The 1,109,276-nt window shown below is 43.9% G+C and overlaps 4 protein-coding genes across 12 annotated transcripts; 1 reads left to right on the top strand and 3 right to left on the bottom strand.

Moving 5' to 3' along the window:
• Window positions 1–20,096: 20,096 nt before the first annotated feature.
• On the bottom strand, window positions 20,097–24,695 carry C10H3orf80 (chromosome 10 C3orf80 homolog). Its single transcript, XM_030216366.1, has one exon. The coding sequence runs from the start codon at window positions 23,366–23,368 to the stop codon at window positions 22,805–22,807; it is 564 nt and encodes a 187-aa protein (XP_030072226.1). The 5' UTR covers window positions 23,369–24,695; the 3' UTR covers window positions 20,097–22,804.
• Window positions 24,696–69,898: 45,203 nt separating this feature from the next.
• On the top strand, window positions 69,899–182,652 carry LOC115478369. The gene is made up of 17 exons (XM_030215670.1): window positions 69,899–69,967; window positions 87,222–87,253; window positions 89,177–89,224; window positions 94,663–94,701; window positions 99,541–99,576; window positions 111,303–111,350; window positions 122,896–122,946; window positions 126,001–126,044; window positions 126,142–126,191; window positions 128,689–128,906; window positions 129,001–129,251; window positions 131,494–131,628; window positions 148,644–148,782; window positions 157,419–157,472; window positions 163,116–163,187; window positions 174,207–174,482; window positions 182,465–182,652. Exons 1-17 carry the CDS (start codon window positions 69,924–69,926, stop codon window positions 182,536–182,538), a joined length of 1,611 nt encoding a protein of 536 aa, XP_030071530.1. The 5' UTR covers window positions 69,899–69,923; the 3' UTR covers window positions 182,539–182,652.
• An 8,016-nt stretch (window positions 182,653–190,668) lies between these two features.
• Window positions 190,669–222,477, bottom strand: IL12A (interleukin 12A). Its single transcript, XM_030215669.1, has 6 exons — window positions 222,426–222,477; window positions 220,622–220,782; window positions 195,957–196,067; window positions 195,803–195,844; window positions 195,605–195,706; window positions 190,669–190,830 (listed from the first exon to the last, which is right to left on the bottom strand). The coding sequence occupies exons 1-6, from the start codon at window positions 222,475–222,477 to the stop codon at window positions 190,669–190,671; spliced, it is 630 nt and encodes a 209-aa protein (XP_030071529.1).
• Window positions 222,478–289,761: 67,284 nt separating this feature from the next.
• Window positions 289,762–984,110, bottom strand: LOC115478872 (schwannomin-interacting protein 1). Of its 9 annotated transcripts, none has more exons than XM_030216506.1 (11): window positions 984,069–984,110; window positions 828,308–828,372; window positions 822,776–822,853; window positions 786,863–787,013; window positions 418,449–419,027; window positions 326,577–326,695; window positions 317,697–317,814; window positions 310,668–310,865; window positions 301,214–301,337; window positions 294,307–294,400; window positions 289,762–290,457 (listed from the first exon to the last, which is right to left on the bottom strand). In XM_030216506.1, exons 1-11 carry the CDS (start codon window positions 984,075–984,077, stop codon window positions 290,406–290,408), a joined length of 1,587 nt encoding a protein of 528 aa, XP_030072366.1. In that variant the 5' UTR covers window positions 984,078–984,110; the 3' UTR covers window positions 289,762–290,405. The 9 variants fall into 9 exon arrangements, with proteins under 9 accessions (XP_030072366.1, XP_030072372.1, XP_030072367.1 ...); XM_030216512.1 differs by lacking the exon at window positions 984,069–984,110 and adding an exon at window positions 846,020–846,038; XM_030216507.1 differs by lacking the exons at window positions 786,863–787,013; window positions 822,776–822,853; window positions 828,308–828,372; window positions 984,069–984,110 and adding an exon at window positions 497,206–497,425.
• Window positions 984,111–1,109,276: the final 125,166 nt, after the last annotated feature.

The raw sequence follows: 1,109,276 nt of genomic DNA, 5'->3' as shown, positions 1-1,109,276 counted from the left end.
TAAAGATCAATGCCCATTATTTGTATTTGGTATTCACATTCGGCCGAATCATTCGTATTCAGCTGAATAGTAAAGTATGCTGTTGGGTACAGCTCTAGTTTAAAACGTTCTCCAGAATCTTTGAAATCTCTTCCTAAAGTCAGGATGTGCTAGAACAATGCCTCAAATTTTCTAATCTTGCTCTTTGAAGAACTTTGCATAAGTAACCTGGTTAAATGAAACAAGTCCTGCATCAGTTTATTCTAGCAAATGTAAACATAATAATATCTGTCATTTTTGTACAGGGTTGTGTACCATGTTAAGTCATCCAGAATGAGAAGGAACCTCTCTGAACATGATGCAAATGTCCATTAGTTTATGTAAACTTAAATGGAACAGAATAGACTACGCTCATGTTTAATGCAAAATGTTTTCCAGTGGTAATGCTGTTAAGTTGTGTGTAGCGTTATTTATTCAGACTGGAAACTTCAACCATCTGTCATTATGCAAGTGATTCCTGTCGTTACTTTGTGAAGTGGTGTAATGCATAGTTAAGAGCACTAGGTAGTACTACCCAGTAATAATAGCACAGAAATCCAAAATGAGACAGATAAATTAACAGTACAAGCTATTATGTGCAGGTGATATATATGAGCTTACTAGTCGATACTATATAATGTACTACTGAGAAACAAGCAGGGTAAACAATCCCACATGTGGGTGATGTGATGAGCCTGCCATGTGTGGGAAAGCGCGGGGTACAAATGTAATAAATAAATAAATATCATTGTACAGCACCATATACAGAATGTGTCAGCTCATTGGTTAGATTAGTCTAGAAGGCTTTGAACAGGTGCAGGAAGCATCTCACCAACCAGCCCCCATCAAAGCCCCCTGTCTTTTTTTTTCCTTCATCTACTGAATGGGTCATTTATATATACATTTTGGAGTACCCACTGTACACTACCTTTCTTGTTTTTATGGATATTGGACTTTGTTCTCTGAAGATGATTTGCTAATAAACTGAGCCTATGTATGACATCCTGGTTGTGGTGTTTGGCACCTTCCATTCCTTTTCTTTGCTTGACATTTTTACGGGAGTATTTTTCCTTTTTGCTTGTTGGATATAAGTGTTCAGCAGCAGCTCTGTTTCACAGAGGTCCCATTGTTTTGTTTGTTTGTTTGTGTTTTTACTGTTTTCCTTTGCTTTCTTGTTGTATCCTTATAATTCCTTTGCTCCTTTCTAATGTACAGAGAAGGAGTTTCCTTCCACTCTCTCTTGGGCGCTACCCTATTTGATGTCTTACCTCACTTTCAAAATTGGGTATATGGAAAAATTTGGTACATAGTTACATCATAGTAGTACATACCTATTCTCCGAGGACAAGCAGGCTGCTTGTTCTCACTGATGGGTTGACGTCCTCGGCAGCCCCCTCCATCGGAAAGTTTACTAGCAAAGGCCTTTGCTAGTCCTCGCGCGCCCATGCGCACCGCGCATGCGCGGCCGTCTTCCCGCCTGAAACCGGCTCGAGCCGGCCAGTCTTCTTTCGTCCGCGCTCGGTACGGTCGTGTTACGCCGTTCGTGCCCCAGAGAGTCGACCTCGCGCGTCCTTTTCGACGTGTTTTTCTTTAAAAAAGTTCGGGAAGCGCTCCGGAAGTGTTCCAGAAGACCCTTTCGGGTTTTCTGCCCTTCCCGTAATTTTCTCAACTTTTGCCCCGTAAGTTTTCTTTCGTTGTCGGGGTAGGCCTAGTTTGGCCTCGGTCGAGATTTTTCCCCTCTCCTGAAAGGCAGCTTTCTCCTCCTGAGAGTCTGTTTTTCGCTTCCTTTGTCCGGGAGATGTCTACGGCCATCCCCTTCCCGGTGGTTGTGGAGGACGAGCCCAGGGCTGAAATGTTTGAGCTCCTGGACTATCCTTCTCCACCTAAGGAAGCGTCCACTGTTCCCTTGCACCATGTCCTGAAAAAGACATTGCTTGCGAACTGGACCAAGCCATTAAGTAATCCCCACATTCCCAAGAAGATCGAGTCCCAGTACCGGATCCATGGGGACCCAGAGCTGATGCGCACTCAGTTGCCTCATGACTCTGGAGTTGTGGATTTGGCCCTAAAGAAAGCTAAGAGTTCTAGGGAGCATGCTTCGGCGCCCCCGGGCAAAGACCCTAGAACCTTAGACTCCTTTGGGAGGAAGGCCTACCATTCTTCTATGCTCGTGGCCAAGATCCAGTCTTACCAGCTCTACACGAGCATACACATGCGGAACAATGTGCGGCAGTTGGCGGGCTTGGTTGATGCTCTTCCCCCTGAGCAAGCCAAGCCTTTTCAGGAGGTGGTCAGGCAGCTGAAGGCGTGCAGAAAATTCCTGGCCAGAGGAGTTTATGACACTTTTGATGTTGCGTCCAGGGCCGCTGCTCAAGGTGTGGTGATGCGCAGGCTCTCATGGCTGCGTGCCGCTGACCTGGAGAATAGACTCCAGCAGCGGATTGCGGACTCGCCTTGCCGTGCGGACAACATTTTTGGGGAAAAAGTCGAGCAGGTGGTAGAGTCTCTCCACCAGCGGGACACCGCATTCGACAAGTTCTCCCGCCGGCAGCCTTCAGCCTCTACCTCTACAGGTAGAAGATTTTTCGGGGGAAGGAAGACTGGTCCCTATGCTTCTGGTAAGCGTAGGTACAATCCTCCTTCCCGACAGCCTGCGGCCCAGGCTAAGCCCCAGCGCGCTCGCTCTCGTCAGCAGCGTGCGCCTCAGCAAGGCCCCGCGGCTCCCCAGCAAAAGCAAGGGGCGAGCTTTTGACTGGCTCCAGCAGAGCATAGCCGACATCCCAGTGTCAGTGCCGGGCGACCTGCCGGTCGGAGGGAGGTTGATAGCTTTTCACCAAAGGTGGCCTCTCATAACCTCCGATCAGTGGGTTCTGTAAATAGTCCGGCAGGGATACACCCTCAATTTGGCCTCAAAACCTCCAAATTGTCCACCGGGGGCTCAGTCTTACAGCTTCCAGCACAAGCAGGTACTTGCAGAGGAACTCTCCGCCCTTCTCAGCGCCAATGCGGTCGAGCCCGTGCCATCCGGGCAGGAAGGGCTGGGATTCTATTCCAGGTACTTCCTTGTGGAAAAGAAAACAGGGGGGATGCGTCCCATCCTAGACCTAAGGGCCCTGAACAAATATCTCGTAAAAGAAAAGTTCAGGGTGCTTTCCCTGGGCACCCTCCTCCCCATGATTCAGCAAAACGATTGGCTATGCTCTCTGGACTTGAAGGATGCCTACACTCACATCCCGATACTGCCAGCTCACAGACAGTATCTGTGATTTCAGCTGGGCACACGCCACTTCCAGTACTGTGTGCTACCCTTTGGGCTCGCCTCTGCGCCCAGGGTGTTCACAAAGTGCCTAGCTGTGGTAGCAGCGGCACTTCGCAGGCTGGGGGTGCATGTGTTCCCATATCTCGACGATTGGCTGGTGAAGAACACATCCGAGGCAGGAGCCCTGCAGTCCATGCAGATGACTATTCGCCTACTGGAGCTACTGGGGTTTGTGATAAATTATCCAAAGTCCCATCTTCTCCCAATGCAGAGACTCGAATTCATAGGAGCTCTGCTGGATTCTCGGACGGCTCGCGCCTATCTCCCAGAAACGAGGGCCAACAACTTGTTGTCCCTCGTCTCGCGGGTGCGAGCGTCCCAGCAGATCACAGCTCGGCAGATGTTGAGATTGCTGGGCCACATGGCCTCCACAGTTCATGTGACTCCCATGGCCCGCCTTCACATGAGATCTGCTCAATGGACCCTAGCCTCCCAGTGGTATCAGGCCGCTGGGGGTCTAGAGGACGTGATCCACCTGTCCACGAGTTTTCTCAAATCCCTATATTGGTGGACGATTTGCTCCAATATGACTCTGGGACGTCCCTTCCAAATTCTTCAGCCACAAAAGGTGCTGACCACGGATGCGTCCCTCCTGGGATGGGGAGCTCATGTCGATGGGCTTCACACCCAAGGAAGCTGGTCCCTCCAGGAACGCGATCTGCAGATCAATCTTCTGGAGTTACGAGCGATCTGGAACGCTCTGAAGGCTTTCAGAGATCGGCTGTCCCACCAAATTATCCAAATTCAGACAGACAACCAGGTTGCCATGTACTATGTCAACAAGCAGGGGGGCACTGGATCTCGCCCCCTGTGTCAGGAAGCCGTCAGCATGTGGCTCTGGGCTCGCCGTCACGACATGGTGCTCCAAGCCACATATCTGGCAGGCATAAACAACAGTCTGGCCGACAGGTTGAGCAGGATTATGCAACCTCACGAGTGGTCGCTCAATTCCCGTGTGGTACGACAGATCTTCCAGGTGTGGGGCACCCCCTTGGTAGATCTCTTCGCATCTCGAGTGAACCACAAAGTCCCTCAGTTCTGTTCCAGGCTTCAGGCCCACGGCAGACTGGCATCGGATGCCTTCCTCCTGGACTGGGGGGAGGGTCTGCTGTATGCTTATCCTCCCATACCTCTGGTGGGGAAGACTTTGTTGAAACTCAAGCAAGACCGAGGCACCATGATTCTGATTGCTCCTTTTTGGCCGCGTCAGATCTGGTTCCCTCTTCTTCTGGAGTTGTCCTCCGAAGAACCGTGGAGATTGGAGTGTTTTCCGACCCTCATCACACAGGACGAAGGGGCACTTCTGCATCCCAGCCTCCAGTCGCTGGCTCTTACGGCCTGGATGTTGAAGGCGTAGACTTTGCCTCTTTGGGTCTGTCAGAGGGTGTCTCCCGCATCTTGCTTGCTTCCAGGAAAGATTCCACTAAGAGAAGTTACTTCTTCCATTGGAGGAGGTTTGCCGTCTGGTGTGACAGCAAGGCCCTAGATCCTCGCTCTTGTCCTACACAGACCCTGCTTGAATACCTTCTGCACTTGTCTGAGTCTGGTCTCAAGACCAACTCTGTAAGGGTTCACCTTAGTGCAATCAGTGCTTACCATTATCATGTGGAAGGTAAGCCGATCTCAGGACAGCCTTTAGTTGTTCGCTTCATGAGAGGCTTGCTTTTGTCAAAGCCCCCTGTCAAGCCTCCTACAGTGTCATGGGATCTCAATGTCGTTCTCACCCAGCTGATGAAACCTCCTTTCGAGCCACTGAATTCCTGCCATCTGAAGTACTTGACTTGGAAGGTCATTTTCTTGGTGGCAGTTACTTCAGCTCGTAGAGTCAGTGAGCTTCAGGCCCTGGTAGCCCAGGCTCCTTACACCAAATTTCATCATAACAGAGTAGTCCTCCGCACTCACCCTAAGTTCCTGCCAAAGGTCGTGTCGGAGTTCCATCTGAACCAGTCAATTGTCTTGCCAACATTCTTTCCCCGTCCTCATTCCTGCCCTGCTGAACGTCAGCTGCACACATTGGACTGCAAGAGAGCATTGGCCTTCTACCTGGAGCGGACACAGCCCCACAGACAGTCCGCCCAATTGTTTGTTTCTTTTGATCCCAATAGGAGGGGAGTGGCTGTAGGGAAACGCACCATATCCAATTGGCTAGCAGATTGCATTTCCTTCACTTACGCCCGGGCGGGGCTGGCTCTTGAGGGTCATGTCACGGCTCATAATGTTAGAGCCATGGCTGCGTCGGTAGCCCACTTGAAGTCAGCCTCCATTGAAGAAATTTGCAAAGCTGCGACGTGGTCATCTGTCCACACATTCACATCTCATTACTGCCTGCAGCAGGATACCCGACGCGACAGTCGGTTCGGGCAGTCAGTTCTTCAGAACCTGTTTGGGCTTTAGGATCCAACTCCACCCCCCGAGGGCCCTGTTTGTTCTGTTCCAGGCTGCACTCTCAGTTAGTTGGTAAATTTTTTAGGTCAATCTCAGTTTGTCCTCGCCGTTGCGAGGCCCAATTGACCATGGTTGTTGTTTTGAGTGAGCCTGGGGGCTAGGGATACCCCATCAGTGAGAACAAGCAGCCTGCTTGTCCTCGGAGAAAGCGAATGCTACATACCTGTAGAAGGTATTCTCCGAGGACAGCAGGCTGATTGTTCTCACAAACCCGCCCGCCTCCCCTTTGGAGTTGAGTCTTCCCTTGAAGTGTATTGTCTTGCTACATACTAGACTGGCCGGCTCGAGCCGGTTTCGGGCGGGAAGACGGCCGCGCATGCGCGCGCGAGGACTAGCAAAGGCCTTTGCTAGTAAACTTTCTGATGGAGGGGGCTGCCGAGGACGTCAACCCATCAGTGAGAACAATCAGCCTGCTGTCCTCGGAGAATACCTTCTACAGGTATGTAGCATTCGCTTTATGACCACAAGACAAGAGAGCCAGTTTCTAACTATTCCCTTGTCTCCAGTTTCAGGAAGGACTTGTTATATTTTAATGCTGCCTCATCAGCCACTAACACATTCTACTGAAGAGGTTTTGCAGTCCATCTGCATATCCCTCACATTGTCTTCCTTGGTGACTCCCAGCTCCATCATGACCCACTCAGACCTCCACTCCTGCTACCTACTTTACTTCTGGCTACCTGACAGGTTCTGGGGATGTTTTGTATCCAGTTTCACCTTAACCTACTCAATCTTCTGCTCCTGCTACTCCATGCTTCTTCTGGCCAGGTGCTTGGGAAGTTTTGCAGCCCATCTGTGTATTCTTCCCAGTGTCCTCCAGGGTGGCTGCCAACTTCCACTCAGCCTTCTTTTCCTATTAGCCCGTGTTCATTCCAGCTCCCTGCCAGGTACTGGGGAGGTTTGCAGCCTGTCTGTGTATTCCAGCATCCTTCAGGGTGACTCCCAAGTCCACTCAGCCTTTCACTCCAAGTCCACATTCGGTCCAACTGCCTACCAAGTGCTAGAGAGGTTTTGAAGCTCATTTGCTTATTCCTCCCATCATCCTCCAGGGTGACTCCCAAATCCACCTCATCTAACTTGATGCTCTGCTTCCACTACTCTGTGTTCTTTCCCACCACCTCCAAGTGCATATGCCTCCCAGCATCCTCTGGGGTGATTACCAGGTCCACCCCAACTTACTCTGTCTTCTGATCCTGCTACCCCACCCTCCTTCCAGCCTTCTGCCAGGTGCTGGGGAGGTTTTGCAGCCTGTTTGAATATTCCTCTCAGCATCCTCATGTGTGACTCCCAGGTCTACCCCAAGATGCTTGCTCTTCCGCTCCTATTACCCCATGTTCCTTACAGCTGCCTGCTAGGTTCTGAGGAGATTTGGAAGCCAGTCTGCATATTCTTCCCAGCCTCTCCTCCAAGGTGAGTCCCAGGTCCTTGCCCCAACCAGCTTGGTCTTCCTTTCCCGCTACCTGTGTTCCTTCTGGTTACCTGCCAGGAGCCTACTTGTCCCAGCATCCTCCAGGGTGGCTCTTAGGTCCACCCCAACCTACTTAGTCTTCTGCTGCTGCTATCTCGCACTCCTTTTGTCCACCTGCCAGGTGCTGAGGCGGTTTTGCAGCCCATCTTTGTATTCCCAGCATCATCCAGGTTGACTCTGAGGTCCACCCCAACCCACTTTGTTTTCCACTTCTGCTACCCCATGCTCTTTCTAGCTGCCTTCCAGGTCCTGAGGAGGTTTTCTTGGTGGCAGTCTTTCAGTGAGAAGAATTTCAGAATTGCACGCCTTACCTTGCACGGAGCCATTCTTTACATTTTCAGAGACAGGAGTTTATCCTTCTAGATGGTTCCTTCTTTTTTCCCCAAGGTGATTACAGCCTTCCATATCAGATGATATCAGTGCTGTCCTTTTGGAAGGATTGTGCACTGCAAGTTTTGGATGTCTGGAGGGCCTTAAAAGTGTATTTGGAAGTCACAGACTATCATAAACAAGTTTCATAAGTCAGATAGATTGTTTTTTCTTTTCAGAGGGTTGAAGGAGAGACGGAGTCCAAGTCAACTATAGTGAGGTGGGTGAAGGAGGCAGTGGTCTCAGCTTATATTTTGTAAGGTCATCCAATCCTGGAGAGTCTTAAGGCCTACTCCAGTAGAAATATGGCTTCTTGTGTAGATACACACTCAGTGTCAACCACAGAAATCTGTAGAGCCACTACTTAGCCCTTCTTGCATTCTGTCTTGATGCATTACTGATTGGATGTCCAGACTAGAGAAGATGCCGCCCTTGGTCAGGGTGTGCTTTGGGTTTTGATTCTGGAGTCCTGCCAAGTTTAAGAAGTATTTATTTATTGGGACTTATTAATCACCTTTGTGCACATCTGGTCTGGTATATGATAAGGAAGAAGAAATTTCTTTCCTTGAGTCCTACTAGATCTGTCCAGAATCCTGCCCATTCTATTGCAAAGTGTCTTTTTGAAGTTTAGCTCAATGACTCTCACTTTGGACTGTTTGATTCATGTTGTTAAGTTCCTAGTTCAGTGTTCCAGGAGAGGATCTCCATTCCCTTACTGTCTTTTGTAATTGGTTGGTCGTGGGGGGAGGAAGCTGAATGGTGCCCTTTAAAGGAGAGAAAGCTAAGTCTTGATCTCTGTTTTCATCTGCTGGTAGAGGGGCACAATCCACATTCTGGACTGATCTGGTAGGAGTCAAGGAAAGAAAATGAGCAGGTAAGGCCTCCATTGTGTATTAATCTATGTCATGCATATTCATTGCCTATATATCAAGAACATACTACTGGAACTGCTATAGTGGAAGGATTGATTCAATTCGGTTCTGGGTGATCCTTTTACACTGATTACTCCAATGTTTTATATAGCGATGACCTCAGACATAATAAAACTCACCCAAACAAGGCACTTAATAAGCACCCTAAAGGGTAAACGAATGTCTCAATCCTAGGACTTCTCTCATATATTTTTTTGTTAAGTAATGTATCAAAAAGATTTTTAACGATGAACACCCAAGTGGTACCTTAACACCTCTCTATTACTCAATGTTCACAAATCTCAGAACCGAAAAAATCAATTTTAACACTAACTCCTATAAAAAACCTCATACTCATCTCTATCTATACAATGTAGTCTAATGTTCAAAAACTTGAAAATTTTCAAAATCAATCAAAAAAAGTAGGCACTTAAAGTGTATATAGTAGTCAAGGCTATCCTCAGTGAATACAATCCACATGACGTCCTTCTGATAACTATGATAAGTCCTTGTAACTTTTCTTTATATCCACTGTTACATCTTTTAGGCTAGTTCTCACCAAACTTTGAGCACAAACATTCCAAAAGGTCCCAATGGACCAGGCTCTACTCGATGGACTTCTCCTCTTGTCCAATCCACTTGACTACTAGCTCACATGTCCTTTGAAAAAAATCTTTTGAAAAAAATCATAATGGGTCCAACTCTGCAGGGTTTCGAAAATCTTCTTCAGGAACTCCAATATGGACACCACAATCTCTTGAACTAACTCTGTGTGTATCAACAGTCTTTACAATGTACCTGATACTAATGTGTTTGTAGCTTGCACGTGATCTTGTTATGCTGTTAAAAGAATGTAAGGATTTTTTTCACTTTTTGAATACCATTTTGGGTGAATCTTTTCAAAAATGTAGTTAATAAATCCTATTAAATACATATACATGAATGCAAGTCGCAGGTTGCAGTCAGCAGTAACTTTTCAGTTATGTGAACCTGTTTATTTTGAATACCATTGGCTTGAACAGTGATTGGTAAACCAATGCAGCAGCTGATAACTCCACCCACAAGGGGTTAACAGAGAAGCTGAAGCAGGAACACTTAAGAGAATGACATGAGGACCTGTGGTAACTGGGGGGATGGGGACAGAGCCCATGGGGATGGGGTGGGGAGAGATCCTGCAGGGATGGGGATAGAGCCCTTGACCTGGGGACAAACTTTGTCCCCTTGTCATTTTCTACTTTGAAGCCTGTTAATGAAGTGGACTGTTGTTTATGTTTGAGTGATGCAGATGACAATATTTTTATTTTTTTGGAAAAACAAGACATGCTGGCCACAACTAACAAATTTTACATGTGAGATCCTGTACACCTGCTACCAGCACGTCTTCTGAGAAGACATCTTCTATTGCAGGAAGGACTGGAAGTCAGGAGAGCTAGACTAAATCCTGAGATTGTTGATGACTCATTCATCCACAAATTTAAAAAAATCATAACTGTGCTTCAAAGGGCATATTTCTCCCCCGCTAGGGCATACAGAACGGGTTGTATTTTGTACTCCTGGACATTTTAACAGGGTGGATTAGGATTCCTTGGGGTAGTAGAAATCAGCTATTGTTGGGGTTGGAAGGGTAGAGAGTGGTGGTGTGGGGAGGGTTATAGTTGCTCATTATTATTGTTTTCTATTTGTGATTTATAAACAGTTGCACAGCATATTGTGCGTTTTATACTTTAGCAAAAAGATTTAAATATAAAATCATATGTTTGAGGCTTCTGCAGATGAGGACAGAGCCAGTGGCGATGGGCTGGGGATGGAGACAGAGCCTGCAGGGATGGGGACAAACTTTGTCCCCGTGTCAATAGCTAGGAACACTCCATTTTCTCATCCCCCACCACATGCACACATTCCCCAGTGTTCCGAGAGATCTGATTATCAAAATGTTTCAAGAAAAGGAAAAGACAGAAAAAGGAGCCTGAGAGCTAACTAGGAAGATTTTCAAGAAACCTTAAGCCTATTTCCAACCCCTTTTTGTTTTCTACTTAAGATTTTTTTTTTTTTTTAATTATTGTACTGATGACATTTTCCAGAGGAGAAATGACAAGTCAGATTCAGCCACCCTTCCTAAGGAGTAAAATTTGCAGAGAATCTGAACTTCGATAGATTCAAATAAATCTGTCTGGTAATAAGGTATTTTGGGTCTCCTGAGGTACATATTCACCAAGGTTTTTATTCAATAGCAACTCGCTTAAAAAGGACCTATCAAAGGTGGAAGGGGGAGGGCTGCAAAACCACTGTTTGGCACAGTGCAAAAAAATAATAAACAGTATTGGAGAAGCAGGGGAGATGGAGCTGTCATACACAATCCATTAACACCACTTACTGTGCTACATAACCAGCCCTCAAAACCACACATCTTTAGCTCATCCTGGAGCCATGCAACTTCCATTCCATTTTGTGGGTAAAAAGTGTCTACATTTTGTTTACTTCTCATAAAAATCATGGGTGTTGGGCCACTTTTACTGTCCTTGTGTTCTTTCATATAACTTTGCTCTCATATTGCATGTGAATCTATGAATATACATTTCCAAAAGGATCTAATTTTGGAAGTCTTTCTCAGTGCTTTGAAACAGTATGGATTTTGTTGTATATTCAAATATTGGTGCAAGCTTAATGATTAACATAAGTAGGGCTGCATTTCAGATTAAAATTTTTAATCTTGATTATTCACCTGATTAAAGGTAGGATATTTCCTCCCCCCCCTCCCCCACTTACACAGCTCCTTGTGACTCTAGGCAAGTCACTTAGGGGCCCTTTTACTAAAGGGTGGTAGGGCTACTGGCATGTTGGCACATGGCAAATTGGGCCTACCACATGAACCCGGTGGTAGTCCCAGCCTCTGCAGTATGCCAACTCCAGAGCTAGAAAATGCATTTTTATTTTCTAGTGCCAGGGGCTTACCCAGTGGTAATCAGGCAGCTCCGCGTGATTGCCTTGTTACCACCAGGGTAGCATGGGAGCCCTTACCACCACCTCAATGGGTGCCAGTAAGGGCTCCCCTGGGAAATAGCTGTGTAGCAAGTGGTTCACTTACCACAGGACCATTTCCCTTTTAAAAAAAACTTTCATCTGCTGCGCTAATAGGGGGCCTTTGTGCACAGCAAATCCACGCACTGATGCTACTACTACTACTACTTAACATTTCTAAAGCGCTACTAGGGTTACGCAGCGCTGTACAATTTAGCAGAACCCCTTTTACCGCAGCTTAGTAAAAGGGGCCCTTAACCCTCCATTGTGCAGCGTCACAAGGAGCTACAGTGAGAAAAATAAATTACTCCTTTGTGCGTGAGTGGAGGAGTGGCCTAGTGGTTAGGGTGGTGGACTTTGGTCCTGGGGAACTGAGGAACTGAGTTTGATTCCCACTTCAGGCACAAGCAGCTCCTTGTGACTCTGGGCAAGTCACTTAACTCTCCATTGCCCCATGTAAGCCGCATTGAGCCTGCCATGAGTGGGAAAGCACGGGGTACAAATGTAACAAAAATAAAATAGATACTATTGGAGATTCTACATGGAATGTTGCTATTCCACTAGCAACATTCCATGTAGAAGGCTGCGCAGGCTTCTGTTTCTGTGAGTCTGACGTCCTGCACGTATGTGCAGGACGTCAGACTCACAGAAGCAGAAGCCTGCGCGGCCACATTGAAGATCTGCAAGGGCCAGGCACAGGCAGCTCCTTGTGACTCTGGGCAAGTCACTTAACTCTCCATTGCCCCATGTAAGCCGCATTGAGCCTGCCATGAGTGGGAAAGCGCGGGGTACAAATGTAACAAAACAATCATGATTAGAAATTTTAATCTAAATGCAGCCCTATAAATAAGAATAAAAAGTAATGAAAAGACAAGAGATACAAACTACAAATTGAAAAATTACGAATTAAAGAATCTAAAACAGTATGCAGAATAGCTATAACCAGCCTTACCGTTTTCACAGCCTACTTCAGAAAAGCAAGCCTATTGCTAAGCTTGTTAAAGCATGGTATGTAACAATGTGCTATATGCGGCACTTTAACATTTAGGGGCAGTTCTGTAACTGGGTGCCTCCATGTAGGCGTGCCAAGGCTGCATGATAAGTATGTATTCTATAATGGAATCTACCTGTCTAGGTTCTGTTATAGAATATAAGCATAACCCGGTATTGGCACACTTAACATTTAGGTGCCTGCGTTTTGCCTAAGTCCCACTCATGCTGCATTCCTGTGTACCTCCCTTGAAAATATGTGCTACGTAAGTAGAGTGGGTTGAGTGAATAGCGCTTAGGTGCCCTGCTGTTACTTATTGGGTGTGTTTGTGCTCATATATGTAAAAGTGCTAGTATTCTAAAATTTTGGCATGTGTTAACACACATGTAAATATGGGTGCCTGGATTATAGAATTATTCTTTTAATACCTGGGCATATTAACTGAACAGCAATTTTTCCCCCCTAAGGGACCTTTCAACATAGCACATTAACTTGTACACTTTAAAAGAAGATATATTTTAGTAGTCCTTGCATGCACTCACAAGGAATATGAATTAAAGTCTTTTAATTCATCTTAACCCATATCATAACCCATTTAGGTTTTCTGTCTTTCACTCTTTGTCCATCACTTAATCTTTCTAACACTTCCATTTTTATACAACACCCATCAAACCTATGAGTGCAATTGGAAGCCTTTTAATTCCAAATTGGAGTGGAAGTTAAGTTCTTCTCCACTTTACTTCCCTTGACTTATCAGGTGCAATTAATGACTTTTAGAAGGATTTTTCACAGCTGATAATTTCAGCCTTTAATTGCACACACATTTTCTAGCATAAACATTGCAGCCAAATTGCCCAGTTCCAAAAGAGTGATTTTAGTGCTGAATTATCTGACCGCCTCATCCTGCTGCATTATGGGACCTGCTGCACTGATATCAGTGGGTAAAATTAGGGACAACAATATTATGTCGCTTTAGGGTGTTAAATTTAAAACCTGGATTGGCCAAAAAGTCTCCCTCTTGGAACTGGGTAACTAGATAGCTCTATTGCCTGATGAATTAATTATCTATCAATCTACTCTTGCTATATTGCACATTGCACAAGCTATGGTGGTTTACAAGTTACAGAAGGACAAGTGGGAACCCCCCCCCCCAAACAAACAAAATAGATGGTAGGTGTGGAAGAGTGAGAGTTAAGTGAATACCTGTTCACACATGAGCTACTTTCACTCTGCTCCAATTTATCCATTAGGTAGGTTAGCCATCATCAAGTGTGGCAGCTTCTTGTGGGTGGCAAAGAGCAGCTACCCTCTAGACAAAACAATAGGTCCTGACAGCCACAAACAAAGAACATACATACATAGGTAACAGAGTAGATGGTGGCAGATAAAGACCTGTACAGTCCATCCAGTCTGCCCAACGAGATAAACATTATACATATGGTATGATGTGATATATCATATGTATACCTGATCTTGGTTTATTCTTGCCATATTTCGGGCATAGACCAAACCATCAGAACCTACCATTACCAGCAGACTTTTGGATATTGCCTTCATTATGTGTATGAGCATTGTTCTACCAGCAGTGGTGTTGGAGTGATCATGATTGTGGAATATAATTATCCAAACAAAAAAAAGCAACACTGGGCCTTCAAGACTGAGACAACAGGAGTCTTTAATTCACAGATGACCCGACACGGGCCGCGTTTCAGCATTAAACAATGCCTGCCTCAGGGGTCAGGGTTTGATTGTGAAATGTGCAAGATATGTAGGTCCAATGCCTCAATAAATGAAGAAAATCCTTAAAACCAAGCGATTCTGTCGAGACAGACAGCCGCAATGTAGGAAATAAACTCCTGTAATAACTTTGTCCTTAGAAAAAAAAACAATTGATTTTACCGAAACACGGCCCGTGTCGGGTCATCTGTGAATTAAAGACTCCTGTTGTCTCAGTCTTGAAGGCCCAGTGTTGTTTTTTTTTGTTTGTACACTTTTTATGTATGCTGCATACCCTCTCTGGTTAGTTTGGAATATAATTATCAAAATCTGGGGGACGAGGGAATGGATTAATAGAGGAATCGCATGCCTGAAGGTTTCACTGGCCCTGTTTCTCTTTTACTTTAGATGTACCACTAGATTCCCACTTTCTTCCTTTCTTATGCCTCTTTTATCAAGCCATGGAGCAACGCTGACAAAGCTCATTCAAAGTGAATGGGCTTTGTTAGCATTACTGCACTGGGATCCACTAGTGCAGCTTGATAAAAGAGGCCCCAAATGAACTGTTTCACTTTTTTTTTCTGCATTCTAAGTCTTCCACCAGAGCTGCCAAGTTACCCAGTTCCAGGAAGAAGATGTTAAGCCACTTCTGGATTTAAGGTAACCCTATCCTGATGCATTATGGCAGTGCTTCAAGTTCAAGTTTATTAGGATCTGCTAATTTGCCAGTCGGAGAACCATCTAGGCGGCTTACAATTTCTTAGTTAATAAAAGAGTATGTGTGAGACATACAATAGAAAGAAAGTGAGGGATAGGGGGAGGAACACCATTATGAGAAAAGATAAGGGGGTATGCACAATAGAGGTGCTCTTAAGTAAATCAGTACAGGTAGGGAATATCCATAGGTAGCATATCTCAATGCATCCTGGAATAAGAATATTTTAAGTTCCATCTTGAAAGCTGCCAGAGAATCTAAAAGTCGCAAAGGAGTGGGTAAAAAAATTCCAAAGATGTCCCTGAACAGAGAAAATTGAAGCACGGGTATGTTTGTGAAATACCTGTTGCTATGTTGGTACAATAAGTAAATACTGATCTTATGAGCAAAGGGTATGGGTCTGGATATATGGTTACAGGAGACGATCAAGGAAGAGAGGTTCTTTAGAAGTTAGTTTTGAAAGCAAGTGGAAGTAACTTATATGTAATTACAGGGAGCCAATGAGATGCCTTCAGAAGTGGTGTTATGTGATCAAATGTTTTTGTTTTATGGAATATCTGAATGGCAGAATTCTGGGCACAACCAGCCAGTCAGGTTTTCAGGGTATCCACAATGCATATGCATGAGATACAATACAAATCTATCTCATGCATATTCATTGTGGATACCCTGAAAACCTGACTGGCTGGGTGTGTCCCAAGGACTGGGTCGAGAAGCACTGCATTATGAGACTTTCAGGATTAATTTTAATGGGTAGAATTGTAATGGTATAAGCTGATACACCTAAGTCCCAGGAATGAATTGCGCACTATTTCTACCTCGCTAAAAATTTCTGATGTGGAAATAGCAAGCAATTCCCAAAGGAAATCAAATGCAAACGAGCTGCTTACAAAAACGGCGAAAGCTCGGTAGGGGAAAACACCAGCAAATGCATACAGCAGCCACTTGTATGCTCATAACAGCCGAATAGCCTCCACTGCTACACTGCTTACATACATGCCAGCTTTACACGCCAGTAGCAAAACAGATCAGTAGTGTGTTTCTGACATGTAAAGCTGGTGTGTATGAAAGCCGTGTATGGTGGATCTAAACTGCATACCCTATGTCAGCTGGGGAGTAGGGGACTGCTGCCATCTACCACTGCTGTGTGCTGAGCTCGGCGGCTGCAGCGAGGGGGCAATGCTGTTGCCACGGTGGAGGGCAGGAGGTGGGGAGTGGCTAGGGCAAGAAGGGGAGGAACCAGAGCAGCATGCAGGATGGATAGCAGTGTGGAGGAGCTGGGGAAAGGCTCCTGGTCTCCCTGGCTTTCTCATTCCAAGCTGCTGCAAAGTCTGCCAGCAGCCCTGTCCAGGACAGCCAAAAGGATCCCAGCTCCCAAGACGTGTTATCTCTCTCCCTGCAACAATTGAACTCTGCTGTCACATGAAGAACTCTCTGCTATGACAGCTCCTGACCCCCTGTAAAATTTCTATCACTAAAGGTAGGCAGTCCTAAGAACATAAGAGCATAAGCATAGCCATACTGGGTCAGACCAATGATCCATGTAGCCCAGTATCCTGCTTCCAACAGTGGCCAATCCAGGTCACAAGTACCTGGTAGAAACGCAATCGGTAGCAACATTCCATGCTACCAGTTCTGGGGCAAGCAGTGGCTTCCCCCATGTCCATCTCAAAAACAGATTATGGACTTTTCCTCCAGGAACTTGTCCAAGCCTTTTTTTAATCCCAGATACGTTAACCACTGTTACCACATCCTCCGGCAGCGAATTCCAGACCTTAACTATTCTTTGAGTGAAAAAATATTTCCTCCTATTTGTTTTAAAAGTATTTCCATGTAATTTCATTGAGTGTCCCCAGCTATTTGTACTTTTTGAAAGAGTGAAAAATTGATACACTTCTGCCCATTCTCCACCACTCAAGATTTTATAGCCCATAATCATATCCCCCCTCTCTTTTCCAAGCTGAAGAGCCCTAACCTCTTTAGCCTTTCCTCATATGGGAGAAGTTCCATCCCCTGTCATTTTGGTTGCTCTTATTTTTACCTTTTCTAATTCAGTTATATTTTTTTTTTTTTGAGATACAGCAACCACCTACCTCTGTGCATTTCTTGGAAACGGCTGTGCAACCCTCAGAATGCCCATTTGAATACTGACCAGCTCATTTAAATACATCAGCTTACGATTCCTGATGTCTGCTGCAGGAAACAGTAGAAAGCCTACAGCGCCCCTTTGTGCGTTCATCGCTGGATTCCCTGCTCACTAAACCGTCTTGAAGCGGTCAAAATCTCACGTTGCTGGCCCGGTAAGTTTTATGTATCTCCCCCTTAGTGTTTACAATTACCACAATGCTTTGGCACCTAAGTTCAAAACCAGGACTGCCTAAAAGTCTCCCTCCTGGAACAGGGTAATGTGGCAGCTCTGCTTTTTCTTCCCTTCGGATTACTCGCTGATGTTTAAAAAACTACACTAAAATCTAGTACAGTTGTTTTCACACTTTTGATAGTGCTGAATCAGATGCAGCCAGGAGCAAAAGGGTGAACTATGACACTTCACTTCAGCTGCCACAGATCAATGGTGGTCTAGTAGGCCCTATTCCAGGGGCGTAGCCAGACAGCAGATTTTGGGTGGGCCTAGGCAAGAAGTGGGTGGGCACCAAATGTTCTCCCCCACCCCACCCCACCAAACAAATATCTCAGCTGGCGGGAAAATGCTTCTCTCCACCTTGGCAGTCTGCAACAGGCATGCACAGGTGCCAGTATCATGGAGAGCAGCGTTTCTGTTACCATCAGGGGGAAGTCTTCAGCTGATGGAGCTTGGGATCGCCAACAGCTACTGCTAAACGTGTGCTACTGTTGGGTGGGCCTGAGCCCACCCAGGCCCACCTGTGGCTACGCCACTGCCCTATTCCCCTCCCGAGGAGGACCCCCCTCCCCCTGACATACAAAAATAAGCCCCAGTGGTTCACAACCCAATCCTCAGGATACACCCATCCAGTTGGGTTTTCAGAATACCCACAATGAATACGCATTGATAGAGTAACAAACCAAGAAGGCAGTGCATGCAAATCTATCTCATGCATATTCATTGTGGATATCCTGAAAATTCAGCTGGCTGAGTGTGCCTCAAGGACTGAGTTGAGAACCACTGGTCTAGTGAACCCCCGGACCCTCCCCACCTACCTCCAAATGTTGTAAGGCAGGAGTGATGCTCAGTTGCTCACTCATTCCTTTCAGTGCCATCATCCAAAATGGTGGCACCTGACCCCTATCGATACATCCCAATGCACTGCTAGGTGTCACTCTACCAAATAAGTGAAGCATTGCACAATCACTGCAATACTTGGTAAAAATTACTTCTACAAGTCGGGTGCTGCAATTTTGGATGGTGGTGGTGCCAGAGGCATGAGCAACTTGCTCCTTACTGGAAACATGGAGAGTAGGTGGGTGGATTGGGAGAAGGAAGGGTCCACTAGACCACCAGGGCTTGTTTTTTTTTTGTGTTGAGAGAGATGGTCAGATAGTAGGGGAGGTGAGACCAGTCTACTAGATCACCAGGAATAATTTTTGGGGTGTTGAGGGAGGAACTGTGATGTGGAGCCTAGCAAACTGGATTTTTTCCTTATGTTTCCTTTCCTCTCAGTATATGAACCAATCCCCACTCACACACTGACAGGAAGGGAGACATTTTAGACTGGATGCAACGAATGGCTGCATATAACTATGGCAGTGTGTGCTGTTTTATTTTCCCCCCTGACAGCACACACTTAAACTGAGTGCTAGTTTGCATGCTCATTTTTTATAGTATTGGGGAGCTAAAATTTTGCATTAAGGCTGTGTTGATCCTTCAGGGTGTAATTAGTTTGAACTTTGCACTATGCTTTTAATGCACACAATCCTAGCTCTCGCTATGGGGGTCTGTATCAGTGGTTCTCAACCAAGTCCTTGGGGCACTCCCATCCAGTCAGATTTTCAGGATATCCACAATGAATGTGTATGAGATAGCTTTGCATGCATTGCCTCCTTGGTAGAGGGCAACTGAATTTCAGTTTTGGTGCTAAACCAGGCCCAAAATTAATATTTGCCATTGTTTTGATTTAGGCCAAAAATGCCAGTGCATTTTAAGCTGAAACCAAAACTTAGTGTCCCATAGCTCCCTCCCTCGAATAGAAGCAGCACTTGCTCCCCCCAAAGAGAAGTAGCCCCCCCCCCCCTCAGACCCAGAAGCATAGGCAGGTTGTGATGCCAGGGGGAGCGGCCAGTGGACTACATAAGTGTGTGCGTGCACTGTGTAAATGTGATGGACCGCATGAAAAATAGGCACTGTTGGAAGTCCATTTGAGCACCCCACCTAACTACGCCTCTGTCCAGACCCCAGCCCACTCCACCCATAAGCAGTTTTTATCACCCTCTACTCCTTGAAATGTAAATCTTCCTCATACATATTTATTGAGGTTATCATGAACCCCAACTGGTTTAGCTGTGCCTCAAGGACTGGGAAGAGAACCCCTGGTCTGTATTATCCCAGTCTTCATCTATGATGACTACTTAGTTAACCAAACATTATAAATGCAAATACCCAGCTATAAAAAGTGTCTTACAGGCGAGCGGAATACCTCAAATTTGCAAGCTGTGATTACTAAATCACTGCCGGAGCCTGGCATAACGTAAATTACCTGGAACTCTGGTTCTGAGCTCCACCACAGCTGCTAGTTTTGGGAAGCAACTTCAAGGTAATAATCAATTATTTGGATGCTTGCAGTGGGCTGCCTTTTCATAGTTTGGGAAGACGAGGATTGCTCCTTTCACGTGCTCTCTTCCCTTTTCCTAAGCCTAATCTAGCGAACTTGGCTAGAATATTTGATCCACTTAACTGTATAAACAAAGATTGAAGTCCAGTCTTTTGATTGCAGTCTGTTTATACTGAATACACCCTAGTTCGTGGGCTGCCAGTGCAGGTGAATGCTCACCGTATATCATTTTGAGTACTAATTAACAAGTGAAACCCATGGTACTTAGAAGCTCTCAAATGCAAGCAATAAATACAATCATCAATTTACATTCAATAAAAGTAGCAGTGGTTTATTGTTAGTGTGACAACCAAAACCACCATTGCATGGCTTGATCTGTTGTCTTTGTTCAATTTTCAGCCTGTATAATTAACCCAGTGACATGAGTAGATCCTTTTACTGTAATTTTTCTTCACATTAGCAAATTAATGCTTGTGGCCCATTTCATAAAAACATATATCCTGATCAAAGAGACAATTCAACTACTGTCTTGTAGATCACCTAACACACATCCAGACTTCTGTTTGTCACTTCTCTTAAGTATAACAACTTTTTGCTGTACCACCCAGACATTAAATACATACTACATACATTCAAAAGCTTTGATGTATACAAACTCACAAAATCCAATAAGTATCCCTCCAGAAATGATTACACAAGTTCTTTATTCTGATTTAGGAATCCTTCCTTGGTCATGTTTTCTTGTCCCGTGACAGAACATAGATCATTCTGTTCTCTCCAGACAGACATTATTAACACATAATTACCCTCTGAATGAGCACTTTGCTACTTCTTTATTAAGGGAGCCATCAAACTTCCTGTTTCTGTACTTTCAGAAATATTTCCTTAGCCATAGACTTTGAATCTAATATAACAGAATAATATTGACTTCTTAGCAGGAAATCAGGATCCCTAGAGGCTATCCTGCCCCAGTTTTCATCCTCAGAGTAATTATTGATCACCATTCCCCTGCTACTATTTGACTACAAAATATTTTCCCTTAAGCATATTTATTATTGAAAATTTCAGGCACTGTGATTGGGGGAAAATATTTCAACCCACTTGGCCAGCAGAGAAAAACAATGTTCAGGATGTGTTCACATCACAAAACCAAAATCTGTCCTACCTCTTAAACCCAGATGTATATGAATTGCATTCACAAAGTTTGAGAACATAATCTTTAACATTTACCCGCTAACCTAAAAATAAATAAATAGATTCTGCATGGAAAATATATTGTAACGTATGCAAGAGTTAAAACATTATCAATGACCCAATGTAAGGTGGAACTTTTGGAAGAGTGGGGGCACATTGTTTACGAAATCCAACACCAAAATTTTTTGTACAGCTGTTTTTGAAATTAAGGCATTCTGAAAGTAACAGGTTGCCAAAAAAATAAGCCTGGACCAAAATCATGGTTTTTTGATTTTTTAAATAAAAGCACTGGCTGTTGATGATCATTATCAGGTATTTACCTCAAACATATCTAAATAGTTGAAGTTTGGATCTGGATTTTATATTTTCTATTGCCCTCTTCCACATGGGAGATCCATGCCAGCTGTAACCGTCTGAATGTTCCTCCTTATACCTAGCAAAAGGTATTAATTTCTTCTGGTAGTTTTGAAATTTGGGCTAGAGAGGTAGGTTATTGGGTACTTGAATCACCCTATGGGGCCTCCTTAATCTTGTTTTCTTTGGTTTACTGGTGATTTCTATTGGATTCAGCATTTTCTATAGCTTGCCTTTTGAGTGCCTAAGTTTTGGTTGCAGGTGCTGTATGTAATTAACATAAAAAGATAACTATCCTTTTCATCTTTTATGAAAATTGACTCTTTGGAAATTAACAACCATGATTTTATTATAAAATATAGTCCAGTATTGCAAACACTGAAGAACATTTAGCCCTCCTCCGTTTTTTTTTTTGTTTCTCTCTATTTGCCTTTGGAAGCATTACTGGGAACCATATATAAAATGGTAACATTTGATCAGCCGCTGATTAAATCTTGCTACAGTAAAATTACTTCTCTCTTTATGTCTGAATGTTAACCTTTTAAAAATTTCTCATAAGACAGTGCGTGTCTAAAACGGACAGAACAGATAATGACTTACTTCCAAAGGTCCCAATTTCCAAAAATATATAAATAAAAATGAGTATAAATATTCTCTCATATGTCAGTGGGGTCTTTCTCCCGACACTATTTTATCGTGATCAAAGGTGTTTCTTTTCTGTGTCCTCCAACAAGAATTAAGTGATCTGGAAGAACAGTCTATGTAGTAGTGTATTTGTCAGATGCTTCAAAAGAAAGTTGATCATCGATATTGCATAAAGTGCGTTTTGTTCGTATTCGACTTCTATGAGAGTTTTGCACAGCATTCCAGGACCTAAAAGGGCGTTTGCTATGTATTGCAGACATTCCTTTGCAAGTTTTTCTTTATATATATTTATCCTATGTTTTAGAAAGACACTTTATATTTGATAGAAATGTTTCAAGCGATTCCTCTGTGCATACAAATTAGAGTGTATTTGTAAAACCATATTAAATATAGTGTAATCCAACTTGGCATGACCTGCGGTATTCAGAGGACTTCAGCAGAAAGCCACCTCACCTCCATCTGCAAAAAGTGCTACAGCTCTGTGCCAAAGAACTCCGCATTCGCAATATTAAATGTTAGCCTTTAAAGATCAAATTGGCCCAGCCAGTCTACAGATTCTTCAGTGTTGCCTTGATGAGGAACAGGAGAAATGCCCTTCTAAAGCTAAAATTTAGCTTCATTCTCATAGAGCACACAACAGTTTATTCAAGCAGGCACTTGTGATCAAGATCTCCAGTAAGGTTACCGCAATTCAGGCTTCTCCGGATGACGATGGCAGCAGACTTGCAAAAAAGGTTCTTTGTAAGTTCAAGCGCAACTCCAGGCGTCCGTGCGCTGAGCAGCCTAGAGGGGGCGCCAGCGAGCGAAGGAAGGGGGCGGGGCAGTGGCCGGGGATGCTCTAGGGTCAGCGTAGGTTGCTGGGAAGATGTCCGTCCTCCTCTGTCCCCTCCCCCACCTCAGCTGGACGCCGGCGTGGCTGCTGCGCCCTCTGTCCCCGGGCCCCAGGAGGCCGTCGAAGCGGCGGTGGCCAGGGTAGCCCGCCGCAGCCCCATGGACTCCTCGTAGGTGGGCAGGTACTTGACCTCGTCGTAGCTGGGCAGCTGCAGGAGGGGGGCCGGGGCGAACACCTGCAGCTCCTGCTCGGAGAAGCGGCCGCCCTCCAGCAGCGAGTCCTGCGAGCTGGCCGTGGTCTGGTTCAGCAGGGCCGGGCCGTCCGGCCGGGGGCGACGGCGGGGGCCGTAGCCGCGGGGACTGGGGCAGATAATGCGCTGCAGGAAGTAGCCGATGGCGAAGAGGACGAGCAGGATGAGGAGCCCCGAGAGCTTGCGCACGAACCAGCCCACGTTGTCCAGGAAGGTGTGGAAGGGCAGCTTGCAGCACTTGATCTCCGTGTAGGTGGCGTTGCCCGAGACGCAGCAGCCCTCCTTCTCGGCGCACAGGAGCTCCCCGCAGGTCCAGCCGGCCGCCCGAGCCCCCCGCAGCAAGAGGAGGGCCCCCAGCACCGCGGGCACCGCTGGCATCCTCCGTCCTGCCGAGCCCCTGCAGAAAAGGCTGCAGCCCTGCCCTGCTGCACTGTGGCAGCCTCACATCCTGCGGCAGCGCTGCATCGGACTGGGGCTCCCTCGGATGTCCATCCCTAGCACGTGCAGGCTGCAAGGGTTAACGGAGCTTTAATCTTTATTAATCTGTCTGGCCGCCTTTACTTTATCATCTAGACAGAGCCGCTTGTAGGTTTCTATATTGAAGTGATTGGATTTCCCAATGACCTTTATTTAAATATACTTACTGTTAGGATTCTCTTACCATATTGCTTGAGTTTTTCCCTCATTAAAAATTCATCATAATCATTTAGCTGATGCGATAGGGTTTATTTAATGCGTCTGCTCTTCCATTAGGCACTGGATTTACTACATTCCCAGGGCTTGGCTCCTTCATGCATGTTTCACTCTGCCCAGAAGAAACTTTGTCAATTATGATTTCCAAGTACTATCACAGACTTAAATAAAAAGAACTACATGTTAGACAAATGTCGATAAAACAGTTCATTAATGCTAACAAATCTTGATCAACTCCTTCATGCTCATACATCACCTGTAGTGCTGTAAATGCATTCCAAATTTTACATTTTTTACATTCATTTTAATAGGATTTGAGTTGTTCTTCTGGTGTTCTTAATAAAAAAAAAATCGTTTAGGGAAATGTATTATGTTAAATTACACCACTGTTGAAGGCAGAAAAAGTTTTACCAAATGGAATATTTATTCAACTGTAAACGTGATATAGAGGGCTAATACAATGTATGAAAGAAAATGTTAAATGGGCCCAGTGTGGTTTTTGTAAGTTGAGATGACTTTTATTTGGAGAGATCTTTTGCACCCTTGAGACTCTTTAGAAAGAGTGCTTTATATTTGCTAAACTTTTCTCCCATGACTTATTTCCAAAATTCAGTCCTTATTCCCAGAGAGAGGAAGTAATTACATCAGGGTTGAAAATTCTCAGTGGCCCAAGACCACCATTTTCCTGGTTAATCAAAACAATTCAGGTAAGTGTTCAGTCAGACAGCCTGACACGGTATTGTATATTGCTACTGATGTGATCCCACATATCCTTAAAAGCAGTGCTTCCCAAACTTTTATCCAAATGACCCCATTTTTACAAGACCCCTGATAATGATGAAAACAGAATAACAGACTCCTCCCCTCCCTCTCTCCCTCCCCCTTCACTTATCCAAAGCATGAAATTCAACAGTCAGCACTCCCTTTCTCTACTTGCCCTGGGGCATACGCTTTACCAGCATTCATTCAACAGTCTTGTTAGTTCCTGCCAGGGGCATAGCCAGACAGCAGATTTTGGGTGGGCCTAGGCAAGAAGTGGGTGGGCACTAAATGTTCTCTTCCTCTCCCCAACATCAAAAAATATCTCAGCTGATGGGAAAATGCTTCTCTCCAGTCTCCACCTTGGTAGTCTGCAGCAGGCATGCGCTGAAAACTGAGCATGCAAAGGTGCCAGTATTGTGGAGAGCAGTTTTTTCATTACCATGTGCTACTGTTGAATGGGCCTGAGCCCTAAGTGGGTGGGCCCTGGCCCACCCAGGCCCACCTGTGGTTCCTACACCATGTTCTTTCTGCCATGCTTCAGTAGTCCTCTGCAATTTGGTCTAAAACCTGAATAATGCTTCTATGAAAAACACCTTAGTGTCTATTTGAAATGCTCTACTGTGTCTTCTTTACTGAGTAGATCTTCCTGTCTTTGATGGATGCATTGGTGCAGGAAGCCCACAATATCTTTTGTGTTCCCACTGGGACCCTTAGGTCCTCTTCACAGGGTTTATTGGTGGCCCCTTCTCCCTGGGAGATAGCTTTACAATCTCTTAGGGGAAGACTGTTTATGGATGCCTGTCCTACACTCTGGAACACTCTGCCTCAGGATGTCCGGCAAGAGGCAACTATTACATCTTGAAGAGACAGTTGAAATTTTTTTTTATTTGCAGCGGCTTTAGGCACCTAAAATTAGTTTTTTACTTTCCCTCAAGTTGCTATGCCTGGGATCCTGTTCTCCGGAGTCTTTAGGATTTCCATGTATCTATATTTCAAGAAGCAGGTGAAAGGCCTTTAACGGAGGAAGTAAATGGCATTGACTGAGGATATGTTTACTCACTCCTACCCTAGCCAAGAATGTTCAAGCACCTTTCTGACCTCATTTGCAAATGTCCTTAATCCCCTTATTTTCTTACTTCTGTTACTCTGTCATATCTATCTATATGTTCTATCTTTGTTTATACCCTACGCTGTCTGTTAAAATGTTTTATTATGTATTGTGTTGACATTGTATGCTATACTTTGTATTGTTGTTTGAATATTTTTACTGCTGTGTCTATTGCTTATGCTTGACTTATTTTTGCTGTACACTGCCTTGAGTGAATTCCTTCAAAAAGGCGGTAAATAAATCCTAATAAATAAATGAATGTATATTAGAATGCTTGCTGTGCTATTTCTCCGTTCTCAGGAATAGGTTGCTGGTAAGGGGAAGCAGGGGTCATAGGAGCTAGTGCTTGAGCCCCCTAATATTGAACAAACTCCTTGACATTGTCCAGAGATGGGTAATTTCCATCGGGTTTACGGTTTAGCACCCCCAATGATTTTGAAAAGTTGGCTTCTATGGCAGGGGTGATGGTACTCCAAAAATGAGCCATAGGTGCTGTGTCAAAACAGTGTTTTTCCAAGCCTGTGAACTGTATTATTTCATGAAGTGCATTTCCCTTGTTTGGCCGCCAAAAGGTAACTGCCTTTTTTTTTTTGTAAAGCTGTTACAGAAGTGACATTTTTTTTCCCACCTAAGCTGTGAGGTAATCTTTAGACTTAGATAGGGAGAAGAGAGAAAGATCTTTTCAGTGAGGCCCTGTGGGCAGCTATATTTCCTGAACTCCTCAGGTACTTTTCAGGTAGTAAATAAATGTTTAGTTAGTTTTAATGTTGATACCTGTTTGATTTACCTGTTATTGTTGCTATATTTTCATCATTTTTTCCTCTTACCATTCACTGTTCAATTTCCTGACAATAAACCATATTGACTCTGGCTGTCCTGGACTAAGAATCCTGGTGGTTTATATTTTGGTCTGTGGGTGCTTTCTGGGAACTGTGGGACCCCTGGGATTGTGGCCCCAGTGGCCTTAGAAACCACCAGGGAAATAACTTGCGGGTGGGAGACTCGCCCAGAGACAAGTGAGACCCAGCAGGCGGGTGGAAGGGTATGCTAGTGTAGAGCACATGCAAAGGTGGTAGTGGACCTAAGCAGTGCTGGGACAGACCCTTTAGGTGGCTGAATGGTTAACCCCCCTCCCCGCCCCCAGGTGGGCTCTAGCGTTTCGTGACAGGTGCCAGCACTCAGGAAGGGCTGGGGAGGGGGTAAGAAGTACATGAAGTAGGACGTTCAGAAAGGGCCATGAAGTAGAGGAGACAGGAGTGACAGCACCATGAAAGGGGGGCATATGGAGGGATATGGCAGTTAAAAATGGGTAGAAGCATGGAAAAAAAAATTAGCATGTGCCTATTACCAGTGGTGTTCCTAGGGGGGCTGACACCCGGGGCGGATCGCCAATGCACCCCGCCCCCCGGGTGCAGCGCAACCCCCCCTGGTGAAAGGACCCCCCCCCCCCCGCGAAAGAACCCCCTCCCAGGTGCACGCGCTGGGGGGGGGGTGCCTGTCCTTCGTTCGTTCCATGCTCCCTCTGCCCCGGAACAGGAAGTAACCTGTTCCAGGGCAGAGGGAGCATGGAACGAACGAAGACAGGCACACGCAGCACCCCCCCAGCGCCGTGCACCCGGGGCAGACCGCACCCATCGCTCCCCCCGAGGAACGCCACTGCCTATTACTGCTGGAAATGGAAAAATTGGCCATTTTACCCATGTGGTAAAAATGATCTTAGCACATGTAAGCATATGCTAGAGCCACGTTTTACCAAAGTTTAGTAAAAGGGCCCCTAAGTTTGAATCTGAGGCAATGGAGGATTAAAAAGGCTATTCTATAAATTTGGGTGCCAATAGTATGCCTACTTTATAGAATGCTTGATTGGCACCAATAAATGGCAGTTATGTGCTAAAGTGTTAGGCACTATTCTGTGAACAGTAGACCTACATCACTTAGAGGGGCATTTTTGAACGGGGATGCCCATCTCTAAGGGCGTCCCCGCAAAGGGGTGGGGCATCCCGTATTATGGAAACAAGATGGGCGTCCATCTTTTGTTTTGATAATGCGGTCGGGGACGCCCAAATCTCAACATTTAGGTTGACCTAAGAGATGGTCGACCTAAATGTTGACATGGACGACCTCGGTTTTCGCCAATAATGGAAACCGAGGACGCCCATCTCAAAAACAACCAAATGCAAGCCCTTTGGTCATGGGAGGAGCCAGCATTCGTAGTGCACTGGTCCCCCTCACATGCCAGGACACCAACCGGGCACCCTAGGGGGCACTGCAGTGGACTTCACAAATTGCTCCCAGGTGCATAGCTCCCTTACCTTTGGTGCTGAGCCCCCCAACCCCCCCCAAACCCACTCCCCACAACTGTACACCACTACCATAGCCCTAAGGGGTGAAGGGGGGCACCTACATGTGGTTTTGGGTGGGTTTTGGAGGGCTCACATTTACCACTACAAGTGTAACAGGTAGGGGGGGGATGGGCCTGGGTCTGCCTGCCTGAAGTGCACTGCACCCACTAAAAACTGCTCCAGGGACCTCATACTGCTGTGATGGAGCTGGGTATGACATTTGAGGCTGGCATAGAGGCTGGAAAAAAATGTTTAAATTTTTTTTAGGGTGGGAGGGGGTTGGTGACCACTGGGGAAGGGGAGGTCATCCCCCATTCCCTCCGGTGGTCATCTGGTCAGTTCAGGCACCTTTTTGAGGCTTGGTCGTGAAAAAAATTGGACCAAGTAAAGTCGGCCAAATGCTCGTCAGGGACGCCCTTCTTTTTTCCATTATTGGTCGAGGACGCCCATCTCTTAACCACGCCCCCGACCCACCTTCGGTGTTGGGACCAGAAAAAGTTATGGGACCAGAAGATATTTAGTATAAGTGTATGGAATAGATGCCAAGCATCCCACAGTTTCTCTTTTTGGACTAATGAGTTCTTCTCAGAAACCAATAAGGATTTGAAAACAAGCTGACAGAAATATTGTGCTCATTTATTTATTTATTTATTTGTTACATTTGCACCCCACATTTTCCCACCTATTTGCAGGCTCAATGTGGCTTACATAGTACCATGAGGCGATAGCCACCTCTGGTGAAGAAACAAATACAGAGTGATGTTATTGTCCTGCATGGTTACTACGCTGCTGTCCTATAACGAACCGAAAGAGTGGCGTACTCTCCCTTCCGCAAACCACACCACCCAAAACAAGACGCCGCTGCTTGCCACAAGGACCAAAAATACCATTAAAACCGACGGCCCCAGACAGTGCTGCTCTCCCGCCAACCAACAAAAAACATCCCTGGCATAAGGCAACCCCTAACCCACCTTAAGGATTCCCCGACCTCAATCACCCCGGGAAAAGACAGCGCCGCTTCATACAGTGCTTTTCTCTTCAAAGGAAAAACTACAGGAGAAAAAAAAAACTACATGCTAGCGCCCGTTTCATTTGTTTTGGAAACGGGCATTTTTTTACTAGTGTTTAAAAGAAAAGAAGCAATGTATTAGTCAAGTAGTAGTGGTGTTTAACATTTGTGACTAATTATTGTGAATTTACCCTGTGGTTGGTAATAAGTGCCTAAAGCTATGTGCGTCCATTTACACCAATCAAAACATGGTGTAAATCCTGGTGTGTAGATTTAGGTGCACTGGGCCACATTACATAACTACATCTACTATAATAAAACTCACCCTCAACGTTCTGAAGACAACGTTCTGAAGTCACTCAGTCACTCCTTGAAGGGTTCATGGATTCATGGTGGTGAAGCCAGAACACTGATCATGTCTCTCTGCCCCACCCTCGCATGACGGACCAATCAGAAAAAACACCCTCAACATTCTGAAACACAAAGGACCATCACAACACCATTCCCAGGCAACACTAGGCAACGTAAGACGGACCAATCAGAGGAAACTACGTGACAATAAGGGAGGAGCATTCCCCAGCAGAATGGCTCATTATCTGTGCAGCACGGAGAGCACAGAACCACCGCTGGAACGAGAGAAGAATATTCCTGCTGTGGGTATGTGCAAAAATAGACCTGGGGGGGGGGGGGGGGAAGAAATTTTTAATGCCTAATGCCAGTACTGAAGAGTGCCAGAGGGCCTATAGCACAGACTATGTTTGGGATCGCTTGACATGGAGTCAGAGGAGCTGGAAAACAACGTGCCCGTCACCATCTGGGATGTGGGCGAACAGGACAAGCTGCGGCCCAGCTGGAAGGATTACCCACGACCCAGCCAGCAGCAAACAGCAACCAAGGACAGCACAGCACATCCCCCAACCCCCAAGCAAAAAACAAAACAAAATAAAGACACACATCAACAACCTGCACACACACCGCACCCTCACAAACTCACACACACACACACACACACACACAAAATAACTCTGTGACACATACACACACACACACACAAAAAAAGCCACATGCTAGCGCCCGTTTCATTGGTTTCAGAAACGGGCCTTTTTTTTACTAGTATGTAAATATCAGAATGCCCACGAAATGCCCATTTCCCCACCTATAACCATGCCCCTTTTTGCGTGCGTTTGAAGTTAGGCGCAGTGCATTACAGAACATGCTCAGCGAGTTGTGCATGTGAATTCTAGTTATTGCCAATTAGTGCTCATTATTGCTTGTTAAGTGCTGTCATCAATACTAATTAACTTAAGCCTATTAAGCTGTGCATATTGTTATAGGATCTGTCCAGATATCAGCGCCAATCGAGGGTAAGTGTGCCGTTATGTGGCACCTAAAATGAGGAAGTTGAGTGGCTATAACTAAGTGTGACGACATTCAAGGGGAGTGTTCAGGGATATTCAAACTGTATTTAGTTTAACACGGCATAACGTTTTGAAAGAGCCCAGGCCCTGTACATGTCGAACATGTGGATAAAGATGGTCCCCATGTAGTCCAGCCTCAGCATGAGCTACAGAGGTCAAGCTGTCCAGACAATAAAGGCAGAAAATAAATAATTAAATGTTAGTTTAATGACTTAAATATGCTAGCTTTGGGAATTTTAATGTGCAGTTTTTAATATTTTTGCAGTTTGAACAGCACAGGAGGAAATGCATTTCTGTTTCTTTAGTATTGCACTGCAGGCAGAGTCTAGATTCTTGTAGTTTCTTGTTCATTTTTGTGGGCATTTTTCTATTTCTAAATTACTACTACTACTTAACATTTCTAGAGCGCTACTAGGGTTACGCAGCGCTGTACAAATTGACAAAGAAGGACGGTCCCTGCTCAAAGGAGCTTACAATCTAAAGGATGAAATGTCAAGTTGGGGCAGTCTAGATTTCCTGAGTAGAGGTGTAGTGGTTAGGTGCCGAAGGCGACATTGAAGAGGTGGGCTTTGAGCAATGATTTGAAGATGGGCAGGGAGGGGGCTTGGCGTATGGGCTCAGGGAGTTTGTTCTAAATTGTGGTAATATATTCTGTATTTGGTGAGGCTTATCCATGTTCTGCATATTTTACCCAAGAGATGTATTTTGCAAACGTGGTACCGTGTAGGGATTTGTAGCAGTCCAGCTTCTGTTTTTCTTGGGCAGGGGTGGGCATCCTGTGGCCCATGGGCTGAATGCAACTTGCCAGTGAATTTTATGTGACCTGTGAGACCATGGGAAGTATACACAGAAATCAACATTAACCAGAGTTTTGGTGGTTTTAAATACTGTGTTTTGCAAATCCTATATAATAAAACTCACCCTCAACGTTCTGAGGACACTGATGTCACTGTCAGGTCCTCCGGGCACTTCCTTCCGGTTCGAAGCCTTCATGGTGGTGAAGCCACCGAAAACACTGTGTTGAGGCCCCGCCCTCGCGTCAAATGTGATGACGTCGAGGGCGGAGCAATGACAGCAGATTGAAAGTGGCGTGCAAGGTCAGCAACAATGGCAGACGAACACCGACGGAGTGAGTACGGGGGGGGGGGGGAGGTCCAGAAGGAAACCGTGCTAGCGCCCGTTTCATTGCTGCAAGAAACGGGCATGTTTTACTAGTTACATAATAGTCACTCTGGCAGTTTATTTCCTTTGCTGGTAGTTAAAATTTTACTTATTTATCACAAGTCTATGGAGCTCTGAGCATTTCAGATTTCTGCATTACAAAATGTTGCAGCCCACTATGGATAGTGCTCATATTCTTGCAGCCCTCTGTGTATAAAGGTGTCTCACCCCTGTTCTAGGGACTAGTGTAATACTGCCTTTTCATAGACTCTTAATTGCAGAAGATACAGCTAATATATGGGAGGGTCTCTAGACAGTCACCCCACCCTTTAAGGATGGATGACTCAGCACTGTGAGTACTAGCATTTCGTTTTCTAGAAAAAAAAAAAGCTGCGTGTTCTCTATAGATGATGACATGAATTCTGAAACAGCAAGGAGGATACATAGAACATGTTCGGAATAAGTTGCCAACATAATGAAAAGGCGTGATGCGAAGAATGGATGTCTGTACCACACAAAAACATATCACTTTACAAATTGTATAAACCTTTTTCAGTCAAATAATGGCATTGCAATTAGTAGACAAGTGGTACTTTGCAGTTATGTTTGTGGTTAAATATGTATTATATCATCATCCCAAGGAATGAGGAGAGACTAGGAAATGAGAACAGAAATGTATTCAGGAACTCAAGGCCTGTGCACAGACACACCAGATACTGAGCCTCTGCAGCAGATGCAGACACAGGGGGGAAAGTTATCAAGCTGCATTAGGAACTTAAGTCACGTTATTTGCCCCTTAAAATGGCTCTAACACAGCTTGTCTTGCCCTACTGCACTGATATTTAGGTCAATGCGGCACACACAGTAATGAGATTTAAAAAAAAACATGCAAATGTATGTAAAGCAGCTCATTACTATTTATTTATTTATTTATTTAGATTTTGCTCATACCTTTTTCAGTAGTAGCTCAAGGTGAGTTGCATTCAGGTACACTGGGTATTTCTCTGTCCCAGGAGGGCTCACAATCTAAGTTTGTACCTGAGGCAATGGAGGGTTAAGTGACTTGCCCAAGATCACAAAGGGGATTTGAACCAGCCACCTCCAGATGTTAAGACCAGTGCTGTAACCACTAGGCTACTCCTCTATGCCATAAGTAATTTGTAAGGGCTTGATGGTCCTTCTGTCTGTCCCAGTATGGCAATACTTATGTACCCTGGGGGAAAGAGCTATGAAAAACAAAAACATAATATGAATTGTAGTGTGCACTGGATATAAAATGACAGTAAAGATGTGGGGGGCAAGATAGTGTCAGACACATAGGAGCAAACTCCTGAATTGCTCCACTTGGTGCTTTTTTTCTGCAAACACGGGGGAAAGGAGGGAGAAAAACCAAGATTTACCCCCTCGGAGTCTGGACTAACTCCAGTGCTGAAACAGGCTACATTGAAAGCTTAAAGAATATCCTGTGCTCAGGTCTCTAGTTTGGCTCCTCTGACAGTTTCCAAGGCAGAATGCAGCATAGATGGGGTTTCTTTGAGCCTTTATTCAAGAGTACCCTCTCCCCCAACCTGGAAGTGACTCTATTGGAATAATGGAGCACAGGTCAGTACCGGAGGAGAAGGCTATAGCTATGCAAAATGACGGATCTCCGATGGCAGCAGTGGCTTAGCTACAGGTGGGCTGGGGTGGGCCAGGGCCCACCCACAAGGGGCTCAGGCCCACCCAAGAGTAATACACATTTAGTAGTAGCTGGTGGGGATCCCAGTCTCTGCTAGCTGAAGACTTCCCCCTGATAGTAATGAAAATGCTACTCCCACGATACCGACACCTGCACATTCTCAGTTTTCAGCGCCTGCCTGCTGCAGACTGCCATGGTGGAGAGAAGCATTTTTTTGGGTGGGGTGGAGAACACTTGGTGCCCACCCACTTCTTGCCTAGGCCCACCCAAAATTTGCTGTCTGGCTACGCCCCTGGATGGCAGAATCCTCCCCAGTGGCTGAAGGAAGCCTATGGGCCAACGAGCTGTGAGTGCTGGCACCCTGAGTGAGAGTTTGGTTATACTGCCTCTGGTTTTGTGATGTGTAATTAGACCAGCCCTGGTAACACTGGAGGCAATCTGGGACAGTATCCAAGTTAAGTCTACCACACAGGTAATTGCTGTCCGTTCCCAGGAATTGAGCAAGCAAAATAACAAGGCTTAAAGAAGTTGATACTAAGATGTTAACATATATGTATGTAAAGAGAAGGACAAGGAATTTTTAGAGTGGAGAAGCAACCTAATGGGTAGTGTAGTGGCCTGAAAACCAGGGGAACCGGGTTCAATTCCCACTGTAGCTCCTTTTGACTCTGGGCAAGTCACCTAATCCTCCATTGCCCCAGGTATAAAATAAGTACCTGTATATAATATATAAACTGCTTTGATTGTAACTACAGAAAGGCAGCAAGTATATCAAATCCCATCCCCTTTCCATCTGAAGAAGGAGGCTATGGAAAATCAGCTTCAGAGGAATAATCTTAGATTCTTGAATTTTCCAAGTCACCACTGTTCTCTCCATTGGATTTGGTCTAGGAATATCTAAAAGAAACATTGGGAATAGCTGAACATAGTAACATAGTAGATGACGGCAGAAAACGACCTGCACGGTCCATCCAATCTGCCCAACAAGATAAACTCATATGTGCTACTTTTTGTGTATACCTTACCTTGATTTGTACCTGTCCTTTTCAGGGCACAGACCGTATAAGTCTGCCCAGCACTATCCCCACCTCCCAACCACCAGTCCCACCTCCCACTACCGGCTCTGGCACAGACCGTATAAGTCTGCCCAGCACTATCCCCGCCTCCCAACCACCAGTCCCACCTCCCACTACCGGCTCTGGCACAGACCGTATAAGTCTGCCCAGCACTATCCCCGCCTCCCAACCACCAGTCCCGCCTCCCACCACCGGCTCTGGCACAGACCGTATAAGTCTGCCCAGCACTATCCCCGCCTCCCACTACCGGCTCTGGCACAGACCGTATAAGTCTGCCCAGCACTATCCCCGCCTCCCAACCACCAGTCCCGCCTCCCACCACTGGCTCTGGCACAGACTGTATAAGTCTGCCCAGCACCATCCCTGCCTCCCGCCACCGGCTCTGCCACCCAATCTCGGCTAAGCTCCTTAGGATCTATTTCTTCTGAACAGGATTCCTTTATGTTTATCCCACGCATGTTTGAATTCCGTTACCGTTTTCATTTCCACCACCTCCCGCGGGAGGGCATTCCAAGCACCCACTACTCTCTCCGTGAAAAAATACTTCCTGACATTTTTCTTGAGTCTGCCCCCCTTCAAACTCATTTCATGTCCTCTCGTTCTACCGCCTTCGCATCTCTGGAAAAGGTTTGTTTGCGGATTAATACCTTTCAAATATTTGAACGTCTGTATCATATCACCCCTGTTTCTCCTTTCCTCCAGAGTATACATGTTCAGGTCAGCAAGTCTCTCCTCATACGTCTTGTAATGCAAATCCCATACCATTCTCTTAGCTTTTCTTTGCACCACTTCAATTACCAGCAATAGTGAGAGTCCAGTATGTATTCATGTCTAAAAAGCCAGAAGACAATCAAAGGGCATTGGATTGAACTAATTTTTTTGAAATCATCGTTATTCAGACTGACTTTGGTAGTGACTTTTGAACTGGAGAATTGATTGCAACATAGTGCTACTTTTATACTTCACCTTTTACTTATGCTTTTTATACTTACCTTATACATCACCTTGATAACTCCCCCCCACCCTCACCTCAAATAATCAGATGTAAACTGTGTTTAGCAAGAATACACTTTGCTGCCACCTAGTGACTGGAGCTAACATTTACATGCTAGTTTAGTGCAAAATAAATAGTAGGACTTCATTTGGAATATAGGAGCGGCAAGAGGGTGAGGGGTGGGCAGGGGTGTGCTGGTAAATTTTTAACAATGGGCTCTCTCTCCGGGCACAGCCGGCCGTGAAATTCTTATTTGGGGGGGGGGGGAATACATGCCTCTCTCTCCCCTCCCTTGTGCGGGCACGCTAGGCATACCTTTGTCGAGCCCCACCAGCCAATAAATGGACTGCCACCATTCTCTGCTGCTTGTTTCTGGCTCTGAGCAGCATGATGGAACCTTCTTGCTCTTGCATGAAAAGTCTCAGCCTGATGCTCAGAGTCAGAAACAAGGAGCAGGGAGCAGCAGCAGCAGTCTATTTACTTGGCTGGTGGGGCCAGCATTACTGCCAGCAAACTAAAAATGAATTCAGGAGGGGGCCCAAACCCACATTTTGGGAGTCAGTTGTTAAAGTAGCCATGGGGAGGCCTACTTTAACAACCGGCTCCCAAAATTCTTAAAAACTTAACAAACGGCTCTCGCAAGCCCGTGAGAGCCTGCTCCAGCACACCACTGGGGGTGGGGTAGGGTGGATGGATGGAGTTCACGTAGTGTTTGAGGCTAATTAGGGGGGGAGGAGGTTTGGGGGGGGGATGGAAAGGGGGGAGGGGAGACAATGTTTTAAAGAAGTGTAAGAAGATATGGGGCGAGAGGATGTATATGAAAAGACATCTGTTAATACTGGTTACTAATAGCATTTGTATCTGTGGAAGTTCATAAAAACTGTTGAAATATAAAAGAGGGGGTGGGGTGGGGATAAACGGTTAAAACATTGATGACAGACCTCAGTAATCTGGTTTCCTAGAGTATACTTTCATATTCGAACCTATACATTCTCAGACTGTGGAAAATGTTTCTTTGAATTGTCATCAATAAAAATGTTGATAATGGGGGGAGGGAGGGGGGATAAAACGATAAAAGGTTGATGACTACAAGAAACATCTGGGTTTCAGTTTAACTGTTCAGAACCGAGCCTGTATATTTTAAAAGATGAAATGTTACTTTGTTTTGAAGTGTTATCAATAAAAACATTGAAACATAAATAGTAGAGGACTTCAGCTTACTATACCCACATCACAGAGGGGTTGTGGAAAAGTTCCTTCACTACTATATAGCTCTAGATTACAAAATCTCTTCTTATTTGTAATCGTGGATGTTAAAACCTTTTTCAGGGGGGTGTGGCAAGATGGCAGCCTGAGTCTGGTGTGCTTATACTGAGGTCTGGCATTTCTTGACGTTTTTCTTCTTTTCTATCTTGCTGAATGATGCCCCATACTAAACGTAAGGGGATGGTGAAAATCCATACGCCAATGGCTAGAACCTCTTCCCTGATCCAGCAGATGCTGGACCCGGTATGCAGCGAGACCCCTTCAGGAAAGCAGGGTAGCGAGCCCTGATCAGAGCATCGGGTCCCTCGAGGCCAGAAATATCTTTATTGCCCCTGGAGTCGGATCCACCACTGCGTCCTGCAGTCCTCAGGTATGTGGCAGAAAGACCATCGGAGCTGACATTGGGGCCTGAGTTGGTGGCGCCAGGGCTGAAGCAATGACTGCAAAGAGTAGCTCTCGCATTGGCCATACTGGAATCCATCTGGAACGCAATTCAGTCTTTAACCCTAACTGTAACTAAATCTGCTCAGGACACTTCTCTTCTTGTGAGTAAAGTTGATAATTTACCTCGATCCTTGGAAAATGCTAAACAGGAATTTGCTCTACAGTCAAATCAGGTACAGTCAGAAGTTAATAATTTGAAAGGTACTCTGGATGCTTTGGTGAAAGATAAGATTTTAATTAATCGAAGGATAGAACAAACTGAAAATTTCAATAGACATTTGAATCTTTGTGTTTGGACTTTCCCAGGTTCATGGGCATGACCCCTATTGATTTCTTCAAAAAGTATCTTATTGAGAATTTAAAATGTTCTTTTTCAGCTATTCCTCCTGTAAGATCTATTACCTTCCTACTCTGTCTCAAATCAGGGCAGTGCTCATGGGGGCCAGGTGTTCAAGCTCAAGGTATTGGAAATGGTTTGCAAGATTTATCTGCTATGTTGGAAGACTCTTTGACTGAGGTTTCTGATCAGCAAAAATTGATTGTTTCATTTGCTTCTGAACAAACTCTTAATGCAGTTATGAGACTGTATTCGAGGAACTCTCATGTACCCTTTTGTGGCCATAAAAGTTGGATCTACCTGGATGTTGTAAAGGCCACACAAGATAGGAGAAAATTGTTCTTGAAGAGGCTCTTGGGGGCGTCCTTTTTATTGGTCTACCCATGTAAATGTTTAGTTGGTACTTGGTTATTAAATATGTGTTTGTTTTTTTTACTCCAGAGCAATTAAGAACTTTTCTAGATATGAAGAAACTTTCTGGTGGATCTGGAGTAAGAGACAGTTAAAGGCTATGAAGAAGAATGAGGGTTACCAGGCTATGCCTTTTTCTACAGTAATGTGTTTAATTTCTTTATATTTATGTATTTATTTTTGTTACATTTGTACCCCGCGCTTTCCCACTCATGGCAGGCTCAATGCGGCTTACATGGGGCAGTATAATTGATCGCCTCATGTATTACACTCTCCCTTCTTAAGAACTTTTCTAGATATGAAGAAACTTTCTGGTGGATCTGGAGTAAGAGACAGTTAAAGGCTATGAAGAAGAATGAAGGTTACCAGGCTATGCCTTTTTCTACAGTAATGTGTTTAATTTCTTTATATTTATTTATTTGTTTATTTATTTTTGTTACATTTGTACCCCGCGCTTTCCCACTCAAGGCAGGCTCAATGCGGCTTATATGGGGCAGTATAATTGATTTCCACATGTATTACACTCTCCCTTCTTATTGTGATCTAAGGAAGAGATATAATGTTTCTTTGATTGTTGCTTTTTTTTTTTCTTTCCTTCTCGGTATTTCTTTATGCAAGTGTTGACTTGTAATAATATCTTAAATTCTATAAATAAGTAATAATAATAATAATAATAAAAAGAACCCTTTTTCTAATGGGCAGCTATTATCTATTATTTTTTGTCTGGTGACTGATTATAAGTTAGGAGGGGCATTTCGAAATTCCTTAAAGAAGATCTGAATATATGATTTTCTGTTCATGAAAAGCACCATCTATATATATAAAAGGCAACCCCAACGTTCTGAAGCCTCCACGGAAGTTGAGGCGCCCGAGATATCCGGTGTGCCCTGGAGTGTCTGCACCGCCCTCGCGTCAAAACGTCATGACGTCGAGGGCGGAGCTATAACACTCGAGGCCCGAAACCGAAACGCCACAGGCACGGCCACGGAGGCGCAGCAAACAAAAAAAAACCCAAAACCCTACCCACACACAGCGACGCCAACACCGAACAAGGCAAGTAGCTCGGAGTGAGGGGGCCCCTTGCTAGCGCCCATTTCTTTGCCCTCAGAAACGGGCATTTATTCCTAGTGTCTAAATAGTTAACAATCAGTTGTTACTTGCTTTCTTATGAAAAGAGAGAACAAAAGAGTGAACCCTTGAATAAAAAGCAGATTGCCTGTATGAATTCAACACAAAGAAACATGTTTCAAGAAATCAATTACTGCCTGAGGGATTACTGCTAGAAAGACAGGCTCACTATTAATTGTTGGACTGGATGCGGAGAATGCAGTCTTGAAATAGACTTCCTTGTGCTAGAACAAAACCTTACACATTAGAGAGCTAATTTGCAATGAGTGACAAATTTGAATGTAGACTTAATCCAGGGTTTCTTTTGGAGTATGCCTGAAACTAAATGATTGTTTTGTGAAATATCTATTGGTAGCCAGGCCCACTGAGTTTATAATATATAATTAACTATTTTCTGACTCTTAGATTAAGTTTCAATTTGATTTTCTGAGGGAGAAACGAAACAATAGCAAAAAGATGTGCATGCTTGAATTGTTTGGGTTTTTTTTAAATTATTGAATTCATGTGACTATAAAGAAGGGCAAGGACGTATGACGGTCCTTGGGGGTCGATGATGGCCAGTTGTCCTCATGTTTAGTGTTGTCTGTGGCAGTACATGGGGTGGCATGTGCAATTTTGAGGTGGTAAGCAAGTTAGAAAGAGACACCAAAATTCCTGACTCAAGAAATATCCTGCGCTTAAAAGAAGGGCATCTTCTCTCATATCTGGCAACCTCCATGCAGAGTTTCTCAGGGATCACTGCTGTCTCCAATTCTTTTAAAACGCTTTTATGAGTTTTCTTGATTCTGTTTCATTAGCAGCAGATGAAATTCTTTTCTTTCAAATGCTGACAATATTTTTATTTTAGTTCCAGTATCATCTCATCTAAATAAAAAATAACCGCTTGTATCACTAAACTCAAAAATTGGGCCTTATTCTTAAGTCCATTTGCTCATATTTTCATAAAAAGTCATTTTAGGATCTTAATTCAGAGTTTAACATCATCTCAACTGGATTAGTGTAATGTCCTTTATCTTAATATTTCGTTTAGATTACAAATTCATCTTTGCAAAACACAGCAGCTTGTCTAATTTTCAAATCAAGTAAATATGACCACGCATCACTGTTATTGTTAAACTATATTGGCTTCCGTTAAATGCTTGCATCCCATTTAAATCCTGTTGTTTAATTCCAGATCTTGCATGGTTCTATTCCAGTATATATTATTCAATTGATTAACATTGTATCTGGACCAAGAACCAGTTGAACACTACATCGATTGGAATTAGGTTATCCAACATTTAAAGGGATTTGCTTTAAAAGAATATTAGAAATCGCTTTCTCCTATCAAGTGGTCTTTTTCTGGAAACATTTGCCATTAACTGTTAAACAACACACTTCTTATGTTTCTTTCAGAAAAAGTCTAAAAACTTACCAAGTTAGCAAATACTTGACCAAAAGTTAGCCATGATAAATTTGCATATGATAGATACATGTAAATTTTAATTAAATCCAATTAGCACCAATAATTGCTTGTTGAGAAGCCAAGTTCATTGTTACAGAATTCCTGGGTTGTGTGCCCAGCTTGCAAGCCAGGATTTACACCAGGTTTCAGTTGGGTGTGGGAATAGGTACTGAGTGCCATTCTATAAAGGGAACTTGGGTGTTTTCTTCCCTACCCTTCCAAGTATCCAACATTGCCCCAATATACAGACTTATGTGCCACTTCTGCTTATTGGTATTAAAGCTTGCTGATGCACATCTGTTAACTAATATGCGATCCTCTTAGCACTTAAACCAAGATTCCTTAAACATAAATTAAGATTTAAGTTCAACAGACTTGGCCCCTGGTGTGGGATGGACTGTCATACACAGCTTGCAGTTTATTGTTAAACTTGTGATATGGAGCACTGGTTTGGGGTAGGGTGGGATAGTCAGGGGGAGGGAAGGTTCAGGGGATTGAATTTGAGAGAACCATTATTGTGTGTGTGTGTGTGTGTGTGTGTGTGTGGGTGGGGGGGGGGGGGGGACTCTTCCTTTCCGTAGCAGCTGAGAAGGAACCACACAAGTAGGCATGGATAGGAGAGACATACGGAGAGTTTGATTCAGAGAAATGGGAGGAAAGAAGGATTTATAATGTATGGAAAATACAACACCAAAGATATACATGGATGGAAGCAGACTGTTTATGTTTTGTGAATATTGATGCTCACAGTTGTATTATGTTATGCTGTTTGCATTGTTGTGGCATAATAAAACAATTTAAAAAAATTTAAATTTAAAAATAGCTCAATTCCAGTTGCAGCTTTACATGCATTTTGGAAACAAGACAGGTCGGCATGTGTCAAAAGCAACTACTTCATTCTGCAAAAATGTCTGGTCTGAGGAAGTTTCTCCAGTGCTCTAGAAAATGCTTACACATGCTAGTCCTTCCCAGACTAGGGCTTTCTTCAGGCTGCTTAGGCTTGGATGATGTCCCAAAGTTAAAACAGTTTTATGTAGTAGATTAAAAGTACATTATAGAGCTGATCCGTGTCTGTGGGAAAGACTTTGATGAATCATCTCCTTGATGTGAAATGAAGTTACAGAGACAATCAGACTTCATGAACAATAAACAATTTGACAAACATGTTTTAATTTCAAGTGGCCTACGTACTTAGAAGACTCTTCTCACTCCTCCTCTTTTCCCTGTACTTGTCCATAAGCTTCTCACCTGATCAAGAGGATCTTCTAGCCAGAGAAGTAATTTTAGCTGGACATTGAACTAGAGTGGTTCAGGATTTTACTAAAGTTACCAAGGCAAATAATAAAGTTAACCAGTCACAGAATTCAGAGACAACCACTTTATTTATTCGATATGTGGAGAGCCTTTGGGCGCCCATCATTGTATTTCAGTGCCCTATATGTCTAAAGGGGTAACTTTCCAGACATCGAGGTCTTGTGGTGCAATTGGTAGGTTGCTTGTCTACTGTGCTCACCTCAACCTTCTTTCTCCTCTACTCTTTCGCCATAACCAGAAGAACAAGCCAGAGGGGTTTGAAGCATGCAGATTCCTGCCCTCCCTATAATACCCTCTTCTTTCTGTGGGCAGCTTCTTCTTTTCAACAAGCATCTGAGCAGAGGGAGGAAAAGGACAGCAGGGATGGCAGCATTGAGCATGCTAGAAATCCCGGTGGTTCATGTCAAAACTGAGAGCTGCAGCTCCTGCCTACTCTGTGCTGGGGCCTTGTCGGGTTCTTATCTTTCAGGGTACGCTGTTCCTGGTCCAAGCCATGAAGATGCATTACATGGATTTATGTGGACTAATTCAGTATAAAGGACTCCCTTCCAAACTCGGCCCGTAAGTGGACTTTCTTCAGTTTTCTGGGATTAAAGGAGAAGAAAAACCTCAGTAGGTTAGTGAGAGACTCAAGTCTTCCTTTAAGTGAAGGCTCAGGAAGTCTGAAATTGGCTTGTCTGTGGGCTCTGTGTTTTCTATTTCTGAATTTAATAAATGATGAAGATTGGAAACTGGGAGAATTAGAGATTTTGCTTTGCTATACCATTCTTATTATTTCCCAACTATGCAACTATTTAATGTTGATATTCTCAGCAAATCTGTCTGGTCTGAAATAAGTTTCTAAAGCGTGGACTGCATTTGAGTGGAGCGCAAAGGAATAAGTGATTCCTTAGGCCTAAGGCTTCCCAGCTCTGGCTGCTCCCATCCCAAGACTCTGTCCCAGGCAATCAGTGTTTATTTTTGCTGTAGTCTCTGAAGTTGGACCCCCTTAACATATACATATTTTTTTACTTTAAAAAGGGGTTACAGAAACATAAACACACGAATCTAAACTTATGGGGAGATTTACTAAAGTGAGCTATGTCGTTAGCACAGGCTAACACGGATTAACAAGTAGTATTTACTTCAAGTCCCATTTTAAGCAATGGGATCTATTGATTAATAACACACATTACCATGTACTAATAAATGACTTGGCTAAGGTGAAAAGGAGAAACAGCATGTTTTGATCCCTGGTTTTCCAAGTTATTAAAGTGCTGCTCAAACCATTAGATTATTCCTACACTCTAAATACTTTATGTGGCAAAAAACGTATGACTACATTGCCCTTTTATTAAAGGAGCAGAATTATAATGAGCCCAAGAGGTAGGAGTTTCATTATTAACAATTTGTAAACTACCTGGGGTAAGGTTCATAAGAGGTGAAGGAGGTTAAGTTGCTCACACTCTAGACAATTGTAAGATGGTTTGGGAAGGGAGGGTAGGGAGGGGGCGAGGGAGAGGTTTGGGGGGAGGGGAATTGCTGTTGGGTTGGTTAAGGAGTGGGGGGGAACAGGGGAAGGAAACTAACGTTTTGTGGAAACATTGTATTTTGGTTCACTGCTGGAGTTCCATGTCCTTTCTGGGGTAGATGGAGGGTATGCATCTTGTTCAGTAATAGTGGAAGATACTGGAGTTTTCAGAGGGAGGGGCAGTTATGTGTGTATTAGTACGGACTGATAGACATTATGTTAAAAGTGGGTTTTGGGGATTCTGTTAACAAAAGGTTTAAAACTAAAAGGAGGGGAGGGTGGGGGGAGGGGGGTTGTTTGGGGATAAAAGAAGAAAATGTTTTGACGTATGTGGACGGATTGATAGTTGTCTGTTGTATTAGAAAGGTTATTCACTGAACATTATGTATATATGTTTTATATAATACGTCAATAAACAGATTTAAACATAAAGGAGCAGAATTGGTTACCATTAAATACCAGGATTTATTTTTAAATTGTGATTTCGACACACAAAAATTTTGTACTCTGGGGTTCCTACCTTTTGTTAGTCAGTTCACTAATTCCATATATCCAGTGCAAACACTTCATCAAACAGCAGCATCTGGTGGGTCCTTCATAATCTCAAGTTAATTTAGAATCTACTAGATCAGGGATGGGCAACTTCGATCCTCTAGGGCTGCAACCCAGTTAGGTTTTCAGGATTTCCCCCATGAATATGCATGAGATCTATTTGCATACAACGGAGGCAGTGCATGCAAAAAGATCTTATGCATATTCATGGGGGAAATCCTGAAAAGCCGACTGGGATGTGGCCCTCAAGGACTGAGGTTGCCCACACCTGTACTAGAAACACTATGTTAGTGTTATGGTCCCTCTGCTTTGGAATGAATTGCCCTGGGATTTGAGACTTGAATTGTCTTTTTCTAAATTTAAAGTTGCTCTGAAGACTTAGATGGTCATAAATCAGGTGCCAGAAAAAAAAAAACCACACAGCCCCAGTTCTATGAAGGTGTTTAGGCATGCCTAAGCCGTAATACAAAACAGGTTGAAGGTGGCATCAGTGTACCAAAATTTAGGCATGGCCACTTACGTCAACTCAATGGCAGTCAAACATGGGTGTGTATAAATGCATCATGCCATACCTGCAACTTACATTACTCTATAAGTTGCTTGCGTGACTGGGTAAAACACCCATGATAATGCCCCACATTTTATAGAACAGCACCTAGCTCTTACATGTGTCACCTCCAATTATTGGTGCCAATCACACAAATATTGAAGGGGGGCAGACTGAAGAAAAATATCAGAAGTATTTTTTCACGGAGAGAGTGGTGGATGCTTGGAATGCCCTCCCACGGGAGGTGGTGAAGATGAAAAAGGTAACAGAATTCAAACATGCGTGGGATGAACATAAAGGAATCCTGCTCAGAAGGAAGGGATCCCCAGAAGCTTAGCCGAGATTGGGTGGCAGAGCCGGTGAGGGGAGGTGGGGCTGGTGGTTGGGAGGCGGGGCTAGTGCTGGGCAGACTTCTACGGTCTGTGCCCTGACAATGGCAGATACAAATCAAGGTAAGGTATACACAAAAAGTAGCACACATGAATTTATCTTGTTGGGCAGACTGGATGGACCGTGCAGGTCTTTTTCTGCTGTCATCTACTATGTTACTATGTAAATATGAGTGTGTTATTAGTGCCTAAATTTAGGTGCACCTTACAGAATTGCCGTTTTTATTATTTTAATTTGACGTAGCATGGGTAAGCTATAGTGGTTGGGACATTGAAATTCATGCAAAAGAAGTGGGTGCAGGTAGACACTTGCCCCTGAATTCTATAAAAGTCGCTAAAAATTGCACACATAAATTTGGGTGTGCACCCAATTTACCATGCAATTTAATTGAATAACATGATAATTAGTGATGATAATTGGCTTATTAATAACCAAGTACTGGCACTAATTATTTTATTTATTTATTTATTTTATTTGTATTTTGCCTTTACCCAAAGTGGGTAACAGAAGAATATACATATAATAAAAACACTAAAACATAACAAACAACAATAGTCAACAATTAATACATCAACCCAATGAACTGAAAAACGGATTTAATTGAAATATACAGGCATAAATTTAGGCATGAGTTCAAAAAGGGAGCACAGAAATAGGAGGATCATAGGTGGAACGGGGGAGAGTCCTAACATTTACACACATAGAATGAGGAGGATACGCACCTAATTTAGGCACATACATTTGCACCACATTTCAGTTGGAGCAAATGGCAGTGCACAAAGTTAGCCGCGATTCGCAGGCATAAGTGCAAATCTATAAACCAAGCCTAACCTTAATCGACCACAACATCACCATGTATTTGTTTCTCTACCGGACCTGGCAAATGCCTTTATGGTACTATGTAAGCCACATTGAGCTTGCAAATAGGTGGGAAAATGTGGGATACAAATGTAATAAATAAATAAATAAATAAACTTTAAGCATAGTTTATTGAATTGTGCTTTTTTCAGCGCTGATTTTGTTTGGCACCATATATAGAATTCACCCCCAGGTGTCTGGGGAGAGAGCGGTTTCAGGCTTATCTTTAAAAATGTTTACATTTTAATGTTAAAATGTTTTTTAATAACATTTACAATATAGTGAGATTCATTTTCAAAGCACATAGAGCAACAAGGTTACATAGGTTACTATGGAGCTCATTTTCGAAAGAGAAAAACCTCAAAAAGTGTCATAAAGCACCATTTAGATGGATTTCTTCTCAAAATGTCCAAATCAGTATTTTCTAAACCTATTTTGCAGATGGTCTATCTATCCATTTCATCTATAGTGCGTCCAAATCACAAGGGGGCATGTTGGGGGTGTTTTGAAGACAGGGTGGGCTTTGGACGTGCCTAACATAGTAACATAGTAAATGACGGCAGATAAAGACCTGTACGGTCCATCCAGTCTGCCCAACAAGATAAACTCACATGGTATGTGTTAACACTTGGATGTTTTACAGTACAGCATTTTGATACATTTGGGTGCCGAGGAGCATTCAGCAGAAAGTGTGCCTTCTGGCCATCGTTCCAAAGTTCTCTCCCATTTACCAGTGCCAGAATGAAACCCTCTTTAAAATACAGCACCTGGGACAAAGCCCTGGTTTTCCTGACCTGGAGAAACACTACACTCTATGAAAAAGAACAGGGCTCCGGGAGTACACTACCGGCCTGCCTTCAGAGGATCCCAAACAGACTGTGCTCTGCAGGGGGGTGGGGGAGGGGCAGTAGTGGCCACTCCCTTCTCTACCACACACTCATCCACTTGCTTGTAGATAGATCATCAATGCCTGTGTGTGTAAAAAAAAAAAACCAGATTCTGGTAAGGCTGTCCCCAGGGCAGTGAGGATCTTAGAAAGTAGCAGGCCGGTCAATCAGTCTCTGATGTGGTTTTATTCTCTCTTTAGGTGAGAAAAGCAGATGAAAGTAAAAAAGAAAGAAAGAAAGAAAGAAGGTCTAAAATAACCCAGAGTAAACCGTATTACATCATCTCCCCAGCAGCTCTCTGGGTCAGCTTTCCCAGCTCCTCTTCCCCCGCCCCCAACTCAGTCTTCCCTTGAGTCTCAACTCCATCTGCAGCTACTGAGCAGAGAATGAGAGTCATCTTGGAAAGAAATACTATTTCCCCCCCCAGTTTAACGTTAACAAAGAACATTTTGCTTGTTAGAAGCAATGCTTGTGATTACAGATTTTTATTCTTTAAAATCATTTGTTGTGTTCTCATTATTAGTTTGCTAAGCGGTTAACAAGGGGATCAGCGTCTGCAAACAGCACAGTGATTGAGAAGGTTCACTAATTCCTGTGTTAACTGTCTAACATGGAATCAGGCAGAGAAGGGCGGCTAGTGGCTGGGACTGTGCCTTACAGTTAATGTGCTTTAATTTACTACTACTACTTATCATTTCTAGAGCGCTACTAGACGTACGCAGCGCTGTACACTTGAACATGAAGAGACAGTCCCTGCTCGACAGAGCTTATAATCTAATTAGGACAGACAAACAGGACAAACAAGAGGATGATAAAATAAGGGTTATGAACAAGTGAATAAGGGTTAGGAGTTAAAAGCAGCATCAAAAAGGTGGGCTTTTAGCTTAGATTTGAAGATGGCCAGAGATGGAGCTTGACGTACCGGCTCAGGAAGTCTATTCCAGGCATATGGTGCAGCAAGGTAAAAGGAATGGAGTCTGGAGTTAGCGGTGGAGGAGAAGGGTGCAGATAAGAGGGATTTACCCAGTGAACAGAGTTCCCGGGAAGGAATGTAGGGAGAGATGAGAGGGGAGAGATACTGAGGAGCTGCAGAGTGAATGCACTTATAGGTCAATAAGAGGAGTTTGAACTGTATGCGGAAAAGGGTAGGAAGCCATGAAGTGACTTGAGGAGAGGGCTAATATGAGCATAACGACACTGGTGGAATATTAGTCGTGCAGCAGAATTTACTGTGCATTAAGAGTTCATTTACTGTGCATTAAGAGTTAATGGCAGATAACAAATTAGTTAACATCACCTTAATAGGTGATGCTAACTGCATCACATTGGAGCCCTTTTACTAAGCCAGGCTAAAAAGTGGCTGGCGCTGTTGTCAGTGTGTGGGTTTTCCATGCGCTGCAGCTACTTTTAGTGTGGCGTAAAAAAATGGCTGCATTTCCATATTTTTCTTTAATAGCCACATGCTAATTAGCATGTGGCCATTACCATGAGAGCCCTTATCGACATCTATTTTGTTGGTGCTAAGCTAAGGGCTCCTGTGCTAACTCCAGCACTATTTGATTAGCACAGGGCATGCCCACTATCTGCCCATAGTCACGTCTCCCACGCTGAAAAATAAAAAATATTTTTCAGCAAGGGATTAGCGCACACCAGTAGCGTAGCCAGAGTTCAATTTTTAGATAGGCCTGGAGGTGGACTGAGTGGGCACGGGCCTCGCATTTCCTCTCCACCCGCTGCCCTCCTTCCCCCCCCCACCTCCCCCCACCCACTGAACTGTTTCAAACCCTTTCAAACCCAGGGTGTTTGGCAGTGTTCTTCCAGATGCCGACAGCCCCCTGCACATGGTCAGTTCTGGTCATTTTTACTGCCCTGAAGCGCCGTTCTCCCTCCAGCACCGGCGATTCCCATAGTCAGCCTTCTGCCAGCGTGCGTTGTCGGGGCCTCTCCTCAGGTGCGCGTCCCACCTTTGCGGAAAACAGGAAGTTGCAGAGTAGGCGGGACATGCCTGAGAAGAGGCCCTGATGACGCATTCTGGCAGAAGGCTGGCTATGGGAATCGCTGGTGCTGGAGGGAGAACAGTGCTTCAGGGCAGTAAAAGTGAGCAGACCACGCGGATGGGGAGAGCGGGCAGAAGAGGCAGGAAAAGATTGGAGCCTCGCTTGGGAGAGCTACGCCACTGGTTGGGTTGGGACTAGTTAGGGTGGGTGGGCCTGGAGCAAAAGTGGCTGGGCCTGGCATATACTGATGGGCACACTACTGCAGGATGCCTCCGTGCGACCCACAGTAGTGTTTTATGCACTAGTGCCTGCTGTGGCTTAGTAAAAGGGCTCCACTATCTGCAAAGCAGTTAAAGGGCAATTCTCTAATGGGGCTCTTACATTTACATGCGTGTTAGGTGTGTAAATGTACTGAATACTGACACTGATGAGCGCATGTCTGCACGTACTCCTATAACAATGGAATGGCCTCCCAAAAGCCCTGAAAACAATCCACGACCACCTGAACTTCAGGAAATCACTAAAAACCAACCTCTTCAAAAAGGCCTACCCCAACGACCCCATGTAAACCTCTTCACTGAGCAACACAACATGACTTTGACCGTACTGGACAACACGCAATCTTCATCCCTCCCGACCCTCCACATATACCTCATATGCCTGGAACAATCTTCCTGAACCCCTACGCCAAGCCCCCTCCCTACCCATCTTCAAATCCTTGCTTAAAGCTCACCTCTTCAATGCTGCTTTCGGAACCTAACCTTTCGAACATATAGGCTGCCCCAATCTGTCTGACCTATCAGATTGACTGTACATTTGTCTTTTAGATTGTAAGCTCCTTGAGCAGGGACTGTCCTTCCATGTTAAATTGTACAGTGCTGCGTAACCCTAGTAGCGCTTTAGAAATGTTAAGTAGTAGTAATTTTTCAATCTTGTACTTGTTATCAGCCGACTGGGCAAACGCCTTTGACGGTACTATGTAAGCCACATTGAGCCTGCAAATGGGTGGGAAAATGTGGGGTACAAATGCAACAAATAAATAATTTAATAAGGATTTGGTTGGAATAATTTGCTTCACTTTGCCTCTCTTCTTCCTCCCCTCTTTCCTCCAACTCCTCCTTTTATTACTGTCCTTTAATGAAGCTGGCATTCCTATCTATCTATATTTAATCTGTAAATTGCCTTGATGTAGCAATACAGAAAGGTCTCATTAAACAATAACAAATATCAATTTTTCATCCTAGCACTATTCTATAACAGCATAAAAGGCAATTCTATGACTCTGAACATGTAGTTATGTACATCTTACACACTGCACAGGGAGTGCACATGTGAGCAGACATGGGGGTGGCTCCTATTTACACACATAACATGTGGCATGCCCATTTATGCCTGCTATGACCAGGTATAAGTGAGTGCACCTAACTTTAAGCATGCCAATGAGGGTGTAAGTCAGTGTTCTATACTGGAATCGTGTGCAGTACTGGAGGTATCTAACAGGGGGCGCCCAGTTATCTAATTGCTCCCATGGTGTGCACATCCCTGCCACATTTAGGCACCCATACTTACACCCAGCTCAACGGTTCTCAACTTAGTCCTCATACAGTCAGGTTTTCAGGATATCCATAATGAATATGGATGAGATAAATTTGCATGCAAATCTATCTCATGCATATTCATTGTGGGTATCCTGAAAACCTGACTGGCTAGGTGTGTCCCAAGTATTGGGTTGAGAACCACTACACCAGCTCTAGGGTTGGCAGCTAAATTGAGGTATCCACTTTTAGAACTGGCACAAATGATTGGTAAGTGTATATAGATATGTGGGATACAAATGCAACAAACAAATAAATAAATAAATATAGATTTTTTTTTTTTTACAAGGGACATTTATTCCAACTCACAGTATTTGAGTTTAGTGTATATTTTCTCAGGAAGCAGTATGACTTCATTCTTTGGTCATGCACAGTTTAACCCCAAGCTCAGCCTCATTCTATTATTTAAGGCTAAATATAGAAACATATGTTTTCTCCTTTTTCTCAAGACTTTTTTTTTTTTTACTACCCACTCAAAATGTCTGAGTCAGAAACCCTGAGAAAACGAGGTTCCCATGTGGTCAGGCTACTTACTGGAAACATTACTGTTCCTGCTCATGCTTCTCAAGGTTACTTGCAACATGAGGAGGTGAAATAATGTCTGTGCATGAAAAATGTTTCCCTCCGAGACCTCAGAAGCAAAGATTTGACACATTGCTCGATAACCTCCTGTCTTAAGATGGGTAGAATGGTAAACTAGATGGATTACACAGAAGGGCAAGGACACATTCATAGGTGGGGAATGTGGTGATGTCAGACACTTCCACAGTGCAACATTGATTGTTTATGATGTCACTGGAAGACAGCTAGTGACAAATGTTCTTTCCTCTACAGCAGTTCAGGTCTTTAAAGCCTTAAATGATCTGGGCTCTGTTCATCTATATGATTTGCTAAACCAAGCTATTTTTTTGGGACATCTAGCATTAAAGATAATAATCTTTTTCTGTATCCAGTTATTAGACATATCGCAACAAAACGTAACAATGAACGCTCATACTCAGATCAGGTTACTTACTTTTTCTGCCATTAGATCTAAGACATGAAAGTTCCTGTGGCATATTTCGCAAGAATCTGAAAACATTTTTTATTTCATGAACATTTAGTAGCAAATGCTGTATAAAATGATTTGACTATTCTATATTGTTTTGTGCAGATTGTATAATGGCCTACTTAATTGAATGATTATCCTGCTTATAATCGAAATAGAAAAACACCTAGATTGTGACCCAAATCGGGAGATAGACGTTTATCTCACAAAAACGAATAAAGCGGTATAATCGAAAGCTGAATTTGGACGTTTTCAACTGCACTCCGTCGCGGATGCGGACAAAGTTGATGGGGGCGTGTCGAAGGCGTGGTGAAGGCGGAACTGGGGCGTGGTTATCTGCCGATCAGAGATGGGCGCCTTTCGCCGATAATAGAAAAAAATATGCGTTTTTAGCGAGAATTTAGGGCACTTTTCCTGGACCCTGTTTTTCCACGAATAAGGCCCCAAAAAGTGCCCTAAATGACCAGATGACCACTGGAGGGAATCGGGGATGACCTCCCCTGACTCCTCCAGTGGTCACAAACCCCCTCCCACCACAAAATATGCCGTTTCACAACTGTTTATTTTCACCCTCAAATGTCATACCTATCTCCCTGGCAGCAGTATGCAGGTCACTGGAGCAGTTATTAGGGGGTGCAGTGGACTTCAGGCAGGTGGACCCAGGCCCATCCCCCCCCCACCTGTTACACTTGTGCTGGTAAATGGGAGCCCTCCAAACCGCCCCCAAACCCACTGTACCCACATGTAGGTGCCCCCCTTCACCCCTTAGGGCTATAGTAATGGTGTAGACTTGTGGGCAGTGGGTTTTGAGAGGGATTTGGGGGGCTCAACACCCAAGGGAAGGGTGCTATGCACCTGAGAGCTGTTTTACTTTTTTTTTTTTTTTTGTAAAAGTGCCCCCTAGGGTGCCCGGTTGGTGTCCTGGCATGTGAGGGGGACCAGTGCACTACGAATCCTGGCCCCTCCCACGAATAAATGTCTTGGAGTTATTCGTTTTTGAGCTGAGCACTTTCGGTTTCCATTATCGCTGAAAAACAAAAACGCCCAGCTCAAAAAAAGATAAACGTCCATGTTTTTCGAAAATACGGTTCGGTCCGCCCCTTCACGGACCCGTTCTTGGAGATAAACGCCCATGGAGATAGACATTTCCGTTCGATTATGCCCCTTCACGTGTTAGTGTTGTACATTACTTCGGACCCGTTTGAGGAAATTAGCAGTATGTTACGGGCAAGATTAGACTAGATTATACATTTTATTTTTGTACAATACAAGCATGAAAAATCCCAAGTGGACCAGTATTCCCAGAATCTGTTATTTTAGTTCAGTTTCTCTTGGTTCCAACAGCTGCTATCAGTGATGTTTTTATTAATTTACTAGTAAAACAGGCCCATTTCTGACACAAATGAAACGGGCGCTAGCAAGATTTTCCTCGGAGTGTGTATGTTTGAGAGAGTATGTGTGAGATTGACTGTGTGTGTGAGAGAGAGAGTGAATGTGTGAGTGTGTGTATGTGACAGAGAGAGAGTGAGACTGCTGGGTGCGAGTGTGTCTCCTCTGTCCCCCCTCCAGCCACCCAGTGATTCTCCTCTCTCCCCTGCTCCCCCTCCAGCCACCCAGCGATTCTACTTTTTCCCTTGCCCCCCTCCAGCCACCCACCGATGCTCTTCTCTCCCCTGCCCCCCTCCAGCCACCCAGTGAGTCTCCTCTCTCCCCTGCCCCCTCCAGCCACCCAGCGATTGTCCTATCTCCCGTGCCCCCCTCCACCCACCCAGTGATTCTCCTGTGTCCCCTGCCCCCTCCAGCCACCCAGCGATTCTCCTTTTTCCCTTGCCCCCCCTCCAGCCACCCAGCGATTCTCCTCTCTCCCCTGCCCCCCTCCAGCCACTCAGCGATTGTCCTATCTCCCCTGCTCCCCCTCCATCCACTCCTCCACTTTAATCAGCATATATTAAATTCCCCCCATGTGCTACAGAAAAGCACCGAGCACATCCTATATAATAAAACGCACCTCCAACGTTCTGAAGCCGTAGTTCCGGAATGTTGCAGGAATGCTTCAAGGCTTGAAGGCTTCACTTTCTCAGCTTCAGAACGTTGGAGGTGTGTTTTATTATATAGGATTCGGATTCAATAACTGTCTTTATGAAGAGTTTCACCCAAGACAGTGTACAGCAGATACAGTTTAACAAAAAAGTTACAATTTTGTTAACAGTATAACAGTAGTGAAAAGATCAAATATAAACATAAATACAATAAATGAAACAGTATCAGAAACATACACATTTAACATCACTGTAGAACAATGATATAACAGAAATATGATAAATGTCAGTACAATACAAATGATACCATAATAGACAGCAAAGAAGAAAATTTATAATAACATAGATAAGAACATAAGAATAGCCATACTGGGTTAGACCAATGCAGGGGTGTAGCCAGGCAACAGATTTTGGGTGGGCCTAAGCAAGAAGTGGGTGGGCAACAAGTGTTCTCCCCCCCCCCCCCCAAAAAAAAAAAAAAAATCTCAGCTGGCAGGAAAACGCTTCTTTCTACCTTGGTAGTCTGAAGCTGGCATGAACTGAAAACTGAGCATGCGCAGGTGCCAGTATCGTGGAGAGTATCGTTTTTATTACCATCAGGGGGAAATCTTCAGGTGGCGGAGCTTGGGATTCCCACCAGCTAACACTAAACGTTTGCTACTGTTGGGTGGGCCTGAGCCCTAAGTGGGTGGGCCCTGGCCCACCCAGGCCCACCTTTGGCTACGCCACTGGACCAATGGTCCATCTAGCCCAGTATCCTGTTTCCAACAGTGGCCAATCCAGGTCACAACTACCTGGCAGAAACTGAAATTAGTAGCAACATTCCATTACTAATCCCAGGCCAAGTAGTGGCTTCCTCATGTTTGTCTCAATAGCAGACTATAGACCTTTCCTCCAGGAACTTGTACAAACCTTTTTTTAAACCCAGATACACTAACCACTGTTACTACATCCTCCGGCAAAGAGTTCCAGAGCTTAACTATTTGTTGAGTGAAGAAATATTTCCTCCTATTTTTTTTTAAAGTATTTAAATTTAACTTCATTGAGTGTCCCCTAGTCTTAGCCTTTCCTCATATGAGAGGAGTGCCATCCCCTTTATCATTTTGGTCACTCTTCTTATTCCGCTATATCTTTTCTGAGATACGGTGACCTGAACTGAATGCAATACTCAAGGTGAGGTCACACTATAGAGTGACGCAGAGGCATTATAGTATTCTCAGTCTTAGCTACCATCCCTTTTCTAAAAATTCCTAGCATCCCGCTTGCTTTCTTGGCTGCTGCCACATACCGGGCAGAACATTTCAAATTATTGTCTTCAACGACACCTAAACCTTTTTCTTGGGTGCTGATTCCCAAAGTGGACCCTAGCATCAGGTAACTATGATTTGAAATTTTCTTCCTATTGTGCATCACTTTGTATTTGTCCACATTAAATTTCATCTGCCATTTGGAAGCCCAGTCTTCAAATTTCCTAATGTCTTCCTGCAATTTTTCAAAGTCTGCTTGTGTTTTAACAACCTTGAATAGTTTTGTGTCATCTGCAAATTTAATCACCTCATTTGTTGTTCCGATTTCCAGATCATTTATAAATATGTTATATAGCACTGGTCCCAGTACTGATCCCTGCGACACTCCACTATTCACCTTCCTCCATTGAGAGAAATGGCCATTTAACCCTATCCTCTGCTTTCTGTCTAATAAGCAATTCCTAATACACACCATAACATTGCCTTCGATCCCATGACTATTTAATTTTCTCAGAAGTCTTCATGAGGAACTTTGCACGTTCAGTGCGATTATCCTGTGGAGTCCCTTGGATAGGGTTGGGAAGCCCTGAGTGATGATTACTCACTTTTTGGCCATTTGGATCAGACTGAGAACATGTACAAAATGGGGGATTAACAACCTGCCCCCTGACCCCACTGGGGACACAAAACTATTTTGATGTAGGTCAAATGAGAAGGATTAAAGCTCCCATAGAAAGAGAGGAATAAAAGAAAGAGAGCTTATCTTTGTCTTTCGGCAAAGATGAAATATAAGAGCTCAGTCACACACCAAGGGCAGTTCTTTCTTAGCCTTTCAATAATGATTATTGAACAATATAGCAAATTAACGGTGTTGAGAAAGTTAACTCTCTTTTTGTGGAGAAGACAATTTTGCATTTGACTGAAGGATGGAATGAAACGGTTGTGAAATTGTTTGGGAATATCTTTTCTTTCAGAGCAACATATAAAAACGTCATCAGTGTATAGGTAATATTTGAAGGTTTAGCCTGATATTCCACAATGTCTGTTCCAGTTCTGTCATGAAAAGGTTGGCATACTGTGGTGCCATCCTGATGCCCAAGGCAGTGTCCCTGATCTGTAGATAGATGCATTACTGAAGCAGAAGTAATTCTGGGTCAGGTTGAATTTGATTAAGCTTTCATATTTGCTGCTGGTCCAGGGTGGACGTCTATAGAAATCTGTCACATGCAGTTATGCCGTCTGCATGGGGAATATTGCTACATAGTGATTCTACAACTACTGTGACCAGCAGAATGTCAGGTGTTAGCAGTGGCGTTCCTAGGGGGGCTGACACCCAGGGTGGATCGCTGATGCACCCCACCCCCCCACGGGTGCAGCGGCCCCCCCCCCAGATGCAGCGCGACCCCCCCGGCGAAAGGACACCCCCCATGAAAGAACCCCCCGCCCGGGTGCACGCCGCTGGGGGGGTGCTGCGCGCGCCTGTCCATCGTTCGTTCCATGCTCCCTCTGCCCCGGAACATATATAGAAGGTGCTAATAGAAGGATGGCTTTATATCAGATTGCACTTGCTTTGGAAATGTGTTGATAAGATATTTCAATGTTTAGTGTAGTGGATCCCAAACCTTTCCTGGGGGATTCCTAGCCACTTGGCTTTTCAGGATATCCACAGTGGATATTCCAAAGAGAAATTTGCTTGCAATTCAGGTAAATCTATCTCATGAATATCCATTGTGGATATCCTGAAGACCTAACTTGCTTGGGATCCTCCAGGACAGGGTCGGGACTCATTCTTTCAGTCTTTCCCTGTAGCTGTCTGTGTCTTTTTTTCTATATTTATATTTTTTGTGCCCATAATCACCAGAGAGCTTCCTTTTTCTGCAGTCTTGATGATAATGTTTTAACTATTGTATTTTTTTTCTGGCAGTTTTTTTTTTGTAGTGGAGAGAGGTTGTATAAAACTTTCTTCAGTTTGCTGGAAAACAGTGATTTCATCCTGTGTCTGATTGTGCCCTTTTACTGAGCTCCAGCAATATCTAGGCTTAGTGCCTGTTAATGTGGGACTTTCTCGCGTGCTAAGCCCAGATTTACCACTACATAAAAGTTGGGAATTTCTTTAAATTTTTTTTTTTTTTTGCAGGTTGTCGTCCGGATTCTATATAGTGTACCATAGAGATCCGGGCTAAAATCCAAGCATATTCTACAACAACGTGCAAAACTTAATTGTTTTAACAAGCTAATCAGCATTGATAACAGCACATAACAAGCAATATTGAGTGCTAATTGGCAATAATTAGAATTTACGTACACAATTCACTAAGCGTATTCTGTAATGAACTGCACCTAAATTCTAATCAGGGGCGTAGCTATGGGGGGGCCATGGGGGCCTGGGCCCCCGCAAATTTCATCCGGGCCCCTGGTTTGGCTGGCGGGAGTCCCCAGCTCCCACCAGCCAAAACCTTCTTCAGCGCCCATCTCCGGTGAAGCCGCATTCCTGCCCTGCTCTTCTTCTTGCTCCTCCTGTCCTGTGCACGCTGATGCTCCTTTACGTGAAACTGAGAAGGAGCATCAGCTTGCACAGGACAGGAGGAGCAAGAAAAGCAGGGCAGGAACGCAGCTGCGCCAGACACCGGCGCTGAAGAAGGCTTCGGCTGGTGGGGGTTGGGGATTCCCGCCAGCAAAGGTATTTGTTTGCAAGGCGAGGAGACAAGGGGTGTGCAAGGAGGCATGGGGGGGTGCGAGGAGGGACGAGGCGGTGGCGGGGGGGGGAGGGGGAGGTAGGCAAAGCGAAGCGAGGCGGTGGGGGGGGGGGGGGGGGTAGCGGGGTGGCACTAAAAATGTGCCCACAACCTTGGGCTTTGGCCCCCTCCCACCGTAAGGTCTGGCTACACCCCTGATTCTAATGCATGCAGTGCTATTGAATGATAAAAATAGAATACAAAGTTTGGGATGCATTATGTCTTCAATTCACAAGACTATTTGCTGGTACCAATCATGAGTTATTCTTTCAGAATTTAATAATATTGGCTAGGAATGAGCTATCTTATCTATTTAATTGTGCATTATATGAGTGCATGCAAAAGCCATTTCAGTCAATTGAGCAGATCTAAACAACAAAAGCACAGGGTAGCTATGTAAGGTCTTTTTTTTTTTCTAATCATTAAATTGTATCACTGGGACACGTTACTATTCCCTCACTGCTCAGACTAGTTTTCTATCTTTTAAAGTAGACAGCACCGCAATGCTGAAAACATGGGCCCCAATGCACAAAATCTAGTGCCGGCACTAGGAGTGATTAGCGCTAGAACTGTGTGCATATTAATATGCACAGGATGCACAAAAAGCTCCGGTATGCGTGCTAATATGAGCGCCGAAGATCAGTACAAGTTTGATGTAAATGCATTGAAATGGATTCAAATCAGGTGATTATGTTTCCACTTCGAATGCTCAGAAGATAGCGCAGAAACTAATGCTTGCCTTAATACCAAAAACATACCGCCAGGTCGGGGATGGCATTCTGGTTTCTGCTTGCCTCATCTTCTTTTCACTGTCTTCCTTCCATCCAACATCTGTCTTCATTCTTTCTCTGCCATCCAGTGTCTGCCCTCTCTGCTGTCCCCTCCATCCAATGTCTGCCCTCTCTCCCTGCCCCTTCCATGCACATCTGCCCTCTATCTCTGCCCCTTCCATTCAGCATCTGCCCCTGTCTGCCCTCTCTCTCTCCGCCTTCCATTCACTGTCTGCCCTTTCTATCCCTTCCATCCACTGTCTGCCCTTTCTCTCTGCCCCTTCAATCCAACATTTGCCCTCCCTCTCCCATCCATCCAGGGTCTGCCCTCCCTCTCACTCCCCCTTCCATCCAGGATCTGTCCCCTCTCTCTGCCCCTTTTTTCCAGCCCCCAGTTCCAGCCCCCTTATCCCACCTGCCCCTCGGAGGGCTGGACACAGTGAAGGAAGGCCCGAAGACGAGGCGATTTCCTTCTTTTGCAATGCACGCAGGGCAGACACGAAGCGCTGCCTACGAAACAGCTTCACAGATTTTTTTTAAATGCCCGATTTTCCGAGCGCTGACTGGGTGGGCCTGAATTGTGATTGGGTGGGCCTGGGCCCACCCAGGCCCACCCGTAGCTATGCTCCTGGTTATGAGGAGAGGATTTCTTCTGCATTTTTTCACATTAAATTGCTGGTTTTGGGCTGGTTTTTTTTTTAAAGAAGAAAGAAGCCCATGCAGCCTGTAGTGCTGATGGTGAGAAATAAACATATCTATGAATCCGAGGTAAAGCCAGGGGTGAGGGCGGGCATTGGTGTAAGCCTCTCAGGGGGCCCTTTTACAAAGGCGCGCTGAAAAATGGCCTGTGGTAGTGTAGGCATGTGTTTTGGTCGTGTACAGAATCATTTTTTCAGCACAGCTGTAAAAAAATGCCTTAAAAAAATTTTTGCCAAAAATGGACATGCGGTTAAATGAAAATTGCCTTGCGTCCATTTCGGGTCTGAGACCATACCGCTAGCCCTATGCACGTCAAATGCCACTTGGCGCACATCTAGTACCTGCGTCCGAAAATAAATATTATTTTTCAGATGCGCGTATTGGACTCGGGCCAAAAATGAAATTACCGCATGCAGATGCTTACATGGCTTTAGTAAAAGGGCTCCTCAGGGATTTAAACTGTGAGCTTATATTTCACGGCACAGGAGAAGGGCACACTTCCTTTTTTTGCGCATTCATACAGGAGTTTCGCGATAAGCGCAACTCCTGTGTGCATATGTTAGTCACGTTCCTCCCCCTTGCTTTCGCTTTACTAGAATGCGTAAAATTTGCATCCTATTTGTTTTGGGCATTGGGGAGCTAGTTTTCAGTGCTGTTCTTCCGCTATGGGATGTGCACTTTTGCCTCTAGCGCCAGGGTTTTGAGCATCGGGCCCATGGAATTTTTACAGGCCCTGACGGCATTAGCTGCCTGAATAGAATACTCTGAAGGAATTATCATAACGGTTGGGCAAACAGAGCAACTGCTTTGTATGCCAAGCTGTGGGAGAATGCCGTGCTGACCCTTTGAGTCAGTTTGTATACGTGCTGCAACCCCCAAAGAGAAGGGTTCCATTATGTCTAATGACTACCCTGATACTGCAGTCCTGTAAAAATTATTCAGACTAATGCTTGTTTGAACTTGCTTCTCTGATTCTCAGCCCACTTTTTAAATCATTCTACTACTCGTGTGATGTCATAACTCACAAGCAGCTCAGCAATAAACTGAACATAGATTTGATATCACTTACTAAATAGGGCATTAAATATTTCATACATAAACCATAGCAGGGGAAGTGTTAGTTCAAAACTGAGGTGTTTTAAACAGACTATTGAAATACAATTTTTGACTTTTGGTAATTTTTGATCTATAATGTTTTTTGTCACTCTCTTATCTTAATTGCTTGTGTCTGAAATTGTATTTGATGATAACTGTAGTAAAAGTTATTGCTTCCAGTCTCCTAGAATCAGAAATCACTTGCAGGGAAAAAAAAAGTCAAGACAATGTTAGAATGCAGTGTGCAACTCCTAAAAAGATCACGAATGTCTTTTTTATATCTAAACCATCTACTATAGAATACTCGGCCTTCGAAATGGTTAAAATTAATAAGTTTTATTTTCTGAGGTTAAGGGGAAAGGTGTTGCATGAGTACAAAGCTAGGTGAACTGTGTTGGGCAAAGTGTGGGTGTATGTGCAACCACAAGTATTTTGGCTGGGCTTCCATGCTACTTAAAGCTGCAACAATAAACAAAGGAGCCTATTATGAAAAAAAAATGGGAATATTGATTCCAAAAAGAATGAAATCAGTGATCGGTATAAGATTTTTTTCATAAGGTTAAATGCTGCCCTCTTATAAAAATAAAACAAAGTCCCTTTACATCTCCCCACAAATGAGCTGCACTCATAAATAATGTATTGGCTATTGACAATGAGGCATTTTACTTGGCTGATGTATTTTAAGAAGCACCAACATTGCTATAATGCGAAGAAAAGTCCTCCAGATAATGATTTCTTAGCTAGTTAAATTAGGAGAAGGCAAATGGATAGATACATTCTACAACATTTGGTGATGACTTTGACCTTTTTTTATGCAGCAGATTAATGACAGAAGTGTGTGAAGGTCAGGCCGTGGCTTCAGAGGTATCAGAATAATTTGGGTAAAGTAGAGGAGACATCAACATGATGAAGCTGTCTGTCATCTTTCAAGAAATTACTTGTGAGTTCATTTTGTATATATTAAATGCCAAAAATAATTTTGAAAGCACTGTGCAAGGTTATGTTAATGAAGAGCTGTCTCCACCTGCTGGACACAGTCAGAAATGCAGAAATTTTTACTAACAAAAAAACCCCACCAGGAAATGTAAATTCTTCACAGCAAGTTGGTTGAAAATTCAGTGGGACAGAATATTATTGGATGAACGTAGAGGAAAAAAGCTTCAGAACCCCATCGAGAGCTACACTTATGCTCAGTTGACTTGAAAGGGTAATTCACCTCATTGGCAAAAAACCTCCAACCTCCAACTGGTAGACACAATTTTAAATTTTATATGTTGCTAAATAAGCCTACTATCTCTTAAACAAAGACTTTAACTGAAAAGCAAACAACCTATTTTGGTCCCATCGACAGCGTCCAGCGTTTCGCTCATAGCTGCATCAGGGTAACGAAGGACCAAAGATCTGAAAAAGAAAACATTCAAAATGGAGTGGAGGATTGGACTAATGGTTAGTGCAGCAGGCTGTGGTCCTGGGGAACTGAATTTGATTCCTGTTGCTGCCTGATGGCCAGCAGATCCTGGGGAACCAGGTTCAATTCCTTCTGCAGTTCTATATGACCCCGGGCAAGTCACTAAGGGACCCTTTTACTAAGCCACGTAAGCATCTATGTGCATCAAAATGGAATTACCACCCAGTTGCCATGTGGCTCTTGTAGTAATTTCATTTTTGGCAATGCGTCCGATACGTGTGGCTGAAAAATAATTTTTATTTTCGGACGCACGTATTGGTTGCGTGCCAAGTGGCATTTGATGTGCGTAGGTCATTACAGCCCGGTTATCACGTGAGACTTTACTGCTAGGTCAATGGCTGGTGGTAAGGTCACAGAGCCAAAATGGATGCGTGGCAATTTAAATTTTGCCGCACGTCCATTTTCGGCAAAAATTTTAAAAAGGCCTTTTTTTACAGGCACGCTGAAAAATGGATCGGCGCACGCTCAAAGCCCACACCTACACTACTGCAAGCCATTTTTCTGCACACCTTAGTAAAAGGACCCCTTAACCCTTCATTGCCCCAGATACAACAGTAGTGCAATGTACTACTTAGACTGTGAGCCCACTAGGGACAGACCCACTACCTGTAAAACATGCAAACAAAGATCTAAGCAGTATATAAGTGCTTGAATGAATGTTCAAATAAGCAAGAAAAACTTTACTTCTTCAACTCACCAATGTCACACTCAACAGTGCCATGTTTCAAGGCTTTGCAAAGATGGCCGCTCAAGGATCAGCCTCCTTTTAAACTCAACAGGTGACATCATGAAAACCTATTTCCGGTTTCAAAACAAAACAACGCTTCTGTCAGTAAAAATAATTCAATCATAAAAAGTCAGAAAAAATGATGCCATTCAAATCTGATATTCAAACCCATAGGTTCTTCGGTGTTAACAGAAAAATCTTTTCTTGCTCCCTGCACGAAAAAGTGCTCCTTCTATGGTGACCCGATCTTCCGTCTGTTATTTGATCAATGACACAGCCCACTTCAAAGAAGCAAAAGAATGTCCCAATGAAATACAATGATCTACCAGCGGTTCTTCTAACCTTCCGTGGTTGACACAGCTTCTGTGTTCATTGATTCTGATACGGAACATCCTTGATGTTTGTCCAAGATATAGGACATTTACCCTAAAATATATGTTGGGCAAATGGCAAGGATGGAGATGGAGGAGGCGAAAATAGTAACATAATTCTCAAAAGTATGGGATAAGCATAAAGGAGTCTTAGGATGTGAGTGCAAAACCCAAGAGCTGGTAAGCTATACAGCAGCACATCAGCAATAGAAAATGGGTAGATTGGATTGCTCTTGCAGTCTTTACCTGCCTTTATACTCTTTGTTTCTGTTTTTTTGTTTATTTTTAAATACCTCTCACATCTTTCTGAAACCTCCTTTGTGTGTGCAGGAATGTGTATATTGATTTTGTAGTTAAAAAAAAAAGATTGGCAATTATACTATATTTTGCTCTACTCCTATGCTGTTGGGTCAACAAAAAAATATAGCAGAACTGCAAAGAAACAGAAATAAGAATTTATTTGGAGATGTTTAATTAAAAATGCAGTTAATGAATTTGACAAAAACCATAATGTTCATTTCTCTCTCTGTACCTCCCTCTCCCACTCTCTCTTTGCCACTTCATTTATGTAGGCGTGTGTTCCAGCTTCCAAAATCCAAGTATAATATTTATACAAAATTCATTCCATAGCAAACTAAAAGTAGGAGGGTCCAGCTACCTCATTCAGCATTACAGGTCTAATAGGTGAAATTGGCAGGATAGACCGCCAATAATAAACTGCCATACCTTTCTTTCTTTCAGTGTTTGTGCCCCACTAAAAGTATCTGACAATAACAATAAACACCAGCAAGAGTGCCAAGAAACAGTGCATAGTTAATTAACCAAAGCAAAGATTGCATAATAAGGCTTACAGCTACAAAATAGTAACCAATTATTATCAGCAAAGAGGAGAGAGGTTAAGGTGAACTAAAAAGAAAGTGGCAAACAAAAAATAGAAGGTCCTGGCTTAGCTCACTCTTGCTGTAGCAGCTGTTAAATGATGCATTATCTGTGTTTAATGTTGGAATTTGAATGAAAGAATTTTGAGAGGACTATAGAGACAGATTAATTATAAAATTGTCATTATTTTTCTCCTTCACACAATCTGCAATGTTTTGATTAATTACTGTGTTTTCCTACACTCATTATGTCACTGTCTAAGAACAGGGCAATTGTTTAATTTCCACTTAGAAAGTATTGCCCTTATGGCTTCCACCTTCCACTGTTGTCCCACTCGATGCCACACGGACTTCTGCCTTTAGCTATTTTGGTCCCAAGCTATAGAACAAACTCCCTCCCTCCCTCCCCGTCTCCAATCTGAATTTTCTTTCAAATCTGCCTCGAAAAGACTCATCTTTTTACCTTTGCTTATGCTGCTCCCCATTAGTCTCAGTTTCATTCCCTACCTCTAGCTCTCCTATAATTGTTAATTGCTTTTCTGCTCTCTATAGCATGTATTGCTTTTGTAAGCCGCACTGAAGCCATTTCTTGGCAACCGGAGGTACATCCAGCTTGGTAAAATAAATAAATCACTGAAAGTAGATTAGCTGCTGGAGGTATCTATTTAATCCTCTTTTTCTTTGTGCTCTCTGTTTGCTAACATTTCTTTTTTTTTTTTTTCAAAATGAAAATTAGGTTGTCTGTATTGTTGCTGCCAGTCTTATTGCTCAGGAAACAGATGTTGTGCTGGTTTAGAGTCGAAACCCTGCCCCCTCCCCCTGCAGCTTTGCTGTGTCAGCACACTATTCTTCCTGTTTGTTCAGGTGCGGGATTATTAGGAGAATAGTGATAACTATTAAGGTTGCAGTATCCAGTCGGTTAAAATAACTACAGATGAGGAAACAATCAATTGAAGCTTTTTTTTTAAAATAGTCACTTTATAGGAAATTTTAAGATTTAAAATCGAAATGATAGGAAAATCTCCTGTTTGCTTTTTGGAACTTGTTTAGTAATAAACCACACTAAGGGACACTATTACTAAACTGCATTAAGCACTTGCCCCCGGATTCTATATAGCGCCCCTAGAGATTTGAATCAAAATCCAGGCATATTCTATAATAACACGCGTAACTTAATTGGCTTAACAAGCTAATCAGCGTTTATTTATTATGACATTTCTACTCCGCATTTTCCCAAGAAAACTCAGCTTCAACGTGGCTCACGTAACAAATTAAGAAGAAGCATTACAAGACAATTAATATTAATACAAGAATACAACTATTAACAAAATATTTTCATATTAGCTGAACATAGATCTAAAGAAGTGGGCTATAAGCAAACTTCTAAACGACATATAATTGACTCAGTGTCTGATATACTTGGGTAATGAGTTCCAGAGTTTGGTAATTTGCTAAGAACAATTAGCATTATGGATAGTTTTGTAGGTTAAGTTTTTACAACTTGGGAAATGTAATATGAGATATTCTCTAGATGATGAGGTGGCATTTGGTGGTGGTAACTTAATGAGATCTATCATATAAGATGTTAAGATACCATAAAGAATCTGATGAACAAGAACACAGAGCTTAAATGAAATTGATAACAGCACTTAACAAGCAATAGTAAACACTAATTGGTAATTAGAATTTACGCGCACAACTCGCTAAGAGTATTCTGTAATGAATTGCACTTAAATTCTAATACACGCAGTTCAAAAGGGGCATAGCTATGGGTGGGGAAATGGGTGTTTTATGGGCGTTCCAAAATTTACACGTGTAGTTATAGAATATGGCCCAGTCTGCGTAAATCTACATGCAGGGATTTATGCCACATTTTCATTGGTGCAAATGGAAGTGTGCAGTTTTAGCCACTTGGGATGTCAACCAAGCGTATTCTGTATGCTGCGCCTAAATCTAGGTACCACTTATATAATACGCTTAGGTGGAACTGTTTACCGCACGGATTTTTTAGGCACCTTATATAGAATCTGGCCCTTACTGTGTGGTTAATCGTGCAGTAAGTTTTAGTGCAGAGCTACATTAAGGGGCTTTGCGGTGATTTAGCATGGGCGGAAAGTGGGCATAGAAGGCATTTGGCAGTTAACACGCTGCACTTACCACATGTGGAGCGTCTGTTTACGCTTTCCAAAAATACAAGGACAAGGGGGCATGTGATGAAGCTGCAGTGTAGTAAATTTAGAACGAATCGGAGGAAAATTTTCTTCACTCAATGCGTAGTTAGACTCTGGAATTCGTTGCCGGAAAAAGTGGTTAAGGCGGTTGACTTAGCAGAATTTAAAAAAGGGTTGGGCGGCTTCCTGGAGGAAATTGCCATAGAATGTTATTGAATGGATGTGGGAAAAATCCGCTATTTCTGGGATGGGCGGGACATATTGTTTGTTCTTTTGGCCGTTGTTGGAGACAGGGTGCTGGGCTCAATGGACCCTTGGTCTGTCCCAGCATGGCGATGCTTATGTAACTGCCTAATGAAGAGTTGAGGACCAATTACTGCCTCCTAAACAGGAGTTGCTAAGTGCTTCCATGTTAACCAGGAGCAGGTATCAAATGTTAATGTGAAAATGTACAACCTGTAATGGAAGATACTGGGAATGCCCCCAATAAGTGTCATGTTAAATTTGCAGCTACTGCCCTAACTGCAAAATTTACCATGGTTTTTAGTAAAAATGAGAAATTAGGGCTAACTTACTTTCTCCGAGGACAAGCAGGCTACTTGTTCTCACTGATGAGTGACGTCCGACGGCAGCCCCAGGATTGGAGATCTTCCTAGCAACAAAGTTTGCTAGCCCTCGCGCGCACATGCGCGCACGCGTGACCGTCTTCCCACCTGTAGCGTGAGCATGCTCCTCAGTCTCTTTTTTCCTCGGCTCAGGACGGCTGTTTTTCGGTGGTTCTGCGCCTCAGGAGACCCCTTGCTGCGTTTTTCGCCGCTGTTCGGAGTGTTTTCTGAGCGAGTTCGCTCGTCTTTTTGTTTATAAAAAAAAAAGTTTTACTTTCCTGTATTTTCTTAGTTTTGTTCCAAGTTTCCTTTCATCGTCGCGTACGGCCATTTTGGCCGCCCGTACGAGTTTTTTCCCAGTTTTTGTGCCTTTTTTCAGCATCATCGCAAATTTTGATTTCGCCGGTGCGATTTTTCAACTCATGTACTCAAAGCCTACCAGCGGCTTCAAGAAGTGCACGTGGAGCAGCCGGATGATTTCGCTCACTGATAGGCACGTTTCATGTCTTCAGTGTCTGGGGGCTGGTGGTCATCGCCCCGACGCCTGCACTTTGTGTCTTCAGCTGAAGAAGTGGACCCAGGCGGCGAGATTGGCTCATTGGAACCTTTTGTTCAGAGCCCCGTGTGGTACTTCGACATCGACAGCGCCAGCGGTACCGAGGTCATCGTCGGTATCCATGTCGGCATCGGAGACTGCATTGACGTCAGGAGCGCAGGTGATGGCTGTCCACAGACCCTCCCACGCTGGTAGCAGTGAGCCATCGAGTGGGTCTCCACCTGCCTCTAGGGCTCCTGCGGTACAGGCCCCCCGGGACCGACCTCTTTCGGAACCGGTCCCGAGGAGACGTGTGGATTCCACGTCCTCCTCATCGGTACCGGTGACGTGCTTTGAGCGAAGGCGAAGAAGCACCATCATCGGTCACCTTCCCGTCACGGTACCGAGAGCTCCGGGGACCGAAGGATTCGGCACCCGTGAAGCGTCGATGCCGGGAGGACTGCTCACCCTCCAAACAGGAGGTGTCAATATGCTCTTCTCCGGACAGTCCAGTACCGCCTCCTCGCCCCAGGCAGATTCTGGCTTCGTCGCCTGTACCGGCCCCACTGCCTTGCTTGACAGACACTCTAGATGAGCGCCTTCGAGCCATTCTTCCATGGATTCTGGAAGGGCTGCTGCGACCATCTGTTCCGGTACCACCGGTGCTTGCGCTGTCGGTACTGTCGAGAGATGCGGCGGTTGGCTCCCCGCCCGTGGTGAGGACAGCGACGCCGATACCGCTTGCGGCATCAGCTTCCGCTGCCACCCAAGTTGACTCCCCATCAACGTCGCTGGAGGGAGCTTGGGTGAATAAAGAGAGGGATGACCAGCAGGAAACAAGAGGTGATAATGCCCTTGTATAAGTCTCTGGTGAGGCCCCATTTAGACTACTGCATGCAATTCTGGAGACCACACCTACAGAAAAGATGATGGAGTTGGTGCAAAGGGCGGCTACTAAATTGGTAAGCACTTTTTGTCGTAAAACACATAGGGACAGGCTTAGGAACCTCAACATGTATAAGCTGGAAGAGAGGCGGGAGAGAGGGGATATGATAGAGATGTCTAAATGTCTCAGTGGCGTTAATGTACAGGAGGTGAGTCTTTTTCAAAGGAAGGAAAACTCTGGAATGAGAGGGCATAGGATGAAGTTAAGAGGAAATAGGCTTAGGAGGAATTTAACAGTAGAGAGTAATCTAAGAAAATACTCTTTCACAGAGAGGGTGGTAGATGTGTGGAGAAGAAGACTGTCAGAATTTAAGAATGCATGGGACAGGCACATGGGATCCCTCAGGAAAAGGAGGAGTTAGTGGTTACTGAGGAAGGGCAGAATGGATGGGCCATTTGGCCCTTATCTGCAGAGAAGGGCGACAAAGATGATACAGGGGATGGGACGGCTTCCATATCAGGATAGGCTGAAGAGGCTGGGGCTCTTCAGCTTGGAGAAAAGGCGGCTGAGGGGAGATATGTTAGAGGTCTATAAGATAATGAGTGGAATGAAACGGTTCGATGTGGAGCGTCTGTTTACGCTTTCCAAAAATACTAGGACAAGGGGGCATGCGATGAAGCTGCAGTGTGGTAAATTTAAAATGAATCGGAGGAAAATTTTCTTCACTCAACGCATAGTTAAACTCTGGAATTCACTGCCGGAAAAGGTGGTTAAGGCGGTTAACTTAACGGACTTCAAATAAGGGTTGGACGGCTTCCTGGAGGAAAAAGCCATAGAATGTTATTGAATGGACGAGGGAATAATACAGTATTTCCAGGATGGGCGGGACAAATTGCTTGTTCTTTTGGCCGCTGTCGGTGACAGGGTGCTGGGCTCGATGGACCCTTGGTCTGTCCCAGCATTGCGATGCTTATGTACTTATCATGTTTCTATAAACTATATACCTACCTGGAAGATAGGCCTATGGCCCCCATGCTCCACCCACCTGCACCTCTTTTGCAGTTAGGCACTATGGCACTTAGGTGCCGATGATTATAAGTAAACGCAGGTGCTAGAGGCCATTAGTGCCACGCTAGTGCCAGTGTTTACTGGTGCACAATGCTCAGTGCCGGCGAGGGCATAAAACAATGAGCTCGCTGGCTTGAGCACAAGTGGCATGCAAATGCATGCTAAACAGGGAAATTAATATTCCTCCCCAATGCTCGGCAGGCAGCATGCCAAACAAGGGTGCCTGCTCCTGCAGCAAATCCTAACACCAGCTCAGAGCATTAGGGAGAAATGGCGAGACCCTGTCCAGCAGGTATTTGCATTCTTCCAGGCCCCCCATCCTCAAACACCCTACTCCCTAAAAATATAAGCCCACCACATTTTCAAAACACCTGGGAACCTTTACAGACCCCACCCATGCACCCACCCAAGGGCTAGCCAAGCCCACCCCCCAAGTCCCTCAGGAGGGAGGGGGAGGAACTAGTGCTTCCTGCACTGGGCAGGGGCCCAGTGTTGCCAGGGCTGTGGGTTTCTCGCCCAATTGGGCTCCTTTCCGTGAGCCGTTGCGGCTTTTTCATGCTGCATGCGGCTTCTGGGATTTTGGGCGGCTTTTTAAGCCCCGCTGGCGTTTTTTTTCGCCCACCGTAGTTTTCCCCCTGGTTTTCCCACGGCTGCGGCCAGTAGAAGCCCCACGTAGGTGGGCTTAATGACATCATTTGTATGCAAATCACCTCATTAATATTTATTAATGATGTCATTCGCATGCAAATTGACTTTGTGCAGTTTTGGGCTGGCTTTGGGCATGAGTCGTGACAAATTTTTTTCAATCTGGCAACACTGGGCAGGACTTAACTTGCATATGTCCTCCTTGTAGTTAGGCACTATGGCACTTAGGTACTACAAAATCTTCACAACCCAATGTAATACAACAAAGTTTATCAGACAGCACCAAACCTGTACTTGACCCATTTGGTTGTGAAGATTTTGTGGTCCACCCCTACTACTTTTTGGTTTTCTCTCTGTATTTCAGGTAGTGGTTTTTACCTTTACCTTGAGGTTTTGTTTTATGTACTTTGGTACTACCTTACAAAATAACACCTAAAGCACACTGGCACCTGCCAATTAATGACACCCCTGACGTGCCTAAGTTGCATATAACTCTAGATACTAGCTTATATAGACTTGCCTCTCGCATCTTTTTTGGAAAGCATATAACAAAGTAAATGAAAAATTGGAAAGAATCCATCCCTACGTCTATAATGCACTTATTTTCCTGGTCACACTGTTCCAGCAGTATACAGCACTTTTAGTCTATTAAAAACTGTTGATGTAAACAGATTGTGATATTTTTTACTGGACCAAGCAAAATACAATATATTATACCTACATATCTGACAGTATTACATTGTGAAACTCCATTATGCCTGCTGTCCCTGTTTCTAATTCAGATTGCGCGGCAGTTCCATCTTCTTAGGAAAGGGGGGGGGGTGGGGAAGCGACTCTTTCCGGCCGTCGGCGTCTAGTTTCTTTTATCTGCTTTTATAGGAGTACTAGGCGGGAAGGCGACAGCGCGCCATCACTGCTGAAAAAGCAGAAGTACACTTTCGTTTTCTGCAGCTTTCTTGTTTCTTCTCCCGGCTTGTTGTGTGAGCGAGAACAGAAGCATCACCTGCGGGAAAAGCAGCAGCAGAATGACGACGAGCAGCGACTGCCCTAGGCAAGGAAAGGAACTGAGGTGAGCGGCACGAGCGCAGGGTGGAATAAATGCGCCTCATAGGGTGAAGAGGGGGGCGCGCGATCATGGGTGGCACGGCCGTGAGGGGAGCGCGTGGGCGCTGCAGGGATGCAGACCTGCAAAAGTCGTGTAGGAGGAGACATGATGAGGTGAGCGCGCAGACGGCGATAGAAGAAAACCGCAATACTGGAAGGAGGGGCGCGTGGCCAGGTACAGTTTCTGCATATGTGGGGGGGTCCGTGCGCTGCACGGAGAAGGCAAGAAATGAGCGTGCGGAAGGGGGTGGATTAGAACCACAGTAGTGTTGTGTACTGCTAAGAGGAATGGCGCGCGCGCACGCACGCACGCGACCAGTGGCAGCTCCTCTTTAAGTGGCGATGAGGTGACTGCGCGCGGGCGGGAGGGAGCTTGTTCAGGTGCAGCTCCTATATTTAGAGTCCATGCATTGCACTGCAGTGAGAGGCGAGCCCGCGTGGACAGGGATAAAACTACCTGTCTGTCTCGTGCGTTGTGAAGAGGGGCGCGCGGCCGAGTCGTCACTGGGATTCACAAAAGACTAGAGAGGCGGTGAGGAGAGCGCACGAGTGCTGGAGGGATGCTGTCTGACCCGGCCATAAGAGCCAACTTTTCAAAATTATTGGGGGTGCTAAACCCAACAGAAATTAATGACCTCTACCTGGACACCTCCAAGGAGTCTGTTCAATAACGGGCGTGTACCCACAGAGCTAGGTAGCTCCTATGGACCTGTCAGAGAAGAGCAAGCACTGCACGGAAAGGGAGAGCGCAGCTGGGAAGACGAAGGAACTCGCTGCAATGTCCCGTGTACCGGTGGCCCAAACCCAGACGAAGAATCCCGCTTAATTTGAAGAGCATTTGCAGCGAATGCGAAGTAAATGCCACAGGACAGGAGCTACAATAGAATTGACAGCTGCTGTCCATTGTAACTATTTCGTCCTGGGTTATGGGAAAAGAAACGAGCAGCGTGGATTTGAGGCTAAGAGGACATCTCTAGGGAGTCACTGTGAGTGCTGAACGGACGCTACTTACTCTTAGGATCTTTCTCTCGCTTGCGGGACTGATTTATTAAGGGGTTTTCCCAGCTCAACTTCTGCGTCAGGTGTAAAGTTTAAACGAGTGGTTATTGAAAATTGGAGGAATTTAAAATGGGAATTGACCTGTGCTGTACAGGTGATTAAGAAATTTGCAAATGTTCAAAAAAGTAAGGCTTTGGTTTTATTGTCACATAATACTCTTATTAGAAACGAGAGAGTTTAGAAATGGTTATCAGTTGAGTTAGCTGGACAGCTGCCCTGAGCAATGAGAAAAATATTGCTCAGTAGCACTGGCTGGAAGATGCAGTGTTTCCAAATTGAGAGAACCCGGAGAAGTCCAATAAATACAAAGAGCTGTTCTTATCTTCCGATTTTGATCCAGCTGTGGAATCGGTTGGATTTGCAGGGTAGGCCATCATCTACCAGTCTTTCATCAAGTAATATGGAATGGAGGAATAGCCTAGTGGGCATGAGAACCTGGGATCAATTCCCACTTCAGCTGCTTGTGACTCTGGGCATTTAACCCTCCATTGCCCTAGGTACAAAATAAGTGCCTTGTATGTAATATGTAAACCACTTTGATTGTAACCACAGAAAGGCAGTATATCAAGTCCCATCCCCTTTCTCTACTATAACTTCTCAGTGTGTTTTTGTAAGTTTGTTTAGGAAGTTAAGTCAGCTCTGATTTCTGTTGATCCAGCTTGCAAGATTAAAGTATGTTTATGTGTATTATAAAAATTTAGTATACCGCCTGGCATGTACAGATCATGGTGGTTAACAATACAATAAAACAAATTTTTAAATAGAGAGGCAGCCAGTGGTAGGAAAAGGGAATATGGTACCCTTAAAATAATAATAATAATAATAAATATATTTTTTTTTTAATACCTGGGACCCACTTTTTCTTTAATGAAAAAGGGCACTCTCTTTAAGGAGTCATGCTGGCAAGATTTTCATCTTAGACACATGATGCTAAGAAATAAGAATGTATGATTGTAGGAAAATAGGGATTCTGTGTGCACAGTGACTTTGTGTATTTTGCCCTGGGATTTTCATTTTCCCTTAAGAATTCCCTCCTCCTTGCAAACTCTTACCTAGTGTTCTGCAGTTCCTGGCAGGTAAGACGTTTTCCTTTGTATTAGCCACTACTGAAAGTCAGGAAATCAGTGTCCCTGGTTTGGATTGATTCTGGCAGCACCAGTTCCAGAGAGACCTATTTTACAATTTAAGAGAAAGCCCAGTTCTGATTCAGAAACACAATTGATTAGATTTACATAAAGCTCTTGTGCTGCTTCTGAATAGTATGCAGTGGACAGATTGCTACTAAAACACTCTTTGCTTACAGGAGCAGCAGAACACTGTTTTGGCTAGAAAAAACAAACCAGACATTTTCTGTCCCTGTCCCCTATTTTCTAGTTGTTGATCCCTCCCTTGAGGTAGGGTGAATTCCCACAAGTCTCCAGCATCCACCTGTGTATATTATATGCAAATTTGGGTTATTATAATCAGTTCCTGGGCAGTTGTCTGTCATACTCAGCTATCAGGGAATTATGTTAGCATCTCTCAGAAAGGTTAGTCTTTCCCCCCCATCACCTTACACATTGCATCCCTGACTGCTACTTCCTCCTGCACGGGGGGGGGGGGGGGGGGGGGGTGTTCTAAAGTTCTCACCTTAAATGTAAGGGGATGCTTTGAGACTAACTCAGATCCATGTATGCCTATGTGTGGCTTTGTTTTGATTCTTGGTTTACAGGTGATTTTCATGAGTGGTTGTACATAGTACTATGCTACCAATTTATAAAAGGGTTTCTCAGCATCTGATTAGCAACTTAGAGTAGTTAAAATAAGTCAGTTAAGTTGCATGCATATCTTTGACTACTAAAGTATTAACTGGTTAATACTGAATATTAGTATGGTTGGTTAACATTTTAGGGGCTCTACAATGTTAGCATTCACCCTAGCCATAGGCCATTCACTTAAGGGAAGAGGGATAAGAGGACATTTTTCTAGCAGTTACTGGGGTACTTTTTGACATTTTGCACAGGACCAGCAGTATTCCCTTACCTTCTCATAAACCTTTGGCCAGAAGAATCATTGTCCCATGCACCCCCAAATGACCTGCCAGTGGGTGTGCATGAGCTAGGGTCAGCATGGTTCTCCTAAACACTTCGAGAATTAATAGTTATGCATGTTCCCCCTTTACTTTTTTATTGGCTACCCGATACAGGTTATTCTCCTTAATAAAGTATGGTTTGTTATTGGCCTCCCTCTCCCCTGGATCCCTTACTTTGTCCCAACACTCTCTCAGTGAGGGATCCTTTGCCTGCTCCTCAGGAAAACAGTGAAATCAATTCATAGCGTCCTCTCCCAAAGCTTCTACCTTACCTGGGGGAACTAACCCTTTCCATCTCTTTGCTCTTCTTTTTCCTATTGTTCCCCGGTTCTTTTAGCACAAGTGAAACACCTATAACTAGGGCGTGTCTCCTGGCATAAATGGCTGCTCACACTTTCCCACTTTACCCAACTCCCCAGGTGAAGGCCCTCCCTTCCTTGTTATAATCCCCAGCCTCCTCCCTATGGATTTTAGTTTTTTTTTTCTTTTCCTGCAAGGGATGTTTGGGATTTCTTGAGGGTGAGTACCTCCTGTTCAGCCTCCATATATTTCTCCACTAGCAAGATAGCCTCCTCAACGGATCCTGGTCCTTTCCCAGTAACCCAGGATTTTACAGGGGATGGTAAAATGGTCAGAAATTGTTCCAAGACTATGGTTTTAACCAAGTCGTGTGGGGATTTCTGGGCTGGTTCCAACCATTGAGAGGCTAAATCCATCAACTGCTGTACCACTGCCTGAGGTTGATCCCCTTTCTGAACGGTATGGGCCCTAAACCTTCTGCTTTCTGGTGTGAAGCCCAACCTATCCTGAATAGCTGCCTTCACTTCTCTATAATCCAAGGTCTGGGTGGTGTCTAAAGCCCTGTAGGCAGCTTGGTCCTCCCCTATTAAATAGGGTGCCAAAATGATTTCCTATTGGTCCAAAGGCCACTAGGCAGCCGTGACCACACACTCAAAAGTAGTCAAGAATGCTTTTGTGTCGTCCTCCATCCCATCTTAGTGAGAGGCAGCCCCCTAGGCCAGTCCCCCTAAGAGAACTCAACTGCTCCATCAAACTGCCTCACTTCAGAGTCCCGTTGGTTCTCTCAGTTCTGCAATTCCAAGCTTGTGTCTCTTAACAACTGTAGCAATGGTCATTTATTTTGTGCCTGCTGTTCAAGGGCCTTAAACAACCTTGTGTCTGCTGTTCAAGGGTCTTGAACAACCGGAGGTCCATTTCCTCTTGCTGGGCCTTCATTTGGTCCACAACCCATTTCATGAAGGCTTCTGCTGACGCCATCATCCTGAAAAAAAAATCAAACAAAAGCAATACAAAAAAAAATCAAACAAAAGTGCTGCTCCTCAAGCTCCAGGTGTACCTCCCCTTAAGTGCTAGGCTTCCATCCAAACCCTCTATAGAACCCCTATATTTTATCTTTGACCTGTAACCTCCAGGTATTCTTATCAATGGCACAAGTGAGTTTGGACTATTGGTTAGTGTGTGTGGTCCTGCCAATCCCACCACTTATCAGGCTCTGTCCACCAGAAAATATAAACTAAGTTTCCAAAACCAAAGCACCATCTCTCTTAAAGGTGTGGATTAAATGTTCAAAACCAAGGTAAGGACTCTAATTAAAGGGTCTGAATCTTTGAGTCTTTCTTGTTTTTAAAAAAGCCGCCAACAATATTATATATATATATATATACTTCCTCTCACACAGGGTTCTAAAGTTCTCACAGCGTCCCCTTATATTTGACGCTGTGAGACTAACTCAGATCCATGTAGTGACTCTATGTAATTTTCTTCTAGTCTAATTGTTGGCCTGGAGGTTCTTTTAATGATTGGGTACCTATGGTATGATACTACCACTTTGTACAAAAAAGTTTTGTAGTATTTGACTAGTTATATAGATTAGTCAAAATAGGTTAGTTAAATAACTGGCTTATCTTTGACTACTAAAGTATTAACTGGTTAATATTGAATATTAGTATAACCAGCTAACATTTTAACAGCTAAACTAAACCCGGGTATTCTATACCAGTCACTGGATATAACCCAGCATTGAACATCAGGGTTTAACACCAGGGATGGATAGCAAATACGCTACCCACCTCTGGCTGAATAGCAGGCCTGAAATATCAAATCTGAATGGTAGTGAGTTCCAGACCAAGCAGTCCAGGGACTATCCATCAAATATTTATAAAAGAGAGGCAGCACAACGTATTCTTACAGTGAACCATGATACATTATGCCTAATAAAGTGAAGACAAGAACATAACATATTATTATTAGTCTGTATAAAGGTTTGGTTAAATGAGGCATATACGTCCACCACACATCTGATCTTTTGGTCCAAGGAGAAATAACTTTAATAACTTGCCCTTGTGCATAGAAACATTGCCAGATCTCAGCTTTTTAATAGTATGTTATAGTGTTCAGATCACTTTAGGTATAAATACATAAGGCCAGATGAGAGTGGTCAAACTCAAACATAATTATTTTTCAATTATATCATATTCATGGTGATATGGACATATGTTTAAACCTTATGTAAATAAAGTAGAAGGTATCTGTTCAGTGGTGTAGGCCACAGATGGGCCTGGGTGGGCTAGGGCTCATCCACTTTGGACTGAGGCCCACCCAAAATTGGGACACTTTTGCTGTGGCTGGTGGGGATCTCCAGACCTTGCCAGCTGAAGATTATTATTTTTATTAATTACATTTGTACCCCGCGCTTTCCCACACATAGCAGGTTCAATGCGGCTTACATAGTAAATAGAATTACAAAGTCTTGAAGGAGAATGTTACAAGTTGTAGTAAACATAGTAGTGGTGGGGTTTTAAGGATATGTAAATTGAGCATGGAGAGGTAAACAAAGATAGGATGAGCAAAAGGAGAAGAGATTGGGAGGGGTAAGGAGTAGGAAGGATGGAGAGGAAGAGAACGATTCCAAATGTCAGCCAGCAGCCCTTGCCTTGAGCTGACACTGAGACCGGCCCTTCTGCACATGCTCAGTTTTCATACATGCCAAAGCACTGAGCATGCACGGCCTGCCGGCAACAGCATCAGTTTGAGGCATGTGCTGCCGGCTGCGGTTTGGAAGAGTGCTGGCTGCTCGAGGAGGAGGAAATCTTCAGCTGGCAGGGTTTGGGGATCCCCACCAGCTCAAGTATTTAATATTTGGGGTTTGTGGGCAGAGAGGGGTGGAGAGAGGAGCAAACTGGAGGGGAACTGGGAGGGGGGGGGGGAGTGAAGTCCATTGGTCATCTGGTTACACCCCTGTATCTGTTCATTTTTTGTGGTTGAAAAGCCAAGAGGCTTTTCAAGCGTTATGTAGGTCTGAAGTGTGTCACAGTATATTGGAAGGGGTTCAAAACATTACTGCATTGTCATCACATGTGGAATTTTCCATAAAAAAAAAATAAATGAATGAAAATAAAAAGCAAGCTGAGGCATTTGGGGTCCTTTTACAAGCGTGCAGGGAAAAATGGCCTTAGTGTGTCCTTACATGGGTCTTTCCCACACACTATGGCCATTTCTTCTCGCAGCAGGGAAATGGTCAATTTCTGATTTCCAGCACTAATGGCCACATGCTAATGTTGCCATTACTGCATGGCCATTAAAGAAGATGAGCGTTTCAGCCCTTACCGCCACCCATTTTATAGGCGTTAAGGGCTCATTTGCTAATCACATGCTAATCAAACAGCACGTCGACATTGCTGATGCGCTAACTGATTAGCTTAAAAACGCCCACTCTCCACATCTCAGACACGCTCCCTCCATGAAAAAAAATAAATGTGCACGTGCAGTGTGCAAAATTGCCGTGAAACACCTCAGTGTGTCCTGCAGTAAATCCTTTCAAGCTGTGGTAAGCGCACGCTAGTGGCTTACTGCAGCTTAGTAAAAGGACCCTTTGGTTAGCAATAGTATAAAAATTAGTTTATAGCACATCAAAAGTAAATGTCAGAATCACAGGAATGGAGTGCCTAAGTCGTTTTGAGGGTAGTTTTTGTAACTGAGGGCACACTTAAATAGTATCTAATCTAATCTAATGTAATGTAATTTGCAATTTATAGACCGCATTTGTCCCAGCAAGAGGTTCTAGGTGGTTAACAAAATAAGATAACGCAATACAAAAATGAGGAATTACAAAATGATGTAAAACATTAAAATACAACCTAAAATTTATCAAACAAAATTTTTTAAGTTTTTTGCCAGTGAATTTGCAAAACAAAAGTGTGTGCCTACTTCCATTTTCATTTGTATTATTTTTATTAGTTTCAATAAAACATCCATCCAAATTCATTACAAAATAGAATGTAACTTCCATTCCACAAGATGAACTATATGATAACAAACATATAACTAATAAAAATGAATTAATTCGAATTAAGTATACAGCAGATATATAAAAATGGAAGTTGTGTAAAAAATAGGTAATAACTTGGAGGAGAAAACGAAGGACAGAGGGTAAAATTAAGAAAGGGAAGAAAGGGGAAAAAGGGATCATAATATTGTGCTCAGATGGCTAACTAGTGGGGTGTGAGTCCAAATATTGCTGCAATGTTAACCTACTTCCATTTTAAAAATTACCTCATAGAATGTATGTGCTTAGTTTTACGTTTTGGTATATACAAATTGTTTTTGTGCATATTCTTAAAAGCATTTGCATAAATGCAGACTTCTCCCCAACTTTGCTCCTGAGAATGCATCTTCTCAGGTCAGATAAAGTTAACACATGTACAGGTTTTATGCATGTCATCTTACATGTATATCAGATGCAAACTTTTATAAACACTCATTTCCTGCATAAAACATTACTTTTGTGCAGTAGTGGCTTTTAAAATTGCCTTCTTTGTCCTTAACATGCTTTCATCAGTTGGTATTTGCTGTTCCACCAGCACCTAATGGACAAATAATCCTAAAATATGTAATTTTATACCTAATGGCCTGGTGGTCTTTACAAGCCAATAGTGTGAAATACTGCATCTACATCTTCTTTTTTAGGAGTTTCAGAAAACATCATTATGAGAACCAGTGGCATACCAAGGGGGGGGGGCGGTGGGGGCGGTCTGCCCCAGGTGCAAGCTACTGGGGGTGGGGGTGCCGCGGCGCGCGCCTGTGGGCTCCGACTTCGCTAACTTTGCTCGTTCGCTGCAGCTCCCTCTGCCCCGGGGGGTGTCATTTCACTGGGGGGGGGGGAGGTGTCATTTCACAGGCGGGGGGGGGGGCGCATCGGCGATCCACCCCGGGTGCCATCCAGGCTGGGAACGCCACTGATGAGAACCTTGAACAAAACCATTCAAATTACCAATCAGTGAGCCATGATAAGAAGCAAAATTGAGGACAAAGAAAAACATAACTAATAAGGTTAATGATTAGTCCATAATCTGTAGAAAGACCTCAGTAAAATTAAGAACCTACAATAAGGTATTTAATCATTGACCATAACCCCTGTCTGATAATGCTGTCACAAAATGTTATCATCAGTGCCAGAACTGATGATTGCATCTAGGAAAAATTACTTGCATTTTGAAATTTGTGTATATATTACTGGGGTACCGTAGGCCAAAAGCTTAAGTCTCCTGGCACATCACCAGAAACATTTGTCCTTTTTTCCTGTGCCACTTCAGCACGATCTGGAAAACACCTAGATTGATTGACCCATGAAAAGAACTTGGCCTTTGTAAAACAAAAATGTTTAACCACACTCAGATCTTGTTCAGATAAAAGTGAAACCTACAAAGTGGCCGAGTTGTGTTTTTCCTGTGCTGGTCTTTGCACAAGACTAGTTAAATCAGGACTATCAATGCATAGCTGAGCGCCATCATGTGGCATTCTGGTCATTTACTTTGTCTACCTCCTGGTAGAAAATGAGTTTATTTATATCATCAGCAGCTGTGTTTAATACATCCATCAAGTATTTCTTGAATGGATTTCATAGTGACATAATCTCCAGTTTGGGAGAGTTTAGGAGGCACACATTTGGGTATCTGAATTGATTCTCCTGGTCACTCCCCCAAATCCTATATAGGTCACCCAAAGTTGGATGCCCAAATTTGGGCATGTATCCCAGTTGTCACATAAACTAACCAGTCAGTTAGGTGCTAACAACCAATTATTTGAAAAATCTAATTTATTTTTATTATTTTATTTTAAAATTTTTTTTATTTATACCCATTTAAATTTTTACAAGCGATAAAACAACTTGCTGGAAATACAGAGAAAGTAATATGTAGGAATTATTTCAGTCAGGTAATTCTATTCTGTTCCTTAGACCACTAAATAGGGAGAGTGAAACAAGATAAGGAGATCAATTAAACAGTAAACAGACAAAAGAAAACCGTGGTATTAACCTGATTATCCCCAGATATTACTCGTCTAATTCATTATTCCACATTGATCATCTGGTTGGCTTCTTCAAGGCCAATACGGTGTATAGTCAAATCATTTCATTGAAAAACATACTTATTGTCCAATATTAGTTAGAAATAATACATCTGATTACATTCTTTCTCTTTTAAAAACCAGAAGTTATTTAACAATACATATACTCAAGTCTCTAATTCAAATCCCACTGATTAAAGTAATCTCAGTTTTCACAGGCTTCACTCCTTTTAAAGTAATAATTTGAGGAAATATTTCTGAGGAAAACTTTAGGAGTCATACCCGGAACTCTGGGAAAAACAATAATCTCGATATTAATCATCTATAATAATATTCATTTTATTATTCAAAATCTCTGGTCTATTATCATTTTAAAATCATAACCACTTCTTGCTCATGTAGAATCATTTGTTATATCAATTTTTTACTCTCAAAGAATTCAGTTGAATTGTCCATGTAACTCTAATAAAATTATATCTGAAACAAAATTATTTACTGCCACCGTTAGGTCCCAAAGCACCTTCCAGATGATATTCAATGTAACCTCCACGGGAGCCAAAAACTCCAAGTTGATTTCTCATAGGTGTTTAGGAGTGGTTCCGCCGATTCGGGTTCTGCTGTAAACGTCCTCCGTTTCAGCATATACCTCTAACTCACTCCTCCACTCCTTTGGGCATGGTGGTTGAATAATTCGGGAGCGATGGAGTTTTTTCCAGGTCCAAGAGCATCGACGCTCCTTCGCCGGCGCTAATCAAAGGACTCGCCAACCCTTTCATTTGTGGGCAGTTCGTCGTGCAGCGGTCCTGCACTTGCTGCTCAGGGGATAAAACGCTGGCCATCAGCGGCTGACTGCCGGTTGTCCCCTTCCTCTCAGTTAAGGTAACTGCAATTGCAGAGAGGAAATTTACGTAAAGAAGATAAAACTTCTGAGGGCAGCTGGGCCGTTGGGCATATGAACTTCAGGTCACCATCTTACCACTCTCCCAGTTTGGGACACTCTTTGTCTGCTTTCTCCTCAGAGGCCTGTCTGATATGGGTAAGCCTTCAGCATAGCCCTCTAAGTCATTGAAACACACAAGCCCCTCCACCAAAATCTAATTTAAAAGACCGTAGATTTATTGTACAGCGCTGCGTAACCCTAGTAGCGCTCTAGAAATGTTAAGTAGTAGTAGTAATTGTGTGGGGACTCAATACACAGTAATTCAAGTTTAATATCCCAAACACTCATCAGTAAAATACTCTTTGTTGAAAAATAACTTATCCACAGTCAACGTTTATCACATCCAAAGCTACGTTGCAAAATCAATTCACATTTGTATGAATTTTTCTAAAGGGGATCATCAGAGTATCCTGCGGCACGCACCATGTGGGAACTATGTCCCTTTGTGATAATGGTGTGGTGCAATCAAGGATAATGGATCTATGACAGTTTGCACCACACCATTATCACAAAGGGACGTAGTTCCCACATGGTGTGTGCCGCAGGATACTCTGATGATCCCCTTTAGAAAAATTCATACAAATTTGAATTGATTTTGCAACGTAGCTTTGGATGTGATAAACGTTGACTGTGGATAAGTTATTTTTCAACAAAGAGCATTTTACTAATGAGTGTTTGGGATATTAAACTTGAACCACCAATTATTGGCATTAATTGGAGTTAATTGGCACAATTGGCAGTAATTAGGAGTTACATACACATCTGCCCAATGCCCTATACTATGACATGCTGTGGTAGCCCGATGGTACTTCCTGTTTAGTGAGCGGTAAGCCCGCATTGGGCTTACCGCCATTTTATAAAAGGGGCCCTTTGAGACATGTCAATGGTTTTGTAATATATGAATTTGTAATTGCTTATGTTTCTTCTACTGTGGTTATGGCTATTTTTGTAAGTTTATTATGTGTGCTTAACACAATGTACAATACTAAAGTAACAAATAGCGATTAAAAAAAAACAACAATGCTTATGAAAGCTGACATTTTTTATGTTAGAGACACTGGCAGCAATTCTATAACTGGTGCACTTTTTAGGCATCCTGATGCTGCACAGTGAGAGTCTGTTCTATAACAGCATTTAGGTTCCCAGATTCCATGAAAGACTCCAGAGGAAATTTGAGTCTCGTGAGGATAGGAGGTAGTGTTCTATTGTGGATTAAAAACTGGTTAAAAGATAGAAAACGGAGAGTAGGGTTAAATGGTCATTATTCTCAATGGAGAAGGTTAGATAGTGGGGTTCCCCAAAGGTCTTTGCTGGGACCGCTGGTTTTTTTAACATATTTATAAATGATCTAGAGATGGGAGTAACTAGTGAGGTAATTAAGGGCACCTTTTACTAAGCCGCATAGTCGCCTATGCGCGCCCAGAGCATGTCAAATTGGGGTTACCGCCCGGTTACCGTGTGGCCCTTGCGGTAATTTCAGTTTTGGGGTGCGTCCGCTATGCGTGTCTGAAAAACATTTTTTTATTTTCTGGCGTGCGTAGCGGATGCGCGCTAAGTGGCATCTGATGCACATAGGTCATTACCACCCAAATTCTTTACTGCTAGGTCTATGGCTGGCGGTGAGGTCTCAGACCCAAAATGGACGCGTGGCAATTTTGATTTTGCCACATGTCCATTTTTGGAAAAAAAAGCCTTTTTTACAGGTGTGCTGAAAAATGGATTGGCGCACGCCCAAAACTCTCGCCTACACTACTGCAAACCATTTTTCAGCATTCCTTTGTAAATGGACCCCTAAATTTGCTTATGACACAAAAGTTATTCAAAGTTGTTAAATTGCAAGAGGATTGTGAAAATTACAAGAGGACTTTATGAGACTGGGAGACTGGGCATCCAAATGGCAGATGATGTTTAATTTGAGCAAGATGCATTTGGGAAAGAGGAACACGAACTATAGTTCTGTGATGCAAAGTTCCACATTAGGAGTCACAGACCAGGAAAGGGATGTAGGTGTCATTGTTGATACGTTGAAGCCCTCTGCTCAGTGTGTGTGGTGGCGGCTAAGAAAGCAAATAGAATGTTAGGTATTATTAGGAAAGGAATAGAAAACAAAAATGAGGATGTTATAATGCCTTTGTATTGGGTCCATGGAGCGACCGCACCTCGAATACTGTGTCCAATTCTAGTCACCGCATCTCAAAAAAGATATAGTGGAATTAGAAAAGGTACAGAGAAGGGTGACGAAAATGATAAAGGCTAAAGCGGTTAGGGCTCTTTATCTTGGTGAAAAGACGGCTGAGGAGATACAATAGAGGTCTATAAAATGAGTGGAGTAGAATGGGTAGACGTGAATCGCTTGTTTACGCTTTCCAAAAATACTAGGGGGCATGCAATGAAGCTACAAAGCAGTAAATTTAAAACAAAATCGGAGAAAATATTTCTTCGCTCAATGTGTGATTTAAACTCTGCGGTTCTGTGCCAGAGAATACAGTAAAAGCAGTTAGGTTAGCGGGGTTTAAAAAAAGATTTCGATAGCTTCCTAAAAGTCCATAAGCCATTAAAATGGACTTGGGGAAAATCCACTGCTTATTTCTAGGATGCCTGTCAAATATATGTGGCTCCTCTCTACTTATACTGTTTGTACTTACAATTTCACTAGAAGTAGAGAATATGTTCAGAGTAATGCTCGCCTTTATGGTAATCGTTTTGTTAACTAGTAATGAAGGGGGAGTCTCATATATCCACCACAGCTGATTCCACTTCACCTTTACGGTGAGTCTTAGCTTGTGTGTGTCTTTTTAATCATAGACTCGCACTCCTCCTCCTCTCTATAATTACTGTATTTCTAAATTTTGCTAGTGTCGTTATCTCACTTTACAGTGATAAGCAGCATAAAATGTGTTGTTCTGTTTTTGAGATCTTGTCAGGTTCTTGTAACCTGAATTGACCACTGTTGGAAACATGATGCTGGGCTTGATGGACCTTCGGTCTGTCCCAGTATAGCAACACTTATGTTCTTATTATAGAATACTAGTATAATCCGGCATTGATGCACCTAACATTTATGCACCTGAGGTCACATCAACTGTAGAGCTGGCATAACTGCGATTGTGTAAATGTGCCTAGGGGGTGCATCATGAATAGTATTCTATAACTTGTGTGCGTGAGTGGAAATTCTACCCTTGACACTCCAATGCTGTATCCTGTAAATGGCCCCTTGCATTTATGTGCTATCCCTTTCATTCTATATCAGTTATATGACAGTAATATAACAGTTTGAAATCAGTTTATTTATTTATTTAGATTTTGCTCACACCGTTTTCAGTAGTAGCTCAAGGTGAGTTACATTCAGTTACACTGGATATTTCTCTGTCCCAGGAGGGCTCACAATCAAAGTTTGTACTTGAGGCAACGGAGGGTTAAGTGACTAAGCAGCAGCAGGATTTGAACCGACCACCTCAGGATTGCAAGACTGGTGCTCTAACCACTAGGCCACTTCAAATACAAGGCCAAAGCTGCAGTGGTGGCGAGTAGCAAGTGGGAGCAAACACAATATTTTTCTCTCTCTTCCCTGACCCTCTTCTTGCGCTGTCTAAAATTTATGTGTTTATTTTATTTGAATTTTGCTCATGCCTTTTTCAGTAGTAGTTCAAACTGAGTTATATTCAGGTAGAGTGGGTATTTTCCTGGCCCTGGAGGGCTCACAATCTAAGTTTGTACCTGAGGCAATGGAGGGTTAAGTGACTTGTCCAAGGTCACAAGGAGCAGCAGTGGGATTAGAGCCATCCTGGCATCTCTTTCTCTCTCACTTCCCCTCCCCTTCCCCCACATCCTGGCATCTTTTTCTCTCTTTCTCCTCCTCTGCACCATCCTGACTTCTCTTCCTCTCACCTCTCCCTGACACTTTCTCCAATTGCCCAGCCAGCAGTGAGATTTGAACCACTAGGCCACTCCTCCTGGTGCCTGGGAAAAAGCCCTGGCCATCCCATCCTAGTTCCTGCTTGAAAAGATATCTCTATATAAAACGCACCTCCAACGTTCTAATGAAGCCTCACTTACTCAACATTCTAAAAGTGAAGGGGGTGAGATCGCTTTGTGTCTGCCCCGCCCACGCGTCAAACGTGATGACGTCGAGGGCGGAGCAATGACACTCAACCAATCGCATCGCTCGGCAGCGAAGCGTCAGGGAAGGAGGCGGCGCTCCCGACGTCTAGCCTTCCCTTCGCTGTGTTCCGCCTTCTGACGTCAAGGATGACGTCAAAAGAAGGTGGAACACAGCGAAGGGAAACCTAGACGTCGGGAGCACCGCCTCCTTCCCTGACGCTTCACTGCCGGAACCGCCACGGAGGTAAATTTAAAAAGAATAAAAAAAACAAACACGGATGTTGGGGGGAGAGAAGAGGGTGGCCAGTAAAGTAGAACAATGGGAGCGGGAGGCCAGGGGAGAAACGACAGCATGGATGCGAAGGGGGGGGGAGAAGAGGGCGGGCCAGGCTGGGACATGGGAGAGAGAGGAACATGGATGCGAGGGGGGGTCATGGAAGGGAGAGAGGGGACTTGCTGGAAAAGGATGAATGGAGGCGGCAGGGGATAGAGGAGCATGGATGGCCATGGATTGGGAGGGCAGGACTCAGGGAGAGAGGGGAATTGCTGGATAGGGATGAATCGAAGGGACAGATGGGCATGGATGGATATGGATTGCAGGGCAGGCCTCAGGGAGAGAGGGGAATTGCTGGATAGGGATGAATGGAGGGGCCAGGTGACAGAGGAGCATGGATGGGCATGGATTGGAAGGGCAGGACTCAGGGAGAGGGGAATTGCTGGATAGGGATGAATGGAGGGGACAGATGGGCATGGATGCATATGGATTGCAGGGCAGGCCTCAGGGAGAGAGGGGAATTGCTGGATAGGGATGAATGGAGGGGCCAGGTGACAGAGGAGCATGGATGGGCATGGATTGGAAGGGCAGGACTCAGGGAGAGGGGAATTGCTGGATAGGGATGAATGGAGGGGACATATGGGCATGGATGGATATGGATTGCAGGGCAGGCCTCAAGGAGAGAGGGGAATTGCTGGATAGGGATGAATGGAGGGGGCAGGTGACAGAGGAACATGGATGGGCATGGATTGGGAGGGCAGGCCTCAGGGAGAGAGAGAAATTGCTGGAAACGGATGAATGGAGGGGGCAGGGGACAGAGGAGCATGGATGGGCATGGATTGGGAGGGCAGAGCTCAGGGAGAGAGGGGAATTGCTGGATAGGGATGAATGGAGGGGACACATGGGCATGGATGGATATGGATTGCAGGGCAGGCCTCAGGGAGAGAGGGAAATTCCTGGATAGGGATGAATGGAGAGGACAGGTGACAGAGGAGCATGGATGGGCATGGATTGGGAGGGCAGGGCTCAGGGAGAGAGGGAAATTGCTGGAAAAGGATGAATGGAGTTGGCAGGGGACAGATGGGCATGGATTGGGAGGGCAGGGCTCACACTCTCTCTCTCATATACAATGTCTTTCTGACTCTCACTCTCACACACTCTATCTCACACTGTATCACATTCACTCTCTATGTGCCACACAGTCACTCACACACTCGCTTGGTCTCATACACTCACTCTCACAGAGAATCTGTGTCTCACACACACTCTCTCTCTCGCCCACACACACACACTCTCTCTCACACTGTGTCTCACATACACACTTGCACACACTCTCATTCTCACACACACACTCTCTCACAAACACACTCACACCCAGACTCACTCTCTCTCTCACACACTCACACTTTCACTCTGACTCTCAAACAGTCACTCTCACATACACTCTCCCAAACATACACACTCCGAGGAAAACCTTGCTAGCGCCCGTTTCATTTGTGTCAGAAACGGGCCTTTTTTTACTAGTTTTTAGATAATAGATATGTGATAGATTAACTGCAGTGGCGTAGCAGGGGGGGCTGCCACCCGGGGCGTGGCGGTTCGCCGTTGCACCCCCCCCGGGTGCAGCACGATGACATCCCCCCCCTCGGCGCATCGACACCCCCCCACCCCGACCAGCTCCCGCACCCTACCTTTAAAAACAATATCGGAATACGAGGCGAGGCGCAGCGCCTCGCGCCTGCCCTGCACGTAAAAGAAATGTGGACCGTCGGGCCTTCCCTCGCTCTATCTGTCCCGCCCTCCGCTGACGCAACTTCCTATTTCTGCAAGGGCGGGACAGATAGAGCGAGGGAAGGCCCGACGGTCCACATTTCTTTTATGTGCAGGGCAGGCGCGAGGCGCTGCGCCTCGCCTCGGATTCCGATATTCTTTTTAAAGGTAGGGTGTGGGAGCTGGTCGGGGTGGGGGGGTGTCGATGCACCGAGGGGGGGGAGCTGGCAGGGAGCACCCACCCTGAGCTGACACCCGGGGCAGACCGCCCCTCCCGCCCCCCCCTTGCTACGCCACTGATTAACTGCCTCAGAATTTCAGTCATTCTGCTTGCTGTCTGCTATTATGACATTTCTTTTTTTCCCACTTTGACTAGTGAGTTGCCATGTTTTGATTGTATCTCAGATGTGAGAGTCTGCCTTCATACATTCAGGTGTCTCTTGTCCTGTTTTTAAACATCATGCCATGTTGTTTTTGAATCTCACATCTATTATTAACAGTAATTGGAGCAATTGTTGTTTAAGAGCATTATCTCATCCCGGGGTTCATGTTTAAGATGAATTTCCAGATGAATGCAGTAGGGAAAGAAAGCAGAAAGCTCTGGGCTGTATTCAAAGTTTGGATATATTATCTTTCAGTGGAGAAGATGCCAGCTGCTTGGAACAAAAAGGTAATTCAGTATCTACTATGGGGGGATGTTTTCTCACTAACAGTAATGAAATAGGATGTGTACTGCATGTTTGTGACCCAGTATAGCTCCAACAGTTATCACAGAGTTGTGCTGATAGCATGTGTTAATTTTTGCAGCAACCAAGTGGTAAGACCAGGACTCACTGCAATTTAGTAAACAGGACCCTTAGGGGCCCCTTTACTAAAGCTTAGCATGCATGAACAGAATTAGCGCACTCAGGGGCCCTTTTACTAAGCGGCATAAGTATCTATGCGCGCCAAAATAGAGTAACCGCCCGACTACCACGTGGCTCTTGCGGTAATTTCATTTTTGGCCCGCGTCTGATACGCATCTGAAAAATATTTTTTTCATTTTCAGGTGCGCGTAACGGATGGCCGCCAAGTGGCATTTGGCGCATGTAGGTCATTACCGCCCGGTTACCGCGTGAGTCTTTACCGCTAGGTCAATACCTGGCGGTAAGGTCTCAGACCCAAAATGGAAGCACGGTAATTTTCATTTTGCCGCACGTCCATTTTTGTCAAAAAGTTTTACAAAAAGGCCTTTTTTTTTTTTTTACAGGCGCGCTAAAAAAAAATGGATTGGCAAGTGTCCAAAACCCGCACCTACACTACCGTAAGCCATTTATCAGTGCGCCTTTGTAAAAGGACCCCTAAAGGCCCCTTTTACCAAACGACGGCAAACGGTGGCCCATGGTGGTGTCAGTGCACGGGATTGCCGTACATCGAGGCCACCTTCTACCTCTGCTGGTGAGTTTTTTTGTGTTAAAGGAGCAGTGAATGGCTGTGTGGTAATTTAAAAATTGTTGAGCGGCCATTTACTACTGGAGCCCTTACCGCCTCCTATTTAGGAGAGAGTGAGGGTTGTAGCGCTAACCTGGTGGTAACAGGGTTTAAAAAAAATTCCTAGCGCTGGAAATAGCGCGCGCCACAAGCCAATTTCCTGCATGGAAACCTAGTGGTAGCCCTACCACCGGGTAGTAAAAGGCAGGGACGTAGCCAGACTTCGGTGGGAGGGGGGTCCAGAGCCTGAGGTGAGGGGGCACATTTTAGCCCCCCCCCCGCCGCCATTGCCGACACCCCCCGCCGCCGCCAGCATGACCACCAACTTTGACCCCCCCCCTGCCGACGACCCTCTCGACCCCACCTGCTGTCGCCGTCGCCTACCTTTCCTGGTGGGGGACCCCAACCCCGCCAGCTGAAGTCTTCTTTTCTCGTTTAGTTTCTGAGTCTGACGTCCTGCACGTACAACGTGCAGGACGTCAGACTCACAGAAACAGAACGAAGCCTTGCGATCTGCAGGGCTTCGTTCTGTTTGTGTGAGTCTGACATCAGGACGTCAGACTCAGAAACCAAACGAGGGAAGAAGACTTCGGCTGGCGGGGGTTGGGGTCCCCCGCCAGCAAAGGTAGCAGACGGCGACGGCAGGTTGGTGGCGGGAGGGGGGTTGAGAGGGTCGTCGGCAGGGGGTCCAGGGCTAAATCTACGGGGGCCCAGGCCCCTATGGCCCCATAGTAGCTACGCCTCTGGTAAAAGGGCCCCTAAATCCTAAGAAGCCCATTCTATACCTACAGGCATCTTAGCATTTAGCACATGCAAATTCTGTTAGTGCGCTACGCTTTAGTAAAATGGCCCCTTAATGACTTACTAGCAGTAATATTGTTAGATGCAATTATCTTTTTGATGATAGGACTCTCACTTAAAAAAAAACAAAAAACAAAAATCTGATCTTCATCTTAATTCCTTCATGAGAATGCAGTACAGAATGTGAAACATGCATTTAAAAAGATCTTGTGCCATAAGAGTAAATGTTTACTAAATATATTTTGTATGCAGTCTAAATTAGATATTGGAACCCCAGCAGATTCAAGTGATTTTATACTGTCTTCCTGTTTTATCTGTTTAGAAAATAGTTCTTCAGAATTTGACGATACTAAGGAAGAATGCCAATGTGGTAAGTAATATTGGGGTAATTCTATAAAGAAGGCGTTAAAGTTTGCATGAAAAATATGTGTATAAAGCAGTAGCATAGCCACAGGTGGGCTTGGGTTATGGCTCAGGCCCACCCAACAGTAGCACATGTTTAGTGGTAACTGGTGGGAATCCCAAGCTCCGCAAGCTGAAGATTTCCCCCTGATGGTAACAAAAACGCTACTCTCCACGTCACCGGCACCTGCGCATGCTCAGTTTTCAGTGCATTCCTGCTGCCAAGGTGGAAAGAAGCGTTTTCCCACCAGCTGAGATTTTTTTTTTTTTTTTTGAGGGGGGAAGAACACTTGGTGCCCACCCAATTCTTGCCTAGGCCCACCCAAAATCTGCTGTCTGGCTACACCCCTGGTATAAAGCCAAGTTACTCATCTGTAGCAGGTGTTCTCTGAGGACAGTTTATCATGAACTCTAGCAGCTCTAACACCCAAATAGGAGCATTGACTCCATCGCTTCCTCCAGCGATGTGCTCTTGACCAGCCAATCGTCCAGATAAGAAAACACGTAGGCTTCCGCTAGGTACTTGAGGAACACCTTGGGAGCTGAAGCGAAGCCAAATGGTAGAACTCGGAACTGGTAGTGGTATTTCCCTATTTGAAATCTGAGATACTTCCTGTGACTTGGAAGTATCGAAATGTGGGTATAGGCATCCCTTAAGTCCAGAGAGCATAGCCAGTCTTTTTCATGGATCATGGGAGGAAGGGTGCTCAGGGAAATCATCCTGAACCTTTCTTTGACCAAGAATTTGTTCAGGGCTTTTAGTTTAGGATGGAACGAAATCCTCCTGTTATCTTGGACACAAGGAAGTACCTGGAATAGAATCCCTTCCCTTCTTCCCCGGGTGGCATGGGTTGGATCACCTTGGTCTGTAGAAGGGCGGAGATTTCCTCTACAAGTACCTGTGCCGAGAGCTGATGTAAGATGCTCTCGGTGGGTAATTTGGTGGTGTCTGACGCCAATGTAGTGCATAACCGAGACGGACTATTTGAAGAACCCATGGGTCCGAGGTTATAAGGCGCCACATTTGATATAAAAAACTCAGCCTCCCCCCCTATTGGTAGGCCATCCGGGAAGGTTACTTGTACTGCGGCTATGCTCTCCTGGAGCCAGTCAAAAGTTACTCTCCTAATTTGATTGGGGAGCTTGTTGGGACTTCTGTGTCAGGACTGATGAGGCCAAGAATGGTGGACTGGGGGTTCTGGGCAGAGCAGAAAGGTGGCGGAAACCTATGCCTTTGAGAGTAGTAGGGTCTCCGTCTGAGCACACTTGTAAACCTCCTAGAAGAAGAGGCTGCAGCTGGAGGCTGCTGAGACAGAGACTAGATGGTATCAGCATGTTTCATGATGAGATCAGTGACCTCCTCCACTTTGTCCCTAAAAAGATTGTCTCCTTGGCGAGGTACATCCACCCAATGGCATAAGCAGACCCAGTTTCCCAGTATTTTGGATGGGCCCAGAGCTAACTTTGATGGGCCCTTCCACGGCACAGCACTCCATAGCCCCCCCTCGAGATATAAAAGAAAGTATAGATTTTTTCTCCTACCCCACATCAACAACTCCTCCTCTGCAGTGTGCTGGCATCTGCCCGCCTGTTGCTGAACCCGTCCCTCCCTGGTGTGCCTTACAGGCATCCCCGGCACCTGCAGTGATTCAATTATTGGTGCCTGTGCCGGCCCTGCAGGCTTCCATCGGCAAGGTCCTGCCAGACAGGAAAAGATGAAAGCGAGGGCGAGACCCGGCCAGTGGAAGCCTGCAGGGCCAGCGCAGGCAGCAATAATTAAACCATTGCAGGTGACAGGGATGCCTGTAAGGTACACTAGGAAGGGATGGGGTTCAGCGATGCGTGGGCAGATGCCGTGATGCCACCTACCCTCCTCTCTTCCTTCCCGTTCACATTCATTGATTTGATTTGAATTACTTTATTTATTTTTTGTCTATTAGATTGTAAGCTCTTTGAGCAGGGACTGTCTTTCTTCTATGTTTGTGCAGTGCTGCGTACGCCTTGTAGCGCTATAGAAATGCTAAATAGTAGTAGTAGTAGTAGTAGAGATGTTGATGTGGGGTGCCGCCACTGGGTGGGCCTGAGCCAAGAATGGGTGGGCCTGTGCCCACCCAGACCCATCCGTAGCTATGCCACTGCATCTACCAACCTCTCCTGAATGGCTGGTTCCATGTCAGAGATGCAGCCATAAGAGTATGTACATCCCTATACCCTCGAAGAGCACCGAGCTGCAGTCCTACCCTCAGACTCCGGGGAAGCTTCCTCCTCTGACATCGAGAGTGGTGTTGGCTGGGCCGATGTCAATGTTGATACCCTTCTACTACTACTACTACTACAAATCATTTTTCTTCGAGGCACTGATGTCGAAGTTCTCTTCACAGGCATGGATGGAGCCTAAGGAAGAATGTGGGGCTGATCTGCAGTTGGCGCAAGTGCCCTCGATGCCTGAGCGAATTGCAGCTGCAGTACCTGCACCAGCTCCTCCCTGATTATGGCTTGGTACTACTCATCAAAGGAAGGCATCGGCAAAGGCAGGCATAGCCACAGGTGGGCCAGGGCCCACCCACTTAGGTCTCAGGCCCACCCAACAGAAGCACATGTTTAAAAGTAGCTGGTGGGGATCCCAAGTTCGGCCAGCTGAAGACTTCCCCCTGATGGTAACGAAAACGCTACTCTCCACGATACTGGCTCCTGCGCATGCTCAGTTTTCAGCGCATGCCTACTGCAGACTGCCAAGGTGGAAAGAAGTGTTTTCCCACCAGCTGAGATATTTTTTGGGTGGTGGTTGGGGTGGGGGGGGGGGGGGGGAGAACACTTGGTGCGTACTGGCACCTCTTCCAAAGAGGCAGAGCGCTCCTCCTGATGCTGGTGCTTCTTGGGTACTGGCAAGGCCGATACCCCAGAGCTCTCTGCATGTGTGTGAAAGAGGACCAATGCATGCTTCTTTGGCTTCCCCCAATGCTCAGCATTGTGGTTCTTTAGTGCCGATGAGGACGACGTCGACCCTGTATGCCCTTGGTGCGCATGGCCATTAATTGAAAAAATAGAAGATGACCATTTTACTGCTGCAGTAAAAATGGCCGTAGTGTGCGGGAAAGACCCAAGTAAGGGTGCACAATGGCCTCTTTTAACCACAGCTTAGTGAAAGGATCCCCCCTGAAGACTTCGTTTCTTACTGGTTAAATTTTAGCTATGGTCCCAGGCCACCTTAAACCATACTGTTAACTTTGACTGTTTAGTGACTGAAGTGGACAAAGTTACTATACTATGTTAGTATTTGTTATCCACCTTATTACCATTGTCTTCAAAGCGGATTACAGTTTAGAAATATACAAAAGTTATCATTTAAGTGGCCAAAATTATTTGAAAAAATACAATGGTGTGACTGGTACAGCTGCTCACCTCATAAATGCATCTGAATATATATTTTTCTTGTATGTTGTGTTTTTATTTGTTACATTTGTACCCTGCATTTTTCCCACTCATGGCAGGCTCAATGTGGCTTACATGGGGCAATGGAGGGTTAAGTGACTTGCCAAGAGTCACAAGGAGCTGCCTGTGCCTGAAGTGGGAATCAAACTCAGTTCCCCAGGACCAAAGTCCACCACCCTAACCACTAGGCCACTCCTCCACTCATTTTGTTAATGATCTGTACCTTGAGGTTTCTTTTTTGTGAAAAGGCAGCTAAAAAGAATAAGGGGTCAGTATTCAAAAGCACTTATCTGGGGTAACAGCACCTGCTAACTGGATAAGAGGTGCTGATTGTGATATTCAGAGACACTGTTTGGATAACATCTCTGAAAATCCTTACAGGTCTGAAACTTATCTGGATGATGACGATATTCCTTCTGGCATCCAGATAATTTAGGACAGACAGTAGTCTGTCCTAAGTTATCTGAATGTTTTGCAGATAGTAGAATGAATATTGCCATTATGCGGATAAGCTCTGATGCTGACCACCTTATCTGGATATTCAGTGCCAGCCACTGTTTAGATAGCGGTGCTCAATATCCAGATATTTTTTGACTGCTGCAACCAGCATTTAAAAAAAATGCTGACCCTACGCCCACAGTTCGGGAGACAATTAAGAGAATTATTAGAAGGAGATGCTGCGGGGCAAATTTCAGTGTCCTGGTTTTATGGCAAATTGGGTAGGCTCTCAATGGAGCGGGATTTGACAGAGGTAGCAAATAGTTGGAGTATAGAGTCGGGCAAAGACATTTCTGCACAACTGATATCATCAGCTCTTCAGAGTGGGGTGGCCATGGTACACAGTGCAGAATTACAGGAGTGTCACTTTCGCACTATCCATTGAGCATATTTCTCTCAGAGACAAGCTTTCAGGGCAGGAGGCAAACTTCTTTCATGGGATCTGGCAATGTAGGCCAATATCACTATTCTGGTTGGCAATTGGCAAATACTTGACCAAAGTGCTGGGGTGCACAATAAATTTAACCTTTGAAAGAGTTGTATTTAGCGTGCCTAGGCTCTGGATGGGATCCACAAAGGGGGAGAAATTGTTTCTTGGAAAGGCCTGCATATTGGGAAAAAAATGCATCCTCCTTTACTGGACTAGTGATTGCCCACCCTCCTTTTGGCACTGGAGGAATCGACTTCATGAATTATTGACATGGGAATCTAGAGGGGCATGGGTCTGTCACCGGGAAGGCAGCGGAGGTTCCTAGCAATAAGGGGGGCATACATAAACACTATCTCGCCTAAGGCGAGAAGTCATATTTTGAATAGACTTCCTTGGAACCAGTGAAGGGAATTTGAATCTGAGCAATGCTCGGGGAGGGTAGGGGGGAGGTTCTGGGAGATAGGGAAGAAGAGTTTTGGGTTAGAGAGTTTAAAGACAAGTTCTGGTTCTGTTAATAAGGATTTCATATTGTCTATATTACCCATGTTTCAATATGTTCCATGGTGTTACCTTCTGATATAAGGAAGTTTCTGGATGATGTATGCTAATATCATTAAGTTTCTATAGAAGCATAACAACTTGAGTGGTGGGGGGGGGGGGGGAGAAAAAGTTGTTAAACCACAAATCTGATGGCTGATCTGCACGTTCTTTAACTTTGAAACACGAGAGGTTACTATTGCGTTGTTTAAATGTGTAATTATATGGTTTATTGCCTTTGTATTATGTCATCAATAAAAATATTGAAACATAAAAAAATGCTGACCATGGTGGCTGAATAGTGACCTGTAAATTATTATCAATAATGATTTCAAACATGCTTATAAATGTTTGGTGTACTAGACATACAAATGCAAAACCTACTGTGTTTTTATTGGTGAAAGGTAGTGCAGATACATCTGCACACTTCAATGTGTTTGTTAATTGTATGTGTTCTTGCTTTATTGTCGTAATGGCTTATGGAATGTGTTTTTTTTTTTTTAAATAAGGAGAGGAAAGTTCTGGAAGTTCCTCAGAAAGTGAATCAGGTAGGTCTTAATTACGGTATTTTCTGACTTTTCTTGTTTCTTTGGGGCATTGCTTTCTATCTTTAAATAAATTCTAGAATTAGAATTCCAAGCCTTTTCTGTTACTTTCCTTAGTCTGCAATGTAATATGTTTGATCAAATTTAATGGATGTAAATTTATTTTATTTATATATTTGTTACATTTGTATCCCACATTTTCCCACCTATTTGCAGGCTCAATGTGGCTTACACAGTACCGTAAAGGCGTTTGCCAAATCCGGTAGAGAACAGATACATGGTTGTGTTGTGTTCGAATAGGTAGGTGTATTCTAGGCTCCGTTAGGGTCGAAAGGAGGGAGGTTGGATATTGTCCAGTACGATCATTGGTTTAGTTGTGTGGCTGGATGTGGGGACTTACGTTGTGTCTGTAGGGTAGACCTTTTTGAAGAGGTTGGTTTTTAGTGATTTTCTGAAGTTTAGGTGGTCGTGGATTGTTTTCACAGCTTTTGGGAGTGCGTTCCATATTTGTGCGCTTATGTAGGAGAAACTTGATGCGTAGCTTGTTTCGTATTTGAGTCCTTTGCAAGTTGGGTAGTGGAGGTTTAGGTATGTATGAGATAATCTGGATCTGTTTCTGGTTGGTAGTCAATAAGGTCTATCATGTATCCTGGGACTACACCGTAGATAACTTTGTGGACCAGGGTGCAGATTTTGAAGGTGATCCGTTCTTTGATTGGAAGCCAGTGTAGCTTTTCTCGGAGGGGTTTGGCACTTTCGAAACGTGTTTTACCAAATATCAGTCTGGCCGCTGTGTTTTGGGTGGTCTGGAGTTTTTTTTAGTGAGTTGTTCTTTACATCCCGCATAGATTCCATTTCAATAATCTGCATGGCTTAGAACCATTGATTGTATTAGGTTTCAAAATATTTCCCTCGGGAAGAAAGGTTTTACGCGTTTAAGTTTCCACATTGAGTAGAACATTTTCTTTGTTACGGAGTTTATTTGGCTCTCAAGAGTGAGGTTGCGGTCGAGTGCGACGCCCAGTATTTTGAGGCTGTCTGAGATAGGGAGGGTATGCTCTGGGGTGGTTATGGTTGTGAGTTTGTTCTGGTTGTGTTGAGATGAGAGGATGAGGCAATGTGTTTTTTCAGTGTTCAGTTTCAATTGGAATGAGTTTGCCCATGAGTCCATGGTATCAACCTGCTTTGATTTCATTGGTTATTTCTGACAAGTCATGTCTGAAAGGAATGTAGATTGTAACATCATCTGCATAGATGAATGGGTTGAGGCCTTAATTGGATAAGGACTTTGCCAGTGGGATCATCAATATGTTGAAGAGTATTGGTGACAGTGGTGATCCTTGAGGTACTCCGCTGACTGCTTTCCACGATGATGATATGTTTGTATTTGATATAACTTGGTATGTTCTGGAGGTTAGAAAACCCTTGATCCAATTGAGTATATTACCATCAATCCCGAAGTGGGCAAGGAGTCTTATTAGTATATTCTGGTTTACCATGTCAAATGCGCTTGACATGTCGACTTGGAGAAGAAGTATTCTTTTATCTGTAGCTATTTCCTGCTTGAATTTGGTCAGGAGAGTGACTAGGACAGTTTCAGTACTATGGTGGGAACAGAATCCTGATTGTGAGTCGTGTAGAATTGAGAATTTGTCCATGTAGTCGGTGAGCTGTTTGGTCACCAAGCTCTCCATCAGTTTGACTACTAGTGGGATGGATGCAACTGGGCAGTAGTTGGTGAGATCATTTGTGGTTTTCTTTGTGTCTTTTGGTATTGGGGTGAGTAGTATGTTACCATATTCCTCGGGGAAGAGACCTTGTTGTAGCATAAAGTTTAGGTGGGATGTGAGGTCTGCTGTGAAGCGTTCAGGGGCGGATTTCAGTAGATAGCTGGGGCAGGTATCCAGTTTACAGTGGGTGTTGGCGAACCTGTGAGTTGCTTGTGTAACTGATTCAGTGGTGAGGGGAGTAAATGTTATCCTGGTTCGGTCAGCTGGGCATCCGTCAGGAGTTAGGTCCAAACCATTAATGAAGTTTTCGATGTCAATGTTGTGCTGAGGGAGTGTAATACGTAATTTTGTTATTTTTTCATTAAAGAAATTAACATGTTTGTCAGCGGATGGGATGTCTGAGTTGGTTTTGGTGATTGGAGTGGTGTCTAATAGCTTATTTACAAGTTGGAATAGTTTCTTCAGGTCTTTATAATCCAGTCCTATTTTAGTTTTGTAGTAGTACCTTTTGGTCTGTCTTATTGCATATTTGTATTTTCTATGTATTTGTTTCCATGCGTTGAGTGTATGTTCATCTTTTCTCTTTTTCCATGCTCGTTCAAGTTTCCTGGATTGTGTTTTGAGTTTTTAAAGTCGTCGTTAAACCATGGGATCGAGTTTTGTCTTCTTGATACTCTTGTCTTTAAGGGTGCTCTTTCATTTAATACGCTTCTACATCTATCATCCCAGTGAGTAAGGTAATGTATGGAGTCCGTTCGTGCTGTCCATTTGTTGTCGTATATCTGTTGCCAGAATACTTTTGGGTCTATTTGCCCTCTCGTATTGTATGATGTTTGTTCTGGTATGCAGTTTAATCTCTTCTTCCGCCAATTTAGTGATAAGTTCAGTTTGTAGTGGTCGGTCCAAGGTGTTTCTGACCATTTGATATCTGTGGACAAATTGTGTGATAGGAGGTCTAGTGTGTGTCCTTTGGTGTGGGTAGCTTGCATGTGAGGCCATTTGAGATCCCAGGAGTGTAGGAAGTTCTTACATTCACATGCGTTGGTAGAGTTGGGGTCTTCTAGGTGAAGATTGATGTCGCCTGGGAGTGTGTTGGAGTTGTTTACACGGGTAGTTGAAATGAAGTCTGTAAAGATGGGTTGGCTGTCGTTCCAGTTACCAGGTGGTCTGTAAAACAAGACGCAGTTCAGGTGATCGACCAAGGATTTGTTATGGATTCTAATCGAGGTAATTTCAAGTTTGGGTGTTATGGATTTGGCAATGTTTTCGGTAGTGAATTGGTCTCGATAGATTAGAGCTATGCCTCCTCCTCTCTTTTCCATTCTGGTCCAGTGGTTGATTTTATATCCTGGAGGACAGAGGTCCAGGATTATGAGGTCCTTTTGATCGCAGATCCATGTTTCATTGATGAAAATTAGGTCGAGGTTTTCTGACGAATTCCAGTCTGATATATTGTTGTTTTGTTGACTGCGGACCTAGCATTGATGTAGCCCCCTTGGATATTTTGGTATGGGTCTGCTAAGTTTGATGATGTGTGGATTTTTGTTAGTTGTCATTCCTTGGATAGTGTATGTTTTTTGTGATCTTTCTTTCCATATTGTGTGGAAAATACATTGGGGGAACTTAGAGAGGAAGAGGAAGAGTTAGGAAATGTCCAATTACGGTCTTTGGTTGTTGTGCCCATCAAGAAACTCAGTAGAAGACTGGAGAAACTTAAGGAATTGGGAAATTTGTCATTTATAGTGTAATCCCTAACTTTTATCAAGCCAGTGGCAGAATCATCTGATCTCTTCTACACTGACTTACTTACTGGAACTTGTTAGTGTAGAGTTTTTGTAGGTCTTTCGGTTCTAGAGAAATCCATCTTCATGCAGTTTGTGATTTCTGTCATTGAACCAGTATAAGAATAATCCAAAGAACTCTCCACATAGACAGCATCAGAAAGGAGAGAGCTTGTTGGGGGGGACTGGTTTGTTTGGCCTCTCCAACCGAAAAGGTGTTCTGCTGCCCCTGACTTGCTATATTGTACATCAATTTTCCAGACACCTAAAAGATCTATGTGTTTTCAGAAGCTCATGCACAGCACAATCCTAGGAATACTTTGTATTGGAACAAATAAACAAAGGCTGTGAAAATGATGCTTGGGTATTTTTTTTTTTTTGCGTTTCTTTTTGACATCCTCCAGCTGTTATGGTGTGATAGACATTCTTTGTCTCCTTTTCAAATTTTACTTTTGATTTTACAGAGGTCCGTTTTGTAGCATTTTTAAACATTAGAACTTGCATCCCATTGCTTCTTTTGTCACTCACGCTACTTATTATGAGTTTTAGTACTATGGATATGGTATATATTTATATGTATTTGGATTACTGATGGGGTCTTTCATATATAATAATTTTTTCCATTGCTTTAATAATTTTTTTCCATTATTTTCATTTCTTCTTCTTTTTTTGCATTTAGAGATTCGTCTTTTTTGCTTTTTGATATTTATTTATGATACTGGTTGACATATGATTTGATATGTTCTATTTTTGGATAAGCCTATTGATTGTTATCACCAGTTTAGAAAATTACTTTCGATCCGTGCAGAAAAATGAGCGCCTAACCAGGGCTGTGGAGTTGGTACATCAAACGTTTGATTCCGACTCCTCTATTTTTCTAATACCCGAATCCGACTCCAGCTCCTAAATAGGAGGTGCTAAGAGTTCCCTCAGGAAATGGCCGCGTGGCAAGTGCTTAACTTACCACACGGCCATTTATGTTTAAAAAAAAAAAACCCTTTTACCCACTTGCAATAAAAGGGAGCCTCAGTGCACGGCAAACCCCTGTGCCAATGTCACCGCGTGTGCCAACACCACTGCATGGTTCCTTTTACTGCAGCTTGGTAAAAAGGACCCCTAGGTCTTTAAATTATAGGAGTCGCTATAAGAATGCATAAGATGCTACATATAAAAATTGACAGGAAATGTAGCAAAACAAGAAGAATTGTAAAATAATTTCAGTAAATTGCATAGTTGTGAGGAAAAGGCATATGTCATTTGTGTGTGTTTGTATCACTAACCTCCGATTTATTAGTACAGTACATATAACTGTTACATTTTTCTCTCTCTAGATACTGAGGAGTCACATGTGCATTCAGAAAAATCAAGTAAGGATTCATTTATTTTACAAGAGGATCTTAGGCAGTCTCACTGTTATTTGTAGGAACTGAAAGCACAGCTTAAAGTACCATCAAGACATTTTAGGGAAAATAACTTAGGGGCCATTTTTACTGCTGGGGTAAAATGACCTTATTTTCTATTTTTTGTATTAATGGCAATACGCTAATTGTGCCATTAGCATATGGCCATTAAAACAAATTGGCGCATGAAAGTGCTTACGCGCTAAGCACATGGTAATTGGTTAGCATGCATCAATGTACTTGCTTTAACAGATTAGCGCAGAACACGCCCTCTCATTGTCCCCAGACGCGCCCCTGCACCCCAATATAAATTTTATTTTTTTTTTAGCACGTGGGTAGCATGCACACATGCCAAAATTAGTACGGGAAACTTCAGTGTACCTTGTGAAGTACGCCATTTTTTTGCTGCGGTAAGCATGCGTTAGTGTTTACTGCAGCTTTGTAAAAAGCCTCATATATTTTTGTCCTGCAAAATATGTGCAGTTTGATTCATTTACATTTGTGATACTCGCATGCTTTTTAATAAAAGGGCTATATTAAAACACAACACTGCTTTCAAATCAAATATGTTGTTTGATTCTGACAGTCTACTCAAAGTGATCAAACCCTTGATAGATTGAGGTGCTTATTTTAAAGAAGTGCTATTTACATTTTTGATGTGCATAAATGTCTAGCCCTCTCTTGCTCCTTTCCTCTTGGGTCAGCCTGTCAGACACCTGTTCAAAACGGGCCTTATAGTGTGCCCTGATGACTAAGGAGGAAGAATTTACTTGTTAAAGCCTAGGGTTTTGCAGTTAAGTTTCTGGCTGAATTTTCTCTAGAAATGTGTAGTGAAATATAGAAATGTTGAATATAGGTACTGTGATCCAGCTCATTCAACTAGGATCCTTTCAGACAAGGTAGTTTTATTTAAATTTTATTTACATAAACTTGATGCACCTTCAGAGGTGATGGGCTTCATAGCTAGGAGGCGTATTTAGCAAAAGGGACTGTCTTAGTGCATGCTCTTATTTTTTTTCATCTTTATTATAATTCTTTAAATAGTGGTTTGTATCCTTTATGATGACCATATAGGATTTCTAGTTATCATTCACCCTATTTCTACTACATCAGTTTGGGTGTAGTAGTTAAATGAATAAATATTAAATGAAAAAAAGATCTATATGAAAATGTATATTTGAAATCAATTATTTGAAAATTATGACAGTGGTAATGGATTATATAAATCTTACTTTTCCCTTTGAAAAAGACCATTTATACCATTTTGACCATCTTCAATACATTTGCAGCATTAGTAAATGTATCAGTTCGATAGAATGTATATTGATTCATGCAGCATGATACACTCAGGGTTTAATTTCTGGGATAGTGCCATTCTGCCACTTCTTTTCTTTTCCAGGCCCAAGAGGCAGAACATAAGGAGGCGGAGCCTGTTCCAAACCCTCCCCTCCAGGCAGCCTGCAGAAAAAAAGAATGGCCTGCGGCAGACATAACAGAAAAGCCATTCTGCTTCCTAATCTAGCCTTTCCCTCCTGTTGCATCCCCACTTCTTTCCTGTCCTGCAGGAATAGGAAGGGAGGAGGTGATCCTGAAACAAATGCTGCAGAGCAAAGAACACACTGCATAAGAGGTTGCTTTAGTTAAAGTTTGAAACTCCTAAGAGTGCCAGTTTTCAAGCCTTCAGCTAGTGCTGATTCATCCCTTTATTGTGTCTGTTACCCTGGGCTTAATTTCTGGTGTAGCGACCTAGAATGTTCTGCCTTCTTTTTACTGGAGCTTGAGCAAGTGGAGCAGAGCTAGTGGTGTAAGTGTGTGTTAGTTCCTCCGTGGCAATAAAGCAGAACGAGAGGTCCGAATCAGTTCTGCTTCTTGTGCAGAAGTGGAGCAGAGCTAGAGGTAGAACGGATTCTTTCTTTCTTTCTTTCTTTCTTTCTTTCTTTCTTTCTTTCTTTCTTTCTTTCTTTCTTTCTTTCTTTCTTTCATTTAAAAATCTTTTAGCCCGCACTAACTTGATATTCTACTCTATTTTTGGTACTCTATCCTGTGGAGGCAGCAGAGCATTCGGTAGTTTTGGAGTTGCTTGCATTGAAATGGCAGTAAGTGAGGGGATCCGAGGAAGGGAGAGGAGAGTGAGGGTTGAGGAAGAGCCAAGAGTCATGCAACATTTACAAGGAAATATTAAAAATAAGGTTCCATGGCAGCCAAAAAATTAAACATCTCTTTTCTTGAAATATGATTTCAATGTATCTTGTTGCGTCAAAAAGGAATCTACAAGAGTGACTCTGGGAGGACAATCTCAGGATGTGATTAAAACTAGAGTCACTCTTGTAGATTCCTTTTTGACGCAACAAGATACATTGAAATCATATTTCAAGAAAAGAGATGTTTAATTTTTTGGCTGCCATGGAACCTTATTTTTAATATTTCCTTGTAAATGTTGCATGACTCTTGGCTCTTCCTCAACCCTCACTCTCCTCTCCCTTCCTCGGATCCCCTCACTTACTGCCATTTCAATGCAAGCAACTCCAAAACACTGGTTACCTGTAGGAAGAAGAAACCTAGCAATAGCAAACTGGGAGGACAATCTCAGGATGTGATTAAAACTAGTTTGCTATTGCTAGGTTTCTTCTTCCTACAGGTAACCAGTGTTACCGTCTCCCACACTACTCCTGATTCCTTAGTTTCATGCCCCCGGTTCATTTTATACCATCTCATTGGGGTCATAGACCTTCTTTGGTATATCGTAGTGCCCCTCAACAATTTAGACAACTTGTCAATATTACCTTAACACGCTCTAGCTCCATCTTACATCTCCAACAGTCTATCCCTGATTCTCTCCACACTGGTCTCTTGAATATCTGCTCCATAAGGGGCAAACAATATCTCATCCAGGACCTACTTCAGTTAAACTGGTTTGATCTGCTTTTTAAAACAGAAATATGGCTTTCTGACTCAGAACTTTCCTACCTCAGTCTCTATCCCCAGCGTACTTATTTCTTTATGCACACCTCCCCCACAAGATGGGAGGTATCTTAGCTGTACTCCATCGCTCCTCTTTTTGACTTCAAGTTTGTTCCCTCCTGGCCTCTCCTCCTATTGAATACCTACTCTTCCAGATATCCTTTCACTCCCCACTAGACTTTCTATTACTATATGTGCCTCCTCCCAATTCGATTCAAACTGCTGCTTATTTATACTCTCTCATTGCACAGGTAACTATTATCTCTTCAAACCCCATCATTCTTGGGGATCTGAATATCCATCTGGATACCCCTCAATCCTCTTTTACCTCTGGCTTTCTAGATCCTCTCTCAGATCTATCCTTGACCCAACATATTATTTATTGTACCCATCAACCGGGTCATACTCTTGACATTGTTATTTCCCTTATCTCTCAGTCTTCTGATCTGACCCTATATCCTCCTGTACCCATCCCTTGGACTGACAACACTGAAACGATTGAGGGAAAGTAGTGAGGCAAGAGTGAGCAAGGGAGCTGGAGAGAGGGTAGAGTGAGCTATGGAATATGGAATGGGAGCAGGAACATGATTGAGGAGATCAGAGTAGGTTGTTTGTGAGGGAGGAGAAAAGTGAATGAGGGCATTGGGTAGGACCTTGAGATGTGAATAAGAAGATCAGAGTAGGGAGGTCAGGCTGTGAGTGAAGCATTTGGATAGAATGGGGAAAGTGAGCTGTTCAGAGTGGAGGTGGGAATAGTGTGAATAAGGAGATTAGCAGGGCTGTGGGTTAGGAAGGGATGGGAGAGATTGGGTGGAGGAGAGAAGAATGAAGAGAGAGAGAGAGCACAGCGCAGCCTTGTTGCTCCCTCACTGAGAAGGCAAAAACCAGGTTGCATGTTTTTCCTGGGTCAACTTTATCTGAGGAGGTTGAGATGAGCGGGAAATGTGGCCATTCTCCCCCATTCCTTGAGACAGAGGAGAGCATCTGACTCTGACTCAAAGAGGAGGCCTATGGCTGACTGGCCAAGGAGGGAAAGGATGAGCTTCTGGCCAGGGTTGGGAATTGGAGGCCTGAGGGATGAGGTTCTCAAGGACTATCAGGGATTGAAGGGTGAAATGGGTGGACTCTAGGATTACTGAACGGGGGTAGAGGAACAAGGACCACGGGGGCAGGGGAAGTGGGGAATCATATGGGGGAGGATAATGAGGTAAGAAAGAGGGCAGTGAAATTGTGTGCATGTAAATGTGTGTTGGGAAAGAGAGTGCATTTGTCTCCCCACTCTACAGTTCCAGTTTCTTTATGTCTTGAAATTAAGCTCTGCATAAGCTACATGTTACGTGGTAGCAGATCATAGCTAACTCAGTGTTACATAATTAAGTTGACTGAAACTTGTTTTTGGCTAAGAAGACAATGCAACCTTTCTTCTTGGGAGGAGAGAGAATCCTTGAGAGTTCCTCTCCCCCTAGTATTAAAATAGCATTTTCCTGGCAAGTGAGGTAATGATTCCCAATCAACTTGTTTTTAGAAGAACCTCTAGTATTTCCCCCATTCTGGTAAAGATGTTGTGAACTTTTCTAAATTATATTTTTATTGAAGGACTACAGCTAAGATTATGTTTTGATGCACTTCTTTAATGTGAAATTGACAAGTTATCCTATGCAACCAAAGGCTGGCTAGGATGACCAAAATTTACAAGCTGTATTTTGATATAACAGACTTGACAGTGTAACTGAAGTAGTCCTTCATGGGTGAACAACACTTAAAAATTACGGGTGCATGAAACAAACATTTTTTTTAAAGTATTCCTTTTCATTACTCTCATCTCATTTTTGTATTCCTGCATTTCTGGCTACCTTCTGTTTAGCATGTTGGGTCTTGCCTAGGAATGCCTTTTTTTTTTTATTTGCATGAAGTCTTTATTGACAAGTAATGCAATATCCAACAGAGCAATACAAAATGAACCTCACATTATGTTTCATGGTATCTTGACACCAGTGGCCTACCAAGGGGGGAGGGTGATGGGGGTGGTCCGCACCGGGTGCACGCCGCTGGGGGGTGCTGCGGCGCGCGCCTGCTCCGAGTTCGCTAACTCCTGTTCCGGGGCAGAGGGAGTTGCAGCGAATGAGCGAAGTTAGCGAACTCGGAGCAGGCACGCGCCATGGCACCCTCCCAGCGGCGTGCACCCGGGGGGGTGTCATTTCGCCGGAGGGGGGAGGTGTCATTTAGCGGGGGGGGGGGGGGGGGGTGCGCATCAGCGATCCGCCCCGGGTGCCATCCAGGCCAGGAATGCTACTGCTTGACACAAGTCATTTGTAACAGTTGGTCATCACTAACACATTGGGAATGCCTTTTTGATAGGCTAAGGGGACAGTGGAGCAGGAAAAGCAAAATAAAGGAAGCAGGGTACACTTTAATAAATGATTTCAGCAGCAATGAGCTCATTATACCACTATTATCACTGAAACAAAGGAAAAAATAAGGGGACTGGTATTCAGCCGGTGATGCTTAGCGTTTTGCTGACCACCGACAGCATTATGCTTGGAAATTCCATGCCGAGCTATGTCCAGGCTCCAGCATTGATTTTTTGGGTTTACAGAGTTGGCTAAACCATAGCCGTTTAAGGGGTCCTTTTATTAAGCCGTGGTAAAAAGTGGCCTGCGGTAGTGTCGGCGTGTGTATTGGGCGTGCGCCGAGCCACTTTTAACCGCATCTGCAAAAAAAGTGTTTTTTTTAAAAAATGGGACGGGAAAAGGGCATGCAGTAAAACTGAAATGGCGCATGTTCAAAACTGGCCTGAACCCTTAACATCACCCATTGATCTAGCGATAAGGGCTCACACGCTACACAAGTGGTGACCGGTCGGCGCACGCCAACTGCAGATTACCGTCGGAAACTACATGCGTGGGAGGAAATAAATAAATAAATCATCCAGGCATTATGGGTGCACGTCAAATCTAAAATTGCTGCCGGGGGCATGGTAGCCTGGCGGTAGTTTCCTTTAGGTGTTTTCACTGCATGCACATAGTGCCTAACACACCTTTGTAAAGGGCCCCAAAGTGCGATATTTGGCAATTAACCGGCTATGGTGCACCGCATAAAATAGGACTGACTTTTATGAGGTTCTATTTATGTGGTGACCTTGGCTGGTTAAGTGCTGAATATCGCGCTTAACCGGCCAAGTGCTGTCCCTGGAATGCCCCCAAAATAGCCAGTTTTGTGTTAGGCACTAACCAGACATTTTCAGTGGCACTAGCTCCCAGATTCTATATAGTGCCACTTAAGTTGCACGAAGAAATGCAGTCATATTCTGGAGTTGCACATGCAACTTAATTAGTTAACAAGCCAGTCAGTACTGATAATTGCCAATTAACAAGCAATTATTGACACTAATTGCATTAATTATAATTTATTTATTTATTTAGGTCATTTATACCCCGCCTTTTGCCGCAGTTTAGCAGCCCCAAAGCGGCTTACAATGAACCAATGAAATAATTACAATGAGAATTGAGGGGTAGAAGGAATAGAGAAAGGAAGGAAGGGAAGGGAATATAAATACAGTCTTAAATAAATATGTAGGCAGTGAAATGAAAGCAAAAAAGAGGAGGAAGGAAGGAAAAGTCCAAAATCAGGTCTTGACTCGCTGAGATTCATTAAGGCAGGCGAACAGGACAGCAAAGCTGAGAAGGTAGTGACAGATGCCTGAGACAAGCAGTGCAGGTGACGTCCCCGGCCTGCGGGAGACATTGGAAAGGCTGGTGAAGAATCGGGACACACACACACAACTGTCTTAAGTGTATTCTAAAATGTGATGCGCGTAAATTCTAAGTCGCGTAGTTGAGAAGGGGGCGTGGCCATGGATGTAGAATAGGCGGGTCATGGGCTTTTCAAAAATCTATGTGCATTGTTATAGAATACACCCGGTCTGTGCCTAATTTAGGTGTCGGCATTTACACCAAGTTTTACTTGGTGTAACTGCCTACCACTAAATTTAGTTGGGCAGTTGGGCACTTGGTCTATTCTATAAAGTACGCTTAAATTTATGCATACTTTATTGATTACGCCTAGATGTATTTGGTTTCAGCACTGATTTTTAGGTGTGATATATAGAATCTAGTCCTAATTCTTTAGGTATCACTGAAAATGAGTGGTTAGCTCTGAACAGGCGATTAATGGGCCAGGCGTCGTTTCTGACAGGTTAAATTGCTTTGAATATCGACCCCAATAAATGTAGTGCTATTTCATCATGGTTAATACACATTTTTTTTTATTTGGATTTAGCTCAGACCTGTTTCAGTAGTAATTGTAAACAAATTACATTCAAGGAAAGGAAGTAGGTAAATGTCCTTATCCCCAGAGGGCTTACAATCTTTACAGTGTTTGCTTATGTTGAAATATTTGCATATAGATGTGTAGTGCTACAAATGAGTACAGGCTGCCTTTTTTAAATTGTTTAGAAAAAATGATTGTTCTCTTCCTTTTGTGTAAGCACCATTTTACAGCTGTGGGATTGGTGATCCATAGAGCGTACAAGAGAAGGCATCTCTCAGGGGCATGAATCATACCCTTCAAGAAAACTGTACTGATACAGCTGTGTTTTACGATTTAACTTTAAGATATCAATCTAGAATACAGACGGGTTGAAAATTTGCAATGCGTGCTGTGATCTGGGTGGATATATATGCTCCAGTTTTCTGGGTTCGTAATACATTGTATGCTGACGACGTACAATTTTTTTCCCCCTGTATCAGTGGGTGATGATGTCTCTATAGAGGTCAATTATTCCATGAAGTGCATTGAATCTTGGATGAAGACTAATATGCAGTTAGACCGTGATCTTTCTTTTCAGAATCAAGTGACGAAAGTCATTCAGATGTGTTTTTATTATTTGCACTGAGTCGCAAAGTTGAGACCAGTGCTTGCATCATGTGAATTTAGGATCCTTGTACTGAGTTTAATGTTGTCTAGACTTGATTTTTGTAATAGCCTTTACTTGCATTACAAATAATTCAGAATGCAGCTGCCCGCATGATTGGGCATTTGGGGAAGTATGATCATGTGTCACCAATGTTGCAAGTTTTGCACTGGTTACTTGTAAGATACCGAGTACAGTTTAAGGTGCTAGTTTTCATGTTTTAAGGGTTAAATGGAGCTTTTCCCTTTTTTTTTTCTGATGTAATAACATTTCAGACGTCAACTAGGTCCCTGGGAACATGTAATGGTAACAAGGCAAAAGTACCAGACTTGAGATGTATTCACTATGCAGAAACAATAAAACGTGTATTCTCTGTGGCAGGTCCATTACTATGGAATTCTCTCCCAGATCTGTTAAGATTTTGCACGTCTTTGAGGCAGGTTAAGAAAGATCTCAAAACAAGCCTACCCCAACAACCCAACTTAAATCTCGAACCTAATCCACACCACTAGCACCACCCATACTCCAATCCTCTCCCCCACGTCTCGTCCTATTGTCCTACTTTCTATAACTGGTTTACCTTTGTAACACGTTGTACCATACTTTGTTTTATCTCTGTGATACTCTGTACCATACCTTGTAAGCCGCACTGAACCTGCTATCGAGTGGGAAAGAGCAGGGTATAAATAGTAACATAGTAACATAGTAGATGACGGCAGAAAAAGACCTGCATGGTCCATCCAGTCTGCCCAACAAGACAAACATATGTGTAAACCTTACCTTAATTTGTACCTGCCTTATTCAGGGCAGAGACCTGCTATAAATAAAATAAAAATAAATAAATAAATATCTTTTTCTCCAGGCTTGTAATGTCTGATAATTTTGAGGTCTCAATAGTACAGGTAATGTTGTACTAGGATTTATTTGTTTTTGTATTTTATGTTGTTTTATCTGTATTTTATTGTGAATGTTCTGCTGTGAACCGCTTAGTAGTAAAGCAGGGTATACATTTTTAAAATAAATAAATACTATAATCTGTGATCACAATCCAGTAGATACTGCATCTTGGTGCACACCCAGAAAATAGATCTTGTTTGCCATATTTTGGCGCCTTCCTAACTACGTGCTAAAAGTCCTTTTTTGTTTTTAACTTCTCTGTGCTTTACATCTACTAAATGCATAAGACCCGTTCTATCTTATTATTTTATGATCTATTACCAATATTTTACAGGTAAAACTATAAACCTGATATTTCAAAGAGTTTATACTGAGGTCCCCCCCCCCCCCCAATTTCTTTTCACTTGTAGGATCACATAGGGCATGTCAAATCATGGAGAGGGTTGGAAGGGGGTGGAGTCCTCCTTGGAGAAGAGTGAAGGGGAAAGGGGGGGCATTTCTGGCTCTTTCAGTGATTTCAGATGTGGGGAAGGAAGGCATCAGCACTGGCGTTCCTGGGGGGGCTGGCACCCGGGGCGGATCGCCGGTGCGTCCCACCCCCTGGGTGCAGCGCCCCCCCCGATGCAGCGTGGACCCCCCCGCAAAAGGACCCCCCCGCGAAGGAACACCCCCCCCCCCCGCCGGGTGCATGCCGCTGAGGGGGGGGGGGCCGCGCGCGCCTGTCCTCCGTTGTTCCATGCTTCTTCTCTGCCCCGGAACAGGAAGTAACCTGTTCCGGGGCAGAGAAGAAGCATGGAACAACGGAGGACAGGCGCGCGCGGCACCCCCCCTCCAGCGGCGTGCACCCGGGGCGGACCGCACCCACCGCCCCCCCCCCCCTAGGAACGCCACTGGGCATCAGAGAGCATAGTTACCAAGGATGATGCAGATAACCTTCTCTCAATTATCCCAATATCTGCACCCTGAAGGGTGGCGAAGTGATCTGTATGTGTGGCACACCCTCTTCAGTTCCACTTCCTTCAGATATACTCTTCTCTACCTTTATCAGCCCTTCCTTTCTCTTCTCTCTTACCTTCTAATTTTCTCATTCCGTTTTTGCCCCTCTTCTTACTGTTCCTGCCTTTGTCATCTCTTTTCCACTCCCTTTCTCACCTCCATCCCCTGACCCAGTCATGGAGTCTCAGAGCACAGTGCACCCACCCACCCTCCCACACACTCCTGTTCCTTTATTACTGAGAGCAAAGGGCACCAACACATCCACCCACCTGTCTTATTAATTTGTTGCATTTGTATCCCACATTTTCCCACCTATTTGCAGGCTCAATGTGGCTTACAGTATGCCGTAGTGGCGATCGCCATTTCCGGAATGAGAAATACAAAGTGGTATTGCATTAAGTACATAGATGGTAGAGTAAATTATAGATTAAATTAGATAATCAATTCATTTCGGCGTGAGAAATAAGGTGGTAGTGTGTTAACGTTCGTTAGTGACAGAGTGACTGAAGCAGTCAGGTATAGATAGTTCGGTTTTGTCTAGTTCTGGAAGAGTTTCGTTGTCTGGTATTTAGGATGGATCACTGTGGTATGCCTTTGAAACAGGTTGGTTTTTAGTAATTTTCGGAAGATTGTTAGGTCGTGCGTTGTTTTTATGGCATCTGGTAATGTATTCCATAGTTGCGTGCTAATGTAGGAAAAGCTGGATGCATATGTTGATTTATATTTAAGTCCTTTGCAACTGGGGTAGTGGAGATTCAGGAATGTGCGTGCTGACCTTTTTGTGTTCCTGGTTGGTAAGTCTAAGAGTGAGGCATACTGGACACACAAATATATACCTGGTCCTGAAGCCCAAGGAGTGATAAGCACTCATGCATATACCTAGTGCTGCAGCCCAGGAACAGGGAGATAAGCGCATACCACTCAGCCCTTCGTTACCTAGAGCAGAAAGCATTTCCTCCTTAGTAGTGATGTTGCAAAACGCTCACTGCCGCTGGATGAATATCAGACTCATAATTTTTTAGCTATATTTTCAGTTTGTTGTATACAGATTTTGAGATGCATTCAATTATCACATTATTGGGCTCTTTTACTAAGCCGCATAGGCGCCTACATGCGCCTAACGTGTGCTAATTTGGAGTTACCGCACGGCTATCGCATGGCCCTTGTGGTAATTTCATTTTTGACGCGTGACCGTTACGCGCATCCGAAAAAATAATTTTTATTTTCTGACACGCGTCAGTTAAGCACATCAAGTGGCATCTGACGCACGTAGGTCATTACTGCCTGGCTAAACATGAGACCTTAGCGCTAAGTCAGTGGCTGGCGGTAGGGTATCAGACCCAAAATTGGGCCAATTTTTATTTTGCCGCACATTCATTTTTGGCAAAAATTAATAAAGGCCTTTTTTTACAGGCACGCTGAAATATGGATCTGTGCGAGCCCAAAATCCACACCTACACTACCGCAGGCCATTTTTCAGCACGCCTTAGTAAAAGGACCCCTATTTTCCTTGTTTTGCCTTCTTTATTCCAATCAGTTTTTACTTGCTCATCTTCCATTCCTCCTTTCAATTTATGTCACTTTATAACACACACCATTCCAAACATGTTTGCTTGACACTCGAATCTTGCTAGCCCTCGATGGATGGAAGGAGCATGGCTATTGGACTTACTGGGGTCTCATCAGTAATACCAGCCCTCTTCCCTTCTTCCCACATTTCAAACTTATCATGTCCATGGTGCAGACCTCGTTGGGCAGCAGAATGAAACTTTGCCATAGCACCTTTCTTTATGGACTGAACCAAGTGGCTATCCCTGTCACTTTTCAGCTGAGGTCTAACAGTCATAAGGACAGTTTTTTAAATTCAGATTTAAATAACATGTTAGACACCATTGGTAAATAATATATGAAATATTTGTTTTTATAGATGAAGAGTCTGAAGATGCATCAGCTGGCGAGTCTTCAGTTGCTACAGGTAAGTAATACCAAAAGGATCAAATGCAGTAATTATTTATTTTTGTTACATTTGTACCCCGCGCTTTCCCACTCATGGCAGGCTCAATGCGGCTTACATGGGGCAATGGAGGGTTATGTGACTTGCCCAGAGTCACAAGGAGCTGCCTGTGTCTGCAGTGGGAATCGAACCCAGTTTCCCAGGACCAAAGTCCACCACACTAACCACTAGGCCACTCCTCCACTAGCAACATTCCATGTAGAAGCCTGCCCTTGCAGCACGCAGGCTTCTGTTTCTGTGAGTCAGACTCACAGAAACAGAAGCCTGCGAATGTTGCTAGTGGAATAGCAACATTAACATTCCATGTAGAATCTCAAATAGTAGCAACATTCCATCTAGAATCTCCAATAGTAGCAACATTCCATGTTGTTGTTACATTTGTACCCCGCACTTTCCCACTCATGGCAGGCTCAATGCGGCTTACATATTATATACAGGTACTTATTTGTACCTGGGGCAATGGAGGGTTAAGTGACTTGCCCAGAGTCACAAGGAGCTGCCCTTGCCTGCAGTGGGAATCGAACCCAGTTCCCCAGGACCAAAGTTCACCACCCTAACCACTAGGCCACTCCTCCACTCCAGTTAGATTCTGTTCTTGAGATTCTGTATGTAAAAGGTCCATTTATCATACACTGCACCTGATTTCCTATGATGCTACAGCAAGGACCACAAAATTCTGTCCTTGCAGCACAATTGCCAGATTCCATTGGGATCACAGGAAACCAGGCCCCAGGTGGACGTTCGCAGACCGCTGGCCGGGCAAGTGTGAACTTCTCTTCTTCCCTTCTTCCTCCCTGTCTTTCTTCCTGATGTTCCTCTCTTCTCTTACCACCAATAATTCATTACTACTACTATAGCAGTCAACAGGAGTGGAGGAGTAGCTTAGTGATTAGAGCGGCAAAATTAAAACCAGTGCGAGTCCATTTTCAGACTGAGACCGTACTACCACGCGCTAACTGGGCAGTAAGCGTCCAGCGCGCATAAATTGCCGATTACTGCCGATTAAGGATCACGCAGTAGAAAATAGAAAATATTTTCTACCGCGTGCGCATCAAAAATGGAATTACCGCCTGGGGCATGTGGTAGCTGGGTGGTAGTTCCAATTTGGCATGCGTTGGACACACGTAGGCATCTACGTTCCTTAGTAAAGGGGCCCCTTAACCCTCTGTTACCTCAAGTTACAAACTTACCTCCCTGTTTACAAAGCTGCGCCAGAGGCTGTGCTGGCATTACCGCACCGACAGCTGCTAGCAAGGCTTCGTACACAGGGAGATTAGATTGGAAGCTCTCTAGAGAAAAGGGAGCTACCCATTTACCTGAATGTAATTTGCTTTGAACTACCCCTGGAAAAGCAAGAGTTAAATATTAAGGGCCTCTTTTACAAAGCCACGGTACCGATTTCCAGTGTGGCAAATGAGCGGAAGCCCATTCAGTTCCCATGGGCTTCCTCTTGTTTGCTGCGTGAGAATAGCTAGCGCGGCTTTGTAAAAGAAGCCCAAAAATAAATAAAGAAGGAGAAGGGAAGAGAGTGGGAACATAGTGATGGCAGATAAAGACCTGAAGGATCCATCCAGTCTGCCCAACAGTCACACTCGTTAACAATTCATGATTAAATCAACAATGAACACGATTATTATATACTTGATCACGGTCTTTCTTTGGTGTTTCTGGGACATAGACTGTAGAAGTCCACCCGTCTCTGTCCTTATGTTCCAATTACTGGAGTTGCCATCAAAGCATAAAAGTCTGCCCAGCACCGTCCTCGGTTCCGGCTACCGAAGTTGCCGTTAAAGCCCTTTCCAGTCCATCCTAATCTGGATTGCCATGAAGAAAATCACAGACCTGCAAAGTCTGCCCAGCACCGGCCTTAGATCTTCACATCCAGAGTTGCCATCCAAGCGTCCCTCACACATCCACACACATCCATTTTCTAAATAGAGATCCTCTGTGTTCATCCCACACCTTTTTGAATTCCATCACTGTTTTTGTCCCTATCACCTCCCTCGCGAGGGCTTTCCAGGCATCGACCACTAACTCAAACTGTATTCTGTTTTCTGTTTCCTAAGTCTAGTGAAAACCCTTAGTTCCATGTGGTTGAAAGTGTAATTCTGGTGCCTGTTGATGTCATTTTGTTGGTTGATTGGGTAGAAAGGAAGGATGAATGATGGGCAAACCAGAAGGATTTCAGAAATATTTACAACGTGACTCTTGGTTTCAGTCTGGAAAATCTTCAGATCTGGGGCTTTCCTTCTCCTTTTTGTGTCTATCTCACTCTTTTGAATCAGACCGCTCTCTAGCCTTCATGGAAACATAATACCTGTACATTATGAACAGCTGAAGAGTGCCTGTGAGATATGCACATTAAAAAACTATGCTATTTTGGTTTTGCAATTTCATTTATGTCATTTTAATTTTTGCAATTTTAAGTTATGTAGTTTTACTTCAATTATTTTTATGTATAATTTGATATTGAGTTTTTAATGTGCCTATCTTACAGAATTTCATTGATGCTCATGTTTTTATACAAATACATTTCTCTTTGCATGTTATTTATGTACCAATTTATATGTTATCTATAACTATTTATTTATGTACAGACAATTTTGTTTCTAAATAGACTCCTGAGAAAGACCTTTCAAGCTGAAACGCGGCCTGTTTTGAGTTGTGTTTCCTTGAAAATATTTATTGAAGGACTTTAGTGCACCACTGATTTGTTGTCGTCTCCGCTGTGTTGTGTCTGTAATAAGATCTGAATATGAAACAATAAATAAAAAAATTAAAAAACACCAAAATAAGTTGCTACTTTGAGGTAGGCAAAAACCTTCCAGAATAGTAAATTAACATCATTTATAATCACAATGCTCAAAAAAAAAAGTTTTTTTTAAAAAGGCACTTATCTTATAAATAAATGGAGCACAGAGACGGCATGTGGTGGATGTCTCAAAATGCTGCCTTGCCCCATTTATTTATAAGATAAGTGCCTTTCTAAAAAAATTTTTTTGAGCACTGTGCTTATAAATGATGTTACTTTACTATTCTGGAAGGTTTTTGCCTAGGATAAAGTAAGGATCTTTTCAGATCGACATAGCTCTATAAACCTTGTTGGGTTTGAGGCTTTTCCTTCCTTTTTCATTGGAAATATATTAGAGTTTCATAGTGATACGTGGGGATTAAGCTTGAGTTGTGGCTGTATGCTTTGTAATCCCACACCCATTTGTGTTACTGTAGTTGCTACTTTGTCATATCCATATGGGGCCGAATTCAGTGAATGTCGCTGAAAAATAGGTGCTAGGAAAAATCAGCACTCAGTTCTATAGAGGGCACTACAGGATGAACGCCCTTCAAAGAATAGTGCCTAGCAGGGATTCCCATGCCCAACTTTTTGCACAAGGACTTACACTAACTGAAACCTGGTGTAAATCCTGGTGCGCAAGCTGGGCGCAGATCCCCGGAATGCTGTAACACTGCACACATCTTTTGAGAATGCCCCCTGACCCGCCCATGCCCCTCTCATGGCCACCCACCTTTTTGGGTTACATGTTATGGAATTTGGGCATGCAGCATCACAGAAAGTGCGTAGCCAGATGTGTGCGCAGCCCCTAATTGGCACCAATTATCATTAATAATTGATTGTTACTGCCCAATTATTGATGTTAATTGGCTCGTTAATCAATTAGGTTGGGCGCCCATCCCCAGATCGCACATAAATTTGGGTGCCAAATTTGAGCGACCTTTATAGAATCCAGGGGCTGATGACTGATTGAATAAAAACTGTTGTGCCAAGTCTGATTTATAGCGGCTCTCCAGACAATATCTGTATGATACTGTTGTTTTAAACTTTCTTAATAATTTTATTTCCATTTCCTTGGGCAGCTTTTAAAATGGTCTCTATCTCACCATGCCAAAGTCTAGCTTACATTTGGATTACTCTGTAGGTAAAGTTATAGAGATCTTCTTTTATCATAAAAGCAAGACAGATTTAGTATTGTGAAGTCTGAAGCATATCTGCTAGGTGTATTGTTTTGGATCATATTACCAAACTTTTAAACAGAGAACAAGATATTCCAGTTATAAGATTATACATAATGCCAAAAACAGCAACATACACAGAGATTTGAGTGAAACCTTTTCAAGATACATTCCTCCCGATATTAAGAGCTATTTTAATGATCAGGCGTGGTCGCTGAGGACTTCCAGAGCAGGTGATTAAATTTGCAGTTGACACAAAACTATTCAAGGTTGTTAAAACATACCCCTTATATTGCCTGTAGTTACCATTGTAGAAATATTAACGAAAGTCCACGTTTTGGGTCCTAACTCTACGCATGAGCATTGACGTCATGTCAAGGGCTGGTGTAAACACTGTCAACGTGCTATAACTTAGCACTTAATTGCTTGCCACATCCTGACCCACCCAGGCCCCTCCCACATCCTTGACACCTAGGAACTGTACCAAGTTTATAGAATATGGGTAAGTACAAATTAGTGCCAATAATATCCACCATACTGTTTAATATATATTTGCCTCCATTGATGGGAGGGCGGTAGAACGAGAGGACATGATATGAGAGTGAAGGGGGGCAGACTCAAGAAAAATGTCAGGAAGTATTTTTTCACGGAGAGAGTGGTAGATACTTGGAATGCCCTCCCGCGGGAGGTGGTGGAGAAGAAAACGGTAGCGGAATTCAAGCATGCATGGAATAAACATAAAGGAATCCTGTGCAGAAGGAATGGATCCTCAGAAGCTTGGCCGAGATTGGGAGGCGGGGCTGGTGTTTGGGTGGTGGGGCTAGTTCTGGGCAAGACTTCTACGGTCTGTGTCCTGAAAATGGCAGATACAAATCAAGGTAAGGTATACACAAGAAGTAGCACATATGAATTTATCTTGTTGGGCAGACTAGATGGACCGTGCAGGTCTTTTTCTGCCTTCATCTACTATGTTACTATGGTAATCCTATCACATATATGCTGATGATATCCCAAGTTTATTTTTTCCCAACAACTCAGTCTGTTTCAGATGTAGTATGCAAATTGCAGACTGTATTTGACATTTTGTATGGATGGCTGTTAAAGAATCATTTGAAGCTGAATGTAAATGAAACAGAACTGTTGTATGTCTGTGGAAATTCAACCTCCACTTCACTGAATCTGTGTTACTGTCTGGAGTCTCTAAAGGTAAGCAAACGGGTGTGATGTTTAGGGTTGTTATTTGACTCGCAGCTTGTATTTAAATCTCAACTTCAACAACTGGTTCTCAGCTGTCATTGCAAACTCCATCTGCTTGGTTAATTATGGATCTTGTTCGAGTTCTTGAAACTGTTGTTATGAGTAGCATTGATGATAGCTTACTTGGGCATACCTGCCATCAGCATTAAATCATTGCAAATGGTGCAAAATTCAGCAGTGCGTTTGCTGTTTGGTTTACGTAGAGTATATTTAAAAAGCTTGAAGTGGTTGCCAGTTACTTATCGTATAAAACCAAAACTGCTCTTGATGCTGCGTAATGTTTTGTATTGGAAATCCTCTTCATACTTAACAACTGCAGTGCAAAAATATCCTCCATCCGCTCAAGTTTATTATGTGCCTTCAAAACTACAAGAGCAACCAGAACAACAACAAGAACCTTTGGATGCTACAAATCTTCTGGAAACATCTGATACTGAACAAGCAAACGCGACAACTTTGCTAGCCACAGTTGCCAGACAAACAATGGTTGTTTAAAATGTTTTTTTTTTAACACAAAGACAAAATGTTTCTAGGATTAAAGATATCATTATTTCCAGATGTTTCGAAAGAAACACAAAATAAACGTCAACAATTTTTGATATTGAAAACAGAAGTATTGTGGCTAGAGGCGCTACATTTTACCTTCGATTTTCTTGCAAATGTATAGTATGTTATAATTCACATAAGTATGTTTTCATGGACCCATCACAATTAACATTGTTTGTAACATTTAAGAGAATTGGAGCGAAATAGAATTAAGCTTGTTTAAATGTCTCCTAGATGTTGTTATATTTCCTTAAAAAGAATTTATTTCTTTATTCCCTTAATCCTCCTACACTATGGATGTCTCTCTATTTAAAGTGGACTTGAGTGTTGAATTAGATGAAACTTATATTATTTGTTTTTGTATGTTAATTTGAGAAAATAACACTTTCCAATCAATCTCCTTTTCCGGAGATGCGAAGGCGGTAGAACGAGAGGACGTGAAATGAGATTGAAGGGGGGGGGGGCAGACTCAAGAAAAATGTCAGGAAGTATTTTTTCACGGAGAGAGTAGTGGATGCTTGGAATGCCCTCCCGCGGAAGGTGGTGGAAATGACAACGGTAACGGAATTCAAACATGCGTGGGATAAACATAAAGGAATCCTGTTCAGAAGGAATGGATCCTCAGGAGCTTAGCCGAGATTGGGTGGCAGAGCCGGTGGTGGGAGGCGGGGCTGGTGGTTGGGAGGCGGGGATAGTGCTGGGCAGACTTATACGGTCTGTGCCAGAGCTGGTGGTGGGAGGCGGGACTGGTGGTTGGGAGGCAGGGACAGTGCTGGGCAGACTATACGGTCTGTGCCAGAGCCGGTGGTGGGAGGCGGGGCTGGTGGTTGGGGGGCAGGGATAGTGCTGGGCAGACTTATACATTCTGTGCCAGAGCTGGTGGTTGGGAGTTGGGGATAGTGCTGGGCAGACTTATACGGTCTGTGCCCTGAAGAGGACAGGTACAAATAAAGGTAGGGTATACACAAAAAGTAGCACATATGAGTTTAACTTGTTGGGCAGACTGGATGGACAGTGCAGGTCTTTTTCTGCCGTCATCTACTATGTTACATGCGGACTGTGAAAAATTGCAGGAAGGGAATGGGACTTGATATACTGCCTTTCTGTGGTTTTTGCAACTACATTCAAAGGAGTTTATATGGTATATACAGGTACTTATTTTTACCTGGGGCAGTGGAGGGTTAAGCGACTTGCCCAGAGTCACAGGGATCTGTAGTGGGAGTCAAACCTAGTTCCCCAGGATCAAAGTCTGCTGCATTAAACTCTAGGCTGAGGAAGACCTTAGGAAATTGGAAGGCTGGCCATCCAAATGGCAGATGAAATTTAATGTAGATAAATGCAGAGTGATGCACATTGGGAGGAATAATCCAAAAATCATAGTTACCTGATGCTAGGGTCCACCTTGGGGATCAGCACCCAAGAAAAGGATCTAGGTGTCATTATAGACAATATCATGAAATCCTCTGCCGAATGTGCAGTGCTGGCCACAAAAGCAAACAGGGTGCTAGGAATTACTAGGAAAGGGATGGTAAATAAGACTAAGAATACAATAATGCCTCTGTATTGCTCCATGGCGCGACCTCACCTTGAGTATTGCGTTCAGTTCTACTTTGCCATATCTCAAAAAAGATGTAACGGAATTAGAAAAGGTTTAAAGAAGAGTGACCAAAATGATAAAGGGGATGGAGCTTCTCCTATATGAGGAAAGACTAAAGAGGTTAAGGCTCTTCAGCTTGGAAAAGAGATGGCTGAGGTGAGATATGATTGAGGTCTACAAAATCCTGAGTGATGTAGAACGAGTAGAAGCGAATCAATTATTTACTTATTCAAACAATACTAATACTAGGGGACACTCGATGAAGTTACATGGAAATACTTTTAAAACAAATAGGTGGAAATATTTTTTTCTCTCAACAAATAGTTAAAGCTCTGGAACTTGTTGCCGGAGGATGTGGTAACAGCAGTCAGTGTACCAGAGTTTAAAAAAAAGTTTGGACAAGTTTCTGGAGGAAAAGTCCATAGTCTGCTATTGCCCTGGGATTGGCAGCATGGAATGTTGCTACTGTTTGTGACCTGTGATTGGCCACTGTTGGAAACAGGATACTGGGCTAGATGGACCATTGGTCTGACCCAGTATGGCTGTTCTTATGTTCTTAAGTAGCATATCAGCGCCTAACCGCAGATATTCAACAGGAGATAACCGGTTTTCTCCAGGTAAATATCAGTGGTTAGCGGCTAGCCACTATCTAGTTATATCATGCAACTTGTGGCAGGCCTATCTTTAACTGCTAAAAAGTTAATCGGTTAGCATTGAATATTGGCACGTTTAATCACATAAGTGCCAACTTTGCTCCCGGACCTTTAATGGTTAGTTCTGATATTCAGTGACACTAACCGATTAAGTGCCACTGAATATCAGCAGATACCCCCTCACAAGTGATTTAACCGGCCAGGAGCCCCTATGCTTATAAATTTAGCTTTACTGTTCATTTGCTTTTATTTGTGAGCCTAATGTATGAGCCTAATGTTGAAAATCAGTTCTGACCTCCTAACTTTTTTCCCCCTTTCCTGGGGGGTGAAGAATAGAAGGAGCAGGTTGGGACGCTTATGCATGTATTTTATAAAATACCTGTGGCATTGCTGACTTTGAGAGTATCCCGGGTTGCAAATTTAGTGCCATATGGGAACCGGTATGGGAGACCCTTCCTCCAGCTGGTAGAAGCTATCTATTGAATTTCTAAGGGGGGAGAGGAAAAGTGAGGGGGGAATGGTGAACAAGGTGCACAGTACGCTCCTAACACTCTTCATGATTATCTAGTGTTCAAGGGAATTGGGTTCACTATAGTCTGATATACTCGTTTCTGTAGTCCTAAATCCACTCTACTCACAATGGAACCATAGCATTTAAGGGTGGGGGGGGGGGGGGGGGTTGGGAGGAGGGGAGTAGTTCAAAAGGGTGGAAGACAGGCTTTCTTATGTAATGATATTTCGCATATGTTGATGTCAACCTACTGTTTATCTCAGAAGTGATCTATACTCTCATTTGCTTGTCACCAATAGAATATTGAAATAATCGGGGAACTAGGGAAGGGGGGTGGGGAGAAATATAAAAGTTGAGGATGGTTTATCATGCTGGTGTTTCTCTGGATAGTCCGGGCTTGTTTGTTGTATGTTTACTGATGACAGTGTTAATTCTTTGTATTGTCTTCAATAAAAAACGTCGAAACATAAAATACCTGTATGTGCACCAGTTTCTTTGAGTATTCAGGTAGTATGATTTCCATACAATAAAGCTTGATATAATAATAAAATACCAAAACAAGATAGTGAATAACCTCCCGCCTCCCCAAGAAAAACCCTCACACTAAGTAACACACACACACACCTATATATATCTATATAAATATCTAAAGACTCACTATTTTGCGTTCATTTCTAGTCATCATCCCTGATGCCCTGTGCATGTTGCTGCTTTCTGGATGGCGTTTTTCATATTTAATTTTTTGTTTTTCTTCTGGTTTTGGTTTTGCTTTTAGTATGAGTGATTGTCTTTTGTCTTGTCTATTTATGGTGTTCCTTTCTATTTTCTTTAATTGTTTATATTGTTAGTGCAGATAAAATTGTATACCAAATTTCTCATTAAAACATATGTGAGAGTTTCGGGGAAGCAATTTATAAAGGCTTATAAGCATGTTATGTTGTCTTTATAAAATAGGTACGACATAAGTGCCTTTATGCCTCCCTAGCTAGGCACTCTCTTATAAAATTACCCCCTGTAATAATGAAAACTTCTTTATAGTTCTTAAAATTAAGAACAGGGAAAAACCTAAATATGACATTTTGGTGGTACAGCTGCTTCATAAAACTTATTAATATGCATAGCTGTGTTATGTGGATAAGTACAAAAGTATTGCCACACTGGGACAGACCAAAGGTCCATCAAGCCCAGTATCCTGTTTCCAACAGTGGCCAATCCAGGTCACAAATACCTGGCAAGATCCCAAAAAATTCAATACATTTTATGCTGCTTATCCTAGAAATAAGCAGTAGATTTTCCCCAAGTCAATTTAATACTTATCTATGGACTTTTCCTTTACGAAGTTGTCCAGACCTTTTTTAAACCCCACTAAGCTAACCACCTTTACCACATTCTCTGGCAATGAATAATTTACCAGCTCATCAGCTTTGTCAGCATGGGGTTGGTATGATTTGCCCAGGACTGATTATCTGAACCTAGAGATTCTCACCAGTATTGAAACGCAGGACACCAGGATTGGTAGTAACCAGGGGCATAGCCAGACCTCGGCGGTAGGGGGGTCCAGAGCCCGAGGTGGAGGGGGGCACAGTTTAGCCCGCCTTCCCCAGCCACCAACCCCCCCCGCCACTTTCGACCCCTCCCACCGCTGACCCTCCCATGTTGCCGCCGCCACCAGGTACCTTTGCTGGCGGGGGTCCCCAACCCCCGCCAGCCGAAGTCTTCTTCAGCACCGGTCTCCGGCACCTTCGCTGATCTGTTTCTGTCATGCACATCCTGTATGTAGCCCCGTGCTGAATAAAAGCTCTTTATGTTTTGGAACCTGGTTGCTGTGTGAGTGTCTGAGCTGGAGAAGTGGAAAGCCTGGACTGGAGCAGGAGCTGGATCAGGGAGATTTTTCTTGACCTCTTCCAGGGAAAGTGTAAGAGGGAGCAGATCTGGTGACACTGCCACGACCTGGTGGGATAGTACAGCGTTAAGGCAATCATGTGGTTGGATGAGTTCCCCTCTAAGGAGGTGTCACAACTTAATCTTCCAGTGGCCAGCTGCTCAATCAGAGCACCTTTTGTACCCTAGACGTGATTGAACCAGGTCTAATTAAGCACGTCCTTATTTTTTTTTTTTAAATCATTTATTTATATTTTTTTCATTTTACAAGGATCACTTGCAAAACAGTAAAACAGAGATGATTGTACATTAAAACAATATTAGAAGAAAACAATCTCAACAAGATAAATGGATTTTATACAATCTTTCTCTTTCTTAGACCACAAAATAAATAGGGAGAGTGAAACAAGACAAGGAGATCAATTTAAACAACAGCAAACAAAGAAAACGTGGTATTAACCCGATTATCCCCAGTTATTATTTATCTAAATCATTATTCCACATTGATCATCTGGTTGGTTTCTTCAAGACCATAGCGGTGCATAGTCCGTCAATTTCATTGGAAACATACTTATTGTCCAATATTAGTGAAAGTAATACACCTGATTTCATTTTTTCCCTTTTAAAACCAGAAATTGTTTAACAATACAAACCCTTGAATCTCCAATCCAATTCCCGCTGATTAAAGTAATCCCAGTTTCACAGGCTTCACTCCTTTTGAATTAATATATTAAGAGGAATCATTTGCATGTCCTTATTTTTAGACATAGACTTTTCCTTCCCTTTGGTAATCGCTGTTGGACGTCCTGATTTTGGTAACATTAACTTTGTTCATGAGTATATTGCTTTTAGCTCATGTGCAGCTTTTCTTTCCTAGCTGGAGAAGAGAGGGGTGGTAGCTATGTTAGTCCACTTTGATGGTTCACTTATATATATTGTCCTCTAATAACATTTGCTTATTTCTGATCTGACGAAGAAGGGCAACCTTCGAAAGCTAATCAAGAAATGTATTAAGTTCTGTCCAATAAAAAAAGGTATCATCTTATTTTCTTTTCCATGTTTTATTTTGTTTTATTTCTATTGATTACCTAGCTGGAGAAGAAATTGAGAGTAGAATATTACTGGAACAGGCATCTGAATCTGGTATGGTATGACCTTTTTCAAGCTGTTCAACTTGGGGAAGTCAAAAGTATTGTGTAACTTTGTAATTGTAGTGATTTGTTTTTGAGTCTGGCGCTTTTTAACATATAATTTATAAGTGATTTTGGAAATGGGAACAATGAGTGATGTGATTAAATTTGCAGATCATTCAAAGTTGTTAAAACGGAAGCATATTATGAGGCATTGCAGGAGGATACTGGGAGATGTGGTATCCAAATGGCAACTACAATTTAATGTGGATTAGAGGCTGTCCCAAACCAAAACCAGCCCAAAATGCTTTTTCTGCCCGATTTTGGTTTTGGATGAAAGGCTATTTGGATTTACCATGGGCCCAATATTCAGACTTCGGGAGTTAGCCCGGCTAACTCCTGTGGTCAGTGCTGAGCCAGGATATTCAATCCTGGACAGTTTCCGGTGACTGGCATTGAATATCCGATTTATTTTTGACCGGTTTGAATTTAACCGGCCAAATCAATATTCAGCGCTGGCTGGTTAAGTTGGAACTGGCCAAAGATTTCCACCTATTGACGTGGCCATAGCCGGCCAGATGCTAAATTAGTGGCGTACCAAGGGGGGAGGGCGGTGGGGGCGGTCCGCCCCGGGTGCACGCCGCTGGGGGGGGTGCCGTGCGCCGGTCAGCGTCATTGGTTTCCATGCTCCCTCTGCCCCGGAACAGGAAGTAACCTGTTCCGGGGCAGAGGGAGCATGGAAACCAAAGACGCTGACCGGCGCAAGGCACCCCCCCCAGCGGCGTGCACCCGGGGTTTTTTTCGCCGGGGTGGGGGGGTGTTCCTTCGCTGTGGGGGGGGGGGTCGCGCTGCACGGGGGGGGGGGGGGGTGTTGCACCCAGGGGGGCGGGGCGCATCGGCCCCTCGGAAAGCCACTGTGCTAAATATCGGTGCTGACTGGCCCACTGGGGACAGAAAAAGTACCTGCAATTAGTATATGAAAACAGCTTTGGTTGTACCCACAGAAAGTTTGGTATATCAAATCCATGATCCTTTGACCCCTTTAAATTGCCTGCATAGGGCTATCCGCTGATATTCAGTGACATTTAACTGGTTAGTACAGCTGAATATCACCACAGACTGCTAAACTAAAAGCTGGCAATTATGTGGGTGGTCTGGGGGCGGAATTTGCACTTAACTGCATAAGAGATAACCGGCTGCACAAACCCAGATATTCAGTGCCAGTGCCTGGAAATGACCATGCTTTGAATATCTGGGGATGATGCTGGCAGTGGCTATAAAACTACTTACCACTGCCGGCTGAATACCTACCCCCTCATTTTTATTTTTATTTTTATTTATATACCACCTACAAGCTTGAAAGCTGTTGAAACGGTGTATATTCAGGCATACTAGTTTTTCTATCCTTGGAAGTCTCATAATCTGAATCTGTACCTGAGGCAGTGGGATTTGAAGCAGGGGTGGACTGACATTGGTTGGTTCCCCCTGGGTAGTAAAGGTCATTAGCCCCCCCTCCCCCTACCGTTTCGCTGACACCCCCTCTCCCACACTGCCGCCGCCCTCTCTACTTCTGGGACAGGAAAGAACCCCACTCTTTCCTGTCCGCCAACCTCATTGATTACTACTGTGTCTGTGCCTGGTGGCGGGGCCGCCGCTGTGTTTTCCAAAATGGCTGCTGAGACTTGCTGTGGTAGCCTTGTGGGTCTCAGCGGTCATTTTTAAAATGCGCCGGCGCTGCCATGCAGAGTAGCTGCAGTGGGCAGGAAAGAGTGGGATTCTTTCTTACCCCTGCTGAGGCCACTAGGACCTCAAGGGCCGAGCCTCTGGGCCTTCAGGCACTGCCCGGTTGCCCGAATGGTCAGTCCACCCCTGATTTGAAGCATTCTCCTCTGGTCCTCAGGCTGCTGCTCTAGACTTTAAGACTACAATCAAGGGTGAATACAAAAATAAAAAAAGGGACTTATTAAAAAACTAAAGTAGTTATACACTCAAACAAATAAATGAATTATTATATCTTGTGCATTAATAATAAATCACTCTTGGAAATACAAAAAGGAGACTTCAGAAATGGTCTGTGTACTTTTGTCTGTTTGAGAACATAATAGTCACAATAGACTCTCTTATAATCATTGTCCAAAAACCTCCATTAGAATTTTTATAATTTGTCTTTATACTTCATGACAGCGGCGTAGCCAGACACCCAATTTTGGGTGGGCCTGGGCCAGGATGGGTGGGCAGAAGAACTTTGCCCTGTCCCACAAGTGATTTGGTCTCTCCCTCTCTCGCCTGCATGCTATTTTGGTCTCTCAAACATCCTCCCTCCCTCGTATGCAGCAACTAATACATGCTGCTCATGTTGGCTCCACAGCCTTCCCTCTGATGCAACTTCCTGTTTCCACATAGGCGGGAATACATCAGAGGGAAGGCTGTGGGGCTGGTGCAAATAGTATGTATCAGTCACTGCTCGCTGCAGGTGAAGATCTGCTACTTACAAGGTATGCAGGAGGGACAGTTGTTGGGAGTTTTTGGCTGGTGAGGCTTGGGGGATCCCTGCCAGCCACATCATAGGTGTGCTGCTACTGGGTGGGCCTGAGTCCAAAGTGGGTGGGCCTGGGCCCATCCAGGCCTACCCTTGGCTACGCCACTGCTTCATGAAACATTTATGAAAAAAAAAATAATTCTGTAAAAATAATATATTATGCAGCACTTCACAATTTTTCAAATGGGGTTCCCGTTTCACCATAAGGCTTCTTCAGGGGAATTTGTGTGCTCATATCATTTAGGCAACATTACAACTCACTCTACTTCATGTTGTTCAAAAACCGACGTGCCATTTCTTTCGGTTTTTGAACAGCATGAAGTAGAATGAGTTACTACTTATCGCTGAACATAAGCAGCACTGAATTTTCCTCCTCCTACTACTACTTATCATTTCTATAGCGCTACAAGGCATACGCACTCTTTGGGATCCTGTCAGGTACTTGTAACCTGGACTGGCCACTGGTGGAAACAGTGTGTATTATTATGTTTCTCATAAGTAAACAACTGCTGTTCTCATTGTATTTAGAATTTTATGGACAGAACCTCTGCGAACACTGCATGGCTCAGAATGTAAGTTTTTTGATCCTCAAATAAAGTTAGAATTCTTTAAAAGTGTTGCTGGTGTATCACTGAGTTAATACGACTTTTCATGTTTTTATATCAACAGAATCAGGTGGAAAAGCTGATACCCAGAAAAATTGCTAAAGAACAGTTTCTGTAGGTATAATTCCCAACATTTGAATTCTCTCCCCCTCTTCCCATATATTCTTGATCAAAATTGAATTGTCTAGATTTTTTTTTTTTTTTGGGGGGGGGTATTTTTCTGCATGCTGTTGTGCTCATATCCTTCTCAGCTTTTGATTTTGTAAAAATATGAGGTATGCTGTTCTTTGTTGATGTTCTTTAGTTAATGAAGAGCAAGCCCCATGAAGAATTTCCACATTCCCCCACCCCTTCAGTGCAGGGCAGCCGAGAGACTGGGCCGGGCCCAGGGCAAGGCTGCCCCCCTCCGTCCCTCACTGGGCTGGGCCCCCCTGAATTCAAAGGCTAGCACCTCACCTCGACCTCGTTCCATGTGAAAGAAGCGCAGCAGCGGTAGTCTGCAGATCGTCTCCCTTCGGGCCTTCCCTCCTTGTGTCCCGCCCTCGCGCAAGATACGTCAGATGAGGGCGGGACACAGGGAGGAAAGGCCGGAAGGGAGGCAATCTGCAGACTGCCGCTGCTGCGCGTCTTTCACACGGAGCGAGGTCGAGGTGAGGCGCTATGATTTGAATTCAGGGGGGCCTGGCCCGGTGGTGGACGGAGGGGAGCAGGTGGAGGGGACTGCGGCGCCGGACCCCCCTTGGAGGCCCGGGGAATTTTGTCCCCCCTGCCCCCCCCTCAGTGGCCCTGCTTCAGTGTAGGGAAATCTACATGTGCTGTCCACAATGGGCCCGATATTCAGTGTGAGTTATCTGGCTAGCAATGGCCACCGACTGGTTAACTCACGTCTCGGCAGATAACCAGTCATTTTCAGCGGTTATCACTGCTGAAAATTCCCAGCTAGTGCCAAAAATAAAGCCGGCGATGTGGGGGGCGTGACTGGTTAAGTCCTGATATTCAGAACTTAACCGGCCAGGCTTAGTGAACAGATAAGGCTGCATAAAAAGCAGTTCTATCTTTGCCCGCTAAGCCATGGCCGTTTTAAGTCTGGATATTGACTTAACTAGTCGTGAGCTAGCTGGCGTTGAAAAACCTGGCTGTTTAATGCTGGTTGCTGGAAACGGCGTGGCATAGAATATCTGGGTTGAACAGCAGCAGCAGGCAGTCAAAGGACCACCCACCGCCAGCTTAATATCGGGGTGAATGTGCATACTTTTCCTTGAGGGAAAAAGAGACAGTACCAGGATGGGGCCATAGCAGGGCAAGCAAAGAATATCTGTGAATTCCACTCTGAAATCCCCAAATCTTGTTTCTCTTTGAAAATCAACTTGCAGGCTGACATGTGCTAAGTACCTGCTGGCCTTCAAGCCCCTTAGGCTGCTCAAACTTCCTAACTGTGATTACATCAATACAATCTATTGACCATACAATAGGTTAACAGAAAAGGTGAATAGCAGGATTGCCAAAAACCCAAGGGAACTAAAAGAGAGGAGGACACTTCTCTACCTCAGTCTTTTCCTCCATGGGTACCGTCTGTGGTACTAGTAGTCAAATGATGTGCCTTTATGTTTGAAACTCATGAGGGCAATGGACACATCATAGGGGATGGGTGTAAGCCTCCATACCCATCTTGAGATCCCAATGAGTGAGGAGGAGATGAAGGTCAAACCTTGAGCTAAGTTAACCTTGGAAGCCAAGACATGGCCCGACTGCCTCCATAGTGGACATTTGCCTGTAATGCTGGTATTTTGAGCTTCAAATAAAGACTCTTTCTATCCAGTCCGAACTTAATTCATATATAATGTTCAATAATATTCAATACCCCACATTCTTCACATTCTTCAATCCTTCCATACGATGATATACATTCCCCATGTAGGGGATGTCCTTGAGACAGCTCATTTCGGAGCGAAACGTGCATGTCGGGCAGCCTAACCCCTGGGTCTGATAAAATTAAAAGAAAGAAAGAAAGAAGATAAGTTCAATTTAAATTATGAGCTTTAATAAATAGAGTGAAGAAGTTTAGAATATTTAAATGAACCAATGAAGAGGTTGATGTTTGCTACTATCACCAGATTGAGAAATTGCTGGTGATTGCAATTCACTGAGGTTCATTGGGAATGTATATCATCGTATGGAAGGATTGAAGAATGTGGGGTATTGAATATTATTGAACATTATATATGAATTAAGTTCGGACTGGATAGGAAGAGTCTTTATTTGTGCGAACATATATCTAGTTTTATTAAGTATTATCTTTGCCTGAATAGTGGGTATTTTGAGCTTGGCATAACATGTGCTCATTAAAATTCATAGCCAGTGAATTGTTTGAGGAAGCCTGCATAGGGCCAGCTTGAAGTACATTTGGGTTTAGACATGGTTATTTGTCCTTTGCTGTCATGAGCACTGAAACTTCGCCAATGCTTTTTTAAAAATTATTTAGAGGTCTTTATTGAAATCCCAATACAAAATAGTACACAAAAAGCAATTACAAGAAAAAGAAAGGCTAAAGTTAAGTAAGTGGATACCCATCAGTGATTTTTTTAAATAGCCATATTCTTTTTCTGCACAGGCTAAAGATAGAAGATGAAGGGACTTACCAATGTTCTGTTACTAGTTTGATTTTTGAAGTGACAAAGAAAGCACACATCAAATATTCTGTTTTGTCCTGGAGCAAGTTTGCTGTTCATCTTAAAAGACCGTGGACTGTGGGAGGCCCTATATTTGATGTCCAGTGTGATTCAGCCACTCTTAAATCCATTCAGTTTCCACATTCCCTTTGCTTGCATGGTATGTACTTGCAACGATCTTTGTAATTAGGTACTAGTTTCTTATTGTGAGATGCAAAGGGTTATTGGAACTGTACTTGTGCATTTCTTTACAGATCACAAATCTGACCTTACATTCAAAGTTTTACACATTAAAGGAAAGGATACAGAAATAGAACCATCGGTGGACTACTCACCAACGCACGTGAAATGGCTTGTAACATCACTGTCTCCCGTGGGGCCAATCATGCAGGACTCGGAATCAGTCTGCCATCATGGAGCTGTACTTCTGTACAAAGTTATTGATAACCATCCATCCTTATCATTCCGTGTGTATGTCACTATTAATAATGACTCTTTTATAAAGGTAAGAGATTTTCATATTGCATTTTAGAACAAAAAGTTGTCGATATTTACCAGTTTATATCTATATATATAACACAAGGCCTCGTGGTGCACTTGGGAGGTCACTTACCTACTACGCCAATGACCTTTGTTCAAATCCCACACTGGAATTTCTGTCAGGTAGCTGATCTCTGGCCAACTCAGCCATCTACTTGGCCTTAGCTGGGGGGGAAAGATGACCGGGGAAGGCATTTTTTCCCCACACCACAAATAGTCTACCAAGAAATCTTCACACAAGTGGCAGCTCCCATAAGTATTCGCAACTTGGTACTTGTGTAGAAGGGTCTACCTTTTCCGTTCCCTTTATATCCACTATATATTTCCTTGTTTTTTTTCTCTCTATCTAGGTGTCTGTTGGCATATTACCAAATACAAATTGATGCTCAAACAACAGTGTCTTGAAAGACCGTCAATCACAGGTTGCCTTCTGTGAAACTGTGTTCTGAGCATTGAGAAGGCAACCTGTGATTGCCGGTCTTCCAAGACACTGTTGTTTGAGCATCGATTTGTATTTGGTAATGTATCGACAGACACATGGTTTTTCCATAGAAAAGACTGCAAATCCTGAGGCAGGCCAGTTGGCTGAAACACGGCCGTGTCGAGTTTTATGAGCTACACAATAAATTTGGATTTTTTACATCGTCTCAAGATCATATTCTTGTGTCATCTTCGCTGTGTTCTGTGTGATGCCTATGGCTGCCCCATGGCATACTTCCTTTTGGGATACACACTATGTGGGCCTTTTACAAAGGTGCGCTGGCATTTTTAGCATGTTCTAAATGCTAGAGATGCCCATATATTCCTAATCATTAGCACATGCTAAAACGCTACCGTGCCTTTGTAAAAGACTCCCTATATGAGTTAAGCACCTTGCTTTATAGAATAGTGCACAGCCAGATGTGCGCTCAAATTTTAATAAGTGCCAATTAACATCATTAATTGGTTGTTGGCACACAGTTATTGATGGTTAAGAGCTTGTTAACCAATTAATTTATGTGCACATCTCTGCAGCACGCCCAACTTGGGCACCATATATAGAATCTTGGGGAAAGTGTGTAAATGCAAGGGGGTATGCACAGGGGAAGGGGCATGGGCTTGGTTATCAATAGTGTCATTTACATGCTAAAGTGTTACATTTTAGTACATGCATTTACACCTTCCATTGACATAGTGTAGGTGGGTGCACCTACATGATGGCACATAAATGCCAACTTCCTTAGCGTCCCTCCAGACAGGCCCAGAATGTGACTGATGGGTTGTGCACGCCTTCCAGCAGGTGGAGACTGAGGGAAAAACACTGTTACTCTAGAGAGAGCCAATAAGAGCCCAGTAATCTTAGTCTCCAGCAGGTGGAAGGTGGTGAGCCCTTCAGTCTCATTCTTTATATTATATTTATGTTATATTATATTATATTCTTTATATTTTTTCTATTTCTTGCTGTAATTCTTTTAGTTGGTTTTAATATCTTAGTTTGGGTGAATTTATTTCTTCTGTGCATCCGGATATATATATATATATATAAAGCCTGTTATTTAGAGGCAGAGGCCTGTGGGGGTCTCTTATAGTATTCTTTAATGAAATTTTCGCACAGTTATATACGTAGATCGAAAAGGGATATAAATTAGAAAGGACATACGCAGACACAGACAGATAGACAGATACACGCATACTCCGTTTCTCAGACACACATTGCCTTGTTCTCTTTCTCACACACAGGAACACACATATGTGCAAAGACACCCTCTTTGACACAGAACTCGTATCAGTACCTATGTACACACAAACATCCTCTATTTCATGCACATACCCACACAGCAACTGACTGACACGGACGATGATATCATCCCTGTCACCAACTCAAAACACATACAGTTTCATATCATCTCACAAATACACAAATTCATAGCTTCATACATGCAGCCTTCTTCAAAAAATCCTTCTTCTTGCACAAACACATATAACCCACAGCTCTTGTCACTTAAACACCCCACCCCATGACTTTCTCTCTCTCTCTCTCTCTCTCTCTCTCTCTTTCACAGACACACACACAAAACATGATTTGAAAGTTTGTGCTTGTTGTAAAGCATAGCTTTGGAAATTTTGTTCACTTCTTAGAGAATACCATCTGAATCTCGGTTTTCCTAATGCTTTTGTCACATTTAGGACGCAGTGTATCATTTTAAATCAATTTTGTTAAATTGTAGGATGTCAGAAATGCAGTCAAGTATGCTGACAAGAAATTCATAAAAATTGACAAGCCGCCTGTTTGTCGAAAATTATTACAACATGGGAAGAGGTACAGATTCACCAGTGAACCAGAAGCTGAAATAAACCCCGAGGTACCGTATCATGAGTAATTACAGTGCCCTGTGTGATTAGTATTCCTAAAATTTTACTCCCCAGTAAAGTAACATTCCTAATACCTGGTTATCACTTCCACAACAGTTAAGCCAATATAAACGTGGGGGCTGATATTCAGACTGCGGGAATTAGCCCAGCTAATTCCCGTGATTCCGGCTAATGCCGGATATTCAGTGCCGGGCCATTTCCAGTCAACAGCATTGAATATCTGGTTTATTTTGGGGCGGTTTGAACTTAACTGGCAAAGCCGATATTTGTCACTGGCCGGTTAAGTTGAAACCGGCCAAAGATGGCTGCCAAACCCAAGCTAAAAATCATCAGATAGTTGGTTATATCAGGAGAATAGCTGGCTGTCTCCTGTTGAATATTGCCAGATAGCCAGCTATATACCATTTAACAGACCAGGTGCCATTCCTAGTTGGCTAAATAGTTTTGAATATCGGGGTGGGGGGGGGGGGATAATTATTAGCATTGGCAATGTTTATGTTCAAATCATTTTTATTGATGATATGTATTTATTTATTTATTTATAGTACATTTCTACCCCACATCAGTGGCATAGCCACAGGTGGGCTTGGGTGGGCCAGGGCCCACCCATTTATGGCTCAGGCCCACCCAACAGTAGCACATGTTTAGTGGTAACTGGTGGGAATCCCAAGCTCCGCAAGCTGAAGATTTCCCCCTGATGGTAACAAAAACGCTACTCTCCATGACACCGGCACCTGCGCATGCTCAGTTTTCAGTGCATTCCTGCTGCCAAGGTGGAAAGAAGTGTTTTCCCACCAGCTGAGATTTTTTTTTTTTGGAGGGGGAAAGAACACTTGGTGCCCACCCAATTCTTGCCTAGGCCCACCCAAAATCTGCTGTCTGGCTACGCCCCTGCCCCACATTTTCCCACACATGCAGGCACAATGTGGCTTACATAGGATAATTAAAAATGACAATACAATAAGAGAAAATGGTAAGAGACAAGAATAAGGCAAGGAAGGGGAAGGGGGCATAACAGATGCAGGGGTAAGCAAGTGGGACTATTGATCGGTAAGAGTGTGGGGGGAGTAGACCAGTCCAAATAGGTGGGTTTTCAGCAGCCTCTTGAACAGCTGGTGATCATTTTGCAGCTTTAAGCATTTCGGCAAACCATTCCGATTCTTGGCACAGGAGTATTGGAAGGACGAGGTGAAGATCTTCTTGTATTTAACGCCTGTGCAATTTGGAAAGTGCACACCGTGGCAGCCGGGACACCACGAAAGGTGCTCCAAATGCGGTCGGCCGGGCGCTGGTCAGTAGATGGAACCAAAGAGCTGAGGAAGTCATCCACTGCAGATAGACAACTTGCTGAGGTAGACCGTAGAGTTAAAATTTTTATCATTGAAGTAAGTTGCTAACTGGTCAGCTGGGGGGTGATCTCCACTGGAAGATTCCTGCTTTCTAGTGTCTAGGAAGGAAGCAAGGAGTTGCATCCCAGGTCTTGAGAAAGAGGGGAGAGTCAGAGAAGGAACAAGTACGTTACATGCAATACTAAAACAATTATCAAAAAAGGTTTTACAAAAATAGAACCTGCCCTCCCCTCCCCACCCCGTCACCCACCCTTCCCTATACATACCAACTTGACTAACAGAGTAAATTCCTCCTTGTCATCGCTTACAGTTTAGGAATCAAATATTCTCAGTCTTACCACTATTACTCTGTTACATTGTATCAATCCCTTCTCTACCACCAGACTGTAGTGTTAAAAAGAAAAAAGTAAAAAAGCATTGACAATGTTTAATTTTTCAGTGTGATAAGCAGAGCACCATATGGTCAATTCCTTTGTGTTTTACCCTGTTAGATTCTTTTGAGACCCTTTTAGTTTTATAAGAGATTCTTTTTTTTTTTTAATTAGTTTCCAATAACATAACATATACAAGAAATCTTGTTTCAGAAAATCAGACAGAAAAATTCAGTGGGTTTACATCATCCCTTAGATACATTATATAAGAAAACATTAATGTCTTTTTTTATATCACAAAGAGGAGGGGGGCATTACTAAAGCATATGGGGAATACATCAAGAAAAAATAACCAAAGAACAGGCTTCGCACGCAATATCTATCCTATAATATTCAGTTTGAACCAATTGCTAGAGCGTGGACGTTTATACCTTCCTTGAATCAATGAACACTCTTAACTGTTCCGGCTGGAAAAAAATATATTTTAACCCTTCATATATTCACTACACATTTACTTGGATAGTTCAAAAAGAAAGAGGCTCCAAGTTCCTGGGTCTCTTTTCTCATACTCAAAAACTTTTTTCTAATCTCTTGTGTTTGTTTTGTAACGTCCTGAAATATACGTATTGTTTTACCATAGAATAAATCATTCATTTTCCGAAAGTACAATCTTTTTATAGCTTCAACATCTTGCAGAAATACGAACTGTACCATTAAAGTCATTCTTTCTGAATGTTCTGATAATGTCACTTCCAGCAATTCGGATAGATTTAAAGTTGTTCTTCCCACCTCATTTATAGATTTACCAGTTGTAGACACACCTTCAGGAAAACTTTTCTTATATAATATATTTTATTAACTGGAGGCAAAGATTCTGAAGAATATTTCAATATTTCAATTAGATATTTTTTGAAGGCATCCAGAGCTGATAGCCCTATCTCTCTTGGAAAATTTAATATTCGCAGGTTTAATCTTCGATTGTAGTTTTCGATTTGGTCAATTTTTCTAGATATTATAATTTTGTCTTTTATCATTTCTGAGGAAAGATCTTGTAACTTTTTAACGTCTTGATTAGTCTTTATTATTTGAGTAGTAAACTCTGTTTTTATACCAGTCAGAGATTCAGAGAAAGTGTTCATTGTATTGTTTTTTTTAATTTTTCAGCAATTACAGGAAGGGAGGGAGGCTAGTGCTGTGATGGTGGGTCCCAGTGATATGTCATAAGCTGTTTTATGGCTGTAGTACATACACTGCAATCTGAGCACTATAATAATATATTATTATACATCAATTTGCACTTATAGGACATTAATCTTATATGATGTGGATGTGAAGTCAGGTTTCTAACATATTTTTGACTTGATTAGTATCTGCCATCCTCACGGCACAGACCGTAGAAGTCTGCCCAGCACTAGCCCCGCCTCCCAACCACCAGCCCCCACCAGGGATTTTTAAAAATGTTAAGTGGAGTGGGATCAGGGTACTGATGCAGAAAGCTACATATAGTTGGGAGGGGAGAGGCTCAGATTGGGTCAGGTCAGGGAGCCATTAGACTACCAGGCATTTTGCACTCCTGGGCTGTGTTTTTTTTTTTTTTTTCCAATGTCCCTGTTTCTGTCAGCGCATGAGCCAATTGCCACTTACACACACACTGACAGGAAGGGAGACATTTTACAATGAACTGTATATCACTGCCACAAGTTTATTGCGGCAGCGATTTGCATGCTTATCCAATCCTGCATCATCCTATGGGTAAGTTTTTACAGAAAGCTCATGTTAGAAGTCGTGCAGTCAGCAGCTTTAATGTGGAGCTTTCTGCATTGACCCCTGTAGTTGATGGATGCAACCTCTCCCTTGACTCATAGCTTCAGTCTTTTTGTAAGCTGTATCTGGAGGTTTTGACTTATTGATGGTATAGTTGGTGTTAATAGAATGTCATTGAGCTGATATTGAGTTGCCATTTAGCTGCAAAGTTAATGAATTGCTGATTAGTTGCTAATTGGATACTTTTGGCCTACTAATTGGGGTTATAGAACTGGTTTTGAGATCCTAGCAATGGGTTAACTACACATAAACTGCTCATTGGCTGTTACTGAATTGGCAATCAACTGCTAGTTAATGAATGGCACCTACAATTTTGCTTTGTAAATGCTGATTAGTTTCTAATGATAATAGCTCTTCCAGTGAGTTGTCTTTTGGTAGCTAACAAATTGTTATGTGGCTACTAATGAATTGTTAAAGGGTTGCTAGTCAGTTGTTAATGAGTTACTCATAAATTGCAAACTGGGGAGGGGAGACTGGACTACCAAAGGAAACTGGAGAGTCATGGGATCGGAGGCAGTGTATTATTGTGGATTAAGAGCTGGTTAAGGGATAGGAAGCAGAGAGTAGGGTTGAATGATCAGTATTCTCGATGGAGAAGGGTACTTAGTGGGGTCCCTCAGGGATCTGTGCTGGGACCGCGCTGCTTTTTAGCATATTTATAAATGACCTTGGGATGGGAGTGACTAGTGAGGTAATTAAATTTGCAGATGACACAAAGTTATCCAGGGTTGTCTTGTCACAGGAGGAGTGTGAAAGATTACAAGAAGACCTCGCGAGACTGGGGGATTGGGCGTCCAAATGGCAGATGAAGTTCAACGTTGACAAGTGCAAAGTGATGCATGTGGGAAGGAGCAACCCGAATTACAGCTATGTTATGCAAGGTTCCGCTTTAGGAGTTACGGACCAAGAAAGGGATCTGGGAGTCATTGTGGATAGCTCAGTGTGCTGCGGCAACTAAGAAGGTGAACAGAATGTTGAGTATTATTAGAAAAGGGATGGAAAACAAACATGAAGAATGTTGTAATGCCGTTATATCGCTCCATGGTGCGACCGCACCTGGAATATTGTGTTCAGTTCTGGTCGCCTCATCTCAAAAAAGATATAAAGGAATTGGAGAAGGTGCAGAGAAGGGCAACAAAAATGATAAAAGGGATGGGACGACTAGGTTAAGACGGCTAGGACTCTTTAGCCTAGAGAAAAGGCAGCTGAGGGGTGATATGATAGAGATGTACAAAATAATGAGTGGGGTAGAGTGGACTGATTTGTTTATACTTTCTAACAATAATAGAACCAGGGGACACAAGATGAAATTAGAATGTGGTAGGTTTAAAACAAATCGGAGAAAGTTTTTCTTTACTCAGCACGTAGTTAGACTCTGGAACTCATTGCCGGAGAAGGTAGTGACGGCAACTGGCCTTGCTGAGTTTAAAGGGGGTTTTTGCCAGGTTCTTGGGGCCTGGATTGGCCGCTGTCATAAACAGAGTGCTGGGCTTGATGGACCTTTGGTCTTTTCCCAGCGTGGCGGTGCTTATGTGCTTATGTACCAGAGCATTTTTTTTAAGGTTTGGGGAAGGGTGTCTGCTAGACACCAGAGCAGTGGCGTACCAAGGGGGGGGGGCGGTCCGCCCCGGGTGCACGCCGCTGGGGGGTGCTGCGGCGCGCGCCTGTCGGCTCCGAGTTCGTTAACTTCGCTTGTTCGCTGCAGCTCCCTCTGCCCTGGAACAGGTTACTTCCTGTTCCGGGGCAGAGGGAGCTGCAGCGAACGAGCGAAGTTAGCGAACTCGGAGCTGACAAGTGCGCGCCGCGACACCCCCCCCCCCAGCGGCGTGCACCCGGGGGGGTGTCATTTTGCTGGGGGGGGGTAGGTGTCATTTCGCGGGGGGGCACGCTGCACCCGGGGGGGGGTGGCGCATCGGCGAACCGCCCCGGGTGTCATCCAGGCTGGGAACGCCACTGCACCAGAGATATGTTTGCATAGGATGTAGGAAAAGGTGTCGGGTTGGGTTGGGGGTAAGGGGCTTGCCATAGCATCTTTTTTTTTTTTAAATGTCAACTTTCCTGTCAGTGCCTCAGCCAATCATTGCTCAGATACTGACAGGAAAGTTGACATTTTGCGCCGAGCAGCAGATTACTGCCACTATTTCAATGCGTCATAAATTTGCATGCATATTGCTTTGAGCATGCTGCAGCAATTTATCTGTTCTAGTTTCGCCATAGAGTTTCACTCTACCGCAAACCTTCGAGCATCAGCCCCACAGTATTGCTATAGGGAAATGAGCTGCTGATGAATTGCTTTTCAGTTGTTGATTCAGAACAACACCGTTGCTGTATTGCTGCTAAAGTCTTATTATTTAACAGCCAAAGTGCTGCTTTCAAGTTTCTAATTAGTTATTACTGATTTACAGTTGCATTGCATCTGGCTCTAGAATCCTTATCAGTGACCCACTGTGAAAACTGGAATATGGAAAGATTGACAGAGCGCCCCCTTCCTCCCCAATATATGTAAACATTACAGTCAGTGTGAATTTCAAACCGCTGAGCGTGTCATTTTAAATTTATATGTGGATACTGCCCTGGATGTTTGGGTGTAGGGTGGTCACCAGAAGTTATCTAGGTAGTAGATAGCTCAGGCCACCTCCCTTCCCCTGTCATCTACCATGATAATAACAGATTAGGGCTGCAGCAGCCAGTGAAGATTTTCAGTGGCATTATCCGGATGACTGCTAATAGTCAGTGGCTGGCCACAGTGGGCAGAGTTTATGTGGGTAGGAACTGCTCTTCCCCGGGGAAGGGCCACTGAACATCGATGCCATAGTCTTTAGTCTTTCCCACTGAGTACTGAAATTAAGCATGCATGGTATTTACCCCTCCTGATTAAGAGACTGTAGCAAGAGAGAGAGCCTGGCCACTGATAGGCCGATGCTCAGAACCAAATGTGGTTGCTAGAGGTGATTAGCGCTGGACTAGCCACCCGCATTAGTGAGTTAAGAATTCCCAGATGCTGTAGCACAGGAGATAACATGTGCGCCAAAGATTAGCGCAAGTAGCATGCTAATGTTGTCAAACGGATGTTAGTGAGGTCATTTCCTATTCCCTCCAAATGCTCAGAGAACAGCACACAAAACAAAGCCACCTAACTACTGAAAAAAAAAAAACACCAGCTCAGAGTAGGTGTGGGGTGCCTCCCAGAAGCTTAGTTGAGATTGGGAGGTGGGGCTAGTTCTGGGCAAGACTTCTACGGTCTGTGTCCTGAAAATGGCAGATACAAATCAAGGTAAGGTATACACAAGAAGTAGCACATGTGAGTTTATCTTGTTGGGCAGACTAGATGGACCATGCAGGTCTTTTTCTGCCGTCATCTACTATGTTACTATGTTACTATTGCCAGTGAGTTACTACTTACCAGATAATGATTTGCCAGTGGATGACTGCTAGTAAGTTAATTAATAAAAATAAAAACAACAAAATGGAAAATAAGGTGACACCTGTTTTCTCCGAGGACAAGCAGGCTGCTTGTTCTCACGACTGGGTGACGTCCGCGGCAGCCCCCACCAACCGGAAATAAGCTTCGCGGGACGGTCGACACGCAGGGCACGCCCACCGCGCATGCGCGGCCGTCTTCCCGCCCGTGCGCGACCGCTCCCGCCAGTTACTTTTTTTCCGCGACTGAGAGAGTTGTGTTTTCCCCTCTCTCTCGTTTCAGCCGCCGGATTTTTTCGACCGCGTTTACGCGGATCGTCGCTTTTGGCCTGTTCGGCCTCTTCTTCTTCTTCTTTCTCTTTTATTAAAAAAAAAAAAAAAAAAAAAAGAATTTTGCGCGTGTGGAGCACGCGCTCCTTTTTTTCCCTCGCTTTCTAGCGGGGACGCCTCGTTGCGGCCTAGTGGCCGCTCGGTCGGTTTCAGTGTTCGTGGTGTGATTTTAGCCACCATTGCCGACTTTGACTTCGCCGACGCGATTTTTCCGTCGATGTCCTCGAAGGTCCCGAGTGGATTTAAAAAGTGTGGTCGCTGCGGCCGGCCGATCTCGCAGACCGACACCCACGCTTGGTGCCTCCAGTGCCTCGGGCCGGAGCACAATCTCAAGTCGTGCGTTTTGTGTCTCGGTCTCCGGAAACGGACTCAGGTTGCGAGGCAAGTTCTGCGGGACCGTCTTTTTGGAACTTGCGCCGGCCCCTCGACGTCGACCTCGACGGCATCGGTATCGAAGACCGGTTCTTCGGTACCGGTATCGATGCCCGAGACATCGGCACCGATGGCAGCGACCCCAGGAGAACAGGTCCCGTCGGCCCGCCGGTCCGCCGGCGAGAGTGGGGTAGAGAGACCGCGTGGGCAGTCGGCCCCGGTCACTCCCTCAACTCGTGAGCCACGGGACCGAACCCTGTCGGACCCGGTACCCCGAGACCGAGGGGGATCGACCTCCTCCTCCTCCATGCCCTCCGGCACCGGTGACGTGCACCGGAAAAAAGACAAGAAGCGCCGTCACCGGGAGCCCTCGGTGCACCCTGAAGAGGAGTCGACGCCGAAGCGTCATCGCAGAGAGGAGAGATCTCCGTCGGTGGTGGAGGTACCGACGCGTCGGGGTTCCGGCACCTCGGTGCCGTCTCCTGGCCCCCAGCAGCTTCCGGCACCGACACCCTTACCGGCCCCACCGCCTTTCCCGGCAGCGGGCCTGGACGAGTGCCTCAGAGCCATCCTTCCGGGGATCCTGGAAGGGCTGATGCGCCAGGCTGTGCCGGCGCCGGGGGTGCTTGCGCCCTTGGCGCCGATGACTGTGGCGCCGGCGAGCTCTAGCCCGGCGCCGGGGCAGTCGACACCGCCGCCGCTTGCGGTGCCGGTCTCGACAGCCACGCAGGTGGAGTCCCCGTCGACGTCGATGGAGGGAGCTCCGTCCCCGCCGGCGCGGGAGTCCACCGCTCGACGACACCGAGACCTCGGTGCCTCGACGTCGAGCCGGGCCCGGTACCGGACGCAGCTACATGAGCTAATGTCCGATACCGAGGATGAGGACTCGTGGGGGGAAGAGGAGGACCCGAGATATTTCTCCTCAGAGGAGTCTACGGGCCTTCCCTCGGACCCCACGCCGTCACCGGAGAGGAAGCTCTCACCTCCTGAGAGTCTCTCCTTTGCCTCCTTTGTGCGGGATATGTCTATAAGCATTCCCTTTCCCGTGGTCTCTGTGGAAGAGCCGAGGGCCGAGATGCTCGAGGTCCTCGACTATCCATCACCACCTAGAGAGTCCTCCACGGTACCGCTGCACAATGTCCTGAAGGAGACGCTGCTCCGGAACTGGGTGCGACCACTAACTAATCCCACCATTCCCAAGAAAGCAGAGTCCCAGTACAGGATCCACTCTGACCCAGAGCTCATGCGGCCCCAGTTGCCCCATGACTCAGCGGTCGTGGATTCTGCTCTCAAGAGGGCACGGAGTTCGAGGGATACCGCCTCGGCGCCCCCGGGGCGGGAGTCTCGCACTCTGGACTCATTTGGGAGGAAGGCCTACCAATCCTCCATGCTCGTGACCCGCATCCAATCTTACCTGCTCTATATGAGCATCCACATGCGGACCAATGTGCAACAGCTGGCGGACCTGGTCGATAAGCTCCCGCCGGAGCAGTCCAGGCCTTATCAGGAGGTGGTCAGGCAGCTGAAGGCGTGCAGAAAGTTCCTGTCCAGGGGGATTTTTGACACCTGTGACGTGGCATCTCGTGCTGCGGCCCAAGGTATAGTGATGCGCAGGCTCTCATGGCTGCGTGCCTCTGACCTGGACAACCGCACCCAGCAGAGACTGGCTGACGTCCCTTGCCGGGGGGATAACATTTTCGGTGAGAAGGTCGAGCAGATGGTGGACCAACTGCATCAGCGGGAAACCGCTCTCGACAAGCTCTCCCACCGGGCGCCTTCAGCACCCGCCCCCACGGGTGGGCGTTTTTCCCGGGCACGGCAGGCTGCACCCTATTCTTTTGCAAAGCGTAGGTACAACCAGCCGGCCCGAAGGCCTCGCCAGGCACAGGGACAGCCCCAGCGCGCTCGTTCTCGTCAACAGCGTGCGCCTAAGCAGCCCCCTGCGCCTCCACAGCAAAAGCCGGGGACGGGCTTTTGACTGGATCCACGGGAACATAGCCGCCCTACAAGTGTCCGTACCGGACGATCTGCCGGTCGGAGGGAGGTTAAAATTTTTTCACCAAAGGTGGCCTCTCATAACCTCCGACCAGTGGGTTCTCCAAATAGTGCGGTGCGGATACGCCCTGAATTTGGCCTCCCTGCCTCCAAATTGTCCTTCGGGAGCTCAGTCTTTCAGCTCCCTTCACAAGCAGGTACTTGCAGAGGAACTCTCCGCCCTTCTCAGCGCCAATGCGGTCGAGCCCGTACCACCCGGGCAGGAAGGGCAGGGATTCTATTCCAGGTACTTCCTTGTGGAAAAGAAAACAGGGGGGATGCGTCCCATCCTAGACCTGAGAGGCCTGAACAAATTCCTGGTCAAAGAAAAGTTCAGGATGCTTTCCTTGGGCACCCTTCTGCCAATGATTCAGAAAAACGATTGGCTATGTTCCCTGGATTTAAAGGACGCATACACTCACATCCCGATACTGCCAGCTCACAGACAGTATCTCAGATTCCGCCTGGGCGCACGGCACTTTCAGTATTGTGTGCTGCCCTTTGGGCTCGCCTCTGCCCCACGAGTGTTTACAAAGTGCCTCGTGGTGGTGGCGGCGTATCTACGCAAGCTGGGAGTGCACGTGTTCCCATATCTCGACGATTGGCTGGTCAAGAGCACCTCGGAGGCAGGAGCCCTCCGGTCCATGCAGTGCACTATTCAACTTCTGGAGCTGCTGGGGTTTGTGATCAATTACCCAAAGTCCCATCTCCAGCCTACTCAGTCTCTGGAATTCATAGGAGCGCTGCTGAATACCCAGACGGCTCAGGCCTACCTTCCCGAAGCGAGGGCTACCAATCTCTTGGCCCTGGCTTCGCAGACCAGAGCGTCTCAGCAGATCACAGCTCGGCAGATGTTGAGACTTCTGGGTCATATGGCCTCCACAGTTCATGTGACTCCCATGGCTCGTCTTCACATGAGATCTGCTCAATGGACCCTAGCTTCCCAGTGGTTTCAAGCCACCGGGAATCTAGAAGATGTCATCCGCCTCTCCACCAGTTGCCGCACTTCACTGCTCTGGTGGACCATCCGGACCAATTTGACCCTGGGACGTCCATTCCAAATTCCGCAGCCCACGAAAGTGCTGACGACGGATGCATCTCGCCTGGGGTGGGGAGCCCATGTCGATGGGCTCCACACTCAGGGTCTGTGGTCCCTCCAGGAAAAGGATCTGCAGATCAACCTCCTGGAGCTCCGAGCGATCTGGAACGCACTGAAGGCTTTCAGAGATCGGCTGTCCTGTCAAATTATCCAAATTCGGACAGACAATCAGGTTGCAATGTATTACGTCAACAAGCAGGGGGGCACCGGATCTCGCCCCCTGTGCCAGGAGGCCGTCGGGATGTGGCGTTGGGCGTGTCGGTTCGGCATGCTCCTCCAAGCCACGTACCTGGCAGGCGTAAACAACAGTCTGGCCGACAGACTGAGCAGAGTCATGCAACCGCACGAGTGGTCGCTCCATGCCAGAGTGGTACGCAAGATCTTCCGAGCGTGGGGCACCCCCTCGGTGGACCTTTTCGCCTCTCAGACCAACCACAAGCTGCCTCTGTTCTGTTCCAGACTTCAGGCACACGGCAGGCTAGCGTCGGATGCCTTTCTCCTCCATTGGGGGACCGGCCTCCTGTATGCTTATCCTCCCATACCTTTGGTGGGGAAGACCTTACTGAAGCTCAAGCAAGACCGCGGCACCATGATTCTGATCGCGCCCTTTTGGCCCCGTCAGATCTGGTTCCCTCTTCTTCTGGAGTTGTCCTCCGAAGAACCGTGGAGATTGGAGTGTTTTCCGACTCTCATTTCGCAGAACGACGGAGCGTTGCTGCACCCCAACCTCCAGTCTCTGGCTCTCACGGCCTGGATGTTGAGGGCGTAGACTTCACTGCGTTGGGTCTGTCTGAGGGTGTCTCCCGGGTCTTGCTTGCCTCTAGGAAGGATTCCACTAAAAAGAGTTACTTTTTCAAGTGGAGGAGGTTTGTCGTGTGGTGTGAGAGCATGGCCCTAGAACCTCGTTCTTGCCCTGCACAGAACCTGCTTGAATACCTTCTGCACTTATCAGAGTCTGGCCTCAAGACCAACTCAGTAAGGAATCACCTTAGTGCGATTAGTGCTTACCATTATCGTGTGGAAGGAAAAGCCATCTCTGGAGAACCTTTAGTCGTTCGATTCATGAGAGGCTTGCTTTTGTCAAAGCCCCCTATCAAGCCTCCTGTTGTGTCATGGGATCTCAACGTCGTCCTCACCCAGCTGATGAAACCTCCTTTTGAGCCACTGAATACCTGCCATCTGAAGTACTTGACCTGGAAGGTCATTTTCTTGGTGGCAGTTACTTCAGCTCGTAGGGTCAGTGAGCTTCAAGCCCTAGTAGCTCATGCTCCATATACCAAATTTCATCACAACAGAGTAGTGCTCCGCACCCACCCAAAGTTCCTGCCGAAGGTGGTGTCGGAGTTCCATCTTAACCAGTCAATTGTCTTGCCAACATTCTTCCCCAGGCCGCATACCCGCCCTGCTGAACGTCAGTTGCACACATTGGACTGCAAGAGAGCATTGGCCTTCTACTTGGAGCGGACACAGCCCCACAGACAGTCCGCCCAATTGTTTGTTTCTTTCGACCCTAACAGGCTAGGGGTCGCTGTCGGGAAACGCACCATCTCCAATTGGCTAGCAGATTGCATTTCCTTCACTTACGCCCAGGCTGGGCTGACTCTTGAGGGTCATGTCACGGCTCATAGTGTTAGAGCCATGGCAGCGTCAGTGGCCCACTTGAAGTCAGCCACTATTGAAGAGATTTGCAAGGCTGCGACGTGGTCATCTGTCCACACATTCACATCACATTACTGCCTCCAGCAGGATACCCGACGCGACAGTCGGTTCGGGCAGTCGGTGCTGCAGAATCTGTTTGGGGTGTAAATCCAACTCCACCCTCCAGGACCCGAATTTATTCTGGTCAGGCTGCACTCTCAGTTAGTTGTTCTTCGTAGGTCAATTTCTGTTGTTTCCCTCGCCGTTGCGAGGTTCAATTGACCTGGGTTCTTGTTTTGAGTGAGCCTGAGAGCTAGGGATACCCCAGTCGTGAGAACAAGCAGCCTGCTTGTCCTCGGAGAAAGGGTATGATACATACCTGTAGCAGTTGTTCTCCGAGGACAGCAGGCTGATTGTTCTCACCTTCCCTCCCTCCTCCCCTTTGGAGTTGTGTATTTCATATTTTTTGCTAGTCATTCAACTGGCGGGAGCGGTCGCGCACGGGCGGGAAGACGGCCGCGCATGCGCGGTGGGCGTGCCCTGCGTGTCGACCGTCCCGCGAAGCTTATTTCCGGTTGGTGGGGGCTGCCGCGGACGTCACCCAGTCGTGAGAACAATCAGCCTGCTGTCCTCGGAGAACAACTGCTACAGGTATGTATCATACCCTTACTGGACGAACTTAATATTTATTTACAGAATTTATATCCCACAATTTCCCACCCACGAGCAGGCCCAATGTGGCTTACAACAGTCTATATAAACACACAACAAGTCAGCGAACAAACAATCAATGCCTTAGAAGTATAAGAGAGAGGGTAAAAGCAAGGAAGGGAAAAACAGAAAGAGCAGTGGTGATCAATATGACACCGGGTCAGAGACAGTTCAGAAGTTAGAGATGCTAGGCGGGAGTGGAGCGTAAGCTTTGCCAAATAAAATGGTCTTGAGGCGCTGTTTGAATAATTTTATAAACCTACTAACTAACTAACTAACTAACAAACATTTCTAAAGCGCTACTAGGGTTACGCAGCGCTGTACAATTTAAACATAGAAGGACAGTCCCTGCTCAAAGAGCTTACAATCTAAAAGACAAGAGAACAATCTAAAGACAAGTGAACAATCTAGAGGACGAGTGAACAGTTAATCTGATAGGGTGGATAGATTAGGGCATTTTATATTTCTCGAGCGGTTAGGCGCCGAAGGCAGCATTGAAGAGGTGAGTTTTAAGCAGAGATTTGAAGATGGGTAGGGAGGGGGCATGGCGTAAGGGTAAAGGAAGATTGTTCCAGGCGTAGGGTGAGGCAAAGCAGAATGAGCGGAGCCTGGAGTTGGCAGTGGTGGAGAAGGGTACTGAGAGAAGGGCTTTGTCCTGTGAGCGGAGGTTGCAGGCAGGAACATAGGGGGAGATGAGGGTGGAGAGGTAGTGAGGAGCCGCAGACTGAGTGCATTTGTAGGTAAGGAGGAGGAGCTTGAAATGTATGCGATATCTGATCGGAAGCCAATGAAGTGATTTAAGGAGAGGGGTGATATGAGTATATTGGTTTTGGCGGAATATAAGATGTGCAGCAGCATTCTGAACGGATTGAAGGGGGAATAGATGGCCGAGTGGGAGGCCGGTGAGGAGTAAGTTGCAGTAGTCAAGGCGAGAGGTAATGAGAGCGTGGACGAGAGTTCTGGTGGTATGCTCAGAGAGGAAAGGGTGAATTTTGCTGATGTTGAGGAGGTACATGTTTTAAATACAATTCAATCTTTTAATGGGAGCCAATGTAATTTTTCTCTGAGGGGTTTGGCGCATTCGAATTTCGATTTTCCAAATTTGAGTCTAGCTGCAGTACGTTGTTTGACTAGGTTTCATAAGCCAAAACTTCCTTTCTCAGGTCAGGACTGTGCTAGTTTGTTAGACATGAAATGCTGTTGGAATTACTAATGAGTTTTCTAATGAGCCACTAATGAGCTATTGATGGCTGAGGAATGACTATTTAGTTGCTGCTGGGTTGCTGTTAAGTTGCTATTGATTAACTGGGTTCACAAAAACTGTAGGCTTTTCGTGCTGCATGGTAGAAATCATATAAATGGCAACAGTGGTGTCAGTAGACCTCATGTAGAGTATCAGTCTGTTCAGTATACTTGGATATATTTTGGATTTTTGGATTTCACAGCTTTTTAAAATTGTTTTCAGTGCTAGTCATACCCACACAAGGTGTGACACAAGCTGCACATACTGTAGCAGGTTGTTTATCCAGTTCTACCCATCTGAGATCATATTCATGCACCTTTCTGACTTCTCCTGCAACTTTCTTTTAAGTTAGTTCTCTTTCTTCTAACTCATGTTACTCTATTTTACCTATTATATGTTTCATCTTTGCTTACACCCTATGCTATTAAAATGTTTTATTGTCTTGACATTGTAATATAGCATACTATGCCATACCTTGTATTGTTATTTGAATGTTTTTACTGCTGTAATTGTCTGTTGTCTGTGTTTGACTTACTCTTGCTGTACACCGTCTTCAGAGAATTCCTTCAAAAAGGTGGTAAATAAATCCTAATAGAAAGATTTTACTGTAACTGGTGACACAATGGTTCCAGGAATTTTGTAATGAAATTCCAAAACTTCCAATTTCTATAGAGGAGCCTGCTGTGCTACTGTTGAGTTGCTAATGAGTTTTGGCATCTAATGATCTATAATGAGCATCTCTAGGAGTCATTGTTTAGCTACTACTGATCTGCTCACCTCTGAGTTGTTGGTGAGTATTAATAGTAACATAACATAACATGATTAAGCTCTGGAACTCTTTGCCGGAGGATGTGGTAACAGCTTTTAGTGTATCTGGGTTTAAAAAAGGTTTGGACAAATTCCTGGAGGAAAAGTCCATAGTCTGCTATTGAGACAGACATGGGAAGCAACTGCTTGCCCTGGGTTTTGTAGTATGCAGTGTTGCCACAATTTAGGTTTCTACCAGGTACTTGTGACCTGGCTTGGCCACTGTTTGGAAAACAGAATACTGGGCTAGATGGACCACTGGTCTGACCCAGTATGTCTACTCTTATGTTCTTATGTAACAACATAACATAGTATGTGGTTGCCAAACCTGGTCTTGGAGGCATCTCAGTCAGTCAGGTTTTCAGGATATCCACAATGAATATGCATGAGAGAGATTTGCATGCAGTATAGTAGATGTCAGCAAGCCTTTGTGTTTCACTTACATAAACTGATATTTGTCCAACATTTGCTTATTTCTGATCTGAAGAAGAAGAGTTACTTTCGAAAGCTAATCCAAAAATGTATTTAGTCCAATAAAAAAGGTATCATCTTATTTTCTTTTCTATGTTTTGTTTTATTTCTGTTTATTACCTTTAAAAATGGACGAACACGGATACATGGACTAACACGGACTAACACGTGGACAGGATGCTGGGCTTGATGGACCCTTGGTCTTTTCCCAGTATGGCATTACTTATGTACTTATGTACCACATCACTGTACTTAGAGTTCTCCAATATGACAAGTCTTCATAACATAGTTGTACTGGAGAACCCCCTGCAGGTGTCACCGAAACCCTTTCCTTGTTCGCATACCCCCCCTTAACCCTGCTGGCAGATAACATGTATAATAACTACTCTGATGGAATTAACAAAGGCCACAGCTTTATTTGTGATTATAAAACAACCTGAGCTAGGTCAGGAAGATGGCATCCCAAGGATCCAACCCCTGTCTCCTCACCTTCCACTCCCTTGTCTTTTCTAGAACCTGGGATGTGACTGGCTACTAGCTAAATCCAGCACAATTGCCTCTGCTCCTTAGGATTCATGAATTGCTTGCCTCCTCTCCCCAACCCTTCTTTAGACTCTGCAACCCCCCTCCCCCCCCTCAGGATCCTGGGGGGCCTTTCCTTCTATAGGCCTGGAGACTGCCCTCTGATGCAGGCTTCCACCAGTACCAGCAGTCTCCCAGTGAATTTTTTCCACCCTCTAATCCTGTTTTCCTTTTATGAATAGCTCAGGTCAAAACCTCACCCCCCCCCCACACCCCAATGCAACAAGTACAACTTTTGACAACCAGACAACATTAACCAGTAACTGTCCTTTAATGATGGAACAAAGGTAGAGGGTATCGTTGCTGCTTGCACTGTGCATTACTAGTTTGGAGAAACCCTAGTCCCTCCTAGCCCTGTGGTCTCTGGTCACCTGCCTCCTCTCTGCTTTCACCTTTCCTCCGACTGTCTGCCATTCCTAGCTGCCTTATTTAAACTGAACTTGATTGAGTTGGACCCCCCATCTCTCCTCTCAGTCAATCTTGGCCTTCCCTAATTTGGCCCTGCCATATTCCCTGAGCATGGGAAGAAAGGGGGGCCATGATTGGATTCTCTGATGGCCATGTTATAGTCATTGGCTGTCTAGGTCTACTTGCCAGCCTATCCTGTTAATCTTAAGACGCTTAATAATACGTTCATCTTCAGCTTCTGAGTTTAGCATTTTATCTATATTGAGCATTTTTTGTGTAAATTTTGTAGATAGGTTTCACAGATAAGGGTACACAGATTTAAAAAGTTTTCTGACTTAATTTTTAGGATATTGAATTTATTGATGACTCCGTTGCAAAACTGAAAAATTATACAGAAGTCTTCTTTGAGCAACCAGAAGAATTCAAGCTGTCTTTGACCGAAATGGATTCTGATGAAATTATTTGGACTGCAAAGCTACGAACGTGTAAGTATTTTGTAGATGGGGGTGACCCAAATTTTATGTCAAAGGATTAATTGAGTTCACTGAAACTACATATTTCCTCTATTGCACTCGTCACCGATCATTATAGATGGCACGAAATACCAAGTGTACTACTGTTAACGGACGACGTCTGTAGATTATAGTTTCTTTGATGTACAGTGCACTCCGGTTAAGTGCAAGGGCTCTGGACTGGATTTTTTCTTGGTAAAACTTTGGCACTGTAAGTTTCCTTTGCAGGTAAGCAGAGTATACGCTTATCCAACATGCACTTAAGTGGCGTGAACTGTACTTACTTAGAAATAAGTTCTAGGAGACCAAATTTCGTAAAAAACTTCCATGGTTAGTGCCAACGCTGACTGCATAAGTTAAAAAAAATGATTTCTATGGGTTATGCTGATAACTTTTATTCGTTCACCATGCTATTTCAAGTTAAAGAGATAGAAGTTATCTCTATACTTGGAAATGGGGTTGCGGCAAGCTGACAGCTGTTTACAAGTTACGTAGCGTATGGAAAAAGAGCAGGATAACTCAGAAAAATGGTGGCACTCACTGCTGCATAAATTTGTATTTAGTGGTGCTATATGGGGCACCACTAAATATATTTGTAAACCCCCTAATTCTATAAACTTGCGCGCACAATTTGATGCTTAGGACTCCTTTTACAAAACCGCACTAACGATTAGCAGCGTGCCAAATGCGACAAAGCCAATTCAATTCCTCTGGGCTTTATTGCATTAGGTGCACTGTAATCACTACCGTGGCTTTGTAAAAAGGAGCCCTTAATGTGTAAAGTTGCACTTGCAAGTTCTAGAATACTGCCAGTTACTCGCGTTACTTAACTATTAATTGGTGTCTATTGGTGCTAAAAAAAACATTTCTGAAAACCAAAATCTCAGTTCTATAAATGTATTTGAAGATACAAAGTATTGAATAAGTTTTTTTAGAATCAAAACAGAACGCTTTAGGGTTGCATGTTTGCATCTTTTTTTTAAACTGCGTTTTCCAGCCTTCCACCAAGAAGAAACTTGGTATTGATAAAGAACATATCTAATACAAACAAAAAAAAAATTAGAAAAAACACAAGAAATTAAGGGGCTCTTTAACTAAACCACATTAATTGCTAATGCATGTATAATGCGGGAAAATGCCTACTGCAAAACATGAAGTGTTTTGCAGTAGTATGCCTCTTAGCACACACTAATTGCATGCTATTTAAAAAATATATATTTTTCTGGAGGGGTCATGGCATCGGTGTAGAAGCATTATCCAAATAGCACGTCAGCATTAGCGTGTACTAACTGGATAATGCAGACGTAAGACAGGAGAACTTAACACGTAAGTGCGCCTGCATTATTTATTTTGTCAGTCCCGCATGCTAAAGGAAAAATTAGCGTGGGATCTGCAAAAAAGAAAAAAAAAATCCTTTATATAATGCCTTGGTAAATCTAGGCTTAGCCTGTAGGAAAGTCCCACATCAGCACAAGCTAAAATCCTAGATTTTGCCATGGCGTAGTAAGAGGGCCCCTAAATCATATTCTTCAAAAATAAGTCCACAAGTTAGAGGATCTAAGCAACAAGGAACCGTGAAGGGGCAATATTAAAGAAACACAAATTTTTTGGTATTATTCAGTCAGCAGCAGTCAGCGTTTTTTTAAAATACTGACCGCCTGCATTGAAATTATGCCCAGTTATTCAATGCTGGGCCATATCGTGTACCATCATTAAATTTCCGGTTATATGCGGATGGCCAGCACTTAACCAGTTAAGTTAAAATGGCCTAAGGACTGTTATTTATGTGGTCCTGTTTGTCCAGTTAACTTACCCCTCTGTTTACTAACCCACACTAGCAGCTGCCCTGCACTAATACCGACATCCCATTCACTTTGAATGGGCTGTGTTGGCATTGCAGTGCGGCTTAGTAACAGGGGCGTAGCCAAACTTTGGCGGGAGGGGGGGGGGCAGAGTCTGAGGTGAGGGGACACATTTTAGTCCGCCCCTCCAGCGCCGCCGCCCCCCCCCGCCTGCCCGCCATTGCCGATCCTGCCGCCGCCGCCACCACCAACAACTTTGACCCTTGACCCCCCTCCCGCCGTTGCCTACCTTTGCTGGTGGGGGACCCCAACCCCCGCCAGCCGAAGTCCTCTTCTTCGTTCTGTTTCTGAGTCGTGCAGGACGTCAGACTCAGAAACAGAACGAAGGAAGAAGAGGACCTCGGCTGGCGGGGGCTGGGTTCCCCCGCCAGCAAAGGTAGGTGATGGCGGGTTGGCGGCGGGGGGGCCCAGGCCCCCGTGGCCCCACGTAGCTACGCCCCTGCTTAGTAAATAGGGGGGTTAACCAGTTAAGGGCTGAATATTGGCACTTATCCAGTTAAGTGCTGGCTTTGCCCCCAGACTGCCCACACAATAGCTGGTTTTGGCTTTAGCAGTAAGAGGGGACATTCAGCAGTACAGTAAATGCCACTGGATATTCCCTTGGGGCCCACTCAGTGCCAGTTAACCAGACAGATGCTCTCTTGTTTAACAGGATTTGAATATTGACCCCTTTAACTACAGGTAGAAGCCTTATAACCCAGTAATGGCATTCAGCTTGGTACCCCAGATTCCTCACATACATACCTTTAGAGCCTCACACTTCTCAGGCTGCCTCCTTTTGTTATTATTTTATTAGATTCTTTCTATACCGCCTTTCTGTAGTACAATCAAAGCAGTTTTACATATTGCATAGTGACCATAAGGAAATAGAGCTGGGCAGGTTCGCACAATTTTACATAGAAAATATTACTCAATTTCAGAAGACATTTACAAGGAGCGGAAAATAGCCCTCTGGCTTATTCCCAAAATATTTTTTCTTGAGTTTTCTTACAAAGGTCTGTGGAAATTCAGACTTCTGGTAAATAATGTATTTTATTTGCATACTAGTAAAAAAGGCCCGTTTCTGACACAAATGAAACGGGCGCTAGCAAGGTTTTCCTCGGAGTGTGTGTGTTTGGGAGAGTGTATGTGAGAGTGAGTGTTTGAGAGTCAGAGTGAAAGTGTGAGTCCAATCCATGCTCCTCTGTCACCTGGCCCCTCCATTCATCCCTATCCAGCAATTCCGCTGTCTCCCTGAGGCCTGCCCTGTAATCCATATGCATCCATGGCCATCTGTCCCCTCCATTCATCCCTATCCAGCAATTCCCCTCTCTGCCTGAGGCCTGCCCTGCAATCCATATGCATCCATGCCCATCTGTGCCCTCCATTCATCCCTATCCAGCAATTCCCCTCTCCCTGAGTCCTGCCCTTCCAATCCATGCCCATCCATGCTCATCTGTCACCTGGCCCCTCCATTTTTCCCTATCCAGCATTTCCCCTCTCTGCCTGAGGCCTGCCCTGCAATCCATATCCATCCATGGCCATCTGTCCCCTCCATTCATCCCTATTCAGCAATTCCCGTCTCCCTGAGTCCTGCCCTTCCAATCCATGCCCATCCATGCTCATCTGTCACCTGGCCCCTCCATTTTTCCCTATCCAGCAATTGCCCTGTCTCCCTGAGGCCTGCCCTGCAATCCATATCCATCCATGCCCATCTGTCCCCTCTATTCATCCCTATCCAGCAATTTCCCTCTCTCCCTGAGTCCTGCCCTCCCAATCCATGCCCATCCATGCTCCTCTGTCCCCTGCCCCCTCCATTCATCCCTTTCCAGCAATTGCCCTCTCTCCCTGAGCCCTGCCCTCCCAATCCATGCCCATCCATGCTCCTCTGTCCCCTGCCGCCTCCATTCATCCTTTTCCAGCAAGTCCCCTGTCTCCCTTCCATGACCCCCCCTTGCATCCATGCTCCTCTCTCTCCCATGTCCCAGCCTGCGCCGCCCTCTTCTTCCCCCCCCCCCTTCCCATCCATGGTGTCGTTTCTCCCCTGCCCTCCCGCTCCCATTGTTTTTCTTTTGTGGCCACCCTCTTCGCTCCCCCCAACATGGTTTTTATTTTTTTTCTTGTTTTTAAATGTACCTCCGTGGTTCCGGCAGCGAAGCGTCAGGGAAGGAGGCGGTGCTCCCGACGTCTAGGTTTCCCTTCGCTGTGTTCCGCCTTCTTTTGACGTCATCCTTGACGTCAGAAGAAGGCGGAACACAGCGAAGGGAAGGCTAGACGTTGAGAGCGCCGCCTCCTTCCCTGACACTTCGCTGCCGAGCGTTGCGATTGGATGAGTGTCATTGCTCCGCCCTCGACGTCATCACGTTTGACGCGTGGGCGGGGCAGACGCAATGCGATCTCACCCCCTTCACTTTTGGCTAACAGAGGCTTCATTCGAACGTTGGAGGTGCGTTTTATATAGAGAGATTTTAGTACCAGGTTTGTTGTGATTGATCATACTTTTTAGCTATTCTGAATTGATTGATTGATTAATTGCCTTCAAGTTGAAGTCAGCTCCTGATGCCCATAGAGATTGACTTTCTCCAGAACATCTTGTGTTCTGTTTGTGGGTGGAGGTTTTTTAATGGAGCATTTGTTGTTGTTGTCATTGTGTCAATCCATCTTATTGCTGGTCTGGAATTTTAAATTTATGCATATTTCATTATTGTATACACACATACATGGCATTTCCTCTTATCTGTTGGACCATCCTGTGTTTCATCTCTACGTAATCACATGTTTAGAGGTAAATATTTGTCCAGTCTTCCTTTCCCTTATTAACATTAGATTTACTAACATGCACTAATGCGTTTCTGCGTTCTATCGCCATTAACACATAGGACTTGTTAATTGGATGATAGAAGTTTTAGGTTCATTAATATATGACGGAATTATTTGTTATTAGATTTATGCTGATGGATACAGAATTGTCTACCATGTGATCTCATCAATAATAATTGTTGAAATATTAAAAGTTAAATACAGAGTGCAGTAAAAAGGGGGAGGGGATAAAAGTTATATATAAAAATTTGATGACTGTACGCAATGCTGTATTCTTGAAATGTTACTTCGCTGAGTTCTGTAAAACTGCATTGATGCCGCCATGTTAAGGTGGATTTGTACTTTTTGACTTGTCATCAATAAAAACCGTTGAAACATAACACATAGGACTTGTTGTTAAGTAATGTGTGCTAACAGTGTTAACACACACCAACGCAGTACATAAGAATAGCTATACTGAGGCAGAACAAATGGTCCATTTGGCATAGAGGGGCATAATCGAAAGGGGCGCCCAAGTTTTCCTGAGGACGTTTCAATAATACGGTCGGGGAGGCCCAAATCGCGAAATTTAGGTCGACCTTAGAGATGGTCGTCCCCGATTTTCTGCCATAATGGAAACCGAGGACGCCCATCTCAGAAACGACTAAATCCAAGCCATTTGGTCGAGGGAGGAGCCAGCATTCGTCTTGCACTGGTCCCCCTGACATGCCAGGACACCAACCGGGCACCCTAGGGGGCACTGCAGTGGACTTCAGAAATTGCTCCCAGGTGCATAGCTCCCTTATCTTGTGTTCTGAGCCCCCCAAGCCCCCCAAAACCCACTCCCCACAACTGTACACCACTACCATAGCCCTAAGGGGTGAAGGGGGGCATCTACATGTGAGTACAGTGGGTTTGTGGTGGGTTTTGAAGGGCTCACATTTACCACCACAAGTGTAACAGGTGGGGGGGGGGGGGGGGGGGGCTGGGTCCGCCTGCCTGAAGTGCACTGCACCCACTAAAACTGCTCCAGTGACCTGCATACTGCTGTCATGGAGCTGGGTATGACTTTTGAGGCTGGCATAGAGGCTGGCAAAAAATATTTAGAAAGTTTTTTTTTAAGGGTGGGAGGGGGTTGTTGACCACTGGGGGAGTAAGGGGAGGTCATCCCCGATTCCCTCCAGTGGTCATCTGGTCAGTTCGGGCATCTTTTTGAGGCTTGGTCATAAAAAAAAAATGGACCAAGTAAAGTCGCCCAAGTGCTCGTCAGGGACGCCTTTCTTTTTTCCATTATCCATCGGACGCCCATGTGTTAGGCACGTCCCAGTCCTGCCTTCATTATGCTTCTGACACGCCCCCGTGAACTTTGGTTGTCCTCGCGACGGAAAGCAGTTAAGGACGCCCTCAGCTTTCGATTATGCCGATTTGGGCGACCCTGGGAGAAGGACGCCCATCTCCCAATTTGTGTCAAAAGATGGGTGCCCTTCTCTTTCGAAAATAAGCCTGATAGTGTCCCGCTTGCAGTAGTGGCCAATCCTGAGAGAATCCCAAAGAGTAGCAAGATTCCAAAATCCCAGAGAGTAGCAACATTCCATGCTACCAATCCCAGGGACTGCAGTGGTTTTCCCCATTTCTAACTCAATAGCAGACTATAGACTTTCCTTGAGGAACGTGTCCAAACCTTTTTTTAAACCCAGATATGCTAACTGCTGTTACCACATTCTCTGGTAATCAGTTCCAGAACTTGACTGTTTGTTGAGTAAAAAAAATATTTTCTCCTATTTGTTTTAAAAGTACAGTGCACTCCATTTAAGTGCACATTGGATAAGCGCATGCTCTGTTTAACTGCATGCCGTACTTCGGTCCCGTTTTTGGCGCCATCAATTTCTATGGGGACAAACTTTGGTTTAGTGCACTACTGATAAGTGCAAGATTCGCTTATATGCATGGTTTAAGACTGCTCCTCTGCAAGAAAGACTCCGCATAAGCGCACGAATGGAATATGGAAGCCGATTGGCACTTGACAAATGGGCGATAAATTTGAAATCTCATTGGTTAACTGCCACAGGCAAAATAAGTAAAAGAAAGTTGTTAGAGTGTACACTGGAGTTGTCGTCGTCATTGCGCAGCTGTAAGACTTTAACACTGGCTGAACGAATAGAAGTTCTTAAAAAATTAGAATACAAACAAAGTCAAGCGTCTATTGCTAAAGAATATGGTGTCAATCCCAGTCAAATTTCACGTATCTTGAAGCAGAAAGATCAGCTTCTGGAAGACTGGCAAAACAATACAAATCCACACAGGAAACGTAAACGGGCGGGAAAAGCTGAGGATGTAGAAGATGCTGTTCGGTGGTTTTTTCAAGTTAGGAGCAGACAGTTTCCTGTCAGTGGTCCACTGCTTATGGAGAAAGCTAATCAGCTAGCTGAAAGTCTTGAACTAACTGAATTCAACGCCACTCTTGGATGGTTGGAAAGATGGAAGGAGAGGAACAACATAAAATTCAAGAAACAGCATGGTGAAAAACAAGACACTGATGACTTTGGTGCTGAAAATTGGGTTGTTTCAGTTCTTCCTACCATCTTGAACGAGTTTGCACCTTGTGACATTTTCAATGCTGATGAAAATGGTCTCTACTGGCGAGCGATTCCTGATGGAATACTTGCATTCAAACAAGCCGAAACTACAGGAAGTAAAACGTCGAAGGACCGACTGACGATCCTCCTTTGCTGCAATATGGATGGGAGTGAGAAGTTGGAACCACTCGTCATTGGAAACAGCAAACAGCCCTGTTGCTTCAAGAATGTTAAGCGACTTCCTGTGTCATACGAGGCTAATGCAAATTCATGGATGACTGGGGAAATTTGGAAGCAGTGGCTAAAGAAGTTAGACACTAGAATGCGGGCACAAAAGTGTCAGAGTCTGTTGCTTTGTGATAATTGTGCTTCACACAGGGATGATGTCAGGCTGTCCAATGTCAAGGTGGTCTTCCTGCCACCAAACACTACCTCTCTGATCCAACCTATGGATCAGGGCATAATAGCCAATTTCAAAAAACATTATCGGGCTCTTGTGCTACGTCGTCTGATGAGTGTTATGGATGACCAGACTGGCAAGGATAAACGTGCTGTTGAACTGGCTCGTAATCTATCACTGTTGGGTTCCCTACATATGCAGAAAGAAGCCTGGAATCATGTTACACAGGCAACCATTGTGAACTGCCATAGGCCGGCAAGCTTGTTAAGGATGTGGAGAGGGACGAAACAGATGCAGCTGTTGCAAACGTGTCAGATGAACAGGCTATTGACATCCCAGCCAGTGTTACTGAAGAGGAGTTTCATCACTATGTAGCTGTTGATTACGATCTACAAACAGCTGACGACAGCACTGATGTTGAGATATGCGCCTACACGCAGGCAGCAGTGGCTGATGATGAAATGAGCAGCGAGGCACATGCTGACGAAATTCAACAAACTCCTGTCACTTTTGCAAGAGCGCTGGACAGTCTCAACACCGTGCGGGCCTATCTGGAGGCCACTGGATGTCAGTGCTATGACAGTTTTTACCATCTGGCAGACGTAGTCTATGGAACTCACAGAAACAGTAGTGTACAGAGGGCTATGACTGATTACTTCAAGTAAGCCTAACATCAGTTAACGGAGACTGTATACTGTATGTATAATAAGCAGTACTGTACATATGTTTATCAGATGCCAAGCTTCTTTGGGTCACAACGGTTAAGTGCACGCTTCGGTTAACTGCACGTATTTCTTTGGTCCCAGACCCTTGCACTTAAGCGGATTGCACTGTATTGTCATGTAACTTCATTGAGGGTCCTCTAGTCTCTGTAATTCTAGTCATGAAGCAGCTGGATTGGGAAAATATCTTTGTTAGGCTAATGAACAGAAGACTTTCTGTTGCCTTAGTTGATATAATTGAATGTTTCCTCTCAAATTTTATTTTTTACAGGTGACTGGGTAGTACATAAGCCTACTGTGGATGCACAGAAAAACAACACAAATTGTGAGCATTTTACAAATTTACAAACCATTAGGCTTTCAAACTGTCCGAATTTGAACTGTGCGTATTTTCAATCCATGGGGCTTTGCACCAGCTTTGAAAGTGAATAAGAAGAAGTAATGAGAACATGTGGGTGACTCCCATCTTTTTATCATGCTCTTGTACCATAGCAGGGCATACCCTCATGCTTCTTTTTATTGTCAAAACAAGCCAACAGTTTTACTCTTATTTTATCATGTGAAGAGTATTATATTGTTTAGGACAATGTTTCCCAAGTGTGATACTGGAGTACCACTTGCCAGTCAGGTTTTCAGGATGTGCACAATGAATATGCATGAAATAGATGTGCATACAGTGGGGGAAATAAGTATTTGATCCCTTGCTGATTTTGTAAGTTTGCCCACTGACAAAGACATGAGCAGCCCATAATTGAAGGGTAGGTTATTGGTAACAGTGAGAGATAGCACATCACAAATTAAATCCGGAAAATCACATTGTGGAAAGTATATGAATTTATTTGCATTCTGCAGAGGGAAATAAGTATTTGATCCCCCACCAACCAGTAAGAGATCTGGCCCCTACAGACCAGGTAGATGCTCCAAATCAACTCGTTACCTGCATGACAGACAGCTGTCGGCAATGGTCACCTGTATGAAAGACACCTGTCCACAGACTCAGTGAATCAGTCAGACTCTAACCTCTACAAAATGGCCAAGAGCAAGGAGCTGTCTAAGGATGTCAGGGACAAGATCATACACCTGCACAAGGCTGGAATGGGCTACAAAACCATCAGTAAGACGCTGGGCGAGAAGGAGACAAGTGTTGGTGCCATAGTAAGAAAATGGAAGAAGTACAAAATGACTGTCAATCGACAAAGATCTGGGGCTCCACGCAAAATCTCACCTCGTGGGGTATCCTTGATCATGAGGAAGGTTAGAAATCAGCCTACAACTACAAGGGGGGAACTTGTCAATGATCTCAAGGCAGCTGGGACCACTGTCACCACGAAAACCATTGGTAACACATTACGACATAACGGATTGCAATCCTGCAGTGCCCGCAAGGTCCCCCTGCTCCGGAAGGCACATGTGACGGCCCGTCTGAAGTTTGCCAGTGAACACCTGGATGATGCCGAGAGTGATTGGGAGAAGGTGCTGTGGTCAGATGAGACAAAAATTGAGCTCTTTGGCATGAACTCAACTCGCCGTGTTTGGAGGAAGAGAAATGCTGCCTATGACCCAAAGAACACCGTCCCCACTGTCAAGCATGGAGGTGGAAATGTTATGTTTTGGGGGTGTTTCTCTGCTAAGGGCACAGGACTACTTCACCGCATCAATGGGAGAATGGATGGGGCCATGTACCGTACAATTCTGAGTGACAACCTCCTTCCCTCCGCCAGGGCCTTAAAAATGGGTCGTGGCTGGGTCTTCCAGCACGACAATGACCCAAAACATACAGCCAAGGCAACAAAGGAGTGGCTCAGGAAGAAGCACATTAGGGTCATGGAGTGGCCTAGCCAGTCACCAGACCTTAATCCCATTGAAAACTTATGGAGGGAGCTGAAGCTGCGAGTTGCCAAGCGACAGCCCAGAACTCTTAATGATTTAGAGATGATCTGCAAAGAGGAGTGGACCAAAATTCCTCCTGACATGTGTGCAAACCTCATCATCAACTATAGAAGACGTCTGACCGCTGTGCTTGCCAACAAGGGTTTTGCCACCAAGTATTAGGTCTTGTTTGCCAGAGGGATTAAATACTTATTTCCCTCTGCAGAATGCAAATAAATTCATATACTTTCCACAATGTGATTTTCCGGATTTAATTTGTGATGTGCTATCTCTCACTGTTACCAATAACCTACCCTTCAATTATGGGCTGCTCATGTCTTTGTCAGTGGGCAAACTTACAAAATCAGCAAGGGATCAAATACTTATTTCCCCCACTGTATAATGGAGGCAGTGTACGCAAATCAAGTTCATGCATATCCATTGTGGATATCCTGAAAACCTGACTGGCAATGGATACTCCAGGACTGGACTTGGGAAACACTGGTTTAGGAGAGCTTAAAAATACCAGGGCTTTTTTTTAAAATTTTTTTTAGCTTTATGGATGTGCATTAAATTAATAAATAGGGATTTTCAGAATATGCTATACTGGTAATGTGTATATTTTCTGTTCTTAAAGCAACAAAACACATTTATCACACTAACTCAATTCCTTATTGGTATCTCATGATAAGGTGGTGAATCTCCTAGATACTGGAGCATCAGAGGAAAGGGTTGAAAACCCACTTTATTGGCTGGCTGCAGGGAAAAGGGTCAGTAGTTGATAACACATTGAGGGGCATAATGGAACACGAATGCCCATCTGCATGGGCATCTATCTCCGAGAACGGGTACGTGAAGGGGCGGGACAGACCATATTTTCGAAAAAGATGGGTGTCTATTTTTCGATAATACGGTTTGTGCCGGGCAAATGCACCGGATTTGTGCAGATTTGAGCTGGGCGGTATCGTTTTTCAGCGATAATGGAAACCAAAGGCGCCCAGCTCAAAAACAACCAAATCCAAGGCATTGGGTTGTGGGAGGGGCCAGGATTCGTAGTGCACTGCTCCCCGCTGACATGCCAGGACACCAACCGGGCATCCTAGGGGGCACTTGTAACAATTAAAAAAACAAAGCAAACTACCTCTGACGTCCATAGCTCCCTTCCCTTGGGTGCTGAGCCCCCCAAAACCCACTTCCCACAACTCTACACCATTACCATTGCACTTATGGCTGAAGGGGGCACCTAGATGTGGGTACAGTGGGTTTTGGGGGCAGTTTGGAGGGCTCCCATTTACCACCATAAGTGTAACAGGTGGGAGGGGATGGGCCTGGGTCCACCTGCCTGAAGTCCACTGCACCCACTAACAACTGCTCCAGGGACCTGCATACTGCTGTGATGGAGCTGGGTATGACATTTGAGGCTGGCATATAGGTTGGAAAAAAAACTTTTTTAAAGTTGTTTTTTTTTGGGTGGGAGGAGGTTAGTGACCACTGGGGGAGTCAGGGGTGGTCATCCCCGATTCCCTACGGTGGTTATCTGGTCATTTAGGGCACTTTTTTGGGACTTGTTCGTGAAAAAAAAAGGGTCCAACAAAAGTGACCCAAATTCGCGCTAAAAATGCCTTTCTTTTTTCGATTATCGGCCGAGGACGCCCATCTCTCCTCGGCCGATAAACACGCCCCAGTCCTGCCTTCACCACGCCTCCGACATGCCCCCGTCAACTTTGGCCGTTTCTGCGACAGATTGCAGTTGAAGACTCCCAAAATTGGCTTTCGGTTATACCGATTTGGACGCCCACGGGAGAAAGATGCCCATCTCCCGATTTGGGTCGAAATATGGGCGTTTTTCTCTTTCGAAAATAAGCTGGAAAGTCAGTTAAGAGCCCCACCTCAGAGCAAAGACACAGGATTAGACAGCTACAAATATGCAATGGAGTCTGCTTGCAATGTTTTTGCTGAACTGGGTGGACAGGGGAAGAAAAGCAGGACTGTTCAGATAAGCAGTCATAATTAGCCTGATGCCACTGGCCAGCTGTGCTTGATTGAACAGGCAGAAAAGTGTTGAGTCTTAATGGAGGAGGATTCTTGATCTTATGTTACTTCAACCTGTACCTAATCCTCAGTACTGGGTGTGAGATTTAGTGAAACATTAATTGACTATAAGACAGCAGTCCTGTTTTGATAAATTATTATTTATTTATTTATACATTTCTGAATATACAGTCACAAGCTTGACTATTGCAAACAGAACAATCATTAAGGAAAAAAAATAGATTGAAAATATTAACTGAGAAAAAGATACTTCATAATTGTTCTAAGAGTCCACTTAAGAAAAAGAAATTGAGGGGAACCAAGAATGAAACCCAGAGGCAGGATAATGAGGCAAGGTGATGAATATAAAAAGAAAATAGAGAGTGAATCATAGTGCATTAAATCATTTTACAAATGAGCCCCCAACAACACAGTCTGTTCATGTAACTTAGACTGATCTTAAGTTTAAACGATGTTTATTGGAAAACAAGCACCATAGTACAAAACACTGCAGAGAACAACAGATAAAATAAGAGAAAATCAGACACCTACAGCATCGCAAATGAGTACCAACAGCAAAGGGAGTGCAAGTTCCCATTTGAAAAGGTATAAATCTCCAGACCCCAAAATAAGGCAATCAAAATTCCCAAACACATGACAACTGAGCCAGAAGGCCCTGGTTCTTGTGACCCTCTGGTGAACCAGAACACCCTAAATAAGTCAACCCTAACCCCTTCCCCTCCGTACCGCCCACTGATATTAACAGCTGTTGCATATTGTGAGTTCTGAAAGTGTTTTCTGCATCAGAAGTACCTTTCTTTCGTTGGCCTCCCTTGGTGTAAGTTCATTTTTGCAGCATGCAGTACAGTGGAATGCAGTCTGTGTTTAACTTAATTGCTTCAGAGTTAATTAACATAAAACAAGGTTTGGAATATGCAGAAACCCAAAAGTCTTTGTGCTATAATCTTTTTAATTTTAAAACCTATATGTGAACATTGTTTGAGGGGGGAGGGTTGCTGGTTAAACTAAAGCAACAACTGCTGTCTGCATTATACATCAAACTTTGCATGTATTTGCTTTTGTGCAATTTTGCATTTAATCAACCGAATCAATGGTTTACCCCTGTAATCTAAAACTGCATGCGGAAAATTGGGCACACCCTCAATTTAATTGAATAACGAACCAATTGTTGCTGATAATTGGGTGCTAATAATTATAGACGCTAATTGGCAACAGTTAGAATTTACGCACACACCTTGCTAGCCGTATTCTATAAAGATGTGTGAATAAATTTTTGTGTATGGCTCTGGAAAGGGGCGTGGCCACAGGAGGGGCCTGGGTGGAGAATGGGCGTTTCAGGAATTTGCATGCATTGTTCACAGTATACGCCTGATCCGCGCTTAATTTAGGTGCAGAAATTTACACCAGGTTTCAGCTGGTGTAAAACCTCATGCCTAAAAGTTAGGCGTGGCTCCTGACGCTATTCTATCAACAGCGCCCAATTCAGAATGCTGCTTATAGAAAAGCGCATAGTGTTTATTTTTTTCAGCGCCATACAGGGGCGTAGCCAGACAGCAAATTTTGGGTGGACCTAGGCAAGAAGTGGGTGGGCACCAAATGTTCTCTCCCCCACATCAAAAAATATCTCAGCTGCTTGGAAAATGCTTCTCTCCAGTCTCCACCTTGGTAGTCTGCAGCAGGCATGCGCTGAAAACTGAGTATGCGAAGGTGCCAGTATTGTGGAGAGCAGCATTTTCATTACCATGTGCTACTGTTGGATGGGCCTGAGCCCTAAGTGGATGGGCCCCGGCCCACTCAGGCCCACCTGTGGCTACGCCACTGGCGCCATATACAGACTGTGGTTCTTATTGTATTAAAAACTACACCTGAGCTCTTCTGTTAGCTGGTAAATATGTTCTATTCATTTTCGCCTCGATTTAGACTGTGTGATTTAAGTGCCCTGCTCTCTGTTGAACAGAGGTGCTCACTTCAGCACTGGAGACAGCTGGCCCACAGTCTGGCAGACAATATAACAAAAGTAAAGACAATTCTGTGATGTATTTCTTAGGCTGTAAAAGGAGGAGACCATCCAGCTTTACAGATGAAGAATTCTGCAGTAAAAGAGGAAGACTGAATTCAGGTTGTATATCCTTACTAGCCCTCTAAGGACAGAGAAAGTACCTGCATGTAATATGTACAGAACTGTGTACATCTAGTAGCGCTATAGAAATGATCAGTAGTAGTATTAGTAGTAGTAGTCATACTTGTAGCAAAGGTACTGTTCACACTGTTCAAAGGAATTCACGTAGCGCATGAGGTTTACAGCTTGCGTGGTTCAGGAGAAAAGTGATTTAGTTTATGTTCTAGAAGGTACCTAGGGGAATTTGCCTGTTTTTTTTTTTAATCTTCAATCTGCCCCATTTCCATAAACACACTAGCACGACTGGTGATGATCAATCTGGACTATGAGGTTCAAATATTTGAAAGTTATTAATCCGCAAACGAACCTTTTCCGGAGACGGGAAGGCGGTAGAACTAGAGGACATGAAATGAGATTGAAGGGGGCCAGACTCAAGAAAAATGTCAGGAAGTAATTTTTCACGGAGAGAGTGGTGGGTGCTTGGAATGCCCTCCCGCGGGAGGTGGTGGAGAGGAAAACGGTAATGGAATTCAAACATGCGTGGGATAAACATAAAGGAATCCTGCTCAGAAGGAAGGAATCCCCAGAAGCTTAGCTGGTGGTGGGAGGCAGGGCTGGTGTTTGGGAGGTGGGTATAGTGCTGGGCAGACTTATACAGTCTGTGCCAGAGCCGGTGGTGGGAGGTGGGGCGGGTGGTTGGGAGGCGGGGATAGTGCTGGGCAGACTTATACGGTCTGTGCCCTGAGAAAGACAGGTACAAATCAAGGTAAGGTATACACAAAAAGTGGCATATGTGAGTTTATCTTGTTGGGCAGACTGGAAGGACCATGCAGGTCTTTTTCTGCCGTCATCTACTATGTTAGGTTCTGATCAGCCCAGATGTGAGAAAGTGTATGACAGGGCGCTGGTCATCACGGCAGCTCTACTTTGCCAGGAATGAATTCTAACTGCACAGGAAACTATTTATGCTAAAGGACAGTGCAGCGGACTGCAGTGGGTCCTTGATGTGTAGAATCTGCAAGACTGTTCCAAACATTCAATAAGTGCTGCAAACCCCGTACATGATCCTGCAGCTGTCCTTCAATCCAGCCAGCAGCAGCAAGGTTGCTGAGGCAATGATAGGACATCCTGCCAACTGTTTTGATAACCCTTTCTTGTGGGAATGGAGCATAACTGTGTCCTTAATATGCTTCCCATCCCCTGCCTCTTTCTTGAAATGTTTTGTGGTGGGTGACTAGTGGACAATTAAGTTAAACACACTTACACTTATAGACCTATATACTGTGCTTGTTAAACTGCCAATTCATTCTTGGTATGGAATCAGTGGCGTACCTAGGGTAGTTGACACTTGGGGCCGGTCATTTTTAACCCCCCCCCCCCCCAAATCCAGTACTAGGCATACCGAGAATACAAAACACTCAGGACCTATAGAGCAATTCTACCATACCATAAGCAGTAATTTCTACGAGCGACAGAGCCCTCTTCTCCTGCCACCACCCTGCGTTTTTTTTAATCCACTCAGCGAGGGACGCAGGCAGCGCCTCGTGTCTGCCCTGCTGTGTGCTTTGAAAAAAGAAAATCGCTTCGCTGGCATCGGGCCGGCCTTCTCTCGCTATGTCCCGCCCTCGAGGCAATAGGAAGTTACCTCAAAAGTGGGCGGGACATAGCGAGAGAAGGCCGGCCCGACACCAGCGAAGCGATTTTCTTTTTTCAAAGCACACAGCAGGGCAGACACGAGGCGCTGCCTGCGTCCCTCGCTGAGTGGATTTAAAACAAAAAAAAAAACGCAGGGTGGTTGCAGGAGACGGCGGAGCACCCCCCCACCCGCCGACACCCGGGGCGGACCGCCCCCACCGTCCCCCCCCTTGGTACGCCACTGTATGGAATTCACTGGCATAATGTCTTGAACCACCCTTTTGTTGCACAGCATTGTGCTGGTCTCTGGTTGGAATCTGTGTGCTTATATGACAAGGTGATACAGGTCTCTGTCTTGTGTGGCCTCTTGGATTATATGTTTAAAGAACTATTTAGTTGCTAGAAGACTCAGATCTCAAGTTTTTTTTATCCCCATCCTTATGCTTGCTGGCTGTTCTTGATGCTGCACAGCCTGAAGTCATATTGAGGAGTCAGCACCATACTGGGTCATTGCCAGGCATCTTACCTACTCCAACCTCGATTTCAGGCTACTTTCTTACTCTGTGTTAGCCAGCTGGGGCCCAATAACAGGCAAACTTTGGTCAGACCGACTAATCTGGGAAGGAAGGAAGGAAGGAAGGAAAGAACTTCACCTACTAGTGCCATCATTTATCAAGAGCTTGTTGGACCTGGTATTCAGAAAGTCATATTGATGTCCCATATGTAGCTGCCCTGCAAGGAAGTAGTCACCAAACCTTCCCCCCTGCTGCAGGTGCCATGACCACTGAGTACCATATCAAGACTCCTGACTGCCACCCCCCAGCTCCACGTTGAGCCCCAAACATTAATGACTCTACCTATTAAACCCAAGGAATACGCCAGGGGGAGCCATGTCTATATGGAAAAGTGATGTGGCAACCAAAAAGCATGAACCAGTGGCTGGGAACCATAGAGCTATGCAATTATCTCACCTGGAGAAGTTGTTGTTGATGTCTGATGGGCAGTAAGAGTCTTCCTATGATAGGCTTTCAAGGTGATAGAAGAGACTGCTGTTCTAGTCTCAGGGACTATACAGACATGTCTCTTTCCAGAGAATGGCATGTCCAACTTGGCTTGCTCCGCCCACCAATCACCCATGTGTTGATGGTGCCTGTAGCACTGCTGGGAGGGAATTGGACTATCCTGTGGGGTTAAAAAAATTTTTATAGTGACCATGTGGTCCACCTCTGTTGCCAGGGAACCTATTGCTCAGACCTAGAGAACCAAGCAACCTGACTCCCAAGGCCTTGACCTGGGTGCTCACATGGTAGGAAAGACTCCAACAGGATTGCCAGAACTTTGTTAGCAGATTTATATCAGCATAAACAGACCCTTATCAACCTGGTCCATGTTTCAGGAACCTGGCTCAGGGTTTGGTCCTCAAAGTGTCTCAGCTTATAGTTACTCAGCAACTGATATTCAAGATTCTAGGATAAGCAGCATTAAATCTGTTTTGCTGTTCTGGGATCTTGACAGGTATTTTTGACCTGGATTGGCCACTGTTGGAAACAGGATACTGGGCTTGATGGACCTTCAATCTGTCCCAGTATGGCAGTGCATATCTATATAAATAATTCTCACCTCCAACGTTCTGAAGCTCACTCCGTGGCAGTGAAGCACTGAAGCCCTGTACTGTTGGTAGACTAGGCTGTCAGCATCACTCATCACCCTCACTCATAGACCCGCCCTCAGCCACGCCCCATCCAGACATAATTCGCAACTCCAACGTTCTAATGAAGCCGGAAGCCGCAAGTCTCCAACTTCTGTGGTGGTGTAGATTGCTGTTCCCCCATGAGTGTGTGCCCCGCCCTCGCGTCACAACGTGATGACGTCGAGGGTGGAGCACTGACACTCAGTGAATCGAATCGCTCACCCGTTCTACCTGTAAGAAATAAGGAAGGACTTCCATCATCAATACCTTGCTACACAACGGACCAGACGTAAGACGCACGGAGGACCAGTCAACGACCTGCAAGAATGCTAGGCAACGGAACTAGACAGAACGATATGTAAGACGCACGAAGGACCAATCAACGACCTGCAAGAATACAATCACAATCAACTACATCGGAACAAGGAAGGACAATGAACACAGAACCGGTCACTTACACTGCAGCATGGAAAAGACGAACATCGCTGACAGAAGAAAACAATTTTGATGCCCATGCTCCTGCTCTCCGTATGTGACTCACCCCTCCCCCCCAAAAAAAACAAAAACACGTAGCAGCCTTTGGTACCCTCCCCCCAACAAACCCCCAACACAAAAATGGCAGCAATAATTGCTCATGCAACTCACAAACTCCACCCAAAAAAACCAAACCCCCCACACCAACATACACACACTGCCATGGACACACAGCATCTGTCTTTCTCACTCACAGACACACACTCCCTCCCCCAAACCCCTCTATACAGAAAGTGTAACAGTCAAGTTCAACATCTGTCTCTCTCACACACCCACACACACCTACAGACCCCATGAGACCCCCCCCCCCAAATCCAGTTGCCGCTTTCCTTACAAATTGCCTCATACACAAAACTGTCAAATGCAAAATCTACATCTCTCACACTCTCACACACACACACACACAAGCACACAGTGTGCCATGCACAGACACATCTCTCTCACTCACACACACACCTATGTACCTCAATCATCCACACACACCCTCTCACTCTCATTCTCACACACACACTCTCACACAGACAGCCTCACTGTATGTCACACACACACACACACACACACTCGCACATTCACTCTGTCACTCTCTCTCACACAGTCACTCTCACACACACTCTCTCAAACATACACACTACGATGAAAACCTTGCTAGCGCCCGTTTCATTGCTCTCAGAAACGGGCCTTTTTTACTAGTGTTCTTATATTCACCATTTGGTTTACAAAATCTACCATTTATACATGTAAGTGGTGTCCTATATATGCATAAACACCCTAGTTTTGCTGTTATTTTTAAAATCATTTTCTTATAAAATAGGCTTTTTTGCTGTGCATGACGTTTTTTTGGTGTTGCGATACATATGTTATAAAAGACTCAGTGCTCTCTGAGCCTTTTTATAAAATACTTGCATAGTTCTAGGGTGGACAAACATCCATTTCCTCACCTAGATGACATATACAAAAGTTATTTTCCCTGTTTGGTGTTGAAAATTTACCTCTGTAAATTTTGGGCCCAGTTTATTAAGTTTGGTGGCCGACTTACCCACTAGAGGGAACTATTTCACATTCTATTAAACACTCTGTAGGCAATGCAGATTTTATTGTGCTTGCAGCATATTCTTTGTAGAATGAAAACACTGCACTTCTGTAGTTTAGTTAATTGTTTTTGCTGTTTTCCGTAAAAGCATAATTATGTAAAATATTTTTATCCCAGAAGATCTATTGGCTCACTAGGCATCTTGAGATCATAATATCAGTAAGGTTTTCATCACTGAAACATTGTTCAACATAATTATGACAGAGTGGCGTTCTAAATACATAGTAACATAGTAACATAGTAGATGACGGCAGAAAAAGACCTGCACGGTCCACCTAGTCTGCCCACGATAAACTCGTGTATACCTTACCTTGATTTGTACCTGTCTTTTTCAGGGCACAGACCATATAAGTCTGTGCAGCAGTATTTCCCGCCTCCCAACCACCAGTCCCGCCTCCCATCACCGGCTCCGGCACAGACCCCGTATAAGTCTGCCCTCCCCCATCCTAGCCTCTCAACCACCAACCCCTCTTCCCCCCGCCACCCAATTTCAGCTAAGGTTCTGTGGATCCATTCCTTCTGCACAGGATTCCTTTATGCCTGTCCCACGCATGCTTGAATTCCGTTACCGTTTTCATCTCCACCACCTCCCGCGGGAGGGCATTCCAAGCGTTCACCACCCTCTCCGTGAAGAAATACTTCCTGACATCTTTCCTGAGTCTGCCCCCCTTCAATCTCATTTCATGTCCTCTCGTACTACCGCCTTCCCCTCTCCGGAAAAGATTCGTTTGCGGATTAGTACCTTTCAAATATTTGAACGTCTGTATCATATCACCCCTGTTCCTCCTTTCCTCCAGAGTATACATGTTCAGGTCAGCAAGTCTCTCTTCATACGTCTTGGAATGCAACTCCCATACCATCCTTGTAGCTTTTCTTTGTACCGCTTCCATTTTTTTAACATCCTTCGCAAGGTACGGCCTCCAAAACTGAACACAATACTCCAGGTGGGGCCTCACCAACGTCTTATACAGGGGCATTAAAACCTCCTTTTTTCTGCTGGTCATACCTCTCTCTATACAGCCTAGCAACCTTCTCGCTACGGCCACCGCCTTGTTGCACTGTTTCATAGCCTTTAGGTCCTCAGATACTATCACCCCAAGATCCCTCTCCCCGTCCGTGACTATCAGGCTCTCCCCACCTAACACATACGCCTCCCTTGGATTTCTACTCCCTAAGTGCATCACTTTGCATTTCTTCGCATTGAATTTTAATTGCCAAACGTTAGACCATTGTTCCAGCTTCTTCAGATCTTTTTTCATGTTTTCCACTCCCTCCGGGGTGTCCACTCTGTTGCAAATCTTGGTGTCATCCGCAAAAAGGCAAACTTTACCTTGTAACCCTTCGGCAATGTCACTCACAAATATATTGAACAGAATGGGCCCCAGCACCGATCCCTGAGGCACTCCACTACTCACCTTTCCCTCCTCCGAGCGAACTCCATTCACTACCACCCTCTGGCGTCTGCCCGTCAACCAGTTCCTAATCCAGTTCACCACTTCGGGTCCTATCTTCAGCCCTTCTAGTTTATTCAAGAGCCTCCTGTGGGGAACCGTGTCAAAAGCCTTGCTGAAATCTAAGTAGATGACGTCCATAGCACGTCCTTGATTTAATTCTCCCGTCACCCAGTCAAAGAATTCAATGAGATTCGTTTGGCACGACTTCCCTTTGGTGAAACCATGTTGTCTCGGATCTTGCAACTTATTGGCTTCCAGGAAATTCACTATCCTTTCCTTCAGCATGGCTTCCATTACTTTTCCAATAACCGAAGTGAGGCTTACCGGCCTGTAGTTTCCAGCTTCTTCCCTATCCCCACTTTTGTGAAGAGGGACCACCTCCGCCATTCTCCAATCCCTCGGAACCTCTCCCGTCTCCAAGGATTTATTAAACAAATCTTTAAGAGGACCCGCCAGAACCTCTCTGAGCTCCCTCAGTATTCTGGGGTGGAATAGAGGTGTGTGGTAGCCGTGTTAGTCCACTCTTAAAGGTTATCAATAGAAATCAAACAAAATAAAACATGGAAAGAAAATAAGATGATACCTTTTTTATTGGACATAACTTAATACATTTCTTGATTAGCTTTCGAAGGTTGCCCTTCTTCGTCAGATCGGAAATAAGCAAATGTGGTAGCTGAAAGTATATATAAGTGAAACATCCAAGCATTTCATTGACAGTCTAGCAGGGTGGGGGTGGGTAGACTATCAATGAAATGCTTTGATGTCCCCATGCATAACTCCTACCCACCCCCACCCTGCTAGACTGTCAATGAAATGCTTGGATGTTTCACTTATATTTGCTTATTTCCGATCTGACGAAGAAGGGCAACCTTCGAAAGCTAATCAAGAAATGAATTAAGTTATGTCCAATAAAAAAGTACATATGTACATAAGTACATAAGTAATGCCATACTGGGAAAAGACCAAGGGTCCATCGAGCCCAGCATCCTGTCCACGACAGCGGCCAATCCAGGCCAAGGGCACCTGGCAAGCTTCCCAAATGTACAAACATTCTATACATGTTATTCCTGGAATTTTGGAGTTTTCCAAGTCCGTTTAGTAGCGGTTTATGGACTTGTCCTTTAGGAAACCGTCCAACCCCTTTTTAAACTCTGCTAAGCTAACCGCCTTCACCACTTTCTCCGGCAACAAATTCCAGAGTTTAATTACACGTTGGGTGAAGAAAAATTTTCTCCGATTTGTTTTAAATTTACTACACTGTAGTTTCATCGCATGCCCCCTAGTCCTAGTATTTTTGGAAAGCGTGAACAGACGCTTCACATCCACCTGTTCCACTCCACTTATTATTTTATATACCTCTATCATGTCTCCCCTCAGCCGTCTCTTCTCCAAGCTGTATAGCCCGAGCCTCCTTAGTCTTTCTTCATAGGGAAGTCGTCCCATCCCTGCTATCATTTTAGTCGCCCTTCGCTACACCTTTTCCAATTCTACTATATCTTTCTTGAGATGCGGCGACCAGAATTGAACACAATACTCAAGGTGCGGTCGCACCATGGAGCGATACAACGGCATTATAACATCCTCACACCTGTTTTCCATACCTTTCCTGATAATACCCAACATTCTATTCGCTTTCTTAGCCGCAGCAGCACACTGAGCAGAAGGTTTCAGTGTGTTATCGACGACGACACCCAGATCCCTTTGTTGGTCCGTAACTCCTAACGTGGAACCTTGCATGACGTAGCTATAATTCGGGTTCTTTTTTCCCACATGCATCACCTTGCACTTGCTCACATTAAACATCATCTGCCATTTAGCCGCCCAGTCTCCCAGTCTCGTAAGGTCCTCTTGTAATTTTTCACAATCCTGTCGCGATTTAACGACTTTGAATAACTTTGTGTCATCAGCAAATTTAATTACCTCGCTAGTTACTCCCATCTCTAAATCATTTATAAATATATTAAAAAGCAGCGGTCCTAGCACGGACCCCTGAGGAACCCCTCTAACTACCCTTCTCCATTGTGAATACTGCCCATTTAACCCCACTCTCTGTTTCCTATCCTTCAACCAGTTTTTAATCCACAATAGGACATTTCCTCCTATCCCATGACCCTCCAATTTCCTCTGTAGCCTTTCATGAGGTACCTTGTCAAACGCCTTTTGAAAATCCAGATACACAATATCAACCGACTCCCCTTTGTCCACATGTTTGTTCACTCCTTCAAAGAATTGAAGTAAATTGGTCAGGCAAGATTTCCCCACACAAAAGCCATGCTGACTTGGTCTCAGTAATCCATGTCCTCGGATGTGCTCTGTAATTTTGTTTTTGATAATAGCCTCTACCATTTTCCCCGGCACCGACGTCAGACTCACCGGTCTATAATTTCCAGGATCTCCCCTGGAGCCTTTTTTAAAAATGGGCGTTACATTGGCCACCCTCCAATCTTCCGGTACCACGCTCGATTTTAAGAATAAGTTTCCATGTTTTATTTTGTTTGATTTCTACTGATAAATAAGAATAGTAAGCCCTGTGTCTGACCTGTCCCTTGTATGCGTGGCCCACACTCAGTACTGGGTTAAGTCCTTATTCTTCAGTTACTCTTAACTCTGTTAACCTCACTGGTGGATTCTCTGTTGATGAGGAGGGGAGTTTAAGTTTCAGGGTCTGGATGTAGGTTGTATCTTGTCTTCACTCAAGTAAAGAATGTAGATGATTCCCCATGGTGCTCCAACATAACCATACAGGAAAATGTTTGTAAAAATAATCATATGACACATCATATTTTCAAAACATAGTAACATAGTAGATGACGGCAGAAAAAGACCTGCACGGTCCATCCAGTCTGCCCAACAAGACAAACTCATATGTGTATACCTTACCTTGATTTGTACCTGCCTTATTCAGGGTACAGACTGTACAAGTCTGCCCAGCAGTACTTCCCGCCTCCCAACCACCAGTCCCCGCCTCCCATCACCGGCTATGGACAGACCGTATAAGTCTGCCCTCCGCTATCCTCGCCTCCCAACCACCAACCCCTCTTTCACCCACCTGCTCCACCACCCAATTTCGGCTAAGCTTCTGAGGATCCATTCCTTTGCACACACAGGAGGAGTGGGAACGGAACCAGTCTCTTCGATGAACAGACCGGAGACGTTCAGAATTCGAAGTACTAGCGGCATCTAGTTTCACATTCTTTACTGTAAGCCAAAGGTCTTTTTTAAGACCAGCACGGTCACTTCCAAGTGACTCTGTCCTGTTTGCTTTGTCCGCTAACTCCTTTAGACAAAGTATAAAGACTCCTGAGGAAGGCACTTGCAGTGTCAAAACAGGGTATCTTGTAGAGTCTTCATTTAATAAATTATACTTCAAAAAATTTTTGAATGTCTCCGGTCTGTCCATTGAAGAGCCTGGTTCCATTCCCACTCCTCCCGAGATTAACTGTGGGACACTGTTGTTCTTTATTCACTCTGGTGGATTTGTTATACCATATTTTCATCCATCCATGCAAACGTAAGTCATCCAATATTTGAGCCAGTGATCTCTTCTTTTTTTTTTTTCATTTATAAGTTTCAAAATAAAGCAATCAAGTACATCCACCTGTACAGAAAGCTAATAGGCAACAATAATAATAATAATAAAAAAAGAAACAACCCTTTTATAAAATTAGGTAATCATCACCAAGTCCAGTCCACAAAAATGAAGGATCCAATACCACGGAGGACTAAAAGAAAAGCTTTTTCTACAATGCCAGTGATCCCTTCACCTTTTTCTTCCCTGAGGGCCAGTGTTTTTTTTTTTTGTTTGTTACATTTGTACCCCTCGCTTTCCCACTCATGGCAGGCTCAGTGCGGCTTACAAGGGGCAATGGAGGGTTAAGTGACTTGCCCAGAGTCACAAGGAGCTGCCTGTGCCTGGCCCTTGCAGATTATCAATGTGGCCACGCAGGCTTCTGCTTCTGTGAGTCTGACGTCAGAAACAGAAGCCTGCGCAGCCTTCTACATGGAATGTTGCTAGTGGAATAGCAATATTCCATGTAGAATCTCCAATAGTAGCAACACTCCATGTAGAATCTCCAATAGTATCTATTTTATTTTTGTTACATTTGCACCCTGCGCTTTCCCACTCATGGCAGGCTCAATGCGGCTTACATGGGGCAATGGAGGGTTAAGTGACTTGCCCAGAGTCACAAGGAGCTGCCTGTGCCTGAAGTGGGAATCAAACTCAGTTCCTCAGTTCCCCAGGACCAAAGTCCACCACCATAACCACTAGGCCACTCCTCCACTCTTTATTTCTTGTTTTTTTTACTGGGCTCTGTGAACGAGCAGCTCCTGCTATGTAGAAAACTCTCCTTCCATACTCTGGATCCTCTTGCTTGTTCTTGGAATTCACTCCTCAGTTGTATTGTGTTGACACCTCCTTTGCTTTCCTCCTCTGGGTAAATATTTGAATGAAAGTTCTTCTCTTTTTTTCTCCTCTTATGGTTGTACCAGATGGGTATCCAAATCCTGTAGCACTATACAGATAGTAATAATAATACAACTGTAACAGGAATGTGCAGGGGTAAACATGTCACAGCTAGTTCTGGAACAAACCGATGTTTTCTTTATGTTTTTAGATGATCTGACATATTGCATGATAACTGATCAGCAGCTGATGGACTTTGCCAAAAAGCTTGGCAAGGAGTGGCAAATGCTTGGTGTCTCTTACCTTGGAATAAATATGAATGAGATTGAGCAAATCAAGGAAAAGAATGAAGAACTTACAGTTCAGAAGTTTAAGATGTTGGCCTTGTGGCGTGAAAAAGAACAAAAAAATGGAACTATAAGGAACTTGTATCACTGTCTGAAGGATCGGGAGGATGTTAGATATGAACTCCTTCAAACTTTGGAAGGTACATCTGAGCATTATACTCGATTAATTGTTACTCCCAGTGGCGTTCCTGGCCTGGATGGCACCTGGGGCGGAGCGCCGATGCGCCCCCCCCCCCCGGGTGCAGCGCGCCCCCCCTGCTAGATGACACCTCTCCCCCCCTCCGGCGAAATGACCCCCCCCCCCCGGGTGCATGCCGCTGGGGGGGGGGGGTGCCGCGGCGCGCGCCTGCTCCTCCGAGTTCGCTAAACTTCGTTCGTTCGCTGCAGCTCCCTCTGCCCCGAAACAGGAAGTAACCTGTTCAGGGGCAGAGGGAGCTGCAGCGAACTTTAGCGAACTCGGAGGAGCAGGCGCGCGCCGCGGTACCCCCCTCAGCGGCGTGCACCTGGGGCGGACTGTCCCCACCGCCCCCCCCTCGGTACGCCACTGGTTACTCCAAAATAGTCTGCCAGCAATCAGGTTTAGTAAGTGAAATGAGAGAGAATTGGATGGGCTGGAATGTAAATTTTAAGGGGCTTTGATGTTAGCGTCAGAAATTTTAGTACAAGAACAGTGCTGGGCAGACTTCTAGGGTCTGTGCCTTGAGAAAGGCAAGGACAAATCAAACTCTGGTATACATATAAAGTATCACATAGCATGCAAAATGAGTTTATCTTATTGGTCAGACTGGATGAACCGTTCAGGTCTTTATCTGTCATCATTTACTATGTTACTGTGTTGGAGTATTTTAACAGCAGGCAAAAGTAGAGGCTGACCAAAGACGAATCCACCACTGGAGATATTGTCCAACAGTCTTTTATTGATGCAAATAAAAGAAGGACCCGACACGGTCCGTGTTTCAGCGCATGTAAGCACCTACATCAGGGGTCAAGTAATAAGCTCTATAAGTCAAAAAATAAATAAAACATCTGCAATACTGTTCAAAAATACACATTATGATTTAAAACATCTAAACAAATGAAAACTAACCAATTACCAACATATAAATAAAGAATTTTTAAAAATTAAAATTTTTTTTATACTAACATATACATATGTTATTGAGGAACAATGGCATAAATATCCCAGTGGCGTAGCTACGTGGGGCCTGAGGGGGCCTGGGCCCCTGTAGATTTCGTCCTGGCCTCCCTCCCGCGAACCCTCCCCCGCCGCCTACCTTCGCTTTTGCTGGCGGTGGACCCTAATCCTCGCCAGCCGACGTCCTCTTCGTCCTGCAGTCAAAAAAGTCTTCGTTCTGTTGCATGCTGACGTCCTGCACGTTGTACGTGCAGGACGTCAGACTCAGAAAACAACGAAGATCTGATGTCCTGCACGTACAATGTGCAGGACGTCAGCATGCAACAGAATGAAGAGACTTTTTTGACTGCAGGATGAAGAGTCGGCTGGCGGGGATTGGGATCTCCCCCCAGCAAAACCGAAGGTAGGCGACGGCGGAGGAGGGTTCGTGGCGGGAGGGAGAGGGCGGGAGGTCGTGAAAAGTGGTGGTGGGTCGGCAATGGGGGGGTCGGCAATGGCGGGGAGGGGGGTCAGCAACACCGGAGGGGGGGCTAAAATTTACCCTCTCATCTCGGGCTCTGGACCCCCCCTCCCACTGAAGTCTGGCTACGCCCCTGAAATATCCATTAGTAAAACATAAAAGACATAAAAAGTAATGAGAAACAAGTTGTATAATACAAAACTGATGTTGTAAAAAACTAAACGAGTATATATCATGCATGTTTAAAGTGTACTGCCAAATACATTAAAAGATACACTAAAAGCGAAAGGATGAAGTCACGGAATGATTGTGCAAAAGTTGAATTAGATATGACTAAAAACTAAAAGTCCGTGCCGGGTCCTTCCTTTTATTTGCATCAATAAAAGACTGTTGGACAATATCTCCAGTGGTGGATTCGTCTTTGGTCAGCCTCTACTTTTGCCTGCTGTGATTCTTTGTCGTAGAGGGATTCCCCCGCTTACCGTAGGGTGCACTGAGGCATCCCGTATTAAAATCCTGATGTGTGTGTCCTACCCATGTGCTAAAAAATACTTTTTATTTTTTGGTTGAAAGGGCGTGTCTAGGGGGTGGAGAGTTGGCGCGTCTGTGCTAATCAGTTAGCACACCACATTTCTGCACATTAACTGATTAGTACATGATTAGTATGTGAGCCCTTACTGCCTACATAATGAGTGGTGGTAAGGGCCCTCACACTGATGGACAATCGCTGATGTGGCCCTGAACCCTTGTTGAGGATATAGAATGTGTGCAGCTTGTATGTTGCCTGACACTGGCTGTGTTTCGCCCAGCAGGGCTGCGTCAGGGGCTCTCAAATCTCTTCTAGGCCATAGCTTAAAAATTCTTCTGCAAGGAAACAGAACAGACGCCTTTCCAGTCTGAGTGTTCCGCCACAAGTTAGCGTGCTCCCACCACGTGACCTTGTTTTCGGCAACTCTACTATTAAAGTTTGTGTATATCTACTCCCGATCTGCTTTCTTGTCTTCCACTTTGAAGTCTACGGATCGTTTGCCTTGTTGTTTGTTGGGACTGACATTAGCAAGTGGCCTTTAATGCCGAAAATATTTTAAAAAATTAGCCATTTTTCGGCCACAGCAAAAAGTGACAGCTCGCAGTAAAGATCTGCGTAAGGGTGAAATAAAGCCACTTTTTGCCACAGCTTTGTAAATGGGCACCTTAGTGTGGAGGCACTTACTGCTTCCTATTTAGGAGGCACTAAAGGGACCCACATTAACTGCACAAGTGTCATTAGCATGTGGTATGTGTTGTGTGCTACCTGCTGTTTGGTCCTGAATCCCACTCTCCACCCTGCCTAGCTGGCACCCCTAACACAAATTACTCATAATGCGCAAATTAGTGTGCGCTAACTGTTGAAATAATGCAAACCCACTTATCACACTTATGCGGTAGCAGGGGTTTCATTGCGCGTCTGGCTGCGTGCTGTTCTATAAGCCTCTTACTCCTCTTACTCTTACACTGGCTCCCAATCAAAGAACGCATCGCTTTCAAAATCTGCACTCTGGTTCACAAAGAGGGGCATAATCGAACGGCGCCGGCCAAATCGCTGGCCGGCCATCTTCGGGGCCGGCTCCGCAAGGGGGCGGAGCCAAGCGTATTTTTGAAATACGCTTGGCGCCGGCCAAATCGCTCGCCAGGTTTTAGAGCAGGATCGCTGGGTTTAGATGAGATGGCCGGCTCCGATTTTCAGCCATTATGGAAACCGGCCCCAGCCATCTCAAACCCGGCGAAATGCAAGGCATTTGGGCGTGGGAGGAGCCAGCATTTGTAGTGCACTGGTCCCCCTCACATGCCAGGACACCAACCGGGCACCCTAGGGGGCACTTTAAAAAAAATAGCTTCCAGGTGCATAGCACCCTTACCTTGGGTGCTGAGCCCCCCAAATCCCCCCAAAACCCACTTGCCACAACTCTACACCATTATCATAGCCCTAAGGGGTGAAGGGGGCACCTACATGTGGGTACAGTGGGTTTTGGGGTTTTTGGAGGGCACTACATTAACCACCACAAGTGTAATAGGTAGGGGGGGTGGGCCTGGGTCCACCTGCCTGAACTGCACTGCACCCACTAAAAACTGCTCCAGGGACCTGCATACTGCTGTCAAGGAGCTGGGTATGACATTTCAGGCTGGCATACAGGCTGGCAAAAAAAGTTTTTTTTTTTTTTGGGTGGGAGGGGGTTGGTGACCACTGGGGAGTAAGGGGAGGTGATCCCCGCTTCCCTCCAGTGGTCATCTGGTCAGTTGGGGCACTTTTTCCAGAATTGGTCCTAAAATTAAATGGACCAAGTCCGGCCGGCGAAATGCTAGTTCGAGCTGGCCACTTTTTTTCCATTATAAGGTGAAGCCAGCCATCTCGCACCTGTGCCCCCACCCCGCCTCCCATCCCGCCTTCACTACCCTACCGACATGCCCCCTTGAAGGTTGGCCGGCGCCGTGACGAAACAGCAGTTGTGGCCGGCCAAAATCGGCTTTCGATAATACTGATTTGGCCTGGATCAGGAGATTGCCGGCGATCTCCCGATTTGTGTCGGAAGATCGCCGGCGATCTTTCGAAAATATGCTCAAAAATTATCTATGGTGAAGCTCCGGGATACATGACAGACTTGATTGACCTACCAACTAGAAACACATCCGAATCAACATGAACATACCTAAATCTGCACTACCCAAGCTGCAAAGGACTCCAATAGAAATCAACTTACACATCCAGTTTTTCCTACATAAGCACACAACTGTGGAACGCATTACCAAAAGCCTTGAAAACTACGAATGACCACCTAAACTTCCGGAAAACACTAAAAACTAACCTGTTTAAAAAGGCATACCCTACCGATCCAACATAAATGCCTGATGTCTGCAACACAACAAAACTAAAGAACGCAATGGACATAACACAACTCTTCCGTTGTACGATTCCCAAGTGTGGCTGTGTCACATGAACTTTATCTTACCACAACATCACTTTGTATTTGTTTACACCAGAGTCTGTAATGCCTCTCCGCTACTATGTAAGCCACATTGAGCCTACAAATAGGTGGGAAAATGTGGGATATAAATGTAACAAATAAAATAATAAATAATCCCACACCACCATACATCACAAAAAGTTCAGAAATGGAAAACAATAATATTAACCTCTCTCACAATATGCTAATATATCAACCTAAGCGTTTATTGTACTTCTGTATTATGTACTAGACTTCTACAAATCTGAATTTTGTAACCGCCTTTTTAGCAATATGTAAGCCACATTGAACCTGCCATATGGTGGGAAAATGTGGGATACAAATGCACAGAAATCCCATAGTGCACAGCTCAAAAGGGGGCGTGGCTTTGGGACAAGCATAGGCAGGTCAGGGGCGTTCTCAAAAGATAGAATTCCGGGGATCCATGCCCATCTTGCGTGCCAGTATTTGCACCAGGTTTCGGCTCGTGCCTAAAGTTGGTTGTGGGAATTACTGCTAGGTGCTAATTCTATAAATATTTATTTGTTACATTTGTACCCCACATTTTCCCACCTCTTTGTAGGTTCAATGTGGCTTACATAGTGCCGGAGAGCAGTTGCAGACTCCGATGTATACAAATACAAGGTGAAGTTGTAATAGGGTAAGGTTCATCTGGTAGGACCACATAGAGGAATCATTCGACGGGAGAGTTTGGTGATGGCCATTACGAACTTTTGTGTTGTTGTGTCGCAGAGATCAGGTATTTACGTTGGATTTGTAGGGTATGCCTTTTTAAACAGGTGGGTCTTGAGTGTCTTTCTGAAGTGTAGATGGTTGTATATGGTTTTCAAGTCTTTTGGTAGTGCGTTCCATAGTTGTGTGCTGATGTAGGAAAAACTGGATGCATAAGTTGATTTGTATTTGAGTCCTTTGCAGCTTGGGTAGTGTAGATTTAGGTACGTTTGTGTTGATATGGATGAGTTTCTGGCTGGTAGGTCAATTAGGTCTGTCATGTAATCCGGTGATTCACCGCATATGATTTTGTGAACCATAGTACAGATTTTGAAGGCAATCCCTTCTTTGATTGGGAGCCAGTGTAGTTTTTCGCGAAGGGGTTTAGCGCTTTCAAATCGTGTTTTTCCGAAGATGAGTCTTGCAGCCGTGTTTTGTGCGGTCTGAAGTTTCTTTAGGATTTGTTCTTTGCATCCTGTGTAGATTCCATTGCAGTAGTCAGCATGGCTCAGTACCATCGATTTGTATCAGGTTGCGGAATGTTTCCCTCAGGAAGTATTGTTTCACGCGTTTGAGTCTCCACATTGAGTAGAACATTTTTTTTGTCTTGGATTTTACTTGGCTTTCTAGTGTAATGTTGCAGTCCAGTGTAATGCCGAGGATTTTCAGGCTGTCCGAGACAGGGAGGGTGAGGTCTGGGGTGTTGATAGTTGCGGGATTGTCCGTGGTGTATTGGGATGACAGGATAAGACAGTGAGTTTTTTTCTTTATTGAGTTTTAGTTGAAATGCATTTGCCTAAGAGTCCATGGTATTCAAGCCAGTCTTGATTTCGTTAGCGATTTCTGTCAGTGTGGATCTGTAAGGGATGTATATAGTGACATCGTCTGCATAGATGAAAGGGTTAAGACCTGAAGGATGTTGTTTCCTATTGCTGTTTCCTGAGTGCTCTTTATAGAATAGCACTGAGTGCTGATTTTTCTCGGTTCCTGTTTTCAGCGCCGTTTACTGAAGTTGGCCCTATCTACCTAATGTGCTTTAGTAAAAGGACTCCAAAGTTCAGTACTCCGATTTGCTTCTCTTTCATAAACTATATCAAGATAAGGGCAACAAAAATGGTAAACGGGGTGGGACGACTTCCCTATGAGGAAAGGCTAAAGCAGTTAGGGCTGTTCAGCTTGGAGAAGATATGTTTGAGGGGAGGTATGAGGGGTCCTTTTACAAGGCTGCGGTAAAAAGTGGCCTGCGGTACTATGGGCGTATCTTTTAGGCATGCACTAGGCCTTTTTTTTTTACCACAGCTGGGAAAAAGTCTATTTTTAATGGGCCGGGAAATGGGCCTGCGCTAATATTAAAACTAGCACGTGCCTATTTACAGCCTGAGCCCTTACCACCACTCATTGATCTAGCAGTAAGGGCTCATGTGCAACCCATGTGGTAACCATGCAGCATGTGCCAACATGGGCATGCTGCTGGTTACCGCCGGGAACGCCCCCACGGTAGAAAATAGAAAATTATTTTCTACCGCGGAATTCGGCACATGCCAAAATCAGAATTATTGCTGGGCACATGCTCTACCCTGGTGGTAGTGCCAATTGGGCATGGGCTACCCGCATGTTAGCCCTCCCGCGCCTTTGTAAAAGGGCCCTTGAGTGAAGTGGAATGGGTAGATATGAATTGCTTGTTTACTCTTTCCAAAAATAGTAGGATTAGGGTGCACACAATGAATCTACTATGTAGTAAATTCAAAACAAACTGGAGCAAATAATTCTTCACTCAACTTGTAATTAAACATCTTGTTGCTAGAGAATGCAGTAAAAGCAGTTAGCTTATCAGGGTTTAAAAAAAGGTTTGGATAGTTTCCTAAAAGAAATGTCCATAAGCCATTATTAAGCTTGACTTGGGAAATCCACTTCTTATTTCTAGGATAAGCAGCATAAAGTCTGTTTTAATGTTCTTGGATCTTGCCAGGTACTTGTGAACAAGATACTGGGTTGATGGGCCTTCTGTCTGTTCCAGGATGGCAACGCTTATGTTCTTATGTAAGATTTTATTGTTTAGTTTATAATTGCTATTCTACTTTTCCCCTGAAATTCTAATAAATAATGATAGATAATAAAATGGGCCAGCCACTCATTGCTTTTTTAAAATGATTTGCTGTCATTTAAGACCTATCCATTTGTAGCTGTTTCAGAATTTATTTCTATAGAGAATTATAATGAGCTATAGTTTACTCTTCGGGGGTAATTTTCAATACACTGCACCAATTTGCAAAAGTAAGCAACTGGTAAAAATGCTTTTGAAAATTACTGGCTTAGGGGCCTGTTTACTAATCTGTTCTAAAAGTTTGCAATTAGTGTATGTTAACATCAGGAATGAACTTGTGATAACTGGAAAATGTTTCTGGTAACTATTGGGGGCATTCCTGACACTCAGAGGATGGCAGCCATGCAGCTAATGTGAAGTACATAAGGATTGCCATACTGGGACAGATCAAAGGTCTATCAAGCCCAGCATCCTGTTTCCAACAGTGGCCAATCCAGTGGCAACATCCCCAAAAAAGTACAAATCATTTTAAGCTGCTTATCCCAGAAATATTTTCCCCAAGTCCAATTTAATAATGGTCTATGGACTTTTCCTTTAGGAAGATGTCCAAACCCTTTTTAAACTCTGCTGAGCTAACCACCTTTACCACATTTTCTGGCAATGAATTCCAGAGTGAAGCAATGGTTGTTACTGTATTTTGTTATTGTAATGCATTAGACAGTGCTGTCTTATCAGTTGACTACATTTCTAAAACTTTTTTTTTTTTGTAGGATTTTCAAACCAAGCATGTCTTCCACATAGAGAGATCTTAGAAGAGAATTGTGAAGGACCTTCGTCTGTATAAAAACTGAAGTCTGTAACTATTTCAAAAGGTGCTTGGTTACAAACATATTACACATTTTACAAATACCAGCAAACAAGCAAGAAGAAAGATTCTAAAATTCTAATGTGTGTTCATAAAAACATCATTTATTAAAATTGTATTTTACTACAGCTGAAGGAAGAACCTGAAACTGAAGCAAAAAATATTATGGTTCAAATTTCCACTAAACTATATGAACATTAATTGAATGTTTTGTTGGAGAGGTACAAAATAATTTGTGTGATGTTGCTGGAGGAGTATTTTTTGTCCATCCAAAAAGGCACTACAGTGGCCATTTCTTTTTTTTTTTTCCATGAAATTTTGACTGTAACAAAATCAACCTCTTTTCTCCCAATGCATTGTGGACTAGATTGTGTATATGGCGGCAAAAAAAAAAAAAGAATGCTAAGCACTATTCTATAAATGGTGCTCTGAGTTGGGCATCATATATAGAACAGCGTTTGCCACCGGGATCCGCACCCAATTTTAGGCACGAGGATTTATACCAAGTGAAATCTGGTGTAAATCAGGGGCGTAGCTACAGGGGGCCACAGGGGCCTGGGCCCCCGCAAATTTCATCCAGGCCCCTGGTTTGGCTGGTGGGGGTCCCCAACCCCCGCCAGCCGAAGCCTTCTTTAGCTCCGGTCTCCGGTGCAGCCGCGTTCGCTGCCCTGCTCTTCTTTCTTCTTGCTCCTCCTGTGCGCGCTGACGCTCTTTTACGTAAAACTGGGAAGGAGTGTCAGCGTGCACAGGAGGAGCAAGAAGAAAGAAGAGCAGGGTAGCGGCTGCGCTGGAGACCGGCGCTGAAGGTGGCTTCGGACGGCGGGGTTGGGGACCCCCGCCAGCTAAGGTATTTGTTTTTGCGGGGGAAGCGGCAAGGAGGTGAGGGGAAGCGGCAAGGAGGCGAGGCGGTGGGGGGGAGGGGGAGGCGGGGCGGCACTCAAAATGTGCCCCCAACCTCAGGCTCTGGCCCCCTCCCACTGTGGGGTCTGGCTACGCCCCTGGTGTAAATCCTTGTGCCTTACACCGCACAAATTCCAGGAATGCTCCTGACCTGCAATGCCCCTCCTATGCTCATGCCCCCTTTTTAGTTCCATGCAGAAACATTTTTGCATGGATCCCAGCACCTAAAGATGCTGCCCTTAAAAAATATACTCCAGTTTGTTGGCTCTAAATGCACATGTTATTGCAGAGTTCTAGAAGTGTTTTGGCATTGAATAAACCTGGATTTTATGCAGTTTTTAAAAACTCGACACAAGGGTTGTCCAAAACCGATGCAGTTCATAAGAAGAAGGGACTATATTTTTATAATTTCTTAATTTAGCTTTTTTTTAGCTGAGTTTTTAGATAGATTTTATATTTTGTATATATATATATGTGTGTGTCTTGTATTTAATATATTGCATTGAATTTATGAAATGTATTACTGTTTGTTAAGATGACAGGGTATAAGATTAAATTAGAAATAGATTTAGGAGGTAAAGTTGTCAAGCTGTGTTAGGGCTTTAAGTCACATTGGTGTCCTTTTACAGAGAGGCGGTAAGGCCAATGTGGGCTTACCGCTCGCTTTTTCAGTACTACTGCCGGCCCAACGCAGCTGCTGGTGGTAATCCCGCCCCGAGCGTGTACCATTTCCGGGGGGGGGGGGGGGGGGGGAAGAAAACCCCAAGAAATGGCTTGCGTGGCGATAACCCAACGGTAATCAGGCATCACCGCACGCTGCCTGGTTACCACTGGGTGTGGGTGGTGGTAAGGGCTTCCCGTCGCATGGTCATGCGGTGAGAGTTCTTTTACCACACGACCATGTCTACCTGAGGTCTTTTTACCTACTGTGGTAAAAAGGGCCCTGGCGCATGGGAAAAACAGCTCCCGCTACCAGCGCAGGGCCACTTTTCCCACAGCTTAGTAAAAGAACCCCATTATAAGCCCCTTAACACGACTTACAGGGCTCTGACATAACCTGACTTAATTTTCCACGATGATATTTAAGTCGCCACAGGTTACATAGTAATGAGACTCAAAACATTCACATGCCCAATTCCCCCCCTCCCCACCAAAGATACCAGCACTCACCTCTCCACACGTCAAAGACCCTTAAAGGGATTACCTGTAAAGTCATTGCTGGTCCTAGCATTAGCCTCGTACAACTACCACTAGGAGTCATGAACTACTGGGCATTACGCCTGCTTAAGGACCCTCTGGACCACCAATTACTTTACATGTAACCCCTTTAGTGTTCTTGCACATGAGAAAGGTGTGGGTGCTGGTATATTGGAGGACTGGGGGTGGGTGGGAGCTGGGTGTTGTGTTGGTATCTTTGGAGGCTGGAGAGGTGGGTTGGGTGTTGGTATCTTGGTGCCCCCTCCCCCAACTCCCCCTTCATTATCTCCTCAGACCCTTGCTGAATTCTTTCACAACAAGGTTCAAAAGATAAACCTTGCTTTCTCTACCTCACCACCTCTCCCTCCACTAGTCCGTTCCCCTCTCTCTCCTTCCCCTCATTCCCTTTCCTCCTTTCCTGAAGTTACTATTGAGGAAACTACACTTCTCCTTTCTTCCTCAAAATGTACCACCTGTTCCTCTGATCCCATTCCCACCCACCTTCTTAATGCCATCTCTCCTACTCTTATTCCTTTTATCTGTCACATTCTCAACCTCTCACTTTCCACTGCAACTGTCCCTGCTGCCTTTAAACATGCTCTGGTCACACCTCTCCTTAAGAAGCCTTCACTTGACCCTACTTGTCCCTCTAATTACCGACCCATCTCCCTCCTTCCTTTTCTCTCCAAATTACTTGAGCGTGCTGTTCACCGCCGCTGCCTTGATTTTCTCTCCTCACATGATATTCTTGACCCATTACAATCTGGTTTTCGCCCTCTCCACTCAACTGAAACTGCGCTTACTAAAGTCTCCAATGACCTATTACTGGCTAAATCCATAGGTCAATATTCCATCCTCATTCTTCTTGATCTTTCCGCTGCTTTTGACACTGTCAATCACAGCATACTTCTCGATACCCTGTCCTCACTTGGATTCCAGGGCTCTGTCCTTTCCTGGTTCTCTTCCTACCTCTCCCTCCGCACCTTTAGTGTTCACTCTGGTGGATCCTCTTCTACTTCTATCCCTCTGCCTGTCGGCGTACCTCAGGGTTCTGTTCTTGGTCCCCTCCTCTTTTCTATCTACACTTCTTCCCTTGGTTCATTAATCTCATCCCATGGCTTTTCCTACCATCTCTATGCTGATGACTCCCAAATCTACCTTTCTACCCCTGATATCTCACCTTGCATCCAAACCAAAGTTTCAGCGTGCTTGTCTGACATTGCTGCCTGGATGTCTCAACGCCACCTGAAATTAAATATGACCAAAACCGAGCTTCTCATTTTCCCCCCCAAACCCACCTCCCCGCTCCCCCCGTTTTCTATTTCTGTTGATGGCTCTCTCATTCTCCCTGTCTCCTCAGCTCGAAACCTTGGGGTCATCTTTGACTCTTCTCTCTCCTTCTCTGCTCATATCCAGCAGACCGCCAAGACCTGTCGTTTCTTTCTTTACAACATCCGTAAAATCCGCCCCTTTCTTTCCGAGCACTCTACCAAAACCCTCATCCACACCCTTGTCACCTCTCGTTTAGACTACTGCAATCTGCTTCTTGCTGGCCTCCCACTTAGTCACCTCTCTCCTCTCCAGTCGGTTCAAAACTCTGCTGCCCGTCTCATCTTCCGCCAGGGTCGCTTTACTCATACTACCCCTCTCCTCAAGACCCTTCACTGGCTCCCTATCCGTTTTCGCATCCTGTTCAAACTTCTTCTACTAACCTATAAATGTATTCACTCTGCTGCTCCCCAGTATCTCTCCACACTCGTCCTTCCCTACACCCCTTCCCGTGCACTCCGCTCCATGGATAAATCCTTCTTATCTGTTCCCTTCTCCACTACTGCCAACTCCAGATTTCGCGCCTTCTGTCTCGCTGCACCCTACGCCTGGAATAAACTTCCTGAGCCCCTACGTCTTGCCCCATCCTTGGCCACCTTTAAATCTAGACTGAAGGCCCACCTCTTTAACATTGCTTTTGACTCGTAACCACTTGTAACCACTCGCCTCCACCTACCCTCCTCTCTTCCTTCCCGTTCACATTAATTGATTTGATTTGCTTACTTTATTTATTTTTTGTCTATTAGATTGTAAGCTCTTTGAGCAGGGACTGTCTTTCTTCTATGTTTGTGCAGCGCTGCGTATGCCTTGTAGCGCTATAGAAATGCTAAATAGTAGTAGTAGTAGTAGTAGCTTGCATCTTCGGGGCTGGGAGTGGGTGGGCCTCGGGTGGGAGGGGCTTCAGCTGAGGAGCCTTGCTCTGGCAGCCTGATGCTCCTGAATGACTCGGAAGCAGTGTTATTCTTGTCACATGGGATTCAGCAGCCTACAAAGATTGAGATACCGCAGGTTGCTGAATCCTGTGGAAAATCAAGGCACGGTAATAGATCGTTTTTTTTACCACACTTTGATAACTTTCCCACTAAGTCACATTATTTGCCCCCTTAAAGCAACTGAAAGGGACCTAAGACAGCTGGACTTGTCGTTACCTTGATGATATTTAGGTCACCACAGGCTACATTGTAATGAGATGCAAAACATGCAAATACACGTAAAGCAGCTCATTACTGTGTAAAAACTATAACGTGACTTGCAACCCCTCCCACCATCATAACACCCCCTCCAATCAAGCTCCCTTCTCCCGAATGAAGCCCCCTCATCCCCTGATCAAGCCCCCTGGTTGCAGTTTTACACTACCACCCAAGGCACCCTCCCTCCCATCAGCAAGGGGCTAAGGACCCTGTACCTAGTGATCTAGTGGGTCACCTGCAGGATTGATCTGTATTTGCTCCTCTCCTGCTGGCACTGCCTCCAAAATAGCACCCCTAGCAGAAGTCTTGCAGTACTACATCCCGACCTGCAAAAAAAAGTAGGAAAGCCCTCCAAAAGTGCTGCATAAAATTTGCAGTTATAACAGTAAAATCCCACGTTTAAATGTGCTAACTGCAAATTTTAGCTCACTTTAGTAAAATGGCCCCTATATATGTATCAATATATAAATATGTAATATATGTGTATATATAGTATAATTTTTAGATGTATGACATCTATTTAAGAACATAAGAATAGCCATACTGGGTCAGACCAATGGTCCATCTAGCCCAGTATCCTGTTTCGGAGAGTGGCCAATCCAGGACACAAGTACCTGGCAGAAACCCAAATAGTAGCATCATTCCATGCTATCAATCCCAGGGCAAGCAGTGACTTCCCCATATCTATCTCAATAGCAGACTGTGGACTTTTCCTCCAGGAACTTGTTCAAACCTTTTTTTAATCCAGATATACTAATCGCTTTTACCACATCCGCTGGCAACGAGTTCCAGAGCTTAACTAATCATTGAGTGAAAACATATTTCCCTCTTTATTTTAAAAACTTCATTGAGTGTCCCCTAGTCTTTGTACTTTTTGAAAAAGTAAAAAATAGATTCACTTTTACCCATTCTACACCACTCAGGATTTTGTAGTTCTCAATCATGTCTCTCCCCTTAGCTGTCTCTTTTCCAAGCTGAAGAGCCCTAACCTCTTTAGCCTTTCCTCATATGAGAGGAGTTCTACCCCCTTTATCATTTTGGCTGCTCCTTTTTTAAACCTTTTCTAATTCCACTATATCTTTTTTGAGATACGGCAAACAGAATTGAATGCAATACTCAGGGTGAAGTTGCACCATGAAGTGATACAGAGGCATTTATAGTATTCTTGGTCTTATTTTGCATCCCTTTCTTAATAATTCCTAGCATCCTGTTTGCTTTTTTGGCCATTGCTACACACTGGGCAGAAGATTTCAGTGTATTATCTACAATGACACCTAGATCTTTTTCTTGCATGGTGACTCCTAAGGTGGACGGTAGTTTAAGGTAATTATAATTTGGATTATTCTTCTAATGTGCATCACTTTGCATTTATCCACATTAACTTTCATCTGCCATTTGGATACCCAGTCTTGACTCTTTAATTTTCTCAGGAGTTTCTCAGGAGGAACTTTGCCAAAAGCTTTCTGAAAATCTAAATATACTACATCAACTGTCTCACCTTTATTGACAATGTTTATGCACGCCTTCAAAGAAATGAAGCAGATTGGTGAGGCAAGACATCCCTTGTCTGAATCCATGCTGACTTTGTCCCGTTAAACCATGTTTGTCTATGTGTTCCATAATTTTATTCTTTATAATATTTTCCACTATGTTGCCCAGCACTGAAGTCAGGCTTACCGAGCTGTAATTTCCTGGATCACCCTGGAACCCTTTTTAAAAATCAGCGTTACATTGCCCACCCTCCAGTCTTCAGGTACTACAGATGATTTTAATGACAGGTTACAGATCACTAACAGCAGATCAGTAATTTCATGTTTGAGTTCTTTCAGTATCCTAGGGTGCATGCCATCTGGTCCAGGTGATTTACCCCGCTTTAATTTATCGATTTGGCTCAGTACATCTTCTAGGTTCACTGTGATTTCTTTCAGTTCCTCCACATAGTTTTTAGAGGATCATTCTGAGAAAGTGACATTAGAGTAATCATGGTTTTTGAGTTTAATTATCAAAATCTTAGAGGGGACCTAGGGGCCAGAAAGATAATTGAGGGGAGTGTTGCAAGGCTGAAAGTTTGCTTAGGGAACCTAATACCTATACACTGCATTTGCTGGCCTGTGCTCGCCACTTAAAAGCTTTGTGTAGTTCCTAAGTGTAAATCTCCCAAGGAGAAATTAGCAATCCAGAAGCACTTTTTCTAAGTCATAATCAGCAAACATTGAGATAATCTTGACAGCGTCTTAAGTTTATTAATAAATATTTTTTAAATAACTCAGGTTTTTACCAATAAATAGAATTCACTTCACATTTGTCACAACATTGTAAACATTAAATAGTTTAAATAAATTACATATAAATAAATATATAATATGTAAATGTTTGACATTTTAGAGACTGTTTGTCCAAAACAGTATAAATTACATTTTTTCTTATAAAGTGGAATAACTGTATCCAAAATAGTAGTTTTCTCTAACAAGCTTATAGTTTTTAATTCATTTACTTTCATGGGCAATTTTTAAAATATATTTAGTAAGGCACTATCTTCTACCTCTGCTCTGGGACCAAACAGATATTGTTGCATGTAATTCTACAAAAAATCTTATTTTTACTATAGCACTATCTAATTTAAGACTTGATTTACTAAGGGGCCCTTTTACTTAGCTGTGGTAAAAAGTGACCTGTGCTAGTTTGGAATGCATGAAATTGGCACGAGCTTGGCCATTTTGTACCACAGTGGGTAAAAAGGGATTTTTTATGGGGCAGTAAATGGCCATGAGTTAATATTAAAAGTAGCGCGTGGCTATTTACTTCCTGAGCCTTTACTGCTACCTATTTATTTGGCAGTAAGGGCTCATATGCTACTTGTGCAGCAAATGTGGAACGTTCCCTGCGGTAGAAAATTATTTTCTACCACAGGAAACGGTGTGCGCCAACTTCGGAATTCTGACGGGCGTCCATGCTACCCTGGCAACAGTGCCGATTTGGCTTATGCTACCTGTGCGATAGCCCTACAGCGGCTTGGTAAAAGGGCTCCTAAGAGACTTTTCTCGTGAAGACAGAGTAGGAGAAAAAAATCCGTGAAAGGCAATTCTGCAAGACTCACCTAAAGTTAGGTACCAGTTGCACACCAAAGTGTATTGAATAGTGACACACATTGGGATTGGTGCTATTAATTGGCTTATACACGGGTAAGTGCTTGGCACTATTCTATAAAATAGGCGTGCAGTTTTTTCATAATGCATGACTAAATGTGAGCCATACCTGTTAGTTGTGCACACTGCATGGTTACACTTAGGCTCAGTGCCATTATACAATTGGTGTAGGTGCATCCCATTATGGTGCCTTAATTTAGGTACCACTGTACAGAATTGCCCCCTTAGTGAGTTCAGGCCTTAATTTTTCTGTAATGAATAATGTTTGATCTGGCTAAATTTAAGGAGAGGTAGAAACTGGTGCACATTGGTTTTCCAAGACAGGTATAATGTCTTGCAGGTCCCAATCATTTTGCAGGATGTTTTGTAGAGTTCATGAAGTTAAGCACCCTGGTGATGGTCTCAATGCGAAGACGAAAGGACAACGTAACCTCACAACACTTTTTCATGGCACTGAATGATGAAGAAGGTGTTGGAGGCTTCTTTTCCTCATATGGGAATCTCAATGCCTGGAAATAAATATATGGTCAAATGTTTTTGATTCATATCCAGTGAAACATGTTCATATTACATAATTTTCAAATTGTCAGTAGAAGAAATCTTTTTTTTTGTACAAAGTATGAGTCCCTTTTACTAAAATGCATTAAAAAATGAGCTTACTGCATTTCCCATGCACTAAGCCCACATTTAATGAGTCAGTAAGATAAGGCTTTTTTGTTTTTTTTATTTGAAGTTCATGTGCTAAATGTCATTAGTGCGCCTATGATCCTTCTTAAAAAAATACGACACCAATACTGTATCAGAATTAGTTAACATTGAACTACTCTTTTTTGGTTAGTTATCACTGTGTTATTATTGAACGCTTTTCACTACCCTTGTTCTCAAATATCTGAAATGAATTGTTTATCTATTTTCTTCTAATTTTATTGTGTATTTTCTAAATTCTTTACTGGAATATTACTCTGTATTTCCATTCCGCAAATGGCGATCGCCACTAGGGTATTTGTAAGCCACATTGAGCCTGCAAAGAGGTAGGAAAATGTGGGATATAAATGCAGAAAATAAATAAATAAATAAATGATTGTCTCTTTCCGTACTTTTTCAGGTTGTGCGTAAAGTTTAGGCACGAATCCCATGCATAACACTCAATTTAATCTAATTAGTCCAATAATTGCTTGTTATAAAGCTAGTTATTGGCACTAATTTGCTTGTTATTCAATTAACTTGTGCGCACAAATCGAGACTGTGGCTAAATTTGAATGCATAAATTTTGGTAACCTGTACAGAATCAGGCGGTTAGTAAGTGGAAAATGGCAAATTTGTGCAAAACCTTTTAGCATGTTTTGCAGTAAGGAAAGGGCCTTTATATTATCTCAGTCTCTTGTTTATATTCAGCGGTATCATGTTTTGCCATAAGGATTTCCCTGACATCATATCATGTATAAGGAGACAAATTCTTTATTCTTGGTACATTGTTCTTTCCCTAACAGTTATAATTGATTTCTCCTGTATAGCTACTGCCATTTTAATGATTCCTTTGTCTTTCAATATATTTTGTGTATAGACTCTGTCATTTTAAATTAAACATTTAAATGTGACCATCAATTGATTATTGTGTACTTAAATCCAAAGCCTTGGCAGTATTTGTAAACTGATTACAAGGATTTTGCTTAGTTGTGATTAGTTCTGGATCAATTTGCGTACAGATGACAAAACCAATTAAAATGGACGACAAAGAACTATTTATTTCATGAGACCTCGTTGGCGTCTCTCTGAGAATGACGTAAATGAAAAATATGTCTTGAGCAAATTTGCTGTATGCTGCTAAACTGGTTATCAAGACTCCAGGTCACCATAAAGATCAAACAAGTTGATTTCCAATATTTTTCATTTAGCACAAGATGTCTCTTTTTAGTTTGTGGAAATCCAAGTTTTTTTTTAAAAGCCAATCACACATTTTAGCTCTGCTTTTCAGCAATACATTGGTTTTATACTTCTTGACATGACGATCATATCTGTACTATTCCATTTTTGATAGATAATTGTGGATGAAGACTGATAAATATTTCTGAAGGAGGTGTCATTGCCCATATCTGCAATAATGGAGAGTAACAGAGATAAGCAAACCTGAGGTAAACACAGTTGGGCTAGTCATCAGCGGGAGTTATGCATTCACTGGTGGTGGCAAATACATAGCTTCCCTATCTTTAGATGTTTAAAAATTATTCAGATAATATTGGGATGTTTAAGGCAGGGGTGTAGCTGTTGGGGGGGGCCACGGGGGCCTGGGCCCCCGCAAATTTTGTCCGGGCCCCTGGTTTGGCTGCCGAGGGTCCCCAACCCCCGCCAGCCGAAGCCTTCTTCAGCGCCAGTCTCCGACGCGGCCGCGTTCGCAGCCTGCCCCCTGCTCTTCTTTCTTCTTGCTCCTTTGCACGCTGATGCTCAGCAAGCGTATTTGTTTGTGAGGGGAAGCAGCGAGGAGGCGAGGCGAGTCAGTGGGGGGGGGGCAAGGAGGCGAAGCGTGGAGGTGGGGGGGGGGCGGGGCGGCACTCAAAATGTGCCCCCAACCTTGGGCTCTGGCCCCTTCCCACTGTGAGGTCTGGCTATGCCCCTGGTTTAAGGGCCCTTTTACAAAAGAGCATTAAGCCTTTAATGGGTGGTTAATGGATGGAAATAGAAATGCGTTAAAGTTTACAGTCTAAGGCCCTCATAATCAAAAGCCCCGCGCTGTTCCAAACAGTGCTCTAAAGTAGCGCTGGAACAGCGCGGGGCTTTACCGCACCGATGATCAGAGATAATGCATGCAAATTTAAGCAGCGCAATTATCTCTGATCATTGGGTAGAAGTGCGGGTGAATTGTGCCTGAGCATGCGCTCAGCACAATCCTCCCGCACTTGTTTGACAGGTCTGGGCTGTCAAAAGCCCAAACCTGTCAAACACCCTGCACCGTCAACTAACACCCTGCCCCGAGGCCCGAGCAACGGAGGCTGGAGGTCCGGTGGACCTCCGGTCCCCCTCACAATCCCACCCCCCCAGGTTCAGGGAGGGTTGGAGATTCAGTGGGTCTCCAGCCCCCCCAACCCCCCCGAAATTGGTCCTTGGTGGTCTAGTGGCCGCCGGCAAAACCCCCTCCCACCCAGCGAGTGACGGGGGGGGGGGCTGGAGGTCCGGCGGACCTCCAGCCCACCCCAACTCCCCCCCCCAACGTCCGAGCGATCCCTGGTGGTCCAGCGTAAGGACAACCCCCTCCCGGCCCTCCTACCTTAGTTGGAGGAGGGACGCAGCCTGCCTCCCTCCTCTTGGTTGACAACACAGCAAAATGGCAGTGCCCAGCCCCACCCAGTGCATCCTGGGATGCGCTGGGCAGGGCTACAGACCATGTAAGCTGAACCACCAGGGATCGCTCGGACAACGTTGGGGGGGGGGAGTTGGGGGGGGTTGGAGGGGGTTTTTGCCGGTGGCCACTAGACCACCAGGGACCAATTTCGGGCGGTTTGGGGGGGGGCTGGAGACCCACCGGATCTCCAGCCCTCCCTGAACCTGGGGGGGGGGGTGGGATCATCGGGGGGACCAGAGGTCCACCGGACCTCCAGCCCCCTGTTGGCAGCCTGGCAGGTTTGCTTTGGGGGGGAACGGGGGCCTGCCAGCATGCAACTGCATGCTGGACAGGGCTCACCATTCCTCCCCAATGATCGGCAAACCCTAACGCCAGCTCGGAGCTGGCGTAGGGTTTGCTGCGGCCAGCGACCCAATCTTTGGTGCGCTGGTCACTGATCATTGGGGATGAATGCGCTGAGCCCTATTTAGCATGCATTTGCATGCTACTTGCGCAAAGAGCCCTCGAGCACGTTGTTTCACGTGCTCGAGGGCTCTAATCATGGGGCAGTAGCAAACGCTGGCGCTAGTATGGCTCTAACAGCCTCTAGCGCCGGCGTTTGCTTTTGATCATGAGCTCCTAAGGGCCCTGTTTACTAAGCCATGCGAGAGGCTCGTTATGGGCATCTTCATGATTAGCTGCTGTTCCACTTCAAATTGACTGATGGGGGAGGAGCAATGGTCACACAGTAGAGGCCACTTGTATATGCCCAGAGAATTTTTCCAGACTTTTGTGGACTTTGGTAGAGCCAGTCAACCTTGGCTTCTTCAGGTATGATGCCACTCATGTGCTTGGCTGGCTAATTTATCCTTCTGTCCATGGAGAACCTCTATTACAGGTAAGTAACCTTCCCTACGGGTGTCAATACCAATTTCAGAAAACCACTATTAACACCTGGTGAACCCCACAGCGATTTCGAGGGGGCAAGGTTTGGTCATGATTAAAATCTACATGTGTATTCCCTATCTTTGAAAAAAGAAATAAATGTGTATGAGAAAATATTGCCATGTTGGGTTTTACACCAGCTCAAAGGGATGCATAGGTTTAAAAAAAAAAAAAAAGTGTTCATGTTGGCAGGGCTTTACAGAAGGGATTAAGGGAGTCATTCTCCCTAATCCCATAGAGTTTATTTCCTTCAAAATGAAACCAAGTTGAAATTACAGCCTCAGACTTACTGATGACACTCACACATGTAATAGTTTGTAAGATGGAGCAGCTGTATGTGGAAGTTGTACCAACACCCCCACGTGGAAGCTGTTCCTGTTGCACATACTGGTAAAAACATGTGCATTCCTGTAGGTATTTTATAAAAGGCTCTGTTAGTACAGCTTTATCTAAAATACCCCTGGAACTGAGCATGTCCTCAGGGGTGTAGCCAGACCTTGTGGAGTCACATTTTAGTCTGCTGCCCCCCCCCCCCCCCACTGCCTTGCCGTTCCCTCCACCGCCCTGCCGCACCCCACAGCAGCAAATACCTTTGAAGCCCTCTCCAGCGCCAGTTTCCGGTGCCACCACCGCGTTCCCTGCCCTGCTCTTTGTTTCTCATGTCCTGCACACTCCTTTAAGCAAAACTGAGACTTTCAGTTAAAGGAATGTGCAGGACGTGAAGAGGAAGAGAGAGCAGGGCAGGCAACGTGCTGGCACCGGAGACTGGTGCTGAACAAGGCTTCAGCTGTTGGGGGTTGGAGACCCCCACCAGCAAAACCAGGAGCCCCGGATGAAATTTGGGGGGGGGGTCCAGGCCCCCGTGGCCCCACTTAGCAACGCCACTGGTCCTGATCTGGATGTCTCAATTCCAGTCTCTATGTTCTATGTAAAATGGGGCTTTACATGTTTTTGGTATGTAAGATGGAGCACAATGAATAAGAGGCAATTTATATATTAAAACACGTAGGAAAAAGACTTACCTCTATCAGTTTGCCTATAGTATTGGAAAGTGATTTATTGACATTGTGCAACTCAGCTTTGTAGATGATCAGGTCGTCCTGGATGGCCTTCAGGCATTTGTTCTGTTAGAAACACAAGTGTCAAATATTTGAGGACCTTTGAAGAAATGATTTTTCCAAAGAGAAGTAGGTTTCTTGTTATATCGTTTTATGACGTACCTCATCAAAAGGAGCTTTGATTACTTCCAAGCAACCTTCATTCTGGAATGAAATGTACCAGATGTTACTTCATTGTTGTTATAATCATTTCACAGTATAAAATTTACTGTAATGTGTGCAGAAGTCTTTCACACATGCATATGCAAGTCCTTACCATAGCTGATCCACTTTGTAGACATTCATTCACTGTGTTCATTTTATTTTTAATAACTTCCTTAAGATCAATCTCTTCATAAGTACAGTTGAATTGATGTGACAAATGTTCCTGTTGGAAAAAAAATACATGATAAAAACTGTTACCACATATGTGCAGTGGTATTTTAGAAAGGTTGTAGAAGTAGGAATTGAGATGTAGAGGTCAGTGCAGTTCAATTTTCACCTGTATTTTAGAACAAAATCTGCAGACGTGATAGTAACATATGGAGGGGCATAATCGAACAGAAACGTCTATCTCCATGGGCGTTTATCTCCGAGAACGGGTCCGTGAAGGGGCGGACCGAATCGTATTTTCGAAAAAACATGGACGGTTATCCTTTTTTGAGCTGGGCGTTTTTGTTTTTCAGCGATCATGGAAACCGAAAACGCCCAGCTCAAAAACGAATAACTCCAAGACATTTATTCGTGGGAGGGGCCAGGATTCGTAGTGCACCGGTCCACCTCACATGCCAGGACACCAACCGGGCACCCTAGGGGGCACTTTTACAAAAAAAAAAAAAAAAGGTAAAACAGCTCCCAGGTGCATAGCACCCTTCCCTTGGGTGTTGAGCCCCCCAAATCCCCCTCAAAACCCACTGCCCACAAGTCTACACCATTACTATAGCCCTAAGGGGTGAAGGGGGGCACCTACACGTGGATACAGTGGGTTTGGGGGGCGGTTTGGAGGGCTCCCATTTACCAGCACAAGTGTAACAGGTGGGGTGGGGGATGAGCCTGGGTCCACCTGCCTGAAGTCCACTGCTCCAGTGACCTGCATACTGCTGCCAGGGAGGTGGGTATGACATTTGAGGGTGAAAATAAAAAGTTGTGAAACGGCATATTTTGTGGTGGGAGGGGGTTTGTGACCACTGGGGGAGTCAGGGGAGGTCATCCCCGATTCCCTCCAGTGGTCATCTGGTCATTTAGGGCACTTTTTGGGGCCTTATTTGTGGAACAACAGGGTCCAGGAAAAGTGCCCTAAATTCTCGCTAAAAACGCATATTTTCGGCGAAAGGCGCCCATCTCTGATCGGCAGATAACCACGCCCCAGTTCCGCCTTCACCACGCCTTCGACACGCCCCCATCAACGTTGTCCGCATCCGCGACGGAGTGCAGTTGAAAACGTCCAAATTCGGCTTTTGATTATACCGCTTTTTTCGTTTTTGGGAGATAAACGTCTATCTCCCGATTTGGGTCACAATATAGGCGTTTTTCTCTTTCGATTATAAGCAGGATGGTAGCATAGTAGATGACGGCAGAGAAAGACCTGTACAGTCCATCCAGTCTGCCCAACAAGATAAACTCATATGTGCTACTTTATGTGTATACCTGACCTTGATTTGTATCTGCCATTTTCAGGGCACAGACCATAGAAGTCTGCCCAGCACTAGCCCCGCCTCCCACCATCGGTGCTGCCACCCAATCTCTGCTAAGCTTCTGAGGATCCATTCCTTCTGAACAGCATTTCTTTATGTTTATCCCACGCATTTTTGAATTCCATTACCGTTTTTATCTCCACCACCTCCTGTGGGAGGGCATTCCAAGTATCCACCACTCCGTGAAAAAAAACGTCCTGACATTTTTCTTGAGTCTGCCCCCCCTTCAACCTCATTTCATGTCCTCTAGTTCTACCGCCTTCCCATCTCTGGAAAAGGTTCGTTTGCGGATTAATACCTTTCAAATATTTGAACATCTGTATCAAATCACCCGTTTCTCCTTTCCTCCAGGGTATACATGTTCAGGTCAGCAAGTCTCTCCTCATACGTCTTGTAACGCAAATCCCATACCATTTTTGTAGAGTTTCTTTGCACCGCTTCAATTCTTTTTACATCCTTTTACAAGCCTACTCTAAAATGTTTTTTGTAGATTTGTTATACCACCCTTCATACCAAATATATTAAAGCAGTTGCTTTGTAAACGCAATCTACGCTACTACTGATCACTGGTATTAATTGATTCACACCAACTAACTGACACCAGAAGAAGTCATCTTCAGTGGTGGTCGACTCCGGTGCCTTTGCTGATGATCTGTTTCTGACTCCTGACATCCTGCGTGCACGTCCTGCATGGGGCTACATACAGGATGTGCATGCAGGACGTCAGGAGTTAGAAACATCATCAGCGAAGGCACCGGAGTTGACCTGCGCTGAAGAAGACTTTGGCTGGCGGGGGGGTTTGGGACCCCTGCCAGCAGAGGTACCTGGTGGCGGCGGGTCAGCAGCAGCGGGGGGTCCAAAGTGGCGGGGGGGGGGGGGTCGGCGGCTGGGGGAGGCGAGCTAAACTGTGCCCCCCCACCTCGGGGTCTGGACCCCCCTCCCGCCGAGGTCTAGCTACGTCCATGTTATTGGGGGGGGGGGGGTGAGATGCCATGGTTTGCCAGGAATTTTTTTTTAAACATTTTTGGCCTGGGCCCTCACTGTGTTGCAAGCAGTGGCAGATAGCATGGGTGCCCTGTGCAGTAAATGCAGGGCAGATGCTGGACACGCACCCTGCATTCACCGCAAAGGCATTGCACTAACTTTTGCTGTTAACGTACGGTAAGTGCAAAACTTAAACATACTTTAATAAAAACAAATTTGCACACTAAGGGGCAAATTCTATATATGGTACTGAAAAAAAAATCTGTGCCCAAAAACGCAATTCTATAAGCCTTGCTTAACGTTAGGAACGGTTTGTAGAATAATGCTTTCACCCGGGAATCACACCTAACTTTAGGCGTGGCCATTTGAACCAACTGAAATGTGCTGCAAATGTATGCACCTAAATTAGGTGCATATCCCCCTTTTTCTATAACAACTAGCGTAAATGCTAGGAACTCCCCATTCTGCTCATAACCCTCCCATTTCTGCATCCCCATTTTTTTTTACTCGTACATAAAATTCCAATTAAACCTAATTAGTGCCAATAATTGTTTTTTAAAAGCCACTTATTGGCACTAATTAGCTCATTATTTAGTTAAATGCTACGAGAATTCTATGGGATTTGCGTTACAAGACGTATGAGGAGAGACTTGCGGACCTAAATATGTATACGCTGGAGGAAAGGAGAAACAGGGGTGATATGATACAGACGTTCAAATATTTGAAAGGTATTAATCCGCAAACGAACCTGTTCCAGAGATGCAAAGGTGGTAGAAGAGAGGACATGAAATGAGATTGAAGGGGGGGCAGACTCAAGAAAAATGTCAGGAAGTATTTTTTCACGGAGAGAGTGGTGGATGCCTGGAATGCCCTCCCGCGGGAGGTGGTGGAGATGAAAACGGTAACGGAATTCAAACATGCATGGGATAAACATAAAGGAATCCTGTTCAGAAGGAATGGATCCTCAGGAGCTTAGCCGAGATTGGGTGGCAGAGCCGGTGGTGAGAAGCGGGGCTGGTGGTTGGGAGGCAGGGATAATGCTGGGCAGACTTATACGGTTTGTACCAGAGCTAGTGGTGGGAGGCAGGGCTGGTGGTTGGGAGGCGGGGATAGTGCTGGGCAGACTTATACGGTCTGTGCCCTGAAGAGGACAGGTACAAATCAAAGTAGGATATACACAAAAAGTAGCACATATGAGTTCATCTTGTTGAGCAGACTGGATGGACCGTGCAGGTCTTTTTCTGCCGTCATCTACTATGTTACTCACGTTACTATGATGCATGCAAATTGTGAGCACACTCAAATTTTTTGCATGCAAATTTTGGCGACTTTTATAGAATTATGGGGTAAGCATAAAATTGCACATGCAAGGTTATGGAATGAGATGGATATTGCATTTTTATTAACATCTAAGTTGCAAGCTATCAGAATCCAGTGTAGAATATATTACATTGTCTATCCACGCCTGAGTGTCCATATACTGGAAGAATTTAAAGGAGATTAATAAATGAAGGTTTAAGCCAGTTAATGACAAATGACTGAAAACTGTGATAGTTATTGATGGAGCCAGACTTCTGATCAATGGTCTTTTCCCATGTAATTAAGTAGAAAAGAATCCCAAATAACAGATATATTCAGAGCAATAACCAGAAATAGACTACTTCTAATTGCTTCACCTATCGAAAAAATCTAATCTGACCTCATAATAGGGAGTAGAACATTTAATAGTTACTGTGTGCTGGAGAATCAGCAAATAGCAATTCTAAATGAACATTAAAACAACCAATCATTGCTAGAGATAATAGAAATCATATTACTAGATATGATTAACTATAAAGAAGCTGAAGAATCTGTATTACGGCAAATGTAAGCCACATTGAGCCTGCAAATTGGTGGGAAAATGTGGGATACAAATGCTACAAATAAAAAAATAAAATAATATTATAAATAATAAAGCAGATGAATTGCTAGCTTTAGAGGCTGTCCTGATGAATGTGTGGCATTGCTGTGGACTATCTTGTGTTTTATTCCTGAGCTTGATTTCTGCTCCTAATTGGCAGGAGGAGGGGATAATATGGAGGCAGTGTGTTCCGCAGCAATGAGAGCATTCCAGCCATGCCCCAACATCAACAGTTATGGGATGGGGGGTGGAGGGGGAGGCAATTAGGGTACACTTATGCGAGGTTCCAGAGGGTTAGAATATTGCCCTGGTGATGGCTGGGCTACAAAGGAGAGGCAAAAAAAAAATGGAAGGTAGTTGTACAACAATGGTTTTCAGCTGGAGTTCCATCAAAGGTGGCTTTGGTTTTTTTTTCTGCAGAATAAGCAATTACTCACAGGCCCCCTCCCTGAGGGGGAGGGGCAGCCACTCTGCTGTGCAAATCAATTCTTTTACATCATCAGCTGTGGTACCTTACTTGAACAAGTGGCCAGGTAGGCACTATGGATATTGTTCTTCCTTTTTTGCATGTCATATCATGGGATAAACACAAAGGAATCCTGTTTGGAAGGAATGGATCCACGGAATCTTAGCGGAGATTGGGTGGCAACACCGGTAATTGGGAAGCAAAACCTGTGCTGGGCAGACTTCTATGGTCTACACCCTGATTGTGACCGAATAGATATGGATGGGCTTGAGTGTGAATTTTTAGGGGCTTCGACGTTAGCTTCAGAACTTTTAGTACAAGAAGAGTGCTGGGCAGACTTCTACGGTCTGTGCCCTGATCGTGACTGAATAGATAGGGATGGGCTGGAGTGAAAATTTTAAGGGGCTTCGACATTAGCTTCAGAACTTATTACAAGAACAGTGCTGGGCAGACTTCTATGGTCTGTGCCCTGAGAAAGGCAAGGACAAATCAAACTCGGGTATACATATAAAGTATCACATACCATGTAAAATGAGTTTATCTTGGACCGTATAGGTCTTTATCTTCCGTCATTTACTATGTGAAATGAGTTAGTTAATCTTGTTGGGCAGACTGGATGGACCGTTCAGGTCTTTATCTGCCATCATTTACTATGTTACTCTTTGGGGTTCTACATGGAATGTTGCTACTAACTGGGATTCCAGAATCTTGTAACTCTTTAGGATTCCAGAATCTTCAGAACTTTTAGTGCAAGAGCAGTGCTGGGCACACTTCTACGGTCTGTGCCCTGATCGTGACTGAATAGATAGGGATGGGCTGGAGTGAAAATTTTAAGGGGCTTCGACATTAGCTTCAGAACTTATTACAAGAACAGTGCTGGGCAGACTTCTACAGTCTGTGCCCTGAGAATGGCAAGGAGAAATCATACTCAGGTATACATATAAAGTATCGCATACCATGTAAAATGAGTTTATCTTGTTGGGCAGACTGGATGGACCGTTCACGTCTTTATCTGCCGTCACTTACTATGTTACTATTTTACTCTTTGGGGTTCTACATGGAATGTCACTACTAATTGGGATTCCGGAATCTTGTAACTCTTTAGGATTCCGGAATCTTCAAACCTTTTAGTACAAGAACAGTGCTGGGCAGACTTCTACGGTCTGTGCCCTGAGAATGGCAAGGAGAAATCATACTCAGGTATACATATAAAGTATCGCATACCATGTAAAATGAGTTTATCTTGTTGGGCAGACTGGATGGACCATACAGGTCTTTATCTGACAATCATTTACTATGTTACTATGTATGAAAATTGTGGAGGTAGTGGAGAAAGAAGAGAAACTAAATAATTTTGCATGCATTAGCAGTGTTGACTCAAGGGTGGTAATAAATTCCAACAGCATGCATAAAAATCCATTGCTAGGTTTCAGGAGAAATCCCTAAATGGTTTGGGGCATGCTGCTGACATTACTCCTAGAATAGCTGTTACCTTTCTGCACCCTATGACTCCACTGTTCACAGTTTCATAGAAATTTGGGCACTGAATGGCTTAAACTCACTGAGAGTTGCATGGAGATAGATTTCCAAAGCTTTTTTTTGTTGCTATTCCTCCTTTCTCTTACTGGTTATTTATTCACTTAACATATTTATAGTCCGTCCATCCAAACAAACATCTGGACAGAATACAATAAAATATGCATAAAATAAAACATCACAAACAATAAAACAATCTCCCACAATACCCAACAGGCATTCAAAACAACCCCAAAAGTCCTCAAGAAAAGGCCTTACAAAACAGAAAAGCTTCAACTGCTTTTTAAACTTTTAAGAGTACTTTTATAAAGCATTTTCTGCATGCAAAGTCTGAGGAAAAAGGTTTTTATAAAACTGTGCATTGCATATGCATGTAAAAGCTATTGAGTGCTGAAAGTGTGCACATACAAACAGACCACGGGACTTTCTATAAATGGCGCCGCGATTTCATCACTGGAAAAAATCAGCGTGGAGTGTTATTCTATATATAGTGCTCTGGATTGAGCAAGCAAAAAATGGGTAAAAGTGAGGAGAGTTCCAAATAACCAAGAATTTATTAGCCAAAATTAGCTGACCCAAGGAGACCCTACATGGGCCGTGTTACGGTTAAGCGCCCTCCTTAGTGGTGGTAGCAGTCCAGATTAATCAGTTTTGGAGTGTTTGTAAATGGAAAAAAAAAACATAACGTAAATAAGTACATAAGTATTGCCACACTGGGACAGACCAAAGGTCCGTCAAGCCCAGCATCCTGTTTCCAACAGTGGCCAATCCAGGTCACAAATACCTGGCAAGATCCCAGAAAATCTCAATACATTTTATGCTGCTTATCCCAGACATAAGCAGTGGATTTTCTCCAAGTCAATTTAATAATGGTCTGTGGACTTTTCCTTTAGGAAGCCGTCCAGACTCTTTTTAAACCCCGCTAAGCTAACCACCTTTACCACATTCTCTGCATGGCGTAACACACTGTCAACTCTCCAATGGTTTTTCCATTAGATTGCAGCTCTGGATTGAGCACCGTTTATAGAATAGTATTTAGAGCCCATTTCAGCACCAAATGTTGGGCACCAGTACGCCAGCTAAATGCTGGTGAAAATGCTGGCACCCAATTCTGGGCATTTTGGCACAGAAATTGGGCTATTCTATAATCTCATTTGCAACTGTTAGGAATGCCCCTAGCCACACCCCCTTTTGAGTTGAGTGCTAGGTGATTTAGATGCATGGGGTTATAGAATCGGATACGAGGAGATGTGCATGCAAATTTCAATTATTACCTATTAACTGCAATAATTGATTGTTAATATCAGTTAATTGCTCAAAAGATAATTAATTTGTACACGGATCTTCCATCCCCATGCAAATTTTGGCATCGAAATCTCAGAGCCATATATGAAATCTGGGGGACCATGCTTAGGCATTCCTAGGGGGCATAGTTTGAGTGGACAGAAGCAGATTTGCAATGCAGAGGTGTATTTTATAGACTATTACCCAGATTCTGGATACCACGCCTAGAGATCCATGCCAAAATTGACACGGATTCTATAACAATGCACGTAACTTAACAAGCTAATGAGCGCTGATAACAGCACTTAAGCAATAATGAGCACTAATCGGCACTGATTAGAATTTAGGCACACAACTTGCTAAGAGTTTTCTGCAATCATGTGCACTGAACTTCTAACGTGCTCAGACAAAAAGGGGTGTGGTTATGGGCAGGGAAATGGGCATTTTGTGGGTGTTCCAAAATTTATGTGCTAACTCCCGGCTCCGTTCCTTCTATCTTGCTGCTCCCTATGCCTGGAATAGACTCCCTGAGCCAGTACGTCAGGCTCAGTCTCTGGCTGTGTTGAAGTCTAGGCTTAAAGCCCACCTCTTTGCTACTGCTTTTGACTCCTAACCATGACTCTCTTACTCAACACCCTCACTTATCACCCCTACCACTGCAATTTCCCCACCCCTAGCTGTCTGTTCGTCTGTCCAATTTAGATTGTAAGCTCTGTTGAGCAGGGACTGTCTTTTCATATTAATTTGTACAGCGCTGTGTAAGTCTAGTAGCGCTATAGAAATGTTTAATAATAATAGTAGTAGTAGTAGTTATAGAATATAGCTCAGTGTGCCTACATCTATGTGCCGGGATTTACGCCACATTTTGGTTGGTATAAATGGACGCACGTGGGCTTCTGAAATATCACCTAAGCCTATTCTAGAATCGGCGCCTAAATCTAGGAATTACACACAAATTTACATCATCTTTGGAGTATGTGCAAATGGGTGTGTATGAATTTCTACATCAATAGGACATAGGTGCCTTTTAGAGCTCTCAGGTAGCCATCCCATTCATTATAAAATTACCCCCCTAAAGACATCCTCCACCCAGTGATGCGTTTTGCTTTCTTTTAACTAATTCTTTGTTACACTGGTATTTCACTTTCTAGGTTAGGACAGAGCTGCTAAAATTATATTTCTGTCCACAGTGTATAAAGCTTATCTAAATTAATTTCCCAATCCAGCGTTCCTCCTCCTGGGTTAGATATATTGGAATTCAGGTCATTATAACAGCAGCGATAAATTGTTTAGAGCTAATTACCCAGATCTTGTTGGCAAACTCCAGAGAGACTTACTAATTTGGTCAAAATATAATTATACCTTAGACTAGAAGGATTATTCTGATAAAAATGAATCTATTACCAGGACTTTATTACTGATTTCATTTTCACAATTGAATTCCTTACTAATTTGCTTAAGAAATTTTTGTAAAAAGATATTGCAGTTGGAGTGGAATCACAGACCCAGAGCAGCTAACGGCATCATACAGATTTAATTAGTATTCAATTAAAATAGTTCCTAGTACCAAGCACTGGGTGAAATAATTTTGACTCCTGAAAAGAAAGCAATGACAAATTTATAAAATTCCTTTCTTGACTTCACTTAAATTTTGAGACATCTAGCAGGAAAAATAAATTAATCCTATGGACGGTATTTTCTTTATAATGGGGTACCCACTATGGCACCTAGCTGTTCACTAATTTATAAAGACACATAGCTGCCTATCCTGCTTATTTTCGAAAGAGAAGGGCGCCCATCTTCCGACACAAATCGGGAGATGGACGCCCTTCTCTCAGGTGCAGCCAAATCGGCATAATCGAAAGCTGATTTTGACCACCCTCAACTGCAGTCCGTCGCAGGAATGGCCAAAGTTTAAGGGGACGTGTCGGAGGCGTAGCAAAGGCGGGACTGGGGTGTGGTTAACACATGGGCGCCCTCGGCCGATAATGGAAAAAATAAGGGTGGCCCTGACAAGCATTTGGCCGACTTTACTTGGTCCATTTATTTTCAGGACCAAGCCTCAAAAAGGTGTCCGAACTGACCAGATGACCACCGGAAGGAATCGGGGATGACCTCCCTGTACTCCCCCAGTGGTCACCAACCCCCTACCACCAAAAAAAAAATTAAAAACATTTTTTCCAGCCTCTATGCCAGCCTGAAATGTCGTATGCAGGTCCCTGGAGCAGTGTTAGTGGGTGCAGTGCACTTCAGGTAGGCGGACCCAGGCCCATCCCCTCCCTACCTTACACTTGTGGTAGTAAATGGGAGCCCTCCAAAACCCACCCGAAACCCACTGTACCCACATGTAGGTGCCCCCCTTCACCCATAAGGGCTATGGTAGTGGTGTACAGTTGTGGGGAGTGGGTTTTGGGGGGGATTTGGGGGGCTCAGCACTCAAGGGAAGGGAGCTATGTACCTGGGAGCAATTGATGAAGTCCACTACAGTGCCCCCTAGGGTGCCCGGTTGGTGTCCTGGCATGTGAGGGGGACCAGTGCACTACAAATGCTGACTCCTCCCACGACCAAATGCCTTGGATTTGGCCGGTTTTGAGATGGCCGGCCTCAGTTTCTATTATCGGCGAAAATCGAGGCCGGCCATCTCTACGTCCGGCGATCTCAACATTTAGGTTGACCATCTCTAAGGTTGACCTAAATGTTGAGATTTGGCCGGCCCCAACCGTATTATCGAAACGAAAGATGGCCGCCCATCTTGTTCGATAATATGGTTGGCTCCGCCCCTTTCCGGGGCCATCCCAGGAGATGGCCGCCCTTAGAGATGGGCGCCCCCGTTCGATTATGCCCCTCCACAGGACTCAGTTTCAAAACACTTATGGGTCCTTTTACTAAGCAGCATAAGCGTCTATGTGCGCCCAATGCACGCCAAAATGGAGTTACTGCTCGGCTACCACGTGGCTCTTGAGGTAATTTCATTTTTGACATGCGTCCGATAAGCAGGTCCGAAATGTATTTTCGGACACGTGCCAAGTGGCATCTGATGTGTGTAGGTCATTACCACCCAGTTACCATGTGAATCTTTACCGCTAGGTCAATGGCTGGCGGTAAGGTCTGAGACCCAAAATGGCCACGCAGCAATTTTTATTTTGCCACATGTCTATTTTCTCCAAAAATTTTAAAAGGCCTTTTTTACAGGCGCGCTGAAAAATGGATCATCGTGCACTCAAAACCCTCGCCTACACTACCGCAAGCAATTTTTCAGCGCGCCTTTGTAAAAGGATCCCTGAGACTTACAAAGTTCCATAGGTTACCATATAACTTTGTAAGTCTAAGTGCTTTGAAAGTACGCCATGTACCTTAATAAAATACTAGCACAATCAGCAGAAAGCATGCCTACTTTACAGGTGTGAGCACTTACCTCTGTTCTTGAGCAGGTGTACATGGCTGCACCTAAGTCAGTGTTTCCCAAGTCTGGTCCTGGAGTGCTTCTTGCCAGTCAGGTTTTCAGGATATCCACAATGAATTTGCATGAACTTCATTTGCGTATACTGCCTCTATTACATGCAGATCTCTTCATTGTGGATATTCTCAAAACCTGACTGGCAAGGGGTACTCCAGGACTGGACTTGGGAAACCCTGACCTAGATTATTCAGGTAAGCGCGTAGTTCGATGTGTTTTATCATCTATTTACACACTTGCAAACTTTACCTAGATTCTGCCCCTGTACACACCTGTCAACAAAGTGCATGACATCATGTCCTAAGTACATAAGCATCGCCATATTGAGACAGACTGAAGGTCCATCAAACCTAGTATCCTGTTTCCAACAGTGGCTAATCAAGGTCACAAGTATCTGGCAAAATCTCAAAAGAGTAAAACAGAATTTAGCTGCTTATCCTAGAAGTAAACAGCGGACTTTCCCCAGTCCATCTTAATAATGGTTTATGGACTTATCTTTTAGGAACTTGTCCAATCCTTTTTTTTAAAACCCTGCTATGCCAATCGCTTTTATCGCATTCTGTGGCAAAAATTCCAGAGCTTAATTACACATTGAGTGAAGAAATATTTTCTCCAATTTGTTTTAAATGCATTTACGTTTCTACCAGTTGGTGTTATAAAATTATCTCCAAAGTGCACACCCTATAAGAATCCCTTGATTTCTTTTAATTTGATATTCAAAAATATTCCACTACTGTCAAATATCACCATTGTACATAACGGATTATAGTCAAAGGCCATAAACAATAATAATATTTCACACACTCAAGTTATCTCCATCACTACCCCATATTAAATAATTCTAAAACCACCCTCTCAATTACAGTCACCTAATAGCTCCCATAAGCTAATATATATATTTAGATCAGACCTTGATTATTAAAATACTTCTTTAACTACCATGATTTGGTTGTTTCTAAAATATTACAATAATCGTTCATATTTTTCAACTCCTCTGGCAAATTGCTCTATAATTCTGAGACTGTCCCTGAAAGACAACTTGCCTGCATCTTCAACTGAATTATTTTCACTGGCGGCAATGATAAATTAGTTACTCTACTAGACTGAAGACTTCTTTCCAGCACATAAATTGACAGTTTTTCTCATAGGCACTCTGGACCTTATAGGTCAAACACAGTATCTTGAATCTAATTCTTGGCATTCAGTGCCAAGCGTATAACAATGGGGTTACTCTATCCTATCGCTTACTATAAGTTATCATCTCTTCGGCCATATTTTGTATACATTATAATTTTTAAATGACGTTCTAGAATACCTCAACTCCAAATAAGTTGCATTACAGTAATCCAGGTGACTTAATAATGAATGAAATCATGTACATGTAAAAAAAAAAAAAGATCTCAATTGCTGAATCATCTTCAATTTCACACGAGCCTTTGTTATTACATTTACTATTTGAGATTCCAACGTAAGATGTGAGGACAGCAGAATTCCCAACATTTTGACCTTGGGATGTTACGATTCGCTAATGATACAGTCATCTAGTTCTTTGATTGAGGGTCTCTGCTTACCTACATTATCTCTGGCTTTTTTCATCATTGAGTTTTCCCATAACCAAATATTTATAGCCTTCTTGCAGGGAAATTATCAGTGTGGGCTACCATTAAGTTGTATTTTATTGTTAGTCCAGCTTATTAGTAAGTTTGTCTCATTGCATAAAAAGTGGATTTCTTCCTCTATAGATTCTTCCTCCAATGGACGAAAACATGGAGTCTCTATACTTTTTCATCAAGATATTAACCCTTCAATAAGTACATAAGTAATGCCACACTGGGAAAAGACCAAGGGTCCATCGAGCCCAGCATCCTGTCCACGACTGTGGCCAATCCAGGCCAAGGGCACCTGGCAAGCTTCCCAAACGTACAAACATTCTATACATTTTATTCCTGGGATTGTGGATTTTTCCCAAGTCCATTTAGTAGCGGTTTATGGACTTGTCCTTTAGGAAACCGTCCAACCCCTTTTTAAACTCTGCTAAGCTAACCGCCTTCACCACATTTTCCGGCAATGAATTCCAGAGTTTAATTACACGTTGGGTGAAGAAAAATTTTCTCCGATTTGTTTTAAATTTACTACACTGTAGTTTAATCGCATGCCCCCTAGTCCTAGTATTTTTGGAAAGCGTGAACAGACGCTTCACATCCACCTGTTCCACTCCACTCATTATTGTATATACCTCTATCATGTCTCCCCTCAGCCTTCTCTTCTCCAAGTTGAAAATGCCCTAGCCTCCTTATTATAAAAGCCTGGCTTATTATAAAAGTATCTATACATAATATGTTTTATTAGTGAACATATACATCCCATGCTGTCTATTAAAATACTAGCCGTTGAGCCCGTGAAAACGGGCTACTTTTGGAATGGGGGGGTTTCCGAGCCCCCCCGAGGTTGGCGCCACCCCGCCCCACCTCCCCCGGAGTCGCCGCCGCCGCCCCTCCACCCGGCCCGAGCAGCACTGTAAACTTACATCAGCACGCAGCAGCAGGCACATCAGCAAAGCTGCCGTCAAGGCGGGCTTCCTTCTCTGCCTGTGTCCCGCCCTCGTGTGACGTAACGTCGGCGAGGGCGGGACAAAGGCAGAGAAGGAAGCCCGACGGCAGCTTTGCTGATGTGCCTGCTGCTGCGTGGTGATGTAAGTTCACAGTGCTCGGGCCAGATGGCGGGGCGGCGGCGATTCCGGGGGAGGGGGAGCGGTTCCGACGTCTGCAGCATGCCAGTAGAGACTTCCCTCTCTGTCCCTCCCCCGTCGTCACGTATTGACGCGGGGGCAGGGCAGAGAGGGAAGTCTCTACTGCGCATTTGTGAGTGAGTACGGTCACTCGCCGTTTATATGTTTGATTTTATTGAATATTGTGTTGACATTATAATAGAGCATGCTATGCTATACTTTGTATTGTTTGAATATTTTTACTGCTGTAATTGTCTGTTTCTTATGTTTGACTTAATCTTGCTGTACACCGCCTTGAGTGAATTCTTTCAAAAAGGCGGTAAGTAAAGTCTAATAAATAAATAAAATAGCACAAGTTGGTGGTAAAATAAACCATCTTAGCAGTAAACCCATGTTGATAACTTTCTCCTATAATCTGTTCCATAGAATTATTAAATGGAACAAAAAACCATATGCCATCTACACTTAGGGCGTAGAAATCCAAGAGAGGCATATGTGTCAGGCGGTGAGAGTCTGCTAGGTACGGATGGGGAGAGGGATCTTGGGGTGATAGTATCTGAGGATCTGAAGGCGATGAAACAGTGTGACAAGGCGGTGGCCGTAGCTAGAAGGTTACTAGGCTGTATAGAGAGAGGTGTGACCAGCAGAAGAAAAGAGGTGTTGATGCCCCTGTACAAGTCATTGGTGAGGCCCCACCTGGAGTATTGTGTTCAGTTTTGGAGGCCGTATCTTGCTATGGATGTAAAAAGAATTGAAGCGGTGGAAAGAAAAGCTACGAGGATGGTATGGGATTTGCGTTACAAGACGTACGAGGAGAGACTTGCGGACCTGAACATGTATACCCTGGAGGAAAGGAGGAACAGGGGTGATATGATACAGACGTTCAAATATTTGAAAGGTATTAATCCGCAAACGAACCTTTTCCAGAGATGGGAAGGCGGTAGAACGAGAGAGCATGAAATGAGATTGAAGGGGGGCAGAATCAAGAAGAATGTCAGGAAGTATTTTTTCACGGAGAGGGTGGTGGATGCTTGGAATGCCCTCCCGCGGGAGGTGGTGGAGATGAAAACGGTAACGGAATTCAAACATGCGTGGGATAAAAATAAAGGAATCCTGTACAGAAGAAAGGGATCCTCAGGAGCTTAGCCTAGAATGGGTGGCAGAGCTGGTGGTTGGGAGGCGGAGCTAGTGTGGGCAGACATATACGGTCTGTGCTGGGGCTGGTGGTTGGGAGGGGGGACTAGTGCTGGGCAGACTTATACGGTCTGTGCCAGGGCTGGTGGTTGGGCGGCGGGGATAGTGCTGGGCAGACTTATACGGTCTGTGGCAGAGCCAGTGGTGGGTGGCAGGGATAGTGCTGGGCAGACTTATAAAGTCTGTGCCAGAGCTGGTGGTTGGGAGGCGGGGTTGGTGGTTGGGAGGCGGGGATAGGGCTGGCCAGACTTATACGGTCTGTGCACTGAAGAGGACAAATAAAAAAAAGTAGCACATATGAATTTATCTTCTTGGACAGACTGGATGGACCGTGCAGGTCTTTTTCTGCCGTCATCTACTATGTTACTATGTATATAAAAATGGAATAAAGGTAAAAGAGTATATCAAATGCTTGTTGGATTACTGGTTCCTTTAGTACTCCGTCTATACCCTTGATACTTTTTGGTCATCAGATTACTTCTGATGACTCATGTATTTAGGGGTATAGATTGATTCTAAGCTTTCATTTGACAAGCAAATTTCTAATGTAAAATCTGGTTTCTTTTGATTACGTCGTTTGCATTCAAATCGACATTATTTAGATTTTAATTTATTACATACATTACTTCATGCTTTTGTTATTTTCTGTCTAGATTACTGCAATACAGACTATGCGGGTCTTCCTCAATTTCAATTACACCGACTTCAAACCTTTCAAAATTCTGCAATTCGCATGCTGTTTAGGACAAAACGTTTTGATCCTGTAACTTTATTATTTCTTGAACTTCATTGGTTACCTGTTCTGTATCGTATTTGGTTTAAAATTTTGTTTCTTACTTTTAAGGCGCTATGTTCTGGAAGTCCTGCATTTCTTTTTAATTATTCCCTACTCCCCATCTCATACTTTTCAATCACTTGACACCAATCTTCTTGTATTACCATCCCCTAAACAAGGCCGATATGAGACAACCTGGAATTCTGCATTTTATATTTTTTAGCTCCGTTTTTTTATGGAATAATTTACCTTCAGATATTAGGTCTGAAGTTTCTTTGATAAAATTAAAAAAAACAAATTAAAACTCATTTTTTCACTTAGTTTTTTCAGTCTAGTTCTTGTTAGTTTCACCTAGCTTGTTCCTGTTTGGATTGCACACACTCTAATTTGTAATTTTTGAATGTAGATATTTTTATTTTATCTTTGTATGGATGATTGTCTACTTTTCTATTGATAATGGTGTTCTTTTTCTTTGATTTGATTTTATCTTAATATTTTATATTGTTAACCGCTTTGAACTATTATTATGTGAAGGTGCTATATCAAGTTTTAAATAAACACAAATATAAACTGCAAAATATAAATTAAATAAGATCAGTGAAAGAGGTGATCCTTGAGCAACTCCATATTCCAACAGCATCACTTTAGAATAAGTTGCCCCTCCTACAACGTAAAGGTTCTGTCTGCCTTCCCACCTTTTGAAACTGACTTCCTCATATTCGATACTGGAGAATCTCAAGTCCCATCTATATAGGCTTATAGTTCCCAAACATGTCATGGCAAACCCTTGCCAGTCAGGTTTACAGGCTATCCACAATAATATTTATGAGACAGATTTGCATACACTGCTCCTATTGTACTCAAATCTATCTTGTGGATATTTAGTGTGGATACCCTGATAACCCAACTGTCTGGGGGGGGTGCCCCAAGATGGGTATGTGAACAACTGATATAGGCCAATTCCTTTTCAGAGATGAAAGTGGTTATTGTAGAAGTCCTATTCACAATTTGGACATACATAAACCAGCAATTAGATGTGTATATCCTAATTTTAAAAAGCTGGGATAATGCACATCCAAATTGCAAATATGTGCATTTTGCAAGGGGTGTGGTCTGGCTATGTTTAGGTTGGAGCTAAAATATATACATTCATTCCTCATTTCAGAAGAGAATGCAGATGTATGTTCCAAAATATTAATGTTGAGTTTTACACCTGCTCCCGGTGATGCCCAGGTTATCTAAAGGTATTCATGTTGTACAGTGCTGGAGGGATTAGGGGAGGTCACTTCCTGAATACCCCAGTGTTTTTTTGTCTTCTGGAAAGTGATACTGGCAAATGATATGGGGTCTGTGACGGCTTGTGGAAACATAGACATGTATGTTTTTTAACAATGGTAGACATAAATGTGTATGTGCTGGCACAGGTATGTTATGAAATACCAACATGCACATGTATGTGCTGGCACATACATGTGTATGTTGCCATGTTGACCTCGTTCATATTTTAGATATTGACAATTGCAAAATGGCCACTGCTGCCACATGTAGCCAGCACATACATGTCCAACATTCCTGCATGTTTTTTTTTTTTTGAAAAGGATCTATGTTGGCAGATCCTTTTCTAAAATGCTAGCAGAAATTGACACATCAAAACCTGGATGTTTCAGTTCTGATTTCTAAGTTCTTTCTAGAATCTGTCTTCAAATGGTAGATTTTAGTTACCTACAATCTAAGGGGTCCTTTTACTAAGCCGCATAAGCGTCTACTTGCACCCAACGTGTGTCAAAATGGAGTTACTGCCCGGCTACCGCATAGCTCTTGCGGTAATTTCATTTTTGATGCACATCTGATACCCACGTCTCAAAAATAAATTTTATTCTCGGACGCATGCATCGGATGCGCGCCAAGTGGCATTTGTCCTTTTACAATATAGATGTGGCAGTGAGTGAAGGATCTAGTTAAACATTTATCTGACATTGAATTGTCCCTGGATCCAGTAATGTTCTCCTTAGTTTATCTGTTGGAAAAACTCCTCCACTTTAGAATAAGATGACAATTAATCTTTTGGTCCTAGTTCTGTGTTCTGTAGCAGCTACTTGGAAATGATAGCAACCCTCAGGCATAAATGAGTGACACTAAATTTGGGATGTTTGGGTAATGGAAAAGCTAACGTAAGTGATTAGGCAGAAAATATAAATATTCAGAAGTCAGTGCCCTTTTCTCAGAAGCAATTATATGTTTGCCAGCTGCTGGTGGAACACGTAATTGCTTTATCTGTAGGCATCAACATTTCAAAATGACCCAGGGCAGGGAGAGATTAAGGCATAGGCAAACTAGGCATATGCCAAGGGCCCAGATGTTTAGGAGGGAGTTTCTCAAATGTGCTAATTCAGTGGCTCTGAAGCCAGATTCTTACACTGGCGAGTTAGCTGTTGGCTGAAAGAGGAGCTTGGGAGGAGGAGGAATGGGAGCCAGTTGTGTGTTCAGAGCACTGTCTGTTTCCCCCCCCCCCCCCCCCCCACCCTCCATCGGCAGGAGAGTCACCAAGCAGCCTTCTTACCAACTTACTTGACAAGTTTTCCTCTGCATGGAGGACCCCTTTGTGAGAGTTTTAAAATAAATCTATGATGGGGGCACAGGACCCAGCAAATGGTCAACCCTGTTCTAATAGGGGTTGCTAAACAATAAAACTGGACACAAATTAAGGAGCCTTCTCAATTTTAGGGGTACTCACTGTGTTCCCTTTAAGCTGAGCGAGAATCCTCCACCGACATTCCTGCGAGTGGGGGGGGGGGGGGGTGTGTGTGGTGGTGGTACTGTTTCAATTTCACATTTTCAATGATAAGGGACAAGCGAACTTTGCAGGACTTCAGGGAACCTGCTTGTCTCTAGTGAATGAAAACACAACATAGAACCACACCCCCCCCTACTGGCAGGAATGCGATTGGAGTACTACCTCTCAGCATGAAGGGAACACTTAGCATCCACAAAGCTGGTTTTTATGGCTCTCTGTCTGTATTAAAAAAAAAATATATATATATAGTGCCTGTATTTCAGGCCATGGTAGTCAGCGACAAGGAGGTTTTATGACAGGAGATGGTATTTGACATCAAAAAGTTGAAGCCATCTCCCCCGCGCAGCCACCATATTTTGTGACCCCAAACATTCGCAGACGCTACTGAAAACAATAGCAAACTTGTCAGGTTTATGACTGCCTACACGTGTGTTTTTTTTTATTTGACAGCTTTTTTATTTATTTGAAAAGCTTCCCATATGTAACCCGAAGTTTTTTGTGTTTTTTTTTTAACCTCGGGGCTTGGAGGGGTTTCCCCACAACTCATCCTGAGGCTCAGGCAGAGCCGAGGCCTTTCATAAACATGCCCTCTACAAAAATCGAGCCTCCCATGGCTCCAAAAACAAGACTGCCGCTCCGGAGCTCCCGCACCTGCAGACTGTGGTTCATGCCCCAGGACCCCCCCCAAAGGTAACCCCCCCTTCGGTTACATATGGGAAGCTTTTAATAACCCCCCCCCCCCCTACACACACACACATAGGCAGTCATAAACCTCACAAGTTTGCTATTGTTTTCAATAGCGTCTGCGAATGTTTGGGGGTCACACAATGTAGCCCACAGAATGGGCCAGATAGGCTCATGCTGTCTCCTTTTTTTAAACCTCCTTGGTAAGTGGTTTTTAAGCTGCTGACAGGCATGTGCTAAATTAAGCCAAGATATTTAATGCCACACCATGTCTGGTCTCCAGCATGGAATATCCTTTAAGTTCTGTCACCCAGAAGTTAACCAGGCATCGGCCAATATTCAGACCAGAGCCTAGTTAGTTCGGAAAATAAAGTTAGGACAGTCTTTTTGTGGTTCTAAGTTTATATGTTACTTAACTGGTTAGCAGACTGAATATCAACACTAGCCAGTTACAAGCTGGCTCTGTCCTCAGACAGTGCTGTGACGGTCACAACTAATATTTACTATTATTATCTACTTAAATGTTGCTGAATATTGGTAGATGACCAGCTCATCAGGGTTTAACTGGGCAGTTTAGATCACTAAACAGCTAGATATTATTTATTTATTTTGTAACATTTGTATCCCGCATTTTCCCACTTATTAGCAGGCTCAATGAGGCTTACAAAATACCGTAATTGTTTACATAGAACAGTTTTCCTTCAACAAACGTAGAAGTTTTAATGGCCTGGTTTGCAGAGGAGCGAGGGCAGGCAAGAATTTATCCAGATAGTGGCTACATTCTGCTGTTATCCGCATAAGTTATATATTTAGCTTAGGCCTGCTAAAGAGCAAACCTAAACTGAACGGATAGTGTCAACACGGTGATCATATTATTTGTATATTCAATGCTACGTCTAGATCAGTAGTATGGCTAGAAGTGTATTTCTGGGTGGACCTTTGCCTTTCCTCTCCACCCTGCTCCATTCCAACTCCGCCTCCCCTCCAGTTAAAGATTAATACCTTGGCTGGCAGGAATCTCTACACCCCAAAAGCTGAAGATGTCCTCTACAGAGGCCCTTGGGCATCTGAACTGAGCATGCATGGGGGAGGGGGTTGCTGGCATCAGCAGCTGGAAGTTTACTGCTGACTTTCCTGCTGTGCAGATGGCCCAGGGTGCTCTGCAGAGGGTGTCTTCAGCTGGTAGAGATTGATGATCTCCACCAGCAACACCAACGAGGTATGATGGATGGCCCTGAACCCAAAGTGGTAGGACCCTGTCCATCCTGGCCCACCCATGGCTATGCTGCTGGTCCAGATGGGCAGTGGCCCTGAGTAAGTGGATTATAAGCCTTAGGGCCAACATTTAACTTAAACCAGTCATCATGCTGAATGAATACTGGTCCTTAACAAGATCAAATGGAGTCATGGCAAAAAATGGAAATGAAAAACTTTCTGCCTTCGGACTACTTTGGAAATTCTCACTAACGATTGTCAATTTGTGCATACTGATTTGATAAATAAATTGTCATTTTATCCTTCTGGAAACTTATGCCTTATGTGTCTTTTGTAGACACAGATATTGGAATATTTTTCTAGTGTCCTTTTGATGTGACTGATATCTTGATAGTAGGATTAAACTAACTAAACTAAAAAGTATTTATATACCACAATAACCTTGTGGGTTCTAGATGGTTTATAGATAATAAGAAACCAGCTTAACTTGAGAATTTACAGTTAACATCAACACAACTAACAAATTAGAGTATCATACAGTCTAGGTGATTAGTACAGGAACTTCTCAAACAACCATGTGTTAAGAAACTTTCTAAAGTGCATGAGATCATCAGTAAGTCTAACAGATAAAGGAAGATCATTCCAAAACTTAACATCTATAAAAGATAATGAGGATTGAAACATCCTTTTATATCTAACTGTTTTAAAATAAGGCAAATGCAAGACTAATCTATTTCTCAATTTTATAACAGGTGCATGAGATGGAAAAAATAACAATAATGGTGAAAGACCAAGAAATATCTTGAATATCATAGTACAAGCTTTAAAATAAATCCTGGCTTGAATCAGGAGCCAATGTGCTCTAATTAGCAGTGGAGTGACCCTGTCAAATTTCTTTGCTGCATAGACCTGACGAACTGACACATTCTGTAGAGTTTGCAGTTTCTTCAGGATTAGTTGCGCACAGCCCGCAAAAAGCACATTACAGTAATCTAATTGACTTAAGACTAAAGCCTGAAAAGCCAGTCTAAATTGACGGGATTCAAAACAGTGCCTGATCTTTGTTATTCTTTTTAAAGTAAAGAAAGTCTTCTTAGTGGAGTTGGCCTAAATGATTTTCAAAAGATAGATTAGTATCCAATAACGTTCCCAGTAGCTTTAGTTCTGTTTCAATTGGGAAACAGGTCTGATCTATATTTATGGTCTAGCAGAGAACATTCTGTTGAGGATTGGCTGGGATGGAAAATTTAGTTTTTTCTAAATTCGGTTTCAACTTATAGGTAGTTACCCAGTTTTCAACTAATTTGACACAGAATTTAATTCTGGCGTACATATTAGTTAACACTAGTAAAAAAGGCCCGTTTCTGGAACGAATGAAACGGGCGCTAGCAAGGTTTTTATGGGAGTGTGTATGTTTGAGAGAGAGAGCCAGAGTGAATGTGCGGGTATGTGACAGAGTGAGACTGTCTGTTTAACAGTGTGTGTGAGAGAATGAGAGTGTGTGACAGGGCCCCCTCCCCTGTTCCTAATGCCCCTCACCCCGTTCCCTCCCCTCCTTTTCCTCCTCCTTCCCACACTTTGGGTTCCTTAAGGCTTTCAAAAGTCTATGTACCCCCGTGGCCCTAACGCCCAGTATCCGGATACCCCACCGCTTTCCTCCTCACCCCTCCCCCAAGATGTAATACTTTCACGTCCTTCATTTTAAAAAAAAAGTGTCCTATCTACCCTGTGTACAAATGCCCGGCATTCAGATTGTGTTCCTCTCATAAATTTTCATTTCTTTCATTCATTCAGAACTCCTTCAGTCTTTTAAAACTGTCCTATGTACCTTGTGTGCTAATGGCCAGCATTGAGATTGTTTTCCTGTCCCAAATTTGCATGTCTTTCAGTCATTCACAACTCCCCCCCCCCCCCCCCTTCTCCAGTTTAACACTTTCGTTTCCTTCAGTCTTTTAAAACTGTCCTATCTACCCTGTGTCCTAATGGCCAGCATTCAGATTGTTTTCCTTTCCCAAATGTTCATGTCTTTCAGAACTCCCCCTCTCCCCCCATTTAACACTTTCGGTTCCTTCAGTCTTTTAAAACTCTCCTATCAACCCTGTGTCCTAATGGCCAGCACTCAGATTGTTTTGCTTTGCCAAATTGTCTGTCACTGAGGTCAGTGCTTGCCTGCCTAGCAGACCACTTCCTGCAGGCACGGTCCCAGGCACATCCTGTTGGAGGTGAGAATTATTATATAGGAAGGATATCTTCCCAAGAAATAAGTAAACTAAAATCATCTGCATAAATAAAAGTTTTCACTGCAGCTGCATATTATGTTTTACCCAAAGAGGACATTACGATATTAAATACAATGAGTGACAAGGGAGACCCCTCGGGAATGCCACAGTTGGGGGCCAAAGTGGAGGAGTTCTCATTCCTCATCCTAACCTGATATGTCCTCACTGTCAGGAAACCTCTAAACCAGTTCCAGACCAGACCTACAACACCAATCTCATCCAACATCCACAGCAATATCTCATGGTTGATCACATAAAACGCTGCTGATAGATTGAACTGAATTAGCAGCACCTGAAGTCCCTTACCAAGCCAATATTTCATTTCTGCTAGCAAAGCACACACTACTTTCTCCGTACTGAAGTTCTTCCTAAAGCTAGATTGAGAAAAAGATAGAATATCACATTGATCGTTGTTGTGTAATTATTGCCTCTAAAATCTTTGCAAACAAGGGGAAAGATGCCACTGGTCTATAGTTACTAACCAAAGATTGGTTAGTAACTATAGACCGGATTAATATTAATGTAAGGATAATGAGACACAGATAAACAGGGTAAGCCCCTTGTTCCAGACACAGGGTTAACCAAGACATTTGCCATCCTAAGAAAACAGATGATGGAGATTTAAACAAATAGCCAGGACAGTGATCCAAAGTACAATGAGAAGAGGAATACCTTAACAGCAATCTTCTTGTCTCTTCAAGATTGATTGGTTTAAAAGAGGTCCATGCTCTATCGCCATGAATATCCAATTCCAGTGACAATGGTCTAATGGAGTAATTTTATACTTTTCCTGGCGATGCAGATGGCAGATGCTAAATGTGTCTTATCAATTTTAGATTTAAAAAATTGCGCAAGCTCCTGGACTGAGGGTCTATATTCATTCTCCGACTGCATGACCTCTTCTGATTCTCTAAGCTTGTCTCCCAGATACCAAAAGTTAAAATAAAATAAAATAAAAAACCACCTTAATATGTCAGGTTCTTAGAGGCATATTTTTAGGTACTCCTAAACTGAAAATGAAGTCTAGATAAAAGCTATGATAGATACTGAACCTCAGCTATTGTAAATGATGCTATTTAAATCAAATTAAAAGTTAAAATTCTGTTGTCATGGCCATAGGTGAAAGTAACAGCACTTCTGTGTCAGAGTCTCTTAGATCCAATCCTTCAAGTCAGGTTTTTTAGGGTATCCACATGGAGGTGCATGAGATATGTGCATACAATGAAGACAGGGCATCCAAATTTATAATAGATATCCTGAAAACCCAACTGGCTGTGGGGTGAATAGGACAGATTTAGAAGCTGGTGCCTCGGTTAGAGAGAGAAAAATGGATTGACCCTTGCCTCTATGGGCTAAGGCACATTGGCAGTGGTACACAGGAGGGGTAATACAGCCACTGATCTCCTATGATTGCATTTTCCTGTCTTCTCCGTATATACCCTGGATTTCATTGGCTAGCTCTGCCAGTGAAGACACTTTGAAAAGCATGGAACTTCAGCTGAAGAATTTAAAGCAGCCAGTACTGCTCAGTTCTCGTTATCCATAAGATACAAGATTTTAAGATTTGTAGTCAGTTAATTATAATCCCTTGTAGACATGGAAATAATGGTTAAGAAACTAAAATAAATACTAGAAGGTGATAAAATTTTTATTGGTGTAACTTACTGCATTTGTTGACTAGTTAACACTATTCTGATTTGAGAAAGGGGATGTTGGCAGGGTAGAGCTGGTCAGAATATGTATTAAGTCAGTCCAGTAAAAGAGGAATCACCTTAGCTTATTATTTTTCATTTGCTAACCTTTATTTCCATGAATTCAAGTGGACAAACATGACGTCCACCCTACTTTCTCCAATTATATTTAGCAATTTGTATTACATTGTAATGACTTTTCAGGTTATTAAAATGTCAAAAGATAAATGGCAGCTTCTAGCAAAGAAAAGACCCACTTACCTGTTGTTGATGCCAGGTTTCGTTGGCATCGGTTAGTAGTTCTCTAGAGAGGGTAAAACATTTGGTCAGGTTCACGCCTCTGCTCTCTGGCATTGCCAGCGATCCGCCTTTGGCATGCGTGGTCAAATTAGAGATAATCAGTGCCACAATTAGCCAGGAACCTAAAAAATAGCAAATGAAGGTCATGTAACCACAGGTTTTAACTTAAAGCTCCTCCCTGTAATTTCCTTGAATACAGGTATAAGGGTTCACATCCTTACAGGACACACAGATAACGTTTGCGGGAAATAAATGAGTTCACACCAAGGATCTAACCTATTAAGAGTTTTTCTAACAGGCACAATGGCGAACACCCTTGAAATTTTAGGAAACCGATGCAAGATACAATGATTCCCAATTTCAAAGTCACACATATCTAATCCTCATTTCAAAGTCACACACTCTTTAAATAGCTAATCCCACAACTCAATGATAGGTAGACAAAGATCATCCTAATATCAAAGAATATGAATCCATGGAATGATATAGCAATAAGCATACAAGAGGGTGGTCTGTGATAATCCTAGCAAAACTCACACAGGGAAGTGCTGCAGCTGTACAACTTGGTCATGATTTCCTGAAGAGGTCAGTGTGGTGGTGGGTCTTGGGTCTTTGGAATGCTGTGCAAGGAGACTGCTGGAACAGTGATGTGCTGCTAGGTAGCAGAAGAGAACTTATATATACTCCTCAGGATAAGAAAGAGGAGTTCCCCAAATTGTCTCTCTTTCTGTACAGCAGATACTTGGTCGTATGTGTCAATGTGAAACCCTGATGTTACTGCTTTCAGACTACATTTGTTTTGGCTGCTGAGTGAGGGTAAAAGGAAAGTCATTTGAAGATCCAGGTTTGATCCACGAAACTCCCATGTAAAGTTTGCAGAACACATTTATGAGACTTTTGTGATTTTGAGGGTTTGAACACGTCTTTCATTTTAACTTGTTGATCCAAGTTCAAAATGGTCGTTTTATTTGAAAATAATGTTTTATTTTCACTCCCACAAATGTATAGGAAATGTATCAACACTATTAATTAAAAAAAAAGCTGTATTTTACCTTCGTTTGTGGGGGGGGGGGGGTCTTTTACCATTATATTCCTATGGGTGTCTTAGTGTTTACCGCCAGCTGATTTTTACCACGAGCTAAAAACACTAGCGCAGCTTTGTGAAAGGGACCCCTTCATTTTTTTTGGCCACTCTATTATTTTTTTAAAGAAATGGGCCAATAGTCATTGGGACTTTTTTCAACCCACACCTAGATTTTCAGAAACATTGACTGGGTAATGCTGTTGAAAATCCCTTCTGAGCACCCCAGCACTATCGAGATAGTTCTGAGGTGGTCTGTGGGCAGAGCCTGGGAAGTTCCAGGTTATCCGATTAGTGGTGTTATTCAATCATCTAACGGGGTCAGGTAGAGTTAGGGCCAGGACCAACCCAACCATTAGGCGAGACTAGGTGTCTGCCTAGGGCAGCAGCTTCATGGGGACAGCAAAAATTGTTGCACTCAGAGCAAGATAATAGATCCTGACAACCACACAGACTCAAAGAACCAGAAGCACATTCTTTAACTTGCAATTTTTTTTAGAACTTTGTGTTATGATCACGATAGTTGAATTTCATTATCAAAATCTGGGAGTAAGGGGGCTACAGGCTAGGGGCTGAAAATTAATTGTTGAAGGTATGCCCAGGTTACCCTTACTTTTGCACCATCTCTGGTTAGGACATCAGAACACTTAGTTTTCCATGTACCAGCCTAATAATCACCGATACCCAGATAACTGCTGGGTGGTCTGGTTATATCCAGATAATCAATGATGGCCATTGTGCAGATACAGCACTGAATATCGGGGCATAAAAAAAACCTGTGGCAGCCGACATTAAAATCAAATGCTGACCACCATGACTGAATATTAGGTCATGTATATGTGTGTGTGGGGGGGGGGGGGGGGGAGGCGGGAGGGGAAGTTTTTAAGAAAGGAAATTACACATGTGACCAGTCATCAATAAATTCCAATACAAAATTATCCAGTCATTTTTTAAAATCTTATTTCTGCCCTTCACCTCATTCCCCTACAGCTCCTCCCACTCTCCCCAGAGGAATCCGAAATCCAGTATATTAAATAATTTTCTCTATTCTTTTTGTACACATATATTATTTTGTCCATGATTCAGTCTTCATAACTGTCAAAAATGTTCTTCAAAATGTTTGAAAGTTCTTTAGATACCTTTAATTTTTGCTATCATCTCTTTGAGATTTCGCTATCATCTTTTCTCTGTGGTCAGAGATCTACCTGTTCATTCATATTAATACAATTCGCCTCTTTTTGTTTAACTGGGTGTTCATCTTATGCATAGAATTTTTATGTTTGTACTATAATGCCTCCTATTAATAACACATTTGCCAAAAGAAATTGGCACAAAGCAACAGAAGGATGCTTTTCTTGTAAAAACGTTCAAATCACTATTTTCAAAACGCATTTTAAAGATGTCTTTTTATGCAGTTCATCTGCAGTGCATCCACATCACAAGGGGGCATGTTGGGGGATGGGATCTGGGTATTTTGCTGTCATAATAGAACAAAGCAAAAATGTCCAGGGCTAAAAGTTGGACGCTTTTGTCTGGACTTATTTCAATAATGTCTAAGGTATAAAAAGATGCTCTAAATGACCCCCCCCCCCTCCCAAGGATGTGAAAGAAACAGTATATACCAGCCTCTATGACGGCTTCAGATGTTATGGCCAGGCCTATTAGAGCAGCAAGCAGGTCCCTGGAGTAGCCTAGTGCACTGTGGAGAAGGGGGCCCATAATCCACTCTGTTACACTTGTGGTGGAAAGTGTCAGCACCTCAAACCCCACAATAGCCTACTGTACCTATATATAGGTGACACATGCAGGCATAAGGGCTATTGTAATGGTTTATAGGTGGGTAGTAGGCATTTGGTGGGTTTTGCAGGGCTCCCCATACACTATAAAGGGGTAACGATGAGATGTGTACCTAGGACCTTTTATGTGACGTCCACTGCAGCGCCCCCTAGGGTGCCCTACTGCTCTGCTGGGATGTCTGTGTGGCCAGTCTACTAGGAATGCTGCTCCCCCCCCCCCCCCCCCACGATGTCCCAATGGCTTGTTTTCATTCATTTTTAGTCTTCCCTCTACTGAAAAGCTGTTGAAGAGATTGAAAAGTGCAACAAACAGTGACTCCACTTGCAAGTGGTTTGTCATAAAATCTGTGAGGAAGGATTGGAATCCTGTGCAGAAGGAATGGATCCTCAGAAGCTTAGTCGAGATCGGGTGGCAGAGCCGGTGGTGGGAGGCAGGGCTGGTGGTTGGGAGGCAGGGATAGTGCTGGGCAGACTTATACGGTCTGTGCCAGAGTCAGTGGCGGGAGGAGGGGCTGGGGTTGGGAGGCGGGGATAGTGCTGGGCAGACTTATATAAGGTCTGTGCCAGAGCCGGTGGTTGGGAGGCGGGGCTGGTGGATGGGAGGCGGGGATAGTGCTGGGCAGACTTATACGGTCTGTGCCCTGAAGAGCACAGGTACAAATCAAAATAGGGTATACACAAAAAGTAGCACATATGAGTTATCTTGTTGGGCAGACTGGATGGACCGTGCAGGTCTTTTTCTGCCATCATCTACTATGTTACTATGTTTTGTGCATTTTTCCCTTGGACTTTTTTTTTTTTTTTTAATGGTCACAAAAAAAAATACACTGAGCACAAAACCTCTACAGATGTCTAGGGTCTAGGAAATGGCTATTTTTCAGGTTTGAAAATGGCCGTATTCACCACTTGATTTTCGAACGTTTTTAGCAAAACGTCCAAAAAATGCCTGATTATGTTCAAGTTCTCTCTCTCTCTTTGAATGTGACACAATGGTGATTTTCTGCATGGTTAAGCTCAGTAAGTATAGACAGTCTGCCCCTCCCTTACCATCTGACCTGGAACCTATTTTTTTTTAAACAATCCCTGATGCCAAATCTCTGTATAGCACAGATCCCCTTTAGATGGTATCTGTGTACATCCATTAGTTCTCTCCCAGTTTAGGTTAGTTCATTTGTTAAAGAAGTATAATTAAGTTTCTGACAAGATGACTCCTGTCCTTAAAAATCCATATCTCAATAAATTGGTTAGTCTATAAGTTTTCTGTCATTTTTAAGTTTCTAATGTGCTGTTAATGATTTGCTTAACTGCGGAGTTGTTAATTAGTTGTAAATGGATTTTTCAAAATCTTTCTGTTCAACGCCTTCCAGCCTAAAGGAATGGTGGTACAGCAGTTAAAAAAAATAAATTAAATAAGATGGTGGGGCTGCCCTAAAATTGCTGTTTCTGGGAGCTGATCCGGGAATGCATTAGGTGACATATGGAACACGCATTGCCAAACAGCTGCCCATTAATGATGTTTCATTACCACTCCTAGCTCTGTGCTGCTTGCAGTGACCTCCGCTCTCAGGACAAATCACTCCTTTCTGTACCCTTCTCCACCACCGCTAACTCCAGACTCCGCCCCTTCTGCCTCGCATCACCTTATGCCTGGAACAGACTTCCTGAGCCCATACGCCATGCGCCCTCCCTGCCCATTTTCAAGTCCTTACTCAAGGCCCATCTCTTCTCCCTTGCTTTTGGTGCCTAACCACCTTCCCATTCCTGATACCTACACTGACTACATAGTTTGTTACCTTTAGATTGTAAGCTCTCTTGAGCAGGGACTGTCCTTCCCCATGTTTAAACTTGTACAGCGCTGCGTAACCCTGGCAGCGCTATAGAAATGCTAAGTAGTAGTAGTAGTAGTAGTGAGATTGTCTATTGCTGCACATACTAAGGTGTGCCGAAAAATGGTTTGTGGTAGTGTAGGTGCGGGTTTTGGGTGCGCGCAGTGGCGATCCTTGGTCGGCTGCCACCTGGGTCGGATCGCCGCTGCGCACCCCCCCCCCACTGGGTGCAGTGGCGTCCGTTCCCCCCGGATGCAGCACGACACCCCCCCTGACGCATCAACACCCCCCGGGGCGAATTCTTAGCTACTGGGAGCAGCCGTGCAGCTGTGAGTTCCGCTGGTTCCCTGCAGCAGGGAACCAGCGGAGCCGACAGCCGCGCAGCTGCTTTCTGCACCCCTCCAGCGGCGTGCAGCCGGGGTGGACCGCCCCCACCGCCCCGCCCTCGGTATGCCACTGGGTGTGCGCCAATCCATTTTTCAGCATGTCTGTAGAAAAAGGCCTTTTTAAAATTTTTGCCAAAAATGGACGTGCGGCAAAGTCAAAAATGCCGCGCGCCCATTTTGGGTCTGTGACTTTACCATCAGCTATTGACCTAGTGGTAAAGTCTCACGTGGTAACCGGGCGCTAATGACTGACATGCGGCAGAAAATTTAAAAAAATTTCAGGCCCACGCACCAAAAATGAAATTACCGCAAGGGCCTCGTGGTAACTCTATTTTGGTGTGCGTCAGGTACACATAAACGCTTTCGCAGCTTAGTAAAAGGGACCCTTAGTGTAGTGGTTGAAGACACTTTGGACTATTTTGGAGAGGGAGACGCTTGCAGTGACCCTACAAAAACGAAAGCTTCAATGGAAGTGAACTTGGGCACCCTTTCTTGCTTGCTTTGATTTGGTTTAAGTATACGTGATGGTTCTTCCCCTCTTATAAATTATAAAGTATTGTTGTTTATGCGCTGCCTACAAGCAGTGGTGTAGGGGGGGGTGGGGCGGTCCGCCCCGAGTGCACGTCGCTGGGAGCTGCGTCGGCTCCGCTGGCTCCCAGGAAGTAACCTGTTCCGGGGCAGAGAGAACAGGGAACCAGCGGAGCCGATGCAGCTCCCAGCGACGTGCACTCGGGTGTGGATCGGCTCTGCCGCCCGCCCCTCGCTTCTCAATGCATGTAAGAATGCACTCCGGGGGGGGGGGTCCGCACCGGAGGGTGCGCGCTGAAGGGGGTGCGCCATGCTGTACCCGGGGGGGGGGGGTGCGCAGCGGCAACCCGCCCTGGGTGTCAGCCGCCCTCGCTACGGCACTGCCTACAGGCCTAATGGCGATCAAAGTGGTGTGCATTCATGTACAGTATTTATTTATTTATTTATTTATTTGTAGCATTTGTATCCCACATTTTCCCACCAATTTGCAGCCTCAATGTGGCTTACATTTCTGGGTAACAGGATTACAAATGGTATTGCTTTAAGGTGCAAATTACAAATGGTATTGCATGTAGGTTCCTGAGTGATAGATTGGATTGTAATATTCGTTAGGTCATCAATTATGGAGAAATCATTTTCGGCATAAGGATTAAAGTGTTAGTGCTTGTTCATTAATAGCAATGAGGTTAGTCATTCAAGTGACAAGAGTTCGGTTTTGTCTAGTTCGTGTTCAGTCTTATTATTTAGTATTTAGGATGGATGTTTATGGTATGCCTTCTTGAACAGGTCAGTTTTCAGTAGCCTGTCCATGGAAGACTCAGAATCTGTGGGGCCAACTCTCAAAACCTACATCCAGGCCAGTTAGCACCAGAATAGCACACATATTAATCTGTGGAAAATGTTCAGAGGGCTTTTGTACAGAAAACAACATGCATGCCAGAGATGGCTGCAAATTGTAATTAAATGTAGTCAAATGGATGTTAATGATTTGCTATGCCCTCCCAATGCTCAGAGAACAGCACAAAAACAAACTCTGCTCTTACCACTGGAAACCTACTGCTAGCTCGGAGCTGGCGTTGGGGAGTCTGAAGAGAGTATTTAAAATTTTTTTTTTATTTTCAGTTTAAAAGCTGCCAGTTTTGAAGAAAGCCTGTTAAGTGCCGGTACTGAGAAAGAAATGTGCGTGAGTCTGAGCAAACCTGAAAGTGAAAGCACTCATTGACACCTGTTTTCTGCGCTTAAATATAAGCCTTCCAACCCCCCTCCCCCCAATTGGAAAAGCTTATGTTTAAAGCTGCAGTAGAGCGATGCCAATGTATGCTTCGCTTTTGGGTTTGCCTAGCGCATGTACACAAGAGCTGCGCATACTGCGGGACTCTTCTGCGCATGCACCGAGCATGTTCCCCCTTGCTTTTGCTTTTACAGTGCGCATCTAATTTGAATACCACTTCCTTTGAGCATTGGCGCTGTTCTGGAGGAATAACATGTATAGAATGTTTGTACGTTTGGGAAGCTTGCCAGGTGCCCTTGGCCTGGATTGGCTGCTGTCGTGGACAGGATGCTGGGCTCGATGGACCCTTGGTCTTTTCCCAGTATGGCATGTACTTAGCGTAGCAGCTCTGAGCATCGGCCCCTGAGTTAATAGGGAGTTAAAGGGGTCCTTTTACTAGGGTGTGCTGAAAAATGGCTTGTGGTAGTGTAGGAACAGGTTTTGGGCGTGCGCTGATCTGTTTTTCAGCACGCCTGTAAAAAAAGGCCTTTTAAAAATTTTTGCCGAAAATGGACGTGCGGCAAAATCAAAATGGAAGCGCGTCCATTTTGGGTCTGAGACCTTACCACCAGCCATTGACCTAGTGGTAAAGACTCAGGCGGTAACCGGGCAGTAATGACCTACGTGCGTCAAATGCCACTTAGCGAGCGTCCAAAAATTTTTTTTGTATGCGCGTATCGGACGCATGCCAAAAATGAAATTACCGCAAGAGCCACGCAGTAGCCGGGCGGTAATTCCATTTTGCCACGCGTTGGGCATGTGTAGATGCTTAGTTACGCGTCTTAGTAAAAGGGACCCAAAGTGACTTGCCTAGATCACAAGAAGCTGTGGTAGGATTTGAACTGGGCACCCCTGGTTTGTAGCTATTCCTCCACTCCTCACTGGTATAAAATGCTGGAGTATTACTTTTTCAGTGGAGGAGTAGCCTAGTAGTTAGTGCAGCAGACTTTGATCCTGGGGAACTGGGTTCAATTCCCACTGCAGCTCCTTGTGACTGTGGGCAAGTCACTTAACCCTCCATTGCCCCAGGTACAAAATAAGTACCTGTATATCAATGGCGTAGCCACGGGTGGGCCAGGGCCCACCCATTTATGGCTCAGGCCCACCCAACAGTAGCACATGTTTAGTGGTAACTGGTGGGAATCCCAAGCTTCGCCAGCTGAAGACCTTCCCCCTGATGGTAACAAAAACGCTACTCTCCACGGCACCTGCGCATGCTCAGTTTTCAGTGCATTCCTGCTGCCCAAGGTGGAAAGAAGTGTTTTCCCACCAGCTGAGATTTTTTTTTTTTTGGAGGGGAGGAGAACACTTGGTGCCCACCCAATTCTTACCTAGGCCCACCCAACAAAATCTGTTGTCTGGCTACGCCCCTGCTGTATATATGTAAACCGCTTTGAATGTAGTTGCAAAAACCTCAGAAAGGCAGTATGTCAAGTCCCAGTTCCCTTTCCCTATTTGAGATTCTACATGGAATGTTGCTACTATTGGAGATTCTACATGGAATGTTGCTACTATTTCACATTTTTTTTTTGTTACATTTGTACCCCGTGCTTTCCCACTCATGGCAGGCTCAATGCGGCTTACATGGGCCAATGGAGGGTTAAGTGACTTGCCCAGTGTTACAAGGAGCTGCCTGTGCTGGGAATTGAACTCAGTTCCTCAGGACCAAAGTCCACCACCCTAACCACTAGGCCACTCCTCCATTCTACATGGAATGTTAATGTTGCAATTCCACTAGCAACATTCCATGGAGAAGCCTGCCCTTGCAGATCAGCAATAAGGCTGCGCAGGCTTCTGTTTCTGTGAGTCTGACGTCCTGCACGTAGACTCACAGAAACAGAAGCCTGCACGGCCGCATTGCTGACCTGCAAGGGCAGGCTTCTATATGGAATGTTGCTAGTGGAGGAGTAGCCTAGTGGTTAGTGCAGCAGACTCTGATTCTGGGGAACTGGGTTCAATTCCCACTGCAGCTCCTTGTGACTCTGGGCAAGTCACTTAATTCCCCGTTGCCCCTGGTACAAAATAAGTACCTGAATATATGTAAACTGCTTTGAATGTAGTTGCAAAAACCTCAGAAAGGCAGTAAGTCAAGTCCCAGTTCCCTTCCCTTCACCCATAGCTTCTCTCATGTACTTATTTTGTGGGTCTAGATGCTCTTCTCTTTGAGAACTGTTCCTTCCTCCAGACAGGAGGCGGGGGGGGAAATCGCCATCCTTTTTCTGTCTGAATCACTAGGTTGCATGTTTACTCCTCTTTCCTCTTCCAGGCTTAGAACTTGAATTATTAGTTCAGTTGTTGATTTGGTTTCATTTATAGGACTAATTTGTTAATATTGCTAAAGGAAACAAAAAAAAAAATCTGAAATGTTGCAAAAAAGAATGAAACGTTGTACTCTTTTTTGGTTTCTGTTACACAATTGTCCCTGGGGCCAAGGTGTCCTGTGTTCTTTTTTTTTAATTACTTTATTTATTGAATTTACATTTCACTTCAAGTACAATTCTTGAAATAGAAAAAGATGATTTTAAGTCAATAACAAGTACAGGAACTTGGGTTTACATAAATAGTTTGAAAATATTGATCTATTTACGCATCTTTAGTCCACAATTTGGAGGCATTACACAATACTTAAGCTAAACTGAAAACATAGAATAACATAATGGCTTCTATGACTGAAAAAGGCGACTGAAAGGAGCACCCAGGGGTATTAATACTTATTACGGAGTTGAAGTTATTATTGTCCTTGGTTGCAACATGGGTGACTTGGCCAGCTTAGCTTCAAAAACAGAGTTTAACTGTTTAGGGTCAAAGAATACATATTTAATAGAGTTTAACTTTAAGACACATTTACAGGGAAAGTTCAACCAATATAATGTGTGGGATGGACATGGGGGGGGGGGGAGGTGGTCCTGTTCAAAGGGAGTGGATTCTCGGGAGCTTGGCCGAGATTGGGTGGCGGGGGCCGGTAGTGGGAGGCGGGGATAGTGCTGGGCAGACTTATACGGTCTGTGCCAGAGTCGTTGGTGGGAGGCGGGGCTGGTGGTTGGGAGGCGGGGATAGTGCTGGGCAGACTTATACGGTCTGTGCCAGAGCCGGTGGTGGGAGGCGGGGCTGGTGGTTGGGAGGCGGGGATAGTGCTGGGCAGACTTATACGGTCTGTGCCCTGAAAAAGACAGGTACAAATCAAGGTAAGGTATACACAAAAAGTGGGCACATATGAGTTATCTTGTTGGGCAGACTGGATGGACCGTGCAGGTCTTTTTCTGCTATCATCTACTATGTTACTATGTTACTAATTGCAAAGCTTTCGGGCGCAATTTAAGAAACTCTTGACTTTTCTTTTGTGTAGTCTTAGACACATCTGGATACATTCTTATTTTACAATCCAGGAAATCTTGTTCTTATGAAGAAAATATTGTTTAAGTATCCAGTCTCTGTCAGGTTGCAATATAAATGTTACTTTAAGTGTTGGAGTTGTCAATCCCACATTATCTTCTTCAAGTATTTGTGTTAAATTCATATCTAAAGTTGGTACTGGCTCACCTCCTCTTTTTCCGTGTTCTAATTCCTTCTTTGCAAAGGGCGATATATAGTAAGTTTCAGATATAGGAGGATGTGACTGTTCAGGTATTTTCAAAACATCCGTTAGATATTTTTTAAAGGTTAAAAGAGGTGAGATTGAAATTTGCTTTGGAAAGTTTATTAACCTAAGGGTATTTGAACGTTGATGATTTTCCAAAACTTCTATTTCGTTTTGCAGGAAAAGATTTTCTTTAATAAGATTCACTTGAATTTGTTGACAGTTTTGTATTGTCTTGCTGTTTGTATCAATGTCTTTACCCATGGTTAGTAATTTTTTTTCCAATACTGGTATTTTTTCAGACTCAGAGTGAAATTGTTGATTTATGGGTGTCCTGTGTTTTACAGTTGTGAACCAGTAGTGATAGCTCTGGAATGTTCCGTGGATAAATCTCTCTTGTCTGTCCCCTCCTCCTCTACTGCTAATTCCAGACTCCGTTCCTTTTATCTCACTGCTCCCCACGCCTGGAATAGACTTCCCGAGCCTGTACATCTAGCCCCGTCTTTGGCCGTTTTCAAATCCAAGCTAAAAGCCCACCTCTTTGACGCTGCTTTTGTCTCCTAACCACTACTCACTTGCCCTGTACCCTTTTATCCCCTCTTTAGTTTCCTTGCCTCTTGCTTGTTCTGTCTGTTTCTCTGTCCTATTTAGATTGTGAGCTCTTTGAGCAGGGACTGTCTCTTCATGTATGATGTACAGTGCTGTGTATGCCTTGTAGCGCTATAGAAATAAGTAGTAGTAGTAATGTTTGATATTTATTTTATTTATACTACCACGAGTGTGCTTCTCCTTCTGTTATGTGTATTTCTACTTCTGGAATGTAATAAAATACTGAGAGGGGAAGTTATTAAGTCGTGTTATTTACCACAAGTCATGCTATTTTAGCACAGGGTCTCATTGCAGTGGTGTTCCTAGGGGCGCTGACACCCGGGGCAGATCGCAGATGCGCCCCGCCCCTGGGTGCAGCGCCCCCCCCCCGGAACAGCGAGACCCCCCCCTGGCGAAATAACCCCCCGGGTGCAGCGTGACTCCCCGGCGAAAGAACCCCCCCGGGTGCACGCCGCTGGGGGGGGGGTGCCGCGTGCCTGTCGGCTCTTCGTTTCCATGCTCCCTCAGCCCCGGAACAGGAAGTAACCTGTTCCGGGGCAGAGGGAGCATGAAAACGAAGAGCCGACAGGCGCGCGGCACCCCCCCCAGCGGCGTACACCCGGGGCTGACCGCCCCCACCGCCCCCCCCCCCCGGTACGCCACTGTCTCAATGTATATAATGGGACCCTGTGCTAAATTATCACGACTTGTGGTAAAATAATCTGACTTTATGGTACCCGATGATAGCTTCTCCCCTGCCAAGGAGAAAAAATAAAAATTATAATAAAAATTATTTTCTTTTATATATAATACATTTCTAAAGCATTTTTAATGAGCAGTCAAAGATATACTACTGATTTGAAGATCAATTCCTAATGGACTGTTTGTGAGTTATTGTGAGAGGTCAATATTCAAAGCAATTTAAACGCTCAGAGAGGCTCCTGGCTGTTTAAATCTCCTGTTCAGGCTAACTGGGCATATCCAGTGGCACTAAACTGGATAGTGATGGAGAATATGCCCAGTTTAGTGCCTAAGCTGAAGCCAACCATTTTGTGGGCAGTCTATGGCAGAATAAACTCTTATGTGTAATCACATAAGGTAACCAAGGGATCCTTTTACTAAGGCGTGCCGAAAAATGGCCTGGTGTAGGTGCGTGTATTGGATGCGCGCAGGTCCATTTTTCAGCGTGCCTGCAAACAAGGCCTTTTGTTTTGGCCGAAAATGGACGTGCGTCAAAATAAAAATTGGCGCATTCGTTTTGGTCTTGAGACCTTACCGCCACCCATTGACTTAGCGGTAAGGTCTCATGCGTTAACTGGGTGGTAATCGTCAGTGCGCATACTCTGCCAATTACGTCCGGTTAGTGCCACACGGTAGAAAATGAAAAATATTTTCTGCCATTCATATCGGATGCACGTAAAAATTAAAATTATGTCCAGGGGCCCATGGTAGCCGGGCTGTAGTTCTAACTTGACACACAAGTACGCGTGTAGCCGCCTACGTACCGTTAGTAAAAGGGCCCCCATAAAAATAGGACCACATAAAACACAGTCCTATAACTGCATATGTGTTAGCTGGCCACTTATGCCTAGATATTCTGTGCTTGTACCCGGAAATAGCCTGGAATTAAATATCTGGGTATAAAGCATGCGGCAGCCGAAAGAAAAAAGAAACAAAAAATGCTGACCGCTACCAGCTGAAGTTTCACGTTTATTTTAAAACTTTCAACCCCACCCATCAGAAAAGAATGTCTAGGCGACTTTACAATCTAAGATATAGTAAAGCATAAAAGAGTTAGAAAAAAAATTAAAAAGACATGAGCGACAGGAGGAGGAGGGAGGGTTGAACTAGAATTTGAAAAGAAAAGTGGAGGGAGCGGGGAACACAGAAGTGTAGCTGTATATCCTTGCTATACATTTGAACCTGGATTCTATATAGCGCGCCTAGCATTCTGCGCTGAAATCCAAACATATTCTGTAATAACACGCGTAACTCAATTGACTTAACAATCCTATCAGCATTGTTAATGAGCAATAATTAGAATTTACACACACAAGCGTATTCTGTAACTCACTGCGCCTAAATTCTAATGTATACAGGCAAAAAGGGGAATGGTTATAGGCGGGAAAATGGGCATTTCATGGGCATTCCAAAATGTACACGTGTTGTTATAGAATATGACCCAATGTGCCTAAATCTACATACCGGGATTTAAGCTATATTTTCATTGGCGTAAATGGAGGCACGTAGTTTTAGGCTCTAGGATATCAATTAAGCATATTCTATATACCGCGCCTAAGTATAGGTGCCCTTTATAGAGTACACTTAGGCAGAAATGTTTTCCTTGCAGATATTCTAGGCACCAGCTATAGAATTTCTCCCTTGGTACACACTGGAAGAAGAAAAGTATATGCATCTGTAAAGAGAAAGGATTTTAGATCTGTTTTAAATTGTTGCGTTCTGAGATGGTCCGTCAATTTATTCCAGAGCTCTGGATCCTGAATACCTACCCCTGAGTTGCCAGTGCATTGGTAAACTTCTCATATAGGGTAAACACTACAAGTGGATCCTTTCACACTTTCCGCTTTTCATGCTTTACAAGCAGAAGTGCAGGACTGCAGCACTTAATACAGCAAGAGCAAAATTTTAAGAAAATGTTATGAAAAAAGTGCGGGCAGCTTTTTTAAATCACTCACTTAATTGTCTAAGGTTTTTCTTTGCTTATACTGTTGCTTTGAAAATATAAACACAGTATCACCAAATAATGCCCCAATGCTCAAAACCTAATGCCAGCGCTCAAAGGTAATTAGCGCCGGACTAGCGCTAGCATTAGTGTCCCCTAAATGCTCTATGGCCTAGCATGGGCCCAGCACAGTTTTGTCCATGACCACCCAAGGAATATCACACCTATCACTATGGTGGAATCGTAAAGTCCGAAGCACTCCAGCCCTACCAAATCTCCTTAAGGATACATCAATAATTCTTTTAAATATTTCCTGAACAATCCCAGGAGGGTCAGGGACTACGAAATAGAAAAACGTAACAACCTTCAATTTCTCAATCTCAGTGAATGCTCAACAAGTTCCAAATGAATATGAATCTACAAAGTATTTTTAATATTCAAAACAGCAGTGGATTACAATTACAAATTACAAAACTATTGACGAAATCACCAACTTTCGTAAATCTCTGAAGACTTATCTCTTCAACAAGGCCTACAAAGAAAACCCATAGCCTTACTAAATTACTTCGCTAACCCAACCAGTTAAGAAAGTCTACCTCTATACTTTCCCACCTAACTCCCTTCTTTTTTCTCGGACTTAATCTCTGTACTTCACTAATTGTATCTGCTATCCTGGAATGATAATGTCATAACAGGACTCTGTAAGCCACATTGAGCCTGCAAATAGGTGGGAAAATGTGGGATACAAATACAATAAATAAAAAAATAAATAAACATAAAAATATGGCAGGTTGTGCCTCCACGTTGACATGTTTCTGTGACAGCAATTTTCTTAATTTCGATACAGTTGCCTCATACAATATACATACCTGTGTTTAAATGCCCTTCAAAGAAACCTCAGTCTGAGTAACAAAAATATCAAATATCTTTCAATGTAACTTCAGCTCCCTAAGGCACAGTCCCTGATTATGCCGAGTTACCAAATCTAGATGGTAGTTGAATGATCTTAGGAAGGGACACTCCAAGTACCTGCTGCATCACAAGTACCTGGCAGAAACCCAAACCATGGCAACATTCCATGCTACCAATCCTAGGGCAAGCAGTTGCTTCCCCATGTCTATCTCTGTAACAGACTATGGACTTTTCCTCCAGGAACATGTCCAAACCTTTTTTTTAAACCCAGATACACTAATCACTGACACTACATCCTCCAGTAAAGAGTTCCAGAGCGTAACTATTCGTTGAATGAAAAAATATTTCCTCCCATTTGTTTTAAAAGTATTTCCGTGTAACTTCCTTGAGTGACCCTAGTCTTTGTACTTTTGGAATGAGTAAAAAATTGATTTACTTCTACACCACTCAGGTGTCTCTTCTTCAAGCTGAAGAGCTGAAGAGCTCTAACTTCTTTAGCCTTTCCTCGTATGAGGAGTTTCATTCCCTTTATCACTTTTGTCGCTCTTCTTTGAACCTTTTCTAATTCCACTATATCTTAATTGAGGCACGATTTACGTCGTTTCTTACAAATCGGTCATTTAAAGTAGTACAAAATTGTTCCATGTCGAGAGGCTATCCTTTTTCTTGTGGGGTACCAAAAGGATCAGTTCTATCACCAATTTTATTTAATATATATACACTAGCTCTCTTGCATTACTCATTCAGTCTTTGGACATTAGTTTTTATTCATATGCAGATGATTTCCTTCTGATCCACTATGTAAAACTACTAGATATTGAATTAATACATATTGAAAAATGCCTTGCTGAGGTTGCAATCTGGCTAAAAAGGCACCATTTGATACTAAATCCAGAAAAGACTGTTACATCTCGGATTACAGGTTGTGAAACAACTCCTGCTGTAATACCTACACTATTTGATAAACAGATACCAACGGTGAAATCTTTTAGGTGCCTAGGAGTCATTACTGTTTGTTACATTTGTACCCCACGCTTTCCCACTCATGGCAGGCTCAATGCAGCTTACATGGGGCAATGGAGGGTTAAGTGACTTTGCCCAGAGTCACAAGGAGCTGCCTGTGCCTGAAGTGGGAATTGAACTCAGTTCCTCAGGACCAAAGTCCACCACCCTAACCACTAGGCCACTCCTCCACATTATTGACCCGGCTTTATCATGTAGTGAACAAATATCAGAAACAGTCAAGAAATCATTTTATCATCTGCGAAAATTGCGTTCTATTAGAAACTCTATTGATAAAACTTCACCATGTACCTTAGCACATGCATATATTGCAACACGTCTGGATTATTGCAATATCGTCTATGCAGGTCTTACTTTACACAACAAAATTCTGTGTTACCTATTACTATGTAAGCCGCATTGAGTCTGCTTTTAGTGGGAAAAATGCGAGATACAAATATAATAAATAAATAATACTAAGATTAATGTAAAACGACTACAGACGATACAGAATACTGCAGCTCGTATTATTTGCAGAGCGTCAAAATATGATAGGATTACACCTCTTTTATACCATCTTCACTGGCTCCCAGTTGAAGCCAGAATAAAATTTAAGATTCTTACTCTGGCTTTTAAAGCCCTACATTTACTGACTCCTCAATATTTAGCCAACGTTATTTTACCATATTCACCTACACGAACTCTCCGATCACTTACCGATAACAGACTAATAATTCCATCACCACAAAAGGCTAGATGGGAATCTACTAGAAATTCAGCTGTTTTCTTTCTAGCTCCCTCTCTCCGGAATTGTCTGCCTAAAACTATTAGATTGGAAGAATCATATGTTAAGTTTCGCAAACTTCTAAAAACACATCTATTTCAGAATACATTTGAAAGTCATCTGGGATGAAAAAGGGGAACATGGGCAGAATGAATATGCAGTAACACATCATATGTTTTGCTTATATAAACTTGTTATGAATGGATTGTCCACTGATGTTTTTTTTCTTTTTAGAATGGATGTTTTTAGCTTGCTGTGCTTTCCTGTCAAATAAATGGAGTTCTTATATGTTATTTTAAGTGTTGATATTTTATTGTTTAAGATGTAAACCGTTCTGGTTTGTGTAAGCAAAAAGAAACAGTATAGAAAATAAATAAGCGATAAACGATAAACTATACGACGACCAGAACTGAATGCAATACTGAAGGTATTCCCAGGAGCGATACCAAGGTATTATAGTATTTTTGGTCTTATTCACCATCCCTTTCCTAATAATTCCTAGCATCTTGTTTGATTTTTTGACTGCCATTGCACGTTGAGCAAATGATTTCAGCATATTATCTACAATTAGGGTTACCATACGTCCGGATTTCCCCGGACATGTCCTCTTTTTGAGGGCATGTCCGGGGCGTCCGGCGGATTTTGCCCGCGCCCACGTTTGTCCAGATTTCTGGACAAACACGGGTGCGGGCAGGCGCGTGCGTGCGGTGGGCGTGTGGGCGGGCGATCGGCGCCGTGGGTCTGGTGACCTGGTCTCCCGTCCCCTCCCCTTCCTTACCATGTTCCCTGGTGGTCTAGTGACGTCTTCGGGGCAGGAAAGAGCCCCCTCTTTCCTGCCCGGCGCGCTGCCTCCCCTGTCTATCATCCTCGGTCTGGCTGGGGATTCAAAATGGCCGCCGAGAGTTGAACTCTCGCGAGGCCGCTTCAACTCTCGGTGGCCATTTTGAATCCCCAGCCATACCGAGGAGGATGCAGCAGGCAAGGCCAGGCAGCACTCCAGGCAGGAAAGAGGGGGCTCTTTCCTGCCCCGAAGAGAAGACGCTACTAGACCACCAGGGCTAGATAGTAAGTGAGGGGGGGTATGTGATGGGGGGAGGGGACTATGTGACGGGGGGGGGGATAGGGGCGGAACCCGGACCTGAAGGGGGCATGGCAGGGGCGGGGCATGAGGCGTGGTGGGGGGCGGGGTAGGGGGCGTGACATGTGTCTTCTTTTTCAGAGGACACAAAATGGTAACCCTATCTACAATGACATCTAGATCTTTTTCTTGGGTGCTGACCCCCAAGGTGGACCCTAGCATCAGGTAACAATGATTTGGACTATTCTTTCCAATGTGCATTACCTTGCATTTGTCCACTTTAAATTTAACCTGCCATTTGGACGCCCAGTCTTCCTGAAATATTTCACAGTACACACGCCATTGTTCTGATTTCTAGATCATTTATAAATATGTTAAATAGCACCGGTCCCAGTACTGATCCCTGTGGCACTCCACTGTTCACCTCCTCCATTGAGAGAAATGAGCATGTAACCCTACCCTCTGTTTTCTGTCCAATACCCAATTCCTAATCCCATGACATTTTACTTTTCTCAAGAGTCTCTCATGAGGAACTTTATCAAAAGCTTTCTGAAAATCTAGATACACTACATGAAACAGCTCACCTTTATTTATTCATGCTTTCAAAGAAATGAAGCAAATTGGTGAGGCAAGACTTACCTTGGCTGAATCCATGCTGATTCTATCCTATTAAACCATGTTTGTCTATGTGTTCTGTAATTTTATTCTTTATAATAGTTTCTATTATTTTGCTTGGCACCGATATCAAGCTTACCGGTCTGTGATTTCCCAGATCACCCTGGAACCCTTAAAAAAAATCAGCGTCACATTGGCCGCCCTCCATTCTTCAGGTACTATGGACGATTTTAATGGCAGGTTACATATTGCTAACAGCAGATCAGCAATTTTATGCTTGAGTTCTTTGAGTACCCTTCGATGTATGCCATCTGGTCCAGTTGATTTACTATTCTTTAATTTGTTGATTTGGCTCCGTACATCTTCCAGGTTCACCAAGATTTTTCTTGAAAACCATTTCCAGTACAGGCAGATCTCTTACATCTTCTTCCTTAAAGACCGAAGCAAAGAGTTCATTCAGTTTCTCCGCTACGACCTTGTCCTTCCTGAGTGCTCCTTTTGCTCCTTCATGATCTAACAGTCCTATGGATTCCCTCACAGGCTTTCTGTTTCTGATGTACCTGAAAAAGTTGGTACTGTGAGTTTTAGCCTCTGCGGCAAGTTTCTCTTCATATTCTCTTTTAGCCTTCTTTATTAATGCTTTGCATCTGATTTGCCAGTGTTAATGTTGCTTCTTAGTTTCTTCATTTGGGTCGTTTTTCCATTCTTTGAAGGACACTCTTTTGGCTGTAATAGCCTCTTTCACTTCCCTTAGGGGAATTAATAATAGACATTAATTGACCCTCAATATAAAAAAGTAAGCTTCCAGCTCCTAAAGTAATATATACAGTCTAGGATGGTGGGGTCCTACCACCTGAGGGTAAGGAGATTTTATCAGGAGAGGAACTACCTACAAACTCCAGGGAGTCAGCTCCTCCTATTACAGGTCCCTTCAAAGTAGGCAAAGCAGATCTTCTGGCACTATTGCCTTTTGTTTTCCTCTTCCTCATCTCTCCAGCTCCTTGCTTCTCAGGTGCTCTGAAGGGGCTCCAAAGGGGCATTCCCCTTTAGACATGCCCCTTCAGGCACATGGTTGTGGCCATATTCCATGATTGGCATCTGCATTAAAGATCCTGGTCAACCAGTGGTGATGTCACTCAAAGCACCAAAATAGAACTCGTGACATACCTGGTCTCAAATTTTATAGAAGCATTGGCACGCTCGGAGTCCAGAAGCTCACTCTCCAGGCAAGAATCCTTTCTCCACCACATGATTGTTATAACATACATTGAAGGTGTTGTGACTAGAATGCATTACGATGAATGGCTCAGCCATCTGGGAATGATGTAAAGTTTTCTAAAAAAAAAAAAAATACGCTAATTGACTTGGTCTAGTCACAGAAAGCATACGAGGGGATTGTGATAACTGCAATGGGGTCTGTAGGGGTGCAGTTCTGTATTGTAATCACTGTATTACAGTCTTAACAATCATTATTCATATTAATGCACCAGCATTCCACAGTGCCATAACAAATGAAATTGACAGAGGTTCATTGACCAGAGCTTGGATTACTGCTGTTATTTTTGAGTTGTTAATGAGTTGCTGTAAGCTACTAGTAGTTGCTAGAAAACTATCAGAGTTGGTAACGAACTATTTGGGTGCTAAAGACTTTCTTAAGAAACCAGTAGATCATTAATAATTCATTTGCAAATAATTGTTCATTAGTAATTCTTTAACAGCTTGATAGCAAATCATGAGAAGCTGAATAGCAACTCCAAAGTGACTCAATATCTTTATAATGACCCATTGCAACTCAATAACAACTCATTGGGAGCTTAATATCAACTCATTAGAAGCACATCGTTAACAATTCAACAGCAGTTGAATCACAACTTGCTAGCTGCTTGAAAGCAACTCATTAACATCTAATGTCAATAGAAAGCAACAAAGTAACTCATTGACAGCCAAATAACAACTCATTGGCAGCTTGAAAGCAACATACTAGCAGCTCTATACCAACTCATCACAAACTCATTATCACCTGCATAACAACTCATTAGCAACTCTTTGGACACTAATTATCAACATTAGCAGCTGCCAGCCAATGAAAAAATTTGACTAGCAGTGCAAGAGCAATTTACGAGCAGGTTAATGACAACTATTATTTTTATGGATTATATATGTTCTACTGTAATGAGCCTAGGAACAAACAGCTCAGTAACAACTCAATAAAAACTCAGTCACAGCCACATTGCAATTTATTAGCAACTTGATCGTAGCTCTATACCTTAGCAACTAAATTTCAGCCAAATTGCAACTCATTAGCAGATCATTAGCAACACAATAGCAACTGTACTCATTGGCAACCAAACATCTGCAGCTCATTTGCAGTCCATTGGCAGCTAAATAGCAACTTATTAGCAACCAATTAGAAACCCTAAAGCAACTCAATAGCAACTCATTGGCATCAAATTAGCAACTTATTAGCAAGGAACTGGCAACTAAATTGCAACCCATTGCCAACTAGAATACGGGTTCAGCACGGATCTTTTTGGTTCCTAACTTTTGATGCTACATATAGAATTTTCCCCTTTGGGGCTAGAACACTTTGTCCCAATTGAATGGCTGCCCCAACTAAATGAAGTTGCAATTAAAGAGTTTTTTTTTTTTGCTTCATATTTTTATTAATAATTTTGCATCAAACATAAAACAGACAGTAAACAAACAATAATAACAATCCATGGCATATACAATAAAAAAAATCAGAGCATTAGCAGCGTTCCATCCCTAGAAACCAGCAGGAATACACAAGGTTAGGTAAAGACAGGAGATTCTTGACAAAATAAATCCAAGCGGGCCCAGGTCTTTAATACTGACTTAACTCTATGTTGTTTGCGAGCCAAAATCATTTCATACTTTCTGATCACACATACATAGCTCCACCATTCATTGTAATTTAAATGTACATTATGTTTCCAATTGGAGATAATTAAATGCAAGGCAACAGCTAATAGGATGTTGAACAATTTCTTATCCGATTCCAAAATAGTGACAGAAGGAGAAGAGGCTCTTAAAATCACTATTTCATAAGAGATTGCTGTGGTCATTGGCAGATGAAAAACAAGACACATTTTTGCCCAAATAAGTCGCCAGTATGCTCTAACGTTCTTACAGGAGAAAACCATGTGTGCTAGTGACCCATCAGGGCCTTGACACGACCAACATTTATAGGTAACACTTTAAAAAGCTGAATGTACGTAAAACAAAAGATAAGATTTCAATTTATTAATTAACAAAAATACAGGTCTGATTTTAGATGAGCAGAAACAACTGTTGCAAATCACAGAAAAAAAAATTTGCCCTGAGAGCAGTTAATAACTTTGGAGGAATTGTTCAATTGTTACCTACTGTGTTCTCTTCATTCACTGCATCCGAATAAAATCAGTGCAGGTTTCTAGTCAGCAGGAGTTAAAGCTCTCCTAGGCATTTTTGGAGAGATCAGCAAAAGTGAGGATAATTGTAACTAGCTGTCCATTTATACTAACTGATGCACTCATGATACAGTGATCACAAGCATGCCATGTGGCTGGTACTGGTCCAATCAAACAGCAAGATGTCCCAAAAAAAAGCAAAGGAGATTCTGGTTCTATTCTTGATTTTGCTTTTGTTCTCTGGGTTTTTCACCAAATAAACGGATGCCTCAATTAACCAGAATGTACTGTAGCTCTACACATCATAATTGCTTCTACTAGATTTATTTTTAGGATAACGTGTAGGTTCAGATTAAGATTTTCTTTATGCGTGTTTGTAGGAAAACCAACAAATATGCTTAACTTTTCATCTTACTGTCATAAGATAGGAAACTTTCATACAGTTGAACTGTCACATGTAAGTTGAAAGGTGCATCCACCAGTAAGACTCTTGTTCCAGTGTACCGGATTGTAACTCACCTTCAGCTCAGATTTGATAAAGCTCAGCCATGACTTCTAAAATCCAAATCCTCTGGACATGTCTTCTTGGTTAATGCTTTTAGTTTGTTTTTCTTTCCTCTATTGCAGTATCGCTGATGGTCTTAATTTGAAATCCTAGTTATTATGATCCACACCGGCAGAGCGTAATTGGTTTATTTCTTCAGATATCCCTCCCTTTTAGCAAAACATAATAATAAAGAAAACAGTGGCAGATAAAGACCATTTGGCCTTGCCCCAGATTCTCCCTCTGTCTCCTATTTTAATAACATTTTGATTAATTTATTTATTCATTTAATCAATTTATGTGTCACCTTTACTGATACCTGAAGTGATTTACAGCTTAATAAGCAACATTGTAAAAAAACAGCATAAACAAATATTGTATCAATAATTCTGATAGACAAAAACCTGTAGTCCCCAACACGTGGCCCCTGCAGTCCATTTTTGCGGTCCTCATATGCAGCTCTGTCCTGAACGGCTGCATCCATCAGGTGAGCAGGGGCGTAGCCAGACAACAGATTTTGGGTGGGCCTATGGAAGAAGTGGGTGGGCACCAATTGTTCCCCCCCCCCAACCACCACCCAAAAAATATCTCAGCTGGTGGGAAAACGCTTCTTTCCACCTTGGCAGTCTGCAGCAGGCATACGCTGAAAACTGAACATTCGCAGTCTTCAGCTGGCCGAGCTTGGGATCCCACCAGCTATCACTAAACGTGTGCTACTGTTGGGTGGGCCTGAGCCCTAAACGGATGAGCCCCGGCCCACCCAGGCCCACCTGTGGCTACGCCACTGGAGCAAACATTGTTTTCTATTTTGGTGTGTGAACTATTAAGCATGAAGACATCAATGTGCCCCTGGGAGTACCTCCTATCAACTTGACTACAAGTTTTCATGTTGTTGTGACCAACTTTCAAAGAATGTTTTATCCACATAATTCACTTTGAAAACAGTTGTCTTCTGAAGGACTGATTGACTCTCACCTCAATCTGCTCTACTGTACTAACCTCTTGTTGTCTACCACTGAGCACTCTGAGGAAACCCAGTGTAAATATGAGCTTATATTTGTAAGACCCCAGGTACATTCTTTTTCTTTTATATCCAGAGGACTATTAATGATAAAAATAATTTCTTTCCTCTGGGCTCATGTGGCAGGGGGAGGATTAATAGTAACAGAGAAACAAATAGTAACAAACATAACTGTTAGCAAACCAAAATAAAGAGATTAAAAATATATATATATATCCTTGTAGAATCAAAATTAGTATTTAAAATTACATGTGTAAGTCTAAAATCTTTTGGTGGCCCCCCAAAACTTTCTTGTGTCCACTTTGTGGACCTTTACATGAAAAAGGTTGGAGACCACTGGAATAAACCAACACCAGCGTCCCCTTTCCCACCTCTCAATCTAGATACCACTGTTGCCCCCCTCCCACCCCCAGCTGTTCCAGGTATCTCTTTCTTTCTCGCTCATATTTCTTCTAGCTATTCCCCACACCATCCCATGGAGTGGAGGAGTATCCTAGTGGTCAGTGCAGTGGACTTTGATCCTGGGGACCTGAGTTTGATTCCCGATGCAGCTTCTTGTGACTCTGGGCAAGTCACTTAACCCTCCATTGCCCCTGGTACAAAATAAGTACTTGAATATATGTAAACCGCTTTGAATGTAGTTGCAAAAACCTCAGAAAAGCGGTATATCAAGTCCCATTCCCCTTTCCCTACTCTGCTCTTTGTTCCAGTTGCAAAATTGTGTCATGGATTTGACTGCTGTTACCTCTGCCGATAGGCTAAAATCTTTGGACCAGATGTTTGAAAGCATTTTTCCATATAGTAGCAGACACTATCCACTATTATGTGGCACTATCTGGATAGACTGCCTTGGCATTATCCAAATAGTGGGGAGGCAGAGCAAGAGCAGAGAAGTGAGTACTCCACATATTTATGAGTAGTCAGGCAATATTCATCTTATCTCATCCATAGTCTCTCTGGGAATGAGAACGATCCCCAGTCACTTCCACCTCATTTGTACCAAATGTTAAAACAATGCTGCAGCCATATTGAGTTCAAAATGGCCTCAAGACTAACTAATACCATTTTAATGTATGGCAACAGTTGGGAGGGAATGACTGAAGATCAATCCTGGATGGGATAAGATGGTCAAAGGAGAGAGTCTAAGCCAGTGGTTCTCAAACCTGTCCTGGGGGACCACCAGCCAGTTAGGTTTTCAGGATATCCCTAATGAACAACGTCTGATCTTTCAATGGAAGACGGTTGCCTCCACAGGAGTAAATAAAGCGATAGAGTGGGCGGATCTATAAATAAGAGGTAAATCCAACCACAAGGTTTTGAAATCGAAGTCTGAATAACGCATGCGTGGCGTATGAAAGGATTTCAGCGCCATGTTGGGCAAGCCGGTTTGAGACCTGACATGAAGAAGCTGAAGAAGCAGAGCTAGAATTCATTTGTGATAAGTTATGTTAAAGTTGTAACAAGTTTTACATAATAGATTTGAATAGAGAGGGGTGTAGGAGAAAGTAGAGAATTCCTTACTGTATTTTTCTTGGTTATAGTCATCACCCCTGATGACGCCTAGAGCTAAACACGATTGTGTTGGGCCTGATTGCAACAGAGATGAAAGTCACAATAACACAGTGTAATGGGAAACACGAACGGAGATATTGAGAAACTAGGAGCTGCATGATACGAACATATAATGCATTGAAGACTTAGTAAAAGTGAAACGGCAGTGGGCAGCTCACTGGAAGGAGTTGAAAGAACCAGAAGGAAAATATCCAAGGAAGGAGGCAACTGGAAATATGCAAGAGACACAAAACTACCCAAGATAAGAAACTATTCTGGACGAGGGGAATTGTTTTATAGAACTTTAAAATAGACAAAAAAAAAAGCAATTACAACAAAAATAAGGAGTTTGCATTATTCATGTAAAGGTGGACTGGTTTGTTTTCAACTAGATGAAACCATATAGTAATATTTACACTGTGTAGCGGATATGATTAAAGTATGAGAGTAGTGTGGTGTATGAATTGATGTGAGAGAAGCAGTGAGAGTAACCTGTTCTGGGGCAGAGGGAGCAGGGAACCAGCGGAGCCGACACCTCCCCAGCGGCGTGCACCCAGGACGGACCGCCCCACCGCCCCCCTTCCTACGCCACTGGTGTATAGCAGTTTAACATAAAACTTACAATTTTGTTAACAGCATAACAAAAGTAAAATGACCAAATAAAAAGCATAAAGCACAGTCAATGAGGTAAACTTGGAAACTGGAAATTGAAACATGAAGCAACATCAGAAATATACACATTTAACATCACTGTAGAACAATCATATAACAGGAATATCATGAATGTCAATATAATAAAAATTATACCATAATAGACAGCATGGAAAAGCATTCAAATAACATAGATATAATATGATGTCAACCACTCCTTAACATTAGACTTTTATAAATGTGCCAGATGTTAGTGGTTTAGTTTGAGGGGAGGGGGAAGTAAATGGTGTTGAATAATGGAATATATCAGCTGCTTTTGGTATTTTTCCCCCTTTTTTATTCAGTCTGTATTTTCATGAATTGCAAAATATTTTTTTTTTCACAATGATGCTGATGATGTGTCTCTTGTGAATAATATACTCAATCTGTTCACTGATATTCAATTCATTCTTTTTTTTGTGATTCTCTGCGTTGGATTAATCATCTTTGAATGGACAAATGCCAGTGTTAGTTCATTAGCATTCACTGAAGCTCTTTTCATGAATGAAACTCACGTGATGCAGGTTCATAATGACAACCACAGCAGCTGTTCCCTGTAACCAGCTGCTGACTGACTGGGACTTGCCTGTTAACTGGACATTCATAGAGAAACATGGTTTGAAGATTGGAATCCCAGCAGAAGCACTTCACACATTTTTTAAGCTAGAAAAAGATCTGAAACCACTGTATCTGCAGTGATCATTTAAAAAATAAAATGTTCCCTTGCCCTCCCGCGGGAGATGGTGGAAATGAAAACGGTAACGGAATTCAAACATGCGTGGGATAAACATAAAGGAATCCTGTTCAGAAGGAATGGATCCTAAGGAGCTTAGCCGAGATTGGGTGGCAGAGCCGGAGGCGGGGATGGTGCTGGGCAGACTTATACGGTCTGTGCCAGAACTGGTGGTGGGAGGCAGGACTGGTGGTTGGGAGGCGGGGATAGTGCTGGGCAGACTTATCGGTCTGTGCCAGAACCGGTGGTGGGAGGCGGGGCTGGTGGTTGGGAGGCGGGGATAGTGCTAGGCAGACTTATACGGTCTGTACCCTGAAAAGGACAGGTACAAATCACGGTAAGGTACACACAAAAAGTAGCACATATGAGTTTATCTTGTTGGGCAGACTGGATGGACCGTGCAGGTCTTTTTCTGCCGTCATCTACTATGTTACCATGTTACTATATTAAGCATTCATGCCAAAACATGGTTCATGTCAGTACTGGCTTCCAACTATCAATACTATAACCACAATGAATAACCACTAACTGTGGAACTAATGGAGGAAAAGACCTCAAAGGTCTGTGGTACACTATGGCATTTCAAAGAAAAATTAATACTCAGACAACAACAACATCATTGGCCAAAAACTTCCATGTTTTCTTGTTTGTTTAATGTTGAACTCAAATATCTTGTTTGTAAGGTACCTGAATTCAACATTAACCTCCCTGTTTACTAAGCCATGCTAGTGACTGCCGCATGGCAATACCGACACAGTCCATTGAAAGCGAACGGGCTGCGTCAGCATTAGCGCCAGCAGCCGCTACAGCAGCTTAGTGAAGAGGGGGGAGGGGGGTAAGCAAAAAAGGAAATATGGAGGTTTTTGGCCAATGATGATGTTGTCGTCTGTTGAGTACTAATTTTTATATGCAATACCATAGTCTACCACAGACTTTCGAGGTCTTTCCTCCATTGGTTCAACAGTTAGTGGTTATAGCTATCTGCCAATAAAAGTCCACAATATTGGTTTGAAGTGATCAGCTCTGGAACAGACGCAGATACACAAATTCCTCAAGTTTAGGAGTATAACCTTTACCCCTTTTTTTAATGCTTACAACAGCTACCAGTGGATGTTTTATATGGACATGTCTTCTGCTTTTGTACTAGAGGGTAATTTTAAGAAGCATTTCCATGAGTGACCTTTGCATTCAATTTGTGCCTAGAACCATTATACCAATGATTTAAAGCAGGTTTGAAAACCTACTTTTTCAACAAGTCTTTTTATTCATAGATTGCTTATGTCCGCTGGCACTATGGTAGCTGAAAGACTGCAGCCACAGAATATAAGCTATCCAGTCAATATTCAGTTCATGACGATCATTGTTTTTTAACAATGGGCAGAATTAGTCCTGGATATTCAGTGCCAGGCCATGTCTGGATATCCACAATGAATATGCATGAGCTTGATTTGCATACACTGCCTCCATTATATGCAAATATCTTTCATGCATATTCATTGTGGATATCCTGAAAACCTGACTGGCAAGGGGTACTCCAGGACCGGACTTGGGAAACACTGTCCTAGACCACCAGGGATTTTTGAGGTAGCCTAAGGGAGGCCTAAGGATGTGGGGGGCTCAGCTGGATGATTTATCTTCTGGGGGAGGGAGGGGCTTGGGACTGGGGAAGGGGAAGGGGACCCAGAAACCCTGATGATGCTACCCAGAAGTTAACCGGGCACTGGCTAATATTCAGCCCGGGCCCTGGTTAGCTCTGCAGCTATAGTTAGGAAAGCTTTTTTGCTGTCTAAACTTTAGCCGCTTACCTAATTGGTTAGCAGTGAAAATATGGCTGCAAGCCAACTAAATTCTGGCTCCTCCCAAGCTCCACCCATAGATAGACCCAGTACTAACTGGACAGTGCAGAGGTGGTCTGTGTGCTATTCGACTACATTGTCCGGCTAATTGCCGCTGAGTATCACTGATTATGTGGCCACATGCGCTTTAACTAGTTTAAGTCGCTTTGACTATCAGGCAATATGTATTTATCTTACATGGTATCATAGTAGATGACAGCAGAGAAAGACCTGTATGGTCTATCCAGTCTGCCCAACAAGATAAATTCATATGTGCTACTTTATATGTATACCTGACCTTGAGTTCTATCCGCCATTTTCAGGGCACAGACCGTAGAAGTCTGCCCAGCACTAGCCCCACTTCCCAACCACCGGTGCTGCCACCCAATCTCTGCTAAGCTTCTGAGGATCCATTCCTTCTGAACAGGATTCCTTTATGTTTATCCCACACATTTTTGAATTCTGTTACCGTTTTCATCTGCACATTTCAAGCATCCACCACTCTCTCCATGAAAAAATACTTCCTGACATTTTTCTTCAACCTCATTTCATGTCCTCTAGTTCAACTGCCTTCCCATCTCCGGAAAAGGTTTTTTCGTGGATTAATACCTTTCAAATATTTGAACGTCTTTATCATATCACCCCTGTTTCTCCTTTCCTCCAGGGTATACATGTTCAGGTCAGCAAGTCTCTCCTCATACGTCTTGTAATGCAAATCCCATACCATTTTTGTAGCTTTTCTTTGCACCGCATCAATTCTTTTTACATCCTTAGTAAGATACGGCCTCCAAAACTGAACACAATACTCCAGGTGGGGCCCACCAACGACTTGTACAAGGGCATCAACACCTCCTTTCTTCTGTTGGTCACACCTCTCTCTATACAGCTTAGCAACCTTCTGGCTACGACAACCACCTTGTCACACTGCTTTGTCGCTTTCAGATCCTCAGATACTATTACCCCAAGATCCCTCTCCCTGTCTGTATATATCAGACTCTCATCACCTAACACATACGTCTCCCGTGGATCCCTAAGTGCCTCACTTTGCATTTCTTTGGATTGAATTTTAATTGCCAAACATTAGACCATTCTTCTAGCTTCTGCAGATCCTTTTCATGGTTCTGGGGTGTCCACTCTGTTACTAATCTTGGTATCATCCGCAAAAAGGCAAACTTTACCTTCTAACCCTTTGGCAACGTCACTCACAAATATATTGAACAGAATTGGCCCCAGCACCGGTCCCTGAGGCACTCCACTACTCACCTTTCCCTCATACAAGTGAATTCTGTTAACCACCTCCCTCTGGCACCTGTCTGTCAACCAGTTCCTAATCCAGTTCACCATGTTGGGTCCTATCTTCAGCCTGTCAATTATTCAAGAGCCTCCTGTGGGGAACCATGCCAAAAGCTTTGCTGAAATCTAAGTAGATTACATCTATAGCATGTCCTTGATTCAATTCTCTGGTCACCCAGTCAAACAATTCAATGAGATTCATTTGGCACGATTTACCTTTGGTAAAACCATGTTGTTTCAGATCTTGCAACTTATTGGCTTCCAGGAAATTCACTATCCTTTCCTTCAGCATCGCTTGCATTACTTTTCCAATGACTGAAGTGAGGCTTACTGGCCTGTAGTTTCCAGCTTCACCACTTTTGTGAAGAGGGACTACATCCGCTCTTCTCCAATCCCACAGAACCTATCCCGTCTCCAAGGATTTATTAAACAAATCTTTAAGAGGACCCGCCAGAACCTCTCTGAGCTCCCTCAATATCCTGGGGTGGATCCCGTCCGGTCCCTTGGCTTTGTCCATCTTTAGATTTTCAAGTTGTTCATACACACTCTCTTCTGTGAACGGTGCTTTATCTGCTCCATTCTCATATGTACTTTTTCCAGTCAATCGTGGTCCTTCTCCAGGATTCTCTTCAGTGAAAACAGAACGAAAGTATTTGTTTAGCAAATTTGCTTTTTCTTCATCATTATCCACATAGCGATTCGCAGCATCTTTCAGTCTCACAATTCCATTTTTAGTCTTCCTCCTTTCACTAATATACCTGAAGAAATTTTTGTCGCCCCTCCTTACATTTCTGGTCATTTGTTCTTCTGCTTGCATTTTTGCCAGATGTATCTCTCTCTTGGCTTCTTTCAGTTTCATCCGGTATTCCTCTCCGTGTTCCTCTTCTTGAGTTTTTCTGTATTTCATGAACGCCAACTCTTTAGCCTTTATTTTCTCAGCCACTTGCTTGGAGAACCATATCGGCTTCCTTTTTCTCTTGCTTTTATGTACTCTCCTTACATAAAGGTTTGTGGCCATATTTATAGCTTCTTTCAGACTGGACCACTGCCCTTCCACTTCTCGTATGACCTCCCAGCCCATCATCTCCTTCCTCAGGTATTCCCCCATTTTACTAAAGTCAGCATACTTGAAATCCAGGACTTTGAGTGGCTGCCCTCCACTTCAGCTGTTATATCAAACCAAACTGTTTGATGGTCACTGCTGCTCAGGTGGGCACCAACTCAGACATTTGACACACTATCCCCATTGGTGAGCACCAGATCCAGCATCGTTCCCTCCCTCGTGGGTTCCGTCACCATTTGTCTGAGCAGAACACTTTGAAAAGCATTCACGATCCCTCTACTTCTTTCCGATTCTGCAGATGGAACTTTCCAATCTACATCTGGCAGATTGAAATCTCGCAGCAGCAACAGCACCTCTCTTTTTTTCCCCAACTTTTGGATATCTGCAATCAGATCTTTATCTAGTTCCTCTGATTGTGTTGGAGGTCTGTAGACAACACCCATGTGGACAAAAGTTCTTGCATCTCTTTTTAAGGTGATTCATATCACTTCTTCCTTTCCCCAGGCCCCAGTCATTTCAGTTGCTGCGATATAATTTCTCACATACAACCATCTCTATCTGTCCTAAATAGATGTATAGCCTGGTACTTTTGCATCCCATTCATGGGAATCATTGAGCCACGTCTCCGTGATTGCAACAACATCTAAATCTGCCTCTAACATCAGGGCTTGCGGGTCATGAACTTTATTGCTTAGACTGCGAGCATTTGTGGTCATCGCTTTCCATCTACATTCCAGTGGAATTTTTAATCTTCTGTTTAGTTTTTTGTTTAGTCTCACTTCCTGTTGTGTTGATAAGAAATGATTTGCTAACATTGTTGTTTTCATTTCTTTCTTTTCTACTGTCACATCTTGTCTTTAGCTTTAGCTGGGGGGGGGGGGGGGGGGGGTGACCACTTGAAGTGACCTGCCTCCATATGCCACCCCCTCCCATATAGTCTTTTGTTTTTCCATGTACCTATTTTAACTTTCTTATTTTATTGTAGTTCTTTTTTCTCTTTCATTTAAATTTTGTATTGATTGTAAACTGTCTAGATGGTATTTTCTGATAGGTGGTATATGAAGTATTAAAATAAACTTTAAACTTGCTTCATCCATGGGTATGGATTTTTACAAACTTGTCCACCCAACATGCAGGTAAACTTGGACATTTGCACAGCCTGTATGCAAGTTTACTCTGACTGAGCAGACATATTCCTGGGGGCAGGGCTGGAGAGGGGTTTGTGCTCAGGTGCATACTTATGAACATTCAAGCATATGTACATAGGTTAACCCTGAACAATCAAAAATATGAGCGAACTAAGCCATGAAAAGGGTTGTGATTGCTGGGTATTGGAAATTATGGTTCATATGTGAAATGGAGAGACTTCGGGCTGTGCGAAGTGGGAGGCAATATGGGAGCCCTTTCTGAAACACTGTGAATGTTAGGGGGGAGGGGTATGGGTGAGTGGGCAGGGGTGAGAGGGGAGGGATCTTGGTCTAGTTGAGTGGGATAGGTGGATGTTGGAAGGGGGGGGAGGTTACTCTACTAAAAATTAAACAATTTGGAGTCACTGTTTGTGCAGTTGGCAGACTTGGGACCCATGTAGTTACTGTGTTGTTGCAAGGTAACTTCATGAGGGTTATGTGGGGGCTATTTTGTTTATATTTTAATGTACGATTGTACGCTGTTTCTTCTTCACGTAGTATCCTCTGTACATGGATTTCTCGATACTCAATAAAGACTTCATATCTGCGCATTGGTGCACAAAATCATCTATGGAGAAGCCCCCGCTTATATGGACACTCTCATTAACCTGCCGCTTAGGAACTCCCGCAAGTCAGCTCGTTCATACCTCAATTTCCACTACCCAGCTTTTAGTGGCCTCAAATATAAGACCATCTATGCTTCTTCTTTCCCCTATCTCAGTACTCAATTGTGGAACGGGCTGCCTCAAGAGGTCAAATTCACTCCAGATCATCAGACCTTTAAGAGGCAACTCAAGACCTTCCTATTTGGTAGAGCATACGCCAAAAGCCCGCCTGATGCCACATCCTTCTGAACCACGGCTATCTCAGTGACAAATCATTACCTCTCCTCTCTCCCTTCCTCCCTCAGTTGTTTCTTTCTCCCTCTTATGACTCTAAATACTGTATTTTGTACTATTGTTTTGCTTAATAGACTATTGTACGCCACATTGAGCCTGCCTGCTGGCGGGAATATTGTGGGATACAAATGCTATAAATAAATAAATAAATAAATATAAATTAAAAAAAAAAAAAGTAAGACATATGTAGCAGGGCATTGCCTGCGAATGGATTGTCTTAATGAGGATTTGTGCAGACACCATGAGTTTCCTTAACGTATTATAGCGGAGTCTTAGTATGGTGTGGATGGAAGATATATATATCTCCTCATAAGATAAGCTTTTTTTTCTGTCAAGCTTGCTTTTTGTACTGTAGTGATCACTTGTATGATGGTCCTACTATTTTTTGTATGTTGTGTATAGAGCCCCTTCATTTTTGAGCCTCGGCTCGTTCACTTAGGGTGTTTCATATGTTTCTATAGAGACGGAAGATTTTTTTTGGATCAGTTGGAGTTTTTTTTAACACTGATTCTTTTTTTCTTCTTTGTTTCTGACACCAATGATAATAACGGGACTCCCTGCAAGGTAGAGGTTGCCTAATAGATGATCTATTATCCTCTATTGCGAGCTTTGAGGTGCCATTTATTTAATGGGCTATATTATACAGGACCCCTGAGGGAAATGAGCCTTGGCAGTTTTTGCAAACCTTGCTTTTTGATTGACGTAAGTTAACCCTGAGCAAAACAAAAAGCAGATGTAAATGCAGGTGCTTAGTTTCTGTGGGGTCATTTTCAAAGCAGAACGCAGAGCGAAAACTATTAATGAATTTTTTATGCATGCACACAGTTACAGAATGACCCCCCTTGATGAATATGACAAATCCAGGACAGGGAATTGTTTACAGGAGCACACTGACATTTGGAGTTCAGTGAAATTTTATCTCCACTTGCCAGGCTGATGCTGTGAAGTGGTTACATTTTGAATTGTTTTGCGTCATTTTTTTTCACTTATTTGTTTACTTTTAAAAGATTGTTCAGATCATAGGCTAGCGGGTATTGCAGCAAGTGATGATTGTCCTATTTTGCTTTGCTTCCTCTTCAGTGTTTCGTAACATTGGGATCACATGACTCTGTTTTCAGTGAAAGATATCCATGAGTCAGAGGGCTTACTCAAACCAACCCTTTCCATTATTGGGATCACAGGCAACTGCACTGAGAGGTTTGGTAAATGGTGCACTTTCAAAAATGGTAGAGGGATGCTGAAGGGTGCTCCGTGTTGCTCCTGGAGGAACTCGTCACATTTCTGTTGAATGGGCAACTAAAGCATTAGTTTTTTGGGTGCCCTATATGCAGGGCTTTTTTTGAGGGGGTACTTGGGGGCAATGAGTACCGGCACCTTTTCCATTGTCTGCTAAAATTGACCCACGGAACCCACGTTTTAATGAAAGAGCTCAGGCTCTACACACCAATTCTGCCTTGTCATAGATTCTGTGACTGGTTGCAGGGGACCTGGCTATTGTGGGGTGAGTCCCCTCAGCGATCACCCCACCCCTGGCGTTTGAGTACCAGCACCTTTTTTGCTAGAAACAATGCACTGCCTATATGATCTATATATGGCACCCACAAAAATCGGTGGCATAAAAGCGCTATTCTATAAGCTGTGCTTACTCCCGTTACTCTACCTTATCTATCTATATGTTCCATCGTTGCTTACACCCCATGCTATTAAAATGTTTTACTGTGTATTGTGTTGATCTTGTGAGTAGCTGCTGTGTGCTACTGGTAGAGATGGACCCGGCTGATGATTGCAAGCAATTGTCGTGTAGTCGCTGCAACCACCTGGGTGGAGAAGCTAAGTAGTAAACATTTTATTCTGTGCACTTGCGGCACATTTTTGGACATTGTTTCAGTTGGTTTTGGTGCTTCTGACACTAATCCTAGAAATTTTTTTACAGTTAAATCCTTTTCTTCTCTAGTTTTATGACTTCAGCGGGTTTTTTTCTCCTGTTGGCTGTTTTCCGCTGAGGTTTGTTTTCAGAGAATTGATTGAAACCAATGATAAGTGCCCTCTTTAAGGGTAGACCATCTTTGTAGGCTTCCTGGGCTATTGAGGTTTCTTTTCTTTAACATATTAATGGTCTTTAATCTCTGGGGTTACTGTTAGTTTCTGGAAAAAGATTTTGGTGATAATATAAAGTAGTATACTATCCATACTTTGTATTGTTGTTTGAATATTTTCACTGCTGTAATTGTCTATTGCTTATGTTTGACTTATTCTTGCTGTACACCACCTTGGGTGAATTCCTTCAAAAGGGTAGTAAATAAATCCTAATAAATAACTAAAGTTAGGAGCGGTTTATAGAATAGCACTTATGCCTTGGAATTGTGCCTAACGTTAGGTGTGGCCATTTGCACCAACTGAAATATGCCTAAATTAGGTGCATATCTCCATTATTATAAAACAATGCATGTTCATTTTAAGAATACCCCCATTATTTATTTGTTGCATTTGTATCCCTCATTTGATTTTCCTACCCATTTGCAGGCTCAATGAGGCTTACATTGTTCTGTCATGGCTATCGCAATTCCAGAGTAAAAGATACAGTTGGTAATTACATAAAGAACATGGGAGACATAGTGGAATTAAGCAATCAGATATAAAGAGATCACATTCGAAATAACAGATCAAGCGGTAATGCATTAAAGTTCATATGATGGATCGTTGTGGTATGCTCTGTTGAAGAGGTAGGTCTTCAGTGATTTCCGAAAGTTGATTAGGTTGTGCATTTTTTTCACGTCAAGTAGTAATGCATTCCAAAACTGAAAAGCTGGATGCATGTGTTAATTATTATGCCCATAAGCCTCCCATTTCTGTACCCCCTTTTTCAGATCATGTGTGAATTTTAGGCATTGATCCTGCACCTAAATTTATGAGTGTAAATGGCAATTAAATCTAATTAATGCCAATAATGGCTTGTTAAGAAGCCAATAATTGGCGCTCATTACCTTGCTATTCAATTAAGTTTGCATGCACAATTTGTGCTAATTCTATAAGTGAGCACCTTTTTGTAGGCACCCTGATGCCATGTGGTGACAGACTGTTCTATAATGACATCTGGGCACCAAATTCTGGTACAGAATATTAGTGTAACCTGGTATCAGGCATGTTTTACTTTCAGGTACCCTCAGTTTTACCAGCCATAGACTTTGTGTAACCGAGGAAAGGGAAAGGGAAATGGGACTTGATATACTGCCTTTCTGAGGTTTTTGCAACTACATTCAAAGTGGTTTACACATATTCAGGTACTTATTTGTCCCAGGGGCACTGGAAGGTTAAGTGACTTGCCCAAAGTCACAAGGAGCTGCAGTGGGAATTGAACTCAGTTCCCCAGGATCAAAGTCCACTGTACTAACCACTAGGCTACTCCTCCACTAGCAACATTCCATATAGAATCTCCAATAGTAGCAACAGAATCTCAACATTCCATGTAGAATCTTAAATAGTAGCAACATTCCATGTACAATCTGAAATATTGAAAGGGAAATGGAACTTGATATACCACCTTTCTGAGGTTTTTGCAACTACATTCAAAGCGGTTTGCATAGTATATTCAGGTACTTCTTTGTCCCAGGGGCAATGGAGGGTTAAGTGACTTGCCCAGCGTCACAAGGACACTTAAATGCAGCTGGATGATGCATAATTTACAACATTTTGTAATTTACATGCATAACTAGGAGCACTGCCCATGTTAGGAATTATTAGGAGGGATGCAAAATAAGACCAAAAATATTATAATGCCTCTGTATCGCTCCACGGAGCGACCTCACCTTGAGTACTGTGTTCAGTTCTGGTCGCCATATATCAAAAAAGATATAGTGGAATTAGAAAATGTTCAAAGAAGAGCGACCAAAATGATAGAGGGGATGGAACTGCTCTCATATGAGGAAAGGCTAAAGGAAGGGCTCTTCAGCTTGGAAAAGAGATGGATGGGGGGGGGGGGGGGGGGGGATATGATTGAGATCTATATAATCCTAAGTGGTGCAGAACGGGTAAATGTTAATCGATTTTTCACTCTTTCGAAAAGTACAAAGACAATTAAAGTGCATGGAAATATTTTAAAACAAATAGGAAGAAATATTTTTTTCACTCAAATAATAGTTCAGCTCTGGAAATCACTGCTGGAGGATGTGGTAACAGTGGTTAGCGTATCTGGGTTTTAAAATGGTTTGGATACGTTCCTGGAGGAAAAGTCCATAGTCTGTTAGACATAGGGGAAGTGGCTTGCCTGGGATTGATAGCATAGAATGTTGTCACTTTTTGGGTTTCTGCCAGGTACTTGTGATCTGGATTGGCCACAGTTGGAAGAAGGATACTGGGCTAGATGGACCATTGTTTGTCCCTGTATGGCTATTCTTATGCTCTTATGTTCCTCCCATGTTCCACCTATATATATGCCCCCTTAAACTTACATGCTGTAGCATTTATACATGCCCTTATAGAATAGAGCTTAGGGTGTTTATGTATTTTTGTGCATTTAGACAGGCAAACAGCCACATAACTGTGGTTGCCCTAGTTATTTAATTGCCCTTATAATGCCAACAAATTTTCGCTTGAACCATAAGCTGGGCAGCTGCAACCCAGCCCATCATGGGGGAGGACCCTGTTTCCTAATAAAATATTTACTGTACTACTGAAAAAGGACTGAGCAAAATCCAAAACAATAAACCCAAGAATGGCACCACCCACTAGCTATCAAATGGAATATATATGGTTGAAGGTTTATTTAATCCCTCTAATGACCTATGACTTAGCAAGTATACAGTCCTTTTGGAAGGTAGTACTCTCCAAGCATTACTGGGCAACGACATGCAAGCAAGGCTGCCAGCCTTCCAAGTTCTGTATCAAACTGGGCCATCATTAGCTGCCAAACTGGAACCAGGTCAGCCTAGATGACAGACAAACTCCAGCAGTGCCATAAAATCCTCTCAACTAACCCCCTTCCCTACCTGACAATGCTGTGATGTGTCAAATATAACAATCACGATGGATTTAATTAAATGATGTCACACAGAAAACCTTTAAATTAAGCATGTTTTTCTGAAGTAGGCTCTGAAAATTGTAAGGCTGTTTATAGCTATTCTGCATGCTGTTTTAGAGTCCTTAATTTGTAATTTTTCAATTTCTATTTTGCATTTCTTATCTTTTCATTTCTTTTTATTCTTTAATTTTTTTAGGACTGCATTTTAATAAAGTTTGTAATAGCAATTAATTGTACAATTAAAGGTATGTTATTTATTTATGTATTTTTCCCACTGCAACTCCTTGTGACTCTGGGCAATGGAGGGTTAAGTGGCTTGTCCAGAGTCACAAGGAGATGTATTTGGGGAAAACAATAACATACCTTTAATCACCTGTTAAAGTGTGATTAAAATTTTAATCAAAATGCAGCCCTACTTTAAATGCAGAATGAATATAACATAACCTACTTAGACAATCAGATTCTGTCACTAGTCTACACAGGGCTGGGTGACTTTTTTTTAGATGAACTTCTGATCTATGCATGCTACTTCCTCTTGGAGGTTATCTTCTGTTTGCTGGCTCTGCATATAAACCTAGTCCTTCATACCGTGTTTCCCCGAAAATAAGACACTGTTTCCCCAAAAATGCGCTAGGTCTTATTTTCAGGGGCTGTCTTATTTTTCGGGGAAACATCGGGGTTGGATCGGGGTTGGCCGGCCTGCCGTCGCTCCCGGAACTAACCTTAAACGCCTCCTTTCACCTTCGCAGCAAGCAGCAGCAGCAGGGCAGGCTACTTCTTCCTTCCATGTCCTGCCCTCGCCTGACGTAACGTCCGCGAGGGCGGGGCATGGAAGGAAGGAGAGGTCTGCCCTGCTGCTGCTTGCTGCGAAGGTGAAAGGAGGCGTTTAATGTTAGTTCTGGGAGCGACGGAGGGTGGGTGGAGGGGGGGGCCCGGCGACCTCGGGTGGGGGGGGGGGGGGGCGGCCCGGGGGCGGCCTTGTCCGGCTCTCGGTGGCCCTGCTTTCAAACAAAAATTTGCTAGGTCTTACTTTCGGGGGAGGCCTTATATCTACCAATTCAGGAAAACCTCTACTAGGTCTTATTTTCAGGGGATGTCTTACTTTCGGGGAAACAGGGTAGGACTCTTTGCCAGAGCATGGTCACATTTCTTCAGTGTGGCCTATGTTTAGACTTTTTATTCTTTCTTTTCTGCACTTCAGGTCCTAGTCCTACCTCATGGAAGCCTTTTGCTTCTATATCAAGAATTCTGCTGGAATCTAGCCTCATTTCTTATCTAGTTCTCCTTAGTGAGTGTCATTGGTATTCTCCCTGCTTTCTCCACTGGGGTTTCTTGGCATCCTGGACTTCTTCCCAGGTCCTGGATCTTGTGCAGCTAAGGCCTGTTGGTCACCAACACTAGAGACCTGAGGAGAAGTGCTGCTACAAGCAGAAGACCACTTTGACCATCCTTGGGCCTAGGGCCTTCTCCAGTGGTGAGCTTCTCCTTGGACCTCAGCTACAGCTGCTGCAAGGGTGCCCGGGATGAAATTTAAGGCTTACACTCTCCTGAATTAACTTTCAGGCCCCTATTTTACAGCCATTCCTCCCCCCAAAAAGATTTTGATAATCATAATCCTCACAGAAACATCCTATGAAAATGCAATGTTTATCTAGATGGGAATTGGGTGAAGAGCAAGAGACTTCTCTACAAAAGAGGAAGTTTGGATGAAAACAGTTTTTTTCTAATACCTTTGACAGAAAGCAGAGGTTTGAAACTGGATGGTAATTAGCTGGGTTATGCAGGGTTATGCAGGTCAAAAGATGATTTCTTCAAAAGAGGGCATACCAGGGCTGTTTTCCAGGTGGATGGGACTTGACCAGATGCTAAACTAGAATTTATTATAGGGAGGATGTAGAGCAAAAGACCTGGAAACAGGTAAAGTGAGCAAAAAGGTAGTCCTCATGGAAGTCAAAGTTTTAGTAAGGGAAAGTAAGGTTTGTGGCTGTAAAGCAGACCAAGAAGGGTTTCCAAGATCCTGAGTGGTGAAGAATGAGTAGAAGTGAATCAATTCTTTACTCTTTCAAAAAGTACAAAGACTAGGGGACTCTCAATTAAGTTACATGGAAATATTTTAAAAACAAATAGGAAATATATTTTCACTCAACGAGTTGTTAAGCTCTGGAACTTGTTGTTGGAGAATGTAGTAACAGCGGTTAGTGCATTTGGGCTTAAAAGATGTTTGGACAAGTTCCTGGAGGAAAAGTGCATCTGCTATTGAGTCTGCTAGTGAGATAGACATGGGGAAGCCACTGCTTACCCTAGGAATGGTAGCATGGGATGTTGCTATTATTTGGGTTTCTGCCAGGTACTTGTGACTAGGATTGGCCACTGTTCGAAAAAGGATACTAGGTTAGATGGACCATAGGTCTGACCAGGTATGGTTATTCTTATGTTCTTATGTTTAATTTTTGCTGGTCTGCTCAAATTTCTCTTCATCTTGGCCATAAAATGAATGCACTGACCCTATATTATATAAATCTAAGGAGGCTCGCTTTGGCCTTGAAGCAGCAGTTAACATTAGCTAACATAATTATCTTATGGGAATTATAGAATTAAAAAAAGCATATTACAGGAGTAAGAAGGGAATCACTACATTTTAGCAAACCTGGTAGCTGTGAACTACATTGGGCATTACAGGTAATTAACATAAAGCAAATTCAGGGGGAAGTTATCAATGAGGGCTACCATCAAGACATATTTTACTGTTAACCCAGGTTATTAGTAACTAATGGGTCCTTTTACTAAGGTGCGCTGAACAATGGCCTGCGGTAGTGTAGACGTGTGTTTTGGACGAGCGCAGAATCATTTTTTAGTGCACCTGCAAAAAATGCCTTTTTAACATTTTTGCCGAAAATGGATGCGCGTCAAAATCAAAATTGACACGTGCCCATTTTGGGTCTGAGACCTTACCGCCAGCTATTGAGCTAGCGGTAAAGTCTCACATGGTAACCTGGCGGTAATGACCTATGTGCGTCAAATGCCACTTGACGCGCCTAGCTGACGCGTGCTAGAAAATAACAAATATTTTTTTGGACACGTTGCGGATGCGCGCCAAAAATGAAATTACCGCAAGGGCCACATGGTAGCCGGGTGGTAACTCGGAATTGGCGCACGTTGGGCGGGCTTAGGCGCTTACGCAGCTTAGTAAAAGGGCCCCTAAATCTCATTGCATATAATTTATTTATTTTTTATTTATTGCATTTGTATCCCACATTTTCCCACCTATTTGCAGGCTCAATGTGGCTTACATAGTACCGTGAGGCGTTAGTTGCCTTCAATGGAAAACATAAACAACGTGATGTTGTTATCAAAGAGGTTCATGTGTTACAGATACATTAGGAGAGTCATTGAAAAGAAGAGTTATATAGTGTTCGTTACGGGATTTGGTTTCGTTGTGTTGCTGGATTCAGGCACTTAAGTTGGGTCAGTGGGGTAAGCCTTTTGGAATAAAATGGTCTTTAATGATTTCCGGAAGATAAGGTGGTCATGGATTGTTTTCACGGCTTTTGGGAGGCCATTCCATAGTTGTGCGCTTATGTAGGAGAAGCCGGATGCGTAAGTTGTTTTGTATTTCAAGCCTTTGCAATTTGGGTAGTGTAGGTTTAGGTATGGTCTAGCAGAACTGACTCTGTTTCTTCTTGGTAGATCTATGAGGTCTATCATGTATCCTGGAACTACACCGTATATGATTTTGTGGACCAGAGTGCAAATTTTGAAGATGATCCGTTCTTTAATTGGGAGCCAATGCAGTTTTTCTCGGAGAGGTTTGGCACTGTCGAAGCGTGTTTTGCTGAATAGGAATCTGGCTGCTGTATTTTGGGCGGTCTGGATTTTTTTGGTTAGTTGTTCCATGCAACCCTGTGCTAAAATAGGAAGAGTTAGTGTTAAAATAATTGGTCTTAACGGTAGTCCATGTTGATAACTTCCCCCCTCAGTGTTTCTTGAGAAGTTCCCCCCCCCCCATCTGAGATTCCGAAAAGGGGGTGATTCATGTTTTCTGTTTGAATGTAAAATATATAGAATTCAAAGAATAAATCCTGCTGTCTCTAGTATGTAGTACTGTCTCGTGGTTTAATAGCAGTACGCTTTGAAAATGACAATATCCATCAGTTGATGAATAGATAAAATGCATGGACAGGAAAACAGTCACAAATTTACTAGAACTGTATCAGTAACACGTTAAGCTGTTCTAATGCACCATAAGAACGTGAATGATAATAACTATTTGAGGTTTCAGTGCCTTTTAAAGTTACTTAGGGGAGAATTTACTGTAATTGTAAGGGATGTATTGACATTCGTTTGATACTGAATATTTTTATTTGACATTTGTTTGATTCCAAATTTTATGTATCTAAGGGGCCCTTTTACTATGCCGCGATAGGGCTACCGTGGCAAATCAACCCCATCGCCAAACTACCACAGGAGTCTGGCAGTAGAGCCAGTGTATGTCGCTTGCCATTTCCAGCCCTCAAAAAAATATTTTAATTTTTTTTAGCACTGGGGGCTTACCTGACAGTAATCGGGCAGCCCCGAGTGTTGCCTGGTTACTGCTAGGTAAGCGTGGGAGCCCTTACCACCTCCTAAATAGCAGTAAGGGCTTCCCAGGAAATGGCCACCTAGGATTTGAATGCAGCTCCCCTGGATGTCAAGCCCTGTATGCTCCTCCTCCCTTCTGCAGTGTTGCTACACATATGCAGTGCTGTGGTTAAGAGTAGCACATGGTTAATATACCAATAACTGAATCACATGGTAGAGAAAGATCCTCTTCTAATTGCTGTCTGGGTCTGTACTAGTGTACAGTGAAGGAAGCTCAGAGCACATGGCTAATAGTAGAGGCACTTCTCCTTTCTGTGGTGAGAACTTAATGTCAATGTCTTATTTTAGTAAACAGGAAAAGGAAGAGGGAATTGTAGATATCTTTGAATGTGTTTTAAAAATTAACCATGTACCGCCTGATACTAGGATCCTACTGTAAAAGTTTATATAAACATCTTCAAGATCCACGCCTTCCTTTCATAACAGGCTACCATAAATCTCCTTTCTCATCATCTCCTGCTTAGACTGCTGCACTCTCCAGGTCTCACCTCGCCTGCACTATAATATTAGGGAAGGGCATTCGTTTCAGGGGCGTAGCCAGACAACAGATTTTGGGTGGGCATAGGCAAGATGTGGGTGGGCACCAAGTATTCTCCCCCCCCCGCCCCCCAAAACCACCACTAAAAATATCTCAGCTGGCAGGAAAATGCTTCTTTCCACCTTGGCAGTCTGCAGCAGGCATGCGCTGAAAACTGAGCATGCGCAGGTGCCAGTACCATGGAGAGTAGCATCTCCGTTACCATCAGGAGGAAGTCTTCAGCTGGCAGAGCTTGGGATCTCCACCAGCTACTGCTAAACGTGTGCTACTGTTGGGTGGGCCTGAGCCCTAAGTGGGTGGGCCCTGGCCCACCCAGGCCCACCTGTGGCTACGCCACTGGCAACAATGTCAATGACAAATCCTGTGTCGTTCCGTGTTGTTATCAAATGAAAAGGAGCAGAAAACAAAATGCAAATATTTGTGTTTTATCATTTGCCGATGATTGTGCACACTCTGAGTGCCCATTATTTGCAAAGAGGGTGACCGTAGGGTATGCACGAACTACTCGCATATGTGAATCACCGTGCATGTGCATATAGGGCCAGATTCTATATAAGGAGCCAAACAAATCGGTGCTGAGAAAAGCCACGCTTAATGCTAATCTATAAACCTCACCTAAAGTTAGATGTGATTTATAGAATATGCGTAGCAGCCGTCCTGTGACTAAAATGTAGGTGGAGCCATTTAAGCCAAGTTAAACCTGGTGTAAATGCCCATGTCTTATTCAAGTGTGGATCGGGCATATTCTGTAACAGTGCACGTAATTTCCAAGAATGCCCACAACCCGCCCATGCCCCTCTCATGGCCATGCCTCCCTTTTGTGATCCACAGATTAGAGTTTACATGGGCTGCTTTACAGAATATGCTTAGAAAGTTGTGCACGTAAATTCTGATTATTGCCAATTAGTGCTGATAACTGCTTGTCATTGGCCGATTAGCTTGTTAAACGATTGTTGCAGACGCAAATCAGCTACACATGCTGATTTGTGCACACTACTTTAGTCGCTGTTTATAGAATCTGGGGCTTAATGTGCATTCTTTCAGAAAGAGTGCACTCTTTTTGCACATAGTATGCCCTCTCTTTCAAGAGTGCATACTCAGGGGTCCTTTTACCAAGCTGCAGCAAAAAGGGCCCTGCGCTGGCCGTTTTTCCTGTGTAGCCAGAGCCCTTTTTACCGTAGCAGGTAAAAAAGCCCCCAGCACACATGGCCATGTGGTAAGAGAACTCTTACCTCAAGGCCATGCGGCAAGGAGCCTTTACTGCCAACCATTGAGGTGGCAATAAGGGCTCCCGCTCTAACCAGGCAGTAACAGGCGGTATTTGGAAAGTCAAGATTTGAAAGCGCCTCACCCCTTCGAGAAAGGCTTCACTGGCTCCCCATCAAAGAGAGAATATACTTCAAGGTCCATACAATGATCCATAAGATCATATCAGGAGAATCCCCCAGTTATATGAACAACCTGATTGACCTCCCAATTAGAAATAGAACAATGTCATCACGAACATACCTCAATCTACACCTCCCAAACTGCAAAGGTGTCAAGTACAAAACATACTATGCATCCAGTTTCTCCTTTCTGGGTAGTCAACTTTGGAATGCTCTCCCAAGACCCATCCGAGCTATTAATAACTATTTACCTTTCAGGAAAATGTTAAAGTCCCATTTTTTCAAGCAAGTTTACCCTAATGGACCAGCTTAATTCCACCAGATCACCTACGATACTCCTGCTAAGACGTCGACGCTTACTCTGACCCCAATGTTATACTCAATCCCTCATCTTCTTCCCTCCACCCTATACCATTTCCCTCCCATTCTCCTTCCCTTTCACCTATCATATCCTTGTCTACCTTCCCTATTCTAGTTCATTACGTTCTTTTCACATGTCCTTTGTAATGCCTTTCATAATGTAAGTAGTTATGATCATCACAATTTATAATACTGTTCCTACATTTCCTTGTTTTTACTGTAGTCTTTGCCATGTAAAATGCTTTCTTTTACTATGTAAGCCGCACTGGACCTGCTGTATGTGGGAAAGAGCGGGGTACAAATGTAATAAATAATAATAATAATAATTTGTGACCTGGATTGGCCACTGTTGGAAACAGGATGCTGGGCTTGATGGACCTTTGGTCTTTCCCAGTATGGCAATACTTATGTACAAGTCAAAGGAACTGAAACAAATCTCTGTAAACGTGGAAGATGTAATGGGGCAATTTGCCAACCTATAGAGTAGCAAATGACCTGGACCAGATTGTATACATCCCAGAGTACTGATAGAACTAAAAAATGAACTTGCAGAACTATTATTAGTGCTGTGTAATTTATCTTTAAAATCAATTATGGTACTGGAAGATTGACAAAGTCAACATAGATTTAGTGAAGGGAAAGCCTCACCAATCTGGTGCATTTTTTTGCAGGAGTGAATAAATATCTGGATAAAGGTGAGCTGGTTGATATTACATCTTGATTTTCAGAAGGCATTTGACAAAGTACCTCAAGAATGACTCATGAGGAAATTAGAAAGTCATGGGATAGGAGTCAGTGTCCTATTTTCGATTAAGAAATAGTTAAAAAGTAGAAAACAGAAGGAAAGGTAAATAGTGAGGTTCCCCAGGGGTCTGTGCTGAGACCACTGCTTTTTAATTATTTATAAATGATTTAAAAAATGGGAATGAGTGAAGTGTTTAAATTTGCTGACAACACAAAATTATTCAAAGTTGTTAAATCACAAGAGGATTGTGAAAAATTGCAAGAGGGCCTCACGAGACTGGGAAACTGAGCATCAAAATGACAGATGACATTTACCCCTGGATTCCATATCTGGCGCACAAAATTCTGCGTACAAGTTTGGGCACACGCCCAGTTCGCGTGCACAATTCAATTGAGTAATGAACTGTGTCAATAATTGGGTGCTAATAATCAATTATTGTTGCTGATTAGCAAAATTAGAATTTACGCACGCATCTTGCGAGGCGCTATTGTACAAAAAATGTGCATGCAAATTTTTGTGCGTGTATTGGAAAGGGGGCGTGGCCATGGAAGGGACAGAGGAGCCAACTTTTCAGAATTATTGGGGGTGCTAAACCCAATGGAAATGACCTCTCCCTGGACATAGTCAAGAAGGTTGTTAAATATTGGGGGTGCTCAAACACCCACAGCACCCACAGACTTGGCTCCTATGGGAAGGGACATGGGCAAATCATGGGCATTCCAAGAATTTGCGTGCAGTGTTAAAGAATCCAGCAGATCTGAGCCTAATTTAGGTTTTAGATTCTCCATGCGGCAGGACACAGAAGGTGACATCAGGGCGGAAGTGAGATGCTTCAGTGAAAAATGTTTGTTCTTTCCTCCGCCTGTCATACTTTCATGGCACTGCCTGAAAACTATTCTCCTACACGCAGTTGTGAGAACCCAGTTGAAACCAATAGTTTCAGTTGGTTAACTAATCAGTAATTTCAGTTTTTTCCTTAAAGTCTCCATGTTACAAATACAAATGTTTGCTTATGTTATTATGAGGCCGTACAGCAAATACACTTTTGTGTATGTGGTTTTGTGGTTTTCCCTTCTCTAAAAACAGCACGGTAAAGAGAACAATTACTATTTTTTACTTAACGTCATTCAAGATCTTGATGGCTGACATCAATATGACTGTGACCCAAAGTTTTAATGTCTTGTAAGACTACAGGCTAATGCTGAATTACAAAAAGCTGATTTTAGGGTTGAACTCATTTCACAGAACACAATTTTCAATTTTGTACTAACAAAGGAAAAGGAAAATTTAAGATCTTTTAAGCCAAAGGGCCCTAATATATCTGCTCTGAGTAATCATTTATTTTATCTATACAATAGTAGAGCACCCTGCTATACATCACTCTCTATTACACTATATCTGTCTTTACAACGTAATACGTAATAGGGCAAAGCACTGCTAGTTATTTTTCTTTACAGTGTAAAGTGTATCTCGCTCCATATTACACTGAAAGACAGATAACTGCAGTGCTCTGTCCTATCTCTCTAGACGATGCATAATAAATGCAAATTTATTGATGGGTCCATATAAATAATGTGAATCAACAAGACTCGACACGGCCGTGTTTCGGCCAGCCGGCCTGCCTCCGGAGTCTTTATGCTCTTTTGCAATGGTCTGTAGAAAAAACTGTGTCTGTCGATCTGCTACCAGGAAGAAACCTCGTGTATGGAGCTCAATGCTCAAAAAGCTATGTTGTGCAGGATCGGCAGTAAAATGTCACCTGTTTGCGAAGACTGTGTTCTTCTATGTTTACATCATCATCATCTGCCCCCTCTCTCACCATATTACATCTCTCTTTCTCTCTCCCCTTCCCTCTGTGGTTCTAGTAGTATCTCTCCCCCTCTGTTCCCCAATACCTCATCCGATCTCTCTGTTCTCTCCACTCCACCCTCCCATCCTCTCATTGATCTCTCTCTCCTTTCCCACTTCCACCCCTGTAGTCAGGAATCTATTTCCTTCCTTCCCCCATGGGTGCAGCATCTTTCCCTCCCTCACCTCTCCAGGGTCCAATATCTCTGTCTAGTCTCTCCCCTCCCCCCCCCCCAGTGGTCCTCCAACCATCCAATACATTACCAGCATCACTAGGGGCAGGAGTGAATGGGGTTTGCTTCTGCCTCCATCACCTCACTAGATCACCAGGGAGTAAGATAGGCCTGGGGGTCTCCTCTAACTGGGGGTGGGGGTTATCACAGTTTATGTCACACTTCACTTATGCTGGTCCTGGCTGAATGTTGCTGGACCCACAAACGTGCCGGTGGCTTGACCGCATCTGGTCAGTTGCTGATATTCAATGCTGATGCTCAGACACGGCCCAGCAATGCCTAATTCTGCCCACTGTGGTCAGCGTTTAAAAAACTGCTGACTGCTGCTAGCTGAATGTCAACTGGTTTGGCTGAAAATAGGACACAAATTTAGGAGCCTAAATTTAGGAGATCATCTTTTTTTGAATATTGGGCCCTATGTATTTTATTGCTGCATCTCATCTAGATTGTACACTCTATAAGAGTGGAGGCTGTCTCTGTTTTATTTAGCTGTATATCACTGCATATTCCTGGTACATTATAGAAACATTAAGTACTAGTAATTGAGAAATAAAATCAAGGAAAGCATTGTGAATTTTACAAAGCCTTAGATCATTTCAGAAACATTGATATTCAAAATGGATTTTCAGGTTGTGTTTTTGTGATTTCAGTTCACAGATGTTCAGAAATGACGATCAAACACATCCCCCATGTTCAGCAAACATGACAACTGGTGGAGCAGCACTGGATAAACAATGAACCAATAATTCAAAGGGCCAGTTTGAACCACTGTCACAGGTGGAAACCAGCTGACTTTTCTAATGAAACCGGAGCCAGCCATGTTGGCAAGCAGCAGAGGAACGGGGTGTGTTTCTAGGCAAAGGATGAATCATTCTAAAGGGCATTAGTCAGTCACTATGGAAACAAGCTCCACACTGTCACCCAATGTCGTCCTGGACTTTTGAAAGTTAAATTAGCTTCATTTCACCTGCTAACCCTTGTTGCATTTTCTTCAAAGCCTCAGTTGATCTGTAACTTTTTTTTTTTTGCCTGATTATTTAACCTTATTACATCTGCCTTGTAGTTTGCCTGCTTCCTGCATCCTTCCTTTGCCAGTAATTGTTTGTGATAACTCGTTTCCTTCCGTACTCCCATATGTCTTCTTCATACAGTTTCAGATTAAAAGAGATATATTTTAGTCTCTATAATTTATTTTGTTTTTTCATTTACAGTGAATTAACGGGCATTGATTGGGTCCAGAGAACAAGACTGAAGTAACAATGGAGATTCTGTGGTGATGTACCTGGACATACATTTATTTAATCCACATGCTTAGAATAGATTTTCTGATACAAAATCACAAATATGCCCAATATGGGACTTTTTATTTATTTATTTTGCAATATGTACATTATTTCTATTGGCCTGAAATACTTTAACAGTTCGATTTCATTTTTGCAACTACATAAAATCCTGTACAAATAATCAAAGAGGTAATACAACATACAAACGTGAAAAACAAAATACAAATCAGTTATCAAAAGATATTGTGTACTTCTTTCCAGTGATGATGGCTAAAACAAGCACCAGCAGCTTTATCTAACCCTATCATCATCCTCATCATCACTGTCGAAATCAGTCAGCAAACCATTTAATCTAAAGCCGCAACTAACAAAATGGCAGAATGGCAGGTCTGATTTAAAATGAGCTTCGTTAGGAACAAATGTATGTTCTGAAAAATCAGTGTAGTAGAATAGGTTTTCACTAGCTACATTGCAATTCAGGTCTTCTGCTGATGATTATAACTTTGTAGAAGGCATATAGGGACCCTTTTACTAAGCCACGAAAGCATCTAAGCGCGTTCATGCGCCAAAATGGAGTTACTGCCCGGCTACCATGTGGCCCTTGTGATAATTTCATTTTTGGCATTTGGCACGCGTAGGTCATTACCGCCCGGTTACCGCATGAGACTTTAATGCTAGGTCAATGGCTGGCAGTAAGGTCTCAGACCCAAAATGGACACGCGGCAATTTTCATTTTGGCGCATGTCCATTTTCGGCAAAATATTTTTAAAAGGCCTTTTTTTGCAGGTGCGCTGAAAAATGATTCTGCGCCTGCCCAAAACACGCATCTACACTACCGCAGGCCATTTTTTTCAGCTCACCTTAGTAAAAGGACCCCATAATGACAGGGCAGCTCTTTCAAATAGGTGAGTCCTATCTAATTTAAGGCCCTGCTCACCACTGACAACTTCTTAAAGGTAATACTAGATTTAATTGGCAGCCCAATGTAAGTTTTTTTTACGAACAGGGGTAATGTATTCTTTAAAACCAGATTATGATGTATCACTTGCTGCTGCATTTTGTAGGATTTGTAGAAACAACAAGAATCTACTTGAATAATTTATCTGGACAGAGCTGGGTAGATCAGATAAGTGACTCAGTAGACTTAAATTTGATAATTCTTGTTTCTGGATTATTTATCTCTTGAAGAGTGTTTAACTCTTAAAAAGTAAGGCAATGGAAAAAACTTTCAAAGGGTTAAAAATTAGTGTATATCCTGATGTATCAAAGGACACACAAGTGCGCCGGAAAAGATTTCTTCAGAAAAAGCAGGAAACGATTCAACTGGGAGCGACTTTCTTTTTAAAATTTCCATGCAAGTGTTTGGTCACCTACCACTCTGAAAAGTTTGTCTTTTATGATCCAGCCCAACTCGAGACATTTATTACATCTAGGAAGACTGTTGGAACAGCAGTTCCAACTAGTGATGTTGTTTGAAATTGGAATATAGTGTCCTTTGCACGTCTTTGCCACTCTTTTTGAAATTGTTTATTTCTTAGTAATATACCTTCAATGATGTTTGTATTTTGAACTCCCTATTTGAGGACTTGTATTGGTTTGAGGGAAGTTTCATATATGATATATTTCCTTATATTGTAACCTCATTATATCCAATTTTTTTTTGAACAAGTTTGTATACTTGAAAAAATTGAAATTCAATAAATAAATAAATAAATAAATAAAAAAAGTAAGGCAATGGACATTAAAGTTGAGTTCCATGAGACCTTTATACAAGTGCTATTATTTTGATACACATTGCATACATTTTGAAAAAGTTCACGTGAGCACTTCAGGGAGAAGATTTACGATGTTGAAAGAGCCATTATGATTAGCCATTGTAAATCAAAGATGGCAGATTCATAAAAAACTGGGCTCCAGGAACAGTGGGGCCGATTCTGCATACTGAATATCTTCTCTCCACGGTTTACATTGTATTAAATGTTCTATTTATTTATTTATTTATTGCATTTGTATCCCACATTTTCCCACCTTTTTGCGGGTTCAGTGTGGCTTACAATATGAGTTAAATGTTGGAAATACAATTTGTTACAGATTGGTTATGGATTACATTGTGCAGAGTTATGCGAAACAATTGAGGTGTCGTTAGGGAATGTAACAATGGAACATAAACATTGAAACTTTGGAAGGAAACACTGGGAGCTTGGAGGGCGATAAAAAGGCATGAGGACATATGGTATATATCTTTCTGTGAGTAAAGGTATGAGAGATGTGATATTACGGGAATGAGAATTCAGAGGTGAATGTATGATGCATTAGTGAACATTAAGTGTGGCCTTTATGTGTTTTGTTTCTTTCCGTAAATTTTTTCGAAAAGATGGGTCTTCAATAATCTGCGGAAGGAAGCTTGCTCGTTGATTGTTCTTAAGTTGCACGGCAGTGTATTCCAAAATATGATCATGGTCTCATGAGATTCATTATACAGTATTTGGGAATAGTTCCAATTGTAACACACAGTATTGTATGCTATTTCCCTAAGGGGTTCACATTTTTTTGTCTCCCACCAGTGTGGCATGGTGTACATAATGAGCAGCAGTGTTCAGGGGCCACAGAAACTGTTTTTCCCAAGTGATTCTGCCAAAGGAAGCTTGGTCATTAAGTTGATGACATAACAACCCAAGACACTGGAGAAATGCAGTGACTAAAAACAAGTAGAGCAGACTGCTAAAGTAAACAGATCCTGTCTGGGTCAGAGAAGACCAAATGTTGAAGGTAATGGCAAATAACCCTCCAGAAACCTCCTCTATTTACTTTAGACTTCTTGTAAAGTGCTCTGTTATGAAGCATCTTCAAGGTTGGACAGTGTTCCATGAGTTCTCCAGATTGTGGGTCCATATAGAATATCATGAGCAGAAATTGAGGGAGCCTGATTTCAAATGAGTACATATAGGGGCGCAAGTTGTTAATCTACAGTTGTTAATACTACCTTGATTAATTCAAGACTGTAGTTCATCACAAAATGTACAATAGAATAGAGGTAGCAATTTGCATGTAGATAGTCTGAAAAAAACAGAGCAGATCACTATATTGAAGAAGCAGAAATTTGTTCACCAAAAGTGCCCAACTTGGATATGTTTCACACTCCAAGAGGCTGCGTCAGGGGCTATACTGTACAATCAAAACACATATAATAAATTAAAATCATACAAACTTTATCAAAATCAAATGGATCACTTAAAAACATACAATTAACATTCACATAAATAATTGAATCATTCATATTAAATCATAAATCAAATAACTAAATAGAAGGTGTTAATACATATATAAGTTCTCCAGTGCTAAATAAGAATCATAAACCTTAAAGAGCACAAAAACAGACCAGTCAATATTGAAACTATAAATTAAAATAAAAGGGTTTATACATTTAAAAGATAAATAGAAATCATAAACCTCAAAGAGCTAAAACATAGATAAGTTAAAAAATCATACATAAAGATACATATAAAAGGAACAAATACTTATTAGGGTCCCACAGGGCACTTACACCTAATAGTGAGTATTGTGATCAAAATAAATAGCAGCAGTATCTCAGCGGTGCCTAAAAGCAGCAAAAATAATTTTAAAATTATTTAAAAAAACACAATTGTTTAAAAGAGTTTAAAAAGAGCATAGACCCAATAGATTCTCAAAATGTAAAAAGTGAAAAGACAATTATAGACAGCAGCAGACACTCTAACTTACAGAGTTCCTCCTCTCTGATCAGCATGAAAGCAACCACACATGAACTAGCAGGTTTATATACTGCATGCTGAGGTCAAAGGTGCCACACATTAATATCACTTCCAAAAAATCATAAAAAAGTTACAAAAACTTACTAAAAATGCTTCAAAAGTCTAAAACCAGAAGGCATAGTCCTTCAAAAATTGAAAATTGTGCTGATTTAGAAACATTAAATATCAAAATGGGCTATGAACCAGTCTGCATATATTTAGAACACTCAAAACTGATTGAAAATATATATTTTAATAAAAAGCTGCATATTAAAAGTATTATGATCATAATCACTTGCTTATTAAAACTATCAAAGATGGGGTCTGTTTACTAAGGTGCGCTAATATTTTTAGCGCATGCTAAAATTTAGCGTGCACTAATGCTAAAGACATCCATATATTCCTATGGGTGTCTGTAGCGTTAGTGTACGCTAATGTTTGGTGCTTGCTAAAAACACTAGCACGCCTAGAGTGCAGCTTAGTAAACAAGGCCCATGGTCATGCATAAAAGACAAACATTTATAATTAATGCATCCATCAGATAACGAAATAAATAATGAAACATTTTAAGAACATTTAGGGCCCTGTTTACTAAGGTGCGCTGGTGTTTTTAGCATGCACTAAACACTAGATTTGCCCATATGTTCCTATGGGTGTCTCTAGCATTAGCACATGTTAATTTTTAGTGTGCGCTAAAAATGCTAGTGCGCCTCTAGTGCGGCTTAGTAAACAGTGCCCAAAATGCTATAAATATAGATCATAATAAAATTATAATTAATCATCAAAACATAAAATAGTCATACAGCACAAATTAATTATCACCAAATATACTGTTTAAATATATGCATGTCTTTCCTTGGGCTGAGAGTGTATGTGTTCTTATATTAATATGTTTTATTTAATTGATTTAGAAACAGAAGAAACAGAGAAACATGACAGCAGATAAAGGCCATATGACCCATCCAGTCTGCCCATCCTCTGTAATCCCTAATTCTTCCTGTTCCTAAGCGATTCCCACATGCTTATCCCATGCCTTTTTCAATTCTGGAACAGTGCTAGACTCCACCACCTCCACCGGGAGGCCATTCCACACCTCCACCACCCTTTCTGTGAAATAGTACTTCCTTTGGTTACTCCTAAGCCTATTCCCTCTTAACTTTGTCATATGCTCCCTCATTCCAGAGCTCTCCTTCATTTGAAAAAGGCTCTCTTCCTGTACATAAATGCCCTTGAAATATTTAAACGTTTTTATAATGTCTCCTCTCTCCCTCCTCTCTTCCAGCGTATACATGTTGAGGTTCATAAGCCTGTCCCTATAATTTTTGCGTTCAACGCTTACTATTTTCGTAGCCGCCCTCTGGACCGACTCCATCCTGTTTATATCTTTCCTTAGGTGCGGTCTCCGGAACTGCATGCAGTACTCCAAATGGGGCCTCACTAGAGACTTATACAACAGCACTATCACCTCCTTTTTCCTGCTTGTAATGCCTCTCTTTATGCATCCAAGCATCCTTCTGGCTTTGACCGTCGCTATTTCTACCTGTTTGGAAGCTTTAAGGTCATCAGACACAATCACCCCCAAGTCCCGCTCTTCCTTCGTACTCTGAAGCACTTCACCCCCTATACTGTACCGTTCCCTCAGATTTTTGCGACCCAAGTGCATGACCCTGCATTTTTTGGGGATTAAACCTTAGTTGCCAAATATCGGTCCATTCCTCCAGCTTCGCTAGGTCCTTACTCATGTCATTCACACCCTCCAGGGTGTCCACCCTGTTGCAGAGTTTAGTATCATCCGCAAAGAGACAAACCTTACCAGACAGCCCTTCCGCAATATCGCTCACGAAGACGTTAAAAAGAGTTGGCCCTAGTACCGGCCCCTGCGGTACACCACTGACGACATCCTTTTCTTCAGAGCAAGTTCCATTTACCACTACCCTCTGTCTCCTACCATTCAACCAATTTTTAACCCAATCAGTTACTCTAGGTCCCATACTGAGGACACTCAATTTATTTATCAGTCGCCTGTGCAGAACCGTGTCAAAGGCTTTGCTGAAATCCAAGTATACCACATCAAGCGCCCCTCCCACATCCAACTGTTTGGTCACCCAGTTGAAGAAGTCAGATTGGTCTGACATGACCTGCCACTAGTGAAGCCATGCTGCCTCGGGTCCCGCATTCCATGTAGTTCAAGAAATCTCACAATCCTCCTCTTTAGAAGCGTTTCCATTAGCTTATTCACCACCGAGGTCAGACTGACAGGTCTGTAATTCCCAACCTACTCTTTACTTCCACTCTTGTGCAAAGGAACCACATCCGTCCTTCTCCAGTCCACCGGGACCACTCCAGTTTCTAAGGAAGCATTGAAGAAGTTCATCAGCGGAGCCGACAGAACTTCTCTGAGTTCCTTAAGCACCCTCAGGTGTATCCCATCAGGCCCCATTGCTCTGTCCACTTTTAGTTTGGCAAGCTCCTCACGAACACAGTCCTCCGTAAATAGGTCTTGGTCTACCATACATCCATCCCCTTTAGCCTTTGATTTATGGTTTAATATGAATGATTCAATTATTTATTTGTTATGTTAATTGTTTGTATGTACATGTTTTTATGATCCATTTGATTTTGAGAAGTTTTATATGATTTTAACTTATTACATATGTTTTGATTGTACAGTGTAGCTCCTGATGCAGCTTTTTGGAGTGAGAAACATGACCATGTCAGGCACTTTTGATCAATAAATTTCTGCTTCTTCAATATGGTGGTCTGATCTGTTTTGTTTGGTTCATCACAAACTGGAAATTTTTAGAGATTTATAGCAAAAGATTAAACCAGGAGTTTATAAATATTCTTCTTAGTAAATTTTAATTATATAAAATTAAATTCCAATTATATAACATTAAATTCCAATTATATAAGTTCAGGAAGAAATGCTCATGAAATACTACAGCGAGGTTATTAAGGTTCCAGAATTCTATGAAGGAAATTCAGGGGAAACACTGCAGGACTTTCCAAGGTATCAGCTGGCAGCCTGAATTTGATTAGCTTTTGAGGAATATCTCATAAGGAAATTCCCACTAGGGATAAGTGATCTTTACACTGAAACCTGATAAATTTGGACAATGAAGATATGTTTTAGATATATAAGATGTGAGTTTTTTGGGTAAAAATATTTCTGAATCCTTGACAATTGTAGAGTGTCTTAGAGGAAGCATAGATTGTTTTTGGCCAAAAGGCATCGTTTTAGGGGCATCATTAGATTGTGGATTTTCTTGGGTATGTAGTGTTGGTGAATGAAAGTAATAAGTATTTGTTTCAAGACCCAACAGTGCTCTTTCAAGAGACTTAGCATCTCCAGGGATGATATAATTGGGGTGTAACTGGTAGGATTGAGAACATATTGAGAACTAGTATACCCCTGGGTTGTCTTTTTCTTGATTTTTCTTTTTTTTCTTCATTTTAATAATAACATGATTATTTTTATTTTGTGAATCATTCTGAACAATTGTATTCACAAGAGTGGTATAAATCTGTATAATAAATCAGCTTTCCTTTTTTCTTGGATTTCCTCTTTTGTGGTCTAATAACAATTTATAATGTGATTATTAATTGTCCTTGTTGTGCCTTGGATATATTTAGGTCTACTTTATAGATAATGCAAATGTCTTTTTCACAATGTATAATTCTAAACTATTATATCCTGAATCCTCTTTCCTAAGGGTTGGTAAATATGATTCCTGTAGGTATGTTACCAGCAGAACTTCCATGTTCACCATATCTGCATAGTACATATTCCTCTTGGATTACACGTATCTTCCTATCCCAGTGTGATAGAAAGAAATCTCATTAGTGGATTTGTGACTTTTTTTCCCTAGCCTAGCAATTTCCTTCTGCGCCCTTTGTCCTTCAGCTCATTTGGAACTGAGGGTCAGCTCTTGATTCCTTTGGATGTGTTTTGATGTTTTTTGGGGGTAGAATACATTAGTTAAAAATGTTTATTGCTCTAATTTCAACAGACCAAAATGGGATGAACAACCTAGTTTTATTGCTGCAATACAACTAGTTTGTTCATCCCATTGTCTGTTGTCCAGTTTGCTTCCTTCTCCTGCTTTTTGGTCTGTTGCGATGACCTTGTGGGATTTTCTGTTTTCAGTTACCTTTCGGTTATTGCTCTAATTTCACCAGCATGTTACCTCCTCCTCCTCAGCAGTCATTGTACTCCTTTCCCTTGCCACTGACCCATTTAAACTCTATCTGATATATACTATCTGTAAACCACCTGGTACTCTCTGCACTGCCATAAACCTAAACAGAAAAGAATCCCATCTCCAGCTCCCATTATTGGGGCCATAGAATGCACATGAATCCTGGAGGCATAGGCTGATGACATTTGTATGAACAGCCTGCCGAGGTCGTGACCCCCCCAAATATCAGTTTTCTGACCCCATTTGGGTCTGACCGCACTTTGTGAAGCCCTGCCTTAAGAAAGCCCATGAATTTTTATAAAGAGGAAGCAAAAACTGATAAACGGGAGACAATCATGTTACTGTCCCTTCTTTAACCCTAATTTCAAACAGAATAAGCGTATCTGGGTTTAAAAAAGGTTTGGACAAGTTCCTGGAGGAAAAGTCCATAGTCTGTTATTGATATGGACATGGGGGAAAGCTACTGCTTGCCCTGGGATTGGTAGTATGGAATGTTGCTACTATTTGAGATTTTGAATGGAATGTTGCAACTCTTTAGGGTTCTATGTGGAATGTTCTTACTAACTGGGTTTCTGCCAGGTACTTGTGACCTAGATTGGCCACTGTTGGAAGCAGGATACTGGGCTGGATGGAGCATTGGTCTGACCCAGTATGACTATTCTTATGTTCTTAGGACGTGAAGTGACAGAGATGAACTGTATTTTTAAATTACTGTATCTTTAAAAGAAAAGAACACCCCTAGACATTTCTGACAGCAGATATGAGATAAAATGTTGAAATATTAAAAAAAAATATATGTTCAAGGTCACATCTGAAGAATGGACTTCTGCGAGTCTCAGAAGCACCAACACATCACTACTTGATGCTTTTCATTATGATACTTTAACATTAACTGTCATGCAAATAATCCAGCTTATCCAGCACCAAGGTGGCTACTGGAGCCCTACACTCAGTAGAATCTAGCAGAGCCTGCCTTGATACAGGGCAGCTTAGTGAAATGAATTGTTTGGCAGGATGTCAAATGCTATTTTCAGAGCTATAATAACCTTGAACCATAATACACCTGCATTTCCTGAACAATGAGAATGTTAAAAACCAGGCTTTAAGAGAAATGTTAATGTTGACTGGAAACCCTAGAAACAAGGTGAAAGTTGCAAGTATTCCATAGACATTACAACATTTTCATTTCACTAAGGGATTCCTGAAGTGAAATTAGGAGAAATGCAAATAGCTGAACACTAAGAACGTGCACAATGAAGAGTGTTTTTTTAGACATATCGGCAGATCAACATTTCAAACCACAGCAGGGGATTTTCCCCTGTGAGTACAGAAAACAGTGACACAGTTTACATAACTGTTGAACATTTTTGTCTTCTCAGTATTGCTTGCTCATCTCAGTTCAGATATCACTGGTCCTGTCTGAGGTGTGATGACTTCACCTACAAGGTGCTGATGAAGGCAGGATTAATTGATGGAGGTGGTGGCTGATGTTTGCAACACAGTAAAAAAAAAAAAAAAAAAGAAGAAAGCAAGCAAAGTCATCCCACCATTGAATACTCTTCTAATGTTCTTAATCCTGCTTGGATCATACGCCCATTACCAGCACCCTGTAACAGCTATTAAAATTAAATTCCAATTATATACTTTGGATATGTAGCATATCTACTTTTGTGTCGGAGTGCGTAGGTATATGCATAAATTATAGAATGCTATCATTTATGTATGTATGTGCTAGTATCTAGGTGCGAGTATTTAATGTGTCTGTGTTTTCAGCCATTTACGCTAATATTCTATAAAGGAAAGTATGTGCTTATTTTTCTTTATAGAACAGGCTTAAAATAGATACCATAACCATTGCCTACGTTGTGCACCCTGTTATAGAAAATACCTTTAAAGGGGCTAATTTTATAAAAGCATGTCTATGTGGCAAGTCTAAAAAGATGCCTATTTTATAAAGGCAACAAAGGAGGTATTTTATTTATTTGGATTTTGCTCACACCTTTTTCAGTAGTAGCTCAAGGTGAGTTACATTCAGGTACACTGGGTATTTCTCTGTCCCAGGAGGGCTCACAATCTAAGTTTGTACTTGAGGCAACAGAGGGTTAAGTGACTTGCCAAAGATCACAAAGAGCAGCAGTGGGATTTGAACTGGCTACCTCTGGATGTCAAGACTGGTGCTCTACCCCACTAGACCATTCCTCCATTGGTGAACAGGAGATGGCAGGAGCATGCTTGGCCCATTATCTAGCATGAAGCCAGTAGGTGGAACTTGTCACAGTATCAATTACATTATTTTGGGTATAGCAAGATGGCAGCAGCTGTATTGGGAAGAATGAAAATCTCCTTGGGTTGACCGGCTTCAGCTTTGTGATGTCACGCCATCTTCTGTTCATCAAATCTCCTTGCAGGTGACTGTGAATTTATGAAATAGGCTTGTACAATTACCCTCTGTAGTGCACAAATGATTCTGCATAAGTTTACATCTGTTCCACCCACACTATGTCCCTGGAATGCCCACATGCAGGTCATGTGAAAAAGGTGCTGTCTTTCAGCGTGGTTACTTTTTTCATGTGTGTACCCTCCATGCAGCTTTATAAGAGACTGATTCTATATTTAAAGCATGTTTCACTCATAGAAAAAGCTTTATTAAATTGCCCATAATGCATATGGTATAAACAAATTTGGGGACCCCTTGATGTAGGAGTGTCTTACCGACCGTGCATAGTAAAGGGATTTTGCTTTACATAATTTGATATTCATCACCAGTTTGCAAACAGATCTTTTATTGTATTGTCATTTTTACTTATCCTATGTTAGCCACATTGTGCCTGTATGCGTGGGAAAATGTGGGGTAGAAACGTACTATAAATAAATAAATAATAGGCTGTTTAGTCTACAGTTGCAAATGCAGCAAGAGCCTTGGGTTGGGTTACTTTGCACATTCTTGTTAGTGTGAAAACCACATTTCAGTCCTTGAGGCCTGGAATTCATAGCTTTTGCCCTAATGCAGGCCATCCTAAACCTGTCCTTGGGACCCCACAGCCAGTCGGGTTTCTAGGATATACACAATAAGTGAGATAAATTTGCATGCACTGGAAATCAATGGCGTTCCTAGGGTGGCTGACACCCGGGGCGGATTGCCGATGCGCCCCCCCCGGGTGCAGCGTGACCCCCCCACCCCCGGCGAAAGGCCACCTCCCCCCTGGGTGCATTTTTACCTGCTTGGGGGGGGGGGGGTGCCGCTTGCCTGTCGGCTTCGCTCGTTCCATGCTCCCTCTGCCCCGGAACAGGAAGTAACCTATTCCAGGGCAGAGGGAGCACGGAACGAGCGGAGCAGACAGGCGAGCGGCACCCCCCCCCCCAGCAGCGTGCACCCGGGGCGGACCGCCCCCCCCGCCCCCCCCCCCTTGGTACGCCACTGCTGGAAATTTATTTCCGGCCTATTCATTGTGGACATCTACAAAAACCCCCACTTGCTGTGCCTTGGTCTTCACTCCCAGCTGTCGAGGGCTGCCAACTGGTCAGATTGTTGGGATATTTCTAATGAATATTCATGAGAGATGTGGTAGGCACTCCAAATCTCCATTAGGTATATTTATTAAGGATATCTTGAATATCTGACCAGTTGTGGTCCCCAAGGATTGGCAGTTAAGATAAGTTCCACAGGCTAGTTTGGGCCTCATTTATCCAAGTGCTTCAGTTGGGTGGAAAATATAACTTGAAACTAGAAGAATGTGATCAAGTAATAAGCAGAAGCCATGCCACAATCTCAGTGCTTGATTTTCCTGCAATAGTAAGCTGATGGTTTCATTTTCACTCTTACCATAACATGGAACAGAAACCTGCAATTATTCTGTAACAAAGAGCAGAGACTTATGTGGGAATTCAAACTTCTCGTAAGTCTCTGCTCTTTGATTCTTTTGAGGGGATGTCCTCTACTCAGTGCAGCCAGCTGATATGGACCTTCCTGAAAGAACAGAGTTGACATCATTGGGGACCTCTTGTTTCTGACCTTATGATCTATGTGTACTTTACAGGTTTTTTTTCTTTCTTTGTTTTTTTAGAAGTTTAGGCTCTAATTGGGGTCAGGGCAACGAAGAGACCAGGGCAAAAAACCCCACCTATGTGGAAATAGGAAGTACTTCACACAGGAGGCAAAACGTGGCCAGCAGAGCAGAATTAATGTGATAAAGTGATAACCTGGCACACAGGAGCAGGAAACCAATCCAACCTTCAGCCTGTGTCCGCCACCGGAAGTCAGAAGAAAGAAAGAGGCTTTACTATTGCCAGCCCTGGGCCTCCCTTGGAGGCCGGGACTGTGGGATTCTCCCTCCCCCCTCAGTGGCCCTGCTTAACCTATTAGTGCCCAATGTTCCCATAATAAGCCATATGGGAACAAATTGATTTGTTCCCATATGGGAACACTGGGCACTAATGGGTTATGGTTTGAGGGATCCACCGTCTGTTAAATTTTTGCTGAAACAGAATCTCTTCCAACACTGCAGTTGCTCTGCAGTTTTGGAGGGTGGCCAATGCAACGCCAAATTTAAAAAAAAGGTTCCGGGGATGATCTGGGAAATTACAGACCAGTAAGCCTGACTTCAATGCTTGGCAAAATAGTGGAAACTATTATACAGAATAAAATTTTGGAACACACAGACAAACATGGTTTAATGGGACAGAGTCAGCATGGGTTCAGCCAAGGGAAATCTTGCCTCACCAAACAGGATGCTAGGAATTATTAGCAGTGGTGTAGCCAAGGGTGGGCCCAGGCCCACCCACTTTGAGCTGAGGCCCACCCAGTAGCAGCACACCTATGATGTGGCTGGCAGGGATTCTCAAGCCCCACCAGCCGAAAACTCCCAACAACTGTCCCTCCTGCATACCTTGTAAATAGAAGATCTTGGCCTGCAGCGACTGACACATACTGTTCATATCAGCCCTACAGCCTTCCCTTTGATGTAGTTGCTGTTTGCTGCCGGTGAAAATCTGCTATTTAAAAGGTATGCAGGGAAGGGGGGATGTTTGAGAGACCATATTGCATGTAGGCGAGAGAGGGAGAGACCAAATCACTCACGGGAAAGGATGGAGTTCTGCCCACCTATCTTGGACCCAGGCCCACCCAAAGTTGGGTGTCTGGCTACGCCCCTGATTATTAGTAAAGAGATGGCAAAATAAGACCAAAAATACTATAATGCCTCTGTATCGCTCCATGGTGTGACTCTCACCATAAGTACTGCGATCAATTCTGGTTGCCATATCTCAAAAAAGATATATCGGCATTAGAAAAGGTTGAAAGAAGAATGACCAAAATGATAAAGGGGATGGAACTCCTACCATATGAGTTAAGTCTAAAGAGGTTAAGCACTCTTCAGCTTGGAAAAGAGATGGCTGGGGGGGGGGGGGGGTGGATATGACAGAGGTCTACAAAAAAAAACTGGTAAAAGTGAATCAATTTCAGTCTTTCAAAACGTACAAAGACAAGGGGACACCCAATGATATCACATGGAAATACTTTTAAAACAAATAGGAGGAAACATTTTTTTTCACTCAAAGGGCCCTGTTTACTAAGGTGCACTAGCGTTTTTAGCACGAGCACACAATTAGCGAACGCTGTGTAGGCCCCCATAGGAATATTGTGGGCACCTACACAGCATACACTATTGGTTAGTGCAAGCTAAAAACACTAACGCGCCTCTAGTGTGGCTTAGTAAACAGGGCCCACAGAATAGCTAAGCTCTGGAACTCGCTGCCAGAGGATGTGGTAACAGCGGTTAGTTTATCTGGGTTTTAAAAAGGTTTGGACAAGTTCCTGGACGAAAAGTTCATAGTCTGCTATTACGATGGATATGGGGGTAGCCACTGCTTGTCCTGGGATTGGTAGCATGGAATCTTGCTACTCTTTGGGATTCTGGAATCTTGCTACTCTTTGGGATTTTGGAATCTTGCTACTCTTTGGATTCTGTCAGGTACTTGTGACCTGAATTGGCCACTATTGCAAGAAGGATACTGGGCTAGATTGACCATTGGTTTGACCCAGTATGACTATTCTTATGTCCTTAGAGCTGCACATGCTGTTCAGCACAATTTGGTTCAGAAGACAATTCAATATGCACAACCGTAGCCCTACAAGCAAACCCAGGGCAAGAGAGAACCACAGCCACTCTCTGACTTGTGCTCTAGAAGGTATGGCAATAAGAAAACGAACTAGCCCACTTAATAGACCAAAATGAGACCTACACACGCTTTTCTCTCTTTGCAGAGGTTTCTGACAGGTTGCAAAATTATTAATTTTGAAAATAACCTCCAAATTTCAGTTCCCCAAAAATATGGAATAAAATTGTCCCAATAACTGTTGTTTGTAGGAAGCCATGCAAATTAGTAAGGAAAAAAACCCATCAGATTACATCATCAATACATTACTTAATGCACTGTAATATGAAAGAATTTAGCTTTCAAGCAAAACTGCTATCTCATTGGGAGACACTGCTGATTCGAGTCGAGGGGTGAATTTGTTTTTGTATTATACAATATATATATATATATATATATATATATATATATATCCTATCCAAAATGCTTATGGAGTTTGCATTTTCTTCCTTCTCTTCCCAGTGCAGACTTCATAAAATGGCAAAGGGAAGAGCACTGATACACAACCTACAACAGGGGTGGGCAACCTCTGTCCTCGAAGGCTGCAATCCAGTCAGGTTTTCAGGATTTCCCCAATGAATATGCAGGAGATATATTTGTATGCACTGCCTCCATTGCATCCAAATAGATCTTATGCATATTCATTGGGGAAATCCTGAAAATCTGACTGGGTTGTGGCCGAGGACCGAGCTTCGCACCCCTGCCCAGCTTGCCATTGTCCAAATTCTGCTTTTGTATTTCCTGCAAGATTTGTTCCTTAACAGTAATAAGTTCATTATTCAACAATGATTCACTTTTTCTGGAGCAAGCTTTGATTGATTATACACATTTGTTTGTCATTTATCAGTATTTGATATACTGCCTCATATGCGATGCAAGCTTCATAATAAAACAACAAAATACACAAACAAACAAGACTTACTACTACTACTTATCATTTCTAAAGCGCTACTAGACATACGCAGCATTGTACATTTGAACATGAAGAGACAGTCCCTGCTCAACAGAGCTTACAATCTAATTAGGACAAACAAACAGGACAAACAAGAGATAAGAGAATATTAAAGTGAGGATGATAAAATAAGGGTTCTGAACAAGTGAATAAGGGTTAGGAGTTAAAAGCAGCATCAAAAAGGTGGGTTTTTAGCTTAGATGGCCAGAGATGGAGCTTGACGTATTGGCTCAGGAAGTCTATTCCAGGCATATGGTGCAGCAAGGTAAAAGGAACGGAGTCTGGAATTAGCAGTGGAGGAGAAGGGTGCAGATAAGAGAGATTTACCCAGTGAATGGAGTTCACGGGGAGAAATGTAGGGAGAGATGAGAGTGGAGAGGTACTGAGGAGCTGCAGAGTGAATGCACTTATAGGTCAATAAGAGGAGTTTGAACTGTATGCGGAAACGGATAGGAAGCCAGTGAAGTGACTTGAGGAGAGGGCTAATATGAGCATAACGACACTGGCGGAATATTAGTCGTGCAGTAGAAATTAGACTCAAACATTAAAATACAGCACTCAGAGCAATCACTTTTCAACACAGGGCAGCTGGCAGTAAGAGCAAAACCCAGAGGAGCTTGTTAAGGTTCCATTTAATTCAAATGCCAACCTAAATAGATAGGTCCTGAGTTTTGATCTAAAATTAACATAAGAATTTTCTGCATGTAGTGATAAAGGTAAAGAGTTCCACAATGCAGGGGCCAAAAAGAAAAATGCATTCCCACCAGGCTCCTGAAGAGCCTGGTAGGGCCAGTCTGTAGTCGTTAATGGACCGGAGAAAATGAGTGGGTACATAGGAAATAGTAAGAGATGATAGATAATTGGGAATACCGGTATGTAGAGCCTTAAAAGTACACACACAAACAAGAGGAATAAAAAGTCGGAAGCAAACAGAATGTGCAGGAACAAAGCAGACACAAAACCCAGAAGAATCTTGTCCACAAGGGCCAAAATGATCTTTATTCAAAAGGACCCGACATGGCCATGTTTCGCTAATAAAAGCTGCATCAGTGGTATAACTAACAAATAGATATCAAATAAAACCAAATAAAAAATAAAATCAAGCAGTAAAACCAAACAATAAAATAAATTAAAATATTATATAAGTATCAAAACTTTAAAAAGCAAAACACACACATATATATATACTATAGCTATTAATAAATCAAATTTGCATAATAATATGTAAAAAGATTAACAAACACGAATTAAATAATGGACTGCAGTAAAAGTCATGACTGGCTCTATAATTGTTAAAAGGAACTGCTGTATAAAAAGAGTGCAGACATAACAGTCCTGCTCTAAGACAACAGTACATGACTAAAAATACAAAGCACATATCTAGCCAAGGACACCAGCAGGTAATCCAATAATAGTGAAGAGGAGAGCAGGAGATAGATGAGAATTGCTGGACATGGATGGATGGAGGGGTTGGCAGGGAGAGAGGAGAAATGCTGGACTTGGATGGAGGAGAGGGGAGAGAGAATTATTGCTTTATATGGATACAGGGGAGGGATGAGAGAGGAGAAGTGCTGGACATGGATGGAGGGGAGGAAAGAAAAAAGAAGAAGATACACATGGATGGAGATGAGGGAAAGGGGCTATTCACCAAGGACTCACCATAATGACTGGATTAAAAGGATATAAAGGGGCAGGGGTGTGCTGGTAAATTTTTAACAACAGGCTCTTTCTCCGGATGTAGCCAGCTCTGCAGTTGGAAGGGCTGGGGGGGGGGGGGGGGGGGAGCAACACTTGCCTCTCTCTCCTCCCTCCCTTTTTGAGGGCACACTAGGCATACCTTTGCTGGCAGCCAATAAATGGACTGCCACCACTCCCAACGTCTTGCTCTGAGCAGCATGCTGGAACTTCTCTCACATGCTGGAGAAGTCCCAGCCTGCTGCCCAGAGCTGGAAACAAGGTGCGGGGAGCAGCAGTAGTCTATTTACTTGGCTGGCAGGGCTCAGCATCCCCACCAGCAAAGTAAAAGATAATTCAGCAGGGGGCCCAAGCCCACATTTTGGGAGCCAGTTGTTAAAGTAGCCATGCAGGGCCCTACTTTAACAACCGGCTCCCAAAATTCTTAAAAACTTAACAACCGGCTCTTGCGAGCCTGTGAGAGCCTGCTCCAGCACACCACTGTAAAGGGGGGAAATCCCCTAGGTGATTGCAAATGAAAGCTCATAGTACCAAATCTCAGCAGATTTTCCATCTGAACTAACATCTAACTATTTGTTAGTTATACCACTGATGCAGCTTTTATTGGCGAAACATGGCCATGTCGGGTCCTTTTGAATAAAGATCATTTTAGAACCCTTGTGGACAAGATTCTTCTGGGTTTTGTGTCTGCTTTGTTCCTGCACATTCTGTTTGCTTCCGACTTTTTATTCCTCTTCTTTGTGTGTGTACTTTTAAGGCTCTACATACCGGTATTCCCAATTATCTATCATCTCTTACTATTCCCTATGGCTCTGTCTTTAAATCTGTTTCTGTCTGGCCCCCACTTTAGGCAAGTTTTATTTATTTTTTGAAACTTTGCTACTATTCTTTTTTTTTTTTCCAGGCAGTCTTAGATGTTCTGTGAACAGGGGAAGCAGTGCTGGTGTGTCCCTGGCTAGGTATGTGTTTTGTATTTTTAGCCATGCATTATATAGAATCTAGCCCTTAGTGTGCACTAATCCTGGTACATCGTGGACAGATGAATAGCTAATTAGAATATGGAGCACTTGTGGTGGTGATATTAAATGTGGAGTGGAGGAGTGGCCTAGTGGTTAGGGTGGTGGACTTTGGTCCTGGGGAACTGAGGAACTGAGTTTGATTCCCACTTCAGGCACAGGCAGCTCCTTGTGACTCTGGGCAAGTCACTTAACCCTCCATTGTCCCATGTAAGCCACATTGAGCCTGCCATGAGTGGGAAAGCGCAGGGTACAAATGTAACAAAAATAAAATAGATACTATTGGAGATTCTACATGGAATGTTGCTATTCCTCTAGTAACATTCCATGTAGAAGCCTGCGCGGCCACATTGGTGATCTGCAAGGGCTGACTTCTACATGGAATGTTGCTAGTGGAATAGCAACATTCCATGTAGAATCTCAAATAGTAGCAACAGTGGAGGAGTGGCCTAGTGGTTAGGGTGGTGGACTTTGGTCCTGAGGAACTGAGTTCGATTCCTGGCACAGGCAGCTTCTTATGAACTTTGGGCAAGTCACTTAACCCTCCATTGCCTGCCGCAAATAAATTTAAAAAAATCCGGATGGTGGAATACACCAAATATTTTATAGACAACAAACAAACTCCATGTACAGAATATGGGGTATAGATTTTCATGGGCTTTGCAGAGTGTCATGTCAGTAAGCATTTATTTAATTGAGCAGGGCCCTCACTGAAAGGCTACGTACAGATGAGCTGTAAGCTTGAAGCAATAAACTACACAGGCATCTGCCGAGAGGAAACACTGTGCAATATTTCTGCTTCTTTACACAAACCACAGTTAAAAGAAAATTATGCTGCCAGTAAGCAAAATTTCAGCCAGCTGGTTGTGAAGCAAGCTGTGTCTAAGGTATTAATCTGCTGTGTTCTATTTGGACTACTCAGAATTTAACTGATAGTCAACTTAGAATTATGCACAAACAAAACCCTACAACCTAGTGAATCAGGCATGTCTTGCCTGATTATTTATCTCAACAGGGCCAGGAAACGCCCATAGACACACACCCCTTTTGAACTGCACACATTAGAATTTAGGCGCAGTTCATTACAGAATAAGCTTAGCGAGTTTTGCATGTAAATTCTAATTATTGCCAATTAGTGCTCATTATTGCTTCTTAAGAGCTGTTATCAACGTTTGATTAGCTTAAGCCAATTACGCGCATTGTTATAGAATATGCCTGGATTTTGTCGAAGATCTCTAGGCGTGCTACATAGAATCCGGCATTAATTGCTTTAACATATTTTAGTGAAAGGGCTCCTGAGTTCAGGGCTGGATTCAGTAAATGGTGCTCAAAATTTGGTGCCATCAAAAATCAGCATTCTATAAAAAAGATTTTTCAATAAAGGGTGTTCTGGATGGGTGCTCTTTATGGAATAGTGCGTAGGAATAGGATTCGTGCTTAACTTTGGGCGTGATGATTTACACCAACTGAAACCAGATGTACACAGCGGCTTAACAAGGGTGGGGTGGTCCACTCCAGGTGTATGCTGCAGGAGGGGTGCAGGGAGCAGCCGCGTGGCTGTCGGCTCCGCTGATTCCCTGCTCCCTCTGCTGTTACTTCCTGTTCCGGGGCAGAGGGAGCAGGGAACCAGTGGTGCCGACAGCCGTGCGGCTGCTCCCAGCACCCCAGCAGGTAGGAAGAATACACCCAAGAGGGGGGGGGGGGGGTTGGAAGTGATGCACCAGGGGGAAAGGTGATGCACTGGGGGGGGGGGGGGGGCACACGTCATGCTGCATCTGGGGGAGGGGGGGGGGTGCACAGTGGCGATCCACCCCAGGTGGCAGCCGACCAAGAAACGCCACTGGGTGTAAATCACGGTGTGAAAATTGGGCGTGGATCCACACTATTCTATAACATTGCACACATCTTAAGGGAACATCCCTGACCCACTCATGTCCTTCCCATCGTTACGCCCCCTTGCAGATCCACGTGGAAACAGTCAGGCGCTCTTCTATAAATGGATGTGTAAGTGTGTTTTTGCGTGGATCTTCTGTTTCTGCCGTTTCGGTGTCTTGAATCTATTAGAATGCTTTTCCACCCCAAAAATTCAGCATGGAAGTAGTACCTAACGTTCAGCACCATACACAGAATTCCCCGTAAATGTCCAGTGCAGAAAATCAGTGCTAAGTTCCTAACTTTTGTCCCACCCTGAGGGGGGTCCTTTTACTAAGGTGCGCTGAAAAATGGCCTGCGGTAGTGTAGGCGCGGGTTTTGGGTGCACGCAGAAGCATTTTTCAGCGCATCTGTAAAAAGACTTTTTTTAAAAATAATTTTGATGAAAATGGACGTGTGGCAAAAATCAAAATTGCTGCGTGCCCATTTCAGGTCTGAGACCTTACTGCCAGCCATTGACCTAGCGGTAAAGTCTCACGCGGTAACCGGAATGTGTATCGGACGCGCGCCAAAAATGAAATTACCACAAGAGCCACGTGGTAGCTGTGCAGTAACTCCATTTTGGCGCACGTTGGGCGCGCATAGACGCTTACGCGGCTTAGTAAAAGGGCCCCTAAATTTGTTACTTTTTCTGGACCTAAATTTCAGAACTCAGCCCTAACAAATTTTTGAAAGGGGCCAATTTATAATCCTAATTTCCACAGTTATGTCTCTATACCCTTTGAAAATCAACCAAATGAATTTTAAAGCTTATTTTCATGCTCTCTTAAGACTAAAAGCTGTAAGCGACATGCACATTCTGAACAGCCACCAGCAAAATCAAGACATTTCTAGGACACAAATTACATTCCCAGTCCATCACACTGCTTGGGATGAATCTAAAATGTTCCACAATTATAAATAGAGCAAGAGGATCAATACTTGTAATGCCACACCAAAACACTCTGCAGCACTCTCCAACAAAAAGACGTATCATATGAAACAAATTTTTAATTTTTATTTTACATATTTTTACATAAAACTTTCAAGATAACTTTCTGAATCCACCTGAATGTTAATAGCACATCTAAAAAAAAAATTAATGTCAGATAATCAACATTCACAAAATGTTGAAAACTGATTAAAAATTATAGATATTACTGAAATCTATGATGTCACTACGAGGCAGGCATGTAGTTCTTGACTTGTATAGCACCGTCAATTACAGTTTTTGTGTTTAAAACTACAGTGAAGAATAAAATATAGTCATGGCAAAATACTGTTTCAAATTAAAAGTCTCTAAACAACAAAAAAAAACAAAAACAAAAAACAAAACAAAAGAAAAATAAAAAAAAATTCCCTCCTCCTATATTTCTGCAGTTAAGCACTGTACATTCTTTTCTGTAGTAACATTTTATTAAAATGCCTGATATTTAGTGGCACAAGTAAAAAGTTAAAATAAATTAAGAAGCGGAGGCCAGTCACTGGACATAAAGCTTTGCACATTATTCAAGGACTAACACTGATTTTTCTTGTGTACCATCTTTTAGCATCAGCGTTTGTACAACCACAGAAGCAAAATAAATTCTAGCTTGCTTTCTTAAGTTGATGGCTTTCCTTTTTGTCTTCTTTTTAAAATTGTTTTCTTTACTTTGCTGGCATTTTCTCTGCCATGTGCTTCTGCTGACTTTCAGCATGTCTGCAAAACAAAATAAAAGGATTAATGTCATCAGATTCTTGCTATTTATTTATTTTATTACATTTGTATCCCACATTTTCCCACCTATTTGCAGGCTCAATGTGGCTTACAGAGTTGGTTATGACATAATCATTCCATATCATCAGATACAATTGGTGATGTACAAAGATTGAGTAAGGGAAGAGAGAGGGAAGGTGTTAGGCAGGATAGAAGGTGGACGTTAATGATTGGGTGGATTGGTGAGGTAGTAGTGTAAGGTTATGGGTTCTCTTTGTAGGCCTTGTTGAAGAGATGTGTCTTCAAAGATTTGCGGAAGTTAGTTATTTCACCAATCGCTTTCAGGGCTGTAGGTAATACATTCCACAACTGCGTGCTCATGTAGGAGAAGGTGGTGGCATGTATCAGCTTGTATTTCAGTCCTTTACAGCTAGGGAAGTGCAAATTGAGAAATTTGCGGGATGACCTTTTGGCATTTCTGGGAGGCAAGATTGGGGCGTCTGCATGAATGATTTTGTGCTAGGGATCTGCCAAACTATGGCGCCCTTTTACTAAGCAGCGGTAAAAAGTGGCCTGCGGTAGTGTACCGGGCACACGCCGGGCCAGTTTTTACTGCATCTACAAAAAAGGGCTTTTGTTAATGGGGCGGGAAAAGAGCCTGCAGTAAAAATGAAACCAGTGTGCGCCCAAAACCGGCTTGAGCCCTTAACGCCACCCATTCAATTAGTGGTAAAGGTTCATACGCTACATGTACGGGAACCGGTCAGAACGTGCCAAGTGCCGAATACTGCTGGAACTGGCGTGCCTAGGAGGAAATAAATAAATAATTCACCCACGCGTTATGGGCACATGCCAAATCCGAAATTACCGCCAGGAGGGTGTGCTGGCCTGGCAGGACTCTCATTTGGCCACACTGCCAAATTTGCGCATGCAACTTTAGTTGCCATATATAGAATCTGGGGGTTAATGCATGAATTAGTGTGCAATGTTACTGATGATGATACGCTGAAACCCTCTGCTCAGTGTGCAGCGGAAGTTAAGAAAGCAAATAGAATGTTAGGAATTATTAGGAAAGGAACGGAAAACAACAATGAAAGATATAGTGGAATTAGAAAAGGTACAGAGAAGGGTGACGAAAATTATTAAGGGGATGGGACGACTTCTCTATGAGGAAAGGCTAAAGCAGCTAGGACTCTTCAGCTTGGAGAAAAGACGGCTGAAGGGAGATATGATAGAGGTATATAAAGTACTGAGTGGAGTGGAACAGGTAGATGTGAATTGCTTGTTTACTCGTTCCAAAAATACTAGGACTAGGGGGCACACAAAGAAGCTACTAAGTAGTAAATTTAAAATAAATCACAGAAAATATGACTTCACTCAATAAGTAATTAAACTCTGGAATCCTTTGCCAGAGAATGCGGTAAAAGCAGTTAGCTTAGCAGGGTTTAAAAATGTTTGGCTAATTTCCTAAAAGAAAAGTCCATAAGCCATTATTAAAAGGGACTTGGGGAAAATCCACTGCATATTCTAGGATAAGCAGCATAAAATGTATTTTACTGTTCTGGGATCTTTCCAGGTACTTGTGACCTGGATTGGTCACTATTAGAAACAGGATACCGAGCTTGATGGACCTTCGGTCTGTCCTAGTATGGCAATGCTTATGTTCTGACTTATTATAGTGGCATGACTGCGTGCTGTGTTAGGGGTTGGGAAATGGATTATAAATGGAGATTGGGTGTGGACTGCACACTGTAGTTTGCACGTGGTACATACTTGTGCAGCTGGTACAGGTACACTCACTGCCTCCTTAAGCGGAGGTGGCAAGTGCATCCAAGCTAACTGCAAATAGTCCTATCGTGCAGTAAGAAAATGCCGCTGCGGTAACTGCAAAGGATATGGTAGGCATGCCCCAACACTTAGCCTCAGAAGCTTAGGGGAGATTGGGTGGCAGAGTCAGTGGTGGGAGGCGGGGCTAGTGGTTGGGAGGCGGGGCTAGTGCTGGGCAGACTTCTACGGTCTGTGCCCTGAAAATGGTAGATGCACATCAGGGTCAGGTATACACATAAAGTAGCACATATGAGTTTATCTTGTTGGGCAGATTGGATGGACTGTACAGGTCTTGCTCTGCCGTCATCTACAATGTTACTATGTTTACTGTTGAAGCACGGTGAATACAAAAACTTCATGCTTCATTAAAAGGGCCTTTTTACCTTAATGTGTCTGATTTTAATCACCAAATACCTAATTCAAACAGTTAATTTGGTTTCACATTATCTGTGTGCTGATATGCATGTTGATAGTCCTTCCTTAAATTGTATTAAAAACATTTTTTTTACTATGGTAAAACCCATTTTTTAATGCAGACAATGAATCACTAATGTGTTACCATTTCTTGTCATTTATTATATGTACATAACATTGTATACATCTGGAAAGTAATTTTATAACAGGTCACTGAGGCCACATTGGCATCATAAACAGGGAAGTCAGCAACGTACCATTTTACCAACCTCATATAGGCAGTTATATGATGCAAAGTTGGAACATAATACCACAATAATATTGCTTTCAACCTGAACAATGTCTTCTCCTCTCCCACCGCTAACTAGCATAATTTATTCGCTAATATCAAATTTATGATTCTACCCTTCCCCCTCCATTTGTTATCCACCGACTGGGCAAACGCCTTTGATGGTACTGTGTAAGCCACATTGAGCCTGCAAATAGGTGGGAAAATGTGGGGTACAAATGCAACAAATAAATAAATAAATAAATATATACAGAAACATAGCACCTGCAATCATAGCTTATGCATTGAATGTGTTATGATATATGCCCATTGCTCCCTGCTAATTTTGGAACACAGACCGTATAAATCTGTCTTGCACTGATCCTGCTGTCCGATTACTGGCGCTACAGTCGAAGTCCAACCTTGACCCTAATGTGCAGTTTTAGGGTACAGTACGTGCTGCACAGTTGTCAAGACTTCACTATAACAGAGGATGTTGAGAATATCAGGTGACTATTTGGCAAGGAGCTGCACTTTTATGACTACAACCTACCAGCACATAATGCCCATGGATTACAATTTTAACATCCTTGTCACAATTATACAGCGTCATTATGAATCTTTGAATAAGTTCAAAATCAGCAAACCACAGCGGTTGAACATGCTCTTGCTGAATGCTGCAGAGGAAATTCAGTGCAACTTCTTAATAGATAAGGTCTGCACCTTGGGTCATAAAATCATTTACGGTGACGCCCCTGTTTACATGTCAGACCTCATAGGCTTGCTACCCAGAAATACTAAAAGATCAGCACGCACATTCCTAAATCTTCATTTCCCCAGCTGCAAAGGACTAAAATACAAATTAACGCATGCATCCAGCTTTTCCTACATAGGTATGCAGCTATGGAATGCATTACCACTTGACGTGAAAAAAAACAAAGCGACCTAACTAACTTTCGGAAATTACTGAAAACCTGCCTCTTTAACAAGGCATACTGCAATGATCCTTCATATGAACTTTAACGCATTACCTCTTTACCTATTATCCTGAATGTGTTCTCTTTATACCTGTTTGCTTAATTTTATTTTGTCATTCATGTTCTCTATGTAATACCACTTGTATCTCTCATTTTGGAATGGTGATTGCCATGGCGAAACAATGTAAGCCACATTGAGCCTGCAAATAGGTGGGAAAATGTGGGATACAAATGCAACAAAATAAATAATCGTATGGTGTATGATATTCCACCCCCCCTCCCCCCCAAAAATATAAAGGTCTTGGATAAGAAGGAAAAAGTTAAGATGACTGTGCATATCTACTTGTTATTGCATATAGTACTGACCTGGTCAAATCCTCAATGTCCACCAGCATTGCATCCTGCTCCATGTGCAATTCATCTCGAATAAGGAGAAGCTGAACTAATTCTTCATTCAAGCCTGTCACATAAAGAACAGACAGACATTAGTATGGATCCCAGAGCTGCCCCGATGGCTCAGTGACAATTATGTTGCATTGCTATGTGGAAGACCCAAGTCCGATTCCCAAGCCCAGTTTCTGCACGCCAGGTCGACGATGCTGTGGCGGTAGCTTTACAGTCACTTGAGGAGGGGGTTTCAGTCATCACTCACTGGTGACATCTAGGATCACGCTTAAGAGTCTGTATTAGTTGTGGTTATTGGCCCCTGGCTGCTCTGAATTGGGAGGAGTTTAAAACCCTGCATAGTTTAGATTCATGCACCCCACACAGGCTGGAGTCAAAGGCAACGAAAAAAATGGATTCAGAACTGGACTCTGGTAGACTTGTGCAATTAAGGGAGTTATGGCTACCTTACTCCCTGTTTACAAAGTCATGCTAGCGGCTGCCGGTGTGGTGATACCGACACAGCCCATTCACTTTAAATGGGCTATGTCGGCTTTGCATTCAGGGGTTTATTGTTTCCATATGACTGTAGAAGTGAAGCTTGCAGTTAAATAAGACAAAGAGACCCTTTTGGTAGGCTGCGTTAAGCAGTTAATACGGGATTTACCATGCAGTAAACAGTCTCCTGCGGTAAAAAAGCAGCCAGCACGGTAAAAATCTCACATTAGCTGTCAAAGTAGGAGCGGGCAGAATTTGGGCATGACATGGGTGGGTAGAGGTGTGGCTGCTCTGACAGCTAGCAGGTCAATAACACGAGTGCTGATAGCACAACTAAACTTATTGCCACCTCAACAAGAGGAAGTAAGTATAGCTACAGTCGCCTTAACTCCAGATAAAATTTGGATTCTAAGACTATTTTTTCAAAATAAAGAAAAGACCTTCAAAGGTTTTAAAGTTCGAATTTATCCGGACGTTTCAAGGGACACGCAAAAAAGATGTCAGCAATTTCTTGAAATGAAATCAGAAGTACTTCAACTAGGTGCAACTTTCTTCCTTAAATATCCATGTACATGTTTGATCAGATACCAATCGCAGAAATTTGCCTACTATGAACCTTCTCAACTCGCAGCCTTTATATCATCTAGAGGAGACGCTGGAAGTAGTAATACCTAGCACTTACTCCTATTAATAATTATAATCCTGTACATCCGCTGAGTTTTTCTTTTTTTTTTTTATTTCCTTAAACTCCATTTATTAGGAATCTTGGACCCATATTGTGGACTTATGTGAAGTTAAAAGTAAATATTTTCTTATTTTTATATATTACTTTGGTACAAATATTTATAATTAACCAAACGTTTCTGTACAAGTATTTTTGCTTGTTTAATAATGCAAATTTAAAATAAAAAAGAGGCAGTAAGTATAGCTGTGGCAAGGGAGCTGTGGCAATAGCACTCCACCTTCTGATCCCCCCCCCCCCCCCAAATCAATGCAGACTCTATGGTAGTCCTGCAAAATGACTGCTAGGAGTAATGGCAGCCATTTTGGATCCCGGTACAGTTCCAATCAGCAGCAGAGAGGCTTAGCTGCTGCATGGGTACCCCTATACCACTATGGAGACCCCCCAGTAGTTCCTGGGGGGGGGGGGGTAGGAGGTTCAGGATCTGGGAGCAGAGCTTAATCTTGGGGGGGGGGAAGGGCCACAGATTTTGGATGGGGGGGGAATCAGAAGTATCTGCACTGCTGGGGAGGGGGATTGGAAGGGTCTGTACTGTTGTGAGGGATATACAGGATGGAAATGTTTCTGGGCCTGCGCTGCATTACGTGTGGTACCTGCTAGTGTGGGTGTTCGCGTGCTATCTGGCACTGCATGTAACACGTTGCCTAAGTGGTAACCTACTGCCCCCTGTGTGGTAAACGCAGGGTAAATGATGGCCACACCCCCCCTGCATTTAGCACAAAGGCTTTGTGCTTACCACATGTTAATTGTCAAACTCACTGCACTTCTGGGTAAAAGAGCCCCAAAGTGAAAAAGGATGCTTTACAGGATCCGAAAATGAACAGTAAAATTGAAAAAAAGTTTTATTAAAAAGTAAAATTTCTTTGATCTAAGAAAAGACCAGGTGTCAGGCTACAGTGTCTCCTGGACTCTTCCCGCTCTACTGTTGATTTCTGAGCGGTGAACTGACCAATTGGGATTTTTTTTTTTTTGGAGGTTTTCCCAATTGGGTGTATTTGCCCATACCAGATGAATGAGCAAACGGGACCTCAGAGATGCCATCGGCTGCTCACTATTTTCTTGAGAAAATTGCTTATTACATTCGCTTCTTCTTACAATTTTGCTCCATTTCATAATTTTATAATACATTTACTATAAAATACTGTTTTCTGACTTAAAGTTCTGTAGGATGAGGCATCACAATTTTAAACAAAATGCCATACTGAAAGCCTTGAGGAAATACATACTCGGCCAGACCCAGGGTGCAGCCATAGCGCCACGATACAGAAAAATTCAAGGGAACTAGCTGGCTTAAACACCTGTATGTGACGCCCCGAAGTCTTGAGAGGAAGGGAACCTCTGCAGGTGCTATTTAAAAAAATAAGACCGATCCAAAATGCCAAGCGGTAACTGCAAAGCTTGTGCAATAATTATTGGGGGTATTTCCAGCATCTGCCCAAGCAATTAACATAGAGGAAAACCCTTTTTTGCAAGGTAATTGCAGTGACAACACGGATTTATGACAGCACATGGCAAGTTACCATGCGCTAACTGTAAAGTGCAGTCCATGCCCATTTCCCGCTCCATTCCAGACTACGTATGTAGAACGTGAATTAACATGTGCTGTCATACCAGTGCTGCAACTGTTACCGCAGCCGTGTACTAACAGTTACTGCATGCTAATTCACATGCTGATTACCACACTTTAGTAAATGGTACCCGATAGTCTTAAAGTTGCTCTCTAACTCGGCAGAAACCATCTAACAAGTGACGAAGATAGCAACAAAAAAATATCAAAATTAAGGTACACCACTCGCAATTAAAAACTGCTCTACTCAGAGGTTAAAAATATGAAGTGATGAATTAATAGTCTCTGTAATGTTTGAGAAAGTGGAAGCCATGGTATATTTCTTTTAAAGACAACGTTGAAAAGACATAGCTCTTACAAAACTGTCAATTAATAAAAATCTGAATTTTCTTTATAGCTAGTTCAGCCTTTCCCTCCCCCCCCCCCCTTAGAATACTGTCTTGGCTGTAGCCCTTGCTTCCTGAAATCAGATCTGCAGTACAGCTGCACTGTTACAGCAAAGAATTTAGATTTTATTTATGGCACATGGCTGTAAGTCATACTAAGCGACCTTGTTGGTACTAGAATGCTCCAGTAAAAGATTCAGGATGACATTCTTTATCCTGGTGCAATTAGGGTCAAACCTTTCATACCACAAAATCCTACATGTTGTGGGCTTCCTAGAAACATCTATAAAAAGTTGATTTGTTCCTGTTCAAACCATTCACACGATTTCCTGAAAAGGGAAGGGTTCTGATGTCAGACACAGTGGTTTGTGGCATCCCTAAAGAAGGAGTTCATGTACTACAGACCGCCTCACACAGACACAAAACTTTCAACGGGCAGCAAGCATAGGGCTGATAAAAAACAAAACAAAAAAAAAAAACAAAAAAAAACCTGAAAAAGTACTGGCATGGGACTTTCTCTAAATTTTCCAGAGTGAAGCGAAATCCTTCCAAAGCATAAATAATTGAAAGTCAAGGATGATTTTACGCTGAAAATAAGTAATAGTGAAGTCAATATTAGAAAGCACTAATGTGGTTGGCAGTAGTGGTATCGGTTGCATAAGTGCTTTTAAAAAGAAATTTAAAACATTTTACAGTGTACCACATCATAATAATTGATCAGAAAATTCCCCAATCCCTATCCTCCTTCCCCCTCACCGGAAGCAGCTTGAACTCTTAACTACTACTACTTAACATTTCTAAAGCGCTACCAGGGTTACGCAGCGCTGTACAGTTTAACAGAGAAGGACCGTCCCTGCTCAAGGAGCTTACAATCTAAAGGACAAATGTACAGTCAGTCAAATAGGGCAGTCAAAACGGGACAGTCTAGATTTCCTGAATAGAAGCATAAAGGTTAGGTGCCGAATGCGACGTTGAAGAGGTGGGCTTTGAGCACCTCCCCCATACAGATCCTCAGAATCTTCAAGAATGTGAGAGCAAAATTCCTGAATGGATAATTTGGGGCATATATACTGATAAACAGCCAAAGTTAACTGTCAAAGGGGGGCTGGACGGGTCGTTCCCGTGGCACCACCTTTAGATATGTAATTTATACGTCTTAGTGGCAATATTCAGCTACGTGGAGAACAATTCCATAAAGGGGCAACCACTTGGAGCCTAATTTTAAAAGGAAAACTAGAACACTGGCATAAGTGGGTACATATGTACATACATTTTTACGTATGAGCACTTAGTCGTCAGCCATACAGCTGGTGTAAATATTCATTCTTAAATTGGAGAGATTTGCGCATAAATGCTGGCATTTTAAAATTTTTTTACATGTGTAAGTATGTGCCCTGCGCAGCCCCCACCCATACGAACATCTACCTGCAAAGTACACACCATGAAAACATGGTACATAGTCATATTATTGTCATTTATATGTACACCTGCCACCTAAATCTATGTGGCTCCTTACTCAGGGGTGTAGCCAGACTTCGGCGGGAGGGGGGTCCAGAGCCCGAGGTGAGGGGGCACATTTTAGCCCCCTCCCATTGCCAACCCCACCCGCCATTGCCGACCCCCCCGCCGTCGCCGCCACCAACTTTGACCCCCACCCCCTGCCGATGACCCTTTCGACCCTCCCTCCCGCCGCCGTCACCTACCTTTGCTGGCGGGGGACCCCAACCCCCGCCAGCCGAGGTCCTCTTCGGCCTTCGTTCTGCTTCTGAGTTTGACGTCCTGCACGCTGTATGTGCAGGACGTCAGACTCAGAAACAGAACAAAGGAAGAAGAGGACCTCTGCTGGCGGGGGTTAGGGTCCCCTGCCAACAAAGGTAGGTGACGGTGGGTTGGCGTCGGGGGGGGGGGGTCGAGAGGGTCGTCGGCAGGGGGTCCAGGGCCAAATCTACGGGGGCCCAGGCCCCCATGGCCCCACATAGCTACGCCCCTGCTCCTTATAGAATTACCCCCTAAAAATATAAATTAAGTCCCCGATTCTATATATGGCACCCACAATTCAGCTCCGATAGTTGGGCAGCAATCCAAGATGTGAGCTCAACTAAGGGGGTCTTTTATTAAAGTGCAGTAGTGCTGTTAGCTCATGCTAAAAATCAGCTGCGCCAAACACTGAGATGCCCATTATGGGCTAGATTCTCTACATGGCGGATGAAAAATCCGTGCTGAATAAATTTCCGCCTAGACATATTCTATAAGTGGTGCCTATATTTAGGCGTGGTCTATAGAATATGTTTAGTTGATATCCTACTGACTAGAAATACAGGCATCCATTTACACCAAGGGAAACGTGGCGTAAATAACGGCATTTACATTTAGGCACAGAGGGCCATATTCTATAGCAATGTGCGAAAAAGTTTGGAACATCTATGAAACGCCCAGTTCCCCGCCCATAACCACGCCCCTTTTGGCTCCGTGAATTAGAATTTGGGCACTGTGCATTACAGAATATGCTTAAGTGAGCTGTGTGCATAAATTCTAATTTTTGTCAATTAGTGCTCATTATTGCTTGTTAAGTGCTGATAAAAATGCTGATTGGCTTGTTAAGCTAATTAAATTACGCGTATTGTTATAGATAGAATATGCTTGGATTTTGGTGCGGAACACTAGGCGCAATATAAAGAATCCTGGGGCATATTCCTATGGGCGTTTCAGCATTTAGCGCCAGCCAGTGGTGTACCGGGGGGGGGGGGGGGGGGGCAGTGGGTGCGGTATGCCCTGGGTGCACGCCGCTGGGGAGGTGCCGCGCGCCTTTCGGCTCCATTTCTTCCTTGCTCCCTCTGCCCCGGAACAGGTTACTTCTTGTTCTGGGGCAGAGGGAGCATGGAACGAGCGAAGCCGACAGGCGCGCAGCACCCCCCCCAGCAGGTAAAAATGCACCCAGGGGGGGGGGGCGCATCGGCGATCCGCCCCGGGTGTCAGCCACCCTAGGAACGCCACTGGCACCAGCTGATTTTTAGCGCGATCTAAAAACGCTAGCGCAACATAGTTAAAAGACCCACTTAATTGGGTGCACATCTTGGATTGGCACTCAAATATCGGTGCTGAATTGGTAACAATTTGAATTTGTGCACACATCTTTCTATGCATTATTCTATAACAATGTGTGCCCAAATCCTATAGCACGCAAACAAAAAGGGAGCACGGCCATAGGAGGTGCATTGGTGAATCAAGGGCGTTCCTAAAATTTGTGTGCATAGATTACCATAGATGTGCGCCCAAATTGGGCGCCGGGAATTACACCTGGTTTCAGCAGGCATAAATTGGCCCTCACTGCCATTCTATAATGGGAATGGGACTTATATACTGCCTTTCTGTGGTTTTTCCAACTACATTCAAAGCGGCTTACATATTATATACAGGTAGTTATTTGTACCTGGGACAATGGAGGGTTAAGTGACTTGCCCAGAGTCACAAGGAGCTGCAGTGGGAATCGAACCCAGTTCCCCAGGATCAAGTTATACATATATACTCAGCAGGGCTACCTAAATAGATAGTTAGATGTTTGAAACGATATGTTCTCAGTGTGGCTGAATACTGACTTCACAGTATGCAGATGCCAGTGTATATTACAATTGAATGCCACATTTGTCAGTTTCATTCAAAGGCACTTAAAAGCACAGCACACATTATTTAACTTACTTTCTATTTGTGAGTGGAGATCATTGACTATCACTTGTAGCTGTCCAATAGTCATATCTCTCAGGTCACTAGGTTTCAAACTCCTTTTCATCAAGCATTCACTTATATGAGGCATATGTGGCAACTAAGGACAGTTTGGAAAAAAAATCACACAAAATAATGTTGGTTAATAAAGAATATAAACACTGTCATACTGGGACAGACCGAAGGTCCATCAAGCCCAGTATCTTGTTTCCAAACGTGCCCAATCCAGGTCACAAGTACCTGGCAAGATCCCAAAACAGTAAAACAGATTTTATGCTGCTTATCCTAGAAATAAATAGTGGATTTTCCCAAGTCCATCTTAATAATGGATTATGAACTCTTAGGAACTTATCCAAACCTTTTTTAAACCCTGCTAATCTAACTGCTTTTACCACATTCTTTGGCTATGAATTCCAGAGTTTCATTATATGTTGAGTGAAGAAATATTTTCTCCAATTTATTTTACATTTACTACTTTTGTAATTTATGGCAAGACCTGTTAGGCACAATATCAGTGGCACTGCTTACAAATCTCTTGAGAGGACTGTGACAGTATGCAGTGAAAAAAAAGCAGTTCGATAAGGCAGATGTGAGGAAACTGCACCATTAGGGATAGACATTCAAAAGCACATATCTGGCTAGCAGAACTTACAATCTGGATAAGGATCCTATCTGTGAATTTTCAGCAACACTATCTGGCCAGTGCTGCTGAAAAATCTTATAGACCACCTCAGCACTACCCTGATCGTTCCAGTGCAGAGCAGAAGTGTCCTGCCTAATTCTACTGATAGTCAGCAATATTCAGCCACCATCTGGATAGCTATGTAGTAAATTAGGACAGAAAAAAAAGCTGTTCTAACTTAAACTGCATAGTATTCAGATAGTGGCAGAATATTGATGACTATCCCTATAGGTAGTGCTGGTTGATGCTGAAAGGGAATAAATAACAGCCACAGAGCTGTGTAAGTGATCACACCTAAATGCTGGAGATAAGCATGTAACTTATAGTATTATATAAGTTACATACACGTGAGCTTTGTCCGTGCTCTGCCCACACGCCACCATGTGTATTCCTACCTGTAAAATAGAGGTTCTCAACCCAGGCCTCGGGACACACCTAGTCAGTCGGGTTTTCAGAAAACCCGCAATGAATATGCATGAGATAGATTTCCAAGCACTTCCTCCACTGTATGCAAATCTATCTCATGCATATTCATTGTGGATATCCTGAAAACCTGACTGGCTGGGTGTGACCTGAGGACCATGTTGAGAACCTCTGTTGCAAAATATGCACAATGTAAAGAATGCACATATTTACAGAACTGTGCTTAGGTGGACCTTTGACAATAAAAGGGTCTTTTTACTAAGGTGCGCTGAAAAATGGCCTTCGCTAGTGTAAGTGCGTGTTTTGGACGTGCACAAATCCATTTTTCAGAGCACCTGTAAAAAAATGCCTTTTTTTAACATTTTGGCCGAAAATGGACGTGCGGCAAAATGAAAATTGGCGCGCCGTCCATTTTGGGTCTGAGACCTTAGCAACACCAATTTGACTTAGCAGTAAGGTGTAACGTGTTAACCGGGCGGTAATGATCTACGCGCGTAGAATGCCTTTTACCACCCGCCAGAAAATAAAAATTATTTTCCATCGCGCGTAGTGAACGCACGTAAAAAATGAAATTACCGCCCGGGCCATGCAGTAGCCAGGCGGTAATTCCAAACTGACATGCGTTGGGCACACATAGGCGCCTACGCGGCTTAGTAAAAGGGCCCCTATGTGCCTTAGCACTCACTGTCCCCAGTACGTATATTCAGCGCCACTTCTGTGCATAGCGACACTGAATATACTGCAGCACAACTCTAGATGTATATCAGCTTATTTTTTTATAACCTAAAATTAGAACAAAAATCATGACAGGCCAAAGTTACCCCCATGACCTATAGTAGAAGACAACTGCTCCTATAGTGCTTTCTGGCATAAAAATGGCACTTTCGGGGGTGATCTTGCATGAGTTATATCCTCTTTATATCAAACTGCTTGTGTATAACATATCAGGCGAGGAACACAGAGAATGAGACGTTTTAAAAAGGAGGGGATAAAAACAAAAAACCTGAGTGGTATGAGAAGAGGATGGGCACCAGGCAGGTCGGGCTGGCTGGGAAGGGAACTTCCGGTTCCGACTTCTGGCTGGTGAAAATATTGGGGGTGCTCGAGCACACGCAGCACCCACGGAGTCGGCGCCTATGGTTGGCACCTAATTGTCAACTTAGGCTCCATTCTAATGGAATTTGGGGTGCACAGATTTTGGGCGCATACTTCTTAGCGTCCCTTACAGGATTGTCCTCAATGTGGACTTCACTATTGGGCAGCAGTGACTTTTTTTCCATCTTGCTCCGAAGGCTTGGAGACTCTTCCCCTCACTGAGTATACTAAAATGTTTTATACCCAGCAAAACCTCCATTATACAGGATAATTATGATCTGCATAGGCTGTGCAGTATAACCAATGAAACGTATAATTTACTGGGCTACAGTTAGCTTAAATTAAACTTGGCAGATGAATTTTTACATTTCAACAGAACGCTAAAAATTAAATAGTAATTATATGGTTTTGGGCACCAAATGCTCATATTTGCATTTGTCAGTTCATTTCTGATATTATCACTGTCATAAACTTAAATCATTTTCCTTCTAGAGATAATGGTTCCTTAATGGAATACTGCAGTTACTGGTTGGTCTGAGGATGAATATGCAGATTTAAGGTGAACGAAATGATTTCATGTCACATTTGCAATTCTTTCACTTTGTGTTTGCTCTTTTTCTATGAATATATATATATATATATATTTTGGTTTTCCTTTGGTTTGTGTTCATGTACAGTAAAGAAATCTGCACTATGAAAGTGCAAATAAACACAATTTTTCATTAAAGAAAAAGATGAAGAGTGTAATTTTTAATATTGATAGTCATTTTTAAAAAAAAATCCTTCGACATTGATCTACCAGACAGATACCAGTCTTTTTCGATAAGTCAACCGGTTGCTCTGTAAGGATCTATTGTACCTTGTGACAGGACCACTGAAAGAAAAACACACAGGCTGTGCCCTTGTAAACTTTGAAAAGTTCAGGATCCTAGTAGCCAAAAAAGATCAGCTGGCCCATTCACTGATGCTTAAAGATATAGTCCAGCTGCCAGCCCCAAAGCATGAGTGCGTGTGAGGTCATATCTAATGCTTTTCGAAATACAGTTAGTTACTCTCAATTTCAGCAGAGAACGGAGGTGACTGGAGCTTTGACAACAGTAGCTTAAAAATGAAAAGAATAAAATTGCAGAGCATATACAAAAACATGGACTGATGAGACAAAGTCAGCACGGATTTAGTGAAGGGAAGTCTTGCCTCACCAATCTAATGCATTTTTTTGAGGGGGTAAGCAAACATGTGGACAATGGGGAGCCGGTTGATATTGTATATCTGGATTTTCAGAAGGCGTTTGACAAAGTGCCGCACGAAAGACTCCTGAAGAAATTGCAGAGTCATGGAATCGGAGGTAGGGTACTATTATGGATTAAGAACTGGTTGAAAGATAGGAAGCAGAGAGTAGGATTGCGTGGCCAGTATTCTCAGTGGAGGAGGGTAGTTAGTGGGGTCCCGCAGGGGTCTGTGCTGGGTCCGTTGCTTTTTAATGTATTTATAAATGACCTAGAGATGGGAATAACTAGTGAGGTAATTAAATTCGCCGATGACACAAAATTATTCAGGGTCGTCAAGTCGCAGGAGGAATGTGAACGATTACAGGAGGACCTTGCGAGACTGGGAGAATGGGCGTGCAAGTGGCAGATGAAGTTCAATGTTGACAAGTGCAAAGTGATGCATGTGGGTAAGAGGAACCCGAATTATAGCTACGTCTTGCAAGGTTCCACGTTAGGAGTTACGGATCAAGAAAGGGATCTGGGTGTCGTCGTCGATGATACGCTGAAACCTTCTGCTCAGTGTGCTGCTGCGGCTAGGAAAGCGAATAGAATGTTGGGTGTTATTAGGAAGGGTATGGAGTCCAGGTGTGCGGATGTTATAATGCCGTTGTATCGCTCCATGGTGCGACCGCACCTGGAGTATTGTGTTCAGTACTGGTCTCCGTATCTCAAAAAAGATATAGTAGAATTGGAAAAGGTACAGCGAAGGGCGACGAAAATGATAGTGGGGATGGGACGACTTTCCTATGAAGAGAGGCTGAGAAGGCTAGGGCTTTTCAGCTTGGAGAAGAGACGGCTGAGGGGAGATATGATAGAAGTGTATAAAATAATGAGTGGAATGGATCGGGTGGATGTGAAGCGACTGTTCACGCTATCCAAATATACTAGGACTAGAGGGCATGAGTTGAAGCTACAGTGTGGTAAATTTAAAACGAATCGGAGAAAATTTTTCTTCACCCAACGTGTAATTAGACTCTGGAATTCGTTGCCGGAGAACGTGGTACGGGCGGCTAGCTTGACGGAGTTTAAAAAGGGGTTAGATAGATTCCTAAAGGACAAGTCCATAGACCGCTATTAAATGGACTTGGAAAAATTCCGCATTTTTAGGTATAACTTGTCTGGAATGTTTTTACGTTTAGGGAGCGTGCCAGGTGCCCTTGACCTGGATTGGCCACTGTCGGTGACAGGATGCTGGGCTAGATGGACCTTTGGTCTTTCCCAGTATGGCACTACTTATGTACTTATGTACCAGCTAACTATCCTCCATGGATATACCGTGTTTCCCCGAAAATAAGACACTGTCTTATATTAAATTTTGCTCCCCAAGACCTGCTAGGTCTTATTTTCAGGGGAGGCCTTATTTTTTGGGGAAACATCGGGGTCACCCCCCCCACCCGAGATCGCCGGCTCCCCCCCTCGATCGGCGGCTCCCCCTGCCCTCAGTCGCTCCCGGAACTAACCTCTTAAATGCTTCCTTTCACCATTCATCTTCGCACTCGCCGCAAGCAGCAGGGCAGGCCACTCCTTCCTTCCATGTCCCGCCCTCGCCTGACGTAACGTAACGTCAGGCGAGGGCGGGACACGGAAGGAAGGAGTGGCCAGCCCTGCTGCTTGCGGCGAGTGCGAAGGTGAAAGGAAGCGGTTAAGAGGTTAGTTCCGGGAGCGACTGAGGGCGGGGGGGAGCCGCCGATCGAGGGGGGGAGCCGGCGATCTCGGGTGGGGGGGTTGACCCCGATGTTTCCCCGAAAAATAAGGCCTCCCCTGCTAGGTCTTATTTTCAGGGGAGGCCTTATATTTTCAAATTGCAGCAAGACCTCTACTAGGTCTTACTTTCGGAGGATGTCCTATTTTCGGGGAAACATGGTAGCACAGTAGACACACAACAGTGGAGGAGACTAACAAAAAAAGTCCTCACAACAATGGTGTCCAGAAAAGTACTGTACTGAAGTCTTCACCAAGACCCGACACGACTTGTGTTTCAGTCAGAATGGCCTGAATCAGGTCCAGGTGGAGGTGTTAAATGAAAACCCCTGAGGCAGGCCGTTCTGGCTGAAACACGAGTCCTGTCAGGTCTTGGTGAAGACGTCAATATAGTACTTTTCTGGACACCATTGTGTCCTCCAGTGTTGTATGCCTCCTGTGTATTACCGCACACCACAGGCACACTGGACATGACATACAGAGCAGTGGATGCAGCAGTCTATGAACTGCCCTATACTATCGTTTCTGAAGGCTGAGGGTTTGGAAAGTAAAGGGGACAATTTGCAGAGGCTTCACAGTTTAGCAGCAGTTGACACTTACAACATGAGATCAGATCTGCTCAGAGGAACGGCTTGTTTTCATAGCACGAAGAGGAAAAGTCAGCACTGGCTCTATTAAAGGATGATGTTGTCCTATTGGTTTGCACATTTGTCAGCCTCTACTTTTGCTGTTTTGCCATTGACTGAAATTATCCTTCCTTGGTAGCAAAGTCTCAGAACGGAACATCCCCCCTCCCCTCTTAAACACACATTTACAGATCAGGGGACGAGGACGGCAACATATAGCTTTGACCAAAGGCCACGGGGAGTTATCCCTAAAAAGTAACCGGTATGACCAAAGTTGTACACTTTCCCCCAGATTCTATATGTGGTGCCCAATATTGGACGCCAAAATCTGTGCGCCAATCCAAGATGTGTGCCCAACTAAATTGGTTAACGAACTAATAATTGTGACCTAATTGGCACTAATTGGCACCAATCTGGATTTGCAAGCGCATTTTGCTACACGCTACTCTATATCAATATACACCCAAATCCCTTAGGGCCCCTTTTATCAAGCTGCGGCAAAAGGGGGCCTGTGATTGCTTCAGCGCATGTTTTTCATGTGCGCCGAGGCCCCCTTTTACCACAGCGGGCAAAAGGGAAGTCTTTTATTCCTGAGGGGAAATGACCGTGCGGCAAGTAAAGCACTTGTCGAACGGTCATTTTGGGGAGGAGCCCTTACCGCCACCCATTGGGGTGGCGGTAAGGGCTCCCGTGCTAACCCGGTGGTAACCAGGCAGCTTATAGCTCTGCCCGATTACCGCCGGGTACATGCCGGCGTTACAAAAATAAATATATTTTTGTAGCGCCGGATATGACGGCACACTAGCGGTGTGAAGTACCGCCAAGCTTGCTGCGGTAGCCTGGTGGTACTTCCTGTTTAGTGAGCGGTAAGCCCGTACTGGGCTTACTGCCACTTAGTAAAAGGGGCCCTTAGTGTGCAACCCCAAAAAGGGGTGTGACTGTGGGAGGACCATGGGTGGGTCAGGAGCATTCCTAAAATTTGTGCGCAGTTATAGAATGCTGAGGATGTGTAACCAAACTGGCCGCTGGGAATTACACCTGGTTTAAGCAGGCATAAGTCCTGGGCACCAAAATCGGCACTCAATGCTGTTCTATAAGGGCGCTCATCTTTGAGTGCCCATTATAGGATAACATTCCTGCTTATAATCGAACGAGAAAAACGCCCAAGTTCCGACCTAAATCGGGAGATGGACGTTTATCTCACAAAAATGAATAAAGCGGTATAATCGAAAGCCGATTTTTGGACGTTTTCAACTGCACTCCGTCGCGGATGCGGACAAAGTTGATGGGGGCGTGTCAGAGGTGTGGCGAAGGCGGAACTGGGGCGTGGCTATCTGCCGAACAAAGATGGGCGCATTTCACCGATAATGGGAAAAAAGTATGCGTTTTTAGCTAGAATTTAGGACACTTTTCCTGGACCCTGTTTTTTCACGAATAAGGCCCCAAAAAGTGCCCTAAATGACCAGATGACCACTGGAGGGAATCGGGGATGACCTCCCCTGAATCCCCAAGTGGTCACTAACCCCCTCCCACCACAAAAAAATGATGTTTCACAACTTTTTATTTTCACCCTCAAATGTCATACCCAGCTCCCTGGCAGCAGTATGCAGGTCACTGGAGGAGTTGTTAGGGGGTGCAGTGGACTTCAGGCAGGTGGACCCAGGCCCATCCCCCCTACCTGTTACAATTGTGCTGCTTAATGCTTATTAGTCGTCCAACCCCCCCAAACCCACTGTACCCACATGTAGGTGCCCCCTTCACCCCTTAGGGCTATAGTAATGGTGTAGACTTGTGGGCAGTGGGTTTTGAGGGGGATTTGGGGGGCTCAACACACAAGGGAAGGGTGCTATGCACCTGGGAGCTCTTTTACCTGTTTTTTTGTTTTTGTAAAAGTGCCCCCTAGGGTGCCCCGTTGATGTCCTGGCATGTGAGGGGGACCAGTGCACTACGAATCCTGGCCCCTCCCACGAATAAATGTCTTGGATTTATTCGTTTTTGAGCTGGGCGCTTTCATTTTCCATTATCGCTGAAAAACAAAAACGCCCAGCTCACACATTGTTGAATAAAACATGGGCGTCTATTTTTTCCCAAAATACGGTTCGGTCCACCCCTTCACGGACCCGTTCTCGGAGATAAACGCCCATGGAGATAGGCGTTTTCGTTCAATTATGCCCCTCATTGTGTACCATTTTTTTTGGCGCTGATTTTTGAGTGCCATGTACCGAAACTAGCCCTTCGGGAGCAATTCTATAAGTGGGCACTTCCATTTAGGTACCCTGATGCCAGGGGCGTAGCCAGACCTCGGCGGGAGGGGGGCCAGAGCCCGAGGTGGGGGGGCACTGTTTAGCCGCCGACCCCCCCCTGCCCCCGCATCAGGTACCTTGTTTGGTGGTGGGGGTCCCCAATCCCCGCCAGCCGAAGAATCTTCTTCAGCGCCGGTCGACTCCGGCGCCTTCGTTGTGTGATCATCTGTTTCTGACGCCTGCACAGGGCTACTTGCACGGTGCAGGACGTAAGGCGTCAGAAACAGATGATCACACAACGAAGGCACCGGAGTCAACTGGCACTGAAGAAGACTCTTCAGCTGGCGGGGTTTGGGGACCCCCGCCAGCAAACAAGGTACCTGATGCAGCGGGGCGGGTCAAATGTAGAGGGGGCCAGGGCGTAACCTGTGGGGGCCCATGCCCCCGTGGCCCCATGTAGCTACGCCCCTGCCTGATGCCATGTAGTAAGAGCATAACCTATGACATCATCTAGGTGCCTGGATTCAGTTATAGAATACTAATGTAACCCAGCACCTGCATGCCTAACGGAGACACACCTGTAGTTACACCAGCTGTAGAGCGGACATAACTGCAGCTTTGTAAATGTGGCAAGATTACATGTAAGATATAGTACTAAGTTGTGTGCATAAGCATGTGCACGTCCCCCTTGCATTTACATACTATGCCACTTCCACATATCCCTACAGCAGGGCTGCCAAGAGGGGGGGAGGAGCAGGGGGGGGGGCAAGATTCCCCAGGCTTAGCCTCCAAGGAGGGCCCGGCGCCGGCAATCAAAAGAGACTGCTCTGTCAGCCACAGTTCCTCCTTCCTGCCGCATCCCATCTATGCGGAAAGAGGAAGTTACTTCACAGGAGGCGGGACACGACAGAAAGAAGGATCTATAGCCAGAATAGCACTCTCTCTCATTTGCTGCTGCGGGAGGGGAGTGGTGGGGGGAGCAGCAGCAGTGGTGGTGGTGGGGCAGCGGTGGAGCCCTGAAGATTGTTTGCCCTGGGCCTAGCTTTGTCCCTCGGATGCCCTACCCTACAGAATAGTGCTTAGGCATCCTGCCTGCACTCAACTGTGTATGTGTACACTTAACCACTGCAACAGTGCCAGTATTCTGTACTTTTACGCGTTCATGTGGCGCATAAATGAAAGCGCCATGTTATAGAATTGCCCTTCACATTCAAAAGAAAGTAGTGGCCCAGCAAGTATAATATTCTTTACTTAAAAGAGCAAAAGAAAAATAAACTTGTCTACTTCAATGCCTCCTAGAAAAAAAATCTTAATGACAGAAAATTCTTTCAGTTCATTTCTCTCATGCTTAGTTTTCTACTGTGCAAAAATATGTTATGGTTAAGGACTCACAAGATCAGCTACTGGAGACTTCTTTCTGTTCTGCTTTTCCACTTCGACCTGCATTTTGGCCATGGGTTTTGCCATGGCCAGTGCCATTTTGGCTTCTGCTTGCAGCTTTTTTTGCCTGCTGATAAAATCCATATCTTCTAAGGATTCAGACTCTTCTTCAGTAGTATCTCTATCAGAGTAGGAGGAACTTTGCTTGCTCTGCAGAAACAAAAACCAACCGTACAATGAATTCTCAGGATGCTCCATGATTAATCCTTTAGTGTCCACCAGTGTTCCCATCAATCTGTTCCCATATGGCTTATTACGGGAACATTGGACACTAAAGGGTTATGCTAATCTTTATCTCTCCATTCTCTAGAGTCTTCTTTGATGACATTTTGCACTGAAGTTCTTTTCCTTTACTAGCCCTGACTTCTAGATTTTTATTTTAGATTTAATTACTGGCCTTTCCATTTGTGATCCTGGAATGAGTTATATTCAGGTGCAGTAGGTAGGTATTTTCCCTTTCCCACAGTGCTTTAAATTTTGCACCTGAGGCACTGGAGAGTGAATTGCTTGAAATCAGTGGGAAGTGGTTTCACTGCATCTCAACATGCCAGTGGCATTCCTAGGGGGGCTGACACCCGGGGCGGATCGCCGATGTGCCCCCCCCCCCCGGCGAAACGCGACTATCCCCCCTCCCCTTACTCTGCTATCCCTGGTGGTCTAGAGGTACCTCTTCGTCTTCGGGGCAGGAAAGAGCCCCCTCTTTCCTGCCCGGAGTGCTGCTGCTAGCTGCCCTGCATCCTGTCCTGTGGTGAGTCCGGCTCTCGGCGGTTCAAAATGGCCGCCGAGAGTTGAAGCAGCCTCGCGAGACTTCAACTCTCAGTGGCCATTTTGAAACGCCGAGAGCTGGACTCACCACAGGACAGGATGCAGGGCAGCTAGCAGCTCCGGGCAGGAAAGAGGGGGCTCTTTCCTGCCCCGAAGAAGTACCTCTAGACCTCCAGGGATAGCAGAGTAAGGGGAGGGGAGGGGAGGGGGGACAGGGGACGTGAAAGGGGTAGCTCCCCCCAGCGAAACGACACCCTCCCCCGGTGCATCTTTACCTGCTGGGGGGGGGGGGGGGGGTGGGGTGGCGTGCATCTGTCAGCAATGCTCGTTCCCTGCTCCCTCTGCCCCATTACAGGAAATAACCCGTTCCGGGGCCAGAGGGAGCAGAGAACGAGCGTTGCCGACAGATGCGCGGCACCCCCCAGCAGCATGCACCCGGGGCGGACCGCCCCCCCCCCTTAGTACGCCACTGCAACATGCTGCTCTAACCACCAGGCTCACTCAATCCCCTTATAACTTTTTGTTAAACCTGTTTAAAAACCTGTTAAAAAGTTAAGGGTACAGGAGTTTGCCCCTTTTTCAGCGGTGAAAGAGCAGTTTTATAGCTTTGGTCTTTGTGGGGCTGTTAGAGTGAGACTTTAGCCATGTGGGGAATCTGAGCCAGGGTGGTGGTGTTGTAGCTCCTACCTTGCTGCTGTTGTCAGTTTATACTTCACACTAGATTATAAATACATAGTAACATAGTAGATGACGACAGAGAAAGACCCGTACGGTCCACCCAGTCTGCCCAACAATAGCTGGCTCAAAGACTGGTGGCATAAATGTTGAATATATTTGCTGGTAGCTCTTCAGAGTAGTATTTTATAATAGGAAGGCAGGATATAAATCCAAATATGTGTTGTAGTTTAGCTTAATTTGCAATCCAAGGGAGTTGAAAACAGTATAATTTGCATATAAGTAAATGTTGCATAAAGTTGCCCTCTTGAAATGTGGGTAAAAACCATGCGTGTGGTTCTCACAGACCACATGTGTTTAGCCACATAAAAGGAGGCATTCCTGTGGACATGTTCAGGTTGAGGGAATAAATTAATGCACCCACAAGTGACATTTAACTGTAGGCATGCCATTTTGCCCATGCTTTGTCATTTTGCTCATGCTCGACTACCCACACAATAGGAGCAGACTCTGTGTGTGCTTGAGCACCCCCAATATTGAGAAAATTCCTTGTATGTGTCCAGGGAGGGGTTATCTCCACTGGGCTTAGCACCCCCAATAATTTTGAAAAGTTGGCTCCTATGACCTCACAAACAGGAAGTGGACAGTATGCAGAATCTGTTAGTAATTGTACTTTGTAGCTAGAATTGTTATGCTTCCCTTTGAAGATCAGGGTAAAGCAGGTGGTTCCCAAATCTGGTCCTAGAGGCACCCAGCCAGTCAGGGTTTTAGGATATCCACAATGAATATTCATGAGACAGACTTGAATGCACTGCCTACACTGCATACAGATCTCGTGAGTATTCATTGTGGATATACTGAAAACCTGACTGGCTGGGGTGCCTCAGGACCAGGTTTGGGAACCACTGGGGTAAAGTGTGTGTGTTAAATGCCCATATCCAGTCTGTAACCATACAGGGTATTTATAAATTGCCCCTTAATTCAGACAGTACCTGCAGGACATTGGGTATTTCTTTGCTCAATGCTCTTGGAGGGTGGGGGGGGGGGAGGGGGGTTGTAAAATGACTTTAAAAATCATGGCGCTCCCTTTCAGGTGTGAATTAAGGAGACATTTACCAGCCATCAAGATGGGGAAACATTACACCTAGGCAAACAGAGGGGCCCTTTTACTAAGTCACGCCCAAAAATGGCCTGCGCTTGTGTAGACGCGTGTTTTGCACACACGCTGGTCCATTTCCTGAATGCGCCTGGAAAAAAGGGATTTTCTTTTATTGTGCTGGCAAAATGAAAACCAGGGCACGTCCATTTTCGGCCTGACACCTTAACGCCACCCACTGATTTAGCGGCAAGGTCTCATGCGATAACCGGGCAGTAAGTGTCCAGTGTGCGCCAACTGCTGATTACTGCCGGGTAAGCGCCCCCACGATAGAAAATATTTTCTACCACGTGTTTTAGGCGCGCGCCAAAAGTGGAATTACTGCCCAGGGCATGCGGTAGCCGACTGGTAGGACCAGTTTGACACGTGTTGGACGCAAGTAGACACCTACGCACCTTAGTAAAAGGGCCCCAGAGACTTCACAGCACCATAACAAGGGTTCTGTGAGTGGCACAGTCGCACAAGGCACAAATATAGGGGGGGGGGGGGCAAATATTGTTCCCAGCCTACCATCTACTCTCATTAGTAGTGGCAAACTGTGCAAGGCGGGGGGCACCAGTGAACGAGTCACATGATGCAACTATAATTCGGTATGGTCCTGAGTCTTTATACTTTGGGTTTGATAAATTCTATTTTAAACTACTGGTCCCTGAATTCCTTTCATGTTCTCAGCTGCTTCTCTCTCTCTCTCTCTCATGGCACCTCTGCTGACTGCAGCACAAAAGACAAGATAATTGGAGGGTGGTGTTATTTGGAAACGAGTATTGATGCCGGTTACCTGGAAAGTTGAAGGTGGGTGATGCTGTGGTGTCTCCAAAGGAAACAGTAAAGACAGTGAGATTACTTTTGGACCTCAAATTTCAGCCATGGGTGTGAAACGCATTGTTTTATAAGTTTCACTTGGTTAAAAACAATCAACCTAGACTACTGCGATCTCCTTTACACTGGTCTTCCAAATAAACATTTGTTGCAGTTGCAGATACCCAGAATGTGGTAGCTACAATTTTATTTTATTTTTATTACATTTGTACCCCGCGCTTTCCCACTCATGGCAGGCTCAATGCAGCTTACATGGGGCAATGGAGGGTTAAGTGACTTGCCCAGAGTCACAAGGAGCTGCCTGTGCCTGGCCCTTGCAGATCACCAATGTGGCCGCGCAGGCTTCTGCTTCTGTGAGTCTGACGTCCTGCACGTACGTGCAGGACGTCAGAATCACAGAAACAGAAGCCTGCGCAGCCTTCTACATGGAATGTTGCTAGTGGAATAGCAACATTCCATGTAGAATCTCCAATAGTAGCAACATTCCATGTAGAATCTCCAATAGTATCTATTTTATTTTTGTTACATTTGTACCCTGCGCTTTCCCACTCATGGCAGGCTCAATGCGGCTTACATGGGGCAATGGAGGGTTAAGTGACTTGCCCAGGGTCACAAGGAGCTGCCTGTGCCTGCAGTGGGAATTGAACCAGTTCCCCAGGACCAAAGTCCACCACTCTAACCACTAGGCCACTCCTCCACAATAACTGTGGGACTACAAAAACAAGCCACTGTTCATCAGGTGATGATAGAATTACTCTGGCTATTAACTAGCAGATACAGTTAAAGGTTTTGGTGTTACTTTTTAAGATGAATCATATTGGAAAACTTAGTTGTTTATAGGATAAAATTAATTGGTATGAATGTAGATCTAGCCAAGGGAAAATTTTGGATGTTCCTACTAGGTTGGAGGTTAGGTTATAATATTGGTGATTGCATGCATTTTCTGTTCGTGCATCTCAGTAATGGAATAAGCTTCCATTGACGATATAAACTGAGACTAATCTCACAGCTTTTGCAAACATCTTAAATGTTTCTTGTTTCCAGTTGTCTGACTTGGTAATGTGTAGACAGTTCCAGCTGATTAGAGGGGTTTGGTTGCACAGGTATGATGTAATTGTATTGGGTATATAGTTGCAGTGTTTCTGTCCCTCTTTCAATTTTAATGATTTTTGATATTTTATTTTACGCATTGTATGTTATAATTAGTTTTGTATTATATTTGTTTTCATTGATAAACTGCAATGAATGTGTATATAGGAATGTGGTATGCACATTTTTTTTTAAATTAAAAAACAAATAAAGTACAGGGGTATTCTGAAAAAGGAATCCTACATGCTGTGCCCTATTTCCCATCTGCTTTTTCTAGGTATAAAAGATTTATTTTTATTTGTTGCAATTGTATCCCACATTTTCCCACCTATTTGCAGGCTCAATGTGGCTTACATAGTACCGTCAAAGGCGTTTGCCCAGTCGGTGGATAACAAATACAAAGTTGTATAGTGATCGTATGAGGTATAAGTGGAGGGTTGGAATGGATGAAGATTGCGTGTTGTCCTGTTCGATCATAGTCATGCTGTGTTGGTAGGTGAAGAGGGTTACGTTGGGTCGTTGGTTGTAGGCCTTTTTGAAGAGGTAGGTTTTTAGTGATTTCCTGAAGTTCAAGTGGTCGTGGATTGTTTTCACAGCTTTTGGGAGCCCATTCCATAGTTGTGCGCTTATGTAGGAGAACCCAGCTGCGTAAGTTGTTGTAAAAGATGATGAAATGATTGAGTGAGGTTAGGGACAAAACTCAATAAACAACAGCACACCTAAGAACAACAAACTAGGCATAGGCTGCTTTATGATCTAGGTGGCAGAAGAGGAAAGAATGCACAGGAGACTACTCCAGTGAGCAAATTCAGTCCTCCTGAGGACAAGATGATCACCTGTGCAAGGTATAATGCACCTATTTGTCAAACTTCGCCTTACAATGCTTTCTGTTAATGTACCAAATTCTCGGTGATGACTTAGCGGTCTACTGGGCCCTTTTACTAAGCCGCGGCAAAAAGTGGCCTGCAGCAGTGTGAGCACAGATTTTGCCATGTCCTGGAAAAAGGGCCCTTTTTTAAGGGGCCAGAAAATAGATGTGCGGCAAAATAAAAACCAGTGTGTGTCCATTTTCGGCTTGAGACCTTCCTGCCACCTGTTGACTTAGCGGTAAGGTCTCATGCGCTACCTGGGTGGTAAGCAAGCAGCGCAAGTCCACTGTCGTTATCTCTTATTTGTCCTGTTTGTCTGTCCTTATCTCTTATTTGTCCTGTTTGTCTGGCCTAATTAGATTGTAAGCTCCGTTGAGCTGTCTCTTCATGTTCAGGTGTACAGCGCTGCGTACATCTAGTAGCGCTACAGAAATAATAAGCAGTAGTGGCAAGTAGTTTACCACTGGGTAAATGCCACACGATAGAAAATAAAAAATATTTTCTACTGCGTATTTTTGGCATGCGCCAAATTCAGAATTACCTCCCGGGGCATGCGGAAGCCGGGCAGTAATGCCAATTAGGCCCTTACTCGCCTTTGTAAAAGGGACCCTAAATATTTAATACTTCTTTTGTATCCTGTTTCATACTATTCAATTTGAAACATCTTGCTGAAAATGAATTGCTTGTCTATAGACATCAAACATGTAAGTGGGTTTATTCTTACTATTTTGATGTATTTAAAAGGATCTGTCTCCCTCAGAGGTCTTCTCTATTAGATTCAGGTCCCCTGGAAGATGGAGGAATGAACCTGCCATGCTGCAGGGGCTTTACCTCCTCCTTCCAGTGCTTTTATAAACAAACCTCTGGGGGTCAGCAGCATGGAGTTTCAAAAACACTAAAATAACCCCTAAGAAAACAAACAGACCCCCAAATGATCTTAGTTCAGGTACACTGTGAGCCCTCACCCTCTATCCTTTTAAAAGGGTACACCCATTCAGGGGTAATGCATGCTCCTTAAAAGTCTGCCTACTATTTATTTATTTAGATTTTGCTCACAGCTTTTTCAGTAGTAGCTCAAGGTAAGTTACATTCAGGTACTCTGGATATTTCTTTGTCCCAGGAGGGCTCACAATCTAAGTTTGTACCTGAGGTAATGGAGGGTTAAGTGACTTGCCCAAGATCACAAGGAGCAGCAGTGGGATTTGAACTGGCCATCTCTCAATTGCAAGACTGCTGCTCTAACCACTAGGCCACTCCTCCACTATAGCAACATTCCATGTAGAATCTCAAATAGTAGCAACATTCCATATAGAATCTCAAATAGTAGCAACATTCCGTGTAAAATCTCAGATAGTAGCAACAGAATCTCAAATAATTTATTTTTGCTCTCACCTTTTTCAGTAATAGCTCAAGGTGAGTTACATTCAGGTACACTGGATATTTCTCTGTCCCAGGAGGGCTCACAATCTAAGTTTGACCCTGAGGCAATGGAGGGTTGAGTGACTTGCCCAAGATCACAAGCAGCAGCAGCGGGATTTGAACCGGCCACCTCTGGATTGCAAGACCGGTGCCCTAACCACTAGGCCACTCCTCCACTCCCAAACCTACCATAGGAGATAGCGGTGTATCCAAGCTGGTCTCAGTCTTGCTATCATCAGCATCACTGTCTTTGTCGCTACCACTGTCATTTACAAAACAAATCTGCAAGTTCATCCCGCTCTGTAGTCTAGAAGAAAAAAAAGGGAAGAAGAGCAGCATAATTACCCTCTGTTGCAACGTTTCACATTTATTTCCAGCATTAAGACAGTTTGGGCTATAAGCATGTTTTAGACCCATGGATGTGCTCCCAATACATCGAAAGTGTATGGAAAGGTAAGACTTAACCCTTTAATGCCCAATGTTCCTATCAATCTGTTCCCATATGGCTTATTACGGGAACATTGGACACTAAAGGGTTTAATCAGCATACCAAAGTGATACAATGTAAATTAATTTTATTGAGAGCAGTGATTGTTTTTTTGAAAATATCTTTAGTACATTGTCATTATCTTTTCACATCAGGCTTAAACTATTTTTAATGTTGTACTTAAAAAAAAAAATCAGGTCAATATTATAATCACACATACATTCAATGATCTCATCTGTTTAGGTAGCACCACTGAATATCCACAATAATAAGTGTGTGTGTGTGTGTGGGGGGGGGGGGGGGGGGGGGGGAGTTATCATGGTGCGGTATAAAGTGAGCTTTTACTGCACCTTGATTTACAAGCAGCTTTATTCTAGTGGCCAGGTGCATTTGGGCTGCCCAACTGTGGCCCGATGCCCCGGCTCCGACTTCCAGGCCTCCCTCGAATAAGAGTTGCACAAATCCAGGTCCCCCTGAAGAAGAGCTCCTGAACAAGTCCAACCCCTCTGCACAAGCCCCCTACCCTTGTGCTCATACCTTAATTCCCTGGTGGTATAGCGGTCCCCGAGCAGGAACAATCCCCAGCACCATCCCTCAAAATGGTAGTCTTGCGCTACTACTGCTAGAGGTCATGTTTCCTTGTATGGGGGGGTGGGGTGGGGCGTTATTAAAGGAATGGGAGTCTTGTAAAAAGGAGAGGTTTTGTTCAGGGGTCTTTTTCAGGGGAGATCCTCTTCGGGGGTGGGGGGGGGGTTGCTGAATCATGGGGCAGTTTAGATTGGGGGGCTTTATAGCATGGCGGTGGGGTGTAAATGGGAGGCCCTGGAAGACAAGGTCATGAGCATCAGGCCATGATTTGACTGCCCGATGCTCCGGGGCAGTAAAATAACTCCAGCTTTTGACTGGGGTTATTTTACCGTCATTGTAAGGCTATAACGCGACATTCATTGTGAACTCGGTGTTCACTACAAGTGGCTTTATGGCATTTACATAGGCATCAGCTGCTCTATATGCATTTCGATGTTTGCATCTCATTACTGATTGACGGATATGTTTGGTCTTGAGTGTATGTGTCTTTCCTTTATATTACTGGAGTTCCTTTTCTTTCTTTTTTATTGTAAGCCGTTTTGATTTGTTTAAAGTTTAGCAGTATAGTAAATGTTGAAAAAAAACTATAAACTATAAAACTTTTACTATGCAACCTGCGGTGACTCAAATATTACTGCATTAGGGCAAGACAACCTGCGTTACTGCCCTTGACGTCGCATTTAGGCGCAAACAATGTTGGCTATCGTCCTTATGCAGCGTCATAATTTCCCTCCTAAGTTACTGTACTTCAGCACTACATACAAGTAGGCAGGAATTCAATTTATTTGACCCATCCTGCTAGATAGTTAATCCAATGACCAAATGTTGTGCCACACTGGGTCTCATTCTGAACTCACAGACCCCTAATGACTGCACATTATGACTAATGCAAAATAAACTGCGCCTTGCTCTGTCCTAAATGTACTTTTGGATTTATTCACTTTTCATTTTGTACCTTCCATTTTACTAGAATGTGCTCATTGGGGAGAGAAGAAAATCTCAGCCACTGAACAATGGTAACACTAACTGGCTGAACTTAGGGCGCACATGCATCAGGAAGCCACGGTCTGTGGCCCTTAGCCCAAGGACTGACTGGGCTAGGTGGGGGGCTATAAATCTGGGGAACATTCTCAGGTAGTCATAAATGAAACTCAGAGCACTGCAAGAGGTTGGTTCTATCAGAAGTGTAAAGTAGCAAAAACACAGCGCATAAGAAAGGAAATCACTGTGTTAAAGTACTGTGCTCTCACTGCCATCTGCTGTTGAACTTTAAAATTACTGTTTCCTTGGGTTTTTTTTTTCCGCTCGTTATCTTTTTTTAAACAGGCTCATTTAACAAGCAGAAGCTTTCAAACTAATTTTAAAACTTTGCTGCTGCAAAGCATGTATTATGCTTATCCTAAACAATCTTTCAAGAAACAAAAGCTTTTAATAAATTATTTTTTAAATTCTTTCTTACTCCAAATGCCAAAATTCTGTCTAATCTTCATCTTGCGGCTCTGTGACCATGTTCTGCCCCTGTGTACAGGGCCGCCGAGAGAATGGGCCGGGCCCGGGGCCCCACCCCTGCCGCCCTCGTCACCCCGCCCCCCTAGGTCACCGCCGCCGCTCCCCCTCCACCCCCCCGAGGTCACCACCGCTCCCCCCGAGATCGCAGCAGCCACTGCTCCCCCTCCACCTCCCCGAGGTCGACGCGGCCGCTCCCCCCTCAACTCCCTCCGAGGTTGCCGCCGCTCCCCCCCTCCAGCCGCCACTGGGCCGGGCCTCCTGCATTGAAATTGCAGTCTTACCTTCGTGAAAGCAGCGCTGCAGGCAGCAGAATGCCTCCCTTCGGCCCTCCTTCCCTTCTTGTGTCCCGCCCTCGCAGAAGTTACGTCAGACAAGGGCGGGATACAGGGAGGGAAGGAGGGCTGAAGGGAGGCGTTCTGCTGCCTGCAACGCTGCTTTCACGGAGGTGAGACTACGATTTCAATGCAGGGGGCAGACGATCGACGACGGAGGACGGGTGGGGCTGTGGCGCCGGCCCCCCCTTGGAGGCCCGGGCCCAGGGAATTTTTTCCCCCCTGCCCCCCCTCTCGGCGGCTATGCCTGTGTACCCTCCCCTTGCAAATGCGCACTACACAAGTTGAGTAAATATTTGCAGAATAGAGCCTTAGTAGTACTTACATAGTATGTGCGTACATTAAGTGCTAGTGTTCTAAACGTTAAGGCATGTAATGCATGCATAAAGGTGCATGCCCAGGTTACAGAATTGCCTTTCATGTTCAGGCTCAGAAACTTACAACTGGATGCCAAGGCCACAACATTTTGCACTGATGAGTTTTTACTATTTTCTGTCATGCTCTCTGGCTTGAATTTATAGTTCAGGAAATCAGGAAGTCTTTAATAATAGCTTCAAAACGACCCGACACGGCCGTGTTTCGGCATCAAAGCCTGCATCAGGGGTCAAATAAATTCTCTTGCATTAAAGCTGGTGGATATACTAAGAGGGCTATGTGGCTTCCTTATGTTGAAAAAACAAAAGACTCAGCTGTAGAACGCCGTAGCGGCAATACTCGTCAGTGACTTCATTTATATGAAGTCCATAGCAGAGCCTCCAAGGGTGAACATAAGAATAGCCATACTAGGTCAGACTAATGGTCTATCTAACCCAGTAACCTGATTCCAACAGTGGCCAATCCAGGTCACAAGTACTTGGCAGAAACCCAATTAGTAGCAACATTCCATGCTACCAATCCCAGGGAAGCAGTAACTTGCCCCATGTCCATCTCAATAACAAGACTATGGACTTTTCCTCCAGGAACCTGTCCAAACCTTTTTTTAAATCTAGATACTCTAACCACCGTTACCACATCCTCCGGCAGGAAGTTCCAGAGCCTAACTATCCTTTGATTGAAAAAAATATTTCCTCCTATTTGTTTTAAAAGTTATTTCCATGTAATTTCATTGAGTGTCCCCTGGTCTTTGTACTTTTTTGAAGAGTGAAAAATCAATTCACTTGCTCTGGTTCCACCCACTCAGGATTTTATAGCCTTCAATCGTATCTCCTTTCAGTCATCTCTTTTCCAAGCTGAAGACACACAAGGCTGTGCGGTAAGAGCACTCTTACTGCATGGCTTGCGGCGGGGGAGCCCTTACCACCACCCACTGAGGTGGTGATAACGGCTCCCGCGCTAACCGGGCAGCCACCAGGTTACCGCCACGCAAGCCATTTCTGGGGGTTTTGGCGCAGGTTCGTCCCTGAAGAGCATGAAGTAAGCCCCTGTTGGACTTACCGCCAGTCTGTAAAAGGGCCCCAAATTAGGAGCATAAATCTTTTGAATATCGGATTCACCATCTTTTAGCATTTATCATTTTAAAGACTTGAGAATGAACTGAAGAATAATGCATTCAAGGAGGGATTCAGAGGAAAAGAACTGGTTTGCTAACGCTAGGAGTTGGTGTTCTTACTGAAGAGGAATGCAATCCTCTCTTTAAAATCTCATTTCACCAGCAATAGGTATGGTGTGTATACAACATCAACTAATATTTCAAACACGCATGCAGTAAATATAGATTAGAAACCATGGGATAATAACTTGGATAAAAGCTCTAGTCTAGAAATAGAAAAATAGAAAAACAGAGTATTTGAAAAGCATTAATGTAATTTTTCCACTGCACATTATAGATCCGTTTCTTTACATGAAGCATTGCAGCTGCGTTTTGATATGAATCAATCTTTAATGCATGCATTAAGGAAAGACAAACACTTACCATGGGATTGTGTACTGGAAAATGTTATGAGTCAGTTTTCTATACAGTCAGAGCCTAGGACTGAGATGAAGCTCAGGCAACAGTGCTGCCAAAAACTTGTGAATATTTTACACTGTACCACAGAGAGGAAGATTTCGCTATTAATCGACTTTGAATTTCTCCCTCCATTTCTGTTTTGGAGTGGGTTGTTTTTCCCTCTTCTCAGTCACCTTTAGAAGGGGAGTCAACATTCGGCTCTTTCTACATCTGCTTTATAAATCAAACCCGCCCACAGAACATTCTTTCGGCTAGATTGCTCAGTAAATGGGAGCTGATGGTCTTTAGTGTAGGAGAAGCAGGGTAATAAGCTGAGAAAGATGGAGTGCAGAGGCAGAGCCCCATTTATTGATATAAGATTGAAAACAAAATTATTGCCATCAACCTGAAATGGATACTGCTCATGAGTCAGCTGTATCACATCACTGACCTCTTGTCAGTAAGTATGGAGCCTGAGGAATAAAAGATCAAGGCCAGCTCTGGTCACATCTGGCTAAATGAGGCAATGCAAATTTAACTGAAAGCAGCATGAAAAATAAACATGGCAGCCAGTAAGTAATGTACATGTTGCTTCAAGACAAACCATATTTGCATTTAAATAACATCCTCATGTGAAAAAGAACATTCGTATTTAATGAACCGCATAATTGTGAAAACGTAACATTATCCTTCTGAGCAATAATATTGTATCTGTATGCATGTTTGTCTTGACTGTCAGCTCTTTGGGGAAGGAACTGTCTGTTATGTGTGTCTCTGCAATGTTGTGTATACCTGGTAGCTTTAGAAATAAGTAGTAGTTGTAAGTAGTAATGTTTTTAGCTTTCTTGATACTTATGTTGCTTATGTATATTGGTTTTAGTATTTCTGATGTTTTGTACATTTAAGTTTTTATTATTCCATTATGTTTTGTACTATTTTTGCTGTACTCCAGTTTGAGCAAGTTTCCTTGATAAGACAGACATTACATATGTACATAAGTATTTCCATACTGGGACAAGCCCTTAATAGACTATTTAATGACATTACAAGCTTATTTTGGTCTGCATATACTACTACTACTTAACATTACTAGAGTGCTACTAGGGTTACGCAGCGCTGTACAATTTAACAAAGAGAGACCGTCCCTGCTCAAAGAGCTTACAATCTAGTAGACAAGTGAACGGTCAAATTGGGGCAGTCTGGATTCACTGAACGGTAAGGGTTAGGTGCCGAACGCAGCATTGAAGAGGTGGGCTTTAAGCAAAGACTTGAAGACGGGCAGGAAGGGGGCTTGGCGTAAGGGCTCAGGAAGGTTGTTCCAAGCATAGGGTGAGGCGAGGCAGAATGAGCGGAGCCTGGAGTTGGCGGTGGTGGAGAAGGGTACCGAGAGGAGGGATATAACACCAGATTAATCTACCTTATCCAATGCAGATTTCTGGGGCTGACATTCAGATTGCGGGAAGGAGCCTGGTTAACTCCTGTGCTCGGTGGTCAGCCTGGATACTCAATGCCGGTGACTGGTTTATTTTTGGCTGGTTTAAACTTAATTGGCTATGTTAATATTTGAAGATAGCCGGTTTAGTTTAAAATGGCCAAAGACATTCCAGCTATTTATATGACCCAATATGGTTGATTACAATAGCTGGTTATGCGCTGAATATTGGGGATAGCCAGCTATATCGCGCGACATAGCCAGTTATCTCCTAGCCGCCAACCAAGAATATTCAGCGAGGGATAGCTGGTTATCCGGATAACCGGTGCCATTTAACCGGCCAGGCGCCATGTCCCTGATTTTTTTTCTGCCCCTAGTTCTTTCTCCCCATGCAGCTCTCCACCATCTCTCTCTCTATCCCCCCCGTTTCCATTCTTTTTCCTCCCTATCCATAGCAAGAGCCCCAGGTCTCTCCCTCTCTCTCCTCCCTCTCATTCCCTCCTCTATTCCTCTGTCCCCAGACATACAACACAGCTCTCTTCCTCCCTGGCACACACCTACTACTACTATTTAGCATTTCTATAGCGCTACAAGGCGTACGCAGCGCTGCACAAACATAGAAGAAAGACAGTCCCTGCTCAAAGAGCTTACAATCTAATAGACAAAAAATAAAAATAAAGTAAGCAAATCAAATCAATTAATGTGAACGGGAAGGAAGAGAGGAGGGTAGGTGGAGGCGAGTGGTTACAAGTGGTTATGAGTCAAAAGCAATGTTAAAGAGGTGGGCTTTCAGTCTAGATTTAAAGGTGGCCAAGGATGGGGCAAGACGTAGGGGCTCAGGAAGTTTATTCCAGGCGTAGGGTGCAGCGAGACAGAAGGCGCGAAGTCTGGAGTTGGCAGTAGTGGAGAAGGGAACAGATAAGAAGGATTTATCCATGGAGCGGAGTGCACGGGAAGGGGTGTAGGGAAGGACGAGTGTGGAGAGATACTGGGGAGCAGCAGAGTGAGTACATTTATAGGTTAGTAGAAGAAGTTTGAACAGGATGCGAAAACGGATAGGGAGCCAGTGAAGCGACTTGAAGAGAGGGGTAGTATGAGTAAAGCGACCCTGGCGGAAGACGAGATTGGCAGCAGAGTTTTGAACCAATTGGAGAGGGGAGAGGTGACTAACTGGGAGGCCAGCAAGAAGCAGATTGCAGTAGTCTAAACGAGAGGTGACAAGGGTGTGGATGAGGGTTTTGGTAGAGTGCTCGGAAAGAAAGGGGCGGATTTTACGGATGTTGTAAAGAAAGAAACGACAGGTCTTGGCAATCTGCTGGATATGAGCAGAGAAGAGAGAGAAGAGTCAAAGATGACCCCAAGGTTTCGAGCTGAGGAGACAGGGAGAATGAGAGAGCCATCAACAGAAACAGAAAACGGGGGGAGCATATACTCCCAGTTCTCTTTCTCCCCCCATCCCCACACATGCTCTACCTCTTTTTCTCCCCCCATGTTGATCCTGGCAAGAGGAAGATAGCCGCTGCACACTGAACTGCATCTTTCTTCTCTGCTCTTAAGAGTCCAACTGCTGATATTTGTTTATTTTATATATGTTTTATTGGCTTTATGTGGTTTATTTTTTTTTGTAAACCATATGCTATAAATATGTATGTGCAGTGGTGTACCGAGAGTGGAGCGGTGGGGGGGAACCGCCCCGGGTGCAAACCAATGGGGGGTGTTCTTGTTTGCTCTCCGTCTGTCATTCGGCCTCTGGCCTGCCCAGTGCCTTCCCCTAACGCTGCACCGGCGCAGCGGCGCGCGCTTTACACCTCCGCAGGCTCTTGTCTCCTTCCCAGCGGCTCCTCTCTCTCACGACGTCACGATGCCTTCCTCCCCCTGCGGGACCCTGTGCACCAGTGCGCCTTGCGGCCTTCCTGCTGCAGTAGCGTGTCCTCCGGGCCAGGGTTGTTTCTGGCTCCTCTCTCCGTCCCAGCTCACGGCCCGACTGCCCCCTTCATTGCAGCCGCGATCTAGCGCCTTCTGCTTCCTTCAGCTTCGGAAGCTTCCTGCACTGGCTGCAAGTGCACTCCTCCACCCCTGTCTATCGTCGGGAATCGGCAGAGCAGAAGAATCTTGGATCACATCACATCACTTCAGTTCCACTTCCAGTCAGGTAATTAGGTCCCGCGGCGCAATCTAGTATTTATTTAAATTTGCATTTTCTGCTGCTGCTAGAATTTTGTCTGTTTCTTTTCTGACCATTTATCTCATTTCATGATTATTGCTAAAAATAAATTTTTCATGAAGGGGGGGGGGGGGGTGTTAAAAAAAGGTCGGCCTCAGGTGTCAAGTATGCTAGGTACGCCACTGTGTATGTGCAATGTGTAATTCATTTAAATACAGGTGGAATATGCATTAATAAACCTTAAACCTTATGTGGTCCCATGGTGTTCTGCATGATTCAAATAAACAATGAGGCCCAGGATAGCAGAGAAGGCTGTGGCTTGGAGGGGTAGCTGCTCTTTTCCTCCTCTTGCTGTTATCAGAGAGAAGGGGAACTGGCCGCTACAGCCTCCTGCAGAATTCTAGGCAGCAGGAGAAGTCTATGTAAATTCTTCCAAAAGGAGTAAAAATGAGGTGGGTGTGAAGAACCAGGAAATGTTTAAAACTATTACTTTGTGACTTTTTACATTCTGTATACTAGAGCTCTTACTATATTGCACCCACAGCAAAAACCATTCAGGAAAAAAAAATGATTTTCAAAGTCTATTGAAATAAAAGGGTAAAAGTTCACTGCATGTTATTTTCCACTTACCGAGAAGACAGGCTTGGCTTTCCACTTTTACTACAGCTGGTATAAATTCCTGGACCGTCATCAAAGAAACTTCCAAGAGCCAGCTTCTGCCTAATAGATTCTCTCTCATTTTTCTGGGCCTAGAAAACAGAAAACAAGACTGCAATTTAAATTCTTGCCAGCATGTGAAATATGAGATAAGTAATCTTCCTTATTCTGTATGGTCCAGGTAAACTAGAAGTCCTATTGGGAGTTGCATCTGTACAGTGCTTTAGGGTCTACCTACATCAGCAACAAGTTTGAAAATACATAAAAAATGAATTGTTACAAATGCTTTTTTTTTTTGTGCGTGTTAAAATTACCTGAAATTTCCCATTGGCTGCTCCTGTATCAATGATTCCATAAAGGTGAATACCAATGTACTATAATTTATGTGGGTAAGTCAGCTGGGTTTAATATGGTTAGCCCCCACTTACCTATGAATTTGAGCAATGAATGGATCTACTCTTTGGGATCCTGCCAAGTACCTGTGATCTGATTTGATCACTGTTGAAGACAGGATGCCATGCTTGATAGACCATTGATCTACTTCTGAATGGCACACCTTATGTTCTCATGTTCTAGCGAGAAAGCTCAAGATGATCATATCTGATGGCCACAAGGCAGCAAAATACTAGGTAGTGGCAAGTGTCTTGTCGGTGTGCTGTATTATGCGGGTGATGTGTGTGAGTTTGTTGTGCCTGCGTGGATGACGCGTGAAAGGCATGTGGAAGTGAGTTCCATGGAAACTGAATAAGTTTGTTGATAATATATGTACATATATTGGCAATAATTAAAGTGTTAATGATTAAGTAACATTGGAGTACTTTTTGTAGTAGATCGTATGCAGTGATCGTACTCTAATATAAAGCTGTTTCCCCCTGTGTGAACTGGATTAAATTTTAACTGCTAGACCCTCGACCATTCTTCTAACTTTTGGAGATCCCTTCTCATCGTTTCTACTCCCTCCAGGGTATCTGATTTACTTTCTTACAAAAATAAACTATCAATATTTCTGGTTTAGTTACATGGTCTATATAATATATACTGCACTATAAAGAAATAGTATAAATCATAAAATGTTAGGTAAGAGACTCTTTAAACAATATCCCCCAGATTCTATATAGCGAGTATAGATATCTGCACCAAAATCCAGGCGGATTCTATAACAACGCGTGCAAGTTAACTGGCTTAACAAGCTAATTAGCATTGATAAAGGAACTTAACAAGAAATAATGAGCACTAATTGACAATAATTAGAATTTACGCGCACAACTCGCTAAGCATGTTCTGTAAAGCACTGTGCCTAACTTTTTTTTTTAATATATTTTTATTAATTTTCATAAACATCTTAACATCAAACACATCTTTCTTATAGCTTAAAGAAGAAACTGTTTCATACAAGATTACCTTGTGTATACATAATGCAACTGAAATGTTGCTATGCCTAACTTTCAATGTCTGCAGACAAAAGGGGTGTGGTTATGGGTGGGGAAATGGGTGTTTCGTGGGCGTTCTCAAATTTACACGTGTAGTTATAGAATATGGCCCTCTGCGTCTAAATCTATGCACCAGGATTTACATCATGTTTTCACAGGTGTAAATGTAGGCACGTAGATTTAGGAGCTATGATTACCGCCTAACGGAATTCTATATTACTGCAATTAAATCTGGGCATGGCATAGAGTACACTTAGGCGGAAATGTTTTCCACGCAGATTTTTTTAGGCACCATATACAGAATCCCCCCCCCCCCCCAATGGGGCTCACTTTCAAAGCACCTAGACTTAAAAAATTCCATAGGTTACTATCCATTTTCAAAACCAGCATTTGGATGAATTTCTTTCAAAATACGTCCAAACTGGTATTTTCAAACCTATTTTGCAGACCTTTATCTATGCAATTCATCTGCAGTGTGTCCAAAACACAAGGGAGCATATCAGGGGCGTGCTGGACTGGGATATGGCGTTCCTAACACTTGGACGTTTTACAGCCACAATGGAACAAAACGAAAACACCTGGGGCTACAACGTCAACGTTTTGGTCTTGACCTGTTTTTAGAAGGAATAAGACAGAAAAAGGTGCCCTAAATGATCACCGGTGGGAATCAGGGATGACCTCCCCTTACTCCCCCAGTGGTCACTGACCCCCCCTCCCACCCCCCAAAGATGTGAATAAAAACAGCCAGTCCTGTTAGAGAAGCAAGCAGGACAAGTCACTGATTTTTCATCCCTTCTCTTGATTTTTATCTGCATGGCTTGAAAGGCCTTCATTGATCTCAGGCTTTACTGTAGAGATATGTGATAAAACATCAAATATTTAACCTGATTTCCTAGCATTTAAGATATTTTACACATTCACTGTGCAAGCTGGCAGCTGAACTGATTAATTTCCCAACAGACTGATATTTCAGTGCTTCAATATTGCTCATACTTAAGTGAGAGAACCGGAAAAGAACTGAGACAGATTTTGAAAAGACCTCTTCAATTACTGCACCTCTTTGGTGCCTAATGTAACATAACAATTTACTTCTGACACTTTTTATTACCCAAGAGCTCAAGGTGTGGTATATTTGATAACATTAATTCCCAATTAATGGTGAACTATATAACAAGCTAAAATAAAGGCAGCAATAAAATATAAGGTAGATGTCATAAATAAAGCAGCCTCACTACAGGAAGAACCACCATATCAATCTCAAAATACAAGATAAAAACATCAACAGTGAAATAAAACTGCAATAGAAAACTACCTACAATATCTAACTCCTCATTCTCCCATGCCTTTTTGGTTCTCTCTCCATATAATATGCAAGGTTTCAATAATGATTTCTAAATATCAAAGTATTCTGTGGTGTTATTACAATTCTGGTCACCGCATCTCAAAAAAGATATAGTGGAATTAGAAAAGGTACAGGGAAAGGCAACAAAAATGATAAAGGGGCTGGGACGACTTTCCTATGAGGAAAGACTGAATTGGCTATGGCTCTTCAGCTTGGAGAAAAGACGGCTGAGGGGAGATATGATAGAGGTCCCTAAAATAATGAGTGGAACGGTTAGACGTGAATCGCTTGTTTAATCTTTCCAAAAATACTAGGACTAGGGGGCATGCAACGAAGCTACAAAGTAGTAAATTTAAAACAAATCGGAGAAAATATTTCTTCTCTCAGCATGTAATTAAACTCTGGAATTCATTACCAGAGAATGTGGTAAAAGCAATTAGCTTAGCAGGGTTTAAAAAAGGTTTTGGAAAGCTTCTTAAAACAAAAGTCTACAAACCATTATTAAGATGGGGACAATCCACTTCTTATTTCTAGGAAAAGCAGCATAAAAGTATTGTACTGTTTTGGGATCTTGCCAGGCACTTGTAACCTGGATTGGCCACTGTTGGAAACAGGATGCTGGGATTGATGGACCTTCGGTCTGTCCCAGTACGGCAACACGTACTTACGACCGTCTCCATTTTGCCAGGGGTACCCTTTTGAGAAGGAAAAGGAATAACTACATATTCTTTATCTGAAACATCCTGCAGTGGCAGTGAACTGAAACCTCCTGCATTAATGGAGGAAAACCTTAAATTCATATGTTCCAGTAATAAACTGAAAGTAGCAGGTGATGCACAAAAAACTGGAGATATGAAAGAAAAAAAAGAAAAGAGACATAAAAATAAACTATTTAGAGACAGCCCAAAGCAGTTCTCCACAGGGAATTGGGGGAAAGCATCAGTACAGAGAAAATACCACAAACTAAAGCTCAAACAGAAACATTCTGGAGAAACTCACAGAAGTATCCTGTAAATCAACAACTGCAGAAAGGCTACCACGTGCATAGGAGAATGCGGAAAAGGCAAACATCAAAGTTATAATGTGGCCTGAAGTCACAGCAAACAGTTGGAAAGCACGTTAAAAAGAACCCAAACTGGAAGAGCCCTGGCCCACAAGGTGTGACTGATTTTTGGTTCAAACAGTTAATATCACTCCAAAGGACCTTGCAGACTGCAAAAATCAATTGGCCAGGCATCCAGAGTTAATACCACAACAGCTAATAAAAGGAAAAACCCTTCTTCGGTCAAAGGGAGATCCAAGTGATGTTCCAAAAATTTATAGACTCCTAACTTGTCAACCTATAATCTATATGTTGTTCACGGCAATAGATGTTGACAGAATATATGATCGTATTGATTCCAGGAATATCGTAGCGGTACAGCAGATGGGTATTAACAAGGGAGCATTTGGAACCAAAGGCCAATTAACACTGACTAAAGCCACCATCGTTAACAAAAGCAGAAAATTCAATAAAGTATTGAATGACCAAAAGAAAGCCTTTGATAGCGTTCCACATTCCTTGATAATAAATTGCCTGGGAATGTACAAAATAAACCCTGGATTAACTGAGTACATCAAGATCACCATGAAAATGCGGGAAAATCAACCATACTCCTTGGACAGTTTGTCTTTCCTAACATCAAAATCCAGCAAGGAATGTTTCAGGGAAACTCCCTGTCACCATTTTGTTTTGTATTGCACTAACTCCTTGGGGTTTGGATTTAGTCTCATAAAATGGTACTAAGCAAGAGCCAACATCACATTTACTGTTTGTATATGACTTAAAGTTGAATACTTCCAGTGACCACCAATTCTAATCTAATCCAATACAACACTTGCATTCCGCCGACTCTTCATTCAGGGTCAACGTGGATCACATCTGAGTGTAGAGCAAGGGCATACCCTAGCAATTACAGAAATATAAAAATAAGTAAATATATTAATCAAAGTATTTTTTAAATAAAAAAAGTCTTGAGAGAATGACAAAATAAAGAGTAAAGGCCCGATATTCAGCTGGTAGTGGTGAGCATTTTGCTCACTATCGCCGGAGTTATTCCCAGATATTCAAAGCCAGGACCTGTATGGGTTTTCACTTTGAATATACAGTTATTTTCAAACTGCCTAACACATAGCTGTTAAGTTGATATTCGGCACTTACGTGGCCATGGGCTACTGCATAAAAATAGGACAGACATTTATGTGGTTCCATTTATGTGCTAAACCTGGCTGCTTACCCCCAGATTCTATATAGTGCGCTTAGATTTAGGCGCTGAAATTGGCACAGATTCTATAAGCGTGCGTAACTTAATTGGCTTTACAAGCTAATGAGTGCTGATAATAGCACTTAACAAGCACTTATTATTATTTGTTACATTTGTATCCCACATTTTCCCACCTTTTTGCAGGCTCATTGTGGCTTACATATAACCGTTAACGGCGTTAGCCGATTCCGGTCTGAACAAATACATGGTATGAATGAGGTACATGTATGGTAGGTATAATTGGGGGGACCTTAGAGAGGGAAAGGGGGAAGAAGAGTCAGGTAATGTCCGTTACGGTCTTTGGTTACATTGTGTCGCAAGTGTCCAGGTATTTTTATGTTGGGTCGGTGGAGTATGAACAGGTCTGTCTTTAATGTTTTCCGAAAATTTAGGTGGTCTAGCGTAGTTTTTAATGCTTTTGGTAATGCGTTTCATAGTTGTGCGCTTAGGTAGGAAAAGCTGGATGCATAGGTGGATTTGTATTTGAGTCCTTTGCTGCTTGGGTAGTGGAGGTTTAAGTTTGATCGTGCAGATTTTTGTGGTGTTTCTGGTTGGCAGGTCGATAAGGTCTGTCATGTATGCCGGTGCCACGCCGCAGATAATTTTATGGACAGTTGTGCATATTTTGAAAGTGATACGTACTTTGATTGGTAGCCAATGCAGTTTTTCTCGGAGTGGTTTGGCGATGTCAAAACGTGTTTTTCCAAATACAAGCCTGGCTGCTGTGTTTTGGGCGGTCTGAAGTTTCTTTATGATTTGATCATATTGGCAGCGACTAAAATTTAGGTGCACAGCACGACAGGAAGGTGTACCCGCTCTGAGTCTAACTACAGATCCCAGGGTCCCAAGGGGCGGGAGGCCACCTCTCCAGGGAGGGATAAGTATCATAAAGACCTAAAGGGGAGGGAGGACTATGAGTCCCAGGAACCCATGCAAGTTACAGAGGAGGGGAAAAGGGAGCAGAAAGAGCACTACAAGTCCCAAGGGGCCGAGGGGGAGGGGAGTGATTGGGTAATGGGGGATAATTAGAGTGAGGAGGAACAGCTGGGCAGCATAAAGAGAGAGGAATTAATGGACTGGGGAGGTGGTGAAGGGGAGGCGACTCCAGCAAGGGAAACACAGGCATATGAGCCTATGGATGTGGCTGCAGTGGCACACGTACAAGGAAGGAAACTAAAGGGCTTTCTAGCCAGCCTGAGGGTTCAGGGAAGAAGAATCCAGCAGCTGCTACCGCCCAAGAGAAGGTGAGAGGTAAAAGGAGAGGTGGGCTGTGACTGGGACCTGTACCTTGCTGAGCAGTGCCTGGAATTCTGAACTAGGACTGGGACTGTGTCTTGTTGAGGATTGTTTGGAGGGGGTGGGGGTTGGATTATGACCTGGACCTGTGCATTGCAAGGAAGTGCTTGAGGACTCTGAGTTCGAGCCTGGACTGTGTTCAGCTGGAAGCGTGAGGGAGGGGTGGGAGTTTTCCCGGCCAGCTGAGGGGGAACAGTTGATGATCAGTGCTACCATGTCTTATATGACGGAATAAACAGAATTTGTGCACTACATTTTGGTGTCTGGAGCCTGGAGTAGACTTGTGGGGTAAAGAAAAAGGGGGGGGGGGGGAACAAAAGGAGGGGAGCAGCTGTGGACAAGGGCGTGAGGACATTACCCGGGTGGAGACCACCCCGGAGACACCCGGAGACCTCCAGGGAGGAGACAGGCGGACACTATGTATAAACTAAGTAGTCAATTAAGTGCTATTAATTATTGGTGCTAAACAAGCACTTAATTGGCAGTAATTAGGAGTAAAACGTGGATCTGTCCAATGCCTTATTCTATAACATGTGCGCCTAAATTTTATCATGTACAACTCAAAAGAGGGCATGGCCATGGGAAGGGTATAGGCAGGTCAGAGGCATTCCTAGAAATTAGGTGTGATGAACACTTATCTTTGTGCATCTAACTGGCAGGCTTTAAGTGCTGAAGCTCAAAGTTAGGCGCAAGAATCTCACTAAGCTACCATTCTGTAAAGGGTCCTCTGCGTGGTGCACCCTTTACAGAATACTAGCTTAGTGTAGATCACGGTGGTGTTTAAATTTGGGCACACAAATGAAACCAAAGAAGTGGAGAAAGTCAATCAAAATGTTCAGGATGACCAAAGTTTATTCTTCAAAATGAATACTGATAGTCTTCGTTAAGGGTATCTTAATAAAAACAGCTAAACATAAATGGATAAAATAAATAAATGAATACAAATAGATGCCCCTGTTTACTAAGGAATGTTAGCATTTTTAATGCGCCTACAATTAGCGCGCGCGTTACCTGTGTAGACACCTATAGGGATATTGTAGGTGCATACACATTAACGTGTGTATATGGTTAACGTGCATTAAAGATGCTAACGTGCCTATAACACTGCTTAGTAAACAGGGCCTAGAGTGATAAGCCAACAGACTTAAAATGAAAACAATCAATAAAAATAAAAACTAAAACACACACTAAAATATATAGGATAAGATGCTGAAATATATAATACAGCATATACCTTTCAAATCAGCAAGCAATGTGTTGTCAAATTTGAATTGCCTAACAGCATTCTTCTATAAAACACATAACAAATATATTATAAAAGTGTGATAATCAAGAACAGTTCCAAACTATATTCTCCATGAACAACCTGGTTGGCTTTCTCCACTTTGGTTTGATTTATGTGACTGTGTGGAATTCATCAGTGCATTCTGGTGTTTCGTCTAACTCTGGGCTTCATTTACTGAATCTGGCCCTTTCTATGTTAACTAGTAAAAAAAGCTCCGTTTTTGATGCAAATGAAACGGGGGCTAGCAAGGTTTTCTTCTGTGTGCATGTGGGAGTGTGTGTGTCCCTGCCCTCTGCCCTCTCTCCCCTCCCCCCTCTGAGTCCTTCACTGTTACAGAGAGAGCGATTTGATTTCTTGCTTTGCTGTGTTTTCCTTCACTGTTTGTGTTAGAGAGAGAGTGAAGGCGGGGCAGACACTCATGGGGAAACCGGATATCTCTGACCCTGCCCTCTGCCCTCTCTCCCCTCCCCCCTCTGAGTCCTTCACTGTTACAGAGAGCGATTTGATTTCGTGCTTTGCTGTGTTTTCCTTCACTGTTTGTGTTACAGAGAGAGCGAGGGCGGGGCAGATACTCATGGGGAAACCGGATCTCTCTCCCCCTTTACACTTCCGGCTGGAGGCTTCCTAGAACGTTGGTGGTGCCTTTTATGTAGAGAGATTTGCTGAATTCTGTTTAACACAAAAAGAGAGAGAGAGAGAGAGAGAGAGAGAGAGAGAGAGAGGGAGGGAGAGAGAGGGGCCCTCCGAGACAATAATTTAACAAGAATATTGCATTTGATGTTACTGCATAAAACACAGATTCATGTTGCAAGATTCAAAGTATATGCCTAATAGAATGAAAGACACATAATCCCACGAAGTCTGGCTGAACAGTGGGAACCCCCCCACCAAAAAAACCCCCAAAACAAAACACTACAATTCTTCAAAAAGTTGACAGTATGAAAAATTGTGCCTCACACTGTATGATGGTCTCTTAAGCCTCATTAGATAACATTATGGGCTTGATATAAAGAAATCTATGATCACATACAATTTCTGGCATTCTCACTGTGATGTAGCTTTTGTACTCTCTGGGGACAGAAGTCTTTCATTATCATAAAATTACTATATTTAAAAAATAATAAAATAACCAGTGACATTTATTTTAAGAAAGACAAACAACCACATGCCCCAGCCTAGTCTTTAAAATTTCTGCAGAGACAGCATAATTGTGCCATACAGAAGGTCTTAACTGCACACGTCTCGGCTGTGTTGTCTTAAAGAAGCCTGTAAAATATTCAGGTTGTGCACATATATTTAAATGGATAAATGTAAGTGGTAAATAAGGGTCTGAAAAGTCTACTACACGTGAAGGCTACAGAGAACTGGCAGGACTACAGTTTGAAAAAGAGAGTTTAGACTAAATCTATATCTATAAAAGGCAACCCCAACGTTCTGAAGCCTCCACGGAAGTTGAGGCGCCCGAGATATCCGGTGTGCCCTGGAGTGTCTGCACCGCCCTCGCGTCAAAACGTCATGACGTCGAGGGCGGAGCTATTGACACTCGACGGCCGAAACGGCCCACAGCGAACAAGGCAAGTAGCTTCGAGGGACGGAGGGAGGGGGCCCCTTGCTAGCGCCCGTTTCATTCCGCTCAGAAAAGGGCATTTTTTCCTAGTATTTTAATAAAAGACAAAAATAACTTCCCTTCAGCAAACTTTCATTTGCATTTGTTTGTTTAGTCTTTCCAGACATGCCGTAACATGGGTTGCTATGAGGAGGTGCCAGACCTTGTGGGCTGAGTGATACTTCACTCCCGAGGCCCAGGCTCTCCCTAGCACTGTGGCCATCCAGAACGCCCTAAGGGATCGATAAGAAGCCCATAATGACTGCTTGCCGCGTCTCATGTGGGAGCAGAAAATTGCATGCGTCCTACTGTATTGCCATCTTCCATGCATGAACTGGCTGAGCTGTTAACGAGCACTAATTGGCCACTACTGTTGTTAATTGGCACCCTATACTATAACGGTTGGTGCCCAAATCTCATAGCACACAATTCAAAAGGGGACGTGGCCATGGGAGGGACATGGGCATGTCAGGGATGTTTATGAAAAGTTGTGCATATTGTTACAGAATGATGGGTCAGTGCACCCAACTTGGGTGCCAATATTTACACCAGGTTTCTGCAAGTGTAAGTCTGGAACCAAAAGTTAAGGCACCTAAAGAGTGTCCCGCACTTTACAGAATCATGCTCAGCACTATACTACTACTTATCATTTCTATAGCGCTACTAGACGTACACAGCGCTGTACACTTGAACATGAAGAGACAGTCCCTGCTCGACAGAGCTTACAATCTAATTAGGACAGACAAACAGAACAAATAAGGACAAAGAGTAGCAAGATTCCGGAATCCCATAGTAGCAAGATTCTGTGCAGAATCCCAAAGAGTAGCAAGATTCCGGAATCCCAGAGACTACTACTACTACTTATCATTTCTATAGTGCTACTAGACGTACACAGCGCTGTACACTTGAACATGAAGAGACAGTCCCTGCTCGACAGAGCCCATTTTTGAATGTCATTTATAGAATTTGGGCTTTAGTCCTCATAAAACTACTACACGTGAAGGCTACAGAGAACTGGCAGGACTACAGTTTGAAAAAGAGAGTTTAGACTAAATATTTTAATAAAAGACAAAAATAACTTCCCTTCAGCAAACTTTCATTTGTATTTGTTTGTTTAGTCTTTCCAGACATGTTGTAACATGGGTTGCTATGAACAGCATTTGGCAAATCTTCCTTCCTAGAAAAATACTGCAATTGTTAGCAGTGAAAAATAGTTCTTTTTGTTTCTTACCTGTTTATAATTCGCCACCACATCCAAGGTGGATTCTTGGTTGATGTCATCATCCATTTCATCACTGCCCAAACACATTCTTTAACTCTTTAAATTTCTATTACATAGATTAAAGTACATCAGATATAATGAATATTAATTTCAACAATCCAATTCACCAGCTCAAGCTTCTAGCAGGTTTCTTTTAGTGTTTTTTTTTTTTCACTGTTTAAGTGAAACAAAGTATCAGATGGAAGTTCAAACTCCGCTACTCTGTCCTTGCTCTTCTGCTAGTGCTCAGGAGCACTCAGCACTGTTTGTTACCATCTCTGTCTCGCTCTGGCCTGACAACTGCTACCACTCTGTGCAATTATAAACTGACTCCTTCCTGACACTTGGGCTTGTCAAAATTCTGCCTCTTCCTACCATCAGCTATCACCTTCCTCCGAATAATTCCATCAGAACCCTGGCCAAAGCCCGCTCCTTTTCCCTAATAAAGTAAAATACTGCCTTCACCAGCTGATTACACACTCTTTCACAGGAGGGAAGCAGTTATCTTCCGCTGAACAACTGGTAATGCAGGATAAAAATAGATGGATATTTGCCTTAACAGACTTACAGGATAGCCCAGACTGCAAAATTAAAACATATGCCCTAAAAGAAGCAAAGAATTCATATATTGTCTTTTACGGCATTCAAGACTAGTTCCTCCTGCCCACCTTCTATTTCACAGAAATACTACATGAAAATATAACTACAGTTACTACAATTTACACAGATCTGGATTTTCGATTTAATCACTTGCTTTTCCAAACAGGAAACAAAAATTGGCAATAATTAAGCTTGATTAGACCATATTTATTTATTTATTGCATTTGTATCCCACATTATCCCACCTCTTTGCAGGCTCAATGTGGCTTACAATTCATTATGGATGATGGAAATAGAAGAGAATATACATTAGGTTTTACAGAGGGTTTTGGGTTACATGGTAGTGAAATACATGATAGTGTTAGAGCAAAAGACATTATAGAACATTTCTGGATATATTAAAGATTGTACAGTTACACATGTTGATCTTTGTGATATATCTTGTCGAAGAGATAGGTTTTCAATAGTTTGCGGAAATTAGTTAATTCATGGGCCGATTTCAGGTTGTGTGGCAGCGCGTTCCAGAGCTGCGTGCTCATAAAGGAAAAGGTAGATGCGTGCATTAAGGAGATATTGAAGGAGAAATCCATTCAAATTCCAAGGAAGTGGATTAAACAAGAAAATCTAACATGAAATAGCAGGTTATCAACCTTAAAACTAAATTAAGTAACTTAAGAGGTCAAAGGAGTTGACAAAAGAAATCCCTCTACCTTCCAAAAAAAAAAAAAAAAACCCTGCAATTGAGCAGGTTCATGAAAAACGTAAGTGTGTTGATCAAGAAAAATTATACATTTACAAGGAAATCTCAATTGGAACCTTGCTCCTAAAGAAACGAGATGAGGTTTAACTGCCAGGAACTTCTTCCTACGTACTTGAGTCCATCTAGAAATATCTGGGAAAATAGATACTTTCCCTCCCAGAAAAGTAGAATCCGAGAATAAAAAAAAAAGAGGCCTCTTTATCTTGTTGAAATACAACCACTTCTTCAGTAGAACTCTCAAAAATAAGTTATATTCAAGCTCTCAGAAGAAATATCCACAACTGTGCCAGCATCTGGAGAACTTGAACGTTGTCTAGGTACTGGAAGATAATAAATCTTATGCAAAGGCGAAAAACCAGTATCAGAATAATTAAGTTTTTCCTTCAAAAATCTGTAAAACAGATCTTTTGGTGACATTATCAAAAGTTTAGGAAAATTTAGTAAGTGTAGATTTAAATGTCTAACGTAGTTATCAAAGTTTTCTAGCCTGCGATGAACCAACAATTTGTCCTGAGCTAAACTAGACTGTAAGGCTTGGGACTGCTGAACCCGAGTTTCCAAAGCATTAATCTGCACAGAATGAGCTTTCAAGATTTCTTCACATTTGCCATTTCTTTGTGTGTATTGATTAAGTAGGGAGGATGACCCAGCACATACCATGTTGAGAGACTCCAAGGCAACCCAAATGGTCTCCGAAGTCACTGCTGCCGGCTTTTCTAGGGAGGAACTGATGGCACCAGGGGGAAACCCCCTTCTGAATCACTCTTATATCTCTCCCCAACACCAGATGCTGGATCCAGTGTGCTATCCGATGGGTCCTGCTGCAATGAAATCAGCGACTGCAGCATGCCCTTGGGTCCTCTGCCTGAAGCTGCTACCGTCAGTAACAAGGAGACCAAAGTCAACGAGTCCACAGCAGTTGAGGAGGTGCCAGACCTTGTGGGCTGAGTGATACTTCACTCCCGAGGCCCAGGCTCTCCCTAGCACTGTGGCCATCCAGAACGCCCTGAGGGGTCGATAAGAAGCCTGTAATGACTGCTTGCCGCGCCTCATGTGGGAGCAGAAAATTGCATGCGTCCTACTGTATCGCCATCTTGCATGCATGAATTTAACTGGCTAATGAGCTGTTAACGAGCAATAATTGGCCACTACTTAATTGGCACTCTATACTATAACGGTTGGTGCCCAAATCTCATAGTACACAATTCAAAAGGGGACGTGGCCATGGGAGGGACATGGGAATGTCAGGGATGTTATGAAAAGTTGTGCATGTTACAGAATGATGGGTCAGTGCGCTCAACTTGGGTGCCAATATTTACACCAGGTTTCAGCAAGTGTAAGTCTGGAACCCAAAGTTAAGGCACCTAACTTGAACATGAAGAGACAGTCCCTGCTCGACAGAGCTTACAATCTAATTAGGACAGACAAACAGGACAAACAAGGGATAAGGACAAAGAGCAGCAAGATTCCAGAATCCCAAAGAGTAGCAAGTTTCCGGAATACCAAAGAGCAGCAAGATTCCGGAATCCCAAAGACTACTACTACTTATCATTCCTATAGCGCTACTAGACGTATGCAGCGCTGTATACTTGAACATGAACAGACAGTCCCTGCTCGACAGAGCTTACAATCTAATTAGGACAGACAAACAGGACAAACAAGGGATAAGGACAAAGAGTAGCAAGATTCTGGGATCCCAAAGAGTAGCAGGTTTCCGGAATCCCAAAGAGTAGCAAGTTTCCGGAATACCAAAGAGCAGCAAGATTCCGGAATCCCGAAGACTACTACTACTTATCATTCCTATAGCTCTACTAGACGTACGCAGTGCTGTACACTTGAACATGAAGAGACAGTCCCTGCTTGACAGTGCCCATTTTTGAATGTGATTTATAGAATTTGGGCTTTAGTCCTCAGAAAACAGATTGCATAATGTGAGGAGTGACTAGCATCACTACAATTCTCAAATGACACCTCTGGATCTCTGATGATCAGATTGTCATGCCTACAGAATTCTGCCTCAGTGTTCTGCATTTTAGTGAGATACATCAAAGGCCTAATAAGGACATCCAACTGCTTGGGGTACAAGTCAATAATATACTGTGTAGTGAAAACTATCTGATTTTCTCCAATTTATGCATGCATAAATAGCAAGCTACGCACCATTTGAAAGTATAAGGAATCTCAGATCATCAACTTTCATCACCTGGGTATCTTGATTCTGGGATAAAACAAATTAATTTCTCCACTGAACTTATTCAATATTAGTCTGCTTCACAAGGGAATTGTGCTTTTCTGTTTTAACTGACCTTGTTTCCCAGGCAAGCTGCTGACTAAGGGCTCCTTTTACAAAGCCGTGCAGACCCAAAATGGATGCGCGGTAATTTTGATTTTGCTGCATGTCCATTTTTGGCAAACATTTTTAAAAAGGGCTTTTTTTTACAGGCGCGCTGAAAAATGGATTGGCGCACGCCCAAAATCCAAGTCATTTTTCAGCACACCTTAGTAAAAGGACCCTTCATCTTTAACAGCCTATATTTTTCAACTTTCAAGTTTACTGATGATTTACTTCCTGCCTATCAGCGAAGCCAGCTGGGCGGCTTACAGACTACGTAAAGATAAAGGAGTGAAGTACAGAGAAGATAGACAAGGGCAAGGGGGGAGAATGACAATAATCATGATAGGAAAGTGGAGGGGGGGGGGAGCATACCAGGAGAGGGAACATTCTCAGAGCCCCATACTGCCATACCCTATTGATAGGGCGGCAGAGGACAGTGAAATACCTCCGTAAAGAGGAAAGTTTTAAGTTCTACCTTAAACTGTTCCAGAGATGATTTCTATATTTAATCACAGGCTTAAGTTGGTGCACCAAGTGAGGGGTATAATTTATTGTATATGTGTGTAACATTAATTCCTAAGCTGGGTAAACTGGGGATCAGTCAAGCTCTTACAGACCCATCTCCCTATTAAATGTTGATTAAAAATTTTTGCCTCGAATCTTGGCATACAGACTCTCAATTTATCTGCCCAATTTGATCTGTGAGGCACAGATGGGCTTATTACCAATCTGTACTTAATGTTCAGAAGGTGTTGGTAGCGATGGTACACACTCAATCCACCCAGACCCCTAGAATGCTCACTAATTTGAATGCTGCAAAAGTGTTTGATCAAGTGGATTGGACCCACTTATTTCATACGCTTACTTATGTGGGTATAGAGGGCTGGTATCTGCAGGCTATTCATACTCTTTATAGGTCTCCTACGGCAGCATTATTGATGAATGGAGTCAAGGCTGCCTCCTTTCCTATTGAGCGAGGCACTAGGCAGGGCTACGCCCTTTCTCCTCATCTTCAGACACTTATTAACAGTGCATTTTTTTCTAGCGAAAAAAGGTGCCAGTACTCAAATGCCAGGCCACCCTTCAGGGATGGGGTGATCAATGAGGGACCCACCCCACAATAGCCAGACCCCCTGCAACCAGTCACAGAATCTATGACAAGGCAGAATTGTTGTGTAGAGCCTGAGATCTTTTATTAAAACTTGGGGTCCGTGGGTCAATTTTAGCAGACAATGGAAAAGGTGCCGGCACTCAGTACCCCCCCTCAAAAAAAGCCCTGTTTATTAAAGAAAGATATGTATGGCATCTCAATTGGCACTCATGAAATCCAAATAAGTACCTGTATATAATATGAAAGCCGCATTGAACCTGCTATGAGTGGGAAAGCGCGGGGTACAAATGTAAGAAAAATAAATGTATTAGCTTTTGCTGATGTTATTTTGCTAGTTTTATCTCACCCTCAGGATTCCTTGCGGGGCTTATTAAACGCTGTGGAGGAGTTTTCTTATTACTCGGGCTTCAAGATCAATTTGTACAAACCTACTGTTTTACCTTTGCAAGACTCTGTGCACAACACGTGGGAGGCAGAGTTTCCTCTACTCTGGGCTGACAAGACTATCTATAGCCTGGGCTTATTTGTCCAGAGATGGGGGGGTGGGGGAGGGTTGGGACTGCTATCGGTGTCTCTGTTTTCCTTGGCCTATGGTATGCAGCACATAAATGACTAGTATCGGGGCAGTGTCTCACTACTCTTACACACCAGTCGAGACATCATTAAAACATCCCTTTCATTTCAGTTTTGTGCTACATGCTCACACCAACCGGTTGGGTCCCCTTATGCAGACCTAACCTATTTTTCCGTCCCTTACTATCACTTGGAAATGGGTCTGTAGAACTCTTCATATGCCATCTACAGTGACCCCCTTTCTATCTCTCCAAGGAAATGGGAACTTCCTTCCCGGCATGTCAGTAGATTGTTTCTGTTTCTGGTGCCAACTAAGTCTAACATCTTTTTCATGCAGTAGATGATAATGGCAATTTATGTTCCATCATTTGGAAGCTAGAAATGTATTTTCCTATTTACAGCTGAAACACTATATCCCCTCGTTAGCAGTGACAGCTTTAATGGCAGACACCCGTGAACTTTTTGCAGAAGCGTACAGTTTGGAGGCTCAATTGCAAGTCCCTTTGAGTTGTCATCACCAATATTTATTGGACATTTTACCCTCATATGATCTGACCTTTTTGGTGCAGTGCTGGACAACAGATTCAGCTATAACAGTTATTGCAGCTCATCTTCTCAAAAGTCTACAGCTTTACCGATCCTTAACAAAGAATATACTACATTGGGAACAGCAACATAAACTGGTCATGAGATTATATATTTCGCCCCATCGAGCTTACAGGGCGAAATTTGGTGCTTCGGATACTTGTCTTAAATGCCATTGTCCAGAGGCCAGTCTTGGACACATGTTTTAGACTTGTTCTTTGATCCAGACTTTCTGGAAACGGTTGGGCACTCATCTTTCTGCTCTAAGAAACACCAACTGGACGTCCCAGCCTTTGACTTTCTGTGCAATATTTGATATCGCCTTCCGAAGGGGGTACATGAGATTTGTGAAACGTATAGTTCTTGTGGGGGATTAAATGTATCTTGCAGACCAATGGAGAGATGTGAAATCAAAGATCTAGACTCTGTTGCTGGGAAGCATTTCGGTGCACTTTGCGAGCGTTTTTGGACTGCCTTAAATCCAACTGCTTGCAGTAGAATTCTTAACATCTAAATTCACTGATTGCACATTGTGTCCGTTTTCTGGAGGTGATGAGTGCTTGTGCCCTTTTTTTTTTCTTTCTTTTTTGGGTGGGTGGAGTGAGTTGTCTTAGGGGCTTTGGTAATGTTCATTCTGTTGTTTGGTAGATAATGATTATGAAAATTTTGATACTTGTATGTTGTAATTTGTCTGTTATTAATAAACAATTAAAAACAAACAAACAAAAAACTGTGTGTGCAACTGGGAGACATGGATGTTGCCGTCATGTTCCATCCTCACTGCTCATGTAACATAGAAACATAGTAGATGACGGCAGAGGAAGACCTGTACGGTCCATCTAGTCTGCCTAACAAGATAAACTCATATGTGCTACTTTATGTGTATACCTGACCTTGATTTGTATCTGCCATTTTCAGGACACAGACCTTAGAAGTCTGCCCAGCACTAGCCCCGCCTCCCAACCACCGGCTCTGCCACCCAATCTCGGCTAAGCTTCTGGGGATCCCTTCCTTCTGAACAGGATTCCTTTATGTTTATCCCATGCATGTTTGAATTCCATTACCGTTTTCATCTCCACCACCTCCCGCGGGAGGGCATTCCACGTATCCACCACTCTCTCCGTGAAAAACGACTTCCTGACATTTTTCTTGCGTCTGCTCCCCTTCAACCTCATTTCATGTCTTCTAGTTCTACCGCCTTCCCATCTCTGGAAAAGGTTCTTTTGCGGATTAATACCTTTCAAATAAGAGTTGGTGTTCCTATTTAAACCATGAGTTCCCTGTAGTAATTTCATAAATTCACTTGCACACGCTTCCATGGGCTGGCAGTACACTCCCCTTATAGATAGGCACTATGGCACAGGCTCTACCTTATAGAACAGCACCTAGTGCACATAGGTGCCTATCAATTAATGGCGTCTTTCATGTGCGTAAGTGGCACATACCTCTAGGTGCCAGCTTATAGAATTGACCCCAAAATGCTAGAAAACAGCTATCTGTATGCTGCAGCCTACTATTGATACTATCATCAGTAAGGGACCACTTCTAGAAAAGTATAGCTTCATTACTCCCATCATAGTGACTCCTCAGCCACAGAGTATGTCCTCCTAATTATGATAAAATGTAGGATACATTTTCAGAATATACACTGTAAGCAAAAGCCCATTAGGTTAATGATTCTGTCGACTACCGTAAATTCACAATGTTCCTATAATAAAGGAGTAAAGATGTAGCTTCATATCATCTCTCTATATAAAAGGCAACACCAACGTTCTATGAAGCCTCCAGCCGGAAGTGTGAAGGGGGCGAGATATCCGGTTTCCCTATGAGTGTCTGCCCCGCCCTCTCTGTAACACAGTCAGTGAAGGAAAACAGCGGAGCACGAAATCAAATCGCTGGCTCTGTAACAGTGAAGGACTCAGAGGGGGGGGAGGGGAGAGAGGCCAGAGGGCAGGGACACACACACTCCCACATGCACACAGAAGAAAACATTGCTAGCCCCCGTTTCATTTGCATCAGAAACGGGGCTTTTTAGAGCACGAAATCAAATCGCTGGCTCTGTAACAGTGAAGGACTCAGAGGGGGGAGGGGAGAGAGGCCAGAGGGCAGGGACACACACACTCCCACATGCACACAGAAGAAAACATTGCTAGCCCCCGTTTCATTTGCATCAGAAACGGGGCTTTTTTACTAGTATATAATAAACAGAACAGTTAACTCAAATTGAACTGAAGACAGTATAGTATGTACACAGTACAGCAGATAATGTACATACAGACCTCTTTATTTATTTAGATTTTTGCTCACACCTTTTTCAGTAGTAGCTCAAGGTGAGTTACATTCAGTACACTGTATATTTCTTTGTTCCAGGAGGGCTCACAGTCTAAGTTTGTACCTGAGGTAATGGAGGGTTAAGTGACTTGCCCAAGATCACAAGGAGCAGCAGTGGGATTTGAACCAGCCACCTCTGGATTGCAAGACCGGTACTCTAACCACTAGGCCACTCCTCTCTTTGTTTTAAAACTACATGGCTGTAAACCTACATCTGTATAAAGTGCGGCCGTGTTTGCTATGCTGGCCTGCTACTTTTCATCAGTATGATTTCATGAATAGCCTGAAGGTCTGATGCTTAATCAGCAATTCCCAGCACCCGTCGCCTCGGCTTAACGTAAATCATTTTCAATGGCTTACTGTTAACCCAATGATATACTTTGCCTGACTATTACAATAACTGACATTTATACAATCTACCAACCATTTTCTAAATGGGATTAATACATTTAGGACAGATAATAAAAGCAACGTTGAGATAATTTATCACTGCGGTTTACACAGTGTTACTCATGGTGGGATGTAGAGCTTGCTGTAGTCAGTAGCCATAAAGTACAATCGTGACTGAAAATCAACTAAACCTCATAACAGGAGCTAACATTTGCTTCTAAATGAAAAGTTAAAGGTAAAATGCTTGGCTCAGTTCTTGTAGCAATACTCATGGGCTATGCTTTCAATATTTTACCATAAATTTTTGGCGCTTTCCCCAGGATTCTGTATATCACGGCTTTACATGCACAACTTGCTAAGTGTACTCTGTAACGTGGTGTGCTTAAAGTCATATAGTTGAAAAGAGGGTGTGGCCATAGGTGGGACATGGGTGTTTCTAAAATCTATGCGTTTTGATATAGAATACACTCAACTCTGAACCTAATTTATGTATCGGGATTTACGCCAAGTAAAACATGGCGTAAATGGCCACAACTAAATTTGGTCATGTGGAGAGGCGCTCGGCATATTCTATATATCGAGCAGAAATTTAAGCCTATTCTATAAAACATAGACATGTTTTAGTGAATACGCCTAGGTATATTTTTTTCCCCTGCGGAATTTTCAGGTGCCATATATAGAATCTAGCCCTTTGTCACTGTTCTTGTGCAAAAAACTAGGCACAAAGAAATTCACGTTTTACATGCATTGAACACTAATTTCAGATTACCATGTTACTGTAGCTTAGTAAATAAATAGACTTATTAATTTGAAAAATTCACTGCATGTTTATTATGATCTTGCAATTCTGGAGGAGTGGCCTAGTGGTTAGGGTGGTGGACTTTGGTCCTGGGGAACTGAGGAACTGAGTTTGATTCCCACTTCAGGCACAGGCAGCTCCTTGTGACTCTGGGCAAGTCACTTAACCCTCCATTGCCCCATGTAAGCCGCACTGAGCCTGCCATGAGTGGCAAAGCACGGGGTACAAATGTAACAAATAAAATAATTCTGCAAAGTTCTTACTTTCTTGTTGTTGTATGCCTTTTCTGCCTGGCTTGATTGAACTAAGCTCCCAGAAGCAGGATTGTCCACTATCTGCCTCTTTACAGTGCTCCACACATCTGGTTGTGCTGTACCAGTGGTTTAAAACCTAGTCCTTGGGACACACCTAGCCAGTCAGGTTTTCAGGAAATCCACAATGAATACTGTGGTGTTTCAGGGGCTGCCCCAGTGGCCCGACACCCCTTTTCCACTTCATTAGTATAAAGGGGATTCAGGAGATGGGCTACAGTTCAGGAGAAGAAAAAAACCTGGAGCAGTATCTTTTTGGAAGAGCTTTCAGTAGCCCATTAGACCCCATGATAATAGAATGGAGTATGTGGGTGTTCCTTTAAAGGCTGGGGAGAACTCCTACAGTCAGAGAGGAGGAAGCGGAAGGACAGGACAAGCAGAGTTAGAGGGAGAGAGCCCCAGTCCATGGAGAAAGACATGCAGAGAAATCCATGGACATAAAGCTAAGTCTTTGAACATTTTTCTTTGTCGATTATCCACCTTATAATCGAAAGAGAAAAACGCCTAGATTTCGACCCAAATCGGGAGATAGACGTTTATCTCACAAAAACGAATAAATCGGTATAATCGAAAGCCGATTTTGGACGTTTTCAACTGCACTCCGTCGCGGATGTGGACAAAGTTGATGGGGGTGTGGCAAAGGTGGAACTGGGGCGTGGTTATCGGCCGAGGAGAGATGTACGCGTTAGGGCGATAATCGAAAAAAATAAAGGCGTTTTTAGCGAACATTTAGGCCACTTTTGTTGGACCCTTTTTTCACACGAACAGGTCCCAAAAAAGTGCTCTAAATGACCAGATGACCATCGGAGGGAATCGGGGATGACCTCCCCTGACTCCCCCAGTGGTCAGTAACCCCCTCCCACCACAAAAAATTGATGTTTCACAACTTTTTATTTTCACCATCAAATGTCATACCCACCTCCCTGGCAGCAGTATGCAGGTCCCTGAAGCAGTTGTTAGGGGGTGCAGTGGACTTCAGACAGGTGGACCCAGGCCCATCCCCCCCTACCTGTTACAATTGTGCTAAATGCTTATTAGTCGTCCAACCCCCCCAAACCCACTGTACCCACATGTAGGTGCCCCCCTTCACCCCTTATGGCTATAATAATGGTGTAGACTTGTGGGCAGTGGGTTTTGAGGGGGATTTGGGGGGCTCAACACACAAGGGAAGGGTGCTATACACCTGGGAGCTCTTTTACCTTTTTTTTGTTATTGTAAAAGTGCCCCCTAGGGTGCCCGGTTGGTGTCCTGGCATGTGAGGGGGACCAGTGCACTATGAATCCTGGCCCCTCCCACGAACAAATGCCTTGGTTTTATTCGTTTTTGAGCTGGGCGCTTTCATTTTCCATTATCGCTGAAAAACAAAAACGCCCAGCTCACAAATTGTCGAATAAAACATGGATGTCTATTTTTTGCGAAAATACAGTTCGGTCCGCCCCTTCACGGACCCGTTCTCGGAGATAAACGCCCATGGAGATAGATGTTTTCGTTCAATTATGCCCCTCTTTGTGTACAAGATTTTGCCCCCCCCCCCTTTAGGTTTGTGCTTATGGCAGAAGCGGGCAGGTCAGTGTGAGAAAGTGAAACACTGCAGGGGAGGTGGCTGCCCAGCTCTGGTAGAAGTGGACTGAAGCCTGGACTGTAGTTCCTTTTGTTTTCATACTACATTGTATTTGAAAAGACTATGGACCTAACTTTGTTATGAAAGACTGATTAAATGGGACCCAACACTAAAAGAGAGAGAGAGAGAGAGAGAGAGAGAGAGAGAGCTGGGATGGAAGGCATCTTGGAGGAGGGGCTCCCCATTCCTGTTTACAGGGACATGTAAAAGGGGAAGTACCCTGACCCCACTAATTTGAAGCGGGCTTTGTTCAGAAAAAAAGACGCTGAGCAAGGACCCATCCTGGCAGAACTTAAGGACTTTTGTGTGAGAGTGTTGCAGAAGGAATAAATCTACCTAGGACAAAGCTGTGTTTGCCTCTTGAATTAATATGCCATTTAAGCAGCTGAAATCAATGCCAAAATGTCCATTTGGTGAAGATCCATCCTGAGCATACAAATCCATTTTATAGAAGGAATGTCATGCTGTACAAGGTAAGCACCCGAGTGGTCTAATTTTTATACAGTGACTTTCCTAGAGGGTCCAGTTTAAATTCAACACTGTAAAAAAAAAAAATGTTGCTATAGCAATAAAGGAAAAGTAATGATAACTTTCTTTCCTTTAGTCCTATCAGACCAGTCCAGACCAATGGGTTGCGTCTGTCTACCAGCAGATGGAGACAGAGAATGAAAATAGTTTTTAAGTGATTCGCCCCTTAAGGGCATCATGCTGCTTAGAATATTCAGTATTTCGAATAGCCAGGCAATGGTGCTCAAAATACGCCTGGTGACCAATACTGAAACTTTAAGATCAAATGTCTCAATCTGGTCAGAACCTTACCACCATTGCAGCATATACTCTACTGACATGCAGATATATCACTGAATCAGGAGACATACAATAGGTTAGGAACCTTAAAAGCAGAATCAGTGATACCTGAAAAATACAGCTTGTAACTAAAAGAAAATTAATCAACTAGCGAGGGATTCAGGACTGGTCTGATAGGACTAAAGGAAAGAAAGTTAACAGGTACGACATAGCTTTTCCTTCCATAGTCTCCTATCAGACCAGTCCAGGCCAATGGAATGTAGTAAAGCAACACAGTGTGAGACTAAAAGATTGAAACACTCAAAAAAAGAGATAAACTGGAATAGGCTTAGAGATTCTTCCCAACAAAACCCAGTAGAAAGACCAATCAGAAGGACTCTGGAAAGACAGAGGGTATAGAAGAGGAGAAGGAAGTGACCGCATGATAAGTAGAACAGAAAATAGCATTGACAGACAATGGAAGAGATACATAAAGTAAGAAATAAACCCAACTGGTGATTTTTCTTGAATGAGTCTTTGAAGGCAACAGCCTAAGACCAAAGCATATCTAGAAGGGAATATTGTAACTACAACAGAAGTCCTGGAGGAGTTGAATATCCAGAGAAGGGAATATAAGAAAGCAATCGGGAGCTGAAAAATAACTGTGTTTCCCTGTCTATATCTGTGCCAACCAGGAAAATCCAGAAGCAGATTGAAGAATCACTCTTCGCTGAGAATAAAGAAGGGAGATCAATGGGGTCTAAATAGAATGGTTACTGATTGATGAGATGCCACTCTATTCAGACATGAAAATCCAAATGTCATCATAAGGGCAAGAAGACAGCCTACTAGGCTCATAATACGACTACAATATCAGAGACTTCCTCAAGTTGTGTAACAGCAGTGGCTTATGCCAGTGCTATCGAGCTAGCTGCGCAAAAACAGCTAGAGTGTAGAATCACACAAAGTAGGTGGTTTATATAGCCAAAGCCATATGGGTGACCAGAAAAACTGTGCTACATAGTTATGCAGAGTAGATGAGGCACATACAGGTGAATTTTCGAAAGAGAAGGACGCCCATCTTCCGACACAAATCGGGAGATGGGCGTCCTTCTTTCAGGGTCGCCCAAATCGGCATAATGGAAAGCTAATTTTGGGCATCCTCAACTGCTTTCCATCGCAGGAATGACCAAAATTCAAGGGGGCGTGTCGGCACCATACCGAAGGCGGGACTGGGGTGTGATTTAGAGATGGGCGTCCTCGACCAATAATGGAAAAAGGGCGTCCCTGATGAGTATTTGGTCTTTACTTGACCAAGCCTCAAAAAGGTGCCCAAACTGACCAGATGACCACTGGAGGGAATCGGGGATGACCTCCCCTTACTCCCCCTAGTGGTCACCAACCCCTTCCAACCCCCCCAAAATAAATTTAAAAACATTTTTTGCCAGCTTCTATACCAGCCTCAAATGTCATACCCAGCTGCATCACAGCAGTATGCAGGTCCCTGGAGCAGTTTTTAGTGGGTGCAGTGCACTTCAGGCAGGCGGACCCAGGCCCATCCCCCCCTACCTGTTATACTTGTGGTGGTAAATGTTGAGCCCTCCAAACCCTCCCAAAACCCACTGTACCCACATGTAGGTGCCCCCCTTCACCCCTTAGGGCTATGGTAGTGGTGTACAGTTTTGGGGAGTGGGTTGTGGGGAGTGGGTTTTGGGGGGCTCAGCACCGAAGGTAAGAGAGCTATGCACCTGGGAGCAATTTGTGAAGTTCACTGCAGTGCCCCTAGGGTGCCCAGTTGGTGTTCTGGCATGTGAGGGGGACAAGTGCATTATGAATGCTGGCTCCTCCCACAACCGCTTGGACTTGGTTGTTTTTGAGATGGGCGTCCTCGGTTTCCATTATCGCCGAAAACCGGGAACGACCATCTCTAAGGTCGACCAAAATTTCATGATTTGGATGTTCCCGACCGTATTATCGAAACGAATGATGGATGCCCATCTTGTTTCGATAATACGGGTTGCCCCGTCCCTTTACGGGGCCATCCTGCAGGGACGCCCTCATGACAACTTGGGCGCCTCGTTCCATTATGCCCCTCATAGTCAATCACCAAAACCAGAAAAGACAGTCTACTGATGCAGCCAAGCACCATAAGCAAATGCATCAAGAGATGTTATACATCTAGGCATGGTAGTTGGAGCTATAGTCTAGATGTGGCTATCAAAACTGGAGACACCCATGCCACTGCTGTAGCAAGAGTTATAGAAGCGAGTGGGCAGCTGCATCCATACAGGCAGCCACAGTAGCTGGTGAAATATAGTCAGCTGCTACAGGCAGCCATGGTATATGATGTCATAGGGGTGCTGCGGTGGATAGTGTAATACTGGAAGGTGTAATAGCTGGTATAACACTGTTGGCTGTGGTGACAGGTATCATATAGGTGCTGTGATGGCTGGTTTCATACATGCACCCAAAGTCATGCAGTCAGCTGCTGCCTGGGAAGCCACACAAATATGCATCTAACGTCTCACTGATAGCTAGTATATCTGATGCCTCATAGGCAGCTTTGTGACTTTTTTATGTTGGCGGGAGCAGACATTTGGAGATAGAGACAATCTGATACCCGAATCTCTTCATATTTGATGTCCATATAGTCTTTTTAAAGACTTTGAGCTTAGTATCAATCTTTTATATACAGATGTTTTAGTATTTAAATCACAGACCCCTTAAAGTCAAAATACGGTTCGTGTTGGGTCATTTTCATTGAATAAAGATCTTCTGCCAACCATTGTTTGCTTTGCTGTTTTTTTAGCACCCTGTGTGTTCTGCGGAGTGAGCTCTCCTTGGTTTCATTGCTTGAGCTTTGCAACTGTGTCATACATACAGCTTTCATAACTCAGCCATACAGAAAACTCCTGGAACTGTGCTCTACAGGCAGCCGGTCATATATAGGGTGACAGAGTAGCCGTGCTACACAGCTGGCTACTAGAACAGTGCCATACAGCTGACATGAAATGCTATGACATATAGGCAACTGCTAAAGGTAAAGAAGAAATTCCACTGTTTCAGCCGTGCAACGCAGCTGATTGTGCAACTGTAAAAGACAGATGATTGTCACATCTATGAAATACTGGTACAATGTGACTGAGCTGGTTGTTAAAGGGATAAACTGAATAGTACCATCAGTTGTTGCAACTATGCAAAACAGGTGACTGTTGCAACTACACAACAGAGGTGGTGGTAGCAGGAGCCACCTAGGTAGATGCTGCAGGAGAGCTAGACCAGCAGCCGCATAGGAGAGCAATACATCTGGTTGCTGCTACTGGGAAGAAACCCAAAGTGGTGTTGCAATTGTGCAATATAGGTGGTTGCTGAAACCCAAGATGGTTGCAGCAAATGTGCCACACAGGTGGCCAGAGCCACTGTGCAATCAAGACGGTTGCTGAAAAAGTGCCACTCAGGAGGCCAGTGCTACTGTGCAACCAAGACTGTTGCTGTAAATGAGCCACATAGATGGCCTGTGCCACTGTGCAACCCTGGTGGTTGCTGCAATCGCACAACCTAGGAGGCTGCCGAACTGTGCAATACAAGTAGTGCAGAAAGCTTGCAACTAGGGGTGGGCAATTAATGCATTAATAATGGTATTAATGTGTTAATATTTTAATGCAGGTCATGCATTTTAAGGTGGCCCAATTCTTTTTTAACACTGACATGCTGACCCGCTTTTACTTCTATAGCAGAGTTCCCTTTCTCCTTTCTTGGTGCTCCTTATCTCTCTCTGCACTGCCAGGCTCTACAGATAAAAATTTGAGTCACCGTGGTTCAGGAAGTTTGGGAAGTCCTGCAGGACTTAAAACCGTGAGACTTCCCCAACTTTCTGCACCGTGCAACTCAAGTATCTGCAGAACCCGGTGTCAGGTTCTCAGGTTCAGAGCCCGCGGGGCCGGGCTCTGGAGCAAACGTGAGCCCTTGGGCTGCTGATGAGGAGCGACAGCAGCAGGCAAAACCCACCAACCAACGCTGGGCAAGCACACCGGCACCAGCAGGGACTGCAGGCACCGCCTAGCAAGCCGGAACACACGGACTGGAAGACACAGGACTGGAACACTGGACTGCAACACTGGACTGGAATCCCCCGGACTGGAGGACACAGGACTGGAACACACACCAGACCGGAACACACTGGACTGGAGCGCACCAGACTGGAACACACACCGGACCGGAACACACTGGACTGGAGCACACTGGACTAGTCCGTACAGCTTCACCTGTACTTAGCCACTGCCCCCCAAGGGTTGAGCCCTTGGGTTCGAGTGGCCGGCAGGACTTACCGGATACCGGATGACACAGGGACCAGGATGGGAAACAGAAGACTCCTAAATCCTAAACTGACCTAAATGCTCCCAAGCCCTAAACCAACAGAAGTGTTCCTAACAGTAAACTAACAAAAGGACTTCCTAAGCCCTATACTAACAGGAGTGCCCCTAGGCACTGACCTAACAGGAGTGCTTCTCACAGCACCAAAAGGAAAAGCAGGGGAGCTACCAGGGAAAGGCAGGGAAGCTAAACACATAAGCCAAAAGTGCTTCCAAAGCACCAAACACAAACAGCAAAGACTGCAATGCTCCCAACAGCACAAACACCAGAAGTACTTCTAACAGCCAAATCTGCAGGGTTCCTAACAACACCAAACCCTGAAGTACTTCTATCAGCAACAGAGCTTCCAAAGCCCTACACACAGCAATGCTTCCAAAGCACCAAGAGGGAAAAGCAGGGGAACCACAAGGGAAAAGCAGGAAAGCTAAACACACAGTCACAAGTGCACACTGCACTAACACTAACCTGGACCTAAAGCAAGTAGCAAAAGCAAACGTTGCAAAAGGTCCTGAAGGGAAGAACACCACTTCCTTATCAAGGCCCTCCCTGATGATGTCACACTCCCTAGACCCAGGCAGACAGCACACTGAAACCCAGAGAGGCCCAACCCACACCAATGCACCACCGTGAAGCACTTGAAGCCAGTACACCCAAAGTGAGGTAGCGCTAACTCAGTCCACACACACAGCTGTAGTAAAGTGAAACAATTAGAGTCATGCTGCTGGAAGCTGCCAGCATAGAGAGCGAGAGCTAGCTCAGAAAGGGCAGACAAAAGAAACAGAAGCCAGCTAAGAAGCTGACCCCCAGGAAAAAGGTAAGTTTGAGAGGGGTTCTGACCACGATCATAACACCCGGCCATGCAGGGAGAGATAAGGAGCATGGAGGAAGGCGAAAAGGAGCCCAGCTATAAAGTTAAAAGCAGCAGGAGAGGGAAAGAACATAATCTGAATGAAGGCTGGGGAGGGTACCAAGGGAGAAACTGGAGGAGAGGCTTTGGAGGGGGCATGATAGAAACTGGGGGAAAGACTGGGGAGGGGGGCATGAGACAATCTGGATGTAGGCTGGGGAGGGGGCCATTAGAGAATCTGGATGAAGGCTGGATGCATGCCGTGATTAAGCGCAATTAATGTGCAATTAAAATTTTTAATGCTTGCCCACCCCTACTTGCAACCTAGGTGGACAACAGCATCACCAAGATCCCCAAGGTGGCCAACAGTGCCACATAGGGAAGGTGAAGCATAGGAAGATATAATAAGGGCTGTGCACTTCTCGTGGAAGTCGTGTACCACAGCTGAATGGAAAAATTGTTCAATTGGGCAACTGGGTCAGCTCTGAATCATCATTGGCTACCAAACTTTAGTTCTGACTAGATGGGAAACATAAACAGAATGAAAAAACACAACTGACTTTACCTTAAAAAAAGAGACGACTGGGATAGCTCTATGCATAGTTAAACAATTCAATTCAGAAGACTTTTTTTTTTTTTTTTAATTAAAAAAGGGATCTTTTTTCCCTAGCTGAATCTAAGATTATTTTCTCAGGTAAAACTATAGACAACTTTATAATATCAGAAAAGAGACTGGATTCTTGTGGGAAATACAGCCGAGGTTCTAGGCCAAGATAGTCTAATCTCCAGCACAGATATAGAGATAGGAAATCTTATGCTACAAAGAATAAGACTACATAAGGCACAACACATAGTTACTTCGAGAACTGGCAAACAATATTTTTCCAGCATATTCACAAATACAGTTCTCAAGATTAGCAGTTATCTGACCTCAGGATCCACACCTGAGAAAGAATAAAAGGGAGAGACACTTAAAAGTGAGCTGGCTCTTCCCCCACCCCCCAGCGTAAGGACAGAAGAGCTATTAAATGTCCAGATTTACCTACTAAGAGTCATACCACTAGGACAGTCAGGAAACGTAATTAGAAAAAAAACCCACCAGCTGATGGAAAGAGGAAGAGAATTCTGGTCGGAAAAAAACTGTGACAAAAAATTTAAAGCAGCACCTATAAACAAAAAGCTAGTCGTCCATATAGAAAGTCACAGATAAACATTAACTGCTTAAAGAAATTGGAAGAACAAGGCTTTCTGCCAGTAACTCATGCAGCTGAGCAGGAGTCATTGCTGTGAGGAATGAACAAGCCATAATACACCTGTGTGGGTTTAAAAAGGAACAGAAACACAGACAACATTAGCGCACTGAAATAGCTGAAATAAATCAGGACAGGCTCACCAAATGCAGGCTGAACTCCAAAGGAGAAATTGATGTTTCAGGGTGAGAGGTGGTAGGGAAATCAGAGGCCTCTGAGATATACTTCAGCTCCATGTAACAGCTGCCTTATTTTTAAACAGCAGCTTATGCCAAAGAAGGCACCCCAACTCAACTGAAGCCCAGATATTAAACTGGGTCAGGAGAACAAGCCAAGGACGGCACCTCCAACTTGACTGAAGCACAGCTGAGAAGCTGGTTCAGGAGAACAAGCCAAATGGGCATCCCCAAGACAACTGAGACTCACCATAAAATTGGCTCCGGAGCACAAAGCCCCAAAAGGGTAGTTAAAGCTCAACTGAAACTAGTTAATAACGAGGTCAGGGGCAGGGCTGTTAGCCCATCATCCATCCGCTTGGGAGATAGAAAATTATTGAGCATTCTATACAGCACGATACCCTTAAGGGGCAGGTTACTTGACAACTATTTTCATTCTCTGTCTCTATCCGCTGGTAGACAAACACAGTTCAGTGGTCTGGACTGGTCTGATAGGACGCTATGGAAGGAAACAACTGCATGAGAGCAATGGAAGGCACATGAATTTTACAGAAAGATAGAGCAAGTCTGGTATTTGATATTTTTTTTTTCAGAGTAAAGGCAAACAATTTAATATCCAGCATGAAGACAAAAACCAAAAAGCAGTAAAACCGATGAAAACACATTGCACCCTAAAATTTAGCACATTGCTTTATTTCTTTTCTTGATGACAACTCACCAATGCAGTGTTATTTACACTTAGGCTAGGACGTGCAATCTAAAAGGAGGTGGAAATACTCACAGCTTTGGCTGTGATGCTGGGCAGAAATATAAAAATGTCACCAACTCATGTGTTATATTGCTGCTGTTAAATCTGCCTTAGCTATTGCAATGATCTCAGAAATGCTGTATACCTTACAAGCAATTCTCCATGGGGGTCTTTTACTAAGCGGCGGTAAGCCAACGCGGGTTTACTGCTCACTAAACAGGAAGTACTGCCGGGCTACTGCAGCAGCCCAGTGGCTAGTTCCTACCCCTAGCACTCATCATTTCCAGCGCTACAAAAATATTTTTTTGTTTTGTCGCACCGGTGTTTATCCGGCGGCAATCGGGCAGTGGCGCTGTGTGATGCCTGGTTATTGCTGAGTTAGCGAAGTATGGCCACGTAAATGGGTGGCGATAAGTGCTCCCCCCCCAAAATGGCCACGTTTCACCATGCGTCAAAAACACGCGCTGGCCAACTTTTGCCGCATCTTAGTAAAAGGACCCTCATATGAATAAGTATCCTCAATTCCCACTTCAGGCACAGGCAGCTCCTTGTGACTCTGGGCAAGTCACTTAACCCTCCATTGCCCCAGGTCCAAATAAGTACCTGTATATAATATGTAAGCCGCATTGAGCCTGCCATGAGTGGGAAAGCGCGGGGTACAAATGTAACAACAACAAAACAATGACTACATCATTTGTGATGCAATTTCTCCTCCTCTGTGGGTAACGAAACTCCTACATCCAAACATACTGAAATCTAATCCTTCAGTATTCTAGAAACAGAAATGGATTAAATCTGCCCAAGAAATTCTGTGTACCAACATTTATTTTTAAAATAAAACTCATGATTCATTAAAGGCCAGAACCTAAACCTCTCATATATATATTAATATTATTAGCATTTGTATAGCGCTACCAGACGCACGCAGCGCTGAACACCTGATACAAAGAGACAGTCCCTGCTCAAAAGAGCTTACAATCTAAAATAATACAGACAGACAAGACAGTTACGGGTGAGGGAAGTAATGGGAGCTAAAAAGCAGCAGTGAAAAGGTGGGTTTTCAGCATAGATTTGAAAACAGGTAGAGATGGAGCTAGATGTATAGGTCCAGGAAGTCTATTCCAGGCATAAGGTGCTGCGAGTCCGCAATGTATATATATACTATAAAAACTACATGATTGCTATTCATTTTTGTCTTGAATAGTGACTTTCTTCATAGATGTACATCAAATGTCAATTGTATTATATGCTGGGGACATTAGGGATAAACAATACATTTTGACCTATATTACTATGCCTCTATGACTTGTTATCCTGATATGAAAATCGTCTGCGATATTAAATCCAAGGTACCTCCACCAGTCTCATAAAAGAGCAATGGTTCTTTTATTTTATTGTTACAAATGAAACCTCTTTAACCATTTAGGGCCCTGTTTACAATGGTGTGCGCTAACGGTGTAGATGACCATAATATTCCTATGGGCGTCTACACGGTTAGTGAATGCTAAAAACGCTAGTGCTCCTTTGTAAACAGGGTCCTTAATATTTATAACACTTTATGAAAATTCTCAGCTGTATCAAAAGAGGATTTAAATATTAAGAAAGGGAAGAATAAACAGTTTACCAATTTACTAGAATTGGTAGTCTTAACTGATGTAGTACTGTAGAAAACACATTTTTTTAAAAATGTGACTATACAAAATTAGCAAATCAATAGCAATATAAGGAATTCTGGAATCCACCCTCATAAAGAAGCAAGCCTAATCTCAAACCCTTACCAGATTCTTTAGGAAAACATACAGTGCTATCAAAACTTTTACCTCTCCAGTGCTACACAACTATTACTATATAGCATACTAAAGCATAATGATTATCTAATACTAGTAAGAACGGCCCATTTCTGAGGCCAATGAAACGGACGCTAGCAAAGGCGCTTTGGTTACCATCTCCCCCCTTGTTGGTGGACTTACCCTCCGTGCTTGAGGGTGGTCGTGGTCGCCTCGCCGCGCCCCGTGACGTACAGAGTGGCTGGCTGGCTCCCTCGCTGCGTGTGACCTACAGCCTGCCTGCCTCACACTCCCTCCGTTCGTCGTCACGTAGATCGATGTATGCCCCGCCCTTGCGTCAAACGTGATGACGTCGAGGGCGTAGCAATGCGATTGGTCAAGTGTCATTAATGGGGATAAATTCCGATCTATGCCGCCTCACAAACCGGAAGTTGCAGCTTCATTAGAACGTTGAGGTAGCGAATTATGTGCGGAAGGGGCGTGGCTGAGGGCGGGCCTATCAGTGAGAGTGAGTGGTGCCTGAGTGACAGTGAGTGGTGACAGCCTAAGTGAAGGGCTCCAGTGTTTCCCTGCCACAGAGTGAGCTTCAGAATGTTTGAGGTGAGAATTATTTATATAGATGTAGTTATCATATATAGAAGACAAGTGATCACTAAATTTTTTTAATGTTGCTAATGACATTAGTGTTATAGTGCTGCTTCCATAAATTGTGTATGCTCAGGAAATTTCTCGGCAACAATCTATCTATCTATTTATCTAAAATGTGTGTGTGTGTGTGTGTGTGTGTGTGTGTGCGTGTGCGTACATATATATATATATATATATATATATATATATACAAACACACAAAACAATATGTACCTGCCCTTTTGCTCTTTGGGGTTTAACTAGATGTTGAAAGAAATGCATAGAAGTTTTTGAAAGCCCTTTTAATTACATTTCCCTTATCCTTATAAATGAAAAGACATTTCGATGCTTCTGTTCTGTTTGGCATCAGAAATTGCCAGTGTATCAAAATTTGCAGAGCAGCATAAATAACTCTAATGTATCTCTGGTAAATAAATTTATAACACAAAGTTTTGAAGCTCTTATTGTAATTGCCTACCTAAAAATTTTAAGACAGGGAAAAATTGATAAACATTTTTGCACTGAGGGGAAAAAAAGGTGAAAATATTTGAATATAACCAAAGGAGGAGGATCACTGCACTACAGTTGCAACAACCCACCATCCCACACCTATATTCTGTATTTCTTTAGATCAGGGTTGCTAACTTAGGCCCTCACCCAGTCGGATTTTCAGGATTTCCCCAATGAAAATGCATGAGATCTATTTGCATACAATGGAGACCGTGCATATAAACAGATCTTATGCAAATTCATTGGGGAAATCCTGAAAATCTGAAAAGTGGCAGGGCCGGTCTTAGCAAGTGCGGGGTCCTATGCAGACCAATCTGATGGGGCCCCATCCTAGCCCCGCCCCGCCCCCACCCTAGCTCCAGGGCCGGCCACCCCTCCATCTGAGCTCCAGGGCGGCCACCCCTCCCTCCGAGCTCCCGGGCCATCCCCAGGGCTCCCCAGCTCCCTCCCTCCCTCCCAGCTCCAAGGCCCCCCTCCCTCCCAGCTCCAAGGCCTGTCTCTCTCTCTCTCCCTCCCACCCACCAGCTCCAAGGCCCCCTACCCACCAGTTCCCACCCAGCTCCAAGGCCCGCCTCCCTCTGAATTTTAAAAGTTACCTCGTCGTCGACGTTGGAGCGGCCGGCAGGTACCAGCAGCAGTGAAAAGCGTGCGAGCTGCTGGGTGGCGCTTCGGGAGTCTTCCTTTCCCTTGTTCAGCTCTGGTCCCGCCCTCAAAAAAGGGCGGGACCAGAGCTGAACGAGGGAAAGGAAGACTCCCGAAGCGCAGCCCAGCAGCTCGCATGCTTTTCACTGCTGCTGCTATCTGCCGGCCGCTCCGACGATGTAACTTAAAATTCAGAAGGCGGGGGGACTGGAGCTTGGGCAGTCGGGGCGACTTCAGGCGCGCTGCGCGGGGCCCCCTTGAGCGCGAGGCCCTATGTAGTCGCTTCGCCCTATGACCGGCCCTGGGTAGTGGCCGTCGAGGACCGAGGTTGGACACCCCTACTTTATATAATCATGTCAGCAGTCCCAAGAAAAGGCTGTGACACTTTTTAACATAAGACAGAAGCATCACCAAAGGAGAAGGATCATGACGCACTGCCTCCAGTGGGGGGGGAGAGGGGGGGGGGGTTGGGCAGCAGTACTGTCACCCATCTCACTCCTACCTATGGCCGAGCTTTTAAATCTTAGCCAAAAAAGGAGCCATCATCTGCGCAGGGATCAAATCTTGCATAACCAAACAGAGGTTGAGACAAGTTCATGCGTTATTGGTTTGATACTAACATTTCTGTCATCAGGTATTTTACAAGAACTATGAGGCTCATTCACTATAATGTGATAGGGTTTTTAAGGGCCCTTTTACTAAAGCTTAATGTGCGAGAAATGCTAAGAAGCTCACGGAATTGAGGCGTGGCCTAACGGTTACTACAGCAGACTTTGATCCAGGCATCCTGGATTCAATTCCCACTGCAGCTCCTTGTCACCTGGGGCAAGCCACTTTGGTGGCCTTTTACAAAGGCATGGCAAGACTACTGCGGGTTTGCTGCGCGCAACAATTCGGCGCTAACATAGGAGCCCGGCAGCCATTTCCAGGGCCTCAGAAATTTTATTTTTTATTTGAGCATTGGGGGGCACACCTGGTGGTAATTGGCGCTGCCCGGTTACCACTGGGCTACCGCAGGAGCACTTACCACCTTCGAAACAGGAAGCAGTTAAGGGCTCCCCCAGGAAATGGCTGTGCAGCAAGTGGTTAACTTACCGCAAAGCCCGTTTCCAATTTTCTTTCATTAAAAAAATACTTTTACCCACTGCTGTAAAAAGGGGCATCGGTGAACGGCAAATCCACGTGCCAAAGCCACCGCAGGGCCTCTTTTACCGCAGCTTGGTAAAAGGACCCCTTAACCCTCCATTGCCTCAGGTAGAAAAACTTAGATCGTGAGCCTTCTCTTAACACATAATGTCTGATTGTGCTCCGCTTTGAACTTCATGGGTAAGCAGATTATAAATGCCTAAATTAAATTAAATAGGTGGAAAACGGGCTGATTAGCATTCAGGGGCCTTTCACTAAGTGGTGGTAAAAGGGAAGTATCGCTGAGCTACCACAGTAGCCCAGCGGCAGTTCCCTCCCCCAGCATGCGTCATTTCTGGTGATGAAAACATATCTCAATTTTTGTAGCACCGGTGTGTACCAGGCAGTAATCGAGCAGTGCTGTGCGCTGCTCGGTTACCGCCGGGTTAGCGTGGGAGCCCTTACCGCCATCTCAATGGGCGGCAGTAAGTAATTCCCCCCCAAAAATGGCCGTGCGGCAAGTGCTTCACTTGCCACACGGCCATTTCTTGAAAAAAAAAATAAAGACCTGCCTTTTACTCACTGATGCCAGCGCAGCTCCCCCTTTTACTCCAGCTTTGTAAAAGGACCCCTTAGTACAGGAATTGTTATTAGCAGTAGCTCCCAATGAAAAAAAAATGTAATGTGCGATGAATGATACGTCTTTTCTGTTTTAAAATGTTTTTACATCTAAACCAATCAGCTTCTCTATCCGTCACTGTAGCAATGTAAAGATTCATATCACTGAAATACTGTGCCTGATGCATGAAAAGCATTCAGTGATATTATTTACACCATACATGTCCAGCATTGACTCAACGGCCCCGCAAAAAAATTCCAAGCTTATTTACATTCAACCCAGAATAGGTAAGTTGGTTACTCTCAAAGACCTACCAGATGGATCAATAAGTAAAAGCTAGATTTATTAACGTGTGCTAACACTTATCACGCATTATTAGTAACTAGGTTCCACTATATAAAACAGCATGGTAGAGCATGAAAAGTAACTCCAAATGTACGTACATATATATTTATTTTTTTTAAATAGTGTAGTATTACTATCAAAGAGTGCGTTTAATAGCTGCTCAGCATGGCAGGTTCTATTTACTGCATATTTAATGACTGCATCTTGTGCTTTAAGAAGATAATTTACCTTTATGGAACTACCTAGGTCATGAAAAAAAAAAAACAGCTGTTTGTAGTCGTTCAGATGAAAATAGCCTCAACATCGGATCGCCTTCACAACAGGCATGCACTTGTGAAAATAAAAATAAAGAAAAATACGGTCGATCTTCACTGTTTCATTGAAATGAGGAAAAAAAAAAAAAACTGCAGCGCTGAAATGTGAAGGCCTTTCTTTCAAAAACCAGCAGGGAGGGAAGAGCTTTATTTCTTACCTGATATGCACAGCTTTCCTGGTGTACCATCTCAGAGCATCATACAAAGAGCAGAAAACACAGCTGGGAAAAAATTACATGAGCTGCAGAGCTGATTTTTTTTTTTTTTTTTTTTTTTTTTTTTTCACAGCATTGGAAGGAAAAGCGAACACACTTGCAAGGCAAGAGGCTTCCTGCAGATTAAAATGGATGCTGCCTCTGCTGTTCCAACCTGCGCAATGGCACTGCCTTCGCCAGTGAGGAGCAAAGCGGAGCTGTTCTCCTCTGGGAACCAAGGAAAGCTTAGTAACATCTAGTCAGGACTGTGATGGGGGGAGGGGACTCGGTACCTCACTACACAATCAGCCAATTATATTATAGACACAAAGAAAAGGATCAGACTGAAGCTTGTGTGACCTTCTGGTGCTGTATGAAGGCAGCTAACTGATGTAGAAATACTCTAGCCCTCATTAAAGAGAAAGGCACACACACACAAAAGTCTAGTCAGGGTCAAGTCTTCCAGCTGAGCATTTAGGACTTCTGGTATCCTTTCCCTTCCCACCTCAGCATACATGAGATTGCTTGCAAAGTATATTTAAGCATAACAGTTTGCAGCATACAGCTACTGACATGTCAGAGCTGCTGAAATTTCACTCAAAACAAGAAGCCTCACAAATTCTTAATTGCTTTTGGATGAGCTTGGACATATACAGGCTAATGGATGTGATACAGTAGTATAGGGGAAAAAGCACCCTGTGAAAAATGGCTGATTTCCCTCTTATCCACCCATGCTTTCCTCTTCTGTTATCTCTTTCCTTAATATATCACCTTACTCCTTTGTTCATCCTACCTCTTGTTCTCCATCCTGCTGCCCTATCTCATCATCTTTCTACCTGTCCATTTCATCTCTCAGTCAATTCCCCTTCCCTATGAATTTTTCAAGCTGCCAACTCCCATAGGAAGAAACAAGAACAGCAGAAAGGATTGTGGGAGGAAGATGGCATCATGGGAATTCTTATGAGTTTTGGCACTGGTCTGCCAAGCAAGCAGGTGGTGCTGTACCCCACATGGTATAGACTGACAAACACATAACAGACTTTAACAAATGTTAACAGCTCCTACATGACTGCTGCTATGAGATTGTATTAGCTGCACTGTTACAAACCTTGAGAGAATCCTAATCTGACAAGGTCAATTTCTGTTATTTTGAATTTCTGTCTCAACGCTACCTATCAAACATATAAATGGCAAGAGGCGTACTCACTCGCAAATGCGCAGTAGAGACCCTCTCTGTCCCGCCCCCGCGTCAATATGTGATGACGGGGGCGTGACACAGAGGGAACCTGCGAACCTGTGAGTGAGGAAACCGCCGTCGCCACCGCTCCCCCCCCCCCAGGGTTGCCGCTACCGCTCCCCCCACCCACCCGGAGTCGCCGCCGCCACCCACCCTCCACCCGGCTTGGGTACCCGGCTTCACTATTCAAACCGCCGGAACGCAGCACACAGCTCATCTGAGCTGCCGTTGGCCTTCCTTAACTGCCTGTGTCCCGCCCTCGCCGACGTTACGTCACACGAGGGTGGAACACACGCAGAGAAGAAGGAAGGCCGACGGCAGCTCAGATGAGCTGTGTGCTGCGTTCCGGCGGTTTTGGATAGTGAAGCCAGGTACTCGGCCTGGGTGGAGGGGTGGCGGAGGGGACTCTGGGGGGGGGGGGGGGCGGCGGCGGCGGCGACTCCGGGGGGGAGGGGCCTTTCAACCCCCCCCCCCTTCCTTTACTAGTACGTTTTTACGGGCTCAACGGCTAGTTTTATATAACTGTACTTTTTCAAACAAAAAATGACATACTACCTCTTTTTAAGTAGGCCCTGCCCAATGATAAGCTTCAAGACAATCAACCTTGTCATCATTACAGGCAAATAACATAGTCCAAAAGTTAATAATAAGGTTCCTTTCCTTCATGTCCTAAAATAACAAACAGCGAAAACATGCAGGCATAGTTCACGGGATACGTTCCAAAGTGTATGAATGTGTGTGTGACTTTGACCTGGGGGAGAGGGGAAGGGTGGTTTGAATGGAGCAGTACCTAAATGTTCTGGAAAGAATAATAAAATCAAATCAAGTGTGACAATATATCAACTTTGTTGAAATTCATTTTCATTCATTCATTTATTAGGACTCATATATCAAGGTTTTGAAGAAATTCACCCAAGACAGTGTTCAGCAAGAATAAGTCGAACTTAGGCAATAGACAATTTCAGCACTAATAATATTCAAACAACAGTATATATAGTATGGGATAGTACATTACTCAAAAACTATGCGGGTGAAAGTGAGGGGTGTTCCAAATGACCAAGTCAAACAAGGAGAAAGAGCATCCAAGAGTTTATTTGCCAAAATATGCTGACCAGAAGACCCTACACGGGCCGTGTTTCGGCACAATGCCTTCCTCAGGGGTCGTAGTGATTCAGATAAAGTCAGTTTCGCAGAGTATATAAATGGGAAAAACCATTGAAATGCTGAAGCAATACATGCTGAAAAGCGTAGCAACCAGAGACGACTGGTTGCTACGCTTTGCAGCACATATTGCCCCAGTGCGTCAATGGTTTTTCCCCATTTACATACTCTGTGAAGCTGAGTTTATCTGAATCTCTACGACCCCTGAGGAAGGCATTGTGCCGAAACACGGCCCGTGTAGGGTCTTCGGGTCAGCATATTTTGGCAAATAAACTCTTGGATGCTCTTACTCCTTGTTTGACTTGGTCATTTGGAACGCCCCTCACTTTCACCCGCGTTGTTTTTGGTTGACTTTTTGTGGAAGTTGTGAGGACCCTCTTTTTTTCTTTGTTGTATAGTATGTTACTTACAACATCAACACAATACATAATAAGACATCTTAATAGACAGAATAAGGGGGGAAGGAAAGGTGGAACATATAGATACTATGTTACTCACTATGTTACTATATTACTATGTGACTATATTTGAAAGGTATTAATCTGCAAACGAACCTTTTCCGGAGATGGGAAGGCGGTAGAACTAGAGGACATGAATTGAGGTTGAAGGGGGGCAGACTCAGGAGTAATCTCAGGAAGTATTTTTCACAGAGAGGGTGGTGGATATATGGAATGCACCCCCCCCCCCGCCGTAACCCGTCCCTGATGAGGTAAGTCAAGAGATGACTTTTAAAATTCGGAGGGAGGGAGGGGCCTGGAACTCGAAGGGAGGAAGGGAGGGATGGACGACGACTCTGGAACTGGGAGGGAGGGAGAAGGGATCCTGTGGAACTCAGGTGGGGGGGCTGGAACTGGGAGGGAGGAAGGGAGGGAGGGGGGAGCGGGACGAGGAAGGAGGGACGGGGAGGGGGGAATGGCACTTTGCAATCAATAATTAGATTTTGGGTTGCTGTTTGGGCACTCGGTCTCTGAACGGTTCGCCATCACTAAGATAGAGTAACCGGAGTTACATAGAGAATAAGGGAACTAACTTAGATAAAGTTGCACGTGAAGTCAGAAAGTTGCATGAATATGATGTCAGCTAGGGTTTAAGAGTGGATAAGCAAGTTTTGCTACAGTATGTGCAGCCAGTGTTACTCCTTGTGTGTGTGTGACTAGCAAGTTAGTTACTTCTTCCATCTATGACAATATTTATTTATTTGGATTTTGCTCACACTTTTTTCAGTAGTAGCTCAATATGAGTTACAATTCAGGTAGACTAGGGGCTCTGTTTACAAAGGTGCACTAGTGTTTTTAGCGCTTGCTAACTGTATAGATGCCCACAATATTCCTATGGTTGTCTACATGTTAGCGCGTGCTACAAGCGCTAGTGTGCCTTTGAGGGACATAATTGAAAGGGGTGCCCAAGTTTTCCTGAGGATGTCCTCGCAGGACGTCCCGGCGAAGGGGCGGGGAAACTCGTATTATCGAAACAAGATGGGCGTCCATCTTTCGTTTCGATAATACGGTCAGGGATGCCCAAATCACAAAATTTAGGTCAACCTTAGAGATGGTTGTCCCCTGTTTTCGGCGATAATGGAAACCGAGGACGCTCATCTCAGAAACGACCAAATCCAAGCCATTTGGTCATGGGAGGAGCCAGCATTCGTAGTGCACTGGTCCCCCTGACATGCCAACACACCAACTGGGCACCCAAGGGAGCACTGCAGTGGACTTCAGAAATTGCTCCCAGGTGCATAGCTCCCTTACCTTGTGTGCTGAGCCCCCCAAGCCCCCCTCCCCAAAACTGTACACCACTACAATAGCCCTTAGGGGTGAAGGAGTGCACCTACATGTGGGTACAGTGGGTTTCTGGTGGGTTTTGAAGGGCTCACAGTTACCACAAGTGTAACAGGTAGGGGGGATGGGCCTGTGTCTGCCTGCCTGAAGTGCACTGCACCCACTAAAAACTGCTCCAGGGACCTGGATACTGCTGCGATGGACCTGAGTATGATATTTAAGGCTGGCATAGAGGCTGGAAAAAATATTTTTAAAATTTGTTTTGAGGGTGGGAAGGGGTTAGTGAGCACTGGGGGAGTAAGGGAAGGTCATCCCCGATTCCCTCCAGTGGTCATCTGGTCATTTAGGGCACATTTTTGTGGCTTGGTCGGAAGGAAAAAAGGACCAGGTAAAGTCGTCCGTTCGTCAGGGACGCCCTTCTTTTTTCAATTATCAGTCGAGGACGCCCATGTGTTAGGCACGCCCCAGTCCCACCTTCGTTACGTCTCTGACACACCCCCATGAACTTTGGTCGTTCCCACAACGGAAAGCAGTTGAGGGCGCCCAAAATCAGCTTTCGATTATGCCGATTTGGGCGACCCTGTGTGAAGGACGCCCATCTTGCAATTTGTGTCGAAAGATAGGCGTCCTTCACTTTTGAAAATAAGCCTGTTTGTAAACAGGGAGGTATTAATAAACAAATATTAAAAATACATATTAACTTTATTTAAATCATTACCCATGACTGGCTTAATTTTTTTCTAATCAAAAAATGTGGGGTGAATTTTATATATTGTGCTGAAAAAAACTAGCATGGTAAAAGAGATAGTCTATAAGCTATGCTTAAAGTTAGGCGTGGTTTATAGAATAGCGCTTATGCCCGGGAATGTGTATAAATGTTAGAAATGACCCTGTTCTGCCTATGACCATCCCATTTTCACACCCCCTTTTTGAAGTCATGTGTAAAATTTAGGCCTAGATCCCATGCCTAAATTTACATGCATTTATCTCAATTAAATGTAATTAGTGCAAATAATTGCTTGTTAAAAAGCCAATTTTTGGCACTCCCTATTCAATTAAAACGTGCACGCAAATTGGGAAAACGCCCAAATTTGCATGCACAGCTTTTAGCGACTTTTATAAAATTAGGGGTTTTATCAACAATAATTTAAGATACCATGTATGTGTTGACTGTTCTTTGTTCCACTAATAATCTTAGTTCACCATCAACCCTGATGGAAAAAAAAGTAAAAATTGTGTGTATAAGGGAGAATGACTCAAATAGAATTCCTCAAAATATGAGCCACCTCATGATTTATGGAAGGGATTGTCTTTCATCGGCAGTGATGTATGTTATAGTTTGTCCCTGTCAGAAACTGTACATTGGTAAGTAAGACACAGTGCTATATAAAGCAGCACTTGAACATCATTCAGCTATCTGTAGTGGAAAACCCAATGTTCCTTTAGTTGATCATTGGGCAGAAGTACAACATGATATCAATGATTTAAAATCTACAGTTATTGAACAGCTGACTTTAAATCAGGGTGAAGACTTAGTTCAACATCTGATCTAATGGGAACAAGACTATTTTATTTATTTATACTTGTATCGCATAATTATCTAAAAACGAGTTTTGGTTCAATGTAGCTCACATTTAACAGTTATTAGAGATTACATTGTCTTTCTATATTTATTTATTTATTGAGACAAAAGCCTCAGGGCTTAAAGTCAGAAACATAATATTTGAGCCATTTTCTCTTTTATACACGCAATTTTTAATTTTATTTTCAACACAGTTTAACATTAGTGGTGCAACACAGGACAGTCAGCACATACTGTATATATTATTATTTTTTAAAAATTTTATAAACAGTTTCCTTGATTTAATTTTTTAAAATCTACTCAGGTATAGTAAAATAACCCCGGCTTTTGGCAGGGTTTATTTTACCATCATTTTATGGTCATAACACAACTTGCAGTGTGCATCTGCTGCACACTGAAGGACACGTTATAGTTACTACATAGTAATGAGCTGCTTTATATGCATTTGCATCTCATTACTATATAGTTTGCAGTGACCTAGATATCACTGCTTTAGGGTATGACAAGCTGTGTTAGAGCCCTTAAAGCCCTAACCCAGCTTAATAATGCAATTTACGACCCTAAGGCAGTTTGATAACTTCTTCCCTAAGACTCTTATGCAGGTTCCAGCTGAATACTGGCTGGGAAGCAAGAAAGCCTGGTCACACCAAAGTTGGTCAAAGTCAGAGACAAGTTATTGTTATACCCTTGATGCAGGCAAATGCCAAAATATGGCTGTGTCTGGTCTTGTGTCTAAGAATTATTTCAACAATAAAGTTGCCTTTTACCATATTGGTGTTTTGCTTTTCTTGTCCTCTTCTGTGACTTGTTGTCTCTGAATATCGGCTGGGACCTGCATAAGGGGATATGTCCCTCCCATTTCTGAAACCAACCCCCTCCCAACAAGATGCGACTCCCAAAAGAGTTGTACCCATCATGACCTGAACCCCCAACAGGACTTGACCCCCAATATGGCATGATCCCTCTCCCAACCCCACTTACTCTCACTGCCACAAGAAGGCACCTCAATATGACTTGACACCCCCATTATGAGTGGACCCACTCCAGAAATGCCTCAGAAAAGGCCCCCTCTTCCACACCCCTGGTGGTATAGTGGTCCTCCGGACAGATGCAAAGCCTACTCACTCCTGCCCCTAGAGGCTCTGGATAAAAAATGGCTATGTGACTTCTAGCAGTAGTCTCACAGAACTCTGGACATGGTCTTTTACCTCTTAAACTACACATCGTTACTCAGTCTCACATTACAGACCTTATGCCTCTATCTTGGAAAAAAGTGGTGGTCAGGTCTCTTTTGAAAACGCCTTTTCTTGAGCTCTCTCTTCCACAGAGTTACCGACCGGTCTCAAATTTACCTATGGTGTCAAAGATAACTGAACGAATTGTCTTTGGCCAACTATGTGCCTGTGTTGATCATTCTCGACAAATGAGCTTTAGATCTCACCACAGTACAGAATCTACAATCACTGCTCTTCTTAGTCAGCTTTTTTTGACACCGGTGATATTATTCTTTTAGTTTCCCTGGATTTGTCAGCTGCTTTTGATCTTATTGATCATTCTCTGATTCTGTCTAGTCTTAAGGCTCTAAGGGGTCCTTTTACCGAGATGTCATAAAAAGAGCCCTGCGCTAGCACTGGGGGTCCTTTTTGCTGCCTACTGCGGCTCTTTCTACCGCAGCAGGTAAAAAAGCCAAAAAATGGGCTCCAGTGCTAACCTATTGATTACCGCCGGGTTAGTGGCACGCTGGAAAATAGCTATTTTCCGTAGCGCGGCAAATGGCACGCGCCGGGGCTGGAACTACTGTTGCCACCCACGTTCGGCTGTCAGTAGTTCTAGATTACCGTGCGGTAAACCCACGTTGGGCATACTGACAATCTGTAAAAGGGACCCTAAGTGTTTTTTGGCACAGTTTTTTCTTAATTTGTATCATATTTAACTGATCACACTTACTCAGTTTCCTGTCCTACATCCGTGTCTGAAGCTATTTCTTTGCACTGTGGTGTACCACAGGGTTCGATTTTGTCCCCGCTTCTTTTTAACATTTTTCTTAGCCCTCTGGCTACTTTGACACAAGATTTTAATGTGAAATTCTTTATTTATGCTGATGATATTCTGCTCATCACAAATTTTCCAGTTAGCCCTGATATCAGTCCACTTCAGACATGTCTCTTTGATCTATCAAAATGGTTGACTGACCATAAATTAGTCTTTAATCCCTTTAAGATAGCTGCATGTTGGATTACTGGTCCACTTTCTAGCCCAACCTTTATTTCTACACTTTTTAATTTAACTAGTCCAACAGTTGATTTGTTCCACTACCTTGGGCTGCTAATAGATTCTAAACTCTTTTGAAAGGCAGATTTCTTAAGTTCTAAAATTGTGCTTTCTTTCCCTTTGTAGACTTTGTTCTATCTTTGGGTTTCCAGATTTTTCTCTTCTTCATTCACTAGTTCACGCTTTTTTAATCTCAAGATTGGACCACTGTAATACTATCTATACTGGTGTCATTTCCCAGCAGCGGAGCTGTTTACACACTGTTTTCTGACCAAGGCCATGAGATCTGACTAGGTTTCCCCTATACAAGCCAAGTTGCATTGGCTTCCTGTTTGGTTATCAGGTTTGGTTCAAGATTCTTTGTTTGGCTTATACCCCCAGATTCTATATAGCATGCCTAGAGATCTGCGCTGATTCTATAACAATGCACATAACTTTATAAGCCTAACAAGCTAATGAGCTCTGATAACAGCACACAGCAAGCAATAATGAGCACTAATTGGCACTGATTAGAATTTATGCACACAACCCGATAAGCATATTCTGTAATGAAGTGCGCCAAACTTCTTACATGTGCAAGCAAAAAGGGGTATGGTTATGGGCGGGGAAATGGGCATTTCGTGGGCATTCTGAAATTTACACACATAGTTATAGACCAATGATGGCGAACCTATGGCACGCGTGCCTGAGAGGGCACGCGCGCTGTCGCCTCAGCCAGAGTCGCCTCCCAGTTCCAGGGTCCCCCCTCCCCTCTCCCTCCAAGTTCCAGAGTCGTTGTCCCTTCCTTTCTTCGAGTTCCAGGCCCCCTCCCTCCCTCCAAATTTTAAAAGTCATCTCTTGACTTACCTCGTCGGGGACGGGTTACGGCGGCTGGCAGCAGCGCTAAAATGCGTGCAGGCTCGGCTCTTCTCTCTCTCTCTGAGCTCTGGTCCCGCCCTTGCGGAAACAGGAAATGAGGGCGGGACCAGAGCTCAGAGAGAGAGAGAGAAGGGCCGAGCCTGCCCACATTTTTGCGCTGCTGCCAGCCGCCGTAACCCGTCCCTGACGAGGTAACTCAAGAGATGACTTTTAAAATTCGGAGGGAGGGAGGGGGCCTGGAACTCGAAGGGAGGGTGGGATGACAACTCTGGAACTCAGAGGGAGGGGGGATCCTGTGGAACTGGGAGGGGACCCTGGAACTCAGGGGGTCCTGGAACTGGGAGGGAGGGAAGGAGAGGGCATGGAACTCGGAGGGAGGTGGAGGGGGGGTGAGGGAGGGGGGCTGAGGGAGGGGGAACAGAGGAGGGGGGCCCTGGAACTCGGGGGGAGGGAGGACCCTGGAACTTGGAGGGAGGGAAGGGACCTGGAACTCGGGGGGGGGGGGGGGGGGGGGGGGGAATGGCACTGTCACGTTTACAAAGCTGGAAACAGGTTTGTGAGCCCTTGGGCTACTGCCGAGGCGCGGCAGTGGCAGGCAAAACCACCCCACACCATAAGCAAGGCAGAACAGACATACCGGCAAATCCAGGCTAGGTCTCTAGGCAGACAGCCAGCAAGCAGAAGACAGGTCCAGGCAAAAGTTCAAAAGGCAGGCGGCAAGCAAAGCACAGTCCAGGTCCAGGCAAGGGTCAAAAGGCAGGCGGCAAGCAAAGCACAGTCCAGGTCCAGGCAAGGGTCAAAAGGCAGGAAACCAGCAAAAACAGAATCAGGTCCAGACAAAGTCTCTCAGGCAGAAGTGCACAAGCACCCACATACCAGGGCCTAAGACGCAATGCAAAGGCAAAGCCAAAGAGTTTCAAAATGGCTAATAAGCCCAGCAACCGGTGAGACTCAGCTACAGCAATCACCAGGTAGCTACGGTGGCTGTGTAGGTTCAATCCAAGCAAGCAAGTCTGGCAGCCCGGAAGATCTGGACCGGACCGGCCTGAAATCTGGAACGGGTGATGGTCCATAGCAGCCACCCGTTCTGGCCACCAGAAGGCGAGGAAAGCACAGACGTAACAGGCACTTTGCAATAAATAATTAGATTTTGGGTTGCTGTTTGGGCACTTGGTCTCTGAAAGGTTCGCCATCACTGTATAGACTATGACCCAGCGCGTGTAAACCTACACACTGGGATTTACGCTATGTTTCTGTTGATGTAAATGGATGCACGTACTTTTAGGCACTGAGATACCAACTAAGTTTATTCTATAATCGGTGCCGATCATACGATTAGTTGGCACTGATTTCAGCGCCAATATTTTAGGCGCCAAATCTGGAATCTTCACCTTAAGGTCCTACATCTTGGTTTGCCTCCATATCTCTCCCGCATTATAGTATCGTGTACACCTAATCGTCTTTTCCACTCTTTGGATGCTTATCAATTGATCCTTCTTTCTCCTAAACAGGGCTACTGTGAGTCCACCAGGCCTTTTATTTTCTTGCCCTAAAATTGTGGAATGACCTCCCTCAATCTATTTGGTCGGAGTAGTCATTCCCAAAGTTTAAGAACCACTTGAAAACTTAGGGGCCCTTTTACCAAACTGTGGGAAAAAGGGTCCTGCGCTGGTGGCAGGGGCCGTTTTTCCCACTCACCAGGGACCTTTCATCACAGCGGGTAAAAAGACCCCAGGCACACATGGCCATGAGGTGGGAGCCCTTACCGCCACCCACTGAGGTGACAATAAGGGCTCCTGTGCTAATGTGGCGATGCCCGATTACCACCAGGTTACTGCTGGACAAGCCATTTCTGGGGGTTTTCCTTTCCCCCCAGAAATGGCGTGCGATCGGGGTGGGACTATCACCAGCAGCGGTAGTCTCGAAAGAACGAGTGGTAAGCCCATGTTGGGCTTACCGCCGCTCGGTAAAAGGGCCCCTCGTTTCTTTAATATGTTATTTGGATCAGCCTGATACACGGTGGCTATATTATTTAGGTTTAATTTGATGTGTCCGTCCTAATTTCTTGGATTGTGTGAGTCTATCCTATTTTAATGGTGTTCTTTTTTCTGTTTATTATATTTTATTTTATTGTTGTGAACTGCTGGGACCTGCTGTTCAGAAACAGCAGTATATTAAGCACCAAATAAACATGAGTGGAGGAGCGATTAGAGCACCCGTCTTGACATCCAGAGGTGGCCAGTTCAAATCCTGCTGGTGCTCCTTGTGATCTTGGAGAAGTCACTTAACCCTCCATTGTCTCAGGTACAAAATTAGAATGTGAGCCCAACGGGGGAAATACCTAGTGTGTACTCGGATGTAGCTCAACTGAAGCTACTACTGAAAAAAAAGGTGTGAGCAAAATCCAAATAAATAAACATGAGGAAAAAGCCTTTGCAAAATGATCTCCTATGACTCTTCCCATCGTTTCCATGACTAAGTGTTGCCGTGTCATTTATTTAGTCAGCAAAGCTAAACAAATTCATCCCAATATATAAGAAAGGAAGAGGTGAGAAGCTTGGCCACAAATGGATTACCTCATTCAAAGGAAATGCTGCTCCCCACAATGATACAGGCTACCTGTACGTAAGTTTCTCAGAGCTTGCCAATCAGAATACCCCTCGTTTAAAATATGTTGATTATGACCTTGGATGGATGGCAGAAATCCAAGTGGCTACTACACTCACTTGCTTCAAGCATAGTAAATGAAGGGAACAGGCAGTGAATCATCTCTGAAGAGACACTTACTCAACTCCTTTTCTTAAAAATAAAATGACTTGTTATGTCTGCTAGGTGTACCTGCCCACAGTTAGTCATAGGATTCTCGATTCTTTAGCCTTAAGCTACTGTTTTGTGAAGCAAAGCATTCTTCCCTTATGGAGGATAGCTTGCCTGAACACCACGGCAATTACCTTAAGAATGCTTAAGCTTAAACAAAACAAAATTTAAAAAAAAAAAAAAGATGGATGCTTATTATTTGACATACCCTATGGCTCTGGTGTTTGTGATTCTTAGTTAAAAGGGAAAAAAAAGTCATAAATGTCAGTACGAAACTGATTTTATAATAGGAAGGAGTCTATTTTATAAAGACATCTGAAGGTCATTTACAAAGAGCATTGAGGGGTTCACAGTTACCCTATTTAAAAAAAAAAAGGATCTGTTAAATGCAGAGCCTTTTGTAAAATACTGTAAGGATGTGCAGGAGTGCATGTGTATTTGTCAGCACATCAAGTGGAAGCAGCAATTTAAAAAAAAATTGCATATGGAAAATAATAAGCGTCTCTCAAGAGTGTGTGGGAGCAGCTTCAGAGGAAGACATTTGTAGCTCTGAAGCCTCAAGAAGTAGCTGTAGGTGTTGCATTTTTTCTTAAATTTCCCTGTCACTGTATTCTGACATAATCAGGATTCTGAATATATCTTCTGGAATCCTATGCATTTGGAGTAGAGGAGTGTGGTAGCCGTGTTAGTCCACTCTTAAGGTTATCAATAGAAATCAAACAAAATAAAACATGGAAAAGAAAATAAGATGATACCTTTTTTATTGGACATAACTTAATACATTTCTTGATTAGCTTTCGAAGGTCGCCCTTCTTCGTCAGATCGGAAATAAGCAAATGTGCTAGCTGACAGTGTATATAAGTGAAAACATTCAAGCATTACTCACCTATCCACACCCATCCTGTTAGAATATCAATGATATGCTTTGATGTCCCCATGCATACCTCCGACCCACCCCCATCCTCCCACCCTGTCAGACTGTCATAGTAATGCTTGAATGTTTTCACTTATATACACTGTCAGCTAGCACATTTGCTTATTTCCGATCTGACGAAGAAGGGCAACCTTCGAAAGCTAATCAAGAAATGTATTAAGTTATGTCCAATAAAAAAGGTATCATCTTATTTTCTTTTCCATGTTTTATTTTGTTTGATTTCTATTGATATACATTTGGAGAAATTTCTTCTGGAATGTGGGAAATTATCACATTCTGGGGTCTTTTTACTAAGCTACAGTAAAACATGGTCTTAGTGAGCCCTTATCTCCTGGATTCTATATAGTGCACCTACAGATCCTTGCCAAAATCCAGGCATATTCTACAACAACGCGTGCAACTTAATTGGCTTAACATGCTAATCAGCGTTGATAACAGCTCTTAACAAGCAATACTGAGCACTAATTGGCAATAATTAGAATTTACACACACAACTCGCTAAGCGCATTCTGCTGTGCAGTGTGCCTAACTTCTAACGTGCGCAGGCAAAACCGGGCATGGTTATGGGCGTGGAAATGGGCATTTTGTGGGCATTCCAAAATTTGCATGCGTACTTATAGAATGGCCCAGTGCGCCTATATCTACGTGCCGGGATTTATGCCACATTTTCACTGGTGTAAATGGATGTGAGTAGTTTTAGGTGCTGTGATATCAACGCCAATTTTTTCAGGCGCCATATATAGAATCTCCCCCTGCGTGGTAAGGCCATTTTTACCACAGCCAGAAAATGGCTGATTTTCCTTTTTCCCCCAGTTAATGGCCATGCACTAACGTTAACTTAATATAAACTCTGGAAACTCTTAATAATGTAAGCATGAAAATACGCAGGAGGAAAAAGCCTCAAGAAGCTCCTCTTCTGCTTACAATAGCAATAAGAGGGCTAGGACTTCTTCATCACGGGCAAATAAAACCTCCTGGTTAAATTCGCTTGCCTTATTTTCGCCAAATTTTAACAACAGCTATTTCACAAAGTACTTAGCTTAAAGAAGCAAGCCTCTCTCCTGTCTCTTGCCGTTATCTTGACCGTGGTCAACGTTGGCCCCCGTTTCGCCACTGCTGCTTCAGATCCACTGGTCCACTCCTTGAAAGTCCGTTCAATATGCCATTATTAAGAGTTTCCAGAGTTTATATTAAGTTGATTTCGTAGGGGAGGAGACTTGTTCCCTTATAGAAGTTTAGTTCATGCACTAAATGTTGCCATTAGTACCCGGCCATTAACAAAAATTAGCATGTAAGCCTTTACTGCCACCCACTTTGCAGGCAGTAAGGGCTCGCGCACTAATCCCGCTCCAATCAGTTAGCATGCGGTAATATGGCTGTGCTAACTGATTTACGGTGTCAGACCCACTCTCCGCCCCCTCCATGAAAAATTCAGGATTTTTTAAAGTACGTTGGGATTTTTATTTATCTATTTATTCATTTATTTAAGGTATTTATACCCCACCTTTTCCCACAAGATGCAGGCTCAAATTGGCTTACAAGTGACTGAAAAGGCTACTGCCAATCCAGTGAACATACAAATACAATATTAAACAGATAAGTAATCAGAGTAGAGAGAAAGAAAAAGAGAAGAGATAAAGGAGTCCAAAATGGTCCAAGCAAATGCTGTTAAACATCCGTGCAAGCTCCAAAGGTTGAGGAGGTGTTGACTCGTTGTGATAGATAGCAGCAACCGTCCACTCCGATCCCCAAGACAGGGAGAGCTGCAAATCCATCTCTCTCTCATAATCTTCGTTAGGAAACAGCCGGCTATGCAGGCCAATGGCTGGGATCGGCGGTCTAAAAGGAAGCAATACCATCACATCGTGCAGCTTTGTCCGAAAAGTCTCCCCAACGCGAAGCAGGCTGCGATGCCCAGCAGCCGGTAACAAGCAGCGCAGGAGACGATCGCGGACTGGAGGCCAAGCCGAGACGCCAGCGGCCCGAATGAAAGGCTGGAGGAGAATTGGGCCAAATGGATACCAGGGACGTGCAGAACAATAGCCAAACAAGCTCCCTGCATTGTGGTGAGCAGGTCTTCGCTCTCCGGCACTGACGATGCGATCGGGCTGTCAGCCGGCCCACCGATATGCCGGTGATGAGCAATGACGGCCAGTGCTCCCCTTTGATATTTCGGACCAAAACAGGTGATAAGGAGAAAATCAGATCTCCGCAGCAACGAAGGAAGCCAGCGCAAACAAAATCGGGCCAATATACAGCCAAACAACGGTTTAGCTCCGAGATGGCATCTGGAACTAACGGTTCTTAAGCCCGTTAATCAGCGGCCATTTTGGTTTTTACCACAGAATGCCTCAATGTGTCTTGCGGTAAGTCTTTTTAAACTGCGGTAATTGCACACAAGCGCTTATCACAGCTTAGTAAAAGACTTCTCTTTTAGGAGGGACAGATTGAGTCCACTGTTGTTAATAATATGAATTAAGCTCCAATTTGCTTCCTTTTCTGGTTTCCTCAATAACATCTTCTGCTCCTCTTGATGTGGGCTTTTTCTGTTGGCAATGACCTTGTTATTATTTCTTTTATTGCTCAGTTTTATCCTTATTAAATCTGGAAGAATATTTCAAAAATTTAATAAAATAAAATAGTTGCTCCCAACATCCACAAACCCTCTCACATTCCTGATCCTCTCCTATGCCTGTCTAGATCCTCTGGAACCCTGCCCCTACAGGCACGACTCTAAACCCCTCTGGACATCCCCAACATCAACTCTGAACTCCCCCCTCCCCCCATTGAGAGTATTGGATCCTGCCCCCACACTTCCGAGCCCTCATCCTAGCTCTTACTGGAGGATCAGGGATGATCCCCAGCTGCTCCTGCTCCAACTGGCTCTGGATTCAATGTGGCACCTTTGACCTGGGTCAAGCTGCCAAATAAGAGCATTTAAAAATTGGGGTGGTACTATCAACCTGTGCATCTTCCCCTTCAAATTGGAACTTAACTGTGCCTCAGGGCAGATGTACAAGCTGACAGAGAAAATGTTTGTTTTAGGTATGTGGGGCGTCCACGTCTGTATCTTTGGCACACCCAAACTATACCCTGCCATGTTCCCTTGAAATCTCTATGTCCTGGGATTCTACATGTGCAAACAGTGGCTTTCCAAAATCCTTATTTGCATGTATAAATGCTGCCCTTTACATTTACGATTAGTTGCTTCCAAAATGACCTCCCTAGGCATCTAAGTAAAAAACAAAATGCAGGTGTAAATGGATTTGCATACAATGCAAGCAATCATGTATATTTCATAAAATTTGTTACTGCCCAGTTTCCACTTCGAGTACAACTACTGTAAAAGTACATGCCAGCCTGTAACGTATGTACTTTTAGGTGTGACCCAAAAGGCTGATGATGAGAAACCCTGTGGGAGTTTCTGCCTTGAGCCCTTGACCAGAGGGAGGCTGTCCAGAGGAACCTAGATGTTACTTCCTGGCAGAAGGAGAAGACATCACACAGTGTATGCTACTCTTGGCACAGGGGTAAAATGGGTGCTTTTTCATATTTCTTTTTGTAATGGCCATATACTAATTTCACAATTAGTGCATGGTCATTACCTTGGGAGCCCTTGCTGTCACCTATTGAGTAGGTGGTAAGGAATCCTGCACTAAGCAGGCAGCATGTGGCAATGTACCCGTGCAACCTGACTAGCACAGGGCACACCTACTCTGTCCCCAGACACCTCCCGCACCCAAAAACAAAAATAATTTTTTAATGCAGCAGCGGCGTGCGCTGATGGCCAAACTACTGCAGGAAACCTCAGTGCGTCATGTGGCAGCACTAATGCAGCTTAGTAAAAGGGCCCCTAAATTTGGCAGATTAGAATATCTGTTTGTGTGTGTATGTTTTGACTTCTTTTATATTTTTAGTGATGTTTTTGCTGTTTGTTTATTGTATTTAAGCTGTTAATTATGATTTATGTTGATGCTCAGGTTGGACGTGGAATATTGAGTTAAATAAATCAAATCAAATCCTCCAAGGCTGGTCATTTGCTGAAGAAAATAGCTGCAAAATTGAAAATATTTGCAAGCAAGCAGCAGACTTTTATTCTAATGGACAGACGTATGGTATGGTGACAACCTCTCTTAACATTCCACTGTATGTTTTCTGACAAATTAAATCTCGGCGCTTGCTGTGTTTTATTTTGCCCACCTTTTGTTACAAGTCCTCTAGCTGGAGTGCTTTATTCATTGCAAAATTAAATATTTGCAATTTAGCTCGTTTGCTGCTGCTGGCACTTTGTACTCTAGAAATACAAGTTGAATGAGATTTTAAACCCTGCTGTCTTCTTTTGCTCTTCTTTTCTTGTTAAAGCTAATCCAGCACATAACTGTGCCCTCTTTCTGTCAGGGAAACAAACACTATGGCATTAAATCAAGAAGTCTATTCACTATAATAAATTTTCCATTCAAAATCAGCTCGCCTAGCTGAGTCTTATAGAAATGTTGCTTTATTGGGAAGCGCTTGGCTTAGGGATACTCAGCATGGATCCTGAAAAAAAAGAAAGTGTCTTACGGACCCCCAGATATTCTTATATTAGTTCACTGCACAGTCATGTTAAAACACCACCACCAGTCTCTTACTGGTCCTTTTACTAAGCTGCAGTGAAAAGTGGCCTTAGCATGCATTTATGCAAATCTTTCCCTTGTGCTAAGGCCATTTTTACCACAGCCATAAAAGGGCTGATTTTGTTTTAATTTTTTGTGTTAATAGCTATGTGCCAATGTTGCCATTAGTGCCATTTTTAAAATTTACCGCATGAGCAGTTACTGCCACCACTGTTCTTCCTAAGCTGAGCAGGGGTCCTCCGACTGCATTGCTACCAGTGGGGGGGCGGGGGGGGGGGGGCAGTGCCTCTATACTGTGCTTTCAATTGCAAGGGATAGGCAAGTTCCCTGAAACAGGGGCGTAGCCAGACTTCGGCGGGAGGGGGGTCCAGAGCCCAAAGTGAGGGGGAACATTTTAGCCCCCTGCTGGTGCCGCCGACCCCTCCCCCCCCCGCCGCTGCCACCACCAACTTTAATGACCCCTGCTGCCGACCCTCTTGACCTCCCTCCCACCGCCAACCCTCCCACAGCGACTTGTGCTTAAAAGACTGCAGGAAGTTTAGGGGATAGAAGGCTTGTTGAAGTACATTATTTATAACACTTAATTGTGCGTTTGGAGGACAATTTGCCTGTCGTCTACACTGGTGCAAAACCAGTGGGTGCTTTGCTGTAGTCCTTAAAATAGTTTTCAAATGGAAAATAAAGATTGCCCAAAGAAGCAGAACCAACTAGGGCTGCACTGAATATCCCGGCATGCTGCGCAGAGTCAGAAACAAGCAGTGGGGAGCGGCAGCAGTCCATTTATTTCGCTGGTGGGGCTTGGCACCCCAGCCAGCAAAGGTATGCCTAGCATGCCTGCATTGGGGGGGGGGGGAGGAAGAGAGGTATACCTTCCCCCCCCCCCCCCCCAAATTGAAGGGTTGACGCCACCCAGAGAGAGAGAGCCTGTTGTTAAAAATTTCCCAGCACACCACTGCCTGGAATCCTGCAGAGCTTTCCTGTCCCTCACTATTAAAAATGTGACAGTGAAACAGCACCACCCACTGGCAAGACTGTAGATGGAGGACTCCAGCTGAGCTTAGAGGGAACAGTGACTGCCACCCATTTTGTAGGCAGTAAGGGCTCAAGTGGCATTGCTGCACTAACCACTTATCATGGGCAGGAATGCCCACTCTTTGCCCCCTGACAAACCACTCAGAAAAAATAAAATATTTTCTAATATGTGGTTAGCATGTGCAAATTTCGCAGTTACTGCAGGATGATTTGAGTGTGTACTGTGGTACACCATTTAGCATCATATTAGCTCATGTTAGAACCAAATGCAGTTTAGCTAAAGGGCCTCTTAATTTGTTCCAGCCTTCAAGTATTTCTGCAACGATGCCTGCTGCCCACACACGCTTGCCCTTTTCTTCATGAAGGCAATAGTGTTATACTGTAGTCTGGAACCCCCCCCCCCCCCAAAAAAAAATACCCCCATAAATCTCTCATAGGCAACTTTCAGTCAAGGAAACATCCACCCACGGGAGTTACACGAAAGTAGACCATGAACTCAAGAGACAAGGACAGCGATGTGAAGCTTCTTAACACAAGTTTATTGGTTGGAGACTCGACACAGTACTGGGTTTCGGCCACAGGCCTGCCTGCCTCAGGAGTCTTCAGAAACTTGGTTCAGTGTACAAAAACTGCAATGCACAATGTGCTTGAGTAAGAATGGAGTAAACTGGTCTTGAAAAAGACCTTTGATAAAATGCTAACAGTGTGTTATGCACAGGAGTTAAAAGGAAACTTTCAAAGAGTGCAAGTATTTGTGGGGACATGTATTCTTTGGAAACCATAAGGGAAATGCTGATAACATTTCTCTTTTCCTAAAATGACAGGAAAAAATTTTTCATATTTTAAAGCATGATGTTAAGTATTTCAAAATGTGTACTAACCCCCTAATTCTATAAAAGTCGCCAAAAACTATGCGCACAAATTTGGATGCGCACCCAATTTGCGTGTGCAATTTAGCTGAATGAGCTAATTAGCACCAATAACTGGCTTTTTAGCAAGCAATTATTGGCACTAATTAGATGTAACTGGAATTTACGCATGTAAATTTAGGTACAGGATCTGTGCCTGAATTTTATCTGAGTAAAAAAAAAAAAAAAAAGGGCGCGGAAATGGGAGGGTCATGGGTGGGCGTTCTTAGCCTTTACACACATTGTTATAGAATATGTGCCTAATTTACATGTGTACATTTGCACCACATTTCAGCTGGTGCAAATGGCCACACCTAAAGTTAGGCACGATTCCCGGGTCTAAGTGCAATTCTATACACTGCGCCTAACTTTAAGCATGGCTTACAGAAGAGTGATTTTCTTTTGGGGGGGGGTGTCATATATAGAATTCACCCCATATGTGAAGAGTGCGCACTATTTGCAACCAGTGTGCACTCTTTCCTGACAGTGCAAGCATGCACAAACTAATGTGTCTGTGCAAACTATTGGGAAAGAGTGCATCCTTTTTGCAAAGAAAGGGCAATTATATAAGTGGGTACCTGCGTTTATGCTCCACTTCCATGCATAAATGTACAGAATGCCAGCACTTTCACAGATAAATGTACACTTATGCGTGTACGTGGCAGAAAAGCGACTAAGAGGTCCTTTTGCTAAACCGCGGTAAAAGTGGCCTGCAGCAGTGTAGGCACATGTACTGGGCGTGCGCCGGGCCAGTTTTACTGCATCTGCAAAAAAGGGCTTTTTTTTAAAGGGGAAAAGGGCATGCATTAAAACTAAAACCAGCGCACGTCCAAAACCAGCCTGAGCCCTTAACGCCACCCAATGAACTGCAGTACCTTAGCACCGGATGCCAGATCAGTGAAAGTGACCCGCCACGGACCCTGAAGAAGGTTTGAAACTTTGGCCATAGTCGGCCGTGGCGTGTGGACGGTACTGAGCAGCATGTAAAGATAAGTTTATTATTTTATAAATTCACTTCAGCAGAAGGCATTCACATAAAAAATGTTTGACATTTAAAGGAGATTGGAGGTTTTTTGGCCTGTGATGATAAAGACAAGCTCCTTGAAAGAGAAAGCAGTCTATTTTTTTGAGGCCTCCATATTTTCCTTTCTGGGCTTAATAGCAGATTAAAGTAAAGACCACTGATTGTTGGAGAGGACTATTATCACTGTAGTATTAACGTGTATCCTCTCAAGCTCGTATAATGGTGTAACAGATGGTTCTAAATATAGATCATCCCATGGAGTCCACAAACTTTTTTAAGTACTGAGGGGCCCTTTTACAAAGGTGTGTTGCAGCATACTCTCATCACCACATCACCTCTCGCTTGGACTACTGCAACTTGCTTCTCACAGGTCTTCTGCTCAGCCATCTCGCTCCTCTTCAATCTGTTCAAAATTCTGCTGCATGATTAATATTTCGCCAAAGTCGCTATGCCCATATCAGCCCTCTTTTGAAGTCACTTCACTGGCTCCCTATCCGTTTCCGTATACAGTTCAAGCTCCTCTTATTGACCTATAAGTGCATTCACTCCGCTGCCCCTCACTACCTCTCCACCCTCATCTCTCCCTACACTCCTTCCCAGGAACTCCGTTCACTAGGCAAATCTCTCCTAATTGCACCCTTCTCCTCCATCGCTAACTCCAGACTCCGTTCCTTTTATCTCGCCGAACCTTATGCCTGGAATAGACTTCCTGAGCCATTACGTCAAGCTCCATCCCTGGCTGCCTTCAAATCCGGGCTAAAGGCCTACCTGTTTGATGCTGCTTTTAATTCCTAACTTGTCACCTGCTCGTAACCTTATCTTGTCTTCCTCTCTTCATTAGTCCCTTTCCCTATGTGTCCTATCTGTCTGCCCTATCGTTATCCCTTATTGTCCTGTCTGTCTTGATTTAGATTGTAAACTCTTTTGAGCAGGGACTGTCTTTTCTTCATGTTAAATTGTGAAGCACTGCGTACGACTGGTAGCTCTATAGAAATGATTTGTAGTAGTAGTAGTAGCATACGAGCGTCCAGCGCGTGCCAAATCGGCATTACCGCCCGGCTACAGCGTGAGTCAGGCAGTAATTCTGAATTCAGTGCAAGCCAAATCCCATGGTAGAAGATAATTTTCTATCGCAGGCCGCTTACCCAGCGGTAAACAGCAGTTGGCGGGTGCCGCACTAGTTTCAATTTTAGTGCTAGTACATTTTCCAGCCTCTTAAAAAAAAAGGCCCTTTTTCCTAGATGAGGTAAAAAAAAATGGCTCGTGTGCACCCAAAAAACGTGCTCGCACTACCGCAGGCCACGTTTTACTACAGCTTAGTAAAAGAGCCCCTATATATCCAGTGATATGCCATGAAACATTTACGTAGAATACCAATGAGAAAACGCACATCTTACATTAAGAAATTTGGTTTACTTTTGATTCATTTCTCTGCTATACGCTTCTGTCAAGTTTGCTACTCCAGAGTAACAGAGTTACCCCTCAAAGTTTAAAAAAAAAAAAAAAATGTAAAAAGGTTTTGAAGACTTTTACAAGGCACTATGTTTAGTGAAATACTTCCCATTTTGTGTCTATAATAAAAATCTGTAAGCATCAAAGTCATCGAGCATCTCCAGCAGAGAAATGATTTATATACAAAAAGGCCAAGTTGGGCAATCAGACTGGCTAGTTTGGCACCTGTCAACACATAAATTTATTCTATTTAGGACATGCACACTGACTTTGGAGGTTTGAACAGCGCTTAAATCAAACTAAGACAGGATTAGTGGGACTAAGCAATTTCATGACAAACCAAGTTATAGCCAGGCTTCAATTATCTATAAATATTTTAAACTTAGATACAGCATAAAAAGAATGTCAACTCAACACAAATTCATTTGGGCCTCCCTGAAGTAAAATACATGAAATAAAACATTGATTTTAGTTTTCAAGAATCACTTTCATTTATCCTACTAAACTTTTTAACTTAATCATAAAAATACAGTTCCAATATATTTGCACTAAAATATATACACCATTGGTACAGCTATGGAAGGAAGGGGCCTGGAACCCCCTCTCCCCCCCCAAACAAAAATAATTTGCATTACCATCTACTGCTACGTCTGGTGGGATTCGCAAGCCCCATCACCAGAACAGATCCTTCAATGGTGGCCTGGCATGTTAGTGTGTGTGTGGGTGGGGTGGGGGGGGGGGGTTAGAGCCGGCACAGTGGCAGCCCATAAAACATTCCACCGACTGCCAGGCCACCAGTGGAGGACCTGCTCCATTGGTGGGGCCTGGGGATCCCCACCAGTGGGAGGGGAGGCATGAAGAGCAGCATGGAGGTAGAGAGTGGGAGAAAAGGAGAGCAGGGCAAAATTTAGTAACCCCCCCCCCCCCCCACACACACACACACTTTGGCCTCAAGCCCCCCACGATTGAAGGTCTGGTTATGTGACTTCATCAGACTTACTACACCAGAACGGAGTTAATTCTGTATTTTTATTCCTTCCAACACAAAGAAATGTACATAAGGGTTTAAAACTATCTTTCAGTGTGTCTGAGAGCAAAACAACTCTCCAAAAAATGAATAAAACAGGCCAGTTAACATGGAAGAATGCAGGGAAAAGCAAAAGAATTTTAAAGTGGGCCAGACTGATCTGGGGGTTCCAGTGAATAAAATCCTTAATAAAATAGACCAATGAGAGAGGAAATTCCAGCAGTTTCAGCAGAGAAACCACTGATACATTGAAACACAACGGTTAGGGAATTCTTCCTTTCAAATTGCCCCTTTCTCCTCTCCTTTTGGTCTCCATTACACACACAGTTAACACAGATACAGCAACCCTTCTTCCCCTCCCCCAACAGTTACACCTATACATGAAACACACACACACACACACACACACACAAAGGGGGTGGAAATTCCACGAGACATGCTTGGCATTCTTTCCCTGCTGCCACACCCTTATCTGCAGGGCTGGGCGGGTTCATAATAACTCAGACGTGTATTTTAATTTCTTACTTGTAAATTCTACTATGAAAACCCACCGAATGGACTGTACAGCTTTCCTGCTTGTTGTGTATGGTGACAGCAGGAGACTGAACCATGCAGCTTGCTACTAGATGTTATGTGTATGACCTCCTAGTGGTGAAAAAAACATGACCATACCCATTGCTCTGGTAGATTGACATCATGTGGTTAAAATGTAAGATGCATCCTTTCAAATCTGTTGACAGTGACATCTAATGAACAATTATATTATCACACCTTGTTCCATTTTATTATTCTTTCCAAAGCAATGGAATGTTTGGGAACTACTCTAATCAAAAGCCTCCCACCTTCAGTTTAGAGGCACCACAGATATACATATACACAAAAATACAGGCTAAACAGATACAAACACATGTGCATATGTACAGACACACACACACTCCACATGCCCCACCCAGTGTTTGCAAAGAAGTCTCCAAGTAATGTTTTGCATACTTTACTCAATTATTAAACTTACTTTACACATTCAGGCCAGTGGATCCCCAAACACCACCCGAGGACCACAGTAGTGGTTTCTCTAAAGCATTAGGGAGAGGGGAGTTCAAACTCTGGATTTTGGGTCTGTATTAAGTTCTGATAAAAGGAGAACCATCAAGTCCTAGAATTTCAGATATGGTCTATAATTTTTGCATTGCACAGTGCAAGTCTCAAGATTGTGCTCGAAACCAGCCATAACCAAGGAGACAAAAGTCTTGGATGGAATCTAAGCATCGCCCATGGTTGACAGGTAGCTGGCATTCTGTACAGATTTATTATAAGAATAGCCTTTATGGAACCGAACCATTCCACCGCTAGATAGAGGAGCAGCCCTATGCTGCTTTCTAGCAGGCACATGGATAAAATACAACACAGAAGACCAAATCCTTTGAGATACTTGCTTATCACTTTCAACATTCTGTTTAGCGGAGGCAGGAACGGGACGCTGAAAATTCAAGAGCAATTTCTGCATAAGACTGATAAGTGCTGAGCTCTGTAAAAGTCTGCATTCAAGCTACTATGCAATAGAAATGAATACTTGTTCTTAGGCCTCTAATGACCAGCACCTAAAGCAGATTGCCTGCTCTTTCTGGGGACAGCATATGGTTTAAAAGGCCGTACAGTATAAGAAAAACAGAATCCTCACAAGAATTATCCTTGGAAAACGTATGTTGGTAGTCAACGTTTGGAGATAAATGGAAAGCAAGATCCTCAAAAACTTGTTCCAATACTCAAGCTCAGCTTGGGATTGCTTCTTGTTACTCTTGCTCTTAATGGGGAGCTTCTCCTCCTCCCCCATCCCTTTTAAAATTCATTTTTGTTTTTTTATTAAAGGAAAAGCCTGGGAAAATCAGGGCTACTTTCTGATGCTTCTACCATGTAACACACATTAGACCAAATTCTATAAATAGCGCCAACACCCCTCCCCCCACTCCATGCTAAGCATTATTCTGTAAATGGCGTTGAAAGTTAGGCGCTGTTTAAAGAATATGCTTAGCGCAGAGACTGGCGCTTTACTTTAGACATGAGGATTTACACCAAGTACACTTGCGTCTAATCTAGGTGTGGATACCCCTTATTCTATAACAGCACACATAAGTTGTAGGAAAGCCCATGAACTCCCCTTTTTGGAGCCATGCATTAAATTTACCCAAGTGTAAGGGGTTTCTTTAATGATGAATGCACTGTCCTGTTCATGTTTTATCCATGCTGTCACCATCTGTTTTTCTGAAAGCCCTGATTTTAGTGCAGCAGGTCTTCTGTGATGCCTTGGTCATGATAGGGAGAAGCTGCTGAGTCTCTAAGTAATGGAGCTGAATATGTATTTGATTTTGTAATGGGTGAGCTACGTGACAGGTAGAACTGCAGGATTGTTTTCACCGAATGCTTCATGAGTGTTCAGCAATATATGATTAGGAAATACATTCAATATTTCCAAATGATTGCACTGGCAACAAATATATGAACAAGAGAGGTAAAAATCCTCTCCTTTTAACAAAATGGCTAGAAATCCTGAGAAATGAGCAGGAGAATAATGTGCTTAATGCTGTGTGCATACAAAAGCTTATTTCATTGGTAATGCATTTGGCTCCACAGAGAACAGAAAGCTTTTAGTGAGCTGTTAAAAATTCAATGATTTTTTTTACATTACTTTTCATTTAATTCAACTTAATATTACATTTATAAACATGGAACTTTTGAGGTTTGAAATAAGAATATAAATAGAACTTTTTTTTGGAGTGTGATAAGTCTGGGTTTAAATTTTGGATCGATGAGTTGAAATTCTTCCCTAGCCACTCTGGTTTATAAGGAACAGGAAAACAAAGTACGGACGGACCACGGTTTTCAACGAGTGCACATGCGTGGCATGTGTTGCTACGCAACATTTCATTTTACCCAGTGGCGTACCAAGGGGGGGGTGGTCCGCCCCGGGTGCACGCTGCTGGGGGGTGCTGTGGCGTGCGCCTGTGGGCTCCGACTTCGCTAACTTCACTCGTTCGCTGCAGCTCCCTCTGCCCCGGAACAGGGAGCTGCAGCGAACGAGCGAAGTCGAAGCCCACAGGCGCGCGCCGCGGCACCCCCCCCCAGCGGCGTGCACCCGGGGGGGGGGGTCATTTCACCTGGGGGGGGGGAGGGGAAGGTGTCATTTCGCAGGCGAGGGGGGGGGGGCGCATAGGCGATCCGCCCCGGGTGCCATCCAGGCTAGGAACGCCACTGATTTTACCTGACCACTTTCACCTACTGCTGCTTCTATCAGAGCCCTCTACCAATCATTATTATTGCACAGTACATCTTGTGTACTGTGACCCCTGAGGCAGGCAACTGTTGCCGAAACATGGGATCTCTGTTGGGTCCTGGAGGTTTTGCTGTACCATTCTCTGGTGGACTCCACACAGCAATTGGAGAAATATTGTGGGGTTTTTTTTAATGATTAAAGAACATTTTTAGTGGCATTTGACCTCTAGTGCTGCTTCTTTTTTTGTTTGGAAAGCCATGGTCCATCCCTACTTTGCTTTCCTATTTATATGACCTTGTGTAGGGTTGAGAGCCTCCTTTTTGTGGCTTATAAGGAATTGAAGCAATTGAACGCAGGATCAGGATAATTAAAACAAACAACAAAAAGAATAGCTTCTATTTTCAATGAAAGAGAGAGAGAGGGGACTGGTTGACATTGCCAATAGGATCCTGTGGGCCAGATTCTATATATGGCGCCTAAAAAATCCGCAGGGTAAACATTTCCGCCTAAGTGTATTCTATAAGCGACACCTAGATTTAGGCGCAGTATAAAGAATACACTTAGTTGATATCTCAGCGTTTAAAATTACACGTGTCCATTTACGCCAATGAAAATGTGGCATAAATCCTGGTGCATAGATTTAAACACAGTAGGCCATATTCTGTAACAACACACATGGATTTTGGAATGCCAATAAAATGCCCACCCCCCCCACCTATAGCCACGCCCCTTTTGAACTTAGAATTTAGGCGCAGTTCATTACAGAATCTACTTAGTGAGCTATGGGTATAAATTCTAATTATTGCCAATTAGTGCTCATTATTGCTTGTTAAGTGCTGTTAAATACACTAACTGGCTTCTTAAGCCCATTTAGTTACGCGCATTGTTAAGGAATATGCCTGGATTTCTGTGCAGATCTCTAGGTGTGCTATATAGAATCCGGCAGAGTATGTGTAAGTGGTAAAATTCATCTTTTTCACGTCATGTTCTGCCCTATATGAAATCATAACTGTGAATTAAGGGGCTCTTTTTTTTTAAAGCGCATTAAGATTTGCAGTTACCACAGATTAACACAGGACTTTACCACCTGGTAGCTGCAAATCTAATGCAGCAACTAGAAGGGGTGTTTCTAGAATTTCTGTATTCCGATTGTGCATTAATGATACTACTAATGCGTGGTACCTGTTGACAGTTAATGTAGAAGCACCTGACACCTCTATTTTAGAGGTAAGTGGTCCCACGTTAACGGTGAGTTAATCAGTTGGCACACAGTAAGTGCAGCATGCTACATGGACAACGCTTCCACACCCATTCCCCACCCATGCTACTCCCCCTGATAAAGAAATTCTGAAAAATTAAGCAACACACATTTTACTGCGTGGTAACAGGCAAACTACAAAACCACTTGATGTGGGTGCACAATAGCCTATTTCCATATGTTAAACCGAGCATATTGGGCTAGATTTTATATATGGTGCCTGAAAAATCCACGTGGTAAAAAAAAAAGCCCAGCTGTATTCTCTAAAGTATGCCTAAATTTTATAGAACAGACTTAAATTTCCACGTGGTACACAGAATATGCTGAGTGGCTCTCCACGTGACCAAATTTGGTTGCGTCCATTTAGGCCATCTTTTACTTGGCGTAAATCCCGATGCCGACATTAGGCACACAGCAGGTGTATTCTTTAATAATGTGCATAGATTGTAGAAACACTCACAACCCACCCATTCCACGCCCATAACCACATCCCCTTTTCAACTATGCGACCACGTTACAGAATACACTTAGCAAGTTGTGCGTGTAAATGTTAATTAATTCCAATTAGTGCTGATAATTGCTTGGTAACATCCAAATGACAGCGCTGTTTAGCTAGTTAACCAATTAAGTTATGCGCATTGTTGTAGAACACGCTTCTATTTCTGCACGGAACTTAAGGCACGATATATAGAATTTGGGGGTAAGTGCTTAACACGTTAGTAAAAGGGGCCCTAAAATAATAAACTGAATAGGAGAAACAAGATGAGTGCCCCAAAATTAAATGTTCCATAACATGGGCAGTCTGCCTTGGCATATTTGTAAAAAGAAAAAAAAAGGGGGGGTTTTCTGGATATCGGGCCAAGTCCATCCATCAACTAGGTAGTGCCCCTCCCTCTAAGAAGATAAGAGTCTCTAATAAAGCTTCCTCCAACCTTTCTCCTCTTTGCTTGCAGCAAGAACACGTTTAACCTGAGTGACTTCAGCAAAGCCTGTGTTCTTTTGTGTTTGTTAGCAATGGAAGCCTAAGACAGAAGCTGCAGAGTGAGAATGAAGGCAAGCGGATATAATCAGTTTTGTTATTGCAGAGCCCTAAATAGTCCTGAAATGACACTGCTTGAATCAAAGCTTTACAGTTCAAAGTAACGGAGCAATTGCATTTTCAGAGCAACTGTTATCGATACACGATGTTGCTTTTGTGGAGACAGCACCTGTGCCCTGTATTTCAGAGTTCTAGTGGAAGTACCCTCAAGAGATATTCTGAGATTGCTCTAGGGCACTGGTTCTCAACCTTTCTTCTGTTGTGACACACCTGACAAACCATATTCATGTTTCCAAATGGCTTAGTCTCCTGCCAGTCAAACAAGATTATCTAAGCGGCTTACAAGCCTGCATTAGAGAAAAAAAAGAAGCGATGACAATACAGAAAGGCACAGACCAGGGGGGGCAGGAACTACAGTCTGTCTTCCAGGCCTGACCAGGCAACCCAAGAAGAGAAAGTAAAATAGCTAATACGTTAATGCATCTGCAAAAAGGAATGTCTTGAGGTCTGTTTTGAATTGCTGTTGCAGCATCAAATTCCAATGTTTCGGAACTCTACAATATGAGCTGGCAGAGAGCTCAAAGGGGTGGGAGCATTTTAAGCCATCTCCTCCTTTTCCGAAGCCAGCAGTGGCAGTACTCATGGTCACAGAAGTGGAGAAAGACCCAGTGGTGTGCTGGAGCGGGCTCTCAAGGGCTCGCGAGAGCCGTTTGTTAAGTTTTTAAGAATTTTGGGAGCCGGTTGTTAAAGTAGGCTTCCCCATGGCTACTTTAACAACTGACTCCCAAAATGTGGGCTTGGGCCCCCTCCTGAATTCATTTTTAGTTTGCTGGCAGTAATGCTGGCCCCACCAGCCAAGTAAATAGACTGCTGCTGCTGCTCCCTGCTCCTTGTTTCTGACGCTGAGCATCAGGCTGAGACTTTTCATGCAAGAGCAAGAAGGTTCCATCATGCTGCTCAGAGCCAGAAACAAGCAGCAGAGAATGGTGGCAGTCCATTTATTGGCCGGTGGGGCTCAACAAAGGTATGCCTAGCGAGCCCGCACAAGGGAGGGGAGAGAGAGGCATGTATTCCCCCACAAAAAAAGAATTTCAGGGCCGGCTATGCCCGGAGAGAGAGCCCGTTGTTAAAAATTTACCAGCACACCCCTGGAAAGACCCCATATTTCTGGCTCATGCTTGCAACAGTGAAGGCAGCCATAGGTAGGGAGCAGGGGCCTACATTTCTGAGCCAGGCTGGCAATACTGGAGGAAGAAGGATGGAGCATGTCCAGGCCAAGTTGGTGGAAGCACAAGTAGGCTTAGGATGCAGTGGTGGTGGTTCTTGCTGGAAGGTAGAGAAAAATAATGGATTGTTGCAGAGAGCACGACAGATTAAAATTGGTGATGTCACTGGTGGAATTCAGTTTTCTCTATCTCGATTTGCTGGTGGGAAGGGATATCACCTGCTGGTTCAGAACAGTGTAACCTGATGCTAAGAAATTACTTTTTAGCACGGAGAAGTAGAAATTAGGTCCTACCTGCTAATTTACTTTCCTTTAGTCCCTCCGGACCGGCCCAGGAAGACTGATGGGTTGTGCTCGCCTTCCAGCAGGTGAAGACTGAGAACAATGAAACTTGAGAGCTAATAGGAATCGAGGTCAGCTCCTCCAAGTCTCAGTATATCAGTATCAAAGCAATAAGAAATAAGAGAGAAAAGTGAAGAATCTGTGCACCGCTAGATTGTACAGTCACGGAAAATGATAATGCAAACGCATGCTGGCTAGGACCAACGCTAAGAGAATAGGAATACCCATGCATGAAAAGAGACATCTACAAACAGCGTGTCTCTGTTTTGTTTTGTTTTTTTAAATAACAAATGTTAGTGAGGAAAAAAAACACTGTTTCCATAAAGACAAATGCAAGAAAATAATATAATGCCTCTGTATTGCTCCATGGTGCGATCTCACCTTGAGCATTGCGTTCAGTTCTGGTCACTGTATCTCAAAAAAGATATGGAGAAATCAGACCTTACCTGCTAATTTGCTTTCCTTCAGTCCCTCCGGACCGGCCCAGATTGAGATTGATGGGTTGTGAAAGCCTTCCAGCAGGTGGAGACTGAGAACTGTGACTCTTCAGTGAGAGCCAATGTGAGCTCCTGCCTGACATAGAATGCTCCAGTAAACTGTACCAAAGCAACAATTAAAGACCTTGATCTATGCATCTGGAACCTGAGCAGCCATGTGCATCGAATCTACTCTGGGCTCGAGCAACTTGTCCTCTGCGCCTACTGACTGAGGCACGGCAAAACTGCAAGAACGTGAGAGGACTGACTTGAGAAATAAAACTTTTTAAACCAGAAACTGTAAAATGGAGCAACACAGCTTTCATAACCCCAAACAACAATAGACATTGTAAAATTCACGGAAGGGTTCTGGGCCGGTCCGGAGGGACTGAAGGAAAGCAAATTAGCAGGTAAGGTCTAATTTCTAATTTCAGAGAGCAAGGGGGGAGAGGAGCCGACTACAAAATCCTTCAAAACATCGAAACAACAGCGCTAAACACTGTGTAAACCTCCCTTTGTCACTCTTGCTGTTAATCACAGGGAGAAAGAGGGAGAAATAAATACCAGAAATACAAAGTAAGAGACTAAAGGGCTCACCACCTTCCAATTTGCTGGAGACTGAGATTACTGGAGCATACTATGTCAGGCAGGGGCTCTTAATGGCTCTCACTGAAGAGTCACAGTTCTCAGGGCTAGATGCACTAAACCTTAACGACCCTCTAACAACCCTTTAACGAAGGAAATTCCTAACCGTTGCATGCATTAAAGGCCTTTTTCCTACGAAGCAAGCAGCTAACAAAAACAGAATGCAAAGGAGAAACTACCATTGAAATGTGGACAATTCGGAATGCACTAACCATACCGATGATTGCAACGAATCATTTACCGTCAGAAATTTTACGTGCGCTCAGACCTGTCGTTAAGACCTGAGCTATCATCTCCCCGCTGCCCCCTGCACCATAAAAATCCAAGCCAGCATGTTTAAAAAGAAAAGTGAGATACAAACACAAACACGTGGCTCTCCGCTTTCCCCTGCATCATTACAAAACAAAACATATTGCTTCTCCCTGCAGCTTAAAAATCCTGTCTCTCCCCTTCTCCAACAGCTTTGAAAATTAACACTCTATCCCCTAAAGCCAATTTTCCCAGTACTGTAAACAAACTGCAAAGAGGTCTTTTGTTACAAAAGGGGATTTACGAAGGTCGTTCTTTTTAGAGTTATCTTCAACTGCACTCTTCTGCTAGATCAGACAGCTAAAAGGCTTGCAGGTCGGGATCCCCCCTCGCACGCCCCAGTCTGACGTAAGCAACCTACATAGGTTTAATACGTTTGTGGCTGCTCTGCGCATGCTTAAGGAGCAAATTAACGACGGGGATAACATACGCTTGATACATTGTACTTTTCAATACCGCACCGAACATTTCTGAGCTGTTTTTTTTGTGCATTCTTCGTTGTTTCAAATTCGTTAAGTACTTTTACAATTTAGATTTTTTAACGTTTGGTTGATGCATCTAGCCCTCAGTCTCCACCTGATGGAAGGCGTGCACAACCCATCAGTCTCAATCTGGGCCGGGCCGGAGGGACACTAAGGAAAGTACAGTTAGAAAAAGTTCAAAAAAAGAGCAACCAAAATAATAAAGGGGATGGAACTGCTCTCATATGAGGAAAGGCTAAAGAGATTACGGTGCTTCAGCTTGGAAAAGAGACAGATAAGGGGAGATATGATTGAGGTCTACAAAATCCTGAGTGGTGTAGAACGAGTAGAAGTAAATCAATTTTTTACTCGTTCCAAAAGTACAAAGACTAGGGGACACTCAAGGTAGTTACACGGAAATACTTTTAAAAACAAATAGGAGGTAATATTTTTTTCACTCAACAAATAGTTAAGCTCTGGAACTCTTTGCTGGAGGATGCATTAACAGCAGTTAGCGTATCTGGGTTTAAAAAAGGTTTGTACAAGTTCCTGGAGGAAAAGTGTATAGTCTGCTATTGAGACTGTCATGGGGAAGCAACTGCTTGCCCTGAGAACTGGTAGCATGGAATCTTGCCATGTTTTGGATTTCTGCCACTGTTGGAAACAGGATACTGGGCTAGATGGACCATTGGTCTGACCCAGTAAGGCTACTCTTATGTTCTTATTTAAGTCCAATACTTGATGCATTTCATTCCGCTGGCATTTTTCAGCAGACATTACTGATACTATAACACTGCAACATACTTTCTTTTGGAAGGGTAGATGGGGGAAGTCCAAGGGGAAGTGATTGGAGGTGAAAGATGGGAGGGATGAGAAAAGGGGTGAGAGAAAAGGAGCCAGGAAGGGAGTCTGGGGTAAAGAATTAGAGGAGGAAAACAGAAGAAAAGGCAGAGAAGGATGACAAGACAGGAAGACAGATAGGTAAAAAGAAGACAGGCAGTTTTGGAAGAGGGAGACTATGGGATAGGAGATGTGTGAGAAAGAATAAAGAATAAAAGAAAACGGTACAAAAATGTAATTAAAATGGAGAAAGTTGAATGTATTAAATATTGGAAAGTTAAATATTCAAAGGACGTTCTTTCAAACAAAAAATGGATTTTGTATATTATGCAATGAAATACAAATTTACATATATGAGTTCCATAAATTCCTCCCCAACCCCTCCAAAAAGCCACCATGCAGACTTTCCTAATCCTTGTTGCTGAAAACCCTCAGACCTCACCTACAATCATAAAATCTAGCAAGACCTGCTGTCTTTCACCTGAATGTTAACACAATCATCAAACGCTGCCGGCATCTTTCCTAGCCAACATTCTTCGGTAGTCCCTATCAAGGGATGGAGCTGATGTTTATGCATTAGTGTTTACCTAGAGTGACCTGTTCACAAGTGTGTCATGTATCCATAGTAACTATTACAAGGTATACAGGGACCAATGTCAGAGATAAAAATACTCAGACTAATGACGTACCAAGGGTTGTGTGAGTGGTGTGATTGCAAGGGATGAAGAAATTGCTCCCATCTCCTCTCAAAAGTGGTGGCGAAGCGGGCGGGCGGGCGGGCGGGGGGTACAGTCCTGACTCACACAGTGTGGCTCATTTAAATAAACAGCTATTTTTCAAATATGAGAGAATCAGATTTTTTTCAGATTTATTCATTACTATTTAAGTTAACACTGGCTCTCATTTTACAAGTCTTATTTGTGTTTGATTTGTACATAAATATCCATTAAAAAAAACCAAAATGTACACACACATATATATATATATATATATAAATAAATCAACAGGTTCATAGCCAGCACATAACTGATTATCTTTGCAACTAATTTCCCAATGCTGTCACAGTGACCAGTTTATTTTGCTAGTTTGGCATCTGGCGTGACAAAACCACTGGGGGATTAAGGGAGCAACCCTCCCCCCAGCTATTTACCAAATCCTAAATGTACTTGGTAGCAGGTGTAACTCCTGACATCAAAGTTTTAGGACAGAGATACTTAGCCCCCCCTTTGAAATGGGGAAGAAACATCTGTGAACTTGTCACGCCCTTGCCCCTCTGAAAATACACCCAGGCCACAACGCCTTGCTCTTTGCACACCCTTGGATTTGATACTGGGACGTAGACATTTATGCAAGATAAATGTGTAAGTACCCATTTATGCTGCATGCACCCAGGACATAAATGTCCATTTCTCCTGTATATTAGAACAGGCTGTATGTCAGCAGATTCTGTTCTAAAATAGCAGTGAAACTGGAGACACACCGACTTGCACGTCTCAGTTCCTACTTCTGTGCCGGAGGAGGTGGTAACAGCGGTTAGCGTATCTGGGTTTTAAAAAGGTTTGGACAAATTCCTGGAGGAAAAGTCCACAGTCTGCTATTGAGACAGACATGGGAAGCAACTGCTTGCCCTGGGATTTGTAGTATGGAGTGTTGCCACGATTTAGGTTTCTGCCAGGTACTTGTGACCTGGCTTGGCCACTGTTTGGAAAACAGGATACTGGGCTAGATGGACCACTGGTCTGACCCAGTATAGCTACTCTTATATTATGTTCTTATGATCTGTCTAAAATGGGGCTGCAGGTAGTTTTTGCCACCTGAAATTATTCGAAATAGAAACATTAGAATCAAGATTTTCCTATCATTTAAATCAATGCTAATTAGTTTCCTTTCTGTACAAGCAAAATAATGTATGTTTGCCTAAGGACAAGTGATCCTACAACCACCCAATCCTATCCTCAGGGCCATGCATATCAAACATATAAACGGCAAGTGACCGTACTCACTTGCAAATGCGCAGTACAGACTTCCCTCTCTGTCCCGCCCTCGCGTCAAGACATCATGACGTCAGAGGGCGGAACTGAGAGAGAAATGGAGTCGAATTGTCGGACACTGCGCTGCCGCCTGGAAAGGAACATCACGTGAACCAACCTCCACCCTCCCCCCCATCCCTGCCGCCGCTCCCGCCCCCCTCCGTATCGGGCCCCCTGCACTGACCTGACAGCGCCTCTCACCTTCGTGTGGAAGCGCTGCAGGCAGCAGCAGAGCGATCTGCTGCTGCCTGTAGCGCTTTCACACGGAGGTGAGAGGCGCTGTCAGGTCAGTGCAGGGGGCCCGGCACGGAGGGGGGAGGGAGCGGCGGCGAGGAGGGTAGCTGGACATGGGGGGAGAGGCCATGGTTGCTGGACTTGGGGTGAGAGCAGGGCACAGAGGAGTTGCTGGACATGGGGGGAGGGAGGAGGCCAAGGGAAAGAGGAGGGTCGCTGGATATGGGGGGGGAGGATCGGTGGACGGGGTGAGGCCAGGGGAGAGAGGAGGGCTGCAATACTCGCCCGTTTTTACGGGCTTAACGGCTAGTTCCTTCATAAGAAATGGGGTGAACATTTTTCTATTTCTGAAAATGAAAGTAGTTTCATTCTTACTGAGAAATGATCACTGCCGATTAACGGTGAAGCACTAGCTAGACCTCGCCATATTTTTTTCCATCAAAGACCGGCTTGCACGATGGATCCCACTGACCTTGTTCGTGGTTCCTCTGCTGGCTCTGATTTCCCACTTTTGGGAATTTGGGAATAAGTTGCCCTTTTTCATGATCATGGTCCCCTACCTTAAAATTTCTACTCCAAGCTTACTCCAGCCATATTGACTGTCTGCGCTTTAAATTGTCAGGGTGATATTGCTTCAGGTTATAAGGGGGACTGGCACACCAATATCATCTGACCTAGTGATTGATCTGAAAACCCTTTGAAAAACTTTCAAAAGATGAGCATCTTCTAAAAAAATTAAATAAAACTCAAAAGCGGAGCCAAATGATTTTGTTTGTTTAAGAACATTAAACAGTACTTAAAAGATTCAATAGAAAGTTTTATTGCTGTAAATCAAGAAAAAATAGGTTGTGTTGGATGTTAGTTGCATTGAGGAACCCACCCACCCTTAAGCATTTAGCAAGATTAGGTCACTGACTCTCCTTCCCTTTGTACTCTCTGATCAATATTTAATCACTGCGCAGTTCCACAAGGAAGAGGAAAAGATTTCACAGCGAGAAGAATACAACTGTAAGGATAAGAGGCATTCCACAAAATTTCATGGTAGCAGTTACATGCGAGCACCATTTTCACAGCTGCAAGAGTACAATTACAGAAAGCTCCAGATAAAAACTAGATTTCATCGAACACTGATCTTGTGAATTCCAGAATTGAGGATATATGAACAGCCCTTTTATTAAGATAAGCTGTGATTGAGCTTAGGGTGTCCTAACCCGGGATTTTCCCACGGGTTAAGCCTATTTCTCGCACATCCCTAAAAAAAGGGCTTTTTCTCATTTTTTTTTTATTTTCAGGTGCTGTGTGCTAATGACAACATTAGCATGCAGCAACGGAAAATAATTAACGTGAGAGAACTTAAGCGCCTACTATTTAGGAGATGCTAAGGCAGGGGTGGACAACCTCGGTCCGAGGGCCACAACCCAGTCAGGTTTTCAGGATTTCCCCACAGTATGCAAAAAGATCTCGTGCATATTCATGTTGGAAATCCTGAAAACCCAACTGGATTGCAGTCCTTGAGGACCCCTGCACTAAGGGCTCCCGTGTTAACCCTGTGTTATTCAGTTAGTGCATGCTAATGTGAGCATGCTACCTGAATAGTTTCCATGCCCATTCTCCACCCCTGAAACACCTGCTCCCCAAAAATAAATAAATTAGAGAACATTTAATGCATTACTGATACGATTAACATGTTAATTAATTGTGTTAAAATTCTTTTTAACGTATCGGTATCCGTCAACTTGCCTGCTAGAGATCGCCAGGCAGCAGCAGCAATTCACGTTTGCTGTCCGCCACCAGCCCCAGAGTCTTTTCTATATCACGTCCTGCCACTGAGTAAACCGTAAGTTACATGAGACAGTGCAGGACACAGTAGCGAGGAGATTCTGGGGTCAGCAGCAGATAGCGAATGTGAATCGCTGTTGCCACCTGGTGATCTGTAGCTGGCAAGCCAAGTAGATAGGGGGAAGGGGTTTAAGAGTGAGAGAGAAAGAGGGGAAGATGCTGATGGGGGAGGATGGAAAGAGAAGTTGGAACAAGAAAACGTGTGGGACTCAAGGGCAGAGGAAAAAGAGGAAGAGATGTTGGAAAACAGGAGGCAGAAATGGAAGAGAGAGAGAGAGATCTTGGAACTGGGGAGTGAAGGGGAGGGGGTGATAGATGCTGGACATCGGGAGGAAGAATACTGTGATTACTCATGCAATTAATTTTTTAATCGTAGCCCACCCCTAAAAAAATGATTACTATGCTGTTAGCACATGCTAATGATAGACTAATGCAAAATGCTTTAACATGTTCTGCATTAAGCGCATGCTAGCGCTTAACATAGTTTGGTAAAAGAACCCCACGGCATTTTTTAAAAACTTATAAAAATGTAAAGCCATATATAGTGAGAACTGCAAAAATATTTTGAAAATTAACAAGGGAGGCAAGAAAATGTTAAGCTCAAAAGAAAAGGTCTAGGTCTTTTAACTATGACCCACCAGAAGGGCTTGTTTTTCTGCCCACCATATACTCTTACTTCCTGTGTCTCAACCTGACCTGTGGAAAGACTTTTTTTTTGATCATGTGCAGTGACAGCAGCAGAAAGGTTGGCAGGGTTTCCCAAGGCCCAGCAGCAAAAGTGAAATATGACACGGTGGTGACAGTAAGAATGGCAGGGAGTGCAGAGCCCTCAGCCAGCCTAACCTGCACCGCAGAAAAAAGCCACTGATGGAGGAGCCAGCCCCCACCAGTGCAGATCAAGAAATATCCTGTGTGGCCCTTAAAAGTTTGGGAAGCCTTGGTTTGCCAGAATTCATAATTACAGTGGCGTACCAAGGGGGGCGGTGGGGGTGGTCCGCGGCGTGTGCTTGTGGGCTCCGACTTCGCGAACTTCGCTCGTTCGCTGCAGCTCCCTCTGCCCCAGAACAGGTTACTTCCTGTTCCGGGGCAGAGGGAGGTGCAGCGAACGAGCGAAGTCGGAGCCCACAGGTGCGCGCCGCGGCACCCCCCCCCCCCCACCAGCAGCGTGCACCCGGGGGGGGGGGTGTCATTTCGCCGGGGAGGGGGAAGGTGTCATTTCGCAGGCGGGGGGGCATCAGCGATCCGCCCCGGGTGCCATCCACGCTAGGAATGCCACTGCATAATAATTATTATTTTTTTTAATTAATCATTCAGAAGTAATGATCCACTTGCTGTGATTTCTTTATCATTATTATTTGTAGGGCAATATTAGGCATATACAGAGCTTTACAGACACACACAGTAGATTGTAAACTTCAAGAACCAGAAGACAAACAAACAAGAAGCCCAGACAAAATGTAATAGGGGGGGTGTGGTTAGAAACAGTGGGTCCTATGCATGTTATGTGTGCAGAACAGCCTGGAATGTACAAACACCAATGCTTCGGGTTTCTGTGTAGATTTCTTTCATGCATAGGACCTGTGCTGCAATATCAACCAAAGCAGCTTGTTTAATTTGGTGAAAACTGGTACCCAAACATGTCTCCAGGGATGGATTCTGCTAAAAAGATAACTGGATCTCTGACTCGCCACAAGCTTTCCGCCCAGCTCATTTGCATGGGTAACACTATTGCCCATAAAATGAGGCCATTAACCTCTGGAAAAATCCTGTGGCTTCGCACATCGGTCTTCATGTTTGCTGGCTGCAGAATCATGGAACAGTTTCCCAGCGGAGGTGGAGAGAGCAAAAATCTCAACAGAATTCCAAACAAGCACAAAGCTTTCTTAAGGTTGGGGAGCGAGGGCACAAATGGAAATTGAAAAGGTTGGTAGTATCGCTGTGGGAAAGAAGAATGGGCAGATGAGAGGGTCCTTCTGTGTAGGACTTCCACTGGCAAATTATAGCATCTATTTAAATAGCACTTCCCAATGCTCTCTGTAATCCTGCTCGCATGCCCCTTGATTCTTTCAAGCTGCCCTGCCACTCCTTTGGAGACCGGCCATGTCCCTATCCTGTCAGTCTTCTTCCTGCCAGATGAAACATGCTGAGTGTAACCAATCCTTCCTCACAGATGTTATCTGACAAACCACTTGCAAGCGGAGTCACTGTTTGTTGCACTTTTCAATCTCTTCAACAGCTTTTCAGTAGAGGGAAGACTAGAAATGAATGAAGCATTTATTCAAGATGAGGCTCTAACCTGAGACCTTCACAGTACCTTTGGAGAATGATTTCAGCCATTTGTCACTTACTACTACTACTATTTAGCATTTCTATAGCGCTACAAGGCGTACGCAGCGCTGTACAAACATAGAAGAAAGACAGTCCCTGCTCAAAGAGCTTACAATCTAATAGACAAAAAATAAAGTAAGCAAATCAAATCAATTAATGTGGACGGGAAGGAAGAGAGGAGGGTAGGTGGAGGCGAGTGGTTACAAGTGGTTACGAGTCAAAAGCAATGTTAAGAGGTGGGCTTTCAGTCTAGATTTAAAGGTGGCCAAGGATGGGGCAAGACGTAGGGGCTCAGGAAGTTTATTCCAGGCGTAGGGTGCAGCGACACAGAAGGCGCGAAGTCTGGAGTTGGCAGTAGTGGAGAAGGGAACAGATAAGAAGGATTTATCCATGGAGCGGAGTGCACGGGAAGGGGTGTAGGGAAGGACGAGTGTGGAGAGATACTGGGGAGCAGTAGAGTGAATACATTTATAGGTTAGTAGAAGAAGTTTGAACAGGATTCCTTATTAATGCACCACAACATCCTTAGCCTTCTTGGTCACTGCAATGAACTGCTCTGAATGTTTCAAACTGGACTCTGAACTTCTGTCTTGACATGCAGTAAACTGTTATCTATCTACATACATACACACACAGATATTTAGTTATTCATTCATTTATTAGGATTTATATGCTACCTTTTTGAAAAAGAAAAAAAATTCACCCAAGACAGTCTACAGCAAGAATAAGTCAAACTTAAGCAGTAGACAATTACAACAGTAAAAAACATTCAAATAACAGTATATAGTATAGGATAGTATGCTACTTACAATGTCAACACAATAAACATCTTAATAGACAGCATAGAGTGGAACATATCTATATATATAAAAGGCACCTCCAACGTTCCATTGAAGCCTCAAGCCGGAAACTTGAGGCGCCCGAGATATCCGGTTTGGCCTGCAGGCTGCAGTCACTGTCGCTCCACCCTCGCGTCAAAACGCGATGACGTTAAGGGCATGGCGGGCCTGCAGTCACTGTACCTACGCCCTCGCATCAAAACGCGATGACGCAGAGGGCAGGGCGGTGAACACACAACGCACGGCTTCCACACGTTCTCTGACAGCTGCTGGGAGAGCACTCTGAACTTCACAAACTCGCAACCACGTCAATGAGGGACGAAGGGAGGAAGAGGAGAGGTGTGGAACTCGGAAGGGAGGCACGGAGGGGGTGTCTGGAACTCGGGAGGGAGGGACGGAGGGAGGACGGTGGGGGGGGGGATTACCCTGCTAGTGCCCGTTTCATTTTTTCCCGAAACGGGCATTTCTTACTAGTAGACAGATAAGACAGAGTAACATGAATTAAAGAATAAGGGGTCTTTTTACTAAGGTGCACCGAAAAGTGGCCTCTGCTGGTGTAGATGCATGTATTGGACGTGCGGAGGTTCATTTTTCAGCGCACCTGAAAAAAAGGCCTTTTTGGGGGGGGGGGGGGGCAAAAATGGACGTGCGGCAAAATGTAAATTGGTGTGTGTCCATGTTGGGCCTGAGACCTTGCCGCCACCCATTCACTTAGCGGTAAGGTCTCACGAGTTAATCGGACGGTAATCGTCAGCGCGCGTACATTTCCGATTACTGTCCGGTTAGCAATTTCCGGCGCGTGTAGTGGGCATGAGTAAAAAATGAAATTACCGCCTGGTAGCCGGGCAGTAGTTCTGAATTGGCGCCTGTTGGGTGCGCGTAGGTGCCTACGCGGCTTAGTAAAAGGGCCTCTGAGGGAACTAACTTAGATAAAGTTGCTCGTGAAGTCAGAAAGGCGCATGAATATGATGTCAGCTAGGATTTAAGAGTGGATAAGCAAGTTCTGCTACAGTGTGTGCAGACAGTGTTACTAGCAACTCAGCTACTTCTTTCATCTATGACAATTTGAGCTCTACCCAAGGGCCTAGGAATTACAGCGGTAGCATCTAAATATAAATTCAGTTCCAAATAAGGCTGTTCTATATGGTTAGAAAGGGTAAGTGCTCCGGCATCAAATTATTTTGTGAACACAACCTGAAAACCCTATTTCCTGGGCTAAGCCTATTTCCTCAATTACAAAACCAGGAAGAAGTGTTTTCATTGAGAAAACAAATGTGTTACGTGAACTATATCAAATTCACAACAGTAAATTTAACATGAGGCATCACCAAACTAATCAGCCGGCTATGAGATCTTTTATAGCCTCCAGCTATTTCAGATCTGCTGCACTAATTATGAAACCATCATCTGCCTCTTGAACTGTGGTGATCTTTATGAAAACATTAAATTTTTATTTTTTTATTTTTTGCTTGCTCTCAACTTCATAATAAAAAGAAAACAACAAAGAAAGAAAGAAAGAGGAACAGCAGCCCTTTTACTTAACTGACAAGCGATTTGGCATCGCACCAGCGCGGCACTGACAATAACTGAAGTTCCCGACGCCCACCAGATGGGAAACAGGGCATTTCAGTTCCTTAGAACCTGTATTTGGGGTAGTGACAAGCTAGGGTGCTGAGTGAAAAATAAGTCGCAGTGGATGCCCACTGGATGCGAATCAGGGCGTTTTGGTTCCGTAGAACCTGCATCTGGGGTAGTGACAAGCTAGGGCGCTGAGTGCTGAAATACAAAAAGACAAACCAGAAAACACACTGTGAACCATGTGAGTATCCCAAAAAAGATGTTTCCATAGGAAGCCAACATCAAAACTCAATTGCATTCCACCATTGGTTCTCAAAAATCACTGCAATCTATTGAAAAAAGAAATTTTTTACCTACAAAAATAAGCCGCGGTGCTTCAACCGTCAAAAAGACGCCAAGACTGAAAGCGTGAAAGCTCACACATCCTGGTCTTTAAAGGTGACGTTGTGACGTCGCAGCAACTAAATTGAATATGTAGATTAGCCATGTGGAGGCGAATCAAACAAACACAAACACCGACCAACTACCTCTGGAGAGGAGAAAATGCTTAAAAACCTAATTCTTTGGAAAAGAAATATTTAGAAAATAAAAAATGAGTAATGTAAAATGAAAAATAAAAAATAAAAATAATCCAAATGAAAAGAGAAAGTGAAAAAAATTAAAAAATGATAAAAAATACCAATAAAAAGTCTAATTCCTATCACCCTTTAGTAGACATACCCCTTTGTGAACATCTGTCCTGACTGATTCACTTTCATCTAGACTCTAAATAATCTGCCTAATTAAAAAAAAATGTAACTGATTCAAGCCAATATGCCTGACAATTATAAAAACATATCAAACTAATAGAAAACAAAAATATATATATAGGTCTCAATTCTGAAAAATTCCTGAGAAGCACTAAGTGGTCAATTATCCACTGTTTAGACTGTGGCTATTTTTGTTTCACAGTGAAAAACGAATATTCAGGCCAGTTTGAGGGGAAACTCCTTTGTGAACACATCCAAAGTTTGCACAATCAGGGTCTGCGTTTGAGGCATCACAGAACTCTTCAGCTTGAAACCAGCATTCAGGGCCCTGTTTACTAAGCCGTGCTAGAGGTGTGCTAGAGTTTTTAATTTGCGCTAACCATGTAGATGCACATAATATTCATATAGGCATCTACACGGCTGGCAAATGCTAATTTTTAGCATGTACTACAAATGCTAGCGGCACCTTAGTAAACAGGGCTCTCAGTATTTATACCATTAATGTTCTCTGCTGGTGAACTGCTCAGAAATGTAATCTTATATAATAAAAACTCACCTCAACGTTCTGAAGACACTGATGTCACTGCAGCCACTCAGACACCGGTTCATAAGTTCATGGTGGGAAAGCCACAACACTCACCATGTCTCCATGCCCTGCCCTCGCGTCAGACGTGATGACGTCGAGGGCGGAACAATTACAAAACAACGAATCGCTGCAGACTGCCTAATAAACAAAAGCGGCCGAGGACGTGCCCAACTGAAGCCATCTCTCTCAGCCCATGTCTCCTAGCCCCGCCCTCACGTCAAACGTTATGACGTCGAGGGCAGAGACATGGCCAGAGATAGATGGCTTCAACCGACGAACCCCACAGTGACCACCGACTAAAAACTTGCCAGCTACCCTCCAACCACCCCTCCACAAATGGCCCCGCCACAATCGCGGTCGTTGTTCGACAAAGTGGTGAGTTACAGGGGAGTGGGAGAGGGGAGGGAGGACGGCCTCGAACTCGGAGGGGACGAAAGGAGGGCGTGGGACTCGGAGGACAGAGAGGGAGACAGCAACGGAGGGAGGGGGGAACCCTTGCTAGCGCCCGTTTCATTTCAGGTAGAAACGGGCCTTTTTTACTAGTGTTTTAATATTTGCGTTACAGATTAGCAAATGAAATCTGAATGACTGAGAATAATTTATATCATCAGTAAGGACAAGTATGCAAGCACTAGAATTAGTCTGTCTGCCACATTATCATCAGGTGAAAAGATAGTACACACAAGTGGAACTAAACGGTATTAACTAACATGTCATTGTGGTTTCCAAAATGGAATGGAGAAGGCTTTTCAAACATTGATGTCAGTGCTTCCACTACCATGTGGAAGAACCAGAGTTGCATTGCTGAACCTGGTCTTCCATTCCTTGGGTCAGTTGAGACTGGGAATGGTATGGGGGGAGTCATAGTCATCATGCAATGGGGACACCTAGTGGCCATCCATGCGGGGATCTAGATGAAACCTTGCTATATGGCTCCTATCCAAGGACTGTCCCTGGGCTAATGTAAGTGAGAGGACAGAAAAAAATATAGGTAGAATCCACAGGTAGTTGTGAACGAAGATTCACAGAGCCAAATCAATGCCCTGGTTCTGACTGAGCTGGAAGTGTAATGAAGCGGGAGGAAACTAGTGGTCATAAAAGAATTCCAGTAATATTTGTGCCTCAATTGAAAAGTTGTTCTAAGCATCCTTCCTCAGGACACCCATCCACCCTCATATGCCCCTTTTTCAAGGTACTTCTTGGGCTTTCCCCCAGATTCTATATAGCACGCCTAGAGATCCGCGCTGAAATCCAAGCGGATTCTAAGACAATGCGCGTAACTTAACAAGCTAATTAGCACTGATAACAAAACTTAACGAGCAATAATGAGCACTAATCAGAATTTATGCACACAACGCGCTATGCGTATTCCGTAACAAAGTGCGCCGAACTTCTAACACACGCAGGCAAAAAGGGGTGTGGTTATGGGCATGGAAATGGACGTTTCGTGAGCGTTCCAAAATGTATGAGTGTAGTTACAGAATATGGCCCCGTGCGTGTAAATCTTCGTGCCGGGATTTACGCCACGTTTCGTTGATGTAAACGGATGCACATAATTTTAGGTGCTGAGATATCAACTAAGCTTAGTCAGCACCGATTTCAGTGCCAATATTTTTAGCACCATATATAGAATTTTCCCCTTTACGTCACTGAAGTTTGGAACATCACATATTTATGTTGTAAACCCTAATATCCTTTAGCTTATGCAGCAGACAGAACCATTTTGGCAACTCTCACCTGAACTGCTCCTACTTTCCTCTCTTTGGGGTCCTTTTACAAAGGCACGCTGAAAAATGGCGCATGTTTTGTGTGCGTGCAGAATCATTTTTCAACACACTTGTAAAATACACCTTTTTAAAATTTTTGCCGAAAATGGACGTGCGGCAAAATGAAAATTGCTGCGCGTCCGTTTTGGGTTTGAGACCCTATCGCCAGCCATTGACCTAGCGGTAAGGTCTCACGCGGTAACTGGACGGTAATGACCTATGCGGCCAAATGCCACTTGGTGCTGCATGTCCAATATGTTCATTTCAGACTTGCGTATCGGACGTACACCAAAAATGAAATTACCACAATAGCCATGCGGTAGCTCCATTTTGACGCGCGTTGGGTGCGTGTAGACGCTTACGCGGCTTAGTAAAAGGGCCCCTTAGTCTCCAGAGCTGAACAAAAGTGTCACACACAGCCAAGCCTTGTTGTAGTGAATATCTTTTCAAAATATACAAACAGAAAACCTAAATTACTGCTGTAAGCTAAAAAATGTGTTTTCTTTTCATCTTTCCCCTTGTCCATCATTTGGAAACTACACTGATTTGATAGTTTATAGCTTATGATATTAATTGTTGAAAACAGATTTTAGCAGTCAGTTTTCACACACCACTGGGTTCTACTTAGCAAAAGAAATAAATAACTAAAAAAAAAAAAAAAAAATGGAAAAATAACTAATTTACTAGAAATGCATAGAAATCACAAATTTTATGTACCATGCCTTCATAATTAATGTGTTTGATCATTTAGAACAATATTACTGCTAAACAACATGAAATATTTCATTTGTGGCCACTTACCCAGCGGTGATGAAACCGAGTATTATACCTGTGCATATCCATCTCTGAAACCAAATATCTTAAGACGCCAAATGTAACAAACTGATCGAAGTCAACTGGACTTGTTCCCTTAGAACATGTTTCGAATAGATGGTGTAAAAATCTGTCACAAACTAAACACCTCCATGACTGAAAACCAACAGGAACTTTGGAGAAATTCATATTCAGTTTAATATCATTGTATACAACCTTTGGCCACTTTTTGCTCTGATCAAAGTACATTGCCACACACGATAGACTGTGAATGAATTCAGAGCCATTACTCACCAAGCTACAGCTAGAAACCACAACAAAAACCCAACAAAGCACTTTGTGATCCTTCTTATCTAGGAATTATTACACATGGGAAGTGACGTGCATTCACTATCAATGCATGATTTTGTGCACTGTTTGCTAAGTACATCATATTGTTTACTGTAAAGTTTGATACTGTGGCTTAATTGTTTTATGTTTTTTTTTATATTTTATGTATGTTTTACTTTGTACACTGCCTAGAACTGTGGATACTGTGGGTAATACATATTTTAAATAAATAAATAAATAAGAGCTAGCATTAATTTAAAAATCCCCTTTCTCACATACATAAGTATTGCCACACTGGGACAAATCAAAGGTCCATCAAGCCCAGCATCCTGTTTCCAACAGTGGCCAATCCAGGTCACAAATACCTGGCAAGATCCTAGTTCAGTGCAATGATCCTTGTTCGGTTCATTTAGGACATGCATATCTGATCTCTAAAAGAGGGTTACAGTTCTGATGGGTTTTTCTAAATTTAGGGATCCTTTTACCAAACTGTGGTAAAATGTGGCCCATGTTGGTGTCAGCACGCGGGATTGCCATGCACCGAGGCCGCCTTTTACTGCCATGGGTACATAAGTACATATAAGTACATAAGTATTGCCATACTGGGACAGACCAAAGGTCCATTAAGCCCAGCATCCTGTTTCCAGCAGTGGCCAATCCAGGTCACAAATACCTGGCAAGATCCCCAAAAAGTACAAAACATTTTATACTGCTTATCCCAGAAATAGTGGATTTTCCCCAAGTCCAATTTAATAATGGTCTATGGACTTTTCCTTTAGGAAGCTGTCCAAACCTTTTTAAAACTCTGCTAAGCTAACCGCCTTTACCACATTCTCTGGCAACGAATTCCACAGTTTAATTACACGTTGAGTGAAGAAACATTTTCTCCCATTTGTTTTAAGTTTACTACTTTGTAGCTTCATCGCATGCGCCCTAGTCCCAGCATTTTTGGAAAGCGTGAACAGACGCTTTACGACTACCCGTTCAACTCCACTCATTATTTTATAGACCTCTACCATATCTCCCCTCAGCCGCCTTTTCTCCAAGCTGAAGAGCCCTAGCCGCTTTAGCCTTTCCTTATAGGGAAGTCGTCCCATCCCCTTTATCATTTTCACTGCCCTTCTCTGTACCTTTTCTAATTCCACTATATCTTTTTTGAGATACGGCGACCAGAATTGAACACAATATTCGAGGTGCGGTCGCACCATGGAGCGATACAACGGCATTATAACTTCCTCATTTTTGTTTTCCATTCCTTTCCTAATAATATCTAACATTCTATTTCCTTTCTTAGCCGCAGCAGCACACTGAGCAGAAGGTTTCAATGTATCATCAACGACGACACCTAGATCCCTTTTTTGGTCTGTAACTCCTAACGTGGAACCTTGCATGACGTAGCTATAATTCAGGTTCCTCTTTCCCACATGCATCACTTTGAACTTGCTCACACTAAATGTCATCTACCATTTAGACACCCAGTCTCCCAGTCTGGTAAGGTCCTCTTGTAATTTTTCACAATCCTCCCGCGATTTAACAACTTTAAATAACTTTGTGTCGTAAGCAAATTTAATTACCTCACTAGTTACTCCCATCTCTAGGTCATTTATAAATATGTTAAAAAGCAGCGGTCCCAGCACAGACCCCTGGGGAACCCCACTAACTACCCTTCTTCATTGAGAATACTGACCATTTAACCCTACTCTGTTTTCTATCTTTTAACCAGTTTTTAATCCACAATAGAACACTACCTCCTATCCCATGACTCCCCAATTTCCTCTGGAGTCTTTCTTGAGCTGCTTTGTCAACCGTAGCTGGGAGATTGCTGAGAAGAAGTTTATTACAGCCTCGAAGGTAGGACAGACCTTTCTATACAAGGGGCAAGTGACTGCTAGAACCCCTTTTTGTGTCCATCAGGCCTGTTAGAGACTAGGCTACATTGAAGGATTACTCATGTTAAACTGACTTGCTTAGCTCAGAGAGAAGACAGGCTAATGATCTTTACTGAACCCAACTGCACGAATAAAAGCATCATAAAGACTCTTCCTTCTGGCTTAAACTGTCTGCAGCCTTTATATGTGAGGTACCTGTGCCCGCTGCCACACCCATGCTACCACAATGTACATGAAAGAAAACACTGGAGGACCACAGATGGCCAACCAAAGAACATATGAGAATGGAGAAGGTTCCTCACTGTTCCTAATGAACAACTTGCAAACGGAATGTGGACAAAGCCATAAGGCTGGATGAGATTCATCCCAGGATACAAAGTGGTTTGACTGTATTTATGCAGCGGATGGATTTCATAGCTCCCCTTTAACAAAAACATTTTGGAGACTATATACTATGGAGGAGATGGCAGAAGGCAGGATTTCCAGGGACATGGCAAGGTTGCTGACTTCTGAGAACTAACTGTCTATCTGCCCCTCTCCCAGGAGCCCTGCCCACTGTCTTCTGCCTTCCCCAGGATCCTCAAATCACTATGAGGTCCACACAAAGTCACTCTGACCTCCAGCTCAGTATACTCTAGGGGGAGAGTGCCTGGACTGTCCAATGCAGCCCTTCTTGTCAAACCTTTTGGGGATCACTGCATGACAGGACTGATCTGACCTGTTTCCTCAGTTAGGGGGGAAATTATTGGATTATTTTACTACATGTCATCAGGGGCGTATCTGCATGGGGCCACAGGGGCCTGGGCCCCCGCAGATTTCGCCCTGGACCCCCCTACCATCGACTCTCTCCCCCTCCCTCCCGCCCGCCACCAACCCGTCGCTGATCTTTGCTGGCGGGGGACCCCAAGCCCCCGCCAGCCGAAGTCCTCTCTTCCGTGCAGGATGCAAGTTGCAACGCTTCGCTTCCTGTTCTTCTGAGTCTGACGTACTGCACGTACAGGACGTCAGACTCAGAATTTGGAATTCAGTTTGACGTCCCGTGCATTGTACGTGCAGGACGTCAGACTGAGAAGAACAGGAAGCATTGCAACTTGCAGCCTGCTTGGAAGAGAGGACCTCGGCTGGCGGGGGGTTGGGGTCCCCCGCCAGCAAAGGTAAGTGACAGCAGCGGGGGAGGGTTGGCGGCGGCGGGAGGGGGTGGAGAGTGTCATTGGTGGCGAGGGGGGGGGTCTGGCAGTGGCGGGGGGTCCGGAAATGGCGGGGGGGGGGGGATCGGTGGCGCCGGGGGGGGGGGGGCTAAAATGTGCCCCCTCCCTCTGGCTCTGGCCCCCCCCACCGCCAGAGTCCAGATACGCCCCTGCATGTCATGCTGTTTTAGCACAGGATCCTATTTTCTGCAATGAGACTCTGTGCTAAAATAGTACAACTTGAGGTAAAATAACCTAACTTAACAGTAGCCCACATTGATAAGTTCCCTCATTCTATGTCTATCAGAAACATGTCAGATATATCAGGCCCACGGACAGAAGTGTACTGTATACCAGGGGCGTAGCCAGACCTCGCTGGGAGGGGGGGCCAGAGCCCGAGGTAGGGGGGCACTGTTTAGCCACCCTCCCGCTGTCGCCCCCCCCCAGCTGCCACAGCCGCCAGATTGGACCCCCCTCCCGCCACCCTCCCCGCCGTCGCCCCCCCAGCCGCCGCCACATTGGACCCCCCTCCCGCCACCAACCCTCCCCCACTGCCGCCCACCCCGCCGCCACATCAGATACCTCGTTTGCTGCAGCCAAAGAGAGTCTTCTTTAGTTCAGCGCCGGAGCAGCGCTTTCGTTCAAGGAAGTTCCTGCTGTGATCAGCTGTTTCTGACGCCTTACCTGCAGGATGTAAGGCGTCAGAAACAGCTGATCACAGCAGGAACTTCCTTGAACGAAGGTGCTACTCCGGCGCTGAATTTAAGACTCTCTTCAGCTAAGCAAATGAGGTATCTGATGCGGTGGCGGGGCGGGCGGCAACGGTGGAGGGTTGGTGGCGGGAGGGGGGTTCAAGGGGATCGTCGCCAGGGGGGCCAGGGCCAAATCTATGTGGGCCCAGGCCCCCTCAGGCCCCACGTAGCTACGCCACTGCTGTATACTTATCACCTACTCATCTAAAAAATAACAAAGGACCTCTTCAATAAGGTCCACTTATATATCAACAGTACTGGCAGCCACCACTGTTAAAATACTCAGAACATAAGAAGTTCCAAGCAGGGTTAGATCATCGAACCAGCATCTTGTCTCGAACAACGGGATCCCTTGGAAGTACTTAGAAAATCACCTCCTTTTTGCTCATTCCCAGATCTCCCTATGTCTGTTATCCAATTAGAATTATGTGTCTGTCCTACCCAAACCTTTTCTAAACCCAGCAATGCTATTAACTTTGACCATATCCTTGGCAACAATTTCACAGCTTCATTGTGTGTTGACTGAAAACAAAACTCTCAAATTTGTCTTAAATCTTCAACACGTTAGTTTTATGGACTATCCCCTAATCCTAGTACTATTTGAAAGGGTAAATAATAATTCCTTACTGTACCCTTGGGAGAATTCTACACAAAAAGCTTAAAACTTTTGCATACTTGAGTAAGCGCATTGCAGTTTAAACTATTCCTGAAAGACTGTAATTATACCTATAATTATATTGACGATTAATATATGCCAAAGTTGAAAAGAGTACACAGAATTTGTTTTTGGTGCAGAATTACCCCAGCAGTAATATAACAACTAACAAATGCAGTCTTAAAAGTAACTTTATATAATCTTTGGGTTTTTTTTGTTTGTTTTTTGGTTTTGCTTTTTTTTTTTTTTACTATTTTTTCCCCTTACAACACCTTACTGTATTGAAAAACACCATTATTTCCCAAAGTTACGAGCAGATAGCATGAATTATTAATTTTCTTTTTTGTGATCACCAAGCTGTTTCCCCAATGCTGATCATACAGCTTATAATTTGTAAAATCTGCCAGTGTAAAAATGTTAAGTTGAGGCTCCCTTCATACTCCCAGCACACCTGGATCCTGTGACATTTTAAAATGTTTTGGTATTATCAGCTGCAGTGAAACCATGCGTGTAATTAAAACTGAGGGAGGGAAAATAGGTATAGTAATTTTCTGAAAATGGAGCCCTTCAAAGAAACAGGTGTGTGGGAAGGAGAAGCTGGATCTTTACTTATGTCTCACTTTCCCCTTCCCCACATAGGACTAGATTCTATAAATGGTGCTACTGCGGTAGTCTATAAACCGTGCGTAAAGTTCGGTGCAGTTTATAGAATAATGCATAAGCAGAGAGGTCGTGCATAAATGTAGACAATGACATTTGCACTACCTAGAACTTGGTGCTAATGACTGCACCTAAATTTTTATGCGGAGCATCCTTTGAGGCGTATTTTCAAAGCACTTAGACTTACAAAGCTCCACAGTAACTTTGTAAGTCCAAGCAGGGCCGCAGAGAGGGGGGGACAGAGGGGACAAAATACTCCAGGCCTCCGAGGGGGGCCCGGGGCTGCCGCCGCATTGAACTTAAGCACCTCACCTTTGAAAGCGCAGCAAGCAGCGGCAGACCACGCCTTCCTTCCATGTCCCGCCCTCTCCTGACGTAACTTCCACGAGGGCAGGACACGGAAGGAAGGAGTGGTCTGCCGCTGCTTGCTGCGCTTTCGAAGGTGAGGCGCTTAAGGTCAGTGCAGAGGGCCTGGGGGTGGAGAGAGGGCCAGGTGGAGGGGGGGCCCGGGGGCGGCCTTGTCCCAGGCCTGGCCCAGTCTCTCAGCGGCCCTGAGTCCAAGTGCTTTGAAAATTAGCCCCACAGTCTATAATTATGTGTGTAGCTCAATACCACGCCCCAGATCCACCCCAAAACACCCATGACCTTTCCATTTCCATGCCTCCTTTTTCGGGCCGGGTGCAAGTCCCAATTAAATCGAATTAGTGCCAATAACTGCTTGTTAAAAAGCCAATTATTGGCACTAATTGGTTCATTAGTCTATTAAATTACGCGTACAAATCGGGAGTGCGCTTAAATTTATGCGTGCAATTTTTGGTGACTTTTATAGAATCAGATGATAGGAGGTAATTCTATAAAACAGCCACTAACATTTACATGCTGATTACTGTATATATGTAAATGTTTAGAATAATGGCATATATGTGCGTATGTATGCACATGCAGGTGTAAATGCCCCCTAGTGTATATTTGACAGATAGGTATACACATAGGAAAAGCAGAGCCTTACAGAAGGCGTATTTCTGGCATTTAGAAATGAACACTTACACTTGGCTCTACGGCTGGCATAAATACTCACAATTAATTGTATACATGCATATTTACCCAGTTATACTAGTAAAGGAAAATGGTAGCTATTTTCTTTTATAGGACAGGTGCCTACATATAGGCAATACTTACAGAATTCTCCCCAAGATGTGGAAGAGTGAAAGGGGAAAAGGGCAGTAGTACAGGTTGTACCCCCCAAAAACCGGCCATGATGGAGTAATAAAATGTAAGTAAGAAATATGCATTAAATGTTTTTATTCATGTGTTAAAAAAATCATCACTGATGCTATAAGCAAACAGTATGCAAATATAAGGGCAATTAATGTGAATAGAAATGGGAGTGGCATAGTGAATGGGGTTGGAATTTTGGGACATGGGTGTGGGTTTTGTTTAAAGGACAGGTTAGTAGGTAGGTGAGTGGAGGATCCCTTTATCCTAAGACTTATCATTATCTCCCGAATTCTATAAAAAGTACTAAAAACTGTGCGTGCAAATTTGGGCACATGCTCAATTTGCGCATACAATTTAATTGAATGAGCTAATTAGGTCCAATAATTGGCTTTAACAAGCAATCAACACTAATTAGAATTAATTAAAATGTATGTGCTTAAATTTTATGCACAAGTCTGCGCATGAAAGAGATTTGCATATAATGGAGACAGTGAATGCAAATCAAGTTCATGGCAATGGACAAAAAATAGTGAGGATATCAGGAAGTGTTTAATGTGAATAGCTTAAAAACGACCCGACACAGCCGTGTTTCGACAGCAAAGCCTGCATCAGGGGTCAAATAAATCTCTTGTGTTGTGGCTGGTGGCTTAACCAAGAGAGATATATAGCTATGGCTTCCTTGAATTGAGGGCTCAAAGATTTAGCTACCACACTGGCACAGCATCATAGGCTAACACTGCTCTAGTAATATGAGTTAACTAACTTTGACCCAAGAGTTAATCTCCAGTGATCTACCAAAAAAAAAAAAAAAACTCCAAAAAACTTAAAACAACAACAACAACAAAACTATGAGAACTTCAACTTTAACCCCTCCCTCCCCATTAGGAAGCAACATCTAATCCTTTTTACTATGTTATGTTCACATTTACTTTAAATTGGATTTGCACAAAAGGCCCACTAATTTCAGGACACATTTTTGTGTATTAAATAAATATAATTAAATTATGAGTGAAATTTAAAAACACATTTGTGTGCTAGAACAAAAGTTAAAAAGTGCACTAACCCCTAATCCTATAATGTGTCATTTAAAACTGCATGCCAATTTAGCGTGAAATTAAACACGATGAATACAGTAATGTGCTGCATGGCACCTAAATCGTCAGTTACTTGCGTAAGTGCACTTAGGTGCTATTCTAAGGTAGTGCGTACCTGCAAGAGGGTGTGACTGTGGTCGGGGCATGGGAGGATCCTACATGCATGAAACTTATAGAATGGAATAAGTTGCCAAAGTGCCAACATTTAGGTACACACACGTGCCTGCCACAGACCAACAGGCTTATGCTGGTATTCAATAACAGAATCCGGGCGTGCCATTCTAGAATTCGTGCTTAGTGCACTATATTTTGACCCATAACTTTTAGTGCCCTTTTATAGAACTGCTCGCTAAGTGTACTGGCATCTTAATGAAGAAGACCTTTCACCACCTCAGGCCCATTACATTTGATCTCATATGGGGTCCTTTTACTGAGCCATGGTAAAAAGTGGCCTGCAGTAGTGTGGGCGCGTGTTTTTGGCGTGCGCCAGGCCATTTTTTTTTTTTTACTGCGTCTGGGAAAAGGACATTGTTTTTAACGGGCTGGGAAATGGGCTTCCGCTAAAATTTAAATTAGGCCTATTTACGGCCTGAGCACTTACTGCCACCCATTGATCTAGCAGTAAGGGCTCACATGCTACATGCGTGGTAACTGTTCAGTGTGCACCAACTGCCAATTACCGCTTGAAACGCTGCGTGGGATAGAAAATTTTTAAAAAATTAATTCTACTGCCGGAATGAGCGCACGCAAGATCCAAAATTACTGTCAGGGGGACGAACTAGATTGGTGGTAGTCCCGTTCTGGCGCACGCTGTACATGCGTAGCTCCCCCCTGCGGCTTAGTAAAAGGGCCCCTAAATGTTTTTACATGAAGTTGCTCTGGACCAAAGCACTATCCAAACATTTTATGTGTATAAAAGGAAATAGAATATTTACTTTTTAACTAAAAATGTTCTATACAAAATGTACATGAAAAATACATTTCATGAACCTCTTACACTTATTTCTTCTCATTCCAAACCAAATAACATAGTAGATGACGACAGAGAAAGACCTGTACGGTCCATCCAGTCTGCCCAACAAGATAAACTCATATGTGCTACTTTTTGTGTATACCTGACCTCAGTGCCGTAGCGAGGGTGCCTGACACCCGGGGCGGGTCGCCGCTGCGCACCTCCCCCCCCACGGGTGCAGGGCATGGCGCCCCCCCCCCCCCCCGAAATGCACCCTACCTTTCAGCGGGGGCAGGAAGGAGCGCCGCTGCCCCCAGTGCACGTCACTGGGAACTGCGTCGGCTCTGCTGCTTCCCTGCTTTCTCTGCCCCGGAACAGGAAGTAATCTGTTCCGGGGCAGAAAGAGCAGGGAACCAGCGAGCCAACCCCCCCCCCCCCCCCCAGCGCATGCACCCGGGGCAGACCGCCCCACCGCCCCCCCCCCCCCCTCTTCCTACGCCACTGCCTGACCTTGATTTGTAGCTGCCATTTTCAGGGCACAGACCGTAGAAGTCTGCCCAGCACTAGCCCCACCTCCCAACCACTAGCCCCGCCTCCCCCACCGGCTCTGTCACCCAATCTCCGCTAAGCTTCTGAGGATCCATTCCTTCTGAACAGGATTCCTTTATGTTTATCCCACGCATTTTTGAATTCCGTTACCGTTTTCATCTCCACCACCTCCCGCGGGAGGGCATTCCAAGCATCCACCACTGTCTCCGTGAAAAAATGCTTCCTGACATTTTTCTTGAGTCTATCCCCCTTCAATCTCATTTCATGTCCTCTAGTTCTACTGCCTTCCCATCTCCGGAAAAGGTTCGTTTGCGGATTAATACCTTTCAAATAAGAGTTGGTGTTCCTATTTAAACCATGAGCTCCCTGTAGTAATTTCATAAATTCACTTGCACACGCTTCCATGGGCTGGCAGTATGAACTTCTTGGCTGCCTATAAGAATTTTGCTTTTTGCAATGCCTGGCCACTGAGCAGTTCCTTGCAGCACATTAACACAAACAGAAATGGCACTTTAGGTTCACAGGGCTCTGCCCCTCCTTTGCTCACCCCCCTCCCCCAGGATGCACGAAATTAAACGTAGAGGAATGGTAAATAGAATCAGCTATTCAACACTAGAGGAAGGAAAAGCTGCACCAGACAGAACCTCTTAGGATTCCCAGACTTCAGCCTGCCTCCTCCTTCCCAAAATGCTTCATCTTACACACAGTGGCTGACCACATTATTTGTCATCAAAATTTTATTCAGTCTGAGTGCATCTGTTTTTTTTTTTTACCACTTCCTCCGGCAGGTCAGTTCACAGGCTTATCATCACCAAAATATGTATGTTACCATATTTGGTACACGGGCTAAAGGAGTCATTATTTATAGGGAAGGGAAAAAATTAATCTTCATCACGAATGCACAGTGAAATCCCACATTAAAAAAAAACCAAAAAGCTACTGAAAGCTACTTACTGAGGTGTAGTTTGTTTTTAACTGGCTCTGGTTCCGCAGCTCCTGTTCCTGGAACTGCAATCCGGCCAGATGTTTTTCCAGAGCTTCCCAGTCCATGATGGGAAGTTGGGAATCCTCCTTCAGACCAGTCCCCGAGCTCTCCAGGGGGTTCAAGGCACTCAGCCTCCCCCAGCCATGCTGCGATTTGGGCAGACTCTTCCTGCCTTTGCCGCCCCTTTTCCTGCCCACTACGTTGCCATTGTGCTTGAGCTCCTGGTGCAGGTTGATGTTGGGGGGCGGCGGCACGGTGCCTTTCACGTCCTCGAATTCCTCGGCCAAACTCCTGCCGTGCACGGCTTTGGCACAGCAGTGGTGCACCGAGCCGAAGTCCTCGTATTCGTCCTCCTCCTCCTCGCCCCAGCCGTTCGCCACCTTCTTGTACACCTGAAAGTCCTCCTCCTCATAGTCCTCCAGGGCGGCCAGCTCCAGACTGGGCGAGGATTTGCACTCGGAGCAGGGAGTCACTTTGTTGGAGCTGGATTCGGAGCTGGAGCGGCTGCAGGCATCGCTGCCTAAATCCATCCCATCCTCTCGGTAATCCTGCACGAGAGAAAAAGAAGAGCAGGGGTTACTAGCAGCTGGCACCCACTTCGTTTTTAGGCGGAATACACATTTTTTTTAAATAAATACTATGTAAGCGACATTGAGCCTGCAAATAGGTGGGAAAATGTGGGACACAAATGCAATAAATAAATAATAAATAGCTTCCTTTCTCCCCCCCCCCCCACTTAGTTTTTAGGAGGAATACACATTTTTTAAATAAATAAATAATAAAATAGCTTCCTTTCCCCCCCCCACTTAGTTTTTAGGAGGAATACACATTTTTTTAAATAAATAATAAATAGCTTCCTTTCTTCCCCCCCCCCCCCCGGCAGATGTGGCCACCACCAGCAACAGCTGGTTGACCCGACTGCCCTCCCGGCCAGAGCAACAACCTGCATCGATTTAGCCCAGCAGCAGCAGCTTCTTCGCCTCCCTTTGCTGCCGCCGCCCTCCCCATCCTGTGGCACAGTAACTCGCCCCCAACTTTGCCATCGCCCCACCTGCTCTGGCAGCGGCAATGCTGGGCGGGAACCGCCGCTGGCTCACACCGAAGCTGCTCGCTACATGTTATGCCTCATCTTTTCCCCGGTACCTAAGGCTGGAACCATGCGTGAGGAGGGGGAGGGGGGGGAGAGGAGACTCCCTCGAGCCGTGCCAGGCTTTCCCGCGCCTCAAGGGGGCACCTGGTGGTACTGCTCCGGGGGGGGGGGGGGGAGAAAACTCTGAGGTAAAGTGACTGGGGAGAAGGAGGGGGGGCTCCGGGACGTCATTGCCCCTGCGGGAGCCCAGGGCGAAAGTGCAGCGTCTGTCATTGCATTAGGAGGGGCGTGGGGGGGGGGGGGGAGGGGCGAGACACCACGTAGCTGTGGAACGCGGCGGCCCTGGGAGCGCTTCGGGGCCAACTGTAGGTGTCGGCTGGCTGTTCTGTAACGTGAAACCCCAGGAAAGAAATCAGGCTCTTTCACTGGCGCACGGGGTTTCCCATCCGCTTTTTCAACTAAAAAAGAGCATAGCCTCCCCTCCCCCCACCCCAAATGTTTCAGCAGCAGATATTGTGTTGGTTTTTCCATATTCTGAGCTGCTACCACGTTTCCTGTCCTGAGCCTTCCCTATTGTTTTCGCTTTCCTGAGCCCGTGCAAAGGGTTAAGGCTTCAGCAGACGTACAGCCCTTCCGGGTACGGAATTCTCTGGCTACTTTAACACTCTCTTTTATCCGGAGAGCGACTGAAGAGAATAGCACAATTAAAGGCGCAGTGCTCCGATTGGGAGAAAATCATTTCCATGCGTGACAAATTCCTTTTGTGTCTGTTACTACTATGTTACCACTATAGTTTGCAACTGGAATATACTAAGATTATAAACCATAATCTGAGAAAACCAGGTGAAGAAAACAAGCAACGAAAATATGATGTTTTGTACTCTTTATCTCTGAAAGTTCAAAGAGTACAAAACATCATATTTGCACAGCCAAGATTTTTTTTTTTAGCATTTTTAAAAAATGTATTTGGATGTGTTCTGTGCATGTTTCCAAGTTTATTACATTTGATACATTTGCCTAATACAAGTTCATCAGCGGTTTACAACATACATAGTAACATAGTAGATGACGGCAGAAAAAGACCTGCACGGTCCATCCAGTCTGCCCAACAAGATAACTCATATTTGCTACTTTTTGTGTATACCCTACTTTAATTTGTACCAGTCGTCTTCAGGCCACAGACCGTATAAGTCTGCCCAGCACTATCCCCGCCTCCCAACCACCGGCTCAGACCGTATAACTCTGCTCAGCACTATTCCCACCTCCCAACCACAAGCCCCGCCTCCCACCACCGGCTCTGGCATAGACTGCATAAGTCTGCCCAGCACTATCCCCGCCTCCCAACCACCAGTCCCACCTCCCACCACCAGCTCTGGCATAGACTGCATAAATCTGCCCAGCACTATCCCCGCCTCCCAACCACCAGTCCCACCTCCCACCACCGGCTCTAGCACAGACCGTATAAGTCTGCCCAGCACTATCCCCGCCTCCCAACCAGCAGCCCCGCCTCCCACCACCAGCTCTGCCACCCAATCTCGGCTAAGCTCCTGAGGATCCATTCCTTCTGAACAGGATTCCTTTATGTTTATCCCACACATGTTTGAATTCCGTTACTGTTTTCATTTCCACCACCTCCTGCGGGAGGGCATTCCAAGCATCCACTACTACACTCTCAATAAATCAATAAAACACAACACATAATTTAAATAAGCAAATCATCTAACAAATTACATCATATTCTGCTGTATCCCACTGTGCTCCAGGCCTAGCATCCCGGTCAGTAGCCAGCAATCAAGCTCCGGCCTGATTCAAAAGCCTTCTTGAAAATGTTTTTAAACCAACCTATGAATTACTGTTGCAGTCCCTGGACTATAGAGTGAGGACCATGGAGACTAATGAAAGTACCCCCCACCCCCCCAAAAAAAAAAAAAAATCAGGCAAGTCATTCAAAGTACAGGAGCTTGTACTGAAAAGAATAATCCAATGAATAGAATCCAAATGAAAAACTTGATAAGAGGGAAGCACTAGACTTAACAGGTCGAGCAGAAGCATAAGGAGCAAGATGTAATAAAACAGATGGTTCCTTCCTGTAAAAACACTTTTGGTGTCAGTAACAATTTTTAAAAATGATTTACGGTAAACAACTGGCAGCCAATGCGTATGTCAAACATTATGTAAAAACAACCAAGCCAGATTTAGGGCAATCCCCTGGCGCCACTTAAGCCACATTGGGTTTTCAGTTCTTGTTTCAACGGTATTCCAGGAATTTCTTCATATAAAACCTACAAAACAGGAGTTCAAAAGCAGAAACTGATTGATAAGTTAAAGTGGAGTGGAGGAGTGGCCTAGTGGTTAGGGTGGTGGACTCTGGTCCTGAGGAACTGAGTTCAATTCCCACTTCAGGCACAGGCAGCTCCTTGTGACTCTGGGCAAGTCACTTAACCCTCCATTGCCCCAGGTACAAATAAGTACTTGTATATAATATGTAAGCCGCATTGAGCCTGCCATGAGTGGGAAAATGTGGGGTACTTGGTCTAGATGGGGGCTCTTCCAGGGGGTGGGGGATGGGAGGCTTGCTGGCACACCATGCAGAAATGAGCTACAGTGCAGCCACAACATGGCCAGCAAGAGGGTCCTCTCATTGGCAGCAACACTGGAGGACCCCTCAGCCTCTTTTCAGTCACCATGACTGAGGTCACCATGACTGTGGGAGGAGTCTTTAGCCCTGAGATGGTCCTGTTCTCACCCAGGTCCCTGAAATCACAAGCTAAGCCTAGATTTATAGCACATAAACCTTTCACTGCAAAATAAAATGTAAATTAAAAAGTTTTCCAGCTTAGCATATCTTTGATTTTGTTATGTTCTTGATCTTTACTCCAGCTCTTATTTCATGATTTTTATCTTCTTCTCTTCCTTGTATGCTTCTATTGCAGGATTTATAGTCACTTTGATGAAATTCTGTACATGGTGATGGAAAAAATGAGCAGTAAGCGTTATTCTATAAATGGTGCTCCCAGTTCGGCGCCATTTAATGAATAGTGTTTGGCACTGGGATCCATTGCCTGGTGGATTTACACCAACTGAATCCTGGTGTAAATCCTTGCACCTAAATTAGGCATGGACATACCAAGGGCAGGGCGGTGGGGGCGGTCCACCCCGGGTGCAGGCAGCAAGGGGGTATGCGGAGCAGGCAAGCGGCTGTTGGCTCTGCCAGTCCCCTGCCCCCTCTAACATTACTTCCTGTTCTGAGGCAGGGGGCCGGCAGAGCTGACAGCTGCGCACCTGTTCCGCACACCCTCTTGCTGGGAGGAAAGGTCTGGTGATGTGCTTTGGGAGGGGGGTGATGCACCAGGGGAGTGATGCACTGGGGTTATAGCGGTGCCCCGCCCCAGGTGGCGAACAGGCTAGGAACGCCACTGGGCATGGATCTACCTAATTCTGTAACAATGCTCACAAATTTCAGGAACACCCCAATCCGCCCATGCCCCTCCCTTGACCATGCCCCCCTTTTGGATCCACATGTAAATATTTACGAGCACATCTTTATAGAATGTGAACTAAAATATGCACTTTATAAATTGTAATTATTGCCAATTGATTGTTAGTGCCCAATTATCGGCACTAATTGGCTTGTTATGCAATTAAATTGCATGCACAAATTGGGCGCACACCCAAATTTTCATACGCATTTTTAGCACCATATATAGAATTAGGGGGGGGGGGTATGTCCTATTTCAAACATTATTTTCTTTTTTTTCCCTATTTTGTGAGTCTTCTTCTAGATCTGACTCGGCTTCACAAGAACATGAGAATTGCCATAGTGGGTCAGACCAAAAGTCTGTCAAGCCTAATATCCTGGCCAAATCACAAGAGAATTGAAAGAATGGCCTAGTGGTCTTGACATTCAGAGGTGGTCAGTCCAAATCCCACTGCCGCTCTTTGTGATCTTGGGCAAGTCATGTAACCCTCCATTGCCTCAGGTGCAAACTTAGGGCTCCTTTTACTAAGTGGCAGTAAGCCCAATGCGGGCTTACCGCTCACTATACAGGAGGGCTACTGCAGCAGCTTGGCGGTACTTCCCACCCCTAGCGGTCCATCATTCCTGGTGCTGCAAAAATTTATTTTTGTAGCACCGAAGTATACCTGGCAATAATTGGGCAGTGGTGCACGCTGCCCGTTACTGCTGAGTTAATGCAGGAGCCCTTACCGCCATCTCATTTCAATTACCTTTCTCTAAACCTCTTCTAATTTTGCTATATCTTTTTTGAGATGTGCGTCACCACCATGGTAGTATCCATTCTAATGCCCCACAATATTCTTTAAATGCAAATTCCAATCCCCCCCCCCCCCCCCCCCACAAAAAAAATCTTTTCCAAAGAAAAATCTGAAGAATAGTCACTTATCTCATCAGAAAAGGAAACATACTATGGACGCATTACCGCGCAACTTAAAAACGATTGACAAACTAATGAACTTCCGCAAATTGCTGAAGACCCATCTCTTTAACAAGGCATACCACAAAGATCAACCAATGTGAACATACACAACTCCTCCACATATACTCAGAACTGCCCTACTATATCTGCTTGTTACACTACTATCATGTTTTATCATTATTATGTTGCCCAAGATCCTTCTGTAACATTAAATGTCTATTCTGTAATGTATTTCCACTATTCATGATGTATTGTAAGCCACATTGAGCCTGCAAAGAGGTGGGAAAATGTGGGATACAAATGCAATAAGTAAATAAATAAAAATCCATAAAAGTCCATAATTCCTCTAATGAGGTGAGGTTTCCTTCCCCTCTCAACACCATTCCACTCTTCTGTGTATAATGTTGCACTTACAGAACATGAAAAGTCTATCAGATGAAAATCAAATTGATTCTGAAGCTCTTGAAAAGTGAAGAATTTACCAAATGAAAATGATTTAGCACGTGAAATAACTTTTTAAACACATACTAATGTGTTAATTTGTTAGTTAGTGCCCATTACATCAATTTAGTACATATTAAAAAGTCTTAAGGTGTACTAATGAATCAAATACACACTAATAATTAATTGCATATCCCTAATGTCCAGACTCCAGATATCATATTGGATGATAATTGAGAAACTGCCCATCCTCAATTTATTGCCACCTACCATGAATTTTCTCAGACCTGGCCTTGCTGTCAAAATGCAAAGCCTCTTTGTTTCCATTGTGTGTGTTATCTGGCTTGACTGGAGTAGGGACTCTCCAGTGCAAGATTTCCAGCTATGGATGTGCAGTCTCATAAGTACATCAGTATTGCCATACTGGGAAAGACCAAAGGTCCATCGAGCCCAGCATCCTGTTTCCAACAGTGGCCAATCCAGGTCACAAATACCCAGCAAGATCCCAAAAATGTACAAAACATTTTATACTGCTTATCCCAGAAATAGTGGATTTTCACCAAGTCCATTTAATAATGGTTTATGGACTTTTCCTTTAGGAAGCCGTCCAAACCTTTTTTAAACTCCGCTAAGCTACATGCCTTTACCACATTCTCTGGCAACGAATTCCAGAGTTTAATTGCACGTTGAGTGAAGAAACATTTTCTGCGATTCATTTTAAATTTACTACATTGTAGCTTCATCGCATGCCCCCTAGTCCTAGTATTTTTGGAAAGCGTGAACAGACGCTTCACATCTACCCATTCAACTCCACTCATTATTTTATAGGCCTCTATCATATCTCCCGTCAGCCGCCTTTTCTCCAAGCTGAGGAGCCCTAGCCGCTTTAGCCTTTCCTCATAGGGAAGTCGTCCCATCCCCTTTATCATTTTCATCGCCCTTCTTTGCACCTTTTCTAATTCCAATATATCTTTTTTGAGATGCGGCGACCAGAATTGAACACAATATTCGAGGTGCGGTCGCACCATAGCGATACAAAGGCATTATAACATCCTCATTTTTGTTTTCCATTCCTTACCTAATAATACCTAACATTCTATTTGCTTTCTTAGCCACAGCAGCACACTGAGCAGGAGGTTTCAACATATCATCAACGACGACACCTAGATCCCTTTCTTGGTCCGTGACTCCTAACGTGGAACCTTGCATGACGTAGCTATAATTCGGGTTCCTCTTTCCCACATGCATCACTTTGCACTTACTCACATTAAACGTCATCTAACATTTAGACGCCCAGTCTCGTAAGGTCCTCTTGTAATTTTTCACAATCCTCCCGCGATTTAACGACTTTGAATAACTTTGTGTCATCAGCAAATTTAATTACCTCACTAGTTACTCCCATCTCTAGGTCATTTATAAATATGTTAAAAAGCAGCGGTCCCAGCACAGAGCCCTGGGGAACCCCACTAACTACCCTTCTCCATTGAGAATACTGACCATTTAACCCTACCCTCTGTTTTCTATCTTTTAACCAGCTAGAAAACAGAGAGTAGGGTTTAAATTAAACTGAAAACAATCACCCAAATTCTATAAATAGTGCCTTAAGTTGTTCGTGCTAATGTGACCGCCTGGTCAAATTGCATGTACAACTTAATTGATTAACAAGCCAATCAGCTTAACAATTAGTAGCACTAATTGGCTTTAATTAGAATTCACACACACAACTTTCTAGGCGTATTCTATAATGTGGTGCATGTAAATTTTAATGCATGCAGCCAAGAAGAGGGTGTGGATATGGGCATGGATTGGGTGGGTTGTGGGCATTTCAGGAAACTCTGCGCACTGTTATGGAATACAGCTGATCTGCGCTTAACTTTGGCGCAGGTATTTAGGCTTGGTTTTAGGTGGCCTAAATGGGTGAACCTAAATTTTAGGCACAAGAGCAGTGCGTGAGCATATTCTGTAAACTTCGCCTAACTTTAGTAGTTATAGACTCATGTTAACATAGTAACATAGTAGATGACGGCAGAAAAAGACCTGCACGGTCCATCCGGTCTGCCCAACAAGATAAACTCATATGTGCTACTTTTTGTGTATACCCTACCTTGATTTGTACCTGTCCTCTTCAGGGCACAGACCTGTGGTTTTTTGGCGCCAATTTTTAAGGTGCCATTTATAGAATTTGGCCCAATGCCTGCATTTCTTTGCTTTTGTATCATTTCTAATCTGACATGCTAAGTAAGGGAGGGTTAAGATGATGTAGCCCTCCCTAAAAAAACATATCAGCAAAAAAACATCTTCCTGATTTGCGCACACAATTTAATTAACAAGCCAATTAGTATTTAATGGATATTTAACAAGCAATTATTGACACTAATTAGATTTAATTGGGACTAATGCATGTAAAGTTAGGAGCGGGATCCATGCCTAAAATTTACTCATGTTCAAAAAAAGGGGGGGGCAGAAATGGGAGGGTTGTCGGTGGTTCGGGGTGGAACAGGGGTGTGGCTTCAAGTTACACATGTAATTACAGAATAACGGTGCTCCGTGTGTAAATCTAGGTGCTGGCATTTGCACCATGTTTTCATTAGAGCAAATGGATACACCTAAATTTATTAATTATTCTCCACTTAAGAATGTATTCTGTAAACTGCGCTGAACGTTAGCGTAGCTTATAGAATACCACTTCAGTGGGGTTTATTTGGTACCTGCTTTTTAGGCGCCATTTATAGAATTTACCCTCATGCTTTTAAATATTACACTTCATTGTTGTGTGTGTATGTTTGTGTATCACATATCACGCATCACAACAAATCATGAAGGCAATTTCCCAAAGTCATTTACTCAGTGAAATGGGCTATTTGAAAATTGTCCACACTTCATGCAGGTACACTCTGCTGGTTATTTCACTTTGTTTTGCTGCAGCTGCTTTTTGGTAAACAACCCCCCCCCCCATGAAGTGGCTGCCCTAGGCAACTGCCTAATCATGCCAGCCCTAACACCCATACTGCAGACCTTCAGCACCCGGCACTCATGCCCTCTGAAATAGGCTATCAGTGAACCTAGCACTATACAGAAGTTAAGCTTCTAAATTTCCTTTCTCTTTGTAATTCACCACCTGTAAGGAAGTTCTAGGGTTGTGGAGAAATAACTGTATATTATTTTAGCATCTAGCTGCATGTAGCGATCAATCTTTCAGACTAAAAGAGTCAGCTGATTTGAAGTACTTCTTGAACACATTTATCTAATATTTTCCCAGTCCATTTTGTAAGAATCGCCATACCCTGGAAGGAATCCAGTTCTACATGGCTGAACGCATTCTGCTTTAACTTCTGTTTCACAGCGTCCTTAAGGGACTTGCAGAAATCATGAAATCATCTCAGGGGAGGAGGTGTGGAGGACAGAAGGATGGGGATATTGCTAGGCTACTGGTTCTTGTCAGAGGCAACCTGCAACTTGTCAGAAACATGAACAGAGGGGTATAGAAGGAGGGAAAGCCAGCTAACAGTGCTACAGGAAGACATCTTTCAGGCATCTGGAAAAGTGGCAGAGGAGATGCATACTGCTGATTTTACATAGCCCCTTTATCACGAGAAGGTCACTCCAAACCAGGTCCCAGCTGACAGTACTGAGTGGCCTTCTCTGGCAGGTTGAGTGCTACAAAGATGACCTTCCTGCGGATGCGTCATCTGAGTCAAGAAACCAAATAAGAACTTCAGGTTACAGCACACAGACAGCAACCAGGCTGCCTGGAGCCCAAAAATAACTTTCTGAAAGTGTTTATATTTTGGAAAAGAAACCTATCATGTGTTCTTCTGGAAATGTCTTTCTAACTACTTCCTCCTCCATCCCATATGGTTGCTGTATCCTATTTTAATTTTGAAAATAACACTAAAACCTACGTTACCAAATCCAAGATCCAAAGAGCAGGAATAAATTGTCACAGAACTGATAATGTAATAATGTTAATGTTTTCATTTTATTTATTTATAACCTGCCTTTCTCTTTAATGTATGGAAACTGGAGTAGAGCAGAACAGCAGATTATGATGTCATGTGATCTCTTGTAGTATGATAGCCTGGTTTAAAAATGCAAGTATTTATTTATAGCAACATTTATATCCCACATTTTCCAAAAGTGCTTGGTTCAATGTGGCGTACAATGGAAGATATCTCAGGTAGCAAACTACATTGTATTATGTAGCGGTAATAAAGTTACATTTAAGATGAACATTTTAATATAAGCAGTGATAATAAAGTTACATTTGAGATGAATGTTAGAAAGGGAATTACCTTTAGGACGAGAAGTAGGTGATTCTTGTGATCGCTTCAATGCAAGAGAATGCGTTAAGTATAGGGGCCCTTTTACTAAGCTGTGCTAAAAGGTGGCCTGTGCTATGACTAGCGCATGGGTTTCGCCATGCATTGAGGCCACGTTTAGTCCGGCTGTAAAACGGCCGCATTTCCATTTTCCTATTAATGACCAGGTGCTAATTCCCCAATTAGTGCGTGGCCATTAGCACGTGAGCCCTTACTGCCACCTATTTAGTAGGCGGAAAGGGCTCACAAGCTAACCATGCGCTAATCAGTTGGTGTGCGGCAATTTAGCTGCGCTAACCTATTAGTGCTAGGCAGCAGCCTACCCACCTTATATGGCACCCAGGGTGCAGCACATCTCCCCCAGCAATGCACACCCCCTCCTCCCCGGCAGCTCACACCCCCCCCTTCAAGCAAGGGGGGTGCGCGAAGCAGGTGCACGCTGTCGGCTCTACCGGTCCTCCGCCCCTTCAGACGTCAACTTCCTGTTCTGGGGCAAGGGACTAGCAGAGCCGACAGTATGTATCTGCTCCATGCACCCTCTGGGTGCCGGCACCTGGGGTGGACCACCCCCAACGCCCTGCCCTAGGCATGCTAGAGGCGCTGGGCACACCTAATCTCTGCCCCCCTTTTTTCAGAGACCAGCAGGGCCAGTGGTAGCATGCACAGGACAATGTCCCCATGTCTGCCTGCCTTTGGTTAGCTGTTCCTGCTATTGCCAGTGCAGGACTAGACAATGCAGCAACCTGGCAACCATGTGAGTAAACAAGGGGGAGATGAAAAAGAGACAGATGGGGTAATACAGAATGGTGGTGGTGGGTGGGTGGGAGAGATGCGACATGTTGGATCATTGGGGGGGGGGGGGTTGAGAAGAGAGGTGACGCAGCTGTTAATTGCATTATTAATGCGATAAATATGCAGCCCTATTAAAAATTAAAAGGAGGGGTAAAAACAGTTCTCCAGCACTTTCCATAGACCATTCTCATAAGTTTAAATTCCTCAATTGGTCTTGTAAATAGCAAAATCAATCGAGATCAATGCTGGCCTGGGCTTTGACCGCAACTGTACTAGCTGGGAAGTAGAACCAGTGCTGTGAAAACATCTATGGTCTGTGCAGGGAGAGATAGAGTTGAAGTATGCTTATATCGTATCATATTCAAAGCATATGCCGTGATTACATGGGGTTGCGTATCTCTATGAGGTGGAGGGGAAGAATCATGAAGCTGATACTAGCTAATAAATGATGCTAGTCAATGGGGGGGAAGGGGAAGATATTTTTAGGGTTGAAAGCAACGGTATTGTGATGTTACATTCCAAGATTGCAAAGAGAAACAAAAGAAGGACCAATCTCTGCAGGTCAAGAATCATGACCCAAAGAAACAGCGGAGATGACCCAGGACCAGTGCGGAGCCAAAACAGTCTCTTTAAAAAATCTTTAATCGATAAGGGCTAGCATACATACCCTTAAAGAGGTACACAACCACAACGGGGGACTCGACATGGGCCATGTTTTGGCTAGAGTGCCTGCATCAGGAGTCCACAGTACATAATTCTAAAAATGCACACAACAAACGCACAGGGTTGTGTATGAGCTCAGAAAGTGTAGCAACAAACCTATAGGGAAGCTTTAAAAGCACTTTCCCCTAGGTAATAAAAGGCAGGTACAAACTTATTAGTCACAACCCTCAATGGAGTCAGTCCAACAGCATCTCTCCTCCACAAAGTAGTTGTGTCCCCGTAGTGGTTGTGTACCTCTTCAAGGGTATGTATGCTAACCCTTAAAATAAACATAAAAAAAGAGAATGAACCCCCCCCCCCCCCCTTTATATAAAGCTTACAAATGTTTGCTATATTCTGGTTCCTCAAATCTAGCCATGGCATGCAAACATGCTGATGCTAGAAAATAGTATTACTAACACTTAAAGGAACATGTATAATCACACTAATTCAGCTTGTCAATTTCATGCACTGCAGATTTTTCAAAATTATACTTTGAAATACAGAGTCAGACTAGACCATGCATATCTTTTGCACTCATGTGCCAGGTTGAAATTTCTCTAGTTGAATAAGGTGACCTTCAAGAACTGATGTAACAGAACTGAAAGACTCCTAACCCCCAAGGACACATTCAGTAGATGTAGCTCACTGAATCATAAGACTATGACCAAAAGGCAGGGTAAGAGCATAAATATAAGGTACAAAATTCCCTGGGAAGTTCACCGGTCTAGCTAATGACTATTCGACTATCATAAAGCAACCACCTTTCCTCACACTAGCTGTAACAAGGATATCTCTTGCTTGTAACACATGTTAAATTTGCTATGAATAAGGGATACTAATGTTTTAATGCCTTAGGTAGAATCTTTTATTTTATTTTTATTTTATTTAACACATTTATACCCCACATTTTCCCACTAGTAGTAGGCTCAATGTGGCTTACACAAGATCATAGAGAAAACTACAGTTCATTATAATACAATTAAACAATGTAATAGTAAAATAGTAAACAACTACATATCGTAAAGAACAACACAGATAATAAGAGTGAATAAAAAATGATAAGGTCTATGGATTTTGCTGTAACAGTAGAAAAGGTAACTTAGGTTGAGTCAAGAAAGTAAGCCTTCTTGAACAAGGTGGTCCTCGGTGATTTCCTGAAATTTAGATAGTTCTGAGTTGATTTTAAGAACTTAGGTACTGCATTCCAGAGCTGTGTTCCTATGAAGGAGAAACTGGATACGTAGGTGGACTTGTATTTAAGACCATTGCAGTCTGGATAATGTAAATTTAAATAAGAAAGGGAAGACTGGAACTGTTTCTGGGTGGTAGGTCAATTAGATTTAGCATGTAGCCAGGAACTTCACCATAAATAATCCCGTGCTTCTTTCTAAAAGAATGGGTGCACAAAAACCTTGCTAGTGGATCCAAAGTTGTGTTTATAAGAGGAATCCACTGGAATGTTATTATAGGAGCCATTTTACTGAAGGGTGCTGTGAAGAAACATTGGGCCCCTTTTACTAAGCAGCGGTGAGCCCAACGCGGGCTTTCTGTACTGCCAGGTTACCGCAGCAACCTGGCAGTACTTTCTACCCCTAGCACGCCATCATATCCGGTGGTAATCAGGCAGTGCTTCACGCTGCTGGTTACCTCTGGGTTAGCGCAGGAGCCCTTACCATCACCTCAATGGGTGGCAGTAAGGGCTCCCCCAGTGTGCTGCTGCGGCTAAGAGAGCAAATAGAATGTTAGGTATTATTAGGAAAGGAATGGAAAACAAAAATGAGGATGATATAATGCCTTTGTATCGCTCCATGGTGCGACTGCACATAGTAACATAGTAGATGACGGCAGAAAAAGACCTGCACGGTCCATCCAGTCTGCCCAAGATAAATTCATATGTGCTACTTTTTTATTTGTACTGTCCTCTTCAGTGCACAGACCATATAAGTCTGGCCAGCCCTATCCCTGCCTCCCACCACCGGCTCTGGCACAGACCATATAAGTCTGCCCAGCACTATCCCTGCCACCCACCACCGGCTCTGGCACAGACCGTATAAGTCTGCCCAGCACTATCCCTGCCACCCACCACTGGCTCTGGCACAGACCGTATAAGTCTGCCCAGCACTAGTCCCGCCTACCAACCACCAGCCCCAGCACAGACCGTATATGTCTGCCCACACTAGCCCCGCCTCCCAACCACCAGCTCTGCCACCCATTCTAGGTTGATAACAAATACAAGATTGTGTTGAGGTCAGGTGAGGTAGAAGTGAATCAGACATCCAAACTCCTCTCCACCAGAGGTAAAATCGACGAGGACAGTTTCTGGTCTGAGCTAACAGATTCCCTTCCTACCGCATCTCCTACACATGGTTACATAGTAACATAGTAGATGACGGCAGAAAAAGACCTGCACCTCGAATATTGTGTTCAATTTTGGTTGCCGCACCTCAAAAAAGATATAGAGGAATTAGAAAAGGTGCAGAGAAGGGCGACGAAAATGATAAAGGGGATGGGATGTCATCCCTATGTGGAAAGGCTAAAGCAGCTAGAGCTCTTCAGCTTGGAGAAAAGGCGGCCGAGGGGAGATATGATAGAGGTCTATAAAATAATGAGTGCAGTTGAATGGGTAGATGTGAAGCGTCTGTTCACGCTTTCCAAAAATACTAGGACTAGGGGGCATGTGATGAAGCTACAATGTAGTAAATTTAAAACGAATCGGAGAAAATATTTCTTCACTCAACGTGTAATTAAACTCTGGAATTCGTTGCCAGAGAATGTGGTAAAGGCAGTTAGCTTAGTGGAGTTTAAAAAAGGTTTGGACGGCTTCCTAAAGGAAACGTCCATAGACTATTATTAAATGGACTTGGGGAAAATCCACTATTTCTGGGATAAGCAGTATAAAATGTTTTGTACTTTTTTGGGATCTTGCCAGGTATTTGTGACCTGGATTGGCCAATGGACCTTTGGTCTTTCCCAGTATGGCAATACTTATGTACTTATGCCCTGATCTCCCCAGGTACTTTCTAGGAGTTATGCAAATGTTTAGTTAGTTTTCTAATTAATCTATTTTTCAGTTACTTGTTACTGTTTGCTATTTGCACATTTTTTTTGTCCACTGTTCCAAGTTCTGAGAATAAACACGTTTGTCTGTTCGTTCTGCCTGTCTGGACTGAAAAGAATCCTGGTGGTTTGTGTGTTGGGTCTGTGAGTGCTTTCTGGGAACTGTGGGACCACTGGGAGTGTGGTTCCAGTAATCTAGAAATCACTAGGGATAACTGGAGAGCAGGAGACTTGCCCAGAGGTAGTTGTGACCCAGTCGGTAGAAGGAGGGTGCTAGTGTAGAGCACAAGTGGCAGGTGCAAGCAGACCTGAGATGTGCTGGGGATAGACCCTCTAAGTGGCCACGGGGTAACCCCAGGCAGGTGGCTATGCGTTTCATGACAGGTACTAAGCCTTAATTTATGTTTAGCGTGGGAAAAACAAGCTACCACAAAATACATTAAAGCATTTTGTGGTATTTTGACTGTTAGCATGTGCTAACTCATGCACTAGCTTTTTAAAAAATATATATTTTGGGAGGGGTGTGCCATCATGGGCGGAGAATGGGTGTGGAAGCATTAACCAGCTAGCGCATTCACATTAGTGCATGCTAACTGGCTAATGTGGAGTTAATATGGAAGCATTTACTGCATCTTAAATGGGAGGTGGTAAGGGTTCCCATGTTAACGTTTTACAGGTACCACACTCTAGTACGACCATTAGCACACAACCTGAAAAAAATGTATAAAAGCCTTAAATTGTGCCTTGTTAAAACTGGGCTTAGTGTATAGGAAGTCCTGAAATAGGACACGTTAAGCCCAGATTTCAATCCACCTTAGTAAAAGAGCCCCCATAGTTTACCCAAGACCAGAAAACACATCAAATTCTCCATGCTATCTTGGCACTAGATTATCGATATAGGGGGAATTCTATATATGGCGCAAAAAAATTGGCGCTGAAAAAAACATGCTTAGTGCTATTCCATAAACTTTGCCTAGAGTTAGGCACAGTTTATAGAATATGCATACACCTGTCTCCATGACTAAAATGTAGGCGCCGCCATTTACACCAACTAAAATCTGATGTAAATGTCTATGCCTAACTTAGGCGCGGATCAGGCATATTCCATAACACTGCACAAAATTTTCAGGAACGCCCATGCCCCACCCATGCCTCTCGGCCATTGCCATGCCCTCTTTTGAGATCCACACTTTAGTATTTACGCACACCACTTTACAGCATACATTTAGAAAGTTGCATGCACAAATTCTAATTAGTGCCAATTAATGCCAATAACTGCTTGTTATCACGCAATTATCGGCGCTGATTGGCTTGTTAATCAATTAAGTTGTGCATGCAGTTTGGCCACACTGCCAAATTTTTACATGGAACTTTAGTTGCCATCTACAGAATTCCCCCTCTCCCCCTATATAGCCTTCCTGTGGTACAACCAAAATGGCATGGATGAATGTTGTGAAGACAACTTCAGTGGGGTTTCTGTAGCAGGCACTCTGCCATCAGTTAAAGAGATGCAGTATTATCACCAAGTCAGCTGAAAAAGTCAATGCTACAACGCCTAGTACATGCATATAGATAATAAGTAGGGCTTTACACCCTCAGAAGGAGATGACCACTTTAAAATTAAAGTTATTTGATCCATTTTTAAATCTTTCATTTGGATATTGAATTGTCTTCAGTTTTAACTCCCTGCAGAGTCTGTCTTTGCTAGCTGTTGCAGGTTTTTAAAGGAATAGAATTGTTCTTTGGTGGACCCAGTGGCGTAGCCAAGGGTGGGCCTGGGTGGGCCCAGGCCCACCCACCTTGGGCTCAGGCCCACCCAGTAGCAGCACACCTATGATGTGGCTGGCAGAGATCCCCAAGCCCCATCAGCCGAAAACTCCCAACAACTGTTCCTCCTGCATACGTTGTAAATAGCAGATCTTTGCCTGTAGAGAGCAGCGACTGTTATATACTGCTTGCACCGGCCCCACAGCCTTGCCTCTGATGTATTCCTGCCTATGCGGAAACAGGAAGTTGCATCGGAGGGAAGGCTGTGGGGCCAACATGAGCAGTGTGTATTTGTTGCTGCTCGCTGAAAGTGAAAATCTGCTATTTAAAAGGTATATGGGGGAGGGGGGATGTTTGAGAGACCATATGGCATGCAGGCGAGACAGGGAGAGACCAAATCATTTGTGGGACAAGGTGGAGTTCTTTGGCCCACACATCTTGGGCCCAGGCCCACCCAAAATTGGGTGTCTGGCTACGCCCCTGGGTGGACCAAAGCTTGAATTTCAGAGAACATAACTCTTTTTTTTTCCCCTGAGTAGAAACAGGTGGTGATCATAGGAGCCAACTTTTCAAAATGATTGGGGGTGCTAAACCCAGTGGAAATTACCCTTCCTTGGGCATAGTCAAGGAGTTAGCTCAATATTAGGGGTGCTCAAGCACCCAGAGCACCCTCAGAACTGGCTCCTATGGAAGTGGTGATTATTTTAAACTTCTTTGGCCAGGGGTTTTCAGAAATCAGGCAGTTGCTTAGAAGAGGAAAATTTGATCAACCAATTGGAATTTTGGATCAGGTCAATACCAGTTGTGGTCTGCACTGAAAATCCGCAGGAATGACATCTGATTATTCTGCAAGGACATCAATATCTTTTGTATTGCCGTGCTGTTGACCCTTGCTTCAAACAAAGCATTGGAAACAGAAAAGAAAGGTGTCACTCTTAACTGCATATACAACACAAGCACTCCTTGGTATTTTACTTAGCTTGATCTCTTCACCATGGAACAGTAATCAGTAGGTTAAAGCTGAGGGTTTTTTTTTTTTTTCAAGTTATGAGCCAGGACTTCCCAAATCTATTCTGTTGATCTGACAGCCAGTTAAGTTCTTGGGATATTCACAATGAATAAGCAACTGATATATATGCTTACAGTGTAGACCTAGTATAAGCAAATTCATATACGCATTCGTTTTAGAGATCCTAAAACCCTGATTGGCTTTGGGATCACTAGGGCAAGTTGGGGGCACAATGGGCTAGGAAGAAATGCCTCTTCACAAACAGATTTGGCAGGCCTTTCATTCCATTTGATTTAGACAGATATGTAATAACATAGACTAGGAAAGGTCAAACAGAGTTATGGAATAAAGGTGTATTGAATTTTAAGTGTTTAATAGAAAAGCAGACAATTTATATTATGAGATTAATTTTTATTAAATATTGAGAATTTAATGGTTTTAAAAGCCAAAGTTAGGTCACAGTGTTTTGCAGTTGTGGGGATTTACAAGACCCTGTGCTTGCTGACTTCAAGTTCTGTTCACCACTTAAAAGGTAAATAATTGAAAGAACAGATGTGCTCACTCAGTACAATTACCAATTTTAAATGATCATTAATTTAACATAGCATTTAAAGCTTTGTTTAGTAATTTATTCTGAACAGTGACTAAGAATACCTTCCATGTGTTATGTTAATGCAACATTACCTTTTGGAAGTAAACTACAGGCATGTAGTTATTGCAGATACCTACAAGGACACTTTTAAGCACCAGCTTCTTGGCAGTTACAAGATATTTAATGATGGCAGGCGGGGGAAGTGCTGCCAGAATTATCTGAGCATTCCAGAGATGCTTCAACCTGGCCAACTCAAACATTCCAAGGTACATAAGTACATATAAGTACGTAAGTATTGCCATACTGGGAAAGACCAAAGGTCCATCGAGCCCAGCATCCTGTTTCCAACAGTGGCCAATCCATGTCACAAACACCCGGTAAGATCCCAAAAATGTACAAAACATTTTATACTGCTTATCCCAGAAATAGTGGATTTTCCCCAAGTCCATTTAATAACGGTCTATGGACTTTTTCTTTAGGAAGCCGTCCAAACCTTTTAAAACTCCACTAAGCTAACCGCCTTTACCACATTCTCTATAAACGAATTCCAGAGTATAATTACACGATGAGTGAAGAAAAATTTTCTCCAATTCGTTTTAAATTTACTACATTGTAGCTTCATCGCATGCCCCCTAGTCCTAGTATTTTTGGAAAGCGTGAACAGACGCTTCACATCTACCCGTTCAACTCCACTCATTATTTTATAGGTCTCTATCATATCTCCCCTCAGCCACCTTTTCTCCAAGCTGAAGAGCCCTAGCCACTTTAGCCTTTCCTCCTAGGGAAGTCGTCCCATCCCCTTTATAATTTGTCACCCTTCTCTGCACCTTTTCTAATTCCACTATATCTTTTTTGAGATGCGGCGACCAGAATTGAACAGAATATTTGAGGTGCGGTCGCACCATAGAGTGATACAAAGGTATTATAACATCCTCATTTTTGTTTTCCATTCCTTTCCTAATAATATCTAACATTCTATTTGCTTTCTTAGCCGCAGCAGCACACTGAGCATAAGGTTTCAACGCATCATCAACGACGACACCTAGATCCCTTTCTTGGTCCGTGACTCCTAACGTGGAACCTTGCATGACGTAGCTATAATTCGGGTTCCTCTTTCCCAAATGCATCACTTTGCACTTGCTCACATTAAACGTCATCTGCCATTTAGACACCCATTCTCCCAGTCTCGTAAGGTCCGCTTGTAATTTTTCACAATCCTCCCCGATTTTAGGAATGTAGGTGTCCAATGAAGCATTATATTTTACTGTATTGCTCTACTGCAGCTATGACTGATCAGGCTGGAGGGTTGAGGCTGGTAGGGTCAGGTCTGGTTGGGTGCAGTGAAAGACAGATTAAGGAGTGTGCTGGATTGTGTATGTGTGAGAGAGAGCGAGTGTTGGGAGTGGGAAGAAAGTTCACCCTCCCTTCCTCCATTGCCACCAAACTCTACACCATGCTTCAAACAGAGAAAGCAGGCAAAACATGCTTATGTTCAAGGAGCAGCAATTAAAGAGAATTTGAGCTGAAGCACACTGATCTTAATTGGCAATCACATGACAGTAAACATTATTAAGAGATACCAGCATGTCAAGCTAATGCTAGTAAGAAACTCATATCCTATAATTAAAGCACCAATACTGTAAAAAATAGACATACAATGAAGATTCCCTTGAATATTAGTCTTGATAGCCTTTGAAAATCCTTTTTATTTAGTCATATTGTCATCTGCCATTACAAATCGGAGTAAATCTGTTGAAACCTGGATGTGCAATTGTTAAACTGCCTCATAATGCTCACAGGCCTACTTAGGGAAAATCCAGGGCTTTTCAGATTCCCTTTGAAATTTTGGGCTTGCTTGCTTGCCAGTGGAAAGATTTTTTTATGCCAATGATTTGATCTTATCCTGAGTCAGTAGCAAATTTTTTTGCCGAGATGGGGGACCAGAAGCATTATCCTTCCACATGCTAAGATATATTGTTGAGATAGTGATCTGTATCACTTTATTTTTCAGCAATGGAATTTTGTTGTTGTTTTTTTTTAAATGCTGTGGAGCTATAGTCCCTGTCTCTAATTATGTTTAATGTTGTGGATAAATGTAATATTAGGGCATGCTAGAGAGGTAAAGTTCCTAGATGAAAAAAAGGACTGTTTCACGGAGCAGCTGATTCAGGAACCAAGAGGGGGAGCAATTCTAGATCTAGTCCTTAGTGGACAACATGATCTGTGCAAGAGATAATGGTGTCGGGGCCACTTGACAACAGTGATCTTTTGGGTGAGGCAGGGGTCAGCGGAGGAAGTATCAGTGAACCTCCAGATCCAGTCCCTGACATTTCTAACCTCTCCTAATTCCATCTCCAATATCAGTGAACCACCGATATTTCTCCCAACTTCAGGCCCCACCACTGACATCAATAAATTCCCAATCCCATCCTTGATATCAAGCCCCACCCCCAACATTTATAATTCCCCTAAATCCATCCCAGACATCTAGCCCCCTTCTGATCTCTCCGACATCTATAATCCCCTGTTTCTTTCCCCCAAATCAGGCCCCCCTCCTGATTCCCTCTCCAACAACAGGCCCTGTGCTTGACTTCAAAACACTGCCCCTACAGACCCCTACCATTCCTTCATCCCCTGATTCCCCGGGACTTACTGGTAGTTCAAGGAATCCCAAGCAGCAACAGTGACCTTCCACTGCTGCCAGGGTCAGTGCAGTTATCCAAAATGGCATTCACAATCCCTAGGGGTAGTCTCAAGGTACTACTGTTAGATGGATCCTTCCATATAAAGAGGGTGGGCTTTTGATGTCAGGGGGTGGGGCACAATGTTAGGAAAGGGATTGAGAGGAGCATGATATCTAGGATGGGATAGGTCAAGGATGAGATTGAGAAGAGAGCTTGATGTCTGGAAGAGAAGGAAGGAGTTTATAGATGTTAGGGGTGGGGCTTGATGTCTGAGATGGGATCAGAAAGTTTATGGATGCTGGGAGAGGGGTTTGAAGTCAATGGACAGATCAGGGGAGTTAATAGATGTTGGGGAATTGATTGGTAAGGATGTTGGGGGGGGGGGGCTTGAAGTTGGGAAGGGGATCAGGGAATTCACTGAGGTCTGGGATGGGATTGGATGTTATGGATGTCAGGGTTTGGGACTTAAAATCATGGAATGGATTGGGTGGGGGTTTATTGATTTCAGAAAAGGGATCAGGGAGTTCACTGATATTAGTCTGGATAAACTTATGTATGTACATATCAAAGACCCAATTTATTTCTGCATTACACAGAAATAATTTTTAAAATTGTCCACCCTATGCTAAAAAGGTGAAAAGATCTGTATCCTACTTCCCTAGAAAAGGAAGCTCAGGGGCAAGGCATAACAGCATGAAGCTGAAAGGAGAGAGTTGCTGAGAAAATATTTCTGTACTGCAAGAGAAGCAGCTACCTAGATTCAATAACCAAATGGGAGAGGAACGTGGGATCCCTTAGGAAAAGGAGGAGCTAGTGGTTACTGAGGAAGGGCAGACTGGATGGGCCATTTGGCCCTTATCTGCTGTCATGATTCTATTATTATTATTTATTACATTTGTACCCCGCGCTTTCCCACACAATGCAGGCTCAATGCAGCTTACACAGTAATTTGAAATACAAAGTTAAGAATATAATTTTCAATAAAACAGTAGTAAAACAACGTAAAGTCGGGCTTAGTAGTGTATGATAAGTTGAGCTAGATAATATATGACTAGGATAAAAGAGGGTAGACAGGATAGGATGGTGTAATTTGGGACTGTCCTTCTTTGTTAAACTGTACAGCGCTGCGTAACCCTAGTAGCGCTTTAGAAATGTTAAGTAGTAGTAGTAGTAGTAGAAAAGGGGTAAGGAGGGATAAAATTAAGGAGAGATGGAAAGAGAAGGATGGGAGGTTGGTATTTAAGTCAGAACTATTAGGGAATGGATCAGACGTGCTGGGGGTTGTTCTGCCATAACACTTCACTTTTCAGCAGCTGCGCTATCATCCTATATAATAAAACGCACCTCCAACATTCTGAAGCTGACTGCATGGCTGAGGCATTCCTGCTCTCTGTATCCATCTCCTGAATTGACATCACGTACTTCCGGGTTCGTCACAAGCAGAAGTGACCAACCACACAAGGTTTCTCGGCTTCAGAATGTTGGAGGTGCATTCTATTAAATAGGATTGGTCAGTTCTTTGAAGCACAGCCAGAGTTCAGCGTCCTGCACAGTAATGCTCAGACACCAGAGAGGGGGGGGGGGGCTGACACCAGAGAGGGGGGGGGGGGGGCTGACACCAGAGAGGGGGGGGGAGGTATCTCTGTCACACACACACTCTCTCTCTCTCACACACTCTCAGTCAATGCCTTTCTCTCTCTCACACACTCTATGTCTCACACTGTATCACATTCACTCTCTATGTGTCACACAGTCACTCACACATTCTCTTGGTCTGATACACTCAGTCTCACAGAGAATCTGTGTCTCGCACACACTGTATCTGTGTGAAACACACACTCTCTCTCACACTGTGTCTCACATACGCACTTGCACACACTCTCATTCTCACACACACACTCTCATACAGACACACTCGCACCCAGACTCACTCTCTCTCTCTCTCACACACACACACACACACTCGCACATTCACTCTCTCTCTCACACACAGTAACTCTCACATACACTCTCTCAAACATACACACTCCGAGGAAAACCTTGCTAGCGCCCGTTTCATTTGTGTCAGAAACGGGCCTTTTTTTACTAGTAATGAATAAGATGCACATTCCTACTTTGTACTCAGTTTCAAAGTGAAAAACAAGTATAGGTTCTTTTTGAAAATCACCTGAGCAAAAGTACTTGAACACACTTGCACCTGCTAATTTGTGTGGGTAGTTCCCCCCCCCCCCAAAAAAAGAAAAAAGTGCATAATTTTGGGATTGCTAAACTCCACCTCACCCATCCTGTGGGTAAAAGTGGTCTCCTTTCTTAAATGTTACCTACAGAATCCATTAGAACCAGTACAACCAGTTCACTTGAATTAAATTTTTTTTTAAAAAGCACAAAATAAAACAAATATAATATTCTCCATAGACTTTTCCAGGTCGAGGTTATCGTTACACATTGTTATTCTACTAGCATATGTAATTTATCACTTTTGAAGGCTAAATCACAGAGATTATTTTTCAGAGTGATGCTGAGGAGCGTGGTATACAGAATTTGTTCTGAGGCAGAAAAGCTGTGAGAGACAGTGTGTGAGAGTGAGAGAGAGAAAGAAAGACATTGACTGTGAGAGAGAGTGTGTGTGTGTGTGTGTGACAGAGATACCCCCCCCCTCTCTGGTGTCAGCCCCCCCCCCCTCTCTCTGGTGTCTGAGCGTTACTGTGCAGGACGCTGAGCTCTGGCTGTGCTTCAAGGAACTGACCAATCCTATTTAATAGAATGCACCTCCAACATTCTGAAGCCGAGAAACCTCGTGTGGTTGGTCACTTCTGCTTGTGGCGAACCCGGAAGTACGTGATGTCAATTCAGGAGATGGATACAGAGAGCAGGAATGCCTCAGTCATGCAGACAGCTTCAGAATGTTGGAGGTGCGTTTTATTATATAAGATGATAGTGCAGCTGCTGAAAAGTGAAGTGTTATGGCAGAACAACCCCCAGCACGTCTGATCCATTCCCTAATAGTTCTGACTTAAATACCAACCTCCCATCCTTCTCTTTCCATCTCTCCTTAATTTTATCCCTCCTTACCCCTTTTCTACTACTACTACTACTACTTAACATTTCTAAAGCGCTACTAGGGTTATGCAGTGCTGTACAGTTTAACAAAGAAGGCCAGTCCCAAATTACACTATCCTATCCTGTCTACCCTCTTTTATTCTCTTTCAGATGCAAGAAAAACCTTGTAAGACTTCAGGAAATGCTTTACTAATATTTCAGACAGTTAACCCAAGCTTTATTGTTACACATGTTTTTTTTTTTTTAACTCATTTTTATTGTGCACACAACAGAACACAGTTCACCAGTTATAAAACATGAGAGAACAAAAAATGTGCAAAGCCAACACAACTCATAAATCTCACCATATACAAAAACAAGTAACCCTCCCCCTCCCCCCATTGCTGTGTGAGAGATCAGGAACGAGAATCAGTTCAGGAGAAGGCTGCGGGTGGACCAAAAAAATGCTCCCAGTGACTCTGAAAACGCTTCCCCTTGGCCAAAGAAATGTCCTCTGTGTCCAATCGCTCTAAGGAAAGCAAGGTAATCATTTGAGACTGTCAGCTGACCACAGTAGGCAGAGAAATCTCTTGCCAGTGCAGGATACCTTTCTTTGCCATGAGGACCATGCAGTGAAGAAATCCCAGGAAACCAGGTATTGTGGGATTGGACAAATTATAATCCTCAAACAAAAGTTGGGGAGCCAATCAGATAGGGTAGCTGTAGCTTGGACGACTTGAGTCCAAAATACTTGAATTGTTTGGGCAGCTCCAGAACATGTGCCCCAACGTAGCAGGGCTGTGTTGACTATCCGCAAAGGGCGCTCGCTGAGCACGATGAGAAGAAATGTACAATCCCAACAAATTAATACTGTAACTCCCACAATGAGGCATTACTTGTGAAGCTCTGCACCGACAGCAGACAGCCCTGGAGTTGCTACACAGGTTTTATTTCACTGCATCTTTGTTGCCACAAATATAATAATTATTTAATGGCCCCATTTATTGTTGCTCCAAAGCTTCTATGTCTCTGACCATAGTAAACCACTTTGGTTGTACCACAGAAAGGCGGTATGTCACATGCATTACCCTTCCCTTAAGTAAGGGATATTAGGGAGTAATATTCAGCTCACAGTGTACAGGGGCGTATCTGCAGTCTGGCGGTAGGGGGGGGGGGGGCCAGAGCCAGAGGGAGGGGGCACATTTTAGCCCCCCTCCCGCCGCCGCCACCGACTTTCTCCACCCTCCCCCGCTGCTTACCTTTGCTGGCGGGGGGCCCCAACTCCCGCCAGCCGAGGTCTGCTTCCTCCTGCCTTTAAAAATATTTCTTCCGCTGGCAGGGGACCCCAACCCCCGCCAGCCGACCCGAGGTCTTCATATTTCTTCTTCGTCCGACTCCTCCGTGGCCATGCTGTAAGTAACGCTGTTGATTGAATCCAGTTTGGAGTCTGACGTCGCAGCACATTGTATTTGTAAAGGCAGGAGGAAGCGGACCTCGGCTGGCGGGGGTTGGGGCCCCCCGCCAGCAAAGGTAAGCAGCAGGGGAAGGTTGACGGCGGGGGGGTGGGGGGGTGGGGGGGCAGGGCGAAATCTGCGGGGGCCCAGGACCCTGTGGCCCCACGCAGATACGCTCCTGGTGTACACAGCTTGCAAGTCGCTCCTAGCTGTGGACTGAGCTAAACCCAGATATTCAATGCTAGAACATGCACAGCTCCCAGGTATGTGCACCTCTAGCGTACCAAGGGCGGGGTGGTGACAGCGGTCCACCCCGGGTGCAGGCAGCAAGGGAGTGCATGGAGCAGTCTCGCGGCTGTCATCTCCACTGATTCCCTGCCCCCTCTGACGTTACCGTATGAGGAGAAACTTGTTGACCTGAGCATGTATACCTTGGAGGAAAGGAGAGACAGGGGTGACATGATACAGACGTTCAAATATTTGAAAGGTATTAATCCGCAAATGAACCTTTTCCGGAGACGGGAAGGCGGTAGAACTAGAGGACATGAACTGAGGGCGAAGGGGGGCAGACTCGGAAACAGGAAATGAGGGCGGGACCAGAGCTGAGAGACAGATGAGGGAAGGCTGAAAGCGCGAGCCTGCACGCTTTTCACTGCGTTCAGCTGCCGCCGTAACACCCCGACGAGGTAAGACGATGGCTTTTAAAATTTGGACGGACGGAGGGACGGACAGACGGACGGATGGCCCTGGAACTCGGAGGGAGGGAGGGAGGGACGACCCTGGAACTCGGAGGGAGGGACTTTTAAAATTCTGGGCTGGAAGGGAACTTCCGGTCGGCGAAATATTGTGGGTGCTCGAGCACCCACAGCACCCACGGAGTCGGCGCCTATGCTTTCCACCACAAGTGTACAATATAAGGAGGTACCAGTGAGATGTGTACCTGAGACCTTTTATGTGAAGTCCACTGCAGTGCCCCCTAGGGTGCTCCAGTGCTCTGCTGGGATGTCTGTGTGGCCAGCCTACAAAGAATTCTGGTTCTCCATACATCCCAATGGTTTGTTTTTGTGCATTTTCCCCTTAGACATTAAAAAAAAAATGTCGTAGAAGATAGATGCACTGTGCACAAAAACACCTAGCAAATGGCCATTTTCAAAACAAAAAGTTTGATGTTTTTCTGTTTTGAAAGTGGTCATGTTTTCTACTGGATTTTTGCATGTTATTCGCAAAATGTCCAAAATTGGGATTTACATGTCATATTGAAAATGACCCTCATAATGTGTTTTAGGTATGGTTCTTTTAAAAAGTGATATTGCCTGTTGTCAAGGGCATACCTGTCTCTCTTTCGGGTCATTTGTGCATTATGCATCTTGCTCAATAGCAGGTGAGGTTCCACTTCTTGTCTGAAGAAGGGCCCATGGTGGTATAGTAAGACAGTGAAGAGCCAACGGAGTTGACAGCCCTCACCAGCTGAAGCTCCAAGTGCACAGAGCTTCCAGGTGCTTTTTGGCTAGGATCAGGTGACCCTCAGGGGGAGGAATGCTGGCTTCGGCCTAACCCCTGGTAAGCCTTTCCTCAGCTGAGAGGTGCCCAGCTCTACCACCGGCTGCCTTTCAGGTGCTGTGGAGGACTTGCAGCTCATCTGCATATCCTTACAGCCTTCTCCGGGGTGACATCCAGGTCCACTCCGATCCACTCAGGGCCTCCACTCTAGGTGCCACACGCTGAGGCATTTTTCTCTTTACATCTAATCTTCTTCCCAGTTGCTAAAGTACCTCAGTCGTTTATGGCCCCTATTCACATTCTCTTCCTAGTCCTGTCCCTTCCTAATCTTTTCCCTCACCCCCTAACTCTCTCCGCTACAGGAACTCACTGCCCATCCATCAACTTCATCACCTCACCTTCTCTCCTACCCTCTTCCTCCCTCTTGGCTTTTAATCTCCACCTCTTTCTTCCGTCCATTTTGCCTTCCCCATTCCACCTAAATACCTCTCGCCTTCGACGCCTTCGTGGCCACACCTCTCCTACTCTCCTCCGCTCTCTTTTACTCCTTCTCTTACTCTCAGCCGGTGACATCAATCCCAATCCTGGCCCCCCTCACCAACTATTATCCCAACTCTACAAATCTCACCGCGACCTCTCTAACCTCATCCCTATTTCTCTACTCCCCTCCTCTTCTCTGCCCTTCTCTTGCGCCCTATGGAATGCCTGCTCTATCTGTAACAAACTCGCCTATATCCAGGACCTCTTTATCTCGCGTCACCTCCATCTGCTCGCCATAACAGAAACCTGGCTCTGCCCTGATGACTCTGCTTCAGTCGCAGCCCTGTGCCATGGCGGTTATCTATTTTCACATACTCCTCGCCCTGCTGGCCGTGGGGGCGGTGTTGGACTACTTCTCTCTCCCTCCTCCAGATTTCAACCCCTTCTTCCACCTCAATCTCACTGTTTTTCCTCCTTTGAAGTCCACTCTATCCGCCTTTTCTCTCCTCTGCCTCTTCGAATAGCGGTCATTTATCGTCCCCCTGATAAGTCCCTTTCATCCTTTCTCAGTGACTTTGACGCCTGGCTTGCCTTCTTCCATGATCCTTCCTCCCCCTCTCTCATCCTTGGCGACTTTAATATTCCTGCTAATGATCCTTCCAACTCTTATATTTCCAAGTTACTCGCTTTAACGTCCTCCTTTAATCTCCAACTATGCTCCACCTCCCCCACTCATCAAAATGGTCACTGTCTTGATCTCATCTTCTCCTCCAACTGTTCACCTTCTAGTTTCCTTGCCTCTGATCTTCCCTCCTCTGATCACCATCTTATAACTTTCACAATTAAATCTCCTCCCTCCCAGTCCCGTCCTATCTTATCTAATTTATCTAGGAATCTTCACGATATTGACCCTTCATCTCTATCCTCCCATGTTTCAAACCTCCTCTCTACTGTGGCACCATCCACGTCTGTCAACGAGGCTGTTTCTTCTTACAACAATACTCTATCCTCTGCCTTAGACACTCTTGCACCTTTGATGACCCGCCCTGTAAGGCGTACAAAACCCCAACCTTGGCTGACTTCTAATATCTGCTACCTACGTTCCTGTACCTGCTCCGCCGAACGCCTCTGGCGGAAATCTCGGGCCCTTGCTGATTTCTTACACTTTAAGTTCATGCTGACCTCCTTCCAATCTGCTCTTTTACTTGCCAAACAGGATTATTATATCCAACTGACCAACTCTCTTGGCTCTAATCCTCGACTTCTCTTCACCACATTGAACTCTCTCCTCAAGGTGCCCCCTCCCCCAACTCCCCCTTCATTATCTCCTCAGACTCTTGCTGAATTCTTTCACAACAAGGTTCAAAAGATAAACCTTGCTTTCTCTACCTCACCACCTCTCCCTCCACTAGTCCGTTCCCCTCTCTCTCCTTCCCCTCATTCCCTTTCCTCCTTTCCTGAAGTTACTATTGAGGAAACTACACTTCTCCTTTCTTCCTCAAAATGTACCACCTGTTCCTCTGATCCCATTCCTACTCACCTTCTTAATGCCATCTCTCCTGCTCTTATTCCTTTTATCTGTCACATTCTCAACCTCTCACTTTCCACTGCGACTGTCCCTGCTGCCTTTAAACATGCTGTGGTCACACCTCTCCTTAAGAAGCCTTCACTCAACCCTACTTGTCCCTCTAATTACCGACCCATCTCCCTCCTTTCTTTTCTCTCCAAATTACTTGAGCGTGCTGTTCACCGCCGCTGCCTTGATTTTCTCTCCTCACATGCTATTCTTGACCCACTACAATCTGGTTTTCGCCCTCTCCACTCAACCGAAACTGCGCTTACTAAAGTCTCCAATGACCTATTACTGGCTAAATCCAGAGGTCAATATTCCATCCTCATTCTTCTTGATCTTTCCGCTGCTTTTGACACTGTCGATCACAGCATACTTCTCGATACCCTGTCCTCACTTGGATTTCAGGGCTCTGTCCTTTCCTGGTTCTCTTCCTACCTCTCCCTTCGCACCTTTAGTGTTCACTCTGGTGGATCCTCTTCTACTTCTATCCCTCTGCCTGTCGGTGTACCTCAGGGTTCTATTCTTGGTCCCCTCCTCTTTTCTATCTACACTTCTTCCCTATCTACACTTCTTCCCTTGGTTCATTAATCTCATCCCATGGCTTTTCCTACCATCTCTATGCTGATGACTCCCAAATCTACCTTTCTACCCCTGATATCTCACCTTGCATCCAAACCAAAGTTTCAGCGCGCTTGTCTGACATTGCTGTCTGGATGTCTCAACGCCACCTGAAGTTAAATATAACCAAAACCGAGCTTCTCATTTGCCCCCCAAACCCACCTCCCCGCTCCCCCCGTTTTCTATTTCTGTTGATGGCTCTCTCATTCTCTCTGTCTCCTCAGCTCGAAACCTTGGGGTCATCTTTGACTCTTCTCTCTCCTTCTCTGCTCATATCCAGCAGATTGCCAAGACCTGTCGTTTCTTTCTTTACAACATCCGTAAAATCCGCCCCTTTCTTTCCGAGCACTCTACCAAAACCCTCATCCACACCCTTGTCACCTCTCGTTTAGACTACTGCAATCTGCTTCTTGCTGGCCTCCCACTTAGTCACCTCTCCCCTCTCCAGTCGGTTCAAAACTCTGCTACCCGTCTCATCTTCCGCCAGGGTCGCTTTACTCATACTACCCCTCTCCTCAAGACCCTTCACTGGCTCCCTATCCGTTTTCGCATCCTGTTCAAACTTCTTCTACTAACCTATAAATGTATTCACTCTGCTGCTCCCCATTATCTCTCCACACTCGTCCTTCCCTACACCCCTTCCCATGCACTCTGCTCCTTGGATAAATCCTTCTTATCTGTTCCCTTCTCCACTACTGCCAACTCCAGACTTCGCGCCTTCTGTCTCGCTGCACCCTACGCCTGGAATAAACTTCCTGAGCCCCTACGTCTTGCCCCATCCTTGGCCACCTTTAAATCTAGACTGAAAGCCCACCTCTTTAACATTGCTTTTGACTCGTAACCACTTGTAACCACTCGCCTCCACCTACCCTCCTCTCTTCCTTCCCGTTCACATTAATTGATTTGATTTGCTTACTTTATTTATTTTTTGTCTATTAGATTGTAAGCTCTTTGAGCAGGGACTGTCTTTCTTCTATGTTTGTGCAGCGCTACGTACGCCTTGTAGCGCTATAGAAATGCTAAATAGTAGTAGTAGTAGACCTACAGTAGCAAGGTAGACAACGAAGAAGCTACGGTTCCCATCCTTACTGGCTGAAGATGGAGATGCTTCCATGTGGCTTTGTAAACAATGAAGAAACAGTGAGGTTCCCACCTTGACTGGCTAGATACAAAGCAGATACAGAGCAGAATGACAGCAAGGGCGGGTCACAGGTAGGAAGAAGGAGAAGAGGAAAGGAAGGTGGAGAGAAAGGAAAGGGAAAGAGCAATGGGAAGAGAAAGGAGGATAGGGCAGGGTGAGCGGAAATGTATTTATTTATTTGTTGCATTTGTATCCCACATTTCCCCACCTATTTGCAGGCTCAATGTGGCTTACATTATGCCGTAATGGCGATCGCCATTCCCGGGACGAGAAATACAAAAGTGGTATTGCATTAAAGTTCATAGCTGATAAAGTAATGTATAGAGTCAGTTAGACAATCAAATATAGAAGTTCATTTCTGCGAATAAGAAGCAACATGTTATAATTCATTAGTGACAGAGTTCATGAATCAGTCAATTGTAAAGAGTTCGATTTTGTCTGGGTTTGGAAGAGTATCATTGTTTAATAGTTAGGATGGATCATTGTGGTATGCCTTTTTGAATAGGTTAGTTTTTAGTAATTTTCGGAAGTTTGTTAGGGCGTGCATTGTTTTTATGACCTTTGGTAGTGCGTTCCATAGTTGCGAAGGGGAAGGAAAAGTGAGGGGCTCACTGACTTACACACTTCCGTGCACTCACACACCCCACTCCAATATTCACAACCTCATTCTTCTGCACCTACATCCTCACCCCTCTTAAACCCTGCTACTCACTCAACAGTTACTGCCCACACAATCCCACCCTGGTTTATACACACCACACCCACTCACTGAATGAAACTCCTTCTTTGTACATTGCTTACAGCATGTGCTTTTCAACTTGTTTAGCAAAAGTAAGAAGCCAGAATGAAACTCTTTCAGGCAGAATGTCTTATGGTTTCCACATATAAACAGTTTTCACAGTATAGTTATTTTCATTAGGAAGCTAAATTTAAGCTAAAGCATGACCTTGTACTATTCACATAAGTAAATGAAAGCAATCAGCCAAGTTCATTCTTTCATCCCTTTGATTGTATTTAAGTCTAACATTTTGGCTGACATGTTCCAGGAAAGCAGAATTTCACTGAGAAAGATTTACTAGGGAGTAATAATTCCCAAACTACAGAAAACACCACAACCGTCTCATATAATCAGGAAAATTTGCCTCTAGTCTGCATAATTCCTGAGGTACACAAATGATGGAACATCTGAAGATATTTGACCCATCAAATGAATTGGGGCTGACTAGAAAATTTCCTTCTCTCTTCTGTAGCATTGTGCAAATAGTTTGGATCAGGCTTTCAGATTTCAGCCTGGTTCATATCTGACAAAATCTGCAAATATACCTAAAGCCTGCAGGAAAAATCTATTGGATTACTTTTCCAGAGAGTTCATCAGAAACCTAATAGCAGTTGGATTGGATCAAAAGACACTCACCAAATTGGACTTTAAGTGCAGATGTTAAAAGATTACAGGGCAATTCTATAATTGGGCACAGATTAACCCCCTGATTCTATATATGGCAAACAAAACCGTGCGTGTAAAATTTGGGTATGCGTCCAATTTGCGTGCACATTTTAATTGGGTAATGAACCAAATAGTGCCAATAATTGGGTGCTAATAATCAATTATTGGTGCTAATTGGCAATAATTAGAATTTACACATGCATCTTGTACAGTCGAGGATTTATTTTAAAGTGATTTGCTTAGTTTTTAAAACTCAACGAATAGTTAAGCTCTGGAACTCTTTGCCAGAGGATGTAGTTACAGTGGTTAGTGTATCTAGGTTTAAAAAAGGTTTGGACAAATTCCTGGAGGAAAAGTCCATAGTCTGCTATTGAGACAGACATGGGAAGCAACTGGGATTTGTAGTATGGAGTGTTGCCACGATTTGGGTTTCAGCCAGGTACTTGTGACCTGGCTTGGCCACTGTTTGGAAAACAGGATACTGGGCTAGATGGACCACTGGTCTGACCCAGTATGACTACTCTTACGTTCTTATGCCCAAAATGTTGAGATGACCACTGGAGGGATTAAGACATGACCCCTTATTCCTCTTACTCTAAAAGTTATATACTGTATAACTTTTAGAATTCTAAGTTGTGCACATTGCACTTAGGCACACTCTTTCCTGGTCAGTAGAGAGTTCACTACTAATGATATTGTTCCCAAAATAAAAATGAGCAAAATGAAAATTCTAGTGCACACCTCTAGCTTCAAGTTCCAGTTCCCACCTCAGCTCCAGTCCTAGTTCTAGCTTGAACTGCAGCTCTAGAACGTTGTGCTCTCTCAACCTGTCATGGTCACCCTTGGAGTACTGAATAACTCAGGAGACCACCTCGGTTCAAATACAATAAATAAGAACATAAGAATAGCCATACTGGGTCAGACCAATGGTCCATCTAGCTCAGTATTCTGCTTCCAGCAGTGGCCAATCCAGGTCACAAGTACCTGGCAGAAACCCTATTAGTAGCAACATTCCATGTAGAACCCTAAAGAGTAGTAACATTCCATTCAGAATCTCAAATTGTAGAAACATTCCATTCTATCAGTCCTCGGGCAAGCAGTGGCTTCCTCCATATCCATCTCAATAACAGACTATGGACATTTCCTCCAGGAAGTTGTCCAATCCTTTTTTAAACCCAGATACGCTAATTGCCGTTAGCACATCCTCCGGCAACAAGTTCCAGAACTGAATTATTTTTCTGAGTGAAAAAATATTTCCTTTTATTTGTTTTCAAAGTATTTCTATCATTGAGTCTCCTGGTCTTTGGACTTTTTGAAAGGGTGAAAAATCAATTCACTTATACCCATTCTATACCACTCAGGATTTTATAGATCTCAGTCATATACCTCCCCCCCCCCCCCACACACACACAGCCGTCTCTTTTCCAAGCTGAACGGCCCTAACCTCTTTAGCCTTTCCTCACATGGAAGGAGGTCCATTCTCTTTATCATTTTGGTTGATCTTCTTTGAACCTTTTCTAATTCCACTGTTAGACTTATTTTCGAAAGTGATCGCCGGTCATTTTCTGACATAAATCGGGAAATGGCCGGCGATCTCTCAAAAGCGGCGAAATCGGTATAATCAAAAGGTGCTTTTTTGACACCTTCGCCACTTTCCCGTCGCCGAGCCGGCGAAAGTTCAAGGGGGTGTGTCGGCGGTGTAGCGAATGCTGGACATGTGCTGGCATGGGTGTGGCTACCTTTTTTGCCAGCCTGAATACCAGCCTCAAATGTCATACCCAGCTCCCTGACAGCAGTATGCAGGTCCCTGGAACAGTTATTGGTGGTTGCAGTGGACTTCAGGCAGGCAGACCCAGGCCAATCTCCCCCTACCTGTTACACCTGTGGTAGTAAGTGTTGAGCCCTCCAAACCCCCCCCCCCCACAAACCCTCTGTACCCACATGTAGGTGCCCCCCTTCACCCATAAGGGCTATGGTAATAGTGTAGAGTCGTGGGGAGTGGGTTTTGGGGGGGATTTGGGGGACTCAGCACCCAAGGTAAGGGAGCTATGCACCTGGGAGGTATTTATATATTTTTAAAACATTTTTAAAACTGCCCCCTAGGGTGCCCGGTTGGTGTCCTGGCATGTCAGGGGGACCAGTGCACTACAAATGCTGGCTCCTCCCATGACCAAATACCTTGGATTTCACCGGGTTTGAAATCGCTGGCATTTTTTTTTTTTCATTATCGCAGAAATACAAAACCAGCCATCTCAAATCCGGTGAACTCTGGCATTTGGCCGGGCCAAACCATATTATTGAAAGAAAAGATGGCCGGCCATATTTTTCGATAATATGGTTCAGCCAGCTGTTTGCGGTGCCGCCAAAATAGATCACCAGCAAATCTATTTCGCCGGCGCCGTTCGATTATGCCCCTCTACATCATTTTTAAGATATCGTGACCAGAATTAAATGCAATACTTAAGGTGAGTTTGCACTATGGAGTGATACAGAGGCATTATAATATTCTTGGTCTTATTTTGCATCCCTTTCCTAATAATTCTTAGCATCCTGTTTGCTTTTTTTGCCACCACTGCACACTGGGCGAAAGAGTCCAACATACTGTCTACAATGACACGTAGATCATTTTCTTGAGTGCTGACTCCTAAGGTAGACCCTAGCATCAGGCAACTATGATTTGGATTATTCTTCTCAATGAACATCACTTTGCATTTATCAACATTAAATTTCATCTGCCATTTGGATGCCCAGCCTTCCAGTTTCCTAAGGTCATCCTGCAATTTTTCACAATCTGCATGTATTTTGACAACTTTGAGTAGTTTTGTGTCATCTGCAAATTTAATCACCTCACCCGTCGTTCCAGTTTCCAGATTATTTATATAAATATGTTAAATAGCACCGGTCCTAGTACAGATCCCTGCGGCACTCCACTATTCACCATCCTCCGCTGAGAAAAATGGCTACTTCACCCTACCCTCTGTAGGGTACCCCCCCCCCCCCCAGCAATAACCAATTCCTAATCCACAGAAGGACATTGCCTCCTATCCCATGATCTTTGAGTACCAGTATCATTCAGGAACCTGTCAGAAAATAAAGGAAATGACTGAGAATCCTGGACAGGGTGCTGGAGTGAAAGGCATGCTAGGTGGGGTGGGGGTGGGGGATAAACTAGACGAAAATGAGAGGGTTTTTTTTTTGGGGGGGGGGGGGGAGAAGAGGGTAATAAAATAGAAGGAACTTTCTGTTTTAGAGGGACCTTGTACCCTCTAAAGTTCAGCCATGGCAATTTAAAAATTGCTTCCCAAATACAGTGTAACTTTCTTTATACATTGAAAACAGGGAGCTTTCCAAAGACAAAAGTGAAAAAGAGATTGGGTATGTGAAGAATGTTATACAAGCTTTAGTTCACTCCTCTGCACGACAGCTGCAGAGAGGCAGGCTTCTCCTGAGTGATTTTTCCAACTGAAAAGCAGGGGACAAGAGAAGAAACCCTACAAAATTAAACCTTTCTATTCCAGGCTACTGAATTATTCCTTAGATGGCTTCAGTATGAACATTACAAGACATAAATGCTTAGCTTAGTAAGAAACAAAATTATACATTACATATAGAATTATAGTTCTGGTTTTTCTTAAAATACAGTCTTGCCTGTGATCTTAAGTTGTAATTTACTCCTCTGCTGCCAGCTTGCCCAGTCTTGCCCACATCATAAATTTGCTACATATTTTTAGTTTATTGCTTTTTCATTCCCTGGAAAACTGTTCTCTCATCATTGCAAAGAGGAAAAAACTTGTTAGCATTGAAACTTCACGAGCAGTTTGCAGCAATACATGACGACTGCAAAAACTGCCTCCTGACAAGAGGTAAAGCAATGTATTTGCCAAATTCATTAAAATCCTTCTGCCTTTTAAATGTGATTTTCCTCTGTACATGGGGGTGGGTTGGCATTGCTTTTACTTAGATAAAGTAGCAGGTGCTGCTTGCTCAGCTTCATGCAGGTAGAGGTATGTGTTGGCAGTGCCGAAGCAAGGGCGGCTGACACCCGGGGCGGTTCGCCGCTGTGCACCCCCCCGGGTGCAGCACGGCGCACCCCCCCTCGGCGCACGCACGTAAACCGCCCGGAGCACATTCTTACCAAAGAGGGTGGGCAGGAGGGCCACTCCGCCCCGAGTGCATGTCGCTGGGAGCTGCGCATTCTTACCAAAGAGGGTGGGCAGGAGGGCCACTCCGCCCCGAGTGCACGTCGCTGGGAGCTGCGTCAGCTCCGCTGGTTCCCTGCTCTTTCTGCCCCGGAACAGGAAGTAACCTGTTCCAGGGCAGAGAAAGTAGTGAACCAGTGGAGCCGAAACACCCCCAGCGGCGTGCACCCGGGGCGGACCGCCCCACCCCTTCCTACGCCACTGTGTGTTGGGGAGAGAGAACAGAGCATGATTTTTTTTTTAATTTAGATTTTGATCACACCTTTTTCAGTAGTAGCTCAAGGTGAGTTACATTCAGGTGCTCTGGATATTTCTCTGTCCCAGGAGGGCTCACAATCTAAGTTTGTACCTGAGGCAATGGAGGGTTAAGTGACTTGCCCAAGATCACAAGGAGCAGTAGTGGGATTTGAACTGGCCACCTCTGGATTGCAAAACCAGTGCTCTAACCACTAGGCCACTCATCCACCCCAAAGAATCTCCCCCCTCCACCCCCCCAAAGAATCTTGTTACTCTTTGGGGTTCTACATGGAATGTTGCTACACTTGCATGGAATCTTGTGTTATTCTTTAGAATTCTAGAATCTTTATTTATTTAGATTTTGCTCACACCTTTTTCAGTAGTAGCTCAAGGTGAGTTACATTCAGGTACTCTGGATATTTCTCTGTCCCAGGAGGGCTCACAATCTAAGTTTGTACCTGAGGCAATGGAGGGTTAAGTGACTTGCCCAAGATCAGAAGGCGCAGCAGCGGGATTGGAACTGGCCACCTCTGGATTGCAAGACCAGTGCTCTAATCACTAGGCCACTCCTCCACGGAGCATGATGGCCACTACTGCAGCAGATGTTTGGTTTTGTCAGGAGAATTTATCATTAAATCACACATAATATGAAGATTAGAGTAACAATTCAATAGCAGATGACAAAATGCAGCAATATTACAATGGCTTCTGAGTGGAGGAGCAGCCTAGTGGTTAGTACAGCAGCCTTTGATCCTGGAGAACTGCATTCAATTCCCTCTACAACTCCTTGTGACTCTGGACAAATCACTTAACCCTCCATTGTCCCAGGTAGAAATAAGTACCTGCATGTACTAAGAGGCCCTTTAACTAAGTTGAGTAAGCGGGCCAACATGCGCCAACATGGAGTTAGCACCCGGCTACCACGTGGCTATTGCAGTAATTTCATTTTTGGTGCGTGGCCAATATGCGCGGCTGAAAAATAACGGATGCGCATATCGGATGCACGCCAAGTGGCATTTGACATGTGTAGGTCATTACCACCCAGTTACCATGTGAGACTTTACCGCTAAGTCAATGGCTGGCGGTAAGGTCGCAGACGCAAAATGGACGTGTGGCAATTTTGATTTTGCCGCACGTCCATTTTCGGCAAAAATTTTAAAAAGTCCTTTTTTACAGGTGTGCTGAAAAATTGATCAGCTGCGCCTACACTACTGCAAGCCATTTTTCAGCACACCTTAGTAAAAGGACCCCTATATAAAGTGCTTTGAATGTAGTTGGAAAAAAACACAAAAAGGCAGTATATCAAGTCCCATTCCCTTCTTATACATATATAGGGGGGAATTCTATAAATGTTGCTCAGAATTCAGCATGGAAAAAATTGGCATTAAGCGCAATTCTATAAAGGATGAGCACCCGCTCAGGATTCAAGCCTTAGGTAAGGCCTAGATTTAATATTCCTGCACTGTAACAAAGCTGGATATTTCTACCATAAATTTCCAAACAACAAATGAGATAACCTTAAAATCACATAACAGACTACAAGCCCCTCTCCCAGCAATCTTCCATCTGCATTTCAATTTCTACGGAGGGGGGGGGGGGGGGGGTGGCGGGAGACCAACCTCATCCTGCCTTAATAATCTTCCACATAGGCTTTATAATAAGAAAGCTAAGACGCCATCTAAGTAAAAGAAAAGTCTACCAATGCCCTTTCCCTGCTCAGGCAATTTCCTGTCATCATGGTTTTCCACTTCTTAACTTGTCTTTCCCTAAATCATTTAAGGGCTTTTTTACCAAGTCATGCTAAAAAGTGGCTGGTGTTAGCGTGTGGGTTTTCTACCTGTTGCAGACACTTTTAGCATGGCAGTAAAATGACTTCATTTCCATAGTTTTCTTTAATTGCCGGCCATGTGCTACTTTCCCAATTAGTGTGTGGCAATTACCACGGGAGTCCATCCTAACACCTATTGTTGGCACTAAGGGCTCCCATGCTAACCCCGTGGTAATCGGGCAGCACACGGCAATGTGCCCATGCTACCCAATTAGTGCAGGGCACGCCTACTCTCCGCCCATAGTCATGCCTCCCTCGCTGAAAAATAAAAAATATTTTCCGGCACAGGATTAGCGCACACTGATGGGCACACTAATGCAGGATGCCATGCATTAGTGCCGTGTCCCATGGCAGTGCTCTTTGCCACTCGGTAGTGCCTATCAGAACTTAGTAAAAGCAGGGGCGTAGCCAGACTTCGGCGGGAGGGGGGGGGTCCAGAGCCTGAGGTGAGGGGGCACATTTTAGCCCCCCCCGGCACCGCCGACCCCCCCCCCGTCATTGCCGCCACCCCCGCCATTGCTGACCTCCCCGCCGGCACCACCAACTTTGACCCCCCCCCTGCCGATGACCCTCTGGACCCCCCCTCCCGCCGCCGCCGTCGTCTATTTTTGCTTGCGGGGGACCCCAACCCCCGCCAGCCGAGGTCCTCTTCTTCCTTCGTTCTGTTTCTGAGTCTGACGTCCTGCACGTTGTACGATCTGCAGGGCTTCATTCTGTTTCTGTGAGGACCTCGGCTGGCAGGGGTTGTGGTCCCCTCCCCAGCAAAGGTAGCGGTCGGCAACGGCGAGTTGATGGCAGGAGGGGGGGGGGGTCGAGAGGATCGTCGGGGCCCAGGCCCCCGTGGCCCCACATAGCTACGCCCCTGAGTAAAAGGGCCCCTTAGTGTGCAACTGTCAGGGATATACATGTGCCTGGAGCATGGGCATGTCATGGGCATATTACCTAGCGCCATGCATACCTCAGTTGCACATGTTGCATTGTGTGCTTAGGTGCAGCCGCTTATGCCAGCCATTGACCTGTTGTAAGTGGGTGTGCCTACTATTTGGCGTGCTGATGTGGCTTTGTGCTAGTATTCTGTAACAGCTTAGGTGTGCCCTTAAGCCATTATAGAATTGGTGCTTTGTGCTGCCTAAAATGTTACGCTATGTTATGCTACGTTCTGTTTTGTTATGAAGGATTTATCTATCGCCCAGTGGCTTAGCAAGGGCGGGGCGATGGGGGTGGTCCGCCTCGGGTGCACACTGCTGGAGAGTGCAGAGAGCAGCCGCGCGCCTGTTGGCTCCGCTGCTTCCCTGCTCCCTCTGCTCCGGAACAGGTTACTTCCTGTTCCGGGGCAGAGGGAGCAGGGAGCCAGTGGAGCCAACAGGCGTACGGCTGCTCTCTGCACCCTCCAGCAGCCAAGAATGCACCCGGGGGGGGGGGGGCTTGATGCGCCAGGGAGGGGGTGTCATTGCGCAGGGGGGGGGTGTCATGCTGCACCCTGGGGGGACGGACGCTGCTGCACCCGGGGGGGGGGGGGGGTGCGCAGCGGCAATCTGCCCCGGGTAGCAGCCGACCTAGGATTGCCACTGCTCTCGCCAGTATTAGATTCAAGGCGAGTTACAATCAATAAAAAAAAGAGACACACAAAATGTTAGGAATTTACAAATCAAAAAACATATTGAAATGTAAAAAAATTTTTTTAAAAAGAAATAAATTAAGACTCCCTCAATCTAATAACAAATAAGTTTTTCAAAGCTTTACGAAATAACAAATAATTCTTACTATTTAGGCATGAGAAATTACGCCATCCATTGAGCTCTTATAAGTGTGAATGCCTAAATGCAGCAGATACCCATGTAATTTACAGTATTCTGGGAGCCCTGCCTATGTCCTGCCCATGCTCCGCCCCTTACAAATGTGTGCTATGTAATTTAAGTAGGTATTTGCAGTGTGTAAGAGTGTACCTAGGTGCATATACACACGTAGTTATGCACTAGTATTCTAAACATTTACACATGTAATGCATGAATAAATGTTAGTATCTGGTTTACAGCAATGGCATAGCCACAGGTGGGCCTGGGTGGGCCGGGGCCCACCCATTTAGGGCTCAGGCCCACCCAACAGTAGCACACATTTAGTGGTAGCTGGTGGGGATCCCAAGCTCGGCCAGCTGACGACTTCCCCCTGATGGTAACGAAAACACTACTCTCCACGACACTGGCACCTACGCATGCTCTGTTTTCAGTACATGCCTGCTGCAGACTGCCAAGGTGTAAAGAAGCATTTCCCCGCCAACTGAGGTATTTTTTTTGGTGGTGGTTGGGACGGGGGAGAACACTTGGTGCCCACCCACTTGCTGCCTAGGCCCACCCAAAATCTGTTGTCTGGCTACACCCCTGGTTTACAGAATTGTCCCCTTAACTGCCTAAGAATAAATCCCGCCTCATAGTCTGTGCATTACTTACCCTTACTCCAGGGGAGCACAATAGAAGATAGCAGGCCAAGACCAATTGGCCCATCCAGTCTGTCCAACTGGTGCTGATGTCTTAAGACACACATATTAGAATGCAGAATACCAAACTAGGGGGCCCTTTTACTAAGGTGTGCCGAAAAATGGCCTGCGCTGGTGTAGGCATCTGTATTGGATGCTCGCAGGTCCATTTTTCAGGGCGCCTGCAAAAAAGGTCTTTTTTTTGCTGAAAATGGACGTGCGGCAAAATAAAAATCAGCGCGCGCCCATTATGGGCCTGAGACCTTACTGCCTCTCATTGGCTTAGTGGCAAGGTTTCATGTGTTAACCGAGCAGTAATCGTCAGTGCGCATACTCTGCCAAATATCGCCCGGTTAGTGCCATTGGTAGAAAATAGAAATTATTTACTGCCGCGCGTTTTGGATGTGCATCAAAATTAGAATTACCGCCTGGGGCACGTGGTAATCTGGCAGTAGTTCTAATTTGATGCACGTTATACACGCATAGGCGCCTATGCGTCTTAGTAAAATGGCCCCTAGAATAATAAAGGCAGATAAAATGCAAGGTAAATACATTAACCCCCTGATTCTATAAAAGTCACTAAAAATTGTGTGTGCAAATTAAGGCACATTCCCGATTTGTGCGTACAGTTTAATAGATTAATGAACCAATTAGTGCTAATTGGCTTTTTTTAACACAAAATTATTGGCACCAATTAGATTTAATTGGGCCTAATGCACATAAATTTAGGCATGGGACCCATGCCTAAAATTTGCGTGCGGTCCAAAAAAGGAGGGGGGTGCAGAAATGGGAGGGTCATGGGGGTTTTGGAGCAGAACGGGGATGAGGTTTTGAACTATGCATGTAATTACAGAATGTGCATGCTCTGTGCGTATAATTTAGGTGCATGCATTTGCATGATGTTTTTGTTATTGTAAATGGAGGCGCCTAAATTTACGCACAACCTCTCCGCTTAAGCATTTTATTCTATAAACTGTAGGCGCGGCTACTAGAATACCGCTTAAGCGGGTACTTTTTGCACTGATTTTTTTAAGGCACCATTTACCAAATCTAGCTCTAAGTATTTTTCTACACTGCGGTACTCTGCAGGGAACTGCGGACCGCAGAGAGAGGGAGAGAAGAAAAGGCATGGAATCCTGCCAAATAAATACCGTCATGGCTTCAGACTTGCTTTAGCGTTCTCGCTCTGTGCACGTCCATTCCACAGAAGAAACTCACATGCTGGAAAAATGATGAACTGACTAATCACATTGGCCATTTTGACCTTTTCTGGTGAGTAATTCCTCTTGCTTCAGGTGTTATGTGCTAGGAAAAGAAAACGATTCAGGCTCCAGACGAACAAGTTAATGTATGACAAAATTAATAGCCTTTTTTTTTGTCTGAATGAATCCCTAACTGAATAGGGTCTACGCAGTATTTATTGCTGTGCACTAAACTGACTAATTATTGTGTTTGTCCTTAAATTATAGGCTGTGAATTCAGTTCCATGTACTATTTTATTTATTTAAATTTCTTTTTTTGTTGGAGTGGGGAGAGGAGGGGAGGAATCTTCTATACAAATGAGCATTTCAAATTATAGGCCTTTCACTTAAGAATGTAATTGTGTTAAACAATGAATGGGGTTTCACTTTAGCACTTCATAATCTCATTTAGCCTTATCAGTGCTGAGCTCAATTCTTTTGTAATTGCTTTTCTGGTAATATTTAGTGCAGCAATATTTTCTCGGGACAGTGGCTTTTAGAACACAGTTCTGAAAGAATCCAGTTTTGTTCTATACACTTGAGACCTACCGTAAGTGTTGATCATGGACCGTATTGTCCACAGAGGGGGGTTATGTGACATTAAAGGCCTAATTGGCAGATCTGACTGGCCAATTCATCCTTTTCTGGCTAACAAACCCCGTTTTTTGTGCGGGGTCCACGCCAGCTGGCACAGTGCCAGTGAGGTTCCTTAATGTGTGTAAATCATTTCAAATTGCAATTAAAGAGAACACGCTGCACTGCCAATCAGTATTTGATATTAAGCTCCATTCTATTTTATGCTTGGTTTACTCCCGAGCAACTCTGGGGCTGTGCTGGGTTTGACACAAAACATGAATGTCTGATAGTGTGCCAACTAATTACTTAAATTACTCCAGCGTGACCCTTTCTCAGACTTGCGCTTTCTGAAATATAGTTGTTTTTTAAAAAGATTTTAGACACATAATACTTTGAGCAATGTTAATATTCTGGTGCAGAAACGCTTTAAAAGCAAGCCGTGCAGAAAGATCCTTTTACCAGTTATGATTACAATAAACTTGCAACGTACAGTTCAGTGATAGCGCTATGTACCGCCAAGCATGAGATTGGACTTTGATTCTAGAGTAGGGCTGGTTTTGGGGTGAGAGTAGATAGGGGGGGGGGTGTCAAATAGATCAATTATTGGGGTCCTAGGCAAAGCTGAGTGAGGTCAGTGAGGCAGAACTTCAGTGAGTGACTCTACACCTTCGTTTCCACCAAGACCCTCAAGGTATCTCACACACTGGCTCTGTTCCAGAACTCTCCTTGCTCTCTTTTGGCTTAGTTGTGGCCTGGGGCAGATTTACATTTTTTTTCCCATACTTAAGCACTCTCAATGTTGAAGCCTCCATCACTCCACTTCCTATTGGTAGCGGCCAGCCCGAGGCAGAAACATATGATAGCCTACTCTGCAGCTTGGCCCTTATGTCACAGCCTCCGCTGGACACTGAAAGCTACAGAGGCAGTGGCTGGCAGATATCATCAAGTACCTTCCAGGCAGGACTGTGAAACTCAATGGAATGTACAACTCTACTGTCTAATAGGCAGGCAACGGAGTGCTGTGTCCCCGATATGGTGCAATATTTTGCAGCCATCAGAACTTTGCCACTCCAAAAATGTTGCTACCCTCAGGTCTAGTAAACTTTGTGGGAATGAGTTAGATTCTTGGACTTCCTGGTATAATAATCGAGAGTCAATCGTTGGGTTTTCTTTCAAGTTCAATCAGTGATAACTCTACAGAAAGGTACACTGTTGGGCTGGTAAAAAGGAAAGGGAAAGGGGATGGGATTTGATATACCGCATTTCTGTGTTTATATTCAAAGTGGTTTATATATTATATACAAGTACTTATTTTGTACCTGGGGAATGCACATACAGCGAACGCATAGGTAACATGAACATGAAGAAATGTCTGGAGACTGGGAAACGTTTGTTTAATATGAGCACATACAGAACTTATTTTTGGTTGTGCTCAACCTTAACAACTCTGATCCGAATCGACTCTCCTCTTCACATGAATTTCTTCATTGGTAGAGAAAGCACAAAGTTCAACAGGTTCGGGCGAACTTCTCTGGTCCATGTCCCAGAAATGCCAAAGAAAGACCATGATCAAGTATTTTGCCTCACGTGCATTGTTGATTTAATCATGAATTAATAATGAGTGTGACAGTTGGGCAGACTGGACGGACCATTCAGGGCTTTATCTGCCGCCATTTACTATGCTTACTATGTTTCTAAAACACAGGCCTGGCTGGAGATAAGGTTGCTGTGGAGACTCCATTCACAGAACCTAAAAAGGGAAGAAGGGTCTGAGCAGTCACAGAGGACAACATGCATTCAGCAGACTCAGGGCTACAGTGGCGTAGCCACAGGTGGGCCTGGGTGGGCCAGGGCCCACCCACTTAGGGCTCAGGCCCACCCAACAGTAGCACATGTTTAGCGGTAGCTGGTAGGAATCCCAAGCTCTGCCAGAAGAAGACTCCCCCCTGATGGTAATGAAAACGCTACTCTCCACGATACCAGCACCTGCACGTGCTCAGTTTTCAGTGCAAGCCTGCTGCAGACTGCCAAGGTGGAAAGAAGCGTTTTCCCGCCAGCTGAGATATTTTTCTGGTCGTAGTGGGGGAGGGGGGGAGAACACTTGGTGCCCACCCACTTCTTGCTTAGGCCCACCCAAAATCTGTTGTCTGGCTACGCCCCTGGCATACGCATACCGAATTCCAAAGAAAGCATAATCTGTGACCCCCTCCCCCCCCCCCCCCCCCCCCCCCGCCAGGGTCTGTGGCTGCAATGACTAGGCTAAACACAGAAGGAAATTAAAATGAGGAAAAGCCTAAGCTTTGAAGGACCATGTTCCCGTAAAGGGCAAGTTTGATTAAGCTGGAAGCCCAGAAGAGCAGGAAAATACTGCTGGGCCAAACTCTTCCCCCTTCCCAAATTTCAGGGAAACCTAACCTGGAATTAGCAGGTCTAGTTATTTCGGGCGCTTGAAACTGTGACAGTAACTCTAGCTGGTTTTATAGCAAGTTTAAATTAAAACAACACCTTTTGAGTGTTTGTGAAATTTCTTGCACAATCAGGGTGGTGTTTTCCAGCCCCAGAGGATGTGTTATATATTATACAATTGAAACTGATAATGAAATGGTATTAATATATACCACACCATTCAGTATTTTGAAATTGACAGCGGGTTCAGGTAATACTGTTTTAGTACTCCTAAATCCTTGTGCAGGAAGGGACAAGAATGAACCTTCACGTTAAGGGGGGTAATTCTCTATAGGCTGCCTGGTTGGGCACCGGGATGATGATCACTATATGCAAATTCTATATGGGCAATTAAATATGTAATTGCCATTATGGTATACTACTGTAAGTCTGCAGTTATGCACCTAACATTAGCTCTAGCTCAATGGCTGTTGTAAATGCTCATGTCTGACCGCTGTGAATTAGGCGCGTAGCCAATAGTATTCTACAACCCTTGTGCGTAAGTGCTAGGCATGCTCTGACCCACCCATGTCCCTGCCAGGTTCACACCTCCTTGCAGTTACATACTATGGATTTTGCACATTACTAAGGGGCCCGTTTTTAAAGCCACGTATGCACCGCGCCCAATGCACGTCAATTTTGAGTTACCACATGGCCCTTATGGTAATTTCATTTTTGACGTGCATCCGCTATGTGCACCGGAAAATATTTTTATTTTCTGGCGCCCGGGCGTTAGTTGGGTAGTAATCGGCATTCTATGTGCGTAGACCATTACTGCCCAGTTACTGCGTGAGACCTTACCACTAGGTCAATGGCTGGCGGTAAGATCTCAGACCCAAAATGGATGCACAGCAATTTTCATTTTGCCGCATGTCCATTTTTGGCAACAATTTTAAAAAGGCATTTTTTACAGGTGCGCTGAAAAATGATTCTGCATGCACCCAAAACACGCGTCTACACTACCGCAGGCCATTTTTCAGCGTGCCTCCTAAGGGCTGCAAATGAGTGCCAATTAGTGTCAAGTAACACCAATTATGGCCAATTAGTGGTTGTTAACCCCAATTAGCAGCTAATTTGACAATTACATTAACCCCTGGATTCTATATATAGTGGCTAAAGTTGCATGTGCAAATTTTTCAGTGTGGCTAAATTGTGTGCACAACTTAATTGGCCAATCACGAGCAATTATCAGCACTAATTAGAATTTACACGTGCAGCTTTCTAAGCGTATTCTGTAAAGCGGTGCACATAAATTCTAATGTGTGGATCTCAAAAGAGGGCACGGCCATGAGAGCGGCATGGGCAGGTCGTGGCCATTTTTGCTAAGTAAAACCCTGGTGTAAATGCCCGCGTCTAACTTAGGAGCAGATTGAGCGTATTCTATAACAGTGTGTGTAATTTCTAGAAATGCCCATGACCTGCCCATGCCCCTCCCATGGCCATGCCCCCTTTTGAGATCCACACATAAGAATTTACGTGCACCACTTTACAGAATACGCTTAGAAAGTTGCACGTGTAAATTCTAATTAGTGCCAATTAGTGCTGATAATTGCTCATGATTGGCCAATTATCAGCACCGATTGGCTTGTTAAACAATTAAGGTGTGCACACAATTTAGCCACACTGAAAAATTTGCACATGCAACTTTAGCCACTATATAGAGAATCCAGGGGTTAATGTAATTGTCAAATTAGCTGCTAATTGGGGTTAACAACCAATAACTGGCCATAATTGGGGTTACTTGACACTAATTGGCACTCATCTGCAGCCCTTAGAAGGCCCTTTTACAAAGGCACGCTGAAAAATGGCCTGCGGGTATAGGTGCTACGCCTGCCTATTCATTAAACTGCGACTGATAGGCATGAGTTACAGAATAGTACTAACTGCGCAATTTTTCCATTTCAATTTTTTTCAGCACCATTTATAGAATCTAGTCCTATGTGCATAACTGGCACAGCTTTGTGCACTGCGTCAAATTTTGCGCACAGCTTTATAGAATTACGTGGTAAGAGTGTACATCACTAACCTTGAACAAAACTAAAAATATTTTATCAGCTGTAACTTTTGGGTTCTCATAATATAAATCTTTCAAACAAATCACAAGCCTGAATATCGGTTAGATGCTTTAAAGAACAATGTACAGCATTAACTTTTCATCTACTGTACATCTGGCATTCCTACGGCTTTATGAATATTTGTATACGAAAAGGACTCTAGTGGAGGTGGTGGAGATGAGGACGGTATTTGAATTAAAGAAGGCATGGGACAATGACAGAGGATCAGACAGGAAGGGATTCTAGAACTCTGTATTTTGTGTGGAAAAGTCTTTCTCTGCTGTCATTTTCTATGTTGCGATGACCCTCCACTGCCTCTGCTCCAGTAAAGCAAATAAAGATGTGATTTAAGCCCACTCAGTATCAACAACAGCAAGACAAGAACATTATGGGACCTATTTACCAGGGATGCACATTTGTTAGTTGATGTAACATGCATTAATATGTCAAGGGGTAGTTAATAATGTGCACTAAGGGAACAGTACACAATTTTTGCCTCTTAATGCAAGTTAAATGGCAAAAATATGCATTATTTCACTGTAACCCATATTAGTTTAAGATACCACAGGCTACGTATTAATGAGATGTGAAGCATGCAAAACATCCAAATGCAGGCAGACACCCCATTATTATGTAAATTAAATAATACCTCCCTGGGAGCACTGAGTCATTAAAATGCAGCCTAATACTCCTGGGGAGCCTCTTTTAAAGGAGTTGGTACTGTCAAAAAGACATGTGGTCTGGGGGTTCCCCCCCCCCCCAGCAAAGACCCAGTGAAGATACTCCCTAACCCTCCCTCACCACCCCAATCCTTTCCCCCTTGCCCACGTTAAGTAATCATTGGTAGTTGAGGGATCATGGGGCAGGAGTATTTCCTAGTCGCTCCTGCCCCTGCTGGGTTCAAAATGGTGTCCATGACCCTTAGTGGTAGTCTTCCTGTACTACCATTAGGGGTTAGGATCCCATGCAAAAGGAATGTGTTGAATGGTGCCATTTTGAAGAGACAGATGCTAGGGCAGGAGCAAGAGGGGATTGTTCCTGCTCCCAATCACACCATCAACCCACTGGGGTGAGTTGGGATCCAGAGCTGGAGCTGGGAACTGTCCTCAGACTAACTGCATTAAGTAGCGAGATTCATACTTCTATGCCCTTTATTGGGTAGGGAAGGACAAGAGGGGAGCCATTTTGGCTCACTAGCCACCAAGGATCAGAGGGTCCCTCAGTGAAGAGGGGTCTGGATTGCCTGTCTGTCCACTGGGAGATGTAAGGGTGCACTTTACAACTTGTTTATTATGAGTTTTTTAAAAATATTTATAAAAGCAATAATATACATAATATCTATTCTATTCTATTCCATGTACAGTGATATCTCGGCTTTCGTTGATAATCCGTCCGAAAACAATCGTTGAAATCCGAAACCGATGAAAACCGAGGCAATTATTTCCATATGAATAAAAACACTGGAAAGCAACGGAATTGTTTGGCTAGATGCGCGGGGTGATGCTCACACAATGAGAAAGAACGCCACACTGAGCAGAACGCGTTTTCGCAAAATTAGCAGCGAGGTCATGTGGGCACGCCGACGAAATCTGAGACAAATTTTTCGCGAAAAAAATTGATGAAAACTCAAACCGACGATAACCGAAGTCAATGAAAATCGAGGTATTACTGTATTTATATTCTACCCGGTTCCATGTGGATTCTGGTCATATTACAGATACAAAATCAGCTTTATTTAGTTGAGAATTAGAAAACAGTAAAACAAACAAACATTTAAATAATCTGACCCATGGGAGCCAAGTTTTCAAAATTATTGGGGGTGAAAAACCCAGTGGTAATAACCCCTCCCTGGATATATAAAAGGAATTTTCTCAATATTGGGGGTGCTCAAGCACCCACAGAACCGGCTCCTACAATCTGATCAATCAAACGTTAAAACTTTTGAATATGTTTTTAAAGCTTTATGAAGAAGAACGTAGGATGCCATTAATCTAATTTCTAATGCTATATCATGTTTACATACTGATGAGAGCCTACAGAAACAAACCTAAAATGAGAATCAGTTGGGTGCCATTTTTCATGAAATTGTTTGATTCTTTGAGTTCTTCCAGCTACAATGGTTTCAGTTTTCAATGTACTACCGTGTTTCCCCTAAAATAAGACACTGTCTTATATTAATTTTTGCCCCCAAAAATGCGCTAGGTCTTATTTTCAGGGGCTTATTTTCAGGGGCTGTCTTATTTTTCGGGGAAACATCGGGGTTGGCCCGCCCGCCCTCCGTCGCTCCCGGAACTAACCTTAAACGCCTCCTTTCACCTTCGCAGCAAGCAGCAGCAGGGCAGGCCACTCCTTCCTTCCGTGTCCCGCCCTCGCCTGACGTAACGTCCTCGAGGGCGGGGCACGGAAGGAGAGGTCTGCCCTGCTGCTGCTTGCTGCGAAGGTGAAAGGAGGCGTTTAAGGTTAGTTCCGGGAGCGACGGAGGGTGGGTGGAGGGGGGGGGGCCCGGCCCGGGGGCGGCCTTGTCCGGCTCTCGGCGGCCCTGCTTCAAACAAAAATTTGCTAGGTCTTACTTTCGGGGGAGGCCTTATATCTACCAATTCAGGAAAACCTCTACTAGGTCTTATTTTCAGGGGCTGTCTTATTTTTCGGGGAAACATCGGGGTTGGCCCGCCCGCCCTCCGTCGCTCCCGGAACTAACCTTAAACACCTCCTTTCACCTTCGCAGCAAGCAGCAGCAGGGCAGGCCACTCCTTCCTTCCGTGTCCGCGGGCGTGGCATGGAAGGAGAGGTCTGCCCTGCTGCTGCTTGCTGCGAAGGTGAAAGGAGGCGTTTAAGGTTAGTTCCGGGAGCGACGGAGGGTGAGTGGAGGGGTGGGGGGGGGGCCCGGCCCGGGGGCGGCCTTGTCCGGCTCTCGGCGGCCCTGCTTTCAAACAAAAATTTGCTAGGTCTTACTTTCGGGGGAGGCCTTATATCTACCAATTCAGGAAAACCTCTACTAGGTCTTATTTTCGGGGGATGTCTTACTTTCGGGGAAACAGGGTAGATATGTACTCCACCACCTCTGCTAATCCATTTATTTTCCATTTTCCCAGTTGTTCAAAACCATTTTAATAACTAATGACAGCAAAATGTTGAACAGCTTTTTAATCCACCGGGAACAGCTTCCATTTAATGCTGACAGCTGGAGTGTCACCAGCAGCGAGAAATATCTGTATTTATAGGTAGGACATATCATTCCTGCGTGCACCACTCTTTCTTCCAAAGCTGGAAGACATTCAAACAGATAAATATAATATGTTCACATGAGCCAATATGCCCTATTACTGTGCCAACACAAATTTGTTTCATTAGGATTTATATGGTGCAGTTCACAAGGTGTGCAAATAGCTTTCTACACCAGAAAGGATTAGGATAACATATAACACAGTAACATAGTAGGTGACGGCAGAAAAAGACCTGTACGGTCCATCCAGTCTGCCCTACAAGATAAACTCATATGCGCTACTTTATATGTATACCTGACCTTGATTTGTATCTACCATTTTCAGGGCACAGATCGTAGAAGTCTGCCCAGTACTAGCTCCGCCTCCTAACCACTAGCCCCGCCTCCCAACCACTGGTGCTGCCACCCAATCTCCGCTAAGCTTCTGAGGATCCACTCCTTCTGAACAGGATTCCTTTATGTTTATCCCACACATTTTTGAATTCCGTTACTGTTTTCATCTCCACCACCTTCCGCGGGAGGGCATTCCAAGTATCCACCACTCTCTCCGTGAAACAATACTTCCTGACATTTTTCTTGAGTCTGCCCCCTTCAACCTCATTTCATGTCCTCTAGTTCTACCATCTTCCCGTCTCCGGAACAGGTTCATTTGCGGATTAATACCTTTCAAATATTTGAACATCTGTATCATATCACCCCTGTTTCTCCTTTCCTCCAGGGTATACATGTTCAGGTCAGCAAGTCTCTTCCCAATCTAGAGGAAAATAAAGATTACGGATGCTGAGAGAGTCCCCTTAATCCAAACCAAGGAGTCTTTTACAAAGGCGCGCTGAAAAATGGCTTGTGGTAGTGTAGGCATGGATTTTAGGCATGCGCAGAACCATTTTTCAGTGCATTTGAAAACAGGCCACTTTTTTTTTTTTCCTGAAAATGGATGTGCTTCAAAATCAAAATTGCCATGCGTCCATTTTGGGTCTGAGACCATTACTGCCAGCCATAGACCAAGCGGTAAAGAATTTGGGCGGTAATGACCTATGCGTGTAAGATGCCACTTGGCGCGCATCCATTACACGGGCCAGAAAATATATTTTTCAGACGCGTACCCAAATTGAAATGATCACAAGGGCCACGCAGTAACCAGGCGGTAACTCCAATTTGGCATGCCTGGGTGCGCGTAGGAGCCTACGCAGCATAGTAAAAGGGGCCCCCAAATGTTTTATTTTCAGATGATTGTTGGAAAAATATGCTGTTCCATACCTGGGGGTAATTCTCAAAAGGGTTCCTAAAGTTGGGCATCAGGATGGAATGTACTAAGTGCAAATTCTGCATTGGTAATTGTGCTCACAATTGCCGCTATTATAATACTAGTGTAAGTCCATATTTGCACGCCTCACTTTAGGCGTGAGCACTTACATTGTAAGTAGTATACTATATTCTATAACAACCTATTCCCAAGGATTATCGTATGTAGTGACCCGGACCTGCCAATGCTATAATTTATTTATAAATCAAACTGACCTCAATACCTCCACCCCTGGTCTAACACCGATTGGTGAAACAGAACCTTTATATAAAGGATACCAGGGATTCTGTGGGGTTATTTCTTATCATAGGTCATGGTTTTAATTAATATTCAATTCTTCTACTTATACTTTATCAGTAAAAACTTCTTTATTTGCATTGGCTGACCTGAATCAACACATACTCTCACATCCATGAAAGTATCCTAACCATAATGTATAAACGGAGTCCCCTTATCCCAATACCTTCATTTTCTATTGCTCATATCTATCCACATTTTCCTTCCGTCCCATGAAACAATGCACTTAACTGAATATGTTCAATCTTCTCCAGCCGGCTGGTGCCTACTCATGAGCCCGTGAGGTTTGTGGTAGTGCTTTCTCCGGTATACAGATCCCTTCGTCACTCCGTTCTTATTTGTTTTTCATTGTTTTTCCTTGTATATTTCAACTTGATTTTCCAACTCCGTTAACTTAAGAGCCCAGGGAAGAGGTGTAGATTTTACTCCCAGAAACTTGCATTCTGCTCAGTCACTGTGTGCCTTACGTGTGAGAGTCAGGAGCGTGAGTGTCTGCAGCCTGCCTATGTTAACGGCGACTGAAGTTGCGCGTATGATTCAGAGTGTGCAGCTTAACAAGCCAATCAGCGTCAACAATTGACTGCTATCAACCAATTTATTGGCATCAATTGGCCTTGATTAGGAAGCACACAAGAGCAAAAACCCACCTACGAGATATTAATCTGTTGGACAGAATCATCGAAGATTACAAACACCTCTAGACACCTCTGTAGCAACACAGAAAAATAAAGGAATGCCTCCAGACACTTCTGCCTAGAAAAGCATGTCCCCCCCCCCCCCCCGATAGAATATTTAAAGAAATGCTCAACTAAAGCAGTTTATATGTTTATAGGGGTGGATTGACCATTCAGGCAACTGGGCAGTGCCCGAGGGCCCAGAGGCTCTGCCTGGATGCCTGGCGCGCTGCTGGTGATCTATTGGCATCAGCGGGGGGGGGGGGGGGGGAGGGGAAGGGGGACGACATGCTATTTCCTGCCCGGCCCGCTGGGCTGCTGCTATTCCCCTCCACTCGGCACCACCGTATTTTAAAAAAGGCAGCCGGGACTCCCTGCGGAAGTCTCGCAAGACAGTCGAGACCTGCGAGACTACCGAAGGAAGTCTCGGCTGCCATTTTGAAAACACGGTGGCACCGGCAGGCAGGGGAATAGCGGCAGCACAGTGGGCAGAAAAGAACATGCCCCCCCCCCCTCGCAGAGGGCACCAGACCACCAGGACCCCTCAGGTAGGACCGGGACAGTGGGGGCATCGGCTGCGGCAGCAGGGGGCAACAGGGGGGGTGTCAGGCAGCGGCTGGGTGGGGGGCACAGACCACCCTCAGTCCACCCCTGTGTGTTGATATGTATATATTGTCTGGAAACCTTTATTTCTGTGTCTGATAAGAATGTAGACTTTGTTGTATTAACAAGGATCTGGGGTTCCTAGCCCACTATAAACCATAAAGCTGTATGTCTCTGTTGATCACCCCACCCCTCACCTATCCACACCCATCCTGTTAGAATATCAATGATATGCTTTGATGTCCCCATGCATACCTCCGACCCACCCCCATCCTCCCACCCTGTCAGACTGTCATAGTAATGCTTGAATGTTTTCACTTATATACACTGTCAGCTAGCACATTTGCTTATTTCCGATCTGACGAAGAAGGGCAACCTTCGAAAGCTAATCAAGAAATGTATTAAGTTATGTCCAATAAAAAAGGTATCATCTTATTTTCTTTTCCATGTTTTATTTTGTTTGATTTCTATAGATTCTACATGGAATGTTGCTATTCCACTAGCAACATTCCATGTAGAAGTCGGCCCTTGTAGATCACCAATGTGGCCGCGCAGGCTTCTACATGGAATGTTGCTAGTGGAATAGCAACATTCCATGTAGAATCTCCAATAGTAGCAACATTCCATGTAGAATCTCCAATGGTATCTATTTTACTGTCATAGTAATGCTTGAATGTTTTCACTTATATACACTGTCAGCTAGCACATTTGCTTATTTCCGATCTGACGAAGAAGGGCAACCTTCGAAAGCTAATCAAGAAATGTATTAAGTTATGTCCAATAAAAAAGGTATCATCTTATTTTCTTTTCCATGTTTTTATTTTGTTTGATTTCTATTGTATTACAGCAGATATTCTCTGTTCTCGAGTACCCAATAGACAGCCTTGAGGTTTTCCATCATCCATCTATCTGCTTGTTTCTATATCACTATGGTTTTTGTTTTGTTTTTTTTTCCAAAGAAGCTTTCACTGTGCAGTATGTCACTAGGGACTTTGTTCTTCTTGTGCTAATTAATAATTTTCTCCTCACAAGAGCAGCTGCACCTTGTCTGGAATCAGGAGTGAGAATTTGGCATAGATCCTCTGTTCTTTGTAATTTATTCAGAAATGGATAAATATTTTCTTTTAAGATTAATCTTCTCTTGAAGGCAGAGGACAAGAAAATAAAGCTTTGTAGATCAGCAATTTTCATCAAGCATGGTTGAAGGTGGAAATGTCATTGTAATGTAGCTCAGTGAGAACGAAGGGAACAATGTCACTGCATCAGTAGGTCAATCTGTACCATGCAGATCCTGCAGTTTGGCTGCAAGGAAAGTTACTTTAACAACCAATTCGGCAGTGCCACAGTAATTAACGGGATAACATGTAATTTCATTTTAGCAGTCTCAAAAATAACCCATATAGGGCTAGATTCTATATATCATAGAATATATAAAAGTTAGACCATTTTTTCCAAGAACTGTCTTCCGCAATCTAGTACAATCATTGGTACTCAGTCATCTGGACTATTGTAACTCACTCTACGCTGGGTGTAAAGAGCAAATACTTAAAAAACTCCAGACAGCCCAGAATACGGCAGCCAGACTAATATTCGGCAAACCAAAATACGAAAGAGTGAAACCCCTGCGGGAAAAACTACACTGGCTCCCACTAAAGGAACGCATCACGTTCAAACTTTGCACCCTAGTCCATAAAATCATCCAGGGTAACGCCCCAGCCTACATGTCAGACCTGATAGATCTACCACCCAGGAATGCAAAAAGATCCTCTCGCACATTCCTTAATCTTCATCCTCCCAAGTGCAAGGATCTGAAATACAAATCAATGCATGCATCTACCGTTTCCTATATGAGCACGCAGCTCTGGAACGCGTTGCCATGTAACCTGAAAACGGTCTATGAACTGACCAATTTCCGCAAACTACTGAAGACTTATCTCCTTGACAAGATATATCACAAAGATCAACATGTGTAACTGTATAATCTTTATAACTTCTAGAATTGTCTTATAATGTCTTTCTGCTTTGACACCTTCATGTATTTCTCCACCATGTAACACAAAACCCTCTGTAAACCAAATGTATCTTCACTGCCTTTTCCAGTATCCATGACGAATTGTAAGCCACATTGAGCCTGCAAAGAGGTGGGATAATGTGGGATACAAATGCCATAAATAAATAAAATAAATAAATAAATAAATATATCATGCCTAAAAAATTGGTGCTGAAAAAAATACACCTAGATGTATTCTATAAACCACGCCTAAATTTAGGCAAGGTTTATAGAACATGCCTACCACCCATATTTGGTCGTGGCCATTTACGCCAATGAAAACCTGGTATAACTGCAGAAACCTAAATAACGCACGGAATGGGCATATTTTATAAAAGTGCACATAAATTCTAGGAACACCCATGACCCACCCATACCCCTCCCATGGCCACACCTCTTTTCAGATCCACATCTTTAGAATTTATAGAATATGTTTAGACATTTGTGTACGTAGAGTCTAACTAAGGCTAATAGTTGCTTAAGTTCAATTATCGGTGCTGATTGGCTTGTTAAGCTAATTAAGTTGCGTGCACAAATCCAGACTACAACAGGATTTACTCGCGGAACTCAAGTTGCAATATATAGAATCCGAGGCTAGAGTGAAATGTTATTTGTGAAATATAAGGCTGTTTACTCACAGAAGGTAAAACATACTATTATCTGAAATTCATGATTCCATGCACATTAGAATATTTGTCCCTTCAATACTGGTGAGTCAACTGTTTTTGGAGCCTATCAGTTAGCTGTGTGTGCTAACAGTGACTTCCTGGTGACCTTAAGGCCAAGACTATCATACAGGTAGTATAAGTTACTGTACAGGGTGACATCTCATCTGGGGTAACCTTTTCTGAGGACCTTTTGGTCTCAAGTGGCTCCATCATAGGTCTTCAAACTGCCATCTTCATCCTCTCTACACAACCATTTTTCAAAATGGTGCCTCTGTTACAGGGCGTCAGGAGCTGCTATCAACAGAAGCCCCCAGGGCCACATTAACCACTCATGGGGCCCTGGGAAAACTTTCGAGGATGGGCCCTCCCAAGTCCAGCCCCCCTACCCAAGTCCAGCAGCAAACTCTTTCTTCCCTCTCCCACTCCCATTCCTCAGTTCAGCAGCACAGTTTACCTTGCTTCCTGGGAATAAGAAGGTGCAGAGTTGCGATCTATCCATGCTGCTGTTGGCTCTGCTGGTTCTGCATCTCATAAACAGGAAATGACATCAGAAGAGGTGGGACTGGCAGAGCCATCAGTGATGTGGACTGACAGCAGCTCCGTGCTTTCATGCTGCTTTTTATGCCTGAGACACAGCTTCATTGGGGAAGGGAAGAGAGGGAAGATGCTGGACTGGAGTGGGCCCTGTGCTGAGGGCTGCTTTTACTTATGGGTCCCCTGTTAAGCTGGGGCAGCTGACCCTTTGTCCACTGGCCAGGGCTGCCGAGAGACTGAGCCGGGCCCCCCCCCAAGGATCGTCCCCCCACCCCTCAATCGCTACTTATGTCGCCTCCCTCTCCTGCTCCCAGACCACCGGTGCCGCAGTTCCCAGTCTCCACCTACCTACCCTCTGCTCCCTTCTGCCTGCCATCTGACTCCCTTTATTTAAAAATTTAAAAAGAAAATCTCTAAAGTAGCAGTGCAGCGCCTTCTGTGCGAAAGTGGCAGATCGCCTCGGGCAGTCCTTCCCTCACTGTGTCCCACCCTCGCGGAAATAGGAAGTTACATCAGAGGAGGGCGGGACACAGTGAGGGAGGGCCCGCCCAAGGCGATCTGCCGCTTTTGCACAGAAGGCGCTATGCTGCTGCTTTAGAGATTTTTTTTTAAATGCAGGGGGGTCAGACGACAGACAGAAGGGAGCTGAGGGTAGGCAGGTGGAGATGGGACTGCGGTGCCAGCGGCCTGGGAGCAGGAGAGAGCGAGAGACTCTGGCACTGGGTCCTCCTTGGTGGGCCGGGCCCGGGGAATTTTGCCCCCCCCCCCTCTCGGTGGCCCTGCCACTGGCAAAAGTGGCCCTGGAAACACTCAGTGGCAGTAGCAGCTCATGCTCACAGTCCACTTGATGATGCCTTTCCTTCCTCCACAGACTGTAAATCCACTGCAGAGTTGAGGAAAGGAGAATGAAAGCCTGGATTGGTCAGGGTTAGCAAAATCTAGCACTGGCCTGTGTAGCTGTGCTCCAGCCTCATGAAAGAAGTCCTATAATTCTTATTAAATTGAAATAATTGTTTTCTTGTGAAGGTGGTTAGTGCTGTATTTTAGTACCAAACTCATAAGCAGCATTTCAGTTTAGCAGACACATTGATTGGGCAGGTGGAAAAGTCTGCTGCCAGAAGCATTATTGTAAAATCCATATCTTATATTTAAGAGGGGATATTTTGGAGCACGGAACAGATATACTGCAAGTATAAACTAAAGACGAAACACCCTCTCGTTTGAGATATGTGGCGAATTTAGGGAAAGTATCTTTTCTTAATGCTCAAACTCACATGATCTGATCTTTCTTTCTTATCTCAGAGACACAAAATTTCATAAAGTACAACGCTTTACCAGCCCCATCATGCTCTGATCTGTTTAAACTCCTCTTCCAAAAATATGACGTGATTTAACCAAAGGAGCAAGGAAAATGATGAGCAAAAAGAACTGGAAAGTGCCATTTCTCCATCTTGCAGGACACCTTGATTCCAGACAAATAACATCCATACACTGGACCCAAGAATAGCTCATATACTTGGCGAGTAATTAGAAACTGCAAAATCATAAACCCTGCCTCTAATCCAGGTATTTATCTTTGGGAGGGATTTGCTGCATCCTCCTCCCCCCCCCCCCACCCTTTGCAATAATTTGAACTTGATGAATTAAGGAAAAATTAATCTACGCTTTGGTAATTCACAGACTGCAGTTACAAAGGCCAGGACACTAGTACTACAGGGAATTGCTGTGATTCACAGGCTGTCTTGTACTGAAGGCATTGCCGTTGTGTTTCATATCATGGTGATTTGTTTGGCAGGGGCCGTTAATCTTAGAATATTTGCTTACCTAAGAAAAATCTTTAGTTTAATGCTGTGCAACAGAAGAAAATTCATCATTGCTTAAGATTAATTAAGATTCAAAAGAAATACCAATTTTTTTATTGCTGTAAATTACCATAAGTGTTAGAAGCTTGTGGTGAAACAGAACCTGCTTTTTTAAAGCCTGAATAAATGTGCTATGCTGTTTCACTGACTTCCTAATTGTGAAGTGGCACAGGATAAGGCCTTTATTAATATAGATTTTCCCATAGTCGTATAAATAAGTGAATGGTGTTCATGGAAAGAGCTTTGGATTTATAATATTGCTTTAAGATGTTTCATTAAAACAGAAGGGGCCTGTAAAGAGAATGGTGCTGCTGATCTGGATCTCCACTGGGGATATAACAAGACAAGATTTAAACTAAAACTAAACTGTAAAAATTCTTTTATACCACAGTAATCTTGTGGGTTCTATGTGGTTCACAGATAAAAAGAGACCCAGGCATACCTGGGAAGCTACAGTCAAAAGCAGACCCTTAATACAAGAACTTCTCAAATAACCATGTTTATAAAAACTTTCTGAATTGCAGAAGGCCAGCAAAGGATCTAACAGTTACTGTAAGAGTATTCCAGAGCTTAACTCCTAAGAAAGAAAACGAAACTGAAACATCCTTTTATATTTAACAGCTTTAAAAGAAGGTAAATGCAAAATCTAACTATTCCTCAATTGTATGATGGAACCATAATGCGGAAAATTAACAAAGGCACCATATACCCTAGTGCAGAGCCATGTAATATCTTAAATACAGACCAGTAGTGTAGCCAGACCTCAGTTACTGGGTGGGCCAGAGAGTGAACCGGGAGCGCATGACCCGCATTTCCTCTCTGCCTGCTACTCCCACTTCAGGCAGGCGGACCCAGGCCCCACTTCAGGCAGGCGGGACCCAGGCCCATCCCCCCCTACCTGTTACACTTGTGGTGGTAAAAGTGAGCCCTTCAAAACCCACCCGAAACCCAGTGTACCCACATCTAGGTGCCCCCCCTTCACCCATAAGGGCTATGGTAGTGGTTTACAGTTGTGGGTAGTGGGTTTTGGGGGGCTCAGTACACAAGGTAAGGGAGCTATGCACCTGGGAGCAATTTATGAAGTCCACTGCAGTGCCCCCTAGGGTGCCACGTTTGGTTTCATGGCATGTGAGGGTTTTCAAGATTTCCAGAATGAATATGCATGAGATCTATATGCGTACAATGGAAGCAGTACATGCAAATTAAGCTCAAGCATATTCATTGTGGAAATCTTGAAAACCCAACTACGTTGTGGCCCTCAAAAATTGTGGTTGCCCACCTCTGGGCTAATCATTGTTCTGTGGGTCACATGAAACCCATGACCCACTAGTTGGCCGTCATATGCTGCAATGGGACAAACAGAGCATGGCTCCAGTGCACAGGATAAGCACCAGAGATAAATGGAATTCTTTCTTGTTCCAGACCTGCTGCACCAATTTGGATCTTGGCAGGACAGGACAGGAGTGACTGGGAAAAGCTCCTACCTGCCCCCTAGACCACCATGGATATTTCAAGGTACTGGTGAGAGAGGGTCATGGAGGTTATAGCGGTCTTTCTGAGCTTGGAGGGCACCCTTTGGGGTGGAAGCGCACACCTGGGTGTTTATATTGGGGGCATCATGGGGGGGGGGGGGATAAGCTTGATAGGAGGGCCCATATGGGGGACTATTATTACAGGTGCTGCCCCTTTAAGAGACACCAGAAGCCTTGAGCTGTGGCTTGGTGGCCTGATGCTTCTGGGTGGTAAAATAACCCCAGCTAAATCTGGAGTTATTTTATTGTAATTTAAGAGCCATAACACAATTTGTGGTGGACACCCAGTGTTCACTGCAACTCATGTTATGGAATTAACATAGTAATGAGTTCCTTTACATGTATTTGCATGTTTTTCCTACATAAGCACACAACTGTGGAACGCATTACCAAAAACCGTGAAAACAACGTATGACCACCTAAACTTCCGGAAATCACTAAAAACAAACCTGTTCAAAAAGGCATACCCTACCGACCCAACTTAAATGCCTGAACCCCACAACACAACGAAACCAAAGCACGTAATGTACACAACATAACTCTTCAGCTCTACGATCCCCTAATGTGTCTGCTCCGCATGAACCTTATCCTACCACAACATCACTTTGTATTTATTGATACCGGAGATGGCGAACGCCTTTCCGGTACTATGTAAGCCACATTGAGCCTGCAAATAGGTGGGAAAATGTGGGATACAAATGTAACAAATAAATGAATAAATAAATAACGTGTGCCATGTTAAGGCAGGACCAGCTACTCACTTAAGTCACGTTAAGGGGTAAGTAACGTGATTTAAAGCCCTAACGCAGCTTGATAATTTTCCCCCTTAACCAGTTAAGTGCTAGATATCTGCACATACCTAGATATGCAATGCTGGTGCCCAGACATGACTCAATATTGAGTATCCCTAGATAAAGCGGAGTAGTGGTTAAGCACCAGTCTTGATATCCAGAGGTACTCAGTTCAAATCCCACTGCTGCACCTTGTTATTTTGGACAAGCCACTTAACCCTCCATTGCCTCAGATACAAAATTAGATTGTGAGATCTCCAGAGACGGGGAATTACCCAATGTACCTGAATGTAAGTCACCTTGAGCTAATCCTGAAAAGGTGTGAGCAGAATCCAAACAAATAAAGGCAGCAGCAGCAAAAAAATAATCAGCTGAATATTCGCACCTATATGTATAAATGCTGACGTATTTAAGTGGAAATTGCAAAATAACCACTTCCATATACACCCTGTTTCCCCGAAAATAAGACAGTGTCTTATATTAATTTTTGCTCCCAAAGATGCGCTAGGTCTTATTTTCAGGGGATGTCTTATTTTCGGGGAAACACGGTAACATGATTGGATTATTGCAGTTCTTTACTCCAAGGCTTACCTCAATATCAGCTGCAGAGGCTACAAGCTGTTCAAAATACCCTACTACAGTAAAATTGCAGCTTCTTAGAGAAAATGGCCACTGCAACTTTTAGCAGTAGCTTCCTAGAATTTCAGCAGCCTTTTAAATTTCACAGCAGCAGGACAAGAAGTCAGCATTAAGTAAATTAAGGGGAAGCCTTGATACAGCTTGGTGAAACATGAGTCGGCACAACAATCCCCCTACAACGAAAAAGAAGGAGACTGAGCAATACAGTGCACAGAATCTCCATTTACCCACCGTAAGATAAGTACAGCATTCTAAGTAGGCTTAGTCCTTAGGGTTCCTAATACCCCCTTCTCCCCCTTCCCCCCATGTACCTTCTGTTGGGACACTCACCCAGTTTTAAAGATGTCAGGAGGCTGCCGAACGTCTGTGGGGAAAGGCAGCGGCTGCTTGACTTCAGCCTTTCCCTTCAATGTCCCGCCCTTGCGGAAACAGGAAATACCTCATCAGAGGAAGGCGGGACACTGACGGGAGAGACTGGACTCGAGCTGCCGCAGCGACTTAAAATAACAGCTGAGTTTTAAACGCAGGGCGGCGTGTCCGGAACGGAATGGAAGGTAATATGTCGGGGAGTTGAGGGCGGGCTCAGCGGAAGATACAATTTGGAGCTAGGTCTTACTTTTGGGGGAGGCCTTATATTTAGCAATTCATCAAAACCTCTACTAGGTCTTATTTTCAGGGGATGTCTTCTTTTCGGGGAAACAGGGTAATTGCTGGGACTTTATGTGGACAGGGCTCAGAGATGCCATTTTTTTCCCATATGTGTTTTTATAAAGTCTACGGTCCTGCTGTACATGCCAGTAAACACACATGTATTTGCTGGCATCTTTATACATATTTTACAAAAGGCTCTGCATTCGGAAAAGCCTTTTGTAAAATATTGGGGGAATCATAGATGCCCCAACCTGGACGTCCTGCTTCCTACTTCCATGTGCTATGCTAAATGGGAATTCACATCTATTTATGTATTTATTTATTTGTATTAACCACCTTTATGAAAAGATCCACCCAACGCGGTTAACATTGATATCAACAAGCATATGCAAGTTTTGTACTTTCAAAATATATATGTCTTTAATAATTTAAAAAAATACTCTATGATAGAGAAATATAATAATATGACTTTGTTGATAGCTTTTGGCACACATGTTTACTTATTATAGGGGAGGAGTTGTACCAAGCCATTGCCTGATTGATTTATAAATATAGCTCATTCATTCATTTTTAAAAAGATGGGATGGATGTCAATCTTTCCTTTTTCCTCTCTCTCTCTTCACAAAGTGGCCTGGGATCATTACGATTGCTAAAATGCTACTTAGTTTTCTTCCAGCTCAAGTGTGGTTTATCTTTATTCCACGCTTGATATACCACCTTTCTGTAGATACAGTCAAGGCAGTTTAAATATATTATTTTTGCCGGTACTTTATGTCCCTAATGGGCTCACAATCTAAGGTTATTTGTACCTGGGGCAATGAAGGGTTAAGGGGCCTTTTTACTAAGCTGTGGTAAAAAGGGCCTGTGTTGGTGTCACGTTCTGAGATCCCCTTTTAGCACAGCGGGTAAAAGGCTGTCTTTTTTTTGTTCCAGGAAAAGAAATGGCCATGAGGTAAGTGAAACACTTGTGCGTGGCCATTTCTGAGGGAACCTTTACCGCCATCCATTGCATGGTTACCGCTTTGAGTTCCGGTGCTACAAAAATAGGACATATTTTGTAGCACCAAAATGGCGTGCGCTAGGGGTAGGAACTGCTGCCGGGCTCCTGCATTAGTTCAGGATTGGAGTGCAGTCAGCCTGCAGTGGGCTTACCGCTGCTTAGTAAAAGGGCCCCTAAGCGACTTGCCCAGGGTCACAAGGAGCTGCAGTGAGAATTGAGCCCAGTTCCCCAAGCCACTGCACTAACCATTTGGCTGCAGAGGGATTTGAACCCAGTTCCCCAGGCTCTCAACCCACTGTACTAACCATTCGGCTACTCCTCCACGTTTGTGCTATTTTTATAAGGCCTGCAGAGCACTAAAGGTTGGGTGGGATTTTTAAAAATTATTAATTGATTGATGAGTCAATATTGTGAAAACATTGCGCCTATGCCCACAAACTTTTCCAGGGCAAGGAGTGAAATGGGCAAACTACCCACTTAAATGCCCGAATAATCTGACAGCAATTTTCAAAGCTGTCTACCTGAGTAAAAAAGTATTTACCTTGGAAAACTGACCTGGCTGAAATTACAGTTCTCTATCTGGCTAAAAGTATGAATGACAGGGATGAGCGCTCACAAAATGTTTTCAGTTCGTTTTTGGGTTTTTTTCACATTTTTTCCACTTTTGGGGCATTTTCTTCATTTTATTTTACACATTTGTTTTAGTATATTCTTTTAAAACGTGAATTAGAACTTTTTAAAACTTGCCAATTAATTTTGTTTATTCTATTTCATACATTAATGCACATTAAATCAATCCTGCATGCATTGAATTTTGAAAGTATGCTAAGAAACTGAATGCACGTTAACAAACGCATATCCCTAATATGCTGATTTCCATAAAGTATGCGCTTTTAGCTGGTTTATAGGGGGGAATCTTGGGGTTTTGTTCTGGTCAGGGGACAGGAGGAAAACAGCAAGTCATTGCTAATTTTCAAAGGGAACTTACCCAAGCATTTAGCCTATGAAAATTAAACTGGAAGTTATGTGCAAACTTGCAAACAGACACAGTGTACAAAATTATCCTCATTAATTACATTCAATAACAGAACCAGTTTCAAATGAATAATCCTCTTAAGTGCTTTATCTGCTTACTTTACCTCCAGGAATTTGTCCAAAGTTTTTTTAAACACAGCAGTGGCGTTCCTAGGCTGGCTGACACCCGGGGCAGATCGCCGATGCGCCCCCCCCCCCGGTGAAATCACACACCCCCGGGTGCAGCGTGACCCCCCCTGGATGCATTTTTACCTGCTTGGGGGGGGGGGGGTGCTGCGCGCCTGTCGGCTCCGAGTCCATTCGTTCCCTGCTGCTCCCTCTGCCCCGGAACAGGAAGTAACCTGTTCCGCGCAGAGGGAGCAGCAGGGAGGGAACGAGCGGACTCGGCCAACAGGCGCGCGGCACCCCCCCAGCGGCGTGCACCCGGGGTGGACCGCCCCCACCGCCCCCCCTTGGTACGCCACTGAAACACAGCTACATTATTTGACTGAAAAAATATTTTCCCCTATTTGTTTTAAGTAAACAATCGATTTGTAGTTATCCATTCCACCCCATTCAGAGTTCCATAGACCTCTATCATATACCCCGTTAGCCACCTCTTCTCCAAGAGTCCTAACCTCTTTAACCTTTCTTCACATGAGGCATTCCGTTTCTTTTTATCATTTTGGTGCCCTTCTCTGTACCTTTTCTAATTCTACTATATCTTTTTTGAGAATTGATGTGTTAATGATAACTTAGGATTTCAAGTTACTAAAATAAATGGAAAAGTTATCAAAGAGTGGTGTCTCTGGCACTGAACGCTACTGATGTAACTGATGAACCAGCTTCAAAGCTCCGTTTAAAATGTAGCTCTCCCCAAGGCTCCTGTTTCTTCATAGATTGCAGGTACATCTGTTGTTTATACCACCTTGCAAACACTATTTTGCCACTTCTTGTGATGTTTTGCCATGCGCAGAGGGTACAATAAGTCATAGAACCATAGAAACACGAGGCAAATAAAGGCCAAATGTTGGGTTCACTGAACTTGCAAGCAGGTTTCCTCAGCAGAGTGTCTCTGAACCCAAGGAATGGCAATGTCAGAGACTGCATTTTGCCTCATTTCCACACAGTGGGGCCTTCTGGTTCTGGACCTCATGGCATCCAGACTCAGTGCGCCAGTACACAGATTCTACAGCTGTTTCAGGGAGAGAGACTCCCTAGGAATGGATTCACTGGTACAGCCTTGGCCGTCGGACGACCTCCTTTACATGTTTCCTCAGTGTCCTCTCATGGGAAGGATGTTCTTGTAGCTCCAGACTGGCCCAGACGTCCTTGGTTTGCAGACCTCATCCATCCTCAAATCGCTCCTCGGTTGACTCTTCCTCCACAGACGGGCTTATTGCACCAAAGTCCAGTACTTATAGAGGATTCTTTCCGCTTTGGTCTTACGACCTGGCTGTTGAACACACCACCCGAACTCTCGTCCACGCTCTCATTACCTCTCGCCTGGACTACTGCAACTTACTCCTCACCGGCCTCCCACTTAGCCATCTATCCCCCCTTCAATCTGTTCAGAACTCTGCTGCACGTCTCATATTCCGCCAGAACTGATATACTCATATCACCCCTCTCCTCAGGTCACTTTGTAATGGTATCAGTTTATTACTGAAATATGTAGCATGTTTGCTGGACTATATATACACCAATATATTTGTGTATCTTTTGAAGATATATGTTTGTGCAGCTTTTGGAGAATAGTTTCATTTCAAGCCTCTCTCTCTCCATTCCTTTTTCTGGGAGCTTCTGAGAGCAGGAATAAGTTAACTACAAACACTTAACAAACACAAAAGAGCTTCCTCTGCCCTCCCACCTAACAAAAGATGGACTAAGGTGGACACCTGAATACTCAGAGGAAGCATAAACAGGACATTTGCTTGTCAAAGGTATACCTGCCCCTCCCATCAGCTTCCAGACATGTGCAGAAAGGAAGGACTTGTAATGTATATCTGCCCCAGAGACTGAACAGGACATCAAAAGACATTTGCCAGCAAAGTCCAGACTGTAAGTCTCGTGATGTCATAACACATGAGACCAACTCAGGGGTCGTGTGCAGACATGAGACTACATTAACCATAATGCCTTGCAAAATATCCAAGACATGCACACACCATGCTTCTCTGCTAACATTATAAAAGGCCTGGAAACAGCCCAGCTCTCCCTCTTGGAACCTGCTCTTCTTGGAACCTGCCTCCTCTTGGAACCTGCTCCTCTTGGAACCTGCCTCCTCTTGGAACCTGCCTCTCTTGGAAACTGCTGCTCTCTTTGGGGTCTGCTGATGCCTCCTGTCCTCAACATGTGCTCATCAATCAGCTGGACCACAGCATGCTTGTAACAAGGACTTGTAAGTTGATCTAGCTGCTACTTTGTTCTATTTTATGCACAGATTACCTGTAAAAGATTCCCTTTTAAAACCTACCTCTCGTGTGTAATTGTATATTAAATCAATCTTTTTGAAGCTAAAAATATGGTCTCTTTGTGTTCTGAATATATATATACTTAATATATTTAATTTATTGCAATTATCACCTTTGGTGATTGGTGGAGAAATTAATATCCTAAAACTTATAAATACAGCGCTTGCTCTTAAATTATAAACAGTAGCGAGTTGCTCTCGAGCTATTTTCCCCAAAATAACTCATTTCTTCCAACATATTAATTGCTGGAGAAGTGGGTAGAATTTCTTGTAACAACTTCACTGGCTTCCGATCAGATACCGCATTCAATTCAAGCTTCTCCTTCTTACCTACAAATGCACTCAGTCTGCTGCCCCTCACTATCTTTCTACCCTCATCTCCCCTTACGTTCCCGCCCGTAACCTCCGTTCACAGGATAAATCCCTCCTCTCAGTACCCTTCTCCACCACCGCCAACTCCAGGCTCCGCTCATTCTGCCTCGCCTCACCCTATGCTTGGAACAACCTTCCTGAACCCTTACGCCAAGTCCCCTCCCTGCCCGTCTTCAAGTCTTTGCTTAAAGCCCACCTCTTCAATGCTGCGTTCGGAACCTAACCCTTACTGTTCAGTGAATCCAGACTGCCCCAATTTGACTGCCCCTATCGGACCGACCGTTCACTTGTCTATTAGATTGTAAGCTCTTTGAGCAGGGACTGTCTCTCTTTGTTAAATTGTACAGCGCTGCGTAACCCTAGTAGCGCTCTAGCAATGTTAAGTAGTAGTAGTAGCCAAATGGCCACAGTAACCACTAACTCCTCCTTTTCCTAAGGGATGCCATGTGCCTGTCCCACACTTTCTTAAATTTTGACACAGTCCTCATCTCCACGACCTCTACTGGGAGGCCATTCCACGCATCCACCCAGTGGCGTACCAAGGGGGGGCGGTGGGGGCGGTCTTCCCCGGGTGCACGCCGCTGGGGGGTGCCGCGACGTGCGCCTGTGGGCTCTGACTTTGCGAACTTCGCTCATTCGCTGCAGCTCCCTCTGCCCCGGAACAGGTTACTTCCTGTTCCGGGGCAGAGGGAGCTGCAGCGAACGAGCGAAGTCGAAGCCCACAGGCATGCGCCGCAGCACCCCCCTCAGCAGCGTGCACCCGGGGGAGGGTGTCATTTCGCCGGGGAAGGGGGAAGGTGTCATTTCGCAGGTGGGGGGGGAGGCGCTGCACCTGGGGGGGGGGTGCATCGGCGATCCGCCCCTGGTGCCATCCACGCTAGGGACGCCACTGCATCCACCACCCTTTCCATGAAAGAGTATTTTCTTAGATTCCTCCTAAGCCTATGACACACAACTCACTTGATTTGTGTCATATTTAGCTCCATTAAGGCCTGATTCACCCAGTTTTATTTCCACAGAGACAGAGATCAGCAGAAAAGCCTTAGTGAATCAGTCCCGTTATTAGCCATTTACAGTAAATAGTATCATAGAGTCCATGGTAATTTTGTATAGCCCCCTCCCTCCTCCACCTAATTATATATGGTTGGTAGGGGCCCACTGAGAATGAGGTTGCTATAGAGGCTCCATGAGGGATACCTTATGGATTCTCTGATGGGGGAAGAGATTCTCCTCCACGTCAAGGCCCGAAGTGTACTATTCTCTGTAAAAGGTGACCCTCCAGTCCAGTAATGGTGTTCTAAAATTACATCTTTACTGATTAACTGTACCATGATGGATGACAACTCAATTGACAACATCAGGGGCCCTTGATCAATGTTGCGTGTTTTCACTTGTAACAACCACCTTTCCCTTTGGAAAGTGCCAGGGTTTAAAGAATGAGCCCAAGGTGTTTCTTAGATGACAGATGAGTTTAGTTGACAGTTCTATAAGTGACCTGCCTCCTTGTAGATGCTCTGATGCCATGCAGGGACTACCTATTGTGTAACAACTTCTAGAAGCCCAGATTCCATTCAAGAATAGTAATGCAACCTGGCATCAGTGTGCCTTATATTTAAATGCCCGCAGATATATCAGCCTGAAAGTTGGCATAACTGAGAACTCCTAAATGTGGCAAGGATGTATTTATTTATTTAGATTTTGCTCACACCTTTTCAGTAGTAGCTCAAGGTGAGTTACATTCAGGTACTGTGGATATTTCTCTGTCCCAGGAGGGCTCACAATCTAAGTTTGTACCTGAGGCAATTGCCCAAGATCACAAGAAGCAGCAGTGGGATTTGAACTGGCCACCTCTGGATTGCAAGACTGGTGCTCTAACCACTAGGCCACTCATGTAGCTTGTGAGTATTCTATAAGTTGAGCGTGTAACTGAAAGACACACCCATGACCCAGCTATGCTCTGCCCACATGTACACCCGCTTGAATTTGAACATATAACATGTTCTTATAGAATAGCGTGTAAGTGCTACTTTTGGCACACATAGGTGCACAAACAGGTGCCTAACCTCAGGATCCTAGTTACAGAATCGCCCTTCATGTGTCACTCGCCAGTTGCTAGATAATAGGAGGATGAAGAAGCACTGGAACAAAAGTCACGAATGTAGTCTGACAAATCAGGTTAACACCAATGTATCAAGAACAGGTAAAATTGTAGTTGGGAATCAGGCACTGGTTGGAGCTGGTGGACAGGTTTGGAATTGGGGGGGGGGGGGGGGGGGGGGGGGAGGGTAAGTACGTGTGTAACAAATGAGTTCTTTAATAACTATAAGAAAAGGCTGCAGTTCCAATACTGATGTACAGTCTCTGAATACACAAAGCAGAAGAAGAGGTCAATCTGAAGCACTTTTCATCACTTATATGGTCCCTGGGACTCCATCTGAACTTCTTTAGGGCTTCCTAACTCCCAAGGACTCACTCGATGCCCGAAACATTGATCTGTACTTTGCAATTCCTTTCCTCATCTGGGATCTAATGGCCTTCTTTTTTTCTTCTTCTTGTTCACACAGCCAAACTCTTCCTCAGATCACTGCATCTCTGTACTTCCAGAAGCACCCACACATGACTCCGCTGCAGGCATGCCTAACAGGATACTAAACAGCTTTCTTCTTCAGCTCCAACTCCACACAGAAACTAGAGACCACACCTCCCTTTCCCCTCTCTAGAGATCTTCAGGAATTTCATAGGGACAAGAGACTCCCTTGCTCCCTCCCTGTTTCCTCCTAACCATGAACACATCACTCTCTACTGCATGGAATCCTGGCACACCTCGGACTAAACATCCCAGTGGGCAACTATGCAATCCTTTTGGACTGCTCCACTGTGGTCTCAACAGTGGGGGAGTACCATGGCAAGTGGTCTAGTTCAATGGTTCCAAAACCAGTCCAGTGCAACCCACCCCTCCCAGCCCTTTGGGGTTTCAAGATATCTGCAATGAATATTCATGAGATAGACATGCAATGGAGACTGCACATGCAAATCTATCTCAATAGCAGACTATGGACTTTTCCTCCAGGAATTTGTCTAAACCTTTTTTAAACTTAGATACTCTAACCGCTGTTACCATATCCTCTGGCAACGAGTTCCAGAGCTTAACAATTCTTTGAGTAAAAATATATTTCCTCCTATTTGTTTTACAAGTATTTCCATGTAACTTCCTTGAGTGTCCCTTAGTCTTTGTACCTTTTGAAAGAGTAAAAAATCAATCCACTTCTACTCGTTCTACACCACTCAAACTTATAAAACCATATTTTAATCCTGCGCTCTGATATCCTACCTCTTTTACTAGTATTTTTCTCATGTAGGTAAACATATTAACTAGAAAGCAATTTTTAAACAGGAAAAGAATGTGTGTAAACCCTCCTAACGAGTCTGTTCATTTCTTATATAATCACGAAGGGAACATCTCTTCTTATCGCTGCTGTAAAATATTGAGCTATTTCTGAGGCAAGCTGACGCAGCAGCCACCCAATCTGGCAATCCTAAAATAGCCCAGACAGCTGGATCGCGGAAGATGTCTGCCCCATTAGGATCCTAGACCAGCAAAGAGGAGATCTGCCACTGAGTCAACAGCCAGCAGTCAGTCACCACAGATGAGCAAGTGTTCAAAGTCACTGAAGGTTATAAGGGTTTTTTTTTTTTACTACAGGTACACAGTACAGCAACACCTCAGTGTATTTAATTCACCAATGTGAAACGTATGTAACCATAAAATCATAGGATTCTGAGTGTGATACATATGGTTTCGATATATGTATTCAGGTTCGGAGTGTTCATCCGTGCTGCAAGTTATGGATAGTAGAATCTGATAGATCACCGAAAAGCAACAGAGCCTGGATACTTTTAGCATATGCATTTGAAATCTTTTTTTTCCCCACTTTATTTTCTACAACATAGGTCTATGACTATTTATAAACTGTAAAAAGTTCAATTAAATGCAGAGGTGTGGAATTCCAACCCGCAAATCAATCCCATCTGGTCCACCATCGGACTCCCCCGAATAGCAGAAACTTTGCTCCTGCCTCCTCTCTACGTTGACCCCTCCCCCATCCAAATAAAAGGTGGGAATGGAGCAGGCGCTCCCACTGCATCTGTACCCTCGTCTCTCTCTCCCTCCGACAGAATCAAAAGTTCATGGTGAGAGAAGAGCTCTGCCTTAGCTCACTCCCATCCCTCCTAGGAGCAAATGTTCATCACAGGGGTAGAGCAAGAGCTCCTGCGATATCACTGCCTAGCTGTCAGTCCTTGATCACATGCCCTGCTGCTACTGGTGCAGTCCTAGGAAGTTCATTTTACAGCTGGCTGAGGGGGAGTGGGAAACAGAGAGAGGGAAACTGTGGGACACATCTGGGGCAGGGGAGGAGGAAGAGGATATGGGGAAACTAGTGCAGGCTGAAAGACAGGTAGGTTGGGTGGTGGGAACTGTGTTTTATATTTAAATGCAGTGTTTGTAAGCATACTAATCCACAACTGTTTCCTTTTTCTATATATAGTGTCTATTTTGTTTTCTCATTATTATGTGTGTTTAATATTGTGCACTGCAATAAGGGGCCCTTTTAATAAAGTACGGTAAGCCCACCATATCAACCCGGAACTATCGCTGGCAGGGCCACCAAGAGACAGAGCCGGGCCCCGGGCAGGGCCACTGATGCCGGCCCCTCCCCCCACTCAGGAAGCAGCCTTCGGGCCCCTCCACTTGGGACGCAACCCCCAGGCCCCCCCCCCACACTTGGGATGCAGCCGCCGGGCCCAACCTGGAATGCAGCCGCTGCTCCTCACTCTCGGGCTGCCACCGAATTCCAGGGCTGGGTCCCTCTTGGAGGCTGGGGAGTAGCAGATGCACTGATGTGGGGGGACCCTGCCCCCTATGTCAGTGCATCTGCTCCTCCTCAGCCTCCAACGGGGGCCCGCCACCGCTGTCTGTCTTTCACCTGCTCCAGTGTGCCGGGACCGGTTCCCAATAAGGAGCTGGAGAGAGACAGACCCCGGGGCCCCAGGCCCAGGGCATTGCGCCCCCGTCTTGGCGGCCCTGATCTCCAGCTGTATGCGGCTGCTGGTGGTAGTTCCACCCCCAATACACAGCATTTCCAGTATTGCTGTAATTTTTGTAAAATTAATACCGCAGGGGGTTATCCGGTGGTATTCAGGCAGCACCGCACACTGCCAGGTTAACGCAGGAGTCTTTACTGCCACCTCAGTGGGTGGTGGTAAGTCCTCCCCCTGAGATGGCCGTGCGGCAAGCAGGGGCGTAGCTTCTATGGAGCCACAGGGGCCTGGGCCCCCATAGATTTGGTCCTGAGCCCCCTGCCAACGACCCTCTCAACCCCCCCTCCCGCCGCCAACCCGCCATCAACCCGCCGTCACCGTCTGCTACCTTTGCTGGTGGGGGACCCCAACCCCCGCCAGCCGAAGTCTTCTTCCTTTGTTAGGTTGCTGAGTCTGACGTCCTGCACGTACAACGTGCAGGATGTCAGACTCACAGAAACAGAACGAAGCCTTGCGCCGGAAGAAGAGGACCTCGGCTGGCGGGGGTTGGGGTCCCCCCCAGCAAAGGTAGGCAAGGGTGGCAGCGGGGGAGGGTTGGTGGCGGGAGGGCGGGTCAAGAGGGTCGTCGGCAGGGGAGGGAGGTCAAAATTGTTGGTGGTCGTGGTGGTGGCGGCGGGGGGGGGGGGGGGGGGGTCGGCGGCTGCGGGGAGGGGGGCTAAAATGTGCCCCCTCACCTCGGGCTCTGGACCTTCCCTCCCGGCGAAGTCTGGCTACGCCCCTGATTCACTTTGAATGGGATCCATTGACATTGCTGTGCAGGAACCGCTAGTGCGGCTTGAAGAGTGGAGGAGTGGCCTAGTGGTTAGGGTGGTGGACTTTGGTCCTGGGGAACTGAGTTCAATTCCCACTTCAGGCACAGGCAGCTCCTTGTGACTCTGGGCAAGTCACTTAACCCTCCATTGCCCCATGTAAGCCACATTGAGCCTGCCATGAGTGGGAAAGCGCAGGGTACAAATGTAATAAAAAAGAGGCCTTAATCAAGCAACAATCACACCTATGAAAAATATCAGAGCTGGTGCTAAAATGTAATTTTTAAAAAAAATCTTCTATTTGCAAACAGAATAAGCTTGGCTGCTATAGATCCCAGATAGAAAAAACACATGACAACAACATACATCACACACAGAGAACACTCAAAGGATCTAACTAAATACAGAATAAGAGACTGCAAACTGAAACTTGTGGACAAAACCTGAATTGTAAAACACGAATCCAGACTTTGTAAGCAGTGAAAGGAAAAGAAACTGAAACACATTTTACTGTTGGGAGAATTCTACTTAAGTGTACAATGCAGGCTACGTGCAGAATTTCTCTTTGTGGAAGGGTAATAGTGAAAACGGTACATTATTATCATCCTGCACAGGCTGAAAGCATCCGTGCTATTCTAGCAGTCCTGATGGAAGAGGATAGTGTATCTACAGCAGCCCACGTGACGTGGGTTGGAAGAAGTGGCTTTCTACAGTGGTACATGTGGCCTGAGATGAAGCCCAGAACAGCCTGGGAGAAAGAGGAAAAGGGGAAGCGGTCAGGCCTGGCATCATGTCCTCTTCTCCATCTCCCCCTTTTGGCTCACATGAGAAAAGAAATCGAGAATAGCTGGAGTTCATGATAGCAATGGTCGTTGGCAGCAGCAGAGGGAAGTACTTGCTATTTGCATGGTACCATTCCCCAGTGATATTACACCTGCCAGTGCCAACAGACCAAGTCACCAGGGACACTGAGATGCTTGTTTGTGATCTTCATAGCTATTCCTCTGGATACTTCGACAGGTTCACAGCACTAATATTCACACTATTTCCTATCTGATAGGAATCTGATAGGAATGGTTCCATGGATTCTTAGCGGAGATTGGGTGGCGACGCCAGGACCGATATGCCCATATCACCCCTCTCCTCAAGTCACTTCACTGGCTTCCGATCAGGTACCGCATACAGTTCAAGCTTCTCCTACTTACCTACAAATGCACTCGATCTGCAGCCCCTCATTACCTCTCTACCCTCATCTCCCCTTACGTTCCTACCCGAAACCTCCGCTCACAGGTCAAATCCCTCCTCTCAGTACCCTTCTCCACCGCCGCCAACTCCAGGCTCCCCCCTTTCTGCCTCGTCTCACCCTATGCTTGGAATAAACTCCCTGAGCCCATATGCCAAGCCCCCTCCCTGCCCATCTTCAAATCCTTACTCAAAACCCACCTCTTCGATGTCGCCTTCGGCACCTAACCACTATACCTCTATTCAGGAAATCTAGACTGCCCCAACTTGACATTTCGTCCTTTAGATTGTAAGCTCCTTTGAGCAGGGACTGTCCTTCTTTGTTAAACTGTACAGCGCTGCGTAACCCTAGTAGCGCTTTAGAAATGTTAAGTAGTAGTAGTAGTAATTGGAAACAAAACGGGAGCTGGGCAGACTTCTACGGTCTACGCCCTGATCGTGACTGAATAGATAGGGATGGGCTGGAGTGTAAATTTTAAGGGGCTTCGATGTTAGCTTCAGAGCTTAGTACAAGAACAGTGCTGGGCAGACTTCTACGGTCTGTGCCCTGAGAAAGGCAAGGACAAATCAAACTCGGGTAGACATATAAAGTATCACATACCATGTAAAATCAGTTTATCTTGTTGGGCAGACTGGATGGACCATACAGGTCTTTATCTGCCGTCATTTACTATGTTACTATGATAATTGGCCTTTCTCAGTGCCGTTTCCAAGGCTTATCCCTTGCTATCCCTTCTGTTTAGCAGTGGTTGTCATCCAGTCCTCTGTACTGCCTAGCCAGTCATGTTTTCAGGCTATCCACAATGAAAATGTATGAGAGATATCTGTATGCAGAGGATGCAGTGTAATGGATCTTCATTATAGATATCCTGAAAATTTGGCTGGCCAAGCAGTTCCTGAAAACCAGATCGAGACCCAATGCTGTATGGAACAAGCTTTTTTTTTTTTCTTCTCTCTACTGCAAGGGTGGGCAAGCTCGGTCCTTGAGGGACACAACTCAGTTGGGTTTTCAGGATTTCCACAATGAATATGCATGAGATCTATTTACATGCACTGCCTCCGTTGTAGGCAAATAGATCTCTTGCATATTCACTGGGGAAATCCTGAAAACCTGACTGGGTTGCTGTCCTGAAGAACTGAGGTTGCCCACCCCTGGTCTACTGGGCTCCTCCTCACTACTATTCAGCCTCATCTGAAAGCTTACCTCATCTCACCTCCTCTCCATCTGGTTCGTAGAAGGTGACTTTTGTTATTTTAGGTGTCTTATAAACAATACCATTGATATTCATTTTACCTATCTCAGAAGGCCAAGAGGCTGTGTCAATTTTGTTGGAATTTGAACGTGTATACCTCAAAGTCTATTGCCAGGGCCGCCGAGAGCCGGAGCCGGGCCCGGGACAAGGCTGCCCACGGCCCCCCCACCCGAGGTCGCTGCCCACCCGAGATCGCCGGGCCCCACCCACCCAAGATCGCTGCCCCCCCCCCCGCCGCCCACCCACCTGAGGTCGCCGGGCCCCCCTCCACCCGCCATCGGGCCGGGCCCTCGGAACTAACCTTAAGCCTCCTTTCACTTCGCAGCAAGCAGCGGCAGGGCAGACCTCTCCTCCTTCCTTCCATGCCCCGCCCTCACGGACGTTATGTCAGGCGAGGGCGGGACATGGAGGGAAGGAGTGGCCTGACCTGCTGCTGCTTGCTGCGAAGTGAAAGGAGGCTTAAGGTTAGTTCTGGGAATGACGGAGGGCGGGCCAGTCGGCGGCACCGGGCCCCCCGGGGACTTTTGTCCCCCCCGTCCCCCCCTCTTGGCGGCCCTGTCTATTGCAATCTGGCTTATATAAGTTTGGCTCTATTGCTCAAACTTCTTCTACATATCTCTCATATACTGTAGGCTTATTAAGAAAGACCGCATCATAACAATCGTAATAAAATATCAGTTCCCCATGTCCGTTTTTTTTTCTGGAATGTGAAGCAATTTTCCAAATAGAAAAAAAGTGAGACTGCACCTCCCACAATGCTTTAGGAGGGAATGAAAAATCCAGATGAATCTGAAAGCGAGTTGGGGGTGAATTAGCAGATCTGCGTGGCAAATAGCTACACACGATTACTGCAAAACAGTACAGCCACACAACTTGGTGCTGAGAATGCAATTACTCCCACGGGCTTCTTGCCTTGCTTTAGAAGATAAATGTGCCCTTTATACCTAGTAATAATATTATATTCTGGTCGTTTTGAAGTTTATGGGAATGTGTCCACGAAAAGAAATCACTGTGCCTCTTCACACAAAGTACTGCTAGTCTGTTCCTAAACTACTCAAGCCCAGAACTCGGTGCAGAGTGGGAAGATTGTGACTAGGTGTCTGCTCTGCCTTGTATCAGATTTTTTTTTTTTTTTTTTAGCCTGGGACTGCTTCTGAAAATAATCTATGATAAATGACAAATTGCTGTGATGTGAGCTATTATCCACGTAGCACCAAGCAATAATGGTGAAAACTCATCTCCTTCCTGGCTCACATTTCTATAGAAGCTTCAGCTCTTTTGTCCCAGACATCATGGAACAAGAAAAGAAATGTTTCAAGGAGGAAAGGCTAGAGTGGAGGAGTGGTCTACTGGTTAGGATGGTGGACTTTGGTCCTGAGGAACTGACTTAGATTCCCGGCACAGGCAGCTCCTTGTGACTCTGGGCAAGTCACTTAACCCTCCATTGCCCCATGTAAGCCGCATTGAGCCTGCCATGAGTGGGAAAGCGCAGGGTACAAATGTAACAAAAACATGGAATGTTGCTACTATTGGAGATTCTACATGGAATGTTGCTACTATTGGAGATTCTACATGGAATGTTGCTATTCCACTAGCAACATTCCATGTAGAAACCTGCCCTTGCAGATCAGCTGCGCAGGCTTCTGTTTCTGTGAGTCTGTCGTCCTACATCAGACTCACAGAAACAGAAGCCTGCGTGGCGATTCCCACCTCAGGCACAGGCAGCTCCTTGTGACTCTGGGCAAGTCACTTAACCCTCCATTGCCCCATGTAAGCCGCATTGAGCCTGCCATGAGTGGGAAAGCGCAGGGTACAAATGTAACAAAAATAAAATAGATACTATTGGAGATTCTACATGGAATGTTGCTATTCCACTAGCAACATTCCATGTAGAAACCTGCCCTTGCAGATCAGCTGCGCAGGCTTCTGTTTCTGTGAGTCTGACGTCCTACATCAGACTCACAGAAACAGAAGCCTGCGTGGCGATTCCCACTTCAGGCACAGGCAGCTCCTTGTGACTCTGGGCAAGTCACTTAACCCTCCATTGCCCCATGTAAGCCGCATTGAGCCTGCCATGAGTGGGAAAGCGCAGGGTACAAATGTAACAAAAATAAAATAGATACTATTGGAGATTCTACATGGAATGTTGCTAGTGGAATAGCAACATTCCATGTAGAAACCTGCCCTTGCAGATCAGCTGCGCAGGCTTCTGTTTCTGTGAGTCTGACGTCCTACATCAGACTCACAGAAACAGAAGCCTGCGTGGCGATTCCCACCTCAGGCACAGGCAGCTCCTTGTGACTCTGGGCAAGTCACTTAACCCTCCATTGCCCCATGTAAGCCGCATTGAGCCTGCCATGAGTGGGAAAGCGCAGGGTACAAATGTAACAAAAATAAAATAGATACTATTGGAGATTCTACATGGAATGTTGCCACTATTAGAGATTCTATATGGAATGTTGCTATTCCACTAGCAACATTCCATGTAGAAGGCTGCGCAGGCTTCTGTTTCTGTGAGTCTGACGTCCTGCACGTACGTGCAGGACGTCAGACTCACAGAAGCAGAAGCCTGCGCGGCCACATTGATGATCTGCAAGGGCCAGGCACAGGCAGCTCCTTGTGACTCTGGGCAAGTCACTTAACCCTCCATTGCCCCATGTAAGCCGCATTGAGCCTGCCATGAGTGGGAAAACACGGGGTACAAATGTAACAAAAATAAACTCAAGTTTACAGCTACTGATGCTATATAAGCTTTATCTCAAAAGCTAGTATATGCATGCACCAACCTCCAAAATGACTGGGGTGACAAGCACGATAGAAATGACCCCTCCCTAGGCAGCATCCACTACCATCCACAAAGCTGGCCCCTATGCATGAAATCCCTAAAAGGAGCACCCGGACTTCATTTTTATCCATTACCTGGAAGAACATATATGATAGCACTCAAATGCAGTTTAAGTGCTTCTTTTTCTTCTTTCTTTTTTTCTTAACCTTACATAAATTCTTATCAGCAGAATAGCATTTTTGATCTTCCAAGCACTGCCTTGATGAAGATCATTAGCAGCTGCTCATGAACAGAGCACTGAATCTCTTCATTCTCCCCGGCAGTTGCGATGTCGGAAAAATGTAGAGGAAAAATGACATTTTTCTATCTTTTTGCTGCACAGTAGCACATTAATGGAAGCAAGCACATTTACAAGTGCACTGCATCCCACAGACGATTAAAGAATTGCACCCAGAGAAACCAAATTCGGCACGTCGTCACGCCCAATCACTTCCAAGGCAAAAACTTTCTACATTTCAGCTTTTATCTACTGACAGAGACCAAAACGCTCGGCTTCACAAATCTGTGATCTAGCTCGGTTATTTCTTTGCAATGATCTCACCCCTTACGCATCTTATGAACAGTTGATAACAAAAATGAATACTATAAATATTAAAGGGAAATGAAGTTCCTAGAGACCTTTAAAAAAAAAAAAAATTCTCTTCTTGGAATACTTACATTCATCTTGTCTATTTTTCTCTTTCAAGTCATATTAGCAGAAAAGTGCCAATCAGAAGCATAGTTAAAAGAAAGCAGGGCGCGTCTGCGGATATTGGTCTCTGCTGCTTCTCTTTCCCTTCCGAAACCATGCGGCCAGGACTTGCTCGCCGAGTTCAGAAATAGATCCACTTGGCATCACACGTTCAGCAGAGACTCTTCCTAGCAGCTGTCAAACTTCAGTGGAACTGAATGGGGAGGGGGGGGGGGGGAGGGAGCCCAAATACCCTGCAATTCAATCATCCCTCAAAACCGACTGGCCGGGGGTTTTGCGTGTGCTCGAAAGCGTCTCAGCTCTCCAACTGCAAAGCAGTCTGTGAAGCATCCTGCGAGAATGAGGAGAGAGCTGAGCAGTCCAAAAGCCTCCCCCCTTTTTCATTCATCGACCTTGGGAGAGGGGGAAAAAAAAGTGCATCTCATTTGAATTATTCATAACCCTGTCTTTACTGCTCTACACGCTAAAATGCCTTGACTTCCTTTTCCCACACTGTACTTGCATTGCACTTTGCATCAGTTCTTGCGAAGTCCTGTAATCTTACCTCACCTGCCTTCCATTTTTTATGATATTATATAGTCCGTTTGCATTACTGGTCTTACTGCAAATTATCAGCAAGAACTGTCTGGATTCTCCTTCAGCTAAGGCTGTCAGACTTGCAGAAAGTACGTTAAGAAAGACGTCGGTTCAAACGTAAGATTTAGTCCACGAACGCAGTGATTTCTAAGCAGAGGGCGATTGTTTAGGAAATAGTATGTGGGTATTAATCTAGTTAACCCTATACCCTACTACCCATTTCTTAATGCACATGCTAACGAAGACTAGAAAATATCGTTTTATTCTTTAATGAAACTATAGAGGCATTGATACCTATGAAGAAAACCATGCTGCTTTGAAGGCTGGTGCTGAAAAATCAATAGCTGTTGTAACTGCTTTTGCAAGGTACCTTTAATCTGACTGAGTTCTGCTTAGGTCTTCAGTGCTGACACAAGGCTCGCGCCAGTGACGAGTCACTGAGCCTGAATGGAACGGCCTGAAGCATGACGTCATGGTCCCAGGCTGCCGGAGCCCAGCCTCTGCCTCCCAGTGAATAAAATGATCACCATAGTAACTGCATAATACACATGCATTTGCAACACAAGTCCTTTTCGGTTCTTCTCTTATAGAGATGGCATTTATTTAATTTAGCATCAGATCCAACAATTAGCTTGTGCACAGGAAGCTAATGACTCCTTGAGTCCCTGCTGTTTTTTCTTTATGACTGAAAGATACAAAAAAAATCTCTCTATTGTTTTCTAAAGTGTTAAAGAGAATTTTAGCCAGCAGTAAATTCCTGTGAAATAAAATCAAACGGCTGAACTAACAACGTTTGGCTGTAACTTAGTTGCTACGCGTTAGGTGTGCTCTTCTGGTTTATAAATCTAGATGGGTCAATATAGGTGCCACTGAGAAGCATATTCAGAGGCACTAGCTGGTGTCCTTACAGATTGCATTAGCACTATCCAGATAGTGTCAGGTTGGAGCCAGAACGGTCCTGGAACTTAATCTGGACAGAGATGTTTTTTCATCAGGCTATCCAGATAATTTAGAACAGAAAAAGGCTAGCCTAAGTTATCTGGATAAGTTATCCAAACAGACATAAATAGAGCCACTATCCCCTGGATTTTATACATGGCACTCAAACTTGCACTCCATCCTGAGATTCATGTGCAAATATAAACTAGATAACGAGTCATTAATGATCAACAATTGGCTGTTAACAAGCAGTTATTGATGTTAATTGGAAGTAATTTGGATTTGCAGGCAGACCAGGCTGCATGTGATTCTATAAAGAGCCATGCCCAAATCTGCTGGTGTGCAACCCAAAAGAGGGCGTGGCCACAAGAGGGGCATGGGCATTCAGAAGAGAGGCACACAGTGTTACAGAATTCCAACTTCTGTGCCAGGATTTACACCAGGTTTCAGTTGGTGTAAGTCCTTGCGCCCAAAGCTGGGTGTGCGAATCCCCACTAGGTGCTATTTTATAATGGGCACTAATCCCAGATCGATCTTTATAGAATGGAGCTCAGCACTGATTTTTCCTGCATTAATCCGACCCTACCAGGGTAAGTTCTACTGCACTGGAGAAATTCTATAAAAGGGCTCCTCAATTTAGGTGCCTCAGTAATGTAGGTTGAATGCTTATTCTATATGGACACTTGGGCACCCAAGGGTCCTTCTTGAGTACTATTGTACATTTGGGTGCCCGATATTAGTGTATATTTAGGCACCATGCTCTGCCCACGTGAACACCTCTGTTACAAATGCACACTGTGCCATTTGAGTGCCTATTGTAGAATGCCACTTAGGCTGACTGCTATCTGGATAGTGGTGCTGACAGTGGCATACCTAGCTTGTTGGCCACCCAGGGCGGGTTGCCGCTGTACCCCCCTGATGCAGCAACTCCCCAGTGCACCACATCCTCTGAAGTGCATCCCATCCCCTCCTTTCCTCCTAGCAAGAGGGTGCGTGAAGCTTGCACGCGGCTGCCGGTCCTGCCCCAGAACAGGAAGGAAAGTCAGAGGGGGCAGAGGACCGGCAGAGCAGACAGCTGCACATCTGCTCTGTGCACCCCCTTACTGGCTGCACCTGGGGTAGACCACCCCCACCATCCCACCCTCGGTATGCTACTGGGTGCTGAACACCCAAATATATTTTTGACTGCCGTGGCTGGTGTTTAAATAAACCCCTGCTGCAGCGGCTGAATGTTGACCTGGACTGTTTTCTATAACTTTCCTCAGAAATAAAACTTTACCACAAGTTTGATGGTGGGCAGACTGGAAGGGCCAGTTGGTCCTTGTGTGGTCTCATGTACTCTGGCACAAGTCCACATTTCATCCTCAGAACAAGAAACTCCTGAAGCAGAGAATGTAAAGAAAGAGCAGACGGGAGAAGACTTCAATGCTAGGGGTGTGCAGCCCAAAAGGTTTTGTTTTTTTGTTGTTTCCAATGTAGTTTAAAGGAATTTTCATGGGTGGTGGTGGTAGTGGGGGGGGGGGGGGGGGGGGGGGGGGGAGCTCAATTTTTCATTATGGGAGCAGTATTGTTGGTAGTGCTTATGTTTTCTGAGTATGCCTTCTTTCCAAAAGAGTGCACTGTCCTTTGAAAAAGTGTTCATTCTTTCCAAAAGAGGGCATACCCTTTATCATGTGCATAATTGTATACACATGCACACATGATCAGAAAAGAGTTAGTGATCTGTAACCTGTCATTAAAAACATTTGTAGTACATGAAGACTGGAAGGTGGCCAATATAATGCCTACATTTAAAAAGGGTTCCAGGGGCAGTCTGGGAAATTACAGACCAGTAAGTCTAATATCAGGGCTGGGCAAAATAGTGGAAACTATTATAAAGAATAAAATTACTGAACACATAGACAAACGTGGTTTACTGTGCAGAGTCAACATGAATTCAGCCAAGGAAAGTCTTGCCTTATCAATTTGCTTCATTTCTTTGAAGGCGTGAATAAACATTTGGATAAAGGAGAGTTAGTTGATGCGGTGTATCTAGATTTTCAGAAAGCTTTTGACAAAGTCCCTCATGGAGACTCCTGAGGAAATTAAAGAGCCATGGGATAGGAGGAATGATCTATTGTGGATTAGGAACTGTCTAATGGATAACAAAAAACAGAGGGTAGGACTAAATGGTTATTTCTCTCAGCGGAGGAGGGTGAATAGTGGAGTGCCCCAGGGATCTGAACTGAGACTGGTGATATTTAATATATTTATAAATGATCTAGAAATGGGAACAGTGAATGAAGTGATTACATTTGCAGATGACACAAAACTATTCAAAGCTGTTAAAAATGTATGCGGACTGTGAAAAATTGCAGGAAGACCTCAGGAAATTGGAAGATTGGTCATCCAAATGGCAGATGAGATTTAATGTGGACAAGTGCAAGTGATGCACCTTGGGAAGAATAATCCAAATCATAGTTACTTGATGTTAGGTCTTAGGAGTCAGCAACTAAGAAAAAGATCTAGGTGTTGTGGACAATATGCTGGAATCTCCTGCCAAAAAAGCAAATAGAATGCTAGGAATGATTAAGAAAGGGATAGAAAATAAGGCAAAGAATTCTATAATGCCTCTATATCGCTCCATGGTGCGACCACACCGTGTGCAATTCTGGTTACTGTATGTCAATAAATATAGAAAAGATATGGAAAAGATTCAAAGAAGGGCGACCAACATGAGAAAGGGGATGTGATTCCTCTCATATGAGGAAAGGCTTAAGAGGTTAGGACTCTTCAGCTTGGAAAAGAGACGGCTGAGGGGGGATATGATTGAGGTCTACTAAATCCTGAGTGCTGTAGAAAGGGTAAACGTGAATCAATTGCTTTTTCTGAAGAAGAAGGGTTATTCTATTCTATTCTGTTCTGCGACTTCTATACCACTTTAACAAAATCACAACAAGAATAATATCACAATAATATATATCATGTACACATTATGCATTACAATACCAACAATGAAACAGTTTACCAAGAAAATAAGTAAGATTTTAGCTTTTTAAGAAAAAGACTATGGTCAAGTATTAACCTCAGAGCCACTGGTAGACTATTCCAAACTCTTGGACCTTGAAACACAAAAGAGTATTCCCAGACAGATTTTAATTTCAACTTCTTCATAGATGGAATATCAAGAATCAAATTTTTTTTCAACTCCTTAAGTAATCCCTTGATCCTGGGTATGATATTACATTTCCCACCATAATAGAGTTCAAACCATAAATACACTATACACCGATGAATTTTGCATGCTATGTTAAATTGCATATGTGTTCCCAATCTTAACCAAGGTAAACTACTCAATAATGGACTAGCTTCGCTGAATTTTCCTAAGCCAAAAATCAGATGAGCTGCAGTGTTTTGGAGAAGTTGAAGACGACACATCTTTTGTTTGTTAACACTACAATACAAAGAATTGCAGTAATCAAGTAATGGTAGTACTGAGGTTTGTGTAACTATTTGAAATCCTGTAGGATTTAAAAAGATGTTCAGAGAAATTGGAGTTTCCTGAAATGAAAAAAAAAAAAACCCAGTCCTGACTAAAGCATTAATCTGATCTTCATAAGTAAGCCTAGAATCTAAAACTACTCCAAGTACTCTCGACTTAGAATCAATCCTTACAGAAATACCTGAAGAAAGATTTAGTACTTCTGATGACACTTTTTGATAATCTTCAAACCACACAATTTTGGTCTTTTGAGCCCTTAATGCCGCCCATTGATCTAGTGGTAAGGGCTCATGCGCTACACTCAAGGTGACTGGTCGGCACATGCCAACTGCTGATTACTGCTGGAAACGCCGCGTGTGGGAGGAAAAAAAATAAATAAATCATCCAGGCATTACGGGCGTGTGGCAAATATGAAATTAATGCCAGGGGGAGGGGGGTACAGTAGCCTTGCGGTAGTCTAATTTTCGCATTCCTCACGTACATAGAGCCTAACGCGCCTTTGTAAAAGGGCCCTTAAATTCCAATTTCCAAGTGGTAAAAAGAACAAAAGAAAACCTATAGTTTTCTTACTATCATTATTTAGAAACTGACCGACCATAAAGTCCAAATCCTTCTCTACCATATTCTACAAGTTTGATGTTATAAAAATCCTTCTACAATAACGCTAACCCAATTCCCCTTTTATCTGATCTAATACAATGGATAATTCAGTAGCCAATTGGGCAAATTGATAAAATTAGAGGTTAATTCAAATCTGGAAGCCATGTTTCAGTAATCAAAATTACTCCAGGTTGTCTTTCATAGTTAAGTCTCCAATTAAATCTTTTTTGTTGTACACAGAGCGAGCATTAAAATAGATGTTTTCAACTACCGCATAATTTTCAGCAGGAAAAGTATCCAACTTAACCTTTATCAAGTTATCCAAATTTTGGCTTCTAACTTTCCTCTTTATAATTTTATTTCCATACACTACCTCAGGTATACATTGAGGCAATTGCATGCAATCTATAACCTCATACATAATATTCAAATTTGCCTTATGACTACCCTTAACCCATCTAATTCCTTTACAAATTGTTGGAATAAAAAAGAATTTGAAACGCCAATACTACTCAACTCTTCCCCACCCAATAATCCAAAACCCAAATATAAGAGACCCAATCGCTTATCCAAAGCTTGATAAAAAGCCCAATTACTCAAATATAAACTCCCAATTCTTAGTTAAGTCGCTGCTTCAAAACACTGCACATAAGCACGTGCTAAGGTGCGCACCTTTGGCGACATGCTGAATGGTGGTGCATTGTTAAGCACCTTGACTTAAAGGGCTCTTACTACTACTACTTATCATTTCTATAGGTCTACTAGACGTACATAGCGATGTACACTCGAACATGAAGAGACAGTCCCTGCTTGACAGAGCTTACAATGTATTTAGGACAGACAAACAGGACAAACAAGAGATAAGGGAATATTAAAGCGAGGATGATAAAATAAGGGTTCTGAACAAGTGAATAAGGGTTAGGACTTAAAAGCAGCATCAAAAAGGTGGGCTTTTAGCTTAGATTTGAAGACGGCCAGAGATGAAGCTTGACGTACCGGCTCAGGAAGTCTATTCCAGGCATATGGTGCAGCAAGATAAAAGGAACAGAGTCTGGAGTTAGCAGTGGAGGAGAAGGGTGCAGATAAGAGATTTACCCAGTGAATGGAGTTCCCGTGGAGGAATATAGGGAGAGATGAGAGTAGAGAGGTACTGAGGAGCTGCAGAGTGAATGCTCTTATAGGTCAATAAGAGGAATTTGAACTGTATGCGGAAACGGATAGGAAGCCAGTGAAGTGACTTGAGGAGAGGGCTAATATGAGCATGACAACACTGGTGGAATATTAGTCGTGCAGCAGGATTTTGAACAGATAGCATCTGATGTTTGCAAAAGTAGGTGGAGCTTGCTCCTACACCCAGACAACCTGTACTGATGGTAAAAAGCTACTTTTGGCAGAGCTTGCTCCCACTCCTCAGATGAAATCAGCTGAATGCTTAGCACTGTAGATGGTAATCAGGCACAAGCAGCAGCTTAAAGGAATAGCGATAGGATAACTCAGCTAAACGCCTTGATTTATAGAGCTTTCAGAGTCTGACGTGTGCAAAAGTAGGCGGAGCATGCTCTCATGCCCGGACAACCTGTCCTAATGGTAAAAGTTAGTTTTGGTGGCGTTTGCTCCCACACCTCAAATCCATCAAAAAGGTAGCAAAATTCCATATAACTGCCTACTTTCATCCTCCACAGGCAAAGGAGTCACTCTACAGCTGCTCCATACAAGCCTTTTCCTGGCAGCAAACTAGCTCTGGCAAGTGGTTTCAGAGCCTGATTGCACATGACAGGAGCTGAAAGCGAAACTATCCCTACTACTACTACTTATCATTTCTATGGACGTACGCAGCGCTGTACACTTGAACATGAAGAGACAGCCCAACAGTTATCTTTGAAAGCTAATCAAAAAAATGTATTAAATTAGTCCAATAAAAAAGGTATCAACTTATTTTCTTTTCTATGTTTTGTTTTATTTCTGTCTATTACCTTCTTTCAAAAAGTGGTAAGACTAGGGCACACTCAATGAAGTTACATGGAAGTACTTTTAAAATGAATAGGAAGAAATATCTTTTCACTCAAAGAATAGTTAAGCTCTGGAATCATTACCAGAGGATGTGGTAACACCGGTTAACAGATCTGGGTTTAAAAATGGTTTGGACAAGTTCCTGGAGAAAAAGTCCATAGTCTGTTATTGAGATGATCATATTGGAAGTCACTGCTTGCCCTGGGATCAGTAGCATGGAATGTTGCCTCTATTTGAGATTCTGAATGGAATGTTGCTAGTTTTCGGGGTTCTACATGGAATGTTGCTACTAATTGGGTTTCTGCCAGGTTCTTGTGACTTGGATTGATTAAAACTTAAGAACAGAAGCCCTAGTTATAAAGATCTACATCATTATGTCTTCACCTGATATCAATTACTCAGAATAAGCTGTTATAAGTCATAAATATATTCAGTTTCACTCCTGTATTGAAATACAACCTTATATCTTGGGGATTTGACAGCAGTGATGGACTCAAGTTCTTGTTGACATGATACTTTTTTTTTTACTCATTTCTCAAAAGTTACCTCCAAAATTATTAGTTGATGAATACATCAACTATCATAATTAACTCATCTGGGAGTTCTTCTTGTATAGAAAACCAAATCCAAAATCATGCCTTTCATTTCTGATTAGACTGATGGGATAGTCTTTCTACTGGTATCATGGCATTCTGTAAGGTAGACAAATAATGTATCACAAAGTATGAATCTCCACAGAGAAGCTATCTTTCTTTCCAGGTCTTGAGAATCAATTTTAATGTCACAGAGAATAATATATTTGTTTCCTCTTGCAACGTGTGAGATCCAAATTATAAGAGATTGACGTAAAACCAGTTTATAAGATCACATTGAATATTCAGCAAGCTTCTGACCATTTCCTGTACATCACACCAACTCTTTCAAGAATACTTAAAATAAAATAACATATGTGAAATTGTCTCATTCTCTTTGATGCAAAACCAGCATTTATTCTTTCTGAGCTCTGAGCTTTGGCATCATGCCTGGGATCCATAATGCCCTGAGCAACAAGAAGAATGTGAATATTGCAGGCTCTATGCTACATTTCAAATCATTCTCACTTTCTCCAACAAATGCTACTTGGGTTGTATAGACACTGAGAGAATGTGGTAGAAAGAGACTGATATTCCCTGGGAAAATACAAGGCATCTTTTACAAAGCTGTGCGGCAAATGAGAGGAAGCCCGTAGGAATTGAATGGGCTTCCTCTCATTTGCTGAACCAAGAATTGGTAGCACGGCTTTGTAAAAGAAGCCCACAATGCCTTAACTGGGTTCATTTGAGGTTATGCAATAATTTCATTCTCATTTATTTTTGTATAGCCCACCAATCTAAAAAGCTTGCTCACAGCAGGTTATGATGTAAAAGGACAGAATTAATTCACCAGAGGACCAACAGGTCCCTAGTGTACTATAAATATCAGTTTTTTCTTCATGGTAAATAAAATGGTAAAATGTTGGTGAATCTGAAATTGGAGGGGCTCTAGTATAGTTCGGAATTGAAAGATGGACAGGGTAGGGTGAGTGATTATGGATAAGCAAATTAATAACATCTTTATGGCTTCTTTTTTCAAACACTGTATAGAAGAACCCAAGGGGACCAATTGGACAGCGATACCTACTTGGAAAGTCCAGATCTCCCCAGTATAACCACGCAGGATCAGGCTTTATTAAGTGCATCCATAACAGAGGATGAACTGGGCTTGGCAGTGCAACAAAGTGAATTACATAAGACCCCAGGACCTGATGGGTATAGGGCTGAATTCTCTAAGTTACTATTGGAGGACATAAGCTCTTCTCTGGTGGCCATGTTTCACCAATTCACAGATGGCTTTTGTCGAACTAAACATGGGAAGCCATTCTGATTTCTGTATTTCTTGGGGGGGGGGGGGGGTTGAAATGGAAGAGGGAGCAGCTTGGAGGGAGGGGGTTTATAATGAAAATAATTTATACTATTTTTGTTCATTTTTGCTGTTTGAAGGAAAATATTTATACTTTACTCTTTCAATGTCTTGCCTTGCTATTCTCAAATTCACTAATAAACACGTTCTTCTCCTGTTAGACATATCTGTACTTTGGTGCATGAACTATCTTAAATCTAGCTATTTGCAGGATATAGTACAGATGTAGGAGGGGGTAGTGCCAGGCTAAAAAACAGAGGTTTTAAATCCCACTGACACTCCTTGGGCAAGTCACTTAACCATCCATAGCTTCAATTAGAAACACAGCTTTATGTCAGGGTTATATTTTGAGGCTCGGAGATCTTTGGTTGCAATCTTAGAATGGTAATACTATACCTCATTTGATTGGAGATGGAAAGAGAAGTAACTTTTCCCCTCCCACCACATCTTGTTCCTCGTTTGGCATTTATGGGTTAAAAGGAATCTATTAGTAGCACCCACACAAAGAACATCTCAGCGAATTGAAAAGTCAATGAAGGATAAATGGAAAAATTCAAGTAAAATGTAAATCTGGTAACCTCTATAACTAAAAATTAATAATTCATATATAAATTGGTCTGAATAGCAGAAGAAGAGTATTTCATTAGTGGAACAAATTTTGAAAGGTAGCATATAAAACATTTCAAGATTTATGAGGTCCCTAGAAGTGTTCTATGCATTGATAGAACTAAAAATGAAATTGCAGATCTATTATTAGTAATTAGTAATTTATCTTTAAATTCAAGCATGGAACTGAAAGCCTGGAGGGGGGCCAATGTAATGCTAATTTTTTAAAAAGGTACCAGATGTTACCCAGGAAATTCTAGACCAGTAAACCTGATGTTGGTGCCAGACAAAATAGCAGAGACAATTATAAAGTACAAAATTACTGAATGTATACATAGGCATGGATTAATGAGGCAAAGCCAACATGAATTTAGCCAAGGGAAATCTTGCCTCACCGGTTTGCTACTTTTTGTTTTGAAGAGGTGAATAAATGCTAAAGGTGAGCCAGTTGATATTGTATATTTGGATTTTCAGAATGCATTTGACAAAGCACCTCATGAACATCTCCTGAGGATATCACAGTCATGGGATAGGAGGCAGTGTCCTATTGTGGATTAAGAACTGGTTAAAAGATAGAAAAGGTGTGTGTTTTTTCTTGATTTCCCTTGAATCTCTGCTGCTTTTGATTCGATCAATCATCAAATTCTTATACAGCGGATCAGAGTGATAGGAATCAATGGACAAGTAATGCAAGGGTTTCAATCTTTTTTGTCATTTAGACAATATTGTGTAACAAAAGGGCAGCAAAGGTCATCTTCTGTTGATGCTTCATTTGGGGTTCCTCAAAGATCTACCATGTCCGTAGCTATTTTCAATATTTTTCTACAGCCACTATGCATCTTATTGGAAGGCCTGAGTGAGTGCAGGATTGGATATATGCTGCCAATATCAACTTCTCTTTTAGAATTGAGAAATCAATTGTAGAGAGCATTGATCTGTTATGTTTGGATTTAAGAACTGTCAATCAATAGAAGAAGGCAAACTATCTAAAATTGGACGTGGCTAAAACTCAGGTGATGCTTCTTTCAGGTTATCATGTTACTGATGTCCCTACAGCCTTTTTTTTATTGATGACATTGAAATTCAGATAGTTGTCAAGATGCGAACGTTGGGAGTAATTTTGGATTCTGCATTGCATTGATTATTTACTAACAACACACACTAATGTGGTAGCATGCTTTAGTAAATATAGCTCTAGAGAATTAGTTAATAACATGCATTAAGGGAATAAATCATACTTTTTTGCCAAATATCATGCGTTACATGACAAATTATTTTTTTTTTTTTTACATTTGTACCCCACACTTTCCCATTTGTGGCAGGCTCAATGTGGCTTACATGGGGCAATGGAGGGTTAAGTGACTTGCCCAGAGTCACAAGGAGCTGAAGTGGGAATTGAACTCAGTTCCTCAGGACCAGAGTCTACCACCCTAACCACTAGGCCACTCCTCCACTGTTGCTACTATTTGAGATTCTACATGGAATGTTGCTATTCCACTAGCAACATTCCATGTAGAAGTCAGCCCTTGCAGATCACCAATGTGGCTGCGCAGGCTTCTGCTTCTGTGAGTCTGACGTCCTGCACGTATGTGCAGGACATCAGACTCACAGAAACAGAAGCCTGCTCGTCTGTGTTGCTGATCTGCAAGGGCAGGCTTCTACATGGAATGTTGCTAGTGGAATAGCAACATTAACATTCCATGTAGAATCTCAAATAGTAGCAACAGAATCTCAATAGTAGCAACATTCCATCTAGAATCTCCAATAGTAGCAACATTCCATGTTTTTGTTATAATTGTACCCCATGCTTTCCCACTCATGGCAGGCTCAATGCGGCTTACATGGGGCAATGGAGGGTTAAGTGACTTGCCCAGAGTCACAAGGAGCTGCCTGTGCCTGAAGTGGGAATCGAACTCAGTTCCTCAGTTCCCCAGGACCAAAGTCCACCACCCTAACCACTAGGCCACTCCTCCACTCAAGACCTGTTATTTACCCTTAAAACATGTCTTGGAAACACAACGTGAGCTAAATAATAATGATATGCAAATACATTCAAAGCAGCTCATTATCCTGCAAATTGAATAACACAGCTTGCTTTTAACCTCACAAGCTGTGTTATTCATGGAAAGATAATGGCAGCTTTGAATGCATTTGCATGCTTTCCATATCATTATTATTCAGTTTTAAGCTCTGTGGTAGACATAAGTACATAAGTACATAAGTAGTGCCATACTGGGAAAGACCAAAGGTCCATCTAGCCCAGCATCCTGTCACCGACAGTGGCCAATCCAGGTCAAGGGCACCTGGCACGCTCCCCCAACTCTCCTTTTTCTTTGGAAATCCTCTTGCTTGAAAGAATGGTTAGAGCAGTTGACTGAGAAGCCAGGGTTCAAATTGCACTTCTCTCACTAATATTTTTTTGTGATGTTGCACAAGTCACTTGACCCTCCATTGCAGGGCCAGCTTAAAGAGTGAGCCACACTGGCTTAGGGTGCCCAAGCTTAAGAGTGCTGAAAGACTGCCTCACTAGTTTCACCCCTTACAGCAAAAGCAGCTTGCATTGTTCCGCTGTTTTGTGCTGCTTTGGCCAACTCTTCTACCGGTATCTTGTGCAAGTTTAAAATGTGAGAAGTTGAACAGGAACTTCCTGTTTCTCATGAGAAATAGGAAATGACTGTGTTTGCATTTTAAACTCCCTTTCCGTGCCAGCAGAACTAGAAGGAGCACCAGGAAGTGGTGGGACCAAAAAGCGCAAGTTTTTGCTGCTGCAAGTGGGAGAAGGTGATGCTGGGAGCTGGGGGGGGGGGGGGGCTAAGTTGGGGAGCTAAGGCTGGGGGCTGGAAGAAGAGGGAAACTAAGGGTGGAAGTTGATGCGGGGGAAGGTGGAGAGGGAAGAACTGAGGGACAGATGCTGGGGTAAGGAGGGAGAAAAGCGGGGTAAATGAACATTGGAGAAGGAAATAAGATGGGCAGGCAGTATAGAAAGTGCAAAGATATGTAGAGAGCAGCAGGGGACATGAATGCTGGGGATGAATGAGAGAATGCAAGAGGGCTGATATTAGGGAGGTGAGGATGTGGAAAACAGGAGCTTGGACTTAGGCGGAGACTAGGATTGGGTGGCAGACCAGAAGAAGACAGCCTCTAGGATTTGATGTGTACTAGAAGTCTAAGTGGCGACTTAGGGCCTAGGTAGAATTGTTAGTGAGGACTTCCGAATTGGGTAGAGTGGAAGAGTAGAGAATCAAAAATTGAGCAGGAAATAGGAAGAACATTGGGGACTAGGTGATTGGTGAGAGGTTGTCACTCATTTACCTTGTAGGACCTGGAACCTAAACAGGAGGTAAGCTCAAACCTCTTCCTGCTTATATTATTGCCTGTCTCTGCCCTGTGAGACTGCTCCACCTGCTCTAAGTCCCTTCCTAGATTCTTTGGACTGACTGGTCCTTGTAGAATGTTCCACTGATTTGGTTCCCAGTCTTCTCTGTCCTCAGATAGGTGTCTTGGGGAGCTCTGAATGCATGGTCTTTGACACCTAATGAACCTATGCTGCTTATCTTGAACTCTGCTTCTGCCAGATGTCTTGGATTTTTTCTCTGCTTGGTACCTCTCCTGCCTCCTCCTTTGCCTAATGCCTGATGTCCACACCCCTGTTCTTGGGATCTCTGTGCTTCAAGTCCTAGCAGCTTCTGAGTACTGGAGGGCTCAATGTGAAAGGAAAGTGAGCTTTTATAGGTGAAGGTTCATTTTTCTGGTCCCTGATGTACCTCTTGAGTGGACCCAGCTGTGTCAGGGATATGAGTTGAGTTTTGAGTGCAAAAACATGTAGAGGGGAGAAGGTTTGAAGGACCTGGAGGGGATAAGAGGCAGTGAAAGAGACAGAAGGCTATGGAGGAAGGAAACAGGTCTGAAGGAGGTGAGAGAAGATAGAAATAGGGAAGGTAAAGGGGCAGTGGGAGTTTGGATAGGAAGTACGATATAAAAAATGGATTAGGGGTGGAGAAGAGATGAGTGATGAGAAAGGAGTTGGTTATGGGATGAGAAGCAGAAGTAGGTGAAGTTGGAATGAGGATGAGTACAGAAGGTAGAAATGGGGGGACTATAGGGGGACTAGAAAGTGGTGAAGGATGTGGATGAATAGGAGGCTGGGGAAAGAATGATAAGCAGGTGGGGGATGGGAGAACTAGGGAAATACGAGTAGGAAATGGAAAACTTATAAGCAGCTGAAAGGTGAACAGGAAGTCTGATGACTGGAGAGGGGATAAGGCGGAGGAATTAAATCTAACTATAGGTAGGTAAAATGGTAGATGAGGGAAATGGAGAAAAAAGATTAAACAGAACGACTGAAGGAAAAAATACTTAGGAAAAACCAACAAGAGAAAGTGGTAAAGAGTCCAAGGGGCTCATTTTCAAAACACTTAGGCCCAGATGCGCTAAACTTAACGAGACAGCAATGTTTTTATTACACCAGTTCTAACCAGTTTAGTGAGCAAGGAGCACAAGAAGACATGCATAAAAGGGTTCTCCGAGATATTTTCCTGTCACGGCAGCAGCTAACGAAAATTGTATGATCTAATTACTATACAAATGTGCATGCAAGGTGATGCACAACTATTTTCCTTAGCGATGCAAAGAAACAGCTCCTATCATTACCGTGGACAAGTTAATGGGTGATCAGGAGCTGTCGGTACTACTAGAATATTAACAACAAACAGTACTCCTGTTCTATATAAATTACAAAATCTTTATTAGTGAAAACAAACCAGTGCATTAAAAGAATTACCAAATAGTATCCCTGCAACTCACCCACACTGCCATCCACACCAGACTTATACCCTGATCACATATGTAAATCCCACAAAGAACATTGAACATAAACTCTAAATTGCAGTTTATCTGTGTATCATCAGAGCACAATCTCAATAAAGATCAGTCAGTGAGCCCTAAAAATAACACAAGGGCACACAAAACACAAGGGCACACAAAACCCAGTTCTTAATAATTGTAGCAGATATTGAACATTGCTGATCTTTGTATCCAACAAGTTCTCAAGTGAAGAAAGAAAAAAACTCCATTGCAATATAAAGCCACTGTTCTTATTCCTGTGATAAAAAAGAAACCCACAGAGAAACACTGGGAATTGCAAAGTCACACAAATCGTCTGTGATCCTCCTGCACACAGTCAAACCTTTAAATTAAAGGAAGTCAAAGAATGCTTCAGGTAAGTGGGAGGCTTCCAGGGATAAGTAAATTAAACCAGTGGCATAGCTACCCATTCCTGCCTCAGGCCCGCCCTGTGTGGCCTTCAAAATAGTTCAGCAGCGGCTGCCTCATTCCCCTCTCTGCCTCTCCTTCACCCCCAGATCTGGCATTTGCCTCCCCCCTGCAGCTCCACAACACACCCCTTCCCTGTTCTACCTCAGCACCTTCCTCAGCAGCTTCCCTTTGACACACCCTGTCCTCACTGACATCACTTCCTGTTTCCTCCCTGGCAGGACGTGGCAGAGGGAAGCCTGGGGAGCTGACCAGGCAGCAGATGTACATAGCTGCTGCTGAAAGTACTGAGGTATGGGGGTAGTTTCAGAGAGGGGGAAGATGCAGGACAAAGGAGGAGGGATTTTGGAAGGCCCACCCATCCAAACTTTAGGCCCACCCAAAAAGAAAGGTCTGGCTACGCCCCTGAACTAAACCCACATAGTTGGTATACTCCAAAGGGGACTCCTCCCCAACACTACCCCCTATACCGCCCCGGACCTGCCCACTTTTTCTGAGGCTGGACAGAGACAATATTCAGCAGTACTGCCTGGTTAGGCGACCCCAACTGATTTAAGCGGGCAGAAGCATCTCCGACCCATTTTAACCTCTTTGAATATTGGCCGGCCGGTCTTCAGTGATATCATCCCTCTTCTCATTCAGTTTCTCTTTTCATCCCTCTTACAATCCTTGCACTTGTTGCTAACCAAACAAATGCTGTTTTTATTTTAGGACAGAGATACAAACATAAAATCTTCATTCCTTTTTAATCTGATTGAATAATAAAACAGGCAGACGTATGCCTTTGAAGGCTCACATACAAATGTTATGAATGCCACTCTTGCAAACTGGTTTATCACTTAATATCTCTTATTTGTACGATAGGGTTGCGCTGGCACAAGTCTCTGATTTATTTGTCTCCACCTGCCAAATGCCAACAACAGTGGGAATGTAATTTTCATTTTTATTAGAAATTCTAATTAAAATCGTAGTAGTGAAATTACAGCTGAAGAAATTAGAGAGAATTGCAATTTGTGTGGTGCAGTATAGAAAAGACAGAGTGTGTTGTTGCAATAAAGCACGCTTGGATAAGACTGTGATGTTAATGTAACAAAAATATGCTCTCGCTGAATGTACATCCTGTGTGTCTTCAGAGTACTTCAGGGATTTCAGTCAATCATTTCACTCAGCTAATGTTCTATATGTGAGTGGACTGGACATGACCTTCTTAATAGCTCAGAGACAAGAGCAGTGTCCTTCATTGCAAGGCATGGGGGAGGGGGGAGGCAGTGGCAGCCCCAATCAATCCTAAGTGTGACACCCAGGTATACAGTCTCCTCCTACTTTTGATCAAATACGGCTGGCATACCTCCACAAAAGTTATTCTGTTTAATATCTATACTACGCAGCTCTGGTGGGCCGATGATCAGAAGCAAACGCAGGCGCTAGAGGCTGTTAACGCCATACTAGCGCCTGCGCCCACAAACGCGTTTCTCCCATATATGGTGTGAAGCACCGTCCAGTGCATCCCAGGATACACTGGGTAGGGCTGGGCGCCGCAATTTTGCAGGCAGCGCTGATGGAAGAGGAGGGAGACCAACTCCCTCCTCCAACTTAAGGTAGGGGGTGGGAGGATTGACCACAGCCCACTGGGCCACATCTGAGTGATGTTGGGGGGGGGGGGGGGTTGGGAGCTGGAGACCCACCAGATCTCCAGCCTCCCCTGAACCTGTGTTGGGGGGGGGGGGTCAGGGGGACTGGAGGTCGACCGGACCTCCAGCCCCCATTTCGCTTGGCTCAGGGCGGGGGTAGTTGGGGTTCTGGTGGTCCCATGGACCTCCAGCCCCTGTGTTTGACAGGTCTGGGCTTTTGACAGCCCAGACCTGTCAAACAAGTGCGGGAGGATTGTGCCTGAGCACATGCTCAGGCACAATCCTCCCGCACATCTACCCCATGATCAGAGAGAATTGCGTGCTTAAATTTGCATGCAATTATCTCTGATCATAGGTCCGGTAACAACGAGGGGCTTTTGATCATCTGCTCATGGGTGAATTTGAGCTATCTGCTGCCCAAAACCCCTCTCTATTTTCACAAGACTGAGAGAGTACTATACAGCTGAAACTTACTGTGAGCTGTTTTCTTCCAGCTGTGGTGCTGGAAGACAAAAAGAATATCTGTTGAAGGGTGGCATTACAAACATGCCTCCGGGGGAAAGTATAGGAGGAGATTAAAAACTGGTGTTGCAGCCTGAAGAAGAATTCAGCAGTGAAGAGTATTTGCTTGAATTCTCAGTGCTTCTACCACCAATAGAACAAGATCGTCTGGCTGACCTCATTTGTAGGCAGGCGGGCTGATGTCCTTCAGGTGAACCTTCTGACTTTCCAGAGAAAGCTGAGGAGTGTGGTAGCCGTGTTAGTCCACTCTTAAGGTTATCAATAGAAATCAAACAAAATAAAACATGGAAAAGAAAATAAGATGATACCTTTTTTATTGGACATAACTTAATACATTTCTTGATTAGCTTTCGAAGGTTGCCCTTATTCGTCAGATCGGAAATAAGCAAATGTGCTAGCTGACAGTGTATATAAGTGAAAACATTCAAGCATTACTATGACAGTAAAATAGATACCATTGGAGATTCTACATGGAATGTTGCTACTATTGGAGATTCTACATGGAATGTTGCTATTCCACTAGCAACATTCCATGTAGAAGGCTGCGCAGGCTTCTGTTTCTGTGAGTCTGACGTCCTGCACGTACGTGCAGGACGTCAGACTCACAGAAGCAGAAGCCTGCGCGGCCACATTGGTGATCCGCAAGGGCCGACTTCTACATGGAATGTTGCTAGTGGAATAGCAACATTCCATGTAGAATCTATAGAAATCAAACCAAATAAAACATGGAAAAGAAAATAAGATGATACCTTTTTTATTGGACATAACTTAATACATTTCTTGATTAGCTTTCGAAGGTCTCCCTTCTTCCTCAGATCGGAAATAAGCAAATGTGCTAGCTGACAGTGTATATAAGTGAAAACATTCAAGCATTACTATGACAGTCTGACAGGGTGGGAGGATGGGGGTGGGTCGGAGGTATGCATGGGGACATCAAAGCATATCATTGATATTCTAACAGGATGGGTGTGGATAGGTGAGGGGTGGGGTGATCAACATACAGCTTTATGGTTTATAATGGGCTAGGAACCCCAGATCCTTGTTAAGTCCTTTCTGTTGGGTGTTAAAATATTCAATCATTCTGACTTCAAAGGTCTTACGTTCTTGTATGGTTTTAAAGTTACCTTTCAGGATTCTCACTGTGAAGTCACTGGTACAGTGTCCTGGTCCTGTAAAATGCTGACCAACAGGGGTGGGAGCCCCACTGGCACCAGTATTGTTCATGTGATGTTTTACAGAGAAAGCTGGAAGTTACAGGAAGGGGTAGAGCAAGAGGAGAATCCAGTTTAATAAGCGGAAGACTCCACTGACTATACAATAGATTCCCCATAGAAGCAATGTCTTAGGTTTTCCACCTTCTGGCCTATGGTCTTCCATCTGCTAGAGAGCGCCTTCAAGCTAAGTCTTATCAATGGAGATCTCAGAAATATTGGGCCTTTTACTGTGTCTCCCTGACCAATAATCATTTAGGCATAAGAGTGATACTGCTATACAGGAAACAGAACCTAAAACGTTTCTGACCTGCCTGAATGCATGAGAGTGGGGGCCCCCCTCTGCATTCCTCCTAATCACAAAGAGGAGAAGGGGAACTTGAGCTACTTTGTGAATACCAGCAAGGTGCCCTGGTCACAATCCTTTGTGGTCCAGGAACATCTTAAGGTTGAAGGATTAAAGTACTAGTCACCTCTGCAGGAGTATCTGTGGGTTCCAGCATAGTTGTTAAAGGGATCCTTATCAGAGTCATCATTTGATCTGTCTTCCTGAGTTTCATCAAGGTTGCCAGCTAACTATCATAGTGATAACCAGCTTCCAAGAGAACTGATAAGCCCATCTGCACCCTGTGTAGAGGAAGTGTTGCATAAAAGGAAATGGGATATAACGGAAGTGTTGCCAGAACTGCTGGACTTTTTATTAAGACTTTACCTTGTTACCCTGGAATAAACTATTTTTCTGTTGTGACCTTTGGAGCTGGGAAACAGCCAAGTGATTTTCTTGGCTAAGTGGAACCTCAGGTTTAGCAGCGCTGATCATTGCAGGGCAGCAAACAGGCTGACCAGGCCTGTATCCTCGTACAAGGGGATAATACATAGTATGTGATCCAACTTTATTTTCCTTGTAAGTCACTAAGGGGTCCTTTTACTAAGGTGAGCTGAAAAATGGCCTGTGGTAGTGTAGGCATGGGTTTTGGGCGCGTGCAGAATCATTTTTCAGCGCACCTGTAAAAAAGGCCTTTTTAAAAGTTTTGCCAAAAATGGACGTGCGGCAAAATGAAAATTGCCGCGCGTCCATTTTGGGTCTGAGACCTTACCAGCAGCCATTGACCTAGCGGTAAAGTCTCACGCGGTAACCAAGCGGTAATGACCTGCGCACACCAAATGCCACTTGGCGCACGTCTGATACGCACGGCAGAAAATAAAAATTAGTTTTCGGCTGCGTGTATCGGACACGCACCAAAAATGAAATTACCACAAAAGCCATGTGGTAGCTGTGCGGTAACTCCATTTTGGCGCGCATTGGGCGCGCATAGACGCTTACATGGCTTAGTAAAATGGCCCCTAAGGGGTTCTTTTACTAAGCTGTGGGAAAAAGGGGCCCTGCGCTAGTGGCAGGGGCCGCTTTATCACAGCAGGTAAAAAGCTCCCAGACAAACATGGCCATGCGGTAAGAGAACTTTTACCATGTGGCCATGCAGTGGGGCGCCCTTACCGCCAGCCATTGAGGTGGCGATAAGGGCTCCCGCAGTAACCCAGTTGTAACCGGGCAGTGCACAATGATGCCCGACTACCGCTGGGTTACTGCTGTGTAAGCCATTTCTGGGGGGTTTCTTTTCCCCCCGGAAATGGCGCATGCTCCGGGCAGAACTACCACCAGTGGATGTATTGGGCTGGCTGTAGTCCAGAATTAGCATTTGGTAAGCCCACATTGGGCTTACTGATGCTTTGTAAAAGACCTCCTAAAATTACTCCTTATCATTTTCAAGTTTTCTCAATGTATATGTTTGAATATTTTCAAGTTCATTAAGACCTAGCTCTTTGGGTAGTCCTGTTCTGATGCTGTGTAAAGACGTGACTTGGTGTTGGCTCTGACGGTGCTTAATAACTAATGACCCCTCTATTAACTAGTTTTTTTGGAATAGATTTTGTCTGCTTTGAGAGGTTTAAATCTGTTTAGAAAAGAGCTGAGGTTAAGACTCTGGGTTCTATTGATTATGAATCGCCTCATTTTTTCTCTTTTAAAAGTAGAGATAAGTAGAATTAAAATAAATAAAAGTAAATATAGAAAATCTAAATGGCTCCTAAAGGAGTTGCAATGTGCACTTGTGTTAGTTTTCCAGGCCAGACTGGACAAGGAAAAAGCAACTTTGGGTCTTAGGATTGTGGGGGGTGAATAAAAAGTGTGCATAAAACATTTGGATGAATTTGGTATTTGTGGACATATGTGCACAAGGGGTGGAGGACATTAAAGGATCCTTACTGGCAGTTCCCTTTCCTGCATGCAGTGTCGCTTTTTTTTTTTTCTCAAGCCACGGTTAATTCCTTTTTGTATTAAAGAAGTATCTCAGAAATAGTTTTTATACAGGATTTCGGATGCTCACCCTTCGGAGGACAAACATGATTTTGGTTCTGTCAAGTCCAATGCCATCATATTCCACCGCCTGACCCTTCTGTCCACCACCAGTCTCAGTAGCACTTTTTGAATATTTTTTGTTGTTGTAAAGAATCATTGTTTTTTAAGATGGCAAAACCACCTCTGCGCTTCCATTTATCATTTGCCACACTCGGAAGCATATGATATACTGTATAATCACAAGCAGAACACTAAAGGAATAAATCTTGTCTTGCAGCTCTGATCCTCATTTCCTTTCCATAGACTGGCATGTTCATCTTTTTATTTTTATTTCGGGCTGAAGATGAGGCCTGAGATTCCACATTACAGACAATGCAGATGTGTCTCCTATATTTCTGTTCTTGCCTGACAGAACAGATTCTTGGCAGTGTGAGGTTTTGCTCTCAGTGGAATGCCATTGAGAATAAAGGGTTCTTTGGGTTATTTCTCAAACAAAAATGACTGCAAAGTAGAACATCTATAAGACAACAACTGTGGCAGTGCTTATCAATGTTTTTGTGACTGTGATCCCATTGATATGGTCACAGAAAGCACGAAACACACAATAAGAGCTTAAGAGGACATCCTATATAATAAAAAAAACACCTCCAACATTCTGAAGCTGACTCCGTGGCACTGTGGCAGTGTAGGGTTCGTAAGTCTGTGGTTCAGCATTTCATTGGCTCTCACTGTCCCCGCCCTCACGTCGAGGAAACGGAACGCTGCATAGTTGCCAAGCAAACAAACGCGACATCACAGGAACGAAGAACCAATCAGACAGAACGGAACTTGGAGGAGGGAAGTGGGGTGGATTGAATCTCTAACAAACAATCATATACAGGGAGGTACGAACATCAGTGGAGGCAAGTGAACAGAACGGAAGGGAAGACAAACATTTAATCACTTTGTCACACACACACACACACACACACGCTCAATCACTCTGTGTATCTCTCTCTTACACTGTCTGTAAAACACACTGTCACTCTCAGAGGCGTATTTTCAAAGCATTTAGACATCCAAAGTTGCATAGTAACCTATGGAACTTTGTAAATCTAAGTGCTTTGAAAATGAGCCTCTCAGTCTCTCACATGGGCAACTAACTGTATGTTGCATTCTCACGAGTAAGGAGCTCTTCTGATGTGATTGTTAAACTGATTGAAGGGCCTGAACAAGGAAAACTTTAACCACATTGTAACACAGTTTACACAAAAAATATTGTATATAAAGAAATCTTACACATGTAAACAACAATTATATTCAGAATACAACCTTGGAAACATTAATGGCAGGAACTCATTACATTGCTAGCGCCCATTTCATTGCGTTAAGAAACAGGCCTTTTTTACTAGTAACTGTATAAAGCAAACCAAAAAATTCTCTTATCCATAAGGTAACTGCAATAACCTTTTAAGCTGCACACACAATATCAAATTCAGTTGTCAAAAAATGGAGGGAAAAGCCTCAACAGACTCTGTTCTCCCAGGCACACTGCCTTCAGTTTATAGGAGAACTCGCTGTCATCATTGGCAAAAAAAACCTCCAAACAGTATCAGAACATTTGAACTTCTAAATTGAAAACAAGAACCTATCTTGTTAGAATGCTCAGTAAGAAGACAGTAAGAAGATACTGAGCATTCTAACAAGATAAATTCTTGTTTTCAATTTAGAAGTTCAAATGTTCCGATACTATTTGGAGGTTTTTTTGCCAATGATGACAGCGAGTTCTCCTATAAACTGAAGGCAGTGTGCCTGGGAGAACAGAGTCTGTTGAGGCTTTTTCCTCCATTTTTTGACAATTGAATTTGATATTGTGTATGCTGCTTAATATGTTGTAGCAGTTACATTGTTGATAAGAGGGTTTTTTTTTATGGAGGGCATAGCCAGGTTGTAACTCCAAGCATGGATATCACGACCCCGCTGGGGGTTGTGACACACATTTTGGGAAACCCTGATCTATGGCTATTTAATGAAAAAAGAAACCTGAGTTCTGAGCAGTTCATTTTACTTGGTAGAATAATTTAATAGCCATTCTGCAAAGTGGCACAGTTCACAGAATATCTGAAAAGTATGAGTAACAAAACCATCAAGAAGCTTATTTCATGACGGCTTACAGAAAACTAAAATCCTGTACTCTCTTATTTATTGATCTGCTGTAAATGAGATAAGCTTTTTCCTCTGCTCAGTGGCTAATAGTCCATGCCACAAAACAGTCATAGGTTCCCTCGGGAGAGGATGTTGATTGAGTAAGGACAATAGCAGCAGAGAAATCTATATACTGTAGGGCTAAAAGTTATTCACAGCCATTCTGAAAGGAAGTTTCCACTTTCACGGTATTCATCTTGAGGAAACTCAAACTACCAATCCCCCTCCCCTCTTTTCTTGAGATACAAAATATATCTCGTGGACTAAGATGCAGTTAATATTATCATCTTAAATTTATTTATTTATTAGGATTTATTTACCACCTTTTTGAAGGAATTCACTCAAGGCGGTGTACAGTTTTTTTTAACATTGCTAGTGCTTGCAGGGTAGATGCAATATGTTGTAAAGTGATGTCTTGAGCATGATGCATCATGGTAGGTGTAGTTCAAGAAATTGCCTGTGAAATTAGAAATGTCACCTTACCCTCACATATTTCTCCAATGGAACAGAAAATAAAGTGAAGTCCCTTAAGATTACAATCCTCACTGCAGCAGTCCCAGGAAATTCCTGTCTGTTGTTCAATTCTGTTATGCACAGAGGGGCCAGTGCAGAAAGCTACCACAGACAAAAGCTTGTGGTTAGTGAGAGGTCTACACACAAGGTTTTGGACACTGGATGCAGAAAAAGGGGTACCTGGTCAAAATAGCCCCGACAAAAAAAGCTCCCGACATAATAGTCCCTGACATCAGCCACTGTCAAAACGGCCTGCCCACAATATAACCCTTGACAAGTTAGCTCCCCGACAAAAGGGCCCGATCAGGCTGCCCAGAATATGGGACTGCATTTTTTTCCATAATAATCTTACCTTGCCAAACAGGATAAGGTTGATAAGACTATGAAAATGATGACAATATTGCTTTTTTCTTTAATTAGCATGTTGATGGAAGAATAGTTTCTTTAAATAGCAGAACAGATCATGAATACCAGTTTGTAGCTATATAATTTTATTTATATACTAGTAAGAAATGCCCGTTTCTGGAAAAAATGAAACGGGCGCTAGCAGGTTAATCCCACCCCCCCCCCCCCCGTCCTCCCTCCCGAGTTGCAGACACCCCCTCCGTGCCTCCGTTCCGAGTTGCACACCTCTCCTCTTCCTCCCTTCGTCCCTCAGTGACGTGGTTGGGAGGGCCGCCCCGCCCTCAACGTCATCGCGTTTTGACGCGAGGGCCGGCCCGCCCTCAACATCATCGCGTTTTGACGCGAGGGCGGAGCTACAGTGACTGGAGCCTGCAGGCCAAACTGGATATCTCGGGCGCCTCAAGTTTCCGGCTTGAGGCTTCAAAGTGCCTTTTATATATATAGATGTTTTATGCAATTGAATGCAAGCACTCATCAAATGAAAATGGATGGTAAAGAGACTATTAGCTATTTCAGCCTGATGCAGAGCTGCTGCAGAAAACTGTAAGGTGAGTAGATGAAGGCAATCAAAGGGGATATTTAGAGGCACTACCCAAATGCTGCAGAATATCCCCTTCCAGCCTTTTATTTCCTCTTGTTCCTATATAGGGGTCCACCACATATATCCCATACCTATAGAGTCATTTGAGCGCCCCAGCTCACAAAAAAATAATCTCAGTACCCCCAGATATTCGAGACCATTTAACCGTCTTGCAATGGCACCTGGCCCGTTAAATGGTACACAGCTAGCCATCCGGCAATATTCAGCTGGAGATAGCTGGCTGTCTCTTGCTTAATATCACCGGTTAGCACCTAGCAGATAGCCAGTTCTATTACTTGATATAACTGGCTATCAACTGATTTTTGGCATACTGGCTAAGAGGTCCTTCTACTAAGGTGCGCCGAAAAGTGGCCTGCGCTGGTGTAGACGTGTATATTGGATGTGTGCAGCTTCATTTTTCAGCGCACCTGCAAAAAAGGCCTTTTCTTTGGCCGAAAATGGACATGCGGTAAAATGAAAAATTGGTGCACGTCCATTATGGGCCTGAGACCTTACCGCCAACCGTTGACTTAGCTTTAACCAGGTGGTAATCAGCGCACATACAATGCCAATTATCGCCCAGTTATTTTCCGGCACATGTAGCAGGCACGCGTAAAAAATGAAATTACCACCCGGCTCACGCAGTAGCCGGGCAGTAGTTCCAAATAGGGCGCATGTTGGGCTTGCGTAGGTGCCTACGCGGCTTAGCAAAAGGGCCCCCTAAGTTTTGCAGTCAAATAAGGCGGAATATCTTCGGCCGGTTCTAACTTAACCGGCCAGTGCTAAACATAGGCTTGACCAGTTAAGTTGAAACTGGCCAAAAATAAACCAGATATTCAGTGTCGGTCACCAGAAATCAGGGTTACCATATGGCTCCAGAAAAAGGAGGACGGATTGAGCCAGCCGGGTTTTACTTCCATTGCTTTCAATGGAAAGCAATGGAAGTAAAACCCAGCTTGCTCAATCCGTCCTCCTTTTTCTGGAACCCTACCAGAAATGGCCCCGACCACAGGAGTCAGCCCGGCTAATTCCCATGGTCTGAATATCGGTCCCAGTAAAGTTCTATAAACAAGCAGCAAAAACAGATGAACAAAATAATAGCAACAGTGGCATAAATCAGAACTGTCAGAACAAAAAAAAACATCACAAAACTGAACAGCCAACAAAGAGTAGCACTGAGGGCTTCAAGAACCCCCCTCCCCCCCAAAAAAATAATAATCATAGGACCTCGAACCTTAACAGCTGTCAGAGATATCACAAATCCCAGTGGCCAACACAATCCTCATCTCAGATCCAGTTCATTTTCAGAATTTTTACTTCAGCTTGGCTTCCTGCTGCCCAAGAATGATAATCTCAAGTTGCTTAAGTCATTTCCTGCCTTCCTTTTCCCTTGTTCACCTCAATTCCCTGTGCTCAAGTATGGAACCTTCTTGCATGTGGTTTTAAACTGCATTTCATTCTTTGAGCCTCACTTATTCTCCAGTCTGTAAAACAATCTACAGAACACATGCAAGCAAAACCACGAAACTTATACATTTTAAAAGTGTGGTGTATGTATTGGAGAAGTTTTTTTTTTTTTAATTAACTTTGCCTGTTTCACGCCTCATCTTTGCCTATATAGGAAGCTCTGAGAGATGCCATGGAAAAAAGTGATTCAAGACTTCTGCAGGAAAACGAGGAGGAAGTGGAGCAAGAAAACAGCAGAGCTCAGTTTAAAAATAGCTGTGTGCAATTTTTTTTTTCCTGAAAGACTGACTGCAAATGGTAGTAAGGGCAGAACAGAGGAGGTGATGTCTTCTGCTTGCAAAAGGTCAGCCTGCCTGTTCTACATACAGCCGAAGGAAACGAAGAAGCAATAGTGACAAGCAACTTCAAAACTTTCAAAAGGCATTGAGCAAAGACAGCAGAAGTGAACATAGAATCTTAAGCACTAGAAACATGGAAAATGATGTCAGAAAAAGACCATCTGGTCTATTGCAATTCTGTGATTCCAAGGGGTTGTGAAAGAGGAAGAGAATGAACCTTCACTTTGCAAAATAATCATTTTCCTCACCTTCTGCTACTACTACTAACCTTCAAATGCACTCAATCTGCAGCCCCCCATTACCTCTCTACCCTCCTCTCCCCGTATGTTCCCACCTGTAACCTCCGCTCTCAGGACAAATCACTCCTATCTGTACCCTTCTCCACCACCGCTAACTCCAGACTCCGCCCCTTCTGCCTCGCATCACCATATGCCTGGAACAGCCTTCCCGAGCCCATACGCCATGCGCCCTCCCTGCCCATTTTCAAGTCCTTACTCAAAGCCCATCTCTTCTCCCTTGCTTTTGACCCCTAACCACTTTCCCAATTCATGATACCTACACTGACTATATAGTTTGTAACCTTTAGATTGTAAGCTCTCTTGAGCAGGGACTGTCCTTCCCCATGTTAAACTTGTACAGTGCTGCGTAACCCTGGCAGCGCTATAGAAATGCTAAGTAGTAGTAGTAGTAGTAGTAATGAAGCTACCTCACATGTGTTTGCTATATTCTTGCTTATAGTATTGTAAATTGTCCCTACTTGGGTGTGTTCCACAGAGTTTCACAGTATAAGAGGGTTATAAATGCCATACAAAAATAATCCCCAGTTTGCAGGGCAATCCCAAGAAATCTAAGGGGATTCCATCAGAGGCAGAGGAGTATTGGAAACTTCACTGCACTGTCCGGAACACATGTTCGGAAATGGGGAACAACAATGCTGTTTGGTCCTAAGGGGATCTTTCACTCAGTCTCTCCAAAAATAAAAATGCCCCAAATTCCACATGCTGAGTGTTTTTCCAAATCAGAAAATAAATCCTTATTAAATCTAAAATCATCTAAAGCAGACAAATTACTCTATAGCTTAACGCAGTCCAGTTGTCACAAAATTACAAATTTCGAAGGCAGAAATAGAGAAAATCCACACATTTCTCATTACTCACACCTCTTGAATAAGAATATAGCTACGTTATGCAAGGTTCCACGTTAGGAGTCACAGACCAAGAAAGGGATCTAGGTGTCGTCGTTGATGATATGTTGAAACCTTCTGCTCAGTGTGCTGCTGCGGCTAAGAAAGGAAATAGAATGTTAGATATTATTAGGAAAGGAATGGAAAACAAAAATGAGGACGTTATAATCCCTTTGTATCGCTCCATGCACCTGTAATATTGTGTTCAGTTCTGGTCGCCGAATCTAAAAAAAGATATAGTGGAATTAGAAAAGGTGCAGAGAAGGGTGACATAAATGATAAAGGGGATGGGACGACTTCTCTATGAGTAAAGGCTAAAGCGGCTAGGGCTCTTCAGCTTGGAGAAATGGTGGCTAAGGGGAGATATAATAGAGGTCTATAAAATAATGAGTGGAGTTGAACGGGTAGATGTGAAGCATCTGTTCATGCTTTCCAAAAATATTAGGACTAGGGGGCATGCGATGAAGCTACAATGTAGTAAATTTAAAACGAATCGGAGAAATTGTTTCTTCACTGAACGTGTAATTAAACTCTGGAATTCGTTGCCAGAGAATGTGGTAAAGGCGGCTAGCTTAGCGGAGTTTAAAGGAGGTTTGGATGGCTTCCTAAAGGAAAAGTCCATAGACCATTATTTAATTTACTTGGGGAAAATCCACTATTTCTGGGATAAGCAGTAGAGAATGTTTTGTACTTTTTTGGGATCTTGCCAGGTATTTGTGACCTGGATTGGCCACTGTTGGAAACAGGATGCTGGGCTCGATGGACCTTTGGTCTTTCCCAGTATGGCAATACTTATGTACTTATGTAAGTTACAGTAGTGCTAGCATTCTCTGGGGCTTTCTTTGTAGGTGGCTGTCTTCTGGAGGACTTTTTGAAAACTACCGAGTTCTGTTTTCACATAAAAATGATTAAGGAGGCTCTTCTACACATTGGTGGCTCAGTGTAGACACATCAGTTCTAGAACAGCTTCTTGGTGCCAAGATGCCATTATAGAATACTAGTATAAGGTTGGCATTGGCATGCCCAGGTTTAAGAGCGCCCTCTTATACCACATAAATGGCAGGCTTAAGTCGGTATACCTTGGTGCGACAAGTGACATGAATAGTTTATAGCAATCTACAAACCATCCCCCTGATATTCAAAAGCATTTAACTGGCCAAGATCGGCACCTCGCCTCATAACCGGCTATCTGATGACCTTAAAGTTTCCAAACAGGTAGAAAAAGTGATGGTCATAGCCAGAAGGATGCTTGGGTGCATAAGGAGAGGGATGACCAGCAGGTAAGGCCCCATTTAGAGTACTGTGTGCAATTCTGGAGACCGCACTACGGAAGGATATAAACAGGATGCAGTAGGTCCAGAGGGCAGCTACGAAATTGGTAAGTGGTCTTGGACATAAAACATATAGGGACAGGCTTTTATGAATCTCAACATGTATACGCTGGAAGAGAGGAGGGACAGAGGAGATATGATAGAAATGTTTGAATATCTCAGGGGCATTAATGTACAAGATGTGAGCCTTTTTCAAATGAAAGAAAACTCTGAAACGAGTGGGCATATGATGAAGTTAAGAGGAAATAGGCTTAGGAGGAATCTAAGAAAGTATTCGTTCAAGGAAAGGGTGGTGGAAGCGTGGAATGGCCTCCTGGTGGAGGTCGTGGAGACGAGGACTGTGTCAGAATATAAGAAAGCGTGAGACAGGCATGTGAGATCCCTTAGGAAAAGGAAGAATTAGTGGTTATGGAGGATGGGCAAACTGGATGGGCCATTTGGTCTTTATCTGCCATCATGTTTCTATCTGTGAATTTTCAGTGGGACATAGTAGGACATCACCCGCTGAAAATTCACGGTTAGCGGCTAGCCGGTTATATCGTGTGATATAACTGGCTGTCGATTTTCAGTGGAAGTTTGGCGGCCTTATTTGACTGTGTAAATACCAGGCCTATCTTTGGCTGGGTGCCTCATATTGTGGCACCCAGCTAAAGAATTGCCCTCCTAACATGTGAATAAGTGTGAAACTGGCAAGGCAACAATTAGCATGACTGTGTTCCAATGTTGTGCTCTAATTCACACCCCTTAATTGTCTTAAATCCAATTATAATTGTTATTATCAATGTGTTCATTTGCATAGACTGCATTAAGAACAAAGAAGTACTAATTAAAATTTTGCTAGGATTTTCCTAACTGTGGAAGCTTGCTTCCCTATGCATTCCTTTTGCCATTCACTGTCATAGGTATTGTTGCTGGTCTAGTACACTTTTATTTCTTCAGTAAAAAGCAATCAACTAGCCCCAATCGGAATCCAGCTGTGGCCATTGTACCTAAAGCTGAAGGTGACCAGTAGTAGAGACATCAATTGCAAACAAAATATATTAGTTAATCCTAAACATCCACTTTCACTCTGGGAATAAAATTCAATTGCTTTTACTCAGTTCTTTGTATAGCCATAAAATATGTACATTATTTGAGACAATATTGCATGTTAGCTTTAATATGAATTTGATCTGTCAAATCAATTTATTGTGATTTGATTCAATTACATTAGTGGTTACAGTTCAAAAGAAAATATTACTTTAATTTGGTAGGGCTTCCCTTGTTGTGCTCTAAGGCAACACTTTGTTTTTTTTATATGTAATCCCTTGATGCATTTCTCTCGTGCTTACTTCTGTTCACAATTACTTCTAAAGAGAGGCGGTTGTTTATCGACAAACTACCGACAGACCGGTGCAATCTCTACAGCTCAAGAATGCATCTTAAGTATTGTAAAGCTTATTTATAATTCAAGTGAGAAATTATTTTATATTTGTTCTGTTAATATGAAATGACATGTTGAGTGCTTTGTGCATTATTGAAATTCATGTAAGCGTGTCTGTGTGAGCTGAAGCATCTTGAAAAACCAAGCAGTGCATGCTTTCTGGTTTTTTGCCAGTTCTTCTAATAAGCAGTCTAAGTACCAGCAGAAGGAGGCAAGATGTCATAAACTAACTTCAAAAATGTCATGCATTGTTTTGAAATTTTTCATTTTTTTTTTTAACTTTCATTTGTTTAACTTCATACTGTTTTTTTGTCAGTCAGTATACGGAAAACCTGCCAGAAAATCCATCCTACATAATAACATAGTAGCATAGTGAAAGCAGATAAAGACCATGGTCCATCCAGTCTACCCAACAGTCACATTCATTATCAATTCTAGATTAATTCAACAATGAATGTGATATTATATACTTGATCATGGTCTTTCTTTGTTGTTTCTGGGACATAGACCGTAGACGTCTGCCTGGCTCTGACCTTATGCTCCAACTACTAGAGTTGCCATCAAAGCCTATCCGAATCCGTCTTGTCATTTGCGGGACACACACCGTAAAAGTCTGCCCGGCACTGGCCTCATGATCCAAATAAACAAAGGGGCAGACGATCTGCAAGCTCCAAGATGGAAAATATACAAAGCAGATCGTTGATGGATAAAAATGATTTTAATAATAAATTAGAATATGCATACAATAGCCCGACACAGGCCGTGTTTCGCCCTACTGGGCTGCTTCAGGGGCTCTTCAATGTTTCTTCACTACCAAAGGAGGAGTAAAATAATAAAAGCAACTGTTATATAATATACAGTTGATATCTTGAAAAAACAGCTCTCTCAGAGATGTTGAAACCAATGATCAATAGCATGCAATCAATCAGACAGTCACTTATCTCCCAGAATGTATATAAGTGAAAACATTCAAGCATTACTATGACAGTCTGACAGGGTGGGAGGATGGGGGTGGGTCGGAGGTATGCATGGGGACATCAAAGCATATCATTGATATTCTAACAGGATGGGTGTGGATAGGTGAGGGGTGTGGATATACACTTATATACACTGTCAGCTAGCACATTTGCTTATTTCCGATCTGACGAAGAAGAGCAACCTTCGAAAGCTAATCAAGAAATGTATTAGGTTATGTCCAATAAAAAAGGTATCATCTTATTTTCTTTTCCATGTTTTATTTTGTTTGATTTCTATTGATAACCTTAAGAGTGGACTAACACGGCTACCACACTCCTCTTTTTTAGCCTGGAAACTTCTTCCTATGTTTTGGGCTCCCAGCCTCATCCCAAGCAGCTACAAGAGGACTGTGATGCAAAGAACCTTTGCTAACAGTTACCCAATGTTTTCCTTTAGTTTTACTCCATCTCTACTCTTCCCATCCACCCAACCACTGCAGTGACAGTTGAAGGATGAGAAACATTAATTATTGTATAATTCTGGCCTTAAATCACTGATTTCAAAAGATTTACACATGAAAATTGGCATATACATGTAAGTAGCATGTTTAGAACAGACGCAACCCATGTGTATGACCGCAGCAGGCACAGACTTAAAGAGGGTATGTTCTGGGCATGATTTGGGAGACACAAAAAGAGGAGAAAATCCAAAAACTCACGAACATGTAGACAACAACCAGATAGTGAGGCAAACCCAATGAGGATATTTGAAGTTAAAGGACCTTTAATGTTCTCACAAATTCAACACATTTGAGACTCGACATGGTCGAGTTTTGGTATGTGAGACTGCCTCAGGGGTCTAAAAACCTTATGAAAACAAAAATAAATACATGGAAATCAAACTATACTTAGACCAATTTTTAACTGCTTAATAAAAACATAATACCCAAATAAAACTAAAAATGTATCAAAATATAGCAATAAATAAAAAAACATCAATACTATAGGTTCTATTGATGATTAGTTAAACGTTATAGGGTAAATTAAAAATGACAAATTAAAAACTGAAAAATTAAGAATTAAAGATTACAAATGGTGTGACAGTAATCAAAACGATCTAAACTGAGCATTAAGAAGCAGTGAGACAGAATCAACATTAAAAGGTTTAACAAAATCCTCTAATCATTCCTATTCAAACAAACCCTCACAAAGAACAACCATATCTCAAACAACTAATTATTACCTGAATTGGTTATTACTGTATTTACCATTAACTTTCTCTTTGCTTCATGTACAATTTCTCATTCATAATAGATTTTCTAAATATTAAACTTCCATAGTTATCCCAGTATGTTTATGATATTGTATTGTAAAATTGGATTCTTACAACAAATTACTTTCTTATGCATTTATTTAGATTTTGCTCACACCTTTTTCAGTAGTAGCTCAAGGTGAGTTACATTCAGGTACAGTGGACATGTCTTTGACCCAGGAGGGCTCACAACCTAATTTTGTACCTGAGGCAATGGAGGGTTAAGTGATTTGCCCAAGATCACAAGGAGCAGCAGTGGGATTTGAACTAACCACTAGGCCACTCCTCCACTAGGCCACACACATTATTCTTTGTTATGTATCCTATATTGTTTATTGTAAGCCACATTGAACTCAAACTTGTTTGGGAAAATGTGGGATATAAATGTCACAAATAAATAAATAAACAAACATTCAGTGAAATATGGATGAATATAATGAATATAGTGCAAGATTAAAAATCATACTGGTGTTAAAATTAGTTATGTGATTAAATATCTGTAAGCATATATCAATGTAGATACAGCTATCGTATGTTGAAAAAGTGTGGTCCAATATTAAATGGTTACTGTGCCTTGGGAAAATAAGAATGATTGAACATCATAAAGCTATATCCATTACTCAAACAAATAATAAAGATTAAAGTTTCTGTAATTGGTTATCTGCCAAGATGATGCCAGTATCGTAAATGAGGTTACATCAACAACTAGAGAAAATGAGTAAACCATGTGCCACATATATTAAAAAGGGGGTTGATGAAGATAGAAGCGATATGCATGATTTGGAAAAACGTTTATTATGACAATACATGTATACTTATAAAAATATTCCCCATCGTCTATACCTGCTTCAAGTCATAAAAGCATAGAATAGCCAAACTGGATCAGACCAATGGGCCATCTAGCCCAGTATCCTGCTTCCAACAGTGGCTGATTCAGGTCACAAGTACCTGACAGAATCCCAAATAGTAGCAACATTCCGGAATCCCAATAAGTAGTAACATTCCATGCTTCCAATCCCAGGACTTTTCCTCACGTGAGAGGAGTTCCATCCCCGTAATGATTTTGGCTTAACTTCTTGCTTGCTCCTGGGCTTGGGAGGAGAGCTTGATTGGGGAAGTATGCTTACCCCTCAGGTTTTGAGAACCACCTCAAAATGCCAAAAAGTTGAGTTTACCTTAAAGGACTCATTTTGTATGTACAATTTTAGAAAATCTGATGGTTACATAAGGAAGCACATACATTTGCAGGGAGCAAAATCTGCCACTTAAAACTCTGAGTGATGCTGCTGCTGTTTTTGAACATTTTTTTTTGTAAAACAGGGCTATTTTTTATTTATATTTTTTTTATTTATTAATATTTAGCTAGCTGCTCAAGGAGGACTAGCATAGTGATGACAGCACCAGGCTGACAACCAGGGAACTCCAGTTCAAATCCAGGTTTCCAAGTTTATCTATATTTGAGATACTGTCCTTAAGGGGACTTTCAAAGTGTTTTACATAAGCTAAAATTAAGAATATACAGGGGAGAAAATACAATTATGATAACATAGAGGAGATCTAGAGGAGAAGAGCGAAGAATTTGGGGAAGTAGCAGTAAGGAACTTGCAGAGCTAAACTGAAGCTACATCCGCTGTCTGGCTCAGAGGGAGGTGGTGGGACTGGGGAATAAACAGATCCCTAGCTAAAACCATCTTGGAGTCTCGACTTCCTCAAAGGAGTGTTCTAATCTCAGAAAATGAGGAAGGGAATTCCAGAGTGAGGGGTCCACAATACTGAAAATCCTGATTCTGATAAAATCCAAGCACATGTATTTGAATGACAGGACCATTGGGCAATTATGATTAGAGGATTGCAGGGTATCAGTAGTCATGAGAGGTAAGGAGGAGAATCAGACTTGTGACTCTTGTAGACCAGTAAAATAATTTTAAAGGTGATCTTGTGTTGAACTGGTTGGCAATTCTTAACTAAAGAGAGGGGCCACATGATTCAATTTTCTCAATCTGGTCAAAGGTTTGACAGCCATATTTTGTACTATTTGAAGATCTCGACTATCCTTTGTTCAAGCGCCATGTAGGACAGCTACAGATGATAAGTGAACGGATAAGAATGTAAAGGGTGATCTTAGTAAAAAGATGGTGTACAAAATATCAGAGCTTGAGGAACAAGTGTATAACCACATTTGAAATTTGTGGTTGAAAGTTCATATTTTGATCTAGCCTGACACCTAGAATTCTTATAGTCCATTCAGGGGGAACTTGGGCCTTGGCTATTAAGATAGGTGAAGAAAGAGTAGGGGGATCTGTCCATCCTATCAGGAGATCCCACAATTTTTCTGGATTTAATTTTAATTTATGAATCAAGTCAGTCTATGATCAGAGTCAAGTTATTTAGAATGTGGGTCTCATGAGGCTGGTGCTATCGAGGCTGGAAAGTTTGAGTTCAATGTGGAAAGTATTAACATAGGAAGTTAATTTGAGTGATTGCATAAGACTCAATGGGGAGGGGGGGCATGAAGATATCGAAGAGGAAATGGGCCAATACAGAGCCCTGGTGAACACTACAAGTCAGGTTGTGTTTGTAGCCAATGGACAATCTCACTGTTGCTCCTTGTGACCCTGGGCAAGTCACTTAACACTCCATTGCCTCAGGTACAATTGGGCAATTCAGTAACTTGGTGCCTACACTTACATGTTTCAGAGGCACAAAACTGGCAGTTTCATATGTAAGTAAGCCAGGTGTTATTCTTTAAAGATGTATATGTGGGTGGAGCATGATAGGCTATTGGCGTGTCTCCAACTTACATGCTTAACGTATAGAATACATAGGTGCACCTACTTCATTGACCTGGTGTAAACAGTTGCTCCCAAATTTAGGTGTGTCAATTCAGGAGTGCACTGGTATTTTATAATGGTGTCTTGGCACACAGATGCCATTATAGAATTGGTGCTTAGTGTGCAACATTCGTGCAGAAAATAGAGGCACCAAGTTATAGAATTGCCCCCTTTGATCATAACCCTCTGGGGACAGGGAAATATCTACTGTACCTAAATTTAACTCACTGTAAGCTACTACTGAGCAATTCCTGCTGCCAAATATATGTATTTTCTCCATTCCCTTATATTTTACAAAACATTCTGTGTTCAGTGAGCCTTTTGTAAAATACACCTGATCTGAAGGTGTAAATGCATGTATGTGCTCATATGTTGTAAAATACAAATATACCTTGCAGCTACACCTCTGAAGTATCCAAACGAAACCCCAGGAATATCTATAACACTACCAGGGGAATTTTATAAATGGTGCTCAAAATTCAGTGCTGGAAAAAAATCAGCGCTAAGCACGACTCTATAAAGGGCATGTGCCCTTTATAGAATAGCGCTGAACGCCGATTCCCACACCTAACTTTGGGCGCCAGACTTACACCTGCTGAAAACTGTTAAGATGCGCTGAGTCAGTATTCTGTAACTACATGTGCAACTTTTTGGGCTGCCTGTGACATGCCCATGGCCACACCCACTTTTGAGTTACACACTAGTAACGTTATGCATCATTTCTTATACAATAGCGTGCAGCCAGGTGCGCACACAAATTTTAATGAGTGGCAATTAACTTCAATAATTGGTTGTTAGCACCCAATTATTGACATTAATTGGCTCATTAGCCATTTAATTTGCATGTGCGTAAATGTTGGCATGCAAATCTAGGTGACATATAGAGAATCTGAGGTTATGCACCTATAAGTATGCATGATCTCGCTGGTGCATGTACTTACATGCAAATTCAGCCATGCAACTTTATAAAAGTATTTACAACTTTATAAAAGTATAATAAAAGTACTTGTAGAATTGTGTTCAGTTTTGGAGGCCGTATTTTGCTAAAGATGTAAAAAGACTAGAAGCGGTGCAAAGAAAAGCTACAAAAATGGTATAGGATTTGCATTGCAAACCGTACGAGGAGAGACTTGCCGACCTGAACATGTATACCTTGGAGGAAAGGAAAAACAGGGGTGACATGATACAGACATTCAAATATTTGAAAGGTATTAATCCGTAAACAAACCTTATCTGGAGACGGGAAGGCGGTCGAACTAGAGGACATGAATTGAGGTTGAAGGGGGGCAGACTCAGGAGAAATTTCAAGAAGTATTTTTTCACAGAGAGGGTGGTGGATACGTGGCATGCCCTCCCGCGGGAGGTGGTGGAGATGAAAACGGTAATGGAATTCAAACATGCATAGGCTAAACACAAAGGAATCCTGTTTAGAAGGAATGGATCCACGGAATCTTAGCAGAGATTGGGTGGTGACACCGGTAATTGGGAAGCAAAACCAGTGCCGGGCAGACTTCTACGGTCTACGCCGTGATCGTGACTGGATAGATATGGATGGGCTGGAGTGTAAATTTTAAGGGGCTTCGACATTAGCTTCAGAACGTTTAGTACAAGAATAGTGCTAGGCAGACTTCTATGGTCTGTGCCCTGATCGTGACTGGATAGATATGGATGGGCTGGAGTGTAAATTTTAAGGGGCTTCGACATTAGCTTCAGAACGTTTAGTACAAGAATAGTGCTGGGCAGACTTCTATGGTCTGTGCCCTGAGAATGGCAAGGACAAATCAAACTTGGGTATACATATAAAGTATCGCATACCGTGTATAATGAGTTTATCTTGTTGGGCAGACTGGATGGACCGTACAGGTCTTTATCTGCCGTCATTTACTACGTTTACTATGTTACTATGTTTAAAACCCCTTTTCCACATGTAAAATAGGTTTTGCACATGGAAAAGCATTATTTAAAATGGTCTCCCTAGTTGATATTTTGAACTCCCTAAGGATAAGGAATGGCTTCCTACATGACTATGGCTTTATTTTTACATTTGTATAACTCGCCTCACAGAATACCAAACAGAATCATCTATAGCCATTGCATGCATGTCACACTGATTTTGCCTGAACAGTAAGATTTATAATCATATCAAATCTTTATCAGTAATATTTGTTAGCAGTTGGCCTCTTCCTTGGGAAGATCTATTATCTGGGTAATAAATCTTCGAGAGAAAAAAATTTCCTCAGGATGCCTGTTGATTTAATTTCCTTTAACCGAGACAGGCTCTAGATAAACTCATTTTGACTTTTTCAGAAGGACTCTGATTCTGAAAACAAAATTCTTTTCAGAAAGTCGGCACACTGTACAATCTGTAGTGCAAGTCATAAATTTGGATACTAGTAAATGAGGGGAAGTATGGATCCCATCTCTGCTGCTGGCACTGTCACCCCCCCCCCCTTCCTCTGGAACCTGCGACACGTTGTCCAAAACCTGGAGTCTGACACAGCTATCAATGGAGGTGGGGTCTATAGCATGCGCTGGAGTAGAAGCTTCCAGGATAGAGCATGGGAGTCACACGTGGACAACATGCTAGCTGAATGGGGCAAGTGGGGGGGGGGGGGGAGGGGGAAGGTGAACTCCAGTTTGAATAATAATAGCAGCTTGATCCATTGCCAGGACCTGACTGGACCCATGGTGTTACCACTTCCACCAGTCCTGTCTGAGCCCTCATGTGAGAGGGAAGGGTTGTGCAGCCTATGAGCATGTGTCCCCTGGCAGGAGAAAGACAGGGGTCCCAGATTTATGTTGCTATCACTGGAGGTGGTATGGGGACAGAGCACAGTATGGCTGGCCTGAATGGGCAAAGCATAAAAATAGGACAAACATTTAAGCTGTCCCATTTATGTACTAACCCTGGTCGCTTAAGTGCTAATTATTGCACTTAAGTGGTTACGTGTTGACTTCGCCCCTAGAACATCCCCAAGATAACAGGTTTTGTGTTTGGCGCTAACAGTGATATTCAGCGGCATTTAGCCAGTTAAATATCATTGAGTATTAGCAGCTAGCCCCGACCAAGTGATTTAACTGGTCAGCGACTGGCTAAATCGTTTTGCATATCAGGCTGCAAATTCTTAAAACCCAGACTGCTGATTTCTAGCATATTAATACTATCCAATTTCTTGGAACTCACCAGTAAATCTTTTCATTCCTAATATGTGAATTACTAGTACATATAAATATATAGTTATAAAATATTCAAGAAAAATGACAAAAATAGAGGTTCACATAAAAGTGTTAGGGCAGCTGTTTATGCATGATTTACCATTTTTTTTCTAAAAGATTATTTCCAAGTAAGTGCGGTGAGGCCATGAGTATTCCTCATTGTGGGAGTCTGTGGTTGGAATCTCTCAGGCTTTAACTTGCCATCTGCCTTATTTAAAATCTATTGGGATACAGGTATAGAAAGGAACCAAGCTTGTATATTCGCTTAAGAAAATAGATATATTTGAGACTGGCTATAAGCTATGAGTTGGTTGTTGAAAATATTAAGTGCAATTAATATTTGTATGTATTGGGGAAAAAACCTCAATAAACACATTAAATTACACACAAAAACATCTATTTGTAGCCTCTGGCATTAGTGATTGAGGAGGCTGAATTATTTATTTATTTATTTTAATTAAAAAACATTTGCAGGCTTATTTTCGAAAGAGAAGGGCGCCCATCTTCCAACACAAAATCGGGAGATGGGCGTCCTTCTCTCAGGGTCACCCAAATCGGCATAATCGAAAGCTGATTTTGGGCGTCCTCAACTGCTTCCCGTCGTGGGGATGACCAAAGTTCATAGGGGTGTGTCGGCACCGTAGCGAAGGTGGGACTGGGGCGTGATTAAGAGATGGGCGTCCTCAGCCGATAATGGAAAAAAGAAGGGCGTCCCTGACGAGCACTTGGACGACTTTACTTGGTCCATTTTTTCTTGCAACCAAGCTGTGAAAAGGTGCCCGAACTGACCAGATGAGCACCGGAGGGAATCGGGGATGACCTCCCCTTACTCCCCCAGTGGTCACCAACTCCCTCCCACCGGTAGCAGTTTTAGTGGGTGCAGTGCACTTCAGGCAGGCAGACCCAGGCCTATCCCCGCCTACCTGTTACACTTGTGGTGGTAAATGTCAGCCCTCCAAAACCCACCGAAACCCACTGTACCCACATGTAGGTGCCCTCTTCACCCCTTAGGGCTATGGTAGTGGTGTACAGTTGTGAAGAGTGGGTTTTGGGGTTTTTGGGGGGGCTCAGCACCCAAGGTAAGGGAGCTATGAACCTGGGAGCAATTTGTGAAGTCCACTGCAGTGCCCCCTAGAGTGCCCGGTTGGTGTCCTGGCATGTCAGGGGGATCAGTGCACTACGAATTCTGGCTCCTCCCACACCAAAGGGCTTGTATTTGGTTGTTTTTGAGATGGGCAACCTCAGTTTCCATTATGGCCGAAAACCGGGGACGACCATCTCTAAGGTCAACCATCTCAACATTTAGGTCGACCATCTCTAAGGTCGACCTAAATGTTGAGACTTGGGTGTCCCCGACCGTATTATCGAAACGAAAGATGGATGCCCATCTTGTTTCGATAATACGGGTTTCCCCACCCCTTCGCGGGGCCGTCCTGTGAGGACGTCCTCATGAAAACTTGGGTGCCCTGTTCGATTATGCCCCTCTTGCTATATACCACTATAGCTGAGTACAGACCTAAGCAGTTTACAGACTATCCCCCTCCATTTACAAAGGCCATTTATCAAATGCCGGCACAGCCCATTCACTTTGGGCAGTGCCGGCATTACCACACCGGCAGCTGCTAGCACGGCTTTGTAAACAGAGGGGGTAAGTGGCAAAAAGTCAGAAAGGAACTACACTGTAAAACAGGAAAGCAGAAAGAAACAATTAACAAAGACCAACCCAATTTCAAGGTTTGAGAGGGGAAGAGTCAAAAACAAGAAGAGGGGAGACAGAGAATAGAGGAGGGGGGAGGAGTGGCCTAGTGGTTAGGGTGGTGGACTTTGGTCCTGGGGAACTGAGGAACTGAGTTCAATTCCCACTTCAGGCACAGGCAGCTCCTTGTGACTCTGGGCAAGTCACTTAACCCTCCATTGCCCGCATGTAAGCCGCATTGAGCCTGCCATGAGTGGGAAAGCGCAGGGTACAAATGTAACAAAAATAAAATAGATACTATTGGAGATTCTACATGGAATGTTGCTACTATTGGAGATTCTACATGGAATGTTGCTATTCCACTAGCAACATTCCATGTAGAAGGCTACGCAGGCTTCTATTTCTGTGAGTCTGACGTCCTGCACGTATGTGCAGGAGGTCAGACTCACAGAAGCAGAAGCCTGCGCGGCCACATTGGTGATCTGCAAGGGCTGTCTTCTACATGGAATGTTGCTAGTGGAATAGCAACATTCCATGTAGAATCTCAAATAGTAGCAACAGTGGATAAGTGGCCTAGTGGTTAGGGTGGTGGACTTTGGTACTGAGGAACTGAGTTTGATTCCAACTTCAGGCACAGGCAGCTCCTTATGACTCTGGGCAAGCCACTTAACCCTCTATTGCCCCATGTAAGCCGCATTGAGCCTGCCATGAGTGGGAAAGTGCAGGGTACAAATGTAACAAAAATAAAATAAATAAAAACAAGGAGGGAAGCTCAATAGTCTGGCTAACTAGTACTGAAAGCACGTTGAAAAAGCCAAGTCTTTATGGCTGTTTTAAATCTAGGTAGGGATAACTCAGCACGCATATCACTTAGGAGACTGTTCCATAACATTGGTGCCAAAAATTAAAAGACGGTGTTCCTGGTTCGTTCATGTCATGCAAGGCATGGGCCAGGCAAGACCGTGCGATGTTCATTCAGAGAATGCAAAACCCGAGCGGAGGAGTAGGGAATAGTGAGGGAGGCAAAATAGGGAGGAGAGTCGCTACGAAAGGCTTTGAAGGCCAATATAGTACCTTATATTGTACTCGAAAAGTGACAGCAGCCAGTAGTGTTCCTCGAGAAGGGGAGATACATGATTGTATTTTCTAGCATGGCAGAGAAGTCATATAGCGGTGTTTTGCAAAGGATTGTAGTTTCATGACAACCATTTGTCTAACTCCAGCAAAGACAATATTACAGTAATCAATTTTGGAAGCGATGAGTGAAAGGATGAGTGCACCGAACGAAGTTGCCTCAGAGTGAAGAAACAGGATTTAATTAAAGATGAGGTAAAAAAGATAGCTGTGAAGCGATCAAAACCCTTAGGTACTGTCAATGCACAAGATATGCAGGTTTGGGTTTTGTTTTTTTTTTGTCTCAACCCTCATTTCCTCTTAAGTTCCCGCCCGTAACCTCCGCTCACAGGACAAATCCCTCCTCTAAGTACCTTTCTCCACCACCACCAACTCCAGGCTCCGGTCATTCTGCCTCGCCTCACCCTATGCTTGGAATAAACTTCCTGAGCCCTTACGCCAAGCCCCCTCCCTACCCATCTTCAAATCCTTGCTCAAAGCCCACCTCTTCAATGTTGCTTTCGGCTCCTAACCTTTATGCCTTTCAGGAAATCTAGACTGCCCCTATTTGACTGACTGTACATTTGTCCTTTAGATTGTAAGCTCCTTTAAGCAGGGACTGTCCTTCTATGTTAAATTGTACAGCGCTGTGTAACCCTAGTAGCGCTTTAGAAATGTCAAGTAGTAGTAGTAGTAGTTTGTTTTTTTTAATATGGAGGGTGATCACGATGAGATTATAGATAAATTGAATGCATGTCTGGTTAAAGTCAAGCAATGGCTAAATGAAAATATATTGAGATTAAAACATGATAAAAACTGAGGATCTCTAGTTTTGGAGGCCATCAGCTCATATAGTGAGCCCTAAAATCGCAACTGTAAGTAGGCCAGTATTAGTGAAGGATGCAATTAAACTTTCGGGGGTGATTCTGGATGTTCATTTATCTATAGAGAGTCATATTAAGGCTGTGGTAAAGACATGCTGGTTCTATTTGTGAAACATCTGTTTCAAGTGCCCATATTTGTGGAACAAAGATCTTTTAGGTGTTGTTTGAGCACTTGTCTTGTCTCGGTTGGTTTACTGCAACTCCTTACATGTGGGTATCTCAAAGAGACAGTTGGGGAAATTGTAAGAAGATACAGAAAAGTGCAGCAAGACTGGTGACTGGGATAGGACGGGGGAGGAGTCAAGATGGCGGTTTGGGCTTGAGGCTCTGTGGAAGCCAACGCTGAGCTTTGTTCAGTATTACCTTTTTCCAATATGCCGCATACAAAGCGAAAAGGTTCAGTGAAGGGTGTCTTACGTCGGCCCAATCACTCCCTCCGGGCCAGCGAATGCTCCTACAGTTTGCCACGAGCACCCCTGTGGATACTGGCATGAGGAAACCCGCTGTTGGATCCGCCGAAGGAGCGGCGTTTCCACTTGGGTCGGAGACATCGTTATCCCCGCCAGAGCTTAATCCGCCGCTTTGCCCTGCAGCCCTTCGGATGAGCGATGAGGACTCGATGGGACCGGAAGTTGGTAACCAAAGGGCCTCAGACGGCAGAACTCTTCCCCAGGATGCAGATGGTTCGATCATAGAGCCTGTGGCTCCCCAAGCGGTGACTCTACACTCTATTTGGGCAGCAATTCAACAACTACGGTCACAAAATCTTCTCGAGATACAGCATTGCTGGTAAATAAGCTTGACTCTTTAACATTAACCTTAGAGCTTATTATTTGCCAGATAAAATCTCCAAAGCGAAACCGAGTGATAATAATCAAGGTCCAGAGATAAATTTGCAAGACTTATCAGCATTTCTGGAAGAATCTATTTCAGAAATAACCTGTCGAAGGACTTTACTGATATCATTTGTTTTCGAGCAAGATTTAAATGCGTTATTAAGACTTTATTTGAAGAATGCAACTAAACTTTTCCATGGTCAAAAAATCTGGATTTTTCCAGACGTGATAAAAACTACTCAGGATCGTAGAAGAGCGTTTCTAGCTTACAGAGAAGAGGTTAAAATTATGGGCGCTACCTTTTTGCTGGCTTATCCCTGCAAATGCTGTATCAAGTATTTAGGGAATAAATATATATTTTTTGAACCAGACCAGTTAAAAAAGTTTATAGATGCTAAAAAGCTATCCAAGTAAATGTGTAGAAGACATTAAGAAAATGGAAATTTGACGGGGGAATACGAGCCAGGCTATTTACTTTTTGAGTTTCTTGTTTTATCTCCTTAATTGCTTTACTTCCCCTCTCCCTTTCTGACTGTTGTGGTCTAAGAAAGTAGACTATGTTTCATAGTTAACATTTGCTAGGTATACTGAAATACTTATTAGTTTGAGATCATGTTGATTTTTTCATGGTAATAGTAACCTATGACAGTTTTACTGCTGTATTTCCATTTATAAGTTTATCTTGTAAAATTGAAAAATTCAATAAAGAAAATTTTAAAAAAGACTGGTGACTGGAATGGGAGTTTGTGAGCATATTTAGCCAGTAATTAGGGGTCTGCACTGACTGCCGCTGGTGATTGTGCAGAGGATTGAATTTAAAAATTATGTTAATTTTTCAGATTTTGCAAGGGGATGGCTCTACAATATATATCTGTGTGTGTTCAGCAATATATACCTGGTCACTGTCTTCATTCCGTTCAGAGGAACTCGGTACAGATTCCATCTGGAATCAAGTTGACTGAGACCCTGGATTGCACTTTTTCATATAGGGGAAAGGTGTCAACTGAATCCAGATTTGCAGGACAGGGTTGATTCAATCCTTGGTTTACCCCGTTGCGTGCAGGGACTTGTAGTTCTGATATCCCCAGTGCAGTCCCTAAGAAAAGCAAGACTACAAGTCCAAGCATGCACTGGGGTAAACCCAGGACTGGATCAACCCTGTCCTGCGAATCTAGATCCAGTTGGCAGCCTTGTGTAGGGGGCCTCCTAGGTAGAGCTGTTTGAAGGTCTGAAGGCCATTGAAGATGTATTCTGAAGGTAATATAAGGTCTTGCTCTTTAATACTATTTTTAATTAGTGTAGGTCAGGGGTAGGCAACTCTGGTCCTCGAGAGCCGCAGGCAGGTCAGGTTTTCAGGATATCCACAATGAATATGCAGGAGATAGATTTGCATACCATGGAGGCAGTGTGTGCAAATGAAGTTCATGCATATTCATTGTGGATATCCTGAAACCCTGACCTGCCTGCGGCTCTCGAGGACCGGAGTTGCCTACCCCTGGTGTAGATGAATGAGGGAGTGTGTTTATTGTGTATTGTGTGGTGAAGGCTGACCTAACTTGTAAAGCTCAGCAGTACAGAGAGGGATTCGAAGCATGCATCAAATAATACAAGGCAAAAAAGCACCAGGAGCTTTGAAATCCGGAACAGGACCTTTAATCAGTTGTGTAAATCGATGCTGTACATCACTGATCCTACACGGGCCGTGTTTCGGCACGTAATGCCTGCATCAGGAGTCATGCAACATAAAGGTTCCAAAATGAAGCAGTCCAACATTGGGCTCCTAGAAGATTGACTAGGAGTAGCCTAGTGGTTAGTGCAGTGGACTTTGATCCTGGGGGACTGAGTTCGATTCCCACTGCAGTTCCTTGTGACTCTGGGCAAGTCACTTAACCCTACATTGCCCCTGGGACAAAATAAGAACCCGAATATATATAAACCACTTTGAATGTAGTAGCAAAAACCTCAGAAAGGCAATATATCAAGTCCCATTTCCCTCTCCCTTCCCTTTACAGGTCAATTATCATTGCTAGGATCCCGATGTTGGGCTGGTTCTTTTTGGAACCTTTATGTTGCATGATCTCTGATGCAAGCATTGAGTGCCGAAACACGGCCCATGTCGGGTCAGTGATGTACAGCATCGATTTACATGACTGATTAAAGGACCTGTTCCAGATTTAAAGGGTATTGGTGCTTTTTTGCCTTGTATTGACCTAATTTGTAAACCATTTTTAAGCCCATTTCCTCCTGGATTCTACATATGGCATGCCAAGTAGCGCACATGTGTGTGCATGGCCAATTTATGCTTGCTACTAAGTTATGAGCCAATTAGTCTTGATAATTGGCCAATAACGAACCAATTATCAATATTAATTGGGCAAAACTGGAATGTACCCACTTCTTTTTAGGCATATTCTAAAAAGCAGCACATGTAAATTTCAACGCATGCAGCCAAAAAGGGGGCATGGTCATGAGAGGAATGTGAGCATGTCGGGGCCATCAATCACATATACACACATGGTTATAGAATTCATCTAATTCAGGGGACCTATTTTATCAAGTGTGGAAATTATACATATACCCTCTTTAGAATTAGAATTATCTCAAACACTATATCTTATAATTTTCACAGATAGTCAATACTATCAATCTTCTATCCAAAATATACATTCATAAATCAATATTCTGTAATGAACGGGGATCTTCAGAGTTTAATTGACAACATACACCTTCTAGGAAACTTTTTCCAGCATTTTAGTGTTGTTAACCACATCGTCATCGATCCACCCGTTTATATTTTTCTATTTTTGTATAGCGATCTCAAAAATCTATATTACACTTTTTGACTAGGGAGAAAAATCGCTGCTGAAAGCGATTTTGCTTATTGGAAGAAGTTGATCCCAAAAAAAAGGAAAAAAAGTTTTATGAAAAAGTGTAATATAGACTCTTGAAAAAAATAGATCGCTATACAAAAATAGAAAAATATAAACGGGTGGATCGATGACGATGTGGTTAACAACACTAAAATGCTGGAAAAAGTTTCCTAGAAGGTGTATGTTGTCAATTAAACTCTGAAGATCCCCGTTCATTACAGAATATTGATTTATGAATGTATATTTTGGTAGATTTAGATGCAGGCATTTACACCAGATTCATGTGCTATTCTATAAACCACTTCTGAATGTAGATGTGGCTTATAGAATACTGCTCGGTGCGTGAATTGGACTCGCCTAGATTTTAGTCACCAAATATAGAATCTGGACCTTTATAGGAAGAGATGGTATAAAATTTGTGATAAAGTGCAATCACAATCAAGATGGCCATGTAAGCTAGAGAAGAGAAAACTGATCTTAATTTAAACGGCGTCAAGCCTTTAGAATCTATTACCTCATTGTTTTGTGCGCACCCAGCTGTAGCGATGGTGTATGTTCCATACATGGCCAGAGGTGGTGCTATGGATGAGAAAAGCTAGAGAAAGTCTCCCAGCGAGAACAATATTGCAGGACTAAAAGGTCAGTAGGAGATTCTCAGGATCAAATCTGTGAAGTGTTAGGTGAGTAGAAACTCCTAATACCAAAAAGCATTACAGGTGTGTTGCCTCACAGGTAGAGAGAGACAGAGAGGAGAAAGGAAGCAGCTGAAAAGAATAAGTACATAAGTATTGCCTCACTGGGACAGACCAAAGATCCATCAAGCCCTGCATCCTGTTACCAACAGTGGCCAATCCAGTTCACAGATACCTGGCAAGATCCCGAAAAAGTTCAATACATTTTATGCTGCTTATCCCAGAAATAAGCAGTGGATTTTCCCCAAGTCAATTTAATAATGGTCTATGGACTTTTCCTTTAGGAAGCTGTCCAGACCTTTTTTAAATCCCGCTAAGCCAACCATCTTTACCACATTCCCTGGCAACGAATTCCAGAGTTTAATTACACGTTGAGTGAAGAAACATTTTCTCCAATTCGTATTAAATTTACTACTTTGTAGCTTCATCGCATGCCCCCTAGTCCTAGTATTTTTGGAAAGAGTAAACAAGCGATTCACATCTACCCATTCCACCCCACTCATTATTTTATAGACCTCTATCATATCTCCCCTCAGCCATCTTTTCTCCAAGCTGAAGAGCCCTAGCCGCTTTAGCCTTTCCTCATAGGGAAGTCGTCCCGTCCCCTTTATCATTTTCGTCGCCCTTCTCTGCACCTTTTCTAATTCCACTATATGTTTTTTGAGAAGCGGTGACCAGAATTGAACACAATATTCGAGGTGTGGTCACACCATGGACCGATACAAAGGCATTATAAATAATGTCCTTACTTTTGTTCTCCATTCCTTTCCTAATAATACCTAACATTCTAGTTGCTTTCTTAGGTGCTGCAAAATCAGTTTATACAGTGAAGGTGCCAAACATTTATTTGTGAACTGTGAGGGATTCCCCCCCCCCCCCCCCCCCAAGTGCAAGCAGCAGCGGGAGTCAGAAAGCTGAAAAGAGACATTAGTTTGGGAGCTTGAGGGAAGGGTTATTTTGCCAAACCCTGGCAGGCAGGAACTAGAGGGCCGCAGAGACATCTATCTTTAGGCTGTGGGGGAAGGGTGAGTACAGGTCTGTAAATGATTGTAGTCTGAAGTGAAGACACTGTTTCAGCTTTAGTATTGCTTATAACTGGAAAAGGGGCTGTTCACATAACCAACAGGACTTCAGAAACCCTTGGGCTGTTGTTTTAAAGACTTACAGGCAGAATAAAGGAGACATAAAGGTATTGAATCAGAATCATTCCCTAAGGAGGAGAAAAATCAGAAGGGATCCAGAAGTTGTTAGGGAAACTTATCCTGGATACTAACCCAACAAACATAATGATTACACAGCTTAATCTAGCCCCTACCTGCCCACAGGGATCAATTAAAAAAAAAAATTCAGTGTTACATTTTAGGCATTTAAATTTAGAGAGATTTTCAGCCAAGTGATTGACTTTACAGGCTTAAATTTTTGACTGAAAATTCAGCTAAATCTAAATTTGAACTTGCAATTTGTTACTGAAATGCCAAAGGGACCTTTTTCCAAACCACAATAATGCAGCAATGCATGTCAAATGTGAAACTCAGCACTTAGATGGTTATTCTATGAATGTTAGGTACACTGGTGCATCCAAAATCAACATCTGCCCTCCTCAAAGCTGGGAACATGCTAAGCGGTATTCTAGAAAGGCTAAATAGGAGTGCATATGTGCATGCCACATATATGCAGGGCTTTTTTTGAGGGGGTTCTGAGTACCGGCACCTTTTCCAGTGTCTGCCAAAATTGACCCATGGACCACAAGTTTCAATGAAAGAGATCAGGCTCTACACACCAATTCTGCCTTGTCATAGATTCTGTGACTGGTTGCAGGGAGCCTGGCTATTGTGGAGTGAGTCCCTCAGTGATCACCCCACCCCTGAAGGTTGGCCTGGCATTTGAATACCGGCACCTTTTTTGCTAGAAAAATTGCACTGCATATATGTACGCTCCCTGAAAGGGGACAAGTTGGGGCAAAGAGAGGGTATGCGCTAGATGGGACCACAAGCCAAGCATGCAGGATGTATTCTATAAATGTCAACTACTACTACTACTACTAATAGCATTTATATAGCGCTACCAGACGCACGCAGCGCTGAACACTTGACATAGAGAGACATTCCCTGCTCAAAGAGCTTACAATCTAGGTAAAACAGACAGACAAGACATTACGGGCAAGGCATAGGCGTAGTTTGACTGTTTCATTTGGGGGGGGCAAAGAATGGGCGGAGCGTATTAGCATATCATTTGCATATATACATATGCAAATGAATATGCTAATATGGAGGAAGGAAAAAAGAGCTGTGATAGAAAAAAAATCCAGGGAAGATCAATAAAAAATAACACTATAAGCCTGTACTCTATTATGCTGCACAATGAAAACAAATTCCTTACAGGTTTGCTTGCTTTGTTTTGAGTGAATGGCGACAGCTGCGCGGGGGAGTGGAAAAAATGAGATTTACCAAATGATGTCTTCTTCCTTCTCTGGACTCAGGACGCTCAGGCTCAGTCACTTCACTTCCACTACGGACAAGGGTTGCAGCGGCGAACTAGTCAGTCAGTAAAAGCACCGACAAACAGGTAGGCTCGACTCCGTCCTTCACTTCTCTGCCCTCTCAACGTCCCGCCCGCCCGAAAGGAAATGACGTCAGAGGAAGGCGGGACGGGACGCAGAGAGGGCAGAGAAGTGAAGGACGGAGTCGAGCCTGTCTGTTTGTTGGTGCTTTTACTGCGACTTCGGGTGAAAATTAAATAAAAGTCATAAGTCGTTTCATTTCGTTTGGGGGGGCACTGCCCCCCCTCGCCCCCCCCCCAGTCTACGCCTATGGGGCAAGGGAATTACAGGGTAAAGAGGAATAGGGGAGGAGGAGGGCAAATGAGTAGCTGTTAGGAGCCAAAGGCAGTAGTGAAAAGGTGAGCCTTCAGCATAGATTTAAAAACAGGTAGAGATGGAGCTAGACGTATGGGCTCGGGAAGACGGTTCATGGCATAAGGTGGTCCGGAGTTAGCGGTGGAGGAGAAGGGGGACGACAAGAAAGACTTGCTCAGAGAGCGGAGTTCATGGGGAGGAATGTAGTGAGAAATGAGAGAGGAGAGGTAACGAGGGGTCATAGAGTGGGTGCATTTAAAGGTCAGTAAGAGAAGTTTGAACTGTGTATGGAAGCGGACAGGGAGCCAGTGGAGAGACTTGAGAAGTGGGCTAGTGTGGGCATAGCGATTCTGGTGGAAAATAAGTTGAGCTGCAGAATTCTGGACAGATTGGAGAGGAGAAAGATGATTGAGCGGAAGACCAGTGAGTCAAGGGTGTAAATGGCAGGTTAAAGATGTACCCAAATGTCCACCTCCTTATAAACAAGGACTAAATGGCAGAGAAGATGCCTCTTTGACCTGGACCGTTGTTTGGCATGTTGTGCTTTTGGTTAGGCCTCGATCAGGGGTCCTTTTACTAAGCCGCGGTAAAAAGTGGCCTGCGGTAGTGCGAGCGAATCTTTTGGGCGCACGCTGGGCCATTTTTACCGCATCTAGGAAAAAGGGCCTTTTTTAAGGGATTGGAAAATGGACGTGCGCTACAACTGAAACCAGCGAGTGTCCATTTTCGGCCTGAGACCTTACCACCACCCATTGACCTAGCGGTAAGGGCTCACACGCTACACGCACCAACTGCCAATGTGCGGCAGGAAATAAAAAAAATAATTTGTCCCGGCGTAATGGTTGCACGCCAAATCTGAAGTTACCACCAGGGGGCGCAGTAGCCTGGCAGTAGTCTCATTTTGGCACACATGTAGAGCCAACCGCATCTTTGCAAAAGGGCCCCTCAACTTCTAACTAGCTGTCTCTGTAAAGGATGCACCAATCTGCAAGCCATTTATAGAATACATATGTACATTCTATCACTGCCATTTAGGCAAAAATCTCTGGATTAAGGGACTCTCTTGAGTGCTCTTTAAAAACTGCCCTTTTAATAGGGTTTCAATGCACCTTGTTAATGGTAATGCTCACATTAGTGCTACTGATATCATACCTTCGCTTTTCTATAGACAATAATGTGACAGGGAGGAAGGAACACTGCCCTCCCCTTTCAGGCAAGTGTGTGGTCTCATGTCCTTATTGCTGGCTGGAACTGACATGGGGTAGTGAATTTTTTGTTGTGCAATGTTTCACTGGAGGGATTAGAGGATGTCATTCCCTTAATCCAGAGATTTTCAACCTTTTTTTTTATCTCATGGCACACTTACACGGCACTAAAATTGTCAAGGCACACCCCCACACAAGGTCCAGCATTTTATCTTCTACCCCCACCCCCACACATGGCCCAGTATTTTACCTTCTCTACCCCACCCCCACCGAGTTCAGCATTTACCTTCTCTTTCTCCATTCTCACAAATAGTCTAGCATTTAGTGCATAAGTACATCCTCTTCTCCCCCCCACCCCCACCTCCACAACAATAGTCCTATATCTCTCCCTCCTGTCCCCTCTCCAGCCGGCAACTAGGCATCTCCCCTTGTCTCTCTTGACCCCCACCTCCCGTATATCTTTTAAAAGTTTTCTTGTCTCTTGCGGTCGGCGGCAGCGAGCAGCAATTCGTATAGCCTGCTCATATCAACCCTGGAGCGTTCTATCTGACACTTCCCATCTATGTGAAAGCAAGAAGTCACATCAGAGAGAAGGATCCAGGGTGGATGCGAACAGGCTGTATGAATCACTGCTCCCTGCCACCGACCGCTAGAGACATGAAAAGTTACTCCATTCTGACACAAATTAAACTGGCCCAACTCCCGCAGCACGCCTGGGGATCAGCCACGGCACACCGGTTGAAAAACGCTGCCTTAATCCTTTAATGCTTGATGTCCCCTCCAAATGTTAAACTGGAAAGGGATACTTGTCTCTGTGACCAACTTCAGGAAAAATAGATGTTTATGGGGTGTCTTTTACTAAGGCGCGCGCTAAAATTTTGGGCAAGCTAAACATTCCTATGGGCGTCTCCAACGTTTAGTGCGCCCACAATTTTAGCGTGTGCTAAAAACGTGAGCGCACCTTAGTAAAAGATCCCCTTCGTCTCTAAAATAGCTGCGAGAAACATTTCTGTTCAGGAACGTAAATGTCAACGTTGCCATTCCACAACATAAACTTTAATGGGTCCATTTTGACCTGTTGATATGTTAGATTTTTAGTTTTCTACAATGGGTACGTATGCAGTTCACAGCCACCACATAAACATCCTTTTCTTCATTTGTTTTAGAAAAGGCTGAATGTCTGGAAATCAGGCTCTAAAATACAAGTTCGGATTTGAACGTCCTGCCTAAAATACCCCTCTCAGTCTGTCGCTCGGATGGCAGAATGAGGGGTCCTTTTACTAAGGTGCCCTGAAAAATGGCCTGCACTGGTGTAGATGCATGTACTGGATGCACGCGGATCCAGTTTTCAGTGCACCTGCAAGAAAGGCCTTTTTTTGGGCCGAAAATGGACGTGCGACAAAATAAAAATTGGCACGTGTCCATTTTAGGCCTGAGACCTTACCGACACCCATTGACTTAGAGGTAAGGTCTCACGTGTTAACCAGGCGGTAATTGTCAGTGCGCATACACTGTCACGTGGTACAAAATAAAAAGTATTTTCTGCTGCGCATATCAGACGTGCGTAAAAAAATGGAATTACTGCCTGGGGCTTACGGTAGCAAGGCAGTAGTTCCAAACTGGCGTGCATTGGACACACATAAGTGCCTATGCGCCTTAGTAAAAGGGCCCCTGAATATTGTTGTTATCGGATTTAGCTCTGGGACCATTCTGGCTTCGCTTGTGCTCTATCCCAGTATAACCTGCATATTCAGCAGCACTGTCCGCCTAGTTCCGGTGAAAAACATGATTAGTAGCACTCAACCGAATAGCAGATGCTGCTGTCTGGATGAGCACTTTTGAATACTGTCCCATAAATGATTATGGAAGTAATATACATTGTCAGTGCTTACATTTAAGAAAACCAAAGTCTTGCTCAGAGTGCTCTTTCTGAGCACAATTATGGAGCCGTTAAAAGAACAGTTGCCTTCTTGCAAATGGCACTATGATGTGAAACAGAGCAGACATCCCTGAGGGAGCAGACAGGATGAGATGAGATCTAAGAAAGCTTAAGCAGCATCTGTGTATTTGAAAGTTAAGATTTTATGGAAAAGAATACAGAATTCCAATAGAGCCGCATTTGATGAAGGGAGGAGGAGCAGGGGCGTAGCCAGACAACAGATTTTGGGTGGGCCTAGGCAAGACGTGGATGGGCACAAAGTGTTCTCCCTCCCCCACCACCAAAGAAATATCTGAGCTGGCAGAAAAAAATGCTTCTTTCCAACTTGGCAGTCTGCAGCATGCATGCGCTGAAAACTGAGCATGCGCAGATGCCGGTATCATGGAGAGTAGCGTTTTCATTAGCATCAGGGGGAGGTCTTCAGCTAGTGGAACTTAGGATCCCCACCAGCTACCACTAAACTTGTGCTACTGTTGGGTGGGCCTGTGCCCTAAGTGGGTGGGCCCTGGCCCACCCAGGACCACCTGTAGCTACGCCACTGAGGAGGAGTGGCTCTGAGGGATGAGATGGAATCCTGTTTGGTCAAAGCCCCATCACAAATGACTAATCTTGTTGAATTACCTACTCCTAATGCTGTTTCTTCTTCTAGAGAATATCTTGTCTTACATTTCCCTATCTGTAAGAATGTGATAGATAAAACAATTCATTTTGCCAGCTTCTCCTATCAAGGCACCAAAACTTGGAATTCTCTTCCTAAATCAATCAAGTTTACAGATGATTACCTAACTTTCAGAAGTCTTCTAAAAACACATTTGGTCAGTCCGGCCTTTCTGAATACAAAGAACTCTATTCGAACTTTACCCACATCCTTTTCTTAATCTCGTTTGGTCCGTTCCCCCCCTCCCCCCCCCCCCCCCCCCCCATCTAGCCCTGCCTAATGATGCCCTCACCTCTCCACCCTTAATTATTTGTTTGTCCTTGAGATAGTCTAAATCCTTGGTTACTTACTGCACATGTATTCATTTGCTTCTTGAACTTATTGTAATTTCTGTTATATTCTGTACATTATTACAGTGGTGGAAATAAGTATTTGATCCCTTGCTGATTTTGTAAGTTTGCCCACTGACAAAGACATGAGCAGCCCATAATTGAAGGGTAGGTTATTGGTAACAGTGAGAGATAGCACATCACAAATTAAATCCGGAAAATCACATTGTGGAAAGTATATGAATTTATTTGCATTCTGCAGAGGGAAATAAGTATTTGATCCCCCACCAACCAGTAAGAGATCTGGCCCCTACAGACCAGGTAGATGCTCCAAATCAACTCGTTACCTGCATGACAGACAGCTGTCGGCAATGGTCACCTGTATGAAAGACACCTGTCCACAGACTCAGTGAATCAGTCAGACTCTAACCTCTACAAAATGGCCAAGAGCAAGGAGCTGTCTAAGGATGTCAGGGACAAGATCATACACCTGCACAAGGCTGGAATGGGCTACAAAACCATCAGTAAGACGCTGGGCGAGAAGGAGACAACTGTTGGTGCCATAGTAAGAAAATGGAAGAAGTACAAAATGACTGTCAATCGACAAAGATCTGGGGCTCCACGCAAAATCTCACCTCGTGGGGTATCCTTGATCATGAGGAAGGTTAGAAATCAGCCTACAACTACAAGGGGGGAACTTGTCAATGATCTCAAGGCAGCTGGGACCACTGTCACCACGAAAACCATTGGTAACACATTACGACATAACGGATTGCAATCCTGCAGTGCCCGCAAGGTCCCCCTGCTCCGGAAGGCACATGTGACGGCCCGTCTGAAGTTTGCCAGTGAACACCTGGATGATGCCGAGAGTGATTGGGAGAAGGTGCTGTGGTCAGATGAGACAAAAATTGAGCTCTTTGGCATGAACTCAACTCGCCGTGTTTGGAGGAAGAGAAATGCTGCCTATGACCCAAAGAACACCGTCCCCACTGTCAAGCATGGAGGTGGAGATGTTATGTTTTGGGGGTGTTTCTCTGCTAAGGGCACAGGACTACTTCACCGCATCAATGGGAGAATGGATGGGGCCATGTACCGTACAATTCTGAGTGACAACCTCCTTCCCTCCGCCAGGGCCTTAAAAATGGGTCGTGGCTGGGTCTTCCAGCACGACAATGACCCAAAACATACAGCCAAGGCAACAAAGGAGTGGCTCAGGAAGAAGCACATTAGGGTCATGGAGTGGCCTAGCCAGTCACCAGACCTTAATCCCATTGAAAACTTATGGAGGGAGCTGAAGCTGTGAGTTGCCAAGCGACAGCCCAGAACTCTTAATGATTTAGAGATGATCTGCAAAGAGGAGTGGACCAAAATTCCTCCTGACATGTGTGCAAACCTCATCATCAACTACAGAAGACGTCTGACCGCTGTGCTTGCCAACAAGGGTTTTGCCACCAAGTATTAGGTCTTGTTTGCCAGAGGGATTAAATACTTATTTCCCTCTGCAGAATGCAAATAAATTCATATACTTTCCACAATGTGATTTTCCGGATTTAATTTGTGATGTGCTATCTCTCACTGTTACCAATAACCTACCCTTCAATTATGGGCTGCTCATGTCTTTGTCAGTGGGCAAACTTACAAAATCAGCAAGGGATCAAATACTTATTTCCACCACTGTATGTTTTATTCACGTATTGTTTGTTTGTAAGCCACATTGAACTTGAGTGTATTTCGGGCTAATGTGGGTTATAAATGTCATGAATAAATAAATAAATAAATAAATAAACCGCCCTCACCAAAGGGTCCTTTTACTAAGGTGCACTGAAAAATGGCTTGCGGTAGCAGTGGCGTAGCCAACGGTGGGCTCAGGCCCACCCACTTTGAGCTCAGGGCCACTCAGTAGCAGCACACCTATGATGTGGCTGGCAGGGATCCTAAGCCCCACCAGCCGAAAACTCTCAACAACTGCATACCTTGTAAATAGCAGATCTTCACCTGCAGCGATGAGCAACTGATACATTCTGTGGGGCCAACATGAGCAGTGTGTACTAGTTGTTGCTCACTGCCAATGAAAATCTATTTAAAAGGTATGCGGGGGGGGGGGGGATGTTTGAGACACCATATGGCATGCAGGCGAGAGAGGACGGGACCATATCACTTGTGGGACAAGGCAGAGTTCTGCCCACCCATCTTGGGCCCAGGCCCACCCAAAATTGGGTGTCTGGCTACGCCCCTGTCGGTAGTGAAGGCACGGGTTTTGGATGTGTGCTAATCCATTTTTCAGCGTGCCTGTAAAAAAGCCCTTTTTAAAATTTTTGTCAAAAATGGACGTGCGGCAAAATGAAAATTGACGCACGTCCATTTTGGGTCTGAGACCTTACCGGCAGCCATTGACTACCTAGTGGTAAAGTCTCTCACGGTAACCAGGCGGTAATGACCTACGCATGCCAAACGCCACTTGGTACATGTAGCTGACGAGCGCCAGAAATGAAATGACCACCAGGGCCACGCGGTAGCAGTGCGGTAACTCCTTTTTTGGCGCGCGTTGGGCGCGTGCAGACACTCACGCAGCTTAATAAAAGGGCCCCCAAGGTATTGCAGAGGAAGGGTCCCCTCAAAACTCTGTCCAGGGAGCAGGGTAGGGAGGTACCTTCACTCAGAACACTGGTCAGGCAGTTACCCCAAATAAAAAAAAGAACACAACTTATATTCGCAGGCTATCTGAATAGTATGACTGAATATCCTAGTCAGCTCCTGAATATTGTCTTCTAAGTTCCTATCGAAGATGTCACTTATTACAAATTATTTTCCCTGCAGGTGGAATGCTGTACTTTATCACACTGGGGATACTTCTGACTCAGACAAGTTGAAGTGCCTCTTAAATGTGACTCCACCTGATTATTGATTAGGTAAATAAGCCTTGGGTTATGTATTTAACCAACGTCTCTCACAGAATAGTGTAGAGCACTGAGGGCTTCTTTTATCAAGCTGCGCTAATGGTTCCCGGGTGGCAATGCCAACGGAGCCCATTCAAAGTGAACGGGCTTTGTCGGCATTGCCGCACCAGGAACCACTAGTGCGGCTTGATAAACAAGGCCCTGAATCCGTTCAAATATAGAAAATGATGGCCCTTCCTCTTCTAAATTCTACTATGCATCAGTTTGTGCATATTTCAGAATATACCACCTGATAGGCAGCGCTATTTAACCGGCCAGGAACAGCTCCTGGACGGTTAAATAGCCTTAAGCCAGCTAAGCACTAATATTCAGCTGAGTTAGCTGGCTATCTCGCACTGAATATTAGCGCTTAGCGGCTAGACCGGTCAGCAGCTATGTCATGTGTCATAGCCGGTTAGCGTAATATTCATTGTCTGACCGGCTAAGTTTAGCAGCCAGATAGACCAACATAAATAGCAGGTCAGTTGACAAATATCAGCTTAACCAGCTATGTTAAGCTATCTCCTCAAGTCGCTTCACTGGCTCCCAATCCACTACCGTATACAGTTCAAGCTTCTCCTATTGACCTTCAAGTGCACTCAATCTGCTGCCCCCCATTACCTCTCTACCCTCCTCTCCCCGTATGTTCCCACCCGTAACCTCCGCTCTCAGGACAAATCACTCCTATCTGTACCCTTCTCCACCACCGCTAACTCCAGACTCCGCCCCTTCTGCCTCACAGCACCTTATGCCTGGAACAGCCTTCCCGAGCCCATACGCCATGCGCCCTCCCTGCCCATTTTCAAGTCCTTACTCAAGGCCCATCTCTTCTCCCTTGCTTTTGGCGCCTAACCACCTTCCCCATTCCTGTTACCTACACTGACTACGTAGTCTGTTACCGTTAGATTGTAAGCTCTCTTGAGCAGGGACTGTCCCTCTCCGTGTTTAAACTTGTACAGCGCTGCGTAACCCTGGCAGCGCTATAGAAATGCTAAGTAGTAGTAGTAGTACTATGTTCATAGCTGCCAAAAACCACTGGAAATTCAGTGCCGGTTACCAGATATGGCCTGGCACTGAATTTTCGGGATCGCCACCAACCACGAGAGTTGGTTGGGCTGCCTCCCACAGTCTCAATATTGGCCCCATAGTTTTCTTTCAAACTTTGGGTCCTGTTTACTAAGCCGTGCTAGAGGTGCGTTAGTGTTTTTAGCGAGCTCTAACTGTGTAGGCGCCCCCAATATTCCTTTGGGCGCCTACACAGTTAGCGCGTGCTAATTTTGTGCATGAGCTAAAAACGCTAGTGCATCTTAGTAAACAGGGCCCTTTATTTTTATTTTTTGGGGGCATTTTTAGACACTGTATTTCAGTAGTAAAATTCTAAAAGTGAAACTGCATATGATTAGCACAGATGACAGAAGGAGAATGGGTATATTCAATCACATATAAATGGCAGTGTATCCACGAAAAAAGGAATGAGCAGAATTACGTTCTAAGGTGTTAGGATATCATCTTATGTGGGTTTGGCTGCTTTCATTTTTTGTTGGGTTAATTCAAATTCTATAGCAGCTATTGAAGTTTTAAAAAAGAGGCGCAGTTTTTCCATTGCCCCTGTATTCTAGATCTTCATAAATCACATATTGATATAAGAAAGGGAAATTTGTTTCCAGCAAGCAGCTATAGACAGCTTGGCAGCAAGGCAACAGGTGAGAAGTGTACTATTGGCCAAGAGTTAAAGGTTTCAGCCCCGGCAAAGAGGGAATCAAAGCTAATGGCAAACTCATCAGAAGTTGATTCCTCAAGGCTCCAATCTCACACTTTTTGGATTGCATATGTTAGAAGACACACAAGGCCAGATTTTATAAATGGCACTCAAAATTAGGCAAATTACGAATATATAACTTGTCTGTAGTTTCTATTCTTTAATTAATTTATTCATAATATTATGGTATGGACCATCAAAAGTGTACTTCCTTAGGGACTTTTTTATCAAGCCGCACTAGCGGTTCCCACACGGTGATGCCAATGGAGCCCATTCAAATTGAATGGGTTTTATCGGCATTACCACACTGGGAGCCACTAGTGTGGTTTGATTAAAGAGGCCCTTAGAAATTTATATCTCATGCTTGTTTTTTGAAAACAGGTGATAGTACCATCAATTTTCTTATAATACGTACAAATTTTTTTTTCAATATTACTTTTAGTAGTGAATATTCTCCTTAACTTCTTCATGTATTTTATGCTTAATTGTTACAAAATTTCATATACAGTGATACCTCGGTTTTCGTCGATAACCCGTCCGAAAACAATCGGCGAAATCCAAAACCGATGAAAACCGAGGCAATTTTTTCCATATGAATAAAAACACTGGAAAGCAATGGAATTGTTTGGCTAGACGCGCGGGGTGATGCTCACACAATGAGAAACAACGCCACACTGAGCAGGAGAACACATTTTTGCAAAATTAGCAGTGAGGTCACGTGGGCACGCTGATGAAATCCGAGGCAACCGACGAAATCTGAGACAAATTTTTTGCAAAAAAAAAATCGACGAAAACCGAAACCGACGATAACCGAAGTCAACGAAAAACGAGGTATTACTATATAGTTGTTAAATACAAAAAATTCAAGTACTTATCTTCTCAGAGATAAGGGGGTATTGTGTCGACACGTGTTTCACCTATTCTGCTTCAAGGCAGCCCCTTATCTCTGTAGCGGCAAACTCATCATCCTGCTCTTCTTTGCCAAAAAACAAAGAAACAAAAAAAAAAAAACCCCAACCCTCCATTGCCCCATGTAAGCCGCATTGAGCCTGCCATGAGTGGGAAAGCGCGGGGTACAAATGTAACAAAAAAAAAAATAGATATTATTGGAGATTCTACATGGAATGTTGCTACTATTGGAGATTCTACATGGAACGTTGCTATTCCACTAGCAACATTCCATGTAGAAGGCTGCGCAGGCTTCTGTTTCTGTGAGTCTCACGTCCTGCACGTACGTGCAGGACGTCAGACTCACAGAAGCAGAAGCCTGCGCGGCCACATTGGTGATCTGCAAGGGCCAGGCACAGGCAGCTCCTTGTGACTCTGGGCAAGTCACTTAACCCTCCATTGCCCCATGTAAGCTGCATTGAGCCTGCCATGAGTGGGAAAGCGCGGGGTACAAATATAACAAAAAAAAAAAAGAGGAGCAGGATGACGAGTTTGCCGCTACAAAGTTAAGGGGCTGCCTTGAAACAGAATAGGCGAAACATGTGTTGACAAAATATCCCCTTGAAAAAACTTTGAGAAGATAAGTGCTTGAATTTTTTTTGTATTTTTTGACAACTAATCACATAAATACACGAAGAAGTTAAGGAGAATATTCACTACTAAAAGTATTATTGAAAATTTAAAAAACAAGTATTATAAAAAAATTGATGATTGGACTGATGACGATATAGGTGTATCACCACCTGCTTCCAAAAATGAGCATGAGATGTAAGTTTCTAAGGAAGTTCACCTCTGATGGTCCAATACCATAATATTATGAATAAATCAATTAAAGAATAGAAACTACAGACAAGGTATATATTCGTAATTTACATGGTGTAGTCTGGAGTATTTAGATTTATAGTACATATGCCTTTTTGGATACTCAAAATTAGGCACCAGAAAAATTGGTGTTAAGTTGCTTTTCTGGAAAGGGAATGTGCCCTCTCTACAACAGTGCTTAAGCGCGGATCTCATACATAACTTTGGGTGCCAGACTTATGCTTGCCGAAACCTGGTGTAAATGCTGGTGCCCAAGTTATTTTATATCTATGCGTACAAACATTTGGAATGCACCTGACATGCCCATGCTCCTCCCATGGTTACGTCCTCTTTTGAGATACACGCTATGGGAGTTAGGCACATTGCCTTATAGAATAGTACGCAGCCAGATGTGCATGCCAACATTGAGTTCCAATGAACATCAATAATTAGCTGTTAGCACCCAATTATCGATGTCATTGAGCTCGTTATGTAATTAATTTATTCGCACATCTGGGGCACGTGCACAAATCTGGGCGCCATATATAGAATCCAGCCCACATGGCTCCTTGACTTCCAGGATAGGGCAATGGGGAGGAATAACATTTTACCGTACTGATGATGACACCAAGTCTGACTGTGACCTTTTAGTGATTATATTATGATGCATTGAATGTTTTCCATGTCAGAGACAATTAGGTAGACTGATTCGCCTAAAGGTGATGACACAAGGATCTCTAGAAGAGAAGATTAAAAGCTGCAAGGGCTAATATATCCTCATGAAAGGTAACAATAACTTCAGGAACTACAGACAATGTCACTCTCTCTCACTGACATTTACAAAGTCTGAAACAGTCCTTGTCATCATAAGCATAAGTATCTGAAGAAAAAATGAGAAACGCGAAACACATTTCAAAAGAAGTGGATAACCCAATCATTGCAAAAAAGGGTACGTTAGTAACTCAGATCTATCTGTAACCCCAGTGACAGTTACTCTGGCCTTTGCATATTCTTTCTGGGAGGCAGCAGTAGAAGCTCTGGTGATATGAGAGTATTCAACAACGCAGCAAAGAGAGGGTACAAAGCACAGAACGAAGTCCAAATAGCACAAGAAAGCACCAAGAGCCTTCAAAAATGGGACAAAATTCCTTTATTCACACAACTTAAGAAGCAATCTTCAGAAAATGACCAGACACGGGCTGTGTTTCAGTGCACAGCGCCTGCGTCAGGGGTCACAAAGGTGTAAAAATCATGTGCAATGGCAAAACTTGCTCCTCCGCATGGTTATCAGCGTTCCTATGCAGAGGTGTTAAGTAAGCTATGTCCGGATTTTCAGAAGGTTCTACAAAGTATGATATTAAATGGTTTGGATTATTGCAATATTGTTTATTTGGGTATGCCTACTTTCTGTATACAGTCAATGCAGATTGTACAAAACTCTGCGGCACATCTTTTGTATGGATTGTTTAAAAATGATTATGTTACTCCCTATTTTAAGGTGTTGCCGTGGTTGCCTGTGGCTTATCTTATAAAGTTCAAACTTGTTGATGGTTCATCTAGGCCTGTATCAGGACTCTTCGCACTACCTTGCATTCCAAATTGCTTGTGGTGCCTTCCTTTCGACATTCCCAGCTTGAGCAGATGAGGAGTGTTCTCAATTGCTGAACCAAGTGAATAGAATAAATTGCCTCTGGAACTCGGAACACAGAGAAATATTGTCTACCTTTAAGTGTTAATTGAGCACTATTTGTTCTGTTTAAACATGTGATTTGATTTGATGTTTTTGTCTATGTGGACCTTTTAGTGTAGTCTTGGCAGTTGTTAAGTGTTTTTATTTATTTTATTAGGTATGTAATTTTGTACTCCACCTTGGGTAAAGGCAGATTAGAAATAATAAATCTAAATCTAAGTAATGCTGATGTTATATGTAGCAATTTGTTTCACAGATAGAAAGAGGAAAAAAACCCTGAAGAATCTAAAGCATATGAAATGTAAATGTGGATTCCAAGTTGGCTCCCTTTATGAGCAAAGGTAAAGGCTGCTTTAATTTAGCCCAGTTTTTGCCCTTGGTTCAATATGACGAGAGCCTTGTCAGATCATACCATAGACACATAGAAACATAGAATCATGATGGCAAATGACCCATCCAGTCTGCCCTTCCTCAATAACCACTAGTTCCTCCTTTTCCTAAGGGATCTCACACGCCTGTCCCACGCTTTCTTAAATTCCGATACAGTCTTTATTTCCATGACCTCCACGCATCCACCACCCTTTTCATGAAATAGTATTTTCTTAGATTTTTCCTAAGCCTATTTCCTCTTGACTTCACTCTATGCCCTCTCATTCCAGAGTTTTCCTTCATTTGAAAAAGGCTCACCTGCTGTATATTATTATTTATTACATTTGTATCCCACATTTTCCCACCTCTTTGCAGGCTCAATGTGGCTTACATTGTGCTGGAGTGGTGATTGCCGCTTCCGGGTCCAGAAATACAAGGTGATATTGCATTATAGTTCATAAATGATAAGGTAACTTAGAGAGTAATTTTGCCTTGAAAATCATAGTAATAAAGTAGATTATAGGGTAAGGTAGATGATCGAATATAGGAAGTTCATATCCTGCATGAGAAGTAGAGTGGTAGTGAGTATTAATGCCACTGAGGTATTTAAACATCTCTATCATATCCCCTCTCCCGCCTCTCTTCCAGCGTATACATGTTGAGGTCCATGAACCTGTCCCCTTATGTTTTATGACAGAGACTGTTTACCAGTTTGCTTGTGTTGCAATTTCTGTCTTTATATATGGTTCACCCTCCTCCCCATTAATAACTTTTGAACAGCTGCACCTGAACTAGCTTACCAGGCATATTCCCCCGGATTCTATATAGCGCAACCGAAATTGCCCGTGCTAATCTGGTTGTATTCTGGATTTGCGTGTGCAATTTAATTACTTAAGCCAATCAGCGCTGATAATTGCCATTTAACAAGCAATTATTGACACTAATCGGCATTAATTAGAATTTACGAATACAACTTGCTAATCTTATGCTGTAAAGTGGTGCATGTAAACTCTACTGTGTGCTGTCAAAAGGGGGCGTGGCCATAGCCATGGAATGGGCAGGCTGTGGGTGTTCTGAAAATCTACACACAGGGTTATAGAATACACCTGCTCTGTGCCTAACTTAGGCGCTGGTATTTACACCAAGTTTTACTTGGCGTAAATGGACACGCCTAGAGTTAGGCGTAAGCATGGTCGCTAGACCTATTATATAGACCCGCTAGGAATATTCTATAAATTGTGCCTAAATCTAGGCATGGTTTATAGAATACGCTTAGGCAGAAATATTTGTGATGCCAGTTTTTCAGGTGCCATATATAGAATCTAGTCCATTGTGCCTAACTTTGAGCGTGAGGCTTGCCAAAGTCTGGTATAAATACTTGTAACCAACTAATGGCAGTTAGGTGCGGAAATGCAGGTTATTTCTATAACTGAGAACACACAAAAAAGAAGATCTTCCAAGGAATACAGCAAACAAAAGAATATAGGGGAGGATCAATTCGATTCCAACACAAGGGTCAACAGAAACGTTCTTTCTTTGGCAAAGCTTAAGAAAGACTTGACGCAGATCTGCATTTTCACTTTAAAGCACCTGCCTCAGGAGTCAACAGATATTGGTATAATGGCTCAAGAAAACATTGATCTCTGTTTCATAGTAAAAGATCCAACTACTTCAAAAACTGCAAAAAGGACAATGGGGCTTTGAGAAAGCAATCGAGCCATTATACCGATATTTGTTGGCTCCTGAGGCAGGCGCCTTAGCACTGAAATGTAGATCTGTGTCAAGTCTATTATAAGCTTTGGCCAATAAAGAATTTTTTTGTTGACCCTTGTGTTGGAATCAAATTGGTCCTCCCCTATTTTATTTTGCTTGCAGTGTTCTTTAACACTATGCTTAAATTCTGGGAATGCCCCTGACCTGCCCATGCCTCTCCCATGGCTATGCCCCCTGTAGAGTTGCGCACTATGAAATATAGGTGCACATGTTATAGAATAGGGTGTAGAAAAGAAAGGGGGTGGAGAGATGCTTGGCCAATGGAGAGAGGTAGAGCTAGATACCAGACCATGGGGGGGGGGGGGCAGGGAGGGGATTTAGGGTGTTAGAGGGAGTGATGCTAGCCCCATGGTGGGTGGGTAGGTGGGGGGCAGGTGTAACAGGGGAGAGAGAAAGAAATGCTGGCCACATTTTTTTTTGTTACATTTGTACACCGCGCTTTCCCACTCATGGCAGGCTCAATGCGGCTTACATGGGGCAATGGAGGGTTAAGTGACTTGCCCAGAGTCACAAGGAGCTGCCTGTGCCTGGCCCTTGCAGATCACCAATGTGGCCGCGCAGGCTTCTGCTTCTGTGAGTCTGACGTCCTGCACGTACGTGCAGGACGTCAGACTCACAGAAACAGAAGCCTGCGCAGCCTTCTACATGGAATGTTGCTAGTGGAATAGCAACATTCCATGTAGAATCTCCAATAGTAGCAACATTCCATGTAGAATCTCCAATAGTATCTATTTTATTTTTGTTACATTTGTACCCCACGCTTTCCCACTCATGGCAGGCTCAATGTGGCTTACATGGGGCAATGGAGGGTTAAGTGACTTGCCCAGAGTCACAAGGAGCTGAAGTGGGAATCAAACTCAGTTCTTCAGTTCCCCAGGACCAGAGTCCACCACCCTAACCACTAGGCCACTCCTCCACTGTTGCTACTATTTGAGATTCTAGTGGAATAGCAACATTCCATGTAGAAGTCGGCCCTTGCAGATCACCAATGTGGCCGCGCAGGCTTCTGCTTCTGTGAGTTTGACGTCCTGCACGTACGTGCAGGACGTCAGACTCACAGAAACAGAAGCTTGCGCAGCCTTCTACGTGGAATGTTGCTAGTGGAATAGCAACATTCCATGTAGAATCTCCAATAGTAGCAACATTCCATGTAGAATCTCCAATAGTATCTATTTGATTTTTGTTACATTTGTACCCCACGCTTTCCCACTCATGGCAGGCTCAATGCAGCTTACATATTGTATACAGGTACTTATTTGTACCTGGGGCAATGGAGGGTTAAGTGACTTGCCCAGAGTCACAAGAAGCTGCCTGTGCCGGGAATCGAACTCAGTTCCTCAGGACCAAAGTCCACCACCCTAACCACTAGGCCACTCCTCCACATGGGGGGGGGGGGGGGTAGTAGTAGGACACAGAAAGGAGAAATGCAGATGCCAGGGTAGGTGGTGCAGGAGGAAAGCTGGATATGGGGAAGGACAGAGACACAGAGAAGGGATGCTGGGCATGAAAGAAGCATAGTGATAGGGCAGGGACTTAGAGGGGCAATGCTGGACACAGGAGGAGAATACAGAGAATGACACAGAGGGAAGATGCTCGATGGGTTGGATAAAGGATGCAGAGGAAAGATGGTTGCTAGACACAGAGAGAAAGAAGAACTGTCAAAAGGACAGAGAACTTGGAAAGAGAGTTAAGAAAAAATAGATTAGTAGGAAAGAGACACTTGGACCAAAGCAATGTTGAGACATCAAAGGTAGAAAAATGATTTTTTTTTTCTAAATTTATTAATTGTAACGTGTCAGCTTTGGGAAAATGTGACTAAGATAGATTTTCTATATAGGTCTGGAATGTATTTGATTAGGCAGGGTTTGTGTATTGGAGCTCTGAAAGGGTTTCCCCTAGTACCTAGGAAGACATGGAGTAATAGGGGGCCCATCTTAATTTTTCTCCCTGAGGGTTCACTGTATCCTGGATACACCACTGCGCTAAGCAGCACCCACTTCCATTGGCAGCAGGAGATGGTGTTAATAAGACATCTCCTGCTGCTACAGAACCAGTCTTGCACTAAGCGCTTCAAAATCTTACAACATTTATCGCAAGATTAGTCCCGTGGCAGCAGGAGATGATGTTTTATTCAGACATCTGTTGATTGAGGGGGAGGGGGAGGTGGCTTGTTGGTGCTGTGGCCAAGGTCTGTCGGAGTGGAGCCAGGAGGTAGAGTGGGAGGGTCTTGGGGTGTGACAGGGCGTGATTGTGACATAGCTGGGAAGAGTGGGATGGAGCTGGGGCCGTGGCTTAAATCTTCCTCTCAAAGATCAGGCCCCCTCGGCAGCTCTGCTATATTAAAGATGGCTCTGCTTCAACAAGGGAATGTTCCTAAAAAGCCCCCCAGCCTTATATAATCCACTCCCCCACAGGCTCTTTTTGACAATAGGTAGGGCCACCGAGAGGAGGGGAGGGTGGAAGATTCCCCAGGCCCGGCCTCCAAGGGGGGGCTTGGCACCAGCGTCTGTCTTTCTTTTGCTCCTGCGTTTCAGGACCTGGGTGATTGTGTTAACATGAGAACCCTGGGCCCAGCACACAGGAACAGGAGAATTTCAAACTGAGGGAGGAACTGTATATATATGGCTGCCCTTGCTCTCAGTAAAATACAGGTCAATGGCTCAGGCTAAAGAGCTAGGCCTCTGCAAGCAAATGGCTCATAATAAGAGCTGGGCTTCTCTTAAAAATCCAAAGTCATCTCTGATACAAAATACATTTTTCTGCAGCACAAGCTGAACTGAGTTCTCAGGGAGCTGGCACGGGAGGGGGTCTTTTGCTCTTATAAACATGCCTGGGACTGGCATCAGTGAAGAGTCATGAAAGATGTTTTGGGCTAATGAAAGTAGATAAGGGGGTAGATATACGTAGTTAGAGAGTACTCAGAGGGAGGGGGAGCTGAGAAGAGCAGAATGACCGATGAAGTCATCTCGCCACCTGTGCTTTGCACCCCTTTTGTGTACAGTTGGAACCTGGGACCTAATGAAGTCACCCTTATCGGTTCCTTATCAACTGATAAGGGATAGCAAGTTCTGCTGACAAAGCTGGATCCCATTGGAATCCATTGGGTTGAGACAGTATAAAGGAAGCACCCCGAGAAGTGTAAGACGCAGAAGCAGAAGGAGAGAGAGAGAGAGAGACAGACGCAGATACAGAGGCAGATGCAGATGCTGATGGAGGAGAGCTGATGTGTCATGTGATTCTGTTCCACTGTATGATTGACTGAATTGCTGGTATCCTCATTATTGGGTAATGTATCAATGCTAATTAATACTAATAAACTATATCTCTTTAACTAATTGAAACTGGGTTCCTCTTTAATTACAGACTTAGCTACGGCTGAGCCTGTACTGAACTGCCATGAGTAGATTCAAGGTTGGGAAAGCTAGATATTTGGAGGGCATATGTAACTTTGCCCAGAGAGATGAGACGGGCCACTGGTTCCGCTGCTTGATTAGCAAAGGCAGATTCTGAGAAAATAAACAGACCAGATGCAGGAAGGTAAGGGGATGGGGAGTGGCGGCCTGAGTGGGGGGGGGGGGGGGGGGGAGGAGCAAAAGCGGTGGTGGCCCAAGTGCGGGGGTGGGGCAGGAGGTGGCAGCGGCCCAAGTGGTGGTGGCTGTGGTAGCCCTGCCCCAGGACCAGCTCTGTCTCTCGGTGGCCCTGACGATAGATAAAATGCCGTAGATCAGGAGTGGCCTAGTGGTTAGGGTGGCGGACTTTGGTCCTGGGGAACTCAGGAACTGAGTTTGATTCCCACTTCAGGCACAGGCAGCTCCTTGTGACTCTGGGCAAGTCACTTAACCCTCCATTGCCCAATGTAAGCCGCATTGAGCCTGCCATGAGTGGGAAAGCGCAGGGTACAAATGTAACAAAAATAAAATAGATACTATTGGAGATTCTACATGGAATGTTGCTACTATTGGAGATTCTACATGGAATGTTGCTATTATTGGAGATTCTACATGGAATGTTGCTATTCCACTAGCAACATTCCATGTAGAAGGTTGCACAGGCTTCTGTTTCTGTGAGTCTGACACGGCCACATTGGTGATCTGCAAGGGCCGACTTCTACATGGAATGTTGCTAGTGGGACTCTGGTCAAGTCACTTAACCCTCCATTGCCCCATGTAAGCCGCATTGAGCCTGCCATGAGTGGGAAAGCACGGGGTACAAATGTAACAAAAAATAAAATAAATCAATCAATTTCTAAGATAGCAGAAATGGAAGAATGATATGAGCGCTGGGCTTACTTTTCTTGGTAGATTTCACACATAGGCAGCAGAACAGGATGGATCACAGGAACCAGGGTCCGCTCTGCGTTTTAAGTGCACAGCACTCGCAAATATGAAACTTGGGGGAAAGTGGCAGAGATTGATATGTTTGGCCCCCTCCATAAAGATGTTCTGCTACCACCGATCTCACAGCTAAAGTTGAAATTTATTAATATGGTTTGTTAACAGTACTTTACGTCTTCATATGGAAGGCATGAATGAGTGCTCGCAACTCCACTAAATATTGAAAGAGATCCAAATTGTCATATTGGGAAACTGAAACCCTTGAAATGGCCCAGTTTTGGAACAAAATGTTGTTGGAGACAGGCTCTCTCTCTTTCTCTCTGCCTCTCATTTAGTTGTTACTGCAAGCTTGTGCAATGATGGATTTCCCTTGTTTGTGTGGGGGTGGGGGAGTGAGGTGTTTGCCTGAATCTGTGACTTTGTCAAATGCAAAATGAAGCTTCTCATTTTGAGCTCGAAAGAACAGAAGCTGAAATTTTAGCACCACTGTTATTTTTGGCGTGCTTAGAGACGGATTATTTCTGTTTGAGTGCCTACGGGTGTCACATCTCAGCTGTTCCTGGTAAATTTTAACAAGGCATGCAGCTGATACATGGCCACACAGATAGAGGCATTTGGTCCACTGTGAATAGACACTTGAAATATGTCTATATTTACATTGGGTGATTTAGGATCTAAAGCTAATTGTCAGACTTGGTGTTTCAAAGAAATAGTTTTCATGTTTGCAAGACTGGCTATGGATTTTATCCTTGAAAACCAGCTGGACACAGAGGACCTCTGTAACGTAACAAACCATAAGGCTATCGAAGGAATATACTGGATATCTTATTAAGCTGGGTTCATAGAAGCAGCCCAGAATTGAATATCTAGGTTTAGCGTTGCCAGGGGCATAGCCAGACTTCGGCGGGAGGGGGGTCCAGAGCCTGAGGTGAGGGAACACATTTTAGCCCCCCCTCCCGGTGCTGCCGACCCCCCCCCCCCCGCACCACTGCCAACTTTGATGACCCCTGCCGACAACCCTCTCGACCCCCCTCCCGCCGTCAACCCTCCCTCGCCGTCGCCGTGGGCTACCTTTGCTGGCGGGGGACCCCAATCCCCGCCAGCCAAGGAGGTCCTCTTCTTCCCACAAAGGCTTTGTTCTGTTTCTGACGTCCTGCACGTTGTATGTGCAGGACATCAGACTCACAGAAACAGAACGAAGCCTGGCTGATCTGCAAGGCTTCGTTCTGTTTCTGTGAGTCTGACGTCCTGCACGTACAACATGCAGGATGTCAGAAACAGAACGAAGCCTTCGGAACAAGAAGAGGACCTCCTCGGCTGGTGGGGATTGGGGTCCCCAGCCAGCAAAGGTAGCCCACGGCAACGGCGGGGGAGGGTTGGCAGCGGGAGGGGGGTCGAGAGGGTCATCGACGGGGGGGGGGGGGGGGTCCAGGGTCAAATCTATGGGGGCCCAGGCCCCCCAGGCTCCACATAGCTACGCCACTGGAGTTGACCACGGGAGTTAGCCAGGCTAACTCCTGCAGTCTGAATGTCGGCCCCATAGAATTTTAGAAGTTTTGCATCTATCTTCAGCATTTAGATGAGAACACAGCAGCAGCTCTATGGCTGGTGTTACTGCTCACACCTAAATGTTGAATCCTTTTACCAAGCTGCGGGAAAAAGGGCTCTGTGCTAGCGGTGGGGCGGGGGGGGGGCCGTTTTTCCCGTGCGTCAGGGCAGTTTTTTCTGCAGACAGTAAAAGCCCTCCAAAAAATGGCCACATGGTGAGATAACTCTTACCGTGTGGCCATGCAGCGGGGAGCCTTTACCGCCACCCATTGACGTACCAATAAGGGCTCCTATGCTAACCCAGCGGTAACCGGGCAGTGTGCAGTAATGCCTGAATACTACCGGGTTATCACCACGCAAGCCATTTTCGTGGGGGGGGGGGGGGGGGTATTTTTCTCCCAGAAATGGCACGCACTCAGGGTGGGAATACCGCCGGTGGCCTCACTGGGCCAGCGGTAGTCCCGTAAGAATGAGCGGTAAAACCGTATTGGGCTCATCGCCACTCTGTATAAGGGCCCCTAAGTGTGGATATTCTTGATTAGACTAGTAGTCTATAAGGAAAAGTAGGTGCCTAAGTTTGTGTTATAGAACAGGCTCTTACCAGTCTCCCTATTATAGAATTGCTCTCCTCCATTGCCCCTGGTACAAATAAGTACCTGAATATAGACTGGGCAAATGTGGGCTTTAGTGTGGGGAAATCTTGCCTGACCAATTTACTTCAATTCTTTGAAGGAGTAAACAAACATGTGGACAAAGGGGAGCCGGTAGATATTGTGTATCTGGATTTTCAAAAGGCGTTTGACAAGGTACCTCATGAAAGGGCTACAGAGGAAATTGGAGGGTCATGGGATAGGAGGAAATGTCCTATTGTGGATTAAAAACTGGTTGAAGGATAGGAAACAGAGAGTGGGGTTAAATGGGCAGTATTCACAATGGAGAAGGGTAGTTAGTGGGGTTCCTCAGGGGTCCGTGCTAGGACCGCTGCTTTTTAATATATTTATAAATGATTTAGAGATGGGAGTAACTAGCGAGGTAATTAAATTTGCTGATGACACAAAGTTATTCAAAGTCGTTAAATCGTGACAGGATTGTGAAAAATTACAAGAGGACCTTACGAGACTGGGAGACTGGGCGGCTAAATGGCAGATGATGTTTAATGTGAGCAAGTGCAAGGTGATGCATGTGGGAAAAAAGAACCCGAATTATAGCTACGTCATGCAAGGTTCCACGTTAGGAGTTACGGACCAAGAAAGGGATCTGGGTGTCGTCGTCGATAATACACTGAAACCTTCTGCTCAGTGTGCTGCTGCAGCTAGGAAAGCGAATAGAATGTTGGGTATTATTAGGAAAGGTATGGAAAACAGGTGTGAGGATGTTTCTAATGCCTTTGTATTGTTCCATGGTGCGACCGCATCTTGAGTACTGTGTCCAATTCTGGTCGCCGCATCTCAAGAAAGATATAGTGGAATTGGAAAAGGTGCAGCGAAGGGTGACGAAAATGATAGCGGGGATGAGACGACTTCCCTATGAAGAAAGACTAAGGAGGCTAGGGCTTTTCAGCTTGGAGAAGAGACGGCTGAGGGGAGACATGATAGAGGTATATAAAATAATGAGTGGAGTGGAACAGGTGGACGTGAAGCGTCTGTTCATTCTTTCCAAAAATAGTAGGACTAGGGGGCATGCGATGAAACTACAGTGTAGTACATTTAAAAGAAATAGGAAAACATTTTTCTTCACCCAACGCGTAATTAAACTCTGGAATTTGTTGCCGGAGAACGTGGTGAAGGCGGTTAGCTTGGCAGACCGCTACTAAATGGACTTGGGAAAAATCCACCATTTTGGGAATAACAAGTATAGAATGTTTGTACGTTTGGGAAACTGCCAGGTGCCCTTGACCTGGATTGGCCGCTGTCGGGGACAGGATGCTGGGCTTGATGGGCCTTTGGTCTTTTCCCAGTATGGCATTACTTATGTACTTATGTACTAATATACTATGTAAACCGCTTTGAATGTAGTTGCAAAACCACAGAAAGGCAGTATACCAAGTCCCATTTCCCTTTCCCTGTGCTCAGTTATGGAACTGATTTTGATTTCTCCCTGTATATATTTTCCTATATGCTCACTGCATTCCATACTCTCTGCAATTACTGATCTTATACCCTCTCTTTAAATGTGCTTTGAACATGGCCATATATACATATATGTATAAAAAAATTTTTAATTATTAAATACCCTCAGTATACATATATATATATTTCTTTAATCTTCTATTTCTTTAACTGTCTATTTTTTGATCTTTCAGTTTGATTTAAAGATACATATACATATAATATGTATATATATGTGTGTATGCATGTATATGTGTGTGTATGTATGCATATTTATGTACACATATATTCCTGACTTTATTTGTCTTAATCATAGATTTATATGTGTGCACACTAATGAAATATAATATGAAAGCATGTTCTGCTTTTTATTTGTTATACTATATTATATGTGTATATATATGTACCTTTTACTACATTTTATATCTCTTGATTAGATTATACAGATTCATATTGTTTTATCACTCTGTATTATTTATATTTATATGATATCATGTTTTTTCTTTTTATTACATTATTTTTTGATTATATTTTTTGATTATATTTGTTGTTGTTTATTTTAATTGATGTTTTAAATATCTATTGTTTTTAGACTCCTGAGGCAGGCCTTCTGGCCGAAACACAGTTGTCTGTGTCGAGTCATTTAATAAAGTGGTTCTTTAAATTTATCTCCCATTCTCCTGGAGTCATTGGTCCATTTCCCACTCCTCTTTTGTGCTGTTATATTTACGTGGGAGCTAGTGTTCATCCACTTAGGTGGATCACTCCTCCCTGTAGTATTTACCATTGTAAATAGAGATCATGGGTGCAGTCTAAAAAAGGCATCTATTTTTAGTTGCCTATCTGGATCCTATTCTATAAAATAGGGGTTCTCCACCCAGTCCTCGGGACACACCCAGACAGTCTGGTTTTCAGGATATCCCCAATGAATATGCATGGGCTAGATTTCCATGCACTGCCTTTATTATATGCCAGTATAGTTCATACGTATTCATCGCCTTTGTAAAAGGACTTCTCTATTTGGAGGTGGACATGGGATTAAGGACTCCCTTAATCCCACATGATAAAACCTGGCTGAAATGAGCACTTTTTAAAAACCTATTCATGCCAATCAGCAGATGTAAAAACTGATGTTGAACTCCCCCCCCCCCCATACCAGGGTCGTAGCTAGGTGGGGCCACAAGGGCATAGGCCCCCGAAGATTTAGCCCTGTCCCCCCTGCTTTCACCCTCCCCCGCCACATTCGACCCCCCCCCTCCCGCCGCCCCTAACCCTCCCCCCGCCGTCAGGTACCTTTGTTGGCAGGGGACCCCAACCCCCACCAGCCAAAGTCCTCTTCAGCGCCGGTCTCCGGCGCATTGCTGATCTGGATTCTGTTTCTGTGAGTCCTGACGTCCTGCACTGAACTCGGAGACCGGCGCTGAAGGGGACTTTGGCTGCTGGGGGTTGGGGACCCCTGCCATTAAAGGTACCTGGCAGCGGCGGGAGGGGGGTCAAAAGGGACGGGGGAGGGGTGGTGGTGGAGCTGGGGGGAGGTCAAAAGTGGTGGGGGGGTCAGCAGCGCCGGGGGGGGGGGCTAAAATATGCCCCTCACCAAGGGATCTGGACCCCCCTCCCGCCGAAGTCTGGCTACGCCCCTGCCCCATACACATGTATTCCATTTGTGAAATGGAACATACACATCTAGAATGTAGTCGTGGACAAGCGCTGTCCAAACCGTGCTTCCTTAATCTCTCTGTAGTGTGGATTTCCATGTGTAAACAGTGGCTTTCTGAAATTGTTTGCTTTTTTTAATTTATAGAAGTCTTTATTAAGCATTGTTAATCAAAATAGGCTTTGTGCTTCTCAGTACAGTACAATAGAATACACAATTCCGCTAACATTCTAAATCATGAAAAGAGAGCATAGCAAACAGTCCAGCCAAACTTATAACAATGTCATAACCGAAACGCATTATACTTCAAACTTTTTCAGTTTTATGTATTAGTTCCCTCCCCCTTTCGTTCTCTACACCCCCTCCCTCCCCCCGCCCCCCTCCGTCTTTCCAATCTTTCATCCAATTCGTCGTTTATTCAGAGTACTTGGTCAAAAAGGGTTCCCAAATCCTCTGCCACTTGGTCTGAAATTGTTTTTTAGATGGCTATGCAATGTACAGGTACAAATGCCAGTACTGCCAAGAATAGGGCTTGTAAAATAACCCCCATTATTGTTCAGTAATGGACAGTGAACAATGATTTAAAAACATATTTGTTCACAAAGGCATTGTGTAAGAGCATTTTATATCAGGTTTCTAATTAAAATACAGTGGTGGCCTAAGGCAATATCTATTCCCTGAAGAAATGCAAATTACTAGACAAAAAAATAAATGCAAATTAGTTACCTTCAGCTTTCTTCTTTCCTACATCCAAGCTTTTGGCCAAAAGCTAATTTTATAAGTAACATCACTGCCAGCATGCAGTAAACCAGATGGAGTAATTTGCTATAGTTATAAATTTAGGCCATGACACTGCATTGTATTCATATGCCAATGATATTGCAAAGTAACATCATGCATATTTTCAAAGCACTTTGGGAGGCTAAGTTCCATAGGTTTCTATGGAACTTTGGGAGGCTAAGTGCTTTGAAAATGAGCTTTAGTAACATAGTAGATGACGGCAGAAAAAGACCTGCACGGTCCATCCAGTCTGCCCAAGACAAACTCATATGTGTATACCTTACCTTGAATTTGTACCTGTCCTTTTCAGGGCACAGACCATATAAGTCTGCCCAGCAGTATTTCCCGCCTCCCATCACCAGCTCTGGTACAGACCGTACAAGTCTGCCCTCCCCTATCCTTGCCTCCCAACCACCACCCCCTCTTCCCCCCACCTGCTCCGCCACCCAATTTCAGCTAAGCTTCTGAGGATCCATTCCTTCTGCACAGGATTCCTCTATGCATATCCCACGCATGTTTGAACTCCGTTACCGTTTTCATCTCCACCACCTCCCGCGGGAGGGCATTCCAAGCGTCCACCACCCTCTCCGTGAAAAAATACTTCCTGACATCTTTCCTGAGTCTGCCCCCCTTCAATCTCATTTCATGTCCTCTCGTTCTACCGCCTTCCCATCTCTGGAAAAGATTCGTTTGCGGAATAATACCTTTCAAATATTTGAACGTCTGTATCATATCACCCCTGTTCCTCCTTTCCTCCAGGGTGTACATGTTCAGGTCAGCAAGCCTCTCTTCATACGTCTTGGAACGTAAATCCCATACCATCCTCGTAGCTTTTCTTTGTACCGCTTCCATTTTTTTAACATCCTTCGCAAGATACGGCCTCCAAAACTGAACACAATACTCCAGGTGGGGCCTCACCAACGTCTTATACAGGGGCATTAAAACCTCCTTTCTTCTGCTGGTCACTCCTCTCTCTATACAGCCTAGCAATCTTCTAGCTACGGCCACCGCCTTGTCGCACTGTTTCGTCGCCTTCAGGTCCTCAAATACTATCACCCCAAGATCCCTCTCCCCGTCCGTGCCTATCAGACTCTCCCCGCCTAACACATACGTCTCCCTTGGATTTCTACTCCCTAAGTGCATCACTTTGCATTTCTTCGCATTGAATTTTAATTGCCAAACGTTAGACCATTCTTCTAGCTTCTTCAGATCTTTTTTCATGTTTTCCACTCCCTCCGGGGAGCCACAACTCAAATATTAGACTTTAGTCAAATTTCAAGGAAACTGACTAATCATCTCAACGCCAGTGGCTCCCAAACCTATTCTCAGGGACCCCCCAATGGTCATATTTTCAAGACGTTTATAGGAAATATATATTATACAAATTCTTGAACAACCGTTACAATATTAATTTTCAATCTTTATTAAATACTTTTCTATATCACTACTTGTTTCCTTCACATTATTGTTTGTAACTCCCCATCCAATCCCTATCATCATCCGTACTCACTCATACATTCCACAACCAAACTATATAAAATAGCAGCAGTTTATACAAATACCAGTACTTTCACCTCCAAATAATCAATGGCAATTTTAACACTTCAATAATCTTCATCTGTGGATTTCGATCTTTCGTACCACATTCCCAGATGATACCAAGACTCTTTGTTGTAAACTCAAGTTGTATTCAACATAAATTGTTCATCAATCCCTGGTACACTCCTCCTTTAAAGGACTCCAAATGACATTGTTTTCAAACAACAAGCTGAAGTCTCTGGTTCTTTATAAATTAGTTGTATCCCTTTTAAATAAATAGCCATTAACAGTTTGGAGTAGATAAAGTCTCTAGTCTTGATATGTAGTTATTCATTTCTTAGTAAGGAAACCACAATTGGACCCTTACATGAAATGGCTGTTCACTTCTCATTGAGGTAACCACAGTCGGACCCTACACGATTGTGTTTCGCTATACAAGCGTCTTCAGGGGTCTTGTGTTCTGAAGCAAACAACAATGTGTTTATATAACATTTCAACAACTCAACCCACCCCATAAAATTACACATATTATTCCCAAAAACTCTTACCGGCTACTCAAGGTCATCGGGCACTCGACAACAGACGATGTGCCAGTGGTAACGTCCATAAGGACGCCCACACATGTGCATACCATACTTCAGGAGCTCAGGGTTTAAATACCACCCTAAATGCTCAACCAATCAATTTCTTTATTTAATCCGTATGGCACAGTGAAACTATTATGCAATGCAAAATTAAGTTGTGCACTTAATTTTTCAGTAGGAAGACTATTCATCCTTCCCTACTTTTTCTTGCCTGTTTTGTTCTCTTAGGGTTGGGTTGTCCTCTCTGCTTTGTGCTTCAAATTTTAAAGCCTAAAAAATCCACATGGTAAACATTTCCGTCTAAGCGTATTCGATAAGTGGTGCCTAGATTTAAGCGCAGCATATAGAATATGCTTAGTTGGTATCCCAGTGCCTAAAACTATATGCCTTCATTTACACAAATGAAAATGTGGCGTAAATCCTTGCTTGTAGATTTACACGCATTGGGCCAGCCTATATAATAATTTGCACCTCCGTCTGGATACCTGGGTTCGTAACACAGTTCCCATTGGTCCGCCCTGGGGATGACATCACAGGGCGGACCAATGGGAAGTGAGAGGGAAGGGAACCCAGCACCAGCCACCGGAGGTGAGTACAGAATCGCCCCTCCGAGTTCAAAGACCCCCTACCTCCCTCCCTCCTTCCACTCGTGTCCGAGTTCCATGGCCCCCCTGTCCTCCGAGTTCCACCGCCCACGAGTTTCACGCCCCCTACCTTCCTCTCTCCTTCCACTCCTGTCTGAGCTCCACGCCCCCTCTCCTCCGAGCTCCACCACCCCGCGCGAGTTCCACCACCCCGAGCTTCTCTCCCTCCCTGTCTCTCTGTGGCTTCAGAGTGCTAGCAGGACTTGTGTGTGTTGGGGGCGGGTCCTGGAACTGAAAGGGAAGGGGTGCTTGGAACTCGGAGGACAGGGAGGGAGGCAAGTAGGGGGGCGTGGAACTCAGAGGGAGGGAGGCAGGTAGGGGGCATGGAACTTGGAGGGGAGGGGGGCTGGAACTCGGAGGAGGGAGGGAGGAAGGTAGGGAAGGGGCCCTGGAACCTTGCTAGCGCCCGTTTCCTTTCTGTTGGAAATGGGCCTCTTTTACTAGTATTCTATAAATATGCATGTAAATTGTGGAATGCCCATGATACACCCATCAACCAACCCATAGCCATGCCTCTTTGAACTGCCCACATTAGAATTTAAGCACAGTTCATTACAGAATATGCTTACCCCGGATTCTATATAGTATGCCTAGAGATCCGCACTGAAATCGGCATGGAATCTATAACAATGCGTGTAACTTAACAAGCTTAATAAGCTAATGAGTGCTGATAACAGCACTTAAAAAGCAATAATGAGAACTAATTGGCACTAATTAGAACTTAGGCGCAGAAGTCGCTAAGCATATGCTGTAATGATGTGCGCTGAACTTCTAATGCACACAGGCAAAAAGGGGCGTGGATATGGGTGGGGAAATGGGCGTTTCATGGGTGTTCTGAAATTTACACACTTAGTTATAGAATATGGCCCAGTACACCTAAATCTACGCACAGAGATTTATGCCACATTTTCGATGGTGTAAATGGATGCACATAGATTTAGGTGCTGAAATATGAACTAAGCTTATTCTATAATCTAGGCACCTATTATAGAATATGCTTAGTTGGCACCAGTGGTGTAGCTACGTGGGGCCACGGGGGCTTGGGCCCCCGTAGATTTAGCCCTGGACCCCCCTGCCGACGACCCTCTCGACCCCACTCCCGCCGCCAATGCTCCCCCGCTGCCGCCATCGCAGTGGGCTACCTTTGCTGGCGGGGGACCCCAACCCCTGCCAGCCGAGGTCCTCTTCTTCCGGCGCAGGACGTCAGACTCAGAAACAGAACGAAGCATTGCACCGGAAGAAGAGGACCTTGGCTGGTGGGGATTGGGGTCCCCCGCCATCAAAGGTAGGTGATGACAGTGGCGGGGGGGGGGGGGGGTGGCGGCATGAGGGGGGGTTGAGAGGGTCGTCGGCGGGGGGTGGGGGCAACGTTGTTGTTGGTGGTGGCGGCAGGAGGGGGGGGGTCGGCGGAAGTGGGGGGGGGGGGGTTAAAATGTGCCCCCTCACCTCGGGCTCTGGACCCCCCCTCCCGCCGAAGTCTGGCTACGCCCCTGGTTGGCACTGATTTCAATGTCAATTTTTTAGGCCCCATACAGTGGGGGAAATAAGTATTTGATCCCTTGCTGATTTTGTAAGTTTGCCCACTGACAAAGACATGAGCAGCCCATAATTGAAGGGTAGGTTATTGGTAACAGTGAGAGATAGCACATCACAAATTAAATCCGGAAAATCACATTGTGGAAAGTATATGAATTTATTTGCATTCTGCAGAGGGAAATAAGTATTTGATCCCCCACCAACCAGTAAGAGATCTGGCCCCTACAGACCAGGTAGATGCTCCAAATCAACTCGTTACCTGCATGACAGACAGCTGTCGGCAATGGTCACCTGTATGAAAGACACCTGTCCACAGACTCAGTGAATCAGTCAGACTCTAACCTCTACAAAATGGCCAAGAGCAAGGAGCTGTCTAAGGATGTCAGGGACAAGATCATACACCTGCACAAGGCTGGAATGGGCTACAAAACCATCAGTAAGACGCTGGGCGAGAAGGAGACAACTGTTGGTGCCATAGTAAGAAAATGGAAGAAGTACAAAATGACTGTCAATCGACAAAGATCTGGGGCTCCACGCAAAATCTCACCTCGTGGGGTATCCTTGATCATGAGGAAGGTTAGAAATCAGCCTACAACTACAAGGGGGGAACTTGTCAATGATCTCAAGGCAGCTGGGACCACTGTCACCACGAAAACCATTGGTAACACATTACGACATAACGGATTGCAATCCTGCAGTGCCCGCAAGGTCCCCCTGCTCCGGAAGGCACATGTGACGGCCCGTCTGAAGTTTGCCAGTGAACACCTGGATGATGCCGAGAGTGATTGGGAGAAGGTGCTGTGGTCAGATGAGACAAAAATTGAGCTCTTTGGCATGAACTCAACTCGCCGTGTTTGGAGGAAGAGAAATGCTGCCTATGACCCAAAGAACACCGTCCCCACTGTCAAGCATGGAGGTGGAAATGTTATGTTTTGGGGGTGTTTCTCTGCTAAGGGCACAGGACTACTTCACCGCATCAATGGGAGAATGGATGGGGCCATGTACCGTACAATTCTGAGTGACAACCTCCTTCCCTCCGCCAGGGCCTTAAAAATGGGTCGTGGCTGGGTCTTCCAGCACGACAATGACCCAAAACATACAGCCAAGGCAACAAAGGAGTGGCTCAGGAAGAAGCACATTAGGGTCAGGAGTGGCCTAGCCAGTCACCAGACCTTAATCCCATTGAAAACTTATGGAGGGAGCTGAAGCTGCGAGTTGCCAAGCGACAGCCCAGAACTCTTAATGATTTAGAGATGATCTGCAAAGAGGAGTGGACCAAAATTCCTCCTGACATGTGTGCAAACCTCATCATCAACTACAGAAGACGTCTGACCGCTGTGCTTGCCAACAAGGGTTTTGCCACCAAGTATTAGGTCTTGTTTGCCAGAGGGATTAAATACTTATTTCCCTCTGCAGAATGCAAATAAATTCATATACTTTCCACAATGTGATTTTCCGGATTTAATTTGTGATGTGCTATCTCTCACTGTTACCAATAACCTACCCTTCAATTATGGGCTGCTCATGTCTTTGTCAGTGGGCAAACTTACAAAATCAGCAAGGGATCAAATACTTATTTCCCCCACTGTATATAGAATCTCCTCTTTAGTGAGCTGTGCATGTAAATTCTAATTATTGCCAATTAATGCTCATTACTGCTTGTTAAGTGCTGTTATCAATGCTGATTAGCTTGTTAAGCCAATTAAATTACGCACATTATTATAGAACACGCTTGGATTTTGGAGCAGAACCCTAGGTGCAATATATAAAATCCGGGGGATACTGCCACTCCTCTACCAATATCAAAGTACAATAAGTTATACCCTGGTATCATGGTATTCAATTGGTCACCTTCCTTCCACCAGGTATCAGAGATGGCTATTACGTTTAACTCTTCATTTACTGCATACATTCTAACTCTTCCATCTTATTTTTTAGACTTCTGCCCAGGGCCGTGCCAACACAGTAAGCGAGGTAAGCATGGCAGGAGGGCGCCATCCTCTGGGGGGCGCCCCGCCGCACCATGCTTACCTCGCCCTCTTCTCCCCAGATCCTTTTCCTTTTTTTTTTGTTTAAATTTACCTCTGTCCAGCGGCAGCGTAGCGTTAGTGAGGAGGCTGTGCTCCCCTGCCCCGACATGTCAGTCTTCCCTTCGCTCAGTTCCGCCTTCTTCTGACATCAGAAATTATGTCAGAAGAAGGCGGGACACTGAGCGAAGGGAAGACTGACATGTTGGGGCGGGGGAGCGCCGCCTCCTTCTCACTAATGCTACACTGCCGCCGGACAGAGGTAAATTTAAACAAAAAAAAAGGAAAAGAATCTAGGGAGAAGAGGGTGGGTAGTGTAGCGATCGTTTATGGGGGGGCGGGGCCAACTGCAGGGGGGTGCCGGAGACCCTAGGCATGGCCCTACTTCTGCCATTTGTATAGAGGTAATTTAAAGAATGTTGTTCAAATATGCATTTACAGCCTGTCTAGCATTTGATGGGGGTGGGGGTAGAATTATATTAATGTTGTTTATTTAAATATTCCTGGACTAATTCAGATTTTGCCATAACCTCTCTATCAGAATATTCTAATTTCTGCTTTTGGCTGATATATCATAAGAATAGCCTTACCGGGTCAGACCCATGGTCCATCTAACCCAGTATCCTGCTTCCATCTAACCCAGTATCCTGCTTCCAACAGTGGCCAATCCAGGTCACAAGTACCTGGCAGAATCCCAAAGAGTGGCAACGTTCCATACTACCGAACCCAGGAACAAATAGTGGCTTTCGCCATGCCAATCTTAATGGCAGATTATGGACTTTTCCTCCAGGAACTTATCCAAACATGGTTCTAGGGTAAAAACTACTCTATCTCCTTTTTAAACATTAGCACCAGCTGCCTGGTTCCACCCTGGTTAAGGTGAAGCCCATTCTTTTGGAACAATCTTAGCCTTCCCTGGAATGTTGCACAGATCCCAACAAATCTAAATCTCTACTCCCTGGACTATTGTCTATAACTGTGCTTTCCTCTCTGTCTACTCATTGTTGTACTTAAACTTACTTTCACATTAGATTCCTTTTAAGCAAACTAAACGTTGCTTTAGCTTTCACATGCATTGGTCTGGAAACACATCAGTATATTGAAAATTATGCAGGGAAGAATCATAGAAGTATTTGATGTAAATGAGATTACATAAACTCGCTATTTAAAATTTGTGCTTAAAGATCTATGATGCTAGTCTTATTACAAGGTTGACGTGGAATGTCTTTCCATAATTTAGCAGTAGTACATTGACATCAAACTCCTCTCTTCTTTTTCCACATTTTTCATGCAAGATTATTTATCTGAGTTGAAGAGAATTATTGGTGAAACAGAATGAATTTCCACACAGGTACTTCAGCAACCTGGTAAGAATATTTTTACAAGCTTATCATAAACAATGATAACCCTCTCCACCTTCCAGGTTCCATCCGCTCCCCCTCCCCCACAAACTGCAATGCAGACTTCAAGTTGGAAGACTTCTTTTATGTGTTTTGAAAGTACAGGCTGTATGCAATCAAAAGATGAGTATTTGGTAATAAAAACAGATTTGTTGCTCTCAGCTGAACGAAAAGAGAGTCAGGTTCAGATCTCTGAATATGGAGTGGCAGAGACGAGCATTGGGATGTATCCAGTGCAGTAAGGCAGCCAATCTTGGAGAAACTAGCAGGGGGACCGGGGAGAGTTCTCTTTTTACTTCGGAAAGGGCAGAGGATCCTGGAATGAGTTCACCCCATGAGAAGGAACCAAAGCTTGGAAGGCATCCTTCTTTCAGCAGCATTCAGTGACAGTGGTGTTCCTTGGTAGGCTGCCACCTGGGGCAGATCGCTGCTGCATCCCTCCCCTGGGTGCAGCATCATCCGTCCCCCCAGGTGCAGCATGACACCCCCTCGGCACATCACCTCCAAGCCCCCCCCCCCCCCGGGTGCATTCTTCTTACCTGCTGGGGTACAGCCACATGGCTGTCGGCTCCGCTGGCTCCCTACTCCCTCTGCCCCAGAACAGGAAGTAACAGCAGAAGGAGCAGGGAACCAGCGGAGCTGACAGCTGCGTGGCTGCACCCCTCCTGCAGTGTGCACCCGGGGCAGAACGCCCCCACCGCCCCGCCCTCGGTACGCCACTGTCCAGTGAGCTCTCACTGGTCCCTGAAAATCCAGGGGAGATGGTGTGAATCTCACAACAGGCAAATCCATATCTGCAGCATTTCTCCAACACAACCAACCTGTGGCATGGTTTGCTTACTTGGAAATCTGGTAGAACATCTCGGCTTCTTTTTGCAAACCTTGTTATACAAACATCACCTTTTTCACCAAAAACACTTGCGTGAATAAGACTGGAATCACATATAAAACATCATTATCAAAATGAATAAGTGAGATGTTTTATTACTTCGTTTATTGAAGCATCTGACAAAGGGACCTATTTGGTCCCCAAAGCATGTGTACTAATCATAACATCCTCTTTGCATAGTTTTTATGGCGATTTAGTGAATGGTAGCATATTTGTCTTAGTTGAACTTGGTTCTCTTTTTAATTAATTAATTAATTAATGTATTTATTTGTTGCATTTGTACCCCACATTTTCCCACCTATTTGCAGGCTCAATGTGGCTTACATAGTAGTACCGTGAGGTGTTAGCCACCTCCGGTGATGAAACAAATACAGAGTGATGTTGTTACAGAACATTAGGGAATCAAGAGGAGACGAGCAATATTTTGTTCATTGCAGGTTATGGCTTCGTTGTGTGGCTTACATAGTAGTACCGTGAGGTGTTAGCCACCTCCGGTGATGAAACAAATACAGAGTGATGTTGTTACAGAACATTAGGGAATCAAGAGGAGACGAGCAATATTTTGTTCATTGCAGGTTATGGCTTCGTTGTGTTGCTGAGCTCAGGGGGTGTGAACTCCAGTTAAAGTTTATGTTAAAAAAATGTGTATAAGGTAATTAACCTATTGAGCTGGGTATTGTAGACTGAGATATATAATAAGGGAATGGGAATTGATATACCACCTTTCTATGGTTTTTGCAGCTATGTTCAAAGTGGTTTACATATTATATACAGTTACTTATTTGTAGCTGGGGAGCTGCAGTGGGAATCAAGCCCAGCTCCCCAGGATCAAAGTCCACTGCACTAACCACTAGGCTACTCATTCCACCAATAAGAGCCAACCTCATCAGTGATGTCACAATGGCTTGATTGCCCGATACTTGGCTCACTTCTGATATTGTGATGTCATGGGGGAAAGGGAAATGGGACTTGATATACTGCCTTTCTGAGGTTTTTGCAACTACATTCAAAGCGGTTTACATATATTCAGGTACTTATTTTGTACCAGGGGCAATGGAGGGTTAAGTGACTTGCCCAGCGTCACAAGGAGCTGCAGTGGGAATCAAACGCAGTTCCCCAGGATCAGAGTCTGCTGCACTAACCACTAGGCCTACTCTTCCAGCTGCTATGGAGTAGGTAATTAAACTGCTCTAAATTGTTTATGATGATATATTTTGTGTCCTGGTGCTATGTTGTATATGTTATGAGATGTGTTATTTACATATATGTTTGCATTTCTTCATTTAGGGGTCCTTTACCTAAGCTGCGCTAAAACATGGCCAATACTGTCACTTGTCCAGGGCTTTCCCACGCACTGAGGCCACTATTAGCACAGCTGTAAAATGGCTGGATTTCCCATTTTCTCAGTGGCCACATGCTAAATCTAAATCTCTAAAGGCTTTGTTATTTGGAAAAGCTTACCCCAAGGACTGAACATGTGTCTCCACTACTTGATTCACAACAATATAACGACAATTTTGGACACATCCACCCTTCCCTTCTCTCCTCTGATTTCCCTGTTCCTTTCGTTTCTTCCCCATTCTCTCCTTTATTTCTTATGTAAGTTACATGATGTATTAGCTTAATTTACTGTATTGGCGTCCGCCTTTCCAGTGTGATGTAAGCCATATTGGGCCTGACACAGTTGGGAAAATGTGGGGTATAAATGAGATAAATAAATAAATTCTCCAATAGAACATGAGCATTAGCATGGGAGCACTTACCAACACCCCCATGCTAAGCACGTGTTGCAATATAGCTGCTCTCAGAACACACCTACTCTCCACCCCCAAATGCTAAAAAAAATAAACCCGCTGATATTTAAAACTATTTAACTGGCTAGGAACAGCTCCTGGATGTTAAAATAGCCTAAAACGAGCTATCTTGGCTGAATATTACCATTTCGGGCCAGGTTCTATATAAGGGGCCTAAAACAATCCATGTGGTAAAAGCCCACCTTTTTGATGCTACTTTTAACTCCTAACCCTTATTCACTTGTTCAGAATCCTTATTTTATCATCCTCACTTTAATATTCCCTTATCTCTTGTTTGTCCTGTTTGTCTGTCCTAATTAGATTGTAAGCTCTGTCGAGCAGGGACTGTCTCTTCATGTTCAAGTGTACAGCGCTGCGTACTTCTAGTAGCGCTATAGAAATGATAAGTAGTAGTAGTAGTCTCTGGGATTCCGGAATCTTGGTACACTTTGGGATTCTGGAATCTTGCTACTCTTTGAGATTCCGGAATCTTGCTACTCTTTGAGATTCCGGAATCTTGCTACACTTTGTCCTTATCTCTTGTTTGTTCTGTTTGTCTGTCCTGACTAGATTGTAAGCTCTGTCGAGCAGGGACTGTCTCTTCATGTTCAAGTGTACAGCACTGCGTACGTCTAGTAGCACTATGGGAATGATAAGTAGTAGTAGTAGTGGTAAACATTTCTGCCTAAGCGTATTCTATAAGCGGCACCTAGATTTAGGGGCAGTATATAGAGTATGCTTAGTCGATATCCCAGTGCTTAAGTATGTGCCTCCATATACACCAACAAAAATGTGACATAAATCCTTATGCATAGATTTACATGAACTGGGCCATATTCTATAACTACGCACGTAAATTTTGGAGTGCCCATGAAATGCCTATTTCCCCGCCCAGAGAATTGCCCCTTTAGAACTGCGCATTACAATTTCGGCACAGTTTATTTCACAACACACTTAGCGAGTTGTGCGTGTAAATTAATTATTACTACTACTATTGCATGTTACGTGCTGTTATCAACGCTGATTAGCTTGTTAATCCAATTATGTTACACGCATAGTTATAGAATATGCCTGGATTTCGGCGCAGATTTCTAGGCGCGCTATATAGAATACGGGGGTTAACGGCTGGGTAGGTCACATGACATAGCCAGTTAGCGCCAATATTCATTGGCTGACCGGCTAAGTGTATCAGTCAGCTAGACCATGTAAATAGCAGGTCTATCTTTGGCCGCTATAACTTACCGATCAGCCGATGAATATCAGCTTAACTGGCTATGTTTTTGCAGGCAACCCCCCCCCCCCCCCCAGGAAATTCAATGCCGTTTGCTGGATAGGACCCCAGCAGAATTTCTAGGTTCACCGCTGACCGTGGAAGTTAGCTGGGCTTTCTCCTATGGTCTCAATATAAGCCCCAAAAAGTACTTTTTAACACATGGGAAGCGCAAACCGATGCCAAGGGACTCCTGAGCATGCCCCAAGGTAGCGCTTTTTAATCTGCAATTAACACGCATTAGTGCTTGTCACAACTTAGTAAAAGGGCCCCTTAACATGGAGGAATAGCCTAATGGTTAGAGCAGCAGGCCAAGAAACCAGGGAAGCCTATTTCAAATCCCACTGCATTTCCTTGTGACCTTGGGCAAGTCACTTAACCCTCCATTTTCACAAAATTAAAAATAGACAAGATGACTATAGCACGAATAAGAAATACGGCAGTGGAATATAATTATTAAAAGAAAAAAAAAGGTTCAAGTGAGGTTTATTAACTAGATGAAACTATTTTTGTGGGACTGAATATAAGAAAAATTTTATTTGAAAGCTTAACTTAATCATTATCCATGCCCTTTAAATAATGGCCCTTGACAGGGTGGATCCGTCATGTAATTCTGAAATGGTTGAAAGTTAATTCTAGCATAATTGTGTGAGGATGTCTGGCACAAAACAGGTAATGAAATATGAATTAGACTCACAAGCTGCCAAAACTAAGCATGGTCAAAGACACCTGAACTTCACAATAGCTTGTGATTTTCTTCTAATGGCGCAGAATTTATGTTGGAAGGACTCGGTGAAACACGTATACAGCAGAGCTTCTTTCTGGAAGATCACAATCATTTTACTTTGTCTCCTAGGCAGGCGACAGAAACTCCAATCAGACAGGTACTGAGTATTCTTCCATTCCTTGAACTGATGGGTTATAGAGGAGCATGTTCCCTGCCTCTTCACAGTCTTCTCATTGACATTGTGAGTTAAAATAACCACACCTTTGACGAGATGGTTAAACAAATTATGATACATATGTGAGATGGAGAGACTTTGGGCTGTGCAAGCTCATACAGAGGCGAAATGGGAGGCCATATGGGAGCCCTTTTTGAATCACTGTCAATGTTGGGGGGGGGGGGGGAGGGGGAGAGGTGTGGGTGGGGAGGGAATTTGATATAGTAGGGGACTGGGGGTAGGGTAGGTAGATCGATATACACTTCAAAAATTTTATAAAATGGAAGTCACTGTGTATAGTATTGATAGAATTGGAATTGTCGTTGTTAATGTTTAGTTGCAAAGAATAAGCTAGCTGATTGCGAAGTAATGGCTTCGATAGCTCTTATGTGGCATATTATAAGTTTTTTTACATTGTGCTAGAACTCATTGTACAGGGATTCCTTAAATTTCAATAAGCACATGCTATATTTGTGGTCGATACATTGATATCCTACAGTAGATGCATACTATGGGCAAAATATTTTTGAAAATTAAGAGGTCAGAACGCCATCAAGACTGAAGACAGCACAGTGTATAGCAGTATTTCCCCAAGTCCAGTCCTGAAGAGAGAGGTACCTGGTTACAATATAATGGAGGCAAATCAAGTTCATGCATATTCATTGTGGATATCCTGAAAACCTGACTGGCATTCAGGATATCCACAATGAATATGCATGAACTTGATTTGCCTCCATTATATTGTAACCAGGTACCTCTCTTGTGCAGCCAAGGATAGAACAATCTCCTCCAGCCACAGGCTCCCGGCACAATGAAGAAACAGATGTCCACCAGTAGCTTCAATCTTAAGAACTTTTATTCCATGCAGGTTTCTAGTACACAGTTCCAATAGCAACATAGCACATACCAGGATTCAATACAGGCTTACAGGCTCCAGTCTGGGCTCTTTATCCAGTTCACAATAAACAGTAATTCAGTTCTCAAGACAAACAGTTCTTTCAGTTCAGTCACCAAGCAGCATTTTCTACCTTCTATCCTCTTTACCTTCAGGAGAGTTCAATATTTTAGGGACTCCTTCTACCCAAGGGTTTTCCCCTGCATCAGCTTCACAATGAATTCAATACTTTTGGGACTTCCTCTCACCCAAGGAATCTCAGCCTGCTTCAGTACTTTAGGGACCTCCCTGCCCAAGGATTTTCAGCCTGTAACAACCAGTACTTTAGGGACCTCCTTGCCCAAGGGTTTTCAGCCTGCAACTCCTTCTCTCCTTCTGCTTCTCTCTCCTGAACTGAACTCCACTCCTCCGCTAGGACTCCTTCCCACCTGCCTAATCAATCCCTGGCTTCAGCTACTACAACCAATCATTCTCCTTCCATTAGCTTCCTCACACCCCAAACCAGCTGAGTTAAGCATTAGACTAAAGAGACCAATGATGAGCTCCTGCACACAGGGTTTCCTAACTCTCTTTCCCCTAGTGGCAGCCACTCTACACAACCTGCCAGCTTACACTCATGTCTTCCCTGATTGCAGCTAGGAGTCCAGTCCAGGTTCTTCATCTCCCCCTCTGGCTGCTTGCCTGCAATGCCTTCTGGGACTTGTATTTCAGACTGAAACTGCCTTAACCCAACTATCCTGGAGGTGACTTTATCACAATATGCAGATCTCTTTATATGCAAATATACATGCCGGGATTTACATCACATTTTTGTTGGTGTAAATAGATGAGCATAGTTTTAGGCACTGAGATATCAACTAAGCATATTCTATAATCGGCACCTAAATCTAGGCATCGATTATAGAATATGCTTAGCACTGATTTCAGCACCTAGTGCATTGCATCTTGGCGCCCAAACTATAGCAGGAGAAGGTATGTGCCTTGTGACCACATGAGTAAAGTTACCCACTGAATGCCGACGGAGCACTGGAGACAGGGCTAGGACAGTGCTTGGAGACAGAAGCATCAATCTGGACAGAAAAATTACACTCAAGAAGAATTCTTTGCATGCACTTCTTTCATGGTCTTTAGCTTTATTACTGTAACCCCCCCCCCCCCCCAAAAAAAAAAAAAGTACCCGTGGAGTCTGCACTAGTTTGGCCCAATTTAATTATTGTCCTCAATGCATCTTATTCTGGAAATGATTCGAAAAATATTTTAACGTAGATAAAGAATACCAGCTAAAATATCCTTCCCGCTTCAATCCTAGCTTTCTGTTGAAGGTTTCCTCAACTGAGCACCTCATCTGAACACAGTGATTGCATATTCAGCTTCAAATACCAGTCTGTTGTACTAATGAGTTCCTAGGCAGTACTTTATCAAAGCAATGTGTCAAAGTCTTTCTGTTATTGCTGCTTATTTTGATGCATTTGTGTTCGTTATTAAAGAAGCGGATACATTTTTTTTCCCCTGACAGGGAATGCTGAGTGTTATCAGTAATAGCAGTTAGAACAGAAACAGCTGGTGCTGGTTTAATGATGCAGTGTTGCATTGTTAACTTAAAACTGTTACATGCCTTGGTAAACACATAATAGGCCTCAAGAAATTAAGAGAGAATTAAAATGGAAATGGGTACACATTCCATATTCCCATTCCTTGGTGAAGCTGCTCAGGCTTTCCCCTTCCCCCCCCCCCCCCCCCTTCCCCGCAACTTACGAGGAAAGCGCAAGATCTATACACAGAGAAAATTTCCATCTTGGTGAAATGACACTGTACTCTCTATCGGGATCATAATTAAACACCGAAGAGCCTCATTTCGTCAAAGGCTTTTCCCATAAGCACCAAATAGGAAAAATGTGCTTTCTGCATAAGGCCCATAAACATTCTGTGAAAGTAAACTCTTTACAAAAGAAGATTAATATACAATAGCTAGGAACATAATGTACAAAATCATTGGCTGTGACTTTTCTGTGGGAAGAATGATTGTAATTTTCCTGGTTGTTAAATCCAACTGCTTAACCGAATTCTAGAGGGAAAGATCTAGCAAAAGCAAGAGAGCAGAGCAGGCCCTGGAAATGGGGTCCCTAAGCTCAGTTTTTACATACTTGCTCATTTTTTTTCTACCATTTAGCATATCTAACAAGTGAAGAAATAAATGAGTAGAGTTACAGCCATCCCCTGGCGGGCGCCCAATGGCTTGCATGGGGTTTTTGATAGTACCACAGGTCAAACTCACACCAATCAGTTTCCTTGGCAACTACAAGACTAGATCAGTCTCAAAGCATTTTCCAAAACAAAACACCCCTTTTTCTGACATATAACGTGGAGCTTGCAAAATACAGTGCTACAATATAATTAGCTACTTAGGGCCCCTTTCACAAAGCAGCAGTAAGCCGAATGCGGGCTTACCGCTCGCCTAAAAGCAAGTCCCGCCAGGCTACCGCAGCAGCCCGGTGGTAGTTCTTACCCCCAGCGCGCCATCATATCTGGCGCTACAAAAATATATAACCACCGGGTTAGCATGGGAGCCCTTACCGCTACCTCAATGGGTGGCAGTAATGGCTCCCCCCAAAATGGCCGTCCGGCAAGTGCTTTACTTGCCGCATGGCCAGTGGCATTCCTAGGCTGGCTGACACCCGGGGCGGATCGCTGATGCGCCCCCCCCCTCGGGTGCAGCGCGCCTCCCCTGGTGAAATTACACCTCCCCCAGGTGCAGCGCGCCCCCCTGGGTGCATTTTTACCTGCTGGGGGGGGGGGGGGTGCCACACGCCTGTCGGCTCCGAGTCCGCTCATTCCCTGCTGCTCCGTCTGCCCTGGAACAGGAAGTAACCTGTTTCGCGCAGAGGGAGCAGCAGGGAGGGAACGAGCGGACTCGGCCAACAGGCACACGGCACCCGGGGCGGACCGCCCCCACCACCTCCCCCTTGGTATGCCACTGCGCATGGCCATTTCCTCATAAAAAAGAAAGACTTACCTTTTACCAGCTGCGGTAAAAGGGGGCCTCAGCGCCACGCCAAAAACATGTGCTGACGTCAGTGCAGGCCCCTTTTTGCCACAGCTTGGTAAAAGGAGCCCTTAGTGCTTTCTACTATTTGAACACACCTGCGGTCACCCAAAGCCTTCTGTCATGGACCCCTCTCTTTGGAATGCGGACTGATTTCTGGTCCGCTATTAAAACTCACCTCTTCAGAGGTGCTTTTACAGTATGACTCTCTTGCTGGGAGTCTGCGGCCTCTCGGTTCCAGTCGTGGAGCTGGATTAAGGCTTGATGTACCATTAGTCATGCCGTGTTTTCGGTGGCGTGGTGTGGGATTGCATGCATTGGCGCTTCCTCTTCTGTCCTGTCTTCTCTTGCTTTGCCAGCCTGGCTTATTTACTTGTCCTGTATTTAATAGAGTTCCCACCTCTCCTTGCTGTCTTTCTTTTCTTTTCTCCACTTTCCTCATTGTTTGGTTCTGTGGGCCCTTTACGTGCACCGCCCCGAAGGCCTGTACCCTGGGCGGTATATCAAGGATCTAATAAACTTGAAACTTGAGGAGTAGAGCAGTGAGCTGAGAACCACAGAAGCCAAGATTCCAATTCCCACTACTGCCCCTTGTGGACTTGGGACAAGTCACTTAGGGGACCCACTTACAAAGCGGTGGTAAGCCCAAAGCAGTTTTATTACATTCTAATCTGGGACTACCACCAGCCCAACGCCAGCACCGACGATAGTTCCAGTCCCAGCATGCGCCCTTTGCCGTGCTAGGGAAAACAGCTGGATATTTTCCAGCACGGAGCTAACCTAGCGGTAATTGGGCAGCCGCGCCCTGTAAAAAAGGCCGTTTTAAAATTTTTGCCGAACACGGACGTGCAGCAAAATCAAAATTGCTGCGCGTCCCTTTTGGGTCTGTGACCTTACCGCCAGCCATTGACCTAGAGGTAAAGTCTCACGCGGTAACCAGGTGGTAATGACGTAAGCGCATCAAATGCCACTTGGCGCACATCCAATATGCACAACTGAAAATAAAAATTATTTTTTTGGCCGTGCGTATCGGACACGTGCCAAAAATGAAATTACCACAAGAGCCACTCGGCAGCTGGGCGGTAACTCCATTTTGGCATGCATTGGGCGCGCATAGATGCTTACGTGGCTTAGTAAAAGGGCCCCTAAGGTGGGGGGGGAGGGGTTATAGCTAACAATTTGGTTTCTATAACAAACTAGTGAGCATGTTTTCATATTTCCTTACTGCTGATAGAAGGGACATGCCAACTGTGTTGGTAACTGCTGCTTTTATTAGTTCTAGATAAATTGCAATAAGGTCATATATATGCCAGCTTCACTTTTTCTATTTTTCTAAGGAGATTTTTATATTCTTTGTATTATGTCCACAATGTCATGATCTAGCCCCCTTTTTTTGAATTTGAGTTACATTTTTTATATATACATAAATATATGACAGGTTTTGCTCTCTCCGTTAGAGTTTTTTTGGATGTAGTATGGCTTTTTTAAAAATCTTTTTTTCACTTGCTATGTGGTACCTATGGTTTATAATGCTGATTTTTGTTCACCATGGCAGTCTAGAATTTGCCGGTTTTTAAGTGTTCAGCATACCAGCAGATTTTTCATTTAAGGCTTTTGATGTGATATATTAGTTTATATAGCAAAAAAGTTTTTTTTTTAAATATAATTGCATGGTCAACTTGGTGCTTTTCAGCACATGGGATGCCATGTTTCCACTAAGGTTGTTTCAAACACAGTAGCATTGAATCTTTTCTTGATCAAACAGCATTGCATGTACAGAATGATACGGGGACGGGGAACTGCAGTAACCGCAGGGATGGGGATGGGGACAGAGCTCGCGGGGACGGGGTGGGGAGAGATCCCATGGGGATGGGGTGGGGACGGGGACAGATCCCACGGAGACAAGGCGGGGATAGGGACAGAGCCCACAGGGACGGGGACAGGGGACAAACTTTGTCCCCGTGTCATTTTCTACTTTGAAGCCTGTTAATGAACTGGACTGTTATTTATGTTTAAGTAATGCCTACAAAGATATTTTGATATTTTTGGAAAAACAAGCAAACATACTGGCCACATTTGCATGGGAGATCCTGTACATCCCGCTACCAGCACATCTTCTAAGAAGACAACTTCTATTCCAGGAAGGACTGTGGAAGACAGGAGAGCTAGATTGAATCCTGAGATTGTTGATGATTTCTTATTTATCCATAACAGTGCTTTATGGGGCATATTTTTCCCCTCTAGGGCATATAGAACGGGTTGTATTTTATACCCCTGGACATTTTAACAGTGTGAATTAGGATTCCTTGGTGTAGTAGAAATCACCTATTGTTGGGGTTCGAAGGGTAGAGGGTGGTGGTGAGAAGGAGGGTTATTAAAGCTGCTCATTGTTATTATTGTTCTCTATTTGTAATTTATATACAACAGTTGCACAGCATATTGTTCCTTTTTATATTTTAATAAAAACGATTTAAATATAAAATCATAAGTGTTCAAGGCTTCTGCAGATGAGGACAGAGCCCACAGGGACGGGGACGGGGACAGAACTTGCGGGAACAGGGATAGAACCTGCGGGGATGGAGACAGGGCCTGCGGTGATGGGGTGGGGATGGAGACAGAAGCCACGGGGACGGGGCGGGGACGGAGACAAACTTTGTCCCCGTGTCATTCTCTAATTGCATGACCATTTTGTTTTTGGTTTTTAAAGATAATCAGGATATATATATATATATATCCGTGTGTGTGTTTTACAATGTTTTTTAAATAATGTCTTTATTAACATTATATATATATAGCACACTTTTCAGGCAGTTAACGATAGGGATATACACATCTATTAAAACAAACACTATTAGGAAAGCAGGTGGTAATTTACTGGTTTCAGGCTTCCTTATTCATATATTTTCATATATTCTTATCCAAGGAGAGTTCAACACATTGTAACTTCATTCCTATATTTACGTGCTTGAATGCCTATGTTTTATTTTTGAATTATGTTTTGTGCGTGTTGAATTATACTTTTTACTCTGATTCATTTATTATGTAAGTTTTTATAGTGTACATTTTTATTGACCTTTATTTATTTTTGTATATGTCTTTTGCATGTATAGACTCCTGGCGCAGGCATTTACCGAAAATGGGCCATTTTGGGTCTTTTAATGAGACTTTGAATAAATTACTTCCTCCTCAATTTTGGTTCTGCCTTATTGTTTCATCTGAGGTCCTCTATGCTATTACTGTTACAGGTCTATAGGAGACACAACTAAGAGCTTTGGAAAATTCAAAACTCTTGTATTTTTGATTAATTCTCAAAAGTCTCCAGTTTATGGTGTGTCCTCAGCAAATCTTTAACAAACACAGGGCCCTGTTTACTAAGGTGCGTTAGTGTTTTTAGTGTGCCTACACTTAGCGCATGTGCTAACCATGTATTCACCTATAGGGATATTGTAGACACGTACATGGTTAATGCGCATTCAAAACATTAACACGTTCTGTGGATAAATCTCTCTTGTCTGTCCCCTTCTCCTCTACTGCTAATTCCAGATTCCGTTCCTTTTATCTTGCTGCACCTCACGCCTGGAACAGATTTCCCAAACCTGTACGTCTAGCCCTGCCTTTGGCCATTTTCAAATCCAGGCTAAAAGCCCACCTCTTTAACGCTGCTTTTGACTCCTAACCACTACTCACTTGCCCTTTAATTCCCTTACCTTAGTTGTTCTGTCTGTTTGTCCTATTTAGATTGTGAGCTCTTTGAGCAGGGACTGTCTTTTCATGTATGGTGTACAGCGCTGCGTATGCCTTGTAGTGCTATAGAAGTGATAAGTAGTAGTAGTAGTTATGCTGCTTAGTAAACAGGGCCCACAGACTCGCACCTTTTCAGTTCAGAAGCTGATTTTCCAGAGTCCCCGTTCTATTCTCAATTGCTTTTATAGAATTTGCGCTTAACACGTAGCATCTTAGCGCTTAACTTTAGGCATCCAGTAGAGAATTAACTCCTAAAACAGAACTTAACCACACTTTTGTGAAAGGGTCCTTAAAACGAGCCAGTAATCTACCAATCACATGCTGCATTTTATCTTTTGTTGAATATTGTGCTGATCAGTAATCATTGTAATAAATTGCCAGAATTATTTCTCATGTTGGAAACTGTGAAATTTTTCCTGATTAAATCTGGGTGGCCCAACACGAAGGGGTCCTTTTACAAAGGTATGCTAAAAGACGGCTGGCGGCAGCTGTCGTGCGTGGTTTTCCCCACACGCTCTGGCCACCTCTTAATGCAGCTGCAAAAAAAGCCGATTTTCCAATAAAGGCCAGGTACTAATTTCCAAAATAACGCTTGACCATTTGTCATGTGAGCCCTTACTGCCCCCTATTTAGCAGGCGGTAAAGGCTCACGTGCTAACCCAGTGATAATCGGGCAGTGTGCACCAATATGGCCATGCTGCCGATTAACGCTAGGAATTCCCCCCTGCTAGAAAATAGGAAATTATTTTCTACCACGGAAAATGGCGTGCGCCACTCAGAACTACTGCTGGGCACCTGGGAGCGCCCGGCGGTAGTGCTGTTTTGGCGTGTGTTACCCTTGTGGTAGCCCTTTGTAAAAGGGCCCCTCAATTTTCATGGAGGTACTCAAGGGCCCTTTTACTAAGCTACGTAAGTGCCTACGTGCGCCCAATGTGTGCCAAAATGGAGTTACCGCCCGACTACCACATGGATCTTGCGGTACTTTCATTTTTGGCGTGCGTCCGATATGCGTGTCTGAAAAATAAATTTTATTTTCTGGTGCGCGTCCGCTACGTGCGCCAAGTGGCATTTGACGGGTGTAGGTCATTACCACCCAGTTACCGTGTGAGACTTTACCGCTAGGTCAATGGCTGGCGGTAAGGTCTCAGACCCAAAATGGACACGTGCCAATTTTGATTTTGCCGCACGCCCATTTTCGGCAAAAACTTTTTAAAAAAGGCATTTTGTGTAGGCGTGCTGAAAAATGGATCTGTGCGCGCCCAAAACACGCGCCTACGCTACCACAGGCCATTTTTCAGCGCACCTTAGTAAAAGGACCCCTAAATGCTGAGGCAACGTATTTCTCTTCAACAATCCCAAGTTCTTTGTGTGCTACTACGGCACACACAGTTATATTTAAATTATGTGATATGCTTTCATTAATTTTCTTCTGGGCGAGAACGCTTAACTCCTTTATACAGCAACATGGATAATCTTCCTTGATCCATGACAGCATGTGGATTAGGTCACAAAAGAGATAATGTTTAATAATTTGTGTCAAGAGGTAAATGGGTTTATGCCTGTTGGCTTAATAGGTTCTGCATCGTCTTAAATTAATAAACTGTGAATAACTTTAATACAGGGAATTGATTTGTTTCATTTTTTTTGTGAATGTGCTCAGGTCTTCATGATTAAACTTGATAACAGTTAATTTTTCCTAAATCCCTGTAAGAATTCAATCGTGGTGAGATGGAGTAACAGGGAAAAGGAAATGGGCCCAGGGTAAGAAGTTTGGCTCCCAAGCTGACTTAGCTGATTTAACCGTGGTTTGATAGCTACGAATTTGAACATTGAGATCTTCCATTGAATAATAGATTGTAATGGTATTGAGTACTGCAGTAGATATGGAAACCTTACAATGGTACATTATTTTTTTTTGTTATTGTATATAATAGCACATCTGAGACAGATTCTGCCATGATTTTCAACATCTGCTTAGTCACAAGGTATTGACTTAAGCACTCTGGGAGGAACGATCATATCTGTTTAACAGTCCAACTCACTATTACAAGAATATTTCTTATCATTAGTCACTGCAGAACTGGCCATTAGTACAGTACATTTCATTGATGCCTTATATTTAATCAATAAATGTTTCTCAAATTAACATTTGCATTAGAGAACCTGATACCCCAGTGGAAAGACTGATGAGCGGCTAAGGCTTTATGCCAAGCTCGCCTCAAAGCTCTTCAAATTAGCAAGTATACTGTGCTGACTGAGGAACCTTACTGGCTGTAATTCTTAGCTTTGTGGAGATTACTTCTTTTTGTTTTTTTAATTTCATGTATATATGGAATATCGCAAAACTCCAGGGGCACTTTTACTAAGCCACGTAATAGCCTAGGCATGCCCAAAGCGCACCAGTTTGGAGTTACTGCCCGGCTACTGCGTGGCTCTTGAGGTAATTTCATTTTTGGCGCATATCCGCAAAATAATTTTTATTTCTGGCGCACATCTGCTACGCGTGTCAAGTGACATTTGACACGCGTAGGTCATTACCACCCAGTTAATGCATTAGATCTTACCGCTAAGTCAATGGCTGGCGGTAAGGTCTCAGACCCAAAATGGACACGCACCAATTTTTATTTTGCCACATGTCCATTTTCAGCAAAAATTTAAAAAGGCCTTTTTTATAAGCGCGGTGAAAAATGGATCTGCACATGCCCAAAACCCACGCCTACACTACCGCAGGACATTTTTCAGCGCACCTTAGTAAAAGGATGCCCCCAATTTTTACAATGAAAGAAATAATTTCCCATATAAAAAACAAATTGCTCATCAAAAATCAAACATAAAAATATTAATATCGGAAGCCCTTTTAGAGCACAATCCAGCTTATTTTCGAAAGAGAAAGACGCGCATATTTTAACCCAAATCGGGAGATAGGCACCTTTCTCCCATGGGCGCCCAAATCTGTATAATCGAAAGCCGATTTTGGGCGCCTCCAACTGCAGTCTGTTGCGGGAATGAACAAAGTTGACGGGGGCGTGTCAGAGGCATGGTGAAGGTGGGACTGGGGCGTGTTTATCGGCCGAGGAGAGATGGGCGCGCTCGGCCGATAATAGAAAGAAGAAGGGCGGCAGAAGCGATAATTTGGGCCATTTTTTGGACCCTTTTTTTTCACGAACAAGTCCCCAAAAAGTGCCCCAACTGCCCAGACAACCACCAGAGGGAATCGGGGATGACCTCCCCTGACTCCCCCAGTGGTCACTAACCCCCTCCCACCCAAAAAAAAAAAAGAACTTTAAAAACTTTTTTTTGCCAGCCTTTATGCTAGCCTCAAATGTCATACCCAGCTCCATCACAGCACTATGCAGGTCCCTGGAGCAGTTGTTTGTGGGTGCAGTGGACTTCAGGCAGGTGGACCCAGACCCATCCCCACCTACCTGTTACACTTGTGCTGGTAAATGGGAGCCCTCCAAACCGCCCCCAAAACCCACTGTACCCACATCTAGGTGCCCCCTTCACCCATAAGTGCTATGGTAATGGTGTAGAGTTCTGGGGAGTGGGTTTTGGGGGGGGATTTGGGGGGCTCAACACCCAAGGTAAGGGAGCTATGGACTTGGGAGGTATTTTAATTTTTTTTAAATTGTTACAAGTGCCCCCTGGAGTGCCCGGTAGGTGTCCTGGCATGTGAGGGGAACCAGTGCACTACGAATCCTGGCCCCTCCCACAACCAAATGCCTTGGAGTTGTTCGTTTTTGAGCTGGGTACCTTCGGTTTCCATTATCGCTGAAAACCGATACCGCCCAGCTCAAATCCGCCCAAATCCGATGCATTTGCCCGGCACCAACCGTATTATCGAAACAAAAGATGGACGCCCATCTTTTCCGAAAATACGGTCTGTCCCACCCCTTCGCGTACCCATCCTCGGAGGTAGGCGCCCATGGAGATGGGCGTTCACATTCGATTATGCCCCTCCATATGTTTTTTTTTTTTTTTTTTTGCTTTTTATCCAGTGACAGAATGTACACGCAATCTTTTTTCCAATTTCATACAAACTATTGGGTCTGGTCTACAAGGCCTATCTACAATACTCTTAAAATTTGTAACCAAATATTTTTGCTGTTTGAAACATTTCTCTGGACTATTAGATCTTCTGTCTGAATATTACCATTGCAATCAGAGAACACTCCAACTGGTTTGACCTTTATTTTTTTTTTGCACTGTAAATAGGAAGCCATAAAAACACTAGCAATCATTTGACTGTACGTTTTTTAATGTGACTTCTTTTTCTCTTGCTGTTCTCCCCATTTTTTTTTTTGCTTATATTAGATCTGAATTAATCTCTGCAACATTTCCTTGCTTCTGCCTGTAAATCAAATGGTTTATGGTCTTTCTTTCAAGTCAGAAGAATTGCCTTCTCAGCTGCTTTTTCCCCTTCCTAATCTAGCCTCCAGGGTTTAGATAATTTCTTAAAGCTTCTATAAAAATTATACAGCTGCCTTTCAGGTACAATAGGATGTTCTAAAACCTTACAGTCGTGTTATCTTTCTTGGTATGTGGTGTAGTGGACTGCCGACTGCAGTAAGGAATAGCACAAGTTTTCTTATTAAAAAAAGTTGTGCCTCTGGCCCCCTTGGTCAGGAGAAATGTGTTCTACACTCTTATATACTACTAAACTACAGCTGGCTGTGTAGAAATGTCCCAGTACCATGAGAGCTTTGGTTTTTGTAATACTAGCTCATTTACGCAAAATGAAAATGGATTAACTGGGATTGTTTTTTTTTTTTCAGGGAGGGGGAGGTCTGTGCAAAATCACAGAAAGAACTTGGGGGCTCTTTTATAAGCCGCATAAGCGTCTATGTGTGCCCAACGCGCAGCAAAATGGAGTTACCGCCCGACTACTGCATGGTTCTTGCGGTAATTTCATTTTTGCCGCATGTCCGATACGCGCGTCTGGAAAATATTTTTTATTTTTGGGCGTACGTAATGGTCGCACGCCAAGTGGCATTTGGCACGCATAGGTCATTATTGCACAGTCTACCGTTAGGTCAATGGCTGGCGGTAAGATGTCAGACACAAAATGGACATGTGGCAATTTTCGTTTTGCTGCACGTTCATTTTCGGCAAAAAGTTTTTTAAAAGGCCTTTTTTTTTTTTACAGGCGCACTGAAAGATGGATTGGCGCGCGCCCAAACCCTGTGCCTACACTACGGCAAGCCATTTTTCAGCGCACCTTTGTAAAAGGACCCCTTAATTATGACACATGGGGGTCCTTTTACTAAGCTGGGGTAAAATGTGGCCTCTCACATGGGTCTTTCCTGCATGCTTAAGGGTGGGGAAATGGGCATTTTGTGGGCATTCAAAAATTTATGCACACAGTTATAGAATATGGCCCAGTGCGCCTAAATCTACATGCTGGGATTTACGCCATGTTTTTATCAGTGTAAATGGACGTCTATAGTTTTAGGCGCTGGGATATCAACTAAGCGTACGATATATACCGTGCCTACATCTAGGCACCGCTTATAGAATATGATTAGGCGGAAATGGTTTCTGTGCAGATTTTTTAGGCACCATATATTGAACTCCCCCCCCCACCCCCCCATAGGGGCTTCTTACTAAGCAGTGGTAAGCACTAATGGAGGCTTACCACATGGTCCCGTGGTAGTTCTGGGATTGATGTGTGCTAATCCCGTGCTAAAATATATAGAACTAGTAAAAAAGACCCGTTTCTCAAACAAATAAAACGGGTGCTAGCAAGGTTATCATGTAATGGCGATTATGTTTTTAAGGGAACCGTTAGGAGAAAGAGTGTGTGAGACAGAGAGAGAGAGAGTGTGGGTGAGAGAGAGACTGTGTGCGAGTGTGTGCAGTGGCGTTCCTAGCCTTGACGGCACCCGGGGCGGATCGCCGATGCGCCCCCCCCCGGGTGCAGCGCGCCCCCCCCCCCCCGCAAAATGACACCCCCCCCGGGTGCATGCCGCTGGGGGGGGGGGTGCTGCAGCGCGCGCCTGTCTGCTCCCAGTTCGCTACGCTCGCTAAAGTCTCTCGTTCGCTGCAGCTCCCTCCCTCTGCCCCGGAACAGGAAGTAACCTGTTCCGGGGCAGAAGGAGGGAGCTGCTGCAGCGAACGAGAGAATTTAGTGAGCGTAGCAAACTGGGAGCAGACAGGTGCGCGCTGGGGCATCCCCCCAGCGCGGACCGCCCCCACCCCCTTGGTACGCCACTGAGTGTGTGTGAGAGAGAGAGAGAGAGAGAGAGAGAGAGAGAGAGTTTGCAGCAAAGGTTTGAAGCCTCATACAGTAGCTGAGAGCAGGAACGGACCATGCTGACACCATCAAAGCTTTGCTCTCAGTATCTCTATTCTGAACAGCTCTGTTAAACCTATTATCTTCCTCTCCTCTTTGCTCATTCAGCTTCAGAAACCGAAACATACTTCCCTCCCCTTTCCTTTAACCAGTGGCGTAACTACGTGGGGCCTGGGGGGGCCCGGGCCCCCATAGATTTGGCCCTGGACTCCCCTGCCAACGACCCGCCCGACTCCCCCTCCCGCCGTCACCTGCCTTTGCTGGCGGGGGACCCCAAACCCCGCTAGCCGAGGTCCTCTTCTCGCAAAAGGCTTCCTTCTATTTCTGACGTCCTGCATGTACAACGTGCAGGACGTCAGAAACAGAAGGAAGCCTTTTGCGAGAAGAAGAGGACCTCTGCTGGCCGGGGTTGGGGTCCCCCGCCAGCAAAGGTAGGCGACAGCGGGTTGGCAGCGGGAGAGGGGGTTGAGAGGGTCAGCAGCAGGGGGGCAAAGTCGGCAATGGTGGCGGGGGGGGGGGGGGGGGGGGGCTAAAATGTGCCCCCTCACCTCGGGATCTAGACCTCCCTCCCACCGAAGTCTGGCTACGCCCCTGCCTTTAACCCTGGAGGCACCATCAAAGCTTTGCTCTCAGTATCTGTATTATTGGAACAGCTCTGTTAAACCTGTTATGTTCCCCTCCTCCCCTTTGCTTGTTCAACTTCAGAAACCCAAACCTACTTCCCCTCCCCTTTTTTTTAACCCTGGAGGCTGGCTGACGTCAGCCTCTTAAAGATGTTAGGAACCCAGGCAGCCAGACGGAGGTGCAAATTATCGTATAAGATACTTTTAGCACAGGGCATGTTTGGGGGCAGAGTAGGCATGTCTGCGCTAATAGACAAATCGTCACATGTTGCCAATTAGCATGGATTTAGCGCAGGAGCCCTTACTGCCTAGTAAATAGGTGGCAGTAAGGGATCCCACGCTAATTGGGAAATTAACGCGTGGCCATTAATGGGAGAAAAAAAGAAATTGCAGCCTTTTTACAGCCATGCTAAAAGTGGCTTCAACATATGGGGAAACTCATGCACTAAAGATAGCACAGGCTGCTTTATATCACAGCTTAGTACAAGGGCCCCAAAATCACTAATGAGCTGATAAGCATGATTCCTGTTTGTTAGTGATTTCCCATCATTTTTGCAAGCGGCTCAATGCAAAACTTTGCACAAAAAAGAACAAACAGCATGTGATAGTGAATGCTATTTGCTATTTTTCAAGTCAGTGGAGGAGTGGCCTAGTGGTTAGAGCATCGGTCTTGACAACCAGAGGTGCCTGGCTCAAAGCCCACTGCTGGTCCTTGTGATCTTGGGCAAGCCACTTAATCCTCCATTGCCTCAGGTATAAACTAGGGGTCCTGTCTCCTTGGTGGACGCTAGCATTTTTAGTGCACGCTAACTGTGTAGATGCCCATAATATTCCTATGGGCGTCTACACGGTTAGTGCGAGCTAACTTTTAGCATGCGCTAAAAACGCTAGCGCACCTTAGTAAATAAGTCATATTGCCACTGAGTTTCCTAATTGCAAAGGAGTTAAATACAAAACCTATAATGGATCCAACTTCACCTTCTTAGGCAGCCAACTATGGAATGCCCTCCCTAGACCTATCCGATCAATCAGTGACTACCTACCCTTCCGGAAATCACTGAAAACCCATTTATTCAAGCAAGCCTACCCAAACGATCCAGACTAATGAATACATCTACGCAACACATATCCAGAAGACTATGACTATGACCCAGGCTATATCTCCCACCTTATTTCCCTTTGCTTATCCCATGTCCCACCTCCTTCCCGCCTACACTACCCCTCCTCCCGTGCTCATTTATCCATTGTTCATACCTCTCCTACACCCTTCTCCCTTGCCCATCTCTACTTACCTATCTCTTTTTTATTCTGTTATACTTAACTTATATTTTTCTCTATCAATTCTATGTAATCCATATTACTGTGTAAGCCGCATTGAACCTGCTTTGAGTGAAAAAGCGCGGGATACAAATGTAATAATAATAATAATAATAAACAGGGCCTTTAGATTAAGAGCCCTCCAGGGACAGGGAAATACCCAGTGTACCTGAATGCAACTCACCTTGAGCTACTACTGAAAAGGTGTGAGCAAAATCCAAATAGATATAAGGCATTATTGTATTTGTGATGCCATTTACAGTTGAGTACATTGTGTGTCTTCTCTGACAGGGCCAGCAGGGGTTGCATACACCATGGAAATAATGCACTTATGTAGAAGGAGGGAATGAACATGGCTACAATCATTGCAGTGACCCCCATCCATGCATAGAAAGGCTTTGAGGACAAGATGTGGAAGTGGCATCTTAAGGCTAGCCAGATACTTGAACCTCCTGGACATGCCAGATGGGGTGGAGGTATGTACAGAAGGAAAGTAAAATAGAGAAATAAAAACACATTCTTATTTTGAGATGTGCTAAGTGTATTTGAGCTTTGACATGGCATTCTGAGGGGCCCTTTTACTAAGCCACGTAAGCGTCTACATGCGCCGAATGCGCGCCAAAATGGAGTTACTGCATGGCTCCTGCGTGGCTCTTGTGGTAATTTCATTTTTGGCGAGCATTCCGAAAAATAATGTTTATTTTTGGGCGCGTGTATTGGATGCGTGCTGAGTGGCACTTGATGCGCGTAGGTTATTACCGCCCGGTTACCGCATGAGTCTTTACTGCCAGGCTGGCAGTAAGGTCTCAGACCCAAAATGGACGTGCGGCAATTTTGATTTTGTCGTATGTCCGTATTGGCAAAAATTTTAAAAAGGCCTTTTTACAGGCGCGCTGAAAAATGGATCGGCGCGCACCCAAAATCCGCGCCTACACTACCGCAGGCCATTTCTCGGCGCACCTTAGTAAAAGGACCCCTAAAATAGAGAAAGAAAAAAAAAGTTCTTGTTTTGAGATGTGTTAATTGTCTTTGAGCTTTGACATGGCATTCTGAGTATACGTCAACTAAATTCTACTTTCTAATTTCTGAGAAGAGCAGAGAGGAAGCCCCACTGCATAAAGACGACTATGTATATATCGAGCATCATAAACATTTTAAACACATGTGCAGCTAAAACCGAATGTAGCCGCAACAGATCATCTGTTTAAACAGGTCAGCATCACTCAAATGAGATTTGCATGTGAGGCAAAAACTGTATCTCTGCGGCACTTGGAAATGCCTCTAAATAACTTCATTTTTGAAACTGTTAAAGTGCTGTTCTAGGATTGCAAAGTAATTACCCAATAGACCATCTGTGGTCAAACAGATGCCACTGATACTGCAGAGTTAACTACTTTCATGGAAGTCACCGACATCAGAGAGGCACTCTGCCAAACAAACAAAAAGCAGCCTGCTGCATTAGGCGTTCATTGAGTAACTTTTTAAATAAAATGTCACTTGTGTATGCTATAAACAAAACACATAAGGCCTGTTCATTACATGAAAGCCTCATTCATACTTCTATGAGGGAAGAATTTCCATGATTAATAAATGACTTCAACCACTTGCAAGTTCTGGACCTCTCTCATTCCCTCAAAGGATCAGTGGAAATAAAACCTTCATCAAATTGATGGTCATGAAGTAATCTTTATGTAATAATAGTGAAATTACTGCAGGCTACATTTACTGAAGGACTTTTATATCACCTTTCCAGCCCCAAAGGGGTTGGCCAAAGCAGTAAACAGGCTCTATAGTAAATAAAGGAGCTCGTTTTCAAAACAAAATAAGTCCAAAGAACGTCGTAGGTTGGTAGAAGGACATTTTTCTCTCTCAAAAATATCCAAGCTGTGATTTTCAATACTCTGAGTTTAGATGTTTGGCTCTACAGTTTGTCCAAATTTCAAGGGGGCATGTTTTAGGATGGATATGGGTGGCACCAAAAGATATATGATTTTTTTTGCAATAATGGAACAAAATGAAAATGTCTAGAGCCAAAATTAAGACGTTTCTGGTCAGACCTATTTCAATCATGACTAAGTGACCAACAGATGCCCTAAAGGACCAAATGACCACTGGAGGGATTAAGGCGAAACTGCTTTACTCCCCCAGTGGTCACTGACCCCTCCCAACCCCCTAAGATGTGACATTAATAGTGCATACCAAGCTCTATGATAGGTTTAGACATTACGGCCATTCTGATTAGAGCAGCAAGCAAGTCCCAGGAGTAGCCTAGTGGTCAGTGCAGTGGACTATAGAAAAGGGGACCCAGGCCTATATCTCACTCTAACTGGGACAACTTGTGGTGGAATGTGTGAGCCCTCTAGTTGACACTAACCCTGGGATTCTGTATATCACACCAAGATTTCCTTGTGGAAATCAAAGCATATTCCATAATAATGTGCAGAAGCTAATTGGTTAACAAGCTAATCAGCTCTAACTGGCATTAATTAGAATTTGTGTGCACTACTTGCTAAGCGTATTCTGTAACGTGGTGTGCATAAATTCTAAGTTGCATAGTTGAAAAGGGGCATAGCCATGGGCATGGGCGGGTTGTGGGTATATCTAAAATCTACGCCTAACACATTCGTCTCCCGAGGATTTCTATTCCCTAAGTGCATCACTTTGCATTTCTTCGCATTGAATTTTAATTGCCAAACCTTAGACCATTCTTCTAGGTCTAAGGTTTGGCAATTAAAATTCAATGCGAAGAAATGCAAAGTGATGCACTTAGGGAATAGAAATCCTCGGGAGACGTATGTGTTAGGCGGGGAGAATCTGATAGGTACGGACGGGGAGAGGGATCTTGAGGTGATAGTATCTGAGGATCTGAAGGCAACGAAACAGTGTGACAAGGCGGTGGCCGTAGCTAGAAGGTTGTTAGGCTGTATAGAGAGAGGTGTGACCAGCAGAAGAAAGGAGGTGTTGATGCCCCTGTATAAGTCATTGGTGAGGCCCCACCTAGAGTATTGTGTTCAGTTTTGGAGGCCGTACCTTGCGAAGGATGTAAAAAGAATTGAAGCGGTGCAAAGAAAAGCTACGAGAATGGTAAGAGATTTGCGTTACAAGACGTATGAAGAGAGACTTGATGACCTGAACATGTATACTCTGGAAGAAAGGAGAAACAGGGGTGATATGATACAGACGTTCAAATATTTGAAAAGTATTAATCCGCAAACGAACCTTTTCCGGAGGTGCGAAGGCGGTAGAACGAGAGGACATGAAATGAGATTGAAGGGGGGCAGACTCAAGAAAAAATGTCAGGAAGTATTTTTTCACGGAGAGAGTAGTGGATGCTTGGAATGCCCTCCCGCGGGAGGTGGTGGAAATGAAAACGGTAACAGAATTCAAACACGCGTGGGATAAACATAAAGGAATCCTGTTCAGAAGGAATGGATCCTAAGGAGCTTAGCCGAGATTGGGTGGCAGAGCCGGTGGCGGGAGGCGGGAATAGTGCTGGGCAGACTTACACGGTCTGTGCCCTGAAAAGGACAGGTACAAATCAAGGTAAGGTATACACAGAAAGTAGCACATATGAGTTTATCTTGTTGGGCAGACTGGATGGACCATGCAGGTCTTTTTCTGCCGTCAATTACTATGTTACTATATTATAGAATACACCCGCTCTACACCTAAGTTGGGCATCAGGATTTACACCAGGTTTTACTTGGCATTATTGACCGCTATTAAATTTAGTCATGTGGACCGGCGCTCGGCATATTCTATAAATCGTGTGGAAATATCTACTATAATAAAAAGCACCTCCAACGTTCTGAAGCTAACTCCTTGGCAGTGAAGGGTTTGTAGGGTTTGTGCTGCCTGTAACGCTGTATCCATCTCCTGTCCTGATGTTAGCGTGCTTCCTGGTTCATCACAAGCAGCACTGACCAATCACACGATAGCAGCACGAGGCACATCTACGGATTCAAAGAATGTTCTGGTCACCGCATCTCAAAAAAGATATAGTAGAATTAGAAAAGGTACAGAGAAGGGCGATGAAAATGATAAAGGGGATGGGACGACTACCCTATGAGGAAAGGCTAAAGCGGCTAGGGCTCTTCAGCTTGGAGAAAAGACAGTTGAGGGGAGATATGGTAGAGGTCTATAAAATAATGAGTGGAGTGGCGCAGGTAGATGTGAATTGCTTGTTTACTCTTTCCAAAAATACTAGGACTAAGGGGCACGCAAATAAGCTACTAAATAGTAAATTTAAAACAAATCAGAGAAAGTATTTCTTCACTCATTGTGTAATTAAACTCTGGAATTCATTGCCCGGAATGTGGTAAAACCAGTTAGCTTGGCAGGGTTTGGCGCGACGATCCAAGATGGTGACTTAGGAGGTAGATGCACCTGCAGCTGCTCTCCAGATTGTTTCAGTCTGATCTTCTCAGAGTGCCTCCCAGCCCATGGGTGATGGGCAAGCAGAGAGGGAAGGTCAGGGAGTTTCCCTCGGCTCCCAGTGCAGTTCCGGCGATGAGGCAGATGATGCTGGATTCTTTTGGAGCACCTGCAGGCCCCCAGAAAACTTCATCTCCTTCTGTCCATACTGACGCTTTGGCATCAGTCAGTAGTGTGGATGGGGCATCTTTGAGTCCCGTCAAGCGTGCGCCCCCCTCCCCCCCCCCCCCCCCCCCCCCCCGCAGCCGGGGAGTGAGAATGCTGTCTGCGTTTCTGCACCCTGGGAAGCAGAGGCTGAAGAACCGGGTTTGCAGAGAAGAAAAGCACCGACAGCAAAGGAGACTGTGGAACCTAGGCGAAAGATTCTTATTCAGTCAGCTTTAAAGATATTGCCTCCAGAAACTGTGAGTGCTCTCACTCAGGTGGAAAGTCTACCTCCCTCTGTCATACCTTCTCGGGTGATTATTAAACTGGCCGTAGTGACTTTGGTGTCACTTTGGGATATTGTTTATGACATGCATTCTTCTTTACAATCCGATAATTAGGAACTCTAGATATTAAAGTTATTTCTGAGGCGCTCCTCAAAGGTTGAATGCTTGGAATTAAAAATACAGACTTTGGAAAATTTGGGAGTTGTCTTAATTAAGGATAAGAATTTCCTACATCGACGATTGGAATACCTGGAAAACCAGGTTAGAAGAGTTAACTTGAGATTGCTCAACTTCCCCAGATCACCTTTTATTTCTCCTTTGGATATGGTTAAGAAATATTTAATTGAGGTTCTGGGGATGGCTGGTGATTCATTGCCTCCCATTACATGAGCTCAATATATTTGGAGCTCAGGAAGATCTGTGGGAGATTCCTCTCAAAGACTGGAGGCGGACAATCTGAATCTTACCTCCTTTTTGGAAACCTCTTTGGATGTAATTACACAGAGAACTACTATGCTGGTTACTTTTGCCTTGGAACCTGATCGAAATGCAGTTTTGAAACTTTCCTGTAGACATTTGGACACACTGTTTTTGGGATCAAACGTTTGAATATTTCCAGATCTTTCAAGAGAGACACCAATGAGGCGTAAGGCTTTCTTGGCTCTTCGGCCTAGAATATTAGCTTTAGGAGCCAATTTTGTGTTATGATTTCCTTGTTTATGTTTTCTATTTTATGAGGGCAAACAATTTCAATTTTTTGACCCCAAACAGCTAATTGATTTTCTAGAAATTAAAGAGGAATTGAATGTCATAACTAAATCTTGAATGTATTCTATTAGAGGCAGGTTAGAGATAGTAGTCGGAGGGAGATTCTACCTGTATTAGGAATCATAATTTTTTTCTGGAAATAATATATTTCTTATATCTTGGGTTTTTATTTTCCTGACTTGTGGACGAAAGATCAATGTTTATTTCCTTACAATATTTGAGTGTTTTTTTTTTATTTTTTATGTTTTCTGATTATCTCTAATATTTCTGAGATCTGTATTTGAAAACTGAATAAAAAAAAAAAATGGTTTATTTATTTTTGTTACATTTGTACCTTGCGCTTTCCCACTCATGGCAGGCTCAATGTGGCTTACATGGGGCAATGGAGGGTTAAGTGACTTGCCCAGAGTCACAAGTAGCTGCCTGTGCCTGAAGTGGGAATCAAACTCAGTTCCTCAGTTCCCCAGGACCAAAGTCCACCACCCTAACCACTAGGCCATAAGAAAAGTCTATAAACCATTATTAAGATGGGCTTGGGAAAATCCACTGTATATTCTAGGATAAGCAGCATAAAAATCTGTTTTGCTCTTCTGGGATCTTGCCAGGTACTTGCGACATGGATTGGCCACTGTTGGAACAGGATGCTGGGCTTGATGGACCTTCCGTCTGTCTCAGTATGGCAATGCTTATGTTCTCCCACTGCACAGTCTTAGGCGCCTGTATGGAGGCATCTGGTTATAGAACTGCTTCCTTAGTAAATGTAACCCTACATGTTTTGATTTTAAGATGCAAAGAAATTCTACGCAAGATGAGGTCAGCACCCGCTTTGATGATGTAAAAGCCATCTATAGAGCTGAGGAATCTAGCTTTTCAATACACTGAACTGTAAAAAACCCCTCTTCTTTCTCTTTTTTATAGGTAATGTACAGTGATATACAGGGAGGTGGTGGAGATGAAAACGGTAACGGAATTCAAACATGCATGGGATAAACATAAAGGAATCCTTTTCAGAAGATATGGATCCTCAGGAGCTTAGCCAAGATTGGATAACAGAGCCGGTAGTGGGAGGCGGGGCTGGTGGTTGGGAGGCGGGGATAGTGCCGGGCAGACTTATATGGTCTGTGCCAGAGCCAATGGTGGGAGGCGGGGATAGTGCTGGGCAGACTTGTACGGTCTGTGCCCTGAAAAAGACAAGTACAAATCAAGGTAAGGTATACACAAAAAAGTGGCACATTTCTTGGGCAGACTGGATGGACCGTGCAGGTCTTTTTCTGCCGTCATCTACTATGTTACAGCAGAATAAGTGGAAAGGCAGTCTATACCACAGCTATCACCTTCACTTGGTGGAACTGAGCCTGCTCAGCTCACACGTGGCTCTGCTACTCATGGATTATGTCAAGTCATGCCTCACGTAGGGCCCCTTTTACTAAGCCGTGTAGGCGCCTACGCGTGCCATATTGGAGTTACTGCCCGGTTACCGCGTGGCCCTTGTGGTAATTTCAATTTTGGCGCGTGCCCGCTATGCGCGTCTGAAAAATATTTTTTATTTTCTGCAAGTGGCATCGGATGCGCGTAGGTCATTACCGTTCAAATTCTTTACCGCTAGGTCTATGGCTGGCAGTAAGGTCTCAGACCCAAAACGGACGCACGACAATTTAGATTTTTGCTGCACGTCCATTTTCGGCAAAAAAATTAAAAGAAGAAGGCCTTTTTTTACAGGTGCGCTGAAAAATGATTCTGTGCACACCCAAAACCCATACCTACACTACCGCAGGCCATTTTTCAGCACGCCTTTCTAAAAAGACCCCTTAGATCCTATAACAATGCTGCCTTTCAGTGGGTTCTGTCGAAGGCACAGGACCACCTGCAGCTTAGGTTGTTTTCCTTCTTATTTTTTAAAAACGTATAAATCCATGGAAGAAATGACTTCCTTCCTTACTTTTATCATCCTACAGTTCATATTGCCTTGGGGATGCTGTTGGTTTTCCTGATTGAAAGTGGTCCTTGCAGTGCAGATTTACCACTTTTGATACTTTAATAGACAATGATATCAAGCAGACTTGGGTCTGATATGACAAGCCGCCTCTTTTTATTCTTTCTTTCTGCTATCAGCAGTTAAGGGGTTATAGTAACTAGTGCCCTGTGAAAGTAGAGATTAGCAGAAACAAATAAGAATTTTTTCTTTGTAATTTCCATCATTCGTCTGATAAAAAGCTGTAGTATCATGGCAGCTGTCTTCAGCAGCATCAAACCATTTTGATCTAAACTTTCTGCCGTGTACGGATAAACCACTGAAACTGTTTCAGATGTACAATTAAAAAGGAAAAATTCTCCATACTCAGACAACTGTCGCAATTCACATTTTGTAGATCTTTTTCACTTCTAGAAACTTCCATTGCATTTTTAACCTTGGGAAGGGCAATTTTCAAAGCCATTTTAGGGGTCCTTTTACAAAGGTGCGCTGAAAAATGGCTTGCGGTAGTGTAGGCATGGGTTTTGGGTGCGCACTGATCTACCTTTTAGCGTGCCTCTTTAAAATGTTTTGCCCAAAATGGAAGTGCGGTAAAATAAAAATTGCTGCATGTCCATTTTGGGTCTGAGACCTTACCGCCAACCATTGACCTAGTGGTAAAGACTCATGCGGTAACTGGGCAGTAATGATCTACGTGCGCCAAATGTCGCTTGGCGCACATCCGTTATGCGCCCAAAAATAAAAAATATTTTTCATATACGCATATCAGACGCACACCAAAAATGAAATTACCGCAAGAGCCACACGGTAGTTGGACGGTAACTCCATTTTGGTACGCGTTGGGCATGCATAGACGCTTATGTAGCTTAGTAAAAAGGCCCCGTAATGAGTAAAGCTGAAGAAACTCTACTTACATTTCCCTATAACAATATCTGGCACATGGTCATATCGATTTGAAACTGAGGTTGCTACACAAATGATTGACCAGGTTAATGTAGTTAAGCTGCTATTCTAATGTTGACGGAAACCCCCCTCAAAAATATCCACAGTAATTTATAATAAATTGCATAGATATAGTTTTCATTAACCAATCGAAGTTCAGCTGTACATTGCCGTAAATTTTGACAGATTAAACAATTATGGAAGTGATCAGAGAATCGGGGGGGGGGGGGGGGGGGAGTACAACATGAGTTACTGGAGGTAATGCTGCAAAAGTAGCTCATTACTTTGAACTAATTGCATTCGAGTCTTGTCATTCTTTCCACTGTTTGTGAAAAGCCTGAACACTTTCGCAATTCACTCTGCATGTTTGTCACGTTTATTTCCAACTGAATACTTGCTATATCTGCAAGTTGCAGTTTGGTACTGTTTTGTGAAATTGGTGGAAACATACTTAACTGGATTAAGGGCTTCCTAACTACAAGAACCTACCAAGTAAAATCAAACTCGAGCATATCATCACCATGGAAAGCAGACTGTGGAGTTCCACAAGGATCACCACTATCACCAGTCCTCTTCAACCTAATGATGACTCCACTAGCCAATTCCTTATCCACCCTAGGCCTCAACCCATTCATATATGCAGACGATGTCATAATATTCATCCCATACAAATCCAAACTGTCTGATATCACCAACGAAATCAACCTCAGCTTAAACACTATGGACTCATGGGCAAATACATTTCAGCTAAAACTCAATAAAGAAAAAAACACACTGCCTCATCCTCTTATCCCAACACAGCGCGGACAATCTTGCAACTATCAACACCCCAGACTACACCCTTCCTATCTCAGACAGCTTGAAAATCCTTGGCGTTACAATAGACCGTAACCTAAGGCTAGAAAGCCAAGTGCCATCCACAACTAAGAAAATGTTCCACTCAATGTGGAAACTCAAACGCGTGAAACAATTCTTCCCGAGGGGAAAATTTCGCAACCTGGTACAATCCATGGTACTAAGCCACTTAGATTACTGCAATGGAATCTACGTGGAATGCAAAGAACAGACCCTAAAGAAGCTTCAGACCGCCCAGAACACAGCATCTAGACTTATATTTGGAAAAACACAATATGAAAGTGCAAAACCACTCTGCGAAAATCTACACTGGCTCCCAATCAAAGAACACATTACCTTCAAAATCTGCACCATGGTCCACAATATAATCTACAGTGAAGCCCCTGGATACATGGCAGACTTGATCACCTTACCAACTAGAAACACATCAAAATCAACTCGAACATACCTAAATCTACACTGCCCAAGCTGCAAAGGCCTCAAATACAAATCAAGTTACACATCCAGCTTCTCCTACATAAGCACACAACTCTGGAACACATTACCAAAAGCCTTGAAAACGACATTACCACCTTATCTTCTGGAAATTACTAAAAAACTAAATTATTCAAAAAGGCATACTCCGTTGATCCAACCTAAATACCCGATCTCTGCGACACATCAAAATTAAAGTACGTAATGGTCATAATCCAACTCCTCCCTGCGTATGTCCCAAACCGTGGCTGCGCCACATGAACTTTATCTTACCACAATATCACCTTGTATTTGTTCACCGGTGCCGGCAAATGCCTCCCGGTACTATGTATGCCACATTGAGCCTACAAATATGTGGGGAAATCTGGGATATAAATGTAATAAATAAATAAATAAAATCACAAATCTGGACATGTAGAGGGTAATTTTATATCGGGGTACCTAGGTTAAGTAAGCAGGAAAGTGCCTATTTTGGTACTGTTTTATGAAGACATATAGGTGTCTATATAGGGGCATTTTCGAAATGATGTTAAAACGGCGAAATAAATGCTTTTTGGAAAATGTTTAAAAACTGAAGTTCATAATTGGAGAAAAAACTAAACACTTTCTCATATTCGAAGTTAACTTCGAAGCCCCTTAAAATTTACATTCCAGCCCATCCATATCTATTCAGTCACGGGCTGGAGTGTAAATTTTAAGGGGCTTTGACATTAACTTCAGAAATTGTAGTACAAGAATAGTGCTGGGCAGACTTCTATGGTCTGGGCCCTGAAAATGGCAAGACAAATCAAACTCAGGTATACATATACCAGACCTTTGGTCTGTCCCAGTACGGCAATACTTATGTACTTATATAAAGTATCGCTTACCATGTAAAATGGGTTTATCTTGTTGGGCAGACTGGATGGACCGTACAGGTCTTTATCTGCTGTCATTTACTATGTTACTATGTTAAACTTTTTATGGAAGAAAGCCCTCCTGTGTCATAGAGTTGAAGTAATTCTGCTTGGAAGAATGGAACCAAATTCCTCAAGAGTGATGTAAGAGATTGATCAATAGTTACAGGAAATGTTTAGTTGAAATTATTGCTGCTCAGGAAGGTGCTACCAGTTGCTTAATGAAGGGTTCACATACGTTTTTCACTCCAGGATACTTATTGTTGAATCGTTTTTTAAAATAAATAATAAAAAATATATATATATATATCATTTTTGTCTGAGTTACATGATGCTCTTCCAGCTCAGCTTCAGCTGATAATCTCCTCTCGAATTTTCTCATGTAAAGCAGAATTCATGGTTCTGTCATTAACGGCAAGTCTCCCTCCTCCTGAGGCAGTAAAAGCAGTCTCATACCAGGATATCTCCACCACCAGATTCCTCCCAAATAAGATGCTCTAGGAGAAAATTCCGAGGCTTCTCATTTGCCCATCTTTCCTGCCCCTCACCCAGCCATCCAAGTTTCTGATTTTCTACTATAAAAGTAGTAATTTCTTGCTGATTCACTAATTAAACTCCACCTATTAATCATTTTAACTTTCACAGTGGTTGTTTCTTCTGCTTTACACACTCTTTCCTTAATTTATCTGATCTCTAACCATCTATAGTCGTGCTGTCTTAGCTCAAAGCGTTTTATATGTTTTTGAGGTGTGTAGAATGGAGGCAGTCTTCAACTACTGCAGTCGCTACATGTGTTTGCACTCTCAGGTAACAACCCCCCCCCCCCCCCCCAGTTTTTGAGTAAGAGAGAGGGGCTATACACCTAAAACAATGCAGAGAACTACAGATCAATTTAGCGACAAACCACTTCCCTCATACCCATATTTTATCATTCCCACCTTAGTAATTCCCTTATCTCTTATTTGTCCTGTTTGTCTGTCCTAATTAGATTGTAAGCTCTGTCGAGCAGGGACTGTCTCTTCATGTTCAAGTGTACAGTGCTGCGTATGTCTAGTAGCGCTATAGAAATGATAAGTAGTAGTAGTAGTCTTGGGATTCCAGAATCTTGCTACTGTTTGGGATTCTGCACAGAATCTTGCTACTATAGGATTCCGGAATCTTGCTACTCTTTAGGATTCTGCATGGAATCTTGCTACTCTTTGTCCTTATCCCTTATTTGTTCTGTTTGTCTGTCCTAATTAGACTGTAAGCTCTGTCGAGCAGGGACTGTCTATTCATGTTCAAGTGTACAGCGCTGCGTACGTCTGGTAGCGCTTTAGAAAAGATAAGTAGTAGTAGTAGTAATTAGTATTGAAGATGAATAAGGGATGACCGAACAAGAGTTCAGGGGATATTTTAGAAATATCAGACAATAATTCTTTATACAAATATTTGTAAGAAAATGGACTGGAATTCAAGAAAGCATGAGGAAAAACACAGAGTGCTCCTAGCTGAGAAGAAATGAGAGAAGAGCCAGAGATCAAATAATCTATGGAATTGCATTTTACCAGGAATGACTCAGGCAGACAATGGCTCTCATGGTCCTCATTTATGTTCATATTCGGCCTTTCTGTATATCTAAAACTGAGCAACAGAAATTAAAAGAATTACCAATGAAAAAGGATTCCCTTTTTAATCAAGGCATACGATTCCATTTGAGGTATCTTTTAGAAAAAATTCTAGAGCTGGAATAATGTGAGGCTGATAAAATGGGAAAACACGTATGTTTTATAGCACTGTTGTAATTTGAATGTATGTTTTTAAATTAAGGGTAAATGTGCTGCTTTGCAGGATTTAAAGGTGCCCTTAGGATCTTCACAGCGAGTATATATGTTTTTCTTCAAAAAAGCAGAAGACAGAAAATTAAAGAAATAGAGAATTAATGTCCTATTTGCCTATCAGATATGGTGCTTAGTTTTCCCCTTGCATAATAATTAATAGCAATGAAAAAAATAAAACGTAAGAAAGCAAGACGCTGGTCTAACTTATAGCAGAATTCATGGTTTAGAGGACTCAGATTACCTATGGAAGGGCGTCTAAAGATTTGTTGACGTTTCTTCAGACATTTAAATGAAAAACAAAGACAAGTTCAGTGATTGCATTTCTGCTGGTGAAGGATTTCAATTCTGAGGATCACCGGAGGATGAATGATGTTTGGAAGAGAAATCACAAAAGTTATTCTTGAACTGACAAGTAAATTATGGCAGTTTTTGAAATTAAGTGGCAAAGTCACATTGGTTTCAAACACTTACGAAAAACAAACTGGGAAGGCGCATGCCAAATGTGGTACAGAACTTAACTGCATTTCTTACTCTTCTTCCCCCCCCCCAAGGGTCCCTGGTTCCTTCACTGACCTATGTACCATAAAGCAGGTCCTATTTGGCATGTCACTTTCTCCTCATATCAGTGGCGTTCCTAGGGGGGCTGACACCCGGGGCGGATCGCCGATGCGTCCCCCCCCGGGTGCAGCGCGACCCCCCCCCCCCCCCCCGGCGAAACGACGGACACAAACGGGCTGGCTGGCGGGGGTGGGCGCGGGACTTCCCTCCCCTTACTCTGCTATCCCTGGTGGTCTAGAGGTACCTCTTCGTCTTCAGGGCAGGAAAGAGCCCCCTCTTTCCTGCCTGGAGCGCTGCCTCTAGCTGCCCTGCATACTGTGAGTCTGGCTCTCGGCGTTTCAAAATGGCCGCCAAGAGTTGAAGCAGCCTCGCGAGACTTCAACTCTCGGCGGCCATTTTGAAACGCCGAGAGCTGGACTCACCACAGGATGCAGGGCAGCTGTCAGCAGCGCTCCGGGCAGGAAAGAGGGGGCTCTTTCCTGCCCCAAAGAGGTACCTCTAGACCACCAGGGATAGCAGAGTAAGGGGAGGGGAGGGGAGGGGAGGGGGGGAGTGGAGATGACAGGGGGGAGGCAAGGTGATTGGGGGAGGAGGGGAATATGCGCCAGGGGCGGGGTGAGGGCGTGGAAGGGGTGGGGCAGGGGAAGTGAAAGGGGCAGCTCCCCCGGCGAAATGACATCCCCCCCGGTGCATCTTTACCTGCTGGGGGGGTGGCGCGCGTCTGTCAGCAACGCTCGTTCCCTGCTCCCTCTGCCCCGTTACAGGAAATAACCCGTTCCGGGGCCAGAGGGAGCAGAGAACGAGCGTTGCCGACAGGCGCGCGGCACCCCCCCAGCGGCGTGCACCTGGGGCGGACCGCCCCCACCGCCCCCCCTTAGTATGCCACTGCCTCATATAGATTCTGACCACCCATGTCTGCTTGTTGGCTATCCCGCCTCACTCAATCAGTTTTTGTTATCTTCTTCTTTAGTCTTCCACTCTCTGTTCCCAGAGGATGTGGTAAAAGCAGTTAGCATAGCTGGGTTAAACAAGGTTTGGACAAATTTCTGGCTCCATAAATCATTATTAAGGCAGACCGGAGGAAAGCCACTGCTTACCCCTGGAGGTAAGTGACACAGAATCATGTTACTTTTGGGGATTCTGCCAGGTACTTGTGGCCTGGATTGGCCACTGTTGGAAATAGGATACTAGGCTATACAGACCTTTGGTCTGTCCCAGTATGGCAACACTTATGTTCTTGTGTTGTGTATTTCTACCAGCAGTGTGACTTGGATTTTACTCCATTCGCTGGTGGCCCTAGAATATCTACTGGGCTAAGGAAAGAGTTACCATCTAAGGCTTCGGTGTTCTTGAAATATCTGCATCAGAACCCCTGAGCCTCCGAGGAGCTATCATCTGAACTGTGATTATTAAAAGAAGCTGTATTGATCCCCTGCTATTCTCGGTAGTAGGAATAAGCTCATTTGGAGTTGGACTTTCTCTGAGCCAAGAAGTTAAGGGAATCCAGCATGAGAGATGCTGTAAATAACTGTTGTCACCATTTGTTTCCTTTGCCTTGTATCTGCCACATTTTTATTTCTTTGCTCAAGAGACTTATTTCCACTAAACCTGGAGTTGGCTAAGTTATTGAGAGAGCGGAAATTCTGTTAAAAGAGTTAAGCTGTTTACAGCCTACCAGAGAATTCCAGCTGCATCCTTGGTCTTAACCTATAAATATTGGAGTCAAAAAAAGCTGAGTTTCTAAATTTAAGCTCTTAAGTTATGCTTCTAAATTTGTGCCCTATTTTCAGCCAAACTTGGGAGCCTAAAGGAGTCTTTATCAATTGTTTTAGCACATGGGCCCTAGGGCAAAACACATGCACTTATCATTAGTAAAAGGTTCTCTGTGCTTTCAGCTGAAAATTTATCAGCTTAAATGTTATGAAGGGCATTTTCAAAATAATGTCTAAGTAAAAATAAAAACCCAAAAATGTCTTGCTCATACCCCCTGATATTCAGCTGGTGGCAGGCAATGTTTTGACTGCCTTCTGCCAGTGATCAACCCAAATATTCAATGCTGAGCTGTTTCCTTTGACCGGCATTGAATATCTGGATTTTTCAATGCCAGCTAGCACTTGACAGGTTAAGCCGATATTCAGTTTTAACAGCCATGGTTTAGAAGGCAAAGATAGGCCGGTTCTTTTGCGGTTTTATTTGGCCACTAAGCCTGGCTGGTTAAGCTCTAGATATCGGGACTTAACTGGTCAGGCCCCCAGAATGCCCTCAATATCGCGGGCTTTATTTTCGGTGCTAACCAGGCATTTTCAGTGGTAATCACTGGTTAAATGCCACTAAACATAACAAGTTATCCACTGAGCTGCGAGTTAACCAGTCAGCAGCCATTCCCAGCCAGTTAACTCATGCTAAACATAGGGCCCATAATGTCCAAAACACGCAACCATCTCATAGTCATAATCAAACAGGAAAAACGTCTAGAATTCCTCCAGGATCTGAAAAATATCTTCTGTACCTGAATGTACACCTCTTCAAAAGTCTTCAAGCTTGCAGGTGTCTTATATATTTAGGTACAGTAGGTATTTTTCTGTTTCTGGAAGGCTCAGAATTATTTTAAAAAAGAGCTGAAATGGGACTTGAACCTGAGTCTCTTGCCTTACCATCTACTGCACTAACCATTGGGCTATACTTCCAACCTATTTGTTGCTTTTTCCAGAATGGCCATAAAACCTGCAGCTGACATACAGCCTGGCTTTCCTTTCCAGTTTCACTTTCAGGGGAAAAGGAAGGGGACAGCAACCACTGGGGGCAGAGGAGGGGTCAAGCCTTAATCCCTTCAGTGGTCAGCTGCTCAATTAGAGCAACTATTTGTAACTTGGATGCAACTGAACCAGGTCTAGATAAAAACATCCTTCCTTTTAGACACGGATGTTTCTTCCCATTTGAAAATCCCTGCTGGACATCCTACTTTTGGGTCCAAATCATGCCCATAACACACCCCCTTGCTATTTGGATGAACTGCAGTATGAAACATCCAAATTCGGACTTTTCAAAATCAGGATTTGGATGTTTTTAGCAGATGGATGTTTTTTTAGGCATTTTAAAATGTCCATCTGCTTTGAAAATGATTCACCTAATGCTTATAAATTTAGACCTGCCATTCATTTACCTAGATTTAAGAGCTTAATTTATGAGCCTAGTGCTGAAAATCAGTGCTAAGCTCATAACCTTTTTCCCTGTCCTAATTGTGCCCTGTTGCAACCCACTTTTTATGCTCCCAAATTTAAGAGTTTAGTAAATTGCTTGGACTATTGCAATTTACTTCTCACTGGTCTTCCGCTCAGCCATCTCTCTCCTCTCCAAGCTGTCCAAAATTCTGCGGCACGACTTGTTTTCCGCCAGAATCGTTATACCCATACTAGCCCACTCCTCAAGTCACTTCACTGGCTCCCTGTCTGCTTCCGCATTCAGTTTAAACTTCTCGTACTGACCTTTAAATGCATCCACTCTGCAGCCCCCCATTACCTCTCCGCTTTCATCTCTCCCTACATTCCTCCCCGTGAACGCCGCTCGCTTGACAAATCTCTCTTGTCGTCCTCCTTCTCCTCCACTGCTAACTCCAGGCTTCGCTCCTTTTCTCTCGCGGCACCTTATGCCTGGAACAGACTTCCTGGACCTATACGTCTAGCTCCATCTCTACCTGTTTTCAAATCTATGCTAAAAACCCACCTTTTCACTGCTGCTTTTAGCTCCTAGCCACAATTGCCCTCCCCTTGTCCCATCCTCCCTTCTCACCCATTACTTCCCTCACCTGTAACTGTCTTGTTTGTCTGTATTCTTAGATTGTAAGCTCTTTTGAGCAGGGGCTGTCTCTTTGTATCAGGTGTTCAGCGCTGTGTGCGTCTGGTAGCGCTATACAAATGCTAGTAATAATAATATAAAGTTATGCACCCAGTCCTAGTAAATTTTCAAAAAAGCCAATTTATGAGCATACCTCTGAAAGTTAATTAGCCAATTCTGTAACAGGTGCACATGCATTTTTCATGCATAACTGCAGAAGTATGCACCACTTACACACTTGTCCTAAACGCTGAGCTGTACGCTCATGTGTAAGTGACATAGCACATAATTGAAAGGGGGAGTCCATGGGGAGGAGCTTGGGTAGGATATGGGAGTGTCAAGAATTAATGTTCACATCTTGCAGAATACCACAAGATGTGTACATTGAGTGGCACATTTAGGTGCTCCCACTTAACACCTGTTTTTGACATGGGGGGGGGGGGGGGGTAAGCAGCCATTCCTTCTTTTTGGTGCACCAATGAGGGATTTGCATTAGTATTCTATCATTTCATTTTATGTTGGCATTTATATCCCACATTTTCCAATTTGCATTTTTTCAATGTGGCGTACAAACAAAATAGAATGGTTACATTTGATGAAATGATCTATTTCTGTGTCTGAGATTCAAATATATTATTTGCGTGTTCGTGAGAAATGGTGGTTGTGTATGTCTAGGTTTTGTAGAAGGTGTGTTGTTGGAGTTGATGGCCAGTGACTTGTCTGTGGTGGGAAAGATATGGTTCAAATTAGTGACGAGGATCAAGTTAGCAAACAAGGCGCACTCAGGTTTGACTTGGTGATTCCCTGGTTTTTCATAGAAGCATTTTTTGAAGAAGGTTTTGATCTGTTTATGGAATAGTAAGTAGTTGTTTATATTTCATAAGACCTTCTGGACTGTGTTCCAGTTTTGTGTGCATACATATGTAAAGCTCGACAAGTAAATTGATATGTAGCACAGTCCCTTGCAATTGGGGAAGTGAAGTGTTAGATAGTTTCTTAATGATGCTGCATAATGGTAAGGCTAGTAGGTCTTTCTGAGAGCAAAACAAAGGACAACCACAAAAGTGGAGAAACTAGATCCGGTACGAGAGGAGGAATGCAGGAGCAGGGAAGTAGCGTGACAGCGATATTCCTATTTGGCGTTTACCGACTTTACACCAATCCAGAGTTTTCAGCTCGTGCAATCGCATCCTGTAACGTTCACCATTCACCAGTCTTTCTAAACATAGTAACATACCTAGTAGATGACGGCAGAAAAAGACCTGCACGGTCCATCCAGTCTGCCCAACAAGATAAACTCATATGTGCTACTTTTTGTGTATACCTTACCTTGATTTGTATCTGTCATTTTCAGGGCACAGACCATATAAGTCTGCCCAGCACTATCCCCGCCTCCCAACCACCAGTCCCGCCTCCCACCACCAGCTCTGGCACAGACCGTATAAGTCTTCCCAGCACCATCCCCGCCTCCCACCACCGGGACTTGATTGGGTTTGTTCGTTCTCCACTTTCAACTGCAAGCGTTCATCATATACAGACTCCGGAGGCAGGCATTGTTTGCCGAAACACGGTGCCGTGTCGAGTCTTACCTACCATTAAAGAACATTTTTCTACTCTCCGTCTCCTTGGTTTTTTGGAAGTGTCTTGTGGATCATGCTACTTCTCTGCTCCTGCAAGGTTAGGAGGTCTGCCATGAAGCTGAGAGCGAGGCCGAATATAATTCCATAGGCTAGTGTGCAGAGCTTGAATGTTATTCTCATCTTTACTGGTAAGGCTTGAAGAAGCTGGGTGGCTCTAATGGAATCAGGGTGCTCTGATGCCATTACAGAATTGGCGCTCCCTGCGCTGCATTGGAACCCAAAAAGGAGATGTCAATTTATCAATCTGCCCCATAAGAGCATACATCTTTGGAATATTGGGCCCATTGTTTGCACACAGGGATTGCTCTGATTCCAGATGCATATTTAGGGCTCCTTTTACTAAGTGGTGGTAAGCCCAACGTGGGCTTACCGTTCACTATACAGGAAGTACTGCCGGGCTACCGTAGCAGCCTGGCGGTTCTTCCCACCCCTACTGCGTCGTCATTTCTGGCGCTACAACAATGTATTTATTTTTGTAGCACTGGACAGATTCCTGAAGGAAAAGTCCATTGATCGTTATTAAATTTTGGGGTTTTGCCAGGTTCTTGGGGCCTGGATTGGCCGCTGTCGGAGACGGAGTGCTGGGCTTGATGGACCTTTGGTCTTTCCCCAGCGTGGCAGTGCTTATGTGCTTATGAGTGTACCCGGTGGTAATCGGGAAGCGCACAGCACTGCCCGGTTACCGCCAGGTTAAGGCAGGAGCTGTTACCGCCACCTCAATGGGTGGCAGTAATGGCTTCCCCCCAAAATGGCCGTGCAGTAAGTGCTTTACTTGCTGCATGGCCATTTCCTGTAGGAAAGCAAGATTTTCCTTTCACCAGCCGCAGTAAAAGGGGGCCTCGGCATGTGTTTTACGCCAGCACCGGACCCCATTTGCCACAGCTTGGTAAAAGGGGCCCTAAGTGACTGACTGCAGACTATATAAACTGCCCCGTTACACAGTTAACATGTGTTAAGCCCAAAACCTTAAGGCAGATTAATAAGTCGACGCAGAAAGGGAGAAAAGTTTAGTAAATTAGGCCCTAAATATTGATAGTTTCCCTTGCCTAGCAGCAAAGGATATTATAATAAAGCCCTGTATCTGTCGAGATCTCACTAGAGGATCAGAATTTACTGTCTGCTGCCTTTTCTTGTAAGTAGCAGATTGAGGCAATATGGTAATAGATGTTGCTCTTACGAACATTGACACACTATCATGCCAGAAGACAGTGAATGATTCAATAAGTTCTTGAAAAATGAGTTGCAGGTAAGCTGAGAAAGAAATTTCTCTTTATGCCATGCACAAACCCAGAATGAGCCTGGTGGAAATTATTTGACCTCAGAGTCCTTTTGATAACATGATAATAATTTTAAAAAGGAACTTCACTTTTTGATAAAGTGAACATAAAGTGAAAAAGGATAGTAACTGTAGTACAAAGGAAATTTTTTTTTTTACAGGTCACAAGCATATTTTGCAGAAGTGTACTAGGTTTAATTATAGACTCATCTACTGGCTTATAAAATGAGGGATTTTATTTGTTATTTTAGACCTGATTATTCACAAAAAGCCTTCTGAAAAGTCTGTGTACACGGACAATGTGTGACATGAACGATGGAAGTGCTGGACTCATGGGAGGCAGGGCTGGTGGTTGGGAGGCGGGGCTAGTGCTGGGCGGACTTCTACGGTCTGTGCCCTGAAAATGGCAGATACAAATCAAAGTGAGGTATACACATAAAGCAGCACATATGAGTTTATCTTGTTGAGCAGACTGGAAAACTCTTTTTATTGGAAAAAACTAAAAACAAATAACATACAAATCAAAAACAAGCCCCTAGCTATACACAGTCCTCCTATCTATGTACACACCCTCCCCTCCTCAATACTACAGTGGAAACTGTGTATTAGAAAAACCCAAGAAAAAAAAACCGGACATGCAAATCAACCCCAGGCTCCTAGCTAGACATGGTCTGCCTATCTATGTACACCCCCTCCTCAATAATACAATGGATCACCCCCCCCCCCCCCCGACCCCCCACAACCCCTTCAGACAACTGGCACACAATCCCCTGGGAAGCATGTCCCCTCATGGTGGCTTAAGCCTCACGTGTCTCCACCACCTCAAAGCCACCCCCACCCCTTTTTCCACCCTTTCCCACTTTGCCGCTTCCTGCACCGCCCTTACCACATCCCAGCTGACTACCTCCGCCGGCCGGACCTCCTGGTACAGGGACACCCTGCAGCGCGCCATCCAGAGGCAGTACCGCAATATCACCGAAATCAGAAAGCGTGTTACCGGATCCCCGCGTCCCCCTCCACCCTCTGGGCCGTACACCCCAGTCCGCATAGCTGTAGTTGCGGAAACTGGGGATCTGCAGCAACGAGGAAACCCGGTCAGAGACCTGGACTGTAAATGGGCACCTCACCAGGAAATGCTCCATCGTCTCTTCAGTTCCAGCACATTCCTCCCGTGGGCACCCTCTATCCCGCACATTGCGATATTTCAAATTTCCTCGGACGTACAGTCTACCGTGAAAGGACAGCCACGCCAGGTCTTTATACTTCACCGGGATGCGGTTCGAAGCAATCAACCGTAACCCCTGCTGCATCCGTGGGGCCGGCGCGTCCCTCAGCGCCAGAGGAGCTGAGAACACCTGCGCCCGTACTCTGTCCATCCAGACCCCCCGTTGTCCTGCCTTCACCTCCCCCACCGTCAGCCCCCACACCCTCACCAATTTCACTAGGGTCTTGCAATAACTCACCCCCCCCGGGGCCCCCCTTCGCAGTGCCACTACCCTCCCCCCCTCCCGCCATAGGTCCCAATATCTCGGCCACCACTGCAGGACACTCCTAGCCCACCCCGTGGCTCCCGCCCTACCGCCCTCCCCAGATTGAACTGCAGGAACAAAGCGCTGAAAAACAGGACTGGGTTTATCATGCCCACCCCCCCCTCCCTCCTAGGCAGATAGGTAACATTCCGTTTTACCGGATTCGTCCTGTTGCCCCAGAGCAGCCGGAAGAACACCCCATACAAGGCCGCGTACTGGCTCTCCGGCAGCAAGCAGATGTAACTGACGAACAGAAACAAAGGAACTAAGTGTGCCTTGATGAGCTGTACCCGCTCCCCCATGGTCATTTTCCACCCCTTCCATCTATCCACCCTCCCCTTCACTTCTTGGAGACACCTATCCCAGTTGTAGAGCCTATAATCCCCCTTCTCGAAATATATTCCCAAGACCCGTATACGTTCCACAGCTGTAGGAAACCTACCTCCCAACTCAAATTGCAGCCCCTGATCCCCAACCCACAGGCTATTGGACTTTTGAAAATTGACCTGCGACGCTGTTGCCTGCGAGTATTCCTGGATCAGGTTCTGCAATCTACCTCCCTCCCTCTGGTCCGCTACCCACACTGTAACGTCATCTGCATACGCCACGACCCTTAACTGGTTATTGTCCCCCACCTCCACCCCTTCCAGCCCCTCCGCCCCCCCCTTCTCCAGCCGTCTTATAAAAGGGTCGATGGCGTATGCATACAACAGCGGGCTGAGTGGGCACCCCTGTCGGACCCCTGCCCCTACCTCAAACCCCTGCCCTCTCCACCCGTTAACCAGGGGGAAACACCCCGCATGCCGATAAAGTAGCTGTAATTGCTCTATCCAGCCCTTCGGAAACCCATAGCGCTCCAAAATGCTCCATAGGACACCCCACTGCACTCTATCAAACGCTTTTTTCCTGGTCGAGTGTTACCAACAGCCTACCATGCCCTCCCACTCTACTGCGTTCTAACCCCCTCCCGCACCCACGCTGCCGCTTCCAAGACCCCTCTCCCTTAACCCCCACATGCTTGTGAGGCTGCCAGCAAATCCCCAGACACCTGCCTCATTCTCTGGAATAGCATTCGCGCAAAAATTTTCCGATCTGTATTAAGCAGTGCTATAGGCCCGCAGTTGGCCAGCATCGCCGGGTCCTTCCCCTTACTTAGTAGGATAAGAGCCGCCTCCGTCAGGGACCTAGGCAAGGAACCCTCCAACTGGGCTGCCCCCCATACCCTCACCAGGATCGGCACCAGCTGCTCCTTAAAGGCCTGGTAGAACTCAGTTGTTAGCCCATCCGGCCCCGGCGAAGTCTTCCTGTGGAGCGCCCCGATGGCTTCCTCCACCTCCTGTTCTGTCCACGGGTTCAAGAGGGCCTGAAGCTGGGGTCCCCCGTGACCTATCCCCGGGGTTTCTTCCACATAACACTCCATCTGCTCTATATCAATCTGCTGGGCTGAAAGGAACGCCGCAAAGTGGTCCCTCACTGCCCCCAGAATCCCCTCCCTGGTGTCCTGCAGGACCCCCTGTGCGTCCCGTACCCCCTCCATCACCCTGCGCGCCCTCCGCTCCCGGCAGCATGCGAAGGGGTCCGGGCTACACATTTTCCCGAAGTCCCGCTCGTACACCAAGGAGGTGTAGCGGTTGTACTGTACCTGTTCCAGGAGTGCTTGGAGATCATGTATTTCTTCCTCCCTCCCCCCTTGTGAAATCAGTGTGTCCCTCTTTTTCTTTATCGCCATGCCCAACTTAGTCCTTTCCCTCCCCTCCCTTCTCGCCTGTCTGAGAAAGAATCCCCGCGTTCGTCTTTTCACTGTATCCCACCACTCCCCCAATGACTGAAATGCCCCCTGCACTGACACCTGATCTTCCAAAAACCGGCGGTACTCCTCCCGCACCTGCTCGCTACCTAACCACTTTAAATTTAGTCGCCATAGCCCCCCTCCCTGGCCTCTGCGCTGCCGCCCCCCCCACCTGAAGGAGGACCATGTGGTGGTCTGAAAAGTCCACGTCCACGGTTCGTGGACCCCCCAGACAAACCCCCTTCTTTACCAGGAATCTATCGATTCTACTTTTACACTGCCCTCGAAAGAACGTGAACCCCTCCTGTTCCTCACAGAAGGCCACATGCGCGTCTACCAGCTCCGCCTCCCGCATGATCCCTGCCAGCCTCACCCCGTCATAGCCCACCTGTACCGATCGTCCCCCACTATCCTTTTTCCGCAATATGGTGTTAAAATCTCCCCCCCAGACTACTTGGCGCGAAGTGTATAGGTAGGGCTTGATCTTCCCAAAGAGGAGCACCCTTTCCTTCTTGCTTTGGGGCCCGTACACATTCACCACCCTCAGTGCTCTATCCTCCCAAATCGCATCCACAACAAGACATCTCCCCACCCCCAGCTCCACCACTCGCTGATATTCACCCGGTGGGACTTAAATAAGATCCCCACCCCACCATACCTCTCCCCCGCCAACCCCCACACCGAGGGACCCCACTTCCAGGCCCGCCTTGCCCGCCTGATCACCTCAATGGACCGCAGCCGAGTCTCCTGGAGCAGGAAGCAATCTGCTTGGACCCTCGCGAACCAGTCATACGCTAAACCCTGCTTCTTCGGAGAGGCGATGCTGGCCACATTCAGCGTGGCAAATGTCAACACTAAGCCTGCCATCCTCATTGCGAGTCACGGGTCTGCTCACTCCCAACTTCTTTCCTTATCTCCTGGGATACCCCCTTCTTACCCTGAAGCAGGTCCTCTGCTATGCGGTCTACATCATCCCCTGCCACATCCCCCCCCCCCCCCTGCAGCCGTCCTGTCTGCACCTTACCCCCACCTCCCCCTTTCTTCCTTCCTTTCTTCTTTGCTCTATCCGGACCCACCCCCTGATCCCTCCCTCTCCCCTCTTCACCCCCACCCCCTACCTCCTCCACCGAGTCCTCCACCTCCCCAAGTCCTCCAAGTCCTCCAGATCCTCCTCTAGCTCCACTCTGTCCCCCCAAGCCTGCACTTGGGCCTTCACCACCTGCCCAGCCCCCTCAGCTTTCCTCTTACTCCCCTTTCCCCTCCCTCCCTCCCTTCCCTCTTCCTCCTCCCTCACCCCTCCCCCTTCCCCCAGAGCCTTCCCGCCCTTCTTCCTACCACCAGTACCCTCCTCCAGTGCTTCCTCATATTTCCGTTTGCCCTCTCCAATCCCCCCTGCCGCCCCCTCTTCCTCCATTAACTCCACCTCTTCTCCTTCCCCCTGTTCTTCCTCCTCCCTCCCAACCTCCCTATCCTCCTCCTCCTCCTCCAACACCTGAAATCTGTTCCCCCCCCTCTTCCCCTGCAGCGACCCCTCCCTGCCCACCCCTAGTTTCCCCCCCCTCCGAAACTTCCCTTTCCTCTGTGGCACTTGTACCCACTCCCCCTCTCCCCCCTGCTCCACTCCTGACCCAGCCCCCTGCCGCCCCCCCTCCTGCATCCCCTCCTTCTCCCCCCCTTGCCCCTCCCTGCCTATCACCCCCTGCCCTATCCCCTCCTCCATTACCCCCCCCCCCCCGTCCCTTCCCCCACATATCCCACTCGTTATGGGCCGCCCTAGGGCAGTTCCGATATGCATGGCCTAACCCGCCGCAGAGGTTGCACCTGATCGCGGTGCAGTCCTCTGTGGCATGCTGATCCCCGCATCTTCCACACTTTACCACTGGGCATGACATGCTGAAGTGCCTAAACGAACCACATCTGAAGCACTGCCGCGGCTGCCCCTTGTAAAAGCACAGTATCCTGTCACGACCGATAAAGGCAGCCGAAGGAATGTGCTGGACCACATGGCTCTCCTGTCTCAATTTGACCAGGGCTCCCCAACCTCCTGCCCAAACCCTGCTTGGATCCGGTAACTTTGTAAGTGGGGATCTCAGCTCCGCGTACCTCTGTAGCCAGTAGGCTAAATCTGCCCCAGAGATAGACTCATTTCTCACGAGCAGGGTGATCTGCACCAGGTCCGGCTTGCTGACTGGAATGGCCCTGAGGTCCCGCCACTCCCCCTTTCCCCTCACCCCCTCGTACCTTTCCCAGAATATTTCCATCCCCCTCTGGGTCATGAAGCTCAAGTCATATTCTGGGATGTTGATGGGGTGTATACACGCGTAAAAGTCCTCGGGTATAAACCCCATCCCCATCACCAGCCTCAAGACCCGATCCCTGGAGGGCATTGCCCCCTCCCCTATCCATTTGAGCTGTACCACATTTCGCCGCTTAGGCAGCTGTCCACCCCCTGTCCCCGCTCCCCCCCAACCCCTCCCTGGGCCCTCAAAACCACCCGATCTCCCCCCCTCCCTCCTTCCCCCTCCCTGGACTACTGCCGCAAAGGACTTGGACCCCAGCCCCCACCGCCCCCCCCTCCACACTTGTTCCAGCCCTTCCCTCTGCCTCCCCCCCCCTTCTGTCCCTCTGCCCCTCCCCTCATCCCTCTCCCTTCCTCAATATCCACCGCCCCCTCCCCCTCCCGTTGTCCCCCGTCCCCTTCCCTCTCAGACAAACATCCAGCAACGTCCATAGTCAGTTCTGCAGCTTGGGCTGCCTCCAACTGATTGTCCTGCCCATCTCCACTTCCTGGAACGTCCCTGCTCGTCCCTGCCACTGCAGGCTCCAGCCTCTGGGCTAATCGCCTCCTCTCCTCTGTCTCCTGGCGATACTCTGGCACCTGCCCAGTCAGGTCTGCAGCTGGCGATACCAGACTCCCTGCTCGCTCTGCCCCCGAACTCCCTCCAACCTCCGGCACCAGGGGCGAAGCCTCCGGAACTCCGCCGCTCCCCTTGGCTCCTCGCTCCCAGCCGTCCTGCTGGCAGGTCTGCTCCACCACCCGCTGCACATCTGTTAGACTTGCCATGTCCACTTCTGTAGTCAACGAAAGTCTCTCAACAATCGGGTTACTTCCCCCTTGCTTCTGGTGCAGTCCCTCCTGCGTTCTCCCAATGGCTGGCGCTTCCCGGGGGCATGGCTTGTCTGTTCCTGATTCCGCCACAGGCTGGCTGTTAGCACCCCCCGATTTCACCTCTTGTAATGGACAGCTGGTCAAATGAGCTCCCAGCTGCTGCCCGCTCCTATTCCTCTCTCTCCGACCCCTCTCCTGTAAACCGCCAGCTACTCCATGCTCAGGGAAGACCTCCCCTGCTCCCGGACTTCGTGGGCGGGGCTTCTCCAGATGCCATGCTGCTTCGGTTTCCACTTCAGTCATTGCAGACCCGGCCAAAAATACCGGAGTCTGCCTCTGCTGACCCTTTTCCAACAGGGCCTCCTTCACGGCAACTGTCTCTGCTGTTTGCACAACTGCAGGTAAGCCCTCTGAGACTTCGACCACCACCTCTGTAGAAAACAGGCTGCTACCTGCGTCTCCCTCTGCTGCCTCCATTATCTGGAGTTTTGAAAAGTTACTGAGTTCTGTCCTCCCCTCCACAGGTAGGATCTCTACTCCAGCCCCCACCTCAGAGCCATGTCCTGCCGCTGCCTCCTTATCCTCTGGCTGCTGGGTAAGTGCTCTGGACTGTGTTGCCAACTGTCTCATGTATTTTAAAGTGGGGTCACCTCTGAACCCAGACAACTCTTTGAGTCTAATGCTGCTGAAGACACTGAAGCTTGCTGCAACTGTAGTGTTCCTGAACCCCCAGACTGTGGTATTGAAGCCATCCTTTCTCGGTTAACATAGAGCTCCCTCAAAGGATTCACAGAGCCCTTTTTTAAACAGTTCAACAAGTGTTCTTTTTTCCCCAACAACTTTGATATCCGGGCTTCCTCTTTAACATACATTTGTCTGTGCTCCGCTGGGGCAAATTTACACATAGTTCTTGCCATTTTCAGACGTTTTCCTAGCTCCACTACTTCTTTTTCCACCAGCTTAATTCGTCTTACAATATTTACCACACTACTTGCTGGATCATCAGGGTCATAGCTCACTTCAAGGAACTCCTCATCTGACGATCCACTCTCCTCACTCTCACTCTCAGCTGCCTCCAGCAAAGGCTTCTGGCAAACTTCCATCGCCTCTTCCTTCTCCCTTCCTTGGAAGCGCCCTTCTGGGGCCTGTACTATCTTCCTCCCCCCTCCACTGTCTTCTCGCTTACCTTCCGCAAGCTGGGCCATGGAGGGGGAAATGCTCTGATGGCCTCCACTGGGCTGCTTCTCCCTTCGGTCCACTGGACTCCTTTCCCTTCTCCCGGTAGTCAAACCAGGGAGAGAGCCACTCCTTTCGGCCTTCTGGTCCCGGGCCCCAGGAGGCCCCATAGCCTGGGACTTTCCTGAGGCCTTCTCCCCAGGGACCCTCCTCATCTTTGGGGAGGGAGCTAGGTCTCACTCCCTTTCCACTGGAAGTCAGCAGAGCTCTCTAAAACACCTCCTTCCTCCTCAGCAGACTGGATGGACCGTACAGGTCTTTCTCTGCAGTCATCCACTATGTTACTATGTAAATAGTATTAAATGAATATACTAATCACCAACCATCATCCTACTACTACTACTACTATTTAGCATTTCTATAGCGCTACAAAGCATACGCAGTGCTGCACAAACATAGAAGAAAGACAGTCCCTGTTCAAAGAGCTTACAATCTAATAGACAAAAAAATAAATAAAGTAAGCAAATCAAATCAATTAATGTGAACGGGAAGGAAGAGAGGAGGGTAGGTGGAGGCGAGTGGTTTCAAGTGGTTACGAGTCAAAAGCAATGTTAAACAGGTGGGCTTTCAGTCTAGATTTAAAGGTGGCCAAGGATGGGGCAAGACGTAGGGGCTCAGGAAGTTTATTCCAGGCGTAGGGTGCAGCGAGACAAAAGGTGCGAAGTCTGGAGTTGGCAGTAGTGGAGAAGGGAACAGATAAGAAGGACTTATCCATGGAGCGGAGTGCACGGGAAGGGGTGTAGGGAGCGACGAGTGTGGGGAGCAGCAGAGTGAGTACATTTATAGGTTAGTAGAAGAAGTTTGAACAGGATGCGAAAATGGATAGGGAGCCAGTGAAGGGTCTTGAGGAGAGGGGTAGTATGAGTAAAGCGACCCTGGCAGAAGATGAGACGGGCAGCAGAGTTTTGAACCGACTGGAGAGGGGAGAGGAGACTAAGTGGGAGGCCAGCAAGAAGCAGATTGCAGTAGTCTAAACGAGAGGTGACAAGGGTGTGGATAAGGGTTTTGGTAGAGTGCTCGGAAAGAAAGGGGCGGATTTTACGGATGTTGTAAAGAAAGAAACGACAGGTCTTGGCAATCTGCTGGATATGAGCAGAGAAGGAGAGAGAAGAGTCAAAGATGACCCCAAGGTTTCAAGCTGAGGAGACAGGGAGAATGAGAGAGCCATCTTACTGGGATATAACCACAATATTTATTTATTTATTTATTTATTAGGATTTATTTACCACCATTTTGAAGGAATTCACTCAAGGCAGTGTACAGTAAGAATAGATCAAACATGAGCAATAGGCAATTACAGCAGTAAAAATATTCAAATAACAATACGAAGTATGGCATAGTACACTAACAATGTCAACACAATACGTAATAGAACATTTTAATTGACAGTGAAGGGTAAAGCAAAGATGGAACATATAGATAGTCCTATAGATACCATTGCTCCCGAAACAAGCTTATCGTTTCGCCATAGGAAAAAGAACCTGTGGTTTGACTCCTCCAAACTCCATATTCTTAAGTTCCAATTATGACAATGGAGGAAGTATCGATCACAATATTCTCTTTTTAGGTTTAAAAAGCAGGTGCACTTTTCCAAGAAAGTCATTTTGGAAGTAAAGAAAGCCTATTATTCAGCTTCAGTTTCTAAGGCATGCTCGAGAGTACCGACATCGGCAGCTGAAGCATGCTGCCAACTTTCTCAGGCAGTATGGAGCTCAAGGCTCAGGCAGTGGACCACTTCAACTGATGGGGCTTAGGCATCCCTGCCAGCCGTTACATAGGGGTCTTAAAGTATACCATGGCTCCCTTGTGAGTTTGCTGTGTCATGCAGTTTGGGGAAGCACTGATCTATTCATAACTTTTCGTGTTTCATCTACTGCACGCATAGAGAAGTCGCCACAGTGTATGAAGCTGAACGTATCTCCACACAATCATATTCACTCCACTTTTATTCGCTACTCTGTCTCATTTTTACATCCTATAATTTCTTCTAGTTTAACTAATGGTACAGTCCTTACTCCATGGGAAATGGCACATATTCGCCCATGTTTAAAAATCCTAATGGTGATAAACTGAGTGTATCTAACTATTGGCCTTTGTACTAAAGATATGGCAGATCAGTTATTTTATTTTTATTAATTGCATTTGTATCCCACATTTTCCCACCTTTTTGCGGGTTCAGTGTGGCTTACAATATGAGTTAACTGTTGGAAATACAATTTGTTACAGATTGGTTATGGATTACATTTTGCATAATTATGCGAAACAATTGAAATGTCGTTGGGAGTGTAACAATGGAGCACAAACATTGAAACATTGGGAGGAAACAATGGGAGCTTAGAGGGCGATAAGAGGGCATAAAGACATATGATATATATCTTTCTGTGATTGAAGGTATGAATGATGTGATATTACGGGAATGAGAGTTCCGAGGTGAATGTGTGATGCATTCGTGAATAGTTGACAAATCATGACTATCTATATGCTCAGTAAGTTTGTTCCATACAATATTTTCGTCTACTTTGCCTGGTACTGTTGTCAAGGTCTCTGGTTTGTAGTTTTCTCAACCATCTCTGGAGCCTTTGTTAAAAATTGTCATTACATCTGTCACCCCCACAATCTTTAGTTGCCATAGATTTTTTAAATGATAGGGTACATATTAGTAATAATAGGTCTTTCAACAGTCTGGGATGCATATTGTACAACCCAAGTGACTTGCTATTCATTAGTTTGTCATTTCCCCTATACATTTTTTCCAGGTTCACTGAGATCTCAGTTCTTCTGAGTCATCACTGTCAAATATCATTTCTGGCATGTGTATCTTTCTTACTTCTTCCTCAGTAGCTAGAAGCAAAAAAATTCATTCAGTCTCCCTATTATGGGCTTGCCCTCCCTGAGTGCCTCTTTTACCGTTCGATCACGTGATGGCTCAATTTTTTTTTATTATTTTATTTATCACTTTTCACATTTTAATTCAAGTACAATTCTTGAAGTCAGCAAAGATGACTATTAGTCATTTATAACATAAAGGAATTACTTGGAACAATCTAGATTAAACAAAATCATGATCTATTTCTCATCTTTAGTCCACAATATGGAGGCAATGCTAAACTATGCATCAGGAAAATTATAGTAATAACAACTAAGGAAAAGGTGGCTGAGCAGAAGGTCCGAGTACATAACTTTACGGCGTAGAAGTTATTACAGGTCCTGGTAGCGAAACGGGTGAGCCAGCTAACTTAGAGTCCAAAAAAGAGCTCAATTGTTTAGAATCATAAAATATGTATTTAACAGAGTTTAACTTTATAACACATTTGCATGGAAAGTTTAACCAAAACAATGCTCCCAATTGCAATGCTTTTGGTCGAAGTTTAAGAAATTCCTGTCTTTTCTTCTGCGTTACCTTTGAGACATCTGGATACATTCTTATATTATAACCTAGGAAATTCTGTTCTCTATGCAAAAAATATTGCTTTAGTATCCAGTCTCTATCAGGTTGTAGAATAAATGTAACTTTGAGTGTTGCTGACGTAAGACCCGCCATATCATCTTCTATCATTTGTGTCAGGTTTACATCCCCAGTTTCTACTGGGGGCATTACTCTCTCTACTTGCTCGGAATCTCTCTTCAGATAAGACGTTACATAGAATATCTTTGAGATAGGAGGATATGACTGTTCGGGTACTTTCAATACTTCTGTGAGATATTTTTTAAAGGTAATAAGAGGTGATATAGACAGCTGCTTTGGGAAATTTAGCAGTCTAAGAGTATTTGAGCATTGGTAGTTTTCAAGCATTTCAACCTTATTTTGTAGGTATAAGTTTTCCTTAATCAGGTTAACTTGCAGCTGTTGGCAACTTTGTATAGCTTTGGAATTATTTTCATTATCTTTACACAAAGTTTCCATTTTTTGATCCAAAGAGGGTAGTTTTCCAGACAAGGATTCAATCTGTTGAGTAACAAATGTAAATTTCAAACCAAAAGAAGCTTCTAGACAAACTAGAGCTTCCCAAATTGACTCTAAAGTTATCTCCTTTGGTTTTTGGGGTAATAAGGACTTACTTGGTAAGCCTGCAATTGGACTCTTCGGTAGCTGGGTTCCTCCCGTCGCCAGATTTTCTCCAGAGACACTCTCCCCTTGTTCACCCGCTAATACAGTTGCGGGGTCCATCGGCGTCTGTGATCCCGTAGCAGCGCCCGTGCCAGGAGACCCCGTCGACGTCCGAGCGTCCTGAGTCTCCTGAGTTGCTTCCGGGGTTTCCGCCGGCATCGGGGGAGGATTACGCTCTTCGGGGCTCCATGATGTTTCAGCTTCAAGCCGCGAAAATGGGAGACCTCTCTCCATATTCGGCGGCAGCGAAGACGACGCTCCCAAAACCGTACTCGGCACCAAGAAGCGATCCAAAGTTCCAAGAGGGGGCATAGGTTGCACCGCCGGGCAGGTGCGTTGTCTGCCTCTTCTTTTGGGCATCAGGAAATCAGGTTTCAAGGAAAAGCGAAACGTAAGACAGGAGCTACTTCACTTGCGACTTACTCAGCCGCCATCTTGCCCCCCTATTCTCCACGTGATGGCTCAATTGACTCTATCATGGGCTTTCTTATTGTAAGTTTTTACTTCAACGGCAAACTTTTTTTCAAACTTTGTTTTTGCTTGGTTTATCAGTGCTTTGCATCTAACTTGCCAGTGCTTATGTTCCGTTTTTTGAAAGATATTCTTATTTCTATAATAGCCTCTGTCACCTCACCTTTTAAGCACGCCAGCACTCATTTGGCCTACCTTTCCTCTTTTTTAATGAGTGAAATACACCTGCTCTGGGCTTCCAAGATAGCATTTTTAAAGAATGACAGAAATTTTTAAAAATATTTTAAAATGTATCCATTTCACTCTCACAAGTCATGAGCTGTCAGATATAAACTTATCTGGTAGCAATCCTAATGCCCAGCAAAGCCTCCATTTTGGAGTATAAGCTGCTTTAGGGACTGAGGGCTCCTTTAACTTAGCGGCTTACCGCTCGCTATACAGGAAGTACTGCCGGGCTACCTCAGCAGCCCGGCGGTACTTCCCACCCCTAGTGCGCCATCATTTCTGGCGCTATAAAAATTAGAGTTAACTCCAATAATGAAAGCAAAGCTAAGATTTGCTTTCATTATTACATACCAAGGCATTACGTTTAGAGCTTTATGCCTGGTTCTTTGCGGATGATTTTTGCTTTCGAAATAGCATGCAGAATTTTGATAATGCAGAAAAGCAATCAAACTTTACCCTTGGGAATTTCTCAAAACAACGTGTAAACTTTTTCCAGCATGTAGAGTGGACAATAGGGCTTTGATTACAGCTTACCTCGAGACAAATTCCAATAGTTCAAAGTCACTATGAATACCTTTACATCAAATCCCGCAACCCCATCAGAGCCCAGACTGACAGCATGGTTGCACCAGTGGTGTAGCCAAGGGTGGGCATGGGTGGGCTCAGGCCCACCCAGTAGCAGCACACCTATGAAGTGTCTGGCAGGGATCCCCAAGCCCCACCAGCCGAAAATTCCCAACAATTGTCCTTCCTGCATACCAGCCTTCCCTCTAATGTATTCCCGCCTATGCGGAAACAGGAAGTTGCATCAGAGGGAAGGCTGTGGGGCCAACATAAGGAGTGTCTATTAGTTGCTGCTCACTGCCAGTGAAAATCTGCTATTTAAAAGGTATGGGGGGAGGGGGGATTTTTGAGAGACCATATGACATACAGGCAAGAGAGGGAGAGACCAAATCATTTGTGGGACAGGGCGGAGTTCTTCTGCCCACCCATCTTGGGCCCAGGCCCACCCAAAATTGGGTGTCTGGCTACTCCTCTGGGTTGCACAATGTTCATTTTTATGACATGTGATAAAACGGGTCAGTTCTGCAATATTATAGCAGAACAAAAAGACAAGAGAAAACACTGAAGTATCAACACAAGCAGCAACAAATAGCAGAGGTGGTCCAGGGAAGGGGAAGACAATCATGGGCCATCACATAATAAAATTGAACCACCTCTGCTATTTGTTGCTGCAATATCATGGCGCTATAGAAAATGTGTGGAAAGAGCTTGGCATTATTACGGCTCCTGTACTACCACGATTGAAGCACACTGAGGAAGCATGCCTTCAGATGGGGTCTGTGCTAGGACCGCTGCTCTTTAATATATTTATAAATGATTTAGAGATGGGAGTAACTAGCGAGGTAATTAAATTTGCTGATGACACAAAGTTATTCAAAGTTGTTAAATCGCGACAGGATTGTGAAAAATTACAAGAGGACCTTACGAGACTGGGAGGCTAAATGGCAGATGACGTTTAATGTGAGCAAGTGCAAGGTGATGCATGTGGGAAACAAGAACCTGAATTATAGCTACGTCATGCAAGGTTCCACGTTAGGAGTTAGGGACCAAGAAAGGGATCTGGGTGTCGTCATCGATAATACACTGAAACCTTCTGCTCAGTGTGCTGCTGCCGCTAAGAAAGCGAATAGAATGTTGGGTATTATTAGGAAAGGTATGGAAAACAGGTGTGAGGACGTTATAATGCCGTTGTATCGCTCCATGGTGCGACCGCACCTTGAGTATTGTGTTCAATTCTGGTTGCCGCATCTCAAGAAAGATATAGTAGAATTGGAAAAGGTGCAGCGAAGGGCGACTAAAATGATAGCGGGCATGGGACGACTTCCATATGAAGAAAGATTAAGGAGGCTAGAGCTATTCAGCTTGGAGAAGAGACGGCTGAGGGGAGACATGATAGAGGTATATAAAATAATGAGTGGAGTGGAACAGGTGGATGTGAAGCGTCTGTTCACGCTTTCCAAAAATACTAGGACTAGGGGGCATGAGATGAAACTACAGTGTAGTAAATTTAAAACAAATCAGAGAAAAATTTTCTTCACCCAACGTATAATTAAACTCTGGAATTCGTTGCCAGAGAAATTGGTGAATGCGGTTAGCTTAGCAGAGTTTAAAAAGGGGTTGGACGGTTTCCTAAAGGACAAGTCCATAAATCGCTACTAAATGGACTTGGGAAAAATCCACAATTCCAGGAATAACATGTATAGAATGTTTGTACGTTTGGGAAGCTCGCCAGGTGCCCTTGGCCTGGATTGGCCGCTGTCGTGGACAGGGTGCTGGGCTCGATGGACCCTTGGTCTTTTCCCAGTATGGCATTACTTATGTACTTATGATCACAACTGCAGGCATTAGGATTCACTGTCATCTCACATCTGAAACGGTAGCCAAATTACAGCTTTGAGGTTATGCCAGTACAGCTTCACCGAGAGTTCAGTCACAGGGTTCTAGAAAGATGCCCGGCAGCTATGGTTAGCCTAAAGAGCAAATGACTGAATATGGGTTAACAAAGATGCAGGGAAATAAATCTCTACCACCCGATTCCATACACCAATGAAGTCTCCTTCAAAATCTTTACAGAATCGTGAAAACAAAAATAAAATAAAGCTCTTCCTGCAAAGCAAAGCAAAATCACAAATTCCCTAACCCACTGCCATTTTGCCTCCTGCAATTTTATTACAGCTATTAATTTTAATAACAAATGTACTACAGTGCTATTTATAAAACAAAATCACTCAAGCATCCTAATGGACTTATAGTAATCATTAGTAAAATGGCTCAGCCTGGAGAGAGAGAAGAGAGAGAATCCAAAAGACAGAATTATAATGTTATCTCTCAATCTGAATATTTGCAGCCACTTCTCAGGATAACTCTCTTGAGGCCTCTTTTACCAAGCTGCACCAGCGGTTCCCGCTCGGCAATGCCTTCAAAGCCTGTTCGAGGTGAATGGGCTTTGTCGGCATAGCCGCACCAGGGACCACTAGCGTGGTTTGATAAAAGAGACCCTTGATATAGCTATGGGCTTCTTTTACACTTTGTCTATAAGTAATAAAGGTATTTCTTGGATGATGAAGGAAATTTTTCTGTCATTCTTAGCATAAAACCTGGTAAAGTACTCCAGTAATATTAGCGGGGTTATTATCAAACCATTCTGTCTATTTTCTATAAAGAATTTATATAGATTTCTGGTGCCCAAATTTATTTATTTTATTTATTTATTGGGATTTATTAACTACCTTTATAAGAAGAGATTCACCCAAAGCAGTGTACAGCAGGTACAGTTTAATATAAAACTTACAATTTTGTTAACTACCTAACAATAGTAAAATAACCAAGAATAAATATAAATACAATAAATTAAGTAAACTTGAAGTTATCAATAGAAATCAAACAAAATAAAGCATGGAAAAGAAAATAAGATGATACCTTTTTTATTGGACATAACTTAATACATTTCTTGATTAGCTTTCGAAGGTTGCCCTTCTTCGTCAGATCAGAAATAAGCAAGTGTTGGTAGATGACAGTATATATAAGTGAAACACCCAAGAATTACTTTGACAGTCTGACAGGGTGGGAGTGTGTGAAAAAAGTAGATTGAAACCTACTAATAGAACAATCATGAAACAATATCAAACATATACACATTTAACAGTATAAATAGTATAATACTAATGATAAATAGTGTAATAATAATGATACATTTAATAAGCATACATTAGAATATTCAACTTAGATATGATGCTAAAGAAGTTCTACAATACGGCTTACCATATAACTGAGGGGCCAAGAGCAGATATATGATGGGAACAAGATGTGTGGTACAGTCAGTTGGGATAATTTGATTGCTAGCTAAACTCAAGGCAAGTTTGTTCTGTAGTTAAGCAAGATATAAGGAACTGATCTAAGTTACAGTGTGTATATAACAAGCTAGTCCAGGTGCAGAATGGGGGTATAGTCAGTCACCCTTTGGCTTGGGAGAAGAGCCAGGCTTTCATTTGCTTCCTAAAGTAGAGGTAGTCTCGAGTTATACGTAGCCCCTCTGGGAGTAAATTTCAGAGCGTGAGGGCTATTCCTGAGAAACCTCGCTGGCGGGTATCACATTGTATAATTTCTTTTGACGAACGTACAGATAGTGATGATCCTTGAGAGGACCTTAGAAGTCTTAAAGAATAAGTTAGCCCTTTACATACCTTTAAGTACTCTGGCCCATTTTGTCTGAGCACCTTGAAAATCAAACATAGAGGTTTAAACTTAGCCCTGTAAGGTACTGGTAGCCAGTGTAGTTTTTGCAGGAAGGATGTGATGTGGTCACACCACTTGCAGCTGTCTATCAGTTGTGCTGCAGCATTCTGAATTAGTTGGAGCTGATACAAACTCTTTTTGATTTGGCCAGTTTACAGGGCATTACAGTAATCTAGTCATGATGCTATAATGGCATGGACCACTGTGGTCCATGCCATGATAACATGTGGACATGTGGAGAGAGATTTCGTAGTTGCCATAGGTGATAGAGACAATTTTTGAAGGTGGTTTGAATTTGTGAGTGATGAGTCTAGCAGTATCCCAAGATTCCTGACCTGTGTATTTAGGGGGAGTTCATACTTCCCAAAAGGTATTTTGAAGTCGGGTATTTGTCCACTTGTGTTTGGTACCCAAAGAATCTCTGTTTTATTTGGGTTCAGGCAAAGTTTGTTGTTGTTTGCCCATTTCTGAGTTGCGATTAGGCAGTCAGTCAGTTTACGCAGAGGTGTTGGTAGATCTGGTTCAGTTGGGTACGAGTAGTTGCACATCATCAGCACAGATGTAGAATTTTGTGTCCATTGACTGAAGAAGCTCAGCCAGATGCTTGAGGTAGATATTAAATGCAATGGGAGACAGTACACAGTCCAGTGTCCAAGGTGATGATGTGCTGTTGAAGAACAGAACTGATTGTTGTCTATCTGACAGATAGGATTTGAACCAAGTAAATACTGTGCAACCATTACCTGCTTCTGCTAGTCTTGTAAGCATGATATTATGATCCATGGTGTCAAAGGCTGCTGAGAAATCGAGCAACACTAGTATCGAGGCAGATCCCCTGTCACGGTTTCTGTGCAGATCATCAAGAAGGGACACAAGAACTGTCTCTGTTCCATACCCAGGTCTAAAGCCAGATTGACATGGGTCTAGCCAATTACTTTCAATTAGGCAGTCCTTGAGTTGTCTGCAGATTATCCGTTCTATAAGTTTTGCCGGGAAAGGAATGTTAGAGACTGGTCAGTGGTTTTTATTTTATTTTTTTTATTTTAGTTACATTTGTACCCCGCGCTTTCCCACTCATGGCAGGCTCAATGCGGCTTTCATATACAGGTACTTATTTGTACCTGGGGCAATGGAAGGTTAAGTGACTTGCCCAGAGTCATAAGGAGCTGCCTGTGCCTGAAGTGGGAATCAAACTTAGTTCCTCATTTCCCCAGGACCAGAGTCCACCACCCTAACCACTAGGCCACTCCTCCACTAGCAACGTTCCATGTTCCACTGCACTAACCACTAGGCTACTCCTCCACTAGCAGCATTCAATGTAGAAGCTTGCCCTTGCAGATCAGCAACACAGCCGCGCAGGCTTCTGTTTCTGTGAGTCTGATGTCCTGCACGTACGTGCAGGACATCAGACTCACAGAAGCAGAAGCCTGCGCGGCTGATCTGCAAGGGCAGGCTTCTACATGGAACGTTGCTAGTGGAATAGCAACATTAACATTCCATGTAGAATCTCAATAGTAGCAACATTCCAGAATCTCAAATTTTTTTATTTTTGTTACATTTGTACCCCGCGCTTTCCCACTCATGGCAGGCTCAATGCAGCTTACAGATTGTATACAGGTACTTATTTGTACCTGGGGCAATGGAGGGTTAAGTGACTTGCCCAGAGTCACAAGGAGCTGCCTGTGTCTGAGGTGGGAATTGAACTCAGTTCCTCAGGACCAAAGTCCACCACCCTAACCACTAGGCCACTCCTCCTGGTCTAGTGAGCTCTTTTTCAGTAGGGGGCACACCACAGCTCTTTTTAGTGTTGTTGGCAGCTGCCCTTCCATAAGAGAGGAGTTAACAATTTTAGTGGCCCCTTCAATAAGGCTTGTGCTCGCTCATTTTACAATCTCTGATGGGCAGGGATCAAGAGGGCAGGTTGTAGGCCGTAGCCTTTCAGGATATTTTCAAAAGCTTCCTCTGTGACCTGGTTGAATTAGTCCCAGATGGCTGTGCATGGGAAGAGATTTCCTGAAACTCAGATGGTTGTGGATGATTTTTATAGTTTTTGGTAAAGAATTCCATAAATGTGAACTTATAAAGGAGAAGGATGAAGCATATGTGGATTTATACTTAAGCCCGTTGCAGTTTGGGTAATGAAGATTTAGATATGAACGGGATAGTCTCAATGCATTCCTTGGTGGTAGGTTGATTAGGTTAATCATGTAGTCAGGGACTTCTCCATAGAGAATTTTATGTACAAAGGAATACATTTGAAAGGTGATTCGATCTTTGACAGGAAGCCAATGCAGTTTCTCACGGAGGGGTTTTATTTTCTTTGGGACCGATATTCAGCCCACGGGAGCAGGCCAGAGAAGTCCTGCAGCCAGCGCTGAACCCAGATATTCAATGCTGGGCCATTTCCGGTGACCGACACTGAATATCTGGGGGGTAGGGGGCTGGACATTATAAACTTAACCGGCTAAGTTAATGCACTGGCCGGTTAAGTTTATAGTAGCCAAAGATAGACCTACTATTTTAGTGGCCCAATTTGGCCGCTTAACTTTGTTGGCGAAGCACGAAATATTTGCGGATAGCCGGTTATATTGTGCAATATAACTGGTTAGCTGCTATGCACTGACCACGAATATTGAGCAGTAGATAACCAGCTATCTCCTGCTGAATATTCGTAGAAAGCCGGTTAAGTGAATTTTTAACCAGTCAGGAGCAGTTCCTGACCGGTTAAATAACGCCGAATGTGAGCCAACATTTGTCTTCGGTTTTGTGTAGCTGTTCAGACAACCAAATGATTCCTAACTTTGCCATCAAGCTTTTCAAATTTTTAATCAATATATTGAATTGTTTCCTTTACACAGCATCTGAATATCTAATTATGGAATGATTAATATAAAATATGGGCGAAGTTTTATACGGCGTCATAAAAATGTAATCAGAATTATAGCTGGCTGTTTATTGCTGCCTACAGAGGAGCAAGAGCAATTAAAAGCATTCCATTAGCTCAACAACTGCGAATCTGGATGGTAAGCATGGATGGAAAGGGACCTATGGGATACATCGCTTGGCCTACAATTGCCTTTTTTATTTGAAGATGAGCTCCGCCATCCTGGGAAGTCTAGGCACAGTAGTGCAGATTGCACAGCCAGGCAAATTACTTTCACTGGGGCTGGACTTATTTAAAAATAAATTAGGAAAGCCTCTGAGCAATGCTTCTTTGCTGGTCCTACAATGCAGAATGCTGTTTTTTTTTTTCTCTTCACTAGCATTAGGTACAATTGTCTGTTTTATTTGTAAAGAGATAGAGTGGACGGAGAACGAATATCAACAAGAGCTAATACACGATAGATTCTTATTGGTGCTATCTGTGCATCTCTTATGGCCCCATGCATACGATGCCGTTGATTTTCTGCGCTGAGGTTCTTTAGAAATTGTGGGATACTAAAAACCAGTGCTACCAGGATTCTAGCTACTGGTTTTTGTTTCAGAATGTTGCTTCCACACGTTACTAACACTAATAAAATGTGCCACAACCACCCTATCCTTCCTTTGTAATAGATTATCAGCCTGGTATTCTAAAGCACTTGTCCAAAGAGTACCACCAACCAGGGCCAGCCACTGATTTTCAGCAGCATTACCCAGATTCATCGCAGACTGTCCTAGCACTAACTGGGCAGTGCTGAGGTGGCCTGTGGGTAAGACAAGGGCAGTTGCAGGTGTTATTTGGTTAGTGGCAATATTCAGTCTACTAAGCCCTGGATTCTATATAGTGTGACCGGGTGTTGCATGAGCAAATCAGGTCATATTCTGATTTGTATGTGCAACTTAATTATCATAACAAGCCAATCAGCGCCAATAATTGCCACTTCACAGGCAATTCTTGACACTAATTAGAATTTACGAGCAGAACTTGCTAAGCATATTCTGTAAAGTTCTGCAAGTAAATTCTAAGATGCAGAACTGAAAAGGGGGCATGGCCATGGGCGTGGAATAGGCAAATAAACCCACTCCACGCCTAACTTAGTCAATGGCGTTTACACCAAGTTTTTCTTGACGTAAATACCTACGAGTAAAGTTAGTCACATGGATGGGCGCTAGGCATATTCTATAAACCATGCTTAACTTTAGGTGTAGTTTATAGAATATGCCTAGCTGGGGGGCGGGGGTGTTGGCACCAATTTTTATGGCACCATATTGAGAATCTGATCCTAAACGGATAACTGTCCAGATAAGGCAAAAAAAGGCTGCCTAATTTTATCTGGATAACAGGCTGAGTATATCCACTATCCAGATAGTGCCAGCACTTACTGCTTTGTCGAGATAATCAGCACCAGCCACTATCTTGACACTGGTATACTGGTATTGTAGATCCGGATTTATTTCAGCTGTGGCAGCCAATGCTTAAAAAAAAAAAAAGCACTGACCATCCCAGTGTATATTTAGCTCATGGTGAACTACGTTCAGGATCCTCTAAATGCATTATAGAATGGTAGTGGAAGTAGCCAAATACCAAATCGTAATGAAAATACCTCCCACGGCTATCGGTAAGAAAGTCTATAGTCACAGGTTGTGTATTTTATGTAGTTAATAGTTTTAAGGGGGAAAAAGCCGCCTCAAAGTGCTTGGACTAAAACCAATGCACAAAAGATTGGTCAACAGGATCGTCTATCTCTCGGTCTTTAAGGGATCTGTTCATTATCATCGGCAGAAAACCCCCCCAAGAATTTGCTGCCGGTTAACCAGGCAGGATATGCCACGTTCTAAAGACGCCAATTGTTTTCCTACATGGACCTTGAAGCAGCTAGAGCTTGCTGTAAGCACAGAGAAACGCTGGCCAACGTCGGTCAAAAGGAAGCTGTGGCAATGATATTGACATTGGAATAAGAAGAGCTAAGTGCTTTTACATTCATCTGTTGACTATTGTTTATATATTGATGAGTATCATATACTGTGGCATCAAATTCTTGGGGGGGTTTTCTGCCGATGATAATGAACAGATCCCTTAAAGACCGAGAGATTGGTCAACAGGATCATCTATCTTTTGTGCATTGGTTTTAGTCCAAGCACTTTGAGGCGGCTTTTTCCCCCTTAAAACTATTAACTACAATGGGTTAGATAGGTGGGGTGGGGGTGGGTTGCAGGGAATGGGGGGATGGAGTTGGGGAAAACCATAAAATCTATAAAGGTTGAAGCATTGGACTGGTTAGAGGATTGGCTTAATAAGTGCTCTACCACAATAAGATGTGTTCAACTTGTCTGAATATATAGTCTTACCACGCTTTGTATCAGTTGTTCGCTACTTTACTAAAGATTGGCGTTATGTTTAACTGGACTGTACTATGATATGCATGATGTGCTATGTATCAGATTTTGTGTATTACTTTTCAATAAAGACTTCATAAAAATTAAAAAAACAAGCAAACTATTAACTACATAAAATACACAACCTGTGACTATAGACCTTCTTACCGATAGCCGTGGGAGGTATTTTCATTATGAACTACGCTCAGGTACAGGGAGGTATTTCATTGTCCCCAGAAGGTTTAGATTCTAAGAATTATATTTTCTAAAAGGCTTCATTGAATTCGTGCATGCTAACATGTATTGCTTACAGCAGGTTCTATTTCATGTAGGGACCTATATACACTATGGACTAGATTCAGTAAATGGTGCTGAAAAATCAGTGTTAAAAAAATGGCACTCAACGCTATTCTATAATGCCTCTCTGTCTGGACTGATAAAGAATCCTGGTGGTTTGTGTGTTGAGTCTGTGAGTGCTTTCTGGGAACAGTGGGACCACTGGAAGTGTGGCCCCAGTAACCTAGAAATCACTGGAGATAATTTGAGAGCGGGAGACTTGCCCAGAGGCGGTTGTGACCCAGTCGGTGGGAGGAGGGTGCTAGGGTAGAGCACAAGCAGCAGGTGCAGTCAGACCTGAGCTGTGCTGGGAACAGAACCTCTAACTGGCCACAGGGTAACCATAGGGTGGTGGCTAAACATTTCATGACAAGCCCTATTCAGAATCCTTCTAATTCTCTCCTCTAAAGCTGTGATCTGTTTATTTTTTGGCTCACCCTGAATGCATTGCTGATCAGCAAAGGAGTGATCTATGCTGAATCGGCCCCTGCCTTCTACTGCCAATATGACCTCATTTCCTGTTGCCTCCCTAAAAGTAAAAAGGCAACTATACTGATGCTGTTCTGGCAGACAAGTCTCTTCTTCTCAGTGTTGCCAGGGCTGCGGGTTTCTCGCCCAATTGGGCTCCTTTCCGCGAGCTGCTGCGGCTTTTTCATGCTGCATGTGGCTTGCGGGATTTTGGATGGCTTTTTCGCCCACCGTGGTTTTTCTCCCCACGGCCGTTGGCTGCGGGTTGGCTGGTTTTCCCACGGCCGCGGCCAGTAGAAGCCCCACGGAGGCGGGCTTAATGATGTCATTTGTATGCAAATGACCTCCTTAATATTTATTAATGATGTCATTCACATGCAAATTGAGTTTGTGTGGTTTTGGGCTGGCCTTGGACGTGACAAATTTTTTCCATCTGGCAACACTGCTTCTTCTGGACTTCCAGAGTATATCTTCTTGCCTTAGTGCTCAGTAACATCCAGGATCTGTAAAAGCAATCTTCAAAGAACATTTATTTTAGGGATGCATTAGAAGAAATGGGCTTAGCACGTTTTAAAGTGAAACTTTGCTGTGCGTTAAGCCCATTTCTTAACATATCTTTTAATGTAAGTGAAATTTGAATTTACTTGACCAGAACCATACAAATTTTGAAATTTTACTTACTTATTCTAAAACCTAATCATGATGGTTTTGGTCCAGAACAGATTATAAGTACATCTTCACCTTCCTGGATCCACAATAAACATATACTCTCTAATTCTATAAAAGTTACTGAAAATTGCATGTACAAATTTGGGTGCATGCCCAATTTGCGCTTGCAATTTAATTGAATAACGCAGGGGCGTAGCTACGGGTGGGCCTGGATGGGCCCAGGCCCACCCAATTTCAGCTCAGGCCCGCCCAAGCGCGCACACACTGCAGCAGAAATGGCACCCGCTCTGGCTCAGCTGATCTCTCCAGACTCGCAGCGGCGAACTGGCAGGCGGCGGTAGTAAAAGCATAAAGTAGCCAGGCTCCTCGACTCCGTTCTTCGCTTCCCTGCCCTCTCTGAGTCCCGGCCGCCCGCCCGAAAGGAAATGACATCAGAGGAATCCTCTGATGTCATTTCCTTTCGGGCAGGCGGCCGGGACGCAGAGAGGGCAGGGAAATGAAGAACGGAGTCGAGGAGCCTGGCTGCTTTATGCTTTTACTACCGCCAGTTCGCCGCTACGACTAGAGATGGAGGGAAGGAACGGGAAGCCATTTAGAAAATCTCTGTCTACTCCCCCGCGCAGCCGTCGCCGTTCACTCAAATCACAGCAAGCAAACCTGTGAGCTGCTGCCTGCATCCACGTTGTCGTTCTTTATTGTTGGTAAGCAGAGGGTGGTGAGCAGAGGGAAGGATGGGACTGGGAGGGGTGGTGAGCAGAGGGAAGGAGCAGGAAATGGATGGGACTGGGAGGGGTGGTGAGCAGAGGGAAGGAGCAGGAAATGGATGGGACTGGGAGGGGTGGTGAGCAGAGGGAAGTAGCAGGAGATGGATGGGACTGGGAGGGTGGTGAGTACAGAGTATGGGGAATGGGGGACTAATGAAGTGGGTGAAAGATGGGGGAGGAATTTAGGAGACTGGGTAAGGAAGAGACAGAGGGGGGAATGGGAGTGCTGGAGAGGGAATGAGAGGGAGATGGTCAAAGGGGAGAGAGGAGCATCGATAGACATGGAGGGGAGGACAGGGCCCAGGGAGAGAGGAGAAATTGCTGGACATGGAAAGGAGGGCAGGGGAGAGAGGAGGGTTGCTGGACATGGGTGGACGGAGGGGAGGGCAGGGAGAGAATTGTTGGACATGGATGGAGGGGAAGGAAGGGAAGACAGGAAGGAGATGCACATGGATGGAGGGTAGAAAGAAGAAATTCTGGACATGGATGTAGGGGAGGGAAGACAGAGGAAGGAGATGCACATTGATGGAGGGGAAGGGAGAGAGAAGAAATGCTAACATGGATAGAGGGGAGGGAAGAGAGAGGAAAGAGATGATATGAGGGAAAAGGAAGAGAGGAGAAAAACTGCACATGGATGGAGAAAACATGCAGAAGCTGGATCCACTGGACAGTCAAGTCTGCGGAGGACCCAGCTTTTACTTACAGATGTAGAGCAAGAAATGAAGAAGAAAGGAGGAAAATAAAGAAATAAATGGAAAGGAAGCCCCGGAAACAGAGTTAAGAGGACAGATAGCAGCAGAATCAGATACTGGGCCAGCATGATCAGAAAAATAAAGTCATCAGACAACAAAGGTAGAAAAAAATCATTTTATTTTCATTATAGTGTTGGAATATGTCCACTTTGAGAATCAGGTGCTCAACATTAAACGTTTATATTTATTCACTTATTTATGGCATTTTATCCCACATTAAACATGAATTAGATTGGAACCTGGGATCATTTATTTTTTTTTCCTGGAGAGAGTAATGCATTGCCTCCCTCCCCCCCCAGGCTCTCTCCCCGGCTATAGCCAGCTCTGCAATTTGGAGGGGAGGTGGGGGGGGGGGGGGGCGCAGAGGTGGACCGGGGAGAGAGCCTATTGTTAAACATTTACCAGCAAACCACGGTCTAGTGCACACCCATCCAACCTGTTGGCCCACCCAAAAATTGACTTCTGGCTACGCCACTGGAATAACGAGCTAATTAGTGCCAATAATTGGCTTTTTAACAATCAATTATTGGCACTAATTAGATTTAATTGGAATGTATGCACCTAAAATTTATACGTGATCTTAAAAAAGGGGTGTGGAAATGGGTGGGTCATGGGCATAACTGGGGCGTTCCTAAAATTTACACATGTTATAGAATAATGGGGATCCACGCTTAATTTAGGGGCATTCATTTGCACCACATTTCATTTGGTGCAAATGACTGCGCTTAAAGCTAGGCGTGATTCTTGGGTGTAAGCGTTATTCTACAAACCGCACTGAACTTTCAGCGCAACTTATAGAATAATGCTTTATTGGTGCCAATTGTTTTGGCATCATATATAGAATCTAGCCCATAGTGCATTGTCTCTACGGAGAAGGTTCTTTATTTGATTTTGTGCTTCACAATACATCCCCTTTGTATCTGGAAACTGCTTAATGCAAGCTGTAATATATTACAGTCCATGTAAATTCAGTAATTTAAACATGAATGTGTACATTATGGGCTAAATGTAATAAATGGCACCAAATTTGGGTGCTGAAAAAAACTGAGCGCTAACTGCCAGATTCTATATAGCGCTCCTAGAGATCTGCACCGAAATCCAGGCATATTCTATAACAACGCACCTAACTTAATTGGCTTAACAAGCTAATCAGCATTGATAACAACACTTGACAAGCAATAATGAGCACTAATTCGGAATAATTAGAATTTCTGCACACAACTCACTAAGTGTATTCTGTAATGAACTGTGCCTAAATTCTATTTCACATAGTTCTAAAGCGGCATGGCTATGGATGGGGAAATGGGTGTTCCATGGGCGTTCCCAAATTTACACATGTAGTTATAGAATATGGTCCAGTACATGTAAATCTATGTGTGGGGATTTATGCCACATTTTTGTTTGTGGAAATGGAGGCATAAATGGAGGTGCTGGGATTTCAACTAAGCATATTCTATATACTGCGCATAAATCTAGGTGCCGCTTATAGAATGCGATTAGGTTGAAATGTTTACTGTGCAGATATTTTAGGTGCCTTATGTAGAATCTGGCCCTAAGTGCTATTCTATAAACAGCACTCCCAGTTATAGAATAGTGATTAGTGCCAGAATTGGGTGCGAGGATAAATCCTCATGCTAAATTAGGCGCAGATCTGCCGTATTCTATAACAGTGTGCATAAATTGTACAAACGCCCCTGACCCGTCCATGCCCCTCCTATGGCAACACCCCTTTTCAGATCCACGCTTAAAAATTTACACATGCATCTTTATAGAATACCAATTAGGGAGATGCGCACGCAAATGAAAATTGTTGCCAGTTAACACCAATAATTGATTGTTTGCGGCCAATTATTGGTACTGATTGGCTCATTATTCAATTAAATTGTGCACACAAGTTTGACCGCCATTTATAGAATTTGGGGGTATATGTGATAGCATGCAAACTGTGGAATGCTACCAAGACCACGGGTAGTACTGAGGATAGAAGAAGAAAATCTGAATTATCTTTTTTTTGATGTACAAAATATCTATGTTAATTAAAGAAAAACTGAAACAAAAGGTTGCTTGTAAGTTTCAGTCCCTAAGGAAACTAAAATACACACCTCAGCAAATTAAGTGAATTTTATGGAGACCCTTTTCTGTTCAATTAAAAATGCATACATTAGTTGCTATAGCAACTACACCATTCTCACAGTATGGCTGTAGGCTCTATTCTGTGTATTCTGCCAGGCTATTGAAACGAATTAGGTTACTCTTAAAGGGCTCTGTTCACTATTCCTCACTGATTCTTCCCCTGTCTCTGATGTGAGCAACAGGATGTGAACTATAGGACAACATAAATACGAGGAAGAGGAGGAGGAAGAAGAAAAAGAGAGCTGGTAAAGCAAAGATAAATTCTGTCTACTATTTTAGGCAACATTGTTCATATAACTGTAACCTTCTGTCGCCTTGCTAGCCGCTATCCAGAGACAGTACTGATACTACCCACGGATTGCTAGCCGCCCTTGCTAGCCGTCAATCCATAGACTGTGTTTGCTGACTGCCAGCCAGGCCAGCCGTCAACCCCGCGGTTCCAGCAGTCCTGCTGGCCGCCTGCAGCTGGGGGCTCAACCCTTGGTGAACGGCGGCTGCCGCGGGTGAAGATTCGGGGTTGCACGGCTGTCCTCTGAGGTCTTTCGGGGCCTTAGGGAACCTAAGGGCTCACCAACAAAAGAGACAAGACACCTTCATATGGAATCCTGGGGTAACTAGTTCCCAAAGCTCCAAAGTGCAACCTTCTAAAATTTTGAACATTTAGGACACTGTCACTGTTATCACTATGCAGAATTTCTCAAATATTCAACCAGTAATGCTAATTAGTCAGATGTTTGTAGTCAAAAATCTGCTGGGGTAATAAGCTGATTTTACATTTAAGGCAGTATAAAAAGCGTGAAATATAAATAGATAAAGTTCCCCAGTGCAGATGACTTCAAACCTTGTTACACTTTTTGAACCATAATTCCAAGGTTATTGCTTCTACATTGTCTTTTGCATGCACTGAGCAGCATTATGGAAGGAAAATTCAAATCAGCATTTAGACGTCCAAGTCAGGACATCTGAATTTTTGCTAATATTTTAAAACAGGATCTACCAACACAGAGCTTGTTCTAAAATATATGGTGATGATGTGCAGCATGAACATCCATTTTAGAAAAATGGACACTAAGGGCCCTGTTTACAAAGGTGTGCTAGCATTTTTAGCACACACTAACCGCGTAGATGCCTACAGGAATATTATAGACAACTACACAGTTAGCGCATGCTAAAAACGCTAGTGTGCCTTTGTAAACAGGGCCCTAAAATATCAATGCGGCAACACAGGAACATAAATATCTCCATAGTCCAGTGGCGTAGCCACAGGTGGGCCTGGGTGGGCTGGGGCCCACTCACCTTGGACTCAGGCCCACCCAAAATTGTGACACTCTTGCAGTGGCTGGTGGGGATCCCCAAATCTTGCCAGCTGCAGATTTTCTGTCCTTGGGCAGTCCCCACTCTTCCAAATATCAGCCAGCAGCACTTGCCTTGAACTGAGGCTGAGACTGGCCCTTCTGCACATGCTCAGTTTTCACACATGCAAAAGCACTGAGCATGCACGGCCTGCTGGCAATTTGAAGCAAGTGCTGCTGGCTGCCGTTTGCAAGAGTGCTGGCTGCATGAGGAGGAGGAGGAGGAGGAAATCTTCAGCTGGCAGGGTTTGGGGATCCCCACCAGTTCAAATATTTAATATTTGTGGTTTGTGAGCAGGGAGGGGTGGAGAGAGGAGCAAACGGGGGGAGGGGATGAATTCCATGCCCACCCACCTTAGACTCAGGCCCACCCAAAATTGGCCATCTGGCTACGCCCCTGCCCTATTCAGTCCCCATGTAGTATATTTCATAGGAGCCAACTTTTCAAAATTATTGGGGGTGCTAAGCCCAGTGGAAATAACCCCTCCCTGGACACATACAAGGAATTTTCTCAATATTGGGGGTGCTCAAGCACCCACAGCACCCAAAGAGTCGGCTCCTATGGTATATTTTATGATTAAGGCAACTGACCATTTTAGTACCCATCCTCTAGTCCAACTCCATCCTCTTTAAATCCTTTTGAAGGTCTGATCTCCAAAATTGCACACCATACTCCAAATGGGATCTGAGTAGACACTTATACAAAGATACATCCACCGCCTTTTTCCTACTAACAAATTCCTCTCCCTGAGCAGAAGGCCATGACTTCAGCATAATAGCAATCTTCTAAGATTATCCTACACAGCTTTGTATGCACAACACCTTCTGTGGCCTCATTTACACTTGTCCCTTCACATTCACAGGCCAGGGCTTCCTCCGGCCTTATTATTCTATCAAAGGTGAGACTGCAGCTCTTGCCTATTACAGCAGCCTTGTAGTAAGTTGCACAAAATCCTTCCCATAGGCATGTAGAGTGACGGTCATAATAACAGGAAAAATAAAAACAAAAAAACAAAGGCTAAATAAAAAACAAAATACAAATGGAAAAAGAGCAGAAAAAATAGAGTGGACATAAAAATCTTGTGTAATTTATTATCCCTTGAAAAAAATAATATTATTAAGACTTGTTTTTATCCCTTTATGTCTCTGATACAATCCTTTCATTTGATCCAGTTTGTCGATAGAAAGAAAAAGCAGGAAACAATAAAGAGAGGAACCACAGAGTGGTGACATCATGGGGTCAAATAGCAACCGTAATAAAAGCAGAGCTTCAGGATATAGTCAACAACATTTATCACTGACTGAAAAAGGATATTTAGAATAAGGATGAGGAGGTTCTACCACAGATTCTCTCTTTTTGCTCACACACATGTCCATAAAGACTCATTCCCCCAGGTATTTGATGAGCGGTATTGGGTATTACATAAACTTTAAGTTAAAACTTGCATTGATATTTTATTCAGTTTAATTGTGCAAATGATACACGGTGTATCAAAGAAATCAAAAAGTTTTAGGAAAAATGTCCAAAAATCCAGTAGCAAACATGGTCATTTTCAAACCAGAAAAACGTCCAACTTTTTGTTTCGAAAATAGCAATTTGCTAGATGTTTTTGTGCTCAGTACGTCTATCTTTTAGGACTATTTTTTAAAAAAAGTCCAAGGGAAAAACACACAAAAACAAGCCATTGGGATGTATGGGGGGGGGGGGGGGGGGGGGGGGAGAGGCAGCATTCTTAGTACACTGACCACACAGATATTCCAGCAGAGCAGTGGGGCACTGCAGTGGACTTCACATCAGTGGCGTAGCTATGGGGGGCCATGGGGGCCTGGGCCCCCCAAATTGACTCTGGTACCCGCAGTTTGGCTGGAGGGGGTCACCAACCCCAACCCCTGCTAGCTGAAGCGTTTATCTGTCCCGTGCTGGACTTGCACTTGCCTCCTCTCCTGTTTCCAGTTGCGCCATGCATGCTCTCGTTTCAATGAAACTGAGCATGCTTGCGCATGCTCACTTTCATTAAAATGGGCGCGCTGAAAACAGGAGAGGAAGCAAGTGCGAGTCCAGCACGGGACAGATAAATGCTTCAGCTGGCGGGTGTTGGGGACCCCCACCAGCAGAGGTACCTTGTGGCAGTGGCAGCAGGGGGGGAGGGGTCGGCAGCGGCGGGGTCAGAAGCGGTGGGGAAGGTGGGCTAAAATGTGCCCCCCCCCCCACTTTGGGCTCTGGACCCCCCTCCCGCCGAGGTCTGGCTACGCCCCTGCTTCACATAAAAAAATCCAAGGTACACATCTCACTGTCACACCCTTAAATTGTATCAGGATCCCTCGTTCCCACCACATAGTAGTAGTTAGAGTGGGATATGTGCCTGTATCTCCTTCTCTACAGTGCACTGCACTGACCATTAGGCTACTCCAGGGACCTGCTTACTCCTCTGATAGGCCTGACCATAACATCTGAACCTGCCACAGAGGCTGGTATGTAATGTTTTTTCACATCTTTGATGGGGTGGGAGGGGGTCAGTGACCACTGGGGGAGTAAGGGGGGGAGTCATGCCTTAATCCCTCCAGTGATCATCTGGTCATTTAGGGCACCTTTTTTTTTGACTTAGTCATGATTGAAACAGGTCTAGACCAAACCATCTTAGCCCTGGACATTTTTGCTTTGTTCCATTATGGCAGAAAAAACGTCCAAGTTCTGGGAATGCCTAAATCCCCCCCCCCCCCCCCAACATGCCCCCTTGTGATTTGCCCTCACTATAGATAAAAACATCTCAAATCCCTAAATGTTCCTGGTCAGCAATTGTTTTCAACAAGTCTTAAGAAAGATGAAGAGTGGCCTACCCTAATCGACAACATACCTGTCACCTCTCTTTTCTTAACCTGAGCCTTGTTTTCCCTCAATTTATCCATAACTAACCACAACACATCAACACCCCTTCCTTACTTTGATCGTCTTCTTTCTGTAATTGTTCTAGTAGATCGACTGTTAGCCTTGATCTTATTGATATCTTTGTACCACCAAATGTATCTTTGTACCCTGAAATGGTGATGCCATGACAGGATTTGTAAGCCACATTGAGCCTGCAAACAGGTGGGAAAATGTGGGATACAAGTGCAATAAATAAATAAATTTATACCTGCTTGCTCTCACACATTCACACTTGTACTACACACACACACACAAACAAACAGTTCTTACACACACATTGCATCTCCAATTCAACCAAAAAACGCACATCCATTGGACTCGCACCTCCAGTCCTGCAGGAGAATCAGAGGATGCAAATAGAAGCAGAACGATCCCCTTGAGGAGAAGGATCAATGACAAATGAGGGATGGGCGGAAGATGTACTTTCTCATTTGTCATGGCCCTCCTTTCCTCCAGGGGATAAATCTGCGTCAGTTATTGCCTAGTCTTTCTTTATGCCTATTCTTTTCTGATGCAAATTCAACCGTCGTACTGCATAGTTACATTAGCAAGCTGTACGTTTAGCACATTTTATATAATAATTCTTTACGTTTTCATTTTGTGTCTGTTCATCTGTCTGTGACCAGTGGGCAGGAAAACAAAAGAAAACACAAGAGATGGAGCCATCAGCAGCGAAAACAGCATGGCTGGTGAGAATTCCCAGGTTCTGTCAGCAAAAGCCCCGGAACAGCCACAGAGGTAAACGGAGGGGCTGGCAGGGATCCCCAGAATGCACCAACCAAAAGGCATAGAGGAGTCAGTAGGCATGCAGATGTGGCCTTTCTGCTGCCCTTGCCATCTGCACTGATATCTCCTCTCCACAGAGGCATGAGTGAAGTGTATATAGAAGGGGGAGAAAGGATGAGAGGAGAGGGGGGATAGATGAGGAAGGGAGATATCACTGGTAATTAAAGTGAGAAAGAGCGATGGCTGGAGGAGTAAAAAATGTGTTGTAGCATCCTCACACACGAACACATATAAAATACACTGCATGCATACGCCTCAATCACAGTGGCTTAGCAAGGGGGGGGGGGGGCGGGAGGGGCGGTCCACCCCGGGTGTCAGCTCGGGGGCGGGGTGCTCCCTGCCAGCTCCCCCCTGGGTGCAGCACGATGACACCACCCCCAACCCAGTGCCTACCCTACTCAGCTCCCTCCAACCAGCTGAGCACCCTACCTTTAAAGAAATTTTGGAAGCCGTGGAGAGGCGAGGCGCAGCACCTCGCGCCTGCAAGTAAAAGAAGCGAGGATCGTCATCGGGCCTTCCCTCACGCTGTCTGTCCCGCCCTCCGCTGATGCAACTTCCTATTTCCGCAAGGGCGGGACAGACAGCGTGAGGGAAGGCCCGATGACGATCCTCGCTTCTTTTACTTGCAGGCGCGAAACGCTGCGCCTCTCCACGGCTTCCGAAATTTTTTTAAAGGTAGGGTGCTCAGCTGGTTGGAGGGAGCTGAGGAGGGTAGGCACTGGGTCGGGGGGTGTTGATGCGCCTAGGGGGGGTGTCATCGTGCTGCACCCGGGGAGGTGCAATGGCGAACCGCCCCGGGTGGCAGCCCTCCTTTCTATGTCACTGCTCAATCACACTCTCCACATATATACAAAACCTACTCTATGTGCCCACATGCACAAACTCCTTACACACACCCCTAATATACACACTGCTCAGACACCCACAGAGAAAAATCACTCACATCCTACTGACATAACATAACAATAGTCATACTGAGTCAGACCAATGGTCAATGTGGTCCAGTAGCCTGTTTCCAACAGTGGCCAATACAGGACACAAGTACCTGGCAGAAACCCAGATAGTAGCAACATTCCAATGCTACCAATCCCATGCCTACTCTTCCAGCCTCCCAAGGCCCTCCTGAAATTTCATACTCAAATAGTTTCATGTCATCTGCAAATCTGATCACCTCACTCAGGGGGTCTTTTATTAAAGCTTAGCTCGAGTTATCTGCAGGACGGCCTATAGGCTATGTGCTATATGTGCTATGTGCTATGCTGCAGATAACTCGTTAATTTGTTCCCATTTCTAGATCCTTTCAGGACTCCACTATTCAAGTTTCTCCATTGAAAAAATTATCCATTTAATCCTACTCTCTGTTTTCTATTGTTTAACCAGTTCCCATTCCACAACAGAACACTGCCTCCTATCCCATGGCTTTTTAATTTTCTCAGGAGTCTCTCATGAGTGATTGTGTCAAAAGCTTTCTGAATATCTAGATACACTACATCAACTGGCTCCCCATGCCTTCAAAAAATATAGCAAATTGATGAAGCAAAACTTCCTCGTATGTGTGTTAAAAAATAACAACCCAATATTCAAAGGCCATTATCCAGGGAGAAATACCTACCTACTACTTGAATAAGAGCTGCTTACAGACTATCCTCTGATCTTTACAGCATTATCCATATAATGCAGTGGCGTACCAAGGAGGGGGCGGAGGGGGCGGTCCACCCCAGGTGCACGCCGCTGGGGGGTGCCGCGGTGCGCGCCTGTGGGCTCCGAGTTTGCTATGCTAACTTTGCTGGTTCACTGCAGCTCCCTCCCTCTGCCCCGGAACAGGTTACTTCCTGTTCCGGGGCAGAGGGAGCTGCAGCGAACCAGCGAAGTTAGCGTAGCGAACTCGGAGCCCATAGGCGCGCGCCACGGCACCCCTCCCAGCGGCGTGCACCCGGGGGTGTCATTTTGCCGGGGGGGGGGGGGGAGGTGTCATTTCGCGGGAGGGGGGCACGCTGCACCCAGGGGGGGGGGTGCATTGGCGATCCGCCCCGGGTGTCATTGAGTCTAGGAACGCCACTGATATAATGCTACTGAAAATCATTACAGACCATACCCTGGCATTATCCAGATAACATCAGGTCATTCTGTGGTTGAAGCAAAGGCAATCCCCAGAGTTATCTGGTTAGTGGTGATATTCAGTCCGCTTATCCAGTAAAAATTAGGACAGTTAAATGACTGTGCTAACTTTCTTGGGTTACCAATCTGGATAGTGCTGGCAATCACCACTGAATCTGGCCATTATCCAGATACTGGTTCTGAAGATCCATGGTATGTAGCATTTAAAAAAATACAATAGAAAATTCAATGATAGGTTTTCCAGTAGATGCACCTGGCACAATGGGTAATCGAAGATTTTTGATTCTTTTGTCTCTTAACAAATATATTCTAAAATCGACTCTAAATGTGAGATTGTTTGAAAACCATGCCCATAGTATTCATCATGTACAACTTTCTTTCAATCAGTCACCTTACTTTCTAACTCTTCTTATTCTCGTACCTATCTATATGTTCCATCTTTGCTTTATCCTTCACTATCAATTAAAATGTTCTATTATGTATTGTGTTGACACAGTAAGTAGTAAACTATGCCATACTTTGTATTGTTATTTGAATATTTTTACTGCTGTAATTGCCTATTGCTCATGTTTGATCTATTCTTACTGCAAACCGCCTTGAGTGAATTCCTTCAACAAGGTGGTAAATAAATCCTAATAAATAATAAATAAATCATAGTAGGTCTCACTGGGATTTCTATTGTAGCGTTTAAAAAATCAGTTATAAAGCAAAAGAATCATGGAAAAGAAAAGAGATCAGATACTTACTTTGTGCCTGGCCGTTCCTGTGCCTCTTACTTTTTAAAAACAATTATAGTACAGAAATTCTATGCATTGAACATATATTTTCATGACTTATGAAGTCTATAAGAATTTTTTGAAAGCCTGAAAGGCCTTCAGAGTGTAGTGAGATAAGAGAGATGATCAGTGGGGAGGAGAAGGTAAAAGGCAGAAATTAGGTGAGATCAAGGTAAGGTATACAGAAAAAATGGCACATGTGTTGGGCAGACTGGATGGACCGTGCAGGTTTTTTCTGCCGTCATCTACTATGTTACTATATGTATCTTGCAAGAGGAATGGAAAATGGGCAGAATGGATGGGCCTAGCAGTCTCTGCCCACCGCCATGTTCTGTGCTTCCATTCCACTGGACCATATCAAGAGTCCAATGTTAAAGCTGAGCTACCACATGTGGACTTCACAAAATAAGGGCCCTTTTATTAAGCCATGTAGGCGCCTAAGCGCGCCCAATGTACGCCAAATTGGAGTTACCGCCCATTTACCATGTGGCCCTTGCGGTAATTTCAATTTTGGCACGCATCTGCTACGTGTGTCTGAAAAATATTTTTTATTTTTTGGCGCACGGCAGCTACGCTTATCAAGTGGCATTTGAAGCACATAGAGCATTACTGCTCGGTTACCGTATCAGACCTTACCGTTAGGTCAATGGCATGTGGTAAGATTTCAGACCCAAAATGGATGCACGGCAATTTTCATTTTGCCACACGTCCGTTTTCGGCAAAAAAAGGCATTTTTTGTAGATGCGCTAAAAAATAATTCTGTGCATTCCCAAAACACACGCCTACACTACTGCAGGTCATTTTTCAGCACACCTTAGTAAAAGGACCCCTAAATTCTTACACCTTACTCTTATGCTATATACTGGAATAGAAAAATCTAATTTTAAAAAAAGCTTATTTTACTTCTCAAATGTGTGACAAACCTCGGTGCCCAACCCTGTCCTCTAATAAAACACATCAGATACTTCAAGCCCATCAGAATCAGTCAGGAGGCACAACCACTGCTTCGCTGTCTAGAAAACATGGCTTCATCCATGTAATAGATTTTTTAATGAATCGAGCTATTACACAGTGCCCACATAGAGGGCTTTTATCAGTAAAGCTCAAAGTGCTATTGATCTCTGATGGTCTAGGCACAGAAAGAGGAAATCCTTGCAAACTCTTTCAGATCAAGACCTAGACTAGCACAACTGCGTCTTCAACAGGCTCTGCTTTATCAGTGGACAATCTCTCCAAGCCAAGCTCTAAATTGAGCCACAGTCAGTAAAGATAAGTTTAATTTTCAGGCATGGTGAGTAGATAAAGAAATACAGAATGGACATTTTATTTTCTTTTTTGCTGTTGACAACAGATGAAATATCTTTGCATACACTTGTTTCTTATTCATGCACATGCTAACTTCAGCACCTGCTTGGTACTGTATATCAATATTTTAAAATATATTAATTCTTATTATTTATGACCCAAATCATATATTTGTCCACAGTACTGTAAAGCAGTAACATGCAAACAAAACCTTGGAGAAAAAGTGGATGGAAGTGTCTGTGGTAACTTTTCCTGAAGCAATTTTGAAAGTGAAAGTATGTGCATGATTTCACTTTGAAAACTGGTATAAAGTCCACAGGTTAAAAAGTACCTCTGGGGTTTGCAGGTATGGAGGCTGAACGAAAGTTTCCTCCATAGAGTTTATGGTTATGGCTTATTAAAAATGTAATATACCGTCCTTCCTGAGAGCATCACAAGGCGGTTTCCATTACAATAAAATAACAATTAATAAAAGAAAGGAACACCAATGTCGTATAGGAATGTAATCAATCATACAACATAAAGAAATGAGGTACGGGAAATAACAGTACGTTTAAGAGAGACAATGAAAACATGGGTCAGTAGATCCACAGGGCCCCTTCTACTGTTAGTTACAACATCTCTAAGCGACCTTTTTACTAAGTTGCGTAGGCGCCTACATACACCCAATGTGTGCCAACTTGGAACTACCGCGTGGCCCAGATGGTAATTTCATTTTGCATGCATATCCAATAGGCGCGTCGGAAATGTTCCGGCACACGGCGCTAACTGGGCGGTAATCAGCATTGTACACGTGCCGTCGATTACTGCACAGTTAACGCGTGAGACCTTACTGTTAAGTGAATGGGTGATGGTAAGGTCTCAGGCCCACAATGGATGTGCACCAATTTTCATTTTGCCGCATGTCCATTTTTGGCCAAAAAAACGGCCTTTTTTGCAGGCGTGCCGAAAAATAAACCTGCGCACATCCAATGACCCCAACTGAGAAAAAGGAGAACCAGAGGTAAGAAAGTCCATGGCTGTCATACCTTAAAATATCTTTTCCATAGCATACCACAAATCAATCCAGAGACTTGCAAGTTACGGCCATCCACAGCAGGTGGAGATAGAAAGAACAGCAGAGCTCTGCCATATAGGGTACGGAGCAGCTCCCTCATCTTCAGCATTCTCTCTATCTAGCAGGTGAATGGTCGTATCCTGTGCAGCTCTGGACTGGTTGTGGTTCCTACAGGCCTAGTAGAGCTTCTGGGGTTGAAATGTCCCTTTTTGGGGCTCAAGGGTATATCTGAGGGGGCCAAGCCCCTCCCTTCTTCCCCACCAGCTCTTTGGATTTGTTTCCTACCTGTAGTTTCTATGTGTGTCTTTGTGCCACTGTGTCTTGCATTAGCTGTTAATTCCTGGGGGAAGACTGGAAACTTATGGGGTGCCATATACTCTGCACAGTCACCACACTCCAACTTCTTTAAATTTCAGATCCTTCTTGTTTAGGAAGGCTTACATACCCCTTTTTTAAACAGTTGGAAGTTGGGGTTTTTTCTTAATTACTTCCAAAAAAATTTCACATTGTTCATTAAGCTGTTAGATGCCTTCTATCTGGCTCTGCATCTTTGGAACTAACTTCCATCTTTGAGCTGAAGGAGGTTTGAAAAGGTTCAAATCTGTATAAAATCTTACTTTTTCCAAATTGAATTTGAAGGCCAGATTCAGGGTTAATGAAAGCTCCCTCTTAATGTATATATGTATGTTTTGTTGGTGGTTGTTGTATATGTGTTAGAATGCTTGTTTCTCTCTGTTATTTAGTTTGAGTTCTTTTCCTTTCTTAAAACTGAATTATTTTTAAATTGTATATTACTGAGATCTTATTGGCTAAGCGATATATCAAACCTTGAATAAATCACTGGTGAATTTCATTGTCAGCAACCTCAATTTACTTATGTCAGCATTTTTCCAATGTATATTATTTATATTTATTTGTCTAATGAGCAAAAAAAAAGTTTCTGAGACATACTTAACATTCACTCATTTGTACCTTGACATCTACTTACTGTGTTTTTAGTCTCGTGCGCTAATGAGGAGATAGTCCATTGTTTTTTTTTAAACATATCATTATGGATCCTAAGGAGCTTAGCCGAGATTGGGTGGCAGAGCCGGTGGCGGGAGGCGGGGAATGGTGCTGGGCAGACTTATATGGTCTGTGCCAGAGCCGGTGGTGGGAGGCGGGACTGGTGGTTGGGAGGTGGGGATAGTACTGGGCAGACTTATACGGTCTGTGCCAGAACCGGTGGTGGGAGGCGGGGATAGTGCTGGGCAGACTTCTACGGTCTGTGCCCTGAAAAGGACAGGTACAAATCAAGGTAAGGTATACACAAAAAGTAGCACATATGAGTTTCTTTGTTGGGCAGACTGGATGGACCGTGCAGGTCTTTTTCTGCCGTCATCTACTATGTTACTATGTAATACATGTGTCTACGAGAAGAAGCCAGTGATAGGAAATAAAGAGTGGTGTTAAATGATCAAAGCATTTGGCTCTGACAAGGATTCGAAGAGCGGTGTTTTATACCATTAGGAGATGGCAGAGGGAAGACACTGGTAGCTCTGAGTAAACGCAAACAGAATGCTAGGAATTATTACAAAAGGAATAGGCAATGAAATGGTGCAATTCTGCTTATCACATGTTAAAGATGTAGTGGAAGTAGAAAAGGTACAGAGAAGGGTGACCAAAATGATAAAGAGGAATGATCGGCTTTCCTATGGGGAATAGCTAAAGGTTAGGCCTCTTCACCTTGGAAAAGAGACAGCTGGGAGGAGTTCTGATGAAGTTCTATACAATCATGAGTGGAATGAAACAGGGAAGATAGATTGCTACCCTTTTAAAAGTACACGGACTAGGGACATGTCGTGAAGCTACGCATTGAAAACAAAGTGGAGAAAATATTTTGCACTCACAGTACAAAATCAATTAAGTTCTGGATTTTGTTGCTGGAGGATGTGGTAGAATAGCCAGCATTGCTCCGTAGTACTTGTATTTCCACAAAATAATCAGTCCTGCACATCCCTACTGTTGAGGTGGATTTATTGGGACTGTGAGAGCTGGAGGGTTGGGAAAAATTTGGCCAGAAATAAGAAAAAGCATTAAGAAGACAACAAATACATTGAGCCTGCAAAGAAGTGGGAAAATGTGGGATACAAATGCAATAAATAAATAAATCTTTTTGTAAGTCAAGCTAATAAAGGCAAAATGAGAAAAGGGCTGTTATGATTCTCTAAGGAAGACGCAGAAATGATAAGAACAAAGAGGTTAGCATTCCTAAACTTGCAAACAATACAGATCATGTTGACTGCTCCCCATCACCTACAGTGTTGACAGTTAAGGCTTAGTATTGTCCTGCATCTTAAATATAAGGTATCATCCCTGCCCATTCTCCCACCTCATTCCACTTTTATCAGTATTAGTACACACTGGATCTCATTTTCAAAGCACTTAGGCTTACAAAGTTCCACAGGTTACTATCAGGGGCATAATCGAAAGATAAGGGCGCCCATCTTTCGACACAAATCGGGAGATGGACGTCCTTCTCTCAGGGTCGCCCAAATCGGCATAATCGAAAGCCGATTTTGGGCGTCCTCAACTGCTTTCCTTCGCGGGGACGACAAAAGTTCACGGGGGCGTGTCGGCAGCGTAGCAAAGGCGGGACGGGGGCGTGGTTAAGAGATGGGCGTCTTCGGACGATAATGGAAAAAAGAAGGGCGTCCCTGGTGGGCCTTTGGCTGACTTTACTTGGTCCCTTTTTTCATGACCAAGCCTCAAAAAGGTGCCCAAACTGACCAGATGACCACCAGAGGGAATTGGGGATGTCCTCCCCTTACTCCCCCAGTGGTCAGCAACCCCCTCCCACCCTAAAAAAAAATTTAAAATTTTTTTTTGCCAGCCTCTATGCCAGTCTCAAATGTCATACCCAGCTCCATCACAGCAGTATGCAGGTCCCTGGAGCAGTTTTTAGTGGATGCAGTGCACTTCAGGCAGGCGGACCCAGGCCCCCCCACCCCCCCCCCCCACCTGTTACACTTGTGGTGGTAAATGTGAGCCCTTCAAAACCCACCACAAACCCACTGTACCCACATGTAGGTGCCCTCCTTCACCCCTTAGGGCTATGGTAGTGGTGTATAGTTGTGGGTTTGGGGTTTTGGGGGGCTCAGCACCGAAGGTAAGGGAGCTATGCACCTGGGAGCAATTTGTGAAGTCTACTGCAGTGCCCCCTAGGGTGCCCGACTGGTGTCCTGGCATGTGAGGGGGGCCAGTGCACTACGAATGCTGGCTGATCCCATGACCAAATGCCTTAGATTTGGTCGTTTTTGAGATAGGCGTCCTCGGTTTCCATTATCGGCGAAAACCGAAGTTGCCCATCTCTAAGGTCGACCATCTCAACATTTAGGTCGACCAGCTCTAAATGTTGAGATTTGGGTGTCCCCGACAGTATTATCGAAATGAAAGTTGGACGCCCATCTTGTTTCGATAATACGGGATGCCCCACCCATTCGTGGGGACGTCCTCAGAGATGGGCGTCCTTAGAGATGGTCAGACACGGGGAATTTTGCCCCTTGACCCCCCTCTCGGCAGTCCTGGGTGAACCTTCAGTCATGCGAATGCCACGGCACTCCAGCCCAGGGCAACTCAAGGCCTTACCCCTCTCTCTCATAGTCCAGCACTTCCGCTTTCCTCCTTCCCTTCCTTTCCCTATTTCCCATAATCCAGCATCTCTCTTTCCTCTCCCTATTTCCCCTATATGGTCAATATCTCCCCTATTTGCCCCATGTGGCCAGCATCTACCCTTCCTTAGCCCCTCCCCCCTTGCCCACCCTTCTGCTTCTCTATTTCCCTCTTCCTTCTGGACCTGCTCTACCACCAAAATCCCTTTTTCAAGGCCACAGAGAAAAGGGATTCAGCACCAGTGAAGGGTCTTTCATTGAAGGCTCATCCTTGAGCACTATCGCATGCGTCTCCTCCAACAAAGGACTTCCTGTTGGGGGGGGGGGAGGGGGAGCGTGACACAGCAGCACTCAAGTGCAAGCCTATGGTTATAAACTCGATGCCAACACCGTATCCACTGATGCTTGGGCCTGGAAAAAAGGCGCAGCAAGGGAAAAGGATGGAGAGGAAATGCTGCATTCCTGTTCTGCCACCGGCCCCCAATGACTGCCACCCTAGTTTTTCAAGGCATATACATTTCTTTTTGAAAGAAAAAGCTAGATTTACATTTACATAGTAACATAGTAGATGACGGAAAAAAAGACCTGCATGGTCCATCCAGTCTGCCCAAGAAGATAAATTCATATGTGCTACTTTTTTTTATTTGTACTGTCCTCTTCAGTGCACAGACCGTATAAGTCTGGCCAGCCCTATCCCCGCCTCCCAACCACCAACCCCGCCTCCCAAACACCAGCTCTGGCACAGACCGTATAAGTCTGCCCAGCACTATCCCTGCCACCCACCACCGGCTCTGGCACAGACCGTATAAGTCTGCCCAGCACTATTCCCGCCTCCCAACCACCAGCTCTGGCACAGACCGTATAAGTCTGCCCAGCACTATCCCCGCCGCCCAACCACCAGCCCCGGCACAGACCGTATAAGTCTGCCCAGCACTATCCCCGCCGCCCAACCACCAGCCCCGGCACAGACCGTATAAGTCTGCCCAGCACTAGTCCCCCCTCCCAACCACCAGCCCCAGCACAGACCGTATATGTCTGCCCACACTAGCTCCGCCTCCCAACCACCAGCTCTGCCACCCATTCTAGGCTAAGCTCCTGAGGATCCCTTTCTTCTGTACAGGATTCCTTTATGTTTATCCCACGCATGTTTGAATTCCGTTACTGTTTTCATCTCCACCACCTCCCGCGGGAGGGCATTCCAAGCATCCACCAGGAAAGTTTGGTTTAACTTTTTTTTTCCAACAGGCTCTCATTTTATATTCTGCAAGCTGGTAGCGCTGATGACTTCTGCTAAATTCTCTGCGTATCATGGCTTGAGACAAATAATCCATATCTTGTTTTATATGTATTGGACACTGTGCAAAGTGCTGATTGACAGATCCATTAAAATTATTCATAAGCCTTCAGTCACAATGTATTTGAGATCACTTTCCTCCTTTCTATCCCTTGCTAAAACATTGGCACATCATTGCAGCCATTTGCAAACAAAGCAGCGGCAACCATTACTGAACTGTGTCTAAAAGTCTAATAGTCATTACATGGGTAAGGCCACAGAAAAAAGGTGGGTGATAACAACAGTGAAAAAATTGATAAAGCCTAGTCATGGTATTTATCACTGTTTAACATGGCTATTACTGTACATAGGTTTATCTACTATGGCATTATCCCTATGGACTCTGGTCCTCGAATGCTCATGCCTCAATAAATTGGTTAATCTATAAGGTGCTACCTGCTTCTTTCAATTTTGTTGCAAAGTGGCAAGAGAGAGGGTAACACAGTACACAGGTACAGACAACCAAAGAAAAGAAGCGCAGCTACTACTACTACTTATCATTTCTATAGCGCTACTAGACGTACGCAGCGCTGTACACTTGAACATGAAGAGACAGTCCCTGCTCGACAGAGCTTACAATCTAATTAGCACAGACAAACAGCACACATAAGGGATAAGGACAAAGAGTAGCAAGATTCCGGAATCCCAAAGAATAGCAAGATTCCGTGCAGAATCCCAAAGAGTAGCAAGATTCCGGAATCCCATAGTAGCAATATTCTGTGCAGAATCCCAAACAGTAACAAGATTCTGGAATCCCAAGACTACTACTACTACTTATCATTTCTATAGCGCTACTAGACGTACGCAGCACTGTACACTTGAACATGAAGAGACAGTCCCTGCTCGACAGAGCTTACAATCTAATTAGGTCAGACAAACAAGAGATAAGGACAAAGTGTAACAAGATTCCGGAATTCCTAAGAGTAGCAAGATTCCAGAATCCCAAAAACTACTACTATTTATCATTTCTATAGCGCTACTAGACGTACGCAGCGCTGTACACTTGAACATGAAGAGACAGTCCCTGCTCGACAGAGCTTACAATCTAATTAGGACAGACAAACAGAACAAATAAGGGATAAGGACAAAGAGTGGCAAGATTCCGTGCAGAATCCTAAAGAGTAGCAAGATTCCGGAATCTCATAGTAGCAAGATTCTGTGCAGAATCCCAAACAGTAACAAGATTCCGGAATCCCAAGACTACTACTACTACTTATCATTTCTATAGCGCTACTAGACTTATGCAGCACTGTACACTTGAACATGAAGAGACAGTCCCTGCTCGACAGAGCTTACAATCTAATTAGCACAGACAAACAGCACACATAAGGGATAAGGACAAAGAGTAGCAAGATTCTGGAATCCCAAAGAATAGCAAGATTCTGTGCAGAATCCCAAAGAGTAGCAAGATTCCAGAATCCCAAAGACTACTACTACTTATCATTTCTAAAGTGCTACTAGATATACGTAGCACTGTACACTTGAACATGAAGAGACAGTCCCTGCTCGTCTGAGAAACACCTCTCGAAAAGGCAACAAAAATGGAAGGAAAAAGCCCCAACAGAGCTCCAGGCACCACAAACCTGGGCCTTCAAGACTGAGACAACAGGAGTCCTTTATTTCTGGCAGTTTGTGGCTATTTGTATGTTTTATGATTTATACTTACATTTTTTAAATGTATTTATTCAACAGTTCTTGTTCTGCCCCTGATGCAGCCCATATGAGGGTGAAACATGGCCGTGCCGGGCTTTTAGAGAGTGTTTTAACTTTTTAAAAGTTTTCTTGTGGTGATTAAATTTTGAATACAGACGTTCTATACTGGTCTGCTCTATGGGGCCCTTTTACACGCGTACAGCATGCATCAAATTGGAACTACCACCCTGCTACCGTGTGCCCCGGGTGGTAATTCCATTTTTGACGCTCGCCCAAAACACGTGGTAGAAATTTTCTACCGCGTGGCGCTTACCCGGCGGTAATCAGCAGTGTATGCACGCTGACGATTACCGTCTGGTTAACACATGAGACCTTACTGCTAAGTCAATGGTTGGCAGTAAGGTATCATGCTAAAAATGGCCACGCGCTGGTTTTAATTTTGCTGCATGTCCATTTTCGGCCACAAAAAGGCCTTTTTTGCAGGTGCGCTAAAAACTGGACCTGTGAGCATCCAAAAAACACACACCTACACAGGGCAGGCTATTTTTCAAGACACCTTACTAAAAGGGCCCCCTGTATTTGCTGTTTTGCCTCTTGCCTATTTGTTTTCTCTGACTGGGACCAAACCTGTATTTTCAACCACGGAATATTTCTACAGACTGCCTAAATGTGGATGGCAGTGGGGTGGACCTAGAAGGAGTTATCCAGAGATTGGTAATATTCAGACAAGTAACCGGATAACTTTGGACAGCCAAAAAGTTCTCTTAAGTTAGCTGCATGGTTATTGGGTAATGGCATTGACTAACACCTTTATCTAGATAATCACAGTTCCACCCACATATTCAGCAATATCTGGATAGCAGCCAGGGCTGACTATTCAATATAACTTCAAATGTTGTGGCCGGTATGTAAATGGGACGCTGACCACAAAGTCTGAACATTGACCTGAAAATAAATGGAAAACAAAGCATGATTTTTCCCATGCTCACCTTTAAAAACAAATACACTTTTTAATAATTGTGAAGTCAAATGTGTGAAGAGAGTGATTTCCTAAAACAATCAGTTCTTAATGAAATCAAGAAAAACATTCAAGGACTTTGTGTGGAAAGGATAGTTTAGAATAAAAGGTGCAAAGAGGGTGGACTTAGGAATTATTAGGAATTGTCCTTCAGATTCTATTAAGTATGCAAATTTGGATTCACAAGTTATAGAATGGTGTCAGTTACATACCTAATTTAATTGTTAAATTAGCTGTCAATTGGCCTTAAGAATCATTAATAGTTTTAAGTGGCATTAATTGGTGCTCATTCACACTAATTTGTAGTTACGTGCGAAACTGTACCTAGGTGCTATTCCATAAATTTAGGACTAGATTCTATATGTCATGCCTAAAAATTTGGTGCCAAAATAAAATTCATCTATGTGCATTTTATAAAGTACTAGCCGTTGAGCCCGTTAAAACGGGCTATTGGGTCGCCGCTGCCCCCTCCCCCCGAGATCGCCGCTGGCCCCTCCTCCCCCCCGAGTTCACCGCTGCCGGTACCCCCTCCCACCGAGTCGCCGCCGGCCTGTCTCTTCGCTATTCAACTTACATCTTCGGAGCAGGCAGAACAGCTGAGCTCCCGTTGGCCTTCCTTCTCTGCCTGTGTCCCGCCCTCGTGTGACGTAACGTCGGCGACGGCGGGACACAGGCAGGGAAGGAAGGCCAACGGCAGCTCAGCTGATCTGCCTGCTCCGGAGATGTAAGTTGAATAGTGAAGAGACGGGCCGGGTGGAGGGGTGGCGGCGGCGGCGACTCCGGGGGGGGGGGGGTACCAGTGGCGGCAACCTCAGGGGGAGGTGGAGCGGTGGCGACCTCGGTGGTTCCCTCCCCTTCGTGCAGTTTCCCCCTCTGTCCCGCCCCCCCATCATCACGTATTGACGCGGGGGCGGGACAGAGATGGAAATCTACTGCGCATTTGCGAGTGAGTACAGTCACTCGCCGTTTATATGTTTGATGCTTTAGTTTAGGCGTACTTTATAGAATAAGCCTAAATTTCTGCACAGTTTATAGAATACGCTGAGCACCCATCTGCACGACTAAATTTAGTCATGAGTAGTTAAGCCAAGTAAAACTTGGTGTAAATGCTGACGTCTACATTAGGCGCAGACCGAGTGTATTTTCTAACAACATACATAGATTTTAGAACTGCCCACCACCCTCCCATTCCACGCCCATGGTCACACCCCCTTTTCAACTATGCGACTTAGAATTTACACGCAGCACATTATAGAACACACCTAGACAGTTGTGCACGTAAATTCTAATCAGTGCCAATTGGTGTCCATAATTGTTAATTGGCAATTATCAATGTTAATTGGCTTGTTAGCTAATTAGGTTATGTGCATTGTTAAGGAACATGCTTCGATTTCTGCGCAGAAATCTCGACGTGATATACACAATCCGGCAGTTAGCACCTAATGCCGTAGTGTACAACTACAAAGGTGACAGAACATGGATAGGCCAGGGCGTGTCTTGCAGTTGCACATGTAGGTTATAGAATACTATGACTTACATGCTCAACTGCTAGTTTTAGGTGCAAATATTTTTGGTGCATGCATGTCGACTTATGCGCTCTATTGTATAACAGTAAATCCACATGCAATTGCTGTTATAGAATTGGCACTTGGCATTCTTTCTTGAATCTACCCCTAAATTACCATGCGCACAAGACCAGGCCTAATTCACTAAGGGGCCATTTTACTAAAGGGTTGCTGCATGGTAGTAGGCTTGCCGCGTAGCAAATCAGAACTACCGCAGGCCTAACGCAGCCTCTTACAGTAGTTCCACCCCTAGCATGCATCATTTCCGGCGCTATCAGAAAATCCAGAAAAATATTACTGCCAGATTAGCGTGGGAGCCCTTCCAGCTTATAATCGAAAGTAATCGCCGGCTATTTCCCGACACAAATCGGGATATGGCCAGCAATTTCGCAAAAGCGGCGAAAAGCATATATTCGAAAGCTACATTTGTGATAGCTTCGCCACTTTCCCTTCGCCTCGCTGGCGAAAGTTCAAAGGGGCGTGTTGGCGGCGAAGCGAAGGCGGGACATGGGCAGGCTTGGACGTGGCTACCAGATGGCTGGCTTTCGTGGATAATGGAAAAATAAAACCCGGCGATAAGCAGTATTTCGTCGGGTTTACTTGGTCCTTTTATTTTCACGACCAAGCCTCAAAAAGGTGCCCCAACTGACCAGATGACCACCGGAGGGAATGGGGGATGACCTCCCCTTACTCCCCCAGTGGTCGCTAACCCTCTCCCACACTAAAATTATTAAAATACAAACCTTTTTTGCTAGCCTGTATGCCAGCCTCAAATGTCATACCCAGCACCCTGACAGCAGTATGCAGGTCCCTGGAACAGTTGTTGTTGGTTGCAGTGGACTGCAGAAAGGCAGAGCCAGGCCCATCCCCCCCTACCTGTTCCACTTGTGGTGGGTAATGTTGAGCCCTCCCAAACCCCCCAAACCCCACTGTACCCACATGTAGGTGCCCCCCTTCAGCCCTCAGGGCTAGGGTAATGGTGCACACTTGTGGGCAGTGGGTTTTGGGGGACTCAGCACACAAGGGAAGGGTGCTATGCACCTGGAAGCTAATTTGGTTGTTTATAAAAGATGTTTGAAGTGCCCCCTAGGGTGCCCGGTTGGTGTCCTGGCATGTGAGGGGGACCATTGCACTACAAATGCTGGCTCCTCCCACGGCCAAATGTCTTGGATTTCGCCGGATTTGAGATCGCCGGCAGTTTTTTCCATTATTGCGGAAAAACAAAGTGGCGATCTCAAACCCGGCCATCTTTTTTGAAAATATGGTTCCGGCCAGCTGTTGCGCCGCCGCCAAAATAGATCACCGGTGACCTATTTCGCCGGCGACGTTCGATTATTCCCCTCCTTACTGCCACCTCAATGGGTGGCGGTAAGTGCTCCCCCCAAAATGGCCGCGTGGTAAGTGCAAAGTTACCGCTTAGCCATTTCTTTTTTCAGGCTTTTAACCTGCTGCGGTAAAAGGCCCTCAGAACACGGCAAAAACGGCTGCCGGCGCTAGCACTGACCCCTTTTACCGCAGCTTAGTAAAAGGGCCCCTATGCTTTTGTCTCTCATTCTGTGGGGAAATCAGGACCTGATTGGAACAAAATCCATTTGGCATTTACTTCTTTGTCAGTGAAGCAAAGAAAAGAAAACGTAAAAACAAAACTCAGCCTTTACCAAGTTCTACTCTAATCATGTAACGCAGATCATGAACAAGTGGGCAATGCCACCTGGATACCAGAAACAAAAAGTAGAGAACCAATCTCCACAGATACACAAATGACAACAAAAGCAGTGACAACTCAGTAAATGAAAATGAAGATACGAGAGTTCTAATCTACCCACCTACTGCATGGAATCGAAACAGATGCTTCAGCTATTGCAGTGATTAATAGGCTGTATCCACTCCATTCTGGACTCCTGACACAGGCATATTTTGCTGAGAAGTGGCCGTGTTGGGTCATTAAGTATTATTACTTCTTGAATACCCTAATAAAGCAATCCTAACCATCTTGGCACTCTCATGTCTTCATTTTCATCTCCTGGGTTGTTGACGGACTCTGGATTCATGTATACTGGGTTAGGGAGGGGCCGATGTAATACTTGTGCTAGACAGGGGCATGGGTGGGAATTGGAAGAACACTTGAAAATGGGGGGGGGGGGGGGAGGGACTCTAAGCAGCTGCAAATGGAGGCTCACGTTGCCATAGCTTAGTACGGGACCATTCCAACTGAACTGTTAGCCCAACAGGGCACAATGAAAATACCGGGCCAAAAATTGTATATGAGATGAGACAGCTGAAGTACCTAGTCCTCCAAAACTTCTTAAAATGTGTGCGTATGTATACTTATAATATTTCCAGATACATACATATAACTGTAGATGCCACAGGTAAGCAGGCAGAACCCAGTCGACAGAGAAAAAAAATATTGGTAAATCCAAAAATAAAATCATAGTTAGCATTTTATTTGGAAAGTATACTCTGCTTCTCTTTCCTCCCTGGGCTGAGCCAGCAATCTTCTGTCTCCATGACTACCGCTATTTGATGGGGAGACATATACCCTGCAGTTTTAGCAGCCCTGTTGAGTAGGATCTGTCAGAAAAGCAAGGTTTGGCCTCAGTCCTCAGCCCACAAAGCCTTGTCAGAGTAGGACAGTTCTATGGCGCTCAGATAGAATGCTATAAAGGCATCTGGGTACCCAGATTCTGTTACAAAAATAGAGCCTAATTTGGTATCTGGGTACCCAATTTTAGGAGTCTAACTTTAGGTGCCCATGTTTACGTACCAGCACTTACACAATGTCAAAAGGAGGTGCAAATATTGGTGCAACTTACAATATTCTATAAATTTGTTGCCTAAGGGCCCCTTTTACCGAGCTGTGGCTAAAGGGGGCCGGTGCTGGCATCGGCGCGTGTTTTACATGTATGCCGAAGCCCCCTTTTACCGCAGATGGTAAAAGGGAAGTCTCACTTTCCTACAGGAAATGGCCGTGTGACAAGTAAAGCACTTGCAATGTGGCCATTTTGGGGGGAGCCCTTATTGTCACCCATTGAGGTGGTGGTCAGGGCTCCCAGGTTAACCCGGCGGAAACCGATTACCGCTGGGTACACTCCAGCGCTACAAAAATAAATAAATCTTTATAATGCCGGAAATGACAGCACGCTAGGGGTGGGAAGTACTGCTGGGCTGCTGCGGTAGCCCGGCGGTACTTCGTGTATAGCGAGCAGTAAGCCCGCGTTGGGCTTACCACTGCTTAGTAAAAGAAGCCCTAACTGTGATGTGAAGCGTCTGTTCACGCTTTCCAAAAATACTAGGACTAGGGGGCATGCCTTAAAGCTACAATGTAGTAAATTTAAAACGAATCGGAGAAAATGTTTCTTCACTCAATGTATAATTAAACTCTGGAATTCGTTACCAGAGAATGTGGTAAAGGCGGTTAGCTTAGCAGAGTTTAGAAAAGGTTTGGACGGCTTCCTAAAGGAAAAGTCCATAGACCGTTATTAAATGGACTTGGGGAAAATCCACTATTTCTGGGATAAGCAGTATAAAATGTTTTGTACATTTTTGGGATCTTGCCGGGTATTTGTGACCTGGATTGGCCACTGTTGGAAACAGGATGCTGGGCTCGATGGACCTTTGCTTTTTCCCAGTATGGCAATACTTATGTACTTATGCTACTATTTGAGATTCTGAATGGAATCTTGCTACTCTTTGGGGTTCTACATGGAATGTTGCTACTATTTGAGTATCTGAATGGAATGTTGCTACTCTTTGGGGTTCTGCATGGAATGTTGCTATTGTTTAGGTTTCTGCCAGGTACTTGTGACCTGGATTGGCCACTGTTGGAAACAGGATGCTGGGCTCGATGGACCTTTGGTCTTTCCCAGTATTGCAGTACTTAAGTACTTATGCTACTATTTGAGATTCTGAATGGAATGTTGCTACTCTTTGGGGTTCTGCATGGAATGTTGCTATTGTTTAGGTTTCTGCCAGGTACTTGTGACCTGGATTGGCCACTGTTGGAAACAGGATGTTGGGCTCGATGGACCTTTGGTCTTTCCCAGTATGGCAATACTTAAGTACTTACGTGTGACCCCCCCTCCTCATGCCCCACCTAGATGTACATCCCTTTGCAGTTAGGAATTAAAGCACTTAGGGGCCCTTTTACTAAGCTGCGGTAGAAGGGGCCCTGCACTAGCAGCAGTAGCTGTTCTTGCCACGTGCTCAGGCCCTTTTTACCACAGTGGGTAAAAAGCCTGAAAAAAAGAAATGGCCATGTGGTAAACTTGCACTTACTGTGTGGCCATTTTGAGAGGAGCACTTACCGCCACCCATTGAAGAGATAAGGGCTCCTGCACTAACCCGGCGGTAACCAGGAAATGCACAGTGCTGCCCGATTACTGCCAGGTAACCCCCTGCAGTAACATTTTCCTGGAATTATCCGTACAGCTGGAAATTGCACACGCTGGGGGCAGAACTACCGCCAGAGGCCGCGCTAGGCCTGCTGTAGGTTCGATTTGCCGCACGGCAAGCCTGTTACCATGTGGCAACCCTTTACTAAAAGGGCCCCTCAGACACCAACTTATAAAATAGTACCTAAGTGCAGTTAGGCACCTAACTGCCATCTACCCCCGTTCGGGCGCCTAACTTCCATTTGAGCACCTAAAGTCTGGTGCTTAATTGGGGGAGTGTGACCAGGTAGTTGGATGGGATCAGGATTGAGTCTACAGCAAGAATCACCATCATCTGGAAAGCAATGGTTAGACCAAGTCAAAAAGGCAGAGTTTATGATGAAAGATATATGTTGAGGAGAAAACAAAAGGGGAAGAAATAAACTGAAAAGAAGAGAGGTGGGAAAGTGGAGGAGTGGCCTAGTGGTTAGGGTGGCCGACTTTGGTCCTGGGGAACTGAGGAACTGAGTTCGATTCCCACTTCAGGCACAGGCAGCTCCTTGTGACTCTGGGCAAGTCACTTAACCCTCCATTGCCCCATGTAAGCCGCATTGAGCCTGCCATGAGTGGGAAAGCGCAGGGTATAAATGTAACAAAAATAAAATAGATACTATTGGAGATTCTACATGGAATGTTGCTACTATTGGAGATTCTAAATGGAATGTTGCTACTTGCTACTATTGGAGATTCTACATGGAATGTTGCTATTCCACTAGCAACATTCCATGTAGAAGGCTGCGCAGGCTTCTGTTTCTGTGAGTCTGACGTCCTGCACGTAGGTGCAGGACGTCAGACTCACAGAAGCAGAAGCCTGCGTGGCCACATTGGTGATCTGCAAGGGCCAGGCACAGGCAGCTCTTTGTGACTCTGGGCAAGTCACTTAACCCTCATTGCCCCGTGTACGCCGCATTGAGCCTGCCAAGAGTGGGAAAGTGCGGGGTACAAATGTAACAACAAACAAACAAACAAAAAAAAGTGAAGAAATTATAAAAGAAATAGGGAGAGAAAGAGGAACAGGAGAAAGTAAAAGATGAAGAAGAGAGGATTACTCTGTTACAATTTTGCAAATGTTCTCATTTTCCTTAAGGTAATACATTTGATTTTATGAGGAAGCAGCAAATTAAACAGATGTGCTTCATAAATGAAAACCAGTAAACAAGTAGGGAAGGCATTCAGAGGCATGACATCATGAATTCTTCCCCACAGATTTTTAAAAGGAAATGATGGGATGCTAATATACTGAGTACATGCTATGCTTCGTTAAGGTTTTTCCACTTGTCTTGTTGCAAATGTTTGACTTGAAGCAACCATGGGGTAAGGACAAAGCAAAGAACAGGCTGGAAGGTGCCATTACGTGTTCAGTGTGTGTGTTCAAATCTGTATCTTTGCATATCTACATATGTTCGACCCCACTTTCCCCAATTTTATTTAACATTTTGATGTCTACTTATGCTGATGATATAACGCTACTTTTTCCTTTTCTTCTTTACTGCTTGCTTTCTTATCAACAATTCACTACTATTTCTTGAAAATAGAGTGTTGAGCTAAGCGATATCATCTGATACTGAATGCAGAAAAGACTAAATGGTTTGGCTAAGACCATCCACTGATGTTTTACACTGTGATAAGCTCTTGATTCAAGATAAAGAATTCACTCTGGAATCCATTTGCGACACAACATAACCAAAGATCGTAACGAACGTAGCCTAACTCTTCCTTTCCCTCACTAAGTTCTCCCCAATTGTCTTTACCATACATGTATCTCACTCTACCATAATATCACCATGATATTACTCGCAACTTGTATTCGTTCACACCGGAATCGGTTAATGCCGATTACGGTACTATGTAAGCCACATTGAACCTGCAAAGAGGTGGGAAAATGTGGGATACAAATGCAACAAATAAAAAAAAGAAAGAAAGAAAGAAAGAATTCACTCTGGAATCCGCTTTGAGGGTTCTGGGAGTTGTACCTGGATCCTCACCGGACAATGTCATCACAGATTAAGAGTGCTCTCAGAAAAGTGTTTGCTAAATTGCACCAGCTCCAACGCATCAGAAGGTATCGTTCTCAAGAACATTTTTGTCTGGTTATTCAGATGGTTACATTATCACGCCTCAATTATTGTAATTTACTTTACTTAGGTTGTACAGGTACTTCAAAGAAATCATTGCAATTGCAAAGAAAGTGGCAGCAAAGATGATCTTTGGAGCTCGTAAATTTGATAATGTTACCCCTTTGCTGTCAAAATTACATTGGCTCCCTGTGGAAGCATAATGCCATTTAAAAATCTGTACCAAGCAAATTAAGCTTCCTCAAACAATATCCCCCAGATTCTATATAGTGCGACTGAAATTGCGCAGGCAAATCTGGTCGTATTCTGGATTTGCATGTGCAATTTAATTACTTAACAAAACAATCAGCACTAATTGCTACTTAACAAGCAATTATTGACACTAATTGGCATTAATTAGAATTTACGCATATAACTTGCTAAGTGTATTCTGTAAAGTTTGCACCCTGGTCCACAAAATCGTTCACGGTGAAGCCCCGATCTATATGTCAGACCTCATAGACCTGTCAACTGGGAACACAAAAAGATCAGCACGCACATTCTTGAATCTCCACTACCCCAGCTGCAAAGGACTTAAATATAAATCCATATATGCATCCAGCTTCTCCTACATAAGCACGCAAATATGGAACGCACTACCAAAGGCCATATAAACAATGCACGACCTAACAATCTTCCGAAAACTACTGAAAACCAACTTGTTCAAGAAGGCATACCATAATGATTCATCCTAAATACTAGATAACTAGACTCTACATGAACTAGACAAAGCTGAACTCTTTACGCTTGACTGATAACCTTCGTTGCTACTACTGAAACTTACACAATATGCACTACCACTTTATTTCTCATGCCGAAATGAACTTTCTACAGCTGATTAACTAACTTATTTTATAATTCACTCTATCATTCAGAAACTTCAATGCAATACCACTGTATTATTCTACTCTACCACTTATGCGCCTTAATGCAACATCACTTGTAATTCTCTATCCGGAAATGGTGATCGCCATTGCGGCATAATGTAAGCCACATTGAGCCTACAAATTGGTGGGAAAATTTGGGATACAAATGCAACAAATAAAAAATAAAATAAATTAAATAAAGTGGTGCATGTAAATTCTAATGTGTGCTGCCAAAAAGAGGGCGTGGCCATGGGAATGGCATGGGCAGTCCATGGGCATTCTGAAAGTCTATGCACATGGTTATAGAATACACCTGTTCTGCACCTAACTTAGGAACTGGTATTTACACCAAGTTTTACTTAAGTGGCTATCCGGCGATATTCAGTGCTGGATAGCCACCACTTAGCGGCTTAAAGATAGCCAGTTATACCGTGCAATATAACCGGCTATCCGCCAATTTTTAAAATGAGAGCAGTCAAGTTTGGTGGCCATATTTAGCTGCCACAATAGGTGGAATAACTTTGGCCGGGCTCACTTTAAGCAGCTAGTGCTGAATACAACACGAACATATCTAAATCTCCACTACCCAAGCTGTAAAGGACTCAAATACAAATCAACATATGCATCCAGCCTTTCCTACATAAGCACACAACTGTGGATTGCATTACCAAAAGCCATGAAAACAACTTATGACCACCTAAACTTCCGGAAATCACTAAAAACTAACCTGTTCAAAAAGGCATACCCTACCGACCCAACTTAAATGCCTGACCCTCGCAACACAACGAAACCAAAGCACATAATGGACATAACGTTACTCTTCCACTCTACGATTCCCTAAAGTGTCTGTTCCACATGAATCTTATTCTAACACAACATCACTTTGTATTTGTTCATACCGGAGTTAGCGAACGCCTCTCCGGTACTATGTAAGCCACATTGAGCCTGCAAATAGGTGGGAAAATGTGGGATACAAATGTAACAAAAGAACTCCGCTCAATTTAACAAAGTTCCAACTAAAAATAGCGGATCAATTTGTGCAATTGCAGGAAAATGAATTAATCATGGATGAAGGAGAGGACCTCAGACTGGTGACAACTTGATCTTAATCTTAATTAATAAGATTACATATATAGTCACCATATTTCAATCATAGGTCCACCAACCTCCTCCCTAGGTGTTCACACACACTGTTTTAATGTATAAATATAATACAAAAAATAGCCATAATACAGAGCACAGCTACTTAGCTTGTTGCAGCTTAAACCAAGGACCTCCCCAATGGTCCCGTTTCGCCGAGTAAGGCTTTGTCAGGGGAAGAACGCCCGACTGCAAACCGCTGCTCGATTCAGTAATGGCCAAGTCCTAGTATGCCAACAGTACAGCAGGACATAAGTTCTCTCATTGGTTTTTGTCACATTAGATGGCTTTTTGAGCAGGAGATAAGACTGCATATCTGAACGACCACATGAAAAGCTAAGTGACATTCTTGCCTATCTTTGAGTTTTGGGGTTTGACATCATTTGAGCTTAGCAGCAACCACTGCCATTATTTGGGTACCTTTTTCATTATTTTGATATGGATTAGAAGGGAGTTTTTCTCCTATCAATCAATATTGAATGTATTGGGGAGGTTTTTTTTTGCCTATGATGAGGAATAGATCACTTTGAGACCAAGAGATAGGTCAATAGGATCTTCTTTAGCTCTGTAGATCTGTTGATCAAGAGTTTCTTGAGGGTTTTTCCTCCCTTAAACCTTTAACTACCAGACTTTCATTTTTCCTTACTACTTGGAGTGGATTTGTTTTGGTTGTTGTTGGGATTAGAATGTGGTTGTACACATGAAGGATGGGCTTGTGTGCTTCTTTGTTTTGAGAGGATTGCTGTGTGAAGCAGTGGGTTGGTTTTGATTGTGTGAATGCGGCATGGGTTTCTGTAGAGAGTATATGTGAGAGTATGGCATATAGGTGCGGGATATTTATTGATTTTGATATAAGGGGTTGTACATGGATTTCCGAGTAAAGTATATCAGGGTGTGGAGGGCTATTGGCATGACAGAGAGTGGGTGTTTGCATGCAGTGAAGGTTCCATGATGGTGTATGTGTGTTTTGGGAGTCATGCTGATTGAGTTTTGTGGAGGGAGCGTTGTGAGACGTCTGTGTTATTCTTCAAAAACTTCAGTTATTTTCCCTCTTTGTCTCTCTTTTCCTTTTCTCATGTGGGAAAAGCTGCTGAGGGTAGGGGTGGGATACTTTTGAAAGTATGCCTCTAACTACAATGGGAATTTTCTGGGAGCATCCCCCACCCAAAATATTGACAGAATGGCCCCCTTTTACTAAGGCGCGCTTACGTTTTTAGCGTGCGCTAAAATTGTGGGCGCGCTAAATGCTAGAGATGCCAATGCATTCCTATGGGCGTCTCTAACATGTGGAGGGGCATTTTCGAACGGGGACATCCATCTCTAAGGGTGCCCATCTCCGAGGACAGCACCGTGAAGGGGCGGGGCCAACCCTATTTTCAAAACGAGATGGGCGTCCATCTTTCGTTTCGATAATACGGTTGGGGGCGCCCAAATGCTGACCTAAATGCTGAGATCGCCGGATTTAGAGATGGGTGCCCTCGGTTTTCCCCCATAATGGAAACCGATGGCGCACATCTCAAAAATGAATAAATCCAAGGCATTTGGTCATGGAAGGGGACAGGGTTTGTAGTGCACTGGTCCCCCTCACATGCCAGGATACCAACCAGGCACCCTAGGGGGCACTGCAGTGGACTTTGCAAATTGCTCCCAGGTACATAGCTCCCTTACCTTGAGTGCTGAGCCCCCCCGAACCCCCCCCCCCAAACCCACTACCCACAACTATACACCACTACCATAGCCTTAAGGGGTGAAGGGGGGCACCTACATGTGGGTACAGTGGGTTTCGGGTGGGTTTTGGAGGGCTCCCATTTTCCACCACAAGTGGAACAGGTAGGGGGGGGGGGGGATGGGACTGGGTCCGCCTGCCTGAAGTGCACTGCACCCACTACAAACTGCTCCAGGAACCTCCATACTGCTGCAATGGACCAGAGTATGACATTTGAGGGTGGCATAGAGGCTGGCAAAAAAAGTTTTGAAAGTTGCTTTTTTGAGGGTGGGAGGGGGTTAGTGACCACTGGAGGAGTCAGGGGAGGTGATCCACAATTCCCTCCGGTGGTCATCTGGACAGTTCGGGTACTTTTTTGGGACCTGAAAAAAAGGGACCAAATAAAGTAGACCAAATTCTCGCCACGGACGCCCTTCTTTTTTCCATTATCAGCCAAGGGCGCCCATTTCTTAACCACGCCCCAGCACGCCCCTGTCCCACCTTTGCTACCCTTCCGATATGCCCCTGGGAACTTCGGCCGTCCCGGCGACGGAAAGCAGTTGGGGATGCCCAAAATTGGCTTTCGATTATGCCAATTCTCCCGATTTGTGGTGAAAGATGGGCGCCCTTCTCTTTCGAAAATGAGCTGGTTAGCGTCCCCACAATTTTAGCGCACACTAAAAATGAGAACACACCTTAGGGGGCCAATGTTTCTAGATTTGAAACACTATAGAAATATTCACATTTTCATCCTGCACGCCAATTTTGATGCCTTTCTGTCCATTGTTTGGAGAACTAGTTTGCCTCTAGATGGATAGACAGATGGACAGATCCAGATACTTTTTACATATTATTCCAATTATTTCCAATGTGCCATACGTTGGAAGCATAAAAACGATTTCACTCATTCAATTAATATAAAACCTGTGGGCAGCAGCATCAGTAGAGTGTGAAATACTATTAACAGAACATGAATTCTGTCTTCTGTTCACAAGAAATGCAGCACAGGACCTGGCATAAACAATGTGATTCAGGACAGCCTTACTTGTTAAATCCACTGAAGAAAATCCCACAGTAATATGATGAAGCTAATTTTGCACACAGACGTTTACAAACTGGAAACGAGGCTGCCTCAATCACAGTGGCGTAGCCAGACCTGAGATTTTGGGTGGGCCCAGCGCTAATATGGGTGGGCACTATATATATATATATATATATATATTGTTGGGGAATGTTTGGGTGGGGATGGGCTCCTCATTGCCCTAGGCACCGGCACGTCTACCCCCCCCCCCCCCCCATCCAGATGCCCACTACCAGACCACAGCCATCATTTTGATTACAAAAAAGAATAATCAAAATGCTGGCAGGTCATGGTGGTGGGCTTCGGGGTGGGCTCTTCACTACAGGGCAAAAGATTATAATGAAAAAAAAAGCATTTACAATTTTATTACCTGTCCTGCTGGCTGCTGCTGGGCTGGGCTGGGCAGTAAAGTTATGGATTGGAGAGTGGAGACACTGCTGGAGCCTGGAACTCGATTCTGGAATGATCTCTCCTCGAACTTCCTTCCCAAGCCAATTCCCACGTCCAGGCAGGGCCAGGCTGAGGCTTGCCTCGCACCTGCGTGCGTGCACGTGCGCACATCGTCCAGTCATTATGGAATGGAGGATGGGAAACTACGACGCGCTGCCTGCGCGGCCCTGCAAGCCAAGTGCATTCCCGAAGCCGAAGGTAGGCGCCGGCCCGGCGGGCTGATGTTGTCGGAGGCGGAGCCTGCGCTGGAGACCTGAGCGGGTGCCCGGCTGCCCGCGACGACGTGGTACGCTAGTGCTAGGCTGTCGCTGCTGCAAACTGCAGCAGTGTGCGCTTGGGTGGTGGTGGGCCGGGGGCGGGCCTGAGCGAGTGAAATTGGGCTGGATTCTGGCCCGTCGGAGCCTGATCAGCTGAGCCACAGCGGGTGCGTGCGGGTGCCGTCCCCGTCGTCGTGCCGTGCTGCTGCTGCAATTTGGGTGGGCAGGCCTGGGCTGAAATTGGGCGGGCCTGGGCCCACCCAGGCCCACCCGTAGCTATGCCCCTGCTCAATCATATTTAAAAGTTAGCGCACTCCTTTTCAGTGGCAGTTCAAAGTGAGTTACAGTCAGATACAGAAGGTATTTCCCTGTCTTCCTCCCCCCAAGGGCTCAGAATCTAAGTAAAATATCCAGAAAAAATCCATTTGCCCTTCTGGGATCACACATTTTTATTGCAAATAGGCCATTTCAGCAAATGAAGAGGCATTCCTTGCTCGTTGACGTGCTGCTGTATACTAATGTACATACATAAATATACATACAAACATACCCTAACCCCCAAACTCTAGATATGGTGCCTTAAGTTGTGCTCACTAATTTGGCCATATGATCAAATTGCGCACGCAACTTAATTGATTAACAAGCCAATCAGTGCTGATAATTGGTACTTAACAATCAATTAGTGGCACTAATTGGCTTTAATTAGAATTTACACGCACAACCTTCTTGGCGTATTCCATAGCGTAAATTCTAATGTGCACAGTTGTAAAGGGGGCATGGCCATGGGCATGGAATGGTCGGATTGTGGGCGTTTCAAAAACAACTATGCACACTATTACAGAATACACTCGATCTGCTCCTAACTTAGGCGCAGGTATTTAGGCCTGATTTTAGGTGGGTGCACCTAAATTTTAGTCACAAGAATGGCACATGAACATATTCTATAAACTATGCCTAACTTTATGTGTAATTTATAGAATCACGATATCCATGTTGTTTTATGGTTATGATTTTTAAGGCACCATATATAGAATTTTCCCCTCTAGCCGCTATTTAACTTTGAATAATATTTACCATAGTTTAATTTTCTATAATCATAAGGTTTGATATCACCACTGAGGGAAGGGGGATCCATGGCTAGATTCTATATATAGCACCAAGAAAGTGCTATTCTATAAGTCACAAAATTACATCTACAATTTTTTATTGTCTATTCAAAATCATCCCATAAGAGAGAATTAGAAGTTGAGTAACATGGATGCTCATGCATAATTCATGCTCCAAAATATGCATATAAACACCATGAACTGATGCATTTTCATATCTAAAATATTTTGTTTGTGACCAGGTTTACTGCAAATCACAAAGTCTCACTTTTTCATAGCTATGAAATATTGCTGTATAAATAAAATATATAATCCATAAATGAACTTTAAATTGTCTCAGTAAGTCATGCCTGAGCTATAACCCCAAATGGTGCCAATTAAATCAATGAGGCTTGATCAAGGCATTATAAAATCATTGATGCAGAATAGGGACTGAGTTTCCAGGGCAATAACATTACCATGCAGCTGAGACATTCAAGGTGGTGCTAAGATTGGCAGGGAAAAGTGAACATGATGGAATGTCTCATTTGTAGGAATTGCTCAAAAGTTCTGCTAATGAAAGAAGTAATCTGGTGTTGTCCTTGCAATGTGGGGGAGCCAATGTATTAAAATGTGAAAACTTCTGCAAATTGGACCTTGAACCTTCAAACACTTATACACCATGAAATTCTGGAGACTTCATGCACTTCTGATCATGCAACACCTTTTGCAGAAGTTTTCACACATTTCTCCTCCACAATAGTAAACGTTTGAGTGCAGTCTGCTACACCCAACAATATATAAAAATAATTAGCTGCTCTGATGCAGCTAATTATTTTTATTTGGCTGGACCCAATAGCAAAAATTTCCTTGAAATATTACTATTTATCTCCTTTGCATGGGTAGCAAAAATGTGCGTGAAGGAGGCTAGCAATATGCATGAAATCATTTGGGTTAGTATATTAACCTACAAATCTGGAAGAAAGGCAGCTACATTTTTATATTTATAGACATTTTTATCTTTCAAAATCATAGTTAAATATAGTAAATTCTACTGTGTGACTGAAAATAATCACAAATTCAGTAAAGGTTTTTTTCTGTTACACTGTTCTTTGAAATTGCTCATATTTAAGTCACATCCCAGCAGGTGTTAATACCTTATAAATTACATAGTGAAACTTGATAGCAAATGAAGTACAATTGTAGATTAATAACAGTGGAAGTGTATCTCACCTGCATTTATCAAAATTAAATGATTTTGACAGGTGACATGCCCACTTCTGAGCTGTCAGTCAATCAGAAGCAAGGACACACCCAAGCCATGCCCACTCCCTGCTTGCTCTGATGATGTCACTGCCCAAGCCATGCCCACTTCCCACCACCTTGGATAGTTTCCCTGGATACAACATCTTGACCCCATCTCCTTGCATAGCCATGCCCCTTGCCCTGCATTATTTGCATAGCCCCACCTCAAACCTCACCCCTTCTTTGCATATCCCTGCCCCCCAACCACACCCCTTTCGGTGAAGTGACATCATAGCCATGCCCCTTTTCCAAGATGGCAGCCACTACCATGTGCATTATGTCTCTGTTTCCACTACTAGCCGCCATCTTGGATGGGGTCATGTGATGGGAAGTGACATCAAAACCACCCAATACCACCCCCTACAGCCTCGATGGAATATATTTGCACATGCGCAGCTTAACCTTTTTTCTCACAGGAAAGAAAAAAATAGCCATTTGTATTTCTTTTTTCTTTTTCATACAAAAAAGGACATCTTTTTAAGTTGGATTGTCTGCTTTTAAGAACGACAGGACAGACTATCCTGCTGTACAAAACTTCTCTTCTTTTTCAAGAAAGAGATAGCAATGGCTCTGTTGGTAAAAAAAAATAAAAAATAACTAGTGCGAACGTTATGGGGCTGTTCCAAGCTCTCTCATGGTCCTGCTTTTTTTCAGAAAATCACACTGTCTGCGTGAGATCAATAGGGTTTGCAGCCTGCTGTTTGCTTTTTTCCCCAGCAAGCAGGCTGTTCGCTGTCTGTGTGAGATAACAGAGTCTGTTGCCACTACCCACGACCCCCTCCCCTTTCCCCATAGCTAGAAATGAATTTACAGGGAATCCCAGCTCTGCCCCTTCCAAGAAGCAGTAGCTGAAGGGCAGATGTACTTTTCCTCACTGCTTTTTTTCAGATTAAGTTATAGATAAGTAAACTTTTTTCTTTTAAAAATGTTTTTATTTTCTTTTACACAGTCACAGAAGAGAGGGTAGAAACAGCATACAAGCATAAACAGAAAAAGCAACACTGGGCCTTCAGGATAGAGATAACGGTCGTCCTTTAATCTGAAAATGAACCGACACCGGCCGTGTTTTGGGCGTACAAACGCCTGCCTCAGGGGTCAGAACGGTTCTTATGTGTATAATATGGAATATTGGAAATGAACCACGAAGTTAGGGCATATTGCCCATTACGTTGTGATTGTCTGTTTAATCAAACAGAATACTGTTTTTTTCACAGACAGCGTTCTGTTTGATTAAACGGACAATCACAACATAATGGGCAATATGCCCTAACTTCATGGTTCATTTCCATTATTCCATATTATACACATAAGAACCATTCTGACCCCTGAGGCAGGCGTTTGTACGCCGAAACACGGCCCGTGTCGGGTCATTTTCAGATTAAAAGGACGAACGTTATCTCTATCCTGAAGGCCCAGTGTTGCTTTTTTTCTGTTTTTATTTTCTTTTAGCCATGTTCACCTCAGAAACAGACAAGTTTTAAATGAAAAAAGTGGCAGAATAAATGCTTTCTAGGGAGTGCTTTTTGTCCCTAACAGTATTCATCATTTGTTTTCTTTTTTCTTTTTATTGTTCTTTCAAAAGGATACAAGTCTGAATGCTTTATTTTGCTTTTAGCAGTGATCACCTAAGACACATACAAAGCAAACCTCTCTCTCTCTGCTTTATAAGGGGGTTGTTGTGGCCCTAACAGAACAGACAAGCTTTTTTAAAATGCTTTTTATGCAGGGATTTCCTCAATAGCCGTATGGTAATGTGTTAAAATGTTACAGGCAGAAGCCGGTTAGCTGTGCCTAGGTCTGCATCCTCCATTGTGACCCCACCCTTTTTTACTGGCCATCAGCAAACTTACAGGCAGTGTTGCCAGGTGGGCGGTTTTACCGCCCAATTGGGCGGTTTTCCGCGACCCGCCGCGGGAAATTTTTGCCCGCGGCGGGTTGCGGTTTTTTGGGCGGTTTTTTGGCCGGCTTTTCGGCCGCGGTGGGCGGGGTTAGTGACGTGGGAGGCGGGGTTAGTGACGTTGGGAGGCGGGGTTAGTGACGTGGGAGGCGGGGTTAGTGACGTTGGGAGGCGGGGTTAGTGACATGGGAGGCGGGGTTAGTGACGGGGAGGCGGGGCCGATGACGGGGGAGGCGGGGCCGATGACGGGGGAGGCGGGGCCGATGACGGCGGGGGCGGGGGTGATGACGCGGGGGCGGGGGTGTCAGGGGCGGGGTTTGAGTTTGGGCGGGTTTTGGGCTGGATTTTGGGCTCCTTTAGGCTGGAAAAAAATTTTCCACCTGGCAACCCTGCTTACAGGAAATCCAGGCTCTGCCTCTACCTCTCCTTTAGCAAAACCATCAGCCCAACTGGCTGCAGTCTGGCCATTGTACATAATCCTATGCCCCATCCCCCTTATATTGCTCCCATACTTATATTCTACTCAAATTGTAAAATGTCATTTCAATGGTTGCATTGATTCTTGAACAGCTAAATCTCATTGTGAAATGAATTGTACTGTGCATTTATTTAAATGTTATTCATTTGTATGATGACACTTTAAAGTGATGATTAGTTTGTGGGTATGATGCAGTGTTGCTTTTAAATAAAGGGCATTAATCCCCCAATTCTACAAAAGTCATCAAAAATTGCAAGTGCAAATTTGGGAGTGCAATTTAATTCAATATCAAGCTAATTAGTTCCAATAATTGGCCTGCTAACAAACAAGTATTGGCACTAGTTAGATTTAATTGGAATTTATACGCCTACATTTTACACGTGAGTAAAAAATGGGGGCGTTCCTTGCATTTGCATGTGTTGTTCTAGAATATGGGGGATACACACGTACATTTGCACCACATTTTAATGACATGAGACCCGGGCGTAAACGCAATTCTATAAACCATGCCTGACTTTGACCATGGCTTATAGAATAGCGCTTTTTTGGTGCCAAGTTTTTCAATGCCATATATAGAATTCACCCCCTAAGCCCTTAAAACATGGTTAGTGCATGCTAGGAGGCTACTGATGAAAGCACAAAAGGATTTTCCAGTAATTTACTTGTTTGTGCGCTCTAACCCATGTGCTACCTATTTTTTAGGCCACTCCTCGGAGTAGAAGAGTGGCCTAGTGGTTAGGGTGGTGGACTTTGGTCCTGGGGAACTGAGGAACTGAGTTTGATTCCCACTTCAGGCACAGGCAGCTCCTTGTGACTCTGGGCAAGTCACTTAACCCTCCATTGCCCCATGTAAGCCGCATTGAGCCTGCCATGAGTGGGAAAGCGCAGGGTACAAATGTAACAAAAATAAAATAGATACTATTGGAGATTCTACATGGAATGTTGCTACTATTGGAGATTCTACATGGAATGTTGCTATTCCACTAGCAACATTCCATGTAGAAGGCTGCGCAGGCTTCTGTTTCTGTGAGTCTGACGTCCTGCACGTATGTGCAGGATGTCAGACTCACAGAAGCAGAAGCCTGCGCGGCCACATTGATGATCTGCAAGGGCCAGGCACAGGCAGCTCCTTGTGACTCTGGGCAAGTCACCTAACCCTCCATTGCCCCATGTAAGCTGCATTGAGCCTGCCATGACTGGGAAAGCACGGGGTACAAATGTAACAAAAATAAAATAGATACTATTGGAGATTCTACATGGAATGTTGCTATTCCACTAGCAACATTCCATGTAGAAGCCTGCGCGGCCACATTGGTGATCTGCAAGGGCCGACGTCTACATGGAATGTTGCTAGTGGAATAGCAACATTCCATGTAGAATCTCAAATAGTAGAAACAGTGGAGGAGTGGCCTAGTGGTTAGGGTGGTGGACTTTGGTCCTGGGGAACTGAGTTCAATTCCCACTTCAGGCACAGGCAGCTCCTTGTGACTCTGGGCAAGTCACTTAACCCTCCATTGCCCCATGTAAGCCACATTGAGCCTGCCATGAGTGGGAAAGCGTGGGGTACAAATGTAACAAAAAAAAATTAAATACAAAAATCACGTAGAAGCTCAAGAAACCTGTCCAAATGCTATCAGTTATAATGCCAGTCTTTTCACTAACATCCACAATTCTATATATTCCACAGTTCAAACTCACATATTCATCATATCTTCAAAAGTACGTAGACTATACTTTTTTTTAAAGAAACAGGGATTATCAGAATATTCAACAGCATTTCCCACTTGGGCACAGCGCCCCATACACTTATGGCGCTGTATAAATCTTCATGGATCAACCCGATTTTTCAAACTCTTTATATGTGTGTGTGTGTGTGTGTGTGTGTGTGTGTATTACTACTACTACTACTATTTAGCATTTCTATAGCGCTACAAGGCATACGCAGCGCTGCACAAACATAGAAGAAAGACAGTCCCTGCTCAAAGAGCTTACAATCTAATAATATATATATATATATATATATATATATATATATATATATATATATATATATATATATATATATAATCTTCTGCACTCATATTCCAAAAAGCATTAAACTTATAGCTTTGAAAATACAAATAGTAAAGTACTTAACTTTGGCAGCAATTTTACAAACGGGTCAAACCTCTGGGACATAATTAAATCATATTTAAAGTAAGTCCCCACACCAATAATGTTAGGTCCATTCAAGTCTTTTCACTAAAACATTATAGTACACCATTGTTGTTTTTCATTTTCTACTTTTTTGTTTCATTTTTATTTTATCCAAAAGGAAGGAAAAAAGCCTCAGCAGTCAAAGGCATGTGCTGTGGACATTAGGCAATATCCATTCCACTCAGTTGCAATAACATGAGTACCACAGCTGCCTACTGACTCGGACCAATCATTGGCAAAAACCTCCCAATTAGTTTTTTAATTTCTCAATGTCTTGTCTTATTATCAATTTTCAATTCTGTCTTCTTTCACCATACTACTTGCAGTAAACATCTGAATTTTAGATAGATACTTTACTGAGATAGATACTTTACTTTAACTTTCAATCCCCAGCATGCACGGTGCGACTGAGAAGAGCAGGGTAGGCAATGTGGCGAGAAAAGCATGGGACAAATGCTTCAGCTGGCAGGGGGTAGGGAGGAGCCCCAGACCAATTTTGGAAGGCCAAGGCCCCCATGGCCCCGCATAGCTACACCAGTGATATATAGGCACACTGTTATGAAATTGACCTCTCTAGGATTAGCTTGCCATGATCTTTCATTTATGACCAGATGGAAATTTGGCTATGTGTAATAACTCTTGAGTCCTTCCCTCAGAACTGTAAGTGCTTTGGTTCAATATCCCCAGCTCCAGTCCCGACCTGGGGAGCAGGCCTGGTATTTAACCTCGATGTGAAGTCCTGTCACTGAGCCACTGGGCTGACCCAAGCCAAACACATTTTGAAGCAATTGTCTGATACAATGCCTCATGATATTATTGCACACACTTAGGACTAGATTCTATGTATCACACCTAAAAATTCAGCGCCAAAATGAAATTCACCTAAGCGTATTCTATAAAATATGCTTTAATGTAGGCGTACTTTATAGAATACGCTTAAATTGCCATGCGGTATATAGAATTCGCCGACTGCTGCTTGGTGTAAATCCTGACGCCTAACTTATGCATGAACCGGGTGTATTCTATAACAACACACATAGATTTTACAAACGCCCATGACCCACTCGTTCCATGCCTACGGCCACACCCCATTTTCAACTACGCAACTTAGAATTTACATGCACCATATTACAGAAATATGCTTTGACAGTTCTGAGCATAAATTCTAATTAAGGCCAATTAATGTTGATAATTGGTTGTTAATATCCATTTATCAACGCTGATTAACTTGCTAACGAATTAGCTTATGCGCATTGTTATGGAATATGCTTCAATTTCTGCATGGAAATCTCGGCATGATATAGAATTCAGGCATCATCAGATAAATTATTTGTAGATATTTTGAAACAAGCCAGAAGCAGCTAGAAACATTATGCCGTAAACATATGAACTAAGGGAAAGACTATCATTTGCATTTATGTAGAGTAAGTCATCAGTACGCTGTATCTCTACCTGCTTCACAAATACATTAGAAACATGTATGAAGTTACCCCTGGGATAAAACTCTGCCTTACGGATACAATGTCTTCCAAATAGGAGAGAGAAGAAAAAAATAATTATTATTTAATGAAAGTTGAGTAAATGGAATCACCAGGGTGTAAAATCATTTGCCAAGTTCATACAGAGCCAGCGAGATGAAGAGGATTTGAATTCCCAATTTCTGGAACGCCACTGGCCTGTCGCTGGTTGTTCTAGCCCTTAGGACACATCTCTTCCTCTCAGATACCAACTGTCACTCCTGAAAGACCTGATCTGAATTTAAAGTTGAGGGTGCTGGGCTTCTGGAAAGAGTAGAATAGTTGGGTCTCAGAATACTGATTATTATTTGGGCAATAGAAAATTAAAGATTATACTGAGAAGAGCAGAATATTGAACTAAACATTCTTGATTTGAAAGGAGCAACTTGCATTATTTTAGCACTATAAATCAGTCAGCTATTTACATCTTCATATTCTTAATATTCTTAACTATTATTTCCACTCATCTAATATCTCTTAATAGAGGGGTGATGGTCACATTATGAGATATATATTATTGTATGGCAGTTTTCCTGTGTGCAGTAAAAATATATAGAGGATGCAAAACAAAATAACTCACAAAAACATGGCCACTGTAGGTGTCACTACTACTACTACTACTACTACTACTACTACTATTACTACTATTTAGCATTTCTATAGCGCTACAAGGCGTACGCAGCGCTGCACAAACACAGAAGAAAGATAGTCCTTGCTCAAAGAGCTTACAATCTAATAGACAAAAAATAAAGTAAGCAAATCAAATCAATTAATGTGTACAGGAAGGAGGAGAGGAGGGTAGGTGGAGGCGAGTGGTTACAAGTGGTTACGAGTCAAAAGCAATGTTAAAGAGGTGGGCTTTCAGTCTAGATTTAAAAGTGGCCAAGGATGGGGCAAGACGTAGGGGCTCAGGAAGTTTATTCCAGGTGTAGGGTGTAGCGCGACAGAAGGCGCGAAGTCTGGAGTTGGCAGTAGTGGAGAAGGGAACAGATAAGAAGGATTTATCCATGGAGCGGAGTGCACGGGAAGGGGTGTAGGGAAGGATGAGTGTGGAGAGATACTGGGGAGCAGCAGAGTGAGTACATTTATAGGTTAGTAGAAGAAGTTTGAACAGGATGCGAAAACGGATAGGGAGCCAGTGAAGGGTCTTGAGGCGAGGGGTAGTATGAGTAAAGCGACCCTGGCGGAAGACGAGATTGGCAGCAGAGTTTTGAACCGATTGGAGAGGGGAGAGGTGACTAAGTGGGAGGCCAGCAAGAAGCAGATTGCAGTAGTCTAAACGAGAGGTGACAAGGGTGTGGATGAGCAACATATACAATTAGTTACCTTGGACGGATGAGTAGCCAGAACATTTTTGTTTTGTCTTTTTTTTTCTGCTTTTGTTTGTTTTAAAATGAATGTGGTTGCCTAAAGCAGGTACAATTACAGGCTTATTTTCGAAAGAGAAGGGCTCCCATCTTTCGACACAAATCGCAAGATGGGCGTCCTTCTCACAGGGTCGCCCAAATCGGCATAATCGAAAGCCGATTTTGGGCATCCTCAACTGCTTTCCGTCGTGGGGTCGACCAAAGTTCCCGAGGGTGTGTCGGAAGCATAGCAAAGGTGGGACTGGGGCATGCTTAACACATGGGTGTCCTCGGCCGATAATGGAAAAAAGAAGGGTGTCCCTGATGAACACTTGGACGACTTTACTTGGTCCTTTTTTATGACCAAGCTACAAAAATGTGCCCTAAATGACCAGATGACCACCAGAGGGAATCGGGGATGACCTCCCCTTACTCCCCCAGTGGTCGTTTCTGAGATGGGCGTCCCCGGTTTCCATTATTGCCTGGAACTGTTCCTGATTGGCCCATCTGGGCTGAGTTGACGTCAGTCTGATCTACTTAAGCTTACCCTTCCCTACAACCCTTGCTTTGGTGTTACCCTTTGTTTTTTTGCTGAAGCCTTACCTTGCGCTGTTTGAGCTTTTGCTCTGTGTGTTGTGGAGTTTGTTTTCTCCTTGCTTGCTGTAGCCCTCTGTTGCTCTGTCTCCGTGTGCTTGCTGCTTCCAGCGTGTATCTGATTACCCCTCTTCCCTCACCTGTGATTTCCTCTGTTTGCCTGTGGTGCTTTGAGGTAAGCTCGATTATCATTCTGTTCCAGGTTGTTTGTTTTGTTTCCCTTGGAGTTACCCTTTGTGCTGTGTTTGTATTTTGTCTGTTTCTTGTCTTTGTGGCAGACTCGGGACCTTTGTTTCTTTCTGTTGGGGGTTGTTTGTTTGTTCTTCCCTGTGTTTACGTTAACCCTTGTCTGCAGTGTTCCTGCCTGTGGCAGCTGTGTGTTCAGAGCCTGGTTAACCCTTTGACTGCAGTATTTTGCCTGCCTCTGGCAGCTGAGTGTTTGGAGCAGTCTTTCCCTTGTGACTGTTTTCTTTTTTGCTGTCACTACCCTCGCTATTACTGTGTACTGCTCTTTCTGAGCGAGGTGCATCTCAGGCCCAGCTCTCTATTTTTTGCTGGCTTTTCCCTCTCCTGTCTGCTGGGGGTCTCTGCTCTCTGTTTCCTCATTTCCTTTGTGTGCTGTGGGGTACAGCCTGATGTGTTTCCTATAGTTACCTCTCTTAGTTCATTTTTCCCTTGTGTTCTTAGAGAGCACTTAGTATGTTGGTGCTCTAGACCCTGTGGGGACCCCTCGTTTTTTCTTTCTCCCTTCCCTGGGTTTGAGTCGGTTCCGGTTAGGCCGTGAGGCCCATATGGCTGTATTCTGAGCAAGTGGGTTCCTGCTAGGCCGTGAGGCCCGCCTGAATGCCCTATCTTCCCCTATCTGGTAGTGCAAGTTGGTTGCATGGGTGTGTGCAGGGCTTGATAGCTGGGGTGGCGTATAGTACCTGTTTGGTCCATCCTAGGCCTTGGCCTAAAAGCTATACTAGGCCTCAGCCTAGGCTCAAGGGCTCACGACCAGCCTGACACTAGGTCCACCCAGTTAAGGCAGAAAATTTCTTCAGTTACAATCTAGAGGGCCCTTTTACAAAGGCGCACTGAAAAATGGCCTGCGGTAGTATAGATGCGTGTTTTGGGTGCATGCAGAATCATTTTTCAGCACACATGTAAAAAATGCCTTTTAAAAATATTTTGCTGAAAATGGACCTGCGGCAAAATGAAAATTGCTGCGTGTCAATTTTGGGTCTCAGACCTTACAGCCAGTCATTGACCTAGCAGTAAAGTGTCACTCGGTAACCGGGCGGTAATGACCAAGACGCGTCAAATGCCACTTGGCACAAGCCCAATACGTGCTTCCGAAAATAAAAGTTATTTTTCAGATGTGTGTATCGGACGCACACCAAAAATGAAATTACTTTAAGAGTCACACGGTAGCCAGGCAGTAACTCCATTTTGGCATGTGTTGGGTGCGCGCAGATGCTTACGCAGCTTAGTAAAAGGACCCCTACAACTTTGGTCCTAGGGGCTACTTTTTTCTTGAAAATTGCCCTGTAAGTGTTTGATTACTTCAGCCGATGTCAATAGTTTCTTTGTTGAACCAGATCAGTTAGAGACACTATTATTAAATAGGGAAGCTAGAGAAACATCATGAGTGGCTTAGTTTTGTTATCACCATAGGTAAATCTAAAGATAGGTAGGGTTGCATTTGTTATTGCTCTCTTGTTTTCTTTTAGCTTAATTACTTGATGAAACTGCTCTCCTCTTTCTTCCTTGATATGGGCTATTGGTTGCTTGTAAATAATGCTATGCATTTATTTTGAGAAAATTTCAATAAATAAAAATAAAATGAATGTTGATAATAGTGCACACTATCTACTGGATTCTATATATCGTGCCTTAATTTCCACATGGAAATCAAAGTGTATTTTATAACAATGCGCATAACATAATTGGTGGACTAGTTAATCAGTGCTATCAATTGAATGTTAGCAAGCAATTATCCAAGTCCAACGAAGCAAACACCCACAGAAGGTGAGCTCTCCACAGGAAAACCAATAGGGTAAAACAAACAGTGGATCCAACAAAAAGTCCTCTCACAATGAGTGTCTTCCTGAACAAGATCTTTATTCACAATGGCACAACTGACCCAAAGATCTTGTTCAGGAAGACACTCATTGTGAGAGGACTTTTTGTTGGATCCACTGTTTGTTTTACCCTAGCAAGCAATTATCAGCATAATTGGCATTAGTTAAGATTTACGTGCAGAACCCGCTAATACCACATTACAGAATACATTTAGCGAGTTCTGCACGTAAATCTTAACTAATGCCAATTATGCTGATAATTGCTTGCTAACTTTCAGACTAGCTGCATTTCAGAAGCTCAGTTAAAACTTAATTATTCCAGAAACACTTTGGCTCAACATCAGGAAAACTAGCCCCACATCTACACAAGACGTGGAAGATGAAACATGAAACCACCTGCTAAACCTAGCAGAACACTCACACAGAACTTAAACTTCTCCAATAAAAATGATGAAAGGTCTATGTTATAGACTATGAGTTCCAAAGACTATCAAGTTTCATTTTAAGTATGATCTTGCATAAACAATTACGCTCAACCATGTCTAGCTAGTTAATAAGATGTAATGTAATATTGTTTACAGTATACTGAACAGTTCCACTGTAAGCTATTACTAATCAATGTTAGTTAATCTTTTGATAACATACTGTTAAATGTAAACCACTTAGAACTTGTTGGTCAAGCGGGTTATAAATTCCAAATTAAATTAAATTCTGGACATTACCATGCAGCCATTAAAAATAATTATCGCATGAACACCTACTGCCATCCATTATGTAGTCAGTATGGGCTCACACGGTAATTACTTAGCGCATTATAATGTAGAAATGCTGATTAGTGCAGACACACCCACTCTCTGTCCCAGACACTGTCACTCCGACAAAAATTACAAAATAATTTTTAGCGTGCAAGTAGTGTGCGCAGATCTCAAACTTACTGAACAGCACCTGAGCATGTCCTGCGGTAAGCCATTTTAAGCTGTGGTATTTACCTGCTAGCGCTTACCACAGCTTAGTACAAGGACCCTAGAAATTGCCCTTTGATTTCAGGTGTACATCTTCAACTTGTAGTATATTTGAAGTTTCCAGCTACTCAGTTGAAGTAGATTCCCTACATACACATTAGACCAGTCAAAACAGTTCTGTTTCTAAATAATTTAAAAAGTGGAGTTTACTGGGGAAAAAAACATAATTATATGGGATAATTAGGTAAGCTTTTTCACTAATGAAACTCATTCACGAGAATGCACAAGTCTGATCTTGATTCAACATCCTGGAGCTCTAATAGACACATGCTTTATAGTTCACTGAATTTTAAAGTTTTTCATTAATCTTCATGTGAAAGTGTCATGATATGCAGACTGATTCAAATGGTAAAATTATTGCCTTCATGAAATTTAGCAAAGCATCTTCATGTGTCACAAAGGAATATAATAGCTAATGTACACTGTAACTCATTTTCTAATTATATAGCAAATTAAAACATATTATTGGAGTGGAGGAGTGGCCTAGTGGTTAGGGTGGTGGACTTTGGTTCTGAGAAAATGAGTTCAATTCCCACTTCAGGCACAGGCAGCTCCTTGTGACTCTGGGTAAGTCACTTAACCCTCCATTGCCCCAGGTACAAATAAGTACCTGTATATAATATGTAAGCCGCATTGAGCCTGCCATGAGTGGGAAAGCGCGGGGTACAAATGTAGCAAAAATCAAATAGATACTATTGGAGATTCTACATGGAATGTTGCTACTATTGGAGATTCTACATGGAATGTTGCTATTCCACTAGCAACATTCCATGTAGAAGGCTGCGCAGGCTTCTGTTTCTGTGAGTCTGACGTCCTGCACGTACGTGCAGGACGTCAGACTCACAGAAGCAGAAGCCTGCGCGGCCACATTGGTGATGTGCAAGGGCCAGGCACAGGCAGCTCCTTGTGACTCTGGGCAAGTCACTTAACCCTCCATTGCCCCATGTAAGCCGCATTGAGCCTGCCATGAGTGGGAAAGCGCGGGGTACAAATGTAACAAAAAAAAAAACAGCTGTCAATCAAAATAGATAAAATAATCAAAAGTAACCTGCAAATGTTGCTTGTCAGCCATCTTTGATGACAATGAGTGTCAATATAAAAATAAAACTAGTTAAGTTATGGTATAATAAATAACCAGTTGATAGTTGATACCAAAATGTCCAAAAACAACTTCAGGAAAAGAAGCTTTTGTCCAGAAAATAAATTATTAACCATCCTTCTATGCTGTCCTACGAGTCCTAGAGAAAAATGGGCTCCTTATAGCTTGGACAAGACACAAAAACAGCAAAGGTGGTCTGTGAAGAAGAAACCAATGATGTAGTTAAATACTCTACAAAAAAGCATTCATCAGGGGTCATCAGATTCTTCAAAGATAGATATAATGGTCAATCAACAAAACACAAAGCATGTACAAGTGGGACCAGCGTCAGTGGTGTTACCTTGCTCATAAATGCTTTGTGTTTTGTTGAACGACCATTATATCTATCATTGAAGAATCTGATGATCCCTGATGAAGGCTTTTGTGTTAGAACTTGGCCAAGTCAGGTCCTTCTTCAATAATTTAACTACATCATTGGATGCTTCGCCTTCCCGGACCACCTTTGCTGTTTTTGTGTCTTCTATGGATTTTGCAAGAGTCATATTCCTCTTGTTCCTGATCTTTTCCTTATAGATTGGACCAATGTACAATTCACGCTTCTGACTTGTATTCTACTGTCAATATCTGCATATCTGAAAACCACTGCATTATCACCCATCTCTGGATTATTTTTACACTGATCCAAGAAGGCGCAACCCAACCTACTGGCGAATCCTGCTGAGTTGCTAAATGTGCCGAAACTAACATTCCTCAACCATTTTGCATTGCACAATGCTCAGCTGACAAGAGAAAACGATAAACCAGGCGAACGGAAAATGTTAGAACAGATGTTTCAGCATACTAGTGCTAATCCTTGTTAGTACTACAGCACTGTTGCAAGAATCAGTCATGGCTATTTACTTTGTCATTTTAGATTAAACTAAGCAGACAGGTCAATTAGAAAGTTATGAACTGGACTTTAATTGAGCTTCATTGAAAATTAGATTGCACAGCTTGTAGTATATTAGTCTTGATGAAATTAAATCAATACCTTTTTCTTCTGGTTAGATGATTTCTGAATTGATATTCTCACTCTTCTTTCAAGCAGAAACTGATATATGAAACCTTTAATGTCGGCAGATCAGTGAGATTACTATAATAAATAAAGATGAGGGTTTGCAGGGCAGTAACAATTGATAGTGTTTGTAATAATTTGTTTCCTTTATAAACATCGCTGTTAGTCCACTTGAATGCTCAGAAATAAAGGTCAATAAACAAAGAATACAAAGATATAATCATTCTTTTGGGCCTGATGAAGGCAGCAGATTTCCTGAAAGCCAATCCAAAGTTGCATTGAATTAGTCCAATAGTACTTTTTTGTTGTTTACTGAGGGCTACTTTTATTTAGCTGTGAAAAAAGTGGCCTTAGCGAACCCTTATCCCCCAGAATTTATATAGCATGCCTAGAGATCTGCGCTGAAATCCAGGCGTATTCTATAACAATACGCATAACTTAATTGGCTTAACAAGCTAATCAGCACTGAAAACAGCACTTAACAAGCAATAATGAGCACTAATTGGCAATAATTAGAATTTACAAGCACAATTCGCTAAGCGTATGCTGTAACAAACTGCGCCTATATTCTAATGCGTGCAGTTCAAAAGGGGCGTGGCTATGGGTGAGGAAATGGGCGTTCCCAAATTTACGTGCGTAGTTATAAAATATGGTCCAGTGCGTGTAAATGTACGTGTAAGAATTTACGTCACATTTTTGTTGGTGTAAATGAAGGCGCAAAGTTTTAAGCGCTGAAATATTGACTAAGCATATTTTATATGCCATGCCTAAATCTAGGCATCGCTTATAGAATATGCTTAGTCGGAAATGTTGTTCGCATGGATTTTTTTTGGATGCTATTTATAGAATCCCGCCCATGCGGGTCTTTCCCACGTATTAAGGCCATTTTGAGCACAGCCGGGAAATGGCTGATTTTCCATTTTCCAAATTAATGGCGTGCACTAATGTTGCCATTAGCGCATGGCTATTAACAAAACTTAGTGCGGAAGCACATACTGACACCTATTTTGTAGACCGTAAGGGCTCATATGCTAATCCTGAGCTAATCAGTTACTGTGCAGTAGTACAAACCAGCTGATTAGCGCCGAAAAGCCCACTCTCTGCACCCAGGAATGCCCCCTCTGTTTAAAAATAATTTTTAACACATGGTTTGCATGAAAACATTGCAAAATTACCATGGGATGCTTCAGCGCATCCTGCGATAAGGCCTTTTCAGCTGCGGTAAGCGCACTCTAGTGCTTAGCGCAACTTTGTAAAAGGAGCCCTAAGTGTGCACGTTTTGATAAACACGTGCATTTTTGGACAAAGTGAGCAAGCATTAGGTGATAAAAACTAAGTAGGGCTTCGAAGATGGTATGTTGTCTTATTTTACTACTGCAGTGCAATCACACAATTAAAAGCTCAAATACTAAACTTTTATGTTGCATGCAATATGAATGGTTCCTTGTGTTAATTAAGAAATGATTATCAAGAGCCCATGACTTTCTGAAGATGATTCCTCCCACAGAAAGATAGCACCTTGGGCCATTAACTTCAGGCCAACATTAGTTCCTGAAAAAAAAAATCGTCTGGGCTGTGGTTGTTAATATTGCTCATTAATTCGTTCTGGACAGTAAAATGAAATCATTTATATTTTCTTACAGAATTGTGAAGTTATGTATTAAGATAATGCATTGCTGATGGGCTCTGTTAGTTCTTTAAAGAATGAAAACTTGTGCCCCTATCAGGCTTGTTTTCGAAAGAGAAGGGCGCCCATCTTTCGACACAAATCGGGAGATGGGCGTCCTTCTCCCAGGGTCGCCCAAATCGGCATAATCAAAAGCCGATTTTGGGCATCCTCAACTGCTTTCCATCGCAGAGATGACCAAAGTTCATGGGGGCGTGTCGGAAGCATAGCGAAGGCGGGACTGGGGCGTGCTTAACACATGGGCGTCCTCGGCTGATAATGGAAAAAAAGAAGGGCTTCCCTGACGAACGCTTGGCCGACTTTACTTGGTCCTTTTTTTTTTTTACGACCAAGCTACAAAAATGTGCCCTAAATGACCAGATGACCACCGGAGGGAATCGGGGTTGACCTCCCCTTACTCCCCCAGTGGTCACTAACCCCCTCCCACCCTAAAAAAAATATTAAATATTTTTTCCAGCCTCTATGCCAGCCTCAAATAAGTGTTCCTCCCTGAAATGGCCACACAGCAAGTGGTTCACTTGCAGCACGGCCATTACTTTAAAAAAAAAGATAACCTTTTACCCACTGCGGTAAAGTGGGGCCTCAGTGTGCACCAAAAGCACATGCTGATGTCATTGCAGGCCCCCTTTTACCGCAGCTTGGAAAAAGGACCCCTATGTAATGAAACTGTATGATTTGTACCCAAGCTGGCAGGGGGTGAAGGTATAGATGTTAACAGGGGCGTATCCAGACTTCAGCGGTAGGGGGGGCCAGAGTCGAGGTGAGGGGGCACATTTTAGCACCCCAGGCACTGCTGCCCCCCCCGGCGCCATTGCCGACACCTCCCCCCTGCCCTGCCATTGCCGATACCTCCAACAACTTTGACCCCCTGCCTGCCGTCGCCTACCTTTGCTGGCGGGGGACTCAAGAAACCAAACGAAGAAAGAAGACTTCAGTTGGCGGGGGTTGGGGTCCCCCGCCAGCAAAGGTAGCAGACAGTGATGGCGGGTTGGCGGCAGGCGGGGGGGGGGGGGAGTTGAGAGGGTCGTCGGTAAGGGGGTCCAGGGCCAAATCTGCAGGGGGCCCTGGCCCCCGTGGCCCCATAGCAGCTACGCCCTGGATGTTAAGCAGTGATAAAGCCCTCTGTCCATTGCCTAGCTCTTGCAGAAGGTCACTAAAGAGCATACTGTAGAAGCTATGGAGAAGCTATGACTGCACTTTGGTTCAATGAGAATATTCAACATATTAACAGAAAAATGGAGGCTGAGAAACAGAAGTGGGGAACAAGGCATGCAGAATGAAAGGGAGTACAAAAAAAATTAATAAATGCAGTATTTTATATCTGCACAATAACAACTTTTAAAACAAGGCAGTGTTAATTAAACAGACTGTTAAAACTGCACACAGATCTTTTATTGCAAATGTAAAAGCTGAGACAAAGCCAAGGCAGCAGGAGACCAATATCCTGCCAAGGCTCACAGTGCTCTAGCCACTATTTTGATCATACAAAATTATTCCAAACATAAATGAAGCTATATTTTAGAAAATCAGACAGACAAGCAAAAACCAGATCGCTGAGATATACAGCACCACTGTAGAGGCAAGCCGATTACTCAGTGCGGATGAAATGTATTTATTTTCAGTATTTGCATACCACCTAACCCTAAGTGGTTTACAATTTGCTCAAGGAGGCTTACAGTATGATTAGAATTCAAGTATAATAACTTCATTCCCCAAGGGACTTACAATGTAAGTGGGCTACCGCCTCAAGGAACAGGATATAAAGGGGTCTTTTTACCAAGCTTACCACAGCTTAAAGCAGCTTACCATGGGGCGCACTCAGATGTCCGGTGGTAAGCTCCAGGTTAGTTCGTGTACACCACATACTAAAACATTATTTGTATTTTTAGACAGAGGGGGCGTGTCTGGGGGGCAGGTAGTGGGTGTGCCTGTGGTAATCAGAGCAGCTACACTGCCACCTGCTGACTGATTAGTGCACGATTAGTGTGTGAACCCTTACTGCCTACAGAATAGGTGGCGGTGAGGGCTCACGCGCTAATCTTTTTTAATGATCACATGCTAATGGCAGCATTAGCGCATGGCCATAAATACAAAAATTGGCCATTTTACTGCTGTGGAAAGACCCACGTAAGGGAGCGCTCAGACTTTTTTTTTTTTTTTTTAGTTCCAACAATTTTTTTTATTGATGATATAATAAAGTCTACATACAAAACAATCAACTAAGTCTATGCAGAATCAGTGATCTATGACAAGTATCACTGAAGTCTGAAGCAGTATCATCATCAGCATTTACTCCCCTTCGCCCTCCCCTCCCACCTTCCCCCCCCCCCCCTTCCACCCCATTTAGCTGTTTGAACGGAACAACACCAATCGTATAACCCAGCCTCCCCAGACCTGCAAGGAAGCCCGGATTAATAAGATGTCCCCTCCATTTGGGGACATCCCATGCCTCCAAAGCTACTACTACTACTACTTATCATTTTTATAGCGCTACAAGGCATACGTAGCGCTGTACACCATACACAAAAAAAACAGTCCCTGCTCAAAGCTCCAAGACTGAGTCCTCCCACGCTATACCTCCTCATGTTGTCTAACAGCCATCAGTGCCAGGCCAAAGCCAATAATTCTCCGCAACAAAACACTTCTTCCCATCACCCACTGAACTCTTTCGACCTCCAAAATAATCCCCCCTCCCTACCTTCCCTCTTATCCTGCCTATCCCACCCCTTCAGACTACATTTTAGTGCTGTTTTGTAAAGGGACTCCAAAGTGACTTGCCTAAGGCCTCATGAAATGGGGGGAGGGGGGAGGGGAGTGGGATTTAAACATCATTGTCTTACTAGCTACTATGGAACTGACACCACATTAAAGATACCCAGTAGAAAAGGTCCAATATAAAGTCAATGAATAAGACACACATTCCAGAAAGGAATGACTGGCCGTCAAAGCCCTGACAAGAAGGAGCAGTTGCCTCTGCAGATGACCACCTTCTTGCATACAATGATTGTTGCCCAACCAGTCACTCAGCAGAAAGAAAAGAACAAATTTCTCTTTGCTCTCTCCTAAAAAGCTGTGTTTGAAAGGCTTGTGCTCACAGCTGAATGCCATCTGCTTGTAAATTCTTGTAAACTATGCAAAATATGATCTGTTCAAGTATGTTTGATTTCCATTCCTTTCAGCTACTGTAAATTACTTTGAACGGTATTTAGCACAGTCAAGGTGACCGAGGCATCATCTGAAACAGTTGGTGTCCAAGGCTCATCCTTGAGACCCTCTAACCCATCTGATTTTCCAGACATCTACAAATGTTTATGGTATATTTGCATATGTTTAGCCTAAGAATGAAAGTAATTTGCATGTATTTATTTACTCTGAACACCAGATCAATCATGAGGATTGGAATATGCAATCCTTGTTTTCATCATCAAAGAGCTGATGCAAAGAGAATATTCTAGCATTTTTTTTTTAAAATCCAGCTCACTGGGAACAAATTTAGGGGCCCTTTTTACTAAGCTGCGGTAAGCACTACTGCGTGCTTACTGCAGGTTAAAAACCACCACCATGGGGCGCACTCAGGTGTCCCACTGTAGTTCTGTGTTTGGCTCGCTAACCATGCGCTAAAAAATATAAAATAATTTTTAGGGCTGGGGGCGGGTCTGTGGGCAGAGAGTAGGCATACCTAGCATTAATCAGTTAGCAAACACCATGGTTAGTGCATGAGCCCTTACTGCCTAGAAAATAGGTGCTGGTAAGGGCTCATGCACCAATGGCCATGCGCTAATAGAAAATTTAGGGGCCCTTTAACTAAGACACGTGGAGGGGCATAATCGAACAGGGGCGCCCATCTATAAGGGCGCCCATCTCTAGGGATGGCCCCATAAAGAAGCATACCCAACCGGCGCCCATCTTTAGGGATGGTCCCATAAAGAAGCATACCCAACCGTATTATCCAAACGATAGGCAGCCATCTTTCGTTTCGATAACACGGTCTGGGACACCCAAATCTCTCGCCAATAATGGAAACTAAGGGCGGCCATCTCAAAACCAGCCAAATCCAAGCCATTTGGTCGTGGGAGGAGCCAGTATTCGTAGTGCATTGGTCCCCCTCACATGCCAGGACACCAACCGGACACCCTAGGGGGCACTGCAGTGGACTTCACAAATTGCTCCCAGGTGCATAGCTCCCTTACCTCGTGTGCTGAGCCCCCCAAACCCACTTCTCACAACTGTACAACACTACCATAGCCCTTAAAGGGTAACGGGGGGCACCTAGATGTGGGTACAGTAGGCTTTGGAGGGCTCCCATTTACCACCACAAGTGTAACAGGTGGGGGGGACGGGCCTGGGTCTGCCTGCCTGAAGTGCACTGCAGTACCCACTAAAAACTGCTCCAGGGATCTGCATAGTGCTGTGATGGAGCTGGGTATGACATTTGAGGCTGGCATAGAGGCTGGCAAAAAATGTTTTTTTTTTGGGTGGGAGGGGGTTGGTGACCACTGGGGGAGTAAGGGGAGGTGGTGATTCCTGATTCCCTCCTGTGGTCATCTGTTCAGTTCGGGCACCTTTTCAAGGCTTGGTCATGAACAAAAAGGGACCAAGTAAAGGCGGCCAAATGCTCGTCAGGGACGCCCTTCTTTTTTCCATTATTGGCCGAGGACAGCCATATCTTAACCATGCCCCCGTCCAGCCTTCGGGACACTGCCGACATGCCCCGTTGAACTTTGGCCGGCCCTGCGACGGAAAGCAGTGGAAGCCGCCCAAAATCGGCTTTCGATTATGCCGATTTGGGCGCCCTTAGGAGAAGGCTGCCCATTTCCTGATTTCTGTCGGAAGATGGCCGCCCTTCTCCTTCGAAAATAAGCTGCATAGGTGCCTACGTACATACAACGCATGTCAAATTAGAACTACCTCCTGGCTACTGCATGCCCCCAGCAGTAATTCTAATTTTGACGCACATCCAAAAGAAGCGGCAGAAAATTTCTATTTTCTACCTTGTGGTGCTAATCGGGCGGTAATCACCAGTGTAGGTGCGCTGATGATTACTACCCAGTTAATGCGTGAGACCTTACCACTTAGTCAATGCCTGGCGGTAAGGTCCGAGGCCCAAAATGGACACACAATGATTTTTATTTTGCTGCATGCCCATTTTTGGCAAAAAAGGGCTTTTTTTTACAGGCGTGCTGAAAAATGGACCTGCGCATGTCCCAATACACACGCCTACACCAGCGCAGGCCATTTTTCGACGCGCCTTAGTAAAAGGGCCCCTTAGTGCATGGCTATTAACAGGGAAAATGGAAAATGAGGCCATTTTACCGCCACACTAAAAGTGGCCTTGGAATGTGGGAAAGCCCCACACTGTGAATAAAGCAAAAAAAAAAGTCTTTTATTGCAGTTGTCCTAAATGCAGATATTAGAAAGATAGTCATCATAAAAAGAAAATATTTTTTACAGCTTGGGAGAAGAAACTATAGATACTCTTTTAACACCCTTAGCAGGAGTGGCTGAAGCCTTATTAATCTGTGAAGAGTATATCACTTTCATATAGCCCAGTAGTGGCCTAGTTACAACTGGGGCGTAGCCAGACTCAACAGGAGGAGGGGCCAGAACCCAAGGTGGGGGGCACATTTTGGCCCGACTGCTCGCCACCGTCCTCCCGCCACCACTTCTGCCCCACTGCGGCCGCTACTGCCTCCCTGCCGCTGCTCTCCTTCCACCGCTTCCCCCCCCCCCCCACCACTGCAAAGGTACCTTGGCTGGTGGGGGTCCCCAACCCCCGCCAGCTAAAGCATTTATCCCATTCTGGTCTCACATTGCCTGGCGCCCTGTCCTGTTTTCAGACGCCATGCACGCTTGTTTTAATGAAACCAGCGCCGGACAAACACTTTAGCTGGCGGGGGTTGGGGACCCCCACCAGCCAAACCGGGGGCCCTAAAGCCAATTTAGGGGGGCCCAGGCCCCTGTGGCCCCCCTAGCTACGCCACTGAGTTACAATAATTTGATGAGCAAAATAATTAAATTCAGTGAAATGTTATGTTCTGGTATGTGCAACACAAGCATTTCCTCTGCTTAGTTTATTCATCTGACAAAATTTGCTCTGTGGCAAGCAGACATGCCTTCCATGGCATCTCACGAGGGATCAGAGGGGCAGACTAGAAAACTAATCATTGAAAAAAACAACACTATAAGTACAAAAAACAGCACCCCAACATAATAGACCATACAAAAAAAAAACCCGACAAAAACCCCCAACAAAACAGACTAAAACCAAAACAGACAGTGACTAAAAAAAACCCTCCCAAAACCCCCCCACCACAAAACAACCCAAGACAAAATAGACTCTTAATCAAGCTGGATTATGTTTTCAAGCAGATTTATGATTCTCACTAGTTACCAAGTGTGGATAGCAGGGGCGTAGCCAGACTTGCGTGGGAGGGGGGTCCACAGCTCGAGGGGAGGGGGCACATTTTAGCCCCTCCCCCGCCGCCGCCCCCCTCCCGCCACCATCGTCGCCCCCCCCGTCTCTGCTGACCCCCCTCCCGCCGCAAACCCGCCCCCGCCGACGCCTACCTTCCGTTTTGCTGGCGGGGGACCGCACTCCCCGCCAGCCAACGTCTTCTCCCGTAAAACGCAGCAGCCGGCACTGGCAGAGAAAAGTCTTGCATGCTGACGTCCTGCACGTACAACGTGCAGGACGTCAGCATGCAAGGATGAAGACTTTTCTCTGCCAGTGCCGGCTGCTGCGTTTTACGGGAGAAGACATGGGCTGGTGGGGAGTGGGGTCCCCACGGAAATCTATGGGGGCCCAGGCCCCCTCAGGCCCCACGTAGCTACGCCACTGGTGGATAGTGAAGTCAAGCCGTAGGCAGGTGCCAGGACTTTCAAGTGACAAGCCGTGGATTTTCTCAGTAATTTATGGCTCCTCCACTTCTTTGTACCCTTCAAATTCGTACCATTTAAAAATAAATCTATTTCATCAGGCCCTTTTGTCGGGAGTCTATTTTGTCAGGGACTTTTATGTCGGGAACTTTTTTTGTTTGGAACTTTTTTGTCTGGTTTCTTTTGACCAGGTGCCACAAAAACATGTTTTTACAATTTACAACTGTTTTTGTAGGGCATCACAACAGACTGCAGGGTTAGCAATGCCAGTAAGAGGCCCTTTTACGAAACCGCAGTAAAAGGTGGCCTGTGCTAGTTTTGGTGCGTGAAATTGGTACTCGCAGGGCCATTTTTTACCATGGCGAGGAAAAGGCCTTTTTTAAAAAAATGGGACAGTAAATGGCTGTGCGTTGATATTAAAATTAGCATGAGGCAATTTACTGCGCTGGGGTAGTCTGCGACAGACTGAGGTGCCTTCCAGAACCCCAATGCATGTGCAACCAGGTCCAACTGCTATACATTACTAATGTATTATAGCAGAAATTCCCTTCTGCTCCCCCCACCAGGTACTGTGAAAAGAGATAAGGTATATCTCACGGTTATTAAAAGACTCCAACCTTAGGAAATCTCTTCACGCAAGGAAATATATAATATCTGATCCACTCATTAACATTTACTGTGACATTTAGCATCATAAAAAAAAAAGAAGAATTTACTTTACTTCCTCTTTGTCTTTTCTCTCCTGTCACAAATAATCCCCATCACACGGATAATGTTTTTAAACTTCAGATGATGGGCACACAGGAAGTCCTTAAATGTAGTTTGATGTGGACCAACTTTCTTTCCTGTATTATTTGTGGAAGGTATAATTCTAGAGCTTTTACTAGGGCCAGATTTTCCTACAAATTATTAGTCTACCAAGTTTTCCCACATATAAAAGTGCAAGTCCCTCAGCAACACAATTCATAATTGTTTACACCTGGCAAATTTTTGCACAAAGACTTATAATTCTGCACACAATATTTTAAAATTGTGTAAAATTTAGCATCTTTTGTTTGTAAAAATACAACATAATCTGAGCCTTAGCATAAGATTTTCTGGGCCCTTCTACTATGCCATGGCAAAAAGTGGCCTGCGGCAGTGTGAACACATCTTTTGGGCGCATGCCGGGCCAGTTTTTGCTGTGTCCTGGAAAAAGGGCCCTTTTTAAGGGGCCGTAAAATGGATGTGCTTCAAAACACGGGCTTAGCCAGACCTCGGTGGGAGGGGGGGCCAGAGCCCGAGGTGGGGGCACTGCTTAGCCGCCTCCTTCCGCTGCCGACCCCCCCTCCCTCCTGCCACTTTGGACCCCCCCCCCCTGATGCCACCGCCCGCCTCCTGCCCCGCCGCCGCATCAGGTACCTTGTTTGCTGGCAGGGGTCCCCAATCCCCACCAGCCAAAAAGAGTCTTCTTAAGTGCCGGTCGACTTCGGCACCTTTGTTGTGTGATCATCTGTTTCTGACGCCTTATGTCCTGCATGGGGCTACATGCACGGTGCAGGACGTAAGGCGTCAGAAACAGATCACACAACGAAGGCACCGGAGTCGACTGGCGCTCAAGAAGACTCTTCGGCTGGCGGGGATTGGGGACCCCTGCCAGCAAACAAGGTACCTGATGATGTTGCGGCAAGGCGGGTGGGCGGCGGCAGGGGCAGGGGAGGTCAAATGTAATCTGTGAGGACCCATGCCCTCGTGGCCCCACGTAGCTACGCCCCTGCTTCAAAATAAAAACCAGTGCACGTCCATTTTACGGCCTGAGATCTTACCACCACCCATTGACAGCAGTAAGGTCTCACGTCCTACCTGAGCAGTAGGCATGCAGTGTGCATCCATTGCTGTTTACCGCCAGGTAAGTGCCACGTGTTTTTGGCTTGTGCATTTAGCCGCAATAACAGCTGTTTAAGCTCTGAACTGTTATTGGGACATGAAAATGGGGAACCAGAGGCAAGGAGTAAAGGTGAAGCTTGGCATAGTTAGGTATTTCCAGCAGGGCTCCCAGGACCATCTTTGATCTGCACAGGATCTTGGAAAAGCTCCAGAGGATAAAGAAATATGAACCTCTTACAGCTACAGATTTCCTGGATACCATCGCACATCTGACCAGGACCAAGTCATTTAAATTGTTGTATTGGAGCCTCAGAATCCCTGAGTATCTCAGCATATCTAACATATACCATCCACTTTATCATTAGTGGGGAAAGCAAGGAGTGAATTAGAGTAAAGGGAAAAGGAGAAAGGATTAAGCTGGAAAATTACTGCCTCTGCCATATTTGCTGCCTCTCTTGTTAATGTCCCAGTTAAGTTCCAAAAGTGACTTTAAATTTATTGGTCCAGAACACCAAACTTGGAGTGGCCTAACTTAGGGGTCCTTTTTACAAAGGCATGCTGAAAAATGGCTTGTGGTAGTGTAGGCGTGGGTTTTGGGTGCACGGCGATCCATTTTTTAGTACGCCTGTAAAAAAGGCCTCTTTTTATTTTGCCAAAAATGGACATGCGGCAAAATCAAAATTGCCGCTCGTCCATTTTGGGTCTGAGACCTTACCGCCAGCCATAGATCTAGCGGTAAAGAATTTGGGTGGTAATGACCTACGTGTGTCAGATGCCACTTGGCATGTGTCCGTTACGTGTGCCAGAAAATAAAAAATACTTTTCAGACCCGCGTAGCGGACGCACGCCAAAATTGAAATTACCGCAACGGCTACACGGTAACTCCAATTTGGCACATGTTGGGCGTGCATAGGTGCCTACGCAGCTTAGTAAAAGGGGCCCTTACTGACTTAAAGGAGTGTGCGGCATGTGTAAAGTAACTGCCTGTAGGCTCCCGGTTTCTGCCGGTCCCAACCCTGGTCCCAAACCAATAGATTCTTTATGTGAGCAGTCTGTGATACAGTCTCTGGAATATACTAGAGACCCACCCTACACCAATTTGCCCTGAGATATTTAAAATTTATTTTAAAAACTGCACTCCAGTTGCTTCACTATGAAAAGCATACAGACCATATATCTATATCTATCTCTCTGTCTTATTTAACTATCTCTGAAGTCCAGTCACTAATCTTCGTTAATTTACTGAATTATATTTAAGATGTTGTTTCTTGCCTTTATTTATTTATTTATTCCAGAGACTTGACATACTGCGCGGGATCCAATATGGCTACTGTGTGGTTTAAAATAGAAAATATGTTAATCGGAGGTAACACGCAAGAGAAGGGGAGCAAGCTATGTGCAGGATGATCCAAAGGCTTCAGAAAAGAGATGAGTTTTCAGCAAGGTCTTGAATTTAGGGTATGAAGTTTCTCGGTAGAGACGTGAAGGGAGCAAATTCCAAAGAGAAGGACCCAAGAGACTAAAGGAGGCCTGATGGGAGATAGTCTAGCGGAAAGCAGGGAGGGAGGGAGGGTACAACTAGCACCAGACAACCAGCGTAGTTTTTCAATGTTCTTATTCCTCATTCTCCTCCATGATCATTTCTCTTTCTGCTTCTACGTGCTTTGATTGACCTGTAACTTTGGCTCTTTATATTTTTGTTTCTTTTTTGTGGAACGCACTCCCCAAATATGTTCACAGTGACTCTTCTTTAGCTATATTTAAATCAGGACTTAAGTCACTCTTTTCTCCCAAGCTTTTGATGATTGGCCTCCTTATTGTCCAGCCGGTCAGGGGTGTCCACAGCGGGACTCATTCTGCTCTCTTATCTGTTCTCTCAACTCTACCAAAATACTAGCTATTTCTTTAATTTTTACTGATTTTTTTTTTTTGCAAATGGCTGTGGTGTTTAATGAATGTTGATCTATTAAATTCTGCAATAAACCTAAACATAAACTGTAAACAGTCACTTGACAGCAAATTCCTCCATATGTCTCTCAGTTATAAACAAGAAGTTACTGGCCAATATGTTGGCTTGTTTCATGAAACCTATGAGTGGATCAGCCAGTTGGAATCATTCTTTCATTCAACAATGCTAGTTTGGGGCCAGCCTGATGGTCTAGTGGCAGAACTATGTACGGCTATACGAGAAACCACAATTTAATTCCCAGATCTAGCTCCTGTGCTTTGGGTTGGCAAAAAGACTGAGAACAGCTTCTAGGAGAGTGTTCCATCCGTTGCACAACAGTGCTCAGGGTACATGCTGTCATTTATTTAAAAGTCTATTCTCACTTCCGGTGATGGAGTGAGAGGGGAAGATGTGTTTTCTGTCTCTCTGAGAACCCTCCCCCAACAACGCTAAAATAGCACTAAAAACAAACGAAATAACAGCGATTTGCGATCATAGGAACAGTCCTATATGGACCAATACCTCATTCGTACAGCAACAACAATGCCGGGAAAAACAGTAAAGAAAGAAACCGAACGACACCGTGGACTGAGTGAGCCCAAAATGGCGGAAAGCCCTGCGCAGATGAACTCACCTCCGGTGTTTACCCCGTCGCAACTAGCACAATTGACGGAGGCAGTAAAAACAGCTATGGCGCCCCAATATGCCCAGATATCCGAACAACTAGCAGCGGTAGAAACGTTACTGGCAGATACAACAAGGAGGACCGGGGACCTGGAAGGCCGCATAGTAGTAGCCGAGGAGGCAGAACATGCTTTGCGGGAGCGAGTGCGGGAATTGGAAAAATTAACTACAACCCAGGCTCAACAACTAGACGATCTAGAAAATAGATCACGGAGATCGAACTTGCGGATAGTGGGAATTCCTGAGACAGTACCTGATCAACTACTCCAAACACAATTAGAACGCTGGCTAAAAGAGGAATTTGCGCTGTCGGACAGCGCGGGGCCTCTCTGCCTGGAGCGCGCTCATCGATTAGGCCGAAAAGGAACTGGAAATGGCAGAGCAAGAGTAGTGATTACAAAGATCCACAACTTTGTGCACAAAACTGAAATTCTAAGAGGTGCACGCCAGAAATGGGACGCATTGACATTTGATGGAGCAAAAATAAAAATCTTTCAGGACTACTCGATAGTACTGCAGGAACGCAGGCGAGCCTTTGGACCAATATGCACAAAATTAGCAACATTGAATAGAAGATTCATGCTCGCTTATCCGGCACAATTGAAAGTACTGCAAAATGGAAACTGGAAAATATTTCAGACACCGCAAGAAGCACAGGATGGGCTCCAAGATCAACTGAACTCTGAGGACGCTAACACATGAATCCAGTACAAAACATTTGAGGTATAGATTTGAATACCCTGAAGCAGGGAGTACAACTATAACTTAAGAGGACTTGCTGACTATTACACTATATTGAGTTAGAGGGGGAAGGCAATTAGACCTGCACAAGACTGAACACAAGAAATTGGATAATATAGAGAATAAGCGGGTTGGGGGAGGGGAACCATCACTATAAGTCTTACACCATAAGGTGGATGGGGCGGACCAAGGATTATGGGAAGAAGAAATGGGGGAGGCGGGAGGGGGGGAGGGAGGGAGGGAGGAGGGGAGAAAAACGGAAGAGAGCAGGACACAGGAGATTAAAGAGGGAGGGGGAACTATCACAGGAGCAACTAACACAATTGAAATTACAACCACAAGAAGGGAAGACAGGTAGTAAGAGCAGAAGGGAAGTAACTTCGGGGAGGGAGGGTAGGAATAGAACACCCTTATATGCGCTGAGTAGGACAAAAATCAAGGAACCCACAGATAAGAGCAGACCAATAGAGAGGAAGGCGAGGCTGGGCGCCCAAATCTCAAGTTTACTAAAGAACAACTGGTTTTTAATATGGCTAATGCTGTGCTGGGATGGCTAAGACGATCCGGTTTATATCTTGGAACGTGGGGGGCATAGCAACCCCTGTGAAAAGGTCGAAAATATTACAGGCATTGCAGAGACATAGAGCAGATGTGGCTTGTCTACAGGAGACTAGACTTTCGGAAGATGAACACTGTAAATTGAAAAGAGCTTGGGTGGGGGAAGTATTTTCTGCTTCTGCTGCAGGCAGGTCGAAGGGAGTAGCAATATTAATAAGGAAGGGAATAGCAGCTAAGGCAAAATTGCTCCAGGCAGACCCCCAGGGGCGATACGTCCTAATACGTCTTTGGCTTCAAAATAAAGAGTTCTTGGTTATATCCTTATATGGGCCTAATGATTTCTCGCCAAACTTCCTCCAAACCATAATAAAACAGTGTGCCCCGTATGCATCTCTGAAATTGTTGATATGTGGAGATTTTAACTTAGTAATGGACCCAATGATGGACACCACTAACCCAAGAGAAGCACCACAAGGGGGGAGTAGAAAGCGGGCACTCTCGACATTCATACGCACGTTAAGCCTGGTAGATACTTGGAGGGCATTACACCCAGAGACAAAAGATTATACACATTTATCTAGGGCACATGGTACCAGCTCTAGAATAGACTATATACTTCTGGACAGTTCGGCATTCTCCTGGGTACGAGGTACTGGAATAGGCCCTACAGAAATATCGGATCATGCAATGGTGTGGATGGACATAGAGGCTTCAGAGTATTATAGGCATGGAGGGGGTTGGAGATACCCGATGTACTTACATGGAGACAAAGAATTCACCCGTTACATTAATGCTAAATGGAAGGATTATGCACGGTTTAACAAACAGCACATGAATAATCCAAAACTATACTGGATGGCCTCCAAGGCAGTGGTGCGGGGGGATATAATTGCCTTTGTACAAAGCCGTAAGAAAAAGCAAGCAAGGGCAATTTTACATCTAGAAACCCAACTTAGGAAAGCTAAACAAGTTTATATAAAAAACCCAACAGCAATAAATAAGGAACAATACTTAACGGCCCAAATTACCCTTAATACCCTAATTCACAAGCAGACTATACGATCCTTAACATATTATAAATGTAGATTACAACGATTTGGTAACAAAGCGGGCACTATATTAGCAAGGCTGCTGAAAACAGAGACCCCAGGACGGGTAATCACTGCAATACAAGACCACAAGGGGGTGACAAAAAATAAGAGTGAAGATATAGGGAAGATATTTCATACTTATTTTAGTTCCTTATATGGGGGCTTGCCGAGAAAGGACATAGGGGACTTGGAGGAATATTTAGATCAAATGGGCTTCCCCAAACTCCAGCCACAACAAATAGACATGTTAAACAGTCCTATAACAGGGACAGAATTGCAAAACACGATCAAAGCGTTAGCCATGAGCTCGGCACCTGGGCCTGACGGCTTCATGGGAGAATATTATAAGATACTATCGAAAGAAGGTTTGGAAGCCCTGGGGAAATACTTGGAACAGGTAGTAGAAGACAAAGAATTCCCCCAGTATGCCAATGATGCACTAATCACTTTGATACCTAAACCAGGCAAGGAGAGCACACAACCAGGTTCCTATCGGCCAATCTCTTTGATAAACTTAGATGTAAAGATACTGGCTCGCATTCTTGCCACCAGATTAGGACAACTCCTTCCTGATTTAATAGGGGAAGAACAAGTAGGTTTTGTGAAGAACCGACAAGCAGGGAACAATGTTAGACGACTGCTCTTGGCAATGGCAAAGAGCCAACAAGGCCAGGAACCAGCTTTGGTTCTTAGTCTGGATGCTGAAAAGGCATTCGATAAGGTAGACTGGGGATACTTGTTTGGACTCTTAAACTATATGGGTATTCAAGGATGGTATGGAGATGCATTGGGGGCATTGTATAACAAACCTCGAGCAGCAGTTTTGGTAAATGGAATAAAGGGAACTTCCTTTGAGATCAAACAGGGAACCAGGCAGGGGTGCCCGCTCTCGCCCCTTTTGTTTATCCTGGCAATGGAACCACTGCTACAAGTGCTTAAAGCAGATGGAGGGGTGAGGGGGGTGCCCCTGGCAGGAGGCATAGTCAAAGCCCTCGCCTTTGCTGATGATTTATTAATAATAACCCAACAACCAGAACGGGCAATACCTAGAATATTGGAGATAGTAAGGGAGTATGGGGACCTGTCAGGGTACATATTGAACATTCAAAAATCTAGGGCTTTGGAGGTATTGCAGGGGGATGCTCTCAGACAGACACTAGCATTACCCATGGAGTGGGAGGCAGAGACAATAAAATATCTGGGTGTATTAATACCTCGAGATCTTACACAGCTATACGATCGAAACATGAGGAAACTGATGAATACAACAAAGTTAACTTTACAAATGTGGCAGGGATTCCCATTATCACTTCTGGGTCGGATAGCCCTTTATAATATGGTAACAGTGCCCAGATGGCTCTACATATTCCAGACTTTGCCTTTGTACCTGACTAAGGCTGATGAAAAACAATTAAACAAGTTTTTACAGACCTTTTTGTGGGCGCAGAAAAAACCAAGAATAGCACTGTCCACACTTCATCTATCGAGGGAATTTGGAGGCCTGGGACTATTGAACCTTCGGGAAATGACAATTGCAAGTGGCATGAGGCACTTAAATGATTGGCTAAGACGCACACAATATTTTACTCCCTCTCATCTCGAGCTGCAAGAAATAGGCCAGAGACATATCAGCTCCCTGATACATAAAAAGAATAAAGCAGAAATGAGCTTGTTAAGAGCAGCACAAATTTTGCATACTGCTCAAGCGGTGTGGAGTTGGCTCTGCAGACACCATAAATTTCGAGCTGCCACAACCCCATACCTTCCAATTTGGGGTAACCCAGAATTCCCACCTGGACAACAACATGCGGTCTTTGTACGTTGGAAGGAAAAAGGATTGGAATACATGCACCAGGCCTTAGACAAGGATGGGAAGATTAAATCATGGGAACAACTTAAAAACCAGTTTATGCTTGACTCATCAGATTGGTTTCATTATTTGCAGCTGCAACATTATAGCCGTAGTCTCCCACAGGAAACAATGACGGAAGATGTACAGGAGGAGCTGGGATCGGCCCTCTCATTGGGAGCACAACAAAAAGTGCCATTGAAATTTTACCATAGACATTTAAAGGAAATGGCAAAAGAACCAGATTTCGTGACACTATCTAAACTGTGGAGTGCGGAATTGGGAGTGGATATAACTGCAGCATTGATCCGGGAACATTTGATTGGATATCGTAAGAATACGGACCTAACGTATTATTGGGAGATGCAGTTTAAGTTTACGTTGAGAGCGTATGTCCCTCCGAGACGCGCATTTCACATGGGCATATCACCAGATGGAGCATGCCCCAAGTGTAAGGCGGAGGGAGCAACATTGGGACATATGTTCTGGAGTTGTCCACAGATTGGATCATACTGGCAGGCATTGATACGACGAGTGGCAGACATGTGGGATATACAATGGCAAGTAGAACCAATGTTGCTGTTTGGCCACCCAAAACTATCGGGAAGCCCTCCAAGAGGATGTCGAACATTTGTGTTTAAAACAATTATGGTGGCCAAGAAAACAATCCTGTTGATGTGGTTGTCAGCGGAGAGCCCTTCGGAATCTCACTGGAGAGGGCAGATGATTAACCTGTTGCGCACGGAACGGCTAAGCCTGAGAGGTCGGGGACCCCTTGTTACAAAGAACTTTTGGAATTGCTGGACCCTGTTCTGGTTGACCTTGACTCCCCAAGCCAGAGGTCAAATAATAAATATGTGAGAATTAAAGTGGACTAAGAACTAAGCGTGATGTGAAGTATAACTGTGATAGAGGGTAGGTAAGGGTGGGAGGGTAGGGGAAGGGAGGGAGGGAGAGAAGGGAAAGGGAGGGGGGAAAAGAGGGGGAAAATAAAGAACTGGAGAACAATAGATCAGTTGGGCGATAAAAGGGCAGATATCTAATATGCCATATATTTAGTTTATTTCGCTGTACAATGTATAAAGATGCATAAGTTACTGTTAAGCTGTAAAGGTTCAATAAGATGTTGATGGTGACGCAAATAAGTTACAACAGAAGCCAAAATACTGTTGAATAAGTTTATTTAAAATTTTCTCCAATAAAAATGATTGAAACATAAAAGTCTATTCTCTATATTCCTGTATTTCCTTTATATCCCATCCCTTCAAATAGCTCAGCTCTTCCAGTGCAATTATTTTGGCCAGGAGCCATTGACCACAGATCCTTTAGTTCTAAGCCAGAAGACCATCTCCACAATAGGCTGTGAAGCGGAGAGATTATAAAGTTAGAGAAAATTCCTGAAACCAGATGAACAAAAAAAAAAGAACTAACCAATATAATTTAGAGTAAATGAGACGTGTTTTCTCAGAGAGAAAGAACAAGCCAAGTTCCTCTCCATTCTTTTTTCTTGTACCCGGTCAGTTGCCATTTTTTGGTTGCCCCAGTTGTGGCAGGTTGGTGATGGCGAGATGCCAGCTGGAAAGACCAAGGGGACATAGGAAGATGTTTGTGTGGTTGTATGGATGGTGATGCCTGTTTGAATTGCTGTAGGGTTTTGGCATTAGACCAAGGAGAAGAAGAGCATTGAGTGTGAACTAAACAGGGGATTTCAAACACCCATCTAGACAGAAAGGTGGTGTGCAAAGAAGATGGCAAAAACTCTTTGGGATAAGCAGTGATTTCCTGGAGATTATAATGATTTTTTTTACAATAAAAACCATCCATAATTAAGCAACAATACTCAACATACGCGACCAGTTTCTCATACATCTGCACGCAGCTATGGAATGCACTACTGAAGGATATAAAAACAACGCAAGACCTAACCATCTTCCGAAGATTACTGAAAACAGATTTTTTTTCAAGAAGGCATACCATAAACATCCATCTTAAACACTAAATAATAACATTACACACGATCTATACAAAACCAAACTCTTATCACATAACTGACTATCCTCTTGCTATGAATGATCAAGCACTTTCACTAGATGACCAAATGTATTTTACAATCCAATATTATTACTCAGTAACCTTCATGCAATACCATACTGAACTCTTCCTTACCATGTATGTATGCACATGGTATATATATATACCATAACCTGTTCCATATATGTTATGATTCGTGTATGTTACCATGTATGTATGCACCTGAACGCAATACCATTTGTAATTCTGTTACCCGGAAATGGCAACCGCCATTACGTCAAATGTAAGCCACATTGAGCCTGCAAATTGGTGGGAAAATGTGGGATACAAATGCTACAAATAAATAAATAAATAAAATTTGCAAGCAATCTGATCACTTCCTATATCCCAGAAATTCCATCAATTCTTTCATGATAAGAAAGCTTGCACACACAAAAAGTATATGTTTCCAGTTCTCTCTTAAATGTAGCCAAATCTGCAGCAAAGGAGCAGGCACAAATGTTTGCATGTAAAGTACTGCAGCTCCCCCGTGTTCTGCCTATACTCTGCCCCTGAGAACACCTCCACGTCCATCACGTAAAAGTAGATGCCTTCTTACCACTGTGCATATTATTTACATGCCTAACCCCTGGGGTAATTTTGTAGAAGCCTTTTCGTACATAAGAAGACCTTAGTTTATGCATGAAAAGGTCCTTTAGAAAATTACTCCCCCTTCCCCCATACAAAGAACAAATCTACAGAAGTGGCTGAGGTAGGAATGGGTTTTGTATTCAGAAAGACATGGGTCAAGCAAGGCCACCACAAGTGATGGGCGAGAAGATTGGCCAACCTCAACACCAAGCTGCAAGAGGGTGCCTCACCACCCTATCAAGTCAGTCAGCAAACCAAAAAGGGTAGAGGGTCACTAAAAACAATCCTTGCCCATGGTATAACTTTGTCCACCAACTATCTTGGAGACAACTACAGAAGATGTTTATTTATTGGGATTTATTAGCTGCCTTTATGAAGAGATTCACCGTATTGGGAGGGGGGTTGTTGTTAATGTGTGTTAAGGGAATAGCGCACAGTTGCCCCCTTATCCTCGGAATCTATATAGCTCTCTCAAATTTGGGTGCTGAGGGCAGATGCACTTGCAAATTATGTATGTAGGTATTTAATTTATTTATTAGAATTTATTTACTGCTTTTTTGAAGGAATTCACTCAAGGCGGTGTACAGCAAGAATAAGTCAAAAATAAGCAACAGACAATTACAGCAGTACAAATATTCAAACAACAATACAAAGTATGCCATAGTAGACTACTTACAACGTCAACGCAATACACAGTAAAACATTTTAATAGACAGCATAGGGTGTAAGCAAAGATGGAATATATCCTATATAATAATTTGCGCCTCCAACGTTCTACGTCTGGATGCCTGGGTTCATAACATCCATAACCACTCATTGCCCCACCCTCGCGTCAAAACGTAATGACGTCAGAGGGCAGAACAGTGAGAGGGAAGGGAAGCCAGCACCAGCCAGCCAGAGAACGTTCAGGTACAAATTGAGGGGAGGAGAGAATCATGGGAGAATCGCCCCTCTCCCTCCCCCCTCTCCTCCGAGTTCCAGGCCCCCCTTCCCTCCCTCTCCGAGTGCTTGCCCGACCTGTGCTGCCCGCCCTCTTCTCCCAGTCCTTTGCCTGCTCCTCGCCTTCCTGCGTGCCGCCCAGAATTTGAAAGTTCTTACCTCGGGGTCCGGCGGCTGCAGTGAAAGGCGAGCAGGCACGGCGCTTCAGCCTGCCTTCCCTTCTCTCTCAGCTCTGCCTCTGGTCCCACCCTCATTTCCTGTTCCCGCAAGGGTGGGACCAGAGGCAGAGCTGAGAGAGAAGGGAAGGCAGGCTGAAGCGCCAAGCCTGCTCGCCTTTCAGTGCTGCCACCGGACCCCGAGGTAAGAACTTTCAAATTCTGGGTAGCACGCAGGAAGGCGACGGGCAGGCAGAGGACTGGGAGAAGAGAGCGGCCAGCGCAGGTCGGACTAGCACTCGGAGGAGAGGGAGGGAGGGGGGCCTGGAACTCAGAGGAGAGAGAGGGAGGGAGGCCTGGAACTCAGAGGAGAGGGGAGCCTGGAACTCAGATGAGAGGGGGGCTTGGAATTCGAATGAGGGGGGAGGGAGGGGGTCAAGCTGGAACTTGGAAGATAAACTTGCTAGTGCTCGTTTCATTTGTGTAAGAAACAGGCCTTTTTTACTAGTAGATTGAGTAACAGTACGAAAAAAGGGACTAGTTTAAAGAAAGTTGCAAATGAGGTCAGAAAGGTGCTTGAACATAATTTTAGCTAGGGGAGGAGTGGATAAACATGTCCTGCTATAGTATATGCAGCCAGTGTCATTTACTTCTTCCATTAAAGGCTTGGTTGAAAAGCTAAGCTTTCACCTACTTTCCGAAATAGAAACAGTCATGTGTGAAGTGAAGCCTTTTAGGGAGTGCATTTCAGAGTGTGGGGGCTACTCCAGAGAAGGCTGGCTTGAGGACATCACATCATGTGATGTCCTTTGGAGAGGGTGTGGATAGGGATATTCCTTGGAGGTGTGTAGAGGGAGATCCTGTTCTTCAAGTACTCTGGGCCATTTTTAAGGAGCTTGAAGGTCAATAGAGTTTTAAATTTAGCCCTGTATTGTACTGGTAGCCAGTGATGTGGTCACGTCGCTTACAACCTTCTATTAGTCTCGCTACAGCATTCTGAATCAATTGGAGCTGGTGTAACCCCTTTGTAGTCAGAGCAGTGTAGAGTGCATTGCAGTAATCCAGTCTTGATAATATCACTTAGTTAACATGCTGTTAATAATCCATTATTGGCACTATTCTATAACACTGCACACCCAAAGTGTCTCATGAGAAACTCAAAAGGGGGTGTGGCCATGGGAGATAAATGGGTCAGGGATATTCCAAAACTTCAGGCGCAGTGTGACAGAATTCCCAACTTGCACACCAGGATTTACACTAGGTTTCAACAGGCATAAGTCCGCATAGCCAACGTTGGGCACAGGAATCCGTACTAAATGCTATTCCATAAAAGGCGCTCAGCCTGGAACACCCTTTATAGAATAGCATTTTGCACGGATTTTTCCTGGTGTCTAATTTTGAGTGCTGAATCTGGCTGTTAGTGTGCATTTAAGGGCAATATGGTGTGTTATATTACATGCATGTTAGTGTAATTCACCATGGGAAACAATAATAATGAGATGCAAAGCAAGCAAATGCATGCAAAATGACTCATTGTTATGTGAATTGAATACTGACGCATGCAGTGAACACCAATTGCTGCATTCTTCCAGGAAAAATAATGCTGTTTGTGAGGTTGATTGCAAGTGACTCTCGCTGTATACTAAGATGCGGTAAAATGCCAAGTTTTGCTGCACCTCAGTAACTTCCCCTATAGTATAAAATAGGATCCGAAGCACAGTAGTAGGCAGGGAAAAAGGCAGATTAGATGGGTCTGGTAGTCTTTATCTGCCATTATTTCTCATGGAGGTCCTTTTACTAAGCTGTGGCAAAAGGGGGCCTGTGTTTTTGACATGTACTGAGGCCCCTTTTTACTGCAGTGGGTAAAAAAGGCTGTTTAAAAAAAATGGCTGTGCGCCAAGTGAAGTACTTACCGCACGACCATTTCGGGGGGAGCACTTACCGCCACTTACTGCCTGGTGGTAATCGGGCAGCACACAGCACTGCCCGATTATTGCCGGGTAAACACCGGCAAACACTGGAAATGGGTAATGGGAGTGGGAACTACCGCCGGGCTGTTGCAGTAGCCCAGCGGTACTTCTGGTTTAGCGAGTGGTAAGCCCACATTGGGCTCCGGTAATGGCTATTGGATAGCCAGATTTCAGGCCCTCCCTAGTCCCACCCAAAACATGCCCAGAACACTCCCCTTTGCTATTTGGACATACTGCAGTGTTGAACATTCCTATTCTGCCTTTGCAAAATCGGAATTTGGACGTTTCGAAGCCATGGACATCCATTTTGACCTTTTCAGACATACACATGCTTGGAAAATGAGCACCACAATGTGATCCAGCTTTGGAAGTAGATTTCATACTCATTCTGTAGCATTCTCTCTTATTACAGGTAACTTAGAAGCTAGATTTACTAAAGTGCACTACTGCAAATGCCATTAATGCGCATTATTAGTAAATTGGTCCATAAAGAAAATTGCATACTGTTCCAAAACCGTAACTTCAATGTCATCTTTCTGCAGTTACCCAAAAAAGCAGCTTGTTGCTAATGAACAAGCACCCATCACATGCATATTTATCAGTTCTTGTGGGTAATTATGTTTGACAGCTAACTTTATATTTAAAATGGTAACAAAGGAAGACTGTCTGTTCTATCCGGAGTAATAATCCTTCAAACCTTAAATACTGTGAGACGTTTGGAAAACAGAGGCAGCAGGTCTGGACTCCATTACTTTAGTGGCAAAATAATTGATGGGTTTGACTAATTTGAGTAAAAACAAGGTAATCTCCAAATGAGTAGTCAGCCACAAAAGTTTGAGAATAAGTGTCATAAAGGATTTATATCTCATGATCTGTGACAGCCTAATCACTTCTTGTCTATCATGAATATGTTTTGGCCTGGCTTCAGAAATCAAATCAGATGTGACTCTTAACTCCAAAATGAAAACATTCATATAGAGGCAGATTAAAGAAAAGACATACAGATTGGAATTTAAGACATCCAGGTCAGGACATATCAAGTTTGGTTAGAATATGCACCGATATATACATTGGGATCATCTACTTTATAACCACATGTATCTAAAATGGCATCAACATAGCAAGTTTTTGGTTCAAAAAAAAAAGATTTTTTAAAGTTAAAAGCAGGGCTTTTTTTGAGGGGGTACTTGGGGGGTACTGAGTACCCGCACCTTTTCCATTGTCTGCTAAAATTGACCCATGGTCCCCAAGTTTTAATGAAAGAGCTCAGGCTGTACACGCCAATTCTGCCTTGTCATAGATTCTGTGACTGGTTGCAGGGGTCCTGGCTAGTGTGGGGTGGGTTCCTCAGCGATTACCCCACCCCTGAAGGGTGGTCAGGCATTTGAGTACTGGCACCTTTTCACTAGAACAAAATGCACTGGTTAATATTACATAGATTGAAGGGTTTGCTTTCCAATGAAAATTTTAGCACTCTTTTGCAATCGCTGGTAACTCCATTATTTGACTACTGTAATATATTATTTTGGGGTTTGTCAGCGTATGTGTTGAGACCATTGCAGGTGGTCCAGCATGTGGGGGCCTGACTCATTGCTAGGATCTCACAAAATCTTCACTGGCTTCCTGTGAGGTTTAGAGTTCAATTTAAAAGTGTTGAGCTTGATTTTTAGGGCTGTGAATGGGGACAGTCTTCTTCCTCTTGCTGTTGCACTCAGAGTGGAGACGATCATGGATCAAGGTATAACCAAGATTGTTTCTTAAGAACCCTTAATAAGGAAGTTGAATTAAAATCATGCAATAAAATACATAACCTGTAATGTACTGCGTGATTTTAAATCAACTTGCTTATTAAAGGTTTTTAAGACACATTCTTGGCTACACCTTGGTCCATGGTCATCTCCACTGTTTGGTTGCTTCCTATCCTGTCCTTCTATATATTGCCTAAAGAACATCACCAAGAAACAATACAAAAGCATTCAGAAAACTACACTGCACAAAACCTTAAGAGCATGAACTAAAACACCCTACAATATTCTGTGCCCTGAAAATGGCAGATACAAATCAAGGTAAGGTATACACAAGAAGTAGCACATATGAGTTTTTATCTTGTTGGGCAGACTAGATGGACCGTGCAGGTCTTTTTCTGCTGTCATCTACTATGTTACTATGTAATATAGAGGACCCTCATTATTTTGAAGTCTAATGTGGCCAACTTCTATAACCGGGAAGGAAAAGCCCACTTAGAGAGACACTGATGTGGACATGAGTTCAAACTAAGACAAGACATCAAGAACCGTTACCCACACTCGTCACCACCTCGCCTCCTTTATGTATGTTCAAAAGCACTTACGAGGGTCTTATGCAAAAAAAAAAAAAAAAAAATCAATAGATTCTTTAAGAGAGGAAAAACAGAGGACTTTGTAATGCTCAACTGAGAAAACACTTCTGTATCTATTCGGAAGTTAAAGACGTTCTACAGAAAGTTGAGAAGGAAAAAGGTTTATCAGAGCATGCGTAATCCTTTGAAAAGATTACACCTTTTAAAAAGCTTGATTGTATTGAGGAGTAGAGAGAGGGCACATCCACTATAACAGAACAATTTTGCTGGTTAAATAGCGCTTAACCGGTTATCCGTGAATATTCATTGGGAGATAGCCAGTTATTCCCGGTCAGCACATATATGATATATATGTGATATAACCAGCTATCTGCTAATATTCAGCACATCGCTGGCTACGTTTGGCGGCCAAATCGGGCTGCCAAAATTGCAGGCCTATCATTGCCCATTTTAAACTTAACCAGCCAGCGCTGAATATTTGCTTGGCTGGTTAAGTTTAAATTAGCCAAAAATAAACTGAATATTCAATGCCTGTCACCGGAAATGGCCCAGCATTGAATATCCAGCATACTCAAATGATCAATCAATAAGGCAGGCTTAGTGGAGGCTTGTTATATCTCTGTGATACTCACCCCAACCCACCATACTGGGTAAAAGGGAAAGAAATAGTTACTAGAAACAAAAATATATAGAGAGGCATAATCAAACTGGGCACCCAGGTTTTCATGAGGGCGTCCTCGCAGGACGGCCCCGTAAAGGGGCAGGGCAACCAGTATTATCGAATGGGCGTCCATCTTTCATTTCGATAATACGGCCGGGGATGCCCAAATCATGAAATTTAGGTCGACCTTAGAGATGGTCATCCTTAGGTCGTTTTTGAGATGGTCGTCCCCGGTTTTCGGCGATAATGGAAACCAAGGACGCCCATCACAAAAGCGACCAAATCCAGGCCATTTGGTTGTGGATGGAGTCAGCATTCGTAGTGCACTGGTCCCGCTCACATGCCAGGACACCAACCGGGCACCCTAGGGGGTACTGCAGTGCATAGCTCCCTTACCTTGGGTGCTAAGCCCCCCACCCCCCAAAACCCACAACTGTACACCACTACCTTAGCCCTTACGGGGGCACCTATATATGGGTACAGTGGGTTTGTGGTGAGTTTTGGAGAGCTCGCTGTTTCCTCCACAAATGTAACAGGTAGGAGGGGGGATGGGCCTAGTTCTGCCTGCCTGAAGTACATTGCACCTACTACAACTGCTCCAGGTAGCTGCATACTGCTGTGATGGACCTGAGTATGGCATCTGAGGCTGGCATAGAGGCTGGCAAAAAAGTATTTGTAAACTTTTTTTATGGTGGGAAGGGGTTAGTGACCACTGGGGGAGTAAAGGGAGGTGATCCCCGATTCCCCCTGGTGGTCATCTGATCAGTTTGGGCACCTTTTTGATGCTTGGTCATGAAAAAAAAATGGACCAAGTAAAGTCGCCCAAGTGTTCGTCAGGGACGCCCTTCTTTTTTCCATTATCGGCCGAGGACGCCCATCTCCTAAGCACGCCCCAGTCCCGCCTTTGCTACACTGCCGACACGCGCCCTTGAACTTTGGTCATCCTCGCGACAGAAAGCAGTTGAGGGTGCCCAAAATCGGCTTTCGATTATGCCGATTTGGCCGACCTTGCGAGAAGGACGCCCATCTCCCGATTTGTGTTGGAAGATGGGCGCCCTTCCCTTTTGAAAATTCACCTGACAATGATTGTTTTAGGTGGGTTAAAGAAAGGTGTACAAAAGTGCACAGCAGTGAATAAAGATAGCAAATCAAAGGGTCCTTTTCCCACACTATTAGGCCATTTTTACTGTGGCTGTAAAAAAGAGCTATTTTCCATTTTTTCAATATATGGTCATACACTAATGATAGCATTGGCACACACCATTTACAAACATGACTACAGAAACACTTACTGCCACCTATTTTTGAAGTGGTAATCTAGATGCGTTAACTGGTCAGAGCAGGAACAGCCACTCTCTACTCCTGACACGCCCCCTCAAAAAAATTAAGAAAAAACAATTACCACGCGCTTAGCATATGCAAATGGCAAAACTTATGAAGAACATTTTAGCATGTCCCCCGTTAGGCCATTTTTGCTGCATTATCGCATAAAAAATTATTAGTGAAGTAGACTCTGGAAGGCTACTGCACATCCCTGGGAGGGAGCTGTAAGGAATGGATCTATTCTTTAGGATCTGCTGGATACATCCTAGTGACCCTGCTTGACCACTATTGGAGACAGGATGCTGGGCTTGATGGCTTCTAGGTCTGACCCAACGTGGCACCCTTTAAGAGTAATATTAGAATAAAGTGCCAATAAAACTTGCAAACAAAGGACCTGTTTGATAATTATTTTATAAAGGCAACGATAGGCATCTATATATCTTTATAAAATAAGCACCCAGAATCACTCCCAACAGTGTGCATAACAAGTGCACAAATTTACACCTACTCCAAGGTAAGAGCAATATATGGGGATACACTATCCATGCTTGCACGTATTTTATAAAATAAACATGTACATCACATTTCCTTCCCTACTCCACGCAAATTACACTCATGAACCCCCTAATTCTATAAAAGTCGCTAAAAATTGCATGTGCAAATTTGGGCACGCGCTCAATATGTGCACACAATTTAATTGAATAATGAGCAATCACCAATAATTGGCTTGTTAACCAATTATTGGTGCTAATTAGATTTAATTGGTATTTATGTACGTAAATTTAGGCACGGGATCCGTGACTGAATTTTACACACGTTGAAAAAAGGGGCATGGAAATGTAACATGGAGGGGCATAATCAAACGGGGCCGGCCATCTATTAGGGCGGCCATCTGTAATGACGGCCCCGTAAAGCGGTGTACCCAACCGTATTATCGAAACAAGATGGCCGACCATCTTTCGTTTCGATAATACGGTCAGGGCCGGCCAATTCTCCACATTTGGGCCGGCCTTAGAGATCGCCGCCATTGGTTTTCGCCAATAATGGAAACTAATGGTGGCCATCTCAAACCCGGCCAAATCCAAGCCATTTGGTCATGGGAGGAGCCAGCATTTGTAGTGCACTGGTCCCCCTCACATGCCAAGACACCAACTGGGCACCCTAGGGGGCACTGCACTGGACTTCACAAATTGCTCCCAGTTGCATTGCTCCCTTACCTTGTTTGCTGAGCCCCCCAAAACCCACTACCCACAACTGTACATCACTACCATAGCCCTTAAAGGGTAATGGGGGGCACCTAGATGTGGGTACAGTGGGTTTGTGGTGGGTTTTGGAGAGCTCCCATTTACCACCACAAGTGTAACAGGTAGGGGGATAGACCTGGGTCCGCCTGCCTGAAGTGCATTGCAGTACCCACTAAAAACTGCTCCAGGGACCTGCATAGTGCTGTGATGGAGCTGGGTTTGACATTTGAGGCTGGCAAAAAATGTATTTCAATTTTTTTTTTTTGGGTGGGAGGGGGTTGGTGACCACTGGGGGAGTAAGGGGAGGTGATCCCCGATTCCCTCCGGTGGTCATCTGGTCAGTTCGGGCACCTTTTCAAAGCTTGGTCGTGAACAAAAAAGGACCAAGTAAAGTTGGCCAAATGCTCATCAGAGCCTGCCTTCTTTTTTTCATTATGGGCCGAGGCCGGCCATCTCTTAACCACGCCCCTGTCCTGCCTTCGGTACACTGCCGACACGCCCCCTTGAACTTTGGCCGGCCCTGCAATGGAAAGCAGTGGAAGCTGGCCAAAATCAGCTTTCAATTATACTGATTTGGCCAGCCGTATGAGAAGGCCGGCCATCTTCCGATTTGTGTCGGAAGATGGGCACCCTTCTCCTTCGAAAATAAGCAGGATAGTAACATACTAAATGACGACAGATGTATGGTTCTTCCAGTCTGCCCAACAAGGTAAACTCATTATACATTGTATGCAATACTTTATATGTATACCAGAGTTTGATTTGTCCTTGCCATTTTCAGGGCACAGACCGTAGAAGTCTGCCCAACACTGTTCTTGAACTAAAATTTCTGAAGCTAACGTTGAAGCCCCTTAAAATTTACACTCCTGCCCATCCATATCTATTCAGTCAAGAACAGGGTGTAGACCATAGAAGTCTGCCCAGCACTGGTTTTGCTTCCCAATTACCAGTGTTGCCATGCCATCCAATCTCCGCTAAGATTCCGAGGATCCATTCCTTCTAAACAGGATTCCTTTGTGTTTATCCCAAGCATGTTTGAACTCCATTACCGTTTTCATCTCCACCACCTCCCATGGGAGGTCATTCCATGTATCCACCACCCTTTTCGTGAAAAAATACTTCCTGACATTACTCCTGAGTCTGCCCCCCTCCCCTTCAACCTCAATTCATGTCCTCTAGTTCTACCATCTTCCCATCTCTGGAAAAGGTTTGTTTTTGTGCGGGTCATGGGTAGAATGCATGTGTTCCTAACATTTACGCACATTGTTATAGAATGAGGGGGGATACACTCCCAATGTAGGTGCGTACATTTGCACTACATTTCAGTTGGTGCAAATGGCTGTGCCAAAAGTTAGACACGATTCCCGGCACGGTTCCCGCAATTCTATAAACTGCTGTTAATGTTCAGCGTGGCTTGTCAAATAACATTTTTTGGTGCCATATAATAGAAATCATTCCTATACATAAGTGTATTGTCAGAATGTGTACTTAAATGCATGTATAAAGCCATGCAACTTTAGAAAAGCCTTTTTCTGTATATATAAAAAAGCCTGATTTCCCCTTTGTTCTTATGTATTAAGTTTATAGCCCAAGGAAAAGACCATAAATTTGCCCTAAACTAGAAACATATAAGGTAAAAAGCATATTGAAAATTTTACTGATAGGAAAACTGAGAATATTGTTGAACCTGACTGGTATAAAATAAATTGAAGAAACAACATTAAAGAGATGTCTGCGTTCTCTATGCACAACCTGCATATAAACAATTCCTCCTAGTAAAAGCATCTGGTTTATTATATACATTCTGCGATGCAGAGGCTCCTCTGTCAGAACAATAATACTTGCAGTAATAGCAAAAGTAGGAAGCATTCAGTTAATGTAACTGAAAACCTCTTCGCCAAGGAAACTAGTCTTCTGCTATTGCTTTCAAGGGAACTGCAATAGACCTCCCACAGTTATACTTTCTCACGGCCACTTTGGACTCCTTTATTCAGCTGGCTACTCCGTCATTAACAAGATTCGCTTTCTTTATGTTGAGATGATTCGATTGCAGGATGCCCTCGTGTTTTAAGGACCGTCTCTCCTCCGTCCACTTCTTTTTATCCCCTCTGATGATTATAATTCATGAGCAATGGGTCTCAGCTGCTGGTATGCTGCTGATGCAAGAAAAGCCCCAAAATAGAAAGGAATGTGGTGCAGGTGGCAGATGACTTTAAAAAAAAAGATCTCAGTTGCAGGTAGGTGAGAGATCTGGTCTGCATTCCTAATGATTCTTTTCCCCCTACGCTTTCTTCCATAAAAGGGATTTAATAAATTTGCCCCAGGATTAAAAAGATAATTATAACCTAAGCACCTACATTTATATGTGCGTTGCACACATAGGACTAGAATCTATACATCATGCCTACAAAATCAGCGATGAAACGAAATTCACCTAAGCGTATTCTATAAAGCAGTGGCGTAGCTACGTGGGACCTGGGAGGCCTGGGCCCCCATAGATTTGGCCCTGGATCCCCCTGTCGACGACCCTCTCGACTCACCCTCCTGCCGCCAACCCTCTCCCGCCATCGCCGAGGGCTACCTTTTGCTAGCGGGGGACCCCAATCCCCGCCAGCCGAGGAGGTCCTCTTCTTGCTCCGAAGGCTTCGTTCTGTTTCTGTGAGTCTGACGTCCTGCACGTACAACGTGCAGGACGTCAGAAACAGAACAAAGCCTTCGGAGCAAGAAGAGGACCTCCTCGACTGGCAGGGATTGGGGTCCCCCGCCAGCAAAGGTAGCCCAGGGCGATGGCGGGGGAGGGTTGGCGGCGGGAGGGGGGTCGAGAGGGTCATCGGCAGGGGGGTGCAGGGCCAAATCTACAGGGGCCCAGGCCCCACGTAGCTTCGCCACTGATCAAAACACCCCCAAAATAGCCAGTTTGAACCTGGATGCTAACCAGTCATTATCAACAGCATGATGCAGTTAAGTGCCTCTGAATATAACTGGTTAGCCCCAAACAAGCAATTTAACTATTATTATTATTATTATTAGCATTTGTATAGCACTACCAGACGCACGCAGAGCTCAACACCTGACATAGAGAGACAGTCCCTGCTAGATAGAGCTTACAATCTAAAAACACAGACAGACCAGACAATTAAGGGCGAGGAAAGTACTGGGTGAGAAGGAACAAGGATAGGGAAATTGAGTTGTGGTTAGGAGCCAAAACATTCCATCTAGAATCTCCAATAGTAGCAACATTCCATGTAGAATCTCAATAGTAGCAACAATCCATGTTCTACTGCACTAACCACTAGGCTACTCCTCCACTAGGAACAATCCATGTAAATACTGACAGACAAGAGACAGGACTGAAAGCTGCAGAGCAGCCACTAAGCAAGAGACACAGACAAACAGAACCTAGACAAGGAATACAGACCAGAAACAAGATTAGTGAAGTAAGTAGACCTAAGCTAAACTACACACAAATAACTAGAAACAGACAAGGAACTAAACAGAAACCAGACTAGGCAGAAGTGCAACAAAGCACCAAAAAACCAGGGACCTTAAACGATGCAAAGGCAAACTCAGAAGGTTCCAGGTGGTAATAAATCCATCAGCAGCTGAAACTTAGCTGCAGGAATTATGAGGCAGCTACGGGTGAGGCTAGCTGCCAAACTTCAAACCTAGTCTGGAGGGCTGGAATATCTGGACCGGACCAGAAAGAAAGTCTGGAAAGTCTATGGTAGCCACCGGTTCTGGCCACCAGAGGGAAAGAGGAACACAAACCAAGACACAGGCAGAAAGCATACTGAAGCACAGAGAGGCTTAACAAACACAGGTGCAGTATAGTGGAGTAATCAGAGCCATGCTGGAAGCAGCCAGCACACAGAGACAGAACTAACTGAGGAAGAACAGACAGAAGGCAGCTCAGAAGCTGACCGCCGGAAATAAGGTGAGTCTGAGAGGGGTCACGACCACAATCGTGACACCAGAGAAGCAGCAGAACGGTGGGGATGGCAGTGAGTGGGAAAGCTGCCATTAGCCCAATTAGCTATTGCATGCTGAAGGGGTTAACTATAGCAGAAGGACAAAAAAAGTGATGCTGACATGAATGAACCAATGGTCCATCTAGCCCAATATCCTGTTTTCATTAGTGACCAATCCAGGTCACAGTTACCGGTCAGAAACCTGCTTGTCTCCTCCCTCTTCCAGCCAGCAAGGGCCTGTACAGCCTCTTTCTCCGAGGACAAGCAGGCTTAAGCACAGCTGCCCTTGTACAGCCAGCGAACTGCCTTGCTGGGCCGGACCTGGAGGCACGTGACTGCCAGCACATATGGCCACTGGAGGAAAGAGAATGGAGCCAGGAGAACCGAGCGTTGGAGGAAGATGAGTGGAGCTGTGAGAGCCAAGCGTTGCTGCAGACCCCAAGTCCCCAGCCCAGGTGGCCACCCGTGAGTGGTAGCAGCCCTGGAGCTGAGCAGAAGTATTGGGAGAGTGTTGAGGAGGAGCCGCAGGAGGAGGGCGAGGTCAGCACTCTTCGCAGCCACTGAGCCTGCGCTTTGCACCACTGTTCATCGGTAGTTGAGAGGAAAGTGCGACGAGGCCTCCGTGTGAGAGGAGAGCACAGCGAGGCCTTGTGTGTTCAGTGGGGCCCGCCGGTGGCTTGGATGGAGACTCGCTCCCCCCCCCCATCATTTTGTCCAGGACAGGGTCAGGGCCTAGTGGGGGAGGAGGGGCGGCAGGTGCATGTTTTTTGGGAAGGGCGCACATGAAAAAAATAGTAATGTTTGACGTGCAACAGCTAATTCAACCAATTGGCAAGCAACATGGGCCGTGAAGACCGGAATGTTCTGCGCATGAAGGAAAGGGAAAGGTGAAATCAAGAAATTCAACAAGGTGAAAAAACCTTTTCATGTAATTCTCCTTTCCTTGTGAAACCATTCAAAGTTGATGTGCCCTGTCCTTTACTGAAGCTGAAGCTCTAGAAGTAGTGCTAAAACCTGGAGAAGGTACCCTTAGACGAAGAGGCCTGAATCCTTTTGTTGTAGAAAAGTGGTCAGGCATCCACCTTCCTGGTCTAGGAACTGGGGATAAAGGATAGGAGGCAGTGATTATAATGGGTTAGTTTTGTTTTATTCTGAAAATATATCTGGTTTTAGGGCCAGTTCTACATAACCTCTTGTATTGTTATGTTTTCAATAAACAATGAGGGGTCCACTTTCAATGGAGTTGTGAAGCATGTTGAGATAGATAGATAGATAGATAGATAGATAGATAGATAGATAGATAGATAGATAGATAGATAGATAGATAGATAGATAGATAGAATACACGTACAGCAGTTTGTGTGTAACATAAACTCCCACAAAATGGCCAACCTAAGGACATGTTTATTTTACTTTATTGCAACAATATGGACACCAGTCACATCGCTCAATGAATGGAACAAAATATCTATACGCATCACTAACAAACGACGATAACACCACCAACTGGAAGAGCCAGAATATGACCACCACAACAAAATAGAAACAAAACCAACAACAAATAATAAAAAACAGTCAGAATAACAAACCACAGGACCACAACCATAAAACAGACAGACCACACAAACAAATACAAACAAATGCATCAAACATAACTACAATAAATACACCCCAATACCCATAGGATATATAAATGCAGTTAACAAGACAGCACTGCTGAGAGATTGGCTAGAAACAGAGCAACTATGATTATTGCTAATAACAGAAACATGGCTACATCTCGAAGATGACCCAGCACTACTGGATATAAAACAGTACACGTCAACAGAACCAAAAAGAAGGGAGGTGTAATAGCAATAATGTACAAAACCAATTTCACCGTGTAGCCAGTTGCTAAACACATCCTCAGCAATAGAAATATTGGCATGCAAAATCATGGGCACAACATTAGCAGGTCAACTATGTATTATATTGTTCTATTGACCCCCCAGGCAGCTGGTTAAATGCCCAAGAAGACTTCATGGACTTCGTATCAAATACCTGCACACACCCACAAAATGTCCTATTAATAAGCGATATCAACCTGCACCTAGATAAATAGAATGACACCAACACCAGAGCACTAATGAATTTCCAAGCCCAATGGAATTTCACAACAGCACAAGGGACCTCATCCCACACAAAAGGCCACCTCCTGGACATACTAGCTTACAGGTTCTTAACAATCAACGATCACACACTAGAAAACCACGTGGGAGGAGGTGATCTGGTCAGACCAGAACAAGCTAAATTTCACATTAAAATGGAAAGAGAGGGAGGTATGGGAAGCGGGTGGGATAAGGGAATAGGTTAAGTTCAATTAAAATTCAAGAATATTATAATAATTTGGAGTTTGGAGGTTATATGTTTGAACAGGTATGGTGATACACATGTGAAATATACCTATCCCAAACTGTTAGCAATGGGAAAAGCGAAATGTAAGGGACATGACTTGTGTCAAGATGCCCTGAAATGTAATGTAAGGTTTATTTCGTATTGTTCTGTTGGATATTGTATTACCTGTCAATAAAGACCTCATGCAAATTTAAAAAAAAAATGGAAAGAGAACAGAAATAACAGAACACCAAAACCAGCACACACATACAGAGGGAAGATGGAAAATCACACCTTCTGGGAAACATCAGGAATGAAAACAGCAACCTAACACGATATGACATCCACTTCATGAGAAAATGGGATGAAACAAGCAAAAATATCCTGAACAATATAACACCACTTAAAACAAAAAACAACCAAGACCCTGGGTTCAATGACAAACTACTAACCATAAAATAACTATGCAGGAACTTGAAAGAACATGGGCCAAAAATAAAACAGATCTAAACAAAGGCATAAGGAAGAAAGCCATAAGGACTTACAAACACAATATAAAAAAAAAGCAAAAACTACAACACATACACGAACCCAGAACAGGTAAACACACAAAAAAATATTCAAAATCATTAACAATCTACTGAAAACCCAGGATGTACTGGCATCAACCGAAGCACCACCTAATGCAAACGAGCTTGCACAGTATTTAAAAAAAAAACAAAAAACAAAACCCAAGATCCAACCTCACGATACCTTAGGCATCCATCACAGACTTCTTACAAGAATGTGAAACCAACAACATCCAAACCGTGGTAGAGAGATTCTGGTTCGCTTTTGAACCACCCAAAAGAAGCAAGGTGAAGGCAACACTGACAGAATACACACATGCGAAATGCCTGCTAGACAAATGCCCCACCTATATAATGGAAAACCCACCAGAATGGTTCATCGAATACATCACCAAACACCTTGCATACATGCTCCCGAAAGGACAATTCCCAAAAGATAAAGGTGAAATTGTACTCACTCCAGTCCCTAAGAATGCAACTAACAACCAAAACAATGGAGGGCCTGGTAGCACAACAACTAATGGAATACATGACAAAATTCTCAATCCTTATAAATCCCAATCAGGGTTCAGACCACAACACAGTAAAACGGACATAACAACCCTGATAACGAAGTTCAGGAGCTTAATGAGCCAAGATTAGAATATACTATTACTACAATTCAATATGTCAAGTGCGTTTGACCTAGTAGATCACGCAACACTAATTACTCTGCTTGATTACATGGGAATCAGCAGGATAGTGACTTCATGGTTCAATTTCTTCTTAAGGACCAGATCTTACATAGTAAAGATGGCCAACCAGTTATCAGCCTTCTGGACCTCTGAGTGTGGGGTACCACAGGGCTCCCCAATATCTCCTATACTGTTCAATGTAATGATGGCTCCACTCGGGGGGGAAAAAAACTGGAACTAATGGGTTTCAGCCCATACATATACGCAGGTGATGTCACTATTTGCATGCCATTCAAAAGCAGTGGCACAGAAATACTGGACAAAGCCAAAACAGGTCTCGACCTCATGGAAAACTGGGCAGCAACATTCAAACAAAATTCCTGGTTCTATCAAGTCCACACAACCCCGCATCACACCAAACCATCACAATCAACAGTCAAACGTACAAAATCGAAATACAGCTAAAAATACTGGGAATTATCCTTGACCTACATCTGCCACTGGACAATCAAATATCAGCAGTAACAGCAAAATGGTTCAGAACACTATGGAAATTGAGAATGATCAGAGACTATTTTCCAAGACAGTCATTCCGGATAATAGTACAATCGTTGATACTATCACAATTAGACTATTATAATACAGTATACTTGGAGGCTCATTTTCAAAGCACTTAGCCTCCCAAAGTTCCATAAAAACCTATGGAACAGCCTCCCAAAGTGCTTTGAAAATATGCCTCATAGGGTGTAAGGAAAACACACTTAAATCACTACAAACCGTCCAAAACATGGCAACAAAACTAATCTTTAAGAAGTCGAAATTTGAAAGAGCCACTCCGTTGTTCGAAATACTACACTTGTTGTCAATCAGGGCAAGATTAATCTTCAAAGCATGCACCATCATCTACAAAGTATTATTCAGTATGTAATAATATTCGGTATGCGTGGTATAAACATAAAGGAATCCTGTTCAGAAGAAATGGATCCTCAGGAGCTTAGCCGAGATTGGGTGACAGAGCTGGTGGTTGGGAGGTGGGGATAGTGCTGGCCAGACTTATACGGTCTGTGCCAGAGCCGGTGGTGGGAGGCGGGGCTGGTGGTTGGGAGGCAGGGATAGTGCTGGGCAGACTTGTACGGTCTGTGCCCTGAAAATGACAGTTAACAAATCAAGGTAAGATATACACAAAAACTAGCACATATGAGTTTGTCTTGTTGGGCAGACTGGATGGACCGTGCAGGTCTTTTTCTGCCATCATCTACTATGTTACTATGTAATCTCAATAGTAGCAACATTCCATGTTCCACTGCACTAACCACTAGGCTATTCATCCACTAGCAGCATTCCATGTAGAAGCCTGCCCTTGCAGATGAGCAACGCGGCCGCGCAGGCTTCTGTTTCTGTGAGTCTGACGTCCTGCACGTACGTCAGACTCACAGAAACAGAAGCCTGCGCGGCCGCGTTGCTCATCTGCAAGGGCAGGCTTCTACATGGAATGTTATTATTATTAACATTTGTATAGCGCTACCAGACGCATGCAGAGCTGAACACCTGACATAGAGAGACAGTCCCTGCTCGATAAAGCTTACAATCTACAAATACAGACAGACAATTAAAGGTGAGGGAAGTACTGGGTGAGAAGGAACAAGGATAGGGGAATTGAGAAGTGGTTAGGAGCCAAAAGCAGTGGTGAAAAGGTGGGTTTTCAGCATAGATTTAAAAACAGGTAGAGATGGAGCTAGGCGTACAGGCTCAGGAAGACCATTAAAGGCATAAGGTGCCGCGAGGGAAAAGGAACGAAGCCTGGAATTAGCAGTGGAGGAGAAGGGGGACGACAAGAGAGATTTGTCCAGCGAGCGGAGATTACGGGGAGGAATGTAGGGAGAGATGAGAGAGGAGAGGTAATGGGGGGCTGCAGAATGGATGCATTTAAAGGCCAGTAAGAGAAGTTTGAACTGTACGCGGAAGCCAACAAGAGCCATTTATGGCTGTTGAAATCACTTTGTCTAATCGACTCCATTAATGTTTAGAGTATCAGCATTTACATGCTTATTTATGTAATTATTTCTTTATTTATTAGGATTTATTTACCGCCGTTTTGAAAGAATTCACTCAAGGTGGTGTACAGTAAGAATAAATCAAACATCAGCAATAGACAATTAAAGCAGTACATAAGTACATAAGTAATGCCACACTGGGAAAAGACCAAGGGTCCATCGAGCCCAGCATCTTGTCCACGACAGCGGCCAATCCAGGCCAAGAGCACCTGGCAGCTTCCCTAACGTACAAACATTCTATACATGTTATTCCTGGAATTGTGGATTTTTCCCAAGTCCATTTAGTAGCGGTTTATGGACTTGTCCTTTAGGAAACCGTCCAACCCCTTTTTAAACTCTGCTAAGCTAACCGCCTTCACCACATTTTCCGGCAATGAGTTCCAGAGTTTAATTACACGTTGGGTGAAGAAACATTTTCTCCGATTTGTTTTAAATTTACTACACTGTAGTTTAATCGCATGCCCCCTAGTCCTAGTAAAAATATTCAAATAACAATTCCCAAGAATGGCGTAGTATACTACTTACAATGTCAATAGAACATTTTAATTGACAGTGTAGGGTATAAGCATAGATGGATCATATAGATAGGTAAGAGAGTAAGAGGAGTTAGAAAATAAGATGATTTATCTAACAAAAGGTACACATGAGGTCAGAGAGATGGTTAAATATTATCTCAGCTAAGGTAGGAGTGGATAAAGACACCCCCCCCCCCCCCAATTACTTGCTGTTCCGGGGCAGAGGTAGCCAGCGGAGCCGAGAGCCACGCAGCTGCTCCCAGCAGCCAAGAATGCACCTGGGGGGGGGGGGGTTGATGCGCTGGGGGGGGGGGTCATTGCGCCAGGGGGGTGCGCATCGGCGATCCGCCTCGGGTGGCAGGCAACCTAGGATCGTCACTGTGTATGGCAGGTATGCAAAGTAATTCTCCAAACACTGTAGCTCCAGAAAGGGTTCAAACTCTCCCCAGGAGTTCATGTCAGCAGTTAGGCAAAACAATTCCCCAAACACAGCAGTTCAGAAAGGGTTCAAACTCCCAGCAGTTCATGTATAGCAGTTATGCCCAAAACCACCACTCCTCCTCTCTCCCTTTCAAAAGAAATCAACCTAGGGAGAGTGGCAAGGGTCCCTCCCCAACCAGGCCAGCATTATACCCTGACCACCACCTGTATGACCCTTCCATGGTAAACCTGTTCTCTCAGCTCCCCTCGTGGGATAGCCACCTTTTCCCTTCTTCTACCAGGCTCTCCTTCTGAGCAGCCCTCTCCTGTTTCACCTCCTTTCCTTCCAGTTGCGTCAGAGCAGCAATCTCCATCGGCTCCTCTTCCTCTAGTTCCTCCCCCTTTTCTTCCCCTTGCCAGCCCATAGCTTCCTCCCCACACCCATTGCTCAGCTGCTCTCCATTTGCTTGATGGGGCAGGTTCAGAACTCCTTCCCTCATCCTGGCTCTCTGGGACAGGTTTTTCCAACTCCCTTCTCTTGCCCTTCTCCTGACCTCCTCTGGGGGCTGTTGGGGATTGAAAGCCCTGTTTCTACCATGGGACCTACTCAGGGGTTGCTGGGAATTGTAGTCTTTTCCTTTTCTCCAATCCCCCAGGGGAAAAGACTCCTTCCTTTCTCTACCCAGTCTCCCTTCCTCTCGAGCCTCCTCGTTCCTCCATGTGCTTTCATTCTCCCTCTCACCCTCATATTCCTCACAACATGTAACTTATAGAATACTGTGTAATAGGTACCTGCCACATTTAGGTACTTGTATTATGCCTGCTCTGTGGCTGGTGTAGATGCAGGTGCCTCAATGTTAGGTTACACTTAGAGCCCAAACAAAACCAGGATCTTCAGTTTCTACTGAAACTGAATCTGCAACCAAGGTTGACTGTTCAGTTTTAGCAGAAACAAAACCGAAAACAAACCTGCCCCCCCCCCCCCAACGGTCTCCATCTGACCAAAAAAGCCCTCCTCTGCCCCCTCCCCCCAGCCTCAGCTCCCTCTTGGGCTTACTCATCGTTGGTGGGTAGTGGATGTAGGAGCTTCCCCACTCGCTCCTGTGCAGGGCCAGTTCCACTAGAAATGGCTGCTGAGACTTCCCCACAGCAGCCTTGTGAGTCTGTCATGGGAGGTCCTGGCAGCCATTTTGAGGTTGGAGCTAGCATGGGCAGGCACAAGGGATTTAAATGGCCAGCATCTTTTCCTGGTCATTTAAATGGTCTTGAATATCTACCCCTTAGTGAACTGAGCCCTAAATGTTAATCTAGCTTAATCTAGCTTTAAGCAGACTTTGGACATTTCTGAAATAATAAAAAGTTGAATCGTGTTAAATTAATGCTAGCTATTACAAGTAACTGAGGATTTCCTTGACAGCCATTTCTTTTGTCATAAGCATATGTTGACAGTTCAAAGACAGAAGGGCCTATAAAAATCATAGGATAATGAAAAGAACGTCTTAATGGCATCTACTTATTGTTTCTGCTATCATTGAAGACCACAACCAGCATTATAAATGTATAAACAGTATCAGTGAAGGCTTTATGTGTTTTATTACTAATCTCCATTGTCTGTTGTCAACTAAGGAGCATTGTTGTATTCATTGTACTGTGTAATTAAAATCCTTTTGCTGGAAAGTAATTTATGGAAGGGATGAAAAGCATGTAGTGTGGCAATTATACAAACTACTACTCACAATTTAGACACGATAGATGCATCATCGTAATATCTGAAACTATGGTGAGCAACCCCGGAGTTCAAACATTTATTAAGTATGTGCCAAATTGCTAAACAGCTGGAAAAAAAATCAATTTTTATGAAAAAAAAAAAGAGTTTGAATATTAGTTATAAAAAATAAAAAGTTCTTGCAGAGCTAATATGTAATCATGCAAGTCTGTAGCACTGCTTTAAAGGCAATTCACATAAAAAGCCACTGAAATTTATCCCTTTTTCTGCTGCTACAAGAACACCTGCTTTCGTATTCAGGCAAATATCAGCCAAGGCTCACGCCTGGCTTCAACCATTTGAAAATCATTTTATAGTGCTTTGTTTGAATGTAAAATGTGTTTTGCATGCAGAAAAATAACCTTACAAAATTGCACAGTTAATTACTTGCACAGAAGTACACAACATCCTCATACTGCACTGAACGTAGGCATTCCCAAGGGCATATTTTAGATGGAGAGGAGGTGATATATGAGCATCCATGCATATACACACAAATTTAAACCTTCTTTGGAGCAGATGTAAACTTGTGTGAGAGGATTTGTATACTATTGGAGTTGGTTCTACATAAGTACATAAGTAATGCCATACTGGGAAAAGACCAAAGGTCCATCGAGCCCAGCATCCTGTCCCCCGACAGCGGCCAATCCAGGTCAAGGGCACCTGGCAAGCTACCCAAACGTACAAACATTTTATACATGTTATTTCCCAAATTGTGGATTTTTTCCAAGTCCATTTAGTAGCGGTCTATGGACTTATCCTTTAGGAAACTGTCCAACCCCTTTTTAAACTCTGCCAAGCTAACAGCCTTCACTACGTTCTCCGGCAACGAATTCCAGAGTTTAATTATGCGTTGAGTGAAGAAATATTTTTTCCTATTTGTTTTAAATTTACTACACTCTAGTTTCATCGCATGCCCCCTATTACTAGTATTTTTGGAAAGCGTGAACAGACGCTTCACATCCACCTGTTCTCCACTCATTATTTTATATACCTCTAGGTGCCTATTTTATAAAAATAAGGTGAACGTGTGCAAAATCAACAAAATGTACAACCATACCAGAACATAAAATTTCAAACTGTTTGTTTTTGCAGGAAAATCAGGGGCATCAACTTCCAGCCTAACAGTTACCACTGGTTCTTAAGCCTGAATGAATATCACCGTCTGCCTCTTGCATATTTTGGGGCTCATTTTCAAAGCACTTAGGGGGTCTTTTCCTAAGCCGCGGTAGCGTTTTTAAAAGCTCGCCATAGAAATCAGCTGGCGGTAAACGTCAAGATGCCCATTATATTCCTATGAGTGTCTCAGCACTTACCACCAGCTGATTTCTACCGCGAGCTAAAAACGCTACCGCGGCATAGTTAAAGGGCCCCTTAGACTTACAAAGTTTCATACGTTACTCATATTAGTTACAGTTATAGCAGTGTGAAAACATGTTCCCAGAAAGTAAATCAAAGTTAACTTGCATTATATTATATTATATTATATTATATTATTTATTTTATTTATTTATTCATTATCTCATTTGTACCCCACAGTTTCCCCGACAGTGTCAGGCTCAATGTGGCTTACAGTGCACCACAGAGGCAGACGCCAATGCAGTAAAATGAAGCTAATACAGCAGAAAAACCTACACTAGAGATAATGGGGAGGAAGAGGAAGGGATGGAAGGAGTAGGGAAACCAGGAGGGAAGGGGAATGTTTCCAAAATTGTCTCTAGGTTGATGCGCATCCAATAGTGGAGACACATGCAGAGACTAAGCGTTTCCAAATAACATGGTCTTTAGTGATTTCCTGAAAGCTAGGAGTTGGTGATGGTTTTTATGGTTTTCAGCAAAGAGTTCCAAAGCTGAGTGCTGATGAACATCCCATGAGGTTCGACCTACATCTAGTGTTCCCCTGGTAATTTTTATTTAGGTTTTTTAAAGTTGCTCATGAACAGATTTATTTCGGTCAGCAAGAGAAAATAGAGTTGTTGTCATGGTTTTTCAGCTATTATGATGAGTTTATATTACTTTTTAAATTACTGTTTTCATAATATTTTTTTATATATTTTTTATATTACTGTTTATATTTGTTATTTTATGTGTTTTGTTATTCTAGCCCCTGACGCAGCCCTGCTGGGCGAAACACGGCCTGTGTCGGGCAATTTCTCTGTATGCCATACCACTAATAAAGTTTGTATATATCTATTACTGATCTGCTTTTCTGTTTTCAACGTTGGAATTTGCGGATCGCTTGCCTTGCTGTTTTTTTTAAAAATTATATTATGTTCATAGAAACTGTCGCTATCAACCTGATGACAATGTTTCGGCTCAATGCCTGCTTCAGGGGTCAGTTAGCCATCCACAGTCTATTGGTACAAATGCCTTCTTATTTCCTGCAATGACACTAACATTTGTGCTTCAACTGGTCTCTTTGCAGAAAGTATATAACAAGAAAATTGTATTGATAGAGAAGGTATAAATGTGCCCTTACCGCCAACCACTGAGGTGGTGGTAAGGGCTCCCGTGCTAACCCGATGGTAACCGGGCAGCGCACAGCGATGCCTGATTACCGCTGGGTTACCACCGCTCAAGCCATTTCTGGGGGTTTTCTTTTCCCCCCAGAAATGGCGCATGCTTGGGGTGGGACTACCGCCGTTGGCCTCATTGGGCCGGCAGTAGTCCCGTAAAAGCAAGCAGTAAGCCCGTATTGGGCTTACTGTCGCTCTGTAAAAGGACCCCTAAGTGACCTGCCCATGATCATAAGGAGCACCAGCAGGATTTGACCCTGACTTTAGTTGGTTGTCAGCCCAGTACTATCCATACTCCTACCCTCTCCCCCCACGTCTCTACCTATTGTCCTACTCTATATACCAGGGTTACCTCTGTGATACTTTGTACCATACTTTATGTTACCTTTGTGATACTTTGTACCATACTTTGGGTCATCTCTGTGATACTTTGTACCATACTTTATGTTACCTTTATGATACTTTGTACCATACTTTGGGTCATCTCTGTGATACCTTGTACCATACTTTGTAAACCGCACTGAACCTGCTATCGAGCAGCAAAGAGCGGGGTATAAATGCTATAAATAAATAAATAAAAATAAATAAATAAACCACTAGACTACTCCTGCATTCTGCATTTTGGGTGAATCACTCACTGGGTGAGTTATATCCATGTCTATTTCTGACCTGAGGAATAGGGGGGGGGGGGATTTAACTTAGTCCAATAAAATGCTATCCATTTATATTTCTTAGGGGGGGGGGGGGTTATTTATTAACTTTTATTTCTGTGCATTCAAATGGACTAACACAGCAACATTACATTCTCATAGACTGAAATCCTTGTTAATATATGCTGGAGACGACACAGAAATAAAAGTTTGTGTTCCAATACACGATTTCTGTTAATGGGAAAACACTTAGATGCTACAAAGATACATTTAGCTAAGTAAATTCTGCCTTATCTAAGTTTGAACCAGTGATATTCGAAACCTTTATAATGATGTCTGTGCTGAAAAGTAAGAAAAGGTACTTAAAAGACAAGATGCATGTCTTAATTAGCTGTCAGCAAAATATATACACGTCAGTAATATCATTAAAGCAGGGCCTTATCTGCAAGACACTGTTTTCTCCAAATGCGTTTTTTGTCACCAAAGTAGTAAGCTGGAAAAAGATTTGTGCCTAGAGGGTTCTGATTCCTCCTGGTTATCCTAAAATAACCTACGCTGTGCTGGAATATTCTAGTTCCGCAGGAAATTCTGCATTCTTTTTTTTTTGTCAATTGTGTCTTAGAAATGGTAAAGTAGGTTATTTTTAAGGAACGCTTTACTATTTATAGAGGAAAACCTCCTCTACAGATTACACGTTCCAGCTTTATCCTCGGTGGATATTACAGTAAAGTAGAAGTGGATACTGAGTTTCACCGAGCTGGCTTTAAACATACTCTAGGAAATCTCTCTTTCGTATAGGATCAGAAAGCCATTGTACTTCTGGATTTTATTTTTATTACATTTGTACCCCACGCTTTCCCACTCATGGTGGGCTCAATGCGGCTTACATATTGTATACAGGTACTTATTTGGACCTGGGGCAATGGAGGGTTAAGTGACTTGCCCAGAGTCACAAGGAGCTGCCTGTGCCTGAAGTGGGAGTCGAACTCAGTTCCTCAGGACCAGAGTCCACCACCCTAACCACTAGGCTACTCCTCCACTAGCAGCATGCAATGTAGAAGCCTGCCCTTGCAGATCAGCAACAGAGCCATGCAGGCTTCTGTTTCTGTGAGTCTGACATCCTGCACGTACGTGCAGGACGTCAGACTCACAGAAGCAGAAGCCTGCGCGGCTGATCTGCAAGGGCAGGCTTCTACATGGAATGTTGCTAGTGGAATAGCAACATTAACATTCCATGTAGAATCTCAAATAGTAGCAACAGAATCTCAATAGTAGCAACATTCCAGAATCTCAATTTTTTTTTTATTTTTGTTACATTTGTATCCCGTGCTTTCCCACTCATAGCAGGTTCAATGCGGCTTACATATTATATACAAGTACTTATTTGGACCTGGGGCAATGCAGGGTTAAGTGACTTGTCCAGAGTCACAAGGAGCTGCCTGTGCCTGAAGTGGGAATCAAACTCAGTTCCTCAGTTCCCCAGGAACAAAGTCCACCACCCCAACCACTAGGCCACTCCCCAACTCCTCATCCTGATTATCATGTTGGAACTTATTGATCCTTATGATTCACGCAGCAGACTTGCTCATGCTTTGTGCTGATACATGTAACTCAAAAATATTCAAATATAAATACTCCAGACAATTGTGAACAACATCAAAATATTTATTCATGCACTCCCATTTATTAATGACTTCCGCCTGGAGCGGAGGACGCTGTCAGCATGATTTGGATGTTGTCCCTCCGTGTTTTAATTTGCTTCTCCTGAAGAAGATACACGAAATGCGGTCTCGCATTGGGGAGCAGAGGAGCAATTGCGTTTTTGCGTTTAACAGCTGGCCTAATGGCAGTCTAAGGTTTGCTACCTTGTTGGTGTATCACTCGCCCGCTTTGATGGTTGTGAAGAATTTGAGCCCGACTGGAGGACGTCTTGCACATCAACAGGGTTGATGGTTGATAATACTAGCATTTACATTGTGGAACGTTAACCTATTGAATGACTGACGGTGTAAATGTGTTCCCTACTCTTGTGTTGTGCTCCCATAGTTTGGCGGACAGAGTGGGGTTTGAGCAACACAACAGGTTTTTTTCTCGGATAACGGTTCTATCTGGTTGCATTTTCATCTGCAGGAAAATTGTACTTAGTACTTCCATTGGATTAAGCTGTTGATAGTATGATTGTGTGGTATGAATGGGATTAGAGTGATTGGGAGTGCATTAATAAATATTTTGATATTGTTCAAAATTGTCTGAATATTTTTGAAGTATACATACTCCATTTTTTTGTCTTTGGTTGTCCCCAAATTTGTGTTTTGATATGTATAACACCAAGTTGTGCAAGGTCAGCTTCTGCTGCAGTCAACATGCCATAACAGTGTGATTCAAACATAGACAAAGGATTTGCAGGAGAAGGCAGAAGAATAGAGGAGGAGCAGAACTTTGAGGATACAATAAGAACGCTGCTCCACATCCACAGATATTATGCAAGCTGCTAACATTTCAGTGACAAGGAATAGCCTCCCAGAGAGGGTGGTGGATACATGGAATACCCTCCCCCGGGAGGTGGTGGAGATAAAAACAGTAATGGAATTCAAGCATGCATGGGATAAACACAAAGGAATCCTGTTTAGAAGGAATGGATCCATGGAATCTTAGCAGAGATTGGGTGACAACGCCAGTAAACAAATGCACTCAATCCGCAGCCCCTCATTACCTCCCTACCCTCATCTCCCCTTACGCTCCTACCCGAAACCTCCGTTCACTGGACAAATCCCTCCTCTCAGTACCCTTCTCCACCACCGCTAACTCCAGGCTCCGCCCTTTCTGCCTCGCCTCACCCCATGCTTGGAATAGACTTCCTGAACCCATACGTCAAGCCCCCTCCCTGCCCATCTTCAAATCCTTGCTCAAAGCCCACCTCTTCAATGTCGCTTTTGGTACCTAACCATTATACCTCTATTCAGGAAATCTAGACTGCCCCAATTTGATTATCTGTACATTTTGTCCATTAGATTGTAAGCTCGAGCAGGGACTGTGTTAAACTGTACAGCGCTGCGTAACCCTAGTAGCGCTTTAGAAATGTTAAGTAGTAGTAGTAGTAATTGGGAAGCAAAGCCAGTGCTGGACAGACTTCTATGGTCTGTGCCCTGATCGTGACTGAATAGATAGGGATGGGCTGGAGTGTAAATTTTAAGGGGTTTCGATGTTAGCTTCAGAACTTAGTACAAGAACAGTGTTGGGCAGACTTCTACGGTCTGTGCCCTGAGAATGGCAAGGACAATTTATCTTGTTGGGCAGACTGGATGGACCATACAAGTCTTTATCTGCTGTCATTTACTTTGTTACTATATTGCTTCCATTTATCAAGACCTTAGTCATGTAGCAATTTCAGTCAGATGTAGTGAAGGGCTTTTCTCATTTGTCATTAACAAGGAACATGATTAGCATATCTGGCCCATATATATGTAAGTACATAGGCATTGCCTTACTGCAGTGGTCTCCAACATTTTTCATGCAAAGGGCTGGAAAGTGGGTACGAAAAAGCTCTGGGGGCTACCAAAAGATTGTAGGCTTCCGCATGTAATTTTAAATACTAATTTTAATTCTACAAGGATATATTTTTTTATAACTCACTTTATTTTAGCTTATTAACAGTTGCAAAAACCCATAAATTAGACTCCTGAGTAACACACAAGAGATATCATTAATGAGATACCTCTGTCTGCATATTGTTCACCAGCATAGAAAATCGTGGTTCATAATTTGTCTTGCACATTCGTGCAATCTCACTAGTACATCCAACAAGCACAATATTAACTCCTTTTTGCTGCTGGTGAAGACGAGGATGGTTAATAACTATCTGTGGCAGAAAAATTGAATTGGCTCACCTGAGGGATGCAGCGCCATCAGGGGGCAGGTAGCGAAAAGACCCTGTGAAGCTCCTCTGGGTAGCATGTGCCTCTTATTGACGTGTATGTGCCCACATGCATTCAAGAAAATACGTGCATGTGTGCACATGGGTGCATACATGGGTGTTGTGATGGTCAGACCATGGTTCCAGGGCTTAGAGCCCTCTGTCTTCCATTTGGAATGGTATATACGAGAGCTTCAAGAGGGAATATGGGCTCAGAAGGGAAGAAGGAAAACATGGGCTGGAATCTTGGGAATGGAGAGAATTGTAATGTCTCTTAGCAACAGGAGAAAGGTTCCAGTTACTCCAAACCCTCTAGCTTGCCTATCATACGTGGGAGGGGCCTGGGGGAAGAACACCCACCCAGAGAGACAGAGAGAGAGGGAAGGGGGCTCCCTCCCAGCTTTGATAAAAGACCCCAGAGCAAGTCTTTGTCAAGGATATGGATTATTAGCCCGGGGTAAAGGAGGACCCTGAAGTAGATGCCCAACCAGGAAGCGGTGGACACAAATGAGCTTGTAGGGAGGTAAGCGGGTTACCTAGCAAGAGGTGAGTAGGACCCCAAAATAGATGCTTAATCAAGGAACCAGATGGTGGAAGCCCCTGGAGGGAAGGGCAGCCTGAGACCAGAGGTGGGCAAGGAATAGCCCTTAAGCTGAAGGAGGAAACTCAAGGAAGAAGAGAAGTTTTATTTGAGCCTTTGGAGACTTCAGTTGGCTGAAGGACTGTTTTATTAATTAAAAGGTGTGAAAGGACTTGGCAAGGGAAGAAGTTGCTCCAGCTCTTATAGCTGAGAAGTAAAAAGCCAGAGCTGTGTGTTGAGGTGTTTGTTTTGGAGAACTGTTTGTTAATTGGAAGAAGACTGAAGGAAGTGAACTTGCTTCAGAATTGCCAAAAGGGAAAGTGAAAATAAGAAGGTGGGGGAGAGTGAAGACCCCCAAACCCCAGAAGGGGTCAGGCCTGGTAGTCTGTGGCTTGCCTGAAGGAGAGGAAGCCCAGGGGAGAGACTGTACAGACCAACTGGTACCAACTTTGGTATGGATACTGTAGGGTTAACCAGGCACCTGAAGCTAAACCTGTGTTGTAATGTTTGAAACCTTAATAAAACCCTGGTGACTAATAATATGGAATGACTCTTGAGAGCTGTGTTTAAGGAAGTCAAAACAGACGTGGCCGGAAAGAGAATGTCGAGAAGCAGCCCATCAGTTTTGGAAGCCTCCTGCCCGTGATAGTGTCAATGTGACCATGCATGTCAAGCAGGCACAGCAACCCAGTGGAGCTTTGGGAGGCCTTTTCTCTACCTACCTCCTGACGGTACCGCATCCTTCAGGTGGGCCAATTCAATTTTTCTGTCTCAGTCTTGGGGCAGCAAAAATGGACTGCCAGAGCTGCATGCGGCCTACCTGTTGGTGGCCACTGCCTTACTGGGATAGACGGAAGGACCATTGCAAGAAGGAGCTGGATTTCTGAACAAAATTCAAAACAGTATGGTAACAGTCATTTTTATTCAAGAAAACCCGATGTGGCCACATCTCGATTTATGCCTACTTCAGAGACATAAACAAATATCTGAATCGACGATGCAGGCATAATCCAAAATATGGCTTTGGAGTTTGTTTTCATATCTATTTATTTTGTTGCATTTGTATCCCACCTCTTTGCAGGCTCAAAGTGGCTTACAATACATCATGAGTAGTGGAAGACTGTTGGTAGATAAATATTTGGTATTGCAGGATCTTGGTCAGCATGATGATAATAAAACAAAGTAATAGTATACAAGCAGATATTAAGAAACGGCTCTGAATATAGCTGGGCGAGTTGTGCGTATTCACAATTGTTGATCTTTGTGATACGCTTTATTAAAGAGATGTGTCTTCAGTAATATGCGGAAGTTCGTTCTTTCGTATATCGATTTCAAGCTGCGTGGCAGTGCGTTCCATAACTGTGTGCTCAGGTAGGTAAAGTTTGACGCATGCATTAGTTTGTATTTCATTCCTTTGCAGCTGGGGAAGTGCAGATCAAGAAATGTGCGGGATGATCTTTTGGCATTCCTAGGTGGTAGGTCTATCAGGTCTGACATGTAAGCTGGTGCGTCTCCACGGATAATTTTATGAACTAGAAGGCATATTTTGAACGTGATGTGTTCCTTGAGTGGGAGCCAGTGTAATTTTTCTTGTAGGGGCTTGGCACTTTCAAACTTTGGGTTGCCAAATATGAGTCTAGCTGCAGTGTTCTGGGCTGTCTGGAGTTTCTTGATTATTATCTTCCGCCAGGGTCGCTTTACTCATACTAGCCTTCTCCTCAAGTCGCTTCACTGGCTCCCTATCCGTTTTCGTATCCTGTTCAAACTTCTTCTACTAACCTATAAATGTACTCACTCTGCTGCTCCCCAGTATCTCTCCACACTCGTCCTTCTCGTGCACTCCGCTCCATGGATAAATCCTTCTTATCTGTTCCCTTCTCCACTACTGCCAACTCCAGACTTCGCGCCTTCTGTCTCGCTGCACCCTACGCCTGGAATAAACTTCCTGAGCCCCTACGTCTTGCCCCATCCTTGGCCACCTTTAAATCTAGACTGAAAGCCCACCTCTTTAACATTGCTTTTGACTCGTAACCACTTGTAACCACTCGCCTCCGCCTACCCTCCTCTCTTCCTTCCCGTTCACATTAATTGATTTGATTTGCTTACTTTATTTTTTGTCTATTAGATTGTAAGCTCTTTGAGCAGGGACTGTCTTTCTTCTATGTTTGTGCAGCGCTGCGTATGCCTTGTAGCGCTATAGAAGTGATAAGTAGTAGTAGTAGTAGTCTCTTGTAACCAGAGCTAATATTGTGATGTCATAATGCCTCAGTCCACCAATAAGAGCCAACCTCATCAGTGATGTCACAATGGCTTGATTGTCCTATACTTGGCTCACTTTTATTACATAGCTCTTTGAGCAGGGACTGTCTTTCTTCTATGTTTGTGCACCACTGCGTACGCCTTGTAGCGCTATAGAAATGCTAAATAGTAGTAGTAGTAGTCTTTGCAGCCGGTATATAGTGTGTTGCAATAGTCTAGATGACTGAGCACCATTGATTGTACCAGGTGGCGGAAAACACTCCTTTCTCAATTTCTGTTTCCAACAGGAGCCAGTCCAGGTCACCCTTTAGTATGACTTATCCAGGGCTGGCCCTACCATTAAACAAGGGTGTTCCCCGCCCCCCCCCCCCCCCCCCCCCCCCCGTACATGGCCCTGCATTGCTGCCCTTTCAGCTCCTACTGTAATGCAACTGAGGCCTGAAGTGAATTTCTCCACATAACCCCACATCCTACCTCTTACCACATGGGCCGCCTCATCCATGTGAAAGCTCAATTTAATCTGTTGCTACATAGGTCACAAGTCACCTGAATAGTAAGCGCAGATGGACAGAGCATTTACCGGCAGTTAAATACCTGAATTTTAGTATCAATTAAACAAGACAAACCCAGAGGGGTTTTTAACCTATATAGAACATTAACATCCAGTAAATGTCTTGTCTAGAAGGATTATTGCTATTAACTAAAATGTATTCCCTTTATCATTCTGGGACTTTGTTTTAAATTTTAGAATAGGCACTGAGATATAAAACCTTCTGAATAGTAATATTTGTAAAACAAGGCGTTTCTAGTGAATAAACACCCTCCTGGCTGATACTGAAAGCGAGTTACCAGGTGGGAATGGTTGTGCCGACCGGTTAACTTGCTTCTCGGCAGATAACCGGTCATTTTCAGCAGTATTTAGCTGGTTATCGCTGCTGAAAATGCCTGATTAGCCCCCCTCCCCACAAAAAAAGCCAGTAATGTTGGGGGCATTTCAGGGCAATTTATGCACTCTGTTATAGAATAAGGGGCATCCACGCCTAATTTTCACGTGAGGTTTTACACCAGGCTTCAGCTGGTGTAAACGCTTTTGTCTAAAGGTAGTCATGGTATCCAGCACTTACATTCTATTAACGGCACCTAACTTTGAGCGCCATTTATAGAATAGTGCTAAGCACTATTTTTTCAGCACTGATCTTTCAGAGCCGTTTATAGAGTTTTGTCCATATAAAGGGGCGTAATCGAACGGGGCCGGCCATCTATAAGGGCGGCCATCTCTAATGACGGCCCCGTAAAGCGGCGTACCCGACTATATTATTGAAACAAGATGGCCGGCCATCTTTCATTTCGATAACACGGTCGGGGACGCCCAAATCTCAACATTTGGGCCGCCCATAGAGATCGCCGGCGATAGAGAGGGCTGCCATTGGTTTTCGCCGATAATGGAAACTAATGGCGGCCATCTCAAACCCGGCCAAATCCAAGCCATTTGGTCGTGGGAGGAGCCAGCATTTGTAGTGCACTCGTCCCCCTCACATGCCAGGACAAAAAACGGGCACCCTAGGGGGCACTGCAGTGGCCTTCACAAATTGCTCCCAGGTGCATAGCTCCCTTACCTTGGGTGCTGAGCCCCCCAACCCCCCCCCCCAAAACCCACTACCCTCAATTGTACACCAGTACCATAGCCCTAAGGGGTGAAGGGGGGCACCTACATGTGGGTACAGCAGGCTTTGGGGGTTTGGAGGGCTCAACATTTACCACCACAAGTGTAACAGGTAGGGGGGGGATGGGCCTATGTCTGCCTGCCTGAAGTGCACTGCAGTACCCACTAAAAACTGCTCCAGGGACCTGCATAGTGCTGTGATGGAGCTGGGTATGACATTTGAGGCTGGCATAGAGGCTGGCAAAAATGTGTTTAAAAAAACTTTTTTTGGGTGGGAGGGGATTGGTGACCACTGGGGGAGTAAGGGGAGATGATCCCCAATTCCCTCCGGTTGTCATCTGGTCAGTTCGGGCACCTTTTCGAGGCTTGGTCATGAACAAAAAGGGACCAAGTAAAGTCTGCCAAATGCTCGTCAGGGCCGGCCTTCTTTTTTCCATTATCGGCCGAGGCCAGCCATCTCTTAACCACGCCCCCATCCCACCTTCAGTACACTGCCGACACGCCCCCTTGAACTTTGGCCGGCCCTGCAACGGAAAGCAGTTGAAGCCGGCCAAAATCGGCTTTCGATTATACCAATTTGGCCAGCATTAGGAGAAGGCCGGCCATCTCCCGATTTGTGTCGGAAGATGGCCGCCCTTCTCCTTCGAAAATAAGCAGGATAGTATGTAAATAACCTTTGTACAAATCCTGAGTTTAGTATTTAAAATACGAGACATTTTAAGAAGCTAGGTGATTCAGCATTGACATAAATACTGACAAAATGCGTGCAAGCAAATATTACCTAGGTGTTACCTTCCCCTCCCCCCCCCCCCCCCCCCCCCCGGTTTATTAAGCCTCAATAGCAGCTGCCATGCTCTAATGCTGACATAGCCTGTTCGCTTTGAATGGGCTGTGCTGGTAGGTATTGCTGCACGGCAGCTGCTAGGGCTCCTTAGTAAACCGGGGGGGGGGGGGGGGGTAGATTTTAAGTCCTGGTGCTCTAATTCTCACCCCAATCTAGCTTTGGAGCCAAATGAGCAAAAATATTGCCATTTCTGGGGAAAGTGTTTAGTGGAGGATTAGCCTAATGGTTAGTGCACTGGGCTTTGCTGCTGGCAACCTGGGTTTCATTCCCACTGTACTCCTTATGACCTTGGGCAAGTCACTTAACTTAACCCTTCATTGCCCCAGATACAAAAAAAAAAAACAAAAATTTAGATTGTGAATCCCCTAGGGATAGAGAAAGTACCTGTATATAATGTGTACAGTGCTGTGTATGTCTAGCAGCGCTATAAAAATGATTAGTAGTAGTAAACGTGGCCCTTATTGTACTGTAAAATGCAATGGATATTAGTCACAAATCTAGGAGAGAGATAGCTTTTTGTGATAAAAATTAGCACAGGTTTGTGGTATTCTGAGTTCTTTTGTCCAGTGCTGGCCCAGATCCATAGAACCAGGGAGAACTTTGCAAGGACATGAGCCATTTGAAGGCAGTAATGTGTGTATGATTATATATTCCCTTTTTATTTGTTGACTGCAGTCATTGTCTGTTTGGAATCCAACCCAAAGAGCTTATGCTTCATAATTTTACTCTCTACTACTGAAATATTTATGCAAATATTCAGTGTAGGAAGATGCTTCCAAGTAGAAATGCAATAATTGTGCAATCCTCTCTGGCATTTTTGACAGAATGTATGACATTAAATGAGCATATGCAACTGCTTTGCACAGAAATACATACTTTCAAGATAGTTTGCAAGGCAAATTTGAAAGGCTTTAATGCCTCAGAAACCTTATCAAAAGGCATTACTTAATACAGGATGTGAAGGCCAGATATGGAAATGATAGAAACAGAGTATCATAGCTGCCACATTTCAGTTAAAATAATGATTCTCACTTTTCCAGCCTTTGTGTAGCTATCTTTAATGTGTTTAAATGCCTATTTCTCTAGCAAGATTGATGCTATGCATTGACTGTGTTACAGTCTTTCTGCTAATATTTGCCTGTCAAAATTGTAACATAAAACAATAATTTTCAGCGAGAAACTTCAATGCATAATAAAGAGATAAAAAGCCAGGTATTCCAGTGTGAAATACAATAAAATTATTTCCACCTTGCCTATCAGGTTGAGGACTTTACTGTTCTATGCCACACTTTGAGGTATCTTTGTAAACAAGGATTTCCTCAGATATAATTAGAAGAAACGCAGGACTGGATTATACACTACAGGTTACTCAGGCATCAGTTTCCATCGCTCATTTTTAGAGGCCAAACATTAACAATTCTATAAGGTCTGTGTACACAATAAGGGGGCAATTCTATGAAGCACTCTTTCCTCCAAGCTGAGCCGGAGTCCTCCGCCTACAATCCTACCAGTGGGAGGTGCTGTTTCACTATCCCATTATCAATAGCAAGGGACAGGACAGCTCTGCAGGACTCCAGAAAAGCAGCCTGTACCTAGTGATAGAAAACAGAATAGTAATGCACCTCCCCCCCCCCCCCCCCCCACTGGCAGCAATGCAGGTGGAAGACTCCTGCTCCGCTTAGAGGGAAAAGCGATGAGAGGGTGCCTCAGTTAAGGCATCCCAAGGCTGCTCAAGGAGCACCTATTCTATAACAGCACCTGGGCATGGGAGCCAACTTTTCAAAATTATTGGGGTGGGGGGGGGTGCTAAGCCCAGTGGAAATAACCCCTCCCTGGACATTATACAAGGACTTTTCTCAATACTGGGGGTGCTCAAGCACCTACAGAGCTGGCCCCTATGCAGTGACGTACCAAGGGTGGGGGCGGTCCGCCCCGGGTGCACGCCACTGGGGGGGGGGGGTGCTGCGTGCCGGTCAGCGTCATTGGTTTCCATGCTCCCTCTGCCCCGGAACAGGAAGTAACCTGTTCCGGGGCAGAGGGAGCATGGAAACCAACGACGTTGACCGGCGCGCGGCATGCACCCAGGGGGGTTCTTTCACTGGGGTGGGGGGTGTCCCTTCGCTGGAGGGGGGTCGCAATGCACGGGGGGGGGGGGCGCTGTACCCGGGGGGGCGGGGCGCATCGGCGATCCACCCCGGGTGTCAGCGCCCCTCGGAACGCCACTGCCCCTATGCATCTGGGTATCCCAATTTTGTTCTAGAATACTAGCGTAACCTACATCAGTGAGCCTAAAGTTAAGCATGACTATTTGTCGGGTCTGTAAATGGGCACAGCTAAGGGTGCTATGCAATATGTGTAACTGATAATATTGTATAAGCTGTGTAAGGGAGACACGCCAATGCCCCCATGCTACGCCCATAAGCATGCCCCCTTGCAATTAGGCATCATACCAATTATGCACTCCCTAGTGTACTTATGTGCATAATTATAGAACTAAGAAGATAAGAATAGCCATACTGGGGCAGACTAATGGTCCATCTGGCCCAGTATCCTTTTTAAATTGTACAACGCTGCGTAACCCTAGTAGCGCTTTAGAAATGTTAAGTAGTAGTAGTATCCTGCTTCCAGCAGTGGCCAATCCAGGTCACTAATACCTGGCAGAAACCCAATTAGTAGCAGCATTCCATGCTACCAATCCCAGGACAATCAGTGGCTTCTTCCATGTCCATCTCAGTAACAGACTAAGGACTTTTCCTCCAGGAACTTGTCCAAACTTTTTTTAAGCCCAGATATGCTAACCGCTGTTACCACATCTTCTGGCTATGAGTTTCAGAACTTAACTATTCTTTGAGTGAAAAAATATTTCCTCCTATTTGTTTTAAAAGTATTTCCATGCAATTACATTGAGTGGCCCCTGGTCTTTGTACTTTTTTTTTGCAAGAATGAAAAATCGATTCACCTCCACCTGCTCCACATCAGGATTTTGTAGACCTCAATTGTATTCCACCTCAGCCGTCTCTTTTCCAAGCTGAAGAGCCCTAACCTCTTCAGCCTTTTCTCATTTGGGAGCAGTTCTATCCTCTCTATCATTTTGGTCTCTCTTCTTTGAACCTTTCCCAATTCCGCTATATCGTTTTTGAGATACGGTGACCAGAATTTAACACAAAACTCAAGGCGAGGTCGCACCATGGAATGATTCAGAGGCATTATAATATTTTTGGTCTTATTTTGCATCCCTCTCCTAATAATTCCTAACATCCTGTTTGCTTTTTTGGCCGCCGCTGCAAACTGGGCAGAAGATTTCAGCGTATTGTCTACAATGACACCTAGATCTTTTTCTTGAGTGCTGACTCCTAAATTGGACTCTAGCATCCGATAACTATGATTTGTCTTATTCTTCCCAACGTGTATCACTTTGCATTTGTCTACATTAAATTTCATCTGCCATTTGGATGTCCAGCCTTCCACTTTCCTAAGGTATTCCTGAAATGTTTCACAATTCACATGCGTTTTGACAACTTTGAATAGTTTTGTGTCATTTATTTATAGCAGCATTTATATTCTATATTTTCAAAACAGGTTTGGTTCAGTGTGGCTTACAATTAGCTGAAGTGGAGAAATACATTTTGAGAAGCGAGTTATGGGGTAGAGATTCAAGAGAGTACAGCAAGGCCTCAAAATGCAATCACCTCACTCTTATGTTTCGTTTTCCAGATCATTTATAAATATGTTAAATAGCACTGGTCCCAGTGCAGATCCCTGTGGCACTCCACTATTCACCTTCCTCCATTTTGAAAAATGGCCATTTAACCCTACCCTCTGTTTTCTGTCCAATAACCAGTTCTTAATCCACAGAAGGACATTGCCTCCTATCCCAAGACTCCTTAATTTTTTCAGGAGCCTCTCATGAGGTACTTCATCAAAAGCTTTCTGAAAATCTAGATACACTACATCAACAGGCTCACCTTTATCCACATGTTTATTCACACATTCAAAGAATTGAAGAAAATTGGCAAATTGGTGAAGAAAGACTTCCCTTGGCTGAATCCATGCTGACTCTGTGCCATTAAACCATGTTTGTCTACGTGTTCTGTAATTTTATTCTTTATAATAATTTCCACTATTTTGCGTGGCACTAAAGTCAGGCTTACCCATTTGTAATTCTACAGATCACCCCTGGAATCCTTTTTAAAAATCAGCATCACATCGTGAATAACTGGGTGGATTGTATATGAGTGACTGAGGGAGTTTGCATGGGTTAGTGGTGTGTGTGCGTGTGAATTAGTGACTGATTGTATGTGTCTTGGGTTGGTTCTGTATGAGTGACTGAGGGAGTGATGCCCCGATGATCAGAAGCAAACATAGACCCTAGAGGCCAATAGCTCCCTACTAGCGCCCAGTGGCGTACTGAGGGCGGGGCAGTCCACCCCGGGTGCACGCTGCTGGAGGGGTGAAGAGCAGCTGTGCGCCTGTTGGCTCCGCTGGTTCCCTGCTCCCCATATCTCTCTGATAGATGAGGGAGTAGCACACTCCCTCCTCATTCAGCGCCATCTTCAAAATGGAGGCACACTGGGCGGGGCTTCCCTATCTGACAGTCTAACTTAGTCAGCAGCAGTCAGCATTAAAAAAACACACTGACCGCTGCAGGCAGAATATTGACCAGTCAGATTTCTTTACTGCTGCAGCTGTCATTAAAAAAAAAAAACACCCACTTCAGCTGCCTGACAATTTTCATAGGAAAATAAAATGGTAGGAAAAAAAGAGGAATAAGCTTTTACTAATTTTGTTGAAAACAATACAATATGAATTATTAGAACGTCAGTTCCTGTGACAGATGAAAATGAAATAAAAATCAATTCTCTACTGCCTGAGAAAATATCGTAAGCACGCCTGAGAATGCCTGCACCTAATTCTTATCTGCAACGTGGGGTCTACTACACTGAGCTGCTGTCCAAAACAGTAGATTTAAGAAGCTGATTGAGTATGGCAGATAACCCCCTCCCCCCCCCTCATACCATGCACTGTAATTTTATACAGTCTTTCCATAAAACCCCAGGAGGAAGGTGGATTACCCATGAAAAATGACTCACCATTTGTGGCTTCTATATGCAATAAAAGAATTTTAAACACTTTGGGTCTGATTTACTGAGGCTTTTCCCCTCTGTTTTGTGTCTATGGGAATAGGAGCTCAGTAAATCAAGACCTTTGTATCATGGTGAGGCAGGGCAGCAGTATTTTAGCATTCAATGAGAAAATGTAATGTTAATTAAAAATATACACAATAAGGAATTGTAAATTGAACTGCAAGGTTTTATTGGCTTACCAAAGCACCTAAAATTTAAAATAATAAAGTAGCTTGAATACAGCACAAGATGTAAAGAAAGTGCAGAGCAGTAAATGTCAGATATAACGTACGACAGCAATAATCTTTACTTTGACAAAGCCTCTGTTTTTTCTAATCCTCTAGTACCTCCTGCCGTTAACTCTTCATCTCCTATCACCATTACTCTCCTCAGCCATTGCCACAGTCGGAGGGAAAAGTTGCATCCTTTTACTTACGGTGTTTCCACCAAGGAGGCATGGAGAGGCTGGTCTAGGCCTGCAGCCTATCTGGAACCACAGAATATTTCTGCCATAATGGCTGTGCTAGTCTTCCCATTATACCAGGGTTATTTTTTTTGCTTGCGATCTGTATTATTACTACTACTACTACTACTACTACTTAACATTTCTAGAGCGCTACTAGGGTTACACAGCGCTGTACAAATTAACAATTAAGGACGGTCCCTGCTCGGAAGAGCTTACAATCTAAAGGACGAAATGTCAAGTTGGGGTAGATAAGTTTTCCTGAGAAGAGGTGTAGTGATTAGGTGCCGAAGGCGACATTGAAGAGGTGGGCTTTGAGCATTGATTTGAAGATGGGTAGGGAGGGGGCACGGCGTATGGGCTCAGGGAGTTTGTTCCAGGCATGGGGTGAGGCGAGACAGAAGGGGCAGAGCCTGGAGTTGGAGGTGGTGGAGAAGGGTACTGAAAGGAAGGATTTGTCTTGAGAGCGGAGGTTACGGGTAGGGACGTAAGGGGAGATGAGGGTAGAGAGGTACGGAGGGGCCGCAGATCGAGTGCATTTGTAGGTGAGTAAGAGAAGCTTGAACTGTATGCGGTATCTGATTGGGAGCCAGTGAAGTGACTTGAGGAGAGGGGTGATATGAGTATATCGGTTAAGGCGGAAGATAAGACGTGCGGCAGAGTTCTGGATGGACTGAAGGGGGGAAAGATGGCTACATGGGAGGCTACTGGTTTTCTTATCCCCTCCACCAGTATAGTTTATATTTTGTATGATAAGAGGCAAAATTTGATAAATGTACGTCGTTCACACATTTTTTCACCTGCAATAAAAAGAACGGGGCTAATTTTCAACAGAGTTGATAGGGCTAATGGTGACAAATAAATGTTTAACATCTCTATCCATGGGGCTGAAAGCAATAGTATCATGGCATTATGTAGTTATTATTATTATTACATTTGTACCCCGCGCTTTCCCACATAATGCAGGCTCAATGCGGCTTACATAGTAATTTGAAATACAAAGTTAATAGAATTTTAATAAAACAGTAGTAAAACAATGTAAAGTTGGGCTTAGTAGTGTATGATAAGTTGAGCTAGATAATATATGACTAGGATAAAAGAGGGTAGACAGGATATGATAGTGTAATTTGGGAGAAAGGGTAAGGAGGGATAAAATTAAGGGGAGATGGAAAGAGAAAGATGGGAGGTTGGTATTTAAGTCATAACAGAATTGGGAGTGGAAGTTGGCGAGATTAGGTTGGGGCATTTGGGTAGGCTTGCTTAAAGAGGTGAGCTTTCAGCATTTTTCTAAAGGGCAAGAAGTCGTTAATTAATCGGATTGGTCTGGGTAGAGCGTTCCAAAGCTGCCTGCCCAAAAAGGAGAAACTGGATGCGTAGTAGGTCTTGGACTTAATTCCTCTACAATTGGGAAGGTGTAGGTTAAGATAAGTTCGTGAAGAATTAGATCTGTGTCTAGCAGGGAGGTCGATCAATTCATTCATGTAGCCAGGGGATTCGTCGTGGATGATCTTGTGGGTCATTGTGTTGATCTTAAAATTTATTCTTTCTTTGATGGGGAGCCAGTGAAGCTTTGCTCGAAGAGGTGATGCACTTTCGAATTTTGATTTGCCAAAAATAAGTCTGGCAGCCGTATTTTGGGCAGTTTGGAGTCTCTTCAGTATTTGGGTTTTGCATCCTAAAAAGACACTGTTGCAGTAGTCGGTGTGGGTAATAACAGTAGACTGTATCAGGTTCCGGAAAGTGTTGAGTGGGAGATAAGGCTTCACTCATTTCAATATCCACATCATATTAAACATTAAACATGTTCCAAGATTGCATCATATAGCTACACATGTGAGGTCGGCAGGACCAGTAGCCACCTGCCCTGTACAACTGTCTCGACTGTTGATTACTTTTGCTATCTCGGGGTGATTCCAAAACCACATTTGTTATGTTCTTAAGGTAGGTTTCTTAGCATTGTATAAAATTTGTTCTCTCCTGAATCTTCTGAGCTTTTCCACATTGCACACCTTAGTTTGTGCTTTTTTTAATGTCACAAATTGATGACTACAACTTTATTTATGCAGACATCAGTAAACGTCAATGTGAAAAGATTCAAACGTTGCAAAACTCGGCAGCTCGCCTGTTATATAGAGCTCATAAATTTGACTCCGTTACCTCTCTTTTGATTAGACTAAATTGACTGCCTATTCAGTATCGGGCTTGGTTCAAAATTCTATGTCTCGCTCATACAGCTTATCACTCTGGCCAACCTTGTTATATTGCTAGCCTGATTATTCCTTATATCCTGTCACGCACTCTTAGATCACTTGACTTGCATCAGTTGGTTTTACTGGCCCCTAGAAAGGCACAAAATGAATTCAGCCTTCTTTTTCCATGCACCAAAGTTAAGGAATACCCTTCCATTCTTGATTCAATCAGAAGCAGTGTTGAAGAAATTTAAATCTCTCCTCAAGACATATTACTTTAGCCTTGCTTTTGGTGAGCAGCATATGGGTACAGACTGCCTCTGAGTTAGTTAACAGAACGATGGATACATTTTGGATGATATGATCCCCTGTGCATTTGCGGTATGTTTTTATCTACGATGTGTGATTATCTATCCTGTCTAACACTGGCGTTCTTTTCTTTCCTTTTTGATTTTTACGATTGTACACCTCTTTGTTCAGTGCATCAGTTTAAGCCAATGGTTCCCAATCCTGGTCCTGGAGGCACCCCAGCCAATCAGGTTTTCAGGTTATCCACAGTGAATATAGAGAGATTTGCATGCACTGCCTCCAGTGCATGCAAATTTCTCTCATGAATATTCATTGTGGATATCCTGAAAACCTGACTGGTTGGGGTGCCTCCAGGAACAGATTTGGGAACCACTGGTTTAAACGGAGGATTGGCCTAGTGGTTAGGGTGGTGGACTTTGGTCCTGGGGAACTGAGGAACTGAGTTCGATTCCCACTTCAGGCACAGGCAGCTCCTTGTGACTCTGGGCAAGTCACAACCCTCCATTGCCTGCATGTAAGCTGCATTGAGCCTGCCATGAGTGGGAAAGCGCAGGGTACAAATGTAACAAAAATAAAATAGATACTATTGGAGATTCTACATGGAATGTTGCTACTGTTGGAGATTCTACATGGAATGTTACTATTCCACTAGCAACATTCCATGTAGAAGGCTGCGCAGGCTTCTGTTTCTGTGAGTCTGACGTCCTGCACGTATGTCAGACTCACAGAAGCAGAAGCCTGCGCGGCCACATTGATGATCTGCAAGGACCAGGCACAGGCAGCTCCTTGTGACTCTGGGCAAGTCACTTAACCCTCCATTGCCCCATGTAAGCCGCATTGAGCCTGCCATGAGTGGGAAAGCGCAGGGTACAAATGTAACAAAAATAAAATAGATACTATTGGAGATTCTACATGGAATGTTGCTACTATTGGAGATTCTACATGGAATGTTGCTATTCCACTAGCAACATTCCATGTAGAAGGCTGCGCAGGCTTCTGTTTCTGTGAGTCTGACGTCCTGCACGTACGTGCAGGACGTCAGACTCACAGAAGCAGTAGCCTGCGTGGCCACATTGGTGATCTGCAAGGGCCAGGCACAGGCAGCCCCTTGTGACTCTGGGCAAGTCACTTAAACCTCCATTGCCCCATGTAAGCCGCATTGAGCCTGCCATGAGTGGGAAAGCGCGGAGTACAAATGTAACAAAAAAAAAATTCAATAAACATAAAAATTATTCCAGTGTTTAATCATGAAGAAGTGGAACTTGTGCAAAGTGGTCACCTTGTTGGGCAGACTGGATGGACCGTGTATGTCTTCACCTGCTGACATTTACTATGTTACTTTACAGGTGAAAGGCAATTCTATAACTGGGCATCCATATTTACCCACCCCCTGCACAGATAAATTTATAGAATTCTGACACTTATGCACTAGCAGGGGGCCTATGCACTGTTTTTCTAAGGGTGTGCACAAGTGACAGAGCACTAGAATCAGTCAATGGTGCTCAAAAAATTCCATGTGGAGTGCTATTCTATAAATGGTGCTCTGAGTTGAGTATCATTTATAGAATAGCAATTAGAACTGATTTCCACACCAAACTTTTGGGTGTAAGGATTTACACCAACTGAAACCTGGTGTAAATCCTGGTGGGTAATTTAGTTGCAGATCCCCACTATGCGCAGCTTTAGTGAACGTCTCTAACCTACCCATGCCCCTCCTATGGCCATGCCCCCTTTTGAGTTGCACTGTAAGATCTGCGCACTGATCTTTATAGAATAGTGTTCAGCAAGATGCGCGTGCAAATGGGTGTTGCCCATTGGTGCCAATAATTGATTGTTAACACCCAATTATTGGCGCTAATTGGCTTCTTAGCCAATTTAGCTGCTCGCACATCTCAGGATAGTGCAGAAATTTGCATGCCATTTCTAGAATCTGGGGGATAGTAGTGCATAAACACAAGGGAGGTCCAAAAAAACAACAGGGCAGTCTATCTGCAAGATCCAAGATGGCAACACAAAAAAACAGAATAGACAAAAAGAATATATGGAGACAAATTTATTCAACCAACAATGCCTGACACAGGCCGTGTTTCACCCATACACGGGCTGCCTCAGGGGCTCTAAATAAATAAAATCACATCAAAAATACATGTATCAATACAATAACAGATTATTTATTTATTATTTTTAATCCTGTTATTGAATGCTTGTGCTATATTTATTTTATTAGATCCTTTCCTCATTTTGACTAACTCAAAATCCAGAAACTGACTTTGATGATTGTTCACATTGATTATTGCAGTGTTCTCTCTCAAACAATGCCAACTAATCCAATCTACTGCAGTTGAAAGTTTTTCTCGGAGTTGCTGAAACCAAATTTAAATTCCCAATATTGGTTCATTGAGTTCTGCACTCCAAATCACCTCCTTTCTTGCTTGCATGTTGACTCCATACACTCTCTCCCATGCTCTCTGCTGTTCACAGTGCTCTTGGCTGTCCTTCCCCCTCTTCCCCCCCCCCCCATGCCACCTAAATGTTTCTCACACTTCAGTCTTCTCCTACTTAGGTCCTTCTTTCTGGAATTCTCTCCCTATTTATATACATCAAAAAAGCCATTAAAAACCATGGTTGTCTGAACTTTCTTTCACCCAAGTTGCTGGCACTGTGGGATAATGCAGACTGCTTTATTTTTTTACCACCTGTGCTCTGCACTCCTTTTTTTCCTTCCCCCCCCCCCCCCCCCCCCACTTTACCCTGCTTTGCTTTCTTTGACACCTTCTCTCATTTAATCTCCTTTTCATTTTATGAACTGCCCTTCTGCATCCAATGCCCAAAGAGCTATATAATAAATAGATAAAAATAATCAGGTCGATATTCAGCCCACATTGGTGAGTGGCTAACAAGCTACTTCTAGTCGTGGGTTGATTTAACCCTGGGTATTCAACGCCAAGGTACGCACTAACCAGCTAAGTTTCCATCTGCTTAACTTTGCCACCAGACTGCCTAAAAGGCAGCCGGTGGGGAATTGGGTTCGATCCCCACTGCAGCTCCTTGTGATTCTGGGCAATTCACTTAACCCTCCATTACCTCAGGTATAAATAAGTACCTGTATATACTATGTAAACTGCTTTGAATGTAGTTGCAAAACCCCCCGAAAGGCAGTATATCAAGTCTCATTTCCCTTTCCCTATTTGAGATTCTAGATGGAATGTTGTTACTATGGGAGATTCTAGATGGAATGTTGCTACTATTGAGATTCTGTTGCTACTATTTGAGATTCTATATGGAATGTTGCTATTCTAGTAGCCTAGTGGTTAGTGTAGTAGACCTTGCTGCTGGGGAGCTGGGTTTGATTCTCACTCTGGGCAAGTCACTTAACCTTCTATTGCCCCAGGTACAAATAAGTACTTGTATATACTATGTAAGCCACCTTGAATGCTGTTGCAAAAAACCACAGAAAGATGGTATATCAAGTCCAATTCCCTTTCAGCATGAGCAGTTAGAGGGGATATTCAGTGACACCACCTGGTTAAGTAGCTCTGCACAAGCAATTTCATCTTTTGGAATACTGACCTCAGTATTTTTTTTGTGATCATATAACAGCCGTAGAATAAAATTACATTTCCAAAAAGCATTGTACTTGGTACCAATCTTTCTTATAGCCTATGCCAGCACCGTATAAATTTACACAATCTCCAAAACCTACAGTTCTCTCTGGAACTCTTAAGTCACCAGAACTATGCTTCAGTATTATAATTCTGTCTTTGAAGGGTCCTGGAGAACATGGTAGGCAAAGGGGGAAAGCAAAATCTGTGTTACTTGTGATGCTTCACTTGTTTGAATACAGAACCGAAATGTGAGCAATGAAGGAAAGTCTTAGACAGATGGAAAATATTAGACAAACTGGAAACCCTAGGGGCCCGATTCAAATGTTTCATGCAGCTCTGTGCAGGGACTTTATTCACCAAGAAAAGCCTCCATCAGTATATCTAATCAGACGAATCAAGCTTTTCCATGGATTAAACTTCTGACATATGTTCCCATATTGGCCTGTGTAAAAGAGTTAAAATCTGGACTCGGATATATAATTTACTAAAAAGGATGTGTGGGAAAACAAGTTAGTAATAACATCACATAGCATTAATCTGGAAATGTTAAAACCAATCCAAGTTAGCAATGGAACCATTCCCTTTAGAATATATGAGAACACAAATTGAAATGTTAAACTAGACTGCTTTGATATATGTTGTAATTAGTTCCTCATTTCAGAATAGTAATGAGGAAGAACAGGCAGAAGGCCTCCATGGGCAGGATCATGAAGAAAGTACATTAAACAGAATAATGCTGTACCATATAAGAAAATAAATTTAGTGCACCGCATAAAGTATTTATGAGTATTGTACCGTGTGGGAAAATCTGAAGTTTTACAACTGAAAATCACAACAATAATTAACATTCTAAGATGTAATCTTAGCAGTTCCCCAGGGCCGTGCCAACACAGTAAGCGCGGTAAGCGCCGCGGGGGGGTGGGGGGCGCCTGCCTTCAAGGGCGCCACGCCGTCAAGTTGTATTAAAAAAAAAAAACCTTACTCCTTCTCTCCATCCCCGATTCCCCGGCGCTTTAAATTTACCTCGGTCCGCCTCCGACATCTGCGCAGCATCAGTGAAAGTGCTGCCTGTCTGACGTCTCTCCACCAGCCTTCCCTTCGCTCGTTCGTTCCTTCTGTGTCCCGCCCTCAAGGAAATGACATCAGAAGAAGGCGGGACACAGAGGGAACGAACGAGCGAAGGGAAGGCTGGTGGAGAGACGTCAGACAGGCAGCGCTTTCACTGACGCTGCGCAGATGTCGGAGCCGGAGGCGGAGAGAGGTAAATTTAAAGCACGGGGGGTGGCACGCGCGCCAACTGATGGTCTGCAGGGGGGCGCTAACTGATGGTCTGCAGGAGGGCGCCAGAGACCCTAGGCACGGCCCTGCAGTTCCCTACCCTGAATCCTAAATAAATTGCTGCATGTTTTGAACATTAGAGTAGAAACTGCTAAATGGTAATTAGCATCCATGGCAAGGTCACAGAGTCCCCATCTGAGGACATGCGGAGGGGCATAATCGAAGGGGATGCCCAAGTTTTGCTGAGGACATCCTCGCAAAACGCCGCTGTGGAGGGGCGGGGAAACCCGTATTTTCAAAACAAGATGGACGTCCATCTTTCGTTTCGATAATACGGTCGGGGACGCTCAAATCTTGACATTTAGGTCATCCTTAGACGGTCGTCCCTAGACTGATTTTCGGCGATAATGGAAACTAAGGACGCCCATCTCAGAAATGACCAAATGCAAGCCCTTTGGTCATGGGAGGAGCCAGCATTCGTAGTGCACTGGTCCCCCTCATATGCCAGGACACCAACCGGGCACCCTAGGGGGCACTGCAGTGGACTTCAGGAATTGTTCCCAGGTGCATAGCTCCCTTACCTTGTGTGCTGAGCCCCCCCAAATCCACTACCCACAACTTTACACCACTAGCATAGCCCTTATGGGTGAAGGGGGCAACTAGATGTGGGTACAGTGGGTTTGTGGTGGGTTTTGGAGGGCTCACATTTACCACCACAAGTTAACAGGTAGGGGGGGATAGGCCTGGGTCTGCCTGCCTGAAGTGCACTGCACCCACTAAAACTGCTCCAGGGACCTGCATACTGCTGTGATGGACCTGAGTATGACATTTTAGGCTGGCATAGAGGCTGGCACAAAAGATTTTTAAAGAGTTTTTTTGAGGGTGGGAGGGGGTTATTAACCAATGGGGGAGTAAGGGGAGGTCATTCCCAAATCTCTCCGGTGGTCATCTGGCCAGTTCAGGCACCTTTTTGTGCCTTGGTTGTAAAAAAAAAAAAAAAACAGGACCAGGTAAAGTCGTCCAAGTGCTCATTAGGGACGCCCTTATTTTCCATTATGGGTCGAGAATGCCCATGTGTTAGGCATGCCCAAGTCTCGCCTTTGCTACGCCTCCGACACATCCCCGTGAACTTTGGTTGTCCCTGCGACAGAAAGCAGCTGGGGACGCCCAAAATCGGCTTTCGATTATGCCGATTTGGGCGACCCTGTGAGAAGGAGTGAAGTTTACATAACTACTACTACTACTACTTAACATTTCTAGAGCGCTACTAGGGTTACACAGCGCTGTACAATTTAACAAAGAGAGACAGTCCCTGCTCAAAGAGCTCACAATCTAATAGACAAGTGAACGGTCGGTCCGATAGGGGCAGTCAAATTGGGGCAGTCTGGATTCACTGAACGGTAAGGGTTAGGTGCCGAATGCAGCATTGAAGAGGTGGGCTTTAAGCAAAGACTTGAAGATGGGCAGGGAGGGGGCTTGGCGTAAGGGCTCAGGAAGGTTGTTCCAAGCATAGGGTGAGGTGAGGCAGAATGAGCGGAGCCTGGAGTTGGCGGAGGTGGAGAAGGGTACTGAGAGGAGGGATTTATCCTGTGAACTGAGGTTACGGGCGGGAACGTAAGGGGAGATGAGGGTAGAAAGATAGTGAGGGGCAGCAGACTGAGTGCATTTGTAAGCAAGAAGGAGAAGCTTGAATTGAATGCGGTATCTGATCGGAAGCCAGTGAAGTGACCTGAGGAGAGGGGTGATATGAGTATATCGGTTCTGGCGGAATATGAGACGTGCAGCAGAGTTCTGAACAGATTGAAAGGGAGATAGATGGCTAAGTGGGAGGCCGGTGAGGAGTAAGTTGCAGTAGTCCAGGCGAGAGGTAATGAGAGCGTGGACGAGAGTTCGGGTGGTGTGTTCAGAGAGGAAAGGGCGAATTTTGCTGATGTTAAAGAGGAAGAAGCGACAGGTCTTGGCTATCTGCTGGATATGCGCAGAGAAGGAGAGAGAGGAGTCAAAGATAACAGAAAGAGAGACTGGGTGAGGACTGAGGGGGTACATGAGAGAGAGAGAGAGAATGAGAAATTGAGTGAACACTGGAGGTACATGAGAGCAATAGAGGCTGGGTGAAGGCTAGGAGGTACATGAGAGAGGGTGAAGGCTGGGAAAGGGTACTAGAGAATGAGCGAGACTGGGTGAAGACTGTGGAGGGGACAATGTACCATCGTATTTTGCCACTACATGACGAAACATATAGCAAAATACGACAGTGCATGTTTCAGCTCTCTAAATGTTACAAAATATAAAATGTGGCCCCTGATAGAAAAAGGTTGGCCAAGCCTGCTGTAGAGCTACACTACAGCATGGGGGAGGGGACAGGGGAAAGGAAGAACAGAGAGTCAGATGTTGCTCATAGTCACACAGTAATTCAGAATTCATGTTCTAGCACCCTGATGGCGAACCTATGACACGCGTGTCAGCACTGACACGCGTAGCCATTTTCGATGACATGCGGCGCCGCCGCAGTGTGGTCCGCCCTCCCTCCTCGCTCCCGGAAACTAACCTTAAAGCCTCCTTTCACGTCGCAGCAAGCAGCAGCAGGGCAGGCCACTCCTTCCTTCCGTGTCCTGACCTCGCCTGACGTAACGTCCGCAAGGGCGGAGCACAGAAGGAAGGAGGAGAGGTCTGCCTTGCTGCTGCTTGCTGCAACGTGAAAGGAGGCTTTAAGAATAGTTCCGGGCCCGGAAGCGGGTGGAGGGGGGGCCCAGCGACCTCGGGTGGGCAGCGATCTCGGGTGGGGGGGGGCCCGGGGGCGGTCCTAGTAGCAGTGATTTTTCTTGAAGTGACACACCACCCGAGTTATGCTCGGTTTTTTGGTGAATTTTGACACACCAAGCTCAAAAGGTTGCCCATCACTGTTCTAGCAGATGGCAAATATCCTTCTTGGATGGACTGCTCACTGTATCAGCAGAGAAAAGGGTGAAGTGTGCTATCCTCTAACACAGTCCCTCCCACAGACTGCCATTATACAGATTTCAGGGTGGCTACATAGTAATAAGAAACAACAAAATTGTAAATGACAGCATGTGAAAAACAAAATGACCCATCCATTTTAGACTGATGTGTGTATAAACACGATTCCAAAAGCAATTCCCCTTCCCCTAAGGAAGGGATTTGCACAGCTGTGCAGTGAAGTCGGAATAAAAAGGCACCTTCCAGCTTTTTCACCATTGCAGCTGCAAATCCCATTTTAGTGACTTCCACAAGATCCACCACACTTCTTAAGAAAGGAATGTATCCGTTTGCTCACTAATACACTGTGAACTGTTGTTCATCGTTGAAGATGTCTTCCATTTGTTTTTCTGCTAGATAAATAACCACCCACTATAACACAAATCATACCCAGCCAACCTACTAAACTCACCAGGCATCAATGAGTCTAGAAATCTTGATGTATGACAGGTGATGGGTAGATTTTGCTGCACTTTAGACATTAAATTGAAAATGGGCTTTTAAGACGCTGATCAGAAACTGACTGAGCACAGATATTTCACATAACATCTATTTCATCTGACAAGTCAGGCATCAAAAATAGTGTCACAAGCCTCTATGGTTGAAGATTGAGACCCTGCCCTGGAAATTTGTCACTCTAGCACAATGATGGGGAAAGCAACAGCATTATTATAAGCAGCAGAAATTCAAGAAAGGATATGAGGAGCTGAGGAAGAAATGTGCACGGGACAGGAGCCTAATCAACTGCAAATGAACCGCATAACAGAGGGAAAGGGAAAACCCCAGCTCACTAGTGCAGGGTATAATGGTTTCTGAGAATGGATTGTGAGATCATTTCAGATCCTAAGTCTGCTCACATTTTCAGTGTAGTGATACATATTTTCCTGGTGGATAAGATTAAAGAGCAATTAAAGATCTGTCCTTTCAGCTGTAACCCTAAACAAAGTTTTCATATGCTTTTTTTTTTTGTATCGATAAATTTTATTAAGAGTATTTGAATAACGTAACAGCAATAGAACCACAAACAAAACTCTCAAGTTTCTGGAACAATTCAAAAGGACCCCCCCCCCCCCCCCCCGCCCTGGCTAGTCCCCCCACCTCTGTAAACTCCTCGTTTAACCCTCCCCACTTTTCAAAAGTTAAACACACCAAGCAGTATACTGTTGGTTCTTCTAGAACCCGACCCCCCCCCCCCCCCCCCAGTATTCCCGAACTTTCTGAACTGTGGGAGGGCTGTGAATCACATCTGTGACCAACGCTTCTGTGGATTTTACATTATTTATTGTGATTTATAAAGCGATTCACCCAATGAAGTATACAACAGGTATAGCTTCATATAAAGAATTTATAGTGTATCAACAGCATAACGATAGAAAAATGATCAAATATCAGTGCAAAACATAGAGTAATGAGGTAAACAGCACAGTAGACCATTCATGTAATAGAACTATGATAAATGTGAGCAGAATATAAATGCAATAGCCCAAAACAGACAGCAAGGTAGAACACTCATATAACATGCATGTGATACATGCAATGGGTAAGACAAAGGAATTGGGATAAATAAGTGAGTGACTAGATCGAAGACCAATTATGTGTACGGTTCTGTAAGGTATGTGGAACAGGCCTCAGTTACAGGGTGTGTAAAAAGTTAGTCCAGATGCAGCGTGAGTGAATAGTCAGTCACTGCTTGTATTAAAGGCTTGGGAGAAGAGTTGGGCTTTCACCTGCTTTCTGAAGTAGAGGAGGTCTTGAATTAGGTTTAACCCTCTCCGAGTGTGGGGGGCTACTCCTAAGAAGGCTCACTGGTGGCTGTCACATTGCATAATTTCCTTGGATGACGGTACAATTAGGGATGTTCTTCGAGAGGACATTTGAGGCCTCAGAGGTGCATTGTATCTGAGCACCTTGAAAATCAGACTGGGAGGCCAATATGTAACCCACAGGAGGCAGCCCACCTAAGTGTCGCAGTTGGCGCTGATCCGGGATATTCAATGTCGGACCATTTCCAGTGACCAGCATTGAATATCCGGGGCTTTTGTTTTTTTTTTGGCTGGCTCAAACTTAACCGGCTATGCCAATATTCAGTGATAGCCATTAAAGTTTATAGCAGCCAAAGAGAGGACTGCTATTTAGGCGGTCCGATTTGGCCACTAAGCTTGGCCGGTCAGCGCTTAATATTACTGGTTATCTTTTTGGCATTAGCCGGCAATATTCAGTAGAGATAACTGGTTACCTTGTGCTGAATATTAGCAGTTTAAGTGTCAAAACGCTATTTAACCAGCCAGCGGCCATTTCTGGCTAGTTAAATAGCTTTGAATATAAGGAGAGACAGAGTTTTAAATTTGGCCCTGTAAGGTACTGGTAGCCAGTGTAGTTTTTGCGGGAAGGGTCTGATGCCCCTCTGTCATGCTGCAGCATTCCGAATTAGTTGGAGCTCATGCAAACTCTTTGTGGTCTGACCAGTATGTACGGCAGTACAGAAGTCTAGCTGTGATGTTATCATTGCATGAACCACAGCAATCATACTCATCTTTTCACTATATGAAGAGAGATTTCATAGTTGCCGCAGGTGATAGAAAAATTTCATAAAGGTTGTTTGAATTTATAAGTTCAAAGTAAGTGATGAGTCTAGCAGCAACCCAAGATATCTGCCCTATGATTTTAGGGTGGGGGGGGAGTTCATATTTCCCCCCAAATATTTTGAAGTCAGGTACTTGTCCACTTGTGTTAGGAACCCACGCAGGGGCGTAGCCAGACACCCAATTTTGGGTGGGCCTGGGCCTAAGATGGGTGGGCAGAAGAACCTCGCCCCGTCCCACAGGTGATTTGGTCTCTCCTTCTCTTGCCTGCATGCCATATGGTCTCTCAAACATCCCCCCTCTCCCGTATACCTTTTAAATAGCAGATTTTCCCAGCAGCGAGCAGCAACTAATACTCACGGCTCATGTTGGCCCCACACCCTTCCCTCTGATGCAACTTCCTGTTTCCGCCTAGGCAGAAATACATCAGAGGGAAGGCTGTGGGGCCGGTGCGAGCAGTATGTATGCCACTGCTCACTGCTACTTACAAGGTATGCAGGAGGGACACTTGTTGGGAGTTTTTGACTGGTGGGGCTTGGGGATCCCTGCCAGCCACATCATATGTATGCTGCTACTGGGTGGGCCTGAACCCAAAGTGGGTGGGCCTGGGCCCACCCAAGCCCACCCTTGGCTACGCCACTGAACCCACGTAATCTCTGTTTTGCTTGGGTTCCTTAGTTGCTGTTAGACAGATAGTAATTTACTCAAAGGAATGGGTAGATCTGGTTCAATGGGTCTAAGCAGCTGTACATCACTAACACAGAGATAGGGTTTTGTGTCCATCAACTGAAGCAGCTCAGCTGGCGGCTTGAGGTAGATATTAAATAAAATAGGTGACCCTACAGTTCAATGCCCAAAGTGATGATGTGGTATTGCTGAACAGAACTGATTGCTGTCCATCGGACAGAATTTGAACCAAGCAAATACTAAGCCACCAATACCTGTTTCCACCAGCAATGACGTGGAGGGGCATAATCGAACGGCGCCGGCCAAATAGATGGCCGGCCATCTATTTGGCCGGCGCCGTAAAGCGGCGCCCCGACCGTATTATCGAAAAAAGATAGCCGGCTATCTTTCGTTTTGATAGTACGGTTAGAGCCGGCCAAATCTCAGCATTTGAGCCAGCTTTAGAGATGGCCGGCATTGGTTTCCGGCGATAATGGAAACTAATGCCGGCGATCTCTAACCCGGCCAAATCCAAGGTATATGGTCGTGGGAGGAGCCAGCATTTGTAGTGCACTGGTCCCCCTCACATGCCAGGACACCAACCGGGCACCCTAGGGGGCACTGCAGCGGATTTCAAAAATTGGTCCCAGGTGCATAGCTCCCTTACCTTGGGTGATGAGCCCCCCCAAACCCACTCTCCACAACTCTCCACAACTCTACACCACTACCATAGCCCTTAGGGATGAAGTGGGTTTTGGGGAGGTTTGGAGGGCTCAACATTTACCACCACAAGTGTAACAGGTAGGGGGGAATGGGCCTGCGTCCACCTGCCTGAAGCGCACTGCACCCACTAAAAACTGCTCCAGGAACCTGCATACTGCTGTCATGGAGCTGGGTATGATATTTGAGGCTGGCATAAAGGCTGGCAAAAAATGTCTTTTTTTTTTGGTGGGAGGGGGTTGGTGACCACTGGGGGAGTAAGGGGAGGTCATCCCTGATTCCCTCCGGTGGTCATCTGGTCAATTGGGGCACTTTTGTGAGGCTTGGTCCTAAAAATAAATGGGCCAAGTGAAGCTGGCCAAATGTTCGTCAGAGCTGGCCATCTTTTTTCCATTATTGGCCAAAGCCGGCCATCTCATAACCACGCCCCCGGCCCGCCTTCCATACCCTTCTGAAATGCCCCCTTTAACTTTGGCCAGCTCTGCGACAGAAAGCAGTTGGAGCTGGCCAAAATTTGCTTTCCATTATACCAATTTCGCTGGGTTCGGGAGATGGCCAGCCATCTCCTGATTTGTGTCAGAAGATGGCTGGCGATCTCTTTCGAAAATAAGCAGGATAGTGTCAAAGGCTACTTTGAAATCCAGCACTACTAGAATTGAGTAATTACTGATAGCAACAGTTATTACTGGATACAGTTTTATAAAGATTATCAAACTTCAACATAAAGGCTCTTCTTATGTACAAACCCACAAAAATGTTCTCAGGTTAATACAGTTTTTGCAAAAATCAGCTACGGGATGCAAATGAATCCTGGCCTCAGCTGTCAAAATGATTTTTGGGTGTAGTAGATATGATAGTTACCCCATTGTGATGGATTTACACCAGCTACCAGGATTATTTTTTAAGTTGTCCTGTCTGTTTTTTCACATGGTCTGGCTTCAGGTTTTTGTTTTTTTAAAATATGATTTACTTTATCATTCTTCTCAACTAACTTTAACATTGAAGAATAACAAGATCATTCTTTTTCCTACTGTTTATCGTGTTATATCTACAAGAAATCATGAACGATCATAGTCCGATCAGGCTGCTATGTGTTGGAGATCTCTTCCAACTGATTTAAGACTTGAAAATTCTTATATGATTTCCCATAAAAATTTTAAGACTTTTTTATTTGATGAATGCTAATTTAGAAAAAAGATTGCTTATTGGTTATATACATTTTTTAATGTAGATTTGTTTTATTTTACCGCATTTTGATTTATTCTATGTTATTGTATATCATATTTTATTATAAACTGCCTCAGACCCTTGTGGTAAATTATTGGTCTAAAAATGCCAGATTAGGTTAAATTAATTAAAATTCTGAAAGTGAGCACTTCCCTTACACCTCTGTCCCCTCTAAACTGATCAGGAGTCCTTCAACTGCACTGCTGACAGTATGGGGGGAGGGGCTTCAATATTGTGCTTTCAATCCCTAGAGACAGGCAGGTTCCATGGATTCCTGTAGAGCTTGCCTGTCCCTCACTATTGAAAATGTGGTAGTGAAATAGCACCTCCCACTGGCAAGACGGTAGGTGTAGGACTCCTGCTTGGCTTACAGGGGACAGTGCCCCACACCCCAGAATGATAATATATCCAGGGGATCCAGTGAGCAATGGAGGCAGGAGTGATCCCCATTTGCTCCTGTCCCAGTGGCTGCTGCTTCTAAAACAGAACCACCTGCCTTACTGGGCAACTTCTAGAGGTGAAGTAGCAGCATTTTAGAAGCAACAGCCACCAAGATAGGAGTGAGGGAGTGAGTGAGTGAGGATCTTTCCTACATCCATCATTGCCAAATCTCTTGGATGAGTTGCGGTAAAGCTGGCCCTCATATTTTTTTCATTTAAAAAGTAGGGCTTCGGTGAGAAGGGGAATTTCTCTAGCTATTTGTACCCTGCATTAGGGCTGGGGATCGCAACACACTAGACTACCAGGCCTTTGAGTTCCTCCTGGAGGGGGGGGGGGAATAAGGAAGACCCTATTATATATGCCCTGAGTATGGACTGGGGAAGGAGGTTAAAGGGCTCGCTGGCCCACCAGAGAACAGAGGCCCCTGGACAAAAGAGTCCAGGAAGTCTCCAAAACAGGCCATCAGAGCCCTTTAAATGGTACCACTGCTGTGGGAAGAAAATATATGTGACTTTGGGGAAATTAATTATAGTCCTTGAGTTGGAGCTTTTTATTTATTTATTTGTTACATTTGTATCCCACATTTTCCCACCTATTTGCAGGCTCAATGTGGCTTACATAGTATCATAGAGGCGATCGCCAGTACGATGTGAACAAATACAGAGTGATTTTGCAGTACAGTACAGATCATGTGTGACAGACACATTTGGGAATCGTGAGGGGGCAGAGTTAGGTTGAAGTCCACTACGTGTTTTGGTTCTGTTGTGTTGTATGGTTAAGTAATTTCCGGAAGCTTAGCTGGTTGGTTGTTGTTTTCATGGTATTTGGCAGTGGATTCCATATTTGTGTGCCTACATAGGAAAAGCTGAATGCATAGGTTGATTTGTATTTGAGTCCTTTGCAGCTTGGGCAGTGGAGATTTTTGTGACGATGGGCCTGCAAATTCTTTTTCATGTGCTCATTTCTGCAGAACCTCTCATTAATAAGCTGCTTCGAATGAATTTGCATCACAGCAGCTCATTAATAAGAGATTTTACATACATTGTTTTGCAAAATGGACTTTGCATGAAAGTTTCTAGTGTGGTCTACTCTTGCGAAATGCATGTTTCCAATTGTTTTACACTATTTTTTCATGTGAAGTGCATTTTTGTGAAGTCAGTTCACACTTTACTGTCCCTTTAATTATGGTAGCTGCCCACCATAACTCATATTTTCTTACAGATAAGGGTCGGTGTACTAACGTATGTATTAATGAGCATTAAAGGCACATTAACACATAGGATCTAATGCAGTGTACCCACAATGCTTTTAATGTTCATCAGTTAGCTTGAAAGAGTTTTGAAGGCAAAACTATGCTAATTAAGGTAATGAAGTGCAAAACTATGCAAACCTTCTCATTATCTATTAGCCCATCAAAAAGTGCATGTGCTAATTGGTTCACAGATGCATTAATGCAAAAAAAAAAAATTGCTCCTTAAGGAGGTAACATATGTAGGTAACATCCTAAATACATTACCATTTTTCTTCATTTAATTCTGTATGTCATTAACATCAGCCATTAGAATGCATGGTAACTAGTAAGGTAGTGCTTTCCAGGCCTGCCCGAAAAGAGCAAATGGCCTTAATGCTAAAAAGAAGAGTCTGCTGTAAACAATCATATCCTCTTTTTTTTATTTTTTTTTTATTTAACTTTTCATATATTTTTACACGATTAACATGTTTCTGTAACACATTGCATATCTTTGAATACATACTACTGAGGAAATCTTCACATACAAAATTTTTTCATATATCAAATTATACAACTCTTTAGACCACAACCAAAATTATACAAAAAGGGGGGAGTGATCAGGACAATAGGAGATCCAAAAAAGAAAAGAAATGAAAGGCTATATATGGCCTGACCTAAACATTCCCATTAATTCTGTAATAATCAGTATGATAACATTCATATTACTCTTTAGGTTTAGTGGTTAGCTTTTTCATTTCTAAAAAAGCTTTAAGATGTTCTGGGTCATAAAATATATATTTTGTACCCATATATTTAATCAGACATTTACATGGATATGCAAGCAAAAATGTTGCCCCCAAAGCTCGGGTTTCCTCTCGAAAAGTCAAGAATTTTTTCCTCCGATCTTGAGTTGTTTTACAGACGTCGGGATATACCCAGATTCTTTGACCACAAAAGATTTTCAAAGAATTCCTGAAATATAGCTTCAATACTGAGTTTACTCATATCCTCTTAATTGTTTTTAAAAAATGCATGTTCTGTCAAACCCTGTAGTTTGGAAGGAAGGAGTGATATAGATAAAGATTGGTTAATTGTGGTTTATTTAGGTATTTGGCCAAACCACTTTAGGGGAGAAGTAGCCTAGTTTTGTGTGCATGATTGTAATTTCCCTTCCTTAGAGTAAATTTTTTACCCCTATTGTTTTTTGATAATTTTAGATCATGTCAGGGAGTCGAAAGGAGGAGTTAATTAAGCTGTTCTAGCAAGGTGAAAACAGTGCTAGATCTTTGAACTACAGTCGCTACAACGTAAGGGACTAACCCTCCTGTTTACTAAGCCCCGCTAGTGGTTGCCGCATGGCAATACCGACGTAGCCTATTCAAAGTGAATGGGCTGTGTCGGCAGTAGTGCACGGCCAGTCGCTATCACAGCTTAGTAAACAGGGGGTAACTGATGAGACTGAGTAGTTCGGTGTCCTCTAGTCCATCCTTTAGTCCTCAATCCAAAATGCTAATCATTACTGAGCACGTTAGAATTAGGATCTCCAATGTACTGCTAAAATGAGTTGGGGGTTTCTTTCAAGAATATAGCAATCTGGACTTGCAGTTATCTGGATTCTCTGTAAAAGTTTCTTTTTTTTTATTCTTTCTTAAGCTTTTGGGTCCCAGGATCAATTTATCTCTCTTGGATTTAACAAGTCAACAGAAATGTATACTGCAGAAGGTTTTTCATTTATTTGATTTATGACATTGCAAGAGTGCGATTTTTATCAGGCAGCATTTGAGCTTTCATTGAACTCTTCCTTTTGTTGTTTGAATAATAAACTTTTTTGATTGCACAATGTCATCACGTTCCCTTATGGAAGTGTGTTTCATTTTGAACAGTTTCACATACATTTGGAGCAGATGATGTGGGGCCTTCAGGAGGACTGTAGGTTAATTGTGTGCAGTGGCGTACCAAGGTGGGGGCGGTCCGCCCCGGGTGCACGCCGCTGGGGGGTGCCGCAGCACGCGCCTGCTCTGAGTTCGCGCGTTCGCTGCAGCTCCCTCTGCCCTGGAACAGGTTACTTCCTGTTCTGGGTCAGAGGGAGCTCCAGCGAACGCGCGAAGTCAGGGAACTCTGAGCAGGCGCGCGCTGCGGCACCCCCCCCCCCCAGCGGTGTGCACCTGGGGAGGGTTCCGTGCTGCATCGGGGGGGGGGGGGTGCTGCACCCGGGGGGGCAGGGCACTGCCCCGGGTGTCAGCCCCCCTAGGAACGCCACTGATTGTGTGGCCTCTTCAGATGAATGTGAGAAATAACTCCTGAAACAGTCATGTAGTTTACAAAACTCTTAAGTACATAAGTATTGTCATACTGGGACAGACCTTAGGTCCATCAAGCCCAGCATCCTGTTTCCAACAGTGGCCAATTCAGGTCACAAGTACCTGGCAAGATCCCAAAACAGTACAATATATTTTATGCTGCTTATCGTAGAAATAAGCAGTGGATTTTCCCCAAGTCCATTTTAATAATGGCTTCTGGACTTTTCTTTTAGGAAATTATCTAAACCTTTTTTAAACCCCGCTAAGCTAACTGCTTTTACCACATTTTCTAGCAACGAATTCCAGAGTTTAATTATACATTGAATGAAGAAATATTTTCTTCAATTCGTTTTAAATTTACTACTTTGTAGCTTCACTGCGTGCCCCCTAGTCCTAGTATTTTTGGAAAGAGTAAACAAGTGATTCCCGTCTACCCAGTCCACTCCACTCATTATTCTATAGACCTCTGTCATATCTCCCCTCAGCCGTCTTGTCTCCAAGCTGAAGAGCCCTAGCCGCTTTAGCCTTTCCTCATAGGGAAGTCGTCCCATCCCCTTTATCATTTTCATCACCCTTCTCTGTACCTTTTCTAATTCCAATATACCTTTTTTGAGATGCGGTGACCAGAACTGAACACAATATTCGAGGTGCGGTTGCACCATAGAGCGATACAAAGGCATCAGTAGTGGAGATAAATGTTTTATGATATTGCTATGATTTGGACTTTAATATAAGAAAAACAAATTTTATTTGCATTTAAAAATGTATTACAAAACTTCAAAAATGTTTTGCTCATTAACACAGAAGGAAAGAACATGAGGGTGATCCTTAAGATTTTACTGTTTGAAATAAAGAAATCCTCAACTGCCTGGGGAGAGTCTTTAAACTTTTCATACAACCCCTTAGTGGGCTGCTGGCCGGGCTGTCTCCTTCGGTCTGAATATCGGGCCCTTTCTTTTTTCTCCACTCATATTGACATATACTTAGTCTGTAGCAAGTCTGTTTTTCATCCATAGCAGTAAGGGAATCTTCCATACCACCTATCCTGCATTCTACCATTTCAATGTTTTTCTCATGTTCCCAAACTGAAGATACAACTGGGCCACCTCATCTATATATTTTTTTTGTTACATTTGTACCCCGCGCTTTCCCACTCATGGCAGGCTCAATGCGGCAGGCAATGGAGGGTTAAGTGACTTGCCCAGAGTCACAAGGAGCTGCCTGTGCCGGGAATCGAACTCAGTTCCTCAGTTCCCCAGGACCAAAGTCCACCACCCTAACCACTAGGCCACTCCTCCTTAAATTGGGCAAGCACTTGACATATTCTTTTAGTAGCTTCTGCTCATGCTTCAGCCTTGCTCTATTCCTCTCTACCTCAGGACAAACCATTTGCAGAGTCTACCTCATATTCTTTTGGTTGTGTCTGTGTTAACAGGAATTTCGACTTTGGCTGCATTTTCAGCTCAGTTTTTTTGTTAGGCCTAATTTTGCATCAATAGCCAACTGTATATTAATTTAAAATTATAGCTATTATCAAAGAATCCTATTTGCTTCGTAAGGGAACTAGATACTTGCAAGAATCCAAATATTCTTCTAATGGAAGGAGAGAAACACCAATGGCATCTCCTGCTGTGTAGGTAGCCCTAACACCTCTTGATTCCCAGCAACCACAGTAGAATCTCCCATCATGCTTCCTTTTCTAGGGACATTTGGATCTACAAGTGACCTTCATCATGACCTTTGCTTTCTTTCACTAAAGCAACTAAACTAGGATTGTATAGAGAGTCAAAAATCAAGTGGGTAAGGTGTCAAAGTCAGAAGGAATGACTGATTGCTTTTGGTTTAGCTGTTTTTATATAAATAAAGTCTATGAGATTGCCACTAAACTTAAAAATCCCCAACCCAAACTTTTCAGTAGCACTATACAGATACAGTGGGGGAAATAAGTATTTGATCCCTTGCTGATTTTGTAAGTTTGCCCACTGACAAAGACATGAGCAGCCCATAATTGAAGGGTAGGTTATTGGTAACAGTGAGAGATAGCACATCACAAATTAAATCCGGAAAATCACATTGTGGAAAGTATATGAATTTATTTGCATTCTGCAGAGGGAAATAAGTATTTAATCCCTCTGGCAAACAAGACCTAATACTTGGTGGCAAAACCCTTGTTGGCAAGCACAGCGGTCAGACGTCTTCTGTAGTTGATGATGAGGTTTGCACACATGTCAGGAGGAATTTTGGTCCACTCCTCTTTGCAGATCATCTCTAAATCATTAAGAGTTCTGGGCTGTCGCTTGGCAACTCGCAGCTTCAGCTCCCTCCATAAGTTTTCAATGGGATTAAGGTCTGGTGACTGGCTAGGCCACTCCATGACCCTAATGTGCTTCTTCCTGAGCCACTCCTTTGTTGCCTTGGCTGTATGTTTTGGGTCATTGTCGTGCTGGAAGACCCAGCCACGACCCATTTTTAAGGCCCTGGCGGAGGGAAGGAGGTTGTCACTCAGAATTGTACGGTACATGGCCCCATCCATTCTCCCATTGATGCGGTGAAGTAGTCCTGTGCCCTTAGCAGAGAAACACCCCCAAAACATAACATTTCCACCTCCATGCTTGACAGTGGGGACGGTGTTCTTTGGGTCATAGGCAGCATTTCTCTTCCTCCAAACACGGCGAGTTGAGTTCATGCCAAAGAGCTCAATTTTTGTCTTATCTGACCACAGCACCTTCTCCCAATCACTCTCGGCATCATCCAGGTGTTCACTGGCAAACTTCAGACGGGCCGTCACATGTGCCTTCCGGAGCAGGGGGACCTTGCGGGCACTGCAGGATTGCAATCCGTTATGTCGTAATGTGTTACCAATGGTTTTCGTGGTGACAGTGGTCCCAGCTGCCTTGAGATCATTGACAAGTTCCCCCCTTGTAGTTGTAGGCTGATTTCTAACCTTCCTCATGATCAAGGATACCCCACGAGGTGAGATTTTGCGTGGAGCCCCAGATCTTTGTCGATTGACAGTCATTTTGTACTTCTTCCATTTTCTTACTATGGCACCAACAGTTGTCTCCTTCTCGCCCAGCGTCTTACTGATGGTTTTGTAGCCCATTCCAGCCTTGTGCAGGTGTATGATCTTGTCCCTGACATCCTTAGACAGCTCCTTGCTCTTGGCCATTTTGTAGAGGTTAGAGTCTGACTGATTCACTGAGTCTGTGGACAGGTGTCTTTCATACAGGTGACCATTGCCGACAGCTGTCTGTCATGCAGGTAACGAGTTGATTTGGAGCATCTACCTGGTCTGTAGGGGCCAGATCTCTTACTGGTTGGTGGGGGATCAAATACTTATTTCCCTCTGCAGAATGCAAATAAATTCATATACTTTCCACAATGTGATTTTCCGGATTTAATTTGTGATGTGCTATCTCTCACTGTTACCAATAACCTACCCTTCAATTATGGGCTGCTCATGTCTTTGTCAGTGGGCAAACTTACAAAATCAGCAAGGGATCAAATACTTATTTCCCCCACTGTAGGAGGGAATTCAATAAACAGCGCTACAACTTAGGCCCTGAGAAAATTCAGCACTAAGTGCTATTCTGTAAAGGGTGTGCACCTTATATAGAATAGTGTTTAACGTGGATCCTGCACCTAACTTTTGGGCGCCAGACTTACGCTTGTTGAAACCTGGCGTAAATGCCAGCACCCAAGTTAGACGCAGTTAAGCAGTATAATGTACCTTCCCATGCACAACTTTTCAGAATGCCTCTGACACGCCCATGGCCCCTTTTGCGAAATGCGCCGTGGGAGTTAGGCACCATGCCTTATAGAATAGCGTGCCTCCAGATGCATGCCCAAATTTTAATGAGTGCCAATTAAAATCAATAATTGGCTTAGAACCCATTATTGCTGGTTTAGAGCTCATTATCCAATTTATATGTGCTCGCATCTTGGAAGCACCCAACTAATTTTGGGTGCCATATATAAAAACTGGGGGATTGTGCCACCAAAAATTCCTTCTAAATGCTCCATTGCTATATGGATAGTACAGGAGCAGAACAAGGCGATTCCGCCTAGCTTTACATGTGGACGGCAATTCTATAAAGGAGTGCCTAGACTTAGGCGCCTAGAGGGTGAAGCCTATGTGGAGCCTATTCTATAAAGGAAAGTGGGTGTCTAGGAAACGTAGTATATACACATGTATGTGGCTTGGCACAAGCACTTACGCTAAACATAGACTTAGTGTAAATGCTCACACCTAAATTCAGAAGACACTTACCCCTGGATTCTATAAAGGATGACCAAATTTGGGCATAGATCCCAGATCTGCAAGCAAACTAGTTAATGAGCCATTAATTATTGATGCTGACAGGCATTAATTAGGACTTATGCGCAGATCTGCCTATGCACTATCCTATAACATTGAATGCCTAAATTGTCTCGCTCACAACTCAGAAGGGGGTGTGGTCAGGGGACAGGCCATGGATGAGTCGGGGGCATTCCCAAAATTTAGGTGCAATGTTATAGAATAGAGTCATTTATGCACTCAACTGCCATTGATTGCATGTCAGCATTTACTTTAGGTTTCAGAAGGCGTAAGTCCTTGGACCCAAAGTTGGGCGCAAGAAGTTGCACTAAGTACTGTTCTATACAGGTTGCTTACTCGCTTATAAATTTAGGCATGGATCCTGCACCTAAATTTATGCATGTAAGTTCCAATTAAATGTAATTAGTGATTATTTAAAAGCCAATTATTGGTGCTAATTAACTCATTAAATTAAATTGCACATGCAAATTGGGCATGCACCCAAATTTGTGTGCACAATTTTTGGCGACTTTTATAGAACTTGGGGGATGAAGGGCAATTCTATAAATTGTCGCCTTGAGCTACGCACCACTTATTTATTGCATTTGTATCCCACATTTTCCCACCTATTAGGCATGCCCAAGGCTTCATTAATTGGCAGTTAGGCACCTATGTACACTAGGTAGGATATACACGTGGGCAGGCCATGGGTTTGTTTATCAGCTACACATGTAGTTTATAGAATACTAGAAATTATGTACATCACTTACGCCTGCCATTGACATGGTATAAGAGGGCGTACCAATGCTGAATCATGCTGGTGTTCTATAATGGAATCTTGGCGCCATTGGTGCTATGCGCACAGCATTGAGGTACCTAAACCAAGGTACCAATTTATAGAATTGCCCCTGTAGATTATAAAATACTATAGTCTAGGCACACTTTTTAACAATTTAGGTGCAAGTATTTACACCAGATCTATGGTGGGTGCAAGCGTTCATGCCTGAAATACAGACATGATTTTGACCTGTTATTCTACTGTTTCTTTTATAGGATAGGTTCAAAATAGGTACATTCCTGGCACCTAGAAATAGCCACAGAATGGCCCTCCAATGGTAAGCTCTTTCCATATATATTCATTGCTGTTATCTATCTGAATAGTGATATTGAAGAAGTATAATTTTTTTTAATGCCGCAGCTGGCATTTAAAACAACACACTGGCCATCAGGTTTAAATATTGACCCATATGACTTTATGAAGACTACAAATGCTGTTAACAAAATTCTGCTATCAGAGATGAGGCAACTGTAAGTGAGGGTACAACACAGAGAACTGGAGAGCAAAAAAAGGAGAAAGGTCCCTTATGGAAGGAATGCCACAGGACAAGGAAGTAAGGGTAGAGCAACCATGGAAGGGCCAGCATTAGGGGTGGGAAAACAGGGCAGTTGCCTTAGGCCCCCATATCACTGGGGACCCCAAACCTGCCCGGTTGAAAGAGGGACAATCTGCAAGCAAGCTTTGGGGTCCCATCCCTAGCATCTGCCCTGGCCCACATTAAGTCAAGTCCTACGTGGAACCTTGAAGTAAGAACTAATGAAACATAAAGGGCCCTGTTTACTAAGGTGTGCTAGTGTTTTTAAACACACTAGAGTCGCCCATATGTTCCTATGGGCTACTTTAGCATTTAGCGTATGCTAAAAACGCTAGCGTGTCCTTAGCACTCCTTAGTAAACAGGGCCCAAAGTTTATTATGATTAAAAACAAATGTAGGTCTACATAAATCAAATCCCTATAAAACGGTGGAAATTCAGAAGGTAGACTCAGACTTGACAAGGCTCCGTGTTTCAGCTGCATCAGGAGTCAACAATGATCTGAATTTATTTATTACATTTGTATCCCACTCTTTCCCACATACAGCAAGTCCAGTGCGGCTTACATAGTAAAAGAAAGCATCTTACATGGTAAAGAATACAGTAAAAACAAGGAAACGTAGGAACAATATTATAAATTGTGATGATCATAACTACAATTTAAATACAAGTGATTGTGATTGGAGATTAGGTAATCTTCAAAGAAAAATAATCAGTATAAATAATTTCTCTGCTTCATGTTCTGAGAAAATATTTTTCTTCGAAGATTACCTAACCTCCAATCACAGTCACTTGTGTTTTAAATCATTCAGATCATTGTTGACTCCTGATGCAGGCATTTGGCACCGAAACACGGAACTGTGACAAGTCTATCTTCTGAATTTCCACCATCATTTTGTTTTATCTTCTATGTTCTGGCTCTGCAGATTGCATGGGTTGCCTCTTTTTTGTCCTAACAGCAGCTCTTACAATATTGATCGACTTTTTATAAAACAGAAGATATATAACAAAACCTCTTACAGAAAAATGCATGATATTGGTTTTATTTTATATTGCTTACAGAGCGCAACTTGTGAATTATTCTTATCTTCATCCTTAAATTGCACATCATCCCCCCCCCCTTTCCTGCATTTCTTTTGTCTCTGATCTCTCATTGAGGAATATTCATATGTTGGGATGTTGCATTGTGATTAACTGATTTCTTCTTATTCTATATAATAAAACGCACCTCCAACATTCTGAAGCTGACTGCATGGCTGAGGCATTCCTGCTCTCTGTATCCATCTCCTGAATTGACATCACGTACTTCCGGGTTCGTCACAAGCAGAAGTGACCAACCACACGAGGTTTCTCGGCTTCAGAATGTTGGAGGTGCATTCTATTAAACAGGATTGGCCAGTTCCTTGAAGCACAGCCAGAGCTCAGCGTCCTGCACAGTAACACTCAGACACCAGAGAGAGAGAGGGGGGGCCTGACACCAAAGAGAGGGAGGGAGGGAGGGAGGGAGGGGGGGCCTGACACCAGAGAGAGGGGGGAAGTATCTCTTTCACACACACACTCTCTCTCTCTCACAGTCAATGTCTTTCTCTCTCTCACTCTCACACACTGTCTCTCACACACTCTATGTCTCACACTGTATCACATTTATTTATTTATTTGTTACTTATATCCCACATTTTCCCACACATGCAGGCGCAATGTGGCTTACAGAGAATTACATAAGAGTACAATCTTAACAGCTTAGGCAAGCATAAAGAGGTAAATAGGAGGGAAGAAACTAACAAAGTGAACTAAATAGGGTTGGGTACAAGGGATACTTTAATCAACATGGTAAGATGAGGGGTAAGTCTTAGCAAAGAGGAATGTCTTTAATAACTTCTTTAAAAGGGCATGGTCCTCTTGAATTTTAAGGTGACGAGGTAACGTATTCCAGTATTTGGGACTCCAATAACAGAAAGACGAGGCGAAGATTTTCTTATACTTGACTCCCTTACAATTAGGAAAATGGAGGTGGAGATAGGACCTTGCAGCAGGGTTGGCATTTCTGGGCGGAAGGTCAATCAAGGGAACCATGTATTCCGGGGCTGCCCCATAGATGATTTTATGTGTTAGGGAGCAGATCTTAAAAGCAATGCGCTCCTGTACAGGCAGCCAATGAAGTTTAAAGCGCAAGGGGTCTGCGTGTGCAAAACGCCGTTCGTTTAAGATGAGCCTCGCCGCTGTGTTCTGAGCCGTTTGGAAAGTTTTCAATAAGGAGACCTGGCAACCCACATAAATACCGCTACAATAATCCAGGTGGGATAAGACAAGCCAATGGACAAGGGTACGAAACAAGTCTCTGGAAAGGAGGAATCTGATACGTCGAAGCCTCCACATGGCCTGGAACATTCACTCTCTATGTGTCACACAGTCACTCCCACACTCTCTTGGTCTCATACACTCAGTCTCACAGAGAGTCTGTGTCTCACACACACTCTCTCTCTCTCGCACACACTGTATCTGTGTGAAACACACGCTCTCTCACACTGTGTCTCACATACGCACTTGCAAACACTCTCATTCTCACACACACACTCTCTCTCTCACAGACACACTCGCACCCAGACTCACTCACTCTCTCTCACACACACACACTCGCACATTCACTCTCTCTCTCACACACACTCTCTCTCTCAAACATACACACTCCGAGGAAAACCTTGCTAGCGCCCATTTCATTTGTGTCACAAACGGGCCTTTTTTATTAGTGATGTTTATAATATTAAGTAGGTTCAGCACTTTACAAATCTTGCAGTGCTTTTATATTTAATTTCTCATTGAATAGATGCCACTTTTTAACAAGCCATAAAAAGCCTTCTCATAAGTGACGTACAATAAGTATCTGAACTGTTTAGCTGAAGCTCTTTTCTCATGTGTTCTGTGAACAAATTTTAATAAATCAAGCTTCACAAACTTTACAATCTACTTTAGTTTTGGCGCAGCCCCATTTAATAACCCTGATATGTACAAGCAAATAGTTTTCTGAGTAAATGACTCCAGCTGCAGATCGAAGACGAGCTGAACATTATTAATTGAATCTGTAAATATCATACTAATGCAGTATTTACTGTTGTCATAAACCCATTTCACTCCTTCATATTATCTGCTCACCATTACACCAGCATAAACCGTTTAATATAGTACTTCATAAAGATAGTAATAATTTCCCCATAAAAGTCAACCAATTTAGATAAAGACACGTTAGAAGTACTACATCTTTTGTGATAATCATGGTCTGATAATCAAGGCTCCACTATCCCAAAACTCTGAGGAAATATTTAGCTGGAAGCAAGATTGTAGTAAAAAGCATCTTACAGTATGACAGAGATAAGTGTTTCTTCAAAAGCATATTGGACCAGATTCTATATAAAGCACCTAAAAAATTAATTCGGTAAACATTTCCGCCTAAGCCAGAGGCGTAGCCAGACTTCGGTGGGTCCTGAGCCCGAGGAGAGGGGGCACATTTTATCCCCTCCCCTGGCGCCACCGACCCTCCCCGCCGCTGCCAACACCATCACCAATGCCGCCACCACCAACAACTTTGACCCCCCCCCCCTGCCGCCGACCCTCTCAACCCCCCCTCCCGCCGTTAACCCTCCACCGCTGCCGCCGTCGCCTACCTTTGCTGGCGGGGGACCCCAACCCCTGCCAGCTGAGGTCCTCTTCTTCCGGCGCAAGGCTTCGTTTTGTTTCTGAGTCCAATGTCCTGCACGTCAGACTCAGAAACAGAACAAAGCCTTGCGCCAGAAGAAGAGGACCTCGGCTGGTGGGGGTTGGGGTCCCCCGCCAGCAAAGGTAGGCGACGGTGGGTAAGCGGCGGGAGGGGGGTCGAGAGGGTCGTCGGCAGGGGGGTCCAGGGCCAAATCTACGGGGGCCCAGGCCCCCATGGCCACACGTAACTACGCCACTGGCCAAAGTGTATTCTATAAACAGCGGCCAGATTTAGGCGCAGTATATAGAATACGTTTGTTGATATCCCAGTGCCTAAAACTATACAATACACCTCCATTTATACCAAAGAAAATGTGGCATAAATCCCAGCATATAGATTTACACGCACCGGGCCATATTCTATAACTACGCATGTAAATTTGGGAATGCCCACAGAATGTCCATTTCCCTTCCCATAGCCACGCCCCTTTTGAACTGCACGCATTAGAATTTAGACACCGTTCATTACAGAATACACTTAGTCAGTTGTGCATGCAAATTCTAATCATGCCAATTAGTACTCATTATTGCTTGTTAAGGGCTCTTAATGCTGATTTGTTTGTTAAGCCAATTAAGTTACACGCCTTGTTATAGAATACGCCTGGATTTCAGCGTGGATCTCTAGGCACGTTATATAGAATCTGGCCCATTATCCATTTCTCTGGACTTTTTCCAGGGGTGACTGCTAAGGATAAGCTGTGTGGACATCAGGATACTTTTGAGGCAACTCTATAAGGTGCTCATAGTGTAAGGCATCAATTTGCGCACCAACCCCCAAATTCTACAAATGGTGCACAATTGGGTGTGCAGTTAAAGAATAGGGCCAGTTATATGTGTCAACAACCAATCATACTATGGATCTTAGTACCACACATATAAGCAGTAGAATACCTCTATAAACACTGAATGGTAACCTTGATTAAAATTAAAATTTTTTGAAATAAAGCCTCTTGTTTTTCTCAACGTTTTGATGCTTAAAATGAAAAATTAGGAGGAAAAGACCTCATTTAGACCTTGACGCTGTCAATTCCTAGGTAGAGGTCCCTCTACCATGTAAAACTGGGACCTCTACCTAGGAATTGACAGCGTCTCACAGAAAAAATTATTTGACGATCATTTGAAACTGTTTAAGAGCAAGACTACTCAAGCTAAGTAACAAGTTATTGGGAATTAAAACATATACATTTTTTTGTCTAGTCAACAACAGTTAATAGGAGGTTTTTTAGACCTTTGATGACTTGTTTGACCAACTACACATATAGAAAACAAGTTCCAAGAGTGTGGTTCAAAGTCTAAATGAGGTCTTTTCCTCCTAATTTTTAATTTTAAGTATCAAAACGTTGAGAAAAACAAGAGGTTTTATTTCAAAAAATTTTAATTTTAATCCAGTTATATGTGTAACATCAACTAATTAGCACTAAATTGGCAAATAATTAATCATAAATACCTGTAATAGATGTTAACAAGCACTAATTGGAAGTAGTTTGCACTTGCATGTATGACAGACTTACACCCCTATTCTATAAACAGTGTGCCTAAGGTCTCTCACATGCAGATGCAAAAGGGGCATTGCATGAGAGGGGAATAGGCATGTCAGGGGTGTTCTGACTATTTTTCCATGCACTTTATAGAATAGTTGCATTTACATGCCCAACTGCTGGATGTAGGTGCCACCATTTCTGTGAGCTAAGGATACTTAACCTATCAAAAGGCTCTCAAAACAGTCTATTCACCTTAAAGTAACAAATCAACAAATAATGGACCAGTAGTTCATTACCAGGGCCACCGAGAAACTGGGCTGGGCTCTGGGCAAGGCCGCTCCCAGGGCCCTGCCCCACCGCCCCCGAGGTCGCCGCCGCCACACCCCCCCCCCCCCGAAGCCGACGCCCCCTCCGTCTGCCACCGGGCCGGGCCCCCTGCATTGAAATCACAGCGCCTCTCACCTCCGTGTGAAAGCGCTGCAGGCAGCAGCAGATCACCTCCCTTCAGGCTTCTTTTCCTCCCTGTGTCCTGCCCTCGCAGAAGTTACATCAGACGAGGGCGGGACACAGGGAGGGAAGGAGGCCCAAAGGGAGGCAATCTGCTGCTGCCTGCAGCGCTTTCACACGGAGTTGAGAGGCGCTGTGATTTCAATGCAGGTGGCCTGGCCCGGTGGCAGACGGTCGACGATGGAGCCGGGCCCTCCTTGGAGGCCGAGGCCCAGGGAATTTTGTCCCCCTTGCCCCCCCCCCCCTCTTGGCGGCCCTGTTCACCACTGAGAAATAATACAGAAGGATGGGGGAAATAAGTCTCATCTATCACCGGGTTAACACCCCACTCATCTCTCCAGGGTGATCTATTTGAAAAAGCCTTTTGGTGATTACAATCATTGACAATACCCCCTTCCGTACATATAATTTATAACAGCTAATATGTCTGTTATTTAAGTGATAACTTATCAGTCTAATCAAATAACATTATAGGAAGTGACTGGCAATAAGCTTAAAAACGTAATGCAGGACAACACTTAATCTTCTGGTTCACTGAGTTACGAGGGACACCCGTTTCGATGTCGCTTTATCAAGGGATCGGAGCCTCAAAAAAACGGTAACATGAAGCTTTGTGGCAATAGCAGCAGTCAGCAGGTTTCATGTCACTGTTTTTTGAGGCTCCAATCCATTGAGAAAGCGACAGCGAAACGTAAGGGGCCTATGTACGTCCAGCGTGTGCCAAATCAGCATTAGCGCCCAGCTACTGCACGCAGTAGAAAATGTCTTCTATTTTTTTACCATATGGCGCTTACCCAGCGGTAAATGGCAGTGGGCACGCACCGCATGCCTACCGCCTGGATAGTGCATGAGACCTTACCACTAAGTCAATGGGTGGCGGTAAAGTCTCAAGCCGAAAATGGATGCGCGCTGGGTTTTTATTTTGCCACACGTCCATTTTCTGGCCACTTAAAAAAGGCCCTTTTCTAGGACGCAGCAAAAACTGGCCCGGTGCACACCCAAAAGACACGCTCACACTGCCGCAAGTCACTTTTAGCCGTGGCTTAGTAAAAGGGTCCCACAATCGGTAAAGTGTACATGATGGCTACTGGGTGGGCAAAAAAAGATAATGAGGAACATGTACCACTTGCAACACCCACGGGAACTATAAATGCAACTTCCAAATTCATGCCCAAAGGGACTTTGCATAGGAACGAAGATCAAACAAGGTATTCACACTGTCCTAGCTTTGACATTTACCCTACTTCCCGCACTGAAAATTGCTTTGTCGAAAAGCAAACACCAAACACATACCCATTTTTTGGAAACTAACTGAAACAGATCTAGCATTAATGAAATGTATGAAAACACCATTCCACATTAAAGGATCTTAGTACAAAATACATCAAGTGTAAACTTTAATTACAAGACAAGAAATAATCTTGTTCATACTCTGTGGTAAAAAAGAGACCTCTAGTGGTGATCAAACAAAAGATCACGATTAAAGAAGCTAGCATGAAATAACATATCAATAATCAAAACGCAATTCATTTCGCTACAACCAAATTATTTGGATTGTTGAGAAGAAACAACCACAGCGCAAATGCAAAAGCTATCACAAACTTTGTTGTAAAAGAAGTCAAGGAAAGAATCTCACATTACTTGTATAGAAACAAAACAGAGACACACACAATTAATATTATTTGGATTCTCATTAAAGCATCAATACTTTGCCATTTTGATATATATAATTCATTGAGCTGTGTTACTCCATTCTGGCCACCAACAAGAAAAGGTCATTTTAAGAAGCTGTTCTATTTTTGTCATGTTTTCATAAAGACAGATGAGCAGAAATATATTTCTTAGGTACAAGTGACCCAGAAGTTCATTAGTGAATGAATTATCAAAGGGGTCTTTTACTTAGGCACACTGGCGCTTTTAGCGTGCATTAAAAATAGGCACGCGTTAAACGCTAAAGACGCCCAAAGGAATACATTGGCATCTTTAGCATTTAGCGCACGCCTATTTTTAGCAGGCACTAACAACGCCAGCGCGCCTTAGCAAAAGACCCCCCAATGTCTTTCAAATTTTCTTTAATTTGTGGTAGAATTTTTGGGGGTCATTTAATCGAGTCTTGAAAGTTTCAACTTATTCTTTTATGAGTTCAAAATTCCTAAATGAACACGGTTGACCTGTACAGTCAGAAATAATTGCAAAGGGCCGCTGTACTTACAGGAGTGCTGCCATCAGAGAATGTGTTCATGCTGATCGAACTGCTCATCTTTTCTGAGGACAGGGATGGAGGGGATGGGCTACGCTTCTCCAGGCAATGTTGCTGCAGAGAATCCTGCCGCTGAAGGTACTCACGCCATGCTCTCTGAATGCTAAAGACAAGACAAAGTATCGGTGATTTCTACAGGTTTTTCAATCCGGTAACCTCTCTGAAAAGATCCATGACATTTCAGAATCAGACAAAGAAACTCCAAAAAAAAATGCAATGAAACAGTTAGATATTTTCTTCTTCTTTGTATTATTATTTATTATCCCCCCACCCACCTTCAAGGCACCAGTGATTAGTGTCACCTGAACTGTACAAAATTATATTCCACCAAGCACTAGGTCCTCCAAATTAAAAGCACCATCGCAGGGCTAATTTGTGCCTGAATGAGATATTGGATTATACCACACAATCAAAAGAAGTTATACTTAGAGGTCCTTTTTCCTAAGGTGCGCTGAAAAATGGCCTGCGGTAGTGTAGATGCGTGTTTTGGGCGTGCACAGAATCATTTTTCAGTGTACCTGCAAAAAATGCTTTTTAAAAATTTTTGCCAAAAATGGACGTGCGGCAAAATGAAAATCGCCACGTGTCCATTTTGGGTCTGAGACCTTACTGCCAGCCATTGACCTAGCGGTAAAGTCTCACATGGTAACCAGGTAGTAATGACCTAGGCACACCAAATGCCACTTGGCGCATGTAGTTAACGCATGCCAGAAAATAAAAAAAATATTTTTCAGGTGTGCGTAGCGGATGCGCGCCAAAAATGAAATTACAGCAAGGGCCGTGCAGGAGCCGTGCGGTAACTCCATTTTGGCGCACATTGGGCACGCGGCTTAGTAAAAGGGCCCCTTAAACAATAACACCCACTTGGGAAGATATTTCTGGAGCAATAATAAAAGCTTGCTGGGAAGCGCTGAGGACCTACAGTGCAGCTAAGGACTCTCAACCTTATCAGGCCACCGTGAGAAAGAAATACTTATTCAGCAACAACCCCTCATTAACAGAGTAAAACATACTGAAGACACAAGAGCTGTAACAAGTGTTGCTTTAATTGATGATGATAAGTTGCCATAGTGGAGTGGAGGAGTGGCCTAGTGGTTAGGGTGGTGGACTTTGGTCCTGGGGAACTGAGGAACTGAGTTCGATTCCCGACACAGGCAGCTCCTTGTGACTCTGGGCAAGTCACTTAACCCTCTATTGCCCCATGTAAGCCGCATTGAGCCTGCCATGAGTGGGAAAGCGCAGGGTACCAATGTAACAAAAATAAAATAGATACTATTGGAGATTCTACATGGAATGTTGCTACTATTGGAGATTCTACATGGAATGTTGCTATTCCACTAGCAACATTCCATGTAGAAGGCTGCGCAGGCTTCTGTTTCTGTGAGTCTGACGTCCTGCACGTATGTGCAGGACGTCAGACTCGCAGAAGCCTGCGCAGCCACAATGGTGACCTGCAAGGGCTGACTTCTACATGGAATGTTGCTATTCCACTAGAATCTCAAATAGTGGAGTGGCCTAGTGGTTAGGGTGGTGGACTTTGGTCCTGAGGAACTGAGTTCGATTCCCGGCACAGGCAGCTCCTTGTGACTTTGGGCAAGTCACTTAACCCTCCATTGCCTGCTGCATTGAGCCTGCCATAAATGGGAAAGTGCGGGGTACAAATGTAACAAAAATAAAAACAAAATAGTGATAAATAATGTTCCACTCTGCCATCAGCACCTGAACCAGTTGGAACACTGGACAACCTGAGCGGCCCTTGTACTAAAAGGTTGCTGTACGGAAACCCAGAATTACCGCCGGCCCAACGTGGGTGCCGGAAGTTCCACCATTTCTGGGGCTAGCAGAAATATTTAAAATAGGGGGTTACTTGGCAGTAATTGGGCAACGTTGCATGCTGCCTGCTCGATGAGTGGTGGTAAGCGCTCCCCCCCCCCCCCCCCTGAAATGGCCATCTGCTGGAGAGGTTCTTTTCAGTGTCATCCTCGATTACTTGGACGGGCAGAAAGGGGGTTGAGATTTATTTATCAGTTATTTCAGGGGGAGGGGGTGTTATGAAGACCTTTGGTATTTTAAAAGAACAGTATGGGATCCCTCAGACAGATTTTTTATTTATTTTTGCAGACTGCACCAAAAAGGGATCTTATGAAGAAGATTTGTGAACCCAGCCTCTTATTTTCAGGGCCTTTATAAAACCATTCTTGGCAGGGCTTTTAAGAAACTTAAGTTCATGGACTCTTGGGTACGGGAGATAGGGATGGTTTTTACAGAGTCTCAGTGGGAACGAAGTATGGGTAATATACTTTTTCAGTGTCTGCAAGAATCAAAGAGAGCAATGCGAAGCTGCTCCTATGGTGGTATATTACATCTCAGCTGTTCAAGCTTCTCCTCCTTACCTACAAATGCACTCAATCTGCAGCCCCTCATTACCTCTCTACCTTCATCTCCCCTTACGTTCCAGCCCGAAACCTCCGTTCACAGGACAAATCCCTCCTCTCGGTACCCTTCTCCACCACTGCCAACTCCAGGCTCCGCTCATTCTGCCTCGCCTCACCCTATGCCTGGAACAACCTTCCCGAGCCCTTACGCCAAGCCCCCTCCCTGCCCATCTTCAAGTCTTTGCTCAAAGCCCACCTCTTCAATGCTGCCTTCGGCACCTAACTCTCACCTCTCAGGAAATCCAGACTGCCCCAATTTGACTACCCCTATCGGACTGACTGTCTTTAGATTGTAAGCTCTTTGAATTGAGCAGGAACTGTCCTTTATGTTAAATTGTACAGCGCTGCATAACCCTAGTAGCGCTTTAGAAATGTTAAATAGTAGTAGTAGTAGTTGTTATGTAAACAGGGGTTACAAGCTGATTCATTATGCTGGAAACAATGTGGGGAAGAGGGGTCTTCGTTTCATATATGGTGGTCTTGTTCTTTTTCGCAGGAGTTTTGGAACTTCACGCAATCTGCTTTCCAGAAAATGATGGGTTTTCCCTTGTTATTTACTTCTGAGCTTTGTTGCTTAATTTATACCTTGAAGATAGCTGTTGACTGGAAATCTCATATTCCATTTCCAGGCACTAGATGGCACCAGAGATTGCACTATGTTGCTTTAATGGACTAGCTTTTACTTTGGGACTAGCTGTCTGGTTTGTAAGGTAGGGGTGTGTGTGCATGTGTGTGTGTGTTGGGGAAGGGGTTTGTTTACTAGTGTGTGTATGTGTGTGTGTTGGGGAAGGGGGTTGTTTACTGTTGTGTGTGTGTGTGTGTGTGTGTGTGTGTGTGTGTGTGTGTGTGTGTGTGTTGGGGAAAGGGGTTGTTTACTGTCTTTGATTTGTTCTGTGAATGTTATGCTTGTTTTGTAAGTTATGTTTTGAATAAAAATTTAAAGATAAAAAATGAACACTAGCATAAAGCAGCCTTGGCACACAGATATCTTGGCCTGACTGCTTATGCCATGTGTCTACCTGTACCTTGCAGTGCACACATCTCATAGTATTTTATAAGGGGCACATGTTGTAAGGCAACATGCCCATGACAGTCTCCTGCTGTACCCACAGGAACGGCCTCCTTAGAGTTAGGAGCTGACACGTGCACCACGTTTACAGAATAGCATCTAGAATTAGTATTGGCCAATTAAGGGTGCCAATCCTGAGCGTAAGTGCTAGCATTCTGTACACACTAGTGCACAATTTGGGTTCGATTCAATAAATGGCACCGAGATGATCCACACCAACAGGGCCAGTCTTAGGCAGGCGCGACAGGGGCGGTCGCGCAGGGCCCCGCGCTCCTGGGGGCCCTGCATCTCTGGCACGTTTGTCCTCCTGTCTCAGAACACCTCCCTGCTCTGTACCTTAATGTGCATCCACATTTCAGTAGAGAGCATCAGACAGTGGCAGCGACGTTCATATCCTGTCAGCTGCCGAGCCCAGAGCCTCCTCACCCCTGCGTCCTTCCCCCTTTTGATGCCACTTCCTGGTTCACGAAGGCGGGATGCAGCAGCAAGGAGGCTCTGGGCTCGTCAGCTGATGGGATATGAACATCGCTGCCGCTGTCTGACGCTGTCTACTGAAATGTGGTGGAAGCACATCAAGGTACGGGGTGAGGTGGGGTTCCGAAAGCTCCTTTTAAACTCTGATAAATTATGGCTTATGGTGACAGACGCAAGCGGGGGGTGCAGGCTGGAGGCAGGGGCATGGGTGAGGGTGGGAAGGGCGGGCGCAGGTAGGGGGCCCCATTGGACTGGTCTGCACAGGGCCCTGCAATTGCTAAGACCGGCCCTGCACACCAAGCTAGGATTCTGTACTCTGTGTGCACAGTGTTTTTTTTTTAAATAGAATATAGCTTAGTGTGCAATTTAGGCATGAGCAGTTATGTCTGCCAAGGGCTGATGTAAATCCTGTCACCCAACTAGTGGTAGTTAGGCGTGTAAATGACAACACATTCTAAAACATTGTGAATAAGTCCTGGAAAAGCCCCTGACCTGCCCATGCCCCTCCCATGGCCACATCCCCTTTGGAGCTGTGTGCTATGAAACTTAAGTGCACATTTTATTCACTAAAAGGAGCGTGCAGGATGTGAGGGGAAGAGAGAGCAGAGCAGACAACGCGGTGGCGCCAGAGACCGGCGCTGGACAAGGCTTCAGCTGGAAGGGTTGGGGACCCCCACCAGCCAAGGTATTTGCTGCAGCAGTGGGTGGGGGGGTGGCAGGGCGTGAGGCATTGGGGGGTGGCGGAGGTGAGATGGCGGGGGGGGGGGGCAGACTAAAATGTGCCTCCCCAACTCAGGCTCTGGCCCCCTCCCACTGTGAGGTCTGGCTACGCCCCTGGACACAAGAATTTAACCAAGTAAACTCTGGCTATAAATCCTTGCATCAAAATTAGGCAATGGATCCCCCTTATTCTATAACAGCATGCAATAGGAGGCACCCCGTTATAATAGACCGTACCAAAAACACCCGACAAAATAGACTACAAACAAAACAGACCATGACAAAAAAAAACCCACAACAAAAGGAACCCAAGACAAAATAGACTCTTAATCAAGCTGGATTATGTTTTCAAGCAGATTTATGATTCTCACTAGATACCAACTGTGGATAGTGAAGTCAAGCCGTAGGCAGGTGCCAGGACTTTCAAGTGACAAGCCGTGTACTTTCTCAGTAATTTACCCTTGAAATTCATAACATTGAAAAATAAATCTATTTCAACAAGCCCTTTTGTCAGGAGTCTATTTTGTCTGGGACTTTTATGTCAGGAACTTTTTTGGTTTGGAACTTTTTTGTCTGGTTTCTTTTGGCCAGTTCCTTTTGACCGGGTACCGCAATAGGAACACCCTTGATCTGGCCATGACTTTCCCATGGCCATGGCCCCTTTTTGAAGCCATGTGTAATATTTACACACATATCCCTGTGACTAAAAATGCGCACGTAAATTTCAATTAACGTCAATGAGTGCCAATGATTATTAGCACCCAAATATCTGCGCTAATTGGCTCGTTATTCAATTAAATTGCACACGCAAATTGGGTATTGACTAAATTTGCACATGCAATCTTAAGTGCCATTTATAGAATTTCAGGCTATACCTCTTGCTCTATGGACTTACTATCTAATTGCAATAAATATAGATATTTGGTCATTTACAAAGAAGAGTTTTTCTCAATAACCATATAAAATGAGTTTTTAATTCTTTAACTCATGAACTGTATCATTATGTTCCGTCTTAGCCAATGATTATTCTATTTTCTAAAGTATTAGGATGGGAGGGATTGTTAAAGAAGAGACAGTTAATTACACAGAAGTCTGAATGTACATAATGGTGTTATTTAGCATATTGAAAGCTATAATTAAGGCAAAGATCACAAAACAACCCTAATAGCAAATGAATGCTCTTTATAGTGGGAAAAATAGGAGGAAGTCTTCAAACATTAGCAACCCGTAATTTAAATATTACTAGAAACCAAAAATAATATAATTGTTAGTTGAAATTAGTAAACCCAGTTAAATCAACTGTCAACCTACAAGGGAAATGAAAGTTGCAAGACATAAGAAAAATAAAGACAATTTAGTCTCTTTCTACTAAAACTGCAGTAAAAAAAAAACAACGCGAAGGGCAATTCTATAAGGTGTCATTTACATGCACCAGTTTATGGAATAGGTGCACTTATATGCGTAAATGATTTCATTAATTGACATTTATGCATTGCGATGGGACACTAAGAGGGGCATAATCGAACGCGAACACCCATCTCCATGGGCGTCTGTGTCCAAGAACAGGTACGTGAAGGGGCAGGACAGACCGTATTTTTGAAAAAAATGGCCGCCCATCTTTTTTTTCGATAATACGGTTTGTGCCGGTCAAATGCATTGGATATGTGTGGATTTGAGCTGGACGGTTTCGTTTTTCAGCGATAATGGAAACCGAAGGCGCCCAGCTCAAAAATGAACAAATCCAAGGCATTGGGTCGTGGGAGGGGCCAGGATTCGTAGTGTACTGGTCCCCCTCACATGCCAGGACACCAACCGGGCACCCTAGAGGGCACTTGTAACAAGTAAAAAAAAAGTTAAATACCTCCCAAGTCCATAGCTCCCTTCCCTTGTGTGCTGAGCCCCCCAAAACCCACTGCCCATAACTCTACAGCATTACCATAGCACTTATGGCTGAAGGGGGGCACCTAGATGTGGGTACAGTGGGTTTTGGGGTTTTTTGGAGGGCTCAACATTAATCACCACAAGTGTAACAGGTAGGGGGGGATGGGCCTGGGTCCACCTGCCTGAAGTCCACTGCACCCACTAACAACTGCTCCAGGGACCTGCATACTGTTGTGATGGAGCTGGGTATGGCATTTGAGGCTGGCATAGAGGCTGGAAAAAAAGTTGTTAAAAGTTGTGGGGTTTTTTGGTGGGAGGGGGTTAGTGACCACTGGGGGAGTCAGGGGTGGTTACCCCCGATTCCCTCCGGTGTCATCTGGTCATTTAGGGCACTTTTTTGGGACTTGTTTGTGAAAAAAAGGGTCCAAAAAAAGTGACCTACATTCTCGCTAAAAAAGGCCATTTTTTTCGATTATCAGCCGAAGACGCCCATCTCTGCTCAGCCAACAAACAAGCCCCAGTCCCACCTTCACCACGCCTCCAACATGCCCCTGTCAACTTTGTTCATTCCCGCGACAGATTGCAGTTGCAGGCGATTTGGGCGCCTTTGCGAGATGGCCGCCCATCTCCCGATTTGGGTCGAAATATGGGCGCCCATCACTTTCTAGAATAAGGCTGTAAGGGTCCTTTTTACTAAGGCCCATAGGCGCCTATGCGTGTCAAACACGTGCCAAATAACTACCGCCCAACTACCGCATGCCCTGGGCGGTAGTTCCATTTTTGACTCATGTCCAAAACATGCGGTAGAAAATATTTTCTATTTTCTACCACGTGGCGGTTACCTGGTGGTAATCAGCAGTTTATGCACGCTTACCGCCCAGTTAGTGTGTGAGATCTTACCGCTAAGTCAATGGGTGGCGGTAAGGTCTCAGGTTGAAAATGGACGCGTGCTGGTTTTAATTGTACCGCGTGTCCATTTTTGGCCACAAAAAATGCCTTTTTTCCAAGCGTGCTGAAAACATTACCTGCGTGCATCCAAAACACATGCCTACCCCAACACAGGCCACTTTTAGGCACCTTAGTAAAAAAAAGCCCCTAAGTTCTAGCTCAGAGGCAAGTAAAAGGGAAGCCCTACTTCACCAAAAATCCCAGGGCTCATAGGGGAGCCGGGGTGGAATAGCTGGACCAGGAGAAATGAAACCCCAAGGCAAGGGACAAAGCTATATGATCCATGGGCGGATTTGCACCTTGGGGGAGGGGCAGGAAGAAAAGCACCTACCAGGGCATACCGGTTGTAGGAAGCTGGGAGTTCACAAGGAATTCTAGGAAGTGAAGTTTTACTTTCTGAAAAGAGATATCTATGACTGGAAGGAATCTTTTTTTTTACTTTGTTCCTGTTTTTGTTTGTTTTGGACTAGTCCTATTGGGTGGAGTATTAACCTCATTTACATAAGCAAGGACTGCTGCTTAGATGGGTTTATGACAAATCTGTGGATAAACTTCTCCCTTGTGAGTTAAAAGTTGAAAGAAAAACACCATAAGACTTTGCGGGAACAAAGAAAAACCCAGGAGAATGGATTGGTTTAATAAACCTTGATTCTAAGAGGAACATAAACTGATTTCTTGATGTTGGCTCACCCTGAGCATACCAGAACATGAGAGAAGGGACCTGAACCCCTGGTTTGACTTGCTGATGTGGATTTCCACATAGTTACTGTGTGTGTTGAAGGTTTCTTCTAATTCTTTATTGTGGAGAGACCAAACCTGGGCCAGTGGAGTTATTATACAGAATTACACCTCCACTATAACAGCATGTAAGTACTAGATGCTTTTCTAAAATTATGCACCACAATCATTTAGGGCAGTGGTTCCCAAATGTGGTCTTGCAGGCACCCCAGCCAGTGAAGTTTTCTGGATACCCACAATGAATATTCATGAAGGAGATTTGCTTGCAGTGGAGGTGGTGCATTCAAATCTCTCATGAATATTCATTGCAGGGGCATAGGCAGATGGCCAATTTTGGGTGGGCCTGAGCCTAAAGTGGGTGGACATGGAATTCATCCCCCCCCCCCCCCCCCCCCGTTTGCTCTTCTCTCCACCCCTCCATGCCCACAAACCCCAAATATTAAATACGTGAACTGGTGGGGATCCCCAAACCCTGCCAGCTGAAGATTTCCTCCTCCTCCTCCTCATGCAGCCAGCACTCTTGCAAACGGCAGCCAGCAGCACTTGCTTCAAATTGATGCTGCTGCCGGCAGGCCGTGCATGCTCAGTGCTTTTGCATGTGCGAAAACTAAGCATGTGCAGAAGGGCCAGTCTCAGCCTCAGTTCAAGGCAAGTGCTGCTGCCTGACATTTGGAAGAGTGAGGAGTACCCAAGGACAGAAAATCTTCAGCTGGCAAGATTTGGGGATCCCTATCAGCCACTGCAAGAATGTCACAATTTTGGGTGGCACTAGTAGTCGCCTACTAGTGTTGTTCAAGAGCCTACTCCTCCTACTCCCCCTTTCCTCAGATTCTACTTTTCGTAGGAATTTGTGTACCTCCACCCTTGTGGTGGTTGGCTTGCTTGACAATTTTGGGTGGGCCTGAGTCTAAGGTGAGTGAGCTCCAGCCCACCCAGGCCCACCTGTGGCTACGCCACTGATTCATTGTGGTTATCCTGAAAACCTGACTGGCTGGTGGGCCTCCAGGCCTAGGTTTGGGAACCACTGACTTAGGGAGTCTTTACTAAAGATTAGTGCATATTATCTGCAACAGAGCCCATAGAAAATGCTATAAGCTGCACCTAAATTCCATCGCAGTTTATAGAATATACGCTTAAACGGAGAGTCACGTTTAAATTTAGGCATGGCCATTTGCACCAATGAAAATGTGGTGCAAATGCCCATGCCTAAATTTACATGCGGTGCACCATTCTTCTGTAATTACGTGCGTAACTTGATGCCACGTCCCGTTCCACCCTGAATTGCCCATAACCTTCCCATTTCGACACCCCCTTTTTTGAACGAACAAAGATTTTAGACATGGATCCCACGCCTATCTTTATGCATGTTGGTCCCAATTAAATCTAATTAGTGCCAATAATTGCTTGTTAAAAAGCCAATTGTCACTAATTGGCTTGTTATTCAATTAAGTTGCACGCACAAATTGGGAACACACCTAAATTTGCACACGCAATTTTTGGCAACCTTTACAGAATCATGGGATAGGTGTGTTTTCTGACCTGAATTCACCAATTTGGATTTCATAGACACATTACCAGACCAATGTAATGAGATATAGTAGGTGTGAAGCTCCTTTTTGTATGAGGGTATTGGACCTCCAGGTTTGTATATTCAAATCCTGCCCCCCCCCCCCCCCCCCCCCCCCAGTATCTTACAAAAGACTCTGCCTAATGTCTTTTGTAAGTTATATACAAGGACACCATCAAACACCTGTGTATTTGCCATTATGTATAGCGGAAACATTGATTCAAGGACCTGCACATGCAGAAAGAGTAGCATCGTTCAGCAGCTTCTATGAATAAATGCTCATTTTACACTGCAGGTATAAAGGTCATATCCCAGGCACTTATTCATATATGTACCAGTAATTAAGGAGTGAAGCCCCAAAGGTCATTTTTTCCAGTTTAAAGCTTCTACAAAATACCATAGTGCTGAGCACAATTGCCCTTCAATCGCTCATTTCAAGCCCTGGCCAAAATGAGCAATTTGCAGAAGCTCATATGCCTTGGAGGAGATGCATAAAGCTTACTGAGTCTGTCCATCATAAAATGGTAAATACTTGAATCTGGGCATCCCAGGCCCTCTACACACGTAAGTAGCAACATGCTGAGGTCACCATTGACAAATGTATGTAATCTACATGTGAAAATGCCACTCAAGGCTGCTAAAATAATTTTAGCTAATTGCATCCCTCATAGTGCTGTCTTTTTGTGAGTTGAAATGTTAGTGTGGGCATAATTATCATTTATTGTTTATTAAAATTTATTATACCACTTGGCTTTACTAGATCAAGGCGGTTTATAATAACCTAAAATAAGGAAAGGTACTCCATTAAGAGACAGGAAAGACCAGTAAATACTTTTAAAATTTTGTGAAAAACTCATAAAATTAAAAAAAATTTAAAAAAGGAGACCGGAAAGGCCTACTACATATACACCAAGAGAAAAATACAAATATTATACCTTAAAAATATCCCTCAGCAGAGCTGTCAAGGGGGCCTGATCTTTGAGAAGTACATTTAAGCTCTGCCCCACTTCACCGATCCACATTCCAATGTCCCAGACCCGCCCCCTCCACCTCCTGGTTCCACCCCTGACAGATCTCGGATGAGGCACCAACAAGTCACTTCCCCCTCCATTGGCAGCAGGAGATGCCTTAATAAAGTATCATCTCCTGCTGCCGTGGGACCAGTCTCTCAACAAGAGCTGTGAGATTTTGCAAGACTGGTCCCGCAGCAGACTTCTGCTGGGGGTCACATGATGCAGTGAGCAGCAGCGGACGCGTTATAGCTCGCTGCGAGTAGCCGAACCCCTCTCATCAACTTTTAACACCAATGGACAGTGGAGTGGAGGAGTGGCCTAGTGGTTAGGGTGGTGGACTTTGGTCCTGGGGAACTGAGGAACTGAGTTTGATTCCCAGCACAGGCAGCTCCTTGTGACTCTGGGCAAGTTACTTAACCCTCCATTGCCCCAGGCACAAATAAGTACCTATATATAATATGTAAGCCGCATTGAGCCTGCTATGAGTGGGAAAGCGCAGGGTACAAATGTAATTAAAAAAATATATTTTTTTGATCAACAAACGTACCCCACGGGTCTAGGAGTCTATGGACAAATTCATGAGTGCCTCAGTGTCACAAATGTTGACCAAACCGCCGCGCCGAGGACAAGATCGGGTGAATCAGGGTGAAGACAAGATGGCACCCTCCTCCCCAACTAAGCCGACCTCCGCGGAATTTATACCGGAACTTACAGAGGCGATGGTAAAGGCTCTGGACCCTAGGTTCGCACAACTCTTGGAACAGATAGCGGGTATTGCACAAAATACCTCAGAGCTGACTCGCCGAACTGGAGAATTGGAATGCAGGGTCTCAAGATGTGGAAGATTTGCTGCAAAGTACACTTCCCCGCAGCGGGGACCTAGGGGACAGTTTACTTGGACAGAGTTCATCGAGTGGGCCCTTTGACACCCAATGCTGACAATCCTAGGATGGTGATTGCAAAATTTCATCGATACTCGCAGAAAGCCCAAAAGCAAAATGGAAGACGCACAATTCAAGGGGGCAGGCAATCAAAAATTTCCAAGACTACTCGCCGGCGCTCTCCATTAAACGGAGGGCCTTCTCTATAGTATGTACCCAACTGGTGGCAAAAAAGCTCCGCTTTTCCTTACAATATCCTGCAAATCTGAAGATACAACATAACAACTGGTGGCTATCTTTTTCCAAATCTGAGGAGGCAGTAACTTGGTTACAATCTTTGGAAACGACATGAAACAGTTACTTAATAGAGGTGGGAGTTCTCTGAGGTTGCTCACTCAGGTTGGAAAATAATGTCAATGTTATATGCAATCGGTTTATATGTAAATTAATGTTGATTGATTTACTAAGAGAGGGGAGGGTTTCTATGCTGTCTGGCATCTTTATGTCCCTTAGACCTATCCTTCATTGACAAAGATAGGCTCTTTATGTTAACCCAAGGGGTACTAGGGGTTCAAGAGGAGGGAGGGGGAGCAGGGGGGTGCGGGGATTGAGTGGGGAAACTAGGGGGGAGGGGCTTCAGGAATCCAGGTATAAAGCACAAAGTGGAGATCAACGGACAGGAGAGCAACCCGGTAAACCACAATTTTCTATGACAAAATTATGGGGAGAGAAAAAATATCATGACCCATCAAAGGTATGAATGTCTTCCTGGGGGAGGGGCTGGGCCCTTAGGGGGAACCATTTGATAGATCAGGGATTTGTAGGTTTTTTTCCCAGGTCAGTGGATGGGATAAGTAACTCTACTATATGCCTTGTTTCTTGGAACGTCTCTGGAATATCATCCCCAGTAAAGCGCTCCAAGATTTTAGCACAGCTTAAACTCCACAAAGCGTCCATCGCTTGCATCCAAGAAACTAAATTATCAGATTCAGAACATGAGAAACTAAGGCAGCAGTGGGTGGCCTCCCATGTCACACTAGGCTTATTTATAAAGATACAGAAGGAAGAGTGGTCCTGCTCCGCATCACCATATTCGGGAAACGCTTCTACCTATGTGCAGTATTTGGCCCAAATGTTTACTCACCCCAGTTCTTTTAGTCTTTAATCTCCTTGGGACTCCAACACTCAGATGCACCTTTGGTATGGGTGGGAGACTTTAATCAAGTCATAGATCCTGAGTTAGATCGCTCAAGAGATGGGCCTAAGCCAGGGATGGGGAGAGATAGAGGCTTGCCTTTTATGTGCAAATCCTTGCAACTAGTAGACCCTTGGCGTCTATTACACCCAACCACGAGAGACTACACTCATCAATCCAAAGTCCATCAATCCTGGTCCCGAATAGACTATATCCTAGTGGCGAAGGATTGGTTTTTTTAAAGTGTCGCAAGCAGACATAGGGCCATTAGAAGTCTCAGACCACTCACTAATCTGGATAGACTTAAAATTTGCATCCCTGGGTGAGTTGGGTTATTGTTGTCGATTCCCCTCTTTTCTGTATAGGGACACGGCCTTCTCCATCTATATCAAAGAACAGTGGGAGCAGTATGTAGCCACTAATGCAGAATCTTGTGACTCGCCAATAGTATTTTGGGAGGCCTCCAAGGCTGCCCTGAGAGGGGGGATAATAGCCTTCATGAGCGCCAGGTCTAAGCGACTCTCAATGGGTATAATTTGACTAGAACAGGAACTCCGGTTAGCAAAGAAAGCATACCTATCAAAGCCAAATCAACACAATAGAGATGCTATGTCAGCGGCCTCCACAGCATTAAACTCATTGCGGAAACAGGAAATGAGGGCGGGACCAGAGCTGAGAGAGAAGGGAAAACGGAACTAAGCGCCGAGCCTGCATGCTTTTTACCGCTGCTGCCACCCTAACCCCAATGAGGTAAGATAGATGACTTTTAAAATTTGGAGGGAGGGGGCCTGGAACTCGAAGGGAGGAAGGGAGGGACGACAACCCTGGAACTGGGAGGGAGGGGGACCCTGGAACTCGGAGAGGGGGAGGGAGGACCCTGGAACTCGGAGGGGGAGGGGGAATGCACCACCTGTAAAAAAAAAATTCAGCACCCCCCAATCATTTTGAAAAGTTGGCTCCTATGTACAAGATCATACTGTGACAAAAAGGAGTTAAAAAGAACGTGCATATTTTATAGAATACAGATATATGCAATGTAATCAGCAGGAAAAAGGAGATAATGGTGCATCTGTTTAAGTCTCTGGTGAGACCTTATTTAGAATATTGTGTATAGTTCTGGAGTCCACACCTTCAAAAAGATATAAAGAGGATGGAGTTGGTCCCCATTGACTCAGGTACAAAATTAAATTGTGAGCCCTCCAGGGACAGAGAAATATCCAGTGTGCCTGAATGTAATTCACCTTGAGCACTCACCGCAACAGCCTAATACTTCCCACCCCTAGTGCGCCCGGCAGTAAACAGGAAGTGCCACGTGCTGCCCAGTTACTGTTGGGTTATTGCGGGACCCCTTACTACCACCTCAATGGGTGGCGGTAAGGGTTTCCCCCTGAAATGGCCGCACGGCAAGTGCTTTACTTGCCGCATGGCCATTTCCTATAAGAAAGCGAGACTTCCCTTTTACCAGCTGCAGTAAAAGGGGACCCTCGGCGCATGTTGCGCAGGCCCCTTTACGCTGCAGTTTCGTAAAAGGGGCCCTAAGTGTTGGTGCTCACTTTCATTTTGCCGCATGTCCATTTTCAGCCAAAAAAAAAGAGGCCTTTTTTGCAGGTGTGCTGAAAAATGAACCTGCGCTCTTCCAAAACATGCGTCTACGCCAGCGCAGGCCACTTTTCGGCGCACCTTAGTAAAAGAACCCCATTTGCAAGTTGGTTCTGCTTCATATGTAAACTGTAACTAGGTATAGACGTCTTGTTCTAGAAACTCTGTTCAGTTTCCAAAGGACTTAGGGATCAAATTGAATTTTATGCTTGTAAACCGATACAGCAGTGAACACTTTTGATACTTAAGGAAGATACTTTAAGAAGTTGTTCCTATGTTTAATCTATTCTGTTTAACACTATTTGTTTTTTTAAAGATGCTTGCTTTCTGAATAAGTATTTTATGTGCCTCACTACTATTTTATATATAATCGCTGATAGACTCGGAAGTAACCTGAGAAAATACTTCTTCATGGAAAGGGTGGTGAATTTGCGGAACAGCCTCCCGGTGGGAAGTGGTGGAGATGAAAACAGTATCTGAATTCAACAGAGCTTGGGACAAGTACGTAGGATCTCTAAGAGAGTGATAGAGAGATTAGATGGCATGGAAAGGCAGACTGAATGGGCCACATAGGGCTCCTTTTACTAAGTGTCGGTAAACCCAATGCAGGCTTACCGCTCGCTGTAACGGAAGTACCATCAGGCAACCGCAGCAGTCTGGCGGTACTTCCCACCCCTACTGCGCTGTCATTTCCGGTGCTACAAAAATTTATTTTTTTATGGTGCCGGACTGTACCCGGCGGTAATCGGGCAGTGCTGCGCGCTGCCCGGTTACTGCCGGGTTAGCGCGGGAACCCTTACTGCCACCTCAATGGGTGGCGGTAAGGGCTCCCCCCTGAAATGGCCGTGTGGCAAGTGCTTTACTTGCAGCCCGACCATTTCCTGCAGGAAAGCAAGACCTTCCCTTTTACCAGCGGTGGTAAAAGGTGCCTCAGCGTGCGTGCAAAACATGCACAGATGCCAGCGCTGGTCCCCTTTTGCCACAGCTTGGTAAAAGGGGCCCATAGTATCTACCTATAGTTTTCTCTGTTTCTAGTCTAGTCTAGGGGCTCTGTTTACTAAGGTGCGCTGGCGTTTTTAGCACGTGCACAAAATTAGTGTGCGCTAATTGTGTAAGCGCCCATAGGAATAGTGTGGGGGCCTACACAGTTAGCACACGCTAAAGCGCGGCTTAGTAAACAGGGCCCTAGGAGTTTTATAATATAAGAAATGCAAATGCTATAAAATGGTCACTAGGTGGCAGTATGATATCTGCTATTGGGTTGGTGAAAAAAAAAACCAACACAAGAATAACAGTTTTTTGAGATCAGTAGTTATGATACAAGGCTAAATAAAACAGAATTTACTGGTAGTTATTTGGACTTATGCAAATTGCTAATGTTTTATAGAAGTATAGTAAATATTTGCTCTGTCACATGGCCTGACATAGCATACAAACCTTTAAGAGGAATCAGAATAACCATGAATACAGCAGAAAAACTGTTCTTTCCTTAGTAATTTAACAGTTTTATGGTACTTTAAGATATATTTTGTATAAATAACTTAAAAATTTATTAACTAAACCTTTCTAATTCTTTTTGTTTCTTGGGTTAGGCAAGGCAGAAAAGGTTCTAGTGTTCAGAATAACTAAAATATGTAAATTAGCCCAGTTCTTACCCTAAATATATGCAAATATTTTTCAGGAACGTTTAATTCAAGCATCCTGAAAACCAGACTAATTTACATCCCTTAAGGGCTGGCATTAGTTATGTGCTGTACCCAAAAAAAGAAAACTGGCCTTCTCCGGTTTCTTCACTTTCTCTTCCTCTGTTGCAAGTTAGCCATTCCATTTCTTAGGCATATTTTACACATTGTGGGAGTTAGTCTATTACAGGCCACCTAGAATTAGGCATCTGGAAGGTATGGGATGGGATCCTATTTTATAAAGAAACGTGGATGGGGTATTTTCAATATGTCGTCAAATCCGACTTTAGACGTTTTGCAAAAAAAAAGTCTAACATCTGAATAAGAAAGAAGTTCATTTTCAAAAAAAAGAAAAACATCTATCTTGTTTTTGAAAATACAGTTTCTAACAAGGTTTTATGCTTTGGATGTTTTTTGTTTTTTGGTCCATTAAAAAAAAAAACAAGTGAAAAACATAGAAAATCAAGCCACTGGGATGTAGGAGTGGCCAGCATTTTTAGTAGGCTGGTCTGCCAGACATACCAGGAGATAAATGGGGCACCCTAGGGGGGCACTGCAGTGGACTTTAAAAACATGCTCCCAGGTACACATCTCACCCTGGCTCCCTTATCTTGTCTGCTGAGCCCCTCAAAACCCACCCAAAACCCACTGCCCACAACTGTACACCACTACAATAGCCCTTATGGGTGAAGGGGGCACCGGTATGTGGGTACAGTGGGTTTCTGGTGAGTTTTGAAGGACTCACAGTTTCCCCTACAAATGTGACAGGTAGAGGGAGAGAGGGACCAAAGTCCCCCACACCACGGTGCACTGCACTGACCACTACACTACTCCAGGGACCTGCATGCTGCTCTAACAGACCTGGCTCTAACATCTGAGGCTGTCATAGAGGCTGCTAAATCATACTTGTATTCACGTTTGTGGGGGTGGGGGGGTGGGAGGGGCCATTTAGGGCACCCTTTTGTGCCTTATTCATTTTAAAAACAGGTCTCGCTCAAAATGTCTTAGTTTTAGTCCTGGACACTTTTGTTTTATTCTATTATGGCTGAAAAACATCCAAGTATTAGGAACACCCAGATCCCGCCCCACGTCTCTGACACGCCCCCTTGTGATTTGAATGCACTTCTGATGGACTTCATAGAAAAACAAAGCAAATGCCAATTTGGATGTTTTTTTTGTGAGAAAAACATCCAAATGCAGATTTATGACACTTTTTGGACATTTTTCTCTTTTGAAAACGAGCTCCACAGGCACCTTCTTTCCTTTATGATAATAGAATTAGTGTAACTGGGTATTAACCCACCTAACTTCTAGGTGCAAGCCCTTACCCAGCCAGAGAACTGGTGTAAATGATCTTGATTAACCGTGCAAAGAACTTGCTGAGAAATGCCGGCGCCGCTTAAGGGTGTACAGCAGGTACAGTTTAGCATAAAACGTACAATTTTGTTAACAGCTATAACAATAGTAAAATAACCAAGAATAAACATAAATACAATAAATGAGTTAAACTTGAAAACGGTAAATTGAAACCTAATACTAGAACTACTGTGAAACAGTATCAAAAATATACACATTTGGCATCACTGGAATTCAAATATCAGAGATATAATACAACTAGGAAAAAATGCCCGTTTCTGAGCGGAACGAAACGGGCGCTTGCAAGGGGTCCCCTCCCTCTGTCCCTCGAAGCTACTTGCCTTGTTCGCTGTGGGCCGTTTCGGCCCTCGAGTGTCAATAGCTCCGTCCTCGACGTCATGACGCTTTGACGCGTCATGACGTTTTGACGTGAGGGCGGTGCAGACACTCCAGGGCACACCGGATATCTCGGGCGCCTCAACTTCCGTGGAGGCTTCAGAACGTTGGGGTTGCCTTTTATATATATAGATGTTAGCATAATAATAATGATACACCTAATAAGCATGCATTAGAACATTCAATTAACATAGATATGATGCTAAAGATTTTCTACATTATGGCTTAACAAATAGCTGAGGGACCAAGTGCAGATATATGATGGGAACAAGATGTGTGGTACATAGAGGGGCATAATCGAACGGCGCTGGCCAAATAGCTGGCTGGCCATCTTCGGGGGCCGGCACCGTAAGTGGGTGAAGCCGGCCATCTTTTTCTTCACTAATACGGTTGGGCCCGGCCAAATGTCAGAGCTTGCTGGGTTTGAGATGGCCGGCATCGGTTTTCGGCCATAATGGAAAATAATGCCGGCCATCTCAAACCCGGCCAAATCCAAGGCATTTGGTCGTGGGAGGAGCCAGCATTTGTAGTGCACTGGCCCCCCTGACATGCCAGGACACCAACCGGGCACCCTAGGGGGCACTTCTAAAAAAATAAAAATAGCTCCCAGGTGTATAGCTCCCTTCCCTTGGTTGTTTAGCCCCCCAAAACCCACTCCCCACTACTCTACATCATTACCATAGCCCTAAGGGGTGAAGGAGGGCACCTACATGTGGGTACAGTGGGTTTTGGGTGGATTTTGGAGGGCTCCCATTTACCACCACAAGTGTAACAGGTGGGGGGGATGGGCCTGGTTCCACCTGTCTGAAGTGCACTGCACCCACTAAAAACTGCTCCAGGGACTTGCATACTGCTATCAGGGAGCTGGGTATGACATTTGAGGCTGGCATAGAGGCTGGCAAAAAAGTTTTTTTTTTTGGTGGGAGGGGGTTGGTGACCATTGGGGGAGTAAGGGGAGGTCATCCCCGATTCCCTCCGGTGGTCATTTGGTCAGTTGGGGCTTCTTTTTGAAGCTTGGTCGTGCAAACAAAGGGACCAAGTAAAGCTGGCAAAATGCTCGTCAAGCCTGGCTTTTTTTTTTCCATTATCGGGCGAAGCCGGCCGTCTCGTGAGCACACCTCCATCCCGCTCCCGTCCTGCTTTCACTACCCTACCGACGCCCTCTTGATGTTTCGCCGGCTCCACGACGGAAAGCAGTTGAACCCGGCCAAAATCGGCTTTCGATTATACCGATTTGGCCGGGTTCAGGAGATCGCCAGCCATCTCCCGATTTGTGTCAGAAGATGGCCGGCGATCACTTTCGAAAATGAGCTGGATAGTCAGTTGGCATAATTTGATGGTTAGCTAAAATCAAGGCAAGTTCTTTATATAGTTAAGCAAGAGATAAGGAACTTATCTAAGATACAGTATGTGTAGCAAGCTAGTTCAGGTGCAGAATGTGTGTCTAGTCAGTCACCCTATGTATTAAAGACTTGGAAGAAGAGCCAGGCTTTCACCTGCTTCTGAAGTAGAGGTAGTCTCCAGTTACATGTAGCCCCTCTGGGAGTAAATTCCAGAGCATGGGGGCTACTCCTGAGAAGGCTCGCTGGCGGGTATCACATTGTATAATTTCTTTTGACGAGGGTACAGATAATGATGATCTTTGAGAGGACCTTAGAGGTCTCAAAGGTGTCTAAAGAGCTAACTTATTCTTTAAGTACTCTGGTCCATTTTGTCTGAGGACCTTGAAAATCAAACATAGAGTTTTAAAAATTTAGCCCTGTAAGTACTGGTAGCCAGTGTAGCTTTCAGAGGAAGGGTGTGATGTGGTCACGCTACTTGCAACCTTCTATCAGTCGTGCTGAACATTCTGAATCAGTTGGAGCTGATACAAACTCCTTTTGATTTGGCCAGTGTACAGGATATTACAGTAGTCTAGTCGTCTTTTCAATATTTGGAGAGAGATTTCATAGCTGCCGTAGGTGATACAGTCACAGTGGCGTACCAAGGGGGCGGTGGGGGCGGTCCGCCCCGGGTGTGCCGCGCGTCTGTCGGCAACGCTCGTTCCCTGCTCCCTCTGCCCCGGAATGGGTTACTTCCTGTTCCGGGGCAGAGGGAGCAGGGAACGAGTGAAGCAGATAGGCACGTGGCACCCCCCCCCCCCCCCAGCAGGTAAAGATGCACCCGGGGGTGTCATTTCGCCGGGGGGAGAGGGGGAAGTGTCCGTCATTTCGCCGCTGGGGGGGGTGCCGCGCGTCTGTCGGCAACGCTCGTTCCCTGCTCCCTCTGCCCCGGAAGAGGAAGTAACCTGTTCCGTTGCAGAGGGAGCAGGGAACGAGCGTTGCCGACAGACGCGCGGCACCCCCCCCCCCCCCCCAGCAGGTAAGGATGCACCCGGGGGGTGTCCGTCGTTTCGCCGGGGGGGGGGGGGCGCATCGACGATCCGCCCCGGGTGTCAGCCACCCTAGGAACGCCACTGTACAGACAATTTTTGAAGGTTGTTTGCATATGTGTTTCCATATGAAGTGGTGCTTAGATGGCAACTCTGGCTGTATCAATTAAGTTGGTGCTGGGTTGGCTTGTGCAATCTGAGTCCCGCATATAGCAATCTGATTTAGGATGGGCTGGAGAGAGCTTCGACAGAAACTCCAGTAGTGTGGAACGTGAGGACAGTGCGAGGCAGACCTTTACAGTCTGTGTCCTGCAAATGTCAAGATGGATTCTGATAGGCTGGAGAGGGCTTTGACGGCAACTCCTGTAGTTGAAACATAAGGATAGAGCCAGGCGGACTTCTATGGTCTATGTCCCAGAAACACCAAAGAAAGACGAAGATAAAGTATATAATATCACTTTCATTGTTGATTTAATCTTGAATTGATAATGAATTTGACTGTTGGGCAGACTGGATGGACCATTCAGGTCTTTACCTGTTGTCACTTACTATGTTTTCTTGCTTATATTTGGTCATTTTACAATTATTATGCTGTTAACAAAATTGTAAGTTTATGCCAAGCTATGGTTGCTGTGCAGCGCCTGGTTGAATCTCTTCATAATGGCAGTTAATAGATAATATTTTTGCCCTGACAGCTATGTTTTGCAACATAGTGGAGGAGTGGCCTGGAGTGGAGGAGTGGCCTAGTGGTTAGGGTGGTGGACTTTGGTCCTGGCAAACTGAGGAACTGAGTTCGATTCCCAGCCCAGGCAGCTCCTTGTGACTTTGGGCAAGTCACTTAACCCTCCATTGCCTGCCGCATTGAGCCTGCCATGAGTGGGAAAAAGTGCGGGGTACAAATTGAAAAAAAAAAAAACAGTCCTGCCCCTTTCAGTGACTTCTATGTGTTTTTAGCAGCTCAGAAATACTGTCTGTGGCTTCTGTTAAATATTCTGTAAAGGAACATTCCCAGATCCACAAGGAATACATACAGCAGTAAAATCTTGCCAACCCAGTCTTAGCATGAGTTGTTTTTTTAATTTTTCTTCAGAATTTATGGTTAATATAAACAGTGATATAACAAAAGAGAGGGAACGAAGTACAAACTAAAGTCCAAACAAAAAAAAACAGCACCACGGGCCTTTAAAAATGGAACACAGTTCTTTAATGAATGAGCCTTGACAAAAAGACCAGACACGGGCCGTGTTTCGGTGACTAGCACCTGCGTCAGGGGTCACAGTGATGACGTGGAAAACTTGGGGAATAACTCGAATATATTCTTCTACAATATATTATTCCTTAATCACAACAAGGAGTAGCAAGGTCGAACGTGTTTAAAACAACTGGTCTCCCACGCCTTGAGACACCTATTTTCAGAGAAACTCTGGCCAAAGTCGGTGTGACGAACCGACTTTGGCCAGAGTTTCTCTGAAAATAGGTGTCTCAAGGCGTGGGAGACCAGTTGTTTTAAACACGTTCGACCTTGCTACTCCTTGTTGTGATTAAGGAATAATATATTGTAGAGGAATATATTCGAGTTATTCCCCAAGTTTTCCACGTCATCAAGGTGACCCCTGACGCAGGTGCTAGTCACCGAAACACGGCCCGTGTCGGGTCTTTTTGTCAAGGCTCATTCATTAAAGAACTGTGTTCCATTTTTTAAGGCCCGTGGTGCTGTTTTTTTTTTGTTTGTAATATAAACAGTGAGCCATGACTTTGAGGCAGTTTGGGATGTAATCGTAGTACCAAGGATTTCTGATCAAATCAATCGTGTATTCTAATATCATACTGGTGTGCATATGATTTGGTAATTTATTGTCAATGTAAGATTTTAAAACTGTTCTTTACAAGCAATCAGGAATGAATACTATAAAATTATAGAATACTAGTGTAAGATTCAAATTTTCCCAGATGTCTCACGATGGACACAGGAAGGCTGTGTGGAATTTCTAACAGTGTATCAAGAGGTTGTGATGTTGGGTGCTCATTTCCAGCTTAAGTTTCCATGCAAATGCATTGCGCATTTGAGAGACAGAAATTATTTCTTTGATCCAATACAATTACACAGTGTCCTTAATTCTCAGAGCTCCTTTGCTGCCCAGATTTGAGTTTATCCTTCTGTTTATGGGGTCCTTTTACTAAGGTGCGCTGAAACATGGCCTGCAGTAGTGTAGAAGTGTGTTTTGGGCGCGCGCAGAATTATTTTTCAGCAAACCTACAAAAAAATGCCTTTTTAAAAAATTTTTGCTGAAAATGGACGTGCGGCAAAATGAAAATTGCCGCGTGTTCATTTTGGGTCTGAGACCTTACCGCCAGCCATTGAACTAGTGGTAAAGTCTCACGCGGTAATCGGGCGGTAATGACCTACACGTGTCAAATTATTTTTCGGACATGCGTATCGGACACGTGCCAAAAATGAAATTACCGCAAGAGCCACGTGCTAGCTGGGTGGTAACTCCATTTTGGCACGCATTGGGCACGTGTAGATACTTACACGGCTTAGTAAAAGGGCCCTACGAAGGACATAGTTATAATTATTATTATTTTATTGAAGGATTTATAGACCTATTCTCTTAGGGGGTCTTTTTCTAAGGCGCACTCATGTTTTCAGCACGTGTTAAAAATAGGCGCACGCTAAATGTTAGAGACGCCCATAGGAATGCATTGGCATCTTTATTGTTTAGTGCGTGCCTGTTTTTAGCATGCACTAAAAACGTGAGCGCGCCTTAGTAAAAGACCCCCTTATTTCTTTATTCTTAGGGGTCCTTTTACTAAGATGCACTGAAAAATGGATCTGTGCACGTCCAAAATGCGCCTACACTAGCGCAGGCCATTTTTCAGCGCACCTGTAAAAAATGCCTCTCTTTTGGCCGAAAATGGATGTGCGGCAAAATAAAAATTGGCGCACGTCCATTTTGGGTCTGAGACCTTACCGCCACCCTTTGACTTAGCGGTAAGATCTCACGCGTTTACCGGGCAGTAATTGTCTACGCACATACAGTGCTGATTACCGCCCAGTTAGCGCCATGTGCCAGAAAATAAAATACATTTCCCGCGCGCATAGCAGACGCGCGTAAAAAATGAAATTACCGCCCAAGCCATGTGGTAGCCGGGCGGTAATTACAAATTGACACGCGTTGGGTGGATTTTAGGGGTCTCAGCAAACGACATAAGGGAGCAACAATGAGATGTGTACCTGGGAGCATTTATTTATTTATATCGCCAAAATTCGCGCTTTCCTTTCTGAACACGCTATCAGAACCCTCATCCACACTCTCATCACCTCTCGCTTAGATTACTGCATCTTGCTTCTCACAGGTCTTCCACTCAGCCACCTCTCCTCTTCAATCTGTTCAAAATTCTGCTGCATGACTAATATTTCGCCAAAGTCGTTATGCCCATATCAGCCCTCTCCTGAAGTCACTTCACTGGCTTCTTATCCATTTCCGTATAAAATTCAAGCTCCTCTTAAGTGCATTCACTCTGCAGCCCCTCACTACCTCTCCACCCTCATCTCTCCCTACACTCCCTCCCAGGAACTCCGTTCACTAGGCAAATCTCTCCTAATTGCACCTTTCTCCTCCATCGCTAACTCCAGACTCCGTTCCTTTTGTCTCGCCGCACCTTATGCCTGGAATGGGCTTCCTGAGCCGTTACGACTAGCTCCATCCCTGGTCGCCTTCAAATCCCGGCTAAAGGCCTACCTGTTTGATGCTGCTTTTGACTCCTAACTTGTCACTTGCTCATAACCTTTATCTTGTCTTCCTCTCTTCAAGAATCCCTTTCCCTATCCTGCTTATAATCGAACGAGAAAAACGCCCAAGTTCCGACCTAAATCGGGAGATGGACGTTTATCTCACAAAAACAAATTATGTGGTATAATCGAAAGCCAAACTTGGACGTTTTCAACTGCACTCCATCGCAGAAGCGTACAAAGTTGATGGGGGTGTGTCGGAGGTGTGGTGAAGGCGGGACTGGGGCATGGTTATCACCCGAACAGAGATGGGCGCCTTTCGCCAATAATGGAAAAAAAGTATGCGTTTGTAGCTAGAATTTAGGGCACTTTTCATGGACCCTGTTTTTTCACAAATAAAGCCCCAAAAAGTGCCCTAAATGACCAGATTACCCCCAGAGGGAATTGGGGATGACCTCCCCTGACTCCCCCAGTGGTCACTAACCCCCTCCCACCACAAAAAATGATGTTTCACAACTTTTTATTTTCACCCTCAAATGTCATACCCACCTCCCTGGCAGCAGTATGCAGGTCCCTGGAGCAGTTGTTAGGGGGTGCAGTGGACTTCAGGCAGGTGGACCCAGGCCCATCCCCCCCTACCTGTTACAATTGTGCTGCTTAATGCTTAGTTGTCCAACCCCCCCAAACCCACTATACCCACATGTAGGTGCCCCCCTTCACCCCTTAGGGCTATAGTAATGGTGTAGACTTGTGGGCAGTGGGTTTTGAGGGGGATTTGGGGGGCTCAACACACAAGGGAAGGGTGCTATGCACCTGGGAGCTCTTTAACCTTTTTTTTTGTTTTTGTAAAAGTGCTCCCTAGGGTGCCCGGTTGGTGTCCTGGCATGTGAGGGGGACCAGTGCACTACGAATCCTGGCCCCTCCCATGAACAAATGCCTTGGATTTATTCGTTTTTGAGCTGGGCGCTTTCATTTTCCATTATCACTGAAAAACAAAAACGCCCAGCTCACAAATTGTCGAATAAAACATGGATGTCTATTTTTTTTTTTAAATACGGTTTGGTCCGCCCCTTCACGGACCCGTTCTCGGAGATAAACGCCCATGGAGATAGACGTTTTCATTCGATTATGCCCCTCTGTGTGTCCTTCTGTCTGTCTTACCCTTATACTTATTGGTCCTGTCTGTCTGTCCTGATTTAGACTGTAAGCTCTTTTGAGCAGGGACTGTCTTTTCTTCATGTTCATTTGTGAAGCGCTGCGTACGACTGGTAGCGATATAGAAATGATTTATAGTAGTAGTAGTTATATGAAGTTCACTGCAGTGCCCCCTAGGGTGCCCCATTGCTCTCCTGGGATGTCTGTGTGGCCAGTCTACTAAGAATGCTGGCTCCTCCTACATCCCAATAGCTTGATTTTGTATGTTTTTCAATTGGACTTTTTTTTTTAATGGACCAAAAAGATAAACGCACAGAGCGCAAAAACATCTAGCAAATAGCCATTTTTGAAAAAAAAAAAAAAAGATAGGCGTTTTTCTGTTTTGAAAATGGCTATATTCCCCCACTTGAATTGTGGGCGTTTTTAAACAAAACGTCATAGGGAAAATGCCCTTCCGTGGCTATGAATAGGAAACAGAGAAAGTTGGCCATTTTCTGGCTGTAGTAAAAACGGCCTTATTGCGCAGAAAACCCACATAAGGGTGCGCTAAGGCAAAAGTGGGCGATTCCAGGGGAGAGCAGTCTGTTACCTTTGCTCTTTGATAGCCCTGAGCGTCGAGACAGCGAGGACGCGGGCTCAAAAAGATAAGTTCAGCTTTAGTCATTGATTTTGCAACGTTAGAGAAGTGGCAGCTGGCCATAGTTGGTGAAGTCCGTACAATAACTAAGGAAAGAGCAAAGAGGCAACAAAAGAACTGTGACTTTGTCTATATAAAAAATACCAGCGTATAATAAAACATTCACTAAACAAAATGATTAGAGAATGTAGCTGGGTCTGCCCAGAGAATTTATAATGCGACAAGAGTTTCCAGCATCTGCATTTACAGGTTCTAACCACTAATTAAGAACTCATTTTTACTGCAGATCAACAATCCTTTGGTTCCTAAAGATTTTCCTTCAGTGCAATTCCAGAATTAAAACCCTTGTCTGATTTGTAAAGACTACCCAGAGGAGTCTTAAAACAGCAGGTCATCTCCTCACTGAAATGCTTTAGCTTTGCAGATTCATCAAGCTGCGGGCATACCGGCCTCCCATCGCTTTAAGCGCCAATGTAGCTGCAGCAATGCACTTTCATGCCCGTAGCACAACCAACAACATTCTGACATCGCTAAGCTGGTCATTTACCCACTAAAGAGTGCCACGCATCATTTGAGGGCAAAACAATTTCAGAAGCATTAAGGGTTCTCTTTTTCAAAGTAAGCTATGGGAAGGTTGGAGCACTTAGGTTATTGGAAAGCAGGAAATTTCCGGACTGTGAAATGTGCTAACAAACTTAGGGGAAATTAGAATACCACTCATCTCAGTGCATGAGCACTCATACCCCCAGAATCTATAAAGGTTGCCCAATATGGATTCACGAAATCTTAGCGGAGATTGGGTGGCAACGCCGGTAATTGGGAAGCAAAACCAGTGCTGGGCAGACTTCTACGGTCTACGCCCTGAGAATGGCGAGGACAAAACAAACTCGGGTATACATATAAAGTATCACATACCATGTAAAATGAGTTTATTTTGTTGGGCAGACTGGATGGACCATACAGGCCTTTATCTGCCGTCATTTACTATGTTACTATGTAAATTAGGGTGCAGATCTCAGATCCTCACACGCTCACAGATCTGCCTATGTGCTATTCTATAACACTGCACACTTAAATTGTCTTGAGTGTAACTCAAAAGAGAGCATAGTCAGGGGAGGGGCATGGGCAGGTCAGGGGTGTTCCCAAAATTTAGGCGCAGTGTTACAGAATAGGGTCATTTGCGCATCCAGCTGCCATTGGTTGCATGCCAACCTTTACAACCAGGTTTCAGCGGGTGTAAATCCTCATGCTCAAAGTTGGGTGCAGGAATCCACTCTAGAAGGCCCTTTTACCAAGCTGCACTTGTAGGGCTACCACAGGCTTGGTGTGCGGTGATTTAGCCCTACCGCCAACCTACCACGGGAACCCGACGATAGAGCCAACTCCCACCATGTGGCATTTCTGGTAACAAAAAAATCATTTTTAATTTTTTAGCACCACAGGCTCACCCGGTGGTAATCAAGCAGCGCCACACGCTGCCTGGTTAACCATAGGGCTCCTCCTGGAAATGGCCGCTTGGCAAGTGTTACACTTACCACACCGCTATTTCCATTTTTTTAAGTCGTTTTACTGGCAGTGGTTAAAGAAAAGGGAATTGGACTTGATATACTGCCTTTCTGTGGTTTTTGCAACTACATTCAAAGCAGTTACAAGTACTTATTTGCAGCTGGGCCAATGGAGGGTTAAGTGACTTGCCCAGAGTCACAGGGAACTGCAGTGGGAATCAAACCCAGCTCCCCAGCATCAAGATCTACTGCACTAACCACTAGGCTACTCCTCCATTAGCAACATTCCGTGTAGAATCTCAAATAGGGAAAGGGAAATGAGACTAGATATACTGCCTTTCGGGGGGGAGGGGGTTTGCAACTACATTCAAAGCAGTTTACATAGTATATACAAGTACTTATTTGTACCTGGGGTAATGGAGGGTTAAGTGACTTGCCCAGAGTCACAAGGAGCTGCAGTGGGAATTGAACTCAGTTCCCCAGGATCAAAGTCCACTGTATTAACCACTAGGCTACTCCTCCACTAGCAACATTCCATGTAGAAGCCTGCCCTTGCAGATCAGCAATGTGGCCTGCAGGCTTCTGTTTCTATGAGTCTGACGTCCTGCACATATGAGCAGGACGTCAGACTCACAGAAACAGAAGCCTGCGCGGCCACGTTGCTGATCTGCAAGGGCAGGCTTCTACATGGAATGTTGCTAGTGGAATAGCAACATTCCATGTAGAATCTCAAATAGTAACAACAGAATCTCAATAATAGCAACATTCCATCTAGAACCTCCAATAGTAGCAACGTTCCATGTAGAATCTTCAAATAGTAGCAACAGCAACATTCCATGTAGAATCTCAAATAGGGAAAGGGAACTGGGACTTGATATACCACCTTTCTGAGGTTTTTGTAACTACATTCAAAGCGGTTTACGTATATTCAGGTACTTATTTTGTATCAGGGGCAATGGAGGGTTAAGTGACTTGCCAAGAGTCACAGGGAGCTGCAGTGGGAATTGAACGCAGTTCCTCAAGATCTAGGTCCACTGCAGTAACCACTAGGCTACTCCTCCACTTTCCAGCACCTAAAAGAGGCCTTGATGCGTGGCAAACCCACGTGCTGATGCCACCGCAGGTGTTTTTTTACTGCTGCTTGGCAAAATGACCCCCAAGTGCTATTCTATAAAGGGTGCTTAGCACTAATTGGTGTTGAAAAAAAGCACTATTCTGCAAAATACACTTAAAGTTAGGTGCAGTTTATAGAACACTGCTTATGCCTAACTTTCTGCGCAGCCATTTGTACTAACTAAAAACATGGTACAAATACCTGCATGTAAATTTATGCACAGATGCCCTTATTCTCCAATTACGCACGAAACTTAAAGAAATGCCCCTGATCCGCCCATAACCTGCCTGTTATTCTCCCATTTCCACACCCCCTTTTTTGACTCGTCCACACCCCCTTTTTTGACTCGTGCCTAAATTTATGCACGTACGTGTCAATTAAATCTAATTCATGCCAATAATTATTTGTTAAAAAGCCAATTATCGGTTCTAATTGGTATGTTCAAACAATCCACGACCACTTGAACTTCAGGAAATCACTAAAAACCAACCTCTTCAAAAAGGCCTACCCGAACGACCCCACGTAACCCTCTTCACCTACCAACACAGCATGACTATGATCGAACAGGACATCACGCAATCTTCATCCATTCCAACCCTCCACTTATACCTCATACGATCACTATACAACTTTGTATTTGTTATCCACCGACTGGGCAAACGCCTTTGACGGTACTGTGTAAGCCACACTGAGCCTGCAAATAGGTGGGAAAATGTGGGGCACAAATGCAACAAATAAATAAATAAAAATAAATCGCATGTACAATTTTTAGCGACTTTTATGGAATTAGGGGGTAAGCGGCCTTTATTGAATTGACACTTGATTCGGATCTTCCCAGCCCCTAACGTTGGGCGCCATTGTGTCCTCGTTTTCAAAATAGAAAAATAAGCTTTGATTATTTTTAGATTGCTCTTCTTTCGACCTGAGTGCTCTCATCGCTTGACACAGCAGAGAAATGCAGGATTACAGTTCTGGTATATATCAGAAACAATTTGGGCTAGTTTTAGTTGCGCGTAAATGATTCATGTCTTCACGTGTCGTGTAGCGTTCTGGGACTGCACTTGGGCACCTGCTATATCAGGGAAGAAACCTGTGAAGCACTGCTTCAACATAACTACTCTTGAAAGCAGATAAATGTGATACATATAATATTGCATCTAGGAATATCTTTTTTTTTTTTTTTTTACTGTGTTTTGAAATCTAAAGTACAGCTGAAAAGGCTTAGCCCAGGTTTGCAAATTTTTCATTTTCCGTTCTGTTTTCCCCCCTATGAGCATGCACCAAGCAGCTACCACGCACATAAGTCTGTTTTATAGTTCCCTAACTTTGCTCTGGAGGGACACTATGGTACATTTACTTTAGAGCTCTGCTCAGAAGCACTTTACCCCTGTTCTATGGCCTCGTGTCTAATATTTTCTATGGGGAAATATTGGAAGAAAAGGCCCATAACAGCCCTGCTGAATGAGAGCACATTACTGCCTTTTTACAGTGTCGTTTTCTAATCCACTTCTCTAAAGGATTTCTTTTGGCTTGCCTGTCACAGTTTTATGGCTGAATTTGTGGTTTGCTACAGTAGACTTCCCATTTCATGGTCTGTCCCTTATCTGAAAAGCATTCTATGTGACCTTCAAGTACATTCAAATGAATGTGTTTGAAGCACAATAGAATGCACTTGAAACCGATTTGAGAACAGACTAATGGTGCACTGTACTGCAGTGATGATCCTAGGTCGGCTGCCACCCAGTGGGGGGGATCACTGATGCGCACCCCCCCGGGTGCAGCACGACCCCCCCCCCCCCCCGACACAATGGCACCCCCCTTGGTGCATCAACCCCCCCCCCCCCCCCCCCCGGTGCATTCTTAGCTACTGGGATGAACCAGCGGAGCTGACAGGCATGTGGCTGCTCTCTGCACCCCTCCAGCAGCGTGCACCCAGGGCGAACCACCCCTACCGCCCCGCCCTTGGTACGCTGCAGCTGTACTCTATTGTCCTGGTCAATTTTGCTACAGTTTGAGACTTGATCTTCTTTCTGACAGGCAGATGCTCAGAAGCAAACGCAAGCACTAGAGGCCATTAGCGCCTGTATTTGCTTCCGTGGGATGTTCAGAGACAGTGAGTGCATAGAACAATGAGCTTGCTGGCTCTGAACGCTAATTGTTCAGTGGGCAGTATGCCAAAAAAGGGCGCTGCTCCTGCAGCAAACCCTATGCCAGCTCAGAGCTGGCATTAAGGTTTGCCAGGGCACTGGGGAGGAATGGGGAGACCCTGTTCAACATGCATTTATATTATTCCAGGCCCCCCATGCCCCCCAAGCACATGACCCCCCCCCCCTACAAAAACATTGTATCCTGGTGGTCCAGTGAGACCCTTGCCAGGCCTCCCCCCTCAGAAAGATAATCTTGGTGGTCTAGCATTGTTCCCCCGCCCCCAAGCCCCCTAATACCTTCAAACAGGTTCCTAGGTGGAAACAGTGGTTAAATCACAGGAGGATTGTGAAAAATTACAAGAGGACCTTACGAGACTGGGCGTCTAAATGGCAGATGACATTTAATGTGAGCAAGTGCAAAGTGATGCTTGTGGGAAAGAGGAACCCGAATTATAGCTACGTTATGCAAGGTTCCATGTTAGGAGTCACGGACCAAGAAGGGGATCTAGGTGACCTTGTTGATGATACGTTGAAACCTTCTGCTCAGTGTGCTGCTGTGGCTAAGAAAGCAAATAGAATGTTAGGTATTATTAGGAAAGGAATGGAAAACAAAAATGATGATGTTATAATGCCTTTGTATCGCTCCATGGTGCGACCGAACCTTGAATACTGTGTTCAATTCTGGTCGCCGCATCTCAAAAAAGATATAGTGGAATTAGAAAAGTTGTAGAGAAGGGCGACGAAAATGATAAAGGGGATAGGACAACTTCCCTATGAGGAAAGGCTAAAGTGGCTAGGGCTCTTCAGCTTGGAGAAAAGGTGGCTGAGGGGAGATATGATAGAGGTCTATAAAATAATGAGTGGAGTTGAACCGGTAGATGTGAAGCGTCTGTTTACGATTTCCAAAAATACTAGGACTAGGGGGTATGCGATGAAGCTACAAAGTACTAAATTTAAAATGAATTGGAGAAAATGTTTCTTCACTCAACGTGTAATTAAACTCTGGAATTCATTGGCAGAGAATGTGGTAAAGGCATTTAGCTTAGCGGAGTTTAAAAAAGGTTTGGATGGCTTCCTAAAGGAAAAGTCCATAGACCATTATTAAATGGACTTGGACTTGGGGAAAATCCACTATTTCTGGGATAAGCAGTATAAAATGTTTTGTACTTTTTTGGGATCTTGCCAGGTATTTGTGACCTGGATTGGCCACTGTTGGAAACAGGATGCTGGGCTTGATGGACCTTTGGTCTTTCCCAGTATGGCAATACTTACGTACTTCTGTATGTGTGGCTGGTATACATTACAGTGGTTGATAGGTTGTGGGGTTTCTTGGTCTTTCATGAGGGTGGGTATTGCATGTGTGCTTGGATGCCAAGGGGAGCTTTTAGATTGTGCAGGAGGAGCCTGAGTGAGTTGTACTTCTTTAGGACCACCATTGTAAGGCTTTCCTGGAGCAGTTGCATTGGGAAGGTACTTATTTGTGAGGGCTGGTGGATGAATGGTAAGAAAGATGAACAATAGCAGACAGCATGGTTGATAGGGAAATGGGATAGTTGAGGGGGGGATCCTAGTATGGGACAAGTGAATGAGTTTGGGGCAGTCATTGGGGAGGGGATACAGTTGGATGAGCTGATCTAGGACTATGATATGCTATACCTTCCCAGTAGTTATTGCATGGTACGGCATGGCAGAATACTGGGCTGGATAAAACCACTGTCTTTATTTGCAGACAAATCCTTGCTCAAAGCCCACCTCTTCAATGTCACCTTTGGCACCTAACCACTATACCACTATTCAGGAAATCTAGACTGCCACAACTTGACATTTCGTCCTTTAGATTGTAAGCTCCTTTGAGCAGGGACTGTCCTTCTTTGTTAAACTGTACAGCGCTGTGTAACCCTAGTAGCGCTCTAGAAATGTTAAGTAGTAGGTTACCTGCCTACTGTCCCCATGAATTGAGTCCAAATCCCACACTAGGATTTCTGTCAGTTAGTTGACCTCTGGCCAACTCAACCATCCATCTACTTTCATTGGCTAAATAAGTACATGATCTCAGCTGATGGGTAAAGATGACTGAGGAAGGCAATGGCAAACCACCCTACTAATCGTTTGCCCAGAATCCATCATGCAAGTGTCGCCCCCCATAAGTCATTCACAACTTCCATACAGGGGACTACCTTTACCTACATCCAGAATCTTTACAAGGAGAGTGTTGTTGCTGCGTCACTATAATGGCAATATCTCTGATGCTATGCAATGGTCAATCCACTTTCATAGCTGATAATTCTGGGAAGAGATTTGCATCTCTATTTTACAAAAATAGGGTCTGCACTTGTGTCTGAAACACCTTCTGTGCTCATTAATAAATAGGATCTGAAGCTTGACCTAGAGCAGAAGGACTGGGGGAGGGGGGCTTTGGAAGACAGTGTTTAAGATATCTATATGTGCATGGCAGAAAGAGTAGATGCTGCGAATACTGCTTCACACATATCGATATCCAGTCTGGGGTGTGGCATTTGGAGGTTCAAGCCCTGAGTGTTTTATGTATTTATTAGTAGCATTTATACCCCGCTCTTTCCCGCTCGATAGCAGGTTCAGTGCAGCTTACAAGTGTGGTACAGAGTATCACAGGGATAGTACAAAGTATCACAGAGATAATACAAGTATGGTACAATGTATCACAGAGATAGCACAGTTATATAGGATGGGACAATAGTAAGAGATGTGAGGAAAGGATAGGAGTATGGGTACTGGTGGTGTGGGTTAGGTTTGAGAGTTAAGTTGGGTTGATTGGGTAGGCTTGTTTGAAGAGGTAATTCTTCAACAGCTTTTGGAAGGGTAGGTGTTCATTTGTTTGTCTGATATGTGTAGGTAAGGCGTTCCAGAGTTGGCTGCCTATAACTGAGAAGTTTGATGCGTAGTAGGTTTTGTATTTAAGGCCTTTGCAGTTGGGAAGATGAAGATTGAGATATGTTCGAGAAGATTTGGACCTGTTCCTGGCTGGAAGATCGATCAAGTTGGACATGTAGCTTGGAGATTCGCCATTGAGGATCTTGTGGATCATTGTGTGGGCTTTGAAGTTTATTCGTTCCTTGATAGGGAGCCAGTGAAGTTTTTCACGAAGTGGTGTTGCACTTTCGAATCGTGATTTGCCAAAAATGAGTGTGGCTGCTGCAGGGCCGTGCCAACGCGGTAAGCGAGGTAAGCGTGGCAGGGGGGCGCCCCGCCACACCATGCTTGCCTCGCCCTCCCGCTCCCATGTCCCAACTGCCCGCTCTCTTCTCCCCCCAACAAAATCTCTTTTAAATTTACCTCCGTCCGGCTGGCAGGGCAGCGAAGGCGCAGCGTCAGTGAAGGAGGTGGCGCTCCCAACGTCTCTACTAGTCTTCCCTTCGCTCAATGTCCCACCTTCTTCTGATGTCATTTCCTTGACATCAGAAGAAGGCGGGACATTGAGCGAAGGGAAGACTAGTAGAGACGTCGGGAGCGCTACCTCCTTCGCTGACGCTGCGCCTTCGCTGCCCTGCCAGCCAGATGGAGGTAAATTTAAGAGAGATTTTGTTGGGGGGAGAAGAGGGTGGGTAGTTGGGACATGGGAGTGGGAGGGCAGGGGAGAGAGGACAGCGATCATCTTCACAGGGGGGGGGGCACGTGCTCCAACCGCTTGTCTGTGGGGGGGCGCAGCACCCGATCCCCTGCGGGGAGGGGCGCCAACCGATCCTTTGCAGGGGGGCGCCACAGACCCTTGGTACGGCCCTGGGCTGCTGTGTTTTGGGCAGTTTGGAGTTTTTTCATGATTTGGGCTTTGCAACCAATGAAGATGCTGTTGCAGTAGTCGGCTTGGGTGAGTACTGTGGATTGGACTAGGTTGCGGAAAGTTTTCTGTGGGAGGAATGGTTTTACTTGGCATGGAAGTGGGCTGGAAGGGATATGTGCTGGCAATGTTGATTTGTACAAGACTTTTGGTGATTGATTGATTGATTGATTGAATGTAAGAAAGTTGCAATTATAGTTGTGGGGGTTTTTTTATTTATAGGGATTTATTTTACCACCTTTTTGAAGGAATTCACTCAAGGTGGTGTACAGCAATAGACAATTACAGCAGTAAAAATATTCAAATAACAATGCAAAATATGGCATAGTATGTCACATTATCACTATATATAGCTAGCAAGTAACAGTAAAGTTGCTGAAAATTTTTAAAATATAAGGAGGAAAAGGACTTCAGTGGCCAAGGTCACGTCTAGAGTCAAGCTCAGACTAATGACCTGCCATACTTCTTCACGAGTCCTTCACGAAGTATGCCAGGTCATTAGTCCGAGCTTGACTCTAGATATGACCTTAGCCACTGAAGTCCTTTTCCTCCATATATTTTTAAAATTTTCAACAACTTTACTGTTACTTGCTAGCTATATATAGTGATATTGTTGGAAGAGCAAGTACAGCCAATAAGGATAGTATACTACATTACAATGTCAACACAATGCGCAATAAAACATTTTAGTAGACAGCATAGGGTGTATGCAAAGATGGAACATATAGATTTATAAGATAATTAACAAAGTCCTACCAATCATATGAGAGACATGACTCTCCAAATTCAGCTGTTCATGGATTCTTACTCCAAAATTCAGAGGTCAATTTAAATTCATTAAACCAGGGGTGGGCAACCTCGTTCCCCAACTGATTGACCTGACTCCATCAATGTGTTTGTTGCAGAGGCGGAAGTGATTTGATTTGTCAGCCCCCACCAAGAAAAGTTTAGTGTATTTAGTGCACGCAGTTGGACTTACCATAGCATATACTTATGGAAGGCTAAGGTCCGCTCTGGCTACTGGTGGCAGAGGTGGCCATCTTGGAACAGATCACCTCCAATCTGAGAGGACAAGCAGACAAGTACCAGGAAGTTTGGGACTGGTATTGGACATGAGAAGCCAGCAGGGTTAGGGGATTGAGGGGGAGGGGCGCTTGACTTACAAGGAAATCCAGGATCTTGCCTATGACTGAGACAGTTACCCTGCTTTATATGACGGATGATTGGTTAATGTGTGCCAGAAACTTGTTAAATAAAGAGTTATAAAAAAATTCTCAGACCACAGAAATAACTGAAAGCAAAATCTGGTGTTAAATGTGCATCATGAGTACTGCTTGCACTGTAAATCTGCATTTCTGGCTTTCCCCCTTCCCCCACCCACCAATCCAATATGACATCCCCCTATTAATCTAACACAACTTTCTTGATTACTTACATTTTCACTTTGGATTCAAGGGGTGGTAAATTCATCTGTTTTTCAATGTTATTTTCTTCATCCATGGTGAGTTGGTGGCTATAAAAAAAGATTTGTCTGTATTTATTTTAGCCTCACTTCACAATTACAATTTACCTAGCTTGATTAAAAACCAGCAACTTATAAAAAAGCAGTATAGTCAGCTCTAATTTAGAAATTTATTTTTCTTCAGAGACCTAACATTTGGTTTTAATTTAAACTGTTCACAGAACCTTTTTATTTAATACCATTGTGTATTCTTTCTAAATCTAATGTAGGCAGTGCTAGTTAAGAACATAAGAAATAAGCATTGCCATACTGGGACAGACCGAAGGTCCATCAAGCCCAGTATCCTGTTTCCAACAGTGACCAATCCAGGTCACAAATACCTGGCAAGATCCCAAAACAGTACAAATACTTTTTATGCTGCTCATCCTAGAAATAAGTAGTGGATTTTCCCCAAGTCCATCTTAATAATGGCTTCTGGACTTTTCTTTTAGGAAATGATCCAAACCTTTTTTTAAACCCCGCTAAGCTAACTGCTTTTACCATATTCTCTGGCAATGAATTCCGGAGTTTAATTACACGCTGAGTGAAGAAATATTTTCTCTGGTTTATTTTAAATTTACTGTTTAATAGCTTCGTTGTGTGTCCCCTAGTCCTAGTATTTTTGGAAAGAGTAAACAAGCGATTCACATCTACTCATTCCACTCCACTCATTATTTTATAAACCTCTATCATATCTCCCCTCAGCCTTCTCTTCTCCTCGCCGAAGAACCCTAGCTGCTTTAGCCTTTCCTCATAGGGAAGTCATCCCATCCCCTTTATCATTTTCATTGCCCTTCTCTGTACCTTTTCTAGTTCTGCTATAACTTTGCGGAGATGCGATAACCAGAATGCCACACAATATTCGAGGTGTGTCACACCATGGAACACTACAAAGGCATTATAACATTCTCATTTTTGTTTTCCATTCCTTCCCTAATTATTCCTAACACTCTATTTGCTTTCCTAGCCACCGCAGCACACTAAGCAGAAGGTTTCAACGAATGGCAATAAACAGTATAGATTTTTGGTCTGCCCAAATCATGGAGGAAATTGTTCAAACCAATAAGAAACGATGAGGAGATTATGACAATGAACAGTATAAATTTTTGGTCTGCTCCGCCACGTCCCCTTGAAATCTCTGCATGGTGTGAATCTCAACATCTAAACTACTGACTTTCTGAAATCTCTGTTTACATTTGTTTGCAATCTACTTGTGTAAAGGTCACTATTCACACGTGGAGATGCTTCCAAAATAATCTCCTATGTGCTGTGATTCAGAAGTTGTTCTAACCAATAAGAAACGATGAAGCGGTTATGGTAATTAATGAACAGTCTGATTGGGAGAAATATAGGCTACGGACACACTGATAACGGCCATCGATAACTTCAGCCTTTCCCTGCTGCAGGCCTTCATAACATTGCAGGTAACAAGTAGAGAATGACACGGGGACAAAGTTTGTCCCCATTCCTGCCCCATCCCCGTGGGCTCTGGTTCTGTCCCCATCTCCAAGGGCTCTGTCCTCATCTGCAGAAGCCTCAAACAATTATGATTTTATATTTAAATCTTTTTATTAAAGTATAAAAAGGAACAATATGCTGTGCAACTATCGTGTATAAATTACAAACAGAAAACAATAATAACAGCAAGCAGCTATAATAACCCTCCTCACCACCACCACCCTCTACCCTTCCGACCCCAACAACAGCTGACTTCTACTACCCCAAGGAATCCTAACCCACCCTGTTAAAATGTCCAGGGGTACAAAATACAATCCGTTCTGTATGCCCTAGAGGGGAGAAATATGTCCTATGAACCACTGTTATGACTTTTTAATCTGTGGATGAATAAGAAGTCATCAACAATTTCAAGATTCAGTCTAGATCTCCTGTCTTCCGTAGTCCTTCTTGCAATAGAAGATGTCTTCTTAGAAGATGTGCTGGTAGCAGGATGTACAGGATCCTCCATGCAAATTTTGCTAGTAGCTGCCGTCATGTTTGCTTGTTTTTCCAAAAAATCAAAATATCATTGTCTGCATCACTCAAACATAAATAACAGTCCAGTTCATTAACAGGCTTCAAAGTAGAAAATGACACCAGGACAAAGTATGTCCCTGTCACCATTAGCTCTGTTCCCATCCCCATGTCATTCTCTAGTAACAAGTCCTTGTCCAGCACTTCTTGAGTCCACACTATCCACACCGCACTGGAACCCAAGTATCACAGGGCCAGGAACTAGAAATGGAAGGTCAACAGGTGACCGGAGGCCTCATAAAGTACCTTGTAGCTTCAGAAGAACCCAGGAAACATGAGAGTGCACCAGATGCTTCACTGCTGAAGGACCATGACTTTTAAACCTTTTCACTGCTGGCAACTGGCAGGATCTACAAATGGTGCTTCCTTTTCGGACCATTTTTGTGTGTATAGTATTCATGTTATATTGCCTTGCATATACTGTGCCTCACCTGCTTTATGGTAGCATCTTGTGCTGTGTGTAACATTTGCTACATTGTTTCTATAGAGACAGTCAATACAAATGTTTCTGTATGGAAGGCATTTCAGTGCTAGGAGAAAGGTCATTTCTTACACATTGCCCTTTCCCTTGGGGTAATCGAGAAATAAGGAGAGAACAGAAGGATGTGAAAGAGCAGTAGTTATTTTTCAGAATACCTCCCAAAAATACTAGGACTAGGGGGACATGCAATGAAGCTACAACGTAGTACATTTAAAATGAATCGGAGAAAATATTTTGTCACTCAACGTGTAATTAAACTCTGGAATTCGTTGCCAGAGAATGTAGTAGAAGCAGTTAGCTTAGCAGGGTTTAAAAAAGGGTTGGATGGCTTCTTAAAGGAAAGGTCCATAGTCCATTATTAAAATGGACTTGGGGAAAATCCACCTCTTATTTCTAGGATAAGCAGCATAAAATGTATTGTACTTCTTTGGGATATTTGAAAGGTATTTGTGACCTGGATTGGCCACTGTTGGAAACAGGATGCTGGGCTTGAAGAACCTTCAGTCTGTCCCAGTATGGTAATACTTATGCACGTATGTGGCAGGGAAGAAAAGTTTCCTTGGGGAGGGAGTATGTTAAAGATTTTTAGCTTTCAGGCTTCTTCCCTGGAAGCACTGGGTTAGTGAGCCCTTGGACCACTACCATGGAGCGGCAGTGGCAGGCAAGGTCACCTTCAAAGCAGAGACGAGGCAAGGCTGGACTGGAACCCCGGACTGGAGTTCTGCACTGGAACGCACCAGACCGGTGCACACTGGACTGGAACACACAGGACCGGAACCCGCTGGACAGGAACACACTGACCTAGGCTTCACCTACGCTTAGCCACCGTTCCCTGAGGGTTGAGCCCTCAGGTTCGGGCAGCCGGCAGGGCTTACAGGAAAACCGGAACTGGAACTAGCAAGCAGGAACAACAGGAATCAGGATACAGAAGTGCCCCCAGGCACCTAGGCGAAAGCAAGGCAGACAGGCAGGGAATGTCCGGGTTCCGGCAATAGTCAGGTCTGGCAGCAGGCAGCAAGTATCGGGGTTCAGGCAGAGAGTAGTCAGATTCAGGCAATGGACAAGTCAAGTAGCAAGACTATGGCTGGAGCTCCAGTAGCAAGGAGTACTGGCAGCGGACAGGACTAGGGCTGAAGCTCCAGAAGCAAAGGAAAACACACACGGGAAAACCAGAAAGCTAAACACAAGAAAACTAGTAAAGCTGTACACAAGCTAACAAGAAAGGTATGCCCAAGCTAACTAGTCACAAGCTAGAAACTCACACTAAGCAAAACACAGGAGAACCAGTAAAGCTGTACACAAGCTAACAAGCAAAGCTATGCCCAAGCTAACTAGTCACACGCTAGGAACTCACACAACACAACACACAGGGGAACTAGTAAAGCTGTACACAAGCCAACAAGAAAAGCTATGCCCAAGCAACTAGTAACAAGCTAGAAACTCACACTGAACTGGACAAGGTAGCAGTGCACAGAGCACTCTAACATACCAGGGACCTTAGACGAATGCAAAGGCCAAGGCTGCAGTCTCTAAGTGATTAATAAAGCCCTTCAACACCTGAGGCACAGCTGCAGCCATCAGTAAGCAACTACGGAGGCTGTCCAGGCCCAAACAAGAGAGACAAGTCCGGCAGCCTGGAAGAACCAGACTAGGCTAAAGTCTGGAACAGGTAGGAACAGCAAGACAAACTATGGCAGCCACTGGCTCTGGCCACCAGCAGGTGAGAGGAGCACAAACCAAGGAGCAGGCAGAGCGCACACAGAACATAGAGAGACTTAGAATACCTAGGTGCAGCACAGAGGAGCAAACAGAGCCAGGCTGGAGATAGAGGTAGAGCTAACTCAGGCAGCACCCCCAGGTGCAGTAGAGTGGAGTAATTAGAGCCATGCTGGAAGCAGCCAGCACACAGAAGGAAAACTACTCCAGAAAGGATAGGCAGAAGCCAGCTTAGAAGCTGACCCCCAGAAATAAGGTAAGTCTGAGGGTGGTCATGGCCACAGACGTGACATTAGCCATGGGTCAGGGTTGGAAGTAGGAGAGTTAGAGAGTCACTGGCTATCATGGGCATTGAGAACCCGCTGGAAACTGTCTAGCAGATCTCTTTTATGCATTTTGCCCCATGTAGAGACTGGCAAGGAAGGTTGGAGGCAACAGACATCAGAGTTTAGAGGCCCCCTTGGGGAGAAGGTCTGGGGGCCTATGATTGGAGCCAGTGGGGGCCTCTTTCATTGAAAGCCAGCACCACATGAAGAGGAAAGCTTTAAAAATAAAATTCTCATGAGTTGCCACAGCTGGGAAAGAAAGTTTTCAGCTTTGGCAAAGAGGGGAACATTTCTCACAGAGTTTAGCTACAGGATATAAATGAGCCAATGGTCTATTTGTACCTCAGAGCTACATTTAACAAAAACAGGTATTAACCCATCAACATTTTCACAGATTAGCACATTGGCCCTGAAATTAGATTTGATTTAGGCATGTCAGAAAGCAAGATCTCTGAGGACATAGGAGCCGACTCTGTGGGTGCTTCAGCACCCCCAATATTGAGAAAATTCCTTGCATGTATCCAGGGAGGGGTTATTTCTACTGGGCTTAGCACCCCCAATAATTTTGAAACGTTGGCTCCTATGTCTGAGGACCCTCGTATGTCACAAGCTATGAGCCAGGTCTATGGTAGCCTGCTGGTTTTCAAAAAATTCCATGTTTGAAGACAACCTTGAACTCTCTAAATTATGTCACGTTGAAATAAGTTTGTGTTTGGAACCTGCTAAAATCCCCTCACAGCAGCAATGTTAGTTTTAGGTTAGTTTGATCCTAACTGTTAAATAATTTGAATACCTTAGTAGTTCAACACATAATGAAATCTATGAGCAGGTTTCCAGAGATACAATCCTTGCAAAATAACAAAGGCGGCTTCTTATCTGTTGATTTAATAGCAAAACGCTTTAGGCACTCACTTTTGAAGCAGACACTTCCCATCGCTAACTTCTTCCAGAGTATGCTGCAGCCTTTTCACTTCCTCCTGCAAAAAAAAAAAACCAAAACACTTATTTTAGTTAAGGTATAGCTACCAAACAAATTTCTATATGTGGGTTTTTCTCTGAAATCTGCCGTATTGGTGAGGGAGAGAGAGGGCCTCTGGGAGGGTCCAGTGGCTTTCAGTGACCTAGGAGCCACCAAAATTTAAAACACAAGCTGATCAGAAGTAAACTCCCAACACAGACGGAAAAAGAAAAGGGCACGTTTCCGTGTAACACAGCCAGCTGCAAACTATGCCAAAACATTTCACAAGACCCCACAGTCATTCACAAAGGAAAAATATTCAACATAAAGGACTATTTTACATGCTCATCTTCCAATGTGGTATATATCATTCAGTGTAAAAAATGTAACGAAGGATGCTATATTGGAGAAACAGGCCAGATGCTTAAGACAAGATTCAATCTGCACAGACATCACATGAAAATAGCCGGTGCCAGTCAAGCCCCCACCCCTGTGGGCCAACACTTCACAAGACCAGAACACTGCACCAGTGATTTCACAGTAAGAATACTGAAAGGTAATTTTAAAACAATACAGGAACGCAAGACCTTTGAAATAAGAATGATTGAATATTTTGACACACAACAAACAGGACTTAATAAGGATCTGGGTTTTCTAACCCATTATAAACCATAAGCTGTATTTCTCTGTTTATTTCTCTGTTTATTACCCTCTTCTCACCTACCAACACCCATCCTGTTAGAATATCAATGAAATGCTTTGATGTCCCCATGCATACCCCCACCCTCCCACTCTGTCAGACTGTCAAAGTAATGTTTTGATGTTTCTCTTATATATACTATCTGCTAACACATTTGCTTATTTCCGATCTGAGTAAGAAGGGCAACCTTCGGAAGCTAATCAAGAAATGTATTAAGTTATGTCCAATAAAAAAGGTATCATCTTATTTTCTTTTCCATGTTTTATTTTGTTTGATTTCTATTAGTGACCTAGGAGAAGCCCAAATCAGTAAATTATGATAATGAGTTTTGCAGTCAAAAAATAAGCCATTCATGAATGGTGGAATCATCTCTGTACCGTTAGAAATTATGAAGAATCTGCAGCTTTTAAATTTCATCATTTATCCACCTTTAAAAAGCACTAGGCTCCTTTTGACCGTTACATCAAAACAGCAGCATCTCCTTGAGTTTAGATCTCTTATGTTTATGTTTTCATATTTGCTTTTGTATAATGCATTTGGCTTTTTTCTCTTTTTAAATGTTATACGTTGTATGTTGCACTTGTTTTAATTTCTATGTAAACTCAATAAAAATGATTTCAAACAATAAATACATCAATAAGCCAATTTGTTACCCTCCACCACACATAGAAAAGCATCTCTCTCTTTTCCAACTTCACTGTTTGTCTTTTTGAGGATAATGGCTTCAATTTGATAACTAGAGCAGTGTTCTCCATTCCACTTCTGGAGGCAATCTGGTCTGTTTTTCAGGATAACCATTATGAATATTGTGAGGGGTTACTGAGAGGACGGTCGCAGGGAAAGCGAGAGTGGCCCAAGAAAGAGCAAAAGAGGCAAGCGCATGTCCCGTATGAGCAAGAAGCTCACCTCCTGCTCGTCCCCATAATGCATCTGACCCGAGGTAGTACTGGCAAGCAGTGAGGGAGGAGGAACAGGATTGGGAGATGATCTCCAATCAGGGTGATGATGAGCAGCTAGGGGAGCCTGAGGAGGAGGAGGAGGAGGTGATGGAATGGGATAAATTGGAAGAGTCAGGGGAGAGGGAGGAGGAAGGAATGGAGGTGTCTGCATGGGCTCAGACTAGAGCAGCCAAGGTGAGGGGTTTATTGGCTGCTGTCTTTCCTAAACTAAGGGGAATTGGAAGAGGTGAATTGAGGCAGCTGGGGAAGAAGCTGTGGCAGAAAGTAATCCAGAGCCTGAGGTGGAGGAAAGAGTGAAACTACCTGCTGGGTGAACGTTGTCATCAGGTTGGCATGAATACTGCAGGGGGAGAAGGGAAGACAGCCTTGAATTGCTGTGAGTTATATGCAATAAGATGGAGGGTAAACCTAGCCGGATCACTGTGAACATTAACAAAAGTCAATGATTGAAATGTGAACTCTATGTTGCAAATAGAGGAGGAACCCTTATGGAACCCTGTGAATGTTAACAAGGGTTAATGATAAAGGGTGGAATAGTGCCAAGTATTGCAAGAAAGATGAACTCTGCAGTGGCATTCCTAGGGGCGCTGACACCCGGGGCGGATCGCCGATGCGCCCCGCCCCCCGGGTGCAGCGCCCCCCCCCCCCCGGAACAGCGCAACTCCCCCCCCCGGCAAAATAACCCCCCCCCCCGGGTGCAGCGTGACCCCACGGCGAAAGAACCACCCCCCCGGGTGCACGCCGCTGGGGGGGGGTGCCGCGCGCCTGTCGGCTCTTCGTTTCCATGCTCCCTCGGCCCCAGAACAGGAAGTAACCTGTTCCGGGGCAGAGGGAGCATAAAAATGAAGAGCCAACAGGCTCGCGGCACCCCCCCCCCCCCCAGCGGCGTGCACCCAGGGCGGACAGCCCCCACCGCCCCCCCCCCCCGGTACGCCACTGGAACTCTGATATGTGAGAAATAAAGAGGAATTCTTTTAATGATATGACTGGAGTCTTTGGTCATCCTTTGGGATAAACCCATGGGGGATCCCCTAGCTGAAGGAGGCTACGGAGGTGGAGGTCAGAACGGAGAGTTACACGGTGGCAGATGGAGCAGGAGCCGGTGTTGGAATAGCCTGGCTAAGCAGGGTTAGCCGTGGCCAAGGAGGGGAAGGGAGACCTGCTGACACACAGTGGCAGACAGAGCAGGAGCCAGTGTTGGAATAGCCTGGCTAAGCAGGGTTGGCCATGGCCAAGGAGTGGAAGGGAGACCTGCTGACAATATGTATAAAATAGATCTGATGCACTGGACAGAGATATATGCAAATCTATCTCACATCTAACTTGCTGGCAGAGGGTTGAGAAACTCTGCTCTAGATTAAGGGGTTCTTTTACTAAGCTGCAGTAAAGCACTAGTGCATGCTTACTGCGGGGCATGCTCAGGTGTCCCATGATAGTTTTGAAATTGCCGTGCACGTCCCATGCACTAAAAAATAGATTTTACTTTTTAGTACAGGGCCATGTTTGGAAGCAGAGAATATATGTGCCCTGCGCTAATCGGATAACGTGGGGGCATTGGCATGTGCTGACTGATTAGCACAAGGTTAGTGTGGAAGTCCCTACCACCCACAAAATAGGTGACAGTAAGGGCTCCCGTGCTAAAGACCACACACTAATTTGCATGCACTTCCTCCATGATATGCAGTTGTGCATTATCACTATGGATATATAGGAAGATTGACTGTATAGCATAGGACTCTTATGTAAGTTAAGCTGGTATTTGCAGAAAGCACTTTGGTGACATACAGGCATTTATGCACAAGAGCACACATGTAAGCACGTGAGTGCCAGCATTCTAAACATTTATGCAGCTAACCACCTAGGTCAGTGATGGCGAACCTATGGCACGCGTGCCAGAGAGGGCATGCATGCCGTCACCAGGGGCGTAGCTAAGGGCGGGCCTGAATAGGCCCAGGCCCAGCCACTTTCCCTCTAGGCCTGCCCACCCAACATCCCCTCGCATGTCCTCCCCGCCGGTGTTGATTACCTCTGTCGAAGCGGCCGCGTCTTTGAAAGCCCTGCCCGTCTCTAGCCTTCCCTTCATGAGTTCGTTCCCTCAGAGTCAGTCCCGCCTTCTGACATCATTTCCGCGAGGGCGGGACTGGCTCTGAGGGAACGAACTCACAAAGGGAAGGCTAGAGATAGGCAGGACTTTCAAAGACGCGGCTGCTTCGACGGAGGTAATAAAAAAGATTTACATGCAGGGCATGGATGGGAGCGGGAGGGGAGGGCAGGGGAGAGAAGAGAATCGCTGGGTATGGATGGATGGAGGGGAGGGCAGGGGAGAGGAGGGTTACTGGACATGGGTGGATGGAGGGGAGGGCAGGAGAGAGGAGGGTTGCTGGACATGGATGGATGAAGGGGAGGGCAATTGTTTGACGGATGGAGGGGAGGGGAGGGAAGGGAAGACAGGAAGGAGATGCACATGGATGGAGGGGAAGGGAGTTATCAGCATGCATGCAACAGCAAAAATCACATTAATTATTCAAAAGCATGTCAAATGCTTTTAAAGTTCTTTTATTCAGGTTAAATTGCTCTGTTGGCACTTTGCAATAAATAATTAGATTTTGGGTTGCTGTTTGGGCACTCGGTCTCTGAAAGGTTTGCCATTACTGACCTAGGTTATAGATAGACCTTCACATGTCGAATATATAATAAGAGGGAATTCTGTAATGTAAGGGCCCACATCGACACTCTCATTAAGAGCCCCCTTTACTCGATAAACAGGAAGTACAACAGCAGCCCGACGGTACCTCCCATCCCTAGCGCACCATCATATCTAGCACTACAAAAAATATTTTTTTAGTTTTGCATTAATGGCCATGCACTAATGATTTGCCGCTTTCAGCGTTTGCGCTCGGCGTCTTTGGACAACTCTGTTCTCCCAGAGTATGTGCTTTGTTGCCGACTGTACTCATAATTACTAACCGGTATCGTTAGTCTTTTTAAAGACTCATTTCCTGTTCACCTTTCATTTAAATACCATCACAGTTTCCCCATACAATATACAGACTCCTGATGCAGGCACTTTGCCGAAACACGGTGTCGTGTCGAGTTTATTTTCAGTATTGCAAGGGAGACATGGACAAGACATCGGAGGAGCTCCCAGTTTGACATGTCCCTACTGCACTTAAGCTCACACACTTACACCAGCTCTATGGCAGTTGTGTGAGCACCTAAATTGTAGGCCAACTGGTAGCCAATTACACTAGTCCTATATAATAATTTGCACCTCCAATGTTCCATGTCTGGCTGCCTGGGTTCGTAACATCTCCTGACGTCAGCCAGCCTCCAGCGTTCCATTCCACCTCACTGTCCCGCCCTTGTGTCAATACGTAATGATGTCAGAAGGCGGAACAGTGAGAGGGAAGAGAACGCTGGAGGCGAACTGACGTCAGGAGGGATGTTACAAACGGAACAGAAGCCAGCGCCAGCCAGTCAGAGAACGTTCAGGTACAAATCGAGGGGAGGAAAGAATCGCAGGACGTCGAGGTGAGGGAGGGAGGAAGGGGAGGGCAGGGCAGAGGAGAATTGATGGACATGGATGGGAGGGGAGGGAAGAATTGACGGACATGGAGGGGAGGGCAGGGGAGAGAGAAAAAAAAGCTTACATGACAGCCTTCCTAGGGCCCATTTCATTGTTGAGGAAATGGGCATGGTTCCACTAGTATTTTATAATGGAACCTAGGCACCTGGGTTCCTTTATAGAATAAGTTTCTACCGTGTGCCCTCCAGTTGCCTAATTGAAAGCACCTGGTTCTAGAATTGCCCCCAATGTGATTTACACAAAATAAAAAAAAAAAAACAGTAGGTAAAATAATTCCATCAACATCCCATCAAACCCTCTGCTTCTTTAAGAACCAGTAAGTTCCAACCTGACTCTGAAATTCCAGGCCTCACTTGGGCTGTGTCTTCCGAACTTGCTCCTCTCACTTTTGTTGAGCTTTTGTGTTGAGTTCCTCTCTCCACTGTACACCAGTTGTTCCCTGAGGCTCTTCCAGTTTCCCTTTCACTTCCCCTACTTCCTGCCCATGTACCTGATCTTTCTAACCTCGATATGACTCTCTCTTTCACTTGTGCCTTTCCTTTCTGTTCCTGTTCCCGCTCTGACTGTCTAACCCTTGGCTTTGGTCATTGACCATTTTGTTCACATTTTGAACCAACAGCCTGTCCTAACCTCATATAACAATTTGCCTTTTTCAGTTAGCAAACAGCAATATTGCTGGTACGGTTACATACAAGGCACCGTGCGTCTGAGTTTGCAGTACTTAATTAGTGCATTTCTTCTCATATTTCAGTTCACGTAGAACAGTAGTACATTTGCTTCAAATGAATTATTTTGCTGCCTACATAATTGGAAATTATATTGTGCATTATAAATGAGCAGTGGTTAGCAAGTGGGCTTTAAAATGTTAAAAACCTTAAAGCCATGAATCCAGACAGATTTAATAGACCAAAACAATGCTTGAAAAACAGAATCACTGGACGTTTTTTGAGCATTTGCAACAACACTTTGTGATCATTTTTCCTACCGTCGTAGTTTGCACAAGGAACTGTGGGGGTCTTTTACTAAAGATTAGCTTGAGGGCCCGTTTTATTCCTATGGGCCCTGCTGCAGATAATTCGAGCTAACCTTTCGTAAAAGACCTCCTATGTCTGAAACATATGGCAGATATAGAAAATATCCCCTGATCCGTTTTTTGGCCACAGAATCCTTTTCGCCCTATGATTGAGAGTAAATGGGAGTTTTTTGATGTCTGTGGTTTGTTTCGGAGGAGGGAGGAGCCAATGATGATAGCAATTAGAGGGGAGTCCTAAACATAGGTTCCCTGTGCTCTTGAGGCTAATTTTTATAATTGATTTAGATTTGATAATTGGTCAGCCCCATTGCTTAATCTAACTCTCAGGTAGAGTGTATTTGTATTGATTTTCTGAGATATAGAAATAGAAAAATAAAGACAGATATAGACCATAAGACCTATCCAGTCTGCCCATCCATACCATCTACTATGCCTTCCTCTCCCTTAAAGATTCTATGTTCTTGTCCCCAGAGCCGTAGCGAGGGGAGCTGACACCCGGGGCGGGTCGCCGCTGCGCACCCCCCCGGAGCGCATACCTGTGGCGAGGGACAGGCGGGAGGGCCGATCTGCCCCGACTGCACGTTGCTGGGGTGTGTCGGCTCCGTGCTGGTTCACTGCTCTCTCTGTCCCAGAACAGGAAGTAACCTGTTCCGGGGCAGAGAGGGTAGTGCACCAGCGTGGAGCCGACACACCCCAGCAACGTGCACCCGGGGCGGACCGCCCCCCCCCCCCTTCCTACGCCACTGCTTGTCCCAAGCTTTCTTGAAATCAGATACCGTCTTCATCTCCATCACCTCCCAGGGGAGGCTATTCCACGTATTCACCACCCCTCTGTGAAGAAGTATTTTCTCAGGTTTCTCCTACGTCTGTCCTCTTTCACCTTCATCCTATACAACCCCCCCCCCCCCCCCCTCACTATTCCATAGCTTTCTTTCAACTGAAAGAGACTTGCCTCAGGTGCATTTATTTATTTATTTAGAGTTTGCTCGCACCTTTTTCACTAGTAGCTCAAGGTGAGTTACGTTCAAGTACTCTGCCATGGAAGTATTTAAATGTCTCTATCATATCTCCCCTCTCCCGCCTTTCTTCCAAAGTATATGTATTGAGATCTTTAAGTCTGACCCCAAATGCTTCAAGACAGAGACCACTTACCATTTTAGTAGCCACCCTTTGGACCATTACCATCTTGTTTATATCTTTTTTAAAGGCGTGGTCTCCACAATTGCACACAGTACTCTAAATCAGATCTCACCAGCATCCTTCCAGCTTTTGCTGTTGCCTTTTCTACCTGTTTGGCCACCTTAAGGTCATCACATAAGATCACTCCCTAGACATATCATATCTTTTATAGCTCTTGAAGTAAAAATGATTTAATCAATGAAATTGCAAAATAACACTGTAAACCATCATTAGCAAAGTAAAAACTATGAGTAAAGAAATCCATTACTTCTAGGTTTCTAATACAGGGAAGAATGTGATGATTTTTAAAGATTACTACTGTTTAGACATACAAAGCATTGTATTTCCTAGTCAGGGCCCTGGTCTCCAGAGATTCCAAGACCATGATAAGTGTTTCAGAATCCAAGCCTTACAGTGTCATTTTTAACTCCTCATACAGCAACATGGAAGATGATGGCAGATAAAGACCTGTATGGCCCATCTAGTCTACCTAACAAGACAAACTCATAGCATAAGGTATGATACTACATTTGCATGTTACATAAATTTACTCTTTGTAGGTGTTTCGATTTAGTTGATTCGTGTATTTCTATAAACAAATTGAAGCTTAATAAAGAGAAAACAAATTTTTAAGGGTGGGTCCACCATTATCCATAGAAAGTATGATGTTGCAAGTTATCAATTTTCAGATTAAATTGGATGATTCTTCCAGAATTTTATGAACTGAAGTAGATAATTATCTTAGTTGCTCAGGTTCATAAGTTGGTAAGGGATTCTTTCTTGCTACTGTGATATCCCCCTTCACACTCAGGGTGACCTGGTTCTCAATATGCAAATCATATGCAGATTAGTGTGGTACCCCTTCTCACTCAGGGTGACCTGGCTTCCACTCAGCACATTAAGCAAGTCTCACCAACCGCATATTTCTCAGGCAACTCTTTATTCCAGCCCCTGGGCACACTTCTTCTAGCTTAACACTTTATGCTTTCATAGATCTTCACATAGAGCCTCCCCACATAGATACATGGGCTCAGTACTATACCAATACTTTGGGGACTCTCAACCCCAGGCTTTGCAGCCGGCTTCTCTCAGTACTTTAGAAACACAGTCTCTCCTTTGAACACACAGTTCTAGAAACACAGTCTTTTCTTCTTTGGACACACAGTCCCTCTTTGAACACACAGTTCTAGACATTGGAGCCGACTCTGTGGGTGCTTTGGGTGCTTGAGCACCCCCAATATTGAGAAAAATCCTTGTATGTGTCCAGGGAGGGGTTATTTTCATTGGGCTTAGCACCCCCAATAATTTTGAAAAGTTGGCTCCTATGGTTCTAGACACACAGTCTTTTCATCTTCTTGGACACACAGTCCCTCTTTGAACACACAGTTCTAGACACACAGTCTTTTCCTCTTCTTGGACACACAGTCCCTCTTTGAACACACAGTTCTAGACACACAGTAAAACTCTAATGCTTTAGGGACTTCTTACCCTAGGACTTTCAGCCTGCTGATCTCCTTTGGATACCCAGTCCACACCAAGTCCATAAGGTTAACCAGTATCTTTCAGGGGCTCTCTCTTCTTCTGCTGCTAGCTCACTTCCCTTCCTTTCTCAACTCAGGTGGGGTATAAAGTGGTTAATTAGCCACCCAGGACCTAGCCCATAATCTCCTACACCTGTGGGCCTCCCAGGGCTCTCCCCGGTCCTAGTGACCTCCATCTTCTTCTAGCGCCCTCTAGTGGCCTACACCCTATAGGACACCCTCTTACTTATCACACTACATAAGAAATTAAGAAGCATTTGGAAAAATTTCAGTATGTCTGTGTTTAGGTTGGTGATACAGACTTTGATACTTTCAAAATTGGACTACTGTAATTCTATTTACATTGGTTGCACTAAGTTACTGAGGGCCAGATTCTATATAAAGCATTTAAAAAAATCCATGTAGTAAACATTTCTGCCCTGGTTTAGGTGCAGTATATAAAATGCTAGTAAAAAAAAGCCCCGTTTCTGATGCAAATGAAACGGGGGCTAGGAAAGTTTTCTTCTGTGTGCATGTGGGAGTGTGTGTGTCCCTGCCCTCTGGCCTCTCTCCCCTCCCCCCTCTGAGTCCTTCACTGTTACAGAGCCAGCGATTTGATTTCGTGCTCTGCTGTTTTCCTTCACTGACTGTGTTACAGAGAGGGCGGGGCAGACACTCATAGGGAAACCAGATATATCGCCCCCTTCACACTTCCGGCTGGAGGCATCATAGAACGTTGGTTTTGCTTTTTATATAGAGAGATGCTTAGTTGAAATTCTAGTGCCTAAAACTACGCACGTCCAGTTACACCAATGAAAATGTGGTGTAAATCTCTGTGCATAGATTTATGTGCACTGGGCTATATTCCATAATTATGCACGTCAATTTGGGAACACCCACAGAATGCCCATTTTTCCGCCAATAGCCACGCTCCTTTTAAACTGTACACTTGACAATTTAGGCACAGTTCATTACAGAATACACTTAGCAATATGCACATACATTCTAGTTATTAACAATTAGTGCTCATTATTTCTTAAGTGCTGTTAAAAATGCCGATTAGCTTGTCAAGCTTGATTAGCTTGAGGAGAGGGCTCATATTAGCCCTCTCCTCAAGTCACTTCACTGGCTTCCTATCCGTTTCCGCATACAGTTCAAACTCCTCTTATTGACCTATAAGTGCATTCACTCTGCAGCTCCTCAGTACCTCTCCACTCTCATCTCTACCTACATTCCTCCCCGGGAACTCTGTTCACTGGGTAAATCTCTCTTATCTGCACCCTTCTCCTCCACTGCTAACTCCAGACTCCGTTCCTTTTATCTTGCTGCACCACATGCCTGGAATAGACTTCCTGAGCCGGTACGTCAAGCTCCATCTTTGGCCGTCTTCAAATCTAAGCTAAAAGCCCACCTTTTTGATGCTGCTTTTAACTCCTAACCCTTATTCATTTGTTCAGAACCCTTATTTTATCATCCTCACTTTAATATTCCCTTATCTCTTGTTTGTCCTGTTTGTCTGTCCTAATTAGATTGCAAGCTCTGTCGAGCAGGGACTGTCTCTTCATGTTTAAATGTACAGCGCTGCGTACGTCTACTAGCGCTATAGAAATGATAAGTAGTAGTAATCTCTGGGATTCTGGAATCTTGCTACTCTTTGGGATTCCGAAATCTTGTTACTCTTTGTGCTTATCCCTTATTTGTCCTGTTTGTCTATCCTAATTAGATTGCTAAGCTCTGTTGAGCAGGGACTGTCTCTTCATGTTCGAGTGTACAGCACTGTGTATGTCTAGTATAGCACTATAGAAATGATTAGTAGTAGTATCAGTAGTAGTCTCTGGGATTCTGGAATCTTGCTACTCTTTGGGATTCCGGAATCTTGTTACTCTTTGTGCTTATCCCTTATTTGTCCTGTTTGTCTATCCTAATTAGATTGTAAGCTCTGTCGAGCAGGGACTGTCTCTTCATGTTCAAGTGTACAGCGCTGCGTACGTCTAGTAGCGCTATAGAAATGACAAGTAGTAATAGTAGTTAAGTCAATTAAGTTACGCGCATGGTTATAGACTATGCCTAGATTTCAGCGCATATCTCTAGGTGCGCTATATAGAATCTGGCAGTGAAGGTGAAATTACAACAGGTGCAGAATGCGGCAGCCAGAGTTATTTTTGCTGTGGATAAACACGAACATATTTCTCCATCATTATCTCGTTTGCATTGGTTGCCATTGGAGGCAAGGTTTCAATGTATATTTAGGTGCACATCTTTCTTTTTTAAATGAATTTACTCCTAGATCTACTAGGAATCAATGTTTATTAAAGTTTCCTTCATTTTGTCATGTGAGGGCAAAGAGAATTTTTCAAGCTACTTTTTCTTATCAAGCTGCACAATTCTGAAATTCTCTTCTTTCTTCTCTTTTAAGGATTTGTGGTTACCTTCAGTTTAGGAAATTGCTTAAGACATTTCTTTTTAAGAAGTTTTATTAATTCAGAATTATGATTTTATATAGATACTAGTAAAAAATGCCCGTTTCTGTGAGAAATGAAACGGGCGCTAGCAAGGTTTTGCTGTCCAGCGACCCTCCTCTCCCCCGGCCCCCCCCCTGCAGCGACCCATGGCCAGCGACCCTGCTCGCCCCTACCCCCCTCCAGCCACCCTGCTCTCCCCCTGCCCCCCCTGCAGCCACCCATGTCATGCGACTGTCCTCTCCTCCTGCCCCCTTGCAACCACCCATGTCATGCGACCCTCCTATCCCCCTGCCCCCTTGCAGGCACCTATGTGTAGCAGATAGGCGCCTCTCCTCCTGCCCCGTTGCAGCCACCTATGTGCAGCGGCGACCCTCATCTCCCCCTGCCCCCCCCCTGCAGCCACCCATGCCAGCGACCCTGCTCTCGCCCTGCCCCCCCCAGCAGACAACCATGTCTAGCGACCCTGCTGTCTCACCTGCCCCTCCAGACACTGCGGTTGTTTTTTAGGAAATGTTCGTGGCAGGCAGGAAAGATCCAAGTTCCTGCCTGGCCGTGGCTGTCACTGGCGCTCCGTGATGCCGGTTGCCTGTTGAAAATGGCCGCCGAGGGGCGGGGGAGATCGCGATTCGTCGAGTGTCATTGCTCCGCCCTCGGCATCATCACGTTGTGATGCGAGGGCGGGGCAGACACTCATGGGGAAACCGGATATCTAGACCGCTTCAAACTACTACTACTACTACTACTTAATATTTCTAGAGCGCTACTAGGGTTACGCAGCGCTATACAAATTAACAAAGAAGGACGGTCCCTGCTCAAAGGAGCTTACAATCTAAAGGACGAAATGTCAAGTTGGGGCAGTCTAGATTTCCTGAGTAGAGGTGTAGTGGTTAGGTGCCGAAGGCGACATTGAAGAGGTGGGCTTTGAGCAATGATTTGAAGATGGGCAGGGAGGGGGCCTGGCGTATGGGCTCAGAGAGTTTGTTCCAAGCATGGGGTGAGGCAAGGCAGAAAGGGCGGAGCGTGGAGTTTGGCGGTGGTGGAGAAGGGTACTGAAAGGAGGGATTTCTCTTGATAGCAGAGGGGAGATGAGGGTAGAGAGGTAAGGAGGGGCTGCAGATCGAGTGCATTTGTAGGTTAGTAGGAGAAGCTTGAACTGTATGCGGTATCTGATCGGAAGCCAGTGAAGTGACTTGAGGAGAGGGGTGATATGAGTATATCAGTCAAGGCGGAAGATAAGACGTGCAGCAGAGTTCTGAATGGACTGAAGGGGGATAGATGGCTAAGTGGAATGCCAGTGAGGAGTAGGTTGCAGTAGTCAAGGCGAGAGGTAATAAGAGAGTCGATGAGAGTTCGGGTGGTGTGCTCAGAGAGGAAGGGGCGAATTTTGCTAATGTTATAGAGGAAGAAGCGACAGGTCTTGGCTATCTGCTGGATATGCGCAGAGAAGGAGAGGGAGGAGTCGAAGATGACACCGAGGTTGCGGGCAGATGAGACGTGGATGATGAGGGTGTTATCAACTGAGATGGAGAGTGAAGGGAGAGGAGAAGTGGGCTTGGGTGGGAAGACAATAAGTTCGGTCTTGGCCATGTTCCGGCTGAGGCTTCATTAGAACGTTGGAGGTGCCTTTTTTATATAGAGATTGTTATGTGTTTCGGTTTTCATACTGTACTTCCTAAAGCTTGATCAGTTTATTTATTGTTACCCACAGCACATGTTGCGGTATTTTGCTGGGTATAAGACTATAGTAATGATAATAATAATCTTGATTTGTCCTTGCTATTTTCAGGGCATAGACCACAGAAGTTTGCCCAGCACTGGCCTTGTTCTTCTGGTCATCTTTACTATCCTTTTCCTAATTCCAAGCCTCAACAGGAGGGCAGAAAGGTGTGCGCATGTACTGAGAAAAGAGGTTTTTAGGTGTGTAGTGTAGGAGGTGTAAATGAATGGGGAGCTATATGGGAGTGAGTAAGGGGACTGAAGTATGTGTAGGAAGTTTGGACTGGATAAGGTGATTGGATGGGGGATGGGATAGTGAGTGAGGGTATTTAGGGTGCTGTGAGGGAGAGGATCAGTGAGTAAGTGAATGGGTGAGGGGATTAAAGGAGATTGCAGGGGGTGTAAGTGAGCAAAGGGATCGGACAAAGTTTAAGTATATTGGCAGGGACAGCAGAACGCCTTTTTGGTTGGAGTGGTTTACCCTCCAAGCCATCTAATTGCTGATGCTGTGGTGAGCAAATGTTGTTAGAGCATGGCCCCGTTGGTCCACCCCATTCTGTTGCCTATGAATATCAGAAAGGATGTGTGAGAGAAGGAATCTGCATTAGGTTTGGACACGTTCCTGGAGGAAAAGTCCATATCTGTTATTGAGGTGGACATGGGGGAAGCCACTGCTTGTCCTGGGATTAGTAGCATGGAATGTTGCTACTATTTGGGTTTCTATCAGGTACTTGTGACCTGGATTGGCCACTGTTGGAAGCAGAATACTGAGTTAAAGGGACATTGGTCTGACCCAGAATGGCTATTTTTACGTTCCTATGTAGAAGAAAAGATGTGAGAATAGATCCTGTCTTTTCCTGATCCTTGGATCCCCTCTCTTTCTCTTCCACCCTCATCAATCCCCCTTCCATTTATTCCCTTAGATCCCTTTCCCTTACCTTCATCTGCCCATGAACCTCCATTCTTCTCCTGCCTGACTCCCTCATGCTTCTATCCCTCTGTTCCTCCCTACATCCAATCCTCCTTTGCCATCCTCAGGATCTCTTCTATTCCTGTTTCCTGAGAGCTTTCTTTCTCTCTTCCTTCTCTGCAATTCCCTATGCCCCAACTCCCCTATGCCCCAGATCCTCTATCCTCTCCATCGCTCTCTTCCCTTCTCTTCACCAATCATATAATCAGAATTAAATAAATTAACTGAATACTGCAGATATCCCCAAAATTACTTTATTTATAAAAATACCAATTTACATGACTTAACAAGCAAATCAATGCCAGCCTGTGGAAATGTGCCTCATAATTGTCACAGAATTTCAGAAACTTTGCTGTAGAAGTTTCTAACTCTTCCTGGAGAATCTATCCTAAGTTGTTTGTCATTCTTCTCCTTGGTCATCACTGCTGTTTTACTTCATTTCGAGTGACCCTTCACCCACGGTCATAGTAAACCTATAAACTGCAGCCTCCATTTTGAATAAGACCTCCACATCAAGAGTAATGGAAAGCCTTGAATTTACGGGTTAAATAGAAATACTGCCTAAAAGATGTTCAGCTGTTAGGATAAAATTATTGAAATCCTTATTTTATGTTTGAATCTTATTTTATTCCTGTAGCTAAATGTGTTTGATATGCCAGACAGTTGAGTTCATTCTTCCTAATCCACTGTAAACTGTATGTCAGTGGAAAATGCTCTAGCATACACCGGAGAGGGTCAAAGTATACAAAAACAGGCAATCCAAAAAAAGCAGAAAGGACTCTCAAGAATGGCAAATATACTTTTAACAGTGACCCAACACTGGCCGTGTTTCGGTGTAACCAACGCCTGCCTCAGGGGTCAATTCCACCAAACTGCATAAATGTCAAACCAAAATATATAGCACAACACAACAAGAATGGTCCACTCAGAGAAATAGAAAGCAGTGTCTGCAGTGGAGCAGAATGCCGACAAGTCGCACCATAGAGTTCTCTAGCAGAACTCCCGGGCAGCTAAATATAAATACAGTGGGCTCAATATTCCAAAAGCTCTTATGTGTTCAGGGCTGCCCAAAATGTGTAAATGTTTTTTTCCCCCAAATTGACTGCTATATACATATCAAAAAATGGGCATTGCCAAGAGCATTCCAGAGGCAGCACCAATTATATAGATTATATGAATAAGCGCCAATATTTGGCCAGTATACATATAGGAGTAGATGTGAAAAATGACGCCGGAAAAAACCTGCATGCAGCAGTATTCTATAAGCAAAGCTCTTGAGTTGGGCACCATTTATAGAATAGCATTTAGAGGCAATCTTTGTGCCAAATGTTTGGGTGCAAGGCAGGGGCATAGCCAGACTTCGGCAGGAGGGGGGTCCAGAGCCTAGGTGAGGGAGCACATTTTAGCCCCCCCCCGGCGCTGCTGACCCTCCCTGCTGCCGCCGCCACCACCACCAACTTTGCCCCCCCTGCCGACGACCCTCTTGACCCCCCTCCCGCCACCAACCCTCCCCCACCACCGCCGCCGTCGTCGCCTACCTTTTCTGGTGAGGGAGCCCAATCCCTACCAGCTGAGGTCCTCTTGCTTCCTGCGCAAGGCTTTGTTCTGTTTCTAACATCCTGCATGTTGTACGTGTAGGACGTCAGGCTCACTGAAACAGAACGAAGCCTTGATCTGCAAAGCTTTGTTCTGTTTCTGTGAGTCTGACATCCTGCACGTACAACATGCAGGACGTCAGAAACAGAACAAAGCCTTGCGCGGGAAGCAAGAGCACCTCCGGCTGGCGGGGGTTGGGGTCCCCCGCCAGCAAAGGTAGCCCACGGCAACGGTGGGGGAGGGTTGGCGGCAGGAGGGGGGGTTGAGAGGGTCATCGGCAGGGGGGTCCAGGACCAAATCTACGGAGGCCCAGGTCCCTGTGACCCCACATAGCTACACCCCTGGTGCAATAAAATTTACACCAACTCAAACCTGTTGTAAATCTTAGGGCTCTGTTTACTAAGCCACACTAGATGCATGCCAATCCAGAACTACCACAGGAGCCCAGTTGTAGTTCCCACCCCCAGAGCACACCATTTCCAGCGCTGCCCGGTTACCGCTGGGTTAGCATGGGAGCCCTTACCATCACCTCAGTGGGTGTTGGGAAGTGCTTCTCCCTCCCAAAATGGCCACGCGGGCAACTGGTTCACTTACTGCAAGGCCATTTATTTGCAGGACAACAGACAACCTTGTACCCACTGCGGTAAAAAGGGGCCTCAGCGTGCGTCAAAAACACACACACTGACGCTAGTGCAGGCCCCCTTTTACCCCAGCTTAGTTAAAGGACCCCCAAATTTGTTGACTCCTCTTGAGGAGTGGAGGAGTAGCCAAATGGTCAGTGCAGTGGGCTTTGATCCTGGCGATCTGGGTTTGATTCCCACTGCAGCTCCTTGTGACCTTGGGCAAGTCACTTAGGGGCCCTTTTACTAAGCCATGCAAGCGTCTACACACACCCAACGTGCACGAAAATGGAGTTACCACCCGACTACCGCGCGGCTCTTATGGTAATTTCATTTTTGGCTCACATCCGATACACGCGTCTGAAAAATATTTTTTTATTTTCGGGAGCACGTAATGGACGCACGCCAAGTGGCATTTGAAATGCGTAGGTCATTGCCGCACAGTTACCCGCGTGAACCTTTACCGCCAGATCAACGGCTGGCAGTAAGGTCTCAGACCCAAAATGGACGTGCGACAATTTTCATTTTGCTGCACCTCCATTTTCGGCAAAAATTTTAAAAGGCCTTTCTTTTACAGTTGTGCTAAAAAATGAATCAGAATGTGCCCCAAACCCATGCCTTACACTACTGCAAGCCATGGTTTAGTACGCCTTTGTAAAAGGACCCCTTAACCCTCCGTTGCCCCAGGTAAGTTAGATCGTGAGCCCTCTAGGGACAGAGAAAGTACCTACATATAATTTGTACAGCACTAGTCTAGTAGCACTATAGAAATGATTAATAGTAGTGTTACTTTTATTGCATTTTTTAAATTTTGATTAAAACACTGTCTACTATTTCTTTCTTGGTCCTTTTTTTTTTCAGCTTAGGATTGGAAGTCATTTCTAGGTCACACAGGTGATTCAAGGAATTGAAACAGCTGCTTCTGAGATCTCCTCTGTACAAAGTGAAATACAGCAGGGGAACGAATGGCCAGGTTGAAGAAAGGTTACACTGTAAATTTCCCCTTCTGCTTACAGGAGATGTTCCCTCAAGGTCAGGGTTGCCAGATAATTGCAAAGGCAAAATGTGCAGATTTGCATCCTACCCCTTTGTGCCTTAGCAGCCCAGTGAATAAATTAAGGATTTATGGGTTCAGAAGTGCATTTGCCTTGATCTTTTTGAGAACAGTGATTTCTTCCTCCCAGATCACCCCTAATAAGCTCTACATTAAAGGTTCAAAATAATTGGTGAAACAAGTTTTAAATCTTGTATGCTACAGCAGTGCTATAGTGATGAACTTAATATAGAACAGGGCCGCCTACGGTAACGTATTTACGAAATCTTACCAATGAAACTTTTCCTGTGCAAAGCCAAATAAATTTCCTGCCGTTTGTCCTCAAAATAACGTTTTTGATGTGGCTACCAAGATCTTCTTTACCTCAAGATGGGGGGGGGGGGGTGATCAGGGCCGGCTCAAGGACTAGTGGCACCCTGAGCCAACTTGCATTGGAAGCGCCTCACCCCCACGGCATTGCTTCTGGCACCACCATCCCCCCCCCCCCCCCCCCACCCCCGGCTTCTCTCCCTTTCGTGAGCTGGCTGAAGGCAGCCTGTCATGCTGCTGCTGCTCCTGCTCCTCAGGCCAGTATGAACTTTACAAGATGAGGAAGAGGGAGTGAGAGAGGTGAGGGAACAGTGCCAGACCCGCAGGGAGGGGGAAGAGAGAAGGGGAGAGACCAGACCGAAAAAGGGGGGAGGTAAAGGTTTAACCTGTAGACCAGATGAAATCAGAGGTTGGGTAATAGAGCTCTTAGTCGCCGGCACCCTAGACCAGAACCTCACCTGGTCCAATGGTTAAGCCGGCCCCGCGTGTGATCATGAGAACTTTTTTGCTGACAGACCTGGAGCTGTTTTAGCAAAGTCAGCTACTGCGTGCAAGTTAATCAGCAATCCATACTGGCTCAGTCATGATGGCACATCTTTTCTCTTCTTCCAGTGCCGTCCTGCATAAGCGGAATCCCAATCTTACACACATTCAGCCACCATTTGCTTCTCAAGCACCGCACTTGAACCTGAAATGCCCTGGAAACAAACAGCAAACCTTTTAGCACACACAAAAAAAAAGCTCTTTATTTTCAACATCACCCAAGGCAACCTCGAACAACTTAAAACGGGGAAACAGTTTACCACTGACCGTACACAGCTGCGGGTAACACAGACAGTGAAACTTTACATAAATCACGCAACGAGTTTGACTTCATTTTAGATTAACCTAAGGGTAAAGACTAACAAAAAGCGGTGGACAAAAGAAATGGTTGTGACATTTCTGACGCGGCCATTCAATTAAATATCATTGGACATTCTTTAAGGAAGCTGTGATAAGGCTGCAACGAGAAAAAAAAAAGAGCTAGTAAAATGTTTGCATAATTTAGAAGAGCAGAGGACACAAAATCTATACTAATTTTAGTTTTGCATCATTAAGCATGAAGTATTGATTATTGCTCTTTGCAACAAAATTTATGAAGCTGGCTACATTGCTGTGTCCACATAAAGTGATTCTGATGCTTTGCCCTCGGACCCCCAAGTGCTGTAAATGATGGCTCCCCGTGACAGCTGGGATGCTGCCGTTCCAATTCACGGCCTTAGGAGATACATTTCGCAGATTAGACCGGGAGTGACCCAGCTGCAAACTCCAACTTCAGGAAATTAAATTGGAGGTGATCCAGACTCTTGTTGGTATACAGAACTGTGTGAGCTACAGTCCTTGTTACAATGTAAATGTACTGTAAAATTTATTGCCATTTTATTTTTCCTTATCATTAAATTATGGACATTAATAGCAAGCCGGTGTAAAGTAAGAAGCACAAGCTAAAATACATGGCTGACTTCTGTGTTCTCTGAAGCAGAAACTGAAATCATATCTACAATGAGATTTTATAGTTTGCTTATTAAAATATTTAATACTGTTTTTGTAATGTCTGTTGGCTTAAAATATAATAAAAGAGAATGATCTGATAAAAAACTCACAAAATTACATTTGACAGAAAATAGGATGATAAATTACAGGTCTGTATCTTACTGAAATATTGTACTATTCAGGAACTATGCCATCTAACAGGAAATTTGGGGTACCGAAATCCAAGGGAGCTGTATGCTATGGGTGAGGAAAAGGCTGATGAGCAAAGACATGGAAAGAGACTTTGGGGTGATAGGGGCCCTTTTACTAAGCTGCATAAGCGTCTATGTGTGCCCAATGTGCGCCAAAATGGAGTTACCGCCTGGTTACCGCGTGGCTCTTGCGGTAATTTCATTTTTTGTGCACATCCGATACGTGCAGCTGAAAAATAATTTTAATTTTTGGACGCGCATATCAGATGCATGCCAAGTGGCATTTGACACACGTAGGTCATTACCACCCAGTTACCGCGTGAGACTTTACCGCTAGGTCAATGGCTGGCGGTAAGGTCGCAGACCCAAAATACATGCACAGCAATTTTGATTTTGCCGCACATCCATTTTCGGTAAAAATTTTAAAACGGCCTTTTTTTACAGGCGCACTGAAAAATGGATCGGTGCATGCCCAAAACCCGTGCCTACACTACCGCAAGCCATTTTTCAGTGCACCTTAGTAAAAGGACCCCATACTGTCTGATTATTTCAAGGTAACAGAACAATATGATGAAGGGGTGGCCAAAGCCAGAAGGATGATGGGCTGTATAACCAGCAGAAAAAAGAGATGGCAGTGCTTTTGGATAGGTATACGTTGAGGCCTCACCTGGAATACTGCGGTCAGTCTTGGTGGCTTTATCTCAGTAAGGGTATAAAAAAGTGAGACGTGGCCATAGGAAAGCAACCAAAATGATGCAGGGTCTGTTCCAGAAGATAGGAAACTCAGGGGTCCTTTAACTATGCCACGGTAAAAAATGGCCTGTGGTAGTGTAGGCGCTTGTATTAGGCGTGCGTGGGTCAGTTTTTATTGGGTCTGCAAAAAGAGCTTTTTTTAATGGGATGGAAAAACTGAAACCAGCATGCGCCCAAAACCGGCCTGAGTCCTTAACACCACCCATTGAGCTAGCAGTAAGGGCTCACGTGCTACACGCGCGGTGACTGGTCAGCGCGCGCCAAGTGCTGATTACTGCCAGAAACGACATGCATGGGAGGAAATAAATAAAGAAATCATCCAGGCAGCATGGGCGCATGCCAAATCTGAAATTACTGCCAGAAGGGCAAAGTAGTCTGGCAGTAGTCTCATTTTGGTGCACACTGTACCCATGTAGCGTCTAACGCACCTTTGTAAAAGGGCCCCATAGAAGCTAAAGGTATAGATAGATAGATAGATACCCTGAAGGATGGAAGTGACAGAGAAGATATAATACAAATATATAAATACTTAAAAGGTATTAATACCCATGAAATGAACCTTTTCCAAAGGAAAGGAAGCTGTCGAACTAGGAGACAAGACATGAAATTGCAAGGAGATGGACTCAAGAGCAAGAGAGGAAACATTTTTTCATGGGAAAGGGTGCTGGGTGCCTAGAATGCCCTCCCAAATAAGGTGGTGGAGACATAAACAGTGATAAAATTCAAAAAGGAATGAGATCTACATACAGGATCCCTAAATGGAAGAGGATACAAATCAAGCATTGAGTACGTCAACTGACAACATCAATGGAGTTCTGTACTTTTTAAGACGACATGGGGTAAATCTGCACAGAGTGGCTGTTATAAATCCAAATGAAGGCAATGGGAAAGAAGTTGCACAGAGCAACAGTTACAACCCCAACCATCTTAATGGACAGACTAGATGGGCCATTTTGCTGTTTATCTGCTGTCATATGAAACGGAGCTGAAGAAGGGACCTATGTGTTTTTCAAAGGTTAAATGCATTATCATCTTTGAACTGAAGGTGAGGCCCCCACAACGCAGTACTTACAAAAATATGCACTACTCCAAAGAGACCAAAGAAGATAAGTGAGGTCAATGAATACCTCAGAGCTGATACATGTTTCAGAGCTTGGTGAAGAAAGCAAAGATTTGGGTTTTTGCCATACTGGAAAGTCTCTGGGCTGTATGTAGTCCATATCATTTGATAGATTGCGTTTGATAAATCCCAGTCCCTTTGGTTTCATCCAAGGTTGGCTTTCTTGAAGAAACAGGCTAGACAATTAGAGAGAAGATGGAAAAGCAAAGGGATGCAGTTTCCCTAATTAAAATGAAAGAATATTTATGTGTGTGTAGGAAAGAGATTCAGAAAACAAAGAGACTGTAATATTACTAACTAGCAGAATGCAGAGGGTTACAGATGTAGGTGTTTATTTGGGATGCTAAAAAAATTTGCCTCTGGCTCATTTAAAAGGATGTTGTGGTTTTATTGCAGATATATTTAGATTCCTTTTTAATAAAAAGAATTAATGATTGAGCTGATAAGGGATGGAGTACCAGTTTGTTTATCTCTTTTATTACACGTTGAGAACCCAGAGGATGGTTCATTAAAGTCAACGGTGGCACCCTTTGGTGATGAAACAGAATTAGTTGAGAAGAAAACCAGGCTGGATAATTTTAGATCAGTTATAGTATGGGAGGCAAGAAGAAATGATGAATGAAAATAAAGCCATATCATTCCAGTCTGTTTCAATGCCTACTGGTTTTTTTTTTTAAAGGTGTGTAAGCAATCAATAGCCCCTCTGCTGGTTTGCTTGGTTAATATTTCCTTGATGAAGGGCTCTTTACCCAAGGCTTTTGAAACATGCTATTATTCAACCAGAGAAATGTAGATAAAGGTTCTTCATCTTTCTATTGCCTGGTTTCCCAATTGCCATTTATGAGTAAATTAATTCACAATTTTGTTTATAGGCAATTTTAGATTATATGGAGTTTGCAGGTGCCTTAAATAGTCAACTTTCAGGTTTTTGAAAACACCATGGTCCAGAAATACTACTACTACTACTACTACTATTTAGCATTTCTATAGCGCTACAAGGCGTACGCAGCGCTGCACAAACATAGAAGAAAGACAGTCCCTGCTCAAAGAGCTTACAATCTAATAGACAAAAAAAAAAAATAAAGTAAGCAAATCAAATCAATTAATGTGAACGGGAGGGAAGAGAGGAGGGTAGGTGGAGGCGAGTGGTTACAAGTGGTTACGAGTCAAAAGCAATGTTAAAGAGGTGGGCTTTCAGTCTAGATTTAAAGGTGGCCAAGGATGGGGCAAGACGTAGGGGCTCAGGAAGTTTATTCCAGGCGTAGGGTGCAGCGAGACAGAAGGCGCGAAGTCTGGAGTTGGCAGTAGTGGAGAAGGGAACAGATAAGAAGGATTTATCCATGGAGCAGAGTGCACGGGAAGGGGTGTAGGGAAGGACGAGTGTGGAGAGATACTGGGGAGCAGCAGAGTGAGTACATTTATAGGTTAGTAGAAGAAGTTTGAACAGGATGCGAAAACGGATAGGGAGCCAGTGAAGGGTCTTGAGGAGAGGGGTAGTTTGAGTAAAGCGACCCTGGCGGAAGACGAGACGGGCAGCAGAGTTTTGAACCGACTGGAGGGGGGAGAGGTGACTAAGTGGGAGGCCAGTTTGGATAAGGGAATCAGTGTTGTTCTCATATTACTAGACTTAACTGCAGCCTTTGACACTAAATCATCGCTTCTTGTTATGAAGATTGTCCAAATTAGGGCTTCAGAGATCTGTATTGGAATGGGTTTGTTTTTTCTTAAATGATGGGTCTCAAGCAGTTGTTTTGAATGGTCAGATTTTAGAAAAATCGACAGGATTTAGTTCTGTTTCCATCGTTCTGTAATCTACATCTATGTTCCATAGTCTCTGTTATAGATAACTATGAATTATTTGCTGATGATGTTCAACTTTGGTTGACAGATGGGAAGAATCAGGGTGATATCTTGGGTTGTTTGGAGAAATGCTGACAGAACTTTCCAAATGTTTTATGAAAAATGAGTTAAAATTAAATCTGCATGAAACAGCCAGCAACGTGGAATTCTCAGGCAGAAATTCCTTGTGTAAAGGGAAAGAATATACACGTAGGACTATACTACCATCCGCCAGGCCAGAATGATCAGACAAATCAAGATATGTTCACAATAATGAGTGATTTCAATTACCACCAATTAATAGTCCTGCCTAATCCTAGGTTCGACCAACTAGAACTGACGAAGACATCGGGCATTCTTTTTTGTTGCCCCTTTGTTTCAGAACTCCCTCCCCCTTTACCTCCACGCAGAAGTTTCATTTAAAACCTTTAAAACAAGGCTTAAAGTCTGGCTTTTTACCAAAGCATTTGGTCCTACCGGGAGTAGCCGCTGTCTTGTATGCTATTATCCATTTTCTCCAGTCCTTCCCCTCCTCCTTTATCTGCCATCATCCGCTATGTTACTAAGTTACCCTGTTTGGGTCTTCATCTCACTGGGTTGGTCGGGGCTGGGATTGCTGTTGAGGCAGCATTCAAAACTACTGATGATGACACTTAGGACTAAATTCTAAATATGTCTAAAAATCAGTGCTGAAAAAATATGCACTTAGCGGTATTCTAAAGTAAGGCACAGTTTATAGAATATACTTATCGCCATTCCTGTGACTAAATTTAGTCGTGGCCATTTAAACCAAATAAAAGCTGGTGTATATGCCCATGCCTAATTTAGGCACAGATTAAGCATATTCTATAATAATATGCATAAAGTTTAGGAATGCCCATGGCCTGCCCATGCTCCTCCCATGGCCACGCCCCCTTTTGAGATCCATGTGGTAGAATTTATGTTCACTACGTTACAGAATACGCTTAGCAAGTAGTGCACATCAATTCTAATTAGTCCCAATTAGTGTCAATAATTGCTTGTTAACATCCAATTATCAGTACTGATTGGCTCGTTAATTAAGTTATGCGTGCATATATAAAATTTGGTGGTTAGTGGTTAATCTAGGGCCTACATTTGCGAGTTGCAGAAGACACTCTGGTACATAACTCCTTGTCAAGGACTTTTAATGAGTAGATTAAAGTTCATTGGGAGGGGATATAACATTGGGAGAAAATCTCAAAACAAATAGTTGTAAATGAAGTCTCATGGGGCTGGGCATCAGACCTAGTTCCAATTGAGCTGAAAACCCAAGGCAGCAGGAGGAAACTGCCAGGTCAAAAGAAACTGAGAATTGATAGAAGTCAGGGATACATATGATACTCTCTGAGACTTAAATCCAAGTAAGTGAGACCAATTTAATAATTCAAAGTATATTCTACAAGTTCACACCGAACCCTATCAAGCCAAATATTATTTTTAATTGTTTAGAAACTGTTAATATAGATCATCACATGTTTAAGCCTAGGTAATCTCTTTGTCATCTGGCTCAAATTTGCATACATAATCATTGATCCATACAAAATATTGTCTTCTCAGCATTCTTTGTTTGCATATAAAGACAGGGCTAATAATACTTAGCTTATCTTGCCATGAACATAGTCAGAAATATCAATACTCAGTTCAACATTTTTTTTCAAAACTGATCCTACATGAACCTGTGTTTTGAATGATAATATTCACGGCAAGATAAGCTGAGCTCTGCACTGCCAGCTGCTCCCACTGGACTAAAGGAAGATAAGCTGGCTCAGTGCTGCTGCCATCTGGGGCAAGTGCACGGTTCACGTAGTGGTTCACGCTGGCCCCGAGAGGGGTATCGTTCAGTTCATGGAGAAAGGAATTCCATCCCTACTCTGAATCACTCCACATATCTCCATTGAGTCAGAAATGTTGTGCCAAAGTGAAAGTCAGGTTGCTCGAATAGTGATATATTGCTGTTTCCATCTTTTGTGAGAAGATGCTGTGTTTCTTTCTCTGAAAACTCTCTGTCATTAGTTTTTCTACTGTAAATAAGCCAGCCTTTGTGTCACTTTCAGTCTGACCTTTTTGGATTATAGAGACATTGCCAGCAGAGATACAAAAGACTGTCAGCCTTCTGCATGATAAATCCCTAGGTTTAAGCTTTACAGAGAAGTCCTGCCAATCTTCAGAGGGATCTCATCAGCCCTGAACAAAGAGTATTTTCCTTTGGGAGCCGCAGTACACCATTTTCTCAGCCAATGACTGTTGCAGACTCTAGAAACCAAGGTAGAAACTGAAACTCACCTACCCCCATGAAAAGGTCCGTTCCCTGCCTCTTTACGTTTGTTCCAAAGTATTTGATCATCTTAAGCCCGAATGCTCTGCATGCTTGCGCAGTTCTGAAATTCCCTTAAAGCACCCTGATTGAGTTCTGTATGAATTTAAAGTCTCAATTTGGCACTTTTTAAACTGTCTATAGGAAATCTATACTAACTATTTACTAAGGGGTCCTTTTACTAAGATGTGCTAATGTATTTATCACATGCTAAATGCTAAGAAGCCCATAGGAATAAAATTGCCTTGTTTAATTTAGCGCACGCTAAATCCATTAGCACACCTTAGTAAAAGGACCCCAAAGTTATTTTCCACAGCCACAGAATGAACAATTCTATAAACCAGGCGTTCACATTTATACGTGAATTATGTGTGTAAATGTTTAGAATACTGATGTATAAGCATGTATGTGCTTATATACACATGTAAATGCCAACATTCTAAGCACTATTCTATAAATACCTGCCTATTTTACAGAGTGGGTATTTGCAAGGGAATATCACCAGGGGCATTACAAACCCAGCCAGTCAGGTGTTCAGGATATTCACAATGAATATCGTGAGGAGAGAAGGAGAGGTTTTGTAAGGGCACTTCCAGGTCAAGCTCAATACCCTCACGCTACTCTCTGGAATAAAGAAAACCAGTTGCAAATAAACTTGCAGCCAACAGAGGGCACCCCAGGTCTTTTAATGAATGGTTGCTAGGCTCCCGGGAAAGAAGGTTCCCGGAAAATCTTGGTTACCCAGACCAATGAGGAGGGAACTTCCTGAGAAAGGGGAGGTGCTTTAAAATTCCTAACACTTGGAACTGGGAGGGGGAGGAGAAGGAACAGGTTCCCCAGCCCATGTGGAAAACACTAATGTTCCAGATGAAGTCAGGAAGATCCCATGGAGCTGGAAAGTTCAGTCCATGTCCATGTATCCCCTGTGGAAGGTGAGGAGATGGAAATAGAAAAACTGACATTTAGAAAGCTTCTTGAAAAGTTGGAGATTAATCCAGCAGCTACCCTGTGAGTAAAGGGTTTTCTTTTTTTTTTTTTTTTTTGTTTTGCTGGTGGATGTGGGGGGTGGGGCATAAAGGAGTTCAAGCCTCTCTATTATGAGTGATTATGCATGGGATCTGTTAGCTTTATGAGCCCTAGGCATGTTAGAGGGGCCAAGCACAAAACATAACAGATATTTTTGGGTGCTAGGCAGTTTTAGTTAGCACAAGTGCTGTTGAAATAAAACTGTTTGAGGAACAGGGAATTTTGTGGGGACTCTCCCTAATGCCTACAGATTGAACCATAGTCTGTTGCCTGGATAACACTTTATTTGAGCAGAGGGCAGAGGCATTAAGTTGAAGCAAAACAATGACAATTGTTTGCCAAGTAGTAATAGGAACTGCCAGAAAGAAGCTCATTTGCATAAACCTCCTCTGATCCATGGTTGGATTTATTTTTCTTTTCTTTTGAGGACAATATATGGCAAATGAAACTGACTTATTGCAAAATGGATACAGGTAGCCACCAAGCTGGGGGTTTATTCCTTTTCAAGTTGCAATGCTTGGACTATAAGCTTTTATGCCACCCTGAATAAAAAATAAGTTCCAAAGATTGACCCCGGGGAGTAGAAATCACCTATGGTGTAGAGCAATGTTGCCAGGTGGGCGGTTTTACTGCCCAATTGGGCGGTTTTCCGTGACCCGCCGCGGGAAATTTTTGCCCGCGGCGGGTTGCGGTTTTTTGGGCTGCTTTTGGGTCGTTTGGGCGGTTTTTTGGGAGGCTTTTTGCCTTTTTTTTGGCTGCGGGGGGCAGGGTTAGTGACGTTTTTGGGCGGGGTTAGTGATGCTTTGGGTGGGCCGATGATGTTGGAGGTGGGGCTGGTGATGGGGAGGCGGGGCTGGTGACAGCGGGGGTGGGGTTGATGACAGCGGGGGTGGGGGTGTCAGGGGCGGGGTTTGTGTTTGGGCGGGTTTTGGGCTGGATTGGGCGAGAAAAAAATTTTCCACCTGGCAACCCTGGTGTAGAGTTCTCTGCCTAGTTTTTCTTGTTGAGAGCTTTTCTTGTTTCTGTGATTTGGTGGGAGAGACTATATTACAACAAGAGATATGTTTATACTGGTATTCTAGTATATTTCTATATACTGCTCATTTCTTATTAATAAGCTTGTACACTGTAATGTACCTAAGAAAATCTTTTAATTAGTCTCTTTTTCTAAAATATTATGGTTGGAGTTATCACATATACAGCTTTTAGTTGTATTGCACCAAAGCTCTAGAACTCTTTATCACAGATTTATGTGACACGGTTATCTATTCAGGCATATGGATGAAGGTGATAAGTAGTTGTTTTCTTAGGTTTCCTCAGCTGGCGTCATGATTGTTGCAGATGTTCAGGACTCCAGGTCTTGCTGCATCTCAGTAAGTAGAACTGAGGTTTCAGCCATCATACTATGCCTTTTCTCCAGTTACCCTGAAGAAAGCCAAAGCATGATGGCTGAAATGCATGTCCCCCTTCTCTTGTGCTCATTGGGTGTTTTATTTACCTATTTTTAATATGTTTGTTTGTTGGACTTGATATGTATGCCTGTATGTTCTGCACTATATATAGATCTGCCGGTGGCAGTCAGCAATGGTTTTGCTGCCATCAGCTTTCGGTCCGGGTAGTCAATGCTGGGCCATGTCTGGGCACTGGCACTGAATATCTAGGTATGTGTGGACAGACGATGGCACTTAACCAGTTAAATGCCGATATTCCGCCTCAAGGGCCAGATTCTATATAAGGCGCCTAAAAATTCCACGTGGTAAACCGCCTAAGCATATTCTATAAGCGGCACCTAGATTTAGGCATGGCATATAGAATACACTTAGTTGATATCCCAGTGCCTAAAACTATGCGCCTCCATTTACAGCAATGAAAATGTGGCATAAATCCCTGCGCATAGAGTTACGTGCGTTATATTCTATAACTACATGTTCAGATTTGGGAATGTCCATTTCCCAGCCCCTAGCCATGCCCCTTTTGAACTGCGCGCATTAGAATTTAGGCACAGTTCATTACAGAATACGCTTAGCAAGTTTTGCGTGTAAATTCTAATTATTGCCAATTAGTGCTCATTATAGTAACATAGTAAGTGATGGCAGATAAAGACCTGAATGGTCCATCCAATCTGCCCAACAGTCACATTCATTATCAATTCAAGATTTAAATCAACAATGAACTTGATACTATTTACTTGATCGTGGTCTTTCTTTGGTGTTTCTGGGACATAGATCATAGAAGTCTGCCCAGCTCTGTCCTTATGTTCCAAAACACTGGAGTTTCCATCAAAGCTTTCTCCAGCCCACCCTAAACCGGATTGCCATATGCAGGATTCAGACCGTACAACCCAGCCCAGCACCAGCCTTAGTTGATGCAGCCAATGTCGCCATCTAAGCACCACTTCACATTCAAACACATAGGCAACTCTTTAAGTTTTATTTTTTATATCATTCATTTTCTAATTAGAAGTCCTCTGTGTTCATTCTATGCCTTTTTGAATTCCGCCATCTCCCTTGAAAGGTCATTCCAGGCATCCATCACCCTCTCCATGAAAAAGAATTTTCTGACATTACTCCCAAGTCTACCACCCCACAACCTCAATTCATGTCCTCTAGTTTTACCACTTTATTTATTTATTTATTTATTTATTTGTAGCATTTGTATCCCACATTTTCCCAACTATTTGCAGGCTCAATGTGGCTTACATTTGCCGTAATGGCGGTTGCCATTTCCGGCCTCTCTATTTAACATCTGTATCATATCTCCCCTGTTCCTTCTCTCCTTTAGGGTATACATATTCAGATCTTCCAGTCTCTTCTCATATGTCTTTTGGTGCAAGCCCCATATCATTCTTGTTGTCTTCCTCTGGACAGCTTCAAGTCCTCTTACATCTTTAGCAAGATACGGCCTCCAAAACTGAACACAATACTCCAGGTGGGGCCTCAGCAACAACTTGTACAGGGGCATCAACACCTCCTTTCTTCTATTGGTTACACCTCTGTCTATACAGCCTAGCATCCTTCTGGCTACAGCCACCGCCTTGTCACACTTTCATCACCTTTAGATCCTCAAATAAAATCAGTCCAAGATCCTTCTCTCCTGTCTGTACATATCAGCCTCTCATCGCCTAGTACATATGTCTCCCTTGGATTTCTACTCCCTAAGTGCATCACTTCACACTTCTTTGCATTGAATTTTAATTGCCAAACATTAGACCATTTTTCTAACTTCTGCAGATCTTTTTTTGTTTTCCACTCCCTCCGGAGTGTCCACTCTGTTACAAATATTGGTATCATCTGCAAAAAGGCAGACTTCACCTTCTAAACTTTCAGCAATGTTGCTCACAAATATATTGAACAGAATCGGCCCCAGCACTGATCCTTGAGGCACTCCACTACTCACACTTCCTTCCTCCCGAGTGAATTCCATTAACCACCGCCCTCTGGCATATGTCCGTCAACCAGTTCCTAAGCTAGTTCACCACTTTGGGTCCTAACTTCAGCCTGTTAGGTTTATTCAAGAGCATCCTATGAGGAATTGTGTCAAAGGCTTTGCTGAAATCTAAGTAGATTACATCTAGTGCACCTCCTTGAGCCAGTTCTCTGGTCACCCAGTCAAAGAATTCAATCAGATTCGTTTGGCACGATTTACCTTTGGTAAAACCATGTTGTTGCTGATCTTGTAACCTATCGGCTTCTAGGAAATTCACTATCCCTCTGTCACCACTTTTGTGAAGACAGTCTACACCTGCTCTTCTTCAATCACAAGGAACCTCTCTGAGGTCTCTCAATAACCTAGGATGGATCCCGTCCAGTACCATTGCTTTGTCCACCTTCAATTTCTCAAGTTGTTCATAAACACTTTCTTCCGTGAACGGTGCTATGTCCACTCCATTCCCATATGTACCTTTGCCAGTCAATCGTGGTCCTTCTGCAGAATTTTCTTCCATGAACACAGAAGTATTTGTTTAGCACGTTTGCTTTTCCTCATCATTCTTCACATAGCAGTTCACGGCATATTTCAGTCTCACAATTCCATTTTTAGCCTTCCTTCTTTCACTAATATGCCTGAACAAATTCTTGTCACCCCTCCTTACATTTCTAGCCATTTGTTCTTAACTGTTTAGCCTTTATTTTTTCAGCCACTTACTTGGAGAACCATATTGGTTTCCTTTTCCTCTTGCTTTTATTTACTCTCCTTACATAAAGGTTAGTAGCCATATTTATAGCTCCTTTCAGCCTGGACCACTTCCTTTCCACATCTCGTATGTCCTCCCAACCCATCAGCTCTTTCTTCAGGTATTCCCTCATTTTGCTAAAGTCAGCATGTTTGAAATCCAGGACTTTGAGTTTTGAGTGACTGCCCTCCACTTTAGCTGTTGTATCAGACCAAACTGTTTGATGATCACTGCTGCCCAGCTGGGCACTCACTCAGACATTTGACACACTTTCCCCGTTTATTTGTCTGAGCAGAGCACTTTGTAAAGCATCCAAGATCTCTCTGCTTCTGTCTGATTCTGCAGATGGAACTTTCCAATCTGCATCCGGGAGGTTGAAATCTCCCAGCAACAGCACCTCTCTTTTCTTTCGCAGCTTTTGGATATCTGTAACCAGATCTTTATTTAGTTCCTCTGATTGAGTCGGAGGTCTGTAGACAACACCCATGTGGACTGAGGTTCCATATTGCTTCTTCCTTTCCCAAGGCCCCTGGCATATCAGTTGCTGTGATAGCATTTCTTACATACAGAGCTACTCCACCACATATACGACCATCTCTATCCTTCCTAAATAGACTAGCTGTTATGCCCGTTAAAACGGGCAAGATTTCCAGCTACCCTCCTCACCAGGTCGTTGCCGCCCCCCCCCCCCCCCCCGGAGTCGCCGGCCCGGGCCCTCTCTTCACGATTCAACTTACAGCGCCGAAACCGCAGCAGGCAGATCAGCTGAGCTGCCGTCGGCCTTCCTTCTCTGCCTGTGTCCCGCCCTCGTGTGACGTAACGTCGGTTAGGGCGGGACAGAGGCAGGGAAGGAAGGCCGACGGCAGCTCAGCTGATCTGCCTGCTGCGGTTTTGGCGCTGTAAGTTGAATTGCGAAGAGAGGGCCCGGGCCGGGTGGAGGGGGCGGCAGCGGTGACTCCGGTTGGGGGGGGAGCGGTAGCGACCTCGGCGGTTCCCTCCCTCCCTCCCCTTCACGCAGTTTCCCTCTCTGTCCCACCCCCATCATTACGTATTGACGCGGGCGGGGGTGGGACAGAGAGGGAAAGTCTCTACTGCGCATTTGCGGGTGAGTACGGTCACTCGCAATTTATATGTTTGATTGTAGCCTGGTATGTTTCCATCCCATTCATGGGAGTCATTGAACCATGTCTCCATGATAGCAACAATGTCTAAGTCTGCCTCTAACATCAGGGCTTGAAGATCGTGAACTTTGTTGCTTAGATTGCGAGCATTTGAGGTCATCGCTTTCCAGCTACATTTCAGTGGCAGTCTCATCTTCTGTTTAGTTTTTTCTTTAGTCTCACTTCCTGCTGTGTTGGTAAGAAGTGATTTGCTAAGGTAGTTGCTTTCATAGGAGCCGACTCTGTGGGCGCTTGAGCACTCCCAGTATTAAAATATTAGCACCCCCAATATTAGTACCCCCAATAATTTTGAAAAGTTGGCTCCTATGGTTGCTTTCATTGTTTTCTTTGCTTCTATCACACTTTGTCTTTAGCTGGGGGTGACCACTGCAATTGACCTGCCTCCATATTCCATCCCCACCTTCTAGTGTAAACGCCTAGATACATATTGTCTTAATTTCTCTCCAAAGATTTTTTTTCCTGCTACAGTGAGATGCAGTCCATCTTTACAATAAAGTCTTTTGTTTTTCCATATATTACCCCATCCTCCTATATACCTAAAACCTTCTTAATGACACCAGGCTTTCAACCACCTATTGAAATTCTCAGTATTTTGTAAACTTTTCTCTCCCTTTCCAAAAGTAGGTAGTACTACAGATAAGCTACCGTTTGTACCAAAGGTTTTAACCCCTTCCCCAGCTCCTGAAAAGCTCTCTGTGCTGCAAGTGGGGTATTATTGGCCAGGTCATTTGTTCCCAGGTGGATAACAACACCAGTGTTAGACTCCTTAGCTTATTCTCTGTCTTATATAACCTCCCTATCAACCCACTCATTACTTTTACCTCACCCATTTCTATTCTTCTATCACCTTCTCCCACTACTCCAACCAGAGTTACACCTAATCACACTGACCACCCTTCAACATCTTCAGTCCTTCTGTGACTGTTCTCTTGTGCTTGACTGCTTAAATATTAAATGCTTTACTTTTTGTCTTTTAGATTGTAAGCTCTTTGAGCAGGGACTGTCTTTCTTCTGTATTTGTACAGCGCTGCGTACACTTTGTAGCACTCTAGAAATGTTAAATAGTAGTAGTAGTATAGTCAGTATTTGTCTGGTACTCTTGGTAGCTGAGGAGCCTAGAAGGCATTTCATTTTGCTGGGCCACTTGAACTGTGTTTCAAAGTTAATGCCTCTAATAATAGAATCCCCTAGCAGCAACAGTTTTCTGGTTTGAGATTCATTATTAGTGCTTGGGGGGGGGGGGGTGTCTTTTCTCTTGGGACACCTTCATTGCTTTTTGCTCCATCTCAGTTCTATTTTCTGGAGCATCGCAGAGCTGTAATGGAGCAAAGGAATGCTGTAGGGGCAACAGTTGTGAGGGTGGATGCTTTTGTGCCACGTGTTGTAGTCTACCTGAGACTACTGTGATCCATTTATTCTTAGGTGGTTTTATTTTTCGAGGCAGTGGTGAGAAATCAGTATGATTCTGTGCAGTGATGTGCAGTGATAGAAGCTGGTTTAATTGCATCCAATCCCTGCTTTAATTTGCTGAGTACCTGTATTATACTATTATTTATTTAGATTTTGCTCACACCTTTTTCAGTAGTAGCTCAAGGTGAGTGAAATTCAGGTACTCTGGATATTTCTCTGTCCCAGGGGGGCTCACAATCTAAGTTTGTACCTGAGGCAACGGAGTGTTAAGTGACTTGCCCAAGATCACAAGGAGCAGCAGTGGGATTTGAACCGGCCACCTCTGGATTGCAAGACCTGTGCTCTAACCACCAGGCCACTCCTCCACATACTATGAAGCAGAAGACAGCTAGGACAAGCTTTAAGCCTCCAAATGGTGTACCTTGAAACTAAAGCACCACAGTTATTACACAGAACAAAAGTCATCGTGATTGGTTGGAATGGGTAGTAACAGTCATACTATGATAGGGTTATCAGTCTGTAAGACTGTCTATGTATGACTGAGGAATAATGTTAATGACTTTTGAGTTGTCTATATATGCGCAGAAAACCCTGGGATGGGTGGGGTGTGGGAAGAGTGAGTCAGTCAAGTCCTCTATCAAAAAAGTTCTGAGGTAGGTAATGGCACAGTTTGCTAAAAACAATCAAATTCAGTTTGATACAATGGTCAAATTCGGCTAGAAACTAACTTTTCTCTTGCAAATCTTAATATTCCCAATAATTATAGCAGTCCTTGCAATGTAAATGCAAATTAAGCCAGTTGTAAGACTAGAGCTGCTTTTTTTTTTTACTTTGGGCTAGCAATGGAAAATAAACCTGTCACAACTTGTCCACTGTTTAAGTGCTTGTTAAGTGCTGTTATCAATGCTGATTAGCTTGTTAAGCCAATTAAGTTACACTGCATTGTTATAGAGCAGGGGTAGGCAACTCCGGTCCTCGAGAGCCGCAGGCAGGTCAGGTTTTCAGGATATCCACAATGAATATGCAGAAGATAGATTTGCATACCATGGAGGCAGTGTATGCAAATCAAGTTCATGCATATTCATTATGGATATCCTGAAAACCTGACCTGCCTGCAGCTCTCGAGGACCGGAGTTGCCTACCCCTGTTATAGAGTATACCTGGATTTCAGCGCAGATCTCTAGGCTCGCTATATAGAATCCGGCAGTAAACGGTTTAATTAAACTGGGCAAAGATCAGACTGGTACTTATTCAGTCTTATTTGGCTGGTTAACCTAACTGGTTAAGAGCTGCATATTAGCACTTAACCAGTTGAATGCTGACACTGCCCTTGGACTGCCCACTCAATAGCTGGATTCAGCTTAGGCACTTAGGGGTGAATTCAGTAACTGGCGCCTAAAAAATTGGCGCAAAAAACACCGCTTAAGCAGTATTTCTATAAGCCACACCTAAAGTTTGGTGCGGTTTATAGAATAACGCATAAGCGGAAAGGTTGTGCGTAAATTTAGGCCCTGCCATTTGCCCCAACAAAAATGTGATGCAAATGCCCATACCTAAATTTCCACACTTAGCGCCCATATTCTATAATTACGCACATAACTCAAAACCGCACCCCCTTTTTCGGGCTGCGCATACATTTTAGGCATGGATCCCATGCTTAAATTTATGCGCGTAAGTCCCAATTAAATCTAATTAGTGCCAATAATTGCTTGTTAAGTCAATTATTGGAACTAATTGGCTCGTTATTCTATTAAATTGCACATGCAAATTGGGGGCATACCTAAATTTGCATGCGCAATTTTTGGCAACTTTTATAGAATCCGGGGGTTGGAGTTGCTAATCGGTGCATTATCTGGTAACGTACTACTGAATATTACCACACAGTCCCGCATAGACGATTTAACCAGGCAGGAACCATTGTGGATATCCTAAAAACTAGTCTGCCTAGCTATATGCAAAGGACCAGAAGCGCAGCCAGGTAGTCGGCGCGGGGGGGAGCGAAAGCGGCGCGAGAGTGGACTTCTGCCGGCACCAGCGCACATTTTCAATGCAACAAGATGAGAAAAAAATAGGCGCCGTTGACAGCAGAACTCTGTCTGGGGGAGCGGCCACTCCCCTGGCACCCCACCTAGCTACGCCACTGCAGAGGACTGGGTTGAGACCCATTGCTGTAAGAGAGCCCAGGTGCCTAGGTTCTGTTATAGAATACGCTCTTACCATGCACCCTTGGGTCACCTACATAGAGGCACCCGGTTATAAAATTACCCCCAGAATGGAAGAAAAAAATCTTAGTGGACCAGGTCCTTATTTTAGGTTTATACCGAGAAAGAAAAATCTTTTTTTCTTCTTCAGCTACGTCCTATTTTTCCCAGTTGTGTCCTAAACTTCCCTTTCAAATGAAAAGCTGATTAAATGTATTTCAGATGAGAAATCAGCAGCACAGTTTCTAAGTCAGAATGTACTTCTGGCTGCTCTGCTAGCTGCCAAAGCTTTTGCAGCCAGAATGATAATATTCTACATACAGTCTGCTATGAATCTTACTAATACATTAAATATAGATACAATTGGTAATAAGGACGGGGAACAGGAGCGGCTGATTCAATTTCCTGTTCCAGGTTTTGAATCTATCTAGTCATTACTCTGGGTGCGTAAGCAGATAATAGTACAGTCTGCACAGATAAACTATTCATTTCTTATATCCTCTTTAACTAAGAATCCATTTTGTGATCAATCTTTTTAAACCAGCAGTTTCCACAGAGACTCTGGTACTTTTCAGGCTGGCCATAGCTGAATCTACACCGTTGCAATTGAACAGATTGGAAGCTGTGTCTTTTTGAAGTCTAAAAGACTTGGGAAAAGCTTTTGAAATCTATCCTTTAAATTCTAGAATTTTGCATTCACTTTTCATCATTCTGAAACCTGCAGGAGTTTGCCTGCTTTTAGCTGTGTGCACAGCATGGTATCTGAAATAGAAGCACCCCTTTTTAATATCAGATTTTAAGCTGAGAGTTAACCCCTGTGGATTTGATTCTAAAAACTTGTATTAATACCATTAAAAAGTCCAGGATTACTAGCTGACACCTGGTGAGATTCACTAGAGGAACCTGTTCATTCCCCTTGCCACTGCTAATTCATCTCTCCTCAGCCTCAGTCTACCATTTCCATCTTGAGTATTTTGAACATAAGAATAGTCATACTGGGTCAGACCAATAGTCCATCTAGTCCAATATGTCCAGCAGTGGCCAATTCAGGTCTCAAGTACCTGGCAGAAACCCAACTAGTAGCAACATTCCAGGCTACTAATCCCGGGGCAAGCAGTGGCTTCCCCCATGTCCATCTCAATAACAGACTATGGACTTTGCTCCAAGAACTAGCCTAGTGGTTAGTGCAGTAGACTTTGATCTTGGGGAACTGAGTTCAATTCCCACTGCAGCTCCTTCTGACTCTGGGCAAGTCATTTAACCCTCCATTGCCCCTGGTACAAAATAAGTACCTGAATATATGTAAACCGCTTTGAATGTAGTTGCAAAAACCTCAGAAAGGCGGTCTATCAAGTCCCATTTCCTTTTCCCTTTTTAACCCAGATATGCTAACCGCTGTTACCACATCCTCCGGCAATGAGTTCCAGAGCTTAACTATTCTTTGAGTGAAAAAATATTTCTTCCTATTTGTTTTAAAATTATTTCCAAGTAATTTCATTGAGTGTCCCTTGGTCTTTATACTTTTTGAAACAGTGAAAAATCGGTTCATTTTTACCCATTCTACTCCACTCAGGATTTTGTAGACCTCAATCATATCCCCCCTCAGCTGTCTCCTTTCCAAGCTGGAGGCCTAACATCTTTAGCCTTTCCTCATATAAGAGAAGCTCCATCCCCTTTTATCATTTTAGTCGCTCTTCTTTGAACCTTTTCTAATTTCATTATATCTTTTTTTGAGATACGGTGACCAGAATTTAACACAATACTCAAGGTGAGGTCGCACCATGGAGCAATACAGAGGCATTATAATATTCTTGGTCTTATTTTGCATCTGTTTCCTAATAATTCCTAGCATCTTGTTTGGTTTTTTTTGGGCTGCCACACACTGGGCAGAATATTTCAGTGTAATGTCTATAATGATACCTAGATCTTTTTCTTGAGTGCTGACTCCTAAGGTGGACACCCGCATCAGGTAACTATGATTTGGATTATTCTTCCCAATATGCATCACTTTGCATTTGTCCACATTAAATTTCATCTGCCATTTGGATGCCCAGTCTTCCAGTTTCCTAAGGTCTTCCTCCAATTTTTCACAATCCGCATATGTTTTGACAACTTTGAATAGTTTTGTGTCATCTGCAAATTTAACCACCTCATTCATCATTCTGATTTCCAGATCATTTATAAATATGTTAAATAGAACCTGTCTCAGTACAGATTCCTGCAGCACTCCACTATTCACCCTCCTTCATTGAGAAAAATAGTCATTTAACCCTACCCTCTGTTTTCTGTCCAATAACCAATTCCTAATCCACAGGACATTGCCTTCTATCCCATGACTTTTTAATTTTCTCAGGAGTTTCTTACGAGGAAATTTGTCAAAAACTTTCTGAAAATCTAGATACACCACATCAACCGGCTCACCTTTATCCACATGTTTATTTAAGCCTTCAAAGAAATTAAGCAAATTGGTGAGGCAAGACTTCTCTAGGCTGACCCCATTCTGACTCTGTGCCATTAAACCATGATTGTGTAAGTGTTCCATAATTTTATTCTTTATAATAGTTTCCACTATTTTGCCCGGCACTGAAGTCAGGCTTACCGATCTGTAATTTCCTGGGTCACACCTGGAACCCCTTTTAAAAATCAGTGCTACATTGGCCACCCTCCAATCTTCAGGTACTATGGACAATTTTAATGACAGGCTACAGATCACTAACAGCAGATCAGCAATTTCATGTCTGAGTTCTTTCAGTACTCTGGGGTGTATGCCATCTGGTCCAGGTGATTTATCACACTTCAACTTGTCAATTTGGCTCAGTACATCTTCCAGCCTCACCAAGGTTTCTTTCAGTTCCTCCACATCATCACCCTTGAAAACCATTTCTTGTAAGGTAGATCTTACATCTTCTTCTTCAACTTGTCAATTTGGCTCAGTACATCTTCCAGCCTCACCAAGGTTTCTTTCAGTTCCTCCACATCATCACCCTTGAAAACCATTTCTTGTAAGGTAGATCTTACATCTTCTTCTGTAAAGACTGAAGCTAAAAATGTATTCAGTCTCTCTGCTATGGCCTTGTCCTCCCTGAGTGCCCTTTTTCCTCCTTGATGATCTAATGGTCCCACAGATTCCCTCACAGGCTTTCTTATTCTGATGTACCTGAAAAAGATGTTACTATGAGTTTTGGTCTCCACAACAAGTTTTTCTTCATATTCTCTTTTAGCCTTCATTATCAATGCTTTGCATCTAGCTTGACAGTGCTTATGTTGCTTCTTATTTTCTTCATTCAGATCTTTTTTCCATTCTTTGAAGAATGTTCTTTTGGCTTTACCTTGTAACCATGCTGGCTGTGTTTGCTCTTCTTTCTACCTTTGTTATTACGTGGAATACATCTGGTCTGGGCTTCCATGATATTTTTAAACAATGCCCATGCCTGATTTAAAGTCCAAACCTCCCTCATCTGCTCTTTCTTTCCAAGCAGTCATGGAGGTAGGGAGGGGAGAACATTTTCCTTCCCCCTGGATTTCTTAGCCTCTGGCTGTTGCCTGCTACTGTGTCAACCTTCCTATTACTACTTGCTCTATAAAAAGCTCTGTTGGATAATGCAAAAACTTACTTTGACATCCCTTGGAAAAATTTCTCCCTTTACCACTGACCACCCACCTCAAGTCTCAACCCAAACACAAACATTAACCCAGCACTTTTTCTCTCAATTCCCACTCCCTGTCTAAGTCAATCACTGCCTCTCAGTCAATCCCCCTCCCTTTCTGTACTGTTAGGTTCCTTGGCTTGGTTAGAGCCAGCACATGAATCAGGAACAGACATGACATAAACAAGGAACTTTTATTAACAGTAATGAAGAAAGCAAATGCACACTCTGCTCCTCTCTGACTAGCCCAGCAAGAACAAGGCCTAAGAAAAGTGTATGTCTGATTTCTACACTACAGTGTCAACCCTTGTTGGAACCTTATTCAGGTTCTAGGGTTTTCTTAAAGGGGACACTAATCTCATAATTCTCAGAAGTTCCATGCCCCACATGAATTTATGTCAAAGTTACTGTCCAGATAATGATATGGGGGTTGTGTAAGTATACGGGAGACTCGGGGCATGCTGGGATGGTTTTAGGCATGATGTCCTGAAGCTACTGTAAAGGTGCTTGAAGGTCAGTTGTCTAGCTGTTTCTTAGGCCTGAGAGGCTGGATGTCACAGAATGCGCTGGAGAAGGTAAGTCCTTTTTTGCTGTCTTCCTAACCCGAGGTGAATTTTTGGGTGGGCACAGGGGTGGACTGGGTAGGTTCACGTATTTCTTTCCACCCCCACCCCCTAGCAAGATCCTCCTGTGCAATCTTCCTTAGAGCCCCCAGCCCCCCCCCCCCCCACCACCACCACCACTGGCACCACACCCTCCTGACACCAGTGGAAGAATTACCGTATTGCTTCTCTATGTCTCTCTCCTCTTCTTCCAGCTTCATTCTGATGTATCCACCATATAAGGGCAGTGGATCCTAGAAGACGAGAGGTCCTGTGAGATTTAGACTTCAGGCTGAAGTCAGCTAAAGAGGAGGCAGATACAGTACGTAGTCCTGCTGTCCTTCTGCCAGTGGGGAAGGAGGCAAAGGGAGAGTTTGAGAGAGGGAAGAAAAGATCAAAGTATAGGACCACCGTAGCATGAGACTTGAGAATAGTCACCTTGATTCACCCCCAAGAGATGGCTCTGAAGACGTTCAAATATTTGAAATATTTGAAAGGTATTAATCCGCAAATGAATCTTTTCCGGAGATGGGAAGGCGGTAGAACGAGAGGACATGAAATGAGATTGAAGGGGGGCAGACTCAGGAAAGATGTCAGGAAGTATTTTTTCACGGAGAGGGTGGTGGACGCTTGGAATGCCCTCCCGCGGGAGGTGGTGGAGATGAAAACGGTAACGGAGTTCAAACATGCGTGGGATATGCATAGAGGAATCCTGTGCAGAAGGAATGGATTCTCAGAAGCTTAGCTGAAATTGGGTGGCGGAGCAGGTGAGGGGAAGAGGGGGTGGTGGTTGGGAGGTGAGGATAGGGGAGGGCAGACTTGTACGGTCTGTACCAGAGCCGGTGATGGGAGGCAGGACTGGTGGTTGGGAGGCGGGAAATATTGCTGGGCAGACTTACAGTATATGGCCTGTGCCCTGAAAAGGACAGGTACAAATTCAAGGTAAGGTATACACATATGAGTTTGTCTTGGGCAGACTGGATGGACCATGCAGGTCTTTTTCTGCCGTCATCTACTATGTTACTATGTAAGCTCAGATTCCAATGCAAGACTAGGGCAGGAAGAAGCCCTCGATCACATACAATCTCAGCTGGGTTCAGAGTGTAGCAGAATCCTACACAATACGACTGCAGTTTAAAAAAAAAACATTCATAACCGCATTGTCACCTGGATGGGCTCTATTTCCCTGGTTCAAAACAGAATTGTATCTCTTCGGTCTGTGGTCAGTGTTTGTCAAAGTACACGAGAAAGTTTGCTAAGGTTAATGTGATCTAAGAATCTAGCTTTATACTGTATATATGGAAAAGAACAATTGTAAAGCAGTACGGATGAAGCTTCGGTCTTTGCCCGGAAGATAAAGGTTGCATGAGCTGAGGACAAATCTATTCATTTACCCAGATGAAAACATACAATCCCATGGCCATATAGACAATAGTCCCGGTTTTGTTAGAGAGATACTGTTTCTTAATGTATGCTCAAGGTTTCATTAGGTAAGTTTTTTTTTCTTTAAGACATAGTGCAACATTGTTAAAATTACAATGTGTTCTTTTGATCCTGTAATTGTGATTCTTTTCCCAGTAAAGTGCACAATCTTGTCTTGGCTCTTCCACAGGGTGACAAAGCAATACTGCCTCAGCTTTTTTTTTTTTTTCCATCACACTGGCAGCCATTACCAGAAAGCCTGCCAGATTGGCTGCAGTACATCACTGTAATTAAAATAACAGTAATAGATGGCACACTGTAATGGCATGCATATTTGGGGAGCCGCTGCTCTCGTTGCACTGTTCATTAGAATTTCCTAAGCATAGTAATTGTTAATATTGTGGTGTGCGCTGTAGTTTGTCATCTGGGAGGCATGTTTGCTGTCACTATTCAGTGTTTTCAAATTTCTCTTGAAAAATTAGCTGGTTCTAAGCTTAAATGTATTGAGGAGCTCATGTGATTTACACTTCATAAACAGACCTCACATCCTATAGGCACAAAGAATAATTTAATTGTGGGCCAATATGAGTAGATTAAAGTGCTGAATTTCCTGAGGAGAAATTGACCTTCCTTGCAACCTATCAAAAACATACAATAACTTGTGAGTTAAACGTGTAGAACCACCTAGGTCATGTACTTTAATGGAATACCAATCCAACATCTTTTTATGATACAGGGGCCCTTTTACTTTTTAAAAAAAATTTTTTTATTTATAACCATTTAAATTTTTACAAGCGATAAAACAACTTGCCAGAAATACAGAGAAAGTAATATATAGGAATTATTTCAGTCTGGTAATTCTATTCTCTTCCTTAGACCACTAAATAGGGAGTGAAACAAGACAAGGAGATCAATTAAACAGTAAACAGAAAAAACCCCCCATGGTATTAACCTAATTATCCCCAGATATTACTCGTCTAATTCATTATTCCACATTGATCATCTGGTTGGCTTCTTCAAGGCCAATACGGTGAATAATCAAATCATTTCATTGAAAACATACTTATTGTCCAATATTAGTTAGAAATAATACAAGCAAGCCTACTATAATGTCCCAACCTAATCTTCCCAACCTCCATTCCCAGTTATTTATTTATTTATTTATTGTATTTGTATCCCACATTATCCCACCTCTTTGCAGGCTCAATGTGGCTTACAATTCAACATGGGTACTGGAAATAGAAGAGAATATACATTTGGTTTTACAGAGGGTTATTTGTTACATGGTGGTGAAATACATGTTAGTATTAAAGCAAAAGACATTATAAGACAATTCTAGAAGTTAAAGATTATACAGTTACACATGTTGATCTTTGTGAAATATCTTGTCGAAGAGATAGGTTTTCAGTTGTTTACGGAAATTGGTCAGTTCATAGACCGTTTTCAGGTTACGTGGCAATGCGTTCCAGAGTTGCGTGCTCGTGTAGGAAAAGGTAGATGCGTGCATTAATTTGTATTTCAGACCATTACACTTGGGAGGATGAAGATTAAGGAATGTGCGAGAAGATTTTTTTACATTCCTGAGTTCTGTTCTGACTTAGATACCGACCTCATCATTGGTTTTACTTACCCCACCTCCCCATTCCCCCTCTACACATCCCATCCTTCTCCATCTCCCCTTTATTATATCCTTCCTTACCCCTTTTCCCCCAACTTATACTATCCTATCTACCCTATTTTATCCTAATCATACGTTATCAAACTCAACTTATCATACATTATTCAAGCTCAACTTCATAATGTTTCACTACCGTTTTGAAATTTCTATTATAAGACTTCGTATTTCGAATTACTATGTAAGCCACATTGAGCCTGCATTGTGTGGGAAAGAACGGGGTACAAATGTAATAAATAAATACATACATCTGATTACAGTCTTTCTCTTTTAAAAACCAGAAGTTATTTAACAATACATATACTTAAGTCTCTAATTCAAATCCCACTGATTAAAGTAATCCCAGTTTTCAAAGGCTTCACTCCTTTTAAAGTAATAATTGAGGAAATATTCAGGGGCCCCTTTACTACGCCGCGTCGTGGCCTACGCATGCCCAACACATGCCAATTTGGAACTACCGCCCAGCTACCGCATGCTTCAGGTGGTAATATCATTTTTTAATGTGCGCCCACTACGCGCCTCAGAAAATTTCCGGCACGTGGCGATAACCGGGCAGTAATTGGCATTGTACGTGCGCTGATGATTACTGCCCGGTTAATGCATGAGACCTTACCGCTAAGTCAATGGGTGGCGGTAAGGTCTCAGGCCCAAAATGGACGTGCACCAATTTTCATTTTGCCACATGTCCGTTTTTGACCCCCCCCCCCCCAAAAAAAGGCCTTTTTTGCAGGCATGCTGAAAAATGGACCTGCACGCGTCCAATACACGCGTCTACAATAGCGCAGGCCATTTTTCGGCGCATCTTAGTAAAAGGACCCCACAGGGTTTCAAGCCAACACTACAGATGTACAGGGAGTACATTAAAGTAAAGTAAGAATACAAAGAGGCAAGGATTACAAAAAAATAACTGGTAAGTAAAAGAGTAAAATGAAAAGCTAAAGGATAGACAATTAGAACATTTAATAATAAAAAGAAAACTCAGACATAGGCTAAATCATAAATCCTAACATGGCAGGGGCGTAGCCAGACAGCAGATTTTGGGTGGGCCTAGGCAAGAAGTGGGTGGGCACCAAATGTGCTCTCCCCCACCCCCACACCAAAAAAATATCTCAGCTGATGGGAAAATGCTTCTCTCCAGTCTCCACCTTGGTAGTCTGCTGCAGGCATGTGCTGAAAACTGAGCATGCGAAGGTGCCAGTATTGTGGAGAGCAGCATTTTCATTACCATGTGCTACTGTTGGATGGGCTTGAGCCCTAAGTGGGTGGGCCCTGGCCCACCCAGGCCCACCTGTGGCTACGCCACTGTAACATGGCCATATTTCTGCTAATGGATATGGCAAAGTATTGTTATGGATAAAAAGGTTCCTTAAAGATGTAATCCTTTATTAAAAACCCAATGTGGCCACATTTTACTCTCAGGTTTGTTTATTTATTTGTTGCATTTATATCCCACATTTTCCCACCTATTTGCAGGCTCAATGTGGCTTACATCGCAGACTCCGGTGTGAACAAATACAAAATGATGTTGTGGTAAGATTGTTCCATGAGAACCTATCTCGTTAGGGTGTCATAAAGCCGAAGGTTACACCAGGACTTCAATGATACAGCAAATTCCAGCGTCAATAACAGAATAAAACAGCAATATCAACCGCCTTTGAAAAACTGGCTCATGCTGTAATGTTGCTTGCTGATCGGTTGGCTGTTTCTTTGTTCTCTTTGTGGATTAACTTGTTTTTATAACCACGTGTATACATAAAGGATTTATTGAAGCCAATCAGCTTCTTCTCAGAGAAAGTTGTTTGTGACCCCTGAGGCAGGTGCTTTGGCGCCAAAACATGGACCGTGTCAGGTCCTTGATATGAATATTCTGAAGAAACTGTTTCTTGATATTATCTCCCTATTGGTTTCCACATTTATCAGCCTCTACTTTTGCTGTTTTGCTTTGATTCTCCATGGAGGCTCCTCCTGTTCTCTTGGTAATGCTGTGTGAGACATTATGAAAGTGGTTTGATATTGTTGTTTTATTCTGTTACTGAAATAACTTTATGTTTGGCACTGGGATTTACTGTATCTTTGTAGCCCTGATGCAGCCTGCGGGCAAAACGTACATCTTTCAAGGACCCTTTTTATCTGTGGTAATACTGTCCTTTGTCTTCTGGAATTCTGTATTACCAGGCCTCAATCGTTTTCATCCATATTTCAGCTAATGTCTGCCTCTGGGGTAGAAGTATAAAAATCTATAAAGTTCTCAAAAATATTTTGCTACTAATATAATTATTAGAGTAAAAATCACAACAAACTAATCTCCTGGCAACTTATTTTATATATTGTTTCCACATCTTCTCAAAATAGAGAATAAAAGACCTCAGGTCTTAAACCCTATAAAATATAAATTCATTGGGCAATCACTTTCATTCATTGGCCTAAAAAAAAGTCTTCTATAAATAACTGTCCAATTTTAAAAATTGTTAATTCAATGTCCCTTCCTTGTGAAATGCTTTCTTATTATGGAGTCCAGCATTGTAATTGGTCAACAAGTTTACTCTTCTCCTCAGTAAAGGTTTTGGGAGTGATGCTGGATTCTACAGGCAATTTGGAGCCTCGGGTTAATAAAATGGTATAAAAATGATTCTTTCTTATGCAAAAACTACATTGTATTTGCATATTCTTTCGTATTTATCAGTTTCAGCTACTGGTTCAAGCTTTGTTATTGAGTTCTTTGGATTACTGTAATGTTATTTATCTAGCCTGTTCTCAAGTCCATATGCATACGTTACAGACAATCCAGAATACTGCGTTGATTTATTTTTTTCTGTAAAACATTCTGATTATTTGTCAGAATATTATTCTAAAGTTTATTGTTTGCCAGTAGCCACAAGGGTCATGTTCAAATTAGCCTGTTTGATGTACAAGGTATCTTATTGTCTACTTCCTGTTTATTTGACTTGATATTTTGTTTTGTCAAATACTATTTGTATTTCCAGATCTATTGATTTATTTTCCTTTCCATCAATGAGGGGTAAAGTAAGAAAGGAATGCACAGACTGTCTGCTTTCTTATCAGGCAACTAAATTAAGCAAAGATGTTTCGCCTTTGATAATTCAGGAGTCGAATTATGCACTTTTTAGACAATCGCTTAAGACTTATTTATTTAGGATCCATGGAAGAAGGTGAATAGGTTTGCTGGTTTAAGTTTTTTTGTTGTATTTCCTGGAATGTCCAGTTCTCTTTGTATGTAATCCGCATTGAACTGCAAGGTATTGTGGGCTATAAGAACAAAGTGTTATATTATGTTATATTCTATCTTGCCCACCAGAGGCCGTCGTTTCGACAACAAATCTTGTTGCATAGGGGCAATCCTCTTTCAATCCACATTTATGGGATAGAGATAGTGGCACTAATTTCCTGATGGATTTTGGACTTCAGCATGTTCCAAACCGGCTGATTGGAACACTGCTTCATTATAATAATTTCCATCCACTCTGACAGCCACGTGAATGCTTTTGAATACTGACCTCAACATGAACATTATAAAAGCACTTCCAGAAAGCTAATGGCAGCAATTAATAGAACTGTAATGAAAATCTTACTTTTAACTTGATTAACAAAAAAGATTTATGGCCCATTTGTTTTTAAAATGCAAATTCCTGAACGGTCTTAATTGTAACCTGCACAGAGCTGCAGGTACATTCCTGAGCACCAGTGGTATAATTGCATTGTGCCTCTCAGAAAGCTAGGGACCTGCACGGAGGGCCCATGGTTAAATTTAAATGTCAAAGAACACAAGGATTTAGTTCACGTCTTTTCAATAGTGGTCTTAGAACCAACTATTTTCTGTTAGTTCAGGGTCTCATACTTTCTAACATTGACTACTGTAATATTATCTATATGGGTTGTCCGAAATCACTTTTGAAAAGGATTCAAACAGTTCAAAATACTTATTTATTTTATTTTGTTGCATTTGTATCCCACATTTTCCCACCTATTTGCAGGCTCAATGTGGCTTACGTAGTACCGTAAAAGCATTTTTCCAATCCGGTAGAAACAGTTACAATGTGATATTGTGGTCGGGTAGGGTACACATGTTACAGGTACAAGGTGGTCGAATAGAGGAAAAGGTTGTAAAGTGTCCGTTTCGAGTTTTGGTTTTGCTGTGTTGCAGGTACAGTAGGGGTCGAGGAGAGGGAGGTTATGAAGTGGATACATGCAACTCCAATTTGATCTTTTTATATTAAATTACACTGGCTACCTATTAGAGCCCAAATCCAGTTTCAACTTCATATAACTATTTATAAAATACTGTGTGGTCTAGCACCACTTTATATGTTGCCTTTTATCAATCTTCCATTGTGCAGAAATGTGTATTCTCTTTGAAATCAGTTTTTACTTCACTGTCCTAATGTGAGGAATGTCAGAGCATTTAGGCAATGGTCACCCCTTCTATTTTTTCAAGCCCTGTAGGATTCACTCATCTTGTGTCTTTTTGCTTCACTCCCTCCTTCCTATTGTTTCTCATTGTTATAGGTTATTCAGGTTAAAATACCCTTCCCCTGCCCTTATAAAGACTTTAGATTGTAAGCTCTTCTGAGCAGGGACCATCCTTAATTGTTAATTTGTACAGCGCTGCGTAACCCTAGTAGCGCTCTAGAAATGTTACGTAGTAGTAGTAGTTGATTGTAACTTAGTATTCCTGTTGTCTCTCTTCCCTCTTCCCCTCATAATTTACAGTTATTATTTTTAATTATTTTTGTAAACTGCTTAGATGTATTGCCTATTTGCAGTATATTCAATAAAGGTGAAATCTGAACTGTGGAATTCTCTGGCTATTTCCATTAGGATGACAAAGGATTATAAGCAATGTAGGAAAGGTTTGAAGACTTATCTTTTTAGGAAGTTCCTTTCAGAGTAATTTATATTGTCAAATTATACCTAATGTAATACATTTGTGAGGCTCTTTTACTAAGCCGCGTAGGTGCCTACGTGCACCCAACGCACACCAAATTGGAGTTACCGCCCGGTTACCACGTGGCCCTTGCGGTAATTTTGATTTTGGCGTGCATCCGCTACGCGCATCCGAAAAATATTTTTTATTTTCTGACGCACAGCAGCTACACGCATCAAGTGGCATCTGATGTGCGTAGACCATTACCATCCAGTTACCACGTGAGACTTTACCGCTAGGTCAATGGCTTGCGGCAAGCTCTCAGACCCAAAATGGACGCATGGCAATTTTCATTTTGCCACACGTCCATGTTCGTCAAAAATTTTAAAAAGGCAATTTTTTTTTAGGTGCGCTGAAACATAATTCTGCGTGTGCCCAAAACACGCATCTACACTACCTCAGGCCATTTTCAGCTCCCCTTAGTAAAAGGTTCCCTGTAATTGTTAGGTTATGTCCTAATTTCTTTTAATGCTATCCACAGTGAGTATAGGTATCTGCGGAATACAAACAGTTAAACTCCTAATTCTATAAAAGTCACCAAAAATTGTGTGTGCAAATTTGGGGGGGGGGGGGGGGTCCAATTTGGATGCACAATTTAATTGACTAGTGAGCCAATTCATGCCAATAATTGGCTTTTTAACAAGAAATTGTTGGTGCCAATTGGAATCAATTAAGATATACGTGCCTAAATTTTATTTTATTTTTTTATTTAACACATTTATATCCCACATTTTCCCACTTAGTTGCAGGCTCAATGTGGCTTACACAATACCGTAGAGGTAGGCTCCGGTTCAATAATACAAACACATGGTATAGTAGTAAGAATGTAAGAAACCTAGGTATAAAGAAATAAAGAGGGGGTGGTGATAGAAGTCTAGTACGGTCCATATTTTGCTGTGTCGCAGTAAGTAGAAAGTTAATTTGGGTCATGGGGGTAGGCCTTCTTAAACAAGTTGGTTTTCCGTAGTTTCCTGAAGTTAAGATGGTTATGGATAGATCTCACGGTTTTGGGCAAAGCGTTCCACAGTTGTGTACTTATGTAAGAAAAGCTGGATGCATAAGTTGATTTGTATCTAAGTCCATTGCAGTCTGGATAATGCAGATTTAAATAAGTTCAGGATAGGCTGGTACTGTTTCTGGGTGGTAGTTTTATGAGGAACTTCACCGTAAATAATCCTGTGGACAAGAGTACAAACCTTGAAGGCAATACGTTCCTTGGTGGGAAGCCAATGCAGTTTTTCGCGAAGGGGTTTGGCATGTGCATCCCTAAAAAGGCATGGTTTATAGAATAGTGCTTAAGCATTTTTTTTGCACCAATTTTTTAAGCACCATTTATAGAATTCACCCCTTAATATAATGTTGAAGGTGAATTACATTCAGGTACAATAGGTATTTCTCTGTCCATGGAGGGCTCACAATCTAAGTTTATACCTAAGACAATAGAAGGACAGCCTCCTCATTCTATAACAGGCTGCCTAAATGAAAGCACCATTTGCATGCTTCAATTGTAAACAGTAGTATCACAGCTAACCGCTGTTCTGTATTTATGCGCTAAAATGGTTTAGTGTGTAAATGTAAAGAGGCATTCACTGGGGATGGTGGAACAGGCAGGGCTGACATTTTATGCAGGTTACTTACAGAACACAGTATGTTATGCTTGCAAATGCTGATTGCTATGCCGAGGTCTAGCTAGGGATTGTTACTGAGACTACCATCTGTGTGGGAACGTGGTGGGCCTTCTTAGTGGCAGATCCAATGGTTTGGAAGAAAATGCCTTTGGGTGTTTTATTCAGAATTTAATTTTAATTTAACTCCTTACTTTTTCCTGTGGCGAGATGACTAGATGGTTGGAGGTCAAGAATGGGTCAGTTATGGGAAACTACTATCTGGGAAGGCAAAAGCACCGATTTAATCTGACCTGTAAATTTGGATCTCCTCTGTCTGCCAGATGCTTGCCCTGGACTTTGCCTGCATGATTCCTCCTCTGCCCCATTGGCAAATGCTGAAGCCCCACATAAAGCCAAACCAGAGGGAGGCAGTTTTCACCTCTTTTACCAGTGCTTATGCGAATCTGGAAGGCAAGGACACTGATTTCATTTAACCCAGAGGTTCAGGTCGCACTGCCTTCTAGATTCTTGTTCTGGACCCAGTCCTTGTTCTTTTGTTAATGATGCTAGTGATGTCATCAACAAGCATTGGAGCCTTGGTTAATGCCTAAATTTAAGTTAGATTTTCCACTTGACTGGCCCATCTAAGGAGCATATCCAAGAGAGGTATCCCTTAACATGCCCCTTGGACGGATACATGAATACTATTGGTATTTTTATTGTTTTATGATATTGATGGATTTGAGACTTTGTGCTCATTTAGTTGTTCATATGGATTTGATGAAATATTATTGGGGATTTTTTTTTTTAGTTAGAGTTTATTTTTATTTTGTATAAGATTAGATTTTTTTTGTTTGGGGGATGGGTTTTCAATCTGATTGTTTGGATGGAGAATGCAATTTGTGTAATAAAAAAAATAGTTATTTCAAACCTTCTAGAAACAATTTGGGGGCTTTTAGTGAATGCTTTCTACTGAGCATTCCTAGTCATCATTCCCTTTTAAGCCTAATTTACAACCTGTTACTACTTTGGGTGTTAGGCCTTTCAATGCGAATTCTCTTAAGAATAAGTTCTCTATTGTTTATGACTTGCTGACAGTTTACAATGTAGATCTAGATTTTATTGCAGAGACTTGGTTGACTGACTCAGACATTCTTATTATGAATCAAGTCTGTCCTCCAGGTTTCCTCTAAAATAAAATTCTCTATGTAAAAGCAAGTTCACGACCCATTGGAAATGAATGCCTTTTTAAAGCTTTTATTATAATAATTTTCAATACAGCATACAGGATAACGTATATTATTTTGTCAGGAATAAAACAGTCCCATGGTAGCAGGTACCACCATATAGGAAAGAATAAACAAACTCTGGAACCCCCCAGTACAAGCTACATGGGAACCCAAGCCCACAAAATGTAAAGGTGGGAGAGAGAGACATAGGAAAAAAATCATAAAGAAATTCACTATCAAAAAGCTGATGACAGATGTTTTTACTACATTAAAATTGTCCTCACTAGGGAAATGGAGAGCATCCCTTTTTATCTTTCAAGCTATGAATTCCTTAACTTGATCATAAAAAATATAACAGACTCCCTCAAATTTAACAATATATTTTGTAGGAAGGGGTTGACATACGTGAGCAATTTAACCGGCCAGAAACTGCTCCTGGCCAATTAAATTGCTGCTCATTTTCAGTGGCCCTTTTACTAAGCCGCATACGTGTGTATGCACGCCCAATATGTGCCAAAATGGAGTTACCACACGGCTACTGCATGGCTCTTGAGGTAATTTGATTTTCGGCGCACGTCCGATACGCGCGTCTGAAAAATATTTTTTATTTTCAGAATCGTGCCAAGTGGTATTTGGCACGCGTAGGTCATTACTGCCCGGTTACTGCATGAGTCTTTACTGCTAGGTCAATGGCTGGCGGCAAGCTTTCAGACCCAAAATGGACGTGCAATAATTTTCATTTTGCCACACATCCATTTTTGGCAAACATTTTTAAAAGGCATTTTTTTTACAGGCGCACTGAAAAATGGATTGGCGTGCGCCCAAAACCTGTGCCTACACTACTGCAAGCCATTTTTCATCACACCTTTGTTAAAGGAGCCCTTAACCACCTATGTGTTAGCCGGCTCCAGAAAACCAGACGTGAGCTGACATTGAATTTTTGGGTTTAATGCTAGTAGAAGTTGGCAAAACACTGATTGCTGCCAGCTGAATATCAGACCCTAAGTTACCTGCCGTTACGCTGTGGGTTTTCCTTCTTCACCGAATTGATGTGTGCAGGAAACTTGATTTGAAATTCATAGAGTTCACCTTTGTTTACAATTTTGCTTTACGTGTGTACTCTGTGAATATCATGTTTGACCCCTGAGGCAGATGCCTCTGTGCATTGAAACAGACCGTGTCGGGTCCTTTTGAATAATCAATAAAGTATTTTCATCAGTATCATCTCCAGAGTTGGTCTAGTCTGTGGTCACCCTCTACTCCTCGTGTACCGCGTGGTTCCATTAGTTTAACCAAACTCCCCAAGGAAAACAGACATAACTGAGAGACACAGTTCACAAGGAAGTTCTCCATGCAAGAGATCAAAGCCCAACCTCTCCCAAAGAGATGTTAGCTGGAACATTAGGCTTGGGCTACAGATTAACCTCAACTGGAATAGAAACCAAAGCAATAGTTATACTGGCTCTCCTCCCTGTACACCTCCAGAGAAAATACCTTCCTTTGCTTGTAGATCAGATTGTCTAGCACCACTACTACTACTACTACCACTAATACTACTACTACTACTACTACTACTACTACTCCCATGAGTTCTGACACCACAGATTTCAAATTACTCCATTCACACTTAGGAAGATTTGTTTTCTTGTGCCACCTTCAACCACCAGAGGTGTAACATCCCGAGGACATGTGAAATATGGGGGATGTAGTACTTGTGCCATAACCATAGAATGTGATGAAGGAGTGGAGGAGTGGCCTAGTGGTTAGGGTGGTGGACTTTGGTCCTGAGGAACTGAGTTTGATTCCCGGCACAGGCAGCGCCTTGTGACTCTGGGCAAGTCACTTAACCCTCCATTGCCCCATGTAAGCCGCATTGAGCCTGCCACGAGTGGGAAAGCGCGGGATACAAATGTAACAAAACAAACAAACAATTCATAAATCCAGTGGATCAAGAGAAATACCAGATTAAAACTGATGTGGTTCAGAGTTTGTAGTGTATATCCTACAGTGTCCCTGCAATAAAATATATGTTGGGAAACCCACAAGGAAGCTCCATATTAGGTTGTTGAAACACAAGTCCTGCATTACGAGATTAAAACTGGGATCCCCACTAGTAGCGCATTGTAGTCTTACTAGACATGACTTTATTCAATTCAGGTGTCTTGCTATCGACCAAGTTAAAGCTAATGTAAGAGGAAGGGATTGTACTAGACGTCTCCTTCAACCAGAGCAGTGCTGGATTTTTAAACTGCAAGCCTTAGAACCTAAAGGCTTGAATACAGCAATTCAATGGGCGGCGTTTCTTTAAAAATTGGATTGCGGTCATGATTTAATGAGAATTCTCTTTAAGTAGGAGCGCCATTTTGAAACATTGTTTTCCATTCAGCCAGGGGTAAGAGTACAAAGTGACTGCACAATGTTTATTATATATATATATGTTTTGCCACAAAGTTCATGTGTAAGACATCAGATCAATGAACGTTGTCAGATACAGAATTTTGGAAGTGTTGGTAAATCTTCATGAAGTTATTTACAAAAGTGATGGAGGGAGTATGTTTGCAAATAAAACATCTCTTTACTGAGTAAGCTAGATATAAAATCCTTGAATTGTGACCATTCTACTATGTGGACTTTAATGAAAATTGTTTGTTCGTAGGCATGGAAATATAGCATATTTGTCTATTCTGGAAGCGATGCATGGATACAGAGGATTTTTCCTCCTTAATGCTCTATTTCCTCTCATTAATGTTGATGTAAGTTACAAGGTAAAAACACAGTTTAATATTTATCACAGCAGCTTTGCAACCATAGGCTTCGAGGCACAGGGAGAGGACAGGTGATGATGCCCCTGTATAATACTCTGGTGAGACCTCATTTAGAATATTGTGTACAATTCTAAAGACCACACCTTCAAAAAGATATAAACAGGATGCAGTCAGTCCAGAGGGTGTCTACTAAAATGGACAGTGGTCTTCATCATAAACTTATGGGGACAGACTTAAATATCTCAATATTTATATGTAACCCGGGTCTCATCACTACTAGCTCTGGTCCAACCCCCAACCCAGGTCACAGGGATAAACCACTCTCTTTTCTCTATTCACAGTGTCACAGGGGATCACGCACACTGTACTCAAGTCCCAATTCGCCTGCAGTCAAACTTCAGAGTGGGTCAATGGTCTGGAACAGAGATCCAGGGTGTTGGGAGTTTAAGAGAGACTCCACAGGGTACTTCTGCCAATCCATGAGTGATCACCTTCTCTTTCACGCAAGAAATCCACTCTACAGGAGCTTTATTGAATGCAAAATAACTTTACTAGAACTTCTGCAACCAGCAATCAAACACTTCAGAACTCTTAGGATATTGTACAACCAAGACTATCAGCGAATAATCTCAGTCATCTCACTTCACATTTTGAGTATGTCAGTGCTGTTTATATTTGCATAATTTCCTGTCCTTTACCCATGCTGTTGTGCCAGCAATAAGCCCAAAGTTGTTCTGGTTACTCCCGATGCCAATCGAACTCCTTCTGGCACAACCCATTTAGGTTGTCCTTCTTCCAACGATGCACCTCACAGGGCTGCACCCTGACCTTGAACAGGTTTTCCCTGCTCTGGATCCTGCTTCCAGGCTGGATTCCCCTTACCTGCAGATCTACTTCCTTCCCAGTTGCCATTTAGAGGGACAGCAACTACTCCATTACTCAATCGACATTTCTTTTACTCCAGGATCCCCCCCCCCCAGTGGTCCTAAGGGTCCTGGTGGGGGTACAAGCAACCAAAGACCTTGTGTACCTAACCTCAATCCCCTTCATTATTTTCCAACTCCACCCCTGTTGTCACTCACCACAGGGAACCACTTTATCTCTGCAACTTCCCAGCCAACTCCTCCCCTGAGCAGGCCTCCGCGCTCTCTCTCTCTCTCTCTCCAGCCCACCAGCATGAACCTTCCTCCCCCTCCCACCCCCAGGGCCTCTAGAAAAATCTAGCACTACTGTTCTAGTAATATCCATATCTTGGGGTATTACATATACTTTGGAAGAAAGGCAGGAAAGGGGAGATAAGATAGAGACATTTAAATACCTCTGCGGCACAAATGCACAAGAGGCGAGTCTCTTTCAATTAAAAGAAAGCTCTGGAACAAGGGGGCATAGAATGAGGGTGCAAGGGGATAGACTCAGAAGTAACCTGAGGAAATACTTCTTCACGGAAAGGATGGTGAATTCATGGAACGGCCTCCCGGTGGAAGTGGTGGAGACGAAAACAGTATCTGAATTCAACAGAGGTTGGGACGAGTACATAGGATCTCTAAGAGAGTGATAGAGAGAGTACATGGCACGGATGGACAGACTCTAGTCAATCTGCCTTAATTTTTCTCTCTGTCTGTGTTTTGCATCTCATTACATGTAACCCATAGCAACTTAAATATTGTCACGGCAAATTAAGTCAAGCTGCATTAGGGCCCTTTAAGTTACGTTAAGGGGCAAAAAAATGCAACTTAAATCCCTAATGCCACGTGATAATGTTTCCCCTAAGTTTGGAGTTAGTGATTCAGACTGTAAAGCAGACAAGACAGACTACATTATAGCTGTATTTGTCTTGGCAGTTCAAAGCAATGGATGTAAAGAAAAATTTATGTTGGTTGTCAAATTATGAATTCATCTGCTGAGAACGTTGCCTTCTTGAGGTTGACTTCTGCTTAAATATCCCCTTTTTAAGGAATTTAGTTTAGAGAGCAGTTATGTTACAAATGAATCAGTGGCCATCAGATAATGGATATTGTACAATTTGGCATCTGATCTTATGATAGTGGTGAGACAAGCCTGTTGGCTCTATTGGATGTTGTGCGTAGGAAATTAGATCATGGTAATTGATCACTGTATCCTGTTGGAACTATTGCAAACTGCAGGTATAATGAAGCCAATGAGTGATAATAAATAGAGTGATTTTCTCCCCATGACCTTTTAACTGTGATGTTCAGTTTTATCCCATATTCTTTTATATTTATATTCAACCATTGGGACAATTGATTTGAGATTTGGGTTTAATCCCTTTTGTCTGTACTGATGATATTCAGGTGGTTTGTTCATTAGGCCAGAGAGGGAGAGTGAGTTTATATTTAGTATCACTTGCCGTCTGGATGACAGTTTTTAAACTTGGTCTAATGACTCACAAATCCTTGTGTTCATACAGTTGTCCGTTGATTAAGATGGAAGGTTCTTTATCTGAGCAGGCATAACACAATGAGAGACTTTTTTTGAAGATGGATAAACATGTTTTGTTTGTTGTAAAAATCTTCATTCTGTCAACTGTGTATGAAATACCAACATATGCGTATATATGCTGGAACATACACATTTAAGTCAGCCATTTTAGAAACATATACATATATATTTTCCGAAGCTGTCATGGAGACCAAGATCTCTTGCCAGTATTGCTCTCAGGGAGGGCAAAAACAGTACAAGGCCCTTTTACCAAGCTGCGGGAAAAAGGGCCCTGTGCTGGCGGCGGGGGCCGTTTTTCCCGCATGCCAGGGCCCTTTTTTACCACAGCGAGTACAAAAGCTCCCAGCACACATGGCCATGCGGTAAGAGAACTCTTACCGCATGGCCATGTGACAGGGAGCCTTAACCGCCACCCATTGAGGTGGCAATAAGGGCTCCCACCCTAACCCAGTGTAAACCGGGTAGCACATGGTGATGCCCGATTACCGATGGGTTACCGCCACGTAAGCTATTTCCGTGGGTTTTCTTTTTCCCCTGGAAATGGCGCGCGTGCTCGGGGTGTAACTACCGCTGTTGGCCGCATTGGGCTGGCAGCAGTCCCAAAAGACCGAGCGGTAAACCCAGATTGGGCTTACTGCTGCTCTGTAAAAGGGCCCCTGAGGGATTAAGGGTACAACCAGCGCAGCATAGAACAAACAACTTACTAGAACTTAGACATCCCTGGGAGCGGGTGAAATCCCAAGGTTTATTTATTTGTTGCATTTGTATCCCACATTTTCCCACCTATTTGCAGGCTCAATGTGGCTTACATAGTACCGTGGTGGCGATCGCCAATTCCGGTAGGAGAAATATAGAGTGCTTTAGTGTTAATGTTCATAGACGATAGAGTATTTTAAGTAATCAGGAGAGAGAGTTCAATTTTGTCCAGTTCTTGTAGGTGTTTCGATTGTTTTGTAGAGTTCAGGAGTTTAGGTTGGTTCTTTCTGGTATGCCTTTGTGAACAGGTAAGTTTTTAATGATTTCCGGAAGTTTGTTAGGTTGTGCATTCTTTTCGTAATGTTTGGAAGTGCATTCCATAATTGCATGCTTATGTAAGAGAAGCTGGATGCATAAGTTTTTTTTATATTTTAGTCCTTTGCAGCTTGGGAAGTGAAGATTTAGGTAGGCGCGTGCTGTAGGAGGTTAATGTCTACAGACATAAATGTGCATTCCCCTTCTGAAATAGGGAATGTGTATGTATCATTTTGCCCTATCCTAGGCCCTCTTGCCCTATGCACATTTTTTGAGTTTTAGACATGCATATGTCAGTTTTCTATAAATGGGATTTAAGTTTGTGTGCAATATACGTGTCAAAAATGCCAATTTACACACATCTAAAATGCAAATAGTGCTTCTAAAATAAATACTTTAACATATGCATGCTGGGGAGGATGTGCAGTGGTAGAACAAGGTGGAAGGGAGGTCAAATAAAAGATTTGATGTTCGGTTCCATTTGGGAACTCGTATGTTTATGTATCCAAGTGCAGAAATCTTAAATAGGTCGCCATCATTTACCACGCTATTGTCATACCTCAGCCTTTTATTATTATTGTTGTTTAAAAATGCACAAACTAATGTTTTTTTTTTCCTGTTGGTACACTTTTTGATAACAGTGATGATAAATCCATTCTGGACCAGCCAACATACCTCCAGCAACACTTTGAGAGCTAGATTCACATTTCCTGAGATAACGCCGTCTAGACTTTGTATCCATTTGGTTAAAAATAAGAAGACACATGGAACTATGGAATCTTAACTTCTAGGCTAGAATGCCAGTTGTGCATCTAATCATCTGAGAATTCTGTTCATTAGGTTCTACTAATGATATCACTAATCAACAAAAGTATCTTTTTCCACAGTCCACAAAAAAAAGTGTCCCCCATAGGCAACAGCATTGCTTAAGTTGCATCAGGGATTAAATTAGAGTCACTCAACATAGTAATATATATTATATAAACCATTTTCATTTATTATAATTAAAATAATAACACATTTGTGCTTATAAAGATCTCCTAAGGTCTTTTATGTTAAACTATGATGAGAAAGAGATAAATATTTAATAACCCTTATAGCAAAGCACCATATTAGTATTTCATTATGAATTCTGCATAGAAATAAGCTACTTACAGTCTTCCTGTGGTTGGTTGAAACTATCAGGCTAAGATTTCAGATGATAAACCAGTGATGCATGCTCAAAACTCACCCCCCCCCCCCCCCATGTTGTACTAATGGCCAATTTTAGCTAACCTGAGAGTATCTTCCTCCCCACCCCACACCCCCAATCAGTAGAGTACAAGGGGATAGGGAAGAACTGCTTTATGGAAGAGAAATGTATTTCAACTCAGGAGAATGTCTCCCTGAATATTATATTCTCCTCGTCTCTTGCTATCAACAGCCTGGCAATTTTCTTCAGCTTAATCAGAACCAGCTTCTGCTGGGTTACAGCATCAGGAGCGTCATTCACAATAATTGGAAGGTACCCTTATTTTGTACCCCCATCCAGTTCACTCGGGGGCCCTGTTACATAGGCGAGTAGGTGCCTATGCATGTCCCATGTGTGTCAAATTGGCCCTGCCGCCCAGCTACCGCGTGTCCCAGGTGGTAATTCCATTTTTGGCGTGCACCCAAAACACGCAGTAGAAAATATTTTCTATTTTCTACCATAGGGCCCATACCTAGCAGTAATCAGCAGTTGGAAGGGCTCTGCACGCTTACCGCCCGGCTAGCATGTGAGACCTTACTGCTAAGTCAATGAGTGGCGTTAAGGTCTCAGGCATTCTGTTTTTTTATTTTGCTGCATGTCCATTTTCCGGCACATTTTTAAAAAATCCCCTTTTTTCCAGACACGCTCGGGGAAATGGACCAGTACGCTTCCAAAACACACACCTACACCAGCGCAGGCCACTTTTGGGCATGCCTTAGTAAAAGGGCCCCTCAGTTCAGTTGTTGATGAGGCTTGAACTGATGGTTGCTGATGTTCTGGCCTAGGGTTACCATATTTGGTCCCCCAAAAAAGAGGACACATGCCCCGCCCCACCACACCCCGCTCCACCCCCTGTCACATATTCCCCTCCCCCGTCATCCCCCCTCCACTCCCCTCCCCGTCACCCCCCTTCCCTTATCTTACTCTACTGCCCTGGTGGTCTAGTGACCTCTTTGGGGCAGGAAAGAGTCCCCTCTTTGCTGCCCGGAGCACTGCCCTGCATCCTGTTGCTGATCTCGGGACCAATTCAAAATGGCCACCGAGAGTTGAAGTCTAGTGAGGTCGCTTCAACTCTCGGCGGCCATTTTGAGTCAGCACCGAGATCAGCAACAGGATGCAGGGCAGCGCTCCGGGCAGGAAAGAGGGGGCTCTTTCCTGCCCCGAAGGCGGAAGAGGTCACTAGACCACCAGGGCAGTAGAGTAGTAAGTAAGGGGAGGGGAGGGCCGGGAGGCTAGCATAGGACGGCCCGCCCGCCAGCCTGCCCGTTTGTCCAGAAATCCGGACAAACGGGCAGATTGGCAAAACCCACCCGGTTGCTCGGACATGAAATATATCTGAAACAGGTGCATGTGTTCCCTGAAATTCCAAGTTCTAACAAACCCAGTTCTTGGTCTGGAACATATAAGCTTTTCTAGATTGATTGTTTTTGACTGAAAGAGGAGTGGAGTGTAAATAGATTTAGTGCCAGCAGGCCTCCTAATTTCACCAGTCCCAGCCTTGACCTTCAACCAGTCCACTAAATTAAATACATCGGATGCTCCTAACCAATGCAAGGTTACATCAATTTCTCCCCTTACGTAGATAAAGTAGTATAGATGGTGAGTTTGTACAGTTGAATGCACAGAAATAAATGTCAATAAATAAAAACAAAAATTAAATAGTTTCTCCTTACTTGGTTATTCATATTATGAATCATATATTATATTATATTGCACTAAACCAACATAGTCTGCAATCAGAGTGACTTGCTCAGAAATTTTAATCTCATTCAACTTACATTGAGTCTCAGAATACAGTGACGGGTCAGACTGGAGGTCACTGCTTGCCTCTACAGTATGCACACGTCACTGGATATGAGGAGAATGACTAAAATATATTTAAACTCTTTTTCACCAAACAGCCTGCCCCCCCCCCCCCCAGATGGGAATGGAAAACAGAGAAAAGAAACAATGGTGGCAGGATCATCAAAGGTAGAAAGGGCAAAAATATTATGATTTTGCAATCTGAAATTGCGTACATTATCTAGGTACATCAGCTACTGTGTGTGTGTGTGTGTGTGTGTCTTTTACCAGATGTATATGGATCAGTTTTAAATCATATAGGATCATAAGCCACTGAATCCTGATCAATAGGAAATGCCAAGATAATGAACTAGGTTTTAGCCCAACAGAGAGAGAGAGAGACACACACACACACACAAAGCGACAGAGAGAAAGAGGCAGAGACAGTGAGACATACACACACAGAGACGGAGAGACAGAGAGAGAGACACACACACACACAGAGACAGAGAGACATACACACACAGAGACGGAGAGACAGAGAGAGAGAGACACACACACACACAGACAGACAGACAGAGAGAAAGAGACACAGAGACAGAGAGACATACATACACAGAGACGGGGAGAGAGAGACAACACACACAAAGAGACATGGAGAGAGAGAGAAGGAGACAGAAGGGCATAATCGAACGGGGACGACCATCTCTAAGGACGTCCTGGCGAAGGGGCGGAGAAACCCGTATTCTCGAAACAAGATGGGCGTCCATCTTTCGTTTCGATAATACGGTTGGGGACGCCCCCAAATCTCAACATTTAGGTCGACTTTAGAGATGGGCGACCTAAATGTTGAGATGGTCGACCTTAGAGATGGTCGTCCCCGGTTTTCGGTGATAATGGAAACCGAGGACGACCATCTCAAAAACGACCAAATCCAAGGCATTTGGTCATGGGAGGAGCCAGCATTCGTAGTGCACTGCCCCCCCTCACATGCCAGGACACCAACCGGGCACCCTAGGCTGTCATGGAGCTTGGTTTGACATTTGACGCTGGCATAGAGGCTGGCAAAAAATTAAAAAAACATTTTTTTAGGGTTGGAGGGGTTTGGTGACCACTGGGGGAGTAAGGGGAGGTCATCCCCGATTCCCTCCAGTGGTCATCTGGTCAGTTTGGGCACCTTTTAGAGGCTTGGTGGTGAAAAGAAATGGAGCAAGTAAAGTTGACCTAATGCTCGTCAGGGACTCCCTTCTTTTTTCCATTATCGGTCGAGGACGCCCACCTCTTAAGCACACCCCAGTCCTGCCTTCGCTACACCTCCAACATGCCCCCGTGAACTTTGGTCAATCCCGCGACGGACTGCATTTGAGGGCGCCCAAAATCGGCTTTCGACCCTGAGAGAAGAACGCCCATCTCCCGATTTGTGTCGGAAGATGGGCGCCCTTCTCTTTCGAAAATGCCCCTGACAGAGACAGAGACAAATGGAGACAGACAGAGAGAGAGAGAGAGAGAGAGAGAGGGAGACACACACACACATACACAGAATGAGACAGAGAGAGGGTCTCTCTACTGAAAAGAAAATGCTCTTACCAGTATATGAATAAACAAAAACATTGTTTTATTTCAGCATTATAAATAATTCAACAATAATCTCCAAACATGCTATGCACCAGGCTTATAGCCCTGCAAATGACTTGACGTTTCTGAAAATAAGTTTTCTCCAAGAAGTAAGATAGTTCAGCATCCTTGTGCCAAATCATTGTCACCTCTACCCTGACCTTGTCTCCATTTATTTTATAGCCCTCTGCATCCATCTCACTAAATTACCTGGTGGCTGCATCAGTCTCCCATTAAGAAAATCAATCCAAGAACTAAATATTCTCCTTGGTTTTGTTTTTCCCATTTCTTTACTTCCTTCTGCTTATGGATGTGCTTTCCTCCATCTCTTGACATGTTTCACACATCCTCTGCCCTCAAAATAATAAGAATAATTCAGCACCATTTTCGCAAGGGACTTTTGACTTTAATAAAACGAGAGAGAATGAATGGTTTAATCGGTGCATGAGATCAGGTTCTTTTACTTATGTACTAAAGCCCTGGTGTTATTTTAAACGTGAACCAAAACTATAATTTCTTTTAAGGACTTTTTCTCTTCAACTGTACTAAACTCTCCATTCCTTGCTATTGTGTTATTTCTGTCTGTCTGATAAGAGACAGACAGAAATAGCACAAAAGAATAATAAAGGATGTGCGAACAGCTCGTGATGTCTAATTTCCTTCTTTTGATGGAAACTTCCTTATAATAAAGATAACATTCATTACGAGCTCAATATTCAGATTTATGCTGGAAAATGAGCTTTTACCAGCATCAATGTTAGGCTTTAGAAATATCCCCACTTTGTACAGGTAGCTTTATCCATCCAGCCATTTTGGGGCCCTTTTAGCAAGCTGTAGTAAAAAGTGGCTCACGGTCGTGTTGGCATTTGGAATTGTTGCATGCCAAGGCCACTTTTTACCATGGTGGGAAAAGGGCATTGTTTTGTTTTGGAGTCATTAATGGCCGTGCGCAAATATCAAAATTAACATGTGCCCTTTTGCTACGGGGTCCCTTTTACTAATGTGCACTGAAAAAATGGGCTGGGCTAGTGTAGGCACGTGTTTTGGGCGTGCACAGATCCATTTTTCAGTGTGCCTGTAAAAAAGGTCTTTTTTAAAAACATTTTGTCGAAATGGACATGTGGCAAAATAAAAATTGGTGCGCGTCCATTTTGGGTCCGAGACCTCACCGCCACACGTTGACTTAGCGGGAAGGTCTCACATGGTAACTGTGCGGTAATCGTCTACGTGCGAAGAATGATGATTATGGCCCGGTTTCCACCACGCTCAGGAAAATAAAAATTATTTTCCGGCACACGTAGCAGATTCGCGTAAAAAATGAAATTACCGCCCGGGCCATGTGGTAGCCGGGCGGTAACTCCGAACTGATGCATGTTGGGTGCACGTAGACACCTACGCGGCTTACGCTACCAATTTAGCAGGCAGTAAGGGCTCATGTGCTAAGCCAACGGTAATCAGGCAGCATAAAGCAATGATCCCGCGCTGCCTGATTACTGCCGGGAATCTCTACTCCCCACCCTCCCGTGCTAGAAAATAAAAATTATTTTCTAGCGCGGGAAACGGCGCATGGCAAACTCAGAAATATGGCCGGGCACTTGGGCGTGCCTGGCGGTTGTGCCATTTTGCCATGTGCTACCCGTGTGATAGCCCTACCTCTGCTTGGTACAAGGGTTCCTTTGTGTTTACAAATATATCACGACAAAAAGGACAAATCTTACACTGTTGAGTGAGGAACTGAAATGATTTTTGTAGATATTTTCTACATGTTGTCTTTTGATCTTGTAGCTAAGGAGCCCTTTTACTAAGGCGCGCCAAAAAAATGGCCTGGGCTAGTGTAGGCACGTGTATTGGTCGCGTGCAGGTCCATTTTTTCAGCACGCCTGCAAAAAAAGGCCTTTTTTTGGCCGAAAATGAACATGCAGCAAAATAAAAATTGGTGCACGTCCATTTTGGGCCGGAGACCTTACTGCCACACATTGACTTAGCAGTAAGCTCTCACGCATTAACTGGGTGGTAATCGTCAGCACATGTACACTGCCGATTACCGCCACGCCACATGGTAGAAAATAAAAAATATTTCTGCTGCACGTATCAGATGCATGTAAAAATTAGAATTACCGCCCGGGGCACACGGTAGCTGGGTAGAAGTTCTAATTTGATGTCCGTTGTACGCACGTAGGCGCCTACGAGCCTTAGTAAAAGGGCCCCTTTGTTTCTCGGGGCCCTGTTTACTAAGGTGCTCTAGCGTTTTTGTCACATGCTAAAAATTATCAAGTGCTAACCGTGTAGATGCCCATAGGAATATTATGGGCATCTACACGGTTAGCGTACACCAGGCCTGGGGCAAAGGAGCCCTGCCTCTGCCCCCTCACCGCTGCCGCCCCCATCACTTCCCCCACCGCTGCTTCCCTCTGTCACTCCCCCCGCCGCTGCAGTCCCCGGTCTCACCTGCCTGCATCCACGGCTCCGGGCCCCCTGCATTCGAAGCGGCAGTCGCAGATCTATTCTCTTCTGGCCTTCCCTCCCTGTGTCCCACCCTTGTCTGATGTAACTTCCGGTTTCCGTGAGGGCGGGACACAGGGAGGGAAGTCCAGAAGAGAGGAGATCTGCAACTGCCACTTCGAATGCAGGGGGCCCGGAGCCAAGGAGGCAGGCAGGTGAGACCGGGGACTGCAGCGCCAGCGGCCTGACCCCGGCGACGGGCCCCCCTTGGAGGGCCGGGCACAGGGAATTTTGTCCCCCCTGCCCCCCCTCTCAGCAGCCCTGGCATGTGCTAATGTTTAGCGAGCGTTAAAAACACCAACACACCTCTAGCGCAGCTTAGTAAACAGAGCCCTTGGTGCTTTACTGTTGGTTCATCATATCACAGACCTTTCACTTTACCCTCTGTTTCTTTATTTAGGTTTTGGAACTCACGTCTTCAATTTTGTGGCACAGACATTAACTGTGGCATTGTAAGTTTCTTGGTGCTTTACTGTGGGTTCATCCCTTCATAGACCTTGCATTTTACCCTCTGTTTCCTTATACCACATATCCTACGCCAGCTGTTTTTTGCTTGTAGTTTTATTTCAACTTCCTGTGAAATGTATTTTTGTACATTTAGGGGCCCTTTAACTAAGTCACGTAAGCACCTATGCGCATCCTATGTGTGTCAGTTTTGAACTACCGCCCAGCTACTGCATGGCCTTGGGGGGTAATTTCATTTTTTACGCGCGTCCACTAAGCATGCCGGAAGCGGCGGTAATCAGCATTGTACGTGCGTGTAGACCATTACCGCCCAGTAATTTGTGGAAAGTGAGTATTCCTCACGTGGCTTGCTCTTTTAGAAATACTGCACAGATAGCAAGGAGTACAGTTTTCTTTTAAAATCATGCCTTATCTCAAAACAGAGAAGTCTTCTAGGCAGTGGCGTAGCAAGGGCGGGGCGGTGGGGGCGGTCCGCCCCCGGGTGCACGCTGCTGGAGGGTGCAGAGAGCAGCCGCGCGCCTGCCGGCTCCGCTGGTTCCCTGCTCCCTCTGCCCCGGAACAGGTTACTTCCTGTTCCGGGGCAGAGGGAGCAGGGAGCCAGTGGAGCCAACAGGCGTGCGGCTGCTCTTTGCACCCTCCAGTAGCCAAGAATGCATCCGGGGGGGGGGGGGGGCTTGATGCGCCGGGGGGGGGGGTGTCATTGCGCCGGGGGGGGGTGTCGTGCTGCACCCTGGGGGGATGGATGCCGCTGCACCCGGGGGGAGTGCACAGCGGCGATCCACCCCGGGTGGCAGCCAACCTAGGAACGCCACTGCTTCTAGGTCTACTTTTGTAAACTAGGGGTCTGTGGATTATTAATAAATAGCTAGGGTATAAACAACCAATTAAATAGTATTATTAAAAAAAAAAAAACCTTCCAGAACAATGGGGGGAGGGAGAAGGAAGTCTAGTAGAGGATACGGGGCACGGCTTTGTATAAAAAGTACCTTGAGATAAGATGCTGTCAAAATAATCTCATATTTAGACCCCTGCGAGACTATTACCACTCTCAAAGGAGCAACTTATGAAAACGTTATTCTCTACGCCCCAGTTCTTCAATTACCACATTAATATATATTGGGCTCATTCAGCCTGAACAGTCACTTCCAGCATAGATTCCATAAACATAAAATAAATGTACATTTGGAGAGTAATTGTCAAAGCCATTTCCCAGGGTTGAAGCACTGCTTTACCCTCAGAAACTGGCTATTAAACAATTGCCTGTCTCTTATGCAGTTAGTCAGGTTATTAGTTGAAAATCAACCTAACTCTAGTCGGAAAATTTTGTCAGTTTGGTTTTGGGTGTTCTGGCTTAGGTGTCTAACCTTAGGGTCCCCTTCGTAAAAGTATATTAAAGCATTTAGCCCAACATTAAAAATCTTCTTTTTAAAAATTGTAATAATGTTTTATTTTGAGGTGTTTGTAATTTTCTGATGTTTTTTCTGTCAATCTCTTTATCGATTGTAATTCACTTTGAATCTAATATATTGAGAGTTGGCAAGAGATAAATAAGAACATAAGAGTAGCCGTACTGGGTCAGACCAATGGTCCATCTAGTCCAGTATCCTATTTCCAAACAGTAACCAGGCCAGGTCGCAAGTACCTGGCAGAATCCCAAATCGTGGCAACATTCCATGCTACAAATCCCAGGGCAAGCAGTAGCTTCCCCATGGCTGTCTCAATAGAAGACTATGGACTTTTCCTCCAGGAATTTGTCCAAACCTTTTTTTAAACCCAGATACGCTAACCGCTGTCACTACATCTTCCGGCAATGAGTTCCGGAGCTTAACTATTCATTGAGTGCAAAAATATTTCCTCCTATTTATTTAAAAAGTATTTCCATGTAACTTCCTCGCGTGTCCCCTAGTCTTTGTACTTTTGGAATGAGTAAAAAATCGATTTACTTCTACTCATTGTACACCACTCAGGATTCTGTAAACCTCAATCATATCTCCCCTCAACCGTCTCTTTTTCAAGCTGGAAAGTCCTAACCTCTTTAGCCTTTCCTCGTACGAGAGCAGTTCTATCCCCTTTATCGTTAGAGAATTGTCCCCTAAGTGCATCATAATTTCCACAGTAGCTTCTGAATGTGGAAACTCACGAGGAATGTGCTTTACAGTTAATGCACAGGTGGTTACCACACATTAATTGTTAACCACAACAGATAATATGGCACAGTTATTGCCACCTGACTAGGGGGGGGGGGTCCTTTTACTAAGGTCAAAAAGTGGCCTGTGCTGGTGTAGACGTGTGTATTGGGCGCACACAGGTCCATTTTTTTCAGCGCACCTGCAAAAAAGGCATTATTTTTTGGCCAAAAATGGATGTATGGCAAAATGGAAACTGACGCACGTCCATTTTGGGCCTGAGACCTTACCGCCACCCATTCACTTAGCGGTAAGGTCTCACAGGTTAACCGGGCGGTTAGCACCGCACTTCGGAAATTTTCCAGCGTGTGTAGTGGGCGCGTGTAAATAATGAAATTACTGCCCGGTCCATGCGGTAGCCGGGCGGTAGTTCTGAATTGGTGCACGTTGTGCGCGCAAAGGTGCCTACGCGGCTTAGTAAAAGGGCCCCATAGATGTAGCTAATTGTATCTCCAGTTAACACAGAATGAAAAACTTTTCTCTGCATTAGCTGGAAGGCAGAATGCTTAATATGTCTTCAGCAGTTAGCATGAGAAGCTTTGCAGTTATTGTCTGTTAATTGGGACAGTTAACTCGAGATAACTGCAAAATCTTACCCCATTTTAGCAAATAGGCTCAAGTGTTGTTATATTTGTTATATAAAGTCCAAACAAGCATTTTACTTAGCTTTTTGAGATGTACTGGCTCCTCATCTGTCCTTATATCTCTATTTCATGGCCAACAATGGCCAAAGTTTCGCAACCTTCGTCAGAATCCATGGAACATAAGCTCATTCCACTTCGTGGCTGTTCAGCTTAACTTCTCAAAATATGGACTTTATATATAAAAATGACAAAGCAGATCGACGTAAGACAATAGTTTATTTTTGTAAATCTTACATTGTTTGTCTTACATCGATCTGCTTTGTCATTTTTCCACCTTGGAGTTTGCAGATCGTCTGCCCTTTTGTTTTCTTGGACCCTTTATGTATAAAATAAATAAAAATTTGGGGAAGGTTTTTAGCCAATGATGACTGCATGAACTCCCAGAAGTGGTCAGTTGAGGCTTTTCCTCCCGTTTTTAGTAAAACTAATAACACTGGTAAAAAGTGTTAAGACTTTATAAGTCTGATTAATTAAAAAGTTGATATATACTCATTTGAAGAGGATTATTGTGAAGTTGTGCAAGATTTAGGTTATCCTCGGTAGTCCCTTACATATATATTTTTATAGAGGAAACTAGAAACTGTGGCCATTTTACAGCCAGGCTAAAAGTGGCCTCAGCACACGGGAAATCCATGTGCTAAAAATAGCACAGGCCAATTTATAGCACAAGCTTTGTAAAAGGGCCCCTGTGAGACCTGGAGCGAGGGCTGGGGAGTGGGCCAGTAAATCATGCAGCTGGACAATGAGGTGAAACCAACTATTATTTAAGGGAATTCTCAGGCCTGTTCCTTTCTCAGGTCCCGAGAGCTAAGAGAGGAAACTTCTGCAATTCAATACATTCAAGCCTCTGCGACTGCGGGCTTTCCCACGCCCCAAACACAACCAATAAGGAGTTTGTACAGCAGGTCTGTTAGCTGTGGAGGAGTGGCCTAGTGGTTAGGGTGGTGGACTTTGGTCCTGAGGAACTGAGTTTGATTCCCGGCAGTGGCAGCTCCTTGTGACTCTGGGCAAGTCACTTAATCCTCCTTTGCCTGACGCATTGAGCCCACCTTGAGTGGGAAAGCGCGGGTACAAATGTAACAAAATAAACGATAGCATTAAACGCTGCTATTACCTCAGATGCAGGAATCCTCTCTTCCTGCAGTGTCGGCTCCACCTCCACCTGCAGTTTCCATGGCGGTGGCTCTCCTAAGCATAGGAGCACCTAATCCTATTGCAACTCCAATGCTGATATGCACTTCAGGGGGTTCTCCTCTAGCATGTCACTGCTGACTTCACCAGGGCTGTTTTGCTGTTCCAGCTGCCCATGGAATCCACTCAGACCCCAGTTTATAGTTATAGTTTTATTGTATTTGCTATACCGCTCTAACTGGGAAGCAGAGCAGAGTGGTGTACAGGTTAATTTTTTTTTTTAAAAGATGAAGTAAAAGGAAATACAATTTTAAATAGGACAAGAAACTATTCACACAAGAAAGGTGAGAGAAAGTGTGTGTGTGTGGGGGGGGGGGGGGGGGGAGACAGGAATAAAGTAGCGCAAGGATAGAGAATTATGTTTCGTCTGTGTCCCCTAATCAGACTGCATCACCGTATGCCCTCTTCAAAAACCAGGCCTTTAGTTTGCTTTTAAATCTTTTGAAAGAGAGATCCCTGTGAATAAAAAGGGGGAGCCCCTTCCAGACCAGTGGCGTAGCCACAGGTGGGCTTGGGTGGGCCAGGGCCCACCCATTTATGGCTCAGGCCCACCCAACAGTAGCACATGTTTAGTGGTAACTGGAGGGAATCCCAAGCTCCGCCAGCTGAAGATTTTCCCCTGATGGTAACGAAAATGCTACTCTCCATGACACCTGCGCATGTTCAGTCTTCAGTGCATGCCTGCTGTCCAGGTGGAAAGAAGCGTTTTCCCACCAGCTGAAATTTTTTTTTTTTTTTTTGGGGGGGGGGGGGTAGAAAACTTGGTGCTCACCCAATTCTTGCCTAGGCCCACCCAAAATCTGTTGTCTGGCTACGCCCCTGTGAATCCAGACGAAAGGTGAAAGGAAGAAGAAGGCCGAATGTCTAGTGGATTCTAACTGTGCGGATTTAGGGCCTGGAAGAACCAAACGATGAACAGGATACTGGGCTTGATGGACCTTCAGTCTATCCCAGTATGGCAATGCTTATGTTCTTAATTTTTTTTTCTCTCTGTTCCATTTCCAAGGGGTCCATGATCTCCCCAGCCTTTGGGAAATCCAGTATTTCTTTTGAATCCTTCTCGTTCACAAAATGGCCCATTGCTCTACCAGTTTCTTTGATTCCAATAACGATCTGTGGTCCATAATATCTAATTACTTTATGCTTGTGTTGCATTGAATGTTTTTCATTGTGCGGAGCACTTTAAAGGAAGTAATGGATATTAATGCATCTAGTACACCTACACTAGATCATGCAATGTTAATACCTTTCAAACTCAATAAACATGTATTGTATACATTATAAAAAAGCAAATGGATTGAGTCTGAAGGCACTTTAGTCTCAATGGAAATGCATGACACATTCTGATTTGTTGATAGTAGGCTGAAATCTGATTATGTTTTTCCTGAGATACTAATTTACCTATAGCGAAATTCATTTCTTCATTCATATTCTCTTTTCCATTTCAACAACTCCACTTCCCATCACTGGGCCCTTTTTTTAGCTGTATGATCTGCGTAATACCATCCAGGGTATCAAATAACATCAAAAGATATCACAACTGCTGACCTACCCTTGATTCCTAAGATCAATACAGCATATATTTTAATCCTTTACCACATTTCTGAACTGGACAGTCAAATTTTGCCTTTTTTATTTCATTTTTATAAATTTTCCTAAAATCATGTCATCAACACCGACATGAAGAAAGAGAGTAGTGGAAGAGGGGCCTAATTAGGAGCCAGTGGGCTAAGAACCAGGGGAGCCTGATTCAAATCCCACTGCTGTTTCTTGTGATCTTGGCGAAGTCCCTTAGGGGGTCTTTTACTAAGCCGCGGTACCGTATTTAGCTCGCAGTAGAAATCAGCAGGTAGTAAACACCAAGACGCCCATTATATTCCTATGGGCATCTCGGCATTTACCGTCAGCTGATTTCTACCATGAGCTAAAAACGCTACCGCAGCTTAGTAAAAGACCTCCTAAGGGGTCTTTTTGCTCACAATTTTTGCAGCAGGTTTCAATATAAAGTTATTCACATACTTTTACTGTGCAAATTGCTTCAGGAGAAAGTCTCCATAGATACTACATAAGTACATAAGTATTGCCACACTGGGACAGACCAAAGGTCCATCAAGCCAACATCCTGTTCCTGGCATGATCCTGAAAAAGTTCAGTACATTTTATGCTGCTTATCCGAGAAATAAGCAGTGGATATTCCCGAAGTCAATTTAATAATGGTCTATGGACTTTCCTTTAGGAAGCCGTCCAGACCTTTTTTAAACCCCCCTAAGCTAACTGCCTTTACCACATTCTCTGGCAATGAATTCCAGAGTTTAATTACACATTGAGTGAAGAAAAAGTTTCTTCAATTCGTATTAAATTTACTACTTTGTAGCTTCATCGCATGCCCCCTAGTCCTAGTATTTTTGGAAAGATTAAACAAACTATTCACGTCTACCCATTCCACTCCACTCATTTTATAGACCTCTATCATATCACCCCTCAGCCGTCTTTTCTCCAAGCTGAAGACCCTTAGACTTCTACCTCCTTTTTCTGCATATGGTTTTTACAGCTAATATAACATGCGTCGTTTTGGAGGACCAAACTGTACATTGTTGCAATCCCTTCCCAAACATCACCCACAGGAAAGTCTTCACTAAGGGGGTGTGAGAGAGTCTATAGGATGTTGCCACTTCCTCTTAAGGATTCCAGCTCACAGTGTCAGAGCCATCTTAAACCCCATAGCCCCACCCAAGTGGGAAGTGACATGAAGGGGTGGAGCCAGGAGGGCATGGTCCAGGAAGTATAAATGCCCAGAACACAGCTAGGTTAAGGAGGCCCACAGGGAAGCAGCGACAGCCCACTGCATATGCCTCCACCACCTATGTATGAACTGCAATCCCTATAGCAGGTAGGCCAAGTTTGACTTAGAACTTTGCAATTTGTTATCTTTGACCTGGCCGGTCACAAGCCAGCCTCAATGAACTGTTAACGATTGTACTGGTAACTCTGGGTAGCCAAACCAGAGCCCAGCAGTGTATGTTGCATGCTGTAGCCCTGCTGCAGCGGCCATAGAAGGATACTTTTACATGAGTGTTCACTTTCCTTCCCCACCTGTGAATTGAAAAGGACCCTTACCTGACGCTTTCAATAAAATATTATTTTGTTCACCTTAGCCCGCTGTGTGGCTCCGGGGCCCACCCTTGTACCACGGTGGGGGGAGTTAATCAATGTGAGCTACCATTAAGATGTGTTGTTTTAATGTTAGTCCCAGTTAGTAACAAGATTTCACTGCGTAAAGTGAGACCTGTGCTAAAATAGCACAAGTTTGTGGGAAAAATGTCACGTCTTAATGGTAGCCCTTGTTGATAACTACACCCCAAAATGTAGGCAAAAGTATGTACATTGTAGAAAATGCTTGTAACTGTATCAACAGGGAGGATGGTCAAATTGCTTACTTGGCGCTTATTTTTGAGTGGAGGAGTAGTCTAATGGTTAAAAGCAGTGAGCTGAGAACCAGGGGAGCCAGGTTCCAATTCCACTGCAGCTCCTTGTGATCTTGGGCAAGTCAACTTAACCCTCCACTGCCTCAGGAACAAACAGATTGTTAGCCCTCCAGGGACAGAAAAATAGCTACTGTACCTGAATATACACCACTTCAGTAGCTTTCAGGCAGCAGATAATAAATAGACATAAATCAAAACATAGAAAAGAAAATAAGATGATGCCTTTTCTATTGGACTAACTTAATACATCTTTTGATTAGCTTTCGAAGGTGACTCTTCAGATCTGAAGAAGGGTTACCTTCGAAAGCTAATCAACGATGTATTAAGTTAGTCCAATAAAAAAAGGCATCATCTTATTTTCTTTTCTCTGTTTTGATTTATTTCTATTTATTACTTTTAAAAGTGGACTAACACGGCTACCACACCGCTTTACTCAAGGCAGTAGATAAGAAATGTAAATAAACATTTTGGTCTTTCTAGAATTAATAAGCTTCACACTTTGCAGGAAATTATGTCACTGGGCGTAAGAACAATGTTACAAAACATTGTACCATACTTTGTATTACCTCTGTTATACATTGTAACATACTTTGCACTATCTCTGTGATACTTTGTAACTTACTTTGTATTGTATCTGTGATACTTTGAACCATACTCTGTAAGCCGCACTGAACCTGCTATCGAGCGGGAAAGAGCGGGGTATAAATGCTACAAATAAAAAAAAAAATTATAAAGTGACTCGCAAATTCTTTGTGGGGTTTTTTTTTTTTGTCCTGAAAATCCCAATTCCAAAACTGAATTCTCATTTCAGATGTTATTGTGAGCTTTTCTTCCAAATAAAAAAAATGCAAATGCATGAAAGGCTTGAACATCCCATGTAGTAAAGGCTCATGGAATTCAAACAAACAGATCATGCATCTCAGTTATCATGACTATATTATACTACTGTATGAAGGTAACATTTCAAAGGAGCATCCGTTTTTCAAGATAGACAGGCTTACGTTTTACTGCTTCACCCTCTCTTCCAGGTCATATCTTAGGTGTATGAAATATTAGCGTCTCACCAAAAATACAAGCTATAAATACATTACATTTGGTAAGAGGATCGTGCATCCTATAAAACTTAAATTGAAACAAAGAAGCAGCCCGTGAATCTTGATGACTGAGTGTGAATGGATTCTCTCTCTCTCTCTCTCTGAAAGCAGAAAGCTACAGTTTATAATGAATTATTCAGTAACAGCCACAGACAAATGAGACCAGGTCTTTATAGAAATGGAAAAACCTCTTGAGTCTACAGCTCTGCTCTTAGTGTGGACCATTTTTCATAGAGTTGTTCCTTTCCTAAATAAACAATCTCTAAGCTAAGATGCCGCATGTAAAAGCCCTGAACTGAAATGTTTCAATCTTGCATTGTTTTTATGAGTTGTAAGTTATTCATTAATATGAACCCTATAGTGGGTTTAGAATTAAACTTCAGCAAATCAGTATGTTTGTTACAATTGTTTAGGGACAGATTCAGGTCTTTAGAGAGGTGAATTTTCTGTTTTCTTAGAAGCCTAACCAGCGAGCAAGGCCGCCGAGAGTCTGAGCCGGGCCAGGGGCAAAGCCGCCCCCCCCCCCAATACCTACCACTGTCGCCTCCCTCTCCTGCTCCCAGGCCGCCGGCGCTGCAGTTTCCAGTCTCACCTGCCCACCCTCAGCTCCGTTGATAGCCCCCCTCCGTCCGCCACTGTGACCGGCCCCCCTGCATTCAAATCGGCAGCGCCTCACCTCCGTGTAAAGGCAGCAGATCGCCTCCCTTCGGACCTTCCCTCACTGTGTCCCACCCTCGTCACTTCCTTTTGTCCCCCCTGCCCCCCCTCTCGGGGGTCCTGCCAGCGAGATGAGGGCAACTGAAGGTACATGGGGGCCCTTTTACTAAAGGGTTGGCCCACAGTAATAGGCTTGCCCTGTGCAAATCTGGAACTACCGCTGGGCTAACGCATCAGCCTGGTGGTAATTCCTCCCCCCCCCCCCCCCCCCAGCACGCACAATTTCCGGTCCTATGGAAATGTATTTCTGTATTCCGCCGGGTTAGCACTGGAGCCCCTACCACCACCTCAATGGGTGGCGCTGTGCTCCCCCCTCCCCCCCCCCCCCCCGACGTGGCTGCGCGGCAAGTGTGAACTTACCACGCGGCCATTTCTTTTTTGGCCTTTTTACCCTCTGCGGTAAAAGGGGCCTTAGCGTGCAGCAAAAACTCGCACTTCCGCTATCGCAGGCCCCTTTCTACTGCAGCTTGGTAAAAGGACCTCATAGTCAGGCGGCTGTTCCAGTGCCTGAATTTAATTTCAGACTGACTTGTAAAGAGGTCATATACTAGCAGACTATAATAAGGGTATGCAAGGGAAAAGCTCACATCATTTTTTCATTTTGTTTTCTATTTTATTGGGGGGGGGGGGGTTGTTTGTTTGATTTGTTACTGTCATTTTCAAGCATGCTAAATCATTTGAGTGCACAGAAAAATGAGAGAAATGAAATGAAACTGCATGGTTTTTAGATTCTTTCAAATGGTATAAAAAATGATAGAACAAATGTTTTTATTATTTCTATACTAGAATAAATCCAAATTTATACAAAAATATGTTGTGACCCACCACTAATGTAGATGGCAAAAAGACCTGAGTGGAGGAGTGGCCTAGTGGTTAGGGTGGTGGACTTTGGTCCTGAGGAACTGAGTTCGATTCCCACTTCAAGCACAGGCAGCTCCTTGTGACTCTGGGCAAGTCACTTAACCCTCCATTGCCCCATGTAAGCCGCATTGAGCCTGCCATGAGTGGGAAAGCGCAGGGTACAAATGTAACAAAAATAAAATAGATACTATTGGAGATTCTACATGGAATGTTGCTACTATTGGAGATTCTACGTGGAATGTTGCTACTATTGGAGATTCTGTTGCTACTATTGGAGATTCTATATGGAATGTTGCTATTCCACTAGCAACATTCCATATAGAAGGCTGCGCAGGCTTCTGTTTCTGTGAGTCAGACTCGCAGAAGCCTGCGCGGCCACATTGGTGATCTGCAAGGGCCGACTTCTACATTGAATACTGCTAGTGGAGGAGTGGCCTAGTGGTTAGGGTGGTGGACTTTGGTCCTGAGGAATTGAGTTCGATTCCCACTTTAGGCACAGGCAGCTCCTTGTGACTCTGGGCAAGTCACTTAACCCTCCATTGCCCCATGGAAGCCACATTGAGCCTGCCATGAGTGGGAAAGCGCAGGGTACAAATGTAACAAAAATAAAATAGATACTATTGGAGATTCTACATGGAATGTTGCTACTATTGGAGATTCTGTTGCTACTATTGGAGATTCTACATGGAATGTTGCTATTCCACTAGCAACATTCCATGTAGAAGGCTGCGCAGGCTTCTGTTTCTGTGAGTCTGACGTCCTGCACGTACGTGCAGGACGTCAGACTCACAGAAGCAGAAGCCTGCGCGGCCACATTGATGATCTGCAAGGGCCAGGCACAGGCAGCTCCTTGTGACTCTGAGTAAGTCACTTAACCCTCCATTGCCTCATGTAAGCCGCATTGAGCCTGCCATGAGAGGGAAAGTGCGGGGTACAAATGTAACAAAAAAACCAAACAAACAGAGCAGCAGTCACCATCATCAGCTTTTCCCCTTCCCCACTCCACTTTCTGCAGATGTAGGAAAATTTCCTGGCCAATACAGGAGCTGCACAAAGGATTGGGTTTAGGAACGCATTACCCCGGAGCCTTATTTCTGGGAACAATTTGCTTCTTCCAGAAGGGAGGGATGGCTTGATGGTTAGAGCAATGGGCTGAAAATCAGGAAGCCAAGGTTCAAATTCCACTGCTTATCCTTTGTCTCATGTACAAACAGACTGTGAGCCCCCCAGGGACAGAGAAATACCTAGTGCATCTGAACACAACTCACCTCGAGCTACTACTGAAAGTGTGTGAGCTAAAATCCAAATAGGCAGAGCAAGGTTAACCTCTTTTTGTGGATCAGAGGCAAACAAGTTCGTTGGCTCCCTCCTGTCATAATATAAGTACATTTTAAAACTTCAACAAATAGGGTTCCCATGGTTCTGACTGAGATGAAACCTGTCAGAGGAGGAAGCAGTGGGTATGTTCTCCTTCTGCTGAATGAAAGACCTTGCAGGACAACCAAGAGGGAGGGGGGCAAGATTCCCCTAGGCCCGGACTCCAAGGAAGGCCCAGGGCCGGCAGCTCAGGTGAGATCCTTCCCTTCCAACTCCTCCCCCCCCTCCCCCCCTCATTCTGTACTTACCTGGAGTCACTGAATGGCAGGCAGCAGCAATCAACAATCGAGAGAGACTGCTCTGCTGGCCACAGGTCCTTCTTCGTAGCATGTCCTGCCTATGCGAAAACAAGAAGTTACTTCACAGGAAGCAGGGTGTGGCAGGAAGAAGAACCCATGGCTGGCAGAGCATTCTCTCTTTTTCATTGTTGCCTGCTGTTCGATGACTCCAGGCAATTAGAGCACTGGGGGGGGGGGGGGGGGGGAGGGAAGGAATGGTGGCAGCAGCAGGGGCAGTGGCGATGGGCCCCCTAACATTGTTTGCCCCAGGCCTGGCTTTGTCTCTCAGTGGCCCTGGGATATAGCACAAGGGTGAAGAGAATAGACAGACTTCTGATCTCCCTTCCTTAACCCACACTTCTTTCAGCCAGCAACTGACTTACCAAAGTAAGAACCTGCATTAGGAGTCATTGAACTAGCGCATGTGAGAGCGTCCCTCCTAAATATTTAGGCTCTAGGCATGTACCTAGTTTGCCAGTGCCTTAATCCTGCCCTGCAACTAGGGGTGTAGTCTACATCCTGCCAAACCTTTATTCTCATATTTTTTTAATTTTACTTTGCTTACAGGATTCATGCATTCATGAAGATCTTCTCAAGACAAATTATTAAACTGTTCCCTCCCTTGGATACTCAGATTTGACAATCATGCTTATTTTCGAAAGAGAAGGGCGCCCATCTTTCGACACAATTCGGGAGATGGGCGTCCTTCTCCCAGGGTCGCCCAAATCGGCATAATCGAAAGCTGATTTTGGGCGTCCTCAACTGCTTTCCGTCACGGGGCGTGTCAGAAGCATAGTGAAGGCGGGACTGGGGCGTGCTTAACACATGGGCGTCCTCAGCCAATAATGGAAAAAAGAAGGGCGTCCCTGGCGAACACTTGGCCGACTTTACTTGGTCCTTTTTTTTAATGACCAACCACAAAAATGTGCTCTAAATGACCAGATGACCAGTGATGGGAATCGGGGATGACCTCCCCTTACTCCCACAGTGGTCACTAACTCCCTCCCACCCTAAAAAAAAATTTAAATATTTTTCCAGCCTCTATGCCAGCCTCAAATATCATACCCAGCTCTATGACAGCAGTATGCAGGTCCCTGGAGCAGATTTAGTGGGTACTGCAGTGCACTTCAGGCAGGCAGACCCAGGCCCACCCCCCTACCTGTTGTGGTAGTAAATGTGAGCCCTCCAAAACCCACCAGAAACCCACTGTACCCACATCTAGGTGCCCCCTTCATCCCTAAGGGCTATGGTAGTGGTGTACAGTTGTGGGGAGGGGGTTTGGGGGGGCTCAGCACACAAGGTAAGGGAGCTATGCACCTGGGAGCAATTTCTGAAGTCCACGTCAGTGCCCTCTAGGGTGCCCGGTTGGTGTCCTGGCATGTGAGGGGCACCAGTGCACTACGAATGCTGACTCATCCCACGACCAAATGGCTTGGATTTGGTCGTTTCTGAGATGGGCGTCCTCGGTTTCCATTATGGCTGAAAATCGGGGACGACCATCTCTAAGGGCGACCTAAATGTTGAGATTTGGGTGTCCCGGACCGTATTATCGAAATGCAAGATGGACGCCCATCTTGTTTCAATAATACGGGTTTCTCCGCCCCTTCGCGGGGACGTCCTGCAAGGACGTCCTCAGGAAAACTTGGGCGCCCCGTTCGATTATGCCCCTCCACATATACCACAGGTGCTTTTCCTGTGGAACTTCTTACCTGCTTTTCCTAGGGATTACAGTTCATTCCCAAAATTTAAAGTATTAAAACCTGGCTTCTTGTACAAGGTTACCCAGGATCTATCTTGACTGCACTGTTCTTCTGAGGTTTCTGTCATCTCACCCTGCATTTTGTCTGGAGTAATGTACATCACGTCTATGGTATTTAAATTGTGCAATTGCCCATCTCCCTCTATCCCGTAGGCAATGCACCTTTGTTTTAAACTAGAGGTGTATTTTTACAAATGCAATGTGTTTTGCGCGGCTACTGTGCTCTGACGCGGACTGTAAACGGCTCTGATGTAATTCTTCTTGTGCAGGGCTATATATCAAATCACAAACAAAATAAATAATTTCCTCTGGACTCCTACTGACTGCATTTGCTGCCGTGTGACTGCTGCCTCATCAAACAATTTCCAGGCAGTTGGAAATGTTGACTAAATTAGGAGATTTAAAACATTGGGTTCTTTTCAAATTAAAAACTGATTTTAGAATGAAGGCATCAAAAAGAGGAGGAAAAAAACAAGATTGTTGGGTTTTTAAAATAGACCAACAGCTTTTAACTGCTATCCTGAGTGAAAAACCCCGTAATATAATCTTTTACCTCAGTGAAGTTCCAGAATACTAAGATATTTTAGTGCTTCATTCTCAGCTTGCTTAATGTAGACACAGAATCATCTTTCACCATGCATGAAGATATTCTGTTTTCAGATTTAATTCAGCATTAACACAAGTTGGAAACAAAGTTAAGGCAGGCATAGACAGACACCGTTTTCTCACCACCTGTGTTTTCATGTGGATTATTGTGGATTCAAGTGTGCTCTGTACTACATTCACATTTACCTGGGTGAAGTAAGTGCTTTCAGAAGAAGGGCAAAAGTGACAAAAACTAATCTATAGAAAGATATTAAAATCAGGCTTGATGTATTTTCTGACCAAATCAAATAGCAGCATCCCCTTTACCTTTCCAGCAGTCAGTGGTAGCACTGCAGATTTTGACAGTGTTGCCACAGTAACCCAGTACTGTTCAATTAATTTCAGTGGAGGAAGCTGCTTACTGCAGGGGAAACCACTGGTATATTCTCTGGATGCTGAGGACCGCCAGAACATTAAAGTGCTAGGCATCGTATTTATTTCCTTAGCCACTGGCTTGCAAAAAAATACTATCTAAACTGGCTTAGCAATGAGCTTGAAAAAAAGGTAAAGTGATTCAAGTCATCATGAGATAATTGGCGGGCTGACTGGCTGGCTGCCTGACTTGGGGGTTAAAAAACACTTTAAGTTGAAATTATGATTGTTGAAACTTCCGTTTTCTGTACTAACAGTTCTCAAACTCTTCTGGAAGTGCACCAGCCAGTCAGGTTTTCAGAATATCTACAATGAATATGTATAAAGTAAATATGAATGCATTGGAGGAAGTGTATGAAAATTTTATCTCCTGCATAATTATTGTGAAATCTTCTGAAAACCTGGCTGGGTGGTTCTCCTCCAGGGCAAGCCTGAGAACTGCAGCTTTGTACAGTACATTGTCGTTCAGAAGACCATTCACATCACTGGAAATGATGGTAGTGGTCTTCTGAGCCCTATATAGGTATAGATATTAGGACTACCAGAATAGCAAGGAATTGTCCCACTTTGACCCCATTCCCAACCACTATCAGAAATCCATGGCAAGGCACTGGCTAGCCTACTACCACCTCATTCTCATCAAGAAACTACTGGTAAGGAGTGTAAGGATCTAGTTTCCTTTACCTTTCTGCCTACCACAGTCAAGGAGCAATGGTCAACTATGTCCCTAGCCACATTTAGAAAGTCACTTAATTTATACCAAATCCCCTACTGTCAGACATATAGAAACAGAGAAAATGATGGCAGGCAAGAACTACATGGCCTATCAAGCCTGCCCATCCATATCATCTACTATCCCTTCTTTCCCTTAGAGACCCCATGTACTTGTCCCAAGCATTCTTGAATTCAGATAGTCTTTATCTCCACCACCTCCACCGGGAGGCCATTCCATGCATCCATTACCAAGAAATGGATCTGGGTGTCGTCGTCGATAGTACACTGAAACCTTCTGCTCAGTGTGCTGCTGCAGCTAGGAAAGCGAATAGAATGTTGGGTATTATTAAGAAAGGTATGGAAAACAGGTGTGAGGGTGCTATAATGCCATTGTATCGCTCCATGGTGCAACCGCACCTTGAGTATTGTGTTCAGTTCTGGTCGCCGCATCTCAAGAAAGATATAGTACAATTGGAAAAGGTGCAGCGAAGGGCGACTAAAATGATAGCGGGGATGGGACGACTTCCCTATGAAGAAAGACTAAGGAGGCTGGAGCTTTTCAGCTTGGAGAAGAGACAGCTGAGGGGAGACATGATAGAGGTATATAAAATAATGAGTGGAGTGGAACAGGTGGATGTGAAGCGTCTGTTCACGCTTTCCAAAAATACTAGAACTAGGGGGCATGTGATGAAACTACAGTGTAGTAAATTTAAAACAAATCGGAGAAAACTTTTCTTCATCCAATGCATAATTAAACTCTGGAATTCGTTGCCGGAGAAAGAGGTGAAGGCAGTTAGCTTAGCAGAGTTTAAAAAGGGGTTAGACGGTTTCCTAAAGGACAAGTCCATAAACCGCTACTAAATGGACTTGAGAAAAATCCACAATTCCAGGAATAACATGTATAGAATGTTTGTACGTTTGGGAAGCTTGCCAGGCGCCCTTGGCCTGGATTGGCCGCTGTCGTGGACAGGATGCTGGGCTCAATGGACCCTTGGTCTTTTCCCAGTGTGGCATTACTTATGTACTTATGTAGTTATTTCATCAACAGAATCTTTCTCACACCAAGGATCAATAAAAAGAGTTGGTTAAGGAGGTTGGTATCAAGGCCAAGAAGGTAGGAAAGCAGAAATTGATCTTGATGTGAAAAGAAGCAGGGCATTTGGAAGTGGATTAGTCAGGGGAGAGGGTAAAAGAAGGAAAGTATGTGGATCTTGAGATGCTGGGTGAAATCTGAACACTTGGGGGATGCTAAGTTAGAGATACAGTAAGTGGAACGTGCCAGATGGGACAGTCAATGCCAAGTTGAATGTATATAAAAGGATGATGGTTGTGTGTGTGAAGGGAGCTGTAAATATGTGTACGATGGAATCTGGACATGTGCACATAACTGCATTTGTAAAAGTGTGCTAGAACCTGCACTTGTACATTGGACATGAGTGCTTTCATTCTTATTGAATAGACTTTCTGTGTAGGGAACATATTGAGAGTGTTAGCTGAATGATTATTGTGTGACAGGCTGGGAAAATAGATGTGTGTAAGCAAGAAAGAGGGGGGAGACAGAGAGGCTGAGTAAATGTGCATGTGAATAAAATGTACGCCGAATTCTCTCCATTTCTTCATTACAAGCACCACGCATGCAAATGGTGAGAGCTAAAAATTATTTTCCTTTTGCATTCATTTGTACTTATAGCTTTAAATTACACCAACATGTCGCTAAACACAACTCTGTTGCTCGTGTCAGTCTGTGTGAGCATGTTCACAGTTCTGTAGTTTAATTTTCTATCCATACATAATTAAAACATGCTTAGAAATTCCAGGATTACAATTATTACAAACAAGCTAGAGATGCATTTTCATTCTACCTGCAAAGTATATAAACAAGCAATAGCGGGTTTAGCATTCCGTAGTCAGACAGCAAATCGTAGTATTATTTAATGATTAATGAAATGTAAATTATGGATTTGATAAGAGGATTACATCTTACGAAGGGACCTATGTAGTCTCAAATGCTCATGAGACACGGCTTTTTGTTTCATCAAGAAAAACTTCTACAGCCTACAAAGATTCCTCTTCATACTGGCTCTTCCTTATCTTATCCCTCTTATAACTATAAACAAATGTTTCTGGAATATGTGATTACTAGAAAAATTATTTGTTTTGCAAGTGTGTCTGAACTAGACTGTAAGCACTGCAGAGCAGGGATTGTCACTGTAATATAAGGAGAAGGGGGATGGGATTTGATATACTGCCTTTCTGTGGTCACAATCAAAGCAGTTTATACATTATCCCCTGGAATCTCTATAGCCAGTGGCGTTCCTGGCCTGGATGGCACGCGGAGCGCCGATGCGCTCCCCCCGGGTGCAGAGCCCCCCCCCCTGCTAAATGACACCTCCCCCCCTCCGGCGAAATGACACCCCCCCGGGTGCACGCTGCTGGGGGAGGTGCCGCGGCGCGCGCCTGCTCCAAGTTCGCTAAACTTCGCTTCGCTGCAGCTCCCTCTGCCCCGGAACAGGAAGTAACCTGTTCCGGGGCAGAGGGAGCTGCAGCGAACGAGTGACGAAATTTAGCGAACTCGGAGCAGGCGCGCGCCACGGCACCCCCCAGCGGCGTGCACCCGGGGTGGACCGCCCCCACAGCCCCCCCTTGGTACGCCACTGTCTATAGCGTGACTGAAATTGCGCATGCAAATCCGTTCGTATTCTGGATTTCCGCATGCAATTTAATAACTTACCCATCCCGGAATGCCCATTATATAATACCATTCAGTGCCAATTTTTCCTCATGTCGAATTTTGAGCACCATTTACTGAATCCTGCCCATAGAGTGCATGCACATATTCACACCTTCTGTGAATATGTGCATGTCCCATTTTACACAGAACATAGAGATAAGAATTGAGACATCCAGGTCAGCTTAGTTCCAGTAGGATTTTGGAAAAGGCTCAGATGACCCAGAGTCTTTTCTAACATACCCCCAGAAGTGCGCATATATTTGTTGGCATGTGCACTAGGGACAGCCATTTCCCAAAATATGCACGTTGAAAAAAAATGAATGGCATGGACGCAGCAGCTTTTTCCCCAAGTCCATTTAGTAGCGATCTATGGACTTGTCCTTTAGGAAACCGTCCAACCCCTTTTTAAGGCGGTTAGCTTGGCAGAGTTTAAAAAGGGGTTGGACGGTTTCCTAAAGGACAAGTCCATAGACCGCTACTAAATGGACTTGGGAAAAATCCACAATTTCGGGAATAACTTGTATAAAATGTTTGTACGTTTGCGTAGCTTGCCAGGTGCCCTTGACCTGGATTGGCCGCTGTCGGGGACGGGATGCTGGGCTCGATGGACCTTTGGTGTTTTCCCAGTGTGGCATTACTTATGTACTTACGTGTCGGCACTTACACATGGAAGTGACAATTTCAGAACTTCCATGGGTGAGTGTGCCACTTCCGTGTGTAGCTGCCCCATTTTACAAACCTGAGAATGAAAGAACCACCAAGTAAGTAGGGAGTCTACAATTTTAACATGGATTCGTTTTGGAAATGGACATAAACTACATGGCATTAAACAGAATGAATCTCTTAAACTCCCTTACTAAGGCATGGCTGAAACAAGCACTTAAAAAAAAAAAGTTTACGCATGCCTTTGAGCTAGTGTAAAACCCAATGAGAAAATGTTTTTCCCTTACACTTACATTCTCTTTGTAAAATGGGGAATGCGTATGTAGATTTTAGGTTGAATGTGTTTATTGATTTTATACAAAAACAATACAAAAACCAAACTTCTGTCAAACAGCTTAAATACACAAAAAAGGCAATGAATCTGTGGCATAGCACCAGACAAATCCAGCTATACCACTGGCAAGAGGCTTGGGCTCTTATAGCCTCCTACCAGAAAGATCCATTGATCAACCAACAGGAAACCCCTTATACCCCCTGAGCATATCCCCTCCAACCCTTCTCTCGAACTCCCCCTATATAATACGTAAACTGCTTTGATTATGACCACAGAAAGGTGGTATATCAAATCCCATCCCCATCTCCTTCCCCTCCCCAAGTACAGTGCCCTCACCTGGACCCCTTCCCCACATGCAGTGCTCCCTCCTGGATCCCCCCAACACCCTCCACCCCTCTGTAGCCCCCCTAGGCCTACATTAACTTTCTTTGATGGTCTGGTGGGGTCTTTGGACAGGAGAGATCCCCAGTTGCTTCTGCCCATGCCAGCTCTGTCCCCAAAATAGCTGCTGCAAACCCTAGCAACAGTCTCCTAGTACTGTAGTCGTACCACGAGACTGCTGCTAGAAGTCACAGCAGCCATTTTGAGGCTCTATCCCACATAGACAGAAGTGACTGGGAGATTGCTCCTACCTGAAGACCCCATTAGACCAGCAGGGAATATTAAGATAGCCTCGGATTCTACAGGGGGTGGGGATGGGGGTGTCTGTGAAGGGTACTGAATAGGTCCCAGCAACCAGCACATGTCTGATTTGATCCAGATATGCAATGCTGGTGCCAAAACATGCCCAGCATTGACTATCCAGGTCTAATTTAGTTGGCAATGGTCAACACGTAAAACAATTGAGACTGTCGCCAGCTGAATATCAGAGAGATAGAGTTTAATTTTCATTATAATTTTAGTTGTTATGCCCATATTCAATGCATCCATTGAAAAACCAGTGCCACCTTGCCAAGCTTATAATTGACATCCCTCTACTATAACCGACAACACTACCAAGATAAATGAAGTTGTCAACATCTTCAGCAGTTTAATGCTTGATGCTCGTGTAGAGGCTTGAACACCCACTTATATGATCTAGGTCTTTTCATTACTGATTCTCAGCAGAGATCTCCAAGCTTGAAGTCAGTTCCTACAGGCTCTGTCTTTTTTCACTCATCAGTTTTATATCATCAGCTAAGTCCAAGTCTTTGAGACAGTTCTGATCATTCCACAGTATGCCAACATTTGGCCTGTTCGGTATTCCACATGACAAATTCTAGATCCAGAAAAAATAAAAGTGCAAGAGTACACAGCCTTATCGTACAGCAATGATGATATTGGAGAACTCTGTAGTGCCAGAGTCCATCAACTTGAGTTCAGATAAACGTTCTTGAATATATTCGTACACTGTTGGAAGATACCAGATATTCTTGCGATGCTGCAGATTGATTCCCCGTGCATACTCTCAACTTTCTTTTTGTAGTTGATGAAGAGGTTTGATAGTGGCTTTTGAAACTCAAGGCTTTGTTCAGTGATGTTCCACAATGTGAAAATTTGCTCATCACTTGATCATCCACCTGCTTATTCTTCTCACAAGATGACATCAGCAGCAATGCTGCAACTTCTTATACAGTACAGTACAAAGAACTTGCCAAGGACTGACATTAGCCACACTTCATGATGTCCGCTTTCTTTGGTAACTTGGCAATCACCTCTAACTTCCGTTCTTCTGGGATATGCTCTGCATGACAATATAAATTCAGTAGTCTTGTTGGCCTTTTTATCATCCCAATACCACAATTATTTATCATTTCCATTGGAATCTGGTCTAGTCTGGTGGCCTTATTGCTTTTTAATGCTTTTATTGCCAATTTTTTCCACTGTTTCTTCTTGTTGTACTCCCCAAAGTGAAAGCGTCAAGTTCAAAATGTGCTGCAAGGTTTGACTGAATCAACATTTCTCTGCCTCATGTGAATCTTGTTCTTCTTGTGATAGCAAAATCTTTACATTTATATCATTGATTGGAATATTGGAGTTACTTATTGCTCTTGTTAATTCTCATCAAGTTTCAAGTTTACTTTATTTGTGATATACCGCATCATAAGTACAAAGCCATCTGATTCTGAGTAGTTTACATTTATGAGGTTATAATAAGGAGAACTACATTAATGACAGGATAGTAAGAAGGGGGAAACAGGGGCAGGGAGATGCTAGATCGCAGTTTCCAACAGACTGTCATACACACATAGACCATCAGACCTCAAAGGTCTGCATTAGAGACCCAGGGCTCAGCCCCAAAAGCTTTTTTAAACAAGAATAAGTACATAAGTACATAAGTATTGCCATACTGGGAAAGACCAAAGGTCCATCAAACCCAGCATCCTGTTCCCAACAGTGGCCAATCTACACCACAAATACCTGGCAAGATCCCAAAAAAGTACAAAACATTCTATACTGCTTATCCCAGAAATAATGGATTCTCCCCAAGTCCATTTAATAATGGTCTATGAACTTTTTCTTTAGGAAGCCGTCCAAACCTTTTTTAAACTCCACTAAGCTAACTGCCTTTACCACATTCTCTGGCAAAGAATTCCAGAGTTTAATTACATGTTGAGTGAAGAAATGTTTTCTCCGATTCGTTTTAAATTTACTACATTGTAGCTTCATTGCATGCCCCCTAGTCCTAGTATTTTTGGAAAGCGAAAACAGACGCTTCACATCTACCACTGCACTCATTATTTTATAGACCTCTGTCATATCTCCCCTCAGCCGCCTTTTCTCCAAGCTGAAGAGCCCTAGCCGCTTTAGCCTTTCCTCATAGGGAAGTCGTCCCATCCCCTTTATCATTTTTGTTGCCCTTTTCTGCACCTTTTCTAATTCCACTATATCTTTTTGAGATACAGAGACCAGAATTGAACACAATATTTGAGGTGCGGTCGCACCATGGTGCGATACAAATGCATTATAAAATCCTCATTTTTGTTTTCCATTCCTTTCCTAATAATACCTAACATTCTATTTGCTTTCTTAGCCGCAGCAGCACACTGAGCAGAAGGTTTCAACTTATCATCAATGACGACACCAAGATCCCTTTCTTGGTCTGTGACTCCTAACGTGGAACCTTGCATGACATAGCTATAATTCAGGTTCCTCTTTCCCATAAGCATCACTTTGCACTTGCTCACATGAAACGTGATCTGCCATTTAGACGCCCAGTCTCCCAGTCACACAAGGTCCTCTTGTAATTTTTCACAATCCTCCCGTGATTTAACGACTTTGAATAATTTTGTGTCAACAACAAATGTAATTACCTCACTAGTTACTCCCATCTCTAAGTCATTTATAAATATGTTAAAAAGCAACAGTCACAGCACAGACCCCCGGGGAACCCCACTAACTTTCGACACAAATCCCAAGATGGGCGTCCTTCTCACAGGGTCGCCCAAATCGGCATAATCGAAAGCTGATTTTGGGCATCCTCAACTGCTTTCCATCATGGGGATGACCAAAGTTCACAGGGGCATGTCGGAGGCGAAGCGAAGGCGGGACTAGGGCGTGCTTAACACATGGGCTTCCTCAGCCAATAATGGAAAAAAGAAGGGTGTCCCTGACGAACACTTGGACGACTTTACTTGGTCCTTTTTTTCTTTACGACCAAGCCACAAAAATGGGCCCTAAATGACCAGATGATCACCGGAAGGAATCGAGGATGACCTCCCCTTACTCCCCCAGTGGTCACTAACTCCCTCCCACCCTAAAAAAAATGTTTTTAATATTTTATCCAGCCTCTATGCCAGCCTCAGATATCATACCCAGCTCCATGACAGCAGTATGCAGGTCCCTGGAGCAGTTTTAGTGGGTGCAGTGCACTTCAGGCAGGCGGACCCAGGCCCATCCCCTCCTACCTGTTACACTTGTAGTGGTAAATGTGAGCCCTCCAAAACCTACCACAAACCCACTGTACCCACATCTAGGTGCCCCCCTTCATCCCTAAGGGTTGTGGTAGTGGTGTACAGTTGTGGGGAGTGGGTTTTGGGGGGGAGTTGGGGGGCTCAGCACACAAGGTAAGGGAGCTATGCACCTGGGAGCTTTTTCTGAAGTCCACTGCCGTGCCCCCTAGGGTGTCCGGTTGGTGTCCTGGCATGTCAGGGGGACCAGTGCACTATGATAATACAGTCGGGGACGCCCAAATCTCAACATTTAGGTCGACCTTAGAGATGGTTGTCCTTAGAGTTCGTTTGCGGATTAATACTTTTCAAATATTTGAACGTCTGTATCATATCACCCCTGTTTCTCCTTTCATGTATACTCTGGAAGAAAGGAGAAACAGGGGTGATATGATACAGACGTTCAAATATTTGAAAAGTATTAATCCACAAACTAACCTTTTCCGGAGGTGCGAAGGCAGTAGAACGAGAGGACATGAAATGAGATTGAAGGGGGGCAGACTCAAGAAAAATGTCAGGAAGTATTTTTTCACGGAGAGAGTAGTGGATGCTTGGAATGCCCTCCCGCGGGAGGTGGTGGAAATGAAAACGGTAACAGAATTCAAACACGCGTGGGATTAAACATAAAGGAATCCTATTCAAAAGAAATGGATCCTAAGGAGCTTAGCCGAGATTGGGTGGCAGAGCCAGCCGGTGGTGGGAGGCGAGGATAGTGCTGGGCAGACTTATACGGTCTGTGTCAGAGCCAGTGATGGGAGGCAGGGCTGGTGGTTGGGAGGCGGGGATAGTGCTGGACAGACTTATACGGTCTGTGCCCTGAAGAGGACAGGTACAAATCAAAGTAGGGTATACACAAAAAGTAGCACATATGAGTTTGTCTTGTTGGGCAGACTGGATGAACCATGCAGGTCTTTTTCTGCCGTCATTTACTATGTTACTATGAATGCTGGCTCCTCCCATGACCAAATGGCTTGGATATGGTCGTTTCTGAGATGGGCGTCCTCAGTTTCCATTATGGCCGAAAACTGGGGATGACCATATCTAAGGACAACCATCTCTAAGGTCGACCTAAATGTTGAGATTTGGGCGTCCCCGACTGTATTATCGAAACGAAAGATGGACGCCCATCTTGTTTCGATAATACGGGTTTTCCTGTCCCTTCACGGGGACATCCTGCAAGGACGTCCTCAGGAAAACATGGGCACCCCTTTCGATTATGCCCCTCCACGTGTTTTAGCCTCCAATGCAATTTTTTTTTCGGAGTCCCTCTTAGCCTTCCTTATCAGCGCTTTGCATTTGACTTGACATTCCTTATGTTGTTTCTTATTATTTTCAGTTGGCTCCTTCTTCTTTCAGGTCAGTTTTTTTTTTGTTACATTTGTACCCCGCGCTTTTTCCCACTCATGGCAGGCTCAATGCGGCAGGCAATGGAGGATTAAGTGACTTGCCCAGAGTCACAAGGAGCTGCCTGTGCCGGGAATCGAACTCAGTTCCTCAGGACCAAAGTCCACCACCCTAACCACTAGGCCACTCCTCCTATCAACTCTAGTCTCTAATTGGAGACAGTGTCTTTGTATCATTTTTATTAATTAATTATTTCTTGTGTATCTTCTCCTTTTTTCTCTAACCAGGCTCTCTTGTCATCTTGGCAATTTCTCTTAACATGGTGATCCAGTAATTGGTATTTGGCTACAGCTGTTTCCCATTCTTGTGGTGCTCTTGCTTGCTCCCATTGACTTTTGGCAGTCGTCCTATCATCTGTCAGCTACCATGTTCTATCTTGTATCCAACATTCCCTTTGTGTCCCCTTTCTGCCCCCAATTTTCTCCTCTGCAATTTCATTCACCGCCACTTGGAATAGATCCTACAGAAAGCCATGGTCTGCGCCTCTCATTTACTGAGCCATTCTGTAAAGACTGAGCTAGATAGAAAGAAAAAGAGGTAATAAAATTACTGGGGTAGCTGTGAATGAAAGCTAACGACTCTATAAGAACAGCTAGGTCAGACTCTGCTTCAACTAGTATCCAATAGGAAATAGAAGATGCTGCTGACAAACCAAAGCAAACAAAATAGAACAGGGGCCCCCCTTAACTAGAATTATGAAATACAACAAGTTCTGTGATAAAATATCGGAGTTGTGAAATCTTTGCAGCAAGCTTTTTATTACCCATCTAGGTGTGCAATTGCATTTCGATTAGGAAGTAATACAGGGCATAGTTTCATGGTACGTCTATCATTTCTACAATAATAGAGCTTCTACAATAAAGATCTTATACAAGAGCTATTACAGCGGAGATGATAAACAGGTTTTGCTGATACCCTTTATGTGGAAACAAGGTCAAAGGAAAGTAATAAGGGAGAAGATTCATGACTAGTAAAACAAAGAGATGAAAATTACTCCAGTGATTTGTGTTTTATTTTTAAAGAAATGCAGTGTCATGCTATTACTACTTTATTATATGCTAAATATATATTAATGAGAAACTTCAATACAAATAAGGCCACATTGAAGAATGAGTCTCTGTGCTTAATTTTCTATCATGAAATCATTTATTGTTTATCATTTATTGAATTTGCTGTATCGCTTAGTTGTGAACAGATAAAGCAGTTTACAATTGAGAGCAATAAAAACACCAGAGTATGACAGGAAAGAACTAACTACTATCATTCATACAGGGAAAAAAAGAGTTAACAAAGGTGCCCTTTTACTAAGCAGCGTAGGCACCTACGCACACCCAACACGCGCCAAATTGGAGTTACCACCTGGTTACTGCATGGCCCTTGCAGTAATTTCAATTTTGGCGCGAGTCCGTTAAGCACGTCTGAAAAATATTTTTTCTTTTCTGATGCATGGCAGCTATGCACGTCAAGTGGAATTTGATGTGCGCAGACCATTACTGCCCGGTTACCATGTGAGACTTTACCTCTAGGTCAATGGCTTGCAGTAAGGTCTCGGACCCAAAATGGACGTGCGGCAATTTTCGTTTTGACACATGTCCATTTTCGGCCAAAAAGAGGCATTTTTTGTAGGTACACTAAAAGATTATTCTACGTGTGCCAAAAACATGTGTCTACACTACCACAGGCCGTCTTTCAGCACACCTTAGTAAAAGGACCCCAAAGTTAAGTTACATAAATCAAAACTAGAAGGTAACCATTCAAACATTCCATCCAACATTTCAGCAATTCTTGGTCTCCCATCGCAGACTCAACTATAATTATGTAAACTAAGCTTGCTTAAAAAGGTGAGTCTTCAAAAGTGTGCAAAAGCGTAGAAGGTTTCAAGGCGAAGGTGCTGTAGTAAGGAATTCCAAAGTGCCAGGGACAAGAAATAGAATGCACTTGATCTTGTGAATTCCCTTCTTGCCTTAGATGGATGGGGGAGGACCAGCCTGTTATTATTTAAGGAATGCAGAGTTCGTGAAGGTGTATAGGGAATTACTAAAGTGATATAAGCAGGAGACCCACTGTGAAGAACTTTGTGGGTTAGTGTAAGAATTTTAAACTTCATCCTGCATTCAATGGGCAACCAATGGAGTCTTTGGAGAAGTGTTGAAACATGTTCAAAGCGAGAATCGTGATGGAGTATGCATGCTGCAGTATTTTGTAAAGTTTGCAGTCTTTTCAGCTTCTGTTTAGATATTCCAGTGTAGAGAAACATAGAAATATGAAAGCAAATAAGGGCCAAATAGCCCATCCAGTCTGCCCATCCTCAGTAACCGCTAACTCCTCCTTTTCCTAAAGGATCCCACGTGCCTGTCCCACACTTTCTTAAATTCCAACACCATCCTTATCTTCACAACATCCACAAGGAGTCCATTCCATGCATCCACCACCCTTTCCGTGAAAGAGTGTTTTCTTAGATTCTTTCTAAGCCTATTTCCACTTAACCTCATCCTATGCCACATTACAATAGTCATACCTATAATGAAGAAACACAAAGAATAAAGAGCAAAGTGTATTGAAATCTAGTAGGTTATGAATGGATCTTAATTTTTGCAGAAAGAAAAAAAACCTATTTTTACAACCTGAGAGATTTGTGGGCCAAACGACAGAGCAGGATCAAGGATAACCCCAAGATAGCAGAAAGATGGTACAGGAACAATATACCTACCCAAAAGGAAAGGGTTAACAGATGGAGGAGACAGAAACCCTAGAATCCAACAAGCTATACTTTTTTCTGGATTCAAAACTAAGCAGTGATCAGATAGCTAGCTTGCTTCCTAGTCCAGGCAGGTTTGAAGAGGTTGTAAGTCAATTGAATATACGTTTGTGTGGAAAACTGGAAGAAAGTCATCAGCGTAGGAATAGGAGCTTATCCCAAATGATTGTATGAGAAGAGCTAGAGGACTGACAAATATATTGAAAAGAAGCCTTGTAGGGAGCAGCCTGGTGTTTTATTGAGAAGCTTACCAAGACCTGAACTAAGAGAAAAAGTAGCATCAGTTCTGGAAGGAATTCTTGCAGTGGCCCAGGACAACCCCTCTGCAGATGTCATCACACACTTCAGGCACTTTAAAGGCTGATTCCTATTGTGGCTCATGGCCACAGTTGCACAACCAAAGGGGTGTGATCAAAGGGGAACATACTTTTGATGCCTCTTCAGTGCCACTGTGATGCAATTGAGGTGTAGGAAGCCTACATTTTGAAGGGAAGAGGAAGAACAAGAATTACCTGTCTGTTTCTAGTGCAGGTGAGATAAGGTGACCCATGGATCAACATGTTTCAGGTACTGCAGGGTGAGACTCAGGTCAAAATCAGGACACTGTGACCTCTTCGAGCTCTGTGGTTAGGAGTTGGACTCATTCTCCAATGCCTGGTCATAGTGTGACAGAAACCCTAGACTTGGTGGTGGTGTCCTCCAGTGGGGGTACCCATCTATGTCTCAAGAAGTGCCACCACCTTGAGCCCCTTTGCCTAGGACCATTTCATCCTCTGCTGAAGGAGGCAGCTCCAGCCAAGCAGTATCCCTTCTTTCCAGGGAATGACTTCCTGACTGACATCTGGAGATGCATTTCACGGAGAGAATCCATGGTTAAAGGTTTTATTTCTTAATTTGCTGCTTTCTCTAGCGAGCCTGTGGCAAAGTTTGAGGATCATGACCAAAAATTGGATCATCTGGGACTTCTGTTGCTAAAATTGAGACATAGCTTGTGGCCACAGTCTACTCCTGTTGCTAGCATTAAAGATAAATTTATAATACATTTTTAGTTGGAGATGATTGAGAATAGATTTAAAGTAAATAATATATGATTGTTTTTTTTTTTAGTTTTCCTAGAACTAGGTTGTTTTCTGGTTTCACGTTATTGAAATAATATTTCCTTGAGATTTTGAATTTACATTTTGAGAATGTTCCTGAGGCCCAGCAGGGTGGAAGCTAAGAGGTAGTTGTGTCTTCTGAGAGACTTAATTTAACTGCATTCTTGGAATCCTATTCCGATGCAATTTCTTCTCGGGCTACCTTCCTGATGGCTTTTGCTGAAGAAACTCCAGGGCAACTCATGTACAGAGAAGAAACCTTCTTCAGCTCCAGCCTAGAGTATTGCCCCTGAGAGCATCTTCTTTACGGATTTCCATGTTAATGCACTGTAACAATCTGCACTTTGTTGCCTAACCTTTGGTGCTTTTATAAAATTAACCCCATGACTAGCAAACATGCTGTATGTCTCACTGATTGCACCACAAGTAACAACTGTATAGCAAACCAGAAATGTTGATGGAACAAAGCAACTGGAAGAAGATGCAGCCAACACTGATTTTTGATTTTATGATCACTTCAAGAGCAGATTCAAAATGTTATTATATGCTGAAGATGCATTTGTTTAGAATTGCTTACTCAAAGGTTTTGATGACATGTGAGGTTTAGATTTCTGCTTGTTAGGTAACTTGAATATCTTATTTTATATATAGCATGGTTTTATGTAGATTATCTGTTCATTTATGTAAGTAAGTTATAAACCACCTAGGACCTGATATTCAGTGCTATTTAAATGGTGCTGAATATCGAGGGGGGGAGGGGTCCTTTCTAGAGTCCCACAACCCTCACTAGCTAATCTCATATAGAAGGTTATGACACCATTGATTGGGCCTGGAGAAGAAATTCCAAAGGTAGTACTCAAACTTTTGAGACTGTGTAGGTCTCTTCATATGAAACAAAGCCACATTCAAAGAAGGGATCTAAGTAACATACATATAGTAGATGACGGCAGAGAAAGACCCGCACGGTCCATCCAGTCTGCCCCACAAGATAAACTCATATGTGGTACTTTATGTGTATATGTGGTTTATAAAGATGACAACACCCCCCCCCCCCCCCCCCGATATTCAAAACCACTTAACCAGCCAGGAACGGCACCTGGCTGATTGCCATAACTCTTGATGTAACTTCCAGTTTCATTATACGATTTAAACATTTTCGTGTTATAAACACGCCCACCTACCCCTTGTGTCACTTTTTTGCATGTTCTTTTCTTTTGAAAATGATCCCCTTAGTATGCTACAGACTCTGCATTGCATCTCAAATTACTTATCAGGTGACAGAAGCCAGTCAACACAAAGTTTATGAGAGATGGCAGAATGTGTCATTTTGCAGATTAGAATGCCAGTAAGCAATACATAGCCCTTTGATGCAGCTCACCATGCATGTTTCAAGTAATTAAAAAAATCGCATGATTGCATTATGCTTTTTTTTTTAATGGACTGTAGTAATAGGTAGTGAGATTAAGACTCAGTGACAATAGTTTATCATGTTAAGTACCTAAGAGTTACAGTATGTTGGAGCCTAAAGGAGAGCCATTTATTACACCTTCTGCATTGCAGTAGAACTTTTTATATCCTGTATATGATAACATAAAAAGACCATTGCTAACACATTTTAACTAAAGTAAATGGAATTCTGACTAACCTAATAAACATGTTAATATCAGTACAATATCAATACAGTACTTATAAACCGCTAATTTCCCTAAGAAGGGTTCATTGTGTTGTACAGAAATTAAGCAACAATACAAATCATACTTCAGTACATACACCAATAAAAAAACAAAACAGTTTTTTTGGCTCATTATCATCTTAAAGTCACTCAAATAAAAAAAAGTCTTAACCTTCTTCCAGAAAGCCAGATAGCATAGTTCAGTTCTAATATCTGAAGGAAAAGAATTCCAAAGAGAAACCCCCATAAATGAAAAAAGTGAATTAACAACTCGGCAAAAACACATATTGCAAAAGATCGCTAATACTACTTCCTCCCACCCCAAAATATCAGAAAGCACAACAAAATAATTACTGAACTTCTGTGAAGGAATCAGGCTTGATTGACAAAAGTGGCCAAAACAAACAGTCAATCAAGTAACAAAGACGCAATGAGGGGTTACCACAAAGGCAAATTATTCCATGTGAATGGAGCCAGAAAATAGAAAACAGAATGTTTTGTAGTTTCCAGTCTTGCTCGTTTGGGTCTGGAAGGACCAGGCAGTAATCATTAATAGGTCAGAGAACTCCTGCTGGAGTGTAAGAAATAGTAAGAGCAGCTAGATAGTCTGGGAAGCCCATTTTAAATGCTTTGAAAGTAAGAAATGCAATTTTATTTATTTATTTATTTGTTTGTTTGTTTGTTACATTTGTATCCCACATTTTCCTACCTATTTGTAGGCTCAATGTGGCTTACATAGTACTGGAGAGGCATTTGCAAAGAATTGCAAATAATTCTTTGCTCAACTGGTAACCAATGATTCTTCCTAAACAACGGAGTAACCCGATTTGATTTCTTTGTGTGAGATAATAATCTGCCACATTCTGTATAGTCTGCAACTTTTTCAATAAGGAATATGAGAGACCTGATTAGACGATACCGTAATAGTCCAAGTTAGTTATAAGAAGGGAGAGAATAAGTCCATGGAATGTATTGTCAAAAAGGTGTCTCGATGAGCATAGTTGATGGAAAAAGCTAACCTTGTATAGCTGTGCAACTTGTGGAACAAAGGCTAGCTTAGAGTCAAGTATTACTCCAAGGTATCTAAAGGAGTCAATGAACACAACGGGATTATCAAACATAGAAATGGTGACACTCTGCTTTCTATTTTATGGCTCCATTCATGTGCAATAATTTGCCTTTGACTCTTTGTGGTATCCCATTATTGAAAGACTTTAAAATTGCACTAAAAGCGTTGCTCTTTGGTCAGGCGTTTGGTACCAACCAGGGAGGTGGGTGAGAGCTTTTCTTTTGGGTAGCAGCTTCCCTATGAAATAGCTACTTACTGATTTAATTCTTTTTGTCTACCTTTTCTGTACTGTGGTTTGGGATGTTTTCTATTCCCCTATGAGTCTGCTTTCTGCCCTATCACTAGAAATCAAACAAAATAAAACATGGAAAAGAAAATAAGATGATACCTTTTTTATTGGACATAACTTAATACATTTCTTGATTAGCTTTCGAAGGTTGCCCTTCCGACAGCCACCAAACTTAAAACACAAGCTGATCAGAAGTAAACTCCCAACACAGACGGAAAAAGAAAAGGGCACGTTTCCCTGTAACACATCCAGCTGCAAACTATGCCAAAACATTTCACAAGACCCCACAGTCATTCACAAGGGAAAAATATTCAACATAAAGGACTATTTTACATGCTCATCTTCCAATGTGGTATATATCATTCAGTGTAAAAAATGTAACGAAAGATGCTATATTGGAGAAACAGGCCAGATGCTTAAGACAAGATTCAATCTGCACAGACATCACATGAAAATAGCCGGTGCCAGTCAAGCCCCCACCCCTGTGGGCCAACACTTTACAAGACCAGAACACTGCACCAGTGATTTCACAGTAAGAATACTGAAAGGTAATTTTAAAACAATACAGGAACGTAAGACCTTTGAAATAAGAATGATTGAATATTTTGACACCCAACAAACAGGACTTAATAAGGATCTAGGTTTTCTAACCCATTACAAACCATAAAGCTGTATTTCTCTGTTTATTACCCTCCTCTCACCTGCCAACACCCATCCTGTTAGAATATCAATGAAATACTTTGATGTCCCCATGCATACCCCCACCCTCCCACTCTGTCAGACTGTCAAAGTAATGCTTTGATGTTTCTCTTATATATACTATCTGCTAACACATTTGCTTATTTCCGATCTGACAAAGAAGGGCAACCTTCGAAAGCTAATCAAGAAATGTATTAAGTTATGTCCAATAAAAAAGGTATCATCTTATTTTCTTTTCCATGTTTTATTTTGTTTGATTTCTATTAATAACCTTTAAGAGTGGACTAACACGGCTACCACACCTCTCTGCCCTATCACAAAATTGTAGTTCTTTCCACCTTTTATTTATTTACTAGTAAAAAAGCCCTGTTTCTGATGCAAATGAAACGGGGGCTAGCAAGGTTTTCTTCAGAGTGTGCATGTGGGAGTGTGTGTGTCCCTGCCCTCTGCCCTCTCTCCCTTCCCCTGTGCTGTCTGTCCTCTCTGTCCCCTCCCCCCTCAGAGTCGAGTCCTTCAGTGTTAAGTTTCCTGCTGTTTGTTTGTGTTACAGAGATAGTGAGGACTTCTGCCCTCTCTCCCCTCCCCCCTCTGAGTCCTTCAGTGTTACAGAGAGAGCGATTTGATTTCGTGCTTTTTGCAGTGTTTTTCTTCACTGTTTGTGTTACAGAGAGAGCGAGGGTGGGGCAGACACTCATGGGGAAACCGGATATCTCTCCCCCTTCACACTTCCGGCTGGAGGCTTCATTTAGAACGTTGGTGGTGCCTTTTATATATAGAGAAGTTTAGTGATTGTACACCACCCAGTTCTGCCTGTCAGTTTGGGTGGCATGGAAAGTTTGGATAAACCATAAAATAAACCTAAGGCTAATTCTATAACCTAGGTGCCCACATTCCACCAGATTCCAATGTTGGATATAAAGGGGAGCCCTCTTCCAAGAACCGGACACATCTCTATGCATCTTTACCCTATGGGATCTATTTAGAAAACCAAGGAATTAGAAAAGGTACAGAGAAGGGCGATGAAAATGATAAAGGGGATGGGACAACTTCCCTATGAGGAAAGGCTAAAGTGGCTAGGGCTCTTCAGCTTGGAGAAAAGATGGCTGAGGGGAGATACCATAGAGGTCTATAAAATAATGAGTGGAGTGGAACGGGTAGACCTGAATCACTTGTTTACTCTTTCCAAAAATATTAGGACTAGGGGGCACGCAATGAAGCTACAAAGTAGTAAATGTTTACATATTTCTTCACTCAACATGAACTCTAGAATTCATTGCCAGAGAATGTAGTAAAAGCAGTTAGCTTAGCAGGGTTTTAAAAAGGTTTAGAAAGCTTTCTAAAAGAAAAGTCCATAAGCCATTATTAAGATGGATTTGGGGAAAATCCACTGCTTATTTCTAGGATAAGCAGCATAAAATGTACTGTTTTGGGATCTTGCCAGGTATTTGTGACCTGGATTAGCCACTGTCAGAAACAGGATGCTGGACTTGATGGGCCTTTGGTCTGTCCCAGTATGGCAATACTTATGTATTTAAGTCATGTGCATCCCCACCACATTTAGGCACCTGCAATTATGCCAGCTCTGTGGCTGGTGTAACGGTGGGTGCCCAATTGTTAGACACACCGATACCAGTCTATGCTACCATTCCATAAAGGAAGCTAAGTTCTGTTTTACAATAGGCTTCTACCGCCCACCCTTGGAGCACCTAAATGGAGGCACTCAGTTATAAAATTGCTCTGTTGGACACTTTTCTTTTGCAGTATGTGCGCCATTATTAATTATGTGATTCAGTCTAGGACTGGAACGCTTATTAATATAAATGTATGCAAATGACTACAATTAATGAACAACTTGCCTAAGTGCACAAGTATTTATTTTGGTCATTTTTTGAAAATAGATACCTTCCCAATTCTATTCAATTGACTTTCTGCTTCTGGCATACATAATTCAATTAAAATGCAAATGATGAATGTTTCAAATGAACCATTTCTAATATGAAACCAAGAAGAAAATATGCTGGAGAAAATTTTTCATTGGACCATTAGATAAACTACTTTGGATGATATGGTGATATTATCCTTCCAGACAAGTTAATGTAATGTTCATTAGATGAAAATTGTAAAAGAATAAATTTTTTATGTGTTCAATAAAAATAAATTTGATTATTACAAAATATAAGTACTTATGCCATGAACATTGGAATCATAAGATAAAAGGTTGTTAGGAATTTTGCAGCCCTGAATAGTTATCGAATGGTGCAATATGAAAATATTCGATTGAAGGTAACTCATATTATCCACTTGTATGGATACCATTGGGAACCTTTTTTTTTTTTTAATGTAGATATTCAACTAAACTATATATGCCAGTAAACCTTACCTTGGTGGTGGGAAAAGTCATGGAGGTGCTGCTGAAGGAAAGCATAGAGATTTGGAATCCAGTGGGCCACAAGATCCAAGACAACATGGTTTTACCAAAGGAAGATCATGCCAAACAAATCTGATTGATTTCTTTGACTGGGTAACCAGAGTACTAGATCAAGGGCATGCGTTGAGTGTAGTCCTAGATTCCAGCAAACCCTTTGATACTGTTCCTCATAGGACGCATTCAGCTTGGAGATGAATTCCCGGACATAAGCGCTATTCTATAAACCGTGCCTAACTTTAGGCACGGCTTATAGAATAGCACTTTTTTCGGCACCATATCTAGAATTCACCCCTAAAGGCTAATATTAGCACACAATAACAACATTAGTCCCCAATTAAGTTAGAGTAAACTATGAAAGTCCGACTATACATTACTGAATGATTTTATTTTTAGCCTTTAGGCAGACCCAGATAATAATCATAAAAGCATACCAGAGCTAGGTTAGGCATTATAATCTCTGCATTTATTGTTTTATTTAGGAAATTGACAGTACCACAGAGAACCATAACGAAACTAATATTTAAAATTCCACTTAGGAATATTCATATCCTTCCTTCTGACAGAAGCTGTCAGAAAGGCTGGCACTCTAATTGCTTTTTTTTCCTTGAATATGCTCTCTGTCTTGATGATAAATCAGCAGTCTACCCAGTCCGCAAGAAACGTTCGGTGAGCGATTCTGTTTGCTAGCTCGGTGGGTCATATTTATCATCCTCATGCCTCTGTTTTACTTTTAATTACAACACTTCATTCAAGAATCTGACTTCAGTTCATGAGCTTAAGAATAAATCTGGTTTCTAATTCACGGAACAGCAGTTAAATACTCTGCCTCGTTGCCAATTACTGCTATAAAGTTAGTAATGGGTTTCATCCGAAACAACAAAAACATCAGTGAACCATGAACTGTGTGTCTGTGCTATCCTACACTCAGTTGCATCCAGCAATTGGAGGTGCTATTTTAAGATATTGGATTTTGTGTTCTCCTTGATTTACGGTGTGGCAAGCATTAGATTGTGCCTACAGAGCATCAGAAATGTATGTGGTTCTGGATTATGTGGCCCTACGGCTCAGCTTCTATCTTTTCATCTCCGAGACACGGAGTTTTGTAAATCCTACATGTATCGTTATTCATGTGGTAAGCTCTCATTAGCCTAACAGATTCCATTTTTAGGAGACTCAAGGGATTAATTTTCTGACACCATTCGCGTTTTCTCTCTAGAATTGATTCAGTCACTCAACATACAGGGATCCTTGCACATTAAGCATGATCTTCGAGAACGTCTTACCAATATTATTAAGGTGTAAATTGAACATTGCTGAGTATTTTGCTTGCAAAGCACAAAACATATTTCAAACTGTACAAGAGATATCTATTGGGATATCATCCTAATTGGAGGGGCATGTTTCCCAGTTAACATCTACAACAATGCAGATATATTTGGAAGCAAGTCTGTGCAGTAGCTATAGCTGAATCTCATTGCATTCTGCACACCATTAACATACAGTAGTAGCAACCATTACCTCACACTAGCAGCATGTCTGCCTCCCCCCAAGTGCTGGGAACACTCTCTACAATTACAATGGAGGTTTTTGCAGCTACTGTGGGTTATCTTTTGCACTTAATGTGTAAAGAAGGGGCCAGAAACACCCATTAGTGTTCAGAATACTGGTATATACATGCCTATGTGTGCACATATATTCTGGCTATGTACCATCCTATAACCTGGTGTCTAAATGCAACGGTGTGTCGTTTGAAGGTGGGCAGGCATGCACATAAGCAGAATCTGCCATAATGGCGGGGCATACAGTAACACATGTAAATGATAGAATCCTATAATTTATGTGACTTTTTTTTAGCAATCTAGGTGTGAGCATTTACACCAGCTCTATAGTGTGTGTGAGTGGTTACACTAGTATTCTATAAAGGAGAGTACAAGGGGTATTTTTGATATGATGTCTAAATCCAATTTTGGACGTTTGCTGAAAATATGTAAAAATCAAGTGGCGAACATAATGATTTTCAAACCAGAAAAACATCTATTTGTTTCAAAAATGGCCATTTTGTAGATGTTTTGTGCTCGGTGCATTTTTCTTTTGTGACCATTTTCGGGGGAAAAAAAACCAAGGAAAAAATGCACAAAAATATGCCATTATGACATGTGTGTGTGTGTGTGGGGGGGGGACAGCATTCTTAGTAAACTGGCCACACAGACATCCCAGCAGAGCAGTGGGCTGGGGCGCTGCAGTAGACTTCACGTTAAAGGTCCCAGGTACACATCTCGCTGTTACTCCATTATATTGTATGGTGAGATCTACAAAACCCATCAAAAACCTATTGTACCCAACTGTACACCACTACAATAGCCCTTATGTCTGCAGGTGTCACCTATATAAGGGTACAGTAGATTTTTGGTGGATTTTGGAGGGCTCACGCTTTCCACCACAAGTGTAATAGTTAGAGTGGGATGTGGGCCTGTATCCCCTTCTCTACAGTCTATTGTACCAACCACTAGGCTACTCCAGGAACCTACTTGCTGCTCTAATAGGACTGGTCATAACATCTGAAGCTGGGGTGGGAAGGAGTCAGTGACCACTGGGGGGAGAAGAGAGGTCATGCCTTAATTCCTCCACTGGTCATTTAGGGCACTTTTTTTAAAGACTTTGTTGTGATTGGAACAGGTCTAGACCAAACATTTCACTTTTAGCCCTGGACGTTTCTGCTTTGTTCCATTATGGCAGAAAAAGGTCCACGTTTTGGGAACATCCAAGCCCCACCCCCCAATACGCCCCCTTGTGATTTAGATACATTGCATATGAACTGTATGGAAACCATCTTAAAAATGGGTTTCAAAAATAGCAATTTGGATGTTTTGGACAAAAATAAGTCCATCTGACACTTTGTGTCACTTTTTGGATATGTTTTTGTTTCAAAAATGAGCCCCTATCCCCTGGATTACATATATTGTACCTATAGATCCACGCTGAAATCCAATGAGTGTAACTTAATTGGCTTAACAAGCTAATCAGCCAGGGGAATCTTGTCAGCCCTGCATCCCCTCCCCTTGACGGCCCTGATTATGGGCGTGGAATGGACCAATGTGGATAGAGCGGATACACTTACTGCCTCCTATTCAGAAAGCGGTATGTACATCAGCGCTATCTGCAAATGTACTTACTGTGCAGTAAAGGGATTTTTTTTTCTGTTACCATACAGGCTTAGCACTTGCAGCACAGTAAATTGGGCAATAACCAAGCTGTCAGTGCACAACTGTACTGGAATTTAGTAAAAAAGGCCACTTACCCCCGAATTCTATATGGCACACCTAGAGATCCATGCTGAAATCCAATGCGCGCAACTTAATGGGCTTAACAAGCTAATTAGTATTGATAACAGCACTTAAGCAATAAGTACTAATTGGTAATAATTAAAATTTACACGCACAACTCGCTAAGCATATTCTATAATGAACTGCGCCTAAATTCTAATGCATGCAGTTCAAAAGGGGTGTGGCTATGGACGGGGAAACAAGCATTTCATAGGCATTCCAAAATTTATTTGCGTAGTTATAGAATATGGCCCAGTGTGTGTAAACCTATGAACAGGGATTTACACCACGTTTTCGTTGGTGTAAATGGATACATGTAGTTTTAGGCGCTGAGATATCAACTAAGCGCATTCTATATACCGCACCTAAATCTAGGTGCCACTTATAGAATACACTTAGGCAGAAATGTTTACTGTGCATATTTTTAAGGTGCCTTATATAGAATCTGACCCTTAGGTCATTAATGATCCAGTGCACTCACGAGTGTAACATCTATAAACGGTGACTAAAGTTGTGCGCACAAATCAGCGTGCGTAGCCAATTTGCATGCACAACTTAATTACTTAACAAGCTAATCAGCGGTGATAATTGGCCACTAACAAGCAATTAGCATCAGTAATTGACACTAATTAGAATTTATGCGTGCAACTTTCTAAATGTATTCTGTAAAGTAGTGTGCATAAATTATAATGTGTGGACACAAAAGGGGGCATGGCCAGGGGAGGGGCATGGCTGAATCATAGGTGTTCCTAAAAATTACACACACAGTTATAGAATACGCCCAATCTGGGCCTAAATTGGGCATGGGCATTTACACCAGGTTTTAGCTGGTGTAAATAGTCATGCCTAAATATTCCCTACATGCCTAAATATTCCCTACATGCCCTACATTCCTCCCTGGGAACTCCGTTCACTGGGAAAATCTCTGTTATCTGGACCATTCTCCTCCACTGCTACGTAACTCCAGATTCTGTTCTAACATAGTAACATAGTAGATGACGGCAGAAAAAGACCTGCATGGTCCATCCAGTCTGCCCAACGAGATAAACTCATATGTGTATACCTTACCTTGATTTGTACCTGCCTTTTTCAGGGCACAGACCGTACAAGTCTGCCCAGCAGTATTTCCTGCCTCCCAACCACCAGTCCCGCCTCCCATCACCGGCTCTGGCACAGACTGTATAAGTCTGCCCTCCACTATCCTCACCTCCCAACCACCAACCTCTCTTCCCCCACCTGCTCCGCCACCCAATTTCGGCTAAGCTTCTGAGGATCCATTCCTACTGCACAGGATTCCTTTGTGCATATCCCACGCATGTTTGAATTCCGTTACCGTTTTCATCTCCACCACCTCCCGCGGGAGGGCATTCCAAGCATCCACCACCCTCTCCGTGAAAAAATACTTCCTGACATCTTTTTTGAGTCTGCCCCCCTTCAATCTTGCTGCACCATATGCCTGGAATAGACTTCCTGAGCTGGTACGTCAACTCCATCTCTGGCTGTCTTCAAATCTAAGCTAAAAGCCCACCTTTTTGATGCTGCTTTTAACTCCTAACCCTTATTCACTTGTTCAGAACCCTTATTTTATCATCCTCACTTTAACATCCCCTTATCTCTTGTTTGTCCTGTTTGTCTGTGTTGATTAGATTGTAAGCTCTGTAGAGCAGGGATTGTCTCTTCATGTTCAAGTGTACAGCTCTGCGTACGTCTAGTAGCGCTTTAGAAATGATAAGTAGTAGTAGTAGTATGCCTAAATTTTAGTCACGGGAACAGGCACTACACGTATTCTATAAACCGTGCTGAACTTTAGGAGAGAAGATGAAATAGCGCAAAGTGTGGGGTTTTTTCAGGTGTCATTTATAGAATTTGGTCCATAGTGAATTACATTCTCCAAAATCTGAAGATAAAAATGTTTTTCTATTAGTTTGCCCAAAAGGGTTAGCCTTTTGTATCAACCTTGGGGCCTAGAGGTGATGTCTCTGCCTGATTCTGTGTTTCATTCTTGTTTTATTTTGACTAGATGACCATTTTTCTTTACGTAAAGCACCCTTATGTCTTCTGGTTTGAAGGGTGGTATAGTAAATGGTGATAGACAGACAGATAGATAAATAGATAGACAGATAGATGGATAGATAGGGCAAACCTGGACTAAAGCTATCTTTCTTCAACACAGTCCTAAAGGTAACTTTCCCAGCTCAAAAGAATTATTTGCAGTGTGGATTAGGGAAGGCACTACTTCCTCATCCAGCAATTTCAAGTCATTGCTTTAATGGATTTTTATAGTTTTCCCACTTCCAAAGATATGACCAGCCTAAAAGCATGAAAGCCATTCTGTCTTAGGAATGGAATAATGACGTCTGTACATCTAGTGATTCTTCTGGCTTTGTCTCTCCTACATTTCTTTTTAGGTGTGTTTCACCCAAGCAATAGCACCTTTAAGGGTGACTCCATCCATTTGTCTGTCTGTCTGTATTTATAGACATAAAGCCAATCACTCATACATACCATACAAAAAGACACAAAAGCAAAGACAAGCACATAAAGATATACACACACACACGTATAGATATGCTTTATAAGGCTCCTGTTTCCCTAATGAAATATGCATCACTTTGCAAACGGAGGAAAGGGAAAGCACCATTTTACCAACTTGTTTTTATTTGCACTTGAAATCATTAACATATAAAACATTATTTGAAATACTGGAGGAAACATAAATCCAATCATCCACAGAAATAAAGAAAACAATTATGACGTCCAAAAGAGACCACAACATGGGAGGAAGATCCAGAAAGATGGGAGCAGAAATACCCATAAAAATAAGAAACTAATTACAGCCTCATTTTAAATAGAATGTAGAAGTCAGAATTGATACATCCAGGTTAAGATGTGTCCAATACTGACAGTATTTTAGGAAAGGATCTGCTAATGTAGAGCCTTTTCTAAAGTAAAATCACCCCAATATTCAATGATATTTAACCGATCAGAATGGCTGCTGACCAGTTCAATAGTGCTTAACCGGCTATCCACCGATATTCAGCAGGGAATAACTGGCTTTCCCCCTCTGAATACCCCCAGTTAGCGGCTAATGGATAGCCGGTTATATTGCGCGATATAGCCGGTTATCTGTCGAATTTAGATTGGGTTTAGCTGCCATATTTGGCCAAGTCAAATAGTGGAACACCTTTGGCCGGTTTGAAGATAACTGGCTAAGTCTGAGTATCGACTTAGACGGTTATATTCAAACTTGCCAAAAACAAACCAGATATTGAACGCCCAGCACCGGAAACGGCCCGGCATTGAATATCCGGGCTTAGCACTGACTGCAGGAGTTAGCCAGTTTAACTCCCACAGTCTGAATACAGGCCTCAGTATCTGTAGGAATGCACATGGATGTACTGGCTTCCTGCAGCAGGGGCAACCATTTTACAATTGTCACTGTCGAAAACATCGACTGAGGCAATTCAGCAACTTACACATTGAAGTGCCAACATGTAAAAGGTTCACACATTAATCCACAAGATCATCTATGGTGAATCTCCGGACTAAATGTTCAATCTGATTGACCTCCCTACCAGAAATATATCTGAATCTTCGCAAAATTACCTCAACCTGCATTACCCTAACTGCAAAAGAATTAAATACAAGACCTATTATGGATCTAACTTCTCCTTCTTGGGCAGCCAACTCTGGAATGCTGTCCTCAGATCTATCCGATCAATCTGCGACTACCTACCCTTCCGGAAAGCACTAAAAACTCATTTATTCAAGCAAGCCTATCCAAACGATCCAGATTAATCTTATGAACCAACTACCTAACACATACCCATTGACCCAGACCACATCTCCCAGCTTACTCCCCTTTCCATTGTCTATTTCTACCTACTCATCTCATCTATTATTCTGGTATATTTAACTTTTACCCTTTCTAACAATATTCTGTATTCCTTTTATTGTGTAAGCCGCATTGAACCTGCTTTGACTGGGAAAGCGCGAGATACAAATGTAATAAATAAATAAATAAAAGGGTAGTTCAGAACTTAGACATTTACGTGTTGACACACATGTTGCAGATTCAGTAAACGGTGCCCCAAATTAGGCGCCGGAAAGATCCACGCTAAACTTGTATTATATAAAGGGCCCTCTGCGCCAAGCATCCTTTATAACATGGCGCTTGGCACTGATTCCCGTTCCCAAATGAGGATGCAAGGACATAGTCCTGCTAACACCTGGTTTAAATCCTGCCATGCAAGTTGGGCGCACAACCCGTGAATTCTGTAACACTGCGCCTACGTTTTTGGAATGGCCCCTTTTGGGTTGCGCATGAGACAATTTGGGTACACAGTGTTACAGAATACTGTATAGGCAGATTATTATTTATTGCATTTGTATCCCACCTTATCCCACCTCTTTGCAGGCTCAAAGTGGCTTACGATACATCATGAGTAGTGGAAGAATATTAGTAAATAAACATTTAGTCTTACAAAGTCTTGGTCAGCATGATGATGATTAAACAAAGTTATAGTATACAAGCAGATAATTGAGATGGGCGAGTTGTGCATATTATGCACCCATAAGTCCAAATTAGTGCCAATTAACACCAGTAATTAATTAATTTGCATGTGCATCTGGCCTCTGTGCCCAAATTTGGGCAACCTGCATAGAATCCGGGGGGGGGGGGGGGGGGGGGGGGGTTCATCTACCATTTTAGTCACTCTAATGTCTATGGTAAATGCTCTTAATTATGTACAGAGGCTGGAATTTTTCTGCACTGTCAATTTTGAGGGGAAAATATCAATGCAGGATTAAGAAAGAGACTTGCTTTAATCTCTCCTGTAAAGGACTGCCCAAAGTAAGCACTTTTTAAAAACCTATATGTGCATTCCACTTCTGAATTGCAGAATATACATGTGGATTTTGGGTCCTTTTGAGGGAAAATAAGGCAGCCTCGTGAGTCTGAATTTTAAAATGTTTGTCAATTGTAAGATAAGTCAACACTGAAATTGAATGCCCAAGTGAAGCCATAACCCATAGACTATCACGAGTCCTATCAGAAAGTAAACAAAATGGAGATCTATTCAGCGAACCCACAATCACTGCACTAACCTCCACAGATGAACCGATTTCACACCTGACTGCCCAAGGCAGGGCTCAGAATCCGCAGAAATTCCAGATCTAAAGCCCAGGACCACTACTTTCTTGGTGCTACACACAATCTGGTCTGGTTCACTTAGAATCTCACTTCTCATGGGAGGCACTCTGTGCAGAATCATATCTTACAAATTTGTAACTTTGGGGTCATTTTCGACTCCTCTCTTTCCTTCTCTGCATATGTTCAACAGACTGCTAAAACCTCTATAATATCACCAAAATTCATCCTTTCCTTTCTGAGCACACTGCCAGAACCCTTATCCACACTGTTATCACCTCTCACCTAGACTATTGCAACTTGCTTCTCACAGGTCTCCCACTAAGCCATCTCTCTCCCCTTCAATCTGTTCGAAATTCTGCTGCACGACTTACATTCCGCCAGCATCGCTATGGTCATATTAGTCCTCTCCTCAAGTCACTTCATTGGCTCCCTATCCATTTCCGCATACAGTTCAAACTCCTCTTATTGACTTATAAGTGCAGTCACTTTGCAGCTCCTCAGTACCTCTCCACTCTCATCTCTCCCTCCCAGGGAACTCCGTTCACTGGGTAAATCTCTCTTATCTACACCCTTCTCCTCCACTGCTAACTCCAGACTGTTCCTTTTATCTTGCTGCACCATATGCCTGGAATAGACTTCCTGAGCAGGTACGTCAAGCTCCATCTCTGGCTGTCTTCAAATCTAGGCTAAAAGCCCACCTTTTTGATGCTGCTTTTAATTCCTACCCCTTACTCACTTTTTCAATACCCATGTTTTATCGTTCCCACCTTATTTGTCCTGTTTGTCTGTCCTAATTAGATTGTAAGCTCTGTCGAGTAGGGACTGCCTCTTCATGTCCAGTGTACAGCGCTGCATACGTCTAGTAGCGCTATAGAAATTATAAGTAGTAGAGTGTCCCAGACTGCACTGGAGGTTCCAACTGACCACTGGGGGACACGTTCTCTCAGGGCTATCAAGGCTGAGTAAAACCTCAACTTCCAGCTGCACCACCTTTTCCAAGCTGGCAGCAGTGGATCCCTGCAGTATCGCAGAAGAAAATGGTTGGTGCTCAATGATCATCATTTGCTGCAAATGAATTTGCTTCAGTCTCATGGACTTTTCTTTTCCCCATTCCAAAACAATATAACAATAGCAATACAATAATCACAAAAAAAGAAGGTATTTCCCCAACATTTCTGGAAATAAAATGATATGAAAATCACTTCATTCCTACCCGAATAAGAACGTCAGTTTCATCGAAATGTTGGCTCCTCAGCAACTCTAACATTTTAGTCTTTGCGTCCAGTGGTGGGAAGACCACCCAAAATCTCTGGTTTTAGTACAACCAAATCATAAGTAGAAAGAGTCATGCAATCAGGTCTGCATCACCACTGTAAATTCATTTGCAACAAATGACGATCAAATATTTGAAAGGTATGAATCCGCAAACGAACCTTTTCCGGAGATAAGAAGGCGGTAGAACGAGAGGACATGAAATGAGATTGAAGGGGGGGCGGACTCAGGAAAGATGTCAGGAAGTATTTTTTCACGGAGAGGGTGGTGGATGCTTGGAATGCGGGAGGTGGTGGAGATGAAAACGGTAACGGAATTCAAACATGCGTGGGATAAACATAAAGGAATCCTGTTCAGAAGGAATGGATCCTCAGGAGCTTAACCGAGATTGGATAGCAGAGTCGGTAGTGGGAGGTTAGGAGGCGGGGATAGTTCTGGGCAGACTTATACGGTCTGTGCCAGAGCCGGTGGTGGGAGGTAGGGATAGTGCTGGGCAGACTTATACGGTCTGTGCCAGAGCTGGTGGTGGGAGGCGGGGCTGGTGGTTTGGAGGCGGGGATGGTGCTGGGCAGACTTATGCGGTCTGTGCCAGAGCCGGTGGTGGGAGGTAGGGATAGTGCTGGGCAGACTTATACGGTCTGTGCCAGAGCTGGTGGTTGGGAGGCGGGGATGGTGTGGGCAGACTTATGCGGTCTGTGCCAGAGCCGGTGGTGGGAGGTGGGGACAGTGCTGGGCAGACTTATGTGGTCTGTGCCAGAGCCGGTGGTGGGAGGCAGGGCTGGTGGTTGGGAGGCGAGGATAGTGCTGGGCAGACTTATATGGTCTGTGCCAGAGCCGGTGGTTGGGAGGCGGGGCTGGTGGTTGGGAGGCGGGGATAGTGCTGGGCAGACTTATACGGTCTGTGCCCTGAAGAGCACAGGTACAAATCAAAGTAGGGTATACACAAAAAGTAGCACACATGAGTTGTCTTGTTGGGCAGACTGGATGGACCGTGCAGGTCTTTTTTCTGCTGTCATCTACTATGTTACTATGTATAGCTTCATAGGTTGATTTTCTGCCAATTCCAGATGTGTTTATACACACTTTCTTTACGTTTCTCCCCATAATTTAATGAGTTCCGCATTGGGTCCTGTTTGCTACAGCTTGCTCCCCCAATCTTGTGTGCTACATGTGTGTGTGTGAGTTGAAATATGGGCATTAATGCAGGTGTTAATACACAAAGTTAACTACACCTCTCAAGACCCAGTTAAGGTTTTGTCATTAAAATGTACATTGTTTTTCACTGCACTAATAGGTAGTGATTTATTTTGCATCCATTACCCAATTAGCATAGATTTCGCATTAAGATTATCACAAGCTGGCTAGAGCTGTTAATATGCATAAAACACTTGGTTAGAAACCCCAGGTGTTTAATGTGCATTACACTATTATCACTTTCACACATGACCTCTACATTTCTTTTATTAAGGTCAATTTATGAATGGTGGTCTATCAGATTAATAATATAACTATATATGCTTATTCATTATTATTATTTTCTGACCTCTACTCTGCATATAACTGCAGGGAACTAGGCCTGCCCCTCTTAAAGTTTACATACATTAACTCTAATAGAAGCTGTATAGGGCTTACTGAAGCAGAGAGGAAATGAGGACAGGGCGAGAACTTCAGGTGTAATTATGACGCCTTGGAGTGGAGGCAAAGCCTAATGGTTAGAGCAGCAGGCTGAGAACAAGGGAAGCCCGGCTCAAATCTCACTGCAGCTCTGGTATCTTGGGCAAGCCACTTTACTCTCCGTTGCCCAAGGTACATATTTAAGGGTCCTTTTACAAAGGCGCGGTCAAAAGTGGCCTGCGGTAGTGTAGGCGCGGGTATTGGGCGCGCGCAGAATTATTTTTCAGCGCACCTACAAAAAAATGCCTTTTTAGGTTTTTGCCGAAAATGGATGTGCGGCAAAATCAAAATTGCCGCACGTCCATTTTGGGTCTGAGACCTTACCGCCAGCCATACACCTAGCGGTAAAGAATTTGGGCAGTAATGACCTACGCGCACCAAAAATGAAATTCCCGCAAGAGCCACGCGGTAGTCAGGCGGTAAGTCCAGTTTGGTGCACGTTGGGCGTACATAGAGCCTTACGCGGCTTAGTAAAAGGGGCCCTTAGAGTGCAAGCTAAGAACAGGAAAATACCTGGGATGGCGCTTATGGTAGAAGTGCATAAACATGTACTAAAAAGTTTATCATGCATAAATGTCTAAGTTCTGATTTTAGAAAGCTGGAATATACATGTCTAAAACTGAATATACATGCAACTAGCGAGGGGAAGTGATTTGAAAATGTTTTGGGCAGGAGAGGGGAAGGGAGCAGGGAGGGCCAGATAGGGAGCAGAGGTAGGAGGGGGAGGCAAGCAAGGGGAGGAGTTAGGGAGGAGCAGTGAGAAGTAAGAAAGACACGAGGGAGTCATTTCGAATTAGGAGGCAGGAGAAGAGCAGCGTTGGCCCACCCGCCCACCCAAAGGCATGGCACCAATTGTCGCAGCGAGGCGTTAGGCTACAGTGGTTACACAGAGACAGCAACGGGTACACAGCAGCTTGACAGCTAACAGTTACAAGTGTTGGGGTAACTACTGCTGCAGAATGAGTTGTGTTGAAAGTTATAAAGTTGATATAAATGTTGGGCTTGCAGGTTAGCAGCCTTATAATAAGGAAGCAACGTGGGCACAGCTTGTCTTCTGGCTTTGACGGCCGGGAGGCCTAGAACATCGCGTTTGTAAAATGTGGTAAGAGCCTCCTTCAAAGGGAATCACCAAGTGACAGCGGGAGCCACAGGGGCTTGGGACGGCACGACCTGTGGCTCAGAAGATGCAACTACATTTAGGAGCTGTGTACCTGGGTAGGAAAGTAGCAAAATGTTTATTTGAAGATGTAAGATATTGCGTTTAATTGTGTAATGTTTTGATGTTCCTGGCTGCAGCCAAAATAAATCCAAATCGAACAAAGATACGGCTTACAGTGTGGTATTGGGGGGGGGGGGGCATGGGGTGGCGTATCTGAGTGTGTGCCGAATGCCTGAGCTGTGAGTGTTCATGTCCAAACAGACTGAAGTCAGGATTTACACCTGCTACCTAGGGCATCTAGATTTCGGAAAAGTGGTCCACTACAGGGATTAGGGGAGGTCACCCTCTTTATCTCCCCCAGTGCTAGATGTCTCCCTTCCACCCAGATGCCAAACTGGTAAGGGATATAGGGCTCTGACAGCTTCAAAAAAAATAAACATTTATGTTTCTAAAATGGATAAATTTTTATGTTCAGGCACATAAACATTTACGGTGATATTCCCCTTTATGTGCTAGCACAAACTTTTATGTGCCTGTTTTGACCCGTTGATTTATTTTTCTAAAATGAATGTTCATTCCATATGTAACCAACACATAACCATTCATTTCTGCATGTATTTTAGAACAGTCTCTGGACATCACAGATCCGATTTGAGCATCCTTTAATGCTTCTGTGCACCTGAACATAACTTGTTCTGAGCTATAACTTGAAAAAATGAGGATGTTATAATGCCTTTGTATCGCTCCATGGTGCGACCGCACCTCGAATATTGTGTTCAATTCTGGTCGCTGTATCTCAAAAAAGATATAGTGGAATTAGAAAAAGTGCAGAGAAGGACGACAAAAATGATAAAGGGGATGGGACGACTTCCCTATGAGGAAAGGCTAAAGCGGCTAGGGCTCTTCAGCTTGGAGAAAAGGCGGCCGAGGGGAGATATGATAGAGGTCTATAAAATAATGAGTGGAGTTGAACGGGTAGATGTGAAGCGTCTGTTCAGGCTTTCCAAAAATATTAGGACTAGGGGGCATGCGATGAAGCTACAATGTAGTAAATTTAAAACGAATCGGAGAAAATGTTTCTTCACTCAACGTGTAATTAAACTCTGGAATTCGTTGCCAGAGAATGTGGTAAAGGTGGTTAGTTTAGTGGAGTTTTAAAAAGGTTTGGACGGCTTCCTAAAGGAAAAGTCCATAGACCGTTATTAAATGGACTTGGGGAAAATCCACTATTTCTGGGATAAGCAGTATAAAATGTTTTGTACTTTTTTGGGATCTTGCCAGGTATTTGTGATCTGGATTGGCCACTGTTGGAAACAGGATGCTGGGCTTGATGGACCTTTGGTCTTTCCCAGTATGGCAATACTTATGTACTTATGAAAAGGTGGGAGCAAAATCCAAAATTCCCTTCCCTTCCTTCAGTGTAGAATGTCATGTTTCTGCAAAGAAGGGTTTTGTAAAATGTAATCGGTTCATAATTTCCTGTCTTATTTAGATCACAGAGTACTGTGCACAGTGGTTCTCTCCCTGATGACAGCCCAATTAGATTATTGTAAAGTACTGTTGGGTACATCGTCTGCCACTAAAAGATCTGCGCAAATTACAACTTGTGCAAAATTTGGCAGCATGGATCATTTGGGGGTATCACACAGAGAGCTCCGCTACAGCTAAAGAATTTGCAGTGATTACTGGTATCTGCTCGCATTACATTCAAGTTGTTGATACTAAATTTTTTAGGTCTTGAGCTGTGGAGAGCCAGCTTACCAAGCCAATAAGTTGAGCTGATACTTGCCAAATAAGCTACTGTGACCAGTCAAGTGACACCACTGAATAGGCCTATAGTTTGGCAGATTAAAAAAAAAGTCTCAAAAAAGAAAAATGCTCTCAGTAACAGCATCAGCTTTATGGAACATTGTACCAAAAGGATAAAACTACAAATGATAATATTAGGTGCTTCACAAAACGTTACAACATGGCTATTTTCTCTTGATTAAAGACAGTTAAGAATTTCAGAGATATTCAGAGATTATGAAGGTATGAATTTTCGTATGACTATGTTATTGAATATAAATTGTTAACTTGCATTTAAGAACATAATAGCCATACTGGGTCAGACCATGGTCCATCTAGCCCAGTATCCTGCTTCCAACAGTGGCCAATCCAGGTCACAAGCACCTGGCAGAAACCCAATTAGTAGCAACATTCCATGTAGACCCCCAAAGAGTAGCAACATTCCATTCAGAATCTCAAATAGCAGCAACATTCCATGTAGAACCCCAAAGAGTAGCAACATTCCATTCAGAATCTCAAAGAGTAGCAACATTCCATGCTACCAATTCCGGGGCAAGCAGTAGCTTCCCCACGTCTGTCTCAATAGCAGATTACGGACTTTTCCTCCAGAAACCTGTCCAAACCTTTTTTAAACCCAAGTATGCTAACCACTGTTACTGCATCCTGCAGAAATGAGTTTCCAGAGCTTAACTATGCTTTGATTTATTTTGGATTTAGACATGGTTATGTCTTTATGTGGTTTTCTGCAAGTGGAGGATTAGCCTAGTGGTTAGAGCATTGGGCTAATAACCAGGGGAGCCTTTTTTCAAATCCCGTTTCTGCTCCTTGTTATCTTGTGTAAGTCATTTAACTCTCCATTGCTTCAGGTACACAGAGATTGTGAGCCCTCCAGGAACAGGAAATACCTGCATGTAACTCTCCTTGAGCTACTTCTGAAAAGATCCAAAAGATTCTGATTTCTTTGGAATATATGAACTGCTTTGGACAGGTACTTATTCATATTAAAGGAATTGAATTAAATTATATTAAGAGCCTGTTAGGATTTATAGTTTGTAGCAGTTTTGGGCTCACCGTTGGCTTAAAGTGATGATTAAGCCAGAAGCGGAGCCATGTTGATGGCGCGGGGGGAGCGAAAGCAGCGTGACAGCGGACTTCTGCTGGCGCCGGCACACATTTTCAATTCAACACGTTGAGAAAAAAATAGGCGCCGGTACCAGCAGAACTCCGTTTGGGGGAGCAGCTGCTCCCCTGGCACCCCCCCCCCCCCCTAGCTACGCCACTGGATTAAGCATGATTTCAACTGGGTTATTAAAGCCAAACTGCTAGAAACAAATGGAGTTGTGAGAAGAACTCGAACAACAGCCTAGAACATGAGTACGTCTGTGAGAGTCCAAGAGTTTTTCTTCACTGAAAGGGAAGGGGAGAACTGTTCAAACTCTGTCCCAAAGAGCAAAATGTCACCCAGCAGATGTAGGTGAGTTTAGAACCAGCCACATTAGTGGGTGTAGATAGTGTACGTGTACATAGCGGAAATGTTAGAAAGTGAGAGTACACACGTGCTCCCTCTCCTAAAATTGCGGCTTATCCCTCTACTCCCATAAATGGCACATACAGTTGTGGGCAGCTTTGTATACAATTCTAGAATAGCAGTACTTAAGTGTCTAACTTAATTGGCCACAGGGCTGTCAAGAGAAAAAGCTACAATCTTAAGGGCTCCCCCGTACCCTCCTTGTACTGCAACCCCTCTGCAAAGTTGCAGTTGCATTGTGTGAAAACAGAAATGATCCATCCATGCTGCCAGCCTGCCCTCCTCCCACACGCAATTGATATTAGTTGCAAAGCACACACACACAATTTGTGTCCGCAATTTAATTGATCAGTGAGCCAATTTGTGACAATGATTGTGTGCTAACAATCAAACCTTGGTGCTAATTGGCATCAATTTGAATTTATGCACGCCTAAATTTTTACCTGTGGATCCCAAAAGGGGGCAATCTACAAAGGATTGATTACAAATTGAGTCTGAGACCTGTTGAAGGATTATTTTTTTTGTTACATTTGTACCCTGTGCTTTCCCACTCACAGCAGGCTCATTGTGGCTTACATGGGGCAATGGAGGGTTAAGTGACTTGCCCAGAGTCACAAGGAATTGCCTGTGCCTGAAGTGGGAATTGAACTCAGTTCCTGAGGACCAAAGTCCACCACCCTAACCACTAGGCCACTCCTCCACTGTTGCTACTATTTGAGATTCTACATGGAATGTTGCTATTCCACTAGAAGTCGGCCCTTGCAGATCACCAATGTGCCGTGCCGCGCAGGCTTCTGCTTCTGTGAGTCTGACGTCCTGCACGTACGTGCAGGACGTCAGACTCACAGAAACAGAAGCCTGCGCAGCCTTCTACATGGAATGTTGCTAGTGGAATAGCAACATTCCATGTAGAATCTCCAATAGTAGCAACATTCCATGTAGAATCTCCAATAGTATCTATTTTATTTTTGTTACATTTGTACCCTGCGCTTTCCCACTCATGGCAGGCTCAATGCGGCTTACATGGGGCAATGGAGGGTTAAGTGACTTGCCCAGAGTCACAAGGAGCTGCCTGTGCCTGAAGTGGGAATCAAACTCAGTTCTTCAGTTCCCCAGGACCAAAGTCCACCACCCTAATCACTAGGTCGATTCTACCAAGAAGCCTTGGAATGACAGACTTTTTGGGATGGCATTACCGTGTAGTTGGAAAAATATTATGCAGAGTGCTGATTTGTGAAGCTCAAAAGCATGTTTGATGATGAACTAATCAGTGGAGTCAGCACCTAATTTCAGTATTAAAGGATACAACACATGGTTTGCTGATTTGTGAAGTTAAAGATCTTTGCGGATGAACTAATCAGTGGATTAAGCATTCATGGTTTGCGGAGGATATATGGACTAGTAGAATTAACGGGCTTGGGATGGTAGACAGGTATCAAATGTATTAGTCAGTGGTCTTGACATGTGAAATAGTAAGAATGAGAGTGAATGAGGATGAATGTAGGTATTTTATTATATGTGGAAAAGTCAAAGATACATATCATATCTATATATATAAAACTCACCCTCAACGTTCTATTTGCACTGACGTCAATGAAGCCAGGTTCGTAAGTTCGAAGCTCTGAAGCCACACAAAATCACAGTCTGAGGGCCCCGCCCTCGCGTCAAACGTTATGACGTTGAGGGCGGAGCACATTCTCAGCTCCAACGTTGCACTGCACTGTAGCTCTGCTCCGCCCTCGCGTCAAAACGCGATGACGTCGAGGGCGGAGCACACGTTACTTCGGCAGGTCAGTGGGGTGGGGGGGGGGCCTTCGGAGAGGGGGGAGCGCCGGCAACCACGACATCGGTGGGGGTGGAAGGGGGTGCACTGGCAACACACACATCGGGGGGAATGGAACGGTCACGGACGCTGGGGGGCGTGCCAAAAGGGCCAGGGTCACAGCACATTCGCACGGAGGCTGCAGGGGGGCCGGCGACACACGGAGACACAAAGGGACGGAGGGGAGCCTTGCTAGCGCCCGTTTCATTGCGATTTGAAATGGGCCTTCTTTACTAGTAATGAATAAAGAGTATTGAGTGCCTAAAAGTAAGCATGTCCATTTACACCAACAAAAACATGGCGTAAATCCCAGTGCATAGATTTAGACGCACTGGGCCATATTCTAGAACTACGCTCGTAAATTTTGGAATGCCCAAGAAACGCCCATTTCCCCACCTATAACCATGCCCCTTTGCACGTTAGAAGTTAGGCACACTGTATTACAGACTACGCTTAGCAAGTTGTGCTCAAAAATTCTAAAATTATTGCCAATTAGTGCTCATTATTGCTTGTTAAGTGCTGTTACCAACGCTGTTACAGAATACGCTTGAATTTTGGCAGGGAACTCTAGGCATGCTATATAGAAGGGCATAATCGAACGGCGCCGGCCATCTATAGGCAGGCGCGATAAAGCGGCGGCCGAACCGTATTATCGAAAAAGCCAGCTATCTTTTGTTTTGATAATACGGTTGGAGCCGGCAAAATGTCAGCATTTGGGCCGGCTTTAGAGATGGCCGGCATCGGTTTCCGGCGATAATGGAAACTAATGCCGGCGATCTCAAACCCGGCCAAATACAAGGCATTTAGTCATGGGACGAGCCAGCATTTGTAGTGCACTGACCCCCCTGATATGCCAGGACACCAACCGGGCACCCTAGGGGGCACTGCAGTGGACTTCAAAAATTGCTCCCAGGTGCATAGCTCCCTTGCCTTGTGTGCTGAGGCCCCCAGATCCCCCCCAAAACCCACTCCCCACAACTCTACACCACTACCATAGCCCTTAGGGATGAAGGGGGGCACTTACATGTGGGTACAGTGGGTTTTGGAGGGCTCAACATTTACCACCACAAGTGTAACAGGTGGGGGGGATGGGCCTGGGTCCACCTGCCTGAAGTGCACTGCACCCACTAAATACTGCTCCAGGGACCTGCATACTGCTGTCAGGGAGCTGGATATGACATTTGAGGCTGACATAGAGGCTGGCAAAATTTTTTTTAATTTTTATATTTTTTGGGTGGGAGTGGGTTGTTGACCACTGGGGGAGTAAGGGGAGGTGATCCCCGATTCCCTCCGGTGGTCATCTGGTCAATTGGGGCACTTTTTTGAGACTTGGTCCTAAAAATAAATGGACCAAGTGAAGCCGGCGAAATGCTCGTTAGGGCCGGCTTTCTTTTTTCCACTATCGGGCGAAGCCGGTCATCTCGTAACCACGCCCCCATCCTGCCCTTGCTACCCTACCGAAACGCCCCCTTGAAGTTTGGCCGGCTCCGCGACAGAAAGCAGTTGGCGCCGGCCAAAATCGGCTTTCGATTATACCGATTTGGCTGGGTTCAGGAGATCGCTGGCCATCTCCCGATTTGTATCAGAAGAGGCCAGCGATCTCCTTCGAAAATAAGCTGGAGAGTATCCTGGGATTAGCGCTCATTTTCTTAGCACCATTTAGAGAATTTAGTCCAAATTGTCTAGTACATAGCGTAGTCACATGAGAGTGGTAGGAGCATTCCAACTATTCTAGCCTGACCTTATAGAATAAGTACAAGGTATTTGATATACCATCTTTCTGTGGTATAATTAAAGTGATTTACACATTATATGCAGGTACTTTCTCTGTTCCTAGTGGTTCACAATCTAAGGGGCCCATTTACTAAGCCGCAGTAGGGCTACTGCTTGGGTAGCGCCTGCAAAATCAGCACTACCATGAGGGGCGTTCACAGCGGTATTTGGCAGCATGAGCATATTGCTGTATGCTGCCTGATAACCACAAGAGTAGCGCATGAGCCCTTACCGCCGTGTAAATAGGTGGCGGTAAGGGCTCAGGCAGTAAATAGCCGCATCCTACTTTCAATATTAGCGCACGGCCATTTACTGCCCCATTTTTAAAAAGGCCTTTTTACCCGCTGCAGTAATAAAATGGCCCAGCACGCGCCAATTTCATGTGCCCACACTGGAAGGCCACTTTTTACCACAGCTTAGTAAAAGGGCCCCTAAATTTTGTACCTCGGGCAATAGAGGGTTAAATGATTTGCCAGGGTCACAAGGAGCCATAGCAGGAATTCAATCTGGCTCCCATTGTTCTCAGGCTACCACTTTAACCATTAGGCCAGCAGTTCCCAAATTGTGCGCTAAACTCTCAGGGGTGCGGCAGCGCGTCACTCCCTGCTTTCCCCTCCCACAGGTCCAGCACCTGCCACTTCCTGCTTCTTCCCCTGCCGCCGCTGCAGTACTTTCGGCTTACATTTTCGGCCGTCCACGATCCACACAGGCACTGCTGGGAATTCCCTCTGCCGTGTCGGGCCCTCGCAACAGGAAGTTACATCAGAGAGGACTGGACGCAGCAGACTGGGAAGGCCCCAGAGTGCCTGTGTGAATGGCGGACGGCCCGAAAATGTAAGCTGCAAGCACTGCTGTGGCGGTTGAGGAAGGAGAAGGAAGCGGCAGCAATCCTGGATCTGCAGGAAGGTAAGAGCGATGCTGGATTTGGGGAAGGTGTGCTGGTGTGAGAGGAGGGGGCTGCCGGGACAGGGAGACCCATGTTGAGGGGTGCAGAGACCCATGTGGCCAGAGGGGTGCGCTGCGAACCGAAAAACTTTGGGAACCCCTGCGTTAGGCTAGTCCATCACTCCAGTTATCTGTGCAAGCTGTTGCATTTAGGTGAGCGCATTTACACCTTCCATACACATGGCGTAAGTATCTGTGTCTTTATACTGGAAAATAAATGCAGACTTACACTTGTTTTCTAACGTTCTTAATTGCCGTTATAGAATTTGCACTTAGCACATGAAAATTCTCGAATTAACCCCCACATAAATGTCAGAAATGTTAGAAAGGGACAGTACCCGTATCCTTCCCCTCCTAAAATTGTCATTTATTTGTGTATATAATGGCAACAGACATGCATGTATTTATATGTGCTCTGGAGATTTACATATCTAGTTTGCTAAACTCCACCCATCTCCTTCCTAGAAAAAAATCTTAATTAAAATTTTTTAAAATATGTGCATATCTGGCACATTATTTTCACAATGGCTCTTTCCAGTGTTACACATGGGAAAGCCTTTCTGAAATTATCTATTAAATGAGTTCTATTTTCAAAGGACACAGACAAACTCAAAGTTCAGTACGAATGATTTCATTCACAGCTTGATGTTCTTGTGGAATGAGTCAGTATAAAGTGTTTTCCTAAAGGAATGCTCAACAGCGTATTTAAGAGATTTCTGTCGAACACTACCACAGTCTGCCTATGTGAATAAAATAAAGCAACCTTTAATTTTGTTTAAATAATAGGACAATTTTCAAAGCCATTTACCCAGTTAAATAGTGAATTGTCTGAAAACTGGCTTCCTTGGAGCAGCTCAAAACTATACACAGGATTCACAGCTTACTTTCGGCATTCAAAAAGAGAGAATTCTGGGAGCATGATTGGGTCGGAGTGTCACATAATGGTACTTTCAAGTCTGTAAGGACCTCCACATACAGAAAAAGGAGCTTCAGGCTCCAGTGAGACTTCTGTACCCATGTTACTGCATGGGTAAAAAAGTGCCTACCAGGTCAAAGTCACATATATACTCATGCCAGTCAAGATTTAGCCTACGAGAGGCAAACTGGCTAAGTGTTGTTCAGGGGCGTAGCCAGACTTCGGCAGGAGGGGGGTCCAGAGCCCGAGGTGAGGGGCACATTTTAGCCCCCCCTGGCGCCGCCGACCTCCCCCCCTCGCCATTTTTGACTTCCCTGCCACCACCACCACCTTTGACCTCCCAGCGCTAACTCTTTCGACCCCCCTCTTCCCCCCGCCGCCAACCCTCCCCTGCCACCAGGTACCTTTGCTGGCAGGGGTCCCCAACCCCTGCCAGCCAAAGTCCTCTTCTCCGCAGGTCAGCAACGCGGCCACGCCGGAGAAGAGGTCTTCGGCTTGGGGGGGTTGGGGACCCGCGCCAGCAAAGGTACCCGACGGCGGCGGTGGAGGGTTGGCAGTGGGAGGGGGTCAAAGGGGTTGGTGGCAGGGGGGCAAGGCCAAATCTATGGGGGCCCATGCCCCCGTGGCCCCACTTAGCTACACCCCGGTTGTGATCAGTGCTGAGCCCAGATATTCAATGCCGGGCCATTTCCAGTGACCGTCACTGAATATCCGGGTTTTTTTGGCTGGCTTAATACTCTTTAGTGTCCAATGTTCCTGTAATAAGCCATATGGGAATAGATTGATGGGAACATTGGACACTAAAATCACTTAACAGGCCAAGGTGTCCTTTTACTAAGGTGTGCCGAAAAATGGCCTGCACTGGTGTAGACACGTGTATTGGACACGCGCAGGTCCATTTTTCAGCGCACCTGCAAAAAAGGCCTCTTTTTTGGGCCAAAAATGGACATGCAGCAAAATAAAAATTGGTGCGCGTCCGTTTTGGGCCTGAGACCTTACCACCACCCACTGACCTAATGGTAAGGTCTCATGGCGTTAACCGTGCGATAATAGTCTATGTGTATACAATGCCAATTACCGTCCAGTTACCGCGTCGTGCCGGAAAAGTTCAGTTGCGCTTAGTGGATGCGCGTAAAAATTGAAATTACCATCAAGGCCACGCGGTAGTTCAAAATTGATGCATGTAGGCGCCTACAAGGCTTAGTAAAAGGGCCCCTAAGTTAATATTCAGCGCTGGCTGGTTATGTTTATAGTGGCAAAGATAGGACTGCTATTTAGGTGGTCTGATTTGGCCACTAAATGTTGCTAGTGAAGAGCTGAATATTTGCGGCTAGCCGGTTATATCATTCGATATAGCCACTATGCACTAAGCACTAATATTCAGCGGAGGGCTATCGCACGCTAAATAACCGCTTAGCCGACTTAAGTGTTATTTAACCACTCAGGAGCCATTCCTGGTCAGATAAATAGCGCTGAATATCGGCCAGAAAAACGTATCTCCTAAATATCATCTCTCATTTCTTCCATTAAGGACACAGCCCCAGTTACAGAAAAATACCAGCACGTGGTGAGCTACAATCATACAAAATATGCCAAATAAATAAGTAAAATTAAAAATAATTGCTTACAGAAAAACAGAATTGCTCTCAGGCCTTTCCTTACACTTTCACAGATTGTTTATTCAGGAATAAACTAATTGAAATTTATTGGCAGAAAACTTAATTACTATTCAAGTTTTGATCAAGACTAACTGCTTCCTTCTAATATTGCTTGTGCCAAGCATTATCTATCCTCAGGTGCAACTCGGTCTGCGTCTCAATCTGTCACCTTCTGATCACTCGTCAAACTCTCCCCCTGCCTCTACCCTTAAGACTGTCATTGACATGCTATTTACAATCTACTGCTTTGCTCATTAAGGTTCCCTTTTACAAAGCGGCAGTAAGCCCAATCAGAGCTTACTGTTCGCTAAAACGGAAGTACCACTGGGCTACCGCAGCAGCCCAGTGGTACTTTCCACCCCCCCCCCCCCCCCAGCGAGCTGTCGTGTCTGGCACTACATTGAGGTAGCGGTAAGTGCTTCCGCGTTAACCTGGCATTAACCAGGCAGCGAACGGCACTGCCCCATTACCATCGGGTACACTCTGGCGCTACAAAAATAAAATACATTTTTGTAGCGCTGGAAATGATGGCACTCTAGAGCAGGGGCGTAGCTACGTGGGGCCACGGGGGCATAGGCCCCCACAGATTACGCCCTGGCCCCTCTACATTTACCAAATCTGTTTCTCGAATCCAAATGTATGGACCCAGGCCTCCAAATTATTCACCTTACTTCAGAGCCCTCTTTTCTTTTGACTTGCTGTTGGTAGAAATCTTTCTTCACATATTTACACTCAGAGCTTTTTTGAGGGGGTATTTGGGGGGTACTGAGTACCGGCACCTTTTCCGTTGTCTGCCTAAATTGACCCACGGACCCCAAGTTTTAATGAAAGAGCTCAGGCTCTATACACCAATTCTGCCTTATCATAGATTCTGTGGGAGGCCTGGCTATTGTTGGGTGGGTCCTTCAGTGATCACCCCACCCTTGAAGGGTAGCCTAGAATTTGAGTACCGGCACCTTTTTTGCAAGAAAAGATGCACTGTTTACACTGCACATTCTCTATCATCCTTTGCCTCCCTTCGGACAGCTTACTTTTTTACCTTGATCGTTTTAGTTTTACATCAATGACTCATTTACTGCTTAAATTACTTTTAATCTTCACATTGTTTGTAATATTGCACTGAATATCTTTCTAAAAGTCAGTAAATCCTCAAATTTGTCAGCTAAATGATCCTACTAAACACTTACATTTTAAATTACTTAATCTTACACACTGCAAAAGAAATGTCTTAGATTGTCACTGTTCCCTCCAAATTCAAATACATATTTTTACTTTGAATGCATTATCTCATAGAAAGCTAGATTTACTACTACTTAACATTTCTAGAGCGCTACTAGGGTTACGCAGCGCTGTACAAATTAACGAATAAGGATGGTCCCTGCTCAGAAGAGCTTACAATCTAAAAGACGAAATGCCAAGTTGGGGTAGATGAGATTTCCTGAGAAGAGATGAAGTGATTAGGTGCCGAAGGCGACATTGAAGAGGTGGGCTTTGAGCAATGATTTGAAGATGGGTAGGGAGGGGGCCCGGCATATGGGCTCAGGGAGTTTGTTCCAAACATGGGGTGAGGCGAGGCAGAAAGGGTGAAGCCTAGAGTTGGTGGTGGTGGAGAAGGGTACTGAAAGGAGGGATTTGTCTTGAGAGCGGAGGTTACGGGTAGGGACGTAAGGGGAGATGAGGGTAGAGAGGTAAGGAGGGGCTGCAGATCGAGTGCATTTGTAGGTGAGTAGGAGAAGCTTGAACTGTATGCGGTATCTGATCGGAAGCCAGTGAAGTGACTTGAGGAGAGGGGTGATATGAGTATATCGGTTAAGGCGGAAGATAAGACGTGCGGCAGAGTTCTGAATGGACTGAAGGGGGGATAGATGGCTAAGTGGGAGGCCGGTGAGGAGTAGGTTGCAGTAGTCAAGGCGAGAGGTAATGAGAGAGTGGATGAGAAGATGCTACCACATTACCACATGCTAACACATATTAACACACGTTATTTACGGTATCTCCCAAATTATGCAATAAGAGCATAAGAACATAACAGTTGCCCTACTGGGTCAAAACAATGGTCCATCAAGCCCAGTATCCTGTTTCCAACAGTGGCCAGTCCAGGACAAAGTACCTGGCAGAATCCCAATTACCTGCGCTGTAATTCTGTTGGCTCAGTTAAGTGTTGGGGTCGCTAGAAAAAAAAACATTTCAAAAATATGTTCGCAATTCAATATTTACATAATAAAATACTGAAGTGTCAGAGGCAGATGATTAATACAATTGAAAGTGCTTCAGATCTGAAATAGCTGTGGGCTATAGGAGATCCAGTAGCCTAAACCACCATTGTATGATGCCTCTTTGCTATAAAAGAAAAACAAGAGAAAAATAAAACAGCAATAGGGTATAGCCTATATTGTAAAATCATATTTTTAAGATATTTGCCACATTTTAAGTGTACTCCTATATATTTTGCGGATTATTGTTTGTGGAGTGCTTTTTCCCTTATTTATTTATTTTTTTGTACATTTATATCCCACATTATCCCACAAGGGCGGGCTCAATGCGGCTTACACAGTTACAAATGGTTATATTTCAGGGAGGGTACAGGTATAAAGGAGCCTATGGAAAGAAAAACAGCATGTGGATAAAACAGGGGAGCCATTCGAGGTAGGTGCAGTCGGGGGTCAGGTGGGTACTGCCGATGAGAGGTTGACTAGGAGGAAGCATTAACAGCTGGATAAGCAATCTTGAATAGATACGTCTTCAAGGATGACTTGAAGAGCTGGTGGTCATCTAACTCCTTCAGCTGCCGTGGTAGAACATTCCAAGATTTCGTACTGACATATGAGATGGTGGAAGCGAAAAGTAATTTTTATGTTTTATAGAATCCCAAAAAGTGTCAATCATCCATGGTACTTAACCCCAGGGATAAACAGTGACTTTTCCCCAGGTCTACCTTAATAGGATTGACTTTTCATTAGGAATTTGTCCAAACCTTTTTTAAACTCAGCTAAATTAACTGCTTTTACTACTTGCTCTGGTAGAGTTCCAGAGCTTAACTATACATTGAGGGACCCTTTTATAAAGGTGTGGTAGAATCTATGTGCATGCAGCGTGCACCAAAACAAGACTATCGCCAGGCTAGCGTGGCCTCGGCGGCGGTAATTTCAGATTTGGCGTCCGCCCATAATGCCATGGCAAATTATTTTTTTTTATTTCCTACCGTGCATGGCGTTTCTGGTGTTAATCGGCAGTTGGAACACACCGACTGGTCACCATGCATATAGCGCGTGAACCCTTACCACTAGATCAATGGGTGGCGTTAAGGGCTCAGGCCATAAATAGGTGGGAGCGGGTTTCAATTTTACCGCAAGCCCTTTTCCTGACTTACTGAAAAAAAGCCCTTCTCCCCAGATGCTGTAAAAACTGGCCCAGTACGCGCCAAATGCATGCGCTCACACTACTGTAGGCCACGTTTTGTTGCACCTTAGTAAAAGGACCCCTGAGTGTTCATCTAGTCTTTGTACTTTTTGATAAAGTAAACAATCAATTCACATTTACCCATTGCATTCCATTCAGGGTTTTAGAAACCTCTGGCATATCTCCACTCAGCCATCTGTTCTCCAAGCTGAAGAGCCCTAACCTCTTTAGCCTTTCCTCATATGAGAGTCATTCCATCCCCTTAATCATTTTGGCTGTCCTTCTTTGTACCTTTTCCAGTTCCAATACATCTTTTTTGAGATGCAGTGAGCAGAATTGAGATGCAGTGACCAAAATTGCATACAGTATTCAAAGTGCTAGGTCGATGCCCAGTCTTCCAGCCTTCCAAGTTTCTCCTGCAATTTCACTTTGAAAACTGATGCAAACTCTACAGATAAAAAGTACCCATAAATTTTACAGTTATGTGGGCCATGTGAAAATTGCCTCCAAAGGGGGAATTTAATAGCAAGGTACCTATAACATTTTTCAAAAAAAATGCACCTATTTCATAAAGGCTATACGACCAAAAGATAAAACGAACCATCTTAAGTACATAAGTACATAAGTACATAAGTAGTGCCATACTGGGAAAGACCAAAGGTCCATCTAGCCCAGCATCCTGTCACTGACAGTGGCCAATCCAGGTCAAGGGCACCTGGCACGCTCCCCAAACGTAAAAACATTCCAGACAAGTTATACCTAAAAATGCGGAATTTTTCCAAGTCCATTTAATAGCGGTCTATGGATTTGTCCTTTAGGAATCTATCTAACCCCTTTTTAAACTCCGTCAAGCTAACCGCCCGTACCACGTTCTCCGGCAACGAATTCCAGAGTCTAATTACACGTTGGGTGAAGAAAAATTTTCTCCGATTCGTTTTAAATTTACCACACTGTAGCTTCAACTCATGCCCTCTAGTCCTAGTATTTTTGGATAGCGTGAACAGTCGCTTCACATCCACCCGATCCATTCCACTCATTATTTTATACACTTCTATCATATCTCCCCTCAGCCGTCTCTTCTCCAAGCTGAAAAGCCCTAGCCTTCTCAGCCTCTCTTCATAGGAAAGTCGTCCCATCCCCACTATCATTTTCGTCGCCCTTCGCTGTACCTTTTCCAATTCTACTATATCTTTTTTGAGATACGGAGACCAGTACTGAACACAACATCCGCACACCTGGACTCCATACCCTTCCTAATAACACCCAACATTCTATTCGCTTTCCTAGCCGCAGCAGCACAGTGAGCAGAAAGTTTCAGCGTATCATCGACGACGACACCCAGATCCCTTTCTTGATCCGTAACTCCTAACGCGGAACCTTGCAAGACGTAGCTATAATTCGGGTTCCTCTTACCCACATGCATCACTTTGCACTTGTCAACATTGAACTTCATCTGCCACTTGCACGCCCATTCTCCCAGTCTCGCAAGGTCCTCCTGTAATCGTTCACATTCCTCCTGCGACTTGACGACCCTGAATAATTTTGTGTCATCGGCGAATTTAATTACCTCACTAGTTATTCCCATCTCTAGGTCATTTATAAATACATTAAAAAGCAACGGACCCAGCACAGACCCCTGCGGGACCCCACTAACTACCCTCCTCCACTGAGAATACTGGCCACGCAATCCTACTCTCTGCTTCCTATCTTTCAACCAGTTCTTAATCCATAATAATACCCTACCTCCGATTCCATGACTCTGCAATTTCTTCAGGAGTCTTTCGTGCGGCACTTTGTCAAACGCCTTCTGAAAATCCAGATATACAATATCAACCGGCTCCCCATTGTCCACATGAATCCTAATCCCCCTTCACACAAATTAAGTTCAAGACATCAACACACCCAACCTATTTGCCAACATCCCGAACAACCGAACCCCCAACCAAGACCTTTCTCTCGATCCCCCTGCTCCCCCTTCCATTCTCTGCCATTTGAATCGCTTGCGATGGTTACCTATTGTTGGTTACCATTGATGGTTACCTACTGTTCATCTTAAATGTAATTCTCTTCCTATTGTCCATCTTAAAATGTAATTATCTACCTCTACTATCATCCTTTGTAAGCCACATCGAAAATGTGGGATATAAATGCTGCTATAAATAAATCAGTTTTAAAATAGACACTTTGGCTCACTCAGCAATAGAGGCCAACTGACTTTTGGTTTTAGTTACAGTGACAAAACTGACTCAAAATCTTGTTTCCTGCCTGGTTTCAGTTTCACCCAAAAGGCTATGGCCATGATTTCAGTTTCAGTCAAAACTGATCATGTGTTTTCATTGCAAGCTAAAAATTTGTGCTTTGTCCTGTTTGTCTTTCTCTCTCCCCCCCCCCCCCCCCTGCCCTCCAAACAGGAGCTCACCCACCTCTAGATGCCCCCCTTGGGCCTATGGTACAATTCCTGGCGGTCTAGGGGTTTAGTCAGGGCAAGAATGATACCCAGTCGCTCCTGCCCATGCTAGATGTGCTCTCAAAATGGCTGCCATGATCTCTAATGGCAATCTTGCGAGACTGCTGCAAGAAGTCACAGCAGCCATTTTGAGAGGAGAGCTGATATGGGCAAATGTGACTGGGGATCACTCCTGCACTATTGGGCTAGATGGGCCATTGGTCTGATGAGTATGCCTATTCTTATCTTGCATAGTAGTTTATATGATAAACAGAGTGCTCCAAATAAATGCTTTTGATACAAAAATTTAGCAGGAATTTAAGTCTGTACGGGGGTCTTTCAGTGGCGTTCCTGGGCTGCCTGACACCCGGGGCGGATCGCCGATGCGCCCTCCCCGGGTGCAGCGCAGTCCCCCACCAGCGAAATTACACCCTCCCCCCCTGGTGCATTTTTACCTGCTGGGGGGTACCGCGCGCCTGTTGGCCGAGTCCGCTTGTTCCCTCCCTGCTGCTCCCTCTGCCCCAGAACAGGAAGTAACCTGTTCCACACAGAGGGAACAGCAGGGAGGGAATGAGCGGACTCGGCCACAGGCGCGCGGCACCCCCCCCCCCCCCAGCGGCGTGCACCCGGGGTGGACCGCCCCCCCTTGGTACGCCACTGGGGTCTTTTACAAAGGCATGGTAGCATTTTTAGCACACGCTAATGATTAGCATGTGCTAAATGCTAGAGACGCAAAGTACAAAACAGGAAAAATCCTCTACGATGACGAATCACAGCAGATAAAAGTACTACTACACAAAGACGATTCACCACTGGAGACTTGAATCCAACAGGCTTTATTGATATAACTGAAAAAATGACCTGACACGGGCCGTGTTTCAGCGCATAAAAGCGCCTACATCAGGGGTCTAACAATATACTCCAGTTAAAAGCACGGAGAACCAGCTCTTCTTGTATACGATGCTGTCACCTTTCAAATAGCGATAACACTATAAACTGAATTAATTAACACTTGCAACGACTGTAGGAGCAGAACTTGCCCGTGTCGGGTCATTTTTTCAGTTATATCAATAAAGACTGTTGGATTCAAGTCTCCAGTGTTGAATCGTCTTTGTTCAGCCTCTACTTTTATCTGCTGAAATGCTGGAGACGCCCATAGCAATAGATAGGTATCTCTAGCATTTAGCAAATGCTTATTCTTAGCACGCACTAAAAACGCTAGCACACCTTTGTAAAAGTCCCACTAAATTTGGGATGATAAGCTTCTTAGGAATTAGCCTCTCTGTAGAGATATGATATCAGCTGTCATAAGTACATAAGCACCGCCATACTGGGAAAGACCAAGGGTTCATCAAGCCCAGCATCCTGTCTCCGACAGCGGCCAATCCAGGCTTCAAAACTCCGGCAAACCCCCCTCCCCCCCCCCCCCAAAAAAATTTATAATGTTCAATGGACTTTTCCCTCAGGAATCTGTCCAAACCCCCTTTAAATTCCGTAAGGCCTGCTGCTGTCACTACATTCTCCGGCAACGAGTTCCAGAGCAACTACACGCTGAGTAAAGAAAAACTTTCTCCTATTTGTTTTAAATCTACCGTATTCTAGCTTCATCTTGTGTCCCCTGGTTTTGTTGTTGTTTGAAAGTGTAAACAATCGCTTCACATCTGTCCGCTCTACTCCACTCATTATCTTGTAGACTTCTATCATATCCAAATGTGGCACAAAGTCAGCCATTATAAAAGACTGTGGCTTTTAGTTTCAGTTTTCATTAGCTGAGGTTCATGTCAGGGGCGTAGCCAGCCTTCCGTGGGGGAGGGGTCCAGAGCCCGGGGGGAGGGGGCACATTTTAGCCCTCCCCCCGGTGCCGCCCCCCCCACCGCCCCCCCTCCCGCTGCGAACCCGCCGCCGCTGCAGCCTACCTTTACTTTTGCTGGCGGGGGATCCCACTCCCCGCCAGCTGACGTCTTCTTCTCAGTCGCTTCCTGCTCTTCAATTTGTTTGCTGACGTCCTGCACGTTGTACGTGCAGGACGTCAGACTCAGAGAACAGAACTGTTCTCCGAGTCTGACGTCCTGCACGTAATTCAGCAAACAAATTGAAGAGCAGGAAGGACTGAGAAGACGTCGGCTGGCGGGGAGTGGGATCCCCCGCCAGGAAAAGTAAAGGTAGGCGGCGGCGGGGGCGGGTTCGCCGGGAGGGGGGTCCTGGGGTGAATCTGCGGGGGCCCTGGCCCCCTCAGGCCCCACGTAGCTACGCCACTGGTTCATGTGTGCAGAAGCTGTTTTGCTTGGAGGTAAAATATGGTCTTTCGTTATTTACATTATTATATATTCTGACTTGGATACTATTTGGGTAATTCTAAAGAATTTCTAGTCTCTGTAGGGTATAATGATGATGCAATGTTTTAATCAAACTTGTGGCATGCAGAAGCTGGATTCTATGAGAAAGGAACCTGCAATGATTGCTTTCAAGCACAAGCACTGGTCAGTTTATAGTGTTAGTAGGGAAATGATAGTACAATGAAATGAAGTTTATATATTAGAAAATAATTTGACAAATGTATATCTCTTGATTTGAACATTTTCAGGGCATATATTCCTTGCATTCAGTAACATCAATGGGCTTTTTTATTCTGGATTGTGCATCATCAGACTGGTATAATGTCTGTGGTGTAGACCAGTGTCTGGACTCCTTTACCCTGTAAGAATCTATATCATGCTTGTCCTTAATCCGTTTTATCTACTATAATAAAACTCACCCTCAACGTTCTGAAGACAACGTTCTGAAGTCACTCAGTCACTCACTGAAGGGTTCATGGATTCATGGTGGTGAAGCCACAACACTGACCATGTCTCTCTGCCCCGCCCTCGCATGACGGACCAATCAGAAAAAACACCCTCAACATTCTGAAACTCAAAGGACCATCACAACACCGTTCCCAGGCAACACTAGGCAACGTAAGACGGACCAATCAGAGGAAACTACGTGACAATAAGGGAGGAGCATTCCCCAGCAGAATGGCTCATTATCTGTGCAGCACGGAGAGCACAGAACCACCACTGGAACGAGAGAAGAATATTCCTGCTGTGGGTATGTGCAAAAATAGACCGGGGGGGGGGGGGGGGAGAAATTTTTAAATGCCTAATGCCAGTACTGAAGAGTGCCAGAAGGCCTATAGCACAGACTATATTTGGGATCGCTTGACATGGAGTCAGAGGAGCCGGAAAACAACATGCCCGTCACCATCTGGGACGTGGGCGAACAGGACAAGCTGCAGCCCAGCTGGGAGGATTACCCGCAACCCAGCCAGCAACAAACAGCGACCAAGGAAGGGGGAGGAGTACTCCTTCCCTGCCTAGGAATCGCTGAAGACTGGCTGGCAAACTAACGAAACAACCGCACACCGACGCACCACCTCCATCATCAACAACCTGCACACACACCGCACCCTCACACACACACACACAAAAAATAACTCTGTGACACATACACACACACACAAAAAAAAACACATGCTAGCGCCCGTTTCATTGGTTTCGGAAATGGGCCTTTTTTACTAGTAACTAAATACAAAACGGAAAACATCTCAATGCTACTTTCTCTTGTTACTTGTGCACAGTTTGGGTAAGCATAAATATCTGGTAATTTTGATTTTATTTTTTTTTTAAATATTCTCACAAAGCTCCCGTCTCAGAGAATATTTAACTACATCTGCAATGACTGTGGAACTTAAATGTGCCAGACTTGATGAGATGTCTTTCCCAGTTGTCAGCCTGTGCTTGCAGTTTCCTGGGACTGGAGGGTAATAATCTCCTGTGGGTTTGGCAGGGGGCTGCCGATTACAAGCTCTGACAATCCCCAATAGGCCTCATTGGTTCACATTCACACAGCCAAACTTTAGTTTTTGGATTTGGTTTCGGTGATAAGTTGGCTGCAGTTTTGGTTTCAGCTGACAGTGTTTAGTCAGTTTTGGTAGCAGCTTCGGTTTCAGCCAAACCTGAAAAAAGCAGTTTTGGTTGGTCTCTACTCAGCGATGGCAGCAGCGCTTTGACGTTTGATCTACAAGGCTCTATAAGTATTTTTGAGGTTTCTTCCCTGCCATATATGCATCAGTGTTGTGAGACAGCAGAATCCTGATGCAGGCAACATTTGCAGAAACACAGCTGTGTCGGGTCATCAGAAAACATCTCATTTTTTACAATAAATTTTGGACTGCATAAGTTCAAACTCCTTGGCTGTTCTTTTCCTCCTTTTTTGTTTGTCACCGCTGTTCATTCCTGGTTTCACTTTCTGCAGAGAACTTCCTCCTATTCTTTGTGTTATGAAATTACCCCCCCTAATACCCCTTTTTATTAACGCTTAAGCAGAGAGGTTGCATGTAAGTTTAGGTACAGCCATTTGCACAAACAAAAACATGGTGCAAATGCCCTTGCCTAAGTTTACGTGCATGACTGTCCCATTTCCATGGCCCCTTTTTCGTGCCATGCATAAATTTTAGGTGTGGATCCTTTGCCCAACTTTACGTGTGCAAGTCCCAATTTTTTTTTATTTTTTTTTTTATTACATTTGTACCCTGTGCTTTCCCACTCATGGCAGGCTCAATGCGGTAGGCAATGGAGGGTTAAGTGACTTGCCCAGAGTCACAAGGAGCTGCCTGTGCTGGGAAACTAACTCAGTTCCTCAGGACCAAAGTCCATCACCCTAACCACTAGGCCACTCCTCCACTCTATTCCCAATAGTTGCTTGTTAAAAAGCCAATTTATTGGCTCTAATTGGCTCATTATTGTATTAAATTGCATACACAAATCGGGGACAATTTTTATAGAATCAGGGGGTTAATGTGCAGTAACTACCTCTACAATAATTACGCTTTCCCCACTCTCTCATGTGATAACTGCTAAAGTGTCACATTAATTATTAGTGCAAGCCCATGCTGTAATTCCTGCCTTAAGCATCTAACACAGCTTAGTAAATAGAGGTCTATGGAGGGAAGTATCAATGTGGGCTACAGTTAAGATGGATTATTTTACTGTTAACCTGGGCAGGGGTTTTGAGCGTGCATTCATGATTAACACTCGCTAAATTCTAGAGACGCCCATAGGAATATATGGGCATCTCTGGCGTTTAGTGCACACTTATTTTTAGCGTGCACTAAAAAAACACCAGTGCCCCTTTGTAAAAGGGGCCCCTGGGTTATTACTAACTAGGGGGTCCTTTTACTAAGCTGTGTTAAGCACTAATGTGCACTTAACACAGCAAAAACAGTCTAATGCGGGATGTGCTTGAGTTTGGTATGTGCACAAACAAAGCATGTAGTAATTATTTTTCGTAATTTCTTTTGAGGGGGCGTGTTGGGGCAGAGAGTGGATGCTCCTGCAGTAACCAGTTAGTACATCTACATTACCATGCGCTAACTGGTCAATGCATGGTTCAGGCGGGAGTTCTTTCTGCCCAGGGACAAATTGACCATTCGGGTAACCGGGCAGTGCCCGAGGACCCAGAAGTTCCACGTGGCCTAGAGACTCTGCCCGGTTGCCTTTGTCCGCTGCTGATGCTGCCGCTGCACACCACAGCTGCCCTGGCGAAGTGGCGATTCTCCCCGCCATTGCCTGTGTACTATGCCAGCTCCGCAGTTTAAAATGGTAGCCGTGAACTCTCACGAGAGTACGGCGAGAGGTCGCAGATGCCATTTTTAAACTGTGGAGCCACCGCGGACAGCCGCAGCAGTGGCACGCTCAGCAGCAGACATGGAAGAAGGTGGGAAAGAGGAGTCTGAGGGACAAGCTGGGCATGAGGGTAGAAGGGGAGATTGGAGGACATGCTGGACATGAGGAAGGTAAGGGCTGTAGGGGCGGTGGTAGCACGTGGGGGAGGGGGTGGCCGTTTCTGCCTCTTAAATAGTTGGTGGTAAGTGCCCTTGCAATAATTTTGGAAAACAGCCAGGCGCTAATGGCCATATGTTGAAAAATAGAAAATAGCCCTTTTCAAAGGAATGGAAAAAATGGCTTAAGTAAGCAGGAAAGGCACGCGTAAGGGTGCGCTAAGTTCATTTCGTACTGCAACTCAGTAAAAGGATCCCTAGGTCTCATGGCATAAAATGGGGCCTGTGCTGAAGTAGAACGAGTTAGTGGTAAAATAACACATCTTAACAGTAGCCCACATTGATAACTTGTCCCCTAAATATTTATTGAGAAGCAATCTGTCAAACTATTAGAAGAATGCTTTTTTCCTAATATATTTTGCAGCTATTTATAAATGGTTAATTCAATGAAAAGACCAAGAAGCAAGACTAACACTGCAGGTAGTAACCTAAGACTACAATGGAAAAACCAAGAACACAATTCACACATGCCTTTCTGCTGGGGAATTCAATGTTATGTAATAACAAAAAAAAAAACATGTATAAGAATTAATCTCCACAGGAGAGAGCCAAATGTCCCTGGAGTCAGTCCAAATATCTTTTTGCAGCATGAGAAAAAAAGCCTCAGAATAAATATATCCAGATATTTGGCTTATAAAGTCTGAAGAGAGGAGATAGTAGGTAGACATATACAGTAGAAGCAATGGCGTAGGAAGGGGGGCGGGAGGGGCAGAGAGAGCAGGGAACCAGCGGGGCCGACGCAGCTCCGAGTGCCGTGCACTCGGGGCGGATCGGCCCTCCCGCAGGCAAGAATGCAGTCCGGGGGGGTTGCGGTCCGGGGGGGTTTGTGGTCCGGAGGGGGGGTGCGCCGCAGAGGGGGGGGGTCGCGCTGTGCTGCACCCGGGGGGGGGGTGCACAGCAGCAACCCGCCCCGGGTGCCATTAGCCCTCGCTACGGCACTGAGTAGAACACCCTAAGCAGAAACTAACCAGCCCTGATTTACTGAAAATGGGACAGCAACATCTGTGATAGTAGACAAGGCAATCAAGATTTTCATGTTGAAAAAACAAGTGGCCAAGTAATGTAAGGGGTAAAATGAAAGGCAGAAGCAAACGGAAGAAAACGTCTAGTTGCAAAGGAAGGGGCAGAAGACACGTGAGCACAGTTCTGCTCGTTGAGAATGGTTTCAATAATTAACTGGAAGCGCCTGTCACCAGTCTCTCTGAAATTATTCTGCACCATTTGTTTCTCCGACGTTACACTAAGGATATGCAACTAGCAGATTTTTGAAAACAAAAACGATATAGTAGATTCACAGAGCAATAGGTGCAATAACATTTTGCAAGGATTAAAATTGGTTCAGCCTCCGCCACTTTAGCGTACAAAACAAATCGCATGGTGTGAGATTTGGCAGTGTTTTCTGCTTGCTGACAGAAAGAGAAGAAATGCTTTATTTTCTTTGTCATTTCATTTTCAGTACAATTGGACTATAACGTTTTCTATGCCAAAGGTTATATTTTTTAAATAACCAGTGTGTTAAGTGTTTGTTTGTTTGTTTGTTTGTGTGTATGCAATGTGCATAGGTATAGAATATGTTACTGTTGTGATAGAATCCCACTAATGGGACTGATCCTTGGAAGACTTTTACCCACTTATCCTTGTATTCTATATATGGTGCTCAAAATTGTGTGTATAAAGTTGGGCACATGCAATTTGAGTAACAAGCCAATCAGCACCAATGGAGGAGTGGCCTAGTGGAGGAGTGGCCTAGTGGTTAGAGCACCAGTCTTGACATCCAGAGGTGGCCGGTTCAAATCCCACTGCTGCTCCTTGTGATCTTGGGCAAGTCACTTAACCCTCCATTGCCTCAGGTACAAACTTAGATTGTGAGCCCTCCTGGGACAGGGAAATATCCAGAGTACCTGAATGTAACTTACCTTGAGTTACTACTGAAAAAGGTGTGAGCAAAATCTAAATAAATTATTGGCATTAATTAGAAACAATGTGGATTTACCTATGCATCTTGCTCTGCACTATTCTATAAAGATGCGCATATAAATCTGTTAGGCAGCCCGGCAGTAATTCCCACCCCTAATGTGCCGTCATTTCCGGCACTACAAAAATGTGTTTATTTTTGTAGCGCCAGGGTGTATCCAGCGGTAATCGGGCAGTGCCACCCGTCGGGTGGCAGTAAGGGTTTTCCCTGAAATGGCTACGTGACAATTGCTTTACTTGCTGCACGGCCATTTCCTGCAGGAAGGCGAGACTTCCCTTTTACCAGCTGCAGTAAAAGGGGGCCTCGGCGTGCATGTAAAAAAGACGCGTTGATGCCAATGCCGGCCCCCTTTTGCCGCAGCTTGGTAAAAGAGGCCCTTAGCGTGCAACTGAAAAGGAGGAAAGGCCATGGGAGAAGCATGGCCAGGTCAGGGGCGATCACTAAAGATGAGCTCAGTATTACAGAATTCAGGGGATCCGTGCCTAATTTACACGTGAGGATTTACACCAGGTTTCAGTTGGTGTAAATCCTTGCACCCAACATTGAGTGCAGATCCAGGCACTATACGCTATTCTATAAATTGCTTTCAAAATCTGCACTCTGGTTCACAAAATTATCTACGGTGAAGCCCGGGGATACATGACAGACTTGATCGACCTACCAACTAGAAACACATCCGAATCAACACGAACGTACCTAAATCTGCACTACCCAAGTTGCAAAGGACTCAAATACAAATCAACTTACGCATCCAGTTTCTCCTACATAAGCACACAACTGTGGAACGCATTACCAAAAGCCTTGAAAACTACAAACGACCACCTAAACTTCTGGAAAACACTAAAAACTAACCTGTTTAAAAAGGCATATCCTACCGATCCAACATAAATGCCTGATCTCTGCAACACAACAAAACTAAAGTACGTAATGGACCTAACACAACTCTTCCGTTGTACGATTCCCTAGTGTGGCTGTACCACATGAACTTTATCTTACCACAACATCACTTTGTATTTGTTTACACCGGAGTCTGCAAACACCTCTCCGGTACTATGTAAGCCACATTGAGCCTACAAATAGGTGGGAAAATGTGGGATACCAATGTAACAGATAAATAAATAAAATAAATAAATGGCATCCATTTGTACAATCGCGCTCAGCACTCATTTTAGGTGCCCTAATTTCCAGAATCTAGTCCTTTGGGGGTAATTCTATATCTGGACATCTCCATTTAGGTGCCCTGAGGGTGCACTGCAGGTCCCTATGCTATAAAGGACCCAGATTCTGCTATAGAATACTAACATAACCTGGTGTTGACATGCCTAACATTTAGGCAGCCATAATTATTCAGTAAGCTACATGCATGAGTAGGAGTTCTGCCTATCTCACACCCAGCTTTGCCCCTGTGTACACCCCCTTGCAAATACACATAAGTTAAGAGGTATTTGCAGAATAGTGCTTAGTCAAAATGTTTGCATTTCCATGCGTATGTGTACACATATGCATTTTTTAAATGTGCCATTATTCTAAATTTACACATGTAAATATGGGCACCTAGGTTATAGAATTGCTCTCGTTGAAAGTGTAATCCTCTATTAGGCTGGGGATTGCTAGGAGAGTAAGTCCCTGTGGAGAGTCACTGGGAGGAGTGACTGGGAGGTCCCTGGGTGGGAGGAAGCCCAGCCCAAGGGGAATAGTTTTGAAATAAAATGCGGAGAGATAGTGCCCTGGGACTGAAGAGTAACAGGTGGAGGAGATTGGAAAGAGATAAAGAAGAGTGTTTGCCCTTTAGGGGGGAGAGGGGTCTTTGGTTGCCTGATGTACCTGTGCCACTGACCTGGAGGAGAATTAAGAGCTGGTTAAGGGATAGGAAGCAGAGAGTAGGGTTGAATGGTCATTTTTCTCAACGGAGAAGGATAGTTAGTGGGGTCCCTCAGGGGTCTATGCTGGGACCGCTGCTTTTTAACATATTTATAAATTACCTTGAGATTGGAGTAGCTAGTGAGGTAATTAAATTCGCAGATGACACAAAGTTATCCAGGGTCGTCTCGTTGCAGGAGGAGTGTGAAAGATTACCAGAGGACCTCGTGAAACTGGGTGATTGGACGTCCAGATGGCAGATGAAGTTCAACGTTGACAAGTGCAAAGTGATGCACGTGGGAAGGAGGAACCCGAATTACAGCTATATTATGCAAGGTACCGCTTTAGGAGTTACGGACCGAGAAAGGGATCTGTGAGTCATTGTGGATAGGACGTTGAAATCTTCAGCTCAATGTGCTGCGGCGGCTAAGAAGGCGAACAGAATGTTGAGTATTATTAGAAAAGGGATGGAAAACAAACATGAAGAATGTTTTAATGCCGTTATATTGCTCCATGGTGCGACCGCACCTGGAGTATTGTGTTCAGTTCTGGTCACCTCATCTCAAAAAAGATATAAAGGAATTGGAGAAGGTGCAGAGAAGAGCGACAAAAATGATAAAAGGGATGGGACGACTACCCTATGAGGAGAGGTTAAGACGGCTAGGACTCTTTAGCCTGGAGAAAAGGCGGCTGAGGGGTGATATGATAGAGGTCTACAAAATAATGAGTGGGGCAGAGCGGTCTGATCTGAAGCGTTTGTTTACACCTTCTAACAATAATAGAATCAGGGGACACAAGATGAAATTAGAATGTGGTAGGTTTAAAACAAATTGGAGAAAGTTTTTGTTTACTCAGCACATAGTTAGACTCTGAAACTCATTGCCGGAGAAGGTAGTGACGGCAGCTGGCCTTGCTGAGTTTAAAGGGGGTCTGGATAGATTCCTGAAGGAAAAGTCCATTGATCATTATTAAATTTTGGGGTTTTGCCATGTTCTTGGGGCCTGGATTGGCCGCTGTCGGAGACAGAGTGCTGGGCTTGATGGACCTTTGGTCTTTTCTCAGCGTGGCAGTGCTTATGTGCTTATGCTTAAGTAAAACCATTGGCTGTAAAAGCAAAGCGGCAACTGTGAGGGAGGAGAGCTACAGGTGGGCAGAGGAAAGACCCAGTCTGGGAGCTTGGGATCAGAGCCGGGGAGTGCCCATCCCAAGACCAGGGTGGATCCAAAGTAAAGGTCACCTTGGAGGGAGGTAAAACCACAGGGGGTCTGGACCTAAGAAAAGAGAGGGCACAGCCTTTGGAACCCTTTTCTATGGGATAGGCATGGAAAGAAATCTGTAAAAAGAGTATATGGTCCTGATGAAAAGTACCTGTAAATATATCCAAGGAATGAGAATACAAGAGTTCCCCTGCGGTACACCAGAAGGATCGGAGTTTTAAAAGCTTTGCATTCAATGGTGGAGAGCTGAAATGGATTGATGTTCCTGCTGTTGCAGAGTTGAAGTCTAAACAGTTTGAGGTTTTTTTTTCCCATTAAGCTGCTGACTCCAGACTGTTCCTTGCATTTGGCAGAATATAAATGTCTCCCAAAACCTACCTACTCTAACTGCCAGCTTTGTTCACAGTGATTTCCATTTTGAACTTGTATTTTTTTGGTTTCCTGGGGGGAGAAGACAGTCATTCCACCCAGGTAGAGGCACCGAGCGCCAAGCCAGTAAGAAACCGACAGAGACTGCCCTCTGGAGGCTCCAACCGGGATTAGCACACACTTTTGGGCACACTACCACGGGATGCTTCGGCACATCCTATGTCAGTGCCTTTTGAGCTGTGGTAGGCACATGCTAGTGCCTACTGCAGCTTAGTAAAAGGGACCCTATGTAGGAGTGGCCTAGTGGTTAGAGCACAGGTCTTGCAATCCAGAGGTGGCCAGTTCAAAATCCCACTGCTGCTCCTTCTGATCTTGGGCAAGTCACTTAACCGTCCATTGCCTCAGGTACAAACTTAGATTGTGAGCCCTCCTGGGACAGAGAAATATCCAGAGTACCTGAATGTAACTCACCTTGAGCTACTACTGAAAAAGGTGTGAGCTAAATCCAAATAAATAAATAAATTGTAGATTGGGTATCAAGATGGGCTGAGAGTCCTAATAAAACAGCAAGTGGAGGAGTAGTCCAGTGTTTAGGGCAGTGGCCTGAGAATCTGCAGGCCTGGGTTCAATTCCCACTGCAGCTCCTTGTGACTCTGGGCAAGTCACTTAACCCTCCATTGCCCCTGGTACAAAATAAGTACCTGAATATATGTAAACTGCTTTGAATGTAGTTGCAAAAACCAAAGAAAGGTGGTATATCAAGTCCCATTTCCCTTTCCCTATTTGAGATTCTACATGGAATGTTAATGTTGCTATTCCACTAGCAACATTCCATGTAGAAGTCTGCCCTTGCAGATCAGCAACACGGCTGCACAGGCATCTGTTTCTGTGAGTCAGACTCACAGAAACAGAAGCCTGCGCGGCCACGTTGCTGATCTGCAAGGGCAGGCTTCTACATGGAATGTCGCTAGTGGAGGAGTAGCCTAGCGGTTAGTGCAGCAGACTCTGATTCTGGGGAACTGGGTTCAATTCCCACTGCAGCTCCTTGTGACTCTGGGCAAGTTATTTAACCCTCCATTGCCCCAGGTATAAAATAAGTACCTGTATATACTATGTAAACCACAGAAAGGCAGTATATCAAGTCCCATCCCCTTTCACTTAGCAGCATTTTGGCAACAATTTTTCTTTGCATTTTGAATTCAAAATAGGTAAATTTAAATCTGTTAAGATATGCTGTGAGCATGTTTTACACTTTTCAATGTTCCCTTCGGAAGCGTACACAGTATTTCTCTCCAGCACTACGCGGGCTGTTTTAGCATTGGAATTTTGTCCGTTCGCGCGTTGTCCGATTTTGCCGTCTTTTTAAATGAGCACATTTGTCTTTTTCAAAACGAAAGGTGCATATAGCAAATGGATGATTGATACCATTGGTAACAGATACTAAAAATAGACCCCTGAAGCAGGCGCTCTTTGCCGAAACACGGACCGTGTCGGGTCTGACTAATAAAGTGTAGCTGAGGAGCCCTTTACGTGAAGGCTCCTTGTGTTCTTTTGCTCTCTACATTTGAAAAATTCAGCCCTATAGGATTACTATTTTAGAAATAACACAATGCAGTGTTTGTTTATAAGTGATGAAGAGCAATATTTAGACTAGTAATAAAAAAGGGATGCAACAGTATTCTTCTTCTGCCCTCAAAATTCTGGCAATAATCAATAAAGCGACTGTATTTAATTTAAAAGTGAAAGCAGACACCTCAAACATAATTGCCTCATTTTATCCGTTGACTGTTGTTACTAGGCATTACAGATTAAAAGAACAAGAAAGATTTGTTTTACAGTGGAAAACTCACTGCTTCAAGGAAAAGCCATGCCCGTGTTTTTCTTAAATGTAGAAACTGGAATGTCAACAATCTGCTTATTTGTTCTAGGGTACATAAAAACCAAGAGCCTGCTCGTGTCCTAATAAGGAAGAGACTGGCTACCTTGCTTCAGAACGTCTTTAGTGGTTGGTCGGTCGTAGGCATCAAGTGGCAGCTTGGCAAGAAGTAAGAAGCGATATATGATTACAAGCAACGACATGCCAAAGAATTAACACTCATAGATTTGCCAATGCCAGTCATTTGTTCCCTGCCTTCTGACAGTTCAAAACTCACTGTTCCAAGGATGGCATCCAGCCACCTAGCACATGTCCTCTGCAGTTTGGTGAACAGTCGAGTCCAAAAAATGTCAGAAATGCCAGAGTATTCTGTTCCTAAAGATACAGCATCCTCCGTAGCAGATCTGATCCCCAAGGCACCTACTGCTACATTTGGGGAGTTCTACAGCAGATTGGATGGAAAGAATCGTAAAGAAAGCAATGGAGATAGTTACTGAATTGTGATTGGATAGGTAGTACATATATCAACAGTCACAGCTATGTGCAATTACAAAGGTTTATTAATATTATTATTATAACATGCACAAGATTATCCTTCTACTTTCATACAACTACTCAAACATACTCCACTCTCACCACTCATACATCACTACTAAACCTTCCATGAATTTAGCTTCAAGTGTAGTCAACAAATGCTATAACACCATTAAAATTAATCATATCATTATAGACACAACTGGCTGAAAACTACAAAAAGTTTGTGTTCTAGTAAGAGCAATTTGTCCAACAGTTGTCCAGCATGCGAAAAATTGCTCGTTGGAATATATACAATGTTTTCAATGCATTACTGCTTCCTTTCTGTTTGTCTGTATTCTTGTAAGCAGTCAGACAATTTTGAAGAGTCCCACTGTCGGCATCACAAACTGCATACACTGTATCCCTCACGTGGGGCTACGATTCACCACCTCACTGGAGAGTTTTCTCTAACTGCCGGTAGCGTGTCTCCAATAAATCGTTATAACATTCATAAAGTCGTGCAGTTCTTCAGCTTGTCATGATGTTTCTAATATCCCAAATATCTCCGCTATGACCCTACACGGTGCCGTGTTTTGCTCAAATGAGCGTCTTCAGGGGTCTGAACAAGTGCCCGGGAAGCCAAACCAGAATCCCTTGATGGGCTACAAGCCAAACGCTCAAGAACGCCCACACATGCGCCTAGGTGCGGATAGGTAGTGCCAACTCTAATTTGTCTGGAGGAAAAATAAAGAAAATGTACTGATGCTGTTTTTCCCTCTTTTTAAGACTGATGTTGCACCACGAACCAGTGGCGTACCTAGGTTGGCTGCCGCACAGGGTGGATAACCGCTATACCCTCCCACCGTATCGCGCACCCCCCCCCCCCCCGGTGCATCACCCCCTTCCCCCCCAAAGCACATCACCCACTTCCTCCCCTGAAGCACATCATTCACCTCTCCCCCAAAAGCGCATCACCCTCACCACCTGGGGGTGCACAGAGCAGTCACACCACTGTTAGCTCCACAGGCTCCCTGCCCTGGAACAGGAACTAACATCAGAACTGGACGGCGCCGACATCCACACGCCTGCTCCTTGTACCCCTTTGCTGCCTGTACCCAGGGTGGACCGCCCCCACTGCTCCGCCTTTGGTACACTACTGCCATGAACATAAAACATTAGACATTTTGGGGGGAGTTATCAACATGGATTATCATTAAGATGTGTTATTTTACTGTTAACCCTAGTTATTAGTAACTAGATCTCATTGCATAAAATGGGACCTGTGCTAAAATAGCACGAATTAGTGATAAAATAGCACATCTTAATGGTAGATCACCTTGATAACTATGCCCCTAAATTTTTCAAAGAAAAATCCATCTTTAAGAACCTGCCTTTCAAAATTTGTTCTGAATATATTTACTTTCTCTTGGCAGGGTATCCTTCAGAGCTAGAATGTGACTTTTTGGCCACTGAGCAATAATTCAATAAATTCCTTGAATATGAAGATTCATCGACTTTTAAAATAGCCTTTTAATTGGACCATAAAATACTCTCTGCACATCACTAACAGATTCACAAAACACATGGTCTGTAATTGGTGTACATTAATACCTTCCTCTACATACAGTGTTGTTTTTTTTAAATTAATGAGCATCAATTTAATGGTAACAGTTGCTCTTTGGAGCCAAGCATTTCATCTGCTGTAATGAGAGGTATGGTATAAATATGTGACATTATACCCGTAGGGTTATCAGTCATGCTGAAAAGCCTCATGAAGAGGGAATTAAAAGTATATTCAAGTAATAACACAAACGAAGACGTGGGTTCATGGAGTATCGGTGTATGTAAACTGCACTAAGTCAACTAGGGGTCCTTTTACTAAGGTGCGCTGAAAAAATGGCCTGCGCTGGTGTAGACACGTGTATTGGACATGCACAAGTCCATTTTTCAGCGCATCTGCAAAAAAGTCCTTCTTTTTGAGCCAAAAATTGACGAGCGGCAAAATTAAAATTGGCGCGTATCCATTTTGGGCCAGATACCTTACCGCCACCCATTGACCTAGTGGTAAGGTCTCATGCGTTAACCGGGCGGTACTGCCCAGGCCACGCGATAGCCGAGCAGTAGTTCAAAATTTACGCGCATAGGACACGTGTACGCGCCTACACGGCTTAGTAAAAAGGCCCCCCAGTGTTTTGAGGATGATTTCTAGGAGTGCGCATACAAAGTTTCATTTTGAGCCCCAGTTTACATAGGAGGTGAATTCTATATATGGCATAAAAAAATAGCACTATTTTATAAGCCGCACTTAAAGTTAGGTGCGGCTTATAGAATAACTAGGGCTTTCTTGAGGGGGTACTTGGGGATACTGAGTACCAGCACCTTTTCCATTGTCTACTAAAATTGACCCATGGTCCCCAAGTGTTAATGAAAGAGCTCAGGCTCTACACACAAATTCTACCTTGTCATAGATTCTGTGACTGGTTGCAGGGAGCCTGGCTATTGTGGGGTGGGTCCCTCAGTGATCACCCTACCCCTGAAGTGTGGCCTTGCATTTAAGTACCGGCACCTTTTTTGCTAGAAAAAACGCACTGAGAATAACACTTATGCCTGGGACTCACGCCTAACTTTAGGAGCAGCCATTTGCACCAACTCAAATGTATGCACCTAAATTAGGTGCCTAACCCCATTATTCTATAACAATGCACCTAAATGTTAGGAATGCACCCGTTCTGCCCATGACCCTCCCATTTCCACACCCCTTTTTATACTCGTGCCTAAATTTACATGCGTAAGTTCCAATTAATCTAATTAGTGCCAATAATTGCTTGCTAAAAAGTTAATTCTTGGTACTAATTGGCTTGTTATTCAACTAGATTGTTTATGAAAATTAGATACTGCCCAAATTTGTGCTTGCAATTTTTGGTGACTTTTATAGAATTAGGGGGAGAAAGCAGAGATCAGAGTTGAGAGTTCCAGGTCAGGATATGTTCAGTTCCAATGGTATTTTAGAAAAGTATCTGCCGCCACAAAGCTTTTACGAAAATGCCTGCAGGAATGTACCAGTATCTGCACTGCAAGCAGTCATTTTACAAAGATAGACATTGAAAAAAATGAACTACTCGAATCCAACAGTAGTTGGACACATACATAGGACACATATCATTAAAGAATATATTTGGAAACAATTTATTCTATCAAATATATTTACGCTATACTGGAACTTTATGTAAGTTATATATATTGTATAAATCCAATGCTCCTAGTGCTAACAATCAGTGCCGGGACTATCGCTCTCAGCCTACTCCCAGCCAACGAGCTGAAGTACAGTGCAACCGTTGTTTCCAATTGGGACATTACGCCATGGAATGTCCGTGCTGGCACTTTCCTCATAGTCAATACCGTCAATCTCCTTCAGACTCCCCATCGCTACGTGTCTCCCGGATGCAGATACGACAGCCACAGAGAGACCGCAGGCGACCGAGTGACCTCCCCTCGCTAGATAACCCACATCACCAGGACTGTAGGAATGATTACCCTGATAATCGTGGCCGCCGGTCTCAACCTAAAAAAGGCCCACCCATCACTAATATACGACCCAGAGACTACCATTCTGGCCCTAGTCCTGATTGCTATGCCAATGTCCAGTGTTATCGCTGCCAGCAATATGGCCATTATGCCTTTCAGTGTTCTCAACCACCACATAATCTGCCCCGAGCTCAAGTTCGGGCAATGCGGCTATTACGCAACCGTCTGTCCACGACCACGACTACGCGTACCTATAAAACACAGATCTGATTTTGTTGCTCTCAGTTACTCATACTACTCAGCTCCTCATTTGATATCCAGAAACCATTTATCTGTATATGTGTTGGTGTGATGTTTCTGTTTCTATTACAGGTGATATGTCTTTATTTTATATTTTTCTAGGTTTAATTGCAAGTGTATATTTATGGTACCATACAAATGACCTAACTGAGTCAGCAAGTTATTTATTTGCTTCTATGCATACCTTCCCTGGGGAGTTCTTATCAACTGCAGGGATGAGCGATCCCCAGAGGATATTCATTTTATATTTTTATATATATACCTTCACTGACTTATTTATGCCATTTTTACTTTATATGGGATCCCTTTTAAATAAAAGCTATGTATTGCTCATTGTTAAAATGTTTTCTACTTTGACTGTTGCGCTGTTTAAATTGATGTGACATTCACTTCTTTAGTTTTTCCCATGAATATAAAGCCTTCATTTTTGAAATCTCTTTATGATGTGTGTGATATCTGAAAGCTTTTCATTATTTCCTTGTCTAAGAAAGAAGAAATATTTAATAACCATTATCCGTTATATGGAATAAATGCGAGAAATATTCCCTTGAACTGGCCATTTGGGGGAGCATTTTGCGCTGATCATAGAATTTGTAGTATTCTTGAACGGAGAATTGGTGAAGCTTTCAGACATGAATAAGGAAAATTATGCACTCCACTTTTTAATTCCTTTCTATTTACAACAGGTTATCACAATAACTCCTGGAATGCCAACTATTGCACTTTTTATCTCTCTGTCTTTCACTGCGAGTGATTGTGAGAAAAATTGGTGTAGATTATTTGTGTGCAACGGTCCTGGAATTTATGCTTTGTGTATTTAACTAACACCTTGCTTCAACTAACTCTTGCCACGTGGTGGTTTTGTCTTGAAGTGATATGCTTCTTCCTACTTCTTTGACTGATTGAAAAGGGTTACTTAAACTCTATGTGAAGGTCAGTCAAGGGTGTCTGCACTTTTGAATGTTTTTTTCTTCAGGGTGGTTTTCTAAATTTTTATTTTTTATTTTTTTATTCTCGATGCTTTGTTTCTTACCCTGCCTCCTTCCTGGCCCACATTTATACCCACGACCCGCCTCCTAGCATTATGACTTCTTTCAATAAATTAACCACATAAATTGCACTACTGGTCTGTTTAAGTTTTGCCTTTCCCCAGATGGATACAGAAATCCCGTTGACGTCCCTCACCGAGGAGACGACTGCTAGCAAAGAAGAGCTACCCAATAATGTATCTGATCTGAAGGCTATGTTGCAGCAAAGAATCGCTAGATTAAAGGACAGATGCACAGACCCCAACATTACCCGGTGTGAGATACGAGACATTATTGAGCGTGAGTTTCAACAGATGCATCGATTGGTCCATGAGCGAAAGAGACAGGCTCTCCACTTACTGGAGTTGCAAGAAGCTTTGGCCTCTACCCTTCTTTCTGAATCATCTAGCTTGTAAGTCCTGCTGGCCTCCTGCAGCTGAGGGCCCAACCCTTGGTGAATGGTAGTCATCGCAGGTGAAGATTCCATACCTACTGGCGATAGATTGCAACGCATTATCCGTGCCTTTTGACTATTTTTGTTCACCATATTTTTGACCCTCCATACATCAATAACTCGAACAATCAATTTTTATTGTTAGTTTTTTTTGTACTCTTTTCTTTCGTTCCATATACTTAACCATTGTTATTTGATCATGTCTTCGTAATAATTACCAATCTGTCTCGCACATTATGCAAGCCAGAAGTGGGGATATATTATGCAAATCCCAATTCCTAGTATTAAGAGGGTTGCAGTTGAAGCTCTGACCCCTACCAATCAGGAGATATAATTTCATATATACTATTGCTATTTATGTAAATTGGCTTTTCATTATTGAACCCTTATGGTTTCGCTTTTGCTTTTGCACTTAATTAGCACTGTTTTCTCCATGTTTACATTGTCTTTCATGTCTCTTGACATCTATATATTATTTTTGCTTATTCAGTTTACACTGATTATGCCCACCAAGTTATAGCAACAGCAAGTCAGGCATACAGTCATTTTGCTTATTCCTTTGCCAGCCTCTGACTCTTGATGGACTGATTATGATTGTGCATGCCTAGAATAAAGACATGGAAAGATCCAAGTTTGTACACCACAAGTACGTCTTCAAGATCTATCCAGGCCCAAATGATGTTAGATCCCCCAAGGTTGTGGCAATAATCTTTTCACCTTGCAAACTACTGGACCACAAGATATACGGGTTTACTCAGCCGCAGAACCAGATGTTACCAGCCTAACCATCTCAAGACCAGCCACTTTCTTCAGCAGGCCAGCCTGAAAACCCAGATCTTCGCCCAGATTCTTCAGCGCTTCCACCGCCTCAACCATGTTCGATGGAAGAGAATTCAGAATCAATTTGAGATTTACAGTTGCTGTTTATGGACATTATAGACTCATATTTTGTTTTATTTTCAGTTTAGCAGTAATCCTGTCTATATATTGAAGAGGTTTTATTTTTATTTTTCTATTATTTCCTTTATTGTTCTAAATGTTTTTCTAAGAGTTTCCCCGTTATTTCTGTTTATGTAATTTAAATTGAAGTTGATATTGCTCAGATACAAGGGTAACATCAAACCCTAATACTGGTTATGATATCATAATGTAGGTGTAAACCCTGTTAGTATCAACCACTTATGCAATTGTTTAACTCTGGTGTAGGCTTACTTAAGCTGCATGTCTTTCTGTAGGTTTGACTGAGCTCCAAGTGGGGTAGCGGATATATAAAATGCTTCCCATACTTCCAGGTCATTATGCATATGTCAAGATCCATGATCCATGCATGACCTTTGTTAATATAAATTTTCTTAGGATTGACCATTTTTTTTGCTGTATAAGGCAACCACATATTTGCTATCCACTTTTTAGTGCTCATGATTGGATGCTAATGATGAGTAATAGTAAGGTCCAGGAATTCCGACCTGTTTAAGGATTCTGAATACCTACAACCTTAAACAGCCTGCAAACAGAGTACTAACCATATATTTGTTGAGCCACCATAACAATGCTTAATCAAAACCACTATTCCTTCCGAGGACCACATACATTAGATTATCTCCCCATGCACTGTGAAGCAGATACAATAGAAGCCATAGAAAGACCTGAAAGTGTTTATTAGTATGATCCACCTGAAATTGCTATTACCTCAAGAGAGATGACATCAGGATTAAGGCCCAAGGAATTGGGTAATATAAAGGGAATTCCATATGGCCCAAATAATATATCACCTGAGAATGAAGTTTCCTGTCTTGCACCATACCTTCCAGCAATTTTTAAGACCAAAACTCCCCCTCTGGTTTGATAGCTTGCCACCTTCTGGAATGGATGATGACAAGCTTGACGAGCTTTGTGTCACCCCTCCTCAGAGGGGGTGACAAGTGGGGAATGTATAATTATACTACAGCAAGAGGCCCTCACTGGATGCCCACCGGAAGGGTGGAAGGCCAGATTTTAGGACTCAGGCTGTAAAAATACCAGCTAGGTTTAAAAATCTATGACTGGCTGAGCAAGGACTTGCTTTTCCTGCAAGTTAATATGTGTTCTAGCTTAAGACCTATCCACTGGAATAGTGGCAGGCCAAGCTACATAGCTTTAAACAGCTGAAAAGCATTGACTAGGCCTGATAACAAGCTGATGGCCTTATAGCAGAGAACCTGCAATAGCAGGACTGCATGATGAGTCTTAATGAAACCTGGTACAACTTTCAAATTGAATGTAACACATATGATGTAGAAATTATGGATGAAAATGGAAAGTTTGGTTTGTAAGATGGAGAATGTTTTTAATAAGTTGGCACTCAGATCACAAGATGATATGAACCTGATATATCCAAATTTAGATATCTTCATAACAAAAGTTGTTTTGTTCTTGTTTGGATGTTTGGATACCCGTATCTAAGGAAATGTTTACAAAAAGGGAAATGTCTCAATCTCTCAAAATAGCTAGAACAGGAAAGGAGATGGTACAGATGGTACAGATGGACACCTGGCCGGAAAGCAAAGTATGATTCATAGATTGAGCAAGATTAGAAAAAAGTCCCTCTCAATAGACTTGTATGGGGACCAGATGGTATATAAGGACTGGTCACCCAAGCATATTTCGGAGGTTCTCCCCAACGCATCTAGGATGCAGAGCTCCGGTCAGCTGAATCCAGAATTTGTCTGATGAATGTATTGAATAGAAGACTTTATTTTGGTAAGAATAAACAAAATCCTATTTCTGAAAACTATCTTTGTCTTTATTTCTACTGTTTATCTATCATTTGCTCTACCAAATAATCCACACACAGGTGACACTCACTTTTCCAACTAATTAGGGTAGATTTTAATAATATATATGTGGGAACATAAATGGCCCAAGATACACCTAGATCCTGAAAGACAGAAAGCTGTGGTCATGGGAATAAGGTGTGAACTCCGCCTTCTGATGCCTTCCCAGAACAGACCCCCATGGGTCTGGGTAACCCTGGAGGGGTCTAAAAGGGGGGCATTAAAACTATATATATATATATATATATATATATATATATATATATATACTAGTAAAAAAGCCCTGTTTCTGATGCAAATGAAACGGGGGCTAGCAATGTTTTCTTCTGTGTGCATGTGGGAGTGTGTGTGTCCCTGCCCTCTGGCCTCTCTCCCCTCCCCCCTCTGAGTCCTTCACTGTTACAGAACCAGCGATTTGATTTCCTGCTCTGCTGTTTTCCTTCACTGACTGTGTTACAGAGAGGGCGGGGCAGACACTCATAGGGAAACCGGATATCTCGCCCCCCTTCACACTTCCGGCTGGAGGCTTCATAGAACGTTGGTGTTGCTTTTTATATATGGAGATATATATATATAACTATACATGTATCATTTTCTATGAGAATTATTGTTTTATTTGTTCAATCTTTTTAAGCAAAAGCCTTATATATAAACTTATATGTATCATATGTTTGGTGATTTTATGATTTAACTTAATCAATTTTCTGATGCATTTTATTCATCCCTTGTAATTTATGTGTTGAATATTTATATACGTTTGTCTCCACAAATTTTATAATTACAGTTTTATGTATTTTTTTGTATATTTATATTTTCAAATACTTATGTCATGTTTTTTAATTTAAAATGTTTTCCTTTGAATCATTTTTTAGACTCCTGAGGCAGGCCTGCGGCTGAAACACAGTATTGTGTCGAGTCTACAATAAACGTTTACTCCATTATATACCATCATAGTCTCCACGTTCTGAAATCATTGGTCCACTTCCCACTTTGTTTCTCTGCTACATAAAGTTAGGACAGCCTTATCTGGGGACTTACCTGGTTAGCAGTTTAAATATCACCACTAACCAGGTAACTCCCCCTTCTATCCAGATTCTGGACCTGGACTGCACCGCAGCATTCTCCCCAGATTCTTAGTGGCACTGTCTGATAATAGGCCACTGAAAACCTGGAGATCATCCAGCCAGCGTAATTTAATTGGGAATGAGCCTATCCTGCCCAGTTAAGGGCTTCTTTTATCAAGCTGCACTAGCAGTTCCTGCAGCAGCAATGCCAACAGAGCTCATTCAAAGTGAATGGGCTTTGTCAGCATTACCACACCGGGAGCCACTAGCGTGGCTTGATTAAAAAAAAGGCCTAAATCATTTAAATACCGTCTTATCTATTTATATAAGAAGGACATTCAAAAGCTAAATGACACACAAACCTTCTAAAATGACCTCCTACACTTAGGGGCCCTTTTACTAAGCTGTGTAAGCTTCTATGTGTGCCCAACGCACGCCAAAATCAAGTTACCACCTGGCTACTGCATGGCTCTTGCAGTAATTTCATTTTTGGTGCATGTCCGATACACACATTCGAAAAATAATTCTTATTTTCAGATGCATGTATCGGATGCGCACCAAGTGGCACTTGACGCACATAGGTCATTACCGCCTGGTTACCATGTGAGACTTTACCACTAGGTCAATGGCTGGCGGTAAGGTCTCAGACCCAAAATGGACACACGGCAATTTTCATTTTGCCGCAATGTCCACTTTTGGCCAAAATTTTAGAAAGGCGTTTTTATGCAGGTGCGCTGAAAAATGATTCTGCGCGCACCCAAAACACACGCCTGCACTACCGCAGGCCATTTTTCACTGCACCTTAGTAAAAGGACCCCTTATTTTTTTATTCGCCCAATTTATTTAATGTCTTATGTTGTGCAAGGTGTATACTTCAGTTTGAACAGGGCAAATCTCAAGTTCAGCTTGGATTTTAAATCGCATGCAATTAGTCTTTATTCTGAAGCAGTATGATATGGTTAACAAGAGGCAGAGATACCAGCCATTTTATGTAGTAACCACAGATATCTAGTCACCAGAATGTCTGTGTGCACAACAGACTTAAAATTCATTGTGCCTTACTCAAAAGAGATTTTTTCTCATTTCTATGGAAAATCATTTCATTGAATAAGGCCCATTGGATGCAATAGAAAGAAATGGTACAAAGCTAATCAGCTTTCTGAAAATGTGTCCCTCTTCAATGCAGCTAAAAGTCTGTGTTTAGCAACATTGAAAAGAGGCATTCCTGAGGACATAGTTAGGTCAGGAAAGGGAAAGGACAGGTGTAGACTGCAAATTCAAATCTTTGTACACACTTCCAGCAAAATTCTCCCCAGTAGATCAAGAGAAATCATATACTTTCTACCAATGCCAAGTTTCAAAGTAGAAGTACACATGCACTTTCAATTTGCAAAGCCTCCAGCTAAAAAAGAAAAAAAAAAAAAAGCAAACACACACACACATGCAGTATTTGTCCTGCTGCAGTCAGTTTGAAATTTGCCCCAAATGAGGGAAACTTCAGACATTTACTTGGGTCATGTGATCTGGCTGAAAATGGCTCACCTCAAATGTGAATAAAAGCATACCCATGTGCTATATAGCATGTATAATTTTAGCCAGATGAAAAAGAGGCATCCCTGTGGATATGCTTAGGTCAAGGGAAGTAAAACAGCATGTGCACAGGTGGCATTCAATTGCATGTGCATTTTCCCCACCATTTGGCCACCTGCCCAGAAATCAAGCGTAAAGAACACGGACTCGTCTAATGCATGTACTTTGTGGTTTGGCAAACTTTGAATTATGCAAAACAAATACTAGATAAACAGTAAAACTGAATGTTTTCATATTAATGTAGCATTGAGAGGACAATTTTCAAAGCCATTACCAGAGGGTCTCTGATCATTTTCCGTAGCGAGAACACTTTCAAGCAGACTGGGAGGAGGAGGTTTCACGGGGGCATGTTTTGGTCAAGGTCAGAATATACCATATGTATACTGGATTTTCAAATCTGTATTTCTCATTGAAATTTTATCAGCACACAAAGTAAGTGCATTCATTACAGATGCTTTGAACAAAAGAATCTTGCTGCACCTCATGCCTGGAATAGACTTCCCGAGCCTGTAAGTCTAGCCCCCTCTTTGGCCATTTTCAAGTCCAAACTTAAAGCCCACCTCTTTACCACTGCTTTTGACTCCTAACCACTGCTCACTTGCCCTGTCCTTTTATACTCACCTCTTTATTCCCTTACCCTTAATTGTTCTGTCTGTCTGCCTGCCTGTCTTATCTAGATTGCAAGCTCTTTGAGCAGGGACTGTCTTTTTGTGTATGGTGTACAGCGCTGCATATGCCTTGTAGCGCTATAGAAATGATAAGTAGTAGTAGTAGTAATGTAGAAGCCTGCCCTTGCAGATCAGCAACGCGGCCGCGCAAGCTTCTGTTTCTGTGAGTCTGACGTCCTGCACATACGTGCAGGACGTCAGACTCATAGAAACAGAAGCCTGCGCGGCTACATTGCTAATCTACATGGAATGTTGCTAGTGGAGGATTAGCTTAGTGGTTAGTGCAGTGGAACATGGAATGTTGTTACTATTGAGATTCTACATGGAATGTTTCTACTATTGAGATTCTGTTGCTACTATTTGAGATTCTAGATGGAATGTTGCTATTCCACTAGCAAGATTCCATATTTAGACTGTGAGCTCTTTGAGCAGGGACTGTCTTTTTTGTGTATGGTGTACAGCGCTGAGTATGCCTTGTAGCGCTATAGAAATGATAAGTAGTATTAGTAGTTGTATGGAAAGAATAGAACCAAACAAACTTAGCGGTGCTTAAATGGCAACTCCAGTAATTGGGAAGCAAAGCCAGTGCCGGGCAGACTTCTACAGTCTGTGCTCCAAAAATGGCAAGGACAAATCAAGATCATGTATAGTATCACATCATACTTTATACTATGAGTTTTTCTTGTTAGGCAGAGCACCCCAGCCAGTTACGTTTTCAGGATACCCACAATGAATATTCATGAGAGAGTTTTGCATGCACTGCCTCCAACTCATGCAAATCTATCTCGTGAATATTCATTGTGGATATCCTGAAATCCTGACTGGCTGGGGTGCCTCCAGGATCAGGTTTGGGAACCACTGCTGTATGGACTGTACAAGTCTTTATCTGCCATCATCTACTATGTTAAGTGTAGAAGTCCACAGGCACCTTTCAAAATTCTCAAATTTTCCCTTTGAAAGTTAGGTTGAAGATACCTATGGAATTTGCACCTAGGCAAATAGTTTGCAAATCCTCCCCCCCTTAAAAATCAATGTTTTCTTTGGAAAACTATTTTCTATGTTGGTAACTAAAACACAAGAGGGTGCTTTTATAACTGCCCGCATTGGTGAAAAGTGCACACTTATTTTTCACACCATGGACGTTGCAGGATTTTCACGTTAACAGTATACATGCACACATTTACACATTACAATTTCTATAGATAACTTAATTCCTGAGTAAAAATAGATGCACAGTTCCAAATCATGCACCAGCCCCACCCCCCAGGAGCACCTGAAATGGTACTGTCCGGGTACTTTTCCTGCATATAGAGAAGGGCTCTTTTATAAAATCTCATTCCCTTGGATAAAGCATTGTTTTGCATAAGAAAAGGTTTTCAAAATGACCCTCCCTTTGTACAAAACCCCAGCGTGCAAAAAAATTCTTGTTAGGACAGTTATTCTAGAGACAAACGATGCAAATAAAGACAATGAAGATTATGTGGAGGGTGATTTGAAAAGCCATATCTCTGGGTAAATTGAAGGGTTATTTTATAAAAGAGTACATGTATAGCATAAGATGAATGCATTTTAATATGCATAATAAGCCTTCAAAATGTATACAAGAAACTGTTCTAAAACTCTTTTTAACCCTGCTCAAATCTATAATGCTCAGTTGAAACACCTTCCTCCTATTTTCAAAGGATTTCTCACATTCTCTGCCTTATGGCAAAACTCTATGAAATAACGTCTCATTATTCCCATTTGCAATTTCTGCATGCCAGCTGCTTTCGTAATACTGCATGATATATTATCCCAGCAATATTTGAAATCCACGCTAGTTTTGTTCTTTAATGTGAAGTGTAATTTATTATGATCTAGCCATGAAAAAAAAAAAGCCAGTGAAAAAGCCATTCCAAAAAGTGTGCTGAAGTCAATGAAAGAGGTTATGCAACCATAAAACGCTAAGTACAACGAGTGTGCAGATGCTCCAGTCAAGGGGAGGCAGACGGCACAGGATGAGTTCTCTGTCTGTGGGACGTGTTTGCACTCAGGACTGCAGTCTTCAAAACTGTTGATCGGGAGAATGTGCCTCCATAGGTCACTAAACTTGCTGAAAGTGTGTCATGAGAGGCACATGCTAGTTTTTTTTTCTTCTTCAAAATAATAGCTATGCACTACCCTATTTGTGAAATAAATTTAGAAGATCTTGATATAGTGGAAGGCATATATACCCATAGAAATACCTATAGATACAGAAAACGTATAGACCCCACAGACTGCTTGAATAGCGTTTTACCGAACTGTTCTTTAGAATAACCCAAGTATTTGCTGAACGCTGCAGCTCAGCAGCCCTACGGAATAACTGAAACAGAGCCCCATCTCTTCACAGTAATGGCTAGGAAAAAAGAGAGAGAGAGAGAGAGAAAGCAGCTAACCTCCTACAGAAATTCTCCGTCTATTGTTACAGCAGCAGGATCGCTATTCTCAGCATTTACAATACACTAGCTAGATGTGCAGGGTTTTTTCAGATCAGAGTTAGGGTAAGGAAAGCATATTATGCCTGTGTGCACACAGCACTGACTGTAGTTAATAATGCTAAAAGCATATTGCATTTCAGCTTATCTTACACATCGCCATGCTCCTAATTCATAGACATCATAAACCTCATATGCTCATCGGAATATGGAAAAAAAGGAAAAAAAAGGCTTTTATTTGAACAAAAACCACACTGCTTCAGTTGAGATCCCCTTAGGAAATCAGGCGATTTATCTTTCTCTGACAACTAAAACAAACAGGATCAGGGTCCCAATAGGCACCATGTCATCTTTAGATTCAATTAGTTGTAAAGGCACGACTAGAAAGACGCAGAAAAGCCTCTTAAGAAAAAAAAAAAATACAAAAGTATCTCATTTAGAAAATTAAGCACATTACCAGGCGCATCTTGAAGTTTCTCGATCACCTGCAGCTGTAGAGCGCTATGGGAAGCCAAGGCTGTATTCCTTGGTGTTACACAGCCCGGATACGACTGCTCCTGAAATCAAGCGAGTCTGAGACTGCAAACCTTTGAGTTGAGCTCACTCTAGGCATCAGAAAGCCTCAAAGAAAAAAAAAAAAAAAAAGCAGCCCACAGACAGCTAGATGAGGAAGTTCTGGCACCTCTCCAGCTCGGCAATGAATTCCTTCTGATTCGGTGCCGTACAGTTATGGAAATGAAGGGAAACTTGGAGGCACAGAAGGGTAGGGTCACGCTTTAGTGGCTTGCAGAAATGTGCAGGGTGCAGATCACAGCTCATTTTAAAATACTCAAGTAATAAGACTGCAAAAGAAAAGAAGCCGAGTGCTAAAAATCTGAGCAAGCCTGTCTATATATCTTGATAATATTTTTTTCTTTCATCTGGCAGTTTTCTCCTGTCCCTTTGGATTTCCAGTTCAATTAGAACTGACCTATTAATAGGTTATATAAGTCTTTATTCACAAATGCCTTGGACTTTTTCCCATTTTATTACCCCCCATCTATATTTACCCAATAACCAGGAACCATAAGCTGCAGGTCCTTCTGCACCCGGGCACTTATGCCTCTGGGTGGCACTGTCATGCAATGGCAGAGACTCCCCCCTCACAGCTGACTGTGAACACTGCTGCCAAAGCACCCCCAGCCCCCAGGAATATAATTGCTGGCCAAAACTGCACATTTTAAAAGTTTCATCAGCAACTTGACTTGCATTTTCTGAATCCCAATTCCAAGGTACCAAAAGTATTAATGCCACGTTAATCCACTTCAATATATAGAAATAAAAGATAATACATTTAAAAAATAAAAAGGTGATATTTTTCTGTTGATTGGTTTTAGGGAGCTAAATCCCCACAGGTCAGAGCACAATGAGAAAAAAAATGGTGGTAACAATCATAAAAGAATTCAACTGATAGCCTGAAGGGGAAAAGGTAGGGAACAGAGGAGACGGATGTATGATCAGAAAGTAACAGGGTCTAGTCCTTTTACTAAGCTGTGCTAAAAAGTGGCCTGTGCTATCCCCAGCATGGGTCACTTTTAACACTGTGGCAAAATTACTCCATTTTCCATTATTCCCATTAATGGCCTTGCGCCAGGAGCGGACTGACAGGGATTTGGGCCAACTGGACAATAAGGGTCATGGGCCTCCCCCTCAACCTCCCCTCTGATAGAGATTACTGGTTCTGCATTTGTCGTAATATTTCTAATTCACTTTAGACAAACCCCTAATGTAGAACTAGACAAAGTCATTAAAGCACTCTGGGAGGAGGGGCCCACTACAGGGGGTTGTTCGATGACTGAATACCTCCATTTAGATGCACTAAGGTTGCGTGGTAGGAGCCTGTTCTTTAATGGAACTTGGTCATCCAGGTTCTATTCCCTGTTCCCTATAGCTGAGCGGGAGTCCTCCAGTTGCATTGCTACCAGTGGGGGTGCTGCTTCAATATTCTGTTTTCAATCACTAGAAACAGGCAAGTCCTCTAGAACCCTGCAGAGCCTGCCTGTCCCTCAAAATTGAAAATATGATAATGAAACAGCACCCTCTACTGTTAGGACTGTAGGTGGAAGACGCTCGTTCGGCTTAGAGGGAACAGTGGTTGGTCATCCAGGTTACACCGTATAGAAGAATACTCGTGTAACCCAATATCAGCAGGTCTAAAATTTAGGCGCCCATAGTTACGCCAGCCATACAACTGCTGTAAATGTGGCAGGGTTGGATGTAACTCACAGTAAGCTGTAAGTTGTGTACATAAGTGTGATGCAACAGCAGAAGAGAGGGCTAAAGTGCACATGACAATAAGAATTCAATAAAAGCACCAAGAGCTGTTCAAAGCATGAGATAGTCAGTCTGAGGATGCCGGTGTGCTATGACACACTTTTGCTCTCCGTTGATGACACATTTCTAATCGGCCTTGGTTCTCTGACTATATTGGCTTTTTACCTCATTATTTTAAATAGACTGATTTCATTGACCCCTGACACAGGTGCTTGATGCCGAAACATGGCCCGTGTCGCATTTAATAAAGGACTCTTGACTATCCCGTGCTTGAACAGCCCTTGGTGATTTTTTGTATTCGTACATAAGTGGGAGAGACACCTATGTTCTGTCCATGCTACACCCATGTGAATACTCCTCCCCCTCCCCTTGCATTTATGCACTACAGCAATTACACACATACTACTACTACTACTAGTACTACTTATCATTTCTAAAGCTCTACTAGACATAGGCAGCGCTGTACACTTGAACATGAAGAGACAGTCCCTGCTCGACAGAGCTTACAATCTAATTAGGACAGACAAACAGGACAAATAAGAGATAAGGACAAAGAGTAACAAGATTCCGGAATCCCAAAGAGTAACAACTTTCTGTGCAGAATCCCAAAGAGTAGCAAGATTCCAGAATCCCAGAGATTACTACTACTACTTACTACTACTTATCATTTCTAAAGCGCTACTAGATGTACGCAGTGCTGTACATTTGAACATGAAGAGACAGTCCCTGCTCGACAGAGCTCACAATCTAATTAGGACAGACAAACAGGACAAACAAGAGATAAGGGAATATTAAAGTGAGGATGATAAGGGTTCTGAACAAGTGAATAAGGGTTAGGAGTTAAAAGCAGCATCAAAAAGGAGGGCTTTTAGCTTAGATTTGAAGACGGCCAGGGATGGAGCTTGACGTACCAGCTCAGGAAGTCTTACAGGAGAGCACTTAACTGCTTGGCTTCCTACTTACACACAGAAGTGTACACTTGCCCATGAAAAGACTGGTATTCTGTACACTTAGACATGCAATTGGGCCATAAATGCAGATGTCACTTTATAATTTCCCTTATGAAGCGCAATTCTATAATCTAGGTGCTAGGGTTACCATATGGCTCCAGAAAAAGGAGGACACATTGATCCAGTCCAGGTTTTGCAACTGCAAGACACGCCCCTGATCAACCCATGTGCACTCCCTCTTTGTAGTTGTCTGCTATGGCATTTATGTGCTAAGTATAGAATACTACCTTTGTGCAGTTATGTACGTAACTACTAATTAATGGCAATTAGCACCAATGAACACCACTTAAAGGCTATTATCGGTACTTAAGGTCAATCGGCGCCTAATTCAGCAATTAAGGGGCCCTTTTACTAAGCCGTGTAAGCGGGAGCTACCACCCGGCTACCGCATGGCTGTTGTGGTAATTTCATTTTTGACGCGCGTTCAATATGCGCGTCAGAAAAATAATTTTTGGACGTGTGTATTGGGCGTGCGCCAAGTGGAATTTGATGCACATAGGTCATGACCACCTGGTTACCGCATGAAACTTTACCACTAGGTCAATGGCTGGCGGAAAGGTCTCAGACCCAAAATGGACGCGTGGGCAATTTTCATTTTGCCGCATGTCCATTTTCGGCAAAAATTTTTTAAAAAGGTGGGTTTTTTTTGCAGGTGCGCTGAAAAATGATTCTGTGCGCGCCCAAAACACGCATCCACACTACCACAGGCCATTTTTCAGTGCACCTTACTAAAAGGACCCCTAAGTTAGTGGCATAGCTGGTAGCATCCTGCAAAGTTGCATTCAAGTCAGAAATTTGGGCTCGTAACTTTAAAGAACTTGAGGGCATCCATCACATGTTACAACAGTAAAAAGATTGAAAGATGCTACTGTGGAGGCAGACCTCCACCTCAGAGCAAATTCTGTTTACCACATGAGCCAGTCTGACTCTTGAATCTTTGAACAGGGTTATCTCTAGCGGACCGTAGCAATATGATATGATATAGTGCATCTGTCAGTCACCACAGCAGACAGCACCATTTTGACTGGGGGCTCAGTTCTTGAGCTTAAAAATACAGAAAATAGCAGATAGCACCAGACTGGGTGACATGGAAGAACTGTGAAAATAGCATTTAAACTGATAATGGTTTTGTGCACCTCAGGAGAATGTTCTGACACAGGTCAGAAAGAGTTCAGTGCTAACAGCTGAAGTAACTTTACAAAATACTAATGAAGTATTAGTTTCCACTCCTCAAGGCCACATGAAAGTTATGATTATACACAGCACACTGTAAATCTGTAAAGGTCAATACTTTGCAGTGAATGTATATTTTGAAACTTCTAATTTAGGTGTTTTTAAATTCTACCTGTAGATTCTATTAGCATTATGGCAATGTACAGAACACATTTTCATGCTATAGGATAGATTGGGGGAAACAGAGGTCTTATGATTAAACAAGTTTGCAAATCCATCAGATCTACAGAACTACTCGTTTCAAAAAGCAGTACATCAGTTGAAGTACTTCGGGCTTGAACAAACACTTGAAAACGTTATACAGGCTTTAAAAAGCCTCCTCCACACCAGCAGGTGTAATTGGGTGCAAGTACTTTCCTTAGGCAATTTCAAAAGTGAAGGTATGTTTCATACTTTCACTTTGGAAATTAATGCAAATTCCTGGCTGAGAAGTACCTGAGGACTATCTGGGCAGTCTTAAAATTACCCTCCAAGGGGAGAAGTTATCAATGTTGGCTTCTGTTAAGATGTGTTAGTTTACTGCAGTGCATAATTTCTAGCGGAAAAAGGTGCCGGTACTCAAATGCCAGGCCACCCTTCAGGGGGTGGGGTGATCACTAAGGGACCCACCCCACAATAGCCAGACCCCCTGCAACCAGTCACAGAATCTATGACAAGGCAGAATTGTTGTGTAGAGCCTGAGATCTTTTATTAAAACTTGGGGTCCTTGGGTCAATTTTAGCAGACAATGGAAAAGGTGCCGGCACTCAGTACCCCCAAGTACCCCCTCAAAAAAAGCCCTGGTTTACTGTTAACCCCAGTGTGATACTGTGAGTGAGGCTCGAAGGTGGGCCTTCATAATAGACAAGGTTGTAAACATGAAATAAGTGCTTTATTAAACTTAAATCTGAAGCCTGTTACTTCATAGGCCCAGGAACAAAGGTAAAGTCTCTTTATTTCAGAGAACAGTTTTAACCAGGGCCGTGGCTGACAGGGCCCAAAACATAGTCTGTAACTTACCACGTCCCAAATACAGTCTGTAAGTTTTTTCTCTCTCTCTCTCTCTCTCTGTGGGTCTGGCCCTAGACAGACCTCAGAACAAGGCTTACCTCAGCCAGGTCACAGTAGCTAGACATATGTCGTAAAGGTAGGGTTACCATATGGCTCCAGAAAAAGGAGGACAGATTGAGCCAGTCAGGGTTTTACTTCCATTGCTTTCAATGGAAGCAAAACCCGGACTGGATCAACGTGTCCTCCTTTTTCTGGAGCCATACAGTAACCCTACGTAAAGGCATATGCTGGTGCTTCAGTTCTTCCATCCCTGGGCCTCTTTAACCCCCACTCTGGCCCTGATTTTTATACTTTCTGGTTCCTGTCTTTTCGGCTCCACCCCTCCCATCTCACTTCCTCCCTAGGCAGGACTAATGGTTTTAAGGTGGCTCAGACTACCTGAGGGACCATTCTTAAGGGTGAGGGGCAGTGTTCTATAAACTCCCCTCACACCCAGTTACTAGGAACTTGATCTCATTGCATAAAATAGGCCCTGAGCTAAAATAGCACAAGTTAGTGGTAAAATAACATGTCTTAACAGTAGCCTACATTGATAACTTCTCCCCTAAATTGTTAACATTTCTGAAAGCTAATGGTTATGGTATAGAATCCTTCCCGGCGGGACCTCAAACCAGAAGTCCCACCACCAAGAGAGAGATTTGCATGCACTGCTTCCACTGCATGCAAATCTCTCTCATGAATATTCATTGTGGATATACTGAAAACCTGACTGGTTGGGGTGCCTCCAGGATCAGGTTTGGGAACCACTGCCCTAGAGACCCTAAACAAGGACTTACCTGCTACTTGAAAAGAATTGTGTCATTGAGAAAGTCAACTTAACTGTTTCATTTGATCCAAATAGGACAGTAGAAGACCAGCTGCATGAGCCACATATACATAATTAGGATAACATCTCAATAGTAAGTAGGGCCTTTTACTTTCTAGATGGTATTATTATTATGTGTTCATTAAAAAATTGTGGACAATCATTTCCATCAATTTTCTTCATTGGTTTTCATACATGGTTGCTTGCTTCTTCTTCTTTTTGTTATGCAACTCCTTTAGGAAGGAGAAGTGGCCTAGTGGTTAGGGTGGTGGACTTTGGTCCTGGGGAACTGCGTTCAATTCCCACTTTAGGCACAGGCAGCTCCTTGTGACTCTGGGCAAGTCACTTAACCCTCCATTGCCCCATGTACAAATAAGTACCTGTATACAATATGTAAGCCGCATTGAGCCTGCCATGAGTGGGAAAGCGCGGGGTACAAATGTAACAAAAATAAAAAATTTGAGATTCTGGAATATTGCTACTATTGAGATTACTACTACTACTACTATTTAGCATTTCTATAGCGCTACAAGGCGTACGCAGCGCTGCACAAACATAGAAGAAAGACAGTCCCTGCTCAAAGAGCTTACAATCTAATAGACAAAAAATAAATAAAGTAATCAAATCAATTAATGTGAACGGGAAGGAAGAGAGGAGGGTAGGTGGAGGCGAGTGGTTACAAGTGGTTATGAGTCAAAAGCAATGTTAAAGAGGTGGGCTTTCAGTCTAGATTTAAAGGTGGCCAAGGATGGGGCAAGACGTAGGGGCTCAGGAAGTTTATTCCAGGTGTAGGGTGCAGCGAGACAGAAGGCGCGAAGTCTGGAGTTGGCAGTAGTGGAGAAGGGAACAGATAAGAAGGATTTATCCATGAAGCGGAGTGCACGGGAAAGCACGGGAATGTTAATGTTGCTATTCCACTAGCAACATTCCATGTAGAAGCCTGCCCTTGCAGATCAGCCGCGCAGGCTTCTGCTTCTGTGAGTCTGCCGTGTTGCTGCGCGGCCGTGTTGCTGATCTGCAAGGGCAAGCTTCTACATTGAATGCTGCTAGTGGAGGAGTGGCCTAGTGGTTAGGGTGGTGGACTCTGGTCCTGAGGAACTGAGTTCAATTCCCACTTCAGGCAGCTCCTTGTGACTCTGTGCAAGTCACTTAACCCTCCATTGCCCTAGGTACAAATAAGTACCTGTATACAATATGTAAGCCGCATTGAGCCTGCCATGAGTGGGAAAGCGCAAATGTAACAAAAATAAAAAATTTGAGATTCTGGAATGTTGCTACTATTGAGATTCTACATGGAATGTTAATGTTGCTATTCCACTAGCAACATTCCATGTAGAAGCCTGCCCCTGCAGATCAGCAATGCGGCCACGCAGGCTTCTGTTTCTGTGAGTCTGACGTCCTGCACGTATGTGCAGGACATCAGACTCACAGAAACAGAAGCCTGTGTGGCCACATTCAGTGGCCTAGTGGTTAGAGTGGTGGACTTTGGTCCTGGGGAACTGGGTTCAATTCCCACTGCAGGCACAGGCAGCTCCTTGTGACTCTGGGCAAGTCACTTAACCCTCCATTGCCCCAGGTACAAATAAGTACCTGTATACAATATGTAAGCCGCATTGAGCCTGCCATGAGTGGGAAAGCACAGGGTAAAAATGCAACAACAACAAAAAAGATGAACATCTGTACATTATTTCTGGGTAACTTAAGGTCTTCAAGCTAAAGTTGAATACATTTTCTAATCATGAAACCTTCATTAATATGAACATTAATAATGTGCAACTTTTTGCTGCGTTCACACTGTTTCTTATGACCCACTTAAGCAGAAAATTGCACTGAATTTACAGTAAAATGCTCTGGAAATGCTTTCTATTAAAAATGTCTTTGTTAGGCCAGCCAAAAGATGGTAGTGGCGATCAGAATAGTCCATTTATAAAGGACGCTGTCCAGACTGAGTCATCAAGCCAAGCGGGGTGCTTTGTGCATGTTTGGTCCCAAATCATCCATATCAGTTTGCTTTAGTGGCGCGTACCTTAAACTGAGATTGCTGTCCATGAATACACACATGAAAACAGGGAATATTGCCCATCTGGTTTCACTTTGTGCATTTAAGAGAACCTGGATGTAAAAGATTTTTGAGCTAATGACTGATTTTATGATAGATATTTGAATTAATGAAGACAAGACTGCAGTTTGAGAGGTAAGAATCTGGCCACTGACCTTCTGTCAGTAGCTGATTCATGCTTAAAAATATAATAGCATTATATCAAGACAGTGAAAGCATTCAAGCTTAATTATAGGTTTTATAGCTAATAAGAAATGGCATATATTGTCTCTCATGCAGATGGACAGAAGTTTACTAAGAATGAACGTGCCTGCAAAGTTATTATATATTGTTTCAGTAATATTCTGATACTCCTCATTAAAGGTTTTTTTCGTCTTTTAAATATTTTATTTAGCTCATTTTTCTGGTTGTCTCAGCCTTGCTAAGTAGTTTTGTAGGCTTTGGAATTTTTTATTTTAATGGGGAACTTAAGTTTGCAAATTTTCAACACTTGTGTGTTGGTAAAATCTTAATAGTTCATTAGTTTACAGGAAACTTGAATGAAAGTCAGCTGGAACCAAGTGTCAAATTATATAATATCTTGTTATTAAAAATTGAGTTATCTTTTTTTGTATTCTTATAAGAAGCATCATAGAGCGTTTGAGGCCTTTTTACTAAAACATGTTAGGTGTTTAATACATAGTAACATATTTGGTAACATAGTAAGTGATAGCAGATAAAGACCTGAATGGTCCATTGAGTCTGTCCAACAGTCACATTCATTATTAAGTCATGATTAAATCATCAATGAATGTGAGATTATATACTTGATCGTGGTCTTTCTTTGGTGTTTCTGGGACATAGACCGTAGAAGTCCACCCTTTTCTGTCCTTATGTTCCAACTACTGAAGTTGCCATCAAAGCCCACTCCAGCCTATCCAAATCTGTCATGTCATTTGCTGGACACAGACTGTAAAAGTCTGCCCGGCAGTGTCCTCACGTTCCAAATTGCTGGAGTCTCCATCGAAGCCCTCTCCAGGCCATCCTAAACTGGATCGCTATATGCGGGACATAGACCATACAAGCCAGCTCAGCACCAGCCTTAGTTTTTACAGCCAGAGTTGCCATCTAAGCACCACTTGATATGCAAACACATATGCAACCCTTTGAGTTTTATTTTTTTATACCATTCATTTTCTAATTAGAGATCCTCTGTGTTCATCCCACGCCTTTTTGAATTCCGCCAGTTTTTTTTTCTCCACCACCTCCCTCAGGAGGGCATTCCAGGCATCAACCACCCTCTCCGTGAAAAAGAATTTTCTGACATTACTCCTAAGTCTACCACCCCACAACCTCAATTCCTGTCCTCTAGTTTACCATTTTCCTTTCTTGGAAAATATTGTTTCTATATTAATATCTTTCAAGTATTTAAACATCTGTATCTTATCTCCCCTGCCCCTCCTCTCCTCTAGGGTGTACATATTCAGGTCTTCCAGTCTCTTCTCATACGTCGTTTGGCGCAAGTCCTATACCATTTTTGTCACCTTCCTCTGGACCGCTTCAAGTCTTCTTACCTCTTTAGCGAGATGACTTGCAGCTTTTAATGGGGCCCTTTCACTAAGCACATTAATCCCCTAATTCTATAAAAGTCACCAAAAATTGAGCAAGCATATTTGGGCATGGGCCCAATTGGCATGCACAATTTAATTGAATGATGAGCCAATTAGTGCCAATAATTTACTTTTTAACAAACAATTATTAGCACTAATTAGAATCAATTAGGATATCCAGGCTTAAATTTTACACGTTTCCTGAAAAAAAGGGTGCAGAAATGGGAGGGTCACGGGCAGTTGAGGGTGGATCATGGACATGGTTTTGGCTTACATGCACAATTATAGAATAAGGGGGTTCTGTGCATAAATTTAGGTGGGGCATTTGCACCACATTTTCATTAGTGCATATGGACAACCCTAAATTTATACGCAACCCCTGTGACTTAAGCGCTATCTATAAACCGCGCCTAACTTTAGACAAGCTTACAGAATAGCACTTATGCGGGTTTTTATGGCGCCATTTATAGAATTCACCCCTAAATGCTAGCATTCACTTAACATGGTGAAAATGGACTAATGTGGGATGCAGAAAAGCTACTGGAACATAAGGGGGAAAGAGGAGGCATGGAGCTGCTGGACTATATTAGGGGGGGAGTAAAAAGGGGACAGGGAGCTGCTGGATTATAGTGGTGGAAGGGGAGAGAGGGGACACAGAGCTGCTTGCCCATAGTGGTGGAGAGGGAAGGACACAGAGCTGCTCACTATATTGGGGGGGGGGAAGGGACAGGGAGCTGCTGGATTATAGTGGTGGCAGCAGCTATGGCCCAAGTGGGAGGGGTGGCAAAGGCTCTGCTCTGGGCCCGGCTCTGTCTCTTTTTGGCCCTGAATATACCATACATAAGAAGCTAATGAAGAATTGAGCGAGTCACTGGGCTGTGATCCCAGTGTGAAATAAGTCACTACAAAGGCTTCTCTATAGCAAGTTGTTCTCCCATACGATAGAAGTTATAATCAAGTTATTGGCGCTGGGTTTGTAATGAGATCTGCTTAATTTGCCCCTGCTTTTTCTAATATTGGGACTTGTTTGATCGCCCTTTATAGAATACCACAACTTAAAAAAAAAATAAGCTCTTCCTTATGCCTGGTTAAAATAATTATTTCTAGTTGCTTCACTAAAATAGTACACTGTAGACCCTATATAACGCGACTCAATATAATGCAGGATTGCATACAATGCAGTCATAAGAACATAAGAATAGCCATACTGGGTCAGACCAATGGTCCATCTAACACAATATCCTGCTTCCAGCAGTGGCCAATCCAGGTCACAAGTACCTGGCAGAAACCCAATTAGTAGCATAGCAACATCCCATGTAGAATCTCAAAGAGTAGCAAGATTCCGGAATCCCAGATAGTAGCAACATTCCATGTAGAACCCAAAAGAGTAGCAATATTCCATTCAGAATCTCCAATAGTAACATTCCATACTACCAATCCCAAGGAAAGCAGTGGGCCCCTTTATTTCTTTTTGCTATTAGTTATTATTCTTTGGCCCCCATATAACGCGGACTCACTTATAATGCAGTCAAATATGTTGGACCCAAACATCAGCGTTATATGGGGTCTGCTGTGTAATATAGATTGCAAGAGCTCAGGAATCCTATATTTGAGAAAGAGTGGGTGGAGAGCAAATTCTTAAAAATGGTTTGTGAAGGAATATGTGACATTTGGGACAAGAGAGTGTTTTTATCTCCTGGAAGACTATTATAACATTTTTGATTCAGTTAAAATAATAGGAAACATTTAAGGAAATGGTGTTGTCAATGTGATTTCTTTATGTGAGCAGAGATTCTTTATGGGCCAGAGGTAATTTCCCATCATCTGAACGCAATGAGATCATCAGACTTCAATCTCTTTCTTCTCTGTACAGAGTCTCTCCTGTGCCATCTAATGCCAATTGTACTTGTAATACTGCATTGGAAACTCAAGTTAATGTCACCGGATGTAAACGTTTTATGTAAGTATACAAACTAGACAAATGGGTCCCAGAGGTTTCATGTGATTGCATCTGGGTATTTTTATCCAGCCTGAAATGCAATTAATAACTGAGTGCAATAAATCTGAAAGAAAAACAAAAGGTAAAATAAAATCAAACAACGCCGCAGCAAAAAGCAGGCAGAATTAATCAGCAGCCTACCCATTTTTATCGTGTAACACTCTCAGCCATGGTTGTTCCACCACACTGCGAACTCCTTGAAAAAAAATAAAAGCACTTTCAGCAGTAGAAAGATCATAAACTAGCCACACACACAACTTGAGATATACCAGTTGTTTGTAGGAGACATCTACAAAGCAGTAGCACAAGCTGAAATTAAGGCCCCCGAGAATAGGCCGAGCTCCGCTTCAGAAGACCCGGGAGCAGCTGCAAGTGAGGCCCCCTCTCATGGGCCTCTCCCTTGCTTTGAACTCATTTTGTGCCACTAGAAAGAAGCAGATTGGGAGGATAATTTTCAAAGGCACACAAGTGGCCTGTTATGCAGGTAATTTAATTTTATACATGTACAGGTTATAAATATGCAGGGCTTTTTTGAGGGGGTACTTGGGGGGTACTGAGTACCGGCACTTTTTCCATTGTCTGCTAAAATTGACCCATGAACCTCAAGTTTTAATGGAAGAGCTCAGGCTCTACCAGGAGCGTATGTGCGTGGGGCCACGGGGGCCTGGGCCCCCGTAAATTTGGCCCTGGACCCCCCTGCCGATGACCCTCTCCACCCCCCCTCCCGCCGCCAACCCGCCATCGCCTATCTTTGCTGGTGGGGGACCCCAACCCCCGCCAGCCGAGGTCCCCTCTTCCGTTGCAGCAAAGCTTCCTGTTGAGTCTGACATCCTGCACAGACTCAGAATTTGAAATTGAAGGAAGCTTTGCTGCAACGGAAGAAAGGACCTCAGCTGCTGGGGGTTGGGGTCCCCCGCCAGCTTTGCAACGGAAAAACCTCGGCTGGCGGGGGTTGGGGGTCCCCCGCCAGCAAAGGTAGGCGGCGACGGCAGCGGGGGAGGGTTGGCGGAGGGAGGGGGTGGAGAGGGTCGTCGGCGGGGGGGGGGGTCCAGCAATTGTGCTGGGGGGGGTGCTAAAATGTGCCCCCTCACTCTGGCTCTGGCCCCCCCCCCTCCCACCGAAGTCCAGATACGCCTCTGGGCTCTACACACCAATTCTGCCTTGTCATAGATTCTGTAACTGGTTGCAGGGGGCCTGGCTATTATGGGGTGGGTCCCTCAATGATCACCCCACCCCTGAAGGGTGGCCTGGCATTTGAGTATCGGCACCTTTTTTGCTAGAAAAAACGCACTGTAAGTATGTAAGTTTACCCATTGGCATTCCCAAGGATAGGTTTGAGGATCTTTTGCACACACTTAGATACTGTTGAAAATTCAAGTATATGTGTGTAATCTAACTTGGGGCCACCAAGAGGCTGAGCCAGGCCCTAGACAGGGCTGCCGCCGGGCCCCCCCCCCCCAGGACTGCCACTGCCACCCCCGGACCGCTGCATAGGCAGATCACAAAAATTGTGTGGGGGGGGGGGACTAGAGCCCAAAGTGGAGGTGAACATTTTGCCCCACCTCCCTGCCCCCCCACCACTCCACATACCTTGGCAGTCAGGGGTCCCCAAGCCCCGCCAACCAAAGCCATCCTCCAGCACTGTTCTCTGCCACATTGCCTGCTCTACGGCTGCTTTTCCCCTCATGTTGCGCATGCTCAAGCACCAGTCCCTATAGACGAAGCACCTCGAAGAACCAAGGAGTAGGGAGAGGAGTGGGTGATCCAAAACCACGAGGGAGACTTCACAATCCTTGTACACAGTATTTTATTCAATTACACCTAAAAGACTCAACACGTCACTGTGTTTCAGCACTGAAGCGCCTGCCTCAGAGTCTGGGAATAGAAGTATAATGGGTATTGGTAAACACGTAACTTGAAATCTGATAAAAAGAATCCAAGTCACCGACAGAGTGTACCAAAATTCAAAATGAAACCGTTTACCCTCCTGAGGCAAGGATTCTCGCGTCTCCCTCGTATTTTTTCAATGGACCATCTACTCCACACCCTTCTACTTGGGGGTCCTTTTACTAAAGTGTGTCAAAAAGTGGCCTGCACAATGCGTGTATTGGACATGCGCAGGTTCATTTTTCAGTGCACCTGCAAAAAAGGCCTTTTTTTGGCCAAAGATGGACGTGCGGCAAAAGGAAAATTGGTGCGCATCCATTTTGAACCTGAGACCTTACTGCCACCCATTGATTTAGAGGTAAGGTTTCACGCGTTAACCGGGCGGTAATCATCAGCACGTGTACATTGTTGAATGCTGCCTGGTTAGTGCTGTGCGCCAGAAATTTTCTGGGGCACATAGTGGGCGCGTGTAAAAAAATGAAATTACCATCTGGGCCATGCGGTTTCCAGGTGGTAGTTCCGAATTGGCTTGCATTGGGCATGCGTAGGTGACTACGTGGCAGGGGCGTAGCTATCATGGGGCCGTGGGGGCATGGGCCCCCATAGATTTTGCCCTGGACCCCCCTTCCATGATCCTCTCAACCCCCCCCTTCCCGCTGCCAACCCTCCTCCGCCGCCATCGCGTACCTTTGCTGGCAGGGGACCCCCAACCCCCACCAGCCGAAGTCCTCGGCCACACGGCGTTGCTTGCTGAATGATCTGATCAAGTTTCTGTGCGTGCATCTGACATTCTGCATGTTGTATGTGCAGGACATCAGATGCACGCACAGAAACAGATTCAAACTTGATCAGATCATTTGGCAATGCCGCGTGGCCGAGAAGAGGACTTCGGCTGGCGGGGGTTGGGGTCCCCCGCCAGCAAAGGTACACAGCGGGAGAGGGTTGGCGGTGGGAAGGGGGGGTCAGCAATGCCGCGCAGCTGAGAAGAGGACTTCGGCTGGCGGGGGTAGGGGTCCCCCACCAGCAAAGGTACGCGGTGGGAGAGGGTTGGTGGCAGGAAGGGGGGGTCGAGAGGGTTGTGCCGGCGGTGGGGGGGGGTGAAAGTTGGCGGCAGGCGGGGGGGTCGGCGGCAGTGGGGGGGGGGGGGGCTAAAATGTGCCCCCTCACCTCGGGCTCTGGACCCCCCTCCCGTCGAAGTCTGGCTACGCCCCTGCTATGCGGCTTAGTAAAAGGGCCCCATTGGTTCTTTGAACTATCCAGTTCGTGCCAGAATGGTTCAAGTGGAGCTAAGTTATCCAGGCACTGCCAATATTCAGTGCAATATTTCTGGGTAAGTAAGACCACGTAAATGGTAGCATCGACTTGCCCGAAGAGCTAGCCAGGTACCGGTTCTGAATATCAGTGGTTCCCAGATAACTTTCAACAACCATCTTGAGACCTGGATATTCAATACCGATAGCCACATATAGCCCAGCACCAAATATCCAGGTCCAGATGGGCCTGTGCTGACCTACCTGTAAAAAAACACTGACCACTGGGGACTGAATATTGCCCGGATTGATCGTTATCTAAAATTCTGCCAGCTGTAAACAAAGAGCCCGATATTTAAATGGCCTGTCTAGGGCTAACCAGACATTTTCAGCGGCACTTAAACACAGAACACTGAGGAAAATGCTTGGTTAGTGCTCCAGCTGAAACCAGTTATTTCGGGAGCAGAGTCAGCACTTAGCTGGTTAATTGCTAATATTCAGAACTTAACCGGTTAGGAAAACTGCATAAAACACAGTCCTATCTTTAAGCGGTTTGTCATTGCCTGTTAAATCAAAAAAAATGCAAACTCAGGAATCTAATAAACAGAAAATACTTCCCCAGAATTTCAAATCAGATATAAAAAAAATTTCTACAATATATTTAAGATATTATTACAAATTTTAATACAAATTTTATTAGTTTTAACAAATCATGCAGATGTTGATAAAGCACCGCTATCATTTCCCCCACCTGGAAAACAGCATTAAAAACGCTCAAATCCTAAAGAGTTTGTCCATGGTGAATATACTTGATGGTCTAAATACAATCAGCAAACTATAAGTGTCCAAACCATTCGTTCAGTCCGCTGAAAGAATCAGTCTTCACACATGGATCTTCCTTCAAAAACTCCTCAGTCCATTAATTTTGCATAATAGTATTGACATATTGTGGCATATTCTTGCAACTCCAATCTTACAAAGATCATCCAGCCCAACACAAATTTGTGTTTTGCCCCATGGGCGTCATCAGGAGCTGTCAGCCAGATAAAGAACAATTCACATCTTTAGCGAAACATAGCTGAGCCTCCCAATCATATCGTTCCATTGCCAGTTAAATGCCAAATATCGCACTTAATCGACTGTGTTTTAGCTGGCTCCCTAGACCTGGAAATTCAATGCTGGACATGGCCAAGCATTGAATTTCCAGTTTTAACGCTGGTGGTGGTCAGCAAAACACTGATCACTGCCGGCTAAATATCGGGTCCAAAATTCCAAATTCTCCTGAAATACGAAAGTGCAAGTCACCATGCTAATAGAGAAACAGAAAGACTCACAGGTACTTCTAACAGGGAGCTGCATAAAACTGGATCTTATAATTAATTCACATCCATGCCCTCAATACCTCTACATTTCCTACGCATTGGGACTTCTCCTCCCCATCTCCCTAGACCCCCAGTATGTCTTGCTTTTCCGTAGAACAATTGAGCTGCCTTCTTCTTCTGAACATGATAGACCAAATTCTATTTTCAACATTTTATATTTGAAATGAGCTGTATTTTTATTAGATCTACCTAGTAATAGGAAAAGTAATTATATGCTTTTCTCCCATTGTCTGTAAGTGTAAGACGGTCAGAGTGCACAGACGTTTTCTTTTTAATTCTCCCTGCAAACCCAAATTGGTCAGAAATGTGAGCAGTGACTGAAGGGAGGTAACCATTTTCCTGCTGTTCCTTACTCTATTCGTGTTCCAGTAAAATTGGCCTGTCACATCCATTATTCAGTGTGGTGAACCCAACAGGATGCTCAGAATGTACAGAAGAATGGAGGGCATTACAGCTCCTCCAGACATCAGACCAGCACATTTTATCAAGCACACACCATAATTAAGATCCCGCTCCAAAATTTGTGTTCCTCTGCCCATTAATTGCCATTTGACAATTAATACTGATTTGGGATCAAATACTGATTTGGGATCAAAGCTCACCCAAGTGCACAAAGAGGGGCATAATCGAACGCCTATCTCCATGGGCGTCTATGTCCGAAAACGGGTACGTGAAGAGGCGGGACAGACCGTATTTTTGAAAAAATGGACGTTTTTCAGCTGGGCGTTTGGTTTTTTTAGCGATAATGGAAACTAAAAACACCCAGCTCAAAAACGTCCTAATCCAAGCCATTTGGTCGTGGGAGGGGCCACGATTCGTAGTACACTCGCCCCTCTGACATGCCAGGACACCAACTGGGCACCCTAGAGGTCAGTGCGGTGGACTTCAGACAACGCTCCCACATGCATAGCTCCCTTACCACGGGTGCTGAGGCCCCAACCCCCTCCCCCAAAACCCACTACCCACAAATGTACAACACTACCATAGCTCTTAGGGGTGAAGGGGGCACCTACATGTGGGTACAGTGGGTTTTGGAGACCTCCCATTTACCAGCACAAGTGTTACAGGTAGGGGGGATGGGCCTGGGTCCACCTGGCTGAAGTGCACTGCGGTACCCACTAAAAGTGCTCCAGGGACCTGCATACACGCAGGCATCTAGGACTTGTTGTTGCTATATAACATTGGCACACCAGTTGACACCTAAAGACTAATCTCTCCGAAAACGTCCTTTATTGGAATAACCGTCTTTACTCACAGTTAACTGCAGATCAGAGGTTGTGCCCCACTGGCAACGAGTCTCCCTGGTACTGAGATTAGCAGTAGGTCCGAGCTGGCAGAATGGTGTACAATGCCCTCTTTCAGCCACATTCAAGGTAAGAACTAAGTTCTGTAACGTAGCTAACACGTGAAAGGGATCTAAAACTGGCTTACAAAAATGGCCACTACCTCATGGACTACCGAAAACAAAACAGGGCACACTCTGACCCAGTAAGCAGGGGGAAAAGCACCATGGGAGTAGAGCCTACCAACTACCAACATCGTGAGCATTTGCCACAAACTAGTGGAATCACGGAGCCCAATACCCTACACCCACCACAATGCATTGCTGATGTGACTCTGCAGTGCGCATAACAGAAAAGGTGTCACACTCACCCGAGAGCCACATCAGAACCAGGGAAAGGCTGTCACAGGATAGAACACATTCTGCTGTCATGGAGGTGGGTACGGCATTTGAGGCTGGCATAGAGGCTGGAAAAAAAGTTTTTAAAGTGGAGGTTTTTTTGGTGGGAGGGGGTTAGTGACCACTGGGGGAGTCCGGGGAGGTCATCCCCAATTCCCTCCAGTGGTCATCTGGTCAGTTGGGGCACTTTTTTGGGACTTGTTCGTGAAAAAAAGGGTCCACAAAAAGTGACCCAAAATCGCAGTAAAACGCCTTTTTTTCGATTATCAGCTAAAGACGCCCATCTCTCCTTGGCCGATAAGCACGCCCCAGTTCCGCCTTCACCACGCCCCCGTCAACTTTACCCATTTCAGCGACGGATTGCAGTTGGAAACGCCCAAAATTGGCTTTCAATTTTACCGATTTGGGCGCCCACGGGAGAATGACGCCCATCTCCCGATTTGGGTCGCAATATAGGCATTTTTCTCTTTTGATTATAAGCAGGATAGAGACCTAAATATCATCCTTCATTTGTTAAATCAGCAGAGGTAATAAACAGTACATGATGGTAATCTTGTTATTCAACTTCTCAAATATCTGTGAAATAATGGCGCCTATTAGTGGAGGAGTGGCCTAGTGGTTAGAGCACCAGTCTTGCAATCCAGAGGTGGCCAGTTCAAATCCTACCACTGCTCCTTGTGATCTTGGGTAAGTCACTTAACCCTCCATTGCCTCAGGTACAAGCTTAGATTGTGAGCCCTCCTGGGACAGAGAAATATCCAGTGTACCTGAATGTAAGTCACCTTGAGCTACTACTGTAAAAGGTGTGAGCAAAATCTAAATAAATAAATAATGTGTGTTAAATAGTTAATGCATGAATTACATAGAACATAGTAAATGACAGCAGATAAAGACCTGTACAGTCCATCCAGTCTGCCTTACAAGATAAACTCATTTTACATGGTATGTGATACTTTATATGTATACCCAAGTTTGATTTGTCCTTGCCTTTCTCGGGGTAGAAGTCTGCCCAGCACTGTTCTTGTACTAATGCTAATGCTAACATCGAAGCCCCTTAAAATTTACACTCCAGCCCATCCATATCTATTCAGTTACGATCAGGGTGTAGACCGTAGAAGTCTGCCCAGCTCCCATTTTGTTTCCCAATTACCGGCATCACCACCCAATCTCCGCTAAGATTCCACAGAATCGTTCCTTCTAAACAGGATTCCTTTGTGTTTATCCCACGCATGTTTGAATTCCATTACTGTTTTTATCTCCCCCACCTCCTGCGGAAGGCCATTCCACGTATCCAACAGCCAATGAAAAAATACTTCCTGACATTAGTCCTGAGTCTGCCCCCCTTCAACCTCAATTCATGTCCTCTAGTTCTACAGCCTTCCCGTCTCTGGAAAAGGTTCGTTTGCGGATTAATACCTTTCAAATATTTGAACGTCTGTATGCTGTTGGTGCTCAGTCATGATAACAGTTTATATGGTGGTTTGACACTTACCCCCTCAAATTTTATATATTGTGCCTTAATTTCCATGAGGAAATCAAAGCGCATGCTAATCAGTGCTGTTAATTGGATGTTAACAAGCAATTATTAACACAAATTGGCATTAATTAAGATTTATGCGCTGTAGGGGTATGCCCCTGTGTCTCCCTTGCTGGTCTTGGCCTATACAAGCCTATGACATCTTTTTACTAGAAGATGGCTGCTGCAAACCTCTGACCTGCACATCTCTGTGTCAGAGTCAGCTTCAGTTTGTGGAAAATCACTGACAGGCTTGCTGAAGCCAAGAACACTCTGTGCTCCAATTATTCCCCTTCTATCTCGGAGATGATGAGAAGGGAGGCATGCATGGCACCAGAAGTTACCATTTCCAAGGTCACAAAGAAAAAAACAAGAACTCTTCTTGCCCATGCACAGGACGGTACAAGAGGATAATTGGTATCACCTGACCGAGAGGCGCTGGAAGAGCGGGAAGAGTTGGGGAGTTAGTTAGTCGGAATCCTTGGAAGAAGGTGGAGGTGGAAAGAAGACCAGTGACCTAAGAAGGTCCACCAACTGATGAACTGTGTATCTGGAAGAGTACCGTGTGGTTCAGCAACCTACAAGGTGTGACCTGTGCCTTTGCTGACTACTGCAGAGTGCCTGTCGTGGCTCTGACGAAGACTCGCTGATCTCTCAGCTTGAGTCTGGGAAGTAACCTGTGCTACTCCTGAGAGGCGTCCCCGGAGGTTGCCTGGTGAGAGACACAGTGATCTATCTCCTATTAGTCTGGGTTAGCGAGTGGTGATTACCTGAGCATAAGGCTGGTGTTAGTCATAACCTTGGTCGGGAAAGAAGCTGCTAATTACCATACTACCTCGTAACATAGTTATTGCATTCTAATCAGTTGTGCAAGTTTACCTAGCAACCAATAAGAAATGTGTGTAGTGTGAGAATATAGTTGTAAGAATTACTGCCAGTATTTTTGTTCAGCCAAAGCTTTGCCAAATTTCTATTTTGTATATATATTTTTTATATTATCCATAATAAAGCTAATATATATCTCAGCCTGATTTCTCAGCTCTCTCTCTCTGACCGAAATAGTGGCATGTAGGGCCATAGCCAAGGTTTTCCCCCTTCCCCTAGACAAAGAACAGAATATTTTGCTTGCGGATAGTTCTGTTGGGAAACCTTGTTTCAGGTAATTTATTATCTGGGAAATCCGCCTACAGCGCACAACGTTCAAAATGTTCTCTGTAATTTGATATGCGTAAATTCCAAGTCAGTAGAAAAGGGGGCATGGTTATGGGTGTGGATTTGGTGGGTTGTGGGCATTTCAAAAATCTATGCACATTATTATAGAATATACCCGCTCTGTGCCTAATTTAGGCGTCGGGATTTACACCAAGTAAAACAGGGCCTAATTGGATGCAACCAAATTTGGTCATGTAGAGAGATGCTTGGCGTATTCTATATACCTCATGCAAATTTAAGACGATTCTCTAAAATATTGGCATACTTTAGGAAATACGTCTAGGCGTACTTTATTACCGCACAGACTTTTCAGGTGCCATATTTATTTATTTATTTGTTACATTTATACCCCACATTTTCCCACCTATTTGCAGGCTCAATGTGGCTTACAAATTATCGTAGTGGCAATTCCCATTACAATCGATAACAAATACAAGGTTGTTATCAACACAGGTAGAAGTGTTTCAGGCGTCATGGGGTCGAGGATAATAAATTGTCCAGTACGATCATAGATTATCTTGTGTTGCTGGGTGTGGGGATTTATGTTGGATCAGTGGGATAAGCTTTTTTGAAGAAGTGGGTTTTCAATGATTTCCTGAAGTTTAGGTGGTCATGTATTGTTTCCACTGCATGCGGGAGTCCATTCCATAGTTGTGCGCTTATGTAGGAGAAGTTAGATGCATGAGTTGTTTTGTATTTTAGCCCTTTACAGTTTGGGTAATGTAGGTTTAGGTATGATCGTGCTGATCCGAGTCTGTTTCTAGTTGGTAGATCAATGAGAATCTAGAATGAGAATCTAGAATCTAGCCCTTAGGGAAGAATTCAATAAATGGCACCAAAAGTTAAGTGCTGAGATGATCCGCACCAAGCTGCACAGAGCGCCCTTTATAGAATACTAGTTTAGTGCTCATTTCACGCCGAACTTTGGATACGAGCATTTAGTTTGATTCCCACTGCAGCTCCTTGTGACTCTAGGCAAGTCACTTAACCTTCCATTGCCCCTAGTACAAAATAAGTACCTGAGTATATGTAAACCGCTTTGAATGTAGTTGCAAAAACCTCAGAAAGACGGTATGTCAAGCCCCAGTTCCCTTTCCCTATTTGAGATTCTACATGGAATGTTGAAACTATTTGTAGATTCTACATGGAATGTTGCTACTATTTGAGATTCTACATGGAATTTTGCTATTCCACTAGCAACATTCCATATAGAATCCTGCCCTTGCAGATCAACAATGCGGCCGCGCAGGCTTCTGTTTCTGTGAGTCTGACGTGCAGGTCGTCAGACTCACAGAAACGGAAGCCTGCGCGGCCGCATTGCTGATCTGCAAGGGCAGGCTTCTACATGGACTGTTGCTAGTGGAGGAGTAGCCTAGTGGTTAGTGCAGTGGACTTTGATCCTGGGGAATTGGGTTCGATTCTCACTGCAGCTCCTTGTGACTCTGGGCAAGTCACTTAACCCTCCATTGCCCCTGGTACAAAATAAGTACCTGAATATATGTAAACTGCTTTGAATATAGTTGCAAGTCCCATTTCCCTTTACACCTGCCAAAGATTGATGTAAATGTTCACACTCAACTGACGGCAGTTAGACACACAAATGCAGGTATTAATGCATGGCCATTAATGCAGAAATACAAATTGCAGCCATTTTACTGGAAAACCCACATGCTAAAAATAGCACAGGCCATTTTTTAGCATGGCATAGTAAAAGGGCCCCTTAACAAGCCAATTTTCACCGATCATAGGGCGCTAACAATCAATTATTGGTGCTAATTGGCAATCATTGGAATTTTCACGCACATCTTCATAGTTGCTATGCTATAAAGGTGTGTGTGTAAATTTTTACATGTGGATCCAAAAAGGGAGCGTGGCCATAAGAGGGGCATGGGCAGGTCAGCAGCATTGCTGGAATCTGCGTACAGTGTTCTAGAATTCAGGAGATCCACTCCTAATTTAGGAACGAGGATTTTCCTCTCACCCAAAGCGCAGATCCCAACGCTAAACACTATTCTATAAACGGCGCCCATCCTGGAGCGTCATTTATAGAATATTGCTTAGCACACATTTTTTCGACGCCCAAATTTGGGCAGAATTACTAAGGCACATAGACACCTACCAGCTACCGCATGCCCCGGGCGGTAATTCCATTTTTTACGCACATCCGACACACGTGACAGAAAATATTTTTTATTTTCTACCGTGTGATGCTAACCAGGCAGTAATCGGCACTGTAAGCATGCTGACGATTACCTCCCTGTTAACACGTGAGACCTTACCACTAAGTCAATGGGTGACAGTAAGACCTCAGACCCAAAAAGTGCAGAGAAGGGCGACAAAAATGATAAAGGGGATGGGATGACTTCCCTATGAGGAAAGGCTAAAGCGGCTAGGGCTCTTCAGCTTGCAGAAAAGGCGGCTGAGGGGAGATATGATAGAGGTCTGTAAAATAATGAGTGGAGTTGAACGAGTAGATGTGAAGCGTCTGTTCATGCTTTCCAAAAATACTAGGACTAGGGGGCATGCGATGAAGCTATAAAATAGTAAATTTAAAACGAATCGGAGAAATTTTTTCTTCACTCAACGTGTAATTAAACTCTGGAATTCGTTGCCAGAGAATGTGGTAAAGGCGGTTAACTTAGCGGAGTTTTAAAAAGGTTTGGACGGCTTCCTAAAGGAAAAGTCCATAGACCGTTATTAAATGGACTTGGGGAAAATCCACTATTTCTGGGATAAGCAGTATAAAATGTTTTGTGCATTTTTGGGATCTTGCCGGGTATTTGTGACCTGGATTGGCCACTGTTGGAAACAGGATGCTGGGCTCGATGGACCTTTGGTCTTTCCCAGTATGGCAATACTTATGTACTTATGTAATACACGTGCCTACAACAGCGCAGGCCATTTTTCAGCGCACCCTAGTAAAAGGACCCCTGAGTCCTTTATGTGTACGTTGCCAAGCTGCCACTGTTGATGTTTTCCACTTGTAAAATGGATACTTCATCTGGAAAGTATTAAAAAAAAAAGGTTCTACATCAGCAGATCCTTATCTAAAATACCATCGGAATTGAGCACATCTTGACTTGGACATTTCAATTCCAATTTCTATGTTCTATCATGAGTAAAGTGATGTGGCAGCCATATTAGTCCACTTTTAAAGGTAATAAATAGAAATAAAACAAAACAAAAAAGAAGATAAGATGATACCTTTTTTATTGGACTAACTTAATACATTTTTTCATTAGCTTTTGAAGGTAATCCTTCTTCTGAAGAAGGGTTACCTTCGAAAGCTAATCAAAAAATGTATTAAGTTAGTCCAATAAAAAAGGTATCATCTTATTTTCTTTTCTATGTTATGTTCCATATAAAATATAACTCCCTCCATGCAGAGCAGAGAGGCTCATCTGTTTATCTGGAAGGCAGCTCTTTTAGGTAAAAAAAAAAATCTATTTTGAAAGTTTGGACAGTTCCTGAAGCATCTTTTTATTGGGGATAGCGAAGTGTGTTACATAATACTATGCTTTTGCAGAAACAGAAAGTCAGGATATCTTTTAGATGCAAGACACACTTTTTGTCCATTTAGGATTCATATATACATGTCATCAAGAGCTCAGAGTTCAGTCCTTAATACTTTATAATTTTTTCTGTTTTTTTTATGGAGGCAGGGGAGGGGGGGATTGCTGGGGGGACACCAGTGCATTAGGGCACAATTTGTTCTGGTGGAGGTGTGGCTATAAGAAACCAAGCCCTGCTCTGATTTATGCTTATAAGTACATAAGTATTGCCATACTGGGAAAGACCAAAGGTCCATCGAGCCCAGCATCCCATTTCCAACAGTGGCCAATCCAGGTCACAAATACCTGGCAAGATCCCAAAAAAGTACAAAACATTCTATACTGCTTATCCCAGAAATAGTAGATATTCCCCAAGTCCATTTAATAACGGTCTATGGACTTTTCCTTTAGGAAGCCGTCCAAACCTTTTTTTAAACTCCGCTAAGCTAACCGCCTTTACCACATTCTCTGACAACGAATTCCAGAGTTCAATTACACGTTGAGTGAAGAAACATTTTCTCCAATTCATTTTAAATTTACTACATTTTAGCTTCATTGCATGCCCCCTAGTCCTATTTTATAGACCTCTATCATATCTCCCCTCAGCCGCCTTTTCTGCAAGCTGAAGAGCCCTAGCCGCTTTAGCCTTTCCTCATAGGGAAGTCGTCCTATCCCCTTTATCATTTCTGTTGCCCTTCTCTGCACCTTTTCTAATTCCACTATATCTTTTTTGAGATACAGCGACCAGAATTGAACACAGTATTCGAGGTTCAGTCGCACCATGGAGTGATACAAAGGCATTATAACATCCTCATTTTTGTTTTCCATTCCTTTCCTAATAATACCTAACATTCTATTTGCTTTCTTAGCCGCAGCAGAACACTGAGCTTGTAAGTTGTTGTTTTTAAAAGCCCTGATTTCAATGGCTGGTTTGTTATGTACGGAGTTTGTTATTTGTTGGAATTTCAATAAAAAGATTTACACATAAAAAAGTACTCCACATGTTTGCCATTTAGATAACAAATTTTGTAAAGTATTTTTCTGAAAGCACATGTATCTCTAAAGATCATCAAAGACTCTGGTGAATTATAATATAATATCAGTAACTAATTAAACAACAGGATGCAGATTCCAGCTGAAGTTGATTTTATATTACTGATACAAGCTCAACCCCAGATTAAAAAAAAAAAACTAAACTAACTGTATCATTACAAGTGTACAGGCCTTAACATGAGAACAGAATATTTTTCTTAAGCCGAAATGAGAAAGACTATAAAGGCCCTTATTTACTAAAATGCAATAAGGTTTTGGCGTTAGCATATGATAATGACCCAAATGAATGCATGGTAACTCTAAAACCTCTGTATGAATTATTGGGGGCATCCCCAGCATTTTTGGGAGGCTGCTGTGTAGTTATGGCAAAGAAAGTGTCGCTACAACATGCTTAAGGGTCCTTTTACTAAGGTGCACTGGAAAATGGCCTGCGCTAGCCTTTTTCTTTTTGGGGGCCGAAAATGGACGTGTGGCAAAATTTAAATTGGTGCATGTCCATTTTGGGTCTGAGACCTTACCACCACCCGGTCACTTGGCGGTAAGGTCTCACGCGTTAACCGGGCAGTAATCGCCAATGTGCGTACACTGCCGACTACCGCCCGGTTAGCACTGTGCGTTCGAAAATAAAAAATACTTTCAGACACACATAGCACACGCAGGTAAAAAAATGGAATTATCGCCCGGGCCACGCAGTAGTTCTAAATTGACGCATGTGTGCACGTAGGCGCCAACGCGGCTTAGTAAAAGGGCCCCTAAGTGTGCAGCAGATCATGCACAATGCATTTCGTTGCATCTCTTCAGGTGGCATTAATTGCTCTGCTTTTCTGTTGTGTTAACAATGAATCTACAGTGATGACCTCCATGTTAGCTATAACGCACAGTTCCCCTCCCATTCCGTACCCTAAAATTGTGTTTTACCTATTAGCTGTGTAATGCAAGAATTAGCACACACTGAGGGGCATAATCGAACGCGAACGCCCATCTCCATGGGCGTTTATCTCCGAGGACGGGTACGTGAAGGAGCAGGCCAGACCGTATTTTCGAAAATGATGGGCGTCCATCTTTTTTTTGATAATACGGTTTGTGCCGGGCAAATGCATCAGATTTGGGCGGATTTGAGCTGGGCGGTATCGTTTTTCAGCGATAATGGAAACCGAAGGCGCCCAGCTCAAAAATGAACAAATCCAAGGCATTTGGTCGTGGGAGGGGCCAGGATTCGTAGTGCACTGGTCCCCCTCACATGCCAGGACACCAACTGGGCACCCTAGGGGGCACTTGTAACAATTAAAAAAAACTTAAAATACCTCCCAAGTCCATAGCTCCCTTCCCTTGGGCGCTGAGCCCCCCAAATCCCCCCTCCCAAAACCCACCGCCCACCACTCTACACCATTACCATAGCACTTATGGCTGAAGGGGAGCACCTAGATGTGGGTACAGTGGGTTTTGGGGGCGATTTGGAGGGCTCCCATTTACCACCACAAGTGTAACAGGTAGGGGGGGATGGGCCTCGGTCCACCTGCCTGAAGTCCATTGCACCCACTAACAACTGCTCCAGGGACCTGCATACTGCTGTGATGGAGCTGGGTATGACATTTGAGGCTGGCATACAGGCTGACAAAAAAAAGTTTTTAAAGTTCTTTTTTTGGGTGGGAGGGGGTTAGTGACCACTGGGGGAGTCAGGGGAGGCCATCCCCGATTCCCTCCGGTGGTCATCTGGGCAGTTGGGGCACTTTTTGGTGACTTGTTCGTGAGAAAAAAGGGTCCAGAAAAAGTGACCCAAATTCTCGCTTCTGGCGCCCTTCTTTTTTCGATTATCGGCCGAGGGCCCCCATCTCTCCTCAGCAGATAAACACGCCCCAGTCCCGCCTCCGACACGCCCCGGTCAACTTCGTCCATTCCCGCAACAGATTGCAGTTGGAGATGCCCCAAATCAGCTTTCGATTATACCGATTTGGGCGACCACGGGACAAAGGCGCCTATCTCCCGATTTGGGTCGAAATATGGGCATCTTTCTCTTTCGAAAATAAGCTCATGGTAATTTCCACACTAAACAGCTAGCACAGCTTACTAAAGAGAGCCCCAAATAAATAACCACAGGCACCAAACAGGAGAGAAGCATAAGGGTGAATGTCCATCAGAGGGATGAAGACGCCTCAAGGCCCTCTGGTTGAGGGGAAAATATGCGAGTGTTTCAAGTTCCCCACAAGTGAAATGCCACACAAGTGCTTGAGGTTTGTAAAGATTTTTTTCCTTTAGTTCCTAGGGGTAGCTACGTGCAGTTATTTATACAGACAGACAGTCTATTTATATCCATCCACTAAAAGCTAGCTGAAAATTATCCGTTCTTAAAGATCATTTCAGACCTGCTTTGCATGAGCTGCACTGTCTCCCAGTGAAACACCGCTCAATTCCTTTATTTACAATATTCTGATTTAAAAAAAAAAAATAGAATCATTCCAAGCAATTTTACAATAAGAAATACACCACCCTCTTTTATGTATTTGGATTTCGTTCATACCTTTTAAATTGTAGCTGCAGGCAAGTTATATTTAGGTGCTGTAGGTATCTACCTGTCCCTTCAGGGCTCACAATCTAAAGGGGTAGTATTTAACCTGTGGCAGTCAATGTTTTTAAACTCTGGCCACAGAGTGGATTTTTATATCTGAATATTTAGTGCCAGAGCAATATATCCACATATCGGCACTAAATATCCAGGTATTCAACAGCTAGTGGCATAGATAGGACTGAATGGGTGGAAAAATTGAGATGAGGCCCACCCCTATAACATCATCGCTCCTGGGGGGGGATGCACATTTCCCAAACCTGACGACTACTAAATTGAGAAGAAATACTTGGCAGCTTTTTTTTTCAGACTAAACTTTTAAAGACTAGAGCTTTATTTTTGAACTTGACACAGTCTGAGAAGTTGGAGATTAAAATGAGTTCTGAAATAGCAGCTGACAGGAATTGGGTGGATTTTTCATCCATTGATTGGACAATATTTAAAGCTTTGATCCATAAATATTCTAAATCACATTGCATATTACCAGTGGCGTAGCCACAGGTGGGCTTGGGTGGGCCGGGGCCCACCCACTTAGAGCTCAGGCCCACCCAACAGTAGCACACATTTAGCGGTAGTTGGTGGGGATCTCAAGCTCTGCCAGCTGAAGACTTCCCTCTGATGGTAACGAAAACGCTACCCGGCACCTGTGCATGCTCAGTTTTCAGCGCATGCCTGCTGCAGACTGCCATGGTGGAAAGAAGCATTTTCCTGCCAACTGAGATATATTTTTGGTGGGGGGGGGGGGGGGGGGGGAGAGAACACTTGGTGCCCACCTACTTCTTGCCTAGGCCCACCCAAAATCAGTTGTCTGGCTAAACCCCGACCCTTTCCCCCCATCCTTGATGAATGCACCTCCTTCTGAGTTTATGATCATGCTATTTCAATGGAGTCAGTATTTACTTTCATCAGGACTCTTTCCAGAAAGACTAGGAGAGATTATAGTAATACCTATTAGGAAGGACTTGAGAGAGTCAAGTGGCTTAGGGCCCATTTTACCAAACTGCGGCAAAAGGGGTGCCGGTGCTGGCCTCGGAGCGTGTTTTACATGCATGCCAAGGCCCCTCCCCCTTTACCGCAAAAGGAAAGTCTTGCTTTTCTACAGGAAATGGCCAAGTGGCAAGTAGAGCACTTGAGGCACGGCCGTTTCGCGGGAAAGACCTTACCGCAACCCGTTGAGGTAGCAGTAAGGGCTCCCGTGTTAACCCGGCGGTAGCCGTGCAGTGCGCAACACTGCCCGATTACTGCCGGCATTGAATACCCAGTTTAATTTTAGCCAGTTTAAAGTTAACTGGCTAAGTCGATATTCGAGGATAGCCGGTTAACTTTAAATCAGCTAAAGATATACCAGCTATTTAAGCAGCCCAATGTGGCCACTTAAAATAGACGGATATCGATTGACTATCATGCGATATAGCCCGTTATTTATTTATTTATTTATTTATTTCATTTCATTTATAGCCCACATTATCCCAATAGATCAGGTTCAATGTGGCTAGCAACTTATTGTGATTAACAGTAAAAAAAAATAAAAAGTGATGTGGGATAGTATATATTAAGTAGTAATAACAAAATAAATGAGCACTGAGTAATTACAATATGTAATATGGAAACGAATGCCTAGGTGCACTCAGTCTGCTGCCCCTCACTATCTTTCTACCCTCACCTCCCCTTACGTTCCCGCCCGTAACCTCCGTTCACAGGATAAATCCCTCCTCTCAGTACCCTTCTCCACCACCGCCAACTCCAGGCTCCACTCATTCTGCCTCGCCTCACCCTATGCTTGGAACAACCTTCCTGAACCCTTACGCCAAACCCCCTCCCTGCCCGTCTTCAAGTCTTTGCTTAAAGCCCACCTCTTCAATGCTGCGTTCAGCACCTAACCCTTACCGTTCAGTGAATCCAGACTGCCCCAATTTGACTGCCCCTATCGGACCGACCGTTCACTTGTCTATTAGATTGTAAGCTCTTTGAGCAGGGACTGTCTCTCTTTGTTAAATTGTACAGCGCTGCGTAACCCTAGTAGCGCTCTAGAAATGTTAAGTAGTAGTAGTAACATGAATTTTTCAGCAGGGGATAACCGATTATCCCCTCTAAATATCGCTGGATAGCTGGTTAAGTGCCATTTAACTGACTAGGTGCCATTCCTGGCCAGTTAAATGGCTTTGAATATCGGGGGGGGGGGGGGTATGTGCTTACATGTATGCCCCACCCTTTTGAACGCCCATCTTCCCTGCATGTGCCATTGAATACTGGCATGTGTTTACAGAATAGCACAAATCCAGAAAATGGTCATTCAGGCACAGATGTGTTGACATACATGTGTTAATAAATAGAATGTCAGCATTTACGCACAGTGCCGAGGTGCTCTGAGCAGATTCTGAGTGGCACCACTACTACTACTTACCATTTCTATAGCGCTACTAGACGCACGCAGCGCTGTACACTTGAACATGAAGAGACAGTCCCTGCTCGACAGAGCTTACAATCTAATTAGGACAGACAAACAGGACAAATAAGGGATAAGGACAAAGAGTGGCAAGATTCCGTGCAGAATCCTAAAGAGTAGCAAGATTCCGGAATCCCATAGTAGTAAGATTCTGTCCAGAATCCCAAACAGTAACAAGATTCCGGAATCCCAAGACTACTACTACTACTTATCATTTCTATAGTGCTACTAGACGTACGCAGCACTGTACACTTGAACATGAAGAGACAGTCCCTGCTCACAGAGCTTACAATCTAATTAGGACAGACAAACAGGACAAACAAGAGATAAGGGAAAATTAAAGTGAGGATGATAAAATAAGGGTTCTGAACAAGTGAATAAGGGTTAGGAGTTAAAAGCAGCATCAAAAAGGTGGGCTTTTAGCTTAGATTTGAAGACGGCCAGAGATGGAGCTTGACATACCGGCTCAGGAAGTCTATTCCAGGCATGTGGTGCAGCAAGATAAAAGGAACAGAGTCTGGAGTTAGCAGTGGAGGAGAAGGGTGTAGATAAGAGAGATTTACCCAGTGAACAGAGTTCCCGGGGAGGAATGTAGGGAGAGATGAGAGTGGAGAGGTACTGAGGAGCTGCAGAGTGAATGCACTTATAGGTCAATAAGAGGAGTTTGAACTGTATGCAGAAACGGATAGGAAACCAGTGAAGTGACTTAAGGAGGGGGCATTTACGCATAGTGCTGAGGTGCTCTGAGCAGATTCTCAGTGGCACCAGTGACTTAAATGTTGCTGAGTATCTGGCCACGATCCAGTCAACCTCCTGCCTTGTTATCTCCCACTGAATACTGACCTCTAAGTTTGTACCTGAGGCAACTTAGACTTGTCCAAGTTCACAAGGAGCAGCAGAGGGATTTGAACCCTGGTTGTCAGGCTGCTCCTCTAACCACTAGGCTCTCCTTCGACTTCTTCCCTTCCTCACTTTTAATAATGTTGGAATATGAAGCTAATAATCGAGTAACCCCTGAGCACCTGATGGAACAGATCATCTCTTATAGCCCAGACTGGGCACTCAGATCATCACAAGAAGAAAGCTGCCTTATATTCCATCCATCGTAGAGACTAAATTAATTAGAACCCATGAGAAGGGATTTTCCATAGCAGCTGCAAGACTAGAGAACATGACACCTGGAGACATAAAAGGCAGAGGCAATAGTCAAACTGTCTGCATGTCTAGGAGACCTATGGGCACTTTTTGCCACGGGCTTTGCTGGAATAATCAAACAAAACTACATGGGTTGCTTTGCTTTGATTCTGCCACAGGAGAATAAACTCATATTAATCAACACCTGCTGTTTTCTGCGGGTACTTTTCAATACAAAACTACATGTATCTATGTCCCCAAACCTATCATCTCTGAATGAATGCCTCCAAAAACTCACAGGTAAAACTGTATATGTTGTTGAGTGGAGGAATGCCTAGTGGTTAGAGCACCAGTCTTGACATCCAGAGGTGTCCAGTTCAAATCCCACTGCTTCTCCTTGTGATCTTGGGCAAGTCACTTAACCCTCCATTGCCTCAGGTACAAACTTAGATTGTGAGCCCTCTAGGGACAGAGAAATGCCCAGTGTACCTGAGTGTAACTCACCTTGAGCTACTACTGAAAGGTGTGAGCAAAATATAAATAAATATACTTACTTTTAGCCACATATAGGATATGCAGTAATCAAAAAGCCTGCTTCCAGACATATTTACTAGCCCCGAAATTCTATATATCGTACCTTAATTTCTGCGAGGAAAACAAAACGTATTCTATAACAATACACATAACTTAATTGGTTAACTAGCCAATCAGCGCTGTCAATTGGATGTTAACAAGCAATTATCAGCACTAATTGGCATTAAGATTTACACGCACAACTCGCCAAATGTATTCTGTAATGTGGTGTGTGTAAATTCTAAGTTGCCTAGTTGAAAACGGGGGCATGGCCATGGATAGAGCATGGGTGTTTCTAAAATCTATGCACATTATTATAGAATACACCCGCTCTGCGCCAAATTTAGGCATTGGGATTTACGCCAAGTAAAACATGGCCTAAAAGGACATGACCAAATTTGGTTACGTGGAGAGGTGCTCGACATATTCTATATACTGTACGGAAATTTAAGCCTATCCTATAAAATTTAGGAGTACTTTAGAAAATACGCATAGGCGTATTTTTTTCCACACATTTTCAGGCACCATCTATAGAATCTAGCCTTAAGTGCAGGCCTGACAAATATAATGCTATTTATTTTTTTAAACTTTCCTTTATTGGTTTCAACAACTAATAGCGACACTAAGCAACTAATGGCATAGCCTAATATCATGCCAAATATAATATTATTTATTTAGAGCATTTATATCCCACATTTTCCCACCCATGGGCAGGCTCAATGTGGCTTACATCGGTTTAAAAAGGCGTACAGCAGTGTAAAAAGCAGCAGCGTAGCCAGACCTGCCATTTTGGGCGGGCCCCGCATTAACCTGGGTGGGCTGTTCCCAACCCCACCCCTACACAGTAATTTAAAAATATTCCCCCCCCCCCCCGGCATTTTTTTCTGTCTCCCTCGGCCTACCTTGGCAGCGCTTTCTCCCTTCGCCATCCCCTCCCTCTCTTCTGACGGCTCTCCCCGTCCGCGTGGTCTGTTTATTTTTAGTCCTTGAAGCGCCGTTCTCCCTCCAGCACCGCACCGGCGATTCCGATAGCCTTTTGCCAGCGTGCGTCATCGGGGACGGGGCCTCTCAGGCGCGTCCTGAGGTGGGATGCGCCTAAGGAGAAGCCCCGCCCCCGACGATGCACGCTGGCAGAAGGCTATCGGAATCGCCGGTGCGGCCCTGGAGGGAGAACGGCGCTTCAAGGACTAAAATTAAACAGACCACGTGGATGGGGAGAGCCAGCAGAAGAGGCAGGAAAAGATGGCTTGGGTTGGGGCTTGTTAGGGTGGGCGCTGGGCGGGCCTGAAGGAAAAGTGGCTGGGCCTGGGCCCGTCCAAGCCCACCCGTGGCTACGCCCCTGGTAAAAAGGCTTACGTCAATCTAGTAACAAACAATCAGATACATTTAGGTTGAAGTAGTTGGTGAGTAATGACAGAGGGGAAGAAAAGAGAAAGGTGCAAAAGAGTACAATACGTCCGTATAACAGTAACAGTTAAAGCAGTTTATACATTTTTAAAATAAATAAATACAAAAGTAAACTATCTCACAATTCTAGGTGGTTTCTAAAGCAACATATATAATAAAAACATTCTAACATAAAATTGAAAAACAATTTAACAAAAATTAACATTACTAAAACAAAACATAGTAATTACGTATAGCAGTTAAATACAGTAATTCTCCATAGCAGCAACCTTCTAAATATCAGCAAATGCTTGAGTAAACATATATGCCTTCAGTTGTTTTCTAAACCGCATAATATAACAAATCTTACGCAGTGCCTCAGGTAGTGAGTTTTATAGAGCAGCCCCCTCTGTATAAATTATAGAGGAGCGATATGTATCCAACTGAACTTGCTTAAAAGATGGAACATCAATCAACAATTTGTCTCCAGATCTCAGAGATTGAGCAGGTCTATAAATTTTCAACAAACTTGCTAAAGTCAAAGGAACATTATCATTCAAAGCCTTATGGATCAAAGTCAAAACTTTAAACCGTGTCCTCCAGACTCTGGGAAGCCAATGTAATCCCTTTAAGGCAGGTGAAATACGGTCAAATTCAGTTAGATTTGACAAAAGACGGGCTGCAGCATTCTAACAAATTTGCAAAGCTCGTAGCTTATAAGCATAAAAAGCACTGCAGTTATCCCATAAAGGTGTAACGGAGGCTTGAGCCACAGTTCTGAAGTTAGAGGGAGATTTTAAAAAATCCTTCATTCTCAGAATTAGTCTTAAAAAAGACTTTTTGAATTGTGCATTTTAATTGTTCAGTTTTAGACAGAGGTGAATGAACCCAAACACCTTTAGAAGGTAACATTACAACAGGCGCCTATAAAAGCCGTAGAGGGGCATAATCGAACGGCGCCGCAAACAGCGGTCCCAAACCGTATTATCGAAAAAGATGGCTGGCTATCTTTCATTTCGATAATACGGTTGGGGCCGGCCAAATGTCAGAGATGGCCGGGTTTGAGTTGGCCAGCATCGGTTATCGCCAATAATGGAAACCGATTCCGGCCAAATCCAAGGCATTTGGTCGTGGGAGGAGCCAGCATTTGTAGTGCACTGGTCCCCCTCACATGCCAGGACACCAACTGGGCACCCTAGGGGGCACTGCAGTGGACTTCAAAAATTGCTCCCAGGTGCATACCTCCCTTACCTTGTATGCTGAGCCCCCCCATATCCCCTCCAACACTCACTACCCACAAATGTACAACACTACCATAGCCCTAAGAGGTGAAGGGGGGCACCTACATATGGGTACAGTGGGTTTGGGGGGGGGGTTGGAGGGCTCCCACTTACCACCACAAGTGTAACAGGTAGGGGGGGGATGGGCCTGGGTCCACCTGCCTGAAGTGCACTGCACGCACTAAAAACTGCTCCAGGGACCTGCATACTGCTGTCATGGAGCTGGGTATGACATTTCAGGCTGGCATAGATGCTGGCAAAAGAGTGATTTTTAATTTTTTTGGGGGGTGGGAGGGGGTTGGTGACCACTGGGGGAGTAAGGGGAGGTGATCCCGGATTCCCTCCAGTGGTCATCTGCTCAGTTGGGGCACTTTTTTGAGGCTTGGTCCTACAAATAAATGGACCAAGTGAAGCCGGCAAAGTGCTCTTCAGAGCCGGCCTTCTTTTTTCCATTATCGGCCGAAGTCGGCCGTCTCATAACCACGCCCCCGTCCCGCCTTCCATACCCTGCGGAAATGCCCCCTTTAACTTTGGCTGGCTCTGCGACGGAAAGCAGTTGGAGCCGGCCAAAATCGGCTTTCGATTATACCGATTTGGCCGGGTTCAGGAGATGGCCAGCCATCTCCCGATTTGTGTCAGAAGATGGCCGGCGATCTCCTTCAAAAATAAGCAGGATATGCACTTAAATGCTTTTATAAAATTGCCCAAGTAGAAACTAGGCACACACATAGGCACCTGCTCTGAAGCTGGCATAAATGGCATATCTAATTTTGCACATGCCTCTTATAACACATGCACATCTTGCAACTCCCAGGCTCATCCATCCTCCATCACTGGGAAAACTAATGAGTATATTACATAATAATTATTATTATTATTATTATTATTATTTATTACATTTGTACCCCACGCTTTCCCACTTTATGCTTTTCTACCCATTCATGTATCCATCACAGGCATAAAAACCTTCCAACCTCCCTACTTTCACTCATACTTTAATTAACACATTCCAAAAAATGTTCATGTCTCTCTCTCCCTTTGTGGCCAGCAGCATCAGCTCTAAAGACATGCTGTTCCCATCCCACTCTGCCACAAGTTTAAAGGACCCCCCCTGGGAGGCTTAGAGGGAGGAATACTGGGATCTGTACGGGAAGTAGGAAGAGGTGCTAGACTCTGGGGGTACAGGACGGAGGGAAGGGAGAGGGACACTTGCTGGATCTCTGGGAAGGGGGTTTGGAGGGCCAGGAGAGATGCTGGCCTGGAGAATTACAGCAGAGAGAGATGCAGACAAGCCAACCCCAAAGGCAGTACAGGAGGAAAGGAAGACTGAAGGGAGAAGCTGGGTAAGGGGAAGAATAGAGACACAGAGGGGTGATGCTGAACATGTGAGGGGGCATAGGGACATAGAAGGCAATGCTGGACAGAGGGGGAGGGATATGGACACAGAAAGGAGATGCTGGCAGATGGGGGTGAGATGGGAATGGGGTTGGGGGGAGAACAGGGGTAGGGTAGGGGTAGAACTTGGGAGTGAGATTGAGGGTAGAGTTTCATGAGATTTGGATAGAGCTTGCTCCCCCCCCCCCCCCCCCCAAAACAAAAAATTCTACTGCCCAAGGCATATATTAATTTGGTTTTTGAATAAGTGAGGAACACAAGCATTGTAGATGCTAGGTGAAGGCGTAGTTATTTTACGAGGCCTATCAGACTGTTGATGAGGACTAAGAAATATGGTGTTTGCATGGCTAGGATTTTATGGGCACTGTTACTAACATCTACTGCAAATTCTCTGCTTTATGGAATGCATTGAGGTTGTTTGCAATCATTTTGATGCATATATATTAACCCTCCATTGCCCCATGTGAGCCTGCCATGAGTGGGAAAGCGCAGGGTACAAATGTAACAAAAATAAAATAGATACTATTGGAGATTCTACATGGAATGTTAATGTTGCTATTCCACTAGCAACATTCCATGTAGAAGGCTGCGCAGGCTTCTGTTTCTGTGAGTCTGACGATCCTGCACGTATGTGCAGGACGTCAGACTCACAGAAGCAGAAGCCTGCGCGGCCACATTGGTGATCTGCAAGTGCCAACTTCTACATGGAATGTTGCGCTAGTGGTCCTGAGGAACTGAGTTCAATTCCCATTTCAGGCACAGGCAGCTCCTTGTGACTCTGGGCAAGTCACTTAACCCTCCATTGCCCCATGTAAGCCGCATTGAGCCTGCCAGGAGTCAGAAAGCACAGGGTACAAACGTAACAAAAATAAAATAGATACTATTGGAGATTCTACATGGAATGTTGCTATTCCACTAGCAACATTCCATGTAGAAGGCTGCGCAGGCTTCTGTTTCTGTGAGTCTGACGTCCTGCACGTATGTGCAGGACGTCAGACTCACAGAAGCAGAAGCCTGCGCGGCCACATTGATAATCTGCAAGGGCCAGGCACAGGCAGCTCCTTGTGACTCTGGGCAAGTCACTTAACCCTCCATTGCCCCATGTAAGCCGCATCGAGCCTGCCGTGAGTGGGAAAGTGCGGGGTACAAATGTAACAAAAAAATAAAAATAATTATTATTCATTCAGATGTATTCTACTTTTATTAGCATATTCAATATTCCTCAGACCTTATCAAGGAACAGTGATTAATAAATATGAGTAAATAAATAATATCTATTAGCATGCCTTGGACATAAAGTGCGGGAAAGAGCTAAAATAATAGCAAGACAAGTAGAGTCCAGTGAAGGGTTTTGAGAACAGATGTGATAACAGCATGTTGAAAGCAGCAGGAACAGTTGCACTGGAAAGTGATAGATTGAGGGTACAACAGATGGAAGAAATGACAGAAAGAGAGATAGAGCTGAGAAGTCATATAGGAATAGGATCAAGGGAAGAAGAGGCGAATTTGGAGCAGAAGGAAAGATGAGCAGTTTCTTTTTCCGGGATGGGAGAAGAGTGATAAGGAAAAAAAGTTAGAGACGGATTGAGAGGAGAAAGTACGATGAATCTCGTGAGCCTTGTCGTAAAAGAAATCAGTTTCTGACTTGGTACAGAATGAAGTGGGGAGACAGAAGAAACTGTGATCGAAGAGAGAGGAAAGAATGAGGAAGAGACAATGAAGGAGGAAAAAAGAGGATTTGTTTTACCTTGCTCTCCGAAGTCTCCAAACTTTGTGATAATATTTAAATATATTCAAAAGGTTGTGAAGTCAGATCAAAGTGCAGTGACTGTACACCCGGATGCAAACTCAGATTAGATAAAGTAATATGGTTGGCATATTAGCTTGCTTGGATACATGGAAATATAAATTAATAAACAAATATATGATAAAAAAGATGTTGCCTTTTTTTTAGGCTAACTTACCCCCACCCCCCACCCCTTTACAAAGCTGTACGGTAATGCAGTCACAGCCCATTCATTTTGGGCTTCCATCGGCTGGGTCCCGCCAGACAGGAAATTATGAAAATGAGGATGGGACCCAGCCGATGGAAGCCTGCGGTGACACTTGCAGACATAAGGGCTATTGTAGTGGTGTACAGTTGGGTACAGTAGGTTTTTGGTGGGTTTTGGAGAGCTCACAGTTTCCACCAGAAGTGTACAATATAAGGAGGTACCAGTGAGATGTGTACCTGGGACCTTTTATGCGAAGTTCACTGCAGTGCCCCCTAGGGTGCCCCACTGCTCGGCTGGAATGTCAGTGTGGCCAGTCTACTAAGAATGCTGACCTCCCATACATTCCAATAGCTTGTTTTTGTGCATTTTTCCCTTGGACTTTTTTTTTTCAAAAAATAGTCCTGAAAGATAGACGCACTGCGCACAAAAACATCTAGCAAATGGCCATTTTTGAAACAAAAGGTTGGACATTTTTCTGGTTTGAAAATGGTCACGTTCGCTTCTGGATTTTTGGACATTTTTCCCCCAAAACATCCAAAATTTAGACATCATATTGGAAATGCCCCTCTATATCATATCTATGTTATTGAATGTTCTTCTGTGCTGGCTATTATGGTATCATTTGTATGGTTCTCACATTTATCCTATTTCTGTTATATAATTGTTCTGCAGGGCTGTTAAATGTGCATATTTCTGATACTTTTTAATGTTAGTTCTATTACTAGGTTTCAATCTGCCAATTTCCAAGTTTACCTCACTAACTGTACTTATGCTTATATTTGGACATTTTACTATTGTTTTGCTTTTAACTAAATTCTAAGTTTTATGTTAAACTGTACCTTTGCCAATGCATTGGGTGAATCTCTTCATAAAGGAAGTTAATAAATCCCAATGAATAAATTAAAAAATATGTATGCCTCTTATGCTGTTAGATACAGCACAATGAACATATGTTCATAGAAAAGCTATGAAAACAATCCACGACCACCTGAACTTCAGGAAATCACTAAAAACCAACCTCTTCAAAATGGCCTACCCCAATGACCCCACATAAACCTCTTCACCCAGCAACACCGCTTGACTACAATCGTACTGGACAACAAGCAATCTTCATCCCTTGCGACTCTCCTCTTATAACTAATACGATCACTATACAACCTTGAATCTGTTATCAACCGACTGGGCAAACGCCTTGACGGTACTATGTAAGCCACATTGAGCCTGCAAATGGGTGGGAAAATGTGGGGTACAAATGCAATAAATAAATAAATAAAAACTATTTTCTGTGGACACCTACTTATCAATGGCCTAATTCATTGAAACATGGCATTCTCCCAACTTATAAGTACATTTGTGTACAGTAAGAACCTATAGGGAGTGATACTCGCAATGGAGATACTACAACCTGTAAAGCTAAAAAGATGCTAAGCAAACCAATGGTGCATTAGGTCAATTAGCCCCTTCTCTATAATTATTAAAAAACAAAGATTTTTATACTTTAAAATTGTAATAATGGCAAGGAAATATTTGAAGGAGGTATTAGGGTTGCCAAACTTGGAGCAGCTGACTTTGGTTAAATATTGTTATATCTCGACTAAGAAAGTTACATTGTGGAAGGTCAAGAGGGTCATCAAAGGAGAGGGATGACCAGCAGGAAAAAAGAGGTGATAGAGCCCTTGTATAAGTCTCTGGTGAGGCCCCATTGAATAACCAGTTTATTTTTGACCGGTTTAAAGATAACCAGCTACATCAATATTCAGCCATAGCCGGTTATCTATAAAATGGCCAAAGGTAACCCACCTTTTCATGCAGTCAAATATGGCTGCTAAACCGTCTTTAAAAATAGGCGGATAGCCGGTTATATCAGGCGATATACCCAGCTATCTGCTACCCGCTAACTGGGGATATTCAGCGGGGGATAGCCGGTTAAGCACTATTTAACTGGTCAGCAGCTGTTCTGACCGATTAAATAGTGCTGAATATTGGGTGGATACAGTGCCGGCCCAAGGCAAGATGCCGCCTGAGGTGGAGCTAAGATGCCACCCCTCCCCAAGCCGAGATGTCACCTCCCTGGGCCGAGTTGAGATGCCGCTCCCCACCCCATGCTGAGATGCCTCCCCCCCCCCAAGCTGAGATGCTGCCCCCTTCCTACCTGCAGCCTGTTTGCGGCGTTTACCTGTTTCATCACGTTCCAAACCCGGCAGCAATTTCCATACGCTGCCCTGTCACCGGCACCCGCCTCTTTCCTTTACTACGGCTGTCTGAGCCTCTGACGAAACAGGAAGTTACAGCAGAGAGTTGACCACAGTAAAGGGAAGAGGCGAGTGCTGGCAGCAGGGCAGCATATGGGTATCACTGCCGCTGCCGGGTTTGGAGCATGACAAAACAAGTAAACGCCGCAAACGGGGTGGAGGAAGGAAGGAGGAGATGCCACTCCCCGAAGAGTGGAAAGATGCCGCTCCCTGAAGAGTGACGCCCGAGGACCCCGCCTCAGCTGGCCTAATGGTCGGGCTGCCCCTGGGTGGATAGTCTCTGTTTGTTCCATACATATTTGTTAATAAATAGTTATACTGTTTAAAATTGTAGTGGAATTGCTTTTCATTTTTATTTGCATAAAAATAGCCTTAGTGTACGGGAAACATCTGTGTAAGGGTACGCTAAGGCCACGTTTTGCCGCAGCTTAGCAAAAGGACCCCTTTGTGGCATAAGACAATCTATCCTATTATACAGCAATAGATTTAAAAACAGAGCAGCAAATAACATAAATCCATGCTTTTGAAGGAAAAATAGAGCTCATCTTTATTAACAAAAGGCCTGCATTAGTGCTAGAAAATCATTTGAGATTCATAGCATGATACTCATGCTGAATTGCTTGTTGTGTAAAGCTTTTTTCAGTATACAACCTAATAAGCAATCTGTTTTATTATCGAGCTTTGGCTTAAAAAGCATTCAAACAGGAAAGAACCCAAGGTGTCAGTGGTGTTGAGGATGGGATTCCATTTAAATAGGGTATTAATCTTTTATGAGCGTCAGATTTTTGATTTTAAACAATGCCCTTCTTGAATGCCAGTGGGGGAGAGGGGCAAAGCTTTCTCTGTCTCTTCAAAGCCGAAGACAGAACAAAATCTCTCACCTCTTGGGAGCCAATTAGTGGAGAAAGACTTGCTAAAAAAAGAAGACCCCCCCCCCCCCCCACCACTGAAATCTCCTAATCCTTTGTACGTTAAAAGTTTCAAACCTATCAAAATAAAAGCTACGAGAAATGCTTGGAAACTGTACTGTGTCTACCTTGCCGAAAAACCTGTGTATTTTTAAAATATTGTGAATTATTTAGACATTATTGCTACCTTGTTTACATCCTCTAAAGCTCTTCTGACTGGATAAGTTGGCAAAGACTAACAGTAGCCGTCTGCTGGAGAACATTTTTTTTTTTTTCCTCCTACAAAAATGAATCGGAGTTATGGTCTTTTTGTTGTACCAAGTGGGCCTATTACTACCATGCGGTAAAGTTTTGTAATTACCAGGCGGTGACTGCCCAAATTAAACTTTAAGGGGCGTTCCAAGCATTTGTCTATGCAGTGACCACAGAGAAAACTACAATTAGCATATGATCACTGCATTCCCATAATTTAGGGGCCCTTTTACGAAAGGGTTGCTGTGCGGCAACCCAGAACTACCGCTGGCCCAACACAACCACCGTCAGTAGTTCCGGCTCGAGCACACGCCATTTCCGGCATGCCGAGAATATTTTTGGAATATTTACTGCGGCGCTATCCTAGCGGTAAATGGGGCAGCGGTTACCGCCGGGTTTCCGCGGGAACCCTTACTACCTCCTCAATGGGGGGCGGTATGTGCTCCCTACTACATGGCTATACGGTAAAAGTAATCTTACTACATGGCCATTTTTTTGAGGGGGGGGTGGACTTTTTATTTGCTGCAGGTAAAAGGGCCCTGGCGTGCAGGAAAATGGCCCCCGGCGCTACCGCAGGGCCCTTTTTACTGCAGCTTGGTAAAAGGATCCCTTAATACAGATTAGTAAGAGCCCACCCCCCTACCCCCCAATCTTATAGGTATGTTTACTAAAGGGCATTAAGCCCTTAACACATACTAACAGCATAGCCGCCAAGGGGGGGGGGGGCAGGGGGGACAAAATTCCCCGGGCCCGGGCCTCCAAGGGGTGTCTGGCGCCACAGTCCCACCCGCCCTCCGTTGTCAACCATCTGCCCCCTGCATTGAAATAGCAGTCTCACCTCCGTGAAAGCAGCACTGCAGGCAGCAGAACGCCTCCCTTCGGCCATCCTTCCCTCCCTGTGTCCCACCCTCGTCTGACGTAACTTCCATGAGGGCGGGACACAGGGAGGGAAGGAGGGCTGAAGGGAGGCGTTCTGCTGCCTGCAGCGCTGCTTTCACGGAGGTAAGACTGCAATTTCAAAGCAGGGGGCCCGGCCCGGTGGCAGACGGAGGAGGGGAGCGACGGCGACCACGGGGGGGGGGGTGGAGGTGGGAGCGGCCACGGCGCCCTCGGGGGTGGAGGGGGGGAAGCGGTGGTGGTGACTTGGGGGGGAGGGGGGAGCGGCCACGGCGACCTCGGGGGGGTGGAGGGGGAGCAGTGGCTGCGGCAATCTCGGGGGGTGGAGGGGGAAGCGGCGGCGGTGACTTCGGGGGGTGGCGAGGGCGGCAGGGGCAGGGCCCGGGGGCAGCCTTGCCCCGGCCCCGGCCCAGTCTCTCGGCAGCCCTGACTAACAGGAGTACTACATGATGGTGTTAAGGCTTTCTGTGGTATTATATTTGTTAGTGCATATTAGGGAATTTTTCTGGGAGAAGGTAAGGGCATGGGTGTAAAATTCCTGCTAGTTTGTTCTAGGTAATCTGCACTGACTGGAAACAGCTGAGTTAACACTGGATCACTTACCACCTCTTACACAGAAGATGTTAAGTGCCCTTGCATTAAATCCTAGCAGTTACTATGCACTAATGGCTACTATAAAAATCAAGTGGAGGGGTGGTCTAGTGGTTAGGGTGGTGGACTTTGGTCCTGGGGAACTGAGGAACTGAGTTCAATTCCCACTTCAGGCACAGGCAGCTGCTTGTGACTCTGGGCAAGTCACTTAACCCTCCATTGCCCCATGTAAGCCGCATTGAGCCTGCCATGAGTGGGAAAGCGCAGGGTACAAATGTAACAAAAATAAAATAGATACTATTGGAGATTCTATATGGAATGTTGCTACTATTGGAGATTCTACATGGAATGTTGCTATTCCACTAGCAACATTCCATGTAGAAGGCTGTGCAGGCTTCTGTTTCTGTGAGTCCGTCCTGCACATACGTGCCAGACGTCAGACTCACAGAAGCAGAAGGCTGCACGGCCACAATGGTGATCTGCAAGGGCCAACTTCTACATGGAACATGGAATGTTGCTAGTGGAATAGCAACATTCCATGTAGAATCTCAAATAGTAGCAACAGTGGAGGAGTGGCCTAGTGGTTAGGGTGGTGGACTTTAGTCCTGGGGAACTGAGTTCGATTCCCACTTCAGGCACAGGCAGCTCCTTGTGACTCTGGGCAAGTCACTTTAGGGCCGGTCTTAGGCAGAGGCGACCAAGGTGGCTGCATAGGGCCCTGCGCCTAAGGGGGCCCCGCACGGCGCGTCTCAACTCTGCCTCGCTCGTGCCTCCACTCCAACCTCTGCCGCTGCTCGCTTTAGTTGCCTGAGATGATCCCCATTCCCGCAGCTCAGCCGCTCCGCTCCCGCCACCACCGGCGTGGCGCCCACCCCCGGCTTGGGCCTGCTGAGCCCGCCGTCAGCTCCCGAGTCCCCGGACCCCAGCGACTAACTGAGTGATGCCAGCGAGCCAGCCCAGGCTGCGATGGCCCCGGCCCCGACAGCGACGACAGACAGTTGCAGCGTGACGGCTCACCTCCAGGATCCAGCTTCCCGCTCAATGTCCCGCCTTCTGATGTATTTCCTGTTTCCGGACGCGAGGGCGGGAGTCACTGAGCGGGAAAAGCTGGAACCTGGTCGGAGGTGGTGAGGACGTGAGGTGAGCCATCGTTGCTGACGCCAACAGTTGTGCACTTATGCCAAATCGAAATTGGATTCCATGCAGGCAGGAGATCAGGAGAAGTGCCTCTCTCATCTAACGACGCTTGCGGACGGTGCAAGGGTTGGAAATGTCTGCCTCCCTGAGAGGAATTTGGCCCAACAACATTAGTTGCTGGAGAAGCTGAGCATGTAAGATCTTCTGGCTTGGAAGAGGCTGTTTCTAACATATCTGGGTTATTTTCACATAGATCTGCAGATATTTGTCCTGATAAAAATTTGGATGGCAATAGCAGATTTAGCTAAAACACTGCTTCCAGTAATTAATGATATGATACCTTGAATTAATCATTTGGAAGCTAGACTGCAATCACAGGAAGAAAAGATTACTAAGCTAAAATCTGAGAATGGAAATCGTGAAGTAGCAAAATCTGATATAAAGTAGCAAAATCTGATATAAAGTAGGTACGATCAGTTCAAACTATTTTAGTAACTGATGTGGCTACTTGCCTCTCTGGTTTGATGGGTTACAGAGTAATAGGGGAATTTGAAAGTACTGGATCTTTTCTTAATATTTTTCCTTTATTCTCCTTTGTTATGAGAATTGGAACTACTAATTGTAGTGGACTTGAACTGAATAATTTCTGGGGAGGGGAGGTTTCGTGTTAGCTTTGTGCTTATTATTTCAATCAGTTTTTTTTGTACAAGTTTAGCTTCATTTGTCATTATTTGAAATTTCATAAATAAAAACATTTTCTAAAAATTGAATAATCTTATCAATGGGGTGGAGCTAGGGTGGGGGCGGGGCTAGGATGGGACCCCACCAAATTGGTCTGCATAGGGCCCCGCACTTGCTAAGACCAGCCCTGAGTCACTTAACCCTCCATTGCCCGCATGTAAGCCGCATTGAGCCTGCCATGAGTGGGAAAGCGCAGGGTACAAATGTAACAAAAATAAAATAGATACTATTGGAGATTCTGTTGCTACTATTGGAGATTCTACATGGAATGTTGCTACTATTGGAGATTCTACATGGAATGTTGCCATTCCACTAGCAACATTCCATGTAGAAGGCTGCGCAGGCTTCTGTTTCTGTGAGTCTGACGTCCTGCACGTATGTGCAGGAGGTCAGACTCACAGAAGCAGAAGCCTGCGTGGCCACATTGATGATCTGCAAGGGCCAGGCACAGGCAGCTCCTTGTGACTCTGGGCAAGTCACTTAACCCTCCATTGCCCGCATGTAAGCCGCATTGAGCCTGCCATGAGTGGGAAAGCGCAGGGTACAAATGTAACAAAAATAAAATAGATACTATTGGAGATTCTACATGGAATGTTGCTACTATTGGAGATTCTGTTGCTACTATTGGAGATTCTACATGGAATGTTGCTACTATTGGAGATTCTACATGGAATGTTGCCATTCCACTAGCAACATTCCATGTAGAAGGCTGCGCAGGCTTCTGTTTCTGTGAGTCTGACGTCCTGCACGTATGTGCAGGAGGTCAGACTCACAGAAGCAGAAGCCTGCGTGGCCACATTGATGATCTGCAAGGGCCAGGCACAGGCAGCTCCTTGTGACTCTGGGAAAGTCACTTAACCCTCCATTGCCCGCATGTAAGCCGCATTGAGCCTGCCATGAGTGGGAAAGCAAAGGGTACAAATGTAACAAAAAAAAAAAAGTAATAGATGCCTGTAAAAACAAAAGAGTTAACTGCTTCCTAAAAGTACATAAATCTGTAATCCTCCATAATCTCTCAGGCATAATATAACATCTTATGTGCCACATTGGGTCAGACCAAAGGTCCATCAAGCCCAGCATCCTGTCTCTTAACAGTGGTCAGAGTCTACTAGTACTACTACTAATCATTTCTATAGAGCTACTAGACGTGGTCAATGCTGTACACATTATATGCAGGTACTTTCTCTGTCCCTAGAGGGCTCACAATCTAAGTTTTTGTGCCTGGGGCAATGGAGGATTAAGGGGCCCCTTTTATCAAGCTGCGGCCTGCACTGGTGTCAGCGCCAAGGCCCAATTTTACCGGAGCTGGTAAAAGGTAGGTCTTGCTTTTCCCAGGAAATGGCTGTGCTAGCCCCATAGTACTTCCGCCACTCTGTAAAAAAGGGCCCAGAGTGACTTGCCCAAGGTCACAATGGAGCCACAGTGGGAATTGAACTCAGGTCTCCAGGATCATAACCCACGGCGCTAAGTACTACCCAACACATCTCAAAGCATACATTCCTTGCAGATCCCTCCCAGAGATGCACAATAGCCTTCTGCGGTCTACTTGGGCAATAACTGAGAAATTCTATACGTGACGCCTAACGTCAACTGCTACTTTTGCACCAGGTAGGTTTTCAGTGCAGAAAAGTGTTCTAAAAGGTGCAAGGAGCCAAAACGGGGCAGAAATAGCAAATCCGCATGAAAACGCACTTATGCACCCATTTATAGACTATCGCCTAAGTGTTTCCATGTGGATCTGCAAAGGGGGTGTATCAGTGGGAGGGGCATGGGCAGCTGAAGGGTGTTCCCTTAAGATACGCACAATGCTGAAGAATAGTGCGGACCTGTGCCCTGCTTGTGCTCTGGTGTGTTTACAATAGTAACAAAATGAAAATGAAACCATACTTACAGCTCAGGTGAAACCAGTGCTGAGATTCTGGTTGTGTTCGTGCTTATTCTCCTCTGCATTTCTCCCTGAGACCAGTGGCGTAGCCAGAAGTCAATTTTTGGGTGGGCCAACGGGTTGGATGGGTGGGCACTAGACAGTGGTGTGCTGGTAAATGTTTAACAACAGGCTCTCTCCCCAGTCCACCTATGCACCCCCCCCCCCCCCCCCCCCCCCCCCCCCCCCCCCCGTCCACCTCCCCTCAAAATTGCAGAGCTGGCTATAGCCGATCCAAGGATCCAATCTAATTCATGTTTAATGTGGGATAAAATGCCATACATAAGGAAATAAATATAAACTTTTAATGTTGAGCACCTGATTCTCAAAGTGGACATATTCCAAACACTATAATGAAAGTAAAATGATTTTTTTCTACCTTTGTTGTCTGGTGACTTTGTTTTTCTGATCATGCTGGCCCAGTATCTGATTCTGCTGCTATCTCTGTCCTGTTAACTCCATTTCCAGGGCTTCCTTTCCATTTATTTCTTTACTTTCTGCCTTTCTTCTTCATTTCTTGCTCTATATTCGTAAGTAAAAGCTGGGTCCTCCGCAGACTTGACTGTCTAGTGAATCCAGCTTCTGCCTCTTTTCTTCATCCATGTGAAGTTTTTCTCCTATCTTCCTTTTCCCTCATCTCATCTCCTTCCTCACTCTTGCATCCCTTCCATCCATGTCCAGCATTTCTTCTCTCTCCCTTCCCTCTCCTCCATCCATGTCCAGCAACCCTACTCTCCCCTGCCCTCCCCTCCATCCACCCATGTCCAGCAACTCTCCTTTCCCCTCCATCCATCCATAGCAATTCTCTTCTCTCCCCTGCCCCCCTCTATCCATTCATACCCAACAATTCTCCTCTCTGCCCTGCCCCTATCCATCCATACCCAGCAATTCTGTTCTTGCCCCTGCCCCCCTCAATCCATCCATACCCAGTCCCAGCAATTCTCTTTTCTCCCCTGTCCCCTCCCTACAGCCATCAGCGATTCTTCTCTCTCCCCTGCTCTCCCCTCCCGCTCCCATCCATGTCCTGAGATTCTCCTTCGTCCCCATCCTTCCCTCCCATTCCATTCCACCTGCCCGCCCTCTTCTCCCCCCAAACATTTACAGTGGAAGCAGGCTGAGCTCCCTTCCTGAATCTGCCTCCCTCTCTCTCACGGCAGCGCTTCCCAGACGCTGCCTACCGCCGCCACGATCACAGGATCTACCTCCCTCCATCACGGTCTCAGGACTCAGCAGCAGCGATAGCGAATCATACACGCTGCCTCCTTCTAACCCGGAAGTGTCTCCTCTGCGCGTCCCGCCCCCATTATCAGAACTTCCTGTTTCTGCAGTGCTGGGGCAGGATGCGGCAGAGGAAACGCTTCCGGGTTAGAAGGAGGTAGCGTGTATGATTCGCTACCGCTGCTGCTGAGTGCTGAGCCTGAGACCATGACGGAGAGAGGTAGATCTTGCACGATCGAGGCAGCGGTAGGCAGCGTCTGGGAAGCGCTGCCGTAAGAGAGAGGGAGGCAGATACAGGAACGGAACTCAGCCTGCTCCCTCCGCTCTGCTGCCTCCACTGCTAGGCAGGCCTGAACCCAAACTGGGTGGGCCTAGGCCCACCCAGGCCCACCCGTGGCTATGCCCCTGCCTGAGACTGCAAGCTACGTACCTAAGCTTCTTCCAGAACCCTGCATTGTGAGCCTCCACAGCATTCCCAGCTCCAGCCAACCTAGAATATGCACTTTTATTTATTTACTAGCTCTACCCGGCCACGCGTTGCTGTGGCTCAGTCTGGTTAAATGGAAAAGAAAGAAAAGAGGACGCGCACATTTCTAATACGTTTAATTTCACAATGCTTGTGGGTATACAATATTTTTTGTTGTTCCATTGTGTGTGCAGAGATAGAGATTGTCTGGTTTGCCGACTGTAGAACATGCAACATATAATTGTCCATGTGAGAAGCAATCCATGTGTAGATGTAAACGGGTGAATTCTAAAGATTGGCCCTGAGCTTTGTTGATGGTGATTGCAAACGCCAATCGAATTGGGAATTGCAATCTGTTAAATTGAAATGGCATATGTGTTGGAATCATAGGAATGCGAGGAATGAGGACATGTTCACCTTTGAACGGTCCTGTCAAGATTGTTGCTTGTACGACATTGCTCATTAATTTTTTTACTGCAAGTCGCATGCGGTTGCAAAGCTTTGGCTGGTTGATATTTCGCAACATGATAATTGGCACACTGATTTTCAATTGCAGTACGTGAGGTGGCATCCCTGGCAGATCGAGTGAATTGAAAAAGTCTGTTGGATAATTAAGCGCTTCATCTGCTTCCAGAACAGTGTCGATGGACTTGTATGTGAGTGGCTCGCTTTGAATGTTAGACTGAATAATATTGTTCAGTTCGTAGACATCTTTGTTCTTGGCCGCAAGAATAGCTCGTTCACTCAGCGAATCGTGATTCTTATAATTGGTTTGAATATTGGGAAATACTTTTTCAACCAATTGTTCTTTTGAGGTCACTAAATTGCAGAAGTTATGAGGCAATGAAATTCGTCCTGAGGTCAGATCAACCGGCACCTTTCCGTTCCCAGTTTTCAGCAATTGATGTGAGAATATCTGAGCTGATTGATCGTTTTGCAGCTGGACATGCATATTTGTAGTTAAGTTTAACGTCTTTACGTGTTGCCACAAAGTAGAGTATTTTAGGCAAGCATTTATTTCGTCCGCTGGTGTCGATCGAGGAACTACAGGTAATGTTTGCCTGAAATCTCCTGCAAGCAATATTAATGTGTTCCCAAATGGTCTGATGTTTCCACGCAAATCTTGCAATGATCGATCAAGAGCCTCGAGCGATTTTTTTCGCTGTGCTTTTTCCTCGGCATGTATTTGAGCCATTCTTTGTCTGTTTCGCTCGTTCGCTGATGCCCGTTCTTCCTCAGTTTGATTTGCAATTGTAGGTATATAAAAACACGCGCGTATTCGAATGCAACGTTGTGTCGAAATTTCAAAGCAATCGGTGAAGAACTTTCAGAGATTTAAGCCACTCTCAGCCTATCACGTTGATTCTGTTGAGAACAAAGCAGATCTGAAGCTGCAGAACACGATCCTGGTGCTCGCAACCATGCATCGTCAAGTCTGGCTGCACGTCGCTCTGGTGCTTCCTTGGCACGTATTTGAGCCATTCTTTGTGTGTTTCGCTCATTCACTGATGGCCGTTCTTCTTCAGTTTGATTTGCAATTACTCGTCGCACTGCTTCCGCTCCGCAACTACGACAGCTGTGACATCTATATAATAGTAGGTATATAAAAACATGCGCGTATTCGAATGCAACGTTGTGTCCAAATTTGAAAGCAATCGGTGAAGAACTTTTGGAGATTTAAGATTTTGAACAAACGAACATTTACATTTTTATTTATATAGATTTGTGGATTTATTAGCTGGCTTTATGAAGAAACTAGTAAAAAAGGCCCGTTTCTGACACAAATGAAACGGGCGCTAGCAAGGTTTTCCTCGGAGTGTGTATGTTTGGGAGAGTGTATGTGAGAGTGATTGTGTGAGAGTCAGAGTGAAAGTGTGAGAGAGAGAGTGAGTCTGGGTGTGAGTGTGTTTGTGAGAGTGTGTGTGTGAGAATGAGAGTGTGTGCAAGTGTGTATGTGAGACACAGTGTGAGAGAGAGTGTGTGTGTGTGTGTGTGTGTGTGCGAGAGAGAGAGTGTGTGTGAGACACAGATTCTCTGTGAGAGTGAGTGTATGAGACCAAGCGAGTGTGTGAGTGACTGTGTGGCACATAGAGAGTGAATGTGATACAGTGTGAGACAGAGTGTGTGAGAGTGAGAGTCAGAAAGACATTGTATATGAGAGAGAGAGTGTGAGCCTTGCCCTCCCAATCCATGCCCATCTGTCCCCTGCCCCCTCCATTCATCCTTTTCCAGCAATTCCCCTCTCTCCCTGAGCCCTGCCCTGCAATCCATATCCATCCATGCCCATCTGTCCCCTCCATTCATCCCTATCCAGCAATTCCCCTCTCTCCCTGAGCCCTGCCCTCCCAATCCATGCCCATCCATGCTCCTGTCACCTGCCCCCTCCATTCATCCCTATCCAGCAATTCCCCTCTCTCCCTGAGGCCTGTCCTGCAATCCATTTCCATCCATGCCCATCTGTCCCCTCCATTCATCCCTATCCAGCAATTCCCCTCTCTCCCTGAGCCCTGCCCTCCCAATCCATGCCCATCCATGCTCCTCTGTCCTCTGCCCCCTCCATTCATCCCTTTCCAGCAATTCCCCTCTCTCCCTGAGCCCTGCCATCCCAATCCATGCCCATCCATGCTCCTCTGTCCCCTGCCCCCTCCATTCATCCTTTTCCAGCAATTCCCCTCTCTCCCTTCCATGACCCCCCTCGCATCCATGCTCCTCTCTCTCCCATGTCCCAGCCTGGCCCGCCCTCTTCTCCCCCCCTTCGCATCCATGCCCCCCCCTTCGCATCCATGCTGTCGTTTCTCCCCTGCCCTCCCGCTCCCATTGTTCAACTTTACTGCCCACCCTCTTCTCTCCCCCCAACATCCCTTTTTTTTTTTTTCTTTTTAAGTTTACCTCAGTGGCGGTTCTGGCAGCGCAGCGTCAGGGAAGGAGGTGGCGCTCCCGACGTCTAGTCTTCCCTTCGCTGTGTTCCGCCTTCTTCTGACATCATCCTTGACGTCAGAAGAAGGCGGAACACAGCGAAGGGAAGGCTAGAGACGTCGGAAGCGCCGCCTGCTTCCCTGACGCTGCGCTTTGTTTGTTTTTTTTTCAGCCCTCGACGTCATGACATTTGCCCTCGACGTCATGACGTTTGACGCGAGGGCGGGGCAGAGACGGCTGGCAGCCTGGCTGGCTTCACACCATGAATCCACGAACCCTACCGGGAGTGTTTGAGTGGCTTCAGAACGTTGTCTTCAGAACGTTCACGGTGCGTTTTATTATATTAGATTCACCCAAGGCAGTGTACAGCACTTTAATATAAAGTTTACAATTTTCTTAACAGTAAACCAATAGTAAAATGATCAACTATAAGAATAAATACAGTCAACAAGGTAAACTTAGCAATTGAAACCTAGTACTAGGATAACATTAAACAGTATCAGAAATATGATAAATGTCAGTATAATACAAATTATATAATGATAGATAGCAGTGAGGAAGTGAGTGGTATAGGGGCAGGAGTAGGTACCATATGTCCGGATTTACCCCGACATGTCCTCTTTTTGAGGGCATGTCCGGGCAACCGGGCGGGTTTTGCCAATCTGCCTGTTTGTCCGGATTTCTGGACAAATGGGCAGGCTGGTGGGCAGACGGCCCACCCGCCAGCCTACCCGTTTGTCCAGAAATCCAGACAAATGGGCAGATTGCTAGCCTCCCCTCCCCTTACTTACTAGTACTCTGGTGGTCTAGTGACCTGTTCCGCCTTCGGGGCAGGAAAGAGCCCCCTCTTTCCTGCCCGGAGCGCTGCCCTGCATGCATCCTTACTGTTGGTGATCCTCGGCGCCAATTCAAAATGGCCGCCGAGAGTTGACCTTGCGAGACTTCAACTCTCGACGGCCATTTTGAATTGGCGCCGAGATCACCAACAGGAAGGATGCATGCAGGGCAGCGCTCCGGGCAGGAAAGAGGGGACTCTTTCCTGCCCCGAAGAGGTCACTAGACCACCAGGGCAGTAGAAAGGTAAGGGGAGGGGGGTGACGGGGAGGGGGGGGCGACGGGGTATGTGACAGGGGGGAGGGGAAAATATGACAGGGGCAGAGTGAGGGTGTGACAGTGGGCAGAGTGAGGGTGTGACAGTGGGCGGGGCGGGTGTGAAAGGGGCCGGGGTGGGGTGTGAAAGGGGGTGGGGCATGTGCCCTCCTTTTGGGGGGACAAAATATGGCAACCCTAGGCAGGAGTCCCTAGGAGTACTGCCTCACTGAGGTTGCAGTTTAGCCAGCTCACGGACTGGGCTCAGTCAGAGGGGTGAGACTCAGGCTGAGAAGTGATTAAATGCCCTGGAGCAGAGTGTTTCAGGGAGGCACCAATTCAAGAGATATCCAGGATAGAGATCCTGAGTGCAGAGATCTCCTGAAGGGAGTCTCCAAGTGAAGGAATCATCCCAAAGCATTGGCTGGGCTGCCATACCTATAGGGGAGTCTCAGGGACTTATGGAGTGGCCCTAGCTCATGGGTTTGCACCCTGTAGAAGCCCAGGAATGCATGAGAAGGAACAGAAGGCTGTGAAGACCCAGGTCCCAGCTGGAGCCAGACCTGGATTTATCTATGAGTAACTGGAACTGTACTGAAGATGATAAAATTGTTATGAGAGAAGGAAATAAATGTTAATGTAGTTGCTGCTCAGGGTGGAAGTGAGTCAGTAGCAGGAACAGACTGTCTTGCTTTCATTATTTGTTCATCAATAAAGCTTTTCCTTTGACTTTATACTGCACTTTGCCTGTGTCTGTGAGGTCCTGCAGCTAGCCACAAGTCACATTACCACAACAGCATAAAAGAAAATTCAAATAACATAGATATAGTACGGTATGAAGTCAGCATAATACCATGAAGCATCTAATAACCACGCATTTGAACATTTGATAACATAGATATGATGCAAATGCTGTTCCTAAAATACAATGAATACAATAAATAGCCAAGGGGCTAGGAGCCGATATATAGATGTATAGATATATAGATATATATGCACGTCTTATATTCCGCCAGAACCGATATACTCATATCACCCCTCTTCTCAGGTCACTTCACTGGCTTCCAATCCGTTACCGCATTCAGTTCAAGCTCCTTCTTCTTACCTACAAATGTACTCAATCTGCTGCCCCTCTCTACCTCTCTACCCTCATCTCCCCTTATGTTCCCACCCGAAACCTCCGTTCACAGGACAAATCCCTCCTCTCAGTACCCTTCTCCACCACTGCCAACTCCAGGCTCCGCCCATTCTGCCTCGCCTCACCCTATGCCTGGAACAACCCCAAATTGACTGCCCCCATCGTATCGTCTACTCACTTGTCCTTTAGATTGTAAGCTCTTTGAGCAGGGCCTGTCCTTTTATGTTAAATTGTACAGCGCTGCGTAACCCTAGCAGCGCTATAGAAATGTTAAGTAGTAGTAGTAGTAGATGAGGACAAGATCAGGGATCAATGCAGATACCTGCTGCATGGCAGTACACACTACTGACATTGAGCCATGTGGCCAGTGCAGGTTAAAAACTAATGCAGGTTAAAATGTTCAAAAGTTAACTTTCTGTGATAGCATCCACATTCAAGCAGCAAATTTAACACTAGTAAGTTAAAGCAAAATTAATTTGTATGTCATTAACATGGGCCATTAATGCAAATCTAATTTACACATAATGAATGTTAATGCATGTTTGTGCATTGGCCTCATTGTATAGAACAATCCAACTTTAGAAACCCAGGATTTACACATGCAAAACATGAATACATGTATATGGCAAGGGGCTATGGTTTGGGTGCGACTATATACAGGTGTATGCTCCATTTCAGAAGAGAAATGTACATCTATGAGCACCAAGATCAACATGAGGATTTACACCTGCTTCTGGACACATCTAGGTTTTGTAAAAGAGTGGAGGAGTAGCCTAGTGGGTAGTGCAGCGGACTTTGATCCTGGGGAGCTGGGCTCAATTCCCACTACAGCTCCTTGTGACTCTGGGCAAGTCACTTAACCCTCCATTGCCCCTGGTACAAAAACAAGTACCTGAATATATGTAAACCACTTTGAATGTAATTGCAAAATACCACAGAAAGGCAGTATATCAAGTCCCATTTCCCTTTCCCTATTTGAGATTCTACATGGAATGTTGCTATTCCACTAGCAACATTCCATGTCGAAGCCTGCCCTTGCAGATCAGCGATGCGGCTGCGCAGGCTTCTGTTTCTGTGGATTACTCATCTATAGCTGGCTGCAAAGTTCTGATGGGAGAAAATTTCTCTGCAGAAATACACAAGCAGAGGAATTCTATAAATGGCACCTAAAATTGCAAGCGCAGATTTGGGCACTGTGCTGCTATGGATTTACAGCCTGCTTCACTGACACAGACTACTCAATAATTACCATGGTTTCTTTTGGATTTGTATTAGGTAAATGAGACCTTTATTAGAGGTGCCAAAATCTACAATGATTAAGATATATATACAATGATTAAATCATCTAACTAAAAGAAAGCTATAAGACAGATATATACATATTACACATACAACATCACTGGTCAGGAATTTCAGGCCCTTATCTCATCAGCTGGGAGGCCCGTTGCAGCGAAAGGCCGAAGTCTCCTTATGACCAGGAACAAGTCCTCTGCGCGATACATCTACCCACAGATGAGCCTCAAAACTCTGCTGCAACAAGTCCCCCTTTTTATTAAGCTTAGAACTCATGTTCAGAGCTAAGACTTGTACGGTCTGTGCCAGAGCCGGTGGTTGGGAGGCGGGGCTGGTGGTTGGGAGGGGGGAATAGTGCTGGGCAGACTTATACGGTCTGTGCCCTGAAGAGCACAGGTACAAATCAAAGTAGGGTATACCCAAAAAAGTAGCAAATATGAGTTATCTTGTTGGGCAGAGTGGATGAACCGTGCAGGTCTTTTTCTGCCGTCATCTACTATCTACTAAGGAAAATTAAAGAATGCTTGAGAATAGGTAAACAAGCCATACTGTGAGAACATGGTCACATGGTTCCAAGTCCAGGTGGCCAGTCTGAACTTTGAAAACAAGCACCATCCTCCTCTTCACATACCAAATTAATTGGAGCTGTGTCTTATCTTCTGCATTCCAACTTATTTTTGTATTTACAAGGAAAGTTACTTTCGGTGAAAGACAGATTTCAAAGTGTATTATCAGACAAAGCAGGGTTGAAAAACAGTCCTTTACATCTTCCATTACAGGCACGTGCCCAATTTGCAGATGCAATTTAATTAATGAGCCTGTTAGCACCAATAATTGAGTGTTATCAATTACTGGCACTAATTAACAACAATTTGGATTTATACGCATATCTTGCTAAGCAATAATCTCTAAAGGGATGTTAAATAAAACTGAAAATACTATAATGCCTCTGTATCGCTTCATGGTGCTACCTCACCTTGAGTATTCCATTCAGTTCTGGTCTCCGTATCTCAGAAAAGATATAGTGGAATTAGAAAAGGTTCAAAGAAGAGTGACTAAAATGGTAAAGGGGGTGGAACTCCTCACATATGAGGAAATACTAAAGAGGTTAGGGCTCTTCAGCTTGGAAAAGAGACAGCTGAAGGGGGAAATGATTGAGGTCTATCAAATCCTGAATGGTATAAAACGAGTAGAAGTGAATCAATTTTTTATTTGTTCCAAAAGACTAGGGGATACTCAATGAAGTTACATAGACATACTTTTAAAACAAATAAGAGGAAATATTTTTTTCACTCAAACCTGGCAAAATCACTGCTTTGCCCTGGGATTGATAATATGGAATACAGCTACTCTTTGGGGTTCTACATGGAATGTTGCTACTCTTTGGGGTTCTACATGGAATGTTGCTACTATTTCAGATTCTGAATGGAATGTTGCTACTCTTTGGGGTTCTACATGGAATATTGCTTCTGTTTGAGATTCTGCGTAGAATGTTGCTACTCTTTGAGGTTCTACATGGAATGTTGCTACTGTTTTGGGATCTTGCCAGGTACTTGTGACCTGGATTGGCCACTGTTGGAAGCAGGATACTGGGCCAGATGGACCATTGGTCTGACCCACTATAGCTGAAAAGGAGGCGTGCCATGGGAGGGGCATAGGCGGGGCAGGAAAGTTCACTGAAGATGTGCACACTATTATAGAATTTGAGGGCATGTGTAGAGAGAGAAGATCTCAAGTATCAAGCAATGCATTTAGGGGTCCTTTTACAGAGCCACAGTAAAAAGTGGTCTGCAGTAGTGTTGGTGCATGTGATGGCCACGCACCAAGGCCACTTTTTACTGTAGCCATAAAAAGCCATTGTTCAATAGGCATCCTTAATGGCCATGCGCTAATTTCACAATTAGCGTGTGGCCATTACTGCCTGATCCCTTACTGGCACCTGTTTACTTGGCAGCAAGGACTCACGTGCTAATCCGGCAGTAATCTAGCAGCGCACAGCAATGGCCATGCATTGCTCAATTACCTCCGGACAAGCCTACTCCCCACCCCCACACTAGAAAATAATTTTTACTTTCCAGCGCAGGAAACGGCGCACGGCAAAAGCAGAAATACCATAGGGTGCCCGGGCGTGCCTGGCTTTAGTGCTGTTTTGCTGCGTAGTACCCTCACAGATGCCCTACTGCCTTTAGTATAAGGGCCCATTAAAGACCAAGAAAACATGGCAGAAACAGAAATATTTCCCATTATACTGGGTACCGCAGGCTCAGTAAAAAGCAATTTCAAAGCACACCCTGATAAATTGGCTATATATGTTATATCTTATGAATTGCAGAAGAAAGCTCTCTGTGGCATAAAACAAGTACTACGGCAAGTGTTAGCAGTAAATCTGAGAGACTGAGATCATACTCCACATATCCTGGCTTAGGATTGATTACTGTCATTAAGGGGCACTATTACTAAGCCGTGTAGGCACCTATGCAGGCCAAATTGGAGTTACCTCCCGATTACCGTGTGGTCCCTTGCGGTAATTTCAATTTTGGCATGTGTCCACTCCGCACATCTGAAAAAGAATTTTTATTTTCTGGCACGCCTAATGGATGCGCGCCAAGTGGCATTTGATGCGCGTAGGTTATTACTGCCCAGATTCTTTACCGCTAGGTTAATGGCTGGCGGTAAGATCTCAGACCCAAAATGGACGTGGGGCAATTTTGATTTTGCCGCATGTCCATTTTCAGCAAAAAAAAAAAAAAAGAGGCCTTTTTTATAGGCGCACTAAAAAATGGATCAGCGCACGCCCAAAACCCGCGCCTACACTACCGCAAGCCATTTTTCAGCGCGCCTTTGTAAAAGGACCCCTGAATCCATAATACTAAAGCATCAGATTGCCTCTAAAATAAAAAAACACTACTGAACTGGAATGCAATAGGAATTATTTTTTTCCAAGAAAAAAGAAAAATGACAAGAAAATTACTGTAAAAAGACAAAGAGAAGAAGATATGAAGAAAAGCAAAAACAGCATCATGGTTTTCTAGGTGGGTGGAAATATGGTCATGTATTAACATAAAACACCAGAGGCAAATCTAGCAGATTAAACATTTTTAATTAATTCTAGACAGATGTCTTAGAGCTCAACCCTGCAGTCTTACCCTCTGTGATCACCTGGTTAATCTATATTCCCTTTCTGAAGCGGAGAATACACTACAGGAATCGTTATTCAGTATCCATTAATTTCTCACTAGCAGATATGTACATAAGATATGCCTATTTAAAAAAAAAGATTCAATCAGCTGTCAGCCTTATAGTGTAAATCTGAATATAATGATTGAACCGATGGGCGTCTCAAAATATATAACTCAAACTATACTTTATGGGCTAGATTCTCTATATGGCACCAAAACAATTGGAACTGAGAAAGCGCTATTCTAGAAGCCGTGCTTAAAGTTAGGCACAGTTTAGAGAATTACGTTTATGCCCAGGAATTGTGCCTCAGTTTAGACGTCACCATTTGCACCAACTGAACAGTGGTGCAAATGTACGCAACTTCCCTGTTGTTCTGTAACAGTGCATGTTATTTTTAGGAATGTCCCCATTATGCCCATGACCCTCCCAGTTCCGCACCCCCGTTTTCAGATCGTGCCTAAATATACGCATGTAAATATCAATTAAATCTATAAAGCCAATTATTGGTGCTAATTAGCTAGTGATTCAATTAAATTGCACACGCAAATTGGGCATGTGCTCAAATTTGCATGTGTAATTTTTGGCAACTTTTATAGAATTAGGAGGTATCTCAAAATATATTTTATCTTAATAATTTTCACAATATGAAAACAGAGTAGTTATAAAGCTAGAAAGGACATCCAACTCAGGATATGCACGTCCAAGGCGGTACGTCACATATGGGCATCCATTTCCCATGTGTATTAGAACAGGATCTACCAACATACAACCCGTTCCAAAACACATAAGAAATAGATGTCTGTGTGCTGGTGATGTCCAGCATGAACATCCATTTTTCAAACTGAAATGTCCAAATTACGAATGGGACAAAACAAGGGAGGTGGATGTCTTTAGGGAAGCATCCATATTATAAAATGGCCACGTGGAGGGGCATAATCGAAAGGGATGCCCAAGTTTTGCTGAGGATGTCCTCGCAAAACGTCCTGGCGAAGGGGCAGGGAAACCCGTATTATCGAAACAAGATGGACGTCCATCTTTTGTTTCAATATTACGGTCGGGGACACCCAAATCTTGAAATTTAGGTCGTCCTTAGAAATGGTCGTCCCTAGACTTGGTCGTTTCTGATTTTTGGTGAGTAGAGAGGTGTGGTAGCCGTGTTAGTCCACTCTTAACGGTTATCAATAGAAATCAAACAAAATGAAACATGGAAAAGAAAATAAGATGAAACCTTTTTTATTGGACATAACTTAATACATTTCTTGATTAGCTTTCGAAGGTTGCCCTTCTTCGTAAGATTGGAAATAAGCAAATGTGTTAGCAGATAGTATATATAAGAGAAACATCAAATCATTACTTTGACAGTCTGACAGTCTGACATGTGATTTTCGGTGCTAATGAAAACCAAGGATGCCCATCTCAGAAACGACCAAATGCAAGCCCTTTGGTGGTGGGAGGAGCCAGCATTCGTAGTGCACTGGTCCCTCTCACATGCCAGGACACCAACCGGGCACCCTAGGGGGCACTGCAGTGGACTTCAGAAGTTGCTCCCAGGTACATAGCTCCCTTACCTTGTGTGCTGAGCCCCCAACCCCCCCCCCCAAACTCACTACCCACAACTGTACACCACTACCATAGCCCTTACAGGTGAAGAGGGGCACCTAGATGTGTGTACAGTGGGTTTCTGGTGGGTTTTGGAGGGCTCACATTTACCACCACAAGTGTAGCAGGTAGGGGGGGATGGGCCTAGTGGGTCCGCCTGCCTGAAGTGCACTGCTCCAGGGACCTGCATACTGCTGTGATGGACCTGAGTATGACATTTGAGGCTGGCATGACATATTTGTAAAGATGTTTTTTGAGGGTGGGAGGGGGTTAGTGACCACTGGGGGAGTAAGGGGAGTTAATTCCCGAGTCTCTCCAGTGGTCATCTGGTCAGTTCAGGCACCTTTTTGTGGCTTGGTCGTAAGAAAAACAGGACCAGGTAAAGTCGGCCAAGTGCTCGTCAGGGACGCCTTTTTTTTCCATTATGGTTCGAGGACGCCCATGTGTTAGGCACGCCCAAGTCCCGCCTTCGCTACGCCTCCAACACACCCCGTGAACTTTGGTCGTCCCCACAACGGAAAGCAGTTGGGATGCCCAAAATCGTCTTTCGATTATGCCGATTTGGGTGACCCTGTGAGAAGGACGCCCATCTTCCGATTTGTGTCGAAAGACGGGCGTCCTTCTCTTTCGAAAATGAGCCTGATAGACATCCATGTGGAACAGAGGGGTAGCCTAATAGACTACTACTACTACTTAATATTTTTTTAGCGCTACTAGACGTACGCAGCGCTGTACACTTGAACATGAAGAGACAGTCCCTGCTCGATAGAGCTTACAATCTAATTAGGACTGACAAACAGGACAAACAAGAGATAAGGGAATATTAAAGTGAGGGTGATAAAATAAGGGTTCTGAACAAGTGAATAAGGGTTAGGAGTTAAAAGCAGCATCAAAAAGAGTGGTCGGCTGAAAGCCAGGGGACCCTGGTTCAATTCCATGTCAGCTGTTTTTAATTTTTTTTTAATTGTGAACCCTCCAGTGACAGAAAAATACCTACTGTACTTGAATGTACACTACTTCAATAACCTTCAGGCTTTCAGTTTTGTTATACATTAAGGTACAGTACGTATTTTTCTGTCCCTGGAGGGATCACAATTAAAAGAAAAAACAGCTGACGTGGGATTTGAACTTGGCTCCCAGCCCACTGCACTAACCTTCTAGCTACTGCTCAACTCTGCATGGAGGTTTATTAAGACGTTAATTTTTTAAAAGATTTTAGTACCATGAGCATCCATAGTTCCTGAAGCTGTCATACAGTCTCATATCCCTTGTCAGTTTCACATTCGAGGGGAGAGGGTCAGCAAGTGTAACCCGCTTCTCTCACTTAGCCGGGTTAGGCTAAGCTTTCTTTGGGAGCTTACCTTGGGGTTTGGGAGACTGGATGTGCACAACTCACTTAAGGTTCCCTCCAGTTCCAACCCAGGAAACACACGGTAGTCAGGAGAGTCAAGAAAATCAACTGAACTTTATTTAACAAATTAGAACCAAGTAACGGTTGACATGATAGTCCTCAGCATACAGTTATGATGGCATCTCAGGCTTGATTTTACAGAGTCACAAGAGCAGATAACCTTTCCTTCTTGGGTTATGCATGTGTGCAAAACCCTTATGCCCGACCTGTAGCCAGATAACACCCCACAGTCAGTTTCTCTGATGTAACACTATTACCATCAGAGATTTGGATCCAGCATTACTGTCCTAGTCTTTCAGGGATTTACTCTGAAAGAAATCACCAGCCGCGAGCAGACAGCGTCCTACCCTTGAGCCTGGTTTGCGGTGAGACTCCCCAATGACCCTGATCCTGCTCTACAGTCAGGGCTGGCTCAGCAGGTACCTCCTCTCTCTATCCACCGGGTCACTTGGCAGTGGTATAGAAGTTCAACAATATTGTCCTCCCTTATGTAATAATTACCAGCTCCACCCACACTGAGATTCCACAAATCAGGGCACCTAAAGTGCTTGATGGACTCATGACTTTTCCCTGCTGGGCTCCTCCCACCCAGGGCTCTATTCATATGTCCCAGTATAGCATGGGGTTACACAAGCACTGGGGGATTAAGGGGGTGATTTGCTGTAATCCCTCCAGTGGCGAGCTGCTCAGTCAGAGTACTGTCCTGTAACCTGGACATGCTGAGTACCAGGTCTGAATATCAATACCCATCTTTTGGGCATAGATGTTACATCCCCTTCTGAAGTCAAAATTAGACATACATATTTTGGCCCCTCCCTAGTCCCACCAAAAACACACTCAGACCATACCCCGTTGCCATAAAAACACACTGCAGTTTTAGATATCCTTATTCTGGCTTTATAAAATCAGGATTTGGACGTCCATGCTATATGAATGTCTAAATGCTGATTTTCAGACATCCAAAACACGAATACAGTTTCTAAAATAAGCACCATAAGTTCATACACTTTCAAAAATAGAGTGAACCAAACTCAAATAGTCATTTCTTAACTTCTCACCCACTGTAACAATTCAGTCCATTAAATGATCCAAAACAAATCCATCTTTTGGCTACAGCAACTCTGCATCAGAGAAAACCTATTTTCTTCCCTCAGTTCTTGAAGGCTGCTAGAGCTGACATCTCACATCTCTAGTGGCTCAACTAAAAGAACAAAATGGAATCAGTCATAATATATCCATTCGTGAAATTCTATTCAGCCAATCAGAAGGCACATTTGAACCAGCTAATTGGTATCATCCATTTCAATTAAAGAGAGCTATTCAATTTCCAAATTTAAACCATCTGGTTAATATTCTTAACATATAAATTCATAATTGCTCACTATGGGCCCTGTTTACTAAGCAGCTAACCAGCTCATTTTTGAAAGTGATCGCTGGCCATCTTCCGGCATAAATCGGGAGATGGCCGGCGATCTCTCAAAAGCGGCCAAATCGTTATAATCAAAACCCCCTTTTTGACACCACCGTCGCTTTCCCATCGCCAAGCCGGCGAAAGTTCAAGGGGGCGTGTTGTCGGCGTAGCGAAGGCGGGACATGGGCGGGCATGGGTGTGGCTAACAGGTGGCCGGCTTCAGCGCATAATGGAAAAAACAAAAGCGGCCTTAATGAGTATTTTGCCGGTTTTACTTGGTCCTTTTATTTTCACGATCAAACCTCAAAAAGGTGCCCCAACTCACCAGATGACCACTGGAGGGAATGGGGGATGACCTCCCCGTACTCCCCCCGTGGTCACCAACCCCCTCCCACACTAAAAAAATAAAAATAAAAAACTTTTTTGCCAGCCTCAAATGTCATACCCAGCTCCCTGACAGCAGTATGCAGGTCCCTGGAACAGTTTTTGTTGGTTGCAGTGGACCAGTGGCGTAGGAAGGGGGGGCGGGAGGGGCGGTCCGCCCCGGGTGCACGCGCTCGGGGGGTGCTGGCCCCACTGGTTCCCTGCTCCCTCTGCCCCGGAACAGATTACTTCCTGTTCTGGGGCAGAGAGAGCAGGGAACCAGCGGGGCCGATGCAGCTCCGAGTGACGTGCACTCGGGGCGGATCGGCCCTCCCGCAGGTAAGAATGCGGTCCGGGGGGGTTCGCTCCGGAGGGGGGGGTGCGCCGCAGAGAGGGGGGGTTGTGCCGTGCTGCACCCGGGGGGGGGGGGGTGCGCAGCGGCGACCCGCCCCGGGTGTCATTAGCCCTCGCTACGGCACTGCAGTGGACTTCAGGCAGGCAGACCCAGGCCCATCCCCTCCTACCTGTTACAATTGTGGTGGTAAGTGTTGAGCCCTCCAAACCCCCCCCCCAAAACCCACTGTACCCACATGTAAGTGCCCCACTTCACCCATAAGGGCTATGGTAATGGTGTAGAGTTGTGGAGAGTGGGTTTGGGGGGGGCTCAGCACCCAAGGTAAGGGAGCTATGCACCTGGGAGCTATTTGTATATATTTTTTTAATTTTTAGAAGTGCCCCCTAGGGTGCCCGGTTGGTGTCCTGGCATGTCAGGGGGACCAGTGCACTACAAATGCTGGCTCCTCCCATGACCAAATGCCTTGGATTTAGCCGGGGTTGAGATGGCCGCTTTTAGTTTCCATTATCACTGAAAAACAAAAGCGGCCATCTTAAACCCGGTGAACTCTGGCATTTGACCGGTCCAAACTGTATTATCGAAACAAAAGATGGCCGGCCATCTTTTTCAATAATACAGTTCCGGCCAGCTGTTTGCAGCGCCGCAAAAATAGATCGCCGGCAATCTATTTCGCCGGCGCCGTTCGATTATTCCCCTCTAAGCGTGCTAAATGGTAAAGACACTCATAGCAATATATGGGTGTCTCTAGCGTTAATCGTGTGCTACTTTTAGGTGCATGTTAAGGGGCCCTTTTACTAAGGTGTGCTGAAAAGTGGTCTGCAGTAGTGTAGATGCGTATTTTGGGTGCACAGAATCATTTTTCAATGCACTTGTAAAAATTGCTTTTTTAAAAATTTTTGCTGAAAATGGACATGCGGCAAAATGAAAATTGCTACATGTCCACTTTAGGTCTGAGACCTTACTGCCAGCCATTGACCTAGCGGTAAGGTCTCATGCGGTAACCATCTAGTAATGGTCTACACGCATAAAATGCCAATTACCGCCTGATAGACTGGTTCTCCACAGATATCATATCGGCTGCCACATTAGTCATTTCTGATTTAGCTTTTTTGATAATTTGGGTCCTGTTTACTACGCCAAACTGTAGGCGCGCTAGTGTTTTTAGTGTGCACTAAAGCTAGACACCCATAAATTCCTTTGTGTCTTTAGTGTTAGCACATGCTAATTTTTAGCATGCACTAAAAACGCTAGCGCACCTTAGTAAACAGGGCCCTTAGTCTGTTGTGAGATTTTTTTCTCATTATTTTGGGTCTTTTTGCTATTTTACAACAGGAACATATGAACATAAGTCAATAAAAAAAAAAAAACTCTCCTACAAATGTTCCCACACATGAATTTCTTGTTCTTTTTTCCATTTTTATGTGTATATTTTATAAAGGCTGGTTTTATGCGTGAAAAAGCCTTTTTTTTAATTGCATGGCCATTTCTGTGTGTATATATATGCCTTTTTAAATCGTCTTTAGAACTTCCACTCAAACCATGAAATTATTCATAACATCAAATGTGGATCCTAACCATGATATATGACACCTCAGGAGTAGCCTAGTGGTTAGTGCAGTGGACTTTGATCCTGGGGAACTGAGTTCCATTCCCACTGCAGCTCCCTGTGACTCTCGGCAAACACTTAACCCTCCATTAAATAAGTACCTGAATACATGTAAACCGCTTTGAATGTAGTTGCAAAACCTCAGAAAGGCAGTATGTAAAGTCCCATTTCTTCTTTTTTATTTTTATTTTATTATACATAAATATCTCATTCAGTGGAGGAAAAAAGACCTCAAAAGACCAGGTGGTATCAGAACTTTTCTGATATTAAATACCCACTGGTTAATCAGTCATCACTGGTCAAAACAACCTCCAAATTTTCCAACATTTCTCTCCATTATTAATATGATTACTTTATTTACTATGTACTTTAACGTCCATCAAAGTCCGTGAAATATCTGAATACTTAAAGCAGGAGCATAAAAAATGCTTAAATGCACACTTATCTTGCCTTTCCCAATGGGGTCCCATTTTGCCCTTTGGCTTTCTAAGGGATAACAGTGCAACCTCTCCGTCAAAGCTTTATTTTTGAAACTACGTTATACAGTCATCTAACTTTATTACATATGCTCACTGATGATGTGTATAACGCACTCTACTTATCATCTACCAACAAGATCTCACGCAATTATAAATGCATAGTGCATGGTATTCCAGGCATAGTTAGATCAAAGCAGAAGCCCAGTTTCAAAACAAACACATCTCTATATATAAAAGGCACCACCAGCATTCTAAATGAAGCCTCCAGCCGGAAGTGTGAAGGGGGAGAGATATCCGGTTTCCCCATGAGTGTCTGCCCCATCCTCGCTCTCTCTGTAACACAAACAGTGAAGGAAAACACAGCAAAGCATGAAATCAAATCGCTCTCTCTGTAACAGTGAAGGACTCAGAGGGGGGAGGGAAGAGAGGGCAGAAGCCCTCACTATCTCTGTAACACAAACACAGCACAGCAGGAAACTTAACACTGAAGGACTCGACTCCCAGGGGGGAGGGGACAGACAGCACAGGGGAAGGGAGAGAGGGCAGAGGGCAGGGACACACACACTCCCACATGCACACAGAAGAAAACCTTGCTAGCCCCCGTTTCATTTGCATCAGAAACGGGGCTTTTTTACTAGTTTATTATAAAATACAAGGTTACACATGTGGGGTGCATACACACATTTATTTTATTTATTTATTTTGTCACATTTATACCCCACATGTTTGCAGGCTCAATGTGGCTCACATTATACCGAGAAGGCAATCGCCAACCCGGTTATTAATCAATTACAATATATTGTGGTAAACAGAGAGTGTAGAACAAGTTGAAAGGAGGGAAAAGGGAAAGGGAAAAGAGTCCAAAATAGTCCATTAATGTATTGCTTTGGAGGACTTTAGGATTTATGTTGGATCCTGGGAGTAGGCTTTCTTGAATAAGCTGGTCTTGAGTGATTTCCTAAAGTTAAGATGATTTTGGGTAGTTTTGACAGCTTTTGGTAAAGCATTCCATAATTGGGTGCTGATAAAGGAAAAGGAGGTAGCGTAAGTAGATTTATACTTGAGGCTGTTGCAGGTAGGATAATGGACATTTACCTCTAGACTTGCAAGTCGAAGGATCCTTTCTATGCTTTAAGAAAAAACTTAAAACCCATCTTTTCACTGTGACTTTTAATATATGTTAGTTCTGGTGAACTTTTCAGCAACAACAGTTAGTTACAGTTTTTATTTGTTAAGTTTTAGTCACCTCTGCTTTCCTCTTTAGTTTTCTAGTTAGTTTTGGGCATATCTGTTTTCTGATGCACGGAGGATTTGTCCTGTCAATCAATGGTGTTCTCTTTGCTTTTCTTTTTATAATTTTGTAAATCACTTAGGGGCCCTTTTTCTAAGGCACTTAGGCAGGGTTGCCAAGAGACTAGGCCGGGCCCGGGGCAAGGCCACCCCGCCTCCTCTGCCCCACCTCCCCCCCCCCCCCCCCCCGCCGCTGCCGCCCCCCGTCTCTCCCCCCACCGCTGCAGTCAGCGGTCTCATCTGCCTGCCTCCACGGCTCCGGGCCCCCTTCATTCAAAGCAGCAGTCGCAGATCGCATCTCTTCTGGCCTTCCCTCCCTGTGTCTCGCCCTCATCTGATGTAACTTCCGGTTTCCGCGAGGGCGGAACACAGGGAGGGAAGGCCAGAAGAGAGGCAATCTGCGACTGCCGCTTTGAATGCAGGGGGCCCGGAGCCAAGGAGGCAGGCAGGTGAGACCGGGGACTGTAGCGCCGGCGGCCTGACCCCAGCACTGGGCCCCCCTTGGAGGCCCGGGGAATTTTGTCCCCCCCTTGGAGGCCCGGGGAATTTTGTCCCCCCTGCCCCCCCCCCCCTCGGCAGCCCTGCACGAAGGCAACTATGCGCATACAATGCACATCAAATTAGAACTACCGCATACCCCGGGTGGTAATTCTGATTTTTACGTGCGGCTGATATGCGCGCCAGAAAATATTTTTTATTTTCTGGCACATGGCGCTAACCGGGCAGTAATCGGCAGTGTACGCATACTGATGATTACTGCCCACCTAATGTATGAGACCTTACCGCTAAGTCAATGGGTGGCGGTAAGGTCTCAGACCCTAAATGGACCCGTTCCAATTTTTATTTTGCCACTCGTCCATTTTCGGTAAAAATAAAAAAGGCCTTTTTTGCAGGCGAGCTGAAAATGAACCCGCACACGTCCAATACATGCGCCTACATCAGCGCAGGCCATTTTTCAGTGCACCTTAGTAAAACAGCCCCTTAGATATGAGATTTCCCAGGATTTGGCAACTCATTAATAAACATTTACACCAATCTTTGATCATCAGCATTTAGATGCTATTAGGGTTGGCCTAAGAATCTGTTTTATAGAGGTACATAGGTGAGGGCTGAGTTAAGATGGCTGCAAGATGGACACATGTATGAACGCGTTTCTCTCTCAGAGTTTTGGACTGCTGCTGCTTTGTTTCCTTGCTGACCAAAATGCTCCTACTAAGCGTAAGGAAGTGGTGAAGCTGAATTCCTCTGCTGGCCGAGTATCTACTCTTTTGCAGCAGTCCATCGAGAGGTACGATACTAACCTACCTATTGGCATCAGAGTTGGAGAGCTCACTAGCCCTCTTAGCGGAGGAGCGCTGGAAGGCTTGGGCCTGGATCTACTGCTGTCTCCTCCGGTTTGCTTCCCATCCTCCTGTCCGGCAGAAGTGAAGAGTGTGGTTGGTGTGGAGGCATCTACAAAAGGCGATATCACCCCACCAACAGAGGAACCCTCCCCCCCCCCCCTTCAGATTGTTGTATCCACTGGAGCACCATCTGATAGTGGTGCCTGGTCTACGGTGCCCTTGAATGGAGTAATGCTGGAAGGCGTATGGAGGGTTCTGATGAAAATGGAGTCCTTGATGTCCAAGACTACAACCAAATTGTCATTGCTTGTAAGTAAAATTGGCACCTTTATCGGAGGATATTGAAACTGTAAAAATGGATTTTTCAACACAGATTCAACATGTGTTAAATATGTTTTTTATGAGCCATCGCAGTTGAAATCTTTTTTTGGATATGAAATGGATCTCCATAGTTCAGAATGTTTAAAAATAAAGAAAAGATATTTTAGAGCAATTCTATACTTTGTGCCACTAGTTAGAAGCCTCAATACTATCCACTAAGTACCAGTTCTGTCATGGCATCCTGGTGCCAGGATTCCATTATAGAATACTAGCAAAAGTTGACATCAATGCGCCCACAGTTAGGCGTGCCCACTTATGCCAGGTCTATGAATGTTGTAAGTTGGTGTCAAAAACTCAGTTTTAAGGAACATATTGCGGAACTTATAAAGTCCTCTTTTTTTACTATGTGAAGCGTCTGTTCACGCTTTCCAAAAATACTAGGACTAGGGGGCATGTGATGAAGCTACAATGTAGTAAATTTAAAACAAATCAGAGAAAATGTTTCTTCATTCAACGTGTAATTAAACTCTGGAATTCGTTGCCGGAGAATGTGGTAAAGGCGGTTAGCTTAGTGGAGTTTATAAAAGGTTTGGACGGCTTCCTAAAGGAAAAGTCCATAGACCGTTATTAAATGGACTTGGGGAAAATCCACTATTTCTGAGATAAGCAGTATAAAATGTTTTGTACATTTTTGGGATCTTGCCGGGTATTTGTGACCTGGATTGGCCACTGTTGGAAACAGGATGCTGGGCTTGATGGACCTTTGGTCTTTCCCAGTATGGCAATACTTATGTACTTACTTATGTACTTTCTCCATCAGTTCCGTACTATGCAGTCTTTCTTGGATGCTCACTCTCAACAAACATTTCTTTATGCACTTTTAAAATTTAATTTAGATTACTGCAATTCCATTTATTCTGGGTTACCCACGTCATCTTTGTGTAGACTCCAAACAGTGCAAAATACAGCTATTCTGGCACTTACTCTAAACGTAACTCCTCTTTTTATCTCTTACCATTGGCGTCCTATTGTATATTGGATACAGTTTAAGATTCTAGGCTCTGCACTGTGGTCCTCCCCCTTATCTTACTGTTCTTCCTGTTTCTTACGCAGCTCCGTGAGCTCTTCATTCTCTTAACGATTTCCACTTGCAAATTCCCTCCCCCAGAATTGCTATGTTAGAAGCTACTAGGAATTGTGCATTTTACTGCACTTCACCTTCTCTGCTCTCCCTCCGTACGTTCGGCTTGAACTTTCATATTCGAAATTTCATTTTGCATTGAAAACCTATCTTTTTCAGAAAGCATTTGAAGATGCAGCAGTGGGCATTGACAGCGGGTTCCAGATTCACTGATCTGAAGAAACTGGAATGAATGGATTGGATGAATATATCTTGCTCGTGTTCGAATGGCCTTTTTTCTATTGGTGTCTCTTTCATTGTGTGATTGATTCTTTACTTTTATTTTTGGCGTTCCTTTCTTTTAAAACATTTTTATTGTAAACTGCCCTGTGATGTTTTTAGGTATATGAAATTTGTAATAAATCATAAACCGTTTAAATCAGAGGTGTCCAACCTCGACCCTTGCCAGGTTGGGTTTTCAGGATATATCCAATGAATACGCATGAGATCTATTTGCATACAGTGGAGGCAGCACATGTAAAATAGATCTTATGCTTATTCATTGGGGAAATCCTGAAAACCTGACTGGATTGTGGCCCTCAAGGACTGAGGTTGGACAACCCTGATTTAAGTACACCATGCAGTGCATGCAAAATAGAGTATTCTAGAAGGTGCATGCATAAGTAGGAGATATGCCCATATCCAGCCCATGATCCACCCACATGTATACCCCCTTTCAGTTACATTGACACATAAATGCCAGTTTAGATACCACTTATACACACTGGCACATGTAGCTGCATGCACCCAGTTACAGAACTGTCCTTTTTGTCTACAGATGTTGATATCTGCAACCCTCTGTCCCTTTAACTTTTGGCACACAATCCATATGACCAAATGTAACTGAACAGCGGCATTTCCTTTTAACAATTTGTTTTCTATTTTTATCTTTGGGATTCATACAGTAGCACATAGTTTCCATATACCTCTGGGCAGTAAACTATTAATCCAATTTAGTAATAATTGAAAACTAAAATTGTTTATTTACTGGAAGAGGTAAATGACTTGTAGAATGAGGATTTAGCTCCAGCAGTTTCCACAATGATCCTCAGTTTACTGCTTTATAAAAGGAAAGAACAGACATTTTTTTCTAGTGCAATAACGTGTGGATTAGTCAAAATATGAGGGGGCAGTGGTCTTGTTTGCTTGAATGTTTAGGTTTCTTACATAGTCACTGGTACTGCAATGGTGTTTTAATTAGAATGTGAAAAGAGGTTGCCACCTATTTGGCTATGGTGCATTTGTTTTTAGCTTTCTTTGCTTTTGTACTGAAAACTGCAAAATGATATTACAGTCACCGTCTGTCACACCATAGAGGACATTTTAGAAACATCTGCATATGTAAATAGCAATTTCAGAAATCCGCTCTTTACTTTGTAGATTGTTGGAATGTAGAGATTTCAGGAGGGCATGTCGTGAGCGTGGTAAGGGCAGGTCAAAATACTGTACGTGTATTCAAAAGAATTTCTCTATCGGTTTTTGCACCTCCTCCAAAGCAAGTGCAAGTTTCAGAAAAATGTTTTTCTTAGCCAGGGCTTACTACAAGGGATTCAGATTGGGTGGGGGGGGGGGGGGGTCACCTCTTAATTGAAAAAAAATCTTTTACCAGCTTCCTTGCTTAATTGGCTCCATTTATATGTATAATTTTCTGAGATAGGGCCACTAAACATAGCAGCACTGGCACTCATACATGGAAGCCACCTCGTAACGCTGTTCTTCTAGTCTGCGTCTATCACTCTGTATATCTTTATGTGCGTACTGACCCTAGGGTCCTGCTTTAAACATCCCCACAGCAACACCTAGAGGTTGTACTAGAGTAATGTGCTTTCACTTTATTTTCGCCTTGCAGTTTCCAGAAAGGAGAAGGTTTACTCTGCCCCTTATTACCATAAGGAGCGTGAATAGATTTTGGAAGGCGCATACGAGGGGTACAAAACTCTATCCACAGTTCAAATCTTTGTTTTTGCCTTCTGCCTTCCAGGACACTGACCTGTGAAGGGAGACCACATCCAGCCCATGGGTCTTAGCCAACTAGCTACAGCCCAAGTACAGAAGACAGTTCTGGCTACCCTAGTAACAACCTTGGAGCATTTAGCAGCCTCTTAAATGCTGGTACCCGTGTTTCCCCGAATATAAGACACTGTCTTATATTAATTTTTCCTCCCCAAGACCTGCTAGGTCTTATTTTCAGGGGAGGTCTTATTTTTTTCGGGGAAACATGGGGGTCGCCACCCCCACCCGAAGTCGCCCCCCTCCTGAGGTCGCCGGGCCCCCCCTCCACCCGCCCTCCGTCACTCCCAACCTGAAACGCCTCCTTTCACCTTCCTTCACAAGTTCGGAGCAAGTAGCAGCAGGGCAGACCTCTCTTTCCTTCTGTGCCCCGCCTTCGCCTGACGTACGTTACGTCAGGCGAGGGCGGGACACGGAAGGAAGGAGTGGCCTGCCCTGCTGCTGCTTGCTCCGAACTTGCGAAGGAAGGTGAAAGGAGGCGTTTCAGGTACCGGTAGTTCTGGGAGCGATGGAGGGCGGCTGGAGGGGGGGCCCGGCAACCTCGGATGGGGGGGCGACCTCGGGGGCAGGGGGCGGCGACTTCAGGGGCGGGGGCGGCGGCCTTTGTCCGGCTCTCGGCGGCCCTGCTTCAGGTAGGTCTTACTTTCGGGGGGAGGCCTTATAATACAAATTTGCAGCAAAACCCCGGTAGGCCTTATTTTCGGAGTAGGTCTTATTTTCGGCGAAACACGGTAATCATTTAAAACTGAATGTTGCAAAAACTCAGATATTAGTCTTATCAGGATTTCCATCTGATTATTATTATTATTATTATGACATTTGTAGCCCACGTTATCCTGAACAAGCTCAGGTTCAATGTGGCTTACAGTCAAGAAAAGACAGTGGGAGAACGACCAAGGATACCAAAGACAGGAAGATGTTCCTTAATAAAAGAGTTTATTTGGAGGATGAGTCTTCATCCTCCAAATAAACTCTTTATTAAGGAACATCTTCCTGTCTTTGGTATCCTTGGTCGTTCTCCCACTGTCTTTGCACTGTTATATTTACCGTGGGGCATTTTGAGTTCTCCGCCTGCCAGCGGATTTCTTTTTACAGTCAAGAAAAAACATCAAACATATAATACAGTAAGATAATTAATTATAACATTTTAACATATTAGGAATAATTGTGTGTTTGTCATGAAGCTAGGCTAGAGTATTGGTTATGTTGAAACATATAAGCGAGATGGCAACGTTAGTTTATTGTCTTTTGATAAGATACGTACTTAATAGGAAAGCCTTTAGTAATTTACGGAATCTCAGATCATCTTGATAGATGATATTCTATCTCAGTTTTTTATGGATGATGTGACTCTTCCTGTAGTTCAGAAAATTCAGAACCTTGGGATGATGTTTCTTTTGACATTGACCATTAAATATTAGGTCCAGAAAATTTGTATGCGCTGTCTTTTCACAATTGAGAATTATTAAGAGACTGAGGGGCCCTTTTATTAAGCTGCGCTAAAAGGTGGCCTGCACTATTATTAGTGCGTGAGTTTCCCCATGCACTGAGGCCACTTTTAGCGTAGCTGTAAAATGGTCAATTTATCATTTCTACAATTAATGGCCACGTACTAATTTCCCAATTAGCATGTGGCCATTAGCGTGTGAGCCCTTACCGACACCTACGTACTAGGCAGTAAGGGCTCACATGCTAACCATGTTGGTGTGTGACAATGTAGCTGCACTATCCGATTAACACTGGACATACCTACTCTCTGTCCCCCAAACACGCTTCCAGTGCTAAAAAATACAAAGGGCCTATATTGAGTGCAATTTATCTGACCAGGAATGGCTCCTGGCTGGTTAAATAGCACCTAGCAGGCTAACCGCTAATATTCAGTGTGAGATAGCCAGTTATCTCTGCTAAATATTAGCACTTGATCAGCTATGTCACATGATTTAGCCGGTTAAGCGTGAATATTCAGCGCTAACCAGCTAAGTTTAGCAGTTAAGATAGGCCTGGTATCTATGCAGCCTATATTCAACCACTAAGCACTTAACCAGTTAGCACTGAATATCGTCTTAACTGGTTGAGTTGCCACGGACAAAACTGAAACCAGATAGTCAATGACAGTCAACGGATACGTTCCGGCACTGAATGGATGACGAGTAATTGTCTTAAACTGAATATGAATAAAACTCAAATCATGTTGCTAACTACTAATCCTATTTCGTCTTTTCCTAAATTGATGGTACTAATATACAATTTGTTCAGGAAATTAAATCACTTGGTGTGATTATTGATTCAATTATATCTGTGCAGGACCGTGTACGTAGTATTAGAAAGACCAAGAGCGGTGAGGCATTCGAAACACTTTTTGGCAGATGACAATTTTTGAATGGTTATGCAGTGTTATGTGTCCTCATTTTGGCTATTGTAATAGTCTGTTAATGGGTGTTCTGAAATGAATTTTGAAATCTCTACAAATCGCACAGAATGCAACTGAGAGGTTGATTACAGGGCATTCTAGATGACAGCATATTACACCTCTTCTGATGGTAAAATTTCGAATATGTTACAAGATATTGTTGCTGGTATTCAAGGTTTTGATTAATAAGATCTCTCCAGTTGCATCATGCACTTTACATTTTCATCAACCCTCACGTATTTTGTGGTCTACAGCTGCCCATTTGCTCGATGTGTCTTCTTTTTGCGTGATATATCTATTTATTTATTTATTTATTTTTGGCACATAGACCGCTATTAAATGGACTTGGAAAAATTCCGCATTTTTAGGTATAACTTGTCTGGAATGTTTTTACGTTTGGGGAGCGTGCCAGGTGCCCTTGACCTGGATTGGCCACTGTCGGTGACAGGATGCTGGGCTAGATGGACCTTTGGTCTTTTCCAGTATGGCACTACTTATGTACTTATGTACTTATGTACCCGGCATTATCCCACAAGAGCGGGCTCAATGTGGCTTACAATGTTACAAAAGGGTACAGTTCAGGGAGGGTACAGGTCAAGGGGAGAGACAAGATCATAAGGATAAGACAAGGGAGCATGACAAGGGTGATGTAATCGGTGGTGAGGCGGGTACAGTCGATAGGAGGAAAGTTAGGGCTTAGGATTGTCAGTGGGATAAGCTGTCTTGAATAAAAATATCTTTAAAAGTTTCTTGAAGAGCTGGTGGTCATTAGTCTCTTTCAGATGTCTGGGTAGAACATTCCAAGATTTCGTGCTGACGTAGGAGAAGGTTGATGTGAAGAGAAAATTTATATTTGACATTCCTGCAACTTAAATATATCTTAAAGAGAATCGGTTGTCTATATTCTGTGTAGTGGGACCCAAATTGTGGAATGATTTACCAGTGGATATCCACTCTATGAGGGACATGAAAGATTTTAAAGTTTCTCTAAAGACTTTCTTATTTAGTCAGGTTTTATGACTGCATACTTGACTTTCACGATCTGATTTTATAAATCTTAAATTATGAACTTGTTGGTTATCGTATTGTGTCATTTTGTTTTGTATCTTATGTACTAGATTGTGAGTGTTGCATTGTAATCCATCTTGTGCGGAATGGAAGTTTTGAAAATAAATAATTATCCAGGGTCAGCATCACCAGAGGCAGCTAACCGTGCTGCTGGACGAATATCGGGGGGGAAGTATTTAGTGCATGGGAAGCATGCGCAGATGCCAAAACTACTGCAGGATACCTGAGCACCCCCTGCCGTAGTGCATTTTCCCATATGGTAAGTACGTTTTAATGGTTACCGCCGCTTACTAAAGGGACCCCTAAGGGTGTTTCTAAAATCTATGCACTTGGTTATAGAATACACCCAGTCCATGCCTAATTTAGGCGTCTGCCTTTACACCACGTTTTATGTAGCGTAACTGCCCGTGACTAAATTGAGTCATGCGGACGGGCGCTCGGCTTATTCTATAAACTGTGTGGAAATTTAGGCTTATTCAGCAATGTTCACCTAATTTTAGGATGTAGTCCTAACCCCCCTAATTCTAGAAGGCTGTACACTCAAAGTTGTGACTAGTGTGCAGTGGCATTCCTAGGTCGGCTGCCACCCGGGACAGATCGCCACTTCGCACCCACCTCCCCGAGTGCAGCAGCGTCTGTCCCCCCAGGGTGCAGCACGACCCCCCCCCCCCCCCCATGGTGCAATGACAACCCCCACCCCCAGTGCATTCTTAGCTGCTGGGAGCAGCTGCGTGGCTGTCGGCTCCGCTGGCTTCCTCTGCCCCGGAACAGGAAGTAACCTATTCCGGGGCAGAGGGAGCAGGGAACCAGTGGAGCCAACAGGCACTTGGCTGCTCTCTGCACCCCTCCAGCTGCGTGCACCCAGGGCGGACCGCCCCCACCGCTGCACCCTTGCTATGCCACTGCTAGCAAGCAAATGTGCCTGTATAAGTTATAGATATCGATATTATCAAGCAATAAATAATTAGCCTTAATTAGCACCAATTAGCAGTTACACACATAACTGCTCTTAGTATTCTATAAGTTATGCAGTCAAATTCTAGAGCACACAACTTCAAGGGGGCATAGACCTCGGAGGGGCATGGGCAGCATTTCCAACTGAGCTAGTGTTAGTGCTTGCTCCTAAAATTAGGTACGTAAACGTGGACTGCCATTATAGAATTTGGGCTTAGCACACATCATCCTGGTGCCTAAATTTAGGTGTTCTGTAGAGAATTACCCCCAAAGGAACAAACATCTAATATTTAATAGGAGGCTTGATAATACCACCTTTCTTTAAAGAAAATCAAAGCAGTGTACAATCAACTAAATGAAACAGAAAAAAAGAAAGGAACTACAATAGCATAGGAAAGGACAGAAGGCATGAAGGGACAAAAGAGAGAAAAGACAGAGAGAAGAAAAGGGAAAAAGAGGCCAACCAACCGGATGTCCTAGGAATAGATAAGAAAAACGATCAAAAACAAATGGGTTTTGAGCATTGACCTAAATCTAAGACAAGATTGCTCGGATCTAATCACAGGAGGCAACATTTTCCTCAAGAACAGGGCTCTAAGAAGAAGGCCAAATGCCTTGTGAACTATAGGCGGGAGCAGTAGAGAGGTGGGACAGAAAGTTGGTTGGACGAGGAGGAGCGAAGCGAGTGGGAAGGAGTATAGGGATTTTAACCGATGAAAGGTAGGCTGGAGAGCACCGGTAAAGGACCTCATGGTCAATGGTCAGGATTTTATGCTGAACGCGAAACTGGATAGGCAACCAGTGGTACTGAGCAAAGATAGGAGTGACACACCGTACAAGAAGACAAATAGCGGTATTTTGAACTGTTTCTAACCGTTTTATAGAAGAAAGTGGAAGGCCGAAGAAAATTATATTGCAATAGTCCAAGAAGGAAGTTACAAGAGCTTGAAGTGTAGCACAGGAGAAGTCATCTAAGTAATGACACAGGGAACGGATTATCCGTAGGGAGAAGAAGCAGGAATTAACCGCCGAAGAAATATGAGCCTAAATAGAGAGATGTGGGTCAATGGTGACTCTGAAATATTTCATTGAGTCGACTAAAGATATCAAAGCTCCTCTCAAGAAAGGAGTGATTGCTGGGGGTAAGCGGTGGCCAGAAACCCAAAGGGATATAGTTTTGGAAGAGCTTAGGATCAGGTTGTGTGAGAATAGCCAAGGGGAGACAGAATTCTGAGGAGAAACCAAATTTTAGTAGTTTGTAGAATCACAAGTTTTTCTGCACTACCACAAGTGATTTACATATTTGCAAATTTCCCTTTAAGAAATCCTGATTATGTCCCTTTAAAAAGAAGCATTTATGACTTACTGTAGGCAGGGCCAGTCTTAGCAGTTGCGGAGCCCTGTGCAGACCAGTTCAGTGGGGCCCCATGCCTGCACTCCCCCCCCACTTCCTGCGCACGCCACCATAAGCCATAATTTATTAGAGTTTAAAAGGAGGTTTAGAGCTTTCGGAATCCCACCTCACCCCGTACCTTGATGTGTATCCACCACGTTTCAATAGAGAGCAGCAGACAGCGGTATCAATTTTCATATCCTGTCAGGTGCCAAGCCCAGATCCTCCTCGCCGCTGCATCCCGTCATTGCGAAAGCAGGAGGTGACATCAAAAGGGGGTGGGACGCAGCAGCGAGGAGGCTCTGGGCTCAGCAGCTGACAGGATATGGAAATCACTCCCACTGCCTGGTGCTCTCTACTGAAATGTGGATGCAGGGAGGTGTTCTGAGACAGGACAGACGTGTCAGAGATAAGGGGCCCTTAGGAGCGCGGGGCCCTGTGCAACCGCCCCTGTTGCCCATGCCTAAGAACGGCCCTGACTGTAGGTTTTGTTTTTTTTCTTGAATTATGTTTATACTAGTAAAAAAGGCCCGTTTCTGACACAATTGAAACGGATGCTAGCAAGGTTTTCCTTTGAGTGTGTATGTTTGAGAGAGTGTGTGCGAGAGTGACTGTGTGAGAGACAGAGAGTGAATCTGCGATTGTGTGTGTGTGTGACAGAGAGAGTGAGACTGGGTGCGAGTGTGTCTGTGAGAGAGAGTATGTGTGCCTGGGGCCTCTCCCTCCCACCCAGTTCCAGTGTCCCCCCTTCCTCCGTGTTCCAGAGTCGTCATTCCCCCTCCCTCCCTCCGAGTTCCAGGGTCGTTTTTGTTTTGTTTTTTAGTTTTTGTACAGGTGGTACATTCCCCCCTCCTCCCCTCTCGTCCCCTCCTCCAAGTTCCAGACCCCCTCCCTCCCCCCAAGTTCCAGACCCCGTCCCCCCCCAGTTCAAGACCCCCCTCCCTCCCTCCAAATTCCAGACCCCCTCCCTCCCCCTCCCGCCTCCGAATTCCAGACCCCCCCTCCGAGTTCCAGACCCCTCCCGCTCTCTGAGTTCCAGACCCCACCTCCCTGCCTCCCTCTCTCCGATTTGCAGACCCCCCTTCCTCCAATTTCCCGACCCCCTCTCGGAGTTCCTGACCCCCCCTCGGAGTTCCTGGCCTCTGGACCCCCCTGCCGCAACCCTCTCGAGCCCCACTTCCCACCGTCAACACTCGGGGCTTCGGAGCCCATCTGTGAAGAAAGTTACGGACACAGGCAGCCAGACACATAGAATGTTGGAGGTGAGAATTATTATATAGGATGAGTGTGTTAATTTCTCAGTGGTGTGTCACAAATCAGACGTTTTTAAACAGACCAAAGGAAAGAATTTCCAGAGGAGTAGCAGCAATAGCTACAATAGACACAGAGGCGGGTGACATCATAACAGGTTCTTTGAGACATGAGCTTTGGAGGGCAAGATTCCATTTAGTCAAATGCACAAGAGAAGGAATGCGTTCAGGTTCATGCTAATAAACATGTGCATACTGAGTAAGATGGCTAGCTTTAACTCTGTTTCCTTTATCAAACAGATTTTAATTATTTAATGTAACAGCCTGTATCTGTATTACAAATACAGTTCATTTTTTTCATGTTTCCAGTTTTTGCATTAATAATAAAAATAGATGCACATTGCAACAGCTTTATAATCCATTAGTCAGTTCTAAGGTTGTTTGAATAAAGATACTGTGTAGCCTAATAGAGAAGCAGTTTGAGAATGAGGGAAGCCCAGTTCACTGTGGTTCCTTGTGACCTTGGGCAAGTCACAACCCTTCATTGCCTCAAACATAGGGGCCCTTTTGCAAAGGCGCAGTAGGCTCTACACGCAATGCAGCACGTGCTAAAATGAGACTCCCACCAGGCTAACATGCCTCCTGGTGGTAATTTTGGATTTGGCATGCGCCCATACTTCTGGCACAAATTATTTTTTTATTTCCTACCAGGCGTGGCATTTTCAGCACTAATTTTGCAGTTGGCACGCACTGACCGGTCACCACCTGGGTAGCCTGTGAGCCAGTACCGCTAAGATCAATTTACTGCAGAAACCTTTTCCCAGACTATTGAAAAAAAGCCCCATTTTCCCATTCACGGTAAAAACTGGCCTGGTGCGCACTTAAAACACGCACCCACATTACTGCAGGCCACTTTTAGCTGACCCCATAGATTGTAAGTCCTCCAAGGAGAGGGAAACATCTTCTGTACCTTGAATTACAACTGAAAAAGGTGTGAGCCAAATCCAAATATTCACCCTCAATTTTGCAGTTGCAGGAAGGATGCAAAATTTGCCCCTTTTCATGGGATTATGCAGTTCCTACAAAACTGCCATGGCAAACAGGGCAAGAAGCCAAGGTTGGTTGATAGTGCATTTAATTCCCTCCCTACCGTACAACCAACTTTTCCCCTCCTACGCTGATCTGAGCCAGAGGTAGAGGAAATCAGTGGTAGTGGGTTAGATCACCTCCTTCTCTTCTGCCACGTTGCCTAACTGCTGCTCTGAACTGCATGTTCCACTTGACATGGGTAAAAGCAGTGCTAGGTGGAGGGGGAACAGAATAGAACCCAACTTGCTGCCCCCCCCCCCCCAACGAGTGCTGATCCAAGGAAGGAGAAGGTAAATGGCGATGGAGGAGTAGCCTCATGGTTAGTGCAAGGCTTTGATCCTGGTGAACTGGATTCAATTCCTACTGCAGCTCCTTGTGACTCTGGGCAAGTCACTTAACCCTCCATTGCCCCTGGTACAAAATAAGAACCTGTTTATAGTATGTAAACCGCTTTGATTGTAATCACAGAAAAGCAGTATATAAAGTCCCATCTCTTCCCTTTTAGCCAGCAGTGGAGGAATGGCCTAGTGGTTAGAGCACTGGTCTTGCAATCCAGAGGTGTCCAGTTCAAATCCCACTGCTGCTCGTTGTGATCTAGGGCAAGTCACTTAACCCACCATTGCCTCAGGTACAAACTTAGTTTGTGAGCCCTCCTGGGACAGAGAAATATCCAGAGTACCTGAATGTAACTCACCTTGAGCTACTATTGAAAAAGGTGTGAGCAAAATCTAAATAAATAAAGATTCTAGAATTCTAAAGAATAACACAAGATTCCATGCAAGTGTAGCAATATTCCATGTAGAACCCCAAAGAGTAACAAGATTTTTTTTTTTTGGGGGGGGGGGGGGGGTGGAGATTCTTTGGGGTGGAGGAGTGGCCTAGTGGTTAGAGCACTGGTCTTGCAATCCAGAGGTGGCCGGTTCAAATCCCACTACTGCTCCTTGTGATCTTGGGCAAGTCACTTAACCCACCATTGCCTCAGGTACAAACTTAGACTGTGAGCCCTCCTGGGACAGAGAAATATCCAGAGTACCTGAATGTAACTCACCTTGAGCTACTACTGAAAAAGGTGTGAACAAGATCTTTAAAAAAAATAATATCAGACCTGCTATGGAATAGGCTGAAATGTGTAAATCAAGAGGATAGGAAGATGTATCTAGATTGTAAGCTCTTTGAGCAGGGACTGTCTTTTTGTGTGTATGGCGTACAGCGCTGGAAATCAGTTGGGGACGCCCAAAATCGTCTTTCAATTATGCCGATTTGGGCGACCCTGTGAGAAGGATGCCCGTCTTCCGATGTGTGTCGAAAGATGGGCGTCCTTCTCTTTCGAAAATAAGCCTGTTAGTGCTATTCTCTAAAACCTTGCCTACAATTAAGTGCAGTTTATAGAATACGCACAGCACCCGTTTCCATGACTAAAATTTAGGCATGACCATTTATGCCAACTAAAACCTGATGTAAATGCCTGCGCCTAACATAGGCACAGATCAGGCATATTCTATAACACTGCGTGTAATTTTTAGGAAAGCCTACGACCCGTCCATGCCGTTCCCATGGCCATGCCTCCTTTTGAGATCCACGCATTAGAATTTATGTGTACCACTTTACAGAATATGCATAGAAAGTTGCGTACATACAATCTAATTAGTGCCGATAATTGCATGTTGGTGGCCAATTATCGACGCCGATTAACTTGTTAGTCAATTATGTTTCATGCATAATTTGGCTGCTGTGTTAAATTTGCGTTTGCAACTTTAGGTGCCATATATAGAATCTGGGGGAAAAACCCTCATTCTATACCTTGGTGCTTACATTTATGCGCCAAGTTATAGAATACTAGCCCTTGACAGTCACACTCATAAGTGCTAATTGGCATTACGCACTACTGAATTACTTTAGTGTACAACGCACTTGTAGTAGAAAATGCAGGGGGCACACACAAGGGGAGGGACATGGATGGGGCATGGGCATATCCAACATTTATGAGAGTAATTTACAGAATAGTTACACACTATAGTTCCATATTTAGGCGTGTGCATTTACACCTGCTATTGACATGGCGTAAGTGGGCATGCCTAAATATAGGCACGTTTCTGCTTGCTTACGCTAGTATTCTATAAAAATGCTTATGCATGTGTTTTTATAGAGTAGCATTCACCGCATATAAATCTGGTGCTTCATTTCTACTACTACTACTACTACTTAACATTTCTAGAGAGCTACTAGGATTACGCAGCGCTGTACAGTTTAACAAAAAGGACAGTCCCTGCTCAAAAGAGCTTACAATCTAATGGGCGAAATGTCAAGCGTCAAGTGGGGGCAGTCTAGATTACCTGAATAGAGGTATGGTGGTTAGGTGCCGAAGGCGACATTGAAGAGGTGGGCTTTGAGCAAGGCTTTGAAGATGGGCAGGGAGGGGGCCTGGCGTATGGGCGCAGGGAGTTTATTTTAGGCATGGGGTGAGGCGAGGCAGAAAGGGCGGAGCCTGGAGTTGGCGGTGGTGGAGAAGGGTACTGAGAGGAGGGATTTGTCTTGAGAGCGGAGGTTACGGGTAGGAACGTAAGGGGAGATGAGGGTAGAGCGGTAAGGAGGGGCTGCAGATCGAGTGCATTTGTAGTAGGAGAAGCTTGAACTGTATGTGGTACCTGATCGGAAGCCAGTGAAGTGACTTGAGGAGAGGGGTGATATGAGTATATCGGTCCAGGCGGAAGATAAGACGTGCAGCAGAGTTCTGAACGGACTGAAGGACCAAATTCTATAAATAGCACCCAAAAATCTGCACCGAAAAAAATAACGCACTACGCGCTATTCTAAAAATGGCCCTGAAAGTTAGGTGCCATTTGTAGAATGTAAATCCTCACGTCTAAATTAGGCACAGATCCACATAAAGGTGGTATATCAAGTCTCATTCCCCTTGCAGGAAGCAGCCTGTTGTTGCATGCTTCTCATAAGTTCCAAGAAAATGCCTGATCTCTGCAACACAACAAAACTAAAGTACGTAATGGACATAACACAACTCTTCCGCTTTACGATTCCCTAATGTGACTGTTCCACATGAACTGTATCTTACCACAACATCACTTTGTATTTGTTCACACCGGAGTCTGCGAACGCCTCTCCGGTACTATGTAAGCCACATTGAGCCTGAAAATAGGTGGGAAAATGTGGGATACAAATGTAACAAATAAATAAATAACAGCACGCATACATTATAGGAATGCCCATGATCTGCCTATAACCCTCCCATGGTCTCGCCCACTTTTTGGAACCACACATAAATCTTACACGCAGATCTCCGCGACTAAAATATGCATACATACATTTCAATTAATGCCAATTAGTACCGATAATTGACTATTAGCACTCAGTTGTCAGTGCTAATTGGCTTGTCATTCAATTAAATTGCCCACACAAATTGGGTGCGCACCCAAATTTGCACACACAGTTTTAAGCCCCATTCATAGAATTTGAGGGTAAACGTATAACTAAGAAATCATTGCAAAATGATTTTGCACACCGATAGTAACACAGCAAAATAAATGCAGCGTTTATTTGTGAGTAGTGGCTACGGACAAACGAGATACGGGGCTTTACGAACTTCCCAGCATTTCTGAAGACAAAAATAGACATAGTGCAAGTGTTATTGTTTAAGTTGAGTTTATGACAGCATTTCAACTGACATGAAATTTACAGTGTAAATTGATCACAGGGGGGGGAAGGGGGCTTACAGTCACTGATGAATTTCTGTTTTAGGCAGCCACAGCGAAAAACATTTGCCCCAGTAGAACATTTGGTGCTAGGACGTAGGGATAAGAAGAGTTGCTATGGTAACAATTTGCTTCCTGTATCATGTCAGTGATATTGCTAGGAATGGTCAGGAGAACAGAGTATTCCATTGTGTTTCTGTGACTCCATACTTGTTCTTTTTTCATATTCTGAGCTGCCCATTGTAGTCCACTCTTTCCTATTCTCTTCCTCTCTTCACATCAGTTCAGGTTTGAGGTTTGTTTTTTTTTTTTCATCCTGTCTGTCCCCTTCAAAATGAATACCACAAGGTGAAAGAGGTAAAATAATCAGGAACATACAGACTGTAATTAAGGAACCTGGTAGCCTGTCCTCATTCCAGCTGATAATTCATACTTGAGCTCAAATTGGTAGTGAGAGATAGCCTGGGGCCTAGAATGCGGCAAAGAGTTTGCCAGCTATTGCACTGGTACCAGTAGCCTTTGCTGGTCAGTGCAGTAGTTAGGAGGACCTACTAGTGTTAAATTTCTCTGGCACTTAAATTCACCATTTCAGTAAGGATATGCCTGTCAAAAATAATCAAACCCTGAAATTCAGACCGCGGGAGTTAGACCGATTAACTCCCGCGGTTGGTGCTAAAAACCAGATATTCAATGCTGGGCTGTTTCTGGTTTATTTTTGGCTGGTTTAAAGATAACCAGCTATAGCCAGTTATCTTTGAACTGGCCAAAGACATGCCAGGTTTTCACCCGGCCAAATGTGGCCACCATACTGGCTTTTAAAACCAGCGGATAGCTAGTTATATTGGTTGATATAACCGGCTGTTGGATAACTGGTTTTATCACGTGTTATAATTAAACCGGGTTTGGCGGGCATATTTGGCCGCGTCAAACCCTGGTATATCTTTCACCGACTTTTAAAGATAACCGGCTATGTCCAAATATCGATATAGCCAGTTATTTATTTATTTTATTTATTTATTTAGTTGCATTTGTATCCCACATTTTCCCACCTATTTGCGGGCTCAGTGTGGCTTACAATACATTGTAAATGATGGAAATACAGTTTCTTATATTACATTACATTACGATTATGGGTTACATTGTGAACAGATAAAGGAAGACAAGGTCAGATCAGTTGCCTTTGGGGCGTGGAAACTAAAAGGATATGGTGTAAGGGATTTAATACGCTGATCGAATAATAGCAAGTGAGCGATGGGGTAGACAGTTTTTATCTGTGGGTAGATATTGAATGGGAGAGTACGGGGACGTGGATTACGTGAGGTAATATCTTGAGGCATTGTTGTGATGTATATGGGATTTATATGTTTTGTTCCTTGCGGTATGTTTTGTCAAAGAGATAGGTCTTCAATTGTTTGCGGAAGTCTGTCAACTCGTAGACCGCTCTCAGGCCGCGTGGTAGTGCGTTCCAGAGTTGCGTGCTCTTATAGGAGAAGGTTGAAGCATGTAGTCCTTTATACTTTATGCCTTTGCATTTAGGGAAGTGGAGGTTGAGGAAAGTTCTGGATGATTTTTTGGCGTTTCTGGGTGGCAGGTCTACCAAGTCGGACATGTATGCAGGGGCTTCACTGTGGATGATTTTATGCACTAATGTGCATATTTTAAAGGTGACACGTTCCTTAAGTGGGAGCCAGTGTAGTTTCTTGCGTAATGGTGCTGCACTTTCGTATTTTGGTTTTCCGAAAATGAGTCTGGCCGCTGTATTCTGAGCTGTCTGAAGTTTTCTCATTATTTGTTCTATGCAGCCTGCGTATAATGAGTTGCAGTAGTCCAGATGGCTTAATACGAGTGATTGTACCATGTTGCGGAAGACAAATCTTGGAAAGAATGGTTTTATTCTTTTCAGCTTCCACATGGAGAAGAACATCTTTTTTGTTGTGTTGTTCGCGTGAGTTTCAAGTGTAAGGTGGCGGTCGATTGTTACTCCGAGGATTTTTAAATGTTCTGAAATTGGCAAGTTTAGTTTAGGTGTGTTGATAGTAGTAAATTTTGTTGTATTGTATTGGGATGTTAGTATGAGGCATTGAGTTTTTTCTGCGTTCAATTTCAGTCGGAATGCATCTGCCCAGGTGTTCATGATGTGTAGACTTTGGTTGATTTCGTTAGAGATTTCGTTGATGTTTTGTTTAAAAGGAATAGATATCGTTACATCATCGGCATATATGTAAGGGTTAAGGTTATGGTTTGATAGAAGTTTTGCTAGTGGGGTCATCAGTAGGTTGAAAATTGTTGGTGAAAGGGGAGATCCCTGCGGTACTCCGCACTCAGGTGTCCATGCAGCAGATGTGGTTGTATTTGATGTGACTTGGTATGAGCGTGAGGTTAAGAATCCCTTGAACCAGTTTAGGACATTGCCTCCGATGCCGAAATATTCAAGAATGTGTAATAGGATTCCGTGGTCAACCATGTCGAAGGCACTTGACATGTCAAATTGTAGGAGGAGTATATTGGAGCCGGTTGCTATCCGTTGCTTAAATTTGGTCAGTAGGGTAGTTAGTACTGTTTCTGTGCTGTGATTCGAGCGGAATCCTGATTGGGCATCATGCAGTATTGAGAACTTGTCGAGATAACTTGTGAGTTGCTTGGTTACTACTCCTTCTGTTATTTTAGTTATTAGTGGTATGGATGCAACTGGTCTGTAGTTAGTTAATTCACTAGCGTTTTTCTTTGTGTCTTTGGGTATTGGGGTGAGTAGGATTTTTCCTTTTTCCTTTGGGAACAGACCGTTTTGTAGCATGAAATTCAGGTGGTTCGTTAAGTCTGATATGAATTGATGAGGAGCTGATTTCATGAGGTTACTTGGGCAGATGTCTAATTTGCATTGGGATTTGGCGAATCTTTTAAGCGTTCTAACGATAAGGTCTTCTGACAATACTTCGAATTCGGTCCAGATCCTGTCTGCTGGGTGTATTCCGTCTTCAGGGTCTAGACAGTTCAGGAATGTTGAGTATTCGGTGGGGCTAGTGGGTATTCTAAGTCGTAGTTGTGTGATTTTCTCTTTGAAGTATTTCGCGAGGTCGTCAACCCCTGGTATTTCTTTGTTATTGTTTATGACAGGTGAAGTGTCTAGCAGCTTATTTACAAGGTGGAAGAGTTTGTGGGTGTCTTTGTAGTTTGGTCCAATCATAGTTATGTAGTGTAGTCTTTTAGTCTGTTTTATGGTGTATTTGTATTTCCTCCGAAGTGATTTCCATGCATTCAGTGTGTGTTCATCTTTCTTTTTGATCCATGCGCGTTCTAGTTTTCTAACTTGTGTTTTCAGTTCTTTCAGCTCTTCGGTGAACCATGGATTTGATTTTTTCCTGTGCGATGTTCTGGTTTGGATTGGGGCAATTGTGTCTAATGTTGTTTTACATATGTTATCCCATTCTAGGAGGAATTGTACGGTGTCAGTGTTTAATGGCCGTTCATTTTGGTAGACCTGTTGCCAGAATGATGTAGGGTCTATCTTTCCTCTCGTAGTGTATGTTGTTTGTTCATTTTTGTTGACTGCGTTTCTTTGTGTTTTTCGCCAGAGGAGGGAGATATGTGCTTTATAGTGGTCTGTCCATGGTGTGGGTATCCATCTTGTGTCTGTGAGTCGGATAGTTGAGTCTTGGTCGAATTTGTGTGTGATGATGTCCAGTGTGTGTCCTTTTTCGTGTGTTGGTTGGGTGTTTGGAGCGTGTAGGTCCCAGAGTTTCAGGAATTCTTTACATTCTAGTGTGTTTTTTGAAGTGTTGTTTTCGAGATGTAGGTTGATGTCTCCTATAATAAAGATATTGGAGGCCGAGACACATGTGTTCGAGATGAAGTCCATGAGTTGCACTTGGGAGTTTTTCCATTTTCCTGGTGGTCTGTAGAATAAAATTGTGTTGAGGTGTCCTTGTAGGTTCGGATGATTGATTCTTGTCGAGGCTATTTCGAGTTGTGGTGAGGTGGATTCACCAGTAGTTGTGATGGTGAACTCGGATTTGTAAATTATGGCTATTCCGCCACCTCTTTATATCATCAAACTGGTCAGAAAAACCCCAGATATCATATCAGCTCATTAATAAATTAAGTTATGCACACAACTGACCTTATTGTATAAGTTCTATGTGCAAATTTGGGTGTGCAACTGTCTAGAATTAGGGGGTAAATGTGGCAGTTCCTCCTTGATCATGTTTGTTTGCAGTATATGTATATTAGAGGATTCCCAAGAGTGTGCAGTTATTATAAAATGATCAAACTATTTGCTTACAGCAGAAAGCCTTCAGTTCATTCCACCAGGGCCCATAGAATTCCAAACCTTGTCACCAGGGCTTAATTTGTAGAACTGTGAAGCAGGGGGTAGAAACACCAGAAGAAGGGCAGATTAGGGAGCAGAGTGACTGTTCACTGCTTTGTTCCTGGCTCACCCCTTTCCCTTCATCTGCTCTGCAGGCTGCCTGGAAAGGAGGGGCTGCAGCCACATACCCCGGGCTGCCCTAGAGTCTGAAAAGAAGCGGCAGTAATGCATTCCAGGCAATTCCCCTAGAAATAAACCCACATCATATTTTTCTGATTCAGAAAACTGTCATTGACTCATAATTCTAAAAGTTAAGTGCTGAATAAAGAACTGTCAAAATCTGTCATTTCATCTCATCGATAGCGAAAGACTCCATCAGAGCATATCTTCTTGAGAATCATATGCAATTCTGGTCACCAGATCTCAAAAAAGATACAGTGGAATTAGAAAAGGTTTAGAGAAGGTTGGCCAAAATGATAAAAAAGGATGGAACGACTTCCCTAAGGCTAAAGAGATTAGGGCTCTTCGGCTTAGAAAAGAGATGGCTGAGAGGAGAAATGATAGAAGTCTATAAAATCTTGAGTGAAGTAGAATGGGTAAACACAACTTGATTGTTTAAATGTACAAATACTACAGAACATGCCTTGAAGGGGTATATTTAAAACAAATCATAGAAAAAATGTTTTCACTTATCATATAATTAATGCTGTGGATGTTGTTCCATAGTTGTAGATGGAATTCGCCACAGTGGGGGTGATGCAAGTGAAGCAGCTAGTACAGTCATTAAAGAACAGTAGTCCTTTGAATCTGTGCTCTCCAGTCATTTCAAAAGCTTTAAAATCTGATATTTCAAGGTTGATGGCATTGCTTATTAATCAGATGTTTGATGAGGCCTTGGTGCCTGCTATTTTGAAACAGGCAGCTGTTTGCCCTTTGTTGAAGAAGTCTTGTCAACTGATCGGGTTGAACATTTTCATCCAATTTCAAACGTGGGTTTCTTTGCGAAAGTGGATGAGAAGTTAATACTATCTCAACTGACAGATTTTGTGGATTGTTATTCCTTATTAGATCCCTTTCAGTTTGGCTTCGTATGCAGCATAATACTGAGACATTATTGCTTGCTATGGTGGAAGATATTCAACTTGGTTTTGATCGGAGTGAGCGTTTCTTTCGATATCATTGGATGTGGCTGCTGCGTTTGATACAATCGATCATACTTTATTGTTACTCCAGTTGCGTTCATTTGGAATCTCAGGAAAGGTGCTGGCTTGGTTTCGATCTTTTTTAGGTGAGCGTACTTTCCCAGTGGTTCAGTGTTATTCATAATCATGCTGGATGCCAGTTGATGCTGGTGTTCCGCAGGGTTTGTGTTTGTCATCATTGTTGTCCAACTTCTTTATGTCACCAGTTTGTCAGGTTTTGGCTGCAGAGTTATGTGCTGCCGCATTTTGATTATTGCAATGCCTTGTTGTGTGGTTTACCACATACAATGCTACAGGCATTGCAAGTGGCACAAAATTCTGCAGCATGGCTAATTACATGGACTAATACATTGAAGCACATCACTTCACATTTACAGAAACTACGTTGGTTGCCTATAGTTTGGCAGGTTGAGTTTAAGCAGCTGGTGTTGGTTTTTAGAGCTTTACATGATGTTTCATTGGCCTTGACTCAAAGGTTGTGAGAGTACTGTCATGTTCGGTCTGTTCGGTCTCAAATCAAGCGTTGTTGCAAGTTGCTTCCCTTCATGATGTTCATTTGCAAATGATTCATTCTCCTATTTTCTCTGTTGTTGGCCCCACATTGTGGAATGCTCTTCTGTTGTCTGTGTCAAATTTCTTCCTTGCCTTTGTTCAGGAAGCAGTTGAAGACTTTATTGTTTGGTAAGGCTTTTTTGGGTAGCAGGGAGTTTAGACTGTTTTGATTGTTTTGTGCTAGCTAAATGCAGTTACGTCAATGATTGCATTTTTCATTGGTATAACTAGTTTGCGTTTTAGTGCGTTAGAGCACTTGTCTGTGCAGAAATTGCAGAGGGAATTCCCACAGTTTGCATTTTAATTTTTATGTTTTTATTATTTTAGAATTTTATATAGTTGTAATGTCTATTTGTTTTAACGATGTTTGTGGTTATGATTATGTTTGTTTTATTGTAACCCGCTCAGATGTTACAATGTGTGGGCTATAAATTTTGTTAAATAAATAAATAATCCCTGCAGTTATTTGCTGGAGGATGTGGTCAAAGTGGTTAGTGCAGTTGGATTTTAAAAAGGTTTGGAGAAGTTCCTGGAGGAAAAATCCATAAAATGTTACTAAGGTAGACCTAGGGAAAGCTACTACTTATTGCGGGGGGGGGGGGGGGGGGGGCGTAATCTGCATGGAATCTGTCTACATTTTGGGATCCTGCCAAGTACTTATAAACTTGATTGACCACTGTTGGAAACAGGATACTGGGCTTGATGGGCCTTTGGTCTAACCCAGTGGTTCCCAAACCTGGGCCTGGAGCCACCCCAGCCAGTGAGGTTTTCAGGATATCCACAATGAATATTCATGAGATGGATTTGCATGCAGGGGAGGCAGTGCATGCAAATCTCTCTCATGAATATTCATTGTGGATATCCTGAAAACCTCACTGGCTGGGGTGCCTCCAGGACCAGGTTTGGGAACCACTTCTCTAACTCATTATGGCAGTTCTTATGTTGTATACGATGCTAGGTGTATTCTGCCTCAACGTAGCTGAATGAAAACGTCTGAGTTTTTGCACTTAGGAAGTAATTCTCTGCAGGTTGCCCAAAGTTAGACAGCGGAATGCAGTGCGCTAAGCACAAATTCTATATTGGCACTTCTGTACCCAGCTTTAGGCTTGAGCACCTATGCTAGCTCAATGGCTGGTGTTAATGCTTACGCCTATCTGTTGTCAGTTAGATGCTTAACTACTAGTATTCTATAACACTTGGGCATACCCAAGCTGCAAAGGACTCAAATACAAATCAACTTATGCATCCAGTTTTTTCCTACATCAGCACACAACTATGGAACGCACTACCAAAAGACTTGAAAACTATATATGACCATCTGCATTTCAGAAAGACACTCAAGACCCACCTGTTTAAAAAGGCATACTCGACAGATCCAACGTAAATGCCTCTTCTCTGCGACACAACAACGCAAAAGTTCGTAATGGCCATCACCGAACTCTCCCGTCGAACGATTCCTCTATGTAGTCCTACCACATGAACCTTACCCTATCACAACTTCACCTTGTATTTGTATACACCGGAGTCTACAACTGCTCTCTGACACTATGTAAGCCACATTGAACCTACAAAGAGGTGGGAAAATGTGGGGTACAAATGTAACAAATAAATAAATAAGTGCTAGGCACGCCCCTGCCCCGCCCCTCCCAGGTCCATGCCACCTTGCAGTTTCGTGCTATGGATTTTGCATGCTCAGTTTCTAGAATCCCAACTATGTTGAATAATGCGTGTATCCCCGGATTCTATATAGCGTGCCTAGAGATCCACGCTGAAATCGGCATGGATTCTATAATAATGCACATAATTTAACAAGCTTAACAAGCTAATGAGTTCTGATAACAGCACTTAACAAGCAACAATGAGCACTAATTGGCACTGATTAGAATTTAGGCACACAACTCGCTTAGCATATTCTGTAACGATGTGTGCGTGCAGGCAAAAAGGGGCATGGTTATAGGTGGGGAAATGGGCATTTCATGAGCATTCTGAAACTGACTTGCCTCCAATCCGGGAGTTTACTTCCTGTACACATTAATTGATTTGATTACTTTATTTTTGTCTATTAGATTGTAAGCTCTTTGAGCAGGGACTGTCTTTCTTCTATGTTTGTGCAGCGCTGCGTACGCCTTGTAGCGCTATAAAAATGCTAAATAGTAGTAGTAGTAGGAGGAGCTGTAGTGCAGATCCAACTAAGAACATAAGAGCTGCCATACTGGAACAGACCAAAGGTCCATCAAGCCCAGCATCCCATTTCCATCAGTGGCCAATCCAGGCCACAAATACCTAGCAAGATCCCAGAACAGTAAAACAGATTTTATGCTGCTTTTCCTAGAAATAAGCAGTGGATTTTCCCAAGTCCATCTTAATAATGGCTTATGGATTTTCTTTTAGGAAATTATCCAAACCTGTTTTAAACCCTGCTAAGCTAACTGCTTTTACCACATTCTCTGGCAATGAATTCCAGAGTTTAACTACACATTGAGTGAAGAAATATTTTCTCCGGTTTGTTTTAAATTTATTACTAAGTAGCTTCATTGCATGCCCCCTAGTCCTACTATTTTTGGAAAGAGTAAACAAGCGATTCACGTCTACCCATTCCACTCTACTCAGTATTTTATACACCTCTATCATACCTCCCTACAGCCATCTCTTCTCCAAGCTAGCCATTTTAGCCCTTCCTCATAGGAAAGTTGTCTCATCCCCTTTATCATTTTTGTCGCCCTTCTCTGTACCGTTTCTAATTCTATCTTTTTTGAGATGTGGTGAAAAAGCATTTGATGAACCCTCGTTAATTGCACATTTGACAGCGGGCACTACCTACCGCATGCTGACTGCAATGTGCAATCTATGCTCAATCTCCACCTATACCTTTACAGCACTTGCTGTTTAACACGTGCTAGGAATTAGTGCAGGCTAGCGCTTACAATTAATACATACTGAAACCCCCACTAACTGCTTACTGTACCTTAGTAAACATGCCCCTAGACTATAAGACCGCCAAAAACCGGATTATACCTACTATATCTAAAATGTAACTCACCTTGAACTACAACTGAAAATGGGGTGAGTTAAACCAGGAATCCACAAAATCCGCAACTGTTCCCTGTTCAGTTTTCTACTGGTCTTCATAGTCCTCAGAATGCAATTAACCAGAAAATATAGATTCAGTGTCTTTGGTGATGCAGGTCTAACAACATTACCTTCAGTTTTGCAAGTACCTCTACAATGCTACCTGCTGTCACCTGACCTCCTGCACTGAGAGGATTTTTCTTTCTAGCCAAGGAGTGTTTTCTCGGGCGGTGAAGCCACACAAGGTCTCTGTTCTTCCAAAACACACACAAGTCAAGGTCCCAGAAGATTGCATATTAGATTTATAATGTCTGACAAGGCAAAAGCAACTTCTAAAGGACAAAGCTGCTCAAAATGCACAGTGCATATGCAGGCTTCTGAGGCTGGTAATTTATGTGTTCTTTGTGAGGAAACAGCTGTGCAGAAATGAACCACTAACCAGGAGGAAGTCTGTAATTAGGTAGGACCCGGAGACTGGCACTGCTCAGCAAGCTGTGGGGATTTCTCCTGTTTCCATGTTAGACCCATAATCTTGGCTCGGTTAAATACGAAGAAAATGTATGGAAAGTCAGCAGACATCTCTGATGCTGGATCAAGTTGTTAGACCAAATAAAAGAAAAAAAATCACAACAGATTTTTCTCTGGAGTAGAAACTTAGCTCAGGTAAAAATATTACAACAAACCAAATCCTATATAATAAAACTCACCCTCAACGTTTGGAGGACACTGACGTCACTGTCAGGTCCTCCAGGCACTTCCTTCCGGTTCGAAGCCTTCGTGGTGGTGAAGCCACCGAAAACACTGTGTTGAGGCCCCGTCCTCGCGTCAAACGTGATGACGTCGAGGGCGGAGCAATGACAACAGATTGAAAGTGGCGTGCAAGGTCAGCAACAATGGCGGACGAACGCCGACGGAGTGAGTACGGAGGGGGGGAGGTCCGGAAGGAAGCCGTGCTAGCGCCCGTTTCATTGCCGCAAGAAACGGGCATGTTTTACTAGTAAATAAATAAATAAATAAACAATAGTGTCAAACTTAATTCTACAACTACAAGTACCAGTTAGAAAACTGAGATGTTCTGCATATCTGGAAAACTTCAGTTCCAGACCAATGCATATTGGATATAATTGCTGAAAGATTTCCAGTAAAATTTCAAGCAGCATAAAAGTATTTTTTTCATGCACTCATGACGATAAAACACCTATGCTCTCGTGAGTTGCAAGAAATTACCACAAATGACAGTAATTGATTAAACTGATATATCAGCCAGAAATGTAAGACATTGTTCTACAACTATGTCAAGAAAATTTACATAGAAGACATTTGTTAAATGTGCTAAAGTCAATGAGGAACTATTGACTTATCCTTGATATCAAAAAGATCAAACAAATTTGTGAAATTCTACTCTCCGGAGTTTGAGGGGGAGGAAGACAATATTCTATTAACCCAAACAGACTAGAAACAAAACCACAAAGTACAACAATAGAAACTGGTTGAGTGGAACGTGGCAAAGGCTAGTGGAAAATGGAGTTCACGCTTAGGAAAGGTATGTTACCAGTGGTCCTTGGTCAGGCTCTTTTTAATATCGTTGTGGTATTACGGAAGGGCTGTCTGCTAAGGTTTGCCTCTTTGGGGATGATTAAAATCTGCAATAGGGTAGACACCCCTGAGAGAATAGATAGCATGAGCAGAGCCGTAGCCAGCTATGTGTGGCCGGTGTGCTTGCATAAGGCACAAGGGAAATTGGGGTGCTAAACTTGCACCCCATCCATTGGCTTCCCTTTCCAGCGTGTCACTATTGAGAGGGACAGAAGCATTTGGGGGCATCAAGAGGCATCTAGCAAAGATTAAAGAATGATCTAGAATTTGACAGCTAGATTTAATGCTAAAAAATATAGGGTCATTTGAGCCGCAAAAACCCAAGGAAGCAGTACATTATAGGGGGTGAAGTACTTCTGTGCATGGAAGAAGAGAGGGAGGTGATCATATTTGAAGAAAGAAAGGAAGAAAAAGCAATGGCAAAAGACAGAAGAATGTTTGGGTGCATAGGAAGAAGAAAGGTCAGGAGGAAGAAGGAGGTGACAATGTTCTGCCTCCATATTCATGGAGGTAGGGTATATTGTGATGTATATTTAATATGAGTATTATCTGTATTCAGTTGCATTGTGTATTAGGACTGCTCTTCCTATAGTTTGCAGTATCCTGAGATTAACTCCTTGTGAGCTTTCCCTATTGGCTATTAGCTCTGAGCTAGGGCCAGCCTTCACTCTCTGCCCCTCTGTGAGAGAGTCCAGTCTTGCTAGCATGCTTTGTGATCAGCAGCTGTTCTAGGGTTAATCCCTCCTTAATCTACTGTAATTCCATAAAGATTTTTTACCATCTCCCCAAGTCATTCCCCTTTTATTTACCCTGAGTTTCTCCCCCTTACTTCCTTTGAGAGCCATAGCTTTTCCACTCAGCTGCGCTGAGGTTCTGGCCATCTCCTTGCCTCTGGGTGGCTACATACAGACTCTATGTGCAGAAGGCAACAATTCTCATCTGAGCTACTGAACTGTAAATTGGATTTTTTTTGTTTATTATGAATACTACAATAAAGAAGATTTGTTTAAGAACTGAGAGTCTACTTGGGGATGGTTTGAGCTGGCTGTTTAGCTACCCTATACTTTGCCTAGAACAGTACAGATAATACCTCTGTATAAGTCTCTGTAAAACTCAATTTATTGTGTACTAGCAAAAAAGGCCCGTTTCTTTGAGAGATGAAACGGGCGCTAGCAAGGTTTTTGTGTCCAGCGACCGTCCTGTTCCCCGGCCCCCCCCTGCAGGCACCCATGGCCAGGGACCCAGCTGTCCCCCAACCCCCCTCCAGGCAGGCACCTGTCCACTGCTGTCGCTGGCGCTCCATCCCTCGGCCCCCCCCTGCAGCTACCCATGGCCAGAGATCCAGCTGTCCCCCAACCCCCTGCAGGCAGGCACCTGTCCGCTGCTGTCGCTCCATCCCCCGGCCCCCCCTGCAGCCACCCATGGCCAGGGATCCAGCTGTACCCCAACCCCCCCTCCAGGGACCTGTCCGCTGCTGTCGTTGGTGCTCCGCGATGCGGTGTGCATGTGAAAAATGGCCAGCGAGTGGCAGGGGGAGATGGCATTTTTCGTGGAGTTTGTTTGCTTCGCCCTCGTCGTCATCACGTTGTGACGCGAGGGCGGGGCACACACTCTTGGGCAAACCGGATATCTCACCCGCTTCAAAGTTCCGGTTGGAGGCTTCATAGAACGTTGGAGTTGCCTTTTATATATAGAGATAATTCTGGAGACTGCACCTTTAAAAAGATATAAACAGGATGAAGCTGGTCCAGAGGGCAACTACTAAAACGTTGAGTGGTCTTTATCATAAAATGTATGGGGAGAGACTTAAAGATCTTAAAATATATACTTTGGAAGAAAGGCAGCAGAAGGGAGATATGATAGAGACATTTAAATACCTCCATGGCATAAATGTACAAGAGGTGAGTCGCCTTCAAATGAAAGGAAACTCTGGAATGAGGGGTCAAAAGACGAAAGTGAAAGAATAAATTCAGGAATAATCTAAGGAAATACTGCTTTAAAGAAAGGGTGATGGAATGACTTGCTAGTGGAGGTGGTGGAGACGAAGACAGTATCTGAATTCGAGAAGGCTTGGGACAAGTACATAGGATCTCAAAGGGAGCAGAAGAGATAGTAGATAGTATGATGGGCAGACTAGATAGGTCATATGGAGGGGCATAATCGAATGGCGCCGGCCATCTTCGGGGCTGGCTCCGCAAAGGGGCGGTGCCAACCGTATTATCGAAAAAGATGACCGGCCATCTTTTCTTTCGATAACACGGTTGGGGCCGGCTAAATCTCAACATTTAGGTCAAATGTTGAGATTGCCGGGTTTACAGATGGCCGGCTTCAAAAAAGTGGGGAAAAAAATCCAAGTGCTTGTCAAGAACGTTTGCTTGACTTTTTCAGTAGTACCACTGGGATTTGAACCAGCCCCTTCTGGATTCTCTGGATTATAAGAGAGGTGTTCTAACCACTTGGCCATAGCTCCACTCGTTTGGAAGCCCCTCCCTTTTGATTATGCCCCTTCAGGTCTCTCTCAGCCACTCACAGATAGCTAAATGCGCTGTAATTGGCTGAGAGAGACCTGAAGGGGCATAATCAAAAGGGAGGGACATCCAATTAAGTGGAGCTGTGGCCAAGTGGTTAGAGTACCGGTCTTGTAATCCAGAGGTGGCCAATTCAAATCCCACTGGTACTATGGAAAAACCCAAGCAACAATCATTTTGATTTAGGACGTCCCTGACGAGCTTTTGGATTTTTTTTTTTTGGGTGGGAGGGGATTGGTGACCACTGGGGGAGTAAGGGGAGGTCATCCCTGATTCCCTCAGCTGGTCATTTGGTCAGTTGGGGCTCCTTTTTGAAGTTTGGTTGTGAAAAAAAAGGGACCAAGTAAAGCCAGTGAAATGCTTGTCAAGCCTGGCTTTTTTTTCCATTATCGGGGGAAACTGGCCATCTCGTGAGCACTCCCCCGTCCTGCCCCGTCCCGCCTTCACTACCCTACCGACACGCCCCCTTGAAATTGCGCCGGCTCCGCAACAGAAAGCAGTTGAAGCCAGCCAAAATCGGCTTTCGATTATACCGATTTGGCCGGTTTCAGGAGATCGCCGGCCATCTTCCGATTTGTGTTGGAAGATGGCCGGCGATCACTTTCGAAAATGAGCTGGATGGTCTTTATCTGCCATCATTTTCTATTTTTCTATGTAATGCGGAAAGGTAGGATCTACAGACTTCTGAAGTACAGTGTGAACCATCATTGCCCTTGATCAGATACCTATTGCGAGCCCTATAGAAGTTTGGGATTTGCACAGGACTGGAAGTGCTAATTCTTTGGTTAATGCCTGAGATCTTTACTGCTAAATTAAATCCTAATAGCACTATACAGACAAACAGTAACAAAACCCTAAGGCTCAGAACTCTGATAAACGAGCGATGCATTCAGAAATGCTTTCCTCGCAAAGGCAAATTCTCAACCCAAATGATAAATGTATGGTTGAAACTCTGGGCAGTGGGTCTTCAGGAAAGAAAAAATCCAATCAGGAAAGTAGGAGGTGCAGACACATTAATTTGCCATTTCCAAATCTACCTCATTGACTGTATTTATGCTTATATTTGGTCATTTTACTATTGTTTTGCTAGTAACAGAATTGTAAATGTTAAACTACTGTACGCCACCTTGGGTGAATCTCTTCATAAGGGTAGTTAATGAATCCCAATAAATAAATACATTTTCTCTTTCTGCATCTTCATGTTTGGTAAATGAGATGGTTAAAGATTTCAAGTGGATGTAAACACCTTTAAATGGGAAGACATCAGAGGCTACTGAGCACATCTACAGACACTGTGGTCAGCTAGTCCCTGGTGTGACATCAGTGGGAGGTCCTGCCTCAACCTACAACTTGCCACCACTGCCGCAGAGTGTTTGGGAGATATCAGAGGTTACTGAGCTCTTTTGCAGGCACTCTTGAGGCCAGCTAGTCCCCGGTGTGACATCAGTGGGAGGTCCTGCCTCAACCTACAACTTGCCACCACTGCCGCAGAGTGTTTGGGAGATATCAGAGGTTACTGAGCTCTTTTGCAGGCACTCTTGAGGCCAGTCCCTGGTGTGACATCAGTGGGAAGTCCTGCCTCAACCTACAACTTGCCACCACTGCCGCAGAGTGTTTGGGAGATATCAGAGGTTACTGAGCTCTTTTGCAGGCACTCTTGAGGCCAGCTAGTCCCCGGTGTGACATCAGTGGGAGGTCCTGCCTCAACCTACAACTTGCCACCACTGCCGCAGAGTGTTTGGGAGATATCAGAGGTTACTGAGCTGTTTTGCAGGCACTCTTGAGGCCAGTCCCTGGTGTGACATCAGTGGGAAGTCCTGCCTCAACCTACAACTTGCCACCACTGCCGCAGAGTGTTTGGGAGATATCAGAGGTTACTGAGCTCTTTTGCAGGCACTCTTGAGGCCAGCTAGTCCCCGGTGTGACATCAGTGGGAGGTCCTGCCTCAACCTACAACTTGCCACCACTGCCGCAGAGTGTTTGGGAGATATCAGAGGTTACTGAGCTCTTTTGCAGGCACTCTTGAGGCCAGTCCCTGGTGTGACATCAGTGGGAAGTCCTGCCTCAACCTACAACTTGCCACCACTGCCGCAGAGTGTTTGGGAGATATCAGAGGTTACTGAGCTCTTTTGCAGGCACTCTTGAGGCCAGCTAGTCCCCGGTGTGACATCAGTGGGAGGTCCTGCCTCAACCTACAACTTGCCACCACTGCCGCAGAGTGTTTGGGAGATATCAGAGGTTACTGAGCTCTTTTGCAGGCACTCTTGAGGCCAGCTAGTCCCCGGTGTGACATCAGTGGGAGGTCCTGCCTCAACCTACAACTTGCCACCACTGCCGCAGAGTGTTTGGGAGATATCAGAGGTTACTGAGCTCTTTTGCAGGCACTCTTGAGGCCAGTCCCTGGTGTGACATCAGTGGGAAGTCCTGCCTCAACCTACATTTTGCCACCACTGCCACAGAACGCAGCCACAGGTATGTGGCTGCGGGTGTGTGCCTGAAGGGGTGGGACCAAAGGGTGGCTGCCCCAGAATAGACCTCCCCTTCATTAATTTGACAGGGGCCTGGAATGGTCTCCTGGCACTATATGGAAAGGTGCACTATGGAATTCTGCTACACTTAACTACAGTCAGATTTGAAGAACTATTTACAGTAAGTAAAGCAAAGCCGCATGGATGAACCTGAATGAGAAATATGTATTTAATACCTGAAGAGATGTGGGGTGTTCACAGTGCACATGTGCCTTGTGACACAAGGTTTTTTTTTCTTCAAGAGGAAGATACAGTCAATGGCTTGCTGTATTGAAGAGTGTTAATGAGTACAATTTCCCTCCCTTCTCATTAGGAAAATCTGAAAAGAAATATAACCACAAGAGTTCTGAAGAAATCCATTTATTGAGCATTTCATTCATCCATATCACTGGAAACAAAAACCAAAAGGCAGAGTGTCTATTGCAGGCACCATCTGCCTTCAGCAGTCCGAGCCAAAATGCTTAGAAGGGGATTCCAATTGAAAGGGTCTGTTGGACTTCCTATAGAATAAATTGCCTTGAGAAAGGGTAAACACATTCCTTGATACAGAGAAGGTTCTAGCGGAAAGAGTATGAGCTGTGGTGAAGCCTGTCCCAGCAGGGGATGTTTGGGGTCTGCTTTGTCTCAGAAAAAGATACAGTGGAATTAGAAAAGGTACAGAGAAGGGCAACAAAAATAATAAACAGTACTACTCACTCTTCTAGCCAAATTCAAGCAGGAAATAGCAATAGGCAAAAACATCCTCCTCCTCCAATTCGACATGTCTAGTGCATTCGACATGGTAAACCATACTATATTAATAAGATTACTAGATAAGTTTGGGATCGGTGGAAACATACTTAACTGGATCAAGGGTTTCCTACCCACAAGAACATATCAAGTAAAATCAAACTCAAACATATCATCAGCGTGGAAAGTAGACTGTGGAGTACCGCAAGGATCACCGCTATCACCGATCTTCTTCAACCTAATGATGACCCCACTAGCCAAGTCCTTATCCAACCAAAGCTTTAACCCTTTCATCTATGCAGACGATGTCACAATATACATTCCTTATAAATCTAACCTGACAGAAATCACCAATGAAATCAAGAACAGCTTGAACATCATGAACTCTTGGACTAATGCATTTCAACTAAAACTCAACAAAGAAAAAACACACTGTCTTATCCTCTCGTCCCAACATAGCACGGACAACTCCACAATCATCAACACCCCAGATTACACCCTCCCTATCTCAGACAGCCTGAAAATCCTCGGCGTTACAGTGGACTGCTACTTAACACTAGATAGCCAAGTGACATCCACGACAAAGAAAATGTTCCACTCAAAGTGGAAGCTCAAACGCCTGAAGCAATTCTTCCCAAGGGAAACATTTCGCAACCTGGTACAATCAATGGTACTAAGCCATGTAGACTACTGCAATGGAATCTATGTGGGATGTAAAGAACAAACCTTAAAGAAACTTCAGACCGCTCAAAACACGGCAGCTAGGCTTATCATCATAAAAACGCAATTTGAAAACGCAAAAACCCTCTGTGAAAAACTACACTGGCTCCCAATCAAAGAACACATTGCTTTCAAAATCTGCACTCTGGTTCACAAAATTATCTAAGGTGAAGCCCCGGGATACATGACAGACTTGATTGACCTACCAACCAGAAACATATCCGAATCAACACGAACATACCTCAATCTGCACTACCCAAGCTGCAAAGGACTCAAATACAAATCAACCTACGTATCCAGTTTTTCATACATTAGCACAAAACTGTAGAACGCATTACCAAAAGCCTTGAAAACTACGTACGATCACTTAAACTTCTGGAAAACACTAAAAACTAACCTGTTTAAAAAGGCATACCCTGCCAATCCAACATAAATGCCTGATATCTGCAACACAACAAAACTGAAGTATGTAATGGACATAACACAACTCTTCCGTTATACGATGCCCTAATGTGGCTGTGCCACATGAACATTATCTTAACCACAACATCACTTTGTATTTGTTCACACCGGAATCTGCAAACGCCTCTCCGGTACTATTTAAGCCACATTGAGGCTACAAATAGGTGGGAAAATGTGGGATACAAATGTAACAAATAAATAAATAAAGGGGATGGGACGACTTCCCTATGAGGAAAGACTGAAGCATCTAGGGCTCTTCAGCTTGGAGAAAAGACAGCTGAGGGGAGATATGATAGAGGTCTATAAAATAATGAGTGGAGTGGAACGGGGCAGACATGAATCGTTTGTTTACTCTTTCCAAAAAAACTAGGACTAGGGGGCATGTTATGAAGCCACAAAGTAGTAAATTTAAAATGAATCAGAGAAAATGTTTCTTCACTCATTGTGTAATTAAACTCTGGAATTTGTTGCCAAAGAATGTGGTAAAGGAGGTTAGCTTAGTGGGGTTTAAAAAAAGGTCTGGATGGCTTCCTTAAGGAAAAGTCCATAAGCCATTATTAAATTGACTTGGGGAAAATCTACTGCTTATTTCTGGGATAAGCAGCATTAAAATGTATTGAGCTTTTTTGGGACCTTGCCAGGTATTTGTGACCTGGATTGGCCACTGTTGGAAACAGGATGCTGGGCTTGATGGACCTTTGGTCTGTCCCAGTGTGGCAATACTTATGTACTTAAGGAAAGAGAATAAAGATGCAAATAGAGGAAAAGTTGAAATACTATGTGGCTTCTGTACCGGCTGTTGAAGTTTCTTCATCTGCTCAGGAAGCTTATAGAGAACTTTACTGGCTAGATACGCAGTTACTGGTACCTTTGAAGTGCTATGGCAAGCAGCTCAAAGAGTTAATATCTGATCTTAAATGTGCCCATTATGTTGAACAATGGAATAGAGATTTGAGAATCTCATTAACCAAGGAGCAATTCAAAAGGTGCTTGCTTAATAGAGGATCCCTCACAAGGGATGCACTGCATGGTGAGCTGCAATATAGGTTTCTTTTAAGAATGTATGTGTCCCCACATATGGCTTTTCTTGCCACTCTTCGTTCTGATGACACCTGTTTAAGCATTAATCAGTGGTACGCTAGGACACATGTTTTGAGGATGCCCTAAAATATTGACTTTTTGGACAATGGTGTCTGCCCATGTTAGTCAAAGACGGTGGAGGCCATCAGCTAACATGCTGTTTGACACTGCAGATATTGTGAGACCTTCACCTCGAGGGTTTGTGGGCTTTGTTAAACACTCTATTTTGTCAGGGAAGAAATGTATTCTGTAAACTTGGTTGGTGTTGGCACAGTGGTGCTCAAATACGTTGCAGCTTGCCCCTATGGAGAGACGTTTGTTTACTTTCATGGAGTCAACTTTGGGCCTGCAGTTTCTGCTTCACTGGGAGCCATTTTGGAACTCACTCACATCCTTAGTCGGTAGTCATCTACTTAACCAGTGATTTGATTCTGTGATTGTTTTCTTTGACTTACCACAAGAGCAAGGGAAGGGGATGGGAGGGGGTTGGTAGGGACATGGGAATTCAGGTAGTTGGTATTTGGCTAAGCTAGTTGAAACTGTTGGTATTCTTTGTCGGATTTTATATGCTATGTTTATAATTGACCCAATAAAAATGATTAATAACAAAAAAAAACTCTAGAAAATTGGTCAGAATATGAGCTCTCAGGAATAAAGGGAATTTAACCCTGATTTTCTCCATGATTTAGATGTAAGGCAGTGGCGTAGCCACAGATGGTCCTGGGTGGGCCAGGGCCCGCCCACTTAGGGCTCAGGCCCACCCAACAGTAGCACATATTTAGTGGTAGCTGGTGGGGATCCCAAGCTCCGCCAGCTGAAAGCTTCCCCCTGATGATAACAAAAACACTACTCTCCACGATACCGGTACCTGCACATGGTGGTAAGAAGCATTTTCCCGCCAGTTGAGATTTTTTTTGGGTGGTGGGGGTGGGGGAGAACACTTGGTGCCCACTTAGTTCTTGCCTAGGCCCACCCAAAATCTGTTTTCTGGCTACGCCCCTGATGTAAGGTCGATCTCATGGTAGGTCCAGATACTTTAAGGTAGCACCTCTCACACCAAGAATTTATTTATTTGGAACCAGAGCCGGAATCAGCATGCTTAGAGGCCATGGGTAAGTATTCCACACACAGCACTCTTCACAGTAAGTCAGACCACACTTGGATTGGTGTTCTGAACCAACTAATTTGCTTTAAAGATTTTTTAGGCAAATAAATGAGACCATAATCAATAGTAAAGGCAGTCAATTTGTCAGTGGCAGTAATCAAACAGCATTTACAAAGTCTCCTTATCTCCATTGTATCCTGTACTTCTTGTAAGAATATTACTCTCTTTAGTCTCCTTATAGCAACGTAGAAACTAACATTAGTATGCTTCAAAAAATATGATCACTTACAGCCTTTATTGTTAGAGGTGTGGAGAGGCTCAGGGATGCTGAGCCTTCTGTTCAGTGCTTTAGTTAGCTTGATCCTAGTTGGAGGTGTAAGGGTCGTATAGATATTTGTTTTCTCAAGGCAGTATTCAGCCCGAGTTTCTTTATCCAGTTCTGTCTTGGGAATTGGATTATAGGTCATACTTTATCTGATATACTGCCCATCGGTAGAGATTATCTAAATGGTTTACACAAAAAATATATGATGTAGGGGAACCTAACAACACAGGAAGAGACAGCAGGATTCTTATGTTATATAGTTAAACTAAGTTAAAATAAACAATAAATTTACATTTACTTAAATAAGGAGGACAACGGGTGGGAAGGAATGATAAAGGGGACAAGACAGAGCACATGGGCAGCACCATAGTGGAGCTTGACAGCAAAGAAAGGAAGGAAAATCAATATTAGTCTGGTGGGGTTTTAGTGCTCTTCCAAGCACCTTATAGAAGGTTTCAGGTTCATAAGGCAATAGGCAGACTGTTCCACAATGTGGGCGCAACAACCCTGAAACAGTACTACTACTTACTACTACTACTTATCATTTCTATAGCGCTACTAGACATACGCAGCGCTGTACACTTGAACATGAAGAGACAGTCCCTGCTCAACAGAGCTTACAATCTAATTAGGACAGACAAACATGACAAACAAGAGATAAGGGACTATTAAGGTGAAGATGATAAAATAAGGAATTATGCTACAGTCTAGTCAGATCTGTAGATAAGTAAGGTCAACCAGAAGGTTCTGTTGAGCACAGCAGAGTGTACAAGAAGGGATATAGAGATCTGTGATTGTGAGGTATTCCAGTGTAAGTTTGATGAGCTATGGTTAGAATCTTGAAGGGCAAATGATAAGAGATAAGGTGCCAGTGCTCAGAGGACAATAGGAGGAGTGACTAGCAAATTAAGGTTCAGCCGCTCTTTGGCCCCTGTTTACTAATACTTATTTTATGCAATGGGCTTTGCAGCAGGTAAAGCATGATAAGCTAAGTTTTAGTAAACGGAAACCTTTATATTTTTATCTATATAAGTAGCATGTTCCATGTGGTAAGTGAAAGAAGAATGTTATCTTGTATATCATGGTTTGCATAATATTTTCAAGACAAAGTTGTTTTAAGAACTAATTACTCCAAAAACGAATTCTTCATTTCACAGTAATCAAGAAATTATTCTACCAACATCCTAAGAAGGAAAATAAAATTTAAAAATGAACTTATTGTTAGTAATATGTAATTTGCCTTTTAAAATCAATCATGATACTGGAAGATTGGAGGGTGGCCAATGTAACGCCAGTTTTTAAAAAAGGATTCCAGAGGTGATCCGGGAAATTATAGACCGGTGAGTTTGACATCAGTGCCGGGCAAAATGGTAGAGACTATTACTATTATAAAGAACAAAATTACAGAGCATATATTTAAGCTTGGATTAATGAGATCAAGCCAACATGGATTTAGTCGAGGGAAATCTTGCCTCACAAATCTCTTACATTTCTGTGAAAGGTTGAATAAACATGTGGAAAAAGGTGAGCAGGTGTGAGGAGTCTGAAGGTAGGATCAGTGTGGAATGTGACCTGTAGGTGACTTCTGTCTAAAAGCAGAAATTACATAGCTTGGCCCAGCTCTTGCAGAGACTCTGGAGGTCGGCACCTTTACAAAAGACAGAGAAAAAACAAAATGCAGCTTCCATTATGGTTAATGATAGTTGGGGACTGGAAAAAACAGGATAGGAACTAGAAAGTTACACAGAAGGAGCATCACATGAGGAGTCAAGGGCTCTGACTGAGTCATGTGCTGTTTAGCCATGTACTGTTTACAGTGCATTTTTTCTAGCGAAAAAGGTGTCGGTACTCAAATGCCAAGCCACCATTCAGGGGTGTGGTGATCACTGAGAGACCCACCCCACAATAGCCAGGTCCCCTGCAACCAGTCACAGAATCTATGACAACATTGAATTGGTGTGTAGAGCCTGAGCTCTTTCATTAAAAGTTGGGGTCCATGGGTCAATTTTAGCAGACAATAGAAAAGGTGCCGGTACTCAGTACCCCCAAGTACCCCCTCAAAAAAAGCCCTGACTGTTTAGCCATATACTGTTTAGTCATATGCTGTTCAGATATGGAGTGGACTATAAAAATATCTGAGAGACTCCAATTCAATGGAGTCATCCGCTGACGAGCATGAGGTTTGTTCCCAAGCAAAATCTTCTAAGAAATCGCTGAAAAGGACTCCCTGGCTGAAGTTGGCCTAGAATGAAGCCAGGCTTGGTGCTGTATATGTAATCTGCTAATAAATGTCTGTATTACTTTTATAGTGGCTGTGCATCTGTTATGTGTGAGTCTGTGAAGTCTGTCAGTTTTCTTGCTCTTATATATTCGGGATCCAACCGGACCTAGTACAGCCATTCAATATTATTTATCTGGATTTTCAATAAAGCATTTCACAAAGTACCTCAGGAAAGACTCCTGAGGAAATTAGCAAGTCATGGGATAGCAGGTAATGTCCTATTCTGGATTAAAAATGGTTAAAAGATAGAAAATAGAGTAGGGTTAAGTGGTCAGTGTGACCGCACCTCAAGTACCGTGTACAATTCTGGTTACCACATCTGAAAAAAGATCTAGCAGAATTACAAAAAGGTACAGAAAAGGGTGACGAAAATGATAAAGAGGATGAAACAACTTCCCTATGAGGAAATGCTAAAACAACTAAGGCTCTTCAGCTTGGAGAAGAGACAACTGAGGGGAGATATGATAGAGGTCTATAAAATGCTAAGTGGAGTGGAACGGGTAGTCATGAATTGCTTGTTTATTCTTTCCAAAAATACTAGGACTAGGGTACATGCAAAGAAATTACTAAGTAGTAAATTTAAAACAAATATTTCTTCACTCAATGTATAATTAAACTCTGAAATTCGTTGCTAGAGAATGTGGTAGAAGCAGTTAGCTTAGCGGGATTTAAAAAAGGTTTGGATTCTTTCCTAAAAGAAAAGTCCATAAACCATTATTAAGACAAACTTGGGAAAATCCATTGCTTATTTCTAGGATAAGCAGCATAAAATTTGTTTTACTGTTTTGGGATCTTGCCAGGTACTTGTGACCTGGGCTTGATGGACCTTCAGTCTGTCCCAGTATGGCAACACTTATGTTCTTATGACTTCATTGTGGGAATGTTTGAAAAGCATAAAAAAATTCAGTTGTACAGAAAAATTAGAACAGTGGATTCATACAGACCAGCAAGAAGGTCATCCATTTCTCACTGTTATAATCAGGTATTTATTTATTTTTGTTACATTTGTACCCTGCGCTTTCCCACTCATGGCAGGCTCAATGTGGCTTACATGGGGCAATGGAGGGTTAAGTGACTTGCCCAGAGTCACAAGGAGCTGCCTGTGCTTGAAGTGGGAATTGAACTCAACTCTTCAGGACCAAAGTCCACCCCCCTAACCACTAGGCCACTCCTCCACTCAGGTATGCAAGAATAAGTCATTTTGCTGGTCTATGTTTTTTCTTTTTGTGTTTAGAAATGGTTGTTCAGGTGATGTGGTAGATGTAGGCGAAAGGCACTCAAAAGCAAGAGTGACCAGCGCTTAAGACATTGGAATAGCTGCTGTTTAAGAAGGCCTGAAAAAGAAACTGTAGTCATGTATTAACCGATGATGAATGGATGTGAATCTTAAAAAAAAATCTTTGGAAGATAATTCTATCAGTGCAAATGTGTAGGAAAATGATTGTAATCTTGTTTACAGATCCTATTACACTCCTATTAGACCAAGCAAGATGGGAATAAAGATTTTGAGTCATACTGGTGGAATTGGGGTGGAAGAGGATCTTTTTATCATATGGTACATGGTGACAATGCCTGATCATCTAGGATAGAAGTTCTATCAAGGATTCAGGAGGCAGTGAGCCAATTCCTACCAGCATAACCTGTAGTATAGTTTGGTTCTTAAGGAGCAAGTGTTTCTTTTTGATCTAAAAGGGACACTGGAATAGAGGAGTAGCCTTATGGCTACAGCACTAGGTTGATGACCAGGGAAGCCTGGCTGAAATCCCACTGCTGCTCCTTGTGTTTTTGGGCAAGTCACTTAACCCTTCATTGCCTCAAATACAAACTTAAGCCTTTTACTAAATTTTTTAGCACACGCTGACGAAATTAGCGCATGTTAAATGCTGCATATCCTATTCTATACCTATGGGCCACGTGGCATGTAATGCACATTAATGTCCAATAGCTTTCACTAAGCTTTAGTAAAAGGGCCCCTTAGGTTGTTGTATGGGTTAATTATTTGACTTAAGTATATCATTGTTTATTAATTTAACTTCTATAAAAAGTCATTCAGAAAAGAAATTCAGACACTCTAAAGATGTGATTCTAGCTGGAAAATATTTACAAGATGCTTCATTAGAACAATCGAGTAGACCAGTGCTTCCCAAACGTGGTCCTGGAGACACCCCAGTCAGTCAAGTTTTCAGGATGCCCACATTGAATGTTCATGAGAGAGATTTGCATGCACTGCCTCCACTGCATGCAGGGGCGTCCAGACCATTAGGCCACCTGAGGCGGGGGGCCTTGGGAAGCACTCTTCGGGAAGCAGCATCTCCCCACCCTTTTTGGGGAGTGGCATCTCCCCCTTCCTTCCTCCACCCCATTCATGGCATTTACCTTGTCGTTTCGTCATATTCCAAAAGCGGCCGGCAGCAGCAATTCCCGTATGCTGCCCTGCCACCAGCACCTGCCTCTTCCCTTTACTGCGGCCACCTCTCTGATGTAACTTCCTGTTTCATCAGAGGTGGCCACAGTAAAAGGAAGAGGCGGGTGCCAGCAGCAGGGCAGCGTATGGGAATTGCTGCTGCCGGCTTTTGGAATGTGATGAAACGACAAGGTAAACACCACAGATGGGGTGGAGGAAGGAAGGGGGTAGCATCTCGGCCCAGGAGGGAGGAGCAGCATCTCGGCTTCTCGGCCCGGAGGGGGCGGCATCTCAGCCTGGGGAGGGGCAGCATCTTGCCTTGGGCCACCTCTGACTGCATGCAAATCTATCTCTTGAATATTAATTGTGGATATACTGAAAACCTAGCTGGGGTGCCTGCAGGACCAGGTTTGGGAACCACTGGGGTTCAGGTTCACAGTTCTAGACAGCAAAAGTTTGCTTTTTTTTCTTACTCCCATTTTCGGATCATACTTTCATAACAATGCTTAAGGATTTGACAGTGTTTTGCTTCTCCCAACCTTTATAAGTTATTCAGAGCTCACATATCGCTGTTCTTCCAGGACTTCTCATTGGCCCCAAGTTGTGCCATGAAAGGGTTTTCCTACATCAGTGGCATAGCCATGAGTGGGCCCGGGTGGGCTCAGGTCCACCCAGCACAGGCATAGCTGTGAGGTGCCCTGCCAGCTGAAAACTCTGGCAACTCTCCCTCCCCTCCCCCCCTCAGGTGATCGAGTCTCCTAACTCAACCCCTCAAATGCCTAGTACCTTTTAAAGCCTTCAGTTCTTTGCTGGCAACAAGCAACAACTAATACTTGCCATTTGTGTCGGCACTGATCTTTCCCTCTGATGCAGCTTCCTGTTTCTGCATAGTCAGGACCACGTCAGAAGGAAGGCATGGGGCCGGTATGAGTCGAGTTGCTGCTCGCTGCTGGTGAAAACTGAAGGCTTTAAAAGGTACATGGGGGAAGGGGGGGTGGGGATGGAGTTGAGAAACCCGATTGCCTGTGGGGGAGGGGAGGGAGACATGCTGGACAGGGGTCAGGGTTGGCATGCCCACCCCACTCTGAGCTCAAGCCAACCCAAAATTGGGTGTCTGGCTCCGCCCCTGCCCTACATGCTTGTATTATCAGTTTTGAATTCTGCCTCACTAGGGACAAAGAAAGTACCTGTATATAATAAATGTAAACCACTTTGATTGTACCACAGAAAGGCAGTGTATCAATTCCACTACCCTTTACCCTTTAACACTATTGTTGGGATATCTAGTGCTCCTGAGAGATGTTCCTGCTGCATTTTATTCTCTACTAGGCCTTCTGCAAATAAGGTTTCCTCTGCTCTACTTTCAGTGAAAAAAAAAACACAGGGCTTCTCCTCTGGGACATCCAGGTGGCTCAGAGGCTACTGCATTTTTTTATTGGCACTTCTGACCCCCCCCCCCCCCCCCCCAGATCTAATAAAACAACTCCTGTTTCACTTAACCCCATTCTGTAAGATCAGTGTCAACATACAAAGTAAAACTAGAGATTCAGTTCAATAAATTTGTAAAGCAGTAGACTGGACTTCTATTCACATGTCCCCAAAATAGAGACTGGACAAGTGGTCATCAACAGTAGAGGCTTTTAGAGGAAGGACCCTTTATCCCACCTTTCAATACACTCTTTTCCTAGGACCCATGCTGCAAACTTTTTAAGAACACAATGGAACAGGAATTTTCATTTAAATTCAATTCCCATTTCGTTAATTCTTACTCATTCTGTCTCATCATACTATTTTGCTGTGTTCCTTTCAAAATTAATTCTGTAAGGGCACAGAAAAATTACTAGCAATTTGGGGGTCAATTCATGAAAGTCACCAAATTTTATTTATTTATTTATAGCATTTATATCTCACATTTTCCCACCCACGGGCAGGCTCAATGTGGCTTACATCAGTCTGAAAAGGCATACATCAATCCGGTAATAAACAATCAAGTACAATGACGTTGAAGAGGTTGGTGAGTAATTACAGAGGAGAAGAAAAGGATAAAGGGTAATAGAGTTCAATATGCCGTTACGATAGCTACAGTTCAGGAGTTATGGATACAAGGAGAGACTTTGGCGTAAGCTTTTCCAAATAAGTTGGTCTTCAGTGATTTTCTGAAAGTCGGATGATCGTGAGTAGTTTTTGCAGATTTAGGTAATCCATTCCACAAATGTGCGCTAATATAGGGAAAGGTGGATGCTTAAGTGGTTTTATATTTGAGGCCACAACAGGTTGGGTAATGGAGATTTAAGTACGAACGAGATGATTTGTGAGAATTCCTTGGTGGCAAGTTGATAAGGGTATATCCATATAAGCAGGAGCTTCACCATAGAGGATTTTATGCATCAGGGTGCAAACCTTAAAAGTTATTCGGTTCTTGACAGGAAGCCAGTGCAGTTTCTCACGTAGTGGTCTGGAACTTTCGAACCTCGATTTTCCAAAGATCAGTCTAGCAGCTGTATTCTGGGCAGTTTGTAATTTATTTTTGAAGCATTTCTTTGCACCCTGCGTATATTCCATTGCAGTAATCAAGGTGGCTTAAAACTAGTGATTGAACTAAATTGCAAAATACTTCTCTAGGGAAATAAGGCTTTATACGTTTTAGTTTCCAAAGCGAGAAGAATACATTTTTGGTGGTGGAGTTTGTTTGTTGCTCAAGTGTTAGGTTTCTATCAACAATTACTCCTAGTATTTTGTGAATTAAACACAAATTCTATAACAGCAATTTAAATGCAGGTATAAAAGTACGCACCTACATGCGGCACCTTGCGCTCATCACTAATTGTATTCTATAAAGTGTGCGCTAGAATAGTTGAAACGCCCATGACCTGCCCTTGCCTCTCCCATGTGACTGCCCCCCTTTGCAGTTGTGTGCTAGACAATTTACATGTGCACTTTATAGAATATTAGTGATGGATGATTACTGATAGTCATTGCCAATTAAGTGCCAATCAAAGGCATGGAAGTAATTAAGTTACACACGTAAGTGGTACTATTCTATAACTAGACACACAATTAGATGTGTAAATATGCATGTCATTTATAGAATTAAAGGCATACCCCCTGATTCTATATATTGCAAATACACAGAGCACCTAAATTCGAATGCGTGCAGCCAAAAAGGGGCATGGTTATAGGCGAGATTAGGCATTTCATGTGCACTGTTATAGAACATGGCCCCCTGTGCCTAAATCTATGCACCAGTGTTTATACCAAGTCAAATGTGGCCTAAATGGACATGACCAAATTTGGTTGCATGCAGAGGCACTTGGCGTATTCTATATACAGCACAGAAATTTAAGCCCATTCTATAAACTTTAGGCATACTGTAGAGAATACACCTAGGTGTATATTTTTACCATGCAGAATTTTCAGGCACTGTGAAGAAACAGTGTGTTTTAAGCCTCTAAAATGTATTAGATATTTTTTCTGTTTTAATTATGACCTGAAGTGTATTTCTCCTATTTGGCCAGCAGGTGGTGCTTCTTTGCTATAAAGCTGTTATAGGGAACTAAAATGTTTTTTTTTTTTTCTTTAACACAAGCAGGAAGCAAGCAGCAGTATACTTTTAAAACTTGTTGACTGGGCTCTGATTGGCTTGGAGTTTGAAAGCTTACCTAGTAGTAATGGCTGTTGCTTCAGTCTTAGCCTGAGAGAGAAGAGAGACAGATCTCTTTCCTGAGGCATGGTGAATTATATGTCCTGATCTTCCCAGGTACTGTTTAGACAGTGTGCAAATGTTTAGTTAGCATTATAATCGATCCATAATTCAGTTACCTGTTATTGTTTGCTGATTGAACATTTTTTTTTGTCTTCAGTGTTCCAGTGTGACAATAAACTTGTTTAGTTTGTTGACTCTGCCTATCTGGACTGATAAAGAATCCTGATGGTTTGTGTGTTGGGTCTATGAATGCTTTCTGGGAACTGTTGGACCACTAGGAGAGTGGCTCCAGTAACCTAGAAATCACTGGGGATAATTGGAGAGCGGGAGACTCGCACAGAGGCGGTTGTGACCCAGTCGGTCGGAGGAGGGTGCTAGTGTAGAGCAGAAGTGGCAGGTGCAGGCGGACCTGAGCTGTGCTGGGGATAGACCCTCTAAGTGGCCGCAGGGTAACCCCAGGCGGATGGCTAGGTGTTTCTTGACAGGCGCCATATATCAAGTATGGCCTATAGTATCTCTCTGTGTTGTGTTGATGCAATAATATTGCTAGTGAAGCCTTAAAAAGAGGGGAGAAAGGAAGAGCATGATGTTGGCACCTACCTGTCTTCTCAAACTAGGTTAAGGTCATCTGCCACAGCTCTGTTCTTGTGGCCATGCAACTAAGCAAGCTTCATGTCCCCATAGTCATTTTCCTGAATTCAACAGTGCAGCATTCTCTTTAAGGACTTCACGCTCACTGTCACTGGAAGATCTAGCCGCACACTTAATCTCAGTAACACAATATCCCCTTAATTACCATTATTTCATTACCCTTTCCATTTAAAGAAATGAAACTTGCCTAGTTAATGACCTGAGACTCAAAACCTACGGGTAACAAGGTTCCCAATCCAAGGAACAACATGACAAATTGAGTCATGGTTACTTACATAAGCACTTCCATTTCTCAGACTGTAATTCTTGTCCTTCACTACCTCCCTTCTGGGATATTAATCCTGTGGTTTCTAGAAAACAAGATCAAATTTTAGCAATACAGATTATATGAAACAGCGTGTAACAGAAGAAACATGAGCATCAATGTTTGCAACTGATTCTAAGCATAACTACACACTGGCCCCTATTTAATAAAGCTTCACTTTTCTGCTGCAAAATCCATTTTATTCAAAGGGCTTTAAGACAGATAATACTAGCTGTAGTGTGCCGTTAAAAAGTGGGGCCATTGTTAGCAATGACATTCAACAAATATTCCACAAATAATTCAGTTACCATCAGGGCAATTTTATAACCTAGGTACTAAAATTTATGCACGTGTTACACGTTCAGATGTTTACAGTACTTTCATATTTGCATGTATGTGTGCACTTAGGGGCCCTTTTACTAAACTGTGGCAAAAAGTGGCCTGTGGCAGTGCGAGCGTGTTTTTTGAACACATGCCGGTCCAGTTTTTACCATGCCCTGGAAAAAGGGCCTTTTTTAAGGGGCCCGAAAATGGACATGTGTCAAAATAAAACCAGCGAGCGTCTGCGACCTTACCGCCACCCATTGACTTAGCAGTAAGGTCTCACGTGCTACCTGGGCGGTAGGCATGCATGCATGCGCACTCTGCCGTTTACCTCCAGATAAGCGCCACACGGTAGAAAATAGAAAATATTTTCTGCTACGTGTTTTGGGCACATGCCAAATTCGGAATTACCACCCAGCTACCAATTTGGTGTGCGCTAGACGTGCATAGGCTCTTACGCGCCTTTATAAATGGGACCCTTAAGCACGTATATGCTAGTATATCTAAGCGCTATTCTGAAAATACCTGTTTGACTTACATCAAACATTTTCAAGGGGATATACACAGGGGAGGAGCATAGACGGGACATAGGCAGGGATCCCACTTACACATGTAACTTACAGAATGCTATAAGTTACGCGCATCCTTGCCACACTTCATTTTCTGTTATTTGATTAACCGCTTAAAAAATGAATCCACCAAAGCAGAGTACTATACATAAAATCAAAAAATTAATTTGAAAAGAACGCCAATAAATAAAAGAAATGAAAGACAAATGCAAGTACTGCTAAGAGTGCCACACCTCCAGAACCTAATAAGTAAACTCCCACCAATTTCCCCCCCCCAAAAAAAAAAAAATCCCTAGATGTCCTTACTGAAAGCCTCATGAAAAATGTGAGCCTTTAACAAACACTTAAAATTTATCCGAGAAGATTCTGTCTGCAAAAACCCTGATAGCTGCTTCCAGAACATGGGACCCACCATGCTGAACATTGAGTTGCACAAACACAAGGAGACTCGACAAAGAGAGGGTACAAGTAATTGAGATTGTTAAGCAGACCGCAAAGTATGAGTCAGGGTGTAAGGTATTAAAAATTGCTTGAGAAGTGGAGGACAACCTATCTGTAGAACTTTATGAACAATCATCAAGATTTTAAAAGGGATTGTGAAAGACAATCGGCGGCCAATGCTTCTCCCACAAAAGGGGAGTCACATGGCCAAACTCTGGTATAACTATAAACACATCTATTCCAGGTTACTGGAATCTAGTTGCCTAGGTTACTTTATAGAATAGGCTTCTACCACAAGCCCTTGAGATACCTATATTTTTTTATTTATTTAATTTATTTATTTATTGGGATTTATTAACCGCCTTTTTGAAGAGATTCACTCAAGATGGTGTACACCATGTACAGTTTAACACAAAATTTACAATTTTGTTAAGGGAAGGGAAAGGGAATGGGACTCAATATACTGCCTTTCTGAGGTTTTTGCAACTACATTCAAAGCTGTTTACATATATTCAGGGGCAATGGAGGATCAAGTGACTTGCCCAGGGTCACAAGGAGTTGCAGTGGGAATTGAGCTCAGTTCCCCAGGATCAAAGTCCACTTCACTAACCACTAGGCTACTCCTCCACTATTGTTAACAACATAACATAGTAACATAGTAGATGACGGCAGAAAGAGACCTGCACGGTCCATCCAGTCTGCCCAACAAGATAAACTCACATGTGCTACTTTTTGTGTATACCTTACCTTGATTTGTACCTGTCCTTTTCAGGGCACAGACCGTATACGTCTGCCCAGCACTATCCCCGCCTCCCAACCACCAGCCCCGCCTCCCACCACTGGCTCTGCCACCCAATCTCGGCTAACCAAGAATAAACATAAATACAATAAATGAAGGCACCCGGGGGCGTGTCAAGATGGCGCCATAGCGGGAACGTTTGAAGCGAGCTCCTGCCTTCAACTACCGATTTCAGCTGGTTTTCTACGTCTTTTTTCTTAAATACCACATACGAAACGGAAAGGGGCGATCCGGAGGGATCCCTTACCTCCAGCGAAGTCCACCCCGGTAGGCGCGGGTTTGGAGCGCTTCTTCCCCGCTTCATCCCAGAGAAGCGGTGCGGAGTCCTTAGCCGGTCGAGTCGGTGGAGCGGCTTACCCGCTGGAAGCTGAAATATCTCTCTCCCCGCCATGCTCTGCGACGCCTCCTTGTCCTGCTACTGTGGTGAGTCGAGCGGGGTTTCACTCGGAACCCGGAAGGGGTGAAACCGAGGAGCCCAGAGGGAAGCCCGATTCTCAAAAGACATCTGGGGCAGCAGGAGAGATGGAGGTGAGCTTGGAAAGGATCTGGATGAAGCTGCTAGAAATAGAAAAGACCCTGAAACAATCATCTGAAGAGGTAAAACGTTTGAGTCTAAATGTTCAGGAGGTAAAGAACTCCCTTGAATTGGTGAAGCAAGATTTTTCCTTAAAAATTGAGACCTTACAAAGAGAGACTAAACAAAATGACGAATTTAAAGTGGCTGTGATAAAGGATACAATAGATTTAAGAAGAAAATTAGAACAAGTGGAGAATTATAACAGGAGATTGAATCTCCATGTATTGAACTTTCCAAGGTTGCTAGCTGTATCACCAAATGATATGTTTAACAGATATTTGAACGAAAATCTGAAATTTCCTCAAGAAGTGTTTCCCCCGCTGAACAAGATTAATTATATACCAACTACAATGAAAAAAGCAGATACAGAGAATTCAACAGGTTTGCAAAACGTCACGGACATTTTGGAACAGACTATTGAAGAAGCACCTGAAAGAGGGACATTGTTAGTTTCGTTCGTTTTTCAACAGGACTTAAATGCAATAATGCGTCTTTATTTTAAGTCAATAAATAGGGTATTTGCTGGTCAGAAGATTTGGCTTTACCCTGATGTGACTAAATTCACTCAGGAAAAGCGAAAAAAAATTTCTTTCTATGAGGTCTAAAGTTCCGGAATTAGGGGGTTCTTTCCTCCTGGCATATCCCTGCAAATGTGTTATTAGATTAAATCAGGCAAAATATATATATTATACACCTGATCAACTCCAGACCTTCCTAGATGGTAGAGAACTGCAGAGATAAAGTTTGTAATGGGATATACGGAACCATAAATATTGCTTAATTATGTATGTAAAGTGGTGTTAACTTCACAGATTCCTACCCCCCCCCCCCCCCCTTCTTAATGTAGAGGTCTAAAGAAGCCAAGTGATGTACAGTTATTTGAAGAAATACTCTTTTTTTTTCTTGTTTACTTTGTAATTATTGGCTATATTACACTATGCAGTGTCGATATCTCTGTAAGTATATGAAATCAATAAAAATTATATTAAATAAATGAAGGCACCCAGTTATAGAATTGTTTCCAGTATGTCTGACATTTTAAAAGAAAGTTTCATTTGATAGAAGTTTTGTTCTAGTTCATGTATTCTGCCTATACCTATTCAGTTCAAGGATGGATTCCATGAAGCAAGAACCAGACCAGCTTGTCCGGGAATTACAGAAAGAGGTTTCAACATTTAACAAATCCAATTAAACAGTAGATAAGCCAACTTTAGAAAAATAGAAAAGCTTTCAGATGCCTTCTAAACTTAAAATAATAAGTACATGACCTTAAACAAAAAGGGAGTTGATTCCACAAATCAGCCAACTGATACTGGATAGAGGAAGAGAGGTGGCCAACCAATTTTAACCTCCTATATGTGCCGTTGAAAATGGTTTTCTGTCATAACCATGAACACGTGCAGATAAAGAATATTGCCACTACTGGCCTGTCTCCAAAATATGTCTGGTTGGACCATTATTGCCTTCTGCATAAGCTAGCAGACATATTGACCAGTCATACTAGGAGCAGGTGGTATGTATTGTTCTGTCCCCATGTTCATGAAGGCAGGGTGTATTGTTATGTATATTTATATGAGTATTATCTATAACCAAAATTCCATTTGCTTATCCTGTACCCATCCCCCTCCTGCCTCTTCTACCCTTGCTCACACCTCTCCTACTCCTTCACCCCTCTCCCTCTTTACCTACCTTTCACTTTTGTTATTCTGTTAAATTTAACTTTATTTTCTCATCAATATCCTGTAATCCCTATTACTATGTAAGCCGCATTGAACCTGCTTTGAGTGGGAAAGCGCGGGGTACAAATGTAATAATAATAATTCTACATATTTCAATATGAAGTTAAAAGCCAAATCTGTCAAAATTCAAAGCATTGTAATGTGTTTCCATCCCAGCTTATTCTTCTCTATCTCACAGAGGTTTCAAAATATGGTCATTCTTCTGTGTCCTCCTCAGAAAAGCGTTGAACTCGAACAAGTCTGAAACTTGTGAGCAGTAATGCTTCACCCTAGCTGCCATCATTTTTCATCTCATTATGTATGTTTTGTTGTGTATTTATGAAGCCATATTATATTTTTCCCATTTTATTCTATTTTGTTTGCTGTTACATTGTATTTTGTTACTCTATTTTTATTAGTAAAGCATGGAAACAGTAATTAAACGTTATTATATCTCAAGTATTCAACATTCAATTACATTTAAAATAAAAGTATTTGTAATAGTTGATAGTTAATGTGGCGATGGGTTGAATAAGAATTATCAGGAAAAATATACCAATTTCTTTTTAAATGGGAACAATATTGGTAGAAATGTTTACATTGGAGCCAACTCCTTGTCCAAGGCACAGTGCTGTGAATTCATATCTATGGTACTCAATTTTTTTTAATTTAATGATGCATATAGTTCCCTGCTAAGGGTTGAAGAACGCAGCTTGACAGCTCACCGAGTTGCTCCCTTTTTTGTATGTGTACTCAACAGTTTGCTCTAACGAAGGCATCAGAAATAAGGTATTTCTGCCATGTTATGAAACTTCATGCTACGCTGCACAGTAACTGGCAACACACAGGTGACATAATTGCTCTACCCAGACTCTGTCCAAAAAAAAAAAAGCCTCTCCACTCAGGTTTATGAATGACTGGAATGTAGCAATGCGGTCTGCAACTTCACTCCACAAGTCAAGCGTTCCATTTGCATGTTGAGTGTCATCTCTACCACACTTGCTAGCTCCTTAGTTTAGATTTCCCGCAGGATTCTGCCTTATGTTCTTCCAATACCAAAGAACCAGGTGCATTAATTTTATAGTGCCTAGGTCTAAGAAACCACAATCACAAAAATGCAATCTATTGAATTGATATACTATTGTTTAAATTAGCTTAGCTGAAAAAGGCTTAACGAGCTCCTTGTGATAAAGGACACCTACACTATATAAATATAAATGATCCAATTTAAAGATCCTGTCTTTCATTTGAAACTGATGCAGTGACTACTCCAGTAATTCCCAGAGGTGAGACCAAGAATATAATGCACTGACTGATATATAATAGCTGTCTCGCATGAGAAGAGTAAAGAGGCTTTTATGAAATTTGTAGCATAGAAGACAAGTAACATGTCTATTAAAGAAAAGAATGTGAACTCTGGGTCTCTCATCAGGGACTCATTAAAAGGCAATTTTGTCTAAATTAGCAACAGAAAGAGCTAAAAAAAAAAAAGCCTAGGAGTAAATTTAGATAAAATTGCATATTTTTATTATAGCAATTCTCGCTGCCGGGCTGGAATACTAAGCCAAAGGAACCAGTAGAAAGAACATGAATTGCCAGCCCTAGACAGCTAGAGAAAATGTTTTCTCCTCTGCTTATTGCATTTACTTTAAGAATAAAAATGCCATATATTCTTTTATACTTCACTACAGCAATTCAGGGATACGGTAGGCTATCAAATCGTCATTATTTAAGAGAAAATGTTGTTTTAACTGGGAGTACAGCATAAAAATGGAGTTTGGAAGATTTTTAAAAAGTCACAGGCAATTATCAGTAAATCATAATTTCGAGCCCATTACATCGCTTGTTTCGCTAATGTTATCTCATGCTGTGTAATACAATAAAATATATATTTTTCTCCTTTTAAGACATATTTGGTTTGCTTATCTGATAAGGCTGCCCATTAAATAACGGCATTAGCAGAGATGCCTTTGCCTATCATCCTATCACACGAACACTTCTAAAATCAATTACATCTAATAAATGGAAAAGGAGGGGCATTTTCTGCAGATATATTATGCACAGTTCCCATTATGAACATGTAATCGTTCCTCATTGTGGTGAAAATTAAAGCTTTCGGCGAAAAAGGGAGCAAAAATGAATGGGCATCAAATTGGTAGGCGTCAATAGCCAAAGGGAAACACTGAAGCTATAAGTCAAACTGGAGCTATCAGCCATTTACTACGTTGCAGACTTTTTCTGTGCATCCTTAATGGAACCATGCAGAATCTTTGCACTGAGGGAGTGTTGTCTTATAGATGCATTACGACCTGCAGCTTGCAAATCAGGGACTGATTATGCGTGTAACAAAACAAGTTGGAAACTGAACACTTACGCACGGATTCTATAAATTTGCATGCAGATTGAAGATGCACACGCACATCAATTAACTAGCAATAAACTGATGTCAACAATCAACTATTGCAGCTAATTGGCATTAATTAGAAATTGTGCTTGTATCTTCCTGTGCACTAACCCCATGTGCCTAAATCCCCTCACATGCAACTCAAAAGGGGCATGGCCCAGTGGCGTAGCCACAGGTGGGCCTGGGCCCGCCCATTTAGGGCTCAGGCCCACCCAAAAGTAGCACACATTTAGCGGTAGCTGTTGGGGATCCCAAGCTTGGCCAGCTACTCTCCACAATACCGGCACCTGAGCATGCTCACTTTTCAGCGCATGCCTGCTGCAGACTGCCAAGGTAGAAAGAAACATTTTCCCATCAGTTAAGATATTATTTTGGTGGTGGTTGGGGGGGGGGGGGGGGGGAGAACACTTGGTGCCCACCCACTTCTTGCCTAGGCCCACCCAAAATCTGTTGTCTGGCCAAGGGCATGGTAGGGGCATTCCAACAATTTGCATGCAGTCATTCTCACACTCAGATGCCAAGAGCTGGGCACCAGCATTTACAACACGTTTCAGCTGGTGTAAATGCTGGCACCCAATGGGCTTTAAGCACTGTTCTATAAAGAGTGCTCAGCTCAGAATGTTCTTTACAGAATAGCCCTCCGTGCTGATTTTTTTCAGTGCCCAAATTTGGGTGCCATTTACTGAATCTGGTCCTTGCAGTTTGGCACAGTGGTGTATTTCTCCTTCCTCCATTGGCATAATCAGACATGTCTGTTTGGGGGACTTAGAGAGAAACATGGCAAATCTGTGTCAGTAAGCTGGCAGGCGGAGTACGGATGGGGATTGAGTTTGGTATGGTCTGTATGTTTCTCTCAGAAAAGCATGTGTATGTACATATCTATGTGTATGTATGTCTGGGTGTGTTTGGGCCTTGAAACAGGAAGATATATGTGAGAAGAGGGGTGTGGGGGTTTCAGGGCAGTATCTGGGATGGTGTCTGGAGCTGCAGTGATTTCATAGGGGTATGAATGTGGAGCAGGAGGGTGTATGGTGTGGGGTTATGTGTGAGGGGCATCCAGAACTGGAGAGTGTTTTAGGTGGATTAGGTACGTGTATTGGGGGCACACAAGGGGTATCATGATTGCAAGAAGATGTCAGAGACGTAAGACGTCAGGGGCACACTTCTTTCCCCAACCCTGTTTTCTTATCCCTTTAATCCCCTCCTCCACAGTCTTTCCTAGCCTATTCCTCCTTTCACCCTTCCCCACACATCCCATCTCACCTTTCACTCTTGTGATTCCTTCACCCTGCTTTTCCCATTCCTGTACATCAAGTGGCAGCTCCACCAATGGCAAATGTACCTGCTGCTGGCAGTGGTCCTGCAAGAAGTAAGTATTATTGTTTCAATGCTTCCCAATCTGTTGCTGTAGGGTCAGTCTTGCAGTAAAAACCGGGATCTCTGAGCTCCTATCAGGAGACTGACCCCACTATAGCAGGAGATAAGGTGTACCTAAGCACCTCTGTTGCAGGTTTGAGCAGAGAGTGCAATATGAAGATTAGCGGGCAGCAGTGCAACATTCTTGCTCCAGTAGGGATTGAGAACCTCCACCAGGACCACTTCAAGCAACAGGTACCTTCGTCACCCTGAGTCTAGGCTGATCATCAGTTAGCAGGGATGTGGCTCTGCTGGCTCCTTCGGTATTCTAGTTTACTCTTTACCCAATTATTTGCACAGAAAATGGGAGTCTACTAATGGAGTACCAGAATAATCAGTCCTTGATAGTGGAGGGCAGGGGGTTCCAGGGGGGCTTCTTATTGCTGAGGACTGGGGGAGGTGGAGAGAAGGAGGAGGCATTGTTGGGGAGGTGAGAAGGAGCTCTGGGGGGGCTTTTTTTGTAGTTATACTGGTGCCAGCAATATTCAGTGTCAGCCTTATTTAGGACACCTCTTGAACTGTCCTAAATTAAGCCGTAAAGCTATGCAGGTGCCAGCTCCTCCCCAAGGCCACCCCCAGCACTGCCCCTGACCTGCCCAGTCTTTGGGCGTTCTGTGGGGATATTCAGTGGCACTATCCGGTTAAGTGCCCCTGAATATCCCCATATAGGCGTCGGGAAGCGATTTAAATGGCAGGAGAGGCTCCTGCCCACTTAAATCGCTTTGAATATTGGCCCCAATATCTTAATTTAAGAAAGCATGAGGCAAGCGCAGAGAATCTCTGAAGCAGAAGAAGAGACATAGAGCTTGGTGTGTATGGTCTTTTCTGCCATCTTGTTCTGTGTCTCTGTGTTTCTGCTTGTTGCCCTTCTATGCACTTCTCTAACATCTCTCTCCCATTTTGCTTTTGCCCCTCTAGCCTACTTCTCTTCTCTATAGCATTGCACATACTTCTACATCTTGATGTACTGTCAAAAGTAAATTACATACACTCCTACAACCTTCAAGTACAAAAACAAGATTACATTTACACCCACTGATCACAGTAAATTTATCTTTTCTACAGGTAGTCACTCCATTTTTTCTCACAACAAATTAGGAGGCTGTAATTAATATTAATTGCTTTTTCCACCTTTGGTAATGAACCTCACTAAATTTTATTAAAAGGAGGACAGCTCTTGTATCACACATCACCCGAACACTGTCATTTTAATGATGTACAGTACAATACTTGGAGCCAAGAATCAATCTGATTAAACATCTTTAAGTAGTGCTTACTGCCAAACTAAAAATACATCACCAGAGAAGATAGAACGCGAACTTTCCTTGATTTGTGTACTCAGCATCTAGGCCCCTAAATTGTGGCGCCCAGTTCTAAAATTGCCCCCTATATACCAACATAACAAAATCTGCAAGTAAAGAGGGCCATCCAACTTCAATGCACAGAAAACTAAGCAAAGCAATTTGTCCTGAATTCGATACTCAATCGGTAGCCAATGGAGGGCTGGTAAAACCAGAGATATATAGTCCGAGGATTTCTTATTCAATAGGAGATAGGCAGCTGTATTCTGATCCAACTGAAGTCCTTTCAGTTGATATTTGAGGGAGCCACAATAAATACTATTACATTAATCAGATGTTGATACAACATATGAATGTAATAAAATCTCAAGTTTTTCTGTTCCAATAAGAATCGAAAACACCAAAGAGGCCACAAACTGGCAAATAAGACCGGAACAACTAAATGAAATCTGATCGGCCAAGGTTAGAACCCGATTTATCCAAACACCCACATTTTTTACCACCTCATTTTCTGTTAGAACAATCCTATCAATGGCCAGACATGATGACCTTATGCATGATTCAGACATTCAGAAACCAGCATTTAGGGGTATGTTTACTTAGGCGCGTTAACGTTTTTAATGCGCCTGTAAATTTAAGGCGCGTTAAACGCTAACGCGCCTATACATTTCTATGGGCATGTTAGCGTTTAACACATGTAACCCATTTACGAGCGTTAAGAACGCTAATGCACCCATAGCGCCACTTACAGGCTTATTTTCGAAAGAGAAGGGTGCCCATCTTTCGACCCAAATTGGGAGATGGGCGTCCTTCTCTCAGGGTCGCCCAAAACGGCATAATCGAAAGCCGATTTGGGCATCAACTGCTTTCCGTCGCGGGGACGACCAAAGTTCACGGGGGCGTGTCGGAAGCATAGCGAAGGCAGGACTGGGGCGTACCTAACAAATGGGTGTCCTCAACTGATAATGGAAAAAAGAAGGGCGTCCCTGACGAGCACTTGGGCGACTTTACTTGGTCCATTTTTTCTTACGACCAAGCCTCAAAAAGGTGCCCGAACTGACCAGATGACCACTGGAGGGAATCGGGGATGACCTCCCCTTACTCCCCCAGTGGTCACTAACCCCCTCCCACTCTTAAAAAAACTGTTTAAATATTTTTTTGCCAGCCTCTATGCCAGCCTCAAATGTCTTACCCAACTCCCTGACAGCAGTATGCAGGTCCCTGGAGCAGTTTTAGTGGGTGCAGTGGACTTCAGGCAGGCAGACCCAGGCCCATCCCCTCCTACCTGTTACACGTGGTGGTAAACGTGAGCCCTTCAAAGCCCACCAGAAACCCACTGTACCCCCTTCACCCCTTAGGGCTATGGTAGTGTTGTACAGTTGTGGGTAGTGGGTTTTGGGGGGGGGGGGGCTCAGCATCCAAGGTAAGGGAGCTATGCACCTGGGAGCAATTTCTGAAATCCACTGCAGTGCTCCCTAGGGTGCCCGGTTGGTGTCCTGGCATGTCAGGGGGACCAGTGCACTATAAATGCTGGCTCCTTCCACGACCAAATGGTTTGGATTTGGTCATTTCTGAGATGGTCGTCCTCAGTTTCCATTATCGCCGAAAATCAGGGACGACCATCTCTAAGAACGACCATCTCTAAGGTCGACCTAAATTTAGTGATTTGGGCGTCCCCAACCATATTATCGAAATGAAAGATGGACGCCCATCTTGTTTCGATAATACGGGTTTCCCTGCCCCTTTGCCGGGACGTCCTGCGAGGACGTCCTCAGGAAAACTTGGGCGCCCCTTTCGATTATGCCCCTCCACGTAAACCTAGCCCTTAGATTACATACATGTTTAAATTCCAAGTTTAGAAACTGAGGATATACATGTCTTAATTGCAACTACATGCAAATGGCAAAAGGAGTGTGGTCTTGAGTATTTTGGGTGAGAGTGATGGAGCTAAGATAGTCATATTCCCCCCCCCCCCCCCCCCCCCAGATCAGCGTTGGAATTTACACCTGCTCCTGGGGATGTCTAGAGGTTACTTAAATGTGTTCATCTCATGCACCGCTCTACTGGAGGGATTAGAGGAGGTCACTCCCTTAATTCTCCAATGTATTCCCAAAAGCAAAACTGACAAATGATATCGGGTTCTATGACACTTTGGGGAAACATAGAGCTATAGGTTTCTAAAATGGCAAACAAACATATCCAGGGGCCCACACACACACACACACAAACTGTACAATTTGCTCTTTTTTGGAATTTCAGGCATTTAAAACATCTGATGATCAAACGCTTGAGAATTTCTTGATATGGGGGCTATATATTCAACCCACTCATTACTTTACCTCACCCATTTCTATTCTTCTATCACCTTCTCCCACTACTCCAACCAGAGTTACACCTAATCACACTGACCACCCTTCAACATCTTCAGTCCTTCTGTGACTGTTCTCTTGTGCTTGACTGCTTAAATATTTTAAATTTAAATGCTTTACTTTTTGTCTATTAGATTGTAAGCTCTTTGAGCAGGGACTGTCTTTCTTCTGTGTTTGTACAGCGCTGCGTACACTTTGTAGCGCTCTAGAAATGTTAAATAGTAGTAGTAGTATATACATCCTGTTACACCTATTCCAAGAAATCTAATATTTAATGTATGATTTGAATTTTTGCTATTTATGGGGTAATTTTCAAAGACATTTCCATAGGTAAGACAGTGCATTCTATGCAGAAATGGCCTTTGAAAAGCAATTTGCACTTGCATGCATACTTTAATCCAGAAAAAATTAATTTATGTGTCTCAAAGAGGAGGTATACTGTATATGTAAGTGCATACTTTAGCTGGGATAATCTTCAAAGCAAAATCCACACAAAGTAGATATGTATTTTTTATCTGTGTGGATGGTTATAAACTTACCCCTAAATGATATATAAGATGGATTTTGTTTTTATTAATAAGTAATAGGGATGGCACTTTA

The sequence above is a fragment of the Microcaecilia unicolor genome, chromosome 10 (assembly GCF_901765095.1).
Source record: "Microcaecilia unicolor chromosome 10, aMicUni1.1, whole genome shotgun sequence".
Taxonomy (NCBI): Eukaryota; Metazoa; Chordata; class Amphibia; order Gymnophiona; family Siphonopidae; genus Microcaecilia; species Microcaecilia unicolor.
This window is presented reverse-complemented; position numbering and strand designations above follow the sequence as displayed.

Coding starts and splice junctions, on each gene's coding strand:
- IL12A (XM_030215669.1), bottom strand. CDS start 222,477: ATGGCCATCATTGATTATCTGGATATAACCAGACCACCCAGCAGTTAT. Junction 220,783..222,425: donor ACCACCCAGCAGTTATCTGG/GTATCGGTGATT, acceptor GCTATTTTTTAG/GTTCCTGGCTAATTGTGGCA. Junction 196,068..220,621: donor AAACCTGGCATCAACAACAG/GTAAGTGGGTCT, acceptor TTTTTCCAACAG/GAACATTTGTCACATCAATT.
- LOC115478872 (XM_030216506.1), bottom strand. Junction 326,696..418,448: donor TAAAAACAAACTACACCTCA/GTAAGTAGCTTT, acceptor TCTGTTTTCTAG/GCCCAGAAAAATGAGAGAGA. Junction 290,458..294,306: donor GACATTGAGGATTTGACCAG/GTCAGTACTATA, acceptor TTTGTTTTGCAG/ACATGCTGAAAGTCAGCAGA.
- C10H3orf80 (XM_030216366.1), bottom strand. CDS start 23,368: ATGCCAGCGGTGCCCGCGGTGCTGGGGGCCCTCCTCTTGCTGCGGGGG.
- LOC115478369 (XM_030215670.1), top strand. CDS start 69,924: ATGACGACGAGCAGCGACTGCCCTAGGCAAGGAAAGGAACTGAG. Junction 122,947..126,000: donor GGAACAGGCATCTGAATCTG/GTATGGTATGAC, acceptor CATTGTATTTAG/AATTTTATGGACAGAACCTC. Junction 129,252..131,493: donor ATAATGACTCTTTTATAAAG/GTAAGAGATTTT, acceptor GTTAAATTGTAG/GATGTCAGAAATGCAGTCAA.